The 1,084,136-nt window shown below is 45.3% G+C and overlaps 1 protein-coding gene and 1 non-coding gene across 3 annotated transcripts; both read left to right on the forward strand.

Annotated features, from left to right (window-relative positions):
• The first annotated feature begins 52,044 nt into the window (after nt 1–52,044).
• FLT3 (fms related receptor tyrosine kinase 3) lies at nt 52,045–894,772 on the forward strand. Of its 2 annotated transcripts, none has more exons than XM_069639890.1 (24): nt 52,045–52,171; nt 281,903–282,024; nt 326,900–327,114; nt 352,925–353,040; nt 367,628–367,739; nt 386,596–386,756; nt 409,382–409,521; nt 425,432–425,636; nt 480,072–480,240; nt 483,365–483,471; nt 555,384–555,498; nt 603,062–603,237; nt 696,486–696,598; nt 696,685–696,817; nt 696,907–697,011; nt 699,168–699,278; nt 712,601–712,754; nt 742,496–742,614; nt 762,959–763,083; nt 782,195–782,317; nt 818,585–818,696; nt 818,788–818,887; nt 853,890–853,995; nt 894,335–894,772. In XM_069639890.1, exons 1-24 carry the CDS (start codon nt 52,138–52,140, stop codon nt 894,401–894,403), a joined length of 3,042 nt encoding a protein of 1,013 aa, XP_069495991.1. In that variant the 5' UTR covers nt 52,045–52,137; the 3' UTR covers nt 894,404–894,772. The 2 variants fall into 2 exon arrangements, with proteins under 2 accessions (XP_069495991.1, XP_069495992.1); XM_069639891.1 differs by lacking the exon at nt 894,335–894,772 and adding an exon at nt 893,175–894,305.
• Nucleotides 446,994–447,065, forward strand: TRNAW-CCA (transfer RNA tryptophan (anticodon CCA)). Its single transcript has one exon. It is a non-coding gene; the product is annotated as a tRNA-Trp (tRNA).
• Nucleotides 894,773–1,084,136: the final 189,364 nt, after the last annotated feature.

Raw genomic sequence — 1,084,136 nt, forward strand, 5'->3', positions numbered from 1 at the left:
TAGTACTACCAAGCACAGATCTCATTTTGGCAAAGGTAGAACTATCCAGTCCACGGGTGAGGGATGCAGCAGACATGTGTTTGAAATGGGGGCCTAGCTTAAAGGCACTGCATGGTCCCACACATGTTTAACCAGACCCTTGGGGGAAAGCCAGATAGAGATTGACACAGGGAAGAAGGTGAGCATGAGATCCATTGGAAGGTGGGAGAAGGAGGAAAAATCTAAGCAGGATAAAAAGGACCAAGCAGAAAGGGGGAATGTGGGTTCTTCAGGCGGATCAGGAGACAGCTGGAGGAAGGATGGTGGAGCGGAGCATGGAGGAGATTGAGAGAGAGCGTGTTAGGAGTGAGGTACCCCTTGGGGATTTACACTAGTATCAACCTAGAAAACCCTGGGAGTAAGAAAGGGAAGACTAAGGCCTTTAGGCCATCATCTCAGTTAGTATTCGGACAGTAGGGGTTACCTGTCCTAGTAGCAAACTCGTGGATAGGGAAGACAGTATTATGGATGTGGGAAGCTCAGGGGGATGAGCGAGGGACACCCTTAGTGTTTCCTACTTCCCTCATCAATCACAAAACCCCAGCCTCGTTTAAGTTTTGTGAAATAAAAACCCTTGAAACGTTTCTTGAGTGTTGGTATTCTTAAGGCCATCTGTGACAGCAGTTAGAAGTGTCCCACTTCAATGAGTGTGTTGAGACCGCGTTTCGTGTGTGGAGACCCTTGTGATTTGGGTTAGAGAAAGGGAAAACTCTGTGCATTGTGTAACAATGATGGACCGCCAGTACATCAGTTAAGTTCAAAGGTTCTTTAATGTCCATGTCCTGAACTCCTCCACAAGACACAGGGATGGTAGGGGGCACAAGATGACATAGGAAACACCGGGCTCACCCCCACACCCATCTTTTCAGCTCACTGCTTCACTCTACTCTCCAACCGTCACCAGCAGAACGCCTCCAAACAAACATTCCACACAAACATTCCACTGCAGATGACCTCACACTCACAGCTAATCTGAAGGCCCGATTACTACACATTGCGTGATGAACATGATGCCGGCACTGTTGAGGGATTAGAGATGAGGATCCTGCCCATTTTCAAAACAATTCGGAGGCACGCACAAGATCTGTACATGCAATGTCGAGGTGCACAAAGTCAACTAACAATAAAAGGTGTGCAGAAGGCTGTTATGTGGACCAGTAAGATGTGATATGTCCCTCCCCTTCCGATCGGGCGCTGCATAAAAATAATGGTCAGAGTTCAAGGCAGTGCTGGGAGTGGGGGGCTGAAAGCCGCAAGGGGAGGGCTCACTTGATCAAGTGACCTCAGCAATTTCATCCTGTCTCTTAATGAGCTCCTGTCACTGTTTCTCATACTCAGCCGCATCTGCCACTCACCAGGATGCTCTCCAACCAATGACTACACACTACCCTGATAGCCAGTTGGGCCTTCTAGGTACTGGCTGCAGAGAGCTTTAAGTTGCTGCATGAAAACTGCTGCAGGGTGGCCAGATAAACAATCACAGAGCCTTGACTCAAGAGCTCTTCAAGAGGCAGGGTGAAATTGCTGTGGTGAGTGCTGCTAAACCTCTTGCTTATTTAATTTACTTTACTTCCGGAACAGCATGATTGTTTGTTAAGGTGCTTGGAGTATGGGGCTGAGGGCTCATTGTTAGTCGCCACATTTCATTGTAGCCAACTATAAAGGCGCTGGTTGCTGGGGTGAGGGTGCTCTTCTTTGGATAGTCAGTTGTATCTGTGGGCTGCTCCCTCACACAGCCTGTCTTCTCCTTCTTGTAGATTGCGGCTGCAGGTGCGTGGGCATTCGCCAGTTTGTCACCAATGTAAAGTTGAGAGGCCTACAGGCAGGAATGAATCTGAGGCAGCGTCTGTCAGGTAGGGGCGTTCTTAGAGGACACCTAGGTACATTACTGAGGTAGGTACAGGAACAGATAGGAGCACAGGTGGAATAGAGAGACAGGCTCACTTGAACCAGTGATGGCAGATGTAACTGACCTAATTGTAAGACATGGAACACTGATGTGAACACTCCAAAGCATGGTAAGCGCTCATTGCCAAAGAAAGCAGAAATCACTGCAGCACGGCAATCCCCTTGGCCACCAAACTTCGATCTTGCAGGTGAGATTCCCTGCCTCTGGAGAGGCCCTTGCTCCCCGTCCCTTTGGGGTTTGAGCCCACAATAAGATCCTGTATTTTTCTCCAGGCATCTGCCTGGCATTGTCCCTGAGCATCCATTCTCTAGAAAAACAGCCTTCACATTGACTGCTCTGAACACATGAACATTTTTAATACATCTCAATGACTTCCTTCTGCCTGGTGTTCTTGCAAGGGCATAATTGCTTGGGGCGTGGCCTGTTTGACCCTGTTAGGGGTTGGCATGGTCATGGGCCATTCTTCCTGGCCTAGGTCTTCTCTGCTCTACGGATCACAGTGCATCACTGATGACTGCTCCATGGTCTCAGGCCACACCCTCCCTTTGCTCTCTGCTCTGGGACTTACACTCAAAGACAAGCGTGTTGTCCCTGAGTTATCCTCCCGGGCCCTTGAAATAAGCATTTTGTTCACCTGTGCCCCTCTGGTAATTGCTTGTACTTTAAAACTGTCTGCCCTTACGATTACTGCCGGTATTGTAAATTTGCCTTTTGTTTACATAATCCCTTGTGATAATTGGGCATACCACTAGTCGTCTTACTACCTCCCACCTTTTCATTCTCCGCTATACCGCCTCACTGACCTGTCTTGCTTTATTCCTCACCCTACCCAACATGCATGCCTCTAGCCTCCTACTCCTACAACTCTCTCCATCCTTACCATTTTCACGCTCATTACCCAACTACCTGTTCCTATAATTTCCTCCTCCCTGTTCTCTATCTCTTCCCACTTCATCCTTGCCCTTTGCCCCTCCCCCAAATGTTCTACTAGTTATCTTTCTTTCTCTAATCTCCTCTACTCTTATCGCCTTCCCCATGGCAAGCCCTCTTTCTCCTCATCATTTCCTGCTACCCTCACATTTGAACTCTGGAATGCCCGATCCATGTGTAAGAAAACGTATTTCCACTTTGATTCACACGATCCCCTACTAACAGTCAGGGGCATTCCTGAAACCTGGATCACTCTTTTAACTCTGCCACCCCTTCTACTATCCACATTGATTCCTCTAACCTATCTCACTCCAACCGTTCCTCCAAAAGTCGCAGAGGATTTGGCCTAATGGTTAACAAGAACAAGGCCTTCCCGCTTGCCCCCTTCTTCCGTCTCAGCTTCTTCCTCTTTTGTTTCAATTAATTGCTACCTATCTCCTTCCCACCCCAATCACCATTCTGCTTATTTATCACCCCCCACCACCCGGCCCACTCAACTCCTTCTTCCCCGAACTTGACTCTGCTCACTGCCCCATGATCCACCCCTTGCACTCGTGGGAGACTTCAACATCCCAAATATTACTTCCAACCTCTAACTCAAACTCAGCTCTCTTCTTTCTGATTAGTACCTTCATTTCCTTCACAATCTACCCACTCACTCACGGGGTAACTCTCTTGCCCTGCTCTTTCTCTCCTCCTCCTATCTCACTACTGACCCATCCCCACCAACCACTGTATTATTTACTTCAGCCTGAAGTAAAGATCACACAGGAATGTATCTTCCCTAGGACACTGGTTACTTCAGAAAGGGGTGTGGGAGGTGCAAAGTCCAGTTTCTAGCCAACTTCGTGCCCAGGGCGAAACATCAGAATGTGCCTCCACCCTCCCCGACTGACACCCGTCATTCCCAAACTACACCTCTGTCGTGCGACAAAACGCCTCCTCAATCTGAATAAATAATTGCTATATAAATGAAGCTGGTTTCATTACATTGTAATTCACGTACTTTACAGTAGAATTCTAATGTGAAAACACAGCCGTTGCTGCCCAAGTAAATGGTTTTTCTGTCACCTGCTCTTAGGGAAGGCCTAGCCTGAATGCAGTTTCAAACTGTCCGTACACTGCGGTATGACCAGCCTGCCAGGGTCTGAGGGCCCACTGACCACGTGTTGCAGGTGTTCTGTTCATACCACCTCACATGTATTTCGTAAGGGGCAATACTAGACTAACCATATGAATTATTTTCTGATAGTAGGTTATCATTTCAAGATGGACAGTCTGGTGTACACTCTTATTGCACTCTTTCTAAATACCTCTCTGAGAGTGGGAAAGGGGACAAATAGCACCAATGAGGATTCATGTTTGCTTTGCATTAAATCACAGAGCATTTCAGCACTATAACAGTGATCAGAGATATCTACATTGGATAAACAAGTCTATGATAAAAGGATTGTATGTGTGAATCTCTAAATTCATAACTGATGCATGGCTTGGTGCTCACATCACAGTTCACAATACTCACCCTAACAATAAAATGTTTGTAACCATGACCATACATGCTCATTTGGACAGCCTAAGTTTTTGGATGTGAGCATAAAATGGCTGCAACATCAGCCACTCAAATGGGGTACACAGGCTCTTTTGCTTCTTGTTTCTGAAGAATTGTAGATGAGGAAGGGCTGGGTCACAGTGTGGGCCTGCCCAAACCCAATACAGAAACATCTTTAGGGAAATATATCTACAGACAGGACAGGATACCACACAAGAGAGACACAATAACCAATACACAGAACGGCTACAGAGAAAGGATTGTACCTCTTACAAACTTTAGCCTGACCAGTAATAAGCTGATAAAGCGTTTTAAACAAAACTGGCTTCTAATGCATGATAAAAGATCCACAGTTCCTCAGCCACTACCTCCTCACTATTATGCAGGCCTCAGGGGTTATGTTGGCAAAAAAGAGCAGGCCCATGCTTTATCTAACTGAGCTGGCATTATCATCTATTATTAGTGCTGGCCTGCAGCTAGTGAAAATCATGGTGTGGCAGTGTAGAAAGGGTGTGGCAACTTATTTGATTGCTTTATGTGTTTACGTGTGTGCACAGTATGGCATGCTCCTCAGAGCCACATACACAAAACATTCCAGTATGCTATTGCATGGACATTGGGCACATCAGACAAAAACAGGCATATGTGCTGTTACATATGGTAGCACCAGATAGGCGCCATTAAACAACAAGGTGATGACTTGGGCAGCGCACAAATAATTGCCTCAAACATATCACTGCATTGATTTGCCATGGACTCCTGTCTGCATGGAGACACACAATGAACTGCTTTCCTAATGAACGTGCCAAGTCACATTGAGGTGCCATCTGGTGTGCGAGCTCAGCAGTGGTTGGTTTTTTTAGAAAGTTAAAAGACATTTGATGCTAAACTGATGCATTTACTCCATGTCCTTTGAGATGTTCTTTTTCAGTTGTTCAATATATCGAGGCATCATCACTCACATTAACGACTGATTTTAGGCCAGCTAACACCCCTCTGACCGCATGTTGAAAAACCTTGGTAGCTGACGATACCCCAAAACTGAGTCGCTCGAATCTAAACAAACATACATGGTAGCGAAAAGTTTCAATCAGGCATAAGTCTTTGTGTAAAGGTATCTGATAATAGTCAGACCGCAAACCGATTGTAGAAAATATTGTCTTGTCTTGTAGATCAGCCATGATATCCTCCAGTGTCAACTGGGTATCTGCATGTGCATGCAGATACAGACCTCACTTGGCTAATTGGGTTTTGTGGCGATAATTAGCAGTGAAACCCAAAGTTTGGGGCATTCAACTCTTTCAATACCTGGCTCTATTTTCGTCTCTGAAGTTCATCTTTCACCTTTTGTCTAAGATGAAATGGCATACGGCAATGTCACAGCTGAATCGTCGGATATGTGCAGCCGCACTTCTTGTTGCTAGTTTTAGTTTCAGCTTCAGCCTGTGGAATTGGGCTGAAGGCATCACGTTGACTGACACCCGTGTCAATCAGCACTGGAACACTTGCCAATAGGAAAGTAACCACATACTAGTAGCCTGATAGCAACCAACTAGCGCGAAATGCCAAAATATACATCAGTTGAAAAAGCCATGAGAGAAGCCTCATTACACAGCCCTGCTGGCACTGATAGCACAGTGGTAGACTAAGGGACTATTGTGGTGCAGGTTTCAAATCACAGTCAGCTTTTCATTTTTTTTATAGAGATGGGTTTTAAAAGCTATTCCGGAAGGAATGTAAAGTTTATTTGTATTTTGTGCAAGCGTTGACATGAAAATACCCCTTTGCAAATGCCAGCAAAACAGAGGAAACCGTTTTTTATGGGAATGTGTTGTAAGTGCTTTAAACCATGCAATTGCGGAAAGTGTTTCATAAAGCAGGTGACAAGAGAAGAGATGTGTGCACTAATAGTCGAATCCAACTGAAGGCTGCTTTCAAGGTGATATGAAGTGAAATGAAAGAGGCATGCCATGTTACCTTATGGCATGTATTGACAGAACAATGGACCAACATGAAATGCCAAAATACACACTTGATGAAAAGACTATAAGAAAAGCATTAGAGAACACTCCCATTGGCAATGGTAGTGCAGTGGTAAAGTTAAGGGCAGTTGTGAACTAGGTGCAGAGTTCAAATCTCCTGTTCGAATTTTTACATAGCTGGACACTATAAGAATCCTATTCAAGAGTAAATGTAAAGATTATTTGTATTTTGTGCGAGCATTAACATGAAAATGCTATCAAAAACAGAGACCCAAGTGTGTAATATTGAACAGTTGATCAAAGTCAATTCACCGGACTGCACATTGAAATCTGTGGCCTGTACTATGTTGTGTGCTGACATACAGAGACTGTGTACCTACTATCATTGCCAGAAACAAACCCTCAACACAAACTTCCTATCACCTTTCTGTCACTCCCATGCAGGTGATGCCGGATACCCTCTCACGCCATGGCTCATGACACCCATCAGACGACCACGGAACAGGCACGAGGAGACCTACAACCGGGCAAACATACGAACATGGGGCATGATAGAGCAAACCTTCGGACTGCTGAAGGCCAGGTTCCACTGCCTCAGTCGATCCGGCGGGGCATTGCTTTACAGCCCCGTAAAAGTTGGCAAAATTGTGCTGGCACGTGCCATGCTGCACAATATGTGTATACGCAGGAACAATCTACTGCCCTCGAACATGGACCCAGCAGATGAGGATGAAGAGGATGAGGACAATGAGGATGGGATGCGTGTACAACCAGGGTGGGGTGCCATGGATGGCCTACATGCACGGGGAGCACTTATAAACAATTTCTTCTGATTCCATTCAACTGCACATGGAGCACATTACTTTGTTACACTTACATTAAAAGATTGATACACACACGGAAGAAGATTGTCCACTCGTAATTCAGATTTGCAACCCAGTGTATTATGAATGAAAATATAGGAGTTGGTGCAACAAGAATACACACCCACGTGTAAAAGCCCACCTCCCAAACGTACCCACCCTTGCCCAGGCCCCAACTACCTATTCCCACTATGGACCACCCCACCTCCCAAATGTACCCACCCTCCGCCCAGGCCCCAACTACCTTTTCCCACTATGGACCACCCCCACCTCCCAAATGTACCCACCCTCTGCCCATGCCCAACTCCCAATATGGCAACATGTGGAACTTTCGTCAATGTAATAACACTATGTCTTCCATGCTTGGCCCCATGCATGTCCCTCTGACTTTCCCCAGACAGCCACCTGGACCTCCTCCTGGGGCTGCCTGTCTGCGAGTTGGAAGGAGTGGTGCTGGTGGAGGGCATAGTGGGGTTCTGTGGGGGTAGGCGGCTCATGATGGCCTGCAGGGGCAGTGACATTGTTTCAGCAATGTTGGACTGAACACTGTTCCCCTCACGGACCCTTGTGACATCAACATGTTCAAAGTGGCACAACGCCCAATAGCACAAACAACTCTGCTGCCTATTTTCTGGTTGCTCTCATGCTGCATGCGGGACTCCTCGCGTTGGAGCCTGGACTCCTCAAGATGTCACTTAACTAGTCCAGCCAGCATCTTCTGCCATTCCTCTGAGTTGGAGACGGCTGGTGATCAACTGCAGTGATGGTGCTGGGGAGCGCATTGGACTCCTGAGGCTTGTTGGGCTAAATGTGCCCAGTGGATCAGGTACGTGGGGGTTGTCCTCGTTGCCTGATTCAGGTGCCGCACCGGCCTGTTCCTCTTGTGTACTGTCGGTGCCATCTGACTCAGACAGGTCTGGTGGTGGTGTTGCACTTCCTGGTGTAATGGCTGTGGCAGCAGGGGTGGCTGGCTGGGGTGCCTGCTGGGTAACCGGGGCTGCAGGGGTGGTTAGCTGGGGTGCTCGCTGGGTAACCAGGGCTACATGGGGGGTTAGCTGGGGTGTCTGCTGGGTAACCAGGGATGCAGGGGTGATTGGCTTGGGTGCCTGCTGGGTAGCCAGGGCTGCAGGGGTGGTTGCCTGGGGTGGCTGCTGGGTTACTGTGGCTGCAGGGGCAGTAGTTTCCTGGCCGTGGTGCACCTGGGCCTTCATTACACCACGGGTGGCCGAGGTGCAGGCATCTGATGTTGCGTGACGTCTTTGACGATGGGCACGCCAAGTCCCCCTCAATGTCGCCGGTTGACCCCCATCGGTCTCAGATGATGTTCCTGTAGGAGATTTAAAGGCATGCTGTTAGTGGTGTGACAGGATGTGTATGGTACGATAACATGCAACACATTCCTCAAGGAACATCACTTTGTGGTTACATGCATTGATGTGTGCTGCGGTCATGTTAGTGTTTATGGGTCATACTTGGCTGCACGCCATCTGCCTGGCTCAGGAGGGGGGCATGGGAGTACTGGATGTGCTTGGGCTGATGGGGACTGTGATATGTGTATTTCTGAGCATTGATTGGGGGGCAGGTTTAGCTTGATTCACAATCATGTTTTCGCTCTTTCTGTACTCATCAGCCTTGCCAGGTGTCACTGCTCCTGCCTCTGTTGCACCAACTCCCTTAATGCCTTCGAGGTGCAACACGCCGCTACACTTTTCCTCCCACAGGAGCAGCTTCAGTGGCAAATGTGGTCCACCTCCTGTGGCACTGCACCGTTGTCTGTGGGCTGCCAGTAGGTTGCGTAGCCTCATCCCACCTCTTATGGCAGTCCTTCACCGAACATGCTGTGACCGCCACATCTGACACCTTCTGGGCAGCCTCAGCCCATATGGCTTTGTGCCTCAGCTGCGTGTTGCGCCTCTGATCTGATGTGAATAACTCCCCTGCATTGTCAACTATGTGGTCGACAAGCAGAGTGAGTTCTGCCTCACTGAAGTGGAGTTTGCGCTGATGGCTCACTGGAACCCTGGAAGACATATCCCTGAGTAGTTTTGGACACACACAGTAGTTGGGTGCCTTCTGGAACCGGAGGATTGCAGTGGATTGTGATTTTTGTAATGGTCGTAGCTCTCTTTCCGGTTTCGGCGATAACCGCATTCCTGCCCTCGCGTAGGCGGTGCCGCTATGTTTGGCACGCATGCAGTGGAGGCGGATGCACCACTGACATTTGTGGCGGTACCTCCACATACGCCAGTGTTACCATCATGGCGGTGGCAACGGTTCTGCACTTTGATGATGCGCGCGGCCGCCAAGCCGTAATTCTACCTTGTTTCCGCCACCACGCGGTGATGAAAACGGTTCCACCGCCATCACGGTAACACCAGATATTATGCGCCGAATTTGTATTGAGGCCCAAAGTTTTTCAAAGGTAGTTCCAAAACCAAGTTTCTCAGACTTGATTTCAACTCTGCAGTCACAGCCCTTAATTCGATTCAGTTTATTGCTTTCTTCCAGTATATGATTCAACATTAGTAGATTTGCTATTTGATTTCAATTCGTTATTCAATGGTAGTACGTTTGCTGCTTTCTTTCAGTTAATTTTTCAAGTTTAGCAAATTTTCTACTTTCATTCAATTATTTATTCAATATAAGTAAGTTTGCTGCTTTCATTCAGTAGTGGTAAGTTTGCTGCTTTTATTCAGTTCATTATTCAATTGTAGTAAGTTTGATGTTTTTCGCGTCTCTTGCTTTTCCTACATTCATGCACTTTCATATTTCCATTGGTAAGTAAAGCATTTGTTCCCTCAGTGCTGACCGCCACATTTGCAGGCCGCCGGGAGCGCCCCGTTCTATGGGTAGCTTCCTTGCACTCAACGGTTGTAGGCGTCTTCCTCCGGCGGACCCTGCTGCTTGGTGTGGATTCTGCAAGCCCGATCGCATGGGAAATGGAGCGTGACCAGCGTAGGCAGCTTCAATGCCTCTGCGTGTCTGTCTGTTCTGGATGCTGGCTAAGTTTGCTCCGAGGGCAAGGATAGTGGTAAGAGAAAACAAAATCCCTAATAAATGGTTTACCCAGGAATTCGGCACACTGAAGAAACAAAAGAGGGGCATGGAGCATGCCTGGAGAAGAAACTCCACATCCCCAAACAGGAAAAAATGGATGGCACTTGAAGCAGCCTACAAAGAGAAAGTCATCCTGACTAAAAAGAATTTCTTCAACGAGGAAATTTCAGGAGCCAAGAATAACTCAAAGAAGCTCTTTGAGATCTTGAAGCTGCTAGAGGACCCGAAAGCATTATCACAACCGTTCCAGCCAACAGATCAAGACTGTAACAATGTCCAACAGGCTTTTGTGGACAAGATTAACACAGCTCACATTAAAATTGAAAAGAACTGAGGGAGAGGACAGACAAGTAGGCCCAATCACATGTTGGCCTTATGCAGCAGGACATACAGCCACATTTTGTGTTTAAACACATAACTAATCCCGAAATGGAGTCCATGCTGGCCTCAATGCACCCTACTTCATGTTCCGAGAATATTATCCGGGTTAAACCCATTCTGGAGAATAGACAGAATTTTGCTCTGTTTTTCTCCAGATTAGTAAACTCATCCTTTGACCATATTTTAGTCCCAGAAAAGATAAAGATTGTGACCATCACCCCTCTGGTGAAGAAAGCGGGCCTGGACCCAAAAAATGCAAAACGTCTAAGGCCCTTCACAAATAAAACATTTCTGCTGAAGATCTCGGATAAGGTGGCTACAAAACAGCTACAAGCCCACCTTGAATCATCATATATATTTCATAGCAAACAATCGGGTTTCAGAGTAGACCATATTACAGAGACTGCCCTCCTCGATTTACAGACCAACATGCTGGATAGAATGGGCTTTTGGTCCTCCTAGACCTATCCGTGGCCTTGGACCTGCTGGACCACGACCACCTGCTTGATACCCTATCAGATGCAGGGAATTGTGCCCCAAAGGCTATGAATTGAATTAGGTCCTTCCTCTGAGGTAGCCAATCATCTATTTCCTGCGAAAATGCTTCTCTTACTCAGCCTCCATTTTTCACAGAGTCCCACAGGGAGCCTGTATCTCGCCAACGTTTTTAATCTGTATATAAGACCTCTGTGTAATCTGTTAGAATCCCCTGGGGTCGTGTTTACCAATTACGCACACAATTTCCAACTGATTTTAGACATCAGCAGGGATTTCGGCACAGACAGCAGAAATCTGAATGCAATTTGCAAGATCATCGAACAGTGGATGACAGACAATTGGCTCTGTCTTAACCGTACAAAAACGGCTAGCGCTAAACAGGGGAATGAGTACCAAAGCTTCTGTATCAAAAACTGTCCCATTGTAGTAGCTGAAAAAACTCAAGACTTTGGGGGGTGTTTTTTTATGTTGAATTATTTTAATAAGAGCATTGAGTACATAAGGTTTTTGTAGCAAGTAGTACAGCACATAGGACAATGTAAAAGCCACACATGGCTATATTCTGTAAATCAATAACAATACATTTAAATAACAAAGCAACCCTATGTAATATATGTATATTGTATTGAAATGCATAAATGCACTTTATAATAAGCTAATAGTTATACAACTTACTTGAACGATAAAACCTGTGGACAAACATACACGAGAAACAGGACAGAGATGAACATCAGGTGGGGAGGGAAGGGTTTCTTATAAACAGGAGAATGATTAATACTCTTTAATCGTCATCTTGATCTTGATTGGGCATTGCATTATTTAAAAAATCCACATAAGATTTCCATTTTATTAGATGGTTTTGCATCAAGGTTGGGGATACAGCATTGCATTTTTCCATCATATGAAGATTACAAACTAGGTTCCACCATAATTTGAAGTGAACATTTTTGAGATTTTTCCAATTTGATGTAATGGTCTGGATAGCTATAGCAATACATAGGTGAAACAAATAGCCATAATTTTTATGAATAGCGGGTTTGAGTATTTCACTACCAGATATAAAACACCAGTGGACATAGTCAATTGAATTTGGAAGATATGACTCATGGTCTTCCCAATCTTTCCCCAATATGCTTTAACACATGAACATTCAAAAATCATATGCTGGAAGGAACCGTGAAAACGTATACATGTCCAACACTTGTCTTGAGATATTCCGCTTTTCAGGAGTAAGAAAAGCCCTATGGTGAAAGAAATAGAGCATTTGGAGCAGACTAGCTTAGACAATTACCTTGGAAATATCAGTCCATATGCGAGGCCATCTAGATTGTGTGATGTTGCTGGAGCAGTCTTGATTCCACAATTCTTGGCATTTGAGTGAAGCTTCGTCTGCTGAGTTAGAGGAGCAAACTTTGTAAAGCATAGATGCTGTTACATTAGAATTAGATAAATGGAGTCATCTTTGAGCTTGATAATTATTAGAGTTAAAAACTAATAATTCATAAGTTTCCATAATTGCATTTATCAAACTAATTCATTTCTGTAGGAAGGCCTTTGGGGTTTGAAATTTAGCTGTAAATTCTTCAAAAGTCAATGGGGTGCCTTGAGTGAAGAGCTGTCCTATAAACTTGATGCCAAGGTATAGCCATGGTATCCAACATATAGTTCTCTTATTTATTTTTATCTGAGGATTCATCCAAATATATTGGGAAGTGAGCTGAGAGTCATTTGTATGAGGCAAAAATAAATATGATCATAAATATTTAATAGAGATATTAATAGTAATGCTAGTGAAGCTTCTACTACAATTATTGAAATGAGGGCAGCCTGAGAGAACATGAGGTTAGACCATCGCTTTCTCCATTAGCAACCAGTTTGGTAGATCTATATTATTTGGGGAAAACCATAACTGAGTCTGCCTTAGAATAAAGGCAACATGATACTTCCTATAATCTGGAAATCCCACTCCACCTACGGATCTGGGTTTTTTGAGTGTACAGATTGAAATCCTCCTTTTCTTCTTACACCATCAGAATTTGAGGATGCAGGAGTCCAGAGATTTAAAGAAAGATAACGTGATGGGCATAGGAAGCATATAAAGAAAATATAATATACTGGGTGATAACATAATTTTAACAGTTTCCAGTCTCCCCCACCAGGACAAATAGAGTGGTGACCCCATGTTAGTTAATTCCTTCACTTTGTTGATAATGTTGGTTGTATTCAGATTAACATTATTCTTGATTGACAATGAAATTTGGATACCTAAGTACTTAATATTTGTTGGATACCATTTCCTTCCGAGGCTTGAACAATGATGGCTCGTACAGTGTGCGTTAAGTGGTAAAATGTCAGACGTGTCCATGTTAAGTTTGTATCCTGATCGAAAGGAAAATTGTGTGATAATACATTTTAGTTGTTGTAGGCACGTATCCGAGGCTTTTAATATAAGTAGCACATCATCTGTGTACGCCATTGTTTTAATCTTAATGTCTTTAAATAATATGCCGATTATATTATCCTCTTATCTAATTGCTTCTAGAAATGGTTCTAATGCTAATATACACAAAAGAGGGGAAAAATGACATCCTTGACAAGTACCTCTATGAAGAGGAAATAATGTGGACATTTGATTATTTATGAAAATTGATGTTGTAGGATTAGACTATAGCACTCTAACCATTGATATGAATGAATCAGGGATCTCATGCCAGGCCAGGGCTTTAAACATATAGTCCCATTCGACCCTATCAAAAGCTTTTTCTGCGTCTAATGCTATTACCAGATATGGATCAGGAGAGTTTTGAATCATACTTATGATATTAATGAATAATCTTATATTTGCGGAGGACAGTCTACCTTTCACATATCCCACCTGATAATTTTTAATCAGATTTGGAAGAAGGGGTATAAGTCTATTGGCTAAAATGTTGGAGAATATTTTACAATCCGTATTTATAAGGAATATAGGTCTATAATTCTGGGCTCATTCAGGGTCTTTATTGGGTTTAGGAAATACAATCAACCTAGCTTCCGAGAAGGAGCCTGTGGCCTTGTTGCTTGTGATAAAGGATTTATATAATCATTAAGTTTTGGAACTAATATTTGCTTAAAATGGGCAAAGTAATCTGTAGAAAAACCCATCTGGGCCTGGGGCCTTGCCCTTTTTGAGATTCTCAATGGCTATGTATATTTCATTCAGTGATATGGGATCATTTAAAGATTTGAAATGTGGGTTAACATAAGTGTGATGGTGTATATTTTTAAGGAAATCAGAGGCAAGGTTACCTCCAGGTATAGTTTCTGATGAATATCATTTTTGATAAAATGTACAGAAGACGTTTCAGTGAGTACTCTATTTCCATTAGGATCTTTGATAACAGTGATTTCTGCCTTATTTTTTTATAAATTTGAGCTAAGAAGCCAATGCCTTACCCGATTTGTTCAAAAACTGATATATTTTAGATTTCTATTTTAAAAGATTGGCGCACAAGTATTCAGTGGTAAGGTTGTTATAATGTATTCTAGGTTTGATGATTTTTTTGATGAATAGGGGCGGAGTTAGTATGTATATATTGTGATTTTAGAATTTTTATTTGTTTGAGAGCATCTTCTGCGTCTTTTTTCTTTTTGGCTGCCATATAGAAAATAATGTGACCTCTCATTATCGCTTTATAACAATCAAAACCAAAATATCAAATGGTAACAGAATTGTATGCTAAAAGACAACAGACGTGTACTATATACACATATTAAAATACGATTCCTTTATGTACATCGCGGCAAGTGGCAAACGAGATGCCAAAAGCTCCACTACAGAAACACAGCAAAATACGGGTAACAGAAAACCTACATGGTTGGCCTACAATAAAAAGGTGGAGCCCCCTTTTTGCACGGTGAGAAGCTTTAATCTGGGAGAACAAGGTGAACGATTTGCTGTATTTAACAAGCGTGATTTCAACCAGATGGTAAAACAAGGTCTTCCCGTATTCGGCACATTTTATTATAAATTGCAGGTTTTGGCACAGAAACAAACTTAACAAAGCCACCCAAATGTCTGCCCTACGGTGGTGCAAGAGAAGCACACTTCTCCAAATCTGCCCCCGACAGGGCAAAACTGTGCCAAATGAAGGCCCTTATTGTCTGTAAAAATAAATGGGGATCTCTTAATACAGCTTCCCTGTACTTGTGTTGGTGAATATCTCCCAAAACCACAGAGGTCCCTTCTTCAAGCAGTGTACACTATAATTGACATGACAGTGGGGAGCACCTGCAACCCACATGGGGGTCTTTGTGGATTATTTTTGAGTTTGGTGCAAGAGTGATACACTGCCTCCTTGGACGAAACGTAAAGAGCGCTTGTCAGACTGCGGCACATAAGGAAGCCAATTGGGTAGACAGGTCACAGTTAACCTGAAAATACAATATATGCAATCAATAACTACCTGGTGCCTTCTTGCTAACAAAACTAAATAACCCCCTGCAACTAACGCAATTGGCCTCGGGAGAGCGAAGAGCCAGTTGACACTCCCTTCAAGCGGGCCCTCAAAACAGTAAGCTCTCCTGCTACCATTATATCAGAACATCAACGTGTTGCTGAGGAAGGAGGCAAAAACAAACCTAAAGAAAAATACAAGTAAATGTTCTCCGGATGTGGAGGTCAGAATGATGGGCCAAATACATGGATCAAGAAAAGCACACCGTCCAATCTTTAGGAGCATACAATCGGTCGATCTTTGCGAATAATCAATAAGAGCATACTGTGAGGTTATCTCTACATAGTGACCACTTAGACAAAGAAGTGGGCTATGCCGTTGAATAGAAACCTTCAATATAGTGCGACAGATATCAAAAAGATAAAGCCTGCAAGTTGCGATAGCACTGATAACTAGGCCGGCCCCCAATTACTGGATTCTAATCGGGTTTGATTAACTGCACATATGTTCCAAATTCAGAAAGGGTGCAGTTTTTCACAATACTGCCCTGGTCAGTAGACTGTGTTGGTATAGCGTAGGATAAATTAATGCATGGTACCCCTATTTCAATGCCCCCAGTTTCCAATTCTGGGCAGCAAAGACAATAAAAGGAAAAAGCATGCAATCAGAGGACAAGTTATCTAGTGGGTCTGCAACATTTGGCTCTCCAGATGTTCTGGCATGCGAAACCCATTAGCCCTAGTGAGCAAAGTCCATGGTGAGGGATACATGAGAGTCCTAGTCTAAAACCTCTGGAGAGCCACAGGTTGCAGACGCCCACCTCGCTCCCGTCAGGTCTTTAGATGTGGGACCTAAATTCATTCATCACGTGACTTACATACAACTCGATACATTTCATTTATAGCCCTCAATCGGGCAAAATGGAGTGCTTAGAAAGTGCTTAATACATGTAATCATAAAACCAAAGGGGACACTGGCAATTAAAACCAAGCAATACATTTGATGCAAGTTATTTTAATGGTGACACCAGATTAATTTAGTCAACAACTTTGAGAAGGGGCAATACAGAGCGAGCATCAGACTGCTTAATGGGTACCGATAAGCAGGCTACAGATGGGGGCACTTGTGTTGACACTTAAGCCGCAGGCGTGTAATCATTTTTAGTTAATAGTAGCACTTGTCCACAGGACAAATGTCCTGGGAAGCATAGAGTTCACACATATACTTATTTCTACCTCTCATGTCTGCGTTGCAAAACTGAATCATGTCACACCAGGCTTAGCCTTCACCACTAACACACGTTCTCTTGTTTCAGAATCTTTATATTCGGAAATCTACGCATGGCAAGAAGCAGTGCTGCAGTTCTGCTGCTAGTAGCAAACTAATCTCTATAAAGAATGTCGTGGTCCAATTAATCATAAAATCAATACACCAGGCATTATCAGGATTCAAAATAGGCACAGTTTTACTGTTAAACGCAACATGTCTCCAGGTGCATAAATAGTAAAGGGCACCTGAATTGTCCCCCAGTCAAGAATTGACCCTTTACACCATCAAAAAAAAGAGAAAACAACATTCTTCCAATTCGCCTATACAGCACCCCAAAAAAAGCATGCCTTTTAAATATAGAATTATTTTGATATTCCAAAACCCACCTTTTTGACTGACGGTCTGATCTTGCATTAATACATTTTGGTCTTCAACATTCTGTACCTCTTCCATATGGTAAGATTATATAAGCAGGTCAAAAAGCACATAAGAAAAAAAAGAAAAGAGTTGGAGAAGGTGTTCAGAATCTTGCAGTGATCATTGACCTGATAGAATGTTGGCAATGGGAGACATTGAAGATTGCGGCAGAATGGTGGGAGAGAAACCTTGCGCTGTGTAACAGGGGTCAAGGCTCCTTTCCAATGTTATAGCAAGGCATTAGAGCACATGCCTGAGGGCTTTATTATGTGTTGGGTTACCGCTGCCCAAGTTAGTGGTCACGAGCCAAAGGCAAGGGCTTCTAACGAGGGCGAAAGACACCTAGCAGACAATGGCGGCAGATGGTTGGAACTTGGGTGGAGGGGCAGACTCACTTAGGGCGTTCCTGTGACACAGCATGTCCATGACTCACTGACCAGTGTCCGCATCATAAAAGAGAACCTGGGATTGCGCCGTTGCAGGCTGTTTGAGCCTCCATTACAAGCTTGTTGATTGTCTTGAGAGCTGAGAGATGTGAGTGCAAAAGGAGACACATAGAATGCATGCTTCTTCTGCGTTAGAGCCCGGATGCCACCCTTTCTGATTGCCTGACGAGAAGAAAGCATCCTCTGAGGAATAACAGTCCATGGGAAGAGGGCTGTAACAGGTGGTAATGTCCCGCACCCAAGTATGGGCCCAAGGCAAACTCGAGGGTAAGGGATGACAAAACCTTTCAACACTCTCACCCCAGGGCTGTGATGCCAGTATAATCTAGAAAACAGGATGAAACCAGTTTGAAAACAGGTTAAAAACAAAAGCAACAGTTGCAGAAAGTGGTCAAACCCCTGCAGTAAGCAATGTCCTGGGGGAATGATGCCAAAGGAAGACACTGGGAATTGATGTGGAATATTGGGAGCGAACAATAAAGCTTTGTAACAGTGCCCAAGGCTTTCTGCTGGCCCATTGTTCAAAATGGCTCACCAAGGGTCCTCTGTTATAATTGTGTTCGTGGTCTGGGTGGGAGTGAATTAACAGCAACACTAGTTGATCTTTCACAGGCCCCGTTTTTGTGCAGTAGGCCTGGGGGGGAGAAACGCTCTACTACTGAGATGAATGCTATGACATTTTGTCTGCTAGGTTAAATTTAGTTCAAATAAAAGGAAGTTTTTGCGCAATAACAAAATGACATGACCTGATGAAATTGATAAGTAAAATCTCCATGTTCTATCTTTCAGATACACATCTGTGCTCGGATGAGGCAGAGCGCATGCTTCTGAGCTAGGGAAGTGCATCACCTGCAGAGTGAGTGCATCGCTGAACAGGCTGATAAGGAAAAAAGTGGTTTTCAATGTTGGCAAGAAAAATGTACACAATGCTGTGTCCTTTAATACAGATTGTTCTCAAACACTGTGTCGGTTGTTGAAATAACTCAGGACTAATAATAACCTGGGCTGAAAATTGAAGTTGTACAAATAGTTTTACATTTAAGTTCAAATAAACATTGGGAAAAGAACGTTTAAATGAATAAAGTAAAAGGAACTTAATGCATCATTTTGCTTGTTTTAAAGAAAAAAGGTAATGTTGACAAATATATGCATTTAATTTCAAAATGTGTTTTGGTGTTTTATTCCAACTTCTCACATTTTTATGGAAAACAATAGATTTAGTCTGATAAATTATATCACGTCAAACAGTCCTAATGGGCCATTTCTAGGCAATTGTAAAGTGAATTGGGAGACGGGGGAGTGGGGGGGGCAGAAAAACAACTTGATCCTCCGACCCCAGTCACCCGCATAACAGATGATTCGAAAATGGAAGGTGCCCTCGCAAATCGCTCCATGACAGTTTCCACCAATTGCCGGCGAATCCTATTGTAACTGGATTTTTTTACAAAAATGTTTATTTGATTTAGCTGAAGTCAATCAACTTTTCAAACTTACATGTTGATACAAAATAAAATCAATAAACAATTCAAACTTCACATTGGAACCAACAAAGATTGAAGGACAAAGAGGGACATAAGAGCAACTTAAAAATTACATATATGCGTATGATACAAAAAAACACATATGCATGGGTAGATCTCTCAAAGTAAACCAAATAACGATTCATCCATTTTAAATAAAAAGCCCATATCAAATGGGAGACAGACATACATGTGTGGACTTATAATGTAACAATGACACATTTAAAAATAAATTTCTGTTGGTAAAATGGTTTCCAAGAAGTGTACCATGGACTTTAAGATCGAAAATCTAGAACTATTTACTAAAATGCTCCATGTCTCACCTTCGCCCCGTGCCAAATGTAAATTTGTTAGATTAGTGAATTGTTTGAAGCGTAAAGCGTTTAAATGAGGACATGTTACTATCAAATGCTGCAACGTTTCTATGACAGTAACAGATTCACAAAATCGACAGTATTTTTGATCACCGGGTATAATTTTTCGCCTCACCAGGACTTTCCTCGTGGGCCATAAATTCAACCTTAAGTGTAAAAACTGGTTCCTAATTTTTGCTGAAGGACACTTCACAAGATAGCCGGCCATTTGCCCCAGGCGTTTAATGCCAAAGGTTTTAATATTGAAATCTCTGTAATTTGCACAGATTTCGTAGTTATGGATCCACGCCCATTGAAAGTATTTGATTTTGGCTCTCGCTGGGTTCTCAATTAAATACTGTAGAGAGATATCAGCTTCCAATAGAGTGTTCAAAACTGAACTGCGCCATTTGGCGGGAAAGTACAGATTTGAGGAGGACAAGTAGCTGGCAACCGTACTCAATGGGCCTCATTACACGGAAGGCGGTAATCCAGGGTGCTATTAGCACCCTGGACCATGCCGGTAAATTACCGGCACCGCCTTGGCGGAAAGGGGATTTACCGCCCCATTCCAAGGTTGGAGGGGCGGTAAATCCCCCTTCCGCCATTGCCCTTCCCCATTCCCATTTCTGCCCCATAGGGCTCTATGGGAATGGGGAAGGCGCTAATTACGGCACCGCAATTTTGCGGTGCCGTAATTAGCTCCGAGGTCCCTTAGCGGGTTGGTACTTAACGCCTGCAAGAAGCAGGCGTTAATTCCTCCAACCCGCAAAGGGACCTCGTAGTACGGCGGTAAGGGTTAACGGTCACCGTTGCCATTAACGGTGACCGTTAACCCTTACCGCCGTCCGTGTAATGAGGCCCAATATGTTGTTGTTGGTGACCCCAAGCAAACACTTACGAAAGAACGCACACGTGCTCCATTTGACTCTACTGGATAAAGGTTTAATACCCAGTTCGGGACGCAGGAGCGGCATGGGCACACAGTTTGGCAAATGGAGCACCTTTCTCCAAAAGGGCGCCTCTAGCTTGCCCCAAACCTGATCATTAATGAACAATTTTGATTCAGCACCATACGTAAGTATGGGAATGACTTTTTGCTCGTAAAACAGGAGCAGATGGTTTAGAGAAAATTTGCCGTACTTGTAGACAAGAATTTTAGCCTGAGATGGAAGAAACATTAGTTTTACTCGCAGCTTGTTTGGGTAACGTGAGTCACCCACACTATTTTGGATGAACAAACCCAAGTACTTATATTCAGAAACTATGTCCATCGGTTTTTGTTGCAGGTACCATACAGCATTTTGTAATTTGGCTCTCCCCGGGGGCCTACAGACCATAATTCGCGATTTCTCAATGTTTATAGTTAATTGGTTCTCCAAGGCATATTTGGATAAGGCAGATAACAAATTCTGCAGGCCTATGGGGGTCTGAGAAATCAATACCAGGTCATCTGCGTAAAGCAGCCAAGGAATGCGCTGACCACCCATTTCAGGGGCGTCTGAAAGTATTTGAAGGAAAGAAAGACCCATATCAAATATAAACAAATTAAACAGAAACGATGCCAAAATACAACCCTGTTTTAATCCCAGAAAGGTAGCAAAGGATACAGAGAGAAGGCCCTCAATAGAGAGTCTTACACACATAGCGGTCTCAGTATGTAGGTGGATGATAATTGCCAGCAAGGAGGAGGGGCAACCAAGAGTCTTTAACTTATGGAATAATAAGTTATGATTTATGGAGTCGAACGCTGAACGAAAATCAATAAAAGCAAAATATAAGACTTGCTTCCTGATAGCATATTTAGACTTAAACATATTTAATGTTATAATGTTAGGGAGAGTGCCTAAGCAACTGACAAAGCCTGATTGCAGGGGATCTACCTTGGAGTCTCGGTTTGCCCAATCTTTCAACTTCTTCAATATTATTCGAGAGTACATTTTCCCAGGCACATCAAGGAGTGAGATGGGACGATAGCTTGCTGGATTAGCTCGCTCGCCCTTTTTGTAGATGGGAACAACAATCGACTGTTTCCAGGATGAAGGAATCTTCTGTGTGACATTAATAGTTTCAAATATGAGGAAGAGAATGTCTGCCCAAATGTCTGGGAAAACTGGATTTTAACTGGATAATTCCATCATCATATTCAACGTAATATATCACAAAGTAAAATCAAGACAGATCAATAACATAGATGGATTTTATAAGGAGTTAGGCTGGTTTGTCCACACTTCACCCAATCCCTTCCGATTTCGAAAAATACATATAACCAAAGCAACAGGTTGGTTTAACAATGAATGTAAGCTGTAGCAAGGGACATTTTCAATATTCACACCTTCAATAATGAACATAACATCTTGATAGAAAGGGAAAAACGGAGGAGAGAAGAAAATGTTGGGAGGATCATAAACTACAATAACTAATACAAATGCTTGGGTTTTTTGCCAGCTTGTCATAGGGTTAACAAAAAAAAACAAGATGCCAGAAGCATTTTGGAGAAAATCTATAAGCATTCTTATTTTTAAGATGATACATTAGTACCTGGTGCGCCGCAAATTGTAAGAAAGCTACTTACCCATTGGTCCATTTGCAATCCTTACCATATGGTAAACCCTCTCACATCCCTCTGTGTCCTTCGCGCCGGTCCCCGCCATTGTTCTGTGTTTCTTCAGGCTGTCATGGAAAGGGAGAATGGACTACACGTAGTTCCTTCTTCCTGTTCCATGGTGGCCATTTTTTTCTTTACCTTTTTTTGCTTTTACTCTAATGGCCGCCATGGAAAGGGAAAGGGGACTACATTTCCCAGTCCGCATCAGCCATTTCTTTTCCTATTTTTTTTCCGGCTCCAAAACGCAAAGTGCAAATGGTGCCACTGGGATATTATGGCAGGCAGTGGAAACAGTAAATCCCCATTCCTGTGTAGTCCAATAGGACTCCACCGTTGCTAATGGTGCCAGTGCTTCAGTGAAAACACTGCCGGTAGGGGCCTGAACTCCTGACAGGTCAGGCCTGCCGGGAGATCCATGCCCCTACTGGCAAAACCTTAGTTTGGCAGTCTGGAAAGGGTGCCATTACGTTGCAACCAGTACCCTTATTTCCAAACGGCCAAACTTGTAATGAGGCCTTTTGTCTTTTTGAAATCCCAGACTTCACTTAGTTTTGTTGACCTACAAACAGTATTTTATGCTGGTAGTAGAGTCAAGTTATGGTCTACACTGATCAGTATTGTTTTTGAGCTGCAATTTGGCGGTATACACCAACTTGTTTGTTTACAATTGTTTGAATGAACAATTGACCGATTTTAAAGGGTCACAATTGACCTTTTCACAATTGATCGCATATATATATATATATATATATATATACATAAATATATATATATTGCAAAAGGGTGTCAGGAAAAAGGTGCAGGTAGGCAGATGAACAACACCTCCAACTTTAGCCAAAACTTGCCCAAGCACTCACGACCATATACTAAGTTAAAAATTATTTTCCTTTATTTTATCAAAAGTTGTGCAAAACATCATAAAAAGCATACATAGCAATACCTGGTCAGACCAGGCATAAGGCACCACTCACCCCAACGGGTGGAAAAACGCCACGCGTTCTGCTCGACTCGCGAGCTTCCTCAGGCTTGTAGTTGTTCCCAACTAGTGTATTCTCGTGTTTATATTAACTCATAGGCCATGTCATGTGCTCCTCCCAACTGTTACTCACGCGTCACATGATATTTTTAGAGCCCAGCCCGCTTTAGCCCAACAGCACCAGCTCAATAATGAGGCAGAGCGCAGTCTAGGGGCTGACAAATGTTTTCCTATATATATATATATATATATATATCGGTTTGGTAATATATATATATTTTACTGATATATATATCGGTTTGGTAATATATATATATAAAAGGGTTTTTGGGGGGTTTTGGGTTGGGTGGGGGTTGCGGGGGTTTCCCCCCGCATATATTTTACAATTGACCTTCACAATTAGGTCAATTGTGAAAAGGTCAATTGTAATTCGAACAGTTGTAAAACGAACAATTCGTATACAACCAATTTGGCAACCACCAAACTGGTGCAGAGCAACAACATTGCATCCGTGAGAAATGGCACTGGCGGAGAGCAAACTAGAACTTTCCCTGTTGTTCGGAGGAGTGTGCCTGGAGTGTGTCCTGGCCTTTTTTTGTTCTTGCTATTCCTTAAAGATGTGGTCAAGACTCGCTCAAAATTGGTTGCAGACAAACCCACTCTAAATGGCACAGAATATGATATCCTCTTGTGTGTGTGCATGATGCCGTTCAAATTTCTGAAACACCATCTGGCCGGCAATAAATCCAGAAAATTTGTTTAATGACATATGTGTTACCAAGGATTTAACCAAGCGTATGTTGATTTGATCAAAGTGTATACCCAAATACAATGGGCCACTTAAGGATATCCCGGTGGAGAGATTCAACGCATTTCATTATTTACGGTGCATCTGTGCCAGGACGGCTCATGGCGGTCACAAATAAAAGCATTTTACTAATGGCTAGGCAAGTGGGTGATGTTATTCTGTCTGAAAATCCTTTTGAAGGACAACGATTGGCTCATGTTTGGGGGGTATTTTGGGCTAAGACTAAAGCTGCTTCTCTTTACAGGCTGGGGGAAAGAAAATGTAGTTCGGTTCGCAGTCACTGAAAACTTAAAAACCAAATCTTGTCCAAAAGTGCACCTCCGTTCCACTATCTCGAACTGTGTCAGACCAATATAACAGCAGTCAAGTAGGACACCCGTGGCCAGGAAAGATGCCATGCCAAAACCTCAGAGTTAAGTCCAACAGTTTTATTTGGGGTAAGTTACGCAGTGGGTCAACTGAAACGAAACAGGTTCTCATACTCAAAGTAAAAGTGTCAGGATGGTTCTCTTTAGTTCTCAGTGGAGGCCACTCCACCCCTACATGGCCTCACAGTGCCCTCCCTAGTTCGTGCAGTGTTCTCAGGTTTTCCAAGCATTCGCTTGAAACCAGAAAGTCCTTGCCAAGCCATTCTTTGTCTAAAGGGGTTGCCTCCGCACACGTTGTCAAGCCTCAGCCTGTTGTCACTTTGATGCTCCCGTCTTCTACTTTGACTAGTGGAGGCATTTCTGGGACCCGAACCACTAGACTAGCTCACACCAAGTTCCCCCGTGCTGAGTCAGCTAGGAGCATCTCTGTGGTGACAGCCATGGAAAAGTTGATAGGAAGTCATCAGATATGTTTTTCATACATAAATCCATTAAACAAATACCTCCAACATGAACATCTTCGTGAGTGTTAAGAAACATTATAAAACAATCAAAATAGAACCCACATAATCAAATACATAATTTCAGCAATAAGTTACCTCACTTTCTCACTGTGCCTAGCAGTTATATATATAAAACATGATAAAGGATATTTGCAAAAATGCTTACTTAAATATTGACTAAAACATCTCACAAACAATAGAACCAGCTTGTAAGAGACGAATAGAACATAAATGCTGTACATTTAAGTTAAAGTGCTTAGAAATCACAAAATAAGCATGCTAAGACACCTGCGTTAGTTTAGGCCTCGATTTCAATGATGTCTTAAAGATGACAAATGTTTGTAACCTGAACAATCAGGGGACTTTAAAAGTGGCAGCAACCAGTTTCTCCTTGATGTCCCATACCAAAGACAGAAAGAAAATTGGCTCTCGTTTCTAAATAACCAAACTCACATTGACACACATCTTGACCCTCCATTCCCACGTCTGTCCATCTATACATCACAGAATGTAAGGGCAATAGCCCCAGATGGAACCAGGTGAATATACTTCTGTGACTGGTCAGTGGTCTGAGGTCAAGGTAGGTACAGTTAACATAATAGTCAGCCAAATCTAAATAATTGCTAACCAAATATTAACCGAATAGTTTGCCCAATGTTCCATCATCTTATGTAAAAGTACACTTTCTATAAAATTTAGCTTTTGATTGGTGACCAATTTGTTTGGCATAAAGAAAACATTTCTCTCCGCCATAACTCATTAATTCATTAATCTAATTTTCCTATCTCTGAGCCGTGTGATTGTATTTGTTGACTACTGATGTCACAATATTTCTTTGACCCCCCTGGCAGCACCCGTGTGACCCATGCCACTGCCTTTGCGACCCCTGGCTATTGGGGGAAGAGGGAGGTCAGATTTCAAAAAGAAATAATTTATTTTTAAAGTCACTCTGACTTCAAAAAGAAATCATTTCCATTTTGGTTTTTCATAATGGAAATATTTTCCTCTTGAAATCAGTCACAGTGACTTCAAAAATAAATGATTTCATTTTGAAATCTGAGCCCCTGCTCCCAGCACATGGAACCCTCGGGCTCCTATGCTCTGAGGCGCATGACAGGATCCAGAGGTGGTTCCTTGCGTGTGTGCTGGAGCATGGGAACCAGTGGCCCAGTGGCATGCATGCAGAGGAGCAACGGATTCGAGGAAGGTAAGGAAATGTATTTTTATTAAGTCTAAAGGGGTGTATGTGTGTGTGTATTACTATGTAATGTACGTTTGTATTTATCATCTGATGTGGGTGAATGAGTGCATGATATATGGGTGGGTGGGTGTGCTTATGTCAGTAATGGTGAATGGATATGCATGCAAATGAGCAAGTGAATGTGTTTGCTTGTGTTAAATGCCTGAATTATTTATTGGTAATCTTCTTTACTCCTAGTCCCACTCGTCCTTGTCCCAGTACTTGCCTATGAAGCAAGATACCTCATACATAACTACTGGGATGAGGAAGTGGGACATGGAGGTAATGCTGGGCTGAGGAGCTGATTTTGGGGTGTGAAGGAGGAGAATGGGAGGGAGATTGGATGTGTGGGAAGGATGGGGCAGGTGAGGGTTGCACTCATACATAATGGTCATCAATGGTGAAGCAGGCGTGATATGTATTAGTGTCTAGACTGGCATTTTGGTACAGCCAGTCTAGTCATTTCCTACTGTGGCATGACATTTGTACTGGGAATCTATAATAAAGTAAGCATGATAAGTATTACTACCTGTCTAGACTTGAATTTGGGTGCAGCAAGTATAGCCATTTCTTACTGTGGCATGGCATATTTAAAGAAGTAAGCATCCAAAGTGTTATTACTTGGCTAGACTAGCATTTTAGTGCAGCCAGTCTAGTCATTTATTACTGTGGCTTGACATTTTGTACTTAGCATCTCTGATAAAGCAATCGTGATACATTTACTTACCGGGCTAGACTTGCCTTTGGGTGCAGCCAGTCTAGCCTTTCCTTGCTGTGGCATGCTATATTTTTCTGCGCATCTATGATAAAGGAAGCATGTTATGTGTTAATACGTTCTTAGATTGGTATTTTGGTGCAGCCCATCTAGGTTTGTCTTATTGTGGATGGCATTTTCTCTGTGCATCCTCAAGGCCACAGCAAACATGGCCTACATTGTGCATCCAGTTTTGACATGTTTCCTTATTGTGCAATTGCATTTTCAATAGCAAAGCGGTAAGATAGCTCAGCGACTTGAGTGCTCGCTGCTGTGTTCTATGTGCGATCTGCAGGTTGGAATCCCAGCTAGGCCAGCTCAGCCTCACATTCTTCTAAGATTGATAAATCAGTACCAACTTCATTCTGGATGATAATTGTATGTAAATATGTGCTTTGTATAATAAACTATATGAATAACAAATCATTATCATTAATCAAAACATTAATGCTCCAATGCACTGTTGATGACTTGCACCTATTGCATTTTTGGATACTGTAATATTGCGGCAACTGGCAAATTAGGGGCTCTACTTTTCATATAATGACAATGCATGGCATGCAGCTATGATTGGCATATTGTGGAAGTAACTGGCCATACAATGCTGCAGTGGCATATCTATGGCAGTGCCTCAGCCTATGTTGATTGTATTGGGTCCAACCCTATCATATCATGACCCCTTTCATGGAATATGAGGGCAACACCCTTGTTAAAATTTTAAAATGCTGTTGGTACTCTTGTTCAGAAAGGAATGGCCTTAGCAATTCGGTGTTGGACTGCCCATGTGGGCGGGACAAAGACTGATATGCAGATGGATGTTTCACATCTGTGAAAGGTACTGTGAGCTAAAGTGTGGCTGCAGACTCTCGAGTGCGTACCTTCCCAAAGAACAAGTCAATGGGGCGTGTTTGTGCTTGCAGAGGGGCACCTATGAATACATTTTGATTATTCCAAGGGCCTTAGGACAAGTCCCCCTAAGTTTCCCAGGGTCATCCAGATGTGGACCCCTTGCTTACTGTTCTCAGAGAGGCACATCTCCATCTCACTGATAATGCCCAACAAGGCTGAAACACGTGTATCGGGTTGCTCTTGGTACTCTTGTTCAAAGGAGGCTTGCCTGGCATTTCGGTGCTGGACTGCCCTTGTTGGTGGGACAAAGACTGATATGCAAATGGATATTCTCCCTTTGTGAAAAGTACAGTGAGCTACAAGCGATGGCTGTGGACTCTCAAAGTGGGAAAAGAAACACAGAACAGGTTATCATGCCATGTTCTAGCTAGAGAGGGGTGCCTGCTACCTTTTCTGTATTTTTGTAAGGAACTTGGGGTTGGTCACCCTAAGTTACCTGGGCGAACCCAGACGTGGACCCCTTTCTCACTGTGCTCAGAGAGGCACAGCTCCACCTCACTGATGATGCCCAACAAGGCTGAAACACGTGTATGAGGTTGCTGTTGGTACTCTTGTTCAGAAGGAAATTGCCTTAACATTTCGGTCAAGTGGCACAGCGAGTAGAGCGCTCGGTTTGACATCTGTACAGAGCCTGCTGACGCAGGTTCGAATCCCGGCGGGGCCAAACTCAGCCTTTCATCCTTCCGAGGTCGATAAATGAGCACCACACACCGTGGGTAATAATAAGCAGCGCTCAGATACCTGAGGGTTCGTAGCGCTATATAAATGCTAAATTATTATTATTATTATTATTATTATTATTTCGGTGCTGGCCTGCCCATGTGGGTGGGGCAAAGACTGATATGCAAATGGATATTTCACATCTATGAAAGGTAAAGGGAGCTAAAGTGGGGCTGCAGACTCTCGAGTGGGTACCTTCCCAAAGAACAGGTCATTTAGCCGTGTTCGTTCTCGCAGAGGGGCGCCTATAGACACATTTTTCATGTTAGTGATTTGTGGCGTGCTAGACCCTTTTCCAATTTATTTTTGTTTTCATTTCTATCGCACTAGTTCTGTCTGACTTCAGCCAGGCCTAACAAAGATCCCTCAGTGTTCTCAGTGTCATATGATGGAATAGTCTGAACACATTTCTGAGGTCAGAAAAGAGGCATCATTGTTTCACGAAAAGATATTCCTTTGTAAACAGTAATTTCACTGCTGGCAGTCTGCTCCTTCTATTCAATGGGCCCTTGCCGAAGAGTTGCTAGCTAATACCACCTATCACAACCTCCATCCTTAAGAAATATCTCAGTCATCTGCACATCAACAGAAGAAGGCCCCATGACATCGATGAAAAGTAGCTGCTCATCTTCTACAACCAGGGTCTGCAACCTGTGGCCCTCCAGATGCTTTGGACTAAATTCCTATGACCGGTGATGCCATCAGGGCCAAAGAGGAACTGATGCCATACGGGTCAAAGGACATGTGACATTACTTCCTGTGATGTCATCAGGTGTGTGATGCCACTTCTGCTACCCCTGGCATTTTGGTGAATCGACCACCCTCACCCAAATAGCTTCATATTTTTAAGGATTTTCCAGAGCTTGTTGCAGTTTACTTAGTCAAAGGCAGCAGTGAGATCAGGAAATGCAAGCTACAATTTCTCTTTCTTAACTTCTCAGCCCTTTGAAATAATCAGATGGAGAGTTAGGCACTAATCTATTGTAGTTGTTTCTTCCTGGAAGTTTAACTAACATGAGCTTATAATTTTCTTTTGTCTGATTTAGGCTGACAATCTGTTAAATAATAATCTTCAGAAGAGTTTGCATGATTATCTAGCGAAGGCATCGGCTTATAGTAGGTGGGTGACAATTTTGAACCTTTTCTAACTCACTTCTTTCCCTCAAAGAACACGGGCCATGGACATATAATAACCCCAAAAGTCTGATGCCAGCTTTGTCAGGTACCTCCCCTTTCATTACCAAGCTAGGAACTCCCCTGGCCAACAGGGAATCCTCCCAGTCATCAGTGAATAGGCTCAGTTTTGCATTCTAATCTCCTAGGAGCAAGATGCAAGGGAGCTGGTCAAAAACAACTGGATCAATTCCCTCAACATTTTTGAACAAATCTAACAAGGGATCTAAGACATTCTTGATAAAAACCTACCCTTATCCCTTTGCTTTCCCACGATATTGAATTGTGATGGGATCCGGGACTGCACCGTCATGGGGAGCAGGGACCTCTTACAATTTGGAGCAGGGGGACTACGACGGTGGAAGCCAGAGCCAGCCCTCTCTCAGAGACTGGCAGTGGGAGTTGGGATGGCCGAAGTCCCTGAAACCACACTCATGTGCCTTTATTGGAAACACTAGTACCACCTTCTGTCACACATGCCTCTCAGTACCTTTTCTAGACAGAATTCTCTCTTTTGTATTCCAGAACCTGCCATACCAAAAGCCCCAGCAGCAAAGCACGAATTAAGTGAACATAAGGAGAGAGAGACTGCACACAACCACTGCACACCAATACCGGGAGACCATTCAAAAGAAAAGCAGACAACTTTCCTCGACCAAGAGAACCTGAAATGCCAGGTCTGCAAAGGGGTTAGACTATCAAAGGGTTTTGAAGTCTTACCCCTGTGTAACCCGGCCATTGGGGATAGAATAATCGTAGATTGGCGCGCAGCACCAGGTCGGCGTTGCAACCAGTACTGGGGAGCTTGGGGGGGGGGGCTAATAGAACCAGGAGTAGAACAGTATAAAAGGGAATGGAATGTATGTAAGGGCGGTGGTTGTGGATGAGATTAGAAGGAGTGGATGTAATCAGACAGACCGGATGGAGGAAGGACAGTGCATAAGTACACTTTTGGAGTTATTGAGTTGGTGCAGAGTGCAGGTCACGTGTTAGTCATGAGAGAGAGTGGAACTGTTTATGAGATTAATGCTGTGAATGTAAGGGAGTCTGTGTGAGTGATAATAGTGTGTAGGTTGAGAGGGAGTAGGTGTTGGTAGGAGAGGGGTGAGGAAAGAGGAGACGAGAGGTGAGGATTCAGGAGCGGGAGAAGGAGAGAACTGAGGAGAGAGGAGAAGAGAAGGGTGAGGAGAAAGAATAGAGCAGAGGCGAGGGATAAGAAGAGCGGTGAGAAGGTTGAATGGAGAGAGAATGTGAACATCCGAGGGATAGAAGGCGAGAGAGAGAGAGAGTGTGGGCAAGATGACCAGATAGGGTGAGAAAGGACAGAAGAAGGGTAGAGTGAGAGTGGAATTTGCAGGTGTAGTAAGATCACGGAAAGAAGAGAAAGGGAGCAACAGAGAGATGGAGAACAGACCTAGGTGTTGGACATTGGCATAATGAAAACCACACCATTCTTGTTGAGAAGACCTGGGGAGATACAGGTTAGGGAATCCTTATAAGAACCCTGGGGGAAGCCAGATGGATACATTCTAGGCCTTTAGTCTCTTACCTATTGGTAGCCTTAGATAGTAGCGATTACTGACCACTATTTGGAAAACCTGGGTTTGGGGGATGCCTGTGTAAGGGTGGAGGGAGCCCACAGAAGGTTGAGAGAGAGAACCAATCAGTGAACCCTGCCTACAACCTACCTGGAGCAAAAGCTACACATTTCTTTATTTGTGAAATAAAGTCTTTTGAACTGCCCTTCATAGTGTAGGAGATTATGCTGTGAGACGAATCATAGGAATATGTCCCTTCTCCCCCAACTGGGAGCCTCCCACCCTGTGAAGCTAGGTCAGTGAGCCTGCTCTGCAACACTCTCCCTGGGGGTCGAGCCAAGTGGGACCTCACCAGGGAGACTCCTCCTTTGGGGACAAGGACTCTTGTTCCTGTGAGGAACTCCCTATGAAACATTCCAATAATACCTCTTCAAACATCTTCTATGAGAACATACAGCAAGAAGAAACCAGTATGTGCTGTTGTTACCCAGAGACTGTGAACATTTCTTTAATGGAAAAGTTCCCCTCAACTGGGACGAGGAGGAAGATATAAATAGGAGGAGAAGAACCATATGAGAGAGAAAGAGGAATACCCAAACATATGCCGGGGAAGTCCCAACACTTCGTCATGCAAGAGGAGGGAGGAGACTACTGAAGAGAAAAGCCAGCGAATTACAAAATGGGCAGACTGCCTGATTTAGGAAGAGAGTTGGATGAGTGGCATCCTGTGACCAGAAAGGAGCGTTAAGCTGATTTATACGTGAAGTATCTTACCTGGAGAAAAGTGAGAGACGTGCAGGCGGGCGGAGTTGTGAGAGAGAGAAAGACGAAGAAGGTGATGGTGTGAGCACAAAAGACTTGTGGTTCACAAGGAGTCCAATAGACAATGCCCAAACCACTTGGGAAGCGGAGATGCAGAACCTAGCAGTATTAGAAATACTGTGTGACCATCCTGGACGATGGTACAAGAGAAGACACATTGCAGCGACATGAAAGACTGCTTTGGCAAAGGAGAGAATAAACACTAAGCAAGTAGAAGCGCTGGTGACATTATCCCTAAGTGCACAAGGTAGCAGGGAAAATGGGAGACCTGGGAGCAGAACAGAGAATCATTATGGGACCAATCACACTTGTCCCAGTCAAAGTAAAGAGACTGTGATACTTGAGCCCAGACGAGTGAATGAGAATCACATTTCAAATAAATAAATATAGGACCAATCCTACTCATCCCAGTCAAAGTAAAGAGAATGATACTTAAACCCAGAAGAGTGAAGGATAATTATTGTGGGACCAATCTTATTTGTCCCAGTCGAAGTAAAGAGACTCTGAAACTTGGATAACTTTACCATGGGAAGAGCACAGGACAACTCTCTGTAGAGATAATCAAGAGGATAATAATAAAACCATAACAAGTAATGATCAAAGAGAGAGGAAACCAAAACACAGTAAAGTTTTGAATTAACTATATGAACTGATACAATTATTCACTAGAGACTATCTGCAAATCTGTTTCTAAAACAGAACTTTGCAAGAAGCAAAAACCCCAGGAGAAGGGAGTGATTCTCTTGTCTTTAGTTGTTGTAGTGGTAGGGTCAGCTAGGATTAGTTTGGATGGAGGACTAATTCTATTAGGACCTTCACTGATGATGGACAAGCACCTTAGCTAGTTTTGTTAGGTAGAGAAACCTTATAGCATAGGGAAAGATGGGCCTAGTTTCCTTTTCTTTATTAAACCTCTTAGTGAAATGTCTTATCAGACTCTGTGTTCTTCTTCTGACCCGCCACAGCTGCCATCCTTGAAAGTATATATGTATTATTAGCATATCTACATGATCCGGTGTTTGCCATATATACATAATAAATAATCACAGTCAATAAATATTTCTGTAAATAACCAGACTAGCCCAACAGATGGACAAATCCACAGGGCTCCCAAAGGGCAGCCTTCAAGCTTTTTTCTTAAAATGTACATCGCCATCCATAAACAATGGATCTAAGGGCCGAGCTTCTTCAAAGGCTAATTCATCTGATTTGGTTATCCATGACATCCAGCTTGCCTTTGAAGCCAGCTATGTTTGAAAGTTGTGTAAAGGACCTCCTTGATAGATGTCTTAGCATCAAATGTAGTTAATTAATGAATCTTGTATCATACACCTAATACTAGTGACCAGTCTCTAAGTGCAGGCCTGGGATTTAAACAAGTATTGCTACATGTCGTCTTGCTTTCAATACACATGCATTGCCCCAGAGCTATCCAGGGACGTCATTTAGGGGTCACCAGGGGTCACAATTGCGACCCCTGAGGTCTCCCTTGCTACCCCTGTGGTCTCTTTTGCTACCTCTTGAAAGCAAATTACAAAATCTTTATTTTTTATTTTTTAACAAATTGAAGCTCCTGGGCTGTGGCCAATGCCACGTGCCTCTTTGTTTCTAGAGAGGCTGGATTTCTTGTTCAGGCTTCTTTAAAAAAACAGGGGGTTGCACAAGTGTAACACTTTGAGTAGTGACCCTAAATAAGAAATAATAGGAATAACAAATAATTTGCCTTTCTGGAATTCTAAACAATAATTGCTAGACTCATTAAAGGTTTATTTCAGGCACACTGCAGGGGGTGAGTCACTGATTTAGTCTGTTCTTAAACACCTCAAATTCACAATACAGACACCATCCTTCAAACAGCATTTAGAGTAGAATAAGCATCAATTTCGGACAATGTATTTTTCTTTTCACAAGTTGCAGTTATAGCATGTTTTTTTCTGCCGATACATGTGGTGATCCATTCTTGTATGAAATGTATATCAAGTTACACTGATATTGCAACCATATTTTTCATAGTGTACTTAGAAACTATGCTATGTGATGCCACTTCCTGTTTTGTCAAGAGGTAAACGGTCGTGTTCCATCGTTTCCTGTGATGTCACTTTGGGGTGCGGTCTTCCTGTGACATCATCAGGGGGTCAAGGGTCATGTGATGTCACGTCCGCTACCCCAGGCATTTTGGTGAAATGGTATCCCTGGAGCTATCCTACCGCCACGGATAGCTCAGAAGATACTTCAATCATTTAAAGGCAAACTACTAGTATGGCAAATATAGCCTTACACAGTTAGAGTGGCTTAATCTATTACTACATAGTCAAATGTGGTCACCCAATGATGCAAATACCTCAACATAATTACTAATTACGCGAGGTGTGGTTGTACAAGGATTATTGAAAAAGATTTACAGTGCGCGGGGGAAATTGACTGATGACTTTACATTCTTCTGGTACACTGTTGTTGCCCCTCCCAAACAATTTTTATTCTGTTATGAACCAGACGCACTGTAAAAGGAATTGAGGGATTTTACCATGATAAACGAATTGCTTACAAGCTATATTCGAAATATCAAAAGTCAGTACATTGCAATCACCCATGATGGTTTTAGAAAAATCACCAACCCGTCCGACCCTTCTTGCTATTCTAATACCACCACTGCTAAGTGGTCTGTCCTTTAGGTTCTCTTTTATCCAGAACAAAGGTTTACTCAGAAGATATTCTGAATATTCATTGCTTCCTTCTCAACGAGGTGCATCTCCAACTAATACTAAAATAAATAGAGCGGTTGCCGGGTGAAGGCTCAAACTAATAGTATTGGTTTTCTAAGCTGTCAGAATTGTACATGGCCAACAGTGTCCAGAGCTAACTGATTGCGTATTCTTGACTGGAGGACATTCACAGCGTGACTGGCTGCATTACCTGTGTTTGAGGACATGCTAGATGACAGGATATTGCTAGTCGGTATTCAAAGTTACTGGATTAACATGCAAGGCTCTTTGGGTACAAGATATTGTTGGTCTGAGCAGAGTCGACAAATTGGATAATGTGAGTTCAGTTTTCTCTAGTCTTTCATCTAAAGTCAAACAACTGAGTGAACAAGACCAAGGGATTTCTCCAGATACATTTCCAGCGGCAGGCCATTTGCAGTTCCCTCAATCGCCCCCGAGCAACATCAACGGTTTGCACAGAGGAGCTGGATGTTCAGATATGTTGGAGCATGGATTTTAAGGGCAGCACCTGCTTTAGTAGTGGAAGAGTTCCATTTTGAAAGAAAGCTGTACCTTTTCCACATTAGCAAGTTTATATTTCAAGCACATAATCAACTTCTTGGTTTTCCTTTTACTGTGAGCGGAGCTCAAACACTTGTGAGGTCCACATTTTCATTTGATTGAGTCCTGATAGTTTCTAATGAAGTGATTCATGTAATTTAAGGAGCGTTTTTCTTAAAGTAATCCTGACCAGAGCAATCTGTTCATTGCTTCAGAAGTGTTTCAGGAGGGCCCTGGTGAAGCAAAATATTTTGCCAAAGAGACAGCCTCATTATAACTTTGCCACTATCTTGGCTGTAATTCCGCCAGGATACCGGCAAATAGTAACACTGTTACCGACACTCAGTCCGGCGATATTACTGCCGGATTACGTGGGCCGGTAAGGGAAATTCCCATTCTGTGGAGTCCAATAGGATTCCGTGGGGGGGATTTGTTGGTATTACCGGCAATGTCTGTCAAAAAGGTAGTGGAATTACCTCCAGATCGTAGCTGTAGGTAATTCCTCCACTCCACTGGCAAACTTGTAATTTGCGGGTGCGAAAATGTGCTGGTACAGGGTAATACCGGCATGTTAATTCTGCACCAAAAAAGTTCTAATGAGGCCCTTTGTATGTGAAAATCAAAGTCATTAGCCTAACTAGCTGAAGTTGGCAATTAATCTCAAAATTCATTGATTGAAGACTCAGGTGTGCTGATGCGAGCATCATGCTCGCCCATGGCCTTCTTTAGAACATGTTCTATTGTACCTAACATAGGCTTCTTCTTCCTAGTCGGTGGTAAACGAAACGCGAGGAGAAACAATTGTCTTTTTTTAGGCCCTTTTGTTATATGAATCTTTTTGGAGTTTTGGAGTTTCGAAGTACCTAATGTAGAATGAGCAATGGGTGGGCTCAAAGGGATTGGGGGGGGAATAAAAAAACCTGCTGTCACCCGCTCGGATAGCAGAGGGAAATAAATAAGGAAGAAGGCCTGAATGTTTCTTCCCCCACTCCATAGTCATTTCCAGACAATAAACCGATACAGAGACAACCGGAGGAAAGAAATTAAGGGATAGTAGCTGTTAGGCAAAATTACATGCAGTACCCTTTGGGGACACTACACATAATTAAGACTACAGGTATAAGCACAATCTCACCTTTGGTACAAGCCTGTACTACACAGTTATGTGGTAGCAGTGGCTGAGCAGCCAGACGTATCTCAAGAGTGATGTGAGCAGTACAAGATGTTACACAAAGGACATGCAATCACAGTAGTTCAAACAAACACTATTCAAGGTTCTTTGGTAAAAGAATATACATGTATTTACACAGTCAGTTGGAAAACATGCCACTAGTAAATACTAAACCAATAAGTTTCTGAACAAGTTAGGCTCCCCTGAAGTGGGAGCAAAATGGCACTTCAGTAACTTTCAAAAGGGGTAGAAAGACAAAGGTTAGAAGAATTAAAGCCCAATTACTTTCATAGGCAGGGCAAATAGTTTCAGTTGACTACAACTGGAAATTCAATTCAATAGGCCTGGGCCAAAGTCAATGGTTCAGAGTCTTGGATAGGATAGCACAGTTCTGGTAGTAAACGGTTAAGTCTTTGCCAATGTTCGAAGAAGTAGTTTGCCAGAAAAAGAGTTACATGTCGGATTAAGAGCGAACAAGACTCCAAAGTTGGGAAAGTTTCACAAACTTTCACCGCGGCAGAAAGGATTTCCACACCGCATTTGCACAGTACCTTGTGTATGAAGAAAAGCTGTAGCTGAGGCGGTTGTTCCTGGCAGTTCCTGCAGATCTCGCTGTTCCTGAGCTTCACTCGTGGGGACAAGAAGGAGGACGTCAGGAGGTTCTTGCACTGCCCAGAGAAGAGGCCACAAGCTTGGCTAAGCATCAGTTTTAAGGTCTGAGTGCCTTAAAGTCCACAAACTGGTGGCCTTCTCACTGGCTATCCGGTTTTCAACAGCACTCTGATGAAAATTCGACCAGTATGGAGACAGTGTCCCAGTGGCTTACGAGTAGGTTGTTCCCACCAGCTCAAGGGAAGAAGTCGTCCTTGAAGGAGCTTCTCTGTCGATGGCGTTTCAGGCAATTCGGACCTGCAGCAGGGCTTCACCAGGCAAACCAACGGTCCAGGAGTTGCAGCAGTCGTCTTCCTTCAGCTCGTCTTCGGTTCTTTCATTCCAGTGGTCGACTCTGCCTTCCAGTTCTGGAGACTCACCTTTTAAACAGTTTTCTCCCATTCATTACAGCCTGGCTGTCACTCACCCAGCAGGGTGGCTGTCCTTGCCGGACAGTCAGCCAGCCAATCACACCAAAGTGCATACAGGTCTCCTAGGAGACTAAACACAGGGAGTTTTTGGCACCTCCCTCACATCCTGTCCACCCAGACACTCAGGCGCCAGAGGAGGACTTCAGCACTGAAGCCCGCCAAAGGGCAGGGAACAAAGGGACCAAACCTGGTTTGGTGCGCAGAGTTAAACACAAGAAGGACCTTTCCTAAAAGAAACGGCAAAAAAAGATGACCGGAGTCTGGTTTTACAGAGGGGTCATGGGCGCCATATTGAAAAACATGGCTGACTCGATTTTTAGCTACCGGTGTTCGTGGTCGGAAAAAATCATGGTAGTTCGTTCTAAAACCACTGCCACCAGCAATTTCAAGAGGAAAAGGTAATATTTGACTGTTACATGAGTGTTTAGACACAGGGGATGCTAGGCAACCCCTCCAGCACTCTATAGGAAGATAATGTGTGATGGGTCTATGCATTTAAAAAGACTAGCAAAGTCATTTAACTTTACATGCTCTGGGAGATGGTAGTCAGTCCAAGAGAAGGTATTTAAACTTTGGGGAGTCTGAAAGACACCCCTGTGCCACTGCACGGAAGGTGCTGTGTGACACACAAGAAAAAGATGATGCCTATGGAGTTGTTTAAAACCCCATATGCAAAGAACACAAAAGTAAAACACACATCAAAATACAAGAAAGAGTGGGAAAAAAGGCTCACACTCTTTCCAGTAAAATTAAAATCCTAGAAATCCATCAAAGTTGCTGGGGGTCTCAAAAGGTAAGGGAAATTAGAACATTCTTGAGAATTCTCCCTAACAGTAGCCAAAATCCTCAAATTGGTTGTAGAAAAGTTATAACCTCTTTGCCGGCCCACACAATTCTCCAAAATGGTCTCATGATCAGGAAAGACCAAGTAAAGAGTTGCAAGTACCTGACCGGGACAGCACAGCTTACATTGGTAAATATGTTGCTGCTCTAGCCAGTGGGTTCAGGGAGTACAAGGTAATAAAAAGCTCCAGGTAACTCGGCAGCCCCGAACAACCTGCACCCTTCAGCTGTGGGCTTACACCATGCAATTTATGCAGTTACAGATTTTGCTGTTGCCGGGGGTCGGTTTCGGGAATGGAGGTGGGTGCAGGGAACGGGCATGGGCACAAAGTCTCCTGGTGGATCGGCAGCCCTAAATAGCCTCTGTCCAGCAGCTGCTTGTTTATGCTGTGTAGCTTATGCTGGTGAAGATTTCACTGATGCGGGGGAGAGGAGGTCTGGGTAACAGGAGTCAGCCCAAACCCTCCTGGTAGCTCGGCAGACCCAAAAGCCTGCGTCTTTCCGTGTAGGAAGTCCTGTTCTTTCCTTGCCCCATTGTTTCCACCAGGGCTGGACTGACCCGTCGGTCAATCGGCCCGTGGCCGATACAAAATCATGGAGGAGACCTTGGGGCCGGTTCCTGAAGCCCATGCTGGGCCGGTCTCCGGTGCTTATAAAAGCACACTTTACATTATCAAAACTACATTAACAAAATCCTTACTTGGGAGGCAGCCTGGCCATGGCTTTCTCAAGGTCCTTTGTGCAGCAGATCTTGTGAGGTACTCTTAGATGTTGCAAGCAAGGCAGCAACAGTGTGGAGGGGACCCCAAAGATGTCCTAAGCAGGCTGTGACTTCCAGGGGCAGCCTGGCATGATAGCAGCATTGTGGGGATTCCTGACTGGGTCGCCTGCCTCAGGAGCGGCCTGACATTGATTGCAACAGTGGAGGCCCAGAACAAGGCCTTTCACCGAAGCGACATCTCCCAGCAGTGACCCGGGAAGACAATGAGGCCCAGCTCCAATCATGTGATGTGCCTTCTCCTGGGAAGCACTGTCTATCACAGAGCACCGGAGCAGCGGCAGTAAAGGAGCAACACTCCCGGTCCCCACGGGGAGTGCTTAACAAGTGAGCCTGGCCACAGTGTAGAGCCCCATTGCTAGGAGGAGCGCCTCGTCTTAAGGCAAGATCAACCAGTTATGTCAGTCGGGCAACCTTCCAACTGTTTCCCTACAGCGCGCCTCTCGTGCCACTTTCAAAGTTCCGTTTGTTTTTTGTTTGAGGGTCTCCTGCACGCCAGATGCACAGGGGGCCCCTTCCATTTGTTTTTTTACAGGTTTCTGTACAGGGGCTAAGATTTCGGCTTAGGGGTTGGGAACAAGTTTATAAATGGCACGACTGCCATCTTGGAGAATAGTAATCCCTATATATTTCTTCATTGTTATGCTTGTGGGATGCTGAGGGCTTCCCCTTTACCATCATGTGAATTTAGTATTACACACAGACTGGGTATGCTTTTTTCACTCTTCCATTTGGTGAATGATCTGTGAATTTGTGGAAACTGCAACATTGTTGTCTCTAATGAGAGGTTGTCTGCCAAGGGACAATTACCCTGTACCTCTGTATGTTCTCCAAAACATTCTAAAGCCAGGACGTTGTAGGTTTCCAGGATTCAATCTGCAGGATTCTCTGACTCATCACACACCCCTTTTAAATTGTAAAATGACTATCCTGATGTTCCAGTTGAAGCTTCAACAATATTACAAGCTATGCTATTAGGGTCTACTCAATTAAATAGTTTTACTTAAGAGGAAAGGACGCTTTTTGAAGGCTGGTGCTGGAGGTTTATTTAAAGGGAGCTGCAGGCTCTCCAGAATTGATAGGGTGTGTCTTATCTGTACCCTGCTGGTCATACAGGTTTTTCTGAGAGATTGTATTATGGATTCACCCTATAAGGCTGATCAACCATCACGGGGTGAGTAACCACTGTATTACCATTGCATTACCACATCGCCAAACTACAGGTTTGGAGGTAAGGCAGTGGAAACACCTCCAGCTAAATGTTGGAGATAATTACTCTGCCTTACTGCTCAAACCAGGCAAATCAGTGGTATTACCGCACAAATCTCAATGAAGTCCTATGAACTCCAATTAATGGAGACTAACACTGCCTACAACCATTTGTGATTGGGTGGTAATACTGCTGGACCAAGCGGTGGTAACTGTAATACCATTTGGTGGTATCTCTACAGTATTACCGCTGAGATACCACCAAACTCGTAATGAGTATGAGCTAATTTACTTGATGATTTCACAAATCATATTTACATGCCTTGAAATTCTCCATGAGGATCTCTCAAATCTCCCAAATATATTACTAAAATCTCTCATATATTTCAAATCTCTCTAATGGTGCTTGCAAATCCTCAGGATGTGTGGTATTAGCACACACCCACTAACAACCCTAGTATTCTAGTGCTAGATACTGGAGTGACTAATCTTGCTGCAGTGTAGCATGGAGGATGTGTGAGCAGTGGATGGGGTTTGTGTTCACTTACTGAAAGTGCCTGATGACATTGAGTGTGGGCAGCTGTGAGAAGGTTGTACGTAGTGTGACGGCATCATGAAGTACGACACAGACAACAGACTTCAAGTTTAAATAAAAGAAGCGCATTTAACTGAAATGTGAGGATGGTTGAAAGCAAAATTTACCCTATAGTAATATGGGTTTTCCCTACTAGAACAAAACTAAGGAAAGTCTGTGTCAACAAGTTCAACTTAAATGTTTGTTTGTGTCTAACACCTATCCTTGCCCTCACAACTATATTAAACCAATGTGTAGGGATGACAATTCAAAAGAAACAGTGTTCAACTCAAGGTTCTGAGCTTCTTCTAGCTCACAACTTTCTCTCAGGTGCCCATCCTCAAGCATAAGAAAGCTCCATGAAAGAAAAGGCTCAAAGTTTACCTTCTTCAGCTCATGTCAATATAGTTCCAGAATGATCTTTGGGTTTCCCTTCCCCAAGTTTTAAGTAGCACAATCCAGAACATAAATGGGTCTCAGAATTCTGTTCCCAAGACAACAGGTATAGTTCAAAAGTGTTGCAATGGTTTTGTTGAGCTGGTGTCGTAATGTCTTTAGCTCTCACCAATAGTTCCAGAACAATCCTTGGGGTTCCCTTCCCCAGGTTTTAGGTAGCACAATCCAGAATAAAAAGGGGTCTCAGGACTCTGTTCCCAAGGCAACAAGTATAGTTCAAAAGTGTTGCAATGGTTTTGTTGAGCTGGTGTCATAATGTCTTTAGCTCTCACCAATCAGGATTCTCTCGTCTAGGTGCAGTTGTTAGACCACACGGTCCACCGATCACAGGTCACGCAACTTGGATTCCTGGCCTCTTTTTGGGATGGTTTCCGGGTGTCCTTTACTTTCACCATTCAAGTGTTGTGTAGTCTCACACACAGTGTGACTGCACCAATTCTTACCTAACAGTGCCAAACATAGAACTCCCTCAGCATGCACACAGACACCAGATGGCACAAGGTTAAGTTCAAAGGATAGGGAATGCCTCATCTCCTTGGGATGATTAGGAGTATTCTTTAATTGTAAATATGGCAGACTACAAGCTCTCTTCCCCCACTGTGTCTCGCTCACATCTGGACGTCTCAACAATGGTGCCCAAGTTTGGTAGGTTGGATGCCAACCAATGAATTTCCCTTTCCACATGCCTATCCCAGATAGTGTTGACCAATTAGCTGTCTTTATAATGATGAAAAAATAGAAATAATGGTTGTAGTAGGATGGGCCCAGGTGGAGCCATAAGATAGGTATCCACCAATTGAGTTACTTACCCCTATGTATCAAATACATAGTTTTAGCCATTAATCAACCCCATTTCCCTGTAGGTTTTGTAAAATGATAAGTGTAATTCTGTAACAAAACTCACTTGTAATTGTTAGAAAGATGAGAGCTATGAGACAAAATGCTTGTATGCTCTACCGGGTTGGATTCCTTATTTGAATAAAGCTGGGTTTTGACGTGCACCTGAGTACTCCATCATTGAGTATTTTTCCTGAGTGATTGTGTGATCCCTGGCACCTCCTTAATAGCAGCAAATTGATGTGTTTTGAGAGGTTTGGGCATGCACTAAGGGCAGGAACATTCTTAATGTGTTCCTCCATTAGCCAGTCATCAGCCTTGTATTTGTTGCTAAGGAGCTATGGTAGAGATGAGGGTGGGGTCTTTTCCTCCCTCTGCACAGAGTAAAGGTAGTAAAAACAATCCCAAGGCCGTGAGCGTCTATGCACCTGACATGATGAAGAGACTGCATAGCTGGGCTTGTCATACCATCCCCAGCAGCCAATGACTATTGCATCACTCACTTCAGTGATACAGAACTCCTATTGCTAATGGCGACAATTCATCCAGTGCAGTGGCATCTACCTATCTCTACTTATTTCTCTGTGGGTCAGGCATGAGAGAATCACTCAGCCTATCTTGTGCTTTGCATAGCTAAGCAGGAGATCAAAGAGCAAGAAGGAAACTGACGACATATGTTACAATCAGTGGTCGAAGTGGGCGGGAGATGTTGGGAGCAGCGCTCCTCTACATTTTCTATTACGTTTTACCATTTCTATTCAGAAACCGTTTTAAAATAAAAGTGTAAGAAGAAGTTGAAACGAGCACTTCAGTGCACTGTACAAGATTCCCTTAAATTATAATTGGTTTTTATAACTCACTTAATACCGAACAGGTTTCTATGTGCGGACCCAGGATTTGAACCGGACCTGAGGGGTAGCTTTAATATTTAAGAAGCCGGTCAAGAGGTTTGAATGGTGGGTGATTAGAAAGGGGAGAGTGTGTGAAGCTGCAGTCTTTCACTGTGTTTCTTTCAACCTTTAGACAGTGGTGGGGGTGGAATGAAGAAAAGGCAGGATCTAGGTATGGGGTTTGTATTGCGTGTGGGAGTGGGCGTGGCAATGGTGTTTGTAGGGTTTGGGGGGCGGGCCAGCAGGGAACATAGTTTCCCTACTTCTTTTTATACACTTCAACCACTGGTTACAATACTCGATCTCCCAATCAACACCACTGATCATACGTACCCCACCCTACCGGCCCAGCCCCATCATCCATCCCCTTACTCTGCCACAGCAGTAGCTTGAGTTGAAATAGGACCAGAATAGGGTTCATAGTTCTTAGGAGGTTGTGTTGAATAATGAGGCTGCATTGGCATATGACGCTGCAATGGGTGTGAGATGGTGTCGCGTGAGTAAGTGTGAAGAGTGAATCGGAACACTTATAAATTACCTCTACAAACAAAATTGTCTCTGGGTGCTTGCCTTATGTGGGTGTGCAGTTGTTTCATTGACAATGATTATTTTGTGGTAATTCACTTCAATAAATTTATTTTGTGGGGGAGTAATTTATGTATGTATTTTTGGGGGTAAGGGGTATAAGGGTTGAGTGGGAACCGTTGGTGGGTAAGAGGAATGGGGGAACCCCATTATTAAAAAAATGGATACAATGTTGAACTAAATGCATCACAGTCAGTTACCATGAAGGAATTAACTTTGATGAAACAACGTAGGACTCCTTACATGCTGTTCCGCAGCTCATATGTTTGCTAGAGGGGTCTATAGATGTAAGATTTAAACAATTTGCTGAAAGATCATAATGAAGGGCAGTTACACAAAGCTCCCAAACAGCTAAGATCTTCCCTTCTAGAAAATGTAGTTTTGGGATGTTTTGTAACAATATATTTAGACACTACCTCTAACATGGGGAGTTCATTCCCACGCCCCCCCCTGAGTTAAAACGCCACACAATATATAATTTGTTTGATTCGGCCTAGGCCTGTGTATGACTCATATAGAGCTATGTATATCCCTCCCCCAGTGCCACCAATACGCCAAGTATCTGGCAAGAATAAGGCTGTGGTACAGAAAGAATATGGTTACCAGACATTTCGACGAAATGTCCGGACACCAAAGAATATATATTTATTAAATAACAGGTCCAATGAATATTTGCAACAAATGATTACACGCGCTACCTTCTCCTTGGCACAAAGCAAAGCTTCAATACAATAACTCACTTTTTGGGATTTCACATTTAGGTTTCATGTACATGGAACACGTGCCAAATAAACAGTGTAACCTCCTGTCCCACAAACCACTTAATTAAACAATATGATGGAAGATTACAAGATCATGAGCATAAGCATTCCTTGATCAGGTTTAGATTTAAACCACCTGCAACCTTTTTCTATTTTCAAAAGCAATTTCACACGTGTAGCGCTTTGAATGTTTAATTTCCCTTCGCACATGCCGAAACTAACAATGTGAAATGACATAAAACATTGTAAAGCAGCACATTTGTCACACATGGAACCTTTTCCTTCTTCACCCTGAACCAATACAAAATCTGCTTTCTATCAGGGTCACTTTCTCACTCTCAGGAGAGAATGTGCATTTTTTAATTAGGAACTGCACTTTGTTTCATTTAGCAAAGCATTTCTCTACCCAGCACCAAAATCCCAGACATTCAGTAACATTCAGCACCCCTCTGCTTAAAGGCCATGTCTGAATTTTGTTTTTAGACAAGCACACCCCTTCGTTTTATGGAATTCTGGGGTTGACAAGGACATAGGTGTACCCGATTACATTAACAGACTATAGATTTTAGTCATACTGGGAGTGTGTTTTGTTAATTTCGAATGTTAACAAAATCACCCAATTTTTTTAAACTATTGGGGAATTAAATGAAAGAATATTTATCAAAATATAGTAAGCGTCTACTTCCATACCCTCCATCCATTACCTAGGAAGAAGGTATTAAATCAAACAAATACCCAAACTTGTTTCTGTTGGACAAACAACTTACAATGGATTTCGAGTTTGGTGCTCAGGAAAGACGTCAGTGTTTCAGGACTTTCTCTTGGGGAAACTCAGGGATCTGGTCAGGCACTTCAGTCATGGGGAGCCACCAGCATTCATCCCTCTAATTTGCTCTCCTTGCAAAGATCCCAGCCTCTTTAGTCCTTCCCAATTGCTGTTTCCCAGACAATATTAAGTCTGCAGCATTTTTTCAATAGTTGCACCCAGATGATTTTTACACAGCTCTAAGGCAAGGTTAAAGTCTGCAACCCCCCTTCAGTATTCACCCAGATGATTTTAGGCAGTTCCCCTCTCTATGGCTTCTACATGCACTTTTTAACCTCAAAGCCATACCTCCGAAATATTCAAATTAGAAGGTGCTTGCATATTAGCCCTGAATTGTAATTGGACCCCTAATGTCCTCTCCACCCCCACGGCCCAGCCCCTCTCTGTGGATAGGCCCCTGGAGTTATGTACTTGAAATGATGAGAGGAATGAATCCACCCACTGTAGTTTCCATTTTACACTGTTCAATTAATGTTCACTACATGGCAACTTTCTTCATTTTACAAATAAACCTCACAACATATATAATTTTGGGTTCCTCTAATCATGCCGCTCGTAATGAACTAAATCCCATCTTGGCAGGAGGTTGCAAGTGCAAACAGCAATTTTTTGCAGTTTATACAAAAATGTTAATAGTAATGAACGTGACATTTTCTACCCATATATCTATTTTATTACGTTATCACATCCCCAAATCTCTGCTTTTCTGGAGATTTAAAAGCACATTTTAGGTTGTAACTCTTGTCCCCAAGGACGAATTCTGATAAGAGTTACATCAATAAGTAGGTCGGTTCAGCAGCTTTTTAGAGATAATTGAACCATTATGGTGCGACTTATGATTCTTGAGAAAATGAACAAACTATGATCATCCATTTAAACTAAATGGCAATCTTCAAACATATACACAAATCCTGACTTTCATTCCACAGTTCAGTTTAATTTCTCCTCTGGGCATCTGCTTCAGTCTCTGCTGCTCCATTGTTAATTTTAGCCTGTAATTACCCCCATCAGACTTTCTTCTCTCAGGGATAATGTTCATTCTATTGCTTATCTCAAAGAACAGGCCCCAATAAAATTCCATCTTGGTCACTGCTTGGGTGTTCTGAATTGAAACTGGGCCCTTTTCAGGAAATAGAAACTTAAAGTCATGCCTTCAGAAACAGACACTCAAGGGCTTTGTAAAGATTTAATTTCCTTGGGCACATGAGGCCTTTTTAACTTGATTGCGTCTTGCCACCACTTGTTCATTGTCTCATCACGATATGTTCATTTTGGCAAAGGAAATGTTACATCCATGTGTTTATTATTTCAGCTGCAAAATGCACCCACGTCCATTATGGCAGTTTCTGTGTTTGCAAATGCCATGCTTTCCTTGTAGAATAAGCCTTTATTTTTTCTGGCTTTATCAATTATATGCAAGGCCTAATCGGTAAGTGGATTTCTCTTTATTTGAAACAGCATTATGATATGTGGCACATGTGAATGAAATACTGCCTTTTTGTCTGTTGGCTCAGAATGTGCCTTTCCAATTCCCTCCTGCAGCCTGGTTTCATTTTTCACATATTCCTTGCTTCAATTGCAGAAGGAAGCCAAAAAAGTGATGGGTGGAAGGTTTTGAATTAATCTGAACCACTGGCACTGCTCTGGGCAACCTTCCACACCACCGTTTCTAGCCTTTCTTCGCCATTGCAAAAGGGGTCTAGCCATATGCAAATCAGTCAGGTACTGCCACCAATGGGAGCAGCCCTGCCCGAACTGCTAGGCCAGGTCCCCTCAACACAGAAACACGGGCAACCCCAGACATGTTTCAGACTTGTTGGGCCTCATCAGTGATGTGCAGCTTGGTTCCCTATGGCTCCTCGAGAAAGGGACCCACGTCTGGGCATACCCTCTCTCACATAGGGAGACAAACTGAAACCAAAAAAGTGATGGGTTGAAGGTTTTGAATTAATCTGGACCACTGGCACTGCTCCGGGAAACCTTCCACAACACCGTTTTTTAGCCCATCTGTGCCATTCCAAAAGGGGTCCAGCCATATGCAAATCAGGCAGGTACTGCCGCCAATAGGAGAAGCCCTGCCCGAACTGCTAGGCCAGGTCCCCTTTGCATGGAAACACAAGCAACCCCAGACATGTTTTGGCCTTGTTTGGCGTCATCAGTGAGGTGCAGCTTGGTTCTGTATGGCGCATCAAGCAAGGGACTCACATCTGTGCATACCCTCTCTCACTTAGGGAGACAAATTGAAATCAAAAATGTTATGGGTTGAAGATTTTTTAATTATTCTGCACCACTGGCACTGCTCTGGGCAGCCTTCCACACCATTTGCCTGTCTGCACCATTGCAAAACGGGTCCAGCCATATGCAAATCAGTCCGCTTTAGAGCTGCCCTGCAAAAACTACTAGGCCACCTCTGCACGGAAACACAAGCAACCCCAGACATGTTTCAGGCTTGTTGGGCCTCATCAGTGAGCTGCAGCTTGATTCCCTATTGCGCAGCGAGCAGAAGTACATACATTTGAATTCACTAGGCACATCAGCAGTGTTGACATTTTTGATGCTGACTTTTCAGTCTGCCGGTGTGCCTTCCCATGACAAGAAGGTATTTTTTGCACATTTTTGGGCCTTACATGGCCTTTCAGTTCACTTGATCCTGGGGCTGCCATTACACAGAGGAGTTGTACATTCATGTCCTTGTGCAAGTGCAAAGTTGTAATAGGAGCCCTAGTTACTAATCACTTAGACTATTGCAATGCCCACAGCCTCAACACCTTGTCACATGTTGCACTATGCTTCTGCCTACTGTAGGGGAGTAGCTGCATGGCTCTCCAGGATTCCCGCCCCCCTGCCTCCTATATGTTAGAAGTTGCAGACTGTCCCATATTTGACACCAGCAGTTGTGCCAATACCACAGCGAGTATTTGTGAAAAGGTATCCACTGAGAAAACCGTATCAAATGTATCCCTGAAGAGACGACAATCTGAGGGAGGAACTCCCTGAAGGAATATGAAAAAGAGTGAAAGAGAAGCTAGTGACGTCACAAAAGACTAGCGTGATGGACTGAGTATACTGGCTGAAGAGAATGCGTGGATTTTATGGAAACTGATGACGAAGAGAAGAATCGAGTAAACTTACACATGCAGAGAAGAAGATTGTATGTATGCAAAGTGCTACAGAAATGCAACTATTCAATAATCATACAGACGCAGAAACGCAAGTAGATTACGTGATCATAGAAGCTGGCTATACATAGTAAAAAGCCGCCACTGTATAGGAACTGGACATTGGTGTCATGAATTGAGTAAACTGAAATCTATGGAGAGGAAATGCAGAGAATTGTGTCACAGCATGAATAAGCTACAATCGTGTAAGAGCCTGGCGAGGCTGTCTGGCCGGGCATCAAAACAGAAGTAGCCAAGATCGGGTATCGATTCTTAAAAGCAGTGAATCGGTGAAGGATGAATCATCCCTTATTAAGGGGCAAAGAAAGAACACCAACAGTGTCAAGTTTTATTAATTTAAGACATTTAATGCTGCAGAATGGACCAGAATCATGGTCTCCCATTCGTGAGCTGCGGATGGAAATAGAGTTGTGCTTGGCGTCCTCGAACAACGATAGTGAGAGCCTACACTCCCATATATTCCAAGTTCAAAGACAATCTGCCTGGCAGAAGGCATGGGTGATGAGAGATGTTGGGCTAATTGGGTGGAGAGATAAAGTCAAGTCCACCTCCTGGCACCTGGGTACGAGCTCACGTGCTGCTAAGTGAACCGAATGTTCCAGGCATAGCACGAGCATGCCAACCAATTGTAGAGGGCCGTATAATGAAGGGCATTATAGTTTAAGAGCCCACGATAAACCGTGTACTTAACAGTATTGAAGAGGACATATTTTAGAGGTAGGCATAAGTTGTCCACATGACAGTAGACAACCAATCACAATCCCAGTCCTCGTAGAAAGTACACTTAGATGTTCCCCTTGAACCAATTTAATTGGTTGTAGGTTTTTCTTATTCGCCACGAGTATGATGTCACTTCTAACGTATTTTTAGTATAAAATGTATGTTTTATGAGAAATGTGTGGAGAACATTAGTTTGTCCATTTTAACCTCCCTGTTATTATTATTCTGTGAAACCCATCCATTGCATGCAAATTGCTAAAGAACCATAAGTTCACTACCCTCTTCTTTGCCGAGACCACGGTTCCTCTTCTTTTTTTGGTACACTTCTACCACTGTGCAGCTTCCTCAGTACCAATCCTTAACCACCTGATTTATCTGGGGACCATAGAGAGAGTGTTGTCTGCACTTGCCCCAATCGGTTGATCCTCCCCAGAAATTGGGGACATTTGTATTGCAAGCCACCATGTTAAACATCTCAAAGATAACTTGCCCAATGGGCAGTTATCTATGAAAAAGCAGCAATTAAGAAGCTTACGAGGCAGAAGCCAAGCACCTAACATTGAAATTGAATGAAAGAGAATACCCAAGAAAACGAATTAAAAAAGCTTCAAAGAGAGAATTTAACAATAATCGAGAGGCTGTACGGGAGGATAAGATCAAAAAACCACCTGACGGTAGGATAGTTTATGTGAATACATTTACTAATTTCAGCCTTACCATAACCAATATTGTTCGAAAACAATGGAAACTGCTCAACTTTCATGCCCACTATTTGCCTATGAAAAATCTACTACCATAGGAAATCGTATTAGTAATAGTAAACTGAAAGTCCACAGACCAGAACCCAAAAGCCTAATAAGAACTTGGGGGGGATGGAACAAATTACTGGCCACTACCCATGCGGGCAATGTACTGTCTGTAAAATGACCGCCAAATCTAAACAGATAGACATTGGATTGGAAAAACCATGGAGACAAATGCAATTTTCGAATTGCCATTCTGACTATGTCATTTACATGATTACATGCCCTTGTAAGGGTTACAGGTCATTTGGTCGAAAAAAAAGGTCGACAGGACAAATGGTCGACACAATTTGGTCGAAAGACAAATGGTCGAATTTTTTTTTTTTGTATTTTCACATTTTTTTTTTTTGGGGGGGTCCCCCAACCCCCTTTTTTTGCTTAAAAACCCTTTTTTTCCTAAACGAAAACCTGAAAAATATATATAAAAATAAAAAAAAAAAATCGACCATTTGTCTTTCGACCAAATTGCGTCGACCATTTGTCGACCAATTGTCTGTCGACCAAATGACCGGACAGCCCTTGTAAACTCAATTACATAGGTAAAACCATCAGAAGGATAAAAACTCAGATTATCGAGCACAGAAGCTGCATAAAAAACAAAAAACTATTGCCACCTATGGTGAAACCTTTTGTAGACAAAGACCATAACTGTGATGAATTTAAATGGACAGTCCTTATGTCTATGAAGGGAAATGACAACACTTTAAAGAAAAAAAATGTGGTACAAAAAGAACATTCATTGTGTTACTGGTGTAACCGTTGATATACTCTAACTACCTTTCATGTCACTATAGTCCTGGATCCACCACCAGGTCTCAAAATGTTGTCTTTGGCTTTTGTCGGTTTGAGTTGCAACCAGCTCTCCTTCATCAAAAGCATGAATTTGGGCACTTGAGTTTGTTCTCGACCAGTGTGATAACTTAATACACGTGTTGATTATTTGCCTGTTTTATTTTTCTCTTGAGAAGAGCTATATGTTGCTCCGGGCGAAATGTGAATGGAATGTGTAAAAGTCTTGCGTAAGGTTTTTACACATTTCACTCCCGCGCGCCACATTTTCATTTATGTGGTGGAAAGGAGTGGCGGAACACAACTTGCGTGTTCACCGCTGCCTGCCTCTCCGCCATACAAATGCCCAAGCATTTGCGCTGGCATGCATTTTCATTCCATGAGCAATTGCTGGGGATCCCTATTCAGCCTTCCTGCTTTATGCACCAGCATAAATCAGACGGGCTCCGAAGGGACCTATTGCAAACGATGTCTGGCACGCAAACATGGCAGGCAGTGTTTACTCATTTGCATGGCGGAGTGTAAATGCGCAGGGCAGAAGGTGGCGTGTGTACGCTGTCTTCTGCTCTGCACATTTCGGCCGTGCAAATGACATAAATTTAGTGGCAGGGAGCCGCCTGTCTGTGTCTTTTGAACAACATGAGCTCCATAGTGGTCCACCTATAGAAGAATTGAATGAATCTATTAAAATAATCAGAACCACGCGTGCCAAAGTCTCCTCCTCACATGAGGACATTCATACTGCATAGCTTCTAATAAAAGCGTGAATTTTCAGAACATACGCCCACCATTCCAATCATTATTTTGAATGGGCAATTCAGCACATAAAACATGCTTGTATCAAAAAAATACTGCATCAGGGGCGAGGAGGATAGCTCAGGGGCAATGCGTTTGTCAATACAGGTTCGAATCCCGGCCCCGCGCTATCCTAGCTTAAAGCCTGGTCTGCGGTATTAAGCACCTCATAAAAGATTAATTGAATTAGTTTGAATGCGTCTGGTGTGCTTCAAAATGTTCTCATATTGTCATTGATAACTCGTCAAAAATGGAATGTGTCTGACTGTGGCAAGTCATAAAACGCTATGTGGAGAAGCGAGAAGGAATGGAGAAGTGTTTTGCCACAGTGAGAGGTTTTGTGGTGAGTGACGTGTCACGTTGAAATAGCCCCCTGCAGGTCTCAATGCCTCAGAGAAGCTGCAGCAGTGCACACTTCCACAGGGGTCTCGCGGTGGCAAAGCTCTGTGGCCGAGGACGGGGCTGGACTGCAGCAGGTGCAAAGCAGCGAGTGCTGCAGGGCAGGAGCATGCGTGCGTGCTGCGGACTGGTCTGGGTGCAAGGTAAGCACAACAGGACGGATCTGTCGCACCGTTCTGTCTGTTCTCTGAGAATGGCGCTAGTGATTAAATGGGCTATGTCAACTCTACCTAGTCCACTGGCAGTGTCCATGCCAAAAAACGCATGGGATCTTGCCGAGTGTAAAACAGTAGCAAACGGACATGCGCTCCCCTGGTAGGTGACAAATGCACCCTTGTAGTCAACCCCTGCGCTCCCCTGGTAGGTGACAAATGCACCCTTGTAGTCAACCCCTGCGCTTCTCTGGGAGGTGACAAATGCACCCTTGTAGTCAACCCCTGCGCTCCCCTGGGAGGTGACAAATGCACCCGTGTAGTCAACCCCCGTGCTTCCCTGGGGGGTGATAAATGCACCCTTGTAGTCAACCCCTGCGCTCACATCCCATTGTAGTCAACCTCCTACGCTCCCCTGGGAGGTGACAAATGCACCCCTTGTAGTCAACCCATGCGCCCCCCTGGGAGGTGAAAAATGCACCCTTGTAGTCAACCCCTGCGCTCACCTCCCATTGTAGTCAAATGCACCCTTGTAGTCAACCCCTGCGCTCCCCTGGGAGGTGACAAATGCACCCTTGTAGTCGACCCCTGCGCTCCCCTGGGAGGTGACAAATGCACCCGTGTAGTCAACCCCTGCACTCCCCTGGGAGGTGACAAATGGACCCGTGTAGTCAACCCATGCGCTCCCCTGGGAGGTGACAAATGCACCCTTGTAGTCAACCCCTGCACTCACCTGGGAGGTGACAAATGCACCCTTGTAGTCAACCCCTGTGCTCCCCTGGGAGGTGACAAATGCACCCTTGTAGTCAACCCCTGCGTTCCCCTGGGAGGTGACAAATGCACCCTTGTAGTCAACCTCTGCGCTTCCCTGGGAGGTGACAAATGCACTCTTGTAGTCAACCCCTGCGCTCACCTCCCATTGTATAGTCAATCCCTGCGCTCCTCTGGGAAGTGACAAATGCACCCTTGTAGTCAACCCCTGCGCTTCTCTGGGAGGTGACAAATGCACCCTTGTAGTCAACCCCTCGGCTCCCCTGGGAGGTGACAAATGCACCCTTGTAGTCAACCCCCGTGCTTCCCTGGGGGGTGACAAATGCACCCTTGTAGTCAACCCCTGCGCTCACATCCAATTGTAGTCAACCCTTACGCTCCCCTGGGAGGTGACAAATGCACCCTTGTAGTCAACCCCTGCGCTCACCTCCCATTGTAGTAAAATGCACCCTTGTAGTCAACCCCTGGGCTCCCCTAGGAGGTGACAAATGCACCCTTGTAGTCGACCCCTGCGCTCCCCTGGGAGGTGACAAATGCACCCTTGTAGTCACCCCCTGCGCTCCCCTGGGAGGTGACAAATGCGCCCGTGTAGTCAACATCTGCACTCCCCTGGGAGGTGACAAATGCACCCTTGTAGTCAGCCCCTGCGCTCCCCTGGGAGGTGACATGTGCACCCTTGTAGTCAACCCCTGCGCTCACCTCCCATTGTATAGTCAACCCCTGTGCTCCCCTGGGAGGTGACAAATGCACCCTTGTAGACAACCCCTGCGCTCACCTCCCATTGTAGTAAAATGCACCCTTGTAGTCAACCCCTGCGCTCCCCTGGGAGGTGACAAATGCACCCATATAGTCAACCCCTGCGCTCCCCTGGGAGGTCACAAATGCACCCTTGTAGTCAACCCCTGCGCTCCCCTGGGAGGTGACAAATGCACCCTTGTAGTCAACCCCTGCGCTCCCCTGGGAGGTGACAAATGCACCCTTGTAGTCAACCCCTGCGCTCACCTCCCATTGTAGTAAAATGCACCCTTGTAGTCAACCCCTGCGCTCCCCTGGGAGGTGACAAATGCACCCTTGTAGTCAACACCTGCGCTCCCCTGGGAGGTGACAAATGCACCCTTGTAGTCAACCCCTGCGTTCCTCTGGGAGGTGACAAATGCACCCTTGTAGTCAACCCCCGCGCTTCACTGGGAGGTGACAAATGCACCCTTGTAGTCAACCCCTGCGCTCACCTCCCATTGTATAGTCAACCCCTGCGCTCCCCTGGGAGGTGACAAATGCACCCTTGTAGACAACCCCTGCGCTCCCCTGGGAGGTGACAAATGCACCCTTGTAGTCACCCCCTGCGCTCCCCTGGGAGGTGACAAATGCACCTTTGTAGTCAACCCCTGCGCTTCCCTGGGAGGTGACAAATGCACCCTTGAAGTCAACCCCTGCGCTCCCCTGGGAAGTGACAAATGCGCCCGTGTAGTCAACATCTGCACTCCCCTGGGAGGTGACAAATGCACCCTTGTAGTCAGCCCCTGCGCTCCCCTGGGAGGTGACATGTGCACCCTTGTAGTCAACCCCTGCGCTCCCCTGGGGGTGTGACAGATGCACCCTTGTAGTCAACCCCTGCGCTCTCCTGGGAGGTGACAAATGCACCCTTGTAGTCAACCCCTGCGCTCTCCTGGGTGGTGACAAATGCATCCTTGTAGTCAACCCCTGCGCGCCCCTCGGAGGTGACAAATGCACCCGTGTAGTCAACCCCTGCGCCCCCCTGGGAGGTGACAAATGCACCCATGTAGTTAACCCCTGCGCTCCCCTGGGAGGCCTGTTACTCACGGTTTTGGTATTTTTCTAGTGTTTTTTTTCCCTGTCTTCGGGGGAAAGACTCCGGTCTGCTTGTTTTTTTTAAACCTTGTACATTACCTTTAATGCTATCCGTGCATTGTAGTCCACAATATGGATATTTCTCCATCTATTAAGGTGGGGTGTATTTTTTTAATAATGTTGATCGGTGGCACCAATTACCCTTTATCTCTTAGATGTTTACTCCAGGCAGGATGCTGTACAACTGTGCCCACTCACAAAATCATGATCTCACTCACTCACTCGCTCACTCACTCACTCACTCACTCACTCACTCACTCACTCACTCACTCACTCTATTCATCCCTCCCAAATTTACAGTCACTAAAATACTCTAACCACAACTCAACCCATCCCTCACTTCAGCACTCACAAACTCATCATTATGAGTTAACCGGTCTGGAAAACATGCAGGTCACTCCTACACTGGCATTTTCTCCGGCGTGGGGAAACACAAGCTTGTCGGTGGGGCAGTGTTCTACGAGCAGGGCCTGACCTGGCAATAGTTCAGGCCCCTACTGGCAAATAAATGCCAGAATCACAGGCACCGGTAGTACACGTGCCTGCAATTCCAGCAATCTCATCCATGGAGTCACGGTAATACCGGGATGCCGGGTGACGGAAACGCTAAGGCAGTTTTGCCGGTATCCCATCAGAATTACCAGCAGGATACCAGCAACACTGTAATGAGGGCCAGGCCGCGGCCTCTGAAACTCACGTGGTCACTTCTTGCTCACTCACAAACTCACGCACGTCCTCACTGGCTTCCCTCTTACTTGCTCCCTCCCAAGCTCAGCAAGCCACTTACTCATGATGAAACACACACACACACCCACTTACAGTCGCACACTCACTCACTCTAGCATTCAGTGAGTCACACACGCACTCAGTTAAAATGTAGATTCAAATTTAGATTGTTGCAAATTGTCCCTCAATGTACGTGAATAAAAGGGTGATTTTTCCTACCGCCCCCGATTCTTCATTTGCCCATAATGTGATCACTATGTTCATGAAGGTCGTGGCAGAGGGTGGAGGGGCGGGGGGGGGGGGAGGGGGTAGCGGGTCGGAGGTGCATGGCCACAGATCTCTGCATGCCACTGAGTGTTGTTAGACTACGAATGTCTTCAGATGCTGCAGTTGCCCTTCAGTTTAATCTGCAGGATGCAGCTGTGCTGTTTATCACCTTAATATCCGTGGAAGCTTCAGCGCCACTGGCGCCTTTTGTTGTTTTGCTATGTAGCCTTCTAAAACTGTTTCTGAGTCTATCGTGACAAACCTACACAGTCTCGAGAACTAAACTGTTGACTGGGGGCATTGCACTGATGTTTCGCCTCATAGTAGGCGCTGCATGCAACATCCCAGTTCAGCCCTCTCCTTTGCTATGAATCCTTCTACACAATGAGCATTTTTTTTACGTGCGGTTTAATAATATTCTGCTCTCTTCACCTTTCCTGTATTGCTATTTTTCTGGGATAATGTAAAGCCATGTGGAACTTTCTGTAAAACTTGCACGCTAACTTCTCTTGCTTACCGTGTTTTTACATTTGATGTAATTTGATTTCCTATGATGTCAATGTAGGTTTATTGTGTGATATCGCGGGCATTACTGATGCAGAGGAAACCGGAGTAAAAATACAACGAAGTCAGAAGAATCCTGCTGGATTCTGGAAAGTTCCAGGGAGCGTCGGCCTGCAAAGGCAGCATGTAACGTGCGCGTTGTAAAGAGTGCATTTAATGTCCTAAATTACAGGTTTATGTTGCTGTGTGGTAAGACTGCCAACACGGGGCAGCTGCACAGAAGGCCACCCAGGCTCAGGCCTATTGCAATTGAAAAGGTTGAAAGGCCCAGGGAGCCGTCGCTGGTAGTCACCTTGAGGCGCGCAACGTTTTAGCAGATGGATTTGAGACTTTCAGTCTCGCCCCCAGTTGCATGCCATTTTGGTTTGTGATTGGGTGACTTGCTGTCCAGATGCTGCCCGCTTTCCTGCTCTTGGATGGATTAGCCTACTTGGGACCTTGAATGGTACAGAGCTAGACAGGGCAGCTCTGATCTTCACAAAAGAGCTGTCCAGTGCAGCATGTCTGAGTTGCTCCTTTGTTTCGTCACGCTACACTCTGGGGTGAAGGACACTCCTTTGTATGTGCCTTTTCTCTTGTCCACCCCGGCTGACACTCATGCCCTTGATGTGGAGGTGATGGTATTATGCACCAAGCACTACACAACCCAAGCAAGGTATACCACTGTGTGTCAGCTTATCACCCTTCAAAGAAAGGAAATCTGGCGAGTCTTAAACAAATAACACAGCCCCATCTCACCGCCTAGCCATTGTCAAATGTATTCCAAAATAGTATTATTGCAATGCATACACATTCATGATCATACCTAATATACTAAAATACATTCATAAGACTTGCAACACATTATGGTAGGGGGGAATGAGTAGTTCCTAGAGATGAATACCGCGTCAGTAAGGATGTTTTTCCGTTTTTTTCAGGGAAGCAAGAAGAGGATAGTCTGTTACCTCCCCACTAAAGGAGGACAGTGACGTACAGCATATATGGTTGTTCACGGGTCTTAAGAAGGATATTTAGGATAACCACTTAGGTATACTATACATAAGTATATTGGGGTACCTTTGGGGATAGCGTACATTTATGAGGTCTAATGACAAGACCCAGTGAAGTGAAGTTTTAAATTAAAGATATGTGTGTCTTTTATGCAAGTAGGGAGCCTCATCAAAGAGCAGCGAGAGAGAATCCGCCAGAAGATATACATAATGATGCTCAGAATACCCCTGATGAATGTCCAGCAGATTTGAGCCGACAGGACAGAAACCTGGACAAGTTGGGCCATCATTTTTAGCGTATTACTAATGTTGGGTTAACAAGAAATTGAGCAACACACGCTTTTGTGACATTGAATTGAAGTGATGCTAGAATTGATGTTTGTTTTTATGTATTTCTATATATGTGATGACATTACCACAATGTGTTGCAAGTTTTATGAATGTATTTTAGTATATTTTTTTTATGATCATTAATGTATATACATTGCAATAATAATGTTTTGGAATACGTTTGACAATGAATAGGTGGTGAGATGGGGCTCTGTTATTTGTTTAAGACTCTCCAGATTTCCTTTCTGTGAAGAGTGATAATCTGACACACAGTGGTATACCTTCTTTGGGTTGTGTAGTACATAGTTTTGCCCACTAAGTTGGAAGGCTGTTTTTTTCACAGTGGGGTTTACCGTTGTGAGACAAATGTATACTGCACCAAGCTTCACCTAGAAGTGATGCAGTAAATGACTAACTTTCTTGCACCCTTTCAGCTTTCTTTTTCCAGAGCCTCTTCAGTTAGGCTACGGCGCGTGTGCGCGCCTCAAGTTGAGTGCCAGGGATGGCATTAGGGCCTTTCAACTTTTTCAGTTGAAATGGGCCTGAGCCTGGCCTTCTGAGCAGCTGCCCTGTGTTGGCAGTATTATGACAGAGCAACATCAGCATTTAATTTAGGACATTAAAACCCTGATTCATGGAACTGTGCAAAGTGTATTTTCGCAGTGCAAAGTCAGTGCAAAGTAATTTTGGACTGCAAAAATGACTATGCACTGATTTGCACTGCAGAAATACACTTTGCACAGTTCCATGAATCAGGGTTTAAAGGTACTCTATACAACGCACACGTTACATGCTGCCTTTGCAGGCTGACACAACCCAGAGGTTTTCTGTATCCAGCAGGATACCTTTGACTTCGTTGCCTTCTTAGTCCGGATTCCTCTACATTAGTAATGAACGTTTAACTGTGCACGTCAGAGGCTTCCTTTGCTGGCGCCTTCAGGGCGTCACCTCTTTCGGGTTTTTCAGTATCCAGAAGCGCTCTTCTCATCGTTGCCTTTTCACTCAGGCCTCCTCCATATCAGCTCTTTGCTGTCGTAGAGCGATTCCCGCGCATTGACGGTCTGCACCCCCCTGCCTTCTTTTGACTCCGTTGTAATTAAAACAACCACTGAGTGCCTTGAACTGGTTTTCCCAGCTGTAGCCAGCTTGGGGGGAGGGGGTGGGCAAACATCATGTTGAAATGGGCACCATCCGTCCTGACATCTTCAGCCGGACCTTGTGAAGAAAGTAGCAAATACTATGAGGCAGAGCCGGCCTTAGGATGGAGTGGGCAGGGCGGCCGCCCGGGGCGCCCTGCCATTACACCCCTGACATGGCAGATCGGAGGAATCTTTCAAGGTCTCCCCTGAGCTGGCGTGGTGGGAGAAGGCACAGGAGGCGCCCTATTGAAATTAAATGCGCTCTGCTCTCGGGAGAGGAGCACATTTAATAACAATAGGACACCTGCTGTGCCTATTGAAAAATGTGGCACCCCCCATGCCGCATGACTAGGGCCACATGGGGGGAGGGGACCCACATTTTTTATTTGCTGCTCGGGGCGCTGCAACTTCTAAGGCCGGCCCTACTATGAGGCAGAAAATACTTAAAATGGTACTGGGGGTCTTGCAGAGGTACCCGTGGATAGGGTACACCAAAGCAATGGCAAGTAAGCACTTGTAAATGCTGCTGATGCCCACTAGCAGGACCGGCCCTAGGCATGGGCCTTCTGTGCCATCACCCTGTGCCCCACAGTAATCAGGGCCCCCAGGCAGGCACCAGCTGCCACTTGTATATCAAGTAATGCAAACAAAGAGGGAGGCACACATGTGATGTCATCAGTCATGCCATCAATGACATTTGTGATGTCATCTTTGATGTCATGGGTGTTAGTCCTTGCAGTGCAAAGTGGTAGCGCGAGTAATGGTTGCGTACCGTACCATAACTTGCCCATTTCTGGGGGTTTCAGGTTTTACCTGTAACCATAACGTCCCTATAGCAATGTTTTTTGTTAGTGAATTTCATAGGTTTTTAGTAGGGCACTTTAAGCATAACACTGCTTTGGGGTAGATTTTTCAGTAAAGGCAAAAGGTTTTTAGTAGTGCAACTTAACCATAACGTCCCTTTAACAACATTTTTTCTTATTGAATTTCATATGTTTTTATTAGGGCACTGTAAACATTACGTTGCTTTAGCATACTGTATTTAGAAATGATTCTATGTTTGTAATATCGCACCTGCACCCTTATGTCCCTTTAAGAATTGTTTTTGTGCGTGATTATCATAGAAGGCTCCTTCTAGAGTGTCACCTCTTACTTGCTCCCTCCCAAGCTCAGCAAGCCACTTACTCATGATGAAACACACACACACACCCACTTACAGTCGCACACTCACTCACTCTAGCATTCAGTGAGTCACACACGCACTCAGTTAAAATGTAGATTCAAATTTAGATTGTCGCAAATTGCCCCTCAATGTACGTGAATAAAAGGGTGATTTTTCCTACCGCCCCCGATTCTTCATTTGCCCATAATGTGATCACTATGTTCATGAAGGTCGTGGCAGAGGGTGGAGGGGCGGGGGGGTGTAGCGGGGCGGAGGTGCATGGCCACAGATCTCTGCATGCTACTGAGTGTTGTTAGACTACGAATGTCTTCAGATGCTGCAGTTGCCCTTCAGTTTAATCTGCAGGATGCAGCTGTGCTGTTTATCACCTTAATATCCGTGGAAGCTTCAGCGCCAATGGCGCCTTTATTTTGTTGTTTTGCTATGTAGCCTTCTAAAACTGTTTCTGAGTCTATCGTGACAAACCTACACAGTCTCGAGAACTAAACTGTTGACTGGTTTTCCACCACAGCGCCCGTGAATAGGGGGCATTGCACTGATGTTTCGCCTCATAGTAGGCGCTGCATGCAACATCCCAGTTCAGCCCTCTCCTTTGCTATGAATCCTTCTACACAATGAGCATTTTTTTTACGTGCGGTTTAATAATATTCTGCTCTCTTCACCTTTCCTGTATTGCTATTTTTCTGGGATAATGTAAAGCCATGTGGAACTTTCTGTAAAACTTGCACGCTAACTTCTCTTGCTTACCGTGTTTTTACATTTGATGTAATTTGATTTCCTATGATGTCAATGTAGGTTTATTGTGTGATATCGCGGGCATTACTGATGCAGAGGAAACCGGAGTAAAAATACAACGAAGTCAGAAGAATCCTGCTGGATTCTGGAAAGTTCCAGGGAGCGTCGGCCTGCAAAGGCAGCATGTAACGTGCGCGTTGTAAAGAGTGCATTTAATGTCCTAAATTACAGGTTTATGTTGCTGTGTGGTAAGACTGCCAACACGGGGCAGCTGCACAGAAGGCCACCCAGGCTCAGGCCTATTGCAATTGAAAAGGTTGAAAGGCCCAGGGAGCCGTCGCTGGTAGTCACCTTGAGGCGCGCAACGTTTTAGCAGATGGATTTGAGACTTTCAGTCTCGCCCCCAGTTGCATGCCATTTTGGTTTGTGATTGGGTGACTTGCTGTCCAGATGCTGCCCGCTTTCCTGCTCTTGGATGGATTAGCCTACTTGGGACCTTGAATGGTACAGAGCTAGACAGGGCAGCTCTGATCTTCACAAAAGAGCTGTCCAGTGCAGCATGTCTGAGTTGCTCCTTTGTTTCGTCACGCTACACTCTGGGGTGAAGGACACTCCTTTGTATGTGCCTTTTCTCTTGTCCACCCCGGCTGACACTCATGCCCTTGATGTGGAGGTGATGGTATTATGCACCAAGCACTACACAACCCAAGCAAGGTATACCACTGTGTGTCAGCTTATCACCCTTCAAAGAAAGGAAATCTGGCGAGTCTTAAACAAATAACACAGCCCCATCTCACCGCCTAGCCATTGTCAAATGTATTCCAAAATAGTATTATTGCAATGCATACACATTCATGATCATACCTAATATACTAAAATACATTCATAAGACTTGCAACACATTATGGTAGGGGGGAATGAGTAGTTCCTAGAGATGAATACCGCGTCAGTAAGGATGTTTTTCCGTTTTTTTCAGGGAAGCAAGAAGAGGATAGTCTGTTACCTCCCCACTAAAGGAGGACAGTGACGTACAGCATATATGGTTGTTCACGGGTCTTAAGAAGGTTATTTAGGATAACCACTTAGGTATACTATACATAAGTATATTGGGGTACCTTTGGGGATAGCGTACATTTATGAGGTCTAATGACAAGACCCAGTGAAGTGAAGTTTTAAATTAAAGATATGTGTGTCTTTTATGCAAGTAGGGAGCCTCATCAAAGAGCAGCGAGAGAGAATCCGCCAGAAGATATACATAATGATGCTCAGAATACCCCTGATGAATGTCCAGCAGATTTGAGCCGACAGGACAGAAACCTGGACAAGTTGGGCCATCATTTTTAGCGTATTACTAAAGTTGGGTTAACAAGAAATTGAGCAACACACGCTTTTGTGACATTGAATTGAAGTGATGCTAGAATTGATGTTTGTTTTTATGTATTTCTATATATGTGATGACATTACCACAATGTGTTGCAAGTTTTATGAATGTATTTTAGTATATTTTTTTTATGATCATTAATGTATATACATTGCAATAATAATGTTTTGGAATACGTTTGACAATGAATAGGTGGTGAGATGGGGCTCTGTTATTTGTTTAAGACTCTCCAGATTTCCTTTCTGTGAAGAGTGATAATCTGACACACAGTGGTATACCTTCTTTGGGTTGTGTAGTACATAGTTTTGCCCACTAAGTTGGAAGGCTGTTTTTTTCACAGTGGGGTTTACCGTTGTGAGACAAATGTATACTGCACCAAGCTTCACCTAGAAGTGATGCAGTAAATGACTAACTTTTTGCACCCTTTAAGCTTTCTTTTTCCAGAGCCTCTTCAGTTAGGCTACGGCGCGTGTGCGCGCCTCAAGTTGAGTGCCAGGGATGGCGTTAGGGCCTTTCAACTTTTTCAGTTGAAATGGGCCTGAGCCTGGCCTTCTGAGCAGCTGCCCTGTGTTGGCAGTATTATGACAGAGCAACATCAGCATTTAATTTAGGACATTAAAACCCTGATTCATGGAACTGTGCAAAGTGTATTTTCGCAGTGCAAAGTCAGTGCAAAGTCATTTTGGACTGCAAAAGTGACTATGCACTGACTGCACTGATTTGCACTGCAGAAATACACTTTGCACAGTTCCATGAATCAGGGTTTAAAGGTACTCTATACAACGCACACGTTACATGTTGCCTTTGCAGGCTGACACAACCAAGAGGTTTTCTGTATCCAGCAGGATACCTTTGACTTCGTTACCTTCTTAGTCCGGATTCCTCTACATTAGTAATGAACGTTTAACTGTGTACACGTCACAGGTTTCCTTTGCTGGCGCCTTCAGGGTGTCACCTCTTTCGGGTTTTTCAGTATCCAGAAGCGCTCTTCTCATCGTTGCCTTTTCACTCAGGCCTCCTCTATATCAGCTCTTTGCTGTCGTAGAGCGATTCCCGCGCATTGACGGTCTGCACCCCCCTGCCTTCTTTTGACTCTGTTGTAATTAAAACAACCACTGAGTGCCTTGAACTGGTTTTCCCAGCTGTAGCCAGCTTGGGGGGAGGGGGTGGGCAAACATCATGTTGAAATGGGCACCATCCGTCCTGACATCTTCAGCCGGACCTTGTGAAGGAAGTAGCAAATACTATGAGGCAGAGCCGGCCTTAGGATGGAGTGGGCAGGGCGGCAGCCCGGGGCGCCCTGCCATTACACCCCTGACATGGCAGATCGGAGGAATCTTTCAAGGTCTCCCCTGAGCTGGCGTGGTGGGAGAAGGCACAGGAGGCGCCCTATTGAAATTAAATGCGCTCTGCTCTCGGGAGAGGATCACATTTAATAACAATAGGACACCTGCTGTGCCTATTGAAAAATGTGGCACCCCCCATGCCGCATGACTAGGGCCACATGGGGGGAGGGGACCCACATTTTTTATTTGCTGCTCGGGGCGCTGCAACTTCTAAGGCCGGCCCTACTATGAGGCAGAAAATACTTAAAATGGTACTGGGGGTCTTGCAGAGGTACCCGTGGATAGGGTACACCAAAGCAATGGCAAGTAAGCACTTGTAAATGCTGCTGATGCCCACTAGCAGGACCGGCCCTAGGCATGGGCCTTCTGTGCCATCACCCTGTGCCCCACAGTAATCAGGGCCCCCAGGCAGGCACCAGCTGCCACTTGTATATCAAGTAATGCAAAAAAAGAGGGAGGCACACATGTGGTGTCATCAGTCATGCCATCAATGACATTTGTGATGTCATCTTTGATGTCATGGGTGTTAGTCCTTGCAGTGCAAAGTGGTAGCGCGAGTAATGGTTGTGTACTGTACCATAACTTGCACATTTCTGGGGGTTTCAGGTTTTACCTGTAACCATAACGTCCTTATAGCAATGTTTTTTGTTAGTGAATTTCATAGGTTTTTAGTAGGGCACTTTAAGCATAACACTGCTTTGGGGTAGATTTTTCAGTAAAGGCAAAAGGTTTTTAGTAGTGCAACTTAACCATAACGTCCCTTTAACAACATTTTTTCTTATTGAATTTCATATGTTTTTATTAGGGCACTGTAAACATTACGTTGCTTTAGCATATACTGTATTTAGAAATGATGCTATGTTTGTAATATCGCACCTGCACCCTTATGTCCCTTTAAGAATTGTTTTTGTGCGTGATTATCATAGAAAGCTCCTTCTAGAGTGTCACCATGTAAGTGGCAATGAAGAGAGTCAGTGCGACGCGCATTGTATACCCGCCACACAATTGTATGCTAAATGGAAGGAACAGTGGTAGTGTGGAAAACACTGCAGTGGAAACAGGAAGAAATAGCTGGTTGTTGAAAGGGATGGTTGTGCGTGTTGCAGTGCATTTTTAAGGGTGCAAGTGCGCAACAGCAAGGAGAAACATTGTTCCTATACTTCCAAAAAGGGCACCAAAGCAATGAGTGTAGAGCGTGCAGAAATGGAAAATGCAGTAATAGGACAAAGAACGATTTTTGTAGGGGAAAAATGCTCGTGCTGTCAAAGGATAGATTCCCATTTATACAGTACGACAATGGCACAAGTTGTAAACAGACACAAATACACTTCTTCACAATGTCCCAAGCTTTCTCCATTTCTGCACCAAATAAAAAAGAACATTCCTACATGGGTGGCTGCATATTGGGAACCAAATGTATGCAGGAGATCGAAAACAAAATAATTGCCTGGCCTACTACCCCCCTCAGCACAAACGCCACTAAACATGGTGTTACATGGTGTCCATTTCTCCCTACTCAATCAACAACAATAATGTCGTCGGGTTTGAGCGTCACCAAAGTCTCACACAGACAAACCAAAAGCAATCTCTTCAGTGTAGGTGCTCCATATGCGCACAAACCCACATGATACACTGCACACAACTCCCATCGGACGCAGTTTTTCATTTACTGTCAAGTAACATATGTGCAATTCACCTACAAAGCATACGTTGTGACTCATACAACACACAGCCATAAGCTCACCCTCTGCATTAAGGTGAGCAAATATACTGTGTGCCACAGTCTCAGCGTGCACTCCACACCCACAAAGCTTATAGTGCAATCCCGTGTCCTCCATAATCGCAACCAGAATATGTGCATTTGCAAAATGGGCGTATGTTGCACTTACAACCCTGCAACTGTGGCAATTACTGCACATTTTTGCAGGTGTGCACGGGCGGGAGTAGGGGAATAAATGTCAACCAAGGTAGGGGATGTCCTTTGTAGTGGTGGCTTTTAAAAAAAGCTGTTTTTTATTTTTTTAAACAGCTTCCACAGTAACAACTCATTTTTCAGGCTTTTATAATGGTTTTTATTTGGTGCTATGTGCCTCATATTCTTACAATATCATCTTCAGTGCAGCCTGTAGATTGGAAAACCAAATGTCATTGCCACTGGGCGACAATGAAATGCCATTTCCATTGAGAAGGTGCAGATATCGATCACCAATGTTCTCATTCTTACAGGAGTACATCTCAGCAGCACGCAAAAAGTTACACATGCTTCTGTTGATAAGACGCCTTCCTACCTCTAGCTGCCAACAACATTCATTGGAATAGTTATATACTGGACTTGGTGCTATACATGAGACAAGCACCTTTGCAGTGGGAAAAATGGGCTGCACTTCTTTCATCATCTTTTTCAGTTGACAGTATACACTTGAACATGTTATTGAACCCAAAATCAATGCTCCATAAAGCAGCACCACAAGGTCTACAGTACCTAAAGTGGCTACTCGTCGACATTCTTCAACCAAATGGTCGAAAGTACGGACAGGCACACCGCACCACAAATTCAAATTGCCATTAAGGCTTCTTTCCACGGCATACTGGAGATGATCGCGTCCAAAGCAATCACCCACTATGAAAACTTTGCATTTCGCCATCTCTGCCCGCCTCACTACACACAGTAATGAAACAAATGATGGCCGACTTTTCCTGTGACCACACTCTAACCACCTCATTGGACAATTGCAGCAATCGCATTTCCATTGGCCAGCATGTTCAAAAGCACAGGATATAGCACGTGCGCCTCGCAAAGTACCGTTAGAGCCGCACCCCAGCAGTTCATGAACAATCCTTCTTCCCTTTCCACTATCCTCTTCCCACCACACCCTTATTAGATATTTGTAAGTACTCACACACGCATCCACCAATGACCTCCAAGACTTCAGCATCTTACAATGTCAGTTCTCCACAACACTTCATATTTACCGTTACAACATCAGGCTGCATGTGTGCTGTTATTGGAAAGCAGATCTAGTGGAAAGTGCAGTAAAACATTGCAGGAGTTATACATGCACGTACATCCACATAAGCACCCATCACCACAAAACAAAAATATGAAAATGTTTTTCACAATATGTGCACAACTGTGTTATTAGTTCCTGTGCGTACAATATCTGCTTGTAAGCGTCGACTACGTCTTTAAAAAAGCATACTGATGTTCCTCCCATCTGCCATCATGAAGTGGCAATTTGTTGGTATGTGTTTCCAACGTGTTCATTTACCCATATCATACACTATATTAGCGAAGCAGTAACTCTGTTCTTTCCTTCCCACAATCGTGCCAAATGTGTTCCCCACTTACCCACCTACTACATAATTCGTAAAAACAAGGCACTAAATGCACCACTGAATGCATCTTAGCAACCTACAGGCACTTTCCAAAAGGTCAGTGTCTGCACGTGTGTGGTGCTGTGTATGCTGCACAGTTGCCATAGGCTCTTTTAAAATCTGCCCGCCTCCACTTTCTGTCTCTGCTGTACTAAAATGTGTGCAGTAGCTCCCAGTGACCGCGAACAATAAAATGAAAGCCCTGTGCATTACGCAGAATGACATCTGGTACCTGCGACCTGAATACCTTCCACTCTCACTTCCTAAATATCTGCTTGATCCAGCTTTTCCCTCATCAGCCCCCTACTCCGACCCGTTCAGTTGCTTGTACATGCAACCAGATGGTGGCACATGTGTTTCTTCTGCTGCGGCCTCCGTGTACAACATGCTCTCTGTCTCCCTGGACCTTGAGGAGAAGGATGGTAGGCTCTGAAAGTACTTGAAAACCTTTCCGTGTACTTCCTCGTTTTGCCCTCCTCTCCCCTGCTCACTTCTGGCTAAAAAGTATTCTGCACTGGTTTCTTACTCATCCTATAATCTGTGTCCCATGCCAACTCCTTCCCTACAGTTCCACCCCTGCACTAGCTTTCTGCCAACCACTGCACTTGCGGATTGCTTTCTAGAACCCTAACAGTGCAGCCACCACTTTATGTCGACACTTATCCTTCCACTTGCCTGCACCGGCCGTAGTTGCATGTATTTCTATTTCTTATTGTTCCCATATACTGCACTTTGCCCTCCCCCTTCCCATTCACTTGCGCACTGTGAATGTCAGCCACCACATGTATAGTACCCACAGAGGCCACATATTTGCAAAGGAGATCCATGCAGCCGAAACCCCACTCATAAAGTGTAGCCCAAAAAGCCAGCACTCCTTCCAACTGAAAGTCAGTATCGAAGCCTCTTTCTACGGCATACCTGTGCAGATAGTGCACACAGCTATCACCGACTATAAGCACTCACCATCTCTCCATGTCTGCCAACCTCAGTACATCTACCTTTCGGTAAATATGTCACTGTCCCTTCAGGAAACCACACCCTCCAACCCTCATTGGAGAATCCCCACAATTCCATTTGGAAAGGCTCCATGCTCATAAAGCCATGATGTGGCATGTGCACTTTCCCAGCTACAGCTACGGCCACGCCCCAGTAAAGCACACACAATACTTCTTCCCTTTGCTCTCAAATTTTCCAAGAAACCCATGATGTGGCACATGCACATTCCCAGCTACAGCTAGGGTCGCGCCCCAGCAAAGCAGACACAATACTTCTTCCCTTAGCACTCCATTTCTCCAACAGTCCCTTACTGGCGCCTATTAACAGCTATCAAATTTTCAAAAAACGCCTGCACCAATCACATACTGAAACTCTGCATTGCACACTATCATTTCTGTACACAACTCCATATTTCCCCTTTAACACTCTGAGAACACATTCCCTTTGCTTCCAAAGCCCCTACACCAGAAACTTTTACTGCAGGAAGCCCTGCTTCAGCATCCACAATGATCTTGTGGCGCATCGAGCACATATATCGCCATGCACACAACACTCCACCCTTGCCCACACCCACAAAAACACTGTGAATGCATGCATACGACCATGTAGGCAGCTACCATTATGCACAAACGTAACAAACATAGCAGCACTTTAACCCAACTCCCACCATAAAGCACCCATTAACGAAAACAGGTCGAACTTACCACCATCCACATAGATACCATAGCCTCCATCAGCCCTAACCACTGCCATACCCAAAGTATTTTTTTACTACCAACCTAACCACAACATTGTCACAACATTGGCCCTACCTCAACAATTGTGCACACATCATAGTAAACAACCCATAGAAGCTGCACTACAACCATACCCTGTGCCATACTGCCAGTATGCACATACTACACCGAGTGAGCACAATGCGTGACCTTTCATTGCACCATCTCCAATCACACATCCAAAACGTAACCATATTCTACCAGCCTCCTCACCTGCGGAACCAAACATACACACCTGCCAGCTCATTTGTACTGCTCTATGGCATCTGCAACGTACTGCACAACCATTCTTTGCAGGTCATCACCGTCTACCAGATGCACAGTCAACATTGCATTAGTGGCGTAGGTTTCCTCAAGTCGTAGGCTCTTCAATCCATGGCGTACAGCCTACCACCTTCGGCCATTCACCCAATAGGATACACCTTCAACACAGGCACCGCAGCTCCATAGTGACAGTATGCAAACCCAGCACCCAGTGCCCACACTGCATCACTTTTCACGGCACCATATCCAACTACACATCAAAAACCTGACCATGTTGTAACAGTGTCATCACCAGCAAAACCAAACATGCAGGCGTGACAGCTCACTTCTCCTGCTCTATTCAGTCTGAAATGTACTTCACACCCATTCTTTACAGGTCACCACCCTCTGCCTGCTGCACAATCTAAAATGCCTTACTACTGTGTATGTCCTAAAGTCCTAGCCTCTTGAGTGCATGGCCTACGGCCTTCGGCCATGCACCCAACAGTCTAGACCTTCAAGACTGTCACTGCTACATAATAGCACCATCCATTTCACTATTTCACCAACTTCGCCTATCCACATACACAGAACTACCACCAGCACTACTACCCAAACTGCGCACCGTCATGAACCTATACAGCAACACATTGCACCACTTACCATAATGTAGAAACAAAGCACTCTCTCCTGCACCCCTGTGCACTTTCATTCACATACTATGGCCGTCCACACTTCCATTCCCAAACTATAGTGCCACTGCCAAAGTAGCCACATTTGGTTCGCAACACTAGCCTACTGCAATCAATGTGCACACACCTCACTATGCAAGCACCACCCTGCACGAGATGTACACCCACACTTAGTTTTCTACGGTGGATATGGTAAAGGCCTACGCTCTTCACTGCATGCCCTACGGTCTACAGCCTTCGTCCATGCAGCCAATATTATAATCCTTCCACAAACCCAACACAGCTTCCTTAACCCATGCATGCCACCATGTGCCCAAGTACAGCATTCCATCCACATAGCACAGCCACCCGCGCTCCCACCCAACCTATGTCATGTGCAATTCATTCCCCTTCTAAAATGTACTTGCCACCACTTACCAGAGAAAGAGGTGGCCACAAACAGGTGACCTGCACACGCATCCACCAATCACATACCAAACCTCTGCATTGCACCCATTCCTTAAAACAGGTCGCTATAAGCAGAATCCACAAACATACCACAGCCTCCACCACCCCTACCCAGACCCATTCACAAACTATTGTGTCACTACGAACCTAAGCACAACTGTTTCACAACATTGGCCCTAGTGCAACAATTCAGCACACAACATAGTTACCAAGCACAATTAAGGTGCACTTCTACCATATCCTCTTCCATACTAACAGTATGCAAACCCAGCACACAGTTCCCACACTGCATCACTTTCCACATCACCATCTCCAACTACACATCAAAAAATTGACCATGTTGTAACAGTATCCTCACCAGCAAAAGCAAACATGCAGGCATGGCAGCTCACTTGTTCTGCTCTATAGCGTCTCAAATGTTCTCCACACCCATTCTTTGCTGGTCACCAACCTCTACCTGCTGAAGATTCCAAAATGCATTACTACCGTGTCTGTCCTAAAGTCCTAGCCTCTTAAGTGCCTAGACTACGGCATACGGCCTTCTGCCATGCACCCAACACAGCCTCCATCACCCATACCCATACCCATTCACAAAATATTGTGTCATTACCAACCTAACCAGAACTGTTTCACAACATTGGCCCTAGAGCAACAATTCAACACACAGCATAGTTACCAAGCAGAATTAATGTGCACTTCTACCATATCCTCTTCCATAATAACAGTATGCAAACCGAGCACCCAGCTCCCACACTGCATCACTTTTCACATCACCCTCTCCATCCTTCCATAATGACAACATCTAGAACCGAATAAAGAAACTCTTACTACAACAAGAGAGGCGGCACCCATAAGGATAGAATCCAGCGTCCCTAGCCAACTCCCAGCGAACAACCTTCACCCGTTCGATAAATGCTACAATAGATCATACCTCTATAAAGGTGGGTGAAGATTAGCACTTGCCACACTAATTAAGATATAGATATTGGCAGGGGCTTGAACCAAAGAGAGTGAACGCAGGCAGACACCGCCCCTGGACATAAGTTCAAGCATTAGCATTTTGACACACCAAAGGGGGTAGAAGCAGTAACTTAAATGAGCAACCGAATAATATGATGAATGCCAAGCAGGCCTCAACACATGGAGGGTGTAAACCCGGGCCTACTGATGCCGACCTCCTACTAGATTAGGAATGCTTTCTGGGCTAAACTGCAAGGGACGCACACAAACAGGGGCCACATAGGCAGCCGGTTCCCCCACCTGGGCAAGTTATGCATATGAACGGATACCATACTGGAAAGGGACTGTGAGTGTCGTACAGCCCCAGAGCTGGACATAGACACCGAGACCCCTAACACCCCACCTGATTAGAAATATGGAATTTGCGCCTCATTTCAAGCCATGAATGCCAACTAACCAACCCACTAACAACTTCACCCTCTGCATACACCTCTCAAATTCTAACCAAACACCACAAACTTACAACACAGCAATCCGCACAAACTTCACCACATTGCAACAACAAACAAAGGATGCATAGACCCGCACAACAGCACACAACGCTCTCCGACAGTATAACACACCATGTCCAGCCAACGGAATTCCGGGTTGAGGCTGCCAACAGCACATCAATGTTCTCTTGCACTTCTCCAGCTCGTCTCCACTAACTCTCCCCACCCCTCCTTTCTTTCAGAACCGTCAGAGCGCCAGGGGACCACTCCGGTGGTGATGGTGCGGAGTACAAATATCCTTTAACATTGACATTAACATTAACCAATCCATGTGTATGCATACATTAATCCCATCTACCACCCACAAACAAATTGTTGCAGCAGTGTTTCTATAACACGCCCCAAAATAAAATAGATTATTACAATATTTGCCAGGTTTGCACATGTAACAGGAGACATCCATTTGTAAAATGACACTGTGAGTAAACATATTTAATAAATAGTTTCCCTGAGTAAGTACATGGAAAATCGCTACCTCATTTTGTAGGATGCCACATACAGCATTGCACAGCAGTTTAAACAAATAAAAGATTTGGTACAGCAGGCCAGGCTGGTGAAGAGCAGGGGTGAGACCTAGCATACAGCATCGGCTGCAATAAACTGAGAAGTTCGCACGCAGCCAGGGTCGGACTGGGGCAAACAATTGGCTTGGGCACCAATGAAAAAGTGGGCCACAGTTGCAAATGCCAATTTATTCCTTTTGTGACAGACTTTTTGAATAGTACCAAAGGGGGAGTTTTTTGATAAAATGTGATGCAAATTGTGCAATTTAACGAATTTGCATTCAGCAACAATAGTCAAAACTACTAGCCTCATAGTGAAGTAACTCATCAAACTGGCCCACATTGGCCAAAAAGGCGCCCACTTTGACCCAAAAAATGGTCACACGTTAGCATTTTGGGTTTTTGGTTCGGCATTGCCCTATTACCCTATAGGCCAGTCCAAACCTGACCTCAGCTATCAGGCTGCAGGACATTTTGATTGTGTAATATCCAATGTTTCCAGGTGGAGTTTTGTGCGAGCTTGTCTTTCCGCGTATATATGTTCATAGATTACATATACAAATATTTTCTCTGGCTGTTTTGTACTAGAACTCCTATAAGTCGTAGCTGGCATACCCAACAGTGATGTATCTTGGGAATTGTAGTCCAAAACAGGAGGGAATCTAACACTGACTGGAATACCACAACTAGCATTGCCTGAACTTCAGCTGATTACAATTGAGGTCCCATCCACTAATGCTCTGTTCCATGTTCTTTCAAGTACCTGTTCTAAGCAGGGGGTAACCCTGTCTGCTCATTAATGACCAGGAGTGCCCAGGACAGATTTAGTTTTTAATGTATTTCGTATGTTCTTTCTGGTGCTCAGCAACTCTCCCAGCTCGAAGTCACTCCTGGAATACCTTGAAAAAGTGTTGTGGGGGACTAGGGGAAGGGGTCGAGGTCTCCTGCACGCTAATGGAGTGGTGGAAATTAAGCAATCATTTGCAAAAGTTGCAATAAAGGTCTAGCCAGCCGACTGTTAAGCCGGACATGACGGAACGGGAGGTCTCAAACATGGAGAGAGATTTTCAGACTATAATATTGGAAAGCTTCAAAGATCAGTAAATAAGAAAGAGAACTTGGAGTTATTGCACCTAATGACATCTGCTTGTAAACAGTTTGCCAAGAGCCTGGGGAGAGCAGAAGAGTGTTACGCGCGCAGAGAGAAGTACAACCAGCAGGCATTACTGGCAGTACATGCCTGTATAAGCAAGTGAGTAATGTAAGTATTCTTTTCTGTTCGGAAACGCTCTGGCGTTTCGGAAGAGAAATAAAAAATGTTACAAAATGGCCACCGGGGAAGGGAAAACAGAGTCTGTTTTCCCTTTCCATGACGGCCATTAAAAAGATAGGAAAAAAAGTAAACAAATAAAGTGGCCACCATGGGAAGAGAGAAGGGACTACACGTAGTCCCTTGTCCCTTTCCATGGCAGTCATTAAAAAGATAGGGAAAAAAGTAAACAAATAAAATGGCCGCCATGGGAAGGGAGAAGGGATAACACATAGTCCCTTCGTCCTTTCCATGACGCCCTGTCGCAGATCGGTAGCGGAAGCGCTGCGGATTGAAGTGTTCCCAGCGCATCCGTTCTTGAAATGGAAAAAAAAGAAAAGAAAAAAAGAAGATAAGTGTGGGTGGGAGGGCGAGAAGGGAATTCGGGGGAGAGCGGGTGGTAAGAAGACTTACCTGATGAGATGGCAGCCGCCAGCCGTAAGGAGACTCAGGGCAGCTGGATTGGTAATGCCTGCATTCTGAGCCTCCCCATTGGGTGGGAGGCCGCCACCCACTCCTCGCCAGGTACTAATGAATAATAAAATGATGCACCCATCTCCGAAAGGGTAATCTGCTGATCAGATTTCCCTTTCACAGGCTCCATGCTAAAAGCATAGTATGTATCTGTGGTCTGCTACATCAGTATCCTGAGTCGCAGCGCCTGCTCTACCCATGGCACAGAGCAGGTTCAGAGGTCACAGATGCCCACGCAGTGGCGGCATTTACGATATGCACCCCTGTTCCCAAACAGCGATGATAATAAGTAGAGCATGATGGTGGCAGAATAATCCCTAAATAAAAGCTATGCCTGAGTTTAGGCATAGTGCATGGTACTGCTTATGATTACGGATACCACATTCCAATTGATATCACAAATGTGTCAGCTCCTGGGACTCAACTCTGCTGTAGAAGATGATGTGTATTCTTGTCAACTGGGTGTAGCCCACCGAATTGCAGAACAGGAACCGGGAGGTCCGGGTCTCCTCTGTGAGTGCAGTGAACAGCCTCTGCCCGAGACAGCAGGCAGCTGTCCTGGGCCTGGGCAAAAGGAGCACACCCATTAAAAAGGAGTAACCTCACACCAGGGTGCTGCATCTATAAAGGTCTTGTTCTCAGCGAGAAGGGAAGGGGCAGGATTATGATAGACAGGACAGCTCTAGTCAATGGAAGAAGACTTCCACCATCTTGATGTTACGCTCACCTGGCACCCACAGGGGCGTCGGTCGGACCCGGACAGCTGCGGTCTCCACCCACGTGATGCGTAGTGCAGCGATGACTGACAGGATCTGCTTTCCTAATCTTGTCTGCTTAACCCGTAGAAATATTCTCCTACAAGTGGAGAGATGGATTTAGCCACTTGTGGATTCAAGTGATGGCACCCCCACAGTCCTCCCCAACTAATCACCTCCGAAATGCCCTCACAGCAATCTCACCTTATATTCTTGAAAGATGAGCTCTCCATCCTGCGTGGATTTTCAGGGGCGCGTCGATTCCAGTTACTTCACTGGTTTGAAGGCTCGGGAGAGTTCCGGAGAGTATTGACTCTGAGGTTCCTGGTGAGGACCAGTAAGTATTAAGTTCATAGAGTTCAATATGTCCGATGTTCACTCTTGTTCCCCCCTTCCTTTCTTGTCTTGCAGCTGGCTCGTGAAAAGATGCTCTTGTGGAAGCTGGTGGCACTCAGGTAAGAGTCTGTATTACCCGGCGCTGTCCGGTAAATGTTGCACGAGGAAAACGTGTTGTTTTGTCTCTCTTTTCAGATGCGGCACGTGAAAATATGGAGAGTCACAAAAGGATGCCTCCGGTGGTAAATCAGGTAAGTCTGTGGTGGTAAGAATTATATTTGTTGGTTCCCTCGACTCTACTTGTGGTTTTCTTTTGTCTCCTAGGTGCCAAAGTTCTGCGAAGAAATGATGGAGGCAGCGCCGACCCGAAGGATGCTGTGAAGATTGGTGAGTATGGCGCGGCGCTGCAGCTGGAGGTGCGGCGCGTGCAGAAATCAGAAATGATGTTCTTTACAGGTCCGGAGACGAGATGGATCCAGAATCTGGTGTGGAATAGAAATAAGTTTGTTTTCTAACCTTGTCCCTTTCTTTCCTCTTTGTTTTAGGAGCTCCGGATTCGAGGCGGGCGTGGCAGAAGACTGGATGCAGGCTGCAGGCACGGTGAGTGTTAGGCTATGCAGAATAACACGAAGCATGAGCTGCTGTTCGGGCGTGGTTTAAATAGCCCTGCAAAGTAGTCCCAGGTAAGAAGTTCCCCAGAACCACACCCGAGTTTAAAAATAGTCCCTGTAGAAAAATAGTCCCTTTCAGGCTTCATGTTGGATTGGTGTCATTTGCAGCATGGTCTGTCTGAGGTAAGTAATGACTATGAGCCTGGCGCCTTAGGCGCAAGGACTGATTCCTACTATGAGCCTGGTGCCTAAGGCGCCAGGACTGAACCCAGATAGCCCCTAGCCGTGGCTGCTGAGGTTTTATTAAATGTCTAGAAGCCTGCTCCCGGGGCTGATGGGCTTGGTCCGGATGCCTGGGGGCATCATGACACTTGATTTTCACTGTCCCTCTCTTTCTTTCCTGAACCCATCCCCCACTTCCTCTGGAGCAAAGCACTCCGGGTGTGACATCAGAAGGGCAACGTCCACTCTGTTCAAGAGCAGGGATTGGACCACTAAAGCAGGATAGCTTTAGTCCAATCACCTGAGAACTTTGGCCTTTAAAAGAAGGAGTCTACCACCCCTTCTTCAGATTCTCTCATTTCCTCTCGAATCCTTTAATGCAGCAGATTCGCTCTGAAGTATTAGCGACTAGTCAAGGCTGGGACCCAACCAAATTACTGGAGAGACACACACTGACCCTAACTGGGGGTTGCAACCACAGCTCGAGAACTGCTGCTTCGCCAATTGCAAATCAACGCACCCAAGATCACCACTTTGATAACTGTCGCCTAGCAACTTGAACCGCTGAAGCATCACTCATCAACCCTTCTTGGCAGCTAAAGCCCAACTCGGGCTGGCCACCTGCAAAGCGTTCCTAGGACCAACCCGATCCTGCATCAATGAGAGGCACCCTTCTACTGCACTGAGTGACTGCATTCATCCCTGCTCGACGCCTGCTTGTTATTTGGGCCCACATGATCTAACATACCCAAACTGAGCTTGAGCTGCTTGCACCTACCCTTGGTCCACGTGGACCCTAGCGACTGGTTAGGTCACAATTGCTTCTGTTTTCAGCCAATATATCCTTTTTGTGGCTAGAGATTTACCACCGCCCGTGGAACTATGCGCAAAGTGCTGCTTTCTCCAGTCTGTTGCAAGTTCTCTGTTCATCTTTTGAGGTAGGGTTTTGTACATTATTTTCTATTAGTTCTGCAGTGTGTTTGATTAAAGTATATGTATTTTTTTTATAGAGTCTTGATTCGACATTCCCTTTATTTTGGACTGTGATACTGAGTTGTTTGGGTCACCACTGGTTCACCTTCACACCCCTCTTAAAAACATAACATTGCCTCACCCCAAGTTAGCACAAAAGTCAAAGGAGGCCTGTCTCTTAACTGTCAATGTTTTACCTTTATGATTGCGTTCAGTTTTGGTTTGTAGAAATGTTGGGCCTGAGTGGGACATTTTACCCCTATTCATCCTTGTATTCTTGTGGATCAGAATCCAATTGGTCACAGAGCTCTGTCCCCTAACCATCCTTAAGGACCATTGGGGGTCAACTCTGCTGCTGGACCAACACTGAATCTCTGCCTGTCCCCCGGTTGCCTGGGTCCTAATTTTGTTGCAGGGCTCCTAATGGTGTGTGCCAACCTCCTCAAAGTTTGGAAGCCTGAGAAAAAGACTAACCTTGGCCCTGGAGATCCTGAAGTGGGACTCACAGCTCCTGCAAGCCCAAACAGCCAAGATCCCTATGTTTTCAATGCCGACCCGCTGTGAGCCGTGATTCAAGGGTGTTCGATGTCGTGCAAAACTCCAGGACCCTCTGCAGCTGCCTTTGGTGTTCATCCCTCGCTAAAATGGTGTTTATTGATTGACTCTGTTTGCATCTTTGCTGCACCAACTGAAGCGCATCATTGCCTCGGCTTGAACCAACAAAGTACTTATGCCTTGCATTGCTTCTTCATCGCCGCTCCTGTAAGTTGATCGATCTGACCCTTGTATGCCCGAACAGTGACCTCCAAGTTTCTGCATCGAATCGACTCACCTGTGTATCCTGGTACCAGCTCAACCACTGTCAAACCTCGACCGCCAAATAAACCTGATGACCACCCGATCCGCGCAGCTTGCGTAGATGCTTGAAGACTCCAGCTACCTTCCGCTCAACCCAGACTCGACGCAAGATTACCGCTCGACCATCACAACTGCTGCATCCTCAAACCTAAAAGAACCCGCGAATAATGCCAATTAGACTGGTTTGAAGCCGTCAAACCACAAAGGCATTTGCAAAGATATTATTCCAACTTTATTCCTCCGACGTGATTTGAACCTTCTGACCACTGTAAAATGATGGTCAGAACTGTGCACTTAGTAAGCTAATGTCCTTGTGCTGCTTTGACACGCTGCTGGCACCCACATTGTTTGCGTGCCGTGATTGGCCCATTGCTCTGCTAAAGAGCCAATCGCCAGAGCCGGCAGGCGGAAGCCGGCCCGACACCCAAATGTCTGGAACATAATGCCCTGTCTGTGCCTGTCCATGCCACACATGTATGCTATCTCGTGATATTGGATCACCAGCCACGGTAAGATCACCTTACCCTTCAGTCATCTGCGAAAGCTACTGAGCCGCCCAACACTCCTATCTACTCTTTCACATACCGGAAATGACTGAATACCCGACAAGACATAACCTGGATGTAAATGTGCCCTTAACTGACTGTAACTTATCTGTTTGCCCTAATTACCCCACCAGTACCCAACCACAGAGTCTAGGTGTTATCAACACCCTCGCTATGTTAACAGGGATACCCACTGGATTTTGCAAAGCAACAGAAATCTATATGCCCTTACTTAGACTATCATAGAAAATCTTTACTGCCTTTGCCCGCTGTTTATTCAATCAGTGCCTTACAACGGTACCTAATGTCACACAAGATACCTATCTACATTACCAGATGCACTTGCTGTCGTGCGAGTACTGCTTATACCGATAGCCATTGTGACAGTGATATTATGCACTGCATCATGTGCCTGTATAGTATTAACATGTGATTACCATTGTGCATGCCTCCATTAGTGCCTTGAATTACTGCGCCAGCAGGCTAACGACCTGAGCCATCGCATAGTTCGACTAGCAATGTCAGTCACTATGATAGTATGCCTCGTTTACATTTGACTCTGCATTGTTATGTAGCTAAATGATTGCCCCACTATGGTACTTATTGCTTTCCAAATAATCTGCCATTATTGCATGTAGCGCCAGTCATGTTTCGTTTCGCTCACATTTGCCTTTGCATTGCTCTCTTGCTAATTGATTGCCCCACTATGGTACTTATTGCTTTACAAATAATCTGCCATTATTACCTGTAGCGCCACTCACTTTGTCAGCATCACTTGCACCGTTAGCCACCGGGTCTGCTTTCACTGCGGGCCTTGGCCGCCTCAGCTTTAAACTTGTGCTACTATATGGTGCAGTTATCTTGTAAGATAACCCCCAGGCACGGCTACTTCCAGAACTTGCCCCAAGATAGATAGGTTCTAGTAGGCGACAGAGCTATTAAGACCTAAACCCCATGGTAGCACTTGTCGCTACCATCATACGTCCTCTACGTACCATATAAATCTAACTATGTCTACCATGCTTCCACAAGCACCTCCTCACATATTGCCTCCTCGATTCCTCCCGGCACTACAGCTTGCCAATATTTCAGCCTAAACAAAACAAAGCTCCATCCGAAATGCCAATCCACAACTGACACCCAACTATCTAACCATAGTATATGCTATTGAGCCCAAAATGAACAATCCTTACCCAGTTAATATAAAGAATATGAGACTAGGACCTTGTTACACCAGAATTCATCAGCAGCTGACATATCTCAGAAGAAGGTCTAGCACAAAGGACATTCACACTATGAGGAAAAAGGACTACCACAATATGCTCAATGTTAGCAGTATTGTCACACAGATTAGCACTTCGAAGTCCTCCCCCCGAATTAAAAGATTCCCATAGCGCATGGTAGAGCTGTACAATGAAACCTTGCTATACGCCGTAGACAAAGTAGCACCTTTAAGCAGGTGTAAAGCAAAGCCACTTGCCCAGCTAATCACCTGGTATACCTCCAATCTCAAAACCATGCGCAGTACTAAAAGAGTAGCAGAAGCGAACTGGAAACATTACCCAACTAGCCTGAACAAAGATAAGTTCACCACTGAACAAAGATAAGTTCACTCACAAAAAATCACATCGCCTACTCACACAAAAGGACGCATCCTAGATTGGATCATAGACCATAATTGTAACATAGCCATCATTTGCAATATTAGCCTCCCTTGGACAGACCACAACTATCTCCAATTCAACATCCCAGTCTCAATATGCACTAAAGTGCCTATCACAGCACCGGCGATCTTAGCCAGAAGTGCCAAAAAACTCACTACGGACAATGTCACACCTCAATCTGCCATGCCTAGCGCCCCTGTTCTCTTCAGACCCTAACATCCTTGCAGAAATATTCAAAGACACCATTACTATGGCTGTTAACACCGTTGCCCCACTGGAAAACAAAAAAGAGAAAAAATCCTTCCACTCCAATTCCTGGTTCACAGAGGAACTCCAGACTCTGCGCAAAGACAAACGCCAGGCGCTCAAAAACTGCCAGTGCAATCCTTGTGACACCACAAAAGATAACTTCAAATCCATAGCCAAAAACTACAAAGACGCCATCTTGATTGCTAAATCTGAAGCCTACAACCACTGTATCTCTGCTGCCAACTCCCACTCCAAAGAACTCTTCAGTATCTTAAAGAATTAACTGTACCACCTACATGCCCTAATGAGATCGTCAAAGACGAAGCATGGTGCACAGGCATATAATCAGCTATGCTTGCAAAAATTAACCTCCTCCAAAACAAGATATCTCACCACTACAAAACCCTACCAAAGCCCTCATGTACAAATGGAACCTAATGTAAAAACAAGCAACATGCCCAAATTCTCATTCACCGAAATCTCAGAAGCCAGTGTCATTGACATCCTCAGACACCTCAAACCTTCACAATGTAAGGTTGATGTGTGCCCCCAAAAATCATTAAGGACTGTGCAGAACCGCTCGCCCCTCTTCTCACGGCATTCATCAATGCTTCATTCAAAACGGGCATAGTCCCAGACAGCCTTAAAGAGGCCTGGGTGCCCCCTCTTTTAAAAAAAACAACGCTAGACCCCGCTAACCCCAATAACTACCGACCCATAACAACAGTTCCATTCCTCCTGAAAATACTAGACAAGGCCGCCCACAAACAGATTCAACTATACCTTGAATCGAACGCGATCCTAGGAAAAAGACAATCTGGGTTCCGCAAGGGGCACGGAACCGAAACCGCCCTTCTAGACCTAAAAAACGAAATCACTAACATCCTGGACAAAGGCAAGCCCGCTCTCCTCCTCCTCCTTGACCTTTCAGCAGCGTTTGATCTGGTAGATCACATCACACTTACCAGTCATCTGACGCATGCAGCGCACTTCTCTAAGGACGCAGCATCATGGGTGACCTCTTTCCTAGAGGGCAGAGCTATGAAAGTGTTCTCAAACACAGCTCATGCAGCACCCTCCATCATCCACTGCGGTGTCCCACAAGGTTCATGTACTGACCCCACTCTCTATAATCTTTTTACCAAGCCTCTCTTTGATAAACTGGAAGCACTTGGGATCACATACACAAATTACGCTGATGACACTCAGGTTCCCCTTCCCCTGACGGGGCATTATCATCAAGACGTCACTTCCCTACAGCAAATCTACTCCACCATACAAGCGTGGATGGCTACTAACGGCCTCTGCCTGAACGGGGACAAGACCGAAATCCTCATTCTAGGCCAGAAATCCACACTCTCAAACCTCAACCCGCTGTACCTCAATTTCAACATAGATAACTGCGTCATCCCAGTATTATCTTCAGTTAAAACATTGGGGGTTCACATAGACGCTACCCTATCTATGGACAAACAAGTCAGCACCATAGTCTCGGCCTCCGCACTGAGTACTAAACTCATCAATGCAATAAAACCATTCCTAACTAAGGATAACTGCCTCTCCATCGCTAGAGCAACCATAGGAGCCAAACTAGATTACTGTAATGCGCTCTTAGCCGGCACCTCCCAAAAAAATATATCTAGGCTCCAAACAACTCAAAACAACGCTCTTAGAGCAGCCCTCAGCATACCAAAAAGAGACCACATCACACAAGCCAGGAAGACAGCTCACTGGCTCCCAGTCAAAGGCAGGAGGTATAGGCTTCCCCTTCCTCGCACCTAAGCTTTGGAACTCCCTCCCCACTGACCTCAGAGCTGAAACATCGCTCTTCTCCTTCCGCAAAAAACTCAAAACTGCCCTCTTCAACTAACCATGCTCTCCTAGTTACCTGCCTCTCAATGTATGTATGTAATAAAATAATAATCTCGTCCAATGTAATACAGACGGACCTGAATTGTATGTAACTAAGTATAAGCAACACTGTAACAAGCGCCACAATGCCTTCTGTCTACTGTGCGCTCAAAAAATGCGAATAAATAAATAAATAAATACTGCCTCTAACAACTACAAAGCAGCCATCATCTGAACTAAAAGTGCTACTTATAACGAAAAAAATTACGAATGCCAACTCTGGCACTAAAGAGTTGTTCGCTATCCTTCGAGAACTCGAATCACTTGTGCCACCGCAAGAATCATGCATTTATTTATTTATGCATTTATAGTGTGCCGAAAGCCTGCAGGCATTAGGGCGCAGAGACATAAAACAGGGTACAGTAGGCAAACAGCCGGGTTACTAGTGGAAATTCTGTCTATGCAGCAATTTACTTAAAGAGGTGGGTCTTAAGGTGTTTACTGAAAATTCAATGATACGGTTCTAGGCGCATAGGTACAGGGAGGTTGTTCCACTCCTGGGCCGCCTGAACCGGAAAAGATTTTCTGGAATCCATAGCTCGATTTGCCGGTGGTACCTGCAGCCTGCCATGTGCTTCTGATATCAGAGTCCTGTTAGGAGTGTATCTAGTGAACCTAGATCTGAGATACTGCGGGGCCACCCCATACAAGCATCTATGCACTAGCGTCATGGATTTAAAAAGGATTCTCTCCTCAACCCTGAGCCATTGAAGTGCTCTCCTTCCTTCTGTCACATGATCTCTTCTGTTGATCCCTTTTACCACCCGAACCACATTATTTTCCATTATCTGGCATTTCTTAATGCATTTTTTTGAGGCTCCCAGTAATAATGAATTGCCATAATCAAGGCGCGATAGAATGATAGCCCTGGCAATCGTGGCCCAGTTGTTTTCGCTCAGGAGCGGGCGGATGGCTCTCAAGAGCGGAATGTAATAGGTGTTGTTTTTATACAGGTAGTTGGTTTGAGCCTCCATACCCAGAGTGGCTTCCATCATCATCCCAAGAGTTTTCACTTGGATGACTACCTTAATACAAGAATCTTTAAACACAAACTCCTTGTATTCTACTCCTAGCTTGTCTCTTGCTTGTCGGGAGCCAAATATCATCAGCTCGTTTTTTTTGCTGTTTAAACACATCCATGCATCAAAGATTCGACCTGGTTGTCTAACATCCAAAAAGCCCTGTTGGACAAAATGTCACTTTTACAAACGGAAATTGAAGTGAAAAAACATAGCCTGCCACCTAACTCTCAATTTGTAGAGCCAAGTGACCCCGAAACTTCTTACTCAATTCGAATTTGCTCTTGTCTCTGTAACTGAAGTTAGAAAAATTATCTCAAGCCTCAAATCATCCACATGTCAAGGTGACATCTGCCCAGCTTCAGTCATCAAAGACGCAGTGAACAAGCTTGCTCCTTTCATCACCTCTCTTAAAAATGCCTCCTTCGAAACAAGTACTGTTCCAACAAACCTTAAAGATGCTTGGATCCTACCACTATTTAGTAAACCAACGCTAGATCCCAACAACCCTACTAATTATCGTCCCATAACAACGGTACCTTTCCTAATCAAAACTCTGGACAGGGCTGCATACTTACAAATTCAAAACCACTTACAATCCAACAATCTCTTGGGCCTGCACCAGTCAGGATTTAGACTGGGTCACGGTATCGAATCAGCACTCATAGACCTAAAAATCCAAATGGACGAGCTTAAAGATAAAGGTAACCTAGCACTACTCCTCCTTCTAGATCTATCAGCAGCTTTCGACCTTGTCAACCACAAAGTACTCTGTAAACATCTGACCTCGGCAGCCCACTTCTCCACTAAAGCCTCTCTATGTATACAGTCCTTCCTTTCTAACAGGACGATGAGGGTATTTGCACCTACGGCTGCTGCTGAGCCTGCCCCAGTCTCCTGCGGAGTACCGCAGGGTTCCAGCATCACTCCTAATTGGTATAATATCTTTACCAACCCACTGTTTGACCACTTGGATGACTTGGGTGTCACATACACAAATTATGCTGATGACTCCCAAATCCTCATTCCTATAACAGGCTTGCATAACAGTGACTCCAAACTATTAAATTAAATATATCAAACTATACCGACTTGGATGGCCATCCATGGCCTTTGCGTCAATGACGATAAAACAGAGTTACTCCTTATCGGATCTCAAAACAGACTAAACAAACTAGACGACCAATTCAAATCCTTCAATATCGACAATATTACCATCAAAGTTTCCAAAGAAGTGAAAACACTAGGCATCTATCTTGACTTTGCCCTTATGCTAACAAGACAAGTTATTGCAACAGCTTCCACAGTGGCGTATACATCAAAACTCATTCATGCCTGAAGGCCTTTCCTTTCAACAGATAGTTGCATCGCCTTGGCCAGAGCCCTCATATTATCTAGACTTGACTACTGCAATGCTTTGTATGTCGGCACTAACAGCCGTAACTTGAAAAAAATCCAGGTGCTACAAAAAAATGCCTAAGAGCAGCCCTGAACATTCCTAGAGCTAACCACATTTCCTCAGCAAGACGGAATACCCACTGGCTCCCAGTGAAGGACAATCTCCTTCAATACCTTATCCCTAACTCAAAAGTACCTCTCAAATTCAGCCCCTAAATACCTAGTGAACAAATTAACTAAATACCTAACCAACAGCCTTAATCGGTCCACTCATGCACGACTTCTTACGATACCTAGATTTAAATTAAGAAAAGCAGGAGGTAACAGTTTCCCGGTGTTAGCAGCTAAACTGTGGAATTCCATGTCTTTGGCATTAAGATCTGAACCATCCTTTTGGACCTTTAGGAAAAATCTGAAAACTTGGCTCTTTGCACAGGATTCGTAAAGTATCTTCAATCCTACACCTAACCTGTATATGTACTGGATGTACTGGATGAAAAGTCTGTCCTTCTTTGTATCTTATTGTATCTGCATTGTAATGCAACTTCTCGACCTTCTGTAACAATGCTGTAATTGTCAAGTAATGCACCCAGATATCTTCAGGTTTGGCGCGTTATATAAATGAATAAATAAATACATAAATACATTACTGACTAATATCTGCCCCCTGGTCCATCTTTGGGATGTAGAGACTGGATATGTCACATTGATCCCTTTTGCATGCTCAAGATATATCCTTTATAACAGTGTGGTCTTTTAATTGCCCTTTCTCCCCTGTCTGTCCTCAGAGTGCTGCATCTTTCATATCTTTGCATATTCTATATTATTTCTACAGAGGTGGGTTTTATAGTGTTTTCTTGGTAGTTATTATTATAATACATGTTTTTTTTTTATTAAAGTATATCTTTTTACAGAACCTTGATTGACATTCCTTTATTTTGGACTGTTATACTTCGATGTTTGGCTTGCTAATGAACCACATTCACACCCTTCTTGAGATTAAAGCCTTCCCTCAGTCCACGTTACCACAAAAGGTGAAGGAGGTATATCTCTCTCTTAACTGTGCCTGTTTTACTTTTATGATTGGGATGGCTTTTGGTTTGTAGCGTGAGGGCTGAGTGGGTGCTTTAGCCTCTACTCATCCTTGTACTCCTGCAGGGCAGAAGTCAATTTGTCACAGTTCTGTTGTGGACTGGTAGGGTATGATATGGTATGGTATATTGTATTTATATAGTGCTTAACTACCATTGCTATGGCCTCAAAGACCTGTGGCCTCTATAAAGGAACTCATGGTGGCAATAGTAAAGACAGACACAAGTGATCACAGTCGGGTTTTTTTGAACTGTATATGCAGGTTGGAAAAACGGCTAATCTAAACCTATATATATCTTAGATGGGAGCAAGCAACAACCATCACTTAATAAAAAGGCAGTCCTAGTGACGTCTTGTCAAATAAAAGGGCCTATTCTAAAAGAAAACTATTGCCAATCCTTACAACTAAATGCAAAAAGAGTGTGGGATAGGATTCACAAGAAAGAAAGAAGTGTTCACAAATGATAAGTGAGGATGTGTTAGCCGGGGGTCTCCCCCCCACATTTTAAGCATGGGATAAGGCAGCCCCCTGAGCACAGCACACTCTTGAGCTTTCCCAGCACAAGACAACAGTTCCGTTCTCCGCTATCAGGACCTTTGGTAGTTAAGCCTCTTTTCTACAAAAATTCTCTTGCCTCCAAGAACCTGATATATTCAAATAACAAACAAAAAGTTATTTTTCGTATGTATGTTGGATGATGACTTTTGACACCTGGATCCCCCTCTTACGGGATCAGACCCTTCTCAAATATTAGCCTCCCTCCATTTGGTTCACTACGGTTTTTCCCATACAACTTCATCTATTTTATTCACAAGTCTTAAAGTAATTTCAGCCAATCCACTCTGAACCTCCCTCTGTCGGGTTCACTCTTGTCAACACATTGGGGCCACATGCTTTGCCTCTTTCTGTCGGCATCCCTCTGTTGGGTTTACTCTTGCCAGCCTCTCAGTGTCTTCTATTTTTTTACTATGCTGGATTCACTTCACTTGGCTTTTCCATTAAATGCTGGTCAAAGACTTTCGACTGTACATAGGATTTTGCTAGACCCCTGTATGACCACTTTGACGACCCCTCTGCAGCTGGTTTTCCCCTAACATGTTAACAGTTTTGAACTTCCCTTAATTTTCCATTGGCAACTTTTGTTCAACACAGTTCAGTTTCTTATTGTTTCTCCCTCGATTCACCGGCTGTGATGAACTGCTTGTCTTTTCTTGACTCTATAGTCAAGGCCGGTACCACGGCAGCAAGCGTCTCTCCCTGTCCTGATTATCAGTGTAGGAGAGCTCTGTGTACCATTGACATCTGCTGCAACACACGCTGGCTATTGTTCGCAGTTTTACGATTCCTTTCATGGAGGCTTCACGGATCTGTGTCTGAAAGGGCAAGGTCGCTTCTCTCCTTGTCGCCACTTCGGTTCTTGCCGCTTTTCTCCTCCTCTTGAATAGCCATCCTGGGATAGCTGTCTCGTTGTGCATTTTGCCTTGATCGTAGTGTGCTCTCGTGCTCCACCTTTTATCCCTGTGGGGAAGGGAAAGGGCCGTCGGGTGTGTGTGTGATTCTGGTCAATTGCCTGACTTTGCCTGACCTTTGTGTTGGGACATGTCAGGTAAACGGCTCTGGTGTTAGTCTGTTGTCTTTCATGTTGTACGAAAGTGTGTGTGTCGGAAAAGGGTGGGGTAGAGTTTCTGAGTATCATACGTGGTAGGATTGAGAAAAGGTGTTGGAAGAAGGGGATACTGCATCTCACCCGTGGGTGTCCCACTTCCACTCCCCGAGAACCCACCATCCAGGTGATCCTCCCTCACTGGTTCACCCTCAGGAACTGAATCCAATAGAGATGGCCTTGTCCTGGCTACCTGGATGGCAGATCCCCGGGGACTAGTCAGGGAGACACCTTCAGGTTTCTCACACCTCTCTAGGAAGTTGGTACACTCTAGTCTGAACATTGCATGGCAAGGTTGCACATTACATTGAAGGACTACACAAATTGTTTTGCGACAGAAGAATTGTATCCTAACATCTTTAACAGTTGTTTTGAGTTGGGTGGGGGGTATTGTGTGGTTGAATATGTAAGTAAATTAGTTATTGCTGGCATGAGAACCAAATTTAGATCATTGGACTCTTCCAGCTGTTGAGGGAGTGCTGTGGTAAAAAGGTTTGGTGATTAAAATGAGTTGGCACGTGATCATCTATCCTTAAGTAACTGATTATAAGTGTGATGATGAACAACATAATACATTGCAGGTAAAAAACATGGTACAATGTACATTAGACTGCAGGTCTATAATAGGTGATTTGCCAGAGATGATCAGTACTGTAACATTATCAGTCAGTTATTCAACTTTATTTGGATTTTAAAGCAATGCATCAAATTACAAACATTAATAACAAATCACATAATAAATTGAATAATAAATACAATTATTGTAAAACTTGGTAATAAAATCACAAGGCAAGAATTGAGTTAATTAATATCTTTATGAGCCTCAGGGCACATCATAAATACTGAAGAAAACTCCAAGCTACTAAAGAGGAATTAGCAGACAACATACAAATCATGGCCGATATCCACTGTCTAAAATGTAAATTTTGCAATGCCAACTTTATTGTATTTCCCCTAATTGAGGCATATGTTAAACCAAAAACGAAAATGCATAAAGTCTTCTAACTCTGCATTGCATAGTGGACAGCCCGAATCATTTACAGCTACCAATTGATCCCTGGACCACCTGCCAGTTACAACCTAAGTGGCAGGAGATTAGATCTTGCCCTTGTTAACAATGCTCGCTCATTTTTAAAATTAGTCCACAGAAATAGAAACATTGACCATGGAGAGAATAGCATATGAACTGTTGTAATTTTTTTTTAATTCTATGTGCTCCTGATCTGACTTCAGTTGAAGATTAAGATTCTGTAGGATAATTTTAATATAGGCCATAGTAATATTAGTTTGATTAATTAAACAAACTGCTGCTTTTACAGCATCCAAACGTCTCTGCACTGCTTTTACAGCATCCAAACGTCTCTGCACATAGGAAGCCCAAGGGATTGATAAATAATTTGCCTCTTACTGTAAAAAATGATCAAGGAGCAAATGGGACAAGCTTGGCTCTGTGTTTAACCAAACTCTAAACCAAAGTTTTACCGGATCCATGAGAATCCCATCTTCAGTATATGGAATGCCCAACTTTGTGTGGGCACAGAACATAGGTGCTGATTTGGGCAAACCTAATAAACACTTAAAAAGACGATTTTGTTCAATTTGAAGGCAATTCACCACAGCCACAGCCCATAGACCTGCACCATATTTGGCAACCATTTTTGCCTTGGAGGAATACATTCTCAACATTGTACCAACCCATTGAGATTTATATAATTTGGCAAAACTCAGCACCCTCCCACATGCCTGTAACATTTTAGTTTTTTGCTGCTCAATGTAACAAGCTCTGTTCAGCCTTGAAGTGGATGTGAAACCTAAATAATCAGAACTCACACATACCTTAATTGGGTCAGCCCTTGCTGTAAAAACCGTCAACTTGCAATTTTTTCAGGCCGTTTGACAAACCATAATTTCTCATTTCGAGGAATTGATGGATAAATCAAGGTTAGACATATATTTAACATAAACTGTGATTACAATCTGCAATGAATGTGATATTCTTGTAAGCAGCACAGTATCGTCTGCCTACGTCAGGACAGGTAAAGGCATGCCACCCAATGTTGGGACGTCTGTGTTGCACTCAACCAGGTGGTTATACAGCCCTGACGCACACCAGCACCAACCAGAATTCATGATGTGCAGTGGAAGTTACACTGATTAGCGGTGATCCATGCAAACCTTGGCTCCCAATTGTCAAGTAATTTGAATGTCTAAAACCACATTATGTCATTGTTATATTCAATTTCATTGATTTAGTACTAATGCCATATTAACACAAATAGCCTCTAAATAGTCAAAGATTTAATACCAGATCAGCACACGTAGCCTATCAGATCAGCACACTTGGCCAACACGTGTTTCGATCTCTAAACGGTCTTCATCAGGGCTAATAACTCAGTACATCATATTTCAGTTATTATCACAGTATTAAAATGTTACATGTGGTGATACCATATTACAAAATATCACCCAAGTCATGAATTCAAACAACACATGATAATCAAATCAAATCAATTCAATTGAACCCAATATTCATAGAAGTTGCCAAGTCAAATAAAACATTTCTTTTAAAAAAGGGAAAAGGTATAAAAATCATAACATCCAAGAACGCAAGGTAGGGAAAACCAGGGTGAGGGGGAAAATCAAAAGGGAAAAATCCAGAAACAGTCCATTAGTGCAATAGTAATGTTTCTCACATTGTTATTTGAATAGGCTCCACAGCTTAATACCTGTGAGTTAAAAGGAGGTGCAGTGGCTCTTAGTTCCGGACCTCACACAGGCCCTATTATGGCATGCAACATGGACAAAACACTGAACAATTCCCCAGGACAACCCATGGAAGCCACATTGTGCTATAGTTTAGACCTGTTCGCTTACTATGTGATTGTCTACTTGAACTCCTTTCCGGATGTATTGCACTCACCCTAATACTATGCTACTTGATCATGTAATTTACACTGTACATACATAATTCTATGCTACTCGACCATTTAATTTACACTGTGTATACCTGTATAATGTATGATGTTTGACATTCTTTTATATTTCTTCCTGTATTTCATGTACCTATGTACCCTGTAACTAAGCTGAACATATCCTTATCTTTTGCACCCTGATGCCCCTGGGTCTGGTTCGCATTATAAATAAATAAACTAAACTAAACTAAACTAAACCTTGTCGATTGCTGATCTAACATCCATAAAGGCTATACATAGGTTATCTTTCTTAAGACAGTGTTTGAAATCACAAGATACAAATTAAGTGCCTGACCATGGGTTCCTAAACCTTCCCTAAGCCTAGCTGAGTAGGTGCAAGACTATTATTGGCTTCTACTAAGCCTTGCAGCCTTGCAAAGATTAACCTACCAAATCTTTTAAATTAAGAATCTAATAAGGAGAAGGAACGGTAGGAAGTTGGCACATTTTGGGGATTTTATTTTATAAATCAGCATATAATTGCATTTCCAAGAGTCATGAATAGTGTCAATAGCCAGAAATTAATTAAAACCAACTGCCAATAAGGGGGCCCAAAGATCCTCTTGACCCAGAAATAAATCGGTAGGAATCCCATCTGGCCCCAGGCTCTTATTGAAGGAATGTTTCCTTATGGCAGCTGTGATGAATCCTGCGGAGTGATTACTTGACCCCAGCTTAAAGTCTCCTCCCATGTGGCCACGGGAAGGCAGCCACTACCTGATCCTGACCCTGGCAGTGGTATTCTGAAGGTGGATCACATGGGAGGTAATGGCTGTCAGGGGAGAGTGGTGACTCCACAGGGAGAACAACAGTATCATTCTCCTTATTGTAAAGAAGATCCTTTAATTCCGGAGTTGTTGATGGCTTGCTGCCATTGTTCAAATCCCTCTGATTGCAAAACTCTAAAACCCACTTTATTTAAACAAAACCCTATTCAGTCTCCATGTATGTATAATGAAACTTGAACATATAAGACACCTGATGTTTTGGTGATTATATTTTAAACGCACTTGTTGAACAATGTGATCCAAAGTCAGTTGAAATGTATTGGAACGCCAAGTCCCAGAAAGTATCAAGTACTGTGACGAGGGAGATGCACAAGGAGTACTTGTGGAAGAAATGTGACTATGAAAGGAAAGTGCAGTCTAGTGGTCATCAACCTAGTCAATTACACGGGAGAATTAAACCCACAGATCACCTGTAGCAAGGGGAAAGCCAGGAACGAACATTTGAACGAAGAAGGAGATAGAAAGAAGGATGCACAGTGCGCGGAGTGGGAAGCGTCACCAATGGCAGAGGAAAACCTACAGAAGGACGTGGGGAGAACGAGAGATGCCTGACAGATCCATTGAAGAGTGACATCTGCAGCAAATACACTAAAGAGAGGACTTTTTGAAGGAAAGCAATATGGATGCAAACCATACATAGAAAGGTAACATTCCTTTGGATGATTGGGAAGTGTTGCCATAGGCGAACTCCTCTGTAGACAGTCGGCACTAAGGATGTTCAATTTGAATTATTGGCATTCATAGCACAAAAGAGCAACTGTACTAGTATTTTAGCACTACACCGGGCCCTTTGTCTGAGGATGATACCAAGGAGGAAAATGCTCTTTCCATGCCTACTGTCTTACACAGGAACAGCCACAAACTGTCAATCAATTGGGATTCACTGTCTGAAACAATGTTGATCATGAGCCTGTGTAACCAGACAATGGCCATAAAAAGGCTTGACTATGTATAAAAGAATAGACTGAAGCTACCTCATGGGCGAAAAGTGAGTCAGCTTGGAGAAGGAGTCTATATTTACCATTATTATACTGTTCCAATAAGAAAGAAGGTCTGTTATAAAATCTGCTGACATTGTATTCCATGTGACCAGAGGAAGCTCAAGAGGTTCTAATACACCCAGAGGGCTTGGTTCTGTGCACTGTGACCTAAACATACACCAGACAAGTGGAGACACAGATGTTGGTGTCCATTTTCATCTGAAGGCACTGAAAAAAGTACAGTAGCAGACGCTCCTTGATGGCTGGCCAACAGGGGGGAAATCTGGAAAAAAATTGCTGATTTTCGGCACGATTACCGCCGGAGTGAAATCCACTGGCGGTAATAGCGCAAATTTTCCCCATTGGGCCCATTGGGGAATGAGGAATTGCCGAATGGGCCCAATGGGGAATGGGCAATAACCCTTCCACCAAACCTGTGATCCGGTGCTAATAGCGCCGGGGGGTTTGGCGGTAGGGCTATTAGCGCTAATAGCGCTAGCGTTACCGCCCAACTCCTGATGAGGTCCCATAACTGCCGAATTTCAGGTGTTTTTCGGTTTTACTTTGAACCATAACGTCCCATTTATAATGTTTTTTTAGTGAATTTCACAGGTTTTTAGTAGCGCAACTTAACCATAACGTCCCTTTAACACCGTTTTTTTTAACTGAATTTCACAGGTTTTTATTAGGGCAACTTAACCATAACGTCCCTTTAACAAAGTTTGTTTTACTGAATTTCACAGGTTTTTAGTAGGGCAACTTAACCATAACGTCCCTTTGACAAAGTTTTTTTACTGAATTTCAAAGTTTTTTAGTATGGCAACTTAATCATAACATCCCTTTAACAGAGTTTTTTTACTGAATATACACTTTCATCATGTGACTTTGGGAGATATGTACTATAATTCCCTTACTTTATATACATGTAACATAGAGCATGCTGAACCCCCTCGCTAATGATATTTGAAGAGCACGGTCTGAGCGCCTGTCTGCGGATGGGCGCGGACGAAATCAACACTACCCAAACAATCAGGGGGTATCTGAAATTGTTCTATTATGCCATATGAAAAATGCACAAGTTTAAAAAAGAGCACATAAACACATTATAAGTAGTAATAAATAACCATTCGAACCTACACGTCTCACACATTACCCGTTCATTTAATTACCATGTAGAATGAAATGGATTATGCCATAACAACAAAAGATATGCCTCCAACCTAATTACCTCACAAAAACTGTGCAGCTAGGAGCAACAGTAGATGAACAAAACACAACAAGACAAATGACAAGAAAGTAGTAAGTGAACTTCATTTTTCTTATATGTGTGTATACTTTTTGTATGAGGTGCAGAACAAATAATGTATTTCTGTTGTTTTGACACAGAAATGTGCAGTACTTTGGAGTGGCTGGAGGAGAATTTTCCGCATGGCGAAATATCGGAAGATAGCGATAATAATGGTACACACTTCTCTGCATAAGCAAATTAATAGTCAGTACTTTATGGGCACTTAACATATATATATATTTATTTTTAACAGACTAGGTAAAAATTGAAGAAAGTCCGCCAAAGGACACAGTGTAAGACAGCCTGAAACACATACAAGACAATGTGGACATGCTAAAAGAACATTTTAATGGGTTAAGGCACTTTGTGGAGCAATACGTGAAAGGAAAAATCAGATATCACTATCCCACCTGTACCTGTCCCCCTTCTCCATTTCCTAGTGAACTATCCCCAAACCCTCATGAACAACATAAACGTTTTGACGAAACTTCCATCCCTTCATCCCCTCACAACCAGCCTGTGTAAAACCCTAATTCCCCTATATTTGTTTTAGTGTCTGCTTCCCCCTCTCTCTCCTGATTGATGTATGTGTGTTTAATAAAAAAGATGATATGTTAGTTTTAGTGGAATGGTTTGGATCTCAATTTTTTTTTTTTTTTTTAAAAGAGTTAAAATGTCCACAGACAGCGTGCCTGTTCGGCCTGTCCGTAATCAATAAAATATGGATGTTCTAAGGACAATACACCTTCCTGTGCCTTTCGCAAACAAGATAGAACTGTTCTTAGAACACACCAGCTGTCCAAGATGTCCTTAAATCAACAGAATGGGGGCGTCCTAAGGACATTATACCTCTCCGAACTGTTCACAACCAAGATGAAACTGTTCTTAGAACACACCAGGAGTCCATTATGTCTGTAAATGAACAGAATGGGAGTGTCCTAAGGACACTATACCTGTCTGTACCGTCCACAACCAAGATGGAACTGTCCGTAGAACAGGCGCGGTGTCCGGCATGTCCGTAGTCAAACAAAATGGAGGTGTCCTAAGGACACTGTACCTGGCCGTACAGTTAGCAGAACATCTACGCACATGCGCACCACACCCTTAAGTCTTGCAAACATCGCGCCTGTCTGTAACTGTCCGTCTCACTTGTGTCACACTTTTAATTAGTTTCAGGACCCGAACACTGTCCGTAGAACACCCGCGCGCATGTGCACAACCGTTACTGTGCATTTGGTGTCCTGCGGGCACCCATTTCCTTTGCGGATGTGTTCACAACGTTATCATGTGGCCGCACCCACGCTGAGCGTGTGTCCTAATTTGTGCACTTTGTCCGATTCCTCAACATTTCAAAAGAACTTATGCAGACATGCCAAATTATTTTACAATACAAAATCACCATTTCACATGTCCCATACAATGGCCCTAGCTTTCAACATAGTGTTTAGAACTTTTTCAACACTTTTGAGTGATCGATATGGTCACAAGGCGAACCCATCCACCCTTATAAAAGGCCACACCCCCGAGCTCATCTTCATTGTACTTCTGGCTATAGCAGATTGAGTTTTGCTGCCTTTAGTGCTGTAGTGAAGATTATCTCACCAACCCTAATGGCATCCATGGCTGCTGTTGCTACATCAGCCTCAGCACCACCCCCAAACCCTCTACCGCCACCACCTCCTCAAGGGCCTGCAGAGGGAAATACGCGTGAGGATGTAGAGAGCGAGGAAGAAGAGGATGAAGAGAATGAGGTGGAGGAACTCCCAACTACCAGCACTCGGCGGGAGTTGTGGTTGTGGGCGGTTGTTTACTGTTTTTGGTAACGTACCAAAAGCATGTGCGAACCTGCTCACCTATAAACAGTGCAACATGGTGCTGAGTCGTGGGATACCTGGTGCGTACAGCTTTGGTACGACAACCATGAAGCGACACCTAATTTCGTTCCATGGTGCAGACATTCGCAAGGTGGTACCATGTAAAGAATGTAGTAGGTTGAGTTCCCCCACAGCATCCTCCGTGTCCGATCCTCTCACCACAAGCGACACTCTTGTGGGAGAGCGCATCCCTCCATCTGCCTCACAGGCCATTTGCGATGCTGTTGACCCTTACCTTTCGAAGGTCACAATATTGTGTATGTACTGCGACGCAGTACTCTGCAGGGGGGAGAGTCTTCGAAGTGCTTTCGAGACTACGGTCACAGAGCACCAGAAGAACTGCTACCTACCTAAATAAGGCCCACCCTACATCTTTCTCTCTCCACCTGCCCTTTCTTATCCCCGTGGTTGGTGTCCCTTCCTTACCCTCCTTTACCCTCCTCTCGTAGTGTGTTGTGAGTAAAAAAATAAAAAAATATAAAACAACACAAATTTTAAAAAAGGCTCTTTTCAGAGACACCTTTCTCAGTTTAACCATGGAACTATCAAGTGAACGGCGTAGGCCCCCGCGCATTTTTCAAAAAGTCTGCAGACAGTCGTAGGACGCACAAAATTATAGGGTACAACCTTAGCAAAACCAATGCACTTTTCTCTGGGAGTAAGTGGTGGCTCTGAAAAGAGCTTTTTGGTGGTTTTTTGTGTGTTTGAAAAACTTGGATTCGTCAAAATGTAATGCAAAATATGTGACTATGAATCCAAAAAATGTTGCAATGCATTTTGTACATTTCGAAGAAAAATCTGATTGCCAGCATATGTAACATGGACTCCATCTCTGAGAAAAATGAATGTGCTACGAAAAAAAATATTTTCATTGTGGAAAGAGGACATGCCAACATCTCTTAGAAAGGCACAAACAGCCTTATTGACATTGCGCCTCGCTTTCTCCATTTGTGGTCCAAATAAAGCAGAACGCAGCCACATTTGTCTTTGTGCAATACGAGAAAAAATTACTCGGCAATTTGGAAACATGTCCATGACCTTCTCAAGTCCTTCCTTCATTGCAAATTGCAAAGAAATTCCAGAGACATGCCCTAACCTGTTTCTCCACAAAGAATGATAATTATATCAGGATGACGCTCTGTCTGTAAAGTAGCACAGAGAGGTACCAAGTCCAGCCACTTCATTCCACACACTCCATGCCAGTGCACTTCAACATGAGGGAATCCAAGATCTGCAGATATACCGCAACGTTCTGCATGCACCTTCAACCAATGTATCCATGAGTCTCCCAAAATCCAGATAATCTGTTTTCGAGCACACACAGCCATAGCTGTCTGTTCTCCTCTCAGGAAAAAGAAGTTCTCACTAAATCTCTCCGTTCAGAACACACCCACTGAACTTTACTGACAAATCCCTAGCTTCGCTCATTCTCATTTGCATGCGTCTCCACCCCAGAATCCCCCTTTGTAATACGCGCTGCCTGCAGACTACCGCCATGTCCGCGGACATGTAGAGGATCTTAGCGTGACGACTGTACATTTAAATAGTATTCCCCTTTCCCCCTTTAAGGTGGACTCTGAAAAGAGACGTTTTTTTGTTTTTTTGCAAACGCCTGACAGACACCTGTTATTTTGTATTTTTTGGGTTTCTTTTTCTTCTTAGTTTACTTCTACAATCATCACATAACCTTCTCCAAAGCAAGCCTTACATTCCAAAAGAACATGACATTTCCCAAAAAAGATAAAGAAACACCATATGCTTCAAAATAAGCCGCATTACTGGAAACAATGTTCTCGTGGCTGCAGAAAAACATACCAGCTCGTAACATGAAAGCATGCATGCCGTTATTGATGGCACACCTATCAATACTTTGATCAGGACAAAAAAACAGAACTGTTGTCCCATTTTGCTCTAGGAAGTAAGCCAGAAAAAATAACTTTCACAGTTGGAAAGATGTTAATGACTGCTTGAACCAACTGTTCCAAATCTCCCAACAAAGTAGGTGAACTCACGTAGCCCAAATGGCAAGCACCATAGTGCAAAACTACCACATGGGGACTGGTCATCCTACGCATATCTCTGCAAACTTGGAGAATTGCCGCTACATTGCAACCAGACGCAGCACTCCACACCACCTCCACTCCTCTGACATTGAAATTGTTTGTCACATGCCTACATTCGGAATAGTGCTGTAAACCATGGACAAAAATATCTCCGAGCACCAACACCCTGACTGTCTCCACCTCTGCCATCTTCACTACACACACTCTCTTTCTACACAAATCAACAATGTCAACATCTGATTGGCTGATGCCTACAGTCCCCTTTCCATGCTGGATTTGCTGTAGAACCCCGTATGTGGCACGCCGTGGACAAGCGCGGTGTCCGTGCGGCACGTAACTCTTAGCCAGTCCTTCTACCCTTTCCACATCACTCGCAAATCCACTTCCTCATTGGACACAGCTAAGCAGTCACACAACCATCCACCAATCACATCCAAGACTTCTACATCTAACTCCGTCATCAGAGTTCCGCACTTCAAATGTACTGTTGATCACTCTGAATACAAGTCGCATATCATTGCAAAGCACCTACTACAAAAACTACTGTGCAAGTGTCACGGATTTCTACTTACAGCTCCATGCATACCCACATGCATCATTACACAGTACAGGTATGCATATTTTATTCAAAGTACATTTGCAACTCTTATGATTCCATTTAAATAAATTAATGCCACTAAATCTGCATAGCCAATACATACCAACGCTCCGGCTTTAAGTGCAAGACTTCTGATTTTTCATTGAGAAATCGCACTACTTCTTACTATCTCCCGCATAACCTATACATACGTACCAACCCTCCCGATTTATGCGCGAAACTCGATTTTCCATTAAAAAATAACACAATTTATTACTGTCTTCTGCCTAAATTAAAGCAACTTCCAATGCGATCGTGTGAGAAAAATAAACGTTCCCGATTGCTGTGGTGACATCTCCCTCTCAGGTGCTCCCGAATTTTCGCATTCCTACTTATAATATGAAAGTATTCACATTTTTTCCATCTACTATAATGACCTATCACTTCAAAACCTATCTGCTATGTACAACACAGCTTAAAAAAAAAGAAGGGAATTTCATGAACTGAAAATTGTAATCATTTGCAAAGCAGGTTCAACTAACATACTGCAAATAACATATAAAGGCTGCACATATGAAATGAAATGCACACATACACTGTGTTGAGATATCAAACGAGAATACTCCCAGGAAAGCTGAAAAATGAACGTGTACATTAACATCACTGCTTTAAACACACAAAATTACTAACTTCTTCCTTTTACAATTGCAGTGAAGACCACTCTCCTGAAAATCAACAGCATCTACACTGCAAACAACATATCCGAAGAAACCTGGTCATTCCACAAAAAAAAGTAAGTACAGTACTACCTTTATATTCTTACTGTTCCTCAAAGAGACTGTGTGGGTTATTTAGGTCATTTGCGCACCAAAAAAAACATCGATTTCTGAACTATTCTGCCCACAAATACCCATTTATTAAACAAAGAATAATAGGCAGAATGGCAAACAAATCCCTGTATTTATGGAACACAAATAACATTCACAAGCCTTAGATTGTTAGTACTACAAAACAAATAGCTGTTTTAATGTTATACCATTACGTTTACTATTAATGCTTTTCCTCATCACTAGCTCACTTTCTACTCTCATCTGAAGCACAGTGTTGTAATATACAAACAGAAAAATAGCCTTCCCAACTCATTGTAACTGCCCAGTGCACATTCACACACCACCACAAACATCTTCCCCATCAAACTCATACACACATGCACACAGCACACATACATTGTAAAACAAATCAACCCATACCTTCTTTTTTTCAACAGACACCAAAGAATGCCTACCAAAAAGCAAACCCGTAGAAAGGAACGCAGAAATAGAGTAAATGAAAATAAAAGTGTCCAAAGTAAGCATCCATCTCTAGCAGAGTTTGTACAAAACTTTGAAACAAAACAGCTAATACAGTCATTTAGCGAAACAAAGGAAGCTTCAACTACAGAAACTTTGCCTACTCGATTAAAATGTGGCACAAAACAGAAAATGCTTTACACTAATTCAGCTACCACTGCTGCTAACAATGCTCCTATAAATCCTGATATACTAGCAAGAACCCATAGTAAAAAAAAAAGTATTTTAGCAAAAATGTTCTGACACAGAGTCCTTCAGACTCTAATAAGAAGAGGAGCGAAATCATCCTCAACCCTTAGAACCTACCGTAGAAAATTAATCCTACAAGCTCTCGTAGATAGTGCAATCCTTCTCAAAAGGAAGTTATTTATTTTAGTGTTAAATAGGATGAAACCACTAACAAAACTAAGTACTAAACTACAAAAGAAACTTCTCAATAAACGGAATGTCAACAAAAATAACTTCTTAAATATTTGTGGAGGTGAATGGAGGCACACAACGACCACAGAACCATATTTTAATGAAGAAGCATACAAAGAAAATCAAACAAACACAATTGCCATCCATAGCAGTTGACGGGGATATGAAAAAATCAATAATACCATCATGGAACAAGAAACACTGCTTACAAAAGTATCCCCAGAAAACTCAGAATTACCTCTCCATTTGACTGATACAGACCGTCCAGTATGCAAATGGCCGTGCACGTCAATGTGTAACATTCCTAACAAATCTTTACACCAGTTCCTCAATCAGTATGTGAAAGGTAAAGACAAAATGAATTTCAGGACCTGTTTGCAAAAGCACCTTGCATGATATCAAAATGATATCAACACATCATTCAAATGTAAGAAATCTAGTGTCTAAACTGTACTATGCTAAAAGTCCAGCTTTAGAATTAGCCAATTTAAATAACACTCTTCTGCATGGTACACCCAAATACCTACAAGAAGAAATCGACCGTATCCAGAGAAAATATTTTGGAAGTGGAAGCCACTTCCAAAATGCAATTGTTTTAGAACAGACTAGCAACAATTATGCACATAGCAACCTTCTATTACACACTTACAAAAAAGAAATACTAAAATTTAAAAGTACATCTCCGCTGAGGTACCAAACCATGTGTGTGTGTGTTGCTGCAGAACTTTTTACAAAAGTAACACACAAACTATAGACATAACATACAAAATAGAAGAAAATGAAGATTCTAAATGGTTTGAATTAGCTCTCTACCTTTTAGCAGAAAACAAATATGAAATAAGTGAACCCCTAATATGTTGCAGTTACTGCACTATAAAACTTGACAACAACCAAACTCCTTCACGTGCTATCTTAAATAATTTGGAATTATTTCCACTACCAAAACCCCTGCAACAACTCAATTTGTATGAGAGCATCATAATTCAAACAGTTCACCCACTTCAAGCAATAATACGCCTTCAACCAAAAACAGCAAAATTACCTCCCTCTGAATTAGTGAAAAGCATTTGTGGCAAAGTAGTTTATTTGCCATTTGATCTGACAGAAAATGTGCACACTCTACGAGTGCAACGTCCAATAGAGCATTCTTTAGTTGTCTTAGTAAATGGTGTACCAACAAAAGACAAACAAATTTGGCAACAACTCGTGGACGTACATAAAGTTACACAAGCCTTGCAATATCTGAAAGACAATAATGAATACTACAAAGAAATAAATATTGAAGAAAGCTTAAGGAAAACAACTGAAATAATTCAAGAGTCATCAGAAACTGGTCAATTTAAACTTCTGGATCCTGCTGCAGTATCCACTCTTTTGTACCGTTATACAATTCATCCATTGCACTCTAATGAGAGTATAGATGATGCACTAGAAACGTACCAAATGCGACAAACCAAAGGGTCACCAATGAGCATATGGGAAAAAAGTATAGAAGCACGTGCTTTTCCAATGATATTTCCTACTGGCAAAGGAGGAAGATACGATGATAGACCCACTCAGATAACAGCATCAGAATACCGCTTATTGCGAATGTATTCTGAAGATCCCAGATTTAGACAAAATGTGGAATACATATTCCACCTACTCTTTGAAAGTGAACTAGCAACCCTGTCAGAGATGCTCAGGTCCTAGGCGCAGGAGCGACGCAGTACCAACCACCCCCTCAATGGTTTCAATGCCTGCAAGACAGAGCTTTACACAGACCTCCTTAACCAGAGCGGGGTAGGAGGGTTAGGATCTCGATGAGTGGATAGGTAGAGGGATTTTAGGATAACCATATCGAGGGTTGAGAAGAGGTTATGGATAGGACTGGGGATTTTAGGGTAAAGGATGTCTGCACACTTTCCTCAAACTGGCTGATGGAACTGCCGTAACACCTCTACATGTAAAGGTGCTGCCACCCTCACCAGACCCCTTGAACCAACATGAAGGTGCCCTTTTGAGCTCTACAGCAGCATATCAGGATTAGCAACAACCAATTGTTGACATTAGCCCATTTACATTTTCATGAACACAGTCACATGCACTAGCACACTTAGCTTTGCTTTAGTCTTTGGAGTCCTGTCCTGCAAAGGCTGTCAAGTCCTGTGCCACGTCCTTGCAGTCCGAGATTCAGGTTCGAATCAGGTGCAAACTAAAAGAAAACAAAGGGCAAGGATTAGCGTTTGTCTTGCGTTCTGCTGGTCTCACGCTCTCTCACAAAACCCTCTCACAAACTCTCTCAACACACGTTCAGCGTTTTTAATATTAGGGTGCGCTGCTGCACGTGGCTTATCAAGCCCCTATGTTACTGTTTGCCCAAAAACACGGTCTTCCCTCAGACCGGGTGTCGAGCGCGGTCTTTCCTCAGACCGGTTTCCCCAAGCTAGTGCTCCTTCATCTCACGCGCCCTTCCGGCGCTTTTCCCATGAGACGAATGCACTCGAAACCATGCACACTTCCTTCAGTTAGCAAACACGACTTTCCCCGTGGTATACAGGGCCAGCGCGTCGATGTTTATTGGCATACATTTTGTACCTTTGTTTGGCTTTTACGAGATTATCCTGCACCTCCTTCCAAACCTGCTCTATTCCGATCCGTTGTCCTGCTAATGTAGGCAGTACCGTTTCTGCTGTTGGGACGGATGAAGGTAAAATCCGTGGATGTCTTCCATACAAGCAGAAGAACGGGGATCGTTTTGTGGAAGAATGAACAGCATTATTATATGCCATTTCTGCTAGCCAAGTGTGTTGAACCCATGTTGTCTCTCGTCCTGCGGCTAAGCAACGCAGGAACTGCTCAAGCCCCTGGTTCACGCGTTCGGTTTGGCCGTCCGTCTCGGGATGATACCCCGAGGATAATCGAACTTCCATACCAATGATGTTACAAAATTCGCGCCAGAACTTGGAGGTGAACTGTGGACCTCTATCTGTGATTATACGGCACGGAAGGCCATGAAGCCGAACCACGTTTTGCAGGAATAATTCAGCGATTTCTTTAGCTGTTGGAACCCCTTTGCAGGGGATGAAATGGGCCATTTTAGAAAAGGCATCCACTACCACCAGTATGGAGGTAAAGCCCTGCACTTGTGGAAATTCAACTATTAGGTCCATGGTAACTGTATGCCATGGAGCAGTTGGTGTTGGCAGGGGACGTAGGAGGCCTGCCGGTTTCTGGTGATCGGCTTTGTTCCGAGCGCATACTGCACTCTGTTGCACATATTGCTGGACATCAAGCCGCCACTTTGGCCACCAAAAATGTCTTCCCACCAATTCTAGAGTTTTTGCCTTACCGGGATGACCCGCTAGGGAGGAATCGTGGCACCATGACATCGCCTGTTCTTGTAGCTGGGGTGTAGGCAAGTACAATGATTGCCCATGATATGGGAGCCCATCCAGAATGGTGTGCTGAGGGTCCCGTTTGCACCATTGATGAAGGTCATGTACGGAAAGTTCTTTTTGGATGCTCTCAAAGATGTTGGTAGTTAAACCTACTATTTGCACCTGAGAGACTATTGGCCGAGACACAGTTTTTATTTCCTCAGAGACCTTATCTGGATAGCGGGACAAAATGTCAGCTTCTCGATTGTTCGTTCCAGGTCTGTATGTGATTATAAAATCAAATTCTGCGAAATATTGGGCCCAACGTAGTTGACGTGGACTCAAGGTCTTGGCAGTCCTAATAAACTGAAGATTGCGATAGTCGGTAATAACCGTCACTGTGTGACGTGCCCCCATCAAGTAGTGCCGCCAGTCGCCAAAGGCTGCCTTTATGGCCAATAGTTCCCTATCTGCAATGACGTAGTTGACTTCTGCTGGAAGCAGTTTCCTTGAATAGTAGGCTACTGGGTGTAAGAGCCCCGTCTGAGGATCACGTTGGGACAGAACAGCTCCCAGCGCATGGCTGGAAGTGTCCGTTTCCACCACAAATGGTTGGGACAAGTCCGGATGTTTCAATACCGGTGCATCGGTAAAGGCCTTCTTGAGCCGTTGAAATCCCTGCTCAGCCGAGGCGTCCCAAATAAACGGGCAGCCTTTACGAAGAAGTCTTGTGATTGGTGTAACCAGCTCAGAGAAATTCTTGACAAACCGTCTGTAGAAATTTGCAAATCCTAGAAAGGATTGTACGTCCTTGACATTGGCTGGCGGGGGCCAATCAAGAATGGCCTTCACCTTTTTTGTATCCATTTGTACGCCTGTCGGAGTAAGGTAGTACCCCAAGAATTCCACGGTAGTACGGTGGAATTCACATTTCTCAAGTTTCGCATATAGGTGGTATTCCCTTAACTTTTGTAAGACAGCGCGTACATGCTGAACGTGATCTTCTAGGCTATGGGAATAAATGAGGATGTCATCGATGTACACGACGGCGCATACGTCCAAATATTCCCGAAGAACCTCATCTAGAAAATGCTGGAAGGCAGCAGGTGCGTTACAGAGACCAAATGGCATAACCTGATATTCAAACAATCCGAATTTTGTTCGGAAGGCGGTTTTCCACTCGTCACCTTCGCGCACCCGTACAAGATGGTAAGCCCCACGAAGATCCAGCTTAGTATAGATAACCGCGTCCCTAACCTGATCTAGAAGGGGGATGAGTGGAAGTGGGTAACGGTTTTTGATGGTTATCCGATTCACCCCGCGGTAATCTATGCAAGTCCTGAGTTCTCCGGACTTCTTCGGTACGAAGAACAAGGGAGAAGATACTGGAAAATTAGAGTGTCTAATAAAGCCATTTTGTAAGTTGGCTGTTATATACTCCCGAAGGTGTTTATTTTCAGCCTCGGTCAAGGCGTATATACGGCTGCAGGGTAACGTTGCCCCTGGCTCAAGATCGATCCGGCAATCAAATGGCCGATGTGGAGGCAGAGTTTCAGCGGCTTTCTTATTGAAGACATCTACAAAGTCTGAATACTCTTTGGGTAGTTCTTCTAAGCGCGCTTCGGGTTGAACGCTGGTAACGCCTGCGACTTGAAAGGCCGCAGCCACTGGCTGTTTACAATGCTCCCGACAATAAGGAGAGCTAAATTTTATCAATCCGGTGGTCCAACAAACCTGAGGATCGTGTTTTCTCAACCAAGGTAACCCTAAGATAAGGCCGAACTGCGGGGCAGCAATTAAGTCAAAGGCAATGTATTCCCAATGCCCAATACCACAACTCAGGGTCACTAAATAAGTGTTATGTGTGATGGGTCCTGAGCATAGAGGTGTACCATCTACAGCGCGTACGGGCTCAGGTTTTGCCTTTTGCTGGATAGGGATACCCAACCTGGCCGCAAACTGGATATCTATAAAATTACCCGTTGCCCCTGAGTCAATCAACATGGTGACCTCTTTTGACATACCCTGAAAACCAAGACACCCCCTTACCGAAATGTGTGGGGCAAAATTGGAACTACCTTCTATCGGGGCCCTGCAATCAGTCAGGCTCGACCGGGTGACCCCCACTACCGACGAGCCGAGGCGTTTCCCTGAGTCTTGGGCTTTGTGGGGCATTCACGAACAAAGTGTCCGGACTTCCCACAGTACATGCATGCACCATCCTTTCTCCTTCGTTCTTTTTCTTCCTTTGATAGGGGACCACGAACCGACCCAATTTGCATCGGCTCGTCTCCATCGGACCTGTCCATTGACCCTCGTGCCCCTCTAAATTGGTCAAACCTTGCCGCTGGACGTGACTCTCCTTTCTTCCTATCCCCCCGTCGCTCCGCCTGACGGTGATCCAACCGCATCGCCAGATCAATCATATCCGAGCATTCTCGGGGTTGGGGGTCAACTTGGGCAATAAGATCTTTCAAATCATCCCTCAATCCCTGATAAAATAGGGACATGCATTTGTCACGTGGCCATTCGGCTTCGGCTATCAATCGATTGAACTGAGTGACATACGTCACTAGTTCCTTATTTCCCTGCCTCAATGTCAGCAATTCCCGATCCTTACACAGGGTGGCAGCCCTACGATTGAATATCTTCTCAAATTCACTGAGAAACACGTCCCAATCATAAAGGATAGTGTTGTCCTTTTGGACTAGGGATTTGCCCATGCTGCTGCATCTCCTGTGAGATAGGAGATAACGAATGCAGTCCTAGACTGATTGGATCGGAATGCTGCCGGTTTCGTAAGGAAATGGAGGCGGCATTGCGTAATAAAGGTAGAGAATTTCTGCGGGTCTCCTGCATACCGCTCAGGTGGAGCCAGAGGAATCATTGGCTCTGGGGTGACCTGCACCTGTACTGGTGCGTGACCCGGCAAAGGTGCTGTTTGCGTGGCATAGTCCTGTCTGGATGCCGCTAGTTCGCTTTGCAGGTCCTGCAAAACCTTGGCGATCTCTTCCATAATGGTGATGGGGGTTGGCTACACCACTCAGGCGCCTGAATATTACGTGGGCTTGTGCTTCTGTCAGAGATGCTCAGGTCCTAGGCGCAGGAGCGACGCAGTACCAACCACCCCCTCAATGGTTTCAGTGCCTGCAAGACAGAGCTTTACACAGACCTCCTTAACCAGAGCGGGGAAGGAGGGTTAGGATCTCGATGAGTGGATAGGTAGAGGGATTTTAGGATAACCGGATCGAGGGTTGAGAAGAGGTTATGGATAGGACTGGGGATTTTAGGGTAAACGATGTCTGCACACTTTCCTCAAACTGGCTGATGGAACTGCCGTAACACCTCTACATGTAAAGGTGCTGCCACCCTCACCAGACCCCTTGAACCAACATGAAGGTGCCCTTTTGAGCTCTACAGCAGCATATCAGGATTAGCAACAACCAATTGTTGACATTAGCCCATTTACATTTTTATGAACACAGTCACATGCACTAGCACACTTAGCTTTGCTTTAGTCTTTGGAGTCCTGTCCTGCAAAGGCTGTCAAGTCCTGTGCCACGTCCTTGCAGTCCGAGATTCAGGTTCGAATCAGGTGCAAACTAAAAGAAAACAAAGGGCAAGGATTAGCGTTTGTCTTGCGTTCTGCTGGTCTCACGCTCTCTCACAAAACCCTCTCACAAACTCTCTCAACACACGTTCAGCGTTTTTAATATTAGGGTGCGCTGCTGCACGTGGCTTATCAAGCCCCTATGTTACTGTTTGCCCAAAAACACGGTCTTCTCTCAGACCGGGTGTCGAGCGCGGTCTTTCCTCAGACCGGGTTCCCCAAGCTAGTGCTCCTTCATCTCACGCGCCCTTCCGGCGCTTTTCCCATGAGACGAATGCACTCGAAACCATGCACACTTCCTTCAGTTAGCAAACACGACTTTCCCTGTGAATCCGCCCACTTAGCTTTTGCGTGATGCGCAGGGGCTCTAGAAGGGGTCGGGGTATGCCCCCTGCGCTTCCCCTAGGATCCCAGACTCTGCCTGGGCCGAGCAACACTTATCTTGTGTCAGTGAGGGGCCGGATCGTTGTTCCTGTGGCTCAAGGCCCCTCGCGTATGGATTCCGGGGAGCTGCTGGGCTTACGTCCTCTCTCCTCGGCGTCTCGAGCACAAGCCCCGTGCCTTGGAGCTTGCGCATGCGCGTTCGTCGCGCGCCACACCCAGCGCGGCTTCCCATTGGCTCTCGGGCCGGTGAAGCCTGCTGGGAAATGTAGTTCCGGCGGGCTGAACGCTGGATCAGTCTGCAGAAAGGGCACAACAGCCCTTTAAAGTACGGAAACCCTCTGGATCCGGGTTTCTTCATGGTCCCTGGCCCCACAGTCCCAATAGCACTGGGCCCAAGGCCAGTCTTACCCCTGACAAACCCTATGTTATGGAGTTGCACACATATTGAAATCTGGAACCCACTTTCAAAATATGTCAGCTATGCAATTAATACAAAAAGTGCAAGAAAAAGATGAGGTTTTACAATCAAGTATAACAAATCTGTTTGCAAACATGCATGGTACGAAAGAATACTGGTTCCGACAGCACAGAGATGTACGTTGTATTATCAGAAACCTTGGACCACCCACTTGGTTTGTTACATTAAGTTGTGCAAAATATACATGGGAAGATTTACATGATTTCCTACGCATATCAAACAACAACAAAACCAACATAGATATACTATCACCTGGAGAACTTTGCTCTCTAAATCATGTTAATGTTTCAAGATATTTCCACCATAGTTTCATTGCAATGTTACACTTTATTTGTAATAGAACTGTTCCTCCCCTCGGAAAAGTGCAACACTTCTTTTGGAGAAAGGAATACCAAGTAGGAGGAGCACCACATATCCACATGCTTTTATGGATTAAAGGGGCACCTAAATTTGGTCAGGACAGTGATGCCACTGTTTTGCAATTCATCCAAAAATATGTCACTTGTGAAATCCCTTTACAAAGGACGCATAGTGATCTTCATGGGCAGATTGTACAATTTCAAAGACACAAATGTGGCAAATATTGTCGTTGCAAATACAAAAGCAAAGGGAAATACTACACCAAATGCCGCTTTATTTTCCCTAGACCAGTTACAGAAACAGGTGAAGTGAACAACTTCATGTCTTCAGTTCAACATAGTGTTAAAGGTAAATCACCTAAGAACACGTATTACATAAAAAGAAAAGAAGAATCAAAATATATCAATGATTACAATGCAATCATTGTCTTCTTATGGAATGCAAACATAGATGTGCAGTACATTGCAGACAATTCCACTGCAGTTGCACAATATGTTACAGCCTACTTAACAAAAACAGAAAAAACAGAGCTTCAAGACCTCTGGAATGACCTATCATCAGACAAAACACTATCTCAGAAATTGTACAGCCTAGGCATAAAAATGCTCTCTCATAGAGAATGTGGCACCTATGAAGCTGCAGATCGTTTAACCGTTACTGCTTTGTATGGAAAATCTGAAAATATATTATGGCTAAGTCTTGGTCCTGCTAAATCTAGAAAAATAGTTCTCAAATCATATGAGGACATAGAAACAATTGGCAAAAATGATCTCAACAGCCAAGACATTTTAAAAAACAATACACTAGACACATACTACCCGAACAGGAGTACCACTTTGGAAACCATGTGCCTATACCACATAGCCCATAATTTTGCATACAAAAATAATATAAAACCCGATGAAAGCAAAGGTAGATATAGAGTTACAGATTGTGAAGACAGCTTAGTGAAACTTACCAAACGAAGCTTAATGAATCATGTCAAATTGTCATTAAAAACTCCTCAACAGAAAGAACTATATTACATGTCCCTGCTAAAACTTTATAAACCATGGAGAAAAAAGGAAGAGATACTAGATAACTATGGCCCTCATTCATAGGTTGGTTCTAGTCATGGTGCTATTAGCGCCATGACTAGCACCAATACCGGTACCGCCACCGACTTGGTGGTATGGGGACTTACTGGTCTATTCTGACCTATGCCGGACCGGTAAGTCCCCATTTGGGGCTCAATGGGAAGGGGGAAGGCGTCAATAACGGTACCGCAAATTGCGGTACCGTTATTGGCCCGGTATCCCTTTGCGGGCCCTGTCCATAATGCCTTTGGACCCGCAAAGGGACCTTGGAATAGGGCGGAAAGGGATTACCGGCACCAGTGTCATTACCGGTGCCCGGTATCCCTTTGTGCCCAGGTCGTAATGACCCCCTATGACTGCTATGAAGACGCTTTTAAAGCAAATGAAAGCGCTATCACCGATGTGAACTTTACGCAGTACAAAACAATGTTGCACAATGAACAGCAACATGAAGAAGAACTCCAGGCCCAACTAGATAAGAACACTTCCGACAGTAGTCAACCTTCTCTAACAGGAAGTCAAGATCCACTAGGACAGCCACTAATAGCAAATGAGGCAGAATTAGCCATGACAGAAGTGGAAAACACCATGTGTCACTATAAAGAAGATATAGAAGACTTAACTGTACTACAATCAAAACTTAACAAAGATCAGCGCACCATTTTTGAAGAAGTAACAAAAGAAATTGCACATGGTGTACAACACGAAAAATAAAGAATGTACCTGCCAAAATTACAAACCTATACTGCTGTACGTCAGTGGTGAAGCTGGTTCAGGAAAAACATTCTTAATCAAAATCATCAGCAAGTTCCTTCAACAATTGACAAACAACAAACTGTCAGCTGTTGTAACTGCCCGCACAGGTTTAGCTGCCTACAACATAGGCAGTGTCACTTTACACCGAATACTACTCGTTCCAGTAGAACACCAAAACAAATTAGACTATTACAAACTTTCTGCAGAAGGTGCAATGCAACTACTCAGAGTATTAAAAGAAATGAAAATGCTACTAATAGATGAAGTGAGCATGGTCTCCAACCTAATGTTGGCTTTGATTCACCTCAGATTGCAAGAAGTACTTAGAACAAACTACGAAGAACTCTTTGCAGGAAAACACATTATCGTTTTCGGAGATCTTCTACAATTGACACCAGTGAAAGGTGAACCTATTTTTAAAACCTTAGGACACAAACTCTGCCGTAAAACTGTTGGCAGCATAGGAAATGTCAACCTTTGGCAACATTTCCAATACAGAGAATTAACAGAAAACATGCGTCAATCTGCAGACCTCACTTACGCCAACATTTTTAAAAGTATTAGAATTGGTATACTATCTCAAGAAGCACAGGCAATATTGAAAAACCAGCACATCCATGCACTTTATGGTGAAAATGCATGTGCTACTGATGTTATGGAACAATTAGTGCACAAAAATGTCAATTGTATGGCCTTAATGAACACTCTTGCAAGCTGTTTCAAACAATGTTAAGAAAAGAAATGCAACCAATAATTGAAATTTGCTCCACAGACAAGCTGGACGTACATGGTATGACACTACCCATGTATCAGCAAGCCACAACAAGACTAAATACCTCAGAAAATTAAATCTCCAACACAGCTGGGTTGAAAAAAATATTAAAATGATCCTTAAATTGTAGAGTAATGGTTAAATGTAACCTTGACGTGGAGCAAAGACTAGTTAATGGGGCACTGGATACAGTTGTTGGCTTTCAAACATACCCACATGACAACAACATTCAGTTTGTCAATATTCTCTTTGACAAACTTTCAGAAGTAAAAAGGTTAGGGCGCTCAACAGCTCGATTCATTCTCTTCAAAAACATGTATGTACGTAGAGAACAATTTTCTCTAACTCTTGCATATGCAGTCACCATTCATAAATCCCAAGGTCTTACCCTAGATAAAGCATTGATAGATATAGGAAACACAGTCTTTAAATAAGGCATGAGCTACGTAGCACTATCACGCTTACGTACACTTGACGGTCTATTTCTAATCAACTTTGATGCAAGTAAAGTGAACGCTGATATTCCTTGCATTTTAGAATACAATAGACTGCATTCACTGTACACCCCCCCCCCCATCTGAAAACATATCCTTTTCCAGAAAAATGAAAATGTTGTAAAAGAAAACTAATTCAAATAGAAATGCAACAGGATCTGACTAGAAATCCTTCAAAGGAAACAAAAGAAGCTAATACTTCATCAATTACCACAAGCAAAGAAGAACCTATTAGAGACAGAACTATCTGGTCCATTTAAATTTTCACATGAAACTGGTGTAAGTTGCTATGCAGATGTAGCAATGAATATTCTATTTCAATTGCCACCAATTGTTAACAACATTTACTTACACAGTACAGACCAATTGTGTTTGCAAATGTTATCCCGCATAGAAACGCAACAAACAATCCTGACAACACGTATAGTGTTCATGGAATAAGACAAGAATCGGACTACTGTGCTGGAATGGTGAGATTCACTATAAACTCATAAGAAGATCCACAAGAATTTCTAATGCACTTACTACAAGTACTCGAAAACAAAAACATACCTATAAATGAAATCTTCCAGATTTCATACATGTGGAAACATACATGCACTCTCTGTAACAATGTGACACAGGAACAAATCCCTAATGAGTGAATTGTGTATGTATCCATACCTAATTGTGAATCCATTCCATTTCAGCAACTTGTACAAAATGCAAACCATGGCAGATTATGTACTATCTGCAATTCAGATAATCGCTCCACCTTACTGATATAAACACATAGTAACTACATAATACTAATGCTTCTACATTACAATGCAGATGGTATCAAAAACAACTGCAAGCTGACTGGATTCACACATGGTCAAGTGTCACTTGGTAAGAAAACCTTCACAACAATAGGTATAATCTACCACGCAGGAGCCACAACCAATGCAGGTCACTACACTGCATATATTAAAAAGAAATGTGGATGGTTTGAATGTAATGATAGTAACATTACTCTAAAGCAGAGATTACCAGCAAATCTTATAAACGCGTATTTAATCTTCCTAAAGCCAAAATTTAATAACTAATGTGTGCTTCAACATTAACAAAAATTCAAGTAAAAGACTATAAACAGTTAGAATACGCAAGCAGGTATCTAACTGCCCAAGATTGTATAACAATCACACAGATAAATGAATACCACAGATTCGTAACAAAAAATACACAGTTAGAATAAGCCAACAGGTATCTAACTGTTTAAAAAATCTGCAACAAGCCAACATACAGAACATTAATCAGAAACAACAAGTGAACACTCAAAGGAAACAAATAAATAGTTTGTAGCATAGCAAAGAAAGGTTTTTTTTTAATCCGACAAGGATTTTTTTCCCCCAGACCCAATGATTTGAAAAACAAACACAGAAACTGAGCAAAATGCACAGTACACTGGTTTGTAAACTAAATATGAGGGTAAAATAAAAGCTAAAATGTCTATTATACAATGTAATATGTCTTTATAAAATCCAAACACTAACATGCTCTTTTCTTTTATCACAGAAATTGAAAAAGGATATTTCCTCCAAGTACTAAAGTCATGTAAGAAATATATTGAATCTCAACAAATTAAACAGTAAGTATAATTTCATTCATTTCATACATATTCAAATCTATACGTCTGATCTATGGCAGTAATATGGTGCAGTGGCTGTAGGTAGGGCCTAGAGTCTTGGATGTATAACCTACGACCTACACCCTGCGGCCATGCAACCAAGACTGTAGGTCCTATCCACAACCATTGCAGCATATCAAAACCATGGTGGCTTATAATTTCACTGCTTATAACTTTGGTCTTGGGTGCACGGCCTGTGGCCATGCACCTAAGACTCTAGGTCGTACACACAACCACCGCACCTCATCACACCCATGCTGACTTATAACTTCAGTGCTTATAACTTCAGTCTTGGGTGCATGGCCTTTGGCCTACGGCCAAGCACCCAAGACTCTAGGCCCTGGCCACAACCACCGCAGCATATTGCACGCATGGTGGCTTATGAATCATTAGCACACCCATACAATGAAACATTTTAACCTCAGCATACACTCAATTTGCACCCAGGACTCTAGGCCCTGCCCACACCTACCAGATAGATATTCCATTGTATGGGTGTGATGTATGAATGTGATATGCTGCGGTGGTTGTGGGCAGGGTCTAGAGTCTTGGGTGTATGGCCTACAGCTTATGGCCTGCGGCCATGCACCCAAAACTCTTCGTCCTGCCCACAACCACAGCACTATATAAAACCCATGGTGCTTTATAACTGCAGTGCTTATAACTTTGTTCTTGGGTGCATGGCCTTGGGCCATGCACCCAAGACTCTAGGCCCTCCCCACAACCACCTGATCGATGTTCGATACTACAGGTGTATCTATTGCTCTGATATGCTGCGGTGGTTGTGGCCAGGGCCTAGAGTTTTGGATGTATGGCCAGAGATATTCGAATCTATGAGTGTGCAGTATATAAAACCCATGTTGGCTTATAACTTCAGTGCTTATAACTTTGTTCTTGGGTGCATGGCCTCAAGACTCTAGGTCCTGGCCACAACCACCACAGCATATCACACCCATTGTGGCTTGTAACTTCACTACGTATAAATTTGGACTTGGTAGGCTCTCCCCACAACCACCTGATCGATGTTCGATACTACGGGTGTATCTATAGCTGTGATATGCTGCAATGTTTGTGGCCAGGGCCTAGAGTCTTGGGTGTATGGCCATAGATATTTGATTGTATGGGTGTGCAGTATATAAAACCCATGGTGGCTTATAACCCCAGTGCTTATAACTTTGTTCTTGGAATACAACCACCACAGCATATCACACCCATTGTGGCTTATAACTTCACTACGTATACATTTGGTCTTGGGTGCATGGCCTTTGGCCATGCATCCCAAGACTCTAGGCCCTCCCCACAACCACCTGATCGATGTTCAATACTACAGGTGTATCTATTGCTGTGATATGTGTTGTGTTTACATACATATATGTTATTAGGTATGACCATTCACAATGTTCTGTTTATGTTTTCCATTCAGTGTTCCACTTGAGTCATGAGTATTCTTAGAGTGTTATCATTTGTAGTGTTCTTTATGAAGTTCTGAATGTGTTCAGTTGGGTCCTGCCTTTGTAGGTGGTGCCTGCTGTCGCTTGATGTAGACTTGAATAAACAAGTCTTTGACTACGAGATTTGTCGGAGTTTATAATTCAACATTGGCGACGAGGATCTGTTTCAAGGACCCGGACGCCGACCTTAACTGCTCGATCCCTGTGTTTTATGAGCTGCCGGCACTGGCTTGTCTCCGCCGCAACAGCGACAGCAGGCGAGGCGGATCGTGGGCGGAGAAGAAAGAGAGCAGGGTTGCTGTTATCAGCGAGGAACATCGCAGAGAAAACTGTGCAGGCAAGTCCTTATCAGCGGGGAGTGGCACTGGCCGTGGATGAGCTGCGCGAGCAGCTGGTGTGTCGGAGCGGGCCCCGCGAGCACCTGACGAGTCTCCCACAACCGTCAGAGCGCTAGCTCCGCCCCGCGCTGCCGTGTGCTTGCACACGCGGTTCCCAGCTGTTCCGGGCCGCGCCGAGTCTCCCACAGCCGTCAGAGCGCTTGCTCCGCCCTGTGCTGCCCGTGTGCTAACGTACGCGGCTCCCAGATGCTCTGTGTTCTTTATGAAGTTCTGAATGTGTTCAGTTGGGTCCTGCCTTTGTAGGTGGTGCCTGCTGTCGCTTGATGTAGACTTGAATAAACAAGTCTTTGACTACGAGATTTGTCGGAGTTTATAATTCAACAATATGCTGCAGTGATTGTGGCCAGGGCCTAGAGTCTTGGATGTATGGCCATAGATATTCAAATCTATGGCTGTACAGTATATAAAACCCATGGTGGCTTATAACTCCAGTGCTTATAACTTTCTTCTTGGGTGCATGGCCTTCGGCCATGCCCCCAAGACTCTAGGCCCTGGCCACAACCACCGCAGCATATCACACCCATGGTGGCTTATAAATCATTAGCACGCCCATAGAATGAAATATCTAAACCGCAGCATATACTCAATTTGCACCCAGGACTCTAGGCCCTGCCCACACCTACCAGATAGATGTTCGATTGTATGGGTGTGATGTATGAATGTGATATGCTGCAGTGGTTGTGGGAAGGGCCTAGAGTCTTGGGTGTATGGGCTACGGCCTGCGGCCATGCACCCAAAACTCTACGTCCTGCCCACAACCACCGCACTATATAAAACCCATGGTGCCTTATAACTGCAGTGCTTATAACTTTGGTCTAGGTACTGCCCACAACCACCACAGCATATCACTCTCATTGTGGCTTATAACTTCTCTATGTATAAATTTGGTCTTGGGTGCAGGGCGGGCTTGGTGAATACATCATTAGCACCTGCCGCTTAAACACATACAGTATTTCACTCATCTCTTACTCTCTGAACCTCCCCAAGCACTCTGACACACCAAACACTTTCCGAAACAGCATTTCACTTCTGGTCGCCGCCACGCTGTAGGCGGATCCAAGATGTTGGGGAGCATCCAAACAATCTGACGCACATCATGCCTCACTCCAGCCAATCGGCGGACATGTCGCGCGTCCGCGGTCATGATGCCAGCCCCTTAGCCAATCGGTATCTTGTCCGCGGAGCGGACAGGGAAGTGTGACTGTGGAGCGGACATAAATATCACACATTTTTTTAGACATACTTTTTGGTCGTTTTAAAGAAAACTACTGATATCAATGAAGTCATCAATGATGTCATTGATGACTTCACTGATATCATCAGTGAAGTCATCAATGACATTTGTGATGCCATCTTTCAGGTCCTGGGTGTTAGTGTTAGCAGTGCACAGTGGTGAGGGCAGGTATGGTTGCTTAGCCTACCATAACTGGTGAATTTTAGGGTTTTTTTGGTTTTACTTTGAACCATAATGGCACGTTTGTAAAGTGTTTTTAGTGAATTGCATAGGTTTTTAGTAGTGCAACTTAACCATAACGACCCCTTAACAAAGTTTTTTGAGTGAATTTTACGTTTTCTTATTAGGTCAAATTAAGTATAACGTCTTGTTAATAAAAAAAATATTGTACTGAATGTCACAGATTTTTAGTAGGGCAACGTAACCATAACGTCCCTTTAGCAAGGGTCTTTTCGTAAACAGTACACACCTTGCGAAGAATGCCACATGACAATATGCAGGCGTACAGCACGGTGACATGTCCCAGAATCAGTACACACTTAACAGTACAATCTATGCCTCATGGACAGTGTGGAAATAGATTTTATATTGATGTAGGAACGTCCAACTTTAACATTTCCCTTACAGAATGCCAACACGTATTGGTATGCAGCGATGTCCCAGAATCAGTACACACTTAACAGTAAGATCTATGCCTCGTGGACAGTGTGGAAATAGATTTTTATATTGAGGTAGGAACGTCCACCTTCAACATTTCCCTTACACAACACCAACACATATTGGTATGCAGTGATTACCAATACACTACACATTATATATCTTTAGCAAAAGTTGTACTTATCTGAAAATCACATCAGCTAAAGGCATCCTTCCTCCCTAAGAAACAGCAGCATTGCTGTGATGAAGAAGCATGAGAAACACTGCCGCTACCTTGCAAATAACAAACGCCTAAAAGTTGTCGCCGTACATCTACCGACCCATATTACCATTTGTTGCCTCTTTGTTCATTGCCGTTTGCAAATTGCCTTATAACCTGCCGTGCCAAAATATAAAGCCACCCATAAACAAAGTTAATAATGCGTTAATAGTGACCTTTCACAGTGTAAATAACCTTTAAAAAAAAGAAATTGCATACACTACATTTATTGCATATTTCTCAATAAAATACATAGACACAATAATCTTTGCGAGTAATAGTAATTTGCAAAGCACTAACGTGTGCTACTAAAAAGGAGGATTACTTGTTATGATCACGGGCGGCTTTGGCGGGTCGGATTACAAAAGAAAATCATTTTTCAAGATGGCCACCATAGAAAGGGAAGGCGGTTATTTCATAGATAGTCCCTCTTCACTTTCCATGGTAGGCTGCAAAAAGCACAAGTACGTGACGTGACGCAGAACCTGTAAATAAACAAACAGCGACGTACAACCTAATAACTTACATTTTCAAATAATAGACTGGATTGTAAAAGAAAACATGAACATTTTAGAGTTCGTAAAGTAGGTTTATTTAACAACAAACTGTCAGAGACCATTGGAGTAATTCCATTTTCAATTCAATGATAATGTTGCTAAGAGCGACATTGCAAATGTTAACGATGAGGAACACGTTGGTTTTTTCCCATACAAAAATGTTGGGTTCTTGGTTAAAGCAGCCACTTTGTTTACACAGAAATTTCTAAGAAGGCGCCATGAGCTTGAGCCTACAGCACCATAAATGATGTGATGTTGCTCTGAATAGCGAGTTCAGCGTACGGACAAAGCGGACTTAGAGTGTCATCCCACATAATTGTTATGGACAGGCAACCGCTCACGAGCAGTTGTATTTGCCGGCCGAAAAAGCCCTCACTCGGCATCTGGAAACCATGGCACGGACAGTATGGCAATATGTACATGGGCGGGAAACGTTACAGAAAATATGTGTCAATAACCAACCTCTACCAAAACAATTAAAAAAAGACACAAAAAATGTTCAAACTAATACACAAATGTAACTGGTCAAACATGACATTTTACTGAAATGTTACTAATGACCATGTGTACCTATAGTAAAAGGCTACAAACGCTGAGATTCTGCATGCACCGTAGAGAAAAAAAACATGCCAACTACACAGGAAGACGATAATGCAGTTATGAAAGCAAAATGAATGGACAATTAAAAAAGTATTATGTCTCGTGATTGCAAAAAGACGAAAAAAATGTGCAAACTGATACAAAAAAGCGGAACCTGTGCACTCTGCAATATTACAGGAAAAATGTAACAGCGCAGAAAGATAATACGTCAGTTATATTGGCACAATTAGATTTTTGGTAATGTAAAAATAAAGCGCGGTTTGCTGTACAGTGGGCAAAAGTAAACTTACATAATATTTACTGCCTCCATTCTTTTTCTGCAAGTCAGACACCAATGTGTTTGCATTGAAGAATCTTCGTGGACTGATATTGCATTTCCCTTACAAACTTTTAAAAACATAACGTTATCAATTGCTATTTTTTATGACCCTTTCATTCGGTGGATTTTTTCAAAGCTTTCCCTTTCGCTCAAGATCAAAAAACAATTTCCCCTTATACATTCACTCGGATGCGCGGGTGTATTGAGCGTCCAACCAAAAAAGCAACTCATGCGACCTTCACTCAGAAGCCAAATACATTCTTACTTTGCATCAACATATTGAAATCCAATTATGAGAACCGATACTCCCACAAAGCTCCAGATTCGATGTTTCCAGCAAAGAGTGCAGATGGTGGCCTTAGTTTTCAAAACTTAGGACCCCAGTCTGACGGCAATATGATTCCAAAAACATTTAAACCCGCACACACTAATTGGTAGTGGTACAGTGAGCACTAACTTCTATTTAAACGTATGACTTTGGTGACAAGAAAACTCCACTTTTTCAGTTTGTGCTCCCACATCCCATCCTACCCCCCTCAAAGGTCACCTTCTGAAACAGTATTACAGAAGTGTGACACGTGCAATGCTGTCTTGTTTTGTATGTGTTTCTGTCGATGTCCGTGTACACCAAAACATGAATAAAAGATAGCAGGGGCACCGAATAAAGCTAAAACTTGAGGAGAACCATCTCCGGTCCCGGAAGCACCTCAAGACCTTCCTCTTTTCTTCTGCCTTCGCTCCCCCTCTCCCCGGCTGATCTGTTCTCTCTTGGCACCATGCACCTGGCCACCCTCTGTCTTTTGGGCCCAGGTACCTGCTCATCCTGTCACCCTCCTGCACTGCCTCCGGGCCACCCCTTGCACTGGGGTCTGTATCTGTACCCATAAAGCCCCCCCTTTTTCTTCCTGCACTTATCGGACCTACCCTGTCTGCTGCCTTAAACCTAGCACTTGCAAATTGCTGGCTGCATTACCACTGTTTGTTGCCTTTATTATTTATTTATTGTTAGTTATCTGTTTCTCCTCTGCTTCGCACTTTCCATCTCTCCCCCCTTCCATGCACTTTCCCCTCCCCCCTCTCCCATGCACTTGTGCATTCTCAATGTCACTGGGCCTAGGAAGATCGCTGTTTTGTTCTCCCCTGTTCCCCTCCCTTGCCTTGTTGTGCCCTGAAACACTTGTGTACGAGCGCGATAGAAATAAAATATCAATCTATCAATCAATCAATCAAACAAACGTACTTTACGCTGTTCCACAACCAATCAGGGAAAGCGCCACATGTCCGCGGGCACAACCTTTTCGCCCATTCAGTCTAAAGGGAAAAGAGACGTTTTGAGAACCCCCTCCTTTTTAATTTCAACTTTGGTGAGGATTCGTCCAAGGGGAGCGCAGTTATAAGGCACCCAAAAAGTGCTCTTCCTATGGAAACAGCAACTTCACCATAACAACACAGCCACTAACGTGCCTTTCTAAAATGCTGCAATGGGTGTAGCCAGGGCCTAGAGTTTTAGGAGTATGGCGTACGGCCTACGGCCTGCAGCCATGCACCCAAAACTCTACATCCTGCCCACAACCACCTGAGTGATGTGCGGAAGTACAGTTGTATCGATTGGGGTGGTATGGTTCTCTTCTTCTGGCTAGAGGCTAGACTCCTAGCTGTATGTCCATAGATATTACAATGTGTGGGTGTGCAGTGGCTTATATATCCAGTGCTTTTAACTTTGTTCTTTGGTGCGTGTCCTTCGGCCATGCACCCAAGACTGTACACACTTCCCACAACCATCTAATCAATAATCAATACTACTATCCATTGCTGTGAAATGCTGCGGTGGTTGTGGCCAGGGCCTACAGTCTTGGAAGTATGGCCTTCGGTCTACGGCCTACGGCCATGCATCCAAGACTCTAGGCCCTGGCCACAACCACTGCAGCATGTCACACCCATGGCGGCATACTAATCAATAGCACACCCATAGGAAAAAATAGCATGTCACACCCATGGCGGCGTACTAATCTATAGCACACCCATAGGAAAAAATAATGTAATAACAACATGTACTCAATTTTAATGGTCGCTAACACCAAACGTGTCCTTAGAACAGTTTCAAGGTGCCTGTTCACAGCACGGACTGAAATACTACCCTTATTAAACCCCTCATTTTCTGCACGTACAAACATCTCGAACAAGGTGGACATAGAGAATGCATCATTAACACCTGCCGCCCAAACAAGTACATTATTTAACCCATCTCTTACTCTGTGAACCTTCCCAACGCACTGTAGGAGAGCAAAACAGTTTCCGAAACAACATTTTGCCTCTGGTGGCAACCGCACTGTCTTCAGATCCAAGATGTTGGGCGCATTCACACATTCTGACGCTCATCACGGCTCGCTGCAACCAATCGGCAGAGACGTTGCGTGTCCGCGGTCATGACGCCAGCAATCGGTATCTTGTCCACAGAGTGAACAGGGAAGTGTAACCGCGGAGCGGACATAGATATCACTAATTTTTTGAGACTTACTTTTTGGTCGTTTTAAAGGTAATTACCAGACGGATTGCTACCAAATTTCCAAAAGCACGCTTTTGGGACCAAGCTCCTGCCGCAAATTTGGTGAAAATCCGTCCAGCGGTTTGGACTGTAGGCGTGCGCAAAGTTTTTCGACCCCCCCCAGAAAAAGAGTTCTCAAATCATATGAGGACATAGAAAAAAAACAATACACTAGACACATACTACCAGAACGAATCCTCACCAAACTTTGCAAAACAATTCAGAGTGGCCCATATACTTTTTTTTGTGCAAAGTTTGGTGAGGATTCGTCCAGCAGGGGGAGCGAAGTTATAAGCCACCCAAAAAGTGCTCTTCCTATGGAAACAGCAACTTAACCATAACTACACAGCCACTACCGTGGCTGTATAATATATATATATATATATATATATATATATATATATATATATATATATATATATATATATATCAAAGAATGCAGAGTAGTCACCATCAAAAAATGGGAGTGCAGTTAAAAAAACAAGTCCATCAACAGCTCACTCAGGATGGCATTGGGGCAATACTTCTGCTGCCCCATGCTGGTTACCGGTCCTGTAAGGATGTGGACTTACTACTGAGTGGAGAAATAAGTCGAGCAGTATTGACAGCTGTTTTTGTCTTTCAAAGCATTGAAGCAGCTGTAAGTTTCTATGGTCATTTCAGAATTCAAACTCAAGTGAGAATCTAGTACCATGTGTCTCCACATCTCGCAAGCTTCTTTCATCACGAGGAGTTCTCATTCCAAGACTGGATAGGTCCTGTCACAGTGAGTCAGCTGCCGGGGTAATACATTATTGGGAGTTACTGGCTATCTCACCGAAGATGGAGTACCACTGTGCCTATGGTGCGGGTTGAGCAGTCCATCTAAACAATGAAAGGTGTTTCCTTTATCCAGATGACAGAGTATGGCGGCAAAATGCTGGAAATTGCATCAAAGACCAGTGCACATGTAAGCAAGCTTCAAAACCTAATAACAGAGGACATCAAGGAATATTCAGGCTCGAAACAGAAAGCATGCAAGCAAGAACGCATGCTGGAAATGTCATCAAAGAGCAAAGATCCTGCAAACAAGCTCCAGCCAAGAAAAAACATTACACAACAGAATACCCATGAGCAGGCTTCAGTCTGAAAGCGAAAAAGTGCAAGCAATGCTTTAGTCAGGAAATGGCCTCAAAGAACAAACAGCAGAGACCATCCAAGCAAACCTAAGGCTGGAAAATGCTTAAAATACCTAACAGAAGCATGAGGCTGGAAGCAGTGAGCCTGCAATCAAAGTTTCAGTTTGGAAAAAGAGTGCAGATGAGCTGTCCTTCCAACTAGCAACAAACAGGAATAATCAAGCCAACAGAAACATGTCAGGGACTGGAACAGGCAAATTGACAAGAACCACGCGTGTTGTACAGTGTAGGGGCTAATCTAGAACCATGCATGTCCCTCAAAAGTGCAGTTGTGCCATGGTTTTAGAGAAGGAAATACTTAGAACACCATTTTGACTGTGTAAGATCTGCAACAGGATTCTGAAATGGAGAGGATTCTACAATGCACTCAGAACCTTTGCAAACCAATGGTAGGATACCTGCTCTGTTCAGCAGCATAACAGGCTGAAGGCAGAACCCATTAGGGCCCTCCGTAACACCTGCACATAGAGAGACCAGATTATGGTGCAAGTAAACTCATTAGATGTTTGTACTGTAATTACAATAACATTTGTAGATTTTGACTGAGCGAAAACAAATGGACATTTACATGATTTTCGCCAACATGTTGATCTTGATAATGTTTCCTCCGGTTCATATTACAAGGCAATGTGGGGAAAACCCCTGCAGAATCAGTAATGATGACTAATGCATATACATTATAGTATCAGCACCAAACTGAAAACGTGAAATATCTGAGACAGAGATACTGTGAGGGAAGAGCCAGCCGATAGCTGGAAAATAACTACATGAAATGTCTGATCTGCCATATCACCCACACCACTACCCTTTTGCATCACACTTCTGCTTGGCCTCTTAGGGGAAATGCTGGGTTTCATTGTGAGGAATATTTTCATAATTGCTACGAATGGTTTTGCAATATGTTTGCCAATGCGCTTAAAAAAGAGGGGCCAGTCACTGCTATCCACTCACAAAGGTTTTCCCACATTGGGCCTCATTTCGAGTCAGCTGGTCTGGTAAAAAAAAGTGCTGGTATTCATGCATACCAGCACTTTACCGGACCAGTCGACTACAGGTTTGCCGGTGGGGCACCTGGGCTAAAAGCAGAGGTAAGGCAGAGGTAAGGCAGGTGTCCTACCTGCAAAAAAACGTTGCCGGTAATGATGGCAAATCCCCTCGTGGAGATTAAATCCGTCCCTCGGGCACTCGTAATCCAGCGGCAATGGTGCCGGACCCAGTGCTGGGAATGGTAACAGCCTTTGCCAGAATCCTGGCGGGTTTACTGCCAGGATACCGGGAATATAACGTTGCATACATAAGCAAACACAGAACTCTTTTAAATGAAAACTGCTGTATCTATTTGCAACTTAATAAAACTGAAATTCTGTGAAGCACAAATTTTATTGTCAGGTGAAGAGTAACCCATCACATGAAAGGTGGACAACATTTAGGTATAGCACACAGTGGTGAGCAGGGCAGTTGCCACAATACGGCTATGTGGCCGCGAGAACATCTTCAGCAGAGTGGTGCCAGGGTGCACTTTTCTGGACCTAAAACCAGCAAATCATAACCCTTTTTGTAAGTGAGGGGTAAGCACCAAAATGCCATTTCACTTAGAGGGTATGCCCTGGCATCGATGGGGAGGATTTGCGCACCAGGGTGCCAGCAGCAGCATCATGAGCAAGGGCGATCCCAGTGTAATCGCAAGCAGAAGAATGGTGCTGGCCCATGTGCAGTAGCTGACCTGTCAGACCAAGATGGAGCTAGCAATGCTGAAGTGGAATCATATGCGACCTTCTAATGAAGGGTTAATGATAAATGAATTAAAAGGAGCAACATATCCACTTACTCCCTGGCTCTTGGGAATGGTGATCCTCCCCAAATGGTAGCTCAGGTCCAGCCGTGCGGTGAGAGGCATCATACACCGTTTCTGCTGCTCCGTGTATGTAGTCAGTTTGTTGCATTGAACCATCGAATCAATATCCCTCGCTATGGAAGTTGGGAAGACTATCTGAACAAAGCTCAGAACCAACCTGGCAAACCCACAGCAAGGACCTACAGTTGCTGATTTACCAAAAATCCTGTAAGGAGTTTGGCCTCCTCTAGGTGACACTGTTGCCATTTACCAGTTGTCTCCATTTCAGGTACGCCAATCTGTGCGACTTTTTGGAAGAGGTACTGGGAAGCATGAACACCAGTATTAGTCCTAAACACAATGATGGGAGGCCAAACAAGGCAGTTGAGTGTAGAAGGTCTCACTTTGAGTTTTAACAACATAGACAAGTATGTGGGGACAGGAAAAAGCACCTCCCTTTGGTTAACCAAATGTGTTAGACAAAGAAGTGTCACCTGAAAGAGACATGGCCTTGTACAGACCAAAGTGCATGTCCACATCTCTTCAAGCATATATGCACAGGGTATCCCACCTGGAGTCTGGTGAAGGATGAGTCAAGCGGGAAGAAAAGGCAGACGTAACCATGTATCATCCTGCATCCACAAGTGTATCCCACCATTCTTAATAGTTGTCATGACCCGGCGAAATTGCCCCTTCTGGACCTCATGGTCATTGTCACGAAGGGCTTGTACTCCTTCTTCCTCCCAACATGGCCGTACCAAGCTCCGTGCTACGCACTAGCTTTCACGTCATGGAACGTACTATAAATTGGTCACGCCCCTGCGGGTCCGTGCGTCTCAACGCTATCTTCGGTAGTGACCCGAAGTGTGCTTACTCTCTACATTGATTTCCTTGATCCTCTTGCTTCCTTCCTTGCCTTTATCCTGTTCCCGGATTTCCCCCCCTACTTACTCGTTCTACGCTAATCCTGGATACCCTGGAACCACAAACTTCCCGGAACTCTGAACGCGTCCTGCAACCTGACAAGGCTCGGGCGAGCCTATTCAAGACCCGAACCATCCACAGGAAGAGTCCTGCGGCCGAACAAGGGAGATCCCGATCACAGGTGAGACGGGGGGAGATTCACAACAATAGTGGCACCCCAAACACAGATCCCATCACTGCCAAAACCTCCTACTATATTGTCCTTTAACTCAAGAATTCAGCCAATCTGGAAACTATTCATTCTTATTTACCTGTACCTAATTACCCCAGAAGTTACCATGCCCATATCTATATAGTATTAAGGGTAGGCAGTACAGATTTTCCAACATTCAAATGGAAAGGGGTAATTCCTGAAGTGTTTGGTCTTTGCTGCTTTAAATGGAAAGGGAACAGAACCTTGACTTTTAGAGAACTGGCAATCCCTAGGCTAAGGGACAACGCACCCGGCTCAGTGGGGCATGTTGAAGACCCTCCTGCCATAGCTTCAGACATAATTCAACACTTGATGTGGGCAGCTTTCACATTCTTGCCTCTGTGAGAACAAGCCTAGCTCTTGTTTTTGATCCAACCATCTGTTCTAGTGCCTTTTGTAATGGTTCCATCTTTAGATCTCTCATGAAGACTTCCAGAGATATCTGGCAGACATCAGTATTTAGTAAAGGGCTTGAGCTACTGCAAATACAAGATTGCAGTGTTGTGTAACTGATACACTACTACCACCAGCCTCTGCCTCTCAACTTCTATTCCTTCATTGTCAGAATGCTTCTCCTCACTTTCCTGCAGCGTTTGAACTCAATGGGCCTCATTACACGGTAGGCGGTAGCCATGGTGCTATTAGCGCCATGGCTACCCCCTTATCGCATTCCGGGTCCGTGTTCTCGGAATTGGGACTTACCGGGTCATTCCGACCTTGGAGGACCCGGTAAGTCCCCATTCCAGGAACCATTCCCCATTCCCATTTGAGCCCCCATAGGGCTCAAATGGGAATGGGGAAGTAGCTAATAACGGTACTGCAATTTGCGGTACCGTTATTGGCTCTGAAGTCCTTTAACGGGTCCCGTCCTTAACGCCAGGTCAGACCTGGCGTTAAGGAAGGGACCCGCTAAGGGACCTCGTAGTAGGGCAGTAAGGGATTACCGGCACTGGAGCCCTTAGCGTTGCCGGTAATCCCTTACCGCCTACCGTGTAATGAGGCCCAATGTATAAAAAGGCATTATGCACCCAGCTTGACATGTCACGTTGAGGAATACTAATGCAGAAAGGCTGGTTACCCTCTTTTTTGATAACAGGGCCTGACTCATGAGGGTATGGTAGAGAATATACAGAACAAGAAGAGTCAAGGCTACCTCTCCCTTCAGCGCAAAGTGGAGGTTGACACACGACCGGAGTCTAATGTAACATAATCAGATTACACTAGTTAGGCACACATATAGTTAAAACAAGATTTATTCTAAAAGGGAATTTACAAAATGGTGACATTGAAACAAAACAGAAAGAAATATCAACTGTGTGTGCAAAAAAACGAATTAAGTTCACAATTTTTCACAATACTCAGTACATAGAAGTTTGAGGAGCTATAGAACATTACATAGCATATTACAAAAAATGTCGACACTGTGTTTGGTGTTTCTGGTTCGGATAATTATTTGGTTCTAAAGTGCAGTCATCTAGTGGCATGATTCACAGAAGAATTCCGAACTGTCATCAGGACTCGCAGAGCTTGAGAGCAAAAGAGTTGGGTAGAGATCCCCCTGTCAACCATTGATGAATATGCCTTTTATCGTGCCAGGCCAGCCCCTCATCTCATTGAAGCCCCATGCCCTCGTGAAAACCTTCATCAGGTTCTAGGATCACTGCGAAACTGAACATATAGAGCTGCCTCAACACCAAGTGAAAGGAGCCAGAGAGTGCAAAGATTACTTTTGGCCTGTGTCTGTGTGCTTGGTGGGAGAGGGATTTCAGGCCTTTTGGGAGACTGGGGTAGACTTGTGGGAGAAATAATCAGGGTTATGGGCCCTGCCCCAATTGACTACTGAAATGTTGTTCATTACCAAACAAGCATTGTCCTGATGGGCAAATGTCCTGGTAGGCCTCATTGAGCGCATCACCTGAGTGAGGGTTGAGGCAGCGCCCGCGGGCCAGCCAACATACTAAGATAGGTAACGTGTGTGCCTGGAGTTTTCACATCTCAAGCAGCTACTTCTCTGAACCAAAACGTATTTCCCTACTATAGCCCTTGGTCCTTTGCTTATAGAAGTTAGTTTAGTCCACAATATGCATCCTCCTCTCACCTGCCAGTTCCCTGTGCACAATGTATGTCTTTGAGAGATTTAAAGAGTGACACAGCATGAAAGAGAGAAGAGGTTAAGGAGAGAGAGAGAGAGAGAGAGAGAGAGGGGGTGAGAGAGAGAGAGACAGAGAGAGAGAGAGAGAGAGAGTTTGGCAATGGCAATGTGAGAGAGTGAAATGGGACCTGTCTGGAGAGACCAGTAAGATGCAGGGAGAAGGCCAGGTTGTTTTACATTGTTAGGCCTTTCTCCGCTTTGCTTTGACTTCTAATGCTGTTATATGGCTTTTATGACTTATCATTCCCACTTTATATGTGGCTTGATCGTGCCCCTCACTAAGCTGTTTAAGAGTCTACTTTATAGCTGATATTATTCTGATCCCCAGGTGTCCACTGTTATTCTGCCCACTGGGATATGATCCCATGTGCCCCACTGCAGAATGTCCCTGCTGGGATTTTTCTCCCTGGTGTCCCACTGTGATTTTGGTTCCTAGTCCCCAATGCAATTATTTGTCTACCATGATCGTGTTCCCCATATGCCCAATGTAATTCATGTGACTGGCTCCTAGATACCGCATTTTGATCTCATAGCATTCCTAGGTGGTTTTAGGGACTCCACAAGGACTCTGCCCTCTCTGCAATCCCTACTCTAAATTTTCTTCAGGAACTATTCTCACCCACTGTCTACTTGATATCCATTGCTGTGTGCTCCCTTTCCATCCCATCCTCCAAATGCCAACCTGTTCTCTCCCTTTGTTAGCTCCCACAACATATGTTACATTCACTTACCTTCGTAAACCAAATTAAGTTAAATGCAGAAAAATTGATTTCTAACTTACCAATCCAATACTGAAGCTTCTCAGTTCCCCTTTCCCTCAAGCGTTTCTGTTGGATGTTTAATATAGGGTGGTGGCACTTCCATCCTGGCTCCAACTGTTGCAGTGGAGACACTTATTAATGCAGGCTGCAGGGTCCAGCACACTAAAATGCTGTGGTCTTCCTGCGAATCCCAAATCTGTAGACAGGCTCGGACTGCCCAATAGGGCAGTAGGCCCATGGAAGAACCAAAAACACAAAACGCTGGTGTGGGCCAGTTTTTGGGGTCAAGGTGGGCCACTTTTTTGGCCAATATGGGCCAGTTTGATGACTTAATTCACTCACCGGCTGGTAGTTTTGACCAGTGTTGCTGAATAAATATTCTTTAAAATTAACAATTTGCATCACACTTTATCCAAAAACTCCCCACTGGCCACTATTCAAACAATGTCACAAAAGGAATGAATACCCATTTGCAATGGTGGCCACTTTTTCATTGGTGCCTAAAACAATGTTATGGCCCAGTCCGGCCCTGTCTGTAGGTTTGTCCTTTTTTTCCACTTTCCTCTTAATATAGATGCAGAGTGTTCGGGAAAAAAATGCACTTTTTAGGGTTCTGGCTACCCACCTTTCTGAGTCCCCTACACTTTTTTGTGTCTTACTTTTTCATCTTTCCCTTTGGGCAGAGGGGCTTCTACTGAAGTCCCCATGCCACTACAACGCTTTTTATGAAGTGCTGCCCTTTGTAGCCCATATGCCTAATGGGGCGTAGTTGCGTTTTTGGTCCTACTGTGAGTCCATTGCCCTGAAAGTGTGCTGTGGAGTAAGCTGGTGGCTTCTGTAATTCATTTTGCTTTATTTACTGCATTTGAAGCCCAATGCACCAGTGTGGTGCATGTGTTCTTAAGCCCTGCTAACGGCCATTTTCTCCTGGCCAAAATGTCTGCTTTGTTTACATATATGCTCATCCGGAGCACACCAACGTACCCTCTGTATCGGTTTAAACGGGTGCAGACTGGTTTAAAGTCCACTAGACTTCACAGTGTACATCCTGCATAGATGGGCCAGTGTGGCAATTTTTACAGAGAGCCTGATAGGATGCCATCTTTTTGCAACTTTCTTCCAATGACTTCACTGGAGTGCCCATGCATTTCTGCTTTATGGGTCAGGTGAGGCTCTTTTGCCCCACTCACCTGCTTCACTCATTTGGAATGGGGTGCACTCAGTGCACAGAATGTCTCTCTCTTTATTTTTCACTTTCATTTTTTCAGTGTAGCAAAAGCCACCTTCCGCTGAGTGCTTCTGGGACACACTATGACCCTTTAACTTTTACCAGTCGGCTTTGTGATGAGTACTGAACAGGCTGGCGGCAGTGAGCATTCTTTTCCCCTTTGCTAGTGCACAGCCGTGCACATCTATGTTGTACCATGATATTCTCCATGTAGCTGCTCCATTCCTGTTTTGGAGATTCATGTTTTTGTATTCATGTAGTTGGCCAAAGTTAGAGCAGCGTTTGTTGATTAACCGAGGGGACACACTTCTAATAGCTGCAATGAGAGATCTCAATTTATTTTTGCTGGAAAATAATTATGTAGCTAGTATTGCACTGGATCAGATTAAGATGATGTTTTTAGATGTATGTTTTAGTATTGATGGAATTATTATGAACGAAGGGAAATTAATAGTTTTTCCTTTTACAGCTGTAAGGATTCAGATGATGATTTTAGGTATATGGTCCATATGCAATAGTATTTATGAAATGCACTGTAATTTCGGTGAGATGAATGAATGGACGACGTTTTAAAGTAGCTATAACAGGGAACGCAGGACTACTCGAGTTGGGTCAGGTAACTGCAGTTATCGTTTAATATGGGATATTCGACTTTTAGGCTGCTTTTTGCATGACATGAATGATGATGCTTTTTAGTTAAGATTGTAAGTTATTCCTATAATGCTTATAAATGAAAGGTGTACTGTGATTTGGGTGTAATCTTCAAGTCTTAAAGGTTGGCAACAAAAAACAAAAAAAAATGTAAATTGCCTTTAATATGCTAAATGTTGTTTTAAGGTTTCCTAATTTGTGAACGATTTTTTAAAACCTTAACACAATAAATAAAACATTTTTTAAAACTGCTCCATGTGGCCCAAGACCTTTTCTTCATATCATCTTCTTGGTTGGCCATATGGCCAAATTCCTTCTCAGATCGGTGTGTGCCATATAAGGGCTCCCACTTCAGGGCAGCAGTCCAGTCCAGGACTCCTAGTCAGGTTCGTGAATACATTTATGGCTTTTAGAACTAAAATCCACACTTGAACCAGAGTATGTCCGGTTGCTATGCAGGATGCAAGGTGGCAGGCTGCTCCAATTTGGATACCACCTGTTTGAATGTTGCTTAGGTGGTAATAATTGATGCATGTTATCAGCACAATACATATCTGACCAGTTTCCACAGTAACTCATATAATAGTTACCCGGTTGAAAAATAGTTGCCAATTTTCTGGCATTTCTCAGTAAACATATTACCAGTTTCTACAATTAGCCAGTAATGCACATATGTGCCCAGTTTCAACAATGCAGTATTGCACATATTTACACATCTTCCAAAATGAGCAATAGTGCGCATATTTTCACAGATCCCATAATGCTATAGAAATGAACATAAGGGTCCTTTTTCCAAAAGTAATGCAACAAGATTCAACAATACCCCATTAAAGACACACAGTTGCATTAGATTAGACACACATGTACAAGGACAAATACAAAGCCATAGGCTTCGCATGGCAGGCACATACTCAACACATAGAGGTGCACAGAGGCATAATGACACAAAGACGGGTGGACAGATATCCAGAGAAACATGGACATAGAGGCACTTGGATGCAATGAGAGGAAGCACAATAATAATAGCTCGGAATATTTAGTTTCCCCAAGGCAAGTGAAAACACCCAATTTTGTTTTTGGCAGGTGAGCACCCAGTGCATTGTATTGGCGTGTAGAGGTCTTGGTGGGTCAGTAAAATAATTACAGGGAAGGTGACACCCGCCAAAAGTGTGAGTGGATAGGTTTAAAGACTGGAGGGGGGTGTCTGTACTCCTGCTCTCTATATGGCAGAACGGAAGCACAGAGTACCCCAGCCAAGATTCTCTATAGGGTAGCTATGGACAAGCAATCAAGGCTTAAGCTCTCAGGAGGTGATGGGGGCTGGTTCTTAAGTACAATGTAGTCCCCAAGCACCAAAAAAAAGAATGTCCACACACTATGTTATGTGATAACACATTTCTTTATATAAATAGGCTCAAGTTATGTACACAATCACAATAACCCACTTTGTGCTCAAGATAGTCAGCATTTTTAAATATATACAGTTTCTATGTGGTACCACTATCACTCTTTGATTCCATTAAAATGCATCAACTGTACTCAGTTCAAATGTCATACAAGTCAGTTAATAAAGTGAACCAACAATAGACATAGGAGGAAAGCAGGCTGGTTAAAACAATAGGCAGAATACTGGGCCCCTACCACCAGGCACAATTCTGTATGCAGATCCCCCCACCTGGACAACCTGTAAATAAAGATATAATAAAAGCCCAGTTCATATATTGTTCAATGAGTCTTATTTCCCCCTAGAAATGTTCTACCACACCAATGTACCTGGAATAGCAGAGTTCGACATCGGGTCGTCGGCGGATCCTTCTTGAGCAGCTCCCTTTAAGGCAGGAGCCACGGATCATCGAGATCCCATGAGGAAATGGTGAACAAAGTCATTGAGGCAGCAGCTTCGGTTCTGGCGGTGCTCGTTGACGATCGGTCATGGACGTCCTGCGAGAATGAGGATTCTGGTGCACCTCGATGGCGATAGTGTGTTGCCGCAAAGAGAGTCACTGAAGAACTTTGGCCCAGCAAGTGTGTTGAGTCGTCCAGCGTCTCTGCGGTCTTTGGGTGGCGGGAAACCCGCCGGCAGATGCTCCTCGGCGTGTCAGCGCCCTTCATTTCTCCGGCGGAGCAAAGTGGTCGGCAGTGCTGGCAAGAGCATCCTTGAATTCAAAGTGTCTTAATCAATAGAGTTGCGGCTCAGGTCAAAGAAACTGCTGTAAATTCCATCATTTTAACCCAATGTTTCAAACATTTTCTTGGGATTGAGAAACCCTCTCAAACACTACTTGTTTGTTTTGGGCTCCCCACCTCTGCTATGTCGATCCTGCATAATTGGCGCAAACATTTAAGACTCTTCAGTTAAAAAATTCACCAGCTTCCACGGTACATCATCTATCTGTCACTGTGCATGATGTGTGTTTTAATGTGCTCACACGGGCAGGGGGGGCGCTCCTTAATGCACTTTGGCTAAAAGCACTATATAAAATTCAATAAATACAAATACAAATACTGGCATCACACACCACACCCCATCATGCCATCCTATATATATTTATGCATATGATACAAAAGTTAGTCTGGCACAAACCTTTCTTTTTTTTTTTTTAAAGGTTTTTATTAAATTTTACAAACAAACAAACAATAAACCAAACAAATAGTGCATGTTCCAACAGTTTCAATACACTTTTTTTTTAACTTCCTAACCACTTCTCCCTCTACCCCACCCCCTTGCGAGTCTATTGCATTGAACCTTCAGTTTCCACACCCTGTGGTTCGGTCACCTCCTCCACAGGCTCAGTTGGGTCGTCCAATGACCCAAACAGTGCGGCTATCAGTGATTTCCAGGCCATCAGGGACTCATTCTCCCTCCCCCCCATTGCCACACGCCTCTTGCCATGCCGTGGTTTCGGCTTCTGCCCATTTTTGCAAGTCTTTCCACCACACCTCTATCCTCGGCACATGGCATGACTTCCATCCCATGGCAAACCTCCTTTTTGCTAACACATAAGCCAGGTCACTTAGTTTGCTTACGTGCCTGAGTTTCTGTGGTCTTGGGAACCCCCCCAGCAGACAGGCCCACACCGTATCCACTACTATCTTGACCCCTCTTCCTTCTAGTTTCTCCTTTGCACCCCTCCAGAACCTCTTTATGATCGGGCATGACCAGAACATATGCACCATACCCGCGTTCTCTTCGTCACCTTTGGGGCATGCTTGCCGACCTGCATTCTCAAACCTCGGTATCCTCCAAGGCGTCATGTAAGCCCTGTGTGTTATGTACAACTGTATCTGTTTGAGCCTCGCGTTTCTAGACACCTTCTTATGATACCCCTGTGCCCTTTTCCACATCCCGTCTCCCATTTGGGCCCCAACCTGCGTTTCCCAGTCCATTCTCAACTGCGTGACCTCCTTCCCCACTTTAGACATCAACATCTCATACAGTCTGGAAATCTCATGACCCTCCTCATCTATATCATATTTCACGTCTATGGTGGCATCCAATTCTTCCCCCAGCACAGTTTCAGGCCATTTTCTCTTAATGCTCTGTACCATTCTGTGGTACGTAATGTACTGGCCTTCATGCAACCCAGCTACTTCCCATAGCCCCTCAAAAGTAACACTAGAGCCCTCCTGCCAGATGTCCCCCATCGTTGCCACCCCAGCCGGTTCCCAGTGGGTCCGGAGTATCAGTCGCAGCTGAGCGTCCACCCCTGTCAATACTACCAATGGAATCTGCGGTGAGCATGGGGACGAGTCCCCCATCATTTGGCATGCCCTGTGCCACACCTTCCGGCACAAACCTTTCTTCAGTAGAGAAATCTAAATTTGCTGTAGTTGATTTGCAGTTTTAGTAACAAACCATATTTGGGTTCTTCCACACATAAACTCAAGGGAAGATTTCTCGTGTCTTCTGTTTGCGGGAGTGCCACCAATGACGTAGTGCAAAAAATCGTAAGGGGTATCACCAAATATCTTGCCCCAGGCCTCACCACACCTTGTGACTGCTGTGACCGTGCTGGCTTCGGACTGGATTAACTCTTCTCTCCCCTATAGAAGGACAATGGATGGGACATACTTTAAGTTAATGATCCAGATCTGGTTAAAGTTGTACCACAATCAAAGATCACAGTAATCGAAGTGGTAGCAGCCATCTGGAAACAGTCAATGGGTAGGAGTCCAGGTCCCGATGTGATCCCATTCGAGCTATTCAGAAGTTTTGAAGAATTTTGGGGCCTACTTTTAGCCACTTGCATTAACACATTTATTGATACAAATGTTTTTCCAACATCTTGGCAAGATACTATTATCTATCTTGTTTATAGTAATTGTGCAGGGAATCAGCCTGGCTCATATCATCACATCTCTCCTATGGATTTCTTAGATATTTCCAAGGATCGTCTTGGCTAGACTACAAGTATGGGTGAAGATAGGTTGTCCAGATTTCAATTGGGATTCAAAGAGGGATTGGGTACGAATAAGAAGGCTTTGAACCTTTATCTAATTACTAGCTGTTCCTGGCATAACATACGCTGTTCTAGCATATCTTAACAGTCAATATCAGTTGGTAATTCATAGGGTCACTTCTGTCCCCCTTCTTAAATATTGGAATTACCACTGATCGCTTCTGGAAGGGAGCGTAGGTCACTGTGACTTATTAATTGGCATTGAAAAGGCTAAAAGTATCTGATGGAATGAGAGGTATGCACATTATAAGAACAGTATCTAAGTACCATCGATCACATGGGCCTCTATGATGTGTATTTGTAAATACGTAATTGTCAACCTTGTTCCATTGCAGAGTCCCAGTGATGGCATGAGATTGTGTAGTAGCATAATAATGGCACCTACTTTCAGTTTTAGCTCGTGAGGAGGCATTCATCTTACAGCGTTTCGCTCTTTAGAGACTAAAACATTGAGCAGGTGATTAACTGTTCATTGACACTGGAACCGCTGTGCCCTGTGTGAAGAGAAGTGGGAGTAAAAAGAAGTAACTTCAGATTGTTTGCGCTACTGGAAGGTGAAGGTGACGGCGTAGAACAGCGCTCATTCCGTTTGCTGAAGTGGTAGCTGTTGTTGAAGTGGGTACACTTTGCCATTTGGACAACAGAGGAAACCCTAACACTGAGAAATTGCATTAGCCGAGTACCGAAACATACTTAAGAGTTTTATATAGATAGATAGATATATAGATATATAGATAGATAGATAGATAGATAGATAGATAGATAGATAGATAGATAGATAGATAGATAGATAGATAGATATATAGATAGCTAGACAGACAGACAGACAGACAGACAGATAGATACATAGATAGATAGATAGATAGATAGATAGATAGATAGATAGATAGATAGATAGATAGATAGATAGATAGATAGATAGACAATTCTTTATGGCTCAAGGAGGAAAATATACCGGCATGCCAGAATTACTGGCGTCTGCAGCAATGCGCCAGTATTACAGGCAGAAATGGGCCCGTAATAACGATACCAGCACCCAAGCTGACGGAATTACCGGTGCCGGAATTACCTGCACCAGAATTAGCATCACTGCCGAAACGGGAAGCTCGCCGGCAGCCATTTTGAAAACTCAATCCACTTTGAATCTCCCACTTCCAACTGCCAGCCACCATAACAGGATGTTATAACATAATGTTGTGGAGCAAGAAATCAAGAATCTCTGATGTCCACCTCAGGAGGCCAAAGTTTGCTGAGGCGGAGCTGGCTGCACTGTCTGACTCACTGGTGCAGCATGCAGAGGCCCTCTTTGGGGCTGGCCACAGGAGGACCAGCCAGAGGAGGAAGAAGGCCATCTGGCAGGAGGTGGCGGACAGGGTCACAGCCGTGGGGACTGTCCCATGCACGCCAAGGGACTGCCAAAAGCAGTGGAACAACTTGCGCCTTGGGGCCCACAACATCCTAGCTACACACAGGGGGGAATCTGCTGCCACAGGAGGAGGAATGGTGGCACCCCTAAACCCTGCCCTGGGAGGAGAAGTGCAGCTCCATCATGCACATGGAAGGTATAGAGGGAGTCGGGACAGCAGAAGCAGGAGCTGGGACCCAAGGTGATGATGGTAAGTACAACAAACCCCTTGTAAATGCAAATGTTGAGACCAAATGCATGCATCCCCAGGCAGAAAAAGGGAACAGGTCCAACACGTGTTAGTGCCAGCAAATGGCCCAGTCACACCACATGCTAGGGGATGCGATTACACGTAGCCATGCACAAGCACTGTTGCCAAAATGTACAGCCCCACACATGAACACATGATGAACCCCCATGTGTGCCAAGAGAGAAAAGTACAGTAATCATAGGCTCACCGCACACACAACAAGCCACTTTGGCAGAGCAACAGTCACTGTGCACTTCCACCACCCACATGTAGAAGACATATCAGAGCAAACAACAGAGAAGCCGCATGACAAGAGAAGGACACACACAATGCTGCATGAGCGTAATGCAAGCCCTCTCATGACTCCCAGAAGATTAATAGCATGCTCATCTCTCCCCAACAGGCAAACAGTCCTCTGACAGTGATGCGTCTGGACCTGTGGCAGACTTGTGGCAGCCCCACCACCTCCAGCACCACCTCCAGCTGAGGCAGCCCAACCACCTTCAGCTAAGAAAGCCACACAACCTCCAGTTGAGGCAGCCCACCACCATCATCGCCACCAGCGCCACCCACCACTGTAACTGGCACAGCAGCAGTGATGCATGTGGCTGCTGCCATCACCACACCATGGTCAGTGGCCCCACTGTCCCCCCTGTGCCCTCCACACCACCACAGGCACAGCAGCCACTGGGCCATCATGGCAGGTACACCAGGGATCAGGAGGAGGAGGATGATGATGTCACCACCTACCTGACAATGTGTTTCAGCCCTGCCATACCAAACAGCCCCCCTCCACTGCCACAGCCCAGCATCCGTTCACTTGCTGCACGCCTGCATGCAACTGAGGAACGCCACGCAGAGCTCACTGGACTTGCATACCAGCAGCTGGACGAAATGCGCTTCATGCTTGAATGCCTGCAGGCCTTCAGCCACAGGAGTGCCGGTCTAGTGGCCATGCCACTGCCACCCTCCTCACTCTTGCCCAAAGAGTTTGTGAGGGAAATGAGATTGCCTCTGCCACGCCCGAGGCCATGACCCATGCCCTCCAATTGACCCTGGAATACATGCACCGTCATTGGTTGCGACCACCAAGCTCCCTGAATGGCAGCCCAAGCCGCCACTCGTGGTAACTCTGGGCCCTAGTGGAGTCTGCAAAGGGTCCCATGCCAAGATAGGTCGGAAGTGAATGTAAACTGACTGGGTGCTTCCCTGAGTGTGTTTGGTGGGGACAGAGGGGGTGTTTTGGGAGGGGGGACGGTGGGTAGGGAGGTTTTTTGGGGGGGAGAGGTGTTTGAGGAGGTGCAAGAGGGGGATTTGGGAACAAGGGGCGGGGTGTAGGGCTTGTGCACATTTATGTTGTTAATTAATACATTGTTGTCACCTGCATCACTGACTGGACAATCCTTTTTTCAAAACAAGTGTTTACTGTGATGGTGCATGATGACTACAAAAGTGCACAGGGTGTACAGAGTGGAGGGGGATATTAAATAAAATTCTCTTTCAGTTCTTGGCAGGTCATGCGCCCATCCATGGCCTCTAAACCCAAGTGAATGGGTTATTCATCATCCACTGGTGGAGGTATGTCCAGGTCTGGGGGCAGAGGTATGTTTCGCCTGACTCAGAGGTTGTGCAACATTGCACAGTACAGGATTATCTGCCCCACCTTCTCTGGCCTGTGCATGAGCTCACCCCCTGACCGGTGTAGGCATCTGAAACATGCATTCAAGAGCCTGAAGGCCTGCTCGATGGTCACCCTGGTCCTCACATGGGCCCTGTTGTATGCCACTTCCTGCAGTGTCTGGAGATTCCTTAGAGATGTCATGGGCCACTGAATCAAGGGGTATCCAGAGTCACCTACAAGGGATAAGGACACAGGTGTGAGTAACGATGCACAGCAGTGATGCTGACTGTGACGGCGAAATCTCAATGGTCAGTATGTGCATGCATGACCCAGTTCTCATTGTGCCACACTATTTCACATTACAGTCCTTACATGCGTATTGCACTGCTAAGGGGGTGTTGCATTTTGTTACCTGTAGTGCTTTGCATGTGGATGTCCTGTTGGGTCTGAAATAGTCTGGTCAATGACTGCTGCATCTCCAGTAATGTGATACTCCTGTGTGTTATGGCCTGTGAATTGGGGGGTGCACTGGTGGGTTCTGCATGTGCAGGGTGCTCTCCGGACATACATTTGTGACATCGTTGTGTTCCCCCTTTGCCTTTCATTCATGCTGCTAGGTAGATGGTATTGTACATGTACTCACACAACATCCAGGTCCTTTGTCCTCTGTGACGCTCCATGTAAGCTAGCAGCATACTGTTCCGAAAGACCATTACATCCTGGGTTGATCCTGGAAATCAGGCACCTTGTCCTACGCTGGTTCAAGTCCTACCTCGCCAACCACCAGCAGTTTGTTTAGATGGCCTTCTCTAGATAGCCAATGCTACCCGTCACCTGTGGAGTCCTCCAGAGTTCCTTCCTCTCCTCAGTGATATTCAATCTATACATGGAGCAGCTGGGAGCCCACCTAGCCACACACAACATCCACATCCACCAATACACCGAAAACACACAGCTATACCTCAAGATCGACTCCGTCAAGGACATCCACAAGCTCAAACCCTGTTCTTGCTGATCCAGTCTTGGATGTCCAGTCCATACTTAAAGCTCAACCCCTCCAAGACTGAATTTCTACTCCTCACTAAGAACACTCAGTACCCAGACATACAGACCTGGCTACCAACCGTGAACCCCGAGGGCCTCCCACCCAAGTTCACCACCTGTGACAAGTCCTTCGGGTTCCACATTGACAAACACCTCTCCTTCAAGACACACGTAGCTAAGAAAACTCAGACAGCTTGGTATCAGCTCTCCCTCCTGTGGAAAGTAAAGTCCGTCCTCCCTTCTAGACAGCTTTAGATTCACTGTTCAAGCCCTGGTCCTATCCCACCTGGATGTCGGTAAAGCCCCACTCGACAGCCTCCTGTCGTCCTCCCCTTTGCCCCTGAGAAATGGCCTACATGCGTCAATACGCCTCATCAAGGGTCTACGCAGATACGACCACATCACCCTGGCCCTCATTGACCTTCACTTGCTCTCACTGAATGCGCAAATCACCTTTGTAGAGGATGAGCCAAGTGCCTCTATCGAAAGCCCTGCCCCCATTTAGCATCTATGTTGGAAACCGGAAATTGCAACATGCGCAACGCCAGTAATGTGTAACGCTCACCTGGTATCCACAGGGACGTCACTCAGCCTGTTCTGACCTCTTACGACCTCGAACCCTTCCCTGGAGTCTACTCGACTGGAGACTGGGCCTGAAACACAGGATTGGTAGAGTTTAACTCCCTATTGTCTCTGTGTGCTTGAACCCCTTCTTTCCCGGGGTCCAACCCTTCGATTTGATCCACAGCTCACCTTGTTTTCTTGGAAAGTGTGCTCTCCGTCCTGCTTTCAGCTGAGGGGCGCGTTGATTGATGCGGGCTCGTTGCTGCCTAGTTACTTCACTGGTAAGAGTCCGACAGGTAAGTATAATGAGTCTTTTGAACAGTTCTCTAACTTCGTTCCTTTCCTTCCTTAGATGATGGCCGGTGTCCGGGGATGGCGACGTGCTGCTGAGATGAATAGCGCTGAAGGTGAGTGAGAGCGCGATGCAACCCTTTCGTATTTGTATTGAACTGAGTTCTTTTTCTGTGTCTTTTAGGTGCAGCGATGTTTTCAGCGTGGATGCCGGTTATGAAGAAGAAATGCGGTGAGTAAGCGCGGTATGCAGCGCCTCTAGATGTTTCCACGCTAACCTGGAGTGTATTTTCCCTCTTGCAGATGGATGAGAAGTTCCGGAGACAGAGTTCCCCCAGAGCGGCTGGGATTCAGGTAAGCGTTTGAAGCTCGTACAGTCTTTAAAAATAAGCAAAGATTTGCTAAATGCTTACTAATGCCTTTTTTCTGTTCTTTTCCCTTTTCCTTAGGAAGCGGCGTGCCGGGATGGGAATGACACCGCCGAAGATGCCCGCAGAACAGAAGGAGCGATGAATGATGGGCAGAAGCGCCGCAAGGTAAGGCTGTTTCTAAAGGTGTTCTTGTTCTTGCAGGAGCTGAGCGCAGAAGAAAGATGCAGGCCTACTGGAGACCGATCCGAACACGGTAAGTGTCACGCTGCAGGTGCAGAAAACACAAAGCATGTTTCTCAGCCTGGGCGTGGCTTAACTAGTCTCTGGGTATCCCAGGTGTCTCTGGGCTGAACCACAATCAAAAGACTAGACTGCACGTGCAGTTCTGGGAACCGAAATATGTGGGGGCATCCATCTTGTCCCCATCAATGCACTACAAGTCCAATCCCCAATGTTATCCTATGGGAGTGAGTGAGTCTGGTGCCACAAGCACCAAGTCTGACTCCAAGTAGGTCTTTGGAGGGATGGAGAGGCCCTTTAGGGCCATGTAGGTGATCGTGGCCTGGCTCCATCCTGACATCTTGGAGGGCTGGGGACATGAGGGGCAGGAATCATGACATAATGGTACCTATACAGCAAAGAGTCCTTGAAACAAGGTATCCATTGAGAAAACCCTATATGATGTACCCGAGAAGAAATTACAATCTTCTGAAGGAAGTTCCGGAAGTAGTGTGAAGATGACTGAAAGAGAAGACTGGTGATATCACATGAAGCAGAAATGACGCACCCAGAAGAGATGCCAATGAAGAGAGTATATAAACCTTATAGAATCTGATGTATGGTCCACAACGCATTTTAGCAAACTTGGACCCCATGAATAGAAGGGCTGAAAATGTAGCGCAGTTAAAGAAATCAGCTGACGGCAAAGGATGATTCGAGAAGGCTTGTCTGGCCCAGTGTCAAGGGATGGGGCAGCCAAGAAACTGGTTATCTATTCGAGGAGATACAACGAATGTGAGAAGCAAGACGAGCTCCTGTGAATACTAGAAGTGCAAGGTTTTATTCATTTAATAGTGTTAAATGCAAAGAAGGAGCTCAAAATGTGGTCTCCTGTCACATGGTCAGATGAAAATAGACTTTGGGCAAGCTACACCGAGACCAGAAGATAGGGCCATGCTCACACTCCCTTTTATTCTCAGGCCCAGCGATCCTTTGCAAGGCTGAGTTCAAAGGACTAATTGAATGGCAGACAGTAGGAGTGATGATGGATGTTGGACTAATTGGGTGGGGAGGTATGGTCAAGTTCAACCCTCCAGCACCTGTTATACCAGCTTGCGTGCTGCTAGTAAGTGGAATATTCCAGTAGGGTACAGGTGTGCCAAACAATTGTAGAGTGCCACGTAGCAAAGAGCCCTATAGTTTGAAAGCCAATGAAACGTTGTGTATTTTTTTGACACAGAAGATGTCTTGCACTAGGAGTGGGCATAGCTGTCCACCTGACCTTAGAGATCCAATCACGATCCTATCCCTCATAGAAAGTATACTTAGATGTTCCCTTTAAGCCTATCATAAACCCTGTAGGTTTTCTTATTTTGCCACATAGTATGATGTCACGTATGATGAGGCTTTGCTATATAACTGTGTTTTTTCATGTGAATCGTTCAAACCTATGCTGTGGGTTGTCTCTTGATGCCCGCTTTACTCTGTGTTTTAGACAATTTCCATTAAAAACAGTTGTGTTTTGCCAGTCGATCTGATTATTGGTGTAAGAGTAAAATCTTCATCCCCATCCATCCTATAGAGCGCCACCTCTCTTAAAGGGCCAACAGGTTCACCTTCAAGTCTTGCTGCTTCATCTATAAGGCAGTCGCCCTCAAGTCACCCAGCTATCTCGCTGAGAAACTCAGTATCTCTGGCAGCCAGCACACCCCCAGAAACCAGGCCTTGTGGAGACTTGAAATCCACCACTGCAAAAATGAAAGGGCTACAAAACAAGCCTTCTCTGCCTACCCCCCTAAACGATGCAACCTCCTCCACACCAGCATCAGACTCGCCTGCACGCTCCTACAATTCGTAAAAGAACTCAAGACCCACCTCTTCAAGGAGTCTCTCCTCCTCAACACCGAAGGCATCATGTTTCCTCCCGCGCCACCTGACTCGCTAAATGCCGTCCATCCCTCTTTTCCCTGCTACCCTGTACACTGTACCCCACCACTGTGCCCCTCTCTATCCTACTACCCAGTTTTTATCTGTTCTGTTGTTACCTCTGAAAAGCGCTGCGCTAGGCATCTGTCTGTAAAGCACTCTGTTGTATATCTGTATTTTTGTATACCTCTGTAAAGCACTCCATTGCTTCACAAAGGTAGGTCTGTGCTCAACAAATACCATAGTAATAATAAAAGGTACCAAACATTGCACCAAGCAAGTAAATAACATGTTGCATGCTACAGGTGGGTTTTTAGATTTGCCAAATGCACAAAAGCCTTCCCTTAGAGATGATGCTAAAAGTTTATTCTGCAAAGGCAATTTGAAAGTAGGGTGCGGGAATTTGGGGACATAGGGGGTCATTACGAGTTTGGAGGTAGCCGCCTCCAAAGACGTGTCCAGGTTCTCTGAATGGGGACTTACCGGGTCATTCCAACCTTGGAGGACCCGGTAAGTCCCCATTCAAAATACCCTTCCCCATTTCCATTCGAGCCCCCATAGGGCTCAACGGGAATGGGGAGGGAGCTAATAACGGGCCCGCAAATAGCAGGCCCGTTATTAGCTCCCAGGTCCCTTAGCGGCTCCTGCTAAGGACGGCTGGTTTTACCAGTCGGCCTTAGTGGGATCCGCTAAGGGACCTCGGAATGCGGCGGTAAGGGGTTAACGGCACCGGCATCCTTACCGGGACCTTAACCCCTTTCCGCTGCACTCATAATGACCCCACAGTCATTCAACCAAATTTCAAGTGCACAAGAGCATCCTTTTGAAAAAGATCCTGGGCCTGCTTATTTTGCCTGCAAATTATGCTGTTCACCAAGAGCTGGGCGTTCGCTTATTGGAAGTTGAGTTAAGGGTGGAACCACTGCTACTCAGACAAAGTGTAAAGGGAAAGGTTGACAGAGGTTTTTGCCAGGGATCGTGAAACCAAAGAATTGATGAAACCTCTCTTTTTGCATACAATCATCAAAATCAATGCGATTCAAAATGATTTAATGTGGCCTAAAAATATTCACGATTGCTCCACAATTACAAGAGTCTGTTTCAATATCATTCCTTTACAGGCAGTCACAGCTAAATGGATAGGAGCAGTATCCAATTACACACATTTTGTACTGTGTAGTGTGGGGGGGTGGGCGGTCAGAGGATCTATTGCAATTTATGTTGTTTTGCCTGGTCGAGGTAAACATTTGGAAAAAAACATAATCCTGCTATTGTAAAACCTACATTTCACACAATGTATACATGCTTTGTGCTATATTGTAATGGCAAATAAACCTGTGACTTTGCTATCTAATCTAAGGGATGCTATCAGAAATAGAAGGATAAAGGCTATTTGATTATGTTTACTCAAGCACTTTACTTGATGTTGCCATGTATTACTGTGTTGCCAAATCAATTGTGTATGTATTATGTGTTTTTATTGTAATTAAGAAAAAAATCAGGATGGGAGATCCACACAACAAGAATTATGCATTAATTAATTTAATCTCAGAATTGTGGTACAAATACAAAAAGATTCACTTATTCATAAGATAACACAACGGACAGATGTTGAGTTGACAGTCAGGGGTACCACTGGGTACCACCCTCTTTAGTTTTGAGGGTATTAGCCTCACAACAGTGCAAAATCTCTCAAAAACAATTTGGTGGACATTTAGCTACAGACAAGAGTAAATGCTGCCCAGGACCACTGCTGGTCCGTGGGTTTTGTCAAACATAACACACAACAACAGATAGATGTGCAATGGTGTTGTGTCATAAATCAACACTGTAGTGTTTCGGCCACCTGTAGCGGTAGGTGGATGCTAGTTGCTGGTGTGGCCTTCTTCATGATGGGGGTGAAGGGTAAACACTGTCCGTGGGATATCGTCAAAAAGAGCAATATGGCGGTAAAGCTTCTGGCAGTTTCCAACTTTACAAATATGTGGAGACTGGCTTGAGCGGTGTGTAGAGTACACTGCTACTGTGAACTTGAGGTCACTCTGCAGGTGCTGGAGGTATATTATCCAGGGTGCAGGAACGCAGATAAGTGGTGTGTGTCTCTCAGCAGAGTCGTGATCTCTGCAGGAGCGTCATATGACTCAAAAGAGAGTGCCCACCAATTTCATAGTAGAGCTCTTGGAATTGGCCCTCACCAACAACTTTGTTGAATTCAATGACATTTTCTACCTAAAAACATGCGGAACTGCCATGGGCGCTGTTTTCGCCCCGAGCATGGCCATTATTTATATGGCAGAATATGAATATAACCATGTTCTAAATATCACCAATCCATTTCTTGACAACATCACATTGTGGCATCGCTATATAGATGACATTATCTTCATTTGGAAAGGAGAGAACAAAACCATTGTTGACTTCTACAACCGGATAAACAACCGTACAGAAGCAATCAAATTCACCATGAACAATAGCAACATGGAAATCAACTTTCTGGACCTCACGATCAGACCAAGAAACAATAAATTGGAGTGCACTTTGTTTAAAAAAGAGACGGGCCGCAACAGTGTCCTACATTACAAAAGCCACCACCCTAAAAACCTGCAAGACAACTTACTGTATGGGCAATTTTTAAGAGTTTGCAGGAACTGCACAGACATTGGTGAATTCAAAACCCATGTGTCAACACTGCACAACAAATTGACTGCCAGAGGCTAGCCTAAAAAACTGTTAAAAAAACACACAGAAAAGGGCCAAATTCACGCCCAGGGAAGCATTATTGTCACCCAAGATCCAGGACACTTCCAAAGAAGAGATCATCACCTGTGTCACAACGTTTGGTCCCAGCACGACCCAATTAAAAGGCATGATAAAGAAATGTTTGTCAAGGAGTTCCCCCCTTTACACCTGAGTCCGTTCTTTACTGGTGTCCTTGGTCGATGCCTTCTTGTGGATGGACCGGGTCTTGAAGAAGGCTGCCCGATTCTCTTCCGAATCCAGAATGCATTCAGTTTCCGGGACGCCGAATCCAGGAATCCAGGAGGCAGTGGAAGCACGCTAGCCAAGAATCCAGGAGGTAAGTAGAAGGGTGAGGACTAGGAAGGGATAGCGGGAATAGAAAAAGGAGAAGAACCGTGAGCTACGGAGCACACGTCTGGTCGCTACTTCGCATTAGCATTGAGACGCGCGGAGCCGCGGAAGGCGTGGTCTATTAGTAGAAAAGGCTACGTCCAGCGCATGGAGCGAGAAGGGATTACGCTGGACGGCCATGTTGGGAGTATTAATGAGTGTAAGCCCGCTGTGACAGGGACCAAGAAGCCCAAAAGGGGCGCACTCTGTGATTCATGACAATGTTGGCCTCTAGTACAACTAAGTCTACCCAATGAACCAACACCCAGAATGGCTTTGAAAAGGTCCAAGAATTTTAAGGACATACTTATGCATGCGAGAATGAGCAAAAGCAGCACGAGATCTTCCATGTGGAATCTCAGAGAAATCCGAGGGCATCAGCCATGCGGGAGCTGCACAGCGTGCAAATTCACTAAAAAAATGAACTCATTCACCATAGGCAGCAAGGAATGGGAACTGCACCACTTCTCCAACTGTAAATCACTAAACGTCATTTACATCATCAAATGCCCCTGTGGCCTCCGCTACATAGGGCAAACTTCAAGACCTATCCATAAAAGAATTAGCGACCACAGATCCAAAATTCGGTGTAAAAACCACACAGCATTCCTTGTGTCCCATTACCTCTAATTCCAGCATGGACCAGACAATCTGCTATGGTGGGTGGCGGACAATGTGGTCAACACCAGCAATACCAGTAATGCATTGAACTTCAAAGAATCCTGGTGGATGTTTAAGCTCAAATCCATAACCACAGGACTCAACAAGGCACACCCACTGTGTCCACATAATTGAACTCTCAATTGAACACTGCTCCCTGCATCCAACCACTTGGACGCACTACTACACCATGAGACAGCGTCTCCAGGTCCTGATTTTACACAGGCTGCTTGCACCCCAGGCCACTCTTCCATATCTACTCCTGAGTCATACAGGTCCCTGTCTCCCTCCTTGTCCCTAGGCCCCTTGTGATGTGCACTTTTTTCCATCACCATGCATAGCATGTGCAGGGACACCAAGTTCCACATTGTGGACTCCAACCCTAGGCTCCCATACTACGCCCTCCTTTCCCCATTTTTCCAGACAGTAGACTAATATACTGTACATTTGGTTCCCTTTATGGGCCTCACATTGCCGCCCGACCCTCGGCAGCGTTATCCCACTTCCCAGCAAAGACATCACTACCTCATAGCTTTCTTCCTATGGCAACAGCACGATGCATTGTAGTGCTCATGCGCGCCAGCAACACATGTCTCTGTTCTACACATGCGCAGCTTCACCCCGCTGCACAGTTCTATTCGCGCTCGCCGGCGCCACGGAACAGACTATCCTGCTATACTCTGGACATACACTAAGGTAAGCAACAGCCCCGCTCCTAAGCAGGACCGCTCCTGTTTTCACAATACACAATAAGTGGACCCACCCTAATGGCTCTGTTTGTGTTTTGCAGCACTTCGCTGCCCACTGCCTGTGGACTCCACGCCCAGTCGATCACCCAAACAAAAGGTATCCAGTGGCTCATGGAGAAGCGGGTCACCCACTGCACACAGGCCACCATGGCATTAAGGTAACCCTCTTATATCCGGTTACATGGCTGACTCTTCCATTTCTACCCAACAAAAGTGGCACATAGCACCCTTATTGATATAGGCACTTTGTCTCTTTCATTTCCCAGAGCCATACCATCAGAATGAACGCACCAGGACTGGGAATTACTAACCACAGGGTTCTTCTGCTCTTTTTCAATCAAATTCTAGTTTTAGCCAGTAGGTGCTCAGTCTGGGTGCCTCCGTTGTTAAGGTCAGTGAAGATTTGGAATTGTGAATACTGTACATACTCTTTATTACTTATTGTTTCTGTGTTTAGACCTCTGTGACAACTTGTCGCTAACTGTACTGATTAGTACATTTCAACAAAAACCTTTTCACCTACCTCCCCCTTCACTCTCTGTAGGGGAGACCACGCCTTGGCTCCAGAAGAAGGCTGTCAAATATCTCAAAGCCGAAACGTCTGTGGACTTCAGCACCATTTGGTGCCCCCTTGTTCCACTTTTTTGAACTTTGTAGGGTGATTAACGTTCCTGACGTCGACCAACTATCAGATCACCCTTTAGCCTGGCTTCGGTAGACCTACCCAAGGTCTCTCACCTAGATAAGCTACAGTACTCCTGCTTTTCTGGGTTGTGGAAATTGTACAAGACTGTATTGTACACATAGGATACCAAAATGTTTCTAGATATTTTCCATGTTTTGTGCACTTGCTAAATGCTGCATTGTTGTGCACTAATTGATTGTTTCACATGGAGTATTGTTTATTGTGGACCTTCTTTTGCACTTAAACTTGATTCAGTCCACCTTTGTTCTTGACCGTTTAATGTGTACACCTTTGCAGAGGGAATGAGCTACGCCACCCTCTGACAAAAGAATTATAATCTAAAAAAACTTTATTTAAAAAGCAACAGTAATATAAAAAACTGTACTATATTACCAAGGTTGAGTGTTTTGTTTGTATACTGTACAGTGTTTCATGATATGGCATAAAGTAGTGTTTGTCATACATGGTTTCTTGACACAGCTGAATTAATTTGCATTTGAATAATTGCAACTACTAATTAACACAGGCAGCATTATCCCCCTTAGTGTGAACCAGGACAAAGATGACCATGCTAAGTCACCTAGAAAGTCCATGAGGGAGTAAGAGCAGTAAGGCAGACCAGGCAGTACAGGTACACTGGCTCTAGTGAGGTGGCATTAAATTACAACTTGTTGAAGTATGGAGACTGTGCTAGGGAGGTGGGAGCTGGCTCTACATTAGGCCTACAAGTCAGGAAACTCAAACCCACTTTTATCTGAGCCAGTTTGACATAACACTCTGGGCTGCCAACGGTATCAAAACAACATGCACAGAGATGTTGCTATACAGCTAGGTTCTCTCTACATAAGATCCCTTTATATAAATACATATGTACAGCTCCAGCCAGCCTGTTAAAGCATGATCTAGGTATATTACTGAACAACATTGTAAAGAAGAATAACATAAGTGGTAGAAAATGAATCGATAAATCGACTCTCTGTCCCACACTCAAGTGGTTCTTAGGCGTTCTTTAACAATGGTCGTGATGTAGGTAATGCCATTGACTGAACACTCTGAGGATTCAAACTCCAATGTATTTGAGGTTCTCTAGACTTATACCATCCCATCCATTTGAGTATCCTCTGCCCCACTTATCCTGTTGACTAGGACTATATTGCACTTTTCTATATTGACTTGTAGGTTGCATAGGTCTCTATAGTTCTCTTTTGCTCCCGCCATTACTCTTATTGATGTAGCTGTTAGATATAGCAGGCCTGGGATAATCTCCCGGAAACCCATCCACGAATCCCTGTGGGCTGGACTGTTGCATTAGGGTGCATCTGTGTGTGAATCTGAGCTTGTGCAAAGATTCAGATGAGATTGTGATTTTTGCAGCTCCTGGGGGAGTTCCTAGGTGGAGAGCAAGTTGGGCACATATATAAGGATCCTTTCTGTTTTCTTTGTGGTTTGAGCTTGGTTGCAGAGGTAAGGACAGGGCTGATCCACACCACACAGTAAGAGGAGCTAGAAACATTTTGAAGAGTTGTTCTGTAGCAATTTGTTTTCAGGCCAGGGGGGAAGATTGTAGGTTGTGTGTTCTGAGAAACGTTTGTTATTTCTGAAGGGAATACTTATTTTATTTCAGTTTGGAAAGCCATTTGGTTTTTTGAAGCCAGTCTGAATTGAGTCACCACTGTGTTCTGGGGCGTCATTTTTTTCTATTTTGTTAATGTGGGAGGCAAACATGCTGTGTATACAGCAATCTTGTTCAAGGGGTACAGGTGGATTGGACATGTTGTCCTACCTCAACTCTGGAGGACAGTAGCATAATATGTGTGGTGTTATGAGGCACACAGACAATCTGTATCTTCCTCCAACAGATGCTCGGGATGATGGTGGAACCGGTGGTGGAACTGGTAATTATGATGGGACTGGGAGCGATAGTGGGAATCAAGGTTCTGATAATGAACAGTGGTAGGAGGAGGAGAAAAGGAGGAAGCGGAGCATGCAGGTAAGAGGTTAGTGGAAGTGAAAAGGGGCAGCTTCAGGAATCACAGGATGAGAAGGAAGAGTTGGGGGGGTAGAAAAGACAAATTAAATGGTACAAGAAGAGATAGACTCCATTCAAAGATGGCCACCTGAGGTGTCACAGGAATGATAGAGATGTAAAACGGACAAAAGGGCAGTAATTCTGGGTTAGGCCAGGAAGGCATTCATAAACTTGTTTGGAAATCAAGATGGCTGCCGGACTAAGTTTTTCTTTGTAGTTCCTAGTTCTTGGGTTGCATTTCCTGTGGACATGTTTTGATTTTGTTACTGAATTTCTGTTGGGATCTCTTTAGTTTTCTGTTTCCCTGTCCTTTTATTCTAACCTTTAGCAGAGGGTTGTTATTTACTAACTGGATGGTTTCTATGAGTAGTGCAGATTACAGGGTGTATCCCTTTTTTCCTTCAAAGTGAGGTTCCCCTGTCTAGCGCACTGTGGGCCATTCCTGTTTTTCCTGCCTCCTGCTAGAGAGCGCCTCTCCTATTACTGTTCCCACTTCCCCATGTCTGTGCTGGTGATTACTCATTCGGTCTTTACTCCTCCCTATTCCTTGACACTCAGATTGAGGAACTCTTCTCCCTGTTCCTGCAGAGTCAGTGAGCATGTCACCTCTCTGTTCAGTGTCTGTATGTGTTTGCTCCCGGGCCTACGTTGTAAAGGGCTTTGGGAGACACCACACCTCTCTCCCCTCTAGCAAGCCAACACTCCAATATCTACTGGTCTACCTCTCCACGAGTTGGGAATAGCTACCTTTTTCGTCCCAATGTTATTGCCTGGATGATGAAATCCCTTCTAGGCCTTTTCTTTTGTCACCATTTTGGCACCATTTATTTTCTTTGAACTTGCTCTCTGCTGTAAGAGCTCCACGGTCTACTCTCGGTGCAGTTTACCCTTTTTATTGTGGTGTTCCGATCACTTTTGTGTTTTTGTTGTTGTGGATCCACCACAGAATTCCCACGTGGGTTACTTCTTTTTTCTACTTCCCAATGGAAGGTTTTTTTCCCTGCTCCATGACTAGCCTTGAAGCAGTTAGAGGGAGGTAGCCAGCATTTCTAAGGCTAGTAAGCAGAGATCTTGACAAAGTTTGCCTGAATAAGGGGTAATAATTATTGTTAGTTCCTGATTAGGCTTCAGTTCTGGTCTGTCCAAGGTTCTGTGTTTCTTCCCTGTGCTGGAGGAGGGGGCAGCACAGCCACTATCACATGAGGCAGGTGGAAGAGGCACTGTGCCCAATAAAATTGCATGCCAGGCACAAAGGTCCTTCCGAAGGTACATGGAGGGAAGAGGGTATGCCCACCCCTTTTTGTCATCTAGGGCATGGGCTTATTCTAAAATACCTGAGGTGGGTTTAACAGCAGAGGCTGAAGCTGCTGAGAGCACATCAACAATAAGTTTAGGTCTTATAGCGCTGAAATAACAGTAGTCATTATTATCCCACAGAGTGGTACTCAATCTATCGACCTTGGAAGGATGAAAGGTTGAGTTGACCCTGTTGGGATTCGAACCTGCCACAGCAGGCTGCACAAAGATAGCAGGGGCAAGCGCTTAGCTCACTGTGCTATCTGATCAGCTATCTGACATTGTGCCAGGCATCCTCCAGAAGTGGTAAGGTGTCAGCCAGCCATCCACGTGTTCCACCTGCTGCACTGGCACAGGGAAATATATTACAGTGCCCAAACAAGTGAGGAGGTTTACCGCGCACAAGACGCTGGTAAACTATATTGCAGTTGTACGTGAAAGTGTTTCCCTCCACTGAGTGAGTCCTGTTGATACAGCAACTCTGTGAAGCCCACACAAAAGGTCCAGATCCTCCAGGCTGCATTCCGGGCCTGTGGGTTCTGGAGTCCGTATCCCAGACAGCAGAGGTATGGAGTAGCTTGGGATATTCCACCCAGTGTGTGGGTATGTTGTTAGCGAGGGAGAATGTATGGAAGGAATAAGATTGGTTAGTGGACTTTCAGTATTTTCTGGAGCACCACCAGACTGGATTTGATAATGCTGATAGTGTTGTGTGGTGGCTGTGGCAGCAAGCAAATCCCTAGTTTCATACACCTAACCCACTGGAGCATTAGCCCTTCCATATCTTTAATTATAACGCTTATATTTATGTCTGATCTCAATGGTATAGTTGGACTATAACCTTTGTTCAAATGTAACTTAACTTTAAGTCTAACTCTTTGCCAAGCTTGTTGTACTAGCCATACATTGCAAGTGTCGCGAACCCCTCTCATAGCATTTCAAAATAATTCTGGGGGCTCTCTATTTTCTGGTATTATCTGTTGCAACCAGGGACGTCATTTCACCAAAATGTCAGGGGTAGCGGAAGTGACATCACACGACCCTTGGCCCTCTGGTGACATCACATTTGACCCCACCCCGAAGTGATATCACTGGATGCGATGGAACGTGACCTTTCACCCGTTGACAAAACAGGAAGTGCTATCACATAGCATTGTACACTACAAAAAATATGGTTACTATATCGCTATAATGTGATGTACATTTCATACAATCGCCATATGTATCGTTAAGATCAGTGTATATAGGCCCATATTACCAAATTACTGTGAATGCAAGCAGACGTCCATGACCAAATGGTTATTATATAGCACTTACGCTTAAGCGCTTTATATAGAAAAAATATACACCCAATATCACCCAACCTGTGTTGGTACTCATTTATCGACCTCAGGAGGATGAAAGGCTGAGTTGAGGCGTTTAAGAACAGACTAAATCAGTGACTCACCTCCTGAAGTGTGCCTGAAATAAACCTTTAATGACTCTAGCAATTATTGTATAGAAATCCAGAAAGACACATTATTTGGTATTCCTAATCTTTCTTATTTAGGGTCAGTGCTGAAAGTATTAGACTTGTGTCACTCCTTTTCTTCTTTTTCTTATTTTTTTAAGGGGCTTTAACAAGAAAGCCAAGCACTCTAGAACTAACGAGCCACTTGGTGCTGGCCACAGCCCATGAGTTTACATTACAAAAAAAAAAAAACAAAAAAACTTTTTTTTTTCTCTTGTTTTTCTAGAGGTCGCAAGGGTGACCACAGAGGTCGCAAGGGAAACCTCAGAGGTCGCAGTTGCGACCTCTGGCGACCCCCAAATGACGTCCCTGGTTGCAACCTACCATCTTCCCAGTGGGCTATAACTCTCCATTGTATTGTGTATTGCAACTGCGCTGACCAAAAAGTATAATTCATAATCTGGGAGGGTTAAGCCTCTGTCTTGGTATGACCTCCAAAGTATTGAGAATGCTATCAGACATCTAACTCCCACCCATAGGAGATCCATTATTTTCAAGTCCAACATTCAAAACAGCGTTTTTTAACTTTTTCATTTTTTAACAGATCTTTTCCAGAATGTCCAGTCCGGGCTAGCCTGTGACAAACCTTTTGTTTGCAGAATTTCAGCCGAACACGTCATACGAGTGAAAAGTTATTAGCAATTCATTTTTCGGGTTTCTTATGTACCTCAATACTCAACTGAGGTGTGGCTACTGGTGCACTATAATATATAAACACATCATCTATTTATTGGTGTAAAAATACATGATGAACACTATGCTTCTAGTGTGCATAGTGCATGCATTTATTGGTGTTAAGTTCATAAAGACACTTTTTTAGATGTCGTAATTTTGTTGGGAATGATGTATCCACTTTACAATGTTATACTGCATCCATTTCAGATCTGTTTTATTTCACCGCAAGTATTTAAGCAATGTTTTTTTATAACATGTTTCCACAATCTAACCAGGGCTATGTACATAAAAAGTATTCATTTGTATCTCAGAGTTTAGCATTTTAAATATTCGTCGAAACTTGATAATAGATTTCATGCATACTATTGGGGTCATTTTACATTTACATTTTTCCAAAACTCTGATAAGTAAGTTGAGTAAGCGTCGATGGTTTATGATCATATATTATCCATTTTGAGATGAAAACACCCAGAAGCTATTAGGGATACCACAGCATGTCACTTGGGTGGGTGAGGTCTGAAATCGAAAGCGAACACAGATACTTTCACTTATGTAGTTCCTTTTTTCACTTCTCTTTTTTGACCATGCTACGTTTGCTGTCTAACAGTCCTCATGACATGACACAGAGTTGTAAACATGAAGGTCTAAAGACATGTCACAGTAATCAGGCAGATCTTTAATGCAGCATTTCGTAATATGACTACTTCATAGTGTGAATAAAGCAAACGTGAAAATAAACTTTCCCTGAACCACACACGTCCGCGCAGACATTTTTTAATGGATTTTTAACCCAGACAGAATGTAAAAACAGAAGCTGTGAGTATGCAGACTTTTCACATGGTAAGAACCCAAGTCAAAAAGGAACATCTTCCCAGAATAATTGTGAAGTCATCCATAGCTAATTCTGGGATAACATCCAAAGCCATCCTGAAGTTTGTGTACAGGCAGAATTTATTGAAATGAGATGACTCCACAGAAATCACAATAACTATTCCAGGATGAGCTCCTGATTACTTGGCTGGGAATGATGATGATCTTGGACAACTCTGGGATGTTTGTATAACAATGTAAAGATGAATGGGGATCACTCCGCAATGACTCCATGACAACTACAGGTTGTGTTGTGATTATTCCAGGATGACTCCATGACAATTACAGGATGGGTTGTGATTGCTCCCGGATGACTCCATGACAACTTCAGAATGGGTTATGATTATTCCAGGATGACACTGTGACAACTTCAGGATAGGTTGTGATTACTCCAGGATGGCTCCTTGACAGCAACAGTATGGGTTGTGATTACTCCAGATGGCTCCATGACAATGGCAGGATGTGTGTTGTTTTCTAAAGGATGACTCCATGACAACTTCAGGATGAGCAGAAATTACTTCAGGATCATTTCACTACAGGGTGTGTGTGGATTATTAAAGGATGGTCTCATCAAAACTTTATGATGAAATGCAATCACTCCAGGATGATTCTAGGACAACTTCTACATTGGCTTAATCAAGAATACACCTTAAATTTAACACACAGTGTGTAATAATTAACACTGAAGTGTAAAATAAATACAATGTGGTTTTAAAAAAAGCTTTATTTTATACACATTAACAAATGTCACCTTTTAAAAGTTCATTAATTTCGAACACACACTAAGAGCATATTGCGTGAAGCCCCTCCACCATCCTCCTCTCCTCCTCTGCCAAACCTCCTCTCTGCCAACCCTCTTCTACGGCCACCACTACTCATACATTTCTGCTAATCCCTTCTCCTGCAGCCTCACACAAACCTGTGTTCTTCCTCCAAATAAGGACCTCTGTACTCAGCAAAAGTCCCCTCACACTCAGCCAAAAATGCCCTACAGCCAGCCAATAACCAACTCTAGGCCTTTGGCCAAGACCCCCTCTCAGCCTTCAACACTAAGGCAAGAACGCCTGCAAAACACTGTCTCAATACCCCAGATAAGGACTATCCAGACCGCCCTGGACACACACAAATAGCACTGAGGATGCAAACCCTCCATACACACATGCAACCAGCCTCTCACACACTCAGCCCCCCACATACACACACACAATCAGCCCCCACACACTCACCTCCCCACACACATGCTCAGCCCACCACAAATACATGCTCTCAGCCCCCCAAACACATGCAATCAGCCCCCACACATATGAACTCAGGGCCCCCACACAAACACTCAGTCTCCTCAAACATGAACAGCCCCCCACACATACTCAGCTCCCCGACTCATACACTTATCCCCCCAAACATTCAACCCCCCACATAAATGCAGCCCCCACAGACATACACAGCCCCCACCACACATTCAGCCCTGCCCACACACTCTACCCGGCACAATCACACAGCCCCCCCCACACACAGCCCCCACATATAGACATGCATAGCTTGCACACACAGCCACTCAGCCCCCCATAAAACCCCACTGCACACCCTCCCACTCAGTCTCCCACGTATACATCAAGCCCCACACACACTGCCTCCAACCCCCATACACCCACACACCTACTCAGCGCTAGGTCTCCCCACACACACCCACACACTCAGTACCCAGCCCCACAACACACACACTTACAGACTCATCACCCAGACCCTCCTTCCCATACTCCCCCCCACACACACGGCCCTGTCACACATGCACTCAGGCCCTGCACAAATACTGTCAGCCCCCCTACACACCCACTCCCCCCCACACACACTGCCCCCTACACACACTGCCCCATTCACCCACAGCCTCTGCCCACACACCCAGCCACCTTACACACAGCCCCAAGGCCCCCTGCACCCACACACCTACTCAGCACTAGGCCCCCACACACTTAAACACTCATCACCCAGACCTCCCCCCACACAGTCAACCCCATCACACACACTCAGCCATGGCACACACACACACACACTCAGCCCTGGCACACGCACACACACTCCACCCACACACACTCAGCCCCCCACATGCTTAGCCCCCCCACACACAGGCACTCAGCTGCCACACACTCAGCCCCATCACACAAACACTAATTCCCACCACACACACACACTCAGGCCCCCACACAACCACCCACCCCCCTACACACACTCAGAACCCCCACCACATGTTCAGAACCCCAGACACTCAACCACCACACACACACTCAGAACCCACCATACACACCCACCCCCTCACAGAGATCCCTGCCCAGCACACACACAGCCCCCACATACATCCAGTCCCCTACACACATAGCACCCAGCACCCATACACCCACACACACACACACCACACACACACACACGCAGCACCAAACTGCATAAACCCTGCACACATATTCAGCACTAGCCCCCCACACACATCACCAGGCCCAACACACACACACTCAGCACCCACCGACACACACTCAGCACCCACCTCCACTCACTCAGCACCAAGACCCAAAATACACATGCACACACCCCTGACCCACACACACACACTCAGCAATCTGCCCTACAACAATCGCACAGCACCCAGTGCAACCACACACACACACACACACACACACACACACACACACACACACGCACACACACACACACACACACACACTCACCACCCTGCACACACACCCAGCAACCAACCCCTAACCCCACACTCTCAAAGCACCCAGCCCACACACCACCACACACAGACAGCACCAAACCCCCCACACACATCACCAGCTCCTCACACACTGCACCCAGCCCCCTGACCACACACACATACAGACAGAGCACCCAGCACCTATAAACACACAGCACCCAGCCCCCCACAAACACACCCAGGACATATTCCCCAACAAACACAAACACACATAAACACACTCTTCACCCCCATTGACACCACCCAGTCTCCACTAAAAGCACCCAGCCTTCACACTCACAAATACACACACAACCACACACATACATTCTGCACCCCCACACTCACAATCAGAACTCAGCCCCTTCACACACACACTCAGCACCCAGCCCCACCTAACACACACACACGCACACACACACACACACACACACACACACACACACACACACACCATACTACTTCCCCAAAGAGCACACCAAAAAGTTAAGAAAGGACAGAAAAGCGACAAACAAAACAAAGAGCACATAGAAACAGATGTCTGCTAAAGAAGCAGAACACCAAAAAGATACACAGGCACAGGTTAATTACTCTTATGGAGCCGTGTAAATGAGATGCAATTTTTTTGCATGCATACATAGGGAGTCATTCTGAGTTGGGCAGTAAGGGTTAACGGGCACCGGTAAGGATACCGGTGCCGGAAAACCCTTACCGCCCAATTCCGAGGTCCTTTAGCGGGAACAGCAAAGGACGTGTGGTCAGACACATGTCCTTAGCGGGTCCCGCTAAGGGACCAGGGCGCTAATTACGGGACCGCTATTTGCAGGCCCGTAATTAGAGCCTTCCCCATTCCCATTGAGCCGTATGGGGGCACAAATGGGAATGGGGAATGGTTTACTGAATGGGGACTTACCGGGTCCTGCGGGGTCGGAATGACCCGGTAAATCCCCATTCAGCCAGACCGGACCCGGACCCGGTATTGGAGGCAGCCATGGTGCTACCAGCTATAGCACCATGGCTACTTCCAATCTCGGAATGACCCCCATACTCTTTTTTTTACGTTCACAAAATAGCACTCTCAAATAACCCTTCATTCCGACCAATGGCGTTTAAAAATATACCTTCTCACCATACTCATCCCCCAAACCATGGGCTTAAAAACGCTTTACTACTCAATGTAATGGCACAATAATATTAACAACTAACGCAGCAGTACACAATAGTCATAATAACACACCCATTAATAATAATCCACTCCTAGACAGATTAATTACTGTATACACACATAAAACTGCAGCAAATATATCACAGGTTATTTATCCCAATTAACATTTAACTGGGCACATTGAAATATACATGTATGTGATACCGATAGATTAGTAAGACTTAGCTGCAAGGACCAACCATGTCCTGGTCCTCTGAGGGAGTTCTCACGGCAAGGACACCTCCAGCCTTCTCTTCCTTTGAACTCAACCCTGCCTCCATGGATTCTCCGCCATAAGCTCTGGATCCATGGACTCTGATCCCCAAGTGGACTACACTCTGGCATCAGTCTTCATAGCTGTGTCTCCTTCCCTTGCTCTCCCCTCTCATCTGGGTTCTTATCAAGACTCCTTGACGCCAATTTGTAGTGTCTGGACTTGGGAAATATGGGCAGGACTCAGGGAGCACACAGGAGCCATCAAGTACAAAAGGTAGGTCCCTTTATTGCAATTTCAGGTAACAAGTTAGAAGTGAAGGGAGAGCATATGTAGGGGCAACCTTCCAGTTATGGTTCCCATCCTGAATTCCCAACTGTCCTCTTTAGAACCCTGAAGGAACCCAGGGTTCCATCACCACTACGATTCGATGGCTTGTATTGCATAAGGCAATGCAAGCCCCACACTACAGGAACAAAGGCCATTGAATTCTCTGCACCATATATATAGGATTCCCATCAATGGCAATGTATTTCGCCTTTATAAATTCGACCCACCTGCTCGGGTATGGGGTTTACCATGGTTTGTCTTGTGTCACCCTTGGCCTTGGTCAGTATTTGCCAGATTGTTCTGGCCTTATCAGTGCATAGAGCTATAAACATCTGCTGCCACTGACCATTTAGGGCGGAGTGCCTCCTTCTTGTAAGCCAGTTCTTATAGTCAAGCTTGATTTTTCTAACTCTGGCCACGTATTCCCAAGCAGCCAGATGTTAGAATAATATGAAACCTTTGAGGTGAATATTAGCCATGTCTCCTGTAAAAACAAAACATCAAATGCAACAAAAATCAAGAGGGAACCCTTGGGATCTAAGAAGTGAGTGTACCCCCTGGTGTTCCAGCTTACAATGTGTATACTTCAATTGCCATCAATCAACTATTGCATTAAACATTTCTGGAACCACTCTCACCCCTTTGCATCTTGAGTAGCGGACTCTTTAGTTGACACATTCATATTTGAGGTGGTAGGGGGTACAGGCGTCAGCTGGATCACAGGTGCAGGGCTAACATGTGAGGAATGATCTAATACATAGCCTGCATTCTGAATGCACCACTGATGATTACGAATAAGTGTTGGAACTTCAGATGCAGGGCAATGTACCTGTACAAAGTTCCCACCATTGATATTAACAGGTTCAACATAGCTTAAGTCAAATAAAGAGAGAACACTCACTGCTGGAATAATTTTACACAAATTAAGCAGATCAGACCTATTTGTACGTTTCTCAGAATATGTGAGAGGCCCTCGAACAATCGTGAAAGTCTTTGGGTATCTTTCAGTTGCTGGAGTGACTACTGTCGGGGCAAGGATAGCGGGGAGAGGGGTTATTAACGTCGTCTGAGGTGCTGTAATAGGACGATTCTCCTCCAGCACTACGTTATCGGTGGTCGCTCTATCCACACCTTGCGCTGAGGTTTGCTGTATTGGGGGCACCTCACGATGCATTATATGGGCACAATCCCCTAACAACCAGCTAGTCAATGTGCCGGTCGACCTCTGTCGAGTTGTCCGCTTGGGTGCCGAACAGCCAGTATCCTTCTTTGCCAGCACTGTGTCTAGTACAATTGGAGTGCAATTGAGAGGACCAGAGGGTTGCTGTTCAGATATGAATGGTAATTTGAAGCCTGCAGCTTGTGTCACAAGCATGCCGTTTTGCCAATTGGGTCTGTGTTTTCTTGATTTATACATAGTAAGGTCAAAGGAGTCGTCATCCTGCAAGTTAGTGGCCATATTCTCAGCTGTTACCTCCTGATTATAGCTGACGATGGTCAGCTCTGTTGATTGTATTGGTATAGCGGTCACCTGGGCTGTGGTGGTTGGGCACCCTTCTTTATATCAGTCCTCCATCTTTGCTATGATGGAACCCTGCTTTTTAACCTCCTCCAATATTACACACAATTTGAGTCATATTTTAACTGCAGAGTGGATGACTCTGTCTGTCGATTCATTGTTATTATAAGTTGATATTAAATTAAGCATGATATTGTCACAGGAACCATTTGGACCTCCTTACCCCACCTAGGCTGGGCCCAGTGGAGAGCTTTGGAAAGGATTCGGAGAGGCCGACAGCCCTTGTGCCCTGGTCTCCCCTACCTGCAAACTGGACAAAGTACGAGTAGTGGAGACCTCGGGAATGACGGATAAGGTATCCTGACCATGTGTGCATACTGGAGAATCTGTTGGATTCTGATTGACTTCCACGTTTATTGCCCCATTTGTATATGGCGTGATGTTAGGGACATCGCCGGCTGGAACTACTATTGCACAGGCGGCTGCAGCTCCTTGCTCCTTCAAAGAATAGCTTAATGCTAAAAGGGAATTATTATCAATATCACCGTAATCAGCGTTGGAGTCATTCAAGGTTTCTTTAGATTTCGATGAGACAGCCTTTATCTCATTAGTATTAATCTTGTCATTATGTGCAACACTAACCCCCAGTAGACTGATAATAGTCTGTTATTTTATTCACAGGCACCGTCTCGGTCTGTTTATCGTGCCTTCCGGCTGTCGCTGATCGTGTCGTAACTCAGGCAGAGCCCAAGCAGATCATGTCAGTTTCGTCTTGCCTCTATGGGTGTTCGACGTAGGGCTTTCCCTTTCTTGACTGTGGCTTTGCAGCAACTTTCCCCGGCATGTTTTCGGAGACCAAATAAATGATTTCAAGGCCAACTAGTGGTTGTTCTAAGGAGAATTACTTACTGCCTGTAGTTGGCTGGAGGGTATCTGGTATCAGCGCGGCACTTCACCAAAGGAGAAGCTGTTTCCCATCTGCTTCCCGGGCCAGATCTCAGTGCAGGGGTGCTCAACCGCCGTCCACACGAACACAGAACACACTCTGCCACCGCACTACGCGCACCTGAGATATCTTGCCAGCTACGAAAGTTGTTGAAAATTGGATGATAACATTTGGGCTTGTTTTTTGGTCAAAGTGTGTATTTCAAGACTTGGTTGATGGAAAGCTAAATCCCAATCAATTAAAGTATTGAACATTTCCAGGTACTGTTGCTAATTTAAATATCTCAGCATTTGCAGGCCGCATTTCATTACTTTCGAGTTTGACCTATTGACTTTGAAATACCTCTTTAAGCTGTAATCTGCTGGTGTGCTGAACATTTTCTGCCGAACACCTGTTGTTTGAGCTGGAAGAACTGAGTCATCAGCATGGAGGCGAATTGGTATTGGTGGTACTTGCTTCTGCTCACCTGAATTTTTGCGTGTTACAGGAGCGGACTCCTGTCATTCCTTTCTGCTCTGTGGAACTGTGAACTTGCTACTAAAACGCTACAGGCACTGCGAGCTTTGCTCTTGCCTGCTCCGTTCCGCTTCCTGGTGGAGGCGGAGTTAGACCACATCACGTGGGCGATCATGTGACTCGGCAGCGCACTCAAAGCCGTGCCACAGCCGCCCGAGCGGCGTACTTGCTTCTGCTCACCTGAATTTTTGCGTGTTACAGGAGCAGACTCCTGTCATTCCTTTCTGCTCTGTGGAACTGTGAACTTGCTACTAAAACGCTACAGGCACTGCGAGCTTTGCTCTTGCCTGCTCCGTTCCGCTTCCTGGTGGAGGCGGCGTTAGACCACATCACGTGGGCGATCACGTGACCCGGCAGCGCACTCAAAGCCGCGCCAGAGCCGCCCGAGCGGCGATAAGCCCTGTGGCGTCAAGTCCACCGGCTGTTGTGCGGCTGTTTGGCGGATGTTGGCATTTAACCATACTGCCTCAGGTACTGTCTATTGCCGCTGCATCTACTAACATAAGTCGTTTAAATCCTGAATTGATGAGTGTTTGAAATTTTATCAGTTCTTAACGCTATTAATATTTGAGTCTGGTGCTTTGTATTTTTATCAAAGGAGAAAACTGTAGTAATCTTTAACAATTTGATATAAATCATTTCATGTTCACCCTGAAAACAGGCATGCCATCGGAGACTACTAGAGACCCTATGGTTACCTCTCCAAGTTCAATGCCTAATCTACCGGATCTAGCTTCGCTCCCCAAAACGCCCATGGATCAAAATATTCCAAAATCACAGGAAAAGACCAAAAGTCGAACTCGTATTTCTAAGAAAAATATTATTTTAACCCCAATCAATAAAACTCCCACTCAACATGACATCCGTAATTTTTATGAGATAAAGTCATGTGGTATAGCAATGTCTGATCCGATTGATTTGGCATCTCTTGTGAAGGTTTCCTCGGATCCACCGCTACCTAATTGTTGTCTAGGTAGTGTAACTCCAAATCAACATCCCACCCTTAACAATGAGGCTCCCACTCTTCCTTTGAGCTCTACTATTTCGGATCAAACTTTATTAACTGTACCTCATTCCCCTATTAAACCTATTAAACCCGTTCAAACTTTTGCTACTGTTTTAGAAGAGTCGACTCTTGATATTAAAGACACGACAATTGAAAGCCATAAAGCAGCATGAGATATCCCGACTAAGAATGTCTCGTTGGCCTCAGTAATTATCGAAGACGTGGGACATGTCAGTCCAAATAAAACTCTTTCACCTCCCTGTCAAAATTCCCCTGAATGCAGGGACTTAGAAAGTTCAAGAGCCTCAATAATGACTGACTATGCACAACCATGCTCCATGGATTCAATAAGGCTGGATGAGGAGGTGTCTTTTTTACATCCTACTCCCCGCCGTTGTCACACTACTGACAAGAAACAACAATCTTTTGCTCCCTCGGCCAATCCTGCCCTATTAGAAATCACTTTGGGGGCCATTAACACTACTATGTCCACTCTATTTAAGCTTTTTAATTCTTTGGATCAGAAGATAGCTGTACAAACCGTTAAGCTAGACTACATAAGTGACTGGATGAGAGACACCTCGCTCAAATGCTCTAAAAGTCTCTCTTTAGGAAACCTGGAACAAAGAGTAGTCCATCTTGAATCTGATTTGTCATCTCGTCAAGGTTTAAATGAACACTCTGGGGTATCTATTACGCAGCGTCTTTCACACTTAGAAAATTTGATCCGAAACCCTCTGGCTACTACCTCAGTATTACCAACATTTCCCAAAATTATCCATCCGATTGAATGTGTGGAGGAAATTGTGACTTCAAAAAACAATGAGTCCTGGATCAGCGTTGCTTCTCCTGTGAAGAGGGTTATTCAACCTGCAGCCTGCAAGCATCAGGGGGGCATCAACCAAAACTCACAAAAAATTGGATCCTTACTTGTGAATAATAAAAAAACAAAATCTGTCTCAACCAAAGCTACACAAAGAAATAAAAAAGCTCTGGCTGTGACGGAAATTTCTGTTCACAGTGCTGTTGCCCCTTCAGATATTTGTGACGAGATTACGAATAGCGAATTAGTCGCTACGGCCGGCAAATCTCCTGTGGTTAAAGCTTTGCCAGCCAATTTTCCATCTTCCCAAGTTGCTTCAAAGGAGGTTCCTATGTCTCCTCTTATTTATGATCCCTTAAATGAATTGGTACATCTGTTAACATTCAAGCTTGATAATATACAAATAAAACAATCCCTTCCTGTTGTACAAACAACATTATCTACTCAATGCGGTGTCATCTCTACAGGTGCTAGCAAGTTACCCCCCTCTGCCGCTCCTACAGTGGGAGTTGAAGATCGTTTAAGCTCATTAAGAGCTGCGGTGGACTCCTATCTACTGAAAAGAATTTCTGAGGTGTTGCCCGAAGCTTCACATTGCATTGATTTCTCCCCTCACACACATAACCCCTCTTACAATACCCAAAATGAAGCCTCATTCCTTAAAATCAGAACAGATAATTGTACGAATCCCAAACCACCTCCCTGTAATAGGCATTGTCCTCAAGACCCTCCAAAACAAGACAATAGGAGAAATTCTGATTTACGTAATGGTGGCACTAAACCTTACATAAATGACTATAGCATTGCATTCTCAAAGAAACTCAATCTGTTCCATGCTTTAATTTTGAAGTGTCGCGATGGGTCCTTTCCAAAGTACGACTTATGTCGTGCTAGTGTCTTAAATATATTTGGAGATATAGAGGGTTTGGATGCCATATCTTCCACTGATTTGGATCAAGTTGAGTTCCTTTGTGACAAGAACCTTTCAATCGTTAGACTCTGGATAAAGTCTGGAATCGTTCATAATACTTTATGGAACGCCAGAATGGATTTATTCAATCTTGGCTTTTTACTAGCTCAAGATCCAGCACGTCAGCAGTCTAAGGAGACTGATGGTAATAAATCCACTGTAGGTACTACTCTTGCACTGTTGTGTGCCTGCAATTTTTGTACTAAAGAATCTCCATTAGATCCCAGAGCATCCGCTAATTCTCACTCATAACCACGAGCAGTTATTCCCATTACTGAACTTTCGCTTGCTAGCTGGAATACCAGAGGCTATTCTCATCTGCAGTGGACTTTAAACAACCAGCTGAACACTTATGACATAGTGGCCTTACAAGAAACGTGGCTAGTAAATCCCCCTATATGGGATGATCATGAGATCAGTCTGCTGCCAGCAGTCCATGCTGGTAAAGGTAGACCTACAGCTGGGCTGTTAGTTGCAGTGAAAGTGAGTAAGGGTTTAAACATCTCCCCCTGGCAAGCACCAAATAAATGTATGCAATTGGTTAAGATCTCCTTTAACTCACAGATCTACGCACTTATTAATCTTTATAGGAATCCGGTGGGAATCACTGATGACAGTTTTTATGATGCGCTTTCTCTTCTCTTTGAGTATATCTCTGCACAAAATAATATCTCTGGAATCTTACTTATGGGTGATTTGAACCTTTCTTGCTTTGATTCGCACATAAGGAATAAGAATCGTGAGGGTGCAAGATGGATCTCCTTTATGGAAGATCATGACTTAAAGATGGCAAATGGTGCGATTATAGGTGACATTCCCCCAATGAACACCTGGGAGAGAGGCAACTCAAAATCCACTATTGATTACATCTTTATGTCTAATAGCATCTTTATGAATACCAGCAAATTTGTCATAGTAAAACAGGCATCTAGTGATCACCATCTCTTAGCACTATTTTGGGCGGTTGAAATTGAAAATCATTCGAAAATTACATTTTACTATGATCAGACTGTATCTGTCAATAATGGCAAAAACCGCTTCAAATGGTCTGTCAATAAATTACTAGCTCTGAATGGTGCTATTCTAGACAATCAACGGTTACATAAGACTGGTTCGTATATAGATGTGTTAAGTACCTTCGCGAATCTTTATCCCATTCATAGTAAATCAGCTAAAAGACATGTTCATGGGTTTGATCTAGCTCTCTGTGAAAGAAAGAAGGCATACAGAAGAGAGATCAGAAATCATCGTAAACTCCCCATGATTGATCAAATTAAGGCAGTTAAGGTTGCTACTTCGAGATATCGAAATTGGGTTCGCACGAGGCGAGCAACCATGTATCAAATAGATAGTGAACACTTTTTGATAGCTTGTCGTAGCAAAAATTCTGCCTTGGTTCGGGAGTTGTTGAACAAATGTAACACATCACCCCAAGGTTATGCGCAACTCAATGGAGTATCTGAATCGGTGTGGGTCACAGATTTTTCTACTCTATATGACGACTCCAAGATGACCTGCTATAAGTATAACCGCAACTCTATAAATAGGTGGGCTTTGCACTGTACAAGATCTATTATTCAAGACTTTATTAAAACATCTTCATCGTCTAGAGCGGCAGGCCTGGATGGACTCACTAATTTAATGCTCAAACAAAATATAACAGAATGGGCACTAATCTTGAACAATGCTTTTCACTACATTATACAAACCAAAAACATTCCGGAATCATGGCGTTCTTCTGTGATTATTCCGATCTATAAAAAAGGCGATTGTATAGACCCTAAAAGTTATCGTCCAATAACGCTACTGGACGTTCCAGGCAAAATATTCTCCAGGTTGGTGCTAAGAGATTTTAATGTTTGGTCAAATAAAGCAAACTGGTTTTGTCGCTGGTTTAGGTACTGGCATTAATTTAATTGCTTTAAATGCCATAAGACAACAAGCATTTAACAAGAGACAAGCCAGATATTTTGCGTTTGTGGATCTTCACTCCGCTTTTGATTCGGTCTCAAGACCAAAACTTATAGATAAGTTACTCAAAGCGGACTGTCCTCCCACTCTTATTGACATCATTTTTGCCCTCCATTCACACACTAAGGTCTATGTAAGATTAAACTCTGAGGGTCTTCTTTCATCCCCAGTTCCAACATTTAGAGGGCTGAAACAGGGGTGCATTTTAGCATCTGCCTTGTTTAATTTTTTTATTAATGATGTACGCTGGATCTTTAGCAAAGTAACGACTGATGCTCCTAAACTGAACGGTGTAAAAATGTGTGCCTTGTGGTATGCGGATGATCTTGTTTTAGTGTCAAAAACTCCCAGTGGTTTACGCAATCTCTTGTCAGCACTATGTTCCTATTTTAAAGAAAATGAACTAGTAGTAAACACTGGTAAAACGCAAATTGTCACGTATGTTCCTAAAGGCTTACGCAAACACTTGTTAGAATGGCAAATTGAGGGAATACCCATAAAGATGGTACCAAATTATGTTTACTTGGGCCTTATTTTCGATGGTTGTCCAACGCTAGACTCGCACCTGAACAAAATTAAACAGAAGCTAATCATGGCAATCTGTCAAACACGAGTAATTGTTTCCAAATATGGCAAATTCTCTATCAAAGCTGCCATTACATATTGGAACCAGAATGTTGTAGCAACCATCCTTTATAGTTTAGAAACGTTAATTGTTCCCCCAGGGTTTCTCAATTTATGAGAAGCTAAGTTTTGGCATGCAACTTTACATCTTCCACAGTGTATTCCTGGTGTGTTGATACGCTATGAATTGGGATTAATCTCTTTAACTGCCTTACACAAGTGGCGTCTATGTGCCTTATTTCGCAAATGCTTGTTATCCATACGTGATAATTCCATACTATCTTCCATCTCTAGTTATTTGCTTAGCTCCGTAGAAGTATTTCCGAGACACTGGTCTACAAAAATTCTAACAATTACGGTGAACGCTGACATATCACTTGATCTTCTTGCATTTCATCCGGAGCAAGCAAAGAAGAAGGTGTATATGATGGACTGGATTGACACTAGAACTCAGTGTTTAACCTACAAAGACTTTGATTCTACAATCTTTGGACCCAAGCGTTATAAAGACACTGCTGCTTACCTACTCTTGGCACCATCTGCTGCTATAAGAACGGCCATTCTTCGCTTGCGGCTTAACATCTGGCCTACCCGTGAGGTTAAAATAAGAAGAAAGCAAATTCCCTCTGACCTCAACTGGTGTAGGTTTTGCAAAAATGTAACGATTGTAGAAACTCTCCAACATTTATTATTGGACTGTCCTGCACTTACCACTTTAAGAAGATTGCACTTTGTTAACCACTATGCGTATTTTGCACAAATTGATCCTAGAAATAGATGGATCGCTTTGGCAGCCACTGAATGTATGAGCATAAGAATTGCAACTGAGTCAATTTTTTAAAGGCTTTGAATATGGAATGAAGATTAAAAAAAAATTAAAAAAAGGTGCTTTCTTTATCTCTTTCTGACAAATTTGTATGATAACATTTTTCTCACTTTTTGAAAAAAAATACTTTGTATATTCCTTTAGTATTCTGTGAATTTTTATGAATCTTATTTCTATTTGGATTTGATGTTTACGGATTTCTCTATTTTGCATAAATTGAAAAAGTTGATGTAATTTCAACTATATTCAATAAATTAAAAAAAAATTGGTGAGACATTTATTTTGGGTGATTTGTGTTCTGTAGCAAAATTTCTAGAGGGGTTTGATGGAAAGATTGTCTGAGAAGAGCAACAAGATTATGATTAATTGTCGTTAGCCTCAGATTCTCTTTTAGCTTGCCACATGCTCATGAATAGTAAAGAGATCTTAGAATGAGCTGTGGAATATTTGTCTACTAGCAATACCAACAGAATCATATTAGCAAAGTCTTGGAGTCTGTGTCCTGTATTGTTTCTTATGTGTTTACAATGGAGCTGTTGAAACTATGGGTGAGATGGGGCAATAGAGTTGAATTTCTGCGTTGGGTTGTTCTTCTGTAGTGGTATGTATGCCATAGGCAGTAAGCATGGTAACATATTGTTGCTGTAGGGGCTTGTCATGTGGTGTGTAAGTGCCTACAGAGGACCAGGTATTGTGTCTATCAGTGTTCTAGAAAGAGTTGGCAGAAGCTGCATAATCACTCTTAGGAGTAATAAATACCCAGGCCCACCAGGTGCAATGGGATATTTTCTTGCTGTCTTTAAAACCGCACATTATTGTTTTGCTAGGAGGTCTAGTAGTAGGATGTGCACTTTAGTTAGGTCTGAGTTTAGGGGGTATGCAAATGCTCCTCGACTAATTGTTGTAGCATCACTATTATAAATATAGTCTGACCCTCTTGCCAGAATGGTTAAAATTGAGCATATAGGTAAGTCACCTGATGTAGACCTGATGTGCCAACATGCGTCACATGTTGAGAGTTTAGATTTGTACATCATTCTCGGAGTCCTGTCCATGCAGCAACGTGTTTTGAATCTTTAGTGTGAAATTGAATTTCCTTAATTTGATTTGAGTAGAGAACGCCAAATGTCTATCCATTGATTTTAGGTGGGTGAGTTCTATATAATGGGGCTGATTACGTGTTGGGCCTTAGCCCTTAAATGTGGCGGTAACGTTGTCACTCCCGCATTTAAGTGTCTGCCCAATCTCTTTTCTGGTGTGCTTACCCCCAGATTAGAGCTAGGGATAAACATGCTGGAAAAATGCACATTTTTGGTGCAATACCACTGCCGGTATTACTGTGTGGCATAGCGCCAAAAATTCAGTTTGTGCCCAACCCATGATTCAGCAGTAATACCGCCGGACAAGTGGGCGCTAACGCAAATAAAGTTGGGTGGTATCTCAGTCTGGATACCGCCCAACTCGTGATCAGGCCCAATGTATTAATATTTATTTCCCGTTTATTATATATTGTATTTGTACTTTTCTTCATGGTTTGTCTTGTATGATGATATATTTTATGGGAATATGGGCGATTTTACAATTTCTGCAATTTCTGGGCTTGGAGTTGCAGGGGTCATGGCTGTTGTGCTCTAGCACCTTGAAGCATCATATGTGCTAGATGGAATTACAAATAATAGTCTCTGACCAAATAATCGGACAGACACAAGGAATATGGCAAAGTACTAGTTTATTCTCAATAAGCAGGGAGAACTGAGAGGCATTGGACTGATGCATGCACACTCACTAAGCAACTTGATTGCACAGAGGTCTTTATACCCCAATATGCGTCATCCATGATGTCATTCTACGTGACAAATTATAACATTTATTGAGTGAAGGGATTGGTTAAGGGAACATATATACATATAGAATACATATGGGTTTGTACTTCATTGGCTGCCCCTTGACTTTAGGGCATGCCTTGTACTACCTCGAAAATATGTATAGTACCGATTATAGCAGACAAAATGGCAGTGGATTGGTCTACGCAGCATTGTATGTTAGGTTGTTCCTCAAACCCACTGATTGGTTGGCATTTGTCCATTTCAGGCTTTTATTTACTGCTATTTGATTCAAATATGCAGGGTTCTGTTGCTCCTCTTGGCCTATAGAGACTTGCTCACTCTACCTTGTATAGAATTCATACACTTTTAATTGTCCAATACGTTGGCTGGCTGCAGATGTTTTCTTCTTTGTTAGACTAAGAGAAATGTGGCCTTTGTTCGTAGCTTATCTTGGCTAACTCCCCTTGCGTCTTGAAATTATTCTTTAAAATAGCATCCTTGATCCTTAGCCAACATAGCTTTCCTGTTTTTCTGCGCACAGAGCTGTTCAGCCTTTCCTGATCCTGCAACCTTGGTCTGTTTCTGGGGTAGCTTGATTGCATTCAACATGAGCCAGCGGCCATTTTCCTATCCTGGCTGTCCTTGCCACATTATATATTCCTCTATAGCAAGCCTCCATATGTTTCCTTTCTACCTTGCATTACTGCACATTTTCAGTTATTGACTAGTAAGCTAGGTCATCTTCTTTGTATTCACGATTACTTTAACTTTAAGTACATGTTTTATTAGTGCTTCAGTTACATTGTCACTCTTTAGTATTTTCATATTGTTTCACTATACGTTCATATATCCTTTTTATGACATCACTCGTCAGATTTCTCTTTAACCTTCCATGATGTCCATATGTGCGTGCTGACATGCCTCCATGCACTCTTTCAATGCAAAGGTACATTCTGTACGGCTCTCTGAGTGCATAACTTCTCTCATACACTCGATGTAGTATATGAACATTACATGGTACCCACATATAGCCCTTCTCCTGCGGTCCCAGTATGGTGGTGGTGAGGGTGTGGGAGCTGGTGCAAAACTGTCCACCTGCTCCTCTACACTCTACAAATCATAGGTTTGACATTCTTACAGAATTCTATGTTCGGGAGAGGGGATCATGGCAATAGGTGTTTAAATGTTTAAAACGTGTCATCCCAGTAGCCCTTTGTTCAGTGATCTTGTACGTGTTTACCAAACAGGGTAATTTAATGTTGAGTTACCTATCTTGTCTGAGTTGTTATATCAAAGTGAGTAGCGGTAGCATCTGTTAATGGATGCAGAATTTGAATCTTTGCTTCAGTCCTGGTTAGTTCCTTGCCAGTGTCTATCTGCATTCTATTGCCATTAGAAAGCTATTTGCTCAATGGCCTTAGAAGTGTGATGTATTAAGAAGGAACCTACCATCTTTTCCATTAGGAACTATGAGGGTGGATGGAAATCCTGTAGTTCTTCTTTCAACCAACACTGATTTGCAATTATTGTGTTTTGTAACTGCGTACATTTTATATAATTATGCCTCACGGTTCCCTTGGTTACTGAAGCTTTTGAAGGGATATGTGCAGTTCCCTGTCTGACTAAAGATGGTGGAAAAGAATATATTGGATAGTCTGTGTGGAAACACACTGTGTTATTTACTATGGGGTTGAAAGACATTTTCTATTGTTTAAATTTGACCCCAACAGGTAAATATATAGGGGACTATTGAAAAGTCAATTCTTGTAGGTGCTGTATGAACATTTTCTCACGAAGAACGCTATTTATAGAAGAAGATTATCGAGGGATATTATGTATAGCTATTTTAGAGGGCCTGGCTTCCTCTGAACCCTGATTCCTTGATGCAATGGGTCATTTGCTTCCCAGTCTATCGATATACATTTTATGACAAACTTTGCATCTATACATCTTTTCTCTACTAATATCCCTTATGTATACATTATTTACCCGGCTAAACTAGCGAAACAGGCCTACAAGACAGCCCCGTACTGTAAGGGTCCAGAAGTAGACGTGGGACACAAACGTAGCATTTTTGTTGGTACAAACTTTTATTTAACAGAAAATAAGGAAGAAGCTTACCTGTCCCTATAACTAAGAGAGATTCCCTGTCTCAAACAAAACTAAGGATGGTGTCAGAATGTCCATAAAAAAGAATAGTCCTCTGTCCTGTGTCCCACACCTATTTCCTTCCCTGACACTTCAAAAGAAAGACCGTAAACTAGGCTTCACCCTGACTCAAAAGGGTGGATCCCTCCTTTGGGATGATTTATAAGTAGTTCATGAATAGCGGGCGGAAATATCCTTCCTTCCCTGGTCGTGGCTAGTCTCTTCTGTATTGTTTCACACAGATGGGGAGGAGGTCTCTCTTCCCCAGACCTTCTTAGGTTATTTGCTTATAGTTCCAAAAAGCAAGATGGGCAGAAATGTCTCCCTTCACCAAGGCTTTCTTAGGTTTTCTTTCAATAATGTTTGGATTTCCGCCAAAGTATATGTTCTTCTTCCTATCGTCTTTTCTTACCTTTTGCCAAAGTATCTCTTTCTCTTCCCTTCGTCTTTTGTTGATTTGGTTTGAAGATCTTACTCTTCGTTTGATCTTCTTCTATCTCTTGCCAAAGGGTGTCTCTGTCTCCCCCTGGTCGTTTGATCTTCTTCTGTCTCTTGCCAAACGGTGTCTCTGTCTCCCCCAGGTGTTCTCTTCATGTGGGTCCTAGACTTGCTTCTCAAGTTTGTAATGTCTCTAACTTTGCTAAAGGGTACATCTCTCCCCCTTTGCTCTTCTCTTCTCATTGTGTGGGTCCCTGACCCCCTTTTAAACTGGTAAGGTCTCTTACTTAAGCCCAGTTCACCATCCTGCCAGCCGTTATCTCGTATGAACAACTTTCCAAGTTTCTCAATATTCGGGTTCCAGACCCCCTTCTCAGATTTATAGTGTCTCTCAACCAGGCCCAGTTTGCACACCTGCCATGCCTCTCTTCTGGTCTCTCTGGGGTGTTCTCTCAACCACTGCCTCTTGATATGAACTTTTTGCTTGGTCCCACTGGGACGAGGAAGATGGTTAAACACTTTTCCCAACCACAGCATCCATGGTCTCGCCATGTCTTCCCGGTCCCACTTCACACACCTTCCAACTTGGTCCGCGAGGGTCCTGGTCCTCGGCAACACCGGTAAGCTGTTTTGGCTTCCCCTGGGCTCTTGCAGTCTGCGTGTAACTCTCAGCGGGTCTGCTACACTGATTTCTTCCCGCATGTCGTGTCCCACCTAGACCACTTGGATGGCTGTATCCTTGCCACTGGACATCAGTTTCCCAGCCTCTTGGCAAGTCTTGGCTCTTCTCTTTTGTTTTGGACACCAGTGTGTTTCACCAGGCGTCCGGGTCTGCAGCGCAATCTCTCAGCGTGGCTTCCCTTCCCAGCTCGATGCTCCCCTGGCGCAGGACTGACACTGAGGAGAGTCCTTCATCAGTTTTTATGGTAGATTGGCTTTCAAGTTTGTAATAGTATGTTTGTTTTGGTTCCGCATAGGGCTCTTCATTGCCCTTCTTTTCTACGTCTCAGTATTTTTGAAGCTATTCATACACATTCTTTCCTCACTCTTCCTCGTCACAGTATTGTTTATCGGATAAATAGGATTACAATGAATGAGGTAACTTGTAGATGAAAGACGACACATAGAGGGTGGGGGTGTTTGGGCCCTATCTCCTTTGTTGAGTGAGCAATGCATGCTGACATAGTGGTCAACATACCGTGTTCAGCCCTGATAGTCTTCCCCTTCTCCTGCAGAGAGGCTCCCCTACAATGGGATCTTCCCACTGAGTATCACCCCCAGAGGGACTATTGGGTAGTGGCCCCATCCCCTGGTCCCATTGGAAGGGTCCCCCTCCCAGGGATAAGTGACGACCGCAAGGGATTCATCACAGTACACACACACACACACACACACACACACACACACACACACACACACACACACACACACACACACACACACACACACACACACACACACACACACACACACACACACACACACACACACACACACACACACACACACACACACACACACACACACACACACACACACACACACACACACACACACACACACACACACACACACACACACACACACACACACACACACACACACACACACACACACACACACACACACACACACACACACACACACACACACACACACACACACACACACACACACACACACACACACACACACACACACACACACACACACACACACACACACACACACACACACACACACACACACACACACACACACACACACACACACACACACACACACACTGTGAGGATCTACTCACTGAGAAAGTAAAACATCATCAAGCTAGTGGAAGATGGGCCCTCGGGTAGTATGTGGAGGATACCCTGGTCACTCCACTTAGGCCTCCTTAATTCTCCCACATATTAACAGAAACGCTTGAGAATCATTCCCCCAAACCACATGATCAAGCGCCTGTGCAACCAGAATCACGACTGAAAGACCACTTTCACAATCAGTGTTCACATGCCGCCTGTTTTATGGGAACACTTACTCAGGAGAGAGAAGCAGATACAGCTCCATGCCAAGACCCAGACAACTGTGCACATGGGTGAGGACACATGACCTCTGAATTGAAGGACGTGGATACATCTCTTGAACTTCCATTCACTGTCCGCTTCAGGGAACATTTGTCACAAAAGTGAATGACAGTTTAGGTGGCCAATCTGCAATCTTAGTTCAAACCCAAACTCAAGGGAAGCCCCGCCCCAGTGTAGGAAGCAACGCTTTATAAAACCCCACAAAGAATGCCACAAAGTGCGGAAAGTGAAACACACTCTGTGCCACCAACCTTTATTAGTATTGCCCACCTTCAATGAACCATTTATGCTTTCGTACAAACCAACACCTCCCGAGTATGTCTATAAACTATAATCTCTCAAGTTTGGAATGTCGTAAAATAGACAATTCTCTCAATGAACAAGAAGCTCCACCCCTGTGAGAAAAGCGACCCACTATTGAACTTAAATGCCTGTGTTTAAAATGGGCCATAGTAGCCCTCGAATACTACCTGACAGACAGGAAATGTACTATGGTCAGCGACCATGCCCCTTCCTTACTTGGTTGTCTTTAGACAATGAAAATGATGCCAGCGTCATGAGTTGGTTCCTGACTCTGCAGCCATGCTCCTTTTCAGCCCTAAATAGAGAGGCACAGCTCCAGGTCATTGTTGATAATTTTAGGACTTCAAGTGGAGTGACTCAGGGGGTTGGGTGCTTACCCAAGCCAATGGATAATGGGTCGAGGTGTGGTCATTGAAGGAGATGCTAGTCACCGCCGCTTAGACCCCTCCAGTTGGCAGGAGCACACTTGACCAAGCGCTCATTCACCAGTAAAGATGGATCTGTTTCAAGCAAAATCCTCTTGCATCGTGTACTGTGCAACTCCTCGCCTAGGCGAATGACGCAGAAGCGTCTCTTCGCCCTGACCCAGGCAAACACGTGCATGCACAAAGACACAGCTCTTGAAGCTATTAAAGACTATCCTGAAGTGATCTGACATGCGCTCCAGAATGCCATTGTAAATCCGGTAATTGAAGGCCTATTAGTAGAGCCAATCTGCTATCCAAGTTCAAACCCAAACCCAGGTGGAAACACTTGAGCTTTAATTTGGGAGAGGGACACGTGGGTTTTGAAACTCTGTGAAGATCACAGCACAGTGTGAGTGTTTGGAGCTTGGGGGAGCAGTGAGATGAAAGAAGAAGGTGGCGGCAGGAGGGTGGAAGAAAGCAGTAGAAGGAAGAGAACAACAGTAGGTGGCACAAGGGAAGAAGAAAGTGGTGGTAGGAGAACAGCAACATGTTTTAGGAGAAGATGAAGAACAGTGGGTGGGAGGAGAACAAAGACAGGATGTCACAGGTGGTAGAGTTTAAGGGGTAGTAGGATGGAATCATAAAGAGGGAGAAACATTTAAGTCTATCAGGTCTAGTGATAAAAGAAAGCAAAAATAGGGCAAGTAGCCGCCCAAGGCAGGAGGTAGGGGCACGGCCCAGATCTGAAGGGGTTGGTGGGAAGACGAGTAAACACATGTCATTGTGTCGAGGAAGGTGAGGCTCAGAAGACAGACTGGAAAGAGCTGAGGAGGGAAGAAACCAGGAGCTTGGAAATGAGGGGTGAAAGGAGCTCCGGGGGCGTTCCTGTGAAGACTAGGGCTGGCCATTCCCTGGATCTGCCTACGACTTTAAGATAAATTACAGCTTTTGCTGTTAGTGCCAGAGATGCAGCAACCACTACAAAATCATGCAAATGCAGATCAGAGCTGCGAACACCATGCAATATTGTAAGCAGTGGCAGGGGGAGGTCCACTGGACTAGAAAGGTAGAAACTGTGAATGGCAGGGAAGATACATTAAAAGATGTTAGATGAAGACCTTTTCTTCACTGATATCATTGAGAGGAGAGGTGGCGCAGAACTGTTTTGCTTGTTTGTTTGACATACTTTTACCCCATTCTGGTAGCTGAACTCATTTGTGGTACCCTCCCGGCTAAACGACACCCATTGAACCACAAACAAGCTTCCACCAACCAGTGGAGCCCCCCCCAGCCTTTGCACAGAGAAAGCAGGGTTACCTGTTGTGTCCTAACCATGAGGGTTCCTCAAGGGGAGCATGCATTGTTTCCATCTGCGATGATGTCTTGGATGAGGTCTCAACCGGTAAAAGATGATTGGAGACCATTCCGGAAACAGTGAACATAGAGTGACCTCACTCCAAAGTGGCAGGATATGGTTTTTGGTAACATGCAACCTTAATTGGAGCACCAGGGGATACTCCCCAGCTGGGTGGCCTTTACTCTCTAATTAACCAATCCTCTGTGAAAGCCAATTTTAATTCCGGTAACTAGTTCCAGCTCTACTCGTCATGGTGAAGCGAAGCTCTTCGAGGCTGATGACACAAACTCTAACCAAGAAGGGGATCGAGAGATGATTTAGGACACAGGCATAAACACAGTTTCAAAACAAGGCATATTGTACTCAAACAAAACTAAAGGGTAGCAAAGATAAGAACAAATGATGGATGCGGCTCCATAGAGGTGATAAGTGCAGAAGAAAATATAGAAGCCAGTCATGTTCACCAGTCTCGAGGCCAGTTTCTAACAGGGTATTTCTGGGAGTTGAAGTTCAACAGGTGCTCATCAAAATTCAGCAAGTATTTATAGAAAAATTCACAGCCCATTACACAAGATGACTCATAATTCCTGGGCCTGCAATCTTGCTCCTGAAAGATCTTGACCTTGAAGGATGTTGCAGATGAATGTCAGTCTGTCATAAGTGCAGCCCTCCAACAAGGGCATGAGCTCTTTGGACTTTTCTCCTGGACATCCTAGAAAGCCTCTGAGTCAGCGGTCACAGTTTCCAGGCTGTTGTGCAGGTGTGTTTTGTGTCATTGGTGGATTTGCCAATCATAGCACGTCTGGTTTGCGTCCTAGGGCAAGATGTGTTCTCAGCTCGGCATCTCCTTCTCTCTTTCTCTGGATCAGCAAGGTTTCTTTATTGTCACTGGGGGTCATGCTGTCTCCAGTAAATCTAGTTATTTGTTGGCTAACGCATAGCCTCACTTCTCAGGGTCTTCATCAGCCACAAATTAGTTGGAGCCCCACCTGCTACTGGACTAAGGCTAAACCGATTTACAACAATCTCTGCATTCATTTTGCAGCTTTAACCTTTTCAATATTCTAATATTATATATATTTATAAAATGGGGCTGCAAGGTCAAACCGTTTAACTGCTTCCCTGAGGAGCGAGGACACCATCCCTTGAAGGTAAACATATGAGCAGACGAGCAGGGATTTCATCAGCACAGAGGTGACATTCTGTTACGCTATATGGTCCACCTTTCTAATGTGCTGGTGAGCTTAAGGGGAAATGAAAAAAAAGCTGCAAGAGCTTTGATCAGTGCTCTGGATATGGACTTCGTAACCAGCCTAAAGACCAAAGCACTTCCTCCACACGCCCGACATCAACAGTTTGCTTTGGAGCGAGGAGCCTGTCGGCTCTGGAGTGGGAACGGTGTCAGGAGTTAGGCCAGGGCATCTGTGCCCGGCACGGTATGCAGTAATAAAATTGTGTCAAAAATGTTGCCTTTACAAATAATCGCAGCCAAAATGCTGTGGTTTGACCCGGTAAAGGTGTACCCCATTACACCATTTAAGGGGAGCGAAGGTTGTGGGGGTGTTCCCTGCTCCGCTTAAATGGTATAATGGGTCTGGAGGTTGCAGGGGTGTCCCCTGCATCCTTTACATGGATTGCGGCGGCAAAACCAATGCCTTTTTGCCGCAGTTTTTTGTGTAAACGGCCATTTTGCTGTGATTTTAACACATGGAACCGCCTGGCATTGCCTCCTTGATCCAGATGTCTGATTGATGGTATCTCTGTGTGGACGCATTGGAGTAGTAGGTTTGATCCTTCTCACTCTAACATTCCGCAGTAGGTCTGGAGAGGGTACTCATGGGCTGAATGTGGACTGGGACCTGGTCGGCTGGACTGTATGCAGGGTCGAATTAGCCCCTTGGCCTTTCGGCCCGTGGCTGGGCCGAAATTGTCCCTGGGGAGTGGAGGCCGGTTTCTGGGTATGCCAGGGCCGGTTATGAAAAAATAATGCAAAAAAAAAAATATTTCATTTTTCACATTTTTTTTTTTTTCCAAAAAGCCTTTTATCCTTCTTAGGTCGATAAATAAGTACCAACACTGGTTGGGTGATATTGTATGCATATTTGTTCTATAAAAAAGAGCTTAAGCGTAACTGCTATACAATAATATATTATCATTTGGCCTTGGACGTCTGCTTGGATTCACAGTGATGTAGTGTACTTAGAAACAATGCTATTTGATGCCATTTCCTGTTTTGTCAAGGGGTGAAAGGTCGTGTTTCATCATTTCCCAGGATGTCACTTTGGGGTGGGATCAAATGACATCACGTCTGGTGATGCCATCAGAGGTAAAGGGTCGTGAGGCGAGGGGTGGGCCACTTTTTTGAGGCGAAGGGTGGGCCCTTTTTTTGGGTGACTGGGCCTATTTCTTGTCCCACTCCGACCTGTATGGGGGATGTTTGTTGGGGTGGTCTGTCTTTCGGTATTATTTTCATGTTTTTTCACTGTAGCTGTTCGGGTTGTTTGGGTGGATGCAGGGCAATGAAGGCAATGCCTTTAATTTGCAGAGGTTGGTGTCCTCCTTGATATGTCATGATGACGTTTTCCAAACACTCATATGTATGAAGAGAAAAAGCATGCTAGTGACACACTGATGTGACAAAGTCCAGACACAAATGGAGTAATAAGCACATATGCAAACTATAGTTACTACTAGGGTTTAATAATAGATATTATAGGTAAGGATTTTTTACACTGGAGAAATGAGGAGGACAATTCGCTTATTCACTAGACCTTCAGGCTTTTCTTTTTAATTGTTCTTTATAAAAAGGGAGAGCTAGGCTCTTGCTATTTGTTTTTCTTAGTTCAGCTTACTGATGTTTGTGTTATAGCGTAGGTATGGCATCACTAGAGATGATTGTAGTACAGTCCCCCGAGACCTCTAAGCCATTACCGTGCCCAAGCTGTAAAAATATCTCTGTCGTGGGGAACGCAAAGTTCACAGAGAAGAATTGCCTAAAATATATATCTTGGAATGTTGATGGCCTTAACAATCCCATAACGAGAAAAAAGACACAGGCGTATTTGGGGAAGCTAAAGGCTGATTAAGAAGGAATCTGACAAGTTACGAAGAACATGGGTGGGTCAAGGTTTTGCCTCGGTATATAGCTCTCAATCTAGGGGTGTTGTGATCTTAACTCTGAAGAATATTCAAGCAACATCAGTTTCATGCAAGACAGATAAAGACGGTAGAATTGTGATGGCACATCTTAAAGTTGAGGGAACAATACTAATGGGCAACAGTACATATGCACACCCCTTCAATCAATGCTGGCCACTTTCTTATTGATCTGGGTTGACTACTCCAGTGTGGCATACCCGGAAACATTGTGTTAGGTGGCTACTTCAATTAGATTCTTGATCCATTATTGGACAGATTTAAGGGAAAGGGAAATCACAGTGAAAATAGCTCTAGGCGAAGAGCCCTGAAGAGTCTGATTGAAGAATTCAAATGTTCAGACACATGGAGACTGGAGCATCCCACGGATAGGGATTACAGTTTTTTTTCAAGGGCACATGAGGCATACTCAAGTGTTTATTTTGTTCTGGCCTCGGGAGGAACTATGCTGAATTGCATAAGTAATGAAATAGGAAACATTCATCTATCAGACCACGCACAAATTGTAATGAACACCACACTAGATTTTACTACCAAAAAATAAGTCTACTGGGAATGAATATGACATTGCTGGAGAAAGACGATATTAGAGAAAAAATAATCAGAGAGTCAGAGGCATCTAGAGAAATAAACAGACAAGGAAACATGGATGATAGAACTGTCTGGGAAGCATTCAAATGCTGTATGAGAGGGCTTCCTATAGGTTTATCAAGCAAAGCCAAAAAAAAATCAGTATAAAAGAATAAAGGACCTTGAAGAAGGTATGAAATACCTGCAAAAAGAATGTAATACATGCGAAGGGAAAGAGAAGTGTAGAGAGCTTGTTACTAAGACATATGAACTTAATAAGATTTTGTCCAGAAGAGCAGAATAAGCCTTATTCAGAACTCGATGCTACTATGAGGATCGGGAAAAATGCAGCCGCGTGCTGACCCGACAACTAAAGATACCGAGAACAGGTAGGCAATCTGTGCAATAAAAACACAGAACGATAGGATTACATATGACCCTGAAATCAACAATATGGAGTTTATGGAATTTGAAACTTTGAGGAGCTATACAAATCAGAGACAAATGTTGGCGATGTGAGCCTAGAACAATTCATGAAGGGAATTGATGTGCCAAAACTGAGAAGCTGAAAAGGATATTCTGGATAAAGATGTATCAATAGAAGAGCTTATTCAGGTAGCTAATAGCCTAAGCCGAGGGAAATCACCCTTTAAGATTATGCCTGAGGCAGTATACAATGCTATGAAAGGGATGTACGGCTCATCAAACCAACACGGCCAACTCCCATCTTCTTTACTACAGCCAGTGATTTCTCTGATCTTGAAATAAGGAAATAAGGACACTGAATGTGGCAGATACAGGCCAATAAGCTTGATTAATTATGATTGTAAGATCTTAGCCAAGGTAATGGCTAAGAGTCTAGAAGGGTTTCTACCAAGACTCGTAAATGAAAATCAAGCAGGCTTTGTGCAGACCATCACTCAACCATCAGCAAGGGAATGTTACTATGCCCCATTACAGAGGGACAAAGATTAAAATCCTCAACAGCCTCAATATCGCTTGATGCAGAGAAAGCATTTGATCAGATTGGAGTTTTCTATTTAAAGTGATGGATGGAATGGATTTTGGGCTACATTTCCAAAAATGGGTCATACTCAATATACCAAACACCATCCACCGCGGATCGGAATAAGTCAAACAGAAAAACTTAATTGGGGTACCCCTCAAATTGCTACTTCTGCTCCCACACACTACAATCAACTTTCGTACCACAACTCCAGTGGCTACAAAAAAGATATCTTCTCTATTGAAACAAATACAAAAATGCAATGAAAATCCAAAACCATCTCAGGTGAACCCACCATCAAACGTGGCATTACTATTTAGAAATCACTGATACTTTTGTGAAGGGAGTAAGTATTGAAGTGATTTGGTAAATACAAACAGTTGACCTTAACTTCTGCTACATTCGTCTATCTATGCTGCAACTGTTCTGCAGCTGCAAGCTTAAACTATCTGTTGCTGAATGCTCCTTATTATCCACCTTTAAAGACAACTTGGTGAAAGCAGAAGTACAGGCGCCTCAACTGTTGTCACCCAGCACAACTGTGACAGTATTAACCTTCTAGTGCATGCATCAACTAGAACGTCTGTGCAAATGAAAACATGTTGACGCAACTGTGTTTCGGCCATCTGTTCAGGAATCTCACCATATGCCCATGTCCCTGTACTTTATATTCAGCCTTCATCAGGACAATTGTTTGTCAGAAACAAATTCGCCCATATCTTCTCATCAGTCAGTTCACTTTAAAATATTGCAATTCCAGTATGCAATGTTGAACTGTGGCTTGCACCAACCCCTCCTTTTTAAAATGAAAATAGAGAATAATAAAAACATAGTGTATCTCACACTTTTTCCTTCCTTGCTGCTTTACCATGTTAATCCTTGTTTAGTCTTTCTTAGGGTCATATAATGAAGAATGAAAAAGTACTAGCATCGCCCAATAGTGGTAATGACGTTGAAAAAAGAACGGGGCATAGCTCATTTTGTATGTTCCTTTGCTCTGGCTTGTTTTTGATATTTTCCGACTCAACACCCTCGTTTCTCTCTTGCATTATTCGGAGTGGAGGGGGGGGGGGCCATAATGGCAATAATACTCAACATGGCAGTCTTTTCCAAAAGGTAAAGGAGCTGCTCTTGGGAACCTTTGGAGCAAAGTGGGTGCCAGTCCCTTATAGGCTCACATGGTGGGATCTTGCTGAGAGATAGTTTATTTAAAGGGTTTTGATGACTATCACGATTGCATCAGTGATAGATCGCATTAAACGTGCTTCCCGTTACATAAACCTACTTACTGAGCAGTCACCCACCGTGATGCTGGTGAGCGAGCAGTGGTGGAAAGCGAGGAAAAATCCTATTCCCCGTCACAGGAAGGCCCTATTAGGGATTGTTTCACAGACCAGTAGGTCTGGTTTGATGATGATAAAGATACAGGATATAGTTTAATATGCAGAGAGGTTAACACACACTCTTTTCCTTAAATGTGCAACTTCAAAAGTAACGAATGTTTCATTTAACTTCGCAACTTCATGTAGTTGTGCAGTTGGCAACTTCACACACAACTCTGCCGACCGCATTCAAACTTTGCTTGTCTCCTTGTGCAGTGTGTGCACGATTGTGTTTTAGGCACCGGGGCCTATATACACCTAACCCCTGTGTTCCCTTTGCCTATGCATCTCTTGTCATAAGTATAGTCGAATGTTCAAGAACACTGTGGCACAGCTGGATTCAAGAGAAACAATGAAATAACCGGTGAACTGGAGGGACCCCTCAAGGGAGGCGCATGCTACCATCTCCCCACCACATTCAACGACGATAACGCATCTCCGTGTGTTAACGCACTATCAATGAGCACCCCTAAAAATAGTTATGAGCTCTCGGACAGCTTGTAGCCTTTAAAGGAAAAGGATGTGCGGTTGGTGGCGCAGTGGAGGGTCCATGCCTCCTGCACGACCAGGCCGTGCTCAGGCAGGGGGAAGTGGAATGACAAATGGTGACGCGCTCCAAGTTATGGTCTAACCTGGCGGTGCCCCTGTTCCCCTTTTCCCCCACCCCAAGGCTTAACAGTTCTGGGAAGTGCTCCGGCACATTGACATCTTTGTTCCCTTTCTTGAATTGTTAAGTTGGTGTAGACTGAGCTTTTTTTTGGAAGTGCCGTCGTAGTTCGTTCTTTGTGAAACATTTTTTAAAAAAGAATTGCCAACGTCAGACTTAAATGAGCCATTGCAGTGAAGAAAGCAGGGAAGAAACTCACTGGTGTACGCTGTCTAATATTATAATGAAGTCAGGAATGTACATAGTACCAGGCAAGAAAATGTGAAGTATAATTACAAAACACTTACAGTTGCTTACAAAACAAGACCACTCTCTACTTGAAACCCCGGCCACTGAAAAACATATAGTCGCAGCAAAACTTCACTGAGTGAATCAACGAAGTTGCTGAAGAAAACAAATGTTGCAAACAACAAAAAAAGGAGCATACGGGGGAAATGTAGATGGCAGGGCAGAAGGGCAGAAGGAAACTGGGAGTTGGGATGGTAAGGAAAGCATGATGGGTAGTGGAGGAACATACTCGAAGGAGACACAAGAAGGATACTGTGGAACTCCAAGACGTAAAGAAAGAGATTGCACCCACAAGGGATAAAACAAGCATTGGAAAAGCCAACCATTTTGGCTTTTGTGTAGGCATGGTATATGCATTCGACATGCACTGCCATAATGGGCCTACCTGGCCATAAAATGGCAACAACAGCTAGAAAAGGGCGTGTTTACCTGGGCATATATACCATTAGTGCCAGGCAAATATCTATGTAATACTTGTACACCAACCAAAAGGGTTGGGGTTGTCAGTGCCCCTTTTTAAAAGGACATCAGTGCAAGGAACAGACATAAATCAAATTCTGAAGGCACCCTTGTTCAAGGCTTTTTTATTACACCAGTAGTGCATTACATCTTCAATTAAGCCATTAACACTCAGCAGACTGCTTAGAAATAACAGTGACAGGCTAAGTTTGATGTTACTGCTTGAAAGAGCTAGTTCAACGAGATCACAGAAGGTTCTGTTTTTTCGCCTGGATGGCCAGGTAGTGGGTGGGAATGGACACAGGGATTATCATGGCCATGGGCATTCAATGGGTGTAAAGAAATAACCAAACAACTGCTACAGGCTGTGTGTCATCTCCCTCCTATCTGTACTCCAACGCAATAGTTGTGGCCTATAGGTAGCACTTGAGTGCCACCCAAAAGCATAGTAAATAAACCAAGCATTGGCAAAGACAACAGTTCTGGCTTTGACTTTTGTATAAGCCTGGGTATTATGCATTTGGCAAGCATTTCTATAATTGTATTACGTGGCCGTAACATGGCAAGAACAGTTAGTAAAGGTGTGTTTCCTGGCAATATGAGAACAGTGCATGGCAAATGCTTAAGGAATATCAAACCTGTTGACTTTGCCAACGGTTGTTTTTAAGAGGACTACAATGCAAGGAACATATATATAAATCAAGTGACTGGAGGTACTTGTAGGGAGATTATTACTACACCAGTAGTACATTTGCAGCAGAAATTAAGTCATTAACTCTCAGCAAACTGTTTAGAAATACCACTGGTTGGCCAACGTTTGATGTTATTGCTTGATAGCACTATCTCAACGATATCCACAGAGGGTGTGTTTTGGGTGAGGAGGGGCAGTTAGTGAGTGGTAATGGCCAGAGGGTTTACCCCAGTCATGAGCATTAAATGGTTGCAACCATAAACAAAACATACCCATAAGCTGTGTTGACCCCTCACATGCCATCTCCTTTCTATCTGTACTCCAGTACAATACGTTTGTCTTATAGTTGGTGCTTAAGCGCTACCTTATAGCAACAAATAAAAAGGGGCAAATCAAATGGGAGTGCTGTGGGCCCTAGAAGAAATGCAGAGGGCGGGGGAACAAAAACAAGGAGACTTGCTGGGCAAAGGCAGAAAAGGTTATAGAAGAGGGAGCGGGCCAGGAATGTGCAAATAGCTGTGCATTGAAATTCCCTAAGGAAAAGATGAAATACAAATCTGCATGGAAGGGAATTGAGCAGTGGAGTTTGGCTAATGCGTACAGCATTGCTTAGTTGATCATTTCAGGCATTAGACCGTGACCAGACGATGAGAACTTCAGGAAAAACTCCTTAGATGGGGGGTAAAAGCTTAGGTTAAGTTAAAGCAGTAGTGGTGAGGTGGGGATTTCAGTGTGGGAGAGGGTCAACCAAAGGGTTCTGAGTTTGTTTCTATATCTTAGTAAGGAGGGTCCACGTCTCAGACATGATGGCAGAGAGTTCCAGGGTGTGGGAGCATTAGCTGAGAAAGCCCGTTTCCTAGTTATTCTTTGTATGTCTTCTGGGATTCTAAGAGCATAGTATTGGAGCTGAGGGTTGAGTGTGTTTGTCCTACGATGCGCTGATTAGTCAGGTTCTCGGGGATGTAGGGCTTTGAAGATGGTACTTCAATGGCATGCAAGACAGAAGGCCGCCCAAAAGAGGCCCATGAGCCCATGTGCTGTGCCCCAACGCATAAGGCACTCACTCCATGCACTGACACTATACACAATAACAGATGGGAACGCAGCTGTGTAGTTTATGTACCATCTTAATTGTCCTTCTTCTACCAATTGCTGGACTCCAACTCTTAGCCCCTCCCGATCCTTCCAGTCACTTCCTTTCTCCCGGTACTAACGCCTGAATAAACATAAAAGGTTAACTGGGTAAACAGATCTACATTATGTGACTACAACTTCCCCCCACTTTATATATGCAGTCCATTTTCCCATTTCTTCAATCAACCGAACAGTTTTTTTTCTCACCCACCCCAGCCGTTCTGTAATTGGCTGTACTGGAAGGTCCTCTAGGAGGACCCGTTGTCCATCACTATCTTCATGCTCTGGATTCTCACTCTTGCCTAAGTATGAAGTCACTTCCAAGTGTTCAACCAAAACTTTCTCCCTTTTTAAGTGGCATGAATTTCTCGCGATGCTTGTCCTGCCATTTCTTGCTTCTATCAGAGAGCCACTTTTTTGCAAGAAGAAGGGTGTGTGGGTGAAATGGAGATGTGTATTTTAGTGTGCTTGGTTGTTTGACTATAACTAGATCTCCAATGGTTAGAGAAGACTCTTTTGCCCGTCTGCGCTTGTCTGCATCATTGTTTATTCTTGACTTGGCCTTTGCATCTTGGTCTCTCAGGTCTTCATGTTCAGGCTTCCTATCCTCACATGTTAGCATTTGAGATAGACGTGTCCAAACATGACTTCGAATTGTCACTTCCAGTGGTGTCCAAACATGACTTCGAATTGTCACTTCCAGTGGTGTCCAAACATGACTTTGAATTGTCACTTCCAGTGGTGCTGTGGAGCGTATTGTGTTTGTTTCTTAGCAGCTGGTACAGCATTTGTTCCATATGCCACCCGGTTAGGTGAAATAGTTGTCATGTTTTCGTGAGATTGTCCATGAATCGCTCCACAGTGCCAATGGCCTGAGGCCATAGAGAATTGACACAGCGATCTTTGAAACCTAGGTATTCTGCAAAGGTTTTGTATTGGCTCAAGAAACCCATTGTCAGATTTGAAAATTCAATTCAGTCCATACGCTGTGAATATTTTGTCAAGCGCAGGTATCACTTTCGTAGTAGCAGTGGAGGTTATTATTTGGGTCTCTGGGAACTTGAAATACTCATCCAGTACTAAAAGAATGTATACACCTCCGTTGATTGGCCTAAAGAAATTAATTGCAACTTCCTCCTATACAGCTTGGGGAAGTGAAGCCATGTACAGGGGTTTATGGCTCGTATGATGAGTAATAGCCTGGTAAGTGACACATGTTCTGAGTGTCTCTTCCTCTAGCATGCCCATTTGTGGGAACCACACTTTATGACGAAACATTCTTTTGGTTGGCACAATACCTCTGTGTACTTCATGGGCAAAGTCAATCTCTTGTGGGTGTAACACCTGGGCACCACAGTCTTGGCACCTTTTCAAGAGGATGTTGTTGTCAGTCAAGGAGAACTTCTCTGTCGCCAGTAGCAAGTTTGACATGCAATATCCCTTCTCTGGATCTTCTTGTGCTCCCATGTTTCTCGTGTTTCCATTTCTCTGTCTGTAGACAGAGATTCCAGAGCTAAAGGTATGGACAATGCCTGCTGCAATTTATATGCCTGTCAGCAATGAAAGGTTGGACATTAGATGATTGTGTGGGCTGTCTGGATAGACAGGCTGCAGAGTTATCTTCTCTGTCAGGTCTATGAATGATGTTAAAATCATAGTCAAGGAGTTGTACACCCCACCTAGAAATGCAGGGCGGCATGCATGTCTTTAGATCTCCTTAAATGGTCAACAGCGCCTGATGATCTGTGGCTGTTGTGAATGCTTTTCCGTAAATTAATAGGTGAAAAGGCTCACAGCCCATACTATGGCCAGGCTCTCCTTTTTCCACCTGGGAGTATGCTTGCTTGGCGACTGTGAGACTGCATAAGAAACAATGTTTTTTTGTTAAGATGCTGGGGCATCATATTGCACCAGAATGGCCCCCAAACCAAATGGGCTTGCATCTACTGTGAGTTCCGTGTTTCTGTTCGGGTTGAAGCAACACATATTGGCAGCCAATGTTATCCTTTTACAGATTTTGTCAAAACAGCCTGACACTCTGCCATCCAAATGAATTCACTGTTGTGCTTCATGAGATCCCGCCGTGGAGGGCTGATGGTCACAAAGTCTTATATGTTTCTTGTACAATAGCTCACCAGACCCAGAAACCACCGCACATCAGACAGGGCGCGTGGCCTTGCATAATTGTTCAGCGTCGCTATCTTGTCTAGACCAGAAATGTGACCAAAAAACCTTTGCGTCCATTTGAGAAACTGACACTTATCCTTGGTTAATGTGAGGTCTGCCTTCTAAAGAGCCAAATCGAAATGGTTTAGTGTTTCGTAGTGTCTGTCTGGTGTTGTACCAAACACAAGGATATCCTTCCTGTAATGTATACTGTTGTGGATGTGGTGGATGATTTTGTGGATTTATTCTTGGAAGATTTTAGCCGCTGATGAAACTCCAACACAGAGACTTTTGTGCATGTATAAGCCCAGATGGGTGACCAAAGTGGTTATGTAACTCATCACTGAAGCTGGTGGTACCGTTTGTTTAAGCGCATTTTGGAGAACATGGTCCCACCGCTCAGCAGGTGAATCATATTTGTGATCCAGGGAGCCTGATGTCTTTCACGCCGTATGGCTTTATTTGGACGTCGCATGTCGATGCATAGACGTATGGGTTTGTACGAGCCTTTCATGTGAACCGGAACGATAGGTGACACCGAGTGGGGTAGGTTATGTTGCTGGTTCTATGTTGTCCCGTTTGATGAGGTGATGTAACTCATCTTTCCCTTGGTGCTGGATATTTATGGGATTGCCTCAGTAATGTTGCGCAACTGGTCTGTCGGTGGTGTTTATGTGCAGGTGGATTTGACAATGTTTTAATTTTCCCAAGCCTTGTAATAGGGATGGAAAGATTTAGCTGAATTTTGTATTTGTATTAACCCCATGTCTAGGGCTGTCTTAAAACTGATGAAGCATCCACACTCTATCACTGCCTTCAGTCTTCAAGTTGTATGTTAGTCAAATGAGTTTTGTAGTGGCCCATCACATGGAATGTACCTGTGCATGGCAATGGTGTTTATGATCCGTAGGGGAAAATGTCCACTTCCGCCGGCCGCAGTGTTGGTGCACAAGGCGGGCGTGTGTATGCTTCCTCACTAATATCATTAACTGTCACCCATGTGTCACACTGATATTCCAGAGGCTGCCCATTTATTTGAAGCAGTACACTTGGGCTATTGTCCAGGGCTGACTCATTACCCAGAGCAAAAACTTGGCTTTTCTTTTTGTGTATTTCAAGTAAGGAGTTTCACTCACTGTCAGATTGTGGACGTGTCTCTAAATAAGGTACACTGGCATGCAAATTGCCATCGGTTTCTCTCTGAAGACTGTCGTCTCTGACATGTGGGTCATCTATTGTAATCAAAAGACTAGTGTTTGTATCTGATTTGTTTTGATGGCCGTTTGTGCATTCTCTCACCAGGGCATGTGTTAGAAGGCGGAAGAGGATGAGGAAATGTTGAGGTTCAGACACACAGCCTTGAAAGGTTTTTCCCTGCTGCACAGAGAGCAGAATTGACCAATCGCAGGACAGGTGCCCTCATGGGGAAATTCACAGCCACATCTGAAACAGATAAGGGCTGCTATTTTTGTAGGCGGTGTCATTGATGCAATTTTGTTAATTGTGGCCCCAGTCACGGTATGTAGTTTTAGTTTTCTCATAGATTCAATTTGGTGTTTGATGGTCATATCGATGGGTGCTAAGATCAACATTTTCTAACGGGTACATGGTTTTTGCAATATTTTTCTGCGAAATGCAGAGGAGTCACAGCCTGCAATAATCTGGGACTTGAGGGTTTCACCATTAGAGTAGCAATGGAATTTGCATTATTTTTTTTGCAGATGCGGAACGGGAATCACACAGTTTGCCATGGTCTCACCTTTAGATTGGGTGGTGGAATGAAAAAGATGACATTCATAATTCACTTTCTTGAGTGGACGAAATAATGAGTCCAGGCTCCCTGCAATGCCGTGAATGTTTTTGTAGTGTTATCTGGGAATTCATATAGAATATCACACGCCTATAGTTATTATAAAAATACTTTTCTTTCTGTGATCTTCTTGGGGACCAAGTGCATCAATGTGTACATGGAAATCACATACTTCAGTGCCAGAGACATGGTGGAGATAGCTTGATCCAAGCAAAGCGGATGGAAACAAGGTCACAATGCCGGTGCAGTGGAGCTGCGTGGAAGCAGTTTGGCTAACCAGGAACTGCAACCCGTGAGGGGGGAATGTCCCCTTGTCGCACAAAGTTGTGCCCCAACATATTAGGCATTCACTCCATGCACTGACACGATATGCAATAACAGGCAGACACATAGGTTTGTATTTTAGCTACCATCTTTACTGTCCTTATCCCAACTGCTGGACGCCAACATTTAGGCCCTCCCAATCCTTCACTATAACGAGGTTAAAAGGGTAAACAGATCTACATTAGGACACAACATCATGGACTGCCATTGGGTCCCCTTACAGCCCATTGGGACCCCTTTCAGCACTCATGGACATAACCCCCATGTGTGGTATGCTTGAACTGACGTGTTCCTGAGATTAAGCATGCTGAGGCGGGAAAGACAGCCTTGATCAGAGCAAGGTAGGCACTGGTGAGACCAGTAAAGAGGGTGCTGCAGCTATCAATATGGCAAAGTACTATTGGGGCTTGTACCATGGAGCGAAAGGTCTGAGTTGAGGAGGAAAGTTTAGATCTTCTGGAGGCGAGTGAGATGTCACTACGCTGTCTGGGATTTCTTTGTGTTGTTTCAGAGGAGGGGGAAAGGGAGTAGTTCTTTGGGTTCATTTCTGAGACCCATTCTTCTAACAGAGACTAACAGAGACTCCATTGATAAGAATGAATTCATATTGAATTGGTGCATATAAAGTCACTGGTGCCATCAGGTCTATTGGTGGTGAGCATTTAAAAGACTTCCTTGGAAGCAAATTAATTTTACATCCTCTACAAAGATTGCTCCTGCCTGGAAGTGGCATATCCCAATGCACTACAATATCTGGTCCAATGCCCCGGCAAAGAGTTTGGAAATGCACTTATCCTTCATCCGTTCAGGGCATGTTTTGCCCAATAGGAGTTGGGAAACATTGATCCTTGACATCTTCAGTATAGCATCAGGGATCCCTTCTTTTGCCTCAGCCCCAGTGGGTTTATGTTTAGGGGGTGCTGTGCCCCATATACCCACCTTTACAATGGTGCAATTTCATGAGGTAGACATTTGGATTGACTCAAGTCTGCACTCCCAGCTGCAGTCCCTCTGATTATCTTCTTTGACCTCGGCCCGTTCTGGTTTATGGTTTCTAAAGCCATATTTAACCTCACTGGTTCCCCATTGTGGTTGCTGTGAGGCATCAAGGATTCCCTAATGCCCTCTTGTAGGATTGACTTTGTTTGATTTGCCTTTGAAGTTCCTGCATATGTAATGGGTTTGGGCTCATGTTGAATAATTCCTGTCAATTTCTCTACTGACTAAGAGGTCACGGGGCAGCTGTCCTGTGTTCTCATGTGAGATTATGTTTCTGCTTTCCTTTACTGATTTACTCCTGGTCTGTCTGTTCTTTGCCCTTACAAATATTCATATGTAAAGGCGGTTCATTGCAAGTAGCAGTCATGATGCTCTTTCATTTAATAGTTTAGAATGTGGTATTCTTTGGAAGTTCAATATTTGATCATGGGTTCATGAATTTCACAGAATCAATGCCCTTTCCACTTCAACTCATGATGACATCGGCTCTTTGAATGATCAAGAAGTGCAGTTGAGGTGACAGTGGTTACTTCAAATTGCTAAGACTTCTTGCTCGACAGATAAACGCAAAGGTAAATTCCAGGATATTTGAATCCAAGGGCCATTACATACATCTCAATTGTGTGTAGTAAGGTGCATCATGGGTAACATTTCCAGAGGTGGTAATGGCTGCTTTTTACTTAAACTGTGTAAAGATAATATTTCTCTTAACAACAAAAACACAATGTTTTAATTATGCTTGGTCTAATACAGACTTTACATACAATGAACATATATAATTATAAAAAACAGCAAAATCGTGTATAACCATAATACATTATTCTAATTACACATTATCTTACCATAGAACCTACAGAAGAACTAAAGCATTAAACCAGGCTAATCCTAAACCATGACTAACTCTTAATCTGTCCCGAAGAACTGATGAAGCCCAAATCAGGGATACCTGGTATCTAATAAATATGTTTTCCTGAAAGCCCTCAATCAAAATCATATCTAAATGATAAGCAAAGCAAACAGGTAGATGGTCTCTGAGGACCATTGTAGCGTCACAGCAGATGTTTTAACATTTCTGTTATGAAGCAGCTGCTGTAGACTTCTTCGGTTTATTTGTTAAGTTCTTTATTGTAAGTTACATAAGCTGTTATCTAGGAAAGACCACCGGGTCCCATCACCCAGGCTCAACTGACCAGGCTGGAACCCTGGGGCTTGATTCATTGCCAAACATTCTGCAGGCTCAGTTAGCATTCCAAGCTAGGGCACATCAGCATTCCTGCAGGCATGCACTGGCAATAAGCACATCATAACACATCTCCTCTCTTTCGAATAACAAACCAACAAAAGGAAGCCACATACACACACATTAAGTTATAATCCCAAACACCTATTGGAGAGATGTTACTCAAAAGAAGTCACTGGGACGGGTGTTACTACACCTACTTTAAACTTCAGTCTTCACAAAATCAGAAGCTTGAGATGCTTCGCTACCATTTGAAAACTTCAGACTTCATGCTCACTAAGGTGGGACATATCCCAATCACTTCACCACTACTCTATCTTCAAACTTCACTCTTTATTAATTTGGGGCGAAGTCCCTACACTTGCTACAGTCTTCAAACTATACTGCTGGTTACAATGGGACGCTATCCCTACTCACAATTGGGACGCTATCCCTATTCACAGTGGGACGCTATCCATATTCACAGCGGGACGCTATCCCTACTTACAATGGGACGCTATCCCTACTCACAATTGGGACGCTATCCCTATTCACAGCGGGACGCTATCCCTACTTACAATGGGACGCTATCCCTACACATAATGGGACGCTATCCCTACTCACAATTGGGACGCTATCCCTATTCACAATGGGACGCTATCCCTACAAACAATGGGACGCTCTCCCTATTCAGAATGGGACGCAACCCCTACAAACAATGGGACGCTATCCCTACACATAATGGGACGCTATCCCTACTCATAATGGCAAAACCCAAATATACTACCTGTCCCCACCTTACAACAAAGGAGATCACTCCTACTTCATGCATATGAATAATTGCTCTTACACATTTTCAAAAACTGTAACTTTGCAATCACATATAATTTCACATAGCCCTATAAGTCCATGTTGAAGAACAACGTAATCTTAAAAGTCCATATTGTTTTCCAGCAAACCCCTGAGAGTCTATAACAGTCCTTCCTAAAAATCCTCAAAATGGTTATGTTTAATCACAGAATAAGGACAAACTATAGACACTAGCTCACCCTTCCTGGGACACAACCTCAATGCAGTCAACTTCAACTCCACTAACTTATAAACTTCATTCTGCATGTGTGGTAACATTACTTTGCAAACAACAATATATTTGTGGGAACATTCAGTAATACTTCACTTATTGTAAAGGATACATGTTGCGCCGTTTCACATCTGTTCCTTTAACCTGCGACTCCCAAAAGATCCAAAGAGAAACAAACCAGTTCAAATGACATTAATGTCAGACCGTACGTGGATCGGTACATTCTAATCTTCCATGGCTCTTGCAAAAGTGTTTATATCACTAACGCCGCTCCGACAGTATCTTGAATTCCAATTCGATCCTCTTCCTTGGTTGCTCCAATGCTCCTTCACACTTCCACTGCAGCCCCGCATGCCACATACTTGGCATGCACTCGATGCTCTTCTGCTTCTTCCATTGCTACAACCTAAAGATATTTATTTAAAAGGCAGACTCCACTTCGGTGCAACGGCATTCCCGGCGATAACACCTTCCGCATTAACTGCGAAATTACAGCTTGGCTTCCCCAGATACATCTTGACTGGTTTGCTCTGACACCCGCTGCAACGATTTCATAAAGACCAAGAATCGGACCACATAATACTGGGACATACTCATGTACACCTCATCACCCACAGCACATTCGGGTCTCTTATTTTGATCCCGATGCTTCACTTCCTGTACACTTCGCAGCGACGCTTTAGGGTGCTTTCTTCGAATAATTGCGAAAAGCTGCGTATGAAATCCCGCAGCCCAGAGTGCCTCAACGTTCTCATACGACAAGAATGCACAGGGCCAACCTTCCATCGCATCGCCAACTCCCTTAGCTCTGCTGTGACATCATCAAACACTCACTCACTCCGGAGCTATACAGAGCTCTCCTGGCCAACGGTCGCCAACCCAGTACACTACGGCAAGCCGGCCCAAATAAAATGTTCGCAAAGCGTGGTAATCAAAATGCTGCTCCTAATGGCAATTTCGCAGTGAGTGTGACACTATGCTTATGTGCCTTCATCCCTTTTCACCTTCATGCTTTGCTACGGGCTTCTCATATTGGGCAGAGCACCTGTCAACCAACAGTACTAGGAGCCTACTCCCCTCGTAGAGGCTGTGCTTCAATCTAGCACTGTTTTCCCAATTACATCTGCATTATTCAGACTTCCTGCTACTACTTAGGGGTTTCACTTTCACACGTGGACAGATTTCCATGTAGGGCTTCACTGCTTTCTCCAACTATTTCCACTTCAGAAACCCTTTGTACTCGCGCAGGGTCCCTTAACCAGCACATCACTCTTGGGGTATAATTATCTCTTGGGGCTTCACTGGTTCACTTCTTCCAAACCCCTACATCTTCTGTTTACAACCGCTATTGTGCCCCCCTGGGTGATGGGACTTACTTCTGGATGACTGGGGGCATTGGTCTCTCTGCTTCTTCTGCTGCTCCCCCACCACAGCTCAGCTTTCTTCCTCTGTTGGGTTCTTGAAAATCCTCGTCGCCAATGTTATGAAGCAGCTGCTGTAGACTTCTTAGGTTTATTTGGTAAGTTCTTTATTGTAAGTTACATAAGCTGTTATCTAGGAAAGACCACCGGGTCCCATCACCCAGGCTCAACTGACCAGGCTGGAACCCTGGGGCTTGATTCATTGCCAAACATTCCGCAGGCTTAGTTAGCATTCCAAGCTAGGGCACATCAGCATTCCTGCAGGCATGCACTGGCAATAAGCACATCATAACAATTTCTATCTGTCCTGGCATTGTATGGATATATATTCTTCCCTTTGTATTTTATTTCTGGCCTCTAAAAGTTAATTTATGTTTGAATAGTTCCCGTAGGGTCAGCCATATATACTTTGTATTGAATTTGGTCCAGCTGATCAGTTTTTTGATCATCAAATTTCTGAGATACATTGCAACTGCCCGCCAATAGTGCCATCTTGAGAAGATGCAACAATGAGGGAGATTCTGCTCTCTTAATTCTTATCCAGATGCTGATTTCCCAGTACCTTACTAGAGAAACAAGTAATGCAATTCCCTGTTCCACCAAAATCTGCAGATTGGGAACCGAATTTGGAATCCCAAGTATGGCATTTTCCAAATGTTCCCAAATATTATTTAAAAAAAGATATTTAATGTAGTAACACATTTTGTCCATTTACTTTACTCACCGTGAATGTTTTTTAATTCACCTTCACAACGGCAACACCTATCTTGTTATTAACACAATGAGCTAATAGCCTTATATGTCTTGTGAGGGGAAATGATCACTCGACATACTGACCGTTCCCCAATTTAACTTGGGAATGGTTCATTAACCCATGATAATTACCTCTCCCTTGCTCTTTAAGGCAATATGATTGCAGCATTTGTACATGGGAGAAACCTGGCATGAAGTGCTAAACAAAAATATGATATTCTTATTACTGTCAGTAAATACAATTTGCAAAATGCATTACTTAACAGGGATTTAAAAATCTATGAGAACAACTTAGCTTATTGGTGTGCTCAAATATTTATATAGGTAGGTGATCCTGGTTAGTGGGGGCACATGTTGGGCAGTAACTTGACAAATAAAAAGAGGTTAGTCTCTGAAGTAAAAATCCAGGCCAATATTTGAGGGACAGACACTTTATGGCTATTGTTGTAGCTTGGTTCTGGGTGCATCCTGCATGTACGGGGTGGTGAGTGGAATGTTGTGATGTCATGATGGAACTTTGTGTGTGTGACTGCTCGAGCATTCTGAACGTGGCAGTTACATATTGGAGCTGGAAGGTGTGGATGTGCCACTGTTACTGTCCCGGAGCATACTTGTGTGTCACTTACCACTAGTTGTACCTGCAGACAATAAACCTGCCATAAGAAGCCTGGGTCCAGTGTCTTCTTGGTGGAGGAACCCACAAAAGCTATCATACTGGATGCTAAGAAGTGCGTCATGATAGTTTTGGCTTCTCTCTGTTATGTACACCAAACCTCAAGCATCTCTCTCAGTGTATCCCTCTTAGGAGTGGTAATTGAAAATATGCCCTCTGCCACAACTGCTAGATCCTTTCACCATTGAGCAACTGTTGGCTTATCTTCATGAGAAGAAGCGGTGGTCAGGCTGGACATCAACGTATTGAACTCTGTTTATGTATATGGCATTTAGTTACCCGTACCTGACATCGAGTCCTGTTTTATACTTATACTGATTGGTCAAACTGTGAGCTTTACCTCATGGTAAAGCTCAGAGCTCTCTCCGAATTGCACCTGGCTCCCCACTTCCACCGAGTTTCTACTGTAGGGCTGGCTCACTGGTTCTTCTGCTTAGCTCAGCCTGCTGCTTTCTTCAGGCCTTAATCCACTCATCATCATTGGTGGCCTTTGTATACCCTTTCTCCGGTTGTGCTCTGAAGATCTTCCTCACTTTTACCAGCGACCCTGCGTCCAGCATGCTTCTTATTTCTGGCTCTGTCTGCCTGCTTGTCCGTCTTCCCTTTATATTCCACAGGTTCTTCATGATAGGGTCTCCACAGAAGCATCTCACCTGACTTCCTGCCCAACTGCCTCAGTTTTTAATATCTTGGGACTACTCGTCACTTCAAGTGCAGAACTCGGCCACTAACTGCCATAAAACCTGAGGCAGGGGGCCTTTACCATCTTGTAGCATTGCCAATGAGATTGTTAAGGTCCTCAATGTTCTTTTGCCTTTATCTTGCACCCTGTATGATTAACATGAAGTAAAGCCCCCCCCCCCCACAACCCTTCTGGATTTATTGCACAGTAGATTTGACTTTCAGGCTTATAAAGATGAAAATAAATTGCAATAGCTCCTGTTATTGTATGCATGATTCCATTTTGTACTTCGTTTGTGTTTATATTGGCACGAAAAGTAATGAAATATCCTAGTTATATTCACTACTGCAGTAAAAATATTATTACTATTACCATTGGAAAGGTTTGTACACAAATTAGGGATGGTGCATATACCTCTTAAATCGTGTGGGCAACATGATGCCATAACCATGCAGATCCCTTATGCTACCACATAATTTAAACAAATCCCAGGCGCCCAACATGTAAATGTAAATAAACACAGAAGTCGCGTTACAATATACATCACAATTTCAACAAGCTATACAGACTTCCTGAAAAATTGATAGCTGTTATGTTGTGTACATGATCAAAACCACAATAAATCACAAAGAAAAAAGGACAAGAAACAGATAGAAGCAGTGTGCAATGTTCCCAGAATGTCTAAACTTCCAAAAAGGTATACAATTCCTCTTCAATGTTATGCCCATTAGGGGCTTTAGTGTCAAGGTCCAAAATAATTTGTGTCTCCAATTGCCAAAGTTTAGGTTTCCTGCCACTCCCATGTGGATGTAAATGTACAAGTGCTGCCCCATAGAAGGTCAATTCATCTATGTTGTGTGAGGGGTCAGAAACGCAAGGCAAACAATTTGATAAAGGTTTTTCACAGGAAGTAATTTTATTAAATTAAAATAGTTGTGATAAATGCCTTGCTTTTCCCTAACTTAAGATGGGTTTCCTGTCTATAAAACTAAGACTAAAGGAAAACACTCTAATACACAACAATATCTGTCCCACACACTTCTACGTACAACAAAAGTAATTCAGGTATTCATATGGCTGTTTAAGTTCAACAAAATAACAATTAGAACCAAATATTCTTACAACCAGAGTCAGATCCCCTTCCTCAGGTTTAAAGCAGAATTTCTAAATGAAAGATCCAATAAACAAAGTTCATCCCAATAGTCAGATTCTACTTTAAAAGATAATGCACAAAGGTTTCTCCCAATAGCCAAATCCTGTTTTTAACATAAAGTTCCTTCACTCCCAGATAATATCACTTGGAGTTGTGATTGTCTTAGAAGCATTTAGAGTTCATCATACATCCAATGAATACTAGAGAGTCCATGTGTATGCGGAGCTGCCCAGCAGCACGCGTAGTGGCTCTGCGAGAGGTTGTCGTTCTGTCCAGTACATTGTCGATTATCAGATTCATGTCTCCCCCCCATATGATGGGGATATCTATGTATCTCATTAGAATGAAGGCCACATTGTCGAAAAAATCGGGGAGTCGGTATTGGGCGCATATAAATTGACCAGTAGGTAGTCTTCATGAGCTAAAGTAAAGTGTAGAATGACATATCTGCCTTCTGTGTCAATGTGGTACGTGTGGAGCGTGAAGTTTTAGGGCTTATGGATAAGAGTCAGGACTCCTCTAGCTTGAGTGGAGTATTGAGTATAGTATCTATTGAGACCCTAGGAATGTGCTATATTGGACGATAAGTGTTTCAGAGCATGCGTCTCCTGTAATAGGTGGACCTTGATCCCATGCCTTTGCGCATAGGCCGCAATCCTGCGAGACTTCGTAAAATTTGTCAGCCCCCTAACATTCCATGACATTATTTTGACCGCCATATTACTAACTTACGGAACATCCCTAGTAAAGCATCTGTCGTTGATTCCCGCCGTGTTTGCTGCACCGGCATAAGGGTGCCACCCTTTAGACCCAGTCTCAACTACTCCGCCATTTTGTATATAACCTACCCCAACTTCCGCACCCCCCCACCCTCACCACCCTGTCCCAACCAGCAGTGTTTGAAAACCCACCCATACATTGATCAACCGCGCACCTTCCCCAACTCGGTCGCGCAGGGTAACTCGCCCAACCGGGGCCAAAACACAAACATTTAGGCTCAGAAGAGATTGCAGCTGCATTGGGGGCTGCCGCTGCCGTTCTGCCCACATGTGCTAGTATCAATTTCAATAATATCATATAGACTGGAAATCAGCTGATGAACAAACGGTTGCAAAGAGATGATAGTAGAACACATAGATCGAAAGGTGAAGACCCTCATGGTTTAGAGCAGCAAAGTCATAGGGTGCACCTCAAAGGCTAGTGTTCAACAGTGCTGTTCAGTTTTGCGGAGTTCAAGCACAGTGGGTGGTGCTATAGTTAAGTGAGCCAGCATGCGTCTCCGTCAGTAAATTATGCCCTCCCTGCAGTTTTTGCTGGGCCCCAAAGTGTCCGTCACGGGACAGAGAGGGGGGAGCCCAGAGCCTGACAGGAAGGCCAACAGTCGTTACACCACCACCTCTGGGGCCTGCCACAGGAGTCCGAGGATTCAGATATTATTTGTCCTCCATACGTTCCTCAGGAGGATCATCCAGTGGTACCTGTGCCTCGATGAACTTGACGGCCTCATCCGGAACCGTGAAAAAGTAGTGTTTGTTGCGGTGGGTGAATTTGAGGCGAGCAGGGAAGAGCATCGCATACTCGATTTTACGCTCTTTCAACAGTTTCTTCACCCCATTGAATTGTCGTCTCTCCGCCTGCACTGCCACTGAAAAATCCGGGAAAAACCTGATGACTTGTGAATCCATTCTAAGTTCCCCTTTCTCCCTGGCCAATCAGAGGATATGGTCCCTGTCCTTATAGCTCAGTAGTTTGGCGATTATTGGTCTAGGGAAATCTCCAGGTTTAGGCCGGGGTGCCAGGGAGCGGTGAGCCCTTTCCACGGCGAAGAATGGTGAGAGTGCCGGGTTGTCCAGGACGTCTCTAATGAGTTGTTCGACCGCGACTTCCATTCGACCCTTCAGGGCCGATTCGGGAACCCCCACAATGCGGGCATTATTTCTACGAGACCTCGATTCAAGGTCATCGCACTTAGCTTTGACCTGCTTCATGTCACAGACGAGGTCCGAGACTGTGTTTTGCAGGGTATGAACATTATCTTCATTGGTCCCTATCCTTTGCTCCGCCTCGGTGATTCTGGCCCCATGTTGATCAATCTTCGTTCTCAGGGAGGCCACATTTGCGTTGATGTCGTCCAGCTTTTCGTGAAAGGCCGCAAAGTATTTGGCCATGGATTCCATCATCGTGGCGAGGTCTGGTTGAGGGGGGTCTGGACTGCATTCTTCCTCCTCCTGTGGCACGGAGGGTGATGCCTGGTCTTCCCTGGGCGCTATCTTGGCGAGCCTGTCCATGGCGCCCACTTTACCGTTGGGCCGCGTCTTGCTGGGCATTGCAGAGGAGGGAGTTAACGCCTGCGTGGCTAGGATCGGTGGTGGCCACAGGACAGTTCCTCGGTGGTGGGGCAGCAGTAAAGCCGCAAGCAAAGCCTGTGCGTCGCCCAAGCGCAGCAGGCGCGGTGTTGTGAAGCCAGGGTGTAGAGGCCAGTTGGTAACGAGGCAATGGTGGCGGAGCTGCAGTTGGGGATGAGGCAGGAGGGGCCTGCTAGGTTTGTGTTCTGCTTAGCTCTCCGAGTGTAGTTGGGTGCACTGAGCAAAGCGCCGCTAGTAAGGCAAGAGGGGGCTTCTTTCTAGCTCTCTCAATGCAGGTTGATTGAGTTGGGAGTCGCAGCCCAGGAGTTGCAGCCGACCCTTGGGACCAGTGAGGCGGCAGGCACACGAGGATGACCCCTCTCCAGGGGGATGACAAAGAGAGTCTATGACCAGGGGATAGCCCGTGGATGGTTAAGGAGCCCCAGCCTGCGGTGCAGGGAAGTACAGGGGGCCCCCGCTCACATAGAGGGGAGGTGGTACAGATCAGGCGCAGACACCCACCTCACAGCCTTCAGGGTGGCCGGACCCGTGTCCTCCACGATACGTGGCTCTTCCGCCGGGGGCCAGGGCTCGCCCTCCAGAGGTCAGGCCCAGATCTGGGGCCGCTGCGGCGCAGGCATGCGGGCAGCCAGCGCGGAGAGCCACCGCCGCCTCAGGGGCGGCTCCCGTATACTGCCTCCAGGCCAATCACTTCTACGGGGCAGCGATGGGATGGATCCGGCCATCCAGAGCCACAGTGGGCCGCCGAGGGGGCAGCGCCCGCGCCTCGGGGGTGGTAATGGATCCTGCGTCGTTCGGCGGGAGATCAAGGCTGGGACAGGAGCAGGATGGGGGCTGCAACAGGCGAGGGCCCGCTTTTCAGGGCTCCCGCTAGGGAATGTCTTCCGCAGGCGATGAGGCGGCAAAGGGCGCCCGCGTCCAGCTTCCCCGCAGGGCCAGCAAGAGCAGCGCATCTGGCGGGAGTAAGCAGTCTTCACCAGGGCTCGCAGGAAGGCCGCACAGCGCCGCAGGGCCCAAGCTCCGCCACACCGTCCCCAAGCTCCGTTTTCAGTCCGGATTGTGACCACGCAATCAGGAGGATGTAGGGAAAATAATCGTGGCAGTTTCGTTGTGCTGGTGATCAGATTAACGCTGATATCCAACGGATTCCGGCGGGCAGAGACGGAGTCTCTCGCTAGGCAGCCATTTTCTTCGGCTGCTCAACAGCGCCCCCCCACTTGCATTTTAATTTTAACAGGAGATAAAAAATAAAAATAAAACATTGACACCAATTTATCTTAGAGGGAAGGAGATTTCCTGAAAGTGAGACATGGATGACTTGGCATAATAGTAGAGAGATCTTTGTCCATTTTAAGGACCTGCTAATGACTGTGAATGATGCATCTGATCTGTTGGGATGCATTGCCAAAAGTAAGAATAAGACAAACCTCATCTTTCAAGTTGGAATCAGCTGGCGGAGGGTCATTAAGCAAACCTTCCCGATTAAGATCTCTAGCTTTTACATATACCTGTTTGATGGCACACTGTGAATAACCTTGAGATCGAAAAATTCCATGCTGCCCTCAAGCCTTCTTTGTTAAAATTAGCAATATCAGTGCAATTCTGATGATATCTAACAAACTTGCCAAAGGGGATACCTTTCTTACAACTGGCGGGATGGTTATTTGAGTCATTCAAAGGAATATTGGAACTTGTGGGCTTTCTATATAGGGTGGTCTTGAACCCCTGAGCATCAAGATTCACACACACTTCAAGAACGAAACTTGTGAATTGCTGTGCATAATCGTGAAATGCATATTAATCCTATTTGAATTTAAACACTTCACAAATTCCAACCAACTGTGTTTGTTTCCCTTCCAGGTGATGATACATCATTGATAAAACTCCAGGCTACCACATGATCTGTATAGTGTAGATTAGATACATTCCAAACCATAGTATCTTCCCACAATCCGATGGTGAGATCTGCATAGAAAGGCACAAAGCTGCGCCCCATAGCGGTTGCCCTTTGTTGATGGTAAAAAGTACTTTAAAAATGAAAAACATTGTTCGTCAAACAAAATTTTAGCACCTCCAAAATCACTTTTCTATGTGACAGATGATTGAAAGAATGCACGTCCCAGAACTTGCAATTCCCACTGATGTTCAATTGAGGTGTAAAGAAGGCAACATCAAGGGTGGCCATAATCAAGGGATATTATTTATATATTTCTGAAAATCCTTTGTGTTTCACAAATAAGAAGGTAAAGTAGACACAAAAAAATTAGAATTTCATCCACATAATTAGACAAATTCTCTAAAAGCGTCCCAGATAATGTGACAATGGGTTTACCAGGAGGCCTCGCCATTGATTTCTGGATTTTTGGCAAACAATATATAGTGGGAGTAACAGGAGAAATGGGAAACAAAAACCTACACATATCTCATTCCAGCATGCCTTTATCACTCCATTTTGTAAGAAGGGTATGTAGTTGAGCCTGTAACTGAGGAAAAGGATTCACACTGAGTTTATGATAACAAGAAATGTCTCACAATTGACGAGAGGACTCAGCCACAAAATCACTTTGATTAAGCAACACAATATTGGAAACTTTGTCTGAGGATTTTATCAGCATTTCAGCCAGCTGTTTAAGGGACTCCATAGTGTGTTGTTGTTGTATAGTTAGATTATAGCGCATATCTCCTAGATCAGTAAACCTATTTCCTGGAAAGCCCCCTGACATTCCCCTACTGGAAAGGATGGGTTAAATCTAGATTTAATCTTAAAACGTGAAGCACATGCCCAATCGGGATCTATATCAAACTCTGTGAGATTCACATTATCCTAGATCACACACACAATATCGTACAGATGAACAAGATCTACTAAAGATGGTAAATCTGAGATCTTCAGATCAGTTCTACAAGGACACAAATTGGATGGTACAGACCTTTTTGGATTTATGGCAAAAAGCTTCTTGAGCTTGATTTTCCTCACACGCTGATCAAAGTAAATTCAAGTAGGTATGTAATCAAAAATTGCAGAGGGACAGAATTTGAAGCCAACTTTCAAGACATCAAGTTCTTTATCTGTTAGTTAATGTGACAATAAATTGACCACTTGAAAATCTGCAGAAGATGTTTGTTCGTCCCACGGCCTCCATAACGTGTTGATCTGACCTGAGGAGTTGGTACTTTCTCTCTTGCCCCACCTACCCCGGCAAGTTTATTTCCTGCTGTGGAATCGCCTCCTTGTCCTCTTCCATGGCCCTTTCCTGTTTTTGTAATGTGTGATCCTGGCAAAGGAGCTGCATCTCCTCTAAAAAATAAAACGTTATTGTCACATTCGGTGTTCAACATATCAGATTCTGAGGATGATGTGGCTGCAGTCAAAACTGCTGCTGTGGCATCAGTACCAGAAGTCGGCTTTCTATGGTCATCAAACCTCTTAGCAAACATACATAGCCTTCCTGTTTCATAATTGCGTCTGTCACGAATACATTTACAGTGTTTTCATTGTTTAATCTCTTCTTCAAAAGCAACCAGACTTATCAATGAGTTTATTGCCTTCCTCTGTCGCTGTAGGTTTCTTTCGTTGTAACTCAATGGTTGCTATTTGTTTTAAGATCTTAGACCTGTTTTGGCTTATTTCACCAGCATTTCTAGAAACTTGGCTGACCACTCAGTGGCCTCTCCCCACTCTTGTAACATGGCTGGGTCCTGGTCTTCAAATGAGGGGGTAATCATAATGCTCAAACCTCTAAGGATGTGCCCCACATCCAAATAATTTTGTAAAGAGTGCTCCTCCCACAATTTTGAGATCTCTCTTTTTTTTTTTTTACTTTTCTCCAACTCTCTGAAAAGGGAGAGAGCACATAGCAAAATGCACTGAAATTGACGCACATGGAACAAAAGGATTAGTGCCCACCCACCTACCCTGTCAGGAGCCGCATCCTCCAATGCCACATCTCGCATGGACAAATGTGGGTGCAAACAAATTCCTCACATCTGCTCAATGGCTCCGTGCAGGTCTCCCGTCAGCAATAACTGTGACACCCGTGGCTGCCATGGAAAAAGAAAAGTGTCCATTAACAAGGGCGTAAAGATGTTCTGTGCGCTCTTAGATGAATGCTGGTGCCGCCCCACATAAATATTTGAACAAACAATCCCACACATACTGGGAGGACTGCACTCCAGGGACCCCAATTGATCCAAATCATAGAAGGCAATTGAAGGAATACAATTAGACATTTTATTTAGAGCCCAAGCCTCAGGAAGGTGGACAAACAGCAACATGTTTCGCACCGCTAGGTGCTTGATCACACAATTACTTTTACAGAAATGTCCACATAAATAAAGAGGTGTCTGTAATTTATACTGCAAAAATCAGTATACATAAGTATACATATGTAATTATATATATAATATATACATATATATGTATATATATATAATACGTTACACGGCCCACGGTAGTGGCCGTGTAGTTATGGTTATGTTGCTCAACCCATAGGAAGACCACTTTTTGGGAGGGTTATAACTTTGTACCCCCTGGACAAATCCGCATCAAACTTTGCAAAAAAAGTATATATCTCGATCCGAATTTTTTTGGGAAGTTTGATGAGGTTTCATCTAGAGGGGAAAAACTTATAGAGGGGGTCCCAAATCTTTAATTTTTTCCATAGACTGAATGGACAAAAACTTTGCGTCCGCGTACAGCCCAAACCGTTGGATGGATTTTCATCAAATTTGCGGCAGGATCGGCGGCTTGGTCCCGAAAGCATGCTTTTCTAAATTTGGTGATAATCCATCCTGTACTTATTTTAAGAGCAGGTAAAATGTATGTCTCAAAAATGTAGTGATATTTGGCACCGCTCCGCGGTCCCATTTCCCTGTGCGCTCTGCGGTCAAAAGTGTGATTGGGCTGGAGTGTGGCGTGATGTTGGCGGACATTGGACGCGCCTGGTGGTTGGCTGGCGGGAAGCGTGATGTGCGTCATAATTTTGGGTAATGCTGCCATGTTGTATCCGAGGATTGTGCGGTGCTGAAAGGTGCTGGAAAACATGCTTTGCAGCATCTGATGGTGGGAAGAGAGAATACAAAGGGTTGGGGAGTGAGAAGTGCTTTATCTGATATATTTTATTAGGTGGAAGAAGAAAGTGGTGTGGCAACGGTATTCGTGCATACTGCGCCAATTCGCGGGTACCTCCTCAGGCGAGTACCTTGTGTGGTGAATGCAGGTAGCCTTCATTACGGCACGATAGGTCATGCACCAACCTCTTTCTGTGGTGACTACTGGCAGGCTCAATTGTAGATTGCGAGTGGGTAGCACATGCCATGAGCATTTTTGCATAGGGTGTAGTATGCTGTGTTATGTGTGGTAAGCTTGTAGTGCCTTGAATGCGTGGCTGGAGGCATTGTACCGAAAAGTATGCCCACTGGTTGCAAGTAGGTTTCACATTGTTGTCTTGTGTGTGCGGTTTGTCAGCATTGTACACATTGTTGGTTGCATGGGTGTGGTGATTGTTAGCATGTCCTCCAGCTTTGGGTGCATGGCTGGAGATGATGGAGTCAACAGTCCTGCTGTGTGTCCACTGGGTGAACTGTTGAAATACTGTGTGTATAGAAGCATATAGGGTTCCAGCGGATGGTTTATGTGGTTGGGTTGTGACCATTGTGCAGAGTAATGAGTACTGACCTGTATTATGATATATTGGCTCTTTGTAGTTAATAGAGTATTGGGAGCAGTGGCAATGGTGTGAGGATTTTGTGGTTTGTTGGAAATAGTAAAATTATATGTGAATGGAAGTGGGTAGGAGTGCAGGAGGCTGTGTTATGTTTGTGGATTCTGCTAACTGGTCACATGTTTGCATGCATGGCTGTATTATGTTGTGGGGGTTGGGTAGGACTGCCGGTGGCTGTGTTACGTTTGTGGGTTCTAGTACCTGGCCACATGCTCGCATGCATGGCTGCATTATGCTGCGGTGGGTGTGGCCAAGGCCTAGGCTCTTGTGTGCATGACCGAAGGCTGTAGGCCATGCCCCAAGAGGTTAGGCCTTGGCCACACCCACAGCAACGTAATGCAGTCATGCATGCCAACACTATGATACTGCTACATGGATGCCTCAAATATGTTTACTGAGTCATTTTTTTTCTCCTTAGCTCCTTTGGGTATGTTGTTAGAACCATACGTTGCTGCATCGTACACAGTTACAACTCTGCATCTTTCTGTGGCTGGTCACCTTTACAAAATGGTTGTGAGGGACATTTTACACTTGGTAGAGCACGAGAAGTGAGCTGTCATGCGTACACTTCCACATGGTGTAGGTTACAGCACTTGTTCCACATTAGGGAGCAACATGCCACCACTTGCGTTTGCTATGGTTAGCCCCTGAAGAGACCCTTTGTTTAGCAAGTGCAGTAAGCTATTGCAACATGAAAGGAACTGCTCGGCATCACACATTTAAAATATGGAGAATGTACACAGCCCCCACACATATTTGCAGTTACGTAGAACTTACTTTTATGTACATGGAGACATGCTACTACATTACACATGGTGCAATGAATGTACAGCTGCCACAATATATGAATGTACATTTACGCTATCTACTATTTATATGTGCAGTGTCTTACAAATCAACAGTGTATGTTGGCAGATTGTGTGTGCGATGGCTGCGCATACGTGGGTGGCATGGCCATCTTACGCACTTTAGTGCCTTTTGGCAAGGAGGTTTTTGGCCCTCTCGTTCATGAAAGGAAACAAATTACTTTACAACTCATTCAATGATTGTACATACTTTCCAATGTATTTAGTATAGTGACCTGAACTGGTTGTGTCACCTGTGTGGTAAATTATGGCCACTGATGGGAAGGTTTTGTTGGCAAATGATACCTGTCAGTGTGTGAAGGTTGTAAGCTTGCACATATTTTTGTTTTCATCTGCATTGTATGTTGAAAGCATTCATATTACGTATTGCCTATGTGATTGTATATGTAAGGTGGAACGATTATCGGAATTGCAAGGCCTACACAATATGCTATGCTTTGCATTTTGTACCACTTGCTAAATGGAATGGAATCACAGTACGGTATAGGTACATGGAGAAAGCATTTGTTGAAGACTTGTTCCTGAATGACATGATTGCAGAAAGTGCATGTATGATTCCACATGTAGGAAGTCTGAAAGATTTCATTTGTGGGTATGTCTTTGCTTTCCAATACTTGTACTAACTACATTACAACTTCCTGTGGATCTCCTTGTCTGTTTAATGTGGGTTTACCCTTCTAGCACAGTAGTGCAATTTCTGTCTTATTCCTGACACTCTGTAACTGTTTCTAGGATTGTTTGCAGCATTTGTGTAAAGGACTATCATATGTAAACACAACTGGTCTGAGTCGTTTACATAAATGTTTTCAACAATAGGTGGCATTTGTAAAACATCATTGATTGCTACATTTGCACAATAATTTACACCACTTGTATTGGACAATCTGAATGGAACAGGCAGTTTTGAGTCTGAGTACTTTTTGCTTAGTACACTTTGTAAATAAAATTGTTTCCACTACAATGATGTGCTGCTAACATTTTCATATGGTGGAAGGTACTTTTGCAAGCAGATTCAGAAATGCAGGTTAACGAATGTCCTGGTACTCCTGTGTATTTGCACACTGGACAGGAGTTCATAGTTTGTAGCATTTTACTTTTTCCTTTCTCCTTGCCTTTCACATGGTGGTTGAGGAACTGCTGCAATGGCTTGATAGAGGTGTGGCGACCGTTACACATTGATGTGCAAGGCCATTTGAAGATGGCCCATATTGGTTTGGTACTATCGACAGTGGCATATAAGTGTCATAGGAATATTTGTGAAAGCAGTGTTTTTTTGTTCCATTATGCTATTGTCTCCCTTGTCATACCCTCATAGAGTGCTATGTATGGCAATTTGGTTCCTTTGCCGTTTTTCTCTGATTCTTCATTGAAGTATGGCTGTTTGCTGGTGGTGCGATTCTACTCAACTGTACTGCTGTTGCCAAAGGTATCTATGCTGATATTGCATCTGTTTCGTAGTAGTGCTTGTAGTTTACAAATTGATTTTGGCAGTGGTTTCATTTTGTTTACAATGAATAGAAAGATTTTTCTTTTCTAGAGCATTGCACTGTCTACAAGAGCTTCCAGGATTACTGTTCTGCGGGAAGGTTTAAGGGTTGAGCGTCATTTCTCCCTTCTACTTATAAGGGTAAAGAACTGTGTGGAGGAACATTTCTTGTAAAATTACTTTTTTGAAAAGGTTTATTGTGGTGACATTAGTATTTGCACATGCTCTATTACCAGTAGTGACAGTTGCACTCTTTTTACTACCTTTCTTTTATGTCTACATTTTGAGAGAGGAATTACATTCTCCTCACTGGTAGGTGCTTTAGTTTTCATGTGACTGAATTAGCTGTTCCCTTTCAACTTTAGTTCAAAATTTGCTAGAGGTGGATGGCTACTTTCTATGTTTTTAGGTGCAGCTGGTCGATTTCTGTGTTGTTTTCTATGAAGTTCCTTTTTGCTAGGCATTCTGTAGCAGCTGTTGCAGAAAAAAGGAAAGTGTGGGTGTGCACATTTTGTTATTTATATGTGTGCAGCTTTGTATGGATGGATGAATGTGAGGGTAGGAATTATAGACAGAGGTATGTAGTTGTGTAATGGTGTGTTAGTGTAAGGTGGGAACGCTATATTGCTACGTGGGAGTTAATATAATGGTGGCGATATGCTAACATAAAGTGAGGAACTGCTGAGGTGCAATGAGTAACAATGACGCAAACACCAGTGGGTTGCTGCCATTGTGTACCTGAAAATATAAGAACAGTGCACTGTCTCACTAAGAGGTGAAACTCCATGATAGCATTGCACTTTGTTGGCTGTCGAGTGTAGGCTTACTCTGGGTTGCATTTTTAAGTTGACACACCACTGGCTTTCAGGACAGAGGTGCTGACTGCAACTGTGAAAAAAGATTTATTTTATTTTATTTATTTGCATTTTTATAGCGCTCACACAGCCCAGGGGCATCGAGGCACTGTTACAGGAATATGTCTTAGTTGCGTATTTATAACGCTCTTAATGACCAGAGGGTTCTAAGCGCGGACCCGGGGATCGAACCTGTGTTGCTTCATGTCGTCTTGTTTCCAAGGCGAGCATGTTGAGCTATCCTGATAACCAGAAAATATGTTTGTTAATGGCAAACTGAGTGCATTTGGAGAATACATTACTTAAAAGGGTAGGGGGATGTGTTGGCAGGAAGACTTAGTGTGTGTAATTGGATGGCTTTGTTTATGAATGGGGACTTGGGAGCATCAGCATTGTTGGTAAGGGGGGGTAAGTGGCTCACTTGTAAGTGTGCCGTACGACATGCGGTTTAGCAAGTGTGTGCATTGGTGTAGGAGTATTCACTTTGCAAATGGATTTGTCTTAGTTGTAGAAGGGTGAGAAAAAGGTTCGGAAAGATGTACATATTGGAAAGGAAAATGTTTTCGTGTGTGAAATTCCATTACATTTTCTGCACAAATATGCTTCCTACTTGAGTAGAGCAATTATTTCACTTGTTGGTTTTATTTATCCACATTTACGATTGGTACTGTTGTTAATGTACAGATACATTTTTTTTGCTTTTCTAAGCAATGTCACATTCTGTGAAGTGTGCACGGTAAGTGACAGGCACTCTGTTCTCATGCATGCAATGTATGTACTTAGTTTAGGTTGGTAGGATGCATTCTGTGCTCATTGTAGTGACAATTTTACGACTTTTATAGGAGATGCATTAGTGCGGAAAAAAGGCATACAATTGTCAGAAGCAAAGACGAGAGTAACTGTTTGGATAGTGCAATGGCTGATAAGGGTAAATGAAAACTTTCAACGCCCATACCATTGCAAGTGGGATTTGATGGTAGGTGATGGGAGAAATGACTGTATGCTTCTTGAGTACGTTATGGAGGTTTAGTGGCAGGTACCCTGCTTAGAGGCACTTATAACAGAGTTGCAAAAGTACTGGATAAAATAAATTGATACCTGTACTTTGTGGTGATGGATGCTGATGTGGATGAATCTGGGTACAGAAATCTTGCAGTTTCACAGAACTTTCTACTGGAGGTGCTTTACAATCACACGAGAGTTGTACTCTGAGTGGTTAACGGGACATATGGTTTGTTGCACAGAATTATATTATTAGATGCAGAGGTCTTGGATCTCATTGGTGGATTTGTTTGATGATTTAACAATACCCAATGAGGGAGTGCTGGAAAAAGAGTAGTGGGAAGGGAAGAACTGCCTCTGCTTTAATAGGGCACGGTCCTCGCAGCAGTTGGGGAAGCGCACGTGCCACAGCCTGTACTTGTGAGCATGCTGGGCATGAAAATGGGACTGTGGGGAGCAGTGCACCAGATAACATTTTGAGGTGGGAGTATTGTACTCCCTATTTTTAAACTTTGAGAATAAAAATGACTTTTCTCCTTTGCATGAGAGTAAAATGTATGTGCCATCCAGCTTTGGGGCGGGTTTGGGTTGGGTAGGGGGTTGCGGGGGGTTTCCCCCCGCATATATGTTACAATTGACCTTCACAATTCAGTCAATTGTGAAAAGGTCAATTGTAATTCGAGCAATTGTCAAACGAACAATTCGTATACATCCTTTCCTGGAACTATTACTACCTAATGGTATGCCGATGTTATGATACAACAGTGCAGAGAGGCAAGGACTCCATGCTAAATTCTATATCTAATCTCATGGTCAAATGGTTATTTATTTAGCACTTTTGGCAAGGCGCTGCACAGAGAACATATTTATCACAATTATCACCAAACGGAAGGCAGTACCTCCTTTATCTACCTCAAAAGGATGAAAGGCTGAGATGGCCTTTTAGGGGTTCGAACCTGCAACCTACAGATCACCACAGATTACAACAATGAGTGCTCAACCGGCTGAACTATCTTATTGGCTAACATTCTTCAAATTTCAGTTAACTGAGTATGAACTGAGGTTTAATAATCACAGTACCTAGATGTTGGATGAACCATGTATGAAGCGCTACATAAAGTTAAATACCTATCTGTATTATCACAGGGACATGTTTTGCTGAGTTTCTATTTCAACTACAAATGGAAATTTCATTTGTTTGTTTTTTAACAGATCTTGCACTTCCTGGAGAGTCAGGTTTTGGATGTTTTAATTGTAGTCTGGAAGATTTTAGAGGCTAGAACACCTGTGATTGGTGTAATGAGCAAAGATTCTGCCGCCACTGACCATTTATAATTAATGTAAACATTGACTTCAGGTTTGAATTGATGTAAACTAGACCATGCATAGTCATTATTTTAAACACTGTTTTTATAATTAGAGTGTAAATTAAATTATAAGTGTAAAAATGATCTGCCTCCGCATGATTATGCAAACAGCACTGGAACTCTGAAAAATACAATTGTGCAGTACTGGTTTGCTTTCACTGGAAAAAAAGCATAATTTGTAACAAAATATTAATGCTCAAATGCATCTTAGTTTTCATCTTATTAATTATACAATCCTAAAATGCTAGGAAAATAAATATGGGCAGTGCTTCTGTTTGCTCCACACAACACACAGCAGAAGCTGAATGGAAAGAAACCGTTCCTTTTATCACAGTGTGCAGTTTCTTTTTTTGAAAGGCTTCAGAGAAATACATTGCAATTACATCCATGTAGATAAAAATCAAAAGCGTTCTGGTTTGTGTCATGTAACCTGACCTTTGCACTGCCCTCTGCTCTAAACGTGTGTGTAAATGTACACAGGAAAATAATAAAGCTGTTGTATTTAGAAAATGTTCATGCATAAAAAGGCCTAGTACGCACCTGATCTGGAGGCCTGGCGGGGAGTATCCAATCAGGTGTTGAGGGTGTTCTTCACAGGAAGGGGCGGTAATACTTGTTTTCATTGCTCTGTGTAGTGGGGCTGGCAGAGATGGAGAGACCACAGTGTTGATCGTGGGTGATGCTTTTGTGCATGATCTGCACAGGTATCCCTTGGAAAGATTCATTGTTGAAAATTACGATTTGGCAGGAGTGGAGGCTTTGTGGTGCAGTGTGCATGAGTGCAGTTTTGAAGCTGTGATTGCACTTTGCAGAAATGTGGCTACTGTCGCTACTGTTCATGTTGTTTTGGTGAATTATGGAGCCCTGCATTTGGGTTACATGCCTTGTGAACTTTTGCTGCGTCAACTGAAGAAGTTGCTGAAAGCAGATCTTTCCCACTGCCAAGGTGCTTTTCTCATGCATACCACCAAGGCAAGAACGGGACTATAGGGATGTAAATTGTCCACAGCAAAAAGCCGGAAGGGGTCTTTTCAGAGCCACCACTAAAGGCGAAATCCCCTATCCTGGTTGAAATCTGTTCCCCCACTCCCGTACACAGCACGAGAAGTCCGCAGGCACTGCAGTATTTGCAGGATCGCACATGCCACATCTGGGGCTTTTGAGGATGGCAGGCATGGGACTGTGGAGGCTAACGGATTGGTCAATAAGCTTAAATCAATGACATTTGTGATGTCATCTTTGATGTCATGGGTGTTAGTCTTAGCAGAGCACAGTGGTGTTGCGAGCTATGGTTGCTTAGCTTACCATAACTGGCGAATTTGTGTGGTTTGTGGGTTTTACGTATAGGTAGTTGGTAGTGCAAACTAAGTATAACGTCCCTTTAACAAAGTGTTTGCACTGAATGTGCTAGGTTTTTCTTAGGGCAACCGAACCATAACGTGCAGTGCACAATGTTTTTTCACTGTATTTGATAGGTTTTTAGTAGTGCAACTTAACCATAACGTCCCTTTAACAATGTTTTTTCACTGAATATATATATATATTTTTATGCAAAGAAAAAGGAAGGGTGGCAAGGGCACTACTCTGGGTCCCAGCTCCAGTAAGCTCAAATAGTCCAAAGATGTTGTCCTCCTAGCGTGCTTTCAAGCCTTAGCAATCTTCAGGGAGGCTGATTGGATTCAGTTGTTCAGGGTTGACTCACTCTGGTAAGTACCAGGATGTGGCAGCAGGGAATTCTGGTAACTGCAGTGTAGGGCCAGACAGGATGCAACGCTCCCCCATATTTCAATATTAGCCTTCAGTGGGGAGGGGGAACTTACCATCATTATGGCACTCCAAAGTCAGGCATGTGTAGCCCAGGTGCCACTCTATATATAAATCATTTTTTTCCTAATGTACATCGTCATCATTAACCTTATCGGCATCTAGATGCTGCTGTGTACTGTCAGAGACAAACCTGGAAAGCAGGAACAGCAAGAAATTCAAAGGTTGATTCAGACTTTGCTTAAAATAACGACAACAATAAACAATTCACATTATTTACATAGAGTAGAAAACTATTAAATTGTGATATTATCAAGTTGAACTATAATTTAAAGCACCGCTAATGCAACAGTGTGAAATGGATTCACATACAATATACAGCTTGGGCCTCACAGACCTGTGTCCATTTGACAGAAGAATCTTTTTCCTCATAGGACTCATGGTGGCAACAGTAAAGACAGACACAGTTCAAGGGTGTTTATTAAAGTGTATGCAGGTTGGAAAAACGCCTAATCTAAACATAAATCTAAGATGGGAGCAAGCGTCGACAATCAAATGAAAATAACGCAGTCCTAGTGGTGCGGTGTCAAATAAAAAGGGCCTATGCTAAGAAACCTATTGCCAAACCTTAAAACTAATACAAAGTGTTCTCAAATAATATGTCAGGATGCAGTAGCTTGGTTCTCCCTTTTAAACGTTTGGAGCACGGGGTAAGGTGGGATCTTGGAGCACAGCACACACCCGAGCTTGCTCAGCATGAGTCAACAGTTCTGTTCCAGTTTATCAGGAGCCTCGATGGTCAAGTCTTGTTTCCCTTGAAAGTCTCTTGCCTTCGAGGGCCTGAGGTATTAAAATAATTAAACAAAAGTTCATTCAACAAAATGAAAGTTCACTTCCTGGTTTTCCTTTGGGTGAGGGCTCTTCACACCTGGGTCCTCCTCTTCCGGGTGCTGAACCCTGTTTCTCGTGGTCTTGGGTGATTGCTTTTCACCCCTTGGATTTCCCTCTTCCGGGCTTGGATCCTAAAACAGTTCCTTTCACTATCAAGGCCTTCGGTGATCAGTTTCCTGGTCCTGAGGGCCTGATAGGTTTACAAAAAAAAACTAACTAACAAACACAAAGTTCTGCTTTATGTATTTCTTGGGTGATGGCTTCACTCCTTGGTGCCCCTTTTCTGGGCTCAGACCGTTCTTCACAAAACCTCATGTCTTTTTAAACAGTTCCAGTGGACATCCCTCGGCCTTGTTCACTCTTGTCAACACACTGTTTCTTGGGACTCGAGGCCGGTACCACGGAAGCGTGAGTTTCCCTCGCTCTGGCTTATCAGCGTCTATAAGCTTCGTGTACCATTGACATCTGCTGTGGTACACTTGGTCTTTTGTCTTCAGTCTTATGTTTCTTTCAGCGGAAGGTTCGTGGAGCTTTGTCGAAAAGGGCAAGGTCGTGTCTCTCCTCATCAACCTCTTGATATTTGCCACCTTTCTCCTCCTCTTGAACTGCTGGGTCTAGATAGCTGTCTCATTGTGCAGTCTGCCTTGCTCGTACTGTGCTCTCTTGCTCCACCGTTTATCCCTGTGGGGAAGGGTAAAGGCTGTCAGGTGTGTGTTATTCTGATCAATTGCCTGACTTTCCCTGACCCTTGTATTGGGACATGTCAGGTAAATGGCTCTGGTTTTAGTCGGTTCTCTGGTGTGTCATGCAAAAGTTTTCGTTTCAGAAAAGGAGGGGCAGTGGTTTTGAATGTCCTACGTGGTAGGTTGGAAAAAGGTATTGAAGGAAGGGAAATACTGCATCCCACCCATTGGTGTCCCACTCCCAATCCCTGAGGACCCCCATACAGCTGAACTTCCCTCACTGTTCTACCCCTAAGAACTTGACCCAATAGCGATGGCCATGTATTGGGCACCTGAATGGCACATCCCCAGCGACTAGCTAGGGAGACACCCTCAGGTTTCGCACAATAGAGTCCAGGGAGGCCTTCTGGGGGCATACTAACGTGCACTAGGTTCATCTGAATGTGTTAGGCTTCCATAGGAAATATATTGTGCAGTTATATTATTTTTATAGAGATGATATGTAACAACTATGGGGAGTTTTGCAGGTAACATAGCTGATTGGACAAAGGCATCCAATGTAGAGATTTGCATGTAACGACAAGGTCCCAGATTGAGGATCCAGGTGGGGCCACTAAACCTCTCATCCATCACATGTCAACAAAAGGAGCACCGTTCAGTTTGACATTATAGTAGCAGTTATCAGCAATGAGAGGCCAATCAAATCACACAGTGTGCTATAAAGGTGCATTCATTTCTATTAATAGTTTGAAGCCGATGCCAACTTTGCAAACTGGCAAACATGGCCCTACCACTGTTCCTCATCCTGACAACAAACCTGCACATGTGGCTTTATACTGCTTTCTGAACGTAGTACTATGTTGTATAGCCCACGCACCTTATGACTCTCTCTCTCTCTACTGACTTGAACTACGGTTCCCGAGGGTGTTCAACCTACCAGCGCTTTCAGATCATACCAATGATACATAAGGCGCTATATAAATGCCAAATAACATAACAAATAACATATAGCGAGGTCAGGCGTTTCAGCGCCGGCACGTCAGGGCCGGTTTATGCCGGTTAGTGCAGGGTAAGTGCCTGTTACTCTGCTGCTTATGGTTCTATCTTCCACTATAATTATTGTTTAATTATCTCTGTTCCTATAACATCACCTGGTTTCCTGGTTTTTGATATATTTTCTATAATAATACCTCCATGACCTACCGGCTAGACCTTATTGCCTCCATTCAGATAAATCGTCGACAATGACTTGTGAATGCCCAGCATGACTGCTCTATACACTCTGTGAGCATTTTAAGCCAGGCTGAGCAGGATAACCACTTCTTTGGGACAAACTACTACATATCCATCTCCTGATGTGTGTGCTAAAATCAGTACACAAAGTAAATTACAAAAACAGACTCAAATAGTCGTGAACCTATTAAGGGGATGAAGGTACTGTCTCTAAAAATCACCTTACTGAATAATCCCTCACTTGTCTGCCATGCAGTTGAGTTATCTTACTATATACTTGATAATAATATAGACATCATGGTGATTACGGAAACTTGGCTTCAGAAAGCTTCCCTACATGCAGCTAAATTAGCAGGCCCAGATGGGTATAGTATCTTCCACTCATATCGAGAGGATTCAAGAGGGGGTGGTGTGGCCATAATTTATAAAAAAAAGATTGGCATATTTTTGTTTCGGCAATACCAGAATTGGATGCCTGTGACTCCATGCTATGAGAAACTGGTCTTGACTCCTACAAACATTTAACATTCTGGTATTATATCTTCCCCCTAAATGGACACCTCGATTTGAGGAACAATTATTAGCCTTTCTTGGACCGACTCTAAAACCTTTGTCTTCTTTTTTGATTCTCTGAGACTTTAACCTATCGGTCAGTGATCCTTCTGATCAAGCCACATCCTCCCTCATGAACATTCTAAATGGTTTGGACTTTAAACAGCATGTGGATACATCTAATCTCATGGGGGGAATACTCTAGACTGGGTTGTGACAAAAAATCAAGGTATCTCACCTAGTATTTGGTCAGATCATTTCTGAATCCAGCTTGACTTATTTTTCTCATGTAATATTATCAAAGATAACATACGATGCCCAAAATTAATTCCAACTAGAAATACCCATAAGGTCACGCGCAAGGCCTTCGAAGCAATGGTTACTTCCAATCTTCTGTCACTACAAGATAATTTATCTGTATACAATTCTGCTGCCCTTTTTCGGAAGATAATTAATAATGCTTTTAACACCTTAGCACCACTAAGAATGTTATATTTAAAAGAACACAAATCAATCAATGATTCATGTCAGAAGTCCAGGTGGCTAAGAAAATCAAACACATAGCAGAACGCATTTGGAGAAAGCATCCTGCGGCCAGTACGCTTGAAATCTGTAAAGCAGCAGTGATAAGCCTCAAGACTACTATTTTTCAAGCTCAAATTCTAGAGAACTGTTTGTCATTTTAGATGAACGTAAAGGTCCATCATCAGAACCATATGCTAATATCGATAATGACTGGTGCCAAAAATCCATGATGACTTTATACAGAAAATTGTTCAGCATCAAGCTTCCATCATGGATAGCGTAAATAAGCTCCCGATTATAGAATAAAAGATCTGACATAATCAATCAATGTCAATCTCTAACTCATCTACATCTTTTTCATTTAAAGAAATATCTGATGCGACTGTTCTAGACATTGTAAAAAGAATGAAGCCGACCTCTTGTAAAGGAGACATTTTTCCACCCTCATCTTTTAATGAGTACCTCTCTTCTTTTGTCTTCTATGTTGCCAGTTTTATAAATCACTCTTTTATGGAGTACAAAGCTGAAGAACCTAGACCCTCAATATAGTTCTTTTTCTATTGCAGGTAACACCATTGAGGTGTCGGAGTCTGTAAAAACACTTGGAGTCTTTTTTTTACTCCCAATTAAGTTTTAAGAAGCACGGGTCATATCTAAGCGCCTCCTGTGCCTACATGACACATCTGCTTTGGCAGAAACGTCTGTATTTTTCATACAAAAAATAGGGCGTTGATTGCCACAGCAACTGTTATTTCAAAAATGTATTATTGTAATAGCCTTTTTGTTGGCACCACCCAAGCAAATATAAAGAAACTTCAGGTAATTCAAAATAGGGCGGTTTGTGCAGATTGTGGTCTGAACAGGCGAGCACATACACTCATGGCCCGTAGGAAATTACACTGGATTCCTATTAAGCAGAGAATTTCTTTTAAAGCCTCAAGTATTGTTCATAAGTGCCTTTCTGGTGACGCTCCACGATACCTCAGATCGCGGATTGAGAGAGACCCTATTAGGTGCTCTTTATGCTCTAACAATCAAGAGCTTTAAACTCAACCTTGCACTTTATCGAAAAGAATTGCCGCGTCCAATTTTGATTTCTGAGCACCGTCCCTGTGCAATGCCCTTCCTCTTCCGCCAAGGTCAATTTTGTCAGTGGCACAATTTAAAAAGAGCTTAAAAACCTTCATTTTTGACCGAGGAGTTGATTAACCACCCGAGACAACTGTTGCCGCCGCCGTGATTGAGCGCCCTAAGATATTTATTATTGTCATTTGTATGTCTTTTTTTATTTTCTTCGTATGTGAGCGCCCTGAGGCCTTTGAGCATGTTGCGCTATATAGATCCCTTTAGAATAGAATGGAATAGTGTAGGGATATTGAAAAATACTGCAGCATTGGGTTCCATTAGATAGATGGTGCACTGAAAAATGCTCTCTGCAGACAGGGTTGAGTCTCTGTCATACAACATTATTTCCAAGATCTCTTAGCCTGATTCTTCCTCTTTAGATAATATACCATCGATGTCAGTGATCTGTACAACATTGAACTGTCCACAGAACTTTCATGTTAAGGCCATGTGTGTTAATGCATGATCCATGTTAAGGCATTGATTCAGCATCGGTGATCCTGTTCTTAATTCCGCACTGGATCTGCTTTATATTAATGAGACTTGGCTTGTGGAGCACTCAGCCTCTGCCTTAAACAATAGGTCTCCTGCAGGGTCTTGCGCAATCACTCAAAAGTGCACATCCAAGAGAGGTGGAGGCGTAGCAATTACCTACAAAGATTCTTTCGCCAAATCTTGTAGGGCGACTCCTACTATTGTTGGGGCAGATGAGCTTCATTTTATGTCCCTATTTTCTTTTGATTTTATTGTTGTTGATCCTCCTCCGTCTTTTAATTCATTTTTTACTTTATCTTTTCAGACTTTATAGAGCAGCTTCTTCCCTGCTGTATTAATCTAGCAATTATCAGGAATCTCAGTTAGTGGCTACCGGATCATCATTGTACTAGACCTTTGTAGACATTTTGCTTGATTTATAGCTACATCAAAAAGTAAGCAAGCCCACCGATGTGGCATACATAACATGTATTGTAGCAAGCCAATCGATGTGGCAGGCCATAACCTGGATTGTAGCAAGCCAATCGATGTGGCAGGCCATAACCTGGATTGTAGCAATTCAATCGATGTGGCAGGCCATAACCTGGATTGTAGCAAGCCAATCGATGTGGCAGGCCATAACCTGGATTGTAGCAAGCCAATCGATGTGGCAGGCCATAACCTGGATTGTAGCAAGCCAATCGATGTGGCAGGCCATAACCTGGATTGTAGCAAGCCAATCGATGTGGCAGGCCATAACCTGGATTGTAGCAAGCCAATCGATGTGGCAGGCCATAACCTGGATTGTAGCAAGCCAATCGATGTGGCAGGCCATAACCTGGATTGTAGCAATTCAATTGATGTGGCAGGCCATAACCTGGATTGTAGCAAGCCAATCGATGTGGCAGGCCATAACCTGGATTGTAGCAAGCCAATCGATGTGGCAGGCCATAACCTGGATTGTAGCAAGCCAATCGATGTGGCAGGCCATAACCTGGATTGTAGCAAGCCAATCGATGTGGCAGGCCATAACCTGGATTGTAGCAAGCCAATCGATGTGGCAGGCCATAACCTGGATTGTAGCAATTCAATCGATGTGGCAGGCCATAACCTGGATTGTAGCAAGCCAATCGATGTGGCAGGCCATAACCTGGATTGTAGCAAGCCAATCGATGTGGCAGGCCATAACCTGGATTGTAGCAAGCCAATCGATGTGGCAGGCCATAACCTGGATTGTAGCAATTCAATTGATGTGGCAGGCCATAACCTGGATTGTAGCAAGCCAATCGATGTGGCAGGCCATAACCTGGATTGTAGCAATTCAATTGATGTGGCAGGCCATAACCTGGATTGTAGCAAGCCAATCGATGTGGCAGGCCATAACCTGGATTGTAGCAAGCCAATCGATGTGGCAGGCCATAACCTGGATTGTAGCAATTCAATTGATGTGGCAGGCCATAACCTGGATTGTAGCAAGCCAATCGATGTGGCAGGCCATAACCTGGATTGTAGCAATTCAATTGATGTGGCAGGCCATAACCTGGATTGTAGCAAGCCAATCGATGTGGCAGGCCATAACCTGGATTATAGCAAACACAGTGATGTGGCAGGCCATAACCTGGATCGTAGCAAGCCCACCGATGTGACAGGCCATAACTTGGATTATAGCAAGCCCACTGATGTAGCAGGCCATAACCTGGATTGTAGCAAGGCAATCGATGTGGCAGGCCAAAAGCTGGATTGTAGAAAGTCAATCGATGTGGCAGGCCATAACCTGGATTGTAGCAAGACAATCAATGTGGCAGGCCATAACCTGGATTATAGCAAACACAGTGATGTGGCAGGCCATAACCTGGATTGTAGCAACCCCACCGATGTGGCAGCCCATAACCTGGATTGTAGCAAGCCCACCGTTGTGGCAGGCCATAACCTGGATCGTAGCAAGCCCACCGATGTGGCAGGCCATAAACTGGATTGTAGCAAGCCAATCGATGTGGCAGGCCATAACCTGGATTATAGCAAGTCCATTGATGTGGCAGGCCATAACCTGGATCGTCGCAAGCCCACCGATGTGGAAGGCCATAACCTGGATCGTAGCAAGCCCACCGATGTGGCAGGCCATAACCTGGATTGTAGCAAGCCAATCGATGTGGCAGGCCATAACCTGGATTATAGCAAATCCAGTGATGTGGCAGGCCATAACCTGGATCGTCGCAAGCCCACCGATGTGGAAGGCCATAACCTGGATTATAGCAAGTCCAGTGATGTGGCAGGCTATATCCTCTATCGTAGCAAGCCCACTGATGAGGCAGGCCATAACCAGGATTATAGCACACCCAGTGATGTGCAGGCCATAACCTGGATTATAGCAAGCCCAATGATGTGGCAGGCCATAACATGGATCGTAGCAAACCCCCCGATGTGGCAGGCCATAACCTGGATCGAGCAAGCCCAGTGATGTGGCAGGTCATAACCTGGATCGTAGCAAGCCCAGTGATGTGTAGGCCATAACCTGGATTGTATATTCTCCACATTAGATAAATTAAGAGTTGATGTCCCTCAGTTTTCACTTTTGTCCGATCATGACTTTTCCCCTTTTTCTTTCATCTAGATTCTGGACTTTTGCTTTGCAGGCGATGACATAAAGCCACCGAATGCAGACATGAACAGGGTCTAACATCAGCCAAGAATGTCTTTTCTTTTTGACTATTAAAAACAATTGCTAATTTTTTCATTCTTGGTTTGGGCCCTCTTCTCCTCTGCATATGCTTTACACTAAGCATGCTAAGGTTTAAGATACGTTGGCTCCACTAATCATTTTAGAACAAAAACAGAAAAAGACAAACTAGGAAAGCCTGATATAGTCCAATACCTGTTGCTGAGAGAAAACCCCTTGGCCAAACTGAATGGATATGAAGGAAAGAGTTTGACTCGGGGACATAAACGGTATATCTTTGGAAGATGCACTTCCGCTCGAAAGAATTGCAGCAGCAAAGAAAAATGATCTCATAAAGCATTTGTTTTATTCTCAACATCTCAAAGGAAATATATACGTTTTTTAAGGAACTTCAAATCCAGGGCCTATTTTCCATTCTACAATTCCATCTCAGAAATTGTAAGATAAATTGGCCATATTTCTTCATGATAACATTTCTACGCTTCAGGGCAAGCTTTAACTTTTGGACCCAGTAGGTGACCGTGGGCCTTATCACAAGTTGGGTGGTATCCGGCACTGCCGCGACTCAGTCTGCGTAATTTGCAACGGATCCAGCATTGCGGGAGGGGGCGGCAGTAGGTCACCATTCCTATTGGGTTCATTGGACCCAATGGGTTTGGGGTGGCGCTATTAGCGCCAAAAACGGGCAGAAAGGGGAGTTAAAAGTCCCACTTTCCGCTCAACTCGAGGGTGGACGGAGCGGTAAATGCAGCGATAATAGAGCTGTCACTGCATTTTACTGCTCCTCCCAACTTGTGATGAGGCCCCATTAATCAATGATATCAATTTCATACACACAATTAACGTTTATTTTGACTGAATAATTTCCCCATCCCGAAAGAACATCTCTTCAAGTTTATGGATAATCTTCACCCTGCAGGTTTTCCCCATTATATCTGCCCCCCACCCCCGTATTTGCTGTGGGCTCGGTGTTCAGAGATATTTATTCTCTACGTCATGGCCCTCTTAAGACAGATCAAGCTCTGGTCAGTCTAAAACAAACTGAGGCGGACCCTTTAATCAAAAACCCTGCCTGCACCCACTAGCAACTGTCACCCCGTTCCATAAGTGCCCTTTCCTGGGAAGGTGACGGAAGTTAACCACTGAGCTTCAATCATTCATCAAAGGTTTCTGCCTCTTCAATAGCTAACACGTTTGGATTGGGAGGAGTTACTGAGGCAACAGTTATTTCAGCAATGGACGATGGAGCACCTCAGGAGAGTAGAGGTAGTGCAACTCTATGCGTACACTGATTCTTTTAAATCTGTTTGCAGCATATGAAACTGCAAATCATCCCACGCTTTCGGGACGCTTCTTCTTTAAGTGGGTCAGCGACTGGTGGCCGTCTTTTCTGACTGGACCTATGCACACAGTAGCTCTGCTACCTTGTGTGCCCAATCTGATTCAAATTTCCTGTTCAGGTCTTTAGGGATCTGCAATTAGCACTATTCTTTTTAACCTAGATACATGGGGCTAACATCATTCATGTGCACACTATTTGCTTTTAGATGTTCGCTAATGACAGCCAGGCCCTTCTCCATTTTGGGGCAGGGCCTCAGTACCATGGTAGGCAGACCCTATTGCTGCATGGAAGTGGTCATTTTCTGGAAGAACCATAACAATCGGAAATGTAATCCTTCGAAAACAGAGATCATGATAAGTGGTACTCTTTCACGTGCTATGGTCATCTAATCTCTCGCCTAAAGTCAATTGGAGAATGCACAACACAAATGGCCCAGGTACACAATCTGGAAGTTATTGTCAATTGGAATCTTTTATAGAAAACCCAAGTGAGCACCACAACGAGCTACAGGGGCATGGAACCTTTTTGATCTATAGATGTTTTGGACTACAACTCCCATCAGCCATAGCCAGCATAGTCAATGTTGAGGGATCATGGGAGTTGTAGTATAAAACACCTGGAGAGACACAGGTTGAAGACTCCTGAACTAGCACATCTTTTTTTCTACCTATGTGCTTTACGTTGGTTTCTGGACTACCTGTCCCTTTTCGCACAAGGTTCAATTAGTTAACTCGTTCATTGCCAGCCATCTTGACTACATTAATGGTGCTTATGTAAGTCTTCCCAAGGCGTCCATTCACTTTTGCTTCCCACATGCTGCTTAGTTTGGGCCTTAGAGGCAACAATGGTTTTATTTTGTATTATTTTGTTTTATCTTGTTTTGGAGTTTAATAATGCACACGTATCACAATACAATATTGCTTCACAATGCATAGATACATGGTGGGGGGCTTTTCGGTGCATGGTGCATTCATTTTAAGGCCCTTTGGGATGTACACTTTGCTCCACTGAACATCAATAGGGAACATGTATAAGTATGCAAACAAAGGGGGGTCTGGGAATCTCTCTACCAGCACGAACACAGCCCAATGACCTGTTCTTGGGTGAATAACCCCTGGGAGAGACTCTACCAAGTCTTTAGCTCACTTTCCTTTTCACAGAGAAGAAATTTCCCCGCATATATCACCCCATACACGTGTTTCAGCCTTGTTGGGCATCATCAGTGAGGTGAAACTGTTGCCTCTCTAAGAACAGTGAGCAAGGGGTCCACGTCTGGATTGCCCTGTTAACTTAGGGTGAAACCCAAAGTTAATGTATGCAAACAAAGGGGGGTCTGGGAATCTCTCTACCAGCACGAACACAGCCCAATGACCTGTTCTTGGGTGAATAACCCCTGGGAGAGACTCTACCAAGTCTTTAGCTCACTGTCCTTTTCACAGAGAAGAAATTTCCCCGCATATCAGCCTTTGTCCTGCCCAGGGGCAGTCCAGCGCCGAAATGCTAGGCAATTCTCCTCTGAACAAGAGTACCATCAGTAACCCCATACACGTGTTTCAGCCTTGTTGGGCATCATCAGTGAGGTGAAACTGTTGCCTCTCTAAGAACAGTGAGCAAGGGGTCCACGTCTGGATTGCCCTGTTAACTTAGGGAGAAACCCAAAGTTAATGTAGGCAAACAAAGGGGGGTCTGGGAATCTCTCTACCAGCACGAACACAGCCCAATGACCTGTTCTTGGGTGAATAACCCCTGGGAGAGACTCTACCAAGTCTTTAGCTCACTGTCCTTTTCACAGAGAAGAAATTTCCCCGCATATCAGCCTTTGTCCTGCCCAGGGGCAGTCCAGCGCCGAAATGCTAGGCAATTCTCCTCTGAACAAGAGTACCATCAGTAACCCCATACACGTGTTTCAGCCTTGTTGGGCATCATCAGTGAGGTGAAACTATTGCCTCTCTAAGAACAGTGAGCAAGGGGTCCACGTCTGGATTGCCCTGTTAACTTAGGGTGAAACCCAAAGTTAATGTATGCAAACAAAGGGGGGTCTGGGAATCTCTCTACCAGCACGAACACAGCCCAATGACCTGTTCTTGGGTGAATAACCCCTGGGAGAGACTCTAACAAGTCTTTAGCTCACTGTCCTTTTCACAGAGAAGAAATTTCCCCGCATATCAGCCTTTGTCCTGCCCAGGGGCAGTCCAGCGCCGAAATGCTAGGCAATTCTCCTCTGAACAAGAGTACCATCAGTAACCCCATACACGTGTTTCAGCCTTGTTGGGCATCATCAGTGAGGTGAAACTGTTGCCTCTCTAAGAACAGTGAGCAAGGGGTCCACGTCTGGATTGCCCTGTTAACTTAGGGTGAAACCCAAAGTTAATGTATGCAAACAAAGGGGGGTCTGGGAATCTCTCTACCAGCACGAACACAGCCCAATGACCTGTTCTTGGGTGAATAACCCCTGGGAGAGACTCTACCAAGTCTTTAGCTCACTGTCCTTTTCACAGAGAAGAAATTTCCCCGCATATCAGCCTTTGTCCTGCCCAGGGGCAGTCCAGCGCCGAAATGCTAGGCAATTCTCCTCTGAACAAGAGTACCATCAGTAACCCCATACACGTGTTTCAGCCTTGTTGGGCATCATCAGTGAGGTGAAACTGTTGCCTCTCTAAGAACAGTGAGCAAGGGGTCCACGTCTGGATTGCCCTGTTAACTTAGGGTGAAACCCAAAGTTAATGTATGCAAACAAAGGGGGGGTCTGGGAATCTCTCTACCAGCACGAACACAGCCCAATGACCTGTTCTTGGGTGAATAACCCCTGGGAGAGACTCTACCAAGTCTTTAGCTCACTGTCCTTTTCACAGAGAAGAAATTTCCCCGCATATCAGCCTTTGTCCTGCCCAGGGGCAGTCCAGCGCCGAAATGCTAGGCAATTCTCCTCTGAACAAGAGTACCATCAGTAACCCCATACACGTGTTTCAGCCTTGTTGGGCATCATCAGTGAGGTGAAACTGTTGCCTCTCTAAGAACAGTGAGCAAGGGGTCCACGTCTGGATTGCCCTGTTAACTTAGGGTGAAACCCAAAGTTAATGTATGCAAACAAAGGGGGGTCTGGGAATCTCTCTACCAGCACAAACACAGCCCAATGACCTGTTCTTGGGTGAATAACCCCTGGGAGAGACTCTACCAAGTCTTTAGCTCACTGTCCTTTTCACAGAGAAGAAATTTCCCCGCATATCAGCCTTTGTCCTGCCCAGGGGCAGTCCAGCGTCGAAATGCTAGGCAATTCTCCTCTGAACAAGAGTACCATCAGTAACCCCATACACGTGTTTCAGTCTTGTTGGGCATCATCAGTGAGGTGAAACTGTTGCCTCTCTAAGAACAGTGAGCAAGGGGTCCACGTCTGGATTGCCCTGTTAACTTAGGGTGAAACCCAATGTTAATGTATGCAAACAAAGGGGGGTCTGGGAATCTCTCTACCAGCACAAACACAGCCCAATGACCTGTTCTTGGGTGAATAACCCCTGGGAGAGACTCTACCAAGTCTTTAGCTCACTGTCCTTTTCACAGAGAAGAAATTTCCCCGCATATCAGCCTTTGTCTTTGTATAAGTAGGTTGATCTCTCTGGGCTGCCACTGTAGGACTGCCCAGTATCTCTCAATTCAAATCCGCCAGTTGAGGTGGCAGGACCTTTTCAACTCACCCTCAATTCAGACATGAATTAAATACATATCGTTTAACCAGTTTAAAATCAAACACAATTCAAAATGTAAATCTCTCTCCCTTCCTTTCCAACTCAGTACCATTCTCATGTGCTCCTTGCACCCAGATGCTTGTTGGAGGAAAATGTTTGCAAACCATACCATACCATACCATACCATGACATAATACACCATACCATGCTGTCATGCACAATGCCCTGAGCCTGCACACTGTGAAAAGAACCAGGGGCAAATGCCATTGTCTCAATCGCCCAACTGCAACCGCCCTGGTACACTTCTTTATACTCACTGTTCCCTAGAGAAACCGTTTCTAAGGCTAATTTTGGCGCCGCAAGTGGTTATCCCAAGGTACTTTACCAAGTCTGGGATGAGCAGATATTCCCTGCAAATACTGCACGTGGATACTGGTTCCACTGCCATCAGTATGCAGATCTGCGTGTGTGTTCCCGCATGTCTGTGGAATTCTGGTGGTAATGGGAGCACACGACATGACCAAGACTTTTCCATGGATTTTCTTCAAATGCACAATGTATAGAGTTAAGCTGTTAGGAGTGGGGGCTCGGATTTTGTTTAAACAGTTGTGTCACAGTCACATGGCCCATGGGTGTCAAAAAGAGATCCATTCTAGAAAGAAAGGGGGTGCAGAGTATGGATGCTGTAAAATATTTTCAGTGACATATCACCTAATGATGCCTTTTGAAATAAAGTAAGTGGGTGAAAGTATAGTCATGAGATGACTATTAAAATATTTTTTTAAATCAGCATGAAATTGCTCTCTTCTCAGTGTAAAGTAATGTCATAACACCAAGGAGCAATCTGCGGTCAGTGTGCATTTCACTCACATTGTGCATTAAATGGGCATTGCGCCAGTGGGCATCTGCGGTGGTGACAGTGCACTGTATAAATGCACTTTAACATTAACATTGCAGGAGAAATAAAAACGTCCACATGATGTCGAGAAACCGCCTCAAAAGCACTGTGATTTCTGCATAGAATTATGAAATTGCCTTCTGATCAGCATACAGTTCCCTATAACGCCCTTACTGCCCGCATGCACATGCTATTGTCTTCAAATAACCTATAAAAATGCCCCCATAGCACTGTTGGGGCTGCTAGGAGCCGGCACCGAAGGAAAGGAGGACACAGAGCTGTGCTGCTTGTTAACTCAACTTGATTTCTAAAACAAACTTCCTTTTCCGTTTCTCATCCTCTTCCTCCCTTGCATGTGCTCCCCCTAGAGGGTCTAGAGGGCCTTGTGCTGCAACCTCTTCATGCCCACCACCTCACTTATCTCCTTACGACCATCTCATATCTCCTCAATGAGTCTGCTCGGTCTCTTGATGATTCTCTTTGGCCGACCACTGCTCCCGCCTCCGTCCTCTTACGACCCTAGCTCTTCCAACCGACCCACTCCTTCCATCTCGTCGATTGTCTCTTGACTCCTTTGCTCCGATGCATTCCTGAGCCCAGCTGTCACCTCAGAGTCAGAAATAAGGTGTCTGAAAAATGATACATTCCAGGTCACTCCCATTTTCAGGCTCTGGGCAGTCACCATCGTCCCCTTCACCTATGTCACTCTCAGAGGCACTGGCTCGTATCGGGAGTCGGTCTTCTTTTTCATCCTCTGTTTGACGAGCACTTCATCCCCTTAGTTAAATATCTTAATGTTTCCCCCACGTTTCCAGTTAGTCCATTCTTTTGCTTGTTCTTTCCCCTGTGCGTTCCGCTCCATTACATCCACTTCTGTCACATTCAGTTCTGCCTTCTGCCATTGTGCTAGTGATTCTTGCCTTTGCACTGTAGGCTCTCATGTGGTCGCCTCGAGGTACACCCATGGCGGGTGTGTTCCTATATTTTTGCAGCATCCTGCATAGAGCTCGTTGTATCAGCATCTTCTGGACCATGGCCTTTTGTATTGTTCCTTTTATGGACGCCATGAATCGTTCTACCATGCCATTGGCTTGGGGCTATAATGAGGTTATTTTATGAGGCACAAACCCTGCGTGTTTTGCGAATGTGTGAAATTCATGGCAATTGAAAGGTGCCCCACTCGCTGAACACTTCATCAATTACGCCGGCAAGTTGGGTGAATGTTGTGGAGATAATTCTCTTTACAATATGGAACCTCCAGAGTTCATCCATGAGCACTATCAGGTATTCACCCGATTCCATTGGCCCATAAAAGTCCATTGTTACCCTGTACCACACCCTTTCAGGGTTCTCAGTCACCTGGAGCGGAATTGGCAGGTCGCTCTTGGACATACACTGGCACAGGAGGCATGTCCTGACCGCTTCCTCCACCATACTGTCCATGAATGGGAAATATGCAGACTGTGGAGTATCTTCTTGTTGGCATGTATGCCTCTATGGCCTTCTTGTGCCATCATCACCATACTCCTCCGGAGCACCGCAGGTATGACAAGGTGGCACCATCTATGCAGGATTGATTGGACACTGCCAGATCCGTGCTGATCTTGGCCAACCTTGCCATCTCCCTCTTGTTGGCGCTCATGTGTCTCTGCAGCTGATGCTGGTAGTCCTTCCATTTGTTTGTGCTGGTCAGTTCCATGGCCATGATGATAGATGGGTCTTCTTGCAATGCCTGTGGAAGCTCCTCCATCGTCAGCGCATGCTCCATGACGCAGAATAGGTATTCCACATCGGCCTCTCTCGGGGCCTGCTGCCGTTGACCTGGGTGGCGTGAGATGTAGTCAGCCGGGTTGTTGTTACCAACAGGCCTGTGGAAATAGCCATAACCATATTCCTGGAGACAGATGCCCCACCTCTCAATCTGCGGTGGCAACTTGGTCCATGGGTTGCCAAACAGGGACAGGAGCGCTTGGTGGTCTGTGGCAAGCCTGAGCTTCTTTCCTATTATAAAATGGTGGAAGTGCTTGCACACCCAGACAGTGGCCCAACTCTCTTTCTCAGCCTCACAGTATTCATCCTGCGTGTGGGACAGTGCACGACTGGCATAGGCCACAATGTAGTTTGCGGGCGCCTCTGGGTTCTCATGCTAGGCCAGTATGGCCCCCAACCCAACCGGGCTGGCATCAACCACGATCTGCGGTGCAACAGGGGTTTTAGGATGCTACCCGGTAGTGAAGGACACTGCACCAGTGGTAGGATGGCCTGGATGGGGGACGATCGGACACTGCAGGCAACAGCGGGAGCCGTGCGGGCAGGATGCATCGGACGCCGGACACTAGCTCGAATTGAAGGGCACACCTGTCAACCGTAGGATGGCCTGGGAACGGGCCATCTACCTCGTTGCCCGTTGTTGGGGGCGCTAGGAGCCGGCGCTGAGGAAAAGGAGGCCATGGAGCCAAGCTGTTTGTTAACTCACCTTTATTTCTAAAATGAACTTCCTTTTCCGTTACTCCTCCTCTTCCTCTCTTGCATGTGCTCCCTCTAGAGGGGCTTGTGTTGCAACCTCTTCATGCCCACAACAACCACCAATGACATTTTGCAATAAGTTCATTCTATACCCAAGAAACAGAGTGAGGGGCAGAGGAGGAGGGGGATGGAGTAGTGATCAGGCAGGTGGAAATCCTAGTCCTTAAAGTGGCTCCATAGTTTGTGGGGTTTGAAGAAGAGAGGCAGAGTGAGAATTGGTAGAGAGGGAATTGCCTTTTCCCAAAGTATATTCAGAGACTGCAAGAAGAAGGTGCATGGAGGAGGTCCAGCGGACTGTCAGAACTCAGCCCCCACCACAAAACAGAAGCAAGGGACTTTTCACCTGTTTTTTCCAAGCCCATGTTCTGGGTAGGGCCCTCACATTGGAAGCACCAGTGCTTATGACAAATGACCTAGACCCAGACCCAGATGAGGACCTGTGTCCAAATGCTGAGAGACACCCATACTCATTCAGGTGCAACCCTGGCTTCTCATTTCACACATCAAAAATAGATGACAGTCAGGGAAGGAGGTAACCGTTCAGGGGAACTTGACATAGGGTGTGCTAGAAAGGGGAATGATGGAGCTGCTATATCAGTGACTTAAGCTCATGCCAGTACACAAGAAAGAGTCTCCAGATATCAGGCAGCTGAAGCGGGCTATGATGAATCCTGCAGAGTCATCACTCAGGACCCGATTCTCAACATGGCGCAGTGAACGACACTGCTTTCGTTAATATCCGCCTGTTTCCACTGGAAACAGGCGGATGAAGATCTCGGCAGCAGTTTCGCTAAATAACGAGGAAATCGTTGTTTAACGAAACATCTGCCGACAATAAGAAGAAAAGCACGTGCTGCCTGGAGCCCTGCCAGTGGAGTGACGGCTGTGGCAGCCTGCCGGTTTTATTGCATTTGAATGCATTTTTTTCCGTACCACCATAACACAGCACCTGAAATAAGTATGTACTCCCAGGCTGCTGCCACATAGCAGTGGCAAACGTTGCCTACCAACTCTATGTGATTATATTCAGTGAAGTTAGGTAATTGGATTGGGTGTTAACTTGAAGTATACATTTTAAACATTCCTCCAGTGGTGATAACAATGCGTATGTTTTGTATTTTCCTGTAATGTCAGCATTATTTTTGAAACATGTACAATCCTACATCTTTTTGGTGACATATAAATGTTGGCAAGTATGAATTTCTCACCCACCTCACACACAAAAAGACCTGCCTCTTGTGGCACTCCGTACGGCACCAATTGTGTGCCGTAGTTCAGCGCCGATTTCGAGCGCTTGCAATATTGGAGGAGTTCCACAAGAGTAACCATGCAAAGGCATGATTAACGAGAGTGCTGGTTGCTAGGTCGGTTTCCAGCTCTTCCTAGCAACCGGCACCCATATTCCTAAAGTGGCGCAATGATTCTGATTTCTGAATATTGCACCACCTTCAGAATAGGGTGTAATTACCGAAAATGTTGTTTGCCCTTTCTACGACATTTTCGGCAATTACCACCCAGTTGAGAATTGGGCCCTGAATCTCTGCTGATGAGCTCCTCGCGCATGGCCAGGGGACGGCAGCCGCTACCTGATCCTGACCCTGGGGGTGGTATTATGAGGGAGGATCATGTGGGAGGAGATGGCTGCTGAGAGGAGAGGATGACTCCTTTGGGAGAGAAGCAGTATCTCCACACCCCCTTTGAAGACAGCACTATTCCACCTAAACTGCTGACGGCATACTGCCATTCTGAGCAAATAGCCATTCACACCTCATGTGTGCATATCTCCTTTCTCATATGTCCATATCTCCTTTCTCTTATGATTTTGTACTAGATAAAAATTCCAAACAAAATCTCCTTACAAGTTCTGTTAATCCTATTAACTCCATCTCCCGTAGTGCCCCAGGTACTGAGACGAGGAAGAGATAGAAAGAGTTAATGTGGATTGAAGAAACCTTAAGCAAAACATGCAGACTAGTTGTTGCAAGTTGAATCAGCTCCGTGGGACATTTAAAGATGGTGTTCACTGGCAATCCGAAGTTGGAGAGAGGAGACACAGCTTGGGCAAAGTGAGAGGCACAACTGCAGGTGAAGGAAGACCCACAGGAGCAGACCGTGCTGAAGCAGGCAGGTGCTCCCAAGCTGCTGCTTATCAGAACGCCAGAGAGTGGCGAGTGACCTGAGGAGTGTGGCAGCCTCGAAGCAAAAGCCGCAAGGGAACCGGCAGCAGTGGGGAAGCTGTGCAGCACATGGTCAAACCGAAAAAAGCAGACACTTTATTGACAAATGAAAACAAGTCCGAGGGAAGAGTTGAAAGCATGTCTGCCAAGCAGGGGGTGCCATTCCTGCATTGAGACTTTGCTGCAGCGACGTGCAGGAGACCGGAAATGCCATGAAATGCTGGTGAGTTGGCCCAGAGATAGTCAGAACCCTGGGGCATACCAACAAGCGCACAGACAATTGAATGTGCATTTTGAATATCGACCCATAAGAGTAGAAATAAAGAATTTGCACGATTGCTCATGCCTGAAATGTCGATATGGGGAAAGATGGAGAAAATGTGATCACAAGCAGATGAATGTTTAAGAAGAAGCTGAAAGACAAGATTTGCACAAGTCTTCATATATGAGAAGTTCATATGGGGAAAGTTGGAGCAAGCATTGCCATGAGCAAATAAGTACTGGTGAAGAAGTTAAGAAACATAACTTGAAGTCTTCATATGTGAGAGGTCCATATGGGGAAGTTTGGGACAAGTAAAAAAGTTAATGAAGTATAAACAGTGTAGGAGTACTAGTGTGCTGCACTGGGAAACAAACAGAATATTTAAAGAAGACGGGATAAATGGGATATCTCATGTAGTGAACCTTTCGGGGAAAGATACCTGGAAGGAGAGTATACCAGGGAATCCACTAAAAGTGTATGAAAGTAAAAGACATTGTAAAAAGAATCTACTGAAGATTCCTGGCATTGGAGCATACAGGAAGCCATTCTTTTTTTTTTTTTTATTTATTTACAAGTATATACAAAAAAAACAGAATCATAGTACAGAAGGATAATGAGAAAAGACACCAAAATCAAAAAAAGTAATTGAACATATTCCAAATCTTCTCATATAAAGACAACTTACATTTCAATTTGTAGATCAATTTTTCTGTTCTAGACAGACAGTGCATTTCCTGGACCCATTCCTCAAATGACGGAGGGATCCGACCTTTCCATCCTCGCAGGATCAACCTTTTCGCAACAATGGTTGCTCTAAAAAAACACTTCTTAAGGGCAGAGCTGACAACAGCCAGCCCAGAATCATCCCCTAGGATCATTGTCTTAAAATCCAGGACACACCCTTCACCCAAAATTCTAACACACACATCACAAATGTCAATCCAAAAATTCTTGAAGAAGTTGAAACAACAGTTGTGTAAAAGAGACACTTTTGCTAGCCTTGAGAAACTGTTACATGGAAGAGACATTCTTGCCTGCCTTAAAGAAACATTATTTTGGGAAAACACATTGTCGCCATCCATCCTGAAATAATCCAGGGGAAGGGAAGTACCTTCTGGATCCAATGACTTCTCTTTTGGAGAAACCATTTTTGATGGATTTATTTATTTTGTTTCACTTTTTTTTTTCAATAAGTTTTTATTTCACTTTTGAACATTTTGGTTAAACATAAGCCAGAGACACGTTTCCTTACACTTCTTAGTTGTTCAATTCTAGTGTGAGGGTCAGATATGTTTTGGACTCAAGGACACTTTATATTATTTTGATGACCAGACAAGAACTGATCTTTAGTTTTTAGTTTCCTAGGCAGGAAAATGTTCTTTTGGATAGGGACAGAGAGGCCTTTATCCAACCCTTTTCTTTTAATAAAGGTGTCTGATGTTGAAAACACCACCACTTTGTGTTTGTCTCTCATTTCACACAGGCTGAGTTAGTTATGGACGCTAAACCGCATGTAGGTTGGTGATTGATAGAACAGCAGTACATCTCAGCCTAGATCAGCGATCACCACTATATGGAAGATAGGCAGGATGGTGCACTGATTTATCACTAATTCTAAGACCCTGTGGTTTTCTGTATTACAGGTCAGGGCAGCATCATAAAAGAGTCAAGCATGGTGGTTTGCAGCCTAGGCAGCCTGTACATTGTCAAGAGACAAAGTATGAAAATCGGATTTGTCTATTTGTATTTTTGACTGTAGCTGTTTATATTTGCAATTTTTCACTCTCATCTTTACATTGAGGTCCCTGGCATTGCAGAAATGTGACCTAACATGATTTCCTTGCCACTCCCCAAAGATGTTAACAAAATCTGCTCCATAGCCCCCAGACCAGCCACAAACACAGCTATGGCTCCGGCACCTCCAGCAGTGTGAGCAATCTTTCTCCATTGCTTCCTGCCCAACCACACAGACCACTTCTTGAATTCATAGTGGGCCTGGAAATGGACTGTGGCAGTATTTAGTCCGGTACGACGTCCTTGCATCGCGGGATGTTTTTTCGCTGGGTTTTTTATCCCAAATTATTTTTTGAAAAAAAACCATAGAATTTTTTTGAAAATGGGGGGTTGGAGGGGTAACCCACCAAAAATAATTAAAAAAATATTAAATGTTTTTTTTCGTGAAAAAAATCGTGGTAAAAAAACAGCGAAAAAACATCCCACGATGAAATGACATGGAACCATTTAGTCCATCCTGGCTAGCCAGCTGTATTGTAAAGAGGTATGTGATAAAGTCCTTTGTGTGACCTCCGGGGGTGAGGTTGGGGTGGCAACTGGGGATTGGTGTTGCAGCCTGCTGGACAATGCTGTGCCGGAAGTGGTAGGGGGATAATCCCCTGGCTTACCCTTCCCTGGTAGGATGGCATGGGCTTCTCACCTCAAGCATTTTCAAAGTAGCTCCATGAGACCTAGCATCGAAATCCCCAAAATAAGGAAAACAAGTCAGGAGTTCACGCATCCCCAAGGTGCAGGGTTAATCAAAACGTGTAAACGTCATTTATTATTTTGTCCCATTTGTCGCGTGATTTTACACAAAACCTATTCAGGAACTCCCCCACCTTTTCTCTGTTGTCTGTGTAGTGGTCCCCTGTCACATTACTCCCGTCCGTGGGACCAGGAGCACTAGAGGAAAGAGACTTTTGCAGCATTTGTGTGAGCATACCTTTTTGCTTCGTTCGAGCAGGAAACCAAGCATCTAAGATGGCGGATGAGCCTAACAGAGGCTTGCTCCGATTCACTACGCGACACAGCACTCAAGTGCAGGTGATTCTTCTCAGCCCAAACTCTCACAATGGTCTGCAGAAAAAAGGTCCAGACACTGTTGCACTGTGGATTATTTTCATACTATTGCAGTATTTAGTAAACACACTGTACAACAATCTTATAGTGGTGCCAATTAAGATGTACATTCATCAAAAAACATAATCAAAGAGCCATTCATTGGCATAGCAAGAAACACCCCCATAACTGGGAGAATATCATCATAGACAAAGAAAACCAAGCAATTAGGCAAAAAAGATTCCTCAACAAACTCCACAATAACGCATTGTACAGATCGTGCCAATGTTTCACCCTCCAGGGCTTTGTCGAGGTTATTTACAAAACTAATTTCTTATTGCACAGTAAGATACATATTAGCACTTAAGTCCATGATCAGGTCAGTTCAATGACACTCAGAAACCAGATAATTATCTGATAGTCATCATTTGCAGTCCTCATCTATGGACTTGCTTCTGTGTACTATTCAGGAGCCCTCTGAACCTTTGGTCATTGGGTGTCCCCCATAGGGATAAAATTCATGATATTGTTGTTACAAAATTCCTCCTGAAAGTTGATACTCCTTGTAAAATGATTTTGTAATATTTCCTAATTATGATTTCTGTAGTCAGTAATTGTCACCTTAAAAATTAGAGCTAGTGGTGTTTTTTCAAAAATCCTCCTGATGGTTGGCATCCACTATATAGGTGTTTCAAGTTTCAATGCTCTCTGATGCGGAAGCGTAGCTCTCTGATAGTTGAACCAATATACACTTTATTACATACACATATGGTAATATAATATGGTGATGGAATAATGATGGTGGTAGCAATGTAAATCTCACATACGTATTGAACTATTTAAATCTGTTGAATGTGTCCCATTTTTGTATTGTCTAGGTTGTTTGACACAATGTTTTAAACATTTTAGATTGTTCAACTTTCGGTGTGATTGTAAAATTAGCAGATATTTTAACGTGTTTTTAGCACAATACATTAATTATGCATTATTTTGTGTGAGCGGTAATACATTTTTGGGTTACTGAATACAGCAGCGCAGTCACTGTTATATAAATAGGTGAATGATAGATTGATATTGTAATATGCAAATTTAGCAAGGTTTTTTCGAATTTATCGCAGAAAGATAGCTCTTGTGAGTGTTCACATGAGGGTTCAACACCATGAGAAATTGAAGTATATGGGCAGTGTGTAGGTCAGCAGGAACTGTGAAACTCCCTCCACAGCCGCATATTGATGGACTTCAGCTCTCTAGGAAATATACCATCCTATGGCTGAGACTCTAACTTCCCACACTTCAGGGTTCGAAATTGAGGGGAGCTGCGAGCTATTTAGCTCTTGGCTGTAGCCCAGAAGATCGTGGATAGCTTGACACCACCAGCTGCTAGGAGCTACCTTTGGCTCCCCAGGCCAAGTGATGCTGATCAAACATACCTATGTGACATTAACTCCGAGTGTTTGGAACAATCCATAGATAAGCACGAGGACACATCTGCATGACATATAAATCATAAGGGGTCTTAAATAATGTAAATAATGTTAAGTTTGTATTTTATGTGGAAGTTAGAAATGTGCAACGTTATGTACTAACTTCTCAGTGGTAGCCCCTGCTCACTGGATAATGCAGGATACCCAGGGGCTGCTTTTAGCTCCAGCTAATCCAATCTTAATTTCAAACCCTGGACTTCCATCTTGATAGCGATTAAAAACAGGTTCACTTAGAGGGTTCCACCACTATGCAAAGCATCCATCTCCAGAGGCATGGGTGAGTTATGTAAAAGTAAAGTGGGCACACTATGGTTGGGAGGGAGGGTCATTTTGAAAAAGAAATGTAAATTACATGCAGGGGATCACCAATGTTGGCACGTATGTGCTATTGGGCCCCCTGCATGCAACTTTCAACTTTTGCAAGGTGGAGGGCAAAGGTTAAGAGTAAAACAAGTTAAACCTGCCTTTACTCTTTACTTTTACTACCCGTTTTGCAAAAACGTAAAGGCCAACTGCAAATTTTGATTTGCATACAGCACTAACAAATGGATTTGTATGCAATCTGCAAGCTCATTAGCAGGTGCGAATATGGGGAGGATGCCATAGGAATCCATTGGTTTTATGCCTGCATGAATTTCTCATGCAGGGTCATATCTGTGCTCTTCCAAGATGGAGGAAGAAAGCACATTAGAAATCCAAACTCTGCTTTGTACACCTTCACCACCTTGCGTGAGGAGGAAAATGTCCTGACGCTGTAAAGCAAACCGTAAACACAGTACACGTTGCATTTACTCCTTATTTTACAACTCTGCCGACTTTAAAATGACACCCTTTATGACGTAGGCAAATATAGTGATTATCTCCCACTCTAGGAACCACAGCATTAGACCTCCCAAGTTCGTCCAGTAAAAACAAAATGGCTTCACTGAAACTGTGGAAAGTTGAGGACAGTCTCCAAGTATAGGTCACGCAATAACAGAAATAACAGATTGTTTTGAGATGTAAAACCAAAATTGAGTTGAAAAATGAGTAACTCCCCGGCTACCCAGCAGAGAAGACATTTAGCATAGTTGGCATTATTTTACTAAAGTTAGTATGCCGAAAGTGGGCTTTCTCTCGCCTTCCTCAGGCTTGGGGACAAATGGACGGGCTGGGAGTATTATAACCATGACTCGTGTAAACAGCAGACTACAACTGCCACACGCCCTACAGACACTATCCCACCAGGCGGAGGGCTCAAGGGCAGAATTTAGAGCAACTCCCTTTCTTCTCGCACCTTCTTTTGGTGGTGTGAAGAAGGATTCTACGTGTTTGAACCTGTCAATGACTCTCCCACCATGGAGCGCCACTCCCCGAGGTCATACTAGCACTTAGACATTGGGTAGGATTGCCCGATTCATGGACCTCACCCACATGAAACACTTGGGAGCTCATTTTGCTCCAAAGCGTAATTTGGCCGTGGGTAGCCATAACGTGTTTCCCGCTGCCAGATTTTGGACATTTATATGACAGAGTGCAAATGTGCAGGGCAAAAGGTGCCATACAGGAGTGTATGCCGCCTTTTGCCGTGCACATTTACACTATGCTGTGCAAATGAGTAAACGCGGGCTTCCATGCTTGCATGACTGCATTTACAATGGATCCCATTGGAGTCCAACAGCTTCATGCTGTTGCATAAAGCAGACGGGCTCCATAGTGTTACCCAGCATTTGCACCGGTATGAAATTCCGTACTGGCACACATTCTGGGGCATTTTGTATGGTGGAGAGGAAGGCAGGCGGTGGAAAGGCAAATTGCGTTCCACCCTTCCTCTCCACCATACAAATGAATGAAACTGGTGCGTGATGTTGATAGCTTCCATTAACGTTACGCCCCAATGTTACATGAGCTACTTGGAGATTCAAATTTAGTGTCGCAGTCAGTTCAAGTACAATGTATCCTCCTTAAATTCTGTTCAGCAGTAACACATGCAACTGTCATGCACAGCCTCATTGAGAACCTCCTTCTCAACTTCGGCCCTCATTATGACCCAGGAGGTAAGTTACCGCCTGGGTCGTACCCTTACCACCATGGCGTAAACTATGTTTACGCCATGGTGGTTGGCGGATTTACCGCCCCATTCCAAGGTGAGTGGGGCGGTAAATCCCCATTTCCCATTTTACCCTTCCCCATTCCCATTTTCCCCCCATAGGGCATAATGGGAATGGGGAAAGGCGATAATTACGGCACCGTAAATTACGGTGCCGTAATTATCGCCAAGGTCCCTTTGCGGCATGGATTTTAACGGCTGCAAAAAAGCAGCCATTAAAAGCCATCCCGCAAAGGGAACCTTGTAATCAGGTGTTAAGGGGTTTACGGCGCCGTAAACGGAGTCAGAATGAGGGCCTTCATCTTTTACAACCATAAAAGGAGCACAGCAGACTAGTCTGGTCCAGATATTACAGCTGTAATCCACGCAATGATACCTCTATAATTTGAACTGCCCTGTGTCAGAAACCCATGGTATCAAAAGCAAGACAGATACTAAAGATACGTTTGGAAAATCCTTTATTGTTTTCGAAACAGGGGTTGGAAGAATGCCTATCTTGCCCAACATCTAGCATGGGAGCACGCTGGACCATCAAATAATAAACAAAACTGTCCCAGTTGAGTCCGTCAAATCAAAATGGCCTATGCTAACAAAACCTATTAGCAGCCCTTACTCTAATGTAACAAAATATGTGGGGGAAAATGTGTATGCAAAGGAAAAAGCAGTGTTCAAAATAATAAATGTGGCTGAATCAGCTCTCCTCCCCACGTTAGACCACACGGAGTAAGGCGGTCCCTGCAGGCAGGCTGATACACTCTGGCTCGGGCCCTCAACACAAGAAACAGTTCCAAAACGTGGATCGAGGCCTGCCTGTCCTTCCACGCCAAAGTCTCTCTTTCCACTTCCAAATAATGTTTCTAGAAAAGGTTAATGTAGGTCCCTCTCTGTTGGGCTCAGACCTCGTCAAAACACAGTTCGCGTGGTTCCCCCTCTGTAAGGCTCAGACCTTACACAACAAAGTTCACAGAGGTCCCCCTCTGTTGGACTCAGACCTCTTCAGAACAAAATTCAACAAAACTTAAAAGGGGGCTCCCTTCCCCAAGCTTATTACAATTTGGGTCTTCTTCAGTCGGGCTCAGACCACTTTCGGATGTTGAAGACTTTGATTGTGTGGCTTTCTTTACAAACCTCTGCAGCACCACTTCGACTAAAAGTTCAACGTTCCACTTTCACTCTGCCCTTCTCTAGGAGTTAATTTTGCTTACTTTGCTTTTGCAGTTCATTCGCTTTATCGTTACAAACAATGTACCTTTTATAGAGACGTTTGAGTGGGCACTTTCTTTTGCCGGATCACTCCTTTACTCAGTATCGCTGATTTTATAGCTGCCCTTAATTCAAAGTTCACACATGTGCAGCCTTCACTTGCAATATAATGTTGCCACTTCAAGCTTTCTTTAACACACACCGGTCTCTTAGGTTGCTTGCCAACTCACCGGCTGTGTGCGTTTCTTTCTTGGTTTTACGATTTCACATTCACGAGTCAAAGTTAGTACCACAGGCTTGACCTCGCCTCCCCAAGCTGTTCACCTGGGAGGGTTTGCTGTCATCCTTGGAACACAATGCAGCCTTCTGATGTGGGATCTGGCCTTCTCCATATGTCTTTTGCGGCCTGTCAGAGTCAACGACCTCCAGTAGGGAACTCTTGGGGTTTTCGACCCGCTGCTCTAGTCCATTGGTCCGTCGCTCTGCTTCAGTAGGTTTGCCTTCGTCCCAGAAGCTCTGCTTGCACTCGTGTTCCACCTTGCTCAGTTTTTCTCAGCAAAATGTCTTTGGACTCCAAGTCCCATAATCCTTCATTCTGATTTTGCTCCCACTTTGCTAGCTCCCCATTTTGGCGCTTTGGCGGTTTTGGGGTTTTGGGAGCTGCAGGAGTTCAATGGGGATACTTGTTGAGGTCAGGGTCTCGCCACCTGCTCCTCAAAGGCCTGGGCTTGGCTGCTTTGCCCAGGGGAGGAGCTCTGGTGTGGGCACCGCCCGGTAACCCTAGCTGCCCCTGGTTTGGCTTCCTGGAGGTACATTTCCCTTCCCACACTGCAGCCTCCCCTGTACTCACAGGGCCAGCAATCAGGCAGTCCTTCTTCCAGGGTCTCTCCAGCTCAAATTTTCTCCCTCTGGCTTCCATGCACCATTCAGCGTCCCTAGCTTGCTAGAGTGCACCTGTGTGCTCTGCCTTTTATACTGAGGGGGAGGCTAAATAGGTCTCAAGTGAGGCAGATGGTCAAGGGAGGCCTGACCTTTCCTGTCTCTATTAGTGGGACAGTCTAGTTTTAGCATGGGGCAGTCTGTCTTCTGGCTCTCAGTGTGGTATTGAGAAATCTTCATCCTCTCAGCCCCTCTCTTCTTCGTCTCAGTGTTTTTTTTGAAAAAGGGAAGTGATTGGGAATTATGGGAATTGTAGTGTTCCTGGGTAATTACATCCAAATTGGGTGTAATGTTGTCACATCGGGGAAGGGAGGTGTATGGTTGTGGATATGTGGGCCCTTGTTTAGAATATCCCAAGAAGACTGTGGGGTTGTCCAGGAGAGGTGTAACGGAAAGGGGGGAATACTGCATCTCACACAAGGGCATTCCTTCCGCAGTCCCAGAGGACCCGTGTATAGGTGATCCTCCTCCACTGGTCCACCCCTAGAGTCTGGTTCCAAAGGCGATGACCATGCCCTGGCCACCTGAACAAAAGCTCCTCGGTGTCTATCCGTGAGAACATCCTCGGGTTTCTCACACCTGTCAGTAAAGGAAGCAGTCTAGTACTTATTGCCCATAAGCAATGGTCTGTCTCTCTCATCAACTCACAACACAATTTCTGCATGATCAAATTCTATTTTTAGGGGGTTTAAATACAAACCTTGACATGAAGTCAGTTCCTCTCACTTGTGCCTTCACAGGATGTTTGCATTTGATTCAATTTTCCACTGTCCAACATTGGTCCTATACATGTGCAGGGACATACACTGGACATGCATATAATCTGCTTATGGCATTCGAACCTGCACCCTGCTTCCTCTTATGTGAATGCACCATGCACTTCACTTCAGGTTTGAGATTGCAAAGTATACGCCTCAGGATCTTTGGTTGTCAGGGCCACATACCTTGTGTTATTCTATAAATATCCCCAGAGCATATCTTGTGCCTCTGGTGACCACCTCATACTTTGACACCAATAAGGAAAGCATTTCTGGCTCCTTAGCAGATGAAAATAATAACATTGATGGCACCACCTCAAAGCTTCTTGCCCCCAGAAAAGAAAAACTGTGGAAAACTAAAAAGGGGTACTATCCTTGGCTTTCCAAAGCCTTTAAGAAACTTAAAACTGATACGAGACAAATTGAGAAGAAAATACTCAGAGAAGGACCAAAGCACTGATAATGCCAGCTTCACTCTATACCACATCACAATCTCTCAGGCTGAAAATATCTTTTTTCAGTAACAGAAACAATGCACCTGCCAAGAGAGGCTAAACTATGTTCATGGTCGTTCAAGATCTTGCCGCACCACCCTCCTTTGTTAGTTGTTGCTACACCACCTTTCTTTGCTCGTTGCATGACACCTCCTTCCTTAGGCCTATACAATGAATTTACAGAGGAATTTACTGCCAAAATCACGAACATACCTCGATTGTGGCCGGCCAATCAAACCAAGGAAGCAAGGCCCGTAATCAACATATCACGTACACTCAGACACCGTAATGGGAATTATGTCCCTTTACCACTTCTGAATTCACAAAATTGACTTAGGGCCTGATTCTCAAGTTGGTGCTAATTACCGAAAATGCCGTAAAAAGTGCTAACGACATTTTCGGTAATTACGACCTATTCTGAAGGTGACGCTATCTTCCGAAGTCAGACTGATTGCGCCACTTTTGGTCTATGAGTGCCGGTTGCTAGGAAGGGCTGGAAACCGACCTATCAACCGGCACTTTCGTTATCTCTCCCTTTGCATGGTTATTCTTGTGGCACTCCTCCAATTTCATAAGCGCTTGAATTTGGCGCTGAAGTACGGTACCAAATTGGTGTCGGACAGGAGAAGTGCCACAAGAAGCACACGGCTGTTTGGCTGTGCAGATGGTGACAGGTGGGTCCAGCACTGAATTTTTTTATCTTTGTTTCCAGAAGAGTGCATACTGCCGTCCATATGGATGGCAGTATGCACTCTTGTGCAAATAAAGATAAACAAATTAAGTGCAGGACCCTCCTGTCAGGGCCTTATTCTCATCCAGGTGTTAAGTACCGAAAAGGACGTTAAAAGGCTTAACAACCTTTTCGGTACTTAAGACCTATTCTGAAGGTACTGCATTCCTCCGAAGTTGGAAGGAATGCGCCACTTTCGGAATACATGTGGCGGTTGCTGGGATGGGTTGTAAACCAACCTAGCAACTGCCATATTCGTAAACTGGCTTTCTGGAAGCCTATTCTTATGGCATTCCGCCAGTTTAATATGTGCACTAAACTAGCACACATATACGGTACCCTTTTGGTGCCATTATACTGGGAGAGTGGCACAAGAAGCCTTGTTTGTTGTAAATGAAAGGGTTCATATACACCCGTGTGTTGTATATGAACACTTTCATGTACACCAAAGCAAGCAGCTTCAACGTTGCTGCAACGTTGAAGCTGCTTGCTTTGGTGTACATGAAAGTGTTCATATACATCGCCCAGGCCCACTTGAAAATACTAGTGGAGCCTGGGCGTCCTCTTTTGGCACAGTGAATCGTGCTGTTTAGCACCTTCACTGTGCCAAGTTGAGAATAGAGGTCTCAGCACCTGCACACCCAAAAAGCATGTGTATTTTTGTTTTCATCTCGGCAGCATTTTCGGTAAATAACTTGGCAGCATTTTCATTAAATAACGATTCCCTCGTTATTTAACGAAAATGCTGCTGAGATTCTGCAATCCACCTGTTTCCGTTAGAAACAGGCAGATTACAGCGAAAACACTGTCGTGCTTTGCGAAGACGCCAAGGCCACATGAGAATAGCAGTGGTGCCTGGGCGTCAAGAAATGGCGCAGTGAGTCGTGCTATTTGGCACGCTCACTGCGCCAAGATGAGAATAGGGCCCTTAGTCACATTAACGTTGCAAACCATATCCCTGCATCTGTGATTCATACATTCCCTGATCTATTCAAACCTCTCATTAACAAGATCATCAATTTCTCCTTTTTAGATGGTATCCTTCCTAATGCATTTAAACATACACTGGTACACCTTTATTAAAGAATCTATCGCTAGATATGGCACATGCTGCCAGTTATCACCCCACACCGCACTCCTATTGTAGCAAAGCTCCTGGAAACAAGCACCACTGCATCCTTTCTAGCAATTTATTAGATACTTTTCAATTCTGATTCTACCAAGCATATGGCACTCAATCTTTTTTTAACCAGGTCTTGAACTCTGCCTGGGATGTTGCGGATGTGGGTCATTGCACCTTAATTACCTACTTGGCCTGTTGGCAGCACTCCATATAGTTGACCATGGGACTGTCGTGGCAGGACTTGCTTCTCCCCCTCCCCTCTCCATGATCAAATGCATCTCATCTTTTTTTGTGAAGAGATTCCAGAATGTGCTTTGGGGTCTTTTCTGCTCCTTGTTGATGCAGCTGGGTCCATGCTACAAAGCCACCCAGTCCTGTATGTGCAGGAACTAGCTCCAACTTAATGAGAGGAACAGCAATTTGTCTACTCCTCTCCCCTCCTTACCAGATTTAACTGCTACATTCTCTGATTAATAACACTTATATCAGGACTAATGATATGATATGATATGGCATTTGTAACGGGCCTATACACAAGTGTTTCAAGGCGTGATGCGGCACGGGAGGGGGAACAGAAGGAGGACAGAGACAACAATCTTACTAGGCAAAGTGACATTGAGATTGCGCAAGTGCAGGGGAGGGGAACAGTGCAACAATAACAAGAAGTGCGGCCAGCAGGTGGCAGGTGCAAGGGTAAGTGCAGACAGCAGGCGTCCAAAAGTGCAGGTAGGGGGACTCTAGGGTTACAGATACAGACCCAAGTGAAAGGGTTGCCGGGAGCTGGTGCGGGTGTGCAATTGGGCAGGCAGGGACCTGGGACCGAAATAAGAGGCTAGCCAGGTGACCAGTGCAGTAACAGGCACGAAAACAGCAGGGGAGAGGAAGAGAGGAGGCAGAAGCAAAGAAGAAGGTCTTGAGATGCTTCCGGAACCGGAGATGGTTCTCCTCAAGTTTCAGAGATGCAGGGCTGCTGTTCCAGAGGTAGGCCACAGCCGAAGAAAGAGATCTACCACCAACTCGTTGCTTGGAGAAACGACTGACCTGAGTGAGTTGGAGGTGGAGAAGCGAAGAGCTTGAGTCGGAAGGTATTTACAAAGAGATAGTTGGAGGTATTGAGGACCCAGGCCCCAGAAAGCCTTATGGACAATGGAGAGGGTTTTGAACTTAATCCTTGCAGCCACTGGGCGCCAATGCAGAGATTTCAGTGCTGGAGAGATACGATCCCTTGGCTTGAGGCCAAGGACAAGTCTTGCAGTCCTATTCTGGATGAGTTGCAGAGGGCGTATAGTAGAAGCAGGCAGATTTAGAAAGAGGCTGTTGCAGTAGTCCAGCCCAGATGGTGCATATGGACTCTAAAATGTCACTCCAGACTGTCAACGTTCAAAAGAATGTTTACTTTCAAATAAAATTGCTTAGACTTGTGTCTACTATATCTCCCCATTAAAGATTGTGCCATTGTAGCTCCTACAGCATCTGTTGTAATTTTGCATGTGCGGGATTGCACTTGTGCAACATTTACACATTTCAAATGACCCAAAATGTGGGGCAGAATCCTCTTCAAGGCATTATATCCTCTGCATAAATGCCTATCAGGCTTCTCTCCCGCATATCCGAGTGCCCTGACCCACCGCTATCCTCCTCCTTAAGCACTCGGATCAGCCCACTGAGGGATTTTGGTCATGCCCAAGGTCTGATGCTTAACCAGGGGTGGACAGATGTTCTCTCTTTTAACTTACTTGGAACAGTTCTGAGAGTATTGGCACATACTCAACCCCTCTCTCATGTCAGAAGCCAGGCATCTATAGTTTACATCCCGCTAAAAAAATCTTGACTTTTTCAAGACATTTTACTTCAAATCGTCCTTTCGAACATCCCTACACCAGCGATGACAAACGCCAAGAGCAGATCCAGTTTGCAGTGAGCGCTTAACAAATGATCCTACTCCATCCCTCTCTCCCTTACAGCAACTGCCATTCATTCCCCGTCCTCCTTTTCTTTTACAGCCTGCATTCTGTGCTTCTGATGTTCATAGGAGACAGTGGAAGAGTTAATTTCATCCGCTATGAATAATCGCATATTTGCTAAACATTTGAAAACCCCTTCACGAACCAGTCAATGCCAACATTTGATTAATTTGGCAATTTTCACCCCTCCCTCGAGGCGAATACCCCTTAATTTTACCCTACACGAAGCACCTTATAATTTTATTAAGCAAGCAAGAACACGGTGGCAAATACAAAGAGCCTGATTCATGGAGCTTTTAGCACAGTGCAAAGTAACTTCGCACTGGTGCTTCATGGAGCTTTTAGCACAGTGCAAAGTGACTTTGCACTGGTGCAAAGTGACTTTGCACTGCCAACAAACACTGTGATTCACAGAGCACTGCAAAAGTACTCTTTGCAGCGTGAATTAGACCCATTTACCAGGGTGTTTGGTGGCAGTGCAAAGTCGCACCAGTGGAAAGTCACTTTGCACTGCTCTAAAAATTCCATGAATCGGGCCCGATGTGTCTTCTGTTGTGAAACCCTTTTTCTAATAAACAATCTTGTTTGTTTAGACAAATGCCATCCACTCGCAAGCATCAAAAATACCCAGAGCACAGCAATTCCTTTGCGATTAGGATACAATATATCCATGCAAAGATAATGCCAGTTTATGCCAGGTAATACAAGATGGTAAATATATCCATGCATGCAAAGATTATGCCAGTGTATGCCAGGTAATGCAAGATGGTAAATATATCTATGCAAAGATAATGCCAGTTTATACCAGGTAATGCAAGATGGTAAATATATCCATGCAAAGATAATGCCAGATTATGCCAGGTAATGCAAGATGGTAAATATATCCATGCAAAGATAATGCCAGTTTATGCAAGGTAATGCAAGATGGTAAATATATCCATGCAAGATGTGTGTGGACTTTGCATGTTCCTTTTGAAATTGTTATAAATAATACAGCACTAACTACCTGTAGGTGTACTGCACAAGCGAGAGAAGATCTGTGCCTTAACTCAAAGAGCAACATTTCCGCATGCAGTATGCAGCAAATGAAAAAGAGCCTAATTTATTTTCCGAATTAGAAAAGGTTCTTTAGGGATTTAGCAAAGGGCCCACATGCGGAAACCCAGAATGATACACCCACCCACACTTCTTGGTAGACAGTTAAACCAAAAAACGTTTCCCAAGAGAAAAATACAAGTTTCTGTTGAAACCACTGACCCAACCAATTGTGTGACTCGGGTCTGCAGGCCGAGTCCTTAAAATGTTTCATTACCTTTTAGCAAAATCATACAGCAACTATATTCACAGCTGATTTCCCCTTTTCTGACCACAAACATCCTGATGCTTTACCAAAACGAACAGAAGGTGTATTAAGTTCCATAGTGGTAGGGGATCTTTCCACCATTATGGTTCCACCACACGTTCATAAAACACCTTCTTCAAAAACTGCATTTTGTTAGGCAACTGGTGGCTTGAACCACTATGGACTGCCATTATTGTTTAAATGAAGAATAAATGAAAAAGCACTCGTCGATAGCCCTAGCGGCAGTATTGTATACCACACACACATTATTTATTTATTTTTATTGTTTACATTTATAAAGCACACAAAGTGGCCCTTAGGCACTGTGACACTGTTACAGTAGGGGTTACTCAGTTGCAAGAGGAAAACACAATATGGATGGTGCTGATAAACCCTGTTACAATTACAGGGGAAATTACATGGTGTTGGCCTACTGGTTCCAAGGTTACAGGGGAACCAAATCGTGGCGCTTTTACAATTGCAGTAGTGATTACTTTGTTGCAGAGGGAAAGCACCATCTGGTTGGTGAGGACAAACAAGACATTTGAATAGCAGATACAATCACACAGTCTTTGGCTTAGTGGTTCCATTGTTACAGGGGAACCAAGTCAGATATGCAAAGGAAGTTTACATGAGATTGGATTAACATTGACTGTACTAGGGTGTAAAGGGGAGCCCCGGTGGGCTAGTGATGAAGGTTAGTGATGATGGCGTACTAGCACGCCTTCTTAGTTGAAGAGCTTGGTCTTGAGTGCTTTGCGGAAGACAGTGTATGAGGTTTCATTTCTGAGAGACGTGGACAGAGCATTCAATTCCTAGGTACTAGATGTTGGAAGCTGGCTTTACATTATATATCCTGTAAACATCAGAACAATATATAAATAAAGGTTCGTTTTTACGATCAATGTTTGAGAAATTTGTTAATAAGGCTGAAGGTTATCCACAGAAAAGCATCATTTTGCATTAAAAAAATAATAAAATGATGTGCCTAGTCTAATCGCTGGATTTAGTTGAATGCAGATACAATTTAGGGACACCATTACAAAAAGGAGTCCAGTTATCTCCAAAATCCTTTATAACAACGCAGTACCTTATTGATGCTTTGTAAACACATTTTGCTTTTAGCGAAATAGTGGGGCTAGAATAATGACATACTACCAGAAACTCTGCCATGAAATACCAAGTTTTGCATTAGTTTGGTTACAACTGATCCATGCAATTCCTCATGTCAATGTCAAATTGTCCTCATATACATGTGGAATATAATCAAAGAAGAAATGAATTGCTGAAATATTTTGCCAAAAAAAGAAAAACCTTTATTCTTGAAAGTTGGATTTATTGTCATGGAAGAATATTGGTATACCTTGGCACAAGCCTGTGGGCACTGAGTGCACTAGCTGGATTTTCGAGTCGGGGCTGCTTTTGTTTTTCCTCTCATGTAAGACATAGAAGACATTGAATTGGCTCAATTGGCTATGAATTGCCCTAAATATAAGCCATAATATATTGCCTCCTGGTAGCTTACACATCTCTTTAAATATACATTACCTTTGTCCATATGAACCGTATAAGTACCGTAATGGTCATTTTGTATATTTGTTCTTGCCATAAAAGTGGCACCAAGAGACAATGACAATGGGTCGTACCTTTACCACCATGGCGTAAACTACGTTTACGCCATGGTGGTTGGCGGACTTACCGCCCCGTTCCGAGGTTGGCGGGGCGGTAAGTCCCCAATCCCCATTTACCCTTCCCCATTCCCATTTTTGCCCCATAGGCATAATGGGAGTGGGGAAGGCGTTTATTACGCCACCGTAAATTACGGTGGCGTAATTAACATCAAGGTCCCTTAGCGCCATGGATTTTAACACCTGCTAAAGGCAGGTGTTAAAACCTCCATGGCGCTAATGGACCTCGGAATCAGGCAGTAAGGGTCGGCGCTGTTTACGCCGCCGTAAACCCCTTACCGCCTGAGTCGTAATGAGGCCCAATACATCTTAAAACTAACTGTTTAAATGCAGTTAAATGGTAATTGATGGGCCCAATCCATCATGAAAGGGCCATGGAACTGCTGTTACATAACCTAAGACATTTCTTCCAAATGCTTATGCAATTTACCCAACGTGATCCATTAATTGCTCTTTATATGACATGGTAATGGGTTTATGAATCATGAAGTGCATCCCACCAAAGCTGATAAAGAGCTCAAGAAATGTCAAAGATTTCATTTAATTTATTTGTACATGATCCATACAATTCAATATTTAGTGGTGTGATCACTTGTGGCTTATCATTTTGTCTGCCTGTTGTGGAGGTGGGTGTATTTAAATAATTCAAGATCCGATAGTCTTATCAATCTTTTAAAAAGTAGATAAGAGGATGTGTTCATCCAAGTCATGTTTGGCTCAAAATGGTGCCTGCCGAATGCCACTAAATAACATGATATAATCTTGAAAATAATGAGACTACAATCTATTATAGTATACTCTAAGAAACAATCAATACTATTCGAGAGAATAAGTTCACACTCAAGAAGCCACGAGGCCAGGACTATAATTCTGAACCATTTCTACAAAATGCCAAATTGAAACAGAAGAAGCACAATTCTTTTTGTTTGCCTTGAGAAAGACCACATAGTTCGAAACACGTGTTGGCTGGGACAAGGTTGAACTAACCTATGTTCTGATTAGGAGCAATTGATTGCCATATTTAGAATGGCTTTGACAAAGATGCTTTAATAATAAGTTTTAGTATCTAGAATTGGTATCATTAAATTGGTTTCTGGTGACAATCTTCCATAATATCTTTTGATCTTTACCCAAAGTGAATTGAAGCAATGATTTGTAAACGATCAAGAGGAACTATTAGACTGACAGCGCTATTATGCTACAATACCTTTGAAAGATAGTGTACCTTTTGGTAACGTAAAGTCATCGCCACCCCCCAGTGGCACACCCGCATCTTAGACAGGCTCAACCTGAAATGCAATATAGGCACGGTTAAATAAGCGTTATAGTGTTCACATACAGTTACAATTGCCAAACAAGTCATGAAGTGGCCATGCGAGAGCAATGATTTCTCTTTTGACTTTGCCACAATGTGCCATGAAATCCCCCCAGCCCAGAAGGCATGCTGAAACTGTTCACAGGAGTGAAGGAATTGCCCAATAAACCTGGACGCAATAAGTCCGACTAGTGCCACCCAATGTTGTGTTAAATCCGCATAATGTTTGTTTAATGAACACATGGAACTGACATAAGCCATACGAGTAAACCAATGAGCCATGAAAATGACAAACATTGAGCATGCAACTGGGTCGATGAGTGTCTGGAATACGTTATCCACCAGCTATCCGTTGCAAGGGCATGGGGAGTGGCTTTTCTGGTTTTAAGTTACACTATGCTATGTTATGTTAAAGATGTCTAATGGACACCCTGCTTGATGCAACATTAGAGCTGCACTCTGGTGCCAAAACAAGTTTGGTTTAATAAGTACATGTGCTTGATTCAGGCCAATAGGGTGCTGTCCAGCTGACCTATTGTTCAGTACAGACAGGGGGATTTGATCTTGTTTGGTTTCGGAAGCCTAAACTTTATAGCAGCCACAGATCACAAGCAACACAGAGGCCATTATCTATCTATCCATCTTTGTAACTATGTAGACCCATTGCCTCAGAAGGCTCCGTTGGTCAAGGCCAGCACCTTTAACTGGACTGCTATGAAACCCGAAAACCCAATGCGGTCAGGCTAAATCCTAGATGATTATGATGATGTCTATTTCATCCAGGCCACAGCCTGCCCTGACTGCCTGACTCTGGACTATCTATTGCTTGTTGATGGGATAAGTCAGAAGAAACCTATGTAAGCCAGGTTTACACATTCAATTCTTTCTAAAATCAGGGCCCTTAATCCAGGTGCCCTTTACTGGGTGTCCAGGATCTTCTTGATTAACTTCCATAATTTTGTTTTTAAAGATATGTTTTCCCTGATTACGCTATCTGCGTAGCCTTGCAAAAAAGTCACACCATTTCAATTGGGTGCCGGGGGCACTGCTGTTCCAACCCCACAACCGCAGTGCCGAGCCATTTAAGACCAAATTGTTGTCGCTCATCAATGGATAAATGTCAATGAGACAAATGTTGGTTTCCAACCTGTGAAAGTGGAGAAGTGTGAAATAGGAGCTTCATGCAGATATTATTGACATGTGCACATGACTGTGAGTTGACAAAGTCCTGCTAATGTGTAAAAAGAGTAATAGAGAAGGTATGTTCCCCTTTTGCTTCAAGTAGTAGTAAAAAAAGGCACCTACCTACAATGCCAAAAGTGTGCATGGAATATTCCTCATGGTACAGTGAAGTAATTGTGGAAACACGAAAAGATGATGGGAGAGACGGGGTGAATACAAAGGTCTTCACACAAGCCAATTGGCGGTAGTCATTTCATTTTTATCAACTATTCTACTGTGAAGATGATCCAGAGTCACATTCCCAACTTTAGGTTTACACTAATATATTGGCTGAGTAATCACACAAAATGTGCTGCTGTTTCAATTCAAGGTAGATTATCTGGGATTATCATCTTTCAGATGAGTTTGTAACCCTCAACTCTTAGTTAAATGCAATGCATGTTCATTGTTGGCACAAATTAGAGATTAAACTCTTTCCATTTGATCTCTAGTCGTCATCCAATTAAAATAGTTTCTTCATGCACGCTGTAAGAGCTTGGCTATTCTTCAGTTTTCTTTTTCGAAAAATATAACTACTGTAAGAGAAAGGTTGATGAAACCTGTGGCCTACATGTAAGATTGGATCCTATTTTTTGCTTCTTTAGTTCTTTTTGGCTTTCTGGAATCTGTGACTGTCAATGTGCACGTGCATATTTCAATTAAAGATCAAACAAGGACAATAACAGATCCTCTTGGTTTAATGGGAATCGAAAGTCTTAACACAAATGACAAGATATGAAAAGTATTGGAATAATAACCAAGACTGACAAATAAACATGACTTAATTTCACATAGAAGACAATGCAGAGTAGCCACAAGAGGGGGAAAGTTAAAATATAATATAGTTCAAATGGTGCTTCTTAAAAAGTTGTCAGAGGTTTTTCTGTATGGTAAAACAGCACAATTAATGCAAACACAATTGCATTTGCATTTTATTGTGCTGCTGCAAACTGCATTTGCACATCTGCAATATACAGTAATTCCATCTTAAGTTTTTAAGCATATTATCCTTTTTTATCAGTATGCCAGTGGCACATAATTATATCTACTTTTCTCAAGTCACAAGGACATCTACTTAGTCCTTCGATCCAACAGGGAAGTTTTGGGGATGGTTGATGCACCACTTCATTATCGAGGTTTTGGTGTCCGAGAATGATTTCACAGACTATGCCACCTTTGGCAGAACATTTTTCTGGGTTTGGCTTTCAGGTACGGAAAGATTATTGTTCATAGTAGAATTGCCAAGGACCAACCGCTCTCTAGCTAATGTTTTCCCAGTGATTAGAAAGACATTACTATCAGGCTATTAGTTGTAGGCAGTGGAAAACTAGTTCCAGTCACTGAAAGTGATTGAGCCACTATAATAGGGTCAGTGTTTCTGGTTAAACTCTATTCTACCATTGTGCACAAGAGTTGGTAGATTTGGATGTTGGCTGATTATTGACACTACAAAAAGTCTCGTGTTTTTCTTTTAGTAAGGATATTTATGTTAATCAGGAGATCAAGGTCGATCTTGTGTCTAAAGATTGCTGCTATACGTTCTGAAAACAGCCACTTTTCAATGTTAATAAATGCAAAATTAATCAGATGGGTGCTTGAATGTGTGGGGCAAGACGGCTGCCTTAGAGGGAGTTCATCACTTCCCCAACGATGCAATTGCATCTGGGGTAAGTGTATTATACACATATTTCCTGTTAGAAGGCAAGGCAGACGTGCTCAAGACCTTTGTGTTGAAGTGGCAGCAAGGATCAGGACCAGGCCGCCGCCCTGTGGTCGATGCAAAAGAGTGCAGCTACTGCTATTGTGTGGACAGTGGATGCAGCAGAAGATCCAGGGCTACAGTAAAGAGGTTTGGGGGAATGCTGAAGTCTTTGTCCCCTAATGCTGAACAGTTGCATCACTGATCATAAAAGTGGCCAATCTCTCTGGTGCCGAGAAGAGAGGGAAGTGTTGCTGACTCTCCGAAAGAAATACTCTACAGAACTGGTCGTACATAGATCCGAGGCGGCAGGCGTGTTAGGCAGGAATGATGGGTGAAAACCAGAGCAACAGAGAAACGGGCTGACACATGTGGCTGAGTGAACAGAATTGTTAAATGCCACATCCGCCATAAGCAGATATTCACTCCAGTCGGATTGCATCCCGCTAGCGTAACAGCGCAGATACTGCTCCAGCGTCTGATCCGTACGCTCTGTCTACCCATTCGTCTGATGGTGATAGTCAGAGCTAAAGGCGGTGGTCAGTCCGATGAGTTTGCACAAGGAAGTCTAAAAACGGGAGGTATACTGTAATCCTCTGTCCGAAATGATCTTGATTGGCAAGCTGTGCAGACGGTAGACATTGGAGAAAAACACATTAACCATCTGGGGGGCGGTAGGTAGTCCCGGCAATCGTCGAAAATGAGCCATCTTAGAAAAGCAGCCCACAACTACCAGGATGCAGGTGTATCCGTCAAAGGGTGGCAATTCGACGATAAAGTCAGTGGCAATGGTATGCCAAGGGCAGGGAGGTGAAGCCAAGGGCTGCAGAAGACTGACTGGACGCTTGGGCTCGGTTTTGGTTTGAGCACAGGCAGGACAAGAGGCCACATAGTCACATACATGCCCCCGAAGATTAGACCACCAGAATTGTCGGCTAATTAGTTCTGTGGTTGCCCATTTACCTCTATGACCAGCCAAGGTGGAGTCATGCAATTGTGTAAGAACCAGTTTCCTGAGAGAACAGCTGAAAGAGAGGGGAGATGGAAAAAGAGAACAGTGGTGCGAGAGAGGAAGGGAGAGGAAGTATGAGAGAGAGAAAAAAAAGAGAGTGAGAGAGGCAGAGAGGCCACAGAGATAGAGAGAGAGAGAGAGAAAGAGAGAGAGAGAGAGAGAGAGAGAGAGAAAGAGAGAGAGAGAGAGAGAGAGAGAGAGAGAGAGAGGGGAGGGATGGAGAATAAAAACAAAGAGGTGGATAGGGTGAACAGCTGAGAGGAAGAGAGAGGGACAGAGTGAAAGGGAGAGAGGAAGAGACAGGGAAGGGGCAGAGAGGAAGAATATTGAAGTGAGAGACAGAGAGATCACACAATGTAGAGACAGAGAAGGGATGAGGAGAGAGGTAGGGGTGGGGGAGAGAGAGCGAGAATTAAAGGAATGACTAAGGAGGAATAAACGAGTGGGGGAAAATCCTGTGACATATCTAAGTGAAAATGAGGGGGAGTAGGAAGGAACTAGTGAGAGAAGGTTATGACCTTTAGGCCACCACTAGATTGAAGTATAACTTAGACAGTAGGGCACCCCTGGCTGTACTGCACAGCTTCAACCAGGGGATAAAGAAGTCTGGGCTAAGGAGATGGGTTGCCCCTCCAGGTTGAGGGATAGAAGTAAGTACTTCTAAGAGGAATCGACAGGAATCGAGAATACCTAATAGAACTACATACTGACATTTGTTCGTTTGTTCAAAACTCCCAAAATAAGCAGTATTGAAAGCAGCCTCCTGCCTTTTATCCTTGAACTAACCTATCAAATATCTTAATCCCTTTACCTTTAAATGGGAGAGTGGATATGGGATGATGGTTCTCCAGGATTCTAGGGTTGGCATTGCCATTTTTCAGTAGTGGGTAATAACAACCACCTGAGAAACACCTGAGCATACCTGTACCCACTGTAGATCTGCAAACTGCTGTGAGGCGTGTGACCAAGGACTGCATAAGGTGGGCCGAGCAAGTCTCTTCTTGGGTGTTTGGGTGGGTTGAATTTGCTCACTAATTTTTCTATGTGGTTGATGGAGAGCTCGCTGAATGTCAGGAAGGCAAATTTAATTTTGGATGTTGGGTGGCTTATTCAAAATAGGAGTGGGTAGGGGAGCTTCTATATCTTTGGCTTTATTGGTGAAAAGTGAAGCCTGATTGTCCACTAGGGCCTGGCGTGTGGTAACACATGACAGATTGATCCCTGAGATAAGTGAATAGTTCCTTTGGTTTGTTGTTTGCTGCTTCTCTTCTCTGGTAGGTATAACTAACTTTTTTCCTGGTTTATCATGACACTATTGTAGAGGTGGAGCCAAGTACCCCCACGCAAAGCTCTGCGCCCCATCATGCCTATATGTTGGCAGCCAGAGTTTGAGACACGTGCAGTACCAGTGAAAATATCTATACCGAAAAGAATCCTGGAAGTGAGGTACCCACTGAGGAAGCCATATATGCACTCACAACAATATGATGGTCATTTGAATGAAATCATGGAGGAAGTGTGAAAATAAACGAGCAAGAAAGAAGACTGATGACGTCATGCGAAGCAGAGCTGGCACATCCAGAAAAGAGGCTGAAGACTGACCATAAACATTCTATTAGATCTAAGGAGGAGGTGTTAAAGATGAGCAACATTTCGGGCTCGAGATGAAGATGCTCATGCTTCGGAAACAATGAAGAAAATGCAAAATCATTTTAGAATTGTACAGATGCAGTAACGCAAGCAGACAAAGTATTCTTAAAGCTGGCTACGTAGTGAATGGTTTTGGCCTTTGAGGATCCTGTTGAGGGCTACCTTATGGTGGACCCTACTGTATTTTGAAGAGAACTTCTTTTCAAGGTCACACAAGAAGAGGTAATAACGGAGTCATTGGCTCCTCAACTCAGTTTAGATAGAATACTGTGTTTGCAGTTACACTAAAATTAGCTCATGCGCCCAAAAAGTCAAAAAGAAGACAAATGACCCAATTTTCGGCAATCAATACATTTAAGTTAACAAATGCTCTTTATGATGGCACGTGTTTCGACAGTGCTACCGTCTTTTTCAAATCAGGGCCAGTTTTATTTGTATATTTGGTTTTCTTAACAGTTCGAACGAGGACAGAAACGAAGGCATTATGTAACTGAAGAATAAGCTGGGATTCAACGCGTGACTGAACAAATAAGCTGGTAAGAAAACCAAATATACAAATAATACTGGCCCTGATTTGAAAAAGACGGAAGCACCATCGAAACATGTGGGTCATTTGTCTTCTTTTTTTTTGGCTTAGTGAATGGATTGCGGCGATGCGCCAACGTATATGCATAGGAATGTATAGTCTATGGATGTTCCACAATGCACTTTAGCAGAGTCTGGACCCTTGAATGGAAAGGTTTTTTCAGTGTGGTGCAGTTGCAAAACAATGTAATAACGAAGGTGGATTCAAGAAAGGCTTGGCTGGCCCAGCACCAGGAAGTCAAGGCCACTGTGGGCTTGGATGTTCATGCAGTAGCTACAAAACGTGAAAAGAACAAATTCCTGTCTGAGGTGAGGAGCAAGAATATTGAAGACGCCAGAGGTTCATCATTTAATAGTATTTTAAATACAGAAAAGCTCTGAAACATGGTCTCCAGTCCCATGGTCGGATGAAAATAGATACTGAGTTGAGCTGTATCGAAACCAAGAGACAAAGTATGCCTTTACTCCCTTTTATTCTCAGGCACAGAGAACATTTCCAAGGCCATGTTCAAATGCTCATTTACTGGCAGACAGCAAAAGTGATGATAGATGGCAGGCTAATTAGGTGGGAAGCTATTCTCATGACCAGCCCACCAGCACCTGGGTGCCAGCCTGCGTGCTGCTAGCGTGTGTGGAATATTACAGAGGGGCATAAGGGTGCCAACCAATTGTAGAGGGCCACGTAATAGAGAGCCCTATAGTTTATATAACCAATAGGACGTTGTGTATTTGATGACGTTCGTAGTGACTTGCACTAGAGGAGGGCTTAGTTGCCCATCTGATGTTAGAGACCCAATCACTTTCCATGATAAGTATGGAACGTATACCTAGATGTTCCCTTTAAGCCTATCACTTTCCCAAGTAGGTTATTGTAGTTTGCCACGTAGATTGCGTCAATGATGATGAGGTTTTACTATATAAGCTATGTTTCTTATGAAACAAGCTGAGTGAGAAGATCAAGCAGATGTTTGTTTATGTTCGTTATATTATGTTTTAGATAATTGATATTAAAACAGACATATATTGCCAACTTCCTCAGTCAGTCTGATTATTGATGTTTGAGTATATTCTGCATCCCCATCCATCTCGAAGTATTGCTACCTCGTCTCAAAGGGCCTAGTGTTGGGTACACAGATTCACTATGAACCGTGGCATGGTGGATACATTATATTGTGTCCTTGTATTACTTTCTCCAGACTCTTGATAGTATCATACCTTGCTTTTGTGCAAGTGCCAGATAAAGGTCAAACCACTTGTTGTTCATTTTACTCATTGTTTTAGGGTGGTTTGTTATGTGGGGGCTAGCAACTCCAGTGCATTTATGGTTGCTATGTGGTGATTTGTCAGGCATGCTTACAGGTCTTTATTGTGGCCTTGTGCATAATAACTGTGTCCTCGTGGTTGAATTTGAAACTGTCATCAAAAGCTTTCAGAGGAATTTTCTTCACTGAATAAAAGGGTATGTATTTTATGTTATATTAATATGCTTTTATCTTGCACCAAACAACCACTACTGTAGTAGTATCAGAGGGCCCAGGCTTGTCTGTGGAGTGGTGTACTGTGCCCTCGCCACGGATATTCAGACCTTAATTTGCTGGATGATGGAAGAAAGAAAATGAGGGATGAGAAGATAAGGAAATGGGAAAGTGGAATGTAGATGCTATAAACAGAGGAAGGGATGCAGCAGGGAGGTTTTGGGGGGGTTACAATTGGGGGTGTCAGTCCTGTTAAGTAGACAGTGTTTCTGTTAAAGGGAGGCAGAGGCGGATATGTACTAAAGTGTTATTATAATTAGGCTTTGTTTCCTAGGCAGATTTTGATAATGGTAAGTTAGTGCACAATGTAATGTTGGAGGTATGGGGGACTCGAGAGTGCGCTCGGGCAATCCGAGGAGTTTAGCTGCTTATTTACCTGGGAGTCTCTTTATTTTGTAGCCCACCTAAAATTCAGAATGTTAATTCCGTGACTGTCAAGCCTGAAACGGACAGTGGCATAATCAAGGATAGATTCTGTATAAAGGTAAGAGAACGAAGTGGTCAAATTAAAAAGGCACTGCACATTGATGCCATAAAGTTATTATTAAGAGTTTGTTGCATGTAATGTTGTACTAGACTTTATTTGAATTCATGGTGACATGGATTTGTGCCATAATTGGAAATAGACTATCAAAGTATAGCAATACATAGCCTTCTATAGTGAGAAAACAGAAAAGTAGCCTGAGCTCCCTATGCAGGATTTTTTCATTTAACTACACGGAAGGCATGGGTATATGTGCGATCAAACAGGGTAGGTATGGAGAGAAGGGCCAGATGTCTGTCCTGGTGTATGCAGTGTATGCAGTAACAGACTGGCCCCCTTAATCTCATGTTATGTTACTGTGCTTTGACTGGTAACATGAGATTAAGACATGCTCTGTACGGTGCTCTATGCCACAGTAAGGCAACATCACAGGACTGAGCAGCAGGGGGCAGTTTTTGGGTCACAAGTCAACAAACCTGAACATCAGTGCAAGCAAAGATCAGCCGAGAGACCTCTCAGGAAGCCTGTCTTCTGGACACAATTACCAGGTCTGGGATTGATTAAAGGAACCCTTCAATCAGGAAATGGTTAGACCAAAAATGTGTTTGGATAACACATTGAGTGGATGGCCGTGGGCATGTGTTGGTCCCTAGTTAAAACTCTAAATCTGCTGTGGAGTCCATAAGGTCTTAGTCTGGTTTACTTTCTGGGATCTTAAGCAGGTGTTAAGTTTGCCCATTAGCAGCACTTTGTTACAGAAGTTGAGTGCTGCTGCCAGGAAGTCTCTCCATTCAGTTAGAAATTGTGGGATAACTTGGTGGGTGGTTGTTTTGCTTTTCAACGAGTGCACAGACATATCTTATTTTTCTCACCAATACACTGAATGAAAAACCTTGAACACGGGAAGGCGATTGATTCACACATACACACGCTCAGCTAAATGATAAACTGGCTCTTATAGGCCCTTTATTCATCAAAAGCATGCATAAATGAATAAATGCAACACAGGTAATAAGTTAAGAAATGAAGCAAATAAGCCTAAAGAAAATACATCACCGTTGGCACAGCTTTAAGGAATGGCCTTATCTTGCCAGGATCTGCTGAAAAGCCTCGGAAACAGCTAGGCAGAGAGATTTCGGCAGCCAACAGACCTGGAGCAAGGCCTCCCCCCTCCAAGGTGAAGCTTTCTGTCTGACCGTTCCAGTGCCACGCCTTTTAAGCTGTGCGCAAAGGCAGGATGGCACCTTCTAGAATCATGTGGCCTGAGTCTCTGCTTGTTAGCAGTTCACGTGGTGCGCCCCTGGCCAGAGTGACCCATGCTAACCTCAAGGAGCAGGACTCTTCCCTTTCCCAAGAAAGCAGTAAAAACAACTCTGTAACTCATCCTCGGTTTTGACAATGTCCTTGGTAACCTTATCAGGTACCATCCGGCACCTGCTTATCCCAGCCTCTTCGCACACAGTGTCCTTGAATGATCAATGCAAACCAAAATAAGCAATGAATAACGTTGAAAACATGTTTACCAGTGAAATAGTGCGAACGATGCTGAAAAAATGTTTATAGTTCACAGCAAGTGCAGATTCCACTGGGGCATGGAGCGAATGTCCATTGTGGCTCCCAGCACACCAGAACACACTGTGCACTAGCACCATGTTTAGTTCAGAGCATCACAGTGGTAAGCAATGATGACCGGGTGGCAAATATTTGCGTTGGGATGGCTTTGAAGGACAGTTACTCGAATGATTGGGAGTCTCTTGTTTAGCTTTGTTTACGATGTGCCAAAACAACTCTTGTTACAGTCATCTTTCATTTCCATGCCCAGCTCTTGGCTGGTTCCTTCCACTCAAGGGAAACCTGTTGACTGAGACATTTGGCTGCCAGTGCGCCTTTGTCCATTCAGTGTCTTAATTAGGTTGACAAAATGTCACATTCTCGAAAGGAAGTGTAACAGTCCAATAGGCCTAGAAGTGCTTGCTTAATTATGTTTTTCATAAAGTCATCTGGTTATCATCATTGGCTTGCAGTGGAATCAGTGTGGTTTTGCAGATCAAAGACTTTTCTCAGGAGGTAAATGTTGTTCTGCACATGCCCATTTAAAAAATAAAAAAAGATCATTGCTAATTTTAGTGATGAAAACATATTCATTTACATGCAAAAATCTTCAACAAACATTTCATATATTCCGAGTTTAAAGTGTAGCCTTGAATGACTTTGGGTAAATCCAGGAGAGGCCACCAACATTTAGTGTGGTCCATTTTTTATTAAGATTTTGAAATCAGTAAGGCTTATAACGGTGAGCAGTCATTGGCAAACCAGGAATCTGTAATAATAGGAATTTGATGTTTGCAGCATTTTGCATGGTGGACCGGGCGCTTATATAGCTGGAAGGGAACTTAGACTTGTCAAAGGTTATAAATGTGCTGTCATTGAGGTCTTCTTCATTGAGTGACAGATTCTGGCCATGAGAGGTTTGCTAATCATGACCCTCACAAAGTGGTAGAAGTGTAGTGAAAAAAGTAGTGGAACTGTGGACTCTGCAAGGGAGAGAGTAGATGGAAACCTTGTGCAACATGTAGCATGGTGTTGTGGCAGGGGCATTGCAATAGTCTAAGTGACTAGTAACTAAGGCTCCTATTACAACTTCACACTTGCAGAGGGACATGAATGGACACACCCTCTGTATAGAATGGTGAATATGGTTGTAGAAAGTAGAGGAATGGTAAACAGAAAAAATACAAGTAGTGGAACCCCCGTGACCATTCCCACTCACTTCCATCACTGCCCTCCCTACATGGAAAGAGTGCAGATAGAGGAGGAGGGTGGATAGTGATTAGCAGTTAGACCTGCCACTTTGGTCTGAAGGCTCGTTTGATTCTGGACCACTGAGGCTAGTGGTAGCTGGTGGTAGGTGTGAGGTTTTAAGAGAAACATAGGGTGCAAGGAGGTTGGTTGTATTAGGTCCTTCGATGGATTCCCCTGGATCAGAAAAGTAGGCTAATTGGGCTTTAAGGATCAAGTCAGCATGTTTAGTCTGGACAACAGGTCTGAAACAAGTTCATCCAGGAGAAGGAGCTGTACCTCAACAAGGCTATTCAAATAGTGAGAGCCGAGGAGGAAATCTCAAACAGTCACAGAGAAGTTGGCAGACCCTCGCCTGCACCCGAAATGGTGGCTCTGCATTGGAAGCGACACAGAGACAGGCAGCCATGAGAAGTTACAAAACAGAAAGGACCCAAGTGGAGAGATTCCCAAAAGTGTTACAGATGTGCCAGCACCAAGCATCTGGTCAACAATAGAGACTGTCTTGCAAGGAGCAAAGACTGCTCCAAGTGCAGGCGTTTTGGTCATGTTGCCGTAGTCTGCACATGCAGGGAAAAGAAAGTCACCCATATCGAAGGAGACAGAGGTATGAGCGATGAGGAGGAAGCAGACGATAGGCTGATGGTAATCATAGTTAACTCATCTTGAGCCAGAAGGGAGAAGCCCCATTGCGTAGTGAAGGTGGATGGAAATGAAACACGTGTCATGGCTAATTCGGGTTCCGACCTGACCATCCTCCCCATCCAGACAGAAAAAAACATAATAGGATGTGACTTGGTTGAGATTAGAAGCACCAGCAAATCCCACAGTCTTCGGAGGAGCCACCGTAGAACTCTTGGGCTACATTAAAGTCAAACTCGAGTTCAAGGATAGATGCACCACAACAAAAGTCTTCTTCTCGACCAAAGGTCCTGCACTGCTGAGATGGGACGACCAGCACAAACTGAGCATCCGTTTAGACCCCAGAACTGCTGAATGGGTGCTGCTGGTCTCTGAGAACTGTTTTCCCCTTGTTGTTCTCTGAAATGCCCGGAAGATAAACAATTATGTCCACAAAATCCACCTAAAACCCAATGCCATTCCAGTCAAACACAAGGTCAGGCCTATTCCAGCGACGGCAAAGTCAGCCTTGGAACCCCAGCTTCACAAAATGGTCAATGACAGCACCATTGAGATGGTTGAGTCCTCCGAGTGGCTAAACCCGTTGGTCCTTATAAAAATAAAGTCCTCCAACGACTTGAGAGTGTGCATAGACCTAGACAGCCTCAACTTGGAGGTGGACACAGACAGTTTTCCTTTGTCCAGCATCAACAAAATGATCCTAATGATGAAGGAAGCAAAGATCTTCTCAAAACTCGATATGCGTGATGCCTACTATCAGATCGATCTACACAAGAGCTCACGTTCCCTCACAGCGTTCATCATGCCATTCGGCACATTCCAATACACATTAATGCTGTTCGGGTTGTCGTCAGCCGTGTCAGCATTCCAAAGGATGATGAACTCACTCCTCCACGGCATCGACGTGTCATACTTCCAAGATGACATCCTAGTGTTTGTCAAGGATACAGAAACCCATGACAGACTGCTGAGAGAAGTCCTTGGCATGCTACAGAGTGCAGGAGTCCACCTACGCCACAGGAAATGTATATTTGGAACACGTGAAGTAGAGTACCTGGGCTAACGGATCTCAAAAGAAGGGGTGAGCACTAAGAAAAACCTACTCCAAACCATAGTTGATGCCCCAGAACTGACCTCAAATGATGAGTTCCGGTCGTGCTTGGGGTTCGCAGAGTATTACTCAAAGTTCATTACCGGATTTTCAGAAATCACGTCCCCTGGAGAGACCTCCTGAGGAAAGAAGCGCAGTACATGTGGGACTCACAGCAAATTGCGGTCATCACCGGAATCAAGAGGAGAATCATTCATTCCCCATGTTTGAAACCGTTCAACCCTGAATGGGAAACATACATGACAACGGATTTCACCCAAAAAAAGGGGAAACCGAAAATGTAGTAGCCTTCGGAGAAAAACTACTCCACGGTCGAGAAAGAGATTCTGGCGTGCGCCTGGGCTACAGAGTATTTCAGGTCACCGACCACAAACCCCTTGTGCACATGTTGAGCCCTGGGGGTACCAAAACGGTAACCACACGCTTAGCAAGAATTGCTGTCAAACTGCAAGAGTACACATAAAAGATCACCCATATTGCAAGTTGGAAGAACGCCCAAGAGGACTGCATGTCCAGATTACTGGATCAGAGAACCCTGGGCACCACATTCCTGGAAGACGAATGCATGGTGGCATCCATAGGAGACCTAAAAACAAGGACTTGATGGTAATGAGCGAGTCTCATTGGCAGGAGGAAATGATAAACGATGATGCCCTGGGCCGAGTAGAAGAATGGGCCTGCACGGGTTGGCCAAACGAGAGAGCAATCCCATCAGGTCTGCGACCGTATTGGAAGGTCAATGACGAGATCGCAGAAATGGATGGCCTAGTAATGAGAGATGACCAAGTAATTCCTCCAAGAGGCATGCGCAAGGCTATATTATGTAGAGCCCATGTGGGTAATCTGGGCAGCAATATGACAGGACGCAGAGTGCGTGACACATACTGGTGACCCGGCATGGAACAAGAAGTGAGGGCGATGATTGAGAGGTTCCATGAATGCGCAAATAGCGACAAACAGCTAAAAGTAAGGCACGCGTCCATGATACCCACAAAAATACCAGCTGGTCTATGGCATATTGTGCCAGACATCACCACGGCCAGAGTGATTGAAATACTCAGCTCCGTCTTCCAAATAGAAGGACTGCCAAAGGAGATTGTGATGGTCAATGGAGTTTGATTCGTTTCTAGAGACATGGAAAGCTTTCTGAAGAAGCACAATGTCCAGCAATTGAGAGCAAGCCTGTAACACCTGCAAGTCAACGGGCTGGTAGAAAGGGCAAACCGATTTGTCCAATGAACCCTGCAACTGGCATGTACATCAGGCATGAATCCTTACAAGACAGTCAAAGAGACCGCTTGATGCCAAATTCCATTATAGTTGTGTCGCCATTTCAGATTTTAAGAGGGAGAAGGGCTGGTACCACCGTGGCTACACAATGTAAGACAGGACAACGATATCACCATGAATGAAATCATATTCGGGCTACAGAGGAGCAAAGAGATCATGAAATCACAGAGTGACAAGAACAGAGCAGCATATCGCACGGAGGTCAGTGAAGGGGACTTGGTGAAGATACTTCTGCCCCACAAAGACACCCTAACGGGCTCCAAGTGCAGCCAAGCCATAGAAGTCACATGGAAAGGCACCAATCACGCTTATACCAATGGCGGGAAAAGGTGGAACCTTGAAAGGGTGGCTGTGTACAAGAAAAAGGCATCGACAGCCCGCCCCTCGATAGGAATAGGAGATGGCAATGACCAGTGGGAACTAACCGACAACCCTCAACAGCAAGAGATGGAGGTCAAGGAAGATGAAAACCAAAGTGAGAGCGTTCCCATGAGCCACACATCCCGGGCGAGAGACCTACACGAGAAGCGACCCCAGCAGACCAAACCCCAAGCGACATATCTCGCATGTACACCCATTCTCCCAAGGGAGCCATTGACCAGAATTGACCCCAAAGAGAAAGAAGAAAGCCAACCAAATTCAAAGACTATATCATGGACTAGGACTGAGCTTTTCCAACGAAAGGAGGTGTGTGAGGATCCAACATGCGAGATCTCGCAGAGCCGAGATCTTGCATGATGACACATGGGAAGCTTGCGAGGAGCCGGAAACTCATCAGACTTGGAGCGAGGGACCAGGAGGAAGTTCGTGCCTCTGCGCTTCTCCTCAGAAGCTGTAAAAGGAATCCTGAACTGCAGTCTACAGCTCAAGCAGGTTCCCCTTCTCAGAGACCGTAATTCCATGGCTGAAAGTAAGCTCTAGTAGGTAAGGGTTGTGAATACCAAATGCTGCATACCCAGTGCAGTGACACTACCTGCACTGCTAACATTAAACTGAACAGTGAGTACAACTCCCCTGTGAGAGCCCGTTGTCCCTGTGTTTAAACAAGGTGTCCAAATAAACACGTATACCCTCTTCCAGTGTCATGTGCTCATTGGGGCCACCAGCCGGTATGCTGTCCGGGACTACCTTTTCTGGGAATATAGTGTGGTTCTGTGAGTCACGTGCTGCCCGCAATGGAGTGACACAACTCTGTCGTGGTGAACAAATGTGGTTTCTCCGCTCATGCGCAGTAGTGTGCAGGTGCAGCCTAGACGAAACGCACGTGTGGCTGTTACTCTCTGGGGGCAAGGGGCTACTATCCTGCAAGGCCATGAGGCCTCACAACAATGGCGACAAGGAGGTCGCTTTCCCGGATCCACGTGGTTAATCAGCTGTGCTGACGCAGAAGCTTGGAACGCTCGCTTTGATTGTAGCTGTGCAGGCACACGAGGCAAAAGTGAAACAGGCCCTGTATTGCTGAGTGGAAGGAGGTTGCCGCTTCCCTACTAAGGAAGTGCAAGTGCGACCTCCAGCACAATTTATGGAGCACCTGAGGGTGAATTTTGGACTTCAAACAAAGAAGAAATAAAAAACAAAAAAAAAGAACATTTTCTTTTTTCTTTTCTCCTAGTGCAAGAGAAGTTTTGAGAGTTTTTCCTCATCCTCAATTTCATTTACTCTGTCCCTTGGCACATTGTGTCTGACGGTTGCGCTGTGTTGGGGCCCTTGATCAAAACGGCATGCCTGTGCGCACAGCTTGACCCTACAGTGCGCAGTGCTGCACCAGCATGGCAGATTACCTGGAAGCAGTTGCAGCTACCCAGGCGGAGGTGCAGGTGTGTCACGAACACTGGGCACTGGCTCCTATGCCAGAGTTTGACGTTTAAGGGGCACCTGCGGCCCTAGGCCCCAGATGGAATTTTTGGCTGAAGCGCCTGGAGAAGTACTTCTCAGCGGTTGGGGAGGTGGAAGATCAGGCGAAGAAGTCAACACTTCTGTATATGGCTGGTTTGGCTGTGCTGAAGCTGTTTGAGACTTCGAGGCCGGCAGATGACTCCTTTAACGCTGCAAAGAACTCTCTGAGGGAACATTTGATCCCGTCAGTGAATTTGGATTCCGAGAAGCTCCTGATGTGTGTGGCCAAGCAGGGAGGTTGTGCCTCAGGGAAACTGAGGAGACAAATTCTGAGAGAACTGGGATTCACCCTGGTGAGGTTCCTTGAAATGGGATGATCCTTTGAGCTGGCGGACGCAAGAGCTTCCAAAATGGATGAGGCCATGAAAATGTTGAAGCTGGAGGATGTGTGTGCCATAGGTCGCCAGCAAGGGACCAGGGGTGGTTGGTGAGGCATAGGTTCCTGGAGGGACAGGGGGCCAGAAACACTGTGTGGGTATGACCTCCCGCTTACAAAGGAGTGCCCGGCAAAAGGGCACGTGTGTGGGAGATGTGGGGCAGTTGACCACTTTGCATGCATGTTTAAAGTCCCGCCGCCGGTTCTCACACCATGAGGCCCTGCCAAAAACAACACGTTTGCTTACAGACGGTTCCCGAGGCTTGCCCAAGTGTATCCGGATGAGGATCAGCAAGTGCACTACCCAGACCCGTAGGATGAGAAGGAAGACGTATTTTTTATCTTCAGCTTCAGTGACTTGAGAAGTAAGCGGAAGAGAAAGCCAAGATGTGCAGTTTTGGTGGATGGGTGCGAAATCCCAGTTTTGATAGACACTGGTGCTTCTGTGAGCGTAATGGCTGTGGAACACCATGAGGGGCTACCAAGTCCACCGCCCCTGGCACAGGCCAGAGTAAGGATCTTCACTTTTGGCGGCAAACAGCTGCTTCCTCTAAAAGGGGCCTTTGTATCGAAAGTGGGGCATGGGCCGAACACCATCAAGGTGAGATGTTTTGTAACCGACGTCAGCAAGGACACTCTGTTAAGTTGTGCCGCGGCCGAGGCTCTGAAGATTGTCAGCTTCACATATGGGGTGTATGTGGAGGATATCCACAAGTTGCTGTGTAAGTCTGAGGAAGTGTTGTCGGCGTGGGTAAATGAAAAGGGGATCCTTTCAAGATGTACATTGATGCATCCATCTGTCCTGATGCTACCCCCGGGCAGCTGGACCAAGCCCATCCACCCCGTAAGCAGGCATCCGGACATTTGTTTAAACCTCAGAAGCCCCGCTAGGGGCTATCTGGGTTCAGTCCTGGCGCCTTAGGTGCCAGGCTCATAGTAGAAATCAGTCCTGGCGCCTAAGGCGCCAGGCTCATAGTCATCACTTACCTCAGGCAGACTATGCTGCACATGCATCCAGGCCAACGTGAGACCTGGAGGGACTATTTTTCCACAAGGACTACTTTTCACTCGGGTGTGGTTCTAGGGACTTCTTACCTGGGACTACTTTCAAAGCTATTTAAGCCACGCCCGATCTTCAACACACGCTTCGCGTTATTCTGCATTTAGCAGCGTAACGCTCACTGTGTCTGCAAACCTGCATCCAGCCTTCTGCCACGCCCGCCTTGAACACGGAGCCCCTAGGAGAGAAAGGAAAATAGAAGAAGAGGTTAGATTACAGACTTTAATCTGATTCCTCACCTGATTGCGGATCCTGCATCACTCCGAGCCTGAAGGGACATTCTTCCGGCACGCGTCGCATCCCAGCTGCAGCGCCGCTCTATTTTCACCAGCCCACAGCATCTCTGACTCTGCGCTGCCTCCATCACTTTTTGGGTGATTTTCAACACCTGGGGAAAAAGCAAAGTGAGCCTAAAGAGACTAAAAAGACAATCACTTATATTAAAAGACTTACCGGATTATCACCGGAGGCTTTATCCTTCAATACGCCGCATCTAGGAAAAAAGGAAAAGACAGTGAGCTAATCTCACGCACCTTTACAGGATAGTTTGGGTAATACAGACTCTTACCTGAACGCCGCAAGCAACCTCCAGACAGAATTTGCCGCCGCAAATCAACAGGGAAGTGCAAGAGTGCACTTTGGACATGTTTAACTCTTTAAAAACTTGGCAAACTCCGGACTCAATAATCGTCCAGAACCCCAACACCTAAAACCAGTGAAGTAACTGGTATCTATGCGCCCCTGTATACCACGCAGGATGGAGAGCTCACCAATCAAAAACATAAGGTGAGGACACTGACTGGGAATATCAGAGGTGGCAAGTGGGGAGAACGGGAGCAGGGAGGGGGGTCTGCATTCACACCCATGGGGCTAAATACCTTTCTCCATCTACAGGAGAATATTTCTACGAGTCAAGTTTACAAGACTGAGGGGGTCCGTCCAGACGGTCATCTTTGCCTTACGCGTCACGCTGGTGGAGGCCGCAGCTGTCTGGGTTCCATCTACGCCCCTGTGGGAACCAGGTGAGCGTAACACCATCTGCCCTGTGGCGCTCAAACACAGGAGGGTCCCATTCAATCTCAGGGACCAAGTGGATAAGGAGATAGAACGTCTTGTGGAAATGGACATCATCGATACGGTGGAGTGGACAACCCCGTGGGTATCACCAATCATGGTGACCTAGAAGCCAAAACAACCGGATGCAGTCCGGATTTGCATGGGCATGCGCCTTCCCAACAAGGCCATCAAGCGAGAACACCACTTCAAGGCCACCCTGGACGACATCATTGCAGAGTTATAAGGGGCCAAGTTCTTCTCCAAATTGGACTTGAGAGCCAGCTATCATCAGGTGGTCCTGCACCCTGACTTCCGGTACATCACAACATTTACGACTCACTGAGGCCTGTATAGATACAAGAGGCTCAGCTTTGGTGTTTCGTCGGCTGCAGAGGTTTTCCAAAACATAGTGCGGAGGGCGGTGGCCGACCTGGCAGGGGTGATTAGCATCAGTGATGAAATGTTGGTGTTCACTGAGTCCGAAATTGAGCACTAGAGGGTAGAGAATACGGTAGAGAGGATCCAGTCACTAGGACTGACTTTCCACAAGGAAAAATAGGAGTGTTTCAAGGAGAAGATAGAGTTATTTGGCTTTGTATTCCAGCAAGGTGGAGTGTCACTGGACCCCAAGAAGGTGAAGGACATTAAGGAAGCCGTATTACCGGTGTTGATCACCGAGGTGAGAAGCTTCCTTGGCGTGGTAACATACTGCAGGCACTTTATCATAAACCTAGCGTTGCTGTCGGAGCCACTGCGAAATCTGACCAAGAAGGAATCCACATGGCAGTGGGGCCCGCTAGAACAGAATGCATTCAAGGAGATCAAGGCGGCCCTGACGGCTGGGAACACTGTGGCATTCTTCAACCCGGCCATGGCATCAGAGATCGTAGTCGATGCAAGCCAATTTGGACTGGGTGCACTACTGACCCAGCAGAATTCAAAAGGTGATGTCTTGCCAGTGGCCTTTGCAAGCAGAGTGTTGACAGACACTGAGCAATGATACTCCCAAATAGAGTGGGAGGCCCTGGCAGTGCTCTGGGGGTGCACGCACTTCCGGCTCTACATACTGGGATGGCCAGTGATTGCGGTGACCGATCATGAACTGCTATTACCCATCTTGGCAGGATTGTTGTCAAAGCCCCCAGCACGCATCGAGAGGTGGATGCCGGCTCTCCTAGATTATGATGTCTCTCTGGTGTATCGACCGGGGCAAACAACACCACAGACTATCTATTCAGGCACCCTGGGAAGTCTGAAGCGGGGGACAATGACATGGACTTCGAGGAGTATGTCAGAATGGTGTGGAGTCCAATATACCGAACTCCATGCTAGTGCAGGATATGGCAGACCACCCAGCTGACAACGAATGTTTCTGTTTGCTCCGGGAAGCCCTGAACCAAGGAGACTGGAAGTAGGCCCTGATGGTGCTGGACAAGCGCACGCAGAAGGTGAAGGTCGAGAAGGTGAGAGGTGAGCTGTCGTTTACGGAGTCGGGATGCTGTTGAGGCGCCAGAAAATGGTGATACCCTTGGCGTTGGTGGACAATGTCATAGCTCAGGGGTCAGGGCATCAGGGGTCAGCCAAAACCAAGTACTGGCTAAGGGTGAAGGTGAGGTTCCCTAACCTGGAACTGCTCGTGGACGAGTTTGTGAGGAACTGCATGTGGTGCGTGCAGAGGAAACCCCAGAATCGAGATAACGCCGAGAGGGACCAAGGTATGGGAAGTTTACACATGGATTTTGGCTTGGTAGGAAGTGAGACACAATTGCTCGTGGCGATTGATGAGTAGAGAAGATACTCGGAAGTGGAGTTTATTGAATCAACATCGTTTGAGAACATCATACCAGTACTGGAGAAAATGTTTGCATCTCATGGGTTCCCGGAGGAGGTGTGCACAGACAACGGCCCGCACTTCAAAGGAGAGAGTTTCGCAGCATTCATGAGAGAATGTGGGGTCAAACACTGGAAAATCTCTCTGCTATGGTCAAGATCTAATGGCGAAGCCAAGCACTTCATGCGGATGCTGAGCAAGGTATTCCGTATAGCTCATGGCCAGGGACAATCTATGGCACGAGCCCTATATCAGTTCCTGAGGGAATATATGGGCACTGCACACAGGTCCACTGGTATCGCCCCTGCGGAGGTCATGTTCCGAAGGTGCCCGCAATGCCTCTTACCAGATGGCCCCGAAAGAGAGCCGGGGGTGATAGATGAAGAACGAGTGACAGATGACTGTTGGAGGCGGAATGAGAGGGAGAACATCTGGAGGAAACTGCGGCCGCCCGACTTATCATTGGGGGATGAGGTGCTAGTCAGGAACCGGCACCCGGAAGGAAAGATATTGCTGCCCTATGACCCACAGCAGCGTGATGTGGTAGGGGTCAAGGGGTTCAAGGTGACTGCATCTTATGGGAACAAGACAGTGACCCGTAACTCGAGTTTTTTCAAGAGGCTCAACAGCCACCATCCTGTCGATCCAAGCCCGGTGAGGAATGAGGCTGATGTGCATCCTGACTGCGTCTGGATCCCCGCAGGAGCGACATATGGTCCCAGATGGGGAGGACGAGGCCCAAGGGCATGCAGGTAGGAGATATCCACAGAGGGAATCCCGAGGCCGCCCGTTACGCCTGAAGGACTATGTGCTGGATGAGTGATGTGTTCTTAACATTGTACTGGAATGTAGGACAGACTGTTACAAGTTTGACGTGTTTAAATTTAGTTAGACTTATGTTAAGTATTCACTGTCATCTCACTTTTTTTATGTGATGATATTTTCACTGTTATGAAAAAGGAGGGATATGGTGATGTGAGTCACGTGTTGCCTGCGACAGAGTGTCGCAATTCCGTTACATTGACGAAATGGAGGTTTCCCCGCACATGGGCAGTTGTGTGCAGGCAGAGCCTGGACAGAACGCACGTGTGGCTGTTACTCTGTGGGGGCTAGGGGCTACCATCCTGCAAGGCTGTGAGCTCTCATAACATTTAGTATTGCTTGCCTTAACAAGGCCAACTCTGCTACTCTAGCGGAGCAGTCTCACTGTTTTGGTCTTATTTCAGCAGCATACTGTGCAACCTTGCTTTAAAAGAGAAGGTTTTACTCCGGTGCTGGCAGCACAGTGCCCTTACCTTCTGCTGGCTCGCTCTGGCGGCTACTTCATCAGAGCTCTTCACTTCCAGTTGCTGCTTTCTTTCTGATGACGTCAATGATGACGTCAACGTCAGCCCTGAGGGGTATGGCGAACTCTGGAGTGTTCTGTAAACGTCTGCAAGGCGACGTTGCTGGGCTGATGGAGCTCAGATTGCTGGCACCCTGCAGATTTGAGGAAAGCACCCCTGATCTCGCAGGAGCGTGATTACATCATTTGAGGGTCGGCAGGCTCTTCTCTGCTGAGTTCGTCAGTTGTATACTCCTGTCATGTATTAAAGTGTGAAAACGACCGTAGGATACCACTTTATATTGTCGGGATGAGAGACTTCTATCTCCCTGTTCACCATTGCTGTTGATGTCTGACATTTCATCAGGTATCATCAAACATTTACTGTACAGCAATACTTTAGAGATTCAAGTTAGGGCGGCAACATATGTTCCAGTCATTATTTCTCTTCTGTGTTATGTTTCCAAGCAAAAGCTGAGGAAATGAATTACTTTCGTTTTAGGGTATGAATTCCTGCGTTCTGCTCAGTTCAGCATGTGAGTGAGACTATCGTCCTCTCCAGACTACAGCAGGCTGGGGTGCTGTTGCCTCAGAGTTTGGGAAGCTTTTGTGTTTGTGTAAAATGTGCTGAGCATCACGATTTTAACTAAACGCTTTCTTTAGCTTGAAAAGGGTGTAGTTTACTTGGAAGTGTTACTTTGAAAAGGATGTGGTTTACTTGGCAGTGTTACTTTGAAAAGGGTGTAGATTACTTGGCAGTGTTATTTGACACCCCTTTAATTCAGTCCCAGATTTGAGATTACAAGAGTGATGAGGGACAGAAGCAGTACCCCAGCGCTGACTATTGAGAAACTCTTGATTGCATAGTGAACTATTTTAAGGAATTGTCAGCACATAGCAGTATGTTCATGTATTGTTTGCTACTGCCCGTGCACCCTAATATTTTTACTTCCTGCAACATTCTCTGCCTTGTTGCCTTCTCCTGATTATTATAGTAGCAACTGTGGTGTGGGACTCTCCCAAGAGTGTTGTTGCCCCTTTTAGGGGATGTGTCTCTCCCCTGTGTATTGCCCTTTTAACATGGGCCATGCTAATAAAAGGAGCCTCTGCAGACAGTGCACCAGAAGAACGACTGCAGACTTCCAAGCGGAACGGCTGAGTCCATGTCTCATTTATGTAGGCCTGCAGGCCTACACGTGGATGCATAGGCCTGCATGCCGTGGGACCCTTGTGCCAGTACAGTGGAGAAATTGTTCTGCTGAACATATTATATATGTGTTCTCAACACATAATATACACGTAACAACAGCCTTTTCTGTGTCTCAGTGGGCCAGCCCTGACATCAGGTATTGCTCCGCTTATTTACAAGTGGTAGAAATAGAAGAACCTGTTCCCATTCCTACAGTCACAGTTAAAAATCCAGTTCCAAGTTTTTGATAACAACAAAATGTGGCCATTTTATATTAGATAATGCCCAATTCTAGATTTTTCTAGAGCTCTCTATGCACTGTAATGTGTTATTCTTTATTGGCCAATGCAGTGCCAGCTACTAGAAAAATCTATCAACTTGTACTGGTCAAACAAAACACACATATAAGGCTCCTTAACTATAAGGTCCTACAAAACATAGATAAAATTCCACAGAGAAATCTGTAATAGTCCCGATAAATGGCTCAGGTCTAGCTAACTTGGTGCAGTCTATGCCAGGTTGCTATATACATAGATCATAAATAGCATGAGACCAGCTCATGCTGTAAAAAGGTCGACCGGTTTCATAACCATAGCAGTTCAGGTCATCTTCATCAGGACGTAGAAGTGGTTCATGTCAGAGGGGTCTTGGCTCCCTTATTGGTTGCTACTTTATCTCATTGGTGTGTTTCTTAATCCTACGAGAGGTAACAGAAAAACAAAGAGGGGGATCACTATTGGGACCCTTGGTGTACTATGCCTAGTGCTCACTTCTATGCATATAGCGCTGGTAAGTGTATATATTACTTCATGTAATTTATGAAGATATAACAAGACTACTAGGCTAATTGAAACCTATTGTGTTTCCAATCTGTAGCCTGATGACACAAAAAACAAAGAAGGGAAAGGGGAAGGGGGTGGGATGCTCAGGGGTGCTCATAGTGTATACTGACCCTTGCACTCTATGTGTGTGGGAGTGATGATCCTTATACCCCTCTCATGCATTATGGGTGCAGAGTACTCAATATGACTTCCTGCCGTGATGGAGTATTGGCGCAGTCATGAAATACCCATGATAGTTAGCGGGCATTTGTTGCCATGTGCTCCTATTGGATAAAGGCACGCAAACAAAATGCAGCGGGATGAAACACCTTGCTGTCGGATGGTGCTTGTATGGGTACTCTGAAAAGTCTTGGAGATTTTACCGGCTTTTAAGTTTCACAAAATACACTTGCTTGTTGGAGTTCTAATCTACGTGAATATATTCGAGGCAGCCCTCTGGTTGTTCACGGGGACGGCGGCGTGGCTCTTAAGTCTTTCCTTCCTGGAGGAAAACATAAAGATGCCAGCGTTGCGTTGATTATGGATCGCAGTTGGGAAAGTAAATAATAATAAAGTCCTTTCTCATGAACCAATGTGGCCCCTGGGGTTCGTGGGCTTACTGTAATTCCAGGTAGGTAAATGGACCTGTCTGGGACTCCAAAGGCGCAGGTACTGCTAACGATGTATCTGCAGCTCCGGTTGTTGTGTATTACATGTGGTCGGCGTGTTCGGATTAAAGAGCGGTTGAAGCCAGCCGCTACTCTATGGTCAGGATGCCATGTTAGCACTGGCCACGTAGGTGGCTATCTTAAGTCAGGCAATTTACATGATGTAATATGTGTATGTGTGAGTACCAACCAGGGAGTAATGAAGATCTCATAATGCAGGGGCTTATCACTATTCACGGGGATAAAACAAATTAAATTGAATAAAATAAAAAAACAGCAGGGCAATAATTTTCGTAAGACAAAGTGCCAAAGAAACAGTCGCTGATGGCTCAGGGTGCCGGTAGATTCTAATTACTACATTATGCCTAAAGATGGTATCTGAGGCAGTACTCAGAACGGAATTGGGCACACATACAGGTACAATATCTCTGAGAAGCCTTACAAAGCATACTATAGAGGTGAAACCATTGCATGTGGATTACAAATGCAGGGAAGCTCTGCTGTGGCCATTTACGTGGGAGAACAGCTAGCTCATTCCATTGGATTCGTTCATTCAGGCCCACCTTGTGTGTATTCAATCTAAATATCCAGTTTTGTTCTCTCCTCAGTAAAATGTTGTGATAATTTCCACCCCGTTTGGGCATTTGTATTTTTTCAATTACTGTCCATTTAAATTCTTCCGGGCCATGTCCTGCTGATATAAAGTGATTGACCATAGGGGCTGTACGTTTTTTTGTCCTAAGGCAAGACCGGTGTTCAATCATTCGTTTTTTAATTGGTCTCATCGTCATACACACATATTTCAAATTGCATGGACATACTATCAGGGAAATGACTCCTGAGGTATTGCAGTTGGTAAGGTGACGTTGTATCCAAGGGGTTCGTAATCCAAGGTCAATTTCTTTAGTTCTTCAGATGGTCGCAGGGCGTTTTTCTTTGTCTTCACATTACGTGAAGACAAAGAAAAACATTACGTGAAGACAAAGAAAAACATCCTGCGACCATCTGGCAAAGTGATGTCATCTTTGATGTCCTCGGTGTTAGTCTTAGCAATGCACGTAGATGGTGCGAGTTATGGTTGCTTAGCTTAATTTAATGGGGGAATGTGCAGTGGTGTTTGGTTGCACTGTGAAGTATAACATACATGTTTTCACTGAATGCACATATATATGTATGGCAGGGAAGGAAAAGAGAGTGGCTAAACGAGTGATGTCATTGATGTCATCATTGACATTTGAGATGACATCTTTCATGGTCTGGGTGTTAGTGTTAGCAGTGCACAGGGGTGGTGGCAGGGTTGGGGGCTTAGTTTACCAGTGGAGAGTGCTGATGGGAAAAATTGGTGCTTAGCCTACCATAACTGCCCAATTTCAGGGGTTTTTAGATTTTACTTGTAATTATAACGTCCTTTTTACAAAGTTTTTGTACAGAATGGCATACACTTTTAATAGGGCAACTTAACCATAACGTCCCTTTAACAACGTTTTTTTTGTAGTGAATATAATACTATATAATATATATTAGTACAATTAAACTGACTAATGTGGGTTGAGACGCCTCCTGCTGTGCTGTCCAAAATCGGGTATAGGTTGGAACGCCTTCCTCACCGTAGTTACTTTAAAATGTCTTGCGTGATATTGTTACCCATTTCTACAGTTAATATTACATACATCATGAACATGTGACACCCTTTGGGTTTTGTCATGGGGTTCAACTACTCATTTATTGGTTCTGAGTTGACTTAGTTAGAGTGGTACAAATTATGGTTTCATGTATGAGTAGTACAACGTCTAAAATTGTTTATTCATACAATGTCCGTATTTCTTGCTAGTGTTGTTGTTTATTAACTACATTACGTTCTTCGAACATACATCTTTGCATGTGTCCAGAACACTACTGTGTGGGAAGGGACGCCTCCTGCATTACTGTGTTAGAATACCGATGTAGGTGGGGACACCTCCCTCTCTCAATTCTGTTGAGTTGCAAATTTCGTAAATTTCAATCTTGCTTCCTCTCACACACTTCTGCATGTTCCTTGCATGGTTAAGGAACTTAAGTGTCATCATAACACACTGAGGGTTTAACATTTTAATTTTAACATATGTTTTATGTTATGTGTTGACCTTTCAGGATGTTATTACATCGAGAATTCAAATCATTTTTAGAGATGAAGGTGTGTTATATGATGGCTTCTTATCTTTTGTCTTCCAAACGTGAAAGAAAGTGAGATGCCTGTTATGTCCTGTAATTGCCTCTAAGAAAATATAATCTGTGATTACTGTGATGTCATTAAGAGAATGCCTCCACAGTGAGTGGAATGTTTATGTACTCATTTGAATCCTCGTGTTCTACCCCAGGAAGTTACTATGATTCAGCCTGGGAGGTGGGAGCCGCTGGGCACATCAATATCTCCCACTCACCGTTATGCTATGAGCTCCTGACATTCATTGTAACCTGCACCGTTGAAGATCTAAATAAAGAAATATGAAACCTCACTCCTGCCTCCAGAGGTATACCTTTTAACAGGACACTAACATAATATCGAAACCACAATAAAGGGATAAAAGGAAGTAGTGTTGGTCATCAGACTGGACAGAAGGACTGTAAACAATGCAAAGATGATGAGAAACTGGGAGTCTTCGGAATATGACTCTACCCTTAAATGACCATGCAGCAGCTTCCATATAGTAAGAGCTAATAAAGGTGCGTCTTGAAGGGGACTGTGATCAGAAATGAGAAAAAGACCCAAAGTACTCTTCTTTTTATTTTTATTTTATTTGCAAGGGGTCATCAACATGTAGCTCTCCAGATGTTTTGGACTACAACACCCATGTTCCCTTAACATTGCCTACGATGGTTAGGGTAGGTGGGAGTTGTAGGCCAAAACATCTGAAGAGCCAAAGGCTGCAGACCCTTGGTGTTCGGGATGGCTTTTAGAATATACTATACTACTATACTAGAACAATAAAGGTTCCTGCTCCTCTATCTCCCTTTCCCGCGAGACACAGTGCAGTGCAACCAGGTCTGTAGTTACAAATAATTCAAATAACCCCAGCTCCTGTACCAACCACTAGTTGCTGGCCTTCCATGGTCCCATAATCCACTGCTAGTAACCGACAGCAACAAAGTCCTGGTTAAAACTTGCGGGAGACGAGTCATCAATTTACCTGATCCCATCGGCAAGTCCCCTGACTCCTTGGCTGGGCTCTTGCTATTGGAGGCTCTGTGAGGAAGGCAGAGGGGTGTGACCCTATTCTCCTTTTCAAACGCCTCCCCTCACTTTTTGAGGTCTCAGGGAATAGCCTCCATTACTCTTTTTATGAGTAATGGATGGCTTGCCCATGGTGTAGAAGCACTGTCTTGTACTTGTCCTCCTCCCACCTTTTTAGGCCTTCCTTGGAATAGGCTGGTCCAGTAGAACCTTTCCAGGCTGGGTAGCTTCTCTCCTGTCCTTTAGTGTTCATATTATCTCGTCTCTCCCTTTTCGGGGTTCATTCTTCAACTCCCTCTATATTTCTATAACTCCCACATGAGATTCAAATTCAAATCTCCAATCTTTCTTGACCTCCTTCTTTTCCTCTTCTCGGTTGGTGATACACTTCTGATTGTGGCATGGGTAAGAGCCCTCAGACCTACCCATGCCAAACAGGACCAAACAGATATTGCCCTTGTCGAAGCAGCCCTTCGCAATAGGCCCCTGGCATGATTGCACTAACAGGCTGAACTATGAGTGATTCTGTTGCCCAACTCTAACCTTGCCTGGCCCCTTACATGGTAGCGGGGCAGAAAAGGGCCAGACAGGATGAAAGCATCTGTGATCTCTGGCCTCTGGAGCCCCAGCAAGGCTGCATAATGGAAGGGCCTGGGTGCTGGGGGATCATCTTTGAGAGATGTTGCAATTGTAGTATCACTCAAAGATGGCGAAGGACCACCCCTTCAGTGGTGACAACGTACAGGACAATCTACTTGCCTTTTTAGGATGCAAGGATGGTTTGTCATGTCATTGAAAAAGCACAAGTGTCCAAACAACCATACAACCTGATGTCCTTGGATGCAGGGAAAGCCTTTGACTGGGTACCATGGGCCTTCATGTTTCAGAGTCTTTAGTCCTTTACCTCTGGTCCCACATTTCTTACCATGGTCAAGGATTGACAGTTATTCTCTCTGTGGCTAGCCAGCACGAGTGACCTCACTGCCAGGACCGCACCTCCAGCCTCATTCTCCCTTGCCCCAAGATTGCTGTTCAGAGTTGGGTCGCTCCAAGTCATCTGCAATTTGTTTCTGAAGAAGACCCAATAATTACTGCAAAATTGTACCTCTTTTTGGACAAGAACGTCCCTCTTCTTTGACCAATCTGCCTAGTCAAATTGAGGGCAGCTGTCGCTTTATATGTCAGAGCACTTGGTCTAGGATGATAGCGTGAAGTTATTGATGACGGCCTAGCTATTTTTGCATAAAGTGCAACAGTGGCAAGCAAATATACCTGCCTGTAGGACAATTTGGCACCCTCATTTCCACCGAATGATCAGTGCAAAAAAAAAAAAAAACATTTTGCTGTGACTTTCCAGTGGTGGAAAAATAACCTCTCGCACTTTTTGGCCAGTGCAAATGCCAGCTCATAATTGCTTGGCCTTGGTGAAAGGTTGCCTGGTGGTGGAGTAATTTATGAGAATTCATCCAGTGTATGCGATGTCAAATGTTTTTTCTCAGAGATAAGTAAAGAAAGATAAGGCTAAAAAGAGAAAAAAAAGATTGCCCCATAAAAGAACAAAAATGAACAAAGAAACAACGTTGACATATTAAATGGGAAAATGAAACAAAGAAAGTGCACAAGTACAGGTAAGGTAAAACAAATGCACTTTTGTTCAAAAGAATATTTGGAGTCTTACTGTATTGGAAACGGGAAATAGCATGACACTGGTGGGGAAAGTGTGAAGTCTGGAAAACATTAAGACGAGTGAAAGACTGTGATGGAATATAAAGGAAACAGAGAATACGTTAATAAGGAAGCTGTTTCCCCAGACAGGCTCATGCAATATAGCTGGGTAACATGCAATTATTGCCTGGCGTTGCAGTAAGCTTACTGGCTGAGGGAGAGTTGGGCCTCATTACGACCCCGGCGGTAGCCGTGACGGTAAAAACAGCACGGCTGCCTCCGTAGTCGTGTTTTTTATCAACGCCTGGCTTTGGGGAATAACCCGGGCATTACAGCCCCAGCGGTCCCGGTAATCCCCCAAAGCCAGGCACAGGAAAAAAGTACTCCCCATTCCCATTGGGTCCTCTAGGGTTCAATGGGAATGGGGAGGATGGAAGCACCGGCACCGCTGATAACGGTGCCGGTGCTTTCGTGAAGGTCTGCGAGCGGCTGCCATTCCACCCGCCAGGTCAGACCTGGCAGGAGGGACGGCACCCGGCCCCAGAACTCGGAGTATGCCGGCATACTCATAATGAGGCCCAACGGTTCTCCTTTATGTGCTAATGCATATTATTATTCGTTATTTATCATCACGTGACCATGCATAATAGCCTCAGAAAAAGTACACTATATGCGAAAATGCAGAGATTTCAAGGACTATTTAACACATTGCTGTCCAGTCATATGGAGAGCCAAATGTGACAAAATCCATCAGTACAGCAGGAGGCCAGATGCCACTAAAATGATGGCTGTCAAGTACCAGTTTCTTTCCCAATTATAGGCCATGGCTCTTCAAGTGGGCAGAGCACACAGGAGTTGCTTTCCAACACAGTGGTTGGGAAAGTATGTTTTGCTGTTTAAGCCTTTTGTGGTTGTTGAGAGGAGGCGCTGATTGACAGAGCAAGGTTTGTCTCTGCAAATTCAGAGCAGCTCCTGGTGCCAGATTAAGGTCTGGGAAGAGCAACATGATTGCTTGGCTGTTTTTACTGTGACCACGCAAAATGTTGACTTTTATTTTGACCCCCTTTTCACCCCATGTATGTGGGGGGGGAGACCCCCCTCAGCCCTTCCTGTATTCATGATATACTATACCCATCCGCCCACATGCATATGGGGACAAAAGGGGGTTGCAAAAAGTCGACATGGGTCGCTGTAAAAACTCTGCAGTAATTATACAATCCCCTCTCATTGTGCGCTGCGGCCTGCATATTGAAGTGCAGCGTTAGGTGGGGTCTTCAGGGAGAGATGGACAGCAAGATAGCCCCCCAAGTGATTGCATTAGTCATAGGGGACTGTTTTGCACCTAATGGCCAGAGTTTCAGATCCACACGTGAGGACCCACCCTTTCATCCTTGGCCAAGTCACTTGATTTACTACTATTGACTCGAGTCATGACAAACTTTATAATGTTAGGGATAAAGCCCTATATACATGAATGACATCATCATGAATATAACAATTTCCAGATGTGGCGCTATGGGGTTAACATCATAGTTTATTACATATCTTGTAATGGATATGGAATTTGGTCTGTCCCAGCAATAGCGCAATTTGTGAGATTCCGCCTATTGCTGGGTTCTGCAACCGTTCGCTCTCCAGATGCTTCGGACTACAACTCCCATCTTCACCAGCTAGGATAGTCAACAGTCACGGATCATGGGAATCATGGTCCAAAACATCCGAACAGCCACCGCTTGAAGACCTGTGAGGTGCGACAGTGCAGGAGGCAAAGACAGATTTGATGATGGCAACAATCAGTGGAAGTAGAGGATCAATGCATTCCTTAACCAAGGAGGCTGGGCAAACGTCTCCCTTGCAGCGAGAAGGTTTGAGTCCAGCGATGTTGTTAGCAAGGGTTGACGTGCTGATTGGTTGGAACTGGAAGGGTAGGATGTCACATTGGGCTATGAGTAGAGAAGCTAAGGGATGGGCAGTTGGTATAGATGATTGTTTAGGTTTTATTTTCACTTGTAGCTGTGTGATTTTGTCTAAGAGGTTGTCTTGAATCTTATTGCGCCAGGCGTTGTTTTTTGTGGTGGACATGGGTTGGGAGATGGGGGCTTCTTGTTCCCAGAGAATGGTGAAAAGTTCACGCGAGCTAGAGGTAGCTTTAGAGATTCTTTCACTGTAGGACGCTGCTTTGGAACTGAGGATCAACTGTTTGCAGTGGTGAGACAGCTTAGAGAGATGTGTTTTGTTTGGTCAAGGTCAAAGCTTTGAGGCAAGTGGCTTCTGCTGTTCTTTTTGCGGCCCGTGAGGCACAGAGATCCAGGGCGAACCAAGAGTTAAAGAGCGTCAGATTCTTAGTCTTCTGGGCCTTGAGTGGTGCGAGGTGGTCTACAGTCTTGTGTAGCAGGGCGTTGTAAAGTTCGACCAGAGAGGTGGTATCTCAAGGGGGAGGGAGGTGTAGGAGTATTTCAAAAGGCTAATGCTTCTTTTATAGCTCTGTGTGTGATTGTGGGATTGTAAGGCCAATATACATCCCTGCAGACTTATTTCTGGCACGGCTGGGTCTGCTTTTCTTTTTTTTAATGTTGGTACAATTAGTACTTTTAAGGTGTGAAACATTGCAATATGAAGAGTTTACTGCAGACACGTATGTATTTCCGAAAAGGCTTCAGGTCTCAGCAAAGTCTCTCACATGTTAAGTGTGCCTGATAGAGCCGTTCATTCTTCTGTGGTTGCTTATCAGGACCAATGAGGTTGTTGTTTTTGCAAAGGGGAGATTCAAGGCAATGAGGAAATTACAAAGTAAGGCCAGTGGGGCTGAGGTAGAGTCAGTCACATGTCAAGCATCCCAATCGACCGTAATACAGACATTCACCTCTCAAACATCGCTCAAATGAATACCATTCCGGATAGTATTGCAATGTTTTAAGGTTCCAACATAGTTCAAAGGAAATACTAATTCAGCACAACACTGTGCATTATTGTCTTTCGAAGGTTGTTTGTCCATCTAAAACAATACAGTAATTTGACTTTTTATATAATACAAACTGTCACAAAAACCATTATTCCTACACATTGACAGTTTGTGTCTTTTGACCACCCTTCCAAAGGACACGCTTTTCTTAATTAACCTGTAACTGGAATTAAAAGTAGAGAACTCTTAATTAACCTGGAGCTGTCAAGAGAATAACCTGGATCTAAAACCCAAACTTCGAAAATGGATGGGTATGAATTTGGCTGAATACATTTGCCCGTGCCTGCTATGACATACCAATGATGTATTTTAAAAAAAATTCTAGACTCATTGTTTATAATTAAAATGTTTAATATGATTCTGATGGGTCAATAATATGTCTAACTTATGTCTGTTGTCCAGCTGCTGTTCTAGCCATGGCTCTAAATGTTGATGAAAACACAAATAAATCCTCGATACGGTGCATTGCAAGATACCAGAGATACCTTCATTCAAGACCCTGGCAATCAACAGGCACCCCAGAGGTGAGTCTATTTTATTTTGTGCTCATGGGGTCTGACACATAAAGCCATCAAGGTGTGCACTGAGCAGTGCGTAAGGGCTGTCAGTTCCAGTGTCTTAGATAGGTACTCAAAGACTGCCAAAGACAACAGAACCCAAGTAGATCCTAGATGGGCTGGAAAACTTGAGTTCTACAGAAATTCTCATATTTCTTATGGAGCTGGACCTGGCCCACGTTATCAAGATATCTATACATCTAGTCACATGTACGGGAAGCCCATGGTAGGTTTAGACGCTGGTACCCCCTCGTATTATCCACTTGGACATGAAATCCTTTTTGTTCACTGTTTCTTATTGTACTGCTATCTAGGAATTAGCTGAATTTTGTCTGCATGTTTTTCATTTTTGTACTTCTCCCCATGCTTTGAAACAGTTTCACTGACATTTGGCACATTACATAACGTCCAATAAATAGCTAAAATGCCAGAATACGAGTCATCAGTGCTTTACATGACAGTCTCATGGATCCATGTCAGTTTTTATGTTAGTCTTAATAGATGCCTCCCCTAACCTCTTAATAGAGTGCTGTCCCCCGGCATCTTCATCAGCAAAATCAGCAAGTTTCGTCAGCACATGGACACCAGCTCTCCGTCCACAGGCCCACCTCACGTCCCTCTTTGCGAAATCTCCACACCCTGGACAACACCTGGAAGAAACCCAGGCCGCCTTCAAAGCCACATCGTGTACAGACATCCTCCCAGCATCCATCCTCAACACCCTTTCTACAGAAGCTCTCCTTCCCAAACTGGAGATCATCAACAGCTCCCTAACTCAAGGCACCTTCCCATCGACCCCAAAGACAGGAAAAATCCTCTCTCTACTAGAGAAACCCACTCCTCATCTTAACAACCTAGGTTACAATCACCCCATCACCCATCCTCCCTTCCTAGGTAAGATCATCAAGAAAGCGGTAGCCGTACACCTGCAGCAGCACTTTGACACCAACAATCTCCTCCAAACCTACCAATGCAGGTTCAGACTCAGATGCAGCACGGAGACAGCAACCATACAGGTGGTCAACGAGGTCCTCATCATCCTTGACAACAGCCACCCCTGCCTCCTGGTTCTACTCGACCTCTCGGCCGCTTTCGACACAGTTGACCAGCAGGCACTCACAGACACCCTTCATCGGTGCATGGGGATTAGCAACCTTGTCTACGCTGGTTGAAGTCCTACCTCACCAACCGACAGCAGTTTGTTCAGATGGACTCCTCTAGATGGCCAGTGCTAACTGTCCCCTGCAGAGTCCCACAGGGTTCCATTCTCTACTCGTGATCTTCAATCCATACATGTAGCTGCTGGGAGCCCTCCTAGCCACATCCATCAATACGCTGACGACACACAGATATACCTCAAGATCGACTCCATCAAGTACTCTTGCTGATCCAGTCCTGGATGTCCAGTACATACTTGAAGCTCAACCTCTCCAGCATATTGAGTGCTTCACACCCGAGCTTGCCTCCTGCACCAAGTTCCTTGGGTTCCACAAAGTCAAACACCTCTCCTTCAAGCACACATAGCTAAGAAAACTCAGACATCTTGGTATCAGCTTGCCCTCCTGCGGAAAGTCAAGCCCTTCCTCCCTCCAGATAGCATAAGATCCACCGTTCAAGCACTGGTCCGATCCCACCTGGATGGGGGCAATGCCCACCTCGAAGGCCTCCCGTTGTCCTCACTTGTGGCCCTGAGAAATGTCCTACACAATGCCGCACATGTCATCAATGGTCTGCGCAGATTCAACCACATCACCCTGGCACTCATCGACCTTCAATGGCTTCCACTGCACGCACAAATCACCTTCAAGTCTTGCTGCATCATATAAAAGGCAGTCGCCCTCATGTCGCCCAGCTACCTCACTGAGAAACTCAGAATCTCTGGCGGACAGTGCACCACCAGAAGCCAGGACATGTGGAGACTTGAAATCCACCACTGCAAAAGGAAAGAACCAGAAAACAAGCCTTCTCTGCCTGCGCCCCAAGACTATGGAACCTCCTCCCCATCAGCGCCAGACCCCCCCTCACGCTCCTACAATTCAAAAAAGAACACCTCTTCAAGGAGTTTCTCTTCCTCAACACCTAGGCCAGTGGTCTTCAAACTTTTTTGGCCAGGGCCCCCCTGAGCAAAATTTGGGCAGGTCGGGACCCCCCAGAAATGCCAAATGGACAGTATATATTGCGCGCCGTCACCTGCTCCCATCAAAGTCGCTGGGCTCCCTCATCCCACTCCTACCCAGTCGCTGGTCTCTCCCCACCCCATCACACACCCAGGGCTCTCCCCACTCTGCTCCCATCACTATCCCATGGTTCCCGCCCATTGTGCTCCCACCATAGTCCCTCGGTTCCCCCATCCCGTTCCCAACACAGTCTGAGGGCCAGTGGCGGCTGGTGAATCTTTTTTAAGTGGAGGGGCATTAAGGGGAGGTTCGGGGGGGTTTCCCCCTGTGAATTTTTTTTTAAATAATAGGTTAAAATGTTGCATTGTAGAGCATACGTTTAACAAAAAATGGGTAAATAGCCAAACAGTTTGCAATTGTTGCTGGGAGTCCAGGGGGCAGGCATTGATATTTTATTTCTATCGCGCTCGTACACAAGTGTTTCAGAGCGTGACAAGGCAAGGGAGGGGAACAGAGGAGAATAAAACAGCGATCTTACTAGGCCCAGTGACATTGAGAACGCGCAAGTGTGAGGGGAAAAGTGCATGGAAGGGGGGAGAAGTGGAAAGTGCGAAGCAGAGGAGAAACAGATAAATAACAATAAATAAATAATAAAGGCAACAAACAGTGGTAGTGCAGCCAGCAATTTGCAAGTGCTACGTTTAAGGCAGCAGACAGGGTAGGTCTGATAAGGGCAGGAAGAAAGATGGTTCTCCTCAAGTTTTAGAGTGGCAGGGCGCTGTTCCAGAGGGAGGCCCCAGCCGAAGACGGAGATCTACCCCCAGCTCGTTTCTTTGATAAACGACTGACCCTGAGGGAGTTGGAGGTAGAGGAGTGAAGAGCTCGAGAGGGGAGGTATTTGCGGAGGAATAGCTGAAGGTATTTTGGACCGAGGCCCCAGAAAGCCTTGTGGACAAGGCAGAGGGTTTTGAATGATAGATGTCCGGTAAAAAGATACCATCCCTGTCCCCTGGGCCCCACTGATCCTAACACAATGAACATGATTATGTGTATATGCAAGGCGCTGCACATTCATACAGCAATCACTCTATCATTCACATGAGCATCCATCACCATACACTCACTCATAACGCATCCATACACATGTTTAAATAAAAACAATGAACATAAACGTACCTTCTGCATTGGCCTGTGTGTGGGTGCTGCTCCAGCTGCTCTGTCCGTATGTGCGAGGAGGCGCAGGAGCTCCCCCTCGGACATACAGACATGCAGTGCCCCAGCCAGCATTTCCAATGAGCAATGCAATGCTGGCGAAGCAAAACGCCCCAGCACTTGCATGGCTCAGTGAGCATGTGCGGCTGGGGAACTAAACTGAACTGTCAAAGGGAAACAGTGTTTCCCTTTGACAGTTCAGCCAGTCCAGGAGCACTCCATTAGCTGGATAAAGCAGCTGAGGGAGTGCTCACTGTTTCACTGGGCTGGCTCCTTAGCTCCTCCATAATGGGTGAGGGGCCACTATGCAGTTAGTAATGTTGACCATTGTTGCTGAATATATCACAATTTACTTACATTTTAACACAAAGCACCCCTTTGGGTACTATTGAAACAGTGGGCTTCATAACTACTCTGGCGGTAGCTGTGCCGGTAAAACCGGCACGGCTGCCACTGGAGTTGCATCCGGGTCTGGCACCCGCGAATGGGCAATTACTAGGTCATGCCGAGTTAGGCGGACATGATAATTGCCCTTTCGAAGGTGCCGGTAGATCCCCATTCCCATTTGAGCCCCATATGGCTCAAATGGGAAGGGGGAGCTCGGATGCACCGGCACCGTTAATAACGGTGCCGGTGCATCCGACGAGCTGAGGTCAGCCCTGGCGGGGGCTGTCAAGCACCCACGAGCACAACTCTTACTATTACGGAACGGTAGCAACGGTGCCGGTAGCTTACCAGCACCGTTGTTACTGGTCCGCCATAGTAGTAATGAGGCCCAGTCTGTGACTAAAGGAATGAATATCCATTTACAACTGTGGGCCACTTTTTCATTGTTGCCTGAGACAGTTTCATGCTTCAGCCCGCCCATGTGGGCCACCCCTGCCCATTTCTTCCAATCTAAAAAAAAAAAAAAAAAAAATCTTTTTTCATGCTGAGCTCTCAGGGCCCCCCTGGGATGCACCCGCGGACCCCTAGGGGGTCGCGACCCACAGTTTGAATACCACTGACCTAGGCCATCACGTTGCCCTCCACATCACCTGATGTGCTAGATGCCATCCGCCCATCTCCTCTGCGCCACCCTCCTCTGTGCCCCTCTGTATCCTACCCGACGTTGTATATCTGTTCTGTTGTTACCTCTGTGAAGTGCTCCGTTGAGTATCTGTATTGTTGTATACCTCTGTAAAGTGCTCCGTTGCTTCTCGAAGCTCGGTCCGCGCTTAATAAATATAGGGGCAACATTGAATCTCATCAAGGGCAGGGGACAAAAGGCTGCATAGTTTATAGGCCATCATCAGCCAGTCCTTGTCTTTAACCAACAATGCTTTGGATGTTAAGCACTTTCAGCATACTCTTTCTTTGTTTTACCTTATTTTATCAAATGTTTTTGTTTAGCTCTCAGATTGCTTTACAGCAGCTTCAGACCTTGTTGGTCTACAGGGGAAGGGAGGAGAGCACCTTGATGGAAAGTTTAAAGAGCAGAAGGATGGGTGGATGCCAAGGTTAAAGGTTCAAAAGATGTATTGGACAGGATGCCAAGGCTGAAGCTGGCAGGAGAGTAGCTTGCATGGTATTTGTGCCTTCATGTGAGTGGCTATGTTGTAAGACGTTGTTTGATGATCATCTGAATCAAGCAGTGTTTGACCGTCTATTGGTGTGATCCTGAGCCAAAGGCACAAAGGAACAGTTTCATTGTTAGGTCTATGCAGCAACGGAGGTCTTCTTCCAGTCTGATATGGGGAGGGAGGTCCAGAGGGTTGGGCCATCTACATTGAGGAGCCTCCTCAAACCGCGTGTATCCTGATTGAAAGCTAAAGCTAGGACTTTAGGGCTGGGGAGTTATTATTGGGGCTTTGCATTGTGACAATGTAGTGTTATTCTGAGCCTTTAGCAATATGGCATTGGTCTTTACTGGAACTACAGTCTTTGCTGGAAGCATAGTCTTTGCTAGAAGTATAGTGTACATTGCATTGAGATTTTTCAGGTGGGATGTTACTACACGTGAGTGCATAGGCTATCCAATGTTGCTTGGAGAATAATCAAAGAATTCCCTGCAAGACTTGTAAGTGGTGGAAGACTCTTTTGGTGACCAAAAGATAAAGGTCAGGTCTCCATCAAATATCACCCTAGGTTTTGTAATTTCTGGGCGGTTGTGGTAGAGGGCCCATGCAAATTCCCTAGTTGAAAGGAATGACCAAGAGGAAGAGCCCTGGTCTTGGAATCATTGAGGCAGGCCGTGTTGTTGCTTTAGCGAATTATGTGAGTAAGCCAAATATATTCTTCTATGGATTTTAAGCCAGCTAGGAGTCCCTGAGGCGTAGCCAGGATTGTCTGAAAAGTGGGGCCTGAAGATAATTCAGTTGGGCCCAACTCAGTGACATTAACTTCTGTAAATGGCTACATAGTGCTGCTGAGTGGGCATTTACAGATTCTGGGGGGACCGTGCACGCTCAGGCCCTACCCTGTCTACGCCTCTGCCTAGGACCGAGCTGTGCAATACCAAAGGAAACTATCGTTCGTAATTTGCTCATATTGCCAGTACCGCCAAAAATGAACAGGAGTACCAATAACAACTCCAGTCACTTGTTTCTACCTCCTTAGGTGTCACCAGGGAGGTGGAGCTTAGTTGCAGCTGCTTCTCTGAGTACAAAGAGTAAAATGAGTGCAAATCTGAAAGCTCAGAGTCACCCTGAAACAGGAAGAGCAAGTGATTAGCAAGTAATTCTAAATTAGCTAGAAATGTGAGCAATTCTCTACTGAAAATGGACAAAAGCTTAACAGCCTGTCCTATGGACTGCAGCCCCCTCAGGACCCATACTTCAACGTGTGTCCAGTTTGTTGCTCACTTGTATCTTCTGCACAATCCGTCATGAGGTTTTGTATCTAACCGGGGTTCATCAGCGTACATCTTCCAATCTGTCTGGGTAGCTGTAGCCCATCATATGGTCTCCTTTAGGATTCTATTAAATCTTTCCACCACCCCTTTGGTCTGGGGGTGGTACCTCACACTTGTGTGATGTTCGATAGCATTATGCTTCAGGTAACTCTCCATCTCTTTTGACTTGAACTGTACCCCAGTGCCTGATAATATCATCCCATACTTATCCTTTTTTTTAAATGTTTCATCCAAGAACCTTATGACACTTGTTGTACTAATATCTGTGCTTATCTGTACTTCTACCCACCTTGTGAGAAGAATAATTATCACTATATGACATGTAGGTTAATCTTCATAGTGTATTGGACCAACTATATCAAGACCTACCCTTTCCATGGTATATTAGGGATCTCAGTCAACGTCATAGGAGACTTATGTGTTTTTCATCCACTTCGCAAAGGATACACTACCAGATGCTGCGCTCAATTTGTATATCGCATCCTGTCCACAAATAGTCACGTCTCAGGCGTTGCTTCATTTTCATGAAGTCTTGCTGGCCTTCATGAGCCAGGTTCATTGTTACTTCTCAAAACATGCAGTGGTATTATTCTTTTACCCCTTTTTAGCAGAATTCCTTCGGCATATAGTCTCTCACTTACCACAAACCCTCCATACCATTTTGCTTCAACATAGTCTAATCTAGATTCCCACTCTGGACTCCTTCAATAACACTTTTCTCCTTTGAAAACTCTTTTCAATGTTTTGTCTTTATCCATAGAATCCTTCAATTTTTCCTATGGAATTAATGTACTCATCATGGTCATAACATACTCTGTGACTTCTTCATTGCCTTGCTATTCATTATCAGTAATTCTTGAGAGGCAATCTGCAGTGCGGTTCTTGACACCTGGTATATACACTGCCTCCATCGCATGCTCTTGTAGCTCAACCACCCATCTTCCTATCCTGTGCACCACCATACCCAAACCTTTGTGTATTATAATCACTCTCATTGGTTTATGGTCTGTGTGAATCACAGATGGCAGACCCCATATGAATGATCTGAACATTGTCACAGCCCACTTTATGGCTAGCATTTCCTTCTGTATTGTTGTGTATTCTTTCTTGGCTCCCTTCAACAATTTCAACACAAAAACAATAGTATATTATTTCTCCTGGTCCCTTTGTATAATTTCAGCACCTAGGACCACATTGTTGGTATCCATCGCAATTATGGTCCTCCTTTCCTGTTTGTAGTTACTAAATGCAGTCACATTTCTCAGGGCTCCCTTCAATGTATGGAGTTCTTTATTGCATTCTTCCATCTATTCCTATCTTGCTCCCTTTTTTAATAATTCTGTCAGGGCTACTATTCTTCCATGAAGTTTGGCACACATTTGCTGTAATACTTCACTATTCCCAGGAAAGTTATGAACTTCTCCTTGCTCTGTGCGGGAGTTGTCTTCAGGATGGTATCTACCAATTGTTTCTTTGGCTCCATCCCTTTTTCTGATATTGTATGGCACAAATACTCAATCTGTTGGTTTTTCAATTTACATTTATATTCGCTCAACGTCAGACCCACTCTTGTAGTTATTTGAGCGCACTTCAGAGCCTTTTATCATGTTGTTCCAGATCGTACCCAACAATAAGAGGACGTTGTCTTGGAAGAACAATATGCCTTCATCTCCATCAAATATCCTATACATAACATTCTGGAAGACTATTGATGCCGACACTAGGCCGAATGGCACCCTCACATATTGATGAAGGCCCTCTGGCGTGATGAATGCTGTGAGATGCTTTGATGTTTCATGTAATCAGATCTGGTATAAGGCAGACATGAGATCATAGGTAGCAAATACCTTTGCTGGGCCTATGGTCGACAACAGTTCATGAATGTTTGGCAGAGGATGATGATCCAGTATTACTCATTTGTTTAGAGCCCTTAGATTGACACATATTATTAGTTTCACTGATGGCTTTTTCACCACCATAAAGGAGCAAACCCATTCCGATGCCTGGATCCTTTGTATTATTCTTTGCCTATCTAGCTTCTCCAACTCATGCTTGACTTCATCACTCATGGTGATGGGCACGTTCAGTAGTTTTTGTATGACTGGTGTTGATCCCGGTCAACTACGTATTTGGTGCCTGTACCCCTTTAAGCATCACAGCTGATGTTCATATGTTTACTCCACTACTAGCCCATCCAGACCCATATACACTGTGTCTTCGGAATTAGGGTTTAAAATGATATCCAATTGTCTCTGGTGGGCCCAACTTAGTAGTGGCATGCTGGCATTTTCTGACACGTATCCCTTAACTCGGGCTGCTCTGCGCTTAAATTGTAAGTTAACTGGGAACCATCCCAATAGATTGATCTTCATTCCTCCATATGCCGTAGACTTTATATCCAACTTATGTAATATTCTCTTATCAAGCACTTTGCTAAATTTCCCTTTAGGTAGCAAGGACTTGGCATCTGAATCCACCACCATGGTTATGGATTTCCCTTCCACATGTACTTTAGTTGTGGGACTATCCAGAACTTCATCCTCATTGATTATCATGTAGATACATTCTTTTGTTTCCTCGCCACACAGTTCCTCTATACAGTGTACATATTATGTAGACCTACAGCATTTAGCAATGTGTCCTCGCCTGTTGCACTTCCTGCACATTACATCTTGTGCAAGGCACTTTAGTTTGCAGGCCTAGTGCATGTTGCTATTGAACCTATAACATTGTTGCTTCCCGCCAAAGTGGGACACCATCCGTTTCCTCTTCCTCTGCTCGCTCCTCATCCATAGTAGCCATGTCCTTGCTCTGGCTTGTGGTTTATATTCACTCCTTCCAAGTTATCAGAACCTCGCCTCAGTTTTGACATGGATTGCACCACTGCCACCTCATGTGTAACGTTGCTGGTTGACTCCATTGTATGAGTCTCTTTGCCCCTATCAGTTAATGTTTTCACACACGCCTTAGTATGCTCCACTTCCATCACAATACGGAGAACCTTTTTAAGTGAGGGATCACTCTTTCAACAAAGTTTGTCCCGCACCTTGCTGTTCCTGCACTCTAGCATAAATTGGTCCCTTAGTCTCTCTTCCATCTGCTGCCCAAAACTGCATGTCCTTGGCAAACCCTTCTTCATGCATTTTTCATACTCGTTTAGGTTTCTACCTCCCCTTCGGTTAACTCTGGCAGATTATCAAACTGTTCATTTCCGCTGTACCTAGACAATGTAGCAGCATGGATTTCTTCATTTCTAGGGTGAAATTTGTGCCACATAAAACTGTGGCATAGCGTTCAAATGATTTCTTCCAGTGATTCAATGGTATGGGTCGCCTGCCGGCCTCCACCAACATGGGAGGGCTTATATTCTGCATGGTGTCTGTTATCTTTAGGTACATTCCACCCCTTTGTTTACTGTACATTTCCTTGCTATTGATACAGTTGTCCAGGTTTCACACCTATTGTAGTTCTTGGATGACACTCTTTGCTTGTGTGGCGCTTAGCCTGTAATACCTATTTTCTGGAAATTGGTTCCTGTATCCTTGCCTACTAGTGTTGTTCTTTAAAGCAGTACTGGATTTACCATTTGGCTAATTCTTAGTCTTTGTTTCGACACTCAGCATGGTGCTTGCACTCAAATCATTTAGAATCACAGCATTCCTATTTGTCGCCTCACGGGGCAGGTGTTTATCCTGGAAGCCAATATAGTTGCTTAGTTCCTGATGTAATGAATCCAATGATATCATTACTCCCTTTCCAGTGGTGACCTTCCCCATGTGGCCATGGGACGGCAGCCGCTACCTGATCCTGACCCTGGCGTCGGCTACATGAGGGAGGATCAGATGTGGCGACAACATGTGGGAGGAAGTGGTGACATCAGAGGATGAGGCATGGTATCCCCCTTTTCCCTTGCAGGATGAATCTCCCCTACCAAACACCTTGTATTTTTTCCCTGCTCCCTCAAAGGAGAGTGCTGAATTTCTCAAACCAAACTGCAGATCAACTTTCAAACACTGACTTGCCCTCAGACCATGATAAAACCATTCCTCCAATGTTTTCATGCAAGTTAGTTAAAAGGAACTATGGATCTCAGAAACACCTTAACACTGCGATGAGGAAGAGGAATTAAGGAGTACAGAGAAGGAGTAGCTCTGATCACAGTCAATGCTCCAGTTGTTGGGAGTGTGCACCTGTGCTCGGGACATTTAAAACAAGGCCGCCAGAAGAAATGGCAGACTGCTGGTGGTAGCGGGCTGCTGCTCTTTGTGTTACTAAATAGCTGAGAGAAGGACGTCGGAGCCAACCAGCTCAGGTATTGACCAGAGGAAGGCTGCACAAAGAGGATTCCATGTGGGAATACCAGAAGCAAGTGCAGGGCTCCTGGGTGTTCGCAGGTGGAAAGAAGCAGCAAGGCAATAACCAGAGACCCGCGAGGAGAAGCCCAACCGGAACCACGGTAAGCAGGATAGCCGAAAGCCGAGCACTGTGAGGAAGAGAGCATCTGGCGCCTGTCATCGGTGGGCTACAAGCAGACCGGAAAATGCCACAAAGAGGCGGTAAGTCCACGCTGGGACAAAGGGAACACCAGGATTATTGGTGAGCATGCTGCATGTTTAAAGTTGAGCAACCCAAAACAGATAAAGAAAGGAAACCATTTGTTAACACTGAAAGCAAGAAAGTAAATGTACATTTACCACAGAAGGTAATCTTTGAAATGTGTCCCTATGTAAAGAGAATAAGAAACAGTAACACATTAGTATTTACCGGACAAGGTGAATTAGCAATGGCGCTAAGGTGGTGGATTACCAAGATTGGCAGTGTGAGCATAACACTAACGTGGCAATAGGTTCATAGTCAAAACCTCGAAAATAAAAATGTCGAAAGTTAAAATATCGAGAAAAAAAAGGTCGCAAAAAAACCCTTTTTTTTACATACGAGAGACAAAAAATAACTATAAATAAAAAAATTAATGATTTGACATTTTTTTAGACTTTTTTTTTCAACATTTTTGTCATTCGACATTTTTTTTCGATATTTTCACTGCACACCGTGGCAATATACTATGGACAAAGGAAAGTACCTAAAATGGGGTTATGTGGTGAATTATCAAAAGTGGAGTTGCAGAGAAAAGCATTTTGAAGTGCTGGCAGGTGAGTACACCAGGCAATTACACATGCGTGAATACAAGAAGTCCTGGCAGGAGAGTATACTAGGCAATTACAAGTATGTGGATGCAAGAAGTACTGGCAGGAGATTATACCAGGCAATTACAAGTGTATGAATACAAGAATAGCCACCAAAAGACACCAAATAAAAACCCGGCCAACAGAGAATCAATCTCCAAATCCAGCCAGAAAAATGAAACATACTCCAGAGCTAAAGATTAGCATACTTAATACCCGCTCACTGAACAAACATGCCCAATGTATCCATGAAAGGATCATTGAAGAGGGCATATATATCTTTTGTATCACCGAGACATGGCTTAACGAACCAATAGGTCCCACTTGTGACATTGCAGTCCCAGAAGGATACGTAATTCATTGCGCCAATAGAGAATCCGGTCAAGGAGGAGGAGTAGCAGTAATTGCAAGAAGTTTCATCCCCCTTTTCCCGGGTAAATCTACATGCAATGGCAGTGAAATTCTTCACTTAAAACACTCCCCGACTGAAAACAGCTGCCTCAAATTGGTAGTAATGTACAGATCACCTACTACTACACCCGACTTCAACGAAGAATGTTCTCACCTTCTTAACCTCCTTAAAGGACCAAACTGCGCCACGCTAGTTGTCGGAGATCTTAACAGATGGTACGGCAATCCCGCAGACAAAGACGCTATCAATCTAGAAATCTTTTTGAAAGATATAGATTTCCACGTCACCAACAGAGAAACCAGAATGGAAAACGGACATCAACTAGACAGGGTAGTAACAAACAACCTAGATACACACGACTACCAGACAGAACCCTGTATCTGGTCCGACCATTTTAGTGTCACTTTCCAGGTCAACCCACCATCCCCTAAAGATAAAATTCCAAACCTACCGTTGAAAGTAGCCCAAAGAAACTTTAAAAACATCAGTAGGGAACAGCTTGAATCCTGTTTAAAGCATATCAATGCTAATACCAAAGACGAAGACTCCTGTGACGACCATCTTAAAGAACTAGCAGACCAGAATGCCCTCCTCCAACTTAAAATTCTCAAGTCCAATGTTAAACCTCATACATGGTTTTCAAAGGAACTGTCTCAACAAAAAGAGACAAAGAGAAAATTAGAAAATGGTTGAAAAAAAAACCCCACTGCAGAGAATAAAGAAAAATGGAAGAATACCGAGTTTAGATACAAGAAAGAGATAATTGAGGCAAAAAAAAACATTATTTCAATGATCAAATCATATTAGCAGATAATGCGACAGGCAAATTATTCAATATCCTGAAATCTATTGAGAAACCCAAGGCAATCTCACCCCCTTTACTCCGTCTCAACAGGAATTCGATAATACCAGAAAGCCTTTTTCCAGAAAATCAAAAAAGCTAGAGATACAATCACAAAATCTCAATTAAACAAACCAAAAATCCTAGAAACTGTCTCTAGAAGAGGCCCTTGATAACATCAAAGCCTTTAATTTCTCAAACATCACCTCAGAGGACATGGAATAAACACTTGCCTCTATGAAACCAACTTCATCTGCTGAAAACATCCTACCAGCTAAAATAATATTAGAAAACTCAGACATCTTCGCACCCATACTATCAAGAACCATTAAAAACCCCTTTAGGGATCAGTAAGTTCCTCAGGCCATAAAAAGGGTCACCGTAACTCCTTTGGTTAAGAAACCAGGTTTGGACCCTAGAGACCCTAGCAACCAATTACGAACTGTAATTTCCTATTGAAAATCATAGATAGGGTAGCAACTTCACAATTACATGCGCATGTAGAAGTTTCTGAATCACTTCATCCTCAACAGTCAGGATTTAGACCGGCACACAGTACGGAGACTGTCATGATAGACCATCAGACAAAGATGCTTAGCATCTTGGACAAAGGGAATGTCATGATCACTGCTTCCAAGGAGTCAGGAACAGCCCAACATCCTTGGAAGCAGGCCCCTAACCGTTATCCTAGGCACCAGCCGGTCCCCACTGGGACCTTTTGGACCTTGTCCTGGCGCCGGTGGCACCAGGCTCATCAAAGTCATCGGTCCCGGCACTGGAAGCGCCGGGCTCATATTATGTATGAAGATGCTTGGGTGGACTTACCTGCAGCAGACCATGCTGCTTACTTACCAGCCACTTAGAAGTCCTCTGTGAACAGGAACTACTTTCTTACCTGGGTGGGGCAAGCTCCACTCCCTGGATACAGCACTGGAACTCTTCTGGAACTGGAACTCTTTTCTTACCTAGGCGGGGCAGTGGAGGAAGACGCCTCATCACTCCAAGGCTATTTAAACCACACCCGATAGATGAAACGTGCTTCGCGTTATTCTGCATCTGCAGCAGAACGCTCACCGAGTCTGTTCCAGCCTTTCTTCTTTCGATCCTGAACCTGCAAGAATTATCCTTACCATTCCTGTATCCAGTCAACAACAGCACCTGCAAAGACAAGAAACAACAGGTTAGCAAGGCAACCTTTACACGTAGTGCTTACTCTCCTGATCCATCGGCTGCGGCCATTTCTTCACGCTGCACCTCCGCCTGTGAAGACAAAAGCATTGTTATTACATACCGGCACTCCGCGAATTCCGGATTTCTTCACGCTGCACCTCCGCCTGTGAAGACGAAAGCATTGTTATTACTTACCGGCACTCCGCGAATTCCGGATTTCTTCACGCTGAATCGCCGCCTGTGAAAACAAACGAAGAGACATTAGACAGGTATTTATTTACCCCCATCGCGCTCGTCACAATAGAACGCCTGCAAGTACTCTGGCGTCTCTTCAGCACGAACTAAGCAGCAAGGGAAAAAGACAGTTTGAGCGCTTGCATTTACTTACTCATTTCCAGGCGCTTCACTCCATCTTCCATCTCCAGAGTCCTGCAAGACAAAAAGGGAAAAGCATTATACAGAGTCCTGTTCAATATTAACGTGCCACGCACCTAAAGACTATAAAGACTAAAAAGGTGTCCGGAAACTCACCGCTCGTGCAGTTAACAACGGTAACGATCCTCTGAGTTCAAGAGGCCTATGTTTCACCAGTGAAGGAACTGGCAACGGCACCCTGCACCAGACGCAGATGGAGAGTCCAGCATTCACCTATCTAAGGTGAGCACGTTGACCTGGGGGCTCTACGGAGAAGCTAGGAAGAGAGGGAGAGAGAGAGGGACATTCAACATCCCAGACCCTTAACTCCCATATTCTTTCACCTGCAGAAACCTCACCCTTCGAGTTCGACACACAGTGAGAAGAGGTTCGACCCCAGAAGCCAATAGAGTCCTGCACATCACTTTTCGAGTCGCAGACACCTTCCTGCCAAGACCAGCGCCTCCGTGGGAATCAGGTGAGCATTACAGAACGCGAAGCCCACCGCAAAACTCCTACCCAGGCGCAATGGAAACCTCACATTCAACAACGAAAAAGGCCACACTGTTGTGGCTGTGGTTGTGCCCGTGGGCTAACGTACCAGTAGGAGGGCAAGAGAAACTAATATTAACACAAGGTACTAGTACGTATGTAGGTTGGCCTATAGGAAGGTGTGAATGAATTAAGGTCCTACCCCTGGTCCAAACCTAAGTACCCCTTTGGGGTAATAGCATCTACATATAATTAGTATCCATCATAGTACAACACATCAAGGATAGTCATGCACATTATTGTAAGTTAAAGACAAAACTTTATGTGCAAACATCCGTACAAATACAATCAATAACACATTTACAAGATTACATACATATGAAAAACAATCCTTCTTAGTATGAATCAGAATGCAAAATTGCTAAACAGAAATCATGAAAGTTAGATAAAAAAGAAAGAAGGAAAAATGGAAAAATCAATGAGACATAAACCAAAATAAGGAAATATTTCTCCCAATGTAGAAACATCAACACTGGAAAAAGGTAACAAATACTTTTTTCAACATTATATGATCATAGTAAGTATCAGTAACACCCCAGTGGGAATATTTGTTCATACACCAATGGGGTGGGGCCTGCCAACGCATGAGGGGGAAGAAAGGGAAGTAAGAAAAATGCTGATATTCCCAAACAACGAATAAGGCTGATTCAATAGACAGTGATCTACGAAAACCAACTGGGATACTGAACAAGTGTTACTGTAGATCCTGGCTAACTGAAAAAACAACAAAACATAAATTGTTGTAAACAAGAGGTCCAATATGGGTCAGATGTTATTCTGAGGGACCTTCAATCCCCTCTAGGCAATATTGCGTTTCGGCGGTACCAGCTCCGCCTTCATCAGGGCAGAAATAGCAAGACCCTGTGGGAAACAAGAGAGAGAAATAGAGAGAAAGGAATGTTTTAGTAAGAAAAGAACTGAATGAAAGAGAGAAAACATGTCCAAAAGATGATGCAGAGAATGATTTATGTGGAACAAAATTGTGTAGATGAATCGCTAAAGTCAAAAACTTGCAAAATGCATGATCTTGGTCATGTTTGCAACTCACTTCATGCCAAAGTCTAAATTTCCTAAACTGTTGGGATCACCTGGTAACATGCTAGTGTGACCCCCCCAATGGAAACCTCAGACACTGATCAATTAGCCCAGTTGCTCGGGGAATTAAGAGCAGAAGTACATGCAGCTCGTCAGGAAACAAACTCTCTAAGAAGAGAGCTGATAATTTCTAAGGAGCGAACAGAGGACCTCGCTAGGCAATTGCTACAAACGCAGGCAGGACAGACACCTTTGCCCGCTCCAGGAGGAAGTTATCCTTCTGCATCATCTTTAAATCCAGTGCAAATCAATCTACCCGGTAATGTGCCATTGGCTCCGCCCGAGCGCTTTTCTGGTGACCCAAAGAAATTTGCAGTGTTCATCAACCAGTGCCGCCTACACTTCTTATGTCGACCAGCTGCATTCCCAACAGATCAGACCAAGGTGGCTTTCGTGCTTTCTTATCTCAGTGGCAGCGCAGCAGATTGGTCGATCCCTTTAGTCACCCAGGATGATCCGGTTTTACATGATTTCCAGGCCTTCCAGTCCAGCATGGAGAAACTGTTCGCAAGACATGCACAAGGGCAGGCCTTGGACAATGAACTTCTTTCATTTTGACAGGGTAATCAAGACCTCTTGACTTATATAGCCTCATTCAACAGACTTATATTGGAAACTCAATGGCCCGAGGATAAGAGAATAACGCTTTTCTACCGAGGCTTGCGTGGAGAGCTCAAGGATGTGTTAGCTCAAGTTGTGAATCATCCACAAGAATGCTCAGACTATATTGACTTAGTTGTCCAATTGGACCACAGATTACAGAACAGGAAGGCTGATCGTTCCAAATTTGATACCCGAGTGTTTTCTAAACCACAGACCTCTACTAGGGGAGCTGACACTGTGGAACCCATGCAAATAGGGGGCATGAAAGGACCTTTAACCCAAAAGGAGCGGGAAAGAAGAAGACAGCTGCAATTATGCCTCTATTGCGGAAACTCAGGGCACTTTCTTCGAGACTGTCCAGTGAAACCAGCTAAGAAGGCTGTAGGAGCCGCAGATACCTGTACCACAAATTCTGAGCAGGGAAACGACCTAGCCCGACAAGTGTAGAGGTCCTCTTGCCGAGCGTTAAGATCTGTCCCGTGACCTCGCATTTCGTGGTGCCCATGGTCCTCATTAGTCCTGATCGTCCGGATCGTTTGCATGCAATTGAAGCTTACATCGACAGCGGAGCAATCAGTAATTATGTGGACCGTGAAATGGTATCAAGGATGAACCTACCCCTTGTCCCTAAGGCAGTAAAAGACGTCATTACTACAGTGGATGGCACGGAGATAGCCTCCGGACCAGTAACGCACGCCACCCGAGAAGTGACGCTAGTGAGCCAAGATGGACACCGGGAGAAAATCGTGTTCGATGTGATCAAGGCCCCTCAGTTCCAGATCATTCTGGAATCCCTTGGTTAGAGAAGCACAATCCTCAGATCGATTGGCGAGCAAAGACGGTTCAGTTTCCAGAATGTTTTACCACTTGTTATCCTCGGCCTGATGTTTCACTGGCGGCAATCTCTTCTGAGGTTCCCAAATTACCTCCCGAATACCAGGAATTCCAAGATGTCTTTCGGAAGGATCAAGCTAACACCCTGCCTCCTCATAGGTCTTACGACTGTCAAATAGATCTGATACCCGGAACAACTCCTCCTTGCAGTAGGATTTATGCCCTCACCGAGCCAGAGAATCTTCACCTCAGACAATATCTGGACCAATACCTAGCCAACGGGTTTATCCGTCCTTCAAAATCTCCAGCTTCCTCGGCTTTATTCTTCGTTCCGAAAAAGGAAGGAGACCTTAGGACTTGTATAGATTACCGCGCCCTGAATCAAATCACCGTTAAAAACAGATACCCGTTACCTTTGATCCCTGAACTCCTGTACCAAGTCAAAGACGCATGTATATATACAAAGTTGGATCTCAGAGGAGCCTACCACTTGGTACGAATAAAAGAGGGCGATGAATGGAAGACGGCCTTCCGCACCAAGTATGGGCTGTTTGAATATCAAGTTATGCCCTTTGGACTTTGCAACGCGCCTGCCGCCTTCCAGTATTTTATGAATGATGTCCTTGGAGAACTCATAGATGTGTGTGTTGTTGTCTACATTGATGACATCCTCGTCTATTCATCAGCTAAAGAAGAACATCGGAAACATGTTAGAGAGGTCCTCAAGAGACTACGTCAACATAACCTTTTTGCTAAACTCGAAAAATGCGTTTTTAATGTAACTGAAGTTGAGTTCCTGGGATTCATATTGTCACCCAACGGAGTCCATATGGATTCAAAGAAAGTCGATGCAATTATCAAGTGGCCTTCACCAACCTCTATAAAGGGAGTCCAAAGCATGTTAGGCTTCGCTAATTTTTACCGCAGATTCATTCCTGAATTCTCTCGAATAGTCCAGCCCATCACTCCTCTGTTAAAGAAAAACAAACGTTTTGAGTGGTCTACTGAGGCGGAACAAGCCTTTCAGGACTTAAAAACTAAATTCATTTCTGCACCTGTTCTAAAACATCCTCGTCCAGAACTCCCCTACATCGTAGAAACAGATGCTTCAAGTCTTGCTATGGGGGCAGTTTTATCACAAAGAGATCCGGTCACACATCAATTACATCCTGTAGCCTTTTGGTCCCGCAAATTCTCGGCTCCCGAGATCAACTATTCAATTACAGACAAGGAACTTTTAGCTATCAGATCGGCCTTTAAAGCCTGGCGGCATTATCTTTTGGGAGCCAGACACACAGTCACCGTAATGACTGATCACCGCAACTTACAGTATCTGAAGACGGCCAAAGCTCAGTCTTCCAGGCAGCTTCGCTGGGCTCTGTTTTTGGCGGAATTTGATTTTATAATTACTTATCGACCTGGCAGTAAAAATGGAAAAGCAGATGCCCTTTCCCGGATGGGAATAGATGAACATTTGACCAATCCAGAACCAATACCCATAATCCCTGAACAAAGGATTTTGGGTTTGGTCAGCGCTTAATCCTTTGAAGACATCAAGACCACAGTCAAATCACTTCTAACTCCGGCCGACTTACAGGACTGGCAATTAAGGGGAAACGAATTTTCAGTGGATCAAGACCTACCTTTTTTCCGAGGACGATTGTACTTGCCCAGTGAGAAGATAAAAAAAAGAGAGGTAATCTCCTGTTATCACGATTCGCTAATGGAGGGTCACACTGGCATAACCAAAACCATGGAAAAGGTCAAAAGACATTTCTGGTGGCCATCATGGAAAAAGGATATTAGAGACTTTGTAATCTCTTGCGGTGTATGCGCCCAAAATAAAAGTCTGAAGGAGAAACCAGCCGGCCTCTTACACCCACTAGACATCCCTCCCTGTCCATGGCATACCCTGTCCATGGATTTCATCACAGACTTACCTCCATGCTCAGGGTATAATACCATTTTAGTAGTCGTGGATCTATTCTCCAAGATGGCTCAATTCATTCCCCTGAAGGGCCTACCTTCAGCTTCAGTATTGGCCCGAGAATTCTTAGAAAATATCGTTCGAGTACACGGTTTTCCCTCGATTTTGGTTTCCGATAGGGGAAGTCAATTCATCTCCCACTTTTGGCAAAGTTGCTGTCGTTTAGCCCAAATATATGTGAGACTTTCTACCAGTCACCATCCCCAGACTGACGGACAAACCGAGAGGACAAATCAAACTCTAAAGCAATATCTACGTTGCATGCTCCAACAAACTGAAAACCCTTGCAAGGACATTCTTTGGATTGCTGAATACGCTTATAACAATTCGACTCATTCTGGAACCGGAAAGACTCCCCTCTTCTTATTATACGGACACCATCCTAGAACCTCTAACCTGGATCCTACCCAAGAATTCGAGGCACCTGCTGTGGATCACTTGCACTCGGAGATCACTCGTGCTTTTAAGGAAGCCACTGACCATCTGCAAAGAGCTAAAGCTCAATTCAAGAAAGGAGCAGATCAGCACCGTAAAGAGGCCCCTCACTACGCAGTGGGAGATCAGGTATGGTTATCCACTAAGCACCTACCTCTAAAAGGACCCCGCACTTTTATCCCGAGATACCTTGGACCCTATCTTATCTCTGCCATAATTAATCCAGTGGCTGTTAAATTGGAATTGCCTTCGCATATGAAAATACATCCAGTTTTCCATGTCTCCTTACTAAAACCAGTACAACCAGGAACCCGATTGACCGAACTCCCAGAACCTGTTTCAGTAGATGGAGAAATTGAGTTCGAAGTTAAGAACATCCTAGACTCCAAAATCTCCAAATCTAAATTATATTACCTGGTTGATTGGAAAGGATACGGCCCCCAGGAAAGGTCTTGGGAACCCTCAGAATATGTCCACGCACCTCGTCTGGTCAAGAAATTCCATTTGAATCACCCCGACAAGCCAAAACCCCTGGAGAAGACACGCTTGGGAGGGGCCTTGAGGGGGGGTGCTGTCATGATCACTGCTTCCAAGGAGTCAGGAACAGCCCAACATCCTTGGAAGCAGGCCCCTAACCGTTATTTTAGGCACCAGACGGTCCCCACTGGGACCTTTTGGACCTTGTCCTGTCGCCGGTGGCACCAGGCTCATCAAAGTCATCGGTCCCGGCACTGGAAGCGCCGGGCTCATATTATGTATGAAGATGCTTGGGTGGATTTACCTGCAGCAGACCATGCTGCTTACTTACCAGCCACTTAGAAGTCCTCTGTGAACAGGAACTACTTTCTTACCTGGGTGGGGCAAGCTCCACTCCCTGGATACAGCACTGGAACTCTTCTGGAACTGGAACTCTTTTCTTACCTAGGCGGGGCCGTGGAGGAAGACGCCTCATCACTCCAAGGCTATTTAAACCACACCCAATAGATGAAACGTGCTTCGCGTTATTCTGCATCTGCAGCAGAACGCTCACCGAGTCTGTTCCAGCCTTTCTTCTTTCGATCCTGAACCTGCAAGAATTATACTTACCATTCCTGTATCCAGTCAACAACAGCACCTGCAAAGACAAGAAACAACAGGTTAGCAAGGCAACCTTTACACGTAGTGCTTACTCTCCTGATCCATCGGCTGCGGCCATTTCTTCACGCTGCACCTCCGCCTGTGAAAACAAAAGCATTGTTATTACTTACCGGCACTCCGCGAATTCCGGATTTCTTCACGCTGCACCTCCGCCTGTGAAGACGAAAGCATTGTTATTACTTACCGGCACTCCGCGAATTCCGGATTTCTTCACGCTGCATCGCCGCCTGTGAAAACAAACGAAGAGACATTAGACAGATATTTATTTACCCCCATCGCGCTTGTCACAATAGAACGCCTGCAAGTACTCCGGCGTCTCTTCAGCACGAACTAAGCAGCAAGGGAAAAAGACAGTTTGAGCGCTTGCATTTACTTACTCATTTCCAGGCGCTTCACTCCATCTTCCATCTCCAGAGTCCTGCAAGACAAAAAGGGAAAAGCATTATACAGAGTCCTGTTCAATATTAACGTGCCACGCACCTAAAGACTATAAAGACTAAAAAGGTGTCCGGAAACTCACCGCTCGTGCAGTTAACGACGGTAACGATCCTCTGAGTTCAAGAGGCCTATGTTTCACCAGTGAAGGAACTGGCAACGGCACCCTGCACCAGACGCAGATGGAGAGTCCAGCATTCACCTATCTAAGGTGAGCACGTTGACCTGGGGGCTCTACGGAGAAGCTAGGAAGAGAGGGAGAGAGAGAGGGACATTCAACAACCCAGACCCTTAACCCCCATATTCTTTCACCTGCAGAAACCTCACCCTTCGAGTTCGACACACAGTGAGAAGAGGTTCGACCCCAGAAGCCAATCGAGTCCTGCACATCACTTTTCGAGTCGCAGACACCTTCCTGCCAAGACCAGCGCCTCCGTGGGAATCAGGTGAGCGTTACAGGGAAAGCAGGTCTTCTAATCCTACCAGATCTCAGTGCGGCCTTCGATTTGCTAGACCATAATCTGCTCGAAGTTGCACTGGGTAAAACGGCTAATTGTTCATCAGCAGCAAAAAAGTGGATAATGTCATTCTTTACCAACTTTATTTTCTTCTCATGGACTCAAGTTACAAACATATATGTGAGAAACAGTATACAATATTCTTATCATTGTTCTTCTTTTCAGTTCTCATTTCAATCCTGCAAGAAGCCCATGAGTTTTAACATTTATAACTCCCCCCCACCCTTTGTCTACAGTAGAGCGGGTAACATTTATCCCCTTTCATCCCTCCCTCCCCCCAACTGGGCTGGTTCCGTTTTCTACACCATTAGCGAGTGCAGATGCAGATCGGGTGTTGCCGGCCTCTGTTAGCGATTGCTGTGGGTCCATTCAGGCTTCTGTCTTTCCAGGGATTTTTAGTTCAGAATAGTTCTCATCAAGTTTGGTCTGTGGAAGTAGGCTTCCCTATCTGCAACAAAGTCTATGAATGGATCCCACCCTTCCCTGAATTTCAAATATCTGTTGTCTTTTATGGCTCCTACCTTTTCCATTGCCGGATGTGCCAGATTTTAACCCACCAGCACGCGACCACTGGACTCTCAGGGTTTTTCCATCCTTCGGCCAGTGTTATTTTTGCTGCGTTTAGTAGATGCGTGATCAGGGTTGCATTATTGCTTGTCTCTGCGTACACTCCTTCAACTGCAGTTCCCAACAATATTACCTTTGGGTCGTGTGGGAGTTGTCGCCCTGTCATTTCTCTTGTATGTCCCAATATTTCCTTCCAGTATATTTCAGCTTTAGGAAAGGTCCACCACATGTGGTATAGGTCCCCTCTGATACCACATTGTCTCCAGCAGTTGAGGGGGGGTATGCAGGGTTCATTTTGTTTAATCTGTGTGGAGTTAGGTACCATCTTGTGCATAGCTTATATGAGGTTTCTCTAATTGTAGTACATTTGGATGCTTTCTGAGCTCTCCTCCAGATTTGTCCCCATTCCTCCTCCGTGATAGAGACTCCCAGGTCTTTCTCCCAATTGTTTCTATATGAGATTTGATCGTCAATTCGTGCGTTGTCTAGCAGCTTATATATTCTTGTTATTGCTTTGTGGGTCTGGCCTTCCTGTAGGGTGAGTTCCAATCCTATGGAAGTCCTGGTGGCCGCCTTTTTAACCCCTTCCTGGGAATCCAGTGTCTAATTTATATATACGTGTACCTATCTTTTTCCCCTATACCGAATTTCTGCTTGCATTCCTCGAATTGTAGTGGGGTTCCTTCCTGGTAAAATTCTTTCAGGTGAATCGGGTGTGGACGTCCCCAGTTTGCCCAAAATCTGTCCCGTTTACCCAGGGTGAAATCCTGATTGTGTGCCATTGGTGTAAAGGGGCCCAGTCCAGGAGCTATGTGATGATTTCTGAGTGCTGTGTCCCATGCTTTTAGTGAGGTGCGGGTGGATTCCAGTAGATGTCCCTCCACCCCTCTGGCTCCTGCCTGTAGGGCGTGCATCCCTTGTGTAAATTTTCTCCCATCCATTTCAGCATAGGGGATATCTGGGCTGCCAGTGCGTATCTTTCCACGTTGGGGAGTCCCAGTCCCCCCAATAAGACTGGCCTGGTTAAGATTCTTTTTTGAATTCTGGGTTTCTTTCCATTCCATACAAAGGTTACCAAATCCTTTTGTAGTTTTCTGCTCATTTTAGGGTTGATCTCTATCGGGAGGGAGCTAATTACATATAGGAGGTGGGGTAAAAGGGTCATCTTGAGTGCGGTTATACGTGCGAACCATGAGAGTTCCTGGGCATCCCATCTCAAGAGGTCCTCTTTTAATTGTTTCCACAGCGGCACTATATTCTCCCCGTATAGGTGTCTATATTCCCGTGTCAGTTGGACGCCTAGGTAGCCTATGGCCTTGGGTTCCCAGGTTAGTGGGTGCTGTGCCGCCATTTCTTTGGGTAGCTCCTCCTCTTCGGTTATGTTTAGGGCTTTTGATTTTGCATAGTTAATCGTGAACCCCGATATCGTAGCAAACTCCTGTAATCTTTCTAGGGTTTTGGGTAGTGATATGGCGGTGTCTCCCAAGAATAATAGGATATTGTCCGCGTATAATGCTATTCTGTGCTCTATCCCTCCTGCTAACACCCCCTTTATTTGTAGGTCCTGTCTTATGGTTTTTTCCACTGGTTCCATTGCCATTGCAAAGATAAGGGGAGATAGCGGGCAGCCTTGCCGCGTGCCTCTCTGAATTTGTATTGTTGTAGTGGGTAAGCCATTGATTATGAATGTTGTTGAGGGTAGTTTGTAGTTCGCCAAGACCATCCTTATGAAGGTAGGGTCGCAGCCGTATTTCTTCAGGGTTAGCTTCAGGTACGCCCAGTCTAAGCTGTGGAATGCTCTACGTGCATCCAAGGCCGCTATGGAGAATTTCTGTTTTGTTTTGTTCCGTATTTCTATAATGTCTACCGCCCACCTGATGTTGTCCTGTGTATGTCTCCCTACAATAAATCCTGCTTGGTCTTCGTGGATTATTTGGGGTAAGACCTTCGCCAACCTGGTTGCCAGGATCTTTGCATATAGCTTGGCGTCGCTGTTAAGTAATGATATTGGCCTGTAGCTTGCGCAATCTGTGGGGTCTTTCCCTGGTTTAAGGATTAGGACTGTGGTTGATTTCCCCATGTCAGGCGTGACTGCCCCAGTTTCGCTGATGTGATTGAAAAGGTTTGTCAGTGGGCCCAGTAGCTGGTTCCTGAAGGTTTTGTAGTACCCGTTCACAAACGGGTCCGGCCCAGGTGTCTTATTGTCCGGGAGGTGTGTTATGGCATTGCTTATTTCTTGGGCCGTTATGGGGGCTTGAAGGTTCAAGTTGTCTTCTTCCGTTATCTGGGGGAGAGCTATTTTGGCCATGTAATCTAGTTGGAGTTGTGGGGGTAGTTTCTCTCTTTCAAGGAGGTCTAGGTGGAACTTTTCCATGATGTCTAATTTTTCATCCTCAGATGAGCTTATCCCTCCTTTTGGGTTCTTAAGACTCACTATGTAGTTACGGGTCTTTTGTTTGTTGAGTTTAGCTGCTAGGAACTTGTTAGCTTTACCTCTCTGTGCATAATAGGACTGTTTAGTGCGTAGTAGGGATTGTGCAGTGTGATCTGCCATGTGGGTTTCTAGTTGGGCTCTCACTTTCCAAAGGTTTCTTATTGTTTTGGGTGTTTGTTTAGCCTTATGTTGTGTCTCTGCTTCCTTCAGTTCCAGCTCTAGTTTCTGTTTGAGTAGCTGTCTCTCCTGTGTGTATGCTGTGGTTTGTGATATAAATTCCCCCCTTATTACTGCTTTCCCTGCGTCCCATATATCTCCCCAGTTTGTGTCTCCGTTGGCGTTATCCTGAAATAATTGTTCAGCTCTGTTTCCATGTGGGCTCTAAGGGCGACATCTCTGAGTATGATCTTGTTCAGTTTCCAGGATCTATTAGTGCGGGGTGTCTCTTTTATGGGGCTCATTTTTAGTATGACTGGGGCGTGGTCGGTGAGTTATTGTACCCCTATTTGTACGTCTTCGATTTGTGGGATGAGAGTGGATGAGGTCAGGATCATATCTATCCTCGAATAACCCCTGTGTACAGGCGAGTAATGGGTAAATTCCTTTTCTGTACCATGAAAGAATCTCCATGTCTCTATTACCCCCTAGGTCCATGAACAGTTTGCCTAGTGCTTGTCTGTTCCTGCCGTCTGCTGCGGTAGGGTCTTATCTAGGGTAGGGTCCATTACGCAGTTAAAGTCTGCCCCTATTATAATTTGTCCCTCGCACCAACTATCCAGTTTCCGCAGGATTTCACCCAGAAAGATGACTGGTCTGTCATTCGGGGCATATAGTGCTATTAGAGTATATGTTTGTTCGTGCAGGGTCCCCTTAAGTAATAGGAACCTACCCTCTGTGTCTCTATATACAGCCTTTTTCTTGAATGGTAAGTTAGCGTTTGATAGGATTGCGACTCCTCTAGTCCCCCCCCCCCTCTGGAGGCAAAGTACTGTTTAGGGAAGGCCTTATGGGTCATCTGTTTCTTGTCTATCGTGAGCAGGTGTGTTTCTTGTAGGAACTCTATTGCGGCTTGAAGTTCTCTCAAGCGTGTTAGTATACTGCATTGTTTCACTGGTGGGTTTAGGCCCTGTACATCCATGGTCATGACAGTTAACTCAGGCGCAAGTCTTGTGTGGAGGATTCCCCGTCATCAGTGTGCCCTCTTTCAGCAATAAATGGTGTACAGTGTGTAGTTGCGGACCATGCCGTGAACAAATCCCAACATAATATAACCGAACCAAAACAATTATAAACTTCCAAACTTGTTTCACCCTCATAGTGGTGGGACCAAGGAGTCTTTGCACCTCCTCGGGGATCCCTCCGGAGCGTTGGGTCCCTTGATTCCCCCCAGCGTCCCATTCGCCAGGGCATATCTGGGCTTGGTCGTGGGTTCCAAGATTTCCCCTCCCTCTCTGCCCAGGCTTATTTCAATCTCCTCTCTGATTTACCTTTTATTGTGTCCTTTATGTGGTCGTCGGTTTCTCTTCCTTTCCGTTTCCAGGTTCTTTGGTGTGTTGCTCATTGTTATTTTGCGAAGTATGTTCCCTTAGGATTTATCGCGGTTTGGAACCCTTTGGTGCGGGTTCTCTTTCTTGGCGTCGCCTAGTGTCGAGGGACAATTCCCATCGTCTGGGTCCCCCCACCTTTCTCAATTGGCATGTTTCCATATTATTCTGGGGTTCCTCTTCATCTTTTAACTGCAGCAGAGTTATTCCTTCTTTGCATGTGGAGATCCGTTGTGGTTTGCCCGCCCATGTAAATTGTAGTCTAAAGCGATGTGCCCTCTGTATATAATGTTTTTAGCTTTCAGTGCTCTCGTGACTGGTTGCATCAGTCTTCTTTTATGCAGCGTGGATAGGGCTAAATCGTGGAAGAGTTGGATCTGACTGTCACTGATGGTGACTGTCTGTTGCGTGCGGGCTGCTCATAATATTTCCTCCTTCATTAAATATGAGTTAATTGCCATGAGCACGTCTCTTGGCCTGGCTCACGGCTCATTCGCTTGGGCCCCACTCTATGTATTCTGTCAATGGATATTTCTTCTGGTGGAGTATCGTTGAGCATGCTGCTGAAGCACAGCTGGATTGTGTCTTTAAGGTCTTTGTCCCCAATCGTCTCGTCCAGGCCTTTGACTGGTATGTTGAATCTTCGTGAGCGGTTCTATAATTCTAAGTTATGTGCGGCTCTGGAGATCTGTTCTAGGAGGATGCTATTCTGTTTTACGTCTTCTGTTGTTTATGAGAGGCCCTTCTCTGTGATATCCACTTGGCACCCAGCTCCGCGATGTCTTTCCTCACCTCCTGCAGGGAGGATTTTAGTTCTTCACGGATTGTGCCCAGTTGGCTCTGGAGGGAGTCCATCATTCTGTTCTCCATGCTTCTCAGGCATTCTTTTAGGTCCTCCTTATTTAACGCCATAGTGTTGGTATCCGCTATGTCTGTTTCAGTGCTTGAGTCTTCTGTATTACTCCTGTGTTGTTTCCCCTCCTGGGGTTGCTTCCAGAATGGTCCCAGCTGTCCGTTTCGCCCGTTCGCTGTGAATCTGGTTCTTGCCAGGGTGTTCTTTGATTTGGTGCATGACATCTGTGTTGTGCGTCTGTTGTGTGGGTGGTAGTATGGCTCCTTATTGTCACCAGATGTTTGTGGCCAGTGTGTGTGGTCTTGACTTTATGGCGCCCCGGAGTGTCACTCCTCACAGGTCAGTCCTTCCGAGGGATGTTATTGGCTTGGAATCAAGTAGGTTCTGACCCTGCTTTCAGGCCTTTCCAGGGCTCTTGTTCTTGTTCACCTTGCCTGCATCCGCGGTGGTGTCGGTCGTGTCGGTGGGGCACCTCCCCTTCCCAGGCCTGGGTCTCAGTAACGGCGGGGGGGGAGGAAGGTTCCTCTGGTCCAGCTCGGCGTGGCTTCCACCCGCCTCCCCTGGGGGTGGACCTCTGCCTGGAAGGAGGCAAGGGTCGATCCCCTCTCCACGAGTGTAGCGGTCAGCGCGGTGGTTCAGCTGGCTAGTTCAGTCTCTGCCACAGGTGCAGTGTGTGTCTGTTGCCTTCTGTGTGAGACGGGCTTTAGGTGTGCCGTCAGTATTAACAGTGTCCAAATCCTTTGCAGAATGTTGCAGTCCTCCCGGGTCTGCCCGCGCAAATCTCTCCGCTCTTCTCTTCACTCTGTGAGGGGGCGTCATGAGTCAGAGACCGCCATCAGGTGTTTATGGGCATAACGGTCAGAGCTTTCATGGGTTTGCGGGCCAGGCTCCAGTGTGGCATAACAGGGGGGACCACGCTGCTTTCCCCTGCCTTATTTGTTCCCTTGTGCACCGGTTCACGTACCTTCCGGGTTCAAGCTGTGCTCAGTGTGTCTGGCTGTCCCCGCTGCTTTTCTCCAGTTCGGTGCTCCCAGTTGCCCGAGTACTTCCGAGCCTCGGTCGGGTTCTTCTCCTCTTCTGCACTCCTCCGCACCCAAGGAGGGGATCTCCGGGGGGGGCTTTCATCCTCCGTTGGGGGTTGCAGGGCTGCTATTTTTTTCACCCACTGTTCGTAGCAGTTGTGCGGTCCTGGCGTAAGTCGCCGGATCCTTCACCACTGTCGGTTGTAGTGAGCTCCCAGCTCCGCTCGGGGTTTTGCCGCGTTGTTAGCCTGGTGAATTATGGAGGACGGGATGCGTCCAGATTTGTGCTTTCCGTGTGTTTTGGTGAGTGAGGTATCTGGATATCTCTGTTGTTACGGAGTATGTGGCTGTATTCTGTGAGTTTTCACCTTTATTTTTCCCCGTTCGGGTGGAGGAGCAGAGTTGTGCGTCCTCACAGGGTGGCGCCCATCTTGGAAAGAATAATGTCATTCTTAAAAAACAGGACATTGCGGGTCCACTGGGGAGATAAATTCTCCACAGAAAGAGAAATTCTTTCCGGGGTCCCACAGGGAGCCAGCATGTCATCTCTACTGTTCAATCTGTATCTCAGATTCATATGCCACGTATTAGATCACACAAATCACACAAATATATTTTTCACAAACTACGCTGATGATACACAGCTAGTGATGGAACTCTGTGGGGACCACAAAAAGGATAATGATAACCTACTCAGGATCTACTCCATCATAGAACAGTTGATGGACATAAATTGGATGTGCCTAAATGGCAAGAAGGCCGAGTTGATGGTCTTCGGATCCCATCAGGCCAGAAACTCCCTTTCTCCAGATTACTGCTCATTCCAGATTGAAAACAAACAGATTAAGGTTCTGGATGAAGTTAAAACACTTGGCATGATGATGGAGGCATAATTTGGGGCCGAAGCACAGACACAATATATATAAAGAAATGTAACTACTATCTTAGACTTCTCAAAGCCATCAGACCATATCTGTCCGTGGGCAACTGTGCCACTGTGGCCAGGGCAAGTATTCTATCCCGCCTTGACTACGGCAACGCACTGATGGTAGAGGCAAACAAAAAATGCCTCCAAGTCTAGCATATTATACAGAATAATGCGGTTAGGATATTTAAGTACAAATCCAAATCCAACCATATCATTAACTCCAGGAAAGGGCTGCACTGGCTCAGAGTTGAAAATAGAACTCAATTCAAGGCTCTTACCTTAGCCCACAGATGCAGCCACGGGAAAGCACCAGGGTACCTGAAATATAAAATACACATATACGCACTCATCCGCAGATTAAGATCAGCAGACCAAAACAGGATTGCGGTAGCTACGCACAAACGCAAGCTAGGACTGGGCAAATCCTTTCCGATTATCACGGCTGGTCTATGGAATTATTTGCCCATTAACATAAGAAAAGAAGCTAACTACCTACACTTCCGCAAACTGGTGAAGACTCATCTCTTCAACTAAAACTCCCACATTGGTCCACTCAGACACACGCACTAAGCACCCAGATTTTGTCTCGTTCAATTCTTGTCTGTCTCTCGAGTCCATGTATCTGTGCCCCGAGACTTGCGAGTTACTGCCGCAATAGAAATTAATAAATAAATAGATAAAGAAGCCCTGGCAGGAGAGTATACCATTCAATTACAAGTGTTGGAATACAGGGGAACAGAGAAACCATGGCAGGATAGTATACCAGGTATCTTGACAACCCAAATGCCAAAGATAATTACACATGACTTCGGTATTGATCACGAGGAAAAACAAAAACTGTTATTTTCAAGAAACCGTGAGGAGGTGGTTTTGTGTTGGACATTCTTGCACTGACAGATCTTTAGTTTTGAGTTTTAGGTAGGGAAACACCTCTAGTGCAGAGACAGTGAGGAACTGTTCTAACGCCTTTTTATTTATAAGTAAAGGTATCTAGCCAAAACCATGCTTAACTTGTGTCTGGGTTCTATTCCCGACTCCTCAAAATAAGCACAAAAACAATAAATCAACCAATGCAGTGAATGAGTGCTAATTCACATAACCTTTTCGAATATTAAGCTCCAGGTAGTCACCAACAAATTCACACATGTTCAGACAATTAAGGCCAATTCATGCAGCTGTAGATTGAAGTCAAGCTGAAAGATGCCACAAATTGAGTCCACCCATTACTCCATCAGGGCAACACAATGTACATTCTGAGTTCTTCAAAGTAAAATGACTATTATTACTACTGTTGTTGATGTAGGCATGTTCTATTGACAAATTGAATGTGTGAACTATGTGGTGTATTATGGTGACACTGAGTCCATAAGTGAAAAAAAGTTATCAGCTCTCGAAAACTGGTTGTTGACCGTATCCTAGACCGAAGGTGAAGTAGGAGAGAAAACAAGGCCATAAAAAGTGCTCATGATGGACTGAAAACAGTCAAAATAGTGAAATGGCAAAATAAATGTGACAAAAACTGAATTAAGGATAAAAGTGGGAAAGCCCAAAATCGATCTCCCAATGTGCACCACGTGACAAAAACACGAGCACAATAAAAATCAGTGCGTCCCAAAAGGTCACTCGTACTATGGCGACAAAAGCAAATAACACTCACATGCCAAGGCGTCATTACAAGTTTGCTGGTCCGGTAATAAAGTGCTGGCAATAAAATTTACTGTCACTTTATTGGACCAGGGATGGAGGATTTACCTCTAGCTAAGAGCTGTAGGTAAAGCTGACCCCTAAAGGCAAGAAAACGGCTGGTATTACCGGCACAGTAATACTGTTGCCAGTAATACCGGCAAAATCCGCCCATGAAGTCCTATGGGACTCCATGAAATGGGGATGTACTGTTTAAACCGGCACTTGTAATCTGCCGGAAGTACCGGCAGACAAGTGACGGTAATGGTATTACCATTTGCCAGTATAACAGCAGTATTAAAGCTCGGATACCAGCAATCTAAACACTGAAACATCAGTGTAAATAATTCTGGGATGATAGGCAAACAGAAGCATGAAAAAACAATACTTTTAACATGCAGGACCATCATTGCGGAAAATGTAAGAGTCAATAAACATGGTCAATATACAGAGGAAAATGATTACATATAAATTTCTTGGGGATACCGAGCACAAACCCGTTGATCACTATTCGAAATGCTGCATGCAGTGTATGTCAGCCAGAGAAGGAATTGTTACTTCAATATGGGCAGTCTGTGAACAGAGGGCGCAGGGGTGATAAAATTATTCATGCAGCCACAACTCAAGAAGTGTGGCTTTTGTTATGATGCTACAAATTGGGGTCTAGTTTAGCATTGACTTTGAATGAATCGCAGTTACAGTCAGCAGAACCTTCCCACAGTAGGTGTTTGCAAAGACTTCTCAGTTGAACAACTATGTTGACAGGGCCAAATAATGACGTTTCCCGGAAGTGTATGCATGTTCGAGCCAGTAACCATGGATAAGAGTGAGCCGTGTGTGCACGGTCTTCCAGACATCATACATGCGCAAATGTGAGCGCCATGTTTTAGATTCTTCACCCAGGCCCCGCGGACAGAGTAAACGTTGGGCAACCTGCTGGCCAACCTTTTGCACTTACTTATTTCATGGTAACACACCATACTGACCAAATGTTACATAAGTCATCAGGCATAGCAACAGAGCTCTGATTTATCCAAAACAGATTAATTTATTTGTCCATTTTCCCAAATATTTTTTCTGTACTTTTTACGCCAATTTACATAAAATTCATCACACAATTTATTAAACCACAAAAACATATTCTCAAATAACACACATAGACAAAATCATTTGTGTCCAGGGGTTAGTAGCAACAATTTGTTTCATCTATACTGAACAAGTCCATCATTCAGAGCAGATGTTCAAAATGTTTTTTTTACACATTTCTTGAGCAGACATAAGCCACACATAACAAACACAACTAGTACATCAGGCAGAGTTTAGTAAAAATAACATAATTTCATTATACTCCAAACTCTCCTCTTCATTTCCTAGTGATTTAGTGATATACTTCTGTGTCGTGTTATGGAAGAAAAAAAATATATCCCTAGCGGAAAAAGACTAGTTAATTGATGGTATCTAGCCGGATCTTGGTCGACACAAAGTGTTTCGGCCCACTGCTTGAAGTATGCATATCCCCTGCATTCTCGTGTTGTTTATAGGATAACGAGTCCATGGTCAATAGTCATCCCTGTGTCTAATTGAGTCTCCGATTGCTAATCGTTAACACCTTCTCAATGCACAGTTACATCCAGTTCTGTTATATCGGAATTATGAGTACATCCTAGATATGCGGACTGGTACACAGTTAGCCTGAAGCTCCAGCATGAAACCAGGCTGTGTTGTTGGTGCTGTGCGTGTCTGACATTATTACGTGCAGCTGAGGTTTGAGTGTTCCTGGTCTGGTGTTTGGTTTGAGTATTGATAACAGGCGACAGCACATCATTGTCACGTGACGTGCAGGAACTTGCCTTACCAGATTCCTTACCTGATTTTACAGCGTAGTACCTTGACAGTGAAACAATGTCAGTCCATTTTTTATTTAATTTTTAATGCTACAGCATAAGTGCTAGTGGGCCAATTTTTCCAAGTCCAGGGTATTTGTTTACAGCGAGTGGTTGTGTGTTCCTATGCTAGTTTATGGTTTGAGTTGTCAGTTACACTGCATCACTGTCCCTTGCGAGAGATGAACGTGCTAGAGACCTCCCCTGATCGGATAGCGGAGTGCATACCTGGTAGAGACAAAGAGCAGGCCACTTCATAGCTTCAGAACATAAGTGCTAATAGGCCCTGGGTATTGGAGTTCTGGTCATTCCTTTCCAGACAAATAAAGGTAAGTATCACCTGATCAAAGAACACAGTGCATACCTGGTGACAGCCAAGATCACACCCAAACATAGATTCACAACATAAGTGCAACTATGCCCTGGGTATTGTAGTTCTGGTCATTGATTTCCAGAAAAATAAAGGTAAGCAACACTTGGTCAGAGAGATCTGTGAATACCTGATGCAAGACAAGATCAAGCCCAATCATAGTGCTAGAACATCAGCACTACTAGTCCTCCGGTTTGGAGTTCTGCACAGTTCCAGACAAACAAAGATAAAGATCACCTGGTCTGAGAGCTTAGTGCATACCTGGTGGAAGACAAAGATCAAGCCCAGTCACAGTGTAAGAACATAAGTGCAAGTCGGCCCCGGGTTTGGAGTCCTTGGCCTTCATTTCCAGACAGGTTTAAGGTAAACACAATCAAGGCCTTGGTGCATCAGTGCAACTAGGCATTCACTGCCGAACATGTAAGGGGCCAACAGGTTCATATCGTTAAACGTATTTGTTATTGGCAAACAGGTTCCGTGTTCCAGTCATTCTTACCTGCCCGCAATGATGGATTCCATGACCAGAGTGACGATTGTGGAAATAGGGCTGTTTTGCCGCACACAATGATCTCCGTTTTCTCTGGGTTCAGAAGGAGATGATTACTCGTCATCCAGTAATATGAGGAGGGACACACAGCTTCTAGGTGTTGATTGATTATTTTCCCACCCATTGACTGCCCATGGACATTCTAATCCCTATGATCATTCCCATCCAGCTCCTGCCCCTGCCCGCCGTAAACACATCCTCATGGGAACACTTTGACCTCACTTTAATCAAGCCTTACTATCAGACTCTACACTCAAAGTGCCTGCCAGTGTTTTTTCAACACAGTCTTTTGAGAGTTAATGACTTAATTGGAGTTGTAAACCCACTACTGGTGTAATAAAATTTTCTTAACCATGTTGCCGTCAGCCACTCGATTTATAAGCACTATGCGTGTCCTTCACTGAAGTCCTGTTAAAAACAAGCATTGGAAAAGCGAACAGGCATTTGCCCGGCACTGCTATTAGATGCCCAGGTACTAGCACCATTTTGTACCTGGTGCCATCAATAGCCAGTTAATACAATTACGGCAGTGCCTGGCAAGTGCCTTTCCCATGCCTACAGAAAAGCCCAAACTGTAGGGTAGCTAGTGCGGGATAGGGCTACTTCTCTGCCTGGCATCCTCCGGTACAATGCAGTCGCAATGGAGCAACGGACCACTGTAGAGCTCCTGGGCGGCTTCCCGCAGGTCATGGTCACGTTGCTAATTACTCATCGCCAATTGTAATGGGTGAGCCGCAAACAGTTATGTTTATATGTATATTTATGTATGCATAGGGATAAGAAAGAGCTCTGCACGTCTGCTCCTTCCTCTGCTGCTCCCAACCGTCCTCCTATGACCTCTGGGGATTCTGTTCACACTCCAACTACTGGTATCCAAGGATACCACACACTCCTTAGGCTAAGCTATCCGCACAGACTAAACAATACCCCCTTACAATAAATTGTGATGTGGGTCATTTCCAGTTAGTTCAGTAATCAGATTGGTTCTTTTGACACTGTGGTGTTCTTTTGATTCTGTGGCATCTTGGGAAATCCATCCCTGACACCCTATGTGACAATTACTTTCTGTGGGGTGTTTATCTCAGATTACAACCTCCCATGGACTACTCTCCGACGTGAGTAACATCACTGGAAGGCTAGTTCAGTTGAAATGAAAATGCTACTTAAAACCATGCTTTGTAACCACTTCTCACACTTAAAACTAGTAACTCTGGATTTGTGTGAATGAGCTATTTTCAGGCATCTGGGTTATGGTTCTACAGAATGAACAAGGTCAAAGTTAGAATTTCTTTTCAACATGTCAAAACATGCTGCTATCTGTAGGCCACAGATAAAATATATACATATATATATACAAATAATACAAAATAAAAGCATTTGGGTTGCTGCATGCCTATATCTCGGAACAATTACTTATGCGTCTCAATGCTAATTGAAAAGATATAAGGAGTCCTGCTTTCGTTTTTCTTACAGAACAGATTCTAGCAAACTTGCAGTAACAGTGTACAGGAGCAGTTCTGATTCTTGGGAGGGAACAGAATCAATTTACAGCTGGCAATAATAATTAACATTTACCACAGTTCACAGACTCCTGAGATCAGAGGTGACTTTGCATATGTCCGGGAAAGCTAATAATGTTTGCTGCAATTGATCTCCACTGACAACTAGGTATTGGGGCTTTCGATCATTTCGAAATGATTCTCTACCTTTGACTCTTGGCCAGGAAGATCAAAAAAGGTTTTGTCTTCAGCTGATGAGATTTGTCAGTCGCAAAGCCATTTCCTTTAATCTATTACAATAACCATCTCCTCTCATATCGTATTGTCTTCTATATCGTAGTAAAGGTTTATGGCCTTGAGTATGTAAGGAGTTTCAACTATTGCACTTGTCCTTCTGATTGTATGTGGGCTTGGCAGCTGGCATGTTGTAGGCTGAAGAGGAGATAATAAAGGTGTTCAGGGTAGCATGGGAGTATACATTGATGCTTGGTGCATATGTTTCTCAGTCACTGCTTGGTGTTGAATTAAGGCAACTCTTCATTAAATTTTGAGGGATTTAGTTCTATTTTGACATCCCTCATCATTCCAATTTGGAAACTTTATAAGAGAGTTTGCTTTTAGTGGACATGTTTTGTTATTTTCATCTGAACATGTACAAAGTGGAATCTAACCATAATTAACAAGAGCACTTTACAGATAAAGGCAAAACCAGATAGACAAAAGAGACACTGGCAACTATTAAGAGGCAGATAAACAAAGATAGAGTGCTAGGATAACCAATGCAGAGGAAGGAAGGTAGTTATAAGGGAGAGTCCTGGACTAAGCTGGAAAGTTTCCATTCATGCTGTGCTCAGAAGAGGAGGAGAACACAGGGGATTTCTAAAGGTGCTTAAAGGAGAATCAGTAAGAGTCAAGGAAAATGTCTGCATTCAGGAAGTTAGAGTATGGGAGCATGTAGCTGCTTTTGGGTATGTAATAGCATCTTATACTAAGATAGAGTACATGCTTGCTGCAAGTGGCGATTACAGGCAGTACAAGTTGTTACTTGGTGGAATGCAATTGCTTTAACGTCAAAATTACTAACTTCAAGCTAAACACTGCCTGCAAAAGTCAGAGTGCACAGGGATTAGATAGTTCAACTTCCTAGAGCCAGATGTGGACGATTAATGGAGTAGAGTATGGAGGGAGGAGATGGGGAGGGTAACACGGACATTGGCATTGTTTAATCCTGAAAAGAACATGAAAGAGACATAAATACTAAGCCAAATGCTTATTTTGGCTTTTCAAGTAGTTGGAATAAACATGATTTAGTGAGTTTACAGATTTTTGTTTTGAAGTTTAGAGATGGGCCACACAGGACCCCAAGAGATTTTGTAGAGGTGGGGGAGGGGTTTCCATCAAACGAGAAATATAAATGCACTCTTGAATGGGAGAAAATGAGAGCATTAGGAGAAATTCCGTTTTAAAGTGATTGAAGAGGCAGCACTAGATACAGTCTAGAAAAGTGACATTTTGAGAAGATATTGACGATAGTGACTGCAGGGTAGTGTTGGGTTGTGTTACACTACTGATGAATGATTAATACCAGACATACCGATTCTTGATTTATGCCACAGGGCAGGTCCTGATGTTTTATCCAGAAAAGCCGCTCTCAATGAATTGGGACCCACTCAAAATGAAATATGCAAACCATTTGATAACCTTTGCCTTAATTGGCATGTGTGAAAAGCATTGTATTTAGTGTCTGGTGATCTTTTGTTTAAGTTGCAGAGGAATCTGAAAGCACCAGCCAGTAAATATGAAAGTAAATATTAACCAACATCAGGCAATCAGAGAATGTTGCCCACCGCCTGACGTGTGGTTGTGTGTATGCTGCAGTAGGGACAGAAGCAAACTTCATAATCGTATATCAAGTTTTGTGAGATGTGAGGTTCAGGTGTATGGCAAAACCCATTTCAATGAGCTTACATTGGATGAAGTGTCATGTGATCAGTCGGTAGATCTTGAGATCACTGGTGTGAAGGAAGGAATTCTTTAGGAACAGATAGTCTCGGGAGGATAGCTCAGGGGCCACACGCTCACCTTGAAAGCAAGACAACACGGAGCAACACAGGTTTGATCCACGGGCCCGTGCTTAGAAACATTTGGCTATTACTGTGTTATAAATAACATATTATAATTATAGACTCAGCTAGTATTCAGGTCAAAAGGGAAAATGTGAAAGTGGGAAGAAATGTTGATGATGGGGACCTAGAACTTGCAAAAAGATACATTTGACCTCATTACGAGTTCGGCGGAAACCTGCCGGTGCTACCGGTGGGTTACTGCTGAACTCGTAACACCGTTTGTACCACCTGATATCCCGGTGCCACCGGGACATTACAAGTCCCAGAGGGCCGGGATGTCAGGCGGCAGAAAGTATAAATCCCCATTCCCATGGAGTCCCAAAGGAATCCACGGGAATGGGGACACGTAAGCACCAGCACCATTTCTAATGGTGCTGGTGCTTCTTTGAAAACCATGCTTGCAGGGGCCGGTGCCCCTGGCAGGTCAGGTCTTCCAGGAGCAATGGTCCCTGCAGGCATAGTTGTAGTCTGGCAGTTAGGAAAGGGTGCCAGTACGTTAATACCGGCACCCTTATTTTCGGACCGCCAGACTCAGAATGAAACCCAATGAGGCCCAATGAGTTGTTTAAAGCTTGTGTTGGTTCTTTGATCACCTGATTATGCAATGACTTTTAGGTACAGGAGAGCCCTGAGAAGAAGACATGGGGATGGGGATAGGGTGCAGAGTGGTGCAAGAACATTATCTGAGGCTCCTTGAGATGGCATCATTGATTCTTTTGGAACCAAAAAGCGCACAACAAATGCATAGTGCTTGTCTGGAAAGTGGGAAAGAGTCAGGGTGGTATCAGAACCTAACAACTCAGAAGGATGTGGTGGTATCCTGGTAGATTGTTGTTGGTTGGTAGTCTGATTTAGCTAGTATGATATTATTTTCGAGGTCTTATACTTTCTTTGAGGAGGGGAAAGAATCCATAGAGCTTTGTTTGCACCATGGATACTCTGCATGGTATATATTCACAAACACTTCAGAAGTAAAAGGGTGCTAGTAGAAGTAGACCTACTTGTTAATCGCCCTTTAATTAAAAGGGCCAGAAGAGTAAAGAAAGAGATGAGTGTGTCTATATTTTGGAAATTGGAGGAACGTTAGCAGCCAACTTTGTCAATGAGAAGAGAGTTTTTGAAGGGGACAAGAAATGTTTTTATGGATGTATGAAAATGTGTAAGGGTTATGAGGAGAATAACTATTTAATATGTTTTTGATTGAGTATTGTAAAGAGCCACATACTGAAAGGATGCATTTGGATTACTGATGAAGATTGCAACTCAGAGGTGAGTGATATGTATAGTCGCATTGCTGTCATCATCATATTTTTTTAAAAGGCCATAAAATGTGCCTAGTTTTCATTAGCATGTACTCATAAAAGTTTGGGTTGTCCCTTTACAATCCCCTCCATGTTATTTTTTGTCAACCCACAGACCCATTAATAAAATATATTGGAAAGGCCACCTGCCATATGGATTACTATGGACTCAACCTTCTATTTGCAGTTGCAAACAAATATGCAGATTCAATAGGAATCCAAAGCATTTCTGCCTGTGACAAAATCGAATCTGGATGTAGATGCTGTTGGATTTGTCTGATGGATCAGATGAGGGTGACAAAAAACAACATGTTCTGTTTCTTTTCTCTTTTTGGTGTTTGGAATGTTTTGAGTATATTCACCGATTCCTACTTGCTAATATACATAATGGGGTATCTATATAAATATATATTTTGTGTATTCGGCTCTCAGTATTCATGTTTGTAAGTGGAGGTTACACCCTAAACCAGGAGTCTCCCACCTTTGGGTCTCCAGATGTTGTCGACAAAATCTCCCATCAGTCCTAGCCAGCAAAATCAATAGTGAGGACTCATGGGAGTTGTGATCGCCTTGATCACCGGCCCGGAGGGCCTCTCAGGGCGGGGAGGCCATCTCTAGAATAACGATGCACACACAGGCTAGTGCAGATCAAACACGTCTTTTTTTAACACATGTGGTGCAGTGACCCACTGCCTTCAAACCGGAACCCCCTCCCTAGCCCAACGTCACTTCTTGTGTTCCAACCCAAACATGGTCCTGCCCTTCACAACGATGAGGGAGGTCTGTCTGCCCTTATAGAACTACATGACATCGCCACCCTTTTTAACATGCTAGCTTAACTTACAGTTCACCCCTTCTCTTCGATCAGTCTGTGAGGTTTTATGTGGCATCGCTGAGCTCTCCTCGGTGGACTGGGTACACTGGTCTGGGTTGTATCCAATGGTTCTCTGTCACTGAATTTGTCTTCTGACTGCTCCCCGTCCCCCACATAGGAGTCATCTGATATTGGGTCACTTGAGTCACGTTGAGGGTATTGCCATACTGGAGGCAACGTACCCGGAAGCTTTCTGAAGTGGGAGGAGTTTCGAGTTATGGGTTCATGCTGCTCTCTGCTGGCGGTTATCATGGTTCCTTTCCTGTTAGTTACAACCAGTCTGTTCGGAGAAAATGTGGGGTCCTCCTTCCTCGTCCTTTGTTGATGCACCAGTACTTGGTCACCTATCTCTATGTCATTGTCTTTCACCCCTCATCGAGAGTCAGCTCGGTCCTTCATTTTCCTTTTCTCCTCCTCATCACAGTCACTTGCTTGTTGGTCTAGCAGGTTTGCCGGCCTTGCTGTGATGCCTTTTGGTAGTCAGGTTTGCACCGTCCTTTGGAACATAAGGTCGGAATGGGAGAATCCTGTGGTGCTGTGGGGAGTGTGACAGTACTCTCACAAGAGTTGATATAGGACATGTCCAAATGGCTTGTTGACTACATTCGCCACTTGCAAAGCCCTCTTGATGTTGGCCATGAATCTCTCAGCGAAACCGTTGGCTTGAGGCCATCTAGGTTTTATTCTTCTGTGTTGGAATCCCATGTATTGTGCTAACTGCTCAAAGTCCTGGCTGGTGAAAGGCGGGCCATTATCTCATTTGATGATCTTTGGGATTTTGTATGAGGAGAGTATGGGGTCAAGGTCTGGTATCACACATGTGGCAGATGTGGAATCTGTGATTTGAGCATCAGGAAATTGTGAGTGCTCGTCGATTGGTATGAGTATGTATGCTCCATTTCATAGTGGGCCAAAGAAGTCCACTGCTAGTTCTTCCCACACGGCTTCTGGGAGTGGTGACGTGCAGTAGGCTGGGTTGCGGAGATTGTGCCACTTGACAGCAGATGTCGCAACGGTTTATGATGTCTTTGCTAATGACATCGAGTTTGGGGAACCATACTTTTTGCATTAGGAGGTGTTTCATGGAGACTATTCCCCGGTAACCTTCATGTGCTAGCATGACCACTCTTTCTCTGAGTATTATCAGAAGGACCACCTTACATCCTTTCATGATGATTTGATCTTCGACGAGTGTCAGTTCATCTTTAACTAGATCCATACATTGTATGTCCTCTTGCACATGCTCTGCCTCTCCCTTTGCTTGTGCTTTTACATGTTTTATTTTTCCTGTTTTTATGCAGTGAGCCATGAGGGCTGGATCTTGTTCTGACTCTTTGTGGAGAGCGGCCCAGTCTATGGGTAGCTGTTGGAGAAGGCGTATGATGTAGTTAATGTATGCATCTGTGATGGAAGGACCTCACTGTGCTGGCCCTGTGGCGTGTCTTGACAAGTAGTCGGCTGGGTTATCCTCTTTGCCTGGTCGATGGATGATGTAAAATTTATAATCCTACAAGCGTAGGCCACATCGTGCTATCCTTGGTGGCATTCATGCTTTTCGATCACCAAAGATTGTCAACAGGGCTTGGTGGTCAGTGATGACCGTGAAGGCTTTGCCATAGAGGAACAGGTGGAAGTAGTCATATGCCCAGACAACTGACAGGCTTTCTTTTTCCGCCTGGGAGTATGACTTTTCTGTGTGTGTTAGGTTTCTGCTCGCATATGCAACGATAAATGTCTCATTGGGGTAAACGGCATTGCGTTGCGTCAGTATGCATCCTAGGCCAAGCGGGCTCACATCTACTATGACTTCATTTTTTTGGTCTGCGTTAAAGTATGCCATGTCTTCAGCGCTGGCAATGTTATTGCGGATGGCTTCAAAAGCTTATTGGCAGTCTACAGACTACTCAAATGGTTGGTCTTTCCTCCTGAGTAGCCTCAGGGGAGGGCTAATGTTTGCATAGTCCTGAATATACCTTGAGCAATAGCTCACAAGCCCGAGAAACGAGAGCAAAGGTCAGACACTGTCTGAGGTGGTTGAGCAGTGTTCAGTTCTGCAACTTTGTCATGGTCTGGTCGCATCTCTTTTTCTGAAAATATGTGTTTGAAAAATTTGAGGGACCCTTTCTGGAATTCACACTTGCTTTTGTTGAGGGTTAGTCCCGCTGCTTCGAGTGCTGAACATACCCTGTGGAGGGTGGCATCATGTTCTTCTTTGGACTTGCCGAATACTAAAACATCGTCTGAATAGTTGAGACAGTTTGGGACGTGCCTGATGACTTTATGATTCTCGACTTGGAAATGTTCTGTGGACGACGAGATGTCGAAACTGAGCCGCTTGTATTGGAAGAGACTCATGTGGTTGATGAAGGATGTGATATATCTGGACTCTGGAGGGATTTTGAGTTGGTGTTAGCCTTGTGTGAGGTCCAGCTTTGAAAAGAATTCTGCGCCATGTAGCAGGTAGATCATATCTTTCATCCTTGGAGCGTGGTGCCTTTCTCGCTGTATTGCCACATTCGCCCTCCTCATGTCCACGCATAACCTGATGGATCCGTTGGCTGACTTTTTGGGAACAGGCACTATGGGCAATAGCCAGGACGTGGGCCCTGTCACTGGTTCGATGATGCGTTGCTTTAGCAATTTGTCAATCTTTTCCTTAACTTGCCTTTGTACATTGATTGGTATGTCCCTGTAGTGTTGGGCTACGGCTTGATGTCAGGGTCATGTGTAGTTGGATTTTGCGATTTATGAGTTTTCCCAGCCCCTTGAATAGTTTTGGGAAAACCATTTCCATGTCCTCAGGTTTTGAGAAATACTTGTGGGCCATAAGCCGGTATAGGATGTGTACTGGGCTCATCTCTATGGCGGTTTTGAAACTGAGTATGCAGCCACTGTTGACTTCAGCCTTGAGTATATGTAGTTGGATTTTTGCCACCTGACACTTGTGGGTACATGTGGCCATGATGACGCCTTTGCAGGGTAATGATGAGTTTAAGCCATGGGGGGAATACATCAATGGTGGCTTGACAGAGTTTGGGAGGCTGTGGCAGTGCTTTTTAGGCTTCTTCACTTATAATGTTAACCATTGCTCCCGTGTCTATTAGGACGTCCAACGGGTTGTTGTTAACTTGCAACATTAGGGTAGGCCTGTGCTGTTTTTCAGTGGTGTTGTTAAGTGCCCAGACGTATCCCTATTTCCGTTGGTCATCACCCGAGGATACTGATTCACTACTGGACGGAGATCTCATTTCGATGTAGCGAACATATCTTTTTCAGCTTCAGTGTCTTGACCCATCTGGCGGTCTATGCTCCTCTCATGCCCGGAGTCTGCTGTATTCCTGCTCCTTCGTCTGTGTCTTCTGGGCTCACCTTCCGGTCCCTCGTCATGAGCGTCTGCTAGAGTGGTTTTCCGACGCTCCCTGTGTGATCTTGTGGTTGAGATTGGCAGGGGTGCGTTTTTGCAAACGGCATGAAAATGGTCATCTCTCCTGCAGCCGGCACATTTCTGTCCTAGCGCCGGGCATTCCCCAGTGTGCGAATATTCATAACTGCCCCCAAAGCTTGTGGCATTGGCGTGTCTGACCTACGCATTCATGGCTGCATGTAATTTGTTGACTGTCTCGCTTTCATTTTTTTTGGATTGTTTTGTAAATCTTACCCAGGTTGTCTAGTTGTGGCTCTATGGCTGCTTCCATTCGTGCTAGTGCTAGGATTTCCTCCAGTTACCTCTGTTTCTGTAGCAGCTTTTTCCTGAATTCCTGAGAGTCACATCTGGTGATGACCGGAGATCGCAGGGCTTCCTCATTGGAGTACCGATGGAATTCACAATGTTTTAGCTTTATTCGTAACCTCATGACAAAGTTGTCTAGGGATTCACTTTTGTCTTGGCGGGTTGTATGAAAGATGTGTCTCTCATAATCGTCATTGGTGTGTGACGGGAAGTACTCTGATAATTTCATGTGTAGGTCTTGAAAAGACGCTGTTTCGAGGTTGAGCAGTTCTCCCGCAATATCTCTGACTGTGTGTCCAACTGCCATGGACAATATATTCTTTAGCCTTGTGTATTTGATGAGCCCCACCGCTCCTACATAGAATTTGAAATCCTGCAGCCATTTTGCCCAACGTTGCTGGTGTCCTACAGGTCGAATGCGTCTGGCAGCTGCAGTACCTGTGTTCCTCCCACCAAGGGTAGGTGTGATGCTGGTGCTGAATTGCCATTTCCTGACATGTAGGCGACCTCATCTCCTGACATGTTTCCTGTGACTATCCTTTCTTTCTTTCTTCCTTAGATTTGTGTTTGATTTGTCCTCATACGCCTCTTGGTGGAAGCATTTTGCCATTTCCAGGTGCTTTGTGCACCCTGTGTAGTACCCAGCGGCATTCGTGCCCTGATGTTGCCCTTTTTCATGTGGGCTTCCCCTCCCCTGGTTGCGTGACGTGGGGGGAGGAGCTGCTCCCCGGCCGTGTGCTCTGGCTCCCTTTGATCCTCCCTTATGCTGCGTGGGTGCTTTCTTCCCTTTTTGCTACCACATACCTCGTGTTTGCTGTGGGTGGAGGGGCGGAGTGTGAAAAGAAAGACTCCGGTCTTCCTTGTAACAGGGTGTGAGGAGGCACGCCAACGCGCACGTGTCAAGCACGATGGCACCCTTCTAGGCAGTGCAGCCGCGGCTTTCCGAGCCGCACGGTTTAGTAGCTGACTTCCCAGTGTGCCGGGTGCTTCCCCCTCATTCAGCAGCCTTGGCAGCTGAGGCGTAGGTACCGCGCAGACCTCCTCGTTGCCAGTGTGATGGCTTTCCTCACCGACCCTGAGGGCCTCTCACGGAAGGGAGGCCATTTCTAGAATAGCGACGCGCACATAGGCCAACGCAGATCAAACACATCTTTATTTGCACACCTGTGACGCAGTGACCCACTGCCTTCAACCCGGAACCTCTCTCCATAGTCCAGTGTTACTTCCTGTGTTCCGACCCAAACATGGACCTGCCCCTCGCAACGATGAAGGAGGGCTGTCTGCCCTTATACAAATACATGACAGGAGTCATAGTCAAAACATCTGGGGAGCCACAGGTTGCAGGCCCCTGCCCTAAACCCTGCCTCACCTCAGCCACAATGTATAACCCTTCCTTTTACCCTATTTTATGGGGGTGGGGGGAACGGGAATGCTCTGGCCAGTGTTTTAAAATAAATGGCAGGAAGATCTGTAATTATAAATTGGTGCATAACAACAAAAAAGGCAAGCGAAAGACAACGACAAGCTGGGGTTAGCTAAATGACAAGTGTGCTTTGTCACTATACATCATAACATTTTTAATTTCAGGCATTGCAAATATATCACCATTATATAAAACAATGCATTATCCTTTTTCAAAATAGATTTCCAAAAGTTGGAGCAGAACTGAAGACCTGGGATGCCACTTGATGTTTCAGAATTCCACAGAAACCCATTCCTCCGCCGGCATGCTAGAGCTCCAGGAGTTTGATTTTGCTATAATACAAGTGATGATGAATATTACAGGAGACATATCTTGCTCCTGGTACTTTGACGAGCGTGTGAGTGAATGCAGTCCTCACTATGATGCAGAGGGCAAGTAAGTGAAAGCATTTGCAGAAAGAAAAGACCTTAAAATGCACATGTTTTGTGGCGCAGTTATTAACCATTCTCTTACACATTCTTTGTTTTGTAAATATTGTATTTTATTTTCCTCTGATAACAGATAGCAATACTCTTCTGCACAATATCCTAGGATATTGGAATACGTCTGTGAATGTGTGATTCGCTTTTACCACATTTGGCTAAAACTGTTCAGTAACGTAATGGGTGGGGTCTGCAGTTGTGATGATGTAGAAGCAACAGAAGACATGAGACCAAAAAGATGGTTCAACGACTTTTTTGACAAACAGTTTGGAGTGGGATAGACTCCTGTCAGGATAATTGATTGGCTTTGTAAACACAGCTGTAAGGCCTATCTGGCTTGGGTTGCTCAAACAATGGCCAGGGACAAGGTTGAACAATAAGGTTTGGGGATGTATCTATTGTATGAATTGCATGATTACTGTATTTATATTGTCATCCTCTTATTACATTTTTGTGTGTCTGATATGTGTGTTTGTTTTATGGAACCTTTGTTTTCCAAATAAGCGTAATTGATTGATTGAGTTAAGGATTTCTCCGATTCCACCTAGAGTAAAGATTCAATCCCCTGAATACGCCCCACCTGGCCCCTTGGGTCTCAATTCCTTACTATGGCATCAGATGAACCCCTGAATACTGGCTGCAACTCAAAAGGAGACAGCTCCACTAAAAGCGTCTGGATGCAGACAAAATTAGGTATAAGGGTATATGAAAAAGCTGGATATCTTTGTCAGATAGTGCCCAGCACACTGCTTGACATTCATCACATCTCCTTCTCGCTTTGGAGATTCTTCTTGGCAGAGATATTTTCACCCTCTGGCCAGGAGTCACCCTCCTAAGATTAATTTACATACGGCCTATTCCTACCAGCAAGTATATCTATTCCCCCTTTGCCTTAGGTTCTACATTCTCAGAAAGACATGCTGTTCCCATTCCTCTTCATTGTTTTATTTAGCATTTTTGAAGCACTCACATGGAAGCACTGTTACAGAAATAGTTTTTTTTAGTTGTGTAAATGTTTCTTTGGCTTAGTTGCGTATTTAAAACGTGCTTAAATACCCAGAGTTTTCTAAGCCCGACCCCGGGATCGAACCTGCGTTGTTGCATATCATCTTGCTTGCAAGGCGAGCACATTGCCGCTGAGTTATCCTCGGGACAGTAATGCCCTTATCCCCTTTTCAGAGTGTTACTGCAGGCTTAGCAGTGGAAATTCTGCCCCAAGCACTCTTACTTGGGCTGTGTAATTATCACCCATTAGCCCAGTGTCACTGTCCTAGGTTCAAACGTTCAACAGGCTCTGGTTACTCCTTACTGGTCACTGACTTTTGCAAGGCTCTAAGGTAAAGCCATCAGAAGGTTTGCAGCAAATCGTTCGTGTTTTTAGGATCACTGTCAGGATCTGAAATTAAGGTTCCCAGAAGGCTTCCAGTTTTCTCTATACGGTTCTGAGCCTCCTTTCTGGCCCTCCCATGGTATGGGTTCTCCTCAGGTCTGACTCTCTCTCTGTGATTCTGATTCTCCCCCTTTCTGTCTCTCTTTCTCTCCCCCTCACTCCCTCTCAGCATCTTCTCTTCTCCCTGGGGCTTTCTCTCAGAGCATGGCACCCCCTGAGTCTGTGCCTCTTGCAGTTCCCCACTTTGCATGGGAAGGAGTGCTCTTTTCACCATGTGGGGTATGGGGCCCTGGTCTCTGCAGTCTCTGGGTGCCCCCAGTCACTCTGATGCATCTTAGCTCTCATGGCCTCCCCCCTGGGACTGGGTCCACAGCTTTTTTATTTATTTGATTTTATTGTTTAGAGCACATATGCAGCTTGAGAGTAGCAGAGCGCTGTACAAAGTGTGGGTAGTCAGCATTTGGGCTGACATCTTTAAAAAGGAGCGCATTACTGTGAGTTGAGATTCTGTGCGTCATTATGTGTATCCACTGGACGTAGTCCTTGGTCAGGTGTTAAAAAGGGCATATTTTGAGAGATTTGCGAAACTGAAGAATTGTGGGGGGCATTCGGAGCCGACTCCAGGATCATGTTCCCTAGGGTGGGTGTGTGACAAGAGAAGGAGGGTTTGCGTGTCCTCTTTTTGCAGACACGTTGTGATTAAAACCGGTTGGTGGATTTTCTGCATGAGTTGCTTGTGCCACCAGATATGTGGAGTTTAGCAGCCAGGTACGCTGGTGTGCTACTCATGACTGCGTTGTAGATGATAAATGCAGTCTTGAACAGTATCCTGGCTTTAGAGGAAGCAATGTAATTCGTGTTGGACAAGGATGAGTCAGACACATTTCTGCGCACCCTTAATATGACTTGCTGCAGCATGGTGGACTGCTTTTAGGGGAGCCAAGTGAGCAGCTCTAACAGAGGGAGCTTGTGCAATTAAACTTTGTCACACAGATCGGATGTATCTAAAGGGGCATACAGTAAATAGCAACTGCATTCCTGTGTGACTGACATAAACTGGCAGTACCCCATAAACATACATAAAAACTGCAGCTGAATTTATTTTCACATGAAATAGTTGGGGAACTCCAACAGTGTTGTTTTTACAATCCTGTCCCTCGGTGGAAGCATGATGAAAGAGGATGAGGCAAGACATGAAAAAGATTTAGAAGACCGTAGGCAGAAACACTTACATTCCTGACGAAACAATTGATGGAATATAGGTGTCACGAGGGCAACATAAACTTTAGCTTGTTTTGAAACTGGCAAACATGTGAAGCTGTTCTTAGAGATGAGAGGAGAGATAGAGCTGTGGAGCTCCCAGGCCCTGTGAACCCATGGCCAGGAATAGGTCTAAGCCACAAGTAATGGTACAATGGTGAATGGGGCAATAGCTAATGACACAGGCAAATGCAGTTTTACAAATGCACAATCCCTCTGCAACAAGTCTTCATACATCACTGACCCCTTCAACTCTTATCACTCTCAAATGTCACTTCTCCCTATCAGAAAACCTGCATCTCCCCTCATGACTGCTACACTAGCAGCACTCCACATGGACTCTGCTACCTTTTGTCACTCCCCTTGACAATTCCGCAATGGTGGGAGTGTGGGGACCCTTTTCAATAAGGCTCTCAACTCTATCCCTCTACACTTGTCTGACAGCACCTCTTCCACATTTGAATCAGCCACCATTCAACACCTGCCTCCCACTCCTCTCACTGTTCTGTCCGTCTATCGACCCGTGGTCCTCTCAACTCCTCCTTCCCTAATCTGAACCTTCTCTTGAGTCACTTTCTACCAGCATCCCCATTGTCATGCTGGGGGACATTACCAAGCCATCTGCAGACACCTGCCTTAAACCTAACTCCCTCCTATCTGACCACTGCCTCTTCCCCAAACACGACCAGCATACCCACTCTGATGGGAGCTCTCTTGATCTTGTCTTTCTCGGTAATTCCCTCTCCTCTTCTGACCTCCCCATTGACCTCTGTCCCTTAAATCACTCCGTTGTTCACTTTAATAACATCTTAGTCCATCCATCTTCTACTCCTCCTCTTCTGTTCTCTTCAATGACTAAGACGAAATTCAGGGAGGACTCTCTTGCCGCTTACCTTGATGATGTGAGGACCTCTCTCCTATCTCTCTTGCATGTTCATCACTCTCCTAAGTAACTATGCACCTATTACTCTATTTGACCAATGCTATCCTGCTTGCATATTCACACCTCCACATCCACATCCTCAGCCTTGGATCACATCTGAAATTCAGACACTCTTAACAAACATGTACTGTGAACTATGATGCTGGTGCAAATTACGGACCCCTCCCTAACTGCTAGCTTACATACATTCCCTTGCTGCCCTCACCTCGTCACTGGACTCCTCCTTTCATAATCACCCCGACAAACTTGCATCAACTCGCAAGGCTTTTCTCACACCTCCCAAGCCAATGTACATTGCCTCCTTCCTTCCTGCTAATTACTTTGTTCACTACCTCTCAAATGTTTGACATTCTTGCAGGACTCCATTACCTACCGTCTCAACTCTCTTTCTGTTCAGCATCTCTCCCCAATACCTCTTCCACTCGCTACCACTTCTCCCCTACCATTCCTACTGAAGTAGCATCCATTCTTCACAGCACCAACCCCTCTCATTGAACCTTTTGCCCCTAAATGGCCAAAGATGTAGTCTCAATCGCTTGTCCTTATATCTCTGAGCTCTTTAACCTCTCTCTCTCTGCTAGACTCTTCCCTGCCTCCTTCAAATCTGGAACTGGTTTACCCCTATGGAAGAAACCCTCTGCTGACCTAAACATCCCAGCAAACTATCACCCACTTTCTCTTCTTCCACATTATTTGAAGGTCCTTGAGCGGGTGGTCTTCAACTGGATCACAAAGTACCTTGAGGATAATGGTCTTGGTGATCCAATCCAATTGGCTAACATAGTAAACACTCCACCAAAACTGCACTTTCAACACTGTCAACCGTTCCTCACTCCTCCTCACTCTCCAGGATCTTGGGTTTCACAAATCTGCTCTTGTCTGCATCACCTCCTACCTGGAAGGTCGATCATTTAAAATCTCTTGGAACATGCAAACCTCTGCCTGTCGGCATACTCCAAGGATTAGTCCTTGGACCTCTTATTGACCCTCTATACCTATGCGATAGGAAGACTTATCTCATCCTTTGGCTTTCACTATCACCTTTTTGCTGCTGGCCCTTGAATATTTATCTACATTCCGTCCTTCACCCCAGCCATCTCAGAATGGATTATGAACTGTCTCACTGCTATTCATCACTCCATGTATCTCTGCTGCCTGATGCTCAACTGTTCAAAATTGAAGTTTTCTTTTTCCTGGCTTCCAATGCCATCCCTCCCCCACCCTCTCCTATCTCCTTCCCACCGGAACTCCTTGCTCCTTCCAACAATGTTCACAATCTTGGAGCCCTCTTTGATAACGACCACTGACTCCACAATAAATTACTACCACTGCCTCTTCTGCTCATTTTAACCACAACATTTGCAAAATGCGTCCTTTTCTTACTAACCACTCTACAAAAACTCGAATCTCTGCATTTGTGCCCAGCAAACTTGACTTCTGCTAAAGCCTACCTCTTGGCAATCCTCTCTACTCCTTCTTAGACAAAGTCCTCAACATTGCTTCCTAAACTCTCTACAACCTACCCGGATCCTTCCCCACTTTTACCTGCCCACAACATGCTGGTTGGTCTCCATACACACCCGCTCCCTTGTCAAGTTCCTTCTTCTAGTGTTAAAAGTTATCAATGGTCTTGCTGCTCTGTATCTGTCAGATTGTATCTCAGTTTACACACCACCCTGTTCCCTCCAGTCCTCCTCTGCACTCATCCTCACTGTCCCAAACCCTTCCTGTGCCTCCTCTCGTATACACTATTCACCCTCATCGTCCTGCTCCACTCAAACCCACTGCCCATCACAATCCAAGGAAGCCCTACTGTGGATCTCTTCAAAGGGTGGCTTAAACTTTGCTTACTTGCTAAAGAGGGACATCCCCTGCCGGCTTCCCATCCTTCCTACCTGAGCCCACCACCGCCTCCAGTGACAATGAATAATGTATTGTTATATATTTGAATATTTAAATAGCACTCCTGTTTAGTTTGAAACAATATCACTCTTAGGTTAATGTTACCTTTGTAAGTCACTCGTTATTTTATATATATATTTTTTTGTTTTTTATTTTTTCCCTGGTAAATGGCCCACTTTTGAACACCCTCATAAACTGACTCATCACGCGTCCTCATCTCTGTGCTATTGTACAGACACCCTTCATGGGAATCTCTACACTAACTGTAAATGAGTTATTGTAAGCCATTTCAGATTGAAATTGACGCACCCTGTTCTTCAAATAAATACAAATTCAAAGAAACATTTCAGAGAGAACATTTTCTTCTGGAGACGTATTGTGAACATGCAAGAGATCAGCAGGGCACACAGAAGACAGTTACTGAAAGCAACATTCTTAGCAAGCAGAAGCGAAAGTGATATAAGATAACTTTCATATTGTTTGAGACACAATCATTATCAAATGAATGTAAATTGTTTGATCACAAACAGTGAATATTCAATCAAATGACTGGTTCAACCTTTGTTTAACTGAATAAATGTTTCAAATTGGCGGTCACACAATTGGGAAAATCTTATTGTGGCCTCAAAACAAAGCGATATGATGAAAGTAAAAAAGTGTTCTTGACTCTCATCCACCTTATGCACTATTAGGTTGGTGGTCATCGAAAAAAGTTAGCTATGCAACGCCCATTCTTTGATTGATCATTTTCGAATATCTCTATTCCCACTAAAAGGGTAAAAGAGTATTTAAGTGGATTTCTTCACCATGGAATACTGCATGCGGTAATTAGTGTTATTGCACATGGAATCCTGAGGATTTCATTTGGAGTAAGGCTTTACTACCCCTTGGGTGGCAACGTAATTCCTAACCAGCTTATTTCAGAAATACAGCATGGCATATGTCTGCAATACCCCATGCCATGGCCAACACCTCCAATGTTTAGTAGAGGAAGGAAGGGGCCCCAGGAAAATGTAGCCTTACTCTCCAAGAGCGATTGGTGTAAGAATTGTCAGCTTTATCTACATGCAGCTGCTCTCTTTGGCAACTCCCTTGGTACCTCTGGCACTGCCCTTGTAACTCCTGATTCAGGAATCGCAGAGGCAGCCCCACACCAACAGTAAAGTTTCCGGTTTACCCTGCACAGTTATTACCCATTGTCTCTCACTTAGCTCCTCAGCAGCTTCTCAATGTTTGGCTAGGGCTGCACATAGGCACAATGGGTAGGAGCTCATCTTCCCACCCTCGCTGCATCAGCAGAATGCTCCTGATGTGGTCTGCACGCTACGAGGAAAGGGTGGGTAGGCAGATGAAGCGTCCAAGTGCAGTTGATCTGGGTCGCGCGCCACACATTGATGGAGCTGGGAGCTCGAGCCTTTGCAGGTAAGTGAGGGAGCGTGGGGAAGTGGAGGAGATGCAGAGGAGGAAACACGGCTGAGGGACAGCACCTGCACATGTGAGACTCTATGTTACATATGGTGACTCTACCATGTATATGACGCACTAATTGCCATTACATTAATTATTGAATCATTTGGGGCTGCATTTGACATATACAGTTAGTAACAGGACATGCGAAGCTGCACATTACTTATAATTACTATAACATCTATATGAAGCGTTAACTGGCATCGCTGACCCCATGTGAGGCTGCACATGCACATGCATATAATGGCAACAACTGTATAGCATGCAAATGAGGCATTGGCTGGCATAACTACAGCATAGGAGGATGCACTGGTATGTCAGACTCCACACTACATGTGGTCACTATATCATGTATATCAGACATTGCTGCGGCATTTGATGCTGCATGCGACAGTGACTGGACCTTTGAAGCTGCATAATACATATTGAGACTTTACCAGGCATATGGGACATCAAATGGAATTAGTAGGATTTTTGAAGCACATAATGGCATCTGCTGGACCTGGCAGGATCTGCCTTATGTTTGGTGCCTATATGTCATGTAAGCCATTAGCTGGCATTCAGTGGCATTTCTGTGGAATTTGAGGTTGCATATAAAGGCAGCAACTGAACATGAAGCTGCGCTTTACATATGGTAACATTTCCATTCATATGGGACATTAATTGGCATTCAGTGGTATTTGGAGGTTGCATGTGGCATACAGTTTGATGATAGCACCTGGATATGTCAGGCTGTACAAACTATACTATTACTATATTTACCATTTGAGGATATAACATGGATTCAATTGAAGTATCTGAAAATAAGAGGATACGATGGACATATTATACCCACACCTGGCAACATCTGGGAATGTGGAGCTGTATTTCTCAGGTAATGACTAGATCTAGTGTGTGAGATTACTTATGAAGGCAGTGCCCGTGGCTTATGTGGGTTCTGCTGGGTGTAGCACAGTTATATCATGACACCACCCAAGTCATAGTAGGGTAGCACTCTAGTTAAAATATGGTTGGTTGCTGTGACAGCCAATCGTCTACTTTACTATTTGCTATTTTAATAACCATAAGCTTATTTAACTCTCTTTCTGCCCATGATGTCACTCCATATGATGCCACTGGGGTGAAAGGTCATGCAATAGTGCCTTCCTTTGATGTCATCAAAGTTAAAGCCCATTTAACAGCACTCCGTCTGATCCCATTCGCGTAACTGGCATTCTGGAGAATGTTCTTCCTTTTGCCCGTGGGGAAGTTCTAGGTGGTCTTGCCTTAAGAAGAGATCTACTCATGTGGCTCTTGACATCATAAGTCCAAGGGGAGATAATGAGGTAGGTTTCTCCTCGATAATATGGATGTGCTACCACATAATCCTGAAGTGATAGGTACCTTTGTTTAGATACCTCTGAAATACTAGTAGACTGTTTTTGTGAATGAGACCAGCGTCCCTGCACTGTGTGATACTGAAGCGTTTACCAAATTGGTTGAAAGGAGGTTAGTTCAGTAGAGAAGTAAAATAGAGGAGAGGAAACAGTGTCTATGAGACTCCAGGGGAATAAAGATGATTCTCCAGTGGTTGTGGTGAATGTCAAGTGGACAGTGAACACCACAATGCAGCGGGCTGTCTTGTCTTTCTTTTAACTGGCACATTCCTTCTCAGCAACACCCTGCCTGGGCCAGAAATTCTTGTTGCTGTGACTACGTCACAGGCGGCTAATCAGGGGAATTCAGGAAGTACAGAGGGCCCGATACTAATGCAAGTAAATTGTGTTTAAATTCCTGCTTTACCCATGGTGCACGGGCATCATGCATAAAGCACAAACAAGTGTTGTCACTGGCCCACATTCAAGGTAGGCCAGTCGAGCAAGGTAGCAACACTTATGTTTTTAGAGCAGAATAATTTGAGCCTGTCTTCCAATGCCTCGCCAGCGCCCATTAAATGTGCAGTGGGGACATTCCCCTGCCAAGAGGTAGGCGGCACAGCCCCTCTGTGATATAAAAAGCACACTGGGGACTGTGCTGCCTGCCACACCGGTGGGAGGGTCAGGGGGATGCATCCCCTCCCACCCATAGTGGCGAGACGCCATTGACCGTAAAATCAAATTAAATTAACAGTAACAATATTAAATGAGTATCAAAGGCATACAACATAAACTTATATTTAGTGATTTAAATGAGGTGAGCTTTCAATAATGAATGGAATGAAACAAGAGTAGGCACAGAGGACAAGAGCAGGGTTACATTTGTTTATAACGACAAGAAAAATAGTGACACTTTTTGAGTGGCCCTAAAATAGCGAAAACCCCCTGTTTTTCCTGCTTTAGTAACCCCTCCCAAACCCCCCAACCATTTTTAATCCCTTACCCCACCACTCACATATACCTTTATTAGAAATTCGTTATTTATGTTTCACTGAAAAGGTGTGTCACTATTTTAATTTAGCCCTAGACACTGTATACCCAAGAGCAGAGATATGGCTTCCAAAATGTAGAAAGAAGAAGAGAAAAAGAGAGGAAGTGGGACTGAGCACAGGGGCTGTGGGGAAAAGAAAGTAGAAGGGAAAAAGGAAAACAAGAGTACGACTAGGGGAATACACCAAAATGAGAGAAGAAAGATAGAACGGTGCAGGTAAAAAGCAGACATAGGAGAAGGAATGTGGAAACGAGGAGGAAAAACGCATACAAGAGACTGACAAAGGGCAATAGCATAGACAGGGAGTCTCCAGAGAGGAGTAGAACATTACAAAGATATCATAGTAGTCAGGATCAAATATGCCTCATGGGAGAGGAGAGTAAAAGTACAACCTTGATTTCAGAGCCCAACCCCCATACCCGCACTGTGAAATCCAGAGAAAATCAACCCAGGGTTACAGTTTGACACATACAGAGCATGCAGGTTCTTTCATATTTCACTCAACATACAGCATCATATCCAATGTGAGGAGCATGGTTAAATAAGCAGAACTCATCCGGGGCGTAAGCTCAGGCATGGACCACGACACAAGGCCAATAAGAAAATATATGGCCTTCAGAAGAATCATATGGAGTGAATGCTTGTGTTCATTGCAGAGGCACTGGAAGTAGTGACAGAAACTCACAGAAGCACAAAGAAGACAGAGTGCCCAGTCTGCAGGCTGCTATGTTGGCACTGGCTGCTCCCAAAATGGCAGAGAAGTGGACTTGTAACCTTGAGTGTGGGAACCAGGAAACGGGCCTATTTCCATTAGTGAAACACCACATCTGCAGCTAAAGGAAATCACTAGCCACCGAATCAGAACCTGTTTAGAAGGGCACAAACCCTTGAATCTGAGGGTGTTAGAACACCATTCGAGAGAGAGTGATGTTATAGTGAATACAGAGAAGGAGTTTCAGAGAAACCAAACCTGTGCTGGCCAAGCCAAGAAGGCCAATTAGCAAGAGGGAGACAGAGAAGGGGATGGCTTTTCCAGTTAAGACACAGAATAAGAAAACGTAGATTAAGGCACAGACTAAACTAGGAGGTCAGCTGAGAACCTGGCTCTGAGGCTTTCAATGGACTAGCCTTTAGGCAATCAGGTAGAGCACAGCCAGCTGGGGGCTCTAGACCAGACTTTGGGGGCAATTGCCAGGCCGCCAGATTCTGAGCCAAATAAAGAAATCTTGAAGACACTTCTAGGGGAAGAAAATCATACCCACAAGTACCGAGGTGGGGAGAGAATTCCTACTTGCCCCAGCAAAGAGTAACATTGAGAGCAAAGGGGGTCTAATACAGGGCTTGCCCATGTAGCAGCTTTGAGGATGTTGCCTCATTTTAAAGGAAAGGATAAAGGCAGCACAAATAAAAAAGATTTAGACAAAGACAAAGGCCAAGGTAAAAATAAAGGCAAAGATTGAGACAAAGGAGCAGGCAATATTAAAGAAGTGTGCAGGGCATTCATTTTGTCATTTGTTAAATTGCCTTTCACTATAATTATGATCACAACACGCTTTTGGTTGAGCACACTCGGATGGACCGGGGCCCCGAACAATTTGGGAGCGGTTTGGGGGTGCTATTATGCGTGTGTGCATTTCAGCCATTATAGTAATGCGAGGGTGGCCAAGACCCTGGTAGTTACTCGTGCCTAAATGGAGTATGTATGGGTGTAGCAGAGGAATACTATGGACTAAGGTGATAGACAATTATATGGGAAGCTACAGTTCGAATTTTTGTCATCATGTTTATGGCAGTGGTGATGTGCAAGAGTGTTTTGTTGTATGTGTGTGCATGGTGTATGGAGTGAGGCTGTGCCTTCCACTAAGCTGCGAAGGTTCGGTGTGCAGGGGGGAAATAGTTCATTGTAAAGTCAACAATGAGTCATGGGTTCCATTTATGAACCACGAGAATTAATTCGTCTTACAGGAGATTTAAGTGTTTGATGAGTGCATAATACTCGCCCTCCGATAGGTTATCCAAGAGAAAGATTGCCATCCCTAGTTCCTTCTGCTTACCGAACAATGACCACATTTCATGGGTGCGTGCAGCTGCCTGGTCCACCATCCTGTGCTTTAGAATGATCTACCGTGCTGACCCTGAGCGACGGGTCCGAGGTGTCTGGTTGTCCTCCTTTGGCACGATCAGCTTGATATTCTTTAAGTGAAGACACTACAGCAGCCCACTGCCCTGGCAGCCCTTCCGGCGAAGGACCCATCTTATTATCGTATCATTATATTATCTAAAAGTCTGTAGTAAGTTGCACATTCATATGTTAGCCACATCCAACGCCTAGGCCAACCATCACTGAGCCATATCTCGCATCTAGATACACTGTGTTAGGCAGCCATATCTCGCATATAGGTAGATTGTGTAAGCCAGCCATATCTCGCATCTGGATAGAATGTGTTAGTCAGCCATATTGCGCATCTAGATAGATTGTGTTAGTTAGCCATATCTCGCATCTAGATAGACTGTGTTAGTGAGCCATACCTCGCATCTGGATAGACTGTGTTAGTGAGCCATATCTCGTATCTAGATAGATTGTGTTAGTCAGCCATGTCTCATATTCGGACATATAGGGGCAGGTAGCAACATCTCTCATCTAGGGAAATTGTCCACTGTTGTACTCGCAGCAAAAGGCATTTACCACTCTGCCCTGGTATCCCAAACCTTATAGCACTGTTTTTCTAGATCACTCAAATCTAGGTGGTACTGCATGTTACTGTCTACTATTGCAACCCCATTTAGGTGTTCCTCCCGCTATCCAGGTGTCCCAAAACTAGGTGCTAGTGTATTTTCCTGTCTACTTGCACAACCCTATTTAGGTTTTTCTCCAGCTAACCAGGTAGCCAAAATCTAGGTGCTACCGCATTTTACTGTCTACTGTTGTAGGCCCATTTAGCCGCTATCCAGGTGTCCCAAAATTAGGCGCCATTACATTTAGTGTCTACTGTTGTATGTCTATTTAGTCCTCCCTCCCTTGATCCAGGTGTCTCAAATCTGGGTGTTACTGTATTTTACTGTCTACTGTGGTATCCCCATTTAGGCATTTCTCCCACTATCCATGTGTCCCAAAACTAGGTGCTACTGTATTTTAGTGTCTACTGTTGCAACCCCATTTAGGCGTTTCTCCCGCTACCAAGGTGTCCAAAATCTAGGTGCTACTGCATTTTTCTGTCTACTGTTGAAGGCCCATTTAGGCGCTATCCAGGTGTCCCAAAACTAGGCACTACTGCATTTTACTGTCTACTGTTGCATGCCCATTTAGGCCTCTCTCCATCTATCCAGGTACCCCAAATCTAGGTGCTACTGTATTTTACTGTCTACTGTGGTATCCCCATTTAGGCGTTTCTCCCGCTATTCAGGTGTCCCAAAACTAGGCACTACTGCATTTTACTGTCTACTGTTGCATGCTTATTTAGGCCTCTCTCCATCTATCCAGGTACCCCAAATCTAGGTGCTACTGTATTTTACTGTCTACTGTGGTATCCCCATTTAGGCGTTTCTCCCGCTATTCAGGTGTCCCAAAACTAGGTGCTACTGTATTTTACTGTCTACTGTGATATCCCCATTTAGGCGTTTCTCTCGCTATTCAGGTGTCCAAAATCTAGGTGCTACTGCATTTTACTGTCTACTGTTGTAGGCCCATTTAGGTGCTATCCAGGTTTCCCAAAAGTAGCCGCTACTGCATTTTACTGTCTGCTGTTGTATGCCCATTTAGGCATCTCTCCCTCTATCCAGGTTTCCAAAATCTAGGTGCTACTGCATTTTACTGTCTACTGTTGTAGGTCCATTTAGGTGCTATCCAGGTGTCCCAAAACTAGGCACTACAGCATTTACTGCTACTGTTGTATGCCCATTTAGGCCTCTCTCCATCTATCCAGGTACCCCAAATCTAGGTGCTACTGTATTTTACTGTCTACTGTGGTATCCCCATTTAGGCGTTTCTCCCGCTATTCAGGTGTCCCAAAACTAGGTGCTACTGTATTTTACTGTCTACTGTGGTATCCCCATTTAGGCGTTTCTCTCGCTATTCAGGTGTCCAAAATCTAGGTGCTACTGCATTTTACTGTCTACTGTTGTAGGCCCATTTAGGTGCTATCCAGGTTTCCCAAAAGTAGCCGCTACTGCATTTTACTGTCTACTATTGTATGCCCATTTAGGCATCTCTCCCTCTATCCAGGTGTCTCAAATCTAGGTGGTACTGTATTTAACCCTCTACTGTTGTATCCCCATTTAGGCGTTTCTCCCGCTATCCAGGTGTCCCAAATCTAGGGGCCTACTGTCTACTGTTGCAAACCCATCTACTCTATTTTAATGTCTACTGTTGCAGCCCCAATTTAGGCATTTGTCCCACTATCCAGATACATTTACTGTCTACTGTTGTATGTCCAGTTAGGCATCTCTCCCTCTATCCAGGTGTTCTAAATCTAGGAGCTAATACGATTTACTGTCTATTGTGGTACCCCCTTTTAGGGGCACCCCCCTCTATCCAGGTGTCCCAAAACCTGCTTCTACTACCCTGACCAATAGCCCCAAGGCCAGGTATGTACAGATCTAGTGTTGTACCCCAGTTGGACTTGCCAAGTTGGACAAGCCCCCTCTACTCAGTCACATAATCTGTTGTACAGGTTAGACACTATGCCACACACTGGTCAGATTAGAGCCGCATGCTAGAGCACCAGTAGGCCTGACGAGACCCACCACACCCTAACTCAGCCATCCTGAATGCACAGCCCATCATCCCAGCCTTCCACCTCCCACCTGCTACACCGTTGAAGTAGATCTCGCTCCGCTCAAACAAGAGCGGCAAGTGGGAGAGTGGGAGCAGAAAACATTGACCACGGAATATTCCGGACAGCCCAGCGACCCAGGTAAAACAACCTTCCCACCCCACACTCCTGCTAGCTACTCACCTGCACCCTGTGCACGCACCTCGGCCGAGCAACATAGCACCCCCATCCCCAACCCACGCTTCCCTTCTGTGAGTGCAGCAAGAGCAGCCCTGGCCAATACCCCAACCTCCACAGCCCCCCTCCACACTGACCCACAACCCATGGCCCACCTGAAAGTCAGGGAAAGGCCCAGACCAAGACCACGCCAGGCCCCTCCTAGCTTCTCCCATCCTCCAACCCAGATCCCAAACCCTGCCACCTCACTATAGGGCCCAGCCCTCCTTGCCAGCACCCAACCCGGCGCAAGCCCTATTCCCCTCTTTGCCCATCCCCCATGATCCAACTCCATCCAATTCCCTATGGCTCCTCCCCACACCCTCCACCGACCACCCCTTTGCCCCTACCCACCCCGACCAACCCCTTTTCCCTAACGCCCCCCCAGTCACACCCCTCCCAACCTCCGGCAACCCACCCCCTCCACTCCTGCTCCTCCCACCATTCCCAACCCCACTCATCCAGCACTTGCAAACATACCCCACCAACTCTCTTGCACCCAACTCTCTAGTTCAGTCAGTCTACAAAAACAAATTTCACATCTTTGACTTCATCACAGAGGAAAATCCAGACATTATTTTCATCAGAGAGACCTGGTTTTCTGACGATTACAGGACTATTGCGCGCGGGACCTTCCCACCCGGGTACAACCTCATTGTTCAGAACAGATCGCAAAGGGGTGGAGGACTTGCGATACTACACAAACACCAATTCCCACAAATCATTAAGGACACCTCAGCCAACACTGCAGACTACGAATCCCTTCTGGTAAAACTCCAACTCTCACCCTCCGCCTCGCACAGCTTCCTACTTATCTACAGGCCCCATGGGTACAACAAAAACGTTGCAGACACGCTCTGCGATGCTCAGACAACCATCCACAATCTCCATCCACCACTTACCATCCTTGGAGACTTCAACATCTGGTTTGACTCACCTGCAAACCCCATGTCCCGATCTCTCACAGACAACCTAAAAGCATTCAACCTGATACAACACATCTCCACACCTACCCACACTGGAGGTAACACCCTCAATGCCATTTTCACCACTGCAAACATATCCACACTGCCCCACACACCCTATCATGGACTGATCACTCAGCAATCTTCTTCTCTGTACCACTGACCACTATGGCCCGCACCCAAGGTCACGCCTAACCTCCACCATCCCCCACACCTCTCACTCCACTATGGAATAAAGTTGTTATCATCCCAGATCTATCCACCTCCCTCCTCACCTCTCTCCCAAAACTATCCCTCCAGGAAGGGCCAACCCCCATAAAACTCTTCGACCTCTGGCTCTCGGGTGCCCTTACACCCCTCAACCAAACAAAACAGTCCTCTCAGAGATTAGGACCCAAACCATGTGGTACACCACCAACCTCAAATTACTAAAAATCCTCAAGCACCGGCTGGAACGGACCTGGAGAACCATCCCCATGGCCCAGAACAAAACCACCCTAGCAAGACTAACCAGAGCATGCAGACTAGAAATCAGAAGCACCAAGAAAGCATTCTATGGGAACAGAATCTTAAACTCTTGGAACCTCATCAAGGAACTGCTAAGACTCATTTCCGAATTAAAATCCCCAGCCTGTTCTAACCCCCCCAACCATCTCCCAATCCCTATGTGACATCTTATCAGAATACTTCCACAATGTTGCTATTGACAGACACTCCGCATCATCTCTAAATTTGAACACATGCTCCCACCCCTATCTACCCACAGCCCAACGCCTGTCAAAACACACTCGACCCACTCACCAACACCCACTTCATGGATGTCACAGCATACAATAGCTTGGCCTTTTCACTGAAGCCAACAACCTCCTGGACCCTGCACAATCTGGTTTCAGACTGCTCTGAGGAACAGAATCCTCCCTAGTGTCCATCTCGCTTGACCTAAAAAGAACAGCTGATGCAGAAGGCTGTCCTGTACTCATCCTTCTTGACTTCTCTGCCACCTTCGATATCATTGATCACACCATCCTCCTAGACAGGCTAAACTCATTAGGAATCAAAGACACAGCCCTCTCTTGGATCTCCTCTTTCATCTCTATTTGCTCACAAAGTATGCTCTTCCACCCGTTCACCTCCACCTCATGACCAGCAACAAAAGGGGTCCAACAAGGAGCATCCCTATCTCCCCTGCTTTTCAACATCTATCTAAACCCTCTGCCTGCACTCATCCGCTCCCACAAACTTACCTGCTACACCTACGCAGCCAACACCCAGATGATTCTTAAAATCCGCAAATCGCCAGGCCCTAATCGTCCAGGTCTGTCTTCATGCCTCTTGGATATTGACTACTGGATGACGACCAACCACCTCATCCTCAATCCTGGGAAAACTGAAATCCTAGTCTGCAGGAACACATTGCTCCTCCCCCAACCTATTCCCTGGCTGCAATTCCTAGGCCCCCCACCGACAACCTACACCTCAGTGAAAACCCCAGATGCACGCTGGGCACAGATTTATCCCTTTCCCAACAAGTCAACTCTGTTTCCAGAACTTGTTTCGTCCACCTACTCATCCTCCGGCATGTCTTCCCTTACCTCACCTATCCTCACTGTTTCTCCGTCATCATCTCCATCATCCTCTCCCGCTTAGACTACACAAACTACCTTTACCTAGGCGCACCAGCATTTCAGCTAAGGAAACTTAAAAGAATCCAAAACACTGCAGCCCGCCTGCTGATTAACCTAACTCCCTGAGAACTCATCAGCCCTAGACTAAGTGTCCTCCATTGGCTCCCTATTGGTTGACGCACCACCTTTAAAGCCATGTGCATCACCCACTGGGCCGGAATTCCTTCAAGACAAAGTCAACCGCTACCACCCCTCAAGAACCCTCAGATTGACACAGCATCTCTCCTAGTAGTCCCACAGCACAACTCCTCCAGACTCGGCAGATTCTCTTTCTCCGTCCAAGCACTGATCATCTGGAACTCCCTAACGCTGCACATTTGCAATATTGACAATCACCTGTCATTCAGAAAGGCCCTCACAACCTGGCTTTTCCCTCCCTTCTCTTGAAACCCTCCCCCACTCTACACTCTTGATAGGTGCACAGAAACGCGGACCCAAACACAACAATTGTATCCACCAATACCCCACGGATGCCAGCAGCGTTCAGAGCGGAACCCTGTGACAAACCCATCCTTCCCAAACAAAACAACACTCCTACCCACAAATACTCCACGGATGCCAGCAGCGTTCACAGAGGCACACCATAACAAACTATCGTCCTCCCCTCACCCCTCACCCCCTAATCCCTCCGGGCCCCTCTCCCACTGCTCAGACTTTCGTTCCAGGGAGACCATGAATAGTGAGACCAGCCAATCGCATTGACCAAGAAATAGAACACAGCAGTCAAACTCCAGCCAAGTCTACGGTACGTATACCTTACACCATGTCTGATGACACAGGCCACAGGCACAGCCGCCCATCCATGCACCCTAAAATGCAGCTATGGCTATGCTATCCCAGTCTAGCAGCACACATAGCCGCATCTCAACACCTCTGCCATTAGTATACAGCGACAACCAAAGAAAGGAATTCGGTCTAGCTGGGCACACATCGAATCTTCAGCACTAGAACTCTATCCTAAACCACCAACAGCATCCACCCACGTGCCTAACCTGTGGGCTGCTTACTGGAGCCTAACCAGGGCATTCCAACCACAAAGCCCTTTGAGGTGATACAAATGGAGAAAGGGCACTATATAAATGACGAATACAACACAATACAATACAATAGGTTGGGGCAGGTTGATGTGACCTAGGATGGATTGGAGAGAGCAGGTCAGTGGGAGCTAATGCAGGCTGGCATGATCAAGCTGTCCAGGGTGGGGTTGATGTGAGTTATGATGGGTGGATGGGGGCAAGCCTGGTGAGATTGAGTGGGTGGGTAGATGGGAGGAGGCTGTTCAACTTGAGCTTTGAGGACAGGTTGGTGGGAACTTGGGGGCAGGCCAGGCGAGCTAGGGTGGGTGGCTGGTTGGGGTGTGCTAGAGTTTGGTGGGAGCTATAGGACACAGTGAGGTAAGCAGGCCAACAAGATCTAGGGTGAGCAATCCAGAGTGAGCTGGTATAACTGGATGCTGCCATGCGTGGGCGATGTTATGAGGTTAACAGGATGAGTGAACTGAGGTGGTGGGGTGTGGTTTGGTGGCTGTGGTCATGAGGTTGGAGCGTGGGTGGGGTAAGATGGTGAGGTGGTGGTCTGAGGCTTTGTCATTCAGTGGTGGGGTGATGTGGTATAGTGAGCGTAGGAGTTGCTCGGGTAAGGGTGGTTGGGGTGAGTTGAGGAAGTGAGGTGAGGTTGGGTGTGTGGTGTTGAGGTGATGTGGTGTTGAGGAGGGGACATGAGGTTTGGGGTGGGTAGTGTAGTTGGGGTGAGGTTATGGTGTGAAGTTTGAGGTGTGGTGAGTTTGGGCAGTTGAGGTCACGGGGGAGGTAGAGTTGAACGAGATGAGCTGAGGTGTGAGGTGATGAGTTGTTGGTGTGAAGCTGGCTGGTGTGGGTTTGCGTGACGTGGTGTGGTTAGGTGGGGAGGGGTGTGGGGTAAGTTGGAGATTTGAATGGGATGAAGCAGTGTGGGTGGGATGAGGTGGTAGTGAGGGTTTGGGTGAAGTGCAGTGGCAAGGTGTGTGGGTGAGTTGGTGGACTGGTGTTGGTGTTGGATGCTTGTGAGCTGAGGAGGTGAGATTGTGATGAAGTGGTTGGGTTTGGTTTTGGATGGGTGTAGTTATGCAGTTGTGTGAAGTTATGTGGTGGTGGTGATGTGTGAAGGGTGGGGTTTTGGGATTGAGGTGATTTTCAAGTGATGGAGCTGTTGGTTGGGTAAGGTGGTGGTACGGTTGGGTGGGTGCTGTAATTTGGGTGGGTGAGGTGGTTAGAATGAGTGAGGTGAGGTGGGGGGTGACATTGGGGATGACATTGTGGGGCGAGGTGCTAATGTGAGGTTGCAGGGATGAGTGGAAGGAAATAAGGTCGAAGTTGATTTTGGCTTAAGAGAGGTGGTGATGTTGTGTTGGAAGGTGGTGGTGTGGTGTTGGCAGGCAGCGATGTGGTGTTTTGTGGTTGAGGTGAGGTGGGAGTGGTGGTGATGATGAGGTAGGGGGATAGGTGTGGTATGGTGGTGGTGTGAGGTTGGTTGTAGGTAAGGTAGTGGTGTGAGATTTTGTGGTTGTGATCGGATGAAGCAGTAGGAGTTGGGGTAAAATGAGGTGTTAGTGAGAGGATGAGCAGGTGTGAAAAGGTTTGGGCATGAGGTGGCGCTGTGATATGGGCGATGTGAGGTGCTGGGGCAGAGCAATGTTTTGCATTTGGGAATGGGTGGGGTGGAGATTGTAGGATGAGGTGAGATGGGGTGGGCTGTGGTTGTGGGGGTGGGTGGGGTATTTCTGTGCGGGTAGATGGCTGTGGTGAGGTGATAGGGTGAGGAATGACTGTAGAGTGCGGTTGGGTAGGTGAGGTGATGTTGTGGGATAGCTGTGGTGCGAATGTGAAATTGGGTTGAGGGTGAGTTGAGGAGGCTGGGTGAGGTGGTCAATGTACAGATGAAGTGAGCATGCTGTGTGAGGTTGGGAAGCTAAGTGTTAGGGTGAGGTGGTTGAGGTGATGTGGGGTGGTGGGTGTGGTTGGGGAGGCAGTGGTGGGTTAAAGGTGGGTGTGCAGGTGTAGTATGAGGTGATAGTTTGAGGCAGTGGTGGTATATAATATAGGTGTGTTGGTGAGATGATAGAGAGTGGGTTAAGGGTGAAGTGGTGTGGTTGTGTGAAGTTAGCTGCTGAGTTGTGAGTTCAGCCATGAGGGATAGCATGTGGATGGGATGGTGGGTTGTGTGGACTGATGTAGTTGTGTGAGATTTGATGAAGTGAGGTGGTGGAGTGTGGTTGGTTGGGCTGAGCTGAGGTGGTGGGCGGTGGTGGGGGATAGCTGGGGTATATGTGTGGTGAAGTTGAGTAGTGGTGGGGATTGGTGGCGTGAGGTAGTGAAGTTGGCTGTCGGTAAAATAGCAAGACGTTGTGTTGTGGTTGTTATAGGGGGAGGCAGTAGGCTGGTGGGGTTGGGAGGTGTGTCAGGTGGTAGGGTGACAAGGTTTTATAAGGATGCAGGTTTAGGGTGGTGCTGTTATTTGGTGGGGTGATGTGAGGTTGTGGGTTGGAGTGATAGTGTATGTTTGTGAGAGGGGAGGTGGTAATTTGAGGCAGGGCTAGGTTCATGGGGTGAAGTGAGATGGGTTGTGAGCAGCTGTCTGGGATGTGTAGGGTGTTAGTGTGAGGTTTGGATTTTGTGGTGAGGTGGTGGGGTAGGGGAGACTGTGGCTTGAGGCTGGTTTGGTGGGGTGCTTTTGTGGGATGGCTGTGGTAAAAAGGCAAGGGTGAAGTGACAAGGTTGGATGTGGTGTTTGATATGATGGAGTGAGCCTTTAGTATGGGGTTGGTGGAGACAACGTGTTCAGGTAATTTGGTGGAGTGTGGTTGGGGAGGTGGTGGAGTGTGGTTGGGGAGACGGTGGGTTAAGGGTGGGTGTGTAGTATGAGGTGGTAGTTTGAGGTTGTGGTAGGATGAAGTAGGGTGGTGAGATGAGGGATGGTGGGTTGCAGGTGAAATGATGTGGTTGTGTGAAGTGAAGTGTGAGTTCTGAGTTTAGTAAGTAAGGATGGCATGTGTGTGCAGGTGTGGCTGAAGTGGTTATGTAAGATTGGGTGAAATGAGGTATCAGGTGTAGCTGGGTGGGGTGAGCTGGCATTTGAGGATGGCTGAGGCATGAGTGGGGTGAGATTGGGTGTCACGGTGGGAAACATGTGGAGTGAGTTTGTGGTGTGCATTTGGATGTAGATTAGATAGCTGTGTGAGGTTTTGAAGTTGTGTTGGGTGAGGGTAAGAAGGTGTTGTAATACTGTGGGTATAGAGTGGTGCAGTGATGTTGTGGGGTGAAGAGAGACAGTGATGTGCGAGTGTCAGGGAGGATGGGGTGGTGATGTGAGGCTGAGGTAAGGTTGTGGGTAGAGGTGAGATGGGACGTGGTGAGACGGTGGAAGTGGGTAAGGTGTTCGTGTGATGTTGGGTGGCTGTGGAGAGGTGGTGGGGTGAGAGGACAGGGGGGGTTGAAGCTGGCTGGATAGGGGGCTGTTGTGGTATGGCATTGGTGAGGTTGTGAGATTGGGGTGTGGGTGGAGTGAGGAGGTTGGGTGAGTTGGTGGAGGTGTGGATAAGGGAGCATGCGGTATGAGTTTGGGGAAGACAAAATGATGATTTGAGGAGGCTGAGGTAATGTGGGGTAAGGTGGTTGGGTGCTGCTAGGTGGTGAGGTGAGGTGTGGGTGAGACGGTAAGGTGGAGTTGGTGGTGGGTGAGTTAGTGGGGTTAGGTGGGTTTGTGGGGTGAGGGTGTGTGGTGTGCCATCGGATGGGTTGAATTGGAAGGGTGCTGCCGTTAGGGGAGATGGTGGGGTTTGAGTGAGTTGGCCGGGTGAGTGGCAGATGGAGTTAGGTTAACTAAGGTTGGGAGGTTGGGTGATGTGGGGTGAGGTGCCGGTGTGAGGCTGGGTAAAGTGAGGCAATGTTATGAGGTTAGGTAAAGTGAATTGGTGTGGTGTATTGGGCAGTGAAGTGGTGAGTTGGTGATCGTGCTACCAGTGGGAGTGCGCCGGCAGCTCTGGGACTGTAAGGAGGCCCTGGTCTGTAAGGTACAGCTGCAATGAAGCTGGGCATGCCAGTGCCACCTGCTGGCAAAAGGCGGGGGACATGCTGAAACAAATAAAAGCATCTTTGGCACTTACTGGCTCCAAAGCAGCAAGTTAACTAATTCATAAGGATTGTCAAGTTGAAAATGTACAATACACTCTTTTCCATCTTGCAGCACTTTGGCTTTGGCCTGGCCTGGCAGGTTATGGAGCAATGAGCGGGGTTAAAGGGGCAAATTGTCCTTTTGATTGCTTGTGCTGGAGACAAAAAAATATATCAAAGTGTCTCATCAATTGCTGTTCCCCCTGATTAGAGGCTTTCACATGTGGAATGTAAAACTCTTCACCCCAAGGATTATTAACACCTGGTAATATTGAGCAGCCAATCAACTGCTCTCGAACTGATCAAGGTCCACGTTCCATGCTGCTGACTGCTACAACCCCCGGTTGCACTGGTCAGCCATGCCCCAGCTGCTGTAATCACCTTTTTCATTCCTTCCCACGACTAGCACTGCTGGCAGGCACCCCATTACCTTCTCTTCAAAGCACTATGGTAGCCAATTATGTGATCTTAGAGCTTTTTTTTATCTGTGAGTCTGAGTGTTGGTCTGAGTACCACACAGTGGGATAATAATAATAACTGTTATTGCAGCACTCAGATAACTGCGGGTTTGCAGCACCATAAAACAACTAGTTATTATTACTATTATTATTATTATTGCTGCTGTGTGCTGGTTGCACTCAAGTTTCTTAGTGAAATAACCCAGCTTGTGGAAATATATGCTGCTGGAATAGTCCATTCTTGATAAAACTAGCGATGTGATGGGGAGGGTTCCAGGTGTGAAGATGAGAAAGGACTATGGGCCTGATTGCATGTACATGGCAGACGCATCTCTTTTCTCTCTTGCTGATGTGTGGTTGGCTGGTAAACCCACTGCCCGTAAGAATTTCAAAGTTCTTGATCACCTTAGAAATTTTTGGGCAGGCACCCATTTCTCTAAGCCATATTGCGGCTGCCTATGGTGTGATGTTGGATGAAGAGATAGATCGATGTATGTCTTATCGGGCTTCGATTTGATATTGCTATAAGTCATCCATGTGTTCACTTGAGTGGGGCATTTGTTGGACGTGGTGTCAGTGTCCTTGTGGTGGTAATTCTGAAAATGATTTGTATGCCATCTGCCTTATTGTAGCAGGTAAGTGTTTGTCTTCTGGTGAGGTTCATTAGTGGAGCCATGCATATATTGAAAAGAAAATGCCCTAGGCTTGATGCTTGTGATGCTCTATGGGTTATGTTGCAAGAGCTGGATGTATAGGGGTGCAGGAAGGTGGTCTCTGCCCTGTCCCCGAGGAAAGACTGCATCCATTGTAGTGCAGTGTTGCTCAGACCTATTTTTTTCCAGCCTCTAGTTATTGGTGCCTGCTTAACAGTGTCAAAATGGCCTAGCTATTTAGGAGTATAAGGGACGAGGTGATGTTAGTGCCCACATTGAACTTGATGTTGTCCTAAATGGATACATGAGCAGAATCCGTTTCCCTCATGGTCTGAATCCCACCTGTGCGTGATCCAAGATGTTGTTTTGTTTCACTCAGCATGTTGAAGGATTAGACTTTCAACATAGCTTTCAGAGGTTTTGGCTGGGTATGGTATACAACTGGGCCCTGCAACCTTTGGCTCTCCAGATGTTTTGGACTACATCTACCATAATACCTCACCATTGACTATGCTGGCTGGAGATGTTGAGTGTTGTAGTCCAAAACACATGGAGAGCCAAAGATTGCAAAGCTCTGCTATAGATACATGTATTGGTCTGGTATATTAAAATAGTCTTACAACTAAGAAAATTGAAACTAAAAACAATATGTGTAAATTCTGGTGTATTTTATGCCTTGATGCTACAACAACGTGGCATGGTTTGAATACTAAACAAAACAAACATGCATGTTTTCACACAAGCTGTCTCGTTAGCAAAATGTTTGCCCCAGCACAAGCGGCATATTTTGCTGTTTGATCTGTACACGGTGCACATTGGCATTACAAAAGTACTCTTATTTAACACTGGATGCAGCTGCATCTGCAGGAGTGCATTCTGGTGGGTGAGTGCATTCCTGTTCCTGCATGGGGGCACGCCCCATGCAACCGGGTGGATTGGATTGGCCTACTTGGATTCAGGGGTGGACTTGCCTATAGGGAACTCTGGAGATTTCCCGGTGGGCCTCTGCACCCTGGGCCTCTTTTGTGTCTTAATTCCAAATTTTCTCATAGGAAAATGGTTGGGCTTGCTGAAAATGTGTAATATGGGGCCACTTTCAAAATTATTTCCAGGGCCTCTTTTGGTTCCCACTACACCCCTGCTTGGATTATCAAAGCATGCATACAGTGAATCAGGTGGTGTGTTTGTGCGGGAGGTTGTGCCCCATAACAACACATCCCAACAGTGGGCATTACAAAGGGTCATGGCACCCTTACAATCTGCACTTGGCATGGACGCTCGCAAATGTTGTCAGCCCTAGATGAGGATACTATGTTAATGAGGGGCAATTCTGTGCACCCAATGTAAATGGTATACAGTGATCATATCGCCAGTGTAAATGTTTGCAGGGCAATATTTACTCATATTTGCACCCGACTACAATCAAGCGCTTGTGCTACTGCCAAGCACTGCGACAACCCTAGCCCCTTTTGGCAATGGGGTGCAGGGTGCACCTGGAGATGCCCAGGACAGGCGTTGAGTAATACCGACCTGGTGTGACTCATACATGTGTTCATGACAAACGTACCTCAATACTTTCATTAGTTATGTCTTACCACCATATGTAGGCATACGCTTTGCATTGCAGAAATTGCAAGTCTACTTTGTTCACTTTGCGAATCGAGCCATTAGCGGCTTAATATATTGGGATGCTGAGCAATTTAAGCAATAAGCCCTGAGCTGGGGGGCATTGCTGCTTCAAGTAATGCCCCGGGCCCATATTTGCCTTAAAGCAGGCCCAGGGCATTAGCTGAAGTGGAAATGCCCCCGCCCCCAGCGAGCAGCTTATTGCTATTAGAACCCCAGCCAGATGGAGCAGGGTACGAATAGATTCTTTGAGGAAGTTGTGAAACTTTGTTTGCATTTCACAACTGAAAAAAAAAGAAAAGAAAATGGCTGCCATGGAACGGGGAGAGGGTACTACACGTAGTCCCTTCTTCCTTTCCATAGTGACTATTCGAAACTGAAGAAAAAAAAAAGATGACAACCATGGAACAGGAAGAAGGGACTAGTGTTCCCGGTGCAGAAGGACAGAGAAGTGCAGGTAAGTGGAGGGGGTGGAGGGGATGTGGAAAAGAAAGGTGGGGAGGGGGAAAGGGATGCAAGGGGAGTGCACACTTACCGGTGATGTGCCAGGGGAAGATGGCGGCCTTCAGCTCTGATGAGACTCAGAGAGGGCCCTCTACCGTGTGGTAAAGCCCCCAGTCTGAACCTCCTCATTCACTAGGAGACCTAAGCCATGCCCCTGCCGGGTACTAATAAAAACACAAATGTCTAAGTGGCAACAACAAAGAAACAATGTGATCCTGGGCACTTCTGGCAGCACAATCAACCCTGGAATTGGCCGGCATTAATTGTCTTATTATCCAAGTGCCACTAACATGGAAATACTTGCAACACACCTTTTGTTAATTCAATGATGGAATGTAAGTTTTAACAAGCGCTTTCTTTTTTTCCTAGTGTCTTTGTCTCGAAGGACTTTTTTAAAATGGCACACTCTCAAGCTGGAGAATACAAGCTTATAATCACATTCGACAATCAGAACTATACAATCAGTTTTCCAATACGTGTGAAAAGTAAGTAATTATTCATTACAAAGCTAAGCCATATTTTACCATTGGGACCGTATGAGTGTATTGCTTCTCTGCACAAAAAGTGAATGATGTTTCTGAACCAAAGGTATCTTTATACGTATTAATGTAATGCACCCGTCCTTAACATAGTCAGGTTAGAAATACATGTAAATGAAGTGCTCAATCCAACGCGTGCAAGGCGTTTAACCATACGTTTATTGTTAACGGCAGCATTGTTCTATGCTTGTGTTCACTAGAGTGGTTTATTGTATGTATTCAAATTGCACACCACTTGTAACCATCATCCACTTATCCATAATGAGCAATGCTTCAGGAATTTCAGCTTTCATGTTCAAAAGGAAGGCCAATGGATCTTCACACAATCGTTCAGAGTTGCCCCTGGACCAAACGCTTGCTCTCTTTCTTCCCTTATATGAAGTTGATAAAAGATACTGGGCCTCGTTATGAGTGTGGCGGAAAGGCAAGGGAAAGGCAACGGCATAACGGCACCCGAGAATGGGCAATTACCGGGTCCGCCAAACTCGGCATGACCCGGTTACTGCCCATTCGGGGGTGCTGGAAAAAAAAACAACTCTGGCGTCAGCCGTGCCCTTAATAAGGGCATGGCTACCGCCAGAGTTATAGTGAGGGTCACTGGGCCTCATTATGAGTGTGGTGGAAAGGCAACAACGGTGCCGGTAGTGCTACCGGCGCTGTTGTTACCTCTCCATCACACTACGAGTTTTGCTCGCCAGTGCCGGACTGCACGCCTGGTCTGACCAGGCGTGCATACCGGCACCCGTGAGCAGAACTCATGATTGCACCAGCACTTTTATAAACGGTGCCGGTGGGGTCCAGCAATATCGGCACCCGCAAATGGGCAATTACCGGGTCTGCCAAACCTGGCATGACCCGGTTACTGGCCATTCACGGGTGCCGGCAAAAAAACTCTGGCGGCAGCCATGCCCTCGGGGCTAAACACTATCACAATAAAAACAACAATAAAATCCATGCAAAATATCAACACAAGAGCTAAAACAAATCAATTGGGAGACAAAAACAAAAAAACACAAAAGTCAACCTCAATCTCAGGGAGGGAGTTGTTGAAGTGGGGGGAGAGGTGAGAGGAGTTGACATGTGCACACTCTTTGTGGTTTGAAGAGGTCAATTGGAGTACAGGATGTGTTGGTAGGGCGAAGGATGGCTATGATTTCAGAATGTGAGATGGTTTCAAAAACTTGGTCCTAAAAAAATTAGCACTCCATGGGCCTCATTACGACTCAGGCGGTAAGGGTTTTACGGCGGCCTAAACAGCGCCGACCCTTACCGCTTGATTCCGAGGTCCCTTAGCGCCATGGATTTTAACACCTGCTTTTAGCAGGTGTTAAAATCCATGGCGCTAAGGGACCTTGATGTTAATTACGCCACCGTAATTTACGGTGGCATAATGAACGCCTTCCCCACTCCCATTATGCCCTATGGGGCAAAATGGGAATGGGGAAGGGAAAATGGGAAAATGGGGATTTACCGCCCCGCCAAGGTTGGAATGGGGCGGTACGCCATGGTGGTAAAGTCACGGCCCAGGCGGTAACTTACCGCCTGGGTCGTAATGAGGCCCCATGTCTGCTTCCAGAAGTGGGTTCAGGGGCAGAGGCATGGGACCACATGTGCTTCTTCTTTGTTTCTTAATGAATTTTGACAATTTTATTACTAAAATATTTATTGAATACATTAGATTTCAAAACTGAACGTTCACCTTTCTGAGTGGAGAGCGGATTAAGGCAGTGATTAACTGCTTTAATAGGGGCTTGCAGATTATTATCAGCTTTTAACATCGTATTAGTGCACTGTAAGGCTTCTGCCTGCCTAATGTCTTGTTTTCTAGCTTTCCTAACCGGACTCCACAGCATTTCTACTTCCCCGATTTTCTTTTAATTATTGTACAGTATTTGGGACTATCCTGGGGCTGAGAATCTATTTTTATTTGACATATTCTTTAAAGGAACATGCTCAGTCCCAGAATCCCTAAGAGCATCTTCAACGGATGTATACAGGTCTTCTTCTGATGATAAGGTGGACAAACCACTTCAGCTAAGATCAAATGTTTTTTTATTTAGCTGCTTTATTCTGCAAACCTTTTCTGAAGATGCAAAATGTCTGAATGGCCATGAAATGGAATAACAAAATGGTCGGACCAGTCCACCATGTTTGAATCCAAGCGGAGCAATTCATCTCCGTTTGCAATAACTACATTTAAGATGTTGACTTTCCAATGTGTAGCTTTCTCCACAAGCTGCTCTAAATCCAAAGTTGTGAGTGATGAATCTAGGTCTTGTTCCTCCCCACTGTAACCGTTTTTGTGGAATGTTAAATTCACCCAGGAATACTATGGGCCTTATTACGACCCAGGCGTTGGCAAAAAGCAGGCGTTAAACTCACCATGGCGCAAAGGGACCTCGGAATCAGGCGTTAAGGGTGGGCGCCGTTTACGGCGCCGTTAACCCCTTAACGCCTGACTCGTAATGAGGCCCTATGAAAGAAAACATTGTAGGTGGCAACCAATGTTTCATTTGTGCGGGTTAGCCCTCGCACTTATTTCTGAGCACAGGCACTTATTGTCTCACTCAATTCAATTGTGATGTCGTGTTTTGGCAACTACATATTTTTTACCTGTCAGTCTGTCTTAGCCACACAACGAGCACCAACCAACAGTACCAGCCATGCTTGCGCTGCTGTGCTAGTTATCCAGTTTCATGAATAACAATGGGCCACAAGATGGCAGTGAAGGGTGCTTGTGTTGGTCATGCCAGCACACCGCTCTAGTCAGGCTACATGATACTGGCGCCACTCTACTGCTGTAAAAGCTGCCAGCAATGCTGCAGCATGGTTTGTGGCTCAGCCGTGTAGCATGGTCAGCAGCCAGGTAGCCTGGGTATAAACTGCAGATCACTAGTTCAGCAGGCAGGTGGGCGTGCACATGTGCAAATGCTAGCAACAGTATGGTATTGGCTCTGCTGCATCTGTGAAGGTGGGACACTCAGCAGCCAAAAATAAAGCCTTATTAAGCAAGGCACTTGCCTTTTTTCTGATGGCATGAAACCAGCATGGAGTGCATCCATGTCTTAAACACACACTGGTACATGACTGTGATCAGTGCCACACAATTGACAGGGCCATTAGTGAGGCAGGGGGAGCACCTGACATAGACAGAACAACAAGACAGACCATCCAACAAAACCACCAAAGGGGCAAGGCCAGATAAAAGGCCACTGTCGAGGAAGGTTGCCTGTGTTGAGTTCCAACCTACAGAGAAGAGGTCGACAAGTTCATCAGCACAGATTTTGTCTGCATTTGTCCATCACTTTTCTGCACTTATAAATCAAACCTCTGCCGTTGGTAGTGCACACATCACCACCAATGAGCGGGTAGGAGTTGCAGCTACAATCCCAAGTATGTGGACACTGCAGGGTGCTGCAGTGGGTGGGGGCAGCAGTGAGCTGCTGCCCCAAGGTGACTCAGGTGTGCTAGAAAACTGGGCCCTGGAACCTATTTATTTACAAATTGAGCATCGGTGAAAAACAACCTTTTTCCCAATTCTATCTGCTTGCAACAAACCACAGCCCCCTCGAACTAGTTTATCAAAAAGGGAATAGACCTATAAGTAGGAAAGAGCTTCAGTATCAGAAATAAATCAAGCATAAAGATCATTTTCTTGATTTAAATCTCTAATCTCAGCAGCACGTGCTGTTGCCGAATTTACATTTATCAGCGCAAAGATAATGTTAGTGAGGAAATGACCCATGATTTGATACAACTTCTGAAGAGGTACAGGAATCCGATTTCCATTGTTTACACCCTTATCCCCAGCTACCTTTCTACCTCTCAAATATACTCGAGTTCCTACACTTTGAACATAATAAAAAGCCAAGACATGACTCTAGAAATCAGCAAATTTAAAATGGGGGACAAGTATAAATAGCTATAAACAGTGTTCCTAAAATTATTTACTTGGCCCTCATTACGACCTTGGCGTTAAGGGGTTAGCGGCGCCGTAAAAGGTGTCAGCGCCGTTAAACCCTTAACGCCTGATTACGAGGTCCCTTTGCGGCTCCTGACCTTAACGGCTGGTCTGGACCAGCCGTTAAAGTAGGGACCTGCAAAGGGACTTTCGAGGTAATTACGGTACCGCAATTTGAGGTACCGTAATTATCACCTTCCCCAGTCCCATTGAGCCCTATGGGGCAAAAATGGGAATGGGGAAGGGCCAATTGTAATATAGTTACAACATAAGGGTAGATCGAGAGTGCACCGTCCGATAGAGCCTTACCTCATGGTGCAGGGGGCTACATCGGGCATACAAATAGGCATAAATAGAGACATTTGTGTGAATGCACAGTCCTGTAAAGCCTAACCTCATGGTGCGGGAGGCTACATCAGGCTTACAAATAGGCATGCTAAAGAAACATTCAAGCAAATGCACAAACTGGCACAGCATAACCTCATGGTGCCGGGGGCGACATGGGTCGTACAAATAGGCATACTAAAAAAACATTTTTGAATAAATGCACAAACCGGTACAGCCTCACCTCTTAGAGCGGGGGGCTGTGGTACAGTGTGAATTAGGTTATACAATAAGGCATGATATGTAGAAACAGTCCTTTGTAGTATAGTGGGACAAAAAAAACACTGGAATGGCAAAGATATGCAGAAAGCGTGCATGTTCACTTCAGGCAAGCATGGGGAACAATGAAACAATTGCAGGAGCTCTGGTAATAGTAGTGAAGAAATCATGGCTGTGGAGGGTCAGGACTACACATACTGGAAAAGCCACACATTGAATAACAGGGAGCTGCCTCAGTTTTGCCCGGTCTTAGCAGCAGTAGTGTTTACACAGAAATATTAATTGTTCGCAGAGTCAGATGTGCGTCCGCCTCGTGCAGTGAGCAAAGCACTGAGGCGTTGTGTGCAGCGTGCGCTAGGAGGCAGATGCGGGTAACAGTAGGAAAGCTAATGTAGGCATCCACATCCATCACAGGTAGGAGGGGGACTAGGAGTGTTACCACATCAGCGTAGGGCCCTTTGGGTAGCGTGCCTGCAGTGGATGGGGATGCAGATTAACTCTGAAACCAAATAACCAAACCAACTCAGGAAGATGGCAATGGTTGCTGTTCTATTAACAATTATCTAAAACAGGGAGTTACAATGGACATCAACAAACGTTCGCTCGTACTCTCAGCACATCTTACAAAAAAATCACATTTATATACTAAAATTCATCATAGGTGACATCATACTAGTTGGCAAATAAGAAAAACCTATGAGGGGTTGAGATATGCTCATGTGAAACATCTAAGTATACTTTCTATAAGGGGTTGGGCTGTGATTGGATATCTACTGTCAGGTGGACAATTTATGCCCACCTGTAAAGCAAGTCATCTTCAACACTATAAGGTTCACAGTATATCATTGGCTCTCAAACTATAAGGCCCTTCGTTATATGGCCCTCTACAATTGGATGGCATGCTCGTGCCATGTCTGGAACATTCGGCTCACTCAGCAGCACGTAAGCTCAAACCCAGGTGCCAGGAGGTGGACTTGACTGTACCTCCCCACCCAATTAGCCCATCATCTCTCAAGACCCATGCCTTTTGCCATGAAGATTGTCTTTGAACTTGGCCTTGCAAAGAATCCTTGTCTCAGAGAATATAAGGGAGTGCGAGCATGCACTATCGTCGTTCTAGAACTCTTCGCCCATCTCTTTTTCCATCCTTGTCTCACGTGACAGCACACCACGATTTGGTCCATTTTGCATCATTTAATTGCCTTAAATGAATAAGCCTTGGCACTCATGGTGTTCTTTCTTTGCACTTTAACAAGGGATGATCATCTCACATTCACCACCTTCAAGAATAGATGACCGGCATTGGCTGCTTCAGCTTTGGTACCAGGTCAGACAGCCCTTCCAGGTTCTTCCACGATCTCACCTAATTCTTGCTGCCACCCAGCTCTGGGCTCTTCTCTCCATGGGTCCGAGCTTACTCAATTCATGACACCGAATTCCAGCTTCTATATAATGGCGGCTTTGCTAGCAGTCTATTCACTACTTATAGCCAGTTTCTTAGATTACTTAATCTTCTTGCGTTACAGCATCTGTACAGTTATTGAACAGCTTGCATTTTCTGCAGTGCTTCTCACACATGCAATCTTTTCTTTACATATGAAAGTTTACTTGATCCTTAACTTCGTCATCAGTTTCTATAAGATCCATACATTTTTTTCTCCAGCCAATATTCTCAGGGCATCACGCTCGTCTTTCGTGATGTCACCAGCTCCTCGTTCTCTCATTTTCATATTCCTTCGGGGAGTTCCTCGCTCTGATTGTCATCTCTTCCGGGATACATTTGATAGGGTTTTCTCAGGGGCTATTTTTTCTCGAATATTCACAGCAGAATTGTCACAACTGCGGGTGTCAAACATGGCACAATCTCAGGCTTCCAAAATACAGGTGGTATTCTGCAGAGGCATGTAACTGCTCCTCTTCAGGAGGCATAAGGTTGGATGTGGGGATGGGAAAGTAATATCAAGGATGAGTAGGGTAAGAGGAGATGGATGGCAGTAGGCTGTCTTACCTGCCAGGAGGAGTGGTGACATTGGCACATCTTCTGGCATGTCAGGACTTGAGCTCCTATGGTTGGTGGTAACTGTTGGGAAAGCAGGCAGCCCCTCCATGCCCGGACAGGCCTAGACAGGTTAAGGCCTTAGACCTCGGCCTTTGCCTGAGGCTGGCTCTGCCAGTCGGCACAGTCTGTGCGTTTCTTCCTGATGTAACCCCAAATTATGGATGAGCACTGAAGGCAGTGCTTTGTTGCAGCCTGGAAAGCTGCTTGCAGTCGCCGGTGCGGCAAGTCATGAGGACCCAGAGGCCATCTTTAAATTGCCTGGGGATGTTGTACAAATGCCCATCTTAATTAGTAGCAGGATTTCTTCAACATCGTGGGGCACAGGGCAAATGCCCATGAGGCCCCCCTGCTCTGCCTTTCTCTAATCAAAGGCCGACAGCCCTGGCAGCAAAGGGCCCCCCAATGAGATCTTATAATTTTTCGCAGGCTCAGAAAGTTCACCATTTACAATCGGAGGTTCTGAGTGATGTTAACAGGTTACAATACATGGAACATTTGTCCCTAAAGTTCATAAATGACACACTTGTGATAGCCCTCTTATGCTCTGACTACCCATTGCTCTCTGTCAATCTTGCATATGGTGCCCTTTGCATTAAATCTTCCACGGGGTCTACGTCAGCTGGGACTAGAGGGTCTCCCACAGTATGGAACCACATGCACTCATCCTTGAGAAAACAGGGCTGAAAGCCCACAAGTTCTTCTGATAGCTGTAACTTTCTTGTCACGTGAACAAGACATGTGACCAATCTGACCAAAAAGATGTAATAGTCCTCCTTTCGAAAACTGTGACGGCAAGTGATGGGGAGAGGGTCTGAGTTTTCACTGAGTGTGGGGACGAGGCCAGCTGGAATTATCCAGTCCGCCACAGTACAGAACAGAATGCACTTGTCCTTGATAAAACATGGCTGAAAGCCTGCACGTTTTTTCAATAGCCGCCAATCCTTGTCACGTGACTGAGTCTTGTGTCCTGCCTGGCCAATTAGCAGTGGGGCAGGGCAAATACCTCTTTCCCAAGATGTAATAGCCCTGCTGCCAAAAACTGTGATGGCTAGGGAGGGACTTTGAGTCTTCTCTGAGTGTGGGTACCAGGCCAGCTGGAATCAGCTGGTCCTCTGCAGTATAAAACAGAAGTAACTCGTCCTTGATGAAAGTTTTTTTTACCTCTTAGAGAATTAATGAAGGCAATAGTGACATTTGAAAGTACGAGGATGGAGTTGGAACCCTGTTTACAGTGGTGCTGGATGTGGCGCTTGCTAGTTGGTATTTTGATACCCTGTATATGGTCTCTAATAATAAAGGACACTGTTGTGTGCTTGTGATTGGTCGAGTTTAATATTCTGTAGGTACAGTTATCATTTTTTGCAAATGTTGCCATGTTTTGGCAGACAATTTTGGTATACGCCATATGCTGCTTGCAGTTACTAGAGTGCCGACACGTGTTTCGACCATAGGTCTTTCTCAAGGCGTGGAGTGATGGGTCTGTTGTGTCATATGTAGGTATGGCTGGTTTGCTTCCGTATGGGTGTAGCTGGTTGGCTTCCATGCCTGGTGGGGCAGTGGGTGATGGTCTTCTGAGCCCATGGCGATTGTCTGTATAGAACAAGAGAATGAGGCGCTATACAGATGATAGCCGTGAGCTCAGCAGACCGCTATGGTCAAAACACTTGTCGCCACGGTAAACAGGGTTCCAACATCAACCTCGTACATTCTTAAACTCTGGGACTGCACAAGCTCTGTCCCACTGGAACCTCAATTACAGGCTGCAGGAAATAAAAACCTCAGCCGACATTTGAAAGTACCTGTCAAAGGACAGGCACAGCAAGCAACCTGCAGATACCTCTGCACGCTCTAAGGCTACAGTAAAGAGCATTGCCCCTTTTGATCTAGCAATTCAGGAACAGAGGAGAATATTCCTGAGGGTTATTTGGCATTTCATCATGGACAACTGTTTACCATGGACAAAGAATCTGGTGGCTCAATGGTTTGTAAAGTAGATATATGAAGATTGGTTACTCTCGCATAAATGAAAGAGTGGAGTAACATGCTAAGGGCATTAACAATAAAAGAAGCAAGTCAAGTGGTTTTATATAGAGCAATCTCTGCCATTGTGGTGGCCTCTAGGCTTATGGTTCTGAAAGACAGGGGGTGGTGCGGGAGGGATAGTGGGAGTAGAGAAAGGCAGGTGTGTGTCCTGAACTGTTGATGGGTGCAAGATGGAAGTACTTGATTCCTGTATGCGGATACATTTCTAGGGTGTTTCAGATGGCAATACTTGAAATGCCTGTCTACCCAAAGACAAGAATTCAAGTTGTCTTCCTGGCAGGTGCAGGTATACCGGCAGCGCTGCTGATCTGGAAGATGAGAAGCGTAGCATGGTATAGCATGGATGAATTGCATGTTTTTCAAGTACTAGGGCGATGACTGCCAGGATTCTCCGTGGGAACGTCAGGTATGGAATGATGCGACAGAAAGGAGCCCCTTCGAACTATAGCTTTGGCTTGGGGTTTCAAGCTTGGTTTTTGACTTTGGAGGTCAGCTGAAAGTGGATTTTCCTTTCCTTGGCCAAAGTGTGTTTGTACGTGGGTTGTTTTGCTTGGATTGAGTTTTAGTTGGTTTGTCGTCATCCATCCAGTTCCAAAGTCTGGTTGAGGTTTGGACATGTCTGTAGATAATTTGAACATCACGGAGCATTTGAAGGTGGGCATTTAAATGGTCTCCATTTTGTTTGAGAGAGACATCCTCCATATTACAGTATATGAAAGTGCCCTCCAGTCTGATTTTCACAACCCTTTAGGAATAATAGGTGTGTGTGTATTGAGCATGGTACACGCATAGAGCCTTGTTAGGAAAGATATCCCTTAGGTGCAAATTTCCCTCCATTTATGGACCCCCCAAACTTTGTGCTTTTGTTTGGCTTACCTAACCTGACTTTTACCAGTGGAGCAAAGCCTTCAACTGCGCTCCTCTGGGTTTCTGCTAATTTTTTATGGGGAAACTGACACAGCCTTCATGTTGTCACTACTATGTTTCCCTTAGTCTTTGACTATGTTGCCATTTCTTGGCAACTTTGTACCTATGTGCCAAGTACCTTACAGTACCGTGCATCAGGGTGCTTTTGTTTTATGGGCCTAGCCAGCCACCGTCTAAGGATTTTTTGGTGTTTGTACAAGTGTGCCTAGGATGACCTGGTGGTAACAAAGAGGAACTCCATAAGCTCCGGGAACTAAGTGGAGTAAAGGACTAAAGGTAAACAATAGGGTGTTCCTGTGTCGATAAAGTTTGTAAAAATAATTTATGAACAGCCAGCGTTTATTAGACTGGTGAGCATATTGAATAAACCATAACGTTTAATAGACATATGATACCTGACATACTAAAGAAGTGCAAATACTAAATTGAGATTATTAACACAAAAACTCCAAAATAGGTCAGTCCAGAGCATATCATGAACTAGGTTATATTATTCCAATGGTTCAAATAAAGAAAAGGGAAACATCTCATCACAAAATTAGATATTACAAAGGAAATGACAACTGTTGAAAACAGATATAACAATCGTACAATTATAAGGAGCTGATGAGTTGCAAAAAAAAATTAAGCGAGTGCTTACAAAATGAAGAAAGTTGGTTAGACAAATACCAATTCAACTGGTATAAGTCAAAACAAAACATCTATTCATACACAGACTGAGTTAAACGGTAGGGCATTGAAACTTGGCTTTGGTGAACTCCAGCTAACTGTCCCTAGCTCAATTACTGCCGGTTTCATGAGTCTGTAATGGCTAACAGTCAACCCAAACCCTGTCTTGTGGTTTGATGCCACAAAAAATGCTTGCCTCAAAGTTAATGTAAATAAGGCTAATACACAACACTTGAATGCTTGTCTCAAGGCTAGTAGAAATGAGGCTGAAACATTACGCCATCCGCTGTCGTGAGTGGTAAGAAGCGTGGAAAGCCACGTGCACTAGTCACTGGTGTGGTCACACCTCATGTGCATGGACAGTGGCAGAACTGGCGTTTCGGTGGTAGAAGGAATGTACCACCTTCATCAGGTTGAAAAATTGATAGCTCAGCCCCTAGGGAACTACCAAACACAATTCATAAGTATGTTGTGCCCTCATACATATAAAAACAAATATTAGTATGCAAGGTATCAAATTAGTGGTCATTTAGCATATTGAATTGGGCATTCGCTACTCCTGCGTAGGCGACCCCGGGTATCCACCTCCCGATACACCCTAAAATCCATCACCAATCAAAGAGCCAGGGAAAGGAAGGCTCGTGCACATTAGATGAAAAAAGACTCAAATGAGAAATTTAGGATGAACTGGTGCCAGCAGTTTACTTTTAAAGTATTTTTACTTAGTTTTTATGGACCATACCGCATTTTAGCGCATTTGGCCCAAGACTGTGGCCAGTGCCAAAAATGGCCGTGTCATGAAGTCTTTTATTCTGTCCTTTGGCCATTTTGTCCCTTTGCCTTCACCCAGGTCGACAGACCCAGGGATTCCTTATTTGTGTATGCAGCCTCCCGCAAAAACCACATCTTTCGGGGGCTCTTGCATGTCACGTGTGCTAGTGCCCAGGAGGAGTGTTGGGACTGTCTGGTCCCAATCCACACTACTGGTGCAAGTATGTCTGGTGGGCCTGAATGACTGGAACCACTGTGGGCCACACTTGGCCTACACCTTGCGTGCATGCAAGGGAGCAGATACTCCATTGGCTATCACGGATTTTTGCGCAAAACGAATCTTGGATAACAGAAGGGGCTCTGCATCCATTCCAGGTCAATCACCTGAAGTTCACATTGAACTACAGAAGGAGCCAAGTATCCTGAAAAAAAGAGCAGACCCATGGAACCACCGGATTTGTTCTAGAAGGTTTGGCACCTTGACCCCACTGTTTTCCCGTCGGACCCCTGCTTTTGTATTGTACCAAGAAGGCCTGCAAAGGCAGTTCGACCCTTTGTAGTAGTGGGACCAACTACTCTCGGCACCTCCTGCTTACCCTCACAAAGAGCCTCTTCTGAAGTGTTCCTGAGCCATCCATCGGACTGCCAAGCTCGTACCAGGGGTAGCGTACAGGAGCGCCCTCGTCCTGAGTTGAGACTCGAGACTCTGGGAATTGCTTACTTGTGGACCTGGGCCCTATCCTTCCAATGAGAGTGCGCCACGCCATGGCCCCTCTGTTGCCCTGCTGTGGTGATTGTCGCTGTAAGTGCCTGCAGACCTCCCCCGTCGTGTCTTAAGATGTGCTGCAGCAAAACTATACTTCTCCTTTCTTTGAGAGCTGAGAAAAGGCTACTTTTTCCCACCACAGACAATCATCCGTCCCACAGCTGCTGAGAGCCGGAGTGACTTGTAACTGTAGGGGTGAAACCTACTGGCAAACTGGACTAGACTGGCAATGTTTGGCCCAGACTGTGTTGAGGGTCAGTGAGTCCTTGCCTCACTTACCGGTGGTACCCTGGCACATTCACCTGTTTCACGCACGAGAATCCCTGAAAAGATACTCACCTTAGTTGCGTTAGCTTGGGCTACCCACCTATTCCTGAACTCCGAAAGTTGCTCTTTCTACAATGGTAGACCCTCCTGAAGGAGTCGGGCTTTATTCTTCATCGCCTCAACCCCCTTCCTGAACAGCTACAGCTCCCTGAAGAGGACCCGCTTTTTACTTTTTGCACGACTTTGTGCTGTTAACGCACTGCTGTACATTCAAGCATAAGGCTCTTTAGGGCTGGATTGCAAAAGATAGGGATTGACTTCAAAGAACTGCCTAATTCGATATCTCTGTTGAACTTGCCTCTTCTGTTGCAGGTTGTGGTTATTTTCTCCCCTTTCGTCAGCGTTAGGCTAAACTTATTTTGTATAAATGTTACATAGTGAAAAGTGTGTGTGGAAACTGTGTTATTATTATTACTGTGGTTTATTTGTGTTTAGTTATAAAGGCCTATAATAAATGTATTTTTGATATACATTTGTCTAAGAGTATTCTGTGGAGTTTTACTGTGTGTGCTCATTGTGGCCTTCTGATCACTCTCACCCCTCCTGAGACTTAGTTTTGACCGCCTGCCAAGCTACTGTAGATTGGTCTGGTTTGCCCAGAAGGTTCCTCTGTTCCACTAAACTAGGGTGGCCTCCCAAACCTCTGCCCATCAGGTCAGAGTTTAGAAATCCCTCTTAACAAACCGTACACACCGACATAATTACCCTGAGACACAGATTCCCCTCCTAGCCCCTCTTCTAGACCTTTGCCTTAATTGGGTGCTCTCTACTTGTGGGAAGCAGGATGGATCTGAGACATCAATGCAGTGAGAGATGTCACAGCCATGTTATCCTCAGTTCCCCTTGGCAGGAGGTATTGACTACTGAGGAATGGAGATTTGCTGCACATGGAACTGCCACCCATACTAAATGCTCCTACCACCATCAACCCAACAGCCAGACTTGGAACACCCTTAGAAATACTAAAATACTTGTAATGATCCCAATTTTAACTGGCTGTCCTACGCCTCTCAAGTCAATAGACTAGTTGAGGGAGTGTGTTAACATCTCTTCACAGTCCAGAGCATCTTACTATTCATGACAATGGAGAACAATACTTTCCCAGTCCTAATGGTGGTAGTTTGACACTTGGGCTACTGCAATTCATCATACCTGTGAAAAGCCATCACGCATGTGATTAACATGCATCTGGTACACACTGATGTGTCTGTATTGATAATGAGCATGAGGCACTTGGATAACGTTTCCCCCCAATGAATGCACTTCATCAGCTGGACAATGTGTAGAGGATTCATGTGAAATCGTTGTGAATTCTATATTATTCATCTTAGGAGCACTTCTCCAATTACCAATTGGCCAAATATGTACATCCTACTCAATCCTTTTGCTCAAATACGGACTGCAGATGTATGGTGCGTAGTGGATCAGACTTGCCCGGGAGGCCATTGCTTGATCATAACAGGCACCAGTTTATGGACTCTCCTGGCACTTAGAATGTGACAGAAATATTGACACCTACAATTTAGAAGACTACAACAAGCCCTTTGAAGGTCTTCCCTAAGCAATTTGTGAACACCACAAAATAAGCCTGATGAATACATACACCCTCTACACAGCATGTTGAGGCAACCTTCATCTATCACAGAAGTGTACTGAAGCAGCATGCTAATCACACGCAACACTCTACAAGCAACCATTCATATATTATCATGTTTTATATTTTTGGATTGAGCTCCAAAACGTTTCCTTTGTTGCAACTTCAGGGTGCGTTTGCTACAGCATGGGATGTAGTACCCGGGTGGTTTGGATGTCAATTACGCCAATGCCAACAATTTCACTGATGTGTGGGCTCTGGTGCGTAGGGGTCCATATCCAGCGCCTTACACTCCATAGCTTGTTTCTTGTAGTTTCCAAAGTGCATCACTTTTTCCTCATATCAGGAAAGTTCTACTTTCTTATTGGCTTCTATTTGTCGAGCACTCGTATGCCTAAAGCGCGTCAAATTTGGCTGAGAGACAGATCTGTGTATTATTGGTGTATTGGTCTCTTATGGAGGGGCAAATGGGCTTGTCCTGTTGGGTCTCTATATCAGTCAAATGCTTGCCTGGTTTTCAGGTCTTCCCGAAAGAAAGGGTAATTTGTTAGACCTCATTTCAAGCGGGATCACAAGTCGGTGTCTCGCCTCTCATTCCTTACAGAAAAATGGTCCAGAAAATTGCAATAATGTGGGGTTACTTTAAAATCCTAGAATTCTTATGTATATTGTACCATATAAATTGAAGATGTTTCATATTGCGCTTGTTTTTTTCTCCTAAAATAATGTTGCCTTATTATGAACAGTACAAAGCCATATGTATTCAGAGTATTTAAAACAAAAAGAAAACAGTTTTACATTCTTATTTTACAGGTAAACCAAGTAAGCCCTATTTCACAGGGTACTCCCGGAAAGTTAACTGTACATCGGAAAGTTATCCCAAACCGACGGTTGCTTGGCTTGTTTGTCCCAATCCATCAGACAGGTACTGTATTATTTATTTATTTATTGATCAATTATATAGCGCCTATACACTTAACAAGTGTTTCAAAGTGCTCCAACAAAGGGAGGAAGAGAAGATTTGATCTATTTATTTATTGCATTTGGTTGTTTGACCAATCCCTTAGGTATCACGGCGTAGTTGCAAGCATACTTAAACAATCTTAGTGGTTACAGAAAGAAATCAAACAGAACCAAGTCTTACAAAGTTATGGGTTACGTGGTGGGGATGCTTAAACATTAGTTACATAGATAATTACAATATTATAATAACAAGTGGCAATGGTGGTATTATTTGGCTCGTAATTAACAAAACAGGTGATAGCTATGCAGGTCATGGCTAAGAAACAGGAGGGCAGGTAGGTGTGATAAGCAGTGTCTGGTGCAATGTTAGTATTTGTTAAAGAGCCACGGTTTTAGTAGTTTCTTGAATTTTGGATGTGAGGGCTCGTTGTAGATGTAGGGGAAGTGAGTTCCAGATTCTAGGGGCTGCTACAGGGAAGCTGGCGCTGCCTGTTCTGGCGTTTTTAAAGCGGGGAATGATTAGGTGCGTGTTGGTGTTGGATCTGAGAGATCTGGTTGCTATTTTGCGCGTGAGACATCAGTTGAGGTAGATAGGGGCATTGGCGGTGACGCATTTGTGCGGGATGGTGAGGATTTTGTGTAGAATTCTGGCTTCTATCGGTAGCCAGTGGGCCTCTCTCCTGTGCTGTGATATGTGGGATTTCCTGTTTATTCCTAGCACTGCTCTCAGGGCCATATTTTGTAATAGTTGCAATTTGTTTATGTTTTTCTTAGAAGTCCCTAGTAATAAAATATTACAGTAGTCCATCTTGGCCAATATGAGGGCACTAGCAAGAGTGATACAGTTTGGGGTGTGAGGAAGGGTCGACTTAGAGCAACACGTTTGACTGCGTATGCAGTGGAAGAGTCAAGTGCACTGTTGTGTTTACCCGTAGTGAGGCTACAGTCGAGGTAGACCCCGAGGGTTTTGACCTGGTTCGAGATGGTAATGGGGTACCCTCTATCACTTTGGATGTGTACTCTAGGTGGAGCTTGCTGAGGCGGTAGGGGTTGCCTACTATGAGAATCTCTGTTTTTTCTCCATTGAGGCAGAGACTGTTGGTTGCCATCCAGTTTTGTATCCTGCCTAGTAGAGGGAATTATTATGATGTCATCATCAACCCTCGCGTGCTCCCAACCAGTTTGCTGGTTAATTGAGGTCAAATACAAAGCCCCTCTGAGAGGTAGGAATCTACGCTTCTTCAAGGTGTTACCACATATCAGACTTCACTGTAGCAAATAAGTACTTGGTCCCATCTGTAATATTCTTCATATTGCAATATGAGCTTGCCCGCGTGTGATGTCCCTTTATTTTACATTAGCTGATCGTCTCCCGTTAGTCAAACTTGCAGACCTCTTCGGGGGCAAATGCGAATAATTTTCCAGCTGGAGTCTACGCCGGCAGCCCGAACTCAGAAGCTGTATATAAGACTGTGATGGGTTTGCATGCTGTGGAATGCATGTGAAACTGATATGAGGCTGAGCGATATAAGGACGCGTAGATTGCTACTTACCAGAGGAGCTTTGTATTGACATATAATAGTCTGCAGTCAGGAGGTGTGTGTACATAACAGGTCCCTTTTTTGTTTTGCTAAGTGGTTAGTTGAGGGCCACAGAGTTTTTCCACAGAGAAACAGGTGTAAATCCGCCTGTATACTAGTAAGACTCTGAGAATATTGCTTCACTTCAACTCTGATGTTATCATATAGATTTACCATTGAGGATCAGACTAGATTAAGGGCAGAGGTGGAGGCCGTACCTAAATTCGTGATATCACAAGATGCTCTTTCACCCGTGGAACTTCACTTTAAGGATATTTTAGACAGAGTTGAATATTTGTCCAGTATTGACTCACCCAAACAATCTTTTAGAATGGCAGATGCGTTTGAAGGTGAGAAATTAGATTTGTTGATGGCCCTAAGGTTGCCCTCCATCGACCCTAAATAGTTTTTCTTTGCAACGACTGACCGTTTTGGCTGAGGCAGAATTCTTATGGAGAGATAGTCCAGACCTATCTTGAGGCATACACTGGGCAGGGGAGAGCAGTGTAGCCATGTATGCATTTTCACACGTAGGTGATACATTAGAGCCTTTATAAAGACAAGGAAATAAAACTCCTAACCTCTCCTCAGAGTGTAGCTCCACCCTCTCCCCAGCCTTCAACAGCCAAAATGTGCATTCGCTTCTTGGGCACTCTGCTCACGGTGCTCTGTGCCTTCGCTGCAGTTTCAATCCAAGATGGTGCTCCACCAAAAGAGTTCCCTCCAGCAACACATGCAGATACACAGTGGGCTGCCGACAATGTACTTGCTTCTCGGGCACTCCACTCACCTTTTCATTTTATTACCCTTTTCTACACCGTGGCAGACCAAGGTTTGGAAGACGCCGGCCAGGGCACTCTCCAGACAAGCCTTGGTGCTGGTACCCACTACGATGGGGACTGCTGCAGTACAAAAATCTCCTTACATACCTTATATGTTTTAGTTTAGCACGAAAATAATGCTATAGATGTGTAGAGATGAGGATTGACAAGTCAAGGCAGAGATAAAACCGGGTTTTTCTTGTCTGGGCTGCCTTATAATTAACAGCCATCTTAGGGTGAGGCATTTGGTATTATTCGAATTAGCTTAGGTTTTTTAGGGCCATGCAGTGGGCGTGTACTCTATTGCTAACCGCAGTTGACCATTGCTGACTATCACCAACCCCTTTCGACAAGTGAAGACCATCATCAAGCATACTCAACCACCCCTGATATCTGCCAGCCATTGTCAATCATCACTAGCCATGGTTGACCATTGCCAACTATGTATGAGCATTGCCAGTAATGGTTAACTATCAGCAACCATGTTTGATCATCACCAACCATGGTTCACCATCTCCAAACATGGTCGATAATTGATAAACATTGGCAACCGTTGTCAAATACAGGTATTTTAGGGTCAGGCAGTGGGTATGTACTTTGGCCTGGCTCATCAACAACCATCGTCAATCATTGGCAACTATTGTCAACCATTATTAACCATATTCGACACTCCAAAACATTGGCAAACTTTGAAAATGATCATAACCATAGTTCACCTTCGCCAAACATGGATAACCTTCACCAATTATGGTTGACCATTGCCAAACATGAGTGACCATACCCAATCATGATCAAACAATGTTGACCATTGCTAAACCTGGAGACAACCAACCATGGTCCACCATTCCCACACAGACGACCTCCACGGTCTCTCTGTCAACGCCAAGCAAGGTTGCCTGAGCAACCAAAACAGTTTCCTGTAGCAAAGCCAATAATGTTGGCTTTGCCAATGTTTGTTTTATGTTGTGTTGAAACTGCTATTTTAACAGTGAACTACTCTTTGAACCCTTTATACAATTTAACAAATAACTTTTTGATATTTGCTTCTATGGTCTTTTTCAAAATGCTGCACATATTAACCGGTCCAATGGTAATGTTTCCATCCAGGTTAGCAGAATGAAAGGATGAGCTAAACCCTCGGGCTTAGGTTACAGGCTGGTGCATGCAATACGTTCAGAAAATGACGACTCCCTAGTTTACAGACTGGAATTCGGGTTAACAATATATAACACAAGCAGACCGATTCATGGAAATAATGTGCGCGGAAAAACCGGCGCACGCGTGCGAAAACGTGCGATTCGCAGTGCCACAGAAAAAATCGCAGAATATCGCACAGAAAACAGCGCACATCCATTCATGGAAGCACGGGCACGAGCAAAATGTGGGATGTGCGCTGAAAAAGTGCGTGCCGCATGCTAGCGCACAGGTCATCTAACGCTGTGCGATAAAGCCACAGCGAATTCGCACATAGCGCGGCGCACATCCCAAAAGTAGGCGGAAAACGGGGCGTGACACGCGGAATGGGGAACAACTCGTGAAAATGTGGGCGTCACAGGGGAGGACCAGGAGGCAAGTGCGCGGAACGCCCAGACGCTCGCCTACAACAGGCATTCATGGAATCGAATCGGGTAAAACAGCGCACGGCCAAAGACGCGCACAGGCCCATACCCGTACGCCACAGAAAGCAGGCGGTAGCGTCCCAATACATGTGCGCCAGAATGTGCGCTTAAAAAATACCGTATACATAGCTCAGCGATTGTGCCTGGGGGAGCGTGTGCGTGCATTTCAGGTGTGCGCGCGAAGTCATACACGCGTTTTGGCTGGGTGCGTGTACATCATGGGTGCGCGAGAGGTTTCACACGCGTTTTGGCTGGGTGCGTGTATTCCAGGGGTGCGCGAGAAGTTTTACACGCGTTTTGGCTGGGTGCGTGTATTTCAGGGGTGCGCAAGAAGTTTCACACGCGTTTTGGCTGGGTGCGTGTATTCCAGGAGTGCGCGAGAAGTTTTACACGCGTTTTGGCTGGGTGCGTGTATTTCAGAGGTGCGCGAGAAGTTTCACACGCGTTTTGGCTGGGTGCGTGTATTCCAGGAGTGCGCGAGAAGTTTTACACGCGTTTTGGCTGGGTGCGTGTATTTCAGGGGTGCGCGAGAAGTTTCACATGCGTTTTGGCTGGGTGCGTGTATTCCAGGGGTGCGCGAGAAGTTTCACATGCGTTTTGGCTGGGTGCGTGTATTCCAGGGGTGCGCGGGAAGTTTTACACGCGTTTTGGCTGGGTGCGTGTATTGCACGTGTGGGCCCTCCCAGGTGTTCCCTCTACACCCTCCACGGCCCCTGCAGGTGGCTCACACCACAGGGGCCTACCCTGCACATGTCCTGCAGGCACCCCATCCACCATGGCCATGCCCCCCAGCCAACCCACATGTCAACTTGCACTACTGGCCACCAACGCATGTCCCCCTGCACCCCCAGCCACCAGGGGCACCCTCCACCAGGCCCCCACCCATGTCTCCCATCCCCCCACCCCCCCAGTCACCAGGGGCAGCCTCCAACAGGCCCCCACCCATGTCTCCCACCACCCCCACCCCCCACTCCCCAGGGGCAGCCTCCACCAGGCCCACACCCATGTCTCCCACCACCCCCCCCCCCAGTCACCAGGGGCAGCCTCCACCAGGCCCCCACCCATGTCTCCCACCACCCCCACCCCCCCAGTCACCAGGGGCAGCCTCCACCAGGCCCTCACCCATGTCTCCCACCACCCCCACCCCCCACTCCCCAGGGGCAGCCTCCAGCAGGCCCCCACCCATGTCTCCCACCACCCCCACCCCCCACTCCCCAGGGGCAGCCTCCACCAGGCCCCCACCCATGTCTCCCACCACCCCCACCCCCAGTCACCAGGGGCAGCCTCCACCAGGCCCCCACCCATGTCTCCCACCCCCCCACCCTCCAGCAGTGCAGGGGCAGCCTCCACCAGGCCCCCACCCATGTCTCCCACCACCCCCACCCCCCACTCCCCAGGGGCAGCCTCCACCAGGCCCACACCCATGTCTCCCACCACCCCCACCACCCCAGTCACCAGGGGCAGCCTCCACCAGGCCCCCACCCATGTCTCCCACCCCCCCACCCCCCAGCAGTGCAGGGGCAGCCTCCAGCAGGCCCCCACCCATGTCTCCCATCCCCCCACCCCCCCAGTCACCAGGGGCAGCCTCCAACAGGCCCCCACCCATGTCTCCCACCACCCCCACCCCCACTCCCCAGGGGCAGCCTCCAGCAGGCCCACACCCATGTCTCCCACCACCCCCACCCCCCCAGTCACCAGGGGCAGCCTCCACCAGGCCCCCACCCATGTCTCCCACCACCCCCACCCCCCAGCAGTGCAGGGGCAGCCTCCACCAGGCCCCCACCCATGACTCCCACCACCCCCACCCCCCCAGTCACCAGGGGCAGCCTCCACCAGGCCCCCACTCATGTCTCCCACCCCCCCCACCCCCCAGCAGTGCAGGGGCAGCCTCCACCAGGCCCCCACCCATGTCTCCCAGCACCCCCACCCCCCAGCCACCAGGGGCAGCCTCCACCAGGCCCCCACCCATGTCTCCCACCACCCCCACCCCCCACTCCCCAGGGGCAGCCTCCACCTGGCCCACACCCATGTCTCCCACCACCCCCACCCCCCACTCCCCAGGGGCAGTCTCCAGCAGGCCCCCACCCATGTCTCCCACCACCCCCACCCCTCAGCACTGTGGGGCACCTGCCAGCAGGCCCCCACCCATGTCCAACTCATGTTCCCCACCACCCCCACCCCCCAGCACTGTGGGGCACCTGCCAGCAGGCCCCCACCCATGTCCAACCCATGTTCCCCACCACCCCCACCCCCCAGCACTGTGGGGCACCTGCCAGCAGGCCCCCACCCATGTCCAACTCATGTTCCCCACCACCCCCACCCCCCAGCACTGTGGGGCACCTGCCAGCAGGCCCCCACCCATGTCCAACTCATGTTCCCCACCACCCCCACCCACCAGCACTGTGGGGCACCTGCCAGCAGGCCCCCACCCATGTCCAACTCATGTTCCCCACCCCCCTCACCCCCCAGCACTGTGGGGCACCTGCCAGCAGGCCCCCACCCATGTCCAACTCATGTTCCCCACCACCCCCACCCCCCAGTCACCAGGGGCACCCTCCACCAGGCCCCCACTCATGTCCCCTATCACCCCCACCCCCAGCAGTGCTGGGGCAGCCCCCACCAGGCCCCCACTCATGTCTCCCACCACCCCCACCCCCCCAGCAGTGCAGGGGCAGCCCCCACCAGGCCCCCACTCATGTCTCCCACCACCCCCACCCACCAGCCACCATGGCCAGCCCCCACCAGGCCCCCACTCATGTCCCCTATCACCCCCACCCCCCAGCCACCATGGGCAGCCTCCACCAGGTCCTCACAATCCCCAATCATGTGCGTTATGGTCAGCCTCCACAGCCAAAAAGCCCTACCAAGTAACCCATTCACCCACATGGAAATTGAAATTACATGTTACACCCCCAATGTTCATAAAGCAAATGAACCCATGTCCGTCACACACAATGGTTGCAATTGAATGGGAAAACACCCAACATGACATGCATGAAACCAATGAGATGATACCACACAGTGAAGTATGAAAACAAAATTGTATTAAAAAAAAAAAGCAAATGAAAAGAAACAAACTACAATGTCAATGAAAAAAAGAGAAGCTGCATGTCCGTTTAAAAAAAAAAATACTACAAATCCAAATCCAAAAGAAAGTTGTCAAAAGTCACATCAAAAATAAAATCAATGAAATGAAGAACTATGTACAAAACATCCAAGGGTCCATGAGCCCAACTGAACAAAGGAAACCTACAAAAAACTCTAACTAAAATGCAACTATATACAAAAAGTGGAGCAGTGTCCGTCAACTCCAAATCATAAGAAGAAACAAAGGAAACCTAAAACTAAAGAACTATATACAAAGGCGGCGGGCAAGTCCAGCGGCTCACTCCGTGGTGTTCCGGGCCAGGGCATCATCGAACTCCTGTTCGATGTCCCGGAGGCGGTCCTGTTCCATGGCCCCGAGGGTCCGCAGGGACGACGCCGTATCCTCCTCCACCCCCTGTGGATTGCCTCGAGGCACTCGGCCCGCCTCAGGGCCCTCCGCATGGAGTTCTCCGCCCTGACCATTGTGAGCCGCGCCTCTTCCGCCCGCCGCCGCTCCGCACCTATCTGCTGGCCCAACTGCTGCCACACAGAAGACACACCCCGTCCTGGGTCAACCTGCCCTCCGGCCGATGCCTGCCCCTCCGATGTTGAAGGCCCCGAGCCTTCATGGCTCCCACCACGTTGCCGCTGCTGCTGTGCCTCTGCCCGTGCACTGCCTCCTGCTGCCTGCACATCCTCCGCCGGCTGGGGTGCAGTTGTTGATGTGGCCACCCCTGCTGGACGTCCGACTCCCGACTGTGGCAGGGATGCCTCCTCCACCAGCCTGGCCGCACCATCAGAGGCAGCTCCACAGGGCACCCAGGTGACTGATGGGTGGGAAGATGGCACAGAGGACGACTGGCGCGTAGGGGGTCCAGTTGAGGAGGGGGTCGGAGCAAGCCCCATCAGACGGAGGAATCCGGCCTGGGTGACCTGTCCCAGCAGGCTGACGTGGTCAACGAGCCATTCGAGATGACGTGCAGTCTCTCCATGAAAAGACTGCAGGTCACCTCGCATGGCCCGTTGACGCAACGCCACACCAGCCAGGACAGGCTCAACTCGGACCTGGATAGCCACGTCCGCAGGCAGAGGAAGGCCAGTTGACGTGAGCTCATCCCCTGCCTGAAAACGGGTCTGGATGTAGGCATCCCTGCTGGTGCAAGATGATGCAGGGACAGGATCGGGGACAGGATTGCACACAGGCACCTCCGCGGCGGCCTGTGCTGCCTCCTGTCCCTGGTCCTGCACTGCACCACTAGCACCAGTGGGATCCCCACCTCCAGACCCCGTCTCTGGTGCTTGCACGGCCTCCTCCTCCACCAAACCCCCCACCAACCTGGATGACTCCGTGCCATCTTCCCCTATTGGGCCCTGTGGGGTCCCAGCTGCCCCTTCTGCTGCCGAAGAGTCCAACTCCAACCTCCGCCTCTTGGACCTCCCCCCGGCAGCTGCGGCCTGGGACGCGGCACCGGACTCCCCACTCCCCAACGAGATGACAACCTGGGAGGGGAGCTGGGCCTTGCGTCTCCGGCTGGCGGTGGGATCCCCGCCGCTGTGCTCCACAGCACCTTCTCCGCCCTCTTCATCAGTTGACGCTGCAGACAGGGAGAAACAAAACACAGGCATCAGGGCACTGTACAATGGACACATACACACATGACAGTTGCACATGAGTGGCATTGGCAAACCTCAGACATGTCATCACAATCCCCAACACACATGTCATTACAACTCGCACACATGAGCCATACCACAGCCATATCGCAACTGCCACCACCATCCACACACATACAACAGCATGAGCAGCCAAAGGTGAGCCAGACATCACATGCAACACAGGAAGTGCACCACACATGTACACACACCACCACACTTGCATGCATGTGTACACCTCTGCCAAGTGTCGCACTGTTCAGACGGGCATCCATGTCACATCTGCCAATCAGGCTTCCACATACCGCTGTCACATGCATCCATGTTGCATCACTGTTGCACCCTTGTCAAATACACACACATGCACATGTACACGTACACAGTGCTGATACATGCAGCCGAAAACAACATGCATGCGTGACATCACGGACATGTCTACTTACATACACATTCATCCAAACATGTGTGCCCACACAACTGCATTTGGCATGCAAGCCTACACACACAAGCACCATCCATGTCTCACACAGCACAGCCCTCGCATGTGTCAGCCCCACGGCCCTGTACACCCCCACCCATACTCGACCCCATACAAACAGATGTGCAACCTGCACACTACTGTATAATCACCACACGCACTGCTCACAATCAGGATGCATGTACACTCACCGCTCGACTCCAGACGGGTCTGCTTCTCTAGGACCTGGACGTGGAGCGCTGGGGATATGCGTTCCAGGACCCTCATCTGTTCTTCCGACAAGTGGCCCCGGCGCCCCTTGGCATCCGCTGCCTTCAAGAGGCGCCGGGCCTTGTTCAGGGTCCTGGACCTGAAGTCCTCCCAGCGCTTCCTGACATGTTGTAAGTCGCGGACTGCCACCCTCTCCGCGTTGATGGCAGTCACGATGTCAGTCCAGATCCGAGTCCGTCCTTCCTTGTCGGCGCGGCAACTTCCGAAGAGGGCATCATACTGCCCCAGGACTTGCTCCACCAGGACACCAACTTCGGTGGCACTGAAGCTGGTGCCCCTCTGCCTCTCTGGCCGGGGGTTGTCAGTGGTCACAGATGGTGTTTGGCCCGACATGACAACCCCAGAGGCAGGAGTGGGTGGGCAACTGGGTCCTGGGGCTGGGCTGTGGAGCGATGGAATCCCAGTCGGGAGTCTTCGGTTCCAGCAGGGGTGGTCACAGCAACAGCACCCCTGGCTGATGTGCAGGCAGCAAATGGCAGGGCATGTGGGCAGCAGGCAGTCAGGCAGCAGCAGATGGCAGGTGGGAGCGTGCTCGGGGCTCTGGGGGGCAGTAGTTCGGCCTTCTGGGCAGGAACGTGGTCTTCCGTGTGCTTACGCGTGGCCAGCTTGATACGGAGTGATTTGGCACGTGAAAAACTGCACGTCCGCGTGTAATACGAGGAAAGGGCCCATGCGCGTAAGCGCGCGTGGAAACTGCACGTCCGCGTGTAATACGTGGAAATGGCCATGCACGTCTGTACGCGTCACGTCACAGGGGCGCTTGCGCTTGAGGGGCCTTCTGTCCAATGATAATGCGTATGCGTGCAGACGCGCTTACGCGCTAAGGGCCTTTCCTCGAATTACACGCTGACGTGCAGATTTTTCACGTGCCAAATCACTCCGTATCAAGCTGGCCACGCGTAAGCACACGGAAGACCACGCTCCTGCCCAGAAGGCCGAACTACTGCCCCCCAGAGCCCCGAGCACGCTCCCACCTGCCATCTGCTGCTGCCTGACTGCCTGCTGCCCACGTGCCCTGCCATTTGCTGCCTGCACATCAGCCAGGGGTGCTGTTGCTGTGACCACCCCTGCTGGAACCGAAGACTCCCGACTGGGATTCCATCGCTCCACAGCCCAGCCCCAGGACCCAGTTGCCCACCCACTCCTGCCTCTGGGGTTGTCATGTCGGGCCAAACACCATCTGTGACCACTGACAACCCCCGGCCAGAGAGGCAGAGGGGCACCAGCTTCAGTGCCACCGAAGTTGGTGTCCTGGTGGAGCAAGTCCTGGGGCAGTATGATGCCCTCTTCGGAAGTTGCCGCGCCGACAAGGAAGGACGGACTCAGATCTGGACTGACATTGTGACTGCCATCAACGCGGAGGGGGTGGCAGTCCGCGACTTACAACATGTCAGGAAGCGCTGGGAGGACTTCAGGTCCAGGACCCTGAACAAGGCCCGGCGCCTCTTGAAGGCAGCGGATGCCAAGGGGCGCCGGGGCCACTTGTCGGAAGAACAGATGAGGGTCCTGGAACGCATATCCCCAGCGCTCCACGTCCAGGTCCTAGAGAAGCAGACCCGTCTGGAGTCGAGCGGTGAGTGTACATGCACCCTGATTGTGAGCAGTGCGTGTGGTGATTATTCAGTAGTGTGCAGGTTGCACATCTGTTTGTATGGGGTCGAGTATGGGTGGGGGTGTACAGGGCCGTGGGGCTGACACATGCGAGGGCTGTGCTGTGTGAGACATGGATGGTGCTTGTGTGTGTAGGCTTGCATGCCAAATGCAGTTGTGTGGGCACACATGTTTGGATGAATGTGTATGTAAGTAGACATGTCCGTGATGTTACGCATGCATGTTGTTTTCGGCTGCATGTATCAGCACTGTGTACATGTGCATCTATGTGTATTTGACAAGGGTGCAACAGTGATGCAACATGGATGCATGTGACAGCGGTATGTGGAAGCCTGATTGGCAGATGTGACATGGATGCCCGTCTGAACAGTGCGACACTTGGCAGAGGTGTACACATGCATGCAAGTGTGGTGGTGTGTGTACATGTGTTGTGCACTTCCTGTGTTGCATGTGATGTCTGGCTCATGCTGTTGTATGTGTGTGGATGGTGGTGGCAGTTGCGATATGGCTGTGGTATGGCTCATGTGTGCGAGTTGTAATGACATGTGTGTTGGGGATTGTGATGACATGTCTGAGGTTTGCCAATGCCACTCATGTGCAACTGTCATGTGTGTATGTGTCCATTGTACAGTGCCCTGATGCCTGTGTTTTGTTTCTCCCTGTCTGCAGCGTCAACTGATGAAGAGGGCGGAGAAGGTGCTGTGGAGCACAGCGGCGGGGATCCCACCGCCAGCCGGAGACGCAAGGCCCGGCTCCCCTCCCAGGTTGTCATCTCGTCGGGGAGTGAGGAGTCCGGTGCCGCGTCCCAGGCCGCAGCTGCCGGGGGGAGGTCCAAGAGGCGGAGGTTGGAGTTGGACTCTTCGGCAGCAGAAGGGGCAGCTGGGACCCCACAGGGCCCAACAGGGAAAGATGGCACGGAGTCATCCAGGATGGTGGGGGGTTTGGTGGAGGAGGAGGCCGTGCAAGCACCAGAGACGGGGTCTGGAGGTGGGGATCGCACTGGTGCTAGTGGTGCAGTGCAGGACCAGGGACAGGAGGCAGCACAGGCCGCCACGGAGGTGCCTGTGTGCAATCCTGTCCCCGATCCTGTCCCTGCATCATCTTGCACCAGCAGGGATGCCTACGTCCAGACCCATTTTCAGGCAGGGGATGAGCTCACGTCAACTGGCCTTCCTCTGCATGCGGACGTGGCTATCCAGGTCCGGGTTGAGCCTGTCCTGGCTGGTGTGGCGTTGCGTCAACGGGCCATGCGAGGTGACCTGCAGTCTTTTCATGGAGAGACTGCACGTCATCTCGAATGGCTCGTTGACCACGTCAGCCTGCTGGGACAGGTCACCCAGGCCGGATTCCTCCGTCTGATGGGGCTTGCTCCGACCCCCTCCTCAACTGGACCCCCTACGCGCCAGTCGTCCTCTGTGCCATCTTCCCACCCATCAGTCACCTGGGTGCCCTGTGGAGCTGCCTCTGACGGTGCGGCCAGGCTGGTGGAGGAGGCATCCCTGCCACAGTCGGGAGTCTGACGTCTAGCAGGGGTGGCCACATCAACAACTGCACCCCAGCCGGTGGAGGATGTGCAGGCAGCAGGAGGCAGTGCACGGGCAGAGGCACAGCAGCAGCGGCAACGTGGTGGGAGCCATGACGGCTCGGGGCCTTCAACATCGGAGGGGCAGGCATCGGCCGGAGGGCAGGTTGACCCAGGACGGGGTGTGTCTTCTGTGTGGCAGCGGTTGGGCCAGCAGATAGGTGCGGAGCGGCGGCGGGCGGAAGAGGCGCGGCTCACAATGGTCAGGGCGGAGAACTCCATGCGGAGGGCCCTGAGGCGGGCCGAGTGCCTCGAGGCAATCCGCAGGGGGTTGGAGGAGGATACGGCGTCGTCCCTGCGGACCCTCGGGGCCATGGAACAGGACCGCCTCCGGGACATCGAACAGGAGTTCGATGATGCCCTGGCCCGGAACACCACGCAGTGAGCCGCTGGACTTGCCCGCCGCCTTTATATATAGTTCTTTAGTTTTAGGTTTCCTTTGTTTCTTCTTATGATTTGGAGTCGACGGACACTGCTCCACTTTTTGTATATAGTTGCATTTTAGTTAGGGTTTTTTGTAGGTTTCCTTTGTTCAGTTGGGCTCATGGACCCTTGGATGTTTTGTACATAGTTCTTCATTGGATTGATTTTATTTTTGATGTGACTTTTGACAACTTTTTTTTGGATTTGGATTTGTAGTATTTTTTTTTTAAAACGGACATGCAGCTTCTCTTTTTTTCATTGACATTGTAGTTTGTTTCTTTTCATTTGCTTTTTTTTTTTAAATACAATTTTATTTTCATACTTCACTGTGTGGTATCATCTCATTGGTTTCATGCATGTCATGTTGGGTGTTTTCCCATTCAATTGCAACCATTGTGTGTGACGGACATGGGTTCATTTGCTTTATGGACATTGGGGGTGTAACATGTAATTTCAATTTCCATGTGGGTGAATGGGTTACTTGGTAGGGCTTTTTGGCTGTGGAGGCTGACCATAACGCACATGATTGGGAATTTTGAGGACCTGGTGGAGGCTGCCCATGGTGGCTGGGGGGTGGGGGTGATAGGGGACATGAGTGGGGGCCTGGTGGGGGCTGGCCATGGTGGCTGGGGGTGGGGGTGGTGGGAGACATGAGTGGGGGCCTGGTGGGGGCTGCCCCTGCACTGCTGGGGGGGTGGGGGTGGTGGGAGACATGAGTGGGGGCCTGGTGGAGGGTGCAGGGGTACATGAGTTGGACATGAGCGGGGGCCTGCTGGCAGGTGCCCCACAGTGCTGGGGGGTGGGGGTGGTGGGGAACATGAGTTGGACATGGGTGGGGGCCTGCTGGCAGGTGCCCCACAGTGCTGGGGGGTGGGGGTGGTGGGGAACATGAGTTGGACATGGGTGGGGGCCTGCTGGCAGGTGCCCCACAGTGCTGGGGGTGGGGGTGGTGGGGAACATGAGTTGGACATGGGTGTGGGCCTGCTGGCAGGTGCCCCACAGTGCTGGGGGGTGGGGGTGGTGGGGAACATGAGTTGGACATGGGTGGGGGCCTGCTGGCAGGTGCCCCACACTGCTGGGGGGTGGGGGGGGTGGGGAACATGAGTTGGACATGGGTGGGGGCCTGCTGGCAGGTGCCCCACAGTGCTGGTGGGTGGGGGTGGTGCGGAACATGAGTTGGACATGGGTGGGGGCCTGCTGGCAGGTGCCCCACAGTGCTGGGGGGTGGGGGTGGTGGGGAACATGAGTTGGACATGGGTGGGGGCCTGCTGGCAGGTGCCCCACAGTGCTGGGGGGTGGGGGTGGTGGGGAACATGAGTTGGACATGGGTGGGGGCCTGCTGGCAGGTGCCCCACAGTGCTGGGGAGTGAGGGGGGTGGGGAGCATGAGTTGGACATGGGTGGGGGCCTGCTGGCAGGTGCCCCACAGTGCTGGTGGGTGGGGGTGGTGGGGAACATGAGTTGGACATGGGTGGGGGCCTGCTGGCAGGTGCCCCACAGTGCTGGGGGGTGGGGTGGTGGGAGACATGGGTGGGGGCCTGGTGGAGGCTGCCCCTGGTGACTGGGGGGGTGGGGGTGGTGGGAGGCATGGGTGGGGGCCTGGTGGAGGCTGCCCCTGCACTGCTGGGGGGTGGGGGTGGTGGGAGACATGGGTGGGGGCCTGGTGGAGGCTGCCCCTGGTGGCTGCGGGGTGGGGGTGGTGGGAGACATGGGTGGGGGCCTGGTGGAGGCTGCCCCTGCACTGCTGGGGCGTGGGGGGGTGGGAGACATGGGTGGGGGCCTGGTGGAGGCTGCCCCTGGTGACTGGGGGGGTCGGGGTGGTGGGAGACATGGGTGGGGGCCTGGTGGAGGCTGCCCCTGGTGGCTGGGGGTGCAGGGGGACATGCGTTGGTGGCCAGTAGTGCAAGTTGACATGTGGGTTGGCTGGGGGGCATGGCCATGGTGGATGGGGTGCCTGCAGGACATGTGCAGGCTAGGCCCCTGTGTTGTGAGCCACCTGCAGGGGCCGTGGAGGGTGTAGAGGGAACACCTGGGAGGGCCCACACGTGCAATTCACTTGTGGTGCTCCCCGCGCACCCCTGTAATACACGTACCCTGCTGGAATTGCGTGTGTAACTTCCCCTGCACCCTGAAATACACGTACCCTGATGGAATCGCGTGTGGAACTTCCCCTGCACCCTGAAATACACGTACCCTGCTGAAATCGCGTGTGGAACTTCACGCGCACCCCTGAAATACACGTACCCTGCGGAAATCGCGTGTGGAACTTCACGCGCACCCCTGAAATACACGTAACCTGCTGATATCACGTGTGGAACTTCACGCGCACCCCGAAATACACGTACCCTGATGGAATCGCGTGTGGAACTTCCCGCGCACCCCTGGAATGCACGTACCCTGCTGATTTCACGTGTGAAATTTCCCCGCACCCTGAAATACACGTACTCTGCTGATATCGCGTGTGGAACTTCACGCGCACCTCGAAATACACGTACCCTGATGGAATCGCGTGTGGAAATTCCCGCGCACCCCTGAAATACACGTACCCTGCTGAAATCGCGTGTGGAAATTCCCGCGCACCCCTGAGATACGCGTACCCTGCTCGCACGGGCCCAATCGCGTGTGGAAATTCCCGCGCACCCCTGTAATACACGTACCCTGCTGAAATTGCGTGTGGAACTTCACGCGCACCCCTGAAATACACGTACCCTGCGGAATTCGCGTGTGGAACTTCACGCGCACCCCTGAAATACACGTACCCTGCTGAAATCGCGTGTGGAAATTCCCGCGCACCCCTGAAATACACGTACCCTGCTGGAATCGCGTGTGTAACTTCCCCTGCACCCTGAAATACACGTACCCTGCTGATATCGCGTGTGGAACTTCACGCGCACCCCGAAATACACGTACCCTGATGGAATCGCGTGTGGAACTTCCCGCGCACCCCTGAGATACGCGTACCCTGCTCGCACGGGCCCAATCGCGTGTGGAAATTCCCACGCACCCCTGAAATACACGTACCATGATGTAATCGCGTGTAGAACTTCTCGCGCTCCCCTGTAATACACGCACCCAGCCCTAACGCGTGTAGAATTTCTCGCGCTCCCCTGAAATACACGCACCCAGCCCTAACGCGTGTAAAACTTCTTGCGCACCCCTGCAATACACGCACCCAGCCCTAACGCGTGTATAACTTCTCGCGCACCCCTGGAATACACGCACACAGCCCAAACGCGTGTGATACTTCTCGCGTACTCCTGAAATCCACGCACCCAGGCCGATCGTGTGTTACCACGAAACCCGTATTACACTTTCCCCGCTTTGGCAGTCCGGTAAACTGGTCAAGGTTTGGCGCAGCCCTTTGCGATGTTTTAGTTTTGATGGCTTTTCCTTGTGCGAGGGCGTTCTTAGGGGCGTAACTGACGCTGCTGCAGGGTCGCTGCGCCACGGCTTGTTTTGGAGGATTAATCCATGAATACGATGTGCGCTGAAATGGATTTTATCGCACGCGGCTGGCGCAGACATTCGCACGGGAACACTCTGAGCCAGCCGCGTGCGATACTTTTGACTGTATTTCCATGAATCGGCCTGAAGGTTTCCCAGAAGAAACTCTTTTAAACAGGTTTTTACAAATTTCACAAAGCCTGTAACTATCCCTCTGTAAAAAAGTGAGCCTTCAAAAGGAGATAAGCATTCTCAACATATTATACACTACTTCATGGCATAATTCAAAAAGCATCTATTGTTTTATAGTGCTACTAATCAAAAATATATTATTATTTACAAGGAAACAAGAGATTAGAAGCATTTAAACTATTGTCACGTAGAATACACACTGTGCACATGTTAAACATGCTTTCATTATTTTCACAAATTCATAATCGGAATTAATCATTTTCTGTAGTAACAAGCAGATTAATCCACATTGCGACCCATAATTTAACTAGTTGGGTAAGATTAACACCTTTTTACTACAGTGCTTATGTAATGGAATGCAGTGTAATGTAAGTGGTCTATTATAGCGCTGCCTGCCACTACTGGTGGAGTAGATGCGATTGGCTCTGTACGTCAAAAGGGGGGCTGGGGTTCATTAGCGGGACAGTTGGAAAGGCAGATGGGAAACCTGTGGTTTTTGATGGGTGCAGGTCAGAAGTATCTGATTCTTGCATGCTAAATCTGCTTTCTACAGGCTTTGCAGAGAAACCTGAGTGCATATTTTCCATAGGAAAGTGCCCAAGATCTGGTAGATTACCTCGCTTTGGATCTGGTTAGCTGCTGAAGTGGGAGAATGCAACTGGGCTGAAGGCGAGAGCTAAGTTGTGGCTTTGTTAGTGTTGATGTGCTAATGGCTAGGCCTGTGGTGGCCTGCTGTGGGGGGTTTAAGTGTGTAGTCTAAGGTGGTAGGAAATCTGAGGAGGGAGTCAGTTAGTTGGAGGAGCACCTTACAAGGCAAAATAACCTGCAACCCTGCACTCTTACGCCATGTCATTTGCAGACAGGTTCCATTTCTCAACCTCCCAATGGCATCTCTCTCTCTCTCTCGCTCTACCCTCCCCCGTTTCTCTGTCACAAATAGATACATTGTACAACATGAGGAACAAGGCAAGAATCTGCAAATTGTCAGATTAGGGAAAGGGACAGTGTGGAAATTCAAATATTACCGCAGAGGGTTATGGGAGGCAAGAACGTAAGGTTGAGTGGATGGTCAGTTTAAAATCTGAGGACGGCAGTCACCCATTTCACATTCTTTACGTCAGTTAGCAGGATACGATGCTCCAGTGCTATGCACAGTGGCCTGCTGGGACCTTTGCCCATCAAGGGCAGGGTCCGTTGAGGCAGGGTAAGGCGTTGGTCAGATATTTGTCAGGCATTTGCTGGGGTAGGATGCCACAATCCCTTCTCATTTAGCCCAGAGGTCTATCCTGTTGACTCCCACACAGCCGGAAATCTTCTCACACAGTCCAAAATGAAATCTCCCTGCCCCAACACCAACAGTCACAACTCACCATGTTTTGACGCAGCACTTGACCTACAATATCAGAGTGATGCTGCAGCCCTGCAGGGGATTCTTCACAATGAAACAACTAGCAGAAAGGATATACGGTGTAGGGTAGAAGCCTCAAAGAATGTGCAGCATCTTGGCATAATAAAGGGGAATGGAGGTGCAACGGCGTCAGGATGGTGAAGAGCAGTGTGTTGGCTGTGACCGACAGGGGTTTAGAGGATGGGGAAATTATGGACTTTCCAATCCGACTGTAATCACAAGTATGTAGTCTCTTTAGCCCCTTGGTAGCTAATGATTTTAGGAGGATTTCCTTACTTGTGCCACCGCTAAATGATTATGAGCGATCCTGCAGGAAGTTCTACGTGAATGAAAGATATTATTATTACGCACAATACACAACGGTGTATCTGCAGAGCCAGATTCAGCGATCTTAAGTTGTCCCCTGTAAGGTGTTGGTAGCCCACACAATTCTAGTCATTCTTTGCATTCTAGTAATTGTTTTATTTGCTTTTACAGTGATAAATTCAGCAACACAAGTAACAGAATGCCAAGAAAACAAAAGACTGGACAAGTTACCCAAGCCTGACATTGGCTTGAGATGTCTGCTGAGTCTCTTTTCATTAGAGCTCACAAATATGTGACAGCAAAGGCAGCGCAAAGATGACTTAATATTTGCATTTATCATTACAGCTGCACAGAGAAAACAGGTAAAGACTACCTTACAAATGGACATGCGCGTGGGATTCAAAAGGTAGAGCATGAAATTGAATCAAAGATGCTGTTTGATAAAGTGATATGGTGCTGTGCCACCAATGAGCTTGGCAGAGAATGCACAAAACTTCCCACAACAGGTAAAACCTTTATGTGTTTAATTACTGTTTGCACTGTCCTACATGCTGTTGAACAATGAGACATTGGATAACTGGTGGATTTTCATAACAGGCCATTATGTGGAAATCTCTATTATTTTGTAACTGAAATCAGTGTTTGATTTATTACTTTTAAACAGTGAAAATTCTATCTTTAATGGGTGTTAGGGATCCAGTCAAAAACAAATAAACCCTTTTCATTTAGCAGCTGTGGTTTATAAAGCAACCATGACTCTACCGCTACCGAAAAAGCAACCATAACGCGGCCAGCACCGTGAAGTCTCTTATTGAGCCGACTTCTCTTGGAAATCAGGTTGTCCAATGATGTTTTCCAGGTGCTATGTTCTTTTCTGTTGGCTGCCACATAAAATTTAAAATGACTTACTCTGGCAGGTCAGCAATAGTCTCTGTTGTGTTTAGGTGGTGTTCAGTGATCCCCACATTCGTTTGCCATTTCAGGAGGAATTGATTCTTGGCTGCACAGAGAAACTGCATTTGGCAAGTTATAGCAGAGATTGCTGAATGACCCTGTGGATGTCCATTCATTTATATGGCAAATGTAACATGCTACTTGATCGGTTATTTTTGCAGATATAAAGTCCTTGAAAAAGTGCACACATTGACAGTGCGAAACACGTCGTTCAAACTGTATCAATTTTGAACATTCATGTTGGTTGAAAATACCTATGTTGAATTACTGTACAATTATCATAAGAAGTTTGTTTCTTTGAAAATAAAATATTAGATATTCGACAATAATTGAAAATTAATTTCTTTAAAATCTATGGAGACCGTACACTCGCTCTCATGCTTCTAAATGAATGAAAGAATTCTAATGAGTTCAATTTCCCGTCAACTGCAAATACTGCAAAGTACTGCTGTGTAGCTATTTTGTACTCTTCAGTTTGGAGAGGTTAGTGCAGTGAAGACCCCATACATGCTGCCTTGCCCATGCATTGCGTTGGAAATGTGTCAGTGGCCCAATAACCCTGCTCTCTCTTGATTTTCAAATTTAAACTGTCCAAGACCATTTTGCGGTATACTATTTCTTTAGCTCTTTTTCGCTGATAAAGTCCTGTACTAAGTGTGGGTCTGTGAATGTCATTTTTGTTAGTATATATCGCCTCCTGAGCAGTGAGTGACAGTGGCCGAGTTTTGTTTGTTTTGCAATACTGGTGGTGGAGTTATGGTTGCCTTAGGGACCAGAAATGGTGAATATGTTGGGTTTGTTATGTAACGAACCCAGAGCACTTGATATGCCCAATGGGCAAGGCCTGTGCCCATGCCCAGCGGCTACGTTTAACAGGACAGGGCCTTGTACCCTTCCATGGGAGCCATTTGATACCTGATAGATCTGCAGCTTTGATCTGTGGATACGTGGACTTGGTGAAGGACTTTATCCCTGCCCTGGATCCCCAGAGACATCAGAAAAGTCTACTGGGCTTGGCCCGTTGACCATTATACATTTATTTATTTTCATGTTTTGTAAAGTGCTAGATTGCAGTGGGACCGCTTTAAAGCTCAGGGAGCGCTACAATGCATATATTGGATAACAGGCTGACACACATACAAGGATGATATTGTAGAGGTGGACCAATTTTATCACACTAATAAAACAACACTCAATAACGGATTCTTTAAAGTGTATGGCAAAACCCAGCTTTATTCAAAACATTATATCTCGGCCAGCTACAGCTCTCAATTAGCTCTTAACGTTACAATAGATGTGAGCGGTTTTTAAACAAGCGACACGTCAGCCGTGTCATCATAATGCAATCTCAGTTACAAAACCTATGAATACATTTGATTGGTTAGCATCGTAAACTACATATATAGTATATAGGTGTTAGTTCTATGATTGGGTTAACCATATGTGATGGCTCCTCCTGGGCCCAACCTACTTCAGATAATACATTCAATAACATCATCACATTGATAATTAATTGCTTGACACTGTTCATTATAGGCAGTGTGACACAAGGAATTTCTATTGGTTGGCAATCTGCTCACCAACTTTGGACAACAGATGTCAAGATATGAAAGAGAAACATGAGTTGGGGGGAGAGAAGTCAATGTGCTGCCAAAATTCCAATTAAAGCAACTCCTTGTCATTCCCAGGCGATGAGGCCTTCACTTCGCTTGGTACTCCACCTTGGGTATCATCTTGTGTCTGTCTGTCTGCTAGGGAGTTCAGCAGGTGTCCTATTGTTGCTTGTCTCATAATGAACAACCAGCGTTCACAGTGTCTTGGTCACATGTTAGAGGACCGTGTTGGAGAATGAATGACCTCCTATTTATTGAACCTTTATCTAATTCTAACGTGTATGTTGTACTCTTTGTAACCACTTGAGGTGCTATTCATCCATTTTCTGTGGAGTCTTTTGGCATCTTGTTCTCATGCACCTGTACACCAATGGCTGTTTGTGTTCCTATTAATTTAATTAACTTGGGAGGCTACTCCTTTGTGTCCTGGGAACTGTTATCTTCCCTCTAGGTTTTGCTAACCCACTACTCCCTTTGTGGCATTCCGACCTTGCCACTCACTGTGAATTACTATCTGTGCAGCTTCAGCAGGTTCTAAATTAGATGTGTTTTTGTGAATGTAAAATCTTGGATTCTAATGCTTTGCTAATTCTTGGGCCTGCTGTGGCCTCCATGTCAAGAAAATGGCTGCACTTCTAAACTCTCACCTCCATGTCGGTGACTTATATTGGTGTCAGTTTGTTGCACATTCACCTTGTGCATCTGACTTACCTTGGTTTTCCTGCCCTGTATGCTGCACCCTTATCTGCCTATAGTTCCCCTTCCAGTGTAGTGAGTCCTTCTCTTGGTATGCCGGAACCTATGTTACTTACAGTAAACTACTTGTACATTCTTCAGCCTATATTACATCCCTACTAGTGTCGTTGAGCATAACTAATCCTTTATGACAGATGTATATGCATTAATGGTTTCACTGTTTTATGGACGTTGCCTCAACTTGTATCGTTTTTCATCCCTAGGCTCATGGGGCAGCTGGTCCTGTTATACTTCTCACATTTAGAGTAATAGTAAGTAGGCGGGGTAGAAGTTGGGGCTGGCACATTTATCTGCACCATTACACTATGGCAAATGGTACATCATACAGAATATAAGCACACTTACATTTGTGAGAATTAATAGGCATTTACAGAAACGCACAAGGGTCCTAAACTCGAGAAGCCATCCTTAGGGTTGCAATCAGAGAAAAGGTGTTAAAGATACAGTGTTAAGGGACAAGCCAGAGATCGAGCCGGAGGTACATGATACAAAGGTGTACATCAAAGCAACTAAGCATGAACATAATTACAAGAATTTACTGGATAAGGGCAGCATGAAGGTCCATTCCTAATAGTAGCAAACAGCTGAATGGTTTTTACATAAATTACAGACACAGTATTGGAGGTTGTAATAAAGACAAGTTGTACACATAGATTGCAGAGCCGTGTTGTGGTAAAATAACAAGATTGGAGGGAGGACCAATTGGAAGCAGAGGCAAGGAAGTGGGCTTTAAGATCATGGTAGAAGCAGCATTAAAATCGCTCATTCCTTTTTTGGCAGGAATCTTATTCAAGGCTGTAGAGCCAAGAACTGTGATTGAGCCGCCTCCATGTCTGCTTCTGTGGAACTTGGAATTGTAAGGACAGTTTTGGGAATGCAGCTCTAAGGTTCCTGCAAGGGTGTGGCTGGAGGTGTGATATTGAGACCTGTGGATAATGTAGAGGGGTGAATTGACGATTCTCTGTTCCACAGGGGGGCAGTTCAGTGACTTCAAGGATGAGGAAATGGGGTGTCAAGGTTTGAGGGAGAAATGTAGTTTGGCTGGTTTGTTCTGGAGAGGTTTAAGCTGTCGGATAACTTCCTTCTTTAGGCCCAAGCAGATACTATTGCAGTCATCTAATCTTGGGAGAAGAAGGGCTTGTGCAAGAGTAATATTTCTGAGGTGTTCTTAGGTAGGGCAAGATTTTCTTCATCATGTGATGCTAGAAATTACTTTTTCTGTACTGTGAAATAAATTTGAGGGATGAAGGACAAATTGCTGTCAATCAGTGCTCCTCCAATTCTTGCTCTATAGGAAGGCAGTTGGAATCCTCAAGAGCTAGCCATGTGAAAGGGAATGTGAACAGCTGGGAGAGCAAAAGCAAATGCTTTCCATTTTTCAGGTTTAGAGACAGACATGATTGTCATTAGTCCAGGTTTGATCTTTTGGAGAAATAATGAGATTGAACTGTTGTTTGTGGGTCCTGCAGGTATGTTGAATAGTTTATCTGAGTCATATTCATAGCCCTGGAAATATGGTCTATAGGAGTTGATCAGATTAGCAGTGTGCTCGCATAGGCCTCATCATGACCTCGGCGGTAACGCCGGCGGTATTAGCGCAGGGGCTACTAGCGCAACCGTCATAGCCCCCGGCACTAATAGCGCAGGATCACGAGTTGGGCGGACTTGGAAGTCCCCATTCCACATCGAGCCCATTCGGGAATGCTCCATTGCCCATTGGGCTCAATGGTGAAATTTTGCGCTCATACTGCCGGCGGATTTCCCGCCGGCGGTATGAGCGCGAATTCTCGGTGGATTTCACACCAGCTCAGAGCTTGGTTGAAATCCGCCGAGGCCCTGATTCGGCGGACCCTTAAATCTGGCGGTAATAGCGCTACCGCCGGATTTAAGGGTTACCGCCGAGGTGGTGATGAGGCCCATAGACTTTAAACAGCCATGGCGGGATTATGGAGTTTTCAGGACATGGAAAGGTAGCTGATAATAATTTGATGTGAAGTCAACCAATTTGATGTAACTTGAGTGATCTTCCAGGTATTAGGATTCCCAGAAAAACTTGGAGAATATATACATGGAAATGCGGAGGAAGAGTGAAGAAATCCACATTAAGAAGAATTAAATAGGTTACACTTAAAGATGGCCACCTTGGCGAGGGGCAAAGCCTAATATGCAAAACACTTCCGGGTCAAGAGAGCTAAAAACAGGATTTAAGGCAAGGATTACTGGTAATGGATGGCTGGCAATGCTTTTCCTGCTCATTGTTTGGCTTTTACTTAGAGGGACCTTTCCCCAATGGCTGTATCGACCTTGTGAGGCCCTCTCCCTTTATCTATTCTTCTTTGGTGCATTCCCTTGTTTCCCTTCACTCTCCCTTCTTTCATTTTCCCGTATCAGCTTCTTGTTGAGGTTTAGCCCTCTTTAAGTTTCTTTGTTTCTGCGTCCTTGTCACACCTGCTTTCTCCCTCCCCTCCACTCCCTTCCCTGCACCTACTGGGCTTAGAATACCATGCCTTCTGGCGTACCCTATGCGTTCATCGCTCATACAGCTTGTGCAGTCCTTCTGTGCGTCCCTCTCTGCCTTCCCAGGGTTGATCCTCCTCACAGTTCCTCTGCTCCCTGCAGAACTACCAATCACCTGGGTCTAGCACATTTATTACAGTGTGCTGCGTACTTTACCTTAGAGTTTTTCCTTTGCTCACTTGTTCTCTTACCTACTCATACTTCCTTCCTATACCACCATCCCGAGAGGTTCTTAAGCTGCCTGTTAATAGTGCCGTTTGTTGGCATCTTCCCGAGTTGCATTCTGGGAACCTGCAGGGCCCAGCCATAACCCCAAACTGGCTAAAGATGACGTAGCATTTAAGGGTTAGGAGAGAGGGGTATCTGTTAGCATTTCATAGACATTTACTAATGACTCTGTTTTGTATTCTAATTGGTGTTTCTACAAATAGTATGCAGGCCACAGTGGTGCCCCCATCAAAAGGTTTAGCTCCCCGTTATAAACCAGATTGTTTCTCTTTCAGGAGTCATTGTGGTTGGTCCTTTCTGGTTCAACACGCCCAGGCTCGGTGCCCCATGCAAGAGGATTTTAGGATCCGGATCGAGGTGACCAATCAAGTATCTAAAAGCTCTATGTTGGTTAGTGGATTGTACCGCGTGAACAAAGATTTGTCTTATTTGTTTTTGGCTAATTTGTGGGTTTATTTAAAAAATCAAAGCAAAAATGCCACTGGTTGAAACCAAAAAATCTCATTCATTAGTACACAATTGCAATGGTTTTGCCCCAACATGTCAGCATTTGCCCATGTATGAATATACAGGTTACATTAAGCATAAACATGGTAAAAAGCCTTCCGTTCACTATGGCCAATGGAAGATTTTTGACTATGTCATTGTTTAATGTAATAGGGTGTAAAGCCTCATTTGTACATGTTTTTCAGCATTACAAGCTATTTATTGGGTATAATGGTTTTATTTAAGTACTCTTTGTCAAATTACATTGCCTTCTGAGATGGTTAAATCACCATCTCAAAAGTGTGCTGTAATCTGACTAAGACTACCTAAATAATGCTTACTCCCTGAAGAGTGTTGGGACATGAAAGTGCTAGGAGGAGGAGAACAGCAGTACAAATGCAGCAGAAGGGATCGAACCCTGTGAACATTTTTGCAACAATTGGGATCTAACCCAGTGAATTGGACACTTTGGGATTTAAGCCAGTTATTCTTTTTCTTTCTTCAGGTAGTATATTGGCCAGGATTTGGAGTGCGCGCCTCACCCCCCTTTTGTTTTTACGTGGAGATCCGGACTCCAGAGGCTGCAGCACTGGGGATATTTTGCCCTACATTGGAGAACCATAGTTATGGTTTTCCCCCTCCCCCTGTTAAGGTAAGATGTGTGTTCCTGGAGGGGAGTCTTTCCTTGGACACCTGAATTGAACAAATGATTTCACTACAGCTCCCATAATCCTTAGAGACTGCATTAGCAATTTAATTGGATTCACCTGAAGAGAAAGGCAACACAGTCTCCCTGAAGAGTGTTGGGACACGACAGCACTAGGAGGAGGAGAACAGCAGTACAAACGCAGCAGAAGGGATCGAACCCTATGAACATTTTTGCAACAATTGGGATCTAACCCAGTGAATTGGACCTTTGGGATTTAACCCAGGTATTTTGGATTGGAAATGAAATGAGTGACTACAATCAGAAGTGTGGAAACCTGGAAAGAAACTTTGAAGATCATATTCAAAATCTCTATATATAAAAAACAGAAAATCTGTTAGTTTGTTCCTTATATAATTCCAAGCCTTTCCACCAATCTGTACCAAATTTGGCATTACGGACATTACTGGCTACATGACATTTGAACACCCCACCCCTTTCTTCGGATATCAGCCCCTTGACACAAGAGATGGTTGCTTGAAATCGGCAAAACATCAATGTGGTCGTAGAAGGACTGAATTAGGCTCATTTTAATCGTCTAGACACAAAGAACAAAACTCAAATATTCCAAAACCACATTTCAAGCCCCTAGGACACACCGAGCCTCATTACGGGTCTGGCGGTAGCTGTGCCTGTAACAAAGGCACGGCTGCCGCCGAACCCGTGATTTTACTGGCACCCGTGAATGGGCAATTACCGGGTCATGCCAAGGTCGGCGGACCCGGTAATTGCCCATTTGCGAGTGCCGGCAATAAGGAACTCCACATCACCATTCGGCCCCATAGGGCTGAATGGGAATGGGGAGGTCTGATGAACCAGCACCGTTCATAACAGTGCCGGTGCATCCATGAGTTGTGCTCGCGGGTGCCGCTCTGCCCGCCAGGCCAGACCTGGTGGGCTGACAGGCACCCGCGAGCACAGCTCGTAGCATGGCGGTCCTGGAACTACGGTACCGGCATGCTTACCGGTACCGTAGTTCATGGACCGCCATGCTTATAATGAGGCCCACTGTTTCTGAGATATTTGCATTGCAATACACTGCAACACACTGCACCGCCTCAGATACATTTACATTTTGTCTAATTTCGATGCTTTTCCTTTTCCAAATGCCTCCCAAAAAGTGAAAATCTATTGGACAAATGATTCCAAAATCAAAGAAAGTGAGATTATTGAGGGCCTTTCTACAGAACCTGTGCAGAGTATGGGTACTTTTTGCTAGTTGCCTTATAAAGCCGGTAGGATAGCTCAGGGGAAACACCTTAGGCCTCATTAGGATCCTTGCGGTCCCGTAATGAATGGTGCCGGTAAGGGTTTGGCACCGTTCATTACGGCAGCCACATTCTGAGGACTGCTGCAGGACCCGCTAAGGAACGTCTGGTTAAACCAGACGTCCTTAGCGGGTCCCGTTAGCAGTCCATGATGCTAACAACGGGCCCGTCATTAACGGGCCCGAATGGGGAATGGTTTTTTCCGGAGCCCAGAAAAGGGTAATAACCGGGTCTGCCAAGGTCGGCATGCCCCGGTTATTGCCCATTTCTGGGCCCTGTTAAAAAATCATTACCGGTGGCAGCCGTTCCCTTAATAAGGGCACGGCTACCGCCAGGGTCCTAATGAGGCCCCTTGTCTTGGAAGCAAGACAACACAGAGCGACACGTGTTTGAATCCCAGTTTCGTGCTTAGAGACGGGTCTCTGGTATTAAATGCGTTGTAAAAAAAAGAAAAAGAAAGAAAGCCGCAAAAAATTAGCATAGATAATAGCAGGGAAATGTGTGAGTTGCTACAAAATTACTTGCTGTCCATGGAATCGTCTGAGGAGACCAGCCTAGAAAAAGGCATGAAAGATATTTTGTGAGTTGCTTAACGACTTGCGTTATAGGAGTCTTCTGATGGAACACACTTGGCTTCCTCTCTCACAGCAGCGCAAGGCAGCGGAAGGCAAAGGTGGGAATTTCTGAGAAAGACCCAGGGACATAACAGTGCAATTAGAAAGGTCTAATTGCATGAAACTCAAAGGAGTACATCTTCTGGAGAAGCCGAGCTGAGTGCCCATCAACAGATTAGCGAAACCTGGGTCCTCCTTTCCCTTAGGCCTCTGTATTCCTTCTCTCCATGACCTTTCAAGTGTACCCTTAATAGTCTATGCTTGTTATTATTGTATTCTTACACTGTACCCCCTGGTACAGTACAACAGTGCTTCTCTGTTAGATGTGTGGCACTATATGAAACCCTGCACATTCATACAACTGTCTGGTCTATGTCATGAATGGTTTTTGGTGCACAGGACCTCGTTGCACTGATCATTGTTTTAATTGGTTTCCCCTTCCTCATACGTGCCCAGGATTTAGCTGAACTTAATCTGCACCCACAAACATATTGGTTATCCTAGCAACTCATGAAACCTGGGCTAATTTTTCTTCTTTAATCGGTTAGTTTAGTAAACAACTCTTACATGAAGTAATTTATTTGGAAAAATGGCTCATGCAAGCACGTGTGTTGTATGCTGCATCCAGAATCTCCTACAAAGTGAATTTGTGTATTTGTATTTTTTTAATCGAATGTATATAGCGCTACACGACAAAGTGCTTGACAATCAAAAATCGGTGTAGTAAAATATGCAAAAGCATTGGATAAGAAATTAAGAGAGACCGTAAATAAGACTCAAGAGGAGTGTGAAAGAGAGAAGACAAAGATCGAAGATCAGAAGGGAAATTGTTCCAGAATTAAGTTGCCAGATGCGAAAAAGAGCGAAATCGAGATTGGGCACGTGGAGGATGGTGGACTGTTAAGAGGAATTGAGACTGGGGACCAAGTGAACGAGGTGGCGAATAGAAAGAAGTCAGAGAAGAAAGATGAGTAGGACCCATGCAAGAGGAGTGACAGGCTGCAAGCCGAAGGAACTCTCAGCCTGCACAGACATGCATATCCAAGTTTTGGGTCCTCGCCTGGCATTGGCATATGCATATGCCCCAAGGACCTACCTGGGTGTGGTCTAGAAACTGCCCTCCAGCCACATAGGGGGTCTCATTACGACCCTGGCGCTCACGGAATGAAGGGGGCCGTTACGGGACCGGCCCCCTTCATTCCTTGAGCACCGATTACGAGGTTCCCTTTGCGGGACCCGGACCAAACGTCTGGTAAAACCAGATGTCTTTTCTGGGTCCTGCGAGGGGAAGAGGGAGGTAATAACGGGTCACTTGTAATGTGCCCGTTATTACCTCCCTCCCCATTCCCAATTGAGCCCTATTAGGGCTCAAATGGGAATGGGGAATAGTTCCTGCAAAGAGAAATTACCGGGTCCTCCTATGTCGGAATGACCTGGCTATTCCTCATTGCAGGACAATGATAGTGTTTTGATAGTTGAGCATTTCTAACTCAGTCACAACAAAGCAGGAAGGAAACAAGGCAGGCATGGCACAGAAAAAGTGCAGCGACAGGTACATCTCAGTGCGTTTCCCTTTGTGGATGAGGAATGCAATCCATGGAGCATCTACCACTTCTGATGCACAACCCCACAACACAGTTTCAACGGGTACACTGCCTGCACAAAAGGCATTTGGGGATGTAGGTTTATTTTTTAAATACAGCAAGCAGTAGAATGTACTGCATGCATGCACACTAGCTCACTTCCCACAGGCAAGGAAAGAATTGTAAATGCATCGGTGCCATCAGGGGAGTTGCTAGGTCTGGAAAAGATCTTGGGCTACTCTAATGTCGGGACAGTCGGGACTCGGGGCTAGCTAGCCTTTTGGCGTTGCCCCCGAGTGTCTACCCAGGGCTACAACCAAAAGACGCAGGACTATAGCCCCCCCCTCTTGCCACAGTGATGCCTCTGGGTGCCATGCTGCATGCCTACACATATCTCGAGACTTAAATCCTGTACTATGTATGCCGCCCGTCACGGCCAGATCTGATTTAAAATGTCTCCTCTTCACCGGCTACTTATCCTCCTCCCTTAACAGCCAGCTCAAACCCGCCATCCGCCTCTACCACTCCCATCCTTACCATCTTGAACACCCATAACTATTTGACAATCCCTCCTCAGAGGTATGTAAGATGTTTGGAACACCATGCTGTGTATTTTGTGATTTTGTGAATAAATAACAGGTTGCTTATGTAAATGGCATGCCTTTAGACGCAGGTCTGCCCTATTTAAAGCTTTTACCCATTAGATCCGCGTCCACACATGTTACATAGTATCTGTACAATGGGGTTTGCTGCACATCTGTTTTCTTCTAGTTTTTAAGAAAGACTATATGTATAATTCACAATAACTTAAGGTGCTGGGGATGAAAATACGACTCTGGCACATGAAGTTGCCACAATATGTAAAGAAAGTAGAGTGTCTTAAAGTGATGGAGACTCCCATCCCCTGCACACTTTTTACATACCACAATAAAATAAATAACATAAAAGAAGGTATGAGGTAAAATATCGGGCCAAAGAGTGGTTGCACTTCACTTTAATTAGTAATACAATTTTAAGATGAAATAACTGTATACTTGTGCAGCTGATTTGCTTTGTTTTATCAGATGCAGTTAGTGGTAGCATGCAAACTGTGTAGAAAGAGGATTCATCATAGTTTGATAGTGACACCACCATGCCACACATTATGCCATTTCCTCTATGATATCATGTGTGACGTGTGAAATGCAGTAGCATTTCTCTATTGGGCAGATACATGCTGCTGGGTATCTAAGAAGATCACAGGAAGCTTTTTACATTCACCCGAACCTGGTCTATGACAGGGGTAGTACAAAATAGATTAGCAGACGCCTCACCATCATTCACAAAGCATCATGGCCATGCACCCAACTGGACATTGACACTATTTGCTCTTCCCAAAACCTATCCTGCTATTTCCCGCTCTCACCAATGGACACAGCCACTTTTCATCTGATCTACAGACCATCTCAGCCCAACACCTCCTTCGTCGAAGACGTCACTGACTTGGTCACCACCATGTCTCTCATGCATGCCAACAACATCTTCCTCAGTGACTTCAACATCCCTGGAAACCCAGCAAACAATTCAATGAAGCAAGATCTCCACTGCCTACTCAACACCTAGAACCTCACACAGCACACAAAAGACCCAACTCACAGGAAAGGTAATATCTTTATACTCCATTTTCCGTCAAAATCGCTCCCGAGGCCACGGGGCAGGTGTGGCAGTTATTGCCAAACATTGCTTGACATTTTTAAGGCTTCCAGCCCCTGGCGGATTTGCGAAATGTTACACTTAAAAATGATTCCTACCCCACACAGTTGTATCAACCTTATTGCCATTTACTGTCCCCCTGTTGACATGCCAGATTTCAAAGAGGACATTTTGCACCTCCTCAGAAGACTGAGCGGACCAAACTGCTCTACTCTGCTTGTTGGCAATTTCAACCAGTGGCTTTACAACAATCATGACAGAGAAGCTACTGCCTTAGTAGCTGGTTAAAATAACTGTGACTGCACTGTTGCTAATAGTGATCCGAACTCTACGAAAGGCAATTCTCTCAGCTGGGTCGTGGCCAGAAATATGACAGTCCGGATAACTAACACTACTCCCTGTATCTGGTCAGACCGCTACATAATTGACTTTCTTATTCAGGTGCACAATCCTTCCTCGAAAGCCAAGAACCCCTTTAAAAAGGTTTTCAGTCTCAACTATAACAAAATACACACCTCTGACCTACAGGAATTTGTGCATAACATTGTGTCACCTACACAGAACATTGACTCCCAGAAACTTTAGTTAATGTTTTTAAGTTCACCCTTAGCTGCTCGAAAAATAGACTCGCGCCTACGAGGATTAAAATCATTAGGGACAATATAAGCCACCACTGCAGACCTTAACCTACTGTAAAAAAGGAAAAGGGAAGTTGAGTCTATATGGCTCAAGCAACCATCTGAAATAAGCAAGAACATATGGACAAATTTGGAATAAAATCTATAAATCTTCAATCCTTGATGCCAAAAAGAATGTTTTCATCTGGCAGATCTCTGAGGCAGATAATAATACCCAAAAATATTTGAAATTCTTAAATTTTTGGAAAAGCCAGAAGCTTTGCTGTCCGACTTTATCACCTGTAACCAAGATTGTACAAGGGCCCAACGGGCATTCGAAACAAAGCTGTCAAAAGCTTGGGAGAGGATTAAGAACAACCTGATTCAGGAACTCCCGACTTTCCTCCTATGTCCCAATCTATTGCAGAAGAGCACTCCAGTTTCTCTTTCTCCTCCGTCACTACCCCCGAGATGGTCAAAATACTAACCAACATTCTGCCTTCATCATGCCCAGGAAAAACTATCCCTCCGAAATTAGTGTTTGCAAATAAGGAAATAGTTTGTCCTTTCTTGGTTTGCTTTGTCAACTCTTCATTTTGACGCAAACTGGTGCCTATATCTTTCAAGGCAGTTGCTGTTACTCCCCTTGTGAAGAAACCTAGCCTAGACCTTAACGATTCTAACAACTTAAGACCAATTACAAACTGTAACTTCCTGCCAAAAATCCGGGACAATATTGCGTCCATCCTATACCAAGCATTTACTAATAACACAGGGATTTCACACTGTTGACAATGGGGTTTTAGACCTTTTCACAGTACTAAAACGCCCCTTATCGACCTGTTGTCCCATATGCTTGATATCACTGACGAAGGAAGTGCAGGCCTTCTGTGTCGCCCGCCTTCGACCTCTTGGATCATGAACATCTCCTTTCCACCCTGAGAAACATTGGTCAATGCTGTGAAGACTCTATTACTTGGTTCCAGTCATTCCTAGCCCAACGAATTTGTAGAGTGTGCTGGGGTGAAGCTACTTCTTCCACATCACCCATTACTTCTGGTGTTGCTCAGGAGGCCTGTATGTCTCCACTTCTTTTTAATCTTTATGTCAGACCGCTCTGTGATGTCCTGGAAAAGAATTCGATCTTTATTACGAACTATGCTGATAACACCCAGCTAGTTTTGGAACTTACAGGAATCTATGAGCTAGAATCCACAAGCCTCAAACACAACTACATCCATATTGCGTCTTGGCTGAACCATCACTGGATGTGCCCAAAATGGCAACAAGACCAAGCTTTTGGTTTTTGGACTCCCCCACGTGAGAGGCAAGCTGCAATTTGATTACCAGTCTTTTGCGATTCACGACTGTAATAACCCAAACCGCAAAAAGATTAAAGACCCTATTTTCCTATCTGGACTCTTCTCTTAGTGCAGACACCTTTGTTAGCCAGATCTCCAGATCTTGCTCATACCATCTTCCTTTACTTATAAATATTCACCCGTTTCTTTCAGAAACCAACTGTGCATACATTGCACGTGCCACTATTCTTTCACGCCTGGATTACTGCAACGCATTATTACTTGGCACCCGCAAGAAAAACCTGGATAAATTGCAAATTTCTCAAAACGATGCTGTACGAATTGTTAAACCAAAATACAGCAAAGATCACATCTCTAGTAGCTGTAAATCCCTTTACTGGCTGCCAATTTTTGCATGTATTCAATTTAAAGTGCCCATGATCATCCACTGATGCCTCTACGGACACACCCCGGTGTACCTTAAATACATGGTGGACCTTCACCTTACTGTAAGAGCCCTTCACTCTTCTAACCAGGCCTTAGTGACTCAACCAATCTTCAAGTGAGTAAATGGTTTTGGGAAATCCTTCCCAGTTACCTCAACCCGACTTTGGAATTCACTACCTCTGACCCAGAGACTCAAAATTAACTTGGCCAACTTCTGTCGATAACTGAAAACCTACCTGTTTGAGTAACTTACATCTCTCTCTGGTAACTCTTGCTGTCCAGTCTTTTTGTTTGTCGTTTTGTGTTAATGTTTTGCCCGTCCAGTGCCTGTTGCTTGTGGGCTTTTGATGCTAAATAAATAAATAAATACATAATGAAAAAATATATACCTTCGACCTCATCATCACAGTCCTGGTCACTCTCCATCACTGCCCTCCTATCCAGCTCAACTGGTCAGTCCATCTGCCACTCTCCTTTGGGATTAGTCATATGACACCTCTCAAACGCAACAGAAACCCAGCAAAAAAGCCTTCAGATCATTCAAGAACATCCCAGTGGAGGATCTCATGGAAATGCCTCACCAATCATCACCTTAAACCTCCATTCCGCAGTGAAAGAACACACGCGCAGGCCTAAAAACTACACACCATGGTACACTCAAGAACTGATTTTAAATACAATAACCATCAAAAAACAAGAAAACAATTGGCAAAAATACTGCAGAGCATCTGACCTCACCCTGCTCGAGGAACTCTGTGCCACATGCAGACTACTTATCGCCCCTGCCACGGCCACCAAAACACTATAGAGAAGGCCAACAATGAAAGCAAATCCTTCTTCAAAGCCATCAAGCACTACTTCAACCCTCTGCTTCAACCATCTACCCGAACCACCATGACGCATTCCATTGCAAAAATCCATAGCCATCAACTCTTTCTTTGTTAACAAGATAAGCATGATACACCAAACATAGACACCAAGGCCACAACTGACAGCTCACTACACATCCCATCTTGCAAATCCACAACTAACTGGACACTAACTATGAAACACCTCACTGCCACCTTAGCATTGTTTAAGGCCACATCATGTGCAGGTGACATCCTCCCTGCTTCTGTAATCAAGACCCTTCTGAGTGAAGCACTTCTCCCTTACCTGACGATCATTAACAGCTCCCTAAATTCAAGGCACCTTCTTCTCGACCCTCAAGACCGGACAAATACTCCAGCTTCTCATGAAACCAACACTGGGCCTTGATGACCTCAGCAATTACCATCACATCACCCATTTTACCTTCCTAGGTAAGATCCTTGAGAAAGCAGTAGCCACTCAACTCCTACAACACATTGAAGCCAATAGCCTCCTTCAGCCCTACCAATCTGGCGTCAGACCGAGATGCAGCACAGAAACAGCTACCATCAAGGTGATCGATGATGCCCTTAAAATTCTTGATGATGACCATCCTTGCCTCTTGGTTCTCCTTGACCTCTCAGCAGCATTTGACACAGTAGAGTACTGGACACTCACCGGGACACTCACCGACAATCTACATCGTTACATGGGATTCAGTGACATCATCCTCAGCTGTCTCAAATCCTACCTTGCTAATCGTCAACAGTTTGTACAAATGGATTCCTCCAGATCACCAACTCTACCAATCACCTATGGAGTCCCTCAAGGATCCATCCTGTCCCCCGTAATCCTCAATCTTTACATGGAACCGCTCAGCACCCTCCTTGCTCTACACAACAGCTGCATCCACCAATACTCAGATGTCCATCGAAGCCATCCACAGGTTTATGGCCTGCCTCACATTGATCCAGTCATGGTTGTCCAGTGCTTACTGCACTCCTACTGCTGACCAACAACACTGAACACCCTGACTTCCAGACGAGGCTATCTGTTACAAACCTTGATAGCTTCACACCACAGCTGACTACCTGCACCAAGTCTCTCTGTTTCGACCTCATCTTCAAATAGCACATAGCAAGGAAGACACAAATGGCTTGGTACAGAATTTCTCTTGTGCGTAGAATCAAGCCCTTCATTCCAGAAAACTATAGATCTTCTGTCCTTTTAGAAGGCCTTCCGGCGACTACTCTGGCACCCCTGAGATGTGCCCTGCATGCAGCAGCATGATTCGTCAAAGGACTCTGCAAATTTAACCACATCACCCTGACCCTCATCGAAACTGGACGAGCACTCGCTGCAAGCCCTTATCTTGTTCTCCCCAGGCTACCTCACCAAGAAACTCAGCATCGCTGGAGGCCTACGATCCACCAGAAAGACATGCGCAGACATGTACTGTGCTGGTGCAGGAAGGAAAGAACCAGAAAACATGCCTTCTCTTTCTACGCCCCAAGACTCTGGAATCTCCTCCCCATCAACACCAGCCTCATCCCATCTCTTCTGCAGTTCAGGAAAGAGCTCAAAACCTTCCTTTGCAAGGAATGACTCCTCCCTAAGACATAGGTCCACACTCCCTACACTCTTCAACCAACCTGAGACTCAGTAATCTTATCCTTACTGTTTCCTCCCCTGGTTGCTTGAAAATCCCTTGCTGCCAATTGCCTGCCCTCCTCTGTTGTTAGTTCCCACTCCCATTTTCTCTGCTTAACTCACTGTGTTGTTTGTAAAGCACTCAATTGCTTCCCAAAGTTGTATCAGAGCTCAATAAATAACATAATAATAATAATATCATAATAATAATGTCCTTCTAAGCATCGTGGGATGCTTCAGCAGGAATTTGTACACTAGCCTGTAGGGATACAGAAACAGACCCTGAGTGCAAGGGTTGCCAGGGGGGGTAGTGCAGGTGTACAGGTGTGCAACTGGTGGGGAGGGGACCTGGGCCCGAGATCAGAGGGTAGCCAGGTAACCAGTGCAGTTTCAAGTTTAGCCAGGAGGTCAGCAGGTGAGAGGAGAGAAAGCAGAAACAAAGAGGAAGGTCTTGAGGTGCTTCCGGAACCTGAGATGGTTCTCCTCAAGTTTCAGAGAGGCAGGGAGGCTGTTCCAGAGGGAGGGCCCAGCAGAAGAAAGTGATCTACCACCAACTCATTGCTTGGAGAAGCAAGTGACCCTGAGGGAGTTGGAGGGGGATGAGCGAAGAGCTCGAGACGGAAGATATTTAGGAAGCGAGAGTTGAAGGTATTGAGCCCCCTGACCCCAGAAGGCCTTGTGGACAATGCAGAGGGGTTTTAACATAATTCTCGCTGCCACTGGGAGCCAGTGCAGAGATTTCAGTTCTGGAGGGATACAATCTCTGGGCTTCAGGCCAAGGACAACTCTTGCCGTTCTGTTCTGGATGAGTTGCAGAGGGCGGAGAGTAGAGGCAGGCAGATTTAGAAAGAGGCTGTTGCAGTAGTCCAGCCTGGAGAGAACAAGAGCTCTGGAGACAGTGAGCTACTGGGGGAAGAAGAGGAAAGGAACAATACCTCTGAGGAGGTGCAGCTGGAAGTATGACTTCTTAGAGACATCAGAGATGCGAGGAGAGTGTGGAGTTGAAGATGACCCAGAGGTTTTTAGCCTTACAGGTGGGAGCGGAGAGGGGGCCAAGAGAGGCCGGCCAGAGAGTGAGAGGAAAGGATGAATAAGATGTGCCGATGAGGAGAATCTCGGTCTTACTGGCATTAAGGCATAGATCATTGGCGGCACACCACTCCTGGATAGCAGGCAGACAGTCAAAGATGAGAGAGGGAGAAGAGGTGGTGGAAGGGAGCCTGAAAATGAGTTGCGTGTCATCTGCATAGCACTGAAAGTTGGGACAGTGAGTGGCAATGCAGTGGGCAAGAAGTGCCAGGTAGTGGTTGAACAGCCAGGGAGAGAGGTTACACCCCTGGGTAACACCAGAGATAGAGATAGAGGAGGGGAACGACCCAAGTTGGACCAGCAAAGGTTGATCGGAGAGGAAAGAAGTCAGCCAAGCCAGGGCCTGATAGGTTATCACGGAGACGGTTGAGCAGGATGGCATGGTTGACCATGTCAAAGGCAGAAGAGAGATCAAGTAAGGTGAGGACACAGGGGGTGTTGGAATCAAGGTTGGAGAGCAGGTCTTCATGGATGTTCAGGAGAGCAGTTTATGTGCTTCTGGCAGCTCTGAAGTCAGACTGATGGTCATGGAGTCAACCAACCGATTCTGTGTGAAGATTGAGCTGGGAGATGGTCAGCTTTTCCAGGGGTTTGCCAGGAAAGGAGTGATGGAGATTGGGCGGTAGTTAGCTGGGCAGGACGGGTTGGCAGAGGGTTTCTTAAGAAGAGGGTGCACAAGGGAGTGCTTCAGGGGGGAAGGGAAGACCCCCGTGGCGAAGGAGTGGTTGCAGAAGTCAGCCAGAGCAGGGGCCAAGGTGTCAATGTGGTCCCTGATGGTTTTGGAGGAACAGGGGTGAACCTATTTTGATGAGACTTTCATAGATCGGACTTGTCTAGAAACCTTGTCTGGGGAGAACAAGGGAAAGGAAGAGAAGGAGGGAGAAGAGGTGGCCAAAAAAGGGCACGAGGAAGAGCAGGGAGTAGAGGGGGGAAGAGGAGAGGAAGAGAGAGAGGACAGGATGTCCTGAGTTTTAGAGTTGAAATGAGAAGCTAGGGCCGTGCAGAGGGCGTGGGAGGGGACAGGAGAGGTAGAGACTGTGGCATGATTGGCTAGCTCCATGCAGATTTTAAAGAGTTCGGCTGAGTTGTTAGATGCCGCAAAGATGTGGACCTGGATGTGGATGTAAAGAAAGATGCAGAAGGCAAGAGAAATGAGAAGCAGAGGATGGAAGGCCCACACACTGAGTTGATGTCCAAGGACTAAGAGGATGCAGTGAGAGTGCAGTTTAGCACAAGCTGCACTGATAGGCTGAATGCGATCCCCAGCATGCCGGGGGTTTTAAGACCTGGAGCTTGAGGAGAGCTGAGATAATGGCATAGAGCACAGGTGAACTACATTCTGGCAATTGTGGTTCTGGCCCTGTGCACTGAAATTCAAGAGGCACTATGAGAGATGAAATGAGCCAGTGAGAATAGTTTGCTGAAGTTGTGGGACTATCACTTCATACGGCAGAGCGCATTGTGCCGAGAAGCCTCAAGAGAATCAAAGTGAACTGTGTTCTACGCGTTGTGGTCCTGTCACTCCCCAATGTGGGAGGCCCTGACCGAGAAAGAGACACTGCTTAATAGAGAAGGGCAAACTAGAATAGTGGTTCAGACATAGAGAATCAATGAATTCATAGCACCATTAACTGACAAAATCATAAGTGCTATCTACAGTGCTAGTTACACTGAGGGTCAGCTGGCTGAAAGAATAATCAGAGAAAGGATGAGAACCCCAGATCTCGTGAGGATAGCTCAGGGGCAACATACTCGCCTTGGAAGCAAGACGACACAGAGCACCAACGGTTCAATCCCCAAGTCCACGCTTAGAAACCTCTGGGTATTAAGCGTGTTATAAGTAACCTATGAGATACCTATCAAATATACAAAGAGGTGGAAAGCCAGCCCCATTGGTAACAGCCCGCTGGCAAAGTTACATGCCCGAGCGATGCAAGGGTCCCTTAATGTGGGTTCTAATGGTGGTTAGTTTATTTATTATTTTAAGTAACTGACCTTGCTGTGTGGCCCGGCGCTGCGCTTTCCCGAGTCCATTTCTATGAAACGGACTTGGAACACTATGGTGCGTTGCCAGGCTGCGCAACAAGGTAAGTTTATTTGTTTTGTAAATAACACTCTTAGCACCCGCTTTGGAAACTACACACGTACTAAGAGGTGAGGGTGGGACGGAGGGAAGGGAAGGAGGCACACTGAAGGGAAGGGGGTGCGGCTAGCATCACCAAGGCTGTGCAGAACCCAGGCTTGTACCAGACAACACAACCTGAGTTCAGAGCATCCTGATTGGCCAGTACCCCCTTCTATGGTGCTAATGAGATACAAGTCTTTCTTTTAATGTGCCCTGAAGAAAATACATTATTATTTTCAACTCTTAATGACCGTGAACTGCTAGTGATGTGATTTATATCACCCCTGCCTCCAGAGCCTTTCCTCCATCCCCAGGGGACTGTCCAAGACCCCCCCCCCACAGCAGTGGCTGTGGTAGGAGTAGGGGTAGAGAAAATCATATACTTGTCACTGTGCATCCATATTGAGAGCAGGTGATCAACCCCCTGCAGTGGATGGCTGCTATTCATTCATCAGCACAGGAGGGGTTTACCAATGTCACATATATTTGTGTTGATAGTCCACTGCTCACACCATCCAATAACCCTTCATATGTGTATTAAACGACATGTACCATATATACCACATCAATACACAATACATTTAGATAGATGTCCCATTCTTCAAGTTCATATTCAAGCACTTCTCACTCAATAATGAGCACTCAATTAATGCTTCTTACACTTTTATGTAAAAACGTACATCTTTTAAATGTAAGACATTTAGAATAAAGACACTTTGCCATCATTATTGTCACTATACACAAAGCACTTAAAATGCAAAAGGCCATTCATGAAAAAGCTGAAATTATTGTCATTGCCTCTACTTCAAATCAAGATGAAGACTTATCAACCTCCTCCAAGAAATCCTAGCCACCTTAAAAACCAACTACTGGCCTCACCAGGCCATGATAGGCAACCTCACAAATCATGCTAGGCAATCTAGCACCTGCCTCACCAAATCATGATAGGCAACCTCATAGAAGCATCTTCCTCAATCAGTACCTCAATTCCTTTCTCAAAGTGCTATCAAAGGAAGGGTAAAGCAAACACCGCTCATACTCACTAACTGTAGAAGATGGAGTGATGAGGGCTGGAGAAGATTGGGTGCCTGGAAATAGCCACCATCGAAGGAAACATTGAAAAATGGAGAAAAGAAATTGAACAATTGAACATTTCCAAACAATCATTAAAAAGCCACCTATTAATGCACCATGATCTTTTCAACAAAAAAGCATCAGAAATATGATAAAATGCTTAGAAAAAGATGTAAATGTCCATTTGGATTAATGGTGCCAGCGTATAGCCAATCCAGAATAAGGTGTCTGCTGTTAGGTTAGGTGGTGAGCTGATGTTCCTGGGGGGGGCAAACAAAATTGCTCTCCAAGCAGCTCAAACAGAATCCAAATTCTGCTCAAAAGTCAATAGGCAGAGTCCTTTAGGCCCCTTCCAACTGGAAAGTCTTTGTGCTCTCTCCCTCGGCTTACAGCTGTCTGCATCTGCCTCCTTGTCTTCCTGCCAGCTCTGCCACCCCGAACAGCTCTTTCCAGGGTCTGAAGGATGGATCTGTTTATACTCTTTGGGCATTCACTGATCCAGGCCTACAACCACCAAATTCATCGAGCACTAAAAATCTTTCCAAACAAAAATATCAGTGAACTGAACCTCTCTTGTATAAGCAATAGCACAGGCATAATTGTCACCCCAGCACTAGAAATCTTTCCAACAAAAATATCAGTGAACTAAATTTGTGTAAGCAGTAGCAAGGACAAAATCATCATCCACCACTAGGAATCTTTCCAACAAAAAGTGTCAACAGACTACATTGATCCTTTGTACAGAAAGGACTGCATTTGTAGTTCTTCCTCAGCACTGCCTTGTTATCTCTTGTTTTCTTTTCTGCTAGAACATTGGCTATTGTCCTAAAATAAACCTATATAGCAGTGAGAAGACCTTTGTTTATACAAGAGGCCTGTGGTCTGCCTGGCTCAGGGCCGCTGGGGCCCAGCAAAGACTCTTGAATACAACTCTAATGTACTGCACATCTTGCGGCTTGCATTTGACGAAATATGAAAGTGTTTGCATCGCACGGTGCATTTAGCAACCATGCTGGGTCTGCGGCTCATACCACATGCTATTTTAAGCATGACTATCACATGATATGATATGACATGATATGATTGTTTATTTATATAGCGTCTATACACAATGTGTTTCAAAGCGCTTCAAAGCAAGGGAGGGAAAAAGGGAAAATACTATGACATTCGTACAGGCCATGAACAGTAAGGATGTGAAATTACATTATTATGGTATAAATTGTGCTCAGTTAACCTAATCTGACTTGTCTAAGTTGCAAGTTGGAGCCAAATAGCTTCCAGTTCTTTCAATCCCTGCAATGAAGCCTTGCCTCATGTTAAGAAAGACAATTTGAATTCCAACATGCAGTTGCAGACAGACAGTCTAAGCACCCGTGGTTTGGAATGAGGTGCTGATTGCTGGTATCCAGGCTGGTGGGTACAAAGACTGCTCCACTGCAGAATATAACATATACAAAATATCAAATTGCAAAATAACATGATTTTGCCATGCTTGTGTGATGGGGAAGCAGGTGGGTGGTAGCCAGTAGAATATTTTTAATGCATTGCATTTTCTCCTGCAGATTTAAGTGGAAGTTCTGGATCCTTCGTTTTGGATGTCTTTCTGAAAGTTGGGGAGCCCTTGCTGCTGCGCTGCAGAGCTGTTCACAATTCATACAAGTTCAATTTGAATTGGGAGTTCAACAGCACATCCTTAAGTTATGTATGTAGTATAATAAACAATCATTATGTAGCTGCTGTCATTTATATGGTGAAATGGTTTTGGGAGCAGAAAAAGGTGACTTTCTCACCATGGTAGTTAAGTGCAGATCCTCTTTTGTGAGCAGTGTTGCAAAGTAGAATTTTTATTCCAATTCTGTTTTTTCAGTTAACTTTAAGAATGAGCCAACACATGTTACACGCTGCAATGCAATACTCATTCGTAGGAGGTCTTGGCTTCACCAAGGCGAGGAACATTGGGTAGAATAAAAGATGCACTTCCTCAATGTGAAATTAAGTAGACAAATCACCATTTTTTTCTTTTATCTAGTGGATATCAAAGAGATGAAAAATACATGTTCAATCAATTTAAGAGCAATGAAAAAGCCCGGGGCTGGCATATCAAAGATCGAAACATTTCAAAAAATGTGACTTGACCAAATACATCTTTATGTCTATGAATGACATTTGGTCAAGCATTACCAACTTCCCGAACTTGGCCATGCGTGTGGCAATCATTTGTTTTCTTGATTCCATTTTTCCCAAATCCAATGAGCCTTATTCTGAATTGTGATGCTTTTATTAATTTGAGTTGTATGATTGTTCTTAAACAAATGCTTTGGCTAATCCATGTATTGAAAAATTGTAAATGTTTTGGTCGTGAATTGTATTATCACATTATGTTTTACATATTTGAAAGGATGATTTTATTATCCACATCAAATTTTTAAAAAAGCATCACTATGCAAAACACATGTCGGATTGTTCTAAAAATTACCCAAGAACAGAATTGCCATAAAAAAAAAAATATTTTACCATAAACCCATCCGTTTATTTTCATCCTCTCAGTCTCCATCATGTAAGCTATAGTCTGTTACTCTTTAAATGACTTTGATTCACTTAAATATCTCCCTACTATATGCACAGGTTTTGAAGCCACGACCTTTGCATATTCCATCCCAAAACAAACGGTATGCCCAAGAATGACCCACAGACACCAGAAGGATTAAAAGTATTAAGAAAATTGGAGAGTTTGAGGGAAGAGGGAAAATGTAAAATGCTACTTGGTGTGTTCTTCTGAAGACGTCCTTTAACCTCTAACAAGATGTGTTTAATCCAACTGTGGTCTGGATACACATAAATAGTTGCCCTAAACTATCTTATTTTATATGTTCTATTTATTTGTTTTGATCAAGAATAATATGACATATACAAATAACAGAAAAACAAAACGATGTACTAACAGAATTGCATGTAATTAATCTGTGTATTCCCCTTAGCAACATAGAATCCTCAATTTACGATGTCACTATCCCACGTTTCCCCACTTGTCCCATATTTGTCCATATTTTACAGGGCATACAGACAACCCGTACACTCTCTCCTCCATAAACATGCATACGTTAATTTCACCACTCTGTTTGGAGGTGGTGGAGGTTTCCTCACTCCCACGCGGCATTGCAATGTTCCATTTGATTATCCTTATAGGAGTTGAGAGAAATAGCTTATCATATCTATTAAAAGAAGAGGCACGCCGAATCCCTAGCAATAGAAACATATGGTTATTCGGTATTTCGCTGCCCATTATCCTAGACAATCAAGTCATAGTTGAGTTCCAAAAAGCTTGTATTTGGGGACATTGCCAGAGAAGATGAAGAAATGAGCTATCTGTCATGTTGCAACGTAAACATAGAGGATATGGGGATCGACCACATCTAAAGAGAAATGTGCGTGAATAGTAAATTCTATGGAGTATTTTAAGTTGTACTAGCTGGAGTCCAGAGGACACAGCCATAAATCATCTTCGAAGACTTTCTGGTCACTCTCAGAGGAAGACCCGATTTGGTAGGTTGAATACCCTGTGACCAAATCCAAATACCACTTCACAATCATCTCCCACATGCTACAAGTAATATTGCCTATCTTTAAAAAGATCACGCCGTGTATGTGCTCATTAGAACCGCTCATCCCTGGAGTGAAAACGTTTCCTTTGCAATGACCTTTTATAGGACATTTCTAAATGAGTATTTTGTCTTGGTTCTCCAAGATACCCTATCCCACATCACTGATGAGATAAGACTTTCACCATCATCGCAGACAGTAGTTGTCCAGTTTATTAACTGCTTTGATAAAGGTGGTCCCAGAAAGTGTTGTGAGGTTGCCAGTTGTTAAGACATAGTATAGAAGTCTGTATAATTGCCTGTGCTGCTTTATGTATGTCAATTCACATGACTGTCATCTTGTTCGTATACATCTTTCCTATATTCTGAAAGCACCACACATGCACAAACACACGAACATGTTTATACCATAGTGTATCACCATGTGATGTGTGAAGGTTGCATTCTACTAAACACAGGTATTAGTCTTATAATGTAGTTAGAAACTTCAGCCTTTGAGGCATTTTGTAAAACCTGGTGTATTTCAACATTTCGAGTCATAATATTGTCATAATAATTTGTCTTCAACGTAAATAAAGAAATAAGTAGTCATAGCAACATATACACGAGAATGGATATGTATGATCCAAATACTCAGATATAGTTTGAGCATGCAACAGCTCAGTGAAATGTAACAGATTTAGATGTCACATGTGGAGAATCAGCAGCGGATTCTATATCATTCTATGTCAACTCTTTAATGCTACTCTTCATCGCAGCACTTTTAAATCTTCACCTTTTGTTTTACACATCCTTTTTTTTCTTTCAAAACAGTAAAACAACCAACTAAACAAATATTCCCCTACACAGGACTACAATTTCCCAGAGGTACACAGTGTCCTGTAGTTTTTTGTCCACTTCATTAAACCAATTATGATCCAGCACACACTTCATGTCATGTCCTGTCTGTGCCGCCTTCTCTTTTTTTTGCTGCTCTTCCAAGCAGATAAGTCCTCCTACCATTGCTTTATAACGTTCGTTTTCTGTTAAGAGTATTTATATGAAAATGTGTGCTTAGTGAAGGCTTTCACATGGTTTGTTGAACGTGTTATGGGCTTCTTAGGTGCATTTCATTGTTCGTAGAAAGCATGCGGCTCAGCGCGAGAATAGAGCATTAATACGGGCTGCATCTCGCACTTCTGATTTTCTTTCCTGTTATGTTTTATTACTGTTACGTGCGGTGAGCAGAGGCTCGCATGGACAACCAACAGTGAAATGCATTGGGTTCCCACACTGTTTTACTGTCGGTGGATGCTGCAAACTCTGTGAGCACCTGTGAGGCAGTGGGGGGCCTCTGGGAAGGGCACCGGGGCAGCAAATTATCCTGCTTGCACCGGGTGACCTGGGCACTCCCCGGGGCTCGGTCGCTACCTTTATGGGGGGGAGCAAGGTCCTTTCCGACTCTTTGGAGTTCTTAGAGGAAAGGACCTTGCATTTCTGACACATATCTGTATCTGTTATGGCACACAATTCAATCCCGGCACTGAAGAACAGAACGTTGTAACACACACTGTGTATTTACAGTTAAAAGCTGCTTTCCACTGGGAAAATTAGCTCGAACCAAGTTTGAGGTGCAGCGCTTCCTCTAGAAAGCAGTCTGCCTCCTTCAGGCACAACATTCATTAGCCAGCTAACAGCCTACATTTCTTTCACATGATCAGTGGCAATTACAGTATAATGGAGCCTGAAAGCACCATACCAGAGTACATTGAAGAAGAACAGGAGATAGAATGGGACCAGTCAATACGTTTCAAGAAGGTCCTGGGTAACTGATTGGTCGTGGCTGTATCACAAGGGGTGTTGCTTACCCAAGAGCCCCTACAGGCATTGGAATCCCTCCTCAGTCAAAAAGGCATGGCCCCTAGGAAGAGGAGGAGGGATCTCAGTCCAGGTGAAGGCACCTAAGGTAAACAACCCAAGAAGAAGGTTGTGTTTAAGGGGGACGATAAGGCGCAGAAGAGCCCCCACCCTTCTACACCCCGGGCCAAGTGGCCGGGGCCCAACAGATGCCCCAGGAGGTAGCCGATCCCTTTGCAAAGTTGTAAAATGCTTTACTGGGAAAAATGGCAGTGCAGAACCTCTTCCTGCAGGGGTGAAACATATAGGAGAAGCCAATTATGGCTAGGACACCGCTGAAGAAGATGGGGTGGACGATTTGAGCTTAATTGTTAGCTACAAGTCCATCAATGAACCCAAATGGATGCAACTAACTGAAGTTGCTCTGGAAAAAGGGAACGACCTGGGAGACATGTTCAACCTGGACTGCATTCGGCATCCAAAGTCAACTGAGTGGTTACCCCGAGGATGGCCCAGTATATGGCGGAAAGCCGCTGAAGAAAGAAGTGCAGTTCAGGATGGGGGCGGAATGCCCTAGGCCAGAACTACCAGTCAAAGTTATGGAGAGGCCAGAGCTTGATGCTAAAATTGTCACCTTCGTTACCAAAGCCACGCAAGACGTCAGGAGAGGGGTTGACTGTGCCTGGAAGAGTTGCCAGGACAAGGTCCTGGACATGGCAGGACCCCTAGGAAAAATAACGGACTTAGCAGAAAGGGTCAAAGACACCGGCAAACCCGTAGAATCAGTCACCTTGGCAAGCTGGGCGCAGAGGGCAGTATGCCTTCTGGGTAATGCCTGTTGTGCTCTCCTCAGAAAGACAGCCCTGCCTTTTGCTGAAGATAGACAGCAAACTGGGGGATCTCGCCAACTATGAGGCGGGTGAGTCTGCACAAGGTATGCTTTTCAGGGAAGCTTTTGCTAAGGAGATGTCCCGATTAATGTGAACATATACGGCCCTGGACAAGGCGCAATTGACCATCTGAACAATGTTCCATGGATGCTTTTTTTCGCAGGGATCGGCCAACACAGGGGCCATTCGGCCGGTCGTTTCAACTCAATAAGGAGGCCCCAAGAACCCAGAGCCCAATACAAGGAGAGTAGGCAACACAATGCCTTTTTCCCCTCCAGAGGCAGGGGTCAGCGTGGACGCAGAGGCTACAGACATCAAAATGCTGCCGGCGGTAAATGTGCAAAGCAAGCATTACCCCCAGGTTGGAGTGCGGACATTGCTTTGTATGGCCAAATGGTGGGTTGCTATCAGGCGATGCTTGGGTATTGCATAGAGTAGCAGGCTGCAGCCTAGATTTCACAAGCTCACCGCAGCAGGAGCACCTCCCAGCATGGCTCAGGATGTCAAGGGAGAAGGAGAGACTCCTCGACTCAGAGCTGAGCAGTCTCTTAGAGAAGGGAGCGAAAGAGCAGTGCCCGGTGAGTCGGGCAGGTTTTTACAGCAATATGTTCCTGGTACACAGAAAAGGGAAATCGAGACCAGTCATCAACTTGAAGGAGCTCAATAGCTGGCTGCTTTACAGACACTTCAAGATGGGGATATTCACATCCCCAGGGACATTCTGCGCAAAGCAGATTCGCTGGCAAGGCTCATCTTGAAAGACGCCAATCTGACCATTCCAGTAGCTCAAGACCTGAGGCGGTTCCTAAGATTCTTATGGAGGGGACAGAGTTGGCAGTTCGCTTGTCCCCCTTCGGACTGGCCTCGGCACCCTGGGCGTTTACAAAGGTCATGAGACCGGTGAAGGAAGCTATCTGAGACAGGGGATCAGGATTATAGTCTACTTGGATGACATTCGGATCCTAGCTCAGGACAAGGCGACATTAGTGAGTCAGGTACAATGCGTGAGTATCCTGATGGCCTCCTTGGGGTTTCTGATCAACCAAAAGAAATCAGACTGGATGGAGGTTCTGGGATTTGTAATAGATACCAGAAAAGCAACCTTGGAGTTTCTGAAGCAGAAAATTAAAGCAATAAAGAACGAGTTGAGAGTTAGTAATTCAGAATATGCATATTTTACTTCAGAATCTAGCAAAGATTGTAGGGCTTCTGGCAGCCTCGATTCAGGCCATATTCCCCAGGCCCCTGCATTAAAGGGCCCTGCAGAGGCTGAAAATCAGGCATTTGCAGGGGGGCTGAAGATATCACCAGAATGTCACGTTAGACGAGGAAGGGAGAGCAGAATTGAGCTGGCGGTTGCACAACATGAAAGCTTGAAATGGTAGTGCCATTTTCGGAAATGTGCCAGGATTAGTGATAGAATCGGATGCAAACAGGTCCGTTTGGGGCACCAGGTTCAGCCATTTGCAGAGAGGAGGAAAGTCGTCTGCAGAAGAATTGAAGCTACACATAAACTGTTTGGAGCTGCTAGTGGGCTTGTTCATGGTGACAGTCTTTACCAAAGAGGGTGAACTGTTGCATTCTGTTAAAGATGGACAACAACTCAGCAGTGTGATACATAAACAAGTTAGGGGGGACTCAATCGAAAATGCTCGCGAAGATGGCAAAGGACTTCTGGAATTATTGCCTGAAGAAGTGAGCGATAGCAGCCACATACCTCCCAGGGATACAAAACGTGATTGCAGACTGGAACTCCATGTACCTGGAAGATTCCAGAGACTGGTGGTTGCACATACCAGTGTTATTTCAGTAACAGGATCTCTGTGGGCCCTTCGACATAGATCCTTTCGGCTCCAGGTTGAACGCACAAACCCCCAGGTCCTTCAAGTGGAGGCTGGATCCGGGGGTGCTGGGGACAGGCGCTTCTTCTGTGGCGTTCTCCAGTCCTTTTTCTTTCCCATGTCCTCCTTAGAATCTCTACCGATTGGTCATGTCTCGACTGTGTTGCAATTTCCTGCTCTTGCTTGGTGTTTACTCTGTGCTTGGTGGTTGTGGTTTGCTCCTCTTCCGCAGACTTCATTTAAAAGCAGTGTCCCGGGCAGTGTCACTTTTTTGCGTTATTTCTTCTTCTGAATTTGCTCTTTTATGATCAACTAAGAAGCCCCAGATAAAAAACGCACCAGAGCTGGCGGAGCGAGCATCCCAGCCACCGCAACTAGACTATGGAACTCCCTTCCAGGCACCATCCGAGTCGAGCCATCCTATAAGGCATTCAGAAAGCAAGCAAAAACCTGGCTCTTCGCTTAAGGTTCCTGCCGCAAAACTCTAACTTCTCATCTTGTTTATGTTCTCTTTATAATTGTAACCAGTGCCCAGAGACTCCAGAGTTAAGTGCCCTGTCTATAAATGCAAAATAAATAAAACAAATAAATGCGTTATAACGTGTTCTATCACCTGGATGGCTCCTTTATATGGTGGGCCTATGAGGCATGGGGGGACCCTTCTGCCTAAATTCTGAATCTTTCCTTGCATTGTAGCCTCTTTGCGGTAATACAGTGCCCCCACTGATGGTTCATGCTTGACTCATTTAAGTGTGCCAAAACTCCATGGGTGGCCCTGAGCTCTTATACCGTGACCCACTTTTATTCTCAGAGCCTCATTCGATTCAGGTTGACATCTTTGTTCATGATGCCCTAACTCTTGTTTTTAACATGCCCTGCCTTGCTGTCTTCTTGCTCCATGTGTGCTGGGTTCCACATAGAGCTAATTCTTGGCTCCTTCAGTCCAGAAAAGTTGCTCTTGCAAATCGTTTTTACAAGACATTCAAATGATCTTTCAATTCTTTCACTTTCATCTTGATATTGTCTCGACACACGAGGATATTTCCTGCAATACTTTGAACTATTAAAAATCACCCGCTTTTCGTCTGGGTCATTGGGGGTTGTTTCCACATTTGCCCATGCTGTACTCTTTTGGGCTTCATTATAAGTTGGCTGGTCTGGAAATAAAGTGCTGGTACCAGAAATGTTCCGGACATGCCAACTATAGGTCGGCCAGTAGGGTAGAGGATATACTGCCAGCTAAAAGCTGGAGGTATATCCGCCACCCTACCTGGCAAGAAATTTCTGGTATTACCGGCCCGGTAACATTGGTGCTGGTAATGCTGACAAATCCCACAATGGAGTCCTATGGGAGTCCATTGAATGGGATTTTCAGGCTTTTCCGCCACTTGGTATCTGCCGGTAATTCCGGCAAACCATGTGCTGGAAATGGTACTACAGTTTGCCGGTATCCAATACTGGCAAACTCATAATGAGGGCCTTCGTCTTCTGCTGGTTTCGTTGGTTGTTAGGGGCGCCTCCCGGTTGTTTTAACCTGGGTAGATAGGGCATGAGTTAAATGCTCCCCTCTGACATGGGGCAAACCTGCGCATCGCAAGTTTGACTCCCATTGGCTGAGGTGACCCAGCTCTTCATCCTTCTGAGGTTGATAAATTGAACACCATTAAATTGGGCAATAATAACAACAACACTTAGCATCGGGAGGGATATGGCATGAGGCGCTATATAAGAACACCAACGATTAAACATATGGTACTTTTTTAAAATGTGAGCAGACTCGCCCACATGAAAGACCTAGTTGCCCAGTTTATTGTGACCCATCTTTCCGTTAGCCCATTTTTAGAGGCCCTCCATGACCATTGACTTCAAGACTCTTGAGTATAATAATTGGCAGCCTCTCTAACATTAATGCTGATGTCAAACTGTATAGGAGGTTCCCGTGAAGCCAGGGTAACATGTTGGAAGATGGCCTTTCCCAACTTCCAATCACATTTCTATTTTTTAGACGGTCCTCTGCCTCTTTCTTTTGCATTTTTTACTTGCGTTATGAACCCCAGGGCTCCCTGGCTACGTTCACATCAATACGGCACATGGTATTTCAACTTACCACACTTTGGACCTGATTCACAGAACAAACACAGGCGCAAGTCCCGGAAAGTAAACAAATAACATGAGTAGGGTTAAAACAACTTTTTCTAAACATGTTTACTCAATAGTGGTCACCCAGTTTTATGGAGAAATGTTAAAAAAGTGATAGTTGCTAGTGCAGAATGGCCCTTGTCCCACATCTGATTTGCAGAAGTTTGGAACTGGGGCAAGGTACAAGTTTCCTTTTTTGTGTGAATCAGTTTGCAGCACGCTGGGACACTGATGGGACACTCCTTTGCATTGCCTATCCTCTGACACTCCAATGCAAAGTGGGTGTGTCTGGAGGTATGTCTCCCACCTATCATGTCACAGATAGCCAGTCGCAAATGTCCTGTTTTTACATTTTTGGGAATCAGGTGAAATGTGCGACAGGAGAAATGTGTGCCAGGAGCATTTTCTTATTTAATAATTCTGTGTACTCAAACTACAGAGAGCAGGCTTAGAGTATTCACTATCATCCAGGGCAGGACGCCTACTGGCCAGATCTCACCAACTTCCACAGCAAGGCACATCTCAGGTAGGTGTTTAGCTAGCAACCAACCTGCATACTGTAGACAGTAGCACTAGGGTTTGATGGACTATTTATAATACCCATTTCCCCGCTTGCACTGCAACCCATAGAATACAGCTAAGTCCCATGAATAATTCGGTCCATCTGTCACGTAGTCACTGGCATAGCAGTCATCTCTGTGCCTGAACACAATGTTCTGCATATTTTTTATAATGCTTTAAACTAGTAATCTCTGGTAGTAATGGAATAGTCACCCTTCTAATTAGTATTTGAATGCAATGTAATGCTCTTTTATTTCCATGTTTGCACATACTACAGTTTTCCGATGGGCCTTCCACCCCACAGCACTTCAAAGCCATGCCAATGGCAGTAGGCACTATACAATAGCAAGTGACATAACGTAATATACACGTAAATACGTGCAGATCCTGAGTATCTGCCCTTGGTTCAGTTAAATTGTTCCTATTTTTTATACTTTTCAATCCGTATGTTCTCCAACTCTTCCTCCATGAGCACCCCCTTGCTCCATTTTCAGAAACAGATTCTATATCTATCACTAGCACACTTGTGATAATATTCTTTTCTGGAGACTCCAATCTTGCCACAGTATGGAACCCAGTTTAGTACTGTACAGGGCCCTTAATTCTGCCATCATGTATCACTTTAGTAGATGATGCAGCCCGCCTTTCCTCTTTTGGATATAGAGTGTTTTCAGTTGCACTGTATTCTGAAACCATTCCTCAAGAAATAATACAACAATGGTGACAATTTATTTTGGCACTTAAAATTATTTGTACATTATTTCATAACTCAATGGTAATTCTGAGCAGCACCAGAATATGCTTGCTGTTGCCTGCTTGTGTTGCAAAGATGAATAGGGGGGGTCCTAATCCACATTTCAAATCTGCCACCATGGCAGCTTTTTGGTAATGTCTAGTATGGAAGTGGTAGTATAGAATAAAGGAGGTGTCAGTAAGTGGGTGTCCCCTCTGCTGGTTGCCCTGGGGTCTTTTGTGTGCTGCCTCAAGCGATATTTTCAGCATTTGGCATATTTTTGTATCCGAGTTTGCCTGCCCATCAGAACTGTATGCCCTTTGATGGCCTGCTATCATCCTCTATACATGTCTTCATATTTCTCACCTGGCCTGTTGATACAACCAGATACTGACTTCCACCTTTGCTCTTTGAGTAGCTAAAAGGTACCCACTATCAGGACTCATCCTCAGGATTAATGTACCCACCGATGCTGAAGGGCGTACATTAGATTGGTTGGCTGATTTAAACTGCACAAATGCCATTACATCTGTTGAGCCAAATGCCTGGACCTCATAAACTTGATGATTCAAGACCATCTTACAGCTAACACTAAATCTCAAATGGCCCCCCACCGGCCATGACTTGAAATAAACTAAACATAACGGTTAATAACCTGCTCCCACTCATCCACCCCATCACTAACATAACTAACCTTAACCCAGACCCAGCAGCCCTAGTTGAGCTTTATAACTCTATTCTCAACCAGGCCATCAATAAAATTGCCCCCCTTAAACTACACAAAGAGAAACCGCGAGCTCACCACAACTCTTGGTTTAACCCCAGCCTCAAAGCCACACGTAGTGAAAAAAGGCAGGCAGAAACACTCTGGAAAAACAATCCTACCTCCCAGAACAAGGAGTCATTGACTAGAATCTCTGAGAGATACAAACTCGAAATTTACCAAGCATAAAGAGACACCTTTAATGTTAGAATCGCTAAAGCCAATTCCCACTCAAGGGATCTCTTCACCATATTAAGAGAAATGGAATCTCCTAACCCCCCCCCCGACAGATACCTGCAACAAAAACAAAACTTTGTGTACCAACATCCAAGATGCTCTATGTAACAAAATCTCCTTGCTACAAGAAAGAATCCCAACCAAAAAAGCTGCCCTTCCTCCTAACGACTCGAAGAGGCAAGAGTCAATATACTTGCATAAACAGCAAATTGATGAATTCCACTTTCCCCTGTCACTATACCTGATATAATAAAGATAATTTCTTCACTTAAACCATCCAGGTGCCTAGGTGACTTGTGCCCTACGACCACCATTAAAAAGACAGCTAGGGAACTAGCTCCCTTTAATACCACGTTTATCAACGCATCATTAAACACAAGTACAGTCCCCACTGACTTAAAAGAGGCTTGGGTCCTCTCTCTTTAAAAAAAACAAATCTAGACCCTTCCATCCCCACAAAGTAAAGTCCAATCACAAGGGCCCCTTTTTTAGTTAAGATCTTAGATAAGGCAATCTACCTCCAGATCCAGTCTTAGCTGGAATTTAACAACCTGTTAGGGCTACAAGATTCAGGTTTTAGGCCAAGACACGGAACGGAAATAGCACTCATTGACCTAAAAAAACAAATAGATGCGCTGAAGGACAAGGGGGAACTAGCCATCTTCCTGTTCTTAGACCTCTCCGCCGCCTTTGATTTGGTGGACCACCAGGTCCTCTGCAATCACTTGTCATCCTCTGCTCACTTTTCCAGGAGGCCACAGCCTGGGTTCAATCTTTCTTAGTCAACCCGTCTATGAGAGTTTTCTCCACTACAGACTCAGCAGAGCCAGTCCCTGTAACTTGTGGAGTGCCGCAGGGCTCGTGCATCTCACCCACCATGTATAACGTCTTCACGAAGCCCCTGTTTGATGATCTTGACAATCTGGGTGTCTCCTACACTAATTATGCAGATGACACTGAGTTTCTCATTCCAGTCACCGGGGACTACAAGACAGACGTAGCCAGGATTAACCAAATTTTCCTCGTTATTCAAGCCTGGATGGCTACTCATGAGCTTTGCTTTAACAACGAGAAGACGGAGCTTCTGCTCATTGGCTCACCAACCAAATTTAGCAAACTAAGTAACCGATTCATGACCTTCAGCAATGATGGCTTAAACATTAATGTATCCAAAGAGGTAAAAACTCTAGGCTTCTGCCTAGATTCGGCTCTGAACTTCAAAAGACAAGTGAATGCTACCGCATCAGCCACTAGTTACACTTGCAAACTGATCAACGCATGCAAACCATTTCTTTCCACTGACAGCTGCATTACACCAGCCAGAGCTCTTATTCTGTCTAAGCTCAACTATTGTAATGCACTGTAGCTAGGGTCTAGCAAACAGAACATTAACAGGCTGCAAACTTTACAAAATAACACCCTTAGAACTGCGATAAGATTCCCTAGAATGCAGCACATTTCCAATGCCAGACGCTCCACTAAATCGCTGGCCATTAAAAACAGAATTTGTCTCAAAGCCCTCAATTTAACATTCAAATGCCTCTCCACCATCCAGGCCTCAAAATATTTGGTGGACAAATTCATCAAGCATACCTCTGAACATCCTATCCGATCTATCCACACTACCTATCTCAAGGTACCCAACTTCAAACTAAAGAAAGCAGGGAGAAGCATTTTCCCAGTTCTGGCTTCAGAGCTTGGGAACTCCTTGCCTGTAGCCTTAAGATCCGTGCCTTCACACTACAACTTCAGCAAAGAAACGAAAACATTTTTATTATCATTAGATTGCTAAGAAATATGCCCACCTGGCATGATACATTGTTATCACTGACTGTTGCTATCCCTACTGTAGCCGGCTTGCCGGTAACCACTCTGCCCATAGTATTGTTTAATCTAGCCTTCACAACTGCCTAGACTGTATATATTCTGATCCATGTGTATAACTGTACAAACCTTTGTTCTATGTGTAAAATGTGTAAAATTCTGTCTTTTGTGGTAATTGTGTAAAATGCCTATGTAACCTTTGCAAACATGAAAAATGCCTAAGTAATCATGTAACTGTAATGCGCCCAGATACCCTTGAGTTAGGGGCGCTATATAAGTAAATAAACAAACAAACAAACACTATGATATCAGAGCTATCACATCTGCTCCATGAGGCATCTGATGGTCAGCCGGAGCCAATCTCTTGCTACCAACTGCTCACATTGGGCCTCATTACGAGTCCGGCGGTAGCCATGCCGAAAAAACCGGCAGGCTGACACCGGACCCGTAATACCATTCTGGCCTCCGTGATTGCCAGAATCACCGGGGCATTACAACCGCGGTGACCCGGTAAATCTGGAGGCGGAATTCCGTAAATCCCCATACCCATGGGATGGGGACAATGGAAACACTGGTTCCGTCTATGATGGAGCCGGTGTTTCCATTTCTGCCTGCAGCGGGTGCCGTTATTCCAGCCAGGTCAGACCTGGTGGGAGTGACACCACCCGTCTGCAGAGCTTGGAATCAGCCGGCCCGTAAACAACGGTGGCGGCAGGTTTACCGCCACCATTGTTTCCGGACCAGCTGACTCGTAACGAGGCCCATTGACTTTCCAGAGTCGGTTTTTGAGTGGCTTCTCCACACCCTAGACCTTGAATTGGTGTTGGCTCACTCTCGTTTTCCATTGCAACACACCCAGAATGGATACTTACAAGTTCAGGACAGGGTAGGTGCAAGGAAAGGTTCAGACAAGACATGAAAGCACAGGAAGTAATCAGAGAGTTGCTGTTGCGTAAGCATACCACACTGCCACACCTGTTCTGGCCGCCATGCTTTGGAACACCTCCTTCTTTTCCTCTCCACACAAGGACTGATTTCAGATTCTCATTGTCAAATTCTTCATAGTGCTGCATTGAGGGTTGAGGCTCCATTGCATATAGTCCTTCCCAAACCCAACTGGGAAGCAGCTTCTCTGACCCACTGCTTGAATTCTGATTCTCCGCCAATGAATATATAGTTGAATTTGTGAAATGAACGAATATTTCAAACCACAGAGCATCACTTGCCATACATGTAAAGGCAAAGGCCGCGACTGTCCTTGAATCTTTGAAATGAAGATTAAGACAGTGAAGCCTCTCCTGCAGCGGAACCTTCTGACTAATGAGCAATGTCTCTGTTTTGATCCAGCGTGTGAATATGGGCCCACAGCATATCTGCAGCGCTTGCTCCCTATATCCGCCACTACTTTGACTGCAAATCCCACTAATTTACATTTTAGATGCCACAGAAATGAATGCAACTCTACAATATGCTAAATAATAAAGTGTATTTTAGTAGCATTGCTCCCAAGCACAAGAGTTTCAATGCAAGTGGTCAACTACTCCCTGTCTTAATGGAAGGTGTAATCTCAAAATATGGTTAAAATAGTCATTCCTGGCAAAGGGTATTTGGTTTCTAAGATGGATAATATTTTGATTATCTTAAAAGCGCGCTATGGGAAATTGTAAAATGTAGAGGACAATTTCACATGTGAACACATGAGGAATTATGTAGTAAATCTACTATAACTATTTTTATAAAACAATAGTCAACCAATTATTTCAAATATATATGAGGGTACTGCTTACTTGGCTGCTGTTTCATAATGTTCCTGAAACTGAAAGGCTTTCCAGAAATCTTTCCCAAGATTCCCAAGAATAGCAACAATCAGAGAAACGCAAACTCAGCACTTCTTTGTATCCAATCTAATGATGCATTATGTGCTGAGGATCGTTGCCCAGACCTGAGTCTATTTATAGTCTAACAGAGAAGACCTTACTTAAAATCTCATCTCTTTCCACTGGTAAATCTCTCCACCTCCACCTACCCCCTAGCCCCTCCCCCCCAATCCCGGCACATTTGACTCAGTGGAGTGTCTCTATTACTAAACAAAAGAAAACAGCTAAGGAACCTTTGAACATATCCTGCAAAACCGACGGACACTGCATTTGAAATACTCTGCTAAATCCTGATTTCCCTACTCATTTGTTCAGCGTTGTAAATGTTGAGTATGTTTTCTTTTGTCATCTGGGAAAAGCGTGTCCCTGCAGTGTCAAATGGTGTCATTTCCATCAGCCTTACAGGATGTAACATGCTTTCAACCAACCAATAGTGTCTATCCATCCCTTTTATAAAACGTGTCCTTGGGGCACAGGGAGGGGCTGGGCATGCTGTCCTTGTGCATCCTCCACTGCCCAGAAATCAACTACACATTTCTAAATAAGTGCAGTTTAAAGGTGTTACTTCTTCACGTGAATGACGAGCTTCTATCACTAGAGCTAAACTTTGAGCAACTGCACTCTTGCGGCCATTTCCGACATGTGCCTCGACTTCACCCTCAGGAAATGTGCCTGGGTCTTCAGTGGCCCACACATTTCTCAAGTAATTTATGATAAATCATATCCAGTCTGTTTCCCGTTGGATTTCTTCAGTTATGCTGCATTGTGGGATAAAGTCATTGGGCTTCATTGCGAGTCCAGCGGGAAGTCAGGCTCCAGTAATTTTGTTAATATCTGTTCCCATAGAGTCCGATGAGGACACACGCACCGGCACAATTGTTAACAGTGCAGGTGCTTCCATGACGATTTGTTTACTATGACTGCTGTGCCTGGCAAGGTCAGACCTGTCGGGCACAGCAGCTCCGGCAGGCAAACCCATAGTTTGGCGGTCCGAAAAAAGGTTTAAAAAAAAAAAAAAGGCTTACCGGCACCCTTATTTACGGACCAGCAAACTTGGCATGAGGCCCATTGTTACTTAGTGAGATTACAGTGATCTCATAATTATACACATTTGATGATGCTTGATACATAGTTAAATGTGCTGTTACCTTCTCCCCACATTCTTAACCAACACATGCAAACGTAAACCATAGCACAGAAATAGCGTTTTCACTAAGCATAGGCACGCCAGGCACGCCATTCTGCATAATCGCAACAACTCTAAATACACACTTTTAAACCCAATATATTTTTGTGATTAACTCTCCTACAGGGAGCTGTATTTGAAGAACACAAGAAAGAAGGTACCTCCACAATAAAGGTTTCATTTGCTCAGGTCCCTTCGGTGGGCAGAAGTAACAGTGGAAATTACACCTGCATTATGGATTATGACTCAATAGGACAAGCAGCCAGTGGAAATGACTCCTACATTGTGGATTCTCACTCAAGAAGACAAGCAGCCAAACTCACACTTTTGGGTATTTGATGCACTGGCACTTTTCAAATGGTTTACACTTGTGTTTTTGTATGTGTTTGGATTCAGAACAGGAAAGTGTCTGCCTTATTTCGAGAATTTCTAATTGAAAAACGGTTTCACAGCTAGTTATTATCAAATCAGCAAGAATGTATGAGCCTCTCGGCTCTGAGCATATTTAGCAAACCATGCATGTGTTGCATCTATTTTTCCCTATATTCAGGAAACAAGCTGAAAGCACAAGCAGGTTGATTAAGCTTTTGCAGTGATGCATTCTGCATTTGTTCTACATCACTACTAGGTCATTGGCATGACTCTGGCGAAATGTATGGTTATATGTGATTTTCCTGATTTCCCTTCAAACCCCACCGATTTTCTACCCTTATAACGCCACACCAACCCCATCCCAACTCATTTTAACCTCTTACCCCACTACCCTTTATATATTTATTCAATATTTTCAGTGTTTTTTGTTATTATGGTCTTCAGTGAAATGTACCAATCTGAATTATTTTCGGTAAATTGACTGGGTACCGAATTTTTTAATTTTCCGCAATCCCACCCATTTCGCTATATCAACGCACATTGATAAACCAAAGACAGACCACAGGTTCGAGGGTCTCACCGACACCTGCATCCAAGGCTTTGCCTGTGACGACAACGGCAACATCTTACAAACCGAGGTCCTCGACTGCAAAATCGTCCAAGAGAGCACCTACCATGGCTTCATCCACGACCAAAGCCTCGTCGACAGTTTCACCCTCGAAGATTGTGTCTGCTGCTCCACCGAGGACTCCATTGGCAGCCCTGTCGACGGCCCTGTCTACAACCGCCGCAAAGACAAAATCTACCCAGAGTATCACGCTACCACCCCGGCCCAGGGCTGCTGCCGCTTTGGCCATAACAACTACCGCCTTGACCACGACTACCCAGTCTGCAAAGGCTCTAGTCGTCTCCTCCTTCCCAAAGGAGGCAGGGAGATCAAAGGAACTGTTACCACCAGCTGATTTTCTTCCCATGCCTAAGGCAGGTCAGAGGGAGGTTGCGAGGGCAATCTGCACAAGTTCAGATGAGGCTTTTCGCAGGAAGGCTGCTGCTCATATCACAGGGGCTTCAGCTCGGTGTGTAGGGAGATTCCTCCTGTGGAAAAGGACTGGCCATCGGCTCCGCCAAGGCAAATAAGTATTCCACCATTGCCGACCCCAGCTGCCCCTCCACAGGGCCCTAGAGACATGTCACTGGACATTCTAACAACACTTCACATGCTGGTGTCAGAAATACAGCAACGGGTGCCTCATTCTCCAGTTGTTCTGGTTGGGAGCCCCCGCAGGCACAGCCCACCGAGGCCTCAGCATAAGTCTTTCCCCACAGGACCAAAGCCTCTTCCTACATCAATGCAGCCTACACCGCCTCCCACACCAGATGTACCGGTGGTGGACCCAGCCCAGACCGACAATGGTACAGACATGGATACGGCCACTACACAAACCGATGAGTTTGATGACTTTGTGCCTCCCGATGGAGAACCGCTGGGTGCCGATGAGCCTTCCAGGGAATCACTGCTGGATGAGGTGGGGACCTTCCACTCCATGATCTCAAGGGCATCTGCCCTCTTCGGCCTGCTACCCAAAGAAAATAAGAAAGAGGGGTTCCTTTTTCAAAGACGTGAATCATCCAGGAAAACTGTGACATCGATCCTTCTGCTCGATGATATTTGGGATAAAGGCCTCGCTCTCATGAAGACCCCAAGTTCTGCACCAGAAAAACGGGACAGACTTGAGAAAAAGTACAGAGTGCCTGACTCAGCTCCTAGATGCCTCAGATCGCAGCCATCCCTGGACTCTGTGGTGCCGGCTACCACTATGAAGCGGTCAGCAAACCCATTCTCTTCATCCATGGTACCCCCTGAACAGTAGGGGAAGAAGTTAGACGCAATGGTCAAGCGTATCTATACCAATGCTTCAACGGTGAAGGCCGCCAATGCGTTGGCCATCCTGGCATGTTATGATAGGGAACTATGGTTTAAACTGGACCTGATACTGGACTTCTTACCTGAGGACAAGAAAACCGAGACCCTAGCTCTGTTTCAGGAAGGTGAGTTGACTTGCGAGCACACTATCCCGGTGGTGTTGGATGTCGCAGACTCTGGCTTTCACCAGATGGAAAACGGTATGGCACTCAGACGACAAGGTTGGTTGAAGCCCACTCATTTCAGACCAGACGTCCAATCCAAAGTGGTTGATATGCCCTTTGACGGGGATAATCGGTTCAGCAAGGTTGTACACGAAACTGTACAGGCCATTAAGACGGGCACTGATACGGCTAAGTTGCTGGGGACCTTACAGCAGCAGATGTCTTCTTCCTTTCGATCCTCTAGAGGGAAGTATGCCAGATCGTCTAAGAGCAATGCATCCACCTCATTCCATCAGCTCCCCTGTCCCACCAGTCAGGAGGCTTACAGGGGCCAGTCAGAGCCTTCAGAGGAGGGGCACATCGTTATGTCGCCCGCAGGCCAGGACACGGATGCACTAGCAGGCCTGACCAGGCACAGGACCCGGGCCCATGGTCTTGTACCCCAGTGGGAGGCAAACTGTCACACTTCGTGGACAGGTGGGGAAACATCACCACTGACAAGTGGGTGCTGGACTAACTTCATCAAGGGCATACCGTGGAGTTTAAGCCCATGTGCCCTGGAATTCCTCCCACGGTGAAGAAGGAACTACACATGGTCCAACTGCTGCAGGAGGTCCAGGCCATGTTCGAAAAAGGGGTGATAGGACCCAACCCGCTGCACCTTTCGGGGATCTGGAGGGTACTCAAGATACTTTCTGGTTAAGAAGAAGTCAGGGGAATGGCATACAATCCTGGACTTACGACGCCTCAACAAATACTTGCGGTCCCAGAATTCAGGATGGTCATGTTGCAGCACGTGCTCGACCAACTGGAGGAAGGTGATTTCCTGGCCACGCTGGACCTGCAAGATGCCTACTTTCACGCTCCAATACACCCCAAGCATCGGAAGTTACTGCACTTTGTGGTTCTGGGTCATCACTATTAGTTCAAGGCTCTTCCCTTTGGCCTGAAATTGGCACCAAGTGTGTTCACAAAATCCTTGTCCCTAGTGGTGGCGCACCTACACCTCAAGGGCATACACTTCTACCCGTACCTGGATGACTGTCTCATCCGGTCCCACTCTCAGGCACTGGTGGCACAGCACACTGAAGAGACCATTCTTCTGCTGACTTATCTCGGATTCTCCATCAACTATCCGAAGTCCTATGTGGTGCCATTGCAGAACACTCTGTTCCTGGACATTCGCCTCAACATGGTCGCATCTTCGGCATATTTCTCGGAGGAGAGAGTGACAGCCATTTTGGAGAAGGTGCATAATTTGTCCACAGCTCAATCCATGATGGTTTGGGCCATCACATCACTGCTGGTCATGATGTCGTCCTGCATTCACCTTGTCCCGTTCTGCAGGCTGCAGGAGTTTCTTCATGGAAGGTGGCTCCAGGTCATGGGCAAGAGGATGGACAAAATGACCCTCAACCAGGAATTCAGACAAGCCGTACAGTGGTGGGGAGTGCACCTCGCTCAGGGAGCCCCGTTTCGGATCCCCCCCGTTCCAGGCTGCAGTCACCACAGACGCCTCTATGTATGGGTAGGAGGCTCACACCGGACCATCCCACTCCAGAAGCCTCTGGCTTCCAGAGGAACAGGATCTGCACATCAATGTACTGGAGATACGAGCTGTGCTTTGGGCCCTCAAGCCTTTCTTGCCTTTCCTGCGAGGATTGGTGGTGAGGATTATCACAGACAACACCACAACTATATGTAACATCCGGGAGCAGGACGGGACCCGCTTTCCTGCTCGTTCCATGGAGGCGCAGGCCCTGTGGCAGTAGGCCATTCTTCAGGACACAAGTGGGAACTCCAGCAGGCACAACTGTCACTTCTCTTCAGCATGTGGGGCCGACCCCAGATCGATCTCTACCTGTACAATTTCCCGCCAATACCCCTGCTGCTACGTGTGAGCAACACATTCAAATGCTGTTGCAGCAAGATGATACTCATAGCTCTGGCTTAGCCTCGCTAGGTCTGGTACCCGGACCAACTCTGCCTGTCGGTGGCCCTGGCCAACCAGCTGCCTCCTCTTTGCGACCTCCTCTCCAGAGACGACGGAACAATCCTGCAGCTCAACCCACTTTCGCTGAACCTTATGGCTTAGCTCCTGCAGCCCTAGAGTTAGGGCATTATGACATTCCCCTGGCTTGTATGAAGGTCCTTGCCAGGGTCAGAGCATCCTCTACACTTTCATATTACAGCCACAAATGGAAGCGTTTCACAGTGTGGTGCAGGACTCAAAGGATTACACCTCTGCGTGTCACGTCCCTACAGCTCCTGCCATACCTGCTGTTGTTGGCCAATGCTGGATTGGCCCATGACTCCATCAAGGTGTTTTTGGTGGCCATTTCCCGGGACGCACGATTTCTGGACAAGTCATCGCTGCGGTTTCACAGGCTCATCAAGGAGTTTCGGTAGGGCCTCTTCAGGACTTTTCCGCTGGTGAAGGCACCTGCTCTGGCTTGGGAGCTCAATGTCGTTCTAACTAAGCTCATGCAGCATCCTTTCAAACCATTGCATCTGGATCCTCCGAAGTCCCTCTCATGGAAGACTGTTTTCCTAGTGGCCATTACCTCAGCCAGACGGTTCGGGGAGATTCCGGCCCTTTCCTGCAAGATACCATACTTGTCGTTTCACGCTACAAGGGTGGTGCTACTGACCCAACCCACCTTGATACCGGAATCCCAAATCATCAAACCCTTGGTTCTTCCAGTCTTCTTTTTGAATCCTTCTTCGCCCGCTGAAAGGGCAAAGCGTTCGCTGGACATTGCTCGTGCCTTGAAGTTTTATGTGGCACGCACAAAGGACTTTCGGAAAACATCTCAACTGTTTGTGAATTTTGGACCTGTGAATCATTGGAAGCCCCTATCGAAGGCTTCCATCTCCAGGCTCTCTGGCTGCATCATGCACTGTCATCGTCTGGCCAACAGGCCTCTTCCAGGATGGCGAGAGCCCATTCCACTAGAGCTATTGGAGCTACGACAGCGTTTCTCTCTGGTGCTCTCTTGCTCGACATTGCAGGGCAGCTACGTGGAGGTCTACGCACACTATCACGAGATTCTACTGTGTCAACAGGGATTCCAGGGAGGAGTCCAGAGTCGGCCAGGCATTGCTGCACAACCTGTTTGTTTGCGGTATGTTCCAACTGTTCCAGGGGTAAGTGTTTGTACTTCTGTGGAGCCTTGCCACCTCCTGTGGTTATGTATATCTACTGTTGCGTATTTGTATTCATGAGCATGGGATTCCATGCCAGAACCCATGCTGGAGAAGGAACAAGTCACTTACCTGTAACTGTAGTTCTCCAGCATGGATATGGCATGGATTCACATGTGAACCCTCCCACCTTCCCAGCTGTGGCTCCTCTTGGTTCATACTGTCACTTTGCGTGCTATACCAAATCTGAAGATGGCCTCTAGGGGTGGGGCATAGGCAGACGACTGTCATTGAATGGGTGCAGTGTGACCCAGAGAACAGTGATTGGTTTATGGGAGAAAGACAGTTTTTTCAAGGTTAAAGCTAGACTTCTTTCTTTTTACCAAGGATTCCCAGCCTGACGATGGGGAATATTCATGAGCATGTGAATCCATGCCATGCCCATGATGGAGAACAATTGTTACAGGTAAGTAAGTTTTTTCTTCCTGTTCTCACCCTGCAGAGCAGATATGGTCGCTGCCGTTCTGAAATAAAGGATCAACACTGGAAACCACCCTTATTTGAAGCTACTAGAGGGCATGGCCCTTTTCCAATTTTTTTTAAACTATTCCAATTTCTTAAAATATTAAAATGTTGTAAAGGCATTCCAATTTCTTATAAGCATTTGAATATTTTAAAAGCATGCTGATTTTCTAAAACCATTCCCATTTAGCATAACAATTCCAATTTTGTAAAACCATTCTACTTTTGTAAAAACCATTTTAACTTCTTCAATTGCCACTTCAGTCACTTGCTCTATGACATCATGATTCTGCAATTAATCCCACCACTGGGCAACGAGGGGCAGTGACTCTCCTGCCAACAACATTATACAATTAACAACAAGAGAGTAGTTGAAAGGTGTTCTGTTAAGTTGGTTCTCGCAGCATCTATATATATATATAGTTCTTACGGGTAAAAAGAAACTGTAGTGAGAATGAAACACGGGAAAAAAATGCCAAAAAAACTGCGGCTAGATTCTTAAATCGAGGCTATAAGAAAACAGTTATTAACAAAGCCTACGATCAAACCTGCAAGAAAACCCGAGAGATGATTCTAGCCAAAAGAAATACAATCAAAAATTCAATAAAGGATCAATCACATGAAGATTGCGCACTCAGATTCATTACCACTTTCAATTCTGGAGCAAAAGAAATCAAACAAATTTTAAAGAAACACTGGCATCTCTTGAAAAGAGACCAGGACATTACTCCATACTTGCCAACACATGCCACCATGACCTACAGAAAACCACCTTCGATACAAAGCAAACTATCACTGAGTATGTTCCGATCGCCCAAACAAAGTACCAACACCTGGCTACCCACCGAAATATCGGGTTTTTTTACTTGTGCTAAATGTAAAGCATGTCGTCATGGAATAAATATGAAAATAGTCCTACATCCTCGGACCAAAAAAGAAGTTAAAATCAAACAAGATCTGAGATGTTTTACACAATTTGCCATCTATGTGATTATTTGTTCCTGCAATTTATGGTATGTAGGTAGCACCAAACTAGAAGCCAGGCTAAGAATATTGCAACATCTACGTGCAATCAAAAATCATGATATGTCTTACCCACTTGCTAAACATTTTAAAGAAGTACATCAAAATGACACCAGTTCTTTCAAGTATTTCATTATTGACTCAGCCACAAGCCACCCAAGAGGAGGGGACAGACTACGAACACTCAGACAAATGGAATCCAGATATATAGTAGATTTTAACACCAAGTATCCAGGAGGTCACAATCGTGACGAGGAATTATATGCATTTTTGGGATCCTAAACATTTAAAGACTTCAAATCTCGATCACTCATAGACCTAAGCCCTTCCGAATTTTTCCAATTTTTCTAATTTTTCTAATTTTTCCAATTTTTCCAATGTTTCTGCATTTCTGAAAATTCGATATATATTATTTGCATTTTTTGTATATCTTGTCTATTTGGTGGATATGTACAATGAAAAAAGGTTCTTAGAAAATTGAGTTCAATTTGGACGCCTATGCATCCCTACACGGTTTTTCATGCAAGCAGTTTTTCACTTTGATTGTGTGTTGTTTTATATCACCAATCATTTTAAATTAGCAACTTAGTTCAGGGAGAGGATGTTTTATCTTTAGCTCTATCTAGTGCTGTTTTTATCAATATGTAAAGTGCATTTATCATTTAGTTGTCAAATGTATTGCAAGTTCCCTCAAAACAATGTGCATTAATCGCAGAATTGTTTTAAATGTAATCGATGGATTTGAAGTATGGGAGAAGGCAATAATTCCAATGTTAAAAATATTATGCCTCATGCCCCATATCCACTATAAAAACTTTCTAGCATAAAACACCAACACATGAATGTGACATCCAGCACTATGCACCTTAAATCGTTTGCACTTGAATTATAAGGAGTAATTTTAACATATAACATCAAGCAACTTAACTCTTTTTAAAAAAAATGTTTCAAAACTTTTTTCATAATATGTTCGTACAACAATTTTAGAAGGTAATATTTATTCTCGCATTTGCATTAATTACTTTTTACTACCTTGCTAAATATACAGGTTGGTATAGTCACAACATATAGGCGCCCGCAAGGGTAACATACTGCCCATGTGTACATATTAGACCACCTATATGTTTCATTATGAACATTCATAATATATATCATGGATTGTATGTCTCTTCTAATGTATAGTTATGCATAGTGATTCGACCAATATGTGAGGCACCCGCAAGGGTTATACACAGCCTCATGTCACAGCATCTGGGCGCCCGCGAGGGTAACACACTGCCCATTAATATCAACATTTTTTGAAACTTATGATATACAGAGATCAGAGTGGGATAGAATACATATTAGAGGCACCCGCAAGGGTTAAGTACCGCCTCTAGATTTAATTCCCTATCACTTGCGATTTTGCAATATGCACTTTATACTATGCACTTTATTGATAGCACTCAGCACTTTATCAAACAACCGTTTTTCAATGTTTACAAAGCATGCAGCACTTTATTACCTATACAACACCTGCATATCTCAATTTTGATATCTGCAACATATATGTTGGAATACAATTTTTTGAGAGCACACTTCAATCCATGTTGAGACAATGTGTCAGCCCACTTGGGCCGAATTCAACATACCCAGCACAATAGAAAACGGTGTACGATTGTCTTACCTAATTTTATTGACATTGGCAAATACCAAGATGAAACCACATGATTTAATATCAGTGATTCAATATCAGCAATCTCAGGCTTTCTGTCCATCCCTTACCCACTTGGGACATTTGGTTTGATTAAACAAACATGTTTCAAACCGCTACACTGTCTATGAAAATGCCGTGTCTCTTTTAAATGCACTGAACTGTGTTGTTATGCAGGTTCTAACATGGCTGCATTTTTGCCTACCACTTGTTACCTTATCTTAGTGCAAAACATTGAAAAAGGACTCATATACTTGTCTATATAATACCATAGTCCTCTCTCTATGTCACTTACCTGACGAAGCCCGAGTAGGGTGAAACGCGTCGTTCCTTCTTGCACCTAAGACCGTTGCTGCCTCCTTTGTCCATGTATCTTAAACAATAAAGAACACTTTGACTGCACGGAATACAAGTCTGTGTGTGGATTTATTGAAGACATCCAGCCTTTCGCTTCGACCACAGCCGGAGTGCCGATGTAATCCGGATTGGTTCCCAGTCCTTTTTTTCTACATATATATATATACATATATATATATGTTCAGAGAAAAAACGTTAGTTTAAATAACAATATCGGTTTAATGCAACAAAATTGAAATTAGGAAAGTATTAGAAGCTATGCCACCTTAACTCTCAGTCCGCCAGTTGCACAGCTCATGAGGACAAATCACTTGACAATGTGCCTACTCCATATCAGCAAGCTTATCCAGCGTTAAAGACTGGACAGTCAAAAACAGCCTCTCCCTTCTCTGCCTCTTTCAATCATATGCTGATGACACACAGATTGTCTTGAAACTTGACAATGCACCTACTCCATATCCAATGCTTATCCAGCGTTAAAGACTGGATAGCCAACAACAGCCTCTCCCTTCTCTGAATCTTTTCAATCATATGTGGATGACACACTGATTGTCTTCAAACTTTACAATGCTCCTACTCCGTATAGGCAAGCTTATCCAGCGTTAAAGACTGAATAGTCAACAACAGCTTCTCCCTTCTCTGCCTCTTTTCAATCATATCTGGATGACACACTGATTGTCTTCAAACTTTACAATACACACACTCCATATCAGCAAGCTTATCCAGCATTAAAGACTGGATAGTGAACAACAGCCTCTCCCTTCTCTGACTCTTTTCAATCATATGTGGATGACACACTGATTGTCTTCAAACTTTACAATGCACCTACTCCGTATAGGCAAGCTTATCCAGCGTTAAAGACTGGATAGTCAACAACAACCTCTCCCTTCTCTGCCTCTTTCAATCATATGCTGATGACACACAGATTGTCTTGAAACTTGACAATGCACCTACTCCATATCAGCATGCTTATCCAGCGTTAAAGACTGGATAGCCAACAACAGCTTCTCCCTTCTCTGACTCTTTTCAATCATATATGGATGACACACTGATTGTCTTCAAACATTACAATGCACATACTCCATATCAGCAAGCTTATCCAGCGTTTAAGACTGGATAGTCAACAACAGCTTCTCCCTTCTCTGACTCTTTTCAATCATATGTGGATGACACACTGATTTTCTTCAAACTTTACAATGCACCTACTCTGTATCAGCATGCTTATCCAGCATTAAAGACTGGATAGTCCATAACAGCCTCTACTTCAACACTAAGACAGAGATCATTCATGTGGGTTCTCCTATCCCCGTGCTCTCCCTTTCACTTGGCCTAATACTATAAGAATCCCCACACCATGACATCAGCAGCAAAACACCTGGACAACACATTTTCCCCCACAAATCCAAATCGTGAGGAGATTGCACTTTCACCTCCATATGCTAAAACACACTTTGACCTTCCTAATATAAAACAAAAGATGGCGGTAGGCAAGCCCTTCTTGCTTTTTCAAATTGAATAAAGTTACAGTCTCTACTTAGGTCTCCTGAAATGCTTACTTCATCATTTACAGGTTATCCAGAATAAAGTGGCCTGGCTGATTCTGGGCTTGAGACTAAAGAACCACATCATAACAGCTCTCAAATCCCTGCATTGGCATGGAGTAGACAAGCATATCTCGTTTGAAGATGTCTGCATTGTGAATCATCCCTATTTGGATGTCGGGACAGGTTGCATCCAATGGAACATCCCCAAGCACATCCCTCCCAGAGCCTAAAGATCAGCTTGCTCCTTTGCACTGTCCCAAGCCCAATTTAGGAGCATAAAATAATTCAGGGGCAGATTACTGAACACTGTGTGCAGCACTTTATGTATCAATCTCCCGACAGCCTGCATTCAGGAAAATGCTGAAGAGACACCTTTTCAAGTTCTCCTTTAACAGTTGTTAGGCTGCTATCAACTATATCTGTCAGAGCTAGAAAATGCCTTCAAGGTTCTGGACACATGCTGACCCTCTTCGATGGCTCTGCATTTGTTTTACTGCCTGCCCTTGCAGCTTGTTCTTCTGTACCATTGTTCTGCACTTGCTTGGACCACTTCCTTTTTCGTCCCCATTTCGCTTAACTTCTCTGGAATGTTGCAAGGATCACGAGGTCCAGATCACTGTTCCCCTCCAGTGGCACCTTTTTTTACTGCTCCTTAGTCTTGTAGCACTACAAAGAGACTCTCCTCGCAGCTGGGGATATGACAAAATAAATAAACTAATAAATAAATAAATACATTAACCTAGAGCAAAAGTGACTTCAAATCAATGTACAAGGACCATCAGAACTGTTGCTACTCACTACTATGACCAGGTTTCTTCAAAACCTTTCTCTCGTCTATGTAGCTTTGTTAAGCTACCACTAACATGTCAGCTGGTTGGTGTTGTCTCTTTTTTCACTCAATGCCTTTGCTGCGTCTTCCACTAAACCTTTTGTATGCAGTTTGCATAATCAATTAACAAGGATACTGTGAGTGGCAGAGTCTGTGAGCAGAGAGGCATTTAAATGTTACACCCCAGAGATACAGATGATGCGGATTCATACACCCAAGAAGAGGTTACAACTAGAGATTGGGGATTCAAGTGTTGCTTCTGCTTTTCATGACAATTTACACCTGGGCCTCTGCTGCAGCTCTATTTGATGTTTCTCAACAATATTCAGCTTGCTCTTCACACTCTTTGCTTGTGTATTACTTGCTCTTCCAGTCTTTTTAGCACTGGCAATAAGGGTTACTTGCTCATTCTGAAAGTTTGTATGCATTGACTGACCCGCAATTATGCATCAGCCACTCCTTGAAAGTGTTGTGGTAGGCCGTGCTGTAAAACACAAGACTCGGATTTTGTGTACAACTGTGTCTTCTTTAGTAATATAATGATCGGTTTACTGGTGGAAAAACGCCTATATATTCTATCAGTACCCGGCGAGCGTCAATCTGAATGTAACAAACAATCTGATGGCCCTCGCCGGGGCTTTACCCGACCGGGAATCCCTCGCTGGGATTCCTTTCCTTTGTTCCTGGCGGGGGGCGTGGCAGCCCCTCAGCCAATGAGGAGGCTCGAAACAGGGCAATCCCCGCTCCGAGCCTCCACACGGCTGGAGGCTGCCACCCTCCCACTCCACGCCAGGGATTCAGATAAGTGTTTTCTTTCTTCCTCCCCCTTCCCCTGCAAACAATCCCCTCCCCACCCTCCCAACCCCACTTACCTTCTTTTTTCTCCTTTTTCGTGAGCGAACACGCTAGGAACACTTCTGTCCCCAGCACATCTGCTCCCGATGGCTGCCATGGAATGGGAAAACAGACTCTGTTTTCCCTTCCCTGGTGGCCATTTTTTAAATATTTTTTTCTGTTCCAAAATGCTGCTGCGGTCTTGCGGGCCAGAGTACTAATAGCAGTAAGTCCCATGCCACAGGGGCCTATAACTATGGGCCCCGGGGCATTACCTTACTCGGTAATGCCCCCGCGGCTCGGGGCTTATTGCTTAAATAATGCAACATCCTAAATGAGAAAGTCAAGGTCAGGACAACCAAAATAAGAGACTATTGGACCCTTATGGATCAGACTCCTAGCTTCATGCTTTCTTGGTCTTGCGCTATGGCCCCCTAATCTGAAGCAAAGAATCTAACAGAATGTCGAACAGAAAAAATAACCTACTCATATACAGTCCCAAAAAGTTCCATCTGTGGCCCAATAAAAAGTCCAAGCCTATTTTTTGAGAATGAATACCTATGCCAACACAGTTTTCAAGGTTCCTGTATAAATGCTCCCAGAGCAGAACCCGCTGTCTAGGTGCTTCCCACACACACTCTTCAGCCCTTTCTCAGGTTGCTTTGCTGTGTGGACTCTTTTTTGGTCAGGGATGCTCCTCCTCATGTTTCCATTACTCAGTCCAAGGTTATCTTCATGCAAACCTTTCCCATCTCCATAGGTCTCTGCCTGGACCTCGGTGCAACTTCCTCCCTTGTATCAGGAACTGGTGTTCTGGGATTAGACCTTGTCATGGGACTTGCTACTGAGCACCTGATTCAGTGCCACCCTTGTAGCTGGATTGCTCTAGGATTGGATCTAATTGTGGCTCCTCCAACTGAGTCTGTGGTTCAGTGAAAATGTTCTTCTGGTGTGCTGTCATGCCCCACCTGTGCCTATCCTGTCTCCTGCAGGTGATGAGCAGTTTTCTCCCTCCTCAGCTCATGGCACTTGTCATGCAGGCAATATGCTGTATCTCCCCTTCCTGCCAAGGGCATGCCTCTGCCTCAAGTTGCCTGTAGAGGGTATTTTGAGTTTCCCGTCAGTTGCTTCTAGTCAATCCTTGGGCATTGGCTTTCAGCCTCCAGCCGGGCCTCCAATTAACTAGGTTCATCAACTTGGCAAGTTGTAGCTTTCCCCAGCTGATCTCTGGCTTAGACCATCCACACTGTCTATGTAGTACGCAAGAACCTGTGATTCCGCTTCCTAGTTGGATGAACTTGGGAGAGTCCATCCTTTGCTTGTCTCTCAACTGTGAAAAGCATTTGGATTGATGGCAGAGTGCTTATTGGAGACATCTAGTTCACGATTCTGGAACAATAGGCTGTCCATCGCTCTGCTGTTGTGTGTAGACTGCAGAGTTGCAATGTCTATCATGAGGGCTCTCTTTTACCACAGAGATGGCAGGCTTGCATCAGTATATTGAATCCTTTCCCAAGTACATACTTTTGACCCAGAAAGAAAATTGCAGACTCCCTCCCTAGGGTCTGGTTCCTCATGGATGTTGTAATGTGTTCTCCCAGAGTGGACCTTTTCTTGAATGTGGTTGGGAATTACCACGCTCTGGGAGAAGTAGTAGGCCTGCAGGTTCACGCATCTTACATCTACTGAGAGGAACATCGGGTTGCAGCTGGTTGAGCTCCATCCCTAGCCACCCACTACTCTCAAATGTGAAGGTATCAAGGGATCTGAATTCGCAATAGTTTTTAGGAATTATGGATTTCCAATTTGACAAAAAGGAAGTAATGCTTTGGAGAGTAACAGGAAAAAGGAAAGTGGATAGCAGAACAGCAGCACTAGGTTTGGTCACAAATGTATTTCAGAAATGTGAAATATACGTTGTTTCCTCTTTCCAAGAACATATATGAGGTTTTGTCTATTAGGAAGGAGACAAGTTTCTTCAGAACATTCATAAATGCTACGAATGAACAGATCCAAATGAAAGATGTATAACTGGTAATGGAATCTGTGCTGGTTCAATGTGTGTTGTGCCTGAGCCTAATACAATGAGCCACCCTGGGAGTTACAATGTCTGAAAATTATGATTTCTATAAACTTATTGAGGGCAAGATACCGAAGCTTTAGTCTTATCTTTCTAAGTGAATGTGAGACAGGAGAATTGTACAAAATGTGACTAATATGAGGAGCATATCTGTGATTTGTACTTCACGTTAACAAGTCTAAGGGAAAGTCTGAGCGATGGTCAAGTTAGATTAAGGTTTATGGAATACAATAATGTCTCTACTTCCAAATGGCTAGGGAAAGTAAATGAGAAGCAACAACACAATCCAATGGATCTCTAGAACACCAAATGGTAGGAAGGGACACCAGTTCTGGGAGGGATTGAACAGAGGAGTTGATTGAGCACTCAATGCACAAAGAAAGATTGTCGAGGGTGTAGTATCATTACCGCCGATAGGCACCAACGTTGATGCAGCTGGAAAGCTTGCAAAAGGAATAAGAAGGATCATAGTGTGCTGTGGCAAAATTGTGGAAAAGAATTAAAATGTGTAAAGGAAAAGAATACGCAAAAAAGAGCATGAAAGATAATTTCCATAGCAAGTATATTTGTAATGGCGAACATATACCCATGCACCTTAGCTGTAATTTTCTTTAGAATTTGGATCCGTGCAGGTCTTGTTTAGACAACCCCCTACCAGGTTCCAGTGCATAACTATACCAGAAACAAAAAGGTGAATGCCCACTCACTTCGTGTGATCCATATCCTCAAATATTCCTCATATTTTTAAATGTGACTTCAAACAAACACTGTAATGATTTCAATGTGAATTAACAAGGGGGGTCCTGGGAGTCTCTCTGCCAGACATTAGTCCTGGTTGCGAGAGACTTACCCAGAGACTTTAGCTCACTATCTTTCACAGAGAAGAAATATCCTAAACATATCAGTCTTTGTCCTGCCCTGGGGCAGTCCAGCACTGAAATGCTAGGCAATTCTCCTCTGAACAAGAGTACCAACAGCATCCCCAGACACGTGTTTCGGTCTGGTTGGACCTCATCAGTAGGGAGGAGCTGTGCCTCTCTAAGAATAGTGAGCAAGGGGTCTACGTCTGGATTCCCCTAGTAACTTAGGGTGAGACCCAAAGTTACTTGCATATGCAAATTAACAAGGGGGGTCCTGGGAGTCTCTCTGCCAGACATTAGTCCTGGTTGCGAGAGACTTACCCAGAGTCTTTAGCTCACTATCTTTCACAGAGAAGAAATATCCTAAACATATCAGTCTTTGTCCTGCCCTGGGGCAGTCCAGCACCGAAATGCTAGGCAATTCTCCTCTGAACAAGAGTACCAACAACATCCCCATACACGTGTTTTGGTCTGGTCGGACCTCATCAGTAGGGAGGTGCTGTGCCTCTCTAAGAATAGTGAGCAAGGGGTCCACGTCTGGATTCCCCTAGAAACACGTGTCTGGGGATGCTGTTGGTACTCTTGTTCAGAGGAGAATTGCCTAGCATTCCGGTGCTGGACTGCCCCAGGGCAGGACAAAGACTAATATGTTTAGGATATTTCTTCTCTGTGAAAGATAGTGAGCTAAAGACTCTGGGTAAGTCTCTCGCAACCAGGACTAATGCCTGGCAGAGGGACTCCCAGGACCCCCCTTGTTAATTTGCATGATTTCAATGTGGCCATTATTTCAATATTTATTTCAATACTGCTTGAATCATTGTCAAACTTACCTTATTGTTTCAGCTACAATTGTATCTTTGCCGTTGAATTCTAACACTTTTTGCATGTTTACATGCTGTTTCAATGTTTGTAATCTTACAACTAAAGGATATAAAATATTAGAAAGTCTGGACACACAAACACTCACACGCGCATGTTAAGTAATTGTCTACATTAAACCCTTTAAAAAATAATTGTTGATCTATTTTATATAGAACTTCAAAAACATAGATTCTTAATATTAAAGTATGAAATTGTAATCAAAGTAACATTTGATATATGTGGAAACCCCTATTAATGAACTAGCGGTAGCTACTCTCATTAGAAAAAAAGGTAAATTGTAGAGGATGGTCAAATTGTATTGGAGTTATGACTTATAAGGCCTCATCACGACCCAGGCGGTAAGTTACCGCCTGGGCCGTGACTTTACCACCATGGCGTAAACTATGTTTACGCCATGGTGGTTGGCGGACTTACCGCCCCATTCGGACCTTGGCGGGGCGGTAAGTCCCCAATCCCCATTTACACTTCCCCATTCCCATTTTTGCCCCATAGGGCATAATGGGAGTGGGGAAGGCGTTAATTACGCCACCGTAAATTACGGTGGCGTAATTAACTCCATGGTCCCTTAGCGCCATGGATTTTAACACCTGCTAAAAGCAGGTGTTAAATTCGCCATGGCGCTAAGGGACCTCGTACTCAGGCGGTAAGGGTCGGCGCTGTTTACGGCGCCGTAAACCCCTTACCGCCTGGGTCGTGATGAGGCCCATAGTGTATAGGCGCGTTATAAATACCAAATTATATCATATCATATCATCCTCATTTGTGTGATATTTTGAGGTTACTAACAATTTAATGTTGGCCTTACAACATTTGTCAGGGTCAAGTAAAAGGGGAACCTGATTCAAACCATAGATTCCTGGGATTGTATTTCCCCTGCACAAGGGCTCCCCCAACTCTGTGTAAACTATGAAAAATGAGACAAAGATTTTCACAGGGAAACACATCTTTTTATCCCACAGTTAATGTATAACATCCACTGTGCACTCAGTGGTGATCCAGTTAGACTATTTTGCTTCTTCAATCACCTGGGACATTAAGCTATTGATAAGGATCTATAGAGGTTCATACTTCCATCTCATGCTAAAGAGCCTTTTAGGTGGAAGGAGGAAGAAAATAGGATCAACAGGAAATGCAAGCTTTGATTTCAGCCAGAGTTGACACAGTGTATAATTCTAACAGGGAAATTCCCCCTTCCCCCACCCTACCATCCACCCTCCTTCTTCCTCCTTCTCCTCCTTCACTCCTGTCTCCCCTGAAGAAGTCACCAGAGTTGTCAACCCCAGGAAGGTCTCGTCCAAACAGGTTGCCTCTTGCTCCTCCAGAAACATCAAGGAAAATATAGTCTTTCTTGCCCCTGCTCTGGCTGATCTCTGCAACCATTCCTTTGCTACTGGTTCCTTCCATCCTTCCTCAAGCACTCCCTTGTGTGGCCCCTCCTTAAAAAACCCTCTGCAGACCCTTACTGCCCAGCCAACTACTCCCCCATTTCCATCACCCCCTTCCTGGGAAACCTGCTTAAGAAGCAGGCCCTCCCCCAACTCTGCTCTCATACCATACTTGTTGGCGGTCTACATGACCACCAGTCTGGATTCCGAGCATCCACAGGCATGGAAACTGCTCTTCTGAACACCCGTGAAGAACTTCTTGCATCTCTTGACTCCAGTTCCCCTGCTGTCCTCATCCTTCTTGACATCTCTGCTGCATTTGACACAGTGAATCATTCCATCCTCATAAAAAGGCTCCATGACACCCTTGGCATCTCCGAGCGGGCACTGAACTGGCTTACCTCCTTCCTAACTGACCATTCCTCCAAAACCGTTCTAGATACTTTCACCTCTGCTTCTTCCTCCACTGCCTGTGGTGTCCCCCAGGGCTCCATTCTTTTGCCCTGGCTCTTTAACATATACCTTTCTCTGCTGGCACGACTCATTTCTTCCTTCTCCCTCAACATCCAGTGCTAATCTGATGATACACAACTTTTTCTCAAACTTCGCATTGACGCCCTTGCACCCTCCTTCTTTCCTGACTGCCTCTCTGCCACTGAGGCCTGGTGCACTGCCATTGACCTCTGCCTCAATGCCAGCAAAACAGAGAATCCCCCATTTGGGTCCCCTGCACCATACCTCTTTCCTGCACTCTGGCCTTCATCCATGCCCTCCTCCCCCGCCCCGCCACTGTAGATAGGAATCTCAGAGTCATCTTCGACTCCTCCCTTTCCTTCATTCCTCACATTCAGGACATTGTCAAGAAGTCCCACTTTCAGCTCTTCCTTCTCAAAGGCACCCTACCCTTCTTTGCCTTCCCCCAGAGACTCAATGTTACCCATGCTCTGGTTCTCTCCAGGCTAGACTACTGCAATAGCCTCTTCCTTAATCTTCCTTCCTCCACCCTTCGATCCCTCCAGCTAACCCAGAATAGGGCAGCAAGACTTATCCTTGGCCTCAAGCCCACAGACCGCATATATCCTGCCCTTAAAAGCCTTCACTGGCTCCCGGTCTCAGAACAGATTACATTGAAATCCCTCTGCATCGTTCTGCCTCATACGCAAGGCTATCTGGGGCCGGGGACCACTCTATCTTCAACGCTTCCTGACCAAATACTCTCCTTCTAGACTTATCCGTTCTTCCGGCACCAACTCTCTGCGTGTTAAATGCTTTGCTAAACAGAGACCTAGGACCAACTTAACAGTTTTGGGGGCCAGGGGAACAGACAGCCTCGCCCTCCCCGAAACCCATGTTGCCCCTCGAAACCCATGTCCTACTCCCAACCCCCTCCAAACCCACGTCACCCCCCGCGACATGACACCCATGCCCCCTCCATATCTCAAGTCTAATTCAACAGATACTCCTCTAAACTTTAAATGGATTATCTAGTTGCTAATAAAATATAAACATTATACATCTGTGATCTGTTTCCCCAAGAGGATGCTATATTAAGCACATTTCACTTTGTTTTTGTTTTGAATAATATATTTTGTAAGAAAATAAAGGAAAAGGATTTTAAGCAAGCATTTATTAAACAAAATGAAAACCTAACAGTTCAACATTAACTTTTTTGCCCGTATGAATGTGTCCAAAGTACAAGCACTTGGAAAAACATGAAATAAATAAGGCAGTACAGAAATGACAAAAGCATGTAACAAAACATCAAAATTCACTTGGCATTTCAGTTCATGCCCGCACGGCAAACACATTCAAGTAATCCTAGAAAGAATGAGATGACAGTGAGGATATGCTTTCTACACCACCAACATTAAACTATGTGTTTCCTTCTAGATTTGCGTATTGCAAAATCCTTAATTATGTCTAAAAATTCTATCTCTTGAACCATTTCAGATTCAATGCTTAACAGAACCAAATAATTCAGCCTAGCTTGAAGCATACGATTTATTTCGTAGCTCACTTTTTATTAACTTCAATTTTGAAAATGAACGCTCCCCACTGCAATTTGTCACCATCATAGAGAGGAATATTCTTAATGCAATTTATAGATTTGGGAATGCAGTGCCAAGCTCATCTACACCTCAGCTGCTCCTACCAGCGGTGTGCATAGTGCTGCGGCATGCATTCCGACTGCACTACAGCATATAGTGGGAGAAAGCTCAGGGGGCAGAACAACTTGCCTGTGAAGCTGTGACCCCAGTGAAAGGGTAAATATGCAATGCTGGACAAGCCAGTGGATTGCACCGCGGAGTGGGGCAAGGAGCTGCAGCCAGAATTTGACTCTGACATTGACGCTTATCTTCAGCACATGCTTGAATACCATTTAAATGAAGGAGGACATTTGTGTGCCCACAAAAAAAGCCAGCCACACGCACTTCAGAATACAGAGGATTGTCTCAGACCTGTGGAGCCAGAAGTGGCAATTGTATCCCAGCATCTTCAGCTGGCACTCCCTGTGCTCTTGGCATTGCCACCCCTTACACACTTCTCCATCTTCCCAGTGCTGCCTATACTCTCCTTGACACCCAATGGCATGCCTGTTGCTCCTTTCATGTTCCCCTTCATGTCCCCCTCCATGCCAATGCCACCTTTCCCCTTGATTGACAGGTCCACCAGTGGCAGTTCCCACGCACCGTCACACCCCTGTGTACTGGATAGCTACACACCAGTAAACCCCCACCTCTTTTCAACCTCTTGTCCTGGTTAATATCTGCAGCAGCACAGATCCATTGCACCCACCTCATAGTGCACCAATGCCCATTTGCCAATGTGAGATATTACCCCCAGAGAATGAGCAGTACATTGTTAGCAGTTTCAAATGCACCACCCCGGGTGAGATGATCAGTGATGCGTTCAAGCACCTGAACAGTTTTACATTTGGTATAACATTGATGGGCTGGAAACCAAGGCAATATGAGAACCACAATACTCTGCATTGAGCATGTGCGATTTACTGGGGATCACACGCCAAACTCATTTTTGCCAATGCACCACCAAAATGAATGGTAACTTCTGTGGCCCCACTGCCCTGCTTCCTCCCCCACCGCATTTAGCAAAATAAGTATCTCTCAAATCCTCATCAACCCAACACCTAATGACGCTACCCTACAAACCACAAGACTACCCACTTTATTTAGAAAAGCCTGCTGATGAATACAGATTAATTTATTCATGCATTCCTTTATATTTCTTTATATACTTATTTAATTATGCTTTCCTGTTGAATTAATATCTGCAAACAAAGATGCCTAAAACAAGCTGGTCTTTACAGGGGGCGGGGGGACAAAACTGCAGAACATAAAATAAAAGTCAAATCAATGAACATTGTTAATCTTCAGGGAGTGAGTTGCTAGTTTATGCTGATGTAACCATACCAACAGAAATGAGGGCATGGTTTGCATCCGGCAGCACACAATATTTTTCAGAGTTCAGACTACAACTCCCATAATTCTACACATTAACTGCGCAGGGTAGTGATTTGGGAGATTTTGTCTAACCAATTAGAAAACAAACAGCTTTTCTGATACTTCAGAGACTCCAATGAAAGACCCCTCGCCCCCCTCCGTAACCTATGGCTGTCTCAGGGACAGAATAAAGGATTCCCTTTGGAAGAATATTGGCTGCTTTATGTTCACTTATCAATTAGAAAGGCGATTGGAAATGTGCACACGATTCGAAATGAACGGAAGAGCAAATGCATCTATTTCAAAGCTACTGAAAGCTGTGAGCCCCTTATTCCGGTCATGTACACGTGTGTGGGATGGATAAAGACAAATTGACTATAACATGGGTTATTTTCCCAGATAAGCCGCATGTGAGAAACCTTCTGTGGAGCAGTTGCGTTTGACAACTGCCTGCATTTGCTGCGTGCCCTGATGCTTTACCTTGCCTTTCCCCTGTTCAAAAGGCAGGTTTTGCATGTATGAAATCAGAGGTACGTTTTCAGTGCCATGAAGTGGCTCCTGCCTCACTGCCACAGCTGACCACAGATGAGATCCTCAAGAGGTCCCATACACAGGACCTCGTGGTGCAACGGTAGCGCGTCTGACTCCAGATCAGAAGGTTGCGTGTTCAAATCATGTCGGGGTCAGGTGAGTCTCGATTTTTTGAGTGATTAAAAGTAACATTATTTTAAATCCTGTGGTCGAATTGCCAAATACTGCGCTGAGAAGATGCAGAGTTCATCCTTAACTGTTTGATAAACCTACGTGTTCACCCAGAGAAGGATCCCCCAGTGTCCGGCGGTTAATGCTTTTTGTTGTGCACTTGGGGCAATCCTGCTGCACACAGTGGCGGTGGAAAGGAGGGAGTTCACAGCGCCGCTAACAGCCACGTTACATTTTGACGGAACTTGCTGTGATGCACATTGTGGCCCGCACAGAAAACAGCCCTACCCCACTCATGCCAACAGGGGTATGTTCACCCATATACCTTTAGGGCGAGCGCTGGGTGTACAGAAATGCACTGTACAAATAAGACGCTTTTAGCTGTTAAATGTGTTTGGGAAGGAAGCAGTAATACTGGGGGACTGCGCCCGCCGCCGTTGTGGGCCATCTCCGTTCTCGGCATCTGAGGTGGCTGTATAATGGGGTGAAGAGCCAGCATCAAACAAAATGGAAGATGAAGAAAACAAATGCGTTCCTGGGTGGGCTTGAACCACCAACATTGCGCCACAGAGACGACTGATAACATGATCTTCTATGAGGACATGTCACAGTCTAATGGCAGAGTCCTGGTCAACACTGCACCATTGCCAACCTACCTGAGACAGAAAGAGCTGAGCATCAGACAATCAGTCTTCTTCTCACCGTCCTTCGTCACTGGTCCGTCACGAGCCTCCACAGCACGCGTTGCTGCCTGGCTTGGCTTCGGAAGATGAGGGAGGCTGGCAAGCTGCTCAGAAGTGCACTGCGCACTCCAGCCCAGCCTGCACTGGCACGTGCCGCATTCCCTGGGGGTGGGGGAGGAGGGGAACGCACGAGCAAGAGTTGGCATGGATGGGAATCGAAACCACAGCGTCGGCCCGCGCTTGCTGCGTGCAAACTTCAGACAGAGTCTGAAGTTTGCAAGCATCAGTGCACAGACGGACACAGGACACACAAACTGGGGGGATAAAGGGCCTTGTATCCCCCCACTTAAGATTGTGGGGGGGATTTGGACACCCCACACACCCATGTCCTACGCCCATGGGGGGCCCCCTCCAGGGCCACCGGGATCGGGGGCCCGGGGCACGTGCCCCATTTGCTCCCTCACAGAGACATCCCTGCAGAGAGCTGGTGGGCGATCACTTTCCTCAACTGGCTCCCTCCTGTGGAACAGCTTCCCCCTCCCTCTGTGTCTTGAGCATGACCTCCTTAGGTTCTGAAAAAGCCTCAAGACCTTTCTCTTTACCTCCTCCTTCTCCTCCTCTCTTCCCTGCTAATCCTACAGCAGCATGACTGATGTGCCGGGCCCTTATGTGTCCACGGGGCCCTGACCCCCCACATCTCTCATCCCAGCCGCTGTCTTTCTACTGCACTTACTTGGCTCACCCACTCATCGGTGATTGCACTTAAGTTTTTCTTCTCCTCTCGCACTTACCCTGAGCACTTCTCCGTGAGTATCCAAGCACCTTATCCCTCACCCCCCACCTCTGCACTTAGACGTTCTTAACACTCACAAGGCACAGTAGGTTTGTCCCCCCTTGCCTTTATTCTCACTATTTGTTTGTACTATTAATGCAAATGTTTATCCTTGCTGTAATTCATTGTCTACCTTCCCCTTGTCCCACCCGGTTTGCCCTGTCGGCGCTTTGAAACAGTTTTGCTAATTGTATAAGTGCCTAATAAGTGACCTTTCTATACACCCTTAAAGACTCCTTAGCTAAGTTATTTCTGTTTGTGGTACTGAAACTCAAGATCATTAGTAGCAGGGTGTTGCGTCAGTCCACGAAAATATTTACGTTTTTTGCCCATTTGTAATTTCCAGCAAATAGATATCTTTTCTCTGAAAGACATTCAGTTCCATTCATGGAATTCGTTTTTTTTTTCTCTCGGTTTTAGGGGTTTTCATCAAGATTGCTCCCCATTACTATGAACAAAGAGAACATTTGCAAATAGACAAAGCACAATCAATTTTAGCATTCAAATGTTTTATTTATGTATCCAGGTATATAGCGCCAGAGCACGCAGGCATCATTTGCTCTTAAACAAACATGTTTAAGAACAATCATTTCTTAAACCAGTTAAGTTGGGTTTGGTTTGCATTTGAAGAGACTGTGGGCCTCATTACGACCCAGGCGGTAAGGGGTTTACGGCAGCGTAAACAGCGCCGACCCTTACCGCCTGAGTACGAGGTCCCTTAGCGCCATGGCGGATTTAACACCTGCTTTTAGCAGGTGTTAAAATCCATGGCGCTAAGGGACCATGGAGTTAATTACGCCACCGTAATTTACGGTGGCGTAATTAACGCCTTCCCCACTCCCATTATGCCCTATGGGGCAAAAATGGGAATGGGGAAGGGTAAATGGGGATTGGGGACTTACCGCCCCGCCAAGGTCGGAATGGGGCGGTAAGTCCGCCAACCACCATGGTGTAAACGTAGTTTACGCCATGGTGGTAAAGTCACGGCCCAGGCGGTAACTTACCGCCTGGGTCGTAATGAGGCCCTGTTAGCCTGCTCCCTTGACCCAACATCTGTGGCATCACTTTATAAAGTTCCTTCAAAGATTTCTGATTAATTAAATCCATCGAAAGTGACTTGGGGGGGGGGGGAAAGCCTTGAAAGTGCCAATGAAGCGCAAGAATGTAGGGAAGCAGCACAGTTGTTTCACAGTTCACGAATGCCAGTGAATCTTCAAAATCCCTGCTAGTCGCCTTTACACGACACATACTGCACTCTTAAAAACTGTTCAAATGTGATTTCCTTCACCGTGCTCAAGGATGAATGTGCAGACCTGTTACATATGATTCCTTTCCCCAACCTGCCAAATTGATGGTGAAAATGTGATTAACTGGAAATAGAGGATCACCACACCACCCCGTGTAAGAACTTTGCAACACTAGTTGCATAAGCATAGAAAAGGGCTCATTCGTGCCTGATTGTGTTACCATCAAAATAAAAACAAATTAGAATAAAGAATGTCAAGAAAGATATAAACTATAATTATTGTGCAAAGATAGATAGGAATATTGTAGGGCAGCTTCTATACAATTATTTAGTTAAAATAAGGACAATACTGTGTACCCCTGCTGTTGTCTGTGCATCTGTGGACCTATATCTCTGCTATGAGTCTGCACAACGTTTGATGGACCTAGAACTAATAAATATATGTATGTGGTAAAAATACATAGAAGGCTATGATAGAATAGTCACGCAGTAACTATTTGACAATCAGAATTGATGGCATGCTACACCTCTATCATTCTTGATGCATAGAAAAAGTATTTTTACTAGTTGGAGTGTCGTGTTGCTCCTACAAATTTACAGTAGAAAATGCTGTGTTGTAGGGAAACTGATATGGGGAGTTCACTTCATACTTACTGAAGGAGATACTCTCAGCCGCCACAGTTAGTTCTTACTGAAGGATATACTCTCAGCTGCCACAGTTAGTTCCCACTAAAGAAGATACTCTCAGCTGCCACAGTTAGTTCCTACTGAAAGAGATGCCCTCACCTTGCGCAGTTAGTTCCCACTAAAGGAGATACTTTCAGCCACTGCAGTTTGTTCCTACTGAAGGAGATCCTGTCAGCCGCCGCAGTTAGATCTTACTGTAGGAGATACGCTCAGCTGCCGCAGTTAGTTCCCACTAAAGAAGATACGCTCAGCTGCCGCAGTTAGTTCCCACTAAAGAAGATACGCTCAGCTGCCGCAGTTAGTTCCCACTAAAGAAGATACGCTCAGCTGCCGCAGTTAGTTCCCAATAAAGAAGATACTCTCAGTTGCTGCAGTTAGTTCCTACTGAAGGAGATGCCCCCAGCTTGCGCAGTTAGTTCCCACTAAAGGAGATACTTTCAGCCACCGCAGTTAGTTCTTACTGAAGGAGATACTCTCAGCTGCCGCAGTTAGTTCCTACTGAAGGAGATACTCTCAGCTGCCGCAGTTAGTTCCCACTAAAGAAGATACTGTCAGCTGCCGTAGTTAGTTCCTACTGAAGGAGATACTCTCAGCTGCCGCAGTTAGTTCCCACAAAAGAAGATACTCTCAACTGCCGCAGTTACAAGTTTCTAGAATTTTGGTAAGGGGCTATCATATTGTGTTGACCACGACATTCGGAAAATCAATTTCTTATAGTAAGGATGAATCATGATTTGGGCCTGAGCAGTAATCTTTAAGAGGGAATCTATGATATCAGAAATACACTGTTGCAAACACTGCCCATGGGAAGACAGAAAATATAGGGAGGTTAGAAACTAGCTCTTCAAATGATTCCCTGTTGAGAGCAAACAAAAGCATAGATTATATGGTCTCTCTTACCATGTTCCAATGCTGTTCCAAATTCTGGTGATTGACTTACCCAGTAGATGACACCTGTCAGTGCTGCCAGAACCTCAAAGACTGTAGAAATTCAGAGGAAAGTAGTGAAGCCCCTGGAGCGCTCTCTAGCCCAACAGGGAGGAATATGCAAGCGGAGCGGGGGTTGAGGTGATATAAAAAACCATTGGACTCGGTTATAAACTGTTGCCAATATTTGGACCCTTCAAGGCTAAGGCTAGAGGCCATATGGGAGAAAGAATGACAGGTGCTGACCGGATGCAGGGTTGCATTGAGGTTAAGAGCCACATGATGCAATGCACACCATCAAAAGTGCATTGGAAGAGCAGCAAGAGACAAAGACTGACCGAGGCCCAGGTACATTGGTGTCGCGATACAGTTAAATGGACGTGTGCCATGAATATGGTGTCAGAGGGAAATTTGAAGAAGCACACAAAGCACAAAAATGGGCATAGGGCAAAGTCATCACCGGGAAGGAACTGGTGCTCACAGGTAGGCACACTGCAAAATGATGACGGCCATTCAAAAAAACGTTGCAAAGCAACCTTCTTTTCCTTGTGCTGACTCTTTAAGGATCATTTAAACTGGGAAGTGCTATTCATCCTTCTTTTATTTTGCGCCTTCTAGTCCTCTCTGGAGGCCACCTTAGACTGTTGCTGAGGCCACCTTAGACTGTTGTTGTACTCAGTAAAAACTCTCATTAACTGGTGGTCATCCCAGTTATGTCCATCCTCATTACCATCTAAGACGACAGTGATGTCTCTAAAAAGTTAAACTATCAGCTGCACCTCCTCAGAGGTATTCTTCCTTTTCTCACTTTCCCCCAGAAGCTCACTATCTCCAGAGCTCTGATCCCCTCTAGGCTGGACTATTGCAACAGCCTCTTTCTAAATCTTCCTGCCTCTATACTTCGACCTTTACAACCTATCCAGAACAGGACTGCGAGACTTGTCCTTGGCCTCAAGCCCAGGGACCATATCTCTCCAGCTCTGAAATCACTTCACTGGTTCCCCGTGGCTGCAAGGATCAAGTTCAAGACCCTCTGCATCGTCCACCTGGCTTTCTGGGGCCTGGGACCGCTTTACCTCCAACTTTCTCTTCCAAAACATCTTCCTGCTCAAGCTCTCTGCTCACCCATCTCCAACACTCTGAGGTTCAGATGCTCCTTCAAGCAGAAAGTTGGGGGCACGTCTATCTCCTCGGCTGAGGCCTCCCCCTGGAACAGCCACCATGCCTCTCTCAAACTTGACCAGAACTACCTATGGTTCCAGAAGCAACTCAAGACCTTCCTTTCCGCTTCCGCTTTGTCTCTTTCTCTCCCCTCCTGATGCATCTGTCTGCTACGCGCACTGGCCATCTGGTCACCCTCTGAACTCGGGCCCCGGATCCTGCATGTCCAGTTTCCCTCACACTGCCTCTGGGCTCACCAGCACTTAAGGATCTGTATCTGCAACCCTACAGTCCCTTCTCTCTGCACTTATGAGCAACCTGCTGGCTGCACATGTGAGTTAACTGCAGTTCCCCTTTCCGCCCCCCCCCCCCTGGCACATCTCCCCTACCCTCTTCCCTGCACTTGCACGATCAGAATGGCACAAGGTCTAGTAAGATTGCTATTTTGTCCTTCCTTGTTTCCCCCTCCTTGTCTTATCGCGCCTAGAAACACTTGTGTACAGGTGCGTTATAAATGCCACATCATATCATATCATCTTGACCAAATTTTACAGTGTCCCTGTGCACTTCTTCTCATTGAATCACTTTGTTTCATCTTTTGGGTAATGGCACACACAAGTGGAAATTATGAGAAACTAGGTACTTGACATACCTTCTAAAATTCCACCTTGGTGGAAGACATTCCCAGAGTTAAAAATAATTGGTGCTCCTGCTGCTGCGATGCAGAAGCATGAGGCTGAGAAAGAAGGAGTTTTGTGGTTGGTATCACAATGCCTTGAGGTCTGCTAGTATGACAGCGTCTATTTTTAATTTTATTTTACCTAATCAGTTCTCTTAATACTATCCCAGACTATTAGATATAATTGATATTAGATGCTTTACTTTTGCAAAGGGTTGCCCAATTACCTAATATTCCTACTGTCTAAGGTCTAAGGGTCTGTATTCTTCAAAGACCTGGTCAATGCTCACTCTATGATGACAGAAAACAAACTAACAATCATCAATGGGATCTTTTTAGGTGAATCAATATCCAGTAGCAAATTACAGATTGTGTTTGGTGTGATGAGGCCTACAAGCACATAGATAGCACAGCCTCCCATCATTCATGCTCTAGAAATATGTATCTAACACCTGGTTGCCCAACCTTCCTTATGCAGCCCATGAAGAGCTGCTTATGACTACATTGCTGGCTTGACACTCGTATGATAGGCCAAGCTGGATGGATAAACTAGAAAACTAAATTCTGCCTTGAAGAACTGAGGAGCTTGAAACTCAAACAGGACCAGGATTCCCCAAGCAAGGTATGGCTTGCTTCTGATGCCCCAATCATATCCCAGGAGCCCAACCTGGGAAGAATTTCTTACAACCAGATTGACACCTACATGACTAGCCAATCTGGGCATTTTAAGTAGTAAAAAGGTATACTGCTATGAAATAATCCTTTAGCAGAAACAAGGTGCCAGGAGCTACAGCAGGTTCAGCGCTCCCAACCACCAAGTCTAGCAAAGTTTTTGTTGATCCCTGCTCCCCAACCATCACCTTTAATTGGAGCCATGGGCAAGCTGCCTATGACCTAGGGGAGTTGGCTCATTTTGGAGCTGTGTCCATGTGATCATGCAGCCATTCATTTTAATAAGAATGTTGTAATAGAATCTTTGTTTGCAAAACAAAAGAGGTGATGGGTGGAAGTTTTGGAACTAATCCTAACCTCTGGCATTGCTCTGTGCAACCCTCCAGACCACGGTTCTTCTGCCTGCCAAGCCATTACAGAAGGGGAAACACCTTATGCAAATTGGGCTTGGTCCCACCTTAAAAGTGGCAGTCCAGCCCGAACTGCTAGATCACATCCCTTCTGCACGAGACTACAAGCATCCCTAGACATGTTTTGGTCTCATTGGGCTTCATCAGTGAGGAATAGCTTGGGTTTCTCTGCCCAGCAGCCTCAGGACCCAGTTCTGGAAATACCCGTCCACTTGGGGTGACTTATGCAAAATGAAAAAGGTGATGAGTGGAAGGCTTGGAACAAATCCTAACCCCTCTGGCATTGCTCTGGGCAACCCTCCAAGTCATCGTTCTTCAGTCTGCCAACTCATCATCGTTTTGCAGAATCAAAGCACTAGAACTTGGGCCAGTGCTCCAATTTACAGACCTTCCAGTAGGATTTTGCTTGCTCCCAGCACTCCAACTATCTGCCAGTAGCCCAACTGGCACAAGTGCTGCCTAAAACAGAATTGGTGGAGCAGCATCATGTAACCTGACCCCACATACACTTATTCATCACAGATAGGGTCTTGGTGCTTGGGCCTTGAGCAATAGTCTTCTGGTCAAAGGTACTTCCACTTGTCTGCTTGGCTTGCATGTCCCAGCAAGCCTCCTGTCATCCACGCATAAATGAGTACTTTCCCCCTCCCCTCCCAGAGACTACCAGTTCTCCTTGTAATGGCAAACCTCTGCAAATCCCACCCTACAATTTACCTTCCGCTCCTCCAACATCCGAGCTCTGCCCAATTATTTGGGTCTCAGACCATCTCTGCGGCTGTCAATAATCCTTGCTGCCTGAACAGCCTAATCATCCCAACCAGTGGGCCAGTAGCAAGTCAGACTCTGCCTAAGAAGTTCTCATGGCCTATCAGCCGCCAATACATCTACAATCCTCTTCTGAGAGAAGTTTGGACTGCAGCTTGCTTTGCCCAGCTGCCAAAGGTCACTTTTGCCTCACTAACGACTGTCACTGTTGACCATTAGAAATTACCAGCAATTCTTACCAAAAGAACTTTAATTTCCACAGTGACATCCTAGTAACAGAATTGTAATACCAGTTAATGACCAAGTGGCAGACTACCTATATAGTGTTCAGTACACCAGTAGATGATTGAGAAATACCAACTGTGCCTTAAATAATTACTTCTGGTAGCACTGTCTGACTGATGGTTTGACCAGATTAAATCATGAATGATACACTGCTGGGGGGCACTTGAGAACCCAACCAATATGAAGGATGACATCTGAGCTCTGCAAACATCCAAACATTTTATGATATAATCCTGCGAATATACGGACTGTACTCAGGAGACCCCCGGCAGGCCCATAGAGCCGAGGTTTGCTCCGAGAGTACTTTAAGACGAGATAGATGCACCTTGAGATGGATGGGGGTGCAGATGTATTACTCCAACACCAATCGATAAGGACAACTCAAGGGAGTCCATTTAATGACAAGTACAAAAATAGGGGAGTCATGGCAATCTGCAGTGATGCGATAGTCCGTCTTGCTTCAACTCCAACAAACTTCATATAAAAACATCATTTATACTGAAAATTTGTCATAAGTGACGTGTTACACTCAAAAGTTAATAGGCATTTCTATTGGTTCGGAAAAGCTAACTTTAATATAGGTGCTATATCTGTATATGGTAACGGAGTGAGTGGATTGGGTAAACACTGTCAGGTTGGCGTCTAAGCCCCTCTTTCAAAATGACTACTGTAGACGTCACTAAAAGTAGGACGTCCCATTGGTTCTACTAATTATAGGACCCTAGATTGTTTCGTCCATTGTGATTGGGTTGGCACCAACCCCCTGCATCAATTTCCACTTTACTTAGCAGCATCCAGAATGGTCCACCAGGTGCAGGGTGCCCCCTCAGCTATCCGGTCTTTGTCCAATTAAGGTTACAATCAATCATCACTTCAACAACAATGTGTCAATTATGTTACTGTGGTTGGTTTCGAAACTGCATATTCTGTCTGGGAAAGTTCCAATATCTCTTCCTGGCCGGATGCCAAGCATTGGTGTGAACTTGTGCTTCTCCCCGCTCGGATGGTCACGTGATGCAGACACCGTGAATTTGCCTAGTTTCTCTCAATTCGTGCATTTAATTCTTATTCGGCTTGCCATCTGCCTACGCTTCCTTATCTTGGTCCTTTCAGAGACGGGATATTCTGTTCTTAAGTTTCAATTAGATGCAGCTACTGTTTGTTCCTTCTGTTGGTCTGACCTTGGCTCTCTTGGCACGAGTTTCATCTGCTGAGTTTCGATTCAACCGTCTCTTCTCATTTTGCTAGAATATGAATCTTGTCTTGTTTTGCCTCTAGTAACCTGAGTTGATTCTGCTTTTCGTGCAAAGTGGAATTGCACTTATAATACTGTGCTTCGTTTTGAGGTAGATTATGTATAATGGTGCTTGCTGCGCTATTCTTCTACTTAGCATAGCAAGCCGCACTGTTTCTTAGCTTTCTTGCGGTTTCAAGCATATGTACAGACGTTAGCTGGCTGAATATCTTCATCCTGCTTACAGCTTAACTCTCTTATGCTTTGATAGTTTTCGATTACTTTAAGCTCACAATCTCTTTTCTCATGGCGTTTCGTCTCCTTGTATCATTCTTGGTTCATCATTTGTTCTATCTGTGAGTCTGTCCGGGGTCTCATGACATCACCATTCGTCTTCCATTGAGGACTTTTTGGTTTCTTCCAGGACGGTACTTGGGCAATCTTCCTTTTGTCTCATTTGTTGGTAGGGTTTTCTCAATGGATACCTTACTGTCCATGGTTCTCTGGGTATTGGTACTTCATTAGGTGTTGCTATTCTGATGGGTACTGGGCAAGGCCCTACTGTGGCTCTCTGCTGGTTTATTTGCTCATCATACGTCACATATTTTGGAGTGAACGTTCCTGGTACTTCAGAATGGGTGATGGGAGTGCAGGCTTTATTTGGGAGCTCCTTTACACTCCCCCCTCTGGGCGATTCATCGACCACTTTCACCTCCTTCTTTGGATGTAATTCCCTTGATTCTTCTATATCTATCTTCACTCCATCACCTGGGTTCCTTCCTCCCTCATCTTCTGGATCTATACATGATGGTTTGAAGAAGTGTCTCTTCGGCGTCCATATTTTTATTACTCCTTTCACGCTTCCTGCTGTTCTCACATGTTCGTCTTTATTCCATGTCATGAGTTGACATTGTCCCTTTGGCCTACAGTAAACCCATCTTATAGTTTCTGTGCTTCCTGGGATAGAGAAACTTTGTACCTTCTGGCTTGTGAATACTAGATTTCACAAAGTCTCTTATGTCTTCATCAGTCAGGTCTTTGGGCTTCCATCCTGGCTTGACATCAATCATGATCTTCATTGCTATGGCTTTCTGCGCAGTTTTCTGACATTGCGAGATTACTATCATGATAACACAAAATCCTAGTAATATCATCACTAGCAGGGCTCCTAGATACTTGAATATGTCTGCCATCCATTGTGGGACCCAAGAGAATAGTGATCCAAACCAGCTGTCGTCATCATCTGGTTCTGTAGCTTCGTCAGCACACCTGTGGCTTCTGTTAAAGTTCAATTTTCCTCGTCGTGAGAAGGTATGCATGTGCAACATGATTCTCCTATTTTTTGCACAAACTCCTCCATACATGGCTGTGATCAGGACATATCTGTTTCTGGAGAGTCATCAGTCGGATGGCTCTTAGCTCTTCCTTGATTGCATTGAATCTTTTATGGCCGTGTTCATGGTCTGTAGTAACTCCCATCTGGTTATCTGCAACAATTTAGTATTTACTCCAACTTGGATTCTTGGCATCACAATCGTTGTGAACACTGATGAGGTGAGGCTGAATAGCATGTGTTCATATGGGATTGCATGAAAAGCTTCTTCTGATTTAGCAGATAAGTAATTCTCTCTCTTCATCCTAGTTATCAGTTCCACAGTTCCACAGATCTCTTCTTCCTCAGGTGAGCATGTGCTTTCGGGAAACTCTCAATATTCAGGTCACTTTTTGGGATCACCAATGCTGGAATGTGGACATTCACTATTGTGCATATACCTCCCCAGTCTCTTGGCAGTCTGATGTATGCTTTGGATCCACACGCCCAATAATGATCCATAATCACTGCAGTTCCATGTACCATTCCTTGAGCGTCAAAAAATCGTCCACAGTTCTGATTCGCTCCCATCTTTCTTGTGCCATTGTTCCTGAAACAGAATTTTGGGCTTTCTAGAGGCACTATCTGCAAGGGTCCTCCTCTGTCTTCGACCCACGTCAGTAGTTTTGCAAGTTGTGGCTACAATGTCTTGCATCCGTTTCACACTATGTTGATGGTGGGCTCGTAGTGACCAAAGACCATCCATGCTCGGCATATCACTACTCCTTTCTCCCATCCGTCTGGTGAAAGCACTGTTCCTCAAATTTGCATTTGGCCTCGATTCTTCTATCTCCGAGCTTCTTCTGGAGTTTTTCCTTGGACATTTAGCTTCTGGTTTGCTTCTCTTCTGATCTCTGCTCCTTTAACTCCAGGCTTCTCATATCTGATCACAATGTGTTTCATCTTTCCATTGTTTCTTGTCTTTATGTCCTGGACATAATCGTCTTCATTTGGATCAGTTGCTTCAGTTGCCCATTTCAGAGAGGCATCACTACCCATGAACTGGCCTCTGGTCTCGCACATTGCTATGTGTGACATACAGTGTGCTGTCTGGACATCGATTTCTACATCTACAAAGATCTTGGACTTCCCCATGCTGTATGGTAGGAGTGTGCAAACAAAGCATTCCCCTTCTGAATTTCGACTTCCAACTTCTTTCATGTGCTGGTATCAAATGTTGTTTCCAAGATGTGCTGTGCTGTCCAGGTAGTCGTTGAGTTCATTGTCATCTCCATGCATACTTCTCTTGATTCTTAATGTTTTCCTGTAGTTGGCTATGACTACATCCCTGAATACATCTCTACAGCTTTTTCTTGTTGGAGGATTCTCAGGTATCCTGGTCCATGATGCAGGCCTCCTCATCTGCGCCATTTGAGTGGACAAGAGTCTGGCAGTTCTTTCCCTCTTCTCATACATCTTTCTCCTACTGGTTACAAATGCCCATGCCAACCAGCCTGACACTGGTCCGGTGTATGGTTGTATTGTAGAACTGGTACTTGTCCCTTGCGTTGGAAGATATGCGCTTCGTAATACAGTCTCTGCGATTTTGTTCTCCAGTTCCTCTTGCAGTTCCCTTGCTCTGGCCATGTGTGGAACTAATGAGTCTACTATCAGTTGTGTCCGTGCAGAGCGTTTCTCAGTGTTGGCTCTTGTTTTCTTAATACTTTCTGATATTACTGCTTCTGTTGGTTGTTGCTTTAATTCTTGTTTTCTCACAACAACTGCTGTGGAATTTCTTATGGCAGGCAGTCTCTTCTTCTCTGCTGCTTTGGTTTGTGGTTCTGCAGTTATTGACACTAGGCCTGTTTCGTGTACATTCATTGTTTGCATGTGTATAGTTGTCAGTGATATTGCTTCATTCATTCCTTGCTGACCCTGTATCCGGCTTTTTTGTTTGTTTGTGACCACAAGTGTGTGTGTATCATTGCTAATCACATCCATTTCAAGTTCATTCACTCCACCGTCAGATCTTCTAGGGACTGGAATGACAATGTAAGGTCTGAGTGCCTTTGTAGGTGTCATGCGTGCATCATTGGGTGGGTACACTGAAATTGGAGCGCTTTGTGCACCAATAAAGAATGCAGTTCTGATTGTTAATGACAGTAAAACAATAATGAATATGATGCATAGGTACATTATGCCCCTGTAGGTCAGGCGGCACCATTTTCTGCCAGAAAAACTTGGTCTTCTCCCCTACTTTGGTAGGACCAGATTGCTGCTCTGAACCCCCATCTCGATCATTTATCAAATGTCAATTTTATTGCATTTCCTTAACCAATATCGTCTTTCGAGTTCTGTGTTTTAAAAGTGTTAGGTGCTCCACAAGTGTCCCCCCTCTCGCGAATGGCAAATTGTCTCAAATGTCAGAATATAGTTCCTTCGCTAGACTAAAGAGTAAAGGCAGAAAAATATCAAATGCCAATGAAGTTCTTGACACTGCTTCCTTGATCTGTCCCTCGGCGAAAGCTTTTTTAGAATCTCCTCAGATAGATCTGTTGATGGTTCGAAAGCTCTATTTACAGTACAATTCCATGCAAAAGCATGCCCATCTGTACAACATTAGCTGGGTTTCTGATGAATGTGAGGACATCAACATCGATTGGTCTCCCCACTAGCTCTGGAAAGTCAGTGACTAGATGGAAAAGGACATTATGAGCCAACATGATGTCTTCCAGTGACAGGAACATTCGTCCTGTCTTGATGAGGTTCGGAATTATATGTTTTCTCCTAAATGTGAACAATGTCTGCACTGTCCAGTCGCATGGAGTGCAACTAGAATTATGATTTTATTTAAAAGATGGCTTAAAAGTTCTGTATTTGCTGGGTCTCGAAGGAATGTGAGTGTATCTGTTGTTCTCCCGATAAGAGTTGGACAGTCTTCGATTATGCGAAAGAACAGTGTGTTGATGAGCTCATCTATTTCCGCCTGTTTTGGGAACATTTGATTCTTCCTCACTGTACTCAGGGAGACGGATGAATTGTTCGGCAATGACATTGAGGAGTTGTCTTATTGTGTTTTTGTTTTCAGGATCTTGCAGAAAGTCAGTGACACTGGTGAGCCTCCCTACCAAATGACGGGTATGATCTTAGCACTAGATCGAAATAGGTGATCACATCCTTGGTGATGTCGCTACTGTGGGACACCATAAGCGATTCCGAACAGGGTCTCAGTGTGGAACGAGTCGGGATACTGTGTTTGGTTCCAATGCAAGTGTCCTCGGTCAAAATTTGGCACATTCTTTTCTCAATGCTTGATTGTGCCTCAGTCCAAAGTTCAATAGTCAATAGCCTGTGTTGTGGTTTACACGTGCAATTTTCTTCTACACCCTGCAACTAGGATGCACAGAGTGTCTGTTTTTTACATCCTTCTCCCCTTTTTTGCTCAGAGGAAGTGTCAAATTTAAGCCACAATTTGCAAAAAGTTCTTTGTCGTTGTCTGGCTGGTCATGCATCCTTATTCCGCGCCATGGATCTCGTCTGCACGTGCTATGGTTCTTTCCCGTCGCTCGTCGATTCCTCTCGTTGGGCTGCAGGCAGGGGGTCTTCTCCGATGTAGGGTTTTATATCGCTGAGAAAAACCTGAGCTCTCCTGCCTCACTCCTGTTTCACTGCGGATGGAGTGCAGTCCTACACTGCAAAAAGGACCGTTGAATCTTAGCTCATCCCACCTTTTCCTTGTATGATTCTTCACAAGGATGGCATCTCCAGGGAAGACGGATGGAACACGTAAACCTTGAACTTGGTCTGTTGTAGTATCTCCTTCTGTGTTCTGTGCTGCTCTGCACCCTTTTTGTCGTCGCTGCAGCTGGTCTGAAATCAAAGTAAGGAAAGATGTCATGCAGTTCAGATAGTTTTGCATTTCAGATCGTAAAACCTCTCCTGTTGACTGGGCATCATATCTAGCTCTATCTCGGGGTGTCAGAGGAGTTCTCATTCTACTTCCTGTGGCTATCTCGTGTGGCGTAAGATGGTCGGACCCGGGTTGGTTCCGAAGTGCATACGGTGCGAGTGGAAGGCAGTGCAACCAACCCTTCTTTAGAGTAAGCTTCAACTTGGCTATCCTTTCCTTTAACAATCCGTTGAGCTTCTCACAGATCCAATTATCTTGTGGATGATACGCCGATGAGAACTTGTGCTTTATACCAAGCAGCAAGCTAATCTGCTCGAACACTGCATTGACAAAATGAGGGCCATTATCTGACCTCATGACCTCGCACACCCCCCACCTGGGGAACACTTCTCTCACTAAAAATGTGGCTGCACAGGTAGAGTCTGGGTGTGTACATGCACCTGCCTTAATCCATCTAGATAATGGACACACCACAACAATTAAGTATCTGTACCCGTTACATACTTGAATCATGTCGACGTAATCAACATGCAAGTGTTGAAAAGGCCCATTTGGCCTTGGGGTGACTCCTCTCATTACTTTAAATGTGTGCCCAGCTGTGAATTGCTGACAAAATATACAGTTTACCATAAAGAATGCAACATGCTCTGCTAAATTCGGTATGAACCAGTCTTCTGCGAGTGTTGCTGCTAGGTTCTCTTTTGTCATGTGCGCCAGGTAATGTAACTGCTCCAGCACTATTTTTAATAGGGCTACAGGCATTACTGGTTTACCAGTGCTGTCTTGTCACCACAAGCTGTCTTAGGGGTTTAAAGAACCCCTCAACGTTTCCACAGGTTCTTCTCTTCCTGTGGTGCCTCCCCTTGGAGTTCCATTAGCTGTGTTTGCCCCAACTTACTGTAACTTTCAGGTGCAGATCGTGTAACCACCATTCGCTCGATGGCATGGATAACTTCCACTTCCATGATTGTTTCGCTTTTGGATGCCATACGCTTGGCTTCCGTGTCTGCTGCTTGAATTCCGTGTGAGATAAAATCTGTCCATTTTGTGTGGGCAGCGCATTTCACGACCGCTATGCCCACTGGGAGCTGTAGTGCCTTGATCAGCCTGTCCAATAAGGCTGCGTGCTGCACTGGCGTGCCGTCTGCTCAGAGATAGCCCCTCCTTTACCAGCGCGCTAAGCCTGCATGCACTGTCATCGTCACATAGGTGGAGTCACTGTACACCGTTACTTCCTGGTCTGCGTGATTCTCAATGGTGAGTATTAACAACAATAATTCTGCAGCCTGTGCTGAATAATGAGATGGTATTCAAGTACTAAGAAGCACCCGAAATTCTCCATTTGCTGTGTGCTTCATTACAGCAGCGCCTGTATATCTTTGCCCATCATTTTGGTCGATCCTCGAAAACTCGTCAATAAAGACGATCTTTCCTTTTGCCAAGGCATTTTCTGTCACCCTGGGGATTTCATCATAGAATTCTTCATAATTTGCACAGTCATGCATGGGCTCTCCTTCAGTGACTGGCTCGGCTATGAACATAGCTGGGTTTACTATCTTACATCAGACTATTTTAATCGATGGATTTCATATAATCACTTCATAAGCAGAAGCTCTCTGAGAAGTCAATGTGCCCTTTGGTTTATCTAGAATGGCAAATAGTGAGTGCTCAACGTACAACGTCATTTAGCAACCCATCACAATGGTTGTAGCCTTCTCTATGGCAAACGCTGAGGCAGCTAAACTTTGTTTGCACAGAAAATGACCTCTCGTTACTAGGTCCAAATTCCCACTGTAGTATGCCAGGGGCTTGTACCCCAACATGGTTCTCTGTGCGAGTACTGCCGGCATAACGCTGCCATTTGTGTGTGAAAACAGGTAAAATTCCTCTGCATAATTGGGGAACCCTAGAACTGGTGCTGTGCAGATGGCTCTTTTGAGTTCAGCAAATCCTTTTTCCATGGTCTCAGACCATTCCATCTTTTCTTTTGTCACTTGGGCCTTCTTTAGGGCCTGAAGTAAAGGCTTGGTGTAAGAGCTGTAGTCGAAGACCCATGCCCTGACATAGTTGCATAGGCCTAAGAAGCTCTGCATCTGCTTTTTCATGTGTGTCTTAGCCGTGTTAAATATAGCTTAAGCCCTTTCTGGGGTTACTTTCTTTCCCTCATATGATATCAGCTGGCCTATGTACAGCACTTCTTGTTGGCAATATTGTAACTTATCCTTGTCAACCTTATATCCTTTCTCAGCCAGTATAGTCAATAGCTGAACAGAATCGTGCCTGCATTGTTCTTCTGTTGTGCTACAAATTAAGATGTCATCCACGTATTGCAGGATGATACTTTCTAGTGTGATATTGCTCAAATCCATCTGCAGGACTCTGTTAAAAATAGAAGGAGACTCACAGTACCCCTGTAGCAGCCTCGTGCTTTCCAGACACATTTGTTTGAACGTGAATGACGTCAGATCTTGTGAGTCATGGTGCAACGGGATTGAGAAAAATGCATTTTTCAGGTCAATCACCGCAAAATATTTTGCCTCAGCAGGCATAGAATTGTAGAGGGGTTCGGGAGTAGAGGGAACTCGGCCTCAACAATATCATATATGGGCCTCAGATCTTGAATTGCCTCCACGACCCCCCCTTTACTTTTTTCACAGGGTACACTGACGTATTACATGACGACTCTGACTTCACTAACATGCCTTGCTCTATCATAGCAGAAATTGTCCTAAAAATCCCCTCATCTGCCTCTATGGACATGGGATATTGTCAGGCTTTTGGTAGAATTGCTCCTGGTTTCAGTTTAATCTTCACTTCTCCAACCCCCTTCAAGAGACCTACGTCATAGGGGCCTGTAGTCCATACTGAGACAGGCACTTTGGCTATGTCGTCATCAAAATATTCAGGACGATTTAGTGCCAACATCATTCTCTGAGGTACATCTCTTTTAATCATCTTTACCCAAAAGGTGAGACTCACTTCCACCATTGTCTCTCCTATATCTGTTTGCTCTTCAAACAGATCATCATCAGTGACGTCAGTCAATCAATATCCTTCTTCAATGGCGATTACTGCACACCATTGTCGGCCCTCGTCGTCATAACCATCAATCAAGGCCACTCTCCCTCGCACTGAAGCCGTGTGTATCATCAAGGGAAATACTTGTCCCTTCTCCTCATGCATCAGTATTCTGGGTCTGAATAAGAACTCATCAGGGGTTCTCATGATTTTATCTGCAAGGCCTGGCAATCCTGCCATAAGCACACGCATACCATATGCGAAAATGTCTGGCTCTAATGTTATGGCCCTCCTGGCTATGTGTCCTGAGTATGCTCTAATCATTTTACATACATTGGAGTAGTGCATTCCTGGAGTGGAACATACTATGCTCTCCTCCGTGAACGAGATTGTCATGTTTAACCTTGTCATTAAATCTCGACCCAAAATGTTTACTGCGGTCTGCATCGAATATAGTAACGGCACATTCATCTCACAAATTCCTATGGAGACTGGAAGTGCATTTGTGAAGGGAACACAACTGGTAGCTCCTGTAAAACTCTGAGTATCTATGGCCTCGCCAGACAAGGAAAACTTGCCTTCACGTATGCAAGAGCGTGTTGCACCCGTGTCAACTACGAAGGAATATTCTTTATCCCCTATAACGACATCCACCCTAGGTTCCCAGTGAGGGTCTGGTGTCATTGATAGGATAGAACACATCTGGGTTACCAGTGAGCTGTCCTAGTTTATATACAAATTTGGCCCACTGTGTGCTGGTGAATTTCCCCCATTCCCATTGTTACTTCCCATTCCAGGGTTCATGGTCTGTGACAGTTGCAGCGGTGCCTGTTGGGATTGTCCTTGTGGAAAATCCCCCATGCTTTGCGGTTGATCCCCTTGTTGCGCTCTTGGCGCTTGTCGTTGCACCGTGTGATTCTGTGCACCACCCTGCTGTAAAACTGCAGGTGGATATGCCATGCCTGCTCCTGTTCCTTGGCCGTTCTGCGTCATGCCTTGATTTCTGCATGTGCGCGCCAAATGCCCTATCATTCCACACAGCCAACATACTGGCGGTGGTTGGATCATTTGCCCATTTGACATATCTTGGTTGCCATTTTGCATATTTTGAAAACCTTCCTGGTTATTTTGGAAACCTCCCTGATTGCTCTGCCATCCTCTTCCCCTAAATCATCTTCCCCTGGGGTAAAACCCTGTATCGCTCTGACTGCTCTGCTGTTGATTAGTCACCTGCGACATGCTCGATTCAGCCGCACTAGTTATCATGGCTCCCTCAAGAGCAAACTTTGACCATTTCTTTTGCACCAATTTCGCTTCCTCACCTTTTCGTGTTGCTATCTTTTTGCGATTCTTTTCCTGCAGCAGTCTACAATAATGTGCGATGGTCAACTGTATTTCATCGCAAGGCTTGGCTTCAATTCCCACCAATTTCTTGAGTGGTTTCTATACTGGCTCTGGCAGCCCTTGGCACAATATATGTTAAAACACAGGTATAGATTTTGTCCAAGATTCATGCGTCTCGAGTACCCACGCGTCTTGAAAATTCTCTATGTAAATTAACAAATCCTCAGACTCCTTCATTTTCCGTCTTAATATAGCTCAAATATCGGGAGTATCTGGGTAAAGAACTCGTAGCGCTTTCCATACTGCAGCTCTACAGTTGTTAAATGGAGCTCCGTCGTGTGCGGTATTAATTGTGGTTACGCCAGGGTAGCCTGCTCATGCCCACACATCATCTGCTCTCTCAGCAAGTATGGCGATTAGGAGACCCTTAATGTACCCTATAGCTAACGTGCTTCCTCCTGTCATTTTTTCTAACTCTTGTATCCATTTTCCGGCTTCTGATGTCAGCATTGGCAGCTTGTTTTTCAAATGTTCTCGATCCATGTGTGGCCATGGAATATATTGCGGTCTTACTCCCTCCTTCTCGAGCAACGGAAATTGGAATGTGTAGCCCTCTCTCTCTTCTCTCATTGTTCTCCTGTCTATTGCAGAGGTAATATTCCTGCATCGCCATCTACATGGCAATGCCCTTAGTCTGTCCATATATGGCGGCAAAGACACCCCCCCTCTGACCGTGAGATACTTCTTCATATTGGTCATGCTGCGTGGCTGACTCTGATGCTCTCGGTGCAGATTCGCTATTGGCTGACCACCTTTTTCCTTTTTCCCATCGGAGTCGTCTTTCGCTCCATCCCTCTTCCTCATTTTCCTCGTGCTCCTCCCTTTCGGAGTCGGACATTGCCTGTCCCCAACTAGTGCGACTTCTCGTATCCTCTTTGATCCTACTTATTTCTAATCTATCCAGTGATAGCTCTCTATTCCCACTACTTCGGGTGACATCCTCAGTGTCATACAGCTTAGTACTCTCCAGGCCCTCGTCTTCCCCCTCTTCTTTGGGTATTTGTTCTAGCCCATTTCATCATATATTCTATCGATTGTTTCTCCGATGATTCTGGTGTCAAAGTCGGTGTGCAGTCAAAATATCGAATGAATAATGTCGAAAGTCATAATATAGAAAACAATAATGTTGAATTTTTTATTTTTTTATTTATATATATTTTTTGGGGTCCAGGAATAAAAAAAAAGGGTAAAAAAAATAACTAAAACAAAGGGGAGTTCGGGGGAACCCCCCATTTCGAATCAAAAACGTAATAAAAAAATGCGACTTTTTGTTTTTGACATTTTTTTTCGAGATTATGACTTTCGACATTTTGACATTCGATTGTATGATTATAAACCAACGTCATCGTCAATATTTGCTCTAGACTTGCCTGGTACTGAATCGTCCTCAGGAAAGAATTCTTCGATATCTTCCCAGTCTACAACTGGAGCGGGTTTTTTAACCTCTCTCCCCAGATATTCAAGATTGCGTGCTCTCTGTCTTCGTTTACGCTCTACATCATCATCAAATTCTTTGCATTTCCTCGCCTCTTCTCTGACCCTATCTTCTTTCTCTTTTCATTTCTACTTTCATCTGCCCTTCGAATGTCCTCATCTCTTCGTCTCTTTATTCTTTTCCCACGTATCCTTCGCTCTTCGTCTAACCGTTGCTGTTTCTGTCTGTCTTGGTCATTGGCTGCTCTTAGTTTGCGATCAAGCTGTTTTTCTTGCTCTTCGCGATATAGCTGTTCTCGCTTTTGTATGTCTTTCTTTCTTATCCTTTCGTCTCTCAACTCCTTCTCTTTCCCCTTTCTCTGTGTCTCATCTAACCTTTCTTTTTGTTTCGCGTCATCAATGCCTTTGCCATCGAGTTTCAAAAAAGTGTGCCCTCCCATCCATTCGTCTTTTGCGAATGCTATCTCATCAGTTCTATCTTCGCTTCCCTTCCATCTCTCCCCTTCTCTCTCTTTGTCGAGAGATGCGCTTGTCTGTGCCTGATCCCTTCTTTCGTCATCACGTCTCTCCTTGTCCCTTGGGACTGCGGAGGCAATATTCTTATCCTTATCTTTCCCTTGATTTTCATCACTACTAGGTAGGTGACTCACATGCAGGGTTGCTGTACCCCGTGGCTGCTTTGAGTTCTCTCAGTGGGTATAATCCCTCATCCTTGCTTTCTTCAATTTTTGTTTTGGATGGGGAGTGTGGCACGGTAGGCATCTCACCCCCCTCTGTACTTACATTAAGTATCCAATCTGTCAGTGGCTCTTCCTCCTTTCCCTGCTCATACATTTTCCACAACTCGAGAACAGCAAGGCGTTTTTCTAACTTCTTGCCTGTATGTGTGGCATGCAAATATGTCATCATATGTTGCAAGACGGCTTTGGATAAGGACCCATTTTGTGGCCATGGCATGAACATCTTGTGGGCAGTTCCTTTAACCCACTTGGTACTGTATTTCTTTAGCTTGGGTGCGTGTTTCGGCAACTGCTTGCATAAGTGTGCCAATGGAGTCATATCTTCCATGCTTAAATCTGTTCCCTTTTCCTCTTATATAACACTTGTCAACGCTTTCATGTGGCTTAAACAACTTCTAACAATATGAGCGAGCACCAAACACTGCAAGCTCCAATCCAAAAAAATGTCCACAAAATTTGATACCTTCTAATTTACTCAAAAACATCAATTCATATGCGATTCTTTCTCAGCTCTTCAATCACATAAAATTTAAATCAGTTTTCTCAAGATTTTTTTTTCCTCATATGACGTCACAACAAAAAAACATGTAAAACAGACGCTTGACAGACTAGACAAACACCAGCTGGACACAGATATCTCTGCCTCTAATCATTACCCCTTCATGGAGTGTAAACGGATCCCTTTCACGACGTCTTTAACAGTTGTGGTTGTCTATTTGTTCCCCATTATGTGGGACTCTGGGTACACATTTCTTCTAGCTGTTATATTAAAGGGTAGGAATAAGGCAAATCCTATCACTTCTCGGGTGTCTGCCCCGGTAGCCTCTCTCTTCTCGGGTGTCCTCCCCGGTAACCTTTATTTATTTAATTATTCTCCAGTCATTATCCCCTTATATATATACAGTCTTCTCTACTTCTAACTATTTTTAGTTTTTTCCCGCCTCCCTCCATTACCGTTTCCTGTTACTTGTTCTAGAGCATGCACTTTTGCTAGAACATTAGTCTTTTTCACTCACCGTTCGCATGGTTCTTCTCTGGACCCTCGGGATCACCACCTTTGCTACCGCCTTCTTCGTTTTTTTGCCCATTCAGCTGCCTGTAGGAATGGGAAGGGATGCGTGGGGAACACGGGTACCTTCAGGCCCTGCCTGCAGTCTCTTTATGTTACCATTGTTTACGGGGAGCTTCACAGTCTACTCAGCTGAATGGAAAAGGACTTGTGATATTGCCGAAGACCTAGAGTTACTTTATGTCGACGGTCAATAGGTGTCTTATTCAAATCAATAATCGATAATCGATAACCATCCAATCTCTGCTTCCAAGTGTACTCAGGAGACCCCGGGCTGGCCCATAGAGCCGAGGTTTGCTCCGAGAGTACTTTAAGATGAGATAGCTGCACCTTGAGATGGATGGGGGTGCAGATTTATTACACCAACACCAATCAATAAGGACAACTCAATGGTTTGGCAAAGGGAGTCCATTCAATGACAAGTACAAAAAACAGGGAGTCATGGCAATCAGCAGTGATGCGATAGTCTGTCTCACTTCAACTCCAAAGAACTTCATAAAAAACACATCATTTATACTGAAAATTCATCATGAGTGACGTGTAACACTCAAAAGTTAATAAGCATTGCTATTGGTTCGGAAAAGGTAACTTTAATATAGTTGCTATATCTGTATATGGTAACGGAGTGAGGGGATTGGGTAAATACTGTCAGGAGGGCGTCTAAGCCCTTCCTTCAAAATGACTACTGTAGAGGTCACTAAAAGTACGACCCCCCTTTGGTTCTACTAAATATAGGACCCTAGATTATTTGGTCCATTGTGATTGGGTTGGCACCAACCCCATGCATAAATTTCCACTTTACTTAGCAGCACGCAGAATGGTCAGCCAGGTGCAGGGTGCCCCCTCAGCTACCCGGCCTTCCTCCAATTAAGGTTACAATCACTCATCAATTCAACAACAATGTGTCAATTATGTTACTGTGGTTGGCCTCGAAACTGCATCTTCTGTTTGGGAAGGTTCCGATATCTCTTCCTGGGCGGATTCCAAGCATAGGTGTGAACTTGTGCTTCTCCTCGCTCGGATGGTCACGTGATGCAGACACCGTGAATTTGACTAGTTTCTCTAAATTCGTGCATTTAATTCTTATTCGGCTTGCCAGCTGCCTACGCTTCCTTATCTTGACCTTTCAGAGACAGGATATTCTGTTCTTAAGTTTCAATTAGATGCAGCTACTGTTCGTTCCTTCTATTGGTATGACCTTGGCTCTCTTGGCACAAGTTGCATCTGCTGAGTTTAGATTCAGCCGTCTCTTCTCATTTTGCTAGAATATGAATCTTGTCTTGTTTGGCCTCTAGTAACTTGAGTTGATTCTGCTTTTCGTGCAAAGTGGATCACACTTATAATACTGTGCTTCATTTTGCGGTAGATTATGTATAATGGCGCTTGCCGCGCTATTCTTCTACTTAGCATAGCAAGCCTCACTGTTTTCTTAGCTTTCTTGCAGTTTCAATCATATGTACAGACGTTAGCTGGTTGAATATCTTCATCCTGCTTACAGCTTAACTCTATTCTGCTTTGATAGCTTTCTATTACTTTATGCTCACAATCTCTTTTCTCATGGCATTTCGTCTCCTTGTGTCATTTTTGGTTCATCATTTGTTCTATCTGTGAGTCTGTCCGGGCTCTCATGACGTCACCATTCATCTTCCATTAAGGACTTTTTGGTTTCTTCCAGGACGGTACTTAGGCAATCTTCATTTCGTCTCATTTGTTGGTAGGGTTTTCTCAATAGATACCTTACTGTCCATGGTTGTCTGGGTATTGGTACTTCAATGGTGTTGCTTTTCTTATGGGTACTTGGCAGCGCTCTACTGCGGCTCTCAGCTGGTTTATTTGCTCATCATACGTCACATATTTTGGTGTGAACGTTCCTGGTACTTCAAAATGGGCGATGGGAGTGCAGGCTTTATTTGGGACCTCCTCTACAGGACGATCTTCAGAAGATTTCTTTCACCATCACAGGCACGATCACTGGGTGTGAAGATGGCCTGCCTGGAAGATCCAGAAGAAGCTGCTCCACCCGAAGGAACAGACCCGGAAAGTAGCTGCCTGTATGCTGAGCTGGAGGATTGTCACAGTGGCAGACATCGGCCCTGACAGAGTGCAGTGTTTAGGACCCCTGGCAGATGGAGTCATCCGTCCGGATCGTGTTCAGGGGTTTGGGGGCTTGGCAGTCTTGGTCGTGTGCAACGGGGCCCGGTGATCCAGTCAGCAGTGAGCTGTGCTGCAGCCTTTATGACTGGACGCTGGTCAGGCTGGAGATGAGGGACGTTGTGTGCCCATGGATACTGGGCCACCCACAGTGCCACTGGTTCCCAAGGTGGTCTCACCAACTGTGTCTAGAGCCTTACAGACCAAAGGATAGCGGGCGCCCGGGGGTGACAGGTATCATGGAGGATTGCCCCCGGAACAGAGACTGAACATAAATCCTGTGCAGGTGGTTTGGCAAACTGGGTAGGGCACACAGGCACCAGAAGATCTTGTGAAGTCCTTGATACATCTATCGAGGAGGAAAAATAAGAAAAGGAGCGAGAGGGAAGAGTGGCGGAAAAAGGGAGACATGGGTAAACAGGACAAACAGGCAAAGCTTTATTTTGACACTAATGCGGGAGTGAACAAATCTAAAGTGCAAGGCGCAACTATGTTTGAGGCACCATGACAAATGGAAGACTTCAATACGAAACAACTTGACACGGAGATTAAAGCAATGTTTGTGTAGCTTAAGGTCGGCATTTGCTCACTAGAGGCCAAAATAGACTCACTCACATGCAAGATTGATCATATGAAAACTAGCCTGGATAAAAATGCTGATAGGCTTCACTGGGTAAGAGGTGATATAAAAGACGCAAAATGAAAAATGGAGTTGGAAAAGAAAATAAAAAAATATAATTGAGCTTTATAGGCACGGCCTGTGAAGGGTTGGTTGGTCGAATACAGAGCAATTGCAATCCATACACAAGTTAAAAACTAATTTATGGTGTAAGCACACACATATACTAATACTAGTATAAGCCTGATAACCTGGCATATACATGGATTAAGAATGAATACAAGTGCTTGGCTATATTGAATATACATTTTTGTTTATTCCAAGGAACATATCTGCCAGGCTGTGTAAAGCAACAAGGTTGGCTTGGTTATTGTATCTGATGGTCACAGAAAGGGGTACAGCAAACCTAGGCACACAAATCCTGTCTGGAGAATTCAGATCTCGATATCTGATCTTTATAGTACATGGTCATTAGCAATAGCAGCTCTCGAAAACGGGTGTAGGAAGTGCATCGTGGTGGCTACTTTTTTAAAGATCTAATGCATGGTAGCGAGTAATTTCTATCAGCCTAAACGAGGAATGAGATAATGCTTTCAAGTTAAATGGTGACTGTGATGTTTGCTCTGCCGCCGCTAGAGCGAGCGGCGGTGTCAGCGTGTTCGCGGCCCCCTGCCAGGGAGGCCCGGCTCGCGGAGCAACACAGCGCGCTGCGCAAAGAAAGATACGCGACTCGTTCGTAGCTTGCATAAATCCGGACTGGCGCGAAACCGCCAGTTCCGGTGATTCCTTTAATCTCCTCCCACTCCTTGTGTCACGTGACCGTTCTCTCCCGGCACGTGACACCACATTCCTCCCCAAATTGGAGGTAAATTCACACATGCTATAGAATGCATTTTAGTATGGATTATTGTCTCTTCTGTTAGTCCCTTTACAATATACCCCGTCTATGACATACCCTTTTAGGCGGGATGATGGTTTGGGCTTCTCCCTCAGGCTGTAGCGGGCGTTCCGTCCTTTGGGCGAGGTGTCGGTGGTGGTTCCTTCTTCTGTCTCGACCTCTGGTGGGCCCGGACTGCTTGACTCTTCCGGCGTATTTTCGCGGGTTGGCGGTGTGAGTCTTTGGGGCGTCTCCACCGTCTTTTCTTTCGGGGATAGGGGGTGTTCTTCCCACATCTCCGTGGGTACTCTCTTGAAGTGGGATATGTTCCTGGTCACCGTCTCCCCTCCTCGGGTGGCCGTGACCATGCTGTGGTTGGTGGTTTGAACTGTCCGTGGACGGACTTCGAAATTTAGGGACATCTTCCTTGGCTGTGCCCGGTTTTTGACGAGGACAGTGTCTCCGGGGTTTAGTTCCCGATGGTGTGCGCGCCTGGCAACGCTCTCTTGCTCGTTGCGCCTCTTCCTCCTCACATCCATTTCTTGGATGTCTAACTCGGGTGCGACCCAGTGTGGATGTATGGGGAGTTCCGCCTGTATTGGTACTCCAAACATGAGGGCTGCTGGACTGATCCCAGTGGCTGAGTGTGGGGTTTGCCGGTGTGTCCTCAGAAATTGGTAAACTGCCTTTAGCCAGGGGTGTTTTTGCTCTTTGGCAATTCTGATAACTTTGTTTAGTGATCCCATGAAGCGTTCTGCATCTCCGTTGGCCTGAGGCCATCGTGGGGTAATTCGCTGATGCTTCACGTTCACCTCTTTGAAAAACTCTCGCAGCTCTTGGCTGGTGAATGACGGTCCATTGTCACTCTTCACCTTCCTTGGGATCCCGTGCGTGGCGAATATTTTCTCCAGCGTGGTGATGGTGGTTTCTGCATTGGTGGATGGTACATGTTCTACTTCGGGGTATCTACTGAATTCATCTATCACTACAAGCAAGTATCCTTCACCTGCGATGGTGCAGTGGTCCATGCTGACTGCGTCCCATTTTATGCAGCTCCGTGGTGCACTGGCGATCGGTTCTGGGTTCTCCGGCCTCCTGGACACTTGGCAAACTGCGCATGACTCGATTAGTTCTGTGATTCTCTGATGCATGTTCGGCATCCACATCCGGGACTTGAGGTACGCTGAGGACTTGACGATCCCTTGATGTCCACCGTGTGCTAGTTTGAGTGCCCTCTCTTCGAGGGACTCCGGTAGAATGATGCGGTGGCCTTTCAGGAGCACTCCCTCTGGTGCTATCGACAGTTCGTGCCTGATCCCGAACAGTGCTCTGAGCTTGGTTTGGGCTGATGTGGTGCGGTGAGATGCAGACATGAGATAGGTCTTCCAACTTCCCGTTTGGATGGCCGAGGTAGTGTGTTGCAAGATGGCGTCTTCCCTTGTTTCTTGCATTATTTCTTGCAGCGTCAGGGCTCGTGGCCTGGCACACGCCACCACATGACAGACGTGCTCGTCTGTTTCTTTTGCATGATGTCGTTCGCTGTCGGTGGCGGGTCGCGGATGGCGGGATAGGTAGTCTGCCGGGTTATCTGAGCCTGGCCGATATTCTACTTCAATGTTGTACGGCTGCAGTTGCAGCATCCACTTCTCTATGCGGGCCGGGGGGTGTGGAGCAGAGCCTCTGAAAATTGGTATCAAGGGTTTGTGGTCCGAGAAGACTTTCGCTTGCTTTCCCAATAGGTACACCTTGAAGTGGCGACACCCCCACAGTATTGCTAAGGCCTCCTTTTCGATGTGGGCGTAATTCTGTTCTGGCTTTGTGAGGGCCCTGCTGGCAAATGCGATGGGGAACACTCTACCTTCGCTGTCTGTTTGTGTTAGTATGGCCCCTAGGCCTACGGGGCTGGCATCTACGAGGAGCTCAGTCTGTCGGTCTACGTTGAAGAACGCCATGGTTGTGGTAGCCGACAGGGCGTCCTTGATCTGTTGGAATGCTCGCTGGTGGACTTCGGTCCACTCCCATCTTTGGTCTTTCTTGGTCAGTTCTCTGAGGGGACTCGCGATGCTTGCGAGGTCCGGGATGAAACGTGCGCAGTAAGTTGCCATCCCCATGAAACTTTGCACCTCCGATGCAGACTGGGGAGGTTTGAAGTCTTTGATGTCTTGTACCTTGGATGGGTCTGGGGATACGCCTGCGGCACTGAAGATGTATCCGAAGAAGCATAGTTCATCTTTGTCAAATTCACATTTCTCAGCATTGAGCGTCAGACCTGCTCCCTCGAGTCTTTCCAGGACTGCTGCTAGTCTCCGGTGGTGCTCGTCCTTGTCTGCGGCGTATACCAAGATGTCATCACTGATGTTGGTGGCCCCAGCTAATCCTGTGATGACTTTACGGATCTCGTGCTGAAAGACTTCTGCGGCGGATGAGATCCCAAAGTTCAGCCGCTTGTACCTCATGATGCCGAGGTGGGACGAAAACGTGGTAATGTACCGCGATTCTTTGGACAGTCTTAGCTGGTGGTATCCTGATCGGAGATCGAGTTTGCTGAATACCTTCGCCCCGGTGAGGTCTACGATGAGCTCATCAATGGTGGGAGTTACGTGGCGCTCTCGGCCGATGGCTACGTTGGGGAGCCTCATGTCGATGCATATTCTCACCGCGTTCTGCTGTTTCGGTTTCTGGGCTACCACCATAGGTGAGACCCACGGGGTCGGGCCTGATGTTTTTTCGATGATTCCAGCCTCCTCGAGTTTGGATAGTTCTTCTTCTACAGCTGTTCGCAGGTGAAACGGGATTTGTCGGTGGCGCACTGCCTTGGGTTCGACGGTGGGGTCTATGTGTAGCTTGATGGACCTCCCCTTCAGGCATCCGATGCCATGAAATAGTTTCTTATGACGGCCTAGGATGTTGCTGAGCTCGTCGTGTTGGACGCTGAACGCGAAGTGTATCAGCTTTAGTTTCTCCGCCGTTCTGCAGCTTAGTAGGGTTTCGCAACCAGCATCTACGACGTATATCCGTGCGCGGCAGTTTGTGTTGTTGTGCGCAAAGTTGGATTTGAACGATCCTTGCACTGGTAGGGGTTTCTTGGATCCATAGGCGTATAGCCTGACTTTCTTCTTTTGGAGTGTTGGCTTTGGGCGAAGCCTGTTGAAAGCCGTCACAGGCATGACGTTAACTGTCGCGCCAGTGTCAATTATCACTTTGAGTGGGTCTCCGTTGGATAGGACTGTGCACGACGGTCTCTTCTTTTGGCGCGATCGGCCTGATTTGACTGCCGATATTAAGTGTACACGGTGTACTGGTTTTCTCCCTTTCTTCTTCTTCCCTTTTGTCTGTCTGTCAGGGGACGAGCTGCAGTCGCTCTCATCGCTGTCGCTTGAGCTCGGGGATCTTTGGGACTCGTCGACTGCTCTTGCTTTGCCTCTCCTCGTCTGTTGGCGGGAGTGTTCTCTCGGTGCAAATCTCCTCCGTTGTTCTTGTGTTGTGCGGGAGCTTGGGTCTTTGTCATGTTTGTTTGGTGGGTTCAGGCAGACCGCTGCGTAGTGGTTGAGGCAGTTGCATTTTCTGCACGTGGACCCCCAGGCGGGGCAAGAGTCGCCTTTATGCCATGGGCCTCCACACCATTTGCAGGCTTGGTCTCGTCCTTGAGGTTGGTGCGGCTTCTGGTACTGTTTCGGGCGAGTTGATTGTTGTTTGGAGATGGCTGCTACGTCTTCTGCGGGTCCGGGGCAGTCAAGCGGTAGTCTCTGGATGGCGGCTTCCATCACCGCTACTTGGTCCTCTGTCTGTTCACGGAGGCGTGCAGTCTCGAGAATGCGTGAGAGTCGCATGTTCTTCTCTGACAGGATTGCCCTCCTTAGTTTTTCCGACGAGATTCCATTGATGATCTGGAGGCGAATGGCGAATTCTTCGTCCGGGAACTCACAGCCTACGGCCATTTCGCGAAGGCGAGCGTGAAACTTGACTACTGTTTCCTTCTCGCGTTGGCGTGCCATGCAGAAATGGAACCGCTCATAGTCCGGATTGAGGTCAGGCTTATACATGTTGGTGAGCGCAGCCCTCGCCGCTGCGTAGTCAGTGTCGTTCCCGCGGTTTGGTAGGGCGTTGAAAAGGCGCAGGGCTGCCGACCCTACATTGAGCAAGAGGAAGGTGCGCATCTTTTTGGGTGTGGCGATATCTCGTGCCTCTAGATGCATCTCAAATTGTTGTAGCCATATTTCCCACCGGATTGCTGCTCCGCTGGTGAAAGGGTCGAATGGCGGCATGAACGTTGTCAGTGAGGGGTCGCTGCGCTCCTCGGTGATGCTCCTCCTTGATGATGAGGAACCGGTGCTGATTCTTGTTGGGCTTGTGTTTGGGCTCGACATGTTGTTCTGTGAGATGGTTCTTGGGGCTGAGCGTAGCTGGTGAGGTTATCCTTGCTGCCTGGTGTGACGGCACATAGCGTTGTGCGAAGTGCTGCGGTTCCGGGCCGTGGTGGGCTGCACAATGGCTATCCTGGGGTGTCGGCGCGTGTCCAGAGATATCTTTTCTCTTATTGTTTGGTGTGGGAAACGAGATAGATGGAAGAAGAAAAACATTTTTTTTTTTTTTTGCGTGGGCGTTGTCTGAAGCTTACCGGTCTCCGCGGAGTTGTCGTGGGTCTGTGGACGCCGCGGCTCCTTCTGGTGCTGGGAGGCGTGCAGTCCACACCCGCCTCGTCGCCAGTGTGATGTTTGCTCTGCCGCCGCTAGAGCGAGCGGCGGTGTCAGCGTGTTCGCGGCCCCCTGCCAGGGAGGCCCGGCTCGCGGAGCAACACAGCGCGCTGCGCAAAGAAAGATACGCGACTCGTTCGTAGCTTGCATAAATCCGGACTGGCGCGAAAGTTTCGCGCCAGTTCCGGTGATTCCTTTAATCTCCTCCCACTCCTTGTGTCACGTGACCGTTCTCTCCCGGCACGTGACACCACAGTGACCAGCCAAAGTTTTCACAAACTGTCAGATAATGAATGCCAACTTTAAATGTACAATTTCTACGGGAAGTCCGGCATAAGGCACTTCATTATACATTTACATTTAAATAGTCTTCCAAATGATACTAACATTTGGTACACTTAAGTCTGGGCGATCATGCTGGCAAAATAAACGGCCAGCCGAAACGCTTCGGACATTCAATGGGTGCTGAAATCATGGAATTTAGTGGCGTTTTTTTTACCTAAAAATGTAGAGAAATTTGAGGTAGTAGGAAGGCGTTAAGAAATAGAATACGGAAAATGTTCATTCATGTGTGAGATCAGCATCAAAAGAAATAGTTAAAGATCCCTCTAGCAAATTAATGAGAGGGCAGAGCTCTCCTCTGCAAAGATTAAAAGCAACAGGAGAGAAATATCTTAGTTTAGATTATGGAATTAAATCTACGTTTTACTGGAGGGATTTCAGAGTAAGCATAAGAAAATAGTAAATACGTTCATTTAGAGCTCTGATAATTTGTCATTTCCATATAGGAGCTTTTTGTCCAGTATGTATGTCACATACAAAGGTTGTACTGGTATTGGATGGGTTCTCCTCCCACTGCCTCCCTCCCAGCCCCCTGCGCCTCAGTAAACTTGTTTCCCTACCTGCCTTATCTCTCAACATCCCAAGCCCCCACCCCGAGCCCACACGTAACTCTCACTTTCACAACTTGACTCCTGACCTCTCTGCACTGCTCTCATTGATGCCTATGGAAATAGAGATGGGACTACCAGCAATTCTCTTCCCAATTTCAATGGTGGACATCTTTTTTCATAGTTTTTTTGTCCACTTGTAAAATCGATTGCACTCTCTGTCGGTGCTATTTCACAACTCCAAATAATGCTTTTCAGCTCCCGGCCACCATGCTGGCGTGCTGATATAACCCCACCATCTTGGGGGTGGGGGGGTGGTGCCCAGGGGGTAAGGGGGCATCTCTTTACTGGCAATAACGGAGCCCAGCGCTTGGTTAAAAGCTCTTGCTTCGCTCAGGCATTACTAGCTGGTAAGTCCCCCACCTTGGGGGTTATTGTTTAGTAATGAGTCTTGTTGGTGGCAAAAAGGCTACTCTAATGGAACTAGCAAAGCGCATATAAGAAGGCTAGCCGAATGAGTTAACAAAGCAAGCAACCTTCGGAATGGTAACTTTACAATGCAGAAACAAGGGAAGAACCTCGAAAGAATGCGGGAGGGGGGTGAACATGATATCTGTTAAATGAGAATAATGTAGATGGGTCAATAGCATTATAAAGTAGTTGTCTTTGAAAGTGGATAGTTCCACATTCCAAGAGGAGACCTCAATGGACCCTGCCCGTGTTAAAAAATGAATAAAATAGCAGTAATACATACATTATTCCGGCTCAGTAAAATAATACATTCATTTAAAAGACACATCATTTTCTGAACTCTTTCTCATTTTAGCTTATGTATCTTTTTAAATAAAATATTTAAAAACATTAAATTAGTGAATAACAAAATATATATATATCAGTATCACTTTTTTCATTTTAGTTTTGCCATTTTGGTTTTCTTCATTTTTGTTTCTCCATTTTCGCATGAAATAAATATTTCTTACTTTAATTCTACATTGTCTGCCTTTTTTGTATTATTATTTTGGTTGCCTTCACCTAGCTGTATGGCACTTTCCCCCGTACCCTCTCTTTTTATGTCCTGCTAGGTGGGCTATTAATCAATGCATACCACAATTTTAGTGACTCAGTGTTATTTGATCTGTATCTGACTTGTTTATTCGATGTGCTTTTAGAATTCTTTTATTTGGCAATCTTTAATAAGTGTGCAGTTAAAGATAGTCCTTTTTGTTTGTATCAACATAATAATGAAACATACAAAGACAACACAGGCTAAGAATGTGTTTTGTGTTCTTAGATACCGGATTCATTGATGCTTCAACATCCAGTGAAGAACATGAAATTGATTTGAATGAAGTGTTTTGTTTTGAAGTTCGTCTCAAGGTCTACCCAAATATTCACTGTATGTGGTCTTCCAAGCGCAAGAACTTTCCTTGCGAGCTGAGCTACAGTGATGAGGCCTACAGGTAAAGTTGATATTTAAAACACTACTGTTGCTTTGTAACATTTTAAGTTTCTCTGATTTAAAACTTATTGTGAAATTAGCACATGTAATGGCCCTCATTACGGGTACACAGGTGAGGTATTCAAGTGGCGTTAAGCGATCCACCACCATTTTTATTGCACATATTATGAGGGTGGAGGTCACTTTGAAGAAAAACCTGTAGTAAAGGACTGGACGTTTTTTTCTCCAAAAACATAGAGACCTTATTGCCTGTGGAATAACCACTGGAAGTAATTGCTCCAATCCTAAATGAGTCGAAAGGCACCCTATAGAGGGTAATACCACACCCTGGGATTCTGGAGGATTTACATCTTGTTCTGAGGTGCTGATGTGGTGGCAACAGTATTCATGTCTGTTGGATTCACCTCTAGTTCCAAGGCGGTAATCTGATGGTAACAGTATTAAATCCTTACGAGAGCGTTGCATTTATTTTAAGGATGTGCTTGCTGTCAAGTATGGGCTGTGGCCTCAGTTTAAATCTAAAGCAATGTCATCACTATATTTAAAGAGGTCTGGGTAACACACACAGAGCATACAATAGGGCAGGTAATAGACATATTATTATGTACGTGTAGTAATATGCTAATGCGAAAGGTACTAAAATGAACCAATCAAGCTGCTTTAAAATGTGAACGGCAATTATTGAACTGAATTAGCCATCCGATTAGGCCACCGGTAGAGTATCACACACTTGCAATGCTGGGACCAATATAGATGCTGGATAATATAGGTCACTAGAGATCTTGATTACTATGTGGCAGGGTTGTTCAACTCCAGGTCTCGAGGGCCGGAATCCTGACAGGTTTTCAGAATATCCCTCCTTAATATTCATGAGACAAATTTGCATAAAATGACTCTAGAGGTATGCCAATTCTCTCATGAATATTAATACGGGATATCCTGAAAGCCAATCAGGATTCTGGCCCTCGAGGCTTGCAGTTAGACAACTCCGCTTTATGGCAATGTAATGAAGGCTAATTCTTCAGACCAGAGAAGGGAACAGCGCCAGAAGTCGTGTCTTTCACAGCACCAGCCTTAGGCATCTACTGCTTGAAATAAGGAAAATAAAATCACCCCACCCTTCACTGTTGTGGTGTGATTAGACTTGTTTGCAACTCGTCATCCCTTGAGTACTGCTAGTTAAAGAGGCATGACTCTTTGAGGTAAGTGCTTGTCTTCTCCCCAAAGGTTTCCTTGTTCTACTTTTTAAGGCTCTATCGATTATTCTTGGTCCCCTTTACTGCATTGCCGGGCTATGAGGAGAGGAATCAAATGAGGAGAGGAAGATCATGGCCCACAGATATGTCCATTATAATGTGCTGACAAAAATGATCATGATAATGAGCACATCAATCTCAAATGTTCTATGCAAATAGATTTGGTTTTGAGAATGTGTCATACAAGATATGCCTACACATCATCTACTTTCTGATCGTTTTCTTTTAACTTGCTTGGTAGACAGAGCTATTGGGTAATTACTTGTCTGGGGTATTAGTGCAGCATCCCTTTCGTGCATTTCTACTCCCCATTATATATCCACCCTGTTAGATAAATTACTGGTCCAGCACCAGACCATAATGCGGTCTAGCAAAGGGACAGGTGGTCTTTGCTGCTTTGTGGGGCAGATTATATATATTCGACAAAAAAACTTTGGTTAAGCCACAGTTAAGATGATCCTATTTAACAAAGTGGGTGTGGAAAGTGAAGACTGTCTTAGCTCTGAGTCCCCCCATACATGTGCCTGATGATGTAATTTTGTATCCTATTGTTATTCCCTGCTGTGATGTCATGTATTTGCTCCTAGGGTGAATAAAGCTGAAACTCAGAGTTGTTTCAACTAAGTCACATATGTCCACAGCACCACCCACTAGCCATCATTGGAGGTTCACAACCATTTCAGAGCCAGTGAGCAATGTGCTGGGGATACGAATTATCTCAAATGCATGCTCATAGTTTGTATAGGGCAGCACTATTTTATAAATCGTTTTACCGACCAAAGACATGCATCTCCCAATGATGCAGACGCCTGCATAACCATTTCACCCTTATTAGTAATCACTTGTGCAGTATAGTCTACATTGCACATTGGGGAATGTCTAGCAAATAACATCATTGTTATGCTGAGTTTATAAAAAAACATACACCATAACTCCTGCACCTGAAATGTGAAAGTAGAGTAAGCTATTTCCGCAAAGACTCACTTTTGACAGAGCAGCCCAGTAGCAATCATTGGAAGTTCACCTCCTGTTCAGAGCCAACGAATAATGCATTGTGGGTATGCACATTCGCTCCCCTAATAAGGCTGAAATGAGCATGTAGTTGTCTTCATCATAGCTGTCTTTCCTGGCTTAACAAAGCTATGTATTAAATAGCAATGCCCTACACAATTTTCCATGTTTTTGAGGTAAAAGCATGCATTTGTGCTAACTTGCATTTGAAAACACGTTTATAATACCAGCTCATCATGTTATTAACAATACATTTGGGGGTTAATACATTCTTCCACTCTTAAAATTCTAAATTGTAAAACTCTTTCAATCCTGATTTATGGGTTTGTATTTGAGGGTGGACATTCTATCCAGAGTTCATGAAGTATGAGGAGCTCTGCTGAAAGAAATCCCCTAGACCTCGCAATATCTACACAGGTTGAAGCTATTCAGTGTGAAATCACTATTACTCGGATTGTGCTGCATCAGTTTCACGCAGTATGTGTTTTTATACATATATTTAACCCACCGTAACTTTGATGGTGGTTGGTAAAAAGGCATGCATGCTTCAATCACATTTATCATGTCAAGACTGCACCACACTGATGATCCCCAATGGGGGTGAAACACGTATGTGGTTGTCTGCAACCTTGAGAGCTGCCTGCCTTGGGTTGATGAAGCTATGTATAATCAGATGGCTCTCTCTTCTTTGGAAGAAACCATGTCGTGACATTCTCTCACCTGAACATTTCAGTTCTTATAAATATTTGTATTTGTGCATCCTTAAACATGAATACTAATACACACTAAATTAAATGTGTCTAGTTCAAATGAGTGTTGCATACTGACACCTGGTCCTCCTCTCACATTTCTGAACAGCTTGTCTTCAAAGTTCTGTAATCATTCCTATCAGTCAGGAGAGTACATATTCGATGCTGAAAACGAGGATGCACGAGTGCAGAAAAGGTTTACGCTGTATGTGAAACGTAAGTGATGCTCTTGTTGCTAAGTATTGTCTTTCATTGCCTTAAATCCAGTTATTCCAAAGATTGAGAGAAGTAAGCAGCTGCTACTGGTTGTCTCCAAGTATTGCTTGGTGTGGAGTGGCCATTGAGCAGTCTACGATGGTAGATGTTGTGGTTATCATTCTTACACATCCCTCCAACAGTACAGGGACTGTGGTCTACATGGGAACCAACTGCCTCATCTGACATTATCACATTGCATAACCCAGTGAGCTTTCTCCGTGATGGCACACAACATGCTCATCAGAATGTTATGTTACTGTGGGTTCTGCGATAACACTATCTTTGCCATTATAATGGCCTATTGGCGCTTTGGGGCCTGCAAGAAAAAGATGGGATTGTGGGTAGAGGTATGTGAAAATAGAGATTTCCTTACAGTGGAAAAGAATGGTGGGTTGGGGGGAAAAGACCTTCCATCCATCATTCTGCTTATGGTGCTGAAATGTGACCAACATGTGGACATTTCGGTCCTTTTAGAGGTTGGAGTATTGTGTGCACTCTGATTGGTCAACATTGTAAACAGAAGTAAAAACACATATAGCCCTCTAACTGGTATTTGCCAATAAAGAGACAAAACAGAGTGGGTTGTGGTATGCCAAATGCAAGGTTAGCCAGCTTTATTAGCAATGTAAAGCTGGGGGAAAAACCTGATCAACAGCCATGCTCTCACTCAAGATTTTCTCCAACATTTCAACAGGAAACAGCAGTTAATACAGTCATTTTGATGTCATAATTATGAAAGCCCATCGCTCCTGATCATTGGTTCACTATGCTAAGCTACATATATAATTCTATATGTCCAACAATAATGATTGGACAATTCTATATCTAATATCCCACCCATAAAACATCCCATAGAATGTGCTACATCATCATGCTTGATTATTATTGGTAGCCTCTAAATTACTTCTGCAGTGAATGCCTGTCACATGATCTCCCTTCCTATGTGTAGCCACAACCTTATCTGCCTACCATTTTCCTACCCTACTTGTGTAGTGAGTCCCTGTCGTGTGGACACACCTTCCTCCTTCCTGTCACCTAATCTATTCTATTTTAAACACACTAATTGTGCAAGCTAATGCCTTATCAGTTCTCCAATTGTGTGGCGCAAAACGAACTATTCTTTGTGTCAGCTGCATTGCCAGAAGAATTTAAAGTGCAGTTTGAAATGTGTCCTTTCTTATCTTATTATTTAGTTTCTTCTGAGGAAGGCAGGGGGCAGAGCCTAATCATGCTCTCTAGTCAATAATTACCCAACTAAAATTGCATCAATTTCAGCAATCAGAGTGCACAAACATTCCAGCTTCCTATCTGGCTGTGCACACCCGACACACAAAGCTACAACTGAATTCGTTCAAAATCTTAGTGGCGATGTCCACACAAAAATAGTTGAAATAAGTGAAGGTTCGGCCAATTCTACTTGGCCGACAGAAATGTTGTCAAGCCTCACTTATGGGTGGGTCAGTGGAGCAGATGGGGTAGAGCAGAGGTTGCTTGCTATTAGATCAGCGGTATAAGGTAGGTTGGGAGTTCATGCTGCTTGCACGCATGTGTTTGTGTGTTTCATGTATGGTCTTTTTGCATTTTGCTAACTGGTGATGTCAGACTAGCAGTCAGCCATTTCGCAGGCCTTTTATCCAGTGGTATGGGTTTATGGGCTTTAGTACCAATTTCAAGCTGTTTCAACGTTATTTGCACTTTTGATTTAGTATTATTGTTTTGTTTTGAATGTATAAACATGAAAGGAAAAACAAGTGAAAAACTGCCAAGAATGATAAAAGCAGCAAACTAATATATTAAAATATGTAAGCAGGAATAAAACGAATTCGGCAAATTTGAGAAAGTCGACTTGAAAAGCATGTTGTAGAGAATGTCATTACCTTTACAACACTATGGGCCTTATTACGAGGCTGCGGTAGCACGGCTGCCGCCGGTATTTTATTTTTTACGGCACCCAGAAATGGCCAATTACCAGGTCATTATGACATTGCCGGACCCGGTATTTGGCCATTCCTGGGCACCGGGAAAAATTCTTCCCCATTCTCATTTGAGCCCCATAGGGCTTAATGGGAATGAGGAAGCCGGATGCACCAGCACCGTTATGAATGGTGCCAGTGCATTCGACATGCTGTGCTCGTGGGTGCCACTCTGCCTGCCAAGTCAGACCTGGCGGGCAGAAAGGCACCCGCAAGCACAACTCGTAGTTTGCCGGTCCGGGAACTACGGTACCAGCAAGCTTACCGGTACCGTAGTTCCCGGACCGGCAAACTTATAATGAGGCCTTATGAACTTAGAACCAGGCCTTTGAAGGGTTTGTAAGATGTATTTTTTGCGGCCATAGCTTCTGAAAATCATTTCAAACACTAACGACTGTACGTTGAGCTATAAGTGGCAGGATACCCTGCGTTTCATATCTTTAAACTTCTAGCTCTCTGTCCTTCCTTCCTCTGGCCCTCTGTCCTTCCACATAGGGTCCCCCCTCTAGTTACTTATGGTGACACAAAATGGAGCAGTGAGAGCTGTCTGTGGTCTGGGCCATCAATCTCGGGTGTCTGAAGCTCGCAGGAATTTGCATTGGCTTCCGGTCGATCAGAGAATTCAGTTCAAGGGCTCTGTGATGGTGTTCAAGTGCCTTATTGGTGAAGCCCCTGTATATCTTTCCTCAAGAGTCAAAAAGACTCTGTTTAGGCAAACTCTACATTCTAATAACAATATCAGACGTCTTCCATCTCGAGTACTTCTCAAACAAATGGCTTGGACATCTGCTCCTTAGAAGCTGTGTATCTACTGTCCAATTTAAGAAACATCTCCAGACATTCCTATTTGAAAAAGGAATAGGCCAAACTGCATGTCACTTTATTTTTTGGTTAAATCCCTGCTGACCCCTTAATTTGTATTTGTTGTCTGTCTGTGAGGGCCCTGAGGCCTTTGGGAGAGTGGCACAATTCAATAATTAGATAGATAGATAGATAGATAGATAGATAGATAGATAGATAGATAGATAGATAGATAGATAGATAGATAGATAGATAGTCAGATAGATAGATAGATAGATAGATAGATAGATAGATAGATAGATAGATAGATAGATAGATAGATAGACAGTGCATGGAACAGATGTAAATCTAGTGGTGAAGGCACACTTGGCTAAGACATTTTTGTTACACCAGTAGTGCATTTATAGTTGCAACTGAGCCATTAACTTTCAGCCTCTGCTTAGAAATAACACTGGCAGGCCAAAATGTGATCCCTCTGCATGATAGAGCTAGCTCAAAGAGATCCCAGGAGTATGTGCTTTGGACTGGAAGCAGGATGTAGTGGGTGGGAATGGCCATATATATTAGCATTACCAAGGGCAGTCAATGGGTGGGTAAATAACCAAACAACAGCCACAAGCTTTGTGTCTTGCCTGACATGTGATCTCCGATCCAGCTTTACACCAGTGAAATAGTTTCTGCTCAAAGGTTGCGCTTAAACGTCACCTAGTTGCCAAAACTAAAGATCGGTAGGGATGCGTGAGGCCTGTGCATGTACAAGGAGCGCATTCACAGTTATGCAACTGGTTGCAAACGGGTGAGGGATAAATGGGTAAGAACACAGACATCCTATTTGACTATCCAAAATGAGAGTTAAGCAAAGGAAAGCTACGTCCACCAGAACTTTGGCGATTCACAAAACAGATGCAAATAATTTGCGTGTGCTTTTACTGGAGGAAAAGTGCACCTATCCCAACCTGAAATAAACCAGGAATTCAACAGGAGCAAGTTTGCAGGAGTAACTTTGGGGCCAATTCATGGAATTTTTTGCACGGTTCAAAGTGACTTTGCACTGCTGAAAAGGGACTTTGCAGTGCCAATACAAACCCTGATTCATGAAGTGTATTTTTGCAGTGCAAAGTCATTCTGTACTGCAAAAATGGCTTTGTACTGAATTTGTGTCACACTCTGTTGTACCGAACAAGGCGCTAGACGGCTCGCAGAGACGTGCTGAGCATGCGCAAACTCCATGCAAGTCCAGGAAAAGTCCCGCGCAGTCCATTCCATGCATCGACGAAAAGGGATTTGCGTGCAGAATGGCCGGCAAATCCCAGATTTTATATGCAAATAATTCCATGAATCGGCCCCTGAATATTGGGAATCAGTAAAATGAAACATTTTAACTGAAGGTTCTGATTGCACTTTCCACCATTTTCTCCTTGTCTACCTTATATTATGGGGACAGGGCTCCACGTGTGTTTTATCGAGAAGGAGCCGCCTGGCTATGCATTTAATAGGTATTACTTGATTGACTGTTTTCCAAAGATCCATTCAGTGGAACCTCGTGTGCTAATCCTATCCGTTGAGCATTTGCGGCAACAATACAGATCTCCCACCCCTGAAGCTGACATCACTAAACGTTTACGGCCCTTTTCACAATGCCAATGCACGTCTCGTGTCAACGTGGACGTGTCTCCATGGAAATGGCCGGACGCCTCTTTCCTCAATAAGTATCAACAGACCCCTTCTCATCAGACAACATCAGAGTTGCTTTTTCAATTGTTTCACTGCATTTTTTTTGGGATCACTTGTGACTCGTGTCAGCTCTGTTCAGCTATCTTTGTAGCATGAAGCCCCTGAGAACAGATACTTACACTAGCATAACTATTGATTTCAATCGTTACATGCATTTTATTTTAAAGAAATTGTATAATGGCTACAATACAGCCCTACCCCTACGAGTATTCTGAGGATTAACTAATTGAAAGAGAAAAAGTGCGAAAATGATGGGGAATCGAATGATAGTCGGGAAGATGAATCACTGGATCATGAGCCTGAGCCTAGTCGCATGGATGACGTTTCCACCTGGTGTACCCGCAATTGTTGCAAGGTCATGCCAACCGAGTTGGAGAACTGCTGCAGCCACGAAAACTCTGGATGCTTGGCCTACATATCAGGAGAAGACACACCACCGCTATGCATTACCGGGCTGCATGACTTCAAAGCAGCCTGCCTCACAAGGTCCGTGTTGATGATTATGATGGTGCTTATGCATGAACTTTGCGCAACATTTCGCCCTCGCAATCCAAGTAACGAGTAAGTGTACTCTAGATGTGATGTCATTTTGACCACTGAGACGACTAACATTTCTTGTTTGTCTCCTACATTTTGGTAACTTTGATCGATCACTGACAAATGAATGTAGTCTGCAAATTGAATATATTTCTCTCGCTTTTTGGAAATCAGAGTGTTCGTTGCTTACGTGTCTTTCACTTTCAACTAAGAAACAATATTTCTCTGTGGCCTAAACCGTTATGGAATGAATGGGTGTTCACTTTTGTAGTCTGTCGAGACTTCAAAGCCCAAGTTCATTTATCCATGAAGTAACTTTTGTAAGGGCAACCATGCGGTAGAATTCAGGATGCATTTTCAAGTAAGGGTGGTACATTTATCAGGTTCATTCAATTACAGTATGTATGTTTCTCTTCCACAGGTGGAACTAGCTGGTGGCCTACCGTTCGTTTACATGGTGGCTTTATGGGAGGCTTGGATTCCGCATTCGACGAGTAATACCCGCCTGTGTCATTGGAGCCATTTGCGCCAAATTCCCCAGAGACAGCGGACAGTACAGGGGATTTTCACACACTGTGCTGCAACCTCAAGTATACAATGTTTAGTTTGTTTGTGTCATCAACATCCCCAAACTAAACAAATACAAATGAGCATATACGAAAAGTTGGTTCAATTTTTCAGTGAATCACGCTCACTCATCTAAGAGGGATATGAAAGAATGGTTGGTGCACTTTTGCACTCACCTCGTCCGCAGTAATCCATCCAGGGTGCCAAATACCATGTACAACACAAAGGGATCCTCCAGACTCCTATCTTCAAGACCCTCCAATCCGTATAGGTGTTTGTCCCTTCAGCAGTGTTCCGGCCTTTTGCGCTCGCCTCATGCCCATCCATCCCCCCTCCATTTTCAATGGCAGTTCGCACCTGTGGCCATGCGCTCGCAAGGGGGCTGGGAGGATGGGAATGGCCAAGGTGCCAAACACCAAATACACTTCAAAAGGGATCTTCTGCACAGTGACCATTGTTCTCACGGCCTCCCCAGACCCAGTTTCTCCAGCCTCCCCTCTTCATGACCCCGCAACAAACACGTCACACATTCACATCCACACCCACTTTTCTTATCCTTTATAAACACCTTGACATTTAACAGGAGAACATCTTTGAGATCTACAAGGTATCTCGTCATCGTGCTACCTGTTCCCGGGCTACTTGCTCCCCTGCTTGCTGAATCGGCTCATTGTTCGTCCAGTAAGGGTAGGTCATCAATTTACTTCTCTATATTCATCGATCGCTGATCTCAAAGTTTCTATCTATTTCAACCTAATGTACCCAGTATTGGAATGTTCATTTATCTAAAGACTTCACCATTGTGTAATGTTTCAAGTATTTTGATCTCAGTAAATAGCACATTGCATCACTGTGCATTGTAATAGAATGGAATCTTTCATGGTCCATGTTTGCAAGCATGTTTCCTTTTGATGCTTGAAAGTTCATTCAATGGACGATTAACATGTTACGATTTGTGGTATACCAATCAATTCTGTAAGAAAGTTATTGCTGTGTTCATTCAACTAGGTTACACAGGTTTTTGTTCTTTGAGTAAAACAAATATTGAAGACAAAGTTGTGTTATAATTCCATCAATCACATGCATACAGTATTCTTTTTTGAAATTATTTATATATTTTTATACAGATCTTAGACTTTTCAAGAATGCCTGCATGTATCATTTTCGGTTGCCCCTCCCGGAGCCATGCCAAAAGTCCGGCACAGTCCTGCATACACTCCCAAAAGATATTGATTTAATAATAAGATGGATTATAAATTGCGGTTTTCCAGTGGATGAGATTGGAAGTAGAGCACAGTCTGTCTTCAATGACGCAAGGGCCTATCGATTCCGCCTCTGCAGCCTGCACTTTACCAACGATATGTACGAACAATCAAAGTACACAAAAAAGCGTCGACCCAGAATTCTTTGTAAATTGCTTCCAAATGCAGTTCCAACTCAATTAAGCCACACATTGCCTCAGGTGAGTGCTGGATGATGAATTAGTTATGTTTGTTGCTATGTAGGATGATGGTCTGCATAAATAAGTATTCTCTATGATCTCTTTCGATTAAATTAAGGTAGTGTATTGAAAGGGTAACTTCATGAACGGATTAGAGTTTTCAGCGTATATTTACTAAAAAGTATCTTACTAAAGTTCCCATAGTTACCAGATTCTATTGAATTTTAAAATGTTTTACTTTACTATACTACATCTTTCCCCGCTTTCGGGAGTCTTTAACAAATCAGTGAATTGTGACCATTAGTGAACAATGCCATAGTGTCCTATAAAAGTCGCATACTGTTTTCGTAATCTGTTGCTTGACATATCGCTTTTTTCATAGAGCACACTAATGGAAGCACAGACCCTCACAAGTGACGAAACCACTGACACGTCCAATATCCCAATGGTGAGCCCTACCGACATGCACAAAGTGATATTTTCAAGCATTGAATCTGCCCACATATCTAATACAACTTTAACTTTTCCCTTGTACTACTTTATGACAATGTACTGAAAATGAAGCAGCAAGATTCTTGTAAGAGGATTCAATTCAACACTACAGCTAAGTCAATGCCTAGTCTGGGATACTGAATGGAAACCCTTATTGATATATCTTTATGTCCAGTTCATGCGTTCTGGGTGACTACCCCTATATAACACCCCTCCCTTGGAATCCCCCTGACCCCACTGAGCCAAGAAGTAGTTCTGTTTTGCAAGTTTAAAGGTTTATTTGATAACTTAAACAATAGATATATATATCACACTTTATAATAAATTAATAATTGAATATCACACTTAATCTGGTATGATAAAGATTAACAACGGAGAATCTGGCACTAGCACACTTCTTGATAATCACTAAGGAGTTGACATGAAATGGATAAGGTAGCAACAATACTTTTATGGTTTCAAATGGATGCAATGTGGAATGAAATGCAGTACAGAAAATACTCAATATGATTTCAACAAAACAATGTAATCACTTTTCTCTGGCAATTCCCTCCCCCCTTTATGCAATGCAAGGAAATGGAAGGAAAGCACACAGTTCTCAGAAATGCAATCAAATGTAATTCAGTTCACCCCAGCAACTTAGACTACAGAAGTTGAAAACACAGGCCCAAATGCTTTTAAATATGCTGGAAATGAAGAAGAAAATATGCTAAAATGCTTTTAATTCCCTCTAGAGGTTCAGGGTGAGTGGTATCTAGTTAATATTAGTCCAGGCTCACTTTAGCAAGGATCTAGGGTGTAACTAGCAGGTTAAACGAATGTTTGGCAACTGAAAGGCAAGCAGCAGCAGATTTTTACACGTGGAGAAATTTGCAAATCACGGTAAATTCGCGAGTGTGTTTTTCACGATTGCGGCAAAACTATAGGGGGTAGGAATGTGGTTCTAGGTTCCTAGAAAAGCCACGATTCTAAGCTTTCTGAGGAAAGTTACTGCAAGTCTCTAGCACAAACGGTCACGGAGATATGAGCGATTAAATAAAGGTCGTTTTTCAGATTTGAGATTTTAAAGTTCAAAAAGACAAGTGCAGCTTGCAACTAGAAAATGACAAGTGACAGTTAGGAGGCAGTTCTACTTAGATTAAAATAGCTTGGATTATATTATTTTAACCAAGAGATTGGTTCTGCACAGTTTTCTAGGTACTCACACTATATTCTTGAGTTAAATGGGCCTCGCCACGGATCTGGTCAGGTTTTGGACTGGACTCCGGTTCAGCTCTCTGCACTTCACAGTGATCTGGGTCAGCTCTGCTCTGCTGGTCTGGTCTAGGTTTCTGGTTCTGGATATTTGATAGATTTGAAGTCTCTATGTCTGCTCTCTGAAGGTTGAGGGAGGTAAAGTATGGATTTTCCCGGCAGAGCTTCCAGCTGCAAATGGATTTGAATGTCCCTATCTGTCCTGTCTGTCTGCTTTTATGTGTTTTCAAAATGGGTGTGTGTGCAGCATCACTAGACTCTACCCCTCTCCACTTATCATTGGCCAAGCTTTCATTTCTCCCCTGATTGGGGAAGCTAAGTTGTGTCAAAGTGATGTCATTTTACAGCCTGCAGAAAGTCCACTCCTCCTGTCAACTTGCACACAAATCTAGATTTGAACCAAATACATATTTGCAGAGGTACATGTTGTTTTAAAATCATATGCACCCATCATGCATTACAGGAGGTATACCCTGTTCAAACTCTGCTCTTCCTGGGAGCTTGCATTCAGAAATGGCAATATTTTGCACTTTTTAACTGGTTTGCAATACCGGACATTACCCCAAATTTACACACATGTGCGCAAGGAGTATGGACATTAGTTGATGAAGTGTCAGATTTTTCACATGCACACACTTTGAGTAATATCCTCTTTTCCGCTAAAACCCCCCTGAACATACCACCGGTTCTAAAAACCTCTGAAAATGTGGGCAGAAAAATCACAAGAATTATGGTATAATTTATAAAATTTTCACAAGTCCGTACTATGAGTTATTCATCTTTATAGAGTTATGTTCTGGCCCCAAAGCGGTGTGGTTTTCCTCCAGCACAAGGTTGAATTTCTGGTTTTTCCAGTTCTGCCAAGCCAGCTTGCTCTCACAGGCAGTGCCCCTCCCCTTTGCTTCAGGAGGAAGCTACTTTTACGACATCTGCAATAAACCATCTGCCTGGGTCAGGACAGGGCTTTGTTCAGAGCTCCTGTATTCTGTGGGGCTCCCCTTAATTCAATTATCAGAGAGATGGCATATCCTTAGTATGGCCAGCAAAAGGCAGATAGGCCTGGGAACACAGCTGTGACTCAAGTTTCACTCCTGATGGGGGTAGTTGCAGGCAGAATTCAGTTTCTCAAGCCAGGTTTCAGATAAAATGTCACTTTTTGTTCCCCAGTTTAAGTCAAGACAATTTTTTTACATATGCAGCTAGAATGCTGATTCTAAGTTTAAAACTATGACATTTAAACAATTGCAACCTATGTGACACTCAAAGTAGGTCACTCATTTCTTTTAAACATTTAGATTTTTTAGTGTCTTTCAGTCCAAATTTACTTAAACTGCTGAAATCCACAGCTCAGCCAGTCTTGTTATAAACCTTCAAGTCACTTCAGAATATAACTTTACATTGGATCCACCTCTCAGTAAGTCTTTCTTTGGCTTGCCTTGGGTTCATTTATTCAGTTTTCTACAAAAAAAGTAAAATCTGGTGCTTTTTAAAATGCCAGCTTTTGGATAGTGGTGAGTACTGGTACTGCACCCATTTTTGGGATTTAAGAAAATGAATTCCCAACAGTTATGGGTTTGCTTTTGGCAATCAGCATTGCCTCTCTGAGCTCACAATATAGGCGCGATGGGATTTTCCTGTGCATTTTCTGGGGAGCTCTGGCCATTATGATGTTTTCAATGCCAGTAATGCACAGTTTTGAGGTAGGGCTCGGATGCATGGGTAAATACATCCCACAAGCCCCCCTTCTTGCGGTGGCCATCTGATCCTTCACTGGTGGGACCCGCAAGATCTGGGATGTTTCCTCATCTTCTTCCAATAGATGGCACAGTTCAGCATCTTTTCCTCCATCCGGTCGGATCGATCGGTTCTCCTCGCCGGTCCTGATGGGAATATTGGGCGGTACCCTGGGCCCGTTGCGTCTCTGCTCCCGGTCTCCGGATCGTCCTCCTTGGCCCGTCTCCCGGTTTTCTTTCTCCTAGGACGACAAAGGAAGAGCGGCAATACCTATTCATGGACATTTCTTCCACCACTGTTGAGATAGTGGGGCAGCATATGCCTATCATCATAACGAAACATTACATTCTTATTTTGAAAAAAAACAGTATAACTAAGAGACAGTTTCATGCAAATCACAGTATTTTCGAGACTAGATGTGGTATGTTTTATGGTTGGAACTGAATTAATCTGAGACAGTACCCGCTAGGATTCCAGAGGATTCCTCCAGTTGTTGCAGAGTGTGCCTGGGATGGCAACATTTCAACTGGTTTATGTGGACCCACTTGTCTTCCCCCGCTGCCAAAGGACCTTTGGGGATGTGGATTTTGTAGGCCACAAGGGAGATCTTGTCGATGATCTCAAAGGGTCCCTTCCATGTAGGCAAGAATTTGCGCTGTTTTGCCTGGTTTCTTTGGAAGTTGTATAGATAGACCCGGTCCCCCACCTGATATTCCTTCCTGGAAGTTTTCAGGTCATAGTGGGTCTTCATGCTATCAGCCGATCTTTCTAGATTCCGCTGAGCGTAAGCAAAAGCATGTTGGAGGTGTTTCCTTAAATTCTCCACATACTCATGAGTAGTGGAGGCATTTATCAGTGTCTGCTCTTGGGTCCTGTAGAGCAAATGCTGAGGAAGCACCATCTTGCGCCCAGTCATCAACTCAAATGGTGACATTTTGGTTGCAGATGAAGGGGTAGATCTGATGGCCATTAGGACCAGAGGTAATCGGATATCCCAACTTGGCCCAGAATCTGCCACAAACTTCTTTAATATGCTCACAATTGTCCGGTTATATCTCTCTACTGCCCCAGAAGAAGCTGGTCTATAAGCAATATGCAGCTTTCTCTTGACCCCCAGTATCTCCCACATCTTTGTCATTACTTCACTGGTGAAGTGGCTACCTCTGTCTGACTCTATCCTTTGAGGTAGACCGAAACGGGAAAAGATGTGGTTAATCATCAAGGCAGCTGCAGTTTCTGCCTTGCAATTTGGGGCTGGGAGACATTCCACCCACTTGGTAAACAAGCATGTCACAGTCAACATGTACTTATTCCCCCTAGCAGAGCGAATCACGGAGCCTACAAAGTCGATTTGTAAATCTGACCATGGCAGTGTCATCCCCCTCTTTTGGAGAGGCGCACGGTGCGTGAGGGATGATGGCTGAAATTGTGCACACACAAGACACCCCTTCAAGTATTGGTCGAGGTCCTGCCCCATGTGTGGCCAGTATGCAACCTCTCTTAAGATTTCCAATGTTGTGTGAAACCCCCTATGACCGGCGGTGGCCGCATCATGGGCGTGACTTAACATCAGGCTTCGGAATGAGGTAGGAACCACCCACTGATCGTGGCCAGCTTTGGATTTCCTTACCAGCAAACCGTCTTGGATCCGGAACATTTTTGGACATTTCATCAACACTCTTAGGTCCTCTTTCCCAATGTAATCGGTATCCGTCAGGGGAAAGTTCTCAGGGTCCTCAAGGTGTTGGTAAAATTTACCAATTATTGGATCCCCCTTCTGAGCGGTAATCAAATCAGCATCAGGGGTCTCCTTGCTCCATTGTGCACTTGAAAGGTCGTTGTGAGCATTTGTCTGGGACCTGGTGATAGCAGTGACCTGGATTTCCCCCAACAGGGACTCAATCTCAATTAGATCCCCTTGGATGACCCCGGTTTTGGCCAACTGATCAGCTAAGTCATTTCCAGTTTTGTCTGGTCCCTCTACTTTGGAATGACCCTTGATCTTTTTCCAATAGATGGTCATCTCATTCGAGGTGACCAGATCATCAATGTTTTGGATCAACTTCCCATGTTTCAAGGGTTTGTTGTTAGCACATAACATGCCTCTGGTTTTCCAATTAACCAGGTGCTCCACGAACCCGTTCCGTACATAATCCGAATCTGTGATTATGACCAGTTCGTGGAGTTGATGCTGGACAGCAGTGAGGATGGCCTGATGCACAGCCATCCATTCTGCCACCTGACTACTTCGGGGACCAATTTTGTATCCAGCGGAGGGTTCTGGGGACTCATTCACCCATGCATTCCCTACGCCAGCCACCAGTTCTTTCTCCCCGTCGTTGTCAACATGGTAAGAGCATCCATCCACATAGACAGTGGGCATTCCCTCACACTTGTCCTCTTGAAAGACTTTGTGTGGGGAATTAAGGTATGCCTCAGTGTTGTCCTTGATTTTTAGACTTTCGTCCTCGAGACAGTTTTCTCTGGCACAATCATGCAAGTCAGCCAGACCTTGCGCGAGGGGACTCTTCTTGTTTTGGCCATATCTGACCTCCACAGGAAAGCCTTGCATTGACAGAATCCAGGAAGTAATTCGGGAATGACTCACATTTCCGGCCCGGATTCTGTCACTTTGGAGATATTGCAGAGGCTGGTGTGGAGTCTCCACTATGATGTGTTCCCCCTGGATAAAAGGGCGGTAATTCTTCAATGCCCACACCGTTGCCAGGAGTGCCTTCTCACAATCGTTGAATTTTTCCTCCACAGAGGATAAAGTTTTGCTCGCATAGGAGATTACTTTATTGACCTTGTCATGCTTTTGGTATAATACCGCCGTCAAGCACGTATTAGAGAACCCCGTCTCCAGGAAGAACTCCTTGTTTCTGACAGGGTAAGCTAGGCAAGGCGCTTGTGAGAGGCTTCTTTTGAGTTGTCTTACTGCCTCGGATTGTTCTGGACCCCATTCCCACTTGACCCCCCCCTTCAGGAGATGAATCAGGGGTCTGGTGATCTCTGCGTAGCCCTCAATGAACTTTCTGCTGTAATTAGTCAGTCCAAGGAGGCTCCTTAGTTCCCGCAGAGTTGTGGGGTCTTTCAATTTTTGGAGGGCTTCCACTTTCTTTTCCTGGGGACAGAGACCCTGAGGAGTAATCTCATGCCCCAAGAAATTAACACGGGTTCTACACCACTGTGCTTTCTGAAAGGAAAGTTTTGCTCCGGCGGCCCTCAACTGTGTCAGAACATAACGGATCTCCGCTATGTGTTCCCCCACAGTTGAGCTTTTAATGAGGACATCATCTACATAAGCCAGGTTACCCCTCGCACCCAAGTCGGGCATGGCCTTGTGTAGAAAAATGTTGAATTAATTGCCGGAGTTGAGGTATCCGAAGGGAGTCCGGGTCCATGTGTACTGCTGGCCCCCAAAGGTAAAAGCCAGTTTGTATTGGTCCTCCCTGCTGACAGGCACGGTCCAGTATCCATTGGTCAGGTCTATTGCAGTGAATACCTGTGACCCCTGAATCTGGGCCAGCCCTTGGTCAATGTAGGGAAGAGGCCATCGGGAAGTATGGACCCGTTTGTTGAGCTCCCTAAGGTCAGCACAGAGTCTCCACTGGCCGTTTGGCTTCAATATTCCCAGCACCGGATTATTGAAGGTGCTGTGGACTGGACGGATTATTCCCCGGGACTCAAGGTTCTTAATTATTTCAGTAAGGGACTCCATTGATGCGAGAGGCAAGCGATATTGCTTCACAAACACAGGAGTCATGCCAGGGTCCGTGGGGATTGTTGTTGTGTGGATGTCAGTGCGACCACAGTCATATGAGTCTACCGCAAAGAGATCTTGGAAATCCAAGAAAACTTGTTTCAACTTTTGCTTTTGTTCCAGAGTCACACAGGCATCAGCTAGGTTTACTCTCTCTTCCACCATCTGCCTGAAGCCTGGAAAGACTTCTGGTTTGGCTATTTCAGCGGCCTCCTCCAGCTGGGTGGAGAAGTCCCTGGTCAGAGTGCTGATTTGGACTGGAGGCTTCAGGTGGGAAAGGCAGCCCTCATGGACCTGGAAAATCACCTCATCCCTCCTGAAGTCACAAGTCACATCTTCCTTACCATAGGGGCAGGAAGTGTACACCAGGAAGTTCCCCCCATGCCGGGTAAAGATCCTGTCTGGTGTTGTATTGTCGTCACTGTCACTGTCAAAGCAGTCCTTGGGGATTGGCCCTAACAGTTCATTACCTAAATCTATGGAAAAATGTCGGTCATCAACCGCCATTCCAATAATGGTGCCTGCGGCTAGAGTAATACTCTTTAAGTCGCTGTTATCCACCTCTATTAGAATGGTGTCATGTTCTATGTTGACTAATGGTGTTGGGTTTACCCCCAACCCTTGCTGTTGGAGAGAAGCATTTAGATGTATGTAAGCATCAGGGTTTTTCAACTCTTGTCCCCTTTTAACTTTCACTTCCAGGGAGAATTGTCGGGTCCTTTCTGGGATGGCGACTTCCTCTTTAACCTGAATTTCAACTGCATAAGGTAGCAATTGAGCTGACCTAAATGCTTTTTCTGGATCATCAAAGCCCATGGGATTATCCGCTAATCGGGACCAAGCTTTGAAGTTTATAAGGTCCAAACTAATGGCAAAGCGATTGAGAATGTCACTGCCTAAGTAAAAGGCGGCAGGGACGTCTCGCACGACCCAACAATTGTGGACTATGCTCTTGTTGCCAATGGAGATTTTGAGCATACACCTGCTTGGCAGGAGATGTTTGGAATTAGGCGCTTCCAGGTCCATTTCCCATTTGTCTATCAGTTTGAATGTGGGAATGGCTGGATCTTTTGGGAGTTGGCGGAACATGGCTTCGCTGATGAAGCTCTTACCGTTGTTCACACACACTCGAGCGAGAACAGAGTCCTTCCCATCATTTAACTGAACAGGGATGAACAACTGCTCTCCAATTTGCTGAATATCAGCCAGGCTCTGAGCTGATTTCACATCTTTCTGGACTGTAGGAGTGGGAGTTTCTGATTGTGGATTAGTAAAGAATTTCAGGGTGTTTCCTTCCAGTGTGGAATATCACCTTAAACTGGAAGGAAGGTTGATTTTCAGAAATAGAGAGGACCCCCCATCACCAGTCTGTTGTCCTACTGCTATTACTGTCACGTCTGGAATTTGGTTGTTCTGGAAGTGAAATTCTACTTGGTCAGATTTTTGTTCAACCATGTGGCAGGTGCCATTTAAACTAACATGGTTGACACTCTGTTTTAATTTTATTGGTCGGCTAGTCTGGGTCCAGAGGACCTTGTTTACACAATCTATTAGGGGTGACAACCTTCTCAGGAGGTCATTCCCCAGTAAACAAGGGGTGCCCTCCGGAGTCACAACTATGACTGGGTGTTTCAACTTGTGTCGCCCAATTTTAATGTCCAAATCTGCCGTCCCCTCGACGGGAATTTCCTTCCCGTCAAAGTTCTGCAATTGTCCAGGAAGAGAGGTGAGAGGAATTTGGTAATTCTCTCCCCTTCCTGCATTCAGTTCATCAAAGGCCCTTCTGGACAGAAGGGTAGCTTGAGATCCCGTGTCCGCCAGTGCCAAAATTGTACCCTGTACTCGGACCGGGGCATAGTATCTTCCCTCCTTCTCCTCAAGGGGGCACAGATAATGCACATTTTTGGACAACTGGTGGGCTAACTTTCTGGTTTTGGACATCGCTAGCGAAGAGATTTGGGCAGAATTCTGTGGAGAGCCTTGGGAATCTGAAAGAAAAAGTTGGCAACTGGAGATCAGAGCCATTGTGGGTTCCCCTGGCTCTGGTTCCGGGCCGCCCCCCCCTTTTTGGAGGCAGTCACCAGGATGGGTTTGAACCAGGGGATTTTCTTGCTGTTGGTTCTGGGATGAGATGGTGGGCGGCGGTAGCTCAGTCTCCCCATCTCCCCAGTCTGGATTTGCATCCCTAGGGACCCATTTTTCTTTGAGAGGAGTTGCCCCATCTCTGAAGGAGAAGATCCTTTTCCCAGGATCCTCTGAGGATCCCTCTCCCTCAAATTGGAAGATCTGTACCTCCTCCTCAAACTGGGTCTGTTTGGGTCTTTTGTTTCTCCTACACCCCCTCTGCTCCTTAGGAGGCAGACTTTCAGGGGCAAGAGATTTTGTTTCCGGTTCCTGGGTTTCCAGGGGCTGTTTACAAGTGAGGAAGGAAGCTTCCTCCAAGGCTTTACACCCCCCTTCCCCTTGTGCCTCCTCCCTGGGAACCGGTGTGTTATCGGGGTGCTGCCCCCATCATTGTTCTGGAGCACCAGGTCCAGAGTTGGGTGCGTTCTGCACTGGCATGCCGATCTGAGGGTTCTGCTGAGCCCTCAGTATGTGACCCAGATCCCGCGCCATGTTTTGAATCTGGCGCTCTAACTGGGAAACCCGCTCAGGCTGATACAGGGCCCTGTTTTCTCCCCTGGGCTGATCCCGGGAAGGGTAGCTATCCCTTCTCTGGTAGTACCCCGGGGTGGGAAGATTTGGGTACACCTCCACCCTTGGCCTCCCCTCTCCCAGATTCAGTGTTCTGGGCTCAGGGAATTGGGGAAAGAAGGATGGATGGTTTTGGGGCTGAAAGTTGGGTGGATACCTGGGGAAAAGGTTCTGCCCAGGATTTGGTGAGTTTCTGCCCTCCGGTGGGAAGTTAGGAGGGAAGTTCCCTGGGTTAGGTGCTTGGCTGGATCCCCCCCCTTGGGCTGGAGGAGTCCACACATAACCCAGGATGGGTCTGTTTCCCTTGTAACGGGGACTTACATAATCAGGAGAGCGAGGGACCCCATTTGTGGGGCTGCCTCCCTGGCTCCCTGTCTGTGACTGGCCCGAGGACCTTCTGGGCCTAGCATTATTAGGTGCAGGTAGGTTTTTAGGCCCCCCCATCTCCAAATCCAAAACGGGGGTGACCTTTACCTCTGCCACCTTGGCAGCAGCAGGGGTGCTGTTGGCTTTGGGGTTTTTCTGGGCATTACTTTTGCTATCTACCGGTTTCTGCACCTCGTAGATCCGGGTCGCCTGTTCAATGACCCAGTCTAAAGATCTTTTCTCGTGAAAATCCCTCACGAGCTGGGTCATTATGTATTTGGGCAAGGCATGGAAAAACGTATTAATAAATTCTCTGCTGTCGGTGCGCACCCTTCTTGTGGTCTGTGCAAAAGCACGCTTTAACTCTTGCACAAACTCTTGTGGGGCCTGATCCTCCCCACATTGCAAATTGTAGGCTGCCTTGCGAGCCTCTTGAGGATTTCTATGAATGGAAAAATGTTTCAAGATGGCCGCCTTATAGGTGGACCATCTTAAATGATTTTGGTCCTCCAGCCCCGCAAAGAAACTGGAGTATTCCGGGGAGAAGGTCCACTTTACATATTGAATACAGCTTTGGCTGTCCTTCAAATGGAAAGTCTCCATCATTTGCTCAAACAACTCTAAGTGCTCCCAAACAGAATACTTAGCGTTCTTATGGTAAGGCGTGATGACGCTCCTGATCGCCTTAATCTGCTTTAAGGGGTCCTTAAGCAAGGCCCTTTTTGCCTTATTGGCCTTTTTGGTTCGGGTAACCCTTGTCCATTCATCCTCTGACTCAGAGGCACTGCTCCCAGAGGTTCCTGTCTGTTCTTCCAGGTTTTCCCGGATTCTGTGAGCCTGGGAATGGCTGGCAGAATGTGGGGACCTGGTCTCCTGTTTCCTGTGGTGCTCAGAGGAGTCCTCAGATCCCTCCTTGCTGCCAGGATTTGCTGGGTACCCCCCCCCACTGACCTAACTGGGCAGAGGTTTTCAGGATGCCCTTAAGGGGCCTACTCTCCTGGGGTTCCCCACTGAACTGTACTGGGTGGTACTGGCCTATGAGCCCCATACTTTTAGCTGGATAGTAATATGCCATCCCTGTGGCCCTGTGCTCATGTGCGCCAGGGGACATGGGGGTGGTAGAGTCCAGGGACTGGGAGAGATGAAGGCCCCTGGTGTTAGGGCTCCTGAGGTTATGGTCAGGAGTCTCTCTTTCCCAGCGGACCTCATCTCTATCCGCCCCTGCTCCCTGTTGCAATGCAAGAGCCTGCATTTGTGCTTTCAGTTCCTCTGTCGTTGAAAGGCACCAGCTTTTTGGCGCTCCTCATCAAACTCTGCCTGGGTATCCAGGTCTTTCAGAATCAATTTATTGCTCTCCTCTTTCTCTCTATCTAGCTGGCTTTGCAGGGTGACTACCTGCTCCGCGCATGCCCTGTTGAAATTGATCTGTTGCTCCAACTTTTTCTGGTTCTGCAGTAAGGAGTCCAAACTGTCTTGGTGCTCCTTCTGCAGGGCCAGAAATCTGGTATCCTGGTCTGTCTTTTCCTGTTGTAGGATGCCCATATCCTCTTTTATTTTAATGATATATTGCCTACTATCATTTTCTGACTCCTGGCTCCTCTGCAGCCTCTGCTCAGAAGAGGCCAGATCAGATCGGGTCTTCTCTACTGCCATCTGTTGCCTATTTGCCAGATCTTGGCTTTCAGTGCATTTATCCTGCATGTCTCCCATATATAGGTACAGGTATGCTGCTATCCTGGCAACCTTATTGTGTTCATCTTTGGCTTTAGGAGCCATATATAGTTCACTCAGGGCCACATGTAATGGACCCTGATCTCTCCATAGTTCTGACCCTGTTTCAGTGACCTGTCGCGTGATGGCCTGCAACCAGGCATCCTGGCCCTGTTCAGTCCATTCACCTCTCACAAATAGTTTATGTAAAAGGTGCTCTCTGGCTATTTTCATGTCTACTAAGGTCGTCATTCTAGAGATTGGCCTCTGTCCTGACTTACAGAAGTTTGTATTTTATTTTTGCAAAACAGACCTTTTCCTAAGAGCGTTCCTTTGAGGAGTGCTTTACAGCGTAACACAGCGTGGTGATCCGACCGGATATGTGTATCTGGTCAGCTGGCACACTGTATTAATCTGCACAAGTGATAGATCTAATCCAAACGTCCGGCACGAGCCCCCAATTTGTAAGAGGATTCAATTCAACACTACAGCTAAGTCAATGCCTAGTCTGGGATACTGAATGGAAACCCTTATTGATATATCTTTATGTCCAGTTCATGCGTTCTGGGTGACTACCCCTATATAACACCCCTCCCTTGGAATCCCCCTGACCCCACTGAGCCAAGAAGTAGTTCTGTTTTGCAAGTTTAAAGGTTTATTTGATAACTTAAACAATAGATATATATATCACACTTTATAATAAATTAATAATTGAATATCACACTTAATCTGGTATGATAAAGATTAACACCGGAGAATCTGGCACTAGCACACTTCTTGATAATCACTAAGGAGTTGACATGAAAAGGATAAGGTAGCAACAATACTTTTATGGTTTCAAATGGATGCAATGTGGAATGAAATGCAGTACAGAAAATACTCAATATGATTTCAACAAAACAATGTAATCACTTTTCTCTGGCAATTCCCTTCCCCCTTTATGCAATGCAAGGAAATGGAAGGAAAGCACACAGTTCTCAGAAATGCAATCAAATGTAATTCAGTTCACCCCAGCAACTTAGACTACAGAAGTTGAAAACACAGGCCCAAATGCTTTTAAATGTGCTGGAAATGAAGAAAAAAATATGCTAAAATGCTTTTAATTCCCTCTAGAGGTTCAGGGTGAGTGGTATCTAGTTAATATTAGTCCAGGCTCACTTTAGCAAGGATCTAGGGTGTAACTAGCAGGTTAAACGAATTTTTGGCAACTGAAAGGCAAGCAGCAGCAGATTTTTACACGTGGAGAAATTTGCAAATCACGGTAAATTCGCGAGTGCGTTTTTCACGATTGCGGCAAAACTATAGGGGATAGGAATGCGGTTCTAGGTTCCTAGAAAAGCCACGATTCTAAGCTTTCTGAGGAAAGTTACTGCAAGTCTCTAGCACAAACGGTCACGGAGATATGAGCGATTAAATAAAGGTCGTTTTTCAGATTTGAGATTTTAAAGTTCAAAAAGACAAGTGCAGCTTGCAACTAGAAAATGACAAGTGACAGTTAGGAGGCAGTTCTACTTAGATTAAAATAGCTTGGATTATATTATTTTAACCAAGAGATTGGTTCTGCACAGTTTTCTAGGTACTCACACTATATTCTTGAGTTAAATGGGCCTCGCCACGGATCTGGTCAGGTTTTGGACTGGACTCCGGTTCAGCTCTCTGCACTTCACAGTGATCTGGGTCAGCTCTGCTCTGCTGGTCTGGTCTAGGTTTCTGGTTCTGGATATTTGATAGATTTGAAGTCTCTATGTCTGCTCTCTGAAGGTTGAGGGAGGTAAAGTATGGATTTTCCCGGCAGAGCTTCCAGCTGCAAATGGATTTGAATGTCCCTATCTGTCCTGTCTGTCTGCTTTTATGTGTTTTCAAAATGGGTGTGTGTGCAGCATCATTAGACTCTATCCCTCTCCACTTATCATTGGCCAAGCTTTCATTTCTCCCCTGATTGGGGAAGCTAAGTTGTGTCAAAGTGATGTCATTTTACAGCCTGCAGAAAGTCCACTCCTCCTGTCAACTTGCACACAAATCTAGATTTGAACCAAATACATATTTGCAGAGGTACATGTTGTTTTAAAGTCATATGCACCCATCATGCATTACAGGAGGTATACCCTGTTCAAACTCTGCTCTTCCTGAGAGCTTGCATTCAGAAATGGCAATATTTTGCACTTTTTAACTGGTTTGCAATACCGGACATTACCCCAAATTTACACACATGTGTGCAAGGAGTATGGACATTAGTTGATGAAGTGTCAGATTTTTCACATGCACACACTTTGAGTAATATCCTCTTTTCCGCTAAAACCCCCCTGAACATACCACCGGTTCTAAAAACCTCTTAAAATGTGGGCAGAAAAATCACAAGAATTATGGTATCATTTATAAAATTTTCACAAGTCCGTACTATGAGTTATTCATCTTTTTAGAGTTATGTTCTGGCCCCAAAGGGGTGTGGTTTTCCTCCAGCACAAGGTTGAATTTCTGGTTTTTCCAGTTCTGCCAAGCCAGCTTGCTCTCACAGGCAGTGCCCCTCCCCTTTGCTTCAGGAGGAAGCTACTTTTACGACATCTGCAATAAACCATCTGCCTGGGTCAGGACAGGGCTTTGTTCAGAGCTCCTGTATTCTGTGGGGCTCCCCTTAATTCAATTATCAGAGAGATGGCATATCCTTAGTATGGCCAGCAAAAGGCAGATAGGCCTGGGAACACAGCTGTGACTCAAGTTTCACTCCTGATGGGGGTAGTTGCCAGGCAGAATTCAGTTTCTCAAGCCAGGTTTCAGATAAAATGTCACTTTTTGTTCCCCAGTTTAAGTCAAGACAATTTTTTTACATATGCAGCTAGAATGCTGATTCTAAGTTTAAAACTATGACATTTAAACAATTGCAACCTATGTGACACTCAAAGTAGGTCACTCATTTCTTTTAAACATTTAGATTTTTTAGTGTATTTCAGTCCAAATTTACTTAAACTGCTGAAATCCACAGCTCAGCCAGTCTTGTTATAAACCTTCAAGTCACTTCAGAATATAACTTTACATTGGATCCACCTCTCAGTAAGTCTTTCTTTGGCTTGCCTTGGGTTCATTTATTCAGTTTTCTACAAAAAAAGTAAAATCTGGTGCTTTTTAAAATGCCGGCTTTTGGATAGTGGTGAGTACTGGTACTGCACCCATTTTTGGGATTTAAGAAAATGAATTCCCAACAGTTATGGGTTTGCTTTTGGCAATCAGCATTGCCTCTCTGAGCTCACAATATAGGCGAAATGGGATTTTCCTGTGCATTTTCTGGGGAGCTCTGGCCATTATGATGTTTTCAATGCCAGTAATGCACAGTTTTGAGGTAGGGCTCGGATGCATGGGTAAATACATCCCACATTCTGCATCAATGGCTTTTCCGGAGTCAACATCTAGCTCACTCGCCTATCAGGTAATTTTATTGTACTTGTCCTTTACGAGAAGTTGTTATGCTTGGAATAAAAAAAAAATGAAAAATGTGTATGTATCGTATCGGTTATTTACACTAAGTGGTATGTATGGGTGTCTCTCTATATGTACCATCGTCTGCATCTCATTGTGTCAGTTCCATTTTGCTGTTTTCATCCATACTAAAACAAGTACTATGTTATAGGGGGATGCTGGAACTCGACTACACTCACTTCCTCCTTTGCAACAGGTCCAGAGTATGAGATATGCATACATACAATTACCCTTGCAAGAATAAAAGTAAATCCTACAAAAGATATTATTCGAGACTGAAATGCATGTAACCTTGCACTGTTTCAAACTTTTCCGATTTTGGTTCTAACGTTACACTTCCTTCCTAATGCTGAATAGATACAAAATCTTTTGAGGGCGACATTACGATCAACATGTTTTGCACAGTGATCTCAGATCAAGTACAAGTGTCATCTCGGAAGGTTATCAGGTGAAATCTGAAATGTATTTTAAGTTCAAATCACGTACACTGTTTTATAGGGTATGTTCATATGAATGTTCTATTTGTGTTGCGACAACAAACCTTATAGTATATGGTTCGTAATCATTTCATAGTACTTTGTGTGTAAGTGCTCTGTGCGATGAAAGATGAAAATTTCCAGTATGATTGACATTTTTTTTTTAATGTATATTCTATTTAAGGAATGTACCCAAGGTGTGGAATTAGAAGAGGAGGCACATGAACCAGAGGTGACCATAATCTAATATTGAATACAATTGGACATCACATTGCATTTGGAATACATTTTTATGTTGTAATGTTTTCAAGTCACTCATATTGGTTCTGTTTGTAGATATGTACATATGTTTGTTTGCGTGGAAATGAAATTGGCTTGATTTAAATAATATATAAAAACCACTGTTTTTTTCAGCTTGATGGTGCAGTGGCCAAAGAGAAGCCCACAGTTTTGAAGCAAGTTAAGAAAACAAGGGTAAAGAACAAACAAGTTTGTTTTGGAGACGTTTTTAGGCAGATGTTTTATTGATATTAGGTTTCTAGTTTTAAAATGGTATCGGCTGTATGTGTGCTATACATTGAGCATGTTTATCTACACATCTTTTAGAGGCCCAGAAGGAAGAGAAGTATAAAGACTCAGACAACAAATGAAACCAAAGGTGTTGCTTACCAAACTGATTTCACAATGGAGCAACTACTATTTGGGGTGCAACTTAGTCCAGTTAATAAGCATAATCGTGATGCTTATGTTCAGTGGCCGGAAACTGAATGGAATCTCACTGGTGAACCATACAAAGTGTCCATGGACCATTGCTACTATGTGCCAACTCGGCAAGATGGAACTGAATACAATGAAGATGCATTGCAATTCCTCGCAGACCCCTTGAAACAATCTACACCCTCTAAAAATGTTCCACCCAAGAAACATTCACAGGCCGATTCATGGAATTAATTTGCACCGAAAATTCCAGCGCAGAGGTGCCAAAACGTGCGATTCGCAGCAAAAGTGCGAAAATCGCAGTGCAACTGCGAAAATCGCAGGGAAACCAGCGCACATCGATTCATGGAAGTCCGTGCACGAGAAAAATATGGGATGTGTGCTGAAAAAGTGCACGGCGCACGCCGGCGCACAGGTCATCCAACGGCGTGCGCCAGGGCCGCTGCGAAATCACACATAGCGCGCCGCACATTACAAAAGTAGGCAGAACACGGGTTGTAACAATCGGAATGGGGAACAACGCGTGAAAATATGGGTGTCACGGGGGAAGTACAGGAGGCAAGTGCGCGGAACGCCCACACGCTCGCCTACAACTCGTATTCATGGAATCGAATAGGGCAAACCAGCGCACGGTCAAAGACGCGCACAGGGCCAAACAAGTACGCCACAAGAAAGCAGGCGGTAGCGTCCCTGCGCCTGAAATAAATGTGCGCCAAAATGTGCGCTAACCAAAAGCACCCATATACAGCTATGATGAATGATCCATACAGTGGCCCTCTAGGACAAATGAGGTGCAAAGGGGTACCGACAAACACGGACACCCGCTGTGTGAAAAATAGCGTGTGCATGTATTACGGGGTTCGCGGGAAGTTCCACACGCGATTGGCCTGGGCATGTGTATTCCGGGGTGCGCGTGAAGTTTCCCACGCGATTTAGCAGGGTACGTGTATTTCGGTGTGCGCGTGAAGTTCCACACGCAATTTCAGCAGAGTACGTGTACTTCGGGTGCGTGGCAAATTCCACACACAAATCCAGCAGCCTACGTGTATTTCCGGGGTGCCGGGGAGTCCCACACGTGAATTGGCCATGTGGGTCCTCCCAGCTGTTCCCTCTACACCCTCCACGGCCCCTGCAGGCGGCCCACACCACAGGGGACTACCCTGCACCCCTGCACATGTCCTGCAGGCAGCCCATCCACCATGACCATGCCCCCCAGCCAACCCACATGTCACCTTGCACTTCTGCCCACCAACGCATGTCTCCCAGCAGCCCCACCCCCCAGCACTGTAGGGCACCCTCCACCAGGCCCCCACTCCTGTCTCCCTGCACCCCCACCCCCCTGCATCCAGGGGCACCCTCCACCAGGCCCCCACTCATGTCTCCCTGCAACCCCACCCCCCAGCACTGTAGGGCACCCTCCACCAGGCCCCCACTCCTGTCCCCCTGCACCCTCAGCCCCCTGCATCCAGGGGCACCTTCCTCCAGGCCCCCACTCATGTCTCCCTGCACCCCCACCCCCCAGCATTGTAAGGCACCCTCCACCAGGCCCCCACTCCTGTCCTCCTGCACTCCCACCCCCCAGCAGTGCAGGGCACCCTCCACCAGGCCCCCACTCTTGTCCCCCTGCACCCCCACCCCCCTGCATCCAGGGGCACCCTCCACTAGGCCCCCACTCATGTCCCCCTGCACCCCCACCCCCCTGCATCCAGGGGAACCCTCCACCAGGCCCCCACTCCTGTCCGCCTGCACCCCCACCCCCAGCAGTGCAGGGCACCCTCCACCAGGCCCCCACTCATGTCCCCCTGCACCCCCACCCCCCTGCATCCAGGGGCACCCTCCACCAGGCCCCCACTCCTGTCTCCCAGCACCCCCAACCCCCAGCACTGTAGGGCACCCTCCACCAGGCCCCCACTCCTGTCTCCCTGCACCCCCACCCCCCTGCATCCAGGGGCACCCTCCACCAGGCCCCCACTCATGTCTCCCTGCACCCCCACCCCCAGCACTGTAGGGCACCCTCCACCAGGCCCCCACTCCTGTCCCCCTGCACCCCCACCCCCCAGCAGTGCAGGGCACCCTCCACCAGGCCCCCACTCATGTCCCCCTGCACCCCCACCCCCCTGCATCCAGGAGCACCCTCCACCAGGCCCCCACTCCTGTCCCCCTGCACCCCCAGCAGTGCAGGGCACCCTCCACCAGGCCCCCACTCATGTCCCCCTGCACCCCCACACCCCTGCACTGTAGGGCACCCTCCACCAGGCCCCCACTCCTGTCTCCCAGCACCCCACCCCCCAGCCGTGCGATTTGCCTGGGTACGTGTATTCCAGGGGTGCGCGGGTAGTCTCACACGCGATTCCATCAGGGTACGTGTATTATGGGTCCGCGTGAACTTCCACACGCGATATCAGCAGGGTACGTGTATTACGGGTTTCGCGTGAAGTTCCACATGCGATTGCCCTGGGTACGTGTATTCCGGGGTGCGTGGGAAGTTCCACATGAGATTGCCCTGGTTACGTGTATTTTGGGGTGCGTGGGAAGTTCCACACGCGATTGCCCTGGTTACGTGTATTTCGGGGTGCGCGGGAAGTTCCACACGCGATTGCCCTGTGTACGTGTATTTCGGGGTTCGCGGGACGTTCCACACGCGATTGGCCTGGGCATGTGTATTCCGGGGTGCTCGTGAAGTTTCCCACGCGATTTAGCAGGGTACGTGTATTTCGGTGTGCGCCTGAAGTTCCACACGCAATTTCAGCAGTGTACGTGTACTCCGGGTGCGCGGCAAATTCCACACACAAATCCAGCAGCCTACGTGTATTTCCGGGGTGCCGGGGAGTCCCACACGTGAATTGGCCATGTGGGTCCTCCCAGCTGTTCCCTCTACACCCTCCACGGCCCCTGCAGGCGGCCCACACAACAGGGGACTACCCTGCACCCCTGCACATGTCCTGCAGGCAGCCTATCCACCATGACCATGCCCCCCAGCCAACCCACATGTCACCTTGCACTACTGCCCACCAACGCATGTCTCCCAGCAGCCCCACCCCCCAGCACTGTAGGGCACCCTCCACCAGGCCCCCACTCCTGTCTCCCTGCACCCCCACCTCCCTGCATCCAGGGGCACCCTCCACCAGGCCCCCACTCATGTCTCCCTGCACCCCCACCCCCCAGCACTGTAGGGCACCCTCCACCAGGCCCCCACTCCTGTCTCCCTGCACCCCCAGCCCCCTGCATCCAGGGGCACCTTCCTCCAGGCCCCCACTCATGTCTCCCTGCACCCCCACCCCCCAGCATTGTAAGGCACCCTCCACCAGGCCCCCACTCCTGTCCCCCTGCACCCCCACCCCCCAGCAGTGCAGGGCACCCTCCACCAGGCCCCCAATCTTGTCCCCCTGCACCCCCACCCCCCTGCATCCAGGGGCACCCTCCACTAGGCCCCCACTCATGTCCCCCTGCACCCCCACCCCCCTGCATCCAGGGGAACCCTCCACCAGGCCCCCACTCCTGTACGCCTGCACCCCCACCCCCCAGCAGTGCAGGGCACCCTCCACCAGGCCCCCACTCATGTCCCCCTGCACCCCCACCCCCCTGCATCCAGGGGCACCCTCCACCAGGCCCCAACTCCTGTCTCCCAGCACCCCCACCCCCCAGCACTGTAGGGCACCCTCCACCAGGCCCCCACTCCTGTCTCCCTGCACCCCCACCCCCCTGCATCCAGGGGCACCCTCCACCAGGCCCCCACTCATGTCTCCCTGCACCCCCACCCCCAGCACTGTAGGGCACCCTCCACCAGGCCCCCACTCCTGTCACCCTGCACCCCCACCCCCCAGCAGTGCAGGGCACCCTCCACCAGGCCCCCACTCATGTCCCCCTGCACCCCCACCCCCCTGCATCCAGGAGCACCCTCCACCAGGCCCCCACTCCTGTCCCCCTGCACCCCCAGCAGTGCAGGGCACCTCCACCAGGCCCCCACTCATGTCCCCCTGCACCCCCACCCCCCTGCACTGTAGGGCACCCTCCACCAGGCCCCCACTCCTGTCTCCCAGCACCCCACCCCCCAGCCGTGCGATTTGCCTGGGTACGTGTATTCCAGGGGTGCGCGGGTAGTCTCACATGCGATTCTATCAGGGTACGTGTATTATGGGTCCGCGTGAACTTCCACACGCGATATCAGCAGGGTACGTGTATTACGGGTTTCGTGTGAAGTTCCACATGCGATTGCCCTGGGTACGTGTATTCCGGGGTGCGTGGGAAGTTCCACATGAGATTGCCCTGGTTACGTGTATTTTGGGGTGCGTGGGAAGTTCCACACGCGATTGCCCTGGTTACATGTATTTCGGGGTGCGCGGGAAGTTCCACACGCGATTGCCCTGTGTACGTGTATTTCGGGGTGCGCGGCAAGTTCCACACGCGATTTCAGCAGGGTACGTGTATTCCAAGGTGCGCGGGAAATTCCACACGCGATTGTCCGTGGTGCGTGTATTTCTGGTTGCGCGTGAAGTTTCACACGCGATTTCAGCAGGGTACGTGTATTCCAAGGTGCGCGGGAAATGCCACACGTGATTGTCCGTGGTGCGTGTATTTCTGGCTACGCGTGAAGTTTCACACGTGATTTCAACAGGGTACGTGTATTCCAAGGTGCGCGGGAAATGCCACACGCGAATCCAGCAGCCTACGTGTATTCCGGGGTGCTGTGAATCCTACACGTGAATTGGCCGTGTGGGTCCTCCCAGCTGTTCACTCTACACCCTCCACGGCCCCTGCAGGCGGCCCACACCACAGGGGACTACCCTGCACATGTCCCGCAGGCAGCCCATCCACCATGGCCATGCCCTCCAGCCAACCCACATGTCACCTTGCACCACTGCCCACCAACGCAAGTCTCTCAGCACCCCCACCCCCAGCACTGTGGGGCACCCTCCACCAGGCCCCCACTCCTGTCACCCTGCAACACCACCCCCCACCAGTCAGGGGCACCTGCCAGCAGGCCCCCACTCAGGTCCAACTCATGTCTCCCTGCACCCCCACCCCCCAGCAGTGCAGGGCATCCTCCACCAGGCCCCACTCATGTCCAACTCATGTCCCCCTGCGCCCCCACCCCCAGCACTGTGGGACACCCACCACCAGGCCCCCACTCCTGTCCCCCTGCACCCCCACCCCCCTGCATCCAGGGGCACCCTCCACCAGGCCCCCACTCCTGTCTCCCTGCACCCCCACCCCCCAGCAGTGCAGGGCACCCTCCACCAGGCCCCCACTCCAGTCTCCCTGCAGTCCCACCCCCCACCAGTCAGGGGCACCTGCCAGCAGGCCCCCACTCAGGTCCAACTCATGTTTCACTGCACCCCCACCCCCCAGCAGTGCAGGGCCCCCTCCACCAGGCCCCACTCATGTCCAACTCATGTCCCCCTGCACCCCCACCCCCCAGCACTGTGGGGCACCCTCCACCAGGCCCCCACTCATGTCCAACTCATGTCTCCCAGCACCCCCACACCCCACCAGTCAGGGGCACCTGCCAGCAAGCCTCCACTCCTGTCTCCCTGCACCCCCACCCCCCAGCAGTGCAGGGCACCCTCCACCAGGCCCCCACTCATGTCCCCCTGCACCCCCACCCCCCTGCATCCAGGGCACCCTCCACCAGGCCCCCACTCCTGTCTCCCTGCACCCCCACCCCCCAGCAGTGCAGGGCACCCTCCACCAGGCCCCCACTCATGTCCCCCTGCACCCCCATCCCCCTGCATTCAGGGGCACCCTCCACCAGGCCCACACTCATGTCCCCCTGCACCCCCACCCCCCAGCACTGTAGGGCACCCTCCACCAGGCCCCCACTCATGTCCCCCTGCACCCCCACCCCCCAGCAGTGCAGGGCACCCTCCACCAGGCCCCCACCCATGTCCCCCTGCACCCCCACCCCCCTGCATCCAGGGCACCCTCCACCAGTCTTACACGCGATTCCATCAGGGTACGTGTATTATGGGTCCGCGTGAACTTCCACAAGCGATACCAGCAGGGCACGTGTATTTCGGGGTGCGCGGGAAGTTTCACACGCAAATTTGCAGGGTACTTGTATTTCGGTGTAAGCGTGAAGTTCCACACGCGACTGGGCCTGTGAGAGTGGGGTACGTGTATTCCAGGGGTGGGCGGGAATATTTACTCGCGACTGGGCCTGGGAGAACGTGTTACGTGTATTCCTGGGGTGGGCGGGAAGATTTTCACGGTTGCCTACAACGCGCCAAAAAATAAAAGGTCCAATCCTGAAACACGTACGCCAGCATGAAGCAGGCGCACGTCCTGCGCAGCATAAAAGAGTGCGCAAACAACAAACAAGTTCAGACGCCAGGATGAATATACCGTTCCTAGCAGCAGTGGCCGCGGGATACCGCAGGAGGAGGAGAAGGATAGTCAGGGCCAGAATCTTCACACCCAGAACCAGCCTATTTGGTATGCCTGATGACCAGGTGTATGGGAGGTACAGGTTTCCACCACACATAATACTCAACCTGGTCAGTGAGTGGGAGGATGACCTCACATCACCCACCCTGTGCTCCCAAGCACTCAGCCCCCTGGAGAAGGTCCTCAATGTACTGCACTTCTTGGCTACCGGATCACTTCAGCGGACAAGTGCCATAGTGAGGGGGTGTCACAGGCCACGCAGTCACGGTGCCTACACCAGGTGTTGGCCATCATCACTGCACGCCCATCAGTCCGCAGGCACATATACCTGCCCAGAACACCTGCAGAAAGGCAGGCTGTCAGCCAGGATTTCTACAGGGTGGCACAATTCCCCAAAGTGCTAGGTGCCATTGATTGCACCCATGTGGCTCTACGGCCCCCCAGGGCATCTGAGCACATCTATAGAAACCGCAAGCACTGGCATTCCCTCAACGTCCAGGTAGTATGTGATGCCAAGGGAATCATCACCTCAGTATATGCCAACTATCCAGGGTCCACCCACGACACCTTCATTTACAGGATGTCAACCCTAAACCGGGACATGGAAGCTGGGCGGCATGGCGATGCATGGCTGCATGGTGAGTAGAAATGCCACAGCACACGCATGCATGACAGATACAGAGTAATGCCAATACCCCACTAATGATCCCCATCACCACCTCCCCAGGGGACAGTGCCTACCCTCTGAGCACACACATGATGACGTCAATTCGGAACCCCATCACGCCTCCCAAGGTAAGATACAACACAGCCCATATTGCAACACGGGGCATAGTGGAACGCACATTCGGAGTGCTCAAGTCATGCTTTCGCTCCCTTGACCGTTCTGGTGGGCAGCTGTTATACGCTCCCCCAGTAGTGTGCAGGATCATAGTGGCAGCATGTGTCCTGCACAATGTTGCAACACGCCGGGGCCTGGCTGTGGACATGGTGGTACCCCCACATCCCCAACCACATGCATGCCCGCTGCACATGGGAGGGGAACGGGCACAGGGTGAGGCAGCCCGTACGCAACTGGTGGCTAAATACTTCACATAGAAAGCACACTCCTGTGAAGTGCACACAGCCCTGGCACATACCATCTGACAATCAGTGATGACTCAATCTGACAATTCTGATGAATTAAGGGACAGTCAACTGTCAGAACCATAGCAGCCTGAGATTGTTCATCTGGAAGTGTCATAATGTGTGCATCCCTACCTACACAAACACCACCAATGCAGTGTCATCAAAAGACACACTTCCATGCAGCAAAAATGAATACCCACTTGCAAAATACAACATGAGAACAGTGCCATGTCACCCAACCCCTCTTCGGCACGGCCACACAACACACTATGGCATGTCATGCAATGTGAGAGCAAACAAATTAATCCCCACAACATGACCCAAGTGTCACCAACTACAGTGTCCCTAATGGAAACTGGCCACACATGAAATTCTCACAGTAATGCAGGACCAACAACACACATTACCAAACGCTTACCAATAATACCAATCACCTACACAACCTCCAACCTACCATAAACATGACAGTACGGACTTAAAAAATTGGTAGCCTCACTACCTGATAATGCCAGCACTTCGAACACTTCCAACTATACAGTGTCAGCGCCACGCAAAAGTGTAGGTGCACTGCTTACAACATGGACTCCAGTTCCAAAGTAGACCGCCTTGTGAAGACATGAGAAATGGACCTGCAAATTAGGAGGATGAGATGAATGCAGAGGCACATATCAATACACCATGCAGTGTACAATACAACAACAATATGCACTAGGAATGTATACACAGTATTGACTACAGACTGCCCACACATCAAATGGGAGTCCAACGTCACCGTGTAAGTCAATGTCACTTGGGCACACCCTTTGCAAGCCCATGGAAACGGGAAGCAGGAGGGGTGTGTGTCATACAAACCCAAGCATCTGACCCAAATTCAGGACAAGCCTGCATGTGCCCAGCCACAATACAGTGTATGCCCACGGGAGCCACACAAGGCAACACACTGTCCAAAAAATCAAGAATAAAAAAAAAAAATAAAAAAAAAAATAAAAACCAATCAAAAATAGCCATGAATGGGCCTGGGGGCTGAGGGAGGCCACCCAGGAGGTCCGAGGACAGGGTGCACACCAAAACCCACCTGTGTGGATCTTGCGAGAAAAAAAAACACCTCCATGGGCTCATGGCCTGCACGGCTACCCTATTGTGGGAGAATCGCTGCTGTCGCTCTCCTCACCCTCTGCAGCAGCATCAGGAGGTGGTGGCACTATGGGAGGCAGCTCACGCAAAGCCCTAGTCTGTTCCTTAATGGCAGCAAGCATGCAGGTGTGGAAGGTCTGTTTCTGGAGGATAATTGTGCGGAGGTCCCCATGCAACAACTCACGGGATGCCCGGACCTCCTCCCTAGTTGCCTGCATCTCATCTGAGAGCGTACGTGTGAGCCGCTCCAGATGCTGTTCTGTCCTCGTGTTAGCTGAAGCCTCAAGCTCAACCAGAGTTGCCCTGAGCTGACGGAGTACCACCATCAGGGCTTCCCTGTGGCCCAGGGAGTCAATAGAAATGGCTTCCCGCAGAGTCTCCAGTGCCGCCCGCCTGTCCCTGTTAGACACCAACATGTCCACCCTGTGTGACTGGCTAACGGAGTCTGTTGCCTGCTGTAGTTGTTCAATTAGCCTTTCTTGGGGGACAATGGAAGTGGCCACCCTATCCATGGCCTGAGCCATCATCTCAGTTGATGCTGCCTGTTGGTTTGCCATACCGTATATGGATTGCTCCCATGCGGTATTGCCAGGTGGCGTACGGCCACCGCGTTGGCGGGCACCACACCTGTCTGGGGCAAGGCGAACTGCGCCTTGCTGTGCCGGCACTGCCTGAGGCTGCAGGACTGCATTCCCCCTCTGATCTGCTGGCCCAGGAACAGGATCAGATGTAGCGGAGTGTGACCCTGCATCCGTAACCACCAAAGGCAGACCTACCAACACTGACATCCCCATTGAGGGTTCTACCCCTGGTGCAGGTGGGTTGGACAGTACAGGATCCCTCCCAGAAACACTTACCTGCGACGGCACATAGGTCTCATCTTCCGAATAGACACCTGAATAGAGCTTGGCGGAGGTGCACCCAGAGACACCCCTTGAGATGACGGTCTGCAGCAAGTGTGGGTTCTCACCCACCACCACACCACGTCCCTCACTGGTGCCCGGTCGGGCCTGAGACCCCTCCTGGGTCTGCACCATCTCCACAACCCCAGCAGTATCAAGTGCGTCATCCCCTGCAAAGACATGAAAGAAAAGAAATGGGAACAGGCATTAGCACCATGGAACACAAATAGGGCTGAGAAGCAACAGAAACAGTACTTCATTGACACATGTCCCACATGACTATAACCCTCCCATGCATGCACTGTCACTGCGTATGAAGGGGAGGCAAATGGCACACATTGATGACACCAAGATGGAATACCAACAAATTTGCAGCATGCTGCCTAGCAGTGCCATCACACATTGGCCTGTGATTGGCATGTCCAATACACATACATGACACATGTACCCTAGCCATGTCACACATGTGACAATAGGACTGAGAAATGCCTAGTGAAAGTGGTGGAATGCAGACAATCAGCCTGAATGAACACAGAATAACATGCAACTATGTTGTGGCAAGATGACACTTCAAGGGCAACTGGAGTGAGGTTGGGCTGAATGTCTACTGTTGCCAGAAGGGATACTGCAACACCCAAATCCTGGTGCGCAGAATGTATTGGATGAAGCACATGGGTGACCCAAACCACTCAGGCACACACCCCCTCACCTGGTACTCAATCAGAAGCACTCACACACACACCATGCACATGGATGACACACACATGCATGTGCACTCACCGGACAATGCCTCGTAATCTGGCAGATCTCCCACGCCTTGGATCTGTTCCTCCATGACGTAGGTCCCAGCAACATACACATGTGGAGTGAGTTCTATGTCCTCTTCCGGAGACCCACCTCCAGTCACTAGAGTTGCGGCATGACTTGAGGCCAGCTTTTTCTTTGACCTGCGCTTAAGGTCATTCCAGCGCTTGTAGCAATCATTAGCTGTGCGCCTCACGAATCCAAGGGCACTTATGAGTTCCGCAATGGTCTGCCAGTGTGCCTGACGTTGTGCAGGTGTGGTCTTGCATCCTGCAGTAATCACCATTTTGCTGTCATGTGCAGACACATACTCCACAAGTGCATCAAGTTCGGCCTGATTGAAGCTGGGCTTCCTTGGTGGGCCGGACTGTGTAGCCGTGTCTGGGGCATCAACCTGTACTGGACGAGCACTCTTCCTCTTCCGCTTGGAAGCTGGTGGTGATACTGAGTGTCCTACGCCGCTCTGGACACTAGGGGCAGGAACCCCCGTGGACTGTGGACTAGGAGTGTGGGAATGAACACTCACCATGGGACTTGGTGCAGGCATTAGCTGAAGTGTGATGTAGTCAGGGGGAACGTCAGCAGGATGGACTAGGACCGACACTGTCCTGGCTGGGAGACTCAGAGCTGGGGTGGATGGAGCCACAGCTGCCCCTGCAGCCTCCCCACCCTGCCCCTGATCCACGTGGGCTGGTGACACCAACATGGCCTAGACCTGCTGACCTGAAAGTCATCCATGGAGTCACCCTGTGCCAGGTCTGGTGCCACAATGGGATGGTCCAACAAGGGCTGAGCAGGGATGGTGTCAGCCACGTTACCCTCAACCGGGGGGGGAGGCATGGGTGTCCCTGACTGGTCACCCACACATGGGTGGCTAGGGGCACCCTGCAAGTCCTGGCCACGTCCCCTACCGTATCCACCACGGCCACCTCTTGTGGCTCGCCCACCCTTACTGCGTGCTCACCTCCCAACCATGTCACTGATGTTGTTGTGCGTATGGGAGTTGCAGTAAACTATTGTCTTGGGCAATTGGGGGTCAAAGGGGTAGGGTACTAGATGGAATTCGTACCCTAGTGCTCTAGCAAGGCTGTATGTGACCCCTGGGGGAAGATGACGGTTCACGCAACGCACAGGCACCCCGAAAAAGGGAGATAATGTGCAAGCAACCACTCATAGACCACGTGCAAGGAAAAAAAAACCTGCACTACGCTGTGGCACCCAGAAACACAAAAATGAACGTATGCGTGTCACACGCAGCATAGACTGACCTCTGAAGGGGTTGGCAACACACGGGGCAAGCACAGATGTCAAATACGTGCGCGACTCACCGTCTGCCAGGAAATATCACGTGAAAAATGCCCCCGCCAAAAGAAGAATTGTACGCTGTCTGAGGAGACAGACAAGAGGAGAAGTGAACGCTGTTTGCGGAAACAGGCCCAGGAAAAAGACAAGAAGAGAAAAAGCTGTCAGAGGTAACAGGGAGTACGAACTTGGAACGCTGTGAAGTAAATCGCGTGTGAACCGACAAGAAGTACAGATTTCACCCACTCAATCTCCACGAAAAGCACGTACAAGGAAATGGTGTTCTACACGTACCTTTTAAAGATGCCCACACGTCCAGCGTCACTTCCGCGTGTAAGCGCTAAGGCCCCATCCTCCAATTACACGAGCTGACACTCTGACGTGCAGTCATTGGACGTGTAACATGCACCCGTGTACAGGGAAACGCCAGCGCACGCACATCACAGACGCGCATACGCGCTGGTGGCCTTTGGGCCAGTGAATTCGCGTACGTGTGCTGACGCGCTTACGTGCTAAGGCCTTTTCCTCGAATTACACGCAGACGTGCTGGATTTTCACGTGCCAAATCACTCCGTATCAAGCTGGCCACGCGTAAGCACACGGAAGACCACGCTCCTGCCCAGAAGGCCGAATTACTGCCCCCCAGTGCCCCGAGCACGCTCCCACCTGCCATCTGCTGCTGCCTGATTGCCTGCTGCCCACGTGCCCTGCCATTTGCTGCCTGCACATCAGCCAGGGGTGCTGTTGCTGTGACCACCCCTGCTGGATCCGAAGACTCCCGACTGGGATTCCATTGCTCCACAGAACAGCCCCAGGACCCAGTTGCCCACCCACTCCTGCCTCTGCGGTTGTCATGTCGGGCACTGCAACATCTGGCACCACTGACAACCCCCGGCCAGAGAGGCAGAGGGGCACCAGCTTCACTGCCACCGAAGTTGGTGTCCTGGTGGAGCAAGTCCTGGGGCAGTATGATGCCCTCTTCAGAAGTTTGTGCGCCGACAAGGAAGGACGGACTCGGATCTGGACGGACATCGTGACTGCCATCAACGTGGAGGGGGTGGCAGTCCGACTATTCCATCATGTCAAGAAGCTCTGGGAGAACTTCAGGTCCAGGACCCTCAACAAGGCCCGGCGCCTCTTGAAGGCAGCGGATGCTAAGGGGCGCCGGGGCCACTTGTCGGACGATCAGATGAGGGTCCTGGAACGCATATCCCCAGCGCTCCACGTCCAGGTCCTTGAGAGGCAGACCCGTCTGGAGTCGAGCAGTAAGTGTACATGCATCATGATTGTGTGCTGTGCGTGTGGTGATGTACCAGTAGTGTGCAGGTTGCACATGTGTTTTTATGGGGCCAAGTATGGGGGGGGTTGTACAGGGCCGTGAGGCTAACACATGCGAGGGCAGTCATGTGTGAGACATGGATGGTGCTTGTGTGTGTAGGCTTGCATGCCAAATGCAGTTGTGTATGTAAGTAGGCATGTTCGTGATGTCACACATGGATGTTGTTTTCAGCTGCATGTATCAGCACTGTGTACATGTGCATGTGTGTGTATTTGACAAGGGTGCAACAGTGATGCAACATGGATGCATGTGACAGCGGGATGTGGAAGCCTGATTGGCAGATGTGACATGGATGCCAATCTGCACACTGCCACAGTTGGCAGAGGTGTACACATGCATGCAAGTGTGGTGGTGTGTCTGCATGTGTAGTGCACTCCCTGTGTTGCATGTGATGTCTGGCTCACCTTTGCCTGCTCATGCTGTTGTATGTGTATGGATGGTGCCGGCTGTTGCGATATGGCTGTGGTATGGCTCATGTGTGCGAGTTGAAATGACATGTGTGTTGGCGATTGTGATGCCATGTCTGAGGTTTGCCAATGCCACTCATGTACAACTGTCATGTGTGTATGGGTCCATTGTACAGTGCCCTGATGCCTGTGTTTTATTTCTCCCTGTCTGCAGCGTCAACTGATGAAGAAGGCGGAGAAGGTGCTGTGGAGCACAGCGGCGGGGATCGCACTGCCAGCCGAAGACGCAAGGCCCGGCTCCCCTCCCAGGTTGAGATCTCGTCGCGGAGTGAGGAGTCCGGTGCCGCGTCCCAGGCTGCAGCTGCCAGGGGGAGGTCCAAGAGGCGGAGGTCAGAGTTGGACTCCTCGGCAGCAGAAGGGGCAGCTGGGACCCCACAGGGCCCAACGGGTGCAGATGGCACGGAGTCATCCAGGTTGGTGGGGGGTTTGGTGGAGGAGGAGGCCGTGCAAGCGACAGAGACGGGGTCTGGAGGTGGGGATTCCACTGGTGCTAGTGGTGCAGTGCAGGACCAGGGACAGGAGGCAGCACAGGCCGCCGCGGAGGTGCCTGTGTGCAATCCTGTCCCTGATCCTGTCACTGCATCATCTTGCACCAGCAGGGATGCCTACGTCCAGACCCGTTTTCAGGCAGGGGATGAGCTCACAACAACTGGCCTTCCTCTGCCTGCGGACGTGGCTATCCAGGTACAGGTTGAGCCTGTCCTGACTGGTGTGGCGTTGCATCAACGGGCCATGCGAGGTGACCTGCAGTCTTTTCATGAGGAGACTGCACGTCATCTCGAATGGCTCGTTGACCGCGTCGGCCTACTGGGACAGGTCACCCAGGCCGGATTCCTCCGTTTGCTGCAGCTTGCTCCGACCCCCTCCTCAACTGAACACCCTATGCGCCAGTCGTCCTCCGTGCCATCGTCCCACCCATTTGTCACCTGGGTGCCCTGTGGAGCTGCCTCTGACGGTGCGGCAAGGCTGGTGGAGGAGGCATCCCTGCCACAGTCGGGAGTCGGACGTCCAGCAGGGGTGGCCACATCAACGGCTGCACCCCAGCCGGTGGAGGATGTGCAGGCAGCAGGAGCCAGGGCACGGGCAGAGGCACAGCAGCAGCAACAACGAGGTGGGAGCCATGATGGCTCGGGGCCTTCGACATCGGAGGGGCAGGCATCGGCCGGAGGGCAGGAGGACCCAGGACGGGAAGTGTCTTCCGTGTGGCAGCGGTTGGGCCACGCCATAGATGCGGAGCGGCAGCGGGCGGAAGAGGCACGGCTCACGATGGTCAGGGCGGAGAACTCCATGCGGAGGGCCCTGAGGCGGGCCGAGTGCCTCGAGGTAATCCGCAGGGAGTTGGAGGTGAACATGTCGTCGGCCCTGCGGACCCTCGGGGCCATGGAGGAGGGCCGCCTCTGGGACATTGAGCAGGAGTTTGATGATGCCCTGGCCCGGAACATTCCGAAGTGAGCCGTCGGACTAGCCCGCTGCCCTTGTAAATAGTTCTGTAGTTAGTGTTAGGTTTCCTTTGCTTTTTTATATTTTTTGGACCTTTTGGACAATGGGCCACATTTTTGTATATAGTTATTTTTTATTAGGTAGTCTTATTAGATAGGTTTCATTTCTTCTGTTGGGATCCTGGACCCTGGATTGTTTATCTGTATATAGTTGACTGTTGGGTGTTGGGATTTTTTTTTTTCATTTTGATTTTACCCATGGAGCAATGGTTTTTGGTTTTAATTTTCCATTGGATTTACTTTTGTGAACTGTGACTTTGGACACCTTTCCTTTGGATTATGATTTGTGGTTTTACATTCTTTTACGGACATGCTGCATTTTGTTTTTAATTCACATTTTCGTTTGTTTCTTTTTGATTCCATTTATGTTGCTTTTAATACATATTTTTTCATCATACTTCAATGTGTAGTATCGTCTCATTGGTTTCATGCATGTCATGATATGGGTTTTTACATTCCCTGACACCCATTGTGTGTATGTGAGGGAGATGTGTTCATTTACATACTTGCCATTGGGGTTGTATCATGTAATTGGCATTTCTAAGTGGGTGGATGCAATACTTGGGTGGGTGTTTGGCATGTGGAGGCTGCCCATAAGGGCCAGGGATCTAGATTGTGATGACGTGTTGGCTGGGGGACATGTGTGGGGGCCTGCTGGCAGGTGCCCATGGCTAGTGGGGGGTGGGGGTGCAGGGAGACAGGAGTGGGGGCCTGGTGGAGGGTGCCCTGCACTGCTGGGGAGTGGGGGTGCAGGGAGACAGGAGTGGGGGCCAGGTGGAGGGTGCCCCTGGATGCAGGGGGGTGGGGGTGCAGGGGGACATGAGTGGGGGCCTGGTGGAGGGTGCCCCACAGTGCTGGGGGGTGGGGGTGCAGGAGGACATGAGTTGGACATGAGTGGGGGCCTGGTGGAGGGTGCCCCAGAGTGCTGGGGGTGGGGGTGCAGTGGGACATGAGTGGGGCCTGGTGGAGGGTGCCCTGCACTGCTGGGGGGTGGGGGTGCAGGGAGACATGAGTTGGACCTGAGTGGGGGCCTGCTGGCAGGTGCCCCTGACTGGTGGGGTGTGGGGGTGCAGGGAGACAGGAGTGGGGGCCTGGTGGAGGGTGCCCTGCACTGCTGGGGGGTGGGGGTGCAGGGAGACAGGAGTGGGGGCCTGGTGGAGGGTGCCCCTGGATGCAGGGGGGTGGGGGTGCATGGGGACATGAGTGGGGGCCTGGTGGAGGGTGCCCCACAGTGCTGGGGGTGGGGGTGCAGGGGGACATGAGTTGGACATGAGTGGGGGCCTGGTGGAGAGTGTCCCACAGTGCTGGGGGGTGGGGGTGCAGGGGGACATGAGTTGGACATGAGTGGGGCCTGGTGGAGGGTGCCCTGCACTGCTGGGGGGTGGGGGTGCAGGGAGACATGAGTTGGACCTGAGTGGGGGCCTGCCGGCAGGTGCCCCTGACTGGTGGGGGCTGGGGGTGCAGGGAGACAGGAGTTGGGGCCTGGTGGAGGGTGCCCCACAGTGCTGGGGGTTGGTGGTGCTGGGAGACTTGCGTTGGTGGGCAGTGGTGCAAGGTGACATGTGGGTTGGCTGGGGGGCATGGCCATGGTAGATGGGCTGCCTGCGGGACATGTGCAGGTTAGTCCCCTGTGGTGTGGGCCGCCTGCAGGGGCCGTGGAGGGTGTAGAGTGAACAGCTGGGAGGACACACACGGCCGATTCACGTGTAGGACTCCACGACACCCCCGGAATACACGTAGGCTGCTGGATTTGCGTGTGGCATTTCCCGCGCACCTTGGAATACACGTACCCTGCTGAAATCGCGTGTGAAACTTCACGTGCAACCAGAAATACACGCACCACGGACAATCGTGTGTGGAATTTCCCGCGCACCTTGGAATACACGTACCCTGTTGAAATCGCGTGTGGAACTTCCCGCGCACCCCGAAATACACGTACACAGGGCAATCGCTTGTGGAACTTCCCGCGCACCCCGAAATACACGTAACCAGGGCAATCGCGTGTGGAACTTCCCGCGCACCCCGAAATACACGTAACCAGGGCAATCGCGTGTGGAACTTCCCGCACACCCCGGAATACACGTACTCAGGGCAATCGCGTGTGGAACTTCACACGAACCCCGTAATACACGTACCCTGCTGATATCGCATGTGGAAGTTCACGCAGAACCATAATACACGTACCCTGATGAATTTGCGTGTCAGACTACACGCGCACCCCTGACATACACGTACCCAGGCAGATCGCACTGCTGGGGGGTGGGGGGTGGTAGACAGGACTGGGGGCCTGGTTGAGGGTGCCCCTGGTTGCTGGGGGCTGGGGGTGCAGGGAGACAGGAGTGGGTGCCTGGTGGAGGGTGCCCCTGGATGCTGGGGGGGTTTGGGGTGCAGGGGGGCATGAGTTGGACATAAGTGGGGCCTGGTGGAGGGTGCCCTGCACTGCGGGGGGTGCTGGGAGACATGAGTGGGGGCCTGGTGGAGGGTGCCCCTGGATGCAGGGGGTGGGGGTGCAGGGAGACAGGTGTGGGGGCCTGGTGGAGGGTGCCCCACAGTGCTGGGGGGTGAGGGTGCTGGGAGACATGCATTGTTGATCAGTGGTGCAAGGTGACTTGTGGGTTGGCTGGGGGGCATGCCCATGGTGGAATGGCTGCCTGCGGGACATGAGCAGGGGTGCAGGGTAGTCCCCTGTGGTGTGGGCTGCCTGCAAGGGCGGTGGAGGGTGTAGAGGGAACACCTGGGAGGACCCACATGGACAACTTACGTGTAGTACTCCCCGCGCACCCCTGAAATACACGTGCCCTGATGGAATCACGTGTGATACTTCCTGCGCACCCTGGAAATACACGTACCCTGCTGAATTTGCGTGTGATACTTACCGCGCACCCAGGGGAGTTGCTAGGTCTGGAAAAGACCCGGGGCTAAACTGATGTCGGAACTGTTGGGACTGGGGGCTAGCTAGTCTTTTGGCTGTAGCTCCTGAGATTCTATCCGGGGCTACAACCAAAAGATCAGGGGCTATAGCCCCTTTAGCCCCCCCTAGCAACGCCCCTGCGCGCACCCCTGGAATACATGTGCCCTGATGGATTTGCGTGTATTACTTCACGTGCACCCCTGATGTACACGTACCCAGGACATTCGCGTGTGAAACCTCCCGCAAACCACTGAAATGCACGTTCCCCACTTGGCGTTTGCAGTTTGGCTGCCCTGTGGACTGGTCCAGGGTTAGCGCAGACATTTGCGATGAATTGGGAATTTTGATGGCTTTTCCTTGCGCAAGGGCGTTCTTGGGGGCGTAACTGGCGCTGCTGCAGGGTCGCTGCGCCACTCTGCGCCACGGCTGGTTTTGGAGGCTAAAATCCATGAATACGCTGTGCGATGAAATGGATTTTTTCGCACGCGGCTGGCGCAGTGTATCGCACAGGGACACTGTGCGCCAGCCGCGTGCGCCACTTTTGTGCGAAATTCTATGAATTACCCTGTCAATGTTACCTGTTTCTCCAATTCATGTGCACATATCACAACCTGGACTAACAGAAACTGAAGCTTCAACGCAATTGAGAGAGGAATTAGCTAAAGATCTCGACTTAAGTTTACCCAGTTCGGGCGATTTGTCCACCACAGTCGAGTCACAAAACATATTCATGCCGGACGATTGGCTATTAAAGGAGTAAAAATACATTGTATTCGACAGCTGCCAACTAGAGATTGTACAGATGCTGAAATGTGTCCATACATTGAGGGGGAACATATGCAGGGAGCAATTGGTGAATGTGTCTTGTGCATTACAAGGCAATAACCTGAAAATCCATGCCAGTTGTGTCCACCTCCATAATAAATGTTCATGGTCCACTCAACCAATGACGGGCAAAGTGCCTGCTCGAAATCTACTATGTCCAGCAGCTTTACTTTTCAGCAGGTCGACCTTCGGTAAAATTTCCAGTTTCTGTCAATTTGTGGGAGTTGAGTTCCTTGCTAAAACCCAGCACTACAAATATCAAAGGGAATTCTTATTCTCCGCTATTAGTCAAGCCTGGAAAATCAAACAGATGTCAATGGAAAGTACATTCTCTGGCAAAGGTTTCAGGCTAGCTGGCGATGGACAGTGTAACAGTCTCGGATTCTGAGCAAAGTACTGCGCATACCACTTTCAAGACATGGAAAGTAAATTGTGAGTTTGATGATCATGCAGGTGTCCGAATGTACATCTTCTGTGGCCATGGAGAAACATGGTTTCATCAAATCTGTTGAACATCTTGAATCCAGGGGAATGCAAATAGACCTGATAGCCACTGACAGGCACATTTCAATAACCAAGGCCATAAGAGAGCAGTTTCCTCACATTCAGCATCAATTTGATGTATGGCACTTTGACAAATCAGTCAATGAAAAGAAATCGGATGCTGGTAAAGAAAATGGTTCAGAAAATATTTTAGAGTGGTGTCAGTCCATCAGCAACCATCTTTGGTGGAGCTTCAAAACTTGTGATGGATCTGTAGAAATTCTACTTGAAAAATGGCGTTCATTGATGCACCATTGTTCCAACGTAAAGTCATGGACAGAAAACCAACATTTCCACTAATGTGCACATGGACCTTTATCGAAGGAGCAGGAATGCAATAAGAAGTGGTTGGTGCCATGTTCCCCTCCACACAAAGCATTTGAGAAGATTGTGTACGATAACACGCTTTCAAGGGACGTGAAAGGACTCACAGAAATCTATCATACCAGAGATTTGGAGGTATTCCATAATATGTTCCTAAATACCAGCCCAAAAGGTTGCATTTCAGCATAGACAGTATGGAGTCCAGAACAAGACTAGCTGTACTTGCACACAACAACAATGTTGGGAGGGAACAAGTGAAAACTGCAGGAACCTTTGGGATGCTTTGTTACCTCATGGTCTTTACAAAACAAGGCAAACAATGGGTGGCCAAGCCAATATACCAGGAAATGGATTTCAAATTTGTGAATGATTCGACATTGAATGTGTTGGCCATGCATACTCATGGAATCGATCCTGATTTTGTTCCTAGGACACATACAATGCCACAAAACATTGCAAACGAACCCTGTCCACCTAAAGCGGAACTTGTTGAAAGGTGGACTTCCAGATTTAAGTAATTTTTAGCTGTCTTCATAATCTGCTCACAATAACATTTCCGATATGTTCCCCAATGCTTGGACATTGTACATAAACAATCGAATGCTATTACACTCAAATTCAATGCTACAAAAAGTAATAAAAAGTATTGAATTATGCAGATTTAATTGGGTGTATGATTCATTAATGTATAACTTTTACCTTCCCTTCAGTTATATTACTGGTCCACGATCGATAAGACACATATCTGTGGTTGCTATTGGTACAATATTTCAGAAGAGAATTGCCCTAGCACTTCGGTGCTGCACTGCCCATTTGGTTGGCAGAAATACTGATATGCAAATGTATATTTTCCATCAGTTAAAGGTACATTGAGGCTTGGTGTCTGTCAAACCCTCTGCTAGACCCAAACCACATCCACACGTGCAGGGCATGGAACTGGCGTGATGGCATATGGTGGGTAAGATTTTCATAGCAATGATAAATGTTATGCTATTCTCAAAAGCATATATAAGGTTATTATGCTTGCCTGTGGATTGGTTGTGCCTCTGCCACAAAAATAATGTTGTTGGTTTGAGGTTATTATTCCTGTAAGAATAATTGTATAACTGGGTGTTGCTTCCCATGACATGCTGCTTAGGTTTTGCCGACATAACTTTGGGTCATTCATAATAGGGGTGTACCGAAATTCAGCTTCAAGTAAGTATTCGGCTGAATTCTGGCTGAAAATTAGTTATTCAGCTTCGGCAGAATACCTAATAGAATGCTTACTCGACCCCAAAGTTACACCCCTAGTTCTTGTTTGGCCTCATTCCATGACTGTATTACCGGAACATGTTTCTGCTGTCCACAAGGTAGTGTCATTAAGGATTCAGATGTTATTGCAAGTGGGCAATTATTTGTACATCAACGTGGAGTTACAAAAAGCTCATACTAAACGATAAAGAAAATTTGATGCGCATTATAAAATTGGAAGTGGAGGCTCAAGGAAGTGAACTGAAATCCGAGTGTATTATTTCACTTTATGTCCTAATTCCAATAACGTAGTACAGAAATGCAGAATTTCACTTCACTGATTCATTGCAAAACATTGTAACCAGTCAGGATCCACCATTTAATCCAACAGCCCTCAAAGGACTTTCTCTGTGTTCCCAACATGACAGCATTGCCCAGTCACGGCGGCAGTGCGGCCGTAATTAGAAGTTGTGCAACAGGCAGCACCAATTATTCAGAGTCCTCGCGCATTGTCCTCCTGCCATGTAAAGTGCGATCCTGCTTTAAAGAGTCATGCGAAATGAAAAAAGCATCATTTTCTTCTCTCTCCCTGCTCGGGCAGCACTTCATATGCAGCTATCTATAAATAATGAATGGTGTAGTGCAGCACAAAGCGCACCCACTTCACATCAGATAGCATATGATTTAGGACACTTATTTCAATTCCAGGCAGCGAAAGTAGTGACTAGAGTATTTATCATACTCTTTATGGTGGAATGAGATGTTAATTGTGTACCATTCCCTCGTAACTGCTTCCTTGTTGTATATATCACTGTGCTAATTGATGCAGAGATAGCACCGTAGCCACAGGCAAGGAAATGGAAGCCGAACATAGCAAAGAAAGGATTATCAAATGAAACCATATGGAGATGAAGCTCTTTTTAAACCCTGCTTTCTGTCCACCAGCAACTCCCCTGAAAGCAAACCGCATTACACCTGCACACGATTAAACACTGCAAAAGGAACACAATTACCTGACAATTTACTAAAATACTCCAATAAGGCGTGCAAGTTGGCCAATGATGTCGTTTTCAAGAAGAAGTTGTAGGTTGTGCATCACTTGGGCTTGTAAGTGAAACCCTATTCTACGAGGGCGTTGTGGTACTGGTCTCACCGCTGGGTCAATGTGGAGTCTTATGACAGTGCCTCTTAGCTGTCCCACTCCCTTCAATAGTTCCCAGAACATCACTTTCAACTCGTCAATGAATGACTCTCGTTGTGAGAGTGTCTGTAGGGCTTGGGCATTTGGAGGCAGGCCCTGTATAGTCTCAGTCTAGTCAAATTGGATGTTGATTAGCGCTAAGGCTGTTACCGTCTTGTAGCTGAGAAGGCATCGCCCCATCATTGGGCTTTGTATGACGTGAATCGTGGCGGATATGAGTCCTCCTCTGTGTATCAGGTCACAGCTGAATTGGCCTTTGGATTGAAGAGGAACAGTTGCTCCCCACTGGAAGATGTGAGGTTGTGATGGTTGTGAGGGATAGGCGCTTGCAATGGTGTTGTAGGGTCTTTCATTCATGACATTCATGGTGACCCCTGTATCAGTCAGAAATTGGGTGTATAGTCCTCCCATCTGAACTGTCACTTTTGCTACAGCACTATCATCCGAGGTGTAATATATCAGTCTGATGTATTCTTTGTTGTATCTGTCGTATTCGTAGTAGGGCTCTGTTGCTAAAAGTTCCTTTTCCCTCGGAGGGTTTTCGTACGGTCACCCATAATGTATTCTCGTCCGAATCTTTGCTCCTCCGCTTGATGTCTTTGTGTGGGGGTGGGTTATTCTGGTACCTCAGGGTGTCTTCCCAGTAGGTTGATGTTCAGATTTTCTACAGCTTTTATGAACCCTGGTTGGGTTGTATATGTCACCATGTTCCTGTTCTGGGTGATTCTTCCACTGTCTCTCTTTTGGTATGGTCACGGGGTAGGTGTTCTCGGTGGGTCATATCTCTTGTTAGGTATTGGCTGTGGTGGGGGCCTATTTGCGGGCAGCATTGGTGTTTTCTCTCGGCACATGGCTTGGAAGTTATTCTCTTGGCCACATCTCATGCACATCTGTCCGATGGCTGAGCATTGGCCTTTGTGGGGAAATTGGAAGCCACACCTGTAGCATTTTCTCTCTGCTGGGTGACGCCGGTTGGTGTTCCATGCTTCTTTACGAGTTGGTGTGCCAGGATATCTGGTCTGTCCTTGTGTGGTGGTGGTGGCGATGGCAGCTACTGTGTCTGTTTTCTTCAAATTTTCTATGTTCGCTGCTTGCACATCCACTCTCTCGTACACCCTTGCAAGGTCTGCGATCTCCTGTAGCGGAAGGGTTTTTTCTATAGGTGTTTTTTGAACTGTGAGGATATGCATCCTTCTATTACTCTCAGCCTGATGGCTTTGTTGTCGTTGAAGTTTGCAAAATCGCAGTATGATATTTTCCTTCGGAGTGGGAGTATGAATTTGCTGATTGTCTCGTGTGGTACTTGCGTGCACTGGTTGAAAGTGTATCTTTCGTAGTCCCTTTTGGGAAGGACAACTAACTTTCCATTGATCAGTGCGGCCGTAATTAGAAGTTGTGCAACAGGCAGCACCGATTATTCAGAGTCCTCGCGCATTGTCCTCCTGCCATGTAAAGTGCGATCCTGCTTTAAAGAGTCATGCAAAATGAAAAAAGCATCATTTTCTTCTCTCTCCCTGCTCGAGCAGCACTTCATTTGCAGCTATCTATAAATAATGAATGGTGTAGTGCAGCACAAATCGCACCCACTTCACATCAGATAGCATATGATTTAGGACACTTATTTCAATTCCAGGCAGCAAAAGTAGTGACTAGAGTATTTATCATACCCTTTATGGTGGAATGAGATGTTAATTGTGTACCATTCCCTCGTAACTGCTTCCTTGTTGTATATATCACTGTGCTAATTGATGCAGAGATAGCACCATAGCCACAGGCAAGGAAATGGAAGCCGAACATAGCAAAGAAAGGATTATCAAATGAAACCATATGGAGATGAAGCTCTTTTTAAACCCTGCTTTCTGTCCACCAGCAACTCCCCTGAAAGCAAACCGCATTACACCTGCACACGATTAAACACTGCAAAAGGAACACAATTACCTGACAATTTACTAAAATACTCCAATAAGGCGTGCAAGTTGGCCAATGATGTCGTTTTCAAGAAGAAGTTGTAGGTTGTGCATCACTTGGGCTTGTAAGTGAAACCCTATTCTACGAGGGCGTTGTGGTACTGGTCTCACCGCTGGGTCAATGTGGAGTCTTATGACAGTGCCTCTTAGCTGTCCCACTCCCTTCAATAGTTCCCAGAACATCACTTTCAACTTGTCAATGAATGACTCTCGTTGTGAGAGTGTCTGTAGGGCTTGGGCATTTGGAGGCAGGCCCTGTATAATCTCAGTCTAGTCAAATTGGATGTTGATTAGCGCTAAGGCTGTTACCGTCTTGTAGCTGAGAAGGCATCGCCCCATCATTGGGCTTTGTATGACGTGAATCGTGGCGGATATGAGTCCTCCTCTGTGTATCAGGTCACAGCTGAATTGGCCTTTGGATTGAAGAGGAACAGTTGCTCCCCACTGGAAGATGTGAGGTTGTGATGGTTGTGAGGGATAGGCGCTTGCAATGGTGTTGTAGGGTCTTTCATTCATGACATTCATGGTGAGCCCTGTATCAGTCAGAAATTGAGTGTATAGTCCTCCCATCTGAACTGTCACTTTTGGTACAGCCGAGGTGTAATATATCAGTCTGATGTATTCTTTGTTGTATCTGTCGTATTCGTAGTAGGGCTCTGTTGCTAAAAGTTCCTTTTCCCTCGGAGGGTTTTCGTACGGGTCACCCATAATGTATTCTCGTCCGAATCTTTGCTCCTCCGCTTGATGTCTTTGTGTGGGGGCGGGTTATTCTGGTACCTCAGGGTGTCTTCCCAGTAGGTTGATGTTCAGATTTTCTACAGCTTTTATGAACCCTGGTTGGGTTGTATATGTCACCATGTTCCTGTTCTGGGTGATTCTTCCACTGTCTCTCTTTTGGTATGGTCACGGGGTAGGTGTTCTTGGTGGGTCATATCTCTAGTTAGGTATTGGCTGTGGTGGGGGCCTATTTGCGGGCAGCATTGGTGTTTTCTCTCGGCACATGGCTTGGAAGTTATTCTCTTGGCCACATCTCATGCACATCTGTCCGATGGCTGGGCATTGGCCTTTGTGGGGAAATTCGAAGCCACACCTGTAGCATTGTCTCTCTGCTGGGTGACGCCGGTTGGTGTTCCATGCTTCTTTACGAGTTGGTGTGCCAGGATATCTGGTCTGTCCTTGTGTGGTGGTGGTGGCGATGGCAGCTACTGTGTCTGTTTTCTTCAAATTTTCTATGTTCGCTGCTTGCACATCCACTCTCTCGTACACCCTTGCAAGGTCTGCGATCTCCTGTAGCGGAAGGGTTTTTTCAATAGGTGTTTTTTGAACTGTGAGGATATGCATCCTTCTATTACTCTAAGCCTGATGGCTTTGTTGTCGTTGAAGTTTGCAAAATCGCAGTATGTTATTTTCCTTCGGAGTGGGAGTATGAATTTGCTGATTGTCTCGTGTGGTACTTGCGTGCACTGGTTGAAAGTGTATCTTTCGTAGTCCCTTTTGGGAAGGACAACTAACTTTCCATTGATCACGGCTGTGAGGTGTTGGTTTGTCATTTTCTCTTGGGACGGGATGGTTTTTATGATCCCTTTAATCTCCTTCCCCAGGAGGTTTGTAAAAATGTCTATCTTGTTAGGTGCATCTTGGTTCCCTACAGTCTTCAAATTCCTCCATTCATTCCTCCCATCTCTGACCCAGGTCCTTTTGTGGTTGTAGTGTGAATGGGTTGGGGCATCCTAGAAACGTCACTGGGTGTGTGGGGTTTAGCCCTGCAGCGACTTGTGCTCCTGCATCGGCTGCTGCTACTTGCAACATTTCTTTGGTGGTATGTGTTCCTCTTATGTGTGGTGACAGGTGTGGTCAAGGTGTCCAGCTCCCACGTGGTCTCCATATGTGTTCTTTCTTCTTTTATTTTCATGTCTTTATTCATACCATTTTCTTGTTTGTCAGCCATGGGTGGCTTTGTTGGACCCTGATTTGTAACGCCCTTTTGTTGTCGATGTAAGTGGGGCACGTGTTGCCTGAGGTGGGTGCCCTACCCTCTGCCGTAAGGGTTCCACTGCCCTCTTTGCGTTGATTCTTTTCACCCCTTTCCATGGTGTGTTGCATGTGCTGCCGGTGGCGCGCAGTCACCACGTATGTGCCTTTCTTGTCTCCTTTCGGGTGTACACCTATATTTGCTGCGGTGTCGTATCAACGAAGCTTTGCTTTGCTGTTGCATTACTCTCTTCTTTCATATGTTAATGTGATTGCTGTAACTTTCCTTTGTCCTCGTGTTATTTAATTATTTATTTGCATTTGTAAAGCGCACGAGCAGCCCGCAGGCATTGAGGCGCTGTTGCAGAGATTGTCTTATATGCACATATTTGGCTTGGTTACGTAGAGATAGTAGGCTCTTGGTTACATTGAGCTTAATAAAGAAGCTCTGGGTTACATTGAGCTTAGTAAACAGTAACAAGAGGAGAAATTGGTAAAGGAGAGTGCACTAGCTTGTGGTAGTGGAGTGCAACAGTCAGGTGATCTAAGGAGGGCTTAGGTGAACAGCAGGGTTTTGATTAGTTTCCTGAATTCCAGGTGAGATACAGTATTCCTAGCGTGTGGAGGGAGGGCATTCCAGTGTGTTGCTGCCAGAACTGGAAAGCTGGATCCTCCTGCTTGCGCTCTCTTTGTTTCTAGTGTGTTCTAGTGGTGCGCTAGGGGCGAGGCCACGTAGTGCATATAATGTGTGGCCTTGTTCAATACTTTGTGCGCTTCGCTCTCGACCCCCGTGATTGCGTTCTTCAGTTGGTCTTGGTGTCCCATCTTCCACCTCGCTGGATGGTCCTCCTTACCGGTGTGCGGGCTGTGAATGGAGGCAGCGGTCATGACTAATCCTGTCGTTCCACTCCTCACATGCTACAGCAATGGCACACTGCTGTTCACCTTCCGGCCCCGTCTGTTCCCCACTGCTGTCACTGGCCTCTTCCCTCAGCATCAGCGTGGCTCCTGCTGCACTTATGTGGGCTGTGGTTCTCCCCAGTCCTCTACTAGGGTGTTGGCCTCCTCCATCAGCTACGCCTGTCACTTCTCCTTCTGTGCTGGCCTCCTCCTCTGGCTTCAGCATACCTTCTGCCCCTCCTGGTCTGCATCGCTTCCTCCTTAGGATTGCGGTTGGGTGAGGGACGTTGGTCGTGGCACCTCGTCGCCAGTTGTTATGGCCCACTCACACATGCATTCAAGGATGACACAGAACACCAGCAGTTCATATCTTCCTCCTTTAATCTCCATACAACTTCTGTCCCGTCCTTCCCATATCCCCTCCCATTTCTACCGTCACCCAGCTCCCCTCTTCCCGTTCCAGTCCCTCCTTCTTAAAGGGGCTCTGTCATTTTCCTCTGCAACAGCTCTGAGTTTGCATCATCCTGCTTCTGTTTAACAGACCTCGCTGTTGGCAAAGAGAAGCCTTACATTTTCCATTTCAGGAACATGAAATAAGGGGCGGGGGCACATGCAGCCATACACAACACATGACTGCGTGCTCGTGAGAGTGTACCTTAGAGTACTGTATGGACGGGTAATGTATGCCTGCTAAGCGCCAATGCCGCTGCAGAGTAATTGATAGCTGGCTTTTTAAAGCGCAGAACGGGAATGGATATGAGTCGTACCCAAGTGAATATTCCACTATATTGCAATCAGCGCAGTTAAGTAGCTAGCTTAATCAGAGAAATCAGCAATATAGAGGGATGTCTTTGTTATTTAATCCGTACTGAGGAAGACAAAAAGAAATCAAATGGTTTTCATTAGAGTTACATTTATTATTTTAAAACATCCAATGGGTTTCAGTTATAACCTGGTTTTCATTAACCATAAACTAATGAAAAGATAAATGATTTTATATTCTTCTGTACACTTCAGCTGCAGAGACATGTGCACATGGAGCAAAGGAGTGGGAACATACCAAAACTGGTAGCACTGGGTTCGTTTTGCATTGTTCACTTCCTCAGTTGCTCTAGTTGTAATATGCTTTATGATACATTGCAGCCTGGAATAACGTTATCAAATCTGCTAAATAATGTACTTCTTGAAGGTGAGTTGAAACATCACTAGTAACCTGTCCTGAGAAAATTACCCTGCTGCTGCTCTGTAATCGGTTATTACGCTTCTGTTTTGACGTCACAATGCGTTATGCTTTGAGCTAGCAAAGAGCAGAATTCTAGCTGTCACTGCAAATTCCTTTCTTCTACAAATCCCATTCCGTGACACTTTACAGTTAACAACTGATAAGGAACTGTTTATGGTAGTGTGTTTATTTTGTTGTGCGCACAAATGGAGTTTAATGCATGAGAGCAATAATCTGCATTATTTGAAAGCACAAAAACGAAAATGGTTTTAGATGCATTTTTATTAAACTCATCATAAATCATTCCACCTCCTGCAGTCCCTGGAACTGAACTTAACTAATTATAAGCATGTCCTGCACTGAAGTCCTGTTAAAACAAGCATTGGCAAAGCCACCAGTTTTGGCTTGTTATGCACATCTTGACACATTTCCAGTAGTAATCTACTATTCAGTAACTATTTGGCGTCGGCCGAATACTTAGGTCAACTTTTCGGTGTTAGCCGAATAGTAAATTTACTATTCAGATACTTAGGTCAACTATTCGGTATTAGCCAAACAGTAAATTTACTATTCGGTACACCCCTAATTCATACAGTTTAACACTGAGTTTTGCTTTGCATGGTCTGTTTTAGACAGACACCAAAGTCTTTGGTTGCACCTGCCTTTCAGTAGCTTGTAGTATCGGTATTACTTACCTTGAGTGTAACTGTTATCCAAAAATACGTTGAAATAATTGCTTCCCCTAGTCTGTGAACCAAAAAAGAACTGCAATTGAATATTACACCCTAATGTCCAAGTCCTCTAGAATGACTGTAATGCAAATTACAGGTTATAGGTTTATACTGTGCCTATTATATGACTATCACAAGATCAGAAAAATGTATTGTCCAGTTTATTACACTATGTGATTCTTGCTGAGCGTCACGGTGCAACGGATAGGGTCTACTATCCATGGTATTACTGAAATGATATGATAGAGGCAGGGATGCTGTTCCAGAGGGAGGCCCCAGCCGAAGAAAGATCAACCACCAACTTGTTGCTTGTAGAAGGGACTGACCCTGAGGGAGTTGTGGGTGGAGGAGCAAAGAGCTCGAGTAATAAGATAAAAACTGTCCTAACAGCCTCCCCGTAGCAGACACAATGCCTCGTTACATACAATAAGGTATCTGTTTTATATATGTACAAGGTGGCGGTGCGTCACGTCGACAATAAATGTGGTGAAAGGGTAATTGAAAGTGGTAAAAAGCATGTCCTCACAGACATAAAATCTATCCCATGGCTCCATTTGGCTACATGGATCAAGACCTTGCATCACTTGGCGGTTTCAGACCGGCACAACCGATACCTTTGACGCACGGATATCCCATAAAGGAATTCAATGTTGGCTGGGTTAGCCTGCCCTCTCCAGCTATTCTCACCTTTTAAAACCTGTTCTGCCACCAAGGGCACATCCTACTCAAATAGTGGGAACCAATTCTTGATCGCCTCAGGCCCCTTCCTGACTTGCTATGGCCTTCCCATCCCTTTTTGCTTCATCGGTGTGATTGTGCGCTTTCACGCACAACTGCAATGTTGAGCACAAGGCTACCCACTTCTCAGGGCCGAACTAGAAAGTTAGGGAACGACTCTGAAAAATTGTTTAATGCTCATCCTTGCTTACCCTATGCACTCGCACAGTCGATTTACAAGGTACTAGGTATGGGCACGCAATGTCACTTGTCTCGCATGAATGTAGGCAGGGCTTCCTCGGTGCGATAGTCTGGACATGAATGAATTAAAGAAGGCTGTACTCTGTTACGCTCACAACAGAATAAATACAACCCTCTTGGGAAAGAAGCCAAGAGATAGCTTGCAGGATTAAAAAAGGTTTCATTGTACCAAATTCAAAAAATATCAGCAAAGATTTATGCTGTTCGAGAACGTTGAGACTCCAGAATGAATGTTTTTGCCTTTTGAGAGGCCTCAGCGTCAGTAATGATATCACATATAGGGTCATAACCCGCACTAGTGATCGGTAAGACAGTATTCATGATCATGTTGCATTGGTGGATGCCAGCCTACAATTCGCTTATTTTTCCGGCAAATTTTGAATTCCATGTGGGTCAGCTGGGCTCATCTCTCCATGGTCAGGTCAGGTTGTGGGCTGATGCTTGTGGGAATGGAAGAAATTAATCATGTCACACTGATGCGTCTTGTCCGGTCTGTTTTATTACTGTGGCATTCTTTCACGAAATCGAAACCTACCCATCTCGGGCTTCAATCGTTGAAAACAAGCTTCAATTGTTATTCAGCCTTGAGCGAAAGTCAGCAACCGCTAGGCTAGAAGGACACAAAGTGTCAAATACCCACAAAAATTATAACATTTACTATATTGAAAGTGGACATTGGAACATTTAGTTTCAATTTCTGCAATCTGTTGTTCGGAGCGGACAGTCTGCATTGCACAGAGAGAATGGAACTACTTAACATTATGCAAGTTCAACTAAACATTCAATTTTGCCGATTAAAAACAGCATTTGTGCTGTATGCATATTGAATAATTCAGTGACGTGCAAAAGTGCGATTTGACGGAAATAATGGCGACAATACGTTGTTATGTTGAATTATATTTATACCACGCCATATTTAAAAAACCAAGTGTGTAACTCACGGTTTCTTTATAAGTCAACTAATAATTGTTATTTGTGTATAGTTTACAGAGTGAATAGAGGTTTGATATTTTGGGGTTACCAGTTATTTGGTCGAAAACCAAATGGTCGAATGACCATTTGATCGAAGTAAAATGGTCGATAAAAAAGGTTGAATTTTTTTTATTTTTTTTATTTTATTTTATGGGGGGGTTCCTCCCCCAACCCCCCTTTTTTTATTAAAAATATTTTCTAAGCAACCAAAACTTTAAAAAAAATATAAATAAATAAATAAACAAATTCGACCTTTTTTTCTTCGACCATTTTGATTCGATCAAATGGTCATTCGACCATTGTTTTTCGACCATTTGACCGGACACCATATTTTGGCCGGTATTGCTTACTGATATTGTTATGGGTTGTTAGCTCAAGCATATTGTGACGATTATTCATCGACGACCGGCAACCACAACCTGTATGCAGGCTAGCGATATCTAAACCACTTTGTCCAGTGGAATATTCGGGTGTGCTATCAATGCTGCATTATTGTGCACCATAAAGTAGGTGTGGGGGTGGATGTGCCGGGGGCTGAACATTTTCTGAGAGAACTTAGTTCACTTTTTTTTATCAATAATATTCCCAGTTCCGTTATAATGCCATCTGTCTGTGGTTCTCCAACCCATTTGGAGCTATACCTACTTCACAGCGCTAACCTTTCATGCGCATTGTGGTCTCAAATACTACCCCATGTTCTTATGTGTGTGTTCATTATGTGTGGTTTGTGTTCATGATCAGGTTTCATCCAGTGCAGAATTACAGGGTAAATGGATAAACTCAAGTAAAGAACGGCTACTAAAATATATTTGTATTCTGTTCTACACAGATATATTGTACCGTTCTGTGAATGCCATAGTTTCCAGCTACCGTCAGATGGATTCTTCAATCAACAATGGCAGATACGCCTGAATGGAACTTTTTGCATTACCGTCATGTGGGATGACAGCCAGGGACCAATCTGCCCTTTGGCGGTACCAGCGACAAGGAGCAACCTGTCATCGTTTCCGGTGTAGCAACATGCTGAAGCGAAAGCGTTGCAAATGAAAGTGCAAAGAATACATATCTTCTCATGGAAGGACGCCATGTTCGTCATTAGAAAGTTTTGCTGGTGTAATATAAGGACACACAACAATTGGTCGTTGATCACAATCAGCAGATCATGAGGACATCACAAACAAAATTCAAAGCATGCAATGTTCTCTAGCTATAACTTTTATTGCAAAACATATAGTTCATTTCGTGAACTTAATGTGGTTTGATAAATAAAAGCACTTGCTACATTGCAGACTAATTATGTTTTCTTTAAAAATATTGTTTTTCTATTAATTTGGGACGTGCTGTGAGAGGATGTGTGTGTTTATCTTCCTGGTTCTCCGTTAACTGACGTTATGGCGTGGGTGATGACTGGGCGCGTTTGGCTACGCTGGCCACTAACTTCATGAAAATAGGTGGAGCATATCGTTTGGAATAGTAATGTCGGTTTCAGAGGAGTGCAATCTGTATTCTTCCAGCGAGCGCCCTTGAAGTTAATGTGATGGCTCAACGTCTAAGATTAGCACAAGATGGCCGCGTCCAATATATTGTTTTCGCATGTGTAAAAGTGAGGAAAACTAAGGTAAGATGCATAGAAAAACATTTTAAGATTGATTAGAGTATGCTTACAAATACATGCCCGAACAATTGGGACAATAACATTTTTGAGCGCACTTCCCTTTTAAGGATGGTATTTGAGAATGGCAGTTGCATGGAGGAGAATAAAAAGAGACGTGTCTAGCCTGGTAAAGGGGGCGAGTCCATGGGTGGACATAAAAGCAAACAATAGGAATTTGGGCTTGGTAGACAGCAGGCATGGGTGCAGTGGTGGGGAGTAGAAGAGTTGCAGAGATTATAAAGTGTATGAGTGGTGATGTTGAATATTTTGTCAAGCAGTGAGAAGGAATAGAAGGGGAGACCAAGGAAGGTGCTAGCGTAGTAATCAAGATGACTAAGTATCAATCTTATGGTGAGGGGTTTTGGCTGAGTGGTAGTTTTCCTGTTGTTATCCAGGATAATCCTAGCAGCAGTGGAGGTCGCAGTAACAAAGTGGTAGAGAGCAGTGGTATCATGATTCATATTTTATTTATTGCCTTGAAGTAATCATGGGTGGCAAATTGAAGTATAGCATTAGACCACATGTAAATATGTAAATAAGCCCCCAAAGTGAACCCTCAAATTTGCACCTGTGGCAATCCATTCAAAATGAATCTTTGACACTCCACAGGACCTATTACAAATTAAAAGAAATAGATCCATCAAGATGCCACCCATGATTACAGTAACCTATTAAATAAAATAGGATGCAATGTATCACTCTTCTAGGCCGCTGTGACAAATGACCCTGAGGTTGCATGCCTTCGAGGCTGGAGGAGAGCAGGCAACTGTCTGGATGGGGGGTAGACAGGCAAAAGAAGGAGACGGCAGCATTTAGTACCAGACAGTAGATGCCTAGGCCATTGCATGAGAGTCCAGGATGAGACAAAAAAAATCCCTCTAGTGGCAGACCCATGCAGAGAGGGTGGGAGTGGGAATGTGGTAACTCTCACATATGAGTTGACTGCACGCTATTTATGTTCTTTGTAGACATGTTATAAGCCCACTAGAGGCTCAGATCGGCAAACCTGTGTTTCCCTCGCTCTCGTTGCATCTGTGGGGTGGGCGGGATAGACATTTTTTCTCTGGCCGGTCCGAGACTTTGGAAGCAATTACCTATTGCAATTCGTTCAGCTGTATCCTTAGGTTAATTTTAGAGAAACAAATAAAACCTATCTCTTCCAATTACGGTGTTGGCCATTTAGATAAAACGTGTTCCACTTGCTGCTGCATCTTGTTGATACATCTGTGCCTAGAAGCAGGTCCTCCTGTTGGGTTTCGCAAGGATATACACACTATAAATAAATAAACTAATAAAGCTAAGAAGATGTTCTTGTAATCTGCGAAGAGGATGTCTGGAGGGCACGTTAATGGGAGAGGTTGAAGGCAACCCAGTCAACAGTGCCATCCTGCATTTCAAGAATGGCAAAGGTCTGAAGGGCAGATGGGACAGGTCAAGCAGGATGATGGAGAAAGGAGAAGTTGTAGATATGAGTGAGGGCTGGGCCATTAGTGTGAAAGCTCCAAGCTGGATTGGAGGCTGTCACGGACCCCACGGGGTAAAGGTAAGTGGAGATCCAGTCTTTAATGATTTTAGAATAATAGGGAAGGAGAGATAAAGGTTTATAGTTGGCAGGAGTGTTGGGATCAGCTGAATGTCTTTTGTAGGTTTGGTAGAACAGCAATACTTAAATGTCCCCAGAAACGGAGAAAAGTTGAACAGTGAGGAGAAATGGGAGCAGGTGCCAGGTGCCATTTCGTTGATCGTCTTTGGGGTACATGGTTTAACAGGGTTGCAAAAGGGGTTGGAGGGTCATAGGATAGGAAGTGTAAAGGCAATTTTGCCTCATTTTCTCTTTAGTTTTACATATTGTCACATCACAGTACAATTAAATTAATAGGAAAGTGGCAAAATAATGAAATAAAATGTTGAATCTTTAGTAAAAATATAAATTCGGGATTCAAAAGGGTGGGAGGAGCTTATGGAGAGTAAAAAAGCTGGGGAAACGGGTTTGGGCAGACACACCCAAATTAAAAAAGAGAAAAAAATGTATCATTTATATTTACGTTTTCGTTATAAAGACGTAACCCTTTGAGGGTAGAGCGACAAACAGGGTACTAAGAAATAGAACACAGAGAGAGCAAGAGTGCTTTTCAGTGAAAGGGAGCTAGTAAAGAAACTTAACGAAAACGAGCAGGGTACAGGGTGGACGAGGAACAGTTAGGAGGAAGAGAGACTGAGACCGGAAAGTACAGGGTGAAGAGTAAAAGGACACCAAGAAGAAAGGTAGGAGGGAGCGAGATTATAAAGGCATTTATAGACCAGGCAAAGGAAGTTCAATTTAAGACGAGAGTAAAAATAAAATCAGCAAAGAGCGGTTGGAGCAGGGGAAATCGAATCGCAAGGTGAAAGAGAACAAACAAGATGAATAGAAATGTTGAAAATAGACTTGAGCAGACTAAGATGACAAGCAGGGAAACCAAGGAGGAGGCATGTGCAGTAAAAAAGGTGGGAAGAGATAAGGGAGGAAATTACCAACTAAGTAGCCTGGAAAGTAAGAAAAGGGCATTGCCTTGCGGATGTTATAAAGGTGGGCGTGGCACCAACGAGAAAGTAATGATATGTGGAGAGAAAAGGAAAGAGGAATCCTACGTGTACGCCAAGATTGCGAGTAGAAGAGGAGATAGAAAGAAGAGATGGGGCAAGGAGATCAATGCAGGAGGTAGGGGAGGGGCGATAGAGGACACAAAAAAGAAAAGGACTTCAGCCTTTGAAGAATTAAGGACAAGATAGTGATCAGACATCCAAGATTTGATGGCCAGGAGACATGAGGTTACAGTGGGGTGAATAGCAGGGGTGAAGGAGGAAAAGGATAGAAACAGCTGGGTGTCATCAGCATGGAGGTGATGCGACAACCCAAAGGAAGAAACAATTGAGGCACAGGGAGAAGTGTAACAGGAAAAAAGGAAGGGACCTAAGACTGATCCTTGGGGAACATTGTGATGAAGGGGAAAAGTAGCAGAAGATTTACGAACGAAGTGTGATTAGGCAGGTGAGATTTGAACCAGAGAAGGAAAGAACCAGAAAACCATTAAGAGGAAAGGGAAGAAAGAAGCAAAGAGTGGTCAACAATGTCGAAAGTGGCAGGTAAGTCGAGGAGAATTAAAAGAGTGCTTCGAATAGTGTGCAGAAAGCAGAGAGTCACAGACAGAGAGTAGAGGAGTCTCTGTCTCTGTGGTGGGAGCAGCAACCAGATTGAAAGCGAGGAAACATAGACTTAGTAGAAACAAAAGGAGAGACTTGAGAGTACCCAAGATGCTCCAGGAGCATGGAGAGATAGGTAAGAAGAGAAGCTGGCCGAAAGTTAGAAGGAAGAAAAGGATCAAGGGAAGACTTTTTATGATAGGAAGGATAGTGGCATGCTTGAATGATGTTGGAAAGGAATTGTACAACCGTACAAAAAGACCGAAAAATGCTACCACCAAAGGTTCGAACACCAAAGGTTTGAACCTTTGGTGGTAGCATTGTAGGTAAGTATAAAAAAAGAAAAGACTACGGGGACTGTGGGGGTGTCCCCCGCAACACCCCGCTCACTATACTATGTGGTATAGTGAGCGGGGTGTTGAGGGGGACACCCTTGCAGCACACCCAAAAATAGAAGAAAAAAAAGGACCCTGCGACGCCGGTTCCCGATCACAAAAGTGAAAGGGAACAGGCACCACAGGGACTCAGCGTGAACGGAAGGTAAGCAGGGTATGTTTATGTTGGGGGTGTGTGTGGGGGGTGGTGAGGGTGTGGGTTGGGGAGTGTTGTGGGTATGTTGTGGGTGGGGGTGTGGGTATGTAGGGGTTTTGAATGCGTGAACCTTTTGTCGTTCGCACATTTCACATGCAAGCTTTTCTGTCGCTGACTTTTCCGCGACGGAAAAATCACGCAGATCCGTTGGAGATATAGAAGAGACAAGAGAGATATTAAAAATAATGGTAAGGTAAGATAATAAGGAGGGAAAGACTTTGGATATTAGGGATAAAGCGGTAAGAAGGAGCAGACTTCAGGTGAGCCCTGGACATCAGAAGGGCAGTGCCTGAGATGGAAACTGGAGAAAAGAAGACATTGCAGTAACTTGAGGAGAAATGGGGACAATAGGATTAGAGGACGGAAAAAAAGTGGAGCGGAGAAGGGTGACCTTAAAGGTAAAGTAGGAAGCAAGATCGGTAGCTGAGAGTGAAGAGATAAGAGTAAGATCAGGAGAAGGAGAAAGTATGCGAGACAAAGTTTGAAAGCGACAACGAGGATGGGGTAAGAGTTAGTAAGGTCAGAACAGTAGGAACTCTTACTAGCGAGAGGGACATCATCTTTAGATGGATGAAAGGAAGACAGTAAAGAAGAGAAGGAATATAAGTGTCACATACGCCAGCAAGATTCAAGGTGGCGAAGAGTTTGTTGTAAGAAGGAAGAGGCCAGATAAAGAGATGCAACAGAATAAGAAAGAGAAGAAGAGAGGGAAGAGGCAGCATCAGCAATAGAGAGAAATGCAAAAGTGGCGTGAGAAGGAAGACGAGAAGTACAAGAAGAAATAAATAAAGAAGTGTCAACGGCATGAAGATCCCAGCAGTAGTAAGTGTGGCGAAGGGATGAGGCCAGAAAAAGAGAAGAGGTAAAAAGGGGAGGAATTATAGAGAAGAGAAGGAGATGATGATCAGAGGCATAGCTAGGCAGGGCAGAAACAGAAGAAGTCAAAATGGAAGAAGTTAAGATGGGAGCCAGAGACATTGGAGGGAGTAACAGAAATAGGGGAGAGATAATAAGAATCAAGAATAGAAAGTAAAGGAACAGACAAATGAGTAGAAGAGAGATGTAGGTTGAAATCTTCTAAAAGGATTAAAGAAATGGAGGATGGAAGAATGATAGAAAGAAGCGCATAAAGGTCGTCACAAAAGAAACCAATAGGACCAGGAGGATGGTAAATCAGAAGAAAAGCCAGAGGGTAGGGTTTAAGAAAAGAGATATAAAGGTACTCAAAGGAAGAAAATACATGAAGAAAGGAAGGAGCAGGGGCAAGAGTAAAAGACGATCGGTAAAGAATACCAACCTGCCCTCTATGACTGTAAGGGCGAGGAATATGCAGAAAAGAAGTAGAGGGGGTAGAAAGTGAAGCAATGGTAGTAGTGTTAGAAGGGGGAATTCCTGGTTTCAGTAATACAAAAGAAGTGCTAATTACATCATAGAAAAGTGTCAAGAGGTGAGTTCAACAGAGATAGCAGAGGTTTGAAGGATTCTGAGTGGCCAAGTGGGAAGTATGAGGATGAAAGGAATAGAAGGAAGAAATAGGGAAAGACATCAGAGCTAATAAAACGACAAGAAATTGTGAGCCCTGATGCACCATCCAGTACTCCTATATCTCATCCCACTTCGTCCATACTCTTGGAAGATATGGAGATGTGACTGGAGCAATTATTTCCATCAAGAGAAATAACATTTCATCAATGTGATTGACAGTGTGGCTACATGAGCATGTATCCAACCATGTCCTTCCAGACACTGCCACAAACTCACACTCTTCCAGTATTTGTCTCTGCCTTGAATGGATTGAAAGAACCAGCATGCAGTGGAGCTTCTTCTTTTTTCCGCCCTCTTGTTTTTGTGTGGGATTTTGCAGCTGTTTCCTTGTCCACTTATGCCAGGGGAAGCTGTTCTTTCTTGTGTCAGTTGCGGCTGCCGGAGCCCAGGGTCAGACTTTCCCTTCTTGAGTCTGGAGTGTTTGGGCCCAGAATGCTGCTGGGACCATTCCTGGTGCTGTGATGCTCTTCCCGTTAGGGAACTTGGTCGTGGTTTCCAAGGTGGGAGGACCTCTTGTCATATCCTCCTCTTCAGCAACTAAAGCCTGAACTAGAAGAAGCAGCATCAGGTAGGTGATGTCTTGTCTTTCAGGGCACCCCAACTCTGAGAGGGACCCTTGAGGTTCTATTTATTTCAGTGAAACTTCCAAGGTGGGGCTACAACTGGAGGCAACCCTGAGGTTCCCTGAGGAGGGGCTAAGCCCCGGTACAAACCTGAGAATCTCAGAGCATGAGTTAAGCCTGGGCCCGGTTCCGAAAGCCAGGGGTGCATGTCGGGATCCTCATAAGGTGGGTAAAGATGGAGCTATGCTTAGGAGAAGCACAGTGGTGACAATGTGGTTCAGTAAATTCTTCTTCTTTGGAGGTGGTTAACTGATGAAGCCCAGGCCTCATAGAGCAGAGAATGTCACAGACCTCTAAATGGCAGAAAGGACGTCAAAGAGGTTGGTAAGTACTGCCAATTACAGCTTGTCTCTGTGATGTAGGAGTACCCAGGGCCCTTTGGTGTGATGGAGGGTTATGGATATCAACCTTGTGCCTTCAGAGAAAGTGATCTTTGTGCGCAGCTTACAATGGTCTGCGCCAACACATACACCTTTCCCTCCAACACTAAGCCTTTCAGGCTCTTCTTCACTGAGCCCCAGGTCTCTGCCACAAAGGGGCCCTCTTGCCAGTGAGGCCTCCACCTGCTCATGGCTAGTTTCTCATACACTGTAGCCACCAATTAGGGAAGGCTTTTCTCAAAGTTTTAGTGGTGAGGGAGGACTTTAAAGACATCATGAGGGAGATATCCCTGCTTGTCGTCTCCAGCACCAGGACCCATTCCTGCACCTACAAACCTGACAACACCTATGGTAATGGCCCCTATGGCCCTGGTAGTGCCTGTTGTAATGGCAGTTACCTCACCAATAACTATCATCTGTGGGCCTATTTCGCTTGCCTACTGCCTTCGACTATGCCTTTTCCTCTGGGCCTCTTCTAGCACACCCCTCCCCCCTAGTCACATTGGCCCCCTGCCTGTGGATCCTGATGGGGAAGATGATGCAGAGGGAGCACTCTCAAATCCATCAGCACGCGCCTTTCTTGAGAGGGTATTTAGATAGTTGGATTTTCAGGACCTGCCAGCCCATTAACTGCTCTCCACAGAACTAGGTCCACATAAATATCCTGAAAATAAAATTCAGGCTACTATCTTCAACACTCTCAAAGTGTTCCTGCTGGGCAGCCATTTGGTTCTGATTTGTACCACCATGGCCCTGTTCTACTTGAACAAGCAGGTTCTTCCACGTCACCTCAGCTAGTGGTGCTTGCAGCGGAATTGTGGGAATGGAACAGCACATGCATTTGACACTTTACTTTCCAGAGGTAGGCACTCACTTAGCAAGCTGGAGATGATGACTAACGAGTGGCAGCTTCACACGCTGGTGACCTGGGACAGTTTCAGCCTGTGGGGGTTTCCTTCAGTTGGGTCATTTGCTTAGGTGCACAATGCTTCTGGTGACTGCTTCTACCTCTTTATCCAGACATTGGCACTGTATCACAGAGGGATAGAAGGATTCTGTATCTATCCCCCAATCTCTAAGCTTTTAGACCTGGTCCTTGAGAGTGTAATGTTAGGTCAATTAATGCTTTCGGAGGACAACATGGAGGTGAGCATGGCTGCGAGGCTCAGTATAAATGTAAATGGTCTTGCTTCTGACAGAGGTGTTTCTAACAGGGTGTAATTCCCCTCTGTTGTGGTTTGGATGAGGTTTCATCTTGTAATGGGCTCATTCACATCTTGCAATTGATACATGTAGAAAATATCTGCTGTCCTTGGGTGGGGCGGCCGAAAGAAATGTGTTGATGTTGCTTTCTTTCTCTCCAACCCTCTAATAAAGACACACTTGGAGGCTCTTCAACATCTGTCATCCTGTATCAGCGCCCCTCACCCTTAATTGAACCTGTAGGAATTGCCCACTGAGAAGCGTGTGGAAGCTCTGACCTTTTTTATGAATGAATACAATGATGTGGGTTATTCCATCTCAGAAAGGGTGGCTTGGCTTTCTAATCAGACCAGCCTTTAATAGGTTCCTTGCCAAATGCATACCATACACCTGTGCCTTGCTGCATCCGTCTCCTGATCTGCACCTCCTGATTTCCAGTGGCACAGAGCATGCTTGACAGATGCTGTGACAGCCAAATCACTGCAATGCAGAGGCTCCATTTAAATATGTACCTCTGGCTTAAAACCACATAATTATGAGAGTTTAAATATAAGACGTACCTGCTTTTAAGGTATAGTGGCTAGTATTTCTTATAATTAGTAAAGCCACATCTGGCTGATACATGTGTCAAGGCTGTGTGTCAAGGCCAGCTGTGAACAGGATGGGTGTATTCCCAGCAGGCTGACTGTCTCTCCTGTACTCAACTGGATTCTAGCGATGGGTACTGACTCTTGTTGATCCTTTGTGAGGTTGAGTAATACCTCCCTTCTGCAAGACATCCTTTTAGTAGGAGGTGTCCTGGGAAAGAAAAATCAAACCTAAATAAAAGGACTTACCTCAGCAGGGTGTTACATACCAAATGGCCTTTGGTGTTTTGGGCCTTAGAAGGGACAGAGTTGGTGCATTGAGGGTGAGCAAAGCACAAGTGGGGAAGGGTTCCACATTCGTGTTCCTCTCTATACCTCACCTTCCTTCCTGTCTCCTGCAATTCCTTTAGCACAAAGCACTTATGATGCAAGAAGGCATGATGTCAGATGGCTGCATGCGGCCTCGGGTCCTGCCCTGACCCTAGCCATCCCTGATAACTACTCCATTATCAGATGCGATAGGGATACTAAGCAAACTATGGGGGGGTGGATTAGCATTTATATTCAAGAGTTTGCTTAATCTTAGAGCTGCCAACACCCTACAGCTGCCATCAGCTGAACTACTATCTATTAAACTACCGATTTCACCTAATCACACCGCCTCAGTGCATCTCATATACAGGCCACCCGGCCCTACCTCCACATTTGTAGAGGACATCTCATCCATCCTAGCCTCTAGCACCAAGCCTAAATTTCAAATCATCATACTTGGCGACCTCAACTTGGGATACCAGGACACAAATGTTTCCAAAGCCAATGACGTAGCCAGTGTTCTGGCTGACTTCGTCCTCCCCCAACATGTTAATGAACCCACCCATATCAAGGGTCGCACCCTTGACTGGGTCTCAGACATGAATTGTGCACTAAAGGTAACCTCTGTGACACCATGTGCGTGGTCTGACCACCATAAAATAATAGTTTCCATTGATTCCAGCCAACCCACTGACAAACCCAACCTTGCCCTGCCTACTTATACACGAAACAAGAAGGATATTACGGTTGAGAAACTACTCCCCCTTATCCTGCCGCTACTGAACTCAGCCTCCTCCACTTGCTCAAACCCTACTGCCCTAGTTGATACCTACAACCGTGCCATGTTAAAAGCTCTCAACACCATTGCCCCACTCAAACTGCGCAAACAGAAACCTTGCAACCATCTTAATTCATGGTTCACCCCTCACTTAAGTGAACTGCGCAAAGCAAAAAGAAAAGCTGAGTCACATTGGAAAAGCTCACCTACACTAGTCAATAGAAATAACCTTACAACCACCTCCCTCACGTACAAAGAAGCTATCCTAGCGGCCAAAAAAGAAGTGTACCACGTTAGGATCACACAAGCTCAATCTAACACCAAGGAACTCTTTAAGACCCTTAAGGAACTAGAGTCCCCAGTCGCCCCATTGGATACATGCACCCCAGACGCTAAATGGTGCTCCAATATACAAAAAGCATTACTAGACAAAATTGCCCTGCTCCAAGCCAAAATTAATATTAAAAAAAGCCACCTCTCTGACTCAGCGGGCAACCCCCAGTCTTACAATACCCCTGTTCTGAAGCACTTATTCAAACCTTTCAGCTTCTCACCCCTTACCATCAAGGAAGTTGAAAACATCATCTCGAAGCTTAAGCCTTCCAACTGCCAAAGTTAACGCCTGCCCTGCGCCGGTCGTAAAGGAAGCGGCTCATGACCTCGCCCAATTCATTAGTTCCTGTATCAATTCATCATTCAAATCGGGCACAGTACCCGACAACCTGAAGGATGCGTGGGTCATCCCCCTAATTAAAAAACCTAACCTTGACCCTAGAAATCCCTCCAACTACAGGCCCATCACCACGGTGCCTTACCTACTCAAAATTCTGGATCGTGCCGCCTATCTCCAAATCCAGGATCACCTTGATACTAACAACCTATTAGGGCTTAGACAATCTGGCTTCCGTCCAAGACACACTACGGAGACAGACCTGATCGACTTGAAAACCCAAATTGAGGAGCTGAAAGATAAGGGCAAACAAGCTCTCTTGCTCCTCCTTGACCTCTCTGCTGCATTCGGTTTGGTCGATCACCAAATCCTCTGCCATCACCTTAAGATAGACGCTCACTTCTCTGACGCAGCTACCTCTGGGATCAGCACCTTCCTGACAAATAGATCCATGAGGGTCTTCCCTCCCTTAGCCGCGGTTGCCCCAGCACATGTCCCTTGCGGAGTCCCACAAGGCTCTTGTGTATCACCCACGTTGTACAACGTGTTTACTAAACCGCTCTTTGATATTCTTGACTATCTGGGTGTCTCCTTCACAAATTATGCGGACGACTCCCAGATACTCATCCCTAGCACTGGATACTATGTAACTGATGTCAACTCACTCATCTCAGTCTACTCGGTCATCCAGGCCTGGATGGCACACCATGGGCTCTGCCTTAATGATGAGAAAACTGAGTTACTCATCCTAGGCTCTCAGTCCAAACTCACGAAACTTGACCCCAAATAAAACTCCTTCATTATTGATGGAAACGTTATTAAAGTCACCAACGTCACGAAAACACTTGGAATTTACCTAGACTCCACTCTCTCTCTCAATAGACAAACCAACTCAGTAGTCTCAGCATCATCGTACACGTGTAAACTCATCACAGTTTGTCGCCCCTTCTTAACAACGGACAACTGCCTGATCCTAGCCAGAACTCTCATCATGTCCAAAATTGACTATTGCAACGCCCTTTACTTAGTGACTAGTCAAAGAAACCTTGATAAACTCCAGGTCACCCAGAACAATGCCATTAGGGCTGCTCTCAACATCCCCAGGCGCTCCCACATCTCCTCTACCAGGCGAAACCTACACTGGCTACCCATTACACGTCGCATCTCCCTCAAAGCACTTGTTCTAACCTACAAGGCACAAAATAATGCTGCACCTGCTTACCTGTCCATGCGGTTCACACAACACACAGCATCCAGACCCCTGAGATCTGCACAGGCGCACACACTAACCATTCCCAGTTTCAAGCTTCAGACAGCTAGAGGCTCGAGTTTCCCAGTCCTGGCTGCTAAGCTTTGGAGCTCCCTACCCAATGATCTTAGGAATGTGCCAGCCATCCAATCCTTCAAAAACAGAACTAAACGCTGGCTGAACGAACAGGATGTACTGGCCTCCGCTCTGTAACTCATGCAACGGTCACCCACAAACAGGTGACTTACTGTATATACTGTATATTTGACCATTCTGCCATTCCGTGTAATATTTCTGATTCATGTTCTTATTCTTGATCTAAATATGTCTATACAATGTAATCTGTACCTATCTATGTAACTCTTATCTGTAACTACCTTTTCCAAACATGCGCCCTGATGCCCTTGGGCAGGGTTCACAATACAAATAAACAAATACAAATACAAATACAAATACAAATACCATTTGCCACAAGGACAGGGATTGGACTCCTCAAAAGCAGGCTTCCATTTGTCCAATCACCTCTGGACTATTGCAAATAAAGGAGGGGCTCTCCCCTTCTTTTTGATTCATCTGTGAACTTCAACATTTCAAAAAGAATTTGTTTGGAACCTTTTGGGACAGCATTCCTTTCCAATGTCCTCCAGTTTTGAGGTGAAAACAGGTGTCCCAAGGCAGGGGCAAGTTAAGCTCCCTAACCATGCCCAGGGCACACCGGTATGCAGGACCTCATTGGAAGTGAAGTACTCCTGTGGGTATTTGCCAGCCTACCTTGTGTTTGGTAGAGCGAGAACAAGGGCCTGCCTTGTCTCAGAATGTGTGGAATGGTAGTCACAGCAATATGAGAGCCAGATGAGCCAGGATTCCTGTGTTCAAGCCATCAAACAGCTTTGAGCCATGTTTTAAGCACCACTCGACACGTTCCAACCACCAGGACCCTGCGGGACTATTTAGGTGCTCTTCCAAAGCTTCAAGCTGCTCGCACAGCACCAAGGCTCTGATTCATGGAATTATTTGTGTGTAAAACAGGGATTTGCCTGCAAATCCCCATTTGTCAAACAGGGCTTTGCGTGCAGAAAGGCACACAAATCCTTGCTTTACACACAAATGATTCCATGAATAAGGGCCCAAGCAGCTTGGTTAGACGCTGTTGAAATGCCAAGAACAGCAAAAAGGTATTATTGACTCATTACGCCACCCCCCAATGCAACTTTATGGCCTAGAGACTGGCATGTCCTTTTTTACCTTTTTTTATCCCTTTTGCTTGCAAACGACATATCCTTTTATGAACATTGGGGTTATTGACTGCTTTTCACCATAGTTTATTTACTCACAGTTCATCTTTCTATCTCTTGCATATTCAGTGTTCTTTCCACAGGGGTGGGTGTTTGGTAGTGCCGTATTATTTAGCTATTTTTGCATATGATGTGTTTAAATAAAGTATATATATATTCATAGAAACTTGATTGGACATTCCTTTATTTTGGACTGTTGTACTTTGCTTTTTGGGTTGCTACTGTTTCACATTCATACCATCCCTAAGAGAATAGCCTGCCCTCGGCTGACATTACCACAACATGTGAAATAGGTATATCTCTTAACTGGGCCTCCATCACCCTGATGATTGGGATCACTCTTGTTTTGTAAATGTGTGAGGGCTAGGCATAACAATTCCATTTGGGTGGCACAATGGATTGTGGCTCTTCCGAGAGACTCTTTTCTAGGTGAGCTCTTCCCTGGTCAGTTGGTGTCCAAAGCATCTTTGTTTTGCTCTATATCATACTACATCTTGGAGAGTTACACGTGGAAGGAATTAGCTCCTTCTAAGGGTCTCCCGGCCTCTGAAATAAGTACCACAATGGCTTCAGCAGACTTTCAGCGGCATGTTTCTTGGGAGGTCTCTGTTTTTGCAAGCACTATTCTATGGCTGCCACCTCCTGGCTGTGGCCTGATTTGGCCAGCAGTTCTGCAGGATCTTTAGGGCTAGATCTGGATAGGACCTCCACCCCCTCTTGGTGCATTGCTTGGTGGTCTCCGAGGAGTGTGGAGGAATGGGGAATGTGATGTATTAGTAAGAAAAACATACTCCTAATCCATAACTTCCCATTCAGCAATACACCATCCCAGCTTTGCCTCCAAATATTAGAATTCAATTAATTGTGGCCTAAGCAGATGGAACAGGAATGGTAGGGTGAGGATTGGGGTGGGGTCTGGAGGGATGTGGTGACATGTGTACTTGTATGCAGCCAAGCTGTCAATTGATGTTATGTTTTTCTTCTTCTTCTTAATTATCGGATGCGTGGTCGGACCCACGCAGGCGCTTCCCCATCCTAAAAGATGATGTGCACCAAATCCACCAATCAATACTTAGCTCACATAAACTCACAACTCCTCCCACCGCCCCGTCTGCCTCACAAAATCCAACATCACACTGCTCCTCTCATCCCGTCACCTCCCAGCAAAGCCTTCCCACTCAGCTCAGCCACACCCAGCGCAGACAACCGAACCCTCATCAATTCTCTCTCCTCAACATGTCTCTCACAACTAAGCAGAAAATGTCCCACAGTCTCAGGCACCCCACACACCGCACAGTCCCTCGACTCACGCTTCCCCACTCGAAACAGACAGTCATTCAGCCCTACATGCCCTATCCTCAACCGATTCAGCATCACCTCCTCCCCCCTCCTCCATTCCAGACTCCCCGCATCCACCTTCACCAACACTTTCCCACAAACACCAAACATCCACCTGCCCTTCACCCCACTCACCCACCTCTCCTGCCACTCATCCATGACCCATCTCACCACCACAGCCTTCACCTCATCCACACTCAAAGGCAACCTCACATCAACCGCTCCCCTTCTCATACCCTCACCCGCCGCCAGATCCACCAACTCATTACCCAAAATGCCACTGTGACTGGGCACCCACGCCAACTCCAAATCCATTCCCCCACGCACACACTGATCATTCTTCCTCCTGATGTCCAAAATCACATCCTTCCTATCACCATCCCCTGCCATAAACGCCTGCAACCCACTCAATGAATCCGAGAACACCACCACCTTCTCATACCCCAACTCGCACACCCTATCAGTCGCCAATGCAATCGCCACCAACTCAGCCGTACAAATAGACACATCATTCGTCAGCCGCTCCACTTTTATTTCTCTTGCTGAAAGAAATGGTTCTGCTCCCGCCCCCCCAAGGACGGATTTCCTGAGAGTATGTAGGAAAGGGGACTGTGGACTAGGAGTACAGTAGTCACTAGGAGAGTAACTTTTACTTTCTCCCAGTAACTCCAGGTAGATTTGGAAAAACATGTGATACAATGTAAAACATGAGTCCTGCTACATGTAGCATCACACCCACATATGCCTTTATTTAACCTACCAGCTAAAACCTGAATATGTATTTCATTCTATAATACGTATGCAGTGTTTGTTGCTATGGATGACAATTAGTTGCCATAGGAGGTTCGGGTGCAGAGTAAAACCAATGTCAGGCTTCAACTATTGATTCTCCACCAAGTGTATCATACTTTTAGAATGATTCCTAAATGTAAACTGCAAATAACAACGGTGTCAAAATTAAAAATGGCATCCCCTTATAACAGTACAGATGCCTCAACCCAACCCCCCCCACCCAGAAGAATGTGGTCATAATACATTGTGAAAGGGCAGCAGCAGCAGCATGTGGCATAACAACTCGGTTTCACGGTTATTTTCGTGACCAACAATGTTTGTTTTATTTGCTGTGGATACCAGTAATGATTGTACTTCGGAATAGAATGGGGGTGGGGGCGGTCATGAACAAGTTAATAGGGGTGTGATCGGCTACCTCCTCTGTGTATTTCTCAATTCTATAGAGAAAATACAATGGAAACCACAAAGAGGCCACGTTAGAGCAAACAGACCGCGCAGTGACCCGGTGCGGTGTGGCGGCCTCAGCATTGGCATTGTGGTGGATGGATGGTTGCTAAAGTGAATGTTGTGGCTCATGTTTTCAGCATGGCCAGCAGAAGTATAGCTGAGTAAACGCTCGTTTTCAGCTTTTCCCTGCATGCAAGCATGAAAGCTGGTGTTCAGTCGCTTTCAATTGTGTGGGCATTTTTTTGCCATGCTCTGCATTTTAAAAAGAATGATCCTTTGACCCTGTGGTTTTTGTCTTGCTCTAGGCATGCTGTTTATCGCTGGGGCTCTGCGACTTTTTTTTTTTATGTCTGTCATATATTGGGTATAGTGATGTAAAGGATATTTCCTATACATTGCCTCATTCATATTTTCAGAACTTGGCTTTTCTATTGGGTAACAGAACTTTCATGGAAGGATTTGCATGGCACTATTATTGACATATTTTGGAATGGCCCTGAATGACCCATAAACCAGTAGCAGAGGCAGCTATTGGTGCAGGGGGTTAGGGAGGAGAGGGGGGGCGATTAAAAGGGCACTACCAGGCAGCCGGGGACAACAAGGCGGGTGGGGGATGCTATAAACCTGATATGCTCCGATTGTATACAGTACGTTATGATCTGTGTACTCCAGAAATAAAGTATCAATGCAGGCGTTATACCAGTGTACATTCCATGTAGGCACAAGCATGCTAACGTTTAATTCATATTCTTGTAGCGAGACCCGAAGTAAGAATGATAAAGCAAGAGGGAAAAGAAACGCTCTTGTGTGTATCTGAAGGATACCCTGCATCGACTTGGTTTTGGAAGAAATGCGCTGAAGGCATGTCCAAGTAAGTCCCCCATTTTGGTTAGATTTAAGTCGGGGGTTTCGTTCATGAAATGCAATATTTCCAAAATCCTCACAGAAGCAACATTTGAAGGTGTTGTCCACTGCAACAGAGGTTTGTCTGCAACAAGTCAATGCATGTAACCCAGTAGCTACAGGGTGGGCTGGAAGGTGTGTGGTTGTAATAGGACAACACAGTGGTTTTTATACTTGCTGTAAATTGGTTTTCTCCACCCACAAAATATTGAAGCTAGGGCAAAACTTGATGCCTAAATGCGATGTACCTGGACCAAGGCAGTGCATGTAAACAGCGCAAAATACTGACCCATGCCAGGGAGGAAAGAATGGGGGTCATTAACATACTTTGGATTTTAAACAATATTTTAATTGAAAACATTATTTTAACTGACCGTTAAACATGATGCTTCTCTCTGATATCATTTGTAATTTGACATGCCATATGGGACATCATCCTCAAATCACTGGGGGGTTGGGGGGGTTGGGGGGGGGCAGGATAGGCTTACTTAGCTAGACTCATTCTGTGGCATTTATTTTCTTCTGAGAATTTAATAGGCAGTTCAAGCAGAGTGGTTGACTTCTTTGCTAAGTAATGTGACATAAACCATAGATTTTTTTTAATTCTGATTTGATTTCTTTCATTTGTATTGAATATTTTCGATTTCACTGCAATATATTTTGATGGTTATGAAACACATCTAATATATGTCATGTTAACAAATTATTTAATTGATATTGTTTACTTTTCCTATGAAATATAGTACCAGTTATATATTCCATTGTAGTTATATTTTCCTTTTACTTTGTAGCATCAATTTTCTATAGTCTAAAATTAGTATTTTAAAACATACGTTTGTCTGCTAGTGCTGTAGGCTTGTATACATCAGCAGGTGATCCTATCATGAAGTCAAAGACACATTCCACAAGCAGTGCTCATGAATGGAAGGCAGTCCCTTTGTGTTGTCTTCGCCATGAACCATTGTTTAAATAGGTGAGAATCCACATGTACGAGAAAATGCAGGGGCCCAAGAGGCGAGGCACAGCGGGTCCACTATATGGGGCCTAATGTGCTGGAATATAGCCGCTAAGCAAGCACATTTTGGTCTTTATATGACTCTTCACAGAATGATCTAGTCTATAAATAACCATGGATGTGTAAACCAGCGGGTGCATTTTAGTCAGTGTCCGAAATGCGTAGGCCTATTGCTGCCCTTTGCTAAAGATGAAGTACCTAGGGGGTGGTACTTTTACTGAGATTAAATATCAGTAAAATCAGACAAACAAGATTAAGGGCCTCATTACGAGTTTGGCCTGAGCCATGGAGCTAATAGCTCCATGGCTGCTGTCAAACCAGGCTCCTTTACTGGGTTCCTGCAATGAAGAATAACCGGATTATTCCAACATTGGAGGACCCGGCCATTCCTCCTTGCAGGAACCATTCCCCATTCCCAAGGGCTCAATGGGAATGGGGATGGAGGTAACAACGGGCACATATGAACCTCCTTCTTCCCCTCGTGGGACCCGGAAAGCACACCTGGTAGGCGTGCGATTCGGATCCCGCGATGGGAAGCTTGGAATCAGCCCTGTCAGAACCGCACGGGTCGTAATGAGGCCCCAAATGTCTTTTCTTGACTAGCACAACAATTTGAATGAGCAATAAAGGAAATTCATTTTACTTATTAACATCTTCGAGGGATTAGGGTGTGCGGCTCACACCGATGGCTTATTAGCCTAGGCCTCTCTTTTTCGTATGAACTGTTTCGGCGGCTGCATACTGGTTTTTAGTTTGCACTTAGCCGTTAAGCAGGTGAACTTTTTCTATATATTTCAAACATATGGAATCATCCATGAACTTTCACAGTGAAAGAACTTTTGCCTACACATGCAGAGTTGCTGACAAGTGTCTCTTAGTTGCTAAGACATTTACTTTTTCAGTGTAGCGGATCCCTGCACAGAGATGTCCCTTGGCCTAATCTCCCATTACATAGAAAATCTAATCTCTTTCACAAATCCCTTTGCTTTTTTATGGGAATCTTTGCAGTGGGGATGCCTGTCCCACGCTAGTGCTTTAACACTAACAAAATATATTCAGCTATTTTATTTTTAACTCCAATTCAATTCCAAGCCCTTGTTTGGAGATGTAAATATCCATCGGCACCATGGTACATGCAATAAGGCAACATCAGCGATGGAGTCCTCTTGCGAGAAGGGAACACCTGACTTAAGCCCTAAGCCCAAGTCCAAAACACCATCTGACCTAGTCCTACTCAAGACCTATAGAATTCCCGCAGATAGATGACTACAGCAAAAGCTTCCATCTCCCAACAAGCCATGAACTAAGCCAATAACGAAATCAAGACTCTCTTCATGGTAAACAGTGCATCATCTTCGTCCCTCAACTTTCCATACCACATTTCTTTGGGAAACCCGCTACCATCAACAATTTCTTCATTGACAAGTTCAGTTCAGCAAGAATGTCTGTCCATCCCACCACGCAAATCAATGACACAGACTACAGCAAGCGCACCCGGGAAGACTTGACAAAGACCCTAGCCTTCCAACAAAGCAACATCCTGCTCAGATGACATCCTGCCAGTGTCCATCCTCAAGACAATCCCCAAGGAAGCCTTCCACTCAGTACTGGCAACCATCAGCGCAATGACTGAAGGCACATTCCCCAACACGATACAAAATGGTCATGCCCTTCCCCTGCTCAGGAAACCGCTTACGAATCCTGATGACTCCAGCAACTACAGCCCCATTACACATATTCCTTTTCTAGTCAAGATCCATGAAAGAACCATAGCTGCCAAGATTCCGGCCACCTCATTGCCACAGCCTACTACATAGTATTCCAGGAAGTGACTGACATTTCAGTTTCCTTTCTTATTCTGTCCACTGTTAGGTACGCGGCACATCAGCAAAGCCTAGTATTAGTGCATCAACAGGCAGTTTTACATAGACAATCACAGTATCGTTGTGTCTCTTTCTATTGTTTAGAAACCGAAGGTCACCTCTTCTTCTACATCTTGAGGAATGTGAAATACGTTGCAAGATATAGTTGTACAGACTACCTAAAACATGCCTGTACTCCCTATGATGCACAGCACTCTTTCTTCATGGAAGTAGGTTTTTGCTCTATGGCTATACCGAAATTGAAAACAAAGTGGGTCATTCCGAGTTGGGCGGTAAGGGATACCGGGCACCGGTAAGGAGACCAGTGCCGGTAATCACTTACCGCCCAATTCCGAGGTCCCTTACGGGTCCCGCTAAGGGACCAGGGCGCAAATAACGGGTCTGCTATTCGTGGGCCCGTTATTAGCGCCGTCCCCATTCCCATTGAGCCCTATGGGGACTTACTGGGTCCTCGAGGGTCGGAATGACCTGGTAAGTCCCCATTCAGCCACACCCGACCCGGACCCTGTATGGAATGCAGCCATGGAGCTAATAGCACCATGGCTACCGCCCAACTCGGAATGACACCCAAAGTCTCCAGCGCGCAAGAAAGGCACACTACACAGAGTAGCCACGCGATGGTGCTATAATTGTTTGTGAATCTATCCAACACGACACTAACGTAACACAAATTGAGAACTCTACAGAAAGGACTAATGTTTTTACCCAGCTATGGTACCAGCATATTTAATACCAAGGTTGAGCTGCATACATTAATTCGCAAACTGAAACTAAATGTGTTTTTTTGTAGAACTTCTGCCACAAGACGAACCAGCTGTGAGTGACAACAAGTGCATAGAATTCAAACCCAAAAGTACATAAATTCCTCCCATCAATGTCCCTTCTATCAACATTTCCTGAAAAATTGCATTGGCAGACCTGAAGAAAATACACTTTGGTAAATCCAAACATAATATAATCTCAAAAGAGGAGAACTTTCACAGATCCGAACACATATACTCGGATGAGTCTATCACTCAGGGGAGTCCACTTATGAATTTCACGGGGGGTGCCCAAATATAGAGAAGTAACATTACTCGCAGTTATATGACCGCAATTGCACGTAGTCGCCAACTTGGTGCAAAGGGGTGGCGCAGAATAGTGGAGACATTGGCTAGCATGTACTGCATATACTAAAGTCAAGTAAGAAGGATATTTAAGCCTTCCAGTTGCATTCCAGTAAGCCATCACTGCCCTACTGATTACTCCCCTAACTCCCCCCTCCTACTGCCCCCTCACCAAGCCCAGGAGGCCGAGTAGATATTGTGCTTTCCTTTGGCCCATTATATTGATCTTTCTCCCCAACTCACCAGAGGTGTAGCCATGATTCTGTAACAAGTGGGGCCTGGAGCTAATGTAGTAGTGCCCACACCAAGAAGAGCCCGGAGAAGGAAGGTCACTTGTTCTGCCCCAGCCAAATGCACAGGAGTGACAGAGTAGTGAGGGAGGGCAAACCAATCAAGTGGGGGTTGTCCACTTGAGAAAGGTTTTTAAATAATAGGTTAAAATAGTGAATTTACTAGTACACTTTCTGTGATACATTAGGTAAAATGTCATAGTAAGAAAACATGCTCTTACTGGCTAGCAGTAAGATAGCTCAGCAGGATGAGCGCATGCTGTTGTATTCCGAGTGCAATTCACAGGTTCAAATCCTGGCAGGGCAAATTTAGACTTTCATACTTCAAAGTTACCTCCCTGATCTCTACCCCCCTCTATGGACCTTGTACTAGTATGTTGCTTTTGCACCTTGTTACCGCTCTCTTACTCTGTACTGTACTGTTTTCTCTGCTCACCAAGTTGTACCAGTGCGGTGATACTTATGGGTTTTGGCACTGTCAGTAAATGCAATAAATAAATAAAGCTCATTAAATTAGTGCAAACTTCGGCTGGTTGATACATTTTATGCAAATATGTTCTCTGAACAGCGCTTTGGCGAAAGCGCTATATAAATAGCATATCATTACATAAATCCCCCCATATAAGAACACTTATGTTTCACTCATGTTATACTCCCCAATGTAAGAATATTTATATTGCCTTAGACCTTAACACCAGTAAAATAAAAATCCAAGTCAACATAAGGAAACATGCCCTCCCCATGTAAGAACACTCATCATGTTGCCTTTGACCTTAATGCAAGTACAACATTCCATGCCACAGTAAGACCCAGCCAGGCCAGCCCCCATGGGCGTAATTTTAGGGGGGTACGGGGGTGTTTGTCCCCCCCAACTTTCATGGCACACTATTTTGTCCCCAATCCATTTGAATGGGCCACCTTTTCTTCAGATGTAATGTCCCCACCAACAATTTCAGCAAAGTTTCTCCACTGCCAGCCCCACTACAGTATTCCCCACCACCCCCACTCCAACCCCACCATCACATAAAAACACTCAAGTTGGCTTTCCTTTGGCCAAAAACGGTAGTAAAACATGCCATGCTCTTGTCAAAAAATGTCCATGCTCCAATGCCCTTCCCCAGACACACAGCTACACAGGTATGGACACATTCAGACACATGCACCCACAGAGCTGATCTGTCATTCTCACAGCACCCAGGACATTTAGACTGTGTGCTCATGAACATGCAGAGTCACACCCATGCACACCATTCACACTGCATTAATTTATAGGTGTACACTTACAAACACATACTAGCATACAACCTTTTTAAAAAAGCATAATGCTGATAATTGGCAGCATGGGCCATGTAAAAGCTGAGCCAGCAGTTAAGTCTTCAGCTGCAACCTCTGGGGGCGGGGGGACTACTGATATCCCCCCATGGCAGGCTTTTGTCCTCTGCCTTCAATTCAATGCCTGTTTTGTCACCTCGGAGAGCAGTGTATTTGCTTAAGTAAATACACCACTCCGAGGTAAGAATGTGACAGGTTCTTGCTGGCCAAGTAAGGCTGGGTGTGACAGCAGACACTCCCAGTGGCATGTACCGGGCGGGCTGAGAGGGAGACAAATGTTTTCTCTCTGTCCCGGCTCAGTCCCAAACTCATTCTCCTGGCGGGTGCCCGGGCCCCGGAGCACCTGCGTACTCGGCTCCCCTGCTATCACTACATGCCCAGCAGACAAGGGCGGGGCATTAGTAATCCTCAAAACCAGATATGTTATAACTGAATGTGATCAACAATTGAACGACCAAAAAATCTATGCAGCTTTAGAACACGACTCCAACACTGAGATCTGCTCTGATCTGGACATCATATTTTTAACCGCTTTAGAAATGGAATGGATTTCAACCAAGCCCAAATCATTCCTATCCAGTCAACATCCAAAAGTACCACACTTTTATTTGATTCTAAAAATTCACAAGAACATGCAAAATCCTTCAGGATGGCCCATTGTTGCAGCTACTGAAAGTATTTTACAACCATTAGGCACATGGCTGACTGACCACGAGCGACAATCCAATCAGGACCTAACAATACCTAACAGGGCTGACACATACAACAGGCACAACTAACAACAAAACCCACTACCCAGCATCCCCTCCTACCAGACAGGACAACATAACCTCATGTGTAAAGCGCCAACCCAACGCAACCTTGCATCCACTATTCAACAATTACCTCACGCTTACAAGATAGCCATCTTCAAACCATCCTCACCATATAAGCTTCCCGATAGCCAAAACGAGTCCACTAGTGTCACACTAAGAAACCTGCACCTAAGCTAGTAAGTAGAAGATAGAATCCACTAGACTAACATGTTCGAAAACCCAGGTAGAATCTCTGGAGATGGAGTTACATCTCACACGACTAACCCGACACAAACACCAAAATCAACTGGAGACATTGGTATGGTGACTGCCTTGCTTCATATCTGGCCACGGTTGTGATGACTGGACCGCGTCGCATCCAGATAGAGCTGTGGGAAAGGCATGGGTCACAACTAGATAGATCCAAGGGGACCAGTTTGCATCATGCACAGACTGGAATGGGAGGGTTGGCCTGAGTAACAACAAAGATAAGATTGTCGAGACTGACTAGCGTGACATATGGACAGAGAGGCGAAGGACAGACTTGTGTCATCACAGAACAAGATCACTGTAAGGTAGGATATTTGCTAAACCTTGAAAGACCCACAAAATGAGTGTGCATCTCTTCAGACAACAATGCTAATAAGCAACACTACTAAAACCTCACCCCGCTGCATACACCTCTCAAACTCGAACTAACACAATTATACCTCTAAAACCACAGCAAACCACACACACTTCACAACACTGCAACAACAAACAAACCACACATAGCTGTACACAACAGCACATGACAGATACCGACCGGATACCACACCAAAGATCTCAGCGAACAGTGTTAACCGAGCTGTAGCAGCCAACAGCACATCACAGCTCTCTTGCTCTTTCTCCAAACTTTGTCCTACTAACATACCCCAACCGACCAACATTTATTTTTCAGATCCGCCAGAGCACCTGGGGACCACTGTGGTGGTGATAGTGTGCGGTATAAATATCCTTTAACATTAACATACATTGATTTCTTTCTTCAACCCATCCTACAGAGGACACCCACTTACATCAAAAACAGTACCCACTGATTATTGACATTGGACAAGATTAACTTGACTGAAAAAGACATTGGCCCTCATTACGACCCTGGCGGATTTTTTCCGCCATCGGCGGACTTTTCCGCCATGGCGCAAAGTCCCTTTACGCCATGGCGGATGGCGGACTTACCGCCCCATTCCGAGGTCGGCGGGGCGGTAAGTCCCCATTGACCCATTTACCCTTCCCCATTCCCATTTCGGCCCCATAGGGCTCAATGGGAGTGGGGAAGGTGTTAATTACGCCACCGTACACTACGGTGGCGTAATTAACACCGAGGTCCCATAGCGCCATGGATTTTTACGCCCGCAAAAAGCGGGCGGAAAAGTGACCATGGCGCTCTGGGAACTCGTAGTTGGCGGTAAGGGGTCGGCGCAGCTAACGCTGGCGCAAACCCCTTACCGCCAGGGTCCTAATGAGGCCCATTGTCTTCACCATTGATGTAAACAGTTTATAAATGGCTATCCCGAACGACCAAGGGCATGAGGCAGTGGAATGGCTGTTATTACAAGAGCATTCAATTGGTGCATCCATAGAGTTTATAATGTTATAATTGAATTTCAACTCACTCAACTCCTATTTCGAAACATAGAAAGAAATTCTACCTATAAACATCAGGGAATGCCATGGGAGACACTATGGCATCAGCATATGCACATTGTTTTATGCATAGATTTGAGAGCCCACACATCCTGAAACATCCAGTTTGTCAGGAATACATAAAGACCTGGTACGCTACATTGAAGGGAACATTAAACAATTTCTTAAATTACTTCCCGGTGGTGAGCACTGTTCTCCTTGTTAGTCTTGCACCCATTTGTCTCCCCGGTACTTATCCATGAGTGCTGACATCTGTGTCCTTATCTACACATTCCTCCCCTCACGCATGTTAGTCGTGCGTAACGAACTCCGATGTATGCTGCCATCCCCGCATTCTCAGCGTATCAAACGATTGAATGAACGTTGATCCTCTATCTCTACTCCGTGCCAACCTTAAACATGGGCCTGGCTTAAACGTACTCGGAACAGCCATTCATCTATGTCCCCCTTACTGATACACTGTGAACTGCCTGCTTGTCTAGTGAAACGTCACTAACCACTTCCACATTGCTATGCCAGTACGCATTGTTATGAAACCACTTGTATATAACAACTGCACATGGTAATTGTATTGATTGTATACTCACAAGTGTTAATTTCCAATATATCCGCCTGTAGTCATTCAGAACGAGCCTAGTACGGCTGTGACAATGCTGGTCGCTATTTGGTGCTACTAATATTCTACCGCTGATTACTGCCTGATAGCATCTTATAGCTGCCTGCGGTTAACGCTGTGACTTGAAATCACGTTGTGACACGAAATGTACATTTGCTTTTTGCCACAACAAACCATCCATCATTTATTAAGACGAATTGGCAATGTTACGCTTAGCTGTGCCTCAGTAATGTTTCAATTTTGTTAGTTAAAGGATAGTTCCGGGACTTTTTTTTTATTGTCCCTACGGTTCGGCCATGTGTTTTTAAGCATAAATCGGTAGATCGTAGAAAACTTTCCTATGGACCTTACCCGACTTTTCGTCCATTAACGCACTCGAAATCAGCCGCCATTTTGTGATAATCCTATCATTTCCCCCCATCGACCTGGCTCACCTGCGTTTGCGGCACTAAATCATATCCCCCGCCCCTGAAACAGACTTTATCAAAACATTCATATTCCCCGCCTCTATCCGTGACGTGACTGTGCTGCGTAGGCAAACGCGCCCAGGCGTCTTCTACGCGACTCCACACAGAACCCGGAAACCAACACAGATCAGCTCACAACACAGCGCGCCACAATTCGGAATATGAAACTGTACTTTTAAATCAAACCGCAAGATTGTAAATTTGGTAAAGTACATTTATTTGACATCAAATGTTTAGAGAATATTCAGCGATTTGCATTTTTATTTGCTCTCGATCCAAAATAGTTCGTCTTGAGGCAAGCGATGTTCGTGTGCAGTACACAGGGTGTTGGTTTACGATAAAATAAGCTCTTCGGTCGCACTGATAATCGCATGGCTGTTCCAACAACGAGGCACTAGGCCACCACAACGGTATGTATGTTGCATCTAGCCATTAGTACCGCGTAAGGGCATACTTGTACTTGGCGATCGTCCCATAAAATGGTCAGGGTGGTAACGTTGTTCACGCGGAGAAGCAACTGGCGGTTGTAAAAGCCATCCGCCGGTGTCTGGTACTCGTGACACAGACAATAATGAAGGATGTACCTGTTTTAAAAACATAAAAAATGAAATTAGTCTCACCATCAGATCTTTATTAAAATTATTCATTTTATATATTAGGTCGGGAAATTATTTCATAGCTAGGACAGTGCAACTGGGTATTATACGTCATTTCCAGTAATCCACCCCCTCTCCTCCGCCTTTTTCAGAGCCGCCTGAGCGCCAGTGGACCACTTCGTCACTGATATGATATAATATGGCATTTGCAACGCGCCTATACACAAGTGTTTCAAGGCGTGGCGAGGCAGGGAGGGGGGGGGGAACAAGGAGAAGACAGACAACGATCCTACTAGGCCAGGTGTCATTCAGATCGCGCAAGTGCAGGGGTAGGGGGAAGGTAAAAGTGCAAGGGGAAGGGGAGGGGGGAAGTGGAGTACAAGGTAAGTAGCATAAAATAATAAATACATAGGGCCAGCTGGTGGCGAGTGCAAGGTAAGTGCAGAACAAGTGCTGGGAAGGGGGGGCTGTAGGATACTGAGACAGTCCCCCAGTGCAGGGGTTGACAGGGAGGCAGTGCAGGTGGAGAGTGGAAGGGCCCAGGACCGTGGTCGCAGACAGTGGACCAGTTGTAGCAGGGGAGAGGGAGAGAGAAAGCAGAAGCAAAGAGGAAGGTTTTGAGGTGCTTCCGTAAAAGGAGATGGTTCTCCTCAAGATAGTGCGCGGTACAAAACAATATGCCACATAGAACGAACAAGTACAACTTAACCCGTCTTTAAAGCTACTGTATAGTAATTAAATTGCGGTATAAACTCATCTAAAGAGTTACTTACATTATATTTGCATTTTCCATTGTGTCTGTGCGTAGGGCAGCCCCGAAATACCACTCCTTCTATGCCGACGTTATTTCTTCTAATGAACGAACATTAAATGGCTATCGTTTCTGAAATTTTATTCATTATCGTTTCTTACGTTATTGCACCACACCCCCAAAAAGAAGTCTTTCGGGATGGTCCCGGCCTGTCAAGGTCAAATAACAATAGAACCTTATACTGAGTTGTGGGCCATTCCGGCACCCGAGCAAAAAATCAAAGCAGCTGACCTTCACTTTGAACGAGCACACATTCCTAGTTAGCTACATTCAGTGTAAGGCCATCTCACAGGACTTGAAATTTTACTACTTGAAATTTTATTACTGTTTGGTTTAATTTAATGCGCAAATGAACAAGGTTGGATAGACACATTGCATGTACACTGAGCAATCACTTTTATTTACACAATACATAGCTACACATATTCAATGTGCCTGCGACATGAGGAGACTCGAGAGCAAAGTCACAGGTGACACCCGGGTGGTTCGCACTACTGCACGGTGAAGGGATGGGCAAGGGTGGAGAGACACATTGCATGTACACTGAGCAATCACTTTTATTTACACATTACATAGATACACATATTCAATGGGCCTGCAACATTAGGAGACTCGAGAGAACAGACAATCAAATTACAATCATTTAAACCGTGATGTGTATTTCTCAATGAGCTCTGCTTTAGGTGGACATGGAACAGAGGCAATGTTGGGTGGCAATGCAGTTGTCCCCTGCACAGGTTCGTTCACAACTCCATGTATGTGCCTATCTAGGACATCAACAATAAGTCTCTCAATAAACTCATATTGCATATCCTCAAACACTGGTTTGATCACCCATTGTTTACTTCTTTTAGTGAAGGCCTTATTGTAGCGAAGCGTCCCTAAAGTTCCGGTCGTCCTACTTTGTTGACGGCCAACATTATGGTTATGTGCCAAGACCGCTAGAAGAGTCCGATTTATCATGCCCTCCATGCCAAAATGCAATCGTTTTGGCCTGTACTTTAGGCACATATTGTGGAACACCTCCAAATCTCCTGTGTGGCAGAATTCCGTGAGTCCCCTCAAATCTCTTGTTATAGTTTTATCAAATACAATCTTTTCAATGGCTTTGTGAGTGGGTGATGAAGGAATCAACCACTTCTTCTTCCATGCCTCCTCTGTGGACAAATGGCCATGTTCACAATTGTGGAAATGTTGGTTTGTGGTCCAGCGGTGAACGTTGCTACAGTGTAGCATTACTGACCGCCATTTTTCCAGTAGAATTTCCAACGACCCTTCACATGTTTTTGAGCTCCACCAAAGATGGTTGCTGATTGACTTGGACCACTGTGAAATACCTTGCATATCTTTTTTTTTACCTGCAGCCGACATTTTTTTATTGATTGTTTTTGCAAGATGCCATACGTCAAATTGGTGATTTATATTTTTGTACTCTTCTCTCATTGTCTTGGCAATCGAAACGTGTCTGTCCGTGGCTATCAGGTCGATCACCATTCCCCGCGATTGTAGTTCTTGCAATGATGCTACAAAGCCAACTTTCTCCATGGCCACTGAGGATGTACTTTGTGACACCTGCACGACCACCGAACTCACAATTTTCTTACTTTCCATGTCCTGAAAGTGGTAGGTGCAGTACTTGGCTGAAAATCCTGGGCTGTCGCACTGTCCATCACCGGCTAGCCTGAACCGTTTGCCCGCGAATGTACTTTCAATAGACATTTTTTCCATTCTCCAAGCTTCGCTAATGGCTGGAAATAGATAATCGGTTTGGTATTTGTAGAACTGAGTTTTCGCAATGAAATGGATTCCCACAAACTGAAAGAAATACTCTAACTTTTTAAAACTTGAACCACTAAAAAGTGCGGCCGCTGCACAAAGTAGATTGCCTGCTGGCAGTTGCCCCAGCATGGGTTGTGCAGACCATGAGAACGGATGATATTGTGTACAGGTGGCATGTATTTTAAGGTTAGTGCCTCGAATTGCACGAGTCACATTAATCAATGGCTCCCCACATACTTCCCCACCAACCGAATGCCCACATTTCATCTTAATAATAATATCAATCAAACAACTATCGAATACAATGAATTTGGCCTCTTTCCTTATACTGTCACTCTGCATCCCAGCTGGTTCGGCCTGTAACATTGAGGACATGTCACTCACATTAAAGGTACAATCTCTGATATCGTCTTCCGCTATGTTCAGTGATATTGATGGTGTTTCATTGTCGTCCATTTCATTCTCTTCCATTGCAACATCTGTTCCTTCTCCGGCGATGGGAGAATAAAACAATTTCTTCAACTTTCTCGCGGTCTTAGTTTTTGCGGGTGTGGATTCTGCGAATTGATCTCCGACTGCATCCGAACTACTAGGAGGACATTCACTATCAATGGCTGGTGGTGGTATAGCTCCGTTGTCAATCACTTCATATTTTTCCCATTGGCACGATGCATCTCCAGTCTCAAGTCCCTGGCAAAAGGTTTGACAAGCAACATCTCTCGTTCGCTTCACTGTCTGTGTAGATCTAGTTCGTACACCCACTCGCAACTAGAGGACAGATTGGAAAAGGGATGTTCAGTTTAAACACAACTTACAGTATTGAACTATTAACAGTGAAAAACAACACAATATAGTGACCAGGACACTAACCTTCTTTTGCTTTCTTTTCTTTGAAACTTTCTTGCCTCGAACTTCAACATCTGGACGCTGTTGCTCCGACTCGTGTGTGCATGTCTCCACTTCCTCTTGCGCTGCAACGACTATATTTTCATAAGCACATCCATCACGCACTGACGCTCCATCGACTCCCTGAAACATCGAACTTTCATTAGTATGTATAATAATATTGAAAACACAAAATGTACTTGGGGACCAATACCCACGTACATCTCAATAGCAAAACACGAATGAACGCATTGTGTAGAACATTAAAACGACAATTATTCACGCATTGTTGATCTAGTTAGATGGAACTGTCAAGATCCATACCTCGGGCTCCGCATAGACTTCCATTGATGATATTATTGAAAATGACGCTTCAGCAACTCCCTGAAACACAGTAATTGCATTAGTATGGTTTTCTATTTTGTTAAAAAGAACATAAACTTTGTGCAGGCGTCAACGGCTCATCTAAATAGACCTGCACAAATGATCAGTTGTCTAAAATAAATAATGGATATCTAAATATGATTCGATTTGCTCCCTGAAACATAGTACTTGCGTTAATAAAGAAGGAAGTATAGCGGATGTAATCACGTCATATGATCTCGCTTGATCGAACTGTCAGTATCCATACCTCGAAATGCATAAGAACATCAAGGGACGCTGTAACTGCGGTGCACACTTCTGCAAGCTGTTGCGCCGACCCGTAACTGCATGCCCACCTTCGTCTTGGACTAATACTCCATCGACTCCCTGAAACATAGGACTTTCATTGGTAATGAACACAATATTGAAAAAAGAAGACACATAGGAGGGCGACGACAGAAGGACATATCAATGGCTAAAAACGAAAGAAACATTGTGTGTAACAATCACGCTACAAGAATGCAAGATCTGATGATCTCCATCGATGGAACTGTCCGGAAACGTACCTCGAGCATCTGAGTGACATCAACGGTTGTCGTCAATGCGTTGGACTCCTCAGCATCTCCCTGAAAGACAGTACTTGCATTATTTTGGATAACAATAATTATAACTGAAAACAAAGACTAGAGGACGAGTACTAGGGTGTACCATTAGGTAAAATAATTACACGATAAATTAAAACTATTGATTTACATGCCTAAAACAAGTCAGTGGCAGAATAGCTAAGTAAGATTACCCGATAGGCGCTTGAAGTGGCTAATGACTGCAATAACGACACGGATGGAGAATCTTCCGCCTTCATATTGAGTGGATACATAAATGGGGAAATTATTGTTAGCTAATGCTACACACTACCGCAAGGCCGAGAGCTAAATCCGTAAACTTGACTCACCAGTGGAGGGATGTGGACGAATAGAGTGGGAATAGCGGTTGAGAGCAATTTTCGCGTCGCTCGCGGTGTTTTCTTCTTTATTAGCAATGATGTGGAGTACATGTCTGAGCTAAAGTGCCTGCTGCAGATGCGGTATCGATCACCCCTCTTGTCCGCAAAGACTTCTAGGACTCTACTTTCAAGCTCAGACGGTGGATATCAGCAATATCGGACCCATTCTCTTATCTGATCTATTGTCTTAGGGAAAACATGCATTATAGTACCTTCAGATTTATTATGGGTCTTCGAAGGGCAACCGCCAATGGAAGAGGCAGGCATTGTGGAAAGTTCTGAAAAGTAAAGATCAACAATTCTCTATGAATACCAATGTGTTAAAAAATTAAATGACACATAAAAGGTTCAATGCAAGGTTCGTTTTGGTTCTTGGAACTATACACGTTATTCACATGCGGATAAGTATTTGAATAACTTTAAAAAAATAGAAAAATAATTTGACTAAACTCAGAACATGTGACTAGTTCCTTGCATGTACTGTCTTGAACGAAAAGAAAACATGGATGCAATTTGATGACTACTAGCAAATAGATATAAATTAAAAAACTGGACGCAAAATGATTATGGTACATGGCCTTACCTTGACGAACAAACAGTTAGATGCAGGGATCAGAGTAGTTTCTTGTCGTAGAACAGGGAGCAGTTCACAGGTTGCAAACTGACGAGTTTGCTCGAAGTGGTCACGGAAGTTCACAGAGACGAAGAGCAGATAACCAGCACCTTCACGGGTTGACTAGCAAAGCGCAAAGAGGTTCTCATTAGAAATATGAAGTGGGTTATAAAGAATTCGAAACAGGGGTGTGTTTGTGAATGAATTACGTGTATATGTCGTGGCATTATGCGGTTTGCAGGGGGGCGTCCAGCGTGAGGGGGGATGCTTGGCAGGAGACACCGGGTCTGGAGGTAGACATGGGAACAACAACCCATGCTCTATAGACCACTTTGAAGTGTACATGGTCTTTGGCACCTCTTGGCCTTTATCGCTCCCTGACAGCTCCACTTGCCAGCGCAAGTACCCCGGTGCGAACTGCCTTTGATAGGGCGGGGGGTGGATTGGGGCGGTGGTCGTGCAGACAAGACACAGGAAGACTCGTGAATGGAGACACACTTATGTGGATTGCAGGGGGGCGTCCAGCGTGAGGGGGGATGCTTGGCAGGAGACACGGGGTCTGGAGGTAGACATGGGAACAACAACCCGTGCTCTATAGACCACTTTGAAGTGTACATGGTCTTTGGCACCTCTTGGCCTTTATCGCTCCCTTTCAGCTCCACTTGCCAGCGCAAGTACCCCGGTGCGAACTGCCTTTGATAGGGCGGGGGGTGGATTGGGGCGGTGGTCGTGCAGACAAGACACAGGAAGACTCGTGAATGGAGACACACTTATGTGGATTGCAGGGGGGCGTCCAGCGTGAGGGGGGATGCTTGGCAGGAGACACGGGTCTGGAGGTAGACATGGGAACAACAACCCATGCTATATAGACCACTTTGAAGTGTACATGGTCTTTGGCACCTCTTGGCCTTTATTGCTCCCTGACAGCTCCACTTGCCAGCGCAAGTACCCCGGTGCGAACTGCCTTTGATAGGGCGGGGGGTGGATTGGGGCGGTGGTCATGCAGACAAGACTCGTTTGCCGCAGGGCCTCACCAAGGAGAGGCCATCTAACTGCATGTAAGAGGCAGGCTGCAGGATCTAGTACATGGAAGGCAGGGGGGTGAGTTTATAAATACCTCACCCTCCCAGGAGAATATATGGGTGCAGTTCACCCTGGAGACCCTGGATGCCTAGGCAGTTAGTCAGCAGCAGGCTGGCCTGTGGTGGCAAGGCGGCACGGGCCAGAGGGGGTCATCTCTGTACCCGGTGCCCAAAAGGATGATTTATTATGATCAACCATATTGATTATTTACCTATAACCATGTTTTGTATCAATAAAATCCAACGGCCTTTTATTGCCAACGCTTGAACAAAGTGGTGTGGTAAGTATTTTTGGGGGAGGAGGCAAGGCCGGGAGGCTTGATCCCAACCCGCAAAATAACATATGTATGTCTGCTGCATATGGGTTCAACGGTTATGTGGATTGAAGGTGGGCGGCCAGCGTGAGGGAGGATGCTGGCCGGAGACATGTGGTGTGACAAGACAAGGCACAGGAAGACTATTCAATGGAGACACACTAGATTCATTTAAAAAATCAAAACAACCATTGTTAAAATATATGTTGGGTTTTATTTTAGATCTTAATTTCAATTGAACATAAATAATAAACATTACACATTGTAAAGTTCCGGTTGCAGCACATCCAGGGAAAATCCGCGGTATTGTCCACTGTCGCTGGGGAAATGTTGTCTAATGGCAAGTACCGCACAGGCAGGTATTACTCTCCGAACGCGGTGTCCGAGCCTCCCGTGAAGCCACCAAGTGAAGCAACGATAGGACACCAGCCTGTACCACCTGTGAAAAAGAAAGATGCAAACTGTATTAAAATGACAAAACTTTCTTATCAATGTCGATTCAGGTAAAAAATGTCATTCTGCTTTGAAAAAAATTCTATCTAGAAAATTCACAATATGGAACCAATTTACATGCGTTCGAATGATATGTAGATGTAATTTTATATGTGGGAGACGACCATGAAATAGTAGTGGCATCACTGACATCACAACCAGAGTATACTTACTCGTTACTCGGGTTACGCGGACGAACAGTGCCGCGAAGTTCGTGCATAAGCACCATCATCATCCTCAACACGGTCCGTGAGAGGCAGGCTTCCCTGAACTCTGGCAGCTCGGTGATGCATTGCGGACTTGGCTCGCCTTCCGAAATGTAGGCCAAGCACCCGGAATTTTCACGGCAGCAGCAGTTCTCCTCCTCAGTTGGCATTAGCTCGCACCGATTGCACGTGCACCAGGTGGAGACGCCGTCCATGCGACATGGTCCAGGCTCTTCATCCGTTGACTGGTCCTCCCAACTGCCGTCCGAATCTCCATCATTTTCGCGTGCTTGCCTTTCCAGTAGTTCCTCCTCGGTGTACTCGGGCTCGTACATATACGGCATTATTGTAGCCATTGTGTGGTAAAGAAAGTAAAATAATTTACAGAGATGGTACAGGTGTTCACAAGGCCTAGAAGCGGCGAAGGTAGCTGACCAGAGCACAGAAACGAGTCACAGAATACTCAAAGTAACACAGAGAGAGGAATGGAATCGAAAATCTGCTGCTGTGTGTTGTGAAACGGTGTGTTTATACTTATTGAGGAAAGAGGCGTCCTGCCATTTCCATGGCGACACTTCATTAGCTGGGGCGCAGCGATTGTTGACACGAAACGTGCTTTGGCGTTGGGAAATGGGCGGTATGCGTCTGCTGATGTCAGGCTCAGGGGCTATATTGTGAGATGATCTAAGACCCTGTGTACAGCAAAGGAACATCGCGTGCCTCAAAACGAACTTTTTGGAACGTGAGCAAATAAAAATGCAAATCGCTGATATTCTCTAAACATTTGATGTCAAATAAATGTACTTTACCAAAATTACAATCTTGCGGTTTGATTTAAAAGTACAGTTTCATATTCCGAATTGTGGCGCGCTGTGTTGTGAGCTGATCTGTGTTGGTTTCCGGGTTCTGTGTGGAGTCGCGTAGAAGACGCCTGGGCGCGTTTGCCTACGCAGCACAGTCACGTCACGGATAGAGGCGGGGAATATGAATGTTTTGATAAAGTCTGTTTCAGGGGCGGGGGATATGATTTAGTGCCGCAAACGCAGGTGAGCCAGGTCGATGGGGGGAAATGATAGGATTATCACAAAATGGCGGCTGATTTCGAGTGCGTTAATGGACGAAAAGTCGGGTAAGGTCCATAGGAAAGTTTTCTACGATCTACCGATTTATGCTTAAAAACACATGGCCGAACCGTAGGGACAATAAAAAAAAAGTCCCGGAACTATCCTTTAACTTGCCCTCAGCAGACCACTGCAGCCGCCCCAGTTTGAGATCGATTAGGATCTTAACAGTAGTTTATGCATAATAGGAGATAAATACCTACATCCTGACCTCTTCCACTTTGCCTATTCAACTGTAGATACTCTTCAATAGCAAGTACTCTCTTGTTTATTTGTGTACTTCTGAAAGTTGTATCCGGTGTATTCTTTCTGCACCTGTTAATTGCCAGTACTCAATTGACCACTCATTGACACTGAGAATTATTAACTTTGACTACTCTTGTACCTCTGATAGCTTGTATCCTGTGCAACCCAGCCATGATCCTTGCCCTGTCCGAGATTGCCATCTATACAGTGCTCACTGCTATCCTAACCTTCCTCCCTCTCCCAACCTCTAAGGCACTAATTTGCACCATGCCATCTTTAGCACTGAAAGCCAACCCTACCTTGGCGCTCACTGCCCCTAACTCTTCTTCATTAAGAAATACATTACCCCCATCCAACCTCATCAAGCCAACTTACTTCCTGCCGCCTCTCGCTCGGACACAACAGGAATCCTGCCCCACTAATGGCGACTTGCTACATACGCCTGAACTGACACCTACACAATGGATCCTATGATTCGCCAGCAAACCTAAGCCTAACCAGCCTTGCTCTACTAAATGGAGAAACCACAGTCTAGGATCTAGACTCACCTCACCTTCTTTAACCCTCATAACAGGGAACACCCAGTCTACACCTAGGCTACGCACCCTCAACATCCTCAACCTCAAACACACACTAAATAGGGAGCTCAGCTCACTTTGCCCCATTACTACAGTCCCTACGAATAAGATCACAATTAAGGAAAATCACTTAATCAAGGGATCCCTTATCAAAGCCAGATCCCTTGTGGCCCACGCCACTTAAATCGCTGACATCATCACATCTAACCAGCTAGACGTCCTAGCGGTCACTGAGACCTGGCTCCACAAAGCAGCCGGAACTGCCCTCTCCTTAGCTGTCCCCACAAACTTCACCATTATCAGATGAGACAGAGAAACTACTAAAGGAGGTATTTTAGCATTTATATGCAAACCTAATCTAAGCATAAGAGAGACATAATCTAAGTCACTCCCCTAAGCCGAGTTACTCTCAGTTAAGTTGGCCCTATCTCCCCCATGAACCATCGCCATGCATCTGCTCTTTAGACCACCTGGCCTACTAGGAACATTTGAAGAAGACATAATGTCCCTATTAAATACGAACACCAAACCTGGTTCCCACATTATCCTAATGGGTGATTTCAATTTAAGCCTAAACGATCCTAATGACTCTAACGCCACCATTTTAGCTAACACTATTGCTGAAAAAGGCCTTACTATCAGGAATAATGGACCTACTCACATTAAAGGTCGTACACTAGATTGGATCGCAGATATCAACTGTACATCTTGCATATCCACCATTGGACCTTGTGTATGAACAGATCACTACCTGATCTCATTCACTATCCAAGATAGCTTACAAACTAGCTTAGCAAAGTCCATGGCCCCACAGGCCCTAACAAGATGTAAAAAGAACATAACAGTTACCAACCTCTTACCCTTGCTCCACCCTATAACTAATCCTATCCACCTACCTGCAGACCCAACAGACCTGGTTGATCTATACAACAATACTATCAACTCAGCTATTAACGTCATTGCACCATTGAAGCTTAGCAAAGAAAAACCTCAACCTCACCTGAACTCATGGTTCACCCCGAGCTTGAAAGCCCTTCGCTTAGAGAAAAGACAGGCTGAAACTAGCTGGAAAAACAACTAGACTGAACAGAATAAAAAACTACTTACATCCCTCACAGATAGATACAAAAAAGAAATTATCCAAAAAAAAAAAGAGACATTCAATGAAAGAATCAAAAAAGACAACTCAAATACTAGGGAAATCTTCTCCATACTAAGAGAATTAGAATCCCTGGTTGCTCCTAATGACTCATGCATTAAAAACAAAACTTGGTGTACCGACATCCAAGATGCCCTCTGCAACAAAATTTCTATGCTCCAAGACAAAATGATAGCCAAAAAAACGACTCTACACAGGATTGCCTTAGCTACACAAGAAGCCATCCTGAAAGAAATTGCCAACAATCAAACCAAACCATGTAACCAGTTCTAATTTAGAGTCATCTCTACAACAGAGGCTGCAAACATCATCACATCTCTCAAACCTTCCTGATGCCTTGAAGATACTTGCCCTGCACCATTCATTAAAGAAGCTGCAAAAGACATAGCTCCGCTCATTACCACCGTCATCAACTCCTCCTTCAAATCCTGCTCAGTTCCTACCAGCCTGAAAGATGCCTGGGTACTTCCCTTATTAAAAAAGCCTAACCTGGACCCCAGCATCCCTACTAATTATATGCCAATCATGACTGTACCATTTCTCCTCAAAATCCTGGACTGAGCTGCTTATCTCCAGATCCAATCCTACCTGGAGATCAACAACTTACTAGGCACCTGACAATCAGGCTTTAGGCCAAGGCACTGGACCGAGACTGCCCTGCTTGACTTGAAGGACCAACTGGATGATTGAAAAGACAAAGGAGAAGCCTCCATTCTCCTCCTTTTGGACCTATCCGCCGCATTCGACCTTGTTGACCACAAAGTCCTGCGCAACCACCTAAAATCAGCCGCCCACTTTTCCAAGGAAGCTACCACCTGGATAAACTCTTTCTTAGATAACCGATCTATAAGTGCTTTCTCACCCTCTTCAGCTGTACACCCAGTACCCATCCGATGTGGTGTGCCACAGGGTTCATGCATCTCAGCTACTTTGTATAATATATTTACAAAGCCTCTCTTCGATATACTTGACAATCTGGGTATCTCTTATTCTAATTACTCTGATGACACCCAGATCTTCATCCCCATTCAAGGAGACTATGGGCCTCATTACGACCTCAGCGGTAGCCATGCAGCTATTGGTGGCATGACTGCCGCCGAAGTCGCGTCTGGGTTCCCAGAATGAGGAATTACCGGGCCATTCCGAGTTCGGAGGGCCCGGTAATTCCTCCTTCTAGGAATCCGGGCCCGGACCTTCCCCATTCCCATTTCAGCTCCCATAGGGCTGAATGAGAATGGGCGAGGGAGCAAACAACGGGCCGATTACGAGCGGCCCATTGTTTGCTCCCTCCTCCCCTCACGGGACCCAGTCTGCACGTCTGGTAAAACCAGACGTGCAGACTGGGTCCTGCAAGGGGACCGCATAATCAGGCGGGATGGGGTGGATGGCGCCGGCACCTTTACCAGCGCCGTTAACCCCGTCCTGCCTGGGTTATAATGAGGCCCTATGACAAAGATGTGGAACTGATCAACAAAATGTATTTAATTATACAAACATAGATGGGCACTCATGGCTTATGCCTCAATGACAAAAAAAAACGAGCTTTGAATCATTGGGTCTTCCAATAGACTAAACAAACTCTCATCTCAATATAGCTCCGTCACTATTGATGGAATCAAAAGCAAGGTCGCTAATGAAGTAAAAACATTAGGTTTTTATTTGGACTTGTCACTCAACCTCAATAAACAAGTAAATTTCACCGCATCTGCAACTAGCTACACTTGTAAATTGATCTGTGCATGTAAACCTTTCCTATTTTTGGATAACTGTACTACGATTGCACGAGCATTAATTTTATCCAAGCTGGATTGCTGTAATGCACTATACTTGGGCATAAACAAACACAACACTAATAAACTCCAAACTCTCCAAAATAATGCCTTCAGATCTGCCTTAGGTATTCAAAGATCGCAGCATATCTCACACGTAAGACGCTCTATGAACTGGCTTGCCATGAATGACAGAATTAAGCTCAGTGCACTTAACTTTACATACAATATTCTAACTAACAAGAATTCCAAATACCTTACGGACAGATTCACCAAACATACTTCAGAACGACCTATTAGAATGGCATAATCAGATAGCTTGAGAATCCCTAACTTCAAACTCAAAAAGACGGGAGGCTCTAGCTTTCCAGTCATGGTGGCACAACTCTAAAACTCCCTCTCCGACACCTTCAGAGCATTGCCTTCCTTCCATTCTTCTAAGACCAATGTTAAGCATTGATTACACTCATGTGATCTAAAATATTACCACATGATTCGGCTTAATATACCATTAATCATTCTACTGTATATAGCTTGCATATGTTTGTTATCTGATGTACCTATCACCTGTAACCTTTGTAATTTGTAACTTGTAAAGCGCCCAGATGCCTGAGGGGCTAGCACACTCTACAAATAAATAAACAATACAATACAATACAATCAATGCAATAGACCAAAGGATCCAATTAACAGCAGACATAGGCACACCAGATCTAGATTCTCTTGATGTACAAATAAGAGTGCACAAATGCTAAATATCTATCACTGTGTATACAAAGGTAACAGACAGGAACCATGTACTCCATAGTCTCAGTTTCATCCCCAGAATACTCTCAGAAATCTACCGTACAGTCAAATGACTCTGCAGAATGTGAAACAGAAGTCTTAAAGTTATGCGACAAACTGAGGGAAAGGCGATATCCCAAATAAGATCTAACAACAGCAGCAAAAAGAGCAACAACCAACACATGCGAAAAACTGCTTCAAAACAAGCCCAAGCGCGAATCTCCACCACTGGTGTTCATATCCAAGTATTTTACCCAAAGTCATAATGTAAAGAGATGGTCTCTAAACATTGGAATATTCTAACTAACGGTGATCAGACCAAAGATCTTTTTCCCAACACTCTGGTGTTTGCCTACCAGAGGAGCAAAAACTTAAGGGACCTACTTGTGAATACCAGAAGCAAATCTCACCAATTGAAGAAGGAGAAGAAACCAAGAATGTATCCATGTCTTAGTTGCAGAAATTGAAATAAGGTGATAAAAGGACCATTTGCTTTTCACACGAAGACAGGCAACAAGATCAAACTCAACCATTTTGCTTCCTGCTTCACCGTGAATGCCATGCATGGCATTAAGTGCCTGTGTGGCATTTATTACATTGGCAAAAAAACACAGAAGATTAGAATATGCAAGAATAAGCATAAATCCTGCATAAGGAACCACAACATGACCTCGGCAGTAGCCAGAAACTTTCATGAAAAAAGGACACACCATTGCCCAAATTAAGTTTTGTGTCCTTGAGATCATCAACACAAAAGGCTACAAAGGAGATGTGAAAAGAAGAAGATCACAATGTGAGGCTTATTGGATCGACTGGTCGGATGCACTTGCACCCAAGGGGATGAATGAGGAATGGGATTTAAATTGCTTTTTATAAAATGTGATTGATGATGCAAATAATGTTTTTGTTTCCCTCTTCTCCAGCACATCTCTGACCTGTATGTTATGTTGACAATTCAATAAGACGAAGTGAACAGGGCCGGAGATACCTCAACAAGCACACTCAACTCAGACATGAAACGAAATACTCAATGATTTTAAATTATATTCACAATTTACTATACATCATAGCAGGGTGCTCTGTGTTTATACAGAATGAACAACAAAAGAAACCATTAATACATATCCAGATTCATATGTCATCTGGTTAAATGGCAGGTACATACCCTGAAACGACTCACAAGGGTCACGTGGGAAATACAATATCACAAAGACAGTACAAGGTGCTTAAGTGCAATCACAATTGAAACCAGTGTGGAAAGAGCACTGGGACTCAGAGTCATATGTTCTCCACAGCAGTGTTTCGGGCCTAATAACGCTTTATTGGCAGCTGTTTTTGGTCGGCCTTCATCAGGACGGGGTAAGGTGCGTGGGAGAGCTACCTGCAGGTTCGTGATGTGGAAATACCACGGTGAGTGGTGGCAGAGTAATAGGACTATCTCAATGAGTCCTCGACCGTAGCACGGTGTGAATCCATGACATGGGTCATATCTAGTCGGCTGACATCAATCTTATGTGGGTCAAATGGCAGTGTGAATAATCTTCACTGTTGACAAAATATTCAGAGGTTTCACTAGAAGTCGCAAAACATGCAAGATGTTGCCTACTGAAGCGGCATTGCTTCTTGTAGCCAAATTATTGTTGCAGTGGGATTGAAGCAACGGCGGCACCGCATATGTAGTAAGCGTATGTCTGCGAAAAAAGAGCCTCACAATGAGGACAGGCAGACGTGTCTGCTGGGGTCGAAAGCCTCCGGCTGACTGAGCTGTAGAAAGTTATGTTAACAAGTCCACTAGCACATGGTAGTCACCCATATTATGTCTACCCTAGACCTGTAGTGTCTACACAAGGCCAGCGTTGCTTGATGATTTACAATAACACTAGACCCCTCCTCTCCCACCCGGCATGGAGTTATCCCTTCCAGAATGAACATAGTAATGAGATGGCCAAACGTCTCTACCGTTTCTTCACCTCTGGCTGAGCACAACTCTTTTCATACATCATGAAATCTGCATTGGTCCTTAATGACTACTCTCGGCAAACCCATCGTAGCATCCCATGATTGTTCTTGATTAATGCCCTTTGCACATAGAAAGTATTGGGATGTATACCTTCTTTTGAATGGAACATCACACCGATGGGGCTAGGCCTGATTAGTATTCATATTCATGAACACATGCTAATCTACTAGCCAACACACAGATAGCTTCATGTCTACTGTATTCGTACTAAGATGGGCGGCATTAGTGCGGTCCTATACCCACCCAAGTGGATGTGATTGAGGTTCTCGCTATATGCGCACTTATAGACAGAAGCTTTTAAATGGGGGCAATTGAAAACAGCCAACTCAGCGCAGGCATGATTAGACCAGGACAGCATGATTGCAGTTCAGCGTTTAATCTAATAAGGTATGAACATGGAGTTAGAACAGAAGTGGAAAGAACCTAGGTCACAAAGGTGCTGGATTAGTAAAGAGTTTAGCTGGATACTGTTATCAGTTTTTTAAAGAAAATTCAGAGGAGTCTTGCCTCCTAGTATTATGGTGATGTTAACACACAGTTCAGACTAACTACATTTCGAGACAGAAGGGCACTGTCTCCAAAGAACCTACTCATGGGCAGCAGGATCCTCTTAACTCAACCTTGATCAGCGCAGTGATCTACTCCTTCTAGTGCTCTTCCTCTTTCATAAACATGGAGTGTAAGAAGAGATGTTGAGTCACATGTGAACCTGTAGGCCCTTTAAGCGAGGTAACAATTTGTTGGACGGATGGAGATGCAGAATTTACTCTTAAATTAATATTAAGACAGACTCAGGAATTTGGCAAAATTTATCTGTTTTATTTGCAATTTTATAAAACAGGGAGTACAACAGAAATCAATGGACGTTCGCTCAAGTCTCTCAACGTTTTATAAGAAAAAACACACATTTATAGCAAAATCTCGTCATCATTGATGTCATACTATGTGGCAAAATAAGAAAAGCTAAGTTGGATTGTGGTTGGTCTATGGGGAACATCTAGGTATACTTTCTATGGGGAATAGGATTGCTATTGGGTTGTTCTAATCAGGTGGACAATTTATGGCCACCCCTAGTGCAAGTAATCTTCAGTGTCATAAAATACAAAATGTTTAATTGGCTTTCAATCAATGTGGCCCTCTACAATTAGTTGGCACGTATGTATCCTTCTGGAATATTCCACTCGCTAGAAGCATGCAAGCTGGTACCACAGGTGGGTGGACTTGACCATGCCTTCCCACCCTAAATAGCCAATCATCAATCATCACTCCTGCTGTCTGCCATTCAAATTGCTTTGAACTCGGCCTTGCAAAGTATCACTGCACCTGAGAATAGAAGGGAGTGTGAGCACGTTCTTATCTTCAACCTCGATGTAGCTTGCCTACAGTCTATTTTCATCTACCCCATGTGACACATGACCGTGTTTTAGCTCCTTTTTCGTATTTAATACTATTAAATGAATAAAACCAGGCACTCATAGTGTTTTTCCATTGCACCTCAACAGGAGCTCACCTCGCTTCTCACGTTCATTGTATCTTCTGGAATAGATAACCAGTTTCTTGGCTACCTCAACCCTTGACACTGGGCCAGACAACCTTCTCGAATCTTCCTTCATCTTCAGCTGTCTTTCTCTACTGCGCCACACTTTCAGTTCTTTTTGCTCACGGGGTCCTAGTTTGCTAAAATAGGACGTGGAACATCCAGATTCTATATACATATATATAATGGCGGCACCACAGGAAGTCTATTCAATACGTATAGCCAGCGTTCATGATTACTTAGTGTACTTGCGTTGCAGCATCTGTAAAATTATAAAGCGATTTGCATTTTCTTCAGTGCTCTTTGCACGTCCAATCTTTATTCTGCACATGAAAGGCTACTCAATTCTTTACTTCGTCATCAGATTCTATAATGTGTATATACTCTCTTCGCTGGTATTTCTTAGTGGTGCATCCCCTCTGCTTCATGTGACGTCAACAGTCTTTTGCCTTTGTCACTTCACACTTCTTCAGGGACCTCCTTTAAGAGACTGCCATTTCTCCGCGGGTACATCATGTAGGGCTTTCTTAATGGATACCTGGTTTCGAGGATTCTTCATGGGATAGGTACTATTATTGGCATTGTGCATGTCCCAATTTCCGGCTTCCAACATATAGGCAAAATAGGGGCGGGACTTCCGGTAGAGACATTTGGCTCGTCCTCTGTACTCACCCCTCTGGTTGATTCATCAACCACTCTCCCATCAGTCTTCACATCCAGACATCCTTGTCTGAAAAAGGGCTTCTTTGGAGTCCATATCTTCATTACTCCTTTCAGAGATCATGCTGATTTTACATGTTCATCAACACTCCAGGTCATGTGACTACATTGCCCATTCGGATTGCAGTAGATCCATCTTCCCACATACTTCTTGTGGTTTCTTGGATACAGGAACTACGTTCCCTCCGATGCTAGAATGCTCGCTTTATATATTTTCTGATTTCTTTGTCCGTCAACTCTTTGGGTCCAAACCTAGACTCAACATCGATCATGATCTTCATTCCTACCGCTTTCTTTGCCGTCTTCTTGCACTGTGTGATTATTATTCTGATCATACAGAATCCGAACATGATCATCACCAATAGTGCTCCAAGAAACTTGAAAATATTCAACATCCATTGTGGGATCCATCAGAAGATTGATGCATACCAGCCATCATCTGCAATATCTTCTGTTTCATCTTCCATGTTGATGTGCAAGTTCGTCAGCATCGTTATGGCCTCTGTCAGGGTTCCATTCTCGTCATTGTGAGAAGGTATGATTGTGCAACATGATTCTCCAATTTTGGCACACACACCTCCATCCATAGCTATATCTGCAGGGTTATTAGTCTTATGACTCTCAATTGTTCCTTGATAGCATTGAATCCCTTTATGTTAGTGTTGATAGTCTGCAGGAACTCCCATCTGGTAATCTGTAACCATTTGGCATTAGCCATTGTCTGGATCTTGGCATGAAGATAGTTGTGAATACTGCAGCAGTTTGACTGAACAACCTCTATTCATACGGAATACAATCAAAGGCTTCTATGTACGTAGCTGAAAAGTAATTCTCCCTCTTTGTTCGATTGAGAAATCCAACTGATCTCCTCCTCCTGATGTGGTCATCAGCTTTCAGAAACTCTCCAATATTCAAGTCACTCTATGGAATCACCAATGCTGGAACTTGAATGAGAACTATGGAACACAACCCTCCCCAGTCTTTGGGCAACTTCATATATGCTCTGGATCCACAGGCACAGTAGTGGTCCATTATCACTACTGTTCCATCCTTCATGCCTGGTACATCAAAAATGTGGCTGCACTACTGATTCATCCCAACCTTTCTTGTACCATTGTTTCTGAAACATAAGGATGTATTCGCTAGAGGTACTATCTGCAATGTTCCTCCTTTATCATCAGCCCATGTTAGCAACATTGCAATGTCGGCCAATGATGCTTGCATTCATTCTCTGCATGCCACACAATTGCTTCAGGTCCTCCGGTTAGTGCTGGCGCTTTATACACAATCAGTCCTTCAGCCCATCCATTCGGAGTAAGCACTGTTCCCTTGATTTGCAGCTGACCTCTCTCCTTGCATCTTTGTATTTCTTCATGATTCTTTCCATGACAATTGAGCTTTTTGTTTGCTTCCCATCTGATTCCTGCTCCATTTACTCCAGGCTGCTCATTTCTTATTAAGTGATCTCTGGTTTGGGGTCTTTCTCTTGTCTTTAAATCTTGCACATAATCATCTTCTGGAGCTATCTTCTCGGTCACCCTACTCCCAGCAAATTACTGTAAATTACAAACTGTAAGTGGTTTCTCTTTGCGCTCCACCGCGCCCTGATGCCCGCAGTCTTTTGGCGTGTAACAAGCATAAAGTAAAGTAAAGTAAAGTAAAGTAAAGGATGCCGTTTGACCCTGGAACTGACCTCTCGTATGGCAGAGTGCAAGGTGCGTCAGGCAGTGAGCTTTCTGGACTGCTACTTCTATAGCTATGAAAATCTAGGAATTACCCATGGCATAAGGTATGAGACCACAAACATAGCAACTCTCCTTGGACATTCTCTCTCCAACTTTTTCATCTGCTGATACCACATGTTATTACACAAGTGCGGTGTGCTCTCTAGATAATTATTTAATTCATAATCATCTTCCCTTGTGCTTCTCTTGTGTCTCCCGCTTGCAAAGTGAGTGCTAGCATAATACTCAAGAAGTATATCAGTAAGGGTTTTTCCTACAGGGTAGATCATTGGGACATTCACTTTGCCAATAAGCAACCTTACATGAGCTCTTGGTGTGGGACGAATCACAAATGGTCTTGGTCTTTCAGTAATAGACAACTCTGTGAGATTCACTGGAGTTGGAAGAATCAAAGGGACTTCTATTTAGCTTGGGCCAATGAAGTAAACATTATGGATCTACAATATCAGGAAAACAACAATAACAGCTCAGCACACATATATTATGCACCAATACATCAATCCACACCATTTAGGATTCTCCACACATCATTGAATTTGCTAAATTCCCAAAACTGTACCATTCTTGACATTCCTCATTGTACCTGTGTCATGCTTTAAGGAAGGAAAAAACCTTTTTAATAAGACAACTCTGTTAAATGGTCAGGTAACTGTAGGATATGTTCAACTATCGCTGCAAGCAGCCTCCTGATTGCAAGGCCATTTTTAGGATCATGCAGAAAAGTGCATATATTAGTACTGCGCCCAACAAAAGCAGGATAAGCTTGAAGTATGTAAACAAAAACAGCAAGAAGTAGCCTGTGGGTAACAGCATCTGTTAAAACAATTGATTTATCTTAACAGAAACTCGGTGAGGAACGATTCTGGAAACTGCTTACATTCCAGTCTTCAAATTCGAACTCCAGGATTGGCATATTTAGTATGTCAACACTTTCTAAGGTCCAATTCAAAGATTCCTGTGACTCAAGAACTGGGTTTTCACTCCTACTACAACATCTATAAAGAGTGTCTGAGGTGAGCCACAGTCCAAATGCACACTTGCATTTATTTAGTCAGCAACCTTAGTGTCCTTCTTCCTCGCCATCGATCGGGTCTGCACATGCTGAACTTCTTCTTCTTGTCTTGCTTCCGAATCGATAGTTGGTGGTGCATCGATCTCACCAGCGTATGGCCTTATATCACTCAAGTGGATCCAGGCACGTCTTTCTTGGACTTTTACTGCTGAGGGAGTAATGTTTTCTACTATGTAGGAACCACTAAAGCGTGGCTCGTGCCACTTCTGGCTGAAGTTACGCTCTAGGACTGAATCTCCAATATAAATACGAGGTAAAGGAAATAGTTCTTGAATTATAGTTGCTCAATCGTCTTCATCTGTGTCCTGAGACCGACCCACCTTGTGTTTGATTTGATCTGAAATGAAAGAGATACTAGCGGTCATGCATGTTAAATATGCACGTAACTCATTTCCTAAAATTTCTGCAGTCTTCTGGGCATCACTTCTGCTCCTGTCACTATCTCGTGGGGTGTGAGATGGTGGTCCGACCCAGGCTGATTCCTTAATGCATATAATACAAGGGCCCGGCAGTACAGCCCTCCCTTCTTTAGTGTCAATTTTAATTTTGCAATTCTCTGTTTAAGGAGACCCTTCAGTCTCTCATGTATCCTGTTAGCTTGCAGGTGATAAACAGAAGAAAACCTGTGTGTTATACTTAGTAATAGACTTATCTGTTCAAATACTTCATTAACAAAATGGGGCCCATTGTCAGATCTCAGCACCTCACATACTCCCCATCTGGGAAAGACTTCTCGGACTAAAACCTTCACTGCGCAAGTGGCATCAGGGTGTGTACAAGGACCTGCTTCGATCCACCTAGAAAAGGGACACACCACCACTATACCTGTATCCACTACATACTTGCAGCATATCAATATAATCTATATGTAAATGCTAAAACAGACCATTCATTCGAGGAAATACTCTTCTGATCATTTGCAGTGTATGCCCTGTGATAAACTTTTCACATAAGATGCAATTTACTACATAAAATGCAACGTGTTCTAACAGGTCGGTACGAACCAGTCCTCAGCAATAGCTGCTGCAAGGCTTTCATTAGTTACATGCGCAGGGTAGTGCAGCTGTTCAACCGCTAACTTTAACAATAGTACTGGCATCACCAGCTTTCCAATGCTGTCCTGTCGCCATAATGCTTCAGAGGGGGACAATGAACACTCCCTTCATTTCCACAATTCCTGCTCTTCCTGTGGTGCACTGCCTTGAATATCCATCAACTGTGTTCTTGATAAATTATTAGACCCTTCATTTACTGTCATAATCGTGATACTTTTTCCTTTATATCTGGAGTATCAAAACTTGAAATATCTGGCGAATAAGCAACCCTCTTGGCCTCTTTGTCCGTCGCTTCATTCCCGCAAGAGATAAAGTCAGTTTGCTTAGTATGTGCTGCACATTTAACTATTGCAATGGCTACTGGGAGTTGTGCTGCCTTAATAAGCCTATGCAATAATGCTGCATGATGCACTGGAGTGCCATTCGCTCAGAGGTAGCCCCTCCTTTTCTAACGTGCTAGCCCTGCATGCACGGTTGATGTCACATAGGCGGAGTCACTGTACACTGTTACTTCCTGCCCTGCCTGATTTTTGAGCGTGACAATACGCGCCACCAATTCTGCTGCTTGCATTGAAAAGTTAGACGGTAGTCTTGCACTTGCTACCACCTCAAATTCACCATTGGCTCTGTGTCTTCCCACAGCTGAACCTGAATGCTTTTTTTCCACTAATTTGATTGATTTTCCAAGAACCATCAATAGACAGAATCTCCACCCTGCTAATGCATTTTCCTTTACGTATGGGTTGTCATCATAGAATTCCTCATAGTTAGCTCAATCATGCACATGCTCACCCTCTACCACAGGCTCAGCTAAAAACATGGCAGGGTTCACTATTTTACACTTGACTATTTTGATTGCTGGATTCAATATAACCACCTTATATGCAGAAGCTCTCTGGGATGTCAATGTACCCTTAGGTTTTTACCAAAATGGCAAACAAAGCATGCTCAACAAACAATGTCATAGAACACCCCATCACAATACTGGTAGATTTCTTGAATGCGAACGTGGCTGCTGCCAGCGACTGTTCGCAAGGAAAGTGCCCACTCATAACTGGATCCAGAATCCCACTATAATATGCCAGAGATTTATACCCTAACGTAGTCCTCTGCGTAAGTACTGCTGTAATAACGGTCCCATTTGTGTGTGAAAATAAAAAGAACTCCTTGTCATAATTGGGAATTCCTAAACTGGAGCTGTACAAATTGGTTTCTTCAGTTCTTCAAACCCTCCCTCTATTTCCTCAGTCCATTCTATGTTTTCCTTATTCGCTTGTGCTTTCTTCAGAGCCTACAAAAGGGGTCTGGTATATGAACTATGATCAAACACCCACTGTAAAGACAGCAGGGGGTACCTGTACTCCTGCTCTCTATATGGTAGATGAGAGGCACAGAGGACCCCAGCCAAGATTCTATTTTATTGGTAACATAGTCAAGCAATCAAGTCCTAGCTTCTCAGGAGGTGATGCAGGCTGATTCTTAAGTACAGTGTAGTCCCCAAGCCCCGACAAAGGAATGTCCACACACTGTATTACTTAAAACACAGTCTGCACATAAATAAGTTCAAGGTTATGTACACAATCACAATAACTCACTTTGTGCTCAGTAAATCTACAATGGCAAATATATACAGTTCTAAGTGGTACCACAATTATTATTGGATTTCATTAAAGTGCATCAACTGTACTCTGGTTAAATGTCACACAAATCACTTAACAAAGGTAACCAACAATAGATATAGGAGGAAAGCAGTTGGTTCGAACAATTGGCAGAATACTGGCCCCTACCACTAGAGACAGTTCTGTGTGGAGATCCCCCTACCTGGACAACCTGTAAAATAAAGATATACTACAAGCCTAGTCCATATATTGTTCAATGAGTCTTATTTCCTTCTAAAATGTTTCTACCACCCCAATGTACCTGGAATAGCAGAGTTCGATGACAAGTCGTCAATGGATCCTTCTTGAGTGGCTCCCTTTAAAGCAGGAGCCATGGATCATCGAGATCCCTCGAAGAAAGTGAACTCGGCATCAAGGCGGCAGCTCTGGTCCAAGCGATGCTCGCCAACGACAGAGAAAAGACGTCCTGCAAGGAAGAGGCTGCGGGGCACCTCGATGTTGATAGGTCAGGACGGCAAAGAGTTTGTGAAGAACTGTGGCCCAGCAAGGACATCAAGTCGCCCGGCGTCTCTACGGTCTTTGGGTGGTGGGAACCCCACCAGCGGATGCTCCTCGGCGCATCGACGGCATGGCTTTCTCCGGCGGGATAAGGCAGGTGGCGGTGCAGACGAGCGCGTCCGTGAATCAAAAGTCTTAGGCAAAGGAGCATTGCGGCTCCGGTCGTCGGTAGCACGGCATCAAGTGGTCCCCTCTTCAAGGCAACCCGCCTTCGACAGGCCTCCAGCGGTTATAGCAAACCTGCCAACCCTGGTTCTCCCCGGCGGTCCCAGTCTCCAGTCGGCAGCCTGTCGAGGGTCTGAATTTCAGGGCACTTTGGCAAAGGATAGCAGTGCTCGATGGTCCCTCGAAGCACGGGAAGAGGGCACTTAACTAGGTCAGTCTCAACGGCTTTCAGCTTTCGGATTTTGGTGAAGGGAGACAGCAGTCAACCTTCTTCTCCAGGCTCGGCTTCGAGATTAAGCGTCAGTTTAAACTTCAGCTTCTGAACGATTTTTAGCAGTGAGAGGACCCCAGATATACTAGTTGATCTCCCATTCATTCTGCTGGGTCACACTGAGGCAACCAATCACTCAGAAGGGCATTCAGCAGTCAGACAGCCAATCAGGCATACACTGTATTCAGGCAATTCTCCTCCCTCTCAGACACTCACAACAAGAAATGTGTATTGGGACAAATACCCAGCCATTCAACACTACACACTGCATTCATACCAGTTTCAGGCTGGGCTGTCTCAGTCATTGTGTCAAACACCAGATACCAGATACCAGACATCCACAACAAGAAGTGCATATTGGTCACACACTCCATTCACCGAGGTCCCACCCACACGGTGTACCCACAACATACAGTCACTGGGAAGGCTCCAGCCAGTCTGGCCTGGACTTCACAACAACTCCATATATGGAACTTCCACCCAACAGCCAGTCAGGGGAAAGGGACAGGGTCAGGGCTTCCCAGGACTTTGGGAAATCAAGGTAACATGCAATAGAAAGCAAGAGGTCGCAGGGGCCATCTTGGTTCCTGTCAGGAATCAACTGATTCCAATGGCAGTGCCTGGGTATCCCAAAATGGAGACTACCCAGAACATCTGTCAAATTCAGCATGGAGCTGCCACCAGCCCATACCCTGCTCTGTGGGCCACACACAGGTGCCCAAAAACATACACTAGGGGAACAGGGTTGTACCCCTACCCATGGGTGCCATAAGGGTATCCCATGGGTCTGTACACCAAACCAAAAACAGGAAGAGCTGCACTACCAGGAGTCCCACATGGACCCCTGGGCAGAAAACAATACACAACACAATGAAAAAGGACTACATGACAAGGACAGGGAGGCCCTGTCCCTCCAATGCATTTCCAACATCACACCCACGCTCTAACATAGTTGCATAATCACATCAACTGTTGCATGTGTTTTACTGTGTACGGTTTTGCTGTTTTCATAATCGCCTCAGCTCTTCCCCTCATGTGAAATCAACTGGCCTATATATAACACTTATTCTTGACAATATTGCAACTTCTCTTTGTCTACCTTATATCCCTTATCTGCCAGGATAGTGATTAACTGAATTGAGTCTTGTCTACACTCATCTTCAGTTGTGCTGCAAATCAAAATGTCATCTATGTACTGTATCACAATGCTTTTCAAATCAATATTGCTTTGGTCCATCTGAAGGACCGTGTTAAAGATCGATGGAGACTCACAGTACCCTTGGGGCAACCAAGTGCTTTTCAGATTAGTTTGTCGAAACATAAATGACGTAAGGTCTTGGGAGTCCTTCTGCAACGGGATTGAGAAAAACGCATTTTTCAAGTCAATCACCGTAAAATATCATGCCTCTGCTGGAATACTACACAATATTGTCGCTGGATTCAGAACTAAAGGAAACTGCTTCTACAATCTGGTTAATCAGTGTCATATCTTGAATGAATTTCCACAACCCTCCCTTTTTTAATAGGATACACTGCGGTATTAAACAGTGACTCTGATGTCACTAAAATACCTTGTTCCTTCAGGGCTGAAATAGTCTTAAAAATACTCTCATCTGCCTCTTGAGACATTGGGTACTGTCTTGCTCGAGCTAAAATTGCTCCCGGCTTAAATTTAATCTTAGCCTCCCCTACTCCCTTCAAAAGGCCTATGTCATAGCGCCCTGCAGTCTATAAAGAGTTGGGTACTTTTTCTAAATCTTCATCAAAAAATGCTGGACGCTGCCGCACTATTACCATTCGCCGTGGGATCTCTCTTTTCTCTATCCGGATCCGATATGTAATACCCATCTCAAATATTACTTCATTATCTGATGGATAATCTCTGAACATGTCTTTGTCTGTGACGTCAGTTAATCTATACCCTTCCCCAATGGCAATCACTGTTCTCCATGGCCTGCTTTCGCCATTGGTTCCTTTGAGCATGGCCATCTCCCCTCGCACTATGGCTGCATTAAACTATAGGGGAATAATCTATCCCCCCTCTTCGGCCATAGGTGTCTGTTGCCTGAACAAAAACTCATCTGGTATTCTCATAATCTTTCCCACTAAGCCGGGTAGCTATGTCAACAAAATGCGTACCCCATAAAGAAAAACTTCTGCTCTAATTGCATTCCTCGCTGAGACATTTACCCTGTAAATGCCAATATAAATTTGCCCACATTCATATAATGTACCCCTGGAGTAGAACACACTATGCCTTCATCAGCAAAAGAAATCGTCGTATTAAGTTTCATCATTAAGTCTCATCCTAGAATGTTCACTGGTGTCTGTCTTGAATACAATAATGGAACAGACATGTCATACTCTCCTAGGAGACTGGTAATTCATCAGTAAAAGTAACTCGACTTGTAGCTCCAGAGAATCCTTGCACATTCATGGCATTTCCGATATTGGGTATTTTCCCTCTCGTATTCATGAACGAGTAGCCACAGTGTCTACTAAAAAAGAAAAGATTTGTCTCCTATCATCACATCAATCCTTGGTTCCTCTTGCTGGTCTGGTGTCCCCGATATACTGAACACATCAAGTCGCCCTGTGAGCTTTCCTATTGTGGATATACTTATTCCCATAGCTGTGAAAGGACTTCCTCCTACCACAGTGACACTCCCTACTCTAGGTGTCAGTAACTGTCCCGTGTATGCATTCTGCTGTATCTGCATGGGTGCATGTTGCGATTGCCCTTGTGGAGGATTCAGTGGTGCTTGCTGTGGCTTCAATGCCTGTTGCATTTGCGGCGCTTGTGCTTGATACATTGTCTGATCTTGGGCAAACCCATCCCTAGTTTGTGAGCTATATGCTGGAGGATAAGCTGTCCCCCCTCTTGAGAATTGCCCATTCTGTACATACCCTTGGCTTCCATATGTGCGCGCATTGTGCCCTGTTATCACCCATGTCCAACATACAGGAGGAGCTCTTCTAATTTGCCCCCCTTCCATGCCCACACATTTCTTAAGCTGTCTCTGTACTTGCTCTGGCAATCCCTGATATAGAATGTGGTAAAATACTGCCACTGTCTTTCCCCACGGCTCCCGCATTTCAAGAGTCCACTATTCCTGAATACTCTGAATGTAAGCAAGTGGATCTTCGTCACCTTTCATTTTACATGCCATAATTGCACCCATATCTGATGTATCAGGATACTACACTGTAAGCGTTCTCCAAACATCTGCTCTACAATTATTAAATGGCGCTCCATCATGCGCTGTGCTCTGTGCCGTGACACTTGAGTATCCTGCTCTCGTCCAAATGTCATCAGCCCTTTGCCCAAGAATGGCTGCTAGGAGACCCTTAATGTCCCCTATTGCTAAGGTATTTCCCCCTGTCATTTTCTCTGGCTCATAGATCCCTTTTTCCGCACCCGCCATTAAAGTGGGAAGTTTACACCTTAAATTATCATTATCCATTTGTGGCCATGGAATATACTGTTGTCTGGGCCCTCCTTTCTCCAATAAAGGGAACTGCCTGAACCCAAATCCACAATCGGCTCCAATCGTCTGCCGATCAATAGTGGGGACAATGGTTCCTGATCACCTTCTTCCTGGCAGTGACCTCAGCCTACTCACATATGGTGTTGACTTTCCCTTCTCGCTATGCGATCGTCCTTTATGTCATTCTGGATATGCTATAGGATCTGGCGTCCAATCTATAGGCTGCTCTAGATCAGACCATCTCACTTCCTTGCATGTCTGCAGACATCCCTCAGGTCCACATGCACCTCCTCCCTCTTCCCCAGGGAAGGTTTCTCTTTCTTCGTCTGACATATCTAGTCCCCAACTAGTATGGCTCTCTCCTCTTTCACCCTTATCTAAAGTCAGCCTGTTTAAAGACAAGGCTGTATGCTTGAGACTAAATGGGTCTCTTTCTTCACTTTGTGATTGGAAGACCAGGGACTGTTCTCCCTTCCCTTGGTTTCCCGGTTTACTACTTTCTCTTAAGTCTTGATAGGCTTTATCAATCCTCTCTCTGATGCTCCCTATGGCAACATTCTCCTCTAGGGATACCCTAGACGGCCTTGACATTGCTCCCTTTGATGGGAGGAACTCCTCTATATTGCCCCTTGATATTAATGGACTCAGTTCCATTAACTCTTTCTGAATGAAATAAATATTGTTCTCCCTCTGTACCCTTTTTCGCTCTACTTCTTCATCTAATTCTCTTTGCTTTCTCGCTTCCCATCTAACTCTTTCCTCTTTATGTCTTTTCTCTTCTTTCATTTGCTCTAGGCTCTTCTTCGTTCCTTTATCTCTGTATTCTTTTATCCCTTAATTTCTGTGTGTCCTCCTCTCCTCCCTTCCTTTCTTGCTTATCTCATTCTTTGATTGCTTTGTCTGTTGTCATATTTCCTTTGCTCCTCTGCCCTTTCTTCTTTCCTTTGTTGTTCTTCCTGATACATCTCTTCTCGCCTCTGCCTATTCTTTCTCTTATGTTCATCCTCTTTCAAAAGTTTTTCTTGTTCCCTGTCTTTTCTGTCCTGCTCTTCTGTATCTTCCCTTTGCCTGACTTCCTCAATACTTTTCACATAAAGCTTGAGCAATATCTGTCCTCCTGTCCATTTGTTCTGTGCGAGCATTACCTCATGAGCTTTATTGTTTTCTCTTTTCTATCTCTTAATCTCTCATTCTATGTCTGTGGTTACATTCGATCGTTCCCTTTTCTCCTCCTTGTTCTGTAAGATCTTAAAGATCTCCTCCTTTATTCTAGTCTCTTCTGGACTATCATCACTGCTATAAGCAGGTGGTTCATATATCTAATTACTATACTCTGTCGCCGCTTTTAGTTCCTTTAACGGATACAATCCTACATCTTCTATACTGCCATCATTCACTTCGGGCGAGGTAAGGGTAGCAGAGGGCTCAACACCTTCCTCCCTACCCTGAGTAAGCATTCACTCCTCAGGCGGCGGGTCCGCCCCCTCTTTCTGATACATTTTCCAGAGCTCTAAAATAGCTAACCTTTTCTCTAATTACTTCCCTGTGTACGCATTGTGCCCGTATGCGGTCATGTGTTACAACACCGCTTTGACAGTGATCCCCCTTGTGGCCATGGCATGAACATTTTGTCTGCTGTGCCCTCTACCCATTCTGCACTATACTGTTTAAGCTTAGGTGTGTGTTTTGGCAGCGTTTTGTCACTTTTACTAGGTTCAAAGGGTTTGTCACTCGATTCATTCAACGCCCCCTCGCCCTCACCTGTGTCACTGGAGCTTGTTTGTGGATTCTTGCCTCTTCCTCTTCTTTTGGAGATTTGCTTCTTTTGGAAGAGATATGGTCTTCCTCAGAGGGAAGCCGTTATGCCTGCCTTATGATAAAGGGTGGGATAGTGGCCCCTCCCCTGAGGGAACCGTAAGAGGAAAAAACCTCTAGTCCGGCAGGTTCCAGAAGGATGGTGTGATGAGTACTCCAGTAGCTGCTGATTCCCCAAAATAAGGTAAGGAGCAGGTAAGGTCACTGCGAGGTGATCTGAGTTCAAAGGTCCAGGTAGGTTAGCAATGAATGTGCAGAGCTCTTGAAAGAGCTTGTCTGGTAATTAGGTACCACGCCAATGGCAAAAGCACAGAGAGCGCGAGTCCTAAGGGGCCAAGGAGCTAGAGAGAGGAGAAGAAAGGGGAGAAGCGCACGGCAGAGCCGCACTGGCCAAAAGAGGAAGGTAAGGGAAACAGAGAAACAGAAGTGAGCACAAATTCTAGTGGGACTCCAGGGAGGTGCCGCGGAGGCCGGCAGCAGCGAAAGCACAAGGAGCACAGAGCGGAAAAAAACAGGAGGCCCAGGGCTCGTGAGAGCTCCAAGTGAGGAAAACAGCGTTTAGACCAAAGAGGAGGAATTTGTGAGGGTTGCAATGCAACGGCTGCCGGGTGCCAGCTGGCTAAAACAGCCCGGCGATCGGCCATCTTGAAAACAATTAGACCGCAAATGCGACCAATTCAATGGCGGCAAGCTCTACACCGGTCCCACACGCACCAGTCTTGCAGGCGCATGACAATTGTACACAGGAGCATTAGCGGAGTAATATCTTCCATTGTGACAAGTCTCAATTGACTGTCAATACTTACCTTTGGTTACACAGATACATTTCAGATAAACAACAAATATGAGCACGCTCCAACCTTCACTGCTCAAAGCCTCTAATTCTCAATTATCTCAACCTACTTTTCGGTTGCCATTGACAATGACCTAAAATAGGTAATAACCTTTTAACTCTACTTCAACTTTACACAGCTTACTCTTGTCACTCTTCCACACCTCTTTTCATTTACATAATACACTACACACAGACAGTCAGACTAGTCGACTTTTCACATATAAACCATGGTACTCCTTTTCACCTAGCCTCTAAAATACTCTGATTGGAGTTTCAGTCATTCCCTATCATAAACATTTTTATGTGCTACCTAGTTATACCCTGATTGGGGTTTGAAATGGCTCCTTCTAGACCTGCCTTGAGGTAGGAAACCAGGCTCTCAAAACGCTCCTTGTTTTCTATAACGCTCTTGGTTATACTATAACGCTCCTCATTATATTTTAAACAACCCCTGTTACTTTTCTATGTTACCACAATCCCATTCCCTTATTTTGCCATTTCCCTCAATCTACTCACCATTTGCTCTTCAGCTCAAGACCTTCGGTATCGTCTCACATCCTCCAATCGACCACTGTCGCCTTCCTTCTGCTCTGGGCCTGTGGAAACCAGGAGGGATTTTCTCAAAGATGGACCCGTCCCACCTATATCGATCTTCTTGCAAGTATTCTATATCGGCCACTCTCCACAGGAAACCTTTCAATCTTTCGGCTAGATGGCGGAGGGTGTCCGATCGTCTGAAACACTGGAGATCTACTGGTAGATGGGTCTTTTCAGAACCATCCTATCTCTGCTCCCACGTGAACCCGTAGGCCCTTTAAGCGAGGTAACAATTTATTGGATGGATGTGGATGCAGAACTTACTCTTACATCAATAATAAGACCGACTCAGGAAGTTGGCAAAACTTAGCTGTTTTATTTGTAACCATGCTTCCTCCAGCTCCAACCAGCGGGGTCTGTTGGAGTTGATTCTCCATACGAAGGCCTGCGAGAGCTGCACCGCTAGGCAGTACCTGTGCACATCCGGGACCTCTGGGACGCCCACCGCCCAAACCCTGAAGCATGAAGCGCCTCAGTATCTGCTGTTTCTTTCCTTCCCAGACGTATTTTAGGATGCCCATCTGCAGCTTCTGTACGGCCTTTTTCTGGATAGTTACTGGAAGGGCTAGACAGTAGTAGAATAGGTTTATCTTCAGAGTTGTGATTCTGCCGAACCATGATATTTCTTGCTTCTGCCAACGCACCAGATCCTTTCTGAATTCTTTGAACAGTGGGGGGAAGTTTATTTTGTATATTCTTTCTGATTTGCTTGGGAGCTGTACCCCCAAATAATTGAATTGTGATTTTTCCCATGGAATCGGATAGTCAGCTTCTAGTGCTCTTTTGAACTTTTTTGGAATGTGATGCTCATAGCTGTTGATTTGGAGAGGTTTACCTGGAATCCCAACGCCCCCCAAATGCTTCTAATTCTTCCCACGGTGCTTTCATAGATGCTTCTGGTCGGGTGACAGTCAGTAGGACGTTGTTGGCGTATAAGGCCACTTTGTACGATTCCCCTTTGATTTCGAGGCTGTGTATTGCTGGGATGTGGCGGATTCTGCTAGCGAATGGCTCCATCGAGAGCGCAAATATGAGGGGGTATAGGGGGAATCCTTGTATAGTGCCTCTCATTATATTGATTCTGTCCGATCTGGCCCCAGTCATCCTGAGCCTGGTAGAGGGGTGCTGATAATTGGCTAGTGTCCATTTTATAAAGTTTGGGCCAAACCCATAGTGTCTGAGTGTTTCTTGTATTTAGCCCCAGTATAACATGTCAAAGGCTTTGTGTGTGTCGAGTGACAGGACCACCATTTCTAGCCCCATCGTGTTTTCTGATTCGATTATGTTTATAGTTCTGATGTTGTCTTGAGCACTGCGGCCCGGGATGATACCGGTTTGGTCCAGATGGATTATATCTGGGAGTAACTGTACTAATCTGCTCGCTAGGAGTTTCACGAACACCTTGGCATCGTTATTTAACAGAGTGATGGGCCTGTATGATGAGCATTGGTTGCAGGCTTTCTCGAGCTTCGGAATGAGGACAGTTAGCGACTCCTCCAAGGAAGGGGTGGTGGACCCTCTTGAGAGGAATTAATTAAACAGATTTGGGAGTTGGGGCGCGAGGATTCGGGCACACTTTTTATACAATTGGGCAGTGAGCTCATCCGGTTTTAAGTTACTCTCCGCTTCCGCAACCCTCGCCTCTAGTTTCTCCTTCAGTAGTTGATTATGCCGTCTGTGCCTTGCTGTGCAGTTGATCACAACCCCTCGGATGACTGGTTCCATCGCATGCCAGATGATTGCCTTAGAGGTGTCAGTGGTTGTATTCTCTTTGAAATAATTTGTCAGGGCGTCTGCTAATTCCATTCTGATAGCTATGTCCGCTAGGATCTGATCCTGCATTTTCCAGTATTGTTGCAGAGGCTCTGGCAGGCCCTGTATTCATAGGCGCATAGAGACTGGGGCGTGGTCTGATATGGCTCTGTTTCCTATCTGAATGTTTTCCACACAAGGGATGAGCCTACTGGTTGTCAGTAGTAGATCGATCCTCGAGTGCCCGTGATGGGCGTGCAAAAAGAATGTGTAGTCTCTTGCCCCCATGTTGGACAGCCTCCAGACGTCAATACTCTCAGTTTCCCTTAAAAATTCAGCCATGGCTAATGCTTTAACAAAGTCTTCCTTCATTGGAGGCAGTGTTTTAACCCAATTCAGTTCCGTAGGTAGGTTGAAGTCGCCTCCAATTAGTAGATTACCTTCGGCGAAGGCTGCAATGATTGGTAAAAGGTTGCAGAGGAAGTGATCTTGTGTGCTATTCGGGTAGTAGATTGCTACTAGGGTGATGGGCAGTTCAACCAGGAGGCCTTTTGATAGGAGATAGCACCCCTCTGGGTCCCTTTTGACTGTAATCTGTGTTAGTGGTAAGTCGTGGCTCAGCAGTAGGGCCACCGCTCTTTTCTTCTGCCCCGCTGAGGCAAAGTAGCATCTTGGGTAACGTTGGAAGGTGACCCATCTTTCGTCCGTTGCTAGGAGACGTGTTTCTTGTAAGCAGACAATATCTGTTGCTAGTTGGGAGAGCCTGTGCTCCACCGATTTCCTCCTGCCTGGGGCATTTAGGCCTTGTACGTTCCAGGTTGTCATGGTAAGTTCCTTATCCAAAGGGACCATTTGTGTTAAGAATTTTTGCTTTCCTTGATGTGGCCCTTGGTTCTTTTAAGCCGCTTGGCGCCCTCACGTCAGCCGAGGCATTTTCTGATGTTAAGCTTGCTTTGCTTCGAGTCTCATAGCTCCATGAGTCTCCTTCCCTGCCAGGTACCCGCCGCCTCCCGCCCTGCCTCTCTACCCCTGTCCTTCTCAGCCAAACAACAAAGGGAAAAGAAAAAGAAGAACTGTTTTTTAGGTCCAGCCATCCACCAACGGGGCAACCGGCTGCGCCAACACTGCCGCTTCAGTCAGAGGTGACTGCGCCTCCTCAGATTCCGGTAAACTTGTGGTTGTCTGAACTTGCGTTCCATCATTTTCTTTGACATTGTGTGTTGCTGCAAAGGCACTGTCCCTTCGATTAGCTGGGATCGGCTTATGGGATTGGGGCTTTTGCCTGGATATTAGAGGTTCCTTGGAGTCAATTAGACTGCTTTTATGCGGGACGCAGTTGTGCCCCCATCTTAGTGGGCTCATGTAAGAGCAATTTATGATGCTTTAGGGGGCTTGACCTGATGGGGGCCCTCGCCCTCAGTGGTTATTGGATTTTTTGTTTTTGGAGGGGGGGCCTCGAACTCTATGCCGACCCTCCACCCTGGACCAAGGCCTCGGGGGATCTCGCTCTGTCCCCTCCATGTTGGGCATTAGTCGGGTTCGCCTTGTTCTGCTTCCGGGTTCATGAAGTTTTCCGCTTCTTTTGGAGAGAGGGTGTACCGAGGCTTGCCCTCCCATGTGAAAGTGAGAGCCATGGGGAAGCTCCAGCGGTATATGATTTTCCTTTCACGGAGCCATTCAGTCAAAGGTTTTAGTGCCTTTCTCTTTGCCAGTGTGGTTGCGGCCAGATCTTGGTACAAGGAAATCGTGTCATCTATAAAGTGAATGCGGGCTGTCCTTCTGGCTTCCCACATTATTTCTTCTTTGAGTCTATAGAAAAGAACTCTCGCTAGCATGTCTGCTGGTGAGGAGGAGCTTTGCTTAGATCTTGTTCTGTGCGCTCTGTCGAGTTCTAGCAGGGATTTGTCCGGGAGGGTTAAGATGAAGCGGAAGTGCGGAACAGGTCCTAGACGTACGTTCCCAGATCCTCGTCGGAGACTGACATTTGGATTCCCCTCAGGCGGATGTTGTTATGCCTAGACCGATTTTCTGTGTCTTCCTGTTTGGCTTCAAGTGCATCACAACTGGCCTCAAGTGCTGCGAGCCTGCCCGCCCCCTCTCGATCTCAAATTTCTGTTCGTACAGTGTGGTTTCAATTTCTTCCATTCTTGCTTCAATGTCAATCTTACTTTTCACCTCTTCGTGCCCTTTCTGGTATTCCTTGGTGAGAGCTGATGAGAGTTCTTGTAAATCTGATTTTGTGACTGTTTGTGTCGACAGGTCAAAGCTCATTTCAGGAGGATTACCTATTGTTGCACTTTGGTTGCGCTCGCTTCTTTTCGCTTTCTCCGCCATAGGTGTTGTTAGTAGCGCTGCAATGTCTGCTTGGTTGACTTGGGGTTCTCAGACATTGTGTCATGGTATGTTCACCCTAGCTCCCAGGGGGTGGGGACAGTGCAATTGGTGCCCATACCCTTGTTTGAATAGTTCGGGTCCTGGTTCCCACTAAAGCTAGGGGTCCCTGTGCGCTCCAAAGATTGTTGACGCACCTATATTTGGGGTGGGCTTATGATGCGGGCAGCTCAGGTAATCTTGTTTTGCCAGGGTCAGGGTTACAGGATGTAGTCTATCCTTTGTAATGCCGCCGAACTGTGTCGTTTGGCGCTGTATGGTGCTGTAGTTCACAGTTTTTATGGATGGGGGTCCCACCTCATCGTACTATCCAGTTATTCCCCTTCTCAGTTAATGAGGCGGTATAGATTCGCAGACCAAGTAGAAGTAATCACAAACTGTATGACCGCACCTCTTGTGCTAGATCAGGTCTCTGTCCAGGAAGGCCTTGCGGGCAACACGGCTCCGGCCCCTGCAGAACGCCCCCCTGGACACTTCAGTTGGGTCGGGGGCACCACACCAGGCTTGTCATTCCAGCCGTTCACCTTAGCTTTTGCCCCTGCCGTCGGGGAGGGCCACGGTCTAGGGAGACACCCTTGGTGCTTCTGCTGGTGAGAGATAAGTGGCAGCGGAAGCGTCGAGGTACCCTTTGTTCGGTGGGGTCTAGGTCGTGGGACCTGGGCGGGGAGCCGCAGAGGTGCTCTAAGTAGTTGCGTGGTCCACTTGGCTGGGAGAGGCTTGTAGCTGTGGGCACTAGGCTTCTCTGTCTGACTGGTATCTCCAAGCATCCCCAAGCATTTAGGGTTCAGTGTGTTTGTGTCTCCAGGGGCCCCAGCAAGAAGGATGAGTGGGGACCTGGGAGGCGCAGGCCGCTCGAGGGGACCCACTGAGAGGTAAGGCAAGTGCCGCCTTACCTTTGACTAGGTTTCCAGATGTTCGCTGGCTGGGTACGAGTTGGCAGATGAAATGGGGAGTCGGGGGGAGCCCCGCATGAGGGATGGGTCACTCCGGCCCAACCCTGTGTGGAAGGGGTCCGCTCGTGGTCGCAGGGCTTGCACCCCTGCAGAAAGCACGCTACGGGAGCCGCCCAGTCCTTTGTTGGTTTTATGCTGGAGGTTGGATGGCAGACCTCAGCCGCTTGCAGTTGCAGTCGCCCCCCCAGCCCCCAGATCGGGAGCACTCCGTTATGGGAGGGCACTCCCTGGTGTAGCTAGCCCTGTTGCTGGTTGGAGAGGTGGTTCCACAAGAGTCAAGCCACCCCGGAATCAAATGACTGGGTGAATGTAGATCGTAGGTTAATGCCTGCCCGGCTGCATTCTGGAACCTGAGGTCGGGCTTCAGTCCAGGGTGCTCCTGGGCCACAGGAGAGGGCGCTTGGGTATCTGGGTCCGGGTCCCCTCCTCTTTATTGCATGTTTGGCTGTCAATGCTGCTTTCCCCCCATGGCCGGGAGCGGAGGGGGTGACATGTGTTACTCTGGGGGGGAGACCCCGCCTGCCGCTGTGGGACCATTGCTCGTAGTGCGGAGCCCCAGGGTCTGCTACTCCAGGATGGATCTGGAATTCTGGGATCCCTTATGGTGATGTGGTAGTCCTCTCGACACGGCAAGCCACCGCTGTGTGTCACACCGCCAGATTGTAGAGACAGGGTGAGGAGACCCCACGGGGGCAGGCTTCTGCCGAAGCTTCTGCTGGGGAAGGGGGAGCTTTCCCACTGGCGGAAGGGAGTGGGAGTCCGTTCTGGGGGGGGTTCAGTAAGTGGCTCCCCACCACGCTGCCCCCAGGGGCCAGGCTCCACTTAGGCGGTTGACACCGCTGGCGGATCTAGACCGTTGGAGTGACCGCTATCTTGCTGCTGGATCCTGCACTGCACCTCACCCAGCTTCGGACCGGGGGAACTCCGGGTTCTAGCTGCCGCGGGGGGGCCAGAAGCTGTTCAAAGACTGCTGCAACACTTTGGCTTCAGGACACACCGCATATTAATGTTGAAACTTCGCTTTCACCGGGGCATTAGGGTTGACAGCATGGCACCAGCCGGGAGTTCTCACAGAGCCGATCCGACCACCATGGCTCCATGCCACGCCCCCTGATTTAAATACGATTTATGCTTGCTTTAACTTGGATTTTTACTCCATTCAATTTATTTTACATTATGTTACTTGACTTTACGTCCATTATGTTGAAATCTTTTCTTGACATGCGATTTTTGATGATTTTAACTGAATTTCTATGATCCCTTTGGATGATGTTTCATGACATTGTTTATGTGCTTTTGCATAACACATCACTCTACCATACTCATTTCTTTTTCTTTTTGTAATGGCTGACTACTACTGTGGCATATTGACACACAAACCCACACCTGGCATGTGATTTTACTTGATTCACCTTTTGGTGAATACTGGTTGACCAATTGTGTTTTTGATATAATTTGACTGATATGGATAATTGACATTGTGGTGATCAGAATATTGAGCTTTGCCCTGATGAAGGACCATGTTGGGTTGGAAATGCATTGGCACACTAAGAATCTGCATTAAAAAGTGACAGAATAAATACAACCACTAGTAAAAGTCACATTTCAGAATTAAATTCTTCAAATTCTTCACTGCCACTGAATATGAACTATTCTATTGAAATATATTGTAAATAAAACACTATGTGGTCTTCAGGGAGTGCAGACCTTACCGACGGCTAGCCTTGGTACCTTTTTCTCAGTTCTATTACAGTGTCCAGCACAGAGGCAAAAATTTGAGGTTTTGCCCCACACTCACATTATTAAGAAAGCAAAGAATCAAAAAAAGCTGCTCCAAAACCAAATTGAATTAATGAGTTGTGCCCACTCACCAATTACTCAATAGAGCTGTAATTCTTTGTCACTGTCTGAAGTTTACTAACACGTAAAATGCTTTTTTTTTGTAGCTGCACCGATGTAATTAGAGATGGCATCAAGAGCGACACGCCAGAGAGAAGCTTTGAATCCTGGAAATCTATCAGCACCCTCGATCTTACCAAAGTGATGGGAAGCGTTTCTATTCGTTGCTGTGCAAATACCTCTGCAGGTGTATTCTGTGCACATGAAATATTTAACCACCCAGGTATTGAACATGTGGCTATTACTTTCCTACATTGAGACCTTGTTTGAGAATGTACATGAAAGATGCCAGATATTCTGACAATACGCTGTAAATTCCAGCTTTACCACTGTGAACCGACCACGCATGAACTGTGACTAGCTTGGCAGATCTACTGCTTGCCATGCAAGCCATGTGTAAAACCACATGCTTAGGACTTGCTTATTTAATGCTCTGCATCTCTGTAACTGAACAAAGATTGTATCCCAGATTCCAAAAAGCAGTTTTTGCACCAGTTTTGTACTTTAGCCCAGTGCCCGGCACAGATTGATATTTCAGAAAGTTCTGCAAGGTGCCATCTGAGTTAAATTATATGTTGGTGCCCTTAACAGGGCCTGTGCCGCAATCATGGAATTATAGGCAGCTGACTGGGGTGCCTGCAGCAGTGGGGAACCAGTGATATTCATTTTGGACCTAATAACATCTCAGATCCTGTCCCTTTGTACAGTGTGCAATGGGACGGCACCATAATTCATAATTGCACTACCCCAGGTGTGACATAAGTCCTTGCACAGGTCCTGGTCCTTGATTTGCCTTACATGCAGGGAAGGAAATGGTCATCGTCAAGGAGCAACCCTGTGTAGAATGATTCAGCACTCACCACAGATCCTGCAGCAGTGACACTGTTACTGCTTCAGGAATCCCAATTTCTAGACCACCCGAGAGGTTTTCCATGATTTAAAGCACTGTAAGGGTCATGCAGATGTGTGGTGCGGTGAGGGTGGATAGGAATCTGGGATTTAAAGCAAATGTTGTGCACACTGCTTTTGTCTTGTGCTGGAGTGCCCCCCTTTGACATTTGCTGGAGGGCTACAGCAATGGCTTCATGAGAAAGCAATAATGCAAGAAATGAATCCTCCAATAGACAACCTTGACTGCCAGCATTTGCAGGGTTCGGGGGGCTCCGGTGGCTCGAAATAATCATCTGCTTTGTGCATCCAAATATCCTCCTCTGCGCCCTGGTTATATGATTGTACTCCTTCTAGGGGTGAGGTTGCAGCTCATTGAAACTTACATTACTTTGCACGTGTTCATGCAGTCAATTTTCCTGATGGAACCTTGTTTGTTTGTTTGTTTTATTATTTATAATGCGCAACATACCCTAAGGTAACAGGGCGCAGCAGTTACATGTATATGCAAAGCTTAGTTACAACAATGTCAAAATTTACATACAGGTATTAAATACAAGGGGTGCATACAAATAGAACCTATTTACAGGTGGATGGTACAGGAGAAAATATACAGATGATACATACAGCTTACATCAGCAATATATACAGGTATGGGTGAATGTGTACAGGTATACTTTTGTTGGGAGGGGTAGTTGTGGCTCCTCACAGCAGTGAATCCTGGCTGCTTGCTGCATTTAATGATCATTCGATTTCAGCCACAGGATAGTGTTGGTCCAGAAATTTTGGGAAGTTTGGTCAGTTCTCAGTGTGGGAGGTAGGGAGATCCACAGTTTGGCTGCTTTCACCGGGAAGCTGTTACCACCGATTGTGGAACAATTGAAATTAGGAATAGAGAGGCAATCTTTATAAGCTGTTCTAGAAGGTCTCAGGGAGATCTGTCTGTGGAATATGTCGACCAGGTAAATGGGAGCAGCATTGTTAAGGGATTTGTGGGTGAGTGACAACGTTTTTAGGAGGATTTTATCATTGGTTGGGAGCCAGTTGTTCTGTTGGCTACTCTCAAAAATGTGGTCTCTTCTGGAAATGCCAAATGCCGCTCTAAGGGCATTGTTTTGTAAAGTTTGGATTTTTCTAATAGTGGCTTTGGTTGACCCTGGATAGAGGGCGTTGCAATAGTCCAGGCGAGACAGGATGAGGGCTCTAGCCAGGATGGTGCAGCTAATGTCAGAGAGAAATGGCTTAGCTGTGCGGATAAGTTTACACGTGTAAGCTGTGGAGGACGCTAAAGAATTGACTTGTTTGGCAAATGAGAGGTTTGAGTCAAGGTAAAAGCCTAGCGTTTTTACCTCATGTCCTACTTTGATGCTGTTGCCATCAATTATAAATGAGGAATAGTCAGGTCCTAGTTTTTTTAGGCTAGAGGTGGTGCCCAAGATGATGAGTTCGGTTTTATCATCATTCAGGCATAGTCCATGCATGGCCATCCATGCCTGGATGATGATGTACACTCTGTTCACCAAGGCCAAATCCATTTCATAATCCACAGAAAGCGGGAGGAGGATCTGAGTATCATCTGCATAGTTAGTGTAGGTGATAGCGAGATGATCCAGATCATCAAAAAGGGGCTTGGTAAAAATGTTGTACAGTGTAGGGGAGACACAAGAACCCTGAGGCACGCCTCAGGTAATTGGTATAGGGTCGGCAGCTGCTGTGGGCGAAAAACCCCTCATGGTTGTACCATTTAGGAAGGATCTAATCCAGGTAACTGCTTTATCAGAAAACTGTGCAGCTGTGTTAAGGTGGTTGCATAAAATAGTGTGATCGACCAAGTCGAATGCAGCCGGGAAATCTAGGAGGAGGAGTAGGGCAGCTTTGCTGTTATCTCTAAGCTCGTAAACTTGGTTCTTGAGGTCGATGAGGGACCTTGCATAATAAGCTTATATTTTGTGTGAACTATCTGTCTCTAAGTCCAAATAGATTTTTGCATTGCTTCATAGAGAGAGTACACTGGCTTCAATGTGGCTGCCCTCAACAGGATGCACCTAGTAACAGGAATATGGCAAGCCCTCGGAAAATCTCCTAAATTACACCTACCTCAAAAAGTGACAAGGCAATCTAAGTATTGGGGCAGCAGGGAGTGCACTGACAATTGGGGCACTTCACCATACTGTGTGCTTCCAGAGGTGGGGCATTCTAGGTATGTTGGTGGATTAAAAGGTTTGGGTGATACAGGACACCCTTCAGATAATGTGGTCATATTGAGTGGGGTTTAGGCAACAGGTTCCACTGATAACAAGGGAAAAGGACCCCAGAGCTGGACAGGAACCAAAATGTTTCTGGTTTGAAACTAAAGTTCACTCACCCACACAAAGATAATGCAATACCTCTGTCTAGTGGCGTCTACTTTGTCATAGCTATGAATCTGAAATTTTTAATTTGGAGAGGCAAAGCCTTTTTTGCGTACAGACGGAAAAATATTCTATATGAAACTTTGGTAAAGAATGTTGGGATCTTGCTTCATTCACACATGAGCTAATGGGATTCACCTAATTTCAAAGGAATTGATTTGTATCTCATCGTACCCAGAGTGGTCCACCTCCCCCAGTTTCCTAAATGGAGTATGTCTCCTTTCTGCAAAATTTCCTTTCTACGCATTTACAGGTCACCTGGTTATATAAGACTGTATGGATCCTAGTGAACATTAACATCTGGCTGAAGCTTCCCTATAAATAGGTTAACAGGGCTTCTAATCCCAAACCTACAAGGGCTGGACCTTGATATTCTTAGTCATGACGTGACACACATAGCGGGACACATTGTTTACACCCTTTTCTTCCCCTAATCATTTAAAGTCCTTGCCAAATATGAATCTACTGTGGTGTGATCACTCAGGTCTGGGCATCTCTGTAATGGCCAGTGAGGCTTGCATTGTGTCATAAAGAATCAAATGCCCTATCCAGGAGAATGGAAATCAATCCATCTTAATGAAGACCCAAACCAACTTCTCAAGAAAACTATACCCTCCTTCATTAAGCTTTCAAACCCACTTTTAGGGACAAAGTCCTTTGGTGACCGGATACAATGGACCCTTAAAAGCTGTGAACTAGTGAAGCCACAGAACAAGCCATATTGGTTATTGGATGATTTAGAAATACTACAATGTGCTAATAAGTCACTCAAATGGAGAAAGATCCACAGGCCTAGAAACAACTTAGCTTACCTTACTCATAGAAGAGGTTGTCACTCAGAAATCTAGGTTCTAATACCAAAAACTCCTGGATAGTCCAATCACCCAAAAGGAGGTGTTCAAGATCGTTGCAAACTTCCGATGCCCTTCCGCCCTTGCTACTAACATTACACCACTGTAACTTGTGTCTGCACACTTAAAAAATAAATGTGTCTCCCTTGGCTATCACATTCATGAAAAACTCAGTGCCTAATTTCATCATTTTACCATACAAGCCAGCACCAGTATCTTTTCCTCTTCCCCTAATTCCCTCCATTGCCCAACAATGTACTTCTTTCTTTTGCTCCCCTTGTATTTCTTTGAAAAACAGGGATGTCACATTCAATCAGAAATGACTTGCAATCACAAATGTACAGATTTTAATTGGTTATTTATAACGCGCTTAATATCCAAAGGTTTCTAAGCGCAGGCCCAGGGATCGAATCTGTGTTGCTCCGTGTCGTCTTTCTTCTAAAGCGAACACGTTTCGCCTGAGCTATCCTCCCGAGACCATATCAGATGCTTTCAGATGCTTTCCGCAGAAAGGTGCTCGCACGAGAGCATAAAGGTGAGGACAAGCGTTAAGCCAGTTTATGAGGCTACGAACGAAGAGGGGCATAGACCAAGAGCAAAACAAAAACAACATACAAATTTAAGAAACAGGTGATTTACAAATATAACAAGAGGTCAGATAATGTTAATTTCGGGCAAAAGCTCTTAAAACGTGCATCCTCATCAATAAACATACAAATAGTAAAACACGATAAACAAAGATAGCATTACCCTAGGGCGGCAAGTGCTTCAAACTAAAGAGGATTACCATACAAATATATGAAATTGCATTTATTCATTCATTATTGTATGTATTCCTTTATTTAAATACAGGAGGAACAATGCTGTTTTGATCACTAAACAACATACAATAAATAAAAAAATCAGATTTGATGGGAAGCAGTTCTTACAATAATACACTTTAACAAATGGAATCCTGCAATGATATGATATGATAGTTTATTTATATAGCGCCTAACACAATGTGTTTCAAAGCGCTTCAAGGCAAGGGAGGGAACAAGGGAAAATACAATGACATTCTTACAGGCCATGAACAGTAAGGATGTGAAATTAACTTTCGTACTCGGCCTGACGACATTTCAGATAGTGCAAGAGGTAAGACATAGATAAGGAAGGGAGGGGGAGAGTGGGGACGAAATGGAAGCAGACAGGCGACTACCGTACTAGGCCTGAGGACATTTCTGGTAGATCTGGAGAAAAACAAAAGGTGAGGAAGAAGGGTGCAGAAAGGGAGGGGAGGAACAAAACAAGCGACTATCATACTAGGCCTGACATTTCAGATAGTGCTGGAGGGGAGGTGGGGAGGAAAAAAACAGTAATGGGAGGGTGGAGGAAACAGACATGGTTGCTATCATATTAGGTCCAGGGACAATTCTGATAGAGTAAGTGCATAGAAGACAGTAAGCGGAGGAGATAGGAAAAGGGAGAAGGGAAAGGAGGAGAGAGCAGAAAGTAAGCAGTCAAAAAGAGGTGAGTATCAAGAGTGCAGAGCGAATACAATTGCGGAAGTCAGTAGTCACATAGTGTTGCAAGCCAGGATAAAGATGGCTTGCAATACCAGTATTACAGCCCGCAAACATGTTATCACAGGCTAGTTGTGACATCACTACTGACCTGTAATAATAAAATGAAAACCACTCCATAATCAGTTATTATGCTTCAGTTATATCACAATGTGAGCCAGTACAGGGCAGAATTCAAGCTCCCACTGCAGCACTTAATCCAAGCTGAAACAAGCTTTACACATTCCTTTTTTTCTAAAATGACTTTCTGCGGCACTTTACACCCAATAACTGATAAGGGAATGTTTATGGTAATTTGTTTATTTTGGGCGCTGCTGCAGTTTAACACATGAGGGCAAGAATATACAATAACATCTTGATTCTTGCTCTTTTGCACATTCTATAGCATGCCATAAAAACATGTTTATATGCATTTTGCTTAAACAATTTTTCTGCAGCACATCAGCAGCTGTATATTTGTTTTTTTCAATCCAAACAGATGTTACATTGATTATATGTATAAGCAACTGGAAAAGCGCCTGTAATATATTAAACAGGAGACCATGGGCCTCATTACACGGACGGCGGTAAGGGTTTACCGGTACCAGTAAGGCTACCAGTGCCGGTAAACCCTTACCGCCTTACTACGAGTTCCCTTTGTGGGACCCTACCTTAACTGCTGGTTTTACGAGCCGTTAAGGATGGGACCCGCAAAGGGACCTAGGAGGTAATTACGGTACCGCAATTTGCGGTACCGTAATTACCGCCTTCCCCATTCCCATTGAGCCCTATGGGGGCAAAAATGGGAATGGGGAAGGGCCATGGTGAATGGGGAATTACTGCCCCCACGCACCTTGGGATAGGGCGGTAATTCCGCCATTCACCATGGCGGACTCGGTAAAATCCAGCGGCAACCATGGTGCTCATAGCGCCATGGTTACCGCCGTCCGTCTAATGAGGCCCCATATATTAACGGGGATGAGAATGTAGTGCAATGCATTATAAGGAATCAAAATACTCTATCATATATAAAACGGCTCTTGCGAGTCACCTTAGAGTTCTGTGAACTTCTTCGGCCTCATTACTCTGTTGGGCCACTGAACTCTTTGGTGACATGCAATATCCTTATAATGTATGGTGGGGGTACTTTATACCATATATTATGTAGCATAGGAGGGAGTAGTGTGTTCAGAGAGGGAGGTTGGGAAAAGGGAAGGGTGAGCTCTCTTTTTAGCAAATAAGTGAAATTTTAGCAGAGCTTGAAGTGATCCACACTCAACTGGCTTTGATTGTGATGGGCTCCAATGGAGTGGGGCACGTTTGGAGGAGGAGCAGACGCAAGAGGTGGCATGTGGCATATGGGAAAGTGAGAGTAAGTGCAGAGGAGTAGCGGAGGAAATAAGATGGAAAGAGAAAGGAGGGGTAGGGGAGGAGTAGTTTTGATGTTCGAAGCTGGGAGAATATGACACATTTTTGAAGAGTTCAGCATGAGGCAGCGGAAAGCCATTCAGTGACATCGTGCAATGCGACAGTTGGGAGTATGTTCCTAAATGACTGGGTGAAGGAGGGAATAGAGAAGAAGAAATTAGTGGTCTAAGTGAAGAGGTGCTAGTGTGGGGATTAATCAAAGCCCCCAATTAAATTAAACTGAAGGGCCACTGGAAGCATGGCCTGCCAGCTTTCATCAAAGAAAATAAGAAAAACCTTCACACAGAAACTGAGTCTATTAAGGCAGACTGTAGGGGCCTCTGAACGTAACACAAGGATGTGCTATGTGATAAGGCCTTCCTGCCATTACAAACGAAAAAGCAGCATTTTAATTCACATAGGGACAGGAAATCCAAAGGTCCCTTTCACATGAAAAACTGGATTTCTAAAAACTGACACCAAAATGGCTTTGCATGTGTGTTTGCAGTTTAAAGTAAGACGTGAGAAAAATGTACCCCTGCTAACATAAAGATGATTCACTGGAATGTTGGGAGGGGGATCTCTGTGTAGCAAATGCATCCTCCATTTACGATCTGCAACTACCACCTTCAAACAACACGGGGGACTAAAAAAAAAAAAAACTCTGGTTAAAGGCTGGCCCAGAGAGGCAAATAGCGCTGGGGACAGGAGGGCTCCAATTAGTATAACCTAAAGAGTTCCTATTAATGATAAGTACTATAATCATTTAGGCATTTTTCTCAGCAACCATAAGTCGTACTTCCTTGATTGATGAGTCATTTTTCAAGCAATTTCCAGGCAATATTGTTGAAATAAAATGCATCCACCTTTGACTTATGGAATTATAATGGCGAGCTAAAAGGTGTTCCTGGCTGCTATGAACATGTCCCGGATTTAAGAGTTGCCAAACTGGTGGGGGGTAAAATTCGGTATTTGGGGAATACATTGCATGTTCCTAATGATTATGCTTTTGTAAAAATGGTGGAAAATTGTCAAATGGCTGTGCAACATGGTACGGACCTGGCTGTTGTTTTATTAAATTCTCCATGATTAGTTGAAGCCTCGAGTGCTGCACTTGGGAGGACCCACATTGGGGTCATACTTTCTACTTTCTGAAATGGATTTCCATGATTTTTAAATATTTTTTCCCGTGTGGATCAATAAAAGAAGAAAATTAACAAAACGGAAAGCGGTTGGTGTGGAGTTTTACTTCCCCCCCCCCTCCTTTGTTTGCTGTTTGGTGGAAATTGGGCAAGCATGGCTTTATGGAGAGTGCAGCTCGACTTGGCTACCCTAAGGTAGAATTGACAATATATATATATATATATATAGCAGAAGGAAGCCTTTCCAAAGAAAGGCTGCTGGTGGAGTGCACTCCCAAGAGCAATTGCAGTGGAACAAAATATCCGTGCAAAAAGTAAGAGGAAAAACAAACACCACAGGAATTCCTGGCAACAAAAGTTTCTTCTTTAATGGTATTTATGCGCAGGAAAGGGAAACATCCTGATAAAAAAAAGGGAGCGACGCGTTTCGCGGTATGCAAACCGCTTGATCACATAGGTAACAATCAAGACAGATGATGGACTGCAGTTTTAAGCTTTGACCACTCTATGATCGTAGGTGTAGAATGTCTACCTGTTGTTTGCCGCTTTGTCACATTTAAACAAGCGGACATTTTTAAACATACAAGAGGTACATGGTGAATGAGGGTGAGTACACATAGACTATATCTTTACATATAAAGAAAGACATAAAATGAGAATTTAACGGATGCAATTTCTGTTTTTATATATATATAAAAAACTGACACAGAAAAAATGTTGAATATAACATTTGTGAATGAGCGAACATTCATCAAAAGCATTTGATTTTAACATACTGTGGCATGGTATGGCTAGTGTTTAGCAGCATTACTTCAAAATAATAATACTAAATGCCGTTTTGTAAAAATACAGCAAAGCAACTTAAGTAAGGTGCTCCTTAGCACTTATATCTGCCATCTGTTGAAGCAGCTAAGTGCAGCATTCTGTATATGGCTGTTGGAAGTAAAAAATGCTGTAATTATATATATACTCCAGCGGAGATGGGCAGTGATATAATGGGAAAAAATACCAAATGGTAGTATTGCCTATTTAATTCGGCTGTGCAAATATGCAAAGAAGCGAAATACATAAAAGAGTTTTTATGTTATTATTATAGGTGCCAAAAAATAAAACAGCACCTAAAGATTTTTTTTGGCGTATTATAAAGCAGCAAAGAATAAAATGCAAAGTGCTCTCCGTCCTTGCATGTAATCCTACCATTAATATGGTGCTCTGTGAATGGATAATTTTTTTATGTATATATGGATATGAATATCCTAATTATGATAAACTACAGCAAAATCTCTACTAGTTAGTTTATTTTACAGAGCCATCAATACATGCATGGGCTGCTTATTTGGTTTATTAAAAAAAGAGAGAAAAAGGAAAAAAACCCGTTTCCTCTTTAAATAAGGTGCCAAGTGCGTGCAAATATTGCATTGATCTAAAGTGCAAAGTGCATTAAGTATCCGTATTCTTAAAAAGATTTTTCCCATGAATCATGTTAAGTTAGTATTAGCCCAAATTCATGCATCATATTATAAAAATAATCAATTTTAAATGTAATTTTAAAATGACTATGTGTAACACCCATTGGTGATAATTTCAGATTATAGCAGTTTAAGCAAATCAAAAGCAAGTCCAATAATCTCTGAGTTGAGAGGGCACTTAAAATAAGAGCCAGTACCTATATAGCGGACAATCTAAACAATTTTAAAAAAGGTGTGTAACACACTCTAGTCTGCAAGAGAAACAACTCCAACCAAGAGAGTTCACTTCAATTAATTCGACAAATGGTAAAAATAGAAATAGAAAAAGCATACATGAGATACTCCTAATGAAGAAATTCATTTAATGTCTAAAGGAGAAACAGAAGTAAGATTATTTACCCAATATTTACCCAATATACACCTGGTGTTAAACTTAATTCAGATAACCAGAATGGAGTACACATGAGTCCAATATAAAATATATTTCTGAGGCTTGTGGAATCTGCTTAGATTACATGCTGTGCATAGGCTGACATCTAGTGGAAGCTGCAGAGTATTACAGTTTGTTTTTTGAAACTCGAAAATGGGAATCGACACAGGACGTGCCAGTAATACTATCCTCAGTGTGACGTCCACTGTACCCATGATCCCTCACGCGTGTAGGACCCTCAGATTGTTTTTTTCCGCCATACTTGTCGGAATCATTGTGCGGAGTTCCCTGGCTTTCAGCCATTTTGCAAAAATCAATATTAATATCCCCGTTCTTTCACTCCCACGTCGAGACATCGAAGATCGACGCCGGTCCAAAGAACAAACAACCGTCGAGAGCTACACAACGGACTTTGGGCCTAGGAAGGCTGCTGGCCTCGGCCCGGGCCTTGGAAGGCCTCTGGCCTCGGCCCCCGCAAGTAGGGATAGTGGGGGGTGGAAACATACTCTACACTCTTATTATTTCCTACACACATTAGCCCGCTGCCATAGGTGCATATGGAGAGCACGCCATTTAAATTTTGCCCCAAGTGCAACCGCAAGTATCCTTGGGTTGACAAACATGCCACCTGTAACCTCTGCTTACCGAGGGATCACCCCGAGGTGAACTGCAGAGCGTGTAGCCTGTTCAAGGTGAAAACACTAAAGGACCGCTCGACCAAACGTTGGGCCCACCACGCCAGGCAACTCGAGGCCATGGAAGCGGAGGGTGCCTTCAGTGATGGCAGCAACGCTGTACTTTCGGACGCGCGGGCACAGAGGTGTTGAAAGACGCCCAAGCGCAAGTCCCCGATCCCCGACCTCAGAAGATTGTCCGGTAGGGCAGTTATGGGGAACACAACCGGCGACACGAGCGCTACCCACACTACTACTAAACATAAACATTCTAAGTACAACCGAGACTCGACACGTGTGTCGAGTTCTCGGAAAGAGGCACAAAGAGAGTGGTCCACGAAATCGGTGTCTTTTGGGCGTTCCAGGTCGAGATCGCTGCACGACACAAGGCAACCATCCACAGTTGCCAAGAGGGCCTCACTCCCCAAAGTCACGAAGGTACGTTCGTCAGAAGACGAATCCGACCTCCACCCCCAGGCCGCACACCAGAAGTCGGCTCCGGCAGCCCGTTCGGCGCCTACCTCCGAGTCCCGACATGCACACTCTAAAGAAAGAGACAGTACCCCCGAAACTTGACCCCAGGCGTCGGAAAGCTCAGGGAAGGTGAAAACACCATTGAAACACTCTTCTACTCATGGGGAAGAGGGTAAACAGCAGAATAAGCCATCTCTCTCTTCTTTTGCATCACAGACATATAAGGACAGTCAAAAGTCTTCAGATAAGCAACAATCCAAGACCCCTGTCACTGCCCCCAAGTCCAGACTTGTTCCTCCTACTCCTCACGATATGGGAATAGAAGGGGAACCCTCTCAGGGAATTGTCATTCCCAGCTCCAGAAAATGGAGCAGTGAAGATATAGACAGGGTGATGATGAGAATGTCTTCCCTGGCTGACTTCTACTCTAAGAACCCAGAACATTTCCTCAGTTTTACCCCGGACAATGCTACTCCTTCAGGATCCAAGGACCCTCAGCCCCCTAGTAAGAAACCTTGGTTTGAGACTCCAACTCAGGGACTGATTTCAGACCCTTTTTACATCCAATCTTGCCAACAGTATGGTGAGGATCTACAACCGTACGATGAGGATCCAGACTTAGTAATGTTGGACGACCAAACGGGGGTGGATTATTATGGAGATGACGAGGGCCAGGATGGGGCGGATGAAGACGTCGCAGAGGTCTACAGGTTAGACTCTCCTGTTCACAAAGAACCTCAGGTTACCGACTCTCCAGTAGATAACCAGCCCCTCCTAAATGAGGTCTTGGCTAGAGCTATAGAGCACTTCCACATAGACACTCAAGGGGGCGCAGGAAGAGAGGGACTTTGCAGAAGAACTAGTGGGAGAGAAAAGACCCATTGCTCAAGCCATACCAATTGTCAAGTCCATCCAAGGGAGAATTGATCCTTCCCTTCTCACTCCTAATCTCACTAGGGCTGTAAACCCCAGAATCGAGAAATTGTTCAGGGCCGCCCAGGCAGACCCCCTTTACATAAGGGGTCAACTGAAGCCCAACTCCTTGTTAATTACAAACACCAGAAAGAGAGCAGGGACACCTCTATCATCATCTGAGGCTCCCACAGACAAGGAGAGCAAGAGAATTTACGGGTTGGGAAGGAAGGTAGCCTCCACTTCCGCTTACCAGGCAAGGATTGCTAACACCACCACTCTGCTAGCAAGTTACAATTGCCACCAGTGGGAGCAGGTAGCTGCCCTCATTGACTCCGCACTAAAGGGTCAGTTGGCCCAGATTGCGTTGGAGGGAAGAGCTGTGTCCGGTTGCATCCTTAAGGCAACCTTTGACGCTGCAGATAACGCTAGCCGGCTCATAGCAGAGAGCACTGTCATTAAGATGCATGCTTGGTTAAGACAGTCAGGGTTTAAACCCGAGACCCAGGCATCCCCAATTGACATGCCGGTGGAACCTAATGTTCTGTTTGGCAAAGCGGTAGAGGATGCTTTAAAAAATGCCAAAGACGAGTATGATACTCTGAAGTCCCTGGGACAATTGACAAATAAGCCCCCTAATCAAAGAGGGAATAGTAATTTTCATCGCCTACGAGGCCAAAATTCCCAAAGGGGCTCCAATTATACACAGGGACAGGGTACATCATGGGGTAACAACCAGCAGACTACCCAGAGTTACGGCAGAGGAAACAAAAGGAGCCGTGGCAGAGGTAGAGGCAGCCCCAGCAGAGGCGGTACGCCTCCCGCAAAGCAGTGACGTTCCGCTCAGGGTCCCTTGTCATGCATCCCCAGTAGGGCGGCGCATTTCCAACTTCACCCAAGCATGGGGAGGGATCACATTGGACAGATGGGTGCTGTCCACAGTGTCCGCAGGATACTGCATCGAACTGCTCGAGTGCCCCCGATACCACGCCCCACGACAAAGAATACATTCCCTGGACCACCAAAAGATCCTCCTCATGAGATCATCAATCTTCTAGCAAAGGACGCGATAGAACTCGTCCCGGGCAACTAGGTAAACAAGGGTATTTATTCAACTTACTTCCTTGTGCCAAAGAAAGATTTGACAATGCGCCCAGTATTAGACTAATGCCCTGCAAACAAGTATGTCAAGCCCCAAAAATTTTGCATGACTATTCTCCAAGAGGTAATCCCCCTTCTAAAAAGGGGGGATTACATGGCAACATTGACATGAAAGATGCCTATTTTCATATTTCCATGTTCCCAGCGCACAGACGATTCTTGCGCTTCAAGGTGAACAGTGAGCACTACCAGTTCAAGGTGCTGCCATTCGGTATAGCCTCGGCTCCAACGGTATTCACCAAGGTACTGGTGGTGGCGGCGGCACACCTATGCATGGAGGCAATCCCAGTGTACCCTTACCTGGACGACTGGCTCATCACGGGGGAAACCCCAGTAATTTGCAGATCAAACATTCAAAGAACGATCAACCTCCTCTTCGAATTGGGTGTCTCCATAAATGAGAAAAAATCAAGCCTGGTGCCAAGCACCTCCAAGCAGTTCCTAGGAGCTTTCCTAAACACCCAAGAAGGGTTGGCCTTTCCATCAGAGGAAAGAATTTGGCATCTACTACTGCAAATTCCTCTATATCAGTCCGGTCGCCAGATAAGGGTGCGCAAAACGATGCGTTTGCTAGGCATGATGGCGTCATGTATTTACCTGGTCCAACACGCGCGCCTGCGCATGCGTCCCATGCAAGAATGGTTGGCGAAACAGTGGTCTTAGGCAAGTGGTCAGTGGGACGATCTAGTGGTTGTTCGCCAACACTTGTACAAAGTCTTCACTGGTAGACAAGAGAGAACCTGTCAAAGGGGAAAACCTTTTACGATCCAGAGGTACAAGCTCTAGTCACTACAGACACGTGCCTGTCAGGGTGGGGAGCACACCTCCTTCAACACACAGCTCAGGGTCTCTGGTCTCACACAGTGGCCAAGAATCATATCAACATGCTAGAGCTTCTGGCAGTCTTCAGAGCGCTTTGAGCGTTCGAACCCCACCTGTTGGACCTGTCAGTACAGATCTTAACAGACAGTACGACAGCGATGTTTCACATAAACAAACAGGGAGGGACTTGTTCGCCAAATCTGTCCAGGCTTGCCCTGAAAATTTGGACATGGGCACTCAGACGAAACATTTACCTGTCATCTCAACATGTTCCAGGGGATCTCAATTCACTAGCAGACGCTTTAAGCAGAGATCCCCTCCCAGAAGAACACGAATGGTGTCTACACAGAGAAGTCGTAGAAGACATCTTCTCACAGTGGGGTTTCCCCATTATAGACCTATTCGCCACAAGCGAAAACAGGCAATGACCAGGATTTGCATCCAGGTTCCCTCAGCCAGACTCCAAAGGGGTACGCCCTGTGGATGAACTGGTCAGAGATGTTTGCCTACGCTTTTCCACCAACCCCTCTCATGAGGAAGATGGTCAACAAGATGCACAGGGAATCGATGACGCTTATCCTAGTTGCTCCCATGTGGGCGAGGCAACCGTGGTTCCCACACCTACGCAGACTAGCAGTGTGCAAACCCATCAGACTCCCGTGCTGGTTCAACCTGCTGTCCCAGCACCAAGGTCAGACAGTGCATCCTCAACCCAGCTCAATGAACATGGCAGCATGGCTCCTGAAGTCATAGAGTTTGGACATCTCAGCTTACCACAGAGATGCATGGACATCCTAAAAGAATCTAGGAAACCAAACACGAGGCACTGTTACTTTGATAAATGGAAAAGATTTGTTATCTGGTGCCAGAATAAGCAAATCAACCCGGTTGATTGCACTCCTTCCAATATTGTCACATACATGCTCCCCCTGCTGGATGCAGGGTTAGTATTTAACTCACTCAAGGTACACCTGGCGTCGCTGTCAGCCTACACCACCTCCCATAACAAGGTTTTGTGGTGGAAAGTACCAGTGGTTAAAGCCTTCATGGAAGGGATAAAGAGACTCCACCCTCCAATTTCAAACCCACCACCAGGATGGGACCTTAATGTGGTGCTTGCTAAGCTCATGAGCCCACCCTTTGAACCCATGCATAAAGCCAGTCTCAAACACCTGACCTATAAAACTGCCTTCTTAGTAGCCATTAGATCCATAGGAAGGGTCAGTGAAATTCAGGCTCTGTCAGTGCAGGAGCTGTTCTTTACTATTCACAAGGATAAACTGGTTCTACGAACACACCCTAGGTTCTCACTTAAGTTCATTTCTAAATTCCACGTTAACCAGTCAATTGAGCTTCCGGCCTTCTTCCAAGAACCCAAAAGCTCTGGTGAGGTGAAACAACACACTCTAGATGTGCGAAGAGCGGTCCTCTACTATGTAGACAAGACCAGGCCGCTAAGGAAAACAGACCAACTGTTTGTCTCTGTAGCTACAGGCAGAGAGGGAAAGCACATCTCTAAAGGTGCAATCTCGAAGTGGATAGTCAATTGTATCCAGCTATGTTACTCCCTTTCTGAAAGAACTCTGCCTTTTATGCCAAGAACCCACTCTACTAGAGGCACTGGGGCCACTCTGGCTTTCATTGCAAATGTACCCCTTGGCACCATTTGCAAAGCAGCTACATGGAGCTCTATTCACACTTTTACTCAGCACTACTGCATTGACACTCATTCCAAGACCAAGACAGATACTCAAGTGGGACAAGCGGTTCTAAGACATTTATTTGCTCATGACCCTTCTCACATCCCATCTCCTTCTTCTAACACTGCTCGCTAATCTATGCAGAGCATGTAATCTAAGCAGATTACACAAACCTCAGAAGGGATACATTACTCACCGTAATCGTATTTCTGATGCTTGTATCTGCTTAGATTCACATGCGCCTGCCCTACCTCCCCTCTGAGAGAAGGCGCATGGATGCTTGTAGTCTTATCTTTCTATCTATCTGCTTGGATAATCTGTACTCACGCTACTCCTCATGCTACCTCATGTCAGGAAAAATACAATCTGAGGGTCCTACACGCGTGAGGGATCATGGTTACAGTGGACGTCACACTAGGGATAGTATTACTGGCACGCCCTGTGTCGACGTCCATACAAGCATCAGAAATACGATTACGGTGAGTAATGTATCCCATATATATATATATATTGGAAGAGCACTTTTTGGGCGGCTTATATCTCTGCTCTCCCTGGACGAATCCTCACCAAACTTTGCAAAAAAAGTATATAGTATTTAGCCCCGCTGAATTTTTTTTGAAAGTTTGGTGAGGTTTGGTCCGGGGGGGCAAAGTTATAGGTGGGATCCCAAAATGTCTTTTTTTCCCATAAACTGAATGGGGAAAAAACTTTGCTCAAGCCTACAGCCCAAACCGCTGGACGGATTTTCACCAAATTTAGACCAGGAGCAGCGGCTTGGTCCCGAAAGCGTGCTTTTGCAAATTTAGTGAAAATCCGTCCAGTCGTTTTTTTTTAAATGACCAAAAAGTAGGTCACAAAAAATTAGGAATATCTATGTTCGGTCCGCGGACACACTTCCCTGTTCGGTCTGCGGACAGTGTCCTGATTGGCTAATCAGCGTACGTCATGTCCGCAGACATGCAACGTGTTCGCTGATTGGATGGTGAAGAGCGTGAAGTGCGTCAGATTTTTGGAAACGCCAGCCATCTTGGATTCGTGGACTTCGCCGCTGTCCGCGGACATCGCTGTAAAAACATGTTAAAAAACCCAACATTGTAGTTGTCAAACTTATGAAATAATCTCTTGGGAGTTGAAGGGTGATGAGGATGGGATGGGATATGGCTGCAATAAGCAAAATAACGGGTGTTTTTTGCTGTGAAAGTCCACGAACAGTTTGGATGTTCGCAAACAGTCCTGTGAAAGTTCACGGACACCTCAGCATTACAGGGTTGTTGAAATGCAGTTCTTGGATGGCTTATAACTTTGGCGCCACTTAATGGAACTGCATGACATTTTGAATGTATATTCCTGACCTGATTCTGAGTGAGTATGCAAACATTGGTGGGATTCTGTCATGAGGGGGCAAAATTAGAGGGGAGTCCCAAAATAATATAAAGGCTTACAAATGAGGTGCCATTTGACAAATCTACACTTAATTTGGGAAATTGATCATATATTTAGATATGATTGTTTTTGCGAAGTTTGGTGGGATTTTGTGAAGAGGGGGCACAATTAGAGGGGGGGTCCCAAAATAATGTAAAGGTTTATAAATGAGGTGTCATTTGACGAATCTACACTACATTTGGCAAACTGATAATAGATCTAGATGTACATGGTTTGCGAAGTTTGGTGGGATTCTGTCAAGAGGGAGCCAAATTAGAGGGGGGGTCCCAAAATATTGTAAAGGCTTATAAATGTGGTGTTATTTGACAAATCTACACAAAGGTTTGCAAAACGATTATAGATCTAGATATAGATGTTTTCGTAAAGTCTGAATGGATTTTGTCAAGTGGGGGCTAAGTTATATGACGATTGTATGTGCATACATTTGACACTTTTGAACAAATAAAACATGGGTGCATTTCCAGCGAACTTGCGTAAGGAGCATTGGCAAGGACCTACAAGCATGGTTTTGCAAATGTGCCAGTGTTTTATTATTTGCCAAGTGTCATAATGTAGCTACAAAAAATAGCGGTATACCTTTAGTGACTGAGGGGTAGCCTGTGGCCATGGGCAGTGGCCAGATTGTCCGGGTCATGGAATAAGGTCATGATCCAGACAATCTGGCTACTGGCAATGACCACAAGGGACAGAACATAGGATTCAAGTGGCCATGTCCACCTGGGACTGGCTTTGTGGTAAAGTTATTCAAAATTAGGATAGATCTGAAAGGGAAGAAACATGTGCTTGTGGTAATATGGTCATACGCTTCTCTTTTTGCCTTCTGCAGGCTGCAATGGAAAGCAAAGAGGGGACTGTATGGAACCCTCGACCTTCCCTTTCCATGGTGGACATCTTGGAAAAGGATTTTCCTTCCTACACCGGGATGCCGCAGGCGTCCCGGTGTAGGAAGAAAAATCGGGAACCTGGGGTGCTAATGGCCTTCATCCCCCATTTCAGGGGCTGGAATAGGGGGATAATGGTCCAGAGACCTCGTTAGCCACCCTCGCTTCGCTTGGGCTGATAATTTGGGCTGCTGGGCCGGTATCCACCAATCCAGTCCCTGAACGGAGGATGAACGCCACAATATTTCCATTAGCATAACACAAAATGCAAATGGAAATGTTGGAAAATCTTATTGAGTCTATGTACTTTACTGAGAAATATAAAGTAGATGGAGTCTATACATGTTTTTTTTAGTTGTATTTTTTAATTGTGAAAGGTGGTTCCTAAAGGAATATGTCTTTTGTTGTTTTTGGATGTATTTTTTTTGGCAGGAGAGCTGAGAACGAAAGGTGGGGAGGGAAATGAGGGAAGAGGAACCAAACACCAATATGGAGGGGTAGGTGGACTAGTGAAAATGTTGCGTGTGTGTTATTTCTAAGGTAGGGGGAAATGTTTCTCATGCTCCTTGATTACAGCAGTGGTGGTGGCTCTTGGGGAGGAGGGATGGCATTAGCTGATGCCATTTTAAGATAAATAGCAGTTTTGCTAAAAGTATGTACTGTGTACTAGATTGTTAATGGATAATGAGTAGGAATAGGTGTTGGAGCTGTGCAAGGGAAATTTTGAAGTTGAAAGTTCCTAGATCAGTAGAAAATGCAGTTCTGAACTGTCCACGAAGCAGAGATCTTATTGTGAAGTGAGGACGGGTTCTCAGACATGTCATCATACCGCGCGCCAGCGTATGGCCATGTAGGAAAATAGCATGCACTGGTAAAAACCCATACATTCACTGAAAAAAACTTTGTTAAAGGGACGTTATGGTTAAGTTGCACTAATAAAAACCTATGAAATTCAAAGAAAAAACTTTGTTAAATGGACATTATGGTTAAGTTGCACTAATATAAACCTATGAAATTCAATGAAAAAACTTTGTTAAGGGCACGTTATGATTAAGTTGCACTAATAAAAACCTATGAAATTCAATGAAAAACGTTGTTAAAGGGACGTTATGGTTAAGTTGCGCTACTAAAAACCTATGAAATTCATTGAAAAAACTTTGTTAAAGGGACGTTATCGTTCCAAGTAAAACCGAAAACCCCCTGAAATTCGCCAGTTATGGTAAACTAAGCAACCATAACTCGCGCCACCACGGTGCACTGCTAAGACTAACACCCAGGATATCAAAGGTGACATCACAAATGTCATTGATGACATCACTGATGACATCACATATGCATTTACCTTTCATGAAAAGTCTGCACATGGGATTCTTATTGTGATGTTAATAAAAGTAGTGTCAAGGATCATTGGAATAAATATCATGAGGTACGTAGTGCATTAAGCAATGAATTAATCCAAATAGCATTGTATTATGAATTATTTTCCAATATACTAAGGTACACATGGTACAGGCATAGTTTGCAGGAGACATGATGGAGATGCAATATTAATAATCTTGCCATGTTAAATACTAAAATTATAAATGCTTTCTTATTAGAGTTTTGCATACTGTGAAACATTCATTTAATAAGTACCTAATAAAACCCACTTACTACATTATTGCATTACTGCACACAAAACACAAACAGACAACTACACATACAAATATGAGCATATACAGGGAAAGTGAAGTAACCTAACTGATTATCTTCATGCACAGAACGGATTGCTCTGCTTGAAAGCTACTACTTCCCTATGTATAACTATCACATATTGTGACTAGGCCCTAAGGAAAGTAGTGTAAGTGCAATGTGTACAAATATGAGCATGTCCAGGGAAAGCACAGTAATAAGAAAACAACAGAACTATAAAACAGTGTTGATAACCTCATCTGCATACATAGAAAGCATTGCTTTCTTCCAAGTCTGTGTTTTCCTCTTTGTATATGTTTCATATGCTGTGAGTGGACTCTAAGTGAATTACTGTAAGAACATATTTGAAGTATAAGTCCACAAATATAGTACTTTTTGAATTTTTTGTTCCTGACTGTTACAGGCCTAGATATATCAGTAAAGGAAAAAAGAGTGAGCCAGACATGTGATGTCATCAGTGATGTCATCAATGACATGTGTGATGTCATCTTTGATGTCCTGGGTGTTAGTCTTAGCAGTGCACCGTGGTGGCGCGAGTTATGGTTGCTTAGCTTACCATAACTGGTGAATTTCAGGGGTTTTTCGGTTTTACTTGGAACCATAACGTCCCTTTAACAAAGTTTTTTCACTGAATTTCATAGGTTTTTAGTAGCGCAACTTAACCATAACGTCCCTTTAATAACGTTTTTTCATTGAATATATATATAGATATAGATATATAGATATATATATTCAATGAAAAAACTTTGTTAAAAGGGTGTTATGGTTACAAGCAAAACCGAAAACCCCCAGAAATTAGCCAGTTATGGTAAACTAAGCAACCTCGGCGAAAGTGGTAGCAAGTGGTGTTCACTGGTAGCAAGTGGTAGCAGGCTGCTACTACAACTTTAACTCACCTGGAGGCGGAGCTGCTGCAGTACACCGTGTCACCACAGGAAGATTGTTGTAAAGTCTGCCTAGCAAGTACAGTTAATCACTCAAAACAAATGATTTTGAACAGAGAAAAAAGTGGTCAACTTACTAAGGAAAACCACTAAATTAAGAAATCTATCTTCAAATGACATCAGAATAGTTGAATTTGAAAGTGAACATAGGACAGATGCAGTAATACTACATTTGGCATCAGCTGAAGTTAAAGACAGACTGTTAATTGTGAGAAAGGAGCTGGATCGAATGTGCTATGAGCTATAGGTCTATAATGAGAGTACTGCTAAAAGTGGTAATGAGGACAAATCCAGGCATTTTAAGCCCCCACGGAGCCCATCTATCAGGGAATCAAATACTAATGATCGACGCATTGGTGAGAGGAAACAAGAAAGGAAAAACATCCAAAATGAGATTCGCAGACGATTAAATTCAGTAGAGAAGAAAAAAGAAAGTCACTTGGATTCTACTGCTAAGGAGGATATAAATAATCGTGATAAGTTAGCTGAAATCCCCAGGTTCACTGTCGACAACTCGAGAAAGCAAATAAAGATCTTAAAATCAAGAATCCCACTGGGTGAACACACTCAAGACTGGGCGTGGATGGCTGGAGCCTTAGCTGCTAATAAATCAAAGCAGAATGAGAAAGGCAGCCGTGGGAAGGGTCTTCTTTGTGCCTCATGGAACACTTGTGGCTTTCAACATCTATATTCAGGAGAAGACCAATTCCTTGATGACTACGAAATTGTCTGCCTTCAGGAAACGTGGATTAGAACAAAACCTCTGTGTGAGAACTATGAGGTATACATAAATCCAGCTATGAGGGGGACAAAGGGGTGACCATATGTTGGACTATTAACTCTAATCAAAATAGGGGTTGGTTTTAAGGTAGTGGACCACTGTGTCCCAAATCCCTATGTCCAAGTTTGGGGACTCCAGAAACATCTGAAGGAAAGTTTAATGAAGCTCCTATTAATTAATATGTATCGGAGTGAAAACATCCCAAAACCAACATCCCAAAACCAGAGGGCTACTTATCTGACATTATGAGAGAAGTTGATAGAGCAATGCTCCATGAAAGGGATCAACTAATAATGATCTGAAAAGATTTGAATATAAAACTCTTAATGAAATGTAGGAAAGTGATAACCGCTTCCCAGCTCAATGGTAGAGCCCTACGCTGGACAAAAGAAATGGAAATCAGGGACATGAGAATGCTGGACGCCCAGACCCCGGGTGATCTAAGAGGTGCTGACACCTGGCATAGGGGCACAAGTGGGGCATGCCTGGACTTTTGCTTCATAAGCTATTACAGTAGATAAAGTCCTTTGAGATCAAAAAGACAAGTAGGAGTGATCATTGAATTGACTGTACAAATAAAAGAGACACAGCCCCTGATGTCAACTAAAGTAGAGGTTGCCTGGGGTATGAATAGACTATGGGCACGCCAGAATGCACTACCAAAACTGGTGTAGAACTATGATAATTTTGTCTATGAGAACCCAGAAGAGGTGGACTACCGATGGTTGTTGAAGGAATTTGTAATAAAGAAGGGATCAAATAAGATGCCAATTATCAAAAAGAACTATGCCTATAATATGAAGGTGGTGTTAAATAGAAAAGAATATAGAAAAACTTAAAAAGACTGAGAATGTCTGTGGGTGATGAAGAGAGACTGATCCGTAAATTGAAAAAAAAGTATAAAAACTGGAGGAAAGCTACTCAAGTAAAGCAAGCCCAATATGACGCTGTAAAAATTTGAGCAGCAATTTCTACTAATAATAGTTGAAATCTTTGGGAGATTATCAACCATGGGGACAATTTCCAAGCAGCGATATGCATAACACAAGTCTCAGAAGATCAGTGGGTTGATCACTATACTGCACTTTTTGAGAAAGAGCCGGCGGTACGAAAGGCTGTGCCACAGAAAACTACAAAGCCATGGAATATTGAATTCGATCGAGAGGACATCTTAAAAATGATATGGAATTTGAGCCAATCGAGGGCAGCCAGACCTGATGGTATTTCCAACTATACCATAAAAGCAAATGAAGACTGCTGGGTGGATTTAATAATGATACTATTCTCACAAGTGCTGAAAACAAAAAAACTACCATCATTTTGGAAAGAAGCAATGATCGTCCTGATTTTCAAAAAGGGAGATCGTAGTAATCCTGTCAATTACCGGACAATTGCCCTCTCGACTCAATAGGGAAGTTATTTGCAACAATGCTGCTTCGAGACCTTAAAAAATGGGCAACATCGACTGGGATCCTAGATAAAAGATAAACTTTACAGCTTGAGTGCGGACATCACTGAATGTATTCATTTGGAATTCACTAAAACTAAGAACACTGGATTCCAACACTAAGCTGTATTTGGGATTTATGGATCTGGAACAAGCGTTTGATACATTAAATCGAGAGCGTCTATGGGTTAAACTAAAAAAATGGAATTTCCCTGCAGATCTAATGGAGGCCATCCAAAGCCTGTACACAATTACAATTATACAGGTCATTTATCCAGGGAAGGTGCTCTCACGAAAAAGGTCAAAACTAATAGAGGTATAAAACAAGGCTGTGCCTTGGCCCCATTTCTCTTTGTGCCCTACATGGCGGATTTAGGTAACTCCCACACTGAGATCCGAGCATTCCACAGAAATCAGCCTGCAAAGAAGATTGGACGCCTTCAAAACATTTTTGGATGAAAATGAGATGAGGGCAAACGAGAACAAGTCCAAAGTTATGATAATGGAATCTGCACAGAAGAAAGTACGAAAGGGGAAAGTACCATGTTGGTATATCAATGGTAAAAAACTGGAAAATGTTGACTCCATTATCTATTTAGGAGTCTTGATCAACAAGAATGTTAATGAACAAGGACAGTTGAATCTAATTAAAGACAAACAGAAAAAATTGTCTAACCAGGGGAAAGCCATTTACAATCGTTATGGTAAATTTTCAATGACCCCTGTATGGACTTTCTACAAAAAAAAGGTGGTGGCAGTCCTGGCGTATGGTTCTGAATCACTCTTGAATCTATCTTGGAAGATGTGGGAAACATTTGAAGCTTACTTCTGGAAAAAGATTCTGAGGCTGCCTAATTCACTGCCTACTTATATGATCAGATATGAACTACTATTGGAATCGTTAAGATCTATAACTAAGTGGAAGACCATCTCCCTGTTTGAGAAGTGCATAACCTCTACCCGTGTAATACCTTTTGCGATCTTAAGCAATAATGGAATTTTAAAGGACAAATACGTACAAGCTTGGGGATTGCGCTGCACTGAATACTTGATAATGAATGGGATGGATACTGAAATGTTAATAAAGAATCCCACTAAAGTAAAAGAGAATCTGCAAAGGAGAGATTGGATTGAGACATTAACGCTGAGAGATCAATCTAGCAACGGTTTCTTCCCAGTTTGGGAATGGAAGGCGCCCAACCAATTACCTAGGTCTTTGGCCCAATTCCCATCCCCTTTCTACCGTAATCTATTGATGAGATGCAGATTGAACATTCTGCCCACAAGAAAGAAAAGTTCAACTGCTGAGAATGTAGATAACACCTGAGAATGCATTCTGCCGCTTCTGTGGCAATCGCGATGAATTGGAGACAATAAAACACCTTATGCTACACTGTAAGAGTCTTACCGCAAGTAGAATTTTTTTGGGGACGAATACAGGGGACTCTTTGATTAATGGAATCATTTGAACTGACCCAGAAGCCATAGAACTAATATGAATGATGATTGGTGGAATGGATGAATGAAATGATGACTTCATTTGATGGAGGGAGTAATGTTGGTGTAAATGATTAAGGTTTAAATGTGAATTAACCAATAAAACATATATAAAAATGTATTTTTTAAAATAACTCGCGCCACCACCGTGCTCTGCTAAGACTAACATCCAGGACATCAAAGATGACATCACAATTATCATTGATGACATCACTGATGACATCACATGTGAAATACATTTTGATGAAAAGACCCTACAAGGAGTTGTGTTTATATTGTTGGTAACAAGATCTCAGGGGTGATTGGGAGACCTATCATGAACTACTTAATCTATTAAAGAATGTACTCATCTAAAATCATTGTATTGGAGTGTTGTTGTTAATACAAAAACCTAATCATATATAAACATAGGCAAGGACTGCAGCATGCACCATAGAAGTAAACTTTTTATAACCCTCTAATTTTGGATAGTACAATAATGAATCCTACCTTATCAGAGTTTTGAGTAATGTTAAACATGTAATAACTAGCTAACAATTTAAGACTTACCACACTTGTGCTGGTACAAACAATACATGTGAAGAACCACAATGCATACAAATCAGAGTCACATACAGGGAAACTAAAGTAAGGAAGAAAGAAAAAGCACCATCAGAAAATGCTAATGACATTAAAGTTTATCTTCATGAATACAAATGAATTGTGCGTTTGAGGCCTGCTCATTTCCCCATGTATGTGCACCATGAGCTGAGACCAAACCCTAAGGAAAGTACTTAAAGAACATATGAGCAGGTTAACGTCTAGACATATAACACCTTTTTCAATTTTAATATTCTGACTGTCAGTGAACAAAACCACCTATCCTATATATATGTCAGTGAACAAAAACAAGTGGCCCAAATATGTGATGTCATCAGTGATGTCATCAATGACATTTGTGATGTCATCTTTGATGTCCTGGGTGTTAGTCTTATCAGTGCACGGTGGTGGCATGAGTTATGGTTGCTTAGCTTACCATAACTGGCGAAGTTCTGGGGTTTTTCGGTTTTACTTTTAACCATAATGTCCTTTTAACAATGTTTTTTCATTGAATTTCATAGGTTTTTATTAGTGCAATTTAACCATAACGCCCATTTAACAAAGTTTTTTCATTGGATTTCATAGGTTTTTATTAGTCCAACTTAATCATAACATCCCTTTAACAAAGTTTCTTTCAGTGAATTTCATGGGTTTTAACCAGTGCATGCTATTTTCCGACAACTTTCTAATATCATACTTACCCAATATAGCAATATTTGTGTCCAATTTACAAAGTGTCACCTTAAAACTCTATCATTTACCACCTTCTAGAATCATTTTTAACACTTATATACACTTTTTCCAACTATTTCAACTAGTTTTGCATCCGTAGATGTCTACAAACATCTGACTTCATTGCGGACCTTCCCGACAGTGCCACATGACCATATGCTGCGCGCGGCATGATGACGTGTCCGAGAACCCGTCCGCACTTCAAGATAAGATCCGTGCTTCACGGACAGTTCAGAACTGCATTTTCTACTGATCTAGGAACTTTCAACTTCAAAATTTCTCTTGCACAGCTCCAACACCTATTCCTACTCATTATTCATTAACAATCTAGTACCCATTACATACTTTTAGAAAAACTGCTTTTTATCTTAGAATGGCATCAGCTAATGCCATCCCTCCTCCCCAAGAGCCACCACCACTGCTGTAATCAAGGAGCATGAGAAACATTTCCCCCTACCTTAGAAATAACACACGCACAACATTTTCACCTGTCCACCTACCCATCCATATTAGTGTTTGGTGCCTCTTCCCTCATTTCCCTCCCCAACTTTCGTTCTTAGCTCTCCTGCCAAAAAGAAAAAATGCATCCAAAAACAACAAGAGAAATGTTCCTTTAGGAACCACCTTTCACAGTTAAAAAATAGAACTAAGAACAAAACATATAGACTCTATCTACTTTATATTTCTCAATAAAGTACAAAGACTCAATAAGGTTTTCCAACATTTCCATTTGCATTTTGTGTTATGCTAATGGGAATATTGTGGTGTTCATCCTCCATTCCAGGGACTGGAACAGTGGATACCGGCCTGGCAGCCCAAGTTATCAGCCCAAGCAAAGTAAGGGTGGATAACAAGGTCTCTGGACCATTATCCCCCATTCCAGCCACTGCATAGGGGATGAAGGCCATTAGTACCCTGGGTTCCCAAATCGGGAACCCAGGGTGCTAAAAAAAAGGATTATTCTTCCTACACTAGGACGCTTCAGGAAGGAAAGTCCTTTTCCAAGATGGCCACCATGGAAAGGGAAGGCGGGGTTCCATACAGGGCTCCTCTTCGCTTTCCATGGCAGCCTGCAGAAGGCAAAAAGAGAACCCTATGACCCTATTACTATGAGTACATGTTTCTTCCCTTTCAAACCTATCCCAATTTCGAATAACTTTACCACAAAGCCAGTCCCAGGTGGACATGGCAACTTTAACCCCATGTTTTGTCCCTTGTGTTCATGGACAGTAGCCATATTGTCCGGATCATGACCTTATTCCAGGAGCTGGACAATCTGGCCACAGGCTACACCTCAGTCGCCAAAGGTATATCACTATTTTGTGTACCTACATTATGACACTCGTCAAAAAATAAAACGCGGCACATTTGCAAAACCATGCTTTCAGGCCCTTGCCAATGCTCCATACACAAATTTTCGGGAAATCCACCCATTTTTTTTTCAAAAGTGGCAAATGTACGCACATACAATCGTCATATAACCTAGCCCCCACTTCACTAAATCCATTCAGACTTTACGAAAACATTTAAATCTAGATCTATAATCTTTTTGCAAACCTTTGTGCAGATTTGTCAAATGCCACCACATTTATAAGCCTTTACAATATTTTGGGACCACGTTCTAATTTTGCCCCCTCTTGACAAAATCCCACCACACTTCACAAACACATTTATATCTAAATCTATTATCAGTTTGCCAAATTAAGTATAGATTCGTCAAATGGCACCTCATTTATAAGCCTTTACATTATTTTGGGACCCCCCTCTAATTTTGCATCCTCGTGACAAAATCCCACCAAACTTGGCTAAAACATTTATATCTAGATCTATTATCAGTTTGCCAAATTAAGTATAGATTCGTCAAATGGCACCTAATTTACAAGCCTTTACATTATTTTGGGACCCCCCCATCTTATTTTTCCCCCTCTTGACAGAATCCCACCAAACCTTGCAAACTCATTTGCAATCATGACAGAAATATAAATGCAAAATATCATGCAGTTTCATTCAGTTGTGCCAAAGTTATATGCCATCCAAAAATGTCCTCAAACATCTGAAGTGTCCCCGAACTTCTCAGGACTGTTCGCAGACTTTTGTGGCAAAAAACACCAGTTTTTTGCTTCCTGCAGCCATATCCCATCCCATCCTCATCACCCCTCACCTCCCCAGAGACTATTTGATAAGTTTGACAAGTGCAATGTTGTAATATGTTTTACCGCAATGTCTGCGTACACCGGCGCTCTTTGCGAATCCAAGATGGTGGGCGTTTCCATAAATCTGACACACTTCACGCTTTTAACCATCCAATCAGTAGGTGCGTCCAATGTCCGTGGACACCACGTTGCCCTCTAAGCCAATCGGAGTCCTGTCTGCAGACCGAACAGTGAAGTGTGTCCACAGAGCGGACATCACAATTTCTTTTAGACCTACTTTTTGGTCATTTTAAAAATAACTACTGGACAGATTTTTACCAAATTTACAAAAGCACGCTTTCAGGACCAAGCTGCCGCCCCTGCCGAAAATTTGGTGAAAATTCGTCCTGCATTCTGGGCTCTAGGCGTGAGCAAAGTTTTTTCTCCATTCAGTCTATAGGAAAAAATAAATGTTGGGATCCCCCCTATAACTTTGCCCCCCCTTGACCAAACCTCACCCAACTTTGCAGAAAATACAGAGTGGGCCATATACCTTTTTTGTAAAGTTTGGTGAGGATTCGTCCACGAGGAGCGAAGTTATAAGCAGCCCAAAAAGTGCTCTTCCTATGGGTTTAGTAACATAACCATAACTACTGCAGGCCATGTAATAGTTATGGTTACGTTACTAAACCCATATATATATAGAATGGCAGTCACTAGTAAATCACAACACTTTTGACACATAACTAGATTTTTACCAAAATCTTACATGGAAACAGAAGGGGATTGCAAATGGCAATTGCCATATGTCTGCTACAGACTCCTAAACCAATTCATAGAGAGAGGATGGACTTCGGAGGAGAGAGAAGGGTAGCTGGCCAATGTTGGGAACCTGATGGTGTCATCACTGGTATATAAAGTGAATGCACTATGAAGAAGGGACAGAGCAGCTAAAAGTTACCATCTGACAGCTGCAAGGAAACGCCAAAGGAGATTGCTGAGATTGCATCTGGGTGTAGCTGTCTATTGCTGGGGTGGCCTTAAAAAGCTGACGTTGGCCTATGATCAAGAGTGGGGGACCATCCTTGAGAGTGGAGTGCACATACTTCTGCCCTGTCCTTCCAGAGGATCCTGACATGCAACTGTTTTTTCAGAACTTTAAACAGAGGTTTTCTATGTGAGTAGAATTGGGCCAACCAAAGGTGGAGGAATCTGCTTGCCTTAAATCCTTTCCCCTCATAGTGGGTGGGGTCAAAACTGTATAGCTACTTAGCCTATTTAACAAAAAAATATTCATTTAATTAATGCCCCATTTGGTGGAACACCACAGGCTGATTTTTTGTTAAAATTTGAAATTAAAAAAGCTCATTCCCAGTGTGCGTTGAAAATGATAGTCTGTAATTTAATTGGGCAATATTTCTGTTCTGCTTCCCCAACACAGGCGTTTAGGTGGAGGTGGACTGAAATGCAAAAATTCTCAAATGCAAAATTCTCAAATCATCCCAATTTTTACCATACAGCTTCTGTAAAAGAAGCCATCAGACAAGGTATGTAGAAGACAGTTTATTTGTCTCACATTGAGTAGCATACAATAAGACCTCCAACAGAAGCAACATCCAGGGTATAACTGACTAAACTCAAGTAAAAACGTAAGGAAGTAACATCATTGCAGAATGGATAGTGGACAGGAATCCATTCTGGAATGACACAGTGGCATGCCTAGTATAAACATAGCTGCAGCAGTGACCATAGCAACAAACAAAACACTTATGCATTTAACCTTTATACAACACCCCCCTCCCCTATGAAATAAAATTCTTTATTGTGAGAAACATACCAATTAAAAAGATACTAAAGCTTCTATCTTTTTACCCTTGCAACTCTGGACAAACTCCAAATTTGACCACTTTCTACACACACAGCATTTTTGAACACTTGCGTAACTCTAACAGGTTCTGTGTAGAGCGGATCCCCTTTCTTAGAAATAACTGCTTTCCTTATCCGCACCCAATCTCCAACCTCAACCACAGTTATTTTTCTTGGATGTTTCTCATTAACTTTTTCCACCCATTTGCTTTTTCGAGCATCCATCTTCTTCTTTACAACATCCACAACCACATCTGTCGCTCTCGCCCTGCCCAACCAGGCTGGCGCCACACAAGTATTTGCTTTTCGCCCTCTCATAAGTTCAAACAAACTAATCCTTGTCTCTATTCGTGGAGCCATCCTCAATGCATACAACCTGTCTCTCACAGCCACTTTTCTGTCAAGACCACATGCATTCGCTCCATGAATAGCTTCCATAATGCATCGATTTACTCTCTCGACCACACCATTTGCTTGGGGATAATATAAAGGGGTCCTTTTGTGTTTAATTCCGCATTTATGAAGATACTCTAAGAATAATTTACCCATGAATTGTGGACCATTATCAGTGAGTATGCTCCTTGGTAAACCCTCCCTCTCAAGCACATCCACCAGGATTTCAATTATACACCGACACGTGACTTCTCTCAAGATCTTAAATTCAGTCCATCTTGAGAAAGTATCAACCATAACTAAGATGAACCTTCCTCTACCCACACCCATGTCCACTGGACCAAGAACATCCATGGACAAATCTTGCCATACTCCCTCCGGAATGTTTGTTTTTCCCATAGGTTGGGACACCGTTATCACATTTTTTCCTTATTTGGTTCAATCATTGCATGCACCAACCACTTTCTCAATCTCACGATCAATCCCTGGCCACCAGTAATCAGCTTTTACCACTCCTTTTGTTTTACAAACACCAATATGTCCCTGGTGAGCACATCTTATTAGTTTTCTTCTCAGACAACCTGGGACCACCAACTTGTCCCATCTATACAACAACTCTCCTTTTACTGACAATTCATTCCTCACCTCCCACATTGCCCTTTCTTCACCGGATAACAGCCTTTTCTCTGGCCATCCACCCTCTGCAAAAGCCATGATCCGCTTCCACATTTCATTTGACTATATGACTTGAATCCATTCTTGTTTCTGTATAATACCGTCCACGGTTGCAAAAACCATTTCATTTTCACCATACACATTATTGCCTCTATCACTAGCATTATCTTCCTCGAGGCATGGTCAGCTTGTACATTCTCTTTGCCAGCAACAACTTCTATTTCAAATTCATGACATTGTAGCCTTGTTACCCAAACTTCCACTCTCCTTGAAACCTTATCGAGGCCTTTACTTTCAAAAATCGCCTTAAGTGGCTTGTGGTCTGTTCTCAAGGTAAAATCTTGACCCCAGACAAAATTTTTCATTTTTTCTATGCCCCAATGGCACGCCAAAGCTTCTTTTTCCAACACGGAATAGTTCAATTCCGCACCTCTTAACATACGGGATGCATGCATTACAATCATCTCCGTGCCATCAATATCTGGCTGCAACATCACCACTCCTATTCCTGTGTCACTAGCATCAACAGCCAGAATGGTTTTCTTTCTCGTATCAAACAACGATAAAGGTTTTGCCATATCTATTTTTCTTTTCATCGCTTCAAATTCTCTTTCACATTCATTGCTCCATTTGAATTCAACACCTCTCCTTAACAACCCCCTCAAACTGGTTATGGAATCAGCATAATTTTCAACAAACCTATGATAGAATTCAATAGTACCTAAAATGATCTCAATTCGGCCTTATTCTTTGGTGATTGCGTTTTCAAAATGGACTCCACCAAATTCCTTTTTGGTTTGAGTCCTTGCTCAGATATTTCATGACCTAGATAATCAACCCCTTGAGTCATAAAAACACATTTTTCGCCACGCAAAGTTATCCCTCTTGCCTTAAAGATCTTAAGAACCAGACCAAGTCTTGTTTTCAACTCTCTCTCATCTTTCCCACATATCAGAACATCGTCCTGAAAGCACCATACTCCACCGACATCCTTCAATAATTTGTCAATAACCTTTTGGAATTCGGAAGACGCTGATACTAATCCAAATGGCATGCGCTTAAATTGATATATTCCCTCATAGGTAATAAAAGCAGTCAATTTGCGCGATTTAGCATCTAAACTTATCTGATGATAAGCGCTCGCCATGTCAAGTTTTGCGAAATATTTTGCACTCCCAATCCTACTTAACAATTCTCCCATATTTAGAAGAGGATGGCGGTCCGCCACAACACACTGATTGAGTTCTCTTAAATCTACGCATACCCTCAAATCCCCACTACTTTTCTTCACCACCACCATGGGGATATCCATTCTACTGCCCTAGCTGGCTCAATAATTCCCTCTTTCTCCAATTTTACTAATTCATCGCGCACAGCCTTCCGCATAGACAGCGGTAACGGTCTGAGTTTTGACACAACTGGACTGCTCCCTTCTTTTATCACAATTTTGTGTACCATCCCCTTGAGACATCCCACTTTGTTACAGAACTCTTCGGGGTACCTTGCTACCATTTCACATTTGGTTTTGTTACTATTAGATTCAGAAGAGTTAACCACATTGAGAACCTGTTCTTCACTATTAGGATCCAACTTAATTCCCAACCCTGTTTGCTCTTTCCAACCTAACAATGTCTCACCTCTTTTGGTAATATACATTTTTCCATGTGTCATCCTCCCCTTGAACTTGAACTCCCCCTCACAACACCCCAAAATGTCTATCTTGTCTCCATTGTATCCCCCAGGCATTTTATCAGAAGGAACCAGACGTCCAATATCGCCTCCAATTACATTTTCAAAAACAGCTTTGGACATTAACGTGATTTTGGAGCATGCATCGGCAAGCATTTTGACCAAATGACCATTTACTTCTATCCATGCAGAGGGATGCTCACACTCATCAGACCCTGAGCACCTTACCATATGAACTGTAACTATTTCATTCTCTGAAACTTCAGCCTCTTCAGAGGACGCACCATCACACTCTTCAATCAGAAATGTTCCCTTACCACCTCCAATTCGATAGTTTTTACAGCAATTCTCAAAATGCCCCCATTTCTTACACAAACTACAATTCACACGCCTTCCAGGACAAATGGGAGATGTGGATAAATGTTGTGCACTCCCACAACGAAAACACATTCTATCTTCCCTTTTTAGATTAAATTGGGCAGTTTCCTTTTGAAAACGCCTATTACCCTGTTCACCTCCCCCACCTTTGGTTTGGGTATTCTCGTAACGCTTATTGGGCCTGGTTCTTTGTTTCTTCTTTTCCTTAGGGCAAGCTCCCTTCTTGCCTCCAACCCTTTAGTACCTCAATACCTGGTACTGATTTATTTTCCTTGAGTGACAATTTCGCTACACACTGTAACGTGTGCTCAATCCTCTTTGCTATACTAATAACCTACTCCAAATTGGGGTCGTCCTTCAACCAAATCTCCTCTCGTATTTTATCATTAGAACAGTGAATCATAAATTGATCCCTTATGTGTTCCTCCTATCCAGCACCAAATTTACAATTTAGAGATAAATGTCTCAAAGCAGTTATGTAATCTTCAACAGATTCTCCTTCATGTTGGCATCTCATGCCAAAGTGATATTGCTCCAATACCGTGCTAGTTTTTGACTCAAAATGCTTATCAAGTTGGATCAGCGCCTGATCAAAGCCATTAGCTCCCTCTTTCAAATCAAATTCAGCAACATCAGGCAGTGTCTCATGTATCCTCTGACCTTCATAACCCAAAAAATGCATCAACATCGCTACTTTACGTTCTACATGCATCCCATTTCCACATGTGGCTTTAACATAATGTAGAAAACCCTTCTTCCAAGGGGCCCACTTAATTTTTGGTGGACCTGGTGTGGGCATAAATACTTGTGGATCGGACAGGGCCATGTTTTCTGCCCCTGGTATGCTGTGCAGCAACAGTAACAGTAGCAGTAACAGTAACAGTATTCAAACAACAGCTGAGCATGTCCACAGTATGGATGATGCAGTACTTAACAAGGACCTTTCAATTGTTCATAAGTAATGTCTGGAACACAGTCAAATGCCACCATGCAGGTAAACACTCTCAATAGGGAATATTCTCTCCAGATAATTTCCCTGTGGGGGCAGATCTGCTCCAACAACCATAAAAAAAAAAATGTTTCTTCCACGTGGGTGGGGGAAAACACACACTCTCTCACCTGTAATGCTCCTTAACAGTACGTGCCTAGTTCGCCTTCCCGCACAGGGCCCTGGGCGAGACGTCAGTCACTTTCCCTTATTACCGTGCCAGAAGACTGTTGGCGCCACATCCACATTCAGGCTGCCTGCGTAATACGCGAACGACGGATCCTCGCTTCCGCGTCGCTTGCAGCTGGCAGCACTGCGTACCAGGTCCCGTGATGAGCACGCAGGGGCCAAATTTCCGTCACGGAGACCGAAACTCACTCCCTTTTCGCCAGTGACACGGAACTGCGGCTCTACCTGCAGACAGCCCTCCGCTCACCGACACCCGCGAACTGGCAGGGCCGCTGGTGACGGGGCTGGGCTCGTCGCAGCACCGCAGTCCACACGTGAACTAGCAGGGACGCTGGTGGGGAGGGGATGGGCTCCCCGTAGCACCGCAGGTTCACCTTGCAGCCTCCAGCCCTGATCCAACGACAGGTGTAGATGCACTACTCCAAACACGAGTGCGCTTCGACAGGGCACCGTCCAGGCACCCAGCAGTGCCAATTACACTCGAACCCAGCGCACTTAAACGCCTCGGAAGAGCAGATGAGGACAATTTTCGCATGCGCTGAACTTCAGGCTCCGAGTGGATTCCTTCTGGATGTCGGCTCGTACCGACCGCTCCTCATCAAATACGACTTCCAGGCACGGTTGGGGGTCTTGGCTTCAGCAGGGATCACATCATCCATCCCATCCTCGTCGCCATTGTAAAAGAAGCCATCAGACAAGGTATGTAGAAGGTACATACCTTGTCAAGGTATGTAGAAGACAGTTTATTTGTCTCACATTGAGTAGCATACAATAAGACCCCCAACACAAGCAACATCCAGGGTAAAACTGACTAAACTCAAGTAAAAACATAATGAAGTAACATCATTCCAGAATGGATAGTGGACAGGAATCCATTCTGGAATGACACAGTGGCATGCCTAGTATAAAAATAGCTGCAGCAGTGACCATAGCAACAAACAAAACACTTATGTGTTTAACCTTTATACAACAGCTTCCCCAACACAGGCCTTTAAGTGGTCTGAAATCCCAAATTCTTAAATCATCCCAATTTTTTTGTCCGACTTCCCCAACACAGACCAAAGGGGGGGGGGCTCTGAAAAACCCACTGCTAAATCACCATGTGTTCATATACTGCTAGACTTTTAAGCACACAGGAAAACCAAAATTGTACAGAATTGCAAATATAAAGTGATTTTATTCAGGGACCAGTGTTGATGATAATTTATTTAGAAATTTCTATAAAGTAAAATATTGTGATTTGAGTTTCCCCAACCAAATTGTGTGAACTATTTATGTGGAGAGAAATTTATTGTGTTTTGCCATGGATAAAGTGGTGTGTGACTTTTTAGTGGAATCTTCCAAATAAATATAAATATATTCCCTATACCCCGGCTTGGTTCTTGGCTCACTGTGGGCACAGGGGTGTGGGGGAGATTTGTGTAACTATGTGTTTTCATTAAGGCCTGCGCTAAAACCTTAAGCGAATATTTCAGGGCTCTTTGATTGGGGGTGGGATGGTACTGCCCAGGTTAAGGGTGGTCTGAATATAATACGACAAATTGGGAGATCGTCCGGGATCTGGTCTATTATTATTGACTCATGAAATGTGCATTGGTGACAGGATATTAATTTTGGTTTAACTGCATTGAGTTCACTGTACACTGTTAAAAGTCCACTGTAAAGCTTGACCCCCAAGTTCCAGGGAGGTGTATAGGTATAGAAAAATAAGAATGTGTAGACTACTAAGGGAAAAAGGAGATTTTGTAAGAATTGATTTGATTTGCATTGTTTGTAGAAATCAAGCAGGAACAGGGTGATTATTGCCCCTCTGTAAAGAAAGTTTTACAAAAGTTGCAACAAGCCATTTTAAAATGACTACCATAGAACTGAGTGATGCCTGGAAGCACCTCCTGTCTAAACAATTCATTCAAGGAGAAAGGGTGGACGGCGAAGCCAGGAGCTGGCAAACTAGAATGGAGCAATAGGTTACCTCAGTGAGCACTGACATTTGGTGTGACAGTGCAATATTGTACAAAGCATTCGAGGCATTTTATATAACCCAACACGCTCATGAGGAACTGAGTCAAATGGCTCAGCTCACAGCTTATTTATACTTCCACTTTCAGTTAGTAGAAGAGTGAGGCTCAGAAAGAACTCACACAGCTTGGAGATAAAGTGCAGCAAAGCGAAGGTTTTGAGTTACAACAAGAAAGACTCATTGAGTAACTACGGGATGAGCTGAAAACACAACAACAAGCTAGTGCAGAGAGAGGGATAGAGTTTGCTGCACTACATAATGCATGCACTGAGGGTGCAGACACTGTAAGTCACATGCATTCCCAAATTAATGACCAGACTGTTCATAACAGAGGTTTGTTAGATGACATTGTGACCTCAAACAACAAATTAGGGAATTGGAAAGGGAAAATAGTCAGTTCATCATTAAAGAGATGGACTCACCAAAAGAGTTTGATGAAATACGGCAGAGTGTAAATATTGTAGTCAAAGACCAAGATGCATTCAAGATGGAAAATTATGGAGGACATTTCCAGTACCCGAGCTACTCCGGGAGAAGGGACAGTTACCCTTTTTGGGAGCAGCAGTGGTATGAGTCCAGACCTCCCTATAACCCAGAAAAGGTCTTGCAGCTGGAGCGACAGGTCCAGCAACTGACCGACGATCTGAGGCACATGCTGATGACTCAGTCTAACCCTCAACCTAAGCATGCTTCACAGAATTCTCCCAACACCCACAGTAACGAAAACAGTTGTTTTCCCCCATTCAGTTAAATGAGGGGGAGGAGCTGGTGCCAGAGTGTGCCTGAATAATGGAAGGAGTTTCATCAGTGAAAAAGTATTCAGGAAAGGACATAACCTCAAACATTAGGATGCCTATATGCATTTAAATTCCCATCTCCAACAACAAGGTTTGTATTTAAATCCAACACCTCTAGTAGACCTAGAACACAACGCCATTTGAATATTGGTTGATAACAGAAGCCTTTAAAATATCACTTTGGGCGCAGGAACCTTTATTGCAATGGCAGTTGATGCTCAGTATTATTCTATTGATTAAGGTAATGAAATCATGCGACCAATTCCAAACAACTGTTTCGACATCAGTGACAGTATTCCTACAGAATGTATTTTTAGTAGGCATGGGGGTATTTCATGGTGTACTCTTCCTGCCCCTACGACGTGGAAGAGGTCACCTGCGACATTAGGAGGAAGGACATAGTGTTCAGAGTCAAGGACCACTACCTTAAATCCCTGGAACCTACTGTCCAGGTCAAAACCATCAAAAGAGGTCTCTCTACTCAACTGAAGGATACTGCTGAAATTGCCAAGCCTCGGGTCTTTCCAGGTTTCAAGCAGATGGTTGAGGAAAGGATCAATCTTGCTGATGCCTGGGAGACTGAGGAACAAAGAGAAAAGCTAAAACAGGTCTTCGTGGAATTCCAAGATATCTTTTCAGTGGACTCATATGACTGTGGACGCATATCCATTCATTCAACCACCACACCCACAGACACCGAGATGCCTCCAGTATTTGTGAAACAATACTGGTTACCTCCCGCATCCATAAAGTCACTCACAGAGATGATTAAGAATTTAGAATCCCATGGGATAATTTGCCCAATCCTCATACCTTCAACATTCCATTACTGGGGATACTCAAACCTAAGAGCCAATGGAGACTATGTGCAGACCTGAAGGAGTTGAACAAACAGGTTCACATGCCAAGATGGCCACCTCCCTACATAGATCAGGAACTGGCACAGATCCAAGGGTCAATGGTGTACACCGCCATTGACCTGACCAACGACTACAGGACACTACCCATGAGTAGGGAAGACCAGTACAAGCTTGCCTTTACCTTTGGGGGCAGCAATACACGTGGACTCAAACCCCCTTTAGATACATAAACTCTGGCAATGAGTTCAACATCTTTCTACATAAGGCCATATGTGACTTGCAACAAATGAGAAACATGGCCTATGTAGATGATACTCTGATCTTAACTGTATTGGAACATATAGCAGAGATCTGCTTCATTCTGACCCAGCTGCAGAAAGCCAGAGCAAAACTGCCCTTTCAGAAGGCACAGTGGTGTAAAACCCGAGTGAACTTCTTAGGGCATGAGATCACCCCTGAGGATCTTAATCACCAGGCAAAGAATGTGGAAGACTTATGGAAATTAAAAGGCCATACTACTCTGCAAGAATTGCCTCCTTGGGCTCACTATTTATAGTTGGAATTTAATTGAAGACTATGCAGAGGTCACTTGACCCTTGGTCCATTTATTAAAGGCCAGAGTCAAATGGGAGTGGGGTCCGTTACAGGCTGAGCCAGTAAAACAACTGAAGGGTAGCCCAGGCTCCTTGTTTGGCTTACCCCATAAAGAATAAGGAGTTCTTCTTGGAGACTGAGTCCTCCGATACTTGCCTAACAGCAGTGTTGTATCAAAAGCATGAAAAGGTCAAGAAGGTCATCTTGTATGTAAGCAAGACTTTGTCCTCTGTGAAGAAAAAAATTCAATGATTGCGAGAAGGAACTCCTGGCAACCGTGTGGGCATTGAAGAGTTGCAGCCCATTCATCCAGAGGGAGCACATCATTGTCGAGATGCCTCACCAAACCTTGCAATATCTCTAAAGTGACAAAATCTAGGCTGGGGACATCAGTGATTCCAGAATAACTTGCAGGATTCTGTCCATGCAAGGCTTTCCTGTGGAGGTCTGAAATGGCCAAAACAAGAAGAGTCCCCTAGTGCAATGGTTGGTGGACTTGCATGATTGTGTTCAAGAAAACCGTCTGGAGGACAAAAGTCTAATGACCAACAACAAACATGGAGGCACACTTAGCTACCCCATACAGGGTCTATGAAGAAGACCCGTGTCAGGGAATACCCACCGTTAATGTGGATGAGTGCTCCTACCATGTTGATAACAACTGGGAAAAATAACTAGTGGCTGGCATTGGGAATGCTTGGGTGAATGATACCCTGGAACCTTCTGTTGGTTGGAAAATAGGACCCCAAAGTAGTCAGGTTACAGAGTTGGCGGCCGTACATCAAGCCCTTTCACTGCAGTGCACCCCCAACTCAATGACATGGTCATAATCATTGACTCTGATTATTTGAAGAATGGGTACATGGAGCACCTGATTAACTGGAAGAATCGAGGCATGCTTTGTACCAACAATAAGCCCTTAAAGTATGCCAATCTGATCCAGTCAATTGACTATCTGGTGACCTCCAATGAGATGAACATCTATTGTAAGACAATAAGAAGTCATTGCAAAATAGAGGGGCCAGATAAGACGGGGAATGGCCTGGCTAGCCAGCTGGCTAAAACAGGAGCCCTGCAGGGGACTTTCATAGAAACAGAATCCCTGCTTGGTGAAATCCAGATGGCTGCTGTCACCAGGTGACAAACTCATGCTAATAGTGAACTCTTGGCTGCCCAGTGGAGTAAAGATACCCCTGATACAGATTTTAGCACTGCACAGAAAGAGGACACGATCATTGAAAAATTGTATCAACACATTGAAGACTCTGTGAGTTTTCCTCTAACCCAGATGAATTATACTGGTAAGGAGGATCTCTGGGTGTTGATGAAGTTTTCCAAGATGTTTCCAGATCCAAGACGGTTTATTAGTAAGGAGAGCCCTATCTGGCTGTGACAAGTGGGTGATATCTACCTCATTCCGAAAAGCCTGATGTTGAACAATGCCCATGATGCAGCCACTGCTGGTCACAGAGGGATTCACATGACATTAGACATTTTGCACAAGGTTGCCTACTGGTGACACATGGGCCAGAACCTGAACACTTACCTAAAGGGGTGTCTTGTGTGTGCTCAATTTCAACCCAGTTCATTCACACATAGAGCTCCCCTGCAAAAAAGGCAAATGACAATGCTTTGATCCAATTTGCAAGTCGATTCCATCGGGCTAGTGGTTCGCTCCTCTAGAGGAAACAAGTCCATGTTGACTGTGACATGCTTATTCACAAAGTGGGTAGAATGTCTTCCAGCCCCAAATTGTAAGGCAGAGACAGCTGCTGCACTAATGATCAAAAACATATTCTCTTGTTTCGGCCATCCCAGCCCCAGTCACTTGCGGTGTCCCCCAGGGCTCCTGCGTCTCCCCCACTCTATATAATGTGTTCACGAAACCCCTCTTTGACATATTGGACCGCTTGGGTGTCATCTACACCAACTACGCAGATGACACCCAAATACTGATCCCTTTAACAGGCGACTACTCCACCGACCTCACTGCTCTCAAGAACATTTATTCCATTATCCAAGAATGGATGGCCAAGCATGGCCTATGCCTCAATGACGACAAGACCGAACTTCTTCTCCTAGGTTCCCAACCCAGACTTAATAAACTCGACAAACTCTATCAAGCATTCACTATAGACGGCAATAACATCATCGTCTCTAACAGCGTCAAAACCCTAGGAATCTACCTCGACTCCTCCCTCACACTGACAAGACAGATCAATTCCATCTCATCAGCCACTGCTTACACCTGTAAACTCATCAATGCCAGCAGACCTTACCTCTCACCATCCAACTGCATCACCTTAGCCAGAGCGCTAGTCCTTTCCAAAGTTGACTACTGCAATGCGTTATACTTGGGAACCAGTCAGAAAAACATCAACAAACTACAAGTCATACAAAACAACGCCTTGCGAGCAGCCCTGAACATACCCAAACATGAACACATTTCGGACGCCAGACGCACCTGCCATTGGCTATCCATACCACAAAGAATTGAATATAAAACCATCTCACTCACACACAAATGCCTAGCTAACCAAGCACCCAGATACCTATCCGACAATCTCAATCACCACACCCCAGCGCGCCCTACCAGATCAGCTCAAACACATTGCTTAAATATCCCAAGATTTAAGCTCCAAAAAGCAGGTGGCTCCAGCTTCCCCGTGCTTGCCTCCAAACTTTGGAATTCACTTCCACTCGAGCTGAGATCAGAACCTTCCTTTCTCAGATTTAGACACAACACCAAAACTTGGCTTCTATCCAAAGAAACGTAAACTGCCTAGCCCTACCTTACTAGCATGCACCAAGACTGTAAATGTGTAAATATGTAATCGGTTTGTACATTTCTGTTGTATTATTCTTGTTGTATTCATCGCAAGCGCCTGGATGCCCTAGGGCCAGGCGGCGCTATACAAATAATAAACTAAACTAAACTAAACTCCTGCAAAGGATTGAGTGAGACTGAGGAAGCCTATTTACCAGTGAGTTGATGGTGAAGATGTGGGAGATTCGAGGGGTAAAAAGAAAACCCCACATTGCCTACCACCTGCCTCAAGTGGAGTGGTAGAGAGATACAACAAGACAATTGTGAGAATTTTAAAGAAGTTTGTGGCAGACTCTGGACCCAGTTGGGATATCTGATTACCGCTTGTCCTGATGGCTATTTGGTCTACACCATTTTCTGCAACAAAGATGTCTCCATTTGAGCTCATGACCGGACAAACAAAATGGTGTTACCTCAGCATCTGCTCTACAGAACTCAGGAGCAGACACTGATAAATATGTCCACTATTCATGAGTACATTGAAAATTTAACGAAGCATCTCCAGCAAGCTTTTGCTTATGCTCAGCGCAATTTAGAAAGGTTGGCTGAAGGAATGAAGACATATTATGATCTAAAGACCACCAAGAAAGTGTATGAAGTAGGGGACAAGGTTTACCTGTACAATTTTGAAAAGAATCAGACCAAGGAGCAGATATTTCTCCTGTCTTGGCGTGGTGCCCTTGAAATTGTATCACCTGTTGCCTACAAGATCTGTATCCCAAAAGGAGAACAGCAGAAGAAAAATTGGTCCACATCAATCAGTTGAAAGCTGTCATCCCAGACCAGCTTTATGACTGATTGAGGAGCCAAATGAAAGATGAGCAGAGGAACCACCTGAAGAATGAAAAGGAAGGATGAAAAATCAGATGGAAATCGGATGTATATGTATATATTCAATGAAAAAACCTTGTTAAAGGGACGTTATGGTTAAAGGATAGTTCCGGGACTTTTTTTTTTATTGTTCCTATGGTTCGGCCATGTGTTTTTAAGCATAAATCGGTAGATCGTAGAAAACTTTCCTATGGACCTTACCCGACTTTTCGTCCATTAACGCACTCGAAAACAGCCGCCATTTTATGATAATCCTATCATTTCCCCCCATCGCCCTGGCTCACCTGCTTTTGCGGCACTAAATCAAATCCCCCGCCCCTGAGCCTGACATCAGCAGACGCGTACCGCCCATTTCCCAACGCCAAAGCACGTTTCGTGTCAACAATCGCTGCGCCTCAGCTAATGAAGTGTCGCCATGGAAATGGCAGGACGCCTCTTTCCTCTATAAGTATAAACACACCGTTTCACAACACACAGCAGCAGATTTTCGATTCCATTCCTCTCTCTGTGTTACTTTGAGTATTCTGTGACTCGTTTCTGTGCTCTGGTCAGCTACCTTCGCCGCTTCTAGGCCTTGTGAACACCTGTACCATCTCTGTAAATTATTTTACTTTCTTTACCACACAATGGCTACAATAATGCCGTATATGTACGAGCCCGAGTACACCGAGGAAGAACTACTGGAAAGGCAAGCACGCGAAAACGATGGGATTTCGGACGGCAGTTGGGAGGACCAGTCAACGGATGAAGAGCCTGGACCATGTCGCATGGACGGCGTCTCCACCTGGTGCACGTGCAATCGGTGCGAGCAATTGCCAACTGAGGAGGAGAACTGCTGCTGCCGTGAAAATTCTGGGTGCTTGGCCTACATTTCGGAAGGCGAGCCAAGTCCGCAATGCATCACCGAGCTGCCAGAGTTCAGGGAAGCCTGCCTCTCACGGACCGTGTTGAGGATGATGATGGTGCTTATGCACGAACTTCGCGGCACTGTTCGTCCGCGTAATCCGAGTAACGAGTAAGTATACTCTGGTTGTGATGTCAGTGATGCCACTACTATGTCATGGTCGTCTCCCACATATAAAATTACATCTACATATCATTCGAATGCATGTAAATTGGTTCCATATTGTGCATTTTCTAGATAGAATTTTTTTCAAAGCAGAATGACAATTTCTACCTGAATCGACAGTGATAAGAAAGTTTTGTCATTTTAATACAGTTTGCATCTTTCATTTTCACAGGTGGTACAGGCTGGTGGCCTATCGTTGCTTCACTTGGTGGCTTCACGGGAGGCTCGGACACCGCGCTCGGAGAGTAATACCTGCCTGCGCGGTACTTGCCATTAGACAACATTTCCCCAGCGACAGTGGACAATACCGCGGATTTTCCCTGGATGTGCCTCAACAGGAACTTTACAATGTGTAATGTTTATTATTTATGTTCAATTGAAATTAAGATCTAAAATAAAACCAAACATATATTTTAACAATGGTTGTTTTGATTTTTTAAATGAATCTAGTGTGTCTCCATTGAATAGTCTTCCTGTGCCTTGTCTTGTCACACCACATGTCTCCGGCCAGCATCCTCCCTCACGCAGGCCACCCAATAAATCATCCTTTTGGGCACCGGGTACAGAGATGACCCCCTCTGGCCCGTGCCGCCTGGCAACCACAGGCCAGCCTGCTGCTGACTAACTGCCTAGGCATCCAGGGTCTCCAGGGTGAACTGCACCCATATATTCTCCTGGGAGGGTGAGGTATTTATAAACTCACCCCCTGCCTTCCATGTACTAGATCCTGCAGCCTGCCTCTTACATGCAGTTAGATGGCCTCTCCTTGGTGAGGCCCTGCGGCAAACGAGTCAGTTCGCACCGGGGTACTTGCGCTGGCAAGTGGAGCTGTCAGGGAGCGATAAAGGCCAAGAGGTGCCAAAGACCATGTACACTTCAAAGTGGTCTATAGAGCATGGGTTGTTGTTCCCATGTCTACCTCCAGACCCCGTGTCTCCTGCCAAGCATCCCCCCTCACGCTGGACGCCCCCCTGCAATCCACATAAGTGTGTCTCCATTCACGAATCTTCCTGTGTCTTGTCTTCACGACCACCGCCCCAATCCACCCCCCGCCCTATCAAAGGCAGTTCGCACCGGGGTACTTGCGCTGGCAAGTGGAGCTGTCAGGGAGCGATAAAGGCCAAGAGGTGCCAAAGACCATGTACACTTCAAAGTGGTCTATAGAGCATGGGTTGTTGTTCCCATGTCTACCTCCAGACCCCGTGTCTCCTGCCAAGCATCCCCCCTCACGCTGGACGCCCCCCTGCAAACCGCATAATGCCACGACATATACACGTCATTCATTCACAAACACACCCCAGTTTCGAATCCTTTATAACCCACTTCATATTTCTAATGAGCACTTCTTTGCGCTTTGCTAGTCAACCCGTGAAGGTGCTGGTTATCTGCTCTTCGTCTCTGTGAACTTCCGTGACCACTTCGAGGAAACTCCTCAGTTTGCAACCTGTGAACTGCTCCCTGTTCTACGACAAGAAACTACTCTGATCCCTGCATCTAACTGTTTGTTCGTCAAGGTAAGGCCATGTACCATAATCATTTTGCGTCCAATTTCTTTTCGTTCAAGACAGTACATGCAAGGAACTAGTCACATGTTCTGAGTTTACATTGGTATTCATAGAGAATTGTTGATCTTTACTTTTCAGAACTTTCCACAATGCCTGCCTGTTCCATTGGCGGTTGCCCTTCGAAGACCCATAATAAATCTGAAGGTACTATAATGCATGTTTTCCCTAAGACAATAGATCAGATAAGAGAATGGGTCCGTTATTGCGGATATCCACCGTCTGAGCTTGAAAGTAGAGTCATGGAAGTCTTTGCGGACAAGAGGGGTGATCGATACCGCATCTGCAGCAGGCACTTTACCCCTGACATGTACTCCACATCATTGCTAATAAAGAAGAACACACCGCGAGCGAGGCGAAAATTGCTCTCAACCGCTATTCCCACTCTATTCGTCCACATCCCTCCACTGGTGAGTCAAGTTTACGTATTTATCTCTCGGCCTTGCAGTAGTGTGTAGTATTAGCTAACAATAATTTCCCCATTTATGTATCCACTCAATATGAAGGCGGAAGATTCTCCATCCGTGTCGTTATTGCAGTCATCAGCCACTTCAAGCGCCTATCGGGTAATCTTACTTGGCTATTCTGCCACTGACTTGTTTTAGGCATGTAAATCAATAGTTTTAATTTATCGTGTAATTATTTTACCTAATGGTACACCCTTGTACTCGTCCTCTAGTCTTTGTTTTCAGTTATAATTATTGTTATCCAAAATAATGCAAGTACTGTCTTTCAGGGAGATGCTGAGGAGTCCAACGTATTGACGACTACCGTTGATGTCACTCAGATGCTCGAGGTACGTTTCCGGACAGTTCCATCGATGGAGATCATCAGATCTTGCATTCTTGTAGCGTGATTGTTACACACAATGTTTCTTTCGTTTTTAGCCATTGATATGTCCTTCTGTCGTCGCCCTCCTATGTGTCTTCTTTTTTCAATATTGTGTTCATTACTAATGAAAGTCCTATGTTTCAGGGAGTCGATGGAGCATTAGTCCAAGAAGAAGGGGGAGCATGCAGTTACGGGTCGGCGCAACAGCTTGCAGAAGTGTGCACCGCAGTTACATCGTCCCTTGATGTTCTTATGCATTTCGAGGTATGGATACTGACAGTTCGATCAAGCGAAATCATATGACGTGATTACATCCACTATACTTCATTCTTTATTAACGCAAGTACTATGTTTCAGGGAGATGACGGAGCTTCTTCTACAAGAACATCACCCCTAGTAGTTGATGCAGATCTCTGGGTGGTGACACTTCCAACGATCGAGCAAATCGAATCATATTTACATATCCATTATTTATTTTAGACAACTGATCATTTGTGCAGGTCTATTTAGATGAGCCGTTGACGCCTGCACAAAGTTTATGTTCTTTTTAACAAAATAGAAAACCATACTAATGCAATTACTGTGTTTCAGGGAGTTACTGAAGCATCATCTTCAATAATATCATCAATGGAAGTCTATGAGGAGCCCGAGGTATGGATCTTGACAGTTCCATCTAACTAGATCAACAATGCGTGAATAATTGTCGTTTGAATGTTCTACACAAAGCGTTCATTTGTGTTTTGCTATTGAGATGTACGTGGGTATTGGTCCCCAAGTACATTTTGTGTTTTCGATATTATTATACATACTAATGAAAGTTCTATGTTTCAGGGAGTCGATGGAGCGTCAGTGCGTGACGGATGTGCTTATCATGAAAATATAGTCGTAGCAGCGCAAGATGAAGTGGAGACATGCACACACGAGTCGGAGCAACAGCGTCCTGATGTTGAAGTTCGAGGCAAGAAAGTTTCAAAGAAAAGAAAGCAAAAGAAGGTTAGTGTCCTGGTCACTATATTATGTTGTTTTTCACTGTTAATAGTTCAATACTGTAAGTTGTGTTTAAACTGAACATCCCTTTTCCAATCTGTCCTCTAGTTGCGAGTGGGTGTACGAACTAGATCTACACAGACAGTGAAGCGAACGAGAGATGTTGCTTGTCAAACCTTTTGGCAGGGACTTGAGACTGGAGATGCATCGTGCCAATGGGAAGAATATGAAGTGATTGACAACGGAGCTATACCACCACCAGCCATTGATAGTGAATGTCCTCCTGGTAGTTCGGATGCAGTCGGAGATCAATTCACAGAATCCACACCCGCAAAAGCTAAGACCGCGAGAAAGTTGAAGAAATTGTCTTATTCACCCATCGCCGGAGAAGGAACAGATGTTGCAATGGAAGAGAATGAAGTGGATTACAATGAAACACCATCAATATCACTGAACATAGCGGAAGACGATATCAGAGATTCTACCTTTCATGTGAGTGACATGTCCTCAACGTTACAGGCTGAACCAGCTGGGATGCAGAGTGACAGTATAAGGAAAGAGGCCAAATTCATTGTATTCGATAGTTGTTTGATTGATATTATTATTCGGTTGAAATGTGGGCATTCGGTAGGTGGGGAAGTATGTGGGGAGCCATTGATTAATGTGACTCGTGCAATTCGAGGCACTAACCTTAAAATACATGCCACCTTTACAAAATATCATCCTTTCTCATGGTCTGCACAACCCATGCTGGGGCAACTGCCAGCAGGCAATCTACTTTGTGCAGCGGCTGCACTTTTTAGTGGTTCAAGTTTTAAAAAGTTAGAGTCTTTCTTTCAGTTTGTGGGAATCCATTTCATTGCGAAAACTCAGTTCTACAAATACCAAACCGATTATCTATTTCCAGCCATTAGCGAAGCTTGGAGAATGGAAAAAATGTCTATTGATAGTACATTCGCGGGCAAACGGTTCAGGCTAGCCGGTGATGGACAGTGCGACAGCCCAGGATTTTCAGCCAAGTACTGCACCTACCACTTTCAGGACATGGAAAGTAAGAAAATTGTGAGTTCGGTGGTCGTGCAGGTGTCACAAAGTACATCCTCAGTGGCCATGGAGAAAGTTGGCTTTGTAGCATCATTGCAAGAACTACAATCGTGGGGAATGGTGATCGACCTGATAGCCACGGACAGACACGTTTCAATTGCCAAGACAATGAGAGAAGAGTACAAAAATATAAATCACCAATTTGACGTTTGGCATCTTGCAAAAACAATCAATAAAAAAATGTCGGCTGCAGGTAAAAAAAAAGAAATGCAAGGTATTTCACAGTGGTCCAAGTCAATCAGCAACCATCTTTGGTGGAGCTCAAAAACATGTGGGGGGTCGTTGGAAATTCTACTGGAAAAATGGCGGTCGGTAATGCTACACTGTACCAACGTTCACCGTTGGAACACAAACCAACATTTCCACAATTGTGAACATGGCCATTTGTCCACAGAGGAGGCACGGAAGAAGAAGTGGTTGATTCCTTCATCACCCACTCACAAAGCCATTGAAAAGATTGTATTTGATAAAACTATAACAAGAGATTTGAGGGGACTCACGGAATTCTGCCACACAGGAGATTTGGAGGTATTCCACAATATGTGCCTAAAGTACAGGCCAAAACGATTGCATTTTGGCATGGAGGGCATGATAAATCGGACTCTTCTAGCGGTCTTGGCACATAACCATAATGTTGGCCGTCAACAAAGTAGGACGACCGGAACTTTAGGGACGCTTCACTACAATAAGGCCTTCACTAAAAGAAGTAAACAATGGGTGATCAAACCAGTGTTTGAGGATATGCAATATGAGTTTATTGAGAGACTTATTGTTGACGTCCTAGATAGGCACATAAATGGAGTTGTGAACGAACCTGTGCAGGGGACAACTGCATTGCCACCCAACATTGCCTCTGTTCCATGTCCACCTAAAGAAGAGCTCATTGAGAAATACACATCACGGTTTAAATGATTGTAATTTGATTGTCTGTTCTCTCGAGTCTCCTCATGTCGCAGGCCCATTGAATATGTGTATCTATGTAATGTGTAAATAAAAGTGATTGCTCAGTGTACATGCAATGTGTCTATCCAACCTTGTTCATTTGCGCATTAAATTAAACCAAACAGTATTATAAATAATTTTTCAAAAAATATAGAATGTCTCCGTATTTATGGTTCTCTGGGGCTGCAAAGCACGCAGACAAAATGCAAAGATGGAGTGTAAATTTCAAGTCCTGTGAGATGGCCTTACACTGAATGTAGCTAACTAGGAATGTGTGCTCGTTCAAAGTGAAGGTCAGCTGCTTTGATTTTTTGCTTGGGTGCCGGAATGGCCCACGACTCAGTATAAGGTTCTATTGTTATTTGACCTTGACAGGCCGGGACCATCCCGAAAGACTTCTTTTTGGGGGTGTGCGGCAATAACGTAAGAAACGATAATGAATATAATTTCAGAAACAAAAGCCATTTCATGTTCGTTCATTAGAAGAAATAACGTCGGCATAGAAGGAGTGGTATTTCGGGGCTGCCCTACGCACAGACACAATGGAAAATGCAAATATAATGTAAGTAACTTTTTAGATGAGTTTATACCGCAATTTAATTACTATACAGTAGCTTTAAAGACGGGTTAAGTTGTACTTGTTCGTTCTATGTGGCATATTGTTTTGTACCGCGCACTATCTTGAGGAGAACCATCTCCTTTTACGGAAGCACCTCAAAACCTTCCTCTTTGCTTCTGCTTTCTCTCTCCCTCTCCCCTGCTACAACTGGTCCTCTGTCTGCGACCTCGGTCCTGGGCCCTTCCACTCTCCACCTGCACTGCCTCCCTGTCAACCCCTGCACTGGGGGACTGTCTCAGTATCCTACAGCCCCCCCTTGACGTATAATACCCAGTTGCACTGTCCTGGCTATGAAATAATTTCCCGACCTAATATATAAAATGAATAATTTTAATAAAGATCTGATGGTGAGACTCATTTCATTTTTTATGTTTTTCAAACAGGTACATCATCCATTATTGTCTGTGTCACGAGTACCAGACACCGGCGGATGGGTTTTTCAACCGCCAGTTGCTTCTCCGCGTGAACAACGTTACCACCCTGACCATTTTATGGGACGATCGCCAAGTACAAGTATGCCCTTACGCGGTACTAACGGCTAGATGCAACATACAGACCGTTGTGGTGGCCTAGTGCCTCGTTGTTGGAACAGCCATGCGATTATCAGTGCGACCGAAGAGCTTATTTTATCGTAAACCAACACCCTGTGTACTGCACACGAACATCGCTTGCCTCAAGACGAACTATTTTGGATCGAGAGCAAATAAAAATGCAAATCGCTGAATATTCTCAAAACATTTGATGTCAAATAAATGTACTTTGCCAAATGTACAATCTTGCCGTTTGCTTTTAAACCACAGTTTCATATTCCGAATTGTGGCGCTGTATTGTGAGGTGATCTAAGACCCTGTGTACAGCAAAGGAACATCGTGTGCCTCGAAACGAACTTTTTGGAACGTGAGCAAATAAAAATGCAAATCGCTGAATATTCTCAAAACATTTGATGTCAAATAAATGTACTTTACCAAATTTACAATCTTGCGGTTTAATTTAAAAGTACAGTTTCATATTCCCAATTGTGGCGCGCTGTGTTGTGTGAGCTCATCTGTGTTGATTTCCTGGTTCTGTGTGGAGTCGCGTAGAAGACGCCTGGGCGCGTTTGCCTACGCAGCTCAGTCACGTCACGGATAGAGGCGGGGAATATGAATGTTTTGATCAAGTCTGTTTCAGGGGCGGGGGATTTGATTTAGTGCCGCAAAAGCAGGTGAGCCAGGGCGATGGGGGGAAATGATAGGATTATCATAAAGTGGCGGCTGTTTTCGAGTGCGTTAATGGACGAAAAGTCGGGTAAGGTACATAGGAAAGTTTTCTACGATCTACCGATTTATGCTTAAAAACACATGGCCGAACCATAGGAACAATAAAAAAAAAGTCCCGGAACTATCCTTTAAGTTGAACTAATAAAAACCTATGAAATTCAGTTAAAAGGATGTTATGGTTACAAGTAAAATAGAAAAACCCCTAAAATTTGCCAGTTATGGTAAGCTAAGCAACCATAACTCGTGCCACCACCGTGCACTGCTAAGACTAACACCCAGGGCATTAAAGATGACATCACAAATGTCATTGATGACTGAAAAGACGTTGTTAAAGGCACATTATGGTTAAGTTGCACTAATAAAAACCTATGAAATTCAATGAAAAAACTTTGTTAAAGGGACGTTATGGTTAAGTCGGACTAATAAAAACCTATGAAATTCAATGAAAAAATGTTTCAGTGAATTTCATGGGTTTTTACCAGTGCATGCTATTTTCCTACAACTTACTAATATCATAGTTACCAAATATAACAATATGTGTGTCCAACTGTAACACTCTAATCTGATAGTCCAGAATGAGATATAAAACTCCACTAACCTGGTCGGAACGCCGGAACCGGGACAGCAGCGGCGGAATTGAAAAGCCTCCCTGAGAGTCCTGAGACCCCTACTCTGCTGGAAGGGAAGAAAGAAACTTCAACAGGAAGAGGCAGGACCCCCAGGGAAACCCTCAAGGGGGAAAAAACCCTAGGTGTGTTGTCGGAGATCCTTGCAGACAGGTGGTTTATCCAAGGCGCAGACCTCCCGATTTGATGGCTGTATCACAGGTTCTAACGGGAGAAAACAACAGGTGAATATATAGGAGGACAGCGGAATGATAGAATCGATTGGGAGAAAGAGAGGGGTTTCTTACGGATGGATTTGGAGGAATCTAGTTGTTGCTGAGAGGTGGAGGGTTCTCGGAGTGAAAGGTAGAGATGGTTGGAAGGAAGCGCTGGAAGGGCACACTATAAGGTAAGAGAGAAAAAGGAATGGTAGATACCATGCAAGATTGAATACACTAGAATAGGGAGAGCCTAGAGTTCGAACTTACGGAGCGTCCTGAAATACAGAAGCGACGCGCGAAGGCGAAAGCCTTCGGTTCTGATATAGCGTCACATGACATGTCGTAATAGTCAGCTGGTTGCGTGGAAGAATCATGTGACCTGTCCTTGACGTGCACTGATGACGTGGAACCACAGTACCGCTAAAACTGGTGGTATTGACAGAAATAGATCGCGCATCTGCACAACAAAGCGCGGAACTGCACATTTTCCACCTATGTAAGTGTACAAAGCAGCGATGACGAAAAGGTGTAACAGTATGCCCTCTCTTCCTGGGGGGCGATCCGGGCTTCCCCGGGTGTAAACGAAAGAAACGTTGAATCAAAAGGGGAGAGTGAACACCAGAAGCAGGTTCCCACGTTCTTTCAGCCGGAGAATACCCCTTCCAGTCAATAAGAAATTGTAGTTGACCCCTGCGGTAGCGGGAGTCACATATACCGGCCACCTCATATTCTGTCCCGGTATCAGTGATCACCGGAGGTGGAATGGTCTTTGTGGAGCGTTGGAAACGATCAGCTACAGTTGGTTTCACTTGAGATAGATGAAAAACAGGATGAATGCGAAACCAGGCCGCCGGGAGAGCCAGTCGAACTGCTGCCGAGCCTACTTTAGATACCAACTTGAAAGGACCAAAGAACCTAGGAGATAATTTAGAAGGGACTAAGTGTTTCGGAAGAAACCGAGAGGCCAACCAAACCTTGTCCCCTACTTGTAGTTCTGGAAATTTGCGTCGATGTTGGTCTGCATACCGCTTGGCTCGATCCTGAGCTTCTTGAAGGGCCAACCGAGCCTTCTTTTGGCCAGACTGGATGATGTCTATCAAACAGTCCACCCCTGGTAATTTAGAGGGGGAGGGAGTAATGGTAGGGACAAAAGAAGGGTGAAACCCGTATGAACAGAAGAAGGGGCTAGTCTTAAGGGCAGTGTGCTTGGCATTGTTGTAAGCAAATTCTGCGATAGACAACAGTTCAGACCAATTATCCTGAGCTGCTGAGACGTAACAGCGGAGGTATCCTTCTAGAGTTTGGTTAAGACGCTCCGTCTGCCCGTTGGTCTGGGGATGGTAACCCGAACTGAGTGCCCTCTTAATGCCTAGAAAGTGACAGACTCCTTTCCAATATTGAGAAGTGTATTGTGGCCCTCTGTCAGAGACTATGACTTCAGGTAGGCCGTGTCTGGAAAACACTTCAGAAATGAAGATCCTAGCCATTTGGGCTGCCCCTGGCAATTTGACTAAGGGAATGAATTGGGCCATCTTGGTCAAGTAGTCAATGGTGACCATTATTGTCGTGTAACCTGAGGAAGGGGGAAGATCCACTATAAAATCAGTGGAGATGATTTGCCAAGGTTTCTCGGGAATCGGCATGCGGGAAAGTAAGCCAAAGGGAGGAGCTCGTGAAGCCTTAGACTGGATACATGTTGTACAGGAATTTACATAATCTTGAACATCGACCTGAAGGTTTGGCCACCAGAAATAACGTTGTATCAAATCCAGAGTAGTCTGTATTCCCCGGTGACCTGCAGCTCGGGAGTCATGGCACATCCGAAGAACCTCAGATTGAAGAACACTAGAAGGAATTAGGACCTGTGTTGCGTGGAAATACAATCCTTGATCCTTTGTAAGATGGTGGGTATAAAGAAGATTCTCACATTCAGATTGATTCTTAATGGTATCCAGCTTTAGTAGCTGAAGAAAGTCGGAAATGACTGCCACAAATCTTGCTTGAGGAAACATCTTCTCTGAGCTGAATTGCGAAACCTGTGGTTTCTTTCGAGATAAGGCATCGGCTCTGAGATTCTGGCTTCCTGGGAGAAAGGTGAATTCGATTCGGTAAGGCAGAAAGAAATACGCCCACCGTGCTTGTCTACTATTGGTGGTTTGAGCCTGCTGTAGTACTTTCAAGTTCTGATGGTCTGTACGGACCACAATGGTATGGGGAGATCCTAGTAGAAGATGTCTCCATTCTTCGAAAGCCTTCTTTATGGCCAATAACTCTTTTTCAAGAACAGAGTAGTGTAGTTCTGAGGAGGTAAACGTCTTTGACAGATAGGCCACCGGTCTCTCCTCCCCCGAATCAGTTGTTTGTAGAAGGACAGCTCCTAGAGCGTGATGAGAAGCGTCTGTCTCAAGGATGAATTGGCGGGATTGATCCGGGTTGAGTAAGACCCTGGCGGAGATGAATAAACCCTTTAAGGTCTCAAAGGCTTGTTGGGCAGAAGGATTCCAAGAGAAGACGATCCCCTTCTTGAGTAGTCGAGTAATGGGTAGAATAGTCTCAGAATAACAAGGAATGAACTTCCGATAGAAATTTGCGAATCCGAGAAATCGCTGAACCTCCTTGACGGTGGAAGGAGCTGGCCAATCTAGCACGGCAGAAACCTTTCTGGGATCCATAGAGATCCCATTTGCAGAGATGACAAATCCAAGATAGGTTATCTGAGCTTGATGGAACTCACACTTCTCTGCCTTACAATACAAATGGTTCGTCTGCAAACGACTCAGAACTAGATTAACATGTTGGATGTGGTCTGCAAGAGTGTCTGAGAATATCAAAATGTCATCGAGGTAAATGACGACACAATGAAGCAGCAAATCGGCGAAAAGGTGATCCATAAACCGTTGAAACACAGCCGGCGCATTAACCAGGCCAAAGGGCATTACTTGGTACTGGAAGTGTCCAAAAGGGGTTCGAAAGGCCGTTTTCCATTCATCATTCGGAGCGATTCTGATGAGATGATAGGCTCCCCTGAGATCTAATTTAGTGTAGAGAGTAGCTCCACGGACGGCTTCAAGAATGTCTTTAATCAATGGCATGGGATACTTGTCAGGAATAGTGATCTTATTGAGCCCTCTATAATCTATGCACGGTCTCAATTCTTCTGTATCTTTCTTTGGAATAAAAAATAAAGAAGCTCCAGCGGGAGATTTAGATTCGGTAATGAGACCGTTCTGAATATTAGCATGGAGATACTCTCGAAGGGCACTCTTCTCCCGTTGGGACAAAACATACATTCGTCCAAACGGAACCGGTTGATCTGGAAGCAGGTCTATATGACAATCATCCCTTCGATGAGGCGGAAGTGTTGGAAACTGGGGAGTTGAGAACACCCTGAGAAAGTGTTGATGACATTTGGGAATCATACTCAAATGACCGATGGAAGGCAATTCGGTGGTAGGAGGAGACTCTGATGGAATATATAGGCCTACCGAATTGCGTGAAAGACAATGTGTGACACAGTACTCCGAGCCCAAAAAAAGTGTTCCTGCCTTCCAATTTATGTAGGGGTTGTGTAATCGCAACCAAGGCAGACCAAGAATAATGGGGAAGTGAGCCGCTCTGATTAAATCGAACACCAATGACTCTTTATGAGAGGCGATCAAACAAGTTAGCTGTTTGGTCTGTTCTCGTATAGGTCCCGAGCTTAATGGACTACCATCGACTCCTAAGATAGGTGTAGAAAAGGGTTTAGGAGTTCTGCCTATCCCGTTCTTAGCTGCCCATTTGTCATCAATGAAGTTTCCAGCGGCTCCGCAGTCGAGCAGAGCTGGTATGTCCATCAAGTTACGGTCAGGCAACAAGATGGTCAATGAAAGTACAACCATGGAGGGGTTATTAGCCAATGGTTCAAAAGTGGACTCTTCTTCTATCGGGGAACCCTGAAGTTGTACTCCTACCGTGGTTCCCCTTACGGTAGGGGCTTGGCGTTTCCCGACGGCAAAGGTCTGGATCTGCGAGGAGGGACAACAGGACAATCTCGTAACAAATGGGAAGAAGACCCACAATACATACACAGGTTCAAGGCCTTCCGTCGTTCTCTCTCTATGGCTGAAATAGGACCTCTAACAGATCCTATCTGCATGGGTTCCTCAGAAGGAGTGGTCTTATGTTGTAGGGCCAAGATATCAGGGTTGAGACGAGGACCTTTCCCTTTCTTCCTTTCGATAGAACGCTCTTGAAGGCGGTAGTCTATTTGCATAGTCAAAGATATCATCTCCGCCAGATTCGCTGGCCGTGGGATCCTGGACACCTCATCCTTCAAATCCTCCGCAAGTCCTCGTCGAAAGAGAGTGAGTAGTCCGTCATCAGGCCAACCGGTTTCTGAAGATAACTGTTTAAATCGAGTAATATAGGACATAAGGTCCTTCTGACCTTGCCTGAGATCAAGAAGCCTTTCCTGCGTGGCTACCGAAATCTCTTGTCGACCAAACATGGACCTGAGACTGTTGGAGAACGCTGGATAGGAATCCAATACAGCGTTTCCGGAAGTGACTAACGGAGTAGCCCAAGCAAGGGCAGGACCCGTTAGGTGTGAAATGAGAAATCCTACCTTGTCCTTATCCGTGGGAAAGAATCGAGATTTGAACGTAAACTGAATGATGCAACTATCAAGAAATTCTTTCAACTTATGAGGGTCACCATCATACTTGCCCAAGGAGAGAGTAACGGGAGGGGTTTCAGAAAAGGCCCGAGTCAACTGTTGTTTTAATTGTGCATTGTCCTGTTTAAGACTCTGCATTTCAATAGACATAGACTGCATAGCAGCCATTAGCTGCTGCATTTGTTGTTCCATCCCTGCACCGCCGCTCCGACCAAGCTAGAGAGTTTCTTTTTAGGGGGCGTCGCTTACTGTAACACTCTAATCTGATAGTCCAGAATGAGATATAAAACTCCACTAACCTGGTCGGAACGCCGGAACCGGGACAGCAGCGGCGGAATTGAAAAGCCTCCCTGAGAGTCCTGAGACCCCTACTCTGCTGGAAGGGAAGAAAGAAACTTCAACAGGAAGAGGCAGGACCCCCAGGGAAACCCTCAAGGGGGAAAAAACCCTAGGTGTGTTGTCGGAGATCCTTGCAGACAGGTGGTTTATCCAAGGCGCAGACCTCCCGATTTGATGGCTGTATCACAGGTTCTAACGGGAGAAAACAACAGGTGAATATATAGGAGGACAGCGGAATGATAGAATCGATTGGGAGAAAGAGAGGGGTTTCTTACGGATGGATTTGGAGGAATCTAGTTGTTGCTGAGAGGTGGAGGGTTCTCGGAGTGAAAGGTAGAGATGGTTGGAAGGAAGCGCTGGAAGGGCACACTATAAGGTAAGAGAGAAAAAGGAATGGTAGATACCATGCAAGATTGAATACACTAGAATAGGGAGAGCCTAGAGTTCGAACTTACGGAGCGTCCTGAAATACAGAAGCGACGCGCGAAGGCGAAAGCCTTCGGTTCTGATATAGCGTCACATGACATGTCGTAATAGTCAGCTGGTTGCGTGGAAGAATCATGTGACCTGTCCTTGACGTGCACTGATGACGTGGAACCACAGTACCGCTAAAACTGGTGGTATTGACAGAAATAGATCGCGCATCTGCACAACAAAGCGCGGAACTGCACATTTTCCACCTATGTAAGTGTACAAAGCAGCGATGACGAAAAGGTGTAACACCAACTTACAAAGTGTCACCTAAAAACTCTGCCATTTCCCACCTTCTGTAATCATTTTTAACACTTATATACACTTTTTGCAACTAGTTTTGCATCCATAGGCGTCTACAAACATCTGACTTCATTGTGGACCTTCCGGACAGTGCCATATGACCATAAGCCGGCGCGCGGCATGATGACGTGTCCGAGAACCCGTCCACACTTCATGATAAGATCCGTCCTTAGCATACAATTCGGAAACTGCATTTTCTACTGATCTAGGAACTTTCAACTTCAAAATTTCCCTTCACACCTCCTACATCTTTTTGTACTCATTATCCATTACCAATCTAGTACACAGTACATACTTGGAAGAATTTTATCAAAACTGCTATTTATCTTAAAAATGGCATCAATTATTGCCATCCCTCCTCCCCAAGAGCCACCACCACCACCAGCTGGAGGACCTTCACAACAAAAAAGCACAGTACTTTCAAAGACAATGAAGTGGACCAAGAAGATGAGGTAGAGGAAGTGCCTACTTCTCTCACCAAGATCGAATTATGGGTGTGCCAGTTCTTTGCCACTGTTGGGAGTGTACCAAAGGCTAAAGCTACCAAAGTGAAATGCAGTGAGTGCAATATTTTACTCAGTCGCAGACTACCTGGACAGTCCTCCTACGGGACCACATCCATGCGCCACCAGACCAAATCCAATCACCGCAATGATCTCAGAAAGGTTATTCCTTTCTCAGCAAGTAGTAAGCTGTCTTCCTCCACCTCATCTTCCCCAGCAAATACTGTAAACACACAGCCTGATGTTTGCGGGCATTGGTGCGTTATAAATAAATAAATAAATAAATAAATAAGGTTACGGACCATTATCGTCCATAGCAGCCCCTGAAATGGGGGATAAAGGCCATTGGCACCCCTGGTTCCCAAAGCGGGAACCCAGGGTGCTAAAACATAGATTTTTCTTCCTATAGCGGGACGCCTGCGGCGTCCCACTGTGAAAAGGAAGGAACATTCTTTTCCAAGACAGCCAACATGGAAAGAGAAGGCAGGGCTCCGTACACAGCCCCTCTTCCCTTGCCATGGCAGCCTGCAAAACCTTATGAACATATTACCACAAGCACTTTTTTCCCTTTCAAACCTATCCTACCTTCGAATAACTTTACCACATAGCCGGTCCAAGGTAGACATAGCCACTTTAACACAATTATTTGTCCCTAGCGGTAATGGCCAGTAGCCAGATCGTCCACGTCATTACCTTATGCCTTGACCCAGACAATCTGGCTACTGCCCACGGCCACAGGCTATACCTCAATCACCAAAGGTATATGCCTATTTTTTGTACCTACATTATTACACTTGTCAAAAAATAAAACACAGGCACATTTGTAAAACCATGCTTTAATGTCCTTGACAATGCTCCTCGCGAGTTTGCTCGAAATCTGTCCATGTTTTATTTTTTTTTAAAGTGTCAAAATGTATGTACATACAATAGTCATATAACTTAGCCCCCACTTGACAAAATCCATTCAGTCTTTAGACAAACATTGAAGGTTTCTCAAAACTTTTGTCCACATTCGTCAAATAGTAACAAAGCTATAAGCCATTTAAAAATGTTGAGACCCCCCTCTAATTTTGCCCCCTCATGACAGAATCCTACAAAACTTTGCAAAACCATTCAGGATTGGTTCCAGAATAAAATTGCAAAATTACGTGCAGTTTCATTGAGTGGCGCAAAAGTTATAAGCCATCCAAAAACTGCTTTTCCCCAACCCTGTAATGCAGAAATAGGTACATATGTCCTAACAGATGCCCTAGGACATCTGAAGTGTCCGCGAACACCACAGGACTGCCCCAGTACATCTGGAGTGTTTGCGGACTTTCGGCGGGTGAACACCCATTTTTTGGCTTTTTATGGCCATATCCAATCCAACCCTCATCTCCCCCACATCCCCAGAGATTGTTTGTTGAGTTTGACAAGTGAAATGCTGCTTTTTTAAAAATGTTTTCACTGTGCTGTCTGCGGACCCCAAAAAAGTCTGTGAATCCAAGATGGTGGATGTTTCAGGAAAACAGATGCATTTCATGTTTTCTCACCGCCCAATCAGCGGCTGCTTCCCGATGTAGAGTGGGGTGGACTGATCTGAACCTGCCCTGCCCTTCCATAGGGTCCTGATTTACAGCTGCCTTTTGGGAACTTTACACAGAGGTTTTCCGTGTGAGTAGAATTGGGCCAATTGAAACCATAGGTGGAGGAATCTGCTTGCCTTAAATCCTTTCACCTCATAGTGGGTGGGAGGACTGGGGGAATTGTGTATATCCTTAGCCTATTCAACTAAAAATATTAATTTAATTAATTCCCCATTTGGCGGAAGACCATAGGATGATTTCTGTTAAAATTCAAAATTAACAAATGTCATTTTCAGTGTGCACTGAAAATTACCGTCTGCAATTTGATTGGGCAATCTTTATGTTAAGCTCTTCAAATACAGACCGTTAAATGGAGGGGGGTCTGAAATCCAAAATTCTCAGATCATCCCAATTTACAAAACACACAAAATACATTGATTGAAATGAAAGTGACAGATCACATGACGAAAATCGGCTAGAAACGTATAAAAACAACGGTTGCGTAAGAGACCGGCATTTGCCCAAGAAGTATGGTAGCGCTCGCATTACGCAGAGGACTTCTTTCAATGTAAGTGAGGTAGGTAATAACTGAAATAAGACTAGAGAAGACTAATTTGCTAATATGGTATAATTTGTAGGTATTGGAGCAGTTAGCAAAGTGATCATCGCAAGGCATATGACGGCACAGAATGCGGTTGAAAAAGGCTGAGAACGCAGCCCCAGAACTAATTATCAGAGATATTAATTTCTATGCGAAGACTCACAGACTGACTTGCAGTTCGGTAAGCAGTTTGCCTGCAACTTAGATTTTTCTAGGATTGTTTGGTAAACAAACAAATTGCGCTAAATAACATGCCTATTTCACTATTTATATTTTTATTATAGACAAACTGATTAGTCGGCTGGGAACAATATGAGTAGGAACTATTGATGAAACTGCAGAGGATTCATTAATTGATTCAATAAATTATCAACATACTGATCTATACGATGTGCACAGTGTAAGGAGAGGAAGGTAATTACACAGCCTCGCTGGAACTCACAATACTTTGTTAGTGTAATATTACAACAATTATAACATTGGCTACACTCTGCAGAGAATGTCAACTGAGGCTAACCTTACTTTGGGCTATCTATAAGGACTGACCCAGGCTCCTCTGTATACTCCACGTTAGCCAATTTGCTTCACGTATTAGTTCTGGATTCATTTATTTTTATAGCAACTAAGAATTAGAATCCTAAATGGGAATGATGACAAAGGTGAAATGCATAGGAGTAGGCACCTTTGCATTTGAGTCAAGCTGTGCATTAAAATAGAAATTTTGGGAATACAGCACCTTACAGGAGCAATGTAATCAAATGCTTCATATTTGTGTAATAAATTCATCCAGGAACCGAGATGTTTCTAATCTTTGTCTCCTTTTTGTGTCTTTCTGCCCCTTCCCCTTTTCTGATCCTCTCAATGATGTTGTGTGCGGTATGTATGCAAAATAACACAATTTTTGTCAAGATAAGGACATTTGACATAAGGACATTGTTTAAGAAAGGATTTATGATACTAGGACTGTGTAGCAATATTTTGTGCCCTGATGAGGAACCAAAGGGTCGAAACACGTGTTGGCAATCTTACAAGTGTACACTTTGTTGGCATTTATCTGGACAGTTGGCTCGTGTACACTTCATTTGCATTTATTTGGTCTGGACAATTAAGTTGAGCACACATAGTCTGCATTTAATCGGAAGTGATTAATTAGCTTGTGCACACATTGTTTGGATTTATTTGAATATGAAATTGGAAATTTGCTTGTGCACAAATGGTTTTCAGAGTTTTGGATTGGAAATTTGATTGTACATGCTATATCCGTTTATTGAATATACTCTTAATGAGAACCGTTCTGGATTGTAATATTCATGTTTATTTGGACCGGATAGATATATTTTTTGTCTATGATTAATCAGACCTTCCAGGATTTTGCGGCATGAAATGGCAAATTTTGCGGCATGAAATGGCAAATTTTGCGGCACAAACCTTTATTTATTGCAGCATTTTTGCGGGACATTTTGTATTAACTGGAGGGTGTAAGATTGCCACATTGCATGAAATAGGCAGAGTGCAAGGCTCCAAGAGAGCCAGGGTATCATTATTATGTATCTTTTGTATTAATTTAATAGAAAGAGTCCCAGATGTCTCTGGCATGGCAGAACAGTATTTGATTTGGCTACATTTCTGGTTTAATGTTCATGTCTATTTAATAGTATTAACTAAATTGATCATTATCAATTGTAATGCTGAAAATATTCCCCATCTATGTTCTCCAATCCCCCAAACACCCACACACCTCTCTCACCAACACACATCTCAACAGCTCTCTATTACAAATTACAATACTTAACCTCTCACTCTGTCATACAAATACTCACATGCTAGGTCACACTGTCAAGTCACAATTTGCACTACCCAGCCCCTGCCACACTCCAAATCATACTCCCAACTCACACCTTATACTCTACAATTCCTCCCGCAATATACAGTCCGCAAATTGTGCGCTGGCCAGCTGCCTTGAATGGTGTTCTGGGTTGTTTGACCGAAGTGTAATTATTTGCGGAGGAATTGACCGTAGTCAATTTCGCTGCTAATTGATTTGCACTTCAGCCAAACAACCCAAAATGTACCTTTCACCACCACCCCACTCCCTCCCCTACTTAACTGCTTGGTCGCTGCCGCTTCCCCTGCAACCCTGCGGTGCCAGATCCGTCCCTCGAACGCAGGTCGCATCCGACTTTGCAGGGTCCTTTTTTCGTTATTTTCTTTTTTTCCTGTCCCCACCTCCAATTTTGAGGAAAAAGGGGAAAACACTTCTGCAACCACCCTAGACCAAAAATACTGAACAAGGGGAGCAGGTGACACCCCCGCAACACATGTTCAGTATTTATCAAAATCGATTGAATAGTACTGGACGAAATAGGTCAAATTGTAACATTCGACAGATTTTTGTCATCAAAATGGCCAGTACTTTGAATAGAATCGCTCTCCCGACAGTGTTCTGCAAGCTCCCAGCGCCTTTCACAGGGGAAGGCCCTCCAGGTGCCTGCCGCTGTAAAATGCGACCCAAAAAATGCATTTTTATCCTGTTTGAGGAACAGAAATGCAAGCGACAGCAGCAGTTCATACCTTAAAAGAAATGCATGACAGGGTCAGGAAAGAACCTGGGCCTCATTACGACCCTGGCGCTAAGGAATTACTGGTACCGGTAAGGGGACCGGTAATCCCTTAGCGCCTGATTACGAGGTCCCTTTGCGGGTTCCCACCTTAACGGCTGGTTTTACCAGCCGTTAAGGAATGGACCCGCAAAGGGACCTTGGTGTTAAATACGGTACCGCAATTTGCCGTACCGTAATTACCGCCTTCCCCATTCCCATTATGCCCCATGGGGCAAAATGGGAATGGGGAAGGGCCATGGTGAAATGGGGAAGTACCGCCCCCCAACCTTGGAATGGGGTGGTACTTCCCCATTTCACCATGGCGGACTCGTTACAATACCGGCAGCAACCATGGTGCTAATAGCGCCATGGTTTAGCACCGGGGTTGTAATGAGGGCCCCTGTCATGCAGTGACAGCCCCACATCCCGTGCACGTAGGGTTGCCTACAATTTCTGCACATTTAAAAGTGCATCTTGCTTGGAAATGAGGGATGCACTTTTAAATTGACAAATGCCACTTTATTTGATCAAGGAGGTGAAAAAGGCCATCTGAATGGGCGCACATATAAAATGTGCCCATTCATGTGTCCCTTGTGGATTGGGCTGCACTTTTTTGGGGCGCAAGTGATGAGATGTGTTAGAGCATTTCATTTCTTGTATAACTTGTGTAAAAAAAAAAAGTTGAGAACCTAGCACCCTGAGTATTATTTTTTTAAAAACATTAATTTTTGCAGATTACTTAAAAAAAAAAAATGTACATTTTTTTTTTTTTAAAGATGCTGTTTTTGCACAGAACGGCTGTTTTTGCGACATTTTGCGGGATCGCAAAATCGCTATAGGCTGGAGGGTCTGATTAATGTCAATACATTATCAACTGTTCTCAGGCAGACCATTGTAAATGATCACTGATCCTCACACCATTCTTGAACCCTATATCTTTGAAGAGTTTAGCGCGGAATTGGGGAAATACTGAAACATTTGACATATCAGCAGTTGGGCTGGGGTAGCCCTTCCTTTCCACCCAAACAGCAGCACATACTCAATTTGTATCTTTTTTGTTCAGTTAATGTGTTCATCACAATATTTAACTGGTTGAACTCTCAGCACCCCTGAATATTAGTTACCCCACACTCTCTTGACTCTACTTAATGACCCTGTTGAACACCTCTCACTAAAGGATATTTTAATAAAGGGAAAGAGGGAAACTGGGCGATAGGTCGCTAGGACGATCGGGTCACCACAAGTTTTCTTCAAAAGGGGTAGACCAGTTTTTTAATTGAAGGAGCCAGGGAAGAGTCCAGCAGTGAGATAAAGGTCAAAGAGCTCTGATAGTTAAAGGCAAGTGATTGAGACTTAGGGCCTCATTACACGGTAGGCGGTAAGGGTTTACCGGTACCGGTATTTTACCGGTACCGGTAAACCCTTACCGCCTTACTACGAGGTCCCTTTGCGGGTTGGAGAATTTAACACCTGCTTTTTGCAGGCATTAAGAACCAACCCGCAAAGGGACCAGGGAGCTAATCACGGTACCGCAATTTGCGGTGCCGTAATTAGCACCTTCCCCATTCCCATTATGCCCTATGGGGCAAAAATGGGAATGGGGAAGGGCAATGGGGGAAGGGGGAATTACCGCCTCACCAACCTTGGAATAGGGCGGTAATTCCCCTTTCCACCAAGGCGGTGCCGGTATTTTACCGGCATGGACCAAGGTGCTAACAACACCTTGGTCCACTGCCATCCGTGTAATGAGGCCCTAAGTCTTTGACTCTTTGAGGAACAAACAGGTTGATAAGATCGCAATATAGGTTGGCGCTGTGATTGATAGCTGCTAGTTCCATAGGAGAGGTAGGAAAAAATAAATGGATACATGGGAAAGGTGACAGACAGATGGATGATGGGGAGGCAGAGGTGGGCTGTGAGATTGTCATGAATTATATAGATTTTTAGAGGAATCACCCATAATGTAATTATCATTATGGGTGATTTTACTCACTGGGCCAACAACCAGCAGGACAAAGCAGGCACTAAGCTGATGGATACCATCACCTCTCTTGGCCTTACTCAGTGGATGAAGTCTCCTACGCAAAATAGGGGTCACACTTTGGATTGGCTTCTGTCCCAAAATGCCAATATTTCCAATATCTCGGCCACACCATGCATCTGGTCTGACCATTTTCTTATTCAAGCCAAGATTTCACTACCATCCCCTCCTCTAAAACTCAACGCCCACCCACGTATACAGAAAATGTCTCGTAATCTGAAGAATCTAAAAGCTCCTAATTTTACCACACTGCTGTCTTCTAAACTTCAACCCCTCGATAACTTCACTGTATCCTCTGAACTTATCAACCACTTGTCTAACAACATCAAAGAAACAGTAAACGATCTTGCCCCACTGAAAATGAAGACAATAAAGACTGAAACCATAAGGAACATCTGGTTCACCAATGAAATTCTTGTAGCCAGACAAGAAAAAAGAGCACTCGAAAGAGCCTGGAGGAAGGATCCTAACGACAATACACAGGCTAATTACAAAAAATCCATCCTTAATTATAAAAAAACTCATCACAGAAGCAAAGGCCACACATTACAATGCAAGAATAGTGAATGCTCAATCTAATACAGGGGAGCTTTTTAAAATCTTAGCAGAATTCCAAAGTCAGCCCCCAACCACTCACAACATCATCAAGGACAATAAATGGTGCCAGAGTATTCATGAAGCTTTTTCACTCAAGATTGACTCTCATAAGGAAAAAATAAAAAAAGCCCTAGGCAATGTAACATCCACGCAAAACATTACTGACACCACTTCACCCAGCAACTCTGAAAACGATATTCCTCAATTCTCTTTTAAACACTATACTGAAGATGAAGTATTTAGAATCATAAAAGACCTCAAAGACACGTCCTGTCCTGCGGATGACTGTCCCACAAGCACTCTTAAAGAGTCTTTAGAAACTCTGGTTCCATGGATCACTAAACTGGTTAACCTCTCTTTTGATGAGGGTCTGGTGCCGGAACTGTTAAAGTCGGCATGGATCACACCCTTGTTGAAAAAGGAGAACCTCGATCCAGCGAATAACGACAATTTCAGGCCTATTACCAACGTGCCTTATGTTCTCAAAATAATCGATAAATTGGCCTACTTACAGCTACAGGCCCATGTCGAAAAATACAATATCCTGGGCACCCGTCAGTCGGGCTATAGGGCACGTCACGGGACTGAGACAGCTATGCTAGATCTCAAATCTACCTTAGCTAGCATAGCTGATAATAATCAAGCTGCCCTGCTCATGTTACTTGACCTCTCTTTCTGTGTCCCAGAATGGTGAGAGTTTGCGTGGGCGATAGCCAATCTGCTCCAATTTCTCAGACATGCGGAGTTCCGCAGAGCTCCTGTCTTTCGCCCTTGCTCTTCAATCTCTATATTCGTCCCCTTCTTGACCTCTTAAACAAACTAGGCGTACAATATACGAACTACGCCGATGACACTCAGGTGGTTATACAGCTGAGTGGCCTATATAGCAGCGATTCTGCAACCATCAACAAAATATATAAAGCTATACAACACTGGATGGCCTGCAACTCTCTTGCCCTTAATGATAAAAAAACTGAAATCCTCATCGTGGCATCTAAAAACGTTAGGGCGAAACTAGATCCCGACTATGCTAGCTTCCATATTGCTGATAACACCATTCTCGTCCAGAAGAAGGTCAAGACCTTGGGAGTTGTTCTCGACGAAGATCTGTCAATGAAATTTCACGTTTCCAGCATTAAATCAAGCTGTGGTCTCATAAATAAGAGAATAGGGTACATTCGCCCATTCATATCACAAGAGAACTGCGCTCTTCTTTCCACCGCACTAATTAATTCTAGATTGGATTACTGTAACAGCCTCCTTGTGGGCACCACAGCTCTCAATATCCAATCATTACAAGTGGCTCAGAATAATGCTGTGCGCAATATTTTCATTCAGTCCCGTCGCACACACATTTCCAATTTTAGGAAAAAACTTCATTGGCTCCCTATCAAACATCGGATAACCCATAAGATATTAACTACGACCCATAAATGCCTTAGTCTCAGCAGTCCCACCTACCTGTCAGACCGCATAAGCATTAAGCCAAACGTCAGGAACCTTCGGTCATCCTCGGCCATTATTCTCAAACAGCCAAAAACCAGGACAGCTAAATTTGGAGGTAATACTCTTGACGCACAGGGACCCCTACTATGGAACAAACTTCCAGCCCAGATGCGGCAGATTCAGAACTACACCGTATTCAAACGCGCCGTAAAAACATACTTTTTCAACATGGAATAAATTCTTTGACTTATCTCCTTCTCTGCTCTATACAGGTTACTCTATATGTTCGTCTGTCCTGTTAAGTTTCTATGTGTGCCCTGAGGCCTACGGGCATGTTGGCGCTTTACAAGAATTAAAATAAATAAATAAATACATAAATAAATAAATACTAAGCAGAGTCATTATCAGAGCGGGGGAGGCAACAGATATTGGCTTGGGAGGTGTGAACAAAGCTTGGATGGTGTATGAAAGGTTGTGGGTGTGATTGCAAAGGGATGAGATTAGTCTGGAGTAAGGGGATTTGGCAGGGTTCAGTACAGAGGTTAGGGCAGCAAGGGGATTTTTTTAGGCTAGGAGTAGGAAAGGGGTCAGTGAATTGTACCAGTGTTAAAGGTCACAATGCATGTGCGCTTTGAGTCTTGATCTGAGATGTGATCCAGGGTTGAGGATGGGGAAGGGAAGGTGTGAATGTGTGTGCAGGATAGTGTTGGCCAAAGGAAGTCATAAGTGCATAGTGAAAGGCAGAACAAGTGCAGTCAACGGAAGAGACAAGAGAGAGAGGTCCTCACATCATCAGGGAAAGGGGGATAACAGTCCTGCTTGAATTTCCTCTTGGTCATCGAAGGGGTTGAGGAGAAATAGAGGGTGGATGAGCTAAGATATTAAAGTGAACAATGTAGTGATCACAGAGGGAGAGCGGCCAGTGGAAAGGTCAGAGGAAGAGAGCTAAGTAGAGAGAAAGACATGGTTAAGAGATTTCCCACCAGACTGGGTATGCTACTCATTGAAGGAAGCGAAAGATTTGTCAGATAGGAGAAAGTTAAGTAAAAGGTAGGTGGTTGAAGAGGGATTGGGAAGGTTGAACTCCCTTATCAAATCAATGGGAATGTCAGAGAGAAATGACTCAAGGAAAAGGTGCAGGTCAGATAAGAAAGACATGAGAGGACAAGAGGTTGATACAGAGCCAGAACAGTGAGGGGAATAGGGTAGAGGAGTTGAATATCATAAGGATACACATTTTGGTGCTTTAAGACCAGTACAGTGGTGATGTGCATAGAGTGAAAGTGAATTAACATAACATATTCAAAATAGAAAATGGTGATGCAGAAGGAGGAAGGGGGTAGTGGTGAGGCCCTTATTGATAAGTAACCCCAATCCCTCTCAGGCCCCTCTGCACCACACTTGCCACCCACTTCACTGCATAAACCCAGGACATCTTGAGCACTCTCTCCTCCCCCCTTACCACCTTCCCATCCCCCTGCCACCTCTGGCCTCCCATCCTCCTTCAACCTTCCTCTCCTATCACATCGGATGAGGTCTCTAGGGTTTTTCCACTCTATGAAGGTCTCCTCCAAACAGGTCCCACCCTGTTCTTCCAGAACTATTAAGGAAAACAACGGCTCCCTTGCCCCTGCACTTGCTGATATCTGCAATCACTCTCTTGCTACTGGGTTTTTCCCCTCTTCCCTGAAGCACTCTCTTGTGTGTCCCCTCTTAAAAAAGTCTCACGCCAACCCCTCATGTCTGGTTAACTATTGCCCCATCTCCACCACTCCCTTCCTTGGGAAACTCCTGGAGAAACTCATATTTGCACAACTGACCCAGGATACTGAGCTGGTTGGTTGCCTACACAACCATCAATCTGGATTTTAAGCATCCAGAGGCACGGAAACTGCTCTCCTGAACACCTTTGAAGAACTGCTTGCATCGCTGGACTCTAACTCTCCTGCTGTTCTCATTCTACTTGATCTCTCCACTGCATTTGATATGGTCAACCACTCCATCCTCATAAAAATGGCTCCATGATACCCTTGCTATCTCGGAGCGGGTGCAGGACTGTCTGTCCTCCTTCCACACCGACCATCCCACCCAGGTTATCTTGGGCTCTTTCTCCTCTCCCACCTCTATCTCTACCTGTGGCATCCCCCAGGGCTCCAACCTTTCACCTTGACTCTTTAATGCCTATCTCGCTTTACTGGCTCACCTAATTTCCACTTTCTCCCCCCACTTCCAGTGTTATGCAGATGGCACCCAACTCTTCTTCAAACTTCCCTCAGACCCCCTTGCTACTTCCTCTAACATTCCTGACTGCCTAGCTGCTATCCAGTCCTGGAGTGCCTCTAACGATCCATGCCTCAATGCCAGCAAGACTGAGATCCTTCCTATCGGGTCTCCTGCTTCCACTTTCCTCACTCCGGCCACCCTCTATGGGCTCCCCCATCGCCTTCATCTGAAACCAGAAACCTTGGAGAAATCTTCGACCCCCCTCTTTCTTTCCTCCCTCATGTATTGAACCTTGTCAAGAAGGAACATTTCCAACTCCACCTCCTCAGAGACATCTTTCCTTTCCTCACCTTTCCCCAGAAGCTCAATGTCTCTGGAGCCCTGGTACTCTCTTGGCTGGACTACTGCAACAGCTTATCCAAAATAGGGCCGCAAGACTTATCCTTGTCCTCTAGCCCAGGGACCGTATCTCTCCAGCCCAAAAATGTCTCCACTGGCTCCCGGTTGCTGCAAGTATCAAATTCTAATCCCTCTGCATCATCTGTAAGGCTGTCTGGGGAAGTGGACCAAACTGTCTACAACTTGCTCTCACCAATATTCTCCTACAAGATCTGTACACGCCGCTAGGTCCAACTCACTGTGTGTCAAGTGCTTCTCTAAGCAGCGAGCTGGAGGCCAATCTGTTTCCTCAGCTGGCTCCATCCTCTAGAACAGCCTCCCCCTCCCTCTCCATCTTGAGCCTGATCTCTCAAAACACCGGAAGCGCCTTAAGACTTTCCTCTTTACCCCTCCCCCCATCATGCTAAACTCCTCAGTCGCTAAGATGGTAGCTTGGGCCCTTATGTGTCCTTCTGGGTCCTAGCCTTCTTCCCAATCACCCTCAGCCCCCTCCCGCTCCCAGTGCTTGCCCTTGGCACACACTGGCCTGTGTTCCCTCACAGGACTGCACTTATTTTATTGGCAGGTGACCACTCTTTATTATGTGACCTCTGCCAGGCACTTACCGGTTCCTGGCAACTTACTCCCTGGCACACCCCTCCTCTGTGGAATTTCCAGCACTTACCCCATTCCCTTGTCCCTTCTCTCTCTTTGCATTTGCTAGATCTGAATGCTCACAAGGCCTAGTAGGACTACCTCTATCCTGTTCATCATTTTATTCTGCTGCCTCTGGTCCCATGTTCCCTCCCCTTGCCCTGTGGGCGATTTGAAACACAATTTCTTAATGTATAAGCGCCTTACAAATGCACAATAAATCAATAAATACAATCCACCACCCTTCCAGACAGGTCACAGAGATTAGGAGAAGGTTTCAGAGCTGCTAGAGTAGCTGGGTTATGAGGGTCGGTTTCTGTGATAGCAAGAAGTGAAGTTTGAGGGTCAGAAGAGTCAAAGTGGTCACTGTTGCAGAAGCAATTCCTGTAGAGGGATTGTGTATTTCAGAGGCTACGTGAAAGAGCAATAGGATGTGGGAAGAGGAGTAGGTGTTTTGCAGTAGCAAGGGGGATAAATGAAGTACAGAGGAGGTTGAGGAGGATGAGAGTGAGGTAGAAGTTAGGCTGAGTTGTGGCTGAAGGCTACAAGAAAAGTGAGAGCAAGGAGGAAATGAGTAAGTCATGATGAGTCGAAGAAGACATAGGCAAGTGAAGTCAGTGAAGTAATGGTGCAACCCAAGAGGGAGAGGGGTAGGTGGGAGAGGGAAAAGGGAAAGTGGGAAAGCTTGGCTGTTAAATAGCAGGTGTAATTACTGAGTTGTGATAGAATTGAGCTATATGTAACCAAAAGATAATTAATAGGCCTAAAACAGGGATGTTCATCGGATCTTAGAGATATCAACAAAATCATAGTGAATGGAGAGTAACAGAGTTGAAGGATCCTTATGTGTGGGATCATGAGTCAGGCAAAGGACAAGCACAGAAAAGTCCTGATTTGAGCTTGGGCTCTAAATGTTAGGCCATTTCCGGCCCTAGCAGGCACAATCCTTAAGTGGATTATGGGACTCATTCCGGGTTTGGAGATAACCATGGAGTAATTAGCTCCATGGTTGCCTCCGAAACCCTCCCAAATCCGGCATGGTAAATGGAGTAATTACTGGTCCATTCCAGGGTTGGAGGGACCGGTAATTCCCCAATCACCTTTTGCCCTTCCGCATTCCCATTTCTGCCCCATAGGGCTCAATGGGAATGGGGAAGGAGGTAATTACGGCACCGTAAATTACGGTACCGTAATTACCTCCGAGGTACCTTTGCGGTCCCATACTTAACTCCTGCTAAAAGCAGGAGATGAGGAAGGACCCGCAAAGGGAACTCGGAATACGGAGGTAAGGGATTACCGGCATCGGCACCCTTACCGGTGCCGGTAATCCCTTACCTCCAACCTCGTAATGACCCCCAATGTCTTTCTCTAATGGGTGTTCTAAGTGCATTTTAGTGGACCCCTTTAAAGCTGCACTAAATAAAAATATTTCGGGAGTACGCCAAGGATCCTTGCTTTCTCCTTTACTCATCAACCTTTACCCTTCTCCCATCCCATCTTTCTTAATAACTTTAATTCCCCTCTGCAACAAATATGCTGATGACACCCAACTCATTTTATAGATCCATAACCACTCCAACTCCCTTTTCAGTATCTTTGAATGCATTCAAACAATTTATAGCTGGATGACTTACAATCACCTACTACTCAGATCCTAAAAAACAAACAAATCCTCATTTCAGGAAAACAAAAAGGGAACCCTCTCCTCCTAAAAGGTGAAGCCATTGCACACCAGCACTTAAACATTCCATCATTGTGAAAACTGTACTTGTGACTTTGGATGCCAATCTTTCCCTTGATCCCCAAATAATAACTGCAGCTAAAGAGGGTTTTAGTCACTTGAAACTCCTTATAAGAATGTTTCCTTTCATGGCTTTTTCCCGAAAATGCACTGCCATGATTTTCATTGTACTTTCTTGATCAGATTAGCTAGTACTCTAAACATAGGTATATTAGCACCAGGGCCGGCCTAAGCGCGGCACCGCCCGGGTAGTGAAACTAAAATTGCCAGCGGGGCGAGATGTCCATTATTTTCTTTACTCCCCGCTACCCTATTGTTATTAAATGCACCTCGCTCCCACGCTGGAAAGCCTGGCGCCAGCACAAGAGCGGAGCACATTTCATTTTAATGGGGTACCTGCCGTGCCTTCACTCACCACACCAGCTCGGGGGAGCCCTTGAAAGACTCACCCGAGCAGGCGTGGTGGGGGGCTAATGGTGCCCCAGGCGGTCGCCCGGGCAGCCCTGGCCTAAGGCCAGCCCTGATCAGCACATCTTATTACTAGACTTTGGAGAATCCAAAATGCAGCCGTATGCAACCTACTTCACCGCAGCCCGAGGGAACACATCTCCTACTCCAGCCTCTGCGCTTGCTGCCGTTAGGAAGAAGAATCAGTTTTAAAACACTTTGCATTACTTTCAAATTGCTGCATGGAAAGGGACCCAAGTTTCTGCAATCAAAACTCAACAGACGCATTCTTAATCGTAACCTTATTTATTTTTTTATTTTATTGTTTGCTTGTTAGGCGCTTATACAATAAGATGTACTGTTTCAAAGCCCCCACAGGGCAAGGGAGGAGTGGGAATACATTAAAATACATAAAACACAATACTTAAGAGCAGTGGGGGGAAAAGGAAAAGAAGACGAACCTGCTATGCCTTGTGAGTGTTCAGAACAATGCAAGTGCAGCAAGGAAGAGGGCAGGGGGGTAAGTGCTGGAGAGTCTGAGCTCATGGGTTAGCCGCAGCTGAAGTGCTGGGAATGTTGAGTGCTACACGGCCTGGAGCCGCGAGGGGTGTAAGTGCGAACATCTAGTGCAGAGGGTGTAAGTGCAAGTGCAGAGGATAGACAGGAGCTGGCCCGATAGGTTGCCGGAGGTCCGGGCCCCGAGGATGCATAAGGGCCCAGGACAACAATTGCAGTAACTGTGGGATTAGCAGGGGAGAGAGGAAGCGAAGTAGGAGGTAAAGAGGAGAGTTTCTGGAATTTAAGCAGATCCTGCTCAAGGTGGAGAGGGAGGGTGAGACTGTTCCATAGGAGGATTGGCCTAAGATTAGACTTGCTGATTACTTTGGTAGTGCTGAGTTATTAAAAAAAGAAACATGGAGGTTCAGCGTTCTCAACACTTGCACTTTTGGAATTCACTGCCTATAAAAATGAGAGCAATCTTATGATTCCCAAGATTTAAAAAAGCTATAAAAACCTGATTGTTTCCATACTAAAGAGTATGGGCCTCCTTCCGAGGCTGGCGCAAAGGGATTACGGGCACCGGTAAGGATACCGTTGCCGGCAATCCCTTTGCGCCCTATTCCGAGGTCCCTTTGCGGATTGTGGTACCGTTATTTGCACCTTCCCCATTCCCATTGAGCCCTATGGGGGCTCAAATGGGAATGGAGAATGGTATTTTTAATGGGGAGTTACCGGTCCCGCAAAGGTCCGACTAGACCGGTAAATCCCCATTGAATGAGGGCGGGCTCGGTACCGTTATTGGCTGCCTCCAATCTCAGAATGACCCCCTATGAGTCTAATTATCACTGAGCTTTCCACACTCTTCAGGATAATGGATAATGGCCTAGTGGCTTGCACTGGGCCTCGCACTACATTTCCCTCTGCTGCAAGGCACATACTCAAAATTGTTACCCAGTCGCTTATTTATGACATTTTCTTTTTTTTATTAAAGTGTTATTTAGTTTAAAAAAAAATGTAACACTGTAAAAAGTAAACAATAAAAATGTAAGACCAATTCATCATTACAATTCATCATTATATGAGAGTTAAAAGAGGATATTACCAATACATAAAACCACATATTTAAAAAAATCATCTGCATACTATGTACATTTCCATAATTTCTCTACTTCATTCCAAATATAGTACATCGAGTAGTTGAAGACTAAAGAGCTTCCAGAATACAGGAAAGCCCACGTCGGCTCAGTGTTTATTATTTCTAGCAGAAATTTGATTTTGGTATAACATTTATCAATACACAGTACAGTCACAAAACATACCATTAGTGGATGCCAAGGCGTCTCACTCATAACTGGACACAAATCCATTGGCGTTCTTAATAGGGTTATTTTTTCCAGGCTCCCATTCTCGATAGAGTAGGGAGATAGCCTAAACGTAATAATAGAATGAAACGACGTAGTCTTTCATCACAAATACACTTTATAGAGTTAAAAGCGTCCCTTTAAGGGAAATCCTGGAAAACATATCTACTATATAATCTTTTGGAGGACCATACAAAATTGTTGTCTCTATCCCACATGTATGCCTTGTCTTTAGTTTCCTGTATTGCAAGTGTAATGTCGGTCTAAGTGTCTATCTCATAGTCGATGTTACTTAAAAAATGCATAACTTCTTTCCTCCAGATACCAATACGGGTCGTAGGTGAGGTATTATTACAAATCTGTTTGAAATTACTGTATATTGACTCATCATTATGCTCTTCCATTCTAATTTTTAAATAAAAAAGGTGCTATTTATGTTTTTTAAAGTGCTGAGTGCGGTGAGACCTAATTCACTACTTCATTTGGGGTGCACTTTGGTAGACCCAATGAACCTCTGCACATCTTTGCTTCAAGGGCAGTGAGCCACAAGGTTCCTGTGTAAATTTCAAGGCCATACAGGATTCCTGTTACAATGCTAATATTATATATTTTCAAATGTCCTTCAGTTGAATAGCCTCCTTTGTACTTTATATAGTTTCTTATTGCACTGAATTTCTTTATGATCTTATTTTCTCCATTATCTGAGGAAAGGAAAGGTACACTCAGGTGTACATAACTCTGCACGACCTCAATGACCTGGCTGTTAATCCTCTATCTGAATTTTATTTTTAGTTGTCTACTATTTTGGAAGACCATGATTTAATCTTCGAACTCAGACATGGAGCGTTGCAAACCTAGGGGTTGAGTCCAAAGGAATTGTGTCATCCGCATTGTTGTGCACCTATGCGGGGAGGGAATCTCAAACATTTTAACAAGTATTCATGTAGGTCAGCCACGTATACATTATAAAGTTAGGGGGCCAAAGCTCAGACCTGCTTCAGGCCATGGTTAGTAGCAATACTCTTGCTCAAATCTCCCTCCTCGTTCAGCAGTATCTTCACGGAAGTGCACTAGTACACACCCTTCAATAAATGTATAGTTCCCAGATCCAAACCCCACTTTTGCAGTTTCGACCATAGCTGTGTTCTTGTAACTGTATCAAACGCTGCTTTGTAGTCCACAAAGCAGACACAGAGTGGGGTACTCCCATTCATTTTGGCCCTTCTTTCTAAAAATGTCAGTACCCATATGTTCGAATGCATACTATAGCCCCTTCTGAAACCCTCTTGTTGGTTCCGAGGTATTTGCTTTTGTGCAATCCACTGTTGATATCTCCTCCTATGAAAGTATGTTTTGGAATTGTGCATGCAATATCTTGGGCCATAGCTCCGGGTCCGCCTAGAGCCCTATATTAGGTATTCCATCAGGGCCTGGAGCTTTGGATGCCTTGAGTTTTAGTAGAAGGCTTAAAATACTCCCTCTGGATATATAGTGGCAGCCACATTCATTATTATCATAATCCCCCGATGGGTATACTTCCCTTTCTTTTCCAGAATTATGTAATTCCACAATGTAGTAGATCCCAATATCAGAAGAGATGGGATTGATTTCCTGTCCTTTATCAGCTCATTTATATAACACCCAAATACTGGGGTATCATAGGTTACCCCAGGCCCTTCATTCTTTCAGGCCATAGTCTGTTTGTGTGTGATGTCACTGAAATGCTAATAACTTTACTCCACTTGAATGGCTGTTCTTGAATAATGGTTACACCCTTCGTATGTGCCATTGTATGTTTATTTTATTTTATATATTTAAATAGCTCTTATACATATTATATTATATAATATTTAAATACCTCTTATATTTCAAATACTGTTAAAAAAAATAAACAGTACACATTTCAGCCAAACGACAAAACATGATCAATAAAGTATCTCATATGACAAGTGAAAACATCAATTCAGAATGCAGCATCTTGTGGAAAAGCAACCTGCAGAAATTGAGATTTATGCACTTTCTTAAATTGGTTTAAATTCAAATGAGATTGAATATCCAAAGAGAGTTCCACAATTTAGGAGCTAAAATTGGTTTGAACGAAAAGGAGAAACCACACAAGGTTTGCGAGGTACAGAAAGAAGGAATTTAGAAGCAGAATTAAGTGCCCTGGGTGGACAATACAAGGAGACCGTAGAACAACCGAAGAACAATAACAAGGAATCTAACCAGGAGTCTAATTAAAAAACATACAATAAAAATTATACTCAAATGTCTGTTCAATAGGAAGTCAACATAATCGAGCATAGTAAGAGAGAAATGAACACAGAACTAAATTCTTACTGCTGAATGCAAAATAGAACAAAGAGGAACACGTGCATAATTAGGGAGTCCCCCTTATAAAGAGCAGCAATAATTAAGACAAAATCGAAAAATCATTTGTTATAACATTTTGGTGGAAGAAAATGTGAGCAAATGACAGATTTTCTCAATATTGAAAAGTTGATATTCTCAAGACTGAGCTAAAAAAGTAATCTGACCCTGTAAGGAGAAAGAAGAGTCAAACATAAAGCCCCAGTTGTGAGATTGGGGCCCTGTAGGATGTTTGAGAGGGAAAGAAATGAAAGATGGGATACAAATATGCAGAAAGCAAGAAAAAAACTATTTTTTTCTTATGATTATTGCAGAGAAAACAAGAGGAAATTCAAGAATGAACAATATAAAAGACAAGCTCATAGATGTTGTTGAATAGAATCATTGCATGATTACATTACTGTTAATGCCACTTCGTGCAGCTGAGTGGTAATAAGGAATTGTTAATCCTATTTCATGGAGTCCATAGGTAAATCCTCCATTTCACAACTGGGGACTGAACTCAGTGGTGCTGTACTATTGGTGATAATTCCCTTACTGCCAAAAAAGTGGCAGTAACAGAATTACTGCCAGAATATACTGCACTGCTGTACTCATAATGAGGTCCATTATCCTCGTAGCTCATCTAACCTATCAGTAGACATGGGCATAGTCTTGCTAACCTCTGATCTGTCTCACTTGGCAAGCAGGGTTATGGAGGTAAGTTATTTAGGAGAAAAAGGACATCTATTGGCTTTAGTCCACCACAGATTTGTAATTGTGGTACTAACCCAAAATTTACACCACAGGGTAATACAGCATTTTTTAGGATTATTCTTTGCCTCACTCCATTTCAAAGGAGAACAGCCAGACAACTTTCATTTTTACAAGTGCGATGCACCTTCTCTGTCCCACACCTGACGCCATCCTTTTGTGGCTCAGAATGGGGATATTTTCTTTTGTCTCATTCTCTTTTTTGTGTCTTCCAACATCTGCACTCCACACACAGCCAGCGCTTGGCTTTAACTCTTCTGTCAGCAGGCTCATCATTACCAGTTCACGCAAGCTCTCCTCAGCATGGATTCTTCAATATGAATATCTGGTGTCCTCAACTCAGTGGAACTCTTGGGCACATCTCAAGCCTATTACACACCCATAACTTGATTTGAACTAAGTACATCACATTGCGCTATTAACCACCACCATGAAGAGGCTTGTACAAAAAAGACAGCTCTCAATCCTTTTTCTTGAGCAATTCCCCAGGCCTAACCACCAACAGCTTTACATGTATCCCAGTGATAACTCTCATTCATCCTTATGTTAACTCTCCTTTCTGTTGTGACTTAAGTCTATATGCGTTCTTTCACATCTGTGCCCTTCTTCGCACTGTTCCCTCTTCCCTTTTCTCTTTTTCCTTTCTCATCCCACAGACCACAGTTTGGTTTGCATCCAGTCAGGGACACAGCTCACCTTTGGTGGTGAAGTTCATAGTGTAAAAACATTTAACATAACATAGCATAACAATTGACTTAAATATCTAAGATTGCTACACGGATTAACTTGAGAAAACATTAAACGTCAGATATTTTGGACCTTTCGTGAGTTCATGAGCAGCGTAAACGGTGGTTTTATCGCATCGAGTGCATCCAGTAACCAAACAATTATTATTTAGTTGCTTCTTAGGTTTTGAAGCAATGTTCATTCACAGGCAAACGCTCTACCTTTCCAATAATCCAAAACACTATAGCTGTATGGAGCTTGTTAGCCAGTATATCAATATTGCTTATTCAAACACAAATTAAGCATGCAATAAAACATTTATATAATTAATATTAATCAATAAGTCAGACAAAACAATAACATTAAATCAATATAAGCATTCATACAATCAGTATATTTACAGTTGTTGATTAGATAGAATATTAATCATAAGATCCCTTCTTTTAGACAATAAAAGCTTTCTTTATATCCTCAATGCAGATATTAGCTAACACGCAATGCTCCAACAAACCTGATAATATTTTGCTCAGCCTAGAGGCTGAATATGAGAGATAAAATTATAAAGTGCATAAAGTTTAAAAGATCGTACTCCTCCAAAGTATCACAATGACATTACTTATGTTCCACCTCCCGGCCAACATTTCACTATATCAGTTACCATGGGGAGATGAGTCAGATGATTCAATGTAATGCATCTTTTAGAAATCGGATTTGATGTATATGACACATCATGCACATAATTGCCTTTTATATATGCATAAGAATTAAATTACCTCACTGCCAACTTTGTGACACTAATTGCCAAAAAGGAGTTAAGGTTTCTCACAATATACAGGCTTTTCAAATGTTTATTTTAACCTGCCAAGTTATTAAAGATTGCTTAGAGATGACATTTAGAATCCCAACATGATAGAAGGCTTTCCTGACAGAACTACGCTGTCTAATAGAATCATAGTTATCTAAAGTGAGTACATCAGTCAGAATCTCTTGCTTCAGAATAGATTATTACTTAAGCCATACTGAGCAACATAAAGAGGCTTGCATCAAAGATACAATCTCAGATATGGCAGCTGTCTGAGTTCCTAAATACAGTAGGTTTGAGTTCCTAAATACAGTAGTTCTTTAGCCATAGAAGGCCTAAACATGTCGCGTTAAACTAGGTCACGAGGTAAAAGAGATAATAAGGCTCAGACATGACAGGCATAGCTTACCAGATCCTAACACCTAGCGTCATACACCTTCAGAGCAGGATACACTGTCCCACCTCCACAATTCTTTGTTAAATGTAGAGAACTCCAACAGTCACTTGCTTCATTTTGGTTGAAATGTTCTCCCTGTGATGTGCCAATTCTTCTTCTTCACAAACCTCACTCCTAAATAGTTAAAAACATCAACTATTTCCATAAGTTGGTCAACTATATAAAAGGGCCTTTTCTTGAATTTTTAAGATTGCAAATCAGAATTTCGGATGTTGTTACAGTAATAGACATTCTCGGGGGAAATGATCAAGTCAGAATAGCCTTTAAGGAGATCTTGCGCAACAGGAGTACATCCTATGAGAATTGCATCATCAGCGTGAGATAAACAGGGGATTTATCTTCTAGGTGTCAGTGGACATCCAATGGGTAAGTGAGTAAACTTCATTTCTGCCCACTTGAATAAAGGTTGAAGAGAAGTGACACAACCTCACACAACAGGGTTGTATACGAATTGTTCGTTTTACAACTGTTCGAATGACAATTGACCTTTTCACAATTGACCGAATTGTGAAGGTCCATTGTACCATATATGTGGGGGAAACCCCCACAATCCCCCACCAAACGCCAAACCCCCAAAACCCCTATATATATATATATATATATATATATATATATATATATATATATATATATATATATATATATATATATATATATATATATATATATATATATATATATATATATATATATATATATATATATATATATTACATGGCCACAGTAGTGGCCATGTAGTTATGGTTAAGTTGCTGTTTCCATAGGAAGAGCACTTTTTGGGTGGCTTATAACTTCGCTCTCCCTGGACGGATCCTCACCAAACTTTGCAAAAAAAGTGGTTGGGTCACTCTAAATTATTTTGCAAAGTTTGGTGAGGATTCGTCCAGGGGGGGAAAAGTTATAGGGGGGGTCCCAAAACATTTTTTTTCCCATAGACTGAATGGGAAAAAACTTTGCGCACAGCTACAGCCCGAACCGCTGGACGGATTTACACCAAATTTGTGGCAGGAGCAGCGGCCTGGTCCCAAAAGCGTGCTTTTGTAAATTTGGTGTAAATCTGTCCAGTAGTTTTTTTAAAAATGACCAAAATGTAAGGCAAAAAAATTAGTGATATCTGCGTTCGCTTCGCGGACGGACTTCCCTGTTGGCCCATGGGCTTGCGTCATGTCCGCGGACATGCGACGTGTTCGCTGATTGGACGGCGAGGGGCGTGGAGCGCGTCAGATTTTCTGTGGCGCCCGCCATCTTGTATTCACAGTCGACCGCGTACAGGGCAGTGAAACGTGGATAAAAAAATTGTATTTAGTGCCGTGTGTTGGTGTGTAAGAGTGTTTGGGGAGGGTGGGGGAGTATGAGATAGGTTCAATGTTTTGTTTTTTTATGTGCTAGACCTTTTTGTTGCGTTCGATTTGTCTGCGGAGAACACGGCTGTTCTGACATTTTGTAAATAAACTAAATGGTGGGGTGTTTAGAGGACGGAGTATGTGTCATTTTTGTTCGCAAGGAAGGTAAAAATGAGCTATGAACACTCGCAGTGTACTTAATTGTTCGTAAATACACAAACTGGCGGTGTCCTCAGGACGCTGTCCGTATTGTAATCTGTCTAGTTGAATGTGTTCTAAAAACACTCGCAGTGTCCCGAAATGGTTACAATTACACAAAATGGGGGTGTTCTGAGAACGTTGTTTGTATTGTAGCAGCTTTGAAACAGAGCAATCATTTCTCTGCATAAAGATAATCAGTTAGGTTATGAACTATTTCTGCTTTTTTGCTTACTTCTCTGTCCCTGTATATACTCATATTTGTATATGTTGTTGTCTCTTTGTGTTTTGTCGGTAATAATGTAATTATGTATTAAGTGGGTTTTATTAGCTACTTATTACATGCTTCACAGTACGCAAAACTCTAATAAGAAAGCAGTTATCATTTCATTATTCTACATGGCAAGATTATGAATATTGCACCTTCATCATGTATGCTGCATCCACTGCCATTGGGATATGGTGTCTTTAAAGGCTCCTCTAAGTGTCTGGTATTGGAAGATTATTTTGTTACTGTTAGTTCCCTGCTAAAATGATTAGGGGACAAGTAATACTGACAATTGTAAACAACATAACAGAGCAATCACTATATATCTCTGAAAATAATGGCACCAAGTGTCAATCAAAATATTATCTTGGAGTGGATCCATTGACTTATTGGTTGGTCAACCTGTTGTAACCAACGTCCAAAAGGTTCCAGTATCCTTTGCATTGCTAGCTAAGAGAGCTAAGATAACTTCATCCCATAACACTTTCTCTGCACTTTTCTTAACCCTGTCTAGCGTTCCTTCATATTCAGCTCTTTCCTCAATAATCTGAAATCAAGTGATGTTCATATCCTTCAAGCACTTTAAAAGATTTTTCTTATCAATCTTCCATTCTTTATTAAACTATATTTTATTTACCTAGATCCCTTGTCAAAGCTGGTCTAAGCGGGCCAAAGCTGGTCTAAGCGGGCATTTGATAACATCTTTAATGATTTTGTTAAGAGAAATACAACCACCTAAAATCGATTTACAGGGCAAATCGATCAAAAGACACGAATACGCATCATCTCTTCTCTTTTCAGCTCTTCGCTTTAAGTAAAGATTCATGATCTTCTGACCAAGCCAGCTTCTTTCTACTGTTAGTACAGGATAAAGGACAGGGTTGCAATAAGTTCCTAGTGCTACTTTTTTTTAATGCATCACATAATCTTACAAAGATTAAACTGGAAATAATACTTCCAATCAATTTACTTTGTGTTAATCCTCCAATCTACAAATAACATAATTAAATGTCACCACTGGCATCCTTGTAATGGCATCCTTTGCAAGAATATATCATTTGGGAAACGACTGTTCAGAACACACGTTTTATTCTCTATTAACAAGCTAACAAGTTGCTTCCCTTGCTTGTTATCATAAAGAGAATTTGTTGAAAACTCAGGAAGACCCTAGGCCTCATGTTCATTTTTGTCAGTATCTAACACATTTATATTGCCAATACCGGCATTTAAATCCCCAGAAATCATCACATAGTAGCAACCTGAGACGATCCCATCAATATCGGTAGTTAATGAGCCACAAATGTCACTCCATGAATCAACATGTGATAAATAAGATGCTTTTGACCTTGGGAAGGTGTAATGAATGCTAATTATAGATCGAGGCAATGGTTTTACATTGAGACCCAACAAATACTAAATGATCTTAAACAATTCTTGATTCTCCACTGTAACCTGAGAATCTTTCATTTAACTACGCCTTGATCACATTGTTTTCCGCGTAAGCTGTAATGACTTTCTCCCTGTAACCCGAGAATCTATTATGTAACTACGCTTTGATTACATTGTCTACCACATAAGCTGTAATGATTTTCTCCCTGTAACCAGAATCTTACGCTTCCTGTAACCTACGCTGTGATACCTCTGGGTTTGTGCGTATAACAAATTAAATAAATAAATACATTAAATAAATAAAGAGGTAATCCCAAATCTTACTAAACCTCCCTTTTTTCCGACCTTTGACAGCTGCAATTGCTAGTACATAATAAATAATATATCCATCTAAGAGGACTGGCTCAATTAACCCTGTTTCTTGAAGAAGTAGAATTTTGAAATCTGTTGCAAACAGAGTCCATCATTTTATTATTTTATCCTACTATAGTCCATGATAAAATATTGACATCTTACATAGCCTTAGATCAGGTGTCTGAGTTTCTCCAGATGTTTTGGACTATGACTCCCATGATCCCTCGCCATCGACTTTGCTGGCTAAAAATAATGGTAGTTGTAGTCCAAAACATCTGGAGAGCAAATGATTTGCAGTCCCATGCCTTAGATAAATGGGTATCATACCAAAACATCAAATACAATTGTTTCAAATCCAATAACAACAATGTTTTTTAAACAGATTTTGCCAACATGTAGGTGGGGGGGCTGGGTAAGGGGATTAACTATGGTGGGGGGAAGGTGAAGGAAAAGGGCTGCAGGAGTCTCCCCTGCATTAAGTTGTGGTGAAATGCATTTAAAAGAAAAAAACAAATTCAATGTAATTGGATTTGGAAAATAAAATCAATGTTATAATGTAGATCCAATGATCAAATAGGATCTCTACCTCTGTTAGATAATGTAAACACTGCTAGATAGCCTAACAAACAAGGACCTCGCAAGCACATGTATAGATATAGTAACATCATCAAAATAGTGATGGTTTAGTAGTGAGGGATCCAAAAGCTGTCATTTTAGGATAATATGGTCATGGCCTACATCAGATTGCGCTTTATGTTTCAGAACATTTATATTATTGGCAGAATGGAAATTCTTTAATCTTCGGGTTGTACAGCCTTACACTTGTTGAGTGGTAAGTGTCAAGTGTCTTATTTTAATTATGGATTTCTGCGGTGGCTGGGATCATAAGTCGATAGCTAATAAACTATTTATTAAATAACAATCTCTCATTCTTAGTTTTATGTAATCAGAATTGCCACAAAAGGGGTCATAGAAATGAGGAAAAACTCAAACTCGCTCTCCAATTTGGGAAGCTTAATTCAGTGGATATTTACTAGAAATAGCTGTGTGGAATGACAAGGAATGTACATCCACACGACTCTTCAAGTCCCCAGAACATCACTTTATATAGACATCCTAATACTTCGCAGCCTCTGAACATGGAAAAAGAATGTATGACCTCATAAAAGAGGATTATCACCCTTCCCAATTTTCACAGTTGCCGTCTTAAAAGTAGTACAAAGGTTTAACCATTTCTTTTTTTTATCAGTTTTCACTTACATTGTGTCTTAACATTCACTTGTCTCCTCATTTCATCTTACTGCATGTTTATTCCACAAAAATAATGCTCAACTTGTTTAAGATCCAAATTAATCACAGAGCAACAACTCCTTACATGTCTAATCAAATAAATAACTTTGTTACACAAGGGTTCAGTGTCTTCATATTTACGCAGTAGTACAGCACCTACATATGCAATCAAAGGATCAGGATTTACAAAGGATTTCTATGTACAAGATTGACCATTAGAGTGCATGCACTGAGTTGGACATACTCCCTTTACCTTTATATCCCATCTTACCTTAAGCCATAACCACTTTGGTGCTTTTCTCGCAATTGGTTATGACTGAGCCCAGAGGATTTCAGGGTCCTCAGTTTTTACTTTGAAATTATATTAGAGAAATTAATTTTATTATAGTTTTCTTGTTTGATTTTGAATCAGGATTTAACTGGATGTTTACAGACAGGTTAGGAGTTGTAAGACTGCTTTGTTGCATAACTTATACAGTATTAGCTTTACTTACGACTATATTTAGATTTAGATTTTTAGATTTTGAGTCATTTGTACAGCACACCTGACAAACCATATTGTAAATGGGCGCAGATTGAGTCTTAAAACACTCAAGCGAACAATGCGAAAACATTTCTACCAGATACCTAACATTAACCCTGACGGAACTCCTATATTAACACCTCCCCTGATCACATGTATTTGAAAAGATGGGTATATTAAACTATGCGAACATGGCTGAGGGTTTTAATGGCCCACATTGCCAATGGAAGCTTATTCCATAACTTTGGGCCATATATTGTAAACCTACGATTCCCACTTAAATAAACAATTTGAAGGGGCAGGGTTTTGCAATAGCAGTTTATTGCTGGACCACAACTGTTGAGTTGGTTGGTACTAGAGTATTTTTTCTGATAGGTAGCAGAGAATTTTAAAATCACTATGATCCGTTACCATAAGCCAATGTATAGATCGATGCAGGCTTGAAATCGGAGATTTCCTTGCTCGGAAAATCAATCCAACAGGTGCATTTTGTGCTTTCTGCAGTCACTGAATCTGTGTTGCTGGGATGCCTGCCAGCAACCCATGACAATAATCCAGACATGAGTACACCAGGGCTCCCACCACCACTGCATGATCCTTGGCAGGGATAAACTGGAGAGCCTGTTTCAGGAGGCGCAAGGTGCCAAAAACTGACTGCACCTTAGCACTTACCCGCGCTTTGCTCCCCAAATCCTCCTGCCAAATGCATCCTACATTTTTTGGGGGGGAGCAAATGATAACTCTGAGCACAGAAAGCAAGGTGAACCTGGGTGCCTGCTGCCCTCCAGAAGATGTTTTGGGCCAAACAATGCTACTTCCATTTTACCGGCATTCAGAAGGAGCCAGTTGGAAGACATCCACCCCTTGATTTCATCCAAGCATCATTGGACTGTCTGAAATGTCTCCTCCACTTTCCCTATATTGATGAACACGTGGATGTCATCTGCATAGGAATGTAATTTTACGTTAGGCTTCCTCAATATGTGCATCAAAGGCTGGAGGTATAGATTGAAAAGAAGGGGGGAGATTAAGGATCCCCACGGGACTCCATACTCCTGTGGGAGGGAATTCGAGAGAAACCTCCCCAGTCTGCCCCGTTGTTGCTGGTTTTACACAAAGGACTTGAACCAATTGAGTGCTTGGTGGGAAATGTTTCCGATCTCCTCAAGGCGTCAAAGCAAGATACGGTGATCCACTGTATTGAACGCTGCAGAGAGGTCCAACATGACCAGTATGGACAGCTCTCCCTGATCTGCCACCTCAAGGAGGTTGACCCATATAGCCATCAATGGAGTCTAAGTTGTGAAACCTGGTCGGAAGCCTGACTGAAGGGGGTCCAGTAGAGATTCCCCGTCCACATATTCCTGCAATTGAGATGTTACAATCCTCTCTAGCATTTTTCACAGCCATGGTAGACCGGCCGCTGGACAGTAATTCTGCATGAAGATGCAAATTCGTTTTCTTTAAAAAAGAGGGGCAACCACAGACTTTTTTAAAGTCACAGGTACTGATGCAGATGACAGCGATTTATTAATAAACTGTGTCATAAAAGAAGAGATGTCCAAAGGAAGCTGTTTTGCTATGCTTGCTGGTATAGGGATGAGTGTATCATTGGTGGGCTTCAAAGCTCCCGGCAATGACAACAGCCCCTCTTCCTTGACTACAGAGAAGGAGAACAGCTCCCCACCCGAGGGAACTCACATATTCTCTAATCTACTAGGTTCATTTACGGGAATCAGCTCAATTTTTCTATGAAAGAATGAGTTGAAAGCATTAGCCTGGCTCGTAGTGGAATCCATAGCTGAAAATACACATTTAGCCTTCACAAAATTGACAATGGTTGAAAAAAGTTCCCTTGGTTGATTTACTGACACCTCAAAATCAGGAACTTGGATTTGGCTCTAAAAAGGGATTTTTTATATTCCTTTTGCGCCAATTTTGCCTTGCCCGCATGGGTGGAGGTTCTATCTTTCCTCCACTTTTGTTCTGTTTCTCTAAGATGCTTACGTAAGTGAAGAAGGTCCTGTGTAAAACAAGGTTTTGAGATTTTTTAGACTTTCCATGTTTAAATGGGGCTACTCTATTAAAGATATTGCAGATAATCTCTGCCAACGTGTCAAAGAAATCTTAGCAATGCCATTAAGAGTCAATAGACTATAATTCATTTTTTAACTCCCTGCCAGAGATCTTAAGCAAATCTTCAGATTTGCGATATTGGGCATGGGTTGAGTCATTGGTCCCCAAAAGCACCTTGTCAATATGATCAGAAATGAACATCCTTGTGGCGTGATTTGACCAGGATATAGACAATGTGTGTCAATTTAATATTCTCTCCTCTATATAAGATTACATCAAGACAATCCCCTTGGTTGTGAGAAGAAGACACTTCCAGGGGTTTCATGGTTAGTTAACATATACCACAGTTCCTTTGCATCAGGTTTAGAAACATCATCCAACCGAATATTAAAATCATAGAGGCATATCAGTTCCTTGTATTTGCTCCCTCTATCTGTTAGGAACTGGTCTAAATGTTATAGAAAAAAGGCTTTAGCTGGGCCTGGAGGTCGGTAGCTAAAAACAATTTTTATAGTACTGGTGTGTACCACCATTTACTAGTATGTCCCATCTGGGTGGAGGCATCCCACTACAGCGCCTCTAAATGGGACATTTATAGACTCCTAAGAGTTACCTTAAAGTTGATTTAAAAAGTTTCTGTTCTCTTATAATAATTAAAAGAGGAGCTTGGAATCTGGGACAAAAAACGAAACTGAGTCTGATGTTATTTGCCCAACTTCATGTCAGCATCACCCCTCCTTTGGTCTATACAGTATAATCATACAATTGGACATAACAGGCATGAATAACAGTCAAAACGTACTCTTGAAAATTAAGAGCTTGATCAGGCTGAATACCTTTTTTTGGAAGGGGGACTACTATGAAGAAGCAGACCCAACCACCCACCGCTTTGATTTTGATTTTCATACTTGTAGCGTGCATATCCCAGAGAAGGAGCCTGGCAGGAAAAACTGCAGCGGGGCACAGATGAAATGAAATCATGAATTACCTTACATTAGCCCAAAAAATGATTTGAACAAGTATGTTTTCAATTGCTTCCTGAAGATGGCTAAAGAATTAATTTGACATAACTGTGACGGGAGGGCATTGAAAGCTCGTGGGCCCATAAAAGAAAAGTGTCTTTCCCCTCAAGTAATAGTTTTGGACGGGGGATCAACAACAGGCCTTTTCCCATCGATAGCTATGTTCGACTGGGGCAATAAATTGTAATCATGGAAGATAAATAGGTTGGGGCGAGGCCATGAATACACTTAAAGACATGACATAAAATCTTGAACTGTATCCACTGCGGCACTGGAAGCCAGTGAAGGTCTCTTTGAAACTCTTAGATAGGAGTTATCCGCAGCAGTGAAAACATCAGTCGCACTGCTGAATTCGTTGCAACCAGGGGCCGCTAAAGCCTTATTTGGGAATAGCAGTTAAACAGGCATTTCAATAATCCAGTTTGGTGTCTGTAAGAGTTCTCACTACAATTGGCCGATGCTTTTCAGAAATGAGCAAGAGAAGAGGCTTAAGAAGTTTTAATTGAAAATAGAGTGACTTGATGATTTGATTAACCTGTAAATTAGAACTCATGCTGGACTGCCAAATGTAACCGAGATGTATTACGGTCTGGGTGTATTCAGTAGCAGTTCCAAATAAAGCTGGACATGGAACCAGGGGTAGTACATTTGCTAATTTCTTTTTAGGGCCAAATCCAATGGCCTCCGTTTTTAAGAGGTTCAGTTGGATCTTATTTTCCAGCATCTATGATTGATTTTCTTCTGCACATTTTAAGACTTGCTCCGCTGCCTCCAATAGTTGCTCTTACCAAATGTAGATCTGCATATCATCTGCATATGAATGACAACGCAGGTCTAATTGAACAAAGATATTGAGCATTGGGTGGATGTATACATTAAACAATGACAGAGACAAAGACGACCCCTGCGGCTCTCTACAGGTTACTGACTGGCAATGAATCAGGCAGGTAGTGCCCTGCCTTGACCTGTTGGAAACCGTCGGTCAAAAACGAGGTGAACCATGTAATGGCCTCCTCGGACACATGTGCCAATGATAATAGTCTAGATTCAAGAATACCAAAATCGACTGTGTCGAAGGCTGCTGACAAATCAAGCATGACAAGCATGCTGATGTCACCATTGTCGGCAACCGCAAGATGGTCATCCCAGATGGCCAGTAGGGCCGTCTGAGTGCTGTGCCCTGGTCTAAATCCTGACTGATAGGAGTCTAGGATATTGTTCTCTTCCAGATAATCCTGTAGCTGTGTGGTCACGACTTTCTCCAAACTGTTGGCAGGCCACTGGAGACCCACAATGGGACGATAATTGGTCAGTGTTTTATGGACCAGTGTGGACAGCTGGGTGAGATAAGATTTGTTTAGTTCCACAGGCACACAACCTTGAGTTAATGAGGCATTCACCAAGGTCTGTATAGGACCACTAAGAGCGTGCACATGCTGTTTGGCCAAATAGGCTGGGATGGGATCAGAACTGTGATTGGTGGGTTTAAGGGTAGCAATTCATTTTGCAATGCTTTCTACAGTGACCAGTGAAAATGCAAACTCAAGACACAATCATTTGATTGTCATAGCGTGTACTCTCAATGGCCACTTCAGTATTAGGGACCACTATTTGTGCATCAATATTAGCTCTGATCAGATCGATTTTCTCTGAAAAGAAGATGTTAAAGTCATTAACCATTTTATGAGAGGCTGGTATACTGGCATTTATGCAGATAGGATTGGTGACATTTCTCATAGCCCTGAACAGGGCTTTGGGTCTGTTAACTGCAAGGTTGATCTGTTTTTGAAGACATGAAGATTTTGCTAACAAAATGTCTCCTTTGTATATCTTCAATGCAAGCTTAACCTTGAGGTGGTCAGTTTTAGCTGTAGTCTTAAACAACTTTTCTTTCCCTACAGGATTTTCAGTTTTTCATTATACCATTGAATGTTTTTCTTAAATGCTAAATTAACCCCTTTTAGAGGAGCAGGAATGCTGCAGTTGGCTTGCAGCTGTGATATTAAACTGGTGTAAAAAGCTGCACATGTCATTTCAGATTGTGTTACTGTTATATCACCCAGTAACTCGTCATCAGAAATACAATCAAGATCCTTTTCTCAGCTACGTAGTTCTGAGTTTATATTTAAATTCTTTCTACATGATGTATGGTTAATGGCCATGGTAAAACATATCACCCAATGGTCTGACCAACTGGTACATTATCATGGTGGCATAAGCTTAAACCTCTGGACAATATAGGGTCATGGGAGGGTCTGCCATTGTGTGTCAGTAAGATGGAGAGAATTTGAAGATCGTGTGATTCCAAAACATCTTTCAGATGTCTGCAGTCTGCATCCTCTGGCTCATTGAACCATATATTTAGATCTCCTAAAATAATCAGCTTTGAATAGCAGAGCGCTTCAGGGCCAAAGTATGCATCCAAGATGTCCAGAAAAGGATGGGCTGATCCTGGGGGTCTGTAGCATAAGAGCAATTGGCAGGAATCGTTGGGGGTCAGCCGGCAAGTACAAGCCAACACCTGGATGCAGTATCCCAATTCAGAGTATGACAATTCTTCAACCCAAGAGTGTTTTTGACAGATCACAACTCCACCTCCTTTATGGTGTTCTCTGTTAAGCCACTTGATCTGATTTTGTCACCAAAAGGATTGACAATTATTTGAGGATGGTTATACTTCGTCATATTAACTATGTTCCAAGTATTTCCTGTGATATTACATTTCACATATTTTCAGAAGTTGAATTATATAATTGGGTGTTTTGCATGGGTTTCTGAAAATCTGATGGTAAACACATAGCCAACTAGTCAGATAAAGAGAACGGGGGATGGCTGATACCAGAACTCCAGAAATATTACTGGGCAGAACCTGTGGCTGCTTTGAAGAGGATGTTGAGCATTTATTTATCAGAGGGATTTTATAGGAAGATACGATCGTTGTTGATATCCCCAGAAAGTGTGAAAGGTTGTTTGGGTGCTAATTACAACAAAATCCAAGTCAGCAATTAGAAAGTGCAGTAGTAACTCCTAACTCCCTCACTTTTCTCTAGCAATCAGGTCCACCCTCTCAAAACCCCATTCCAATATGTTCAATAAGGAATAGATTTCAATTACTTTCTTGTCTAGGGCAGATATCAATTACAAAGGATTGTCATTCCACTTTTCTATTCAGATGGCCTAATGCCTACAGAGATCCCAGTTAGCTGGAGAAAAGCCTTATTAAGGTGAAACTACCCAGGGTTTCAATTGTAATGATCAATCACAAAAGACATACACCTTGTACAATGTTCCCCTTTCAGTGACACAGCTCATTAACAGAGTTTAAGACTACTACTCCCATCAGACCCAGCCAGCATAGTTAATTCTGAGGGGGCGGTAGGAGTTGTAGTCTGAGACCTCTGTGCAGCCACAGGTTGCAGAGCTCTGGCTTCCACGAATGACTACAACGAGCCAAGGTAAATGAGATGATTGATCAGCATTTCTGTTTCCAGTCCAGCACTGAAAACGACTTAGAGCTGCAGTAAGCTTGCCCCACGAGCTTGGTGAATGTGTCTCATATAATCACTTCACATCACTTTCATAACTGTGCAGTGCACTAATGACAACATGGCCACAAGAGTTGAAAACAAATAATGTGTGAGATCAAATAGCAATATGTCTCTGCTACATGCAAACATAATAATTGCTGCAATCAATGCTTGAAAGTAGAACCTAAATGGTAATATCTTTATGCGGCTTCACACTATGACTAAACTCCAATCTGCTTTAGTAATCTCTAGATTTATCATCACATGGTTACCTACTGCACACCAGTGTTGGTTTATAAAAAGGTCATATTTGAAACTGCCTAAATGTAAAAAAAACAACTCCAGTCACCTCAGTACCAGATGAATGAAAACAAAACAGATGCACAGAAAGATTTGTTGGAAATAAAATGTGTTGACCTAGTTGTTTTGAAGGACATGCAATAAATAATATTATTTTGTTTATGGAAGCTAATAACAGCTCCCTCGGTAACTCATTTGTAAATGTGCAAAACAAGTGCATCGTAAAAATGTGCTGCACAGAGTGCCAATCAAAAAAGGCCATTTATGTATTTCGTGGGGCCTGTTAATATGTACCTACAGGGCCGGATTAACTATACAATTGTGGCGTGCAATTACATTTGTGCAAATGTGCAAATTGCATGTGTGCAGTAACAATTCGAATAGCAATCGTGTTGATGACACTTGCACTAACGCAATTGAACATGCAGAAGTGCTGTTTACCCACACACAAAAAAGCATTTGCTCTCCCTGATTTTTCAGTGATATAGCAGTGAGTCTGTGTTCTTGTAGTAAGCAATGTTGGATAGCATGATTGTACCCTCTTCAATGACCTACATGTCGTCAGGGGGTGGACCCACTACATTACACGTGAACCACTGGTCAGGAAATAACACGTGTGAAGTTACCAGCCACTTTGCAATCTGAATGGAGAATGCACCTACTCCTGCGTTAGTGAATTGTGCATGGTGAACTGCCGTGTCAGAAGGGCTCCTGCAAATGTTCTGAAAAGTTATTTTCACCACCGCTGATGCAATTCCACAAATGCCTTTTGCGCACAGACAAAATACATTTGCTTGTGCAAATGTTTGGCAATCCAACCTGTGTTGATAAATCGGACGCCCTGCCTGGTACGATTCATTGGCAACAGTGTGGCCCAAACCACCTTCAATTGTTCACTCTGTGCACGTTTGGATGGGGAAGGTGGAATACATTGTTGTTGTGTATGGTTTTCATAGGAAGACATTAGCCACTGTTTCCATTACCAAATGCTGTATTGTCTGGCCGTGACATCATAGCAGAGGATTATGGAAGTCGTATTCAACTTGAATAGTATGCAGTGATATTATCGAAAAGAAAACAACGAATGGATGTTTAAACGAACCCAAAACATCTAAAAAAAAGGAACACATGAAAACAATATATACATATGTGCTTGGGAATGGGAATAGTACTTTTTGGGATGGGGAAATGTATTTAGAAACAAAAAGAGGGGATGGGGGAATCCCCCAAAACAAATTAAAAAAAATATTTTTTTAGATGTTTTGTGTTCGTTTAAAATTAATTCTTTGTTTTTTCATTCGATATAATCACATGTAACCAACTGGTATGACGTCATAGCAGGAAGATTCGGCATCTCTCTGCAAGATATTTTTTGTTTTTAGGGAGCAGTGGGGTGAGCTGAGAGGGAACATGGGCCTTCCTTTTAAATTTGGAAATAACGCCAAACTTGTTTACTATTCCCAGCAGACACAATAATGGTAAGTTTACCTGCTTATGCGCGGCAGAATGGCAGTGGCGATCCCCGTTCCTGGACTCCGCAGGACTTCGTCTGGTATTTGGAGGCTTTACCAGTGGCGGTGTTTCCGCCGGTGGTGCATCCTCCCTTTCATGGAGATAAAACATTGTACAATCCTACAACAAGTACTAGAGGTTGTTCCTCCAGTTTTCCCACAGGTTCTGTGTGATTTTTTTGAATGTGTTTAATCAAGGGACAATACGTCCATTTTTTTTTTAAGTCCATATTACCGCAAATGTATGTGGGGGGAGAGCCCCCAACCCCTGAATCACCCACTACCTTTATTATTCCCCTAACCCACCCCCACATACATTTGTGACAAATTGCGCCAAAATAAATCTGACCAACTCTCCCTCTATGAAATCCTGTGACCTTTCTGACAAACTGTAAATGGGGTGGTGCAGTAAATTGACACGACTTTACCAGCATTTTTTCCCAACATTGCCAATCTCGTAACCAGGTGCTTTTTATATTTTAGGTTGTATATAGTCCCTCATGCCCTCATTCTGCACCCTATACAATGCTGGCTCGTAAGGGACAGGGACGGGGCTAGAAATAGGGGTGGGGTGGCTGTGGACCACATAAACATGTAGCTGCAGAACTATTGAGTGTATTTCACCTGTGGTTCCTAGAGACCTAAACAACTCGATATTCACTCTCGCCCCGTTAGACATCACTGAGAACCCCTTTGCGAAATACATCCCTGTAGTTGTAAGCTACTCATCTATAATTCTGTCGATGGCTAGGCAAATATTTCAAATGACTGAGAAATTGTTTTATCTGATTTTGATGGTTAATGGTTTTATTTTGCAGGATACCCTTCTTCTTCTGACGTTCCACATCAGATCATCTATTATGCAACCATTGGAGTTTGTGTTCTGTGCACCACTCTCCTAATAGCTTTTATAAGTCACAAATGCAAAAAGGTAAAGAGACGTAGTCATCCCTTTCTCAATATTGCTGTGTCACCATCTTCATGGCTCTGAATGATGCACTGTCTTCATCTCTCCAGGGACACAGGTATGAAAGCCAACTGCAAATGATTCAGTTTGTCGGCCCTTCGGATAACGAATACATCTACATCGACTTCAGCTTATTTGAGTACGATGTCAAATGGGAGTTCCCGAGGGAAAACCTAGAATTTGGTGAGCAACCTGTGATCTAACCAACTCTGCTTGAAGCTGTGCCCTGTGGATCCACCACCGTGCATTAATTCCTATTTGTGCCCCCGCAGGAAAGGTGCTTGGCTCAGGAGCTTTTGGAAAAGTGGTGGAAGCCTCGGCCTATGGAATAACCAAACCAGGAGTCTCACTACAGGTTGCTGTTAAAATGCTAAAAGGTACCCTTAAATGCAATCACATTTTTAAATTATATTTTAAATCTAAGCGCAAAGTATATTTGTTTGGGTATTCGTATCTTGTGATATTTGATTTGGCTTGGCAGAAATAAGCTTTATTAAGGAACATCAACTAAATGTCAACACACTATGGTGGCATGGAGAATTTAAGTGCCTATTATGATTAATCAGCAATCAGTGTGTCGTTTGGGTCGAAATTAGGACTGAATGCTAATAGCTACAAATGCAGAGCATCTGGACCTCTGGGGCATTGAACTGACCCCCTTAGGCTTTTCAATACAACTGAGTTCAATTTCATTAGGGAGAATGTGAGGCTTTCTTATTTGTGCTTTATGTCATTTTGGTTATGTTATCTTATTGGGTTTTATATTGCACCATACTGTTTCTTTGTGCTGTGGGATCTACAAGAAAAGTGGGTGGGTTTGGTTAGTAGGGACCGCGGGCACATGCAAGATAGCTTTTTCATTGTGTAGAAACGTACAGTGTTCAAGAAGCTAGCCTAGTGGTACGGTACAGGTATGTTGTAGGTGATGCGTGCTAAGGGCGCTGAGGTATCTGTATCCAGTAGGGAGAATTGCGAGGACGTATGGGCGGGGACGGTGTTGTACAATTTGATGGGAGAGATGTAGAATACTGATGATTTCAGTGTATATTAAGAGGAAGTGTTTAGTTGTTGTGGCCAAATGGTTTATTCAATATGTTTAGTGTATGGTGAAAAGTAGAATTTAAGTGGGTTAGGGAGGGGTGCGGGCACTCGAGATCCCAGTGGGCACTTGAAGTATCATAGACAATACAATTGCGCAAACATCCGATTAGGGCAGGGGTATGCAACCTTTGGCTCTCCAGAAGTTTTGGAATACAATTCCCATCAATTGTACCCAGCTTAGTCAATGATGAGGGATCATGGGAGTGGAAGTTCAAAACATCTGGCACACCTAGGAGCAAAATTACATTGGTGGAATGCCTAGGTGCGACATTGAAATAGGAGAACACCTAGGAGCACCAACACAGTAGGGGGATATCTAGAAGAAAATTTGCAGTGGGTGCACATGACAGCAGGTTCCAGGAGTAATGGAACCTTTGGGTGATTTCCCTTACCTGGTCAATAGGATATCTGTGTACAGAGCTAGAGGATGGCAGGACAGGATATGTGTCATGGTCAACAGGCATCACCCACAGCCTGCTATTTCCGGTTGTCCTGGGGTGTTGCAAGGTGTATATTGAGGGTTAAAGCATGTGATGGGTGAAGAACCAATAAGAAATGTGAAGACGGAAAGAAGAAGCTGGGTGCTTGGGGAAGGATTTTGAAGGGCATTTGTTTAAAATAAATGCCCAGGAACGAGGCCAGTCCTTCACCAGAGGGCAGATTAACTATTTTTTGCCTGGTAGAGTCTTAAACTGCAGGAATAAGCTACCCCGCCGCCAAAGTATTCAGCCCTGGGAGTCCCGAGATCACATGACCCTCGGGTTTCGCCATTCCTATTTCAGGAGTGCTGGGAAAACTAGGAGCATAATGGGAAGGGCATTATATTTACAGAAAGACCGGAAATGCAGGTCAAAGCCTCAACTCGGGCTGGATGATCTCTTCTTTTCTAAGCTACCTCTTTAGCATTCCTCCTTTAGGCACCAGATTTCTTCTTCCGTTTGTATAATTGTGTTTGCCTTTTTCACAACCAAAAATAAGCTATGCATTTTCTCTCACGAGGGTTTTTTTTAGAATATATTCAAATGTTAGAAGAATATTTTCTATGTTCAATTTCGGCTTCGAACAATTCTCTTGGCGTTTATATATGATTAAAGATTCTGGACTCATACTTTATCTGCATATCACACACCAAATCTTCTCTCTATAGGAACCCTCTTGTCTTTTACAACATGCCTTTTCATTTTGATTAGATTGCTGTTGTATTGCTAACACCTTGTAAAGTGCCTGAAACCGCAGGCAGCCATCATCAGCTCAGTCCTCCGACGCCATGTAGCGATTCACCATGAACTTGCCCCCAAGGCTCATGAGCAACCATGTACCCCCAACGTGCTCTGTTAGGTCAAGAACCCCTCTCAGTAGCCAGCATTTCTCATTTTAGAGCGATAGTGACACTTGCTATTTACACTGACGCTTTACACGGCTCCTTTTACAGACAGACCTGAGGCTGCTGAAAAAGATGCTCTGATGTCTGAGCTTAAAATGATGACACACATTGGAAACCATACCAACATTGTCAATCTGCTAGGTGCTTGCACTGTGTCAGGTAAGGATCTGTGTGTAGACATGTGTGAATAATTAGGACGACTATTAGTCATGATACATGAGAGACTGATGGAGATGGATGTCTGCTCAAGAGATTCTAGCAGCATGTGTAGTTTGGGCTATTAGGTGGCAGAGCCACATATAAGCTACCACCCTGCGCCCCCTCCTGCTTCCGCTCCCTCCAACTCCTTGCTCCCTTCCACTAGAACCGCCTCCCCCTTCACATCCGCTCTTCTCCCTCCTACCCTTCCTTTTGCTCTTCTCTAAAATCCTTTCTCTTTCACTCACCTCCCTAACACCCCACGTTTCCTCTCCTTCCTACCCCTCTCTTCTCACCTCTTACTACTGCTCTTCCTTACCCTCTCCTTCCCAGTTACCTCCTTCCTCCCTATCCCCTGCTCTCAACTAGTCTTACTTCTTCCTCTCTTCTTCCTCTCACATTCTTGCATTCCCTACTTCTCCCGCTGTTGCTTCCTTAAACATCTACTACTCCCGTGCACACCTCTGCCCCTCCCTACTCCCTTCTCACCTCTGCAATATTGTAAATTGTTCTTCATACTGTTTTCGAGTTGTGATTCAATTGTCATTTTATGCTTGCTGTATGCTACTTGTTCTCATGTAAAGCACTTTGGAGTAAAGGGCTATATACATTCAATAAAATACAAATACAAAATTACACTACATAAAGGGAGAAATGGCACATGAGGAGGGACACAAAGCTTGTAGGTGTTGTTTGGTTATTTGCCCACCCATTAACTGCCCATGGCCATGCTAATCCCTCTTATATTGTCAAGCCTTACCATCGCCCATTTCACTTGAAGTGCCTGCCAGTGTTTTTTTCAAAGCAGTCTTCTCAGAGTTAATGACTTAATTTGAGTAGTAAACACACTACTGATGTATTAAAAATTTCTTCACCCGGTCTGCCTTCAGCCACTCTATTTATGAGCAGTATGCGTGTCCTTCACTGAAGACCTGTTGAAAAAAAGCATTGGCAAAGACAATAGTTTTAGTTTGTTTATAAGTTTTAGGCCTTTGCGAGCCACTGGTATTAAATGCCCAGGTACTCGCACCATTTTGCACCTGCTACCTCCAATGGCTAGGTAATACCACTATGGCAGTGCCTGGAAGATGCCTTTCCCATGCCTACATAAAAGCCCAAATTGTTGGCATTGCCAATGCTTGTTCAAAAGTGAGGCAGGTTTTATGGTGCAATGTCTTACTTGTTAAGGTGTAGGATTGGTTCATAGCTTGTGTCAGTGTTTGATAACCACTCAACTCGATGGTTAAGGTACTGATTACATATTACGTGGTTATGCATCAGAGGATTGTGATATGGGTTGTGGCCATTCTGTGTTGACCCCAAAGGATGTCTGCAAGAAGGATTTAACATCTGTTATGATCATATGGTATCTACGAATTAGTCTGTTAAAATAGCATGTGCGTGTGTTAGGTGTGCGTGCTTTTCTGAGGATGTCCATGAATCTTGAGGGGATATTTAAGGGGCTGAACTCTATGGGGGTCATTCTAAGGTGGGCGGTAAGGGATACCGGGCACCGGTAAGGAGACCGGTGCCGGTAATCCCTTACCACCCTACTACAAGGTCCCTTAGCGGTCCCACCAGTAACGGCTGGTCTGACCAGCCATTATGGACGGGACCCGTTAAGGGACCAGGCGCAAATAACGGGCTTGACATTTGCGAGCCCTTTATTTGCGCCCTCCCCATTCCCATTGAGCCCTATCGGGGCTCAATGGGAATGGGGAATGGCATTTTCAATGGGGACTTACCGGTCCCGCAAAGGTCGGACTACACCGGTAAGTCCCCATTGAACTAGACCGGTGCCGGACCCGTTATTGGTGGCAGTCATGGCGCAAATAGCGCCATGACTACCACCAACCTCGGAATGAGGGCCTATGCCCTTAGGAGCCAGGCTGCCAAGTTCAGTGTTTGGTGGAATCTGAATGGGTTATTTGGTAATGTTCTTGTGTTAATAAAGTGTGTATTGGGCTTAGCCTGATTGGTGGTTCCGCTGCCATAGGCGCAGGTGGGGTGCCACACCTGTTATTGTCTTGGAAACTGGGTATGTACATGCCTGGTACCTCTGAGTGCTCTGAAGTGGCTCCGTAATGGGCAGACCGCCACCCATTATGGAACAGAAAGTCAGTCCGGTGCTTGCTGCAGCTGTGGACATGCTCCTGGGCTGGCTTTTGTGTTAAGGAAAATATGGTTCCTTTTCACAAATACAGATCCCCTGCGTGTGTGCTCAGTAGACCATGCAAGGACAGTAGTGCATTGATGTCCAAGCCTTGCATCGCCCATTGGGAATGCAGGCTGTGGAACGTCAGGGCAAAATGTAACATGGGGGCGACCCTGCACTTCCACGCACACTATCATGGCCTTAGGGTGGCTAAATTGTGGTGCTTGGCTCCAACGTGCATGCACAGGAACTAGGAAGGTCTCCCTGCTTCCTGGTTCCTGGTTGCGTACAGCGCAGGGGCAGGAGCCTGGGGTAGCAGCTGGAGTCCAAGCCTGCAGGTAAGAAAGCTTAGTGTGTTTGCATCTGTCAGAATTTGTTTGGGTTCACATGTGAATGCAGTGAATGTTGTATGGGTGCATATGCGAAAGATCTAGTAGGTATGTAGTATGGATGTGTGTATGAAAATGTGTGCGTCCATATGGGCTAGCTGGAAGTGGGTTCTGATTAAGGGTTCAGGGGGCTCTTTGGTGAAGGAAGCATGTACATGTTTTCTGACAGTGACACAGCATTTGTACTCATATTATGAACCAAGCCAATTGAAGTATTTTCTTATGTGGCCATGCTCACCTACATTGGGAAAGCCTGTATGAACATGTTTTCTGACAGTGGCATGGCATTTTTACTAGCAGTTTATAGAGCCCACATGATGAGCCTGTTTAGGTGGTAGATGGGTCATTGGTGCAGGCAGCATGTACATATGTTCTTACAGTGGGCATGGTGCTTTTACTGGTATCATCATGGGCAACACCAATCTGATGCTTGCGTTAATGTGGGATGGGAATGAGTGTGCCCAGATTGTCTTACAGTGGTAACTAGTATGGGAAAGCCAACATCATGATGAGTGTTCGTATGTTGGGGACGGGGGTGCATTGGTGTATGCAGCAAACACATATTTTCTTACAATGGGCATAGCATTTCTACTGGTATTATGGGAAAAGTCATCATGGTGATGAGTGTTCTTATGTGTTGAGGCTGTTCATTAGTGCAGCCAGCTTGCACATATTTTCCTATAGTGGGCATTGTATTCTTACAGGTAATACTGGCAATGCCAACATTAGTGTACGTTTGTGAAAAAAACTGGCATATATTAGCAGAGCCAGCATGGTCATGTTTTCTTACAGTACTACTGGCATCATTGGCAAAATAAACATGGGTAGGTTCTTATGTGTGAATACTGGCATATCTTGGTGCAGCCTGTCTGGACATCTATAGGCACAGCCAGCATGAAGCATTTTTTCACATTGGCAGAATAATGGCATATATTGTGGGCAATGGTAGCATTACAATGCGCTGCACCATCCTCCAGAAAATGCTTCATTGCATTGCTGGTGACTTGACATCTATTGTTTTTTTTCATATGTTATCCTACAAAACTGATTGTAAACTCTGTATCTTTTTACCCAAATGTTCACAGCAAGTGTGCTCGGTCGCTCATGCATATTCATGGGGCATGTTATACCCCTCTAAGTAAAAACTATGCCAGCCGCCCCTCGTCTGGATCGATAGGAGAGATGGTATTTCAGACTTTCTGTTTAAAGTGATATAAAACGTCTTCACAGTCCATTCTAAATGGTCTCTCTATCGGGAAAATGGCTCTCCCTCCATCATGGCTTATGGCTGCTGGTGTCTTGGAGGGATGGAGATGAATGGGTCTCCTGCATGTCTCTGTGCAGGAATGGGGCTATTTCTGATACCAATAAAGGGTGCCCTGGGCTTTTCATATCACTTCTATGATATCTTCACACTTCTCTGATTCAAACAGCCACGACCACCAACCAGTGACCACTCCTGGCTGATGGAGAGAAGCAGAAAAAAAGCATTGGCAGTGGCTGCACTAGGGGCTCATATGCTTCAGGATGCAAACAGGAAGCTTCCGGAGTGAGAGCGGCTCCATGAGGGAGGGCGGACCGCATGAGTGCCCCACAAGGGGGAATGTAAGTTTGCAGAATAGCGGGAGGCAGCACAAGCAAGAGGAAGGAGCGTGACTGGGTAAGGAGCAGAAGAGGGAGAGCACGGCTGCAGTAGGTGGGGATGCAAAAGGGAGCAATGAAGTTGTTGGTAGAAGAGAGGGGATGCAAACCTGGGCAGTAGGAAAGTCACATGATGAGGCGGGAGGTGGGTTGTTGCTGCAGGGAATGAGGGAAATATGGGACGGCAGAAGGGAGACAGAAACCTTAGGAATTAAGCATAGACTGCAGAACACATTGCTTCTGTAGGAGAGAGAGAGGGAGAAAGTCTCTATGTAGGATGCAATTACAGGCAGTGATTGACGACAAAAAGGATATGCCTTTGAATGACAAACGTGCAAAAGTGACCTTAGCAGTCTCTACGGCCGACAATAGACCAGGGAGGCAGTTGTTGGTCGATACTTCCTTGTTTCTGGACTTTGGCAGGTCAATGGCGTCGACCCCGACTTTGACCAGTGGTGCAAGCAGATGGAGTTTGGTTCAGGTACGTTGGATTGTATGTGCCCAAGTGGGCATTGTGCAGGTTTGAATGTGGTAGCTCTGTGCTGTTTGAAGTTAGCTTTTGGCGAAACAGGTCAGGCGCTCATCAGGACCAGTTTGAGGTTGAGCCAAGTCGAGTCGGGTTGTAACCGCCGGCAAGGGCCGATGAGTGATGCTACATTAGTTCAAGTCAGCGAAAAGTGGTGATTTGAATCAGTGATCCCGTTGCGTGTGTTGTATGGTTCAGTGAAGTAGCGGTTTGAGGCTGAGTTAGGTCGAGTCATGGCATAGCCCCTGGTTTGGGTCGGCAAGTGACTCTCCTGCGGTTCAAGCCGGGACCCAACATCGACAGGTTGACGCGAGCCAAGCAGGTGACTGGCTCAGCAAAGGCACAATGCAGTATCGAGTGAGCTCGGGATGCAGGCACTTGATTGAAGGGTTTTAGGAGTGCCAGAAAGTAGCACAAACAGAATCCCTCAGCGTTGATGGCTTCAAGCTCAGCTTCAACGGCAGTTGGACTGGTTTCATGTCGTCAGAATGGGGAGCCATAGCTGATCTGGTCCTCGAGATGCTGTGTGGCCCAGCTCAGGGGCTCAGGGACTGTGGAAGCCCTTTCAGGGTCTGCTCAACCAGCCCTGGGAGATTCCGGTGCAGTTTGGCAGGTCCTGGTCCACAGAATTTATCACCCCAATGTATGAATCTCCCTTCATTTGTACAGAGCTCCCCCTGTCTGCACTTACCCCATCCCTTTCCCTTCACAATAGGATCAAAGGCCCTTTGAAATGCACCACCCAGGTGTGAGGCCAGGCCTTTTGTGAATGGGTGTGCCCTTTGATTCCTGTTCCCAGGCCAGCTTCTTGTGGAGTGGATGTCTTCTGGGAAGGACATTACCTACCCTTACAAAGGAACAAAGAGAAGCAGTCCCCCAGGGCTGCAGTCCTGCCAGCAGTGGCAAGGTTCAGCCTGTCTGTGAAGAATACATATAAACCTTCCACAGGTGAGTATGGGCTCACAAAGCTGAAACATATGTGATATCAAATTGACGTGGTTGTAATAATTATCAGAATACCATCCACAAATACCATAACTCAGATATTATATTTTTAAAGATTATTCTGCCACCAGGAGGTAGACTCATAATTATAGGGTTTTGGAACAGAGGTGCATATCTTAAAGGCAGCCAAGATGCTTCAGAGACTTCGCTCTCACTGCAGTTGTAAAATGGGTTCCTGTGACCTCTGAACCTGCTCTGTGCCAGTTGTAGAGCAGGTGCTGCAGATCAGGCAACTAATGCAGCAGGGCACAGGTACACACCATGCTTTTGGCATAGATCTTATGAAATGGGTATCTGATCAGCAGAGTGCCCTTTCAGAGATGGAATTACCTGCATATTTGTATTAAATTAATAAATGCCCAAAAAAGCCAGGGCTCCTACACCCTTGTCAAATAGCAACCCGTCAAACATCTACCCGAGTCTTACACCAGCATTCAATTTCAGGCTTGTAGGAGACAGCAGGGTAGACCTCTGGGCAAAATGAGCAGTGATTCTGGCGCCTGTCCTGACCAATCCACTGACGAAGGATTGATAAACGCCTCACCCTGCCTCAACAGGAAAAGTCCAAGCAGAACACTACACAAACATGTCTTGGGATGTTCGAGTTAGGTTCTAGGCATCTCTCTGACTGCTAACCAACATAATAAGGAAGGTGAAATGGGTGACAGCAGTCCTCAGATTGTAAGCTGCCCTTCCACTGAACCTTACATTCTTGTCTCCCATAAGCCTTAGCAGGTGATGGTAATGTTTGAATTTCCACACCAATGCTTTTCCTCGTCTGCCAACTCACAGATGCTTGTTTTATTAATCATCTGGTACAATGCACATATTTGAGAAAGAGACAGAGAGACAGAGAGAGAGAGAGGGTTGCGGGTTGTTTTGTCCTGTAAAGCCTACTCTGACCTTCCCCAGACTAACCACAAAACCTGCATCAGAAGGCCACCACTTACCTAGTCATTAGCACATCAGCACTGACCAAGCCACGACTCAGCTCTCCTATTTAGCCTTATCACTTCCAAATCAGCTGCTAACCAGACACAAAGCACTGTAGTCTATCAGTTCTTGGCTCTTCCCTATGGATAAGATACTCCCAGGTTACATGCGTCAACCCCATAGAAAGCAGATTGGCACTCAGGAACCGGGCACTTCAGACCTACACCCATCAACACAACAGGTTTTACATCTGCTTTTTGGCACTGTCCCACTAATGAAACCCACCCCCCTTTTGCCCTGGCGGAAATAAGCACAGAAAGTCCGACAATAGTGACAGACAGGTGCTATAGAACACAGCTTTCCTTGCATTACATTACATTCCTCATGCTTCTCTTATCAGATGAGATTGTCCTGTGCCAAAGCAACACGGCACCAAATAAAGTTGATTTGTATCTAATGCAGCAAGCCATGGAGAAGTAGCTTCCCTGATTCCTTTATTTCCAGACCGTGCCACTCAGTGGCCATGATTTGCCATTCAATGGACTTTGTGAAGACAGTTCAAGCCCTTAAACCTGGGCAGGTGCCAATGATCACTTTCAATCAGGCACTCTACTCATTAGCAAAACAAATCCAGTGTAACTGATTAATAACTCATTGCGAGTAAAACTGTATTGTAATGTTTGGTGGGCTCTATAGTGAGATGACCGTTCTTCTGGATGATCTGAGTGGACTGGATGGACTGGAGCGCTGGTTCAGGCTGGCGTTACCACAGCTGGAGAAGCTGTATCATTTATAAAACCGTCCGATGTGACACGCACCCACAGCGATCATTAAACCACAGCCACTATTCTCTATGTGCATCTCAAGAAAGCCTATGCTGAGTTCAGCCAAGACTTAGTAGAGAGCAGTCAAGTTGCATTGCTAGAATACTGGTGTAAGGAAAGAATTGTGCTATGCCCCCAGTTCTGATTTTGGTACATCATTCTACAAGTGTAACTTATCTTGGTGATTTATGTGAGAAATATACATGAGGGAGTGTTTATGCTCTGTATGGATGCCCTATCCAAGATTGTTCTCTGGTTATTTTCTTTGGCCCATAACCACTATGTAAGATGCATTCCATGCTATGATTTCACTGGAGAAGTATCACTGTAAATCCCATGAAGAATTCATGCCAGAAAGGATGAAAGGATCGAAGCTCTGCCTTTGCCACTAACCAGGCCCATGCACAGAGTAATGCATCTGTGAAAGGTGATGATGACAGAAATCGCAGCAGCTGTGTCTTGCTGGATGGGCTCTAGACCTGAGGTGGTCTGCTTAAGTGAAGAATGTAAGAAATCTACTAATAAGAGATGGGACATGCATGAGCATCATCATGAGGCCAAACAAATTCACTAATGGCGTATGGAAATATACAAAGTCTCACCCCAAAGCACTGGAAGATGTCAGAACCTCATTCAGTGAAGCCAGCAGTGATCCTATTGTGCTGACCAGTACAACTAGAGCACACCCAGCAGTGGCGGACACAGCACTCACACCCAGCAGTGGCAGACACAGCACTCACACCCAGCAGTGGCGGACACAGCACTCACACCCAGCAGTGGCGGACACAGCACTCACACCCAGCAGTGCAAGACACAGCAGTCACACCCAGCAGTGGCAGACACAGCACTCACACCCAGCAGTGGCGGACACAGCACTCACACCCAGCAGTGGCAGACACAGCACTCACACCCAGCAGTGGCGGACACAGCACTCACACCCAGCAGTGGCGGACGCAGCACTCACACCCAGCAGTGGCGGACACAGCACTCACACCCAGCAGTGGCGGACACAGCACTCACACCCAGCAGTGGCGGACACAGCACTCACACCCAGCAGTGGCAGACACAGCACTCACACCCAGCAGTGGCGGACACAGCACTCACACCCAGCAGTGGCGGACACAGCACTCACACCCAGCAGTTGCGGACACAGCACTCACACCCAGCAGTGGCGGACACAGCACTCACACCCAGCAGTGGCAGACACAGCACTCACACCCAGCAGTGGCAGACACAGCACTCACACCCAGCAGTGCAAGACACAGCAGTCACACCCAGCAGTGGCAGACACAGCACTCACACCCAGCAGTGGCAGACACAGCACTCACACCCAGCAGTGGCGGACACAGCACTCACACCCAGCAGTGGCAGACACAGTACTCACACCCAGCAGTGGCAGACACAGCACTCACACCCAGCAGTGGCAGACACAGCACTCACACCCAGCAGTGGCAGACACAGCACTCACACCCAGCAGTGGCAGACACAGCACTCACACCCAGCAGTGGCAGACACAGCACTCAAGATTGAACAACTTGGAGTTGACCAAAATGAGACATATATCACTGAGAGGCTAGTAAACCAAACAACATTTATCACAGATTCTCTAAGACAGAACAGTGTACATATCTTCATTTACATTTTTACATTTATTTATTTATACCGCGCACAATAGACCCGCAGGCATGATGGCGCAACAAGACACACAATACATAAAAACGTGAACAACAAATAACATAAATAATTGCGCTATTACTATCCCAAAATATAAATAATTCCAGCATTAGTGGAAATAACCAATAAAATATGGCAGTAATTTAAGCGATCAATTCAGTACAATGTTCATCTTTGATGTCGATAGTGGGTGGTTCAGTTTATGGAGACTCTGTAGAAACAAAGGTAAACTACTTGATCCACATTTCACCACAATACAGTCAGTATTATCCTCACTACACCAATCATTAATATTAATTCTTCGTAGAACCCTAAAGTGAGCTGGTCTGACACAATTGGGAACCACTTTTATATTAAGCCAAGCTTGGATTTTATTCTTTAAGGCCTCCCTGGTTTCATGATGAGTTGGTTTCACTACATTAGTTATTATAACGTTCTTGAATCAGCAGTGTTGCAATCAGAGAAGAGTCAAACAGTTACAATTGACATCACTAAAGAATGACTGCTCACTTTTTTGTAAACTTTGGAATATATATTATTATTATTATTATTATTATTAAAAATAATAATAATAATGCATCCCAGATACGTAATGGTGATCTGAATGACATCTTTCAGCATGAACATCATACCTATCCTCCAACTCTGTCAAAGTTGTGGAGACAGAGAACTGGAAACATTTCTGAATGATTGCACTGCCTGCAACAGCTCACACTTGGGAGAGAAAATATTTCCAGTTATATAGTCCAGGTTAGCATTCTTGATGGTCCAGCCGTCGTCAACATGCTACGACCAGGGTTTGCAAAAATATTCTAAAATTATATCACTAATGTTTCCGTACCCTATGTTAAATCACAGCTTCAATTTGCATCACGATTAGACATAATCTGGGATATGTATAGGCCTGAAAGCTTCAAGGGTGACACATGCAGCAAAAGGAGAAAAGATGTTCGGAAACGTCTTGAGCCAACAAGTTTGATTCCAAAACGTTACAGGATTTCTCAGCGTTGATGAACACACAACTGAATTGTATTCCTTCTTAGCATGAACTGCAGCAGCCATCGCCAGAAGCTAACAGGTAATTATCACAAGTGATACAGATGTGCTTTGTATAAATCATCCAGACATCTTTAGGCTGGCTCCATGCTCACATGAAAGCCCCTATACCCACTATAGATACCAATGTTGTAGTTCTATGAATATTATCAGTACATCATCTGAACATCGGTTGCATTTAGAGTTGGGAAGAATTGCTGTCTTTTGCTACTCATTAGTAAACAAGACCACTGTGTCCTGTTCGCTTTATCACCTTACTAAAGTTCCACGCAATTACTGGGTCTGATACGTTGTCCTTTTTTTAGGGGCAGAGACAAAATAACTTCCTGGGACACCTGTAATACATACGTTATTCTGTATAACCTGTTACTGGAAAGACTAAAGAAGTGGGGAGAACAGAAACAATTACTCTTGCTGCAACAAACAGGTTTTAGAAAGAATATGGGGACGTACCACAACCTATGGGCATTAAACTTTCTGATTCGTTCCAGATTGCAGCTAAAAAAAGAGTCTTTTCATCGCCTTCATCGACTTCTCCAAGGCTTTTGATAGGGTGGATGGAAAAAGGCTCTGGGGAAAGTTGATGAAGAGGGTTATCGACCCGAATTGCTTCATCTGTTCTGACTTTTCTATTCAAATACAACTGAGCTTGTATGAATGAATTTAGAAGGGAGCATCACTGACTACATAGATACAAGGAATGTTTTAAAATAATGCTGCGTTCTCGCACCTATGTTATTCAATATGGTTCCATGTAATAATGTCGCCACAAAAATCTCGCCATGGAAAAATATCGCCGAAAAATGGCCGTTTTTTGTGGTGACATTATTTTTTTACAGATTTTTTTTTTTGTTGCCCCTGTCCCCATATATATGGTCACCCAAATAATATCGCCACAACCTTTTCCCAGCGATATTATTTACGGCGACCATATATATCGGGATAATATTACCTGATACCTTCAATATTTATGTAGCTGATGTATGTGATATTTTGAACAACTGTAATTCTTACCCACTGAAAATTGGAACAGAGCCCATTGGTTGGCTGATGTACGCTAATGACACAGCCCTTCTGGACAGAACGCTAACTGGATTACACAGAACATGGACAGCTTTGTACAACGATTCTAGAGAAAAAGGGGCTTGAACTGAATTGTGAAATGAATACAATTATGGAGATAGGGACCAAGCGGTCAACTAAATATTTTGTATGGAAACTAGAGGGGTCCTCATCAACCTAGGACACACAATAAGTGCCACTTATTTAGTTGCCACCCTGAGAGATTATGTTACTTCAAGAGCATTGCAGAAATTTGGGGTAACTCAAAATTTGGCTAGATCAATGGGAGGATGTTCAGTTGAAGGAATGGTCCAAGTGTATGGTATAAGCCAAATACTGGTTATATTATATGGGTTAGAAAAGCACCTGGATAGTGAAACAAAGTGATTGAAGGTCCTTAAAGGGAAATTATGGCAGCGTGCCTTGGGGGCGTAGCAGGGCTTACCATTGGACACAATTAGGCTAGGGTTGGGCCTAGTCTCCCTTTCTACACTGATCAAAATTAAGAGAAGCATATTACTCCATAAGATAATAAACGATATAGGAGATACTCAATATAGCTGGTGTAGATATAATCAGAAAGGGCTGTCTTGGACCAAACGCATGTGAGCGAGTGGATGGCAGCTTGTCATGACTTTCATACTGAGATTGAGTGGAGTATGGATCTAAGAGAGAATGTCACATTAGTTAAAAAAATCTTGGTGAAGAAGGCTACAGAGTGAGACTGTATAGCTAACATTGAAAACTTAGCTGCTAAGAAATCTTTAAGATTATACGCAGAGCAACGTTTTCCTTATCTGCTCCCATTCCCTTACCCCATTACCTTCAATGATCCCGTTTTGAGATACTTTAAAATGAAATTATGTTTTCATTTGCTCCCTTCCCTGATGGTAATAGGAGCAAGGAAGCTTATTCCGCAGGATGCTCAGAGATGTACACTATGTAAGTCAGACGTGGAAACTATAGAGGATCTCCTTAACCAATGTCCCAAACTAAGAGATTGTTATGAAAGAACATATGGTGTATTGGGGCAAGGGGGGAAGTATAATGCAGAGAATGTATTATGGAAGCACATTTCCAATTGCCATCGAGGCCTCTTACATAAACTCCTTATAGGATGTGGAATTCTGCAATAGACGCGATTACAGAGGAAAGTATAATCATTTAAGACTGTAGGCAGGTATGCTCCTTTTTCACCTTTGGTTCTGCTGCTGGTATTTACCCTCAGGTAGACGATAATAGGGATGATAGATGAAACTAGGAACTACTAGCTGCATCCTAAGAATTTTAATAAGTGAATTGTGAGGATATTTTCTTCATTTTAGTTACAGTTGTAATGTAATGACGATTTTGTGAAAAGGTTTATGTTAGCCATTTCACTAATAGAAAGATTATAAAAAAGGAATACATATTGAGCTACCACCTCAGCATTCTGTACATTGTCTAACAGGCCAATTTAACAGTCAGTAAAAGAATCGATGAAGTCAATTGAAGTGGCACAATTTGTAATGACAACTTTATTTTTGCATGGAATTAACAACAATCATTCCCTTATTTTGTTCCTACACTAACCAACCATTGAAAACAATAAAGGTCCATGTTAGGTTAGAAAACTGCCAACTTACATTTTCTGTCAACTACTATTAGCCCTTTTTAAACTTCTCCGTTCTGAATCAGGCATCACAAAACTGAATATACACGATTTTCCAAAGGTTTCGGAACCGTAACCGCAATTTGAGGATGTAATTCAAAATGGATGTCAGGTTTTGTACAGGGAAAATCTGAGAAGTGCCCTATAGCCAAAACTGTTCAGTATGTTATGGTTTAAAAGTGTGCTACAATTCATGTTTCTGTTATCAAAGGCAAAATTGTTTCAGCTATCTGCAGCGCGTGCAGGAGTGTAAAGAAAACAGTCGCTTGAGAAGGAAACTCTTTGAAATGGCTCTGTTTCTTTGTTTTAATACTGTGGTATTCATCTATGCTGCATGCATTATTTTCACTTTGATTAACCATTTCAGGACCGGTTTACCTGATTTTTGAATACTGCTGCAATGGCGACCTGCTGAACTACCTAAAAGGCAACAGAGAAACATTTCTCAGGACGTGGGCAGAGATCTTTCAGCAGCATAATTTCAGCTTTAATCACAATTTCAAGTTAAACCCGGCCACCAGGTAAAGCTTGGCGCACACACAGCTATTTTAATGATCTCAAAGCCAGACTGATGTATTTGTATAGTCACATCCAAATTCATAAGGTGGTTACTTGGATCACAGTATAGTTAGAGTACATCTTTTGGAAGCTACTTTAATCTCATATACAGCTTGCTAAGCCTTACCTAGTAAAGAGATCTTTCTTTGTGTAGCCACATCAGTTTTTGCGTTTTGCAGACCAGTCATTTTATGGAGTTTCTAGTTTAATCAATGTAGGCCTTGAGTAACTTATTGGGTGGCTAGATATCTTCATCGCATAACTAGACGAATGCATACTGTAAAGTCAGTCGAACTTTCAGTGCAGACACTACTTCATTTCATTCTGGCTAGGTCAATTCATTTCATGGTCAGAGTAATTCACTATATTGCTACTCAAACAATCTGTTTGCAATTTGCAAACAGGCTTTATGGCGCCGCTAGATGAAGCATTGCATAGCTGATCTGTACATCTGGACAGATTTCATGCACAGCTATATCGATGGCCACAGCCACATTAACTATTACATCTACACTAATTCGTTGTTTACCCTGTTTAAACTCATTGGGCAGCTACGTTAATCAGTGTGTAAATTAATTAATCACTATGTTGCTACATCAATGTATCACACCGCTGTTTTGCCTAATTGCACATCTCGATCAAGATATTGCATAGCTAGGTGAACTCTCGCTGTACAACAAAACTTGTTTTCATTTTCCAGATAGACATTTAATTGTGCAGCTGGATTAATCACTGGACAGCTTGTTTTGCATAGATGGAATACGTTTTCATTGTAAGTTATGTAATGTATTGGGCATTTGTATAGTGCCTTCCACCATTGGTATGGTCTCAACGCACTGTAGGTTGAACGCCCTTGAGGACCGGAGTCCAAGTACGGGAAATTCATCAGAGTTATAGAATGCATGTGTGCATTTTGGCTGGTTCGAAGGTAGGTAGGGGTGGTCAAGTCCCTGCTGGTCACCCATGTTGAGCAGGCAGGTGGGTGGTTGCCAGTATGGTAGAATGGAGAATAAGCGAGAGATAATATGTGTGCAGCTAGACCTCATTTTACTGTGGGGGATAGCTACATTCTACTGGCAGAGGTGTTGTGCAAAATATGTGAGGCAGGGGAGACATTGTGGCCCCGATTCATGGAAAGTGCGCAGAGATCCCGCAAAGCTTACATGCTGAGAATGACTCTGCATGAGCCTGCGCTCAGATGTTTTTCTGCATGCTCTGCATATTCATGGAATTGCTTGCGCAAAGTAACTGCCCCGATACGCCCCAACGCAAAGCAAAAACACCAGAACAGCTACCTTTGCGTGCTCCCCCGGGCGTCAATCTATACACCCTTAAAATAGTGTGTGGGTACCCATGCAAGCAGGCCTGCATCTCAGGGACCCTGCATGGTGTCCCCCATAACTGTTAGTGGCACCCTGACAGCATGCGTGTGAAGTAACTCAGGAAAATCTGCATGCGAACCCCCGCAATCCATCACTTCATGCCGCTACACTGTGCATGTGCACCCCTAAGTTAGATCAGAACCCTTGCTGCATACACGCCCCCCTAAATCCGACACCTAATCCTATGCTCAAGTGTCTGCACGGCTGTCTTCCGATGGAGGATAGTATGAGAGCTTTGCATGGCCGTTTCCCTGCAGAGAGGTTGAGCACTTGGATCCATGAATACGTATAATTCCATGCAATAGCGGGCATGCAATGGACTGCCCGCGGGCTGTCCCTCATAACGCCCACATTTTCCCTTGTTCTTCCTCATTTTCTGAGTTCTGCCCCTACCCTGCCCTCTGCGCAAGCTATGCCCACGCTCTGAGTGGTGTCTTGCGCAAGGCACCCACCCAGCTTCTCGCCATGATGAGCCTGAGCAAAGTCCGTGCAATGTGCATAAAAACTACAGCGCAGTCAATTCCATGAGTCGACAAACAGGATTTTGCACGCAGTTTTGTGGGCAAAGTACCTATTTTCCATGCAGATATTTCCATGAATCGGCACTGTGTATTATTACATTTCATTTTACAATACACTGGCTGCATTTTACATTCACCTAGATTTAGGCACTGGCTTCAATCTAACACTGACCTAAATTCAGTACATTGGCTACAATAGGCAGTATCTTAAAAGCACCTAGTTTCAAAACATATGCAGCACCTGAAAAAAGCACCTAGATTCAAAAAATATGCAGCACCAGAAAAGCACCCAGTCTTAAAACATGTGCAGCACTTGCAATAAACAGTTTAATATCAACTATGCAGTGTCTGAAGGCCACTATAGGGTAATCGTATGGAAGTGGAAGGGTTTTCTGGAGAACAGTAATGGCTGTGTTCCCCACCCTTACCGCCTTACCTGGATTGCAGAGGCAGAGTTGGACGATAGGCATCCCCTGCCAAACTGGGGTACACAGGGAATAGGAGCTGCCCAGAGGGGAGCTGCCCTTTGCCTCTGTCCCTTTGCCGGATGCCCAGTCAAAGCTGCCCTGGGGGCCTCCATAAAGAAAGAAGGCTACTTCCTGGAGGGAAGCAGACAATCACAGGCCGGGTATGCAGGAGTGGGGCAGGAAGAGGATAGGGGAGGGAGTTGGGAGGGACAGTGGCACTGGGTGCAGGAAAAGTTAATAGTAGATAATTGAGGGTCTGGGTGAGAGGCACAAGACTTGCCCCAAGAAGATTCAATTTCATGAACAACCAATGATGGAAATAGTTCCCTGATTTCTTCCCGCTCCCTCATCCATTAGCCCCTTAAGCAGTATTCATTTTGACACATGGATTAAAGTGAGTCTCTTTAACAAACTGTTGAAAACCTGATGGGATAGAAAACCCAGCAGAAGCATCCACTTAGAGCACGGTCAGCAACCTTTGGATTTCCAGATGGTTTGGGGTAAAACTCCCATCAGCCCTAAACATAGACATAAACTTAAACAATAGATTGCTCCATGGCACTGTAGGAGGGAACAAATGGACTATGCCATCAGCCTAATTGGGTATAGCCTATGTCCTGGAATGCCACCAGTCTGAAGCAAGACTGCAGTGTATGCGGCCTTGTAAAACATTAGCTGGTTAAATGACCCCGCAAATCTGCTGGATGGATTCAGGAGGAACATAAATGATGGTGGAGGAAAAATGACTTGTAATCCTAGTTCTCCATCATAAACATGTGACTATTGCTGCACATGGTCAGGATTCCAAAACATTCAGGGCAGAAGAAATGGTCTGCAATAAAGTAGTAATAAACCCCATGATTTCATTGATTGACCTTTTCATATTAATGTGTGATTGTATTTGAAATCGCAAAAGGATTGTGGGAGGGAAGCAAGTGACCCTTTTTCTGGTTCCCGTCCGATGGAGATCGACACGACTTGAAAAGCTAATCCAACATTGCAGCGAAGCAGCACATTTTCAGTTAGTCTGATAAAAGGTGGCAAAAATCTATTTTCTTTTTTTTTTAAACTGGACTAACCTTACAAAATGAAAAGTTATAAGTGAACACATTTTGCCTCCTTTTACAGTAATTGATGTGGATGAAATAAAGTCCAGCCTCTTGAAAAGATATTGCATACCCGTCCCTTTAAGTCTTAATAATGAAGTGCTCCCGACACGACAGTTATCCATCAGTAATGTTTGTAGTGATATAAGCAGAACTAGATTGCAACAATCACGTCCATGATTGAAAACTAAGAAGAAAAGTCACTTTTCCTGCGCTATCAGAGGCTCAATAGACACATGAATAGACTGGGAAACCCAGCCGAGCAACTGGTTGAAAGGCACAGCAGAGAGAACGAAGGCGCAGGCGCACATCCGGGAAATCACGCATCCGAAAGGGCCGTTCACAAGATCCAAGCAAAACGTAACCAGAGTGTCTAGAACTTAAAAGCCAGATTGTGCCAAGCTTTGACTAGAGCACTCGAGTTTGGCAGAGTGCAGCCATTGCCTTGTGAAAGTGAATGAGCCTAGTGCAGCCCCTCCGAAATGCCGCTGGACTGTGCCATCATGGCATAACGGAAACAGACCTTGCAGTGCCAAAAGGGTACACAGGAATGTGATCTTCCTGTGATCATTGGGCATAATAGAGTATGGCTTGGTGTGCTAGTTGGGCATAACACAACCTGGTCTTGCTGTGCAGGTCGGGTTGGGTACAGTGTATTATGAAACTAGGCCCTAGACTATGCACTAACTAGGCATCCTGTAAACAGGCCATGCAGTGGTCAAACAATCGGCATCATGTATTCTTGATAAATAGTCTGTGCCCGGTGCCCATTTGGCACAATGAAATGTATTCTTTTCCGTTAACTGACCCCAATAGAGTCCGACCGTTCTGTGCAAAAAGGACTCGTCGTGGTCAGGCCATGGCACATAAAAGGGCACGTCGGAGGTTTGACTGTGCTGTAAAGTGAGAGCAGAGAGAATAGAGAGAGTGTAAACAATACATACTACATTAGCGGTTTGACTGAGAAGAAAGAGGAAGGACATTAATCGAATTTCCGTTACGTCATGCAGGTACCTCTGGCACACATCTACAGTGCTTTGTGCCAACTATGCCAAATGGAACCTAGTCGCACTGGCCTACTATACATCGGGCCAGGGTTTGAAATTGCTGGGAGCTATTGATTTTCTGTTTTCACACTAGGAGAGCCTAGTTAGCACCAAGCCAACAGTTACTAGTAGCTACGTTTGGCGCCTCAGGCTAACTGGGGACTTACAAACATGCAAATGTGACATTAACTTTAAGATTGTATGTAAAGAAGAATTAGGATACATCTAGGACACATTTAAATATAATGGATCATACATAATGGGGAAAAAAGATAAAGTGTGCATCTCATGTGGAAGTGAGATTTGCAGTGCATGGATACTCACCCCTGGTTCCGCAGTGGTAGTTCCTACCTACTGGGTGATGCTTGACACCCAGGAACTGGTTTGAGCCCCTACTCATCGAATCTTAATTCCAATCCCTGTCAGCCTATGCCTTAATAACTGGCAGTAACGGAAAAGGATCATTCTGTGTTAATTGGGCAAAAAAAGAATCTTGCCCTTGTGCCAACCGGGCATGAAGGTTACGTCCATGCAGTGCTAACTGGGCAAAATGGAAACTGAAAGTGCACGAAGGGCATATTACAATGGGAACACAATGTGCTAGCAGGGCATAAGGGAAAGTGGCCATGATTGTATTGCTAGATGTGTGTACCCTGCGTAAAACATCAGTGCCTGACATTGTTATGTGGTGAGCACCTTAGCTTCCAAGGCAAAATCTCAATTTCAGTTTGACAAATAACTTTAATGAAAATTTCAAAAAGACATTTTGAGGGAAGATTTTGTGATGACCTGCAGAGATACCCATAACATACACAGGGAGGGAAATCCAGGTGTGGAAAAGAAAAGGGGTGTAAAAGGAAAGCAAGTAAAGTCAAAGAAAAAGCACAAAAACAAAAAGTGTACAGCATGAGAAGGGTGAAGATGAGGATGGAGTCAGGAGACGAGAGAAGAGGAAGGAGATACCCACCACTATTAAAACAATATTTTGTTTGGGGTAGGGGAGGTTGATGTCCTTAAAAATAGCAGATTCTCATCGCGACATAGAGCCTGGGTGAGTACCTGGGCTTCTGATGGCAGCGGCCAAGATATATACCACCAAAAGTTACCATATGATGAGAATACCGGAGCATATAGAAATGCCTAACAAGCAATAGTAGTACCTCAGCATATTAGGTTAACAGTGGGCCAATGCCAAAATGATCAGCCTTGACTATACTTTCGGCAACGTACATTTTTATGGCAGCATTTTATTGAGTGGTTAATACCCGAAATGTTGTGGTTTCTAAGATACCGCAAATCTTTCTCATGATGGTGATGCAATGCCCCCCAATAGTCGTTGCTTTTCTGCCCGCACAGTCAACTGGGGACCCATTATTTCACTTATCGTCACTACAAGTACGGTCCTACAAACACAACCATTCATGTTGTTGGCTAAAAACACTCCCTTCCTGAAGGTGGCCGCAGGATCGGTTGGCAGCTATGTGCTCCCAAACTTAGCTGATAAATAAATACAATCACCGGAAGACTCCATTTTCATTATTTCCCCTAATGTACCCACTGGAATCGCTAGAATTACAGTAGATCTCCGTTCAAAAAACACGACTGCAAACAATTCAGTTTCTACGACCTTAGTTTCACCAACAAGGCTAGAAGCCTGAACCTTTGAAACTAACTAAAATACATTGAAACTAACTGAAATACATAAAAACTCCCTGAAACAAAGAAGGTCTATTGTATTCCCTGGGAGAATCAGTGCTAGCTACCAGCCCAATTTTGAGTTTATTCCCAAAACTAACGGAAACTGATTCAATCATAAAAGATCTTCCTGAAAAATATCAGAAAAAATAACCCAGTCCACTGGAATTCGAAAGCATTTCCCAAAGTTCAGCATGCACCTAATTTGGCACCTTCTATCCCAAGCACATCCATTCCTACAACGAAAGAAGAAGTCTAGCAGTGGCTCTGGGCCTCCGGAAGTCCCTAAAACCAGGACCTCATTCTACCTATCAACACATCAAAGCCATCATTCTGCAGATGATGCACACAGCAGTGCAGCTACCAGACCACAAAGCTCAACAACAAAACACCAACATGTGGCCCGTCGATCCGCTCAGAAAGGTATGGGGCCAAGGGAGCCCGAGGCAGACCACATTTCATACTATGTAGACAGAGTGACCAGATGTCCTGGCTTTCGCTGGACTGTCCTGGGAAATTGCCCTGCGTCTCAGGGTCTTGGGAGTTTTTTTAATTTTATATGCCCTGTCCTGGGTTTAGAAGGGTGGGTGGCAACAGTCCCGGTTTTTCCCGGGACCCGATTTCGAAATCCCGAAATCGGGCCGGTTTGACTCTTCCTGCGCAAATGGGGGAATGCAATGTGGGTGGCAATGCTTTTCACACGCCCATTTCCTCCCCCTTCCACTCCCCGGCTGCTCTCCAATGAGAGGAGTGTGCCAGTGAGCACACCCCCTCCCTGCCCCCGCAACAGGACAGCGACATAGAAGTAGGACTACCATTTTATCTGTGCTTACTTTAGTCCTACTTCTATGCCTATTGCATGCCCCAGGGTTTTTTTTTATCTGCTCACCATATATGTTGGGAGGGTGGTCGGGACCTCATTAGGACCCCTTGTTCCACCACCTAATCCAGCTCCTTCAGAGACATACCACAAGACAAGCAGCCTATTATTAAAGTCATTTGACCAAATCTGCCTCCGTCGTTATCGCAGTACAACATATCATTTGGGAGAAAGCTTCACTGCAGAGAAAATAGATGGAAAGCATATTCAAATAACAAACATTTGTTAACCAAAATGTATATTTTTAAAAAGGTACACAGTTCCAAGTTTTTGTAAGATACCTGACTGATCGCAGATTTTAGGGTTATTTATATGGCGATCACTGCAAAGTGCTGAATCTCGGCAGGGCCAATTGAGCTTTTCATGCTTACAAGTTCGACAAAACAAGAGCTTTGGAGCTCGATCTTCAAATTATTTTGAGCGTAGACAACAGAGCCCTTTGTAAATAACGATAACTGTCCTTTCATTGACTTAATGAACTAAAATAAAACCCTTTGTGGCAAACACATACAGACAGTGCGGACATCCAAGAAATTCCCCATCAGAAGCATGATTTTATACCTAGAAGTTATTCCTGTAATAAAAAGGTAAGTCTCTGAGCATTTTCTAAATACCAAAAAAAAGAAAAAAATTGGAAATCTGGCTGAATCTTTTTCCACATCTCTCTAGTGACCATCCACCATTGGCGCGAGTCCAGGTCTTTGATTTCTTCCATTTTGTTTGGTCTTCAACGACCTAGACTGTGACAATTTCTGGGGGGTTCAGCTCTCTGAATGCCCTTGGAAGACGCTCCTGCACCCTTTGAGGGGGAGGGGAATGGGAAGGACCACTCTAGCATCCATTCCCAACCACTGCTTCATGAACATTGAGCCCAAGCCCACCCCCCCAGCCCCGACAGGTAGATACACACATGCACACACGCGCACATTTAACTGCAATGCCCGTGACTTCCCTCTTCTGGGCTGGCTTTGCCTGTCAGCTCCTGAGCGCACTCGTGTGGGTCGAGGGGCGTCGCTTGCAGTTTTGGTATTTGTTCTTTTTTGGATCGTGGGCAAAAGACACAGTAGAATTCCTTCTCGAGGAGTTAACACTACTGAGATTTCTATTTTTCAGGCTAGGTAGACGATGCAGCCCAAATGTACTACTTTGAATAAAAGGCCAAGCCATTTGACACTAAACCCAACTCCAAGAGGAGCCACTACAGCTTTCCGGATTGGGTTAATCCCATCAAACCTCTACTACTAGGAATTGGTTGTTCTGAGGTACATATGAGAGAAGTAGTCAGCAGTGCCAGACAGGACCAGCATTGAGTGGTAACAATGGCACTTCCACTGTCCACCGTGGTTAAGGCCTGCGTCTGACCTAGTGGTGGGAAGTAAGCCTATGCAAGTAAGTATTTAGACACACCATCAGGGGTGTTGCTAGGTCTGGAAAAGACCAGGGGCTGTGCTGATGTCGGGACTGTCGGGACCGGGGGCTAGCTAGTCTTTTGGTTGTAGCTCCTCAGATTCTATCCGGGGCTACAACCAAAAGACCAGGGGCTATAGCCCCCGTAGCCCCCCCCTAGCAACGCCTCTGCACACCATCTACAGAGTTGCTGTATAGCAAGCCTATTTTCATTGGGTAGTTTGATTAATCTCAGTGTAGTATAATCATTATTCAGCTAGACTACTTATTGTTTTGCAAGAATTACTTTCATGGAGTAGCTAAATCAATCCATTGCACACCTGTGTTAATGTTTTGAATAGCTAGACCAACTCACCACATAGCTGGATTAATTTTTCATATTGCAGACTGATCACTTCATGAGTAGCTAGATTTGTCCATGGGTATCTGGAGTAACTGACGGCATGGCTAGATTACTTTGTTGCATAATTTGACTAATTTGCACTGCACAGGCATATTAATTTGTTTGTGCAGCTAGATCAATTTATGCCTAGTATAGCTAGTCAAACGTTCATTTGGCAGACACATTTCATGATGCTGCTACATTAAACATTGTGTACCTGCAGAAATGTGTGGCATGCCAAGTTTACTGAAACAATCACGTTGCACTTAAATCAATTGCACGTACAGCTGAATTGATGGCTGCAGCACATCAACTGTTTAAGCTCAGACCAGTGTCTTTGTTTAGTTCAGTTTAACTTCTTTAGGTAGCTATTTTAATTCTGGTCTAGCTAGAAGTCACCTTCAATAAACTAGATACATTTTCTTTAAATTATATTATTACACTGCAATTGATCAGCTAAATTAACTGTTGTGTATCTAGAACCTTTCACTGCCTGGCTTGATTTATTTCACACCATAGCTAGACTATTTCCATTCGCCTAGATAGACTATTTTTACCAGGTACCTGGAACTACAAATTCGTCGGATGGAATCATGTATTGCAGAGCTAGGTTAAAACTTGACTGTCTAGCCAGACTAAAGCTCATTCTGAAGATAGATCATCTGCTGGTGTAGAAAGACTTAACAAAGTACAACCAGACTGTCTCCAGACACATTTTCCTACACAGCAAAATGGAACTTTGCAGCTGAACTAATTGACTTGACAGCTGTATTATTAACTTTCAATTTGCAGCCAGATTGATTTTTTTCAAAGCACTTACTTGTCATTTTGTAGCTATACTAACCTCACAGAGTAGCTAAAATATTTAATCTGAAATGGCATTGCCACACTCTGCCACTACACTAATCAATCATTTTCTGCTGCTAGATAATTTTACTACGTTACCAGATTACTCCATTTTGTAATGCTAGATTATATATTTTGGCTGCTAGATATTCACTATACACCTGGATCAATTAATTAAACTGCTAGATGATCTCACTGTGGATTCAGCAGATAACAGGACTCCACAAACCTCTTTAAAATACTCAGTCAAACTCAGCCAGCCCATATACAGTGACCCATTTAGGTTAGCCTAACTTTTAAAACACCCCACCCACAAAGAGACAGATGGACAAGAAGATAATTGGCAAATGACTGTGACTCCAATATAAATCTTAACTTACAACGAGCCACAGCCCCCCACAGCTATGCAACACCCAACAACTTCACACAAGGTAACCGCAGGAGGAAGAGGATGATATTGAGAACCAAAACACTACGGGCTTGATTCACAGAGCGTTTTCCAATGGGATTTTGCCATAATAAAATGCTTCTCTGAATCAAGTCCTATGTCTCTTTTCAGCTCTCAATTTAAAGTCACGCAGATCAAAGGACGGCTGCTGCGATGCAACAGGAAAATTACAATGCAAGTGGAAGCCACAGTCAAAAAAGGGCCAACGGACAATCTGAATTGCAATCAACACCTCCAAGAGAGAATCATGGAACCTCCAATTTCTCCAGAGCCATATAGGTGCGCTCACCGCGGAGCCTTCATCACAAAATATTGGCAGGCCGTGACAAAAGCTGCCACAAGATCAAAGAAGAATGATCATAGCCATCCAAAATGCAACCTAAAATAACTACTTAAGGAGGAGCCCACCCCAAATAAAGAGAAAGCCAGAACCCCTGCATATCCAGTTCCTCAATGGGAACCAGAGTCAAAGCACAAAATGCTCCACGAGATCCTCAGCAAAGGAGGCACTGGCATTCCTTTCATCACAGAGACACGGCAAAGTAATAGCAAATGGAACTATTGAGAGCAATGTGATACTTCTACAAGCCAACCTAGCAGGTGAAAGAGGAGGAGCAATAGCTATCACGAACAAGGAACACCCTAAAATCTCAAATGTGCCACCCATGGACACCCTGCAGTGCAAAGCACTTCTTAGCTATGTCACCCTAAACTGTTAAACCAACCTCTCCTTCATTCATGCTCAGGCACAGGCCGCCTTCCTACAGTCTTGGACATCTTAGCGGCTTTTGACACCGGCAATCACTGATCCCTAATGAGAAGACTGGAAGACGTTGGACTACACAACACAGTACTACATTGGATGAAATCCTGCCTTATAGGTAAAACTGAAACCACTTGGCTTCCCCTATTCAGTTCCAGCTCTCACAAAATAGCCAGTGGAGTTCAATAAAGATCAAGCCCATCACTCCTCCTCTTCAACATCTACAGACCCCACTTATATTTCTCATAACAAAAAAATATCACCTGGTACAACTGTGCAGACAACATCAAATTCATCTTCAAAATGACCAGAAACTATTAGACCAACACCGCTCTTGCATAGAGGTGAACATATTGTTGGCAACTACCCTTTCTCCTTCCTTCCTTCCCTGCCTGCTTCCTTACCTTCTTTCACACTTTTTCCTCTCTCGCTCGTTCCTCATTCCTTCCCGTGCTGCGTAGGAAGGTTTAACTTTATGTAAAGCAAGGCAATCATATACTTTCCGAATAGCGACCAGTGTTGCAGCGGTAAAGTTATTTTAGGTCTTTGCTTTAGCCCAAAGAGTTGCAATACAGGAAAGAAAGGAAAAAGCGTCCAATTATTGTCTCTTTTTTCTTTTTAGTTTCTAGTATTGCAATTACTAGTTTGTGCTAAACAAAGACTTGAAATAGCCGCTCTAGTCATCGCCTTGAAATTGGTCGGATTCCGAAAGTATATGATTGCCTTGTTTTATTTGGAGTGAAAACCTTGCCACACTTCAATAGATTGACAGAGCAGCAGGCAGTTCAGCAGCCACTGAAGTCCTCCAAGCTCCTTTCTTGAAGCAGATAAGGTCTGCGGCTGTGCAGTGTCCCACTGCTACTGCCACATTCTAACAATGTTTTGTCCCCGCTGCAGGATGTTGCCCTTTGCATCCGTCACCAGCCAGCCAGGGGAGCAGCAGCGCAGCCTCCTTCCACCTTGTCTTCCAATCACCCTCCCTTTAATCCACCCTCTCTCATTCTCGGGCTGGCTGATGAGGTTGCTACTGGCCCTACCTATTTACAGCTGGGAAAAATAGTTTGAAGGTCTCTGGTGCACGGGCCTCCATGGGGTGCTGCTTAAATTACGATGGAGTCAAAAGAATGCAGCAGTGGGTGCAGATTGTCAGGTGGCAGGCGGCCAGTGGGAAGCTGAACCCCAAATGTGAGCAGAATTGCTCTTTGTCACGAATGGTCTAGTTATATTGGAGTAACAAGGTGAGAAGTTGAACTGAGAAGAAAGCTGGATGATACCTAAAAGGTCAAGGTGACTGCCTCCACCCTTTGCAACTTATCCAGAACAGGACTGCAAGACTTGTCCTTGGCCTCAAGCCCAGGGACCGTATCTCTCCAGGACTGAAATCTCTGCACTGGCTCCCACTGGCTGCGAGGATTAAGTTCAAAACCCTCTGCATTGTCCACAAGGCCTTTTGGGGCCTGGGGCCTCAATACCTTCAACTCTCTCTTCCTAAATATCTTCCTTCTCAAGCTCTTCGCTCATCCGCCTCCAACTCCCTCACCATGGAAAGGGGAGGGCCCTTTCCATGGTGTCCACTCCCGGAAGAAACCCGGGGTCGCGGTGGTGAGCAGAGCCTTGTCGGCCAGGTAAGGACCCGGTGAGGGCCAATCAGATTGTGTGAAACAATCTGATTGTCCCTCGGCAGGTACAAATCCCTAGTAATGTGTCCTTGCATTATCCGGCTACCCCCCTGACTTGCTAATAAAGGAACCTTTGTAATGTAGTCCCTTATCCTTTTCCATGGTGGCCATTTTCTTTGTTTTGATTTGATTTTTTTTCTTTGTTCAATGGGCGCCATGGAACGGGGGATGGGACTACATCTAGTCCCTTTTCCCCATTACGTAGTGGCCATTTTATTTTCTTCTCTTTTTTTTCTTTTTTTAGTTGTGAAACGCAGACAGTGTCTCACAACTGGAAAAAAAAAAGACTATTGCCACGTCGGTCATGCGGGCCGGAGTACTAATAGCAATAAGCCCCTTGCAGGGGGGCTTGACCACTTCCGGTAATGCCCTGTAGCCTGCATTAAGGCCCTTGCTTTACTCAGGCCTTTAACTATGGGCCCGGGGCATTACCTGAAGCAGTAATGCCCCCCCCCCCAGGGCTTATTGCTTAATTAGTTGTGTTCATTTGCAATTGCAACCAACCTAGATTTTCCTTTCTCCTTGTGAGTCCTGCTGGAAACACTGTGGCCTGGGTGCCAGCACCCCCCTCCCTTTCTCACCATACACTAACACGAATGATGGCCAGGAAGAAACAAAAAATTCAGACATTTTGATTTCGAAACTTCAAATTTTGAAGTTGGACCAGTCCAAGTGCCACAATATTTGCTCCCTGACTGGAATCTGCTGACCCACGCAATACTGGCAAATAAAGTACATATCCACTCCTAGATCTCACTTCAGCTCAGCTAGCCCAAACACTAAGCACTCCAAGTAGACACACACACACCAACGAAGCCACTCACAGCTTTTTAATGCACCCCACCAGACTATAAACAGCAGAGCACTACACTACATACCACAACCCCCAGCCAACACACCCCACCACTATGAGGACACAGGGTCTCCTTGCTTGGCAAAAACACCCCAGTCCTCGCAACACAACACATCCAGAAAACTCACACAGTACTTCCAGGCTGCATGCATCAACACAAGAGCACAGCAATCTTGCATTTTCCCTCTCATCCAAACTAACCATACCCGCCCACTCTCTTTCAGAGCCACTTCAGCACATGGAGGCCATGAAAATGGCAATGGTGTGTAGTATAAATCCTAATACTATAGGATAACATACACTCATACACATGGGATCTCAGTAAAGAACTACACATCTTAGGGCATTTTGGATACAAAAAAGCAGGGGCATTAGGAGCACAGCTGCTGATATGTGTCAAGTCAACGTTGAAGTTGTTTCTAGGAATATTTCACAGTGGCCCACCCCTTGTCGTTGTCGGGCCTGGTCTTAGTTGTGTCACTGGTGCTCACTTTGGATTAGGATCTGGAAAAGTAACACATGTTGATTAGTCAAATGCTACAGAGGAAAAACTATTGTCCCATCACAAAACTGCACAGAAAGTGTTAATTCTCAGTGCCCAATGTCAAATGAGAGCTTGTCTTCACATTACTCAAGAATAACGAGAGCAACTTTGACATGTTTATTGGGGGCCACGCAGTGTTAGATTTTGGTGTGAGGTACCGATGACTTACATCATTGCTTCCAACAAAGCACTTTGAACATAGGAAGCTATGCAAACATCTTTTAGAAATAGGATTAAAAAGGAACTTCTCAACATCATAAAAAAGAAGCAATCACCTGTTCCACCCTGGAGTACAGCAACATACTTGTGAAAGTATCTAATTTACCTGGAAAAAGAACCATCCGATTTTCATTTGATTAAAAACATTTGCATGCACTCAATAAACCTTATCAGCTGTGGGGCACTCGTTACAATGTAGACAAAAAAGACTTGGATTGTAAGAAGCAGATTCTTCATCTCTGAAATGCACTCAAGGGTAATTCTATTTTGGAACGTTGCAATGAGAGTCCCGCAGTATTACCCACAGGCGGAATTCAGTTTAATAAATACAGTTCTGAGCATTTCATCTTAGAGGAAGTTCGGGTCCAGGACGAATAGAAAATGTTGTGGTCAATTTCTTTATCCTCTTCAAAATGCTGCAGAACTGCCCCCAGGGGTCTATCCATGGGCCAGGTTTGAGCAATAAAAGCTCTGTAACTATTGAGATTGTGCAATAGAGAACCAGACAGAAAGGCCTTCTTGAGTGACCAAAACATTGATAAGCCCATGAAAATAGACAATGGAAAAACATGTAACCTGATATTTTTCAAAACTGGGAGACATATCAAAAGCGAAATATTCCTAATTATCGATGAATGTCCTATGTGCTGTGATTGTAATTGCACAGTTGCTGTGTGTACTACAGTCATGCCTGCTAGAAGGGAAGCCTCTCAGTACTCTGTAGAGACCTACGTGTTGTTCTGGAATACCAGGAGGAACACCAGTTTCAAGCGTCCCCATCAATGTTGTTAGGCAGAATCCTGGGCAGTGCCCTTAGGGACCACTACACAAAATTAAGACAACAAGTGGTTGGTACAAACCCGTACTACACAGAAAGAGTGGTAGCAATGGCTGAGCAGCCAGACTTATCTCAAGAGCAAATGAGCAGTAGCAGAGATTACACAAAGGACTACAATTACTGTGATTTAAGCAAACATTGACTCAAGGTTTCTGGTTAAAAAATATAAATACATTTATTTTTAAACCATCTGTTCACAAAACACTTCACTTCTATTAAAATAAAACCACACTTCAAATACACTACACACAACCAATTCCCTTTGTGCAGATAAATTCAAGGTAAGTACATTGGGATTTGACAGACTGGTGTTGTGAAACAAAGGCGTTAACAGGAGAACATATACGATCACTTTTTGACAGTAGTAACAGTTCGGTCTTACTAAAGATAAGCGTACCCGCGGGAAGAAATGTAATCGTAGTCAAACACACTTAGCACATGAATTCACACAAGAAAATTGGCGATAAAAGTCATAAGCAATACTTTTGTCAAGGCAGACAGCATCAGAGGGCACCTTCTAACCAGTAGATAAAAGTCAATAGGCCTGCGCCAGTGTCAAGTGGAACAGGGGTCCTGTTGCCGAGGATCACATGGTTAGTACAGTTTCCGATTCGAGATTGCCAGGAGTACTTAGATATTGTCACGAAAGGGAGCAAAAGTTATAAGAGGGAAAGAAGAAAAGGACAAGCCTTTGGTGAGAAAGAAGGGCTCACCCCAATTCCTTGAAGTCGGACACAGTACCTTATTCGTTGAAGAAAGCTGGTGCCACGGCAGTTGTTTCTCTAGTTCCTGCAGACTCACGGTTCCAATAGCTTCAGTCGTGGAGACAAGAAGGACGATGTCTGGAGCGATCTGCACTACCCAGGGATGAGGCTAGCAGCAGCGAAACAACGGTGAATAAAAGGTGCGCTCCTTTAAAACAGGAGAGTCTCTTCAGATGGCTATCCCGACCACTACAGCAGTGTGCAGCGATTTCAACCACGAAGAGGATCCTCTGGCTGTGGAAGGTGAGCTGCTTGATCCCACCAGCTCAAGGGAAGAAGACTCCGGACTGGATCTTCTCTTGTCGTTGAAGGGTAGATAGCTCAGGACTGCAGCAGGGCTTCACCAGGACTCGGTAGTTGCAGCAGCCATCTTCTTCTCTGCTTCTCTTTGGTTCTTTGCAGTTGCAGTTGTGACTCTGACTTTCAGCCATAGAGTCCTGCCTTTTATGCCAAAATCCCCCATTCACACAGCCTGGCTGTCAATCACTCAGCAGGGGGGGGTTGTCTGGGCCGGACAACCACCTCAGCCAATCGACACAAAGTGCAACTTGGGTCTCCAAGGAGACCCTGTGCAGGGGGTGACTAAACCCCTCCCTCACATTAATCCCACCTAGAGACCCAGACGCCAAAGGAGGGCCTCTGGACAGAAGCCCGCCAAAGGTCAGTGAACAAAGAAGGCAAACCTGGTTTGGCGCGAAAAGTAAAACACAAGAAGGACTTTAACAAAAAGATTTGGTTACTAAACCCGACCAAAGCCAAAATAAAAAGTATTTGGTCAAGCGGGTTTAATATAATAGCCGAAAACAGTAACACGTTTATATAGTATAATCGCGGTAGAAAAGTTAGGGTAGCTACCACTGCCACCAGCCAAGTCTTAATGTTAAGAGAGCAAAACAAAGCTCATAGAGGCACAGACAAAAAGGGGTAGGAATTAACCCTTTCCAATACTCCTTGTAAAATGGGGTGTAATGGGTCTGTAGTTTAAAGTGACTATATAAAGCTAATGACAACTTTACCTGTTTCTGGGGGACAGTAGTCAGCCCCAGAAAAATGGAGTCAGTGGGAACTCTCAAAGACAACCCTGTGTCACTGCACTGAAGGTGCTGTGTAACACACACAAAAGTGGGGCTCATGGAGTGGTGTGGACCCAGAGCCCAAGATCACACAAAAAGTAGAAATACACATGGCAAAACACATGTGAGAGTGGGAAAAAGGCTCACACTCGTTCCAGGTGGAAAAAAGAAACCCCAGAAATCCAGCAAAGCTGCTGAGGGACTCACTAGGTGAGGGAAATTAGCCATAAATGAGAATTCTCCCTAACAAATGTTACTTAGCAGGGACTTTGCGGAAAGTGGCAGAAAAGTGATCCGACTAGGCCACGTCCTGTGTGGCCTGGCGGCGTTGCTTTAAGATGGTCAGTTTTGTATATGGTCGACAGCCTTTTTACCAACTTGTTCTCTTCAGCGGTTAATATTTGATGCTGAATATACCAGTAGACCTTTCTGGACATCTGATACTACTATGCATTCCAATGGCCCAATATGTTCCATAGGCAGAACGTCCCGCCATACCAACAATGTCAGAGAAACTTCTAACTCTGTTCTTAATGCCACCTGAACTTTTTAAAATATTGATGTGATAGAACCAGTGGCGGCAGGCCGTCCTTGCCAAAAACTGTCTGCCTCCCAAGTTGACCCGAGCGAAATGGAAGAAGTACGTCAGCAGACTAGCACAGCTTCCACAGAGGCTCAGGTGAGAAATCACTTCAGTATTGTAAACTATGAAAGCCTCTAGCAGCTGGGTTTGCACATCCCGGGTGCTAAAGGCAGTGGGAGCAGAAAGATTGGAAAGATGGTGAGGGGCTATAGCGGTGCCACACTCAGGCTGCTCAGAACGTCTGGTTTGTTCTAGCAAATACGGGCAGAATTCCATGCAAAATCTGATTAGTTGCATCCTATGCCTCGGGTGTTAATGATTGTAACTTAATTTATGGGGCGCCTTTCCATACAATAGGCTGTTTGGCCGTGTTTGTTCTTGGTAGAGGGTCTTCCAGGCTTTTTTGTGAAATTTTAGGAAGTTGGGGTTTCACCCTAAATTACCCTAGGTAATCCAGACGTGGACCCCTTGCTCACTGTGCTTACAAAGGCTCAGCTTCAACTCATCGATGAGGCCTGACTTGGCCGAAACACGTGTCTGGGGTTGCTGTTGGAAATCTTATTCAGAGGAGAATTGCCTAGCATTTTGGTGCTGGACTGCCCAAGTGGGTGGGGCCAGATTGACACACAAATGGTTATTTCTCCTCAGTGAAAGGTACAGTGAGCAAAAATGTGGTTGTAGACCGTCTCGAGTGTGTACTTTCCCATAGAACAGATTATTTGTCCGTATTCATTCTTGGTAGAGCGGCTCCCAGACCTTTTTGTGAAACTTTATAGTTACAGAAGGAAATGTAGATCAAATTAATAGCTTTTTAACTATCAGATTCATCTTAGGGTTTCACTAATCTTTATAATTTATGTAAGGATAGTTGTTCCAGCTTAATAAAGCATTTGTTTCCCTTGTGCTATTTTTGATGTTGATGTTTGATGTTGAGCTGAGGAGAACCTCTCTGTCCGACCTCACATATGGCTCCAGAATGTAATCCCTTGGCTCTCAGCTGTAGTACCATCAAGTTAGCAGTTCTAGAAAAAAAATATCTATACTATGTGTGCATGAAAAGGTTGTACACCAAGAGTGAACATATAAACAACCAAAACAGACTTAGTTCAGTTGTTGTGCATTATGTCACTACAATGTATCAAAATGAGATTAACAAGTTGGCCTTTCACAAGCACTTTCCTGCCTGCAAAAAATTCATTTTACCCACACAATGGGCCTCATTACGAGTCCGGCAGTAACCGTGCCTGAAATTCCGGCAGGTTACCGCCGGACTCGTATTACCATTCCGCCTCTGTGATTCCCGGAATTACCGGGGCATTACGACCCCGGTGACCCGGGAATTCTGGAGGCGGAATTCTGTAAATCCCCATTCCCATTGAGTCCTATTGGACTGGTATTGGATGGTGCCTGTGTTTCCACGTCCGCCTGCAGGCGGGTGGTGTTAAACCCGCCAGGTCAGACCTGGCAGGAATGACACCTCCGCCTGCAGGACTCGAGATCACCGGGTATGAAAACAACGGTGGCGGCGGGTTTACCGCCACCGTTAATTCCATACCGGTGACTCGTAATGAGGCCCCATATCTTTAATGAGTTCATCAAGCATGCTCTCTGTTCTGTTAATACTCATTTTCTTTGCATACATGAAAAAAGAGCAGATGAATAGTCCATGCTCCCGTTGTCTGAATTTCCACACTGACCCTTTCCCTCATCTGCCGACTCGTAGATGCTTGCTTTCTTCCTATCTATTGGATTAAGGGACATAGAGAGAGAGAACTAGAGAAAGAGAGGAGAGAGAGAGAGAGAGACGATAGATGGAGGGAGAGGGAGAGAGAGAGAGAGAGAGAGAAAAAGTTGGCATTGTGAGCTAGAAACATGGGACCTATCTGCAAATGGCCAAGGTTAGGAGTGCAGGGTTGCAGGTTGTTTTGCCTTGAAGCCCTACTCCCACCATCCCCCAACTATCCAATTCTGTTTAAGATCTCTTACAGCTTTACACTACACACCCTCAAACCCCACACAGATGACCACTACAGACCTATCTGTTAGCACTTCAACACTAACTGAGCCGCGACTAAGCTCTCCTCTTTAGCCCTGTGGCACTCTTACACATCAGTGGCTAACCGGATCCAAAGTGTTGTAGTCTATCAGATCTTGAGCTCGTTTCTATAGATAACATACTCCCAAGTGTCTTCCGCCAAACCCATTGAAAGCAGGTTGACACTCTGACCTGCACCCATCAACACCACAGGTTTCGCACCTGCCTTTCCCACTAATGAACCCCACCATTCCTTTCTCTTACAGAGTCAAGCACTGCAGGCCACCAACAGTGGCAGACAGGTGCTATATGAGACCACTTACATTACATTGAAAGGAACGGGGCACTCAGCTTCTCTTCCTGGGCCCAAAGATACGTATGTTGCTTTCCTGGAGTCATCCTGCCGACCGTGTTACAGTAATAGAAGTCAGAGAGCTCACAGGCATAGAAGTTCATTGAGAGGTGGTTAGCAGGAATGCTAGTCAGAAAAGGATCAAGGCCCTGCATGAGCTCAGACTCTTCTGAGAACAGTAAACAAGTAACCAAATGGGGAGGAATCCAGAACCAACATGCTGCTTAAATACTTAAATGCAAAAGCTATGTGACGTGAGGAGGACGACATAGCAAGAGACTTCTTAGTTTAAGAAGCTGCAATCACATATCTCCCAGAATGTCGTCTAGGAGGTTGAAACTGGGCAACTTTGAAGCCATCTTTTATTGTGGCTAAAGCAGGTTTCTATTTTTTCTCAACCGTCCCAATAAATGAATATAATATTCTTTACATGGTTTAACTCTCTGTATGGTTTGTCCTTGCACCTAAAAATGTAGGAACAGAATGCAGAGAGGCCACAGAACACCTGGAAAGCCCTTGTTGTGGTAGCCCATTGTGTTTTTTGGGTGGCCTGAAGACCCAGTCTATTAACAAAGCAGGGGAGTAGGGTGGAATAAGCCGGAAGAGCAGCCGAGAGTGGGGGGTGGGCGAAGAGTGCAATTCACTTACACTAAATCATAAACGAATAATGTTCACAGAAAAGCTTCTTCAATTTACTAGGAGGATGATGTGCAAGCCCCATTCTCAGAGATCCACAACCGTTTTCTTTTACAGACCAGCTAGCCTCCTCCAAACGTTCCCCCTTTCTTCAGAAAGAAGCGGTTCACCACCATTGTCTTTGTTGTACAGTGAGGGCTCGGAAAAAACGCATTGCACATGGAATAAAACACTAGTTCCATTGAAAGAAGCTGTGGTCCTAGCACTTTCCTCAAAAGTCGAAAACTTAATTCAAGAGCAAATACGAATGCTATCTATAAGAAGCAAGTTCAGAATGCTGTAAACACATCATTGTGTTGTGAGGGCAACATAATGATCAACCAAGTACTCGTGTCACATTACTAAAGTCAAAGAGACAGCAGCAGTGACATCACACATTTTGCCCCTGATGACATCGGCATCCCGTTGTTTCACTGACAGTAATTCATTTGTGGTAATATACCATGAAGTAATTACTATAGGTATTTATAGGTAGGGGGTAAAAAGGGGTGGGGAGGGTTTGGGGTAGGGATAGTAATGAAGGGGAAGGGGAGGATTGAGGTGGGACCCCCAATTAAAAAACAAATCGCTGAAAAATGTCAAAGTAATTACTTTGTGGTAAATTACCACAAAGTAATTACTGTCGGGTGAAGTGACATGGAAAACATGACATCACATGGCATTTCACTTGTCCACGATGGAGGGGCATTTACAGAGGGACCTCCTCCTAATGGGTTCTTCTATTTACATAAATCCTAATGCTTGGTAGAGCTTAATCTGCAAATCTCACCTCAGTGAAGCCAAAAAGATCTGTATTACATGCAAACGACCTCCCCACGCAAGCCCCCTCTTCCCACTCTGTCACTGTGGCCATTGGGTGCCGTAAAAGGGGCATTTCTTTATGGACTCTGATTCTGCCTCAGATGCTCTTGGCTCGCGCTGAATCCTGTCAGAAGAGGACATGCACATGATAAGCAGCGGACACCTGTCCGCTACCTTATGGCGTATGGCTATGGAACTATGGGCATGGGCGCTTGGCGCCAGCATCTTGCTTTACTTTACTATACTTTATTACATTTGTATCACGGACACATAGGGCCTCATTACGAGTTTGGAGGCAGCCATGTCCTTAATAAGGGCATGGCTGCCTCCAAACTTGGGTCCGGGTCCGGGTTCCCTAAATGGGGAAATACCGGGCCATTCCGACTTTGGAGGGCCCGGTATTTCCCCATTCAGGGAACCCAGACTCGGACCATCCCCATTCCCATTTGAGCCCCCATAGGGCAACGGGCCCGTTAATGACGGGCCTGTTGTTAGCATGCTTGTTACCTCGCGGGACCCGCAAAGGACGTCTGGTATAACCAGACATCCAGAGTGGGTCCTGCGAGGGGACCTCGTAATAGGGCGGTACAGGGTTAACGGCTCCGGTGCCGTTAACCCCTTACCGCCCTCCTCGTAATGAGCCCCAAAGATCCTTAGGCTTTATGGCGCAGACTGATTTACAACAAAAACACAAAGGGTGCTGACTCAATCGATAATGTGGGAAAATTGTGCAATGATCAGAATCCATAAAAGAGATCCATCAAGTGTGCATTCACGTTTAAGTTTGCTTAGTTTGTAAACCATGACACTTGCACCAAAAGTAGCTCTTGGTTGTTAGGGAGCAAAGAACACATGCATTGACACATGGGAAGGAGAACTATTGAAAGAAGAACAAGACAGATTTGAATGCATTCCCTGTAAGTGTGATGGTCTTATAACTTGGTCACTAGGAGGGGTATAGGATCCCATAGATCTGCTCAGAGGACTGCAAAATACATGCCACCAATATGTCCCTTTTCAGCAAATTCAGCTGTTTTTAAGGTATAGGATGGCAGACAGTGTATGTTCATGTGATGATTTAAAGGACCATGCAAGTGTTGTCTTGTGGACGACACACATTTCTTGGCCTGGCTTGATCCTGGCTATCTTAGACACCGGAGGCCAGTGAAGGTTGATTAATCTGGTGAGGAGGTGAGGTGTCATGCAGGGACCTCATGGGAACAATGAACCTTTCCAGAGAAAGTGTTTTCCATGACCCAATCTGGATGAGACAACGTTGATGAACAATTCAATCTAGTGTGGAAAGGAAACAGAGGGAAAAGTAGTGCAGAGAAAGCTCAGAAGGAAGAAACACACATTTACTACCGAATTAATTCACCTGTGGAGTTAGGATAAAAGCTCCACCCACGAGGAAGCAAGACTACTAACCAAAATCCCTGGGTCTGGACATAGGGAGCGATCAGTAGCCCAAACCTTTGCAGACCAGAGCTGTGATGGCATGTTTCCAGAAATGTCTCAATTCAATGCTTGCTTTATCTTGTCAAATTATGCCATGTGCCATGTGTTGTCAGTGTAAATGTACAACAGAAACCAGAGTCTATATAAATATATATGAACAGCATGCGACTGTAAAAATAGATTTAAGTCATCGGAAAAAGCAATGAACTGTGGGCGATCTTACAAAAAAGGAAGTGAGCCATCTCAGAATCTAAACTGAAACCACCTGCTGCCGACGGCTCAGAAAAGATTGATGGCTGACAACACAGGCTGCTGCAGACACATTGCCTCATTACGAGTCCGGTGGTAACTGAGCCGGAAAAACCGGCAGGTTACCGCCAGACTCGTATTACCATTCCGCCTCTGTGATTCCCAGAATCACCGGGGCATTACAACCCGGTGACTCAGTAATTCCGGAGGTGGAATTCGGTAAATCCCCATTCCCATGGCGTTCCATAGGACTCAATGGGAATGGGGAAGTGGAAACACCGGCACCATCTCGTGATGGTGCCGGTGTTTCCGCGTCCGCCTGCAGGCAGGTGGTGTTAAACCCGCCAGGTCAGACGGAATGACACCTCCCGCCTGCAGGACTCGAGATCAGCCGGTCCGGGAAGAACAGTGGTGGCGGATTTACCACCACCGTTCTTTCCGCAACGACTGACTCGTAATGAGGCCCATTATAATTCTGAGGCACTGGCACGTATCAAAAATCCTACAGGAGGAACATCACGCGTCATTCAGTAACTCAGCAGATATGCAGCATACCTGAAATAAATCTGAGAAGGCCTTGGCACTAAGAGCAATCCTTGATCTGCTCTTTATCAGCTCAGCCTCTGCTCGTAGTTGGAAACAGGGGGTGGGGGGCGGGGTTGGAAATCAGCTTGACATGTGCTGATATCGCGGAACGCAGAACGAATTTTAAATAGAAGTGAGACTGAATGCCCACTCATGAATTGTGGGTGCACCTCGTGGTATACAGATGGATCTTCATGATCTTTGACCTCAAAGACTGAACTTATTGTATGAGCCATAGCTCTAGTCCATGTATCACCAGAAGGCCCCTTGGATAGGCAAAACTTCATATCGCTTGGGCGAGGGCCTGCTGGCTGTGTATATCATGGTAGGTGCCCCTTTGCCTCTGTTAAACATGTGTGAGGGGCGTCATAATAAAAACAAGGAGAGGGTTCTCTACCTCTATCTCACCCACTGAGAACTTTTAAACGTGGTTCTTGAAAAATAGGTTTGATGTGATATTAGGTCACCTAACAAAAAGATAGATTTTTCAGCCGATTTTCGGCGGCCTACAAAAAACGAAAAAACACATTCCCTTGCACTCCTCCCACCCCCAAACTCTCCCCCACCCCCTTTGCAGGACTATCTCAAAATGGGTGGGTTTCACCTTACGCAAGGCTTTCACACTGTATATTCCTGCCACAGCCTATTTACGAAGGGCTCAATAGAAGCTCCAATGTGTTTTGACATTTTTTTGGCTAACATTTGTGTTGGGCCTCTGACATACATTCCTTTTCACTGAGACACCATATAGATTGACCCTTTAGTTCTTGTTGTTACTGTTTGTCAAATCAATATTCTGGGTACTCTTGTCTATCAGTCTCTCCTTTCATTCAAAAATCCTCTCTGATTAAAGATAACTAGTTTGTGGGTGATAACCAGATGGGATCATGGTATCCAGTGATTCCATCGAATACAAAGCATCGAATGCAAAAGCATTAAATGCAAAATCATCAGAAAAATGCATTTTTTTAAAGGTAAAGGTTTTATTTTTATTATAATGGGTTTTAAGGGGTAAAAAAAACAGGGGTCGGGGGACCCCCATTAAAAAAATCATTTTTTCAATGCATTTTCTCGATGCTTTTGCATTCGAGGCTATCACTATAAACCGAAATCATACACCATAGATAGATCCTGAGAAATAGCTCTGTAGACATATTCAATAAACTGAGAAACTCTATCAGAAAAGGTTGTGCAAGCTAGAACAAAATGTAGGTGATATAGAGTCAGTAAAACATTTAATGGGATACAATGGGCCATGCTAGAAAAAGCATCCACAATAACTACAGTAACCGCCTAAAACAAAACATTCGTTCAAGTCGAGAACCTCAACAGCCACCTGTAGCTGTCCAGCAGCTATTCATTAGAGGAATTACTCGAGGCACACAGAGGAACGCAATGCACACACCACCAAGAAGAATGCTGCACCGGCTCCACGGTAACCGTGATACCCCTGTGACTGGCCAGAGTCATGCTATGACACATCCCAAAATCTCTCCCTGATGCCTCAACTGGTCACAAAAAAAGGTCATCCCTAAACATTATAAACTGCATTTATTAGTCAACATAACTATAGACCGAAGTGACAAATTAACCTCTCTGTCAGAAATGAAAGCCTCGCTGACGGACTAAACAAGCATTTTGGAATGTCTGTAGGCATTGAGCAGGTATTTGCTAGCCAATGCCATAACTGAACTACCGGGCCATAAAATATGATAGAGATGCAGAGTAGTGGAATGGATATTTTAAAGACAATTGCATATGTTAGAAGAGGAGGGAACAATGACTTCGGCATTAAGATAACAAATACAAACAGCTGCTAGCTAAGAAGAAGACATGGGACCCCCACAAACATCTTGAGAACCTAAAGTCAGTGATAGAACACCATGATCAGCTACAATTGCTTTTTGGTGGTTAGTTGCCACCAAGTCATCCACCTTTTCAGTCAGGCAGGAAATTCACATTAATGAAAAGAACATGGCATACAGACTTCACTAAATTGGGCAAGATATGTAATCGGGCTATTTTGAAGGATCGACTCAGGAGGGGGCGCAGAACTACAAACATGTCTCTACTGGCGAAGTAGCAATAGAATTGAAATTCTTTGCCAGAGGAAAGGCCCTGGCCCAGAGATCTGTGCACTGTATATTCCAGTCCTGGTGATGCCTTTGCTAAATTGGGGATGATCCCTTCCTCGCTGTTGGGTGCTGAGATAGCCCCAGATATCACCCAAACTCCCTAATTCATCATCTGTGCAAAGTAATTGAGGAATTATTGCTGAGAGGAAAATAAGAATAAAACATGATTTCTCCCTTGCAGGCAGGTTTCCAGAAAGGCAACAGCAATGCTGGGCATGTGTTTAGTTTATTTTAACTGAGAACAAGATATATATTTAAAAAGGAGCTGCTCTTCATGCTCTTCATAGCCTCTACACATATTTTGTGCAGAAACAGAGTCTCTGTAGAATACATTGTGAACTGTCAAAGTACCTCCATTCCTATAGGTGCCGATAAGAATCCTACATACTATTAATGCTGTCATAGCATGATGGGGTTAGGAGATCAAGTAATTGAGTTACGGAACGTGAATAACGGAGTGTAGCAAGTGTGGTATTTTGCCAATCGGAAACCTGTAATACTGCACCTGGAATGGTAAAAGTTTGTATGGCTCAGCATAGATATTATGCATAGATATTTCTTTTATTAATCCTATGCCTAAATGCTTTGCCAAAATACAGGCAAGTGAGTGGGCAAAATAAGATGCAAATGATGCGATTGATGAGTCTCACCATTTAAAATTGGAACTTACCAGCAGTTCATCTGCCTTTTTTTGCATTAACTTGTGTTTTTAATCATTTTATTTTCACGAGTACTAGGTGTTAGGCTCCTGCCTGGACAAGCTGGTTAGTGCTGTGATGAGGCCCATCAAGTCTAAAGCCAAACTATCGTCATTGGCTGAAAGCATGGTTGGCAACAGTGCTGACCCATCTGGATGGAGCAATTAATTAAATATTGCAAATGGAGATGCAGGGTTGTCTGGATTGGTATACGCATGTTAAATATGCTAACCATACAGTGAGACTACCTCAAATTCGGAGTAATCCAGAATTGCTGGGAAACAGCATGATGGCAAAGGCCAAACAGGCTTTTGAGATAGGGGGAATTCTGATTAAATAGAGCATATGGATGAGTCGTATGTTCTTCCAAAATTCCACTGTGGATTACACTGTCATCCAGGAATGTGGCTTCAACCCCCTGATGAGGCTGTAGAATCGTATCCATCGCCCTTTGAAAGGTTGTGGGCACTCTGCGCAGCCCAAAGGGATCTATGGTAAATTGAAATAGACCAGCTGGAGTAATTGTTTTCTGACAATCAGGAGATAACAGGATCTACCAATAACCCTTGGTTAGGCTGATGGTGGATACAAACTTGGCCTCTCCCATTCACTTGATTAGTTTGTCAATGCAAGGCATTGAGGTGGGAGATTTTGTTCACCTTACTGAGGTTAATACAGAACCTCTTAGTTCCATCATACCTGGGTATCAGGACGATTGGTGAGGCCCAATGACTCAGGGATGGAACGATGATGCCTAAGTCGAACCTCTTCTGGATTTCCGCTTCTAACGTCTTCCTTCGAACTTCTGTTAATCAAAAGGGGCCTTTCCAGGAGGCGTTCCAATTCAATGGACAAACCCCTTGGCTCACACTGAAGTCACAACAAACATTGTTAGTGAAATGATGTCCTGTTATGTTGTCAGGGATCAACCTTGATGGATTTGACTGTATTTGATGCTGTTTTTTAGCCAGCAGGGAATCCATGGGTACTGATTCCTTCCACGCTTTCAGTCATTTGACATAATAGACCTAAGTGATCATCCACCTGTCATCCTGCTGAATGTGATAGTTTTGATCGCTGAGGACCTAGATCATCTGATAGGGTCTGTGCCACTTGGCCATCAATTTTTTAATAGAACTTGAAAGCAAGACCAGCACTTTGCCCCCACAGCGAATCTTCTGAGTGAGGCTACCTTATCATGTAGTCTGATTTGTTTCTTTGTTGTTGAGCCATGGACTGGATAAGCTGCAACACATTTTTTCATGGATGGCTTCAACAAATTCAGCAGTCTCTTCTCCTCCGTCGTGTTCTTCACAGCGTTATCTTAAAATATCTGACACCTCCCTAGGGCTTCTCTCTTAAATGAGCTTGATAGGTGAATAACCTGTCAAGGACTCCAGCGATAAAGGGCACGACAAAGCCATCTGTTTTGGGGTTATACATTGATTTCAGCAGTGTATTGATTTTTAGAGTAGTCTTGATCTATAAGGATCACTTTTGGAAACCTACTTGGGAGATTTAGGGGATGAAGTGTTTTAGAAGGTTTTAATATTGTTGGTTTGCATGGGAGCATCCTCGGGGTAACTTGTGTGATAGTTGAGCAATACAAGGATATTGGTTCCTTGCTTTGTACAAGCCTAGATGCCAAAAGGCAGTCATCCCAATGTGTGCAATTGGTACATCAACAATCGGGAGTGGTAGCAGGGGTGCCTTGCTTACATCTAACTCGGAGGTTTTCTAACATAAGGGACAGTGTAGGCAATACTGCACGATTTCATGGTGCACCCCTGCCCATAAGAATTGCTGCACCATGAGCCTACAATTTCACTAACCCTTATAGAAAGGTGGGAGTGTGCAAAGTCCATGACCGCTTTTGTGGTCTTTAGTGGTACTAGTAACTGGTAGAGAGTCTGCTCCCCCTCCTGTACATCATAGGAGAAGAAGTAATGTAGACCCTTCTTGAGAAAATGGGGTTTGGTGGCCCTGAGACCCTCCTCCTGGGAAATAGCATTATCAAAGGAGGCTCTCAGGACAAGGTCCTGGTGCTGGTTGTGTCCAAATTCCACCATGGGTGATCTACCAAGGGTCTCATTAGGCAGACAGGGAAGGTTGTCCGAGCAGGTACCCTTGCCGTTCTTCCACCATGCACTATGGGAAGGTTTAGATAGGCATCCAACACAGCCTTTGTGCCTTCCACTTCTGACACCATCTGTAACAGAGTAGCAGGGCTGATGCAAAAAGACACTGACACAATTTTAGAGTTCATTAACAGGAATGGTTTCATTCCGTTCACCACAACAACAAGGGAATAGCTGGGTCAAATAATTGGAAACCTGCAAATCCCAATGCATGCCCGTATTCCCCCAAGTAAGAGAACCCTTAAGACATTTCCTGCATATATGTCTCGTATTTGGAAATGCAATGAAGGTATGGCTTGTACAGATTTTGCGGCGTGCAGGAATCAGAGGTCTGCATGAAGCACTCTGTTATTGTAGACCTAGAGAGCATCCCCAGAGAAATTCCCCTGGTGAGCTTGTTCAATCTGAGAGAGATCCTGAAAGGCTGCGATGTGAACTGTAGCATCCATTACATAGATATGACAGGGAAACAGCCCTCTGCTGCTGAATAGGAAACTCTATTGCCACTTTTTTGTAATGCACTTTATGTATTGCATGCAAGATGAGACTGTTAAGTGCCCTACTTGTGAAGTGATAGATGCTGAGGTATCGGTTTTGTGATCCTACCTCAATTGTTTTCATGATTTCTTCCTTTTCACCTGTCCCATGTAATGGTTGCTTTATCTATGTTTTACGGGACTTCTGAGGGTACTAAACATTTGTGGTAATGTTCATGACAATGGCTTACAGGAAAGCCGGGAGCAATGGACTTGTAGATTGTTGCAGCTCAGTCAGGGACAGCTGTGAGAGCTGGAAGTGCCGTCTTGGCCCTCTTATACCAGAAGGCACCTTTGGAAAGTTATTGCCCCTCATCCCTCTGATGTCATCTCATGCACACTGGCTTTATGTGTCCACCAGTGGGACTTCACAGAGGGGGTCCTCCAACGGCCTAAAGATTACAATGATGCCCCCAGCTGTCAGCCCATACGCAAAATACTGTTTCATGCGTCAGAAAAGCACTAAATTGACATTGTATTTCCTTTGTATTCTTGGTTCTTTTACACACATGAACTGAACACCAGAACAACAATGAAAAATGGATCGTACATGGCGATGACCGGAACAGTAGAAGATATCAAAGAACAGATAAAGCCAGACTTCGATTCAGGAATCGATGAAAGTATGAATTACTCTGAAGAAGGTAAAGTACTTGAAAAAAGCAATAAACAATCCAATGACTTCATATACATAGGGATATGAGTTAGCACAGGGTAATGTTATCATACTAATGGACTTATTGTACATTCAGTGACAACAGATATTGAATTTGTGGCCACGAAGGTCATCAAATACTGTCCAAGTAAGCAAATGGTTGTGTTCAATGTGGAGGCAAGGGCAAAATATAGTTGATATTATGCTCAAAAAGTATATTTATTTGGGCAATGCAAGCATAAAGGAATAGCGCACTCAAAAATATTATTGTCCCGAGCGTTCGGGCATGTGTTTTTAAGCATACATGGATCGATCGTACAAACTTTTCCCATGCACCTTAATGTAGTTTTCCTCACTTTTACACATGCGAAATCAGGCAGCATGGCGCGGCCATCTTGTGCTAATGTTATCTGTTAACGCATCACCCTAAGGTGAACTGCCCTGGCGGCACTAAATCATATCCCCGGCCCCTGAAGCTGACTTCACCATTCCTAGTGATATTCTCTGCCTTTCTCCATGACGTTACTGGGCAGCATAGCCAAACGTGCCCAGTCATCACCTACGTGTTGACATCAGTTGACGCAGAACCCGGAATATCAACACACATCCTCTCACAACACAGCACGTCCCAATTTTGAATACAAAACATTATTTTTAAAGGAAACCGCAATACTCTGCAATTTATTATGTGCTTTTATTTCACAATAAATGCTCCGAGAACATCGCCGATTTGCATATTCAACCACATTGGTAATTTCTTTCTTTGTTCTCGATCCACTAATGTTTATCGTGAGTCACACAGTGTTCCTTTGGGTATATGAAGTGCATTGGGCGCCTCGTGAATCGCAAGGCTTTGGCATCAGCTTGGTACTACACTACTGTAAACGATGTCAGGTTGCTCCTTATTGCTGGCACCATGAAAGGGCATACTGGCCCAGGGCGATTGCCCCGATACAGCATCATTGTAATCCAGCCATTTAAGTGTATCTGCAGCTGCCCGCTAAAAAAGCCATCAATTGGTATCTGGAAACGATGACATTTGCGGAAAAGCAGGATGTAGCTGTGTAGAAAACATAACAGAAATATGTCTCAGTAGCCGTTCTTTATTTTAATTTATCAGTTTACCCATTAATTCTGCACTGTGTGAAAACTAATGATGAACACAAACATGAAACAATGGAAACACACAGAAAACATTGTGGAAAGTTGGAGTCTACGATGTGCTTGAGACGTTAGTGCTATGGAGTATGTTTAGCTCGCAATGGGATGCGGAAGCTGACGAAAGAATTCGAAGAACATATAGACAGCATTTTAACAGAATGTTAGCGTAGAATTTGGCATTGGTGGAACCTGGGGGAACCCAGATGTGGACTACATGTATTTCGGTGCTGGACTGCCCATGTGCCCGGGACAAAGACAAATTTGCACAAGCTGTTCTTACGTGTCATTGCAATATGCCACAAACAACAACCAATTACAATTTAAGCCAGCAATAACGGTCAGAAAATGAAACCTTGACTCGTTCGTCTATAAAATTGCCTACAGTAAAACTTACATAATATTCGGCATTTCCATTCTCTCGGTGTAACGCAGAGTCTCCGTTCAGATCAACGAATTTTCATAAAATTAAATTACATGTTCCTTTGTCCAGTTTTGGAATGGTGAACCTTACCATATGTGACGGTATTACACACCTCCCTTCATTCATTCCATTCCGAATCTTCCCTTTCTTCTGAGGACGAAAAACGATCAAACCTTATACTATGTAGGATGCGTGGGTTTGCACAGCTCACAAACAAATTGAAAAGCAGTGACCTTCACTCCCATGGGAGCGAATAGCCCAGCAGACCAACGTGGCATTTAAAATATTTTTGAAAAACAAACAAAATGTTTGCTGGCATCCACCAATGGCGCACAAAATTTCTAGTGATTTTGTTTTTTTAATGAAAACAGTTACAGTTAGTTTACTTCCAAATGCCTTATTTTTAGAGTCCCTCTGTCCCTGTGTTGAACTGTTCACTCTCCCAGCGCCTAGCCCAGCCAGCCCCCACCACCTGTCACCTCAGCCCGTCTCCTGCTCTCACGGCAATGCAGCTAATCATTTTTGCAAGTAGCGAGTCTCGAGCCCTGACAAAATGTGCTTGTACGAGAATGTCAGAGCAAGCCCTGCTCCAACCTTAGTACACAATCCATCTCTGCTCACTGACTCTTCAACCTCCTCCTGCCAGGCTGCAGTCCCCTGAACCCATGACCCCTGTTCCCTTGGAACGCATCTGGTCCCCAGAACCTACCCCCGCACCACCTCAAATTCACCTCCCATATACCTAATCAGGAATGGTCGTATATTTTGGTAACACTGACACCTATCCCCACTGCCTTTGAAATTGTAAGACTCCAAATGCTGCAAATCAAAGACCGCCCCTCTGATAAGGCATCCGATAGCAATGATCCCTAACACATGCCCCCATAAACATTTAGGTCAGAATGTACCTATTTCTCACAAACAACCCCCTTTCATGCATTGTTTTGCTTACAGTCAGTAGTTCTTGCTTGCCAAGTTTCTTATCTAGCCTAGGTCCCATTCCTCTTTGGGACACGTATTTCTTCAGGAATTTGGGCAAGTGTTTGGTAAGGCAACTGCAGAACCCCAAAGTTGCTTTCATGCTGTTATCCATCTGACACTCCCCCGATCAGTGAAGGACTCACAAGAGCTTGACGAAACTGGGAAGTGTGAAAGCACAGCGTTACACTCTATGGCATCCTCCAGAAAGCACTTCTTGCAAAAAAAATTGACAAAGAGGATACATTTCAGAAGACAATTTACGCGCTTTATTTGGACACTTTATATAAACATTGTTGAACAAATAAATAGCTGCTAATCATTTGTACCAGAAGTGAACTGTTACAGACCCACCACAAGTTTTGGAGCTCCACCAAAGAAGGTTGCTCAAAGACTGGGACCACTGTAAAATATTTTCAGAACCCTTTTTTTTACCAGCAGCTGTGATTTTTTTTATTGATTGATTTGGCAACGTGTCATACACCAAATTGATGGCGAATATTTGGAAACTGCTCTTACATGGCCTGGCTATTGAAACATGTCTGTCTGTGGCTATGAGGTCTATTTGCACTCCCCTCGATTGGAGATCTTCCAGGGATTTTATAAAACCATGTTTCTGCATGGCCACTGAGGATTTACATTCGGACATCTGCACGACCACTGAATTCACAATTTTTTTTAGTTTCCATGTCCTGAAAATGGTATTTGCAGTACTTTGCTGAAAATCCGGGGCTGTCACACTGTCCATCGCCAGCTAGCCTGAACCATTTGTCAGAGAATGTCCTTTCAATTGACATTTGTTCAATTTTCCAAGCTTCACTAATAGCAGGGAATAAATATTCTCGTTGATATTTGTAGTACTGCGTTTTAGAAAGGAACTGGAATCCGACAAATTGATAGAAACTGGACAATTTACTAAATGTAGATCCACTGAAAAGTAAAGCTGCTGCACACAGTAGATTTCCAGCTAGCACTTTGCCCAGCATCGGTTGAGCGGACCATGGAAATGTAGCATGGAGCTGGCCACATGTGACTTGGATTTTCAGGTTAATGCCATGTGATACACGAGTCACATTCCCCAATGGCTGCCCACATACTTCCCCCGTCACTGGATAGACACATTTAAGCATCAGTATAATCTCTAACAGGCAGCTGTGAATACAATATATGTGTGCTCCGTTACCAGACTATCATCCTGCATGAATGTGGTTTGTGACTCAACTGTGGCGGACATATCGGCCAAACTAGACACACTGAAGTCGAGATCTTTGGCAAGTTCTTTGGTCCATTGCGTTGATGCTTCAGTCTCTGTTATTTCATATTGTGTTATTTGCGCACAAATTGGAGAAACCATCAATGTCGATTGTTTATTGTGTGGGCCTTTTTTTGCGTGTGTAGTTTGTGTGAAGTGGTCACTGAGTAATTTAAAAGCATCTTCCTTATCTTCAGTTTCTTCTTCATCTTGTTGAGTTCTCACATTGTAGCAATGGTCCAAAAACACTTTGCTTGCTTCGCCGGTCACATTCAAATCATTTTCTGGCCATTGCACATAAGCATCTCAAGTCTGCTTATTGACTGGACTATGCTGCACCTCAAATAATAGTTGCTCTATGGTCAAATCTGTTTGGCAAGCAGCATCTTTAGTTTCATTTGTTGTCTGTGTCTTCATGCTTCTTTTTCGTCTGGGCCTCTAGGAGATGGGTTGTAAAAACATGTTCAATGGAAATCCAACATACAGTATATAGCACTTTAGATTAAAAAAAACATGTTATGAAGACAACACCAGCCCAGAACACTTTTAGTAAACTAAATTGTTTGTAAGTTACCCTTGTTTTCTTGATTTTCTGTGAAACCATGCTCTTCACTGTAACAACCACACCAGCAAGCTGGTCCACCACCTCTGATCCATGTGCCTCCTCTTCTAATTCCTGACCTTGTATACTTTCCTTGAATGGAATATTCATTAAAAAAACAAGTCAATCATATTTGAACTCAAAGTCTTTCATCGCACACATCGCTTACATACCTACCCTCGTAAACACGGTACGTTATTTAGTCAAAATAGACATTTCGAATTTCACCAGATTGATGGCAAGTGCACTCGATTAGAGATCATCGTGCAAAACCTACTGATTGTAATGTTGCACTCAAGCATTTTGCATTGTATTCTGCATTAGGGTAGAACTTGCAACGTTAGAACTGAAATGATAAGATTTGAAACAATGCATGTTTATATGAATGTCACTGTCTGATAGCATCCGATGTAGCATTTACTTTCTTTCATTCAAGGGAACTATCTGTACGCATACCTCATACTCTGGATCAACTCCAAAGGATGATGTATTCTACTCGACGTACCAGCACCCCCCTGTAACAAAGTACTTGTTTTAGTATGGATGAAAACAGTGAAACTGAACAGAGACAATAGGATGCAGACAATGTTACTTATAAATAGAAACCCACAAATGAAACTTTATGTAAACAAACGACAGCATACGTAAACTATTTCATATCATTTAAAATTCCATGCATAATACATTCGCATAATCGACAAGCAAAATGAAACTACCTGATAGGCGCTAGAAGTTGTTGTTGACGCCGGAAAAGAAATGGATGCAGAATCTTGCTTCTTCATTTTCAGTGCATTGTCACGAAGTGGTAAAGGGAAAATTAGATTTGCATTAGATATGTGGAAAGATCCAACTCTCAAGAATATGAACTTCAGCAAGTCTGTGTGGCTCACCATTGGTATACTTGACGTGTCGGTGATGTCGTCTCTACCGATAGTCTGTGCTTCAGTCAATATGCTGACCTACAAGAATTGACATATGAAGCAGCCGATTACAAAAAGATTTTGTTTATTTCGAAGGGCACTATAGCATAGTTTTCTGTGTTCATAAATAATTTTCTATGATGCTCCTAAAACCAGGGACAGATGGCTAGCAAAATGGGGTATAGTTATAAAGCAATACAATCTGGTAAATATGCAAAGTTTAGTAAGAAACATTTACACCGAAAGCACCAATCCGTTCATGTAGTTACCTGTTCAGTACCCCAAGGCCTACAGCTAATTCATGAACCGTGACTCACCTGAGGCAGCGTGTGCATGAATAGAGTTGGAATTGCATTTGGAAGCAATTTACGAGACGTTCCGAGTCAATGTTTCTTTGTGTACTGCGATTGATCGTACATATTCGGGGTAAAGTGCAGGCTGCAGATGCGGAATCGATCACCCCTCAAGTCCCCCAAGACATCCTGGGCTCTACTTTCAAGCTTGTCCGGCGCAAATCCGCAATATCTGACCCATTCCCTTATTAGATCTATATTGCTCGGGAATATATGCATTATTGTGCCCTTGGGTTTGGTATGTGTCTTAGAACGGCAACCATACACCATACAAGCAGGGATTGTTGAAAAATCTGTTTAAAAAAGTCCACATCGTTAAAAAATTATTTTGCATGAATGAATTAGAAAGATGGAATTATATCAAACATTTTTCTATGCAATGTTTGTTTTTGTCGCAGAAGCAAATCCTGTGTAGCGCAGTCGACTATACACTAGGAGAACTTTCATACAGAATTGATTGATGTGACGCAATTCGTAACGTGTTACTCGCCCGTTGAATGTACTTTTATGCATCAAAAGGAAACATGCTTATAGACATGGTCCACCTAGGATGCAATTCTATCCCAATTGACACTGATGACAATTGCTATATATCAAGAACAGAACAAATTAAACTCAAGTCAATGGTAATGGCAATGAGATGAATGAACATTACGCTACTGGGTACATTCATTTGAAATAGAAATTTAGAGATCAAGAAGATATGATTAGTTAACCTGCCCTTACTTTGACCAACAAACAGTTAGATTCAGCAAGCAGGGTAGTTAGTAGCAGGAGAACAGGTAGCGCGATCACGACTTCACTTCCAGTGCTTAGAGATGTTCACAGGTAGCAAGATGATGAGATGACTTTCAGTGTCACGAGTTGACTTGCAGTGCTCACAGATGTTCTCATGATAAATATCAAGGGGTTTATAAAGAATTAGAAAGGTGGGTGTGTATGTGAATGAGTGACGTGTATATGGCGTGGTCTTATGTGGATAGCAGGTGCACCGACTGCTTCAGGGGAGCCTGCCTGGAGACACTGGGTGTGGGAAGGCCATGTGAACAATGGCCCCTGCGAGAAAGATACCTTTGAAGTGTATATGGTGTTTGGCACCTTGGCCGTTCCCATCCCTGCCAGCTCCCTTGGCAGTGCACATCCACAGGTGCGAACAACTGTTGATAATGGAGGGGGGATGGATGGGCATGAGGCGTGCAGACAAGGGCCGGAACACCGCTGAAGGGAGAGACACACTTATGTGGATTGCAGGGGCACGGTCTGCTTCAGGGGAGCCTGCCTGGAGACACTGGGTCAGGGGAGGCCATGTGAACAACAGCCCCTGCACGGAAGATAACCTTTGAAGTGTTCATGGTGTTTGGCACCTTGGCCATTCCCATCCCTGCCAGCCCCCTTGGCAGGTGCACATCCACTGGTACGAACTGCCGTTGATAATGGAGGGGGGATGGATGGGCATGAGGCATGCAGACAAGGCCCGGAACACCGCTGAAGGAAGAGACACACTTATGTGGACTGCAAGGGCACGGACTGCTTCAGGGGAGCCTGCCTGGAGACACTGGTTCTGGCTAGGCCATGTGTACAATGGCCCCTGCGCATAACATACATTTGAAGTGTAAATGGTGTTTGGCACCTTGGCCGTTCCCACCCAGTCAGCCCTGCCAGGACAAGTGAGGGTGTCCTTGATTCACTGGAAAATTGAAACAACCATTCATAAAAGTTCAGTTGTATTTTATTTTGTTGCTGATGTTGATGGCACAAATGTACTACACATTCTGTACTTCGGGTTCCAGCACAGTGTGGGAAAATCCCCTGTACTGACCGCTGTCACTGGGGAATGTGTCTCTAATGGCACCAATGACACGGACGGGTATTACTCGTCGAACGCGGTGTCCAAGCCTCCCATGAAGCCACCATGTAAACGCACTATAGGCCACCAACCTGTACCACCTGTGGAAGAGAAAGCTACAAACTGTATTTAAATGAAGATAAGTGTATCAAACCTTAGTTAAAAATGCAATCTTGTATCCTATGGCATTGTTGCAAGTACAAATGTTACTTCACAGATCAATCAACTTGGGCTTTAAAGTGTAGACACATTACAAAAGTGAACAACTATGCATTCCATTACATTTGGGACACAGAGAAATATTGTTTCTCGGTTGTATGTGAAAAACACATAAAATGACCACTATGATTTCCCCAAATCACGAGTGATGTATAGAATTGCAAAACTAAATTCATTTGGCAGTGATAGATCAAAGTTACGACAATATAGGAGACAAACATGAAATGTTAGTGGCCTAAGTGACATCACATCTAGAGTACACTTACTCGTTACTTGGATTGCGAGGGCGAACTGTTGCGCGAAGTTCATGCATAAGCACCATCATAATCCTTAACACGGACCATGTGAGGCAGGCTGCCCTGAAGTCATGCAGCTCGGTAATGCATTGCGGCCGTGCCTCGTCTTGCCAAATGTAGGTGAAGCATCCAGAGTTTTCTCGGCAGCAGCAGTTCTCCTCCTCGGTTGGCATGACCTTGCACCGATTGCAGGTACACCAGGTGGAGACGTCGTCCATGCGACTAGGCTCAGGCTCTTGATCTGATGATTCGCCCTCCCAACTGTTGTCCGATGTCCCATCGTTTCCGCATCTTTCTTTTTCAAGTAATTCTGCCTGGGAATACTCCGGCTCGTACTGGTAGGGCTGTATTGTTGCCATTATGCGACAAAATTTAAATAGATAGTAATGATAGTACTGGTATATATTCGCACGGGCTGCGAGCAACGAAGATAGCTGAACAGAGCAGAAACGAGCCACAGGATACACAAAAAAAGATAGAGAAATAATTGAAAAAGCAACCTTGATGTTGTCTGATAAGAAGCGGTCTGTTCATACTTATTGAGGAAAGAGGCGTCCTGCCATTTCCATGGCGACATGTCATTAGGTGACATTTCAACAACAACACATCTTTTGGATGAGAATACATCCATTTTAGCATGTCCTTTCTACTTGAAAACATTCAAATTCAGATTAAAACCAATGATCTATCTCTTCGTTGAGCACCAAGGCAATTGTTAATTTTGCATGCTCACCACCGATTGGTTGATAATATGTCTGAACTGTGCATTTTTTCTCTGGTAATGCTGCTGTCAGCAATGGCTGATGTGGCTCTAGCAAACACGTACCTGACAAATTGACTCTCATACTCTCAACCAGAGAAACAGCGACATAGAGTGAGACAGAGAAATAGAGACAGAAAGACAGAGAGAGAGGCAGAGACACAGAGAGAGAGCGAGAGAGAGACAGAGAGAAAAAGAGAGAGAGCACATGCACTTGGGAGTACTTGCTTGATTTATGAGTCACTTGATACAGCTGGTGGATTAATTATTCACACTCATTACAATTCACATGGGGATGAATAAAGGTTATGTCTTAAAGATTCTGTGCAAAAGTGTCCCTACTGAACGGGTGAGATAAAGCTACAGCATACAGACCTCATTAGAGGACTGTACTATTTTTTTTAAATGTTTTTATTTCATTTAGTTTATACAAACTTTTTGAAAAGGTTACATTATCCCTCCTCCTATAATGTGTCGGAGGGCCTTGCAGAGGCAGGTTTTGGCAGCATTACAGTGCATAATGAGAGTTTTTACCACGGCTAGGGTCTTAACTGTCTTATGGTTCTCGTTAATTCCTTCTAGTTCAGTCAACTAACTTTGTTTCCACCGCTTCAGCATCAAAAGACTGCTTTTGATGCAAGTTCACACTTCTTCATCTCCGACACATTGGTATTAGTTTCTGTATGATTTCCATTCCTTTCTTATTGGGATTTTAGCAGAGCCTCTAGAGATTGTAGAAAGTTGGTCAGCCCATATATGTCTTTTTCACGCGGACTGTAGAATTTTCGCCAGAGTTCGTCGCCGCATAGAGTAGAATATTGTCGCACCAGGTCTCCCAAAAGCACAGATCTCATATCTTTCAAGCCTTCGCAATATAGAGTTAAGTGTTTGAGAGTCTCTTGCTGTCTGTTACAGAAGCGACAGCTCAATGTCTCTGTCATTTTTCGTGCCCTGATTGCTTGACTCACCCTGGTGTTAAAGAGATTTAGTCGAAATTTCATATAGATAGCTCGATGTTTTCCATTAGCTGAATTCATCAGGTATTGCAGCGGTTTCTTACGATCTTTAGCCTCAATTGCTGCGTCTTCCATGAGCTTGTGACGATTCCGATCATCAATCGTGGTGCACCAATCGAGCTCCCATAGCTTTTTTTTTACATAGTTTGGGTTATTTTTCAAAGTGACTTGATCTGTACCCAGGAGTGTTAATTGATTGTCACATTCAGTAGCCCATTTACAAAAAAGCGCTTCTTGGTTGCCTTGCAGTGCATCTTGTAAGATCTTAAATTGAGGAGTGCAGTTTGTTAGGATGATTTTCCTGTATATGGATAAAATATTCCATAACACTCGGGCTTGCATAGATATTAGATTGAGTTCATATCGTACGCAAGCACTCGAGATTCCTTTTTGTAGGTGTAGTACTCGCCTCCAGTACTGGTTTTCTAGTTCTGTCCACAACGTTGCTGACACTCCTAGGGCACTTTCAGCGCCATAGATCAATGTTGGTGTTGCTTTTTGATTATAATGGGCTAACACAGGTAACAGGGAGAATTTTCCAAATTTTTTGTTTATAATTACTCCTTGACATGCAAGTTGTTTACATTTTTGTTTAGCATTTTCGACCCATGGTGCATCCGTTATTTTACTGTTGATCCAAGTACCTAGGTACTTTGCCTTACTTACGCATTTCAGATTTTCGTTAGATAATCTCCATTTTGGTGTACATTTCATGTTTCTCTTGTTGGTTCGAGATCTTGGAGTATTATTATTTCCGACTTTGCAGGGTTTTTAGTTTGTTTTTTCTTACATACCCTTCAAGAGCAGATAGTTTTCGTGTTAGACCAATGGGGGTTAGATCCAACAATGCGATGTCGTCCGCATAGAGCATCCAGTTTACAATCATCCCGTTGATTTTTGGTGGGAAAGAGTTGACAGCTTCATGATCTTCTCCAATATCTGACAAAAATAGGCCAAATAGCGTGGCTGCCAATGGGCAGCCTTGTTTCACGCCTTGATTTGTTCTTATTGATTTACTTAAGGTTCCGCAGGCGTCTAACCTGACCTTAATTTCCGTGTCTGTATGGAGCGCTTTTATAGGTTGAAGGTGGTTATCCGGACATTTCCATTTCATTAACTTGTTCCAGAGCATCTCTCAGTCGATGGTGTCGAAAGCGCTGGACAAATCGACAAAAGCCACGTAGATTTTCCTATTTTGGCGAATAGCTTCCATCTTTATGAAATTTAGGATTGTTAAATTCAGCCCACAGCCAACCCCCTTCACAAATCCGGATTGGCGTGGATCGTATCTCTTGGAATCCTGGATCCACTTTAACAGTTGGTTTTGAAGCTGGGTGGCAAAAACTTTCCCCACCACATCTAGCAGGGCTATTGGCCGATAATTCTTTGGATCTGTGCGATCTCCCTTTTTGAAGATGGGTACGACAATAGCACTTCGCCAGGACGATGGAATCATTCGGTTCTGTAAGATCGATCTAAACAATGAGTGGCATAAATCTGCCCAGAGTTCCGGATGTTGTTTTAAGAGATGATTTGTTAAACCATCCGGCCCAGGGGCTCTTGATGTACTCAGATTTTTGATGTTGCAATACATATCTTCTTTCTTTATTTCGATTGACCACTCAGACTCTGCAGTGGATGGTACAATTCCTTTGGCGGTGTCATTGTAGAAAATTTCAGTGTAATGTTTTATCCATATTTCTTCCGAAATTATGGATTTTATAATTGCTCCTTGGGGACTTGAGATGTTATTCAGGTATGCCCAAAAGTCCCTTATATTTCGATTAGCAAGCGTTGTCATCATGCTTTCTGCATCTCTTTGCAACATTATGTGTTTATGGCTGATTAGCCAGTTCTTATACATTTGTTTCAGTTGTTTTATTTTGCTTTTGCTGGTTGGATCAGTTTTATTCTTTATCAATCTTAGGTCTTTGTTCAATTTTTTTTTCCTTAGATTAAGCTCAGCATCCCATATATGACGTTGTGAAAAATCAGATCTATTTTTGTGGATTTTCTTCTCTCGATAAGTTTCCAAGAGAGTAGTGTATTCAATTTTATCTGGATCTTGTTTTGCTTCTAATGATGTCCGCAGTGAGATTATTTGGGTCGCGTTTAGTCGTAGTCTATTGCGGCCTGGTCCCACTTCAAGAGCAGTTTTTACTGCATCGCTTGTTCTCCCGCATTGTTGTGGTTTCACATACAGCTTAACTAGGCTGTGATCACTAGATTTCATTTCGATGATGTTTAGCCATTTTACTTCACTTCTTAGCTTTCCATTTACGAACATAGTCAATTGTTGAGCTTGACTCATTTCTTCGCCATGTCGGTTGGGTGGGGATATCTCCTGTTGTCTGTCCGTTTAGCATCTGTAGATTCCATGCGTTCATTTCTAGCATCCAGAGTGCTGCCGCATGTCCATCTTTGGTTTTTTTCTCATCGTGCTCATTATGGTTTTTATCTTGGAAACAATTTATGTTGAGATTGCCACATATTAAAATGTGTACATCTTTTTCATGTCTTTTAATTTCGCAGATGATTTCCGAAATTGTTTCAATGAAATTTTCCACTTGTATGGCAGCATGTTGCCAGTAGATATTTACCAGTATTAGCACGTTCTCCTCTGTGCCATGTCTCACCGGGAATTTGATTTTGCATACTTGTACATACGATGATACATTAGTTGATGATAAAATACGTATGCCACTTTTGATTTTTGCAAGGATCGCCATCCCTGACATGGGGCGTCCTTTATTCTCTTTGATCGCTGGGTTAAACGCAATTTCAAATCCTTCTGAAATGGGTGGTTGCATTAACCAGGTCTCTTGCAGGCAAAGTAAATCTACGTCCCGCAGTTCCTTGGGTATGTTTCCAAATAGATGCGTATGCCCTCGCGTGTTCCATGAGGCTACGCATGTATTGCCAGGATCCTTGGGATTTAGACATTAGCTGTTTTTAGTGATGTTGATCGTTTTAGCGACCCAGGTCCAGTCAAGATCTTCGTTTCGTAAACTGGTATTCTTCTGTATTTCAGTGTTTATGTTCACATCTGTTACTATATTGCAGTCGATGATCTGATTTTGTGTTTCATCACTGTTTGTTCTCGTGACAGAGACAAATTTGCTCTCTAAGCTACTATTTTCGCCTTGGTGTCGAGGCCCATAGTTAGATCTTGTTTCATATTTTGGAGGAGATTTTAAGTCTCTCGATCGCTCTTTCTCTTTTTGGTTCCAGATTTCATTTATGTCAAATCCCAATGAGTTCAAGATCGTACCCACGTTTAATAATGAGTCACAAATGATTTTTGAGGCTATGTGTAATATTACACAGTCGTTAATGTTTTCCTTTTCAAATTCTACCACTTGGATGTCTTCAGAGACCACAGTTCTTAATTGTGGTATGTGGTGTAATAGGTTCATCACATTTTTCCTGTTTAGTAAGAGTCCATCTCTTTCTCTTACTATTCGCTCAAGTCGCAAAAGATATTTCCCTTTTGTTTTGTTATTTCTCACTTGACGATATTGACGGTCAGAGTCGTTGCAGATATCAGAGTTCTTTTTTGAGTGATTATGCCTAGTCTCTGACAATGGTTGCGGATGGTCACATGGTCTCTTTGATTGCGAGAATAGATCTTTAGACAGCTTCTGAGAGTGGCATTCAGATTTGTTCATGTACAGAACTCCACATCTTTCTTCAATCTTTGGTAGAGCTTTGGTTAAGCCAACATCCATTAAAGCCATTTTTGCCTCAAGTGCTCCAAATTATTGCTCATATTTCCACAAATTCGTATTTCGAGTAGTGGACTTCATGTCAGATTGATCTCGTTTCATCGAGGTCAATAGTAATATTCTTTTAGCTTCAAGTGTGATGAATTTTTTAGATGAGTCTACTGCTAAGAGTGGCGAATCACCATCATGTTTCGATGGATCTATAGTTACACCTCTTTGCGGATTTACAAGTTTCACACTCGGGATACAGCTTAAGTTGGAGTTAGTTCCATTTTCAGAAACAATTGGTGGCATATTTGGCATAGTCTCTTTTGCAGATGTTATAACTTCATCTAATGGAGCAGTGAGGTCGATGTTAATTAGGCCATCAGTAGGTGCACGTTCTTCATTCAGTACTAAATCAGGGATCTCGGTCAGGCTGCCTTTGTCTGTTTCACATTCATCATACGTCGAGAAGTTTAATAGATCTTCGGTAGAGCTCTCAACGGCCATTGGCTCATCATTTGATGCCTCGATGTTATCCCTTTGGTTGAAATTTGCAGAAGCTATTTGAGTGGCAATATTGGCCTTTACCAAAGGACCCGCTGCATGCTTAGATGAAGTTGTGAAGCTAAAGCTTTTGATGTTCCTTAGAAACGAACGCACACTTGCTCTAGTTCGCATTTTCCTTTTCTTCATGGTTTTCATTTGTTTCTCATCTTTTGTTCCCACTATTTTAAGATTTTTTTCTGGCTCCGTTCTCTTTGGGTCAAAAATTGCGAACACTTCTTTTGAAGTCGCTTTTGCTTTCTTTGACATAACATCCTCTACCTCGTTCTCTTTACAGTTTTCCAGGTTATGATTATCTTTAGACTTGGTAGCCAGATTGGCTTCCAATTGATTAGCATCTAGGGCATCTTCACTCGCCGCATTTTTATTCTGATTAGTCACTGAACCTCCATTTCCAGGTGGCAGCGGTGTTGGAACAGCCGTACTTTTAGGATACATCACTTGTGATCGAGGTAAATTCAACTTTTTTTTCTTTCCAGTACTTGCAAGAGCGCCATTTATTACACCAGGTTTCTCACTCGGTTGGACGGCCTTGTTGTTACTAGTTGGATCATTTAATCGTTTCAGTTTTTGTTTGCATTTAGTTGGTCTGTCGTTCATACGATCTTCTCCATTGCTTAATTCTTGTTGGTTCGTCTTTACAGCTTTTCCCATTTACGGGACTGCGGATTCCATATTAGGATCATTTGAATTAGTAATCGATGTTATTTTCACACTGTCGTCCAGTTGCTCTCTGTTCTCATTTAGTTCCATCTCGGTGGATGTGGGATTCAACTTCTGTTGTTTTAACAGGGCGATCGCTTCTCTTGCTACTTCTGCAAATAGTCGTTTGTCGAGAGCACTGTTTTTGGTGTGTTCCAGTATGATTTTCACATTTGTTTCAGCTCTTAAGTGGTCATCTTGCCGTGCTTGTTTTGTAGTTTTCAGATCTTGCTCTACGTTGATCATTTTTGTGTTCATCATAGCTAAAAGTGTTGCTTGATCTCTCAAGGGCTCATTCAGTTGTTCATATAGTTTCATATACGGCACCATGGATATGGTATGTGCGGACATTATAAGTGCATTCAGATCTCTGGAGATTTCTTTCGATAGGCGTTCTGCCATATTTTGTGTTTGGAAGTTTGATTTGTTGTTGGTTGTTCATCCTTAGTTTGGTTGTTTTTGACATTTCTTTCCGACGCTTCTTTTTCTTTGTGGAGAAATTTTGTATAAGGGGATCAGCAGAAAGCGGCACAAAGTATGACTCAAGTCCAGGACAATCCAGACCCGCTGCTTCTCGCATCTCGGCATGTCTTTTTTGCGATGTGAACAGCTGGTCTCTATGGTCATCACCTAAGGAATCAAGTCTTTTCCTTTTAGGCATCGGTTTAAGCCACAGGTTCTGTTTTTCATGGGATTCTTGGATTTCAGATCGTAAGTTCACAATATTCTTCGTATTTTCCACTCGGAGCTCCATTTGGGGCTCGACTTCTTGTTCTTTTTGTAATTCAGTGGAGTTTGCTTCCGCTTTGTTTTGAGCAGTATACTTACTTCCCATTCTAGTATTTATTTGAATTAGATCTTTTAGTACTTTGTCCACAGCAGCGATCGAACTGCGTCGATTCGGGCTTCTAGTGATACAAGCTAGTTGGTCAGATAGACAAGCTGGGTTAGACCACATCACATTGTTTTGCAAGCCAGTTGTGCCGGCTGCTAACAGTTCACTTCTGGGATTAAGTAAATTGTCATTTATGCACCTTTCGCTTTGCGTTTGGACACGGTGGGTTGATGTAATAGAGTCTTTACAGCCTAATTCAGTGTCCTCATCAGGTTCCTCGTCAAACGATCGATTAGGGCTCTCTTCACTTTCACTCTCTCTCTCACTCTCCCCAGATCTGACTTTACAGTCACTTAAAGAGTGAACCCTTGACTGGAAAGTCGTGATAGATAGAGTCTCATAAGCTCCAGTTTTATTAGGGCAGTGATGGTCTGATGAGTTTGTGTGTCACTAAGAATTTCTTTGTTTCCTACATTATCATCAGTAGCAAGGTCAACAACAACCTCTGAGAATACTTCAGGCATAACAGGGCTCTTGTTTACTCTCTCGTCATTTGTCTCGTGGGTTATATTAGTTATGTCACTCGCTGTATGTATTGGTGAGAGAGCCTGAGATGTAGAGGGGATGAAGGGAGTAGGGGGGGGGGCTATAGCCATAGCAAGTAAGGGAGAGCTACTGGCTCGACAGTCAAAAAAGGTTTCAGAGTTAGTTGAAGAAATAGAAGCACAGGTCCTTTTGCGGGACCTGCTACAGCTTACCGGCGGTACCACTCTCAGTTCCATTGGCGTGCTTCCACAGGCAGCAGCAGCCAAGCAGCAGCGTTGCTGTCTCGTAAGCGGATGCACTCCTCCATCGAAGGTACTGCGGCCGCTTCGGTCAGGAAGAGACCCGAGGGCCCTGGCTCATTCATTCGTCTTTCAGAAAACGCAAAATCGATGTTCGGTTTTGAGAGGACGGTAGTTTTGGAGATTCGGAGGGTGAGTGCAGTATGTGCAGTGTGCCTTGCACCTCAGGCAACACTCAACTTCACTCAATAGCACAAGTGTTGGCAGGATACCATATGGGGATCAAAGAGGTGATTCCTCCGCAGTCTCCCCTAGGCTCCGCCAGCGCCGAACAGCCGCACAACAGCCGGTGGACTTCACTCCTAACGGGCTTAACGCCGCAAGGGTGCGCTCGCCCTGTTTTCAATGGCAGGCGGTGTCACGTGAGCAGTCACGTGAGCGTCACGATGCTCCTCCCCCTCCAGGGAGTGGGTGTCGGTGTCGGTGAGGCGCAAGTTAAGGAAACTCCCAGCGCTATTCTCCCACAGCCAGCACAGGTACAGATGTTCGTTTGCCTTTCACATCAGGTTCACTGCAAGGAGAAAGTCAGGACTGTACTATACTGCCTAAGATGTGAGACACAGACCCCCAACTGAAAGCATACATCTAAGGAAGACTATGTTGGCCAAAGAATATTGAGAGAAAAAGGCAGTCTGCAAGACTTTGGGCCTAATATTGCCATTTGCCAACTGCCACCTATTTCCCTTGCAGAGCCACCTGAATCTTGGGCTGTTCTTAAGGGAATGATACCAAGAGACATGATCTATGAGAGAGAAACACACAGGGAACACCATGTACCTTGGGCCAGCAGGCAAACAGGCCTGACTCTATCCTTTTGCTACATGCTGCCTCTGCCAAAATACATGGTGCAAATACATCACTGTTATTACAGTACAGATGCTCAGTGACCTAAGGTAGTGCTTGCACATGAATCTTGAACATGTTATCTGTCAGGAGGTCATAATAAATCTATTTCAGGATCATAATCCCTTGAAAATTTCAAAAATATAAATCATATTAGCACATAACCATTTCAATAACTGTTAATAATAGGACATAAAAATAAAAATAAAATGATCCTAAAAATATAAAAGGGACGGCATCTCAATTCAAATGTCCCCTAAAAGTACAACATCAAAAATCCCGGAAAAAGCACATCATACATTCAAAATGGATTTCCTGCCTTAGAAATTCCAGAAGCTGATTCCCCAATGCCAATCTAATCCTTTATCATGGCTTATTTCTTAGCTGAATTGAGGGGGCACTAAATCATTAACGTCATCATGCGGGACCAAGCTTCATGCAAGTAATTTAATGCAGTGTAGGCTACCTAAATATTAATGGCTATTTTCTTGTTAGTCTAACAGATTAATAATTGATCATCAATATTAACAAAGACTTATGGATATCCTTCTATGCTGGGCAAGGAAACAGGAAATGGATAACTATTCCTAGAGGCCATGTACAAAAAGGACAACTCTCCAGTGATTTAGGGGACTATTCTGCCATGGAAGTCTCAGTGAACAATATTAATCCTGAATTTAACAAAATCTGCTCTTTTTCGGACAGAATTGATATAATTAAGGATTAAGGTACTGCTCGGGTTGGCAAATCATTTATGAATTAGCTAATTTCCAAAATGGGACCTATTGTATGTTTTTGCTATGTGATGCCTCAAAAACCAAGTAGCAAATGCACCCTTTATCATCCTCATAATGTTATCCATTACAGCTGTTTCTTTGTTAAGAATGTGGGAAAAACACAGGGCCTCTATGGTTGTCTTGACTTGCAAGTACCATTTCCATGCACAACCGTGTGGTAGATTGAGACAAAGCACGTATTTTCCTGTAAATGTTCTTTGACAATTTTGACAAGCAACTAAGGCCATCAGAAGCCCACGCCTCTATCCTAGCTAATATCGTTGGGACTGGGAGAAATTTTGCCTTCATCAATCCCAACAGTGGAATTATGGAGAACCCCTATTCCATTTTATAAAATATTTTTAATGCACTAAGGAACTGGTTTGTTTTTACGTTGAGTTCCCTAGAATGTGAACACCGCCTTATGTTATCGCTTATGTTTACTACAAAATAATTAAATAAGGAGACAACCTCAATGCAATAGCATTTAAGTGCCATCTTAATACATACTTATTTGCTTTATGTGTACATGTCATAATATTTGTTTTTCTAAACTTGATTTCCAAATCATTGGTAGCAAATAAGTCGTGCAAAATGTGTAAAGATCTATGCAGGCCCATTTCAGTGGTGCCCATTAATATGATATCATCTGCATAAACAAGCTATTGTAAAGGGGAACCTCTCAACCCGGTGGAAAGGTTCTCTGTGTGGTCCAAAATGTCATATTATCAGCCAGGTATACATCGAACAGAGTACTGGCCAGCACACAGTATTGGGTTCAATCCCTGAAGTGAATGTATCCCCCTCAGACAACCCACACACTATCATTTAAATGTACCTGAACACAGGTGTTTTTGTGAGTGGCTGTTTTGCTACTAGAATAGGGAAAACATGGTTGATATGTTTATATGTCGGAAGAAATTGGTGACGATTAATGTGATTTTTCAGTTTGATTGCAATTTTTTTTCCAGGATTCTGCAGAAAACTCGGATTTTGTGTCACAATGATAGTTTACACATGTGTCTGTGTCTATAGGGGAGGTTTTTTTTAGACGGGGGAGTTAAATTATTTTTATTGACGAGGGAGTGGCGCGGGTATTGATGTTCAGGAAAAGAGGAAGCGTAGCATCGGAAAGAGATTGGATGAGTGATGATGGGAGTAGGATATCCTAGAAGTTGCTCTGATGGAATTTACGTTGTTGACTGGGTACTAGGGACGTGATGGGTAAGCGCTGTAATATTTACCATGTAGGGGTTTTATGAGGGAGCATGTCAGTGCTGTGCGATTGAGTGTTCACAAGGTCAATGTTGTGACATATGTTGCTAATTTGCTTCAGCTTGTCGAGTGCTTCATATAAATGTTTGTTGTCACCATTTCCTCACCCTCATCTCATATGCTCCATCTCAGATTGTCTATGGTGCCCCTCCTATATCTTATGTTCTGTGAATCTAAAATCCGCACTTGCCCTGATTTGAGGTTGACGCCTCTTTGTGCTAGTTCACTGTTGTTCTGCATGGTATTGATTTGGTTGCCTTTACCACCAAATGATGCTCCTCAGTCATGGCGGTACTCACCTCTCTGAGGCATTCTTCCCTTTATCTTCAAGGATGGCCTTGTCACCTCAACCCTGCCCCATCTCAGGGCTCTGCTGCACTGGTATTTGCCTGTTAATAAACAGGCAGTTCATATATTTGGCCCTAGACTTCAAATAAGAATCCATTAGGTGGACCCAAAAATACTACTAAGGCTGCCCTGCAATCCTGCGCCTGGACTTTCAATCAGTTAGTGTCTGTGCAAACAGTAAACTGTTGTATTTCTAGTGTAAGTGTATGGTAGCCACAGTAGAAGATGGAGAACGGCATTGCTTTTACTTCTAAGAAAATTCTGGTTCTACAAAGCAGTACTGCCGACATCTTAAGTTCTGTTTCTTGGAACACATTTGAAGTGGGAGCGTGTGTGTATGTAGGCCTTGCTAATTAGGTAACACTTTCTCAGTTTAGATGGGCAGCTCACTATCTTGCTCCTCACCAAATGACTTACTGATTTAGCCTGAAGGAGCTCACAATTTTGTTTTAGAATGATTGGCGTTTCTTTTCAGTCTCAGATTTTTTTCTCTGACGACATTTGGCATAAAAGTGGATCTATTTCAGAAAGTAATTCTGCCAGGAATCACCACTGCTATTGTGCCTACTCAGAGAGAGTACTACTTGTGAAGGAACTGTTCTTCTCCCACAGAGGCTTTGGCATATGAAAACCGAAGAGGAAATGAGGAAGACGAATTAAATGTGCTCACCTTTGAAGATCTCCTTTGCTTTTCATATCAGGTGGCTAAAGGAATGGAGTTTCTTGGCTCCAAACAGGTACGTACGTGTGTATGGGAAATGGCTGCTCTATTTGTACTCCAGTCAGATGTTCACTGAACATTGAAATGTTAGCGGGCTATTGTAAACAATGATCTATAAAATGGCTGTAACCACTGTTGCAAGCAATGCCTAGTGTTCGTTCCAATATCCTGCATGGATGCGTCTCCTTCTTCCACCTTGAGAAGGGGGGCCCTGGGCGATGGAGGCAGCCAGGTGTTTTGATGTTTATGCTAGTGGAGCAGCCTAGGGAATGCACAATTACTGGAAGAGTGATCATCCAAAACAATCCCTGTGGATTGTTTTGGATGATACAAGACTTTTTTGGCATTCCCTACTTACGATAGGGGAGTTTTCGTAGGACAGGTCGAGTAACATTTGCAAAGGGTATGTTGCTGATACAATGTTCATTCGCTGCTAGTATTGCTGAAGTTGCAAGCGTAGGTCAGTTATTCAATGTAATGGGTGGTTTGTGCATTTTTGGGAAAGTTATGGAGGGACAGTTGGGATTGGTTGGCGTACAGTCAAGCTAGCCTGGGGAGGAGGTGGGTATGGTGTGCAGTGAGATGGGATATTGCAATATGCGATATATTTGAGGAAAAGGAAAAGGTTTGCTGGTGTATTTGAAGGGTAAGGGGTGTTGAGGGGATAGATCGTAATTGAAGGAGGGTGGTGTTTGGGGTGCTTCATGAATTAGCACATTCATATGGACCTTTTAGTCTGGAAAGTCATAAACTAGATTAGCGTTGAATTATGAGCTTTGATCTGTCACCTTAAAGCAACCATTTCCAGTTAAATTGTAACTTTGGACTATGCTACTCTCCCAACACTCCTTCAATGTTCCAGGCACCTTCACTTACAGTCTACTCAGCTGATGCCTGTCAGCGCAGGGCCTCTGTGACATATCTACCTAATACTGTGATAGCAGATGATTTTGGACTATTTTATAATGATGCTTGATGCTAACTGCTGTTATTGTCCCTTACACTTGTTATGGTCTCTCTGATTCCACTTGGGCTCATAACTCTGGTGTGGGCTATTAATACCTGTTGCAGCCCTCCCCATTGGCTCTGGTGGCTTATTGTTCAAATGCTGCAATCAATTGATCGGCATTTGGTCAATAACTGCATAGAGAGTACCATACTTCTGATTTTTTCTTGATGATGTTCCTCTGATGAATTCCCAACTCTGTTCCTTTGCCGACTTCTCATACATTACAATCCTGTGCCCCTTTTACAGATGAGGCACTGCTGTATACCTTTCTTTTTTGAGAATGAAGGCAGGGTGTTACTTTGACATGCATGCCCACAGAGGAATCACCAGACCACACAAAATTGAGCTTATTAAACAGAACCTCAACAGACGGCCACTGCTGAGCACGATATCCTGAAATGCAGAAAAAAGACGCAAAAGATCAGGAAATCTACAATAGGCTTTTATTCATCTTCTACATACATAAAGTGCAGAAAGAACCGACGTGTCGCTGTTTACACAGCTTATTCATGGCCATGACAAACAAGGTAGGACTAATTAATATACCCTACCCACACACAACTTCAAAATCCATATTTACTGGTGCAAACACGTAGTCCAACTAGGATACAGAAAACAACTTAAACGATCAAAAAAGACAGCGCAAAAAAGTAAAATAAAGTGCTTAGTGCTTGAACATGCACTTTAAAAGGCAAAGTGCATAGTACCATTCAAATTAGGGAAGTTCGAATGTAGTTTCAAAAAAGAGCCATTGACCATTATTCACAAACAAATGTTCTCAAAATGCCTAAAATTGTTAACAGCTGAATATGACACAACAATGTGAACTTGCACAGATGAAAAAATAAGAAGCATGAGTGGATCACAACGAATTACAAATTGCGAGAAAACATTGCCAAATAGCTACAATTCTAAAGTGACAGTGCATTGATCAGTAATCAAACAGTTTTCAAAGCATATAACTGAATAACACACAAGGTGGCCAGCTTTATAGGCAATTTATGTGTGCATAATGCATTAATACTAACACATCTGCATCATAGCCAGCGAATAGAATTGTACAATTATAAACGACACTGTAACAAAACTCACACATTGCGAATGGACCAGATGCAGAAATAAGAGACACATGTTGAATCACACAAAATTGCAAGTAAAGAAACACATCAAATAGTTAAAATACAAACGTCACAGTGCATTGGTAAGTAATCTGAAGACCAGTTTTCAGTGCATAATACTATTATGCTAAATACAACACATCCTAACTAGTTTATAATATTTAAACCAGTTTATAGTGCATAGTGCTTTTATACTGAGTAAGCCGCAAGATAGCTCACATCATTGCAGATGGCACGAAAACATAGAGAGAAACAATTATTGACAAAGTAACAGTGCAAAAGACCTAATATACCGCAATTCGTCACGAAACTGCTGAAAATTAAGCTCTTTGGATACATGCCTTAATTCTGGACCCGAGAGCACACACAGAAGACACCTTTCCATGGCAAGCATGAAACCATAAGCATGGCCATCAACAGAAACAGACAATAACACTACATGCCAAACTTCACTTGTGTTAAATGAGTCTAGCTACCAGGCTACAAAGGGTAAGTTCTATCTTTCCTTTTCACGGATGTGGTTGGACTTGGACTAGTCCAATCGTTTTCAGCAAATGTCTATTTTGATTATAAAATTCCACAAAATGGGTTGCTACTAGATACTTCTCATCTTTTGACATGATAGCACGGCGATGTTAAAGAGTCCATAGACCACAATATCTGAGTTGCAATCAATTCCTGAGTTGATATAGTGTGTCCAGTTTAAGTCTCTGACCTCGAAACAGTTGCTCTTGATCATTTGTGGAAAAATACTGCAAGCCCCACAAGGGAAACAGCCTTTTTGTAATTGCAGCCGATTCGTTGGTTTAACCACCTCTAAATGACTGCGTAATGTGAAGGCATCATGAAGCAAGACACAGACAACAGATTCAATATTTACAAAAAACACTTTTATTAACTTAATGTCAGGATGGAAAAAGGCCTAATTTGCCCTATACTATGGTGGGATTTCCCTACCTAAATAAAACGAAGGAACGTCTGAATCAAAGAGTTCAACTGAAGAATTTGTCTGTGTCCAAAACATATCTTGCCCTCACAACTAATATGTACAATGTGTAGGGATGTCAGCAACCAAACGAAGCAGTATCCAACATAAGGTTGTGAGCCTCTTCCAGCTCTCAGCTTTCTTTCTGCTCCCTTCCCCAAGCATAAAGCAGTTTCAACAAAAAGTCTCAAAGTTATTTCTCTTGAGCTCAGGATAATATAGTTTTAACCAGTACTCGGGGTTCCCTTACCCAAATTCCGAGTAACACAGTTCGAAGCACCAAAAAGAATCTTGGTCGCAGGTCAATAAAGGGTTCAAGTCTCAGGGCTCCCTTCACCAAGACTTAATTTCACACAAAAATGTCCACTGTCTCTTTAAAGTTTGTTGTCACTCTTGTGTCTTCTTTGTATTTTGTAATTGTGACTATGTTAAAATAATCTTCAAGCTTTGTTTCAATATTTAAAGTTTCTTTAGGATACAGCACAATTAATTTCACTTGTAGGTAGAGCATCATTCATTTTCAATATACAGCAGATAATGGTTTTACTTGAAATTTAAGTTCCACAAAGAAACAAAGAATGTATTTAGTTTGGTCTTCAATAGGCACGGGTTACCCTTGTTAAGATTTTCATTCAGTGCAATATTCATTAAACATAGTGTGTATACATTTTGGTCTTCAATAGGCATGGGTTGCACTTGTTAAGATTTTCATTCAGTTTGATACTCAAAAAGCACATGGTTTGTATTGAGAATGCCTTTCATTCATCCCGTGGAATAAAATGTCTTTAATTCACTTCAAAAGTAATGTATAACCTTCGAAGACCTTCAAAAACATGTTTTCTCCCACACGCAACCACTCTGATATAAAGTATTCTCAGATATTTAATATTGAACAATGGATTGAATTGGCGACCTTTGAAAACGTGTTTCTTAAAACATGCGACCACTTCGATACAAAGTATTCTATTCCTCAAATAACTCAGTGTAATGCTTTTGCAAAGGGTTTCTCAATGGATAGAAACTCACTATTCACGTTCAAAGGCTTCACAGCAGTCTGGATCAGGCGGCCTTCTGCTCCTCACGTCCGGGGTCTCGCACCTTCCCCTTAGGCACCCCTGTGTCCATGTCTTGGCACAGGGGAACGAGCATCTTGAACGTACATCTAAGGGACAGCCTCTCCACATGGCTCCCTTTGTAATGTTCAGTTCTTTGTACGGAGTCGCAGCTCACACGCTACACTTGCACCGGCCTTCCTGCTGCTGCTCCACACATAGGTTTCCCCGTTGTCTCTCATACTGCTGGGCTGGTCTCCTTTTATACACCTGCAGCACCATGACAGCCTGCAGGTGTGAGTATTCAATTATCCCTGCCAGATCACAATTAATGGGATATTCCTCACCGTGACAGCTCTTAGCGGGCATCTTCTTCGTCCCAGTACCAGAGTGGTGGAAGGGCATGGTCTACATTGGTCTTAGTTGCTTCTTCTTCATTCCAGTACTGTCAAGTGTCAAATGGGGAGAAATGAAGGGAATGGGCTTATAACAGCCCATGAAGAGGGGAGGAGGGCTGCGTTGGTCACTAACAGGAAAAGGGGGATACCATGTCTTGTCCAAGGGCACCCCACTTCTAGTCCCCAAGATCCTCCCTCGCTTCTACGCCCCCAGGGTCGGGATCCAATAGTGATGGTCTTTCCCTGGCCACCTGCATAGATGATCCAAGGGTTTTAGTAGTGAGAATACCCTAAGGTTACTAAATCACCAATGCTCATCTCGCATCTGTAGGTTACTTGTGCTTGTGAATGCAGCACTTTTTTCAAATCAATATCCTTCAAAAGCAGATGCCAATGCTTACTCACAATTTTGTGAACCTCTCTGGATTGTAAGCCATATGATGTAATTAACCTTTTTTTTTCAAATGTAGATGAAACATCTTTATTTGACTTTAAAAGATTTTGGCTTGATCGTAAATCAGTTTTATTTTAGGATTTGGTTAATATTTATTGAGACAACCAAAATCTGGCAGTCATGGCATTACAAGCAGATGATTCAAAGTCAGAGACATGTGAACAATTACGCTTTGCTCTAATAAAATTCATGCCAAATACATATTTCTGTGGCCGGCACTTCATGGTCGCATGAAAGAATCCACTGGAACATTAACCTCCACTTTGTGACAGCAGGAGTGATCCTTTACTTCCACTGATGTTTGAAACCCTCGAAAACATGCACAACTTGCATCCATTATTATAGCTGGAGAGACTGTATATTTGGCAACTGGTTTGAGCCAATACTATCTACGCACTCCAGAAAGCAAACATCAGAGGCAGCATGTCCTGAGGAAAACATTCGCACATGCTGATTGGGGCATTGTTGAAATTAGGAAGGAGGGAACAGCACGAAACCCGTCTGCAAGAGCTGAGAATACACTTTGAAGACAATTACACATTTGTACATTGTCTCACCTCGTAGACATTGGCATAATGACAAAAATGCTATTTGACTGCTATTCAATCTAATTTGTCTATTTTGATTTGAAGAACTTAAGGTTTTAGTTTGTGAATGAATTTGGAGTTCTAATCCACATTGATAAGGAGGTGACGGTACTCTTTCCACATTCTATTTTTAAATAGGGGATGCACTTTTTTGTGCTTTCTGGCCCACTGCACTTTATAGATTGACTGTGTATTTTTGACATGTGTTTTCGGTTTACAACCATTCTTTGTTTGTGCTAAAGCCAGCAGAAACTGTTTCAAAAATGAGTTAAATTAATTCTATTTAACCTTTTTGAATCATACCTTCATTCCATTTCCGTTGTGTGATTTTAGATGAATCTTATCCTGTCAGATGTAGATGAAACATCTTTATTGGACTTTGAGAGATTTGGTCTCTGATCGTAAATCAGTTTTTGGGGGATTTGGTTAATATTTCTTAAGAGTAACCCAAATCTGACAGTCATGGCATCCCAAGTAGAGTAGAAACATGAACAATTATGCTTTGCTCTAAACAAATCTAGCAAATGGAACATTGTTGAAAGTACTGGGGGGATGGCAAATGGAACATTGTTGAAAGTCCTGGCGGATGACAAGATTTTGCATGCAAGATGGAATTACCAGCAGTGGGTTTACTATTCATAGATATATGAATCACTCCTCCTATTACATATATCTTAGGATATAGAAATTTGATACACCCCGTACACATGCACTCAACACATTTCAGGTTTAGATTGTTCTGATTCAAAAATTGATGGAATAGAAGAAGCTCTGCCAGACTGCCTTGCCAAATTAAAAAACAGGAGAATAAATGTGTCTTTACAGCGAGAAGACATTTTGCCTCCTTCCTGCTCATCGAAGATTCTCAATTCACTTGTTTTTTCCTTTATTCTCTTGTAATCTTCATCCAGCAACTGAAATCTTGTTCTTTTCCACCCATTCCTCCTTTACCATTCTTCCACCTAAACATATCCTCTTTTACCCAACCTTGCATACTCTCTTCTTCTGCTTGTCATCTTGGTGTTATTTTTCCCCCTTCTTTTTGGCTTTTCCCCCCCTTATTCCATTCCTGGCCCGTATCAGTCAATGCCAGCTATACAACATCCACACAACTAGCCCCTTTATAGCTTTTCAAAGTACCAAGAGACTTAAACTGGCGCTGATGCTCACTTGGTTTCATTACTGTACTTTCCTGCTTCGTCTATCTGCCACCACCTTTTCCTCTCTTCAATCCATCTTTCGTTCTGCTAGTGATGGACTCATTTGCTTACCTCCATGTTGTCACATTCCCCCCTTTCCTTGCTTATTTATCTTGCTTCCATTTACTTCTCGTCTCCATTATTGCTATCAGTGTATTATTTTCGAGTGCTTGCATGGTCTGGTTCCTTCCTTTCTATCTTCTCTTGTTTCTCTCTTTAGTCCATCCTGTTCCCTTTGCTCTTCTCACCATCTTTTGGCTGTCCCTCATTCCACTTATGCTGGGTCACGTTTGTTCATTTTCTCTTCTTTCCCCCAAGTGCTGGAATATTCTCCCTCTTTTGGTGGGCTCAGCTACCACTTTTGCTACTTTCTGCTTGTTACTTAAGACTCATTTGCTGTTTCTCTTTAACAAGAGAACACACACATCAGCAAATTACGGTCAATTGTATTTACCCTTACTTGTATGTGTAACCAATGATTACACTTGCACAGTGCTTTATACATTCCCATACATACAAACCGAAGTCCTTGAAAGCTAGAGTTTAATGTATCTGTACCCTTTATCCATTGGAATCAATGTACAAACCCCCCTAGAAATGTTACAAGTATTCTCAATGGGATAAGATCATCAGGTCATCAACCTCCTCATTGCCAGCTTGTGACTTGTCTGGCAGTTTGGATATTAAATATGGGCACAGTCTGAACACTGCTATAGAGACTCTAAAAGCCGAATAAAAACATACATTAGATGATTGGTCCACTAGAAAAAGGTTGGCATCACTCGGCTTTTCAAGAAAAATAAAAAGAGATTTATCGTCACGTAATTAAATACTCTGAACTAAGACAGCATTTAAACTGTTGCCATCTTAATAGTTTTCCTATAGTAGAACAAACTTAGAAGATAAACTTTAAAGAGGCATGTAAAAAATGTATCTGTGGATGTAGAATGTTTGAGAATGTTGACACATTTTACTGATATGTCAGCTTTTATTTCTTAAGAGGAAAATACAGTGAGTCTATATGGTTAAGGGGGAGAAAGGGTGGCGCAGGGCTTTTCAACAGATTATTTACTCGCCACTACTGATAAATATATTTCTTAATTTGAGATGTTGCAATAAAAGTGCTCTCTTCCTGCAGGGGATTTAGATGTGGCGAGCTTTCACTTGCCTTGGATGCCATTAGGCACCTTAGTGGTTAGGCAACTACAGGATTTATTAGACACCAGATATAACAGGCAAATGTTTAGATTGTTTGGCCAAAATGGATGAAGCAGACAGCTGGATCTTGGGGGTGAAATACGAGCATGGGTGGTCATGTGCTGGGGGAGCTGAAATTGTATCTACATTTGCATCCTGCTACAATAACTTCTATACAAGTGACAGAGTCAATCATCCGGCATCTCTTGAAGCCTTCTTTCTGTAATTTCCAATGGGGTGTTTAACAGAACAACAAAAGGAACCCTTAGAGGCAGATTTTACATATTCAGTGGAAGTGTGAAAAGAGCTGAGTGAGATTGTTAGTGGACATCTGCTTGATATGTATCATACCAGTAGAGAAGCTGGCATTCTTTCAGAGGACCTATGGATAGTGTTGATTCATAAATAAATTAAACCCCTGGATTCTTGTAGCTCATACAGACCCGTTTTGCTCAGAGAAACTAAGATCTTATCTAAAGTCCTGGCTAACTGATTGTTTAGAAAGATTGCTGAATTTCTTGCATCCAGATCTATGTCGCTTTATGCCTAATAAGTATGTTCACATGTATTTGAAAAGGCTTTTGGAGTATTGACACTGCCTGGCACTGTCCTGGATCACTCTCTTGTGTTGTGATATGTTGATTCCCACCAAATATTTGATTCTGTTGAATGCTCATTTCTCCAGGCCTTACTAAGTAAGATAGGATTTGGTCTAAATGTTTTGTGTTTCCTGAGATTGCTCTTCTAGGCAACACTGTCAAGGGCAACAGTCAATGGGATTTTGCTGGCCTACTGAGCCAGAACATAGAATTTCCCTGTACTTTGGTGACCTTCTGTTGTATTTGAGCAACCCAGATCCTTCGATTCTGAGAGTGATGCACATAATCAAGGAATTTGGAGTCTACAGTGGTCACCACGTAAATTGGGAGAAATCAATGTGCTATTGTGTTAATGATGAGTGTCCACTGAAAATAGAGCTGATCTTTTTCATATATTTGGGGGTAAGGTGGCCAGAGCCAGAGGGATATTCATCTAACTTAAATGAGGATCCCTAATTGAGCGTTTTCGTGCACATGTCCCTTTGGTGCGTGCTAACCCTCGCATTGATGGGCATGGCAACCTTCTTTAAGATGATCACCATCTCTGAATTCCTCTGTATACTGCAGGTGGCCCCTTGTACCAACCCAAAATTGAAGGCATTAGTGAGAGGGATTAGGAGACTCAGAGTTCTGTACAGATCAGTCTGGAATTGTGCATTGGGCCTATTATACTATTGAGAAATGCATGTCACTGTGATGAATGGATGGTTACAAGAGAGGGGGGATAATCCAGCAACTAAGCTTCACCATGACCGCATGGCACCATGTACTCCAACACTGGTGCTCCATAGTGAACCACCATTATGACTACTACCACTGTCTGGGAAAATGCTGGTACGGTCTTGAAGGAAACACGTGGTTAAAATGAACAAGAAACACAGTTACTCTGCACACTCCCCTGTCAGGCAACATTTACTTACCAGCACTTCAAATAAATCCTATAGTTTGGGAGGTGGATGGAACATGGGGTAAGTAAACTGGGGCATATCATTTCCTTCAATTCTTGCAATTCAGGCACTCCCTGCAGATTCAAATCTAGGGAGCCAGGTGTTGGCATTAGTGGTCAGAAGCAATCTGATTTCTACAATGAAAAACTGAGAATGAACAACACTGGAGACCCTCTGAGCGAACTGAAGACTAAGTGTTAACGGGTCCTTGAGACACTGGAGGAAGAAGACGGCTCAGAAGCTCTCCAGGCAATCAGAGAAATTGTTATTAACACCAGAGTCAGGCTAATTTCCTTCAAATGTCTTCATAGATTTTGTTATTCTCCTGAGAAGGTGATCAAATGGACAGGAGAGAAGGGGATGGACTGCAAATAAACTTTTACGTCACCTCTTCAAAACCTCTACTTGTATCCATTTTAGCATCACATACACAAATGTGGGTATCCGTAGGAGATTTCCTTCACCTTACATCTGGTGCCGACTCTAATACCTTCTGGGGCAATTGCTTATAGCAGAAAGGACTAGTGCACTGAACAGAAGAGAGACATTGACAAGTGCAAATGGCCTTTCATTTTAGCTAGTATTCACAGTGCGGCAGACCTCATTACCCAGACAAACATTGAGGGAAACGTCAGTTAGAGGTTACAATGAGTGAGGCAAGACAGAGTTTTTCATAGTAACTTCTTTGTGAATCGAATAACCCTCTCCAAGATTAAGTCAAGGGTAAGTCAGAGTAACGTCTTTATGAATTGGTCTTTTGTTTCAGGTTTACTCACATCCAGCTAAAATGAGTAAGATGGGTCTCCTTACTTCAGACAACTGTTGTGTGTTAAAATAACCACCTTAGTAATGTGTCGCCACATGCTAGAACAGCAGCTGGTTAGGCGGGCACAACTGTGGATTAAGAAACTCATAGCTGTGCTTCGCCACTGGGAATTCTGTGGCGATTTGGCTTTGGAGGACTGGATTTGGGAGGTTTTTAAGTGACCAGGGGTGGAAAGAGTTGCACACCGGGAAAAATACATTATGGAATGCTTACATTAATTTAAATTAAATTAAATTAAAATACACATGGAAAAAACATCAATATTATTGTGGCTTTAACAATTGCAAGGGAATACCTTTTATCATACAATGTGAGAGCAGAATAGGCCATTTCACATGTCGCAGTGCCACCTAGTGTTGCTCAGAAATTAGCATACGTTTGAGGGATGCTCTTCCTGATCTTCCTTCGAGGCTATATTAGCTTTGACCGAACGTGGAGAAGTTAACTCCACAGTGCTGCTTCCAGCAGTGGGCCTAATTTCTAAGGACATGATTTACTTGAACAAGTAGACAAAACAACAAAGACATTAAAAATGAATTTCCTACGTGAATTCTAACTGAACTGTGCAGTTGAAAATGGAATACCGCCTTCCAATGAATATGAAACGTCTAAACAAAGAGAAGATATACTGTGTGTTGTTATATGTATTATGTGACAAAAGGTGCTATTACATGGCATTGTGTGGCAGACATCAGCAACCCTAACATCAAGAGTCCGACTAACAAAACTAGGGCTACGAAAAGCAAAAGTGCGCGCACAACGTGTGTCAGCAGTAACATCAGTGTATAAATAACGTATTTTATTGTTTTGTACCAAGCATAAGTTGCCGTATATAAGATTTGGAGACAAACATTATCACTGGGATACTGTGCCATAGTGTAAGACCAAACACGATATGTCATGCTTCAAGAGATGCACAGTGTTTATCTGTATTGAAGCAAGGTCCAAAAAACGAAGGTTTGTTTAAGATTGCCTGAGACTAGGTCTGGAATGTCACACCTGCCCATAGTTGAGCAAAAACTCTTTTGTTTGTTAATTAAGGCAAACATTCAGCCTTTGTATTGTAAGGGTAAAAATGTTGCCACCAAACCCAGACTATAGCTGCTTTCCACTGGACTGCCTCATCTGCAATGCAGCCTTTGAATTACGGGTACCCTGGAAACAAAGACGGCTACAGCCCTGCATGCTGTGACAAACCACTGCTAAGCTGGTATTGGGTGGACGTGGATATGTATTCGCGGGATGTGGTGATTTCACACTATGGTAACAACATTGCAGAGAACCTTGGGGAACATTTAGGGTTGACAGCTTAAAAGAGCATGGCCTCTGATCAATCTTAGGGCTGGAATTTTATTTTTTAAAGTCTGATCTAGCACGATGTTATGGGGTCTTGTACCTCACATTGTGACTGTTGCCACTTGCGTGTCTCTTGTTGCTCTGGTGGTTCTGAAGTGTTGGGGGTAGGTTAGTGGGATTCAGAGGGAGAAGAGCAAGAGAGCTTTGATGTGCTGTTGGCAGCTTCAGTTCAGAGGAACCGGTCACTAAGGGTAGGTGCATTTTCGGTTGGTAGCCATCATGTGGTGTTGAGGTATGATTGCGCAAGGTTTGGTTTCATGTTGGGAGTTGTGAAGTGCGTGCGATTTGTGGTGCAGCAGAGGTATGGTTGTGTTTGGTTCAGAGCTGGAGGTTAGTATGCAGCGTGGAGAGTTTTTAGTATGGTTAGTTGGCAGCGTCACATGTGCTACCCCCACCAGTCCCTCTAAGTGCGATACATGTCCCACCCACAACAACCCCTTTAAGTGTGATAGGATCTGAATGTGTAACATCCAAGAAAGCAGGGAACAATAGTGCCACTTTGCTCTAAAAGAGATGAGCTTGTCATAGGTGTTATCATGCTAGTACTACTCAGAGTAACAGGGGAAGTGTCTCTGGACTTTATCCTGATTGACTCCTGACTGGTGGAGCATGCCTGGAACTATGCGATTACCCTGTTGGACGCAGACCAATAGCTCTGAGCCCAGTGCTTGCTGGGGCAGTGGAAGTTTGCTCTAACATTTGAAGTCCCTGAAATACAGAGGACGATTGGGGGCAAAGCCAAGTGGTCTGTGGACCAGCGGAAGCGCCCCGTTGCTGGCCTAAGTCTGTGACCTCACTTGGAAGAATGCATATCTGTACTCTTGCATTTGCAAAGGCTGACACTGACTGAAGACTGCAAAGGGAATTTTATCGACTAATTGAAAGAGAGAGGCCAAGAGTGTACTCATTAAGATTGTCCTGATCTCTCCACAGCCCATCCTAGCTATGATGACAACCAAGGGGCAGAGAGGGCACATAGCGAAAACCTTGAAGCGTTTGCAAACCTTCTTGTACTCATGAAAACCTTCCTTTTCCTATCTTTGGGGCATTGTTGAAACAAAGAAATAGCTTTCTTTGGATCTATTCGCTCTGACAAAGTGCCCAAAAACCCAGAAAATAAAAGAGTGCGCACCCTAGGAATGAGAGTTTCACTGACAGTCACTTTCCAAGATGTAGCAGATCCCTGCAGTGTTTTCCGCAAACAAAGAATAATTGACAATTATCCACTCACCTGTCTTTGTGCCCCATCGTGTACTCTAGTTGAGGGAAGTCCTCAACTAGAGTGCACATGACTGCTCTGTACAGTCTAACATCTAAGAAAGATGTTGGAGAAGGCCACAAAGTCCAATCCCCCAATGGCTCCACCACAGAAAAATGTACAACTACATGACACATGACCCCAGTTTCTACACATACAAATCTGTTGGGGGACCATCACAAAACCAAACCTTACACTCCACACCCACCTTCTGTAGGGTGCCATGCAGACAACCCCAGAGAAACAGGGCACATGACTGAGTGTTTAAAAACATTGCGGGAAAGGCCAGAAGACCCGTCCACAATACGGGCTACTGGGTAGCAAAACCCATAACCACAGCGCACATATTCAAAAACACTATTAGAAGAAGATATCCTCTCTTGGTTTTGTGTTTGTGCTGATTTTATGAAAGGCAAATGCCATTCGTCCTTTGCAATTTGGGTGGTTATGCCAAGGAAATTTAATGAAATGTGCATATTTCACCTTAAAACGCTAATTTCTGGTGACGTCACATCCCATTGCGTATGCTAATGAGTCCCCCCCACTTTAATTTTTAGGACTCTACAGACTTGTGCACTCTATCTCATATGAACTTTATACACTTTTAATTGACCAGCAGTTTTGCTCTCACCAATGTTTTTGTCTTCCTTCTTCTGAGAAGAATGTCTCACGTTTAGAGCTTATCCATGTACTACCTTTGTGCTCTGTCCTTATCCTTTAGAAATAGAATCTTCGCTCTGGGCCAATCTTGACTCATCGTTGGGTCTGCTTACGCAGCTGTCTTTTTCATGCCCTCTGATTCTTACAGCTTCGGCTTGTTTCTGAGGTAGCTTGGTTACATTTAGCGTGAACCATCATCCATTTTCCAATATGGCCGTCCTTGCCATGTTATATATTCCTCTACAGCCAGCTTCTACCTTTCTACCTTGTGTTACTGCGTATTTACAGTTATTGGTAAATCAGCAGCTTCATTTCATTTTAGATTCATAATCACTTCAACTTCAGATTCATGTTACTCTTAGTACTTCAGTTACTTCATTACTTGGTATTTTCAAACCGTTTCAACATAGGTTCATTTATCTTCTTGATGACTTCACTTTGTCCTTGTCAGATTTCATTTAACGGCATTTATAATATTCATTGATGCAGTCTGACATCTTGGCAGGTGACATCCTTCCATGTGACATTCTTTCAGTGTGAGGGTACATTCTGTATGGTTGTCTGAGTGCATAACGCCTCCCATACACTGGATGCGGTATAGGAACAATATAGAGGGTCCCATCTATAGCTCTTCTCCGGCTGTTCCAATATGATGGTGGTGAGGGGGCAGGGACTGACAAGATAGCACCTCCCTGCTCCTCTACAGGCCTTTGATCCTCCTTAGAAGGGGAGAGGGCGGAGCTAGGTTAGCCAGAGGGGCATTTGTGCAGTTTTGGGAGGGTTCTGCTATCTTGATTCCCTCTGCCTCGCTTTCTCTTTCCTATCCCCTCCACTTCCACTGGAACAAAGCACTTTGGGTGTCACATAATAAGGGCAAAGTTCATACATTTCCACTGCAGGAATTAGACCCCTGCTTTAGTCCAATCACTTGAGGACTTTTGCCTATTAAAGATGGGGTCTCCCACCACTTCTCTGGATCATCTGGACTCATCTTGATTTATACTGGAGATGTCGTTGGGCCCTGCTGAAAGACCAGTCCTATCTACAGTCTTCCAGGTGTGGGGTGAAGGCAGAGGTTCCAAAGGCAGAAAGCAAGATCTGTCCCCTAACAATCCCTAGGAACCATTGTGGGGGAACACTGCTGATGGAACATATGCCTGCCTCTCTGCGGCCACACTGTGCCTACGACCTCATCATGCAGCAGGTCTCCTGAAGGTGTTCCAGCCTCCCCGTGTTTTGGAGCCAGAGGAATGGACTGACATTGGCCCTTGAGACCCTGGAGTGGGTCTCACAGCACCTGGAAGTCAGAACATCTATGTTCCCCGGTCAGGATGACAACCCGCTCTGAACCGTGATTCAAGAACGCCTCGATGCTGAGGGATCCAACAGGACCCTTCAATGTGTGTTTTGGCATCTGTTGTCCTCATAACCACTGTCTGCTTTTCTAGCTCAATCGCTGCTGCATCGCACAAGCAAATGCATGTTGCTGCCCCGGCTCGAACTTTGAAGTACTGCTGCCTTGAGTTGCTGTCTGAAACACCAGATTCTTCACCACCACTACTGTGAGTTGGCTGACCTGACCCTGGTGTTTCCCAAACTGCAACCTCAGAGCCTGTGCATTGAACTGACTCGCCTGCTCATCTTGGTACCATCTCCACTGCTGTCGATCTTCAACCATAGAACCTTGGACCTTGTAACCACCCTATCTGCACAGCTCGACTAGACTCTTCAAGACCACAGCTCCCCTTCTGTTCAACCCCACCTCAATGCCAGCTTGCCACTGGAAACATTTTGACTGCTGCATCTGCGACCCAAACCAACACTGTGGTCCAGGCGAGAAGCCTGGTTCAACACTGTCGAACCTCCAAGACATTTTTGAAGAAGTTTTTATTTACTGATAGCTGATATCTGACCCCCTGGCCCATCTTTAGGCCCTAGACACTGCTTAGGTCATGTTTACCCCTTTTTGCTACTTGAAGAAATATCCTTTTGAACATTGTGGTCTTTTGAATGCCTTTCTTCCACGTTTCTCCTTGCCTAGAGTGCTGCATCTAGTCCATCTGTGCATACTCTGTGTTTATTCAACAGGCTTTTTTTTTGACATTCCTTTATTTTGGACTGTTTTACTTCGCTGCTTGGGCTGCTACTGAACCACACCCCTTTTCAGAGTATAGCCTTCCCTCTGCCCACGTTACCACAAAATGCAAAAGAGATGATGTATTTATTGGCTGTGCCTGTTTTTAACTTTTTGATTGTGTTGGCTCTTGGTTTGTAGAAGTGTGAGGGCTGAGTGGGTGTTTTAGCCTCTACTAATGCTAGTACTCCTGCAGGGCTGGAGTCAATTTGTCACAACGGCATTGAGGACTAACATAGCTTCTACTGGAATGTTGGTACTCTAGTTCGCCCATAACACCATGTGCCAGGAAATGTGTTGAATCTGGATACAACACATTTGTTTCAGAAGAAGTAAACCTTTAAACAAAAACTCATACTTAAACAAAAGACAAACAATTTGCGACAAAAATAAATTGATTGTGAATAAATAGCAAATGTAATATTTGCTTGAATATCAAATCATTTGTCAAGTATTCAACTGAAAACAAACATGAAGCAGAATAGTATTGTATGAGAAACACACTTTAAACGTTTCATTAATTTCTCTTCATTTGAATCATTATCTTTACTGAAAGCCTCCAAGCAAGAAAAGATCGGACTAACAAAAAAACGTAGGGACCAACTGCATTTATTTATTGGATATTTGTGAGGCACCTGTAAAACAAACAGTTTCAAGGCGCCACAAGGCAAAGAAAGGGAGGGCAAGGGAAAAAGATAACAATAACGGTCCTACTAAGCCTTGTGACATTCGGATTGTGCAAGTGCAGTAACAAGAAGTGCGAGGGAAAGTGCCAGTCTGCGCGAATGTGAAGTGCTAGGGTGGGATGGAAATGCAGGGAAGAGAGGAGAGAGTGTAAGTGAACGGGGGCTAGGGGAGGAAGAGGGTAACAGGGGCTAGGCGAGTGCTAAGGGGAGGCCAGGAGAGCAAGTGCCAGGGAATTGAATCGGGTGCAGGGGGTGAGGGTCCACATACTACATGCGAGGAGGGGGGACTTACTGGGGGAGGGGGGACTGGTGCCCTGTATAACTCAGCGGGAACCAGACATCCACTCACTGCAGCAGACTTGGTTGTTACCATGGGATGGCGAGAGGGAAGGAAGAAGAGAAAAGGAGAGTTTTGAGGAGCTTCCAGAACTTAAGGTGATCAGGCTCAAAACTGAGAGGGCAGGGAGACCATTCCAGAAGGAGGGTCCTGTGGAGGAGAGAGATCTACCACCCACTCTTTGCTCAGAGAAGCGTCTGATATGCAGAGAGTTGGAGCTAGAAAACCGAAGGGCTCTAGCAGGGTTGTATTTTGGGAGAGGGAGTTGGATGTAGCGGGGTCCCAGGCCCCAGAAGGCCTTGTGGATGATGCAGAGGGTCTTGAGTTTGATCATAGCAGAAGCCGGGAGCCAGTGGAGAGATTGTAGGGCGGGAGAGATGCAGTTCCGGGACTTGAGGCCAAGCATACGTTTTGCAGTCCTATTCTGTATTAGTTGAAGCGGGCGAAGGGAGGCTGTAGCAGTAGTTCAGCCTAGAGAGGACCATAGCTCTGGAGACATTTCTGGGGGAAGGTGAGGCAAGGGAGAATGCCTATCAGCAGGTGCAGCTGATAGTGGGATCTTCTTAGCAAAGTCCCCGCTGTGAGGAGAGAAGGAGAGAGAGGAGTCAAAGATGACACCAGGGTTTTGTGCCTCACAAGAGGGGAGGGGGAGGGGACCCATAGGACGTTGAGCATGGGAGGATGTTGGATTTGCAGAACCAATGCTGCTCAAGGTGGCAGGCTTCATGAATGCAAAGTGCTAGGTTGCAGTGAACAAATATGGATATTGCAAATTTCAAGTGAAAATGCGAACTGAGAACTGCGCACATTTAAATCTATTGTCAGTAGCTTAATAGGAAAGTGACTTTGAAAACTTTGTTGTAGCTCAAATATAAATGTATACATTTTCCTCTGCGCTCGTGCAGGACACAAGTCAAGGGAACATATGAGACGAGTGGACTGCATCTCCAGGGTATTTTCCAGCCCCTCATAGGCCAAACAAGAGAAGGAACTCTCCCAGTGAAACTGATGTGGTTGGGAGAGGGTTTAACACATATAGGAAAGCCTGATATGTGACTGAATCTGCTCCAAACCCTACAAGCTCTAAGGAGGCAATTGCCTTTTGGGCAGTCACTCAAATTCACCAAATCTCAATCCATGTCTGCAGACTTTGGGTCTATACCACCACACTGAAGGATGCAAAGCTGTAGGTCTTTTTTCTATATCTCACTCTTCAACCCTCCACCGTGCAACACCAGCAGATGTTGTGCTCACTTTCTTAGTCCACACAGAAAGGTGCACTCAGCATACGCACCTTTCATGTTGGGACAGACTGGTCTGTAATGTTATTTGAGCAATTTCCCAATAAGTACATTCTGCCAAAGACCTGTATTGGAGGGGAAATGTCAGCCACATTTGCACTGTGACAAGTAGCTGACTTGCCCCCAGTCTTGTTGACCTAGAAGAGGCAGCCCACCTGTTGGGAGCTCTTTTGATTTTCAAACAATTTCACCAATGGAGCATATAGATCTGACTAGTTCCCATACAGAATCCCACATATCTCTCTATACTCCCGCTGGCAGACTGGCACAGGTGGGAATTCAGCCACCGATCTTCTATTAGGCCCTGCTCTCTCATCCTAAAAGACCCCCCCCCCCCACCTGTGCCACGTGCCCTCACTGCTTAAGAAACCCCACCTTACCCCACGGATTGCCTGTTTCTGCTCCCCATGGAACCTAATTTTTCTTCCTGCCTCTTCCCATCAATGCGGGAAAAGCGCATGTGGTAATCGCAACAGGCCGCAGTTCGATTCAAGCAGCCTGTCTTGAAATAGGCTGAGTTCAAAACCGGCACTCCAGGTCTCCACTACCTGTTGTCAATTCTTCATGTTTAATTTCCCCTAGGAACAAACCATGCTCACCCTCACCACCCCTTCACTCAAATACACAAACATGTATGATTAGTTTGCTGTATAATCCAAATGGAAAGGCCTAAAAACATGTCCACTGCTTATTCTCAGGGTGTTCCGGATGTGAGAGTACAGTTTACAAAATATCTCCAGTGTATGGCTCTTGGAGACTGCATGGCCAAGATACCATTGCGTGTGCATGATACCTGCATCTCGCCAGTCGCTGTCTATAGTTTTATTTATTTTTACATTTGTAGAGCGCACAAAACCCACAGGCATCAAGGCGCTGGTTGCAAGGGGCGTGTAGGGGAGTGGGAGGGGAACGCAAGTATTGATCTGTAAGTAGGGCACAGCAGCATTGCTGAAAGGGATAGCATCTGGGGTTATTTGCACCCTTCCTAAATATTCTAAACAGGCTTGCATTGTGTTTTCTCTAGTGCATTCACAGAGATTTGGCCGCGCGGAACATACTGGTGACTCACGGGAAAGTGGTGAAGATTTGTGACTTTGGGCTGGCGAGAGACATAATGAACGACTCCAATTATGTCGTCAAAGGGAATGTAAGATGCTCTTATTTTAAATGTTCAGCAATGTAACTAATTTAGAGAAATATGAATGTGTGAACGCAGTACAAATGTACCTGCATCAATGTTATAGTCTGTTGTAATGTAGTTTGCTAATGTAATAGTAATGCTTTCTTAGAACATTACTGAGCTCTGTGTTCTGTGGGCTCAGAGCATTCTTGTTTACCTTTGAACGTTCTGAAGTTGTCAGTTGAAGTTGTCATGTAGTTGAGACTCTGGCACTCTGCTGGGGGTCTTTCATGTTGTATAACTTAATAAAGCTAATATATAAGCTTTACAGAGTGCCAGCCATCTTTATAATATTGGCGACGAGGATGGGATGTTGAAAAGAGACCCCCAGCAGTAACTTGAATCGATGCCCCTCCACTCTGTGTCAGTGTAGAAGCGGCCATCGAGGGATCCGTGTGCCAGTGCTCTCTGATTGCAAGTAAGTGCCCAGCGCGTCCGTGGTCCCCCTCAAGTCCTGCGCATTCCCCACATGAACCTCCATGAGCGACGCGACCCTCAGTGACTTTCTTTGAAGCACGGGCCAACCCTGGGCCTTACCGCATTTCCCTGTATAGAGGCGCATTGTTGAAGCCCACGCGCCCCTCCTATCGCATTGGAGCCTTTCGTTTATGTGAAAGGGCCGCCGGAGACGCGCAAACAGAAAAAGTGATTTACTGCAGCAGGGAAGCGGCAAGCAGAGGAGTCAGGTTGCCACTGTCTAGATAGCTGCGATGCCTGGGGCAGAGTTGTTGTGAAGACGCAGTCGAAAAAAAAAAGAAAAAAAAAGTAGTGTTAGTAAAGGAAGTCCCCAGAAAGCTGCAGACTAAACAGTCCTAACCACGTGTGTGCCTGGTCACGTAGCACATTTAGATCCACATTTCTAACAGCAACGTGAGCTCCTAAGGCTCCGTGCCTTGCAGCTGCGCCATCCTAGATGTCAAGCGACCAATAAACACATACGGGGATGCGGCGCAAAGTCAAAACTGTTAAAGCAGTTTATATCAGCAAATAAAGCCTCACATAGTGAGTGGTCAAGGAAGCAGTACAAGGGCTTTATGGACTTCTATCATAAGGAGACATTTGGTGGAGCCAGCATTAGCGTTCTATCTTAGGAAAGCCTTCTGTACTGAACTTTTAAAGAAGATTTATCCTTTCAGGAAAAATTAAATGAGTGGCAAGCAGCATCCCACACTGTTTTAGCAGTCCATGTCAGTGAATGCTATATAAAAATAAAAAAGGGATCACTATATTAACAGACAGTAATATAGCTTTCTCAGGGAGTGCACACAGTGTGTCTCTTGTCTCAAAAGACAAATAGCTCAACATGGCTCTACCAGGCATAGCGGGTCCTCCCATATTTATGCCCACTCCTGGACCGGTCAAGATTTTATGGGCTCAATGGCGCAAAGGTTTCATGCATTATCTCAAGGCTGCAGGGGGTAATTCTTATTCAAATGAAAGGAAACTTGCCCTGTTATTGCACTTTTTAGGATACGAAGGGCAAAGGATTTATGAGACATTGCCCCAGCCACCTGGAGATGGGAGTGGCGATGCAATAAACGAGTTTGAAAGTGCCTTAATTAAGCTGGACTTGCATTTCAACCCAAAAGTACAATTTTAGAACGATTCAACGTTCACACCCGTGTGCAGGAGCAAGCGGAATCCGTCAAGGAGTATGTGACTGCTTTACGGCATTTGGCTTTGTCATGCAAATTTCAAGAGTCATTTGATGAGCACATTAGAGACCAGTTTATGACTCACTGCAAGTCCAACAAAATTCGTGAAGAGTTGTGGTTGAGAGATGAACCCAAAATTGATGAGGTGCTGGACATAGCAAGACGAGTAGAGCATTCCTTGGCTTGTGTGGCAAAATTGTCTAAAGGAGAATCCAGCGAACTCAAAGAGAACAAAGCAGAAATTTTAAGTGTGGTGATTCTAAGAGTAGGAGAAGAGGATAAGACAAACAGGTGATCCGAATTACAATCCTATAGTTATACTGTTTCCCATTCTATTTTTGACACATAGGTTTCATGTTAAGACTATTAATTATGGTCACTTCCAGAAACAAATAGAGTTTTCATTAGGGGGTTATTATTGTTCATCAAAAGAGGTCATTTATAGGTTGAGGGAGTCCTATTCAACTACATATGCAGTCCCTGTTCAGTGAGCTTTGCGTTGCCCGCAGCTGTTGTCCTGCACGGTTCCTTGCAACCACAGGCACCTCATGAGCACACAGAATCATAAATTGTGGTTGCTAACAGCTTTTTTAAAATAACAAAAAAAATAAAACTTCCAGTTTTATTTTTTATGGGAAAAAAGTATTTAGAACACACATTTTAAATTTGCAGGTGCCAATTGAATCTCACCCCCTGCCCCCATATGCCATCTGGCTACTTTACACATAGATGGGCCATCTCCTACTTTGGCCCCCTCACCCCAGATCCAGAGCCAATAAGTACTTTGAAAATAAAGAGCACAAGGACAATTTATACTTTTTTGGAAACAACAGATCACATTTATTGGAGTCAGCAAACATAATGTACCCACCCTCCTTTTGCACAATGTCCTACAGTGTCTTTAAGGTGTCCCTTTTCATTTCTCAGGCTTTCCCCAGTTTCTTATTGTCTCCGGTGACCCATGCCACTTCCGGTTTGTAAAGTCATGGACTTCTGCCTCTGGTTACCAACTGTCAGGCAGTAGCTCCCATGTAGCTTGAAGCGAATAAACCACTGCATTCAATTGACGAAGAGTCTCAATTGTCCAAAAGGGAGTCAGTGCCCGTCACACCCCGAACCGAGCTCGAGCGCGGCCATCGTGTACCGCTCAATAACCACACAACCTATGAACGGAAAAACGTATTAGCTCATCATAATCACAGAACATTCTTTGCAGAACATTAACCCTTTATGCCATCAAAATTCACTTGCCCTTTAAAATACATGTCCGAATCCATCTTGTTTTACCCTGTTCCAACCTTCCCATAGCTACTTAAACAAGAAGGTGGGTGGGTGGTAGTTTGCCTGGGGCTGCAAAGTAGACAAGTCTTTGCATCCCCATAATTTTAAGTGTTCCCCTGGGACCATAGCCGGTTTTGGCCGGCACAGGAGAATGCCCCTTCTGCCTCCCTCAGGAGAGGCAAAACATTATGTGCCACTGGGGGTGGGGCAGAGGGACAGCAGGCTGTCCCTCTAGTGCCCCCTCTGGGGGCTGGCCCTCCCCCTTGCAGAGCCATCCCCTGTTTTGGCCCCCCACCCCAGACCCAGAGGCAATAAGTACTTTGAAAATAATGACCACAGAGACAATTTATACTTTGTTGGAACCTAGAGCTAGATTGGCAATCCTAGCGGCCTCAAAAAAATCTAGAGAAACAAGGCCTTGAGATATTCTCCACCTTCTGGAGGAAGGAATTAAGCCTCAATCATGTACAGGAAAGTTTGTTTGTTTGTTTCTTTATATAGTGCAGCCTAGCCCTAAGGCATCTGGGCGCATTACTTACTTATATAGGCACTGTATTACAATTACATACAAGAGTGGTTGCCAGAATTATACAGTAATATACAATGAGTAGTTGCAATAGCAGAATCATTTACACATATATATGAAGAAAGGTGATGAGTCAATAGGTTCTGCCAATAAGTGGTACCAACTCTGGGAATTCCATACAACCACAAACTTTAGAGGCACCCCAATTGGTCGCAAGAAAGTCTGTGAATCAGGAAGAACAAGAAAGTGCTCTCTACCTTCTCCCTGAAATTCTGACCCATGTTCTTCAGAAATCAGAGGCGGTAAGTAACTCCTTTTAGGCAGGAGGAATGTCGACTGGTGAGTTGGAACACGCAGGGAGGGTTGCTGCTTCTTCAAAACTAAAGAGATGAAGGAGCAAACGTTCTGCAATAAGACTATTATACTTTTTCAGGAAACGTGGCTGGTTAATCCCATTGAAATTGAGGGGTTTACAATATTTCATCAAGCGGCACAACAAAAACCAAAAGGGAGGCAGTATGGATGCCTACTGATAGCCATTAAAATACCTTAAGTAAAGATTCAAAGCTCGTCTTCAATAACAAAATGGGTATCGAGGCTTGTAAAGTACTATTAAGATCAAATAAGCCAGACTTTTATGTTATCATAATTAATATCTTTTGGAATCAACCTCCAGGACTTTTTGATAATATTGTCGTCATTGTTGCAAAAGATTAAGATACAATTTGGGGGCTCCAATATAATACTGGCATGTGATCTGAATACTTTCTGTATCAAAAATGTAATCAGGGAGGAAGGGAAAAAACAAAGGTTTTCTACTAGCGGAGGAAGATGGTTAGACTTCCTTAATGATTGGGGCCTTAAAATGACAAATGGATCAGTTCCGCTAAAAACAACTTGGCAGTGAGGCGATTCATCCTCCACAATCGACAGCATTTTTCTGTCATCAGCTTTTTTTCTGTGCTGTTCCTCACTAAAGATCAAACATGGTAGCGCAAGCGATCATGCTCGGCTAGAATTGGTTTTCTCTGATATGACTATTACACCAAGGGCTAGACAGAGCCAAATGTTAACATATAGGAAAGGAAAAACTAGGCTAGTTAAATAGAAAAAGAAGGGATCTGACCTAAATGATAACTTAATATGTTTTGATAATAAGGTCGTAGAGGAAAATTGTCTGCCTTCAAAATGTATAGAATTTATTTGGGCCACTTGTTCGCCAAGCCCAGTATCAACAGGGAAGCAAGTCTTGCATCGTCATGTATTTGACGAGGAAACCTCAGAGAAAAAGAGGGCCCTAAAACGAAGGCTCAGAGAACTTTGGAAGACTGTGGAAGACTCCCATGAGTAGCACATTTTTGGAGAAAGAGAGGAGAAGATTAAGAAACAAGTTTTGGCACTGGTCAAAGGGACAAAAGATGCTGCGCCTACAAAACAATGTGGGAAATGTTTCAACAATTATCAACCAGTTGGAGGCGCAGCATAGTAACTCTCAATGGAACTTAGTTGTAGAATCTAAGCGTTTGTAATAAGTGTTTGTAATATTTGTCACAACACTTTGAGAATCCCTATACTAGAACTCTGATTAGTTTTACCGATGGTCCCAGGTTATTGAATTTTGATCAGAATGAAATAGCTTATCGCCAAATCATCTGCGTCTAGGGCCGCCGGCCAAAATGGGCTGACCTATCAAGTCTTAAAAAATAATGTGCACCTCGGGGCTAGATTACTTAACTGGCTTTTTGGGGATATCCTAAAAAGAAGGATGTGTCCTTCCTCTTGGAAAACAGCCATAGTGATCCCCTTTTTCAAAAGGGCGATCGGATGAATCCGACGAACCATCGGCCCATTGTCCTCCTTGATGTGGAGAGTAAGTTGCTTATGAAGCTGTTGTTACGAGAACTGGAAAGCTGGGTAGAAGAAGCACATACTCTATCCAAGCTCCAGACAGGATTTAGGAAGGGTCTTTCCACGTCACTAAATGTGTTAGCACTGAATATTGTTAGTGAACAAGCCAGGGGCAAGGGAGTCTCACCATTGTACAGGGCTTAGATAGACCTCACCAAGGCTTTTGACCAGGTTAACAAGATCGTTTATGGAATAAACTCACAAATTGGGGGATTCCTGAACATATCCTGAAAATGGTGGTGGAACTTCATAGGGACACATTTATGAGAATAAGACTCAATGAGCAGGGTCATCTTTCAGAGCTCATTACGATAGAAAGAGGTGTTAGACAGGGCAGTATGGGGGCCCCTTTATTCTTTAATTTGTATTTGACAGACATGGGCACATCACTAGAGTCATCAGCATTGGCAGGCCCTAAAATTGATGACAATAACATCTGTTGGTTGGCCTATGCTGATGATATTATTCTGCTTGATAAGACAGCAGTTGGTCTGCAACGCTTACTGGACAAATTGGGGTATTATGTTAAAGTTAATGGCCTTTCCATCAATCCAGAGAAATCCAAGATACTGGTGTTTAGACAAGCAATAAAAAAGGTGAAGTACCATCATGGTTAACAAACACGTTCCAACAGTGGAGGAGGTGGTTTATTTGGTGTACGTAATGTACGCATCACCATCAATTGTAAAAGTGTAAACAGAATTAGATGGTAAGATCATACGGCTGATTTCCCAAATTAAAAAGGTTTACACAAAATATTGCACATTTGCAATAACCCTTCTAATGAAATTAATTTTATGCAGCCAAAGTTGTACCAGTGATTTTGTATGGTCTGGAAGCCAAACCACTACTCTGGAAACCAAACTGGCAAAAAAAGGGAGGGTTTCATTTGGAAGAGGTTACTTGGACTTCCGCAGGGTCTTTCTACTGTATGTTTAAGATACAAACTAGGTCTTAAATCATTGCCTTCCTTGGCGGATTGGAAGCTGGTTTCCCTCTTTCGATTAATTATGACCTCTAACCCCACACCCTGTATGCTGATATCAAAAACCACCTCACACACCCTTAATCAGCGCTCCTAAATGACTTAAATTTGAGGGTTGGAGAGATCTTGGCAAGATATGATACAGACTTGGAGACCCTGATGGGAAATCCCCTAAAGTCAAAAAAAGCAATTGAACAGATGGATTGGATTACTACAATGGAACCTATGTGGGGTGCTTCCAGAGCTAACTCATACATATTATCAGAAAAGAAATTGGGCTGTGTTCCAAGCTATCTTGAGAAGATCCCCGATTGGAGAGCCAGACAAAACTTTCTCAGACTCTGCTTAAACTTTGCGCGTACGGAAGAAGTTCTTTTGAAGCGGGGGAAGAGAGAAGTTGCCCATAAACTGTGTACAGTATGTGAAACTCCCGAGAAGCAGACAGCAAAACACCTTTTGATGAAATATGAGGGCTCTTGGCCCCTTCGAGCGGCCATATTACAAAGATTTGTGAACAAAATATCTATGTTTTGGGCGAGGCTTATGTCAGGTCAAGAGTCTAGCTTGTCAATAAAGGTGATACACGTTTTGGATAAGATAAAAATCTTTATTTATAGCCACTGTCCCTTTCTGGATACTCTGTCTTCACCATCCTTTTTCTTTTTCTCTCTGCTTAACCTGAGCTTAGTTTGGTGGTCAGATAAGCAAACAACTGTAATTGGAGTCTTTTGTGCCCTTCATGAATTTGATATTTTTTTGATGGTGTGAAATAGTATGTTTTGTACCTTAATTGTGGATACAGGTAAATTGTTTTTAGTACTAATAATTCTTGAAGTTTTATGGAATTAACCTTCTTTTTGTATTCTTTTATGGTGTTCTTGGATTTTTGTAAAGGTTCTTTGTAACCATATACAAATTAAAAAAGAATACATTTTTTTGGGGAACCACAGATCACATTTATTGAAGTCAGCAAACAAAATAGGGGCGGCCCCAGCCTCCTTTAGCACAATGCCCTACAGCACCATTAAGGTGGCGCTTTTCATTTCCCAGACTTTCACCAGAATTGTATTGTCCTCGGGTGACCCATGCCACTTCCACTTTGTAAAGTAGCGGACGTCTGGTTACCAACTGCCAGGCAGAAGCTCCATTGCCCAGCTTGGATCAAATAAACCCAGGACCACTGCATTCAGTTGATGAGGAATTTCAACTGCCCACAAGGGGGTCATTGCCCGTCAAACCCCAAACCTGGCTGGAGCGCGGTTATCGGGTACCGCTTGCATACGAAACCACAGCAAAACACTCCTCCCCTGCTAATGCCCCATAATGCAGCCACGCTTTGGGCTTGGCCCACCTCTGGCCTCAATGCCCCCACATACTTCAGACCTTATCTTCATGCACTTATAAACACAAAGTCTTCTTACACACAGCCTGCCTATTTAAGAGCTGTGAACACTTCCACAAGGAAAACCTTTTGTTGTATGATAACTCAAATTAATGCCTTGAGAGCCTCTGGTATCCGACTGCCAGGTCAGTCACTCCCATAACCTTTGTATGGATCACCTCTGTTTCCATTTTAGCGAGAACTGACCTTCTTTGGTATCCAACTGCCAGGTCAGTCCCTCCCATAACATTTGTTTGGATCTTTTCTGTTTCCGTTCCAGTGAGAACAGCCTACCTCTGGTATCTGACTGCCAGGTCAGTCAGTCCCATAACATTTGTATGGATCACTTCTGTTTCCTTTCTAGCGAAGACAGGCCGCCTCTGGTATCCGACTGCCAGGTCAGTCACTCCCATAACAATGCCCCCACCAATTTCAGGCCATTGTACTCCCCATACCTCTTCCGAGCGTCCCTTTAACATGGTGCCCCCGGCCCCTATCACCCTGGGATATCATTCCTCCTCCTCAGCTACACTGATACCTGGACCTAACTCCTGGCATGAGCATACACTCCTGGGGTATCTGGTCCACATCACCAGCTGCCATCATACCTTTTTTTTAAAAAAAATCTTTTATTTATTTAGCTTGGCAGCACTGGAACAGGTGAGCAACATACAAGGCAGTACAATGCAGTAACAGTATAGATAATACGGGTACATAGAGTCATTTTACAACTTGATTATGCATTTGGGAGGTATGTACAGAGTGGGTGCGGGACTGGAGAGGCAGCAGTTCAGGAGGGGGGACAGGGAGGAGGAGGGGAAGGGGCTGGAGATGTAGACTCTGACGAAGTATCCATGGCACACATATAGGATCGAAATTTGAGCCAAATGTCTCTGGGTCTCGAATGAGTTGGCTGTAGTAGGGTGCAGGATTCTTCGGTGTCTGAGGCCTGCTCTAAGCCACTGCGCATGAGTGGGTGATGTAGGTTAAAGCCAGCAGAGTAGGATGGACCGTACTGCGAGTAGCATGCAGAGGCCGGACAGTTTTTTGGAATCTCGGCAGAGTTCAGGAAAGTCATGGAAGAGACACCTCATTGGGGATGGAATGACAGGGTAGTCAAGGATGTTTGACATGGTAGAGCATACCAAACTCCAGAACTGGGCAAGGCGGGACAGGACCAGATCATGTGAATATAGTCAGCGGTATCATAGCCACATCTGGGACATCTTGGGGAGTGGTCTTTGAGCATGTGATGAAGTCTGTTTGGGGTGTAGTGATATCTGTGGAGTACCTTAAACTGAATTAATTTGAAACGGGCGTTGAAGGATACCCCGTGTATGCGTGCGCACATATGGGCCCAGCGTTTGTCGCTCATTTTGAACCCAAGGTCATTTTCCCATGCGTGTTTCAATTTGGTAAACACAGTGGTGGATCTAGTCTTAATCATAGTATAGAGTCTTTATACTTTACCCCTCATGGGCGTAGGGGAGGTTAACTCTGTAATGGCGGGATCATCTGGTGGTATCGCTTGAAAAGTGGTGTATTTGCGTTTAAGGGTTTTCCGAAGAGACGAGTACTGGAGCCATATGGACGGTCTCTGTCTCAGGGACAGTGGGAGGTCTGGCCATTCAATGAAGTTGCCTTGTTCAAAGATGTCTCGGATCAACTCGTATCCTGCCTCGGCCAATCGGCGCACTATGAACGGTGGTACATGTGGGACCTCCGGAGGAAGTTCCAAAGTGGAAGGTTACCATGGAAGGGGTGGGCAGTACCTAGTAATTTCCATGTTTTGGTTAGGGCCGGGGACGTGCAAGCCACCGGGTCAAGTGAATCAGGAGTTATCGGCATGGGTTTAATAACTAGGGAGCAAATGTCCTGGTCGCTAATCGTCAGTTTTTCGAGCCTGGCATGTGGAGGGGGATCCAGTGTGTTAAACCAATGTGACGTAAATTGGATTTTGGGCCACCAGCCAGTATTTGAGGAAGTCAGGAGCACCAAAACCACCTCCTTCCATTGGAGTGGACAAGGTCCTAAGTTTGAGACGGACTGCACCTGAGTGCCACAAAAAGGTCTTGAGCGTGTGGGTCAATGTTCGGAAGAACTCTTCACCTGGCCATAGAGGGATATTAGTGAACCCATACCGAAGTTGGGGCAACACTATCATCTTCAGTATACCTATCTTGCCTGCAAGAGAAATCGGTAGTCTACTCCAGCCCAGTGCCTTTGTTGCAAGGTTCGTGAGGTATTTTTGGTAGTTTTCATCAAAGACCAAGTCAGGGTGGTGAGCTATTTCTATTCCCAAGTAGGTGAATTTTGACTGAGCCCATGCAAATCCCAGGGTATCAGGAGGGGGACGCGTGCAGTCTGTGAGCGGTAAGAGGGTGGATTTATCAAAATTCACTTTAAGTCCAGAAATGTGTCCAAAGTGGATCACGGCTTCCAGTATCGGAGCCAAATTGGTAGAAGGTGAGCGGATGAAGAGAAGTGCATCGTTGACATACAAGGACACTATATGAGACTGGCCTGCAGTTTGTAGGCCCCTATGTGCATGGGATTGTCGTAGAATGTCCGCGAATGGTTCCATCGCTATTGCGTAGATCGGGGGAGAGAATGGGCAGCCCTGCCTAGTCCCTCTAGCAATACAGAACAGGGGGGAACATCAGTCCTCAGTGCGGACCCTGGCTACTGGATCGGTGTATAGAAATCTAACCCAGGAGAGAAAGGCGGGGCCGAATTTGCACTTTTCGAGAACCCACCAGAGGTAACTCCATGACACAGAGTCGAACGCTTTTTGCATATCAAGTGTGGCGGCAACTGCATGAGTATTTGGGTGTATCCTGCTAATTATATTGAAGAGGCGCCTCAGATTCAAGGAGGTGGAGCTACCTGGAATAAAGCCAGCTTGGTTGGGGTGAATCATGTGGGGCATGTAGGGGGCTAGGCGTAGTCCTAATAGTTTGGCGTACATTTTGACATCACAGTTAATGAGCGAAAGTGGACAGTACGATCCGCATTGTGTGGGGGGCTTGCCAGGTTTGAGTAAACCAGTTATTGTGGCTTCACGGAGAGAAGGGGGGAATTTGCCTGTCTCCACTGATTCCTCCCAGAGGGCTATTAGACGGGGAAGTAGGAGCGATTTGTAGCGTTTATAGAATTCAATTGGGATGCCATCTGAGCCTGGGGATTTCCCTGAGGAGAGTGAGTCTATGGCGTCTGAGAAATCTTCAGGGGTAAATGGAGAGCCAAGAGAGCCGATGGTTTCAGGGGAGAGAATCGAGAGGGGGAGGGCATCAAGGTAGGAGTCAATCTCTGGTATCAGTGCACTGTCTGCATTGGCATAAAGGGTTTCATAGTAGGAGAGGAATTCAGAGTTGATATCATGTGATGAGGTGGCTAGGGAGCCGTCGGGCCTTTCCACCCCAGGAATGTGTGGGGCGCCAAGGTCATGTCGGAGAAGCCTAGCCAGGAAGTGGCCTGGACGTTCGCCTTCTTTTTATTTCCTCGCAAGGCCAGGATTGTCTAAGAATTTCAGCTCGTGATCCGCCAGTGAGCGAAATGTATCGGGGTCCGCACCTATGGACGCCAGGGTTGCCGGGGTTTGGTGCAAGGAGCATTGGGCTTCCAGAGCTGATAGTGTGGACTCAGTTTCTGCGATATCCTTGCAAATTGTTTTAAGGATGCCATTTTCCTTCGAGAGTGCAATGCCCCTGATATAAGCGTTAAAAGATTCCCGCTGGGTGGCCTGAGAGGATACCGAATCAGTGTTTATTTCAAAGAACTGTTCACTCTTCGATGGCCGTCTCCAATTCGGAGCTAAATACAGGATTGAGGAGGGAGTGAGGTTTCATTCTCCAGAGTCTGGTCCGATCGCGGTCTGGGCCCCAGCAAAAGGTGATAGTCACTGGTGAATGGTCAGAAAGGGTTCTGGGAAGGATCATTAGGCGAGCCACGTTCTTTATCAGTATGTCAGACAATAGTCCGAAGCCAGGAGGTGTAGCCCGCTGAGGTGAGGAAGGGTGTCCCGGGCCAGGCGGCAAAGTGGCGACAAAAGTTAGGGGCCGGGATGTGAAAACAAAATCAAAATATCGAGGCTGAGTACCCCAAAAGGAAATACACCGAACACGGGTTACAAAGGAACATACAAAGCACTTTATTTTATACTGAATCCAGTTACGAAAAACAGAGCAAAATCAGATAGTTATCGGCCCACAGTGCAACACAAGTACTCCAGTGTGGTTCAGTGTGTTCAGTGAGAGACGCTGTACATTAGAATGCATTGGTTTTTCATACTCTTTGTGAGCACGATGTCCAGCCCCACTTCGGGTTAATATTGCGCTAATACATCACCGATCTAGGGTTCATGCCAAGTCTCGCACATCTGCATATAACTGGTTTGCTTTTAATACATATATCAACAAGCCTATACAGCAACTGTGCATTCTGGGATTTCCCATGCAGGTCTTCCCAAACATTAATACAATGTAGTTAAACAAGTGTTCTACGTTCAGTATTTGAATACATTGTTCTTAACGTATGCTTGTGGATTAGTTTCATTGCACGAGTAATCCTTTACACACAAGTCAACGAAGGACAAGGTTTCAGTTCACAACCCAGACAAGTGGCCTGCAGGCAAGTTACATATTAGCTACATACAGAGGTCAAGACAGCCATGTTGTATTTTGGAATGACATCTTCCACCATTTTAACTCACAGGGTGACTTTACAAAGCAAACCTAAAATGGCGGATTGACCTAAAATGGCGGCTTACATTGATTTTAAGGTCAGGACCTTGCAACACGGATTTCTTCGCAACCGACTTATAAGCAGCTTGGCGTAGGCCAATATACATATATTTATTGCGATAGGAGGCACAATATAATTTGTCATTTGACAAACCCTCCTTTTGGCCTATGCCAAGTGCTAAAACTACTTTGGATCTCCTTGCAAATAACTCAATGCATCATCGTCCATGCACCCTGAATCGCTGTCGGAAATATCTATTGCCATTAGGTCATTCACTAAAAATTTCTTCCAACACATATTCTTTGGAAGTTTTATCTGGGGCATACACTTTATGTCCTATCGTACCTATCACTTGTGCGCAACATCCCCCTAGCATCGAACATATACTAGGTAGACACGGAATACAGCAACAAAGAAACAACAGGATTCCCAAAATAATCAGCAAGACCGAAAGTACCTTCCAACCCCAAGATCACAAGAAGTCCTAGAACCAAGCGCTAAGATCCCAATTTCCCTTGGGAACATGCACTTCTGAACTAAGGACGTGCAGATTCTGTATTGCCTTGAAGATGGTTGGGGAGGAATCTGGAATGAAAACACAACAAGCGGACCCCACTAATTTACACACTCCACCACGTTCAGCCAGAATGACATCTAATGCCATCCGGTTTTGAAGTGCTACTAGTCTCATCGCCTTTTGTTCTAATGTCATATTATAGAGTATGTCGGTGGTCCGGTTGATGGTTCTCCCCAGTACTCTCGCTAGTCTTCTGATATCTTCGGAATTCGCTATCTGCCCCCAAAATGGCACAACTGATTTTGCTATATCTCCCAAGATTTGTGCTGGGGTGTCACCATTCTCGTCCCGCCGTGGACGAGCCTTTGAAACTTCTTTCCTACTAGCTATAAACACCCCAGCTAACAGGATCCCTAAATAACAGGTGCTCTGCCAATCCCTGGGCAAACATGGGAATGCTACATTACCGCAAACAAAGTAGACAGGTTCGCCTACATACAGAGGTCTGTTTTCCCCAGTCAAATTTGCAACGTTGGCACAACCTAGAAAATCTCCCATTGACTGAATTCCATTCCTTTGTATGCAAAAAGAAACTGAATCGGGGCTATGATTAATAGTGTAAGAAGGAGACATGGCATCCTTATTGCCTATCGAAGCCATCTTAAAGGAAATCAAAGATTGAAAAGGACGAGACAGTCTATCAGAAGGCCTAATAGAAGCAACGTTAGGTTTACTCCTGTTTGCGAAAAGCGAGCATCCCAGGGGAGACAAAATACGTTTCTAAAAACTATTCAAATTGGTGCCATCAAAGTTCCCTGAGATGCTATCATTCCAACGGCCAAAGAACAGTGCTCTAAGAGAAGCATAACAAGCAGTTGTCAAAGGTAAAGGATGAATGTACCAACCTAGACCCTTGTTGCGGTAAATGTGAGCAGACCAAACAGTTAGACTTATTAAAAATGACATGCGTAGCATTCATGATAAGTAGTAGAGTATTATTGTAGTACCTTTGTCTATGCTGAGAGTCCCTAGGGGACAGAGTATGTAAATGCACAAACAGAGTAGGAACAGTAGATACACTTTCAGGGGGCAACAAGGATTCTAAAGGATATATTTCCTCAAGGTACCACAATCCTAAGACAGTGACTAAAAAAAAAAAATATCATTATAAAAACACAGCAATACATTTTCGGGGCCCAGGCATATTGTCCATAGTCCCAGTTGGTCACCCCCTCATTTACAAGTCCCATACGAGATGTAGCAGGCATTGTAGTCTTCAGACGGATACCCCCAATGTTCGTTGCTGGTGACCTCCCGGCCGCGCGACTTCTTAGTCCTTCCACAACCCTAGCCAACAGAATCCCCTTTCTCAAATTTGGGCAAAAACAAGCCCTCGATGATCCTTTTCTTCTTTGAATGCACAGCCAAACCATGCCGTAAATCTGTCAGATGCACAGCAAATCCGTGCCGTAAGTCTATTTTCTTGGACGCAGATTGTACCTTACTTTTCCCAGTACTGATTGATCCGGAAACAATGTGTCGTCACTTCCCGTTGGAAGCAACGTATCAGAGACAAGTGAAGATGCCGAATTTGAAACAGCAGGTTCCGGATGCAAAACTTTTGGAGAGTTTGGAGACAAAATGGTGGCTTCCCCAAGCCTCACGGGCTCAGAGAGATCCGACACACTGTCGGCGCTATTTACTGCTCTGGGATCGCTGGTTGCAGCATTAGCGAGGGGTTCTGTTTCTTCTGTAACTTGGGCACTGGGTGAGGACGTTTCTTGACGTGGGACGTGTGGATCCAGTTCTTTCTTCCAGACACCTGCACCGCTATTTGGGAGACCAACAGGACCTGGAACGGGCCACGCCAGCGAGGCGCAAGGCAGGGAGAGCGCTCAATTCCAGGCCGTATATTGTGGCCCGAGCCCTCGTATCGCACAGGTAAAGCCTCTCGTACCTGGTGATAAAGCAAATACAGGTTTTCAGTCAACTGGCTGCAATAATCTGAAAGTAATACATTTTCAACATTTCTCAATGAATTGCATTTAGGAAGGTTCCAGATATTGGCAGGTCTCCCCATTACCACCTCAAATGGAGATAGCCCACTCTTAGTTTGAGGGGTTGTACTCATGGATAATAACACGATCAGTAAGGCGTCTGGCCATTTTAGTTTGGTGCCGGCACACGTCTTAGCGAGCTTGTTCTTGATGATACCGTTGTGTCTTTCTACTAGTCCAGTGCTCTGAGCATGTATTGCCGAATGGAACCGTTTGTCGATTTGTAATGCCGCACATATCTGCAGAATTACAGCAGCGACAAAATGTGGACCATTGTCCGACCAGATAACTCTTGGTAGCCCGAACTGCGGGAAGTACTCCTTAATCATGGTTTTCGCAGTAGTCATGGCTGTAGCATCTTTAACGGGGAAAGCCTCAACCCATTTACTAAAAGCACAGATGACCAGCAGCACATATTTTTTATTGTCATATCGTTCCATTTCAATAAAGTCAAAGTGGATAACTTCAAAGAGGACAGAGGGTGGCCCAAAACTTCCCCTTGGAGTTACTGTCCCCTTTCCCACATTGTGTTGTAGGCAAATCATGCAATCCTGGACGTAGTGCTGGGCAATTTTTCGAAATTTTGTCATTTTCCCAAACTTTCTCTAACATTTTTGTCATTTTCTGGGCACATACATGCGTAGGACCATGGGCCATGATGACCATCATCATTATATACGCATCAGGGAGTAGCCATTTCCCTTCATCTATGTCCACCCAACACCCGTTTCCATCAAGTTTCCCCAAGACTTCAGCCCACCTCTTGGATTCTTCTAACATGGCATCAGCTTGGATATCCCGTACAGACCCAACACCCTCGTCCATTGCATAAACATTTACAGTCTCCTTTGAAACATGCATCTCCATAAAGGGATCGGTAGCAGTTTGTCTAGCTATCTGATCAGCGAGAGCATTCCCTTTCCCTATGTCATCTGTAATCTTTCGATGTGCTGCACATTTCTTAACTGCTAACTGAGTAGGGAGCGCAAGTGCTGAGAGTAGTTGTACTATTAGGGAGCCATGTTGGATTTTAGTGCCATGTGAAGTTAGGAACCCTCTCTCTGACCAAAGTCTCCTAAAGTTGTGAACCACCCCAAAGGCATATTGACTATCAGTATATATGTTTACTGCAAGCCCTTCGGAAAGTTCACAAGCTCGGGTCAATGCTATAATCTCTGCGGCCTGCGCAGAGTTATGCGTAATTCTCTTGGTTTCCACGACTGTGCTTAATGTGGTGATTGCATAAGCAGCTGTGGATGTACCATCCGGAAGTTTGAAGCAAGAGCCATCACAGAACAGCTCTCCTTGCGGATTATCCAAATGAGTGTCTTTCAAATCAATTCTACCCTTTGTTTCTTGTTCGGTAGTATACAGTCATGTGACTCTTCATCGCCGCAAGTAGTATCTCGTGGGAAAGGTAGGAGTTCAGCCGGATTAAGAACACAACATCTCTTAATTTGAATGTGAGGAGCAAACAAGATCAGTCATATCTTGTCAACTCTGCAGAAGTGAGGTATTGCTTTTGGGTTTGGTTCAGTAGAACATCTACAAAGTGAGGCACCATCAGGGTTAGATCATGGCCTAGGACCATTCCCTCACTCTGTTTTACAGACGCAGCAGCGACAACTCGCAAACATCTTGGCAAAGCGCATGCTACAGGATCAAGGGCGGAAGAAAAGTAACTGCACGGCATATTGTTCCCCCCATGTTCCTGCGTTAATACAGCCAAAGCACATCCATCACATTCATGCACAAACAACACAAAGGCCTTTTCATAGTTTGGTGTGCCCAAAACTGGTGCAGAGCATAATGCAGTCTTAAGCAAGTCAAACGATTGCTGGTGTTCCGCGTTCCACGGCAATGGCAAAGAAATGCCCTTCTTTGTCAAAACCAACATCGGTTTGATCACTAGCGAAACATTTGGGATCCACAACCTACAGTAAGAAGCCATACCTATCAAGGCTCTAACTTCCTTCTGTGTATTTGGGACAGACATGCCAGAAATGTGTTTTATTCTTTCAGGTGTCAATCTTCTTCCCTCCTTTGACAGGAGATAGCCCAAATAGGTGACCTCCTGGCAACAATATTGACATTTTTTAAGCGAAGCTTTATGACCATGCTTAGCAAGATGGATAAGCAATAACACAGTGCCCTCCTTACAGGCGCTCCTAGAGTCAGCAGCTAAAAGCAAGTCATCAACATATTGAAGCAATGTACAAGTAGAGGGCAATTCAAGGGTATCAAGCTGTTCTTTCAAAGCCCTACTATAGATGCTAGGACTCTCTGTGTACCCTTGAGGTGCATGAGTAAATGTGAACGAGCGTCCCCCTAAGGTGAACGCGAACAAGTATCTACTATCCTTGTGTATAGGAATACTAAAGAAAGCATTCTTTATATCCACAACACTAAAGTAAGTAGCTGTAGCTGGGATCATGGTTGAGATTGTCCTCACATCAGGCATAATTGGAAATTGTGGAGCGACGACTTTATTAATGTCACGTAAATCAATTATGAAATGGAATGGAATTGCATTATCGCCCTTCTTGTACACGGGTAAAATCGGACTATTACACAAACTTCCTGAAATTTCTTCAATCACCCCGCAATGCACAAAATCGGAAACAATGCATTTCAAAGCTTGCTCGCCCTCAACTGAAATCTTATACTCCGGAATGCGTGGCAGCTCGATTCTGTGTTTCAAAACTATCTTAACAGGTTCAATCTGTAAAACACCGACATCATTGTCGTCAACAGCCCATAAACTCTCTGGCACATTAATGAATTCTGGCGGCAAAGGTCTAGTCAAGAATTGCGAGACAGAAAATTGCTGTGGTGAAATCGTTAAGCGCACTCCATTAGAAGAACAATAAATCACTGCATTCAATTCTTTTAACAGGTTCAACCCCAGCAAGTTCTCTCCACAATTTGAAGTCAACAGAAATGGACAGTCCGTAAAGGGATCCAAAGAAATGGGTACTGGCAAAGAAACCCGGACAAACAACTGGCGTGCCAGAAAACCCTACAGAAACATTGGTTTGCCCTGACAGTGGAATGTTTGGAACCTGTGAATGATCAATGGAACACCTCTGTGCTCCAGTGTCTATCAAAAACTGATGTTTCCTATTTCCCACCACCATTCCAATGTAGGGACCTTTCTGATTGACGGGAATAGGTGAAGGTTCCAAACCCTGCTTTGGGCAATCCTAACGAAACAGAATGTCATCAAAAGGAAGCTCTTCAGATAAATATGCAGCAGAAGGATGATCAAATATGTTCCTGGTGTCCACACTCGAAATCAGATTATCCTGTAAAAAGGGTTGCTGAGGATCCTGTGTAAACTGACCTCTACCAGGGCCCCCTACATCCGGGCGACCTCTGGATCGTCTACCCATATTCCCGAATGTGTTATTCAACCTTTGTGGAAGGATGGAGCATTGTGCATGCCAATGACCCTCTTGACGACAATAGGCACACTGGTTAATGTTCACAGGACCCAAGGGCACATTCCCTTGCGGGACATGCTTACATCTAATCTGAGAACTACCCCCTCTGGGGCCTCTAACAATTTGCTGTAATAGCAGATTAGTCTTCAAATCACCTTTTTGTTTTTCAACTCTATCTTTTTCATTATTGACACGGTTCTCGTAGTACTGAGCCATGTGCAGTACTTCTGATTGGGACTTCTCCTGCCAAGTGCTCTCAGAAGACATAATTTGTGACTGGATGTCAGGCAGCAATCCATGCATAATTTGTCCACAAACAACCTTTTCCCAGACTCTGTGCCTAGGTCTTGTCCACTGAAATCCGAGAATACCTGTTCGAATTGATTAAAGAACTCGGTAGCACCCTCAGACTTTCCTTGGACACAGGCCGTAAATTTGTCCCAAATAATTCTTTTCTCTGGAATTATGGTTTTTAATTTTGCAATAATTCTATCAGGCAAAGTTAGTATTACCTGACGCGGTCTTTCACCAGCTGGCCTTTCTCCATCGAGTCTAGTTATATTCACCCATGTATCTCCCAACCCTGGTACGTTGTCTATAGTTCTAACTTGTTTCCACAAATCTGCAGGCAGAAGTACATGGAATAACAAATCAATATCACCTAAGGTGAACACTGAGGATTGCAATACGGACTCTATTTCTTTATAGAATCCTGTTGGAAGTTTCCTAATATCAGGAATAGATTGTCTAATAGTATTCACTTCCTGTCTTGAGAACGGGACGTGGACAAACTGTGATACATAATGTGCAAGAATGTTCACAGCGACTATACCCCGTGCAGCATCGGCCACAATTTCAACCTTTGGGACAAATGTCGGAGGAACCTCTCTCATAGGCAACTGAGAAGTAGGTGGCTCTGAACGCTTACTAAGTAACAGAGCTAAATCGAGCGCTAAAGCAGTCGAAGAAGTGTCAAGTGAAAAAGCTCTCTTGTAAATACTCAATAACTCTGTGGGACAACTAATCTTTCTTTTTACACAATCATCCTGTAGGTGTAATGCTCACCTTGTGTATCCATGGGGGCGCCTCTCGATAACCGGGAAGTTCTTCGGAACCCTTCGCCTGCCCCTGGAATCGGTAGAGGTAACACTGGAAGACAGGAGGGGCAATTTAGAAACTACTCCTTCTTTGAGACCCTCCACCCGGGTTCCCCCTGTAGTTTTCCCCCAGTGACGGCTCTCACCTTGTATAATGTAAAGATGCACTCTCCGTCCTGCCACGCTGGGCAGGGGCATGTCGATGTGGCACTGTATCGCCGAGTTCCTTCACTGGCGAGGGCCGGAGTTCAGGCCGGCTGCAACTCCTATCCAGGTAAGTATTCAGGTGAGTCTTGACTGGTGGAACAATGTCTTTGGGTGGGGTTTTGCCGTGATGAATTCTCCGGTAGTAACCTTCTTACTATTGCTGCAGGTGATGATGCTGCGAAGTAGCCAAAGGCGTGTCCGAACAGGTAAGTGAACGCCAAGTGGCGCGGAAGCGTCCTTGCAAATGGCTAACCTGTGATTTGCTTTATCTTGCAGGCCAGGGCGGCCCGTAGGTGAATTGTCCTCGAAAATCCGGGAGGAGAGGGTACTGCTCAGGCGGTGGATGCAGCTGTGCAGGGAAGGATGAAGACGAGACTGGTCTTGGAAGTCGATGAAGCCGGAGGACACCATCTGGCCGACGGATGCAGAGATGCAGGGTCGGATGAAGAAGAGACTGGTCTTGGACGTCAACGAAGCCGGAGGACACCGTCTAGCCGAAGGATGCAGAGATGCAGGTAAGGATGGAGAAGATTCGGGCCTTGGATGTCGATGAAGCCGGAGGTATACTGGACAGGACCAGATGAGCGTCATGCTGCTAAGCAGATTAACGCAAAGCGCGTGCCTCAAGACGGCGTGGTTTAAATAGCAAGGCAGTCTCCCAGGTGTCTTTGGGGCGGGCCCCACCCTGGAAGCTAGACCGCAGGATGCAGTTCTCCTGTATTCCACCTGGGGGCGGCCATGCTGGTCCAATGCTCATTGAAACCCCGTTCCTGCAAGACTGGCTCCAGGGCATCCGAGGTCCTTAAGGGCCCGTGACCCCAGGAAGGGGATAAGGTCGTGACAGTAGGTACTCTATCATTACCTGTATAACTTTCCTCTGCATTTCTGGCGTATACCGACTATATGTGTCATATACTTCAACTGGAGTTATCGACATATCTGAAATCCATCTAAGCGCGTCCTTTGTACAAATTCGTGCTTCCTCAGATATCGATTTACGACAAGGAAGGAACCGTTTCTGCACATACATACTTTCCCCCTCGTCATCCTCATTCTGCAACTTTTCTAACTCCTTTCTATACCCAAATAACCTCTCGACATGCTCATTTACTTTCTCCACAGTGTCTCTAGAAAACGCTAAAGTATTTAGATCCCTTAACCCTTGCGGGAGATCTGCATTATTTAATTTTCCCCACATTACACATAAATGAATCCCTAAACCTTCAATAAAAACATTTTTCTCAGGAAAATTATCCATATTACAAAGTGTGTCAAAAACATTAGCTTGATCATCCCTCGCCATACAATGCTTAGCCCATGCAATCAAATCACGTTTCTTCTCTGGTGGTACAGTATTGCGAGTGACAACCTTTGACCCTGCACCTCGATCGACTACAAGCAGCTCAGGACCACTTGGAAGAGAGGGAGCAGGCAAATTCAATGGAGGTACTGTAACTGGTGCGATAAGAAGAGGTGGAGGAGCCGGAGGAAGGGGAACATTAGGATGAGCAGGAACAACGGGAACAACAGCAGGTAGAGCAGGAATAGCAGGAGGAAGAGGCAAAGCAGCAGGAAGAGGAACATACGGAGGTGACGCAGAGGCACCAGGCCTTCGTTCATTTAACAATTTGTCTATGAATTCATCGGAAGCATGGAGGTCTTTGAAAGGATAGATTTTCTGAATTCCAAGTGAGAAAGCCCTATCCATATTCCTAGTCGATTCAGAATGTTTATCTTGGTCATACAATAATGCCTTTTCGGCATTCGTCTTATGACGGCGCGCATGTTTTTCTCTACTTTTAAGTTGCTGCAACGCTTCTTTTTTCCAATTCTGCAAAACATCAAATGCTGCAGGTCTAGCCTTTTTCTTTAATAGAATCTACTCTAAATACTCAATACGAGGGTTTTCAAAACTACCCATGATTGGCCACTGAAGTTCGGAGGCATGTATGGTTTGTCTGCGCCAAATGTCATTAAATACTATACTTCCAATGCCATGCTTACAGTACATAGTACATGCCGGAGACCCCTCCTGTGGTGCGGGACAGCTAAATTCCAAAGATTGTCTATTGCTGCGGAACAACGTCCTGAAGCAGGTAGACAATTACCCAGGCATATCAAATTATTGGTGTTAACTGGTCAATAATTGTGCCTGCAGATACAATGCGCCAAATTCAAATTATCAGGGTTGAATTAAGAGTCGGTCACGACTCACCTGAACAAACCTGAGGAGGTCCGATCGGATTTCAAAGAATCTTACCTAACTAATCTTACCTCGTGTATGGTGATTTCGGCAAATCTGCCCGCCTCGATAAGTGGACCCTCGTCAAGATGCCGTCTCGGACCACAAGCTAATCGTCCAGGGATCGGGTCGTGCAGCGCTGCTGAGGTGTCGCATCTCGTTCAGTGGGACACCCCTTTTTGTCACACCGTCCGATCCCGGTCCGATAGCCTGCGTCAACCTTCAACAATCCGGCATGAATCTTGAGGGTCCCTATTCGGGCGCCAACTGTGAAAACAAAATCAAAATATCGAGGCTGAGTACCCCAAAAGGAAATACACCGAACACGGGTTACAAAGGAAAATACAAAGTACTTTATTTTATACTGAATCCAGTTACGGATAAAAGAGCAAAATCAGATAGCTATCGGCCCTCAGTGCAACACAACGAACTCCAGCGTGGTTCAATGTGTTCAGTGAGAGACGCTGTACATTAGAATGAATTGGTTTTTTATACTGTTTGTGAGCACGATGTCCAGCCCCACTTCGGGTTAATATTGCGCTAATACATCACCGATCTAGGGTTCATGCCAAGTCTCGCACATCCGCATATAACTGGTTTGCTTTTAATACATATATCAACAAGCCTATACGGCAACTGTGTATTCAGGGATTTCCCATGCAGGTCTTCTCAAACATTAATACAATGTAGTTAAACAAGTGTTCTACGTCCAGTATTTGAATACATTGCTCGTGGATTAGTTTCATTGCACAAGTAATCCTTTACACACAAGTCAACGAAGGACAAGGTCTCAGTTCACGACCTCGACAAGTGGCCTGCAGGCAAGTTACATATTAGCTACATACTGAGGTCAAGATGGCCATGTTGTATTTTGGAATGACATCGTCCACCATTTTAACTCACAGGGTGACTTTACAAAGCAAACCTAAAATGGCAGATTGACCTAAAATGGCAGCTTACATTGATTTTAAGGTCAGGACCTTGCAACACGGATTTCTTCACAAGCGACTTATAAGCAGCTTGGCGTAGACCAATATACATATATTTATTGCGATAGGAGGCACAATATAGTTTCTTTTTTGACAGGGAGAGATCAGGGGCATATTTGGAGCGAAAGTCCCAGGTTTCAGCTGGCTTGGTGAGGGGAATCAGCCCAGCCCGCCATCATTGAATGGTGTTAATTCGTAAGCTCTGGAGCCCATGTGGGCATGTGGCGTAAGGAGCGGGAGGAGAAGGGCCAGAAGGCGCTCGCTGCCCAGATTTTAAAGCAGTGATGTTGCAACCCAACCGGGGGTTGGGTAGGATTCAGATTTCTGGGCAACTTGTAGGGGTATGGTGCCCTCATCCAGTGGTGTGGAGCAGTGGGAGTGCAGTCCAGGGGACCCCGTGGCCCCGGGGCGGTGCCTGCCGGATTGTGTTGGCGACAGGAGCCTCAGATATTCCAGGCTGTCGGGGGCCCAGAGAAGCGCAGGCCCCAGTCACGTAAGTGGTGGCAGAGAGGGCTAAAAGAAATGCCAGTTGCGTCTCCGGGAAGATGGCGGGAAGGCAGGAGTGTCAGGCCCCACTGGCATGGTGGTCGGGCCCCAGAGACTCACCACAATGTCCACAAAGCAAGCCCGGCTCCAGACACCATGCAGAACACAGGCCGCGGGAAGCGACTCACCCGGAGCCCGAAGGAAGCAGGAACAGAATGCCACCCAGGAGGGGATATGTGTGTAGGGGCCGGGTCGGCTCCTCAACTAAGGCCGCTTCAGTTCGCAGAGGAGAGGGGGAGAGGAAGGCACCACGCGCGCACGGAGCCCCTCCCCCACAGCAGGCTCCAAGACCTCGGCGTTGGCGGTGATGTCTCTGGACGCGAGAGGCGGGGCAGGGAAGCGCCGGCTTGCGGTCAAGCTTCCCGAGGCTGAATGTCAGCGGAGAGGCTAATTGAGGAAACGGGAACCGGCTCAGCGTTCGCACTGACACTTCAGTGGTGCGCGGCCATGCTCAAGGCAGGATTCCGTGTAGCACCGTGAATAGTTGCACAAGAAGCAGCGCCTCCCGGTACGGAGCTCACAAATCAGGCGGCCATCTTTCCTGAGTGCAACAGCGCCCCCTCCATCATACCTTCTTGAACTGCTCCTTTTTCTTTAGTGCTTACCGATATTCCTTCTGGAACTTGCATGTCTTACCTGGAGCTGCTAATCGACCCCTCTCCGCATTGCTCCACACTTTCCTGGACCAAGTCGATATCCTAATGCATGTATTGCAGTATACATTGATGTGGAAACCACCATAAAGCAACTGATGCCACCAAACTTGAATTGTTTATTTTTGTATCTTATTTCTATACATTTTTGCCAAAGCAATATGGCCATAGCTGTATAGAATTATCATTGCACACCTAATATTGGCATTTTTTATCTACCTGGAAGTCAACCGTGACCATATTCCAACTTGTGACCTTGTAATCCCCCTTTTATTTTATCTGTGGTAATGCAACTCGCTGAGCTACATTACCTGGAAAAATGGCATGCAACACTTCAGGAACCGTATGCACACTCTGCCACTTTCCCTAGCTGACAGTTAGGCGTTCTGACTTGTCTGCTCTACCTTGTCCTCCTTCCTGAACCATGCTGTTTATTATTTTAATTGTATTGTTTATATACCAATGCTGTTTATTATTTCAATCACCAGCTGCTGCCCTTTCATCTTAGACTGTAGATCTCGATCCTACTGATAAGTCTTCGGAAATTATCTCCAATGGGCAAGTCTTACCTGGAACATGCAGACATCCTAATGCAACCTGCCATTGCAGTTAACCTTGTTCTGGCCACATCCCCTACTAACTGGCAACTGCAACATTATTATTTTTGTTCTCCTTCCAGAGTAGAAATTGCATGCACCTGTTCTTCTGATGTCCAATCTGCACAACCCAGTGTGCGTGATACACTCAGAAACTCAACATAGCCCTGCTGGTACCCAGACCTAACTCCTGGTGTGAGCGATCTCTCCCGAGGCACCACACGTTCCTGAACTGCACCCCCTCTACCAAGCATACACCATTACAGCAAGTCTACCTTTTATATGACCATGCAATGTTCCTTGTACCCAATCTAATACCAGGCGAAGGCCTGCAAACTTGATACCTGTGCCAAACTCCCCCTTTCTATGACTGTGCCATTGCATGATACAAACCTATCTACTGTGCCCTTCTGTCGATCCAGTCTTCTGCAACATAACCTACAAACCTAGCAACCCATTAGTAAAATTAGGCTACATTGGTAAACTTTCCAATACACGGTACAGCCCGCTTGAAAATATTCACCTGCATCTTGCTTGTTCTTCTCAATGCCTCTGCCCTTTCACCTGCCTGAGAGGCACCTTGAACCCAGGACCTTGCTTTTGTAGACCCATGCTCTACCAGCTGGACTATTGGGATTCCCAAAAGTGACTATACTCACTAACAGGTGCGCTCGGTATAGAACCCGGGTCCTGCTGGTGACACAGCAGTGTTGTATTGCACCCTGTTATTTCATTGGTCAAATCAATATCCTATCTCACATGTCCCCACTGATATCAATCACTTGATCTTTTGTGACGTGCTCCTAGCATGGAACCTGTGTTGCTCTGCGCTGTCCTCCTTCCAAGACAAACTGGTTGCCCTTGAGCTTAAATGCATCCTGTGAACCCTCTCAGACTTTTAGCAGGTACTCAGCATACTTAACTATTACAAATGTGCCCATTTGTTGGGAGGCGTAATAAGAATCATAGCAAAATTAATAATAAATAACTGGCTGAGTTACCTTATCAGAGTGCAGTATCATCACCCTGGCTCTAGGTCCCTACATCCATGCCAGCCCTCTTGGATCTTAGCAGGAGCCCCGGCCTAGGAAACACCAAGTGACTGGTTGTGATATTTCAACAGAACTTCCAAAACAATTCAATCAAATGTGCTCAACCCACTGAGCTGTCTCACCAGCTCCCACAATTAAAACAAAACAGAGCTACCCCAGACAATGTTGCCCCTCCCAGCATAATAGCGTTCCCATGCAATAGGCTTGCTGTCATAGCCCACCCTTGCACTGCAGACACTGTGGGACTCATTAGGACCCTGGGGGTCCCGTAATGAACGGTGCCGGTACGGGACCGGCATCGTTAATTACGGGCTGCCCTATCACGAGGCCTGCCAGCTGGTCAGACCAGACATGAAAAGCGGGACCCGCTAGCAGGCCAGGATGCTAACAATGGGCCCGTCATTAACAGGCCCGTTGTTAGCATCATCCCCATTCCATGTGGCTCAATGGGAATGGGGATTGATTTTTACCGGATTGCAAGTACCCTTTCCATTTGCATGTGGATAAATCTTTAGGTGCAGGCATAGATGGTGCATCCTATAATTAGCTGCCTTTTTCCTTCACCCCGTTCCAAATGCAGCTACCTCCATGCAACCGAGCACCAGCCAAGGCAAACCCAAACACGGGTCCAAAAATGGCAGGAAATGACTGAACTTCAGCAAAACATGAACATTATTGGAGCACAAGCCATTGTGGTGAGGGCAACGTCCAAGGACCTTCAAGGGCGCTCTGCAAAAGTTGGCATCCATGATTGTGAATGGTGAGCTCTCTGTGTGCTCCTTTAATAGGGGCTGCACCTTTCAGCAGGCTGAAGAATGAGGGGCCGGCACAAAGGTGGAAAGGGCTGACCAATCTTTCCAAAATGCACTTTTTTGCCACACCAGAGGTTCGAACTCTCCTCCTTTAAAAGGTAATACCAAGGCTCCCTTTTCTGTGCCACTGGCACTTGCCCCGCTGTGACAATGCCCCCGCCATTACCTTGCACACTTACGGTGGTGAAAAACAAAAGCACACCTCCTTATCCACTGAGGAGTTACCATGATAGTACCTTGAAAACAATCCTTATATATAAACCATTCCTGGCTTGTTCTAAACCGTAGTGCGAAAGTTCTATGATGTAATGGCAATCCGTCAAAAAGAAAGCACATTGCGCACGTATTCTTTCATCATACCCATTCCCATGCCACGACCAGAGGACGCATGCCACCATTCCTGAGGTAACCTCACCTCCGCTACCTAAACACTTGCAAACATTGCCCCCGCAGTTGAGCATGCAAACTTGCAAAGTACAATGGTTATTCCCACTCACTAACTTGAGTTAGATTCTATTAAAGACAAGGAGGCGAGTATTATGCTTAACAATCTTTACTACTTGACACCACAGCAGCAAAGAGAAAAGAGTTAACACAAAATAAGTTTGTTGTAACTTTTAAACTGAAAGTTAGTGATTCAAGTAAACTGAAGGGAAAAACAGCCCAAGCAAAGATGGAGGATAGGTCATGCCCTGCCACCAAACAATGGGCAGGGATCCTCCCCCGTATAAGTCCTTTCCTCTAAGACCATATCCTCTTCTGCAGCTGCCATATGACAGATGCCATTCCTGAGAACCAAGCACTGCAGCACGAAATCCTAATCAGCAACCAGATCCGCCGATTGCTTGCACCACTGCACTCCGGAACATACCTGGAACTTCTTTGGATCGAGAACACCTCACCCAGAAGCTACATACAAACAAAAAAGAGAAGGGTAGGTGGGTGGTTTAATACTTGCCTCCTTATCTTTAATAGAATATTAACCCCCTCTCATGTTAGCGAGGGTGATTGATCATTCTATTTAAAGACAGGAGGCTTCATTTTATGCACGTTTAAAGCCCTTGCATTACCTCTATAGCCACATGCTTAACACACTTATGATGGAAGGTCTTGAACGTGGACTCTTTGGACCAATCAGCTGCCTTTAAAAGGTGTTCCAAACTTCCACCCAAGAAGGTGGATATGGATGCCACGGCACCGTTTACCGAATTAGCTCCGAAAGAGGAAATGTCAATACCTGCTTCTTTCATGATCCACTTAACCCACCTGGCTAAAGTGGCCGGGACACAGGCTTATGGGGTCTACGCTAAGAAATGAGCAGCTGAGAGGCACCTGAGGATCTAAGCCCCACAGTATTTTGTTCAAAACATTTTAAATATTGCACCACACATAGTTTGTGATCTTCTGGAAAAGCAGGATATGATAATGACAAAAGCTTGCATTTTGTTCTCTTAGAGATAAAGAAGGTTACCCCTTGAGAGGAAAGTGCTTTATTATTCACATCTAATGCTTTGACGAAGACACAATAACATGGTCAGCTTGGAGAAGAGTTGCTGCAAGGTTTACTTGCTATTATGAGGCCAAGATTGAAACAAATTCAGGAACAAATTGACATTCCACAAAAAGGGAATACTTAACTCTAGGTGGGACTTTGATGCACATAGATTTAAGAGCCTTACGCACCAGCTCTCCCATAACCAACACATGCCCAGCAGAAATGGCCAACCTGAACCTGTTAATAGTTCTGTACGCCTTACTCTCCTTGAACAACTGAACCAAGAAATTAACCACCCCTACTGGAGGGGCAGAAACTGGATTGAGTTGCCGAGCCACGCACCAACTACCCACCGGCTCGAACCTGAGGTGTGACTCAACTTGGTGGAGGCTGCCCAAGAGACCTTGATGATACAGAGAGAGTCCTGCGAAAGCCCTCAGAAGCACCAGTAAGAGCTGAAATCTTCCAGCCCATAAGGGAGAGATGCCCCCGATGGGCCAGATTGTGAGGGAGGCCTATGGATCCGTTATTACATGAAGGTGGAGAGGAAGAAGTCGAGGGACATGGACCGCCAATTCCAGCAGTGCCGGAAACCACACCTGAGAGGTCCAAAAGGGAGTCACTATTACCATTGTTACAGCCTGCCTGCACACTTGTATTAGGACCCTTGATATCATAGCGAAAGGGGAAACGGCATAGGATAGGGGGTCCGACTAATTCTGAAGGAAAGTATCGGCAGCTATTACGTTGGGATTGGGTCTCCAACTGTAAAAATGGGGCACCTTGCAATTGAGCCTGGAGGCCGAGAGATCTATGTGAATTGGACGCCACAGAGAGTAGATCTTGGCAAAAATGGCCTTGTCCAAAGTCCAGTTGGTCCTGTCCTGAAGGCACCTCGCATTCCAGTCCGCCACTGCATTGCTGGACCCCGGAAGGTACTGTGTTTTTAATAGAATATTCCTGTCCAGGCAATAGTTACAAAAATCCCTTGCCTGATCCACTAGGGCCTTGGAGCGAGATCCCCCCAGATGGTTTATGTACCGAACTGCCGATGCATTGTCCATCCGAAGAAGGGCCCAGCAATTCCCCTGATCTTTGAGAAGACTCTGGACCACAAAGAAACCCGCTAAAAGCTCCAGGCAGTTGATATACAGAGATTGCTCTTGATCTCACCACTTTTCCCCAGTGGACACCTGCCCTATCCTAGCACCCCAGCCTCCCCTGCTGGCATCCGACTCCAGCATGACATCCGGATATGGTACAAAAATAGCTGTGCCATTCCAGGCGTCCATGTGTCTGAGCCACCAAAGGAGTTCTACCCTGGATTTGGGCGACAGCACTATCAGTTGTAAGGCAGACTCTTTTGCAGATGTCTGCCCTTGAGGGGTTGTCAAGCCCTGTAATGAAGTGGCTCTGGAAATATGGCTTGAATGGAGGCTGATAGCATCCCCACTATCCTGGTTTTTCTGCCTGAGGGAGACCCTCCCCTTCCTTAGGAGGAGGCGAATCTCCTTTCGGATTTTGGAGAGGTTGCTCTCTGGAAGCAGCAGGATGCACTGCCTGGAATCTATACAGAAGCCCAGAAATTGGATACATTGCGTTGGCTGGAAATTGACTTCTTTGCATTTATGACAAAGTCCAGCACTTGCAAAAGAGAGACTGTTAAAGCCAAATGAATCTGAAGAGTCTGAAAGCTGTGCGCTAGAAGGAGCGTGTGTCGTCCAGATATATGACCTGAGATGAGCCATCACTGGCTTCATTAGCTTGGTGAAGCACCATGGGGATGATAAGAGGCCAAATGGGAGGGAGGCAAACTGCCAAGTGCGAGTCCTGGAGAAACTCCTGGTGGGGATGGTAAATTGGGACTACCAAGTATGCATCCTTGAGTTCGATTTTGACCATTTAAACTGCAGGGAGAAGGATGTCTCTGAGCAGGTGAATTCCCTCCATTTTGAAATATTGATAAACCACAAAAGAGTTGAAGACTCCTAAATTTATAACTGGATGAAACCCTTCCTCGGGTTTTGGGACTAGGAAGATCATCCTTAGGAATTGAAAGGCCCTGAAGGTGTCCGGCACCACCACCCACTTGTAAATGAGGTCTAAGACCTCTGCATTGACTAATTTCTGTTTGGCTTTGTTGAAGAAGAGAGAAAGAGAGAATGCCAGTTGACATGGAGGGGAATAAAACTCTAGTTGAAAACCTCTCACAGTTTGTAACACCCAGGAATCTGAAGTGAGCGCCTCCCACTGAGGAACAAACTTGGCCAACCTTTCCCCTAAACTTTTGTGGGAGGAAACATTTGAAACACGTGGTATTTCCAGGAGCTGTCCTTGCTCTACCAGTACCCCTGCGGGCACATCTTCTCCACTGGAACCACGCTTTTGTCCGATTTGGGCCCCTCGAGCAGAGGAGGAATTGTGAGCACCTCTGTATGTGTATTGCCTGAGATGGGCATAGTCCTGGGAGGAGCGGCTAGAGGAGCAGGCTCTACCTCTTCCAGCCTTTTCAAAAATCCGAGGGGCAAAAACTTTTCCGGTGATAGCCTATGCCTTATCTAGGGCTGATAAGGTAAGTACATAAGCTGATAGGTCTTTAATGAACCTTTCTCCGAAACAAATTGCCCTGTGCTTTGGGACCTGCCACCACTTCTGCCATATCTGCCAATTTTTTATCGATCTGCATAAGGAGTGCCTTACACCATTCCCTGGAAATGGTGGTGTTCGTATTGCTGATCAGGCAGGTGGCCTTTTGCACCCAGCCCCGGAGGGCCTGAACATCTACAGGTGAATCAGAGAGCACAGCATCCTCTGATAACTCAAAAATCTGCGTCAGGGGACCCAGGATATCTAACAATTTATCTTGACAGCCCCTCAAGGCCTTATCTACCCCCTTTTTGGGGTCCTTCCCTTTTTAACATAGGAATTAAACCATGGGCTGGTCGATATCTGGAGTAAGGGCCACCTTGTCTGGGATGACAGGTGTAGGACACTCAGAGCGGAGCTTGTTCCTATCCTCCTTAAGCAAGGGTCTCCTAACCCAGTGTTTCAAGACAGCAGAGACAGCAGAGACAGCATCAGATGGGTGCCACTCCGCTGACCTGGGATGCTGAATGAGGGAAGGATCGAAGAAAGGCACCCTCTTTTGCCCAACAACGGACGCCACCCTGGGAGAGATCTACAAAGGCCCCTTTTTTCTTCCGTCTCTTGGGCAGGGAATCTGAATCTTCAGAACTATCCTGCGGAGATATGGGCACGGAAGGGACTTTAGTAGTTGGCCCTGACTGACTTGGCCAGGAAGGAAAAGACTGCGACTGAGTGGGGCCCTCATGAACACATTTTTGCTTTAGCCCCCTTTTAGAGGAGAGCCCCTGACCTTGGGAACTAGAAACTGGACTGAGTTGTCCCTCCAAATGCTTGAACTTCCAATACACATGCGCTGGAAGCAAAGGCCCTGCCTCAGAATGAGGGTGAAAATCAGAGATTTTATTAATAAGTTTATCAAAAGCTGAGGCAAGAGTGGAATTAAGGTCATGAAGGGCAGAATCCATAGTATCCTGAATTACCCATGTTACTGATGGCAGGGCAGAAGGGGATACCTCCCGAAACCCTCTGATAGAACCATCTTCCCCCAACCTATAATGTTTCTTTGAAGGCCTAACTTGGGTACTGGCATTGTCTGAAGAAGGTCCCTCACCCCCTTACTAGCTACCATGATCACCGAATGACTGGGTATGAAACTGTGGGAGGGAATAGAAGAAAAGAAAAACTAAAATAATACACTGCACATAGACTTGTGACACAATAAATGAGGGAACAGCTGTTAAACACTAAGGCACTGTAATGATGTTTACTATATACGCCGAGCAGGCATCGTGCGTACAGCTGCTTTCCCCTTTGGCGGGGGGTGGTAAGGAAGGCATGGTATCAACAGTAAGACAGACACAAGTGATCCCAGTTCAAGGGTGTTTATTGAACTTCAACTGGGTTGTAAAAATGCCTATCGAATCCTAAATCTAAAGACGAGAGCAAGCCATGACCATCAAATAATAATAAAGCAGTCCTAGTGATGTCTTGTCAAAATAAAGTGCATATACTAATAAACCCTTTTGCCAATTCTTACTTCTAAAAACAAATAGTGTGGGAAACAATGTTATGTAAAAGAAAAGTGTTCAAGAAATGATATGTCAGGACATTCCCCTCCACACGTTTTTAGCACGGGACAAGGTGGCACACTTGAGCTTAAATAGTCTCTGGCTTCTCTGGCATGAGGATGCAGTTCGAATCTCACTATCAGGGCCTTCTGTACAAAAGTCTCTTTGCCATTCAAAGTCTCTTACTTCAGAGGGCCTGATAGGACAAACATTCAAAGGTTCTTTTCTCCTCAGGATTCTTATGTACAACTTCTTGGGTGATTTTCGATTCACCCTTGGTCCCCTTCGACCAGGCTCAGGCTCACCTTATCACATATCCTTCTAGGGTGATTTTCGCTTCACCCCGGGTCACCCTCTGCCGGGCTCAGACCCACTGTAACATAAGGCTTTCAATTGATCTACCTCTGCCGGGCTCGGACCAACTTTATCCACTTTGCCACAAACTTTCTTTACTGTATCAAAATCGAAGACATTCGACTGTGCGTAGGCTTTTGCTTGACCCATTGCTGGACCACTTTGATTCACATTTATTCATTCACTTTCAAATGATCAAATGTATCTACTTTTGTTACTCCTCAGCTGCATACCTCACAGAGACCTTCGATTGAGCACCCATGTGGTGCTGATCCACTCTGTCAAAGGTATTGTAGCTTGGTTTAAAGTACAATCGCTCATCATGCTCGTCATACAATGTTGCTGCTTGCAGCCTTGGCTTCAGCCATTACCGGTCTTGTATTGACCACCCCAACTCACCGGCTCTGTCGTTTTCACTAAAGTGGCTTTGTTCTTGCAGCCAAGGACAGTATGACAGTGGCTGGCGATTCTCCCCACCTTGATCATTGGCGTGTGAGGGTCCTGGGTATCTCTGCCACACAATACAGGATTCTTCAGACTATTTTCCTGGTCTTATGTTTTCCAATCTTGAGGACTTGTGAAAGCAACAGTTCCTTGGCAAAAAGGTCAAGGGTACTTCCCACCTTGTGATCCCTTTCTGTTTTGTTGTCTTTCTCCTCTTGTTAAACTGCCATCTTGGAACTGCTGTTTCCTCATGTGTTTTGCCTCGCTCAGAGTGTGCTCTTGTGCGCCGCCTTTTATCTGTGTGGGGAAGTGTAATGAAGTCAGGTGTGAGTGATTGACGATAATTCCCTGACCTCACCTGACCATAGTATTTGGACATGTCAGGTACATGGCTCAGGTTTTAGTCTATTTTCCCTTAAAGCGTGCTGTCAGGGAGTAAGTGTTCGTGTTGTAAAAGGGGGGGTGGGTAGAGTTTCTTAATATCCCACTGGGTTGATGGGGTAAAGGTGTTACATGGAAGGGTATACAACATCTCACCATCCGGTGTCCCACTCCCACTCCCCGAAGACTCCTCACCAAGGTGATCCTCGTGCACCGGTCCTGGCCGGTGGTCAGTCATAATGTAGAATGCAATAATGTAGAAAGTCAAAATGTCGAATTTTTTTGAAATAAATAAATAAATAAATATATAATTAAAATGTGTTGAGTATGAGGGGTGAGAGGGTGGTGGGGAGGTGGGGGTGTGGCCGGGGGGTCTTGGGTGCAGGGGGTTGGGTGGGGGACCCCCCCTAGTAAATGATACTCTTTTTGTTTATTTATTTATTGATAGTGCTAATTGACATTTTTTTTTCAACATTTTTTTTTCTAAAAATTGACTCTTTTCATTATATGTATAGGTTTTCGACATTATTGTTTTCTACATTTTTTTCTATATTTTTGTAAGTCGACATTTTTTTTTCTACATTATGACTATAAACCGTCCTGGCCACCTGGACGACAGATCCCTGGGGACTAGTGGGTGAGACAACTTCTGGTTTCTCACAGCGTGCAGTAGAAATGCTCGAACACTGACAGTGAGCGAGGGAAACACCTTGCTTGAGGAGAAAAAGTGAAGCCTGGCAGCTGAACAGGCCTCACTCAGGTGAGGCTAGCCCGAGTTGGGAGAGCTTCCCAATGGGCGAGAGATTCACCTGCAGCACCACAGGCGCTGGCTTTGAAGGTCTCTGCGAGTCGGACCTCAGTAACTTGGACCAGGAAAGCAAAAGCGTTCACCGCCTGGAGTGACAGGACAGGACAAACAAACGATTGTCTCTGTGCTACCGCAAAACCTTTGGTCGCGTATGAGAAGGTAATTAAATAATGCTGACAAGCCTGAGGGGACAAGCCAGTGCTGAGGCCGGCAAAGCACCACGCCCTCATAAACCTGAAGAAATGAGGCCTGTGAACACACTGTGTAAAAGTAGAACAATGCCAGACTAAAGGCTGCAAAATAACTGCAGTGTTAACCCTGACTAGCAACAAAGAACATATCTGAAGGGAATGACTTAGCTTGTGGCATCAGCAGCAAAGAAAGAGCATGTGGTCTTAGAGGAAAGGACTTATATAGGGGAGGATCTCTGCCCATTGGTTGGTGGCAGGGACCTATCCTCCATCTTTGTTTGGGGTGTTTTTCGCTTCAGTTTACTTGAATCACTAACTTTCAGTTTAAAAGTAAAAAGAAACTTATTTTGTGTTAAAAAAAATTCTCTTTGCTGCTGTGGTGTCAAGTAGTAAAGATTTGTAGACATACTATGAAACCTCTTGTCTTGATATTAGAATCAAATTAAAACCGGCAATCAACCTAACCAGCGCATAGTTAATAACTTTGCCAAGTGCCACGATCGCTCCTGCTCAGGTGGGAGAAGGGAAGGCCACGCCAGACCGCAAATCCAAAAAGCTTAGTGAACCCCAAAGACAAGAGAAAGGGAACAGATGTACGTGTGGGAAAAAACGCTTGCGCCAAAAGAAAGAAATCATTGCACAGTAACCATGCTCACAGTTTGCCTTGAGTTTTGAGTCTTTTAAGTCTATAAAGTACGTTCCACAATCAACCGTCCCTTTTATGCCTTCTGCTTAATTGCATTGTGGTACTTGTGTCTTTCATTAAGGGTTGGGGGATGGTGATAGTTCTACATTTGATCACTTTTCCTGCCCTATTTCTATGAATAAACACAGAGCTATGCAGGCTGTACCTCTACCGCCCCCTCTGAGGACGGGCCATCCCCTGTGTGTCCAATCAAATGTCTGCCTTCTACTGCCATCAGAAACCTTTACCTACTCACAGCATGCAAACCTCCTGCTGCCGCATTCTTTTGTGAGTGGGACGCCTGAACTCACGGCCTCTGTTAATGACTTATCTCAGTCTCTCCCCAGACATCTACAGCGACCTCTTATCACTGAAATGTAGAAGGCCTGTCCTGGCCATGTTTCCACTTTGACAAAGAGGCTACGGTTCAATAGGTATCTTTCAACAAGGGAATACCTGGTGAAATGTTACTTGTGGCAGGTCTGTTCTGTTCTCCTGCTGCTAGTAACCTGCCTACCTATATCTTCCCTCTAACCCATTAAACTTCGTCTAAAAAAACATGTTCTTTCTATTTGCTCTTTTTGGTTGTCATTTACCCATGTATTGTACCGTTTGATTTCTCTGTATAGCGCTTAGGCGGTGAGCGCCGTATACATACAATTAAAAACTAATAACACCCTGCCAGTAACTGTGTCAGTGTTCCTGCACCGTATATATTTAGGACTGAAGTGGGGAGGGTGCACACAAATAGAATAAAGTGTATGAGATTCACCTACAGAGCAGAATCCTTTCCCTAATGTTCTCAACATATAGATAGCCTACATTGGTGCACGTAAAACTATACGTAGATAATGAGGCACTGCCACTGTTTTCTAAATGGGTGACATGGAAAAACCCAATTGCACAATCATATACCTTATTGCGTACATGCTATTAAAGATCTTACCTTCTTTGCCATGAAGGGATTACTTTCAAACATGTTTAAAATAACAAACATAAAGTTGCTCACGCTGTCCCTTTTCTCTTACCTAGGCTCGCTTACCTGTAAAATGGATGGCCCCTGAAAGCTTGTTTGAAGGAATATATACTATTAAAAGTGATGTTTGGTCTTATGGAATATTGCTGTGGGAAATCTTCTCCATCGGTACAGTACAGTATGGACAATTACACAATACTATATACAATTGTGTGTCTAGACCATTACTAACATTAAAGGTGTGCCATATTATCTATAGGTGTGAATCCATACCCAGGCATGCAGGTTGACGGGAACTTCTACAAACTACTCCGAAATGGGTTTAAGATGGACCAACCATATTATGCTACAGAAGAAATGTAAGTGATTATCATTTAGGAATGCTCTATGCTGTCATTATCCAGGTTAACATGTGTAAGCGGGGTGTACTCAGTCCTGTCGACCCCCAGATCTGGTGTCAATTTTCTTCTCAAATGTTCAGCAAAACAGTTACAGTTCCTGCACCCTCACATGTCACACTTGGAAACTAAGACATGGAACTGGAAACAACATGTTGGATCTATAATAAAAGACAACAGCCCAGTCACATTTCAAAAAAATCTCACCGATCTGCAATTCTTCTGTAGGTGTCCTCTAAGAATCCAGGCGTGTGTCAGTTACCTTTGTTTTTTTAACATGTTATAATAAAATATTATCAGCACCGGGGGTGGGGGGGCGCAGCCAATCGGATTCTGCAGAACGCTCGTTGAAATCTCTGATCTCAGCCCACGTTTTACAGAACCCTCCCCCCAAACACCCCCCCCCCCCCCCCGCAGGATGACATTTTTTTTTTTTTTTAAATATAACCCATAACCACCTCCATCCACTTACCTTTCGGCAGTGGTGTTACTGTCTGCCATCCTCAGTGCTCTGGATGGCCGCCATGGAAAGGGAGTCCCGCCTTACCTTTCCATGGTGGCCATCTTGGGAAAGGATTTTCCTTCGTTCAACGGGATGCGTGAAGCGTCCTGTTGAACAAAGGAAAAAAAATGTTTTGTGCTACTTTGGCAACCTGGGGTGATAATGGCCTTAACACCCGATCTGTCCCGCCTCATCGGTTGTTAACACCACATTATAATTAGCATTATTATTATTGTATTTATTGAGCGCTGGCCTAGCATTAGGAAGCTTGGATCACTTTTCAAGCCATAGGAGGAAGGACAAGGTGAAGGAAGCATAGATAAAAGGGAGCAGGGAGCAAACAACAGAGAAGTGGCAGGGGAGAACATTTGGCAGCAAGACAACCAGTGGAGGAAAAAGGGGGGAGCAGATCAACCACTCCCAGGTTAAGTGGGGATAGGAGGGTGTGTGGACCTAAGTGTTCGGGAGGAACCATTCCTGGAAGAGGATGGTCTCGAGCTCCTTCCTAAAACATAGGAGCAAGAGGGTGTTTCTGGTTTTGATGGAGAAGAGGTTCCAGAGTCTGGGGTCATCGACAGAAAAGGTCTGTCTTCTGGTACTTTCCCTTCTGCACTAACGGAGTTCAAGTCTGCACATGCTCTTACTTCTGGTGGATCATAGACGTCTGGAGATGATGTGTTTCTCAGTGAGAAAGCTTGGGGACTTGAGAATGACAAACTTGTAAATTAGATGATGCAGCAGGACTTGAAGATGATATGAACTTGATGCAGCAACCAGTACAGTTTGATAAAGGTAGGCAGGACGTGATCAAATTTGCGGAGTACTTTGATAAGTCATGCTGCAGCCTGTAGGACACATCTCAGGGGTATCAGGATACTAGCTGGAAGGCCTTCCATAAGGGCATTGACACCATTCTGGTGGGAGAGAACAGAGGCTTGGACAGCATATCTGAAGATGAAGAGCTTCATTTTCTGCAGGAGAGAAAGGTGATGTCTTCCTTCCTATAAGGTGCTTGAAGGCCAGGTGTCTGTCGATGTCGAACCAAAGGGATTTGGTGCAGGTGATCAACTGGGGTGTGAAGGCCCCAAGGTTCGTAGTGGAGATCCAGGTCTGGATGTCATGGGATGCAGTGTTGTTGCTCAGCAGTAGGAATTCAGTCTTGGCTGGGTTAGGCTTTAGGTAAGCATTGCACATTCTATTTGTCACATTGTTTTGGCGATGTGCACTGGATACAAACCAAAAGTAATCAAATGTAAAACACCTGGCATGCTTGTGGCGTAAATACATAAAGGCTGTAAAATGTTTGTTCCTGTTTTGCACCAACATTCATAAAGCATTATACTATGCTAGTGCAATAAATTCCAAAATGGGTAAAAGATTTTTAAATGAGTTTCTCGCAGTAGAAAACATGTGTTAGTGCAAAAGGCGGTGCCAGAAAAGATACTCACTGATGCATGACATTACATAACAATTTGCTTTTTTTTTTCAAATGAGCAGCACCCTGATACACTGTTGAACCCACAGTGGGCCCTTTAAATCAGTAACACATCGTACGAGGATGGGGATGCAGAATAACTCTTACAACAAATAATAAGACCAACTCAAGAAGTTGGCCAAATTTCTCCTCTGACTGTGTTGTTTTCAATTGTCTAAAACAGGGTGTTACAATGGACGTCAACAGACGTTCGCTTGAGCTCTCAATCATTTTGCAGAAAAACACAATTATATAGCAAAAATGTGTCATACGTGATGTCATACTGCATGTCAAACTAAGAAAAACCTATGGGGATTGTGATTGGCTTAAGGGGAGCATCTAAGTATACTTTCTATATAGGGATGGGTTGCGATTCGGTCTCTACAGTCAGGTGGACAACTTATGCCCAACCCTAGTGCAAGTCATCTGCATCAGTTACTAGATACATGATACACAATTGGCTATCAAACTATAAGGCACTTCCTTATATGGCCCTCTACAATTGGTTGGCACGCTTGTGCCCTTCTGGAACATTCAGCTCACTAGCAGCACATAAACTGGTACCCTAGGTGCCAGTGGGTGGTCTCCCCACCCAAATAGCAGAACACCTCTCATTGCTCATGCAGTCTCCCTTTCAGACTGTCTTTGAACTTGTCCTTGTAATAGTAGCAATGCTCCTGAGAATAAAAGGGAGTATAGGCACACTGTTATCGCACTCCAGGTCTGTACGCCCAACTCCTATTTCCATCCTTGCCACACATGACAGGAGACCGTATTTCTGTCTGTTTTGAAGCATTTAATTGTCTTGAATTAATAAACTTGGCACTCATGGTGTTCTTTCTTGCACCTTAAGAAGGGCTGATTTAGCTTCTCATGTTCACTGTTCTTCAAGGATAGATAACCGGTTCTTGGCCACTCCATCCTTTGACAACAGGCCAGACAGCTATTCCAGGCCTTTCCTTGATCTTCAGCTGTTTTCTTACTGTGACACAGCCCTCCAATGCTTCTTTCTTCACAGGTTTGAGTTTACTAAATGTGTGACACTGATGTCCAGAATTCTTTATAATGGCGGCACCGCCTGCAGTCTTTTCACTACGCAATTATCAGCAAGAAGAGACCTGCTAATGAATGGCCAAAACACAGTCGTGTCAACTCCCTTCCCAGTGTTAACACACACACTGTAAATGTTTGTAATTTGAATACACTTTGTCCATATTTTCATTTGTTTCAATATGATCCGTAATGGCAACAAGGATTGTAAATGCATTATAGTGTGATCCAGGCACAAATGCACGGATAAACAATAATTGTATCATTTGGAGATATTATTTCTAAATTGATAAATGTCCTGTTTATACTTCTTTTTACAAAAATCTACTTTTGGTGTATTATTTATTAATTAACAAGAGAAAAATGTGTCTTTTCAAAAAATCATTGATGTGTTCCAAATCTGAAATTTTGATAATTATTGTGTATCAATCGTGTGAGGTGTCTATAACAAACAGAGAAATCTGGAAAAAATGTCCAGAGAGCAAAACTGTGTTGCTTACAAAATGTATCAATTTTTATTAACCATGATACAAAAATGTACAAAGTAGTCAATTAATGACACAATACTTTAAAGACCATATTATTACAAAACACAACAGCATGGGTAAACATAACACATGGCTAAAATTAGTCCATCATCAAAAGCATTCATAGTGCAGCATTCAAACCATACAACATTCAAAATGACATTCATCCAAACAACAATAGCTAAAAATAACAATAACACAATTGATTCACAATCGGGAGTGAGTACAATCCCCACATCCCGTCTAGTTATTTTAATATTTTAGAAGTTCGAAAAACATACAATAGAAATAATTAAAACAATCTATCATAAGGGTGGATCTAGGAGTGAAAATGTTGTGTAGATCACATCCCTGTAAGAAAAGCTCAACCGGTTTCGACGTAGTATGTTTATTGCACAACGTCTTCATCACGAGATGTGGGATGAAAGACTGCAAGAGAAGAGCTTTACTGCATAAATATGCAGCAGTTCCCCATCTCATAGAACGAACCCAACAATTAAAATTGGATTGTGTACCCACCATGTGCCACCTATTACAAACCATTTAAAGAAAAAGTGAAATATTTAGGTGCTGGGGAAATCAAGCAGAATCAGGAACACATCCCAGTAGCAGAGTTATATTTAGAAAGACCAGACGCAGACGTGCCTGCCCCGTGGAGTGTGCAAAAGAGCACACATTTGGATGGAGGCACCACAGAGGGACTTCAAAGGAGAGAGACATATGCACCAGACCAGTTAAGGTGACGGAATGACCAAGAAATTATCAAATCCTAATGAGGGAGTAGGCTAGTTAATGATGAGCCAAACTGACCTCACACGATGAGCCAATTACAGCCATGATGAATGAGAAAGTCTCTATACTGGAATCTGTACCCACAAGGGCTGCAGCTATTCAAGAACTGGAAAACAGTCGTGGCACAAGTGAGACCAAAAAGAGTTGTAGACTGCACAGAAAAAACTACTGTGAAAGATAAAATGATTACCTGCCAGTGCAGAAGGGCTGTACTTGGTGGTGCCCAACATTATTAAATATGATGAGATACCCACCTGGGTGTTCGATACAGTGGGAGAGGTCGTGTCAGCAAGAAGTTATAACAAACAGGCCATCAAACCTAGGCTTGTGCAATTTCCACGTGAAGTTTCGATCAACACGGTATCACCAGTTTTGGTACTGATAAAAGTTCAGAAGATCCGGTTGCTGGATGGTTTTCATATGTGTTCTGAAACCGACCCCCCTGGCGCTTGAGTTGATCTCAAATGAGAGAGATACTAGTGGTCCTACATGTCAAATAATCACGTAATTAATTTCCTAACATTTTTGCTCTGGGCATCACTTCTACTCCTTGATGGAGGAGTCAAAGGTGTGCTCATGTATCTTCCTGTCACTAGTTTGTAGGGTGTGAGGTGATTGTCCGAACCAGGCTGATTCCTTAGGGCATATAAAGCTAATAATATAGCCATCCCTTTTTCTGTGTCAGCTTGAGCTTGGCAAACCTTTCTCTAAGGAGGCTGTTGAATCTCTCACATATACTGTTCGTGTGCGGGTGATAAGCAGAAGAAAACTTGTGCTTAATACTCAACAATGGTTATATCTGTTCAAAGACTTCATTGACAAAATGTGGCCCATTATCAGATCTCAACACTTCACACACTCCCCAGCTTGGAAAGAATTCACGTACTAAATACATTTCTGCGCAAGTGGCATGATGGTGTGTACATGGACCTGCTTCGATCCACCTACAGAAGGGACACACCACTACTATCAGATACCTGTATCCACTACATACCTGCAGCATATCAATGTAGTAGATATGTAAATGCTGAAAAGGAGCATTCGGTCGATGAATGACTCCTCTAATCGTCCCAGTGTATGCCCAGCTGTAAACCTTTGAAATACGATGCAGTTTACTACATAAAATGCAATGTGTTCTAACAAATTTGGTACAAACCATTCTTCTGCAATTGTTGCAGCAAGACTTTCCCTAGTTATATGCGCAGGGTAATGCAGCTGTTCAAGTGCTACCCTTAATAAGGCTGCTGGCATCACCGGGTTTCCAGTGCTGTCCTGTCGCCATAATGCTCCAGTGGGGATAAAGAACACCTGCTTCGTTTCCACATTCGTGCTCTTCCTGTGGTACACTTCCTTGAATCTCCATTAATTGTATTCTCGGTAAATGATTAAATCCTTCTATCACTACCATAATCATGACTACTTTGTCTTTGACATCTGGAGTATCAAAACTTGAAATATCTGGTGAATATGCAACCCTTTTGGCATCTGTGTCTGCGGCTTTGCTCCTGCAAGAAATAAAGTCAATTTGCTTAGTATGTGCTGTGCATTTAACTATCGCTATGGCTACTACTGGAAGTTGTAGTGCCTTAATAAGCCTGTCCAATAAAGATGTGTGCTGCACTGGAGTGCCGTCTGCTAGGAGGTAGCCCCTCCTTTTCCAACGTGCTAGCCCTGCACATAAGGTTGACGTCATATAGGCGGAGTCACTGTATGCTGTCACTTCCTGCCCTTCATGATTCTCGAGCTGCGACAATAAGCGCTACCAATTCTGCTGCTTGCGCTGAAAAGTGAGATGGTAATCTTCAACTTGCTACAACTTCAAACTTACCATTTGCTCTGTGCCTCATTACAGCTGCACCAGAATGCCTTTCTCCTCTTGTTTGATACATTTTTGAAGAACCATCAATAAAGAGAATTTCCCCTCCTGACAACACATTTTCCTTTATGCATGGTATATCATCATAAAACTCTACATAATTCATGCAGTCATGCACATGCTCGCCCTCTGTCACTGGCTCAGCTACAAAAGTGGCAGGGTTCACTATTTTCCATCTAACAATTGTAATCGCTGGGTTTGAAATTATCATGTCGTAAACAGAAGCTCTCTGAGATGTCAATCCTCCGTTGGGTTTCTCTAAAATGACAAACATAGCATGTTCCACGAAAAGAGTCATAGAGCAGCCCATTACAATGCTTGTAGACTTCTCAATTGCAAACGCGGTGGCTACCAACCACTGTTCACAAGAAAAGTGTCCCTTCATAACTGGGTCTAGAATCACACTATAATACGCTAGAGGCTTCTAACCCCCACTGTGATTCTCTGTGTAAGCGCTGCAGTCATAACTGTCCCATTTGTGCGCGAAAATAAGAAAAACTCCTCAGCATAATTGGGAATTCCTAAAACAGGGGCTGTACAAATTGTTTCCGTCGGCTCTTCAAACCCTCCCTCCATTTCCTCAGTCCATTCTATTTTTTCCTTGTTTGCCTGTGCTTTCTTTAAATCCTGCAAAAGCGGTCTTGTGTACGAACTGTAGTCAAACACCCAGGCTCTTACATAATTACACAGCCCCAAAATCGGTTGCATCTGTTTCACTGTGTGCGGTTTTGCAGTCTTCATGATCGCCTCAGCTCTTTCAGGTATTACTCTTTTTCCCTCCTGTGAAATCAACTGGCCTATGTATAACACCTCTTCTTGACAATACTGCAGCTTCTCTTTGTCTACCGTGTATCCCTGGTCTGCTAGGATAGTCATTAACTGAATCGAGTCCTGTCTGCACTCATCTTCTGTGATGCTACAAATTAAAATGTCATCTACATACTGTATCACAGTGCTCTTCAAATCAATATTTCCTAGGTCCATCTGAAGGAGTCTGTTAAAGATCGATGGGGACTCACAGTACCCTTGGGGCAAATGAGTATGTTTCAGATGAGTCTGGCAAAACATAAATGAAGTCAAGTCTTGCGAGTCTTTGTGCAACGGGATTCTGAAAAACGCATTTTTCAAATCGATCACTGTGAAATATCGAGCTTCTACTGGGATACTACATAGTATCGTCGCTGGCTTCAGAACTAAAGGAAACTCTGCATCTACAATCTGGTTAATCGGTCTCATATCTTGTATAAATCTATATGATTCTGACAGTGCTCGGATACCATGTTCCATCAGTGCTGACAAAGGGCCTCATCACGAGTTTGGCTGTAACCCTTAAATCCGGCGGTCGCGCTATTACCGCCTGATTTAAGGGTCCGCCAAATCAGGGCTTCGGCGGATTTCTCCCCATCTCTGAGCTGGGGGGAAATCCGCCGAAAATTCGCGCTATTACCGCCGGCGGATTTCCCGCCGGCGGTAATAGCGTGAAAATTCCCCATTGAGCCCAATGGGGAATGGGGCATTCCCGAATAGGCTCAGTGGGGAATGGGGAATTAGCGCCGAGGGGTTTGGCGGTAGGGCTAATACCGCCAGCGGTAATACCGCCGGCATTACCGCCCAACTTGTGATGACGCCCATAGTCTTAAAAATACCCTCATCTGCCTGTCGAGACAATTGCTCCTGGTTTCAGCTTTATTTTAATTCCGCTACCCCCTTCAATAGAGTTATGTCATGAGGGCCTGTAATCCATAAGGTGCTTGGCACCTTCTCCATGTCTTCGTCAAAGAAATTCTGGGCGCTGCCACATTATCGCCATTCGCCGTGGGATTTCCCTTTTCTCCATTCTAATAAAGTATTTGATGCTCATAAAGAGCACTACTTCATCATCTGCTGGGTCATCTCTAAACTTCCCTTTTCAATAGCTATGACTGCTCTCCATGGTCTATCCTCATCATCCGTTCCTAGGAGCATTGCCATTTCCCCTCGTACTATGGCTGCATCTAATTCGATAGGGATTGTCTGTCCCCCTCTTCGTCCATGGGTATCTGTGGTCTATACAAAAATTAATCAGATATTCTCATAGTTCTTCCCACTAAGCCAGGTAGCCATGTCAACAGACTGCTCAGTCGTAAAGAAAAACCTGTGGTTCTATTGGAACGCCTCGCAGAGCCATTTGCCCTGTGAATGCCAATATAAATTCACCCAAATTCATGTAATGTATTCCAAAAGTTGAACACACTCTCTTCATCAGTAAAAGAAATGGTCATATTGAGTTTTGTTATCAAATCTCTTCCCAAAATATTAACTGGCGTTTGTCTTGAATACAACAATGGAACTGACATATCATACTCTCCTATAGAGACTGGAAATTCATCAGTAAAAGGAACTTGACTCGTAGCTCCAGAGAACCCTTGAGCATTCATGGCTTTTCCCAACACTGGATATTTTCCTCCTCGTATACATGAACGAGTAGCCCCAGTGTCTACTAAAAATGAAAAAGATTTGCCTCCAATAGTCACATCGACCCTTGGTTCCTCTTGTGGGTCTGGTGTCACTGATAGTACTGAACACATCAAGTCGCCCTGTGAGCTGTGCTATTGTGGATACATGCATACCCCTGTACCCATGAAAGGATTTCCTGCCACCACAGTGACATCCCCTATTCTAGTTGTCAGTAACTGTCTCGTGTTTGCATTCTGTTGTATCTGTTGTATCTGCGTAGGGGCGTGCTGCAACTGCCCTTGCGGTGGATTCATTTGTGCTTGCTGTAATTGCTGTGGTGGCTGTACCTGTTGCATTTGCGGCGTCTGTGTCTGATACCCTGATTTTGGGCAAACCCTTCCCTGGCTTGTGAACTATATGCTGGAGGATAAGCTATCCTCCCTTTGAGAATTGACCCCGCAAGCAATGTGCCCTAGAGTTATGTCATGAGGGCCTGTAATCCATAAGGTGCTTGGCACCTTCTCCATGTCTTCGTCAAAGAAATTCTGGGCGCTGCCACATTATCGCCATTCGCCGTGGGATTTCCCTTTTCTCCATTCTAATAAAGTATTTGATGCTCATAAAGAGCACTACTTCATCATCTGCTGGGTCATCTCTAAACTCCCCTTTTCAATAGCTATCACTGCTCTCCATGGTCTATCCTCATCATCCGTTCCTAGGAGCATTGCCATTTCCCCTCGTACTATGGCTGCATCTAATTCGATAGGGATTGTCTGTCCCCCTCTTCGTCCATGGGTATCTGTGGTCTATACAAAAATTAATCAGATATTCTCATAGTTCTTCCCACTAAGCCAGGTAGCCATGTCAACAGACTGCTCAGTCGTAAAGAAAAACCTGTGGTTCTATTGGAACGCCTCGCAGAGCCATTTGCCCTGTGAATGCCAATATAAATTCACCCAAATTCATGTAATGTATTCCAAAAGTTGAACACACTCTCTTCATCAGTAAAAGAAATGGTCATATTGAGTTTTGTTATCAAATCTCTTCCCAAAATATTAACTGGCGTTTGTCTTGAATACAACAATGGAACTGACATATCATACTCTCCTATAGAGACTGGAAATTCATCAGTAAAAGGAACTTGACTCGTAGCTCCAGAGAACCCTTGAGCATTCATGGCTTTTCCCAACACTGGATATTTTCCTCCTCGTATACATGAACGAGTAGCCCCAGTGTCTACTAAAAATGAAAAAGATTTGCCTCCAATAGTCACATCGACCCTTGGTTCCTCTTGTGGGTCTGGTGTCACTGATAGTACTGAACACATCAAGTCGCCCTGTGAGCTGTGCTATTGTGGATACATGCATACCCCTGTACCCATGAAAGGATTTCCTGCCACCACAGTGACATCCCCTATTCTAGTTGTCAGTAACTGTCTCGTGTTTGCATTCTGTTGTATCTGTTGTATCTGCGTAGGGGCGTGCTGCAACTGCCCTTGCGGTGGATTCATTTGTGCTTGCTGTAATTGCTGTGGTGGCTGTACCTGTTGCATTTGCGGCGTCTGTGTCTGATACCCTGATTTTGGGCAAACCCTTCCCTGGCTTGTGAACTATATGCTGGAGGATAAGCTATCCTCCCTTTGAGAATTGACCCCGCAAGCAATGTGCCCTATCATCCCACAAGTCCAACATACAAGAGAAGCCCTTCTAGCTAGTCCCCCTTGGTTGAACTCTCGATGCGCATCTGATTCTCATTCTGTGCATTCTGAAACCCACCTTGATTGTTTTGGAATCCACCCCATCCTCTGTATCCCTTGCCTCTACCTCGTGGTACACACCTATTCCCTCCTTGGGTAATCAGACGCTGATCATTCGTCTGCGATGTACCTGCTGCTTGGTGTACTCCTAGTCCTTCTCCGCTTGTCAATACTACCCCTTCTATTGCACATTTTGACAATTTCTTCTGTACCAGTTTAGCTTCCTCAAGTTTCCTAGCCTCTTCTCTCTTCTTGTTTTTCTCCTGCAACAGCCGACAGTGATGACCTATTGTCAATTGTATTTCTGCCCATGGCTTTGCTTCCATTCTCACTTGCTTTTTCATTTGCCTCTGTACTTGCTTGGGCAACCCTTGACATAGAATGTGGTGAAATAATGCCACAGTTTTCTCCCCACGGTTCCCTTGTTTCAAGATTCCAGTGCTCTTGAATGTCCTGAATATAAGCAAGAGGACCTTCATCTTCTTTCATTTTACGTGTCATGATTGCACCCATGTCTGACATATCAGGATACTGTACCCTGAGAGCACTCCAGACATCTGCTCTACAATTATTAAACATTGCTTCATCGTGCGCTGTGTTCTGTGGTGTCACACTTGAATAGCCTGCTCTCTTCCATATGTCATCAGCTCTTCCCCCATGAATTGCTGATAAGAGACTCTTAATGTCCCCTATTGCTAGCGTGTTTCCTCCTGTAATTTTTTCCAAATCATACATCTATTTTCCTGCACCCAATGGGGGTGATTATGAGGTTGGAGGTAATGGAAAAACGATGCCGGTAAAGGATTAGCGGCATCGCATACCGCTCCGGGCTATTCCGACCTAAGAGCCCGCTATTAGAGGCACCGTTAATAAACTTAGATGTGGAAGGCCTGTTGCCCTCATCCCGGGCCCTCTTCCGGGGTGTGGTCGGCTGTGGGGTGAGTCCTGGGCCTTGCTGTCATGATCTGAGCCTGTGGGGGTCGGAGAGAGGGATGGCATGAGTGCTGGTTTGAGAAGCATCATGCATACATTTGTATAATTGCTCATCTACACAATAGAGGGTTATAGGCAGTGGAGTTTGGATGATCACATTGCTTGCTATATGGGTGGGTAATGCAGGCATCCGTCGGGGTCACTCATGTTGGGGCAGACGTATGCTATGTGACATGCATATTTGTTGTGGCCTGCATGCAGTGTGACTTATGCCATTAACATCTTAGTGTGGTTTATGTAAGGTATGGCATTGCCTTGCTGCAGGCATCTGCATGTGTCTGTGCTGCGTACGACAACTAGGCTGGGAATGTGTGTGTATTGGGCCATGGTTTGCCTCTTTAGACAGACATATTGGTGGACTAACATCAGACTCTGCGCTACAGTGTTTTCTTTGGACACTCACCTCCTTCAGCCGATGAGGTGGCACCACACTCCATGTCCCCCATGCGTGATGACAGCCTCCCTCTTGACGCTCTGGGCAAACACGACATCGGCATTCTCTGCCAGGGTCTCCGCAAGCATGGTTAGCTCGTCTTCATTAAAGCACTCATTGCGCTGGTGGGAGGCGCCCTTTTTCTCAGCCTTGGGCATTGTATTGTTGTTGTGGATTGAATTTGGCACACAGCAATGTATTACAGGTCCTGGCTGCTGAGGATGGCAATGGATTGTGTTTTTAAAGATGGCCGATGTGCTCTTTCCCTTTCCTGTGCGATGAAGCTACTTCCGGTTCCGCTTATTTACAGTGACTGTTATTAGCGGTCACCGCTAATGCCGTCTTGATTCATGCCGGTAGTGCAATCTGCGCTTTAAATGATGCCGCTAAGGGCCATTTTCGGGACTTTACCGGCATGCCGGTAATGGCGTTCTAGCCTTTGGTTGCTCTAGATTGGACCATCTTACTTTTTTGTCCATCTGCAGGCTTCCCTTGGGGGCACATGCACCTCCTCCCTACGGAAGGATTCTCTTTCTTCGTCTGACATATCTAGTCCCCAACTAGTGTGACCTCATCCCCTTCACCCTTATCTAAGGTCAGTCTGCTTAAGGATAAGGCTCTATGCTCGAGGCTGCACAGATTTTCCGCTTTGCTTCGTGATTGGAAGACCAGCATGTGATCTCCCTTCCCTCGGCTTCCTAATTTACTACCTTCCCTTAATTTTTTATAGGCTTTATCGATCCTGTCTCCGATGTTTCCTATACCAAAGTTCTCTTCTAAGGCTACTCTAGATGGCCCTGACTTTGCTCCCTGTAACGGGAGGAGCTCCTCTATATTGCCCCATTATATCGCTGGACTTGGCTCCATTAGCTCCTTTTGAATGATGTTAATATTGCGCTCCCGTTGTCTTCTCTTACGTTCTATTTCTTAATCTAGTTCTCTTTGCTTTCTCACCTCCCATCTAACTCTCTCCTCTTCCTGTCTTATTTCTTCTCTCCTTGCCCCTGCTCTCCTTTCTTCCTCTTCTTTTCGTCTCTGTATTCATTTGTCCATTAATTTCTGCGCTTCCTCCTCTTCTCTTTTCCCTTGTTGCCTATCCTGTTCTTCTATTGCTCTCTGCCTGTTGTCATGCTTCCTTTGTTCCTCTGCCATTTCTTCTTTCTTTTGTTGCACCTCCTGATACATCTGTTCTCGCCGCTGTCTGTTCTTTCTTTTATGCTCATCTTCCTTAAATCTCCTTTCTCGTTCCCTGACTTTTCTATCCTGTTTGTCCTGATCTTCTTTTTGCCTTGCTTCCTCAATGCTTTTCCCATCTAGCTTGAGCAATATCTGTCCTCCCATCCATTTGTTCTGTACAAGTGTTACCTCGTCTGCTTTATCCTTCTCTCCTTTCCACCTCTTAATCTCTTGTTCTATCTCTGTCGATATATTTGATTGCTCACTTTTCCCCTCTTTGTCCTGCAAGATCTTAAAGAGCTCCTCTTTTCTCTTACTATCCTCTGGACTGTCGTCACTGCTATAAGCGGGTGGTACGTATATCGGATTACTATACCCGTTTGCTGCTTTCAGTTCCTTTAACGGATACAATCGTACATCTTCCGTTCTATCGCAGGTTACATTTGGCGAGGTAAGGGGAGATGAGGGCTCAGCACCTTCCTCCTTACAATGATGAAGCATCCACTCCTCAGGTGGTGGATCCTCCCACTCTTCCTGGTACATCTTTCAAAGCTCTAAAATAGTGCATCTTTTTTTATCTTCTTTCCGTGTACGCAGTGTGCAAGTATGGGGTCGTGTGTTGCAATACTGCTTTCCACAGTGATTCCCCTTCTGGCCATGGCATGAACATTTTATCTGCCATTCCTTTCACCCATTCTGCACTATACACTATACAATTCAGGTATACAGTGCAACTATGTAGTTAAAAAGGTTTACTTAACAGAATACTTAAACTGCAGTGAGCATATGCAAACCCCAAGACAATCCCCTTCATTTGCCCCATACAGAGACACTGCCCAATGACACACTTCCTATAATGCTATTTGGAGTTTGAGTTCCGAAGCCCATTGCCTTTTTCTTTAGGCCTTTTATTCTACATAGCTGTTCCTACCTTCCTGGGCTGCACTGGAGTGAGTTTATGTCCTTGTATCTTTTGGATGTTTACTTCTTGCTAAACAACTATAACCTTTGTCTGTGATGTTTTCAAATGCTAGATCACAGAAAGGGTTGATGTGTTACATTTAACTGTGAAAATAGGTATGCTGAACAGGATCTACCAGCCATTACCTCTCTGCTGGTATAACATTTCTGTATTAATTTACATATGTGTGTCACCTATGCAAATGTGCTTAGCCCCCTGCTCTTCTGGTGAGAAAGGAACATTATAGGGGAGGAAGAAACACTGCCCATATTAAGGCCTTACTCGACGAGCCTGTCTTAACAGGAACACTTTTTCAAAGGCCTGTCCCCATATCTTCTTGACACCCAAAGGAGTGCGTGGGAGCCAAGTGCCCCCTCACGCCCAGAATTGGGATGCATTGTAGAACATGGCTTCTCTCCTGTCTGTGATCGTATTTCTGCCTGTTGCTCAATCTAACTTTGCTGAGCATGAAATCCCATATTTATTCTCAGCCAATCTGACCCAGATCACGTTTGTATCTTGCTCTGCTAGGCATTCTCCGACAGGCAGAATTTCTTTCCAACCATTCATATTAAATACATTGGCCAATATATAATAGCCACAAACTATCAGACATAATCAGAAAGAGTTAACATCTCTAGAAGTGGAGTTGGTAAATCTGCTTGAACAGGATTTGTTGTGTCAGAGAACAGTGAAAATGTATAATAAACAGTAGTAGGAGGGAAATTCAGTAGATGTGTAATGCTTTGCTGTTTAATGAGAATATCTTGCGGAGACATTGACATCTTTTGTTCACAACCTTTGAAGGGGGTGTGCCTTCGACTATTTTGAAAGGATTTATTCTTTCATTGTTCCAAACTTTTCCGATGGTCTCAGGGAGTTTCCCTTTACTACAGTTCTCAAATAGGGAATCATTCTCTGACCCCATTCCACAATGTAGACACTCTTAAATTTCTTCAGGTTTCTACACGAGAGAATTTCTGATCTATTTGTTGTGTAAGCAAAGTCAGGATCTTGTTTTGCGGAAACTCTCGTGGTTCATGCCTGGTAAACTATTTATTAAGCTTCATCGAGCTTGAGCTTGGAAAGAACACTGGGGCTATTGCATTCAAAGGTTTTTGACTTACAGATGCTCTATGAATGCTCTATGGGACTCTCCATTCTGGAAAGGAATACACATTCTGACACTGCTTCATGTGATAATCAAGGGAATCCAGTGCCGAGTCCTAACTGCAGAAGTAGTTGAGCTCTTTCTGCTGGATTTTCCCACTCATTTACAATGAGACTCTCATAGAGTGCTCTGTACTGGTTGTAGGGTTTTGACAGCTCAATAACTCAAAATCTAATTTGGGTTTGATTGCTAATATGCAGAGTGTTTACATTTATGTATAACATTAGCTCAGATGTGTGTTGCTCATTGTAGGTCTACATAGGTGATTGTCTTAACAATTTGTTAGGAACAACATTGAACATCTTATTTTAGAAGTTGTTCACTGTGTAGAGCTCTTCCCAGATTGTCTTTTTCTATCTATTGCATCGCAGCATGCGCCAGAAGTTAATTACTTGTCATGCCTCCCATTACCACTCGAAATGTTTCCCAAATTCCAATCAACACCCAAGCTGTTTGGGGCCAAAAAAAAGAGGTTTTGCCTCATTTTCCCCTCACTTTCCACAGATTCTGTAATTGAACCTAAATAACTCATTGGCAGCATACATAATGGAATAAGAATACTAAAGGGGAATATATTTCAAGTTTAGACCACCCAAGAGCTTAACATATATTTCACTATTACACCACTCGTGCATATTTAATTTCCTATAATTCATGGATTACCAGTATATCTTTCATCCCATATGTTTATCACGCTAGTACCTGGACTTATACTATGTTAAATAATTGATCTTCCTGATGAGCCATTAGAGTGGTGAAGAATTGACTATGATGAATTGATTATTAATACTAAGGGTTTAAGAAATTAGAGTTACTGATTATAAGGAATTGTTTATTCAAACTAAGGATTTGGGAAATTGATTATTTAAAATGAGAAGAATTGATCATGAGGAACTGATTATTCAAACTAAGGATTAAAGAAATTGGAGGAACCGATTATGAGGAATTGACTATTCAAACTATGTATTTGAGCAACCGATTATACAAATCTGAGGATTCAACTATTAAAGACAAGATTTCTATCAAGCATGTAATCATTCAAAATTAGAATGTAATTAATATAAATCCCAAGCATAAGAATCCCTTACCTAAATAATAAGAGGATTTAATTATTATAAATAAGGATTTCAAGATTCAAATCACCAAACACTAGTATTCCAGCACATGAAACAAATTGGAAATTCATAATTGACTGTTACATTGGAATGTCGTAGTACTTCCCTAGAACATTTTATCCATCTAGCCATGGAACCACATAACTAAGACTTTATGAAATATTGCCCTTATTCACAAAAAATATTCAGAAAAACATAATATTTTTTGGGAGTGTGGATTTCAATACTTTTTCTCATTTCAATTAATACATTCATTTCTTACTTGACCTTTCTTACAAATTATGAAAAGAGATGTTATATTTCTAACATCAGTTGTGCTGCACACAAGCAACAACATCCTTTGGTTATGTATTCAAATATGGGAAATATAACAGGAATTTCCTGTGGGTGTATTGCAGCATTTACAGCAATGTTAACTATCAAACAGGTAGCACACAAATAAAAAATATGTTCCTGCACCTCTTAACAGAGTCTAATTGATGCATAGTATCAAAATCTCCCTTTATTTACCGTATATTTAATATAATATGATTCTAACTGCACTAAGATGTTAGTCAGGTCCATAATTAAATGAATGGGATCATCTCAAGGTTTATTTCTAGTTAGATAACTATAAAGTTAATAGTAATAAAAAGCGTCTTGACCTTTGTTTAGTTGCATCATGTTCTTAGTTCTTAGTCGGTCGAAGTTTCTTTATTCAGCAATTCTTTATAAAATACTACAATTGATACTGTGGAAAACAAAAATATTCTCTACTGATTGCCTGCACAATAGGTGAGACCCTTTTCTAAAATGCAAAGGTGTACATGATACTATAGGTACAATTATGTTATCAGCATCAGGAGCTCTGTATTTTAAACGGGGCAGTGAATTACCCATATAATGGTTCTTGATAGGTGGCCATTTCTTAATTCAGTAGAATATTTATAATATTTATGCATCCGTACTGCGAAACAACAGACACACATTTTCTGTTGTCTGCCTGCTCTATAGGTAAGTCCAGTTATACGATAAAAGTGTTTATCTAATAAATAGAATAATAAAATGGTATTACCTTCATAAAATGGTCTCTGTTTCAAAGGAGACAGGGCCTTTCCCAGACCTGTTCTTTGTTGAGCATTATTAAAAATAACTTTTCCTCATGCACATACCCTGTATTCTTTCTCAACACCATGTTTGTAGAAACACATTTATCCTGTTGTCAACCAACTCTTGGAGATTCCAGGGTCTTTTGTTAGAGCAGCAGACGGGTTGTCCCTGGTAGTCAAGACTCCTAACAACTTGAAACCTGCCTGGACTGCTAATATAGGAAAGAGTAGCCACCAAATTTCCTCATAAAATGTAATTTCATTGCACTGTTTAGTAGTCAATTCATCAAAAACATTTCACCCTATGGTTCAGCCTGAAAGATACATTACAAAGAACTTTGGCAACATAAAATTCATCACAACATTAAACCAGATGCATATGATGGTCAGATAGACCCATAACAGGGGTTTTAACAACAAAGAACAAAGTGTTGTAATTGGGTACAGTTGGTAATTGTGGGTTCGCAGCTGGTAACATGAGAAAATTGCATTTTAGATGGTTTTTATCATATGTGGTTTTATGTTGTGATGAATGCACACAACAAAAGACTATGGTTGCCGACTCTGATTTGTCAGCACACCTCATTGAAGTGGTGTCACAATTTACCACGATCAGGACATTTTGGTATACGCAAGACCTTGGAAAACATCCAACGAAATGCATGGTGGGGCGGCATGATCAAAGACTTGGAGGACTATGTCCAAGGACGTGATGCGTGTGCATGCTCCAAGACCCCCAGGCAATGTCCCATGGGATTCATTCAACCTCTAGCTGTTCCTGATGTACCTTGTGTCATGAACCCTCTTGGTTGGCGATGGATGCCGTTGTTACGGCTTCGCCGCCATTAACACTGCCACCACGTTTTTTTCACGTTTCTCTGTTTACGGTCTAGTGTTTTTTCCTCTGTTCTTCGTCTCGCCTATTTACTTCCTGCTTCCCATGATTCCTTGCGTTGCAACCGTCTCCTTTCGTTTTCACGGTGAGACGCTTCCAGTGCTTTTCTCCTTCCTTCCCGTCTCCCTGGCGGCTCCTCTCCTCCGCCGGTTTCCCTCTGCTGCTGCGTATTGACGCTTACCGGCTACATGCCAGTGTTCTTTCCTTCCTTGTCATTTCCTCTCCGGAAGGATCTTCGATTTGTTTACCTAAAGGATCCCGAGGCAATTGAATTTCACTACCACTACAGCGACAACTACATCTCTCATCGCAATCCACGACTACAACTCAGGGGTTTTTTCCGCCTTTGGGCTTTTTCCCCTTACCCGCCTGCATACGGGAACGGAGCCAAGGTGGTAACCAATACAGAGTTCCACCACGGCTTCATTCCGTGTCAGAGCATTCACAACGAAGAGTAAAAAGGATTACCTTGCCCACAGACACGACGTCGGAGCCTCAGACCCTGAAGACTCAGGTGAGGAGAGTGGTGCCTCGGGTGGGAAAGTGAAGCATTTGGACAATACCCTTACGGTGACTTCAAGTCATTCTCCAGATTGTGACAGTTTGCAACACCAGAAGATACCAATGGCTACTCCAGAACAGTTGCAGGATCAAATCCAAGAACTATGGAAAGCTGTACAGTCCCTTTCTCAAGAGCTTCAGACTGTTAAGGCAGAAAATGTGGTATTAAAACAATTGGTTTTGGGCAAAGAACCTTCCCCTCCCCCAGAATTGCCACCTATGGCCCTATCTTCGGGGAAGTTCGACGGTTCTCCCAAAAAACTTAAAGAGTTTCTGGAAGCTGCCACTATTTACTTCACTTTCCGCCCTCATATGTTTTCTTCTGATCAGGCTAAGGTTGGCTTCCTCATTTCGAATATGGTGGGCAATGCCCTTGCGTGGGCTACACCTCTTGTGACAGGAGAAGACCCGGTTCTACAGAATTACGGGAATTTTAAGATTCTTCTCAGAGAATCCTTTGAAAGACATGAACTCACCTACACTGCTTGTGAGGATCTCCTGGATGTTAAACAGGGAGCCTCAGATCTCCTCACCTACATTACTAGATTTAAGACTCTGGCGGCAGGGGCCGGTTGGCCTGAACAGGCACAATTTGCCATTTTTCGTAGAGGTCTCAAAGAGGAGATAAAGGACGAACTAGCCCGGTCTCCCCGACCTGCCTCTTTTTCGGATCTTTTATCCTCAGTCCTACAGATTGAACATCGTCTCCATGAGAGACGTAATGAAAGAAGACGTTACAGAGAAAATCCCTCTACCATAGGGACATCATCCAACACTCTTCCTCCATCTTCTAAACAGAGTGAAGAACCTATGCAGATTGGAACCACCCGAGCACCACTCACCATGGAAGAAAGAAGAAGACGAAGAGAAAGAGGGCTTTGCGCCTACTGTGGGTCTGACAAACATCTGCTCAAGGACTGTTCCGAACTACCTCCACGGCGTTCGGGAAACGAATCACCCCGGTTTTAAAAGGGACAGAAAACCGGTGGTTATCTAAATCTTCCAGTCCCTACGTTTCTTTGGCTGTATCCACAAAGAAGACACCTGAAGATTCCAGACTCATGGTTATCAATATCAGCGTGATGATCCAAGATCAGCTCGTAGAGACTTTGGCACTCTTAGACTGCGGAGCAGCCGGTAACTTCGTTGATACCTTATGGGTTGACAAGGTGGGCCTCAAAAGGCTAGCTAGACTCGAAGACCAGAAGGTGGAGGGTGTAGATGGTACTCCCTTGTCTTCAGGACCCATAACGCAGACGACTGAGGAGCTAGAAGTCCGAATTTCCCAGCATGTGGAGAGTCTTAAATTTGACATCATTAGAGCTGCCCATTTTCCAGTTATTTTGGGAATCACTTGGCTCAGGAGACATAACCCACAAATAGATTGGGTATCTAATTTGCTACGTTTCGAGTCTGAGTTTTGCAAGAAGCATTGTATTCCTCAACAATCTTATCTACAACTACAGGTCACCCCTGCTTCTTGTCAGGAATCCTCAACTGTTCATAATATGGCACATCTTGGTGAGGCTTTCAGAGAGGTTTTCACAGAAGTCAAGCCAGCACCTTTACCACCCCATCGTCCTGAGGACTGCTCTATTGATCTTGAGCCCAACGCACTGGTTCCGTTCGGTCGTATGTTTTCCTTGTCCAGATCCGAGAAGGAGGTCTTACGAACTTACCTGGATGTGAATCTGCACAATGGCCTCATTCAACCTTCAAAATCTCCTGCCGGAGCTCCCTTTTTCTTCATCTCCAAGAGGGAAACCGTTAGGTCTCCTTACTCAGCCTGACATACCACAAAGGCCATGGGGGAACTTGTCTACTGACTTCATTGTGGATTTACCCTTATCAGAGTCCTGTTCTTGCATCATGGTAACTATAGATTCATTCACCAAGATGGCCCATTTCTCTCCACTGGAGGGCTTACCTACGGCCAATCGCATGGCCGAAGTTTTTGCCAGAGATATATTTCGTCTTCATGGCTTGCCCGATAAGATTACTTCGGACCGGGGTAGCCAATATATTTCTAAATTCTGGAAGGCTTTGTGTTCCCGGTTAGGTATTGACCGTGCTCTTTCATCTGGCTACCATCCCCAGACTAACGGTCAGACGGAAAGACTCAATTCCACTCTGGAACAATATCTCAGATGCTACATAAATAGACTCCAAGATAATTGGGTACAACTCCTCCCCACGGCAGAATTCACCTACAACAACTCCAAACACTCTGCCACGGGTATCTCTCCTTTTTACTGCAACTACGGACTTCATCCCAAGTCCATTTGGCCCATTGCTTCTCACACCAGTAACTCTCCTGCTGCCGAAGCTGCTTTATCGGAAATTTCTGAGGCTCACCGGACGGCCAGAGACAGTCTAGCGAGGAGCCTTAGAACCTACAAAACCCTTGCTGATCAACATCGCCAAACGGCCCCCACTTGGACTAAAGGGACGAAGGTATGGCTTTCGACCAAATATTTACCAAGGTGGATCCGGTCCTCCAAGTTGTCTCCTCGATTCCTGGGTCCGTTTCCCATCCTAGAAAGAATCAACCCGGTGGCTTACAAGATTCAACTACCCTCCTACCTTCGCCGGGTGCACCCGGTGTTTCATACCTCCCTTCTCAAAGAATCACGAACTGAACCACATTTTAGGTCTAAACCCTTGCAAGACATTTCACCCAGAGACTCCCAGGAGGTGTATGAAGTTTCTAAAATCCGTGACTCCCGCTACTACCGGGGACGTTTACAATATCTCATTTCCTGGAAGGGGTATCCCAGGTCTGAAGATTCCTGGGAACCTGTGCATTTTGTCAAAGCGCCCCGCCTAGTAGCTAAATTTCACCAGAGCCATCCTGGTAAGCCGGGCGGGGTGGGCAGTAAGAGGGGGCATACTGTCATGAACCCTCTTGGTTGGCGATGGATGCCGTTGTTACGGCTTCGCCACCATTAACACTGCCACCACGTTTTTTTCACGTTTCTCTGTTTACGGTCTAGTGTTTTTTCCTCTGTTCTTCGTCTCGCCTATTTACTTCCTGCTTCCCATGATTCCTTGCGTTGCAACCGTCTCCTTTCGTTTTCACGGTGAGACGCTTCCAGTGCTTTTCTCTCGCTCGCTCTTGTTCCCCCTTCTGGGGATTTCTCTCCCTTCTTTTCTCCTTCCTTCCCGTCTCCCTGGCGGCTCCTCTCCTCCGCCGGTTTCCCTCTGCTGCTGCGTATTGACGCTTACCGGCTACATGCCAGTGTTCTTTCCTTCCTTGTCATTTCCTCTCCGGAAGGATCTTCGATTTGTTTACCTAAAGGATCCCGAGGCAATTGAATTTCACTACCACTACAGCGACAACTACATCTCTCATCGCAATCCACGACTACAACTCAGGGGTTTTTTCCGCCTTTGGGCTTTTTCCCCTTACCCGCCTGCATACGGGAACGGAGCCAAGGTGGTAACCAATACAGAGTTCCACCACGGCTTCATTCCGTGTCAGAGCATTCACAACGAAGAGTAAAAAGGATTACCTTGCCCACAGACACGACGTCGGAGCCTCAGACCCTGAAGACTCAGGTGAGGAGAGTGGTGCCTCGGGTGGGAAAGTGAAGCATTTGGACAATACCCTTACGGTGACTTCAAGTCATTCTCCAGATTGTGACACCTTGGCAGATATGCTCCATGGATTTCATTCCAGATTTCCCACTAGAACAAAGAAACACTGTCATTCTCATTATCATAGATTATTTTACTAAACTGGTGCATTTTTATAGCCCTTGAGGATGTACCTTCAGCTCCATGCTTGGCTACATATTTCATCCAAAACATTTTACGTTTACATGGTCTACCCCTTGCTATTATTACTGATCGTGGTAACCAATTAATTTCCTCCTTTTGGAGAACAATAGGCAAGGGGCTTAACATCAAATTAAATGTTTCCACGGCTTACCATCCTCAAAGTGATAGATGGAGAGGGCAAATCAGATGGGTGGACAGAGTTAGAGGTGTTTTATCACTGAACACTATCAAGATTGGGTCAGTGTACTCCCTATAGCAGGATTTGCATATAACGATTCCTTTCATTCCTCCATCGAAGATACCCCTTTCCAGTTGTCCATGGTTATAGATCCCACTTCGCTTCCATTACACCATCCCCATCTGAGATCGGTCCCTTCTGCCACTGCTCTTCTGGAGTTAGGGCACCAAGATTATAAAACAGCTAAAGAACATCTCCAAATGTCCCAGAATCAGTCTTGTATACAAGCGGATAAAAAGAGGGGACCTACTCCTTTGTATAAAATAAACGATCAGGTCTAGTTATCCACAAAACATATTAAACTGCTTGCAAGCAACAATAAGTTAAAGCCCAAATTCATAGGCCCTTTTAAAATATCCAGGGTGATCTACCCATCCGCTATGGAGTCTAGTTTATCCATTTCCTATAAAATACATGCTGTATTCCATGCATTCCTACTAAAGCCTGTCACTGAATCTGATATACTATAGGTCTCAATCACTTGGTCCCCCAGCAGAGGGTCCTCAGGATGAATACGAGATGCAAAGTGTCATTGATTCCCATTGGTATCATCGCTCCTTCCAATATTTGGTTCACTGGAAGGGGTATAGTGCGGGAGAATGGATTTGGGTCCCAGTAGGGGACCTTATGGCCCTCGTCTGGTGAAACAATTTCACACCAAAAAAATATTTCCAAGCCAGACCCTGTCAGTACCCCATTCCCTGTTGGTGGGCTCTTGAGGGGGAATGCTGTTAGGAATCAGCAGCAGCGAGTGGGATTCCCGCTTGCCGCCAGCCAAACTCACCTGTTGCACTGAAGGTTGGGGGCATGGTGAAACAGTGTCCCCGGATTGCCACAGGGCTCTCCTCCCACGGGAGACATCTTCCAGATTCAGCACAACGCACACTGCCACGGTGAGGTCCTTTCCTCTAAACCGCTGGTGCGTGTTGCGCAAATCCTATGGCAATCAGCACAGCATAAACAGAGAGACAGTGCCTAGAGGCACCATTCTCTCAACAGTCCTCAGTATTTACAGCCCGTTATGGACCCTAATGTTTCTCAGGTAATTCTGCCATAAATTTGATGCCTTATCTTTACTGTATCATTTCCTAGGTATTTTGCCCATAGTTATTTAGTGTTTTATTTCTGTTGTCTTCTCTTACCAAGACCAACATTTTTACTCATCAGATTAGGTTTCAGGCTGGGTGCAGTGTACCAACAGGCAAGCCCCTGTTCAGGGTAATTCTTGTAATAACTTTGTGTAACCTATGATATTCATTTTAAGGTCTATATTATGTCCCCTTGAAGTTCCTGTACCCTTATTGATTGTCCTAAGGAAGGGTGTGTGTCAAGTAGCATTCATGTCTCTTTGGAAAGGCTCACACCGTTTGTATTAATCCTATATTGAATGGGTGGCCTTTCCTTGAGGGTAGGAGTGCCTATTTCTTCTGTGGCTCTTGAGGATCCCCGCTCTGTATGCATCCTGGTTGGCACTACTGTCCATCACAAATGTTCTCCCCACAACCTCATCACAGCCCTCAGGGACCAAGGTTCAGCTTGGGTTTGTAAGAGACTGTATAGGTGTGGCTGTGATTGTGGAGTTCCAGAGTGACTGAGTGTGGAATAGTAATTACAGGAACTTATATTAGGGCCTCACAATCATGAGCTTTAGGTTGTAAATTAGTGGGAGCAAATTGGAAAAACTGCATATCTGGCTAAGTGAGAGGAGGAGGGGTCCCGGACTAAGTGTGCTCCTTAAGCTGTAAGGCGCTCCTCCACTACCTACATTTTTCAGCAAGTCTCATATTGCTACCACAGTACATTGCATTGTAAATCCTGTTGGGAGCAGGGATAATCCAGGCTACTTGTTCAATTTTCCCTCTACAACAAGAACTTGGGCTATTGATTTGTTCTGAATTTTGCTACAGAGAGTGTGTTATTTAAATACTATTTAACATACTAATATTTTAAATTTCTTATCTCAGTTTTATGTCATTTCAATAATCTGGTTTTAAAGATTTTGGTTTTAATTCGTTATTTCGTTATTTGCATTTTTAACTGTTTTGTTTTTGATATTCCTAGGGTATTTTTGTGTTTTCTTGTCCTGGAAGGCAAAAATGACTGAAAGAAAAGCTGTCCAGCCTATTTCCCCAATGGGGTAGGGAGGTTCAAGCGAGTGTTTAAATTATTTGACCCAATAAGGGATATAAGTACACTCATAGCCGAAGTCAAAGACCTTTTTACATGATATTGAAGGGCCAAATGTCAAAACAATAGACGCCCCAATTTGCCAAAGGCCTGCAGCAGCACTAAACTATGCAACTGTGCATCTGTTATTGAAAGCACAGAAATTCTCCCAGAAAGTGTAGCGCCCATACTAAAACCCCTACCCCAATCAAAAATCTTGGGGCGTTGTGTAAAGCAAAAAGACTGATATATATAAAGGGAATATATGAAGGGAAATATGAAGGGCAGGAAGGGGGAAAACGATGTCCTCACCATTACAGTTAGTAGAAACAATGTGGCTCAGGTCATTGAACTACACCCAAATGGTGAGAATCTGCTAATCCTAGCCCATATAGAGTACTTGATGCCAAAGGAAGGTGAGAACAGAGAGGTTGGGAGAGGGTTCCTCAATGACTCTGGATGAGTGTGAAGGTGACATAGAAATGATGGTCCCAGTTTCTAATAGATATCAGGCCCTGGGGGATGAGCAGTACCCAGGTGACAATAATATTAAACAAAAAGAGAGATGTACTGCCACAGGGGCTACTAGAGAAGCAATTGATGTAGTACAGGAAAAGTATCAGCATATGGACATTAGCAAAGGCACCCAAACTGATGGTGCTGGTGTATCAAGCACATCACAGATGGGATTAGGTAATGACACCCTACCAACACTACAGGATGACCTCCGATCACTGACAATCATGGGTGGGTCAATGGAAAAAGTAATGATGGAACATTTTCACCTTTTTGGCACTGAATTGACATGCATTAAGGAGAGGTTATCCTTGGTGTTTGTAGATAAGGATGCCCCTAGCATCATAAGCCACAGGTCAAATAATAGCTCATCGAATGAGATAGCTCCCAAAGATGTCTCTGCTTCAGTAAGCATAATTATTGAAAAGCCAAAGTCGAGGGGGTGAGGGGGAACTATGCCTAATAGAGTGGCAAGAAGGCATATAGGTGGCCAGAGAAGCTCCCTTAATCTCACAGGTGGAAATCCAAGTTTGCATAACCTAAATATCCCAAAACCTATGGCACTTAGGATTAGCCTGCCAAACTCGATTCCCTTGGGGCATAGGAGCATGGGAGAGTGGGTGAATGCTTCCCGGGTGGCACTCTAACAGTCCTGATGATTCTTGTGCTATTGGGGCATTGCAGAATAATTCATCTGTCACTCTACACAATGTAGGAAAAGTCGCAAATAGACTTTTTTCAAAACACAGGAGTCACTGATTAATAAGTGCATTCACTACTTTAGGCATGTAAGAGGATGCAGATCCATCATTAGGAGTGAACTAATTAAGTGTGTGAGACAGAGCATGCCCCATAGTTGTGACGATATGATCTTGATTTTTTTTTTTAAGTGATTGTCTGATGGAAGGATTGCTGTCCATCGAGCTCTGGGTTTATCCCCCCACCCCCAGGTCTAGAATAGCAATCAGGCCAACAGCCAATAATCCTTATAGGGCCAGTTGGTTTGTCGACCACGCACCCCGTGGACTTGGAACGCTGACCAGGGGGACCACCAATGTTATCCATGAGGCAAATGCCGGTCAGGCAGGTATCACCCGGATGAAGTCGGTGACAATCTCGAGCCCCTGTAGTGCAGCGACAGCCTAACAGGGATTGACATCATCTAGTCAAGCAACTTTACCATATAAACAGAACACTGACAACTGAATATTCCCCTGAAGAATGTCATAAACCAAATAAGAACGAGACTGAAGGAAAGAAACATGTTGGGATAACATTGGCCTATATTAATTTTGTTAGGCTATTCATTTTAAAACAAGTGGTAATGACTGATTAATTCTATCATCTATCACATGAAATGTTGTGCGTATAAATGCTTATGTATTGTGATCATATTGTTTGTTGATAATTTGTTTATTCGTTGTTGATACATTTTCTGTTTATAAGTATGTTTTTATAATCATTCTCCTCAAGGTTAATTTTGAGAATAACCTGTGTTTTTAATAGTCAGCATTTTATATTTTTGTAATATTTGCCTACTATTTTTTTTCATTAGCTAAAACCATTTTTTTCATTCAACTTTTTATTCACTTGATTCTTAATAATACATTTGCTATTTGAAGGGAACTATAAAAAAGGTGTGAATTGCATATGTTCTCTCCTTTTACATTGAGATTATATGGTCCTCTGTACACAAGATTTCATACACCTGGTCTTTGTTTAAATATTTTGTAGAACTGGTTGACCACCTGCAAACAGGCTTTCAGCCAATAATTAGTACCATGGAACAAGTATTCCGCCAACAACTGGTCATACAGTAATATACTGCTTTGAGAAATATGAACCTGTATTCTGCATTCATTGATCTCAAGACTGCTTTTGACTGTGTGTCACTGGATATGCTGTGGTCCATTGTGGACAGAAGGGGGGTCCCTGGTAACCTACTGCAAATCATTATAAACCTCTTCGCCCAATAAAGCCTGAGTGCGATGGGGCCTGGGGGGGCGAACTGATTGATCCATTTATGTTATCTAGAGGGGTGAGGCAGGGATGTGTCCTTGCCCCTTTTCTTTTTCTAATATATATAGATGAAGTAATACAGTATGTTAGTTTGAAATGCCTGGATCAACCCAAACTCAGTTTAGAGGCAATTCCAATACTACTTGTTGCAGATAATGCTGTGCTCTTATCTACATCTGCAAGGGGGCTGGACACCACACCCAAGGCATTTGTTGAAAAATGCACTGAGCTCAAATTTGAGATAAACACAGGGAAAATTTACCAAGATTAAATTGAGCATTAACAGAACTGCCTTGGAACAAGTTTGATGCTATGATTATCTGGAGGTGAGACTAAACGATCATGGTGATTGGACATCCCAAATGGTCAAATCTAGCTCATCATTAAATAAGTATGGGGGGCAATTTGGAGATTCTTTCTTGCCCAGGGCCATGGTGCGATCGCGCCAGCCCTTACAATGTATGCTGCTCAGGCAAAATATGCAGTACTGGATGGTGTGGAGGCCTGGTGATATTCAGCCAATAGCAGACTGGGCATGGCAGAATGATGTTTTCTCAAACGTCTGCTTGGTATGTCAACAGCATGCTATGGCTACTCTGTCTACCTAGAGTTGGGTCTTAGAACGAGTCACAGTGATGTCGGCCTTAGGCCAATATCATACTGGGAGAGATTGTGGTTAACACCCGAGCTCAAGGTGTACCGCGAGGCAGTTATACATATGTTCTATTCTGAGGGTGGCAGATCACTGCCCTGGTTGGTTCATGTCAAAAAATCCTTGAGGGAGCTGAACCTGGACGAGCTATGGAATAACCCCTTGGGCATCATCAGAAATGAATTGGAAAAATTAAGAGAATTGCACAGGAAGCCATGGAGGTCGAATTGGTTAAAGGGATGGTCTAGTAAAAAATGTTATTTAAAAAATAGATAGGCAACATAAAAAAAAATACTAGCATTCTCTTTTTTAAAACTTCCTATGTAAAATTTTGAGCTATTCAAGCTCAAAATTCGCAAAAGCAAGCACATGGGCGCATCCATTTTGTGAAATGGAGGCCCTCCTGTGCTGGCTTTTGCTTTTGTGGCACTAATGAAGGAAAAGCCAGCCAGCTGTAGTAAACAAAAGCTACCGCTGGGTGGCTTTCCCTTCATTAGTGCTGTAGGCGGAGGACGGGGACCAGAGACCAGAGCTGGAAAGCTGCAGCTGAATCTCGGTAAGTGCTATTTTTTTTTTTTTAAATAAGCACTAGCTGCGTTTTTTTTTCTAAGTTTTCCGGGCTGGAGGAGCCCGGAAAACTTAGAAATAAAACTGCAGCTTTAAAAACGTTGTATTTATGTTTGCGGTCGCTTTTGAAGTGACCGCAAACATAAATACAACGTTATTGTGTTGGAAAACGCTGCGGTTTTTCTTTCCAAGTCTCTCAGGCTCCTCCGGCTCGGAGGAGCCTGAGAAACTTGGAAAGAAAAACCGCAGCGTTTTCCAACACAACCGCGTGTGTTTCTGCCTGCTGTGACTATCACTTTGGGTCTCCGGTGCTCCCAGGGGAGCACCGGAGACACAAAGTGAAAGCCACAGCAGGCAGAAACACAACGCGGTTATGTTTACATGCCGCGTAGTGTTTCTACCTACAGCTGATTTCCCATTTGGGGCTCTCGGGCTCCCCGTGGGGAGCCCGAGAGAACCAAATGGGAAATGCTAAATGCTGCGTTGTGTCCGCCTAAATCTGCTTTCCCATTTGGGGATCTCGGGCTCCCCGTGGGGAGCCCGAGAGCCCCAAATGGGAAAACAGATTCAGGCAGAAACAACGCGGTTGTTTTCTGCAATGCCGCGTTGTTACTGCCTGAATCTGCTTTCCCATTTGGGGCCAAATGGGAAAGCAGATTCAGGCAGAAACAACGCGGTTGTGTTGGAAAACACTGCTGATTTTCTTTCCGAGTTTCTCAGGCTCCTCCGAGGAGCCTGAGAAACTCGGAAAAAAAAAACGCAGCGTTTTCCAACACAATAACGTTGTATTTATGTTTGCGATCGCTTCAAAAGCGACCGCAAACATGAATACAACGAGCTAGTGCTTATTTTTTAAAAAAAAATAAATAGCACTTACCGAGATTCAGCTGCAGCTTCCCTGCTCTGGTCTCCGGTCCCCGTCCTCCGCCTACAGCACTAATGAAGGGAAAGCCACCCAGCGGTAGCTTTTGTTTACTACAGCTGGCTGGCTTTTCCTTCATTAGTGCCGCAAAAGCAAAAGCCAGCACAGGAGGGCCTCCATTTCACAAAATGGATGCGCCCATGTGCTTGCTTTTGCGAATTTTGAGCTTGAATAGCTCAAAATTTTACATAGGAAGTTTAAAAAAAGAGAATGCTAGTATTTTTTTTTTTTTTATGTTGCCTATCTATTTTTTAAATACATTTTTTTACTAGACCATCCCTTTAATGCTTGTAGTGGGTTTGCAATGGGTGACACATAGTTGGCTAGCAAGTCGTCTGTGGCATCTGGCATACTGCGCAAGGAAATGGGACACTGCTAGAAATTATGTTTGCCTGGTGTGCGGTTCAGCTAGGGAATCCTTGGATCACTTCTTTTTTTGTCAGGGCATAGCTGGGAGTAAATACCTAAAGACCATTTGTAATGCACACAGTATCCGTCGAACAACCAAGGCACTCACGTTGTTCAGGCATTGTGATGGCATCAACATAGTATATTTTGTGGCAAACTACATTCACCAGGCATGGCCCGGCGCACAAGAGCGAGAATACTGAAAACAGAGGGAAATAGAATTTACTCTTGCAATAATTATGCTGAATACAACAAACCTAATATCAGTTGTAATAATGACTAATATCTATGGAAATGGAATCTCTTTTTGAGGGATGCTCATGCACTTTATTGTTCTCATGCACTTTAAAATATTGATGCTAGAGGATAAAAAAAAATATTGATGCTAAACGTTTATAAATTCACTTTATGCAAATTGCACATCTACCTGGGTCTTGATATACAATTATATATGTATTTTCTATCCACCCTCTGCACAATCCCGATGTTATTGATGTTATTTCATGTACTTTTATTAATCATGAAGCTATTAGTAATTGTTAATTATAATTGTGATTTTATGTGTTTTTTTGAAAAAGACGAATTGTCGAATACAAGCTAAATGATGATGATGATGGTGATATATGTTCCCTTGATCCATATACAAGGAAATATATGTGTAATTGAAGGCTTCAAGCAAATCTTTTAGCAATAATTTGATTTTTAAATAGGGGCATGTTTGATTTTGCAGATTGTCCTGTAATGCCTTGTTCTTTAAACATAAAGTTATTGTTTGGAATGTCCCATGCACCCCAATTAAATAAAATATATAATGCAATAAAAACAGTATCGCGCAAATTAAGCACAGGGAGAGAAGATGGAAAATGGCAGCACATATATGCAGATGATTACCAACTGTGCCAAGAAATGACTTAAGTGGGGCCGGGGTCCACAGAACCACACACACTCCCAAAAAGAATGTTGGGACATCTTAGGACAAATTATGGCCAAAAGAAAGTGAGGGGTGGAAGGTCTTGAATTAACCTTAACCAATGGCAATGTTTTGGGCCACCTTCCGCACCACATTTTTATAACCCATCTGTGCCGCTACAGAAGGGGAGCAGCCATATTCGAAATAAGCCTGCCACTTCCAGAAATGGGAGTAGTCAAGCGCAAACTACTATTTGGGTGGGATATGCCTGGATGTGGGCCTGGAGCTTGCTTTGCTTAGTGACCCATGCTACACCTCGCTGATGTTGCCCAATGTGGCTAAAACATGTGTGGGGGGTTGCTTGTGGTTTTGTGCAGAAGGGATGTGACCTAGCAGAGTGGTCTGGGCTGCCATTTTGGGGTAGGGCCAAGCCTGATTTGAATATAGTCTCCACCCTTCTGCAACTTCATGGCAGGTTGACAAACAATGATTTGGAGGACTGTCCAGATCAATGTTTGTGCTTGTGATTTATTCCAAGCCTTTCACCCATCACTTCAGTGTTTCAATTGTCATTTAAGTGGGATGTGTATTCCCAAATGAGGGCCTTGAGCCTGTTGTGCCCTCGAGACCCAATCCACAGCTCAGGAGGATGCACACTAAGGCTGAAACATGTCTGGTGTTGCTTGTGATCTCATGCAGAAGAGATGGGTCTTAGCAGTTTGGGCTGGACTGCCCCTTTTGGGGCAGACCCAAGCCTGGTTTGCGGATGTTCCTTCCCCTTCTGTAATGCATGGCAGTCTGAAAAACAGTGGTTTGTAGAATTGCCCAAAGCAATGCAGGTGGTTATGATTCATTCCAAGCCTCCCTGCCATCAATCTTTAGTGTTGCAATCATCATCTTATGTGGTACGGGTATGCCCAGTCATCGTTGCTGAGCTTCCTGTGCTTACAGACCCAAACTACACCTCATAGATGATGCCCAGTGAAGCTAAAACATGCCTCGGTTTCTTGCGATCTCGTGCAAATGGGGTGTGACCTAGCAGTTCAGGCAGGATGGCCCCTTTTGGGGGTAGCACCAAGTCTAATTTGCATTTCATTTTTCCCCTTCTGTAATGGCATGGCGTTGAAAAATTATGGTTTTTAGGATTTCCAAGAGCAATGCCTGTGTTTGTGATTTGTTACAAGGCTTCCAGACACCATTCTCCAGTGCTGCAACATATCTTGAGGACAGCTAGGGGACCAGACTCAAGACATAGCACCCAGCACAGAACCCTGAAACTGAATCTCACCCTCACATGATCCAGTCCTCAAGGGCCCCGGCCACCACGCCAGAAGAGTAAGTCATTGCTGGCTGTTTTGAGGTTTTTGCTTGCAGTGCGCCCTGAACTGGAGCACATCACTTTTGGACCATGAATGCTCATTCTGTGTTCTGTGGCAAACTAGCTTTGATTTCAGCAGTTAATAGTTCCAGGAGCTTGGAAGCACTGCTCTTATTCCTCTCTTTGCTCAAACAAAACAACAATAACTTCCGTTTCTTATCCTTCTGCCATCTACCACTCACTTACACACCCCTTCTTACCTTTTCCCTCAACACTTTGAATTGGCCCCAGAGTGGTCTAAGCACCCAGAGAGAGTAAATGCAAAACCAAAGGATGACAGACTTTTCAATGGACTTCATCAGAAGAAACAATAAGGGTTTGGCGAGGAACATGCTTCGAGGTGGTCATTTGCCATTCTGTTATCTCCTTTCGATGGGATGAAGTTCTCTCAGTACAATGGGTAATTCAGTCTCACTTTCACAACATTCAACAGACACCTGAGCTGAATACTCTTTATTTCATTGTGGGTCTTGGGACTTTTTTTACAACATGCATTGTCTTTCTACAAATTGTTTCTCAATTTCTTGTGAGAATGCTGGGTTTCTCAACATGCACCACTTCTTCACTCTTAGCTTGCTGTGTGATTTGTCCCTCAGTTTCCCAACATGCACCACTTCTTCACTCTTAGCTTTCTGTGTGATTTGTCTCTCAGTTTCCCGACATGCAGAGCTTCTTAATCCATATGATTTGCTCTGGGACTTTTGACTCAATTCCCGACATGCAGTAATTCTTTACATAAAGTATTTTTCAGCTTACTTTGGGACTTGCCACTCCGTTTCCTAACATGCATCATTTCCTTAAAACATTATTATGCAATCCACTCTGGGACTTGCAACTCAGGTTGACAATATGCACCATTTCTTTAAACAAAGAATGTCTCGATGTACTCTGGGACTTGTGTCTCAGTTTACCAAAATGCAGAATTTCTTTACACAAATGATTTCTGAATGTTATCTCAAGTTGTGACTCAGTTTCTCAACATGCAGTGCTCTCTTATGCAAATATATTCACAATTCGTCGTGGAGCTTGTAACTCAATTTTCCAGTGGTTTCATAGTTCCAAATGCCACGTGCCAAGAAGCTTTGGGCCCTTGTTTCTCTTGCCATAAGAATCCGATTTCTCCTTGACTTGTGGTTCTACTTCCTTTTTGCTTGTTGATGCTCACTGCCCCTTCTCCTGGAGGCAGGCTTCTTCTCTGTCTCGCGATGGACTTTCACTGTGCTTCTCGTTTCCCCTGTTGACAGTCCCCTGTAGCTTTGAAAACTGATTGTTCACTCCTCTCCCTCAACTCCCTCTCCCTCAACTCACATAGGACAGCACAACTTCTAGATTTCTGCCTCCAGGTACTGTGACCCTTTGCTCAGGCCTCTTGGCGGTGGTGATGTTCTCACTTTTATCTCAGTTACTCCAGATTCTGTCAGCATCTGACATACCTCAGAAAAGTGGGTCACCTTCAGGGATCAGGATTGGATTGGCTGGATTCCATCTCTTCCCACCAGTGATTTATCTCACATCCTCATCGCTGGATGTACATGCTGGTCACTGCAGGTCAAAAGCTACACACTATCCTTTCAAGAAGCTTTTCTAGGCTGTCGTGGTACCACAAGTTGTTTCAAATCTCCCTGAAACGGTCTCTCCGAACATACCCTGAATATGTTCCTCAACTTGTAATTATTGCCTCAGGGGCATTACCCAATTGATAATGACCCCTGTTCTTCAGTTCTATTGCTTTATTAGTACTCCGGCACGTTGTAGCGGGGTACTAATAGTATTTGTACTCAAGTTGAGAAACGGTGTGTTAACTGATTCTCGACTCAAGCAAAAAAAAAAAATGGGCCCCAAGGATTGTGGAGAATGGACTACGTGTAGTCCCTTTTCCCTTTCTATGGCCGCCATTAAGTTTGTGAGTATCTGTCTATAGATCCAATAATCTGAACTATAGAATGTAATTGTATTTATTAAGCAACTGAGTTGAGGCTCTTTTTATCACAACCTGCTAACGTATTTCTGCTTAAGAGTTGGAATTATAATTTGTACTTGGAGGCCTACATGAATGTATGTCCTCAGGTGCTCTTGATAGTTCTTGCTTTCCCATCCTCTTATATAGCACTTTCTCATTTTCTTTGCTCGAGCAGACGAAGCTCTGGATACCTCTGACGGGGGAACAATTTTCCACTCAAATGACAAGCTTAGGTGCTATGAAATTACTACACTGGTGATTTGACAGGATAGGGAGGTTTTGCCATGGCAGATTTCGTTGAATTTGATTTCATAAAAAGTATTATAACGAATTATGCCACAAATATATGTGGGGTGGGATTAGGTGAATAAATAATGTAGTGGGCATATGGGGGAGGACTGCAGAGGTCTCCCCCTGCATATATTTGAGGCAAATGCTACCACAAAAATAAAATTAGGTCAAATCGAACTCGATAAACTCTTCTCGACAAAACTGATTTGACACTGTGTTAAAGCCTATTATTGTAAAATAACATAACTTATCAGCGCATACAACAAGGAAGCCATTGGTTTGTCTATATTTTGTTTTGTAACTGTTAATGTAGGTGTGCACATTGATCGATGACCTTATTTCTTCAACAGATACATTGTGATGCAGTCTTGCTGGTCATATGCCTCCAACAAAAGACCCTCATTTTCTCAGCTCGTTTCGTTTTTGGGGTGTCAACTGTCAGCCTTTGAAGAAGTGGTATGTTGATTAGCATGAATACATTGCACTTGAAAACATATTTTGTGTGAAAATAATGCCCTGTGGAGCTGGTTATGGTGAATGCATAGATGCCCTATGTGGGACCCCTCTGCCTGCACTGCACAGCGTGTTTACTGCTATGAGCCTAAACAGCAAGGAATTCTAATGGCTACCTTTGAATCCTCATAGTGCAGCGCAAAAACAGATTGAACAATGTAGTTATGGGGCTCACTTTGCTAGTCCACTGAGTGCAAAAATGGGAATTCAAACCATGCGTAAAAGGTCTATACCAGCTTTTGTAACCTTTTTAGCCTTTGGGGGATGTTTGATATTTTTGCAGGCATTGGGGGTCATTACACAGTAGGAGGTAACCATGCCGCTAATAGCACCGCGCACAGGGTTCCTTAAATGAGGAATTGCCAGGCCATTCCAACATTGGAGGGGCCGGTAATTCCTCATTCAAGGAACCCGGACTCGGTACATCCCCATTCCCATTTGAGCCCCCATGGGAATGGGGAGGGTGCTAACAACGGCCCGTTAGTAACAGGCCCGTTGTTAGCACCCTGGTCTGCTTGCGGGGTCACTAAGGACGTCTGGTTTTACCAGGCAGCCTTACCGGGTCCCGCGAGGAGACCTCGTAATAGGGCGGTAAGGGGTTGACGGCTCTGGCACCTTTACCGGCGCCGTTAACCCCTTACCGCCCAACTCGTAATGACCCCCATTGTAATTACCACTTCCGTCTACCGAATATGCTGCACCTGCCAAAGACAGACATTAACACCAGCGTGTTATTTTTCAGAACCCACCTGTTGTTAGCAGCTGATAAAAGCAGACAGATTCCATAGGAATGCATTGTGAATGCATTTACACTTCGTGCACTTACCTTCCATAGAGAAAATTATGTAAATTGCATTGAGGGGACCCAGGTTTACAGAACTGCAAATGCTGGATCTCCTCTCCATGCAATTTACACTTTAAACACACTGAGCCCCAGTGTGTGTAAGATCAGCATGTTGCATTATTTTATGTTGTTAATTTGGTGTATGCAGCGGCAATGCTGGAGAGATTTACAGTAGTAAGCAAAAGGTTGAAATGCATACGGAATAAGCCGAAATGTATACTTTGGTTAAGTTACAGCTTTGCAACCATACTCTCTCGGAAACATCAAGACCCGGCGGGTCATGTGAATAATGATGCTGGATCACTAGTCAGCATCGTTTATGGTCGGAACTGCGACAGTATTTGATCGTCTTCTGAAATGCTTTCACTGTGGTTTGTCTTGCACCGGTCCAAGAATTTCACCTCTAACAGCAAGATAATACAAACCTAACATATATTTCTAATATTCTTCGATATGCCCTGATGTATATGAGGAACCCACTCGGGCACATCCACCTCTTAAATTACTCCTTCACTCTTCAATCTTTGTAGCTCTGCCTTCACATCATCTCTGAAAGCTATAGGTATGTGCCTTACTGTATGTGGCATATGTTTAACTCCAGATTTCAACTGGATTTTATGTTTGTAACCCTGAAGTTTACCAATACTCTCCTTGAATACATTAGGGGATAATTATTTTTCCTCTCCTCTAACATACTTGAATCCTCCATCCTTATTGTTTGCCACCACAATAGAAACTGGTTCTGGACATAACGGATTGAGTTTGATTTGGAGTTTGGCCTGGTCCTCCCAGCCTAGAACATTCACACCTTTAAACACTACATACACCTTGTCTTCCGCCAATCTGCCTTTAAATTCAACCAAAGCAAGTCTATAACCCAACATTTAGATCACTGAACCCTCAAAGGCACCAGGGTTCCTAATGTCTGGTTTCTTTAAAACCAGATTGTAACCCTTTCTACATAAGTCTTGCCACTTTTCTTTTGTTATAATAGTATATGGTGAACCAGAGTCCGCTGTAAGTACAGAATGAATACCAGCAATACAAAATATGCTTTTGGGAGCAAAATTCTTGCCATTGCACCTCACCATAGTAACCACTTCTACTTCATGTTCCTCCCCTTCATCATCTTTGTCATCCCCTTCTTGAACACATTCAACCTTTTGCTTGGGTCTCCTATTTCTGTATACTGTGTTAACATGACCCTTTACTCGACAATTAGAACATTTTTTGTTTAACGTGGGGCAAAATTGAGAATTAGCATAATGCCCCTTTTTTCCACATTGAAACTATTTTCCAAAAACAGCTCTTCTTTCACTATTATCTCCATTATTTTCAGTGATAGCGGTAGACTTTGTTGATTCTTTACTTCTCCCATCTTTGCTCCTGATGTTTGTCGTCTGCTTGGATACTTCCTTACGCTTCATAGGATTCAGTTTGACAGATTTAGTCGCCAAGTTTTTGTCTCGGTCCTTAATTGCCTTGCTGCAAGTTGCTGTATGTTCTACCTTTTTAGCAATTGCTATTGTTTCATCCAAAGACAGATCACGACACATGCATAGTCTTTCTTGGACTACAATACTGTTGGTGTGAATTATGATTTGATCTCGAATCACCACAGCTTGTGTCACGCCTCTCCCGAAGTTGCAAGTGACAGCCAGTTTCTTCAGGGCGCTCAAGTATTCATCCACCGTTTCACTCATTTCTTGTTTTCTTGTGTAGAAATAATATCTGTTTACTGCTACATTTGTCTTGGGGTGGTAAATAGGTATCCCGAGCATTAAGTACCAACTCATATTCATCTATTCCATCTCCTTCTCCCATTCTCATAGGAGGTAATTCTCCATAGATCCGGTGCCCTTCAGGACCTAAAGACTTTAGAAGCAACTTCTTCCTTTTAGTTGCTGTGACATTTTCATTGTCTATTGTCTCTGTGTAGTTCCCCAGGATTCTTTCCATTTCTTGAATGCAATAGGAGGTTCTCCTGCCGTTGCCAGGAATGGTTGGGGAGGATGCATGGTAACACACTGCATAGTCTGTAATACAATGACAATGACAGATTCAAGTAAGAGTGTATTCACTGCAGTCCTAATACACTGCAGTCTCAGGAGAGCCTCCTTTCCTAAAATACGGCAGTCATCTGGGAGCCTCCCTTTTTTTAAACGAAGAAAAACATTTTTTATTTTATATTTGAGAGAAAACAAATATGCACTTTGACTTCTTATCGCCTTGAGTAGAATGAGTATTGAATACTGCTGTAATTGAATTAACACACATTGATTGTATGGTAATGCGTGCTGCGGTTTCACTTCTATAAACCCTCTGTCACAATGAAATGTCCAGGAACCATTGACTGGACCTAAAATGGCCGCACTCAAAGGTTCTCAGTAGTTAGGAAAAATGTCTTGAAACATGCATGGATCTATAATGGCTGCATGCAGGATCACGCACTTGGGTCTTTCCTCTAGTGTTTGTATGGATGCAGCATAATGGGAGTACAACGGCAAGCAGTATGCGTGCAAGGGTACCAAGAAGTTGGGACAACCCCTAATCTCAGGCTTCCATAAAGGGTCTGCATCGGGCAAAGCGACAGCAACGGGGAGAAGGAAGCACGTACCGGCAGCACTGGTGGGACCAATCTGGATCGATGGATTAATGGGAACATCAGCAGTGGAAACAGTATCCCATCCTGGTCGCCATTTTAAGTAACCATGTAACATCAGAAGTGGTTAGTAATCTTCTTTTTATGTAACTTTAGAACAGAAAGCAAGATACAAGGAATTGGCCCCACAACGGTCCTCTCAGTTCGCAGTCCCTCTCCAACTCTAATCACCCAGAACCGACACTCACACTCCACATTCCACCTTCCAACCCTAAATTCCAACCAGGATACAGCACCCCTCCACACTTTGTTTATGACATCACAGATAGAATCACCTATCACATCACAAATTACACCGAAAATGGCCGCATAGAACTGTATAAGATGTGTTCATTTGCAAACTTACTTCTTAAGTCCCACTGGCTGTCTATGATTACATGTACTGCTGCCAATGATTCACATGTACTGCTTTTGAGGCATTTTATGATCTAGGTATAAATACGGATCCAAATGATGTAAATAGGTTTTGGTAAAAAAAAGTTAGAAGCCAAAAACAATTATCGAAATGTGTCTATTATCCCGATAAACCCAGTGTAAATAGAAGTAAATACATGAAAATGTGGTGTGTGAAGAAAAATAGAAAAAGTGATTTAAAAGCAATTGGCTGCCTTCTGCGAATCAAATAGTGATCTAGCGCTGTCTCCATCCCTCTCGCTCTCTGCCTCTCTCTTTCATACAGGGGAGTTGCTAGGTCTAGAAAAGACCCGGGGCTAAGCTGATGTCGGAACTGTCAGGACTGGGGGCTAGTTAGTCTTTTGGCTGTAGCTCCTGAGATTCTATCCGGGGCTACAACCAAAAGATCAGGGGCTATAGCCCCCTTAGCCCACCCCTAGCAACGCCCCTGCTTTCATACTCTCTGTACACTCGTTCACTCTGTTCACTTCCTTTCCTTCTCAATCCCTGTATCTGTCTCTCCCTCGCTCTCTCTCTCTATTTATGGTTCATTCTGTGTCTCTGTCTCTTTCAATGTGGGTCAGAGTTGCGTAGGCCAGTGGGCCTTTGCCAGAGCCATCCCAGCCGTTGGAGACAGGTGAACCACCAGAGAAAAGCAATAGATGTCTTTAGGGTTTGTGTTTTGTAGCAAAAGCAGCTTGTTAAAAACACAATAAAAGGAAATTGCTTTTAGTAACACAGTGAACTGGCTCTGTTTAAAATTGTGCAATGTTTATTTCTAACAAACGCTTCCACTATATAATGTAGTCCCAATAGGAATGTTGCACTTGTCTTACTAAGCAAATCCCATTATGAAAAACCTAAAATAACCTTATAAATTAGTTTCTGATAGAAGGTTATCATTCCAGGACGTCCCAAACATAATTGGAATGTGCAATCACTCAATAGAAAAGGGAACAATTTCAGCCAAAACAAAAAGAAAATGTGAATGAGATAAATTGTCAAATGGTATGACTGCATCTTATTAAATACTTGGGTAATATTACCTTCTTTTTTATACATTCTACAATGTGTTCCTAACATTTAAGTAACTCACTAAAGCAATTATACATACACCTAATCAAAACATAAAGGACCAGGATATTCAAAATCGAAATTTATTATACATTTAAAACACACTAAAATGCACAGGGAATGTAGCCAGAGTGAGAGACGAGGAAAAGACATCCAGACCGAGGAAGACAAACTGGAAGAAAAGAGTGTTAAAAATTGGAGCCCGGATGTGGTGTTTCTTTTTTCCTATAATGGTCTACTTGAAAGTTTAATTCCTCTAAAAGTTGATTCATTCATATATGTGCCTGTAACATAAGAAATACTAGACCATTAGTGTGCGGAATTCGACGATCCGCATGGTGGGTGTGCGCTAGCCTGGGCTTTTATTTTAACATTTTAATTAAACGGAATGATAGTAGACCAACCTCAGGAAAATGTGTGGGGCTAATCAAAACACTTTTCCCTATGCTCACACCATGACAAACGCATAGACCTGTGTAATCTGGGTGGACACAGCCTACAGGCACAGTCCGCCCTGTCATATTTAGTGGGAATGTGATAGACAGGAATACACCATGTCCTCTCCTGGAAGGGAGAGGACCAAGCTTCCCCCCTGCCATGGCCAGACTGATTAACTAACGGAGGCTCCATGGATCCGCACTGCTCTTTTGTTCAGCCCTGCAGCTGGTGGCAGTGATTGACATAATTAGTACACAAATAGAGTATACTTCAAACAGGCCCACATGGGGCCTGGCTGCAGAGGGTAACAAAGGAGACAGGAAACCCCAATAACTGTTTATATGCAACTGTCTCCACCTGAAGCCAGCTCCCGCCATCAGTATCAATTGACAGTGAGCTGTCATGTCTGGGACAGCATGTTTACAGTAGGCCTCCATAGAAGAGGGACCCTATTAATCAGGTATGAGAATGTGGTTTGCCACAGCTTCAAGGGAGACCTGCTTCTTTAATCAGGAACCATAGAGAGGTCCATTAACCAGAGAGACTATTTGATAGGCAACAGACAGGAAGATGGGTGGACTTAGGATCACATGTTTTCACCCCTTTACTTTTTCTGTTGCAAAGCACTCCTGTTATGACCTCATGCATACAGGAGATTGTTGATGGGGACCCCCAAAATGATTCATGAAGGCAGGCTTATCCTACACCAGTCACTGTGGCCCATTTGGCTTTAAAAGGGGGCTGAGCTCCTATTTTGGTAGATCATCTGAAGACTTCGCTATGAGTAGCAAGAACAACTCATCTTTTGGACCCTAGATAAGGGTACAGTCTGCCTTAAATCTTTCGGCAGTGAAGGAATGTCAGGAACTCCAAAGAGGGAAACAAAATCCCTCCCCTAACCATCTTCCCAGGAACAGAGGGGGATACAGACCTCAGAGGACCCTCTGGCAGATGCAGAACCAGTACCCAGCCAGTACACAGCGTGCCCTGCTAGGCTCTGCAGCAAGCTTCCTAGCTAGGAAGCACCAGAAGGTCTCTGAACCTACAACAAAGGACAAGGCAGATGTCTGCAACTCACTCCTCAGCTTTGGGCCGTCCGCCTTAAAGGACGACAAGAGCCCACTGAAGAAGCTGGGAGAAGTGCCTCGAATAGCACCTACTGATGTCCACCTTAAAGGACATTTTCCAGCCAGTCGAGTCCCTCGATGCACAATCGAATGCAACTCTCAGTTGTCAATCCACAGTCGCTGAAAGAAAACCGAGATGTCTCGACCAGTACTTTTGAACCGCCGATTAGCACTGACACAATGATTCCTGACCCCAAGCACTAGACCAGCCTGAAGCCATTCGTCCAGTTTTGCTCGTTGAACCCGTCTTGTCGTCTGATACCCCCAGCCCACTCCCGTCTTGAACTCTGTCACAGAAGCCTGCAAAGTGCCCTGAAGCCGACTCGACCCTCTCAAGCACCAGGAATATCTGCAGCACAAGGCACGTTGTGGTCCTATCAACCTGGTCCTTCCCAGACGGCACCTAGAGACATTTATTACCCATTGCTCCCTTTGTGCTGAATCCAAGAAACATTAAACTGTTGTGGTTTTTAATCATATCGACTACCCTCCTGTCAAATCCAGAGTGGATCCCTTTTCCTTCTTTGACAGTGTCTGCATTCCTTTACACAGTGGGTTGTATTTCGTAGTGTTGCTAGAACTGTCTGTTGTGATATAAATGAAGCAGATATTTTTAACACAACCTTGACTGGACAGTCCCTTTTAATTGTTGGGTAATTGTATTTTTGCTGTATTACAACTAACCAACGATCCACAACCTTTCGGAGATAAGCCTGCCGCTCCATCCACGTTACCAAAATTGCACGAGGTTTATCATTTTGTGGTTATTCCAATCTGTTTGGATCCCGTTGTGGTGTATTAGAGGTGTGGAACTGATTGATTGTTTAGAAACCGATATTTACCCCTGGACCACTGGTACCCTGGTAGTGGATTCGTCACAATGAGACGGTGAGGTTTGGAGGATTTATTTTGATGCTTGGGCAGTTTAAACAAGAGATCTTGCTTGGAATCACGTGTTTGCCCTTATAACGATGTGGCCTAAAATCATGGGATGTGCCATCAAAACTCGACTATTTTAGGATTGAGAGTGTAGGATTTGTTTACACAGATTGGTATTGTATAGGTCTTAGATAGTTGTTTGTGTATATGGACCCTATGCATAATTTAGATTAGTTTAGGAATTGATTTATATGATGCATTGTTTGTATATAATTGTGGTAGTTTGGAAAAATTGTGCCAAATACATTTGTCTTTAATAGGCACTGTGGAAGAGACATTGGGGGTCATTACGACCCTGGCGTTAAGGGTTTAACGGCGCCGTAAAAGGTGTCGCCGCCATTAAACCCTTAACGCCTGATTACGAGGTCCCTTTGCGGGACCCAACCTTAATGGCTGGTCTACACCAGCCGTTAAAGTAGGGACCCGCAAAGGGACCTTGGTGCTAAGTACGGTACCGCAATTTGCGGTACCGTACTTAGCACCTTCCCCAGTCCCATTGAGCCCTAAAATGGGAATGGGGACGGGCCATGGTTCAATAGGGAATTACCGCCCCGCCAACCTTGGAATGGGGTGGTAATTCCCCATTGAACCATGGCAGACCCGTTACAACACCGGCACCAACCATGGTGCTAATAGCGCCATGGTTTAGCGCCGGTGTTGTAATGAGGGCCATTCTGTCTATAATTTTACAACAAAACTTTATTCATAAGATATGTGGCACATTTCAAATAGTGCTCTGGCGTTCTCTCTGTGATGCAGGGACTTTACCATTCAACATTCAACATTCAATTTACTCTCAATATGGACAAAACAGAAGAGGCTAAGGGGCAAAGGGACACGTTTCATCTACTACGTGGCTTAACTTTCAAAAAGCATAACAAGATAAGTGCCCAAATTGTCATCCCATCATTGGTTCAATGTTGGAGTGACGAATTTCAAAAATATTAATGATTCAAAATGGTTATCTATCACATTACCTGGAACCGTGACGTGGTTTCATAAGTTCCATATCATCCTTCAGCCCTTCCTTGCACCCCATCTAGACACTCCTGAGAGATCCTGCTCAAGATGATTTGGTGAGGGAGACACTTCCGATGTATGCAGATATTTCTCAAAGTGGCAAAGTACAGCGGCATGATATACCCTTGGCTGCATATAGAGCAGATCGTGTACATAATGTGAATCACTGGGGGGTCTTAAAATGCCCAAGCACTGTTGTATTGACATCTAGAACAGGGGCAGATTGTGCCACTTGAAAGTACCACCATAAGATGATCCCCTGTGAATAAAAAGCTATCCAAACATTGAACCTGTGCCGCAGGCTTGAGGGCATACTATTCGTATCACGATTTCCCCACCTTTGCACAAGATCCCCCTCACACATATAAGTAATTATAACAGTGCCATACTCCCCATGGCCAGCAAGTATTTCCACAGAAGACTGAAGAAGGGCCTTACTAGAGTTCAGCAGCTGTCCATCTGGGATGAATTTTAAAATTCCCACCAAAGTAGCTTGAATTTGTGCTTTTGTGGATGCAAACATTAGCTCACCCTCAACAAAAGAAACGACATTCGTTAGACCATCCTACTCCACATTGACACATTCACTGCTGGCCTAAAATCACTTACTGTATATTTGTAAATTCAATCCTTAAAATCAGCCCTTATTTTATTGCCTTGATATAATACCAGATTTAGTAGGACACACTTTGGGAAAGCAGGTAATATTACGTGCACACGGCAACGCTTAGATTCAGAATTTATTTTTAGTTTTGGCTGTTAGGTGGTGGTTAAGCACCAGCTATAAACTAGAACGATTGCATTAGAGTACATCTAGGAGGGAAGTGGCGTGTGGGCAGTGGGGCATATCTTGTGGGTGTTGTTTTGGTTTTTACACAACCATTTATTTCCCATGGCGAATCTAATCCCTATGATCATTCTAATCTCGCCTCTCCCAGCCCAAACATCTTCCTCCGGGGATCTCTTTAATCTCTTTAATATAGCGCTATCAAGCAGTAATATCAATCTTTAGCCTTCCAGTACTATTCCTAAACAATCTGCTCAGAGTTAATGGCTTAATTGCAACTGTAAATGTGCTATGCGTGTAACGAAAATATAATAACGTAGTGTGCATTTAGCCATTTCATTTATATCTCATTAGGAACAAAATAGGCACTGCTATCGTATGCCCAGACAATCACACCGTTTTCCAGCTGTTTGCATCTTTTGTCCAGGTAGCACTGGAAAAAGCAGTGCCTGGAACAAACCTATCCCATACCTACACGCAAGCCCAAACAGATGGCTTAATGTCTAGGTGTACATTAAATGACTACTGCTCTGCAGGAGTACAGGGGTGAGTAGTGGATACAACTCTTACACAAGCCCAGATTACTACTAAACCAGCAGTGATGCCAATTATAAAAGTGAAATGGGCATAGCAGGTAGGTCCACCTCAGTTTAGTTTCGTTTTTTTTTATTTGTAAAGCGCACCAAGCATGCAGCATCTGGGTGCTATGCTTACAAGTTTCATGAATACTGTGCAGGAAAAATAACATGATGCAAGAAGGTATTTACATACAGAGAAATATACAGGTATACATAAAGCATCAGGAAATGGTGCAGGGTTGAAAATGTACATCACATACATCGAATATCGGGAAATGGTGCAGTAATTAACTATATACATCAGACAAGGGATTATATCTCAGTGGCTTATATCCCAGTGGCCTATCTCTTTATACAACTGGATTGAGGTCTTGCTCATGGAGCCAGACTTTGACCTTGTTCCGGAATAGGAGGTACAACGGTTCCTCTCTTAGAGATAGTCGGAGTGCATTCCAGTTTTTAGCAGTGAGGACTGGGAAGCTAACCCCACCTGCACATTGTTGTTTGAATCGTGGGATGTTAACACATTGCGTCTGGGCTGTTCTGGTGGGCCTTGTTGTGGCATGTCGGGTTATAGCATTGGACAGGTAGATGGGAGCCTGGTTGGATATGCACTTGTGGGTGAGGGACAAAGTCTTGAGGGCGATTCTTTGCTTGATGTTAAGCCAGTTTCTAGATTGTCTGGTTGCAGTGATGTGTTGTTTCATTGGGATATTCAAGGCTGCTCTAATGGCGTTATTTTGCATAACTTGCATTTTGTTAAAGGAGAGTTCCGGGACTTTTTTTTTATTGTCCCTACGGTTCGGCCATGTGTTTTTAAGCATAACTCGGTCGATCGTAGAAAACTTTCCTATGGACCTTACCCGACTTTTCGTCCATTAACGCACTCGAAATCAGCCGCCATTTTCTGATAATCCTATCACTTGCCGCATCGCCCTGGCTCACCTGCTTTTGCGGCACTAAATCAAATCCCCCGCCCCTGAGCCTGACATCAGCAGACGCGTACCGCCCATTTCCCAACGCCAAAGCACGTTTAGTGTCAACAATCGCTGCGCCTCAGCTAATGAAGTGTCGCCATGGAAACGGCAGGACGCCTCTTTCCTCAATAAGTATAAACACACCGTTTCACAACACACAGCAGCAGATTTTCGATTCCATTACTCTCGCTGTGTTACTTTGAGTATTCTGTGACTCGTTTCTGTGCTCTGGTCAGCTACCTTCGTTGATTGTAGCCCGTGTGAACAGATACCAGTACCACCGCTATAAATTATTTTACTTTCTTTACCACACAATGGCTACAATAATGCCGTATATGTACGAGCCCGAGTACACCGAGGAAGAACTACTGGAAAGGCAAGCACGCGAAAACGATGGGGATTCGGACGGCAGTTGGGAGGACCAGTCAACGGATGAAGAGCCTGGACCATGTCGCATGGACGGCGTCTCCACCTGGTGCACGTGCAATCGGTGCGAGCTAATGCCAACTGAGGAGGAGAACTGCTGCTGCCGTGAAAATTCCAGGTGCTTGGCCTACATTTCGGAAGGCGAGCCAAGTCCGCAATGCATCACCGAGCTGCCAGAGTTCAGGGAAGCCTGCCTCTCATGGACAGTGTTGAGGATGATGATGGTGCTTATGCACGAACTTTGCGGCACTGTTCGTCCGCGTAATCCGAGTAACGAGTAAGTATACTCTGGTTGTGATGTCAGTGATGCCACTACTATTTCATGGTCGTCTCCCACATATAAAACTACATCTACATATCATTCGAATGCATGTAAATTGGTTCCATGTTGTGCATTTTCTAGATAGAATTTTTTTCAAAGCAGAATGACATTTTTGTACCTGAATCGACAGTGATAAGAAAGTTGTCATTTTAATACAGTTTGCATCTTTCATTTTCACAGGTGGTACAGGCTGGTGGCCTATCGTTGCTTCACTTGGTGGCTTCACGGGAGGCTCGGACACCGCGTTCGGAGAGTAATACCTGCCTGTGCGGTACTTGCCATTAGACAACATTTCCCCAGCGACAGTGGACAATACCGCAGATTTTCTCTGGATGTGCTGCAACCGCAACTTTACAATGTGTAATGTTTATTATTTATGTTCAATTGAAATTAAGATCTAAAATAAAACCCAACATATATTTTAACAATGGTTGTTTTGATTTTTTAAATGAATCTAGTGTGTCTCCATTGAATAGTCTTCCTGTGCCTTGTCTTGTCACACCACATGTCTCCGGCCAGCATCCTCCCTCACGCTGGCCGCCCACCTTCAATCCACATAACCGTTGAACCCATATGCAGCAGGCATACATATGTTATTTTGCGGGTTGGCATCAAGCCTCCCGGCCTTGCCTCCTCCCCCAAAAATACTTACCACACCACTTTGTTCAAGCGTTGGCAATAAAAGGAAGGCCGTTGGATTTTATTGATACAAAACATGGTTATAGGTAAATAATCAATATGGTTGATCATAATAAATCATCCTTTTGGGCACCGGGTACAGAGATGACCCCCTCTGGCCCGTGCCGCCTTGCCACCACAGGCCAGCCTGCTGCTGACTAACTGCCTAGGGATCCAGGGTCTCCAGGGTGAACTGCACCCATATATTCTCCTGGGAGGGTGAGGTATTTATAAACTCACCCCCCTGCCTTCCATGTACTAGATCCTGCAGCCTGCCTCTTACATGCAGTTAGATGGCCTCTCCTTGGTGAGGCCCTGCGGCAAACGAGTCTTGTCTGCACGACCACCGCCCCAATCCACCCCCCGCCCTATCAAAGGCAGTTCGCACCGGGGTACTTGCGCTGGCAAGTGGAGCTGTCAGGGAGCGATAAAGGCCAAGAGGTGCCAAAGACCATGTACACTTCAAAGTGGTCTATAGAGCATGGGTTGTTGTTCCCATGTCTACCGCCAGACCCTGTGTCTCCTGCCAAGCATCCCCCCTCACGCTGGACGGCCCCCTGCAATCCACATAAGTGTGTCTCCATTCACGAGTCTTCCTGTGTCTTGTCTGCACGACCACCGCCCCAATCCACCCCCCGCCCTATCAAAGGCAGTTCGCACCGGGGTACTTGCGCTGGCAAGTGGAGCTGTCAGGGAGCGATAAAGGCCAAGAGGTGCCAAAGACCATGTACACTTCAAAGTGGTCTATAGAGCATGGGTTGTTGTTCCCATGTCTACCGCCAGACCCTGTGTCTCCTGCCAAGCATCCCCCCTCACGCTGGACGGCCCCCTGCAAACCGCATAATGCCACGACATATACACGTCATTCATTCACAAACACACCCCTGTTTCGAATTCTTTATAACCCACTTCATATTTATAATGAGAACTTCTTTGCACTTTGCTAGTCAACCCGTGAAGGTGCTGGTTATCTGCTCTTCGTCTCTGTGAACTTCCGTGACCACTTCGAGGAAACTCGTCAGTTTGCAACCTGTGAACTGCTCCCTGTTCTACGACAAGAAACTACTCTGATCCCTGCATCTAACTGTTTGATCGTCAAGGTAAGGCCATGTACCATACTCATTTTGCGTCCAATTTCTTTTCGTTCAAGACAGTACATGCAAGGAACTAGTCACATGTTCTGAGTTTAGTCAAATTATTTTTCTATTTTTTTAAAGTTATTCAAATACTTATCCGCATGTGAATAACGTGTATAGTTCCAAGAACCAAAACATACCTTGCATTGAACCTTTTATGTGTCATTTAATTTTTTAACACATTGGTATTCATAGAGAATTGTTGATCTTTACTTTTCAGAACTTTCCACAATGCCTGCCTGTTCCATTGGCGGTTGTCCTTCGAAGACCCATAATAAATCTGAAGGTACTATAATGCATATTTTCCCTAAAACAATAGATCAGATAAGAGAATGGGTCCGATATTGCGGATATCCACCCTCTGAGCTTGAAAGTAGAGTCCTAGAAGTCTTTGCGGACAAGAGGGGTGATCGATACCGCATCTGCAGCAGGCACTTTACCTCTGACATGTACTCCACATCATTGCTAATAAAGAAGAACACACCGCGAGCGAGGCGAAAATTGCTCTCAACCGCTATTCCCACTCTATTCGTCCACATCCCTCCACTGGTGAGTCAAGTTTACGTATTTATCTCTCGGCCTTGCGGTAGTGTGTAGCATTAGCTAACAATAATTTCCCCATTTATGTATCCACTCAATATGAAGGCGGAAGATTCTCCATCCGTGTCGTTATTGCAGTCATCAGCCACTTCAAGCGCCTATCGGGTAATCTTACTTGGCTATTCTGCCACTGACTTGTTTTAGGCATGTAAATCAATAGTTTTAATTTATCGTGTAATTATTTTACCTAATGGTACACCCTTGTACTCGTCCTCTAGTCTTTGTTTTCAGTTATAATTATTGTTATCCAAAATAATTCAAGTACTGTCTTTCAGGGAGATGCTGAGGAGTCCAACGTATTGACGACTACGGTTGATGTCACTCAGATGCTCGAGGTACGTTTCAGGACAGTTCCATCGATGGAGATCATCAGATCTTGCATTCTTGTAGCGTGATTGTTACACACAATGTTTCTTTCGTTTTTAGCCATTGATATGTCCTTCTGTCGTCGCCCTCCTATGTGTCTTCTTTTTTCAATATTGTGTTCATTACTAATGAAAGTCCTATGTTTCAGGGAGTCGATGGAGCATTAGTCCAAGACGAAGGTGGGCATGCAGTTACGGGTCGGCGCAACAGCTTGCAGAAGTGTGCACCGCAGTTACATCGTCCCTTGATGTTCTTATGCATTTCGAGGTATGGATACTGACAGTTCGATGAAGCGAAATCATATGACGTGATTACATCCGCTATACTTCCTTCTTTATTAACGCAAGTACTATGTTTCAGGGAGATGACGGAGCTTCTTCTACAAGAACATCACCCCTAGTAGTTGATGCAGATTTCTGGGTGGTGACACTTCCAACGATCGAGCAAATCGAATCATATTTAGATATCCATTATTTATTTTAGACAACTGATCATTTGTGCAGGTCTATTTAGATGAGCCGTTCACGCCTGCACAAACTTTCTGTTCTTTTTATCAAAATAGAAAACCATACTAATGCAATTACTGTGTTTCAGGGAGTCACTGAAGCATCATCTTCAATAATATCATCAATGGAAGTCTATGAGGAGCCCGAGGTATGGATCGAGACAGTTCCATCTAACTAGATCAACTATGCGTGAATAATTGTCGTTTGAATGTTCTACACAAAGCGTTCATTCGTGTTTTGCTATTGAGATGTACGTGGGTATTGGTCCCCAAGTACATTTTGTGTTTTCGATATTATTATACATACTAATGAAAGTTCTATGTTTCAGGGAGTCCATGGAGCGTCAGTGCGTCATGGATGTGCTTATCAGGAAAACATAGTCGTTGCAGCGCAAGAGGAAGTGGAGACATGCACACACGAGTCGGAGCAACAGCGTCCTGATGTTGAAGTTCGAGGCAAGAAAGTTTCAAAGAAAAGAAAGCAAAAGAAGGTTAGTGTCCTGGTCACTATATTATGTTGTTTTTCACTGTTAATAGTTCAATACTGTAAGTTGTGTTTAAACTGAACACCCCTTTTCCAATCTGTCCTCTAGTTGCGAGTGGGTGTACGAACTAGATCTACACAGACAGTGAAGCGACCGAGAGATGTTGCTTGTCAAACCTTTTGGCAGGGACTTGAGACTGGAGAAGCATCGTGCCAATGGGAAGAATATGAAGTGATTGACAACGGAGCTATACCACCACCAGCCATTGATAGTGAATGTCCTCCTGGTAGTTCGGATGCAGTCGGAGATCAATTCACAGAATCCACACCCGCAAAAACTAAGACCGCGAGAAAGTTGAAGAAATTGTTTTATTCACCCATCGCCGGAGAAGGAACAGATGTTGCAATGGAAGAGAATGAAGTAGACGACAATGAAACACCATCAATATCACTGAACATAGCGGAAGACGATATCAGAGATTCTACCTTTCATGTGAGTGACATGTCCTCAACGTTACAGGCCGAACCAGCTGGGATGCAGAGTGACAGTATAAGGAAAGAGGCCAAATTCATTGTATTCGATAGTTGTTTGATTGATATTATTATTCGGATTAAATGTGGGCATTTGGTAGGTGGGGAAGTATGTGGGGAGCCATTGATTAATGTGACTCGTGCAATTCGAGGCACTAACCTTAAAATACATGCCACCTGTACAAAATATCATCCTTTCACATGGTCTGCACAACCTATGCTGGGACAACTGCCAGCAGGCAATCTACTTTGTGCAGCGGCTGCACTTTTTAGTGGTTCAAGTTTTAAAAAATTAGAGTCTTTCTTTCAGTTTGTGGGAATCCATTTCATTGCGAAAACTCAGTTCTACAAATACCAAACCGATTATCTATTTCCAGCCATTAGCGAAGCTTGGAGAATGGAAAAAATGTCTATTGATAGTACATTCGCGGGCAAACGGTTCAGGCTAGCCGGTGATGGACAGTGCGACAGCCCAGGATTTTCAGCCAAGTACTGCACCTACCACTTTCAGGACATGGAAAGTAAGAAAATTGTGAGTTCGGTGGTCGTGCAGGTGTCACAAAGTACATCCTCAGTGGCCACGGAGAAAGTTGGCTTTGTAGCATCATTGCAAGAACTACAATCGCGGGGAATGGTGATCGACCTGATAGCCACGGACAGACACGTTTCAATTGCCAAGACAATGAGAGAACAGTACTTGCAAAATCAATCAATAAAAAATTGTCGGCTGCAGGTAAAAAAAAAGAATTGCAAGGTATTTCACAGTGGTCCAAGTCAATCAGCAACCATCTTTGGTGGAGCTCAAAAACATGTGGAGGGTCGTTGGAAATTCTACTGGAAAAATGGCGGTCAGTAATGCCACACTGTAAAAAACGTTCAACGATGGAACACGAACCAACATTTCCACAATTGTGAACATGGCCATTTGTCCACAGAGGAGGCATAGAAGAAGAAGTGGTTGATTCCTTCATCACCCACTCACAAAGCCATTGAAAAGATTGTATTTGATAAAACTATAACAAAAGCTTTGAGGGGACTCACGGAATTCTGCCACACAGGAGATTTGGAGGTGTTCCACAATATGTGCCTCAAGTACAGGCCAAAACGATTGCATTTTGGCATGGAGGGCATGATAAATCGGACTCTTTTAGCGGTCTTGGCACATAACCATAATGTTGGCCGTCAACAAAGTAGGACGACCGGAACTTTAGGGACGCTTCGCTACAATAAGGCCTTCACTAAAAGAAGTAAACAATGGGTGATCAAACCAGTGTTTGAGGATATGCAATATGAGTTTATTGAGAAACTTATTGTTGACGTCCTAGATAGGCACATAAATGGAGTTGTGAACGAACCTGTGCAGGGGACAACTGCATTGCCACCCAACATTGCCTCTGTTCCATGTCCACCTAAAGAAGAACTCATTGAGAAATACACATCACGGTTTAAATGATTGTAATTTGATTGTCTGTTCTCTCGAGTCTCCTCATGTCGCAGGCCCATTGAATATGTGTATCTATCCAACCTTGTTCATTTGCGCATTAAATTAAACCAAACAGTATTATAAATCATTTTTCAAAAAATATAGAATGTCTCTGTATTTATGGTTCTGTGGGGCTGCAAAGCACGCAGACAAAATGCAAAGATGGAGTGTAAATTTCAAGTCCTGTGAGAATGCCTTACACTGAATGTAGCTAACTAGGAATGTGTGCTCGTTCAAAGTGAAGGTCAGCTGCTTTGATTTTTTCTCGGGTGCCAGAATGGCCCACGACTCAGTATAAGGTTCTATTGTATTTTGACCTTGACAGGCCGGGACCACGTAAGAAACGATAATGAATATAATTTCAGAAACGAAAGCCATTTCATGTTCGTTCATTAGAAGAAATAACGTTGGCATAGAAGGAGTGGTATTTCGGGGCTGCCCTACGCACAGACACAATGGAAAATGCAAATATAATGTAAGTAACTCTTTAGATGAGTTTATACCGCAATTTAATTACTATACAGTAGCTTTAAAGACGGGTTAAGTTGTACTTGTTCGTTCTATGTGGCATATTGTTTTGTACCGCGCACTATCTTGGGGAGAACCGTCTACTTTTACGGAAGCACCTCAAAACCTTTGCTTCTGCTTTCTCTCTCCCTCTCCCCTGCTACAACTGGTCCACTGTCTGCGATCTCGGTCCTGGGCCCTTCCACTCTCCACCTGCACTCCCTGTCAACCCCTGCACTGAGGGACTGTCTCAGTATCCTACAGCCCCCCCTTGACGTTTAAAACCCAGTTGCACTGTCCTAGCTATGAAATAATTTCCCGACCGAATATATAAAATGAATAATTTTAATAAAGATCTGATGGTGAGACTAATTTCATTGTTTATGTTTTTCAAACAGGTACATCATGCATTACTGCATGTGTCACGAGTACCAGACACCGGCGGACGGCTTTTTTAACTGCCAGTTGCTTCTCCGCGTGAACAACGTTACCACCCTGACCATTTTATGGGACGATCGCCAAGTACAAGTATGCCCTTACGCGGTACTAACGGCTAGATGCAACATACAGACCATTGTGGTGGCCTAGTGCCTCGTTGTTGGAACAGCCATGTGATTATCAGTGCGACCGAAGAGCTTATTTTATCGTAAACCAACACCCTGTTTACTGCACACGAACATCGCTTGCCTCAAGACGAACTATTTTGGATCGAGAGCAAATAAAAATGAAAATCGCTGAATATTCTCTAAACATTTGATGTCCAATAAATGTACTTTGCCAAATGTACAATCTTGCAGTTTGCTTTTAAACCACAGTTTCATATTCCGAATTGTGGCGCTGTATTGTGAGATGATCTAAGACCCTGTGTACAGCAAAGGAACATCGCGTGCCTCAAAACGAACTTTTTGGAACGTGAGCAAATAAAAAAGAAAATCGCTGAATATTCTCTAAACATTTGATGTCAAATAAATGTACTTTACCAAATTTACAATCTTGCGGTTTGATTTAAAAGTACAGTTTCATATTGCGAATTGTGGCGCGCTGTGTTGTGTGAGCTGATCTGTGTTGATTTCCGGGTTCTGTGTGGAGTCGCGTAGAAGACACCTGGGCGCGTTTGCCTACGCAGCACAGTCACGTCACGGATAGAGGCGGGGAATATGAATGTTTTGATAAAGTCGGTTTCAGGGGCGGGGGATTTGATTTAGTGCCGCAAAAGCAGGTGAGCCAGGGCGATGCGGCAAGTGATAGGATTGTCAGAAAATGGCGGCTGATTTCGAGTGCGTTAATGGACGAAAAGTCGGGTAAGGTCCATAGGAAAGTTTTCTACGATCGACCGAGTTATGCTTAAAAACACATGGCCGAACCGTAGGGACAATAAAAAAAAAGTCCCGGAACTCTCCTTTAAGATTCTGTTGTGAGGTGCCAAGATAGACCGCATTACAATAGTCGAGCTTAGATAGGACTAAGGCTCTGGCTGCTGTGATGCAGTTGGTAGTCATCAAGTACGGCGGCAGGCCGTAATGAGCTTGCAGGTGTGAGCGGTGGAGGAAGCTATGGCATTCGTTTGTCTAGTTAATGTTAGTGCAGAATCAATGTAGATTCCCAGTGTTTCCACAACATTAGTGACTTTAATTATGTTACAATCAATATTGAATGAGGAGAATAGTACTCCCAGTTTGTTCAGATTAGCAGTAGACCCCAGGAGAAGCAGCTCTGTCTTGTCATCATTAAGACAGAGCCCGCGCTTCCCCATCCAAACTTGTATAATAAGGTAAATGTCATTGAGAGTCTTACTGTCTGCAATGTAGTCACCAGTGATGGGAATAAGTATCTGAGTTTCATCTGCATAATTTGTGTAGGTGACACCCAGATAGTCAAATTCATCAAAAGGGGCTTAGTAAACACATTGTAGAGAGTGGGGCACACTCAAGACACCTGAGGTACTCTGCAGGTAACTGAGGTGGGAGTCGCAGAAGCTGAGTGTGCAAAGACCCTTATGGATCTGTTGTTTAGGAAGGACTCAATCCAGGCATTTGCTTGGTTCGAGAAATGTGCAGCAGATGAAAGTTGTTTGCATAGGATTTTATGGTTCACCAGATCAAATACCACTGATAGATTGAGTAGAAGAAGCAGGGCCACTTTTCCCATGTCTTTCGATGTCTGGATTTGAGTCTGCAGGTTGATTAGCACAGTTTCTGTCCCATGTTTGGGTCTGAATCTTGATTGTTTCAGGCCTAGTGGGTTATTAGATTCAAGGTATTGCCGTATCTGCAGATAAGCAGCTTGGTCCAGTATTTTTAACAGGAATGGGACCGTTGTAATGGGTCTGTAGTTAGATGGGTTGTTAGGGTCTAATAATGTTTTTTTAAGAAGAGGGAGTACCCAGGCGTCTTTCATGTTATCTCTTAGGTAGCATATGGGCTGAGGGCAGGCTTTACTATTCAAGTAGGATGTTAACAAGCATGGAGGCAGACGAAAAAAATAAACTTTACAATCAAAATAAAATAATATCCAATCAAAGGTCTATAAATATAGGATAACTTAATTAAACGAAAAATGCAAAGAAACTACCCAAAAACACTACAACTAGCCCATGTATAATAAAACACAGCACATGAAGTCTTTGTAAACAAAGGGGCACTCTGGGTCTGAAGAAGGTTGTGCACAGGCAAGTGTTCAGTAGCAATATCAGTTCACTGAAAATGTATTTTAAAAAATAGAGAGTGGGCTCTACTAGTCACTAGGGCCTGTTAAAACAGTCCAGGAGGACAGAACGACATCAAATACCATTAAAGACGTGTTCTTGGGGCTGAACAGAGACAAACCTCTAGGTGTTTTTAATGGGTTGAGTAAGCATCAAGACATTTTGAGTTGGTGGTTCTCAGTGGATCACAGGCATAGAGACAGTCGATTCGGCTCGAGGCGGTCCAGCCAGGCGGTGCTGTCGTGTAGCCATGATCGGCTCTATTAAAATGAAGAAACCAGGCAAGCGATGGGTCGAATCAACATTTGGATATGGTTAAGCTGGCTTGAAGAGGTCCAACGATGTGATGTAGCACTTCAGTAGTGATCAATTCCGAAGCGGCTGGGGCAAAGTTAAGTGATGGGTCACGTCAGCAGCTCGGCAGCTCAAGACCGAATCAAAGAGGTTAGTGTAAAAGGCCAGTCCAGATGCGTTCAGCAGCTCAAAAAGTATATTGAAGCTGTCGGGCTGGTTCAAAAACAGATTGAAACTGGAAAACAAAAACGGAGTCCAGAGCTGGTCCTTGACCTCTGGCTTTTGGGGTACTCCATCCAGGGTCTCCAGGACCAAGGTAAGTTCTTTTTTCTGCACTCCCTAGTCAGGAAAGTTTTAGTGAGCATTTGTAGGGTTTGTAGGGGAGGAGTGGTCCGAAAGACCCCCCTTGCCCACATCTCCACCCCAGGTGAGGGCCATGGCTCATCGGGCGTCCCCTCCTTACCACCTGGGCCCAGGTGGTGGATGGCTCACCTGCTGAAGACATTGCCCGCACGTATAGAATTTAGCTAGGCCTCAGAAACCATCTTGTCTACTAAAAATGGTGTGAGCTCAGCGCACTGTAGCGCGGCCCCCACCTTCGGAAAGTCTCAGTTATCCCTGTCGCCGCGGCACCCTGGCAGATCCGCTGCAAGCCCGTTCCCACGAACAAGACGGACATGAGCTAGCATACTACATTAACATTGTAACATTTCACCTTCCGCAGTGTATCATCGCTCCCAACATGACCCGGCCAGCGGGCCTGGGCGATGAAGAGAATGGTAAAATGGTCATCAGATGGCAGAAAGTCTTTACATACGAATGCCAAGACCACTTGCAAAGTATGCTTTCCTCCACAAAATCTCTTATATTACAAAAATCTGTAAAATGTATAAACATAGAAAGCATGCCTCCATGATATAAGCAATGGCGAGCCCACACCACTGCAGTTGGGTACTAATAATGAAGGAGAGTTCCATGGATCTATTTGGTACGTGTATCACTGGGAAACTTACACTCCATGGTTTTGCGCCATAACCGAACTAATGCTGCTAGAGTACATGAGGAGACGAATGCAACCATACAGAGGGCTCATGTGAAAGATGCGCGAGAATGCACGTGTCATGTGTGTATGTCTAAGCCCCTTATGTGCCACCACCGCCACGTACCGTGGCGGGTCATTTTCTATGTACTCCACCAACCCGACTACTACCTCACTTACTGCAAATGTATATGCATGTAACTAAATACTGTAGTTGTTAAAACATAGTGTACGAATACGGTGCTCAGACTGGGTATAATCGAGACACATCCAGCAAAGTTTTAATGCATGTTTTAAAGTGATTTGAATAAGTATTATAGAGTGTTCAAATGTTTGTGATGTTTTTACCTAAAGTCGGCAACACACAAGGGAGATACCTTTGTGAATACGTGCAAGGCCATTCCCCCCCCCACCCTGCGAAGGCTGCCAAGACATGAGAGCAGAGGCCCGCGCTGCGCTACTCCACCTCCCCCAACCAGACTGGAGCTGCTTCAAAGATTTGTAGCCCCCCCTGCAGCACCCAAGGCCGCGGCCCGCCACCTGCATTATTTACAGCACCGCAGTAAAACTCTGCCTGAACACACACTTCCAAAGGCGTCCCCTCGTAAACCTTATAACCCACCGGATCATCTTAGACCTATGGTCCTGTTCAATCAGGACACCCAACACTTTGACAACACACAGCGGCACATCCATAACAACTTCTAACAAGACAGAAAGACCTGTACCGCCCGTCCCAGGCCTTGAAGCTTAGTACCTCGACCTATGGCCCCGGTCAACAGGACACTGGTAACCATGTCCTGACGTATTACCATCAGACCTCTCACAAGGTGCATTCCTCCTGTGTTGCATTAACCTGTAGAATAACCTATTGGAAGATTTACTAAAGAAGATAATATTGCAATGATTGAATGACTGCGGTGTGCATGGCCTAGGGCAAATAAGTCAGGAAAAGACATTCATCTCTGACACTGGCCGCGATGGCACAACAACACCGCCCGGATGAACTCAGCCAACCTGCCAGGCCCAGCCCAACCCACGAGGCTGACCAGTGACGTCTTCCAGCCAAAGCCAACCGCATTGCAGCAGCACCTATAGTTAGTCGTCGCCACCCAATCCCATCGAACTTGTGCCCCCTATAGTATGTAGGTTCCCATGACGTTTTTTGTAAATATATACGCCTGTCTTTGCTATTGTCAGACAGAACGCTCTCGGAGTTTGCAGAGTTATTTGCATGCCCTATTCTGATTGATAAACTCCCATTTAAGCTCACCCGCACTCTGTCTTGGCTTTATTCCAGATTTGGGAGAGTCCTTCATTGTCTCTCATTGCGGGGAGGATCGTGCTGGCTGGGGACGCTTGCCTTCAGTGGTGACCCCGAAAGCGTGATTATTATTATTATTATTCTTTCCCGACCTAACATTACTGTCCCCTTTTGGCACGAGAATCTCCGGTCGAAAAGGGATACGCACGGTGAGCCGGCTCTTGGAGGCTGCCCGCCAACGGCGACCGGTACACTAAGAAGTGCGCACTCAATAGAGAGAGGGTACGGGATCCCGGTTGAAAAATCCCCTTTGAGTACCGCTCGCCGGAGCCGGGGCTGACTGTTAAACTGACGGCAACACTGCCTGGACGGACCCAGTTTCGGAGACTATCGGTTCAAGACGGGCACGTGAGTATTGAGTGCGAGCGATTGTAAAGGGAGTGGGGAAGGAAGTGTAGGACAGGGAACGAAGAGGGGGTACGCAGATCTACTAAGGGTCATCCTAAAATTTCCTTGCTTTTTCTTTGCATATGGCCATTAGGATTAAGAGGTGAATAAGAGATAAAAGTGACGGGAACCTAGCTCCGAAAGGGGGTGGAAGGCGGCGCCGCATAGTGCTATCTTGACTAGTACTGGGAATATATGAAGAAGTGGAATATAAGATAAAAGTGTTCAGCAAAAGGGGGCACTGAGAATATATTAGTGACCGCTATTACTTCTTTCTTTTCTTTTCTTTAGGGTTAGGGGGAGAATAAAAAGTGAGATTAGCACAAACTTAGGGAGAAAGTAAGAGAGAAAGAGTCCTACTAGAAGAGGGAAGAGCAGACCAATATATATATATATGCGCATCCATATATCCAAGGAAGACGGACAGGGACAGCCGGCTAGGGAGGAAAGGGAGGGCAGCTTGAATTGTGAATAGAGTGTTACCAAGAGGTGTGTGCACCTCGTATGTGTCAGACGACAATTTGATGTTGTGAATGTGTAAAACGGCTATAAAGGTATAGTAGTTAAATGGTCATGGTAAGTGTGACCGGATAGGACTTTTTGAAGACAAGAATGGCACGGTGAAGTGAGTGGGTACCTTTTTGATTTCCGGGTTGATATTGTCAAAATAAATGATGGTTTGCTCTTGTATGTGCCCCCCAAAGAGAATAGAATAGAAACTGTGTACAGCCAGTTTTGTATTGTGCAGGCAGGGGGAAGGGCACAAAGGAGCCCATTATTGAATGTGAAGTAGAAAACGAAAAATAATATTGATAATACATCTACATTGTAATTGCAGACACACAGAGACACACAAGTACTAGGAGGGCACAGAAATGGGGGCCGAAACACCCTTATCACATATTTGTAAGAATCTACCAGGGTACGCGGAGCGGATTAAGAAATATCACGATCAATGGATAACAGAGCTGAAGGGAGAGGGGTTACCCCAGATATGGCCAGAGGGAGGGTCCTTTGATAAAAGTGTTCTGGATATGGTGGCCACATGCATTTGTTTGAAATACAAGGGAAAGCACTTGCATAATAGGAGGGAAATATTGGATCTCTGGAGGTTATTTGAAGAGATACCACCGCCTAAGGCACCAGCAGTAAACCCTGACCTACCATCCACCACAGACAACCCACTGATGATACAGAAAGATGTTAAAGAATTGTCAAAAGTAGAGCCACCAACAGAGGTAATAAGTTTGTACCCGATATTGAACAAACCTGTGCCCGCAGAGGGGTACAGTGACCCCACTTATGTGCCTCCCCCGACAACTACTACACCCCACCGACCAACGGCACCCTCGCCATATGAAAGTACAAGGGAGCGAGCCCAGACAAGTACACAAAGGGTGGACATAGAAAAACTAACAGATGATTTACAATCAAGGCTCTCAATAGCGAAAGATGAGCTCTCAAGGATAAGAGACATATGTGAACAAACAGCACTTAATGCTCCAAGATCAGGGCGCACGTCTAGAGCGCCGAGTGAGAATAGAACACTTGAAGACGGGTGGAAAAAAGGTGAGATACTGTTCAGAATTGAAGAAGAACCGACACGAATAATTGAAGTAGGGGCACGAGAGGGAGGTATCGATAATGAAGAAAGGCCTATAGGGGACAGAGAGGAACTACTATGTGATATAAGGGACGATGTAGAAGAAAGCGACAGGTTGAGCATGGCAATGGGAGGGGGAAGTGAAGGGGTGGATGGTACATGTTCACTGAGAACACTGGATGATGAGTGGACGGGGCGATTAAGGAACAGGGTGGGGAAAATGGCATCACTGGGAACATCAGCAGCCAAAACAGGTGTAGATGCAACGACAAAAGGAAGGCTACAGCTCCCATTGATACATAGGGGAGGAGGGAGGCCGAATTATATCCCATGGGCTCAGATGGATAAAGCCAATTTGTTAAAACTATTGCCCTCGTTATCAGGAGGGGCAAGTAAGTGGATATACGCCTTTGAGAAACATACTGCCGGGGTACCCCTAGCAATAGGAGATGTGAAGAGCTTGCTCGTATCAGCAGTGGGCGATCAGGCTGAGAGAGTATGGGTTAAGGCCGGTTTCCCGGGAGTAACATTAGATTGTGACCGCCATGATGGGGCCTCCTTCCACACAGTGCGTGCCAGGGTGTGGGATGCCTTACGCGAAACATTCCCAGATACGCCAGACTTACAGTCAGTAATGCAGTGTACAATGAATGACGGGGAGGAGGCTATGGATTACATTTTCCGGGTCCAAGAGATGTGGAGAGCAGAAACGGGCACGCCCTGGTATCAATCGACATCTTTATTTTACTTCATTATAAAAAGAGGACTCCCAAAGGAAGTGCAAAAGGCGCTCGACAAGATAGCAGGTATTGAAGCAAAGGGATGGCCTGAGATTCAGAGCATAATAGTGCACCATTGTAAGCGAATAAAGGAAAGGGAGAAGGAGGTGGCGCAGAAAAGATTGGCAGACGAAGCGAAATTAGTACAGACAAAGTTGGTGAAGGTTGCAGCAGCAGTAGCCGCGCTCCCACGCAGCAGGGAGGGAGATGATGAGGAGGAGGGGCTGATAGCAATACAAGGAAGGATGGCAACTAATTGGGCGGGAACAGGACAGCGGCAGTGGAACGAGCAGGAGCAAGGCGGAGGTCAGCAGTGGCAAGAGTGGACCCCTCGAGGGGGACGAGGTGGGTACAGGGGCCGAAAAGGAGGTGGACCAGGGTACGGGGGAATGGGAGGAAGTGGATGACAGGGTCCTAGAGGTGCACAAGGAAGCTGCTGGAACTGCAGGAGATGGGGGCATTACTCTAGGGAGTGCAGAAGCAGACCCAACAACGGGTTCCAAGAGGTAGAACATTATGGCCATCCTCACCCGGGGAGCCCATATGGTCTTCCGATGGGACAACAGCAACCGATAAACCCAGGCCAAGGAGATAATGAACAACAACAGAGACACCAGTATAGAACACAGAGCCACCTACAAAACAATGACAATATGCAGTATGCGCCAGGCAACCCTTTTGTGACAACAGCAAACGGGGCCCCCGCACCAGCACCCTATAGCGGCGTATCAGTGGTTTCAGGGAGTGCCTTTTAATCAAGGGGGGCGATGAGACACCCCGCATAGGACAGCCCACAGAGAACACTTGCATGTCCAGTTCTATCTACCACCTACAATGCAGCAGAGGAACCATTGGTAGGGGCGCAGATAGGAGACAAGCAGTTCATATTCATGGTTGATTCGGGAGCGGAGAAATCATGTATCAGAGAGGGCCGGTTCCCGTTATCTAACCGGAAGTTAGAGACGCAGGGGTTCTCTGGGGCTGTAATTGAAGTTCCTTACACAGAAGCTTTGGATGTAACAGTGGGGGGTAAAACTGTAAAGACACCCTTACTGTATTACGAACACTCACCAATAAATTTGTTAGGGAGGGATCTCCTGAGTAAACTTAACATGACCATATCATTTACCGAGAGAGGAATAGTGTGTTCTACACCCGGGATATGCCCCTTGCGTGCGATGTTAGTAGTGCAAGCCTACACAACCACCCAGGAAGTACGGGGGTTGCCGGAAAACGAGGAAATGTTTATCGCAGGGCTAAAGACATTGGCCCTCATAATTCCAGAGTTGAGAAAAATGGACTGGAGGATCCCAGCAGAGTTCCTCTTCCGCCCCATAGGGTGCCCCGACACAGCCCCAGGGTCAGTGGTATCATTAGACCTGCACGCTGTACAGGTATCAGCGAAAAGGATTGTTGTGATTGGATTAGATATGGAAGGATATGAGTGGCGTACAGTACTGTGCATGGATGCCAATATCGCCTTAAGAGACCTAACAGATGAGGATCTCTTTTCAGATGCAGAGGGGGATGGTGAAATTGTAATGGAAATAGCAATGCCCTGTGACATTTTGATTCAAGCTAGGGAAGTCCCCGCCCAATTGATGGCAGTGGTGGGAGCACCGCCGTCATTTTTTGATGACGACATGAGGCTCGTACCAAATAATTTGTGGACAACAGGCCCCCATGATGTAGGGCTGTTGCACGGAGTACAACCTGTGGTAATAAAACTAAAGCAAGGAGCAATTTTACCCCGAGTTAAACAGTATCCATTATCCCGTGAAGCTGAAGAAGGGATAAAAGAGACAATAAATGCACTACTAGCACAAGGGATAATAGTGCCTTCAAACTCCCCATGTAACACATGTATTTATCCAATCAAAAGAGCGAAAGGAGGGTCTTGGAGGATGATACAGGACTTACGCCCACTAAATGATGTAATTCAGAAGGAGTTCCCTCTAGTCCCGAACCCTGCATCAATACTATGCAGCATCCCGAAAGTGGCATCACATTTCACAGTGGTAGACTTGAAAAACGCATTTTTCTCAATACCCCTGGCTGAAGAGAGTAGATACCTTACAGCATTTACACTGGGGGGTAAAAGATATGAACACTTCAGACTACCACAGGGATACTGTGAGAGCCCGAGCATATTCAATCGCATATTGCATGAAGACTTGGACAACCTATCAGTTGAGAGTACGATTATTCAGTATGTAGACGATTTATTAGTGTGTGCACAAGACGAAGTAACATGCAGAAAGGATTCAACAACGCTCCTGACTCTACTGGCCAACAAGGGGTACAAGGTAGACAAGGAGAAGCTACAGTACTGCCTGACAGAGGTCTTATACTTGGGACAGCTGATATCAAAAGATGGAAAAAGAATAATTCCCGACAGGGTAGAGGCAATAAGATCAGTCGGAGAACCCACAACAGTAAAAGACATGCAGAAATTCTTGGGGATGTGCAACTATTGCCGAGCATGGATATTAGACTATGCAGCATACACGAGGCCCCTCCTACAAGCACTCAAGGAAGCACAACAGGAGAACAAAAAAATAGAATGGTCAGAAGAAATGAGCACATCATTTCAATCGTTAAAAGAGCTAATTTCAAGCGCTCCAGTGCTTGCAAACCCTGATTATGGACGCGAATTTTACCTATTCTCACACTGCAAGGGAACACTCATGACAGCTGTACTGACACAAAAGACGTCCCTAGGACACAAGCCATTGGCTTACTATAGTGGTACTTTGGATGCCGTGATGCAAGGCCATTTCGCGTGCGAGCAATCGCTCGCTGCAGCCGCGTTCGTGATTGAGAAAAGTGCCACAATAGTAATGGGTTGCCCTGTGACGTTGTTTGTGGAACATTCATTATTTGCAATACTTGAGAGGTCAAAAAGCACACTGACAACACAGCGGGCGACAGCCTACGGGATTATATTGTCTAGCGCCAACATCCATGTGGTGAGATGCAAGACAGTGAACCCCGCCACATTCATTACAGAAGCGTGCACACTAGAGGACATGCAGAACCACGATTGTGCAACTTACACAGGAGAAAGAGGGGAGGACACAGTGGTGTGTGAGAATGCTCTGAGCGAGGGGGAAGTGTACTTCGTGGATGGGTCTGCATCGATTGACGTGGACACGGGAGAAAAACATGTCGGTATGGCAGTAGTGAGGTTAGAAGACGGTGAGTATGAAACACTAGTACAGTACCGCCTCCCATCACACTACTCCGCACAAGCAGCAGAACTGATTGCGCTCATAGAAGCACTACATGCAGCAAAGGGTTGCGCAGTGACAATATACACAGACTCAGCTTACATGACGACGACGGTACATGGAGGTCTAGCAAGATGGGGGCGTAGGGGGTTTCGACGGGCAGACGGAACACCAGTACAGCATGCAGAATTGTTGAAAGAGTTAATTGAGGCCCTACAAAACCCTACTGCAGTAGCAATAGTAAAGTGCCAAGCACATACATCCAACACAGACGTTGTGTCTTTGGGGAACGCGGCAGCGGACGCTGCCGCCAAGGAGGCTTCCTATTTTCAGAAATATGACGCAGGTGAATACATGCTGCAGCATAAGACAAACGAAGAGCCCCCAGAAGGGTACAACATGATGCCCATATCACAAATACTAGAATTGCAGGAAGGAGCTAGTGCAGACGAAAAATTGATGTGGACAAAACGAGGGTGCAGCAAGCCGGGAACAGACTTGCTGTGGCGGCAAAATAACTCAGGGAAAGTGGTAATGCCCATCCAGCTACTAGAAATTGCGCTTCAACAACTACACTTCCCCGCACATAATACCAAACAGCACATTGCAGCAGAAATACAGGAAGAATGGTTCGTGCCCAGTCTCCAGGAGCACGTATCTCGATTAGCAATGGAATGCACAACATGTCAGATCTACAATTCAGGAATAACATTACGCACACTCCGGGGAACAATTCCTAAACTCATTGGCCCATTCAGAGAACTGCATATTGATTACGCGGACATGGGGGAAAGGTGTAATGGCGCACGGTACATGATCGTGGTTGTGTGCCCATTCTCAAGGTGGGTGGAAGCTGGACCATGTGCACGACCTGATGCCAAAAGCACAGCCAAGTTCCTAGTGAGGGAGGTGTTCCCGCGCTGGGGAATTTGTGACGTGATTCGCTCAGACAATGGCACTCATTTTGTGAATGAACTCTTCAAGGAAGTCACTACATTATTGGGAATAAAACATAAATTGTGTTCAATTTATCATCCTCAAAGTAATGGCGTAGTGGAAAAGATGAACGGACTGTTAAAGGGCAGGTTATCGAAACTATGCTTTTCATTGAAGAAGAATTGGATCTACTGCCTGCCCCTTGCGCTATTTGAACTGAGAAATCAGCCAAGTAAAGACCACCATTTGTCCCCGCACGAAATTGTGACTGGGAGACGAATGCACACAGCACACTCCCCACTGCGCGAACACTCAGATGCACACAGGAGCGCCGCGATATTGGGAGAAGAATTCACGGACTATTTGAAAAAATTAACAAGGGCAGCGCGCGCAATATCAAAGCAGCTCTCCCCACTCTCCACTAGAGAGGAGGGAAATCTAACAGGGTCTGTCACAGAGCCTGAGCAACAGCTACAGCTACTGCCAGGCGAACTAATTTATGTCAGGAGTTTTGTGCGTCGATGGAATGCACCACAGTTCCACGGCCCATACGAGGTAGTGTACTGCACGCCCACAGCTGTAAAAGTGAAGGGTTTGAGGTACTGGGTACACTTGACAGATGTGCGAAGAGCTTATAATAATGTGCAAGAGGAGGGAGATGAGGAGGCACAGACAACAGCAACCAATTCAACTGAATGTCTGAATATTGACTTGTGTGTGTGCGTCAGCAATGAACGAAAATGGGAAAGTGACTGATGAAGTATTGCTGCATTCTCTTTTTATATATTACTGGGAAAAAAAAAAGGGGTTTTTTTTTAGACTTATATGTGATTAATAAAGTGAACAAATTATGACATGTTTACACCCTTGTCTGTGAATACCCTTCCCCACAACCCTACCCGCTTCCATTACCCGTCAATATATATTGGCACTAATGGTGCCAACAAAATGTTTACATACATGCACTTAATGCACTTTTATATCTCAAACAGGAGCTACCATGGCATCTAACGGGGAGCCTGCAACGGATAGAATCAGTAGAATGAGAGAATTAGTACATGAGAGATGCAGATATTCGTATGAGTGTGGACTATCTGTGTGCATTACGTTGTTTTTTATACTAATGTTTGGCCTGGTTACATATTGGTTTGTAGCGTTCATCTCTATCGAGATGAACGAGGGGGGAGGGATTAACAGTACTGGGATTAACAGCACTACTGGGACCAATACAACTGCAAGTGTCAATACTAGGGAGGGTGATTTTTTGGTATGGGACGGAACTAAACTTGTATGGGGTTATCATACCACACCATCCAATGCTGTCATCTTACAAAAGAAAGAGCCACAGGGTGGAATGCAAAACAACACAGTGCCTCCACCAGGGATATCTAATTACAATGCCCGCAGTTTAAATGACCGAAACCCGTCTGCCATATCATGGTTGTATAACACCCCCACCAGCCAGCCTGCCCCCATACTAAAAAACAACCTGCAAGATAACGTCAGGGACGAAAAGGAAAGGCTGCTAGCAGTACACGAAATATTATATGATGCATGGGCCACGGGGGCGGGAATGAGAAAGGGGGGTCTATTTTATCCCTCACCCAGGAAATTGGCAAGTACATGAGGAACAAGAACAACAGACAGAAGAGGGAGGCAGGGAGGAGGAAGTATGATGAGTACTATGGGTTAGGTCTAGATAAGATGGAAAACCCACGACACCCCCACCAAACAAATAAATGGTATGCGGATATGAGTGCCACAGCTAAACAAACAACAAACGAGAGCTGTTATGTCTGCTCCCTCATCCCTCACGCTTCAGGTACACCCAAAGTATTGCTACCCAAAGAGTTGCCAATTATAGATGCCCAATGTCTCCTTCATCTCACGTTGTGCAGGATTAAGAACACCTTCCAGGCACATGAAGTTACTTTTCGAATGCTGCAGAACGAGAAAACATGCTATCCAAAGACGGCAGGGGTGGTATGTTTGAAAGAACCGTTTTTTGTAATACAAGGGACACTTTTTTCTGATAACAAGTGGAAGGATGAAGAAGTAATGTGCAAAGCTGAAGCACTGAGAGGTGTGGCACCAGAGAAATTGCAGTGGATAGAAGAAACATGCACACCAGTATGGAAGGAACACATTTCAAAACTAACTTGGGTAACCGCCATTGAAAGACCTTTCAAACTACAGAACGAAATAGACTATGAACTATGTTTTAAAGGAGAGGGGAAGACCTCCAAGGGAACAAACAAGAACTGTAACAAGACCCTCACCATCCCAGATCTGAGAAAAGGGACAGCGGCCCTTATGGACACGTACTGGGTATGCGGCAACCAGGCATACCTACACCTCCCCCCGTCATGGAGTGGCAGCTGCTCAATGGCCACTCTACACTCAGCCCTAATGGTAATACCAGAAAGCCACATCGACGGGAGCAAAAAGACACAGGAACGCCTGCAACAGAGTGCAGCCCAGCCAACTGCGGAGTCACAAATGTATGTCCTGTCTTCCGGAAACAAGGGAGAAGTGCTGACCCGTAACAGACGTGCATCAAACTACATATCAAACGAATCATCAGAACTATTGGCTCAGATCCCAGATAAATATCGATTATTCAGCTCAGCAGAAACATTCTTTGCCTCACTCGTCTCAAGTGTCCAAGCAAGAGCAAACGCAAAATGGCTCCAGATAACACGCTGGGAATTGATTCAGCTGGCAAACGACACTGAAGAAGGGTTCAACGTAATAAAAGTGGAACTAAGGGCTTTATGGCTGATGACCATGCAAAACAGGTATGTTCTGGACCTGTTGACGGCGATGGATGGAGGTGTTTGCCGAAAAATAGGAAGTGCCTGCTGCACTTTCGTACCTTCTGAAGACGCAGAAAATGGCTCCCTGTCCCATGTGATCGAAGCAGTCCACAACCTAGGAGAAAAAATGAAAAAGGAAGGTGGAGCAGAAGACAGTACATGGTTCGATAACATCTTCTCCTGGGTCCCCTCATGGCTTGGAACAACTGTGAAATTTTTGATGCCAGCTGTGGTGTTCCTCCTTTTAATTTTTTGCCTGTGCCAGGTGGGTCTTCGAGTTTGTGCTAACGCAGTACCAAATGGTGCAATGATGATGGTGACAATGGGCAACACCCGTGGGACAATACAAAACATGCAGGAAGTGCAGGTACAAACCGGAACAGATGACACACCAAGATATCAGCTAGTGCCTATCTATCACGACAAAGATATCATAGATAAAGCATGGCACACCACCATTAGAGAGCCCCGTGTACTAGAATGGTACCAGGAGGTGTGGGTAGATTTGGCGGGAGATGGCGGATGTATATACCTGACTTGTACCCCAGATGAATATGCCAGAAGAGGGGAGAGCTTACGGGGGGTGTGCAGAGCATGGATGCCCATAAAAGGCACACCTGCTTGGGACGAGGCAGTGACGGACGAAGCAGAGTGTACAAGGCTGGAGGACTTAAAGTATTCGTTACTTAAGTAACGAAAGGGGGGAAATGTAGGGGAGGAGTGGTCCGAAAGACCCCCCTTGCCCACATCTCCACCCCAGGTGAGGGCCATGGCTCATCGGGCGTCCCCTCCTTACCACCAGGGCCCAGGTGGTGGATGGCTCACCTGCTGAAGACATTGCCCGCACGTATAGAATTTAGCTAGGCCTCAGAAACCATCTTGTCTACTAAAAATGGTGTGAGCTCAGCGCACTGTAGCGCGGCCCCCACCTTCGGAAAGTCTCAGTTATCCCTGTCGCCGCGGCACCCTGGCAGATCCGCTGCGAGCCCGTTCCCACGAACAAGACGGACATGAGCTAGCATACTACATTAACATTGTAACATTTCACCTTCCGCAGTGTATCATCGCTCCCAACATGACCCGGCCAGCGGGCCTGGGCGATGAAGAGAACGGTAAAATGGTCATCAGATGGCAGAAAGTCTTTACATACGAATGCCAAGACCACTTGCAAAGTATGCTTTCCTCCACAAAATCTCTTATATTACAAAAATCTGTAAAATGTATAAACATAGAAAGCATGCCTCCATGATATAAGCAATGGCGAGCCCACACCACTGCAGTTGGGTACTAATAATGAAGGAGAGTTCCAGGGATCTATTTGGTACGTGTATCACTGGGAAACTTACACTCCATGGTTTTCCGCCATAACCGAACTAATGCTGCTAGAGTACATGAGGAGACGAATGCAACCATACAGAGGGCTCATGTGAAAGATGCGCAAGAATGCACGTGTCATGTGTGTATGTCTAAGCCCCTTATGTGCCACCACCGCCACGTACAGTGGCGGGTCATTTTCTATGTACTCCACCAACCCGACTACTACCTCACTTACTGCAAATGTATATGCATGTAACTAAATACTGTAGTTGTTAAAACATAGTGTACGAATACGGTGCTCAGACTGGGTATAATCGAGACACATCCAGCAAAGTTTAAATGCATGTTTTAAAGTGATTTGAATAAGTATTATAGAGTGTTCAAATGTTTGTGATGTTTTTACCTAAAGTCGGCAACACACAAGGGAGATACCTTTGTGAATACGTGCAAGGCCATTCCCCCACCCACCCTGCGAAGGCTGCCAAGACATGAGAGCAGAGGCCCGCGCTGCGCTACTCCACCTCCCCCAACCAGACTGGAGCCGCTTCAAAGATTTGTAGCCCCCCCTGCAGCACCCAAGGCCGCGGCCCGCCACCTGCATTATTTACAGCACCGCAGTAAAACTCTGCCTGAACACACACTTCCAAAGGCGCCCCCTCGTAAACCTTATAACCCACCGGATCATCTTAGACCTATGGTCTTGTTCAATCAGGACACCCAACACTTTGACAACACACAGCGGCACATCCATAACAACTTCTAACAAGACAGAAAGACCTGTACCGCCCGTCCCAGGCCCTGAAGCTTAGCACCTCGACCTATGGCCCCGGTCAACAGGACACTGGTAACCATGTCCTGACGTATTACCATCAGACCCCTCACAAGGTGCATTCCTCCTGTATTGCATTAACCTGTAGAATAACCTATTGGAAGATTTACTAAAGAAGATAATATTGCAATGATTGAATGACTGCGGTGTGCATGGCCTAGGGCAAATAAGTCAGGAAAAGACATTCATCTCTGACACTGGCCGCGATGGCACAACAACACCGCCCGGATGAACTCAGCCAACCTGCCAGGCCCAGCCGAACCCACGAGGCTGACCAGTGACGTCTTCCAGCCAAAGCCAACCGCATCGCAGCAGCACCTATAGTTAGTCGTCGCCACCCAATCCCATCGAACTTGTGCCCCCTATAGTATGTAGGTTCCCGTGACGTTTTTTGTAAATATATACGCCTGTCTTTGCTATTGTCAGACAGAGCGCTCTCGGAGTTTGCAGAGTTCTTTGCATGCCCTATTCTGATTGATACACTCCCATTTAAGCTCACCCGCACTCTGTCTTGGCTTTATTCCCGATTTGGGAGAGTCCTTCATTGTCTCTCATTGCGGGGAGGATCGTGCTGGCTGGGGACGCTTGCCTTCAGGTTATATCAGTTCCAGCGAGCAGGTTCCTGGGTGACCAGTAATTTAAGCTGAATAAGACCTTGTCCAGCCAGCCGATTGCCCCAACTGTTCTTCTGGGATGGCTGTGGAAAGAAACGTGCCCGTTTCTTGGACATCTCTAGGAAAAGGGCTATGCAACAGTTTGTACTCAATACAGAGTTCCAGATGTAATCCTTCTTCAGATATCCAAGATGATTCTGCAGGGGGTCTCACACGCTTAAAGTGGCAATTTTCTGCAGTGGACTGCTCCCCTTCTAGTCTTCTGTAAGAGGTCCAATCCTGGCTGCTGTTTCAGAATCTTCTGCTTAAGGATTTCAAACCGAGAGTGCTTTACCTGCAGGAAGTGGGGGAGAGTAATACAGGAGATTTGGTAGCCTGGTGAATCCAAGATGGTGGGACTCGTCTGTGGACTGATGCTTCTCTCCTGGCTACTCTAACTCTGCCCCCTCTTGTGTCTGCCTACATCAAAGAGCCTCTGTTAATTGCCACATATCTGTGAGCTCCTTTGGCATGACAGACCCTGTCTGTTGAAGCATTGACGCACTCCCTGCCCCTGGGGGCAGTCCCTTCCTTCCTGGGATTTGAAAACCCTTTTCTAGGGAAAACAAAGCCTTTTCCTGTGGCAGTGGCCAAATGGTCTGTGTTGGGTGAATCTCAGTCCCAGAAAGTAAATACACAGGAGGCCCTGAAAGGAAGGCCACTAGAAACTAGCTGACAATAAAATGACATCAAAATGTTTTGGCCAGTATAATTGTGGAGTCCCAATGACCACCATATCATAACCAGACATGGTTTATGTTTAGATTTTTCATCTGCCACCAGGTTATGGGAGGACACAATTATAGGATGTAATTTACATTCTGGATTGTCCACAGTTAAAGGCAGATCCTGGCGGAACTTTGGGCTCCATTGGTGTGTTGGCAGGAATGCACATGTCACTTTGTATTGTCATGTTGCTAAACTACAAGGCAGTGGCTGGTAGGTGTCAGGCCCAGCAGAGTTACATGCTTGCACTATGCTTTTCTATACAGAGCATTAAGCAAAAAGGGTAAAAAAGGTCAGAAACTACATTGCAATACATATTTTCTCCTTTTGCTGAGTTCCTGCGGCCCGTGATTGGTAAGTGCTGTTGCATCAGACAGTAGTAGAGTGTGCACTAGGCCACAGGCCAAGGTTGAGATCATATATGGAGTACCAATTTCGATGGGAGAAAATCAAAATGAGGAGTGATGTATATAGGACAGCTCCTGACAAATGCTGGACTTTATATTTCCTTCTGCAGAGCTGAGAAACCGAGAAAGATTGTTGCTTTGTCCAGGTGGTAAGTTTGAGGCACACCCCAAACCCCAAACACTGCATCTACTTGGGCACTTCTTAGAGCTGGGGGGAGGGTGCCCCAAATCATGCCTCTGTTGAGACAGCAGCTTGCCTTTTCAAGAGAGCCTGGGCTCCCTCATGGACCTGACAGCCTCTGGCAGAACTATGGTCCCCTGTACCTGCAGAGGATTCACTCTCAGGTGAGGAAGGCACACCACACACCGGGGAGCCCAACAAGTTTTTATTAAAGAGAATCTGGAATCTAAACTGTTCAATTTATGAATATACTAAACCCCTGATATCCCAGCAGAGATGGAGGCCTAGTTATTCGCTGAGGAGATGAACTTGGACATGTTTTAATGTCCTTGTTGCTCTTTGTGTCTTCCCTGAAAAAGCAGAGCAGGCCTTGGGGACACATTTTCCTATGTCAATGTGCGTGCTAGCTGTGCCATGTTACCCCTTCACATACTGTAACCTCAGTGTCAGATCATGGCTCTGTAGCATCACGTGGCTTATCTACTTGTCCTTAGTCTGTATATGTTGCTCAGCCGCCAACAGAGATAAGTCATAAGGCGTGATAGCATAGATGAGCAAGGAAAGATCTAATGGAGACGGGATGAATTAGGGCTCATGTCGAAGGAACACGCTGGTGAACAGCGTCTGCCCACTTTTTGCAGAGGGTGGGTACCGTTCTCCCTGTGTGTTTTCAATTAATTAAGACCATTTTTAAAAAGTGCTCCTACCACTTGAATAAGAGTGCCGTGTCCGGGATTCGAACCCAAGTCACGCTGTTCAGAGACAAGAAAATTACCTGTGATTCCACTAAAATCCCACAGTAAACGATTGTAAAACACTCCTATTGACTCTTTGCTGTACAGGTTACGTTTTTGTATACCTTCTGAGACAACAGGTGTGCTCTTTTTCCCTTTAGCAAGCAATGTTTTAAGAAAACATGTTATATTGGCAAATGCTTATTTGTCCTGTTCACTTTCTGAGTTGAGAAAGGGACCCTAAAATTAAATGTGCACATTCTTTTCACTTTGCGTTCACTGCATGTGATGTCAGAGTCCCCTATCCTTGTTTTAGGACTTGAGCCCTGGTGTGAGCAATATGTAAATGCCTAGTGACATGTAAAACATGCCCAACATACGTGCAGAAAATACATTAAGAAGGGCTGATACTCACTGTCGAATCCTGTGCTACGCTTGGTGTACTTTGACCTAATGTGAAATGTACTACAATGCTGAAAGGAATGACTAGCCCGGGTTTCCCATTTGTTTGCCCCAAAGGAAATGGTTGTAGCCACTGTCAGTTAATCAATACTTTCCGGCCATAGAGGATTATGAACAATGACTCATAAGTTCATTTTGGGTGTGTTGAGAATGCGTTATGAGGGGCATAGATACCCAGCTAGCCACAGGGCTGTAACCTCTCCTGTGCGCATACACGTGCCTCACTTTTTGTAGGTTACCACTCGCCAAGGGTGTTGCTAGGTCTGAAAAAGCTCTGTGGTTACGGTAATGCCGGGACTGTCAGGACTCGGGGCTAGCTACCCTTTTGGTTGTAGCCTCTGAGCTTCTATCCGGGTCTACAATTAAAAGAGCTTGGGCTATAGCTCGCTCAGCACCCCCACAGCAACGCACCTGTGAGTCACTGTGTACATAAATGCGAGTGAAAAAGGTCACACTGCACTATGTCCGGTTTTAATTGCTTGTAATTTGCATGACTTATTGAATGTTTATTACTAAATGTGCAATGAATGGTGTTGTTAATAATAATATTATAATTATATATTGTTATAGTGCAAATCTAGCTCCAGAGCAGTGAAGCACTGTACAGGTCGCTATAATTGGTAGATCTGTTAGATTTTGAGGCCTATGCTGCTCATTTTTGAGAACTCACATGCAAAACGCAGTCAAGCACTCTTTGGGTGACAAAGAAAACAGGACAATAGTCCATTTGTTTTGATGTTAATTCGAATTTTTCAGTGATATTGAGAAGGTTCAGTGATATTGGTTCCCCCCAAGTGATCAGCCTTTTTTTGTTCCAATATTAGGCTTTTCAAAACATGGACAACAAATCCTCCCAGTACAAGAACATTCAAACTTCCCAGAAATTCTGACCGGGCAGACCCCGCCTACCAATCGGACCAGGAAGTGAGCCCAGGAGCAGGAAAATAGACTGTTTTCCTCTGTGTGTATCACTGCCAGCTAGGGCTGTTAGCTGCTTCCACGTTGTCCTCTATCCGAAAACAGCAAACAAACATCAGCTGCTGCTACACGGAATCGTACTAGTGACATGGAGCCGCCATTTTGAAGTTGACTACCTTCACCAGATATATCATGGCTTTTAACAAAACGTATATGATATACTTTACTTATCATTAAGCAACCAACAGATGAGGACTTTGGAAACTAACTTAAACCAGCATGCAAGGTGGCATATCGTTTGTTGGTGTTATAGAGTAGAGGGAAAAGGACAACGGCCCGGGTCGTTGCACTAGTCAAGCGTCTCTGTTCAATAAAAAGGCCGTGCTGGCCTGCCAAGTACTACTGTGCACATGTGTGTTCTAATCTAATCTAGCACTGCCCCCCAACAAGTCTAGAATCTCCCAGACCACCAGGACAGAGTTTCTGGAAGCCGACGACATGCTTTTATGCTGTTAGATAAAATGGCTGGCAGATTATTCAAGTTTTAAAGATATGGAAAACCGAATTAATTGTACACGTTAATTATTGGAAAGGAATAGGTATCTTTGATAATGGGCCAATTCGATTTTTATATAACTGTTAAAATTCACTAACATCTATCTTTGTGTTGTTTATCCGAAAGGATTTAAAATTGAAAATGCTTCCCTCTTTTCACTTAGACCTTGCTAACTCTGCTGAAAAACGGAACTATGCAAACACGATGAACATATGCAGAATGAAACTATCAAGCTAAATGATTTTAAACTAGCAAATACATATTTGTCATATTTGTTAAAACCTGTGTACTAAAACGTAAATCAATGAATGCCATGATAGCCTTGAACGTGTAAATACTATGTCTCTATAACATAATAACTATGTTATTTTTAACAATTTAAAAGTGCATTTTTTTACAAGACTACTGTATGCGCTTATTCTATGTGATGTTGATGTGTTCTGTAATTTACTGATTATTAAAGTGTGGCAGCTTCTTTTGTAACATCTCCTTGGTTGTGTTCCCCCTCAGACCGCCCCGTTATGGCAAAACCAGCCGAGCCACCCGGACCTTGAGGAAAGTCCCAAGCAAACATGTTGATGATCCAGCGTGCCACACGAGGTTATCAGCTTGGGCAAACATCAGCCAGAGCTGGTGCACAAGACATGGCTAGTTCACTTGAATTGTTTGTTTATTGGGACATCTAGAAATCCGTGCATTTCTTTGATCTACAATTTTCGATAGATGGAAATTGCTATCACATCATTTTACAGGAATATCCAACAATATGGGCCGATGAAAATGACTTATTCAGTTGTTAGGATGACATTTTGTGAACAGTGTTGTTGTGTGATGGTATTTGACATCCACACAAGTATAGAGTTCAATCGAGCCAAGGCCGGCAGTCGTGTTGAAATAATCAGCAAGATTAAGTGGGAGAGTGCCACTGAGGGACCGAGGGGGGATCGGCGTGAGACACACTGTGACTAACCAAGCTCCCACAACACTCTTATTCATGTACTCACAACTTATCTTTTTGTATCTTTTTGTTATTTAAAAATAATAAAATATTTGGATAGTGAAGATCCTTAAGAAGACGCTTGGTTGGGTGCTTTACGTCAGAAAACAATCACTGGCAATGCCAACAGTTTTTACTTTTGGGTAGGCATGGGAAAGGTACTTGCCAGACACTGCCAAAGTGGTATTAACTGGCTTTTGGTGGCAGCAGGTGCAACATGGTGCGTGTACTTGGGCATCCAATAGCCGTGCCTGGCAAATGCTCAATACCTAAACACAAGCCAAAACTATTGGCTTTGCCAATGCTTGTTTTTAACAGGACTTCAATGAAGGGCACACCTTGTGCTTATAAATCGAGTGGGTAAAGGCAGACCTGCATAATACATTTTTGGTACACCAGCAGCACTTTTACAGCTCCATTTAAGCCATTAACTCAGAAGACTGCTTTGAGACAACACTTGCAGGCACTTTTAGTGCACACATTGAGGGTAAGGCTTAACTAAAGCGAGCTCAAAGAGTTCAAAGAGTTCCCATGAGAAGGTGTTTAGGACGGGGATGGATCTGAACTGTGTGGGAATGGCCATAGGAATGAGCATGGCATGGGCAGTCAATGGGTGGACAAATAACCAAACACATCTCCAAGCAATAGTTTTGGTTTATAGGTGGCCCTAAAACATCTCCTTATAGCCCAAACTAATGAGATGCAAGGACTGAATCAACAAGGTATTGCGAGGAGACACTGGGACTGCAAGAACGGATGGCTGACATACAATGATCACATATGAACATATCATTTTTGGAGCATTTGCATATGTTGAAAGATCATCAATTACAGTATTTAAATGTTGGTATAGGTTATAGGCCAGTATAGTGATCTGGGGGAGGCAGTATGATACCATTAGAGAGCTCGGGTGCTCCTTCCAGGGAAATGATGTACATCTTAGGGTCTTGAAGCCTGACATAGTGAGAATGGGCCTGATAGAGAGTTCCAGTGGTGGGGAGCTAGGGAGCTATGTCATTTTCTCCCATTGGAAAACTGGCCACATGTTTCTTCTCAACGTGTTTTTCTCCTTTCCCCCCACCTGTCCCTGCTCCCCACCTTTATAGAGAATTTCTTTTTTTTTAAATTACAAAAATGATTGTGGTTTTGAGCCAAGGATTCGAATTTTTACAATTCTATACATACAAATCAGTTTAAGAACACAATTGTTACATTTTAGAGCATTATCAACAATACATTCCGCACAATCAGTCAAGGGTAAAGACAGGGATATTTCAACCCAAGAGCTTTTAATACTCTCACTATCTGGGTGGTCAGAAATACCTCCTGAACTGAGATAAATCGATTCCAAAACATTTCAGAAGTTAAGCTGTCTGGATCCTTAACAAATCGACTTAAAAGCAATTGTGTTGAACTCCAGGTCCCACTACATTCCATGTGTATGTGCTTGCATGTCTGTTTACACACTCTTCCACAGATCGAGCAGGACTGTGGACAAGAATTTTGGGAGTTTCGGACTGACGAGGCTTCACCTGTATTAATGAGATTTAGTTTGGACCTCAAAAAGTCCATTCTAACTCTAGATTGAGGGAAACAGCGCAGATATCTCATCAAAAGTCCCCGGGGCTTATCATGGGATGACAAGTAATTACAGAGTTTCAGTTCTCGCAGTCCTTTGATTGTTCTAATCCAGTCATGTCTGCTCAATACATTCTTAACATTGTTTGTTAAGGAGAACGTCCGCAGTAGTAGCACATTCATTCAGCACGTTCTTAACTTTATTTTCTAAGGGCACCAGAAAGTCGTGAGACTTTCCCTGTCACGGTTCAATTACACAGCACAATCCAGCCAGGGACTCCTTCCCCGACAATGAAGGTGGTGTACAATAAAGTGCTTTTTATTTTTTAATCAATCACAGATTCTTTCCTTGAGTAGGCCTCCAACCCGTCTCGCACCCAACCTCCACAAAACACCACGTGTCACAATGGACCAGGAATCAGGCCGGTGTGTATCAATAAGATATTTATTAATTAATTATTTGATGAAAAAGGAAAATCAAACAATTTCACAACCACCAATGTGAAGGCAACACAAAATGCACTAATCTTTACAAACAATCAGCTTAAGATATCCTATTATGATTCACACAATCTTTAAAGGCAACACAGAAAAAGAACAATTTTGTAAAGAGATAACACCACAGTTTAGCACTCCCCCTGCAACACTCACCCCCCAAACATCAGCTAACTTGATTCCTTTGAATGGAAGGCAGTGGCAAGGAGCATGAATAGAGAGAAACAATCGGATTTAGGGTAAAGCCCACAACCACAAGATGGGAAGCCAGCAAAGAAAGTGAAAACCTGTTTTAGTAGCAAAATGATAGAATGGGATTTTAATTATTATTCACAACTGCTAGGGATCAGAATGAAAGGGAATTTGTATTGCTTACACTTGAGGAGCTAGGGAAGCTTAGAGATGACTATTCACCACACCAGGGCAATAATAGAAATAATGTAGGGAAATCGGTTCTGGGAGAAAGCAGTGCAAAAAGGAAATATACAATAGTAAATGGAAATTCGCTTTACACAGGATTTACAATGACAGGCAGCTCAGGGAAGGGGTTTTGCTTGTACTAGGAACATCGCTTTTCAATGATAAGAACAGGGACACATAACAGATAGACTTGTAGGCAAAAGTGATTGCTCTCAATGAGACTATGATTTGAGGTTTTAATAGGACAGATGCAAATAAGACTTTGTGGGGTGATGCACCCAATACAAGGACAAACTCGGTTTCAGTTACAGGGATACTCATTCTTTCGAGACAACACTTTAGTGACTATAGTAATTAAAGAATGACACCAGGGGCAAGGTGGTTAATTTCGAATTTCAACCAACTTGTACCATGAATTTCAATGGGGGATTGAATTGATTTACTGAAAAATATGCTAAAGTTTTACATAGACACTGAGAGGTTTACCAAAGGTAAGATGCTAACATACACAGGCTAAACATGGATTCTTCGATGTGAAGGTGACTGAATTACACTGGCAATTATGGGCTTTCAATGGGGTTTTGTTACAAAAATAATGGACTTATGCAATTGCGGGCTGGGGTTATTTGTTACTTACAAAGTAAACCTTGGTTTGGGATTCTGGAAAGCCATTTGGATCTTAGGACCCTCTGGACAGCTAGGGAAGAGGTCTGCTCACTGCACTCTGCCTTGGTATGGGATTCTGGAAGGCCAACTGTATCGCAGGATCCTCTGGACAGCTAGGCAAGGGGTCTGGTCACTGCACTCTCAAAGATGGTAAGGTTCAGCTGCCTCCTCTCCGTCCTCCTTCTCCTGTTTCCCCAGCTTTTTTTCTCTCCCTGTCCTAGTACAGACCCCCCTTATATAACACAAATTACATCACAACCTTTACAATCTGGGGAAGTACTCTGTAGTTATCCCTACCGCTCGGATAGGGCAGATTACCATTCCTCTCTCTGGCACGATTGGCTCAAGGGGAAAGAGCACCATCTGTCTGTTCATTTTTATTACTATTCTTTGTTCTCCTGGCCACCTTTGGACAAAAACCAGTTATGTCACATAACTTCGTAATTCTAATAGCTCCGGCCATATGAAATAGATAAGCGGTTTCAGTTGCGCATAGGGAATTAGGTAAGTCGATTGCCAACTCCTTGCGATGTAGCATTGCCATTTGGTACATTTTTATCTTTTTCATAAATATACAACAGTTATGACTCTGCAAATGATAAAGCATGTTTCTAATTTCTTCTTCCATTTTGCCATCAAATCTCATAATTGTCACATGTTCCAAGCAGCCAGAAACTAGTCTTAACTGGCAATTTCAGTCCCCAAAGTTCTAGGAAAATGCGCCTTGTCTCTCTAAAACTTCCTGGAAATAACATGGAAAAATAGCATAAAACGAAATTATTTCTCATTTTAATTGCTGTAAAAATGTCTAAAAATGAAATCAGTTCTTTAATGTTAATTGGGAGGATCTGTCCCCCTGTGTGGGAGGGGCGCTTCATCCCCCACACCGGTTGACCAAAGATTTTCATCCCCTCCTTTGAAGCTGTCAGTTTGTTCTTGGTAGTGAGTGCAGAAATGAGCTCACACCTCCCAGTCAAGTTTTAGCCACATTTGCTTTCTTTGAAATCGCTGAGTCCCTGCCTTCAAGTCTGACAGAGCAGGGAATTATGACACCCTCAATCACATCACATGTCATTACTGGATGATTCACTGGTAAGTGTGACTTCCAGTGGGAAACAGGGCTTTCTCTTGGGAAGTTTCCAGCCTGAGCCCCAAAACTGTTTTTTTCCAGTATTATGCACCTCTTCAAAGGTGATTGAAGTCTTGTGGGTGGAAACATAAAGTACATTGCTTAGTCAACCCCACACAGCATATTTCCATAACATTTCTGTGCGAGCAATGCTGTCCTTTCATGGTGGCTTTTTAAAGTCATTTCTCTTTTTTTTTTACACGTGTGCAAGCCGTTTTTGCTTTTTGAGTGAGTCTGCATTTGCAGTCAGTCCATTGACAACGAGGGGTGGGCCCCCTTCCACATGGCTCTTTGATACGACACGAACAAAAGGAAAAGCCAAGCCGTTTTTCATTTGCAATGTTTTAAAGGGCAGATGTTCAAATGAAAGGGAAAGGAAAAGCTGTGTCGGGTTGTAGGATTGAAATTCTTGCCCGTCATGTGAATGAAAAGTACCACCATGCCGTTTTTGATGCAGTGCATAACTTCTTGCATTAAGTGAACCAAAAGCAATGCTGGGCTGTTTTGGATTTCAGTGTTCAACTGCTCGCCACTCATGTGACAGGGAAAGCAAAGCATAGCCATTTTTGGTGCAGAGTTTCAATGCGGTTTTTCATGTGAAGAGGATTTCTGTTTAGGGGCTTTAAATGCACCCCACAGACCCCCCCTGCTCTTCCATCACTTTTTGATGCATCAGCATAGCTCAAGAAAAGAACGACACGTTTCACCCTACACGAGCTTCGTCTGGTATGTTTAATGGAGAGAGGACTACATTCTCTTAGACATGTTGCTTTTTTCTGTGAGTCGATCTTTACTGTTTAGGACTCTTGCTTGTTAGTATGGTATCTAACTATTCCCTATAGAAACATGCAGCCATTTTGTAACGTCTTTGACAATGCATTCATTTAGTGCAATGACTGTCTGCAAACAATGTAGTTAAAGAGCAATCATCCTACATATACTGCGGATTTCGCAATTCATTACAAGATTGAAATATGGAATGTAACAATATAGCCATACAGCCGTGGTTGGAATTTAAGCACCTTTAGCAGCATAAGAGCACCTTTTTATGTCCAATTTCATTGTGCAAATACCTTATTTCAAGAGGAAAAATAAATAAGAAAAAAATGTTTTAAGATGTTAGACAGGATTTGTCATCAATGTCTATACATGGCCTTATCTTGAAACCCTCACTTTTTCAATGTTCCCTTTACACTCTATTTTCAAATGAAACAAACAATTCCTCGTTATCCCAAATGGGTTGCATTATGATAAAGTGCTGTGTGCTTCTGACGACATCCTTTGAATCAATCGAACCAACAAAGGATTCATATTGAAAATTAAGTATTACCATTGAAGGGCACCTTTATAGACTGGTTATTGTATCCCCAATATATACTTAACCGATGTAAAGTGCATAGTGCCTTATTGTCCCAGTTGGACTACTAACTAATAAAGTGCTGTATGCTTTCAATGAGAACGTTACAAATCATGGAATGGATGACTTGTTGGTATTGGAGACTGTGGGCCTCATTACGACCCTGGCGCTGACGGAATGAAGCGGGCCGGTACGTTACCGGCCCCCTTTATTCCGTCAGGGCCGATTATGAGGTTCCCTTTGCGGGCCCCGGATCAGACGTCTGGGAAAACCTGACGTCATTTCCGGGTCCCGCGAGGGGAAGAGGGAGGTAACAATGGGACACTTGTAATGTGCCTGTTGTTACCTCCATCCCCATTCCCATTGAGCCCTATGGGGGCTCAAATGGGAATGGGGAATGGTTCCTGCAAGGAGAAATTACTGGGTTCTCCTATGTCGGAATGACCCGATTATTCCTCATTGCAGGAACCCAGTAATGGAGCCCACTTTGGAAGTAGCCATGGAGCTAATAGCTCCATGACGACCTCCAAACTATTACGAGTCCGGCGGTAACCATGCCTGAAATTCCGGCAGGTCATTGCCGGACTCGTATTACCATTCCACCTCCGTGATTCCTGGAATTACCGGGGCATTACGACCCGGTGACCGGGAATTCTAGTGGCGGAATTCAGTAAATCAACATTCCCATTGAGTCCGAATAGGACTCAATGGGAATGGGGACGTGGAAACACTGGCACCATCTCGTGATCTTGTGATGGAGCCGGTGTTTCCACGTCCGCCTGCAGGCGTGTGGTGTTAAACCTGCCAGGTCAGACCTGGCGGAATGCCACCTCCGCCTGCAGGACTCAAGATCACCCGGTATGGAAACAACAGTGGCGGCGGGTTTACCGCCACCTTTATTTCCATACCGGGTGACTTGTAATGAGGCCCCTTGTGGGTGTCTCTACAAACTAATTGACCAACATTAATTTAGACATTCAAAAGTCATTAAATAGATGATTTGTTGGAATTGGAGACTGTGTGTTACCCTTGCGGGCGCCTCTATATCCCGGTTAGACTACTAGCTAATAAAGTGCTGTATGCTTTCAATGAGAACTTTAAAAACCATTGAATAGATGTCTTGTTGGAATAGGAGACTGTATGTTACCCTTGCGGCTGTCTCTAAAGGCTAGTTAACCAACATAAATTGGGGGACTATGTGTTACCCTTTCTGACACCCCTATAGTTTGTTTGGCTCGCATTGTCCCATGTATATGTATATATGTATATGTATATATATGTATCTAAATACTTCTGTCTTATTGTTCGCCTTTCTTTTCATTCTTCGGATGGTTCCTCTGCTCGACTTTCATCTGGCTCATCAAGCAGTTGCAAAGCATGTCTGGGATGACAGCTTTTCAACTGATTGATGTGGATCCATTTCTCTTCTGCCTGTTCTCCTTTGGTGATGCAAATCTTATAGGCGACAGGTGAGATTTTGTGTACAATTTCAAAGGGGCTGTGACAGGAAGGGAGGAATTTCCCCTCCTTTGTCTGGTTCCTCTGAAAATTGTTCAAGTAGAACCCATCTCCTACTTGATATTCTTTTTAGTAGTCTTTAAATCGTAGTGAGTTTTCATCCCCTCTGCCGATTTTTCCAGATTCTGCTGAGCGTACGCAAAAGCATGCTGAAGGTGTTTTCTCAGATTTTCAATATATTCATGTGTCGTGGACGAGTTCATTAGTGTCTGCTCATGTGTTCTGTAGAGCAGATGCTGGGGTAGCACCATTTTTCGTCAAGTCATTAGCTCGAAAGGAGACATTTTGGTCACAGAAGATAAGATGGTGTAGACCTGGTGGCCCTCAGGACAAGCGGTAGTCGGATGTCCCAACTAGGCCCAGAGTCCGCCACAAACTTTTTAAGAATGCTCACAATTGTTGTATTGTACCTCTCAATTCCCCCCCTAGAGGCTAGGTGGTAGGCAATGCAGAGTTTTCTCTTTTCCCCAAATATCTCCCACATCTTTGTCATCACTTTGCTGGTGAAGTGACTTCGTCTGTCCTTTGGGGAAGTCTGAAATGCGAGAAGATGTAGTTGATCATCAGGGCAGCTGCTGTTTCTGCCTTGCAATTTGGGGCCGGAGACATTCCACCCATTTGGTAAACAAGCATGGTACTGTTAACATGTACTTGTTTCCCCTAGAGGAGAGAATCATGGACCCAATCTAATCTACTTGTAAATCTGACCAAGGCAGTGTCACCCCCCTCTTCTAGAGTGGAGCTCGGTGTGTGAGAGAACTTGGCTGAAATTGTGCACACACAAGACACCCCTTCAAGTATTTGTCAAGGTGCTGCCCCATGTGTGGCCACTATGCGACCTATCGCAAGATTTCCAAAGTAGTATGAAATCCCCCGTCATTGGCATGACCTAGCATCAGGCTTCGGAATGAGGTAGGTTCCACCCACTGGTCACATCCAGAGATGGATCTCCGTACCAACAAACCATCTTGAATTCAGAACATTTTGGCAATATGTTGATAACATTTACCAATAATCGGATCCCCTTTTTGTGCCGTAATCAGATTAGCTTCTGGGGTCTCCTTACTCCACTGGGCAGTTGAGAGTTCATTTTGGGCAAGTATTTGGGACCTGGTGACAGCAGTGACCTGGATTTCCCCCAACAGGGACTCGATCTCAAGGAGATCCCCATGGATGTCTCCGGTTTTGGCCAACTGGTCAGCTGGGTCATTTCCAGTTTTGTCTGGTGCATTTATTCTGGAATGACCCTTGATCATCTTCCAGTAGATGGTCATCTTATTAGAGGTGACCAGATCATCAATGCATTGTATTAGTCTGCCATGCTTGAGTGGTTTATTGTTTGCACACAGCATGAATATGGTTTTAATCAGGTGCTCCTCAAACCTGTTCTGGACATAATCTGAATGAGTGATTATGACCAGTTTGTGGAGTCAGTGTTGCCCAGCAGTGAGGATGGACTGGTGAACTGCCATCAACTCTGCCACCTAACTACCCAGCGGATGGCTCTGTGGCATCATTCACCCAGGCATTCCCAACACCGGCCACCAATTCCTTTTCCCCATTGTTATCAACATGGAAGGAGCACCCGTCCACATAAACGGTGGGCATCCCCTGGCATGTGTCTTCTTCATAAACTTTGTGCTGGGAATTCAGGTACGCCTCCATGTTGTCTTGTATTTTGAGACTTTCATCCTCGAGACAGTTTTCTTGGGCACAATCATGCAAGTCAGCCAAACCTTGCGCGAGGAGACTCCTCTTGTTTTGGCCATATCTGACTTCCACAGGAAAGTCTTGCCTGGACAGAATCCAGGAAATAATTCCCCCTGGATGAATGGGCGGTAATCTTTCAATGCCCACACTGTTGCCAGGAGTGCCTTCTCACAATCATTGAATTTTTCCTCCACATAGGATAAAGTCTTACTCTCATAGGAGATGACTTTATTAACCTTGTCATGCTTCTGGTATAATACTGTTGTTAAGCACATATTCAAGAACCCCGTCTCCAAGGAGAACTCCCTGTTTTTGATGGGGTAAGCTAAACAAGGCACTTGGGAGAGGCTTCTCTTCAGTTGTTTCACTGCCTCGGCTTGTTCTGGACCCCACTCCCACTTGACCCCGGCCTTTAATAAATGGATGTGGTGTCTCGTGACCTCTGCGTAGTCCTCTTTGAACTTTCTACTGTAATTAGTCAGTTCAAGAAGGCTCCTTAGTTCACGTAGAGTTATGGAGTCTTTCAATTTTAGTAGTGCTTCCACCTTTTTCGCCTGGGGACAGCGACCCTCAGGGGTGATTTCATGCCCTAAGAAGTTCACAGGGGTCCTACACCACTGTGCCTTTTGGAAGGACAGTTTCACTCTGGCTTCCTTCAACTGGGTCAGAGCATAGCGGAATTCCGCTATGTGTTCCTCCACAGTTGAGTTTTTAATTAGGATATTATCCACATACGCCAGGTTACCCCTTTTACCCAAGACGGGCATGGCCTTATGCAGGAAGATGCTAAATTAATTGCCAGAGTTTATATATCCAAAGGGAGTTCAGGTCCATGTGTACTGCTGCTCCCGAAGGTAAAGGCCAGCTTGTACTGGTCTTCCCGACTTACGGGTACTGTCCAGTATCTGTTGGTCAGGTCAATGGCGGTATACACCTTTGACCCCTGGATCTGGGCCAGTCCCTGGTTAATGTACGGAAGAGGCCATTGGGACATGTGGGCCCGTTTGTTCAACTCCCTAAGGTCTGCGCATAGTCTCCATTGGCCATTAGGTTTTAGTATCCCCAGTACCGGATTGTTAAAGGTACTGTGGACTGGATGAATTATCTCACAGGACTCAAGGTTCTTTATGATTTCCGTGAGTGACTCCATAGATGCGAGAGGGAACCGATATATCTTCATGAATACAGGAGTCATCCCAGGGTCCGTGGGTATGGATGTAGAATGTATCTCTGTGCGACAGTCATACGAGTCCACAGCAGAGATTTCTTGAAAATCTAAAAACACCTGCTTCAGCTTTTGCTTTTTCTCCTCAGTCTCAGAGGCATCAGCGAGGTTGACCCATTCCTCAACCATCTGTCTGAAGCCTGGAAAGACCTCAGGTTTTGCAATCTCTGCTGTATCCTCCAGCTGCGTGGAGAGATCTCTGGTCATGGTGTTGACCTGGACAGGAGGTTTCTGGTAGGAGAAGCAGTCACTGTGGACCTGGAATATCACCTCTTCCTTCCTGAAGTCACAGGTCACCTCTTCCCCCCCGTAAGGGCAGGAAGAGTACACCAAGAAATGCCACCTTCCTGGGTGCAGATCTTTTCTGGCGGCAAATCATCATCACAGTCGTATCAGTCATTGGAGATCTGTCCCATGATTTAATTCCCTAATTCAATGGATAAATGTTGGTCATCAACCACCATTCCAATAAAGGTGTCTGCACCCAGAGTGATACTCCTAGGGCCGCTGTTATCCACCAATATTGGAATGGTTTTGTGTTCTAAGTCAACTAATGGTGTCAGGTTCAAACATAACCCCTGTTGTTGGAGATGATGATTTAAATGTACATAAGTGTCCGGGTTTTGGAGGTTCTGTCCTCTCCTAGTTGTTAGGGGGATTGGGAATTGTCGGGTGAGTCCTGGGATGGTGACCTCCTCTCCAATTTGAATTTCAACTGCATACGGTAGCAATTGAGCTGACGGAAATGACTTTTCAGAATTGTCAAAGCCCATGGGGTTACCCCCAGTTGGGAACAGGCTTTGTAATTAATGAAGTCCAAATTAATTGCGAACCGATTGAGAATGTCACTGACTAAGTAGAAGGCAGAGAGGACATCTCGTACAATCCAACAATTATGCTCTATACTTTTATCAGCAATGGACATTTTTAGCATGCACCTGCTAGTCTGGAGATGTTTGGAATTGGGAGTTTCCAGGCCCATTTCCCACTTATCAATCAATTTAAATGTGGGAATGGTCTGATCTTTTGGGAGTTTCCTGAATAACGCTTCGCTGATGAAACTTTTTCCATTATTCAGGCATACTCTGGCGAGAACGGGCTCCCCCCCTCATTTACCTGAATGGCGAGGAACAGCCGTTCACCCATTTTCTGAATATCAGCCAAGCTTTGAGCTGGTTTTTCGTCACTTTTTCTTAGGCGATTTGGGTTTTCAAATTGTGGATCAGTAAAGAATTTCAGGGTATTTCCTTCGAGTGTGGAATGCCACTTGGAACTGGAAGGAAGGTTGATTTTCATGAATGGAGAAGGGTTCCCATCACCAGTTTGTTGTCCTTGCGCAATTACAGTGATGTCAGGGACTTGATTGTTCCTAAAATGGAACTCAATCTTATCAGACTTCTGCTCAACCATGTGGCATGTGCCATTTAGGCTTACATAGTTGGTGTACTGTTTTCATTTTATTGACCGGTTAGTCTGGGTCCAGAGGACCTTGTTCACACAGTCCATTAGTGGTGACAATCTCCAAAGGATGTCATTCCCTAAAATACAGGGGGTTCCCTCTGGAATAACGACTATGACCGGGTGATTCACCTTGTGTCGCCCAATTTTGATCTCCAGATCTGCAATCCCCCTCAACGGGAATCTCATTCCCGTCGAAGTTCTTGAGTTGTCTAGGAAGTGGTGTGAGGAGGATTTGGTGACTCTCCCCTCTTCCTGAACTGATTTGCTCAAATGCCTTTTTAGACAGGAGGGTGGCTTGGGATCCGGTATCCACCACTGCTGGAAATGCAGACTGCCCCTGCACCCAGACAGGGGCATAAAACCTACCTTCTTTCTCCTCCAGGGGGCAAAGGAAATGGGCATTTTGGACCAGCTGGGCCTTTCATTTCTTTATTTTGGAGTCCGACACCATGGGGTCTTGGGCAGTTTTCTGTGTTGGAGTTTGGGAATCTGTGAGGAAAATTTGGCATCCTGAGATTTGTGAGCTTTTGTAATTCCCCCTTTCCCTTGATTCTGTGCTGTCCCCCTTTCCCTGGGGACAGTCACTTGAACCGGTTTTGGAGAGGATCCATTCATTTCTAAGTTCCCAGGATTACATTTCTGTGGTTCAGGGATAGGCAGTTCTGGGTCAGTCCCCATACCTACCCAGCCTGGGTTATGGTCTTTTGGGACCCATTTTTCTTTGGGAGGAATCCCCCCATTCCTGAAAGAGAAGACTGTCTTCCCAGAATCCTCCAAGGATTCTTCCCCTTCAAACTGGAGGTTGCTGACTTCCTCCACAAAATGGGTCTTCTTTGTCCCTTGGTTTCTCCTACTTACCCTCTGTTCCCTAGGTTGCACTTTTTCGGGGTAGGAAATTTGGGTTCAGATTCAGGGGTTTCTAGGGGCTTTTCATGGGGGAGAAAGGACACTTTGCATTCCCCTTCATCCCGGGCCTCCTCCTCTGGAACCTGTTGGTTGTCAGGGTTTTCTCCCCATCATTGTTCCGGGATGCCATACCCTTGGTTTATGCTGTTCTGGGCAGCCATGTTCATCTAGGGGTTCTGCTGAGCCCTCAACACGCGACTCAGGTCTTGGGTAAAACTCTGGACCTGGTGCTCCAGTTGTGACACCCTCTCTGGCTGATATGGGGGTTCTTGTGGTAAACTCTCTAATGCTCTATGGAAGGTAACTGTCCCTCCTCCGAGATTAGATTGGGTATTGAGGGTTCCCCTGGTAGCCCTCCATCCTTGGCCTCCCCTCTCCTTGATTTGGTGGTCCAGACTCCTGAAAGCAGGGAGAGTAAGGAGGGTTATTCTGTAGGATGGAGTTTTGAGGGTACCTGGGGAAGAAACTTAAACTAGAGAATGGAAAATGACTGCCCCCCTGAAGGAAACACCTGATTTGCCCCCCCCCCCCGAGCCGATGGAGTCCATACATACCCCAAGATGGGTCTATTTCCTTTGTACCTCGGGCTGATGTAGGTGGCAGCATCAGGTGATACATCTGTGGGGTACCCTGCCTGGCTACCACCTGTTTGTGAATGGTCAGAGGGTCTTCTCTGCCTCTGGTTTGGCTGGTTAGTGGGAGGTGTATTGTTAGGACGCCCCATCTCTAGGTCCAAAATGGGGGTAACCTTCACCACCGCCACCTTGGCGGCCGCAGGGGTATTGGTTGGTTGGGGATTTTTGTTGTGATTCTTATTTTCTACAGGCTTTTGTACCTCATAGATCTGGGTAGCTTGATCTATTGCCCAGTCTATGGTCCTTTCATCATGGAAGTCCCTAACCAGTTGCGTCATAATATACTTAGGGAATGCATGGAAATAGGTATTGATGAACTCCCTACTGTTCGTGCGCACTCGCCTAGTGGTTTGTGCAAATGCCCGCTTTAATTCTTGGACAAATTATTGGGCCTCATTACGACCCTCGCGGTAAGTGAAAAACGATGGCGGTAAATGATTACCGCCATCGTTTTCCGCCTGGTCCGATCCTGACCTGTGACTGTTAACTACGATGCCATTAGCGGCATCGTAGTTAACGCTGCCGCTAACTGCTCCAAGGACGCGCGCACGCGACCTCCCACACCGTAATTACCGGCATGGCGGAAAGGCACGCGAATGCCGACCCAAGCGGACATGCACCTAACGCCATCACCCAGCCTGTTAAGTTCCTTACCGCCATGGTGCTAATTCCGCCATCGCGAACCAACCGTAAATGGCCATGGAAAGTGAATCCAGCTGCCACAGGTGCACAGGAACAGCACAGGTGGTGGCAATACAGACTCAGGAAGTACAAAAAGAGCACACCCCACCCCTTCCCACACCCAGTCACACTCCACAATGATACCAATAGGACTAGCAATGTTGGGGCTGGAGGACCTGATAGCAATGCAAGTGCTACTACAACAACAACAACAGCAACAACAACAACAACAACAACAGGCAGCACAGAGGAGACGCAGGAGGAGAAGGAGGGCAAGGCAGGGCCAGCAAGCCCCACAAGCACAGCCAGTGCCACCACGCAGGCAGCCCCCAATCCCACGCATCAGAGCCAGTCCATTCAACCTCACTGCTGAGCAGATCCACACCCTGTACCATTTGGACCTGGACACCATCACCGCCATAGTAGACATGACACACAACAACATCGTCAGCATGATAGAAACACCAACCGCCATCCCACCCCTACTGAAGGTAGTGTCTGTACTCCACTTCCTGGCCACAGGCACCTACCAGCACACAGTGGGGCACTTGCATGGCATTTCACAACCATTATTCTCACGTACGCTTATCCAAGTGCTCGATGCCCTCCTCAAGCACACAGACGACCACATCTCAGTACCACGGACTGCCCAGGAGATTGCAAACACCAAAGTGGGTTTCCATGCACTAGCTGGCATACCTGGTTGCATTGGTGCCATCGACTGCACCCATGTTGAATTGGTGGTTCCACGTTGCATGGAGGTACCGTACCGCAACCGGAAACAATTCCAATCAATCAACGTGCAAATGGTCTGTGACTCCAACAAGATCATCACACATTGTTGTGCCCGATTCCCCGGATCAACCCATGATTCAATGGTCCTGAGGAACTCCACAATACCACGCTACATGGACCAACATGCAGGCCCACGATCCTGGCTACTCGGTGAGTCTAATGTCATGACCATGGGAATGTGAAGTGGGTAGGTGAACGACGTACCAATGCATACTCCACCTGGCTGAAAGGGGGGGCGGATGATGCATACTCCACCTGGCTGAAAGGGGGGGTAATGATGCATACTCCACCTGGCTGAAAGGGGGGGGATGATGCATACTCCACCTGGCTGAAAGGGGGGGGGGGATGATGCATACTCCACCTGGCTGAAAGGGTGGGGAATGATGCATACTCCACCTGTGAGTAGCAGAGACAACGGAGCCAGATCATACCCTAAAGCAACACAAACTACACCCAACACCAGTAAACCCAATACCTGATGTATGCAGCCCTTCCATGTGAATGAGGTTGTGTCCCAACCATGACACAACCATCTGCAAGTGCATTTTACCAATTCAGACCACATTGACTTTTACGAAATGCACCTACATGCACATCAACAAACACCATCAGCCGAAAGGCCTGTCCCCCATAACTGCGCACGAAGGAGGCACATGACGGACAGAAACATCAACACACCCTTACACAGACAGCAGGGCGCCCAAAATGTCCCTATCAACATCAGTATTGCTCACTGGGGTCATGATGAGGCCGACAGCAATGTTGCAATGATGTGAGCATTGACATCACAGGACACGTGCCAGGCCCCCAAAACAAACGCCATGAACGAACACAGTGGATGGGCACTCACAAGGCACTCGAGCCCTCTGCATACATTGGTTGATGGCATGCAAAACAGGCCATGAGAGCCATGAGCATATACGGGTTGCATAGTGTGAATCAAGTAGTGCATTTAGAAGTGGTTCAAAGTAATATTTGGATGCAAGCTATGGTGGCACATCATGTTCTGAATTAGACGCCATGACTGACACATGCATTCTTGCCCACATACAGGTGATGCAGGCTATCCCCTGAAGAGGTGGCTCCTTACACCAGTCCGGAACCCACAGAACCAGCACGAGGAGGACTTCAACCGTGCACATACACGTACCCGTGTGGTCATTGAGCAGGCATTCTGCCCATTGAAGGCACGGTTTCGCTGCCTCAGCAGGTCTGGTGGTGCACTCCTGTACCGCCATGAGAAGGTGGCAAAGATGGTCATGGCATGTGTCATGCTACACAATATGTGCTTCAGACGAAATGTGCCCCTGCCCCCTGACGCAGAAATGAAACCACCTGACGATGAGGATGAGGAGGGTGCAGATGGGGCCGCACCTCATGGAGGAGGTGATGCACAGGAGGGGCGTGAAATGCGTCAAGATATCATCAACCAATGCTTCTAGCACACACGGCTGGTGTGTATCACATGGAGACGGCACTTGGGGCACTGTGTGTCTCTGGGACATGCACACTGTGGACTGTACACGAATAAAGCACACATACGCAATGAAAATGTCCACACATGTGATTTGGGAAAAAGGAAAATGTGTATTTCAATTGTAAATTGTCGTGCAACACCCTCTACCCCCTCCCTCCTTCCCCCTCCCCCCTTCCCCCTGAACACCCCAACACACCCCCTCGCCCCTGAACACCCCAACACACACCCTGTGAGTGGCTAAAGATGCCTGTGACAGTGGACACACGCTATTACATGCCCCCTCTCCCGGCCCCCGGGGCACCCCTGCCTGTGGAGCGCAGGTCCCATCCTGATCGTCCGACAGGGCTGCTCTGGGCAGAACTTGCAGTGGAGGATGTCCCTGGCTGCTCACGGGCACACATGTCCTGAAGGGTGTGGGACAGCTCTGTGAGCACACGGCGCATGGCGGCAAGTTCTCCGCAAATGTCCCTTGAGGTGGACTCCATTGCAGCCCTCAGGGTCTCCGTACTGCGCTCTATTTCGGCCCTTAGGGTCTCCATAGATTGTTCTATGGCTGCCCTTGCCCCCCCACATTCCGCAGCATGCTCATTGAGGAGCGTGGACAGTTGTTGCTGACGTACAACAATCTCCTCAAGGGAAAGTTCACTCTGCTGGGCAATGCCCATTCCAGATGGTGTGGCGAAGGGGCTGCTCACCTCCTGCAGACTTTCTGCAGGGCATGGGGTGGGAGGCCAGTCCCCTTCTCCTGGATGCCCCTGTGTGGGCTCCTCCTGGGGGCTGCCCCGGTACAGACAGGGGGAATGAAGCTGCTCAGTGGGGCGTCCTACATCGGGCTCATCGGTGTCAGTGTCTGAGCATGCTGCTATGGCAGCAGTTTCCCCTATGCTGCTGCTCCCTGCAGAAACGGTGCCTTCAGTGGCCAAGATTGTGGGGACGTGTGGTGCTGCAGGTGCTGGCATGCTGCCTGCTGGGGTGCCTGTCGGGGGCCGTCCTGTGTGCTGGCAGATGATTCTGCCTGCTGCAATGTCTTCCTCACTGCAGCTGAGGTGGAGGGTCTATGCATGGTGGTCCTGGCCCTCGTGGCTGCTTTTGAGGCAGGGGTGTCCTCATCCTCGTGGTTGGTTTCAGAGCCTGTGGTGGGGCAAAGGAGGGATAGCATTATTGATGGGTCTGCGGACATTGGAATGGCAATGATTCACCAGATTTTGGTTACTAGATGAAGCACATTTGAGGCAGGGGCATGCAGGTTGTCTCCTTTCTGTGTGGATGATGGATGGAGGTATGTGGGTGTCTGCAGTTAGGGTGTGCATGCTACATGTGTACAGGGTGGGGATCGCATGTGGCTGTGGGCAGTGTCCAGCTGATGTGTTGCATTTACACTCTAGGGCAACATTGTGCTACACATTAATGGACGTCAGTGACTATAGCATGTCTTGATTTGGGGCACCTACCTTCATCGCCTGATGTCGGCGCTCCTCTTTCCATCCCTCCTACTCCTTCGATGCTTTCCATGCCTATTGTGCTGGCACATATTTCCTCCCACGGTTGGAGTTTTATTGGTGAGTCAGCTCCTCCCCCGGTAGCCTGGGCCAGGTTGCGATTGGCAGAGATGATGCTTCGGACGCGGAGCCTCAAGTCATCCCACCGCTTCCTGCACTGCTGTGGGTTGCGGGGTACGGTCCCCACTGCGCTGACACGCTGTGCCACCATGGCCCATATGGCTTTTTTTTTTTAAATCATCGCCCTGGTCATTTCGGTGGAGAACACCACCGCCGCATTGTCCTGGAGTGTCTCCGCTAGCATGCTTAGTTCCTCACGGGAGAAGCGTTCCTGGCGCTGCCGATCGCATGCCTTCTTCACGACTTTGAGCATTTTTAGGTTGGTATTTGGGTGTGTGATCGGTTTGGATGGGTCTCAGGGTCAGATGTGGCATGGTTGGGGAGGATGGCAATGGATTGTGTTTTTAAAGATGGCCGCCGTGCTCTTTCCCGTTCCGCCGCGATGATGCTACTTCCGCTTATTTCCGGGGCCGCTATTTGCGGTCACCGCTAATTGCCGTGACCGCTAAGATGGGTGGCGGTAGTGCACCTTGCGCAACGTACGATGCCGGTAGGGGCCGTTTTGGGGTCTTTTACGCCATCGCGTTCTTGACATTACCGCCATGGCGTAGTGCTCGTGCGCGATGGGTCGGAATGAGTCGCATTTTACGGCATCCGGCCATGGCCTAAACGTTAATTACGCCATGGCGGTAATGTTCGGTACTTACCGCCAGGGTCGTAATGAGGCCCATTCTCTTTGGGCCTGATCCTTTCTGCACTGCAGATTGTAGGCGGCCTTGCGAGCCTCCTCGGGGTTCCAATGCACGGAGAAGTGCTTCAAGATGGCCGCCTTGCAGGTAGACCACCTTGAATGGTTCTGATCCTCCAGCCCAGCAAAGAAGCTGGAGTATTCTGGGGGGAATGCCCATTTGGCAAACTCCATGTCAAATGACATCATCATCTTTTCACACAGCTCCAGGTGCTCCCAGACTGAGTACTTGGCATTTTTATTGTACAAGGTCATGAAGTTTCTAATGGCTTTAATCTGTCTAATGGGGTCTTTTACCAAAGTTCTCTTTTGTTTGGCAGCTTTCTTTTTCCGCTGCACATGAGTGCATTTGCCCTCAGAATCACAGCTCCTGCTATTTGAAGGCCTATCCCTATCCTCTAGGTGCTCCCTGATTCTTGGAGCCTGAAAGTCTCTACCAGAATTGCAGTGCCTAGTCTTTTCTCCCCGGTTGTATTATGGGCTCTCTGGGTCACTTCCCTTGGACTCCCTCTTTCGCACACGGGAGCACTCATCTGACTCCCCTTCTTCCGGGGTTGGTAGAGAACTCCCCCCACCTCCCTGATTTGGTGGAGGTTTTCAGGATGCTCTTTTGGGGCCTACACTCAGACTCCTTTTTATCTGCAAAGTGGGCCAGGTGGTTTCATTGTAGCTGATGTTACTGCCAGTTTAACTCCCTGATCTTCTCTTCATATGAGTCCTCCTGGTCAGATACATCAGCCACAATATTTTGGAACCTAAACAGGGATGCACGCCCGTCAATCTCTGATGGACGCTGGCCTGCTGGCTCAATCAGGCTAGTCCTAATTGAGTCCGGCTACCTCATGGTTCCCGATTCTTGTGAACTGGTAGACATGAAGTTAGAAGCTCCTGGCGCATGTAGGGTGGTAAGTTGGCTTGGGGCCCTGGGTACAGAGGGCATCACACTATGATCAGGGTACAACGTTCTTTCGTCGCGGGATGTTTCTTTTCGTGGATTTTTTTACTTTTTTTTTTTTTCGAAAAATGGGAATCCTGCGATGAAATGACATGGAACTGATCAGGGGTTGCCTTACCACTCTCAACTGTTCGGGGTTCCTCATTTCCTTTTAAACCTAGCACACTCTTTTTCTAACCTCTCGAATTTCTCTAAGTATGACTAAGTATGACATTGTGGATACACTCAATAATATAGCTTTGTATGTTACAGTGGCTGCACTCAAAGATAGCTGGGTTAAAATGAGTGAGAGTTAAAAGTGAGACTACAATGAGGCTATACGCAAAGAATGTGGGTAAGTATGAGGCAGTGGATATACTCAAAAAAGTGACTAAGTATGACATAGTGGATATCAGAACGCAGGTAAGCGGGTTACAGTGGCTATAATCAAATATGCAGCTAAATATAACACAGTGGCTATTCTCAAACACAGTAGCTTTGCTCAATAATACAGCAATGGCTGCCTATATCCTAAAATATCACAGAGCGGCTAAACTCAAACAGCAGCTAAATTCAACACATTGGCAAAAAATAAATCAAAGCTCAACAAGAGTTAAGACCTTGGTAATACTAAAGTTCAGGTAGGTACAAGACAGTTTCGAGAAACCATAAATACAGAGCTGGCTATGTGGCCAAATAGCCATCTCTTACCTGGAAGTTGCAGCAGACAGCTCTATAGGCTTGGCTGGGTCAACCAGGTGAACAGGCAAACAGGCGATGGAGATGATCTAGGGAAGTGCCCTTTGTATTTAGCATTTCACCAGCTGCTCGGACAAGGCTGCCATGGGACATCCTCTGAAGATGAGGGGTTCTGGTCATGTCCTCGAAGCACTGACCAATGAGCAGCATGATGGGCGGGCAGGGGGGAGTGGGGAGGATGGGCCTGGTAAACGGGTGCTAGTGCACCGGGAAAATGTAAACACACACCACGGAAGGAAACAAATAGCATAAAAGAGAAATCTTAACCCACAGAGCAATTCACTCTCAAATCAGAGTGGTGATCGGCTGAAGAGCCCTGAGCAAGGTGAAGAGGTCTATTAGCTTTTGGTGGTTCTGTTAATGTACTAGAGGCAAGGACCAATCTGCAGCCGGATGAGAAGGTGGGGGAGAGCGAGGTCATGCCTGGCTTATACGGGTGCAATGGAGAAACACACCACAGAAGGAAACACATGGCACAAAAGAGAAATCTTACCCCAGAGAGTAAAGGAGGGAGTGATTGCAGTGAGGGGTTGGGCGAGGATTGAAGGAGTTCAAAGAGGGTGCATGTGTAGTTAAGTACCTTGTCAAGAGGGCTCAAGGAATAGATACAGTGTCACAGGAGAAGGCTAGAAAAGTAGTCCAGTCACCGGTGGAGGTCTTTATTCATATTGCAGTTAAGGGTGAGATATAAGTGTATTTGACTGATGTTCCGGAGGTTAAACCTGGCAGCGACACTGGTGAAAGTGATGCACTGAACAAAGACATAGGGCCTCATTACAAGGGTGGCGCCCCCGTAATGAAGGGTGCTGGTACGGGACCGGTACCCTTCATTATGGGAGCGCCGATTACGAGGTTCCCTTTGCGAGACACGGACCAGACATCTGGTAAAACCAGACGTCTTTTCCGGGTCCCGTGAGGGGAAGAAGGAGGTACTAACTGGCCGCTTGTATTGTGCCCGTTATTACCTCCCTACCCATTCCCATTGAGCCCTATTGGGGATCAAATGGGAATGGGGAATGGTACCTTCAAGGAGGAATTATCAGGTCCTCCAATGTTTGAATGACCCGGTTATTCCTCATTGAAGGAACCCGGTAATGGAGCCCGGTTTGGAGGCAGCTAATAGCACCATGGCTGCCTCCAAACTCGTAATGAGGCCCATAGTATCTGAAATCTCAGCTCGATACAAAGCAGAGATCATCAGAACCAAACAAGAAACATACAACGACAGGATCCAGAACGCTAGCTCTAGTATTAAGGAACTTTTTGGTATCCTAAGGTAGTTAGAATCCCCTGTAGCCCCTGACAATTTGCACCCTAAAGATAAAACCTGGTGCACAGGCATACAAAATACCCTTGCCAATAAAATAGGCACCCTTCAAAAGAAAATTGCCTCCAAAATACTTACCATCATAGGTTCCAATTTAACTGAAAAACTAAACTCCACCATCCGCACCAACACCTTACCAGAATTTAAATTCATCCAAGTCTCGACAACTGAGGTTATAAAAATGATATCCTCCTTGAAACCGTCACGGTGTCAAGGCGATATCTGCCCTGCCCAAATCATAAAAGATGCAGTGAGTGAACTCGCACCTTTTATCAACAGATTAATAAATGCCTCCTTCAAAGCATGCCAGGTTCCTACTAACCTGAAAGACGCATGGGTACGCCCCCTATTGAAAAAGTGTCTCTGGATCCCACGATCCAAACTAATTACAGACCGATAGCCACAGTCCCTTTCCTACTTAAAATTATTCATAAAGCTGCCTACCTCCAAATCCAGTCATACCTAGAGGTAAAGCATCTGGTAGGCCTCAGACAATCAGGTTTCAGACCCCTCCATGGAACTGAAACTGCTCTCATAGATCTTAAAGCGCAAATTGACCAGATAGAAGACAAAAGACAATGTGCACTACTCCTGCTACTAGACCTCTCTGCTGCCTTTGAACTGGTAGACCATAATATACTGTGTGAGCATCTCGCTTCAGCAGCAAACTTCTCACCTGAGGCTGCATTATGGATCAAGTCCTTCTTAAACAATAGAATGATGAGAATATTCTCTCCATCAGACGCCACTGACCCCAACCCTATCACTTGCGGTGTGCGACAAGGATCATGCGTCTCCCCTACATTCTATAATGTTTTTACGAAACCATTATTCGACATACTGGACCGTTTGGGTGTCATCTACACTAATTATGCAGATGACACCCAGATACTGATCCCACTATCAGGCAATTATTATGCTGACAATGAGTGACTTAATCAATTCTATCTCGTCATTCAGGCCTGGATGGCTACCCACAGCTTATGCCTCAATGATGAGTAGATGGAAATCTTCATTTTAGGTGCCTCTTTCTACATTACAAAACGTAATCCCAAATACACCTCATTTAACATAGACAGTAACTTGATCACTACGGCTAAGGAAACAAAAACCCTAGGCTTCTATCTAGATGCTGAACTGAACCTTAAAAAACAGGTTAACGCTACTCCATCGGCCACGGCCTGGACCTGCAAACTTATCTATGGATGCAAAAACTATCTTTCTACTAACAGCAGCATGATCCTAGCATGAGCACTCATTTTGTCCACAATCGACTACTGTAATGCACTCTACACAGGAGCCAACACATATATGCTTAACAAACTTCAAACCCTGCAAAACAATGCTTTAAGGACTGCCTTGAGCATCCCAAGAAGGCACCACATCTCTGAAACCAGAATGAGTCACAATTGGCTTACCATTCAGGACAAAATTTACTTCAAGCTTGTCTCCATCACTCACAAATACCTTAATATGGCCGCCCCCAAATACCTGATAGACAAAATCAACCTAAAAACATCAATGAGACCTATCAGATCTGTCAACTCCCGTTGTATCTTCACCCTGTGCTTTAACTTAAAAAGTGCCGACGGCACTAGCTTTCCCATACAAACCGCCTTAGCCTGGGATTCCCTCCCTCTGAACTTACGCTCGGACCTTCACTTTCACAGCTTCAGGCTCAACACTAAAAATTGCTTCTTACCAACAACGCCATGACCCGTTTGGCCTGAGCCTATCCAAGACTTCAACGGTGACTGCTACCTGCTCTCTTCCTGCTCTCTATCTCGAATGCTATTGCTGAATGTTTTTTCCACTTGATTACTTTGTATTCATCTTGTCCTTATACACTGTCTGTATCCTTTCTGCTATTGGTAAATGTTTTTCCATTTGATTACTTTGTAGTCATCTCGTCCCTATACACTGTCTGTAACCTTTTATGCTATTATTCTGTATTGTACTCTGTATTCTAAGATGACTTGACAAAGCACCCAAATACCTGAGGGTGTGGCATTCTGTATAAATAATAAACAAACAAACAAACAAACAAACAAACTTGTTGCTTCAGATATCTTTCAGACGATTACAAGGTTGTGCATCATGGCTGGTTGTGTGAGGGTGTCAGGGGCAAGGGAGGGAGGAGAGGGAAGGAAAGGTGAGGCATTGCAAGCCAGGATGTGGATTGCCTGAGTTTTGGAGGACGTAACTACCAGGCAGTGAATTACCATCCAATGGTGCATGGCGGACTGCCAGTCTCTGATGCAGGAAGAAAACGTTGATGTGAAAGAGGGAGAAAGAGAAACATATGTGTCGGTCATCAGCAAAGAGATCACACAGTGACTCAAAAGAAGAGCTTTCCAGGGATCAAGTCCATACAAGCCAACATTATCCATTCTACTCAGGAGTGATTAGTTCGGTTCTGGTCTTAACTTTTCATTCTGGGACCTGAAATCCTTGTTTATAATGGGAAAATACAGAAATACAGAATTACAGTTTAAACCAGGATGGAACGAGTATCTCCAGAATGGAATAGAAAATCTTGGGGCATATCCTAGTTGCAGAGAGTGAGTAGGAGAAGATCAAGAATAGACCCTTGAGGGTCTCAGAATGGAAGAGGTGGCAGAGAAGGTTGTAGTCTTGTAGGATCAAGAAATTAGCAGCCACCTTGGTAGACATCAATTTAGGTAAAGCAAGTGCCCTAGAAGCAAGGTGAGAGCAAGTGAGGAGAGATGAATGATCAACATTGTCAAAGGCAGCCAAGAGTTTTAGATATATGATGGATTGATGAGCAGTGGTGAGAAATATGGAGACCCCTGTATACTGTTAAAGAGCGCATTTCTCAGGCATACCCCACTGCAGCCAGTCATCCTTGGAAATACACATATAGTACAAAACAGAGAGATAAGGCAGCCGGCTGGAAGTATTTTTGAATCAACCGTTTGGAAGCTGAAAAAAGAAAAAGTCTCACTACATTTCTGCATCCCTCATGGTTTTATAAGATGCCAGAAATTACACAATATTTGTATGCTATTATGAACCTTATATTTTGATAGGGCAATTTACTTCAAGGTCAAATACATTGCCTATTTACTTCAAGGTCAAATACATTGCCTGTTTTGTATTGCACTTAAACAGTTCCTGAAACACATGATTATTTTCTTGACACAATGGCTCATATTTTCCATTTTTTCAGAAAACACAAGACATATTTCAAAATGTTAAGAACTGGTTTTGAAGCAGTTTGGATGATGCATGGCTCCGGACAGCCTACCAAGGACAAATATTAGCGGTCTGGTTTCTCATTGGCTAAATTCTCCCCCCTCAGAAATCTAGATTCTGTGTTATGTATGTTGTGCGCAATGTAAGCATTTCATTATGTTTTCTGTTGTCCTAAACAAATGTGTGCAGTGTCACCTATTCTTGTCATCTTCAATTTACTGTGTACCTATTTTCTAATGTACCTGCCTAGAATAAAGGCAGCCTAGCTGCCTCAATGGACAATATTTCTAACCTTTACAATGTTTAGACAGGAAGGCAGGGCATGGGCCCTAAATGCCATATTCACCTATCTGTCACCAGAGGGAGAGAGAGGGGGAGTCTACTCTTCTTCAATATGAGGGGTCACTCCTACGAAATAAACATACTTTTAGTGCACAAAGAGCATCACCCTTAGAGATCATTAAAAAAATATCTGAATAAAAAAACTGATAATATTCCTTCTGCAGATCCTTGCTCTGAGAATGCATGAAACTTGAGCATTTGTGCCCTCGGAATACCTCTAACACCCCACTACAAAAGGATAGGCCCATGCATTAGACATCTCATGCCCAACAGGACCAGATTATATTGGTCATACCTACCTGTAATCAGAGATAAATAGTAGCCTTGCTGACCCAGGAACAGCTCCTCCCATGCAGCAAATCCTGACAGCCTTAAAATCCTCAATCTCGGAATGCATTGATATTTTGCATTTGCCTTTACAGAATACCAGTAGCATTACTGACCCAGGAGTAGTTATTTATGTGCAGCTCACTCCATCAGGCATAAAATCCCTAAGTAACAGCAATTGTAGTATAGATATAGTCACAACTGGCGAGACACAAGCTATCCATTCCCTTCAAGCCCTTCAATGAACATGATTGGTGGCAATGATATAAAAATGGCTCTACTCAATATCAGGTCACTTAGAAAACATGCTTTAGACATCCATGATTACATTTTAGGGCATGATCTAGATATCTTGTGCTTAACAAAAACTTGGATAACAGATACAAGTGACATCATGATCGACATGGCCACGGTTCTGTGTGAAACAACCTCATTGTGAAGGTCTCAGGAGAAAAAGACTGATTTTATTACACCGTTTTTCTGTTGATCGAACATCTGGCATTGAAGCCGGCCTTTCTTTTCCTCGCCCTTTTTTTACATTTTGGGGTTTTCACCCTATGAGCCTCCCATTGCTCCAGCCACTGACCAGCCCCCACAATTCAGCCCCCGACCCCACACTCTCCCAAGCTATTACCTCATAATCAATGGTTCTGCCAAGTACCCTTTCTCTCTCAGCCCCGGCCCCATTGCTTCCCACCCAAGACCCCCCAAATAAAAAAACATACATAAACACAACACACACACCAACACACATGCACACTCACACTTTCCTGTCCTCCTCTGCCTCTGCTTCCAGGGCCCGCTGAGCCTGTCCTCCCCTGCACACACTTGTGTGTGGCAGCAGCGTGACAGTTCCATTTAGAAAAACCGCTCTGTTTCTAAATAGTTTTTTATGTTGTTCTTTAGAAAACAACATCTTCACTTAGGACCCATGACCAGCCCAGAAAGCTACTTAATTATTTGTAAAAACAGAGATCAAGGGTATGGGGGTGGAGTAGCCATTATTGTCAAAGAAAGATTTCAATTCTTTGAATGCCCAAGCACATGTGATAACTGTGAGATTCTCCACCTAAAACTCACTACTACTCCATGCAGTTATCTTAACCTTGTCATCATATATAAACCCCCTTGGGTTTATATATGGCCAATTTCAATAAACCTACACCTTGATATGAAGAATACCATCCCATGCATATGGTCTGACCATTGTATCATACATTTTTCTGTACTACTACACAATATTCCGAAAACCGTACTGAATCCTATCAAAGAGGTATACAGTTGCAACTTCAAAAAAGCCTCCCATCTTCAGGATTGTCTCCACAACATTATGTCAAAAACATCTAGCTCAGACACCCCTGATTTTCTAGTAGAGAATTACAATAATGCTTTCACAGACATGCTAAATAAAGTAGTTCTGTTTAAGAAAAAACTGGTGAGGGAATACTCCAATCATAAAAAATGGTATATCCAAGATCTCTCCATTTTAAAGAAAAAGAAAAGGTGACCAGAACAACTTTGGCTAAAACACCCAAGTGCCCCTAATAATGCAGGTTGGAAAAACCTACAGCAACTATACAAACGAGATCGTGACAGCCAAAAATAATTTCCTTAACGAAGAATCTCTGGAGCTAATAATAATTCTAAAAAAACCTTTTGAGATTTTGAAATTGCTTGAAAAACCCAAAGAACTCTCCCTACCTATCCATCCTGATGACCAAGGTTGTGATGATGTCCAGCAGGCCTTTTCTAACAAACTGGTGGTAGCTCATGACAAAATTAAGAGTGACCTAATACATGGCTCAGTAAAGCAAATGGCTGCTCCTCCCTACAATTCCACACTACCAGTGCAATTCAAGGAACAACCTTGATTTATTTTTAAATCTATCAAGTGTTTGGAGATGGAAATGATCCTCTCATCAACGCATCCTACATCATGCCGGGAAAACATCCTCCCTACTAAAACTGTTCTGGAAAATAAAAACATCTTTATTCCTTTCTTCACTAGGTTTGTAAACTCCTCTTTCAGTCATAATATCACCTCCAGAGTCCATCAAGCTCGTTACTATCACTCCATTAGAGAAAAAAGTAGGGTTGGAACCTAAAGATGAACAAAATCAAAGACCAATCTCAAACTCACATTTCTACTCAAAATATTGGCTAAAGGGGCCACCCTCCAACTACAGTCTTCTCTTCAAGCAACTTCTAAATGTCACGTTAAACAATCTACAAGCTGGATTCAATCCTTCTGGTTGCACAGACAATCCTCAGTGTGCTGGGGAGTGCTTCCGCTAAACCAGCCCTGATTCATTGTGGGGTACCAAAGGGTGCCTGCATAACCCCTACTCTATTTAACTTATACATTAGACCTCTATGTAGTCTCTTAGAGGAACAGGGGGTCTTTTTTTACAAGTTATGCTGACACCCAGCTAATCATGGAAATTAGTGGAGATTATGACTCCGATATCATCTTGCTTTACTCCATCTACTGCACGATTGAATATTGGATGGCTGAGAATTGGCTTTGCTTAAACTGAGAAAAAAACGAATGATTGATGGTTGGAACACAAGCTGCTAGAGCTTAATTTGGGAAAGAATACTCTGGTTTTCATATCAAGGATTGCACCATATCAGTCTCTGGAACGGTTAAGAAATTAGGTGTTTTTTTTATTCCTCACTCAGTGCTGAGATACAGGTGAACTATATTTCCAAAAACCGCCAATATTATCTTAGACTCTTAAAGAATATTAAACCATTTATTTCAGAGTCAAACTGCTTAAGAATCGCTCATGCAATCATTCTCTCCCACCTCGATTATTGTAATGCGCTGCTGATAGGTGAAAACAAAAAATGCTTACAAAGACTCTAGATCCTTCAAAACGATGCATTTTCGCATCTGCAAGGCAATCTCTCGTCGAGAGCCCATATCATCTTATAGACAAATCCAGCCAGAATTCACTTCAAGACAGCTACTCTCGTGTATAAATGCCTTTATGGCAAGGCTTCTGCCTACTTGAAGGCACGTATGACTCAATAGGAGCGTTAACGTAACTTACGTTCCACCACCCTTGCCTTAGTTAACAGACACAAGGTTAGACAGGCAAACGGACTTGGAAGGTTGTTTCCCACCTTAGCTGCCCAGTTGTGGAATTCCCTGTCTCTCACTCTATGTCTGTACAAGAACATAAACTCCTTTTGTTCCTCGCTGAAAACATTATTCTTCAATTAAGAGGTTCAATCTACTCAGTCCAGAGTATTTCATCCTGACTTCTCATGTCCCATCATCTTTATGTGTGTCATTTCAAGTATTTGTGAGCTCTGATGCTTGTGGGTTGCCAGCACTATAAAAATACAGAAATTAGATAAATAATAAATGGGTGAGTGCTCTGTTTCCATGGAGCGACTTCTATATAAACTGGACTGGAGGCGGTTGATGAGTAACCGCACTTCCAGGAAGGTGGTGACACCATTGAAGATTAGGTGCTCAAGTATTTTTTCAATAATGAGGGAAAACGGATATAGGTGGGTAGTGTGATGAATCTGGGAAATGTGTCCTTTCTTCTCTGGGGGAACCAACCCCTTTGAGGTTAGGGAGGAGTGCCCACTCAGCCAAACCCTGTCTAAAGGTTTGGGAAAGCGGGACCTCACTTGGAGTGACTCCCCTTTGGGGACGGGGACTCCAACGATAGGATGGGAGCCCTGATAAAATCTATAATCTCCACCTATATGAGGACCACCAAAGTTAGAGATGTGTTAAGACCTTTGTTTCACTGCCAAACCCTCCACAAAATCAATCTCTATTAATCAGAAACACGTTACGGCTTGTAATTTGTTCAAACCTGTCTGTTTGACTCACTCCACTGTTGACTTCTGTTTTGGAGTTACTGAATAGTGAAATATCTTCAATCTTTTTGGCTTCAGGTAAAGCTGGATCTTGCCTGGACACCACAGTCAAAGAAGAAGGACACATCCTTTTGTTTGTGACGATGTTCATAAAACCAAGAGAAACTTTGAATCAGGACGAAACTCCTACACAGGGAGGAGAGTGAGTCCTATGCAGAGGCGAGACTCTGACTAGAAGACGTCCTGGAGGGCAGAGCGACACTAGACCATGGAGCACAGCAGCAGAGTGGAGAGCAAGCGAATCCCTACCCGGACGCCAGAAGGCTGGTGTTCTACCTGACTGACAAGCCAAGGTCAGGAATGAGACGGACACAGGAGAGTAATAGTCTCATCTGGTGGCATGACCACAAGGAAGCTGTAGTTTGGACCTGGGGCCTGGTTACTGATGGTGAGACCAGACTACAGAGGGGAGCCCTGATCCCCGAGCTCCGCACAAGAAGTGTCTTTGCTGCTTAGATGAGCAACATAAGGGAAGCAAACGCTCCTGAGGAGAGAGCGCAATTGAGAGTTACGAACATTGATAATCAAGGCTGGAGGAGCCGACAAGGTTACGGGATGATAAACCCGAGCAGAGAGGAAACAAGCCCAACAGATGGCTACAGGGCTTTGGAGAGCCTTGAGACACTAAGAGACTGTCGAGCCTGGAGAAGCCGCAGAGATTATGCAAGCCTGATAAACCTGAGCAGTGAGAAAACAAGCCTACAAAAGGCCCAGATGACTTTGCAGAGTCCTGAGAAATTGAGAGACATTCAAGGCTGGGAAAGTTGACAAACGTACGGGAGCCTGAAAAACCTGAGTGGGCAGACAAAATCAAGTTGCACCAAGGCTACTAGAAAGCCAGAGGACATTGAGGGGTCCTGAGAAACAATCAGACTGTAACATTCGAGGCTGGGAGAACCATCAGGGTTGCAGGAACCATGAGAGCCTGAAAGGGCTGAGAACCCACTGTCAGATGGCCAGAGGATTTTGGAGAGTCTGAAAATCATAAAGATTAATAAAGGGAACTATAGAGAAAGAGAAACTGGAAAGTTTTAAGCATCTTGTCAAATATGGAGAAATTGTATGCAAAAAATATCTTTTTTCCTGAATAAAGGGAAATCATATGGAAGATATTAAAATTTTAACCAACAAAACCTGCAGGGAGGTTGTGAACTGCATGTTGAGGCATTGATGAATTTTGTAAACCTATGGAAAGGAGATCCTTGTGAACTGTATTTGGAGACATTGATGAACTTTGTGAAGCAAGAGCCACTCTATTGGGCCTGGCGGAAGTTGAGGACAGAGGCTAGACAGAGGCTTTTACTCCGGCCCCCTTCTTTTTCTTATTTTCCTAAGTGGTAGGGCAGGTTAGCTTCTAGGATTTGGACTCAGGACTATATCATTTCAGACTTTGATGAGCACCCTCAGTTTTAGCTTCATTAGGCAGGGAACGTTTTTATTTTAATTTGAAATTTGTAAAAAAACTAACAGGCCACTTAGCAGTCTGAGTCCTCTTTCTGGTTAGCCACAGTAGGTAGCAGAGTTGGGTTGTTGGGTTCAGCTGTAGTTCTATTCAAGAAAGATAAGATGTGACCATGTTGCAGTAGGCTGGAAAGATCCCAGATGACAGGGAGATCTTGAGTAAAGTGAGGTAGGTGCAGGTGGGGGGTGTAAGTTCCTCAACGGTCTGCTGTGCAGAGGGGTATGCAAGAGCATAAGTGGGGTTGGCAGACCAAAGTAGGGATGCCAGTTCCACAAGAATGGTGGGCTATGAAATCAGAACGAATGGTAGAAGGGATAGATGAGGTTGTTTGAAAGATGGAGGGAGAAAGGGAGTTTCATAGATTTTCGAGATTTCAGCAAAGTTGCCCTGCTTTTTTTTTGCCCAGGACCAGCCTTTTTTGGGATGCTTGATGGCCAGATCTATGGCAGGTATAGGTTCCCACCTCATATCATCCTAGACCTGGTCACTGAGTGGGAGGATGACCTAACATCACCCACCTTGTGCTCCCAAGCACTGAGCCCCTTGGAAAAGGTGCTAAATGTACTTAATTTTTTGGCCACTGGGTCACTTCATCGGACAAATGCCATAGTCGGGGACATCTGACAGCCCACGCAGTCACGCTGCCTACACCCGGTCCGCAGGCACATATACATGCCCAGAACACCCGCAGAAAGGCAAGCCGTGGTACAGGACTTCTACAATGTGGCACACTTCCCCAAAGTGCTCTTTGCCATAGATTGCACCCATGTTGCCCTACGTCCACCTAGGGCCACTGAGAGCAACTACCGCAACCGCAAGCACTGGCATGCAATAAATGTGCAGGTTGTATGTGATGCCAAAGGAATCATCACCTCTATCTATGCAAACAATCCTAGGTCCACCCATGACAGTTTCATATACAGAATGTCCGCCCTGAGCCGGGTCCTGGAAGCTGGGAAGCATGGCAACACATGGCTCATTGGTGAGTACAAATGCCTCTGCATATGCATGCATGTCACATACAGACAAATACACCAAGCCAACTAATGACATCCATTATCACCTCCCCAGGGGACAGTGCCTACCCTCTGACCACCTACATGATGACGCCAATACGGGACCCACCACACCACCCCAGGTAAGATACAACGGAGCCGATATTGCAACCAGGGACATAGTGGAGCGCACATTCAGAGTGCTCAAATCATGCTTCCGTTCCCTTGACCGCTCTGGCAGCCAGCTACTCTATGCACCCCAGCAGTGTGCAGGATCATTGTGGGAGCATGTGTCCTGCACAACGTTGCAACACAGCGGGGCGTACCGGTGGACATGGTTCTGCCCTCACATCCCCAACCACATGCACAGGCACTGCGCATGGGAGGGGAAAGGGCACTTGGCGAGGCAGCTCGTACCCAGCTTATGGCCACATTCTTCACCTAAACTCCCACCCCAGGGGAGTGCACACAGCCCTGGCACATACCAGGTGACAATCGATGATGACAAAGGGACAGTCAACTGTCACAACCTTACCACCCTGCGAATGTGTCCACGGAAGTGCTTCATTGTGTGCACCCCTAGCTACTTCAACACAACCAATCCTGTGTGACCAAAAGGAACTCATGCAAGGTGCATATCCCACCACCCCCTGCAAAAGAGGGCATGAAAATACTGGTATGATACCTAAACCCTCCCAACCCCCATGATGCCCGTCCGCCACACCATGCCATGGCATGCAACGGCAAAACAGCAAACCTATTGCTCAACACGTGACACAATTGTCATTAAGTGCCACTCGAGAAATGTAAACAGGCACTAGACAATTACACCTGACATGGAATCTGATGAAATGACTGAGCAAAACCTCCACCCATAAAAAGTGTGGCACAAATGCATGCCACCAGCGGTACTAGCAACAAAAGTCAAAATGCCTGTTGCCATGCACATCGGGCAATAGAAATTTGCCAATGGAAACACTGTGTGCTGCGTGTGTGCCCCCTGCAACACACCGCTCACCAGACAGCACAGTGAGTGTGCTGTGCATTGGTGAAAGCCCTTGACCATCATGAAAAATAAGTACAATCAACCAAAAGAACCCTGTGATGCATGTACACGATCAAGGAATTGAAAGTGATCATGCAATGCAGGGACACAACATGCCTGAGAAGGCAATCTGGGTGCATGTGTGTGCATTTTGTTGTCGTTGTTGGGGTGGGGGTACATTGTTTAAGTGTTTGTGTCAGTAGGGACATGCACTGAATACATGCATGTGAAAAGAAGTGACCCTCAGTGTTCTGTACACAGCACATGTGAACATTGCCCTTGTGGACCCCCCTGTGTGTTAAACCACACCAATCCCCTGACACCTCAAAACCAAACCCAACACAGTATCATCCATTGACCAGCAGAGCACATCATGTACAGAGTACCCCACATTGACAATTTCAGACAGTGACCAATCACTGTAGCCCAAGTGTCCCAATGTGAAATTTCCACTACACAGTCCCCTCCCATCGTCAGTGTGTGTTGCAAAGCCAAAGGGTGCACAGTACCGCCTACAGCAGGAAGTGCATCAACAACATAGACAGGCAAGTCATAAAACACATCACAAGCAACATGATGAAATGCATAGTCAACAAAATACTCACCAAAATGAAGTGCAGGCATGCATTGGAGAAACCATCCGGAATACCCACTTGGGGTGTATACACAAGTAGGACTGCAGACTGGCCACAAATATGACAGAAGCCCAATGCCAATGTGTAAGATGCTGTCACATTGAGCCATCCTTGCGAGCTCATGGAAAGGGGAAGCAGGAGTGGCAAATGTGTCAGGACCCCAAGCCACAAACACATACAAGAGACAAGCCTGTATGGGCCCAGCTGGAACACACAGTGGATGCTTTCAAATGCCACATAGCACCACACTGTCACATGAATGCACAATAGATAAACAATAATAGAAAACAAAAATATAAATGGCCACATACGACCCGGGGAGGGGGGTACCCAGGAGGGGGGAGGTACAGGGTGCACCTCAACACCCACATGTATTGATGTTGAGATAAAAAAAAAGAAATCCTCCAAGAGCTCAACGCCTGCTTGACCCTACCTGTGTGAGAGATAAGTCGTTGTCACCCTCTGGATGTAAATCAGAAGATGGATGTGGCACAGTTGCCTGACCACGCCTATCCGCAGCAAGCATGCGGGTCTGGTAAGCCTGGTCCTGCATAGCTATGGCACGTAGGTCTGCATGCATCACATCACGTAATACTTGTGCTTCCACCTGTAAGGTCTCACGTGTATGACAGAGTTCTGCCTGCATAGCGTCACATGACATACGGAGCACCTCCCGGGTGGCACAGAGTTCAACCGAGATGGTGTTTTCATGCTGCTCCATCCTCTCTTCTGATCGCGTCCTCTTGGTCATCATGAGCACACCCAGAGTAGATCTGAGGGATTGGTGGTCTTCCCTCAGGGCCTCCCTGTGTGCCTCTGTCTGAGCAGCAATTGCTTGGCGCAGAGCCACCATTTCAGCCAGGTGTGCCCTGTCAGAGGCCACCATGCCCAGTCTGAGTGAGCGGCATGTGGACCGTGTTGCCTGCTGCTGGAGCTGCACCTGCCTCGCAGGGGTGAGGATGGAACGGGCCACACTTTCCATGCCTTGAGCCATCATCTCAGCTGTTGCCCCCTGTTGCTGCGCGATGGCATACATGGCATGCTCCCACCCAGTGGTTCCCAGTGGCGCATGGCCACCGTGTTGCCGGACTCTACACCTGCCGGGCCCAAGGAGCCGTGGTCCTTGCTGGGTTGGCACCGACCACGGCTGAAGGACTGAATCCCTCCATCAACCTGATGCTCCAGGAACATGAGCAACTGGTGTGGAGTGTGACCGTGTGCCCGTAACCACCAGAGGCGGACGTTCCAACACTGCCTGGCCCCTTGAGGGCACTACCATCACTGCAGGTGTCGCAGACAGAAGATCATCCACTGCAGGATCACTCACCGGCGATGACACGTCATGATGCACATCCAACTCAACATTGTGGTCAGAGAGTTCATCAGAGCTTGACTCATGGTCAGCCCTGGACACGATGGCCTGGAGCAAAAATGGGTTTTCGTGGACTACGACCGCCACTGGTGCTAGGTTGGTGACGTAAACCCACCACCGTGTCTGGAATCACATCCTCATCCTCTGCCTCCAGTGCCTCATCACCTGTAACGTAAACAAAAGAAACATGAGCACATATGTCAGCAGCACATACCACACACATAGACATCACAACATCGACAGCCAACACATGAAGCAGTCATGTCACACACAACTCAAACTCTGGCATGCATCCAGTGGCATTGCAATGCTAGGGTATCCCGAAAGCAGAAATGGATTTGTGTAAAATGTGAAGCCTACACATGTACTGCATGTTGCATCTCACCTGCATCCCACACAACCTCTGGCAGGCACAGAGCCAAACAAGAAATGAGAGATGGCAACAAAGAGATGACATGTAGCATAAGCATGGCAGAACTCCCAAAAAGCCACAGCTGCAAGTGAAACCAAACACACCAGGACACATGTAATATGCATGTTGACATGCAGCACTCAACAACCTTCACCAATACAGAGTACACGTGTCACAGGATGCACCTACACTAGTGCGTTTCAATACAGTGAAGGGATGAACATGGGAACATACATGCCAGGTCACTTTGACATAGCAACATTGCATAGGCATGTTGAAGGCTGGAACATGGTACAGAAGTGGGTGGGTGCAGTGCATGTGTACCACCTCAACTTCCAACATCAACATGTACGTAGTGATGTCAATCTCTAAACATGACGGCAGTGTAAGGGCAAGTGCAGCCATCATGTGCAAAGTGCATGCACAGGGTTCCATGGATACAGTTAACCACCCACCCTTTGTGGAATTGCAGGGAGGCAGTGCATGGCAATGAAAGGTTGACCAGAGAACAGTGCATTGGCAGACAGTGTTGGCATGCGTCAATTGTACCTCTTAAGTCAAATGACACTACAGTAGATGAGAAGTGGACATGAAACAGGACACATGAGGAACCATCAGTAGTACACCCATGCATGCAGAAGCCACGACACCAGTTGAACAGAGGCAGGGGGACTGTAACAGGAGGAGGCCTGTGCATGACACAGACGCCGAGACCCTAAACATGTGCGTGATGAGGGACTGACCCAGAGTGAGCATCGAATGGATGACCAAATACCATGACACTTAAATAATCCTGGAGACGTACCACGATGATCAGACTGTCAAGGACCCATTGGGGCATTCATGGAATGCAAATGGAGCATGAATGGGCACCCATGTCCACGGGGAGCCACTGCCATCTGCACAGTCCGATTGAGACACACTGCACCAAGGACAAAGTATGTACACCACGGTTTTGCAGGTCTGTAGAGGGAAGTGTGCATGTGCACAGGAATGGGTAACAGGCAATAGTAGTAGTCCAACATGTAACTCACCAGTGGCATGTTGAAATTGAGCTGCAGGGAGTTTGAGAGGCAAGGAAGCATGCCCGCGAGGAGGACCACCTTGCAGGCTGTCCACACATACACAGCACTCATGTGATCAGAAAGGCTGAGTGCTGAGTGAAACAACACCACAGGCCACATGCAGACATGTGAGTGAGCAGGAACATGATATGACATGAAATGATAATCAATTCTTATTGCGCTCGGACACAGGTGTTTCAGAGCACAACCAGGCAAAGGGAGAGGAACAGGGGAGAAAACAGAAACAACGATCTTACTAGGCCCAGTGACAATGAGAACGCGCAAGTGCATGGGGAGTGAAAGGGGGCAAAGTGCATGGGAGGGGGACAAATTGGAGCATGCAAAGTATAAGAGAGGACAAGATAAATAATGAGTAAATAAACAAACACACATGGTGATCCAAAACAGTGGAAGCACAGCCTGTGGGTGGCCAAGTGCACGGTTAGTCAGAAAGGGAGTATCTGATAAGTGCAGAAGAAGAGGGGGGGCTGTATGGGTACAGATACAGGCCCCAGTGCAAGGGGTGACCAGGAGGCAGTGCAGGAGGGTGACATGGTGAGCAGGTACCTGGGCCCAAAGGGCAGAAGGTGGCCAGGTGCAGCATTGCTGAGATAGAAAGCAGATCAGCAGGGGAGAAGAGGGGCAAAGGCAGAGGTGAAGAGGAAAGTCTTCCTGAACCGTAGATGGTTCTCCTCAGGTTTCAAGGTGGCAGGTAGGCAGTTCCAGGTGGAGGCCCCCGCAGAAGATAAGGGTCTACCACCAGCTCGTTCCTTTGAAAAATGGCTGACCCTGAGAGAATTTGAGGTGGACGAACGAAGGGCTCTAGAGGGGAGGTATTTACAGAGGGATAGTTGAAGGTAATTAGGACCCAGGCCCCAGAAAGCCTTGTGGACAATGCAAAGGGTTTTAAATTTAATCCTTGCAAACATAGGGAGACAATGAAGGGAATTCAGAGGCAGAGCGATACGATCCCAGGGCTTGAGGCCCAGGACAACTCTCCCAGTCCTGTTTTGGATTAGTTGTAAAGGGCAGAGAGTGGAGGAAGGTAGATTTAGAAAGAGGCTGTTAGAGCAGTCCAACCTCGAGAGAATCTGAGCTTGGGAGACAAGGAGCTTCTGTGAGAAGGAGAGGAAAGGAAGAGTGCCTTTAAGGAGGTGCAGTAAGAAGTTTGACTTTTTGGTGACATCAGAGATGTGTGCGCAGAGGGAAAGTGTGGAGTCAAAGATGACCCTGAGGTCCTTAGCTTGGCTGGTAGGGGCAGGAGGAGGGCCAAGGGAGGCCGGTCAGAGAGTGAGGGGAAAGGATGGAGGGGGTGTACCAATCAGGGGGATCTCAGTCTTGTTGGCGTTCAAACAAAGATTATTTGCGGCACACCAATTTTGAATGGCGATGCTGTCAGCATAGTACTGGAAATGTTAGCAGAACATAGAAATGCAGTAGGTGAGAATTGCCAGGTATTGATTGAAAAGCCAGGGTGAGAGGTTAGACCCCTGGGGAACACCGCAGGTAGGGAGGGAGAAAGAGGATAGGAAGGACCCAAGTTGTACCTGGGAGGGTTGATCAGAGTGAAAAGAGGTCTGCCAGGCCAGAGCTTGATCGGTGATGCCTAGGTTGTCACGGAGACAATTTAGTAGGGTGGAATGGTTGACTGTGTCAAAAGCAGAGGAGAGAACAAGTAGGATGAGGACAGAGGGAGTTTAAGAGTCAAGGTTGGAGAGCAGAACATGTACCGGAGGGGCAGCCGAGTGATTTGCATGTGAGTAGGGTGCATGTGTGGTGATGAGGACAGTCCCCATGTGCATCACATATCCTGCATGCATCACAACAGGCATGTATCAGTGAAGCATTGCATGACTCGCACATGACAACCATGTTTACATATCATGTAGTGGCAGTCAAGCACAACACATTACACAAGCCAAACACACATGTTCTGGACATACACGCATCGCCACTCACCGGATGATGCATCATAATCCATCATCTCTCCCACTCCACGGATTAGTTCTACCTCGATGAACTCTGCAGCAATCTCCTCGTGCTGAGTGAGTGCATCCTCCTCTGGTGCTGGCCCACTGCCAGTCACCTGAGTCATGGCATAATTGGAGGCATGCTTTTGTTTTGCACAGCGTCGGAGGTCATTCCAACGCTGGTAGCAGTCTTCAGCTGTGCGCACCTGGAATCCCATGGCATTCACACCATCTGCAATATGCTGCCAATGAACCCAACACTGGGCAGGTATAGCATGGCACTGTGGGCCCAACAGTATATCGCATTTGTGTGCCGACACGTAGCCCACAAGGAAGTCCAGTTCCTGCTTGTTGACAGGCTTCTTCCTCGATGTGCCGGAGGCCAGAGCCGTGTCTGGAGTCCCAGCCTCCTGCGCAGGAGCACGCTTCCTCCTCTTGTGCGGTGGTACGGACCCTGAGTGTCCAATGTCACCCTGATCAGTAGGGGCAGTTGCGCTGGTGGACTGGACCAAGGGAGTGGTTGGTGGAACCAGGACGGAAGGTCTGGCTTGAGTCAGTGGCTGTGTTGCCAGGACCCAGTGCCACATCTGCTGCAATGCCAAGGTCTATCGCCGACACAGTCCTGGCTGGCAGACTCACAGCCGGGGTGGTGTTGGCTTCATCTGCCCATGCAGTTACCACCACCTGGCTGCTAGGGGAAGCAGATGGCACCACTGCCCTAGATACGTGTGCCTCGGTCACAGCAACCCTGGACACACGTGGCCTGTGCTTCCTGGCCACCTGGAATTCTGTCTGTGAGTCCTCAGCTTTCAACGCATCATGCGCTGGCCAACCCTGAGCCTGGGTGGTGGTCGCCACAGCTGCACCTGCAGCTACCACAACCGGTGGGCCCATGACAGCAGATGTTACTGACTGTCGGGTCATATGGGAGCCTACGTTGGATTCAGCAGCTGCATCTCCCAGAGCCACAGGGGGTGGTGACATGGCTGCACCAATACGTGGCTGGACATTCTGCCCCAGTGGTGCACCCCTGCCTCTTCCCCCTCTGCGGCCACCCTGGCCACCCTGGACTCCCTGTACCCCCTGGTCAGCTTGGCCACGTCCCCGGCCACGTACAACACTGGGAGGACGCCCAACTTTGCTGCCCTGTACCTTTGGTGGTCTCCCAACCATGGCACAGATGGTATATTGTCAATGGGAGGTGCACTCAATAATTGTCCTGGGCAATTGGGGTAAAGGGGGCAGGGTACGTGATGTTAGATGCACCCCTGTGCTCCTGCAAGGTTGTTTGTGACCCCTGGTGATAAATGACAGGTCACACAACGCTCAGACACCCCAAAAATGATGATAAACATGCACGCAACCCGCAGTAGCCCATGTGCATGGAATAAAACTCCCGCAGTACGCTGTGGCACCCAGGGACACAAAAAATGTGTATGTGTGGAACACACAGGCTACAATGCACTTGAAAATGGGAACGCGATACACAGGGGCACCCGCAGTGGGAAAAATAGCATGCGCGACTCACCATCTGCCTTGCGTGGAAAAGAAAAACACACGCACTTGTGCGCGTAGGCAACACCCCTGGCAAAAGTAGAAGTACGAACTCTATCCGCTGTGAAAGTAATCACATGTGAAACCACAAGAAGAGTAAACACACGCGTCGGTCTCCACAAAAAGCACGTACAGCGAACTGTTGCCCATGCTCATGTTTAACCCGTGCCCACGCACGTAACATCACTCACGCGCTTACGCGCTAAGGGCCTTTCCTCGGATTTCACGCAATCTCACGCTGACATGCTGTTTTTGCATGTGCGGATTCACTCTGCATCAAGCTGGCCACGCGACAACACACAAAGAACACGCTCCTGCCCAGAAGGCCATTTACCTGCCCCTCAGAGCCCTGGGGAGCCTCCTACACGCCACCTGCTGCTGCCTGCCTGCCTGCTGCCAACGTGCCCTGCTATTTGGTGCCTGCACATCAGCCATCGCCAGGGGTCCAGTTGCTGTGACCACCCTTGCTGAAACAGAAGACTCCCACTGGTGTTCCATCGCTCCACAGCCCAGCCTCAGGACCCAGTTGCCCACTCACACCTGCCTCAGGGGTTGCCATGTCAAGCCAAACTCCATCTGGGACCAGTGGCGACCTCCCGGAAGAGAGGCAGAGGGCTGCCAGCTTCACTGCAAAAGAAGTTGGAATCCTGGTGGATCAAGTCCTGGGGCATTATGATGCCCTCTTTGGACTACCATGCTCTGACAAGGATGGATGGGAGAGGATCTGGTTGGACTTCGTGGGTGCCATCAATGCGGAGGGGGTGGAACCCCACAACCTCAAACATGTCCATAAACTCTGGGAGGACTTCAAGTCCAGGACCCGCAAGAAGGCCCGGCGCCTCTTGGATGGAGCGGATTCAGTGGGGTGCCGGGCCCTGCTTACCACCGACCAGATGAGTGTCCTGGAGTGCATTCGCCCAGTGCTTCAACACCAGGTTCTGGAGAGGCTGAGCCGTCTGGAGTCGAGCGGTAAGTGTCCATGCGTTCTCATTCGACACAGTGCATGTTGAGGAGTGGCAGGAGTGTGCAGCTTGGACATATGTCTGACATGCTCCATGTATGGAGGTGTGTGTGCAGGGACATGACCATGCTGCATGTGAGTCCAGTCATGTGTGCTGCACATCATTGGTGTATGTGTTCCGATGCATGATACACAACTGCATGTGAAGATGCACACATGTTTGCATGCCTGTGTATGTACTCAGCCATGTTTGGGGTGTGACACATGGATGGTCATCCCACCTTCGTGTAATTGCACTGTGTACATGTGTGTGTTTGGTATGTACACATGTGTCTGTTTGGTAGGTATGTGACTGTGAGATGGATGGATGCATGTGACACGGACATCTAGGTACCCGATTGGCAGATTTGACATAGTTGACAATGATTGCACTGTGACAGGAAGAGGTAGAGATGGCCAGATGCATGTCTGTCTGGTTGCGGGTGTTCATGTGAATGGCATGCTCCATGATGCTTGTGACGTCATGCCACCCTTAGGATCTTCATGCAGTTCCATGTGAATGGATGCAGATGCCTGTTGCACGTTCCCTGCTTGGTTGTGCATGTGTGTGGGTTCAATTGACCTTAGTGATGGGAAGTGTGATGCCGTCTGTAATGTTTGACAATGCCACTCATGTGCAATAGTTATGTGTCTAGCAGACCATTGTATGGTGGCCTGATGCCTGTGTTCTGTCTCTCCCTGTCTGCAGCAGACACAGCTCTGTGGAGCCCAGCGGCAGGGATGCCAGCCGGAGACGGAAGGACCTCCCCCCTTCCCAGGTAATAATATCTTCCGGGAGTGAGGGGACTGGTGCCGTGTCCATGGCCGCAGCTGCCGAGGGGAGGTCCAAGAGGCCAAGGTTGGATGTGGACTCCTCAGCAGAAGAAGGGGCAGGTGAGCATCCACAGGGGCATAATACGGAAGACGGCACAGAGTCATCTGGGTTGGTGGGGGGTGTGGTTGAGGAGGAGGCCGTTTCAGACCCACGCATGGGGCCTGGAGGGGGTGGTTCCACTGGTGCAGTCCAGGGGCAGGAGGCAGCACATCATTTCGAACACCTGTGTGGCCGCGCCAACTTGCTAGGACTGGTCATTGGCACAGGGTTCCTCCGTGTGCTGGGCGCTCCAGCAACCCCCTCCTCATCTGCACACCCTATGTGCCAGTCGTCCTCTGTGCCGTCTTCCCGCCCATGTGTCACCTGGGCACACTGTGGACATGCCCCATCCACTGCTGGTGGAGATCACATTCCTGCCACAGTCAGAAGTCGGAGAACCAGCAGAGGGCGTCACCCCAACAACTGGACCCCTGCCAATGGAGGATGTCCAGGCACCTCCATTGTCCCGGAGGCCGTTGTGGTGGCAGAGGCAAATGGTATTGGTGCAGCAGCAGGCTCAACGTGGGAGGCATCAGCACTCGGGCCAACAACATCCCGGGGAAAGGCATTGGCTAATGGGCAGGAGGACCCGGGACTGAGTGTGTCTTCCGTGTGGCAGCGGTTGGGCCAGCGTATAGATGCAGAGCAGCGGCGGGCGGAGAGGGCACGGCTCACGATGGTCAGGGCAGAGAACTCCATGCGCCGGGCATTGAGGCGGGCAGCGTTCCTTCAGGGGACTCGCAGGGAGTTGGTGGAGACCATGGCGACATCCATGCGAGCCCTCGAGGACAGAGTCCAGGCTCGCCTCCGGGACATCAACATGGAGTTCGATGATGCCCTGGCCAAAGACATTAACATCAAGAAGTGAGCCGTTGGACTAGCCCGCCGCCATTGTAAATAGTTCTTTAGGTATGGGTTTCCTTTATGTCTTTTTTATTTTGGAGTTATTGGACATTGCTCCACTTTTTGTAAATAGTTGGATTTTTCATGGACCTTGTATTGCTTATTTTTTGGGGATCATGGACTCTTGAGGACATTTCTTGTAAAAAGTTGGATTTTTCATGGACCTTGGATTGTTTATTTTTTTCCAATCTTGGACCCTTGTGGAAATTACATGTAAATAGTTGGATGTTCTGTGGATTTTCTCATTTTTTTCCATGAAGTAATGTTTTTTTAACATTTTTATTCCTTGTGGACGATGGACCATTTTTTCTTTTTCATATTATCATGGATTTCTTTTCACTTTCTGATTTTGTTTTCATTTACATTTTTTTTATTTGTTTATTCATGGCCATGATTCTTTTTCATTTTGTCATATTTATTTTATTTTTAATACATTTCATTCATGGCCAGTGTTGGTGTGGTCTGCTATTATTTGCTTGATGCATGTGTCAGTTGTCATGGGCTCAGTCATGTGTCACTGCTGTGTGCCTATGTTGCACATGTCTAGGGGTGCATGCACGTGTGCTTCTGTGATTGACGTGGGATGGGGCATGTGCTGGGGAGTGGCAACAATGGTTGGTCGTGGATTTGCATTGTGGGGGTTTGCTATGGGGTTACATTTGGGTGTGCTGGGGTCTGTGTTGCATTCACCGGGGTGGGGGGACATTAGGCGGGGCCTGATGGCAGGTTGCCATCACTGGTGGGGGTGGGGGGACATGAGTCTCGCCCTGATGGCAGGTTGCCGTCACTGGTGGAGGTGGGGGGACATGAGTTGGGGCCTGCTGGCAGGTTGCCGTCACTGGTGGGGCTGGGGGACATGAGTCAGGGCCTGATGGCAGGATTCCGGCACTGGTGGGGGTGGGGGGACATGAGTCGGGGCCTGTTGACAGGTTGCTGTCACTGGTGGGGGGCAGGGGGACATGAGTCAGGGCCTGAGGGCTGGTTGCCGTCACTGGTGGGAGGACATGAGTGGGTGCCTGATGGCAGGTTTCCGTCACTGGTGGGGGTGGGGGGACATGAGTCGGGGCCTTCTGGCAGGTTGCCGTCACTGGTGGGGGTTGGGGGACATGAGTCGGGGCCTGATGGCAGGTTGCCATCACTGGTGGGGGGACATGAGTTGAGGCCTGCTGGCAGGTTGCCGTCACTGGTGAGGGTGGGGGGACATGAGTCGGGGCCTGATGGCAGGTTGCCGTCACTGGTGGGGGTGGGGAGACATGAGTCGGGCCTGCTGGCAGGTTGCCATCACTGGTGGGGGGTAGGGGGACATGAGTTGGGGCCTGATGGCAGGTTGCCGTCACTGGTGGGGGCTGAGGGGACATCAGTCAGGGCCTGATAGCAGGTTGCCGTCACTGGTGGGGGGACATGACAAAAGGCCTGCTGGCAGGTTGGCGTCATTGGTGGGGGTGGAGGGACATGAGTCGGGGCCTGATGGCAGGTTGCCGTCACTGGTGGGGGTGGGGGACATGAGTCGGGGCCTGAAGGCAGGTTGCTGTCACTGATGGGGGTGGGGGACATGAGTCAGGGCCTGCTGGCAGGTTGCTGTCGTTGGGGGGCTCTGTTGTGGTGTGGGCTGCCTGCTGGCATGCTCACTGGTGATGGGGGCTCTGTTGTGGTGTGGGCTGCCTGCTGGCATGCTCACTGGTGATGGGGGCTCCGTTGTTTGGGCTGCCTGATGGCATGCTCACTGGTGATGGGGGGCTCCGTTGTGGTGTGGGCTGCCTTCTGGGATGCTCACTGTTGATGGGGGGCTCCGTTGTGGTGTGGGCTGCTCGTGAGGTGTGTTCGCGGGTTATCTGAGCATGCGCAGCCTTTTTCATGCGATTTGGCTGGCGCGAGCTGGGTACGCGTATTCCGGGGGTGCACGTGGAGTTTTACACACGATTGGGCTGGCGTGAGGCGGCCTATGCGTATTCCCGGGGTGCACATGTAGTTTTACACACTACTGGGCTGGCGTGAGCGGGATACGTGTATTCTAGGGGTGTGCATAGAGTTTTACATGCGATTGGGCTGGCGAGAGTGGGGTATGCGTATTTCGGGGATGCACATGGAGTTTTACATGCGATTGGGCTGGCGCGAGCGGGGTACGCATATTCCAGTGGTGCGCGTGGACTTTTACACATGACTGGGCTGGCGCGAGTGGGGTATGCGTATTCCGGGGGGTGCATGAGGAACACGTGCCCCGCTCACGCATGCCAAATCGCGTGTAAAACTCCTAGCGCACCCCTCAGAATACGCATACCCCGCTCGTACCACCCAAATCGCGTGTAAAACTCCTCGCGCACCCCTCGGAATACGCGTACCCACTCGTTCCAGCCAAATCGCGTGTGAGAATTCCTCGCACACCCCTTAGAATACACGTACCCATATTCCGAGGGCTGCGGAAGGAGTTTTACATGCGATTGGGCTGGCGCGAGTGGGGTACGCAAGCCTTTTTAGCACAATTTTGTTGTTGGGGGGCTGTATGCTGGTCCACTGGCCTTTGTGCCATGTTGTAGATTTGTGCAGCTGTTTCTGCCGCAAATGGCGGTGTTAGGGGCGTAACTGGCGCTGCTGGATGGTCGCTGCACCACCGCTGGATATGGATGGGGAAATCCATGAATATGCGGTGCGTGGAACTGGGATTTAGTGCACGCAGCTGGCGCACGCTGGCGCATGCTCCCTCTCTGCGCCAGCCGCGTGCGCTACTTCTGGCTGGAATCTATGAATTACCCCCTTTGATTCCCTTAGTCCTTTGCATTGTTGCAATTTCTTTGCAACATATTACCAGTGCACAAAGTACCTTACAGTGCGTTAGGGTCTTCCTTTCATTTCCAAAGGCCCTAGACACCCTCAAAGGGTTCTTTCGTAGATATACAGATGTGCCTTGGACAGGGCTGGTGGCAGCTTACATTTTTTTACATATTTTTAACCCTTTCCTACCATGCAAACCGCATTTACTGCGGTTGACCCTGGATAATGGCCCGTGCCCAAAATGCCCATGCCACAAGGTTCTTTGTCCTGCCCTGTGACCATCTTGTCCCTTTGCCTTCCCACTGTTGAGCAGATCTGGGACAGTCCTTATCTGGTCATGCATTCTCTCGCAAAATGCCATGCTTTCGCTGGCTTCTGCATGCCTTGTATGTGTGCCTCCAGGGTGTAGTCTAGACTGTGTAGTTCCAATACACATTCTGGGTGCCAGAGAGTCTGTTGTGCTGGTAATGACTGGGGTGACTGTGGTCCGTTATTGGTCCACGTCTGGTGTGCCTGTATGTGAGCAGATCTCCCATTAGTCCTCTTCATTTTGGCGCGAAGGAGATTCTGGATAAGAGAAGGCTCCAAACACCCAGACCAGGTCAATCTCTTGAGTTCTCACTGAACCTAGGATAGGATCCAAGAAGCTGAGTCGAGGAACTGCTGGTGATCTGCTGGAAGGTTTGGCACCCTGAGCCTGCTGTTGTCCAGCTGGACCACCCTGCTTCTGATCAAACTTAGAAGGTCTGCAAAGGTGCTTCGACCCATTTGATTAGTGGGACCAAGTATTCACTGCACCTTCACCTTAACGTGAAAGCAAGCCTTCTCGGAAGTGTTCCTGGGCCAACCAGTGAACTGACAAGCTTGCAGGGGACCTTTGCTCTGGAACGGCTGCTGTCTTGAGTTGAGACTTGAGACTTGAGACTGGAGACTTGGTAGATCATAAGCAATGGGTATAAGACACTCTAGATTCGTCGAGCTAGGCATCCTAGGTCTGGAAATAGGAGAGTACGCCTGAACCCGAGTGCACGTCGGTCACTGTGTCGCCCAGCCGTGGTGACAAACTTTGGAGGTGCGTTACTGCTGTGCCCCTCTGTGCCCGGAGACCTGCTGCAGTGAAACTGCCCTGATCCCTTCACCAGGAGTGGAGAAATCGCCACTGTCCTGCCACGGAATCATTGCTGTTACTCAGCCGCTGAAAGCCACAGAGACGCACAATTGCCGCATTTCAACCTGCAACCGAAGTGGACTTGACTGCCGAATTTTGGTCCGGAGTGCACCTGGGGTCGGTGAGTACTTGCAACCCTTACCGGTGGCCCCTAGCGCATCCATCCATTTTTAGCCACAACTAGTGTCCCCTGCGGCCACTCACCTTTCTCGAGGTAGCCTGTGCTACTGTCCTATTCCGAACTCCTGAAACCTGTTCTGTCCTCTTGGTGGGACCCTCCTCGAATAACGGGAACTTATTCTTGATCACCTCACCCACCTTTCTGAGCTGCTACAGCCCCTGCAAGAGACCCCGTTTTCGCTCTACCGCACAATTGCGTGCACCTGCATCCGAAAGTACCTTTCAGCGCTAGAGTCTACTCTTCTTAGGGACTGGACTACCTGTTAGTTAGGGATTGATCGATGAACTGCATAAAGTATATTTGCACTGTTTGCTTCCTTTCTTCACAGGTTGTGGACCCATTCTTTGCATTATTCCTTTAGGCCACTTGGTAACTGTATATGTGTTTCATAGTAGTGTTGAGTTGGTTTGAGTATTACTGCTGGTATTTGCTTTGTGTTGGATTTCAAAGGCCTTGAATAAATGTATATGTATTTTTCATAAATACCACTGACTGGGAGTAATTTGTAGTGTCCTTTACTGTGTCTGCTCATTGTGGGCTTTCAGTCACTCTCACCCTTCCTGAGACCTAGTCTTGACTGCCGCCAATGCTACCTTGATTGCTCTAGCTTGTTGTTAGGGAGAATTCTCATTCTATGCCTAATTTCCCTTGCCTATAGAGTCCCCCAGCAGCTTTGCTGGATTTGAAGGGTTTGTTTCTTTTTACCTGCTAAGAGTGAGACTCTTTTTCCCACTCTTAGGCATTTTTGCTATGTGTGTTCTAGGCTATTTTTGTGTTTAATGCCTATGAGATCTTTCTCAACCCCATAGGAACCCTCTTTATTCACACATGTTACACAGCACCATCAGTGCAGTGACACAGGGGTGCCGTAGCGACCCCCAAACATAGACTCCATACCCTGGATCTGACTACTGTCTCCCAGGGCATGTAATGTCCCCATTGACTTTACTAGTCAAATCCTATGACAAAACCAGTACAACACATCTTACTATGGAGGTACTGGAAGGGGTTAATAGTTTTTCCCCTATGTTCATTTTCGAGAGGGTACCGTACAGTCCCTCTCTCAAATGTTTCTGGCTGGTGGCAGTGGTTACTACCATAAATATTCGACCGCAAATATTTCCCCTATGGGATTGTTCAAGGCTACCACTTTTTCTGACAGCCTCTGACATACCGCCGGTGTATTTTAATATTAACTTTACTCCGGTAGGTTTTCATTGCCAGAACTTTAATATAACTTCTTTCTCGTGTCTTCCTCTAAACTGCTAACCCAGGTCGGGGATCCTTTGTTCGTCCTTTTGGCGGGCTTCTGCCGAGAAGCCCTCCTTTCGGCGCCACTGAGTCTGGGGTGGGTTCATTGTGTGGTAGGGGAGTAGAACCCCTGGACAGGGTTGCCTCAGCAACCCATGTCGCACTCTATCCTGATAGGCTGGAGGGTCTCCCGTCAAGATGACCACACCACTTTGTGAGTGACATCTAGGCTGTATGAATGGGGATCTTTTTGCATAAAAGCAGGGTCATGAGGACTGGAAAAGCAAGACGTTGCCAATGGAACTAAGAAGCCGAAGAGGAGAGAAGCCAAAGACATCTGCAACGACTGAACCACCGGTGAAGACCTGCTGCAGCGTCTCACCACTTTTCTCCACGCGACGAGAGAACATCTTCACCTCCTAGAGCCTTCTTCCCTTGAACTGGAGGGGCCAACCAGTTTGCCAATCGCCTTCCCAGACCTGCCTTTGTCGAATCTCCCGTACCCTGTACTCGGAGGCCGGATAGCCAGGCACCAGTCCACCCAGACCGCGATTTAAAGGAGCATACCTTTTATTCGTCGGGCAGCACCGCAGCTGGTTTCATCCATGGGTAGTGCAGTAACTCAAACCTTTCTCCACGATGAGAGCCTCTATTCCTCTGCTAGATCACCCGAACTGCAGGAACTACCAGGAACAACCACCACCGCAGGAGCTACTTCTTCAATTTAGGGTACATTGTTCCGCCAGGCCCCCCTTTCTTCGCGGTGGCACTAAAGGTGTTTTAAATCCTTTACCTACCTGTTGGGTTGGCCGCCCCTCTATCCTAACATTGTCTTTTCAACATCTGCATCAACCTTTTCCACTTCGTTAACCAAAGACTTGACTGCAGGTACAAGAACATTTTGCTCAGGCACAGGCCTACTGACTCTGGTCACATTTGTTAGATCTGCCTTCTTCAGATTGATTCTCAGCTAGAACTGTGTGGTGCACCTATTTCTTTTAACTACCCTTTCCTTCCCATTCTTAAACCTTGTGAAATGCCATTTTGCTCAGCTTTCATTTAATTATTGCTTATACTGATGCACTGCCTTGCTTAAACTGGTTCACAAACTGATGGGAAGTGTTGCTACGGTGTGTAAGAACCTATTTCTAGATAACTTGTGCTAAGTCAATGTATTCCGCACAATCTTAGGGTGGGTTGACACTTCAGCCAAGACATCTTTCAATTCGCCTCTCAGCCCACAATGAAATAACGTGATTCTTTTTTCTTCCGGCCAGCTGGTTTCCACCACTAATCTGTTAAAGGTTGTAATATAAGTAAACAGATCCTGGTTCCCTTGACAAAGAGACAGCAGTACGTTATCAAAAGCTTGGCCTTGGGAGTGCGGGCAAACAGCTTCTCCATATTCTGCTGAAACCCCCGGAAGTCTCGAAGAAGGGGGTCGTCTTGATTAACCAGTGGTATGGACCGGTCCGCCGCACTCCCACTGAGGTATGAAAGAACAAAAGCCACTTTTGCTTGATCGTTCAGAAAGGCCCCTGGCCTGCATAGGAAGTGTAGGTGGCATTGGTTCATAAAAACCGCAAACCGTTTGGGACCCCCGCAAAGCGTTCTGGTGGAGCCAAAGGTATGGCTCCCGGAAGGACCACTTGCACTGGATTACTTGACTGAGTTGGGACTTATGTCCCCATTGTTGGCAATGGCGTGTGGCCAGCCTGGGCTTGTAGTAGTTGCTGGGCTAAATCATTGGTGCGCTCTTTTGCAATAATCAGTTCTCTTTTTAGAGCTTTAGTCTTTTGTCGAGCCGAATGCACCTCTGCTCTGAGTTCCCCCAAAAGCTGAGCTAATTGGTCGGTCTCTGAGGTTTCCATGGCGCCCAGGTAGAGGTTTGTGTGAGTCTTCGGGTTCTGTTACACTCACCTGATCTCCACGGGGCGCCGAACGGAGCTGGACGTTCTAGTGATGAGTAGTTCCTTGTGTCACCCTCTGACTTCGTTACTAAAGCAGGTTTGCCTAAAAATGTTAAATCAAATGTTACCCAACCATAAGGACGAGGGCAACTCCCGCTTCCCGTGACCTCCTCTGGCACCCCTCTGCTATGTCTCACCTTTGTATTGTGAATGGCGGGCTCTCCGTCCTGCGTCTCCATGCAGGGGTGCGTACTTCTAGGATCTAGTTACTTCACTGATCCTGCAGAGTTCCAAACAACTGTGACTCAATAGGTAAGTCTCTTTCCAATGGTATGGATTGCTTAAGAGTTCAGGTTGTAATGTCCACTCCTGTGCCCCTTCCTTACAGGTTTCCCCTTGTGGTTAATATGGAGCGAGGTCCTTTTCAGGAATGGTAGCTGGCTTCCAAAGGTAAGTATTGCGCCAGCGCTATGCGAAAGTCTTTCCCCACGATTTTGTTCTCTGCACAACTAACCTGCTGTTCTTTGCATTCTGCAGGAGTGGAATCTCCAGAACAGAGTTTGCGTGAAGATGTATTGCAGGTCCACGAGGAATTGCTGTCTCCGGGTGAGTAGCGACGTTGCGCAAGATTTTAAGTCTAAATGAGGCTTTCCCCACTGCGCGGCTAACCTGATATCTTCTTTTATGTTTGTACAGATGTGGCAGCTCTGGAGCGGCGATCGGATGATGGGCGGCGATCGCGTGATGGTGCTCTGATGGACCGCTGGACTGAGCAGGCTTCTGGTAAGTATTAGCATTGCGCTGAATAGCGATGTAGCTTGCGTGGTCTGTGCAGCTAACCTGGTGTCCTCTCCCTTGCAGCTCGGCAGTAACAGAGACTCCAGGAATACTGAGATGGAAAAATCAGGTAAGTGTCTTGTTCTGCTCTCTTTTCTCTCTTTCTTCCTTGCAGGTAGCTTGAGACAACTGGACGGGAGTAGCTGAAGACTGGCCTGGAGTTTGTAGACATGGTGAGCGTTACACTGCAGGAGTGCAGAATAACGTGAAGCGTGTTCTGTACAAAGGGCGTGGCTTATATAGTCTTCAGAAAGTAGTCCTTAGGTTAAAGTAGTTCCAGCAACCACACCCAAGCAAATAGTTCCTTAGGCAAGTAGTCCCTTCAGCCCGCTTCAGATTGGTTTACACGTGCTTCACTGGGTTTGAAACTTGTCATGTTGGTGATGGCAGTATGAGCGGCGCCAGGACCGAGTCCAGGAGGCCCCTGTAGGACCCTTTGGGGCCTTTAAGGCCCCCATGGAACCCAAAACTCTGGGCATGTTGGTCTGCACCTGAAGCTTGGGGGTATGGACCGTGACAGGACTCAGACCTAGTAGGAGGCCAGAAACTCATTGGAGATCTTGACCCTGTGGACCATCCTGAGCTGCAGTCTTTACTGGCAGAAGGTGGATCCTAAAGGGCAGACTTCAGTAAGGGACAAAGAGAATGTCCAACTCTGGAAGGTTTTCACCACCAGGTAGCTTCTCAGCTTGAAGGGCAAGAGCCTGGGAAGTATAGGTTACACTGGGAAGATGGCCTCTTCTATAGTGAACCAACAGAGTCACTCCCTGGGAACTACAAAAGACTTGTAGTGCCCCAAGCAAACCGACTCCAATTCTTGCAACTAGCCCATGAGATACCTTTGGCTGGTCACTTGAGCTTCAAGAAAACCAAGGAAAGACTCTCTCTCTCTACTTTTATTGGTCTAAAATGGGGGCTGAGGTAGATAAGTATTGCAAGAGTTGCCACACTTGCCAAACCTCTGGTAAGAGTGACCCCAAGAACGTGGCACTTCTAGTGCCTCTCCCTGTGGTGGGAGTACCATTTGAGAGGGTAGGAATTGACAATGATGGTCCCCTTGATCCTCCAACTTCTTCAGGCAACAGGTTTATATTTGTTGTAGTAGACCATGCTACTAGGTTCCCTGAAGCAATTCCTATGAGGTCTGTTACAGCTCCGGTGTGGCTAAGGCCCTCCTTGGTATTTTTACCAGGGTTGGGTTTACTGAGGAGGTAACATCCGACAGGGGGTCAAATTTTATGTCCCACTACATGAAGTTCATGTGGAAAAACTGTGGAGTTACCTACAAGTTCTCAACAGCCTACCACCCTCAGACTAATGGATTGGTAGAAAGGTTTAACAGAACCATGAAGAGCATCATAGAAGCTTTAGAGATCCCTCTTAAGAAAAAGTGGGATCTTCTACTGCCATGCCTTCTCTTTGCATATAGAGAAGTCCCTCAGGAGGGAGTGGGTTACAGTCCCTTTGAACTTCTCTATGGCCATCCGGTCAGAGGTCCATTGGCCCTGATCAAATAGGGGTTGGAGAGTCCTCCTTCCCCCACGCCAGTCAGAGTCACTGACTATGTGATAGGATTCCGGAGGAGAATGTCACACATGATGGCTGTGGCAAGTGATAATTTGAAAGCAGGTCAGGCTCTGGTCAAGCATTGGCATGAGAATGCCAACATGGTTGAGTTCCCTCAAGACCAGCTAGCTCTTGTTGTGGTCCCAACAAGGCAGAGGGCCTTGCAGGACAAATGGATGGGACCCTTCAAGGTTGTGGGAAAACTTGGAGAGGTGAACTATCTGGTGGACTTAGGCAATCCTAAGGAGGCTCCTAGAGTCTTTCACATCAACCGTCTAAAAGCTTATGTCTCGAGACCAGAACTGGGAGCTCTGCTTCTAGCTTCAGCTCAAGAGGAGGAGGAGAGTGAAGCTCTACCTGACCTCCTCAGAGGCAAACCGTTAGATGAGAAAATAGAAGGAGTTAATCTCTCTTCTAGTCTGACACCTGAGCAACAGGAGGAGTGCAACATTTTGTTAAATCAATTTGCCTCCCTGTTTTCTCTAGCACCAGGCTTGACCCTTGGGGCCAACATGATATCCAAACTGGTGACTGTTTACCTGTCAAAGGCAGGGGCTATAGGATGTCAGAAAATATAAGAACCCACATCAAAGGAGAGGCCAACAAGATGCTTGATCTCGGGGTAATAGAGCACTCTACTAGTCCATGGTCTTGCCCAGTTGTGTAAGTACCAAAAGCAGGATCCAAGGAGTTGAGATTCTGTGTGGACTGTAGAGCTCTAAATGCAGTCACTAAGACTGATGCCCATCCTTTGCCAAGGACAGATGAGCTGGTGGATAGACTTGGTTCAGCCATGTTCCTCAGCACATTTGATCTCACGTCAGGCTATTGGCAAATAGCCCTGACAGACCATGCCAAGGAGAAAACTGCATTCTCCACCCCAGTTGGCTTATGCCAGTTTAAGGTTATGCCTTTTGGTTTAAAGAATGCACCTGCTACATTCCAAAGGATGGTTAATCAAGTTCTGAATGGGATGGAGGACTTCTGCATGGCATACTTGGATGACATTGCAGTGTTCAGCCCTACTTGGAAAGAACATGTTGATCACCTAGGATATGTTTTACAGGCTCTTGAACAGGCCCATCTGACCATAAAAGCAAGTAAATGCCAAATTGGTCAGAGTAAAGTGGTCTACCTTGGGCATGAGGTAGGAGGTGGTGTAATAAGGCCTTTGCTCAGGAAGATTGAAGCTGTGCAAAATTGGACAACCCTTTCTACTCAAACCCAGGTTAGAGCCTTCCTAGGCCTCACTGGGTATTACAGGAATTTCATTGAGAACTATGGATCCATAGCTTCTCCACTGAATGTAATCTCTTCTCCTAAGATCCCTAAAAAGATCAAATGGAATGAGGAGTGCAATCAGGCCTTTGAAAGCCTGAAGAAAGCCCTTTGTCAAGCTCCAGTTATCAGAGCTCCTGACTACCACCAACCCTTCATTGTACAAACAGATGCTTCCAATATAGGTATAGGTGCAGTACTCAGTCAACTGGATGAGAAAGGTAGGGAACACCCCATTTTCTTCATCAGTAGGAAACTGAAGGAACCTGAAACAAGGTGGGCAACTATTGAGTGAGAATGTTTTGCCATTGTGTGGGCTTTGAAAAAGTTTAGACCATGCTTGGATGGATCTATTTTCATCATTCAAACAGACCACCAACCCTTGAGATGGTTGATACAAATGAAAGGGGAGAACCCAAAACTGCTAAGAAGTTCAATCTGCCTCCAAGGGTTTGATTTTTCCATTGAGCACAGGTCAGGATGTCACCACCAAAATGCTGATGGTCTCTCTAGGAGGTTTATAACCGACTAGAGGTAAGAGACTCATCCAGGAGTGGATTAGATCCTCCTGTCCCTTAGGGGGGGGGCGAGTGTTAGAGAGAATTCTCATTCTATGGCTAATTTCCCTTACCTATAGAGTCCCTCAGCAGCTTTGCTGGATTTGAAGGGTTTGTTTCTTTTTACCTGCTAAGAGTGAGACTCTTTTCCCACTCTTAGGCATTTCTGCTATGTGTGTTCTAGGCTATTTTTGTGTTTAATGCCTATGGGATCTTTCTCAACCCCATAGGAACCATTTGTATTCACATGTGTTAAACAGCACCCTCAGTGCAGTGACACAGGGGTGTCATAGCGACCCCCAAACATAGACTCCATACCCTGGGGCTGACTACTGTCTCCCAGGGCATGTAAAGTCCCCATTGACTTTACTAGTCAAATCCTATGAACTAAAGCAGTACAGCCCATCTTACTATGGTGGCAGTGGTTACTACCATAAATATTCAACCGCAAATATTTCCCTATGGGATTTTCACATTGATCGAGGCTACCACTTTTTCTGACAGCCTCTAAAATACTGCCGGTGTATTTTAATATTAACTTTACTCTGGTAGGTTTTTATTGCCAGAACTTTAATATAACTTCTTTCTCGTGTCTTCCTCTAAACTCCTAACCCAGGTCGGGGATCCTTTGTTTGTCGTTTTGGCGGGCTTCTGCTGAGAAACCCTCCTTTCTGCGCCACTGAGTCTGGGGTGGGTCGATTGTGTTGGAGGGGGAGTAGGACCCCTGGGCAGGGTTGCCTCAGCGACCCATGTCGCACTCTATCCTGATAGGCTGGAGGGTCTCCCGCCAAGATGACCACTCCACTGTGTGAGTGACAGCTAGGCTGTATGAATGGGGATCTTTTTGCATAAAAGCAAGGTCCTGAGGATCGGAAAAGCAAGACCTCACCACTGGATCTAAGAAGCCGAAGAGGAGAGAAGCCAAAGACATCTGCAACGACTGAACCACCGGTGAAGCCCTGCTGCAGCGTCTCACCACTTTTCTCCACACGACGAGAGAAGATCTTCACCTACAAGAGCCTTCTTCCCTTGAACTGGTGGGACCAACCAGTTTGCAAATCGCCTTCCCGGACCTGCCTTGGTTGAATCTCCTGTACCCTGTACTCGGAGGCCAGATAGCCAGGCACCAGTCCACCAGGACCGCGATTTAAAGGAGCGTACCTTTTATTCATCAGGTAGCACCGCGGCTGGTTTCATCCCTGGGTAGTGCAGTAACTCGAACCTTCCTCGAAGGTTACTCGAACGAGAGCCTCTATTCCTCTGCTGGATCACCCAAACTGCAAGAACTACCAGGAACAACCACCACCGCAGGAGCCACTTCTTCATTTTAAGGTACATTGTTCCGCCAGGCCGCCCTTTCTTCGCGGTAGCACTAAAGGTGTTTTAAATCCTTTACCTACCTGTTGGGTTGGCTGCCCCTCTCTCTTAACATTGTCTTTTCAATTCAATGTCTGCATCCACCTTTTCCACTTCGTTAACCAAAGACTTGACTGCAGCTACAAGAACATTTTGCTCCTGGGCCCTTACCCTGGACCACCTGACTTTGGCACAGGCCTACTGACTCTGGTCACATTTGTTAGATCTGCCTTCTTCAGATTGATTATCAGCTAGAACTGTGTGGTGCACCTATTTCTTTTAACTAGCCTTTCCTTCCCACTCTTAAACCTTGTGAAGTGCCATTTTGCTCAGTTTTCATTTAAGTATTGCTTATACTGATGCACTGCCTTGCTTAAACTGGTTCACAAACTGATGGGAAGTGTTGCTACGGTGTGTAAGAACCTATTTCTAGATAAATTGTGCTTTCCCACCCTTGTGAGAAATTCTTAGAGGATCCCTTGTGTGTAGTTGTCACTGTGCCGTTTTGCTCAGTTTTCACTCTGGTTCACTTGGTCTACAATTTAACTTGGGAGTGTGTATATTTTTCCTTTGACTTAATTTAACTTGCTTGATGACTGTGATACATGTGTTTTATTAGATGTGTATAAAATAAATATATATATATACTTTTTAAATACAAAGCTTTGGTCAGTGTTTCCTTGTTCCATAGTCTAGTGGTCCTATTGTGTAAACCCTGAATACTGCTCATCGCCCTCTTGAGATAGGTCTGACTGCTCAGCCACAGCTGCCAACTAAATCTTTGTGGTACAGACTGATACCAAAGGGGATTTATTGCTCTCACCTGTAGTCCTAATCTTGTGTAGTGCTCCCTAAGGGAACTGCCCAGGATTCTGATTAACACTTGTCCAGAAAGTTACCCTGTTCCAAGAAACTAGGCTGGCCTTCTGAACCTCTGGCTGCCAGGTCAGAGTTCAGAAATCCATCTTAAGAGGGGTGACATGACATCATCAGATGAGGCTCAATTACCCCCTTTCCCTTTTAGGGATATTGCCTCCATACCTTATGCCCTAATGGCATAATGCTATCATTCCCTTCAACAACTTAACAATCTTACTGACAGTATTCCTCAATATCAGAAAATCAATAAAGGAACAAGAACTGAGACGAGGAAAGGGCAAGGACACCAGTAGTCTAGTAGCTGGAAGAAGGTGATTGGCCTGATATAGGGCCTCATCAGGAGGTTGGCGGTATCCCAGCGCTAATTGCGCTGGGATACCGCCAACGCAATTAGCGTTACCACTACTCGGTCCAGTGCAATTTGCGCCGCATCACGAGTAGCGGCATAGCTGTAACTCCCCATCCCCCATTGGGTCCATGCGGCTGGAGGCGCAATTTGCACTGGTGCTAATAGCGCCGAAAATGCCCTCTCCACCGGTGCATTCACCTCCAGCTCTGACCTGGAGGTGAATATATCCAATTATGGCCAAACTCCAGATTGGGTCAGCCCTTAAATGCGGAGGTAATATGGTTACCGCCACATTTAAGGGCTAAGGCCCAACTCGGGATGAGGCCCATGGTTTAAAACTATGCCGGGAAAAGAAGCACGGAGTTCATCTTATTACCAAGCTGTGATAAGAACAGCCAAAAAGAGAGACCAGGAGCACGACGGCGAGCGCTGAAGGAGGCTCTCTGCAATCTGAACAAGAAGGTGTCTTGCCAAGTTGTGGGATGCCGGGGAATGCCACATGGAGAATCTCATGGGTCGAAGCACTGCCACCGAGACACAGAGAAGAGAAGTTATTGAGGGAAGCTGAAGATGTGGTGGAAGCCAGTGAGCAAACAAAGCACTCCACAGACCCAAGGCCAAGCTGTAATCTGTCACGAGAGACACAAGGGACCCCAAAGTTGCTGCTGAGGACTGATGAGCCCCCTGAGATGGACGGGCCACTGGGGTGCCTTGGAGGATGTACCGCATACACAATGAAACACAATATAAGAACTGGGGGAGGCCTGAACAAGATAACAGGGTCCCTGGGACATTTGAGTATATCCAAATAAGGGCACGGCTACCGCAGGACTCCTAATGAGGCCCATAGTCACATTATAAAATACACATGAGGAAAGCAGTTTGGAAGTCCATGGAAAGGGGTCTGGGACCCGTAGCCACATTATCACATAAAACACTGTGCAAGAAAAGACTGAAAGGAAATACATGTTGAAAAGAAAGTCCTGGCAGGAGAGTATACCTGGCAAAGCCAAGTGAGTGAAGTGAACTACATAAGAAAGTCCTGGCAGGAGAGTATACCACGAAAAGCCTAGGGGGTGCAATGAACTACACAAGGAATGTTCTGACAGGAGAGTAAACCAGGCAACGCCAAATGAGTGAAGTGAACTACAGTGAATGTGAAAAGAAACCTAGCAGTAGAGTATACCAGGTGTTTTGCAGGTTGAGAACCCGCACCCAAATTCTATCAAGGAACTATTTGAAAGAACCTGGCAGGGGACCATCCCAGGTGTTGTTGTTATGTCAGACAGAGAATCCCAAGGAATATTCATGCCCTTAGGATTTTTGAATTATGTTGAATGTGAGAATGACTTGGGGAAGGGAGACATTTCCTCTGGAATAAGCTGCACCATCAAGAAGACGGGAGCTATCCTCTTGAGCTACAAAGAACTTGGTTATTCTGTTTAACCTTTTTGTTTTGGTGAAAAGAAACCTGGGGAAAGGAGTGATTGCCAGGAACTGTGAACATTATTTATTTTTAACTTTTATTGGATTTGCACCTTTTTGATGAACTTGAACATTTGTGCACTTTGCAAGTCAGAGACATTTCCCTTAGCACCTTAGAGTTATTTTTAGAGTGTGGCAAAGGACTTGGCATTGGGTTATTAGAACCTCTGACCTGAAAAATTCTCAGGAGGATTAATCTAGATAGTTGGTGTTCGCTGAACAATATGGACTTCATACTTGTGGGGCGTGGGTGTAGTAACTTGCCACTCTTTTTGAGTATTTGTAAAAATAAATTCTTGGCTTTTCCAATTTGAAACTTGTATTCTGATACTTTTTAATTTTAATCGATTCATTTATATCACGTAGCGAACAAACCTATTCGTATTTACGTGCAGATGAAGCAACCCAAATGCTGTTGATAAACTGAGGAACCATAATGCAGAATGTGCAACAGACAGAATCCGAAAAACATCAAAACCCAAGCTCACTTATTTCTCACTTAAGTAGATAGGTCTTTAGCTCTTTTCTGAATTGAAAGAGTGATTTTGTTGGCTGAATTTCCTGAGGTAATCTATTCCATACTTTAGGTCCATAGACTGCAGATATATGGTTACCCCTGGACACGCAGCTAGATGGTGGAATTTTCAGCAGTAGTTTATCTTCAGGCCTGAGCGAGCGGGTCGGGAAATATGGGTGGATTTTTTCTATGTGATAATCGGGGGCCATGTTATTTAAACATTTAAATATATGACAGAGAATTTTAAAATCAATTCCATCATTGACTGATAACCAGTGCAAGGACCAATGAAATCCTGAGATGTGAGCAGACTTCTTCACCCCCAGCACTAGTCTTACCGCAGTAGTTTCTGTCCCCTTTGTAGTCATTGGCATTGTTTAGCTGGGATGCCTGATAGCAGGCTGTGGGAGTAATCCAGCTGGGAATTGGTCAGGGCTCCAACTACAACTGCATGATTTTCTGCTGGTAGATAGGGCAGCGCCTGCCTCAGGAGATGAAGACTGTAAAAAATGGACTGCACTGTGGTGCTCACTGGGCCCTCACTACTCAAATTCTCCTGCCAGATGCTGCCCAAATTCTTTATTTTAGCAGCAAAAGGCAGGTCTGCTCCCTAAAAAGGGTGTAGCTGGGGACGTCTGCCCACTTACTGAGCAGGATTTCAAAATATTATGGAATATACCATCCTCAATAAAAAATGTTCCTGCTCTGTATTCTGTTTTACATTCTGACCTATGTTTGTTTAAACTTTTTTTTGTTTTTTACATAGTGTCAGTGATCTGTGCTACTTTTGCCGCCTTGTCCGTACCTCTGTGGTTTTATTGTTTTTAATTTTGCTTGTGTTTTATGCGATTTTATTCCGGTGCCCCTTCTCCCTTGTGTTATCTAGTTTTACTCACCTTTTGGGTTTTAATTGGTGTTGATTTCCCTGTGTATGTCTTGTCCTGTTGTCTGTATTTGTTAATAGCGCCCGTTTACCTTAGCACTTAAGGCACTTTACAAATATGTACATACAATAAATAAACAAATAAATAAATAAGGGCTAGGATAGGACTTCGGACACAGGGTATTTTTGCTTTTGACATCTTGGTACACGACAGACAGACCCTTAGTTTATGGTTGAGGTAGGGAAATACCTCATAGGTTAGGGACAGTGAGGCATTTTACAAACCTGTTTTCATTTAATAAATGTTTATGATCAACACCATGGGCCTCATTATAAGTCAGCCGGTCCGGAAAAAACGGTGGCAGTAAATCCGCCGCCACCCTTGTTTCCGGACTGGCTGATTCTGAGTCCTGCAGGCAGGAGGTGTCACTCCCGCCAGGTCTGACCTGGCAGGAGTAACACCACCCGCCTGCAGCCAGACATGGAAACACCGGTTCTGTCATAGAAGGAACCAGTGTTTCCATGGTCCCCATCTCCATGGAGTCCTATGGGACCCCATGGGACCCCATGGGAATGGGGATTTACAGAATTCTGCCTCCAGAATTACTGGGTCACCAGGGTTGTAATGCCCCGGTGATTCCGGAAATCACGGAGGAGAAATGGTATTACGGGTCCGGCGGCAACCTGCCGATTTTTCCGGCACGGCTACAGCCGGACTTGTAATGAGGCCCCATGAGTCCTCTGTGCCCGGGTCTCATTCCTGGTTTATCACAATACCCAGCAAATTTAGATGAGCCAATAACGGGGCCACCAACTTTGTAAAGACCCTCACAGCTGACTTTAACCCAAAGGGAAGGGACCGGAAACAAAAGTGGCCACCCACCACCGAAAACCTGAGGTACTTCTGGTGAGATGGGAGGATGGCCACATGGTGGTAGGCATCCTGGAGATCTAACGCCACCAACCAATCGCCTTTCTGCACCAAGGAAATAGTTTTCTACAAGGTTTCCATTTTGAAGTGTTCCTCCTTCAAAAACAAATTGAGGGCATTCAGATCCAAGATCAGCCTGAACTTCTCCGAGGGTTTTGGAACCAGAAAGACTCGAGAGTAAAACCCCTAACGCATTGTCTCTGAGGAACTCCCACAATAATCTTCTTGTTCAGCAGGTCTAGAAGGGCTGCCGACATGGCAGTCCTCTTGGTCCAGTTTCTTGGCATTGCAGTCATGGTCATGCCGGGCTGAACCTGGGGAGAAAGGAACTCTATCCGGTAACCTCGCTTCACCCTTTGGAGAGCCCAACTATTCGAGGTCCACTTTCCCCAGACCGGAAAAAAGTGCTAGAGTCTTTCACCCACTGGCACGTTGTAGTTGTCAGGAGTCTGTTGCTGGAGAGAAGGTTTCACCGCTCCAGGCCATGAACAGAATCCACGTGACTTCCAAAAGAACCCAGCTTTGACACTCAATGCCCTGCCCTGGGTTTTAGCGCCAGAAGACTTGTGGACAGTTGAAGAGGAAGACTTCCATTGCAACTTGTGGGCATGCCTGTCTGCCCTGAAGACTCTATGAACCTTGTCTTCCAAGGTGTCACCAAAGAGTTTGTTACCTTGAAATGTGAGTTTCAACGCTGTAGAATTGTGTGACCCCTCATATTTCTAATCCCGCAAATGGATATATCGCCTGGCAGAAATACCGATCCCCATTGACATGGCCATGCCTTGCGTCCCATCAAATGACAAATCAGAGAGGAGTTCCACTTGGTTTTTCATTTCAGACAATATGTGCGCGAAATCAGAGCCCTCTTCCATACGTGTGTGAAGCTTCTTCAACACACCAACCACTGTTTCAGCCCTATAGGAACCATATATATTGGCACAAAGAGCTAGATGAATCCCCAGGTGGGCCTTCTTCAAAGCAGAGTTTGCTTTCCAGTCAACGGTGACACCAATTGCCGCCTCCTCTGCCACCATGGAAGACTGTCCAACCGAACTGGCGAGTACATCATTAACCTTAACTGTCTCAGGAAGAAAGGAGTCTGTGCCTTTCAATGGGTACAACTTGGCCAGTAACCGGGGCATGGAAACATGCTCAGGATCCTTCCATTCCTTCCCGATCTTTACTAGGGGAATTCGTCTCAGTCATAATGTGCTGTCTCTTTTCCTTGTGTTTATTTTCTTTTATTATAGTGTTCATCGTTAAGAAACAAACCTTTTAAACACTGTTGACAGTCATTAAGAACACTAAAAGGAGAACAGTAATTTCAGCATTATAATAGAAATTTGTGGAGACAACTAGAAAACCAACACATTAAAAAATAACATGCTCTGTACCAACATCTAATCAATTAAAAGTAACATTCAATCATCCTTAAAATTCCTCATGTCTCATCAAGTCTTTCCATAATTGTCTGCCACATATAGTATACATTAACAGTTAATTTATGATTATTCCCTAAATATAAAAAGGCCCAACTCTAATCTGTACTATAATTCATAAACTCATAGTTAAGATTTTTACATCCTTTCATGTAAACCATTCTCAAAGTTTGACAATTTGTTTATAAGTGTCTTGGAGTTTCTATCTCAACTTTACATAAATGATATATGCGTTCTTCATATTGCATATTCAACCATACTCCTGTTCTAGAGCGTGTTGGACGTAATTGCATCATAAATCTTCAGACCTTATAAATACTCAATTTAACAATGTATTCAAATGGCCCTTTTATAGGAAAACCTTGATGCACATATGAAGCAAAGCTCGATCTACTCGCCAATTTCTGTAAATGATCAGCTCTATCCCAGGTAAAAGACTTTTTTTTAAATTTCCTGTCTAGCCAATTCTAGATTATTCATGAAACCCATGTTATAATCTATCTCTTTAAAAAATCTCTAATAGCCATGATCCATTTCTTTAAAAACTCCCCCAGTGGATCCATTAAAAGCATTTCTGCAAAGTAATACATGGACTGTCCATTATCCCTTTCCACTAGCATCCTTAGATAGAACATACTGCCAGCTATCTTTTTCTGAGTATAAAGAGAAGAAAGACCCAGCTCACAGTTAATGACTTCCACTGGGAACACATTAGGCAGGCCGGAGGCCAGATGCCAGATCTTAACCTCTAAAGTTCTAAACCAGGCTGTCTCATCAAATGAGAAGATCCCTAGACCATAACGTGCACAAGGACCAAGACCAGTCTTAAAAACTTGAAGAAGTCCTTCAATCAAATATCCACTATAGCAACTAATCAACTTCCTAATAGCGCGTAACCTCTTCATAACCTTATGCTTTACTGACTTTGCCCGTTTGTGACAGTAACCCCCAGATAAACATTGACCACCTTGATAAATTGATTATTAATTTCCCAATTAAATGAGGGGGTCTTCTTTTTACTAGACCAGATTATCATAATCTTAGTTATTCCAAGATTTATAATCAGATGATTTTCCACAGAGTACTTAGAAAGAGCATCCAAGCTCCGCTGTAGACCAATCTGTGTCCTATATAGGATGATGTTATCATCAGCATAGGCCAGCCATGCAATATGCTGCTGGCTTATTTTGTGGGGAAATTTCCTACACTTTTGAAGAGCTTCTTCTATGTCAGCAACATATACATTATAAAGAGTGGGCGCTAGTGTAGATCCATGCTTTATTCCATGAATGGTCATAATGTTTCCACTTAGCTGTCCTTCTATGTTCAATCAAACTTTGACCATGTTAAGTGTTTTAACAAAATATAAGAAACACAGATCAAGTTCCATCCATTCTAACTTTTTCCTTAGCGGTGTGCGAATGCTCCTGCGTAAGCAACATAACAGATGTAAAGGGCTCCATCCGTGTCTTCTAAAGTCCTGCAAATGAGATAAGAAAAAGACCAAAGGTTAGAAAGGGTGCCCACTGCCCTTCTGAATTAAACATTGCTAATATACGATAATTGGATGGAATGTCCTGTCTCCCTTTATGTACGGGAATAAGATTTGATTCTCTCCAACTAACAGGAATTCTGTCTCTATCTTTTATCAATATAAAAAGGCCATATAAATACATAAGCCTTCAGTCCTCGCCTTAACTTAAGACTCCTGCTGCTTCAACTTGTATTGCAGCGTAACTGAACATAGTGTCATCCTACCTAGGTGCCTACCCTCTTCACCATTTAAGTGTTTCAGTGCCCCTCTCAGCACCCTCACTGTTTCACCACACTCTCACTAACCCTGGTAAGGTTCAGCATCCCATTCTCCCAGCTCTTCCAGCTGCCTACCCAGCTCCCTCCGGCCCCCAGTATGGAATACAAGCTGCCTAACTCAGAAGACATTCCCCCTATGCTTTTCCTACCCTCCTTCTTCTGTGTTTCCCCACCCCACACACCCTTACATCGACTGATTCTTATAAACCCACCTACCCCCCCAACAAGTAGACCAGCTAAGCTGCAAGGCCCTTCAGAACCCCCCAGTGTATCTCATGCCCCAGACCCACCAATTTGAGAAACCAACTACTAGGAGCTTGTTCCGGTCATACTGCAACCGATGCTAAACCTAAGCAAGGAACCCTACTACCCGTGCTCCCACCTAAACTTAGGTCCAATTCTCCTCCTACGGCTAACAAGGATACCGCCTCTCCACACCCTACTACAGACAAAAATATATCTACAGCTGCTCCTAACCAACTCCAAAGTGCTCTTTTCAACGTGCGCTCATTTCCAACACATGCCACCGAAATCCGAGACCTGCTCAACAACCTATATCTTGATGTTCTCGCCATTACCGAAACGTGGCTGCTTCAAGAGCTGGGCCTGCCATTGGTCTAGCTCTCCCATCAGGCTACACCATTTTCTGTCAGGACTGAACCATTAACAGAGGAGTGGGAGTGGCCCTCATCGCCAAGGAGTCCTTTGCTATTTGCTACAAAAGGTCAAATATTAGACTGGATAGTGGACCACAATTGTGCTGCAGATATCAGCTCTAAAACCCCCTGCTCATGGACCGACCCCCACCTCATACACTTCCACATCCCGACCAGAAACATCACCAAACCTAACACATCCGCAACCTCTGCTCTGGCCAGATCCTCAAGGCTCCATACCAAAGAAAGGATCCTTCCACTCCTAGAGGCCTCAGCCCTGTAGCCCACTTTCTCCAATGACCACCTGGCCCTGACAGAACTCTACAACACCACCATCAGAACAGCGGTAGACGCCATTGCCCCTCTAGAGAGGAAAAAAGCTCAAACTAAAAAACATTCCAATTCATGGTTTACTCAAGAGCTACTCGAACTAAGATCCCAGAAGCGGTCTGCCCTCACCAAATGGCAAAACTGCCCTCTGGACTCTACCCTAGAAGCCTACAAAACACTTGCCACTCAATATAAAAAGGCAATCACCCAAGCGAAATCCACAGTCTACAACTCCAGAATCTCAAATGCTAAATCCGAAACAAAAGAGTTGTTTGTAATATTCAAGGAGCTGGCTGCACCACCAACCAATGCACAGGAAATCGTGAAAGATGAAGCCTGGTGCAACAATATCCAATCTGCCATGCTGAATAAAATAAACATCCTCCAGGAAAAAAATCAACTCTCACTATAATGCCCTGCCCAAAGCCAGCCTGCCCGCTGCACCAGTCATTAATCCGGACAACAAAGACAAAAAGTCCTTCTCCTTCAGAGAAGTAACAGAGACTGAAGTTCTAGCTATCATGAAACATATCAAGCCTTCTTCTTGCAAGGGGTTATCTGCACCGCCAACCTTGCGTCATGGCCACTGGCCAGGAACCACAGACCCCACAACATAGAGGGCCCAGTTGAACCCAGTACTGGTGCCTTTGGCGCCAGTCTCATGAATAAGTGTGCACTGCACACTTTTAGTTTTGTGCAAGGTGCTTGTCTCCCCTGCAGGGGTCTCCACATGCATCCAGTTTGAGCGTGGCCTTGTGAAGGAGCTGGGCTACATGTGCAGCATCTTTTAGGAGCTGCAGGGTGGGGCCATGAGTCAGAACTAAGGGGTATGGCCGGAGCCATGCTATTTAAGCCTGCCCCTCCTGCAGGCAAGGGCTTCGAGTTAATCTGCTTATGGCAGTGTAACGCTCACCGCCGCCTGAGCGCATCCACTCCTGCTTCCAGGTACCACAGCTTCAATGCATCATTACCTGTTTCCAGCTAACACAGGCAGAGTGCATCCTTACCTGCTTCCAGCTACCACAGCCTGAATGCATCCTTCATTCAGGCTGTGTTACCAGCTACCGCAGGCAGAGCGCATCCTTACCTGTTTTCAGCATCATCGTAGACCCATACATTCTTCATCCGCTTGGAGACTTCCGGAACGCAGCATTCACGCCGACATCATTCCACCACGAGCAATCCATCAGAAGATGGAACCTGCAAGAGAAAGAGATAAAGACAGGTTAGAATTTGCAAAAGACATTGGCCCTCATTACGAGGTTGGCGGTCCGGTAATAACAGAGCCGGTAAGGCAATACCGGCATCCATTACAGGTCCGCAGTATCACGACCCTAGATGCCGGTCCTACTGGCATCGACAAGGACCCGCTGTTCCCGTGCACCACTGTACCGGCATGCGGGCGCGCACGCGGGAACCGTGCCCATAATACTGGCATTCCGCAAGGAAGAGGACATCACGAGTCAAACGGACATGCACATACCGGCATCTGGATGCCGGTAAGAAGGGCCACCTTGATGCCGGCAATACCGGCATTGCGGATCACCCGTTAACAGCAATCTGCTGTGTAACCAACTGCCACAGGTGCACACAATCAGCCCAGGTGGAGGCAATGGAGTCAGGCGCAGCACAAAAGGAGCACACCCACACACCACACCCCTTCCCACACCAAAATGATACCACTTGCACTTGCTATACTGGGGCTGGAGGACATTCCTGCACTGCTACTCCTTGAGCAGGCAGTACAACAGGCAACACAGAGGAGACGCAGGAGGGGAAGGAGGGTGAAACCGGCCCAGCAAATCTCACCAGTGCAGGCAGTTGTTCCCCACAGACAGCCACCAATTCCACTTATAAGGGCTAATCCATTTGACTTAACCCCAGCACAGATCCACACCCTGTACCTGTACCGCCTGGACAGGGACACCATCACCACCACAGTGGAATTAATCCAGGAAGACCTGGTCAGCCTGATCAACATCTGCACAGCCATCCCCCCTTTGCTGAAGGTGGCCTCTGTGCTCCACTTCCTGGCCACAGGTACCTACCAACACACAGTGGGCCAAATGCATGGCATGTCACAATCATGCTTCTCTGTCATGCTAAACCAAGTGCTGGATGCACTACTAAAGCACGCAAGGGCCTACATATCCCTACCACGGACACCACATGAGGCGAATGCCACCAAAATAGCATTCCATGCACTGGCAGGCATGCCCAATGTAATTGGTGTCCTCGATGGCACCCACGTAGAGTTGGTAGTCCCACATGCCGTGGAGGCAGTGTACCACAATCGGAAGCTATACCACTCCATCAACGTGCAGATGGTGTGTGATGCCAGCCAGATAATAACACATTGCTGTACCAGAAACCCAGGATCTAGGCATGATGCCATGTGCTGCGGAACTCCTCACTACCCTGCTACATGGAAGGAGACGTCGTACATAGTGGCTGGCTGTTGGGTGAGTCTGCCCACTTGGCCATGGGAGGATAGGGTTGGGGGGGCTACATGGATATACAAGGGGAATGCCCAATGGGCCATGGAAGGAGAGGGTGGGGGGGCTACACATGTGTGTATATAAAGCACCTTGACAATACATCGGGGTGCCTGGTGGTTTCAATGTCTAGGCCCCTAATTCATGTACGCACCCAAGGCTAGCACCATGGATTGGCAAGTACTATACAGGGCATATAGTTATGTAGAAGTGGCTGCCATCGACCGGATAGTGCATATTAACAAGAAAGATGTACAGGATGAGCACATATGGCAACTGAACAGTATCCTTACACATACCTCCTTCTGCTCCCATGCAGGTGATGCTGGCTATCCCCTGAAGGTGTGGCTCCTCACCCCTGTCAGGAATCCGTGGAACAGGCACGAAGAGGACTTCAATCGGCAACATAACGCACGCGTGTAATCATTGAGCAGACCTTTGGCATGTTGAAGGCAACGTTTCGCTGCCTCAGAAGGTCGGGTGGCGCCCTCATTTACGGGCCTGAGAAGGTGGGCAAGATCATCATGGCATGTGCAATGCTGCATAACATGTGCATCTGGCGGAACGTACCCCTGCCACCTGACATGGAGCTGCCACCACCGGGTGAAGTAGAAGGAGAGGAAGGAGTAGATGATGGACATAGGCCAGGATGCAATACACTTGAGGGTCGTGCAGTGTGCCAATTGGTCATAGACCAATCATTCTGATGTACTGGGATGCAGAGGGTGCCATGTATTGGGAACTGTGGGCACTGGGTGTGGGGATATATGGGCACAGTGCACCATGAAGCAATAAACTGACACACACCAAAGAAGCAATGTCCACTCATGTAATGTTTCATACACAATGGGTGCATTCGAGTGATGGTTTGTACAACATGATTTAACACTCAATGCCCCCAAACACCACTCCCCCGACACACCCCCACACACCCCCAGTACTACACCCACCACCACCTTCCACCCTCCCCCTAACACCCAGTACTACACCCACCACCCTCCATCCTCCCCCTAACACCCAGTACTACACCCACCACCACCCTCGCCCTAACACCCAAAGTCAACAATGGCACAACATGTGTCTGGATATGGTGCTAAACAGTTTGTGCAGGGTGGCCCTGCTACTGTGGAGCCCCCTTCGAAGGTGGGGGTTGGATCTCTGAGCGCGGCACACCTCACAGGGACATGCGCACAGGGCTGGTCTGCCTGGAACTTGCTGGCGTGGTCGTTGCGGTCCTGGTGAGGATCTGGCCCAAAGCCTTGAATGCATCCCGCACTTGCTGAGCGTTTGAGTTGATGGCCTGGATTACGGCCGCAGTGCTATCACGGATGACACGGCGTGTTGCCTCGCCTTCAGCAAGGTACTGTTTGACATAACCTTGCATCTCCTCCTGCCGGCCCTCCATCCTGGACAGATGTCCCTCAATGTCCTGTATAGCAGTGTTGGTGGTGGTTGGTGGGTTAGGTGATGATACTGCAGGCAATATGGGGCTGTGCAATGTTGGAGACCACTCTCCATGGCTGCCCTGTTCGGATGAATCCTGGCGGGGGGTGTCATGTGGGGTGACCTGCGGGCTTGGGGTTTGACATACAGGCTCTGAGTGGAGGACTCCTGATTTGGGGTAATCATTAGATCCAGCTTCCTCGTCGCCACTATGCTGTGCCGATGCAGCCATCTTCCCAATTGTGCTTGCGGCAGTGGACTGTGTGCCATCATTGTCCATGCCAGAATATATGTCCTCGGCCTGGGTAGGTTGTGTGTCCATGGGTGCAGGGGCAGGTGTCTGCTGGTCCTGTGTGGGTGGCAGCGTGGCTGTTTGGGCACTGGTTGTTGTCTTGTGTCCCGCTTGGCCCATCCTTGGTTCCCGCGAAGTAGATGGCCTGGTGCCAACATCTTGGCCCCTGACCCTTTTGGCTGGTGTTGTGAATTATGCACTTCTATGTGCTTCTTCGGCGCCTGCATCCGTACCTGTGGGGGACAGAGAGTGGCAGGGCATCAGTGATGGTGGTCTTGCATCATGCATGCATTTGTCTTTGTGCAGTTGGTGCCATGTGATCAGTTGCATGCCTGACCTTTCAGCGGACAGGGTACGTGCAAGGTTGCGAGTGGTATTTTGCAATCATGCAGGTGTTCACATATACACCATGGTGTCTGCTGTTGGGCCTTGATGTGTGTTGTGACTGGGTGCTGTGTGACACGTGCAGGTCATCTGTGTGTCGGGTGTGTATTCGTGTATGGGAGTGACATGCAGCATGCATTGGGATGTGATAGTGGTGGACCCAGCACGTGTATATGGATATGTGCTGGTGTGTATGATGCGCCATGAATTAGCTGTCATCGCTGTCACATTTGGAGGTCAACTGTGATGATTGGTTGTCGTGTGTTTGTAGGGACACTCACCTTCATCTGCCGATGTTGGCACACCGAACTCAGCTCGACCGACTCCTTCAATGGACTCCACATCTATCACTGAGCTGCAAGTCTCCTCCCATCTGGCCAATTTGATGGGTGAGTGAGGTCCGCCACCTTTTGCCAGCCCCTGGCTCCGATTGGCCGACAAGATGTTCCGCACTCTCAGCCTCAGGTCATCCCAGCGCTTTTTGCAATTGCGCACTGTGCGTGCGGTGGTGCCGACTGCACTTACTTTCCTAGCCACTTCCTCCCAGATGGCCTTCTTCCTCAGCTGGGCTGGATGCCTGAGGTTGCTGCAGAATACCACATCCCAATTCTCTACTAGGGTATCGGCTAACATGTTTAGCTCCTCATCCTTAAATCGTGGTTTCCGCAGGCGGGCAGTGCCTTTCTGGGTAGCCTTTGACATTTTGTCTGTGGTGTGCTTGATGTTTTGGTGGTGAAGGTCCAGTATGTGAACGATGGCAATGGATTGTGTTTTTGAAGATGGCCGCCAAAGCATTTCCAGTTCCTGCGTAATGACGTTACTTCCAGGTCCAGTAATAACGGGCCCGTTCTTACCACTATGTTAATACCGGTACCGCTATTTAGGGGTTGCTGAGGGCGGAGGTATTATGTGCACATTTGTTGATGCCACTACCTGGGGGTTTGAGGGTCATTACCGGCATGCCGGTAAGACCGTTACCGGCATGCAGGGGTGCGGGTGCTTGCGCACTCATAATCACCTGCTGTTTGCAGAATCGAGCCAACACGGACATGTTATTACCGGCATGCTGTTAAAGGCAGATTCTTAGCACCAACCTCGTAATGAGGGCCATTTGGCCTCATTACGAGTTTGGCGGTAGCTGTGCCCTTATTAAGGGCACGCCTACCGCCAAACTTGCTACCGGCCCCGGCACCTGCGAATGGGCCATTACCGGCCCATTACGAGATGAATGGGCCAGTAATTGCCCATTCGCGGGTGCCGGTATGGCCGGCCTCCCGATACCCATTCTGCCCAACAGGGCAGAATGGGGGTCGGGAGCATGGTTGCACCGACACTGTTAATAACGGTGCCGGTGCAATCACGAGTTCTGCTCGCGGGTGCCGGTCTACACGCCTGGTCAGACCACGCGTGCAGTCTGGCACCAGCAAGCAGAACTCGTAATGTGGTGGAGAGGTCACAACGGCGCCGGTAGCACTACCGGTGCCGTTGTTGCCTTTCCACTACATTCGTAATGAGGCCCATTACGTTTAAGGTTGCGCTTTGACAAATCCTCACACTAGACCTTAAATCAACACTCACCTTCCGTCGGAGCACTGTGAACTCCATTCTCTTCTCATTGGGCACCGCTTCTTGCACCGCAACTATCGCTCGGTTGCATATCACCTATTGGGAGAAAGCAGAGGAAAGACATTGGGCCTCATTACACGGTAGGCGGAGGACCAAGGTGCTATTAGCACCTTGGTCCATGCCGGTAAAATACCGGCAATGCTTTGGAGGAAAGGGGAATTACCGCCCTATTCAAAGGTTGGCGGGGCGGTAATTCCCCCTTCCCCCATTGCCCTTCCCCATTTTTGCCCCATAGGGCTCTAGGGGAATGGGGAAGGCGCTAATTACGGTGCCGCAAATTGCGGTAGCGTAATTAGCATCCTGGTCCCTTTGAGGGTTGGTTTTTAACGCCTGCTAAACAACAGGCGTTAAAGTTCCAACCCGCAAAGGGACCTCGTAGTAAGGCGGTAAGGGTTTACTGGTACCGGTGCCCTGACCGGTACCGGTAAACCCTTACCGCACTATGTGTAATGAGGCCCATTATCAAAAGGATACGGACAATAATAAAGAATCAATACTACAATATCTAAAAGCCAAAAGACACTTACCTTAACAGTGGTTTAGCCACAGCCGGTCTGGGCTGCCACGCACATGGGCCAGTGAAGGAACTCGGTCCATCAAACGCATCCCTGCAGTGAGAAGCAGGACGGAGAGCTCGCCATCATCAATAAACAGGTGAGACTATATGGGTCGGCGCATGCTCACCACATTCTAGGAAGAAGGGTTTGAGAGAGACAGCATATCACAGCATTCTCACGCTCTCTCATATCCTCACAGGGGTGGTGCCAACAACCAGCGCAGTCCATAGCACACGAGCAGGGGAAGAAGCCTGACAAGCGCTCAAAACCAAGCTTTTCAATTAGTCTTGCCATCCTCTAACAAAAGATCACACTTCTCCCATGTAACCCTGGAACATGTCTATTTATAAGAGGCATATCTTGTAATTGTCATCACAACTGCTGTGCTGCTTTACTGTATCATTTTTTACTGTACCATTGTATCTAAGCGAGTCCCTCTGTAACAGCGCAACAATGCCCCAGGGCCGCCTGTGCGCTTTATATTAAAAAAAATAAATAAAAATAAATATAAATGGTTAGCCCATCTAGTGGGGGAGAGGGTCCCTTTTCTTCACAATATTGGCTAGCCCATCAGGGCCGTGAGCCCTAGATGGATTAAGATGATTAATTGTCCCTTCTATATCATGTAATGAAAAATTCAGAATCCCTTTATTATAAATCTCTTTAAAATCTATGCTTTCTTCATATTTAAGAGAGATAAAATAAATATATGTGCTCTCCATCTCACTCCCCATTTAGGATGGATATCTCACTTTGAGTCATCAGAGCTATTCCTTAGACCTATATGAATTCCAGAATTTACTAAGCCAGTGCCAGTAGAACTCTGGACAATGTTTGCCTTTGAGCGGCAGCAATGGAGGCCTTATGAGCTCTGATGGCATTTTTATATCTGGTTTTTAGTCAAGGTAGATTTTTGGATACTATCATATGTACTGGTTCTCACCAACCTCAAATCTCTTCTCAAAGACTTTTTCTTGTTTGCAAACCTTCATTCCCAGGCTTTCATACATAATTAACCTTTTTTTTTTTGTAAAACAGCTATCTGCTCCATTGTGGAGTCAATAAAACATCCCAACTCCCTAACATCCCTGGCATGGGTCAAGTTAATATCAGAAAGTCCATTAAAAAAAATCTCATTCAAATGTAATAAGTTAGGCTCAGACCATCTTATTCTATTATGGCCCAAGCTGACCATAATCGTACCTGCCAGCGTCTCAATTTTCCTTTTAATCTGCAGGTTAACTTAGATCTTTATTGCACAATGGTCACTAGGATGCTCATCCATTAACTGGAAATCAACAATATTTTCGAACACATTCTCTGGGAGTAAAACAAAATCAATCCAGGAACAAGAGGTACCATTGGTCCAAGTAAAGCACATTGATGGATCCATTTCTCGTCGAAGATATAATTGTAACAGACAATGGGCCTCATTACATGTCACCCGGTATGGAAATAACGGTGGCGGTAAACCCGCCGCCACCGTTGTTTCCATGCCGGGTGATCACGAGTCCTGCAGGCGGACATGGAAACACCGGCACCATCACGAGATGATGCCGGTGTTTCCATGGTCCCCATTCCCATTGAGTCCTATAGGACTCAATGGGAATGGCGATTTACCGAATTCCGTCTCCGGAATTCCCGGGTCACCGGGGTTGTGATGCCCCGGTAATTCTGGGAATCACGGAGGCGGAATGGTAAGACGAGTCCGGCGGTAACCGAGCCAGAAAAACCAGCAGGTTACCGCCGGACTCGTAATAAGGACCAATGTAATGATATATAATCCAACCAAAACTCAAGGAACTCATCCAAATTATCACAGTCATGATTGATGACAATGATATCTTCATCGTTATTAATCAATTGAAAGCCCAGGTTAGCAATATTCATCCCCAGTCTACGGGGAACATGTTGATAATTTAGATCACCCATGATAGTAAAAGAGGGACCATAAAAGTTATCAGACCAAGCCATGATAATTTCGGTTACCATATCAATAATACCAGATACTTGAGAATTGACCGGAGGATTATAAACATTAATAATTTAAATAAGTTATATAATGTTTGGCCCTTTACATTTTAAAATAGCTTCTGATATATGTTGGCTTTTGCTAAAAGATTTAAATTCAAACTAATTTAAATCATTCTTGTCTCCAATAATTAAACCTTCCAAAGGACAGCCAATTGAGTTATGACTAGCCAGTCTCTGTATTATTTCATATCCATCTAGAGAAAAGTCATTTAGCATCCATGTTTCTTGAAGGATAAAAACATCCACCGATAAAAGTAGGGAAAGACTGCATGGATTTGTAGTAAAAGAGTTGAATCCTCTGGTGTTGTTGTCAGATTTCCTGCCATATCATAAGCAAGTAAATCAACCTCATCAAGATCTTCCATGTAATGTCACCTTCCCCAAAAGCCCCCAAATGAGCATTTTCTCTCGTGGTTAGCACTGATTATATCTGCTTGACAAGCATCTCAATGTCTGAGGGTGAAAGACCGGGACCTTATATGTATTTTTGGGGGGGGCATTTTTCTTGAATTCAGCATGTTTAGCTTTCGTAGCTACATGACAACACTGCAAGTCATAACCTTATTCAAAAAAGAATTGTGAATAAGAAATTATTACTTTAGTAATGATAGGTGAAACCAAATGGATATTTGCTGATTTTAATTAATTTAAAGAGCTGGGAATTTCCACTAGGGTTATGTGACCTGATGAAATATACTTGAGATGCAGTTGCTGGTGTAGTAGTTATAAGACTGCACACTTTCTGCCTGCTTGAGGGCAAGGCTCTTGAACTGAGGCCAAAGGATCATGCCGGCTCAAGCCGGCCTGGACAATGATCTCTTCAAAGGCATCGGAAGTCGTCAGGGGGGTGGACGCTCTACCCCCTTGCCTGAGGAGGACGAGACTGGAAAGAGACCTGACCAGGCATATTTTCGGGGAAGAGGATCATCACGTGGTGGTATTCTGCATGAACACTGTTGATGGACTATGTTTTGAGACAAAAAAGGCCTCATTACGACCCTGGCGCTAAGGGATTACCGGTACCGGTAAGGGTACCCGTACCAGTAATCCCTTAGCGCCTGATTACGAGGTCCCTTGGTGGGTTCCCACCTTAACGGCTGGTTTTACCAGCCGTTAAGGAATGAACCCGCAAAGGGACCTTGGTGCTAATTACGGTACTGCAATTTGCGGTGCCGTAATTACCGCCTTCCCCATTCCCATTATGCCCTATGGGGCAAAAATGGGAATGGGGAAGGGCCATGGAGGAAGGGGGAATTACCGCCCCGCCAACCTTGTAATGGGGTGGTAATTCCCCCTTTCTCCATGGCGGAGTCGGTAAGTTACCGGCATGGACCATGATGCTATTAGCACCATGGTTTTCCGCCTGGGTCGTATTGAGGCCCAAAGGGTTGCATTGTTTTGGGCAGGAGGCAGGAATAGCATGCTGGAAGGCCTGGTAAGCGTTTGTAGAAACTCTGCGTGTCAAGTGTCCTAATCACTATAACCTAGCCCGACCAGAAGGGCGGGCTAGGTTAGCTGGTAGGGAATGGGTTAACATCTAGGATGCTGTTTGTTTTCTTGCAAGCAAACTAATAAATCATTTTGCTTAACCATCTCTGATATCTAAGACATTCTCATTTGTTGACGTTCACACTTCCTCCGCCTATCACCCGTGCACCTGTTGTTCAAATGTGTATCTTCAGAACATGTAACATGGACATCGGGCATGAATGAATTGCATCTTCACTGCAGGTTTGTAAGGGCCTGAGGCAGCCTGTGGGAAGTACGAGTGTCAAGCTTTACTTTGGTTATCACACACCCCTTTTTTTATTTCCGCAATTTATCGCAAAGTAAGCATCATAGAAACTCACAAAGGTTATACTGATTTTTTAATGCTGGGAACGTGTGGAGTTTTTGACAGGGAGTTCATTTTATAGCTTTTCTTTCCCTTGCATGCTTGGGTCTGAGTTTAAGTTGCTGATAGAAGTTTTGTTGGCATGCTAATATGTATAACTGGGTTCCTTATACAGTGCTTCTCTACGGAATGCTCCTGTTTCTAAGCACTCTAATAGGTATTAGGTTGTTTCCTGGGGTCCTCTCTTGTTTTTATGTGCCTGCAGATTTTTTCCTGCCGAAGTGCTGTATTCTTTCAGATGACAGAAGGTTATTATAATGTTGCCGGTATCCCGCCGGTAATTCCGGTGGGATACCGGCAAACTGAGCTACCATTTCCGCCGCCTGATATCCCGGTATTACTGAGATATTGCAGGTGGCAGAAAGGGCGGTAAATCCCCATTCCATGGAGTCTAATAGGATTCCATGGAAGGGAATGTCGGTATTACCGGCCCTGATAATACCGGTGAGGGTAATACGGGAATTTCTTTGACAGTGGGGGCCTGTTTACCTCCAGCTGTTGGCTGGAGGTAAATCAGGCCCCCACCGGCAAATTTATGGTTTGGCACGGCGGGGCAAGTGCTGGTAACAGAATTACCAGCACTTTTCTTGAACTGCCAAACCTATAACGAGTCCCATAGTATTTCAGCACTGCGTCCATGCATCACATTAAGGGCTGGGACCGTACAAAGGGCCTTATTACGAGTACAGTGGGAAGTGGAAAAATTGGCAGTAACCGAATTAAGCATTCAAGAAAATGGGTGCTAATTCTGCCTGCGGAATTGGCACCAGCGGAATTACTCATGAAATATGTCAGAATTAGCCCTGGCTCTAATTCCCCCAGTTGAATTAGCACCAGGAATAAAAATGGTAATTCCACCATATTACAGGTGGAAATACCACTGAAATACTGCATTAGTGGCAACCCAGGTATCAGAGCATGTGTTCCCGAAACAAGAAACCGTACCATTCCCTTAATGTGCAATGTAAATGCGGTGCAGACCTCACCCCAACCTACTGCTGCACCCGTTTCCCGGTTCAAGCCGTGACCCCATGATACTACAGAGCAGCACCCTGCCTGCATACATAGAAAACCACAGAGGACAGCACTCTTGGATCCTGGACATATATCCACACAGGCGAATGTGGAAGTAATTGTGGGTGGGGATACCAAAGGTACACCATGCACATGTAGCACAAAGTATCCTGGGTCATGATCCACATGTCCTCGTGAACACCTCATGCATGCCCCCTCCACACTAAAGCAGTCAGGCTGAAGGGACCTCAAGACCCAGAATGCATAGGACACCATAACTGAAAATACATTGGGCCTCATTACACGGTAGGCGGTAGGGATTTACCGGTACCGGTAAGGGATTACCGGTATCGTTAAATCCCCTCCACAATCACAACCCGAACAAACCGCTATTAGCGGCACCGCTAAGTACGGTGGCACTATTAGCGGCAAGTCCGTGGGCGCGCGACCCCTCAGTCCGGAAATAGCGCCATAGCGCTAATAGCACACCATCACAAACCATGCAGACATGGCAATACCGGCATGGCGAAGACCCAAAAACCCCTTACCGGCAAGGCGCTAATACCGGCATCGCGAATCACCCGTTAAAAGACCTGAGCAGTGTTCCCATTTGCCACAGGTTGACAAAATCAGCACAGGTGGAGGCAATGGAGACTGGCAGCACAAAAGAGCACACCACACCCCTTCCCACACCCATTTCCACACCAAGATGGATGCAATACTAGCAGCATTACATGGGCTGGAGGACATGAGTGCAGTGCAGCAGCTACAACAACAGGCAGCACAGAGGAGACGCAGGAGGAGGAGGAGGAGGAGGGCAAGACAGGCGCAGCAAGCACCACCAGTGCACCTAGTGATACCACAGAGGCAGCCACCAATTCCCAGGATCAGAGCCAGTTCATTCAACCTAACCCCTGAGCAGATACACACCCTGTACCGTCTGGACCGGGATACCATCACCACCATTGTAGACATGATATACGACGACATTGTGAGTCTCATAGACATCCGTACTGCCATCCCCCCTCTACTGAAGGTGGTAACTGTGCTCCACTTCTTGGCCACAGGCACCTACCAGCATACGGTAGGTCAGATGCATGGCATATCACAACCAGTATTCTCACGCACGCTGAACCAGGTGCTCGATGCCCTCCTGAAGCACATAAGTCAACACATAGGGCCTCATTACACGTATGGCGGTAGGGATTTACTGGTACTGGTAAAATACCGGTACCGGTAAAACCCTACCGCCTTACCACGAGGTCCCTTTGCGGGTTGGGGGATTTAACGCCTGCTTTTTGCAGGCGTTAAAATCCAACCTGCTAAGGGACCTCGGAGCTAATTACGGCACCGCAAAATTGCGGTGCCGTAATTAGCGCCTTCCCCATTCCCATAGAGCCCTATGGGGCAGAAATGGGAATGGGGAAGGGCAATGGCGGAAAGGGGATTTACCGCCCCTCCAACCTTGGAATGGGGCGGTAAATCCCCTTTCCGCCAAGGCGGTGCCGGTATTTTACTGGCATGAGCCATGGCGCTAATCGCGCCATGGCTCACCGCCTACCGGGTAATGAGGCCCATAGCCATGCCACGGACTGCCCAGGAGATCTCCAACACCAAAGTTGGCTTCCATTCACTGGCAGGCATCCCAAGTTGCATCGGGGCCATCGACTGTACCCATGTTGAACTGGTGGTCCCACATGCCAATGAGGTAGTCTACCGTAACAGAAAGCAATACCACTACATCAACATCCAAATGGTATGTGACTCCAACAAGATCATCACACATTGTTGTGCCCGATATCCCGGATCAACCCATGATTCAATGGTCCTGCGGAACTCGACAATACCACGATACATGGAGCGACATGCTGGACAACGTTCATGGCTACTTGGTGAGTAGAAGGCCAACCACATGGCAGTGTGATGTGGATTGTGAGTGTGGGGGGGGGGCTGCATACTCCAACTGGGTGTGAGTGGGGGGGTGGGAGATGCATACTCCAACTGGGTGTGAGTGGGGGGGGCTGGGAGATGCATACCCCAACTGGGTGTGAGTGTGGGGGGGTGCATACTCCAACTGGGTGTGAGTGGGGGGGAAGATGCATACTCCAACTGGGTGTGAGTGGGGGGGTGGGAGATGCATACTCCAACTGGGTGTGAGCGTGGGGGTGTGCATACTCCAACTGGGTGTGAGTGGGGGGGGTGGGAGATGCATACTCCAACTGGGTGTGAGTGGGGGGGAGATGCATACTCCAACTGGGTGTGAACTGGTGTCAGGAGAAGAATGGACATACATATTAGCATCACTGTCCAGTGAGGCAGCCCACAATGGACCAGACACAAAACCACATGCAAGTTGTGATTTGCCGGACAAAGATATCAATCCATTACGCCAAACATGCCATTTCCAACCACATGCGCACCGCACAACACACCATTTGCCCCATAACACAAATCAGCAACATGCATGGAAAAATCACATCAGAAATGTACGCTGAACAACATCAGAAATGATCCGCGCCCATGTGTGCATACAAATGGATCTCCACTAGCCATTGAAGTGAGCCACACCCAGACAACACTACTGAATTGCCATTAAACAGCATGGTGACTTCAAATGAGGAATGGCAGTATACTAGCAGTGTGGTACAAACGTTGCCAGGGCCGGGAAACATGAATGACTTAAACTCAGCCAGGACATGGCAATCTCTGCCGTATTCATGCATGGTGCATGTCCACTTGCAAGGACTACCTCACCTTCCCACATTGCATTTACCCTGATTGCCATGCATGCTTGGATCAGTGGATGTCATTCACAATGCTATGATTGTTTGTGTGATATGTACAGGTTCCACTTGATGTAAACACTTACACATACCCATTGTTGCACCCATGCAGGTGATGCCGGTTATCCCCTGAAGAGGTGGCTCCTTACCCCTGTACGGAACCCACAGAACAGGCACGAAGAGGACTACAATCGTGCACATACCCGTACCTGCGTGGTAATTGAGTAGACATTTGGCCTTTTGAAGGCACGCTTCCGGTGCCTCAGCAGGTCGGGCGGGGCACTCCTGTACGGGAATGAGAAGGTGGCCAAGATCACCATGGCATGTGTCATGCTGCACAGAATGTGTATCAGGCGGAATGTGCCAATGCCCCCTGACATAGAACCGCAACTACCTGCTGAGGATGATGACGGGGATGAGGATGGAGGAGAGGGGGCTGCAGGTCATGCAGGTGGCGATGCCCAGGAGGGACGTGCTGTGCGTCAGCACCTGATAGACCATTGTTTCTGATACACATGGATTAGGAGGGTGCAATTGATGTGGAGCTCAGGGCACTGGGTATTGGGAGGACATTGACACTGTGCACCCTTCACCAATAAAGCACACATACACAATAATCAATGTCCAGTCATGTGATTATCCATGCCATAACGTGTGTATTGAGCATTATGTGAATTAAAAGAGCATGTACCCTCCACCCCAAACATCCTCTCCCTTCCCCCCTCCCCCCACAACTCCCCCAAACACCCTCACCCCCTCCCCCGATAACTCCCCCAAACACCCTCACCCCCCTCCCCCCACAACTCCCCAAATACCCTCACCCCCCTCCTCCACAACTCCCACAAACATGGTGTGCATGTCAGTGCTGCATTAGTCTGCAAGTGTCAACAGTGACAGGCTGGCCCTACTTCCCTCCTCCACTACCACCATTGAGGGGTTGTGAGTCTGGCCGCCGCAAGGACCGGCTGTACCTGTGCAGGGTGCTTGTTTGGTTGGAGCTGGCAGACGAGGAGGTGCCTGGTTGATCAGGTCCCTGTGTGTGACGCATGCTCTCCATCGCCTCAGCAATGCGGGTTAGGACCTGCCTCACAGCGGCCATCTCATTACATAAGCGCGTCATGTTGCTGTCCATGGCGACTTTCATGTCCCTTGAAAACTCCCGAATCTCCTCCCTGGACAAGGCAGCCTCGCTCACTTGCCGGCCAACCAGGGCATTGAGCTCCTCCTGGCGCTGTCGTATTAGGCTTATGCTCTCGTCTGTGGCCCTGCCCCTGTTTCTCCTCGGTGCAGCTTGCTGCATGTGGCCGCCATCAGGTGAGCTCGCCACGGGACTCAATAACCCTGCCAGTGATTCTCCAGCATACACCTCATGGATGCTGCCATTTGGTGTGTTGCATGGGCTGTGGTGTGAAGACAGCTGGGGACTGGGTGTACGCTGCACTTCCGGTGTCGGACATGGGTCCTCCACATCACTCATGGGTGCCGTGGTAGCTGCTTCCCAGACGGAGCTATTGGGTGCGCACAGCGTGCCTTCTGCCACTGGCTCCTGAGTGGTGGGGGTGGGTGGTGTGGGTGCTACCACAGTGTCGGATGGGATATCAACCCTTGGTGTAGTCGGTGCGTGTGTGGCTTTGGACCGTTGGGCCACTCCAGATTTCCCAGTGCCCCTTGATGTACTGGGCCTGGTGCGTGCATCCTTGCCCTTGGCCTGCTTTTTGGGTGGTGGTGCCTGCGTTGCAGAGTCCAGCTCCTCACTGTCAGATTGTGAGCCTGTGGGGGAACAAGACAGGGATAGCATCAGTGATGGGTCAACGTGCATCATGTATATGTTGTTGTTGCTGCAGTTCTATGGATTTGGACATCTAGTTTGGACATGCAGTTGTTGGCCAGATGGGTGGGTCATCCAGACATGAGTCAGGGTGACACGTGTGTGAGGTGCTGCATGCATGTGGTTGTGTGGGGATGTACACGGCATATGTGCAGGGTTCTATACATGTGTGTGTGATGCCCCCATCCATTAGATAATTCCCATGTCACATTTGGGGGAGGACCTCATGCTTTGCATTGCAGTGTTTTGCGTGGACACTCACCTCCATCTGACGTTGTTGCCACACCGCGCTCCATTTGGCCCACTCCCTCGATGGATTCAATGCCAATGGTGCTGGCACATTTCTCCTCCCACTCCTGCATCTTCATCTGGGATCCTCCTCCGCCTCCTGTGCCCATGGCCAGACTCCTGTTGGCCGATAGTATACTGCATACACGGAGGCGCAGATCGTCCCACCGCTTGCGCACGTCCTATACGGTGCGGCGGGTGGTGCCCACCGCACTGACTTTCCGTGCCACCTCTGCCCAGGTCTCCTTTTTTCTCAGCAGTGCGGGACGCCGCATGTCGCTTGCAAACACTACATCTGCGTTTTCAGCTAGTGTGTCTGCTAGCATTGTCAACTCCTCGTCGGAGAAGCGTTGTTTGCGCTGGCGCGCATCACCTTTCTTTAGGGCCTTGGGCATTCTTTGATGTTGTGGGAAGAAGTTTTTCCAGCTGTGGTGTTGCTGCAGGTCCTGGGTGCAGAGGATGGCAATGGATTGTGTTTTTAAAGATGGCCACCAAGCTCTTTCCCGTTCCTGTGCGATGACGCTGTTTCCGGTTCTGCTTTTTTACGGTGACTGCTAATAGCGGTGACCGCTAATGGCGGTAAGCGCTATTAGCGGTAACCGCTATTTCCATGTAGCGTGAGGGCGGAGGTGCTATCAGCACTTTGGTCAAAGCCGGTAAGGTGCTCTTGGGGGACTTTTGCGGCATGGCGGTAGGGTCATTTACCGGCATGGCACTATGCGCGTGTCCGCGTACTCGGAATGGGGCGCTATTAACGGTCGCCTGCGAGGGCGGACACGCTAATAGCGCCATGCCGGTAAATTCCGTTTTTTACCGCATACCGTGTAATGAGGCCATTTTATTGGTAGAGTGCCCCCGGTCCTACCCATCAGATTTTCTAGAGCACAAAATTGGACTCCTGAAATGAAGATTCTAGTGCCTCCACCAGACTATGGGGGCACGTATGTACAGTCCAGAGTGGGTTGGGAAGATAGTCCTTGGGTGTGTGATTCTGCATAATATATGCATCTGGAGGGATGTTGTATTTCCTGCTGAGGAGGAGGTGGCACTGGCAGACTCAGAAGATGAGGATGACCTGACATGGGCTGAGCATCACAGGGCGGCTGTGCAGAATGAAGGAGTGGGTACTTGCGCCATCAGGAATTGATAGACGATTTGTTCTCATATATAATATGTGCACTGCACAATGTAAATAGGGAAATCACTGTAGTAAAATCTATGACACGACCCAAAAGACTACCAGATCTTTACTTGTACTGCAAACTCCATTTATTAAGCCTGTGACACCCATGCCCTCCCGCCAACCTCCCTCCCCAGCACTCATGTTTTCCCACCACCCTCACTCCCTAACACCCATGTCCTCCCACCTCCCTCAATCCCCAATGTCATCTTGGAGTCAGGCAATTATTTTTGATGGCGCTTCTCTTGGGCAGATGGTGCCTTAGGTATGTGACTGGATTGGAAGTGCGCAATGAACTCCTGCTTTTGACACTTGTGGGGTGAACAGAGGCAGAGCTGACAGATTCCAGGCCACACATGTGTTGTATCATGAGGAGAAGTTCCCTCTGCATTTTCTCATGGCCGGGTGAAGGTGCCTCCGTAAGATCCTGCACCCTTTGGTCTACCACAGTATTCATGACTGTAGCCTCAGATAGGTATCTGCATGGATGTGACATTTCCCTGGCTATTCCCTTTGAGACCCCTTGCACGACATCCCAGATTGCCTGTGCATGCTGCAGGTGGAGCTCTAGGAGCTCTTTGACCCTTTGCTACTGCTGTGCCATTCGTGTGAGCCTCTCCAATATGCAAGATAAGGCATCCCTGGGCAGGGCAGCAGGTGGGCGAACAGGTGAGGGGGTGGGTGTGACATCATTCTCAAACATTGCTGCATCACTACCATCTGAAGCATCAGCATCATCATCATCAGTCTGTGTGTGTGACTGCAAGTCAACATCAACAGGTAGTTGTGGAGGGATGCTCACAGGAGAACCAAGGCCTGGAAGGGGTGGCCTGGACGAGGGGAGGTCAACTCCAGCCTACCACTCATGGGTGACAAAGAGCCTATGCTGGAGACCGATAAAGGGTGCCTAATGGTAGTGGTCGCTGGTGGTAATCCTCCTCGACTTGAGCCAGGCACACTGCTGTAGTGCGTGTGTGAAAAATGAGCAAAAAGAGCATGGCGCCGAGGCGTGGCCATTTTGGACACTCACTTCCGTTACCGCAATGAAAGCCTACGTTCTCGTGAGCCCAGTAAGTAGACATGCATTTCTGCATTAGAGGTAAGGTCACATTATGATGTTTGTTGAACTAACTGTGGAGAATAGTTGTTGTATTGTCTGCTGAAGGACGAGCCAGAAAGGGAGTCACAGCATTCTGCAGGTGCAGTGATAAGGAGACTGGGACAGGGTCGGATTGGCCCCCCTGCCTTTCGGCCCATGGCCGGGCTGAAATCGTCCCTGGAGAATGGGGGCCGGTTTCTGGCCATGACTGGGCCGGTTTTGAAAATAAAGAAATTATATTTTGAATTTTTTTTTTTTTTTGCAAAACCATATTTTTATATATTTGTCATAGTGTACTTAGGAACAATGCTATTTGATGACACTTCCTGTTTTGTCAAGGGATGAAAGGTTGTGTTTCATCGCTTCCCGGGAGGTCAGTTTGGGGTGGGATCAAATGACATCACTTCCGTTGATGTCATCAGAGGTCAAGGGCCGTGAGGCGAGGGGTGGGCCACCTTTTTGAGGCAAGGGGTGGGCCACTTTTCTTTTTGGTTGTCCGGGGCTATTTCTTGTCCCAGTCCGACCCTGGAAAGAAGGCAAGGGACGAGAAGCCATGTTTTTTCACTTCTAGCTGGAAATGTCCATTCTTGCAACCTCATGCTTATTGTCTGCTTTTCGGCCGAGGCCAGTCTGGTAACCATTGAGGGGTGGGGATTCCCCCATAAAGAGAAGTGGTGTCCTCTTGGGAAGACAGATAGATTTGGACCCCCGGGTGATGCAGTCTCGCTGAGAGGGAGGGCACTCTGCTCCAGACCCCGTTAGTACGAGTGATCTCTCTGCCTACCGGCTCTGGGACTAAGCAGTGTTGTGGGGCTGAGATGAAGGTGTCTTCTGCAACCATTCTAACAGTGATGCTCTCTTTTTATGATTATATGTATTAGAATTCATGTTATGTGTGTATGTATAAAGAGTGAATAACGGGCCTATATCAAGCCAATTTGTATTCATATATTTAGTGGTGAGTGTGTGTTTTTCTTGCCAATCCGAGTCCAATAACTTGTCTTGTTGGGTTATGGGAGAGGGAGGGGCGTAATTTGGAGGCCCCTACACATGCCCAAAAAAGCCAAAAGCAAGACACCTGCTGGGAGTTGAGATGAGGGATGGTACAAAACTGCAAGGTAATTGCCGGATTTGCAGCTAAGGTGGTGGGTGCAGTAGCAGATGTGGGGGCAAGCAGCCTGGTGGTAGTGGCTGGCGCAGAGTTTACTGCGGCAGAGACAATGCCATAGAGGTGGCAGCTGCTTCCAGGTACACCTTTGTTCCTGCTTTTTGGGCTGAGGTTGTGCAGCGACTGCCTGATGTCGTGAGTGCTGGGATGGCATAAGAGGTGCTTGGGGTTGCAACGTCTTCTGCTGCCTTGATGAGAATGGCATATGGAGGCGCTTCATCACTGCCATTGGTATCTTCACCCTGGCTGCCTTGTATGCCTGTGAATAGAGAAAAGACCTAGATTCAGTTGTCATGTATACTGGGGCAGGTACAAGCACAGAACACAGGGAATGTTCAGGGACCTGGGTCCATCTACATCTGTATGTCTCATGTCTGTCCTGTGCTCAGTGTACTGGGTTAGATATGCCTCTTCAATATTACTTAGCTGGTCTATGAATGATACAGAGTGTATGTGCGTCATTGTCCTGGTGTTACGGCTGGGGTGTACTCCCTGGGTTTTTGGTGAAGAGTGCTACAATCCTAGGACTACTTTTGTGGATGGTGTCTGTCTGGGGGCTACAGTCCTAGGAGTCAATTGTGGAGGGTGTCTGTCCAGCCCTATGTGACCTGCTATGCTTATGATAGCACTCTGATTCATGGGGTGGATAATTTTGTTCATGCTGTATGGCGGTCATTTTAGGGAGAAAGCATGGTGGATGACACCTTTGTGTGCCATGTGGCCATTTATGAATGTTTGCGCATGTGTTGGCTCATGTGTGCGGGCCTGGTAATTAAAATGTTTCTGGGTTGCTGGTCATGGCATTGTGCATTCCTGGCATTAACTGACTAGTCTGTTGATGTCTACGGTCATCACATTTATTTTCATTCTTAACACATGTTGCGACTTCCAGGTGTACACATTGAATGGGTCGCGATATGTATTCCTGTGGCATCATTGACGATGAGACAGCAATGGAGAATGATAATTCTGCCGGTGGAATTACCATTCGGTAATCCCTCAATCTTTCCAACAGTAATGGTAATTCTGCAGAAAATTAGCAGATTTACCATTCTCAGTTAATTTTCAGCTGCAATTCTGCCAGACAGAATTACTGTTTCCGTCAATAGGTTGTACATGCTCCCATCAATCTGCAATGTGGCGATATTTCTACCGGGCACCACAGCAGCAACAGTAACTCTGTCAGACAGAATTACTGCCGAATTTAGCACACACCTTTTAATGAGGACCTAACTGTTCTATCATTGGGTTTTGCAATTAATGTATTTGTATGGCTGTAGGTTGCGACAAATAATATGAGCACTTAGTATGGTGTGAATTATGTGTTTGGAAAACATCCATGCATGAATTGCGCTATAATTAGGTTGGTAATTTATACAGGGATCCGTTTAGGTACCCAAAATGCTCTTTGATTTATGTGAAGCAGCCAGAAACCCATGTCAGCCTTTCCTCTGAGAGTAGGGTTTTGGTTTTTAGGACAGATTTTCTAAAGTCCAACTAAGGGCTTCATAAAACTATTTCTGAGGCAGTACAAAACTCCACTCTTAGTACAAGGCTGTACCACCTGAGACCATTTGGTAGTGTAGACAGAACAACCAGGCTTATGTTAGTAGGGAGAGAGGGCTGTAGCTTGGTACAAATTGTAAGATGGTCCAAACAAACACTGAAATGTATTATAAAAATGGGCCTCTTTACGAGTCCAGTGGTAGCCGGTAAAACCGGCAGGCTGCCGCCAGACCGTGAGGAATTACCGCTGCCTGACTTGCCGGAATAACCGGGGCATTACAGCCCCGGCAGTCCGGTAAGTCAGGCGGCGGCAATTGTTACTCCCCATTCCCATTCTAGACCCATAGGACTCAATGGGAATGGGGAGGACGGAAGCACTGGCACTGTGCGCCACAGTGTCGGTGCTTCCGTCAAAGTCTGCTGGCGGGTGCTCTTCCGCCCGCCAGGGTCAGACCTGGCAGGCAAAATGGCACCCGGCAGCAGACTCGTTTACCGGCACCGTTGTTTCCAGACCAGCAAACTTGTAATGAGGCCCATTGTTTATTTAAATACAAGTAGGCTATGTTGTAATGTGCACGGGCACCTGTAACGTGCACGGGCACCTGTGGAATGTTGATGCGTTTTTAGCAGTCAACATTCCACAGTGGCAGTTGAGAGGGACGCCGAGGAAGGAGGCTGTGCTGTGGGGTTCAGACAATAAAGAGTATATGTACACACCTTACCTGTGTCCGGTGAGACTTTGACATGGGCGACGAGGATTTGTCTGAACCCCGGTCCCACGTGTGCGCTGGCCTGGTGTCCCTGTGCTGCGGCCCGTCTCTGGCGTTATCAACACTGGTACGCGGACGGACTACCTGTGGGAGCAGCTGCAGACCCCGTGGGGGTGTTGGAAGTGCGGCGCTGCTTGCCGTTTGCCTGGTGCCCCGCTCGCTTACCTGCGGGAGCAGTTGTGGGCCCCATGGGGGTGTTGGAAGTGCGGCGCTGCTTGCTGCTTGCCTGGTGCCCTGCTCACTTTCGAGGGGCAGCGGCGGTTGGAGCAGCTGCGGGCCCCGCGGGTGCTGGAGATAGCGGCTGCGGCGTTTGGAACAGCTGCGGGCCCCGTGGGTGCTGGAGATTCGGCGCCGATTGGACCCCATTCGTTTTCTGAGGGCAGCGGCGGGTGCAGAGGGGCCCCGCCGGCGGGTCAGCAGTTCTTCCTTTGCGGTTGGCTGCCCAGGGTCCTGTCGTCATTGGGGGAGGAGCGGCCGCTACGCTGAACGGAGGTGGGCGTGCTTGCCTGGCATCTTTCGTTTGGCGTCTGGCCGCAGCCAGCCCCGGCAGCCCCGTCTGACCCGCCCACACGGCAGCATAGGCACATCCAGCGGCCAGTGCTTATCTCCCGAGGGGGAGGAGGAGGGGCTGCGGTGGCGCTGCGTAGCGCAGCTGACAGCAGCCCTCGTGTCAGCTGATCGCTGCCCACCTCGCCGGGCGGAAGCAGCAGGGAAGAAGCAGAGGATTGGGGTTGCACTGCCCTGAGTCCCACAGGCTTTCCAGTGGAGTGGATCGAGTTGCAACAAGGGACAAACTGCTCTGGCTGTGCCACCTGACTGACAGGGAGGTTGGGGCACACGGCTGTGGAAGAGCCCCAGTAGGTGGGGATCAGTGCATTCTGGCTAGGCCGTGACAGGTGGAGGGTTTACTGTTGGATCAGCTTGGATTATTTCTATGAGGAGTGCGTTTCCCAGCCTGTTTTGACTCACCCAGTGCCAGTGACTGCTGGTTGTACTCTGTACTGCAATTAACGTGTGGGTGCACGTGCATAAGGTGACTGTGTGAGGACACCTAATCATCAGAGAATCCCAGAGGCTTGCTTGGTGTTGGGCAAGTTTTTGTTGGGGGACAATTCCAGGGTATCCACTTTAGACATGTTGCATACAGCTGCCAGTCCTCCGCCTGCCTTTCTGCCAAATCCTGGGGAGCCTGCTGTCCCTTGGGAGCAGTGGATGGATGCCTTCAAGGTGTACCTCAGGGCCGCTGGTGGCGCAAAGTTCAACGATGATGAAAAAGAGGCTGCATTGCTCAATTGTATTGGTACTGAGGGGTTGAGGGTTTTTCGTCACCTGCCTGGAGAGAATGTAATGGTTCAAGGGGGAGGTGATGGAGAAATGGTTATAAGTACTTACGAGACTGCTTTAAGGAAACTGCAAATGCGTTTTGGTAAGAGAGTTAATGTGGTTTTAGAGCGGTATAAGTTCTTCTCTAGGGCGCAAGGTTCCATGGAAAGCATAGATACCTATGTTACGGCATTACGTGCACTCATGGCTACATGTGGGTTTCCAGGTAATGGGGATGAACATATAAGAGATCAAATTATGATGAAGACATCCAATCAGGAAATCAGAGAAAGGTTGTGGATTGACAGTGATCCATCACTAGAAAAGGTCTTGGAGATTGCCAGGGCAATTGAGGCTTCTAAGGCGAGCGTACACATTGTTACTGAGAGGGAGGTGGTGTATGTGGTAATGCCAAGGAACAAGAAAGGTTTGGATAAAGCTGTTGGGCAAGGGAGTAAGGCATTTAAGAGCAAGGATGGGTGCAAAAACTGTGGCTGGTCCAGTCATACTGCTGATTCTAAGTCCTGTCCTGCTTGCAATGTTGAATGCAGGAAATGTAAGTGTTTGGGCCATTTTGCACGTATGTGTAAGGGGCAGATGGTGGCTAGTGTGGTTCCAGACGATTCCACCATGTTGCTAGAGGGTGCATCGGGAGGTGGATCTAGTCAAGGTGTCATACTGCATGTGGAGGGAGGTGGGCGGAAGGGTCCATGGGTGTCGGTATTGGTGGATCAGCACCCTGTGGATATGCTGGTGGATTCGGGGTCACCCTATATACTGGTAGCTCCGGAAGTCTATCAGGAAGTTTTGGGTAAACAGGTTTCAACTTTGTTGGCTCCGGACATCGCACCATGTGCATACGGGCAAAGTCCCATTGATGAACTAGGGTACAATTGGTCCAATTTTTCTTTCAAAGGGAGGCAAACCTTGGGTAAACTGTATGTGGCCTCAAAGGGCACGAGTGTGTTGGGTTGGGATGAGCAGGCTGCGGTAAAAATACAGATTCATCCTGATGAGAAGGTGCCGGTTCTCAGTGTCGAGGAGGGGGCGGGGCAAAATGACATGAGGGTTACCCCCACAGTGCTCATGAGGGAGTTTCCTGAGGTATTTTCAGACACCCTGGGTAAGCTCAGAGGTTTTACCCATCCCATTGTCTTGAAGAAGGGAGCAGCTCCCAAAGTGCATAAGGTCAGAGGGGTGCCAGTAGCGTCGAGGGAGGCATTGAAAGCGGAATTGACTAAGTTGCAAGCTGCGGGGATAATTGAGCCTATCGAGTCCTCGGAGTGGTTGTTTCCTGTGGTTTTGGTTAAGAAGGCAGACGGGAGCATCAGAATGTGTGTAGATCTCTGGGAGCTGGACTCTAGCATATGGGTGGATCGGCATCCTTTGCCGAATATCAACGAGTTGTTGTTGACTTTGGGAGATGCCAGGTATTTTTCCACCTTTGATCTGTCAACGGCGTATCATCAAATTGACCTGCACATTGAATCCAGACCCCTGACTTCATTTGTGACTCCTTTTGGGGCATACAGATTCTGTAGCATGCCATTTGGCCTTGCTTCGGCTTCTGCTGTGTTCCAGCGGTTGATGCAGCAGATGTTTGGAGGGGTGCTAGGTGTCAGTTATTTTCAAGATGATATCTTGGTTTGGGGCAGTAGCAGAGAGGAGCATGATGTCAGGGTTAGGAGGGTCATGCAGATTCTTAAAGAGAGAGGTCTAAAGGTCAAGTTAACCAAGTGCCAGGTGGGTGTGGAGGAAGTTACTTATTTAGGACATACACTGAGTTCGCAAGGTGTGAGGCCCAAAGGGGAGTTGGTAAAGGTGTTGAGAGACACACCAGCTCCGGTCAATAAAGATCAGCTCAGGGCTTTTCTGGGCCTTGCAGAGTACTATGTTAAATTTTTATCCAACTATGCTGAAAAAACGGTGGCCATGAGGGCCCTCATGAGGAAGTCGGCCAGATTTGTGTGGTCTGAGGAGTGTGGGGCGGAGTTTGAGTTAATCAAGAGGGATGTGGAGAATGCTCCTTGCCTGAAATCATTTGACCCGAAAAACAAAACTGTTCTGACAGTGGATGCGAGTGAGGTGGGTCTGGGTGCAGTGCTGGAACAATGGATGAATGGTGAATGGATGCCGGTGGCTTTTGCCTCGAGAACATTGACAGATGTAGAAATCGGGTACTCGGTAATTGAGAGGGAGACCTTGGCCGTGTCATGGGCTTCAAAACATTTTAGGACATTTCTGTGGGGCATACCGTATATTGTCAAGACAGACCATAAACCGTTGGTGCAAGTGTTTTCTACCAAAGGAGTCATGGCAGTATCCCCGAGGATAGCGAAGTGGTCAGTGCAGCTACAGGATTACAATTTTTCTTTGCAATATTTTCCTGGGAAGTTGAATGTTGTGGCGGACTGCTTGTCCCGTTTGCCTATTATGGAGGCGGACAGTCAGATGGGATTGGTGAAAGAGGAGGATCTGCAGGGGTGTCAGGTTGCTTTTGTGGCTTTGGCCGTTGAGAAGTCGTTGTGGGATGTGGAGTCTGAGGCCGATCTTGAGTTGAGATGGATTAGGGAAGGTCTAGTTAGAGGTTGGCACACTGTCAAGGATAGGCCTGAAGTGAAAGGTTACGCTCAAGTTCTTCATGAATTAGCAGAGGGTCCCTGGGGTGTGTCTAGGGACAGTAGGTTGATTCCCCCTGTAGGTTTAAGAGGAAGAATGGTGGAATTGGCGCATGTTGGTCATTTGGGTTGATCTTTGACCGGGAGGAGACTTAGGGAGGAATACTGGTGGCCGCCATGGACAAGGAAGTTGAACAGGTGGTGAAAGACTGTCAGGATTGTGCCGTCAGTGATAAAAGCAAAATACTGCACCCACAACCCATACATCCTGTGGAGGTTCCTGAACAAGTATGGACCAAATTGGCTTTGGACATCATGGGTTCTTTTGAATGTTTACAGCCTGGGTCTAGATATTTGTTGGTGGACTATACGTCCAGGTGGATTGAAGTGGCGGCTTGTTCTAGCGTCACTACTGATTCTGTTATTGCCTTCTTGAGGAAGGTATTTGATCGTGAGGGATTACCTGCCAGTCTAGTTACTGACAATGGTGTGCAGTTTACATCCAGGGCTATGGGAGAATTTTTGGAGCAGCATGCTATTTCCCATTATCGGACGGCTTTGTATAATCTGTCTGCTAATGGATTGGTTGAAAGGGCCAATGGAACGATTAAGTCGGCTATACAATTGGCTTTAGCCAACGGTTTGGATTGGCAGGAAGTTGTGACACAGTACTTGGCTGCATATAGGAGAATCCCTGCCGTGGTTACGGGGAGATCTCCATTCGAGCTCATGAGGGACAGGAAGGCAGGTACAATGTTGAGAACTTTGGCCATGGGCGGTGGTGGCCCATGTGATATGGATCTGCAGGCTATACATCGCAGTATTGTGGCGGGTCAGGAGGCCGCTGTGTCATCACAAAAGTTAAGGAAGGAATTGAGCGTTAAGCCTGGGGATGATGTGTATATAAAAAATCCCAGGAGGGTTCACAAAGGCTACAGCACGTTTCTGCCCTCAAGGAGAGTGGTTAAGGTTGGAAAGGGTCATGTACATTTGGAGGATGGTTCAGTCTGGAGTAAGAGACGGGTGGTGATAGATGGCTGCAAGGGTGATGATGTGTCAAATGCTAAGTTTGATCCGGAGTCTGAGGAAACAGGGCTGGTCTATGATCCTGTGGGGTCACCAGTGGTCAGGTTCGAACGGGAAGAGGTTGTTCCAGCTCCAGGCCCTTCGGGCTCAAATGTGAGTGTGGAGGGTCAGAATGCTTCCAATCAGCAACCCGAAGTGGGGCAAGAAGGGGGCCGCCTTGCTAGGCAGTGTGGGCCCCCCATAAGGTTTAGAGATGACATTTGTTAGACGTGTCATGTTGCGGTGAGGTTTATATCATTCTGCATCTTTTAAACTAATTTTGTATCTAAGAAGTTCACATGTCTAAGCGTAAGGTTACGTTTCCATTGTTCATTTCTTGTTCTGCTTCGAATTTTGTTACAGGTTGTTGTTAATTTTCCATGTAAGGGAAGGGGATCTGTTGTAATGTGCACGGGCACCTGTAACGTGCACGGGCACCTGTGGAATGTTGATACGTTTTTAGCAGTCAACATCCACAGTGGCAGTTGAGAGGGACGCTGAGGAAGGAGGCTGCGCTGTGGGGTTCAGACAATAAAGAGTATATGTACATACCTTACCTGTGTCCGGTGAGACTTTGACATAGGCCAAGATAAATCTTGGGTAAGGAAGTACTATAACGTATCTCATAAATACAATTATTTAGAAAAAACTGAATATTTATGGGTTACCACCCAAAGTATAACCTTATTAAGAATATAATAAGCAGTCAATGTGAGTCAAACCTACAACACATTCTGAATGGCTGTCAGGAGAGAAAGAACAGGTTATATATACTTTTACAATACAATCAGTAATTCAAAGGTAGCAGACCCTGTCAGACATGCAGTGACACTCAGTTACATAAATCACTTAATAAACCAGCCTGGTTATAAGTATACACCTTGTAACAGATATTACCTTTAAGAACACAGTTGGTAATGTAACTCATATACTTTCTGGAGGGCCTTAAGCTACTCAATGATAAGTATCCACACTCAAGAACTAGTTTAGAATGCACTAAGCATTTCAGGTAAAGCAAAGCCCAATGCTACCAGTTTAGAAGAGCAGCAGCTGTTCAAGGTGAGTAAAGAACCATCTACTTTTAAGAGGGGCAACAAGCAACTCAAAGACAAGTATTAACTTCAAGACTGTTTTAGAAATTCACTAGGCAAATCAGGGAAAGCAAAACCCAATGGTACACTTTAAGAATGACAATTTGTTATTCAAGGCAGGTAAACCCTATTGGTAAACATTTACTCTCATTCAGTTAAAAATAATAAAACAGTTCCAATACTTCTTCCTTTCCAAGTGACTACTTAAATAGTAGTGGTTCCCGCCCACAATTGTTACAGTAAAATGACAGTAATGACAGTTCCACTGTTTAACTAGTAGTGGCTTGCACCAACAATTGTTACAGTAAAATGACTTATATACCCAAGGGTGCTTTGAGACACAATGGGGGTCATTCCGACCCTGGCGGTAAGGGGTTAATGGCACCGGTAAAGGTGCCAGAGCCGTCAACCCTTTACCACCCCATTACGAGGTTGCTCGCAGGAACCCGCTAAGGACGCCTGCGGGTCCCGCAAGCAGCCCAGCATGCTAACAACGGGCCCGTTATTAACGGGCCCGTTATTAGCATGCTCCCCATTCCCATTGAGCCCTATAGGGACTCGAATGGGAATGGGGATGTTCAGGGTCTGGGTTTCTTGAATGAGGAATTACTGGGCCCTCCAAGGTCGGAATGGCCCAGTAACTCCTCATTCAAGGAACCCGGACCCGGTCCCCGTTAAGGGGGTAGCCATGCTGCTAATTGTGGCATGGTTAACTCCTACCTCGTAATGACCCCCAATGTCTTAATGTGTAAGCGCCTTACGAATTCACAATAAATAAATAAAATAAATAAATAAAGGAGCATCCAGCTACATCAGGGGTGTCAGTGTGGATGGCTATGGGCGCTGCTAGACCGGAATGGCATAGCCATAGCTGCATTCTATGGTGCATGGATGGATGACCATGCCTGCGGCCTGTGTCCACAGACATGGTGTAAGGTATACGTACTGCATGCTTTGATGTAGTTCGGCTGCAGCATTCTTTTTCTTTGTCCAATGTGGACGTCATGGTCTTGTTATTTGTGGTCTCTCTGGAGCAAAAGTCTGAGCAGCGGGGTGAGTCCCGCAGGAGAGAGGGTGTGGGGGATGAGGAGGATGATAGGGAGAGCGGAAGGACAACTGTGAGGGTAAAAGTTTGTTGTGGAGTGCCTTTGAGAAAGCTGCCTGCATTTGTGAGATATTTAGTGGGTAGAAGTATTGTTTTTCTTCGGAGGAGTATGGTTTATGTAAATGCTATCGGCTTCCCTGCGGTATTGATGGGTAGGAGTGTTATTGTGTATCGAGGGGGGGCGATATTTTGTCATGGTGAGCCGCTGTGAATGCATCCAGCATCCGTGCTTTAATTGATGGATAGAAATGTTGTGTTTCGTGTTCAGGGTTATAGTTTTAAGAGGGGTGAAGGGCTCAAGGGGATGTTGGGAAAAGCCATGTTTTGAGGGCCTTTCTGAATTTCAGGTGATTTTCAGTATTGCGAATGTGTCGGGGTAGGGAGTACCAGGTGATCGATGATTGGACGGAGAAGGACAATCCACCCAGCCTGGAAGAGTTGTGGGACCACTAGCTGATGTGTTTTGCGAGATCTGAGACTCCTAGGGGGATGGTAGTGCAGGATTTTCTCCTGAAGGAATTCCGGGCCGGTTTTGTAGATAGCCCAGTGGGTGATACACATGGCTTTAAAGGTAGTACGTTGACCAATTGGGAGCCAATGGTGGACTTTTAGTGTAGGGCTGATGTGTTCTCTGGGAGGTAGATTAATGAACAGGCGTGCTGCATCATTTTGGATTCTTTGCCGTTTCCTTAGTTGCAATGCTGGTGCGCCTGTATAGAGGCAGTTTGTGTAGTCTAAGAGGTACAGAATGATGGAGTTGATGACCGAGAAGGGGTGAGGATAGGTGAGGTAAGGGAAAATATGCCTGAGAATCCATAGGTGGAAGAAACAGGTTTTAAATACGGAGGTGGTGTATTGGGTGAGGGATAGGTCTGTGTCCAATGTGCATCTGAGTTTTTTTTACCAAGTTTGTAGTTGCTGGTGCAGATCCTAGGGAAGGAGCGCTGTTTTCCTGCAGACAAGGATTTCAGTTTTCCCAGGGTTGAGGATAAGGGGGTTAGTCGTCATCCAGTGGTCAATATCCAAGGGGCATGATGACAGGTCCAGACTGTCAGAGCCTGGAGATTTTGGGATTTTAAGGATGATCTGGGTGTCATCGACATAGTTGTAGCAAGTAAGATTGTGGGAGTGGATGATTGCAGGCAGAGGTTAGAGGTTGATGATTAGGGGAGCTAAGGATGCTCCTTGTGGGACCCCTTTTCTTACTGGTAATGAAGTGCAGGTGAACAGGTGGTGGTGCATGATTTGTAAGCAATTTGAGATGAAAGAGGAGATCCATTAGAGGGCTGTGTTTTTGATTCCTAGTGTTTGTAGCAAGTCTAGTAGGATACTGTGATCGATGGTATCGAAGGCTGCGGAGAGGTCAAGGAGGAAGGGTACAATGCAGCCTTCTGCATAAGCTGTTCTTTTTAGGTCATCCCAGATGGAGACTAGGGAGGATTCTGTACCTATGAGCGGCCTGAAGCCCGACTGCGCAGTCTCTATGAGGTTGTTGACTTGCTAGTATGCTGTGCGGTCCATGAGTTTGGCCATGAAGCGTGTGTTGGAGATTAACCGGTAGTTCTGGGGGAGGAGCGGGTTGATGGTCAGTTTTTTGAGGATGGGTTTGATGTGGGAGGTTTTCAGGGGTTCCGGGAAGGATTCTGATGTCAGTGAGAGGTTAAGGTTTGAGCGTGCAATACTACCTTCACAGGTTGAGGCTATAATGTTTTTGAGAAGTGTGGGCGGGGAGGGGTCCTCAGGGGAGCCTGAAGGGTGGCTTTCTGCTATGAGCGAGTGGAACTCCTGGTGTGAAATGGGAGAAAAATAGTCTAAGGTTTGTATTGAGGGGCCAGGGGGAGTTTGACGAAGGTCAGCCTGTGGGTGGGTAGGGAGGGCATGTGTTCCAATTTAGAGATGATGGGCGAGTGTCTGTCAATAGCGATATTGTGGAAGTGTAATGATAAGGTGTCACATAGGGCTTGTGAGATGGGTGGGTGGTCGTCGAGCAGGCCGGGGACTTGAATTTGGAAATTATTCTATGCATTTACTTGCTCGAGTTTCGAGCATTTAGGATTCTGTTCCCATAGAATGTTTTCTTGGTTTTTCTGATTTCCAGTCTATATGCGCTGGATGTTCTTCCTAGGGCTGTTTTGTTCTGGCCCTTAAGGTATCTTCTTCATGTCCATTTCAGGCAGTACTACAGGGTTTTTAGTGATTTGAGGTTGCCGGTGAACCACCTAGGTGTGTGTCCTGATCTCTGAGAGGTCCGTTTTGTTGGAGTGAGGGGTGTAAGTGCGTTTGAAAGCCAGAGGTCGAACATTTTGATCGCTGGAGGTCCTTCCTGGAGGGAAGGTGTAGGGAGAGAGTTGAGGAGGGAGTTTGCTAGATCTGGGGTGATTACAACTCTATTCCATAGTGGAATGAGAGGAGAGGAGAGGAGAGGTGGTTGGTGGTGGTCGCGCGTGGCCTTGGCTGCTGGCCACTATGCTCAGTGGTATGTAGAAGTAAATTGCTGATTGATCAGTCCATGATAGGGGGCTGGGTAGATATGTGTGTAATGCTGAAGATCGCATCGAGGGTGTGACCACCCGTGTGGGTGGGTGTGGAGATGTATTGTGTCAGGTTGAGTGATTCTAGATTGTGAGTGATCGGGTCATATGAGTTGAACCAGATGTTCAAATCCCCTAAGATGGTAAGTGCTGGATGTAGGTTGAGGTTGGTGGCCAGTGTTTTGCAAAGTGAGTCTGCAAAGCTTTTGTTGTTGCCACGGGGTCCATAGATGTTTAGGAAGCTGTGCAAGGTGGAGGGTGAGAGCTGCAGTTTTACTATGAGGGATTTGTAGTCTGTGGTGTAGGTTGAGGTGTCCTTAATTATAAGTGGGAATTGGTGTTTGTGTAGTATTGCAAGTCCTCCACCCCTTCGCGATCTGTACCGGACAGTCAGGTTGTCGCCAGTTGGGAAGGCCTTGTGCGCAATGGGCATGTAAATCATCAGCAAACCAGGTCTCAGTGATGAAAAAGATGTCTGGGTTTTCTTCTGTGATGAGGTCAGAAAGGTGGAATTTATTTTTGGAGACGGACCTGGCGTTGATGAGTACGCAGGCTAGTTGGTGGGGTATCCCTGTAGGTGCAGGGTGGGTAGGGTTATGAGTGGTATGGGGTCTGAGGTGAGGGGGCAGAGTGGAAAAAGTGGAACAGCGGGAATGGGAGATGATGGGCATAGGGCTAGGATTGGGTTGGGTGTAGGCGGGGAGGTTTGGGTCTCATAGTGTGGTGGCAGTGTTTACAATCTGGGCTGGAGAATAAGTGATGCTTAGAGGGGCATAAGGTGGCCCTGGTCTGGGCCTTTCCTTGGCTTTTGGACAGCCCAATGGGTGTGAGTGAGAGTGGGAGGGCCTGTAGAGCTTGGGGTTTTGTCCAGAGATGCTCGTGCTGCGCTGAGACTGGGGAAGTTGGAGGTGCTATGTTGTTCGGAAAAGGTGTGAGCAGCTGTTGCGGGTGAGTGGTTGGTAGCAGGGGTGGTGTGTGATGGTTGTTTTTTCTGGGTCGCTGGCATTCTGGTATGTTCCGGGAGACAATGTTCTGTTCTCCTTCTCTCCATCTTGCTGCTCTCAATTGAGAGGAGCGGGATCTACGTGGGGGTCATAGCAGGTTGGGTGAGGGGGGCTGGTCTGGCGAGGAGGGGGATAGATGAGTTGTAAGGGTTACAGGTTGATGGGTGTAGGGTTGGGGTGATGTGCTATGTGTTGGTGGTGGTTGTGTTAGTCTGTGGTGGGTCTCATCGGGCCTACTGGTGCGCCAGCCTACTGCTCTGCTTTGTCAAGTGTGTGGCATGATGTCTGTCTTTTGGGACGAGTACGCCAGATTATCTGTCTGAGGAGAGGTGCACCTCAAACTGGGATACAGCGCTAGATATGTGTACTTAGTCTGCCTATGGCCCCTGGTCAGGACAGTGGGTGGGTGGTTTGCGACACCCGATTAGAAGGGGAGGGGGTGCCTAAAAAGGGTACTACTGTGGGAAGTAAGGAGCTTTAGAATTTGGATTTTGGGATGAGGGGGGTAATAATGAATGGTTGAATGCAGTGGCTCCTGGATTTGGGAATAGCTGGGTGGTGGGAGAGACACCTTACTGGGGTACAGCAGTAGACACGAAATAGACTGGAACCTAGATTTGTAGACAGTGAAGTGCAGTGGTACCTGGGATTGGGACACCTGTATAATGGGAGAAATCACCTAATGGGTCTTTCAGCAGTCAAATACAGTAGCGCCTAGGTTTGGAACACCTGGATAATGGGAGAAACACCTAATGGGTCTTTCAGCAGTCAAATACAGTAGCACCTAGGTTTCGGACACGTGGATAATGGGACAAAACACCCAATGGCTCTTTCAACAGTGAAATACAGTAGCACCTGAGTTTGGGATACCTGGATAATGGTTGGAAACACCTAATGAGTTTTTCAGACAATCAAATACAGTAGCACCTGGGTTTGGGACACCTGGATAATGGGAGAAAAATGCCTAAATGTGTCGTTCAATCTGGTAAAATCTTACAGAAATCAGGCTAAATATGAGGTATGGCTATATGGCACAATCAGGCTGAATACGAGGTATGGCTGTCTGGCACAGTCAGGCTAAATGCTATTGGAGACAGGAGATATGATAGGGTCAGACAGCCTAATGGGGACAGTGATTGCTGGTCACTATGTTCAGACCTAATCTTCAAAATTCTGTCTAGATGTAATGCAAGCTAGTGTTACAGTTGTCTAGATGTGAGGCAATGCTAGTCTTCAAAATTCTGTCTACATGTGACACAATCCTAGTCTTCACAATTCTGCCTAGATGTGAGGCAATGCTAGTCTTCACAATTCTGTCTAGATGTGAAGCAATGCTAATCTTCACAAGTCTTCTATTTGAGTGTAATGCATGTCTAAACTTCCCCAGGACAGAATGTGAATGCCTTAATTGGAGGCACAGCAGAAGTGCAAACACCTAGATTTGAGGTATCAGAATAGATGGAGAACGCCTAAGTGTAGGACACAACAGTGAATAATACCACTGAGTGTTTGTTACACAGCAGTGAAGGGGTATTCTTTACTAGCTGGCTGATTTTGGAATGCTTATGTTGTGTAGTAATCAGTGCTTTTTGGAATACAGTGATTGCTGTACCTCCCACCCAGACCACACTTATTTTGTCAGTCACTGCTGGTTGATGGCTGGCTACTGGCTTCTGGCTTCTCGGGCAAACACGGTCTGGCCCTGCTTCTTTGGGAGCTGCCCATTGCCTTGGGGTCCTTAGCCAAAGGGGCTGCACGGGCAGTGGACTGCCCTAGGGTGTGTGGTTAAGAGCCTACCTCCTGGAGGGAGACTGCCAATAATGGACAAGGGGCAGGGGAGAGGTCACACATGTGCGGCAGAAAAATAGAAAAAAGTACAGAAGGCAAGTGAAAATGGCTGCCAGGAACAAAGGTAGAGACACACCTGACTATTCCAACCAATTGCAAGGCGGAGGGTGGAGACAGGAAGAAAGCCAGAAATAAACAAAGGACTACACCCCAGGGACTGCACACTCTAGATGCAGGACAGCTCAGAAAAATACGATGAGAAGCCACAGAAACACAAGAGAACCCACCATAATAGCACAAACTAGTCAAATAACGATTAAAAAACACACAACTCCTGCACAGGAACACATGAAACATGCCAAAAACAGATTACAATCAATGTACAACTACTCACTGAGTGTCATGCTTTGGTTTTTACTTACTTGTAGTTTTTACTGTAGGTTTTTACTTACTTGTAGTTTTCTAGCTTAATGTATGTGTTTTTTTAAATAAAGAAATGTACTTAATGGTGTGGCCAATCCATTTTTGACAAACACTTGGGTATATTAACTGTACTCTAAATCAAGCACCTAATATCCTGAGTTAAAGCCATACTGCTCACTCTACCAAGTAAGAGTTTGGTTAGACTTGACAGAAACCTTTGCAGGAACACTAATGTTAGCTTCCCAGAAGCTCACACTAGTAATGTTTCTGCAAAACCTTAACATATTCAATAAGAAATGTGAATGTTTTTCACTGGGCAGCTAGCCACAACTAGAAGGATTAGGATCTATGAATAAGTTACACATTTTGCTTGAGCTCGACAGAACAGTACATTTTCAGAGGAACACATTTGTGGTGGTTATTTAAATAAAATGTTGAGGCTTGAAAAGTATCCATTAAACCATAACATAAAAATTGCATTCATTTCTGGTCACATGGAAAATTTCACAGAAAGTAATTTTTCATACACTGCAAGATAAATATATTCATGTTTCTACACTATCGGAATAGTCAATGGACTGCATTTTTTTTTTAATAAAGTGTTTTATTATTATCATAGTATTAAAACAATCACAAAAATCAAAAACAAATCAACATGAGGACTATCATGGTCAGTCTCAATCAACAAAGGCAGTACACATATCAGCTCTGGTCAAGAGTCTTCCTTAGTACATATATCGGCGTGTAGTACATAATACCCATAGCACGCTCCCCAGCATGCAGGAGGGAGTCTTAGATCGCTTCTTCTTCCCACGTATCCCAAATTTTCAAGGCTTTGTTGGGACAACCCCTTGCCAAATAGATCCTATGCTCCATCATGGCGCACACGTCCATATCCAGTTTCCATTGATCCATTGTCGGGGGGTCAGGGGCTCCCCATTTCTGCGCTATATTACGCTTGACCAGCCCTGCTGCCGTGTGTAAGAGCAATCTCTCCCACTTGTTAGCTTCGATTTCATTAGGTATTCCCAGGAGTACGGCTTTTGGGTCCAGTGGTATGGTCTGGCCCAGGACCCTGGAGAGCTCCCCACAGCATGCATTCCAAAAGGCTTGTATCCGGGGACATGCCCACAAGATGTGAAAGAAGGTTCCCTCCTCCTCCCCGCAGCAGAGACAGTTTGGGGCCCTTTTCCAGCCGTATAGTCGCGTCCTAGGGTAGTATACCCGGTGCAGTATCTTCAACTGCACCAGTCGGAACCTAGAGGAGATAGCAATTTCACGAGGGTGCATGAGGACTTGTATCCAGTCCTCCGGATCTATCTCTCCCACATCCGCTTCCCATTTCGCCTTGAGCTCATTCAGTTCGGGGGTAGCAAAGGAGATATGGCGTTATATAAGATGGAAGTGCATTTGGTGGGGATATACGCTGGTAGGATGTTACGCTCTATGGGGGTGTAGTCCGGTAGCCTTGTGTCAGCTGTTAAGTGGGTTCTTAAAGCGTGGGCTAGTTGTATGTAGTGATACCGTTCCGTATTTGGGATCTGGAAGTGTGACTGTAGATCTTCAAATGAGGCCAGTTTCCCATTTGTGAGCATATCCCCCACTCGCGTGACCCCTATTTTCATCTAGTTGGGCCATGGCTCTAGTTCACGGGACGCAGCTAGATTATTATTTTGCCAGAGAGGTTGTGCGATGGTGACTTTATTATCCCACCCAACGAACCGGTGTGCCTGTCTCCAGACCATAGTGAGGTGCGTTGTAGTTGTGGGTGGGGGGGTTCTCGGGAGAGGTTGATAAAGAATGGCCAGCGGGTCTGCATTCTGTATAGTGGCCATCTCAGCTCGTATGTGAGGTAGGTCCCGAGTCCCGTGAAGCAGATCGTTAACCACAGCCAATTGTGATACCCAGTAGTAGGTTTGGAGACGGGGGACTCCCACTCCCCCCTCCCAGATCGATCTCTGAAGGGTGGTTAACGCTATTCGTGGTTGACCTCCCTCCCCATATAAGGTCCCTAAGAAGTGTCTCTGCTAGGTGAAACTCTGAGTCTGGAATTCTTTGTGGGGCATTTTGAAGGACATAGAGGTATCTGGGAAGGGTCATCATTTTAAAGAGTGCCGCTCTACCCATAAGGGTCAGGGGGAGAAGTTTCCAGTGTTGGACATCGATAATGAACCGGTCTGTGATCGGTCGGAGATTGTGTTCTACATAGCTTGTTAGGTCCCCGGATATCCAGATTCCCAGGTATCGAAAGCCTTGTCGTTCAACTCGGTACGGGCATTCCTGGGGGATGGCCTGCTCTCCACCCTTCACATGGAAGAAAACTGATTTATCCCAATTGATTCTGAGTCCGCAAAATTTACCAATGCGGATGAGCAGCTGTGTTACGATGGGACAGGATCGAGGCGGGTCTCCCAGGTATATAAGGAGGTCGTCTGCGTAAAGAGATGTACGGTCCTCATAGCCCTCTGGCCAACTAAACCCCGTCCAGGCTGTGTTTTGGCGAAGCCAAATAGCGAGTGGTTCGATTGCAAGGGCAAACAAAAGGGGGGAGAGCGGGCATCCTTGCCGCGTACCTCGGCCCAAGGGGAAGGATCGAGAGGACCATCCATTTACCTTTACCTCCGCTTGGATGTTAGTATAAAGTAATTGTACCCATCCTATAAAGACTTCCCTGAATCCCATACGCCGCATAATCTCCCAAAGGCTATCCCATCGAATTGAATCAAACGCTTTTTCAAAATCGATTGCCAGCAGGGCCAAAGGTCCGATTATGATCGGGGATCTCTCCATTGCCAAATGGAGACGGCGTAGATTCATCCGGGTCGATTTGTGGGGCAGAAATCCGCATTGGTCCGGGTGAATCAGGGTGGATGTAACCAGTTGTAACCGGTTCGCCAGGAGTTTTGCGAGGACCTTGGCCTCTCCATTAATCAATGATATAGGTCTGTAGGAAGCACATTTGTGTGGAGGTTTGTCAGGTTTGGGTATGACCACGATGGTCGCTTTACATAGGTCTGGTGGGAGGGTCCCTTGTTCCCGGGTGGCAAGGAACATTCTGTGCAGAGGGGCCGCCATCTTGTCTGCTCCTAGCTTTTGCCAGGTTTCAATGGGGAATCCGTTCGGGCCCGGTGTTTTCCCTGACTGTAGCTGAGATAGTGCCTCTGAAATCTCAGCCTCTGATACGGCGGAGTCCAGATGCTCCCTCTGCTGCACGGAGAGCGTCGGCAACGATAGCTCGGCTAAGAGGGATGGGTCTAGTGGAGAGGCTGGGGCTCGGTACAAGTCTGTGTAGAACATTGAGAAGGCCTCAGCAATCTCAGCGTCAGAGTGATAGCTGTCGCCCTGTGGTGTGACTATTTCCCGGACATGGCGTTGTCCTTCGTCTCTCTTCTGCAGCCAGGCGAGCATTTTGCCCGCTTTGTCCCCTAGTTCGTATATTCTCGCTTTAGCCTGCCAGTGGGCCTGCTTAGCGTCATCCATCGCTCTGTTCCGAAGATGCTCTTGGGCGCGTTGGAGGGAACGATGGGTGTCAGGCGTGGGGTTGGAAATATGTTTAGCCTCCCTGTCGCTCACTTCCTTCTCGGCCTCTAGTATCTTTTGGAGCCAGGTGTTCCTTTTATGTGTCGTCCAGGAGAGGATTTCGCCCCTAAGCACTACTTTGTATGCCTCCCATACAGTCACGGGGTTATCTACCGATCCTTCATTAATTTCGAAGTATTCGGCGGATATTTCCTCTAGGCGATCTATCAGCTCCGGGAACCCCAGGTAGTATCTATTAAGTCTCCACGTTCTGGGGGGGAGGGCGCCCTGCATACATATTTCCATCGAAAGCGGTGAATGGTCCGAGATGCCCCGAGGGAGCAGTTCTGCGGACATTGCCCTATAGAGGTCAGTGTGCGATAGAAGAAAATAATCCAGTCTGGACATAGAACCGTGGGCACCAGAGTGGAATGAATATTCCCTAACATCGGGGTGTAGCTCCCTCCATACATCCCGGAACCCAAGGGCAGATGTAAAGTTGGCTAATTTGGTAGGGGTATCTGGGTTACGATTTCGGAGGTGGGAGTGGTCAGTGTTGTTATTCATGGTGTCATTGAAATCCCTCCCTAGGATGTATATGTCAGGGTGATGTTTACTTATAAGGGTGGTGAGGTCATCCAGTAATTCCTGTCCCAGACCCGGTGGAGAATAGATCGAGACAATTGCCACCTTTTGACCCCAGATCGTTCCCAGGATGAACACGTATCGGCCCCTGGGATCTTGTTCTACGGTATGCTGAATAAATGGTATGCGTTTGTGTATCAGAATAAGGGTGCCCCTGGAGCCCATTGTGTATCCCGCATGAAAGGCAAGGCGATAGTTAGTTCTTTGGAAGAAGGCACAGTTTACCCCAGCCAAGTGGGTTTCCGTAAGGAGGGCCACATCAGGGGAATGTCTATTTAGGAATCGCATGATAAGGCGCCGTTTAATTCCTGACCCCATCCCATTCACATTCCAAGTAAGGAGTTTCAAGGACTTAGTGTGCTGCATGAGGGATATGTGAGTTTGCGTAGAGGATATTTACTACGTATGATGGGGATATTCGGGGTATAGCGATTCATAAGAGATGGCGGTGTATTCTTCGCCTGTACTAAGGAAGCAGGGTTGCTTCGTGGAACAGTGCGAGACGCCCCTAACAGGGGACAGTGAGTAGTTCGGCCCATGAGCAAGTGGCAGTCCTGAAGAAACCAACAAACAATTTTAAAACTTTCCCAACACACCCCCACCCCATACTCCACCCCAACACGAAGTACCTGTCGCCCAAACATGCTGATCCTTCAACTTAAGGTGTCAGCTCAAAAACCAGACCCTTAGATAGGGCCGAAACCAACAAGAAAAAGAGAGGGGGGGGGGAAGAGGTCTAACCAGGGGAGAGTTCAGACCTTTCCCCAGAGTTCCCACCTTGCGCCCATCGTCGACTTCTTCCATGGTGGGTAAATTGTGCGTCGGTATCTGAGGCGCGGTCGGTACACCTCGTGTGTCCCAGCAGTGTTCTAAGGTCCTCGTAGGGGACTATAGTTAGTTCATTCCTCTTCTTGTTGTGCTGGTGGCTCCGGGATCTCCTGTCCTCCCCGTTCTGGGTGTCTCCTCGGGGAGGCCCGCCTCGGCCCGGGTCAGGGTCGTCCTCTCGGTCTCCTTGGTCTTGCAGTCCAATCGCCCTCTATGTGAGCCTCTGCCCACTTCCAGGCATCTTGTGGGTCGGTGAAGTGGACAGTAGTGCCTTTATGATAGATCTTAAGTTGGGCCGGGAAGAGCAGGCCGTATTTCACGTTCATCTGAGCAAGTTGTTTCTTGAGTGGTTCAAAGGATTGTCGTGCCCTCTGCACTTCTCGGGTATAGTCCGGGAAGAAGGGAATTCGGGAGCCGTTATGGGTGATCGTCCCCTGCGAGCGTGACAATTGCAGAAGGGCATCCCTGTCGCGGTAGTTGAGCAAGCGAGCGATGATAGTCCGGGGCGGAACGCCCGGGAGCGGTTTGCCCGAAGGTATTCTATGAGCCCTCTCCACCGAAAAGAATTTTGAGAAGGATTGGGGTTCGAAGATGTCCACGAGCCACTGCTCCAGGAACAATTCCGTGCATTGTCCCTCTTCCCCCTCCGGCAGGCCCAGGATGCGAACGTTGTTGCGACGGGACCTTCCCTCTCCATCATCCACTCTTGCCTCCAAGGCTTTCAGGCGGTTTAAGGCTTGGGACAGCTGACGGGTGTCAGCGAGGCTCAGCTGGTGAATAATCTCAGGTTCGGCGGTGGAGGAAGATAGGTCCCGGGCGTCTGCCTCACGTTCTGTCCCGTGCCCCGCGTCTCGGGCCTCTCGATCAGGCGGAAGAAGTCCGTCCCCAGACACCGGCGCCCATCTTGGTCGCGTAGCTCCGCTGCTGGGCCTCGGCAAAATGTGGATTTATCTCCGTCGTCTAGGCAGGCAGGTGCCACCACCTCCGTCAATCCGAGCCCGCAGCTTTATGGGCTCGGTCGCAGTGTTTATTTCGCACGAAATCCCCAGGAATCAGGATGAAAATGCAGGATTATTTTGGCGCATGCGGGAGCTCACTCGGCTCACGTCCGCATCGTCCGCGCGCTGGCCACGCCCCCCAATGGACTGCATTTTGATCTTCCAAAACCAGTATACTACCTATTTCTGTTTTGAGCCCCCCAAGGTCCTTGCTCCATTGACAGCATAGCATCTGGGCATGATCCAGTTGGTCTTGAGAGACCCTGTTGTCCATAGGTATTGGACAACATGGCCATACCAATGTCATTGGTTCTCATCTGAAGCAGTGTTCTAAACAATCAGAGGGAGGAAGGTTGATATAGGAGGGGTGGTTGGACTAATTCCATGCTTCCTAAGGATCCATCAAGCACCTGAACACCAAGTAAGGTTGGGTTCCCCTGCTGGATCTCCAGAGACATGATTCAAATCCCTGAAGTCCACTCACCAGAGTGCAGGACCAAGAGAGTGAAGAGAATCTGACTGGAGATATTAGTTCTTAATCTGACTTCTGTAAAAGGGTGCCAAATCCACAGAGCTGCGATAATCTGCAAAGAAACCTTTGCTGGAAGTCTCCTCTGATGAGTGCTGCTGCAAGTTCCCATCCAGTGTCTTGTTCTTTCATCTCCAGATCAAGAATCGAGGGACCGGGTCCTGTGCTGCTGCATCCTGAAAGCATCCACTCTGAAGCTCTTCTTTTCTCCTAGGGTACTGTGTGGGCTTGGGTAATACTCGCCGTAAGTCTGGTGTGCATCCTGTGAGGATGAGTGGGTGATTTGTGTGGTTGTGAGCTTGCCCATACCACTTGCCCAGGCCTGCTGCTGGAACGCATATAGGGAGTTTTCTGCGAAGTCCCTAAACACTTCAACTAATTCTGAAGTGAAATTTGTTCAAGAAGATCTCCTATGGATCTCTGACTTTCCTGCAACCTGACCAGCCCACAGTTGGCTTCTAGGCCACTAGGGCCCCTCTTGTGCCTCTGAGAAAACTAATGCTATAGACCCGAAAGGACTTTATGGTATAAGGATTCTGGGGGTCATTACGACCCAGGCGGTAAGTACGCCAACTTTACCACCATGGTGTAAACTACGATTTACCGCCCCATTCCAAGGTGAGTGGGGCGGTAAATCCCCATTTCCCATTTTACCCTTCCCCATTCCCATTTTTGCCCCATAGGGCATAATGGGAGTGGGGAAGGCGCTAATTACGCCACCGTAAATTACGGTGGCGTAATTAGCACCAAGGCGGTTTAGCGCGATGGATTTTAACGGCTGCTAAAAGCAGCCGTTAAAATCGGAATCAGGCGTTAAGGGTTAACGACGGCATTAACCCTTAACGCCTCAGTTGTAATGAGGCCCTCTGTCTTGAAATGTATAACAAGTTTATAAGTACTTACTTGCTAAATAAATTAATGTGGTAACTGTATCTCTGTAATAGAATAAGTTACAAAGGGGGTCATTACGACCCAGGCAGCAAGTACGCCAACTTTACCACCATGGTGTAAACTACGTTTACACCATGGTGGATGGCGGATTTACCGGCCCATTCCAAGGTGAGTGGGGCGGTAAATCCCCATTTCCCATTTTACCCTTCCCCATTCCCATTTTGCCCCATAGGGCATAATGGGAGTGGGGAAGGCGCTAATTACACCACCGTAAATTACGGTGGCGTAATTAGCACCAAGGCGGTTTAGCACCATGGATTTTAACGGCTGCTAAAAGCAGCCGTTAAAATCGGAATCAGGCGTTAAGGGTTAACGACGGCGTTAACCCTTAACGCCTGAGTTGTAATGAGGCTCAAAGTGTCCTTAAGCTTATACTCACCTTTCAGTTGCATTCTGCAACTGTAAAAGTATTTAAGTTATTTTGCATACTTTTCATTATTCTGAACTGAATGAGTGTAAAATCTTACCAATAGGGTTTACCTACCTTGAAATAATGGGCCTCATTACAACTTTGCCGGACCAGAAACAAGGGCACCGGTAAGCTCACCAGCACCCTTATTTCCGGACTGGGAAATGATAAGTTTGCCTGCTGGGGCCGCTGCACCCGACAGGTCTGACCTTGTCGGGAGCAGCGGCCATGATAGGTAGACTCTTCTTGGAAGCGCCGGCACTGATAGCAATGGTGCCGGTGCCTCCAGGAACCCATTCCCGTGGAGTCCTGTGGAACTCCACGGGAATGGGGAACAACATTTACCAGCACCTAGCTTACCGGTCCGATGGGACTTGTAATGTCTCGATGGCACCGACAAGCTAGGTGCCAGTACAATGTCACGAGTCTGGCGGCAACCTGCCAGAAGCACCGGCACGGATACCGCCGGACACATAATGAGGCCCATTGTGTCTTACTCAAAGTGCACTATTGGGTTTTGCTTACTGTAACGCTCACCTGGCTCCCACCGAGGCGTGGGCGTGGCTGGGACTGCTGTGACCTCTTCTGCAGAGATGCGTAAGACCCGGAAGATGGACTGGACTGGATTCCCCAACCTGGCTTTTATGGCTCGGAGGAATATCCCACTGTGTGTGAAAAGGAAGGGTTAATAGTCTGCGGGTGATGTTCCAACCTCCCACTTCCCTTCTCTCCCTCCATGAAACCCTTTTGGGATTCCCTGCGAAGACTCACCTTAGGGACCAAAATGACGAGCTCTCCATCCTGCTTCTGATGCAGGGGCGCGTTGTGATTCCAGTTACTTCACTGGATTGATGAGTTTAAACTAGTTTGTCCATTCCCGTCGTACCGCAAATGTTTATGGCAAGTTTGGGTTTATATTCACTCATCTGTTCTTTTCTTTCGCAGGTGCTGGAGAAGATTCCGGGCTGCAGGCGATTTGGATGAAGCCAAATTCTGGTAAGAATTCCGATGAGAGATTCCTTTGCAGTTTTAAGTATCTCCTTTAATGTCCAATGTCTTTTTCCCCATAGGGGCCGGGGTACGGCAATGCTGGAGGTAAGGCGCCGACCCGAAAAGAGCTGCTGTGTCTCTCTTGCAAATGGGTAAGTCTTGAGTGAGCGTATTGCTAATGTTCTTACATGCTCTCACTAATACAATGTCTGTTTCTTTTCCCCTTAGGGGCCGGGGTGCTGAGATGCCGAAGGTATGGCACAAACCCGAAGGCGGAGAGGGATTTGAACCACAGGTAAGTTCTACTTAGATTCGTGTTTCCCTTCTCACCTCTCTTTCTCCTTCCTTACAATAGGTGCTGGATGGCGGTGGAAGCTCCGGATGGACGTCGCAGGACTCGAAAGCGCCACGTGCAGGTGAGTGAAATGCAGCGTGCTGCGCGCGACGCGATGCGCGTTTAAAATGTTTGCCTTCTTTGCAGGATCGTCGGCGTGCAGAATCCGGAGTGCAGATGTATCAGGTAAGGTTCTTGTTTTCACCTGTTCTCTTCCCTTTTCTTCTTTAGGTGTTTCCAGGATGCTGGCAGGTGTGATGGAGGACCAAGGCAGGAGCAGGCACGGTGAGCGTCCAGCTGCTAAGTGCAGAACAACGCGAAGCATGGTCTGCTGCTTGGGTGTGGCTTAAATAGCCTTTCAAGTAGTTCCAGGTATGTATTCTTCCCCCAGAAATATGTATTCCTCCACCGGTCACACCCTAGAGATCAAGTAGTCCCTAGAAAAATAGTTCCTTCCAGTCTTGGAAGTTGCAGCATGGTCTGCACAGGTAAGTTTACACGGAGCACTACTCCCAACCTACTTCTGTATGAGCCTGGCGCCGATGGCGCCAGGACTGATGTCCCCTATGAGCCTGACGCCAACGGCGCCAGGACTGAGTCCAAAGGGCCCCCATCTGGGGCTGCTGGGACTTCCCTTGAATGCATGGTGTCTGACTCTGAGGGTGCCGGGCCTGGTTTGGCTCCTTGGAGGCAGGCATCATGACAGTACCTCCCCCCAAGGCCCCTCCCAAGGGTGTCCAACCTGGAGGCCTCGGTTTATTTGGGAACTTCCAGTGAAAATTCCGTATTAGTCGAGGTGCATGTACATTCTCACTTGGTTCCCAAGATCTTTCCTGAGGTCCATATCCTTTCCAATCAATCAGATAAAAGAGTTTTGACTTGGACATCTTAGAATCCAATATGTCCTTAACTTCGAATTCCAATTCCCCATCTATTGGAATTGGTCCTTGTGGTTTGCATAACCTGGTTCCGGGTGGTACTGGTTTCAACAGTGATACGTGAAAAACGGGATGGATTCGCATATTAGGTGGCAGATCGAGTTTGAAGGCTACCGGGTTAATGAAAGCTTTGATTGGATAAGGCCCTATATATCTTGGGTTAAAAGTTCGTGGACCTTTAAGCGGTAAATGTCTAGTTGCAAGCCACACTTGGTCTCCTACTTTGTAAGGAGGTACTTTACTTCGATGTAAATCAGCTTTTTCCTTGTACCTTTCTTTGGCTTGTTGTAAATGAGTCTTTGCTTCCTTGAAGGCTTGGGTTATTGTGGCATGTAAATGATCCACGGCGGGCATTTCAAGGCTTTGAGGGGATTCAAGGTCCGAAGTCCTGGGATGATGGCCGAATAGGGTATAGAAAGGAGTCTGACCCGTTCCAGAATGCACAGAATTGTTGTACGCGTACTCGGCAATCCATAGAATGTCCTTCCAATTACCCTCAGATTGAGGTAACATACACCGCAGATACTGTTCCAGGGTCTGGTTTGTTCTTTCGGTTTCACCATCGGTTTGAGGATGGTGGCTGGTGGATAATCGCACATCAACTTGGGCCATTTGGCAACACCTTTTCCAGAAATGAGAAATAAATTGACTTCCCCGATCAGAAACCAATATGGATGGGAAGCCATGTAAACGAACAACATTTTCAAGAAATTCCTTTGCTAAGGTGGGGGCTGAAGGCAACCCCTTCAATGGGATAAAATGAGCCATCTTGGAGAAGAGGTCTACAATCACCAGGATAGTATTATACCCATGACTAGGAGGCAGGTCAGTTATAAAGTCCATCGATAAGGTGTGCCACGGTGCCGGAGGGATGTCCAGGGGCCGTAAAGGACCGGCTGGTTTTTGCTTCTGACTTTTATTTTGGGCGCACACTCCGCAGGTCATCACAAAGGATTTAATATCCTTTCGCCAGGATGGCCACCAGAAATGCCGTTTGATCTTTTCCTCTGTTTTAGCGATGCCCGGGTGTCCTTCCATTAGTGTATCATGATAATGTGCTATAACAAGTTCTTGCAATTCCTTGTGAGGCAGAAATAACCGCCCTTGGAAATAGGGTAAATCATTATTAATGGAATAGTTTGAGCCTTTCTGGCTCCATTCTTGTAAAGCTGTAGCGTCGAAAAGCAATTTAACTCTACCTTGAACATCCTCAATAGTTTTAGAAGAGATTACACCCAAAATCCTCTGTTCGGGAATAATCGGAACTGGCTCTAGACTTGAGGCAATGTCACCCATTCCAATTCGAGATAGAGCGGCTGCCTTGCCATTCTTGCAACCCGGGCGATATGTGATTATAAAGTCAAATTCTGCAAAGAACAGAGCCCAACGGAGTTGACGAGAAGATTGAGCTTTGGCCGTTTTCAAGTATTGCAAGTTCCTGTGATCTGTAATCACTGTAACGGTGTGTCTTGCGCCGAGCAGGTAGTGACGCCAAGCTTTGAAAGCTGACTTAATAGCCAACAGTTCCTTGTCTGTGATTCCGTAGTTCACTTCAGGAGCCGAGAATTTCCTGGACCAAAAGGCTACGGGATGTAGTTGATTTGAAACTGGATCCCTTTGACAAAGGACAGCCCCCATGGCTAAACTAGAAGCGTCGGTTTCCACAATGTAAGGGAGGTCCGGACGAGGATGTTTTAACACAGGTGCGGAGGTGAATTTGGTTTTTAGTTCCTGAAAGGCTTGTTCTGCCTCCTTAGACCACTCGAAGCGTCTGTTTTTTCGTAGGAGCGCCGTGATGGGTTGAACCACTCGAGAAAATTCCGGGATAAACCTTCTGTAAAAATTGGCAAAACCTAGCATACTTTGAACTCCTTTCACAGAACTAGGAGACGGCCATTTGAGGATCGCATCCACTTTCCTATTCTGGAGTCTATGATCAAGTTGGACCACTAAGTCAATGTATTCTGCGCAGAGTTGAGGCGGGTTCACTATTTGAGCAAGAACGTCTTTTAGTTCTCCACGCAGACCTCGGTGGAATAATGTAATTCTTTTATTCTCAGGCCACCCAGTCTCTACGACCAATCTGTTAAATGTGGCTATATAAGATAGGAGATCTTGGTTTCCTTGCCGCAAGGACAGAAGTTCGTTACCCAAGGCCTCACCCTGAGCGTGTCGAGCGAATAATCTTTCCATGCTTGCCTGGAAGCCTTGAAAGTCCTGAAGGATTGGGTCATCTTGATTTACCAACGGAATCGACCAATCGGCAGCACTGCCGCTGAGATAAAATAGCACAAAAGCCACCTTGGTTTGGTCATTAGGGAAGGCCCCAGGTCTGCATATGAAATGTAAACGACATTGATTCATGAAAACGGCGTATTTCTTGGGATCCCCAGTAAAACGCTCAGGGGGGGGCAGAGGCATATTTCCTGGCAGGTTAATTTGCACCGGGTTGGTTGAAACCATCGGAGTGGAATTCATCCCGGAGCCGGGTAAAGGCGTTTGTCCTGCCTGACTCTGCAAAAGCTGTTTAGCCAAATCATCAGTTCGTTCTTTGGATAAGATTAGTTCCCTTCTAAGGGCGTTAGTTTCCTGGCGGGCTGCATGCACTTCTGCCCGTAATTCCCCCAATAATTGGGCCAGTTGATCTGTCTCGGAAGTCTCCATGGCGCCTGGGTGGGAAATTATGGGTTGGCTTCGCGTTCTGTAACGCTCACCTGGCTCCCACGGAGGCGCGGGCGTGGCTGGGACTGCTGTGACCTCTTCTGCAGAGATGCATAAGACCCGGAAGATGGACTGGACTGGATTCCCCAACCTGGCTTTTCTGGCTCGGAGGAATATCCCACTGTGTGTGAAAAGGAAGGGTTAATAGTCTGCGGGTGATGTTCCGACCTCCCACTTCCCTTCTCTCCCTCCGTGAAACCCTTTTGGGATTCCCTGCGAAGACTCACCTTAGGGACCAAAATGACAAGCTCTCCATCCTGCTTCTGATGCAGGGGCGCGTTGTGATTCCAGTTACTTCACTGGATTGATGAGTTTAAACTAGTTTGTCCATTCCTGTCGTACCGCAAATGTTTATGGCAAGTTTGGGTTTATATTCACTCATCTGTTCTTTTCTTTCGCAGGTGCTGGAGAAGATTCCGGGCTGCAGGCGATTTGGATGAAGCCAAATTCTGGTAAGAATTCCGATGAGAGATTCCTTTGCAGTTTTAAGTATCTCCTTTAATGTCCAATGTCTTTTTCCCCATAGGGGCCTGGGTACGGCAATGCCGGAGGTAAAGCGCCGACCCGAAAAGAGCTGCTGTGTCTCTCTTGCAAATGGGTAAGTCTTGAGTGAGCGTATTGCTAATGTTCTCACATGCTCTCACTAATACAATGTCTGTTTCTTTTCCCCTTAGGGGCCGGGGTGCTGAGATGCCGAAGGTATGGCACAAACCCGAAGGCGGAGAGGGAATTGAACCACAGGTAAGTTCTACTTAGATTCGTGTTTCCCTTCTCACCTCTCTTTCTCCTTCCTTCCAATAGGTGCTGGATGGCGGTGGAAGCTCTGGATGGACGTCGCAGGACTCGAAAACGCCACGTGCAGGTGAGTGAAATGCAGCGTGCTGCGCGCGACGCGATGCGCGTTTAAAATGTTTGCCTTCTTTGCAGGATCGTCGGCGTGCAGAATCCGGAGTGCAGATGTATCAGGTAAGGTTCTTGTTTTCACCTGTTCTCTTCCCTTTTCATCTTTAGGTGTTTCCAGGATGCTGGTAGGCGTGATGGAGGACCAAGGCAGGAGCAGGCACGGTGAGCGTCCAGCTGCTAAGTGCAGAACAACGCGAAGTGTGGTCTGCTGCTTGGGTGTGCCTTAAATAGCCTTTCAAGTAGTTCCAGGTATGTATTCTTCCCCCAGAAATATGTATTCCTCCACCGGTCACACCCTAGAGATCAAGTAGTCCCTAGAAAAATAGTTCCTTCCAGTATTGGAAGTTGCACCATGGTCTGCACAGGTAAGTTTACACCAAGCACTACTCCCAACCTACTTCTGTATGAGCCTGGCGCCGATGGCGCCAGGAATGATGTCCCCTATGAGCCTGACGCCAACGGCGCCAGGACTGAGTCCAAAGGGCCCCCATCTGGGGCTGCTGGGACTTCCCTTGAATGCATGGTGTCTGTCTTTGAGGGTGCCGGGCCTGGTTTGGCTCCTTGGAGGCAGGCATCATGACACTTACCCTGATCTAAAACATTTTTTGGGTTTATACATACCTTTAAGTAGCTGGATGCTCCTTTAATAAGTATATTTTAATGTAACAAGTGTTGGTGCAAGCCACCACTAGGTAAACAGTGAAACTGTTATTACTGTCATTTTACTGTAACAAATGTGGGCGCGAGCTCCTACTATTTAAGTAGTCAGTTGAAAAGTAATAACTATTGGTACTGTTTAATTATTCTTAACTGAATGAGTGTAAAAGCTTACCAATACAGTTTATTTACCTTGAATAACAAATTGTAATTTTTAAAGTGTACCATTGAATTTTGCTTTCCCTGATCTGCTTAGTTCATTTCTAAAACAGTCTTGAAGTTAACACTTGCCTTTGAGTTGCTGGTAGCCCCTCTTAAAAGTAGATGGTTCTTTACTCACCTTGAACAGATGCTGCTCTTCTAAACTGGTAACATTGGGTTTTGCTTTCTCTGAATTGCTTAGTGCATTCTAAAATAGTTCTCAAGTGTTCATACTTATCAGTGAGTAGCTTAAAGCCCTCCAGAAAGTATAAGAGTTACATTACTAGCTCTGAGCTGTGTTCTACAAAGGAATATCTGTTACAAGGTGTATACTTGTAACCGTGTTGGTTTATCAAGTGATTTCTGTAACTGAGTGTTACTGCATGACTAACAGGGTCTGCTACCCTTGAATTACTGATTGTATAAAAGTATATATAACCTGGTTTTACTCCCCAAGAATAGCTGACTGGCATTCTGAATGTGTTGTAGGTTTGACTCACCTTGACTGCTTAGTGTATATTTAATAAGGTTATACTTTGTGTTGTAACCCATAAGTATTATGTTTTTAAAAAATTATAATTGTGTTTATATGATCTGTTATAGTACTTATTTACCCAATATTTATCTTGGCCTACTTGTATTTAAATAAACCATTTATTTTTTAAGATGCATAGGGCCTCATCACGAGTTTGGCGGTAACCCTTAAATCAGGTGGTCGTGCTATTACCGCCGGATTTAAGGGTCCGCCAAATCAGGGCTTCGGCGGATTTCTCGCCAGCTCTGAGCTGTGGGGAAATCCACCGAAGATTCGTGCTATTACCGCCGGCGGGAAATCCGCCAGCGGTAAGAGCGAGAAAATTCCCCATTGAGCCAAATGGGGAATGGGGCATTCCCGAATGGGCTCAGTGGGGAATTCCATTACCGCCAAACCCGTGATCCGGTGCTAATAGTGCCGGGGGGTTTGGCGGTAGGGCTAATACCTCCGACAGTAATACCGCCAGCGTTACCGCCCAACTCGTGATGAGGCCCATAGTGTTTCAGTGTTTCTTTGGACCATATGTATGTTACAATTTCTTTGCACAAAGCTACAACCGTCTCTCCCTCCTAACATAAGCCTGGCGGCTCTGTCTATGCTACCAAATGTTCGCAGGTGGTACTGCCTTGTACTAAGAGTGGAGTTTTGTACTGCCTCAGATATGTTTTTATGAAGCCCTTAGTTGGACTTTAGAAAAACTGTCCTATCACTGATCCCACCACTGCCAGTGACACTTTGCCTTTTCTGCTGCTGCATAACACTTTTGCTCCCATCCTACACTGACTTTGATGAACTCTTGACTAGGTAGGAATTAGACTGCTAAAGCATTAGGAGTCTTGGAAAATGTTGCTGTGAATTATATAAAAGCTAATATTGTTGAATAACCCCCCTTTTCCTTCCTACAGACTTTGTCTGTGTGACTTTATAAATTAATTAAACTTTAATTTTGCTGTAACAAATGTGGGTGCGCAGCACTACTACTTGTAGAACTGTCATTACTGTCATTTTCTGTAACAATTGTAAAGTTGATAATTGCTATGTGTATTGGTTGGTCTAAAAAAGTATTTACTTAGCTGCCTTGTTTATATAAAATACATGAACATTTTATTATAACGTTTAGTGTGTAAGAGTTTTTGGGGCTGTTGTATGGACTGGGCTCTCAGGGGGACAGGGGACACCTTGAGGACTTTGCTACAGACGATTCCAATCTGTCATAGGGCTTAGTTCTGAAGCGTTACAACACCTATAAACACCAAATAATGGCAGTTTTAAAAACACAGATACACTTCAAATAAGTTGTAGATTTATCATCTATGGCACAAAATGTAAAGATTATTGCAATTTTTATCAAAACAGAAATAAAGTATGTGTGCACTGCTAAAACAAATGTTCAAACATTTGAAATCTAACAACGGGTAAGCAAACACAATTCCCTAAATGTCTTTGAAAATCTCAATGTAGTGGGGGATTTGATATTGTTATATTGGTCAACTGATGTGTTGGACTTGAAGAATGTTTTATAGAGGGTCACAATAATTGGTTGTTTTTTATGCAAAAAAAAGGTAAACATACATATTTGAATGAGGTTCCTCCAAATGAGGAAATAAAGTTCAGAGATATGTTTCTGCACTGCTGGACTCCTGTAGCATTGGGCACAGGAGGGAGAAGCTTACGGTTGTCTCAAAAAATCAATTTTAGATTCAACAATCAAGTAACCCAGATGCGTTTAAAAAAAATAAAATGTACCTTCGGACCTATTGCTACACAAACTACTTTGGAACCTTATATCACTAAGTATGTCTGTTCGTCCAGACATATCCTGGAGGTGTTTGTGTGTGGATACAATGGGATGAATAGTTGTTGTGCTGGGGCAGAGTGAGATGCAGCTAGATATGTGTGGAGTGCACTTCTGGAACATTGTGTGTGTGTCTGCACAGTGCAGTTCTGAGGGATGTGTGTGCACAGAGCCTTGGGGGTGAGTGGTGTTTTTACAGTACTTGGGCAGTGTGTGTGGATTTATTTAATGTATTTATTTATTTTAATTCTTATACTGCGAAGCACACCCATGGGCCTCAGTGTGCACATACAAACATACAAGGTAAACAAGACATAGGGCCTCATCACGACTTGGGCGGTAACCCTTAAAATCGGCGGTAACGCTCTTAGCGCCGATTTTAAGGGTCTGTCGAATCACGACTCCAAATACCGCCGGCACCATTACAGCCGACGCAAGGACAGCTGGCTGTACAAGAGCCGGCCATAACAGCGCCAGGAACCATTAGCGCTAAAACATCATGAGTCCGGCGTAAGCGCTATTAGCGCCAGAAAAGCGGCGGATAATCCGCCGAAAATACCTCCAGCAAAAAGCTGGAGGTAACAGAACACAGGCCACAGCAATAAGGGCCCAGGTGGAACCAATGCAAATCAGAGGCCTACAAAGGACCCACCCATGCACAACACACCCTCCCCAACACCATTACACCAGCATGAGCAGGGAGGAGACAGCAATGAGGGCCCGGGTGGAACCAATGCAAATCAGAGGCCTACAAAGAACCCACCCATGCACAACACACCCTCCCCAACACCATTACACCAGCAGGAGCAGGGAGGAGACAGCAATGAGGGCCCAGGTGGAACCAATGCAAATCAGAAGCCTACAAAGGACCCACCCATGCACAACACACCCACCCCAACACCATGCTGCCATTTGGAGCCGGAGCCTTGATGTCGACTTCTACCTGCTGTGCCTGGAGCTACAGAGGCCAGTCAACCAGGCCAGGGCCCTGGGAGTGCAGGGGGCAGTGGGGATGAGGAGAAGGAGAAGGAGAGCAGCACCAGCAAGGCGGCCAGCCATCCCCAGGGTCAGGCCAACACCCTGGGCCCTGACTGATGGTCAGTTGGTGACAGAATATCGGCTGGACAGGGCAGCCATCACCCAGTTGCTGGACACAATCCAGGGTGACATATGCAGCCGCATAGCCACCAGCATGGTAGTACCTCCCCTAGTGAAGCTTGTGTCTGTGCTTCAATTTCTTGGGACTGGCAGCTACCAACATACCGTTGCCATGATGCATGGAATGGCCCAGGCCACATTCAGTGCTATGCTGGGACAGGTGCATGATGCACTGTTGAATCATGTGTACGAACACATTGCATTGCCAGCCACACAGGCACAGGTGCACCAGCTTAAGGGTCAATTCTATGCCATTGCCCAAGTCCTGAATGTAATAGCAGCCCTGAACTGCACACATGTGGAACTTGTACCACCCCAGGCACATGAGGCTGCCTACAGAAACCGTAAGCAGTACCATTCCCTCAACGTGCAGATGATATGTGGTCCTGACCTCACCTTCAGCCACTGCTGTGCCTGCTACCCAGGATCCACCCACGACTCCATGGTCCTACACAACAGTACCCTGCCAGCGTACATGGAAAGGCACCGAGGCCAACACACATGGCTACTCGGTGAGTACAAATGTATACCACAAAGCATGTCAATCCAAAACTGATGGTGCCTGTCACAGAATCCATCATTCCCAATAGGCAGCATCATCACTGCAGCATACACATTCAAGCACCTTGCACGATGAACCTTGGACATGTCCAACACAGCAGAACACACACATGCAGGATGTAAGACATGTGGCGGCACAGTGACATATGGAAGCCCCACCACAACAAAGCCTCCTGTGTGAGTAGCACCATGGCTCCCAACACTGACACAGTACAGAAATCCCACCCTGCCCATCCGACAGTAATGAAATTCCAAACCATGAGCTGGCACATCCACGAATGCTCCACACATAAGTAGGCCGAGTAATGACAATGCACATCCCACAAACACTGTCCCCAAAATGGCCATGGAAATGCATGGAGAACAGTACAGAATAGTGAAGAGCAGCAAATGCAACTGTAGCCAAATGGATTTGCAATGACACATGAGGCAGCCACTTCTGTCAAGCAGAAGTAGATGGAAGGGCCCCCTTATCCTGCGACAAGTGAATGAGTACTGTTACATACAGAAACATAGGCGTACCAAGTGGAGAGTACCCCATTGATTCAATCGTGCCCGTAGGACAGCACACTCCACAATGTTATAGGCCAAATGACAAATATGGCAAAATCACACTGATGACAGGGCTCTGTACACCCACTGGACTTACCTTGTCCCCATACCGGCTTTCTCTCTCCTGCAGGTGATTCTGGATATCCCCAGTACACGTGGCTCATGACCCCTGTGCGTCACCCACACACGGCGGCGGAGCGGGCATATAACCTTGGCCACGCCCGTACACGGATCTGCGTGGAGAGGGCATTTGGACTGCTGAAGGCACGCTTCCGGTGCCTCGACCGCACGGGAGGGGCAATGATGTATGCACCAGAAAAAGTTGGAAAAATTGTACTGACATGTGCCATGCTGCACAACATCTGTTGTCGCAGAAATGTGCCACTGCCCCCTGATGCTCATGTGCAGCCACCTGAGGATGGTAGTGAGGGCGATGAAGTGCCAGAAGGTGTTGCACATGCACAAAGGGTTGGGCTGAGGGAGGGGAGGTTGGCCAGACAGGGATTGATTGATGGATTCTTTTAGAAATGGGTAATGGGTAAATTGTAAATATGTCACTTCAACATTAAATTGCATTTGTAACAATCACTACTGTCCATGCATTGTGATTTTTGTAACGTGATTTATTTTCTGTCCAACGAACCCCCCTGCCCTCCAGTAAACACCCAGCACACAATCCCCCCTCCCCCAGTGAACACCCAGCACACAATCCCCCCAGTGAACACCCAACAATCCCCCCTCCCCCAGTGAACACCCAACAACCCCCCTCCCCCCAGTGAAAACCCAACAATCCCCCGTCCCCCCAGTGTACAACCCCCAACTGTGCAGTTGCCTCATCAGGCCAACAACAATGATGCCATGCACCACTAGGATGGGCGCGGGCGCTTCCCTCTCCCAGGCCCCTCCGGTGTGCGTGCCCTCAGGTGGCGCATGGACCGGCGCCTCGGAGATGGCTCTAGTGAACCCTCTGTGGGTGTGGTGGAAGTAGAGGGTACAGAAGTGCTGGCCATCATGTGCTGACGCATGAGGTTATTGGCCTCGCGTTGCTGTTCTGCAAGTGCTGACACTGCCTCTGTAAACTCGCAGACTCGTTGCCCAAAGCCTGTCAGGGCAGCGGTGCATTGTTGTACGACTTGCCGTGTACGCGCATTGGCCCGCGCCACATATTTGCACCCATGCCTGATAGAATGACTGACAGCCTTTATGTGCCTGGCTTCAACCCGGGCCTGTTTAGCCTCAATGATGTCCAGTCGGCCCATGACTGCTGCCCCAGTGACAAAGGGCTCCCCTGGTGCGTCACGTGGTGGACCGCAAATTGGGTGCTGTCGGGGTGGGGTGCTGCATGGCGAGAAGCCACCAGCCTGGACTGGGCTGCCTGGCTCAGATTGCTGGTCCTCTGGCCTCCCATAGGACGGTGTGTCCACATCTGGCTACGGTGTGCTGCAGCAACGCACAGGCACATGGCGAGTCCCTGCTTGCTGTCTGCCTGGGCTTGGGCTTCCCTGGGGTGTTGACACCCCTTCTCCATCACTACTACTGTGAGAGTGTAGTGCAGCGGCATGATGCCCATGTGGAGGTGTTGCTCCCACGTCGGGCTCCAATTCAGACCTCTCTCTCGGCATCGGGGCTGTAGATGGTGGCTTGGGGTGAGCTGCCGGTCGCCTCCCTGCGGCCATGTGGCTGCTGCTGCTGTCTGGCGGGGCTGCGTTGGGGTGAGGTGGGTGTTCCCCTGGGTTGTCTCCCTTGGGAGCGGCGTCTTTGTGGGGTGCTGGTGCTGGTGGAGGCACGGGGCTGTGGGCGCGTTGTCGGTGTGGCCTCATCCCCATCATCTGTTGGGATCGATGTGTGCCTGTGGGGTACATAGGGGGTGGTTTGAGTACAATGCTACATACATTTGTATGATGCAGGACATGCCAACAAGTGTGATTGAAAACAGTACCAATGACGCACTCAACTTGCATTCTGTTCAGTCACCATGTGGTGCTTGTTGTGGATGTGCATGGAGGTACACTGCATGGTAACGCGTGGTTGGGGTGGACTGCGCTCAGGCTTTTGTGGTTGTGTTGATGCACAGTACCACTCTACGTAGCTGTCCTATGGCTATGGGAGTCTATCCCCTGCCCCTGTCATTCATGCACTGCACGTACGGGGTCGTCTAGGCAGCACTACCATTCTAGGGATGTGGGCCTCACTTACGGGTGTATGCAGTGCCTCAGACACATGTCTTCACTCTCATTCAGATGCATGTATTTGGGGATGGGACACACCTGCCGTTGGGTCGATGCCAGTCCCTGCCTCCGCTCCACCAATGCCCTCGATGGTTCCGAAGTCGATCAGGCCCGTCAATTTCTCCTCCCATGGTGTGAGGTCGGGTGGGGGTGGTGGTGGCCCTCCTCCTGTGGCCCTGCTTGCACTCCTGTGCTGGGACAGGATGCCTCGCACTCTCACGCGCAGGTCATTCAGCCGCTTGCGGCAGTCCTCCCCATCCCGGCGGCACTGACCCTTTGGGCGACGGATCGCCATATTTGGCCTCTACGATGGGCACTGGTTTTCCGCTGCTGCAGCTCATTATGGTATGTCAGTGCCTCCTCCACAAGTACCTGAAGCTCCTGGTCACTGAACTTGGGTTTCCTGACCCTGTCTTTAATGGTTTACGTTAATCGCGCTAACGCCAGGGACCGGGGCGCGTGCACGATGACTCATGATCTGGCGGATTATCCGCCGGGTGCCTTGGCGTTAGCGCTATTTAGGTCCGGCGGATAATCCGCCACATTTACCGCCGAAGTCGTGATGAGGCCCATAATCATGAGAAAAACAACAAAAACAGGAGAAACCGTAGGGCTGAAAAGAAATTATCCACGGTCCACTATCGATTTTAAATCGGAGGGTAAGTTAAGGAAATTGTTACAGTTTGTCAGGAAAAAAGGGAGCTTACTGTGACTGCAGCCAATGAGTATAAAGTCCCTATTGGCTTGCGAACACCACTCCCCCAACTTGTTCCTATGTAAGACCTTCAGATCCCATCATCTGACAATCCCTGGTCCAATTCTTTCACAAAGCCAGGCCAACACCTTATTCCTGAGTGTCTCTCTGGGTTCCGACTTCGCTGGTTGCAATACGTTGGTGATAATAATGTTTCTTGGATCTAAAACAAGTTCTCTTAGTGACTTATCTGCAATATGTGTCATCTCAGATTTCCTGCAGATTTCCTGAGTCGAGCAGATATAAAAGGGTGAGGTTTAATGTTGGTGCAGACTCCAGTAGCAGCACACAAGGAGGCTCCTTTTGAGCTGGCCTGTCTGAACTATCAAAAGTGGATGCTGACATAGATGCATCAGAGGATTGTAACAAATCTCCCACCACTGGCGCCTTGATGATGTTCGTCACACCTAACTTAGTCTGGCCATTTTTATCCTCAACCACAGGGGGAGCAAGTTCCTACTGAGGGATTTGACAGCCCATATTCAGCATACCAGAGGTCCAAGAAATGTTAGTTTGGCGGGAGTTATCCACCATGACAGGACGTACCATTGTGGCAACTTTGTCCAATAACTCCAGCCATACTCAAAGTATGTGTGTCATGCTCTGAAACACTTGTGTATGTGCGCGATACAAATAAAATATCAATATCGTGCAGTGCTGGACTGGTGATGTGTGCATGCCGGTTAGTGCTGAGGCCATGTTCAGCAGTGCTGTGTGTAATTAATGCTGGGGCAGTTTGAGTGTGCAGTGTTGGGGAGGTATGTGTGTGCAGTGTTGGGGCAGTGTGTGCACAGTGCTGGGGTTAGTGTGTCTTTGTACACTACAATGAAGTGCTGGGGTTAATGTGAGTGGTGGTGAGGTTGATTTGTGTGTAGAGTACAATACTGTGGACAGTGTGTGAGCATGTGTGCAGTGAAAGAGCCTGTATGTGAGTGCTGGAGACAGTGTGTCAGTGTGTGCAGAGCAGTTTTGGGGATGTAAGACTGCATGTAGTTTGGGGATGGTGTGAGTGCAGGGCGGGAGGAAGTATGTGAAGAGCAGTTTCACGGCCGTGTACTTTCAATCATTGTGTGGATGATGCAAATGTAGAGCAGTGTTGGGGCTGTGTGCAATGCAGTGGATGGTGTGAACATAGAGTAGTATAGGTGTGCAGTGCAGTGGTGTGGTGTGTATGAATTGTGCTTGGCAGTGAGTGTGCAGTACAGTGTGGTGGGGTGTAGGCACAGTGCTAGGTGATGCAGGTGTGCCATGGAATAGTGTGTATGTGCTGTGCAGGGCATGTGGGTGTGCAGTGCAGTGGGTTGGTGTATACACAATGCTGGGGAGGTTTGTGTGTGTACGTGGCTAGGGGCTTGTGTTAGCTGGTGTTGGTGTTTGTGAATGTGCAGTGCTTTGATCTCCCTGGTCAGTTCTGGCATGTCTATTGACAAAGCACAATTGGACAAATGTGTTACCTGCTTTATGCTTTATAATTAAAGGAGGTCCATAACGGTGAACCCATCTCAGGACACATTTCCTTTCAATTTACCTAATAAATCAAAAAGAAAGGCTTTTCTCACACTTTTTAAAGAAGTTTCACTTTACCAACTTTTAGCCAACATTTAAAATAAAAGTATGTATATTCAAAACATGACACTGTTTTTATCACTTTCTGACACAATCATACAGCTTCTTAGCACTCTTGTAATCAACAAATGTTTCTAAGATCCACTCAATGGCACTATGTTGGTCACTTTAAGTAGGATGAAAGTCTGAGTTGGCTCTGATGGGATGCAGTTGGTGCATGAACCCACTAATCTATTTTACCACCTACATCATGTCAATGTAGTAAATGTCGAGCAAAATTGCACAAGCACTTAGGAGCAAAGTAGCAAAGTTGAGTTCTGTAGAATTTGGGTCCGTCTGGCAGTTGACTCTGGGGCAGGGCCAGCTGAGGATGTTTCAATGCTGATGGGGATTTTCAGCATGTTTGGGAGCCCCCTTTGTCTTACAACTGGTAAAAACAGTCAGAGGCACAAGTGGGGTGTTTAAATTATAATATAGTTAAAAGAATGCGGTGAGGTGGTTAATAGCTGCATATTATCACGGCAAATGCAGCCAGAAGGGGGCTGACACACTAAATGTCCCCAGAAAATTAAGTTAATTGCTCTTTGGCAGCAGGATGCTAATGATTGAAATTCTGAATAAACAAAGGCAACACAGTGCTAAGAACATTCCTAGAAACTGCCAGAAGGTGGTGACGGTTGTGCACATTTAATGCCCCCAAATTAAAGGGTTTTGCTTCTGTTTCATAAGACTACAAACCCGGGGTACCTGTTCCTGACCCCCAAAGCTAGATTGCACATTTCAACTGAAAAAATGTAAAGGCTCTGACGCCATCCCTGCTCTGGGGTGAGTGGCAAAGTCAGCAGGCAGCAGCTCTCTTTCAGTGGCAAGCAAGTAGGTCGAGTAGGAACTCGAGCTAAGAAGTAGCATTTCCAGAGCTGGGGGCTCAAAAGCTCCTTCTGGTCCAGGTTGGGAAACTGCATCTCAGCCAAGACTCCTATTGTTCAGGTGGTGAATTAAGTTTTACTCAAGCATCTGTCTTTTATCTCTTCTTTCACTCTGTACCTGGGTTGTGTTTTACAGAGGAAATGTTGCCTTCCCTCACAAACAAAATGGTTAGGAAAAGTCACCCCTCTTGTAAAAGAAATGTCTGTTCCGGTACCAATTGTCACATCTTCTCTCTATGGCAAAGTGTGAAATATCAGTTTTGCAACAGATTTCTGGTCAGGCCCTCAGCATGAACTGCTAATAAAGCACCCTCTTTCTCCAAACAATCACATACAAAAAAAAAACAATATGTGTTTAACAGGAGAGCAATTCTCACCTTACTAAATCTAAATAAAGCAATTTAGCGGTAAATGGGGGCAGGCCAATCTGAAATCATTTCTTACTCCAGAAATGCCCCCTGTCTGTGATTTTCTCACAGATCAGTGGATGTGGGAATGGCGAGGAGGGGTTACATTGCTTTTATTTGCTTTTAATAGATTACAAAATTACAGCCATTCTATTTGAATATTAATATCTTTTAAACTCCGAACTGTACAAAGAAAATATTACTTAGTGACTTTGTGGGCTTAACATTAAAATCTTTACACTATCTTTAGAATGATGCTCTGAAGAATGCCTTTAATTTCTCAGATTGGCCTTCCATCCTCATACTGGAAGGTGGGAGAGGGTTCGGCAGCATCCAGCTGGGCACCCACTCACCCCCTACTCCACAGAGCAGTGACTTTAATGGGAAATTCAAATGAAGTTAAGCATGGTCTGTTTACATTTATAGCACTTGGGAAAAGAAGCGCAGGCTTCTAAACAGAAGGCCATTGTTCCCAATTGGACAAATAAACAGCCTTTGTTCCCTTGCTCCAGATTCTGGGGGATACATCATAATGTATCCCCCCACTTAAAATTGTGAGGGGGATTTATGTCCCTTGTTCCTCCCATTACCTACACCCATGCTTATACAGTGGTCGTGGAAGGCTATGAAGAGAGAGTTGAGTGTGTTGAACAGTGTCAAAAAAGCAGCTCATGCTGTAGCTCAAACAAGTGACATAACCAGGGTGTAGCTGGCCTGGTGTTTAGTCTCAGGGCGAGAGGTAAGGTTAAACACTTCATTTAAACTGGAGGGTTCTATTGAGGCGGCCAACTACGTATGCAATTACTAGCAGAGGGAAAGCATGGGAAGAGGTGAATTTTAGTGAGATAACGGCACAGGGGGCAAGTAGGAACACCGTCATTGAAGTAGCTGTAAGGGTGGGGGCAGCTACTGTATGCCAACGCCACTACCCCAGGGTTGCCTGTTGTTTTGTGCAGATTAGGAGAGCAATGTAATGGTTTAGTGTAACACCACATACAGAAATAGTCATTAGTTTAAATATTGTCACACGCAGAAGATAGTTATCACTGTATGATTTGGACATGGTCTCCCATACTTAGGTTAAGACTTAGTGGTGGTTGAGAGAGGACTCTGTATAATGCTCTTGGAAAGAAGGTAATTCGAGAGAGATGGGGCTGTTGGAGGTGCTCCTCTTTACTCTTTGGGCTCTGGGTAATGTAGTGGTGGGCTGTCCTGATCCCTTTCTCTCAGATAGATGCATACGCATGGGAGAGAGGTGCTCTGGATCTGGAGAGTGGAGGGTTAAGGTTGGGTTGGGATGCCGTTGCACATTGCTTATAGAGGTAAGGCTACTCACTTGTTAAATAGGAGTTTCTTTGTGGGGCAGCCAAAGTAGGTAGTGTTAGACTAAGTGTGTGTGTGTGTGTGTGTGTGTAAATAGCGCCATGACTACCTCCAATCTCGGAAATGAGGCCCCATATGTCTCTATGCAACCCACTTGATCACTGGCACACTGGGATTTGTGCAGATCATTCTACTTTAATTGCTCTACACTGCTTACCTAAACACATGAATACATTTTTAAGATGTGCTGCATTAACCTTAGTCAACCACCCAACGTAGCAGCCAAACTGCAAATATAAGCATAGTCTTAGAATCGTGTGTAGATTTGAATGAACCATTGCCGGTTTAGCCATATCCACTTCTCAGCTCAGGGGCCTGTCATTCTTTACCTTTCCCCATTTGTCTGTTTTCCTCCTTGTTTGAATGTCATAATTCAATTACTAACTTTAGGTTATTTATGCATTCCCTCACTGTTTCTTTCCAATTTTCCAATTCTTTTCCCTACTTCTTTCTCTTCATATCCTTCTTTTCTTTCTTAAATTTAAATAAACTGAAACATGTATGGCATCACTCAAGTGTTGTATTTACTGCCGCAAAATCTAGCTGTTGTATAAAGATTTCAAGTGTTTATTATGGACATTCTCAAAATAAAAATAGAATACATTGTTCTCCCTCGTAAAGGATAGACACGCAACACTATTCAACTCCTAAACGTGGTCCATGTACCGCGCTCCATCCTATTTGGAGGACCACAGAAAGAGGGAGAAGGCAAATACAGGACAAAGGTCAACCATTTTTTTGTGTTATGGTAGTGTATAGTCCCCAGTACTAATAAGTGAATAAATAACAAATAAGTGAACAATTGGGTAGCTGGAAAGGGGGATTTTGCATGTCACTATACTTCTATGGACTATACTGCATGCATTACCCTATGATAATAGTCAATGGGCCTCATTACGAGTCTGGCGGTAGGGGATACCGGGCACCGGTAAGGAGACCGGTAATCCCCCGTACCGCCCTATTCCGAGGTCCCTTGGCAGGGACCGTAAGGAACGTGTGTTCGGACTTCATGTCCCTTACGGGTCCCGCTAAGGGACCAGGGCGCAAATAACGGGCTTGCCATTCGCGAGCCCGTTATTTGCGCCCTCCCCATTCCCATTGAGCCCTAGGGGGGCTCAAATGGGAATGGGGAATGGTTGGTGCAATGGGGACTTACCGGTCCCGCCAGGATCAGACTAGACCGGTAAGTCCCCATTGCACCACACCGGACTCTGTCCCGTTATTGGTGGCAGTCATGGCGCAAATAGCGCCATGACTACTACAATCTTGTAATGAGGCCCAATGTCTCAGTCCATAGAATTGTTATTGTTCTTCTCTTTTAGTGAACCTTGGATTGGAGAAAACCCTTTATCCCTGCATTCCCTGTTTACTCTGGACAAGTATTGTCCTATATGAAGTGGACTGCGTGTGTGCAGTAGAACTGCTAAGAGACTTCCGTATTGTAATTGAGACAAGACTGTTGGACTAAGGCCTTTGTAATACCCGGCACAAGCTGGTTAGGACAACTGACCTTTTTAGAAAGACTGGAAATGTCATAGGGGTGGATATCCTATGACCATCTACTGACTGAGGAGGTTAGACCGGAAGTCCTAAGGTGGCAGCCATGTTAAACTGGTCATTTATCATCATCTTCCACCATTGATAGTGAGAAAGGACTAGCATTCTTATGAATGAATTGAATTGAATTGATATTTTATTTATATTGCGCTCATACACAAGTGTTTGAGCCCTTTGTATAAAGAGGGAAGTGGGAACAGCGTGCCACAAGGCCTAGCTTACAATTTCTCAAATGTTCAATTGTCAGTTGGCTATCAAGTTATAAAAGATACGGGTCTGGAGGGTGTGTTGAGTAAGTTTGGAGGAAACGGTGTAATGGGTGGTATGCTAACTGTTTGTATTACAAGCAAACTAATACATCTTTGTTTACTATCACTCAAATTTCATATGAAAGTTAGATAACTGTAACAGTGTCTAGGAGTCTGTGTGCTTGAGTTGGCAAGCATGTGTGTCTGTGTGTGTGTGTGGGCTAATGTGTGTCTGTGTGATGGTGCATTTTTGGGGGCTCTACATTGAAAAGGGAATGGGACATTTATGTGGGTAAAGGACATGAAATTGGAGTTCTAATGGGAGAAAGAGCTTAAAGGGGAAAATGATGGTGTTGCGTTATATTGAGACCACCCTTTACCAGGGGAGGTCCTTCTCACCCCCAATCAAGGAGCCCTGCAATACTCGCTCAAGTTTTTTAGCGCTGGCCTTACCCAAGACTCATATAGAGTCACACAAATCTCCCCTGTGTGTCCACAGTGAGCCAAGAACCAGGCCTGGGTATAGGAAATATATTTGTATTTATTTGGAAGATAGGTAGTAGAGATCACACGAAAACAACACACACTAATCTCTTTGTGGCTCGCAATTAAACTTCTTGTTAGACAAATAAATCATGCACGTTGGTTGGGAAAAACACAAATCACAATACTTTACTTTATACAGATTTCCCTTCAAGAAACAATCCAACTGGTCAATGAAGAAAAGCAATTTACATATGTGGTGCTATGCAGTTTCGATTTTCCTGCACACTTAAAAGGCTAGCAGTTTGGTTTATAGATTGCTACAAATGCATATGGCAATTATGATTTGGTTTAAAATGAACACAGGGGGATTTCACTTAAAGGTCGCCTGTGTTGGGGAAGCTGGACAGAAAGGACCGGGATGATTTGAAAAATTTGGATTTCAGACCCCCCCTCCACTTAAAGGCCTGTGTTGGGGAAGATGGGCAGAAACAAATTGGGATGATTTGAGAAATTTGGATTTCAGACCCCCCTCCACTTAAAGGCCGCAGTTGGGGGCTGCAGGACAGAAAGATTGCCCAACTAAATTACAGGCTATCGTTTTCAGCACACCCTGGGAATGAGCTTTGTTAATTTAGAATTTTAACAAAAATCATCCCGTGGTGTTCCGCCAAATGGGGAATTAATACAATTCATATTTTTAGTTAAATATACTAATGATCTACATAGTTTTACCTGATGCCCACTATAAAGGGAAAGAATTTAATGCAAGCAGACTCCCCCACGTTTTGGTATCAAATAGCACAATTCTACTTACACTTAAAAACTCTGTTTAAAGTGCAGGAAAGCCAGCTGCATTTCAGGACCCTCTTGGAGGACAGGGCAAGGGCCTGGTCACTCAACTCTCAAGGATAGCCCCCAGCTATTCTCTATAAGACCCATTCAGCTTTTAGGCCTTCTCAGCAATAGACATCTCCACCCAGATGCAAATTCAGCGAAATCTTGTTTTGCTGTTTCCTTGCAGTTGTCAGATGCTCATTTTCAGCTCTCTCCTCCCTCATAGTGCATTCACTTTATATACTAGTGAAGACACCATCAAAATTTCAATACTGGGCGATGCCCTGCAAGAATTCACACAACCAGGAATTGACAGTTATCCTTCTCTCTACTTCCAAGTCTAGCCTCTCTCTAAGGATTGGTTTAGGAGTCTGGAGCAGACATATGGCAATTCTGCTCTCCATTCCCCTTTTATTCCCATGTCACCTTTTTTGGCAAAAATAAGTTATGTGGCAAAAACATGGTGCTCTACTCGTAACTTCCATAATGTGTATATATTTCACTTCAGCTAATCATGGGGAATTTAATAAAACAACAGCTGGGTCCACACCATGTTACACAGCCATTTGGCAATATTGTGCAATTTTTACAAAAAGCATAATAGTTACGCATATGCAACTTACTACCCACATTCCTAATTTTACCCTCCATCAGTTTGCCAACTCTCAAATTCGGATCATGTTCAGAGCAGTCAGAAAAACCTTTTAGCTGGTCATTGCAATTCCCTAAGTCGCAGGTGGATGAATTTTATTTCAACAAAATCAGTTGAAAAGTATCTAAAAAACGAATCAGTGTGGTTTCTGGAAAAATGCAACAATTTTGATTGTCCATTTAAACAAAGGAAAAATAAATGGGTAAGTCCCAGGGTTTTTTGTTTAAGGGGGATTGATCAAATAAAGGGACTATTCATACAGTGTAAACAGCGAGGACAATGCTCAATTACCTCTCTCTTAGTCCACCTTATAAGCTAGTCAGATAGAAACTAGATCAATTGGGGTAAGTTATCTATTTCATTTACCCACAATACATATGTGTTGACAAGAAGATTTGTCGTGCCAGAGAAATACAGGTGTTAAAAACACATTTTAATCAGCAATTAAATTCAATACATAGTGTGGTATATGCTTTCCACAAGACATTACCACCTTTCAAATATATAAAAAGCATTTTGCAGTACACGTTTTAGAAAGACAATTAGAAAAAACAAATCCAGAGTAATGACACAATGGTGCCAATTGTGGCTGAGGTTAGTAAGTGACAAACACGATTATGCATAGACATAAGATGTTATTACCAATATCTATTTTAGCAGAGGAGCAAACTATCAGTGTTCAAACAGAAATTACACAAATGTTTTGTGTAATATGACAACGTTGTTTAAAGTGTCTTAGGGATGTCTACATATGTTCCGGCTGAACAGAATTTCGTGAACACCTTCCCTGGTGTTCCTCTGTTATTATTTAAAGCCCTCTTCAGGACAGTGCGTTGTTTTAGAAAATTGACAGTACGTTCAATGCTCCCGTCTCCGTTTGGTTGAAATTGAAAAGGAGACTCTAAGGAAAGGAAAGAATTTGGAGTCTTTTTTTAGTGAATTGTCCCGGGTTGTGCAAAATTTAAAAACAGAGTGATTTTGAAACACTATCTAGGCAAGATTCATATGTGATCCGGCTGTTTGCATGCCCTATGTGAGCAGTTTCACTGACCTTTTGATCTTAAATTGGTTGGACTAAAGTATTTAGTTTTTTTTTCTTCCAGGCAGTAGCTTCCTGTTTCGTGATTTGTGAATTTGGACAATTAATCCACTTAGTAACTTCGAATCTGTTTCTCAAAAATTAGGGTGACAGACGCGTTTTTGCATTTTTCAATTTGAGGCTCTGGACCTATTATGACATAGACAGAGGGGAGAAGGAAAGAAGACACAAAGTTGTCCAATGTATTTTTGAAAACGTTTTGTTTTGTTTTTTCAGGACAGGTTTCTCTTCCAGAGATATGTTAGTTAACATACCTCCTTGCCAAGGCTTCTTCACGGCTTTTTTTATGCTGTTTCTTGTTTTTAAAGGAGATTCTGAGGGCCCACGTACATCGGCTTCAACTTTGTAAACTCATCTACCTGAAAACAAAGCAAACGGGCGGGCTTGTAATTATATTGGTCCCCGATGGAAGAGAGTTACCATTTTTATGCATGCTTATCTAGCCAACTATGTTTGTTGCTCTGTATTCGCTGACAAATTTCTATATTGGCAATACAGACGGCCATGGTGCTGCGGCGTTTGTTTACCTGCTAGTTGCTCTCGTTGTCAATTTTCATGCGTGGGCGTCTTCTAGGTCTCCGTTCGCGTACACCTTCGTGGTCGAATAATTCGAAAAAGCCGCGGGTTGTTCCCTGCCGTGTTTATACGGTCATGTGATCATGTGTATACGTGATGATGCACCATTGTGCAACGTGGTCTGGAGCGTCGCCAAGCCTTGTGTGATTAAGAGGCGTTGGAACCGCCGTATTTTGAACGCATCTCGGGGCCGCCATCTTGAAGTGGTGTGAGCAGGCAAGAGTGCATATTGGAGTAATACTACACTCCATAGTTGGTGGATGATGCAACCACCAGATTGTTAATTGCTGAATTATTCAGATATATATTATCAGTGTGTTATTTTGAAACATTTGAATTGATGCAATCTGATTTTGCAATTACGGAAACTTCTGCCGCAGTGAGATGTATTCTAAACCTGGCATATTTATCAGAGTTATTTAATGTACGTCGTTTTTAGCGCCCCATACTTAGGGGCTTAGATTCATGATGCAGTCACTGATGAATTCAATAATGCAAACCAGTGAACCTATTCCAGATGTTATATGCATCAGCTGGATTAGTAAGGGGGATCTAGAAGTTAGAAAAAGATGCCCCATTCGACTGCAGAGTTCAGACCGTTCTTGACAGTGTCTAAGTCGATAATCCACTTTTGTTCACTCTTACGGAGGGCCAGGTCTCTGTTTCCCCCTTTCTTAGATGCTTGAGATGTTTGGATTATAAACCAGAACATTTCACTTGGTTTATGTTTTAACTTCATATAGTGAGCCACTTGAGGTTTATTGGGGGTTTGATTTCTGACGTTACATCTGTGTTCTCCGATCCTGGTTTTAATTTGTCTTTTCGTTTTGCCAATATACAATAATTGGCACGGGCATTGGATGGCATAAATGAGCCATTGTGAACGACAGTTTGTGAAAGTTTTGAACACCCAGGGTTTTCCTTTCAGTTGAATACTGTTCATATTTTTGGTTAGAGAGCAGACTGAACAGTTGCCGCATCTAAAGTGTCCTGTAACAGCTGGAAGATCCCACAATGTTCTTTGCATGTTGTTTTTTTTGTTTTCTTTGGGATATGTATGTACAAGATTGTCTCGTAGATTGTTTTGTCTTTTAAAGGCAAACCTGGGTGGTGCTGGTGAGAAATCCTCTGTTTTATTGATGTGCCAATTTTTCAAAATTAGTTTCCGTGAATTGTGACTTATCGGACTGAAGGTTGTAACGCAGGTCATTTTTTCTGTGGTAGTTCTTTTTATTAGATTTAAACATGCCTCACGATTTTGGTTCTTAGCCCTCTTATATGCCACATTTATTTGTTTTTTAGGGTATCCTCGTTGTTTGAGTCGTTGTTTGAGTTGCTTCCCATGTATTTCATAGTCTTCCAGACGGGTGCAATTTCTTCGGACTCTTAGGAATTGTCCTATCGAAGATTTGATTTTAGACCGAAGTGTGAAAACTTCGGTACTCTAGCAGGGTGTTTTTATCAGTTTTCTTCCTGAATAAATTGGTGATTAGAGTGCCATCGTTTTGTGTCCTGATTTCTAGGTCCAAGAAAGGAATGACTTCAGTATTATGAGCCATTGTAAAATCGATGTTTTGTTTACGTTGGTTTAGCCATTGGTGGAAATCCTCAAGGAGGGAGACTGGACCCCTCCATACCATAAAACAGTCATCAATATATCTGTGCCAAGCTTTTATATTTAATGAATATGGGTTGTTGTTGTGATAGATTGAGTTAGTTTCCACATGGTCCATATATAGGTTGGCTATATCTGGTGCAAATGTTGCACCCATACTTGTTCCGTGTTTTTGATTGTAGAAAGTCTCCTCATACAGGAAATCATTTTCTGTAAGGGCTAACCTTGCGCATTCAAGGATGAAGGCGGTGGGCACCGTTTTGTTGTTTATATTCCGTTGATTAAGATATTGTTCAAGGATTTGGAGACACTCTACTTGCGGGATACTAGTATATAGGGCCACTACATCTAACGTAAACAGAATATCGCCATTTTTAATTTGAATGTTTTCCAAAGTGTTGATCATGCTGGTAGTGTCCTTGATGTAGGATTTCATTTTCAGGACCCATGGTCTTAGAAACCAGTCGACATATATGGACAGATGTTCCAAAATGGAGTCTATTGCTGACACAATCGGTATTCCTGGTGGTTTTTCACTGTGTTTATGCACCTTTGGCAACAAATAGAAGGCTGGGATTGTGGGATTGGAATTGATGAGGAACATTTTTTCATCATGATCTATCCACCCTCTTTCTTGGGCATGTGCCATCAGACTAGATATTTCTTCTTTGAGTCTTGGTGTCAGATCAGCCTGGAGTTGTCTATAGAATTTTTGATTTGAAAGTTGGGACTTGGCTTCTTCATTGTAGGCTTCTTTATTCCATAGGACGATACCTCCTCCCTTGTCTGCAGGTTTAATTACAAACAGGGAGTTAGTTTGTAGGTCTTTTAGTGCTTGTCTTTCGGATCAGCTAAGATTATCTTGCAGGAAGTTGTTTTTCGAGATCAGCTTTTTTGTTTCATCAATGATTTTGTTTTCAAACGCAGCAATGGCTGTACTTATCATCGTTGTAGTAGGGCAGAAGGTGGATTTGGGTTTTAGGCCAGTCGTACTTTTATCTTTTTCTTTCTCATTAGAGGTTGGATTTCTGAAGAAATATTTTAAACGTATAGTTCTGAAAAGATTTTGTAATTCAATTTGAGTTTTTAAGTCGTCTGCCTTTTTGACAGGGACAAAACGAAGACCTCGACTTAATACTTGTTTCTCACCTTCAGTAAGAACATGTGTGGAAAGATTGAAGATGGGTATTACCAATTCTGGACAGGTCCGTTCCAGTTGCGTGTTTGCATTCGTGGGGGGCCTTGAGTTCTGTTGCGGCCTCCTCTGCCCCTCCCTTGAAAAAACGGTTGTTTTTGTTTTTTCCTCCACGTGATGTGTTTGCATTGGTGCTGTTATCAGAATCACTACTTGTGGTGCTATTGGTGGTGTTGGAAAAGGTGACATATTGTTTTCTTTGATATCCATTTCTTGTTCTTTTCACCCTGCGAGTCTAAAATCAAATCTTCCGATAGGACAATTCCTGAGAGTCTGAAGAAATTGCACCCGTCTGGAAGAATATGAAATACATGGGAAGCAACTCAAACAACGACTCAAACAACGAGGATACCCTAAAAAACAAATAAATGTGGCATATAAGAGGGCTAAGAACCAAAATCGCGAGGCGTGTTTAAACCAATAAAAAGAACTACCACGGAAAAAATGACCTGCATTACAACCTTCAGTCCGATAAGTCACAATTTACGGAAACTAATTTTGAAAAATTGGCACATCATTAAAACAGAGGATTTCTCACCAGCACCAGCCAGGTTTGCCTTTAAAAGACAAAACAATCTACGAGACAATCTTGTACATACATATCCCAAAGAAAACAAAAAAACCAACATGCAAAGAACATTGTGGGATCTTCCAGCTGTTACAGGACACTTTAGATGCGCCAACTGTTCAGTCTGCTCTCTAACCAAAAATTTGAAGAGTATTCAACTGAAAGGAAAACCCTGGGTGTTCAAACCTTTCACAAACTGTTGTTCACAATGGGTCATTTATGCCATCCAATGCCCGTGCCAATTATTGTATATTGGCAAAACGAAAAGACAAATTAAAACCAGGATCGGAGAACACAGATGTAACGTCAGAAATCAAACCCCCAATAAACCTCTAGTGGCTCACTATATGAAGTTAAAACATAAACCAAGTGAAATGTTCTGGTTTATAATCCAAACATCTCAAGCATCTAAGAGAGGGGAAAACAGAGACCTGGCCCTCCGTAAGAGTGAACAAAAGTGGATTTTCGACTTAGACACTGTCAAGAACGGTCTGAACTCTGCAGTCGAATGGGGCATCTTTTTCTAACTTCTAGATCCCCCTTACTAATCCAGCTGATGCATATAATATCTGGAATAGGTTCACTGGTTTGCATTATTGAATTCATCAGTGACTGCATCATGAATCTAAGCCCCTAAGTATGGGGCGTTAAAAACGACGTACATTAAATAACTCTGAGAAATATGCAAGGTTTAGAATACATCTCACTGCGGCAGAAGTTTCCGTAATTGCGAAATCAGATGGCATCAATTCAAATGTTTCAAAATAACACACTGATAATATATATCTGAATAATTCAGCAATTAACAATCTGGTGGTTGCATCATCCACCAACTATGGAGTGTAGTATTACTCCAATATGCACTCATGCCCGCTCACACCACTTCAAGATGGCGGCCCCGAGATGCATTCAAAATACAGCACTTCCAACGCCTCTTAATCACACAAGGCTTGGCGACGCTCCAGACCACGTTGCACAATGGTGCATCATCACGTATACACATGATCACATGACCGTATAAACACGGCAGGGAACAACCCGCGGCTTTTTTGAATTATTCAACCACGAAGGTGTACGCGAACGGAGACCTAGAAGACACCCACGCATGAAAATTGAAAACAAGAGCAACTAGCAGGTAAACAAACGCCGCAGCACCATGGCCGCCTGTATTGCCAATATAGAATTTTGTCAGCGAATACAGAGCAACAAACATAGTTGGCTAGATAAGCATGCATAGAAATGGTAACTCTCTTCCATCGGGGACCAATATAATTACAAGCCTGCCCGTTTGCTTTGTTTTCAGGCAGATGAGTTCACAAAGTTGAAGCCGATGTACGTGGGCCCTCAGAATCTCCTTTAAAAACAAGAAACAGCATAAAAAAGCAGTTAAGAAGCCTTGGCAAGGAGGTATGTTAACTAACATATCTCTGCAAGAGAAACCTGTCCTGAAAAAACAAAACAAAAAGTTTTCAAAAATACATCGGACAACTTTGTGTCTTCTTTCCTTCTCCCCTCTGTCTATGTCATAATAGGTCCAGAGCCTCAAATTGAAAAATGCAAAAACGTGTCTGTCACCCTAATTTTTGAGAAACAGATTCGAAGTTACTAAGTGGATTAATTGTCCAAATTCACAAATCACGAAACAGGAAGCTACTGCCTGGAAGAAACAAAACACTAAATACTTTAGTCCAACCAATTTAAGATCAAAAGGTCAGTGAAACTGCTCACATAGGGCATGCAAACAGCCCGATCACAAATGAATCTTGCCTAGATAGTGTTTCAAAATCACTCTGTTTTTAAATTTTGCACAATCCGGGACGATTCACTAAAAAAAGACTCCAATTTCTTTCCTTTCCTTAGAGTCTCCTTTTCAATTTTAACCAAACGGAGACGGGAGCATTGAACGTACTGTCAATTTTCTAAAACAACGAACTGTCCTGAAGAGGGCTTTAAATAATAACAGCGGAACACCAGGGAAGGTGTTCACGAAATTCTGTTTAGCCGAAACATATGTAGACATGCCTAAGACACTTTAAACAACGTTGTCTTATTACACAAAACATTTTTGTAATTTCTGTTTGAAAACTGATAGTTTGCTCCTCTGCTAAAATAGATATTGGTAATAACATCTTATGTCTATGCATAATTGTGTTTGTCACTTACTAACCTCAGCCACAATTGGCACCATTGTGTCATTACTCTGGATTTGTTTTTTCTAATTGTCTTTATAAAACGTGTACTGCAAAACGCTGTTTATATATTTGAAAGGTGGTAATGTCTTGTGGAAAGCATATACCACACTATGTATTGAATTTAATTTCTGATTAAATTTTTTTTTTTTTAACACCTGTATTTCTCTGGCACGACAAATCTTCTTGTCAACACATATGTATTGTGGGTAAATGAAATAGATAACTTACCCCAATTGATCTAGTTTCTATCTGACCAGCTTATAAGGTGGACTAAGAGAGAGGTAATTGAGCATTGTCCTCGCTGTTTACATTTAAACAAAGGGAATTTTTATATGTGCAAATATGAGATTCCCTTCCTCTAGGCCATTTGCCACTCTTAGCCAGCTTGTGACCAGTTGTTGTTTCGTTAGCCTCTTTGTTGTTTGAATTCAGAGTTCAGCCTTGATTGCAGCTGTCAGTACTCATGTGACCAATGTGTGGGTACAGTGAATCCTTGACCCATAAGGGAGAACCTGCCGTCAAAGATTCTGCAGCTGGCCAGCCCACTGTAGGCCTCCTCAATGGGGGCAACCTTTCCTGTGAAACACTGCCCTGTTTGTTGGACTATACGGACAGAACTGAGGTTCAGGGAAAGAGAAAAACATACCACCAGGTGTTCACCAAGCTGTAAGGAAAACAAAGAACCAGTTTTGGTGTCTGAGTACAATGAAGAGAAAATTGAACAGAGTGACATGCACTTATCCTGAATGGCACTTGGAATGAGCTTCAAAAAAGGAACTGGGTGGTTGCAAAAAAAACTCCTAACTTGGTTGAAAACGCTTGTGAAGAAGACTAAAGAGAAAAGGTTGGGAAGGTGGCTAGGTGCAAAGGGAGAGGAAAAATTAATAGGGTTAGTAGGGAGCTGTTTCGCGGGTGGCACGAGGATGCACTAACGGTTGACAGGATGCACTCTATGTCACAGCGTAGCATCCAAAGTCCAGTGTATACTGTTCAGCAAGGAGCTGATAGATTCCACAAGGCCTGTGCAGTCCGGGCCAACTAAACAAATCCAATGTGGGCAAACCAGGAGGCAATCCAAGTAACAGCAGAAGGGTCTGGTCAACCAATATGTCAGTATGGTACCAAAAATGTGATCAAAAGGAAGTCGAGTAGATACAAAGCAGGGGTAGACAAGGACATAGCAAGAATACAGGAAAAGGAATCAAGGAGGACTTACTGAGATCAAAATCGCCAGCGCTATAGACGCTCACTACTTTATACTTCTGTGTTTCCATATCATGGAGTGACATATAGACATGCGTCACATATTAGTTGTGCGCCGCATAGCTATGGAAACAGGGGAAGCACTCAGAAATCGACGAGCGATGTTCGGGGTAAACACACGGCGTTGATATAAGCGCCATGGCAACCGCCAGGAGTGCAGGGTGGATTGTGAGGGATGGCGCCTCTTATATGTTAAGCGAGTGCTCCATTCACGAACTGTGACAGCAGCCCCTGTTTTCACCCCCCCCCTGCTACCTTCTCATCATGCACCGTCTACAACATTTGACCTGCACAGAACTGCCCTCAGAGACAGCAGGTCCAGGGAAACTTGGATTTCTACACCCTTCCGGCAGGCCACATTTTATTGCAGTTGTAAATAGTGGGGATGCAAGCCAGGCTTTCAGTGGGGGAGTCCTTTGTCATCATTGATGTCATCAATGACATTTGTGATATCATCTTTCATGTCCTGGTTGTTAATCTTAGCAGTGAACGGAGGTGGTGCGAGTTATGGTTGCTTAGCTTACCATAATTGGCAAATTTTTGGGGTTTTTCGGTTTTATTTGTAACCATAACGTCCCTTTAACAAAGTTTTTTCATTTAATTTCATAGGTTTTTATTAGTGCAACTTAACCATAATGTCCATTTAACATAGTCTTTTCAGTGAATTTCATTTGTTTTTACTCGTGCTTACTAATTTCCTACAACGTACCAATATTATACTTACCCCAATATAGCAACCTTTATTTCCAATTTACAACATTTCACATTGAAACCTTGCCATTTCCCAACTTCTAGCATAATTTTTAACACCTCTATACACTATGTGCAACTTTCCCAGTATTTTTGTGTTCGTCAACGACCGCGATCCTCTGACATCATTGCAGACTTCCAGACAGTGTCACGTAACCACGCGCATGCGCTGGGCATAATGAGGTGTTCTCGAACGTGTCCGCACTTCACAAACGGGTCCGTGCTTCACAAACAGTTCGGAACTGCATTTTCTGCTCATCTTGGAACTTTCAAGCTCAAAATGGACCCTTGCACAGTTCCTACACCTATTCTTATTCATTATCCATTAACAATCTAGCGCAGAGAACATACCTGAAAGAATATTAGCAAAACTGCTATTTATCTTAAAAATGGCATCAGATATTGCCATCCCTCCACCCCAAGAGCCACCACCATCCGCTGCTGGAGGGCCTACACAACGGAAAATCACAGTACTCAAAAGACAATTAAGAGGACCAAGAAGATGAGCTAGAGGAAGTGCCTACCTCTAGCACCCAGAGATAATCATGGGTGTGGCAGTTATTTACCACAGTTGGGAATTCTAAGGAAGGCATGGAATCAACAATAAGACAGACACAAGTGACCACAGTTCAAGGGTGCTTATTGAACTTTAACAAGGGTGTGATGAACCTAAATCTACAGATGGGAGCAATGTATGACCATCAAATAATAATAATGCAGTCCTAGTGGAGTCTGGTCAAAATAAAAGGGCTTATACTAAAACAAAACTATTGCCAATCCTTACCACTAAACATACATAGTGAGGGGTAGTGTTCATTAAAATGAAAGAAGTGTTCACAAAATGATATGTCAGGATATTCAGGCCGTTGGCCTCCATTCCCTATGTTTTCAGCATGGGACAACACGGTTAATTCGAGCAAAGCACACACTCTGGCTTCTTCTGCATGAGAACACAGTTCCCTTACCAGCATCAGGGCCTTCTGTGATGCAAGTCTCTTTGCTTTTCAAAAGTCTCTTGACTCAGAAGGCCTGATGTACAAGAACAAATTACACACAAAGTTCTTTTCCTCTTTCGAGTGTTCATTTCGAGTGTTCAATTTGAGTTTCTCACCCTGGATCCCACTCAGCTGGGCTAAGGTCCCTTTTTATATCACAGTCAGTATGGTGGATCCCCCTCTTCCAGGATCAGATCCCCCTCTTACATTGTTCAGAGAGTACTCTTTCTCGGGTGACTCATGGTACTCCCTGGATCCTCCTCAGCCGGGCTCACATCCTTTCTCTGTCACAATTAGTTTCCCTCAGTCGGGCTCGGACCAATTGTAGCACGCATTCAACTATCGAAGACTTTCGAATGTGCACAGGATTTAGTTTGATCTGTTGAAGGACTACTTCGATCTCAAAATTCTCCTTTCTAAAGTTGCCAATTAATTGGATACCTGCCATAGATCTTTGAGTGAGCACCCACGTGGCGCCGGACCTCTCTGTCTATGGTATTTTATTTGGCCTCCCCAAAGTTCAATCACTCCTCTTGGTTTTCAACACGGGAGAACCCTGGGTAACTCTGACACACGATGCAGGTCTGTTCAGCTTTAGTTCCCGGTCTTAGGTTTCTTACTTTGCACGGTTCGCAAATGTAACGGTCTGAAAAGGTCAAGGGCAGTTCCCTCCTTGTAACCCTCTCTGGTCCCACCGTCTTTCTCCTCATATTAAACTGCCATATTGGAACCGCTGTTTCCTCGTGTGCTTTTCCTCACTCAGAGTATGCTTTTGCGCTCCGCCTTTTATCCATGTGGGGACTTTTGATGGAAGTTAGGTGTGTGTAATGATCAGTTCTGACCTGACGCTGCCTGACCATTCTATTGGGACATGTCAGGTGCACAGCTCTGGTTTTAGTCTGTTTTTTTCGCTCACGGTGAGCTGTCAGTGAGAAAGTGTTTGTGTTGGGAAAGGGGTGGGGGGTGGAGTTCCTAGGTATCCTACCTGGTAGGATGGGGAAAAGGTGTTACAGGAAAGGGGATACCACATCTCACCTTCTGGTGTCCCACTTCCACTCCCCGGAAACTCCTCATCCAGGTGATCCTGACGCACTAGTCCACTCCCAGGAACTGGATCCAAAGTGATGGTCACGTCCTGGCCACCTGGATGACAGATCCCCAGGGACTAGTGGGTGAGACACCTCAGGATTCTCACAGAATGCACCAACGGCTAAAGCTACCAAAGTGAACTGCAGTGAGTGCAATGTTGTACTCAGTCGCAGACTACCTGGACAATACTCCTACGGGACCACCTCCATGCACCACCACACCAAATCCAACCACTGCAATGCTCTCAGAAAGGATGTTACTTTCTTAGCAAGTAGTATGCTGTCTTCCTCCACCTCATCTTCCCCAACCAATACTGTAACTACACAGCCTACTTCTGTGGGACATAAAATCCCACTAGCTACCTTGCAAGCTATAAAAGAGGCTGTTGATCCATATTTTCCAAAGACAACAGTACTCTGTATATATTGCAACACACCACTCTGCAGGCAGAGCAATTTTGAAGTGCTTTTGAAGCTGTAATCAAGGAGAATGAGAAACACTGCACCCTACCTTAGATGTAACACACTCGCAACATCTTCCCCTGTCCAACTGCCCCTCCATATTAGTGGTGGGTGCCTCTTTTCTCATTTACCTGCCCACTTTACTTTCTAACCTCTCCTGCAGAAAAAAACACCTTTCACAGTTAAAAATAGAACAAAAAAAAAATCTAGACTCATCTACTTTACATTTCTCGATAAAGCAGATAGACTCAATAACATTCTCCAACAATTCCATTAGTATTTTGTGTTATGCTAATGGAAATAATGTGGCGTTCATCCCCCGTTCCAAAGGCTGGAATGGGGGATAATGGACCGGCAGCCCAAGTTATCGGCCCAAGTGATAAGCGAAGGCGTATAATGAGGGCTCCAGGCCGTTATCCCCCGTTCCAGCCCCTGCAACAGGGGATGAAGGCCATTAGCACTCCGGGTTGGCAAAGCGGTAATCCGGGGTGCTAAAAAAGGATTTTCCTTCCTACATCGGGATACGTGCGGCGTCCCACTATAGGAAGGAAAATCCTTTTCCAAGATGACCACCATGGAAAGGGAAGGCAGGGCTCGTACGGAGCCCCTCTTCCATTTCCATGGTGGCCTGTGGGAGGTGAAGAGAAAGAGCAAATGTGGCGACGCCACCAGACGCCGCCTAAATAAGGTAAGTAGGGAGGGGGGGAGTGAAAAACAAATGGGAGGGAGGGTGGCTGGGGAAGATGCCGGCAGGAAGAACCGGTTGTCAGGCAGCTTGGAACGCAGGCTTGTACGAGCGGTTCAATCCCGCGTACCTAGCCACCTCATTTGCTGGCTGACCCACCCAGGGTGCTAATGGACAATTGCATACTAGAGAAAAATATAAAAGGACAGAAGCCATTTTCTGTCCAATTACTTTTCTCTGGCATACAATAAGGACAATAATCGATTAGCATTTATAATTATCCGTGGTCTCCGCAGTCCCCTTTCCAGGCCATGGATCATTAAAAGACCCGGCAGCCCTTCTATCCTTTTCAATTTTATATTTGTAACAATTCCTCAATGCCTGATTTCAAACATTCACACATCCATCCACCAATCACTTCCAAAAACTGTACACATAACCCTATTACCATATTAAGCTTCCACACACCAACTGCCACTTAACAATCTTCTACAAATCTTTTGCATCTGCATTTCAGATGCTAAGGTGGGACGCCACTGGCTAACTACTGGAGGAGATGAGTCCCAAGGGTGGGATGTATCTAAACCGTAACATCCCGTTAACAATGTTTTTAACAACGTTTATTCTGTCAATTTCATAGGTTTTTATAAGTGAAAATGTTCCATGGTGTTAAATCAGTGTATGGTAGGTTTTAATAATTCCTCTTTTCATATATATGAAAGAACTATAAACCTCCTTTAAGAAACATATTTTTTGCAACACATACTAATGTCTGTCATTATCGGCGGTGCATGCTTGGGATGCAAATCATCATTCAATTGCCTATGGCACAAGGCTCAGCCATGATCCCAGCCAAACCAAAGCACCCCTATTATTCACTGCACCTACCCTGCATCCTACCTCAGTGTCCACTATACCCTAATAAGGTAACCAATGGCCAATGCTCATGACTTGCAGCCATGTCCAGTCTCCAAATACATGGGGCATAGGATTTGGCCATGCCACATTCCCCAATAAGCAAATCAGAGTACACATTTGCATTTGCAAAGGGCCAGGCCCACTACCCAGACACCAAATGTATATCACTAGTTTTCTACTTACATTATTACACTTTACAAAAATGAAACACAAGACATATTTCCAAAACATGCTTTCAGGTCCTTGCTAATGCTCATCGCGCAGGTTTGTTGTAATCTAGTCCACCACTTCTGGCTGTAATCACAAGCAGAATATTTGTTCGCATTCAAACTTTCTGCTTCGGCCATGCCGCCTGCCCAATAAGCAAATTACGGTACACATTTCTCCTTGCTGACGGCCAGGCCCATTGCCCAGACACCAATGATATATCACTGTGCTACACTTACCTTTTCACACTTTCACTTTCAAAAAATAAAACACAGGACATATTTCCAAAACCATGCTTTGAATTCTTGCTGACCCTCCCCATGCATATTTGCTGCAATGACATCCAGCACTTCAACCTGTACCTACGAGCAGAATGTTCTTTCCCATTCAAACCTATTCCAATTTAGAAAAACTTTACTACATAGCCGGTCCCTGGTGGCCATGCCCACTTTAACCCTATTGCTGGTCCCTCGTGGTCATGGCCAGTAACCAGATTGTCGACCCGGACAATCTGGCCACTGCCCATGGCCACAGGCTATACCTCAGTCACCAAAGGTATATCATGATTTTTTCTACTACATTATGACACTTTTCAAAAAATAAAACACTGACACATTTGCAATACCATGCTTTCAGTTCCTTGACAATACTCCTTAGGCGTGTTTGCCGCAAATCCGCCATGTTTTATTTTTTCAAAAGTGTTAAAATGTACCTACATAGAATAGTTATATAACGTAGCCCTCACTTGACAAAATCCATTCAGACTTTGCCCAAACATTCAAGGTTGGGTCTATAATCATTCTGAAAACATTTGTCCACATTTGTGAAACGGCGAACAAAGTTGTAAGCATCTAAAAATGTTGAGACCCCCCTCTAATATTGCCCCCTCTGGACAAAATCCCACCAAACCTTGCAAAAACATTCATATCTAGGTCTATATATAAAATCTTTTAAAAATATTTTTACAAACTTTTGTGCAGATTTGTCAAATGACATTACATTTATAGGCCTTTAAAATATTTTGGGAGCCCCTCTCAAAAAATGTTCCCACTTGACAAAACAGCACCATTCAGAGTCAGGTCTAGAATTCCAGAATTTCATGCAGTTTCATTGAGTGGCACCAAAGTTATAAGTCATCCAAAAACTGCTTTTCATCAACCCTGTAATGCAGAAATAGGCATAGATGCCCAGAACATCTCAGATGTTCACCAACATCACAGGACTGCCCCGGACATCTGGACTGTTGGCGAACATCGGAGCTCAAAAGCAACCTGTTTTTTTGGGCTTTTATAAGGCCATATCCCATCCCATCCTCATCACCGCTCACCTCTCCAGAGATTGTTTCATTAGTTTGACAAGTGCAATGTTGTGTTTTTTAATATGTTTTCAACTGGCGCTGTCCGCAACCCCAACATGGTGGGCGTTTCAGAAAATGTGACGCACCTCATGCTTTACGGCATCCAATCAGCAGGCGTGTTCGATGTCCATGGACATCACGTCACCCGCTGGACCAATAGGAAGCCCGTCCGCAGACTTAAAAGGGAATTGAGTCCACGGACCAAACCCAGATATCACTAATTTATTTTTACCTACTTTTTGGTTGTTTAAAAATAGACTACTTGACAGATTTACACCAAATCTACAAAAGCATGCTCTCGGGACCAAGCCGCCGCACCTGCCGCAAATTTGGTGAAAATCCGTCCAGAGGTTTGTGCTGTAGGCATGAGCAAGATTTCTTTTCCATTCCGTCTATGGAAAAAAACACACATTTTGGGACCCCCACTATAACTTTGCCCCCCCTGCACAAAACCTCACCAAACATAGCAGAATCAATCTAAAGGGGCCATATACTACTTTTGCAAAGTTCTGTGATGATTCGTCCAGGGGGCGTAAAGTTATAAGCTGGCCAGAAAGTGCTCTTCCTATGGGTTGAGCAATGTAACCATAACTACAGGGCCGCTGCTGCCTATATACCTTAATTTCTGTATGATTTTTCATCCTTCCTTTTCATTCTTCAGATGGTTCCTCTGCTCGACTTTCATTTGGCTCCTCAATCAGTCGTAAATCTGGTCTGGCATGACAGCTTTTCAACTGATTGATGTTGACCCATTTTCTATCTGTCCGTTCTCCTTTTGAGATGTGGATCTTGTAGGCAACAGGTGATATTTTATCTACAACTTCAAAGGCACCACGCCAAGAAGCGAGAAATGTCCGCTCCTTGGTCTGATACCTTTGAAAATTGTAAGTGTAAGCTTTGTCCCTTACTTCATACTCTTTCTTGATAGTTTTTAGATCATAGTAGGTCTTCATTCCTTCAGTTGACTTTTCAAAATCGTGCTGAGTATAAGCAAAAGCATTTTGGAGGTGCTTCCTTAAATGTTCAATGTACTCATGAGTAGTGGACGCATTTATCAGTGTCTGCTCCTGAGTTCTGTAGAGCAGATGCTGAGGTAACATATTTTTTGTCCGGTCATTAGCTCAAATGGAGAAATGATTGTTGCAGAAGATGGTGTAGACCTAATAGCCATCAGGACAAGCAGTAATTGGATGTCCCAATTGGATCCAGAGCCTGCCACAAACATCTTTAAGATACTCACATTTGTCTTGTTGTATCTGTCTACCCTCTCACTTGAGGCCCGGTGTTGGGCAATGTGGAGTTTTCTTTTTACCCCCTAGAATCTCCCAGATCTTCCCTACCACCTCACTGGTAAAACGGCTTCCTCTGTCCAACTCAATCCTTTGCTGGAGGCCGAAACGAGAGAAGATGTGGTTGCTCATTAGTGTAGCAGCTGTCTCCGCCATACAATTCTGGGCTAGAAGACATTCTATGCACTTTGTGAACAAGCATGTCACAGTCAACATGTACTTGTGTCCTCCAGAGTAGTGAATGAATCACTGGCCTGATGAAATCAACTTGAAAATCTGACCAAGGCAGTGTCATTCCCCATTGTGGTAGGGGAGCTGTTTGTGTGAGTGAACTGGGTTGAAATTGAGCACACACAAGAGACCCCTTTAGGTAAGTGTTGAGGTCCTGGCCCATGTATGGCCAGTAGGCAACCTCGCGCAAGATTTCTAATGTTGTATGAAACCCCCTATGACCGGCAGTGGCCGCATCGTTGGCGTGGTTCTACATCAGGTTTTGGAAGGAAGTAGGTACCACACACTGGTCACAGCCAGATAGGGCTCTCTTTACCAACAAACCGTCTTGGATCTGGAACATCTTGGAAAACTTCATCATCACCTGGAGATCCTCTTTACCAGTTTAATCCGATTCTGTTAGAGGAAAACTCATGTGGTCTTCAATGTGTTGATAGAATTTTCCAATGATTGGGTCCTTCTTCTGTACAGTCATCAAATCTGCATCAGGGTTCCCTTTACTCCACTGGGCAGTCGAGAGTTGACTATTCGCACAGGTTTGTGACCTGGTGACAGCATCAAATTGGATTTCCCCAGCAGGCATTCTGTTTCTATGAAATCCCCCTGAGGGCTCTGGTTTTAGCCAGCTCGTCAGCCAGGGTTTATTATTAGTACAAAGCATGCCACGATTCTTCCAGTGAATCAGGTGCTCCACAAACCCAATCCTAACATAGTCAGAGTCAGTGATATGAACAGTTCCATGAGTTGGCGGTGCACTGCAGTGAGGATGACTTGATGTACGTCCATCAACTCTGCAACCTGACTACTTTAGGGTCCTATTTTGTAATCAGCAGAGGGTTCCGGGGTATCATTCACCTAGGCATTCCCAATGCCAGTCACTAGTTCTTTTTCCCTGTTGCTATAAACGTGGCAGGAGCACCCATCCACATAAACTGTGGGTATCCCCTCACACTTGTCTTCTTCATAGACCTTGTGTGCGGAAGTTAAGTATGCCTCCTTGTTGTTGTTGATCATTAGACTTTCGTCCTTGAGAGTTTTCTTGAGCACGATCATGCAAGTCCATCAACCCTTGCGCTAGGGGACTCTTCTTGTTTTTGCCATATCTGACTTCCACAGGAAAGCCTTGCATAGACAGAATCCAGGAAGTAATTCTGGAATTACTAACATTCCCCACCTAGATTCTGCCACTTTGTTGCTATTGCAAGGGTTGGTGAGGAGTCTCGACAATTATGTGCTTCTCCTGGATGAATGGGCTGTAATTTTTCAATTCCCACACCATTGCCAGGAGTGCCTTCTCGCAGCCATTGAATTTTCCCTCCACATAGGACAAAGTCTTGCTCACCTACAAGATGACTTTGTTGACCTTGTCATGCTTTTGATACAACACTGCTGTTAGGCAAGTATCTGAGAACCCGTCTCCAAACAAGGAGCCTTGGAAAGGCTTCTGTTCAGTTGTTTAACTGCCTCAGCTTGTTGCGGACCCCACTCCCACTTGACTCCCGCCTTTAATAAATGGACCAAGGGTCGAGTGACCTCTGCATAGTATTCAATGAAGTTCCAACTATAACTAGTGAGTCCAAGAAGGCTTCTTAATTCTCAATGGGAAATTTTAATTTCATTAAGGCTTCCACCTTTTTCACCTGGGGATTAAGACAATCAGGAGCAATCTTGTACTCTAAGACGTTCATTCGGGTCTTACACCACTGTGCCTTCTGAAAGAACAATTTTGCTCTGGCTTTCTGGAACTGTTTTAGAACATAGCAGATTTCTGCTATATGTTCCCCACAGTTGAGCTCTTGATCAGAACACCATCTACATAGGCCAGGTTTCCCCTTTCACCCAAATTGGGCATGGCCTTATGCAGAAAGATGTTGAATCATTGCCAGAGTGTATGTATCCAAAGGGGGTTCGGGTTCATGTGTATTGCTGCCCCCGAAGGTAAAGGCAAGTTTGTACTGTTCTTCCCTTCTCACGGATACTGTCCAGTAGCCGTTGGTCAGGTCAATGGCAGTGTACACCTTTGGCCCGTTGACTAGTGCCAGCCTTTGATCGATGTAGGGAAGTGGCCATCTTGACATGTGGACCCGTTTGTTCAACTCCCTCAGGTCTGCACATATTCTCCATTAGCCGACGGGTTTGAGTAGCCCCAGTACTGGATTGTTGAAGGTACTCTGGATCAGACAAATTATCCCACAGGATTCTAAGTTTTTAATATTCTCTATGAGTGATTTCATGGACAAGAGAGGTAACCGGTATTGTTTCACAAATTCTGGAGCCATCTCGGGGTCCATGGGAATGATGGGGAATGATGGTTGAATGGGGAGTCCACTGAAAAGATATCTTGGAATTCCAGGAAGACCTGCTTCAGCTTTTGTCTATGCTCCTCGGTCTCACTGGCATCAGCCAAATTGATTATTTTCTCGACCATAGATGGCAACAATTGAGCTGAATGGAATGCTTTTTTGGTGTTGTCAAAGCCCATGGGGTTACCCATCAGTCGTGACTAGGCTTTATCATTAATTAGGTTCAAATTGACAGTGAATCGGTTGAGAATGCCACTACCTAAATAAAAGGCAGAAGGGACATCTCTCATGACCCAACTATTATGCTCCATGCTTTTGTTGCCAATGGACATTTTTAGCATACACCTGTTAGGCAGAAGATGTTTGGAGTTTATAGAGCTACTTCCCATTTGTCAATCAATTTAAATGTGGGAATGGTCTGATCTTTTGGGAGTTTCCTGAATAATTCTTCACTAATGAAGCTCCTTCCATTATTCAAGCATACTATGGCGAGCACCGGCTCCTCACCCTCGTTTAACTGAATGGGGAAAAACAACTGTTCACCCTTTTTCTGAATGTCCATCAGGCTTTGAGCGGCTTCTTCCTTATCAGGTTTCACAGGAGTCAAGGTTTCTTCTGATTTTGAACTGGTGCAAAATGTTAGGGTGTTCCCTTCCAGTGTGGATTGCCACTTAAAACTGGGAGGAAGATTGATTTTCAAGAATGGAGGAGGGTTCCCATCACCAGTTTCTTTTCCTCCCGTGATGACAGTGATGTCTAGGTCTTGGTTTTTCTTGAAATGGAGTTCTACTTTCTCAGAAAGTCGATCAATTAAATGACAGGTACCATTCAAGCTTACATAATTCGTAATCATTTTTAGTTTTATAGGCTAGTTATCTGGGTCCAGCGGACCTTATTTACAGTTGATCAGAGGTGATAACCTCCTCAGGAGATTGTTCCCCAGTATACAAGTTGTGCCCTCAGGAGTAACAACTATCACCGGATGTTTTAATCAGTGACTTCCAATTTGGATTTCCAGATCGGCAGTCCCTTCGATGGAAATGTCATTCCCGTTGACATTTTGGAGTTGTCCGGGAAGTGGTGTTAGGGGAATTTGGTGACCCTTCCCTTGTCCTGAGTTTAGTTGGTGACGGGCCTTTTTAGACAGGAGGGTGGCTTGGGATCCAGTGTCCACAAGAGCTGATAATTCACACTGGCCCTGCACCCTGACCAGTGCATAAAATCTGCCTTCTTTCTGCTCCAGGGTGCAAAGAAAGTGTGAGTTATTTGCCAGCCCGTTGCTCATTTTCTTGATATTGAAATCCGACACTGTGTGATCTTACGAAATTTTCTGTGTCGGAGATCGGGAATCTGTAAAGAACATTTTACAACTTGCAATGGGCGGATTTGGGGAATCCTCTTTCCTCCCTGATTATTTTTTGTCCGCCTTTACCTGGATGCAGTTCTCAGAAACCGTTTGGGGAAAGAACACCTCAATTTCTACCTTGTCTGGCTCACATTTTGGGGGTTGAATAGTTTTTTGTTTTGGGTTGGTCTCCATACTTACCCTGTCCCACTCAGGGTCTTTTGGGACCCATTTTTCTTTTGGAGGGATCCCCCCATTCCTGAAAGAGAAGATATGCTCACCTGAGTCCTACAGGGACTCTTCTCTTTCAAAGGGGGTTCTTCTTTGGCTCTCCTACTTACCCTTTGCTCTTTGGGTTCTAACATTTTGGCGGTCGACAAGTCACTTTCAGGCTGGGAGGTGTTTAGTGGTTCTGTCTGGGTGAGAAAGGAAGCTTCCTCTAGGGATTGGCATCTCCCCTCCACTCGGCTACCTCCTGAGGAACCTGCAGTTTTTCGGATGTTTCCCCTCATCATTCCACCCCACCTGGCATCAGCCCTGAGTATTAGGCCATTCTGGGAACCAGGGTTAGATTGAGGGTTGGACTGAGCCCTCAGCATGTGCCCCAGGTCATCTGTCAGTTGCTGGACTTGTCGCTCCCACTGCAAGACCTTTTCTGGATTGTAAGGAGATCTCAAGTCATAGCTCTGCTGCTCCCGAAAAGGGTAACTATACCTTCTCCCAGAGCAGCTCGGGTACTGGAAAGTTCACCTGTAATTTACCACCCTGAATCTCCCTTCTCCTGGGTACAGGGATATATTGTCCTGGCACCGGGGAGAAAGAGAGAGGAGGATTAGTTTGGAAGTTCTGGTTCGGATGATATATGGGGGAAAAGTTCAGATTGGGAGATGGAGTGATACTTCTCTGCTGAGGGAAGTTTGGAGGAAGGGTTCCCGGGGTAGTACTTACCTAATTAGTTCCCCCGCTGGCCCGGTGGAGTGTATACATACCGCAGGATTGGCTTGCTACCCTTGTACCTAGGGCATATGTAGGTTCCAGGGTCTGAGGGAACATTGTTCTGGGTCCCCCACATTGCACATTATTTGCAGCCTTATGGGCCTCCTGTGGGTTTCTGTGTGAGGTGAAATGTTTTCAAATGGCAGCCTTATAGGTGTACCATTTACAATGACCCTTGTCCCCCAGTCCTGCAAAGAAACTGGAGTACTCAGGTGAGAAAGTCCATTTAACAAATGCCATGCAATTCACATCATTTCTGATCTGCAAGGATGCCATCATCTGCTCATAAAGTTACAAGTGCTCCCATACCGAAAACTGGACATTTTTATAGTATGGGGTCAGCAAGCTCTTTATGGCCTTGATTTGTCATAAAACCCTTACTCTGTTTCGCTGTCTCTTTCTTCCTCTGCAGCTGAGTCCATTCATTTTCTGACTCAGAGCTAATCTGTGTACTCCATTCTCTGTCCTCTAGGTGCTCCCTACCTTCCTACCTCTATGAGATTGGGAATATCTCCCAGAGTCATAGGATCTGGACTCCTCTCGCCTGGACCGCAGTGAGCTCTCAGGATCACTTTCCCAGTAGTTACTTTTGGGCCCAGGATTACACTCGGTCTCTTCTTCCCTCCTTTCGGGTAGTCTGGGAAAATTCCCCTATTCCCCTTAATGGATGGAGGTTCTTAATATACTCTTCCCGGGTTGAATCTCTGGCTTTTCTCTTCCAGCGAAGCGTGAGAGGTGGTCTCTTCGTATCCTTATCTTTTGCATGTCTAACTCCCTGATCTTGTCATCATAGGAGTTTTTCAGTCAGAATTACTCACAAGATTCCTTTTGGCCTCCCAGGACACACTGGTCCGGCCACCTTCCCTTCTGTGTGGTAGAGATAAATACTTATCAATATCAGACAGGGACTGGACTTCTGGAACAGTTTGGCTAGGTCTGGGTAGGTCTGTCTGCCTCATGTCATCCTGTTCTTGATAGGTGGCATGCATGAGGTTGATTCCCATTTGTACATGAGAGGCTGTAAATGACTGGCATGAGGCCCCTGCTGGGAGGGGCGCCTCACCTTGATCAACGGGCCGTGTCCCATATCCTGATTGGTCAGGGTGCCTTAGGGCCTGTTTATAATTTTCAATTTCCTTGGTGAGACTCTCACAACTGTGTCTCTCTTTCCTTATTTCCTGTTGGTGGTCAGAGTGCTGGCTTTTTAATTCTGACACTAAGGCTTGATTAGTATCAAGCACCCTGCTCTGAGCTACCAACTGATCTTTTGTTTGCTACCCCTCATGCTGAAGTGATTCATTCTCCCTCTGTGAGCCGTGCATACTATATGCATATTCAAGGCACTTTTCCTTCAGGAGAGTAATCTCTTTCTCTTTCTCATCCCTACAAGTCACTGCCTGTAATATTTCAGCTTCTATTTGTCTCAAATGCTCTACTAACTCATTCCTTTCTTCTCTAATTCTGTTCAGTTCCTGAGGACCTGACTGTTTCTTCTCTGTATCCAAATTCTACCTGACTACTGCATATTGGTCTTTGACCAGTTGTACATTCCGATGTTTCCGAGTATTTATCTTCTGCCGCATTTCGTCAAACTCCTTTGGTGAATCCATCTCTTTAATGATGGACCTACTATTTTCCTTTTCCAATTCCCTAAAGTATTGTTTGAGGGCCATAATGTCATCTAACAGCCCTCTGTTATAACCATTCTGGTCATTCAATTGGGAATGCAGGCAATTTACAGTGTCTGCCCCCTCAGTGCATGCATTATGCAGTGCAGCAAACTCTATGGGGGTCATTCTGAGTTAGGAGGTAAGGGGAAAACGATGCCGGAAAAGGATTACCGGCATCATTTCCCATTACGGGCTATTCTGACCTACCAGACCGTTATTTACGGCGCCGTAAAGTACGAGGTCATAAATAGCAGTCTAGTGGCGCGTGCCCGACACTCCATGCCGAAATTAGCGGCATGGCGTAAGCCGGAGCTGATCCCAAGTAATGCGGACATGCAAAAAACGGCCTCCACAAGGCCGCAAAGTACCTTACCGGCATGGAGTAAATAACGGCATTGCCGAGAAGGTGTTAAGAACCCTACCCTGAGCAGTGTTTCCAAGAGGCACAGGTGCACTCAATCAGCACAGGTGGAGGCAATGGAGTCTGGCACAGCACAAAAGGAGCACACCCACACACCACACCCCCTCACACACCAAGATGATACCAATTGTAGCAGCATTCCTGGAGCTGGAGGCCCTGCTTGCAAGGCAGCAACTACAACAACAGCAACAACAACCACAGCCCCCACCACAGAGGATACACAGGAGGAGAAGGAGGGTGAGACAGGCCCAGCATGCCCTACCGGTGAAGCCAACATTGCCACGCCGGCAGCCCCCAATCCCCCGCATCAGAGCCACCCCCTTCAACCTCACACCAGAGCAGATCCACACCCTGTACCGGCTTGACTGGGACACCATTACCACCATAGTGGACCTGATACATGACGATATAGTGAGCCTCATAGAAATCAGCACTGCCATCCCCCCTCTACTGAAGGTAGTGTCTGTGCTCCACCTCCTTGCCACAGTTACCTACCAGCATACAGTGGGACACATGCATGGCATTTCACAGCCCATTTTTTCCCGGATACTCAACCAAGTGCCGGATGCCCTCCTCAACCACACAAGGGACTACATATCCCTACCCCGGACTCCCCAGGAGATATATGATACAAAAGTTGCCTTCCATGCACTGGCAGGCATGCCAAATCGCATAGGTGCCCTCGACTGCACCCACGTTGAATTGGTGGTCCCGCATGCCATGGAGGTGCCGTATCGCAACCGCAAGCGCCACTCCACCCTTGATTCGCGATTGTCCCTGATGAACTCCTCAATGAGGCCTGTGAGATGCTGGGAGCGCACTACATCCATGGCTGATGTGGCCGATGTGCTTGGCAGGCTTGGTATTGGGCCTGCAGGCCTTCCGGGAATTTCTGCAGGGGAAGTGGATACAGGACAGGCAGGTTGTACTCCTTGCCCTGTGAGCCCTGGGGTATCACTCTCCCCGGAGTCGTTGTGTGCCACCTGGCTGTATGATGGTGTGTCAGGTGTCACTCTCCACGTCATTGGTGTCCTCCACGTTGGCTCCCGATATTGATGGGGGGCTGTCTGGCACATCGAGGAGGCACATGGCTGCATTCTCACCAGCCACACTGCAACGTGGGACATGTGTCCAGCGGCACTGCAGGCATGGTAGGGGTGCGAGTGGGGGTTGTGCACCCTCCATGGGGGTTGCTGGAGCAGGTGGTGTTGCTTGTGTTGTCTTCCTGCTTGCAGGTATGCGGCGGCCCCTGACTCTGCCCCTGGAGGTACTGGCCTGGGTGCTTTCCTGGTCCTCGCTGTCATGCTCACTGCCTGTGGGGGGGAGAGAGAGACGGCATGAGCAATGATTTGGGGTCAGCATTTCTACATGCCTATGGTATCACAATGGGATTGCAGCGGTTTGTTGACATTTGGGTGTTGAGTGGGACAGTGATCTGGGCTTGGATGGTAAATGCATGCAGATGTCTGGGTCACTCATGTTGGCGGAGTACTGTGATGACTCACATCCACAATGTTTACAATCACTGCCCTGTGTGCCTCACAGATTCGGCCTCTTTGTGTGGTATGGTCCATATGGGTTACAGCCTTGCACCTGACATCAGCCTGGGTCCCACTTGTTACAGCATGATTTCATTGGGGGGGGGGGTGGGTTTGCCCAACCATGACGTGACACCTTGCCCAGCCCTTGGCAGTGACTTACCTTAGGAATGCATGTTCTGTCTTGACTCATGACACTCACCTCCATCAGCGGATGACGCTGCACTGCACTCCATTTCTCCAACCCCTTCTATGGCTTCTGTGCCCATCATGGCCGCACACGTTTCCTCCCACGGCATCATTTTGATGGGGGAACCTGGCCCTCCTCCTGTCTCCAGGGCCTGACTTCTGTTTGCCGAGAGGATGGCCCACACCATGAGACAGAGGTCATCCCATCGTTTCCTGCAGTCCTTGGTGGTGCGGGGGGTGTTTCCCACGGCGCTCACCCTGTGTGCCACCAAGGCCCAGATCTCTTTCTTCCTAACGACGGTGGGCCTCCGCATATCACTGCTGAATACAGTGTCTGCATGTTCGTGGAGAGTGTCCACCAGTATCTGGAGCTCATCCTGGGTAAAGCGCTCCTTCCTTATGCGTGCAGCACCCTTTTTTAATGCTTTGGGCATGATGCTGGTCTCGAATGCCTATTTCTCTGATCACTATATGCCTCCGGGTCCTGTATGGAGAGGATAGCAATGGATTGTGATTTTAAAGATGGCCGCCGTGCTCCTTCCCGTTCCTGTGCGATGCCGTTTTTTCCGGTTCTGTTTTTTAACGGTGACCGTAAATAGCGAAACCGATATTTACGGTTACTGCTAATTTCTCTATGTCGGTAGTGTTATGTACGGTGCGCTTGTTGCCGGTAAGGGCTTTTGGGGCCCTTTTACGGCATGGCGCTGAGGTACATTGCCGGCATGGCGCAAAGCGCGTGCACGCAAAGTTGGAATAGGCCGATTTTTACGGTCTTGTGCCAGCACGGAAACGCTCTTTACGCCATGCCGGTAATCGCCTATACTTACCGCCCTACTCGGAATGAGGCCCTATATCTCTCTGCACTGGCTTGCTGTTGTGTTTTCAGCTCATCCTGTAGTTGCTCAATGAGTCTTTCCTGTAACTCAAATCTTTCGCTCTGCTGCACTTTATATCCAAGCTGTGTGAGTTCTTTCTGAGCCTGGCCTCAGTCTGCTTCCTCACTTCACACTCACTCTTTTTCACTCGCTCTTCCACCAACTGCAAGTGGAAGTTTAAACAAGATGTGAGCTGAGCCATTTGAATCAGTTCTTCACAAGTGTTTTGGGTCATATAAAATGCCTCTAATGTTTTGGGCAATATTCCACCTTCACACCAAATGGCAGTGCACAATGAGGTGACCTATTGCACCATTCTAGTTTGCCAGCTCCTGGCTTTGCCCTCAACCCATTCTCCTCGAATGAATAGCTTAGCCAAGAGGTGTTTCCTGGCATCACATACGTCTATGGAAGTCATTTTAAAATTGGCCTTTTTCAACTTTCTTTGCACGGGGGCAAAAATCACCCTGTTTCAGCTTGATTTCTACACACAATGTCAAATAAAAAATCAATTCTCATTTAATCTCCTTATTGCCTTAGCTCTCTACCCAGTCTTATTTGTCTACATATATACACCACACTGGAACACAGGCGTCAAGTGGTACAATGGGCTTTTAACAATGCACTGCGATTGTATATCTACCTCAATGCAGTTACACCAAAAGGAATATCCTGTCACCAGTGCACTTGTTACGAGTCAACAATAATAGCCCAGACCCTGGTACACAATCCCCCAATTTGTAGCGTTATATTGAGACCATCCTTAACCTGGGGAATTCCTTCCCACCCCATATCAAGGAGCCCTGCAATACTCGCATTTGTTTTTTGCAGCTGCCTTACTGAAGACTCATGTAGAGTCACACAAATCTCCCCCCTGCTCAGAGTGAGCCAAAACCCAGGCCACGGTATAGGAAATATGTTTGTATTTATTTGGAAGATAGGTAATAGCGATCACACTAAAATGACACACGCCACCTTCTTTGTGACTCACAATTAAACTTCTTGTTACACAAATAAATCACGCAAGTTGGTTGGGAAAACACAAACCACAATACTTTACTTTATGCAGATTTCACTTCAAGAAACAATCAAACTGGTCAATGAAGAAAAGCGATTTACATATGTAGTGCTGTGCAAATTTGATTTTCCTGCACACTTAAAATGCTAGCAGTTTGGTTTATAGATTGGTAAAAATGCACATGGCAATTGTGATTTCACCCACATATTTGGTTTAAAATAAATCCTAAGAGCCTAAGAGTGGGAGAAAAAGAGTCTCACTCTTAGCAGGAGAAAAAAATAAACCCCAAAAATCCAGCAAAGCTGCTGGGGGACTCACTAGGTTTGGGAAATTAGCCTTAGCAGAGAATTCTCCCTAACAGGCATTAAGAGTGACAAGGGGAACATTAGAGGCAGTGGAACAGATCTGTGATCAATTAGAGTACCATGGTGCAAACCTGGGGCAATGATACTGGAAATGGGGCAGATCAGGGGACTTTTGGACAATTCCTGTACTAATTGGAGCATCATCGGGGAACAGGGTGGTAATGAGAGTAAGGTGTGGGTAAGCCAGAAGGCCAGATGGGGTGGTTCTTGGGCACTCAGGGTTACATGGGAAAACGTAGGAACTGTGACGGTGACATGGGGCAAATCATAGAGTGATGGGTAGTTCTGGGACAATCAGAGTTGCATGGGGAAAAGGTCAGGCAAGGTGAGTGTCATTGGGGCATTCCTTCAATGAGGGTGACATGTGGCAAAACTCGGAGCAATGAGAGTAACATGTGGATAGGTAAGGTGACAATGGGGCTGTTCTGATGCAACAAGGGTGACATGGAGCACAATGTGAGGCAATGATATAGGTTTGCCAGAAATTGTTAAGCTATGGCTAAATGTTTAAAAGTTCTTTATGGACTAAAATGCAGCAATAAATAAATAAATAAATAAATAAATACATAAATATGGCTAAATATCGGGTAATGAGAGTGATGTGGAAAAAGTGGGAACTATCAGAGTGACATTGGACAAAGCAGGGGGCAATGGGGCAGTTCTGGGACAATGAAGGTAAGATGGGCCAAAAGTGGGGGAACCTAGATTGTCATGGTACCTAACAGGGAGGCCATGGGACTGTTCTGCAGGCAATACAATTGATGGGGGAAACAGAGAGCCATTAGAATAACAAATAAGATGCCAGAGGAACTGGCATCTAATGTATTAAAATATTCCATCTGTTCCCCTACAGAACGAGCTGTAAATGCTATGGCTTTTAAATTCGAATTTAACACAAAGTCTCCTCTCCTCTCTTGCAAATTCCTGGCTGTTTACCTGTGATTGAAGATTGGTGCGCCTCCAATGATCTCTGCCTTAATGCCAGTAAGACGGAGAGCCTTCCCATCGGGACCCCTGCTCCCACTTTCCCTCTCTCACTCTGTCCGCCCTGCCTGGGCCCTCTTCCTTTGCCTTCCCGTGAGGCAAAAAGCCTTGGTGTCATCTTCGAATCCACTCTCTCCTTCTCTCCTCACATCACAGACCTTGCCAAGAAGGACCACTTCCAGCTGCACCTCCTCAGAAGTATTCTCCTTTTCTCACTTTCCCCCAGAAGCTCACTGTCTCCAGAGCCCTGGTTCTCCATAGGCTGGAGGCTGGACTACTGCAACAGCCTTTTTCTCAATCTGCCTTCCTCGACTCTACGCCCTCTACAACTAATCCAGAACAGGTCTGCAAGACTTATCCTTGGCCTCAAGCCCAGGGACCGTGTCTCTCCAGCCCTGAAATGTCTCCACTGGCTCCTGGTGGCTGCAAGGATCAAGTTCAAGACCCTCTGCATCGTCCAGAAGGCTTTCTGGGGCCTGGCCCGCACTACATACAACTCTCTCTTCCAAAACAGCTTCCTTCCCGAGCCCTTCACTCAGCTACCTCCAACTCTCTGAGAGTCAGACGTTTCTCCAGGCAGAGAGTGGGGAGTAGATCTCTCTCCTCTGCAGGTGCCTTCCTCTGGAATGGCCTACCTGCTCCTCTAAAATGTGAGCCGGACCATCTGAAGTTCCGGAAGCAGCTCAGAACATTCCTTTTCTCTGCTGCTTTCTCTCTCTCCCTCCCCTGCTGACCTACCTGTCCGCTTCACCGACTGGTTGCCTGGCTACCCTCAGAGTCTCACTGGGTACCAGGCTCCTCCATAATCAGTCTTCTCCACACTGCCTCGGGCCTACCGTGCACTTAGGGACTGTAACTGTGACCTCTGCAGTCCCCTGCCTCCTTGCACTCACCCAGAGCTGTGCCGCCCTGGCTGCACTTACTCAGAGCAATGGTGCCCTGATTGCACTTCCCCCTTGCCTCACAGAGCACTCCCTGCTCTTCCTCCCCCTGCACTTGAGTTGTCGCACTTGCATGATCTGAATGACACAAGGCCTAGTAAGATCGTTTGTCTTGTCCTCCCTCTGTCTTCCCTCACTTGTTTTGTCGTGCCTAGTAACACTTGTGTACAAGTGTGTTATAAATTACATACATATATCATATCAGATCATATCAAAGATTCAGCTGTGAAAGCACCATTTTGGTAATTTTCCAAAAAGCCTTTATTGGTGTGAAAAGCCCACAAGGCCCACTGAGTGGGTACAGACTTGCTCACTACACTTATGCAAAATATACTATTTATACTCTTCCATTTAACAAATTCACTGGCACTTCCACAGGTCTTCTTCTTCTACACAAGGAAGTCCTGGAGGCAATGAGTTGCCCCACAGTGCCGTCTTGAACGGTGTTAGGAGCTTTGGTCTGTAGTTTTTGGTGTTCATGCTTGTAGGTTTTCCACCTAGATTCACTTGGTGTGTTGTGCTGTTGAATATTTTGCTAAACAAACTGTAGTTTGAGCATGGGGCTGTCAATGTCTCTGTTTCCATAGTTGGTTGGGAGACCCAAGCAGAATCAGAAGACTAGCTATTTAATAACAAAATAGACACTGGATGGAGCTGATAGGGGTGAGCAAATATTTTGCATGCAAAGTGAAAAGTGCAGAAACCGCACTGGAATCAACTTCCGCCCGTTCGGTAAAATCAGCATTACGGTTCTCCCACCACTGAAATTGTGCCTAGTTTTGTGCAGTTTTGCATGAAGAGCAGTGTTTGTTTTTATGATAATTTTGTGTAGTGCAATGAGAAACTTTGAGCAGGTTTTTCCAAACCGTGTGAGTTTTGCGCAGTGCCACGAGAAACTGCGTTTTTTTCAATTTGTGATAGGCTTGTGCAGCGACACAAGACATTTTGGCCAGTTCTTTTTTCGATCTGTGATATGCTCGCAACATGAGAAACTTCATGCAGGTCTTTTTTTGATCTGTACTAGTGTTGTGCAGTGGCATGAGAAACTTTGTGCAGGTCTTTTTTTGATCTGTACTAGTGTTGTGCAGTGGCATGAGAAACTTTGTGCAGGTCTTTTTTTGATCTGTACTAGTGTTGTGCAGTGGCATGAGAAACTTTGTGCAGGTCTTTTTTCGATCCGTGGTAGGTTTGTGCCGCATCATGAGAAATTCCATGCGTTTTTCCACGATCCATGGTAGTTTGACGCAGCGACATGAGAAACTTCATGGGGGCTTATTTTTGATCCGTGCAAATTTTGCACTGCGGCACGAAAACCTTTGCATGTTTTTTTTTTAACCGTGATATGTTCTTGTGTGGTTATTTTTCAATCTGTGGTAGTTTCATGCAGCTTCATGAGAACTTTTGCATGGTTTTCCATGATCCGTGGTAGTTTTGTGCAGCTACATGAGAAACTTTTCACAGGCTTATTTTAGATCCGTGCTGGTTTTGCTTTGTGGCACGAGAAACTTTGTGTTATTTTTTTTGTTTGATTTGTGGTAGGTTCGCGCAGTGGCAAGAGAAACTTTGTGATGTTATTTTCGACCCATGCTAGGTTCATGTAGTGGCACAAGAAACTTTGTGCCACTCTTTTTGATTCATGCTAGGTTTGCGGAGCGGCACGAGAAACTTTGCGCCGCTTTCTGTTCGATTTGTGCGAGGTTCGTTTAGTGGCACTAGAAACTGTGTGCCACTCTTTTTGATTTGTGCTAGTGTGCCTAGCGGCACGAGAAACTTTGTGCCGCTCTTTTCAATCTGTGCTAGACTCCCTCAGTAGCATGAGAAACTTTGCGCGGGTCGGTTCGGTTTGCGAGATGGCACGATAAACGTCATGCCACTCTATTTGATAGGCTAGAGTGGTAGAATGACGGATTACGGCCACACAGATTGACATTTTACAGATTTCGCTTGCACGGATAGTTCCGTCCAGTCCTAGCCTAGCCCTGACATGCATCAAACAACTCTCAGTCATGAATCAAATTACCACAAGCACCCTCTTTCCTAGGCCCCTTCCACCGCCCCACCCACTTCCCTCATCGTCCCAGCCCACGGCGCACTTACCGGGAGCAGCCTCATGCTTCGCTGGCTCCCAAAACTCCTGCTATCCCGTCCCTTCCCCTAAGAGGCAATTCTCACCATGGAAAGAGAGAAGAGTCTACATATAGTTCCCTTCTCCTTGTTTTCATGGTGCCATTTTGTTTTATTGTTTTTTAATTTGAGAAATGGCAACCATTCCGTTCCTTAAATTAAAGGGAAAAAAAACAATTAACACCCCAGAAGGTATGCCGGGTTGCTACCGGCAAGGTAAGGGTGCGGGGATCCTCGTTAAAGCACTCGCTTCTCTCAGGCCTGTATTCAGGCCCCTGGCAATTACATTACCGTTAATGCCCGCCCACATGGGGGTTATTGCTTAATGAATTTACATTCCAACAATCCGGTGGTCCACTCAGGTACTCAGTAACTCTACAGTGTGCTCACCACCATATTATGACACGCCGGTCGTGCTTTCTTCTGCACTGGAAGGTCTAGCAATAGATTACACCTCCTGGATTTTGCATCAGAAGTGTCATGTTTTGCCTGAAAACTACAATTAAAGACATGTTTGAACGCCCAAATGAGTGTCTCATGCCATAAATAGCGCCTGTAACTATATCATCTCCTAGATCATTCCACATACTCTCTGACTCGGGTAAAGTCAGAGACAGAATAAAGACTGAGGCAAATGGACCCCTGTGATCAGAGCAGGAGAACGTACCCGCCTGTGTATGTGACTGTTTTCCCATGTCGTACAGCCTACAGTGACACACACATGCAGCCACAAACACCCACACCCACAAACACACACGCACACCCAGGCAATAGATGTGGGGGCTTTAGTTATCATCGTCACCCCCAGCTTTTGCTCCACCTGCACAGCAACACACTGTCCCTTGTGCCCCTATTCTGGCATTTGCTGCCCTTGGAAGAACATGTGCACATGGCCTCAAACAGGGTTTATAGGGAAAGCGCCTAGAAACGTACTAGAAGTATATTGATAAGGGTGCAGATAAATCATTCAGGTTGTTCTCGCTGGTGACCGGGTGCATTGCCGTTTGGGAATATTGATGAATTGAATGGATCTTAACTGGGTTCAGCAGATGCCTTCACGCTGTATGTCAGCCCCCAAGTAAAAGTCGGCTATTGTGATGAGAGAGTGGTCTACTACCATGATTGCCTCCGGTGCAGAGGTGGACTGGCCTAGAGGGAACTCTGGAGACTTCTCCATGGGCCTCTTTTGTGTGGGTGCCCTGGTTTTCCCCCACATAGCGCTCCTATTTCTGCGTGCTGAGTTCAAGCGCTTTATAAACATACACGTAAACAAGAAAAGAATCCGTTTTTAAATCTTCCAGAATGTTTTTCCTCATTCTTAAATGTTTTATATCCTTTTTTGATATGTTTATCCTCTTTTTCATGCCTATATAGGATCAAATGTACTTTAGAATTCACCATGTGTAGCCATTTCTCAATATTTTTTTGGATAGAGAACTTCCAAGTTCTGTTTTGTAGGGTTTGGCTTTCTTGCACGTTGGAATCAGATGCCACGTTGAAAAAGCTTTCAAGGGCCACATTTTGTTCCCAGTACGCTACAGCTCTGGTGCCTGGCGAACATGTTCTTAGGTATCTTAGATGTGTGTAGTCCGATGATTACTCACATTTTGTTACACCAGGATATGGATGCATAGGGGGTGAATCCCACCAGGTGTCCAGTGTCCAATTGCTGGACAGGAACCTGTGCACACAGTGGGCTACGCCATGCGGAAACCCTCACAGGAAATATAACCCAATATATAAATTGAGGCAAGGTAAAATATGTAGTCCAATTGTGGTTCAGAGGAGATTGTAGTCCAAAGGCAAGTACTTGGAATTCAGTCTTGAATTCACAAAGTTCTTTGTGGAAAACCTGCAGCATATCCAGATGAGAGAAGATGTTTTGTTCGAAAAACACAGAAGTAAAACAGAGAGGAAGAGGAGAGTAAGAAATGAAATGAAAAGAAGGGAAAGCAGCAAGAGCGGAGGAGAAAAAAAAGGAAAGGAGAACTAGGAACAAGAAGAGATCAGAGGAAGAAGCAGTGCGGCGCTCGGACGTGTCCCTAAGACACGGCAAGCAAAGCGGAAGAGAGTAAGAGAATTGAACCGTCTCCTAAGGAAAGAAACAGAATTATGGGGGATAATAAAAAAGAAGTAGCGGAGAATGGCAAAGAAACAGCAGTGGAACAGGAGAGTAAGTAGAAGCGGACAAGCAGAATGCAAAGAAAAATGAGGAGTAGAAGAGTAGAATAACAGGGATGTTAGTCGCTGGAGGAAAAGGTGCCAAAAGGCAATGAAGAAACAACAAGAAGCCCGTATGTAGAATTCAATAGCAGGGAGCGATAAAGCAGCAACGCAGTGCACTGTCCTGAAACCAGCAATATGTAGATGCTGGGAAGTGTGTCTAGCACCATCTTGGAAAACACTAGAACGCTCACAGAAAACATGAAACCGCATGTAACAGCTGCCATCTTGTGGTACGTCTCTTATAGACCGATGGCACCTTCTCCATTTAACACATAAAGATTGTTTCCTAACACATGTGAACTTTTTTTGCAGGCAGAAACTGACACATTTGCTGGTCAGCTTATGTAAGCCTGTTATTTGATAAAGCTATGAAGCTTAACTTGGATAAAGATATGTTTTCTTTGGTGTACATATTGGAACAGCTCACATGAACTGGCGGATGAATGTGCAGCGCAGCTGGAGACAGCATTGGGGACCATCAAGGTCATAAAAGGTGTATTCTCTAAAAGCCCAGCCACATACAAGCCATTTGCAAACGACCCAACCAGCAACTCACAATGAACAGGGAGGCACTGCCAAGGAGTATGGATTTCAAGTAAATTGAATCCCTCAGCAAGGTCAGTGTACGCTGTGTGATGTCCAGAAAATGCAATCACTTTATGAAAGTATGCTGGGCTGGGGATCACAATAGTGTACAGAAGATAGACCCCACACCTCCTCAAATGCAATGTATAGGATGTAGATCCCACCCTCCCTCAAGCCGGATGTAGATCATTTATCGGGTTGATCAATAATTTTAGTATTGCGAAAATCAGAATTGAAGTGATTAAAAGGCCAAACAAGCACGTTGTAGGGCGATATATATTTTGAGGTCAGAATGCCTTGCCAAGAGAAGGGCATGTTAGGTAGCATACATTTATCATAATTACCAACATTCTAGGTTTAAAACTAAACAGGAAATAAGTTATAAGTAAAATAGATTGGTCAGTCATTTTATAATTGGATCGGCCATTTTGGTTAAGACAAAGTCAGGCAAACTCTAAAATGGATGCTAAAAACACAAAATGGTTGAGTTTTGCAAAATCATGCTGGAATAATTATACAATTCCCTGATAAGCAGTTAATTGAAAGTTCAAGTAGAGGACAACATGGCTGGGACATAATGTCTGTACTTCTCGGTAACAATTCTGACAGTGATGGTCTGGGAAGGTAGCAATTAGTACAAACAGTTGGTCAGCTAGCAAAAGTTGTTGGGTTCACAGGCTGTGCACACAGCTGATGCCCATACTTGGACTCCTGTGAAAGGGAAGACATGGTACTGCCTGCCAAAATTACCTTGAGGATGATGTCAGAAATGTTCATTCTTGAGACATCAAAGGATTCCTTTTAAAGGCCAAGAACTTCTAACACACATTTAATCAGCCTGTATGCCAATCAATGTCATAGGGGCCTGTGAGTGTCAGTTACGCCACCAAATCACACAAGGGTTTGTCTGTAATTATAAAGACCATTTGAAAGGGTTTATGTATAGGCTTGTAAGTATTAAATTACACTAGCTTTGAAACAGTATATAAGGGGGCTGAATTCAGAGCTCATTTGATTGCTGTTGGTGATCCTGATGTATGCAGTCTGCTGTATCCTGGTCTGCTGTGAAGAATAAAAGATGTCTTTTGAAATCCAGCCTAAGTGTCTTGGTGTCTTCTTGCTTGGTCTCCAGCCTATCTTCCCTGATCCAGAAGTTCCAGAGGCCCAGAGAGGGCACTGAGCCCATCTCTACAATAAAATGTGGAGGAAACCACAAATATGGATGCCCAGTGCTTTAAGTGGGATGTGGAATTGAAGGGGGGCTGCTAAGGGGGCATGGCCTAAAGGTGGTGTGGCCTAACGGACAGACTTCAGCTTAGTAAGGGGCCGCCTCTGCCTCTCCTTTGCTCCCTTAATTGCGTTGCAGACCCCCGCCAGGCATCATTTTGCAGCGAACATCATCCTAGCCAGTCAGATAGCACAGCGAGTGGCGCGCTTGCTTTGACATCTGTGCAGAGCCTGCCGATGCAGGTTTGAATCCCGGCAGGGCCAAACTCAGCCTTTCATCCTTCCGAGGTCGATAAATGAGCACCACACACCGTGGGTAATAATAAGCAGCACTCAGATGCCTGAGGGTTCGTAAAGCTATATAAATGCTAAATCTAAGGGAGACCTGTTGGGCGTCTGCACAGCAATTAAGGAAGGGCATGAGTGGCGGGTAGAGGCCAAGGCCTTTTTTTTCGAAAGCCTGAAGCTCTCTCGGATACGGCGCGGGAGCTTCAGGCAGTAGAAAAAATGCCTTGACTTCTAGTGTGCTTGTCGTCTGGATCTGCCAGGAACTTTAGGGAGCCCTAGCAGAGTCCCTGCTCAGAAACACTTTTGGGAGACTGCTCGGGCTCTGCCTGCCTAGCCCCAGCCCACTTACAGCTCTGGGGATGGCCCAACAAGTCAAAGGTCAGCAGGATAGCTCAGGGGCAACGTGTTTGCCTTGGAAGCAAGACAACGCATAGCAACACAGGTTCAAATCCCGGTCTCGCGCTTAGAAACTGGTCTCCGGTATTAAGCACATTATAAAAGAACAATTATAAAAGAACAATTATAATGGGCTGGACAAATGTGTGGGAGTGTCTTATTCAGAATCAGATGAAATCAGAACCAGGAAACGTTTAGGAGTTTCTTCTTCTTGACTATGTAGTGCATGCAGAGGGCCAAAGTTGGCTTACAAGGACTCAACATCAGTTCAAATAATACTGGGGCATCTGTAAACATAATGAATGTTCAACAATGATGTCATCATGCCTTTGTAGTACTCTAAAACCAACAATGGTGAAAATCTATGCCTACAGCGGAACAACTTGATAACCTAGGCACTTGGCCCCTTCTGGGACCATAATTTCCATATTCCTGCATGATTACAATACTTGCAACAACCCTCATAGCGCCATACAAATGTCCAGAGTCTGCTTATTCTTTGTGGCTTAAATGGCCGCAGGTTTATTACATATACACAGCAATCAAACTAAATTCACGATTCTCAACCTTGCAAAACACACTTTGGTTATATTTTTATTCCTTGGTTGAAATCAATTCTATACAATGAAACCATTACTCTTTATGCAGCGACCAACAGAAAAAAATCGAACTTTCTTTGATTCCCTCTTTTTCCTAGCATCTCCATATTTTTTTATGTATTAGGCCAAAGCTCTCCCAACCGAAAGTGTCCTCGGTCTGCCTGACCCTGCAGGGGATCTTGGGCTTGAGGAGAGTCATTCATAGCGGGGGAAGCTAAGCTTTTTCTTTCCATAAAGCCCCCTCGCCGCCGGTCCTCAGAAGGATGCTGACCACAGGAGGAGAGAACCTCTTCTGATTCTTACAAATCTCACTTCATAGGGCCTCATCCTGCCCGGTATCCCGGAGGTAATTGCGCCAGGATACCGCCCAACGCTAACAGCGTTACTGCAACTCGGTCCGGGGAAATTTGCGCCGGATCTCGAGTTGTGGTGGGGTGGTAAATCCCCTTTCCCATTGGGTCCATTGGGCAGAAAGGGGAGATTTTTACCTCCAGCAAAAAGCTGGAGGTAAAACTCGCACTTTCTGCCTAACTCGAGTTTGGGCAGAGCGGTAAATGCAATGGTGATAGTGTTGCTGCCACATTTTAACACTCTGCCCAACTCAGGATGAGGCCTATATGGCCTCATCCTGAGTTGGGCAGTATCCTGGTGCTAATTGTGCTGGGATACCGCCCAACGCTATTAGCGTTACTGCAACTAAGTCTTGCGCAATTTGCCAGGTGGGACCCCAGCTTCTGTAAAGTCCCTACCATCTCTCATAATAGAAATCCCCTGCCTACGCTGGTTAGGTCATTGCCCCCCAAGTGTACTATCAGGACCTTGGGTTTGCTGTGTCACTGTAACAAAGTTTCAAGATGCTCCTCCAGTTGTGCCCATCTCATACCTGGTTTCCCTCACCACTGGACCTCGAATGCCCGTGCCATGATTTCCTCCTTTTGGCTTGTCCACTTCGCTCTGGCCCTTGTTACAAATGAGTGGCCAACCACCCACTGTGATTGTCTGAGCCTTCTTTGTCCTGTAAGTTGGGAGGGGGGAGCACAATGTTTAAACCTTGTTCAACCTCATATGCCTCTTATAACAGTCTGACTTCCAACCCCCCACTCTCTTGATGCCCTCCGTGGACATGCCTGCCCCCGTGGCTGATGACAGAGTGCCGAAGATCTCTTCTGTCATTCCTATTTCTTTGAATGCTAGGTCCATCACCCCTTAAACTGAAACCTGCTCAGCGCCGAGCCATCCATATGTAATAGTAAATGGGCCCTGCAGATGTTGGGGGGTCTTTTCGCCAAGTACTGCCCCCGTCGGCAGACCGGCAGCACAGGCTGTACTTAATGCAGTGCAGGGTCATTGACCTTCCTTTTCCATCCTGGTCTGTTTTTGATCTACCTAGGTTCGGGTGTGCTGTTTCCCCTGAAACTGTTACATCTTCCCTCCTTAGGAAACCTACTAGTCCACCCACTTTGTTGCATGGTACCAGTTCACTAACCCTGAGTGACCCGAAGAATGCTATGCCAAAGGCTGGCCCAAACATGATGGCTTTGAAGCCGTCCTTGCACACCCTCTGCAGCGCCATCCTTGTGTCTTGTAGTTTTTCCACGTCTATGGGGCGCTTGGCATCCTCTTTCTTTCCTGTTAATCTGGCCCATCCATTCATTGCCATCCTTACATAACGCTTTCTTTTTCGTGGGGTCAGGCTCCCACCTCAGTTTGTGGTAATATGCAATTGCTGCCAGGTGGTATGCTGTTCACGCTCGCGACTTTTGGGTGCACCAGGCCCAACCGATGAATGCTCTTACCGGTGTCCCACGCTGTTTCCCTTCTGGTCCACTCTTGAAACTCTCCAACGTGTCCCAGCATGTCTTGTACCTCTTAGCTGTACTAGGCGCTAGGACCTTGTCGGTGAGGGGAGTCAAATCTGGCCAATTGTCTCCCACAGATGCTCTCTGAATGGGTTCATGAACTCGTTTGCTTCTGGCATCGTCCCCCTGAATTGTTGCCACTGTAAACGAGAGAGAGAGCGTCAGCAGCGATATTCTTCACCACTGGGATGTGCCTGGCTCTCAACTCAGTGTTTAGTCTGAGGTGGCGTGCTGTTAGTTCTCTGAGTAAGCGCAGTACTTTGGCCCCACTTGTGTGGCCCCTATTTATGACCTGAACGGCCGCTAAATTATCCAACCACAACATCACCCATTTGTTGCTGAGCTCGGCCTTCCATAACTGAAAGGCTACACTGATGGGGAAAAGTTCCACTAGCGTGCTGTCCACTGTGATACCCCCCCAATGCCACTCCTGAGGCCATGCATGGGCACACCAATCGTTCCCCAGTATTGCCCCAAAACTGTGCTTGCCAGTTGCATCAGTGAAAAGTCTTATGCTGTTGCTGCTCGCCCAGAGTCCCCTCCACACGAGCACACCATTAAACTTGTCCAAAAACATGTTCCACATGTTTAAGTCCTCCTTTATTTCCCTGCCCCTTCATACTGGCTGTGCTGCGTGTTGTAGCCTCACTGTTCTGATAGAGATATTCCTGCAATACACCCTCCCCGCAGGTAATACTTTTCCCACAAAATGTAGTTTCCCTGCTAGGGATTGCAGCTCCCTCAGCATTGCTTTGTTCTTTCCTAGCAATGTGCCTATTGTGTTCTTCAAGTCTCTGACCTTCTTAGACTGCAGTCTTGCCCTGCCTTCTTTTGTATCTATTTGTATCCCCAGGAATGTTAACCGGCTGAGGGGACCCACTGTATTTCCTAATGCTAGGTGGACACCCAGCTCCTCAGCAAAATGCAAAAATTGGCCCATCAAGGCCCTGCACTCATCTGTCGCCCCTTTTCCAATGAATAAAAAGTCATCTAGATTGTGTATCACTCTTCCTTCCTTTGCCCTCTGCTTCAGAGTCCATTCCAGGAACTTGCTGAATTTCTCAAATAGCGCACAAGATATCGAGCATCCCATTGGGAGGCATTTGTCATAATAGTACTTGCCTTCAAATTTGAATTCCAATAGATTGTAACTGTCCTGGTTTCAGGCAAGAACCTGAAGGCTGACTCTATGTCCACCTTGCCTAACAGCGCCCCATATCCGGCAGCCCCAAGCAAGGCCACCGCATCATCAAACAAAGCTTAATTCATCCTGCATAGATATTCCTGGAGACCATCGTTTACTGACACCCTAGCCGGGAAGGTTAGGTGGTGGATGAGGCAAAACTGTCCCTGCTCTTTATAAGGCACCACCCGCAGTGGAGAAACCTTTAGGTTCACCGTGGGGAGGGGACCGTGAAATGGGTCTGCTTCTCGGCCCAACGCCAATTCCTTTTACATTTTTTGTCTAAGAACCTCTGAATCTGCTCTTGCCGACTTGAGGTTGACAGCATCCCTGGACCCTGCAGGGCCTGAGTATGGTATGTCAACACCTCTGGAAAACCCTTTCAAAATTGTTTTGACAATCGCAGAGTTGTAAACATTTTTTTTAATTTTTTTATTATTTGTATGTGGTTCTACCATGAACCTTTACAAAAAAGCAATACACAGTTTTACAAGAAAACTTACAATCACTTGAATTAAAAGCAATCATCCGATAGAAAACATTAATTGCGATCATGATCACTTAAACTGTGAATGAACTGAGACTACCCCCAGTTACAATATCCGGCCCGAAGGAAATAAATCAATTATTTTACAAAGTTTTAGAACACGAACCACCGAAGCTGTCCAGAAACCAGTAATTCCCAGAAATATTCTGCGATAATCCCTTGCTCTCGAAGTACAAATCTCCTAAATTGCGTCAAACGTACAGACCATGTTCCCTCGCACTCCATCAATAGGTGCTTTAATGCAGAGTTGTAAACATTTAGCAAGGGGAATATTTTATTCAGTTTTATTGGGTAGAGAGTCCTGCCTATGGCCGGCGCGGCCTGCCTAAGGATGTTTGCGTGACTCCTTGTGTTTTGTTCCCGGGGCCTTCTTTCTGCTCCCGCACGCAGAGGTGCTGTGTGATCCTGTGCACTTGGTGCAAGTATGTTTAAATCTACACAGTTTGCCAAAGAGACAGGCCTCTTGTTCAAATTTCCAGCACGTCGCCTGTTCCCTCTGCTGAAAGCTGGACCTATTATTCCAGGATAAGGGCCCATGAAAAGAGCTTCTTCTCCTGTCACTAAATCACCACCTCTCCTTCTGGTAAAAAGTCTTCTCAGGCGGTATCCTGCTCCCAAACTCGTTTACAGCCACCATCTTTTCTATGAAGCCTGTAACATCTACCTCGTCCCAGGCCGTAGTGGGTCAAATTAGCATTTTTAGCCTAAATTGCCTGGCGTATTTGAGCCAAGCATCACCCCCATAGGCTAAATAAGCATCATGTATGTATTGCTCATATGCCCATGACGCCCCGTGTCACTGGGGTATTTTTTACAATGATGGATGCAAGTATCTGGAACCTAGCCAGCCAGTTATGGATGGTTTCCTCCTTCTTTACCCTGTCCTTCTCTTTCTTTTGTTTATCTTTTTCAGTCATCTGTCTTATGTCTAAACCAGTCTGCTTCAGCCCAACAATGTAAAAATATCAATCAAGTCTTTTTGCCATATTCTTTCCTTAATGTGCATCGTTGTGTGCCAAACCAGTGCATTGCCTTTTGCCCTCAATGGCGCAAAACCAGCTATGCCTCTTCCATAAGCTGTTCCGCTAGACTCACCCCCACCTTGCCCCTGTGTGATGGCTGCCTGGGGTGGCTGCTGCAAGCCCGGAACCGCCAAGTGCCCATGCGCATTAACTGGTTGGCTAACTGGTGTGGTGCTGTCGGCCAAGGTAACCCTGTATTTGACTGCCCTAACTGTTGTGTCCCCCCCTTACTTTACTGGTGTGACGCTCTCGCCCAGATTTACCCTGTTGTTAAATGCATTCACATTTCCACACATCAACTGACCATTTCTACAACCGCCCCAAGACTGTAAGCATTGCATTAGGATACCTTTCATCTGTTCCAGGTAAGCAGGTCCCTCCGATCTGCCACTGCCATGATGGCTGCATGCACGATGGGCTGACTGCTGCTCCCCCTTGAATGTGCCCTCTCAGGCACTCACTTGAATGTGCTGGCTCCAGGCCCTTGTTTTCCTCCTCTGCCTTTCCTTCCTACTTTCTTTTCACTGGCCTCTCTTCTCCTTTGTGCTGCCTCTGTTTGCTGCCTCATTGCCATTGCTGTTAAAGACTTTTTCCTTTTGGCCACTGGCTCCTCTCCTCCCAAGGAAATCAGTTCCTCCAAAGCTTGTTCCTCACTTGATGCCGGAAAAAGGAGGGGAGATTGTGCTCCACTCCTTGAAGGCCCTGCTGTTCCGCCCTCAAATTCGTCCACCATTTTGAGAAGCCAGCTGGGTCCATGCCTCCAGGGGCGTTGCTAGGGGGGGGCTAAGGGGGCTATAGCCCCTGATCTTTTGGTTTTAGCCCCGGATAGAATCTCAGGAGCTACAGCCAAAAGACTAGCTAGCCCCCGGTCCCAACAGTTCCGACATCAGTTTAGCCCCGGGTCTTTTCCAGACCTAGCAACTCCCCTGCATGCCTCGTTGATGCTGCCCTTGCTGTTTGTAAAATCCGCTCCAGCTCCTTTCTTCTTTTTCATTTTGCTGTGCTGCTTCTGCACGTACTGCTTCCATCTTTGCCCAGACTCTTTCCTTGTCCCTTTATCTGTGATCAATGGGCATCTGTCGCTGGATTGCTGGCTTCGATCTTAGGCCCTTTGTCAGGGCCGTCACGAGGGAGGTCCAGGGGGGGCAAACTGCCCCGGGCCTCGCGCTTGCTGGGGGCCTCGCAGCCCCCTCTCCTAAGTGGAAGGCAGCACAGTCTCCCGTGTCCTTTATTCACACGGGGGACTGTGCTGCCCCTGCAATGATTTTGCTGTTTCTTGTGAAGCCGTTTGGCTCCGCAACAAACAGCAAAATAATGGGAGACAGCAGGGCTCAGAAGTGAGCTCTGCTGCCTCCCGTCATTCAGCTGAAAACGTGGACACGCTGACTGACAAGAGAGGACTCCTCTCCTGTCAGTCAGTGTGTTCACGTTGCTCAGCGTGACCACACTGACTGACAGGAGAGGAGTTCTCTCTTGTCAGTCAGTGTGTTCATGTTGTCAGTGTGACCACGCTGACTGATGGGAGAGGAGTTCTCTCTCGTCAGTCAGTGTGTTCAGGTTGCTCAGCGTGACCACACTGACTGACAGGAGAGGAATTCTCTCTGGTCAGTCAGTGTGTTCATGTTGTCAGTGTGACCACGCTGACTGATGGGAGAGGACTCCTCTCCTGTCAGTCAGTATGTTCATGTCAGCGTGATCATGCTGACTGACAGGAGAGGAGTTCTCTCTTGTCAGTCAGTATGTTCATGTTGTCAGTGTGACCACGCTGACTGATGAGAGAGGAGTTCTCTCTTGTCAGTCAGTGTGTTCATGTTGTCAGTGTGACCACACTGACTGATGGGAGAGGACTCCTCTCCTGTCAGTCAGTATGTTCATGTCAGCGTGATCATGCTGACTGACAGGAGAGGAGTTCTCTCTTGTCAGTCAGTGTGTTCAAGTTGCTCAGCATGACCACGCTGACTGACAGGAGAGGAGTTTTCTCTTGTCAGTCAGTGTGTTCATGTTGTCAGTGTGACCACGCTGACTGATGGGAGAGGAGTTCTCTCTCGTCAGTCAGTGTTCACGTTGCTCAGCATGACCATGCTGACTGACAGGAGAGGAGTTCTCTCTTGTCAGTCAGTGTGTTATGTTGTCAGTGTGACCACACTGACTGATGGGAGAGGAGTTCTCTCTTGTCAGTCAGTGTGTTCACGTTGCTCAGCATGACCACGCTGACTGACAGGAGAGTTCTCCTGTCAGTCAGTGTGTTCATCTTGATTAGAGAGGACTCCTCGCTTGTCAATCAGTGTGTTCACGTTGCTCAGCGTGACCACGCTGACTGATGGGAGAGGAGTTCTCTCTTGTCAGTCAGTGTGTTCACGTTGCTCAGCGTGACCACGCTGCCTGATGGGAGAGGAGTTCTCTATTGTCAGTCAGTGTGTTCACATTGCTCAGCGTGACCCTGCTGACTGATGGGAGAGGAGTTCTCTCTTGTCAGGCAGCATGTCTACGTGTCGGCTGCGTGGATGCTTTTTAAGGGTGCATGGAGGTAAGGTAAGTGTTTTTTTATTTTAAATTAAGTGTGTATGTGTATTTAAATTAAATTAGTATGTATATGTGTATGTATGTATGAATACATGCGTGCATGTTGATGTTTGTGTCAATGCTGTGTTTGGTTTTATGTATACATGCATGTATGGAGTTGTGTAACTGGTGGTTGAATGCATGGGTGAAAGTGTTTTTTGTGAGTGTGTGTTCAGCACCACCCCTAAATGTAGCCACCCTGGGGGCCACTTCATTAAGGGGTGGGCTCATGGCATCAGAGGTGCACCTAGGTTAAAATGTCAGGGGGGAAAGGGGACTAATACTTCAAATGTTGGGAGAGGTGCTAACGTCAGTAGCTGTGAGGAAGGGGCAAACTTCCTTGTGTGGGGGCACCTAAAATCTTTCCACTTTTCGAATGAGACTATTCTGGTGAAGCTTCAATGTTACAAGCAGCTACCTCTTGCCTTCATTTCTGAAACATCACACTTAAGGACTGCTGTGAGAATGAGATGTCTCATGTCACCACTTCCCTTCTAATCACTCCCCTAGCATGCAAGTGCTAACCCCACATCACGATTTCAATTACCTAAAAGTGTATGGATATGAATGCAGGTGCTAACAGTGAAATGACTTCTCATGGCCATGCTTATCCCTATGGCATTCTCACCCAGTCCCTGTCCTCCCCACCCAAAACAACTCCTCACTGGAACTCTTTGGGCTAGCTTTAAACATGGCTAGCCATCAAACTTTGCCCTCAATGTGCCTGCAAGTGTTTCCTCAAAGGAGTCTTCTAAGAGTTCATGACTTCATTGGAGTTGTAAACACGTAACTGGTGTAATAAAAATGTCTTAATCAGGTCTGCCTTTGGCCACTCAATTTAAAAACACCCTGCATGTCTTTCGCTGAAATTCTTTTAAAAATAAGCATTGGTAAAGCCAACAGTTTTGGCTTATGTATAAGTATTAGGCATTTACGAGGCACTGCTGTTAGCTGCTCAGGTACTCAAACCATTTTGCACTGGCACTATCAATGGCCAGCTAATACCAATACAGAAGTGCCTTTGCCATGCCTACACAAATGCCCAAACTGTTAGCATTGCCAGTGCTCTTTTTGCTTTACCCTTGATGCACAGGACTATGCATCAAGGTTAAAGCAAACATACTACTTGGCTAAATTGGCCCACTTTGAATGTAGGCCAATCTAGCCAGTAATAACACTTATGGTACACAGTCAGCCTGGATATACTTTCTGTGGCATGGCATTTTTACTGGTTGGGAATCCGTACATGGTAATAATGGCAAATATTGATGCAGCCTGCTTCAACATAATTAGAACAACCAGCATGAATATATGTTTATACTAGCATATCCCGTGTGGAAAGGCGGCATGAAATGTATTGGAAAATGTTCCTATGCACAATTTGTGATTTGCAACTATTGGGAATTTCCATGTGCTTCCATACAAAACCAATTGCAAACTGTGTGGATTTCTACCCAATTTTGCAAAGAAAGTGCTATAAAATGCATACTTTTAACCCAATGTTTCAAACATTTTCTTGGGAGTTAGAACCCCCCCCCCCACCCCCAAGCCACCCTTTGGTTTGGGCTCCCTCACTGTGCTCTGTTGATCCTGACTAATTGGAACAAACATTTAAGCCTCTTAAGTTCAGAAATGTACCAGCCTCCACTGTACATCATTTGTCACTGTGTATGATGTGTGTTTTAATGCGCAAACAGGGGCAGGGTGCTCCTTAATTATATGATATGGCATTTATAACGTGCCTGTACGCAAGTGTTTCTAGGCGCGACAAGGCAAGGAGGGAGAAACAAAAGAGTAGGACAAAACACAGATCTTACTAGGCCTTGTGTCATTCAGATCGTACAAGAGCAGGGAATGGAGAGGGGAGAAGTGCCGAGGGTGGGGTAGGATGCAGAAGTGCAGGAACAAAGTAGAAACAAGAGTGCAGCCAACTGGTGGCAAGTGTGAGTACTCATAAGTGTAGCCAACGGGTGGACAATACGAGCAAGAGCGGGGACTGTAGGGTTACAGATACAGACCACAAGTGCAGGGGAGCCAAGAGGCAGTGCGGGATTGCAATAGGACGTACAGGCAGGGACCTGGGCCCGAATTCAGAGCTTGACCAGGTGACCAGTGCATGGATCAGGCAGGTGATCAGCAAGGGAGAGGAAGAAAGAAGGCAGAAGCAAATAAACAGGTCTTGAGGTGCTTCCGGAACCGGAGATGGTGCTCCTCGTTTTTAGCGAGGCAGGGAGGCTGTTTCCAGAGGGAGGCCCCAGCCGAAGAAAGAGATCTGCCCTCAACTCTTTGCTTGGAAAAGTGATTGACCCTCAGAGAATTGGAGGTGGCGCAGTAGAGAGCTCATGCCATCTTATATATATTTATTCATATGATAAAAAAGTTAGTCTGGCATGAACCTTTCTTCATTAGAGAAAGTAGTAATAAACCATATTTGGGATCCTGCACACAAACTCAAGGGTAGATTTCTCAAGTCTCCTGTGTGCGGATATGCCGCCGCTGGCCGAGTGCAAAAAACTGTAAGGGGGCCTCACCAAATGTTTTGCCCCGGGCCTCACCACATCTTCTGACAGCCCTGCCCTTTGTCTTCTGGATGTGGCCCTTATGCCTCCTTGTTTGCTGGGTTGCAATTGCACTCTTCCATGTCCCTATCCAACTCTTTCTTGCCGGGCCTTGCTTCAGCACCTCTGCCCAACTGCAATATGTTCCTCGTTCCAGCGCCACTGTGATGCTGCTCTCAGCGCCTCACTCCAGTTTATGCAGCTCCCTTAACTCGTTCCGCTTGCCGGCTCACTCTTTTAGCGGGTCTTGCTCGAGTTTCGCTGCTCACCATAAATACAATCCTCGCTCCTGTGCACTGTGGATTTCCGGACCACACTACGGTTCCACCGCTCATTGGGCTTCTTTACCTGTGCCCCTTGGAAGAGAGAGTAGATGGGTTCTTGGTGCTCGCAGCGCTTTAATGCAGCTTGCCGGATCGATGTGACTCCACTCGTTCTGCGGCATCCGCCGGATCAAAACACTACACATACAGCAGCCTTGCCAGATGCGACCCATTTGGCTCCCTGACTGCAGACGCTGGGTCAGGCTACATCAGATCATCTCCTGCACTCTCTGCCCCGATGCACTCCAAACGAGTGGGTGGAGTGGCAAAAAGTGCTAGCTTTCCATGCCACTGCGATGATATGATGACTTGGTAGAAAGGTCATGATGCTGCCCTCCTGGATACACGGCAGCAGTTATTGCAGAAAGAGGGCCTTACGAGACGGGATACCCTTATATGCATAGAAAGGGGGATGCCCCCTATTGACTGCCCGTTCTTCTTCCGGCCTCCCACTCCTTCAGTTTTCCTGTGTTTGGGCCACATTTCCGTGGGCATCCGCCTATTAGGACTGATTTTCTATACTTTGGTCTGGCGGACAGATGTATAGAAGGCCAACATATTGTGACAAGGACAACTCTGTTAGCTGTAGCCAACTCAGTACAAGGTAGCAGTGACGAGAGGTCTAGGCTAAATCTCAAGAGGTGGTGAGCTTGTAAGGGGTCCACAATGAGTACACACCATTTAGCAGTCAAATATTACACTTAGACAATCAGGTATAAAAATACTTCTTTACTTATGGCCAAACAACACAGTGAAAATGAATACAAACAGGTAATACTATCACACAACACTAAAATTAGATACATATATACAGTCACTGGTTCAGGGCAAAATACAGATCAAACCCCTGAAAAGAAAGGTACAGATTAGTATTTGCACTAAGGATCCACAAAGAATAATCCCTAACTTCAGAGGTCCAACCCTAAATTGCCTGGGACCTTATGCCCAAAGGTTCAGCAAACTTTCATACAGTTCTTTGAAGCTGGAAAAAAATGAAGGTAGTGTTTCTGGGGTCCTCTGAACAGTACCAAGTGTCAAGGGACAAGTTAATCTAGCTAATAAACGTGTTTCCAACTTTTGGAGTGCTTGTGTGAACACGCTATGGCAAAGCCAAAGTGTTATAAAAGTTTTGTAAAAGTTAGCAAACTTTTAAAGGGAGTTTAGGGGGCAGGTAAATATCACTACAACTCACCCTCTGTATTCCAATTCTTCATGAGACTTGGCAGGTTGGTTGAAGAAGGCACTAGGTCACCTTTCCCGCCCGCCATCAGCCTTAGTCCTTGACCCCCAGGGGTTGCAGGTTGGTTCGAGCAGTTCTCTGATCGGTGTCTGATGCAGGTGCAAGGCATCTCAGTGAAAGAATACAGCAAAATCTGATGCAGAGCCCCTCTCAGGACAGGAATGGATGTAGGGAAGTGGTGCCTCCGTGCACTGGTGGATGACTGCCACCAGTTCACGGCGATGCAAAGGGATTCACTTGCAGCGGTCATACTTTTCCTCCTATCTCGGGACCCCATGATGCTAGGACCATGAAATCTCGGAGGGGTAGGTTTTATAGTGCAAGCTGAGGATCTCCCAACCTCCAGACCTATACTCGGAACGGCGATGTCTGCAGCATGGTAGCCCGAACTCAGAGCTGGTCAGCCACAGGGTGGTCCTAGGGCAGTGCCGAAGCCTCTTCTTTTCAGGACTACGAGTTAACATCGAGAATGGATGTTCCCTCCACTGCAAGGGTCACAGCTCCTTCGCAGGGCTGTTGGAGATCACCTTCAAGACAGGTCTCTCCCAGGACAGCAGCAGAAGTTGGTCGCTAAGCCTTTTTGCAGTGGGTCTCCAGTTACCTTGCAGGTTTTGTAGCTGGACAGGAGTCTTGGCTCCTTCAGTTTGTTCCAGGATCTCTCCAGAGTGGGTGCAGCGATACTCTTCTTATCCTAAAAGCCAGGTAAGAGCAGCAGCCCCCACTAGCCACTAGTAGATCTGCCCCACACACATACCCCAGCAGTGGTCCAATCAGGACCATTGGTGGCAAAACCCATTCATTCCACCCAGACACACTGGTGCCAGTATGTGGATTGGGACCAGACAGTCCCAGCCTACTTCCTGGCAGCAAACACATGTAGCCCTCCAGTAGCCTGCCAAAAGCTTCTGCTTTCCCGGGCACAGGAAATCCATATAAGGATTTTCCTGGCCTAATAGGCATGGAAGAAGGCTAAAAGAATAGATGGTCAAAGGGCAAGCGTAAAATCTTGTGGCATGGCCATGTTTGACCAGTAGCCACAGTCAGTAGCCAAATGCTGTAAACGCGGTAAGGCTGAAACAAAAAGTACAAACATTGTAAAAAGTCAAGTGTAAGTCTAGGGTAAAACAAAAAGTGTACCCCATTGTACTGGATTGTAGGATGCATTGCATAATGATACAAAGTTACCAAAAGTGATAAGAATTTGCTAAAAGTAATAAGTAAGTAACAATACTAAAGGAAACAATGTTTCCTAGTACTGGCAGTCTAAAGGACATGTCAGTTTCCCCATAGCAGATGAGAAAAAGACAGTGTAGTGAAGCTTAAGGCTTCAATGCACTGTAAACAAGAGCAGGTCAGGTACAAAAAATAAAAGCAAAAGGTTTGGGGTTCCATAAAAATGGAAGGAACGGTGCAGTAAAGGGAAATATTTCCTAACACTGGCCCCTATCACACTAGGGACAGGGGGAACTAATCCAGCTCTGGATGGGTTCTCTGTTCAAGTCGGTTATCCCATTTGGACAGCCCATCAGCATTGCTAAATTTGGGATCTGGCCTAAGCCTAATGGTAAGGTTCAAGGCCTGTAGACTCATGAACCACCTGAAACACTTTGGATTCTCTCACTTAATATGCACCAACCATTTCAAAGGCATAGGGTGAGCATACACAATGAAGTGAGTCCTATGGAGGTAGGACCTCAACTTCCTAAGGCACCATGCAATGGAAACACATTTGTTCTCCACCTGGGGCACCTGAGTTCTCCACTCCTAAACTGGTAGCTGATATGATATATAAGTTGTTCTCACCTTTGTCGTCAAGCTGTGAACATTTTCTAACTATCCCAGTGTCACAGGCAAATGTCTGCACTATGAAAGTTCTCTTCCAATCAGATGCCCTTAAACCAGGGGCCTGGTCTAAGGATTATTTCAGGCCAGTGAAGGCCTTCTCACACTCCGGTGTCCATAAGAACTCCTTAGGTCCCCTTGAAGTAGTGAGGGGAGTCAGAGGGAAAGCTATATTTCTATAGTCTGCCACTTTACTCCTGTGATATCCAGTGAGGCCCAGAAACATCCTCACTTTTCCTTGGGCAGTGGGGATTTCCCAGTTCTGTACATCATGTACTTCACTGACAAGAGGTTGCATCTTGCCTCCACTTACACCAAAGATATGCTAACGGAGTGAGGTTATGCAGGTTATGCAGTGCAGCCAGTTTAAAGCCACTCAAGTTGCTCAGCTGCAGAAATGTTATATTGTCATGCTTTTAAATTGTTTGTGTGTTTACTTATTGTACTTTCTAACATACTGAGTTACCGAATGCTGGTCCTCTGATTGAGCTTTGCTCTTGTCACTCTCTCTACACCCGCCAGTCCTCTTTTTACTTTTAAGAGGAGGCTGGGCCTTGCACCACTTGTTAGCCTCTCCGCCATTTATGTGCCGCAGAGAACGCAGAATCTCCTGAGGGATTTGGTTGCGCGGTACAGCCAGTTTAAAGTCACTCAGTTGCTCAGCTGCAGAAATGTTATATTGTTACGCTGTGCCAAAGAGAACGCCCACCAAAGGCGCACTTAAGGCAAGCCCGTCTGTACCCCTCCGCGCATGGGCCGTGCGTAGCCTGCATGCTGGTGATTTCATTTGCTTTCCCTAGCCCCTAGCCACACAATATGGCCAGTGGGCTTTGATAAATCTCTTATAACCTCTAAAGCTGTACCGACAGTGAGTCTGCAATGTGGGCTGCTGAATACTCGTTCTTTAGTGGCCCACGTCATGGAGTGCCATGACTTAGTGGTGTGCTCTCAGCCAGATCTCCTGTTCCTGACGGAGACCTAGGTGTGTGAGACATCAGGCCCCTCCATACTACGAGTTGGTCCATGCTGACCGCTTATCGGTCCATCCTGGTTGTACAGTGGCTATGATACACAAGGCTAAAAATAAAGTTGTCTGCACCATGCCAGAGCACACCCTCAGATGGAGCGTCTTTTGGCTTGTGTTTCGTCCTCTCCTAACTCTACACTTGCGATTTTGGTGGTCTACCGGCCCCCTGATGCTGATGGCCCTTTCTCTGTACAAGTTCCGGCGTTTGTGCTGGAATTCCAGATTGAATACCCTAATCTATGGATTGTTGGGCATTTTAATCTCCCTGCTAATTCAACCAACACAGGTCAGGTAGCTAATTTTCTGTCCCTGATGTCTGATCTTGGGGTCCCTCAGATGATCTCGGAACCGACCCATTGACTGGGCAGCAACATCATGGATGTTGTTTGTGCTCCTAGGCTGTCTACCTTTGTCTCTCCCCCTAGTCCAGTAGTATGGTCCAAACATTTTCTGGTACCGTTTTCTATTCGCGGCAGGATTCTATTTTGCTACCTCGAAAACCCACTCTTCTTAAATGTGGCTAGCATAAGGTGTCCAATCATGAGCTATTTGCCTCTCGTCGATCACAATGTGATCAGGACGCTCTTTAGCTACACTGGAAGCTTCATTTACAGCAGTGGCTGACCTGCTGGCTCCCCTTAGGCTCTGCAAACAAAAAAGTCACTCTTCTCAGCCCTGGTTCTCTGATGCACATAGGGTGGAAAATTGCTATGCAGAAAGTGGAGCAAAAGTGGCGAGCAAGTTATTCTACTGAAGAAAAATCTGCTTTTCATCATTCTCTGACAGCTTATCACCAAATGATCAGCAGTGTAAAAAAAGTTTATTTTAGTCGGAAGGTGGAAAATGCTGTCAATCAACCCAAGGCGTTATTCGGATTGGTTTAATCCCTCTCTACTCCAACTAAGGCCGGCCCTCATGCAATGCCATCACAGGACCTCTGTGACTCGCTCTCCTATTTCTTTCATTTTAAGATTGAGACTATTCATGAAAATATCTGTGGTGGGACTGGTCAGCCAGCAGCCGCTTCTTCGCTTCCTGTCTCACTGTTACCTGACTCTACTTTTTCTACCTTCTCTGACCAAGACATACTTGGGGCTATTCATCATCTTAAATAAGCCTCTCCTGCTGATGCTATCCCCCTGGCCCTCCTGAAGGAAATCTCGGGAGACTTGGTCTCCCAAATAACCACAGCAATTAATATCTCATTTCATGGTGGATGCATTCCTAACACTCTGAAACACGCCCTGGTGATCCCCCTTCTTAAGAAACCCTCTCTTTATACTGCTGTGCTTTCCAACTTTCGCCCTATCTCTCACCTTCCTTTTTCTTATGAAGGTCCTGGAGGCTCTTGTCTCGCCTATGCTCTCCACCTTTCTTGAATCCTCTGGGTTCTTTGACTCCTTTCAATCTGGCTTTCGGCTAGGGAGGGGCACAGAATCAGTCCTTAACTCTGTGCTGGATGACCTAGCCCGCCTGGTGGATCAGGGTGGTGTCAGAGCAGTACTGTTGTTGGATCTCTCGACTGCGTTCGACACGGTTGACCATCCCAACCTGATCTCCCATCTATCTGCAGCTGGTCTATCTGGCCAAGTCCTGGCATGGTTTGCTGACTTTCTGCCCGATCTCTCTCAATCAGTCTATCTCCCTCCTTTCCGGACTAAATCAGTGTTGCTGTCATGCAGAGTCCCTCAGGGTTCCACGTTGTCACCAATACTATTTAATATCTACATTAGGCCACTTCTCCATCTTATCTTATCTCAGGGGTTCTGGTACTACTCCTATGCCGATGACACACAGATCTTGGTCCGCATGGATCTTACTCGATCAGGTACGGCGGCACTGCTGAGGAGGTGCCTGGAGGACCTGGGGTCTTGGATGGTGGCAAATTGGTTCAAACTAAATGGTAACAAAACAGAGGTTCTTTTTGGAACCTGCAGTCCTCTTTCCTTTTGGACTACTGATTTCTGGCCTGTCTCTCTTGGGCCGTTCCGACTGCCGTCCTCCTCCGTAAATAATCTGGGGGTAAAAAATCACCTAATCTCTCTCTATGAATGAGCAGGTGGCTGCTGTCTGTAAGGCTGGTCATTTAAAACTGCAAATCCTGGGGGCGTGGCCAGCGAGCGACGGATGTAGCGGTAAAGCTCCGGCGCTCCTGCTCCAGGCCATGCTAAAATCCACGATAAATCCTGTTAAATTGCATCCCGGTGGCGGTATCACGAGTCGGAAGATCCCAGGATCATAATCTCCAAGTTGGAAGGAGTGCGAATGCCAATTTGCAGATGAACGCAGCGAAGAGGAGAAGTGCCGGTGGAGACTGTTAAATGGCAGCCACTGGAGGAAGCGAGGTATGGAGGCTCCAATAACCACGCAACCCACACCGAAGGGATAGTGGTGACCTGGACACCAGTGTGCGGTGAACGAAAGAGAGAAAGTGTGGGGGCACTTTGCCTCTGAGAAGAAAGAGGGCGTGCAGGAACGGCTGAGAGGCGAGAAGCAGAGGAGCAGGGGCCCCTACACAGAACCGAAGTCTGTCAACCAAACCCCTGCGGCTGCAAGAGAGGACCGGGGAAGGGGAACAGGCCAGCGGTCATATGCTGAGAACAACAGCAGTAGTGGAGAAGCTGCCACAGAGCGGGAGACGCGACGGAGGAAGAGCACAGACAGCAAGGCGCGGAGGGGAGAGTCCAAACCCAGCTGGTGGCGGATATGTGAGCGGCAGAGAGACAGAGGCCACGGGAACACCCTAACCTAGCGAATAATGCAAGAAGCAGCACCGTTCACCTCCCACACCCTACGGCTCCGGGGGAAGTGTGGGCTCAAAAGGCTGACAGCAACCACCTGGCGGGAAACCACCGCAGCAGGGGTAACCACTACTGGATGAGCCAGCACTGTTGAGTGCACACAAGAGAACCAACATATAAACAGTATGCCCCATATAGTACGCGAACCCCCAGCTGGAAGAACTGGAGGCATGGAACGAGGATCATTGAAAAGGGGAAGCAGACCCGATTAAGGGGGCAATAGCAGGGTGGAACTAGAGCAAGAGGAGCAGCAATATCCCCCTTGCCGGCAAGCTTTCCTGAGAGCACCCGTGGCGGCAGGCATACAGCCAAAAAACCCAATTACAGATCAAGCAACTGGACACAGGATAAGGAGTGCTCAAGGGGGGTGAGGGTCCAGCAAAGGTGGAGTCCAACAGCTAGGCTCATTGGACCCCCACTGAGCGATAAGGGAACTGGGAGACTACGAGGATAAGAGGGATTAGCGCACACAAAACACAGCCAAAGTCCGACTGAACGCAGGTGAAAGGCCATTCAGAGAAGGGCATCAGCCCATAGGAATAATGACCCAGGTGGCAACACGTAGAGGGAGAGGCAGCGCCAAGTCTGGCACTCACACAAGGAAAAGTAAGACATCCTAGGTCTCGGCCCATGGAGGTAACTGGGGGATACACCAGTAGGGCATCGGAAGACCCAGACAGAAGCAAGAGGCAAGAGGAAGAAGCCGGCACACGTATATATAGACAGGAAAGAAGGTACACAGATAGCAGGAAGTTGGAGGTGGTCCTCTCTCGCCGCGGCGAACAGCACAGACGACACAGTCCCGTATACTCAAAAGGACGTCACATTAACTGGCATAATGCTAAAAGGACAGCAAAACATGGACCACTACGCAGCCCCCAAGCAAAAACTCCAAAGGGCCAGGAGGGAGAGAGTGATGCCTCAGGAACAGGGGCCGAAAGAAGGCGAGGGAGTCACGCTGGGGGGACTACTAGCCACCATCAGGAGTCCAGAACCTCCTTGGAGGGGAAGATACAGGAGGTGGGCACTGACGTATCTCTGCTGCGAGCCGGCCTGCGCATGGTCAGCGAAAGGGTGACAGTGGTAGAACAAAGTGTAAGCACGGTGGTGGATGACTTGACCATACTTAAAAATCAAGTGCGTGGCCTGATTGGAGCAACATGAGGACTGGAAGTAAGGGCAGAAGACTCTGAAGGTTGGTCCTGCCGCAACAACATACGCTTGGTGGGGGTCGGGAGGACAGGAGGGGCCAAGTACGGAATTGTACTTGGAAAAGCTAGTATTGGAAACCCTGCTCCCGAAAGGCCTTTCAAAGTTATTCACAGTGGAAAGAGCGCACTGAGTGCCAGGCAGGCCCCCACCCCCAGGAGGTCAGCCCAGAGCTTTAATAGCCAAACTATTGAACTTAAGGGATAGGGACACGATACTACAGGTAGCGGTCCAGAAACCACAGAGATCTTTCGACTCGGCCCGCCACAGACTTCGAGAACTTAACCTTCGATATATGACTATGTTTCCAGCAAAATTGAAAGTGATGGATGGGGGACGGTCACACATATTCACGTCCCCGAAAGATGCTTGGGACTGGCTGGTTGGCAGAGCGCCAGGAGAGACAGTCCAAGGACTGGATGACTGACAACAGCAAAAGGGGAGAGGCGAAAACCAGCCGGTGGAGAGTTGAACGGAGGCGCAAGAGATGGTCAATGACTGTTTGCATGTTTGAAAGGAGAGGAGATGGGATGCTCTTGCAGGGTAACTGCGAGGGAGGACGGAGAGATGTGGCTGGAGCAGGAAGAGGGTCCAGCCAACCCCAGAGCTGGGACCCACCCGACGCATCACATAACGAATGTAGTTGGGAGGCTTATCCTGGTTGCAGCAGGTTGAAGGGAATGCCTCATTCTCCATGCCTCATTCTCCATAGCCTCATCCTCCAAAATTGAGCCCCATAAGGCTCAATGGGAATGGGGATGTCGGATGCACCGGCACCGTTTACAATGGTGCCGGTACATCCGACCTGCTGTGCTCGCCGGTGCCTGTCAGCCCACCAGGTCTGACCTGGCGGGCAGTACGGCACCCACGAGCACAGCTCGTAGTATGACGGTACGGTAGCAACCTTACCTTACCACCATACTTATAATGAGGCCAAATGTATCCGGGCAGGGGGAGTAACACACAGCATCTCGCTCTACGCGGACGATGTGTTATTGTATGTGGACAACCCACTGGAAAACATTCCAGTGATATTGGAGGTGCTGAGAAACTTCAAATTATCAGGGTTTCAGGTGAACAACAAAAAAACTCTAGTATACCCGTTGGCAGAAGTATCTGATGTAACGCTCATTGTAAAATGTATTGCTCTTGCACTGTGTTTATCTTTAAAAATAATAAAAAGATTTTTGTTTTTTAAACTGTCAATCCTTAGGAAATTTCTTCCTTTTATCCCGGTTAAATTCCATGCTCCGGTGGTGGCCGCGCTTGTTCTTAGTGCAGTGTACTATTGTAACTCGCTCTACCTTGCTCAACCACACTTTCTGATGAATCGCATTTTAAGATGCATTGTACAATGATAAAAAGTTACCACAAGTGATAACAAGTTACTAAAAGTAGTAACCAAGTAACAAGACTAAGAGAAAAATGTTTTCCCAGTACTGGCAGCCTGAAGGACATGTCAGTTTTCCCATTACAGATGACCAAAAGACAGTGTATTGAAGGTTAAGGCTTCACTGCACTGTAAAAAGAGCAGGTCAGATACAAAAATAAAAGCAAAGGTTTTGGGGGTCCATAGCAATGGAATGAAATGTGCAGTAACGAGAAATCTTTCCTAACACAGACCCCTCCTTTGTTTAACTTAAACAATCATTAAACTTGCAGTGCAAGAGAACCAGTGGAAAGGGTTCATAGACAAATATAAACATAGAAACAGCATGCACATGTCCATCTCATGGTATATGTTTGCTGCTGGCCAAAAGATGTCCACCACCGAAAATGGGTTAATAGTGAAAGACTCTAGAACTGTCATCACATACTGGTTGTCTTGCCAACATCTTTCACCATAGTACATCCAAAGCCAAATCTTGCTGGCTGGAAAAGGTGTGGTTACCTGGACTAGAGTAGACAATTTCCCTTAATGGGTCAATGTGTGTTATGGCATGCCACCATGACTGACAAGCAATCAGGCTCCATCCTTTCACTCACAACCCCAAATTATTAGACCATGTGAGAGTTTGAGCACAGAATTGTGCACTCTCCCTAATGATACACACGTCATAGGTTGTCCAAGATGGATGTTCGCACTAACCCAAAATTGAGTATGTGAAATCCTCCAGACAAAATCCTAGCAACTCATTGCAAGTTTACACAATCAGGAGCTTCGGGAGCAGGAATTTCAAAACGTTCTTGTTCACTTAAGTGTAGTACATCTTTGAATCACTCATGCTGGGCCCAGGCGAAGGAGGATGTAGAACAGTTCATGCACATGATCAAAAAAGAGGCACACTTAGCCTACTTTTAAAATGAGGATGTAATATGGCTACACGTTAATTTGTTCTAGAATACCGAACCACGCCACTGTCTTCAGCAGGTGAATTGTTGGGGCAAGTTGCATGTGCGTCAATTCCATCTCACCCATGAAGACAGGTACTGATAATTGTGGATGAAATCTTCTGAGCACAGTGAGAAGAGACCAACTTCAGATGCATCATGCACAGGAACCAACTATCACGGTGGGTGACGGCTGCTGGTATAAAATTGGGAGAGGCTAAACAAGTTTTCAATATCCCTTGAATTGACAACATTGACTGTCAGTGGTTTGGGACACCATGATAACTGTGGAAAAAAGGGACACAATCTGATCTCCCTGCAAAGTGGACCATTTTAAGAAACTAGGTGTTGGTTAAGATTCTCCAGGCACTGGGCAGTTGTGAAACATGGCAGATGAAGCTTAGACTGAAGGCAGTGTGGGGGCCTGGCCGGAGGACAATGGATGAAAACAGTGTCACAGCAAATAAACAGAAGAGTGACCGGGGACGCTGACCACAGGGCCTGCTGTACCAGATGAGATCCAGATTCCAAGAAGTATGATATGACCAACTAGAGTACACAAGCGGCATGCGTGGATATGCCTGAAGCCAGGAAGAGCGCAGAATTAGAATGCATGATAACAATCCCTAGGGACCCATGCTGCCTGCAGCACGGACGAGGCATTCCACACACATGCAATGCAAGCCCAATCAGATGCTAACAGTTTCAGACAATGTTATGAATAGACGATGAAAATGACAATACGGCGGGGGGAAAAATTAGAATTAGATATTAATTACATTATATCCTTTTTTTTAAATCGGAGTGTGTTGTATTTATGCTGATTGAATGTTTTTTTTATCTTGTCTGTTTTAATGCATATGTATATTTGCTTCCTTTAAGTATTTCTCTATCTTTGTATAAAGTGAAAAGTTCCTTGTTGAACTATAACACTAATACAATAAAAAATAAATAAAATAGTTTCAGAGCAAGGAAAAAAAGGGAAAAGAGACCCACCCCAGCCACAAACAGTTGGGAGCAGGAGAACATAGCCATCGACGTCTGTGTCTCTTTTTTCTATGTTGCACTGCACACCCGACCACAGTCGCATCAACACCAATCCTGAGACTGATCACCAGGGACAGGGTTAAGGCCTTGCAATCATTTCAGTTAAAATGGGTCTAGGTGGGACCTCCGAGCAGCTGACCCCATGTTGTCAGTCTATGACAATACAAAATACCTGTTTAATCCAGGACATTAAATGTGCCCTATCTAGCACACACTACAGGCGGCTTTTGTTGACACCTTCAGCCTGGCAATACTCTAGGGCTTTACAGTATCCAGCAACATTCTTATCATCTTGTTGCCTTTTTAGTCTAGTTTTCAGTACACTAGCACCTTCCTGACAAAGACTGATTAGTAACTTTTCAGTGGACATTTAGGGCACAATTAATGGAAAAGTGTGCATTTATCCCACAAGGCCCGCGTGCTGAGGACGACACTGCGTGAGCCTGCATGCAGGATAAAAAATGCATTCTGCGTGTATTCATGGAATTGTTTGCGCAAAGTAACCATATACGCAAGTCGTGGCTGGAACGCCCCCGACACGCCCCCACGCAAAGCAGAAACAGCCAGAACAGCCACCTTTCTGTGCTCCCCGGGCGCGAGGAGATGCATTCTTCAAACAGTGCGTGGGGTGCCCAACAAGCAGGCCTGCATCTTGGGGACCCTGCGTGGGGTTCCCTGTAACTGTTACCTGCACCCGACAACATGCGTACGATACTTCGTAACTTGGGTAAAACTCAAAGAAATCTGTGTGCGAACCCCCGTAAACTGTTACTGCTCCCCGCTACACTGCTTTTGCGCACCTCTAAACCAGATCGGAACGACGGCTGGGTGCAATACTCGATCTTACCATGCATGGTGATTCCAATGCGCAAGGGTCTGTATGCGTGCGTTCAGGTGGCAGATTGTATGAGGACTTTGCATGACCATTTCACTGCGGAGAGGTTTCGTGCTCAGATCCATGAATATGTATCGTTCCACGAAGAAAGGGGCAATTCCTGTTTA

The sequence above is a fragment of the Ambystoma mexicanum genome, chromosome 7q, assembly GCF_040938575.1.
Source record: "Ambystoma mexicanum isolate Mex_15411 chromosome 7q, UKY_AmexF1_1, whole genome shotgun sequence".
NCBI lineage: Eukaryota > Metazoa > Chordata > Amphibia > Caudata > Ambystomatidae > Ambystoma > Ambystoma mexicanum.

Excerpts from the sequence above, each read along its gene's own strand:
- FLT3 (XM_069639890.1), top strand. The coding sequence starts at position 52,138 with ATGCGTGCGTGCTGCGGACTGGTCTGGGTGCAAG. Across the intron at positions 483,472-555,383 it reads GTTTACGCTGTATGTGAAAC|CGAGACCCGAAGTAAGAATG; the intron begins GTAAGTGATGCT and ends ATATTCTTGTAG. Across the intron at positions 763,084-782,194 it reads AGTTTCTTGGCTCCAAACAG|TGCATTCACAGAGATTTGGC; the intron begins GTACGTACGTGT and ends TGTTTTCTCTAG.